Genomic DNA, 1,153,433 nt, shown 5'->3' with positions numbered 1-1,153,433 from the left:
TGCATAAAGCTGCCACACGTCGTAGGGTCTCTGCATGGTTTGCATGCCCTAGAATTGCTGCGGTACACCACCCTGTGTAAACATGAGTCGCACAGGAGTCAAGTCTACCTTGCACCTTGCATGGGGCCTTCCCCTGCAGGATCCTTCTGGCTAGACTCGTGCAGCACCTTTCTATTTACCACCTTACATCATTTGCACCCACAAAGGCATAGATAACATGCAGTGTAAGTATGCTGAACTGTAATAAGAGCACCTACCAGGACCCCCACAAAACACCCAACAAGATTCACATGGCACACATTCAGAATATTCCACCTTCCATTAATTTGCCCATGCTACAGTGAACTAGCCAAACTTATCTACAATCACCAGCGCTGACAAGGCTGACAAGGCTGACAAGGCTGGCAAGGCTGTACCAAGCACTCAGCTTTGCGAGGGAAGCTGGCGGCTTGGTGATCTAATCTGCTCTGTGCTCCTTTCCCCGGCTGTCATTCGCACTTTTGTAGGTTTATGTGCTAAGCCTGTTTCTTGCTTCTGACCTGGAAGTGACACCACAGGAATGAATGCACAATGACTATCACTGGGGTGGGGGCCATCACTGTCTACATGATGAAACACGTGTCTGGGGTTGCTGTTGGTACTCTTGTTTAGAAGAGAATTGCCATAGCATTTTCGTGCTGAACTGCCCATGTGGGCGGGACAAAGACTGATATGCAAATGGGTATTTTCCTTCTGTCAAAGGAACAGCGAGCTAAAGTGTGGCGGCGGACTCTTGAGTGGCTACCATTCCAAAGAACAGGCCATTTAACTGTGTTTGTTCTCGTATTTTCTACATGCTGGGCACACTATTGTTTTCCAAATGTGCATCTTACACTTTCATAGAAAGAAAACTGAAAAATGCTGCTTAAACTTGCATTCACTAGTTTTCTTTGAAATTATTTCTTTTATTGTCGGACTATCACACAAATACCCTGTCATTTTGTGCCCCTTCCTTTGTGTTTTATCACAGGTTATATCTATAAAGATGTTTTATGCATGTCAAACAGCTTAATCACAAATAAATGCTTCTGTTGTGCTGACTGACAACAGTTATTACGAAATTAAACTGTGGGTTCATGGGTGCCCACTTTTGATTTTCACTACAAGGGCAGAAATACCCTCTCCTCCTCCCTGTATATAAGCAAGCGAACCGGCCAGCCCATGCCCTGGCCAAACACATTTTATAGCACTTGTTTGTTATAAGAAATTTCAAAAAGTCATACGATTAACAACCAGTTTTTAATGTGTAACATCTCAGCAACAGTCTCTCAACCTGCTGAACTACCCTGGTAACCATCTACTGTAGAGCGTGTCAATGGATCCCTTAATGTACAAAAAAATCAATGCATTGCCAACAGTATTGTGGGTGCACCTTTGCCATGGACATGATTTTCAGTGGAAATGATGTATGCTGTGGGGTTTGGAAAGAACGTGCATGAAAGAAAATTCTCAAATTTTAAACAATTATTTTAACATTTCCTTTGAGCAGAGTTCAACGGCCAACTCTGCTCCCTCGGATCTCCATCCTCTCCTCCAAACTCCACCCCCACCCTTTATTTATTTATTTGTATTTATTTTATTTGGATTTTTAAAGCCCCCAGCAGCCAGGAGACATCGTGGTGCTGTTACAGTATATTCACTTAATAACACAGTAATACAAGTTATAACAGAAATGTTGTGTGAAATAGTAAAGGTTAAAATGAAATAGCGGATGGTGTTCCAAGGTTCCAAAGGAACAGTCTTGGAGGCAGTACATTTAGCAAAATAGCTATGTTTTAAGCACTTTCCTGAATATTGTAATGGACTATTCATTTCTTAGGCTGAGTGGGAGCGCGTTCCAGGCTTTTGGGGCTAGGAATTCACAGCTGGTGCTGACAGTTTTCACTCTGTTGAAGGCTGGGACTCCGAGTAGGTGAACGTATTGGTCATGTTTTGGTCTATAGGCCGGGGCCTGGTGAACTTTGTCTGCTAGGTATGCCGGGGCTGTCTGGGCGAGGCATTTGTGCGTGATCGTGAGAGACTTGAACGTTTTGCATTCTTTGATAGGGAGTCAGTGGGCGTCTTTTCTTGCCTGGGAGATGCGTTCTATCCTAGGGATGCTTAGAGCTGCTCTAAGGGCACTCTTGTTTTCCATTTCCACCGCTGACAATCATCCCCTATTCCAGGGAAGGCTATGATCCATTTGCTTTTGACCCACTTGTGAATTTTAGGGTGCTTGATTCGTGCTGTGAAGGAAAAGCCACACTCAGAGCTACTCTCTGAACAAAAAGCATTTGCGCGCAGCACTTTCTGTTTTAATCAGTTTGTTACCACGATGAAATTGTGCCAGCTTTTATATGGCTGGGAACTGAAGTCTGCCCTTCCATGACAGGTAGCAGAACCGTGATAAAATCAATGGGCCTATTCATCCATATAGTGCTGTGTGAGTTGCATTCATGTGGAACTTTAGAGCTTGTAAAAAAATACATTATATTCAGCTCAGCTAGTCTTAAGAAAGCTTTAGTCGTCCTTGGTCCTTTCCGTTTCTCAGAAACCGAGGTTGTTAGGCCAACATGGTCACTGAACTGCAGCAGTGTATGAAGTAAGAATGCATCATGACGTTAAAGGTTGAAGTACTAAATCTTCAAGTCCTCCAATGGAACGAGGGACCTTCACTTTCTAGTATGTTCTTTCGGATCATTCCGAAAGCCACAAATCTATCAAGCATACCGCTCACCCTTCTTTCATCAAATACGATTTAGGAGAGGGGAAACTAAAGGAACAAAGTGACGGATCTCAGAAAAGTGAGCTGATATCAGTTTTCCCCAAGCCTTCACTGCGCTCAGATTAACAGCATTATTTTGAACCAAAGGGTACTCTTGCTCGCAGCGGCTTTCGATGTCTGCCTGGCCACACGTGGCTCTGATTCATTGCAGTGCTGCTGGCAAGACGTTTCTGAAGCTTTCCATTAAAGAAAAAGAATCTTGACATCGCTTCATCTCTAGTATGTTTCTCTCTGAGTTCTAGGATCAAGAGGGCATTCATTATTCGTGGCAGAAACCTGTATGTATGTATGCAGGCTGACCTACCTTCTCAGAATTGAAATAAACACCCAAATGGAATAAATCCTTCAGTACAAGCTCAGTGTTGGAACATTACAAAGTGCAATTTGTTTCACTCGCATATTGGAATGTAAGCTGATCAGTCAACAAACATTTTGAAGTGTACATGAAAGTAGTCGCAAGCACAGCTGTGATAGTTCTCCAAGGTGCGTTAATTGCGAACGACGTGGTGGCGCCCTGTGCGTATCCTGTGCTTCATAATTAATAGAAAATATGGGTTTATGGGGAAGGCGGGGGGGGGGGGTCCCTCTTTTGTCATGCTCGTGTGCTATTGTCTGGCCATTCTGCAGACTGCAATGTATTATAACAATAATTATTATTATTATTGTTATTATTGCTTTAAGGTAATTGTCATTGGCAACCCAGGTTTTTAACATTTCTTTTTGGTGTAGGAATCACTGATTAATCAACACGTTTGGCAAGACACATACTTGTCATAGAATGTATAATATTCTCTCTCTAAGGAGTATTCCTTTCAAGCGACAGTAGAGACAATGGGCCTAATTACGGGTCCGGCGGTCACACTGCCAGTAATATCGGCGGGTTGCCGCAGGACCCGTAAAGAATTAGCGGTGACTGACTTCCCGGTAACACTGGGGTATTAGGACCCCGGCAGCCGGGTAGTCAAGCTCCAGTAATTTTGTAAGTCCCCATTCCCATAGATTCCCATAGGACTTCATGGGGATGGTGACCACGGATGCACCGCTGAACAGTGCCGGTGCTTCTGTGAAACTCTGCTGGTGGGTGCCGTTCCACCCACCATGTCTGACCCTGGGAGGCGGATGTCATTATGCTCGCCAGGTCTGACCCTGGCGGGTGGGACAGCACCCACCCGCAGAGTTATTCTGTGCCGGTCCGGTAACAACGATACCTTTAGACTTACCGGCAACGTTGTTTCCATACCTGCATAGTTATAATGAGGCCCAATGTATTAATTTTACTTGATTGCGAAGAAAAGAGAAACAAAATGCTGTGACAACAGTTTTTTGCTGCCTGTAGATAAAGGAATAGAAGATGATATTTTGTGCCCAAACTTTGTCATGCCAATTCTACACATCTATATATATATATATATATATATATATATATTCAGTGAAAAAAACTTTGTTAAAGGGACGTTATGGTTAAGTTGCGCTACTAAAAACCTATGAAATTCAGTGAAAAAACTTTGTTAAAGGGACGTTATGGTTCCAAGTAAAACCAAAAAACCCTTGAAATTCGGCAGTTATGGTAAGCTAAGCAACCATAACTCGCGCCACCACCGTGCACTGCTAACACTAACACTCAGGACATCAAAGATGACATCACAAATGTCATTGATGACATCACTGATGACATCACATGTCTGGCTCACTATTTTATCTTTTGCTGACATATCTAGGCCACATGGTTTTCTTCAGTAACAGTCAGAAACTAAGAATTTTATTTTATTTGTAGACATATCCTTCTAGTAGGTTCTTACAGTAATTCCCTTAGAGTACAGTCACATCATATGAAACATATACATATGGGAAAACACAAGCTTGAAAGACAGCAATCCTTTTTGTGCATAAAGATAATCACTAGACTAATGAGCACTTTCTGATAGTTCTGTTGTTTTTTTTATGGCTGTACTTTCCCTGTATATGGTCATATTTGTATACATTGTACTCACACTACTTTCCTTAGGGTCCAATCACATCAAGTGATACATATACATAGGGTAAATAGCAGCTTTGAAACAGAGCAATCATTTATTTGCATGAAACTAATCAGTTAAGTTATGAATTGTTTCTGCTACTACTTGTGCTTTTTTGCTAACTTCACTTTCCCTGTATATACCCATATTGGTATGTGTTCTTGTGTCTTTGTGTTTTGTCTATAGTAATGCAATTATGTAATACATGGGTTTTATTAGCTACTTATTACATATTTCACAGTACACAAAAATCTGTTAAGAAAACAATTATCATTTCATTATTCAACCTATTAACATTACGAATATCATACCTTCATCTATTACGCTGCACACAATGTTATGTTTCTGTATGGGTAGCTTAGTATACTAGATAGAACCCCATAATAGGATGCTATTTATATCAATGCATCGTTCAATGCACTTATTAGGGTATATTTCTTGCAATGATTCTTGACACTTTTTTCGCAACATAATAGGAATCCCTTCTACACATATTTCATGAGAAGTACATACACATGTGATGTCATCAGTGATGTCATCAATGACATTTGTGATGTCATCTTTGATGTCCTGGGTGTTAGTCTTAGCAGTGCACGGTGGCGGCGTGAGTTATGGTTGCTTAGCTTACCATAACTGCCGAATTTCAAGGGTTTTTCGGTTTTACTTGGAACCATAACGTCCCTTTAACAAAGTTTTTTTCACTGAATTTCATAGGTTTTTAGTAGCGCAACTTAACCATAACGTCCCTTTAACAAAGTTTTTTCACTGAATTTCATAGTTTTTTAGTAGCACAACTTAACAATAATGACTTTGACTTTATATACATGTCATATGGAACTGACTAGATCTCTTCTTATGAACTTGATGTCCGCAAACTTATTTAATGTTCGCGGACATGTTCGGAGAACAGTACCACCACCAAAAAACTCTGGGGAGGTATGTGTAATAGTTATATCATAACATAGGAATATTTAACAAATTCACAAAGCAGCACACATACAAAGTATATGTAGTAATACTTAAAAAATGTTACCCATATATGTAACACACTAACCATTCATGTAAATACAATATGTTTTAAAAAGGAATATACCAAAAGAAGATAAAGTGGCTTCCACCGTAATTACCTCACAGACGCTCCACAACCAACAGCAAGACCAGATGTATACACTACTGATTACATATCTCACCAGACATAGTAAGTGCACTTCTTTTTACTCATATATTTATAAACTTTCTATATCAGAAAACATATTACTTTTTTGTTTTCTCACAGAAATGTGTAGTACTCTCGACTGGCTAGAGGAGCATTTCCCACGAGAGGAAATGTTAGAAAATAGTCCACCTAATGGTACACACTTTATATATAAACCAATTAATAAATATTATTTTGTATACATTTAACATATACATTTTTTTTATTACAGACCATACAAAAATTCCAAGCATCTCACAACAACAATCAGAGGATATCACTCTACAGCAGATTCATCAAAAAATGGACGACCTTATGCAAAATTTTATGGATTTGAAAAACTTTCTGGAAAATTATGTGAAACCCCCAACAGCACACCATTGTCCAACCTGCACTTGTCCCCCCTCACCCTATCCCACGCATTTAACCTCAAACCCTGTCTATGGACCAAAGCGTTTCAATGACATTTCCTTCCCTTCTTCACCTGATCCCAGTTATCTAGAAATCCCTAATTCTCCTGTTTTTGTTTCCGTTTCTGCCCCACCTTCCCAGTCATAATTGTATATATATATGAAATAAAGTTACTTTTCTTATATTGTGTTGTAATTACTTTCAGTTCCTTGTAATAAAACCAATTTAGGTGTCCACGGACAACGCGGTTGTTCGGAAATGTTCGTAAAGAAACGAAAATGTAACTATCCTGAGGACACTACATCTGTCCGTAATGTTCTCATGCAAGTTCAAAATGTTCTAAGAACACTCGTAGTGTCCTGAAATGTTCGTAAAGAAACAAAAATTAAAGTGTTCTGAAGAACACTATATCTGTCCGTAATGTTCGTTATCAACTTAAAACTGTCCTAAGAACACAATTGGTGTCCTGAAATGTGCGTAAATAAACGGAAATGATGTGTCCTGAACAACAGTACAACTGTTCGTAGTGTTCGCTACCCAATTGAAAGTGTTCTAAGAACACAATTGGTGTCCTGAAATGTTCGTACATAAACTAAATTACACGTGTCCTGAAGAACACTATATCTGTCCTTACTGTTCGCTACCAAGTTTAAACTGTTCTAAGAACACACGCGGTGTCCTGAAATGTTCGTTTCACGTGTGACGCACTTTTAATTACTTCAGAACCCGAACAGTGTCCGTAGGACATCAATGCGCATGCGCTAACCAATCTCCGTGCACTTGGTGTCCTGCGGACAGGCGCTTCCTTCGCAGACTAGTTCGCAAACAGATCATATGACCGCGCCCACACTCATCGTGTGTCCTGAAATGAGGACACTGTTCGTGTGCCCGAACAATTTAAAAGTACATTTTCAGTTAATCCATAATATTTTTCAATAAAATCTCACCATGCCACAAGTCCTACATAGCAATCTTGAGTTTCTATATACCTTTTGAAACTTTCCGATCCTTTTTTTTGTGTTCGATCTGTCCGCGCACAGTGCGCATGTCCGCAGACCGCGCACAAGCACCCCTATAAAAGACCACGCCCAAGAGCTTATTCCCATTGTGTTTCTGGCTATTCTTCAGAACACAGTGATTTTTGCTGCCACCTGCAGACTACACCATCATCGACATGGCATCCTTGGCTGCTGAACTGCCACTTGGTGCTGCACCTGCTTCAGCACCACCACCACCCGCTCCACCACCACCACCTCCCCAAGGGCCTGAAGAGGGGAACAGGACTGAGGATACGGAGGAGGAAGAAGAGGATGATGAGAATGAGGTAGAGGAAATCCCTACTACCCGCAATAGGCATGAGTCTTGGGTGTGGCGGTTATTTACCATTCATGGGAATGGTCCTAAGGCTCGTACGAACCATGTTACCTGCAATGAGTGCAAAATGATACTCAGTCGCGGGAAGCACGGTAACTACAGCTTTGGGACCACTACTATGAAGCGACACCTGAGGTCATTTCACTCTGGGGCTATTCGCAGGGTTGTACCTTGCGAAGAACGTAGCAGGTTGATTTCCTCTACTTCATCCTCTGTTTCTGATCCTGTCACCACAAGGACCACCTCTGTGGGACAGCGTCTTTCTCAACCTGCCTCACAGGCCATACAGAATGCTGATGACCCTTACCTTTCGAGGGTCACAGTTGTATGTATGTACTGTGACACAGTACTCTGCAGGGGGGAGCGACTTTGGAATGCTTTTGAGACTATCGTCTCAGAGCACGAGAAGACCTGCTCACTACCCAAATAAAACCCACTCTACTTCTTCCTCTCTCAGCTCGCCCTTTCTTATCCCCCCCTTTACCCTCCTTTACCCTCCTCTCCTAGTGTGTCGTTTCTGAAAAACCAAAAAAAATACAAAATTACAAAAATCAAAAAAAAATAATGCTCTTTTCAGAGCCGCCTTTCCCAGTTAAAAAATAGAAGTGAAAATAAATGAAGCAGGGCTCTTTGTATTTTTTAGAAGTCCGCGGACAGTTCGCGAACATTACAAAAATTGGGTTACTACTCCATCACAAACATTGTAATTTTCTCTGGAAAGAAGTGGTGGCTCTGAAAAGAGCCTTTGGGTGGTGTTTGTAAGTCAAAAATTTTAAATACTTAACATCTACTTCAAAATCGTTGTTGTAATTCCAAAAAAGGTTGCAATGCATTTTGTACATTTCTCAGAAAAATCTGATTGCCAGCATAAGTAAGGTGGACTCCATCTTTGCGAAAAATGCATGTACTACAAAACATAATATTTTCATTGTGAAAAGAAGACATGCCAAAATCTCTTAGAAAGCCACAAACAGCCTTATTAACATTGCGCCTTGCTTTTTCCATTTGTGGACCAAATGAAGAAGAACGAAGCCACATTTGTCTCTGCGCAATCCGTGAAAATATCACTTGAGAATTAGGAAACATGTCCATAACCTTCCTCAGTCCTTCTTTCATAGCAAATTGCAAAAAAATTCCAGTCACATGTCCTAAACTGTTCCCTCCACAATGAATTACAATTATGTCTGGATGTTGCTCTGTCTCCAAAGTAGCACAGCGAGGTAGCAAGTCCGACCACTTCATTCCACGTACTCCATGCCAGTGTACTTCCACATGTGGGAATCCAAGATCTATAGCTACTCCACAACTTTCTGCATGCACCTTCAACCAATGTATCCACGAATCTCCTAAAATCCAAACAATCTGTTTTCTGAAACACACAGCCATAGCTATCTTTTGTTCTCTCAGCAAAAAGAGTATCTGAGAAAATCTCTCCTGGCACAACACACCCACCAAACTTTCCTGACCAATCCCTTTCAGTGCTTATTCTCATTTGCATGACTTCCGAACCCAAAAATCCCCGGATGTAACTCCCGAAGTCCGGGAACTACCGCCATGTTCGCGGACATATCGTAACATGAACAGCCCTTCTACCATTTCCACTACACTCTCTCTGCCATTCCCTCATTGGATGTACCTCAAAAATCACATGACCATGCACCAATCACATTCAAGACCTCTACATCTAACTGCATCATCATAGATCAGCACTGTAAATGTACTCTGAATCTCTCCGAGTACAAGTGTCATATCATTGGCAAGCAGCATCTACCACAAATACTGTACAAGTCTTCAAGATTTCTACTTGCAGCTCCATGCATATCCATATGCATGAACACAAACTTCAAGTATGCATATTTTCTGTATAGTAGATGACATAGCTCTCAACCATTTTTGTTTTACAGGCGGGTGAAATCACCCGATTTTGTTTTTGGCGGGTGAGACGCCCATTGGAATGAATGGGCGTGCAGGAGGCTTGGCGGGTGAGTCTGCCCTTTACAAGGCGTGTGACACCCGCCAAAAGCGTGTGAGTTGAGAGCTATGGTAGATGAACACATTTTCAAACAGACTTTTACCTTGTAAAATCTATAAAATTAATTTACTGTACTTTTTTCAATTTCATAAAATCAACTATCACTTATACACCTTTATACTTTTTACTTTCTTTATACACACACACTCAAATCATGTTAAACTAACATTTTCTAAATGAAATATATAGACTACATATATTCAAACAAAATTGCATGCAAACACAATCTATGTTTAAACCTTTCTAAAAATACTTATACAATTTCATATTTTTTGTTTTTATTTATTTATTTACTTAATTACCTTAAATTAGACATGACATTGAGGCGCTATTACCTAGAACAGTTTACTTACAGAAATAGTGGTATTCACTAATATATTATAAATTTCACAAGACATAGTAAAGATATTTTATTTTTGCTACAGTTAGTCATTCAATACAATTTGTTCATTAAGAACATATCATATGTACTGAACTGATGCAATGTATCTTATGTAAATAAATTAGTTTAATGGTTTTACAGAAGGCACTGAGGATTTCAATTAAAAAAATCAATATCTAAATTAAAAACAGTGCTATGTACAAACAAAGTTACTAATTTGAAGCTTTTACAGTTGCAGTGAAGACCAGTTTCCTGAAAAGAAGCAGCCGAATTCGAAGAAGAAAGAAAAACTAAGAAGTTACCTGTTAATTAAAAAAAAAGTAAGTAAAATATCACCATAATATTTATATTATTAATCAAATATACTATAACATTAATACGAGCTATTTTGGTTTCTTAAAATAGAGATTTTGTACCATTTTGTCCAAAAATGTCCATGTCTTAAACAGCGATTTACAACCAGAATGGCCCACAAATTTCTATTTTTGGACACACAAATTAGCCAACTGAACCACTACAATTTTCATATTATAGAACAAACAACTGTTTTAATCGTATACATTAGATTTACTATTTGTACTTTTCCACACCACTAGCTTACTTTTTTTTGTCATCTGAACCCCAGTTTAGTAACACATTAATTCAAGAATACCTATCCCTACTAGTTTTAGTTCCCAATGCACAATCACACACCATTACATACATCTTTATCATCTTACTCAAACACTCATGCACACAGCACACATATATTCCAGAACACCCCAACCCATATCTTCTTTATTTTTTTCAACAGACCCTAAAGAATGCCTACAAAAAGACAACTCTGTAGAAAGCAACGCAAAATTAGAGCAAATGAAAATAAAGGTGTCCAACATAAGCATCCATCTCTAGCAGAATTTGTAAAAAAAGTTGAAACAAAACAGCTAATACAATCATTTAGTGAAACACAAGAGGTTTCAAGTACAACAACTTCGCTTCCTCTATCAAAATGTAAAACAAACCAAAAAACAATTAACAGAAAATCAGCTATCAGTACAGATAAAACTACTTCTTCAAATTTTAATATAGTGCAAAGTAAGCATACCAAGAAAAGTATTTTAGCCAAAATATACCGTCACAAAGTCCTTCAAAATCTTATAAAAACAGGAGAGAAATCAGGTTCAAAGCTTAAAACCTATCGTAGGAAATTAATCTTAGAAGCATTGATGGACAGTGCAATTCTTCTCAAAAGAAATTTATTTATGTTACTGTTAAACAAAATGAAACCACTAACAAAAGATGCTCCCTCATGCTCTGACCCTACGGCCCTGGTCGACACATTCAACCGGGCCATGCTTATAGCCTTAGACACCATCGCACCCTCGAAACTGAGAAAATCTAAACCTCGAGCCCACCTAAACTCTTGGTTTACACCCCATCTCAGAGCCCTACGCAAAGAAAAACGAATTGCAGAATCCCACTGGAGAAGCAATCACTCGCCAGCTAACAAATCACGCGTACTCCTGGCCACCCTTAACTACAAGGAAGCTATATTCCAGGCAAAAAAAGACACATACAACAAACGCATCGAACAAGCCAAATCTAACACCAAAGAATTGTTTAAAATCCTAAAAGAACTTGAAACTCCTGTTACTCCACCTGACACCTGTACCAAAGATAGCACCTGGTGCTCCAAAATCCAAGAAGCTCTCCTAGGTAAGATTGCCACTCTCCAAATCAAAATCAACAACAAACAATCTAGCCTTCAATCCAACCCTCTACAGATCCCTATACCTACCATAAACCTCTCTATCACAGACTCTCTGACTCCTTTTAGCTTCTCTCCACTCTCCATTCTCGAAGTGGAAAAGATCATCACTAGCCTTAAACCGTCCAATTGTCAGGGTGACCTTTGTCCTGCACCTATTATTAAGGAAGCAGCTCACGACCTAGCACCATTCATCACTACACTCATCAACTCCTCCTTTAGCTCTGGGATTGTACCAGACAATCTTAAGGATGCGTGGGTCATCCCGCTTCTGAAAAAACCTACCCTGGATCCCAGCATACCTACTAACTACAGACCAATTACCACTGTACCTTTTTTACTAAAAATCCTTGACCGCGCGGCCTACCTACAAATTCAGGAATACCTTGAATCAAATAAACTTCTGGGACTCAGGCAATCAGGGTTCCGGCCTCGCCATGGCACTGAGACCGCCCTTATCGATTTAAAAACGCAGATCGAAGAGCTCAAAGACAAAGGCAAACTGGCGTTATTACTTCTCCTGGACCTCTCTGCTGCTTTTGATCTTGTCAATCACAAAATTCTCTGCCATCACCTCAAATCAGCCGCACATTTCTCAGAAAATGCCTCTACTTGGATCAGATCCTTCCTGGATAATAGATCTATGCGCGTGTTTTCCCCACTTGCGGCCGCACCACCCGCTCCTGTCTCTTGTGGTGTGCCTCAAGGGTCTTGTGTCTCGCCCACGTTATATAACGTGTTTACCAAACCCCTTTTCGATATTCTGGACCATTTGGGCGTCACGTATACCAATTACGCTGACAACACACAGATACTAATCCCCATCACAGGAGACTACACAACTGACTCCCGCGCCATCAACGCCATCTACCAGGTCATCCAAGCGTGGATGGCCCAACACGGCCTCTGCCTAAATGATGAAAAGACAGAACTCCTCATTCTTGGTTCACCACAAAAACTCACTAAACTTGACCCTGCTTTCAAGTCTTTCACCATTGATGGGAACACCATCCCTATTGCCAAGGACACGAAAACCCTCGGGATTTACATCGACTCAACCCTATCCTTGACTAGACAGTCCAACGCAGTCTCATCTGCAGCAGCGTATACTTGCAAGCTCATCACCGCCTGTCGCCCGTTCCTAACCATTGCCAACTGCGTTACCTTGGCCAGGACCCTCGTACTATCCAAGGTCGACTACTGTAATGCCCTCTATCTAGGTACTAATCTCCGCAACTTAAACAAGCTACAAATTGTCCAAAACAATGCGATCAGAGCGGCCCTTAACATTCCTAGGAGCCAGCATATATCTGACACCAGGCGCAACCTGCACTGGCTCTCTATCCCACATCGCATCTCCTTGAAGTCCCTGGCTCTCACACACAAATGCCTCCACAACCAAGCCCCTCGTTACCTGGCAAACAGATTCTCTTTCCACAATTCCACCAGACCTCGCAGAGCGGCCCAAGCCAACTGCCTTGTCATCCCGCGTTTTAATCTCCAAAGATCAGGTGGAACCAGCTTCCCCATCCTGGCAGCCAAACTTTGGAACTCACTCCCCAATGACCTTAGAGCAGAACCCTCCTTCCTGAAATTCAAACACCTTACCAAAGCTTGGCTATCCGCCCAAGACAGCTAACACCAGCTTACTGCCCTACTTGCACTTTGACCTACTCTGCATCCATTATTAACTATCCTGTAAATCACTGCCTTATCGATATTCGCTTGAATGTATATTTTGTAAATTTTGTAAATCTTCCTGTAATACTCCTGTAATACTCTGTCACATGCCTTGTCATGCCTTCATCTTGTTGTAACTAAGTTAAGCGCCCGGTTGCCCCTGGGCCTGGTGCGCTATAGAAATAAATAAAATACAAAATACTAAAATACTAAAAAAACTAATAACTAAATTACAAAAAAGACTTCTCAATAAGCGAAATGTCAACAGAAAGAACTTCTTAAGTATCTGCGGAGGTGAATGGAATCACACTACGAGCACAGAACCATATATTAATGAAGAAACATACAAACAAAAGCAAACAAATACAATTGCCCTAAATAGCAGTGGTCGAGGTTATGAAAAAGTGAATAATACCATAATGGAACAAGAAGTACTCCTTACAAAAATATGCCCTGAAAACTAAGAATTACCCCTCCATTCAACTGAATCAGAACGTCTAGTGTACAAATGGCCATGTACGTCAATGTGTAACATTCCCAAACAATGTTTCAAATCTTTACACCAATTCCTCAATAAATATGTAAAAAGCAAAGACAAAATCAAAATTAAATTACTGCAAAATATAGATACCTGTCCAGTGCGCAAGTACACAGGACTACAAGGACATTCATTGGCCTGCATTACAGGACCTACTTGTAAAACCACTTTCCATGATATCAAAAGGATATCAACACATCATTCAACTATAAGAAATCTGGTCTATAAACTGTACTATGCTAAAAGTCCTGCTTTAGCACTAGCAAAGTTAAATAACATCCTTCTACATGGTACAGCAAAAGACCTACTTGAAGAAATTCACTATATCCAGAAAAAATATTTTGGAAGTGAAAGCCATTTACAGAATGAAATTGCTTTAAACCAATTAAGCAACAATTCTACACATGGCAACCTTTTGCTAAACACATACAAAAAAGAAATACTAAAATTTAAAAGTACTTCAGATGAAGTACCAAACCATGTATGTGTATGTTGCCGTAGAATTTTTTATAAAAGTAACACAAAAACTGTGGACCTATCATACAAAATAGAAGACAACAAAGATTCTAAATGGTTTGAATTAGCTTTCTACCTTCTAGCAGAAAACAAATATGAAATAACTGAGCCCTTAATACTTTGCAGTTATTGCACTACAAAACTTGACAACAACCAAACTCCTTCACGTTCTATCACAAATAATTTGGAATTATACCCAGTACCAAAACCTCTACAACAACTTAATTTATATGAGAGCATCATAATTCAAACAGTACACCCATTTCAAGCAATAATACGCCTTCAACCAAAAACAGCAAAATTACCTCCCTCTGAATTGGTTAAAGGCATTCGTGGAAAAGTAGTTTATTTATTATTCTAGGAGTGCAACGTCCAATGCAGCAATCTTTAATTAGATTAGTAAATGGAGTACCTACAAAAGACAAAAAAATATGGCAACAGCTGGTAGATTTATATAAAGTTAGACAAGCCTTCCAATATCTTAAAGAGAATAATGAATATTACAAAGAAATTAATATTGAAGAAAACTTGAAAGATACAACTGAAATAATTCAAGAAACACAAGAAGCTGGTCAATTTGAGCTACTAGATCTTGCTACAATATCAAATACTTTAGACCATTATACAATTCATCCTTTGCACTGTAATGACACCGTACAAGATGTACTAGAAACTTACCAAATGCGTCAAACAAAAGGATCGCCAATCAGTTTATGTGAAAAAAGTATAGAAGCACGTGCTTTTCCTCTACTCTTTCCTACTGGCAAAGGAGGAAGGTTTGATGATAGACCTATTCAAATATCAGCTTCAGAATACCGCTCATTGCGGATGTATTCTGAAGATCCCAGATTTAGACAAAATGTGGAATACATATTCCACCTACTCTTTGAAAGTGAACTAGCAACTTTATGTTACGGAGTTGCACACATATTAAAATCAGGATCACACTTTCAAAATATGACAGCTACACAATTATTAGAGAAAGTGCAACAAAAGGATGAGGTTTTACAATCAAGTATTTCAAATCTATTAGCAAATATGCGTGGTACTAAAGAGTACTGGTTTCGACGTCATGGAGATGTACGTTGTATGATCAGAAACCTTGGCCCACCTACTTGGTTTGTTACATTAAGTTGTGCAGAATATGCATGGGAAGATTTACATGATTTCCTACGCATATCAAATAAAAACAAAACAAACATACATATTCTAACACCTGGAGAACTTTGTTCTTTGGATCCTGTTAATGTTTCAAGATATTTTCACCATCGCTTCATTGCTATGCTACATTTTATTTGTAATAAAACTGTTCCTCCCCTTGGAGAAGTGCAACACTTCCTTTGGAGAAAAGAATGCCAAGCCAGAGGAGCACCACATATCCACATGCTTTTATGGATTAAAGATGCTCCTAAATTTGGTCAAGACAGTGATGCCACTATTTTACAGTTTATTGAAAAATATGACACTTGTGAAATTCCATCAGAAGCCACCAATAGTGATCTTCGTGCACAAATTTTACAATTTCAAAGAAACAAATGTGGAAAATATTGTCGTCGCAAATACAAAAACAAAGGCAAATACTACACCAAATGCCGATTTGGTTTCCCTAGACCAGTTACAAATACAGGTCAAGTAAACAACCTCATGTCTTCAGTTAGACATACTGTTAAAGGAAAGTCACCTAAAAATACATATTACATAAAAAGAAAAGAAGAAGAAAAATATATCAATGATTATAATGCAATCATTGCCCACTTATGGAATGCAAACACAGATGTGCAGTACATTGCAGACAATTCTACTGAAGTTGCACGATATGTCACAGCATACTTAACTAAAGCAGAAAAGACAGAGCTCCAAGACCTCTGGAATGACCTGTCATCAGATAAAACAGTATCTCAGAAATTATACAGCTTGGGCATAAAAATGCTCACCCATAGAGAATGTGGATTTTATGAAGCAGCTGATCGTTTAACTGGTACTTCATTGTATGGTAAATCTGAAAATATAGTATGGCTAAGTCTTGGTCCAGCTAAATCTAGAAAAAGAGTTCTAAAATCATATGAAGATATAGAAACAATAGCCAAACATGATCCCAACAGCCAAGACATTTTAAAAAACAATTTATTGGACACATACTACCCAAACAGAAGTAATACTTTGGAAAACATGTGTCTATACCAAATAGCCCAAAAATACACATACAAAAATAATATGAAACCCGATGAAAAAAAAGGTAAATATAGAGTGACAGACTGTGAAGGCAGCTTAGTTAAACTCACTAAACCAAATTTAATTAATCATATCAAATTGTCATTGAAGACTCCTCAACATAAAGAAGTATATTACATGTCCCTGCTACAACTCTTCAAACCATGGAGAAAAGAAGAACAATTACTAGATAACTATGACTCATATGAGGATGCTTTCAAAGCAAATGAAAGCACTATAACTGATGTAAACTTTACACAGTACAAAACAATGTTGCACAATGAACAGCAACATGAAGAAGAACTCCAATCCCAACTAGATAAGGATATTCCTGACAGTAGTCAACCTTCTGTAACAGGAAGCCAAGAACCACTGGGAGAACCACTAATAACAAATGAGGCAGAATTAGCTATGATAGAAGTAGAAAACACCATGTGTCAGTATGAAGATAAGGAAGACTTAACTATACTACAATCAAAACTAAACAATGAGCAAAGTAGCATTTTTCAAGAAGTAACAAAACAGATTGCACATGGTGTAAAACATGAAAATAAAGAATGTTCCTGCCATAATTATAAACCTATACTACTGTACGTCAGTGGTGAAGCTGGTTCTGGCAAAACATTCCTAATCCAAATCATTAGTAAGTTCCTTCAACAATTGACAAACAACAAACTGTCAGCTGTTGTCACTGCCCCCACAGGTTTAGCTGCCTACAACATAGGTGGTGTTACATTACACCGATTACTACTATTACCAGTAGAACACCAGAACAAATGAGACTATTACAAACTTTCTGCAGAAGCTGCAATGGAATTACGCAGAGTATTGAAACAAATGAAAATGCTACTAATAGATGAAGTGAGCATGGTCTCCAACCTGATGTTAGCTTTGATTCACCTCAGATTACAAGAAGTACTCAAAACAGACTATGAAGAGCTCTTTGCAGGAAAACACATTATTGTTTTTGGAGATCTGCTTCAATTAACACCAGTAAAAGGTGAACCCATTTTTAAAACATTAGGGCACAAACTCTGCGGTAAAACTGTTGGCAGCATTGGAAATGTCAACCTTTGGCAACATTTCCAATACAGAGAATTAACAGAAAACATGCGCCAATCTGCAGATCTAACTTAGGCCAACATTTTAAAAAGTTTGAGAGTTGGTATACTTTCTAAAGAAGCAGAAGCAACATTGAAAACCTGGCATATTAATGCACTTTATGGCGATAATGCATGTGCTACAGATGTTATGGAACAATTAGCCAACAAAAATGTCAATTGTATGGCCTTAATGCCAACTCTTGCAAGCTGTTTCAAATTCAATGAAATCATGCTAAGTAAAGAAATGCAACCAATAATGGAAATTAGCGCCACAGACAAACTAGATGTACATGGTATGACACTACCCATGTGTGACCAAGCCACAACAAGACTAAATAATTTAGAAAAATCAATCTCAAACACAGCAGGCTTACAAAAGGTGTTAAAAGTATCCTTAAATTGCAGAGTAATGCTTAAACGTAACCTTGACGTGGACCAAGGACTAGTTAATGGAGCACTGGGTACAGTTGTTGGCTTTCAAACATACCCACGTGACAACAAAATTCAGTTTGTCAATATACTCTTTGACAAACTTTTAGAAGTAAAACGGATAGGACGCTCAACAGCTAGATTCCTTCTCTTCAAAGATATGTATGTACGCAGAGAACAATTTTCTCTAACTCTTGCATACGCAGTCACGATTCATAAATCACAAGGTCTTACCCTAGACAAAGCAATGATAGATATTGGTAACACAGTCTTTAAAGAAGGCATGAGCTACGTAGCACTATCACGCTTACGTACACTTGACGGTCTATTTCTAATCAACTTTGATGCAAGTAAAGTAAACGCTGATATTCCTTGCATTTTAGAATATAATAGACTTCCCTCACTATACACTCCCCATCTAAACACATATTCTGTTCCACAAAAACTAAAACGTTGTAAAAGAAAACTAAATCAAACAGAAATGCAACAGGACGTCACTGCAAATCCTCCAAAGAGAGTAAAAGAAACTAATACTTCATCAAGTACCACAAACAAAAAAGAATCAATTAGAGAAAGTAAACCAGGTACTTCTTTAAAGAAGGAAGACAAACTCCAAAAAAAGCAGTCAGATACAGAACTACCTGGACCATTTAAATTCTCAAATATAGTTGGTGTAAGTTGCTATGCAAATGTAGCAATGAATATTCTATTTCAACTACCACCAATTGTTGACAACATTTACTCACACAGTACAGACCCATTGTGTTTGCAAATGTTAGTACTTCACAGAAATGCAGCAAACAATCCTGACAACACATACACAGGCCGATTCATGGAATAATTAGCGCGGCGCAAGTGGGCAAAAACGTGCGAATCGCAGTGGAATAGCGAAAATCGCAGTGAACGTGCGAAAATCGCACGAAAAGCAGCGCACGTCGATTCATGGAAGTCCGTGCGCGAGAAAACCAGCGGATGTGCGATAAAAAGTGCGCGGCGCACGTTAGCGCACAGGCCATCTAACAGCGTGCGCCAGGTCACAGCGAAAATCGCACAGGCCACAGCGAAAATCGCACATAGCGCGGCGCACGCAATAAAAGTAGGCGGAACACGGGCGTAACACTCGGAATGGGGAACAACTTGCCAAAACGTGGGCGTCACGGGGGAAGTACAGGGCACAAGTGCGCGGAACGCCCACACGCTCGCCTACAACACGTATTCATGGAATAGAATAGGGGAAAAAAGCGCACGCTCAAACCAGCGCACAGGCACAAACACGACCGCCACAAGAAAGGAGGCGGTAGCGTCTCTGCGGCTGTAAGAAATGTGCGCCAAAAGGTGCGCCAACAAATAGCACCTATATACTGCCATGATGAATGTCCCATACTGTGGCCCTCCAGGAAAAATGACGTGCAAAGGGGTACCCACAAACACGGACACCCGCTGACAAAAAATACGTGTGCATGTATACCGGGGTGCGCGGGAAGTGTCACACGCGATTTGCAGGGTACGTGCATCACAGGGGTTCGCGTGACGTTATTCACGCGATCGGGCCTGGGGGAGTGGGCTACGTGTATTACAGGGGTTCGCGTGAAGTTCCACACGCGATCGGGCCTGGGGGAGCGGGCTTCGTGTATTACAGGGGTTCGCGTGAAGTTCCTCACGCGATCGGGCCTGGGGGAGCGGGCTACGTGTATAACAGGGGTTCGCGTGAAGTTCCTCACGCGATCGGGCCTGGGGGAGCGGGCTTCGTGTATTACAGGGGTTCGCGTGAAGTTCCACACGCGATCGGGCCTGGGGGAGCGTGCTACGTATATTTCAGGGGTTCGCGTGAAGTTTCACACGCGAATAGCCTGGGCGCGTGAATTTGAGGGGTGCGCGGGAAGTTCCTCACGCGATCGGGCCTGGGGGAGCGGGCTACGTGTATTACAGGGGTTCGCGGGAAGTTCCTCACGCGATCGGGCCTGGGGGAGCGGGCTACGTGTATTACAGGGGTTCGCGTGAAGTTCCTCACGCGATCGGGCCTGGGGGAGCGGGCTTCGTGTATTACAGGGGTTCGCGGGAAGTTCCACACGCGAATAGCCTGGGCGCGTGTATTTCAGGGGTTCGCGGGAAGTTCCACACGCGAATAGCCTGGGCGCGTGTATTTCAGGGGTTCGCGGGAAGTTCCACACGCGAATAGCCTGGGCGCGTGTATTTCAGGGGTTCGCGGGAAGTTCCACACGCGAATAGCCTGGGCGCGTGTATTTCAGGGGTTCGCGGGAAGTTCCACACGCGAATAGCCTGGGCGCGTGTATTTCAGGGGTTCGCGGGAAGTTCCACACGCGAATAGCCTGGGCGCGTGTATTTCAGGGGTGCGCGGGAAGTTCCACACGCGAATAGCCTGGCCGCGTGTATTTCAGGGGTGCGCGGGAAGTTCCACACGCGAATAGCCTGGCCGCGTGTATTTCAGGGGTGCGCGGGAAGTTCCACACGCGAATAGCCTGGCCGCGTGTATTTCAGGGGTGCGCGGGAAGTTCCACACGCGAATAGCCTGGGCGCGTGTATTTCAGGGGTGCGCGGGAAGTCCCACACGCGAATAGCCTGGGCGCGTGAATTTCAGGGGTGCGCGGGAAGTCCCACACGCGAATAGCCTGGGCGCGTGAATTTCAGGGGTGCGCGGGAAGTTCCACACGCGAATAGCCTGGGCGCGTGTATTTCAGGGGTGCGCGGGAAGTTCCACATGTGATTTGACAGTGTGGCTCCTCCCAGGTGTACCCTGTACACCCTCCACGGCCCCTGCAGGCAGCCCACACCACAGGGGACTACCCTGCATCCCTGGTCATGTCCCGCAGGCAGCCCACCCAACATGGGCATGCCCCCCAGCAAAGGCACATGTCTCCTTGAACTAATGAACACCAACACATGTCCCCTTGCACCCCCACCCCCCAGCACTGTGGGGCACCTGCCAGCAGGCCCCCACCCATGTCCAACTCATGTCTCCCACCACCCCCAAACCCCAGCCACCAGGGTCACCCTCCACCAGGGCCCCACTCATGTCTCCCACCACCCCCACCCCCCAGCACTGTGGGGCACCTGCCAGCAGGCCCCCACCCATGTCCAACTCATGTCACCCACCACCCCCAAACCCCAGCCACCAGGGTCACCCTCCACCAGGGCCCCACTCATGTCTCCCACCACCCCCACCCCCCAGCACTGTGGGGCACCTGCCAGCAGGCCCCCACCCGTGTCCAACTCATGTCTCCCACCACCCCCAAACCCCAGCCACCAGGGTCACCCTCCACCAGGGCCCCACTCATGTCTCCCACCACCCCCACCCCCCAGCACTGTGGGGCACCTGCCAGCAGGCCCCCACCCATGTCCAACTCATGTCACCCACCACCCCCAAACCCCAGCCACCAGGGTCACCCTCCACCAGGGCCCCACTCATGTCTCCCACCACCCCCACCCCCCAGCACTGTGGGGCACCTGCCAGCAGGCCCCCACCCATGTCCAACTCATGTCTCCCACCACCCCCAAACCCCAGCCACCAGGGTCACCCTCCACCAGGGCCCCACTCATGTCTCCCACCACCCCCACCCCCCAGCACTGTGGGGCACCTGCCAGCAGGCCCCCACCCATGTCCAACTCATGTCTCTCACCACCCCCACCCCCCAGCACTGTGGGGCACCTGCCAGCAGGCCCCCACCCATGTCCAATCCATGCCCCCCTGCACCTGGGTCCCAACATTCCCCAATCATGTCCGTAATGCCCATCCTCCCCTGCCAAAAGGCCCAACCAACTATCACACCCACCCACATATCAAAGGCAATTACATGTTACACCCCCAATGTAAATAATGCAATTTAACACATGTCTGTCACACACAATGGCTGCAAGTGAATGACAAAACACCCAACATGACATGCCTGAAAGCAATGAGATGATACGACACATTGAAGATTAAAAAAATAATATGTATTGAACAGCAAATAAGAAAAAACACAAAGCAAATCAAACAAAACAAGATGAATGTCCATGAAAAAATTATGAAAAAATAAAATAAGCCAATCAAGAAGATAATCCTGGGTCCATGAGCCCTACCAAATTAAACCTAACTGACTACTAACTAAAAAGGGAACTATATACAAAAAAGTGGTGCATTGTCCAATCGCAACCCAAAAAAAATTCAAAAAAACAAAGGAAACCTAACCCTAACTATACAACTATATACAAAGGCAGCGGGCTATTCGGACGGCTCACTGGTTGTTGTCATGGGCCAGGGCATCCTCGAACTCCTGCTCAATGGCTTGGAGGCGGGCATGTTCCCTGGCCCCGAGGTCCCGCAGGGATAACGCAGTGTCAAGCTCAAACTCCCTGCGAAGACCCTCGAGGCACTCAGCCCGCCTCAGCGCCCTCCGCATGGAGTCCTCCGCCCTGACCATCGTGAGCCGTTCCTCCTCTGCCCGCTGCCGCTCCGCACCTATCCGCTGGCACAACCTCTCCCACACGGAAGCCACTCCCATTCCAGGGTTCTCCTACGCTCCGGCCGATGCCTGCACCCCTGATGTTGATGGCCCCGAGCCATGATGCCTCCCACGTTGAGCCTGCTGCTGCCTCCGACGCAACTGCCTGTGCCAGCACGACGGCATCCAGGCTGATGGAAACCACCGACGCCGTCGTGCACGTGCCCTGCCCGATGATGCCGTCACATCCTCCATCTGCTGGGGTCCAGTTGCTCTGGTGTCCACCCCTGCTGGATCTCTGACTCCCGACTGTGGCAGGGATGGGATCCCCACCGAGCTGGCTGCATTGGTCGGGGCAGGTCCACAGGGGGCCCTGGTGGCATCTGGGCTGGAAGACGGCAAGGAGAACGACTGGTGGATAGCCTGCACAGAGGAGGAGAGGGCCGCCACATTGGCCAACACATGCAGGAAACCCCCGAACATGGCCGATCCCAATTGGGCCACGTCGGCACGGTGCACTTCGTGATGACGTGCGTGCTCCTCCCGGGAAGCACGCACGGCATCACGAATCGCAGCCGTGCGCAACGCGACCCCAATCAGGACCTTCTCCGCACGGCCAGGGGTTCCCACGTCCGCAGGTGGAGGGGAGTCAGGTGACATGGACATCCCCTCTACCTGCGGACAGGCCTGGGACGGGGCATCCCTGCTGGTGCATGGTGGTGCACTCACAGGGTCAGGGACAGCGACATGCACAGGCCCCTCCACGGTGACCTGTGCTGCCTCCTGCCCCTGGCCCTGGACTGCACCACTTGCACCAGCAGGGATGCCCCCACCAGGCCCCATGTGTGCCCCAGTGGCGGCCTCCTCCTCCTCTGTGCAAACCACCAACCTGGATGGCTCCTCACCGTCTCCCACCGTAGCAGGCCCCTGTGGGGGCTCACCCACCCCTTCCGCTGCAGCCGTGGGGGCATCCCCGCCGCCTTGCTCCACAGCGCCGTCTCCGCCCTCTTCTTCACTAGCCGCTGCGTAGAGGGAGACAAAGAACACAAGCATCAGGGCACTGTACAATGGTCCCCTAGACAGGAAGCAATAGCAGATGAGCACCACTGTCAAAGTACACTTCCATCATGTCCCTCCACAACACATGGGCCAGTCCAGGCAAAACACACACAGTAACAGGCATGGTGCATGCCATGGACATTTCCATGCATGTCCAATGGACTCTTGAAACATTCAATGATATGTAACTCACATGCATCATGGCTCATGCCCATCACATGCACACACATCACCTCAGTCACATCCATCTGGCCCCAAACACACCAAACACAGCGGATACAAGGGTCATTTTGCTGCTTTACTGAATCTCTGCATTGTCACACACATGTGTCATGCATCCATGGCATGCACAAGTCACAGACACGCAGGTCAGGCACACAGACATGGCTACCATATATGTACCTGGCATCAGCACCCATCCCTCACCCCCACCCATGTTCAGGTACAGAGACTGGCATGCTCTCATGTTCATAATCTGATTAGGGCTCCCCATGCGGCATTTCAACACATGCAACAACCATGTGCATCACACATCACTGGTCGCACATGCATTACCATGATGTCCCTGCACACATACATGCATACATGGGCTATGGCACACATACAGGCAAGTATCATAGAACCAGCACACCGCAACATGCCCTGTCTCACACAGTAATGCATGGACACTTACCGCTCAACTCCAGACGGGCCTCCCTCTCAAGGATCTGGGCGTGGAGCGCTGGGCGTACGCGTTCCAGGACCCTCATCTGGATGGTACTCATGCGGCCCCGGCCCCCCTCCACGAGGCGCCGGGCCTTCACAAGGGTCCTGGACCTCAAGTCCTCCCAGCGCTTCTTGATCTTCAGGACGTCGCGGGTTGCCACCCCCTCCGCGTTGATGGCAACCACACAGTCGGCCCAGATCCTCTGCCGTCCTTCCTTGCTGGCGCGGGACGATCCAAAGAGGGCATCATACTGCCCCAGGACATGCTCCACCAGGACACCAACTTCGGTGACAGTGAAGCTGGTGCCCCTCTGCCCCTCTGGCCTGGGGTTGCCACTGGTGCCAGATGTGGAAGTGCCCGACATGGCAACCCCAGAGGCAGGTGTGGGTGGGCAACTGGGTCCTGGGGCTGGGCTGTGGAGCGATGTAATACCAGTCGGGAGTCTTCAGTTCCAGCAGGGGTGGACACAGCAACTGGACCCCTGCAGATGGCTGATGTGCAGGCACCAAATGGCAGGGCACGGTGGCAGCAGGCAGGCAGGCAGGCAGGCAGCAGCAGATGGCACGTGGGAGGCTGCTCGGGGCACTGGGGGGAAGTAACTCGGCCTTCTGGGCAGGAGCGTGGGCTTCCGTGTGTTTTCGCGTGGCCAGCTTGATACGGAGTGATTTGGCACGTGAAAATCCTGCACGTCAGCGTGAAATCCGAGGAAAGGCCCTTAGCGCGTAAGCGCGTCAGCACGCATACGCGATTCTATTGGACCAGAGTCCCTCAGCGCGTAAGCGCGTCTGTGACGTGACCCGCACGGGTGTTCCCCACTCAGGACGTGATGACGGGGCACACGTGGAGATACTGCACGTCAGAGTGTCATCGCGTGTAATTGGACAAAAGTGCGCGTACACGCGATTGGCCTATGTACGTGTATTTAATGGGTGCGCGGCCACTTACACACGCAAGTACGTCAGCGAACCTGTATCCCGTGGTGCGTGTGAATTTCCACACGCTATTGGACTGGGAACTGGATTCCAGGGCTGCGCGGGTCACACGCTGTATCCCGTGGTGCGTGTGAATTTCCACACGCTATTGGACTGGCAACAGGATTCCAGGGCTGCGCGGGTCACACGCTGTATCCCGTGGTGCGTGTGAATTTCCACACGCTATTGGACTGGCAACAGGATTCCAGGGCTGCGCGGGTCACACGCTCGCCTAGAACACGCGCTAAGCATAAATTGCGGACTTTAACAATAACAAGCTCAGACGCCAGGATGAACATACCGTTCCTAGCAGCAGTGGCAGTGGGCTACCAAAGGAGGAGGAGGAGGATAGTCAGGGCCAGAATATTCACACCCAGAACCAGCCTTTTCGGGATGCCTGATGACCAGGTGTATGGGAGGTACAGGTTTCCACCACACATCATACTGGACCTGGTGACTGAGTGGGAGGATGACCTCACATCACCCACCCTGTGCTCCCAAGCACTCAGCCCCCTGGAGAAGGTCCTCAATGTACTGCACTTCTTAGCCACTGGATCATTTCAGCGGACAAGTGCCATAGTGGGTGGGGTGTCACAGGCCACCCAGTCACGCTGCCTACACCAGGTCTTGAACATCATGACTGCACGCCCATCAGTCCGCAGGCACATATACCTGCCCAGAACACCTGCAGAAAGGCATGCTGCCGCCCTGGATTTTTACGCAGTGGCACGATTCCCCAAAGTGCTAGGTGCCATCGACTGCACCCATGTGGCTCTACGTCCCCCCAGGGCATCTGAGCACATCTATAGGAACCGCAAGCACTGGCATTCCATCAACGTGCAGGTAGCATGTAATGCCAAGGGAATCATCACCTCAGTATATGCTAACTATCCCGGCTCCACCCACGACAGCTTCATTTACCGAATGTCCACCCTAAGCCGGGACCTAGAAGCTGGGCGGCATGGCGATACATGGCTGCTTGGTGAGTATGTATGCCACTGCACATGCATGCATGTTGGATACTGAGCAAGGTCACAACCTCACCAATGATACCAATCCCCACCTCCACAGGGGACAGTGCCTACCCTCTCAGCCCCCACATGATGACGCCAATTCGGAACCCCACCACGCCACCCCAGGTAAGATTTAACACAGCCCACATTACAACCAGGGGCATAGTGGAGCGCACATTCGGAGTGCTGAAGTCACGCTTTCGCTCCCTTGACCGTTCTGGCGGGCAGCTGTTATACGCTCCCCCAGTAGTGTGCAGGATCATAGTGGCAGCATGTGTCCTGCACAACGTTGCAACACGCCGGGGCCTGGCCGTGGACATGGTGGTGGCCCCACATCCCCAACCACATGCACAGCCGCTGCGCATGGGAGGGGAAAGGGCACGGGGGGAGGCAGCCCGTACACAGCTAGTGGCTAATTACTTCACATAGAAATCACACCCCTGTGGAGTGCACACTGCCCTGGCACATTCCATCTGACAATCAATGATGACTCAACCTGACACTGATCCTGAATGTGTGGAGAATGAACGGGGAATTCCATGTCAGCCTGAGATTGTTCACCTGGAAGTTTCACAATGTGTGCATCCCTACCCACACAGACACCACCAATGCAGTTTTGTGAAGTTACACATTGAAGCAGCTAAAATGAATACCCACTTGCAAAATGCAACAAGAGGACAGTGGCATGTCAGCCAACCCAACCCCAGCACTGCCACACGACACACCGTGCCATGTCATGCTAATTGCAGGTAAACAAAGTAATCCCCACAACATGACATCACTCTCACTATGTACAGTGGCACTATTAGAAACCTGCAACACCTGAAATGCTCACAGCAATGCCGGACCAACAACATACTTGAGCACGTAGTACCATTAACATGACATCAAAAATGTAACATATTAGTAGTCTCACCACCTGGAAATGCCTGCACTCCCACCACTACCAACTGTGCAGTGTTGGCGCCATGTAGAGTTGTAGGTGCACTGCTGCCAACATGGTCCCCATCGCCAGACTAGAGGTCCTTGTGTGGACTTGAGGAAGGGACCTGCAAATTGGGAGGTAGACACAGAAGAAGAGTTACACATCAATGCAACATGCAGTGTACAACACAACAGCAATATGCACTAGGAATGTATACACAGTATTGACTACAGACTGGCCACACAGGTCATGGGAGTCCAACGTCACTGTGTAATTCACTGTCACTTGGGCACACCCTTTGCAAGCCCATGGAAACGGGAAGCAGGAGGGGTGTGTGTGACTCAAACCCAAGCATCTGAACCAAATACATTACAAGCCTGCATGTGCCCAGCCACAATGCAGCGTATGCCCACAGGAACCACGGAAGCCAACAGATCGGAGCCAACAGATCGGAGCCAACAGATCGGAGCCAACAGATCGGAGCCAACAGATCGGAGCCAACAGATCGGAGCCAACAGATCCTCCCAAAAAAATTGGGAATAAAAGAAATCAAAATAAAAATAAAAATAAGAAAAAATCAAAAATGGCCATTGATGGGCCTGGGGGGGTTGGGGAGGCCACCCAGGAGGTCCGAGGACAGGATGCACACCAGAACCCACCTGCGTGGATCCTGGGAAAATAAAACACCTCCATGGGCTCATGGCCCACACGGCTACCCTATTGTGGGAGTGTCACTGCTGTCGCTATTATCACCCTGTGCAGCTGCATCCGGAGGTGGTTGCACTATGGGAGGCAGCCCACGCAAGGCCCTAGTCTGCTCCTCCATGGCTGCAAGCATGCGGGTGTGGTAGGTCTGGTTCTGGAGGATGAGTGTGCGGAGGTCCCCATGCAACAACTCACGGGATGCCCGGACCTCCGCCCTCATTGCCTGCATCTCAGCTGAGAGCGTACGGGTGAGACGCTCCAGCTGCTGTTCTGTCCTTTGGTGTGTTGAAGCCTCAAGCTCAACAAGAGTCGTCCTGAGGTGTAGGAGCTCCTGCCTCAGGGCTTCCCTGTGGCCCTGGGACTCAATGGAGATGGCCTCCTGCAGAGTCGCCAGTGCCGCCCGCCTGTCCCTGTTGGACCCCAACATGTCCTCCCTGTGTGACTGGCAGATGGAGTCAGTTGCCTGCTCTAGTCGCTCCATCAGCCTTTCTGGGGGGACAATGGAAGTGGCCACCCTATCCATGGCCTGAGCCATCATCTCGGATGATGCAGCCCGTAAATGGATTGCTCCCATGCGGTATTGCCAGGTGGCGTACGGCCACCACGTCGGCGGGCACCACACCTGTCTGGGGCAAGGCGAACTGCGCCTTGCTGTGCCGGCACTGCCTGAGGCTGCAGGACTGCATTCCCCCTCTGATCTGCTGGCCCAGGAACAGGATCAGATGTCGCGGAGTGTGACCCTGCATCCGTAACCACCAAAGGCGTAGCTGCCAACACTGACATCCCCATGGAGGGTACTGACCCTGGTGCAGGTGGGTGAGACAGAACAGAATCCCTCCCTGGAACACTCACCAGCGACGGCACGTAGGTCTCATCCGAATCAACACCTGAGTACAGCTCGGGGGAGGTGCAGCCAGAGACACCCCTTGAGAGCACGACCTGCAGCACTTGTGGGTTCTCCCCCACCACCACACCACGTCCCTCACTGGTGGTTGGTCGGCCCTGGGACACCTCCTGGGTCTGCACCATCTCCACAACCCCAGCAGTATCAGGTGCGTCTTCCCCTGCAAAGACATGAAAACAAAGTATTGGAAACAGGCATTAGCACCATGGCACACATTGAGGGCTGAGAAGCAAGAGAACCAGTACTTGATTGACATGTCCCACATGACTAGAACCCTCCCATGCATGCACCCTCACTGCGTATGAAGTGCAGGCAAACGGCACACACTGATGACACCAAGATGGAAGATGAACAAATTTTCTGCATGCTGCCTGGCAGTGGCATCACACATTGGCCTGTGATTGGCAGGTGAAACACACATGCCATCACACAGATGGCATGTACCATTGCTATTGAGTGAAGATGGAGAGGAGGGCAGCACCTATTCATTCAGTCCAGTTCCCGCATGTAATAGCTTTTCTGATTCTAACAGGTCAGATTTTTCACCTGGAGCTGCCAGTCTGTAATGGTCAAATTGCACAGGGACATGTGTGTGCAAATGATATCCAGGTAACAAAGTCACTCCCCTTTACCATACCCATGTCAGACATGTGACTAGTGGACAGCGACATGCCTAGTGAAAGTGGTGGAATGCAAACAAACTGACTGAATGAACAGTGAAAAATAAGCAAATCTGTTGTGTCAAGGTGACACTTCAAGGGCAACTGGCGTGCAGTTGTTCTAGATGTCTACTGTTGGCAGAAGGGATACTGCTATGGCCAAATGCAGCTGCGCAGGAAGTATTGCATGAAGCACATGGCTGACCCATACGACTGAGGCGCACACACTCTCTCCTGGCACCCAAACAGAAGCCCTCACACACACACCATGCACATGTATGACACACACATGCATGTGCACTCACCGGACAATGCCTCGTAATCAGCCAGATCTCCCACGCCTTGGATCTGTTCCTCCGTGACGTAGGTCCCAGCGACTGACTCATGTGGAGTGAGTTCCATGTCTACTACTGGAGGCCCACCTCCAGTCACTAGAGTTGCGGCATGACTTGAGGCCAGCTTACTCTTTGCCCTGCGCTTTAGGTCATTCCAGCGCTTATAGCAATCATTGGCTGTGCGCCTCACGATTCCAAGGGCACTTACGATGTCCGCAACGGTCTGCCAGTGTGCCTGGCGTTGTGCAGGTGTGGTCTTGGATCCTGCAACAATGACCATCTCGTTGTCATGTCCGGACACATACTCGACAAGTGCATTCAGTTCGTCATCCGTGAAGCTGGGCTTCCTGGACGGGCCGGACTGTGTAGCCGTGTCTGGGGCATCAGCCTGTGCCGGACGAGCACTCTTCCTCTTCCGCTTGGAAGGTGGTGGTGATCCTGAGTGTCCTGCGCCGCTCTGGACACTAGGGGCAGGAGCCCTGGTGGACTCTGTATCAGGAGTGTGGGATTGCACACTCAGCATGGGAGTTGGTGCAGGCATTGGCTCGAGTGTGATGGTGTCAGGGGGAATCTCAGCAGCATGGACTAGGACCGACACTGTCCTGGCTGGGTGTGTGAGGGCTGGGGTGGATGGAGCCGCAGCTGCCCCTGCAGCCACTCCGCCCTGCCTCCTTGGTGCAGTAGATGACCTTGCTGCCCCAGATCCACGTGGCATGATGGCATCAACGTGCACCAGCGCACGTGTCGTAGCCCTGCTGACCTGGAAGTCAGCCATGGAGTCAGCCAGGTCTGGTGCCACAATGGGCTGGTCCAACAAGGGCTGAGCATGGATGGTGTCAGCCACTTCAGCCTCAACGGGAGGGGGGGAGGGGGGGAGGGGGGGGGATGATGGGTGCCCTTGACTGGTCCTCCACACATGGGGGGACAGGCTCACCCTGCAAGTTACGACCACGTCCCCTACCGGATCCACCACGGCCACCACTTGTGGCTCTTCCACCTTTGCCACCCTTACGGAATCCTCGCCTCCCAGCCATGGCACTGATATTAATGTGCGTATGGGAGTGGCTGTAGACAATTGTCCTGGGCAATTGGGGGTCAAAGGGGTTGGGTACCAGATGGTAATTGTACCCTAGTGCTCTAGCACGGCTGATTGTAACCCCTGGGGAAAGATGACGGGTCACGCAACGCACAGGAGGCCCAAAAAAGGGAGATGACGTGCACGCAACCCCTCCTAGACCACGTGTGCAGAAAGAAAAACCTGCACTACGCTGTGGCACCCAGTAACACAAGAATGAACGTATGCGTGTCACACGCAGCCTAGAATGACCTCTGAAGGGGTAGGCAACACACGGGGCAAGCACAGAAGTTGGATACGTGCATGACTCACCGTCTGCCAGGTAAAAGAGCGTGAAGAATGAGCGCGTTTGGCTGGCTAAACCCCCGCCAAAAGAAGATGTGTACGCTGTCTGAGAAGACAGGACAACAGTAGAAGGGGACACTGTTTGAGGGAACAGGCCCAGGTAAACCAGTAAAAGAGAAAAAAGAGAAAAAGCTGTCAGAGGTAACAGGGAATACGAACTGGAAACGCCGTGAAGTAAATCGCGTGTGAAACGACAAGAAGTACAGATTTCACCCACTCGCTCTCCACGAAAAGCACGTACAAGGAAATGGTGTTCTACATGTACCTTATATACAGGCCCACACGTACAGCGTCACTTACGCGGCGTGTACGTTCACCAATCACACGCTTTGTCACTCCTGCGTGTAGATCCATTTTCACCAATCACACGCTTTGTCACTTCTACGTGTACATCCATTTTCACCAATCACACGCTTTGACACTGGGACGTGTCACGTAACAATTTCCTGCACGTGCAGGTGACTATAGGCGCGCATATGCTGTTGACGGGTTTACGCGCTAAGGGCCTTTGCTGACGTGTGGGATTTCACTACCTATCAGGCTGTCCACGCGTTCACACACGAGAGACCACGCTCCTGGCCAGGAGGCGAAATTACTGCCCCACAGAGCCCTGAGCACGCTCCCACCTGCCATCTGCTGCTGCTTGACTGCCTGCTGGCCACGTGCCCCACAGTGCTGGTGGGTGGGGGTGTTGGGAGACATGGGTGGGGGCCTGGTGGAGGGTGCCCCTGCACTGGTGGGGGTGGTGGGAGACATGGGTGGGGGCTTGGTGGAGAGTGCCCCTGGTGGCGGGGGGTGGTGGGAGACATGGGTGGGGGCCTGGTGGAGGCTGCCCCTGGTGGCGGGAGGGTGGGGGTGGTGGGAGACATGAGTGGGGGCCTGGTGGAGGCTGCCCCTGCACTGCTGGGGGGGTGGGGGTGCAGGGGGACATGAGCAGGTGTGCAGGGTAGTCCCCTGTTTTGTAGACTGCCTGCAGGGGCCGTGGAGGGTGTACAGGGAACACCTGTGAGGACCCACCCAGCCTAATCGCGTGTGATGATTCCCACGCACCCCTGTAATACACGTACCCTGGCTAATCGCGTGTATAACTTCCCGCGTACCCCTGTAATACACGTACCCTGGCTAATCGCGTGTTAAACTTCCCGCGTACCCCTGTAATACACGTACCCTGGCTATTTGCGTGTTGAACTTCCCGCGTACCCCTGTAATACACTTACCCTTGCTAATCGCGTGTTAAAGTTCCCGCGTACCCCTGTAATACACGTACCCTGGCTAATCGCGTGTTAAACTTCCCGCGTACCCCTGTAATACACGTACCCTGGCCAATCGCGTGTTGAACTTCCCGCGTACCCCTGTAATACACGTACCCTGGCCAATCACGTTTTAAACTTCCCGCGTACCCCTGTAATACACGTACCCTGGCTAATCGCCTGTTAAACTTCCCGCATACCCCTGTAATACACGTACCCTGGCCAATCGCGTGTTGAACTTCCCGCGTACCCATGTAATACACGTACCCTGGCTAATCGCGTGTATGACTTCACGCGTACCCCTGTAATACACGTACCCTGGCTAATTGCGTGTTGAACTTCCCGCGTACCCCTGTAATACACTTACCCTGGCTAATCGCGTGTTAAAGTTCCCGCGTACCCCTGTAATACACGTACCCTGGCTAATCGCGTGTTAAACTTCCCGCGTACCCCTGTAATACACGTACCCTGGCCAATCGCGTGTTGAACTTCCCGCGTACCCCTGTAATACACGTACCCTGGCCAATCGCGTTTTAAACTTCCCGCGTACCCCTGTAATACACGTACCCTGGCTAATCGCCTGTTAAACTTCCCGCGTACCCCTGTAATACACGTACCCTGGCCAATCGCGTGTTGAACTTCCCGCGTACCCATGTAATACACGTACCCTGGCTAATCGCGTGTATGACTTCACGCGTACCCCTGTAATACACGTACCCTGGCTAATTGCGTGTTGAACTTCCCGCGTACCCCTGTAATACACTTACCCTGGCTAATCGCGTGTTAAAGTTCCCGCGTACCCCTGTAATACACGTACCCTGGCTAATCGCGTGTTAAACTTCCCGCGTACCCCTGTAATACACGTACCCTGGCCAATCGCGTGTTGAACTTCCCGCGTACCCCTGTAATACACGTACCCTGGACAATCGCGTTTTAAACTTCCCGCGTACCCCTGTAATACACGTACCCTGGCTAATCGCCTGTTAAACTTCCCGCGTACCCCTGTAATACACGTACCCTGGCCAATCGCGTGTTAAACTTCCCGCGTACCCATGTAATACACGTACCCTGGCTAATCGCGTGTATGACTTCACGCGTACCCCTGTAATACACTTAACCTGGCTAATCGCGTGTTGAACTTCCCGCGTACCCCTGTAATACACGTACCGTACCCTGGCCAATCGCGTGTTAAACTTCCCGCGTACCCCTGTAATACACGTACCCTGGCTAATCGCGTGTATGACTTCACGTGTACCCCTGATATGCACGTTACCCGCTTTGCGTTCCTTGTTTGGCTGCCCTGTAAACTGGTCCAGAGTTAGCGCAGCCCTTTGCGATGATTTAGCGATTTTGCTGGCTTTTCCTTGCGAGAGGGCGTTCTTGGGGGCGTTACTGGCGCTGCTGCAGGGTCGCTGCGATACTCTGCGCCACGGCTGGTTTGGGAGCATGTAATCCATGAATACGCTGTGCGCGGAAATCGGTTTTATCGCACGTGCCTGGCGCAGTCAATCGCACGCGGACACTCTGCGCCAGCCGATTGCGACACTTTTCTGCGAAATTCTATGAATTACCCTGATAGTGTTTTTGGAATAAGACGACAATTGGACTACTGTGCTGGAATGGTGAAATTCACTATAAACTCACAGGAAGATCCACAAGAATTTCTAATGTACTTACTACAAGTACTGGAAAACAAAAACATACCTATAAATGAAATCTTTCAGATTTCATACATGTGGAAACATACATGCACTCTCTGCAACAATGTGACACAAGAAGAAATCCCCAATGAATGCTTCATATATATATCAATACCAAATTGTGAATCCATTCCATTTCAGCAACTTGTACAAAATGCAAACCATGGTAGATTGTGCTCTACCTGCAATTCAGATAATCGCTCCACGTTAATAATACAAACACATAGTAAATACGTAATACTAATGCTTCTACGTTACAATGCAGATGGTACCAAAAACAAATGCAAGCTGACTGGATTCACACATGGTCAAATATCACTTGGTAAGAAAACCTTCACAACAATAGGTATAATCTACCACGCAGGAGCCACAACCAATCCAGGCCACTACACTGCATATATAAAAAAGAAATGTGGATGGTTTGAATGTAATGATAGTACCATTACTCTAAAGCAGAGATTACCAGCAAATCTTACAAACGCTTATTTGATGTTCTTAACACCAAAATTTGATAAATAAACTGTATTTAAACCTTTAAGTAAATTTGTGTTACAAAAATATAAACTGTTAGAATACTCCAAAAGCTATCTAACTGCTCAAAGATTCTACAACAACTAATCAGATAAATGAATACTAATACATTAGACCAAAAAATACACAGTTAGAATACGCCAATTGGTATCTAACTGTCCCAAAATTATAAATTTGTGTTAAAATAATATAAACTGTTAGAATACTCCAAAAGCTATCTAACAGCTCAAAGATTCTACAACAACTAATCAGATAAATGAATACCACTAAATTAGGCCAAAAAATACACAGTTAGAATACGCCAATTGGTGTCTAACTGTCCCAAAATTTAACAATATCCAAATAGATAAATCAAAACCACTAAAATATATGAAAAAAATAGACAGTTAGAATACGCCAATTGGTAACTAACTGCTCCAAAATTTTATAATATCAAAACAAATGAAGAATCTGTTACTGCTCCAAAAAAAATACAACAAAGCAAAGTATAAAGCATTAGCCAGAAACAACAAGTGAACACTGAAAACAAACAAACAAATAAACTGTAGCATAACAGAAAAAGTTTTTTTTTTTAATCCAACATGGAATTTTTTTTCTCTCACAGACCCAATGATTTTAGCAACAAATACAGAAACTGAGCAAATTGCACAGTACTCTGATTTGTACTCTACTAAATATGAGGGTCAAAAAAAAATAAAAGTATATTGCTTATACAATGTAATAAGTCATTACAAAATACTAATACTAACATTCTATTTTCTTTTATCACAGAAATGAAGAAGAAAAACATGGACTCCCATTACTAGACCAAACAGTAAGTATACAATAATAAGGACAACCATAGCAGCATATCACATCCATAGTATCTAATACCTTTGTTCCTTATATATTTGTTTTTCACCCAAAGTTATAAGCAAATATGAATGTGATATGCTGCGGTGGTTGTTGCCAGGGCATACAATCTTGGGTGCATGGCCAAATGGCCATGCACCCAAGACTCTATGTCCTGGCAACAACCACCGCAGCATATCACATCCATAGAGTCAAACATTTCAACTATGATCTATGGGAAACTTTTAATGTCCGCGAACAATGTGAGTGTTCTTAGAACACTTTGAACTTGCCAGCGAACAATACGGACACCGTTTTCAGGACACCCCCTACGAACATTTCAGAACAACGCGATAGTTCTTACAACAGTTTCAACTTAACAATGAACAATACGGACAGCTTCCTAAGGATACCCCCTACGAACATTCTAGGACACCGGGAGTGTTCTTAGAAGCGTCTTCAGAACACCACCATCTTGTTTATTTGCGAACATTTCAGGACACCGCGAGTGTTCTTAGGACACATTCAACTTGACAAAGAACAATACGGACAGCGTCCTCAGGACACCCCCTACGAACACTCCCCGGACACTGCAAGTGTTCTTAGAAGCGTCTTCAGAACACCCCCATTTCGTTTATTTGCGAACATTTCAGGACACCGCGAGTGTTCTTAGGACACATTCAACTTGACAGAGAACAATACGGACAGCGTCCTCAGGACACCCCCTACGAACACTCCCCGGACACCGCAAGTGTTCTTAGAAGCCTCTTCAGAACACCACCATCTTGTTTATTTGCGAACATTTCCGTACACCCAGAGTGTTCTTAAGACACATTCAACTTGACAGAGAACAATACGGACAGCGTCCTCAGGACACCCCCAACGAACACTCCCCGGACACCGCGAGTGTTCTTAGAAGCGTCTTCATAACACCCCCATTTTGTTTATTTGCGAACATTTCAGGACACCGCGAGTGTTCTTAGAATACATTCAACTTGACAGATAACAATACGGACATCGTCCTCAGAACAACCCCTACAAACATTTCAGGACACCGCGAGTGTTCTCAAAAACTTCTTCAGAACACCCCCATTTTGTTTATTTGCGAACATTTCAGGACACCGCGCGTGTCATTAGAACACATTCAACTTGACAGAGAACAATACGGACAGCGTCCTCAGGACACCATCTACGAACACTCCCCGGACACTGCGAGTGTTCTTAGAACAGTTTCACTTTGCTTGCGAACAAAACGGACACATATTGACTCCTTAGAACACCCCTAGTCAGTTTATTTAGAACATTTCAGAACACCCGTGATGGCCGCAAACAAATCGAACACAAAAAGAACGTCTAACACATAAAAAACACAACTTTCATCTACAAAATACACATTTTGAACAAAGTTTCACCGTGCTGTCCGGGGACGTCCGCGAATCCAAGATGGCGGGCAATACCGAAAAATCTGACGCGCTTCACGCTCCACGCCGTCCAATCAGCGAACATTTTGCATGTCCGCGAACATCACGCAAGACGATTGGCCAATCAGGACACTTTCCGCGGAGCGAACAGGGAAGTGTATCCGCAAACCGAACACAGATATCACTAATTTTTTTTTACCTACTTTTTGGTCATTTTAAAAAAAACTACTGGACGGATTTTCACCAAATTTGCAAAAGCACGCTTTCGGGACCAAGCCGCTGCTCCTGGTCCAAATTTGGTGGAAATCCGTCCAGCGGTTTGGGCTGTATGCGCGAGCAATATTCTTTTCCTATTCACTCTATGGAGAGTGAGTATAATGTATACAAATATGAGCATATAGAGGGAAGGTAGAGTAATAAAAATAAAACTATGAGAAAGTGCTGATAACCATAATGATTATCTTCATGCACAGAAAGGATTGCTCTCTTTCAAGCTTGTATCTTCCGCTATGTATATGTTTCATATGATGTGACAGGACCCTAAGTCTACAAATATAGTACCTTTTCAATTTTTACTTCCTGACTGTTACTGAAGAAAACTATGTGGCTTCGATATGTCAGTAAAGGATAAAAAGGGAGACCCAGCCATGTGATGTCATCAGTGATGTCATCAATGACATTTGTGATGTCATCTTTGATGTCCTGGATGTTAGTGTTAGCAGTGCACGGTGGCGGCGCGAGTTATGGTTGCTTATCTTACCATAACTGCCGAATTTCAGGAGTTTTTCGGTTTTACTTTGAGCCATAACGTCTCTTTAACAAAGTTTTTTCACTGAATTTCATAGGTTTTTAGTAGCGCAACTTAACCATAACGTCCCTTTAACAAAGTTTTTTTAATATCACGCAAACAATATACAAACATGGCGTGCAAAAACCAACTTCTACAGATGGCTTTACACAGAATGTTGCAAAGTAAGAATTTATGCTCGTTCACAGTGAAGGACAGCTGCTTCCACAACTTCTACAGATGGCTTTACACAGAATGTTGCAAAGTAAGAATTTATGCTCGTTCACAGTGAAGGTCAGCTGCTTCCATTTTTTTCTTCTTGGGCCCCGGAGAGGCTCACGAAGCGGACTATAAGGTTGTATTGTGTTTTGACCTTGACAGACAGAGATTGTGATGAAAGACTTCTCTTGAAGGAGTGTTGCTAAAACGTAAGAGAAGATAAAGATGAAATTTCTGAAACGAAACCACTTTTATATATTATATCACTATACGAAAGATCGTTGGCACACGCGGAGTCGTATTTTGGGACTGCACCACTCGTAGACAATGGAAATTGCAATTGTACTGTAAGTAACCCTTTAGATTACTTTATACCAAATATAATTACAATAGCGTAGCATTAAAGACCGCTCAAGTTGAACTTGTTCGTTGAAAGTGGCATAATGTTTTCTACCGCGCACTATCACCGCCGAATTGATCCCCTGTCATTTAGAGGGCTCTGAAAAAGGCAGACGACACAGGGTGGGTTAATAGAAATAATTTAACCGGTCTATAGGCGGTCAAGCGCTCTACTCGCTGTGCCACTTCACTGTAGCCTGTCAAGTGGCACAGCGAGTACAGCGCTCGCTTTGACATCCGTGCACAGCTTGCTAACGCAAGTTTGAATCCCGGCAAGGCCAAACTCAGCCTTTCATCCTTCCGTGGTCGATAAATGAGCACCACACACCGTGGTTAATAATAAGCACCACTTACATACCTCACGGTTCTTAGCGCTATATGAATGGGAAAATATTATTATTTTATTATTAACATACTCTGTTGCACTATCTTCGATAGCAAATAGTTTCACGCCCTAATAAATAAAATGATGATTTTTAATGAAGATCGGCTGGTGAGACTAATTTATGTTTTTTAAAACAGGTACGTGGCCCCATTTTGTCTATGTCACGATTTACAGACTCCAGCGGATGGGGTCTTCAACTGCCAGGTGCAAGTCCAAATATGCAACTTCATGACCCTCACCATTTTATGGGACAATCGCCAAGGACCAATATGCCCTTACGCAGTACTAGCGTTTACAACAACATACCAACCAATAGGGTAGTCTAATGGCTCGTTATTGGAGCAACCTTCCGATTATCAGAGCAACCATTTACTGCTTTTATCATAAACCAACAGCCTATCTACCGCAAAGGAACAACGTGTGGCTCCAAATAAACTTTTGCTGATCGACAGCAGAGACAATAGCAAATCGCTGAATATTCACTAAACATTTCATGTGAAATAAATGTACTTTACCAAATGTACAATCCTGCTGTTTACTTTTAAACCACAGTTTCATATTCCAAATTGTGGCGCACTGAGTTGTAAGCTGATCTAACACTCTCTGTACCGCAAAGGAACATCGCGTGTCTCAACATGAACTTTTGCGGATCGACAACAAAGACAAATGCAAATTGCTGAATATTCTCTAAACATTTGATGTCAAATAAATGTACTTTACAACATTTACAATCTTGCTCTTTGCTTTTAAATCACAGTTTCATATTCCGAATTGTGGCGCGCTGTGTTGTGACATAATGTGTGTTGTCTTCCGGGTTCTGTGTAAAGTCGCGTAGTACTGGAGACGACTGGGCGCGTTTCATTACGCACCCTGTAACAAACGCAACAAAAAGGTCTAGCACATAAAAAAAAAAACATTGAACCTATCTCGTACTCCCCCACCCTCCCCAAACACTCTTACACACCAACACACGGCACTAAATACAATTTTTTATCCACGTTTCAATGCGCTGTACGCGGTCGACTGTGAATACAAGATGGCGGGCGCCACAGAAAATCTGACGCGCTCCACGCCCCTCGCCGTCCAATCAGCGAACACATCATGTCCGCGGACATGACGCAAGGCGATGGGACAATCGGGGTGCTGTCCGCGGAGCGAACAGGGAAGTCCGTCCGCGAAGCGAACGCAGATATCACTAATTCTTTTGCCTTACATTTTGGTCATTTTTAAAAAAACTACTGGACAGATTTACACCAAATTTACAAAAGCACGCTTTTGGGACCAGGCCGCCGCTCCTGCCGCAAATTTGGTGTAAGTCCATCCAGCGGTTCGGGCTGTAGCCGTGCGCAAAGTTTTTTCCCATTCAGTCTATGGGAAAAAAAAAAGTTTTGGGACCCCCCTATAACTTTTTTCCCCCCCTGGAAGAATCCTCACCAAACTTTGCAAAAAAATTCAGAGTGACCCAACTACTTTTTTTGCAAAGTTTGGTGAGGATCCGTCCAGGGAGAGCGAAGTTATAAGCCGCCCAAAAAGTGCTCTTCCTATGGAAACAGCAACTTAACCATAACTACATGGCCACTACAGTGGCCATGTAATATATATATACATTCAGTGAAAAAAACTTTGTTAAAGGGACGTTATGGTTAAGTTGCGCTACTAAAAACCTATGAAATTCAGTTAAAAAACTTTGTTAAAGGGACGTTATGGTTCAAAGTAAAAACGAAAAACCCCTGAAATTCTGCAGTTATGGTAAGATAAGCAACCATAACTCGCGCCACCGTGCACTGCTAACACTAACACCCAGGACATCAAAGATGACATCACAAATGTCATTGATGACATCACTGATGACATCACATGTGCATTTACTTTTCATAAAAACTCTGTACAAGGGATTCTTATAATGCTGACCAAAAACTGTCAAGGGTCATTGGGATAATTAGTGCATTAAGCAATGCATTGATATAAATAGCATTCTATTATGAAGTTCTATCCAGTATACTAAGCTACTCATGCAGAAACATAGGCAGTGTGTGCAGCATATATGATGAAGGTGCCATATTCATAATCTTGCCATGTTGAATAGTGAAATGATAACTGCTTTCTTATTAGAGTTTTGCGTACTGTGAAACATGTAATAAGTAGATAATAAAACCCACTTAATACATAATTATTACAGACAAAACACAGAGACAACAACACATACAAATATGAGTATATACAGGGACAGTGAAGTAAACAAAAAAGCAGAAGTAGTAGCAGAAAGAGTTCATAACCTAACTGATTGTCTTTATGCCGAGAAACTATTGCTCTGTTTCAAAGCTGCTACTTACCATATGTATGTGTATCACATGATGTGATTGCACCCAAAGAAAAGGAGAGTAAGTATAATGTATACAAATATGAGCATATACAGGGAAGGTAGAGTAATAAAAATAAAACTATGAGATAGTGCTGATAACCCTAATGATTATCTTCATGCACAGAAAGGATTGTTCTCTTTCAAGCCTGTGTCTTCCGCTATGTATATGTTTCATATGATTTGACTTGACCCTAAGTCTACAAATATAGTACCTTTTCCATTTTTACTTCCTGACTGTTACTGAAGAAAACTATGTGGCTTAGATATGTCAGTAAAGGAAAAAAAGGAGAGCCAGCCATGTGATGTCATCAGTGATGTCATCAATGACATTTGTGATGTCATCTTTGATGTCCTGGGTGTTAGTGTTAGCAGTGCACGGTGGCGCGAGTTATGGTTGCTTACCGTCCCTTTAACTAAGTTTTTTTCACTGAATTTCATAGGTTTTTAGTAGCGCAACTTAACCATAACATCCCTTTAACAACGTTTTTTCACTGAATTTCATAGTTTTTTAGTAGCACAACTTAACAATAATGACTTTGACTTTATATACATGTCATATGGAACTGACTAGATCTCTTCTTATGAACGTGATGTCCGCAAACTTATTTAATGTTCGCGGACATGTTCGGAGAACAGTACCACTACCTAAAAACTGTGGGGGGGGGGTGGTGGGGTATGTTTGAATGTTATATCATAATATAGGAACATTTAACAAATTCAAAAAGCAGCACACAAACACATTATATATAGTAATACATAAGAAATGTAACCCATATATGTAACACACTAACCATTAATTTAAATACAATATGTTCTGAAATGGATTATACCACAAGAACATAAATTGGCTTCCAACATAATTACCTCACAGACACAACAGAACTGAGAACAAGACCAGACCCACTGAATACATAGGACTTATCTTACCAGAAATAGTAAGTGTACTTCATTTTACTCATATATTTATACATTTTCTGTATTAGATTAAAAAATGTATTATCTTTTTTTTTTCTCACAGAAATGTCTAGTACTCTGGAATGGCTAGAGGACAATTTCCCACATGAAGAGATGTCACAAGATAGTGAAACTAATGGTAAACACTTTATAATATAAACCATTTAAATATTATTATTTTGTATACATTTAACATATATATATTTGTTTTGTACAGAGCATAACAAAATAGAAACTACCTCTGAAGAAGCTGTTATGGAAAACACGCTTGACAACATAAAAGAAAAAATTGATTTATTGTTGATCAATTTTAATAATTTGAAAACTTTTGTTGAAGATCATTTTAAAACAAAAACGTCATACCATTGCCCCACATGTACTTGTCCCTCCTCACCATATCCCAGTCAATTATCCCCAAACCCTCTCCATAATCCAAAACGTTTTGATGAGATTTCCATCCCTTCTTCACCTAATACCAATCATGTTGAAACCCCAAATTCTCCTGTTTTTGTTTCTGTTTCTGCCTCACCTTCTCTGTCATAAATTATTAATATATGTTAAATAAAGTTTAATTTTTATATTGTATTGTGAATAGTTTCCGTTTTTTTAAAAAAAAACAATAAAGGTGTCCGCGGACAGTGCGAGTGTTCTGAAATGTTCGTACATAAATGAAAATGGAGGTGTCCTGAAGAACACCACACCTGTTCGTACTGTTCGCTAGCAAGTTGAAACTGTTCTAAGAACACACGTGGTGTCCTGAAATGTTCGTAAAGAAACAAAAATTAAAGTGTTCTAAAGAACACTATATCTGTCCGTAATGTTCGCTATGAACTTAAAACTGTCCTAAGAACACAATTGGTGTCCTGAAATGTTCGTAAATAAACGAAAATGATGTGTCCTGAACAACAGTACAACTGTTCGTAGTGTTCGCTAGCAACATGAAACTGTACTAAGAACACACGCGGTGTCCTGAATTGTTCGTAAACAAACACAAATTAAAGTGTCCTAAAGAACACTATACCTGTCTGGTACTGTTCGCTAGCAAGTTCAAACTGTTCTAAGAACGCTATTGGTGTCCTGAAATGTTCGTACGTAAATGAAAATGGAGGTGTCCTGAAGAACACTATACCTGTGCGTAGTGTTCGCTACCCAATTGAAACTGTTCTAAGAACACACGCGGTGTCCTGAAATGTTCGTTTCACGTGTGACACACTTTTAATTACTTCAGAACCCGAACAGTGTCCGTTGGACATCAATGCGCATGCGCTAACCAATCTCCGTGCACTTGGTGTCCTGCGGACAGGCGCTTCCTTCGCGGACTAGTTCGCAAACAGATCTATGACCGCGCCCATGCTCATCGTGTGTCCTGAAATTAGGGCACTGTTCGTGTCCCCGAACAATTTAAATGTACATTTTCAGTTAATCCATAATATTTTTCAATAAAATCTCACCATGGCACAAGTCCCACATAGCAATCTTGAGTTTCTATATACCTTTTGAAACTTTCCGATCCTTTTTTTGTGTTCGATCTATCCGCGGACAGTGTGCATGTCCGCGGACCGCGAACAAGCACCCCTATAAAAGACCACGCCCAAGAGCTTATTCCCATTGTGTTTCTGGCTATTCTTCAGAACACAGTGATTTTTGCTGCCACCTGCAGACTACACCATCATCGAGATGGCATCCTTGGCTGCTGAACTGCCATTTGGTGCTGCACCTGCTTCAGCACCACCCTCACCTGCTCCACCACCACCACCTCCCCAAGGGCCTGAAGAGGGGAACAGGAGTGAGGATGCGGAGGAGGAAGAAGAGGATGATGAGAATGAGGTAGAGGAAATCCCTACTACCCGCACTAGGCGTGAGTCTTGGCTGTGGCGGTTATTTACCATTCATGGGAATGGTCCTAATGCTCGTGCACACCATGTTACCTGCAATGAGTGCAAAATGATACTCAGTCGCGGGAAGCACGGTAAGTACAGCTTTGGGACCACTACTATGAAGCGACACCTGAGGTCATTTCACTCTGGGGCTATTCGCAGGGTTGTACCTTGCGAAGAACGTAGCAGGTTGATTTCCTCTACTTCATCCTCTGTTTCTGATCCTGTCACCACAAGGACCACCTCTGTGGGACAGCGTCTTTCTCAAGCTGCCTCACCGGCCATACAGAATGCTGATGACCCTTACCTTTCGAGGTTCACAGTTGTATGTATGTACTGTGACACAGTACTCTGCAGGGGGGAGCGACTTCAGAGTGCTTTTGAGACTATCGTCTCAGAGCACGAGAAGACCTGCTCACTACCCAAATAAAACCCACTCTACATCTTCCTCTCTCAGCTCGCCCTTTCTTATCCCTGTGGTTGGTGTCCCCCCTTTACCCTCCTTTACCCTCCTCTCCTAGTGTGTCGTGTCTGAAAAACCAAAAAAAATACAAAAATCAAAAAAAATAAGGCTCTTTTCAGAGCCGCCTTTCCCAGTTAAAAAATAGAAGTGAAAATAAATGAAGCAGGGCTCTTTGTATTTTTTAGAAGTCCGCGGACAGTTCGCGAACATTAAAAAAATTGGGTTGCTACTTCATCACAAACGTAATTTTCTCTGGAAAGAAGTGGTGGCTCTGAAAAGAGCCTTTGGGTGGTGTTTGTAAGTCAAAAATTGTAAATGCTTAACATATTGTACATTTCTCAGAAAAATCTGATTGCCAGCATAAGTAAGATGGACTCCATCTCTGCGAAAAATGTATGTACTACAAAACATAATATTTTCATTGTGAAAAGAAGACATGCCAAAATCTCTTAGAAAGCCACAAACAGCCTTATTAACATTGCGCCTTGCTTTTTCCATTTGTGGACCAAATGAAGAAGAACGAAGCCACATTTGTCTCTGCGCAATCCGTGAAAATATCACTTGAGAATTAGGAAACATGTCCATAACCTTCCTAAGTCCTTCTTTCATAGCAAATTGCAAAACAATTCCAGTCACATGTCCTAAACTGTTCCCTCCACAATGAATTACAATTATGTCTGGATGTTGCTGTGTCTCCAAAGTAGCACAGAGAGGTAGCAAGTCCAACCACTTCATTTCACGTACTCCATGCCAGTGTACTTCCACATGTGGGAATCCAAGATCTACAGCTATTCCACAGCTTTCTGCATGCACCTTTAACCAATGTATCCACGAATCTCCTAAAATCCAAACAATCTGTTTTCTGAAACACACAGCCATAGCTATCTTTTGTTCTCTCAGCAAAAAGAGTATCTGAGAAAATCTCTCCTGGCACAACAGACCCACCAAACTTTCCTGACCAATCCCTTTCAGTGCTTATTCTCATTTGCATGACTTCTGAACCCAAAAATCCCCGGATGTAACTCCCGATGTCCGCGAACTACCGCCATGTCTGCGGATATATCGTAACATGAACAGCCCTTCTACCATTTCCACTACATTCTCTCTGCCATTCCCTCATTGGATATACCTCAAAAATCACATGACCATGCACCAATCACATTCAAGACCTCTACATCTAACTGCATCATCATAGATCAGCACTGCAAATGTACTCTGAATCTCTCTGAGTACAAATGTCATATCATTGGCAAGCAGCATCTACCAGAAATACTGTACAAGTCTTCAAGATTTCTACTTGCAGCTCCATGCATATCCATATGCATGAACACAAACTTCAGGTATGCATATTTTCTGTATAGTAGATGAACACATTTTCAAACAGACTTTTACCTTGTAAAATCTGTAAAATGAATTTACTGTACTTTTTTCAATTTCCTAAAATCAACTATCACTTATAAACCTTTATACTTTTTACTTTCTTTATACACACACACTCAAATCATGTTAAACTAACATGTTTTAAATGAAATATATAGACTACATATATTCAACCAAAATTGCATGCAAACACAATCTATGTTTAAACCTTTATAAAAATACTTATACAATTTCATATTTTTTGTTTTTATTTATTTATTTACTTAGTTACTTTAAATTAGACATGACATTGAGGCGCTATTACCTAGAACAGTTTACTTACAGAAATAGTGGTATTCACTAATATATTATAAATTTCACAAGACATAGTAAAGATATATTTTTTTTGCTACAGTTAATCATTCAATACAATTTGTTCATTAAGAACATATCATATGTACTGAACTGATGCAATGTATCTTATGTAAATAAATTAGTTTAATGGTTTTACAGAAGGCACTGACGATTTCAATTAAAAAAATCAATATCTAAATTAAAAACAGTGCTATATACAAACAAAGTTACTAATTTGAGGCTTTTACAATTGCAGTAAAGACAAGTTTCCTGAAAAGAAGCAGCCGAATTCGAAGAAGAAAGAAAAACTAAGAAGTTACCTGTTAATTTAAAAAAAAAGTAAGTAAAATATCACCATAATATTTGTATTATTAATCAAATATACTATAACATTAATACGAGCTATTTTGGTTTCTTAAAATAGAGATTTTGTACCATTTTGTCCAAAAATGTCCATGTCTTAAACAGCGATTTACAGCCAGAATGGCCCACAAATTTCTATTTTTGGACACACAAATTAGCCAACTGAACCACTACAATTTTCATATTATAGAACAAACAACTGTTTTAATCGTATACATTAGATTTACTATTTGTACTTTTCCACACCACTAGCTTACTTTTTTTTGTCATCTGAACCCCAGTTTAGTAACACATAAATTCAAGAATACCTATCCCTACTAGTTTTAGTTCCCAATGCACAATCACACACCATTGCATACATCTTTATCATCTTACTCAAACACTCATGCACACAGCACACATACATTCCAGAACACCCCAACCCATATCTTCTTTATTTTTTTCAACAGACCCTAAAGAATGCCTACCAAAAGACAAGTCCGTAGAAAGCAACGCAAAAGTAGAGCAAATGAAAATAAAGGTGTCCAACATAAACATCCATCTCTAGCAGAATTTGAAAAAAAAGTTGAAACAAAACAGCTAATACAATCATTTAGTGAAACACAAGAAGTTTCAAGTACAACAACTTCGCTTCCTCTATCAAAATGTAAAACAAACCAAAAAACAATTAACAGAAAATCAGCTATCAGTACAGATAAAACTACTTCTTCAAATTTTAATATAGTGCAAAGTAAGCATACCAAGAAAAGTATTTTAGCCAAAATATACCGTCACAAAGTCCTTCAAAATCTTATAAAAACAGGAGAGAAATCAGGTTCAAAGCTTAAAACCTATCGTAGGAAATTAATCTTAGAAGCATTGATGGACAGTGCAATTCTTCTCAAAAGAAATGTATTTATTTTACTGTTAAACAAAATGAAACCACTAACAAAACTAATAACTAAATTACAAAAAAGACTTCTCAATAAGCGAAATGTCAACAGAAAAAACTTCTTAAGTATCTGCGGAGGTGAATGGAATCACACTACGAGCACAGAACCATATTTTAATGAAGAAGCCTACAAACAAAAGCAAACGAATACAATTGCCATAAATAGCAGTGGTCGAGGTTATGAAAAAGTGAATAATACCATAATGGAACAAGAAGTACTCCTTACAAAAATATGCCCTGAAAACTTAGAATTACCCCTCCATTCAACTGAATCAGAACGTCTAGTGTTCAAATGGCCATGCACGTCAATGTGTAACATTCCCAAACAATGTTTCAAATCTTTACACCAATTCCTCAATAAATATGTAAAAAGCAAAGACAAAATCAAAATTAAATTACTGCAAAATATAGATACCTGTCCAGTGCGCAAGTACACAGGACTACAAGGACATTCATTGGTCTGCATTACAGGACCTACTTGTAAAACCACTTTCCATGATATCAAAAGGATATCAACACATCATTCAACTATAAGAAATCTAGTCTATAAACTGTACTATGCTAAAAGTCCTGCTTTAGCACTAGCAAAGTTAAATAACATCCTTTTACATGGTACAGCAAAAGACCTACTTGAAGAAATTCACCATATCCAGAAAAAATATTTTGGAAGTGAAAGCCATTTACAGAATGAAATAGCTTTAAACCAATTAAGCAACAATTCTACACATGGCAACCTTTTGCTAAACACATACAAAAAAGAAATACTAAAATTTAAAAGTACATCAGCTGAAGTACCAAACCATGTATGTGTATGTTGCCGTCGAATTTTTTATAAAAGTAACACAAAAACTGTGGACCTATCATACAAAATAGAAGACAATGAAGATTCTAAATGGTTTGAATTAGCTCTCTACCTTCTAGCAGAAAACAAATATGAAATAACTGAGCCCTTAATACTTTGCTGTTATTGCACTACAAAACTTGACAACAACCAAACTCCTTCACGTTCTATCACAAATAATTTGGAATTATACCCAGTACCAAAACCTCTACAACAACTTAATTTATATGAGAGCATCATAATTCAAACAGTACACCCATTTCAAGCAATAATACGCCTTCAACCAAAAACAGCAAAATTACCTCCCTCTGAATTGGTAAAAGGCATTCGTGGAAAAGTAGTTTATTTACCATTAAACCTAAAAGAAAATGTGCATACTCTAGGAGTGCAAGAACCAATGCAGCAAACTTTAATTATATTAGTAAATGGAGTACCTACAAAAGACAAAAAAATATGGCAACAGCTGGTAGATTTATATAAAGTTAGACAAGCCTTCCAATATCTTAAAGAGAATAATGAATTTTACAAAGAAATTAATATTGAAGAAAACTTGAAAGATACAACTGAAATAATTCAAGAAACACATGAAGCTGGTCAATTTGAGCTACTAGATCCTGCTACAATATCAAATACTTTAGACCATTATACAATTCATCCTTTGCACTGTAATGACACCGTACAAGATGTACTGGAAACTTACCAAATGCGTCAAACAAAAGGATCGCCAATCATTATATGGGAAAAAAGTATAGAAGCATGTGCTTTTCCTCTAATCTTTCTTACTGGCAAAGGAGGAAGGTATGATGATAGACCTATTCAAATATCAGCTTCAGAATACCGCTCATTACGGATGTATTCTGAAGATCCCAGATTTAGGCAAAATGTGGAATACATAGTCCACCTACTCTTTGAAAGTGAACTAGCAATTTTATGTTACGGAGTTGCACACATATTAAAATCAGGATCACACTTTCAAAATATGACAGCTACACAATTATTAGAGTAAGTGCAACAAAAGGATGAGGTTTTACAATCAAATATTACAAATCTATTAGCAAATATGCGTGGTACTAAAGAGTACTGGTTTCGACGTCATGGAGATGTACGTTGTATGATCAGAAACCTTGGCCCACCCACTTGGTTTGTTACATTAAGTTGTGCAGAATATGCATGGGAAGATTTACATGATTTCCTACGCATATCAAATAAAAACAAAACAAACATAGATATTCTAACACCTGGAGAACTTTGTTCTTTGGATCCTGTTAATGTTTCAAGATATTTTCACCATCGCTTCATTGCTATGCTACATTTTATTTGTAATAAAACTGTTCCTCCCCTTGGAGAAGTGCAACACTTCTTTTGGAGAAAAGAATACCAAGCCAGAGGAGCACCACATATCCACATGCTTTTATGGATTAAAGATGCTCCTAAATTTGGTCAAGACAGTGATGCCACTGTTTCACAGTTTATTGAAAAATATGTCACTTGTGAAATTCCATCAGAAGCCACAAATAGTGATCTTCATGCACATATTTTACAATTTCAAAGACACAAATGTGGAAAATATTGTCGTCGCAAATACAAAAACAAAGGCAAATACTACACCAAATGCCGATTTGGTTTCCCTAGACCAGTTACAAATACAGGTCAAGTAAACAACCTCATGTCTTCAGTTAGACATAGTGTTAAAGGTAAGTCACCTAAAAATACATATTACATAAAAAGAAAAGAAGAAGAAAAATATATCAATGATTATAATGCAATCATTGCCCACTTATGGAATGCAAACATAGATGTGCAGTACATTGCAGACAATTCTACTGCAGTTGCACGATATGTCACAGCATACTTAACTAAAGCAGAAAAGACAGAGCTCCAAGACCTCTGGAATGACCTGTCATCAGATAAAACAGTATCTCAGAAATTATACAGCTTGGGCATAAAAATGCTCACCCATAGAGAATGTGGATCTTATGAAGCAGCTGATCGTTTAACTGGTACTTCATTGTATGGTAAATCTGAAAATATAGTATGCCTAAGTCTTGGTCCAGCTAAATCTAGAAAAAGAGTTCTAAAATCATATGAAGATATAGAAACAATAGCCAAACATGATCCCAACAGCCAAGACATTTTAAAAAACAATTTATTGGACACATACTACCCAAACAGAAGTAATACTTTGGAAAACATGTGTCTATACCAAATAGCCCAAAACTACACATACAAAAATAATATGAAACCTGATGAAAAAAAGGTAAATATAGAGTGACAGACTGTGAAGGCAGCTTAATTAAACTCACTAAACCAAATTTAATTAATCATATCAAATTGTCATTGAAGACTCCTCAACATAAAGAAGTATATTACATGTCCCTGCTACAACTCTTCAAACCATGGAGAAAAGAAGAACAATTACTAGATAACTATGACTCATATGAGGATGCTTTCAAAGCAAATGAAAGCACTATAACTGATGTAAACTTTACACAGTACAAAACAATGTTGCACAATGAACAGCAACATGAAGAAGAACTCCAAGCCCAACTAGATAAGGATACTCCTGACAGTAGTCAACCTTCTGTAACAGGAAGCCAAGAACCACTGGGAGAACCACTAATAACAAATGAGGCAGAATTAGCTATGATAGAAGTAGAAAACACCATGTGTCAGTATGAAGATAAGGAAGACTTAACTATACTACAATCAAAACTAAACAATGAGCAAAGTAGCATTTTTCAAGAAGTAACAAAACAAATTGCACATGGTGTAAAACATGAAAATAAAGAATGTTCCTGGCATAATTATAAACCTATACTACTGTACATCAGTGGTGAAGCTGGTTCTGGCAAAACATTCCTAATCAAAATCATTAGTAAGTTCCTTCAACAATTGAAAAACAACAAACTGTCAGCTGTTGTCACTACCCCCACAGGTTTAGCTGCCTACAACATAGGTGGTGTTACATTACACCGATTACTACTATTACCAGTAGAACACCAGAACAAATTAGACTATTACAAACTTTCTGCAGAAGCTGCAATGGAATTACGCAGAGTATTGAAACAAATGAAAATGCTACTAATAGATGAAGTGAGCATGGTCTCCAACCTGATGTTAGCTTTGATTCACCTCAGATTACAAGAAGTACTCAAAACAGACTATGAAGATCTCTTTGCAGGAAAACACATTATTGTTTTTGGAGATCTGCTTCAATTAACACCAGTAAAAGGTGAACCTATTTTTAAAACATTAGGGCACAAACTCTGCCGTAAAACTGTTGGCAGCATTGGAAATGTCAACCTTTGGCAACATTTCCAATACCGAGAATTAAAAGAAAACATGCGCCAATCTGCAGATCTCACTTATGCCAACATTTTAAAAAGTTTGAGAGTTGGTATACTTTCTAAAGAAGCAGAAGCAACATTGAAAACCCGGCACATTAATGCACTTTATGGAGATAATGCATGTGCTACAGATGTTATGGAACAATTAGCCCACAAAAATGTCAATTGTATGGCCTTAATGCCAACTCTTGCAAGCTGTCTCAAATTCAATGAAATAATGTTAAGTAAAGAAATGCAACCAATAATGGAAATTAGCGCCACAGACAAACTAGATGTACATGGTATGACACTACCCATGTGTGACCAAGCCACAACAAGACTGAGGGGGTAATTCATAGAATTCAGCGCACAAGTGGCGCACGCGGCTGGCGCACAGTGTGCGCGTGCGAATCCCTGCGCCAGCCGCGTGCGCTGAAATCCATTTCCGCGCACAGCGTATTCATGGATTCCAGCCACCAAAACCAGCCGTGGCGCAGCGACCCTGCAGCAGCGCCAGTTACGCCCCCAAGAACGCCTCCCGCGCAGGGAAAAGCCATCAACATACCCAATCCAGCGCAAAGGGCTGCGCTAACCCTGTACCAGCACAGCAAGCGGGCTACGTGTATCACTGGGGTGCGCGGGAAGTACCTCACGCGATTGGCCCCGTGCGAGCACAGTACGCGTATTTCAGGGGTGCAGGGGAAGTTACACACGCGATTCCAGCACGGTACGTGTATTTCAGGGGTGCGCGGGAAGTTCCATACGCGAATAGCCTGGGCGCGTGTATTCCAGGGGTGCGCGGGAAGTTCCACACGCGAATAGCCTGGGCGCGTGTATTTCAGGGGTGCGCGGGAAGTTCCACACGCGAATAGCCTGGGTGCGTGCATTTCAGGGGTGCGCGGGAAGTTCCACACGCAAATAGCCTGGGCGCGTGTATTCCAGGGGTGCGCGGGAAGTTCCACACGCGAATAGCCTGGGCGCATGTATTCCAGGGGTGCGCGGGAAGTTCCACACACGAATAGCCTGGGCGCGTGTATTCCAGGGGTGCGCGGGAAGTTCCACACGCGAATAGCCTGGGCGCGTGTATTCCAGGGGTGCGCGGGAAGTTCCATACGCGAATAGCCTGGGCGCGTGTATTTCAGGGGTGCACGGGAAGTTCCACACGCGAATAGCTTGGGCGCGTGTATTTCAGGGGTGCGTGGGAAGTTCCACACGCGAATATCCTGGGCGCGTGCATTTCAGGGGTGCGCGGGAAGTTTTACACGCGATTTCAGCAGGGTACGTGTATTTCAGGGGTGCCGGGGAGTCCTACATGTGATTTGACAGTGTGGGTCCTCCCAGGTGTTCCCTGTACACCCTCCACGGCCCCTGCAGGCAGCCCACACCACAGGGGACTACCCTGCATCCCTGGTCATGTCCCGCAGGCAGCCCACCCAACATGGGCATGCCCCCCAGCAAAGGCACATGTCTCCTTGAACTAATGAACACCAACTCATGTCCCCCACCACCCCCACCCCCCAGCACTGTGGGGCACCTGCCAGCAGGCCCCCACCCATGTCCAACTCATGTCCCCCACCACCCCCACCCCCCAGCACTGTGGGGCACCTGCCAGCAGGCCCCCACCCATGTCCAACTCATGTCCCCCACCACCCCCACCCCCCAGCACTGTGGGGCACCTGCCAGCAGGCCCCCACCCATGTCCAACTCATGTCCCCCACCACCCCCACCCCCCAGCACTGTGGGGCACCTGCCAGGAGGCCCCCACCCATGTCCAACTCATGTCCCCCACCACCCCCACCCCCCAGCACTGTGGGGCACCTGCCAGCAGGCCCCCACCCATGTCCAACTCATGTCCCCCACCACCCCCACCCCCCAGCACTGTGGGGCACCTGCCAGCAGGCCCCCACCCATGTCCAACTCATGTCCCCCACCACCCCCACCCCTCAGCACTGTGGGGCACCTGCCAGCAGGCCCCCACCCATGTCCAACTCATGTCCCCCACCACCCCCACCCCCCAGCACTGTGGGGCACCTGCCAGCAGGCCCCCACCCATGTCCAACTCATGTACCCCACCACCCCCACCCCCCAGCACTGTGGGGCACCTGCCAGCAAGCCCCCACCCATGTCCAACTCATGTCCCCCACCACCCCCACCCCCAGCACTGTGGGGCACCTGCCAGCAGGCCCCCACCCATGTCCAACTCATGTCCCCCACCACCCCCACCCCCCAGCACTGTGGGGCACCCTCCACCAGGCCCTCGCCCATGTCCCATCCATGCCCCCCTGCACCTGGGTCCCAACAATCCCCAATCATGTCCGTAATGGCCATCCTCCCCTGCCAAAAGGCCCAACCAACTATCACATCCACCCACATATCAAAGGCAATTACATGTTACACACCCAATGTAAATAATGCAAATGAACACATGTCTGTCACACACAATGGCTGCAAGTGAATGTTAAAACACCCAACATGACATGCATGAAAGTAATGAGATGATACGACACATTGAAGGATGAAAATAAAAATGTATTGAAAATCAACTAGAATGGAAATGAAATTAGAAAAACCACAAAGCAAAACAACAAAAAGAAGATGAATGTCCATGAAAAAAATCCAAAAAATCAAAAAATCCATAGAAGAACTATATACAAGACAATCCTGGGTCCATGAGCCCAACCAAATGAAACCTAACTATGTCAACTAACTAAAAACTGAACTATATACAAAAAAGTGGCGCATTGTCCAATCGCAACCAAATAAAAACAAAAATAATTTAAAGGAAACCTACCACTAACTATATAACTATATACAATGGCAACGGGCAAGTCCTGCGGCTCACTCTTTGATGTTGCCGGCCAGGGCATCATCGAACTCCATGTCGATGTCCTGGAGGCGGGACTCTGTCCTGGCCCCGAGGTCTCGCAGGGATAACCCCATGTTCACCTCAAACTCCCTGCGAGCTTCCTCGAGGCACTCAGCCCGCCTCAATGCCCGACGCATGGAGAACTCCGCCCTGACCATGGTGAGCCGCTCCTCTTCCGCCCGCTGCCGCTCCGCACCTATCCGCTGGACCAACTGCTCCCACACGGAAGACACTACCATCCCAGGGTTCTCCTACGCTCCGGCCGATGCCTGCCCCTCTGATCTTGATGGCCCTGAGCCATGATGCCTCCCACGTCGAGCCTGCTGCTACCTCCGACGCCACTGCCTCTGCCAGCACGACGGCATCCAGGATGATGGAAACCACCGACGCCGTCGTGCACGTGCCATGCCCGATGATGCCGTCACATCCTCCATCTGCTGGGGTCCAGTTGCTGTGTTGTCCACCCCTGCTGGACCTCTGACTCCCGACTGTGGCAGGGATGGGATCCCCACCGAGCTGGCTGCATTGGTCAGGGCAGGTCCACAGGGGGCCCTGGTGGCATCTGGGCCGGAAGACGGCAAGGAGAACGACTGGCGTATAGTCTCCACAGAGGAGGAGAGGGCCGCCAGATTGGCCGACACATGCAGGAAACCCCCGAACATGGCCGATCCCAATTGGGCCACGTCGGCACGGTGCTCTTCGTGATAACGTGCGTGCTCCTCCTGGGAAGCACGCACGGCATCACGAATCACAGCCGTGCGCATCGCGACCCCAATCAGCACCTTCTCCACTCGGCCAGGGGTCCCCTCGTCCGCAGGTGGAGGGGAGTCAGATGACATGGACATCCCCTCTACCTGCGGACGGGCCTGGGACGGGGCATCCCTGCTGGTGCAAGGTGGTGCACCCACAGGTTCAGGGACAGCGACATGCACAGGCCCCTCCACGGTGACCTGTGCTGTCTCCTGCCCCTGCCCCTGGACTGCACCACTTGCAGCAGCAGGGATGCCCCCACCAGGCCCCATGTGCGCCTCAGTGGCGGCCTCCTCCTCCTCTGTGGAAACCACCAACCTGGATGGCTCCTCGCCGTCTACCGCCGTAGCAGGCCCCTGTGGGGGCTCACCCACCCCTTCCGCTGCAGCCGTGGGGGCATCCCCGCCGCCTTGCTCCACAGCGCCGTCTCCGCCCTCTCCTTCACTAGCCGCTGCGTAGAGGGAGACATAGAACACAAGCATCAGGGTACTGTACAATGGTCCCCTAGACAGGAAGCAATAGCAGATGCGTGCCACTGTCAAAGTACACTTCCATCATGTCACACCACAACACATGTGTCAGTCCAGGCAAAACACACACAGTGACAGTCATGGTGCGTGCCATGGACATTTCAATGCATGTCCAATGGACTCTCAAATCATACAATGTAATGGGACTCACATGCATCATGGGTCATGCCTATCACATGCACACACTTCACCTCAGTCACATCCATCTGGCCCCGTACACCCCAATCACAGTGCATACAAGGATGACTAGGCTGCATCAGTGAATCTGTACATTGTCACAGACATGTGTCATGCATCCATGGCACTCACAAGTCACATACACGCAGGTCAGGCACACAGACATGGATACCACATATGTATCTGGCATCAGCACCCATCCCTCGCCCACAGCCATGTCCAGGAACAGAGACTGCCATGCTCTCATGTGTGCAATCTGCACAGGGCTCCCCATGTCGCATTCAAACACATGCAACAACCGTGCGGTTCACATATTACAGGTCGCACATGCATTCCCATGATGTCCCTGCACACATACATGCGTACATGGCCTATGTCACACATGCAGGCAAGTATCAGACAACCAGCACACTGCAACATGCCCTGTCTCACACAGCAATGCTTGGCCACTTACCGCTCAACTCCAGACGGGTCTCCCTCTCAAGGACCTGGGCGTGGAGAGCTGGGTGTGCACGTTCCAGGACCCTCAACTGGATGGAACTCATGCGGCCCCGGCCCCCCTCCACGAGGCGCCGGGCCTTCATGAGGGTCCTGGACCTCAAGTCCTCCCAGCGCTTCTTGACCTTCTGGATGGTGCGGGTTGCCACCCCCTCCGCGTTGATGGCAACCACACAGTCGGCCCAGATCCTATCCCGTCCTTCCCTGTTGGCGCGGGACGATCCGAAGAGGGCATCATACTGCCCCAGGACTTGCTTCACCAGGACACCAACTTCGGTGGCAGTGAAGCTGGTGCCCCTCTGCCCCTCTGGCCGGGGGTTGCCACTGGGGTCAGATGTGGATGTGCCCGACATGGCAACCCCAGGGGCAGGAGTGGGTGGGCAACTGGGTCCTGGGGCTGGGCTGTGGAGCGATGTTATTCGAGTCGGGAGTCTTCTGTACCAGCAGGGGTGGACACAGCAACTGGACCCCTGCAGATGGCTGATGTGCAGGCACCAAATGGCAGGGCACGGTGGCAGCAGGCAGGCAGGCAGGCAGCAGCAGATGGCACGTGGGAGGCTGCTCGGGGCACTGGGGGGCAGTGATTCGGCCTTCTGGGCAGGAGCATGGTCTTCCGTGTGTTTTCGCGTGGCCAGCTTGATACAGAGTGATTTGGCATGTGAAAAATCTGCACGTCAGCGTGTAATTCGAGGAAAGGCCCTTAGCGCGTAAGCGCGTCAGCACGCGTACGCGATTTCATTGGACCAAAGGCCCTTACAGCGTAAGCGCGTCTGTGACGTTTTGCGCACGGGCGTTGCCTTGGCAGGGCTTGGAGATCCCGCGTGCCTTTATGTTCTGTACGTGCTTTTCGTGCGGTGCGTGTGTTTTCCATCCGTTGGGGTTCACACGCTATTACTTCACAGCGGGTGTTGGCTACGCGTTCTACTACACGCAAGGCAGACGGTGAGTGGTACCCCACTCCCCCAGGCCCGATCGCTTGAGAAACTTCACGCGAACCCCTGAAATACACGTAGCCCGCTCCCCCAGGCCCGATCGCGTGAGAAACTTCACGCGAACCCCTGAAATACACGTAGCCCGCTCCCCCAGGCCCGATCGCGTGAGAAACTTCACGCGAACCCCTGAAATACACGTAGCCCGCTCCCCCAGGCCTGATCGCGTGAGAAACTTCATGTGAACCCCTGAAATACACGTAGCCCGCTCCCCCAGGCCCGATCGCGTGAGAAACTTCACGCGAACCCCTGAAATGCACGTAGCACGCTCCCCCAGGCCCGATCGCGTGAGGAACTTCACGCGAACCCCTGAAATGCACGTAGCCCGCTCCCCCAGGCCCGATCGCGTGAGAAACTTCACGCGGACCTCTGAAATACACGTAGCCCGCTCCCCCAGGCCCGATCGCGTGAGAAACTTCACGCGAACCCCTGAAATGCACGTAGCCCGCTCCCCCAGGCCCGATCGCGTGAGAAACTTCACGCGAACCCCTGAAATACACGTAGCACGCTCCCCCAGGCCCGATCACGTGAGAAAGTTCACGCGAACCCCTGAAATGCACGTAGCACGCTCCCCCAGGCCCGATCGCATGAGAAACTTCACGCGAACCCCTGAAATACACGTAGCCCGCTCCCCCAGGCCCGATCGCGTGAGAAACTTCACGCGAACCCCTGAAATGCACGTAGCCCGCTCCCCCAGGCCGGATCGCGTGAGAAAGTTCACGCGAACCCCTGAAATACACGTACCCCGCTCAACCGCGTGTGTAACTTCCCGCGCAACCCCGAAATACACGTGCCCCGCTCGCACAGGCACTATTGCTGCATGTTGCCACTTTTCTAATGTGCAGGGACGCTACCGCCTGCCTTTGTGTGGCGGACGTGTTTGGGCTTGTGCGTGTCTTTCGCTGTGCGTGGCTTTGCCCTATTTGATTCCATGAATACGTGTGGTTCGGGTGCGTGTGGGCGTTCCGTCTGCTTCCCTGCAGTACATCCCCAGTTACGCCCTTGTTTTCGCGAGTTGTTCCCCATTCCGCGCGTTACGCCCCGTGTTCCGCCCACTTTCTAGTGTATGCGCAGAGGTTGTGCGCTTTCACTGTGCGCGTCGCGCACGTCTTTCGGGATGTTGCAGTGACGTGTGCGCCATGCACGGGTTTGGCGCACATCCCGAGGAAGACACGCGCAGGGACTTCCATGAATCGCATGAATTTTCCGCTTGCGCCTGCTTGCGCGTAGATTTTCGGCGCACGTTTGTTCCATGAATCGACCCCTGAATAATTTAGAAAAGTCAATCTCAAACACAGCAGGCTTAGAAAAGATGTTAAAATTATCCTTAAATTGCAGAGTAATGCTTAAACGTAACTTTGACGTGGACCAAGGACTAGTTAATGGAGCACTGGGTACAGTTGTTGGCTTTCAAACATACCCACGTGACAACAAAATTCAGTTTGTCAATATACTCTTTGACAAACTTTTAGAAGTAAAACGGATAGGACGCTCAACAGCTAGATTCCTTCTCTTCAAAGATATGTATGTACGCAGAGAACAATGTTCTCTAACTCTTGCATACGCAGTCACGATTCATAAATCACAAAGTCTTACCTTAGACAAAGCAATGTTAGATATTGGTAACACAGTCTTTAAAGAAGGCATGAGCTACGTAGCACTATCACGCTTACGTACACCTGACGGTCTATTTCTAATCAACTTTGATGCAAGTAAAGTAAACGCTGATATTCCTTGCATTTTAGAATATAATAGACTTCGCTCACTATACACTCCCCATCTAAACACATATTCTGTTCCACAAAAACTAAAATGTTGTAAAAGAAAACTAAATCAAACAGAAATGCAACAGGACGTCACTGCAAATCCTCCAAAGAGAGTAAAAGAAACTAATACTTCATCAAGAACCACAAACAAAAAAGAATCAATTAGAGAAAGTAAACCAGGTACTTCTTTAAAGAAGGAAGACAAACTCCAAAAAAAGCAGTTAGATACAGAACTACCTGGACCATTTAAATTCTCAAATATAGTTGGTGTAAGTTGCTATGCAAATGTAGCAATGAATATTCTATTTCAATTACCACCAATTATTGACAACATTTACTTACACAGTACAGACCCATTGTGTTTGCAAATGTTAGTACTTCACAGAACTGCAGCAAACAATCCTGACAACACATATAGTGTTTTTGGAATAAGACGACAATTGGACTACTGTGCTGGAATGGTGAAATTCACTATAAACTCACAGGAAGATCCACAAGAATTTCTAATGTACTTACTACAAGTACTGGAAAACAAAAACATACCTATAAATGAAATCTTTCAGATTTCATACATGTGGAAACATACATGCACTCTCTGCAACAATGTGACACAAGAAGAAATCCCCAATGAACGCTTCATATATATATCAATACCAAATTGTGAATCCATCCATTTCAGCAACTTGTACAAAATGCAAACCATGGTAGATTATGCTCTACCTGCAATTCAGATAATCGCTCCACGTTAGTAATACAAACACATAGTAAATACGTAATACTAATGCTTCTACGTTACCATGCAGATGGCACCAAAAACAACTGCAAGCTGACTGGATTCACACATGGTCAAATATCACTTGGTAAGAAAACCTTCACAACAATAGGTATAATCTACCACGCAGGAGCCACAACCAATTCAGGGCACTACACTGCATATATAAAAAAGAAATGTGGATGGTTTGAATGTAATGATAGTACCATTACTCTAAAGCAGAGATTGCCAGCAAATCTTACAAACGCTTATTTGATGTTCTTAAAACCAAAATTTGATAAATAAACTGTATTTAAACCTTTAAATAAATTTGTGTTAAAAAAATATAAACTGTTAGAATACTCCAAAAGCTATCTAACTGCTCAAAGATTCTACAACAACTAATCAGATAAATGAATACCACTAAATTAGACCAAAGAATACACAGTTAGAATACGACTATTGGTATCTAACTGTCCCAAAATTATAAATTTGTGTTAAAATAATATAAACTGTTAGAATACTCCAAAAGCTATCTAACAGCTCAAAGATTCCACAACAACTAATCAGATAAATGAATACCACTAAATTAGGCCAAAAAATACACAGTTGGAATATGCCAATTGGTATCTAACTGTCCCAAAATTTAACAATATCCAAATAGATAAATCAAAACCACTAAAATATATTAAAAAAATAGACAGTTAGAATACGCCAATTGGTATTTAACTGCTCCAAAATGTTATAATATCAAAACAAATGAAGAATCTGTTACTGCTCCAAAAAAAATACAACAAAGCAAAATATAAAGCATTAGCCAGAAACAACAAGTGAACACTGAAAACAAACAAACAAATAAACTGTAGCATAACAGAAAAAGGTTTTTTTATAATCCAACATGGATTTTTTTTTTCTCCCACAGACCCAATGATTTTAGCAACAAATATAGAAACTGAGCAAATTGCACAGTACTCTGATTTGTACTCTACTAAATATGAGGGTTGAAAAAAAATAAAAGTATATTGCTTATACAATGTAATAAGTCATTACAAAATACTAATACTAACATGCTATTTTCTTTTATCACAGAAATGAAGAAGAAAAACATGGACTCCCATTACTAGACCAAACAGTAAGTATACAATAATAAGGACAACCATAGCAGCATATCACATCCATAGAGTCAAACATTTCAACTATGATCTATGGGAAACTTTTAATGTCCGTGAACAATGTGAGTGTTCTTAGAACACTTTGAACTTGCCAGCGAACAATACGGACACCGTTTTCAGGACACCCCCTACGAACATTTCAGAACAACGCGATAGTTCTTAGAACACTTTCAACTTAACAACGAACAATACAGACAGCGTCCTAAGGACACCCCCTACGAACATTCCAGGACACCGGGAGTGTTCTCAAAAACGTCTTCAGAACACCCCTATCTTGTTTATTTGCGAACATTTCAGGACACCGCGAGTGTTCTTAGGACACATTCAACTTGACAGAGAACAATACGGACAGCGTCCTCAGGACACCCCCTATGAACATGCCAGGACACCGGGAGTGTTCTTAGAAGCGTCTTCAGAACACCACCATCTTGTTTATTTGCGAACATTTCAGGACACCGCGAGTGTTCTTAGGACACATTCAACTTGACAGAGAACAATACGGACAGCGTCCTCAGGATACCCCGTACGAACATTCCAGGACACCAGGAGTGTTCTTAGAAGTGTCTTCAGAACACCACCATCTTGTTTATTTGCAAACATTTCAGGACACCGCGAGTGTTCTTAGGACACATTCAACTTGACAAAGAACAATACGGACAGCGTCCTCAGGACACCCCCTACGAACACTCCTCGGACACCGCGAGTGTTCTTAGAAGCGTCTTCAGAACACCCCCATTTTGTTTATTTGCGAACATTTCAGGACACCGCAAGTGTTCTTAGGACACATTCAACTTGACAGAGAACAATACGGACAGCGTCCTCAGGACACCCCCTACGAACACTCCCCGGACACCGCAAGTGTTCTTAGAAGCGTCTTCAGAACACCACCATCTTGTTTATTTGCAAACATTTCAGTACACCGCGAGTGTTCTTAGGACACATTCAACTTGACAGAGAACAATACGGACAGCGTCCTCAGGAAACCCCTTACGAACACTCCCCGGACACCGCGAGTGTTCTTAGAAGTGTCTTCAGAACACCCCCATTTTGTTTATTTGCGAACATTTCAGTACACCGCGGGTGTTCTTAGAACACATTCAACTTGACAGAGAACAATACGGACAGCGTCCTCAGGACACCCCCTACCAACACTCCCCGGACACCGGGAGTGTTCTTAGAACAGTTTCACTTTGCTTGCGAACAAAACGGACCCATATTGACTCCTTAGAACACCCCCTAGTCAGTTTATTTAGAACATTTCAGAACACCTGTGATGTCCGCAAACAAATCGAACACAAAAAGAACGTCTAACACACAAAAAACACAACTTTCATCCTATCTCATACACTCCCACCCTCCCCAAACACTCCTACACACCAACACACTCTACAAAATACACATTTTGAACAAAGTTTCACCGTGCTGTCCGGGGACGTCCGCGAAACCAAGATGGCGGGCGCTACCGAAAAATCTGACGCGCTTCACACTCCACGCCGTCCAATCAGCGAACACGTTGCATGTCCGCGATCATCACGCAAGACGATTGGCCAATCAGGACACTGTCCGCGGAGCGAACAGGGAAGTGTGTCCGCGAACCGAACATAGATATCACTTATTTTTTTTTACCTACTTCTTGGTAATTTTTAAATAAACTACTGGACGGATTTTCACCAAATTTGCATATGAACGCTTTCGGGACCAAGCCGCTTCTCCTGGTCCAAATTTGGTGGAAATCCGTCTAGCGGTTTGGGCTGTAGGTGCGAGCAACATTTTTTTCCCATTCAGTCTATGGAGAGTGAGTATAATGTATAGAAATATGAGCATATAGAGGGAAGGTAGAGTAATAAAAATAAAACTATGAGAAAGTGCTGATAACCATAATGATTATCTTCATGCACAGAAAGGATTGCTCTCTTTCAAGCCTGTATCTTCCGCTATGTATATATTTCATATGATGTGACTGGACCCTAAGTCTACAAATATAGTACCTTTTCAATTTTTACTTCCTGACTGTTACTGAAGAAAACTATGTGGCTTCGATATGTCAGTAAAGGATAAAAAGGGATTTAGCCATGTGATGTCATCAGTGATGTCATCAATGACATTTGTGATGTCATCTTTGATGTCCTGGGTGTTAGTGTTAGCAGTGCACGGTGGCGCGAGTTATGGTTGCTTATGTTACCATAACTGCCGAATTTCAGGGGTTTTTCGGTTTTACTTTGAGCCATAACGTCCCTTTAACAAAGTTTTTTCACTGAATTTCATAGGTTTTTAGTAGCGCAACTTAACCATAACGTCCCTTTAACAAAGTTTTTTTACTGAATTTCATAGGTTTTTAGTAGCGCAACTTAACCATAAAGTCCCTTTAACAAAGTTTTTTCACTGAATTTCATAGGTTTTTAGTAGCGCAACTTAACCATAACGTCCCTTTAACAAAGTTTTTTTACTGAATTTCATAGGTTTTTAGTAGCACAACTTAACCATAATATCCCTGACTTCATATACATGTAACATAGAACATACTAACCCCCTCGTAGTGATTTTCATGTCCGCGGACTACCGCCATGTCCGCGGACACATCGAAAATCTGAGCGTGGTGAATGTAAATTTAAATAGTGTGCCCCATTTCCCCTTTGAAATTGGCTCTGAAAAGAGCCGTTTTTTTTTTTTACAGATGCTTGACAGACACCTGTTATTTTGTATTTTTTTCTTGTTTTTTTTCTTACTTTACTCCTAAAATCTTCACATAACCTTCTCCAAAGCAACCCTTACATTCCAAAACAGAAAGGCATTTCCCGTAAAAGATAAAGAAATGCCATCTTCTTTAAAATTAACAGCATTACTGGCATCAATATTCTCATTGTTACAGAAGAACATACCAGCTCTAAGCATGAAGGCACACATGCCTCGGTTGATGACAGACCTAGCAATATTTTGCTGAGGACAAAAAACTGAACTATTGTCCCATATTGCCCTAGGTAGTAATCCAGAAAAAATTACTTTTGCATTTGGAAGGATCTTCATTACTGCTTGAACCAAGCGTTCCAAATCAGCCAACAAAGTAGGGGCACTGACGTTGCCCAAATGGAAAGCACCATAGTGCAAAACTACCACATGCGGACTGTTCATCGTGGCCATATCCTCACAAACTTGTACAATTCCCTGTACATTGCAATCAGGCACACTGCTCCACACCACCTCCACGCCTTTCACATCAAAATTCTTTGCAACATGCCTGCATTCAGCGTACTGCTGTAAACCATGCACAAACATATCTCTGAGCACCAACACCCTGACTTTCTCCACTTCTGCCATCTTCACCACACACAGTCTCTTTCAACACAAGTCCACAACCTCGAAATCTGATTGGCTGATCCGTACAGTCTTCTTTCCATGTTGGATTTCCTGGAAAAACCCAGATGTAGCACGCCCTGTCCACGAACAGCTGCGGTGTCCGCGGACGGCGTCCACTTTACTCTCTGTGCCATTTCCTCATTGCATACAGCTAAGCAATCACACAATATGAATAACGTCCTCAGAACAACCCCATTTTGTGAATTTTCGAACATTTCAGGACAATTATTATTTCATTATTCAACATATTAACATTACAAATATTATACTTTCATCTTGTACTCTGCACACAATGCTATGTTTCTCCATTAGTAGCTCAGTATACTAGATAGAATCCCATAATACAATGCTATTTATATCAATGCATCGTTCAAAGCACTAATAACGGTATATTTATTGCAATATCCTTGACACTTTTTTCGCAACATTATAATAAAAATCCCTAGTACACAAATTCCATGAAAAGTACATACACATGTGATGTCATCAGTGATTTCATCAATGACATTTGCGATGTCATCTTTGATTTCCTGGGTGTTAGTCTTAGCAGTGCACGGTGGTGGCGCCAGTTATTTTTCATAGCTTACCATAACTTGCGATTTTCAGGGGTCTTTCGGCTGTACTTAGAACCATAACGTCCTTTAAACAAACTTTTTTTAATATCACGCAAACAATATACAAACATGGCGTGCAAAAACCAACTTCTACAGATGGCTTTACACAGAATGTTGCAAAGTAAGAATTTATGCTCGTTCACAGTGAAGGTCAGCTGCTTCCATTTTTTTCTCGGGCCCCGGAGAGGCTCACGAAGCGGACTATAAGGTTGTATTGTGTTTTGACCTTGACAGACAGAGATTGTGATGAAAGATTTCTCTTGAAGGAGTGTTGCTAAAACGTAAGAGAAGATAAAGATGAAATTTCTGAAACAAAACCACTTTTATATATTATATCACTATGCGAAAGATTGTTGGCACACGCGGAGTCGTATTTTGGGACTGCACCACTCGTAGACAATGGAAATTGCAATTGTACTGTAAGTAACCCTTTAGATTATTTTATACCAAATATAATTACAATAGTGTAGCATTAAAGACCGCTCAAGTTGAACTTGTTCGTTGAAAGTGGCATAATGTTTTCTACCGCGCACTATCACCGCCGAATTGATCCCCTGTCGTTTAGAGGGCTCTGAAAAGGGCAGACGACAAAGGGTGGGTTAATAGAAATAATTTAACCGGTCTTTAGGCGGTGAAGCGCTCTACTCGCTGTGCCACTTCACTGTAACCTGTCAAGTGGCACAGCGAGTACAGCGCTCGCTTTGACATCCGTGCACAGCTTGCTAACGCAAGTTTGAATCCCGGCAAGGCCAAACTCAGCCTTTCATCATTCCGTGGTCGATAAATGAGCACCACACACCGTGGTTAATAATAAGCACCGCTTAGATACCTCACGGTTCTTAGCGCTATATGAATGGGAAAATATTATTATTTTATTATTAACATACTCTGTTGCACTATCTTCGATAGCAAATAGTTTCACGCCCTAATAAATAAAATGATGATTTTTAATGAAGATCGGCTGGTGAGACTAATTTATGTTTTTTAAAACAGGTATGTGGCTCCATTTTGCCTATGTCACCATTTACAGACTCCAGCGGATGGGGTCTTCAACTGCCAGGTGCAGGTCCAAATATGCAACTTCATGACCCTCACCATTTTATGGGACAATCGCCAAGGACCAATATGCCCTTACGCAGTACTAGCGGCTACAAACAACATACCAACCAATAGGGTAGTCTAATGGCTCGTTGTTGGAGCAACCTTCCGATTATCAGAGCGACCATTTACTGCTTTTATCATAAACTAACAGCCTATCTACCGCAAAGGAACAAAGCGTGGCTCCAAATAAACTTTTGCTGATCGACAGCAGAGACAATAGCAAATCGTTGAATATTCACTAAACATTTCATGTTCATGTGAAATAAATGTATTTTACCAAATGTACAATCCTGCTGTTTACTTTTAAACCACAGTTTCATATTCCGAATTGTGGCGCACTGAGTTGTGAGCTGGTCTAACACCCTCTGTACCGCAAAGGAACATTGCGTGCCTCAACATGAACTTTTGCGGATCGACAATAAAGACAAATGCAAATTGCTGAATATTCTCTAAACATTTGATGTCAAATAAATGTACTTTACAACATTTACAATCTTGCTGTTTGCTTTTAAATCACTGTTTCATATTCCAAATTGTGGCGCGCTGTGTTGTGACATAATATGTGTTGTCTTCCGGGTTCTGTCTAAAGTCACTTAGGACTGCAGAGAACTGGGCGTGTTTGATTACGAACCCTGTAACATCACGGAGAGAGGCTGGGAATATGAATGCTATGATAATATCAGGCTTAGGGGCGGGAGATATGATTTAGTGTCGCAAAAGCAAGTCAGCCAGGTCAATAGCGCCAGTCATAGGATTATCACATAATGTCGGCGCACACCAGCCGGATTTATCGTTTCTTTAGTGGACAAAAAGTCGGTTGACGCCCCTAGGAAATTGTACTATTAGCGGACAAAAGGAGTGGTTTTAAAACACTTTCACCCTGACAACGAACAATACAAACAACGTTCTCAGAACACCCCCATTTTGTGTAATTGCAACCATTCTGGGACACTGCGAGTGTTCTTAGAACACATTCAACTAGACAGATTACAATACGGACAGCGTCCTGAGGACACCCCCAGTTTGTGTATTTACGACCAATTAAGTACATCGCGAGTGTTCATAGCTCATTTTTACCTTCCTTGCGAACAAAAATGACACATACTCCGTCCTCTAAACACCCCACCATTTAGTTTATTTACAAAATGTCAGAACAGCCGTGTTCTCCGCGGACAAATCGAACGCAACAAAAACGTCTAGCACATAAAAAAACAAAACATTGAACCTATCTCATACTCCCCCACCCTCCCCAAACACTCTTACACACCAACACACGGCACTAAATACAATTTTTTATCCACGTTTCACTGCGCTGTACGCGGTCGACTGCGAATAGAAGATGGCAGGCGCCACAGAAAATCTGACGCGCTCCACGCCCCTCGCCGTCCAATCAGCGAACACGTTGCATGTCCGCGGACATGACGCAAGGCCATGGGCCAATCGGGGTGCTGTCCGCGGAGCGAACAGGAAGTCCGTCCGCAAAGCGAACACAGATATCACTAATTTTTTTGCCTTACATTTTGGTCATTTTTAAAAAACTACTGGACAAATTTACACCAAATTTACAAAAGCACGCTTTTGGGACCAGGCCGCCGCTCCTGCCGCAAATTTGGTGTAAATCCGTCCAGCGGTTCGGGCTGTAGCCGTGCGCAAAGTTTTTTCCCATTCAGTCTATGGGAAAAAAAAAGTTTTGGGACCCCCCCTATAACTTTTCCCCCCCTGGACGAATCCTCACCAAACTTTGCAAGAAAATTCAGAGTGACCCAAATAGTTTTTTTTGCAAAGTTTGGTGAGGATCCGTCCAGGGAGAGCGAAGTTATAAGCTGCCCAAAAAGTGCTCTTCCTATGGAAACAGCAACTTAACCATAACTACATGGCCACTAGCGTGGCCATGTAATATATATATATATATATATACATTTGTGAAAGTGTGTTTGTATGTCTGGGGTTGGCTCCAGCCTCATAACAGTTGGGCTGACATTTTGGCCCAAGGTTGGCATACCAGTCTGGGGTTTACTGACGATAGTGAAATTTGACAAACGCCACCCATTCGCCCTGCACAGGGCAGGGTCCTGCAGTGTCCTATCAGTATAGTCTGTTTCAGGACATTGACGATTTTGCGATTGTTGGATCCAAACCCACAACAGTTGGTGGGCTGAAATGTTGGCCCGAGGTTGGCATACCAGTCTGGGGTATACTGGTGATGGTGATATCTGACCAACCCCACCCATTCACCCTGCACAGGGCATGGTCGGGCCTTCTGCTATAAGTACAGGTGATCTTGGGAGATTGCAGTACAGTCAAAAGACATCAGCAGTTCAGAGATGAAATGGCACATTTCAGATTCAAAAGTTGCATGCAACTTCAAATGTGCCTTTCAGGATGTGTGCAGCCCTTACTCATGCTATCTTCTTCATAGAGCACAAGGATGTGGACTAATATTAAAGAGACGTATATTGGTTCCTTTGATCATTTAAGTGCCAAAAGTGAATTACAGCTGTGTGTGTTTTTCCAGAGGATACCCCAAACATCCAGCAGCATTACTCCTGGATCTGTTCTTGTGAATCAAAATAGGCCAGGACTTTGAGACTGTTCCACACTGTTGAGCAATGCCTTACGATCACCAAGCCGTGAGATCACCTCCGGCTCCTGATTGCCTTCTGAGCCTTTAATGACTGCTGTTGCTGCTGAGCTGCCTGGAAAAGACACTTGATCTAACATGTAAGCAGCAATTGACTCTGTAATTGAGCCTCTTTGAGCCACTCAACAACTTTGAAACATCTGGACCAGTCCCTTTGCTTCCCCTCTGCAGCAGTCAACAAAATCAAACGACATGATTTAATGATAAGCCAGGAATATCCCAAGAGACACTTCAATCTGCATAGGTGGTGCAAGCAGTCCCGGCCGATACATTAAAACTCAGACCGAATTGGAGGTAGTGTCAGTACATGATTCAGAAAGCTGTGCAGTATTGACCTTGGTAAAATTACATCTACTCTGAAACGGAAAGCATCGAACAATTAAAGGACTCAGTAGGATATCAAGAAATAATTATCAAAGGGATGGAGACGTACAAGTTGCTGTGATGCTGTGATGCTGGGCTAAAGGGTTTCTCAACTAAAGTATTTCTAATGTTAAAACATGTATCAGACCGTATGTATTGTTTGGGTTGCAGTATTAGGGTGTCCTACTCAGACAGAAACATGTGCATGCTGCTTGATACACTACCAGAATAACATCATTTCGATAGGAATTGACTATGTACCTTTGGCAATGTGTAATATGGTTGAGAAATATGTGTTTAGGCTAGGTGCACCAATCATTGATAATCAACTGAGTATTACAGCAGGTTTCAGCCCATCCATTTTGTGTCAGAATGGATCTATCCACCCAAATTAAAATAGAAAATAGAGTATGAAGCAAAGGTGCCCTGAGTGTACAATATCCAAATGTAGAAATGTTTCTCAGAATGCAAGACAGAATACAAAAGGGTAGAACATCTGTTTGGCTTTTGACATTAATCATGAACAATCTAGATGTAGAAAGCAAGTGTGAGGGTTTTTGATCATTAGATCGGAACTCATAAAAGAAATAGGAGAGAGAGGTTTCTTTTATCAAATACTTATCTTTGACCAAAGGTTGAGGAGGAAACATCTTACTTTCAGAGGTTTACTTAGACCAAAAAGTGTATAGCTTTTTAATGGATTATTTAAATGTTTCACTTACACATAGGCCTTTATTATGAGGTTTCTGGTAGGCAGTCGGGGGCACCGGCCGCCTACCAGCAACCTGGGTTTACCGTTTCCACTACCGGATATCCCTGTAATACTGGGAAATAATGGGCAGCAGCAGAACGGTAAATTCCCATTCCTGTGGAGTCCCACAGGACTGCACAGGAATGGGAACATTGAAGAACCGGCACTGTTAGCAACGGTGCCGGTGCATCAGTGATTTATCTGTGGGTAGGGGCCTGAACTACTGGCAGGTCAGGCCTGCCGGTAGTTCACAGCCCCTACCGGCAGACTCAGCACCTTATTTCCAGACCGGCTTACGTATAACATAGTCTTTAAAATTGTAATATTATCTGTGTTCTTGGTGAAGTTTTAAATTACTGACTAATGTTATGAGTAGGCATGCCAATGCCATGCAACAATTAAATAAATATTTGCATGAGAATAAACCTTTCTCTGTAGCAGGGTATTCCAACAAAGGTTGTTTAATTGTTCATGTACATTTTTGGTAGAAGGCTAGCACGGTTGTAGGCAAAGAATGACAGTGGAATAACCATGGTCTCCTAATTTTGGAATGTTTGATGGAGGCTGCTTGGCACAATTCGAACAATTTTAGTTGTGATAGAATGTAGTTGCCTAGAGGCGTATTTCGTTATCCAAGACATTTCTGAAAAGCACAAACCCTAAACATGGCATTAGAGCAGACAGCCGGTTTCCCACAGCTTTTGTTATCTAGCTCTTTTGTGGAAACACCTGAGTAAATTATTAACTCCCTGGAATTACTGACTGCATCTCTGCAAGATAAATTATTTTTTATTTATTAAGAAAAGCATATAAAAGAGAGGGTATAGCCTAGTTTGTTGCATAGTGTGGAGTAGTCAGGTGTAAATTACATATGACAATAAAGAAGAAAATGATTAGTTTAAAGAGGGAGTATAGAATCATTGTATAGTTTTAAAAAAAACAAGCCTACATCAGGAGCCAATTGAAGTAATTTGCAGAGATTATAACAAATTGGGATAATGCCTTTTGGTGTATGACCTAGATTGTAGTTTAATGTCATATTGTCAGATTTCACCTTTGCACTGGTGGGCGCATTATGCTGCAACTTGCAATATTTGGTGTGCATCCTGGATTGGCAAACAATATTGGGTCCAATGATCGAGGACATGGACGTATATCTTGGTGTATTAAGCCCGGATCAGCAGAAGATCCTGATGGACTAAAATCTGATACATATACTCGTGACACTGACTGGAGGTCACCAGTAATACAACATGTAATTAATGTAGTCGTTACATCAATGCTCATTCCTTCTTCCTGGACAAAAGGCATTATAGTGGCCGTGTCTAAAAGGTTGACCGTTCTGATCCATAATGTCCTAATTTGTTACTGGACATTTTGCGTAAAACCTTGAAGAAATGGCTTGCAATGAGGGTGCAAGCTTGTTATGAACAGAGTAGATTTGTTCCATCTGTCAGTAAGGTATTTGGGCTGGGATATCTACAGGTGATCATTGCTTGGAACTGTCCAGCTCAACTGAGAAATTCATTTGTAGTACTGGAGCCAACTTAAATGTTGCATATGTGGACTTGAGTCAAGCATTTAATTCTGAAAACATATATATATGCCCTGGGGTAAATTGAATTAAAATAGGATTGCCAGAGGGCCGTTTCATGTTACTGCAATGTCAAATAATGATTTGTCAGATATAATATGGTCTGGTAGAGGAGTAACAGGCAGTCCAAGATGTTAAAGGGGCACTCCACCCTTTGCAACACATCCAGAACAGGACTGCGAGGCTTGTCCTTGGCCTCAAACCCAGGGATCATATCTATCCCGGCTTGAAATCTCAGCACTCAATACCTTCAACTCTCTCTTCCTAAATATCTTCCTTCTCGAGCTCTTCGATCATCCGCCTCCAACTCCCTCAGGGTCAGTTGCTTCTCTAATTAACACGTTGGGGGTAGATCTCTTTCTTCGGCAGGGGCCACCCTCTGGAACATCCTCCCTGCCTTCCTGAAACTCGAGGAGAACCATCTCTGCTTCAGGAAGCACCTCAAAACGTTCCTTATTGCTTTTGCTTTTTCTCCTCCTCTCCCCTGCTGTACTTCTGGCTGAAAACTTAAAATGCACTGGTCTCCTGGCTACCCTCTGATCATGGGCCCAGGTCCCCTCCCCTGCCAATTGCACACCTGCACTGCCTCTAAGGTAGCCCCCGCACCTGGGGACTGTTTTTTTGTTTCCCTACATTCCCCTACCAGCACTTGACACCTGATGTCTGCACTTGCCACCAACTGGTGGCACTTGTTACTTATTGCTTTTATTTATTCTATTTATTTTTACTGTCGATCCCATGAACTGTACTGCCCCCTTCCCCCTTCCCCTGCGCGATCTCAATGTCACCTGGCCTAGCCTAGTAAGATTGTTGTCTCTGTCCTCCATCTGTTCCCCCTCCCTTCCCTCGTCGTGCCTTGAAACACTTGTGTATAGGTGCGTTATAAATGCCATATCATGTCATATCATAAGGAGTTTTATCGCCCCCTTTATTATAAGTTTTATATTTATCAAACTTAGATGTTGATTTGGCTAAAGGCCTTGCCGTCCCTCTTAAGTCAAATGGTACTAGAAACCGGTCCCTGATTGCCCTGCCAATGCAGATCTATGAAGATTCTGCACATTTCTTTTGCCAAACTGAATTTGCCATTTTTTTTCGCCAATTTTGCCACTTTTATTTACTGCAAAAAAGGGGGGAGAACCACACCCCACCTTACACCTCTCCCCACCCACCTTACTAAATACCTAACTGAAACTCCCCCTATATATACATTTACGGTAAAAAAGAGTGGTACAATTCTCCCAAACAAAATGTGGTGAAATGCAATTTTAATACCGATGACACAGCTTTCTTAGATGTAATGCTACCTGGCTGATTATTGTGAGCATTCAATTTGGCATTTTGACAAAAGTACATGTTCTTACTTAGGCAGGTAGCTTAAATAAAATAGAGGTGAGCGTGGTTAAAAAGTATGGTTAAGTAGGTATCACGTTTCCTAATAATGGGCTTTGGAATGCACATTGATCTGCATTAATAACATGTATCCACCAGAGTTTGAGTGGTTTATTGCACATGCATTTTTCATATGGTGAACAGATTCTTATGAATTGTATTGAGCTTCATAATATTATGACATCTTCCTTCTTATATGACACATAATTATTGGGCATTAGAAAAATGTATAACTTTAAAGTTTTGCAAAATACATTTGCATGATCTATTTAGGGGTTCTGGAGTGCACACCTGTTTGAGGCATACTTTTGGAAACATGGTTTGGCCCAAATGTATGCATATAAGAAGTTTGGTTGATTAAAATGCCATGAGTATTTCGGCTGAGTTTTTGTGAAATAAATGTGAAGGAGATTTCCTTCATTGAAACCTATTTAGTTTTCCTCTTAAACTGAGTGGGTATATTTGTGGGAACTTAGGCAGAACATAATTGCTGAGGCTAACCAAAGTGGTGCTCAAGGGAATGGGAGAGTGCTTTTAAATGAACTCTAATGGTATATACACTCAGGTTAAACATTATTTTGCAAGTGGGGAATGTTTAACTCACATGAGCTGTACTGCAATACGAAACATAACTGTACGGCACTTTGAAAGCTTTAAAATGTAATATAAGACCTAGAAGCTGTGGAGTTGTTAACGCTGATGGGCACAGTACGTGTCCTAGAAGAAGTATAGAATATCTGCAGCATTTCTTGGGAGAACGTTGTTGAGAACAAGGTTGTTAAAATATAATATAACCTCTCAGTCAGCAGACAACGTTATTTTTTATGGCTGAACATATACAGATAAATTACGCACTTGACACTTTTTTAAGGTGTCCACTGTTATTAAAGGGCCAGTTTAATCTTCTGAATGGTTGAGATGCTTCAATTTTGGATGAATTGGTGAAACATTATTTTAGATGATGTTAAATTGTGTATAGTTTGTATGTTTAACAAGGGTTGCCTTTAATTACTTACAATTAAATAGATGACAAACAGGAGATATATTCAGCTCTCAACATTGTCACCTAAAGGTATGAAGCTCAGATGAAGAAGTGAAGTGCACTTTGTAGGGGAGTCATGGTAACACAAGTATGACACTGACACAAAAGATGCAATTTGTAAAACAATTATTAAAGTTTCTAGTTTGGAAAAACTCCCACTTTGCCCTAACACTAGGATGGGAGTAGTCTCGAGCATCAAAAGATAAACAAAACAGTTCTAGTGGAGTCTGTCAAATAAAAATGGCCTATACAAAAAAAATAAAAACCTAATGCCTGCCCTATCTCTTGTACAAAAAGTGTATAAAGGAGATATGTTTGAAAAGGAAAAATCAGTGTTCAAACATAAAATGTGGCTGAATCAGCTCTCCACCCCTCCCCCCCATTTCTACACAAACTCTGGGCTGAGGAAGAGGGCGTCTGAGAGTAACAAGACTAACTCTTATACATCGCACTGGACATGTCCAACTAATTCGGTCACTTGACTTTACGTGCATACACCTGATATCAATTAGCTCTTGTGACACAAATAAAAGGCGGAACCTAGAAATACACGCTGAGCAAGGTGGAACAGGAGTAAGAGGAGAACTTCTGGGGTGAAGGCGAACCTACTCGAGCAGAGCGACAGACCAAGGGATGAGAGCAGCGGGTCGAGAACCCCAGGAGTTCTCTACAGGAGGTCGTTGCCTACAAAAGCTAGCAAAAGATACATGGCAAAGGCCAAAGCAGAAGGCTACATTGTGTTTCAAGGATGCCAGCGATCCTCCCGGGTGAACGGCAGAGTTCGGGAGGTGAGTTCAAGCCTATGCTAGTTTACTTTTTCCTCCCCTGCCCTCTTTGCCCACCTATCCCCCTCCATTACTCTTTAATTCAGGATGTCCTCCCAAGTACCCATTTGCTTCCCGTCCGGCCATTCACTTCACTACCCACCCCCCACTTCCCTCACACACACACTACTTACCTGCTATGTCCATGGCTTCGGTCAAGCCTGGATGTGCCTGCCAGCCCCTGCGTGCACTTGTCTGTACCAGAGGCATGACAGTTTACTTTAGAAAGACCGCTCTGAGTGGTCTCAGCGTTGTCTTTCTAAAGCAATATTCTTTATAAGCGGAATTATAAAAAATACATTTTCACTCCAAATCGCAGGGACATATGCAAGTAAGTAAGTAAATATGATTCTAAAAGACACAAGTTTACTGGAGGATGGTGAAACACTACTAGAGAAAATTCAAAGTGTTCATTGAGACACAACCAGGAAAAACTAATAACATAAAGCCCATAGAATACTGGTAAGATTAAGTCAACTTAAAACCAATTAGTCAATCCAAGTCAAAAGCAAGAGACATGTGTGGATTCAACATGGTGGTTTCACAAGTGTCATCAGACCAGTCCTTTGTCACGTTACAGTTTAAAAAAGGTGAAAACTGAACACATGGATAGACTTATTTTAAAGAGATGGGGCACAAGCATTTATAGGTAGGTACATTTCAAATCAAATATAGACAAATATGGATCAGAAACTAATCAGGTTATCAATGTTTTTGATGCCCTAAAACTTAAACACTCTGAAAAAATTGTCAGTTGAATCAAATATGCCTGAGAAAAGAGGAGAAGGATTTGAGTCATATAACAGAGGTAGGCTAATGTTGGCTTCATAACCCGATGCAGCCCAAATCAGAAAAGGGGCAATTAGAATGATAGGGAACATTTCAAAACACCACAGCCCAAACCTGTATGTGTTTCCTGCACCCTGTTTGTGGGGCCCAAGGATGAAAGGGAGTTGGGAGGAGGGTAGAGAGAGTGAAAATGAGTAATACTCAAGTTGAAAGAAGGGATGAAGCAGAGAAGGAATGAAGAGGGTGAAATTGAAAATATATTAGGGGAAGGTTGGTTGAGAAATATTGTATCTCACAAAATGAATTGAAGCGCAAGATCGAACAGTGACTAAAATGTCTTGGAATGCTAGACAAAACAAAGTTTGACTACAACAAGAACTAAAAATTTTGCAATTTTACAAGAGCCACCCATAACAAGATTACAGACTGACAAGTTATAAAAAGAGCTTATAATGTGGAAAGAGAAAGTCGGCAAGAGATATCGAAACAGGGCTGCCAATATTTAAGAGACAACATTGGGAGCATAAACCAATAAACACAAAGCTGACAAATGGGGAAATTGGGCGATAATCAATCTGACAGTCAGAAATCAAAGCATTATAGGAGCTGGATATTTTGACCAACATATGGACAAAATAGACTCATGTATAATTTTGAAAGAAGTCATATTAGCATTTTAGTGGAAGACTTCAAAATGTACTGAGTCCCATTAAAGACAAAAGTACCAAAAAAATATTAAAAATATGTACCACACATAAAAAAAAAAATGATGCAGTGTTTTCAGATGTTAACTTAATGGCTTTATGAAGAGCCAACATCAACAGAGCCATCGTTTACCATGGCATTTAGAGCGCATAAACTCTAATGTAGACAAATTGAGAGGAAATAGCGCACCACCCACTCTTGCGAAGCAAAAAGTCGCTTTCGTACTTTGCTTGGCATATACCATAGGGCTATCATTAAGGCTAAGAATACCTACTTTAGCCAGACGGTAGAAGAAGCACACATCAAGCCTAAGACACTATTTGATTTAGTTCAATCACTCTCAACCCCAACATCGAGTCGTCCCTTGATGCCCCCCTCCCAGGCACTATGTGACTCCCTGTCCTTGTTTGTGAACAAAATATCTACCATTCAAAACACTATAAATGAGGAGGCCATGACTCTGATTCCTCCTAATACTGCATTGTCCCCCATATTGTTTAATGTTTATTTGAGACTTCAGTTGGTCCTCCTTCAGTCCCATGGATTCTGTTTTTATTCATACACAGATGACACCCAGATTCTGGTGCGTCTGGACCTATCGCACGATGAGACTGCAGCCCATCTAAGGAAATGCCTGGAGAAACTACGAGGTTGGATGACCTCTAACTGACTTAAGCTCAATGCCAGTAAGACTGAGGTCCTAGTGGTGGGTACCACCTCTCCCCACCTGTTTTGGACACAGGACTTCAGGCCCTCCTCCCTGGGCCCTCTTCCCACCCCCGTCCTCTCAGTAAGAAATCTGGGAATAAAAATCTCTGCTTCCCTGACTATGGATGAATAGGTGGCAGCAGTTTGCAAGTCCGGTAATTTCAAACTTCGGGTTTTAACGAAGGTGCTTCCAAATATCCCCGGTTTAGGTGCACCCACACTGGGGGTCATGCCTCCTCCGTTGTGGCAGCCGGGGCCTGGAATAACCTCCCTCTTGAACTGTGGAAGATGGCAGATCACCTTGCTTTTCGGCGTAAACTGAAAACCTTGCTATTCTAATGCACTTCCTTGTTACTAAATGATTCAGGCTTCCTCAGCGCCATTATGCCTTTGGGCGTATGTTCGCTTTATAAATTCTGCTAACATAACATGACATAAAATAACATAACAGAAAATTAAATGCAGTTTTTTTTCTGTTAACCAGACACCGCTCATGTATTGCTTACTTCCTGGTTAGCAAAAAATATGCAATGCCTCTCAGGATAATATTCATTGAATATGCCCGGTGGCCATGCAAGTAAAGAAATAAAGATAAAAAAGACATATATATAAATGTTAGATATGGATCAGTTTGGGAGCAGCAAAGCACAGAAGCGTTGGCACTCTCTATTAGAGAAAAGTGACCAATTGATCCACGTAATTATCAAAGAAGACATTTGGTAGTTACAAAAATGGAAAGGGTATGTCTATGAATTTAATAACAAGTTAGGAAAAATTATTGCAAAGCAATGTTGACAGAATAAAACAGAAATGTTATTGTTAAAATGTGCAATGAAAACCTTCAGGAAACACTATCTGATGCAAAAGATGTTTAAAGAATATTTTAGAATTGTTATTAGGAGCCGTATAGTGAGTAACTAAATGGAGCCGATAATGTTATGTTGTGTTATTTAAACTTGTAATGTGCACGTGCACCCAAAGGGCATCTTGGTGCTTGGATTATGGCAAAGCTGTGAAACCCTACCATAGCAAAAATAGCAAAGTTTTAAGAATGCAACAGGACTGTAATTGGTTTTTGGTACTCCTAGGGGCAACTGGGAGGTTGTCCAAAAGGTTACTGGCAGACACAGAAAAGGCCTGACCCCTGACAACCCTACAAAGGTGAAATTTGGGTATGGCAACCAAACAGGCATGACCTGAGCAGAGAGCCCTCCCTGGAATGTAGGGTGAGAATTTATCAGTCTTCTCCCAGATTATACTACACCAGATGGACCAGAAAGAGAGATTTAAACATGATCCTTTTAGCCACTGGAAGCCAGTGGAGGGATCGTAATACCGGGCTAATATGGGAGATATAAGGGGTAGAGGTGGCTACTCGGGCGGCAAGATTCTGTAACTGCTGCAGCCATTGAATGAGGCCAATAGGCTGGGCCAAATACAAAGCATTGCATTAGTTTAAGCGACTTGTGACGAATAAGGCTACTACTGCTGGGCGCAGATGAGCATGTAAGAATGGCAAAACCTTATGAAGCACCTTCAACAGTAAATTACCTGTTTTACAGACTGCACTCACCTGAGGAAACATGGAAAGTGAAGACAAGATATAGACACCACGATTCTTCACTACCGTCACTGGAATAGGCGAATCACCCAATGCAGGTGACCAGAAGAAGGAGGACCAGGAAACCAAGTCAGAAGGGGTACCCTCCACCAGAGCCTCAGTCTTGTTCCTGTTGAGCTAAAGCCAATTGTTGTTCATCCAGCCCCTCCCGGCCACCAGGCAGTCATGCAAGCGGGACGACACCTCAGCCTGGTCAAGATCTAATCAAACCAGAATCAGGGTGTCATCAGTGTAAGAGTAACACTTGAAGTCACCAGACCGGATGAAACCAACCAGAGGATACACATAGATGTTAAAAAGCATAGGGGACAGGGCAAAGCCCTGAGGGACACGACAATAAAGCAAGCAACAGCAAAGGAGGTAAAGACAGGGTCTGAGAAGCCTGTGAGGCAACATGGATAGTTGTATGGAGTGGTCGACAGTGCCGAAAGACACCGACAGATCAAGTAATAACAGGGCACCCACTCGCCCACCATCAAGCAGCCTGGGCTGATCATCAACAATGGATACCAGGACACTCTTGTTTCTTTGCCCCAGTCAGAACCCAGACAGAAATGGGTCAAGCAGAGAGGAAGTTTCCAGAAAAGAGGAGAGAATAGCAGATATCAAAGCTTCTAGTAATTTCATGAAGAAAGGGAGAAGAGAGTTGGGCCGAAAGTTAGCCAGAACAGAAACATCTAGGGACAGCATTTTCAAGAGAGGAACCACAATCCCATGCTTGAGCTCTCCAGGGATTCAGCCAGATTGACATGACAAGTTGACAGCTTTGGTGACCCAAGAAATCATGCCCGGAAACTGAGCAAAAGTGGGTCAGAAAAAGTAACTGGAGAAAAATGTCTGCCACTTTAACTATAAGAACTAGCCCCAGACACGGAGCACCTGTGTGGTGAGTCAGGCGTTGAGTCAGGCGCCGGAGTCAGGTGAGGAGACAGAAACGCTGTACTTTAGCCAGAGTGGGAGCCCAGAGCCGGTTGAGTGAAGTGAACAACAATGATAAGAAACACCTCAATCGGGACGAGAGAGGACATCAATAAGAAAGACTTAAGAGCTTGCAGAGTGCCCGCCCGGCTCAAGACAACCTGAAGCCAAAGCCCTTGCCTGGCCAAATGTGCCACACCTGAATGAAGAGAGTGAAGTGAGACACTCCCCCATCAGCGACATCCCGGTAAGTTATTCCAGCATGTGAGATGGATCACTAACATTTTGGTAAGTCCAATTGATTTAGATCTACACTATTTAGTAACAAAGACCCAGTGTATACTGGAAAAAGCCATGCCTCCCCCTAAGGGGCATTGCCCTAATGATAAAACCCCTAGCTGTGAGCCCCGGGGGAGGGCTCAACAAAAAGGATGACATGGAAGGAAAAACTAAGAAAGGGGAGCTAGACAAGGCAAACAAACTACATGAGCCAGGCGAGCCAGTCAAGCGAGATGAAACAGAGGACCAGGGCATAGGGGAAGCAGGGGGTGCAGGGGCTAACAAACTCTATAAATCCATACAGGAAAAACTAAACGACAAAATACAGGTTGAAAATTAGAATAACGAATTAATCGAATTAAACCCGCAACTGTGGGAAATTAGTGAGCAAGGGGCCCCGAGTGAAGAGAAGGAGTACCCTAATATAGGGGAGGGATAGGAAACAGGAGGCAGTGACTTCACACACACCAACAGCGTATTGACAGATTCGCACTAACTACTAGAGAAACCCAGAAAACAAGCATCTACGGGTCAGAAGTGGTGCCAGCCATTGGAAATTGCCTTACAGATCTTAGGAGGGGGGAAACCAGCAGCCCCTCATCTCAGACAAATACTGAAATCCATGGAACGTCCACATCTGATCCCGGGTGGAGGTGGAAGGAACCTAGTACCTGGAAAAAGAGAAATAGCCAGAGACAAAAAAACAGGACAGTGAACGCCCACCTGAAATGTTGAAGAGGGTAGTATAGACTGTCATTGACGCTAGATCACATTTAACTGAATTTACAGATAATCAATTAGTGGAAGGGACTCTAGAGGACGAAGGAAAAACGACAAGAGAGCACTCAAGTCCGAAAGTAATAAAACAAGATACTCCAGTTCATGATGAACCCCCCCTCAAAAGAGACCAAGCTCTAACTCTATGGATAGAGACATAAATGTAGGCATATTATCCTTGCCCAAACAATCAGAGACACAACCGATTAGATAAATGAGTAGCCAGATAAAAGTGAGTGAAATGGGACAGGGAGAACAACCCCCAAGGAATACAGATGTTTCTAGCACAAAGAGTCAATTTGCCTTACAAAATGAAAGGCATAGACAAAGCCATGAGAAAGACCCTTTCAATAAGAGAATTACAAAGGAACCTAGCCTGGAGGGGGAACATGGTACACACGACAATCAGTGATGATTATAGCGACATAGAAGCCCCAGAAGAAATGGATATGGGGAGAGAAGAGGAGATTCTCAATACAGAAGATACTAGCCCTGAACTCACCCCACCCTATCAGACATGGAGTCCTATGTAATGAAAAAACCAAGCCAGCAACAACAGTCGGTCCCCAAATGGGACCCGCGCTCCTTAGGTTGTCAATCCAATATAGTCCACTCAAAAGCGGGACACCTAAAGGAAAACAGAGACAGGAGAGGAAATGACAAAGAGAAAGGAAAAGCGAACCAAGACTTGTTCTGCCAGATGTCAGTGGTTACAATTGCAATGGCCCCCATTGCAAAATTATATGAAGGTATCAATGATACCCTAAAAGACCACACTACGCTTTTAGCAATGTTACAATCGAAGATGGTCTATGTCGAAGGGTTCATCATGGAAACGAATAACACTAGAGTGAGGCCCACTGCTGGTACCAATCAATAGGAGGAAACATCAGACCAAGTCCCCACTACTGAATGCTCAGTACCACTTACCCTTCTGAGAAGTATATAGAAATCCCAGAAAATGTAACATCTGCTCCCCACCCTAAGGACACTCATTCGGGCCATATGATCACAAAGGAACATGCTAGCAGCCAAAATAAATAGTCGAGTGAAAGCTTTAGCAAAAAATCATAGCAGCAAAGCCCCTCCTGTTAGTGGACCAGATCTAGAATTTTCTGAAGCAATACTAAATGAAGTATCAGAAACATCATCCATCTACCCACTCTTTGGTGTAAGCAAAAGAGGGAAAACAGGAAAAAAGGTTGCTGGGAAAGCTTTAAATTTCAAGGATAAGCTGAAAAGTAACAAAGAAAAGTAGCCTGAACAAATCCAACGACTCCAGAAACTATTTCAGAACATTATCACTACCACATACAGAAACATCCCTGCCCAAAAAGAAAGGTAGCAGTAAGGAAAAAAGGGAAAAAGAACAGGACCCAGCCAGTGTGGACCCTACACCTAAAGTAGAAGATCAAACAGCTTCAGACATTTCAGCTTTTTTGACAAACATCTCGGTATAATCAATTAAGGAAGATGAAGAAATAAGTGCTGGACCCTATATTAATAAAAGCCTCCCAGTAGTGAACAAAATAACAGCTAAACAGAACACCCCACCAAGGGTTGCAAGGCCTGAATTCTATACTTAACCCTGGCTTACAAAAGAGAAAAGGCAGGGTAAATATTACAAACAATGAATGCCAGCAAAGAATCAGAGCTGGATAAAGAAGGAGCTTGATAAGAGAGGAACAAATATGGGTTCCTAAGAAACAATCGATAGGATATAATCTAGAGGCCCGCCAGAAGAAACAAGAAGGTAAAGCGGAGGGTTCGCTAAACACACTTAATAGAGATGGAAAACGGGAGCACATACTTAAATGTGACTTAAGGAAGAATCAAAGTTCATCAATGAGAAGCAACAAAAGAGATTCAACTAGATGCCTCAGGCTGAAAGAGTTGTTGACAGAGAGGAGGTCTTTATCCTAAACAGATACAACATCCTGACCCTCCTCCAATGTATACCTTACACAAGACAGATTTCTACGAAAGACATTCAAATAATAGAATTTGTCCACGAAGACCCAACAGATTGACAGGCCGATTCATGGAATAATTAGCGCGGCGCAAGTGGGCAAAAAGGTGCGAATCGCAGTGGAATAGCGAAAATCGCAGTGCAATTGCGAAAATCGCACGAAAAGCAGCGCACGTCGATTCATGGAAGGCCGTGCGCGAGAAAACCAGCGGATGTGCGATAAAAAAGTGCGCGGCGCACGTTGGCGCACAGGCCATCTAACAGCGTGCGCCAGGTCACAGCGAAAATCGCACAGGCCACAGCGAAATTCGCACATAGCGCGGCGCACGCAACAAAAGTAGGCGGAACACGGGCGTAACACTCGGAATGGGGAACAACTTGCCAAAACGTGGGCGTCACGGGGGAAGTACAGGGCACAAGTGCGCGGAACGCCCACACGCTCGCCTACAACACGTATTCATGGAATAGAATAGGGCAAAAAAGCGCACGCTCAAACCAGCGCACAGGCACAAACACGACCGCCACAAGAAAGCAGGCGGTAGCGTCTCTGCGGCTGTAAGAAATGTGCGCCAAAAGGTGCGCCAACAAATAGCACCTATATACTGCCATGATGAATGTCCCATACTGTGGCCCTCCAGGAAAAATGACGTGCAAAGGGGTACCCACAAACACGGACACCCGCTGACAAAAAATACGTGTGCGTGTATACCGGGGTGCACGGGAAGTCTCACACGCGATTTGCAGGGTACGTGCATCACAGGGGTTCGCGTGAAGTTAATCACGCGATCGGGCCTGGGGGAGCGGGCTACGTGTATTTCAGGGGTTCGCGTGAAATTCCTCACGCGATCGGGCCTGGGGGAGCGTGCTACGTGTATTTCAGGGGTTCGCGTGAAGTTTCACACGCGATCGGGCCTGGGGGAGCGGGCTACGTGTATTACAGGGGTTCGCGTGAAGTTCCTCACGCGATCGGGCCTGGGGGAGCGTGCTACGTGTATTTCAGGGGTTCGCGTGAAGTTTCACACGCGATCGGGCCTGGGGGAGCGGGCTATGTGTATTACAGGGGTTCGCGTGAAGTTCCTCACGCGATCGGGCCTGGGGGAGCGTGCTACGTGTATTTCAGGGGTTCGCGTGAAGTTTCACACGCGATCGGGCCTGGGGGAGCGGGCTACGTGTATTACAGGGGTTCGCGTGAAGTTCCTCACGCGCTCGGGCTTGGGGGAGCGGGCTACGTGTATTACAGGGGTTCGCGTGAAGTTCCTCACGCGATTGGGCCTGGGGGAGCGGGCTACGTGTATTCCAGGGGTGCGCGGGAAGTTCCACACGCGAATAGCCTGGGCGCGTGTATTTGAGGGGTGCGCGGGAAGTTCCACACGCGAATAGCCTGGGCGCGTGTATTTGAGGGGTGCGCGGGAAGTTCCACACGCGAATAGCCTGGGCGCGTGTATTTCAGGGGTGCGCGGGAAGTTCCACACGCGAATAGCCTGGGCGCGTGTATTTCAGGGGTGCGCGGGAAGTTCCACACGCGAATAGCCTGGGCGCGTGTATTTCAGGGGTGCGCGGGAAGTTCCACACGCGAATAGCCTGGGCGCGTGTATTTCAGGGGTGCGCGGGAAGTTCCACACGCGAATAGCCTGGGCGCGTGTATTTCAGGGGTGCGCGGGAAGTTCCACACGCGAATAGCCTGGGCGTGTGTATTTCAGGGGTGCGCGGGAAGTTCCACACGCGAATAGCCTGGGCGCGTGTATTTCAGGGGTGCGCGGGAAGTTCCACACGCGAATAGCCTGGGCGCGTGTATTTGAGGGGTGCGCGGGAAGTTCCACACGTGAATAGCCTGGGCGCGTTTATTTGAGGGGTGCGCGGGAAGTTCCACACGCGAATAGCCTGGGCGCGTGTATTTCAGGGGTGCGCGGGAAGTTCCACACGCGAATAGCCTGGGCGCGTGTATTTGAGGGGTGCGCGGGAAGTTCCACACGCGAATAGCCTGGGCGCGTGTATTTCAGGGGTGCGCGGGAAGTTCCACACGCGAATAGCCTGGGCGCGTGTATTTGAGGGGTGCGCGGGAAGTTCCACACGCGAATAGCCTGGGCGCGTGTATTTCAGGGGTGCGCGGGAAGTTCCACACGCGAATAGCCTGGGCGCGTGTATTTCAGGGGTGCGCGGGGAGTTCCACACGCGAATAGCCTGGGCGCGTGTATTTCAGGGGTGCGCGGGAAGTTCCACACGCGAATAGCCTGGGCGCGTGTATTTCAGGGGTGCGCGGGAAGTTCCACACGCGAATAGCCTGGGCGCGTGTATTTCAGGGGTGCGCGGGGAGTTCCACACGCGAATAGCCTGGGCGCGTGTATTTCAGGGGTGCGCGGGGAGTTCCACACGCGAATAGCCTGGGCGTGTGTATTTCAGGGGTGCGCGGGAAGTTCCACACGCGAATAGCCTGGATGCGTGTATTTCAGGGGTGCGCGGGAAGTTCCACACGCGAATAGCCTGGGCGCGTGTATTTCAGGGGTGCGCGGGAAGTTTTACACGCGATTTCTGCACGGTATGTGTATTTCAGGGGCGCCGGGGAGTCCCACATGTGATTTGACAGTGTGGGTCCTCCCAGGTGTACCCTGTACACCCTCCACGGCCCCTGCAGGCAGCCCACACCACAGGGGACTACCCTGCATCCCTGGTCATGTCCCGCAGGCAGCCCACACAACATGGGCATGCCCCCCAGCAAAGGCACATGTCTCCTTGAACTAATGAACACCAACTCATGTCCCCTTGCACCCCCACCCCCCAGCACTGTGGGGCACCTGCCAGCAGGCCCCCACCCATGTCCAACTCATGTCCCCCACCACCCCCACCCCCCAGCACTGTGGGGCACCTGCCAGCAGGCCCGCACCCATGTCCAACTCATGTCTCCCACCACCCCCACCCCCCAGCCACCAGGGGCACCCTCCACCAGGCCCCCACTCATGTCTCCCACCACCCCCACACCCCAGCAGTGCAGGGGCACCCTCCACCAGGCCCCCACTCATGTCTACCACCACCCCCACCCCCCCAGCCACCAGGGGCAGCCTCCACCAGGCCCCCACTCATGTCTCCCACCACCCCCACACCCCAGCCACCAGGGGCACCCTCCACCAGGCCCCCACTCATGTCTCCCACCACCCCCACACCCCAGCAGTGCAGGGGCACCCTCCACCAGGCCCCCACTCATGTCTACCACCACCCCCACCCCCCCAGCCACCAGGGGCAGCCTCCACCAGGCCCCCACTCATGTCTCCCACCACCCCCACACCCCAGCCACCAGGGGCACCCTCCACCAGGCCCCCACTCATGTCTCCCACCACCCCCACCCCCCAGCCACCAGGGGCACCCTCCACCAGGCCCCCACTCATGTCTCCCACCACCCCCACACCCCAGCCACCAGGGGCACCCTCCACCAGGCCCCCACTCATGTCACCCACCACCCCCACACCCCAGCAGTGCAGGGGCAGCCTCCACCAGGCCCCCACTCATGTCTCCCACCACCCCCACCCCCCAGCACTGTGGGGCACCTGCCAGCAGGCCCCCACCCATGTCCAACTCATGTCTCCCACCACCCCCACCCCCCAGCCACCAGGGGCACCCTCCACCAGGCCCCCACTCATGTCTCCCACCACCCCCACCCCCCCAGCACTGTGGGGCACCTGCCAGCAGGCCCCCACCCATGTCCAACTCATGTCTCCCACCACCCCCACCCCCCAGCCACCAGGGGCACCCTCCACCAGGCCCCCACTCATGTCTCCCACAACCCCCACACCCCAGCCACCAGGGGCACCCTCCACCAGGCCCCCACTCATGTCTCCCACCACCCCCACCCCCCAGCCACCAGGGGCACCTTCCACCAGGCCCCCACTCATGTCTCCCACCACCCCCACCCCCCAGCCACCAGGGGCACCCTCCACCAGGCCCCCACTCATGTCTCCCACCACCCCCACCCCCCCAGCCACCAGGGGCACCCTCCACCAGGCCCCCACTCATGTCTCCCACCACCCCCACACCCCAGCCACCAGGGGCACCCTCCACCAGGCCCCCACTCATGTCTCACACCACCCCCACACCCCAGCAGTGCAGGGGCAGCCTCCACCAGGCCCCAACTCATGTCTCCCACCACCCCCACCCCCCAGCACTGTGGGGCACCTGCCAGCAGGCCCCCACCCATGTCCAACTCATGTCTCCCACCACCCCCACCCCCCAGCCACCAGGGGCACCCTCCACCAGGCCCCCACTCATGTCTCCCACCACCCCCACCCCCCCAGCACTGTGGGGCACCTGCCAGCAGGCCCCCACCCATGTCCAACTCATGTCTCCCACCACCCCCACCCCCCAGCCACCAGGGGCACCCTCCACCAGGCCCCCACTCATGTCTCCCACCACCCCCACACCCCAGCCACCAGGGGCACCCTCCACCAGGCCCCCACTCATGTCTCCCACCCCCCAGCCACCAGGGGCACCCTCCACCAGGCCCCCACTCATGTCTCCCACCACCCCCACCCCCCAGCCACCAGGGGCACCCTCCACCAGGCCCCCACTCATGTCTCCCACCACCCCCACCCCCCAGCCACCAGGGGCACCCTCCACCAGGCCCCCACTCATGTCTCCCACCACCCCCACCCCCCAGCCACCAGGGGCACCCTCCACCAGGCCCCCACTCATGTCTCCCACCACCCCCACCCCCTAGCCACCAGGGGCACCCTCCACCAGGCCCCCACTCATGTCTCCCACCACCCCCACCCCCCAGCCACCAGGGGCACCCTCGACCAGGCCCCCACTCATGTCTCCCACCACCCCCACCCCCCAGCCACCAGGGGCACCCTCCACCAGGCCCCCACTCATGTCTCCCACCACCCCCACCCCCCCAGCACTGTGGGGCACCTGCCAGCAGGCCCCCACTCATGTCCAACTCATGTCTCCCACCACCCCCACCCCCCAGCCACCAGGGGCACCCTCCACCAGGCCCCCACTCATGTCTCCCACCACCCCCACACCCCAGCCACCAGGGGCACCCTCCACCAGGCCCCCTCTCATGTCTCCCACCACCCCCACCCCCCCAGCACTGTGGGGCACCTGCCAGCAGACCCCCACCCATGTCCAATCCATGCCCCCCTGCACCTGGGTCCCAACATTCCCCAATCATGTCCGTAATGCCCATCCTCCCCTGCCAAAAGGCCCAACCAACTATCACACCCACCCACATATCAAAGGCAATTACATGTAACACCCCCAATTTAAATAATGCAATTGAACACATGTCTGTCACACACAATGGCTGCAAGTGAATGACAAAACACCCAACATGACATGCCTGAAAGCAATGAGATGATACGACACATTGAAGAATAAAAAAAATAATGTATTGAACAGCAAGTAGAATGGAAATGAAATAAGAAAAAACACAAAGCAAATCAAACAAAACAAGATGAATGTCCAAGAAAATAATCTGAAAAATAAAAATAAGCCAACGAAGAACCATGAAGAAGATCATCCTGGGTCCATGAGCCCAACCAAATTAAACCTAACTATGACTACTAACTAAAAACTGAACTATATACAAAAAAGTGGTGCATTGTCCAATCGCTACCAAAAAAAATCAAAAAAACAAAGGAAACCTAACCCTAACTATACAACTATATACAAAGGCAGCGGGCTATTCGGACGGCTCACTGGTTGTTGTCATGGGCCAGGGCATCATCGAACTCCTGGTCAATGGCTTGGAGGCGGGCATGTTCCCTGGCCCTGAGGTCCCGCAGGGATAACGCAGTGTCAAGCTCAAACTCCCTGCGAAGACCCTCGAGGTACTCAGCCCGCCTCAGCGCCCTCCGCCCTGACCATCGTGAGCCGTTCCTCCTCTGCCCGCTGCCGCTCCGCACCTATCCGCTGGCACAACCGCTCCCACACGGAAGCCACTCCCATTCCAGGGTTCTCCTGCCCTCCGGCCGATGCCTGCACCCCTGATGTTGATGGCCCCGAGCCATGATGCCTCCCACGTTGAGCCTGCTGCTGCCTCCGACGCAACTGCCTGTGCCAGCACGACGACATCCAGGCTGATGGAAACCACCGACGCCGTCGTGCACGTGCCCTGCCCGATGATGCCGTCACATCCTCCATCTGCTGGGGTCCAGTTGCTCTGGTGTCCACCCCTGCTGGATCTCTGACTCCCGACTGTGGCAGGGATGGGATCCCCACCGAGCTGGCTGCATTGGTCGGGGCAGGTCCACAGGGGGCCCTGGTGGCATCTGGGCTGGAAGACGGCAAGGAGAACGACTGGTGGATAGCCTGCACAGAGGAGGAGAGGGCCGCCACATTGGCCAACACATGCAGGAAACCCCCGAACATGGCCGATCCCAATTGGGCCACGTCGGCACGGTGCACTTCGTGATGACGTGCGTGCTCCTCCCGGGAAGCACGCACGGCATCACGAATCACAGCCGTGCGCATCGCGACCCCAATCAGGACCTTCTCCGCACGGCCAGGGGTTCCCACGTCCGCAGGTGGAGGGGAGTCAGGTGACATGGACATCCCCTCTACCTGCGGACAGGCCTGGGACGGGGGATCCCTGCTGGTGCATGGTGGTGCACTCACAGGGTCAGGGACAGCGACATGCACAGGCCCCTCCAAGGTGACCTGTGCTGCCTCCTGCCCCTGGCCCTGGACTGCACCACTTGCACCAGCAGGGATGCCCCCACCAGGCCCCATGTGTGCCCCAGTGGCGGCCTCCTCCTCCTCTGTGCAAACCACCAACCTGGATGGCTCCTCACCGCCTCCCACCGTAGCAGGCCCCTGTGGGGGCTCACCCACCCCTTCCACTGCAGCCGTGGGGGCATCCCCGCCGCCTTGCTCCACAGCGCCGTCTCCGCCCTCCTCTTCACTAGCCGCTGCGTAGAGGGAGACAAAGAACACAAGCATCAGGGCACTGTACAATGGTCCCCTAGACAGGAAGCAATAGCAGATGAGCACCACTGTCAAAGTACACTTCCATCATGTCCCTCCACAACACATGGGTCAGTCCAGGCAAAACACACACAGTAACAGGCATGGTGCATGCCATGGACATTTCCATGCATGTCCAATGGACTCTTGAAACATTCAATGATATGTAACTCACATGCATCATGGCTCATGCCTATCACATGCACACACTTCACCTCAGTCACATCCATCTGGCCCCAAACACACCAAACACAGCGGATACAAGGGTAATTTGGCTGCTTTACTGAATCTGTGCATTGTCACACACATGTGTCATGCATCCATGGCATGCACAAGTCACAGACACGCAGGTCAGGCACACAGACATGGCTACCATATATGTACCTGGCATCAGCACCCATCCCTCACCCCCACCCATGTCCAGGTACAGAGACTGGCATGCTCTCATGTTCAAAATCTGCATAGGGCTCCCCATGCGGCATTTCAACACATGCAACAACCATGTGGGTCACACATCACTGGTCGCACATGCATTACCATGATGTCCCTGCACACATACATGCATACATGGCCTATGGCACACATACAGGCAAGTATCATAGAACCAGCACACCGCAACATGCCCTGTCTCACACAGTAATGCATGGACACTTACCGCTCAACTCCAGACGGGCCTCCCTCTCAAGGATCTGGGCGTGGAGCGCTGGGCGTACGCGTTCCAGGACCCTCATCTGGATGGAACTCATGCGGCCCCGGCCCCCCTCCACGAGGCGCCGGGCCTTCACAAGGGTCCTGGACCTCAAGTCCTCCCAGCGCTTCTTGATCTTCAGGACGTCGCGGGTTGCCACCCCCTCCGCGTTGATGGCAACCACACAGTCGGCCCAGATCCTCTGCCGTCCTTCCTTGCTGGCGCGGGACGATCCAAAGAGGGCATCATACTGCCCCAGGACATGCTCCACCAGGACACCAACTTCGGTGACAGTGAAGCTGGTGCCCCTCTGCCCCTCTGGCCTGGGGTTGCCACTGGTGCCAGATGTGGAAGTGCCCGACATGGCAACCCCAGAGGCAGGTGTGGGTGGGCAACTGGGTCCTGGGGCTGGGCTGTGGAGCGATGTAATCCCAGTCGGGAGTCTTCAGTTCCAGCAGGGGTGGACACAGCAACTGGACCCCTGCAGATGGCTGATGTGCAGGCACCAAATGGCAGGGCACGGTGGCAGCAGGCAGGCAGGCAGGCAGCAGCAGATGGCACGTGGGAGGCTGCTCGGGGCACGGGGGGCAGTAACTCGGCCTTCTGGGCAGGATCGTGGTCTTCCGTGTGTTTTCGCGTGGCCAGCTTGATACGGAGTGATTTGGCACGTGAAAATCCTGCACGTCAGCGTGAAATCCGAGGAAAGGCCCTTAGCGCGTAAGCGCGTCAGCACGCATACGCGATTCTATTGGACCAGAGTCCCTCAGCGCGTAAGCGCGTCTGTGACGTGACCCGCACGGGTGTTCCCCACTCAGCACGTGATGACGGGGCACACGTGGAGATACTGCACGTCAGAGTGTCATCGCGTGTAATTGGACAAAAGTGCACGTACACGCGATTGGCCTATGTACGTGTATTTAATGGGTGCGCGGGCACTTACACACGCAAGTACGTCAGCGAACCTGTATCCCGTGGTGCGTGTGAATTTCCACACGCTATTGGACTGGGAACTGGATTCCAGGGGTGCGCGGGTCACACGCTGTATCCCGTGGTGCGTGTGAATTTCCACACGCTATTGGACTGGGAACTGGATTCCAGGGGTGCGCGGGTCACACGCTGTATCCCGTGGTGCGTGTGAATTTCCACACGCTATTGGACTGGGAACTGGATTCCAGGGGTGCGCTTGTCACACGCTGTATCCCGTGATGCGTGTGAATTTCCACACGCTATTGGACTGGGAACTGGATTCCAGGGGTGCGCGGGTCACACGCTCGCCTAGAACACGCGCAAAGCATACATTTGCGGACTTTAACAATAACAAGCTCAGACGCCAGGATGAACATACCGTTCCTAGCAGCAGTGGCAGTGGGCTACCAAAGGAGGAGGAGGATAGTCAGGGCCAGAATATTCACACCCAGAACCAGCCTTTTCGGGATGCCTGATGACCAGGTGTATGGGAGGTACAGGTTTCCACCACACATTATACTGGACCTGGTGAGTGAGTGGGAGGATGACCTCACATCACCCACCCTGTGCTCCCAAGCACTCAGCCCCCTGGAGAAGGTCCTCAATGTACTGCACTTCTTAGCCACTGGATCATTTCAGCGGACAAGTGCCATAGTGGGTGGGGTGTCACAGGCCACCCAGTCACGCTGCCTACACCAGGTCTTGAACATCATCACTGCACGGCCATCAGTCCGCAGGCACATATACCTGCCCAGAACACCTGCAGAAAGGCATGCTGCCGCCCTGGATTTTTACGCTGTGGCACGATTCCCCAAAGTGCTAGGTGCCATCGACTGCACCCATGTGGCTCTACGTCCCCCCAGGGCATCTGAGCACATCTATAGGAACCGCAAGCACTGGCATTCCATCAACGTGCAGGTAGCATGTAATGCCAAGGGAATCATCACCTCAGTATATGCCAACTATCCCGGCTCCACCCACGACAGCTTCATTTACCGAATGTCCACCCTAAGCCGGGACCTAGAAGCTGGGCGGCATGGCGATACATGGCTGCTTGGTGAGTATGTATGCCACTGTACATGCATGCATGTTGGATACTGAGCAAGGTCACAACCCCACCAATGATACCAATCACCACCTCCACAGGGGACAGTGCCTACCCTCTCAGCCCCCACATGATGACGCCAATTCGGAACCCCACCACGCCACCCCAGGTAAGATATAACACAGCCCACATTACAACCAGGGGCATAGTGGAGCGCACATTCGGAGTGCTAAAGTCACGCTTTCGCTCCCTTGACCGTTCTGGCGGGCAGCTGTTATACGCTCCCCCAGTAGTGTGCAGGATCATAGTGGCAGCATGTGTCCTGCACAACGTTGCAACACGCCGGGGCCTGGCCGTGGACATGGTGGTGGCCCCACATCCCCAACCACATGCACAGCCGCTGCGCATGGGAGGGGAAAGGGCACGGGGGGAGGCAGCCCGTACACAGCTAGTGGCTAATTACTTCACATAGAAATCACACCCCTGTGGAGTGCACACTGCCCTGGCACATTCCATCTGACAATCAATGATGACTCAACCTGACACTGATCCTGAATGTCTGGAGAATGAACCGTCAAAACCATATCAGCCTGAGATTGTTCACCTGGAAGTGTCACAATGTGTGCATCCCTACCCACACAGACACCACCAATGCAGTTTTGTGAAGTTACACATTGAAGCAGCTAAAATGAATACCCACTTGCAAAATGCAACAAGAGGACAGTGCCATGTCAGCCAACCCAACCCCAGCACCGCCACATGACACACCGTGCCATGTCATGCTAATTGCAGGTAAACAAAGTAATCCCCACAACATGACATCAGTCTCACTATGTACAGTGGCACTATTAGAAACCTGCAACACCTGAAATGCTCACAGCAATGCCGGACCAACAACATACTTGAGCACGTAGTACCATTAACATGACATCACAAATGTTACATATTAGTAGTCTCACCACCTGGAAATGCCTGCACTCCCACCACTACCAACTGTGCAGTGTTGTCGCCATGTAGAGTTGTAGGTGCACTGCTGCCAACATGGACCCCATCTCCAGACTAGAGGTCCTTGTGTGGACATGAGGAAGGGACCTGCAAATTGGGAGGTAGACACAGAAGAAGAGTTACACATCAATGCAACATGCAGTGTACAACACAACAGCAATATGCACTAGGAATGTATACACAGTATTGACTACAGACTGCCCACACAGCTCATGGGAGTCCAACGTCACTGTGTAATTCACTGTCACTTGGGCACACCCTTTACAAGCCCATGGAAACGGGAAGCAGGAGGGGTGTGTGTGACTCAAACCCAAGCATCTGAACCAAATACATTACAAGCCTGCATGTGCCCAGCCACAATGCAGCGTATGCCCACAGGAACCACGGAAGCCAACAGATTGTCCCAAAAAAATTGGGAATAAAAGAAATCAAAATAAAAATAAAAATAAGAAACAATCAAAAATGGCCATTGATGGGCCCGGGGGGGTTGGGGAGGCCACCCAGGAGGTCCGAGGACAGGATGCACACCAGAACCCACCTGCGTGGATCCTGGGAAGATAAAACACCTCCATGGGCTCATGGCCCACACGGCTACCCTATTGTGGGAGTATCACTGCTGTCGCTATTATCACCCTGTGCAGCTGCATCCGGAGGTGGTTGCACTATGGGAGGCAGCCCACGCAAGGCCCTAGTCTGCTCCTTCATGGCTGCAAGCATGCGGGTGTGGTAGGTCTGGTTCTGGAGGATGAGTGTGCGGAGGTCCCCATGCAACAACTCACGGGATGCCCGGACCTCCGCCCTCGTTGCCTGCATCTCAGCTGAGAGCGTACGGGTGAGACGCTCCAGCTGCTGTTCTGTCCTTTGGTGTGTTGAAGCCTCAAGCTCAACAAGAGTCGTCCTGAGGTGAAGGAGCTCCTGCCTCAGGGCTTCCCTGTGGCCCTGGGACTCAATGGAGATGGCCTCCTGCAGAGTCGCCAGTGCCGCCCGCCTGTCCCTGTTGGACCCCAACATGTCCTCCCTGTGTGACTGGCAGATGGAGTCGGTTGCCTGCTCTAGTCGCTCCATCAGCCTTTCTGGGGGGACAATGGAAGTGGCCACCCTATCCATGGCCTGAGCCATCATCTCGGATGATGCAGCCTGTTGGGTTGCCACACCGTAAATGGATTGCTCCCATGCGGTATTGCCGGGTGGCGTACGGCCACCACGTCGGCGGGCACCACACCTGTCTGGGGCAAGGCGAACTGCGCCTTGCTGTGCCGGCACTGCCTGAGGCTGCAGGACTGCATTCCCCCTCTGATCTGCTGGCCCAGGAACAGGATCAGATGTCGCGGAGTGTGACCCTGCATCCGTAACCACCGAAGGCGTAGCTGCCAACACTGACATCCCCATGGAGGGTTCTGACCCTGGTGCAGGTGGGTGAGACAGAACAGAATCCCTCCCTGGAACACTCACCTGCGACGGCACGTAGGTCTCATCCGAATCAACACCTGAGTACAGCTCGGGGGAGGTGCAGCCAGAGACACCCCTTGAGAGCACGACCTGCAGCACTTGTGGGTTCTCCCCCACCACCACACCACATCCCTCACTGGTGGTTGGTCGGCCCTCGGACCCCTCCTGGGTCTGCACCATCTCCACAACCCCAGCAGTATCAGGTGCGTCTTCCCCTGCAAAGACATGAAAACAAAGAAATGGAAACAGGCATTAGCACCATGGCACACATTTAGGGCTGAGAAGCAAGAGAACCAGTACTTGATTGACACATGTCCCACATGACTAAAACCCTCCCATGCATGCACCCTCACTGCGTATGAAGTCCAGGCAAATGGCACACACTGATGACACCAAGATGGAAGATGAACACATTTTCTGCATGCTGCCTGGCAGTGGCATCACACATTGGCCTGTGATTGGCAGGTGAAACACACATGCCATCACACAGATGGCATGTACCATTGCTATTGAGTGAAGATGGAGAGGAGGGCAGCACCTATTCATTCAGTCCAGTTCCCGCATGTAATAGCTTTTCTAATTCTAACAGGTCAGATTTTTCACCTGGAGCTGCCAGTCTGAAATGGTCCAATTGCACAGGGACATGTGTGTACAAATGATATCCAGATAACAAAGTCACTCCACTTTACCATACCCATGTCAGACATGTGACTAGTGGACAGCGACATGCCTAGTGAAAGTGTTGGAATGCAAACAAACTGACTGAATGAACAGTGAAAGAGAAGCAAATATGTTGTGGCAAGGTGACACTTCAAGGGCAACTGGCGTGCAGTTGGGCTAGATGTCTACTGTTGGCAGAAGGGATACTGCTATGGCCAAATGCAGCTGCGCAGGAAGGATTGCATGAAGCACATGGCTGACCCATACGACTCAGGCGCACACACTCTCACCTGGCACCCGAACAGAAGCCCTCACACACACACCATGCACATGGATGACACACACATGCATGGGCACTCACCGGACAATGCCTCGTAATCAGCCAGATCTCCCACGCCTTGGATCTGTTCCTCCGTGACGTAGGTCCCAGCGACTGACTCATGTGGAGTGAGTTCCATGTCTACTACTGGAGACCCACCTCCAGTCACTAGAGTTGCGGCATGACTTGAGGCCAGCTTACTCTTTGCCCTGCGCTTTAGGTCATTCCAGCGCTTATAGCAATCATTGGCTGTGCGCCTCACAATTCCAAGGGCACTTACGATGTCCGCAACGGTCTGCCAGTGTGCCTGGCGTTGTGCAGGTGTGGTCTTGGATCCTGCAACAATGACCATCTCGTTGTCATGTCCGGACACATACTCGACAAGTGCATTCAGTTCGTCATCCGTGAAGCTGGGCTTCCTGGACGGGCCGGACTGTGTAGCCGTGTCTGGGGCATCAGCCTGTGCCGGACGAGCACTCTTCCTCTTCCGCTTGGAAGGTGGTGGTGATCCTGAGTGTCCTGCGCCGCTCTGGACACTAGGGGCAGGAGCCCTGGTGGACTCTGTATCAGGAGTGTGGGATTGCACACTCAGCATGGGAGTTGGTGCAGGCATTAGCTCTAGTGTGATGGTGTCAGGGGGAATGTCAGCAGCATGGACTAGGACCGACACTGTCCTGGCTGGGTGTGTGAGGGCTGGGGTGGATGGAGCCGCAGCTGCCCCTGCAGCCTCTCCGCCCTGCCTCCTTGGTGCAGCAGATGACCTTGCTGCCCCAGATCCACGTGGCATGATGGCATCAACGTGCACCAGCGCACGTGTCGTAGCCCTGCTGACCTGGAAGTCAGCCATGGAGTCAGCCAGGTCTGGTGCCACAATGGGCTGGTCCAACAAGGGCTGAGCATGGATGGTGTCAGCCACATCAGCCTCAATGGGAGGGGGGGGGGATTATGGGTGCCCGTGACTGGTCCTCCACACATGGGGGGACAGGCTCACCCTGCAAGTTACGACCACGTCCCTTACCGGATCCACCACGGCCACCACTTGTGGCTCTTCCACCTTTGCCACCCTTACGGAATCCTCGCCTCCCAGCCATGGCACTGATGTTAATGTGCGTATGGGAGTGGATGTAGACTATTGTCCTGGGCAATTGGGGGTCAAAGGGGTTGGGTACCAGATGGTAATTGTACCCTAGTGCTCTAGCAAGGCTGAATGTAACCCCTGGGGAAAGATGACGGGTCACGCAACGCACAGGAGGCCCAAAAAAGGGAGATGACGTGCACACAACCCCTCCTAGACCACGTGTGCAGAAAGAAAAACCTGCACTACGCTGTGGCACCCAGAAACACAAGAATGAACGTATGCGTGTCACACGCAGCCTAGAATGACCTCTGAAGGGGTAGGCTACACACGGGGCTAGCACAGATGTTAGATACGTGCGTGACTCACCGTCTGCCAGGTAAACGAGCGTGTAAAAGGAGCATGTTTGGTTGGCAACACCCCCGCCAAAAGAAGATTTGTTGCTGTCTGAGGAGACAGGACAACAGTAGAAGGGAACACTGTTTGAGGGAACAGGCCCAGGTAAACCAGTAAAAGAGAAAAAAGAGCAAAAGCTGTCAGAGGTAACAGGGAATACGAACTAGAAACGCCGTGAAGTAAATCGCGTGTGAAACGACAAGAAGTACAGAATTCACCCACTCGCTCTCCACGAAAAGCACGTACAAGGAAAACGTGTTCTACACGTACCTTTTATACAGGCCCACACGTCCAGCGTCACTTACGCGGCGTGTACGCGCTAGGGCCATTTCCACCTATTACATGCTTTGTCACTTCTGCGTGTAGGGCCATTTCCACCAATTACACGCTTTGTCACTTCTGCGTGTAGGGCCATTTCCACCAATCACACGCTTTGTCACTTCTGCGTGTAGGGCCATTTCCACCAATCACACGCGATTACACTCTGACGTGCAGTCTTTCCACATGTGCTCTGTCATCACGTGCTGTGTGGGAAACACCTGTGCGGGTCACGTCACAGACGCGCTTACGCGCTGAGGGCCTTTCCTCAGTTTTCACGCTGATGTGCAGGATTTTCACGTGCAAAATCACTCCGTACCAAGCTGGCCACGCGTACGCACACGGAATACCACGCTCCTGCCCGGAAGGCCGAACTACTGCCCCCCAGAGCCCGAGCACGCTCCCACCTGCTGCTGCCTGACTGCCTGCTGCCCCTGCACTGCTGGGGGGTGGGGGTGATAGGGGACATGAGTGGGGGCCTGGTGGAGGCTGCCCCTGGTGGCTGGGGGGTGGGGGTGGTGGTAGACATGGGTGGGGGCCTGGTGGAGGCTGCCCCTGGTGGCTGGGGGGTGGAGGTGCAGGGGGACATGAGCAGGTGTGCAGGGTAGTCCCTTGTTTTGTGGGCTGCCTGCAGGGGCCGTGGAGGGTGTACAGGGAACACCTGTGAGGACCCACCCAGCCTAATCGCGTGTGTAACTTCCAACGCACCCCTGTAATACACGTACCCTGCTGAAGTCGCGTGTAAAACTTCCCGCGCACCCCTGAAATGCATGCGCCCAGGCTATTCGCGAGTGGGACTTCCCGCGCACCCCTGAAATACACGTAGCACGCTGGGAGACATGAGTGGGGGCCTGGTGGAGGCTGCCCCTGGTGGCTGGGGGGTGGGGGTGCAGGGGGACATGAGTGGGGGCCTGGTGGAGGGTGCCCCTGGTGGCTGGGGGGTGGGGGTGCAGGGGGACATGAGTGGGGGCCTGGTGGAGGGTGCCCCTGGTGGCTGGGGGGCGGGGGTGGTGGTAGACATGGGTGGGGGCCTGGTGGAGGCTGCCCCTGGTGGCTAGGGGGTTGGGGTGGTGGTAGACATGGGTGGGGGCCTGGTGGAGGCTTCCCCTGGTGGCTGGGGGGTGGGGGTGGGGTGGTAGACATGGGTGGGGGCCTGGTGGAGGCTGCCCCTGGTGGCTGGGGGGTGGGGGTGCAGGGGGACATGAGTGGGGGCCTGGTGGAGGGTGCCCCTGGTGGCTGGGGGGTGGGGGTGCAGGGGGACATGAGTGGGGGCCTGGTGGAGGGTGCCCCTGGTGGCTGGGGGGTGGGGGTGGTGGGAGACATGAGTTGGACATGGGTGGGGGCCTGCTGGCAGGTGCCCCACAGTGCTGGGGTGTGGGGGTGGTGGGTGACATGAGTGGGGGCCTGGTGGAGGCTGCCCCTGGTGGCTGGGGGGCGGGGGAGGTGGTAGACATGGGTGGGGGCCTGGTGGAGGCTTCCCCTGGTGGCTGGGGGGTGGGGGTGGGGTGGTAGACATGGGTGGGGGCCTGGTGGAGGCTGCCCCTGGTGGCTGGGGGGTGGGGGTGGTGGTAGACATGGGTGGGGGCCTGGTGGAGGCTGCCCCTGGTGGCTGGGGGGTGGAGGTGCAGGGGGACATGAGCAGGTGTGCAGGGTAGTCCCCTGTTTTGTGGGCTGCCTGCAGGGGCCGTGGAGGGTGTACAGGGAACACCTGTGAGGACCCACCCAGCCTAATCGCGTGTGTAACTTCCCACGCACCCCTGTAATACACGTACCCAGCCAAATCGCGTGTGATAATTCCCGCGCACCCCTGTAATACACGTACCCAGCCAAATCGCGTGTAAAACTTCCCGTGTACCCCTGTAATACACGTACCCAGCCAAATCGCGTGTGATTATTCCCGCGTACCCCTGTAATACACGTGCCCTGGCTAATCGCGTGTAAAACTTCACGCGTACCCCTCTAATACACGTACCCTGGCCAATCGCGTGTTAAACTTCCTGCGTACCCCTGTAATACACGTGCCCTGGCTAATCGCGTGTAAAACTTCACGCGTACCCCTCTAATACACGTACCCTGGCCAATCGCGTGTTAAACTTCCCGCGTACCCCTGTAATACACGTGCCCTGGCTAATCGCGTGTAAAACTTCACGCGTACCCCTCTAATACACGTACCCTGGCCAATCGCGTGTTAAACTTCCCGCGTACCCCTGTAATACACGTACCCTGGCTAATCGCGTGTACAACTTCCCGCGTACCCCTGATATGTACGTTACCCGCTTTGCGTTCCTTGTTTGGCAGCCCTGTAAACTGGTCCAGGGTTAGCGCAGCCCTTTGCGATGATTTAGCGATTTTGATGGCTTTTCCTTGCGCGAGGGCGTTCTTGGGGGCGTTACTGGCGCTGCTGCAGGGTCGCTGCGATACTCTGCGCCACGGCTGGTTTGGGAGCCTAAAATCCATGAATACGCTGTGCGCGGAAATCGGTTTTAGCGCACGTGCCTGGCGCAGACAATTGCACGCGGACACTCTGCGCCAGCCGCTTGCGACACTTTTCTGCGAAATTCTATGAATTACCCTCTCGGTCTATATCCACCTATATTCAATAGTGGTGAAGCAATTATTGCTTGACGTGATTACGAGTTTCCAGATAATGGGCTTTGATGTAACCACAGTGGATGAGATGAGACTGACCAAATGACATGATTCTCTGATAAGCAAAAATTAGATCTCTAAATTAGGTTATCCACATGCAGCTCGAACCACACAGGACGAGCAACAATCATCCAAGTGGGTTACATGGGCAGAGTCGGGCCCAGGTGAAAACTGGACCCTTCAAGACAGACACAAAGGAGGAAGCGGAGGGGAAATTTATGAGGAATCTGAAATTCACAATAGACCACATAGGTCAAAATCCCAGTGGAATGAACAGGAGAACACAATTTCAAAGTAGCTCGGAAACTCACGATGGGGAATCGATGGTCCTAGCTTCCAGCAGCGTTGAAAAAAAAGTTAAGTGAATAACGAGACGCAAATAAATCTGAAAATACCTCTCTACCATTAATTTCATGGAACACCAGAGGACATGCACACCTCTGGAAGGAAGGGGAGACTAAATTGAACAAATACAACTTTATATGCTTTCAGGAAACTTGGTTGTCCTTCAAACGGGCTGTAGACGGATACACCAGTTGCTTAAATCTGGCCATAAGAGGAGAAAAAGCTGTCCATCGTAAGAGAAAGGACAAAGGGAACTTAAAAGGATGGCAACACTGGTAGAGTACACCAACAAAGCATGTAGACTTAGGATCAAGAAAAAGAATTTGGAACTTCCGAACGACCAATATAAAAAACTCAGAACGGAGCAAGAGAAGAAATAGCACCTAGAGGCATCAGAGTATACCTCAATCCTTGCTCCTTTCCTATGACAGAAATCAACCAAACATGGAAATAACAACAAAAGAAATCATATACACATTTTCGACATCTAACATGGAAATAACAACAAAAGAAATCATATACACATTTTCGACAAACAATTTATTTTGAAAAGAAGAGAACTGAGAGTGGCACTGAAGCGAGTATGACGTGAAGAAAGTCTAGACCATGAAGCTGACTCTAAAAAATAAAAAAAACAATATAGGAACTGGCTGAAACGGTACACAATCACACTAGTGCAGCAAGACACTGAAACGATGATGTGAGCTATTTCAAATAAAAATTCAGCGGAGATTTGGAACTGTATCGACACGCAAGGAAATTACCCTCTTCAACAACAGATTACCATTGTCTCTAAAGAGATATGGAGAAAACATTTCAAGGACATTTACACAAAGCCTACACTAGAAGATCCCCTATGCAAGCTGCAGTGAACAAGCGTGGCACTTGTCATATGATCAGGAGGACGTTGTTTACCTAATTAAACAAGCTAGCTCTTCGCGTGCCACCGAGCCGGGCACCATAACAAATTAGATGCTAAAAAAATACCCAGAAGAATGGGCAAAATTAAAATATCAAATCATAGGAAACTTGATGAAAGTGCCTACCTCATGGAAAACAGTGAATGTCATTCCAATCCTTAAAAGTGGAAGCAGGGACGACCCGGATAATTACCGACCCATAGCCCTATTAGATGTTATGGGGAAGATATATGCTTCTCTACTACTGAATAGAGTGAATAATTGGGGAGTCGAAACAAAAAGGCACAACCTGTTCCAATATGGCTTTATAAAGAGACTAGGTACTGCACCACTGATCCTTCTGCTCTCAATCATAAAAGAACAAGTGAGAAGAAAGAAGTCCAAAATGTTCATAGCTTTTGTGGAGCTGACAAAAGCTTTTGATACAATAATTCGAGAACGACTTTGGGAGAAGATGAAAACATGAAACTGCCCGGAAGATCTTGTGGCTCAACTTGAAGCTCTGCACTCAGGTACCAGCATGAGAGTGGCGATTAAACAGGGAGAGACAGCTGACAGAAGAGATTGTTACAGCTACGGGGGTTGAAGCAAGTTTGTACGCTTGCACCTACCATCTTCGACCTTTACATCTCTGATTTGGGACCATTCATGGAGGGCTGTAAATGTTTCCCTCCTAAGATAGGTGGAGAGCATGTGGGTCACCTGCTCTATGCGGACAATTAAGTACTCATGAACCACACAGAGATAGAGCTGCAGAGGCAATTGAGCAGATTGGAGGAATATGTATTTGAAAATCAGCTGAAAATCCAATGACAAAGAGACCAAAATGTCATGCCTGCACGGGGGAAGGTATAAACAAACAAAATCATTCCATTGGAAACTGAGAGGGTATCCGCTAGAAAAAATGACTGATTATAAATATCTGGGGATGATAATTAGTGAAACTCTGGTGGAAACAGAATACATACTGGCACTAAGGTCCAAAGCAAATATGTTGGCGACTGAAGCACTAGTATTAAAAAGAAGATTCTGTCGATACACGCTACTCCCTCTGTTTGAGTTTTATAAAGGGAAGGAGGCAGCTATACTGTCATACGGCACTGACACACTTATACATCTACCAAAGAAACAGTGGCAATACCTTGAAGGGACATTCTGGAAAAAAGTACTCTAATACCAAAGTCAGTCCCAATACAGGTTATTAGAAGGGAACTTGGCTTGACCTCCCTGCAAGCAATCATACATTGGAAGACCATATCCTTATACAGTAAATGCATGAAGAAGGGAGAAGTACCAATTTTGACAATAATAAAATCTGAGTTGGAGAGAGCAGCAGAAAATCGGTAAAAAACGGTATGATCCTGTGAAGATTTGCGGGCTGAGACTAATGCAACATTGGATGACTTACATACAAATCGAACAAGGTAAAGAAAAACCTGCCCGAAAATCATTGGATTTAAAACCTGCGAAGAGGCAAATCAATACAAGCTGTACCAGAACCTAGTCGGCGAAATGAGAGCCCTAGGAAACACACCAAGTTATATAAGAAAATTCCCAGATCCCATATACAGGACATAGTTTATGAGGATGAGACTTAACCTGTATAACACAAATGAGATTCTATCAGTGTGAGATCAAGAGGGCCCCTTGAGATACATCCTGTAGGTTCCGTAGTAGAGTGGGATCACTAGAAAATGTACAACATATCCACATGGTCTGCCCCGCACTAAAGGAAATAAAATCAAGATTTATTATACGCTTTTTGGAAAATAGGTGGACCACTGCCACAGAGGAATGGTGGACAGAATTGCTGAGGGGGGAAAAGCCCTCCTTAGTAATTGCAACAATTACATTTTTAAGGCAAGCCCTTGGAACCGATAGCAAAACATTGGGTTAATGAAACAAACTGTACTCTGGTGTCAAGTCGGAGGGAAGGAATACAATGTCTAATAACTCAATTGCTAAAAGTTTTAATAAACTAAAATGCTAATAAAAAAAATATATATCCTTAAGGACACAAAGAGGGACAGGATCTGATGGAGCAGCTCATTTCAGCTGATAGACTGCCCTAAAGACAGCCTCAGTAGAGAACTCAGAGAAAGATGACCACATTGGAGCTGCCGCTCGCTACAAATTAACCGGGGTCAGATTGTTGGAAATCTGACCCCTAAATTGGATGTGGTCACATATATCCTTGATTTTGTTCAGAAAAAAGTCTGCAAGAGAATTGCACATTGATTGGGTAGGAACGACCACAGGCATGAATTGCGGGGTGGAAGAAAAAGATTGAACCACAGTGCATAGTTCCCTTGATTGGTTCAGGGCGGTCTCAACTTTCCGTGTAAGAAAAACCTGCTTAGCAAGGCAAATGGTTGTGATAGCTCCTAGAGAGTTCAGCAAAGGCCATCTTTTCAGCAGAACCATATTACAAGCGCCCCTTACGTTCTGCCTGTCTTAATTGTAGCCAAGCTTCAATGAGCTCCACAGAGAACGAAGGTTGGGAGTGCTGTTTACGTGGCTGAATACGTTTCAAATGAGCCACCTGGTCTGCAACCTCAAGAAGCGACTGAGACAGGCTTTTAAAGTCCACTAGAGGGGCCTTAGCACATTTAGCATTTACCAGTGCCAGCATCTGTGCAGAATTCATCGCGCACCAGTTGCGTTTTAATATAGCAGGCTGGCATGGCAAGGTCACAGAGGAAGTACTTGGCACTGTGAAAGGTATTAAGCAATGGGGTCTGAGGAGAAAATCTATTTTAAGATATCCCCCTGCTGATGGGTAGGCTCAAGAACCAATTGAGTTAAGCCTAAATCAAGAAGAGAATCAAATATACGGCATAACACTGGGGCCCAAGGTGTATTATACCTGATGTTAAAATCACCCAGTACTACAGGATTACAGTATTTAATTTTAAAAGACGCAGATAATTCCAGAAAAAAGTCAAGAAAACTGACATAGGATCCGGGAGGGCGATATATGATTAGAAAATGTGTGGAGTGTGAGCCATAGATGGCCCAATCCATGAGACAAGGGAATCATGGAGAAATTAAGTGACGTTTTAAAAATAATTGCAACCCCCTGACCCCTGGGTGGCAGGCCCCTCTATCCAGCTGAAAGATATTATACTCATCAGGTAGCACCTGCGAGTATGTTAGTGCTGACGTTTCAGAAAGCCAGGTTTCTGCGAAACACATAAATCCGGGTTCTGTTGGATTAAGAAATCATACATAGCAAGTAAGCACTGAGAAAAGATCTCTCGGCAGTGCAAGAGACATTATTAGCAGAGCTGGTGACATTAAAGTTAGCTGGGAGTACAGTATTAATAGGAGCAAGTCCCAAAATGGTCTTGTGTGAAATTTCAAGTGATGAGGCCATGCCAAGCCCACCAGGCCTGTCCTAGGCCCGGATGGGCCCAGACGGTCTTAACTATGGCGCAACTTTGGCACACCAGGCTTCCTCCCGCTGTGCACGGCCGCTGGGCTGTCTAGAGGCATATCTTCTAAATAGGCCCATTCTATTGAGGTAGCCATTCCCTTTGTGCTGCCAACAGGCAGTGAGGATAGACTGGCCACCAAGAGTGCGTTAATGTATGAACACAAAAAGAGGACTCAATCAACCGAGCACAAGCCTTGTGAGGCCAGACACTCTCTGTCACAATACTGGCATCCAAGGAACAGAATACTAACAATAAAAACAAAGTAATAAAAATAATAAAGGTGCTGCAACTAGCATGGCCGTAAGTATGAGGTGCCCAGCCCCGCGCCACGGCCCGGGTCACAGACTACAGCTAGAAAGGAAATGAGAATTCTGAGTAGTATGATCATTAGTAAGAAAAGCATAAAAAAGCACCGGAGGCAGCCATACCATGCAACATGAAGATGTGATTGAGTAGAATATAAAGAGCATATCATTATGTAGACTTTATGCAGAAAATAACAAAGAAATTAAAGTCAACACCACACAGGAGGAGGTACAGTCAGTACTAATTACACTGGAAAAGAGTGTAGGTACAGGTGGTTTAATTAACTAAATAGAAATACATTTAGTTATAATCTTGATCCCAAAACTTAAACGCCACTTTAACAAAAATCAAACTTCCCCTTAAACATGGAGTTCTACCACATTATGGGCCTGATTCACAGAACATATTCCTATGGGATTCCACCATTACAAAATGCTTCTGTGAATCAGGCCCTGTGTGTTTTTGTGTAAATGTGTTTGTCAAGATAAATGCCTCTATTCTTGTTAATAGAAATAATAAAGTGCTGCAGGGATTAATCAGAAATAACAAACATTTGTTCCCAGGCATAATGTACACAACCATCCAGTAGATGTGCTGATTGCAATACACATGACATCTTAAAAGGTAAGGCCTTTGGCAAATGTCGCATTCGATGCAGAAAGGGATGACATTGGAGCGGGATAGTGTTTCTTGAAGCAGGCAATGAGGAACGTGGTCTTTACTGAGTTATTTATACAAAGTATCAAAACAATCTATACATCTCCAAATCCGAGAAGATATATTATTAATGAATTGATAGTGTAGTTTACATTCACCAAGATGTTAGACAGTGGTGCTCTTTGAATCCATGTCTGTATATAGACACCTTGGCAAAACTAATAAAAGCTGAAGGTGCACCTATGTCGCCTGAGTTACATTTTCAACAACTATCTGGTTAGTGAATTACTCAGTAAAATAGACAAAAAACAATCATTCTGCAGTTATTAAAGATTGATGTAATATTTGTGATGAAAAAACATGGATGTCTTGGCGTTTGCATAATTCTCAACCCCAACGAAACATAGACACATCATTTTGAAACAAGTAAAATGAATTTAAACACATTGGGCCTCATTAGGACCCTGGCGCTAAGTGTTTAACGGCGCCGTAAAAGGCTGCGGCGCCGTGAAACACTTAGCGCCTTACTACGGGGTCCCTTTGCGGGACCCGACCTGAACGGCTTGTCTAGACCAGCCGTTAAAGTAGGGACCCGCAAAGGGACCTTGGTGCTAAGTATGGTACCGCAATTTGCGGTACCGTACTTAGCGCCTTCCCCATTCCCATAGAGCCCTATGGGGCGAAAATGGGAATGGGGAAGGGCCATGGTTCAATGGGGAATTACCGCCCCCCCAACCTTGGAATGGGGTGGTAATTCCCCATTGAACCATGGCGGACCCATTACAACACCGGCACGAACCATGGTGCTAATAGCGCCATGGTTTAGCGCCGGTGTTGTAATGAGGGCCATTAAGTGGGATAGGTAACCTAAGACTCGTAACCATTGGACATGAACACTATGTAAAAAGTGGTAATTTACCAATAATATTGTAATTCTTCAAATCAAGAATGGTGAAGCCACATTACTTTAAAAAACTTCATAACAATGTAAATAATGTAATTTATGAATAAAAACAAGTTAATATTACATTCAGTAAAGGTAGAAGGTGGAGAGGAGTTCCCAGAACTTTGCTGTTATTATCTTTACTTTATTACATTTATACCGGGCACCACTGACCCGGAGGCATGAGGGTACAACAAGAACTAACAATAACATAAAACAACACATCACATAAAAATGAAGCAACAAATACTCCTACTACAAATTGATCAAACAAATTTAGGAACAGTTGGCAAACACACGGAGGGAATAGTCTTTTCTTAACCAAATCAGTTAATCAAAATCAAACCTCTCTCGAGTTTGAACAGGATGGCATCAAAGTATCAAGTTACAATTTGAAGTCCCCCTGGGAAAATAATGGCACATACTTAAGTACATCGCTAAGTTACTGGACCCACAACCCACAAGGACACAGTGCCTATTTGATTGAGGACGCCATTCGTTCAGATCAATCCTACGTAGAATCTTCAGATCAGAAGGAAGCAGAAATCTCAAGATTCAAACCCCTAAAAACGACAATGCTGTGCAAACATTTGTATTTGTATTTGTATTTCTTTATTTGTATAGTGCGCCTGGCCGAAAGGCATCTGGGTGCTTATCTTGAGGGTACAATGACACATATTACAAATTACAGTAAACAGCAGGTCAGGTAGATAATACAAAGTATATGTACAGTACAAAATATACAAGATATACACTGTGGGGCTGAAGGATAAATATACAGTAATAGTTCAAGAATATACAGTAATAGTTCAAGAATATACAAGGTACTCAAATAAAACGTCAGAATACTTTGACCTAAACGAAGAAGCAGTGGATTGCCCAATAATAAGATGGGAAGCATATTAGACAGTTATAAGGGGGGAAGCAATATCCTTGGTGGTTGCTCACCGCAAACGACACAACGAGGCAATCACCGAAGCAGAGGCCTAGGTAACCAGGCGGGACGAGAAGCTGCTCGAGGATGGGACCTATGAGGCGCACGATACTTTAGTGACAGCCCAAGCAGTCTTGAAAGACAGGGCCCTAGATAATGCCCAAACTGCCCAGTGGCAGGTCGGGAGCCAGATATACGAGCAGGGGGACAAAGCAACCAAGACACTAGCCTGGCTAGAGAGAAGGGAGCAGAGTAAAGGGTAAGTACGGGCCATCCAAACCCAGAATGGGGAAATGTTAACGAGTGACTCTGAGATCGCGGAGGCCTTTGCAAAATACTACAGGGAACTATACACCCCACCAGCACAGGAACCTCTAACAAAAACCCCATACTTCTTAGAATCGATCATGATCCCTCACCTCTCAGAACCATAGTCAGAACAGCTAGACGCAGCCATCACTGAAGATGAGGTAGGGGAAGCTCTTTCACAATTACAGACGGGGAAGACCCTTGTCCCCAACGGATTCCCATTAGAGTTGTGGAAAAGACTGAGCGGAACTACAACGAAGCACATGCACAACATGTTCCTCCGCAGTAGGGAACAGGGCAACCTCCCCCGGGACCTCCGGAAAACGACCATAGTGGTGATCCCCAAAGCAGGGAAACCCCCAGGGCACTGCGTCTTGTACAGGCCCATTTCCTTAATAAATGGAGAGGCAAAAATATTAGCCAGAGTTCTCGCAAATAGACTGCTTGGGGTGATTGGGTCTCTAATTCACCCAGATCAGTGCGGATTTATGCCAGTCAAGTCCACACGAATGAATCTCCGTAGGGTCCAGATCGCCCTCGACCGGGCAGACGAGATCCCATCTCCATTGGCCCTCCTCACGGTCGATTTTGAAAAGGCCTTTGACTCAGTGGGGTGGGACGCCCTGTGGGCCATAATGGAACGCATAGGCTTCGGGGACCATTTTATGTCATGGGTCAAGCTTCTCTATACCCTCCCCGAGGCGTGTCTCGCTATACGCGGATGATCTCCTGTTATATCTGAGCAATCCCAAAACCTCCTGCCCGATTGTGACCAGAACCCTGGAGGAATACCAACACTTCGGGGGACTCCGGGTTAACACACAGCAAAAATGTTACTTTCTGGTGCAAGGGGGGAAGGAAGCAATCCCAGAACCCTGCCCATACTCTGTTTCGGTACTGGGCTTCACCTTCCTGGGTATACGGATTAGCAGGACACAAGAAGACTTTCTCAAACTGAACCTGCACCCGATAATGGACAAATTCGAGAACAACGTCACCCACTGGCACTCCCTCCCACTTTCACTACTTGGGAGGGCAGCACTGTTCAAAATGCTGGCGATCCCGAGATTCCTGTATGTCCTCCAAAATGCCCCGATCCCTATCCCGGCCACCACATTCGTAGACATTGACAGGACCCTCCGTACATTACTCTGGGCAGGGAAACAGCTGCGCATTGCATTAAAAACACTTCACCGCTCGGTGTGGGAGGGGGGCATTTGATTGCCCAACATCTGCACATACTATTGGGCTGCACAGGCAAGAGTGGCAAATGGGTGGCTACATGGAGACCCACTGCTCCCACATACCCGGGTCGAAACAAGGGACACCGACTCTCCTTCCCCCCTGCACATACTATATGATGACAAAAAGAACCTAAGAGAGGCACCAAGGGGGTCCCTCCATATGCAGCGAGTCTAGAAGGAAATACACAGATACATCGTCTGGGAAGGCAGACCAACCCTAGTCCAACCCCTCTGGCACAATACACACCTCCCCGAAATCCCAAAAATGGGCCACTTTGAAACCTGGGAGAGAAAAGGGATATCCACGCTGGTAGACAACGTTCATGAGGGGCAATTGATAGACTTTGAAACTCTGCAAATGAAACATGGATTGTTACCAATGGACTGCTTTAGATACCTCCAACTCACACATGCCATCAACACCCAATTCCTGAACCTCGCCGACATAACCACCTGCTCTCCCCTGGAAACAAATGTACTCCCACACCGTATTCCTCTCAAGGTAACCTGCACCCTCTACCAGGCAATTAACTTCTTTGGGTCGGGGGACCTCGCCAACCTCAGGGGCAAATGGGAACAAGACCTGGGGACACTGGAGGCAGAAGAATGGGTGGAGGCTCTGATGTCCCCCTGAGAAATAGGCATTGATGCTAAACTCAGGCTGATACAGCTGCAAATCCTACACAGGTCCTACTACTCCAGAACGCAAATGGCCAGCTGGCGGGAAGAGGTTGATACGGAATGTCGCTGATGCAAAAGTGCAGAGGGCACCTTCTACCACATGATTTGGGAATGTCGGGCGCTGCAGGAGTTTTGGACAGCATGTCTACTGCGCCTCTCTGGAATACTGGGCACCACAAACCCAAAGGACACCAAATGTATCCTGTTGGGAATAGGGGCCGAAAACGACCTCAATAAACACGAAAGGACATTTCTGGGGGTGGCATTTGGAGCGGGTAAGAGACTAATGTCTGCTGCTTGGGGCTCGGGAGATAAGATAAACAGGGACCGGTGGTCCAATGAAATGGACAGATGAGCCTCCCTAGAACGACAGATTTATAACAGAAGGGGGTCCCCTCGAAAGTTCCAGAAAATATGGGGGAAATGGGAAGAATGGAAACATCGAAACCAGGAAAATGGGAGAGCCTGAGGACCCAGTGCACCCACCCGGTGGGTGGTGCAAATCTTCTGTCACCATTGTGTCACTCACCGTCAAATGCTATGTCATGTTTTGCTATTTACCGCGTGCTTGAAGACAGGACTCCTAATGTCAAAGTGTACTCATGTTGTAGTGTTTTCTTTTGTTTAACAAAACCTAATAAAACGAACTTGAAGAAAAAGAATATACAAGGTATGTATAAAAATGCAAGGTGTAAGCTTAGCAGTGGCAGCAGGACGGTGCAAGCTCATAAAGTCGGAGGGTTGTCTGAGGCAAAGAGCCACAGTTTGGTTTTGCATTTGAACGAATGGAAGGAGGGTTCTGATCTAAGCGGGTGAGGCAGAGTATTCCACAGTTTGGTGGCTAGAACCGGGAAGCTAGTCCCACCCGCTTTCTGAAGTTTAAACCTGGGAAGGGCGAGGCAGTTGGCTTGTAAGGATCTCTGAGGTCAGGTGGAAGCATGGGGTGTGAATCAGCTGGCCAGATAGATGGGGGCCTGGTTGGCTAGGCCTTTGTGGGTGAGGGCAGTGTTTTCAGTGAGATTCTTTGAGCTACTGAGAGCCAGCGTAAGTTACGTCTGGTATCAGAGATGCGCTGACTCCTAGGAATATTTAGTGCTGCCCTAATGACATTGTTCTGTGTGACCTGAAGTTTTTTAGGTTTTGTTGGCTCATCCCTAGGTAGAGGGCATTGCAATAGTCAATCTTAGACATAATGAGTGTTCTGGCTACGATAGTGCAATTGGCAATAGTGAGAAAGGGATGGCAGGCAGTAATAAGTTTGCACATGTAGGCGTATGCTGAGCTAACAGCATTAGTTTGTCTGGTGAGTGGTAGGGTAGATTCGAGGTAGATATCTAGCGTTTTGGTGTCATTCGATACCTTGATGGTATTGCCATTGATGGTGAATGACTTGAATGCAGGTTCAAGTTTATTAAGTCGATAATGGGAGCCCAAGATGAGCAGCTCGGTTTTATCATCATTGAGGCAAAGCTCACAAAACAGCCGCGTAAATAGTGATTGAAAATATTTTCAAGCAAAGTATTACAGATGTAAACGTCTGCGTTCGTTGATCATATATATTAATTAGCTACATTCTGTATTCTGCTCGCCTATCTGTCCGAAAGTCTCAGCGCGGGGTCGGCTCTGCAGGAAATTGTGGAAATGCCACATCCCACCATGACTGTTATTATGTCCTACTTTGGTTACGTTTGGGAGGCTGTCTTCACTTTCAGTCCTGTGCTGTATGCGGCCGCCATATTTTGGGCAGATTTAATCTTGAACTGTGGGTTTGAGGGCTGTAATCACCTATCTAGTCTTGTTAGTAATATACAAATGGTGGAATAAACAAAAGCTATACGTCAGAAAACGCGTGCCGCTGCAAAAGAACCTTAATACAAAAAAGTGACTATTCGTCCGTTTGTTAGTTTCTGTCCTACATGTAGCATTGCGCTCCCATTGATGCTTGGTTTTCAAAAAGGGGTCGGGGGGACCCTCTTTTTTGTTATAGGGGGGCCTGTGTCATGAGGGTTTCTAGCAGAGCGAAATACTGGAAGGACCCAGGCTACCCCTCTATCTCAACACTTACAGGTGTCTTTCACAACACATTAGGCAGATTCTTGAATTTAATCTGTGTTCTCATTCAGTAGATCACCACTGTTTTGTAATACAACAGTTTACTTTATTTTTCCTTATACATTACATTTTTTTAAAAGCCTGCTTAGGTTTATTAACATGCTTTGCATATTTTACCAAGCTGAACAAACTATTTTCTTGGTGCCCACATCTGTTCATCATATTGTACAATCATATAATGTAACTGCAGGATTTCAACAACACAGTGAGAGGGTTAGTACTTAAAGTGACTTAAAGTGTAGCTTTTATAACAATACACTCTAAAAAACTCTACTGTTGCTGTAGTTTGTTGTTCTTATGCTTTCCTCAGGACTGGTATAAAGGAGGGGGCACTGAATGGTGTCTTGCCCATCCAAACCTTTTCTTGGTTAAGTAATGTATCTAGAGAACAGAAACTATTTTTTAAAAATTAGAACTGGGTGTATCTACATATGTGTTTGAATTAATTAAAAATGTGTGTGTCGAACATACCTGTGCTTATTGCCTTGGTGTCTCGGGTCAGTGTTTATTTTCTGGTGCCTTGCGTGCGCCGTCTACAATGGTTCAAATGTTGTACTTTGTATGACTCGGGTTGCTACCATCTTGTTTAATCTGCAACAAATAGTGACAGATTTTAGGGGGTTGCCACATACTCTGTATCGTTAACATGTATCAGCCCATATCATCTTGTTGTATATAGTGTTATTTGCGCTTCCATAGTATTGACTGGAATGTGCTGCTGTAATCGGGTGTATCTAAGATTATGCCCCATTCCTTTTTTTAACTTTCTTATGCAATCTTGGTCTGTACAACTAATAGACTCAAGGTGGCACTGTGTACGGCGCAGTTAGTTTTGAATAAAAATGATCTTATCAATCACAGCTGAGTAGTCTGTAAGATAACTATTACTTTTTTTCTGGGCGTTTACCTATTTAAGCTGTCTGGATGCGCGAAAGTGCTGTAGACGCCGGTAGCCTATGTCCGTGTACTGCACATGCGTACTAACGGACAGGGGCTACGTGATTAGTTTAATACTGATTGGTTGCATGTTGTTTAACGCGTAGCTAAGCAACGGATCGCCGCTGCTCTGGGTGATGCGCATGTGTCTTCATTGTTACGAGGCTATGCGACATATAAACATCTAATTGGGTATACAGATGGGACGTGTCTGTGTTCCTAGGTGGCGCTTTCCTTGTTGCTTCAAAAATCTTTCTTTTTCATGATAGTCCATTTGCTGTAGTTGGTGGTTGTGTTGTGATAGCCATTTGGACTCCCGCATTTCTAAATGCAGAATTGGGCACAAAACAGGCGGTGTCATGCACCGTTCGACTAAACCCATACATTCCCCCAAAAATGAATCATACATGTCTGCTATTGTAAATAAAGTTGATTTAAACATGTCAGTATTTCATGTGAGACCACAAAAGTGATGGGTGGAAGGTTTTGAATGAATCTGTACCACTGGCGCTGCTCTGGGCAACCTTCCACACCATTGATTTTTAGCCCATCTGCGCCATTGCAAAAGGGGTCCAGCCATATGCAAATCAGTCTGGTACTGCACCAATGGTAGCAGCCCAGCCCGAACTGCTAGGCCAGGTCCCCTCTGCACGGAAACACAAGCAACCCCAGACATGTTTCGGCCTTGTTGGGCCTCCTCAGTGAGGTGCAGCTTGGTTCCCTATGGCGCAGCGATCAAGGGACCCACGTCTGGGCATAACCTCTCTCACATAGTGAGACAAACTGTCACCACAAAAGTGATGGGTGGAAGGTTTTGAATTAATCTGTACCACTGGCGCTGCTCTGGGCAACCTTCCACACCATCGTTTTTTAGCCCGTCTGCGCCATTGCCAAAGGGGTCCAGCCATATCCAAATCAATCTGGTACTGCCACCAATGGTAGCAGCCCAGCCCGAACTGCTAGGCCAGGAACCCTCTGCATGGAAACACAAGCAACCCCAGACATGTTTCAGCCTTGTTGGGCCTCCTCAGTGAGTTGCAGCTTGGTTCCCTATGGTGCAGCGAGCAAGTATTTCATGTAAGAACATCCCACAGGTTTGGTTGATACAAACAATTATTGTAGAGAATATTTACAATATTTACAAAACAATAGAATTGGTGCCGATGTTCACGTGTTGGTTGACACAATTTTCATACATGAGACAGATATTATACATCACACTTGTTATATATTTTCATAATTGTTTGATTGGAGGACCCACTCTTTGGTCTAGTATAGACTAGGTTTAGATTGCACACCTATATATGGGATGTGTCAGCATCTGATTGTCTTTTCTAAAAAATGCCACTACATGGGTGCATTGTCATTTTTAGAAGAACAAATTCCACTCTATGGATACATTGAGTCCGTTTTTAAATGTTTCTAGACGGTGGATCCGTTTCTGTTCAAGTTTTCTTAAGGCCAGGTCTCGGTCTCCCTCTCTGGTTTTTGCACTAACTGTTTGAATAATGAACCAGCGGAGCTCGGTGTGTTTATGTTTCAACTTCACAAAATGAGCCACCATAGGTTTGTCCTCTATTGAGTTCTTTAGGCAGGATCTGTATTTACAGATACGCTGTCTGATCTCACGCTTACTCTTTCCTATCTACAACAAATGATTGTGTTGTTGAAATCCCGCACTTACATTACATGATTGTACAATATAATGAACAGATGTGGGCACCAAGAAAATTGTTTGTTCAGCTTGGTAAAATATGCAAAGCATGTTAATAGCCCTAAGTAGGCTTTAAAAAAAATTAGTGTATGAGAAAAAATAAAGTAAACTGTTGTATTACAAAACAGTGGTGATCTACTGAATGAGAACCCAGATTAAATTCAAGAATCTGTCTAATGTGTTATAAAAGACACCTGTAAGTGTCGAGAGGGAAGGGTAGCCTGGGTCCTTCCAGTATTTCGCTCCCATTGATGCTACATGTAGGACAGAAAGCTGACACCGCGCAGAGACTTTCGGACAGATAGGTGAGCACAATTCAGAATGTAGAATATATATCATCAACGAACGCAGACGCTTACATCCGTAATGCTTGAAAATGTTATCAATCACTATTTACGCGGATGTCTTGTGACTCCACCAATCATCAAAAAGACTATTTGCCGTACATGAATGGCATCAAACAGACACGTTCAGCTTTTAAGGTAGCCACAAATAGGTTTTTTAACATCACGTATCTTAATATTTTGAGAAGCAGCCTTAATTTACATTGCTGGGACCACGAGATTGTTACAATAATAATGTGAAACAAAACTACATTTCAAATTGAAACACAGTCTCTTTCATGCGGTAGCAAAATAATGCCAGTGTATATTTAATTAACAACAGTGCCACGTAATTAACTAGTCAGATTTTGTTACAGGTGGGATGTAACCCTTAATGTTCACTATTCTAACTCCGAGAGAATTCTAACCATACAAACATGTGGTAAGATGCAAAACTTTCTTCTTCTTTTTGCAAAGACAAAGATATGGTTATGACCCAAGCACAAGAGGTTATTTCAGTACCAACAGGGATACTAGATTCTTAGCTTTCTAGCTCATGGAGCCCATAAAAAGGTTTTAACCGACTGGTCGGCTGTATGTTCGCCGACCTATTGTGCAATTATGCTAATTTAGGTTGTATAGGTTTTGAGATCATTAGAATAAAGTTAAAGTTGACTACTAAAATGTCCAGAAATTAACTGTGTGGTTATCAGGAGAGTTGAATATAGTATCAAACATGCACAATGGCTGTAATCCGAATGATATTGAACCTTTGATATATATAACAGTATCGAATGATGGTCTAATGCTTGTTCTATTATTTTCTCTTTTTGTTATTTTCATGTTTTTTTTATTGTAACTGTCTGACCCTATACACTCCTCCCCTTCACCACTCCTTATATCTGTCTACTTGTGATCATGTATTATTTGTACTGAAACTCAACGCAACAGTAATTTTTTGGTTTGTGATACAAATGCCCTGATTTGAGAAAAGCACTGGACGTGCCGAAACACGTGTAATCAAGGGGCCTCTCCAATGGTAGTTTCAACTTCATGTTTGTGTATGAATAAAACATGTATACTACAAGCTTCAAGTGTGGCACAGGTTATTGTTGAGGACAACTGCATTTGATTATTTTTTGGAGGTGGGGTCTTGAGCTCTGTTTACTCAGCAACACCACCCTACAAAAAAAGCGGCAATTACAGGAATTTGGTCGCTCAGCACAAGTAGTTGATGAAATAACCCCCACTTTAAACTCAATTCAGTGATGAACAGGGCTTCAAGGTTGTTCTACGTGATGAGGTCAGCGATCTCTGAAACATGACTGACAGCTGAAAGAGCATTGTTCAACATGAGCGGGTGTGTGCATGTGGTCCGTGGCTGTTGGATGGAAGCAAGGGCAACATTGAAGAGTTTCAACAGGATAGCTTGCCGTGACTGCCCAGGGCACTTGGCCATTCGAACCCTAGTGAGAGTGGGGATGAGCTGTGGAGGGAGGAGACACATGGTGATGTCTTTTGTGATTGTAATTGTTTATTTGCAAAGCGCTTATACACAAGTGAACTGCTTCAAAGTGCTACAAAGCGGGAAGGGAACAAGGGAATACAGTCGTCATTCTTGGGCCTTGAAGTCTCCACATCAACTAACAAAAATAACTAGCATACTAGGCCAGAGGCATTTCTACTAGTGCAAGTGCATGACAGGAATTAATGAGAGAAGGGGGGACATACAATCAATAAACTACCGTACTATGCCTAAAGACTTGTCAGATAGTGCAAGTGCATGACAAAGAGTGGGGAGAAAAGGGGGGACATGCAGAACCATAAACTACTGTACTAGGCCTGGCGACATTTCAGATTGATTGGTGGTTGGTAATCACTAATGTGCCTATGCACAAGGGTTTCAGGTGCAACTAAGCTAGGGAAGGGAGACAGAGGGAGGACAGGACAAACGATCTTGGTCCCTGGGCTTGCGGCCAAGGATAAGTCTCAGTGAGCTGCAGTAGTAGCGATTAATTTGTAGGTGAAATGCAGGATAGTGGGTCAGGCCCTTTGCCCAATCAGGCCTGAACAGGCACTAACAGGTGAGTTCCTTATTTGTGCACATTCCATGCAGAGGACACCATTTATGAAGTTCCTATGGAGGACTGATTAAATTGGTGGGGGGTGGAGCAACTGAGCGGCAGGGCCTAGTCGCATGACCAGCACCTACTCAATTCTGTCTGCCTGGAGGTCCTGAGGAGGATGCCCCAGCAGGGAATATGCAAGGTCAAACTCATGAAATTCCAAACATGTAACAAAATGCAGTCAGAATTATCCTCTAACTTTTCGACTATCTCACTCATTCTTTGTAATTTGGAGATGAAAAGTGAAAGGTCTTTTGCGCCTATGGAAGTTCAAAGACAGTGTGAATTATTGACTCTCATAGAAACAGGGTCTAAGGTGACATTGATATCTCAAGAAGTAGTTGAAACTCTGAACTAAGCATGTAGGGAAAATCACTGTATTGCCCTCAAGACCCTCCTTGTGGAGATACATAATGTTGATGGAAAGGAAATATCAATAGATGTTTTACTGAAGTATATATTAAAATAGGGTAACATAGACTCATGCATCTTGAGGTTTTAGCTCCTCGGAGCAACCGTTTTTCCTGCGAAACAATTTACTTTGGAGGCCTCTCCCTCTGATAGATTGCATGAACCAGGCCCTCTGGACCGAAATCCATCCCCCCATGAAACTGAAGGGAAGTGCCAACTATATACATTTCACTGGCATCTGTCATTTGATTCTAAAACATCCTGACTGCATGGAGATTCATTTTGACATGATATGATAGGTTATTTATAACGTGCTTAATACCCAGAGGTTTCTAAGCACGGACCCAGGGATCGAAATTTTGTTACTCTGTGTAGTTCTGCTTCCAAGGCAAGCACGTTGCTGCTGAGCTAACCTCCTGAGACCAATCAAGTCTCAAGTCTCAGAACAATCAAGTCCCAGAAATCACTATCATATCTGCTAAATAACAACATGATAATGTAGGGAATTCCCCAACACTTTTGAGATTAAATCTCCCTCCAAATAATATGGGTTTTTCTCCTTTGAAAGGAAATACCCTGAAATTCTATATACAGCATATGTCCAGTGAGGATCGGGGTCAACCAATCAGGAGACCAGATAAGCAGTTTGGCTCCACTTCAAAGGAAAGGAGAACTCATATTCTTCCCTTTTCAATTCAATGGAGATAAGAAACAAGTTTTTTCAATCAAGAAAGAAGTTTCATTAGCGAAAGATTGCTTGGGAAATTACAGAAGAATCAGAACATTTCTCTATTTAATATGATAGATAAATGGGAATCTGGACTTGATGCGATGGATTCAAAGCACATGATTACGAGTAGCTGTGTGCCAGAGAACAAAATTGGAAATAAGAAGATATAAAACACAATTGTTTGGTGGTAAGAGTTGTCACTTCTGACTTTTATATCAGTAATGTTATATTACATTGATCCATAATTAATTTGGCTCTTATTACCAATAAAGTCTGGAATCAGGGGAAACCTAATGCACTTTAATGATCTAGAAGAGGCATTTCAGTCAGCCCAATTGCTGCCTAATGCTCCCGAAGTTCAGATAAAAAAAGAAATGACTACTCTAGGAAATACTCAACAATATAGGACAGAAAGGGGCACACCTTGTCTAATGAAGAATCATTTATACATTTAAAGAATATTATTCAGCAACACAGCCTGTCTCTACACCCAAGCCAATGAGTAGATCTCAAAGATGACACAATCTGAATATCAGTTAATCATAATAATCACCAAAGTATAATTCTATTGCCAGATAACTCCATCTGTTGATTTCAGCACTGTTTCCATGGATTTAACCACCCCATTATAGACCCTGTATCTGAGGAATATTATGCTAATGCTGATGGTAGCAGACCAGAAACTATTCATACTTGCCAAGGAGTGAATTGTGTGGTGTACTCCCTGTGCCCTTATGGAGTGCAGCATTTTGCATGTGAGATGCTGGAAGATGAGATAGTATTCAAAGTCACAAGTAATTATCGCCATGCTGAGCACTCAATCATGCAGGTCAATTTCAAAAGCCCTCTGAGCCCAACTAGATGATACTTCAAAGATAAAGAATAACAGATCAGTGTGGCTGATGCCTGTGAGACTGAAGACCAAAGGCGAAAGTTAAGACATGTTTTTAGATTGTCAGAAAATGATCTCTTTTGACTACTATGATTGTGGATATGCATCCCTCATGATGAAACCATAACTAGGAACCCTAACATGGCACCAATTATTTGTTAGACAGAACGGGTTACCTCTAGCATCCATGCAATCTCTCCCAGAGATTATCTAAAATGCACAATCCTGTGGTTTATTTGACCATCCACAATACTTTTGATATGAAGATTTAACAATATTGAAACCTAATGTATAATTAAGGCACTGTGCAAACCTAAGGGAATTTAATGAAATTGTGCACATGTCACAGTAGCTTCATCCGTATATTGATAAGGATCTTTGCGCAAACCCAGTGATGTAATGTATATTCTGCAATCAAACTGACTAATAGTTTTAGGACTGTCTTTGTACTGCATGAACATGAATATAATCTTGGCTTTACATTTGTGTGGCAACAACACACATAGACCAGAACTCCCTCTGGGTATATTAATAGTGGAAATGTGTCCAATATTTTTTTACATAAAGCTATTTCTGACCTTGTGGAGAGAGGACATTTTCCCTATGTAGAAGACCTCTTTATCAAAAGTAAAACTGTGTCAGAACACCTGTAGGTGATCCGCCATTTGTGTTGACTCTCTCTCAATAGACTACTACACAAACATGGAGTCACCCGCTGACCCAAGGTCTGAAGCGCACAAGGTCATAAAATGTATGCAGAGCTATAGGACAAGTGTAGGGCCTGAACAAACAAATATTGTGGTTTCCGTATAGCCAGCTGTCAATTCCACCCACTAAAATGGCCACGGGAAAGCCTTGATTAGGTACAGAAAATACAAACTCTTAAATGATTGGCCATGAATTATCCCTAGCACTTACATAAGTCTTAAGAACTCAGTAGAAACATGAAGAAAACAAGTACAAGTACTCATTCATCAATGGCAAGGAGAAAAACTTCTCATACCCACAGCTAACTTTCTATATCTGCAATAACCATTGAAAACTATCCATGCCCCTTTGAAACCAGCACTCTGATCACGCTTGCCATACATATGCAAATGCACATCAACAAACTGCTGCTTCTGCCATGCCCAGATTTGGTGTTAATAACAAAAGTCTCCTTCATCCACACAACAACAACAGAGTCAAACTGGATCCATCTATGGCAAGCTCACAGAAAAGGGTAACTGGGATACAACCAAGCATTTTCACATTCTTCATATGTGCAGTTGGGCTCCTGGAGCCAGCCATAGATTACAGAATGGATCCCATATCAGGACCTTCAGAGGACAACACAATGGATGTGCCATCCTGTACACACCACCACTGAAATCATACATGCCCTGACCCACAGGAACTAATGCATATCACCATTACTTGCCTAATAAGTCTTTATCACGCACAGCAGGAAATACAAAGGTGTATGACAACAAATCACTCCCAATAAGGTCCACCTGCACAACTAGTTCCACCTAACCCACCTGCCTAATTGCACTGAAAACACCTCAGCCCACGTGCAATGACAACAGTATCCAAAAACCCCTGCAGTACGTGGCAATACCACACAACGCGCTGCCCCGGCCCCAAGACTTACTTGAGGAGACAATGTGGTACTGCATCAATACAACTCAGGCATCAATTCTTGCAGGAAGGGAGATGTTCTAAAAAGACATCTGGGAGATACTATGTCATTCTGGAAGCAGATCCAAGAAGTCAGAACAGGAGTTGTCCAATGTATCAACCCCAGCAATCCCTTCCAGCGCATACATCACTGCTGAAAACTGCAAGCAAACCAGTACATCAACAGTCCCAAAACTAAGGTTGCCACTGTAGAAACAACATAAAACCAAAAAGGTGATGGGTGGAAGGTTTTGAATTAATCTGAACCACTTGCCTTGCTCTGGCCAACCTCTGCATCATTGCAAAAGGAGCCCAGCCATATGCAAATCAGTCTGGTACTGCCACCAATGGTAGCAGCCCAGCCCGAACTGCTAGGCCAGGTCCCCTCTGCACGGAAACATAAGCAACCCCACACATGTTTCGGCCTTGTTGGGCCTCCTCAGTGAGGTGCAGCTTTGTTCCCTACGGCACAGTAAGCAAGGGACCCCTGTCTGAGCATACCCTCTCTCACATAGGAAGACAAACTAAAATCAAAAAAAGTGATGGGTGGAAGGTTTTGAATTAATCTGAACCACTGGCATTGCTCTGGGCAACCTCCCACACCACTGTCCCGTCCATGCCATTTCATGGCCGAACCATGTCTGGGGTTGCTTATGTTTCCGTGCAGAGAGTCCACTTTGCATTTTGCACAAGTATCACTCAATTTCACAAAATACAAACACAGCAAAATAAAATAGTTGCTATGAAAGTGTGCAGTGTAAACAAAATGAGTATAACACAAAAACAATGCTGTGCTACCAGTCCTAAACCAGGACTGCATATTACAGGAGGCATGAGACTAAATTGCATACAGGCAGTGTAAAGGCTATGGGCCTCATTACGAGTTTGGAGGTAGCCATGCCGTTTTTACCAGGCCATTCTGACATTTGCGGGCCCTATAATTCCCATTTTCGGAACCCGGACTCGGTACATTTCCATTCCCATTTGAGCTCCCATAGGGCTCAATAGGAATGGGGAGGATGCTAACAACGTTCCCGTTAATGACAGGACCACCTTCCCATCCTGGTCCGCTCGCGGGTGCCGCTCTGGACGTCTGGTCTGACCTGGCATCCAGAGCGACACCCGCGAGCAAACTCGTAATGTTGCGGAGAGGTAACAACGGCGCCAGTAGCACTACCGGTGCCGTTGTTGCCTTTCCGCAACACTTGGCTGGCCCAATTAGCACGCCAATGAGGCAGTAAAATAAGATGACTGTGCACCATTACCTCGAAATAAATGCTTCACATTGCACACGCTGGTCACACGAGGAACCATACAATAATGCATTTACTCTCTCCTTTGTGTCCTGTCAAGCAGCAGCCCAGTCTGCTACTAGACAGAATGAGGTCTGTTAATTTCAACAGTTCCCTGTCAGTTCATTCAGCTTCAGGTTCAAGTGGCTCATCATATTCATGCAATCAGTACTTACATGAAAATAAAATGCCAAAACGGATCTAAGGATGAAATCTGCAGCATTACCAGTAAACTCCATGGCACTCTACAGCTCTGTGCAATCGATCTTCAAACATTCCAATGATACCCTGAAAACTTCATCAGACAAGGAGCGGCATAGCATCATAACGTACCTAGACGATGCACATTCAATGGGCCTTTCTTCTAATGCCTCAGTCACGCTGCACAAAAGGTTGTCCAATATGCCCCGAGCCTTCTGATGACGCCACCATTCTGAGGGTGATCTGTGTGGCACTTTGTCTTCACGCCAGCAAGCATCCTCTCTATTCAGATCAGGAAATAATCTGTCTCTCTTGGCACTATCTCTATAGTTCAACTGACAGCCTCTCTACTGCAATCAAAAGTGCCTTCTGCTCACCCTGGGTGGTGGGATGCTTGTCTGTGGGGCACTGGGTCCCCCTCATCCTTCAGACACATTCAGCACCTGCCTCCTGCACCGCCCAACTCCCATAGCAGTTTACTATCTCCTTCCTCACTCTCATTGGTATCCGTCGTATCTTTGTACTTCTTCCTCTGCCTGGGTCCATCCTGATCCCATCCTTGTGGCCAGTTATTAAGATTGAAAGTACACTTGAGGCAGCAGGTAGGTTAGGTAAACTCCTTTATTCTTAGTCTAAAAGATGCAGTGACATTAGGAACATTAATCAAGGAGATTGGAAGGGAGCACAGAAATGGAGCCCACTGGCTCCCACCACCCGGACTACTTCATGGCAACTGCCACAGGTAGAACACTCAGGGTTGCAAGGATACTAAACATCCCACCACTCATAAAAACATTCCCTAGATGACCTCACACATACAGATACCATGGGGAACAGGGACACATCAGGAAGCAAGAGGGAAGGCAATGTCCTAACAAGGGGAAGGCAGATTCTTATACCAGATCCTAACAAAGCACAATAAGGAAGAGAAGGACCATTCCAATAAAACCCATTCCAAAGAGATGCACACAAGTAACAAACATAGCAAACACCATGGGAAGTTTCATAGGGCTAGTGAATCCCCTGGAGCCAAACCAGAGGGAGGTTACCAGACACCCCCATTTCAAAACACTTTTGGCAAATGTGTGGTTTGTGATTCTAGTGACCATGTGAAAGGGGAACACAGATGTAGGGGCAAACCCCTGGGGATCCCATCTGTTTCCTTAGCCTTCACCCAAGAGGGAGAAGATCTTATGACAGGTGCAGTCTTCCACTCTCTAGCTAAAGAACTAATTGGAGTTCATGCTAGAGTTACTTTAGTGTCCCTTGGTTCCTGGGAAGAACATATTCAGGATATCTATATTCCATCCATGATAACACCAAGTGTTATTTTAAGGACAGTGTTTTTATTAATGGTCAGGAAACTTCTCCCAACAGAGACACTGGGGCCAGAATCTCAGTTGTTGATGAGTGTTTACTCAGCTGAGAGGAGGTAGCTAAGTCTCCTCTGAGAACAGTTATGCTTGAAGGAGGCCCTATCCAAATGCTCCCCCTCATGCCTTTGATCCTCAAATGTAATTACTTGACTGTCAGGATTCCTGTCAGTGTGCATGCAAAAGTGTTTGGTACTGTGCTCCTGGGCAGTGACATAGAGACCTTTGGTATTGTATCAGACACAGCAGAGCCCGTAAGTCAAAAGTCAAGAGCTCGAACGAGGAAGGCTAGAGAGGCCACCTTAAAGGACCTCTCTGAAGAGACAAAGAAGAAATGCAGTGTCACTCAAGGGCAAAAGGACTCAAGCCAAAAACATCCAATAGGAGGAAAGCTCCTAGGACCAAAAAGCTTAAGGTCACTATTGTGACTCCACCTCCAGCTCAGGCTGAGGTGACTGAATCCCCAGAACACCAACCTACTGATGGCACAGAGGCGAAGTAAGTTCAAACTTGTTTGGAGGATCTGGATTCTAGAGACCATCCTGATTTGTAGACTTTGCTTTCAGAAGGTGGAACCTCTAGGGCAGACTTTCGGCAAGGGACATAAAGAGTGTCCCTGTCTTGAAGGCTTGAACAAAAAAGCTACTTCCCGACTTGAAAGGCAAGATACTGGGCTCTATTAGGAGGATAGTCTCCTATATAGTGAATCTGTAGATTCCACTCCAGGGAACCAGAGGAGACTTACCAGGCAGTAAGACATATGTGCTTGCGGTTGACTCATGAGGTGCCTCTTTTTGGTCACTTCAATATCAAGAAGCCCAAGAAAAGGCTCTCACTGTATTTCTACTGGCCCCAGATGGGTGCAGCAGTAGACAAACACTGTAGAAGTTGCCACACTTGCCAGTTGTCTGGCAAAGGTGGTTCCAAGAATATGGCACCCTTAGTGACTCTCCTAGTTGTGTAAGCACCTTTTGAGAGGGTTGGGATTGACATTGTTGGTCCCATTGAATCTCCCACTACCTCAGGCAACAGATCTATTCTTGTTGTAATGGACCATGCCACAAGATACCCTGAGTTAACTTCCATGAGAACTGTTACTGCCCATGCAGTAGCCAAGGCCCTACTAGTTACTTTTCGGGAGTAGGATTTCCCAAGGAGGTGATGTCCGACAGGTGGACCAATTTTATGTCCCACTACATGCAAACCATGTGGAAGACCAGTGGAGTAACCTATACAGTCTCAATAGCCTACCATCCCCAAACCAATTAGTTGGTAGAGAGGTTCAACCAAACTTTGAAGACCCTCTGCATTGTCCACAAGGCTTTCTGGGGCCTGGGACTGCAATACCTCCAACTCTCTCTATGTAAATATCTTCCTACTCAAGCTCTTCGCTCCTCCACTTCCAACTCCTTGAGGGTCAGCCGCTTCTCTGAGCACCTAGTTGGGGGCAGATCTCTTTCTTCAGCTAGTGCCTCCTTCTGGAACAGCCTCTCTGCCTCTCTGAAACTTGAGCAGAACCATCTCTGGTTCTGAAAACATCTCAAGACCTTCCTCTTTGCTTCTGCCTTCTCTCTTCCTCTCTCCTGCTAATCTCTTGTCTGATACAAGCACTGGTCACCTCGCTACCCTCTGAATTCGGGCCCAGGTGCCTGACTGTCCAGCTGCATACCTGCACTGCCTCCTGGCACCCCCTGTACTTGTGGTCTGTATCTGTAAACCTGCAGTCCCCTTTCCTGCACTTATTATACACCTGTTGTCTGCTCTTCTAACATTCGCACTTGCCACTTGTTGGCTGCACTATTTTTTGTGTTGATTCCTTGTCCTGCACTTGTCCATCCTTCCACCCCCCTCCCCCTAGCACTTCTCCCCTCCGCGCTCCCCTGCACTTGAATGATCTGAATGTCACCAGGCCTAGTAAGATCATTGTTTTTTGTCCTCCCTCTGTTTCCCCCTCGCTAGCCTTGACGCGCATTGAAACACTTGTGTATAGGCACATTATAAATGCCATATCATATCATGATGGGAGCTTTAGAAGAACCCTTTTGCAGGAAGTGGGACCTTCTTATGCTGTATCTTCTCTTTGCTTATAGAAAAGTACCTCAAGTAGGTGTGGGCTTTAGATCCTTTGAACTTCTCTGTGGACATCAAGTCAGAGGCAATTTGGCTCTGATAAAAGGAGGATTGGAGGATTTTCCACCTTCCAATCCAGTTAACATCACTGACTATGTGCTAGGCCTCAGACAAAGGATGTCAACATGAAGTCTGGATCCACAGAGAACCTGAAACCTGGTCAATCCCTGGTTAAACACTGGTATGACCAGAAGGCTAACATGGCGGAGTTTACTCCACACCAACAGGTTATTGTGATGGTCCCAGTGAGGCCCAAAGCCTTACAACATAACTCGACTGGACCCTTCAAGATTGTAAGAAAAGCTTGGAGAGGTGAACCATTTGATGGACTTGGACAACCACAAGCTGGCCCCTTTGGTTTTTCACACCAACCGTTTGAAGGCTTATGTCTCCAGATCAGGGATAGGTGCTTTGCTCCTAGATTCTGACCAGGAAGAAGAGGAGAGTGAACCTCTCCCAGATCTTCTAAAAGGACACCCTTCAGATGGCTCAGTAGAGGGAATAAAACTATCCTCTAATCTGACACTGCAACAACAAGACTGCAAAACTCTATTGACTCAGTTTGTCACCCTGTTCTGTCCTACACCAGGCCTGACTCCCCAGAGCCAGCATGATATTGGCACTGGTGATAGTGTCCCTGTGAAAAGCACAGGTTCGGGCTTGTCAGATACTGTAAGAAATCACATCAAGACGGAGGTCGACAAGATGCTTGACCTGGGAATAATTGAATATTCCAAAAGTCCATGGTCTAGCCCAGTGGTGATGGTACCAGAGGTAGGAACTTAGAGGTAGGTAGATTTTGTGTGGACTCTAGAGCCTTGATTGCAGTCAGAAAGACTGATGCCCATCCTTCACCCAGAACAGATGAGCTAGTGGATAAGCTGGATTCACCCAAATTCCTCACCACATCTGATTTGATTTCAGGCTATTGGCAAATACCTCTGACTGACCATGCCAATGAGAAGACAGAATGTTCTACTCCCGAGAGCCTCTATCAATGTAAGGTGATGCCTTTTTAACTGAAGAATGCACCAACCACCTTCAATAGACTAGTGAATCATGTCCTGAATGGGATAGAGAACTTCTGCATGACATACTTGGATGTCATTGCAGTGTTGAGCCCCACTTGGGAAGGACATCTTTCACACCTCAGCCAGGTGTTACAGGCTCTTCACCAGGCCTATCTGACCATCAAAGCTGGCCATTGCACAGTTGGTCAGAGCTCTGTGGTCTACCTTGGACATGAGGTAGGAGGGGTGAAATAAAGCCCTTGCCCAGTAAAGTACAGGCAGTACAAGACTAGGGAACCCCCACTACTCAAACCCAAGTGATAGCCTCTGGAGGGCTCACTGGGTATTATATGAACTTCATTGCTGACTACGGAGCACTAGCAGCACCCCTGACAACCATATCCTTTCCAAAGTACCCCAAGAAGGTGAAATGGACTGAGGAATGTCAGAAGGCCTTCAAAGGTCTCAAAGATGCCCTAAAAAAGGGCCAGTCTTGAGAGCTCCAGACTATTCTCTGCCCTTCCTAGTATTGGGGCAGTCCAGGGACATCATTTGGGGGTCTCCCTTGCTACCCTGAAAAAAGGATGCTGCTGGTCTGTGGTCAGCGCCATGAGGCTCTTAGTTTCTGGAGTGGCTGGCATTCTTGTTCAGGCCTCTTAAAAACAGACAGAGAGTTCCACAGGTGTAACCCCTTGAGCAGTGACCTAAATAAGAAAGAATAGGAATAACAAATAGTGTGTCTTTCTGTACAATAATTGCAAGACTCATTAAAGTTTTATTTCAGGCATACTTCAGGGGGTGAGTCAGTGATTTAGTCTATTCTTTAAAACTTCAAATTCACAGATTCAGAAGATCGAAGCTGCTTAGGCAATCCAAAAGCTCTTTTCTCAGTTGTTAAGTCACTCTCTTCTTCGGATGCTTTAACTGCAAAGATTAGACCTACACAAGAACTTTGCGACAATCTATCCCAATTTTTCATAACTAAAATTGGTGAGATCCGTTTCTCCACAGCAAGTGCTAAAGCGACCTCTCCTAGCTACAACAATCCTTCTCGATCTTCTGTCCCCTACTGCTTGCTCTGCGGTCTAGTCCTCTTTTTCCCTGTTTATAGAGGATAACGTGTTAGCAGAAATTCAAAAGATTAAATCTTGTTCTCCCTCAGATGCCATCCCGATCGACATTATGAAGACAATCTCCCCAGATCTCTTGACAGTACTCACTGCTGCTGTGAACAACTCTTGTCAATCCAGATTAGTCCTGTCTGAACTTAAAGCGGCTAGAGTTGTTCCTCTTTTAAAAAAGCCATCACTTGATCCCACCACCTTGGCTAACTTCCGTCCTATTTCTCTTCTTCCCTTTCTTTCTAAACTACTTGAATCCTTGGTATCACCTCTTCTTTCTTCTTTTCTTGAATCTTCTCACTTTCTGGACCTGGCAGAAGCCGGTTTCAGACCTGGTTGTGAAACGAAGAGTGTACTGGTCGTCGTTCAGGACGATATGTCCAGGCTAGTAGACTCAGGTGGGGTTGGAGCCCTGATATTGTTAGATCTTTCAGTGGCCATTGACACTCTCGACCACCCCATCCTGTTGTGTCGGCTGGCCCAGATAGGGATATCAGGCCAGGTACCAGCTTGGTTCACCTCGTTCCTGGCGGATCATACCCAGACCCTCTCCATGCCCCCATTTCTATCTGCCCCCTGTCTCCTCACGTGTGGTGTCCCTCATGGCTCCTCCATGTCTCCGATCTTATTTAACATCTATATCTGGGCACTTGTGTGTCTCATCCGCTCCTACGGCATCAGGTGTTACTCGTATGCCAACGACACTCAGATCCTGATCCGAATAGATCTGGATTGGGCTGATATGTCATCATGCCTGCGGGGATGCCTGGCAGCCGTGGATGAATGGATGAGCCACAACTGGCTCAAATTGAACAGAGGTAAGACAGAAGTCCTGGTGGTTGGGTGTCCCCCAGATCCTACACTTTGGATTTCCTCTTTTTGGCCCTCCTCTGTTGGTGCTCTTCCATCTCCTGTAACTAAAGTAAAAAATCTGGGTGTAGTTCTATCGGCTTCTCTCCAATGACTAACCAGGTTGCGACTGTATGCCAGGCGGTGCACTTCCAGTTGAGAACTTTGAAAAGGGTTCTTTCCCTGATTCCTGCGCCCCTTCGCCCCACTGTGGTGGTGTCGCTGATTTTATCTCGGTTAGATTATTGTAACTCCCTGTATTTATCCCAACCCCAGGGCCTCATCCTAAAACTACAACGCCTGCAAAATCTGGCGGCCGAATGGCTACTGGCACTCCCCATGGAGCCCATCTATCTCCAGACTTGCGTTCACTACACTGGCTACCTGTTAGCCAGTGCATAAAATGTAAGGCCTTATGTATAGTGCACAGAGCCACTCATGACTTAGGTGCGTTTTTACAAGCTAAATTTGTGTGCTATCATCCTAACCGTCAACTTCGCTCAACCTCCACTGACATGCTCATTGTACCCCCTTACCGCTGCATGAGGATTGGCGGTAGAGCTTTTTCCATAGCCGCATAATTGAACAATCTATCAACTTCCATAAAGAATATCTCAAATCATATACAGGGTAATTCATAGAATTTCGCAGAAAAGTGTCGCAAGCGGCTGGCGCAGAGTGTCCGCGTGCGATTGTCTGCGCCAGGCACGTGAGCTAAAACCGATTTCCGCGCACAGCGTATTCATGGATTTTAGGCTCCCAAACCAGCCGTGGCGCAGGGAATCGCAGCGACCCTGCAGCAGCGCCAGTAACGCCCCCAAGAACGCCCTCGCGCAAGGAAAAGCCATCAAAATCGCTAAATCATCGCAAAGGGCTCCGCTAACCCTGGACCAGTTCACCGGGCTGGCAAACAGCAAACGCCAAGCGGGGAACGTGTATTTCAGGGGTGCGCGGGAAGTTCCACACGCGATTGGCCCCGTGCAAGCAGGGTACGTGTATTTCAGGGGTGCGCGGGAAGTTCCACACGCGATTTCATCAGGGTATGTGTATTTCAGGGGTGCGCGGGAAGTTCCACACGCGATTGGCCCCGTGCAAGCAGGGTACGTGTATTTCAGGGGTGCGCGGGAAGTTCCACACGCGATTTCATCAGGGTACGTGTATTTCAGGGGTGCGCGGGAATTTCCACACGCGAATGGCCCAGTGCGAGCAGGGTACGTGTATTTCAGGGGTGCACGGGAAGTTCCACACGCGATTGGCCCAGTGCGAGCAGGGTACGTGTATTTCAGGGGTGCGCGGGAAGTTCCACACGCGATTGGCCCCGTGCAAGCAGAGTACGTGTATTTCAGGGGTTCTGGGGAGTACTACACGTGAATTGGCCGTGTGGGTCCTCCCAGGTGTACGCTCCACAACCTCCACGGCCCCTGCAGGCAGCCCACACCACGGGGGACTACCCTGCACCCCTGCTCATGTCCCGCAGGCAGCCCATCCACCATGGGCATGCCCCCCAGCCAACCCACATGTCACCTTGCACTACTGATCAACAATGCATGTCTCCCACCACCCCCACCCCCCAGCAGTGCAGGGGCAGCCTCCACCAGGCCCCCACTCATGTCTCCCACCACCCCCACCCCCCAGCAGTGAAGGGGCACCCTCCACCAGGCCCCCACTCATGTCTCCCACCACCCCCACCCCCCAGCAGTGCAGGGGCACCCTCCACCAGGCCCCCACTCATGTCTCCCACCCACCCCCCACCCCCCAGCCACCATGGGCAGCCCCCACCAGGCCCCCACTCATGTCTCCCACCACCTCCATCCCACAGCATCCAGGGGCAGCCTCCACCAGGCCCCCACTCATGTCTCCCACCACCCCCACCCCCCAGCCACCAGGGGCAGCCTCCACCAGGCCCCCACTCATGTCTCCCACCACCCCCACCCCCCAGCCACCAGGGGCAGCCTCCACCAGGCCCCCACTCATGTCTCCCACCCCCCCCACCCCCCAGCCACCAGGGGCAGCCTCCACCAGGCCCCCACCTATGTCTCCCACCACCCCCCAGCCACCAGGGGCAGCCTCCACCAGGCCCCACTCATGTCTCCCACCACCCCCACCCCCCAGCATCCAGGGGCAGCCTCCACCAGGCCCCCACCCATGTCTCCCACCACCCCCACCCCCCAGCAGTGCAGGGGCAACCTCCACCAGGCCCCCACTCATGTCTCCCACCACTCCCACCCCCCAGCAGTGCAGAGGCACCCTCCACCAGGCCCCCACTCATGTCTCCCACCACCCCCACCCCCCAGCAGTGCAGGGGCACCCACCACCAGGCCCCCACCCATGTCTCCCAGCACCCCCACCCCCCAGCCACCAGGGGCACCCTCCACCAGGCCCCCACCCATGTCTCCCGCCCCCCCACCCCCCAGCCACCAGGGGCAGCCTCCACCAGGCCCCCACTCATGTCCCCCTGCACCCCACCCCCCAGCATCCAGGGGCACCCTCCACCAGGCCCCCACCCATGTCTCCCACCACCCCCACCCCCCAGCAGTGCAGGGGCACCCTCCACCAGGCCCCCACTCATGTCCCCCTGCACCCCCACACCCCAGCATCCAGGGGCAGCCTCCACCAGGCCCCCACTCATGTCTCCCACCACCCCCACCCCCCAGCAGTGCAGGGGCACCCTCCACCAGGGCCCCACTCATGTCCCACTGCACCCCCACCCCCCAGCATCCAGGGGCAGCCTCCACCAGGCCCACACTCATGTCTCCCATCCCCCCCACCCCCCAGCATCCAGGGGCACCCTCCACCAGGCCCCCACTCATGTCCCCCTGCACCCCCACCCCCCAGCATCCAGGGGCAGCCTCCACCAGGCCCCCACCCATGTCTCCCACCACCCCACCCCCCAGCAGTGCAGGGGCACCCTCCACCAGGCCCCCACTCATGTCCCCCTGCACCCCCACCCCCCAGCATCCAGGGGCAGCCTCCACCAGGCCCCCACTCATGTCTCCCACCACCCCCACCCCCCCAGCAGTGCAGGGGCACCCTCCACCAGGCCCCCACCCATGTCCCCCTGCACCCCCACCCCCCAGCATCCAGGGGCAGCCTCCACCAGGCCCCCACCCATGTCTCCCACCACCCCACCCCCCAGCAGTGCAGGGGCACCCTCCACCAGGCCCCCACTCATGTCCCCCTGCACCCCCACCCCCCAGCATCCAGGGGCAGCCTCCACCAGGCCCCCACTCATGTCTCCCACCCCCCCACCCCCCAGCAGTGCAGGGGCACCCTCCACCAGGCCCCCACCCATGTCTCCCACCACCCCCACCCCCCAGCCACCAGGGGCAGCCTCCACCAGGCCCCCACTCATGTCCACCTGCACCCCCACCCCCCAGCATCCAGGGGCATCCTCCACCAGGCCCCCAACTCATGTCTCCCACCCCCCCCACCCCCCAGCATCCAGGGGCAGCCTCCACCAGGCCCCCACTCATGTCTCCCACCACCCCCACCCCCCAGCAGTGCAGGGGCAGCCCCCACCAGGTCCTCACAATCCGCAATCATGTGCGTTATGGTCAGCCTCCACAGCCAAAAAGCCCTACCAAGTAACCCATTCACCCACATGGAAATGGAAATTACATGTTACACCCCCAATGTTCATAAAGCTAATGAACCCATGTCCGTCACACACAATTGTTGCAATTGAATGGGAAAACACCCAACATGACATGCATGAAACCAATGAGATGATACCACACAGTGAAGTATGAAAACAAAATTGTATTAAAAAAAGAAAAGAATGCAAAAGAAATGAAACAAACTACAATGTGAATGAAAAAAAGATAAGCTGCATGTCCGTTTAAAAAAAAAAAGAACACCAAATCCTAATCCAAAAAAATGTTGTCCAAAGTCAAATGAAAAATAAAATCAATCCAATGAAGAACTATGTACAAATCATCCAAGGGTCCATGTGCCCAACTGAACAAAGGAAACCTACAAAAAACCCTAACTAAAATGCAACTATATACAAAAAGTGGAGCAGTGTCCGTCGACTCCAAATCATAAGAACAAACAAAGGAAACCTAAAAATAAAGAACTATATACAAAGGCGGCGGGCAAGTCCAGTGGCTCACTCCGTGGTGTTCCGGGCCAGGGCATCATTGAACTCCTGTTCGATGTCCCGGAGGCGGTACTGTTCCATGGCCCCGAGGGTCCGCAGGGACGATGCCGTGTCCGCCCCCAACCCCCTGCGGATTGCCTCGAGGCACTCGGCCCGCCTCAGGGCCCTCCGCATGGAGTTCTCCGCCCTGACCATTGTGAGCCGCGCCTCTTCCGCCCGACGCCGCTCCGCACCTATGGCGTGGCCCAACCGCTGCCACACGGAAGACACTCTCTGTCCTGGGTCCTCCTGCCCTCCGGCCGATGCCTGCCCCTCCGATGTCGAAGGCCCCGAGCCTTCATGGCTCCCACCATGTTGCTGCTGCTGCTCTGCCTCTGCCCGTGCACTGCCTCCTGCTGCCTGCACATCCTCCGCCGGCTGGGGTGCAGTCGTAGATGTGGCCACCCCTGCTGGACGTCCGACTCCCGACTGTGGCAGGGATGCCTCCTCCACCAGCCTGGCCGCACTGTCAGAGGCAGCACCACAGGGCACCCAGGTGACTGATGGATGGGAAGATGGCACAGAGGACGACTGGCGCGTAGGGGGTCCAGTTGAGGAGGGGGTCGGAGCAAGCCCCATCAGACGGAGGAATCCGGCCTGGGTGACCTGTCCCAGCAGGCTGACGTGGTCAACGAGCCATTCGAGATGACCTGCAGTCTCTCCATGAAAAGACTGCAGGTCACCTCGCATGGCCCGTTGACGCAACGCCACACCAGCCAGGACAGGCTCAACCCGGACCTGGATGGCCACGTCCGCAGGCAGAGGAAGGCCAGTTGACATCAGCTCATCCCCTGCCTGAAAACGGGTCTGGACGTAGGCATCCCTGCTGGTGCAAGATGATGCAGGGACAGGATCGGGGACAGGATTGCACACAGCCACCTCCGCGGCGGCCTGTGCTGCCTCTTGTCCCTGGTCCTGCACTGCACCACTAGCACCAGTGGGATACCCACCTCCAGACCCCGTCTCTGGTGCTTGCACGGCCTCCTCCTCCACCGATCCACCCACCAACCTGGATGACTCCGTGCCATCTTCCCTTGTTGGGCCCTGTGGGGTCCCAGCTGCCCCTTCTGCTGCCGAGGAGTCCAACTCCAACCTCTGCCTCTTGGACCTCCCCCCGGCAGCTGCGGCCTGGGACGCGGCACCGGACTCCTCACTCCCCGACGAGATGACACCACGGGAGGGGAGCCGGGCCTTGCGTCTCCGGCTGGCGATGGGATCCCCGCCGCTGTGCTCCACAGCACCTTCTCCGCCCTCTTCATCAGTTGACGCTGCAGACAGGGAGAAACAAAACACAGGCATCAGTGCACTGTACAATGGACACATACACACATGACAGTTGCACATGAGTGGCATTGGCAAACCTCAGACATGTCATCACAATCCCCAACACACATGTCATTACAACTCGCACACATGAGCCATACCACAGCCATATCGCAACTGCCACCACCATCCCTACACATACAACAGCATGAGCAGCCAAAGGTGAACCAGACATCACATGCAACACAGGAAGTGCACCACACATGTACACACACCACCACACTTGCATGCATGTGTACACCTCTGCCAAGTGTCGCACTGTTCAGACGGGCATCCATGTCACATCTGCCAATCAGGCTTCCACATACCGCTGTCACATGCATTCATGTTGCATCACTGTTGCACCCTTGTCAAATACACACACATGCACATGTACACAGTGCTCATACATGCAGCCGAAAACAACATACATGCGTGACATCACGGACATGTCTACTTACATACACATTCATCCAAACATGTGTGCCCACACAACTGCATTTGGCATGCAAGCCTACATACACAAGCACCATCCATGTCTCACACATTACAGCCCTCGCATGTGTCAGCCCTGTACACCCCCACCCATATTCGACCCCATACAAACAGATGTGCAACCTGCACACTACCGAATAATCACCACACGCACTGCTCACAATCAGGATGCATGTACACTCACCGCTCGACTCCAGACGGGTCTGCTTCTCTAGGACCTGGACGTGGAGCGCTGGGGATATGCGTTCCAGGACCCTCATCTGTTCTTCCGACAAGTGGCCCCGGCGCCCCTTGGCATCCGCTGCCTTCAAGAGGCGCCGGGCCTTGTTCAGGGTCCTGGACCTGAAGTCCTCCCAGCGCTTCCTGACATGTTGTAAGTCCCGGATTGCTACCCCCTCCGCGTTGATGGCAGTCACGATGTCAGTCCAGATCCGAGTCCGTCCTTCCTTGTCGGCGCGGGAACTTCCAAAGAGGGCATCATACTGCCCCAGGACTTGCTCCACCAGGACACCAACTTCGGTGGCACTGAAGCTGGTGCCCCTCTGCCTCTCTGGCCGGGGGTTGTCAGTGGTCACAGATGGTGTTTGCCCCGACATGACAACCCCAGAGGCAGGAGTGGGTGGGCAACTGGGTCCTGGGGCTGGGCTGTGGAGCGATGGAATCCCAGTTGGGAGTCTTCCGTTCCAGCAGGGGTGGTCACAGCAACAGCACCCCTGGCTGATGTGCAGGCAGCAAATGGCAGTGCACGTGGGCAGCAGGCAGTCAGGCAGCAGCATATGGCAGGTGGGAGCGTGCTCGGGGCTCTGGGGGGCAGTAGTTCGGCCTTCTGGGCAGGAGCGTGGTCTTCCGTGTGCTTACGCGTGGCCAGCTTGATACGGAGTGATTTGGCACGTGAAAATCCTGCACGTCAGTGTGAAAATCGAGGAAAGGCCCTTAGCACGTAAGCGCGTCAGCACGCATACGCGATTCTATTGGACCAAAGGCACTCAGCGCGTAAACGCGTCGCCAGCGTATGCGCGTCTATGAAGTCACGTGCACGTTGAATTGGGCACACATTTGAAAATGTTGCGTGTGAAAAAAATGAAAGACACGTCCGAGTGTCAAAGCGTGTAATTGGTGGGAATTGGCCTAGCGCGTACACGTGGCAGTGACAAAGCGTGTAATAGGTGGAAATGGCCCTACACGCAGAAGTGACAAAGCGTGTAATTGGTGGAAATGGCCCTACACGCAGAAGTGACAAAGCGTGTAATTGGTGGAAATGGCCCTACACGCAGAAGTGACAAAGCGTGTAATTGGTGGAAATGGCCCTAGCGCGTACACGCCGCGTAAGTGACGCTGGACGTGTGGGCCTGTATAAAAGGTACGTGTAGAACACCATTTCCTTGTACGTGCTTTTCGTGGAGAGCGAGTGGGTGAATTCTGTACTTCTTGTCGTTTCACACGCGATTTACTTCACGGCGTTTCAAGTTCGTATTCCCTGTTACCTCTGACAGCTTTTTCTCTTTTTTCTCTTTTACTGGTTTACCTGGGCCTGTTCCCTCAAACAGTGTTCCCTTCTACTGTTGTCCTGTCTCCTCAGACAGCGTACAAATCTTCTTTTGGTGGGGGTGTTGCCAACCAAACGCGCTCCTTTTTCATGCTCTTTTACCTGGCAGACGGTGAGTCACGCACGTATCTAACATCTGTGCTTGCCCCGTGTGTAGCCTACCCCTTCAGAGGTCATTCTAGGCTGCGTGTGACACGCATACGTTCATTCTTGTGTTACTGGGTGCCACAGCGTAGTGCAGGTTTTTCTTTCTGCACACGTGGTCTAGGAGGGGGTTGCGTGCACGTCATCTCCCTTTTTTGGGGCTCCTGTGCGTAGCGTGACCCGCCATCTTTCCCCAGGGGTTACATTCAGCCTTGCTAGAGCACTAGGGTACAAATACCATCTGGTACCCAACCCCTTTGACCCCCAATTGCCCAGGACAATAGTTTACAGCCACTCCCATACGCACATTAACATCAGTGCCATGGCTGGGAGGCGAGGATTCCGTAAGGGTGGCAAAGGTGGAAGAGCCACAAGTGGTGGCCGTGGTGGATCCGGTAGGGGACGTGGTCGTTACTTGCAGGGTGAGCCTGTCCCCCCATGTGTGGAGGACCAGTCAAGGGCACCCATAATCCCCCCCCTCCCGTTGAGGCTGATGTGGCTGACACCATCCATGCTCAGCCCTTGTTGGACCAGCCCATTGTGGCACCAGACCTGGCTGACTCCATGGCTGACTTCCAGGTCAGCAGGCCTATGACACGTGCGCTGGTGCACGTTGATGTCATCATGCCACGTGCATCTGGGGCAGCAAGGTCATCTGCTGCTCCAAGTAGGCAGGGCGGAGAGGCTGCAGGGGCAGCTGCGGCTCCATCCACCCCAGCTCTCACGCACTCAGCCAGGACAGTGTCGGTCCTAGTCCATCCTGCTGACATTCCCCCTGACACCATTACACTTGAGCCAATGCCTGCACCAACTCCCATGCTGAGTGTGCAATCCCACACTCCTGATACAGAGTCCACCAGGGCTCCTGCCCCTAGTGTCCAGAGCGGCGCAGGACACTCAGGATCACCACCACCTTCCAAGCGGAAGAGGAAGAGTGCTCGTCCGGCACAGGCTGATGCCCCAGACACGGCTACACAGTCCGGCCCGTCCAGGAAGCCCAGCTTCACGGATGACGAACTGAATGCACTTGTCGAGTATGTGTCCGCACATGATAACGAGATGGTCATTGTTGCAGGATCCAAGACCACACCTGCACAACGCCAGGCACACTGGCAGACCGTTGGGGACATCGTAAGTGCCCTTGGAATCGTGAGGCGCACAGCCAATGATTGCTATAAGCGCTGGAATGACCTAAAGCGCAGGGCAAAGAGTAAGCTGGCCTCAAGTCATGCCGCAACTCTAGTGACTGGAGGTGGGTCTCCAGTAGTAGACATGGAACTCACTCCACATGAGTCAGTCGCTGGGACCTACGTCACAGAGGAACAGATCCAAGGCGTGGGAGATCTGCCTGATTACGAGGCATTGTCCGGTGAGTGCACATGCATGTGTGTGTCATCCATGTGCATGGTGTGTGTGTGAGGGCTTCTGTTTGTGTGCCAGGTGAGAGTGTGTGCGCCTGAGTCGTATGGGTCAGCCATGTGCTTCATGCAATACATCCTGCGCAGCTGCATTAGGCCATAGCAGTATCCCTTCTGCCAACAGTAGACATCTAGCCCAACTGCACGCCAGTTGCCCTTGAAGTGTCACCTTGCCACAACATTGTTGCTTATTTTTCACTGTTCATTCAGGCAGATTGTTTGCATTCCACCACTTTTACTAGGCATTTCGCAGTCCTCTAGTCACATGTCTGACATGGCTATGGTAAAGTGGAGTGACTTTGTTACCTGGATATCATTTGTTCACACATGTCCCTGTGCAATTGGACCATTTTGGACTGGCAGCTCCAGGTGAAAAATCTGACCTGTTTGAATTAGAAAAGCTATTACATGCGGGAACTGGACTGAATGAATAGGTGCTGCCCTCCTCTCCATCTTCACTCAATAGCAATGGTACATGCCATCTGTGTGATGGCATGTGTGTTTCACCTGGCAATCACAGGCCAATGTGTGATGCCACTGCCAGGCAGCATGCAGAAAATGTGTTCATCTTCCATCTTGGTGTCATCAGTGTGTGCCATTTGCCCGCCCTTCATATGCAGTGAGGGTGCATGCATGGGAGGGTTTTAGTCATGTGGGACATGTGTCAATCAAGTAATGGTTCTCTTGCTTCTTCTTGCTTCACATGGTGCTAATGCCTGTTTCCATTTCTTTGTTTTTATGTCTTTGCAGGGGAAGACGCACCTGATACTGCTGGGGTTGTGGAGATGGTGCAGACCCAGGAGGGGTCCGAGGGCCGACCAACCACCAGTGAGGGACGTGGTGTGGTGGTGGGTGAGAACCCACAACTGCTGCAGGTCGTGCTCTCAAGGGGTGTCTCTGGCTGCACCTCCCCCGAGCTGTACTCAGGTGTTGATTCGGATGATGAGACCTTCGTGCCGTCGCAGGTGAGGGTTCCAGGGAGGGATTCTGTTCTGTCCCACCCACCTGCACCAGGGTCAGAACCGTCAATGGGGATGTCAGTGTTGGCAGCTACGCCTTTGGTGGTTACGGATGCAGGGTCACACTCCGCGACATCTGATCCTGTTCCTGGGCCAGCAGATCAGAGGGGGAATGCAGTCCTGCAGACTCAGGCAGTGCCGGCACAGCAAGGCGCACTTCGCCTTGCCCCAGACAGGTGTGGTGCCCGCCGACGTGGTGGCCGTATGCCACCTGGCAATACCGCATGGGAGCAATCCATTTACGGTATGGCAACCCAACAGGCAGCATCATCCGAGATGATGGCTCAGGCCATGGATAGGGTGGCCACTTCCATTGTCCCCCCTGAAAGGCTGATGGAGCGACTACAGCAGGCAACCGACTCCATCTGCCAGTCACACAGGGAGGACATGTTAGCGTCCAACAGGGACAGGCGGGCGGCACTGGCGACTCTGCAGGAGGCCATCTCCATAGAGTCCCAGGGCCACAGGGAAGCCCTGAGGCAGGAGCTCCTTCACCTCAGGACGACTCTTGTTGAGCTTGAGGCTTCAACACACCAAAGGACAGAACAGCAGCTGGAGCGTCTCACTGAGATGCAGGCAACGAGGGCGGAGGTCCGGGCATCCCGTGAGTTGTTGCATGGGGACCTCCGCACACTCATCCTCCAGAACGAGACCTACCACACCCGCATGCTTGCAGCCATGGAGGAGCAGACTAGGGCCTTGCGTGGGCTGCCTCCCATAGGGCAACCACCTCCGGATGCAGCTGCACAGGGTGATAATAGCGACAGCAGTGATACTCCCACAATAGGGTAGCCGTGTGGGCCATGAGCCCATGGAGGTGTTTTTTTTCCCAGGATCCACACAGGTGGGTTTTGGTGTGCACCCTGTCCTCGGACCTCCTGGGTGGCCTCCCAAAACCCCCGGGCCCAACAATGGCCATTTTTGATTTTTATTTTTATTTTTGTTTTTATTTTTATATTCATTTTTCCCATTTTTTTTGGGACAATGTGTTGCCTTCCATGGTTCCTGTGGGCATACGCTGCATTGTGGCTGGGCACATGCAGGCTTGTCATGTATTTGGTTCAGATTCTTGGGTTTGAGTCACACACACCCCTCCTGCTTCCCGTTTCCATGGGCTTGCAAAGGGTGTGCCCAAGTGACATTGACGTACATGGTGATATTGGACTCCCACTACATGTGTGGGTAGTCTAGTCAATACTGTGTATACATTCCTAGTGCATATTGCTGTTGTGTTGTACACTGCATGTTGCATTGATGTGTAACTCATCATCTGTGTCTACCTCCCAATTTGCAGGTCCCTTCCTCATGTCTACACAAGGCCCTCTAGTTTGGAGATGGGGTCCATGTTGGCAGCAGTGCACCTACTACTCTACATGGCGCCAACACTGCACAGTTGGTAGTGGTGGGAGTGCAGGCATTTCCAGGTGGTGAGACTACTAATTTATAACATTTGTGATGTCATGTTAATGGTAGTACCTGCTCAAGTTTGTTGTTGGTCCTGCATTACTGTGAGCATTTCAGGTGTTTGAATTAGGGACACTGTACATTGTGACACTAGTGTCATGTTGTGGGGATTACTTTGTTTACCTGCAAATGGCATGACATGGCACGGTGTGTCGTGTGGCGGTGCTGGGGATGGGTTGGCTGACATGGCACTGTCCTCTTGTTGAATTTTGCAAGTGGGTATTCATTTTAGCTGCTTGGATGTGTTTCTTCACAAAACTGCATTGGTGGTGTCTGTGTGGGTAGGGATGCACACATTGTAACACTTCCAGGTGAACAATCTCAGGCTGATATGGTTTTCACGGTTGATTCTCCAGACATTCAGGATCAGTGTCAGGTTGAGTCATCATTGATTGTCAGATGGAATGTGCCAGGGCAGTGTGCACTCCACAGGGGTGTGATTACTATGTGAAGTAATTAGCCACTAGCTGTGTACGGGCTGCCTCCCCCCGTGCCCTTTCCCCTCCCATGCACAGTGGCTGTGCATGTGGTTGGGGATGTGGGGCCACCACCATGTCCACGGCCAGGCCCCGGCGTGTTGCAACGTTGTGCAGGACACATGCTGCCACTATGATCCTGCACACTACTGGGGGAGCATACAACAGCTGCCCGCCAGAACGGTCAAGGGAGCGAAAGCGTGAATTTAGCACTCAGAATGTGCGCTCCACTATGCCCCGGGTTGTAATGTGGGCTGTGTTATATTTTACCTGGGGTGGCGTGGTGGGGTTCCGAATTGGCGTCATCATGTGGGGGCTGAGAGGGTAGGCACTGTCCCCTGTGGAGGTGGTGATTGGTATCATTGGTGGGGTTGTGACCTTGCTCAGTATCTGACATGCATGCATGTGCAGTGGCATTCATACTCACCAAGCAGCCATGTATCACCATGCCGCCCAGCTTCTAGGTCCCGGCTTAGGGTGGACATTCGGTAAATGAAGCTGTCGTGGGTGGAGCCGGGATAGTTGGCATATACTGAAGTGATGATTCCCTTGGCATTACATACTACCTGCACGTTGATGGAATGCCAGTGCTTGCGGTTCCTATAGATGTGCTCTGATGCCCTGGGGGGACGTAGAGCCACATGGGTGCAGTCGATGGCACCTAGCACTTTGGGGAATCGTGCCACACTGTAAAAATCCAGGGCGGCAGCATGCCTTTCTGCAGGTGTTCTGGGCAGGTATATGTGCCTGCGGACTGATGGGCGTGCAGTGATGATGTTCAAAACCTGGTGTAGGCAGCGTGACTGGGTGGCCTGTGATACCCCACCCACTATGGCACTTGTCCGCTGAAATGACCCAGTGGCTAAGAAGTGCAGTACATTGAGGACCTTCTCCAGGGGGCTGAGTGCTTGGGAGCACAGGGTGGGTGATGTGAGGTCATCCTCCCACTCACTCACCAGGTCCAGTATTATGTGTGGTGGAAACCTGTACCTCCCATACACCTGGTCATCAGGCATCCCGAAAAGGCTGGTCCTGGGTGTGAATATTCTGGCCCTGACTATCCTCCTCCTCCTCCTTTGGTAGCCCACGCCCACTGCTGCTAGGAACGGTATGTTCATCCTGGGTCTGAGCTTGTTATTTTTTTAGCGCGCAAATTTATGCGTTGCGCGTTTTGTAGGCGAGCGTGTGACCCGCGCACCCCTGAAATCCAGTACCCAGTCCAATAGCGTATGGAAATTCCCGCGCACCCCGGGATACAGGTGCGCTGACGTACTTGCGTGTGTAAGTGCCCGCGCACCCCTGATATACAAGTACATAGGCCGATCGCGTGTACGCGCACTTTTGTCCAATTACAGGCGATGACACTCTGACGTGCTGTCCAATTACACGCGATGAACTCTGACGTGCAGTCTTTCCACGTGTGCTCTGTCATCACGTGCTGTGTGGCAAACACCCGTGCGGGTCACATCACAGACGCGCTTACGCGCTGAGTGCCTTTGGTCCAATAGAATCGCGTATGCGTGCTGACGCGCTTACGCACTAAGGGCCTTTCCTCGATTTTCACGCTGACGTGCAGGATTTTCACGTGCCAAATCACTCCGTATCAAGCTGGCCACGCGTAAGCACACGGAAGACCACGCTCCTGCCCAGAAGTCCGAACTACTGCCCCCCAGAGCCCCGAGCACGCTCCCACCTGCCATCTGCTGCTGCCTGACTGTCTGCTGCCCACGTGCACTGCCATTTGCTGCCTGCACATCAGCCAGGGGTGCTGTTGCTGTGACCACCCCTGCTGGAACCGAAGACTCCCGACTGGGATTCCATCGCTCCACAGCCCAGCCCCAGGACCCAGTTGCCCACCCACTCCTGCCTCTGGGGTTGTCATGTCGGGGCAAACACCATCTGTGACCACTGACAACCCCCGGCCAGAGAGGCAGAGGGGCACCAGCTTCAGTGCCACCGAAGTTGGTGTCCTGGTGGAGCAAGTCCTGAGGCAGTATGATGCCCTCTTTGGAAGTTCCCGCGCCGACAAGGAAGGACGGACTCGGATCTGGACTGACATTGTGACTGCCATCAACGCGGAGGGGGTGGCAGTCCGGGACTTACAACATGTCAGGAAGCGCTGGGAGGACTTCAGGTCCAGGACCCTGAACAAGGCCCGGCGCCTCTTGAAGGCCGCGGATGCCAAGGGGCGCCGGGGCCATTTGTCGGAAGAACAGATGAGGGTCCTGGAACGCATATCTCCAGCGCTCCACGTCCAGGTCCTAGAGAAGCAGACCCGTCTGGAGTCGAGCGGTGAGTGTACATGCATCCTGATTGTGAGCAGTGCGTGTGGTGATTATTCGGTAGTGTGCAGGTTGCACATCTGTTTGTATGGGGTCGAGTATGGGTGGAGGTGTACAGGGCCGTGGGGCTGACACATGCGAGGGCTGTAATGTGTGAGACATGGATGGTGCTTGTGTGTGTAGGCTTGCATGCCAAATGCAGTTGTGTGGGCACACATGTTTGGATGAATGTGTATGTAAGTAGACATGTCCGTGATGTCACGCATGTATGTTGTTTTCGGCTGCATGTATGAGCACTGTGTACATGTGCATGTGTGTGTATTTGACAAGGGTGCAACAGTGATGCAACATGGATGCATGTGACAGCGGTATGTGGAAGCCTGATTGGCAGATGTGACATGGATGCCCGTCTGAACAGTGCGACACTTGCCAGAGGTGTACACATGCATGCAAGTGTGGTGGTGTGTGTACATGTGTGGTGCACTTCCTGTGTTGCATGTGATGTCTGGCTCACCTTTGGCTGCTCATGCTGTTGTATGTGTAGGGATGGTGGTGGCAGTTGCGATATGGCTGTGGTATGGCTCATGTGTGCGAGTTGTAATGACATGTGTGTTGGGGATTGTGATAACATGTCTGAGGTTTGCCAATGCCACTCATGTGCAACTGTCATGTGTGTATGTGTCCATTGTACAGTGCCCTAATGCCTGTGTTTTGTTTCTCCCTGTCTGCAGCGTCAACTGATGAAGAGGGCGGAGAAGGTGCTGTGGAGCACAGCGGCGGGGATCCCACCGCCAGCCGGAGACGCAAGGCCCGGCTCCCCTCCCGTGTTGTCATCTCATCGGGGAGTGAGGAGTCCGGTGCCGCGTCCCAGGCCGCAGCTGCCGGGGGGAGGTCCAAGAGGCGGAGGTTAGAGTTGGACTCCTCGGCAGCAGAAGGGGCAGCTGGGACCCCAAAGGGCCCAACAGGGGAAGATGGCACGGAGTCATCCAGGTTGGTGGGGGGTTTGGTGGAGGAGGAGGCCGTGCAAGCACCAGAGACGGGGTCTGGAGGTGGGGATCCCACTGGTGCTAGTGGTGCAGTGCAGGACCAGGGACAGGAGGCAGCACAGGCCGCCGCGGAGGTGCCTGTGTGCAATCCTGTCCCCGATCCTGTCCCTGCATCATCTTGCACCAGCAGGGATGCCTACGTCCAGACCCGTTTTCAGGCAGGGGATGAGCTGATGTCAACTGGCCTTCCTCTGCCCGCGGATGTGGCCATCCAGGTCCGGGTTGAGCCTGTCCTGGCTGGTGTGGCGTTGCGTCAACGGGCCATGCGAGGTGACCTGCAGTCTTTTCATGGAGAGACTGCACGTCATCTCGAATGGCTCGTTGACCACGTCAGCCTGCTGGGACAGGTCACCCAGGCCGGATTCCTCCGTCTGATGGGGCTTGCTCCGACCCCCTCCTCAACTGGACCCCCTACGCACCAGTCGTCCTCTGTGCCATCTTCCCACCCATCAGTCACCTGGGTGCCCTGTGGTGCTGCCTCTGACGGTGCGGCCAGGCTGGTGGAGGAGGCATCCCTGCCACAGTCGGGAGTCGGACGTCCAGCAGGGGTGGCCACATCTACGACTGCACCCCAGCCGGAGGAGGATGTGCAGGCAGCAGGAGGCAGTGCACGGGCAGAGGCAGAGCAGCAGCAGCAACATGGTGGGAGCCATGAAGGCTCGGGGCCTTCGACATCGGAGGGGCAGGCATCGGCCGGAGGGCAGGAGGACCCAGGACAGAGAGTGTCTTCCGTGTGGCAGCGGTTGGGCCACGCCATAGGTGCGGAGCGGCGGCGGGCGGAAGAGGCGCGGCTCACAATGGTCAGGGCGGAGAACTCCATGCGGAGGGCCCTGAGGCGGGCCGAGTGCCTCGAGGCAATCCGCAGGGGGTTGGAGGAGGACACAGCGTCGTCCCTGCGGACCCTCTGGGCCATGGAACAGGACCGCCTCCGGGACATCGAACAGGAGTTCGATGATGCCCTGGCCTGGAACACCACGGAGTGAGCCGCTGGACTTGCCCGCCGCCTTTGTATATAGTTCTTTAGTTTTAGGTTTCCTTTGTTTGTTCTTATGATTTGGAGTCGACGGACACTGCTCCACTTTTTGTATATAGTTGCATTTTAGTTAGGGTTTTTTGTAGGTTTCCTTTGTTCAGTTGGGCTCATGGACCCTTGGATGTTTTGTACATAGTTCTTCATTGGATTGATTTTATTTTTCATTTGACTTTGGACAAAATTTTTTTGGATTAGGATTTGGTGTTCTTTTTTTTTTAAACGGACATGCAGCTTATCTTTTTTTCATTCACATTGTAGTTTGTTTCATTTCTTTTGCATTCTTTTCTTTTTTTAATACAATTTTGTTTTCATACTTCACTGTGTGGTATCATCTCATTGGTTTCATGCATGTCATGTTGGGTGTTTTCCCATTCAATTGCAACCATTGTGTGTGACGGACATGGGTTCATTAGCTTTATGAACATTGGGGGTGTAACATGTAATTTCCATTTCCATGTGGGTGAATGGGTTACTTGGTAGGGCTTTTTGGCTGTGGAGGCTGACCATAACGCACATGATTGCGGATTGTGAGGACCTGGTGGGGGCTGCCCATGGTGGCTGGGGGGTGGGGGTGGGTGGGAGACATGGGTGGGGGCCTGGTGGAGGGTGCCCCTGCACTGCTGGGGGGTGGGGGGGTGGGATACATGAGTGGGGGCCTGGTGGAGGGTGCCCCTGCACTGCTGGGGGGTGGGGGTGGTGGGAGACATGGGTGGGGGCCTGGTGGAGGGTGCCCCTGCACTGCTGGGGGGGTGGGGGTGGTGGGAGACATGAGTGGGGGCCTGGTGGTGCTGCCCCTGCACTGCTGGGGGGTGGGGGTGGTGGGAGACATGAGTGGGGGCCTGGTGGAGGCTGCCCCTGGATGCTGGGGGGTGGGGGTGGTGGGAGACATGAGTGGGGGCCTGGTGGAGGCTGCCCCTGGATGCTGGGGGGTGGGGGTGCAGGGGGACATGAGTGGGGCCTGGTGGAGGCTGCCCCTGGATGCTGGGGGGTGGGGGTGCAGGGGGACATGAGTGGGGGCCTGGTGGAGGGTGCCCCACACTGCTGGGGGGTGGAGGGGGTGGGTGACATGAGTGGGGGCCTGGTGGGGGCTGCCCATGGTGGCTGGGGGGTGGGGGTGGGTGGGAGACATGAGTGGGGGCCTGGTGGTGCTGCCCCTGCACTGCTGGGGGGTGGGGGTGGTGGGAGACATGAGTGGGGGCCTGGTGGAGGCTGCCCCTGGATGCTGGGGGGTGGGATGGCGGGAGACATGAGTGGGGGCCTGGTGGAGGCTGCCCCTGGATGCTGGGGGTGGGGGTGCAGGGGGACATGAGTGGGGGCCTGGTGGAGGGTGCCCCTGGATGCTGGGGGGTGGGGGGTGGGAGACATGAGTGGGGGCCTGGTGTGGGCTGCCCATGGTAGCTGGGGGGTGGGGGTGGTGGGAGACATGAGTGGGGGCCTGGTGGAGGCTGCCCCTGGATGCTGGGGAGTGGGGGTGCAGGGGGACATGAGTGGGGGCCTGGTGGAGGGTGCCCCACACTGCTGGGGGGTGGGGGTGGTGGGAGACATGAGTGGGGGCCTGGTGGAGGCTGCCCCTGGATGCTGGGGGGTGGGGGTGCAGGGGGACATGAGTGGGGGCCTGGTGGAGGGTGCCCCTGGATGCTGGGGGGTGGGGGGGTGGGAGACATGAGTGGGGGCCTGGTGGGGGCTGCCCATGGTGGCTGGGGGGTGGGGGTGGTGGGAGACATGAGTGGGGGCCTGGTGGAGGCTGCCCCTGGATGCTGGGGGGTGGGGGTGCAGGGGGACATGAGTGGGGGCCTGGTGGAGGGTGCCCCACACTGCTGGGGGGTGGAGGGGTGGGTGACATGAGTGGGGGCCTGGTGGGGGCTGCCCATGGTGGCTGGGGGGTGGGGCTGGGTGGGAGACATGAGTGAGGGCCTGGTGGTGCTGCCCCTGCACTGCTGGGGGGTGGGGGTGGTGGGAGACATGAGTGGGGGCCTGGTGGAGGCTGCCCCTGGATGCTGGGGGGTGGGGGTGGTGGGAGACATGAGTGGGGGCCTGGTGGAGGCTGCCCCTGGATGCTGGGGGGTGGGGGTGCAGGGGGACATGAGTGGGGGCCTGGTGGAGGCTGCCCCTGGATGCTGGGGGGTGGGGGTGCAGGGGGACATGAGTGGGGGCCTGGTGGAGGGTGCCCCACACTGCTGGGGGGTGGGGGGGTGGATGACATGAGTGGGGGCCTGGTGGGGGCTGCCCATGGTGGCTGGGGGGTGGTGGTGGGTGGGAGACATGAGTGGGGGCCTGGTGGTGCTGCCCCTGCACTGCTGGGGGGTGGGGGTGGTGGGAGACATGAGTGGGGGCCTGGTGGAGGCTGCCCCTGGATGCTGGGGGGTGGGGGTGGTTGGAGACATGAATGGGGGCCTGGTGGAGGCTGCCCCTGGATGCTGGGGGGTGGGGGTGCAGGGGGACATGAGTGGGGGCCTGGTGGAGGCTGCCCCTGGTGGCTGGGGGGTGGGGGTGGTGGGAGACATGGTTGGGGGCATGGTGGAGGGTGCCCCTGCACTGCTGCGGGGGTGGGGGTGGTGGGAGACATGAGCGGGGGCCTGGTGGAGGGTGCCCCTGCACTGCTGGGGGGTGGGGGTGGTGGGAGACATGAGTGGGGGCCTGGTGGAGGCTGCCCCTGGTGGCTGGGGGGTGGGGGTGGTGGGAGACATGGGTGGGGGCCTGGTGGAGGGTGCCCCTGCACTGCTGGGGGGGTGAGGGTGGTGGGAGACATGAGTGGGGGCCTGGTGGAGGCTGCCCCTGGATGCTGGGGGGTGGGGGTGCAGGGGGACATGAGTGGGGGCCTGGTGGAGGGTGCCCCTGCACTGCTGGGGGGTGGGGGTGGTGGGAGACATGAGTGGGGGCCTGGTGGAGGCTGCCCCTGGTGGCTGGGGGGTGGGGGTGGTGGGAGACATGGGTGGGGGCCTGGTGGAGGGTGCCCCTGCACTGCTGGGGGGGTGGGGGTGGTGGGAGACATGAGTGGGGGCCTGGTGGAGGCTGCCCCTGCACTGCTGGGGGGGTGGGGGTGGTGGGAGACATGAGTGGGGGCCTGGTGGAGGCTGCCCCTGGATGCTGGGGGGTGAGGGTGCAGGGGGACATGAGTGGGGGCCTGGTGGAGGCTGCCCCTGGTGGCTGGGGGGTGGGGGTGGTGGGAGACATGGGTGGGGGCCTGGTGGAGGGTGCCCCTGCACTGCTGGGGGGGGTGGGGGTGGTGGGAGACATGAGTGGGGGCCTGGTGGTGCTGCCCCTGCACTGCTGGGGGGTGGGGGTGGTGGGAGACATGAGTGGGGGCCTGGTGGAGGCTGCCCCTGGATGCTGGGGGGTGGGGGTGGTGGGAGACATGAGTGGGGGCCTGGTGGAGGCTGCCCCTGGATGCTGGGGGGTGGGGGTGCAGGGGGACATGAGTGGGGGCCTGGTGGAGGCTGCCCCTGGTGGCTGGGGGGTGGGGGTGGTGGGAGACATGGGTGGGGGCCTGGTGGAGGGTGCCCCTGCACTGCTGGGGGGGTGGGGGTGGTGGGAGACATGAGTGGGGGCCTGGTGGAGGCTGCCCCTGGATGCTATGGGGTGGGGGTGCAGGGGGACATGAGTGGGGGCCTGGTGGAGGGTGCCCCTGGATGCTGGGGGGTGGGGGGGTGGGAGACATGAGTGGGGGCCTGGTGGAGGCTGCCCCTGGATGCTGGGGGGTGGGGGTTCAGGGGGACATGAGTGGGGGCCTGGTGGAGGCTGCCCCTGGTGGCTGGGGGGTGGGGGTGGTGGGAGACATGGGTGGGGGCCTGGTGGAGGGTGCCCCTGCACTGCTGGGGGGTGGGGGTGGTGGGAGACATGAGTGGGGGCCTGGTGGAGGCTGCCCCTGGATGCTGGGTGGTGGGGGTGCAGGGGGACATGAGTGGGGGCATGGTGGAGGCTGCCCCTGGTGGCTGGGGGGTGGGGGTGGTGGGAGACATGGGTGGGGGCCTGGTGGAGGGTGCCCCTGCACTGCTGGGGGGGTGGGTTGGTGGGAGACATGAGTGGGGGCCTGGTGGTGCTGCCCCTGCACTGCTGGGGGCCTGGTGGAGGCTGCCCCTGGATGCTGGGGGGTGGGGGTGGTGGGAGACATGAGTGGGGGCCTGGTGGAGGCTGCCCCTGGATGATGGGGGGTGGGGGTGCAGGGGGACATGAGTGGGGGCCTGGTGGAGGCTGCCCCTGGTGGCTGGGGGGTGGGGGTGGTGGGAGACATGGGTGGGGGCATGGTGGAGGGTGCCCCTGCACTGCTGCGGGGGTGGGGGTGGTGGGAGACATGAGCGGGGGCCTGGTGGAGGGTGCCCCTGCACTGCTGGGGGGTGGGGGTGGTGGGAGACATGAGTGGGGGCCTGGTGGAGGCTGCCCCTGGTGGCTGGGGGGTGGGGGTGGTGGGAGACATGGGTGGGGGCCTGGTGGAGGGTGCCCCTGCACTGCTGGGGGGGTGAGGGTGGTGGGAGACATGAGTGGGGGCCTGGTGGAGGCTGCCCCTGGATGCTGGGGGGTGGGGGTGCAGGGGGACATGAGTGGGGGCCTGGTGGAGGGTGCCCCTGCACTGCTGGGGGGTGGGGGTGGTGGGAGACATGAGTGGGGGCCTGGTGGAGGCTGCCCCTGGTGGCTGGGGGGTGGGGGTGGTGGGAGACATGGGTGGGGGCCTGGTGGAGGGTGCCCCTGCACTGCTGGGGGGGTGGGGGTGGTGGGAGACATGAGTGGGGGCCTGGTGGAGGCTGCCCCTGCACTGCTGGGGGGGTGGGGGTGGTGGGAGACATGAGTGGGGGCCTGGTGGAGGCTGCCCCTGGATGCTGGGGGGTGGGGGTGCAGGGGGACATGAGTGGGGGCCTGGTGGAGGCTGCCCCTGGTGGCTGGGGGTGGGGGTGGTGGGAGACATGGGTGGGGGCCTGGTGGAGGGTGCCCCTGCACTGCTGGGGGGGTGGGGGTGGTGGGAGACATGAGTGGGGGCCTGGTGGTGCTGCCCCTGCACTGCTGGGGGTGGGGGTGGTGGGAGACATGAGTGGGGGCCTGGTGGAGGCTGCCCCTGGATGCTGGGGGGTGGGGGTGGTGGGAGACATGAGTGGGGGCCTGGTGGAGGCTGCCCCTGGATGCTGGGGGGTGGGGGTGAAGGGGGACATGAGTGGGGGCCTGGTGGAGGCTGCCCCTGGTGGCTGGGGGGTGGGGGTGGTGGGAGACATGGGTGGGGGCCTGGTGGAGGGTGCCCCTGCACTGCTGGGGGGGTGGGGGTGGTGGGAGACATGAGTGGGGGCCTGGTGGAGGCTGCCCCTGGATGCTATGGGGTGGGGGTGCAGGGGGACATGAGTGGGGGCCTGGTGGAGGGTGCCCCTGGATGCTGGGGGGTGGGGGGGTGGGAGACATGAGTGGGGGCCTGGTGGAGGCTGCCCCTGGATGCTGGGGGGTGGGGGTTCAGGGGGACATGAGTGGGGGCCTGGTGGAGGCTGCCCCTGGTGGCTGGGGGGTGGGGGTGGTGGGAGACATGGGTGGGGGCCTGGTGGAGGGTGCCCCTGCACTGCTGGGGGGTGGGGGTGGTGGGAGACATGAGTTGGGGCCTGGTGGAGGCTGCCCCTGGATGCTGGGTGGTGGGGGTGCAGGGGGACATGAGTGGGGGCATGGTGGAGGCTGCCCCTGGTGGCTGGGGGGTGGGGGTGGTGGGAGACATGGGTGGGGGCCTGGTGGAGGGTGCCCCTGCACTGCTGGGGGGGTGGGTTGGTGGGAGACATGAGTGGGGGCCTGGTGGTGCTGCCCCTGCACTGCTGGGGGGTGGGGGTGGTGGGAGACATGAGTGGGGGCCTGGTGGAGGCTGCCCCTGGATGCTGGGGGGTGGGGGTGGTGGGAGACATGAGTGGGGGCCTGGTGGAGGCTGCCCCTGGATGATGGGGGGTGGGGGTGCAGGGGGACATGAGTGGGGGCCTGGTGGAGGCTGCCCCTGGTGGCTGGGGGTGGGGGTGGTGGGAGACATGGGTGGGGGCCTGGTGGAGGGTGCCCCTGCACTGCTGGGGGGGTGGGGGTGGTGGGAGACATGAGTGGGGGGCTGGTGGTGCTGCCCCTGCACTGCTGGGGGGTGGGGGTGGTGGGAGACATGAGTGGGGGCCTGGTGGAGGCTGCCCCTGCACTGCTGGGGGGGGTGGGGGTGGTGGGAGACATGAGTGGGGGCCTGGTGGAGGGTGCCCCTGCACTGCTGGGGGGTGGGGGTGGTGGGAGACATGAGTGGGGGCCTGGTGGAGGCTGCCCCTGGTGGCTGGGGGGTGGGGGTGGTGGGAGACATGGGTGGGGGCCTGGTGGAGGGTGCCCCTGCACTGCTGGGTGGGTGGGGGTGGTGGGAGACATGAGTGGGGGCCTGGTGGAGGGTGGCCCTGCACTGCTGGGGGGTGGGGGTGGTGGGAGACATGAGTGGGGGCCTGGTGAAGGCTGCCCATGGTGGCTGGGGGGTGTGGGTGGGTGGGAGACATGGGTGGGGGCCTGGTGGAGGGTGCCCCACACTGCTGGGGGTGGGGGTGCTGGGTGACATGAGCAGGTGTGCAGGGTAGTCCCCTGTGGTGTGGGCTGCCTGCAGGGGCCGTGGAGGGTGTACAGGGAATACCTGAAATAGAATTTCCCGCGTACCCCTGAAATACACGTACCCAGCCAAATCGCGTGTGGAAATTCCCGCGCACGTACCCGGCCAAATCGCGTGTGGGACTTCCCGCGCACCCCTGAGATCCACGTACCCAGCCAAGTCGCGTGTGCAAATTCCCGCGAACGTACCCGGCCAAATCGCTTGTGGAACTTCCCGCGCACCCCTGAAATCCACGTACCCTTCCAACTCGCGTGTGAGACTTCCCGCGCACCCCTGAGATCCACGTACCCAGCCAAATCGCGTGTGGGAATTCCCGCGCACGTACCCGGCCAAATCGCGTGTGCAACTTCCTGCGCACCCCTGAAATCCACGTACCCTTCCAAATCGCGTGTGAGACTTCCCGCGCACCCCTGAGATCCACGTACCCAGCCAAATCGCGTGTGGGAATTTCCGCGCACGTACCCGGCCAAATCGCGTGTGCAACTTCCTGCGCACCCCTGAAATCCACGTACCCTGCCAAATCGCGTGTGGGACTTCCCGCGCACTCCTGACATCCACGTACCCAGCCAAATGGCGTGTGGAAATTCCCGCGCACGTACCCTGCCAAATCGCGTGTGCAACTTCCCGCGCACCCCTGAAATCCACGTACCCTGCCAAATCGCGTGTGGGACTTCCCGCACACCCCTGAGATCCACGTACCCAGCCAAATCGCGTGTGGAAATTCCCGCGCACGTACCCGGCCAAATCGCGTGTGGAACTTCCCGCGCACCCCTGAAATACACGTACCCTGCTGAAATCGCGTGTGGAACTTCCCGCGCACCCATGGAATACACATACCCTGCTCGCACTGGGACAATCGCGTGTGGAACTTCCCGCGCACCCCTGAAATCCACGTACCCTGCCAAAACGCGTGTGAGACTTCCCGCGCACCCCGGTATACACGCACACATATTTTTTGTCAGCGGGTGTCCGTGTTTGTGGGTACCCCTTTGCACGTCATTTGTCCTGGAGGGCCACAGTATAGGACATTCATCATGGCTGTATATAGGTGCTATTTGTTGGCGCACCTTTTGGCGCACATTTCTTCCAGGCGCAGAGACGCTACCGCCTGCTTTCTTGTGGCGGTCGTGTTTGTGCCTGTGCGCTGGTTTGAGCGTGCGCTTTTTTGCCCTATTCTATTCCATGAATACGTGTTGTAGGCGAGCGTGTGGGCGTTCTGCGCACTTGTACCCTGTACTTCCCCCGTGACGCCCACATTTTGGCAAGTTGTTCCCCATTCCGAGTGTTACGCCCCGTGTTCCGCCTACTTTTGTTGCGTGCGCCGCGCTATGTGCGATTTTCACTGTGACCTGGCGCACGCAGTTAGATGACATGTGCGCCAACGTGCGCCGCGCACTTTTTTATCGCACATCCGATCGTTTTCTTGCACACGGCCTTCCATGAATCGATGTGCGCTGCTTTTCGTGCGATTTTCGCACTTGCACTGCGATTTTCGCTATTCCACTGCGATTCGCACGTTTTTGCCCACTTGCGCCACGCTAATTATTCCATGAATCGGCCAGTAAGTCTTTAGGAAGGTGATTAAGACACTTTTGTTTTAGTTGTTGGCTCTCATATGAATGGTCTTTCACTCTCCAGCGCCAACATGCTCTTGGGCGAACCTTGAGCTTTATAAGTGTCAAAAACAATCAATCAATCAATCAACAATGCAGACAAAAACTTCCAAAAAGCATTTAGAGTAGCATAAGCATCCATTTCGGACTATGTATTTTGCTTTTCGCAAGTTGCAGTTAGAGCATGTTTTTTATTCCATCTCAGTGTCCTTGGTCCCTTGACAAAATCCTTGTGCCTAAAAGCTTGTGTACGGGGTAGAAATATTTGATCATAGCACATCAAGTGGCTCTTGATTTCATTGTGCCACAATTAATGCTTTGTTGTAATGTGTCTATCTCCCTGGCATGTTGTTGAAGAGGTTTGTTTGCATGTATGAGATAGTACGGGATGCCGTGTGAGTTCGCTGCTTTCCCTGCGTGACTCTAAATGCTTTAATAAACAGTTATGAACCATCCCAATGGTATGTATTTTGCCAACCTCTGAAGCATGAAAAGTAGATCCATGCCGGCTTGATATGACTCCAACTTTGCACCAGACCTGCAGATGAACTGGCCTGCTGTTAAATCTCAGTTACCAGTTTAATGGTATTCACGACAGAGTGTAATTTGCTTTCTGACATTAAGAACATTCAGACATGTAATTGCTCATGTTACTATAGCCAGTAAGATAGCTATAGCTGGTCAGATAGCTCAGTGGGTTGAATGCCCACTGCTGCAATCTGTGTGATCTGCAGGTTGCAGGTTCAAATGCCACCAATGCCAACTCAGCCTTTCATCATTCTGAGTCCGATAAATGAGTACCAACACAGGTTGGTTGATATTGTATGCATTTTTGCTCTATATAAGCGCTTAAGCGTAAGTGCTATATAATAACACATCATTTTCATTTGGCTTTGGAAATCTGCTTGCATTCACAATCATTTGGTAATATGGGCCTATACACATCAATATTAATGATACATATAGTGATCCATTCTTGTATGAAATGTATATCACTTTAGTGATATCATAACCATATTTTTCATAGTGTACTTAGCAACAATGCTATGTGATGCCACTTCCTGTTTTGTCAAGGGGTGAAAGGTCGCGCTCCATCGCTTTCTGTGATGTCACTTTGGGGGGGGTTAATTACATCACTTCCCAGTGATGTCATCAGAGATCAAGGGTCGTGTGATGTCACTTCAGGTACCACAGGCATTTTGGTGAAATGACGTCCCTGGGCAATCCTAAGTCAAATGGATGGCAAAGGCAGAAAGTACCCTATATGCTTCATCAGCAAGAAATTAAAAAATAGAGAAAGGAAGTGGTCAACTATTGAACATGAATATTTTGATATTGTGTGGTCCTTAAATCATACCTGTATGGTTCACCTTTCAAGATTCAGACTGACCACCAACCTCTTAGATGGCTGATGCACATGAAGGATCGCAATCCAAAACTACAAAGGTGGACTATAAAATGGTTTATACACCTACAAGGGTTTGATTTTACCATAGGGCATTGCTCAGGGTCACACCACCAGAATGCTGATGGACTCTCCAGGAGGTCTGACCGACTGGAGCAAGAGATGTATCCAGGAGTATATTAAATCCTCCTGTCTCTTAGTCTGAGGTGTGGGCAGTGCTGGAATAGATGTCTTTCTTTGTGTGAAATCTCCACTCTCTGTGAGTCCCCCAGCAATGTTTGGATGGACACTTGGATGTTTTGCTAATTCTCCTGGGAGAGTGGAAACCATTTTCCCCACTCACCCTTCCTTTTACTCTGGGGCTTGGAACCTTTTTGAGCACTGTTTGGTTTTTCTATTTGGAGTCCTCCAAGTTGGGGCTTGGGACCTTTTTGACCACTTTTTGGTTTTTCTATTTGGAATCCTCCATTTTTCTGGCAATATTATTTTACTAAAGCAGCACACCGCACCTTCTGTGTAGTGTTGCTGGGAGCTCCTGAAGCTTACCCTCCATTATTTCTTCATTCTCCTGACTATCTTCTCAAATTAGCAGGGCAAAGGGATACTTGGTATCCCTTATGTATTTTATTTTGCGAGATCAGCAGACCTCGCCTTAAGTGGAGTGCTGAGGGGAGACAATGTATTCATTTGCTCACCTCTCCAGTAACATTGTGTTACCGTGACTGGTCCAGGTTGGTGGCAGTGTACCTTTTGCATGACTTTTTGTGAACTTTTATTGTAGGCTGTCTTTTCAGTTGTGGTAAAGGACACATGGCACACCATTTGCCCAAAATGGTGGTCTTACTTTTTCAAGCCCTTAACACAATGACTTTCTCCTTTCTGGGTCCTACTTCAACCTATCATGGTGGGGGTGGATTCTCTTGCCCCTTTGTCTTTGCCGGGATTCCCAAGGAGAGCCGCTAAGGGTCTTGGAATGCATGGCAGGACAGGAAGTGTGGGGTTCAATGAAACTCTCCTGTCCTTTGTCCTGTAGTGTGCCTGACTAAAACCAATTCAGACAGGGAGGCTGTCTGGCACTATTGGACAGCCGCTCCCCTGGTTTGAATGGTATAGGCCATTATTGGTGGACTCAGCCAGTGTTCCTGGAGTTGAAACTAAGAGTCGACCACTGGCCCAGAAGATTCTGAAGACAAAGGCTGCCCAGCAACTTCCAACAACCGCCACAGCCTGTTGAGTCACTGCTGACCTCCTCCTTCTGAGTAACAGGGAAGATCCAAAGAGGATGACTTCCTCCCATGGGCTGGTGGGCCTAACCAATTCCAAGACAAGCTATAATTTGCACCATCCATGAAAGAGTTGCATCCTCCACGGCCTTTAAAGTCCCAATACCCGGGGTCCTGTGCTGCTCCTTTGTGCATCATCTCCAGAAGTGCGTTTTTGCCTGCAACCTTGAAGGCATCCTCTAAGGCCTTTATCTGCTTGAACTGGCTCCGAAACGTGCCCTCATCAGAGCAGAGGACCACAAAACCAAGAAGAGTTGACCGCTGCGACAACCGTCGGTCCACCAAACCTGAAAAGGACACAAACAAGCCAGAACTGTGAAGATCCTTTGCTGGGTGTCCGTCTGCATGAGAGCTGTCACCAGATCCACCAAAGTCCCCTTCTCCTGTTCCCAATGCAGAGACAACTGTGACCGGGTCTGCTGTCGCCTCACTGCTGGAATTCTCCTGCTGCAATTGCTTTTTCACTTGAAATTACTGTCCTTCTCCTGGTATAACTTACCTATAGCCTGTTTCTTGGTCCTTTGACTCTGGAGGCTGCAGGGAGCTTGTATCTTGCACCCTCCGAGGTCCGCGGTCATGATGGTACGCTGCCGTGATGGACGGGGACTTCTGAGAGCCATGTTAGTCGTCCATCACGGCAGCGTACCATCACGACCGCGACCTGGGTCCAATACCGGCCCACTCCGGTACCGTGAGACTCTGAACCACGTCGGCCTTTAGGAAACTACAGCCGATCTACCCAGTGCCAGCATAGCACCGGTCATCCTGCATTTATTGTGGATTTCCCGACAGCACCCCTCTGCTACCCCAGCAGTAGACATCACGGACAGCACCGCCACTGGTGCCATTTCCTGACGAAGGCCAGCATAAAGACTGCTCCAACCTAGCCATTTTCTTTGGCCGAAACACACCCTGTGTCACACCCTGTGTCGAACTACGTGACACAACTGTATCACTACCCTGTATTTGTCATATTCGAAGATTGTTGTGTGCACTTTTTGTTTACCACGCCTCAGACCATTCCCAGTCTCAGGCTCGTGTTTTTCCTGTACCAGTGGGTTCTTATACCCCCTCGATCTGTAAGGAAACATGTATCCCAATGTAGTTTTGACCTCTATACTCCAGAGGCCAACACCTATTTGTGCTACTACTGTATAACTAACTTTGTCCATTCGTCGATTTCAACCATCTTTGTGCTTATCGGAAGAAATGTAAAGTAAATTGTTTAGCCACTAACTACTTTCTGTGTGAGTACATAATAAACACACACACACAGCACTTTTGTGTCTCTGTTTTGGATCTCCTCATCCTGATTATTTGTTTATAATACGTATACCCGCCTGGGTAAATCGGGACCCCGCCAGGTGCCCTATGATTTATAGTATGGTACGGATTTTGTACTTTGGTTTGCCAAGTTTCTCACAATTCTCGTGCAGACTCCGTATTTTACCATCAGTTCTGCCGGTGTCTTTTTTGTGACTTTGTGCGGCGTGTTTTGCTATTCCCTCAACATCTGGCACAGTGCCTGGTGGAGATTTGTTGCTTCAACTCGCGCTCTCTGTAGTGTCTTTTTTTATCGAAGCCATGAATCTTTCAGCCATCCCATTTGCTTGGGGCAAGTGTGGCATGATCTTTTGATGGTTAAACCCCATGTGCCTTGCGAACACTCCAAACTCATGACCGGCAAATGGCGGGCCGTTGTCGGATTTGATGGTATCTGGAATGCCCCATTCACTGATGACCTCGTCAAAGACTTCTGTTACGTGTGCAAAAGCTGTGGACTTCACTTTCTTTTCTATTGGGAATCTGGAATGTTCATCAATGAATAGTAGCAAGTATTCTCCTGTCTCGATGGGCCCATAAAAGTCTACGGCTACTCTTTCCCACGGGTGTTCCGGTATTTGTGTAGGCATGAGTGGTATTTGAGGGCCGGCTTGTGCCGTGCATTGGCATGGAACACATTGATTGACCCACCGGTCTACCAAAGTGTCCAGGAACGGGAACCAGACATGACATCTCAGTTGCGTTTGGTGTTCTCTGCTCCTCGGTGGCCATTATGCGCCGTTTTGATGACTTCAGCCCTTAGTGTTGCCGGGGTGACTAACCAACAGCCTCTCAGTAGGATCGTGTTATCTTGGACGGCGAGCTCCGTATGTATTTTGGCTAGCCTCTCCAATTTATCTTTGCAGACACCAGGGCGGTTGCGTACGGCATGACTGAAGTCTCCACTTGTTGTTCTGTGTGAGGCTGATGGCTAGGGACATGGAGGGGTCAGCTGGTATGCGGCCGCCACATCTCAAGAGAGATGGCAGGTGGTAATGCGTTCGACGTGACGTAATTGATGTATTCAGTATCACCTGGTCTGGGTCGTGGCTCGCCTGCTGGATGTCTGGACAAGTGTTCTGCCGGGTTGTTCTCTCCTCTTGGACGATGAATGATTTGGAAATCGTATTCTTGGAGACGGATGCCCCAGCGTTCTATCCTTGCAGGCATTTTAGATAGATAGATAGTAGTGCTTGGTGGTCTGTTATTAGTGTGAACTGTTTTCCTATTACAAAGTCATGGAAATGTTTGCAGGCCCAGACAGCTGCTAGGCTCTCTTTCTCTGCTTGTGAGTATGCAGACTCAGGCGGGGCTAGTGCTCTGCTGGCGTAAGCCACTATATGTCTCGGTTTGGTGTCTGTTCCATCTGTCTGCGCTAGTATGGCGCCTAACCCCACCGGGCTCGCATCGACCATGATCTCAGTGTGCCACTCTGGGTCGAAGTAGGCGAGGCGTCTGGCTTCTGCAAGCGCTTGTTTGATGGCATCGAACGCGGACTGGCATTTTGTTGACCATGTGAATGGTGAGTCCTTCTGCAGTAGTTTCCGCAGTGGTGTGATGATCGTGGCGAAATGTGCAATGTATCTTGTATCTAATGCACAGTAGCTCGCCATCCCCAGGAATGACCTCACATCTGCGACTTGTTTGGGTTCATGGAGATTAGAGATTGTAGAGACTTTGACCGGATCAGGCATCATGCCATCGGCCGAGAAGATGTGGTCGAAGAACTTGAGTTTGGACTTGCTGAACCGGCATTTGTCTAGATTGAGGGTCAACCCTGCTTCCTTGATTGCGGCGCAAGTGGCGCGGAGGGCGGTGTGATGTTCCTCTTGTGACTTTCCGAAGATGAGAATATCATCTCTGTAATTTAGGGCTCCTTTGATGGGTCTGATTATTTGTCGAATGGCCTTGTGAAAAATGTCAGCAGCCGAGGATATTCCGAAATGTAACCGTTTATAATGGAACAGTCCTTCATGTGTGGCAAATGTTGTGATTCCTCTGGAGTCGGGGTGGAGTAGCATGGTAGCCTTGATTGAGGTCAAGTTTCGAGAATAGTACTGCTTTATTGAGTTGCACAATCATGTCTTCAATTTTCGGGCCTGGGTGTCGCTCACGATGGATGCAAAGTTGGCTACTCGTATGTCTACACATAGCCTCAGTCGTTTGGTATCTTTTGGCACTATAACTAGCAGGGAAACCCACGGTGTCGGGCCTGTGGCAGGCTCCATGATGTCCTCTTTTAGGAGTCGGTTGAGTTCTCACGATACTGCTGTTTGTGAGTGAAATCCAACCCTGCGTGGATGCTGCGGCACTCGGTGGACAGCTGTGTCGATGAGGAGCTGGACCGGTGGTCCTTTCATTTTGCCCAATCTGTGACATATGAGCGGGAACTTTTCTTGTATTTTGTCTTTTGTAATGAAGGGGTTTGGTGAGGCAGCATGCCCTATATTGCAGATACGTCATTGTGTTACTGGTGTTGGGGCTGTGGATCGAATCATATCACCACTTTGGACGTGGACGTCGATTAGGCCAAGGCAGGATGCTGTCTTGTATCTCAGGGGGCACTTGCCTTTTGTTGGACTCATGATGACATGGAACGTCGTCGTTGTGGCTTGGTTTCTGTGAGTGAGTTTCCTTTCGAAGGATCCTACGCTGTGTAGAGGGGTGTCGGCGCCCCACTGGAAGATTCTGGAGGGTGTCTGCAAGAGGGCTGGCTTGCCGTTGAGTTGCAGGTCTTCTTTTTCTCCCATGATGTTCACAGTGGCCCCTGAGTCAATAAGGAAACAAAATGATTTGTTGCAAATCTCCACCACGATTCGAGGTGCTTCTTGAGCCTCAATGTCATCTGCAATACAAATTCGTCTTGGGAGTATGAGTCATAGTGATAGTTCTCATATTCTGGAATGTAGGGCTGCTGACTGTAATAATTTTGCAGTGTGTTTAGTGGGCCATCAGATTTGTCACGAATGTGAGTGGTGACACCCTGAGGGTCATGTTCCTGCAGTTCATCTTCAGGGTATAATTCTTCAACAACCCTTACATACCTCCTTGATGATAGGGGCACATTTGGTATGTGGGGTTGTGATTTGTCCTTTGGTATGGTTTGAATTGTGGCAAGGAGGGTGGTCGCCACACAGGGAACGGTCTGCCTTTTTCTGCAGACCGATTGAAAATGTCCTTCTCTACCACAGTTCCCACATTTTTGGGTGAGAGCGGGGCATGTGCCTGCATGAGGGAAGGCCATGCCGCATCTGCAGCATTGACGTTGCATCCTCAGTGTCTATATGGGGTTGTTTTTTTTGGTTCTTTTCACTTCCCTGTGTTATGTTCTGTTGGACCGCAGCTATGATTTCACTTTTGTCTTGCTTGGGTGCAGACGTATTGGTCATGTGTGTTGCTTGCCTATCCACTCTTTCAAGAATTCTGGCCATCTCACTGACTTCTTTGATGGAAAGGTTTTTTTAAGTTGTTTTTTCAGTGTTGGTGAGAGGCAACCTTCGATCACTCGCAGGCGGATGGCTTCTTCCAGTGAAAATGCATGGAACTGACAGTGTGCTACTTGCATTCGCAGTCTGGTTATGAATTTGTCGACAGTCTCATCAGTTTGCTGGGTGCATTGGTTAAATATGTATCTCTCATAATCTCTGTTGGGTTCTATCACCAGACGTTTGTTGAGAGCTGTGATTAGTGATGCGAAGTCTGTGTTTTCTGCTGCTGAGATGGTCTTGATTAAGATTTTGATCTTGGTGCCTGCTGTGTTTATGAACATGCTTCATAGTCTTGGAGATGATTCTTCACCCGCCGCCGTAATAAAATTGTTAAAATCCTTCAGCCATTCAACTCACCAAGGGCCTTTATCCACTTGAGGGATCATGGAAAATGGCGGAGGCATGCGCCAGGTGGTGGCTGTTCACTTTGTTGCAGGAGCGGGTGGTGGAGGGGCTTGGGCGCCCTGATCAGGAGATGAACTCATGATGGTGAGTGTTCCTGGGTCGCAGTACGGTGGTCACTTTACTGAGGCGGAGGATTTGGTCACCTATCCACCTTGTGGAGGAGGCACTGTGTGATGTGAGGACAATGTAAGGTTTCAGGTCTCTCAAAGGCCTGTTGGCCTGGTGGTTGACTTGCTTGCGGTGTCTCAGGGAGCCTGTAGTAGTCTGAGGTGGTGGATATGCGGGTTCACTTGTTGGGTTAACCTTGGGGAAAGAGTCTATGCAAGGACTGGTGTCTGGTTGCATGTTTGTGTGCTTTAGTGCACTTACTGTGGTTTAACGCGCTTTGTTTCTTTATCCTGGAGAGGCTGCGTGAGATGAGGCACTGGGGGTGGGGCCTGGGATCAGGACCACGCCGTAGCTGGAGACATCTGTGAAGGAGCATGAGGGCTGTCGCTGATGTGTTTGAGCGGGGGAATCCTCGCTCGGTAGGCAGGAGGAGGCGGGATCGGGTCCACTGCAGGCAGCTGAGCATTGTCACTGCTGCAGAGGAGGACGCCGGAGCTCACTCTGGGAGCTTGCCTGGCTTGGGCAATGTGGCGGGATCGTGCACGTTGAAGGAAGAGGAAGCTGGTGGTGTCGGGTGTCCTTGTCGCCAATGTTTGGCCCGAAGGCCTGCATAAATCACACACACACACACACAGCAGGATTTCAGCAACGTTCCTCTTTATTCGCTGCGTACATGGAAACTGTCCGAACCCCTTCAGGCCCCTCCTTCCCTCGTGTCACCAACACGTGACCTCCCTGTGGGTTTCCTTAAAGGGCCCGTGCCCCATAACATCCCCCAAAAAAATCACCTGAGATAAACGGGAGCAGTGAAACATAGGTGTACGGAGCAATGTACAGTCAATTACAAATTTTGCATTGCTCAAACATGCCTATGGAATCTGACATGAATAATTGTATCCCTGTTATGCTAAATAGAGATATTGGATCACGCTTTTGAATGTACCCTAAACCATGCTGTATTTTGAGCTTGATTAACTTGAGCATAGGCTATATTTTATATACTGCTGAACACAGACAGTGTGAACAATTATGCAAACTGCCAGGAAGGAAAGGACATCAGTTTCAACCAACGGGCCTGATTCACAAAAGCCTTTTTTTAATGGTCCAATCTCATTGAAAAACACGTTGTGAATCAGGCCCACAGTCTTACGATTCCTTTTTTAATCCATTTGCGGCAAGAATGTTCAAATGTGAACTTCCTATCTTTGTGATAAATAGTCTGTCTACATGGAACAGCTGTTTTTTCCATGTCTACGTATGAAATGCTTACAATCCTCGATGTTACCTCCTCCGCGCTTTGTGTTGGGAAACGTGTTTGCCTAGCTTTAAATCAGTGTGAAGCATCACTTTTGGCCTGTGGTAAACATTTTACCTATATTTTCTGTCACTATCTTTCAGTCCTCCTTTTCTCTCCTTAATTTCTTCCAAGATATCAATAATGGCAAGTTCCTGCGACCCTCCCAGGTCCAAATGGGCTCCTTCCTCTCTGACATCTTTTTCTCCACCTGTGGTGTCCCCCAGGGATCCAACCTCTCTCCCTGGCTTTTCAACCAGTATCTGGCACTCCTTGCCCACCGCATCGCCGCTCTCTGCCCCCACTTCCAGTGCTATGCGGACAATACCCAGCTCATTTTCAGGCTACCCTCGGCCTCCTCCTCTCCTTCCCTCATCTCTGACTGTCTGTATGCTATCCAGGAATGGTGTGCCGCCAATGACCTCTGCCTTAACGCCAGTAAGACTGAGATTCTACTCATCGGCGCACCCACTCCCTCCTTCCCTGCAGCTCTCTGGCCGGCCTCCCTTGGCCCCCTTCCGGCCCCTACCTGCAAGGCTAAAAACCTCGGGGTCATCTTCGACTCCACACTCTCCTTCTCTCCTCATATATCTGACGTCTCTAAGAAGTCACACTACCAGCTGCACCTCCTCAGAGGTATTCTTCCCTTCCTCTCCTTCCCCCAGAAGCTCACTGTCTCCCGAGCCCTGGTTCTCTCAAGGCTGGACTACTGCAACAGCCTCTATCTTAATCTGCCTGCCTCCACTCTCCGCCCTCTGCAACTTATCCAGAACAGAACTGCGAGACTTGTCCTTGGCCTCAAGCCCAGGGACCGTATCTCTCCAGGACTGAAATCTCTTCACTGGCTCCCAGTGGCTGCGAGGATTAAGTTCAAAACCCTCTGCATTGTCCACAAGGCCTTCTGGGGCCTGGGGCCTAAATACCTTCAACTCTCTCTTCCTAAATATCTTCCTTCACGAGCCCTTCGCTCATCCGTCTCCAACTCCCTCATGGTCAGCCGCTTCTCTAAGCAACGAGCTGGGGGTAGATCTCTCTCCGCAGCAGGGGCCTCCCTCTGGAACAGCCTTCCTGCCTCCCTGAAACTTGAGGAGAACCATCTCCGGTTCCGGAAGCACCTCAAAACCTTCCTCTTCGCTTCTGCCTTCTCTCTCCCTCTCCCCTGCTAAACCTTCTTAACTCCCCACTGAATTCTGCACTAAACCTGCATCTGGGCCACTCTCAGCGACCTCGGTCCAGGGCCCAGCCACTCTCCACTTGCACTGCCCCCCTGGCTCCCCCTGCACTGTGGGACTGTCACTGTATCCCTACAGCCCCCTTCCCAGCACTTCCCAGCACTTGCTCTGCACTTACCTCGCAGGCCCTTTTTATTTATCATTTATTATTTATTTTATTACGCTACTTACCTTGTACTGCACTTTCCCCCCACCTCCTCCCCCTGCACTTTCTCCTTTTCCCCTTACCTCTGCACTTGCGCGATCTGAATGACACCTGGCCTAGTAGGATCGCTTGTCTGTCTTCCCCTTGTTTCCCTCCCTCCCTGCCTCGTCGCGCCTTGAAACACTTGTGTATAGGCGCGTTACAAATACCATATCATATCATATCATATCATACGCATGGGAAAGGAAAAGAGCGGAAGTGTGGGTCAAAGGAATAAGGAGGTAGTGTGAGAGGAACGCAGGTGTCGCAGTAGAAGGACATCATTTTAAGTCAGGTTTAAAAAGTCATCTTGTTGATGAGCGGTCTTTAGTAGAGCTATTTCTCAAGAGCATTGTTTACGTTCAGCTGAGGAGAGTGCTGGTAGTGCACTAGAAGAGCAGGACTGCCGCGCTTTGAGGTGATATTGTTGCGTTTCCTGCTTCGTGTGATACAGGTCTACTAAGGGCAGAGCCCCACTCTCCTTGGCTGAATTGTGAAATGCGGTTGGAACCCAGCCACATTCTCACTAGACACTAATACATTTTGGGAGAGAGGTTCTCTCTAATAAGGCTCCCGAGTTTTACATTTGTGAATATAAACAGGTATTTCTTAGATTTACTGACACGTTTCGGCCTTCAGAGGTAATTTTTTAAGGCAAGATAGGTTGTGGTAAGACTTAGGGTCAAGAGGGGGAAGAACCCTGCACTTTTTCTGGTGGGTGTTCCACAGTGATGGGTGGATGTAGAGCCTGTTGTGGCTCGTACGGGATGGCGGGCGGCCGCACTGGACACAGTTACTAGTGTCTAGCGCGATTGTGGATGGTCTCCAACCAACTTTCACGTTCATGAGAGTGTTGGTGCACTCTTCCAAGTATTGGAAGCTCTTGCTGCATCACTTTTTTTACAGAATGTGTAGCATGGTGCAAAGTGACTTTGCACTGCAAAAATACACTTTGCATCGTGCCTAATTCACAGAGCGCAGCAAAGTGTTTTTTTGTATTGTGCTTTGGATATTGTATTGAGTTAGCACTCTAAGATTAGCAGCTGCCCACATGAATTTCTGGCCACCTGCATTTCTCCCCTGCGTGTCATCCATCTTGTTCAATCTGGTAGTTCCCCGGTCAACCCTGTCCCTGACCTCCATGACCATCTCCTGATAACCCCAAGCACCACACTAGCTGTGACTCACAGCACTGCACCTACTGCTTTGCCACCAAGTCCCTTCACTAGTTCCACTATGTCCTATCACAGTCTTCAGACATCTTTGTTGGTAGTTTGTCAGTAAGCTAAATAGACACGTGCAAATCATGCAATGCATGCGGCTACATCCAAACAGAACAAAACAGCGCCCTGCATGGGGTCCTGGGTGCACATAGCTACCACCTCTGCATGGACAGGGCTATTAAAGAGATCAACAAGACCCTTGTGTAGGGCATTTACTGGCCATGTCCTTCCTTGAATGTGGGGGTCGTGGCTATATAAAAACCAAGCAGTTAATATAGCGTATGGTGATAACACAAAATCAAATGAAAGCGTTCATCCCTCTTTGAAGATAATTCAGAATTGCACTTAATTACTTTTTTTAATGTTTTATTGGTTAGAAGTCAAATATGTAAAAACAATCATCAACTTAAAATAAACCTTTAAGATTACATTTCCAAAGAACATCTACAACCCAACAGGAACACACTCTATTCCCCTACATTCCCACTTAATAAATCAGACCAAACCATAGGTAGTTAAAACAGAATCAATAATCTGAGTTCAGTTAGTCATCACCCTCAGTGTATCTCAAAAGGCATACAGTTCAAAAAGCAGGTTGAAATTGAAAACACAGTGCAGTCAATCGCACATGGAAAAATTGCATTTTTTAGTTTGCAGTTTTAAATATCAAAAAACGTTTTTTAAAAAAAACGGGTGAAATACTCTGAATTGGAATGCGGTTTCTGGGCTGGGGGATAGATGCACATCACAGGGACAATATAGAAGGGAAAGAAGGGCTATAGCTGAAGAACTGGATGAGATTTGCAAGATAAAACGAGTGTCGGTTTTGGTAAAATAAAGCCGTTAAAGGGAGAAAATCGGTTTGGAAAGAAAAAGGATAAGTTTTACTTAAACTATATTATTAAGATTAAATTGGTAAAGAAAGACACGGTACAATCCATGGTTAATTTGCAACTTAACCCTTTCACTCCACATTCAGATCTATGTGGGAATTAATTGAAATTATTCCAAATATTGCTAAGGAGTTACAAGATGAGGTGAAAGAAAGAATTGTGCTAAAACTAGAAAAACAAAGACAGGGTGTACAGAGAATTAGAACAATTTAGACAAGTTATCAGGGTATGGATAGGATTACTTAGAAAATGAGGTAAAGACAAAGGGGTCAACATGGGTATGCTATGTGTTGCTATGGGATAGGGAAATCACAGCAATTGAGTTTGGAATTTAGGACAGCCAACCGTGTTCTGGGCTCAAAAGGTTCTGGTCACTGGATAGTGGCTCTCCAGGCAAAAGACCGCTGAGCAAAGGTCTGGTCACGGTACAGCGACGCCTCTGCTGGATGGAGCGGGTAAGCAGGGCAAGCAGGCGGCACTGGAGAATCCCAAAGCGGGCTCAGCCACCTTTCTCCTTGAAGTTAGTGTATTTTGTTATGGGGTTTTAGTGCTGAAGTGTGGTTCTGCATGGATAGGAAGGCCTGGGTCAACTATCCCTTTTCTGGAAGTGGGGTCTGGAATCTTGCAGAGTGAAGGTGTAATATTTGGATACGCAGGTGCTGGAAAATTCAGAAGAGAGTGTTCCTAGAGTTCTGTCAGCCACCTTTATTTATAAGGCATGGTGACATCATACAATTATATGGTGGGGCGGGCTTAGGCCGGCCATGCCTCTAACAACTGGATTGGCCAGGGGTGATTATTACCACCTTGCTGTCAGCTGGTTGGACTTTTAGAGGCATGACATCAGCTTTATGATGTGGCTTTACAATGCCTAGGATCATCCGACAGTTACTTTAGCTAAAATACAGTTTTGACATAAATGGCACATTTGTACATTTGTGGTATTTTAAAAAATTACAAAGGCAGATTATATATTTTATGCAGAGCATGGCAGTCCCACCCACATGTCTGTAGGACTTCGTTTCGCCCGTCTAATAGTTGTTCGCGCTTTTCAGTGATAAATAGTCAACATAAAATTCTATAACTTTATACATGGGTCTAGATTATCATAATGCACGTAAATATTGAATTTCACAGTGGCATCATGTACACTGTCCTCAAACTGTCCAATTCTCTGCCATTTCTGTTCCCAATATGGCAGTGAAGGCTACCACGTCTTAAATTAAATGAGTCTTTAGAGCCAAAATGGTCAGCATTGTTCACCATATAAGGGCATAGTTCCCAGGCTGCTCCTGAGTTGGCTTTGAATCTCCCAGTAGAAGTCACAGGGACGTGTGATTTCCTATTTCACATGTCCATGTCCCAGAATCTCCATCATAAGAGGCCTTAGCCCAGACAAAAGTCTGATGCCTAGGCTGTTTAGTGGTTTGGGTCCATTCAAAGTTTTCCAAGGTAGCAATTAGCACTCATGTGACTTAGAATCTATTGTGGCTCCTTCTGTTACTAGCAACCCCCGAAGCATAAACCTGTTTGGCTAGTTTTCAGAAGGCAGCCCATGTCTTTATTTCTTATTTTCTTTTATTTTGTTTTAAATCAAAAGCAAGCTTGATGAATAAAACATCCCATATATGTTTCCCAGCAAAAAAACCTTTACATTGCTAAGACAAAACAGGGCTTTCTTTCAACATTACACTTTTAAAACAGGCTTTTTTACTTATTTACAAAGCGCATTTTAACATATGCTGGGCTGACCATTTCAAAAGGTTTTCTCTCTGAATTTCCCACATCGTTTTTTGTAGCCTTAGTCAGGTTCACTTGTACAACAATCTGTTTAAGACACAGGTCCATTGAAATTGACATAGGCCCAGAGAGCTAGGATCTCTTTTGCAGCATTGATATTTGACATTTTGTAACTGAAATGTCAAGCGTTTTCCTGTGCGACTGAAAAATAAAGCTTCTTTTGATTTCTGAGATTTGGCTGACTCAGCCTGTCATACAGGGATAATGTTCCATTTTGCTGGAGCACAATCTGGATATGGGTGGGCATGGCAAGGCCTCATTGATGAAAGCAGTGTGATGCCGAACAGATGGAAATAGCATCAGGGCACCATCATTATAAAGGCCAAATATTTCCTTTTTCAAGGGGAATGTGGATCAAGCAGCAAAGCAGTGCTGCTTCTCAATTTTCCTCTTGGTACACGTAAGAAACACACTGGCAGGCATTCTCAGTGTTCCCCCCTTGTTCCATCCTACCCAATGGAGCTTGGCCAAACAGTGCAGCCATCCTTTTTGTATCTGCAAAATGCAGTTTTGAGGCAAGGCCCTGGTGCTCAAAGGAGCCAGTGCAGCCATTTTGCTGGTTCTGCCGTAGTGCAGCTGGATGATGTGAGGAAGTACTGCTGAGTGGGTAAATATATCCCACAAATCCCCCAGACTCTTCTGAGATTCCTTGTCTAGGGAAGGTAGGGCAAAGTGGGATTCGTCTGTAGGGTAAAAGTGGGGTTCATCAGTAGGGCAAAGTGGGGTTCATCAGGTCTAGTCCTTCTTTCCTCATGGAGCGGTATGCCAAAATCCTCCCGTTGTCTCTCATTGGAGTGGAGAGCGACACCCACAGCATCCCTTTAGTTCTTTCTTTGTGGTGTGGAGCGACACCCCCAGATTTTTCTTTGATCTTTTTTTTCCAGGTCCACGGGGAGGTCCTCCTCGGTCTTTGAAGGGTGCAACCAGTACGAATCTATTGAATAAATAAGAACCGGTTAGTACATTTTCCCACTGACTGCCTTCCTGGAAGGTTGACAGAAGTGGGACACACAGACATTGCAATAATGACAGTACTTTGATGATAAAGACAAGTGATCGCTCACAAGACATAGATAACTTCTTATTTGACTAGAATTTTTGAGAATCTCTTTTGTCCTGACAATGAAGAAAAATACTCCCTGTTAAATAATTATACCTGTAAACCTACCTGTTCCCTTCTGATTCTTCTTTTTCTGGTTCTCATTCTCCAGATGTCTCCTCTATTTGATTTTCTCTGGGCTCCTCAATTAGCTGCAAAGTATGGCTAGTGTGACAACTCTTTAGCTGATTAATATGGACCCATTTCTCTTCTGTCAGCTATCCTTTGGGGATTCAAATTCTGTAGGCTAGCCCTTGGATGATGACCTCCTTTCCATTTTGAACTTCAACTGCCTATGGTAGCAATGGGGCTGACCGAAAGGCTTTCTTTAGGATTGCCAGAGCCCTGGGGGTTACCCTCGAGTTGGGGCCGGGCTTGGTAATTACTGGGATCCAAATTATTTTTCGAGTCGGTTGAGGAGGTGACTGCCCATGTAAAAGGCAGAAGGAACACCTCACACGACCCAACAGTTATGCTCTATGCTTTTCCCAGAGACAGATATTTTTAGCATACAACTGCTAAGCAGAAGATGTTTGGAAAGGGAATTTCCAGGCCCCATACCCACTGATAAACTTACTCAACAGCGGGCAGGGTCTGGTCCTTTGGGAGTTTCCTGAATAATACTTAGCTGATGAAGCTTTCTTCGCTATTCAAGCCAACTCGGGCGAGAACAGGCTCCCTCCCCTCATATAACTGAATGGGGAGGAAGAACTGTTCACCGTTCTTCTGAATGCCAGCTATGCTTTCAGCTGGTTTCTCATCGCTTTGACTATGGAATTGGGTTTTTCAGATTGTGAATCAGTATTAACTTTCAAAGTATTTCCTTCCATTGTGGAATGCCACTTAAAACTAGAAGGAAGGTTGATTTTCAGGAATGGAGAGGAGTTTCCATTACCAGCTTGTTCTCCTACAGCAATTACTGTAACATCAGGGGTTTGATTGAAGATGAAATTCAATTTGATCCGGTTTTTGTTCAACCATGTGGCATGTGACATTTAAACTAACATGGTTGACACTCTGTTTTAATTTTATTGGCCTATTAGTCTGAGTCCAGAGGACCTTGTTTACACAGTCTATTAGTGGGGGGGACAACCTGCAAGTGATGTCATTCCCTAATAGATAAGGGGTTCCCTCTGGAGTCACGACTATGATCGGGTGTTTCATCTTATGTCGCCCAATTTTTATTTCCAAATCTGCAGTCCCCTCGACAGGAATTTCACTCCAGTCAAAGTTCTGGAGTAGTCCAGGCTGAGAGGGATCTTGTGTTTCTCCCCCCTCCCTGAATTTAGGTTTGGGATCCGGTGCCCACCAGTGCTAATATTGCACGTTGCCCCTGCACTTGGAGGGAGGCGTAGAATCTACCTGCTATCTCTTCCAACGGGCAAAGGTAATGAGGATCTGAACCAGCTGGGTGGTTAACTGCTTTATTTTGGACTCCGACATGGAGGTAATTTGGACATAATTCTGTGTTGGATTTTGGGAATCTGAAAGGAAAATTTGGCATTCTGATATTTGGGGAGTTTCGGGCTCCCCTTTCTCTCTGGGTTCGGTGTGGTCCCCTTTTACTTGGAGACAGTCACCAGAATTAATTTGTGATGTTTGGGAATCCCCTTTTTCCTCGGCTCCTGGGATGCCCCCCCCCTTTCTTGGAGGCAGTTCCCAGAGTTAGTTTGGGAAGTTTGGGAAGTTTGGGAATCTGTAATACAATGTTGACATCCTGAAATAGTGGAGATTTTGGAATCCACTGTTTCCCTTAGCTCTGTGCCGCCCCCACCTACCGGGTGGCAGTCACTACAACCAATTTGTGTGGAGGATCCCTCCATTACTATTTTCTTCTCAGGATGACAATCCTGGGGTTCAGAGATGGGTGACCCTGAATCAGTCCCCACACCCATCCAGTCATCATTTAGATCTCTTGGGACCCACTTTTCTTTGGAAGGAATTCCCCCGTCCCTGAAGGAGAAAATTATTTTCCCAGAAACCTCTAAGGATTCTTCTCCTTCAAACTGGAGGACACTCACTTCTTCCACAAAATGGGCCTTTTTACCGTCTTTGTCTCTCCTACCCACCCTCTGTTCTTTGAGTTGCAGCTTTTTGGGGGCAAGAGATTTTTGTTCTGGTTCTTGGGCGTCCACAGGCTTTTCACGGGTGAGGAAGGACGCCTCCTCTAGGGCCTTACACCCCCCTTCCTCCGTGCCTCTTCCTCTGGAACCAGTGGAACCTCTACCTCTCCCCATCATTGTTCTGGGGTGCCAGACCCTTTTTGGGGTTCTGAGACGCCATGTTCATTTGAGGGTTCTGCTGAGGCCTCAACATGCGACCCAGATCCTGTGTGGTGTTCTGGACCTGGCGCTCCAGTTGGGACACCTGTTCAGGCTGGTACGGTGGTCTCTGTTCATATCTAGGTGGTTCACGGGAAGGGTAACTATCCCTTCTCCTGAAATACACTAGGAATTGTGGATTTTGGTAACCTTCCACCCTTGGTCTCCCCTTCTCCCGGATTGGGCAGTCTGGGCTCCTGAAACCGGGGAAGGAAAGAAGGGTTGTCCTGCAGGTTGGGGTTTTGTGGATAATGGGAAAAGAAACTTAACTGAGGATTCAGGGGATTACTGTCCTCCTGAGGGAAGTTAGGAGGGAAATTTCCTGAGGACTACTTACCTGGTGGGACCCCCCTTGGGCTGGGGGAGTCCATACGTACCCCATTATAGGTTGGTTGCCCTTATATCTGGGACTTATATAATCAGGAGAGTTAGGGGTCCCATTGGTGGTATTACCTCCCTGACCACCTTGTGATTGGCCTGAAGGCCTTCTTGGCCTCTGGTTTTGCTGGTTTGGGATTGGTGCATTTTTAGGCTCCCCCATTTCTAGGTCCAAAATGGGAGCAACCTTCACCTCCACCACCTTAGCAGCAGCAGGGGTTTTGGCTGGTTTTGGGGGTTTTGGTCTGATTTTTATTTTCTGCAGATTTTTGGACTTCATATATCCGAGTAGCATACTCTATCACCCAGTCCAAAGATCTTTTATCATGGAAATCCCTCACCAGCTGGGTCATAATGTATTTTGAGAGTGCATAAAAATAGTTAGTAATAAACTCTCCGCTATCCGTGCACATCCTCCTGGTGGTTTGGGCAAAGGCGCGTTTTAATTCCTGCACAAACTCTCATGGGGCTTGGTCTTCCCAGCATTGTAGATTGTAGGCTGCTTTGCGAGCCTCTTGGGAGTTTCTATGGGTGGAAAAGTGCTTGAAGATGGCTGCCTTGTAGGTGGACCATCTTGAATGTTCTTGGTCTTCCAGTCCAGCAAATAAGCTTGAGAATTCTGCAGAGAATGTCCATTTGGCATGATCTATACAGTTCTGGCTATCTTTTATGTGAAATGTGTCCATCATTTGCTCATGGAGTTCCAAATGCTCCAAGACAGAATATTTTGCGTTTTAATTGTACAGTGTCATGACATTCCTGATGGCCTCGATCTGTCTAATGGGGTGTTTCACCAGAACTCATTTTGGTTTATTTGTTTTCTCTCGCCACGTCAACTGAGTCCATTCGCCCTTAGAGGCGCTGCTGTTTAAGGGACCCCTCATGATCATCTAGGCACTCCCTGTTTCTGTGAGCTTGGGAGGGGCTCGCGGAACGGTGGGGCCTAGTTTCTTCTCCAATGTGGAGCACAGGAGAGTAGTCTTCTGACTCCTGCCTAGTTCCAGGGTTGGCAGGGTATCCCCCCATTGACCTGATTGGGTGGATGTCTTCAGGATGCTCTTTCAGGGCCTCTTTTCCTGTTGTTCTTGTGCACATTTAACCAACTGGTCCCTTTGGAGGTAGTGATTCTGCAGATCGAAGTCCCTGACTTTCTCCTCAAAGGAGGTTTCAGTGTCAGAGACATCAGTATTATATTTCTGTATCTATCCAGGGATGCCCTTCTATAAATTTCTGGGGGGCGCTGACCTGTCAGCTCCATCATGCTAGGCATATTTAATCCTTATGGCCTCCTGGTTTCTGGCTCATGTGAACCAGTAGCCATGAAGTCAGCAGGGCGCAAAGTATTAAATGGGTTGTAGTCCCTCAGTACCAAGGTCATCATACTATGATCAGGGGTTGCCCTGTCCCTCTCTACATGTTCGGGTTCCCTACAGTTTGGATTGGATTTAGGATACCCTTTCTCCAACCTCGCTAGTTTTTCCTTCTCAGCTCCTACCTCTTGATAATAGGCAAAGATCTGAGCCTCTTGCTCGGCTATCAGGGCTTTACTGGCCTCTATGACCCACTCTTGAGCTGCCACTTGCTTGTGGAGCCCATCTTTCTCTTCACAGAGGGCCTCATTATCTCTTTGTGCTGCCTGTATAGTTTGGGAACACTGAATCAACTTTTGTTGTAGGAGACTCACCTCCTGAGTTTGTGCATTTTTAGTTTGGGTGTTCTCTTTGGGAACACTGAACCATTTTTTGTTGCAGGAAACTCAACTCCTGAGTTTGTGCATTTTTAGTTTGGTGTTCTCTTCCAGAGCACCTTATACCCGTCGGGTGTGCTTCAATAACATTCCTTATTCTGTTTTGAGTTCATTTAGTTTCTGGAGGACCAGCTCACTTTCCCGTAAACCTGTTTTTACATTGCTTACTTCCTGACATAGGGCATATTTTTCCTAATTTAAGGTGCCCCTCTGTTCAGCCAGGTCATCCCTTTGTTGCTTGATGGTATTTCATTTCTGGCTCGCTTAATCAAATTCTGCTTGGGAGTGGAGTTCTTAAATGATGAGTTTATTATTCTCCTCTTCCAACCTTTTGACCTGATATTGCAGCATGGTTCTTTGTCCTGAGCAGCCCCTGTTATATGTTAATTGTTGAGTCAGCTTCTGTTGACTCTCTTACAGAGTGTCAACCTGTTCCTGACACTCTATTTTTAATGCATCTAATTGGGCCTCTTGGTCTACATTATTCTGCTGTTGGAGAGCGAAGTCCTCTTTTAATTTGTTAATGTAATTACCAGATTCTGCCTCAGAATCTTGGCTCTTCTGCAATTTCTGTTCTGCTAATTTTAGTTCAGTCTGGATTTTAGATAAGAATTCAGATTGATTTTGCGCACGAGCTGTATTTTCCTCATGCGTTTCCTGTATCACTCCCATATGGAGATACATGTAGGCTGCGATTCTGACAATTTTAATCTGCTTCTCTTCAATTTTCGGAGTCATGTATAACTCACTCAAAGCTTGGTGTAGTAGGCCACCATCCTGCCACGTGTTCATCTTCATGGAGGTGACCTGTTGCAGCATTTCCTCTAGCCATACATTTTCATCTTGCTCTGGACATTCCCCCCTGACAAATAATGTGTGCAGAAGGTGCTCCCTAGCTATATTGATCTCTACTGTGGCCATTTTGGAAAGTGTTTGTTAGGGAGAATTCTCCAGAATGGCTAATTTCCCTGAGTCCCTCAGCAGCTTTGCAGGATTTCTAGGATTTTTTTTTTCACCTGGTAAGAGTGTGAGTTTTTTCCCCACTCTTACATGTGTTTTGCTGTGTGTTTTACATGTTTCTGTTCACAGAGTGTGGAGTCTCACCTACTCCATAGGCATCATTGTTTTACTGTGTGTTACACAGAACCTTTAGTGCAGTGACACAGGGTTGTCTTTTTAGACTTCCCACTTTAAACTCCATTTTCTGGGACTGACTATTGTCTACCAGAACATGTACAGATGCCATTGACTTTACTAGTCTTTTTAAAATCACAGACCTAGTACAACCTATCTTCCAATAGAGTACTGGAAGGGTTAATAGTTATCCCTTTTTGTCTGTTTCTCATGGAACATTATTTCGTTCCACTTTCTCTAAGATTTGGCTGGTGGCAGTGGTATCTACCATTTATTTCCTACCGCAGACTATGAAAATAGCCTTGGTACTGTTAGAGGCTATGGTGGTAGCCTTGATCTTTATTCCGATGGACCCCTTTTAATTTCATTTGGTTCTGGCTAGGTTTATTTGCCATTTCTTTCTGTAAAGGTGTTTCTCGTGTTTTACTCTACACGCCAAACCAGGTTTGGTTCCTTTGTTCGCCGTCCTTTGGCAGACTTCTGCACAGAAGCCCTCCTTAGGCGCCTGAGTGTCTGGGTGGACAGGATGTGAGGGAGAGGTTTTAATCCTCCTGCACAGGGCCTCCTTGGAGACCCAAGTCACACTCTTGTTTGATTGGCTAGGTGACTGTCCTGCCAGGACAGCCACCCTGCTGTGTGATTGACAGCCAGGCTGTGTGAATGGGGGAAAACTGCTTAAAAGCAGGTCTCTCGGACTTGGAAGGCAGAGTCACCACTGGATCGAGAGAACCAAAGAGAAGTTGAAGGAAGAGGACTAAGGCAACTACTGAACCTCCCGGTGAATCCCTGCTGTGGGTCCAAATCGCCTGAAACTTCAACGACAGGGAAAATCTGCAAGATATCTTCTCCCCTTTAGCTGGTGGGACCAACCAGTTCGCCAAACACCAAGTAAGGACTCCCTCTCCTGGTCGAATTTGCTCTGCATCGCTGCAGTGAACCGGATAGCCAGGAGGACCAGACCCTGTTTGGGTTTTAAGGAGCGCACCTTTTATTTGTCGCTTTGCTCTGATGCTGGTTTCTTCCCTGGGCAGTGCAGATCCCCCCAGATTTCCTCCTTCTTGTCAGTCCGACAGTCGCTTCAGGAACCGTGAGCCAGCAGGACTTTCCAGGAACTTCTGCCTCAGCTATAGCATTCTTCTTCTACTAAAGAACTGTTCAAATCCGGTCGTTCATTCCGTCCGACCGCGTTGAAAGTGTTTTAAATCTTTCACTAATCCGGCTTGTCCTTCTCTACTCTTTTAAATAACTTTTCTTCCGACCAACTTCGCTGCAAAAACTCTTGGCAAATACTTAACCGCAAACTACTCTGAACTGTGTTATCCTCTGCAAAGACTCTGACCCATTAACATTGGCCAAGGCCTATTGATTTGAATCCTAGTTGTAGTAAGCCTTTTCTAGATTGCCCTGCCTACTTACTTGTTGGTGCTGCTTGATTTTGAATAACCTTGTCTTTCCATCCGGTTTTAAATTGCTAGAGTGCCATTTTGCTCTCACTTCATTTTGAGCTTAACTTGTCCAGAGTTCATTGGGTGGTGTGTAGTGTATTAAGATTGTGATTTTCTGCTGCTTTATATTAGTGAACTGTTTTATAACTGATGGTGTAAATAAATGTATATTATTTTACTCAGAAACCTTGAATCAGTGTTTACTCGAAACATTGTCATTGCTGTCCTTTGTGTAAATTCTGTTACTGCTCACTTTACTCTTGAGATAAGTCTGGCTGCTAAGCCATCATTACCACTTTACTGTGTAGTACAGGCTTGTACCAATGGTCAATTTGTACTTGCACTTGTAGTCTTAATTGTGTGTTGTGTTCCCAAAGGGTACTGCATATGATTCTGCCTAACAGTGTTCTTTCTTTATTAATGTATTTGTATAAGTGTAATATGTATTATGTTGCTTTTTGTCTATTTTTACGTTTGATTTAGCTTTAATTTTATACCCAGGCCTGGTACTAATGATTTTTGTTTTGGGGAGGCGCTTCTATAGCATAACACAGTGTTCCAGCCACACAAAGTATTACCACCTTGAAGGTTAGCCTGCTGTGTTAAGCTGTCACGGTTGAATAAATAAACCCAATCCTGGATGAGCCCCCAATTTGTGAAGCATCCCAATCGGGTGTCACACACCGGACCAGGAACTTCACCCTCACCTTAGATGTAGCACACGATTAGAATGTTTTTTCTTTATTTTCAACAAATTCAAATTGAGCCGATACCCGACCCATCTCCCACCCCCTTTTACAAATACCCTGGGTCAGAATGGACCATGAACCAGGCAGGTGGGTGGTAACACAATATCAATTTATTTTAATGTAAAAAAAAATCACACCATTTTTATGTGGGGCAGCAATCACCAATGGGGTGATAATTACAATGAAAACCACTGAAATATACTTGGGTAGCCTTCTACAAGAACATGTCCAAAGCACAAATGAAATGGAACACTTTTTGAATTAGGATAGATAGCACCCAAGTGAAGGTTTCCCCCTGCAATGTTCCCTCAACCCATAATGACTCGAAATCTGAGTGGATAGAAAGAAGCAGGATTTTAAACCCTTTGCAATGGCCTAAAATGACACTCTGATATTAACAAATTATTAATTATATGTGTAATTAAATAATGATGTACATATGTTTTACCACAGTATCAGGGATGTTAACCACTAGCAACTTTAAGGCAAGGTATCACAAAAGACAAACATTTCACAAAGCAGGTTGAAATTGAGAACACAGTGCAGTCAATCACACATGGAAAAGTTGATTTTTTTTTGTTTGCAGTTTAAAGTTTAAAGTCTGAATTTGGGTGAAATACTCTGAAATAGAATACGGTGTCTGGGCTGGGGGATAGATGCACAACACAAGGACAATATAGAGGTGAAAGAAGGGCTATAGCTGAAGAACTGGATGAAATTTGTAAGATTAAACGAGGGTCCGTTTTGGTAAAATAAAGCCGTTAAAGGGAGGAAATCGGTTTGGAAAGAAAAAGGACAAATTTTACTTAAACTAGATTATTCAGACTAAGGGGCCGATTCATGGAACAAACGTGCACCGAAAATCTTCGCGCAAGCAGGCGCAAGTAGGCGCAAGCAGGCGCAAGCGGAAAAAAACAGGCGCACGCGCATGCGTGCGATTCATGGAAGTCCCTGCGCGTGTACACCCCGGGATGTGCACCAAACCCGTGCATGGCGCACAAGTCACTGCAACATCCCGAAAGGCGTGCGCGACGTGCACAGTGAAAGCGCACAACCTCGGCGCATACACCAGAAAGTGGGCGGGACACGGGGCGTAACGCACGGAATGGGGAACAACGCGCGAAAATAAGGGCGTAACTGGGGATGTACTGCAGGGAAGCAGACGGAACGCCCACACGCACTCGAACCACACGTATTCATGGAATCGAATAGGGCAAAGCCACGCACAGCCAAAGACACGCACAAGCCGAAACACATCCGCCACACGAAGGCAGGCGGTAGCGTCCCTGCACATTACAAAAGTGGCAACATACAGCAATTGGGCCTGTGCGAGCGGGCTACGTGTATTTCAGGGGTTCGCGTGAACTTTTTCACGCGATCGGGCCTGGGGGAGCGGGCTACGTGTATTTCAGGGGTTCGCGTGAAGTTTTTCACGCGATCGGGCCTGGGGGAGCGGGCTACGTGTATTTCAGGGGTTTGCGTGAAGTTTTTCAAGCGATCGGGCCTGGGGGAGCGGGCTACGTGTATTACAGGGGTTCGCGTGAAGTTTTTCAAGCGATCGGGCCTGGGGGAGCGGGCTACGTGTATATCAGGGGTTCGCGTGAAGGTTCTCACGCGATCGGGCCTGGGGGAGTGGGCTACCTGTATCTCAGGGGTTCGCGTGAAGTTTTTCACGCGATCGGGCCTGGGGGAGCGGGCTACGTGTATTTCAGGGGTTCGCGTGAAGTTTTTCACGCAATCGGGCCTGGGGGAGCAGGCTACGTGTATTTCAGGGGTTCGCTTCACGCGATTGGGCCTGGGGGGGAGCGGGGTACCACTCACTGTCTGCCTTGCGTGTAGAAGAACGCGTAGCCAACACCCGCTGTGAAGTAATAGCGTGTAAACCCCAACGGATGGAAAACACACGCACCGCACGAAAAGCACGTACAGAGCAGTTCAAAGGCACGCGGGATCTCCAAGCCCTGCCAGGGCAACGCCCATGCGCGAAACGTCACAGACGCGCTTACGCTGTAAGGGCCTTTGGTCCAATGAAATCGCGTACGCGTGCTGACGCGCTTACGCGCTAAGGGCCTTTCCTCGAATATCACGCTAACGTGCAGGATTTTCACGTGCCAAATCACTCCGTATCAAGCTGGCCACGCGAAAACACGCAAATTACTGCCCCCCAGTGCCCCGAGCAGCCTCCCACGTGCCATCTGCTGCTGCCTGCCTGCCTGCCTGCCTGCCTGCTGCCACCGTGCCCTGCCATTTGGTGCCTGCACATCAGCCATCTGCAGGGGTCCAGTTGCTGTGTCCACCCCTGCTGAAACAGAAGACTCCCGACTCGGATAACATCGCTCCACAGCCCAGACCCAGGACCCAGTTGCCCACCCACTCCTGCCCCTGGGGTTGCCATGTCGGGCACATCAACATCTGGCACCAGTGGCAACACCCGGCCAGAGGGGCAAAGGGGCACCAGCTTCACTGCCACCGAAGTTGGTGTCCTGGTGGAGCAAATCCTGGGGCAGTATGATGCCCTCTTCGGATCGTCCCGCGCCAACAAGGAAGGACGGGAGAGGATCTGGGCCGACTGTGTGGTTGCCATCAACGCGGAGGGGGTGGCAACCCGCACCATCCAGAAGGTCAAGAAGCGCTGGGAGGACTTGAGGTCCAGGACCCTCATAAAGGCCTGGCGCCTCATGGAGGGGGGCCGGGGCCGCATGAGTTCCATCCAGATGAGGGTCCTGGAACGCGTACACCCAGCGCTCCATGCCCAGGTCCTTGAGAGGGAGACCCGTCTGGAGTTGAGCGGTAAGTGGCCAAGCATTGCTGTGTGAGACAGGGCATGTTGCAGTGTGCTGGTTGTCTGATACTTGCCTGTATGTGTGATTGGGGTGTACGGGGCCAGATGGATGTGACTGAGGTGAAGTGTTTGCATGTGATAGGCATGACCCATGATGCATGTGAGTTCCATTACATTGTATGTTTCGAGAGTCCATTGGACATGTATGGAAATGTCCATGGCATGCACCATGACTGTCACTGTGTGTGTTTTGCCTGGACTGACACATGTGTTGTGGAGGGACATGATGGAAGTGTACTTTGACAGTGGCACTCATCTGCTATTGCTTCCTGTCTAGGGGACCATTGTACAGTACCCTGATGCTTGTGTTCTATGTCTCCCTCTACGCAGCGGCTAGTGAAGAAGAGGGCGGAGACGGCGCTGTGGAGCAAGGCGGCGGGGATGCCCCCACGGCTGCAGCAGAAGGGGTGGGTGAGCACCCACAGGGGTCTGCTACGGCGGAAGACGGTGAGGAGCCATCCAGGTTGGTGGTTTCCACAGAGGAGGAGGAGGCCGCCAATGAGGCGCACATGGGGCCTGGTGGGGGCATTCCTGCTGGTGCAAGTGGTGCAGGGCAGGGGCAGGAGGCAGCACAGGTCACCGTGGAGGGGCCTGTGCATGTCGCTGTCCCTGACCCTGTGGGTGCACCACCATGCACCAGCAGGGATGCCCCGTCCCAGGCCCGTCCGCAGGTAGAGGGTATGTCCATGTCATCTGACTCCCCTCCACCTGCGGACGAGGGGACCGCTGGCCGTATGGAGAAGGTCCTGATTGGGGTCGCGATGCGCACAGCTGTGATTCGTGATGCCGTGCGTGCTTCCCAGGAGGAGCACGCACGTCATCACGAAGAGCACCATGCCGATGTGGCCCAATTGGGATCGTCCATGTTCGGGGGTTTCCTGCATGTGTCGGCCAATCTGGCGGTCCTCTCCTCCTCTGTGGAGACTATACGTCAGTCATTCTCCTTGCCGTATTCCGGCCCAGATGCCACCAGGGCCCCCTGTGGACCTGCCCTGACCAATGCAGCCAGCTCGGTGGGGATCCCATCCCTGCCACAGTCGGGAGTCGGAGGTCCAGCAGGGGTGGACACCACAGCAACTGTACCCCAGCAGATGGAGGATGTGCCGGCATCATCAGGCAGGGCACGTGCACGACGGCGTCGGTGGATTCCATCAGCCTGGATGCCGTCGTGCTGGCAGAGGCAGTTGCGTCGGAGGCAGCAGCAGAGTCAACGTGGGAGGCATCATGGCTCGGGGCCATCAACATCGGAGGGGCAGGCATCGGCCGGAGGGCAGGAGGACCCAGGACAGGAAGTGTCTGCCGTGTGGCTGCGGTTGGGCCAGCAGATAGGTGCGGAGCGGCGGCGGGCGGAAGAGGCGCGGCTCACGATGGTCAGGGCGGAGAACTCCATGCGGAGGGCCCTGAGGCGGGCCGAGTGCCTCGAGGCAATCCGCAGGGGGTTGGAGGAGCAGATGGCGTCATCCCTGCGGACCCTCGGGGCCATGGAACAGGACCGCCTCCGGGACATAGACGAGGTGTTTCATGATGCCCTGGCCCGGAACACCACGGAGTGAGCCGCTGGACTTGCCCGCCGCCTTTGTATATAGTTCTTTAGTTTTAGGTTTCATTTGTTTCTTCTTATGATTTGGAGTCGACGGACACAGCTCCACTTTTTGTATATAGTTGCATTTTAGTTAGGGTTTTTTGTAGGTTTCCTTTGTTCAGTTGGGCTCATGGACCCTTGGATGTTTTGTACATAGTTCTTCATTGGATTGTTTTATTTTTTTATTTTTGATTTATTCTCCATGGAGCAATGGTCTTTGCATTTATTTTTATCTCTCGGATTGATTTTATTTTTAATGTGACTTTGAACAACATTTTTTTGGATTTGGATTTGTAGTTTTGATTTTTTTGGACGGACATGCAGCTTATCTTTTTTTCATTGCCATTGTAGTTTGTTTCATTTCATTTGCATTCAATTTTTTTGAATACAATTTTGTTTTCATACTTCACTGTGTGGTATCATCTCATTGGTTTCATGCATGTCATGTTGGGCGTTTTCCCATTCATTTGCAACCATTGTGTGTGACGGACATGGGTTCATTTGCTTTATGAACATTGGGGGTGTAACATGTAATTTCCATTTCCATGTGGGTGAATGGGTTACTTGGTAGGGCCTTTTGGCTGTGGAGGCTGACCATAACGCACATGATTGGGGATTGTGAGGACCTGGGTGCAGGGGGACATGAGTGGGGGCCTGGTGGAGGCTGCCCCTGCACTGCTGGGGGGTGGGGGTGGTGGGAGACATGAGTGGGGGCCTGGTGGAGGCTGCCCCTGGATGCTGGGGGGTGGGGGTGCAGGGGGACATGAGTGGGGGCCTGGTGGAGGGTGCCCCTGCACTGCTGGGGGGTGGGGGTGGTGGGAGACATGAGTGGGGGCCTGGTGGAGGGTGCCCCTGGATGCTGGGGGGTGGGGGTGGTGGGAGACATGAGTGGGGGCCTGGTGGAGGGTGCCCCTGCACTGCTGGGGGGTGGGGGTGGTGGGAGACATGAGTGGGGGCCTGGTAGAGGCTGCCCCTGGTGGCTGGGGGGTGGGGGTGGTGGGAGACATGAGTGGGGGCCTGGTGGAGGCTGCCCCTGCACTGCTGGGGGGGTGGGGTGGTGGTAGACATGAGTGTGGGCCTGGTGGAGGCTGCCCCTGGTGGCTGGGGGGTGGGGGTGATGGGAGACATGAGTGGGGGCCTGGTGGAGGGTGCCCCTGGATGCTGGGGGGTGGGGGTGGTGGGAGACATGAGTGGGGGCCTGGTGGAGGGTGCCCCTGGATGCTGGGGGGTGGGGGTGCAGGGGGACATGAGTGGGGGCCTGGTGGAGGGTGCCCCTGCACTGCTGGGGGGTGGGGGGGGTGGGAGACATGAGTTGGACATGTGTGGGGGCCTGGTGGGGGCTGCCCCTGGATGCTGGGGGGTGGGGGTGGTGGGAGACATGGGTGGGGGCCTGGTGGGGGCTGCCCATGGTGGCTGGGGGGTGGGAGTGGTGGGAGACATGAGTGGGGGCCTGGTGGGGGCTGCCCATGGTGGCTGGGGGGTGGGGGTGGTGGGAGACATGAGTGGGGGCCTGGTGGAGGCTGCCCCTGGTGGCTGGGGGGTGGGGGTGGTGGGAGACATGAGTGGGGGCCTGGTGGGGGCTGCCCCTGGATGCTGGGGGGTGGGGGTGCAGGGGGACATGAGTGGGTGCCTGGTGGAGGGTGCCCCTGGATGCTGGGGGGTGGGGGTGGTGGGAGACATGAGTGGGGGCCTGGTGGAGGGTGCCCCTGGATGCTGGGGGGTGGGGGTGCAGGGGGACATGAGTGGGGGCCTGGTGGAGTGTGCCCATGGTGGCTGGGGGGTGGGGGTGGTGGGAGACATGAGTGGGGGCCTGGTGGAGGCTGCCCCTGGTGGCTGGGGGGTGGGGGTGCAGGGGGACATGAGTGGGGGCCTGGTGGAGGCTGCCCCTGGTGGCTGGGAGGTGGGGGTGGTGGGAGACATGAGTGGGGGCCTGGTGGGGGCTGCCCCTGGATGCTGGGGGGTGAGGGTGCAGGGGGTCATGAGTGGGTGCCTGGTGGAGGGTGCCCCTGGATGCTGGGGGTGGAGGTGGTGGGAGACATGAGTGGGGGCCTGGTGGGGGCTGCCCATGGTGGCTGGGGGGTGGGGGTGCTGGGTGACATGAGCAGGTGTGCAGGGTAGTCCCCTGTGGTGTCGGCTGCCTGCAGGGGCCGTGGAGGGTGTACAGGGAATACCTGGGAGCACACAGCCAAATCGCGTGTGGAACTTCCCGCGCACCCCTGGAATACACGTACCCTGCTGAAATCGCGTGTGAAACTTGCCCCGCACCCCGAAATACACGTACCCTGCTTAAATCGCGTGTGGCACTTCCCCCGCACCCCTGAGATACGCGTACCCTGCTCGCACGGGCCCAATCGCGTGTGGAAATTCCCGCGCACCCCTGAAATGCACGTACCATGCTGAAATCGCATGTGGAAATTCCCGCGCACCTCTGAAATCCACGTACCGAGCCAAATCGCGTGTGAGACTTCCCGCGCACCCTTGAGATCCACGTACCTAGACAAATCGCGTGTGGAAATTCCCGCGCACGTACCCGGCCAAATCGCGTGTGGAACTTCCCGCGCACCCCTGAAATCCACGTACCCTGCCAAATCGCGTGTGAGACTTCCCACGCACTCCTGAGATCCACGTACCCAGGCAAATCGCGTGTGGAAATTCCCGCGCAGGTACCCGGCCAAATCGCGTGTGGAACTTCCCGCGCACCCCTGAAATCCACGTACCCTGCCAAATCGCATGTGAGACTTCCCGCGCACCCCTGAGATCCACGTACCCAGACAAATCGCGTGTGGAAATTCCCACACAGGTACCCGGCCAAATCGCGTGTGGAACTTCCCGCGCACCCCTGAAATCCACGTACCCTGCCAAATCGCGTGTGGAAATTCCCGCGCACCCCTGAGATACGCGTACCCTGCTCGCACAGGCCCAATCGCGTGTGGAAATTCCCGCGCACCCCTGAAATGCACGTACCATACTGAAATCGCGTGTGGAACGTCCCCCGCACCCAGAAATACACGTACCCTGCTGAAATTGCGTGTGGAACTTCTCGCGCACCCCTGAAATACACGTACCCTGCGGAAATCGCGTGTGGAACTTCCCACGCACCCCTGAAATACGCATACCCTGCTCGCACAGGGCCAATCACGTGAGGTACTTCCCGCGCACCCCAGTGATACACGTAGCCCGCTTGCCGTGCTGGTACAGGGTTAGCGCTGCCCTTTGCGCTGGATTGGGTATATTGATGGCTTTTCCCTGCGCGAGAGGCGTTCTTGGGGGCGTAACTGGCGCTGCTGCAGGGTCGCTGCGCCACTGTGCGCCACGGCTGGTTTTGGTGGCTGGAATCCATGAATACGCTGTGCGCGGAAATGGATTTTGGCGCACGCGGCTGGCGCAGGGATTCGCACGCGCACACTGTGCGCCTGCCGCATGCGCCACTTGTGCGCTGAATTGTATGAATTACCCCCTAAATTGGTAAATAAAGACACGCTACGATCCCAGGTTAATTTGCAACTTAACCATTTCACACCGCGTTCAGATCTGTGTGGGAATTAATTTAAATTATTCTAAATATTGCTAAGGAGTTACAAGATGAGGTGAAAGAAAGAATTGCTCTACCACTAGAAAAACAAGGACAGGGTGCACAGAGAATTAGAACAGTTTAGACAAGTTATCAGGGTATGGATAGAATTACTTAGAAAATAAGATAAAGACAAAGAGGTCAAGATGGGTATGCTATGTGTTGCTATGGGATGGGGAAATACTCACAGTCAGCACCTGAGTTTGGAATTTAGGACAGCCAACCGGGTTCTGGGCTCAAAAGGTTCTGGTCACTGGATAGCGCCTCTCCAGGCAAAAGACAGCTGGGCAAAGGTCTGGTCACGGCACAGCGATGCCTCAGCTGGATGGAGGGGGTAAACAGGGCAAGCAGGCGGCACTGGAGAATCCTAAAGCGGTCTCAGCCACCTTTCCTCTTTCTCCCTGAAGTTAGTGGGATTTTTTTGGGGGTTTTGGGGATTAGACGGGCAAAACAAGTCCTACAGACATGAGGGTGGGACCGCCATGCTCTGCATAAAATATGTAAACTGCCTATGTAATTTGTTAAAATACCACAATTGTACAAATGTGCCATTTATGTCAAAACTGGATTTTAGGTAAAGTAACTGCGGGATGATCCTAGGCATTCTAAAGCCACATCATAAAGCTGATTCATGTCTCTAAAAGTCCAACCAGCTGACAGCAAGGCAGTAATAATCATCCCTGGCCAATCCAGTTGTTAGAGGCATGGCCTGCCTAAGCCGACCCCACCATATGATTGTATGGTGTCACCATACCTTATAAATAAGGGTGGCTGACAGAACTCTAGGAACACTCGCTTCTGAATTTTCCAGCACCTGCGTATCCAGATATTCCACTTTCACTCTGCAAGATTCCAGACCTCACTGCCAGAAAAGGGATAGTTGACCCAGGCCTTCCTATCCAGGCAGAACCACCCTTCAGCACTAAACCCCCAGACAAAAGTCTGATGCCTAGGCTGTTTAACGCTTTGGGGTCCATTCAAAGTTTTCCAAGGTAGAAATTAGCACTCATGTGTCCTAGAATCCATTGAGGCTCCTTCTGTTGCTAGCAACACCCCAAGCAGAATCCTGTTTGGCTAGTTTTCAGAAGGCAGCCCATGTCTTTATTTCTTATTTTATTTTGTTTTAAATCAAAAGCAAGCTTGTTGAATAAAACATCCCATATATGTTTCCCAGTAAAAAAAAAACCTTTACATTGCTAGGCCAAAACAGGGCCTTCTTTCAACATTACATTTTTAAAACAGGCATTTTTCCTTATTTACAAAAGTGCATTTTAACACATGGGCCCTCATTACGACCCTGGCGGAAAGGGGTTTACGCCGGCGTAAACCATGGCGCCCCTTTCCGCCTGACTACGAGTTCCCGTAGCGCCATGGTGATTTTTACGCCTGCTTTTTGCAGGCGGAAAAATCCATGGCGCTAAGGGACCTTGTTGTTAATTACGCCACCGTAATTTACGGTGGCGTAATTAACGCCTTCCCCACTCCCATTATACCCTATGGGGCAAAAATGGGAATGGGGAAGGGTAAATGGGGATTGGGGACTTACCGCCCGCCAAGGTCGGAATGGGGCGGTAAGTCCGCCAACCACCATGGCGGAGTTGGCAGCTTAGCGCCATGGACCATGGTGCAAATAGCACCATGGATCTCCGCCAAGGTCGTAATGAGGGCCATGGTGAAGTATGCTAGGCTGAACCAGAGCTGTATGTTGCTACGCAGCAAGCCAAAATTCACTCCAAGGGGAAATTAATCCCTATACACAGATAAATGTTTCTTAACTGGATTTGCACCGTTCAGGCAAGTTTTTGGGTACAAGAGTACCTTGTTATCTTCTATAATTGATACAAATGATTAGTAGCAATTTCACATTAGCAAATAACACAACGTTTAAAACATCATGAGGAATGGATAAATAAATAAATCAGTACCTAGATTATAGAGGTAACCCTTGGATTTTAATCTTTCAAGTCCAACAAGTTATTAGAAGCGATAGAATCAGATTTACACAGTGTCCTCTATTCACTGATGTTTTAAACGTTATGTTTTTTGCTAATGTGAAATTTCTACTAATCAGTGAACTGTGCAAATCCAGTTAAGAAACATTTATCTGTGTATAGGGATTAATTTCCCCTTGGAGTGCATTTGGGCTTGCAGCGTAGCAATACACAGCTCTGGTTCTGCTCGATTTTCTCTGTCCCAAGTGGCCTTGTGACGTATGCCCACCTGCACCTGAAATACTTGTTATATTGTTCCCTAATCCTTGTTGATACACAACCCCCCGCAATTCTTTTGTTTTCGTAAATAGTATATGATCACTCAAACTGACCTGTGCACCCCTGTACCCCATTTCTCTTCTTCATTTTTGGCCAGAACCGAGGGGTTGCACGCACCCATTGACAGCGCAATTTACTAAAGGCAAATTTTCCACCACCTCCTTAGGACTTTAATATGTCCTTTTCTAGAATAGATCAGACCACTGATAATAGAGCTGAAACCCTTGCTTTTAGTGAAGAGGAAGCATTGAAAATATTGGGGCTAATCAAATCTGCAGGAGCGGAAATCATGGCAACCGACAAACCCGAAGCCTTAATACGGCAAGTTGAATGGAAAATACGAAGGGAGATTAATCTTAGACTTCACGCTTCTACCTTGGCTCAATATTACACCACCAAGAGGATACCAAGGGGTTTACGTGTCAACTTAGAGCCAACACTCTGCAAAGAGAACCCGGCCTTTGTTAAACGCTGGCACCAAATTTTAAATAAGTGCTCGCTCGACCTTATACTCCTCACTATTGAGGAACTAGCACACTCACTACAAAATTTGAATAAGGATATAGAAGGACTCAAACCCTCACTAAGTAAGGGCTACACTGCGGATCAACTCAAGCAGATTTTGGAAGAGACGAACCAGAAACTGGCAAACTTTAAACAGGAACTCGAGGTCAAGAAAATTAGAAAATTTAGACAGGACACTCAGGATTATAAACTCGACATTGTCTACCGTTGGCAGGCATATTACGGCCATTTCCCGAACAAACCCAATTTCAGTAATCCACGGAAACCAGGCCAACCCCCAACAGAGAATACTTCATCAGATGCCTCAAGTACAGAACTTGAAGTTATCCTGGGTCAGAGCAGAGAGACAACACCTGGACCTGAAGTAGAAGAACCAGCAGTTACCCCCACGCCTTTTTTAGAAAAAGGCCAGTCCGAAGAGGAAACAAGAAAAAATCCACAGCGGAAAAAGACAACGAAGAAACATTGATTGTAAACATCTCATCGTATCAGTTATCGAAAATGGAATTACATGTCTTGAAAAAAGGTCTATCGTTTGTCCCTAATACAACAGTACTCTTCTTCGTGAAAAAATAGATTTTTTTAAACTGATGAGAAAGTTGAAATTGAAGGTGATCTTTGATTCAATGGAGGAGGACTCTACCTCCAAAGAACCACAAAGATTTTTAGAACTTAATCCCAAGAGTACCTTTAATCCACCAGTACAGAACCACATTTTATCTACTTTTGAGAAGACTGTACTACAGGATTTCAAGAGAATCCAGTTTAAAACTAGCACACAAGGTAACTTTATGGTGAGAAAACGCCAGACATTAAAAAATCTCCTGGACAATCAGGATGTCATCTTCAAACCAGCTGACAAGGGGGGAGCCCTTGTACTTATGAACAAACGAGATTACATTGATGAAATTGAACGCCAACTGAATGACCCAGAGACATACATGGAAGTACCCCTGAATCCTACCGAAGCAGTACGATCACTTATTAAGGGAGTATTGGATGAGGCGGAAACAAATGATGTTATCTCGGAGAAAACACAATTCTTTCTCGAAAGTAAACACCCTATGAGGCCTCTCATGTATATACTACCCAAGATACATAAGAGACTAATCAACCCACCGGGACGCCAAATTATAGTGGCCACAGAATGCCTCCTCGAACCATTGGCCCAGTACCTGGATAAAATTCTACAAACTCTAGTACAGAACACAACAACATATGTTAAGGATACTATGCACTTCTTATACAAATTGAAAAGTGTGCAATTTGTCAAAGGGAGAGACGTGATGTTTACCATGGACGTGATCTTTACACGAACATCGTACATGAAGCGGGCCTAGAAGCAATGGAATGGCTGTTGTTACAATCTGACCAATGCCAGGTGACAGACTCTTTGTATTAACTCTACTAAAACTGGTATTGATGAATAATTTATTTAAATTCCAAGATCGATTTTTCCTCCAAACATCAGGCACAAGCATGGGTGCGGCTATGGCACCCTGCTATGCCAATGCCTACATGTATTACCTCGAATATGAAAACATCCTCACTTCTCCAAGGTGGATGAGACACCTCTCACTTTACGTCAGATATATTGACGATATCTTTGGTATCTGGTCCGGGCCAGTAGATGAATTACGCAACTTCTATGAAATGATGAATTTGATGCACCCCCGGATTAAATTTACCACTGAGACAAGTAACATCGCTATCCATTTTTTGGATGTTGAGATATATGTTGCTAATACTTATTTAGAGACCAGGATTTACACAAAAAAGACTGACAGAAACAGCCTGTTGCTCGCTACAAGCTTCCACCCCAAGAGAACTTTCGATAGTGTGCCATTCAGCCAATTTCTTCGCTACAGAAGGATCACTTCGGAGAACATTGAGTATGAACGTCAATCATCATTATTGGAGTCTAAATTCATGTCAAGAGGCGATCATCAGTCAAGATTTACTGAAGTGGCGGAGAGAGTGAGGGGTACTGATAGAGAGACACTGCTGACTCTGAAGCCCCCCAAATTGGGAGAACCACTAGTATACGTTACCACCTACTCTATGCAGAGCATGAAGATTAGGAGGATAATCAAAAAGAATTGGGTAATGCTAGGAATGGACCCTCAATTACAGCAACTATTTCAAGAACTACCTACTTTCGTCTACAGGAATAGTAGGTCATTGTGTAAGAGTTTGGTCAAAGCTGAAGTACCATCTGCTGGCACTCCGAATTTGTCGAAGGGGACTATTCCATGCTACAACTGCCAGCACTGCAGCAATATCATAAAAGGCAACAGTATATCACACCCTCATTCTGGTAAACCAATTTTACTCAGACATTCCTGCACATGTGATGCCCTTGTGGCTTGTACTATGTGGGTATGACCACCAGAAAAGTGAAAACAAGGTGGTCGGAACATAAATCCAACAACCGTACTAAGGCCCTCATTACAAGTCAGGCGTTAAGGGTTTAACGGCGCCATTGGCGCCGTTAAACCCTTAACGCCTGATTCACACTTTAACGCCTGCTTTTTGCAGGCGTTAAAGTCCAAGGCGCTAAGCGACCTTGCTGCTAATTACGGCACCGTAATTTACGGTGCCGTAATTAGTGCCTTCCCCATCCCCATTATGCCCTATGGGCAAAAATGGAATGGGGAAGGGCAAATGGTGAATGGGGAATTACCACCCCACTCACCTTGGAATGGGGCGGTAATTCCGCCATCCACCATGGCGGAATCCGGCATGGACCATGGTGCTAATAGCACCATGGTCCACCGCCTGACTTGTAATGAGGGCCTAAGAGTTTAAGGTCCCCAGTTTCTTTACACTTTGTAGAAGCACGTCACACCATCGCACAACTGAAATGAGTCATCTTGGAGCAAGTCACAATGGGGAGCAGGGGTGGTGATGTTCAGCGGAAACTGTTACAGCAAGAAATCCTATGGATTGAACTTTTGAACTCACTTAGCCCTTGCGGCATGAATACCGAGTTCGATCTTATGTGTTTTGTGTAACACTAAGATATCTGACCTCCTGTTCAAAGAGACTTGAGCCTTAATTGTCGGTACATTGGTTGATGGTTTTTTCAACACTCCTCGACTAGTGTTATTACAGCCAATATGAACCTTCTTTGCTAGTATTCATGTTAAGTTTACTCTTGTGGAATTAATGTCATACTAATTGTCTCTGTGCTTTTAATTGTTGCTTTTGATGTCTGTATGATCCATTACTGTATTATATATGTTGAGGACAGTGTTCATGGCTCTTACGATTACAAAAATAATTTAGCATTGATTTCTAACTACCATGTAGTGCTCCACTAGCCCCATTTCACTCCAGCGGAAGTATTAGTAATTTCCTTGTATTTGTTCAACCTTGCTTCCTACCCTTCAGGTAGAACGTTGGCCCCACGGTTTGTCATTTTGGCACCATACTAACTCATGATTCTGCCTCTGTGCCCGTTTTTGATGTTCTTCCACATTGACTCAATTTCACTCGGAGTTTGTTTCTGAGGACCTACATGCAGGACCTTCCTGCATTGATCGGTGAGCATGTACCTTCACCCCTACTTGTGTTAGTGTTTACTAATTTTTATATTCTATATTTCATACGGTGGCCATTCATGATGGCTGTCCATGTTTACCTTTCAGTGCCATGGGGGCACCCGCAGTTCTTTTTGAGCTGCGGTTGTGCCCCCATGCGTGCTCTTGATCCCGCCATAATTACCATTTACACCATGGGGCACCCAGCGGTCCCCTTTGGGCTGCATTAGTGCCCCCATGTGTGCTTTCTTATCCCATCTACTGACAGTTATGACCATTCAGAGAACCAGAATTCTCTTTTAATTTGTGCCGCGTTGCCAAGCAACTGAGCACCTCCCAATGCCCATACCAAGATGGACGTCGCCCTGGCGAACCGGGCGCATGCGCGGGGTTGCCAGGACGACGCATAACGCTAGAGCTCAGTCGAACTGCGCGTTGTGCGGTGTCCAGAAGCTCTCAGATCCAGAGGTAAGGGTCCAGCAACGCTTTTATCACGTTTTACTACACAGTTGCCCGCCTCACGTGTACAACTGTGAACTGTGAGTACGTATTCGAAGAGAAGGATTCTGTATTCACATCGGGATCTACCCGATTACACAGGTTGGCTCCTTTCGTTCGTGTTCACACAAATGTCTTTGAGGGGCACACATAGCCTCCATAGCAATACCGCTTGCGGCTGACAAACTCCACAGACCATGGCGCGTATTTGCCGTGTCCATGGCAGTATTCTACACGCTCTACCTTACTCTTCACATTTCTGTACCTACAATTGGTTTGTCCTCCTTAGTTTGGAGACTGCTATTTACATATGGGTCTTCTTTTGGTCTGATTTTAGATATTCTATTGGCCGCACCCCACCTCTGCCCTTTCCTTTGGGTTGTTTACCAGAAGACTGGGTCATTGACTGGACACCTCGCTCACTTATCAGCAAGGTTAGTGTATTCTATCCACTCCACACCCCTAACGGTTTCTATAAAAACTAAGATCTTACACTGAATAGTTTTCTTTTTCTATTACCCTACAGGGTCCATGTTATGAATATTATTGTGAAATAGGAACAGTGAAAGTCTATACCCTGAAGATGGTTCTATGAACCGAAACGCGTCGGTCATCTTTTTGACACTCAAAAAGGGATTTTTGCTGGAAGTTGATGTTGATTGGAGCTATTGATTATAGTTTTGTGAAGTGACACATTTTCATAGGCTTGTGGCCGATTTACACAATGCCAGTTGTTGCACGACATTCTCTATGTTCTAAAAAGGTTTGGTGTATTATATGTAACATGAACATATATGTTCTCTATGTGTGAATAGAGGACACTGTGTAAGTCTGATTATATCGCTTCTAATAACTTGTTGGACTTGAAAGATTAAAATCCAAGGGTTACCTCTATAATCTAGGTTCTGATTGATTTATTTATACATTCCTCACTGATGTTTTAAACGTTAGGTTTTTTGCTAATGTGAAATTGCTACTAATCATTTGTATCAGTATAGAAGATAACAAGGTACTCTTGCACCCAAAAACTCGCCTGAACGGTTAAGTTAAGAAACATTTATCTGTGTATAGGGATTAATTTACCCTTGGAGTGCATTTGGGCTTGCTGCGTAGCAATACACAGCTCTGGTTCTGCTAGATTTTCTCTGTCCCAAGTGGCCTTGTGACGTATGCCTGCATGCACCTGAAATACTTATTATATTGTTCCCTGATCCTTGTTGATACACATCCGCCCGCAATTCTTTTGTTTTCCTAAATAGTATATGATTACTCAAACTGACCTGTGCACCCCTATACCCCATTTCAATTCTGCTGGGCTGACCATTTCAAAAGATTTCCTCTCTGAATTTCCCACATTGTTTTGCAGCCCTTGTCAGTTTCACTTATACAACAATCTGTTTAGGACACAGGTCCATTGAAATTGACATAGGCCCATGGAGCCAGAGTCTCTTTTGCAGCATTGATATTTGAAATTTGTCACTCAACAAAAGTCAAGAGTTTTTGCGTGCGAATGAAAAATAAAGCTTCTTTTGATTTCTCAGTTTTGGCTGACACAGCCTGTCATACAGGAATAATATTCTATTTTGTAGTTGTACGATCTGGCATGTCCTGGGGCATGCATTGATTTTCCTGATATGTGTGGATCTCTTTCATAAAACCTGCTTGTGAGAAGAAGAGAATGAAGTGGATTAGAATCTTCTTGCCAATGTTAGATCTCAAGGGGAAGACTTCTGGTTATCTTGTTGCACAATCCAAGGGTTTAGCGCCATGGCTGCCTCCAAAACCCTTCCGACTCCGGCCTGGTGAATGGAGTAATTACCGGTCCATTCCGAGGTCGGAGGGACCGGTAATTCCCCATTCACCAGGGCCATTCCCCATTCCCATTTGAGCCCCCATAGGGCTCAATGGGAAGGGGGAAGGCGGCAATAATGGTATCGCAAATTGTGGTACCGTTATTGACCCCGGTGTCCCTTTGCGGATCCCGTCCTTAACCCCTGCAAAAACCAGGCATTAAGGAAGGACCCGCAAAGGTAACTCGTAGTAGGGCGGTAAGGGATTACTGGCACCTGTGCCCTTACCGTTGCTGGTAATCCCTTACCGCCCACCTCGTAATGAGGCCCCATGTGTTGACATTGTATACGTTTTTTAGTAGTAAGGAGGTCAATCCCGCCCGCAACGGGGAAAGATGACATCATAGTAACATAGTAGTAGTAAAAGAGAAAAACTGATGTGGACAATTGAGGTGAGTATATATAGAGGACTCAGTATCCCTCTGCCTGAGAGTGAAAGGGGCATTAGGAGGGGTGAGTTCCCTCATCTCAAGAGAAAGGAGAGAGCGGAAGGGTCTATACAATTGTGTAAATAACTGTTTTATTTGATGATGTTGTTAATAATTATTTATGTAATAGTGGGGTAGTGTGGGGTGGTGTTGCCTATTTGTGTGGATAGGGATTGTGTTGTGGTGAGTGAATGAGTAGAAATGTTTTGAGGAGGTCGGCGGTTAGATTGTGAAGGTGGGAGTGATTTTGTTGAAGCATTGGACCGGTGATCAGTAAACATAGGCTTTTAAATAAGGTTGGATTTGAAAAGAAGTATGGGTACTCCATTAAAACATATGTGTGTGGCTCTGCCCCGGTATACAGTGAAAATCATGAATTATCATCCTGGGTGGTTTCAGGGGACTGAAGGAAGGATGTTTAAATCTTGGGTTGAGGAGGGCATGAACGATAACGCTTTACCCAAAAACATGTAAACATATTTGGCATCAAAATATAAAGGAATACTTGTAAAGAGCAGGCAGAGTATATATAGAATTGGGGAAAATATTTGAAGATTCAGAGCACACCCCTGATGATAACAAGGAGAGAACAGACCCAGTAGACACACACGCTGCCACTCTCACCGCCCTGCCACCTTATGGGTGCTTTCCTTTTCACCCCGCATGGGATACATCAACCCCCAAGAATGCGCCCCACAATGAGCCCAAGCAGGGAACCTCAGTTGGGCATAACAATATAACACAGTACCCATTGATTATGGAAGTAGAGAACAGGGCTCTGAGAGTATTAGAAACGTTGCTGAAGAAAACAGAGGTGCAACTGATGCGAGTGACAGAGGGACAAAGGGAGGGGCACAGAGCAGCAATAGGTGCAGATCAGTGGAGGACGAAAGAGATAATTTTTAAAATAAATAGTTGGGTCATCAGGGATATGCAGGTATCGACAAGTGAGAAGCGCCCCAATTCAGGAGGAGACCCAGAGGGTCCACTGCAGGGGGGCACATGCACCAATAGTGTAGATTATGACTCAGTAGGTAGCAACAGAGAAGTGGAGGTTGCAGAAGAGGGGTGGGTGATGGATTAAGAACAGGGGGAAGATCAAGGGGCAGGGCAGAGGGCAGGTACACTATGAGGCCCGAGGCTGAGAACACATCAGGGCTGAATGGCAATAGCAAACAAAGAGGGAGAACATCGCAGACTAAGAAGAAAGGGGCACAGTTCCCGTTGTTGCACAAGGGACTAGGGAGGATGCATATATACACAACAACTTAATAAAATCACTACCCTCATGCAAAGCAGGGGCAGGCAAATGGGTATATGCCTTAGAAAAGCAGGCAGCTGGGATCATCTTATATATAGCGGACATGAAGAGTTTGTTTGCTACGATGTTGGGGGAGATAAAATATGGAGGAAGGTGGGGATGTTCAGGGGTATAGCTGGACAGTGACAATCACGATGGAGTGCTATTTAACAACCGTTGAGCAAACGTATGGAAAATTTCACAGTTCCATACCCAGACACACCAGACATAAATTCAATCATTGCCCGTACCATGAAATCAGATGAGGACCCCACACTGCATATTAATGAGATTCAGGAGATGTGCCGAGTGCAGACAGGGGAAGGGTAGGACAAGAATATAGCTATATTGTATCACATGTTTATCACATGTTACATGGGGGTCTCCCCAAGGAAGTGAAAAATGATTCACATGTTTATCACATGTTACATGGGGGTCTCCCCAAGGAAGTGAAAAATGATTTAGATAAGGTGGTTGGTATTGAGGTAAAGGGATAGTTGAAATGCAGGTGCATATAGTACATCACTGGAGATGGAGAAAAGAGAAGGATAAGGAGATAGCAGAGCAAGTACAAAGAGCAGATGCACAACTGGTGCAGAAGAAGTTAGCTAAATTGAACATGGAAGGAGCTATGATTCCTAGCACCACAGAAGGGCAGCCCAACCCAGAACAGGAACATGAATGGGTTGAGGGGTACACAGACAACAGAAGGGAAATAGGAAGTTTCCAGATGGGGAAGAGAAAGGTTTCAGAGAGGCTGAGGGGATGGCTTTGTAGGTTTAAGACCAAGGTTTGGAGGACTGTGTTGGTCCTATGGGAATATGGGATATTTTGAGTGAGAGTGCAGAAGCAGACCACCCTATTCTTATGACCATTGCACCTACCCTAATGGGCCTGCATTTGTGCTTACATGTCACCCGCCATCGAAGATGGTGCCCCCAGTTACCCTATACACACAAGGCCTCATGCCCGCCCTAATCCATAACCCATTACAACTGCAGCAGGTTCAATACCCAACACCAACACAGTAAATTCAGTACCCGGCACTGAATGCCACACAGTCATGTGTGCAGCACCCACCCCTGCAGACCCCTTCACAGCCATGGTATAAAAATGACTTGTCACAAGGTACAGTAACACGATGCACTGGAGCAAGCATTTTAGGGGGCAATCCCTTGCCACTTCCTTGAAAAAATGCCTATCCCCAATAGGATGGCCCACGCAGAGCTCAGACATGTCCAGTTCTGTCAGTCACTGCTGAACTCGAAAATAGCATCCACAGGCAGTAGTGTGCATAGGAAATAAAATATTCACATTTATGATTGACACAGAAACTATAAAGTCCTGTATTAGGAAGGGAAGGTTTCCCTTGTCAGGTTAAATAATGGACATGCAGGGATTCCCTGGGGTAATTATGTCAGTTCATTTCACTGAAGATTTACCCATAACAGTATGGCAGACAGGAAGTGTCCGCTCCCTTATTGTATTCAAAAGATGTCCCAGTCAAACATCTGGCAGGAACCTCCTGAGGAAGGGGCAATGTGCTCAATATCAAGCATATACCAAGCTTGGGCTGCCACAATAACACAATCTCTGTACAGAGGAGTTCCCTTAGATCCAGAATTATTTCTTTAGGGGGTGAAGGTTATTTTAGGATGGGTGCCAAGAATAAAGGATATGATGCGTTTACCCACAGAGTTTCTGTTCAGGCCAGTAGTCCCCCAGGAACCTGCCCTAGACTCGATCATTACGTTAGATTTGGAAGCAGTAATAGCGAAAAAGAATAAAGTAATTCTGTTAGGTACAGATGAGAAAGGGGATGATTGGCGCACAGTTTTGTTCATTGACCCAACACAGCCACTGAGGGATGTATCTGACGAATAGCTGTTTACGGATGCCGAAGACACAGGAGAATTATTTTTGAAATATGCATACCCTGCCCAAAAATGCTTCAACACACAGAGGTACCCCACACTATGCTCATTCCCACGACATTGCCATCAAACTTAAAGGAGGATATGGGGAAGTTGCCCATTAATGTATGGACTCGTTACCCCCATGATGTTGGATTATTGAAGAGCATAGGGGATGTTTGCATCAAGCTGAAGCAAGGTGAAGTACTACCCAGAGTACGACAGTATCCCCTGTTATAATACGCTGATGATGGGATTTACAACTTCATTGTAGCAGAGTGGCAACAAGGTATATAACAGCTATCAGAGTCCCCATGCAAAACGACGATGTACACTGTGAAAAAAGCAAAGGGTTCAAGTTGGAAGATGATACAGGACCTCTGCTCTTTGACTAACATTGTAGAGGCAGAATCCCCGGTGTTCCCCAATGCAACCCTGATTTGTTGCAACATACCAACTGAAGCAATACAATTTATTGTCATTGATCTCAAGAATGCATTCATTTCCATTCCACAACACCCATATTTCCAATATCTCACATTGTTTATTTACTGCAGGCAGAGAATCCAGCCCACAAGATTACCTCAGGGGTACTGTGAGTCCCTGAGTATTTTCAATAGAATACTACAAATTGCTTTAGATAACATACAGGTATCAAGCACAAACCTTCAATATTTAGGTGACCTTTTGGTCTGAAGTTCTACAGAAGAACAATTTAGGACACATTCAGTGACACTTTTAATATTACTTGCTGAAAGGTGGTACAAAGTACACAAAAACAAAATGAAATTTTTCCAGAAAGAAGTTGTATACCTAGGCAAAATAATATCATCAGCAGGAAGGAGAGTAACCCCAGAAAGAGCAACAGCAGTACAACACACAGACTGCAACAGACCACAGTAAAAGAGATGCAACAGTTCTTAAGACTATGGGCCTCATTACGACTTTGGCGGTAGCCATGCCCTTGATAGGGGCATGGCTGCCACCAAAACCGGGTCCGGGTCTGTGTTCCCTGAATGGGGAATTACCGGGCCATTCCGAGTTTGGAGGGCCCGGTAATTACTTCTTCAGGGAACCCAGACCCGGACCTTCCCCATTCCCATTTGAGCCCCCATAGGGCTCAATGGGAATGGGTGCAGGGAGCTAACAACGGGCTGATTACGACCGGCCCGTTGTTAGCTCCCTGGTCCCCTCGCGGGACCCGGTAAGGATGCCTGGTAAAACCAGGCGTCCTTACCGGGTCCCGCGAGCGAACCTCGTAATCTTGCGAAATGGGTTTAACGGGTCCGCCTCCATTAGAGGCACCCGTTAACCCATTCCGCAAAGGTTATAATGAGACCCTATGTAATTATTGTAGGTCATGGATTTTTGCTTATTCCAGTTAAACCGAGCCCTTGTTGCATGGGTTAAAAGAATCACACAACGTTAAGGGAACAATATCCTGGACAGGAGAAATGATCACATGCTTTCAGGAACTCAAAAATGCGATCAGTAATGCCCCAGTGTTAGCAACACCAGATTACGCAAAACAATTTTTCCTGATCTCACATTCTAATGGCCAAGTAATGATGCCTGTTCTCACACTGCAGACATCCCTGGGACACAAACCCCTGGTTTACTACAATGGACATTTAGATCCAGTAATGCAGGGTAATTTCCCATTTGACAGGCTCTACCAGCAGCAGATTTCACAATACAAAAAATCTCTATTGTTACAATGAGATACCCAGTGACATTATATGTGGAACATACAGTGTTGGCTATTTTAGAGAGATCCAAATGCATTCTCACCACTGTAGGGCAACACTCCAATAGCCAGACCAAAGAAAAACAACCTGCTAGGGAAAAATGCTATGTGCACTCTTTTTTGAGAAGAACAGAACTTTATTTTGTATACAAAAAGGACTGGGCAACATGGAATTACAAATCCACTGCCACAGAGCTCTCTCTCTCTCGGAATAGTGTGTTTTCATCTTTTAAACATACAGCTTGTCATTCATGAATTACTCGATATACAGTGTTCATCCCGACCCTCATTGGCTGTCACCTACTTACATGCTAATTGTCACATATAGCCCTTTTTCCAATTGGTCATTTTTGTCTTCTCTATCTTCACCACAGTGGGCAACGACCTCTTCCAGCTTGAAATGCTGCAAAACAATTGTTTAGACTCAACTGGCACCATTCTATCTTTATTCCCCACCATGTGATGTGCACCTGGTCATCAACATGAACTTGGCAGATAACTTCGAGGTCAGTCTGTTCCTTGCAAACAAAGCAACTCTTTTCTCATCCTAGACACTCAGGCGACCCATCGTGCCTCCCCACTGTATGGGCATCACCCTTGGCTCTCCTTGGTACAAATCACAGATTGTGCTGTTCTCTGACCATCCTGTATCAGTTCCACCACCAAAGAGGTTGGCCTGGCATCCCACTAATCAATCCTATTCATGAACGATTTAAGACTCATATTCCTGCACATCTGGTAGTTAAAATAGAGTGACCATCATTATGGGGGGAGCTAGTGTCCTAAATTTTAGTTCATGTTTGCCCTCTGCCCGGCTCACATGAGTATGGCCTTTGTACTGAGCCACAGCCCTTTGCCTGTTTGGCTGTGCACATTCCTGCCTAATTGTTCAAAGGCCTACCTAGATACATTTTTATGTGGGTGTACGTGTGTGTCCCTTGCCATGCCTGGGAATCGGAATGTGATAATCAAACAAGAGATCAGGCCGTGTTTTTATGTGTCTCCAACACCGTCTGCAAGGATTCAGGCCTGCAACATAAGTTCATGTTATAACTATCGCGCACATGCAATTTATTCACTTAATACTATTGCAAAGCAAATGATTAGTTCCCCCGTATATAACTTCCCTCTCCTGCCAATGGCTTCCACCCATGAAGCTCACTCCTCCCACCTGAACCACCCTTTATGAATTGTCTGTGATTTAATATGTTTTGCAATCTAAATTGTTTTGGAGGGCAGTGATCTGAATGTACATTCCAGCATTCCTGACTTTAGTTAATCCCCCATTAAGTAAATTCTCCCTTTCTCTCTTTCTATCCGCTTCATCCTTAGGGATGATACAAATGATACAAACTACCCCCATACCTTGCATACTTCTCTGAGGTGCACATAAGATATATGCAATCCCCATCACCCGCTAAATTCACCCAGTGCTGAGAGTAGTTAACTGGATCTGGTGGGGGTTTGGTTAATGTCCATGGGGGGTAAATAGGTTGTACAACTCTAACCATGCATGTTTTTTTTGGGTCCTCAGTTTGAGCCTGCCCATTTTTTGTGCCCGGGAGAGCCATTCCTGCCCCAATAGTAACTATAATCCTTGCGCTGTTCGGAATAGTCTTGGCACAACACAGAAGCATCATCTGGCACAAGCAGAACAACACCAACAGGAACACCACTATCGGAACCAGTATTTTCACCAATGCCCCATGCCAGGATGGGTCCCATGAAAACAGTGTATCAAACCAATATTTGGCCTGAACACCTGCTTCACGTTCCATGCCACACTTTTGCTTGTTTAGGGCCCCTATAATATGTGTCACAGACCCATTCTCTGCATCATTTGGGGGTGAGCATGTACAGCAAGGCAACCCTATCTTCTTGCACATGCCCCCTTCCATCGCTGTCAGAGTCATTTGCCAACTGGATCACTTCCCACTGAATTATCTGCAGCCATTTAGTGTTCACTGCAGCCTGGAACCCTGGTGTTAAAAGAGCTATGAAAAACACCTCTGTGTTGGTGTACAGCCGATGTTTATCTGGAATTGCTTTGAGTGGCTTAGACAAATCTTCTGACAGATAATTCGATCTCTTCCTCCTCAACTTCGCCGATCACTTCTTATTCATCATTTCTGGGGGTTGGATGTTATGTCATGTTATGTTACCTTCATTTGTAAAGTGCATGGTTGCCCGAAGGCATCATGGCGCTGAGGAGGGAGAACTGATCAACTAGGAGAGGTCACAGGATAAAGAGCTAGAACAGGGTAGTCTTAAGCGCTCTTCTAAAAGCGAGGTGGTTGGAAGTTTTCCTCATGACGGAAGGAGGCCATTCCACAGATTGGCTGCGGCTATAGAAAAAGCACTGCCGCCACCCCTAGTGTGGTGATATCTTGAGACAATAATGATATCTGCAGTAGAGGAGCATAGGTCCCGCTCTGGAAGGTAGCAGGAAAATTTGGCCTGTAAAAACTCGGCCCCTTGACCATGGATAGCCCGATGGACAATGCACAAGGCCTTGAAACAGATGCGCTGGCTAACTGGTAGCCAATGGAGAGAGCGCAGCACCTGAGTGATGTGAGCCCCATACGAAGTACCCGTAGCCAGCCTAGCCACCAGATTCTGTATACTCTGTAGCCGTTGAATCAGTCCAATAGGCTGCAACAGATACAGCGAGTTGAAGTAATCCAAGCGGGAGAGAACCAGTTCTGCGACTAGTGTAGGGCGCAACGGTTCGGGTATCGTTGGTAGAACCTTCTTTAGGACCCTGAGATGATGGTGGCTTGCTTGACACACAGCTGTGACTTGATGTGACATAGAAAGGGAAGCAGATAGAATAACACCTAGATTTTTTACCTTGCTAGCTGGAGTGGGGAGGGGACCCAAAGAGGCGGGCCAGAAAGTAGTGGCCCGGGGACAATCCACCACCAACACCTCGGTCTTGTCACCATTGAGTTTGAGCCAGTTTTGGTCCATCCAATCGCCAAAGCCACTCAGACAGTCACGACAACACCTCTGCTTGATCCTGATCTAGACGGACCAGGATTTGGGTGTCGTCGGCATACGAGTGACAGTTGAAGCCGGGGGTGCTGATAAGGCATACCAGAGCCCAGATGTAGATATTGAACAGTATCGCGGACAAAGAAGAACCTTGCGGGACACCACAAGTGAGAACACAGGGCGAAGAGAGGAATGGAGGCATGGCTAGCATCTGGGTGCGGTCTGAAAAAAAAGAGGTGAACCAAGGATGGTGGCTGGGATCGAGTGTGACACCTTATGATTGGAGGCTATTATGAAATGTGATTCTGGCAGCATCAGGATAGCAGAATGCAATATTGTTAATGCGCACATGCTTCGCCAGGAAGACAGAAGTTGCAGATATGCTTGTTGCCTGCATCCCAGTACAGGTCCATCAGTGTAGCTGTTCCTTTTGCAAGATCTGGAATTAACATTGTCTTATTGCACTTAGTGTTCATGCCTATGAGAACAGTCCAATGCCCTCAAAAGCAAAACTGATATTCATTTGCTTGTTGAACCTTTGCTGGGGTTTCACGTGATTCAATCCATGTTAGTTTAGGTGTATATAAAGTCCATATTGTGATACAGTTCTTATTGACATTCCATATAAACTCTTCTCCAAACCCTACCAATCCCCTGCTGCACAGCTCAATACTGCCCTATCTGATCTGTTCGACATGTACAAAACTCAATCCAATTTCAACATGGGCTTTGGCTTACATTGGGGGCCATTGTCATCTTTCGCACACTTCTCCCTATCTCTGTCCATTAATACAACTTGCACCTTGTGCCCATGGAACATACTGTGAACCCGACACAGCACTAAATGCAACACACACTGAGCCTCCAAGGACAATGTATCATGGGGTACTAGAATTTTGGGTGCCCCAGACGCGTGGGGGAAGACAGCAGACATAACATCTGCTGTTTTACCTCTGTTTCCCTACCAAGTGCATATGGCTGTACCACATGTTATTACATTCTGGATGGTGCACATCAGACATTGTATCAAATACTATACCTTTGTACTGGTGTTCTTCCTCTAAGCTGTCATGATTCCCAGTAGAAGGCAGGACAGGTTTACCCATAACAGCAACTCTGCCAAACCAACCAGGGTATTAGGCCCGTTACCCCACATGTGTAGTATTGGCAAGATATGGGCGTTATGTGTCGCTGGCTAGTGTTGGCAAAAGTGCAGTAATACTAAAAGCCTACACAAAGATGGCTGTCAAGTTCGACCACTCAATGGCATCCAAGATGGCCTCCTGTTAGCTTGTGTTGAAGCATGCCTGGTGGTCTACTGTTCAAGGGTGCAGCCCAGGACTATACAACCACCGCCTATGCCACACCCTGTGCTTAGCATTTCTCCTGCTTCACGGCGAGCAGTGTAATGCTTGTCATCTGTTCCAGCGCAGTGTTGTCAGCAGGGCTATAGCAGCGGTCCTGGCTCCTGCTTCTTCTGATCCACTCTATTCTGCCACCGGATGCCTGAAGGAGATAGAAAATACAGGTTAGGACTTTGATTTGACTCGTGGCCCGAACCCTCGCCTGAATATTGCTTACCTCATTTCGTTTGGCCGCGCTTCCGATAAGGATGATCTTCTTCAACTCCTGCAGTATACCGTAAGCATCTCTGCACCTGTAGAAGGATAAAACACGAGATTAAGCACACGTTTATTTCAATGTGCAGACATTATTGCAACGCAATGCAGCATGGACATTATTTTAACGCATTGCAGCCCGTATTCAATGCTGTTTAAAGAATATTACTTCAAAGCAGCTTGTGCTTCACGCATAAACAGTTGACAAGCTGCAAACTGAACTGAAAGACTCACGCCTTGCTGCGCACTCCTCCTTAGACATTCAACTCACCTGAAGTATCTTGTGTGTTACAGCCGGTCTGGACCACATTAGTACAGTGAAGTGACTGGGCCCGGTGCTGGAGTCTGCATGCAGGGATTTGCCGCCACATATAGAAGATGAGCCAGTGCCCCTGCCAGCCAGCAGTCTTAGGGTGGATCAAGGGAAGTTGGGAGGGGGATAAGTACTGAAGCCATACTTAAGAGTGTCCAATCGTTGCCCTTAGGTCACTCTGCAACCCAGTTACCAATCCATGCAGTGGCCATCATAACCACACCAGTCAAAGTGGAAATCAATCCCAACACAATCCCACCTGCACCGTGTGCTGGGCCAAGGTGCCAGTGAGCGAATTTGCTGGAGAAGGAGTGTTTTTGACTACCATCACGCCTGACCACGGTATGGGAGCTGCACACACATAGCCAACTACCGAAGACAGACGCCCCTGCGGGACATCTGAAGGTAAGCATTACATAAACGCCTTCTGACGTGCATCTTTAAGTTCCATACTACAGTATCCTATATTCACATTTGATTACAATTCACCACTGTAGTTATATACTCAACACTTGGTGTTGTGACATCCAAAAATGTGTTAAAAAGCTGCTCATGTTTACTCCCCTTTGTACTACAACCCCATCCCTGCTTTATATGACCTAACCATATAACTTTACTAGACAAATATAAAAATAAACCAAGAAAAAATCCACACAAAAGATGAGTAAATGTTCTCTACAAAACCTATTAAACCATTTATTTGTTCCTTATAGAAATTCAAAACCTCTCAAACTTACATCAGAAAAACCTAATTGAAAAGGTCACAAAACCTATATATCAATAAAATATGTAACCAGTGCAATATGTCAATATGCACCTAAAGAAAAATCCTCCCGTTAAAGACACTCAGAAAAAATGCTTATGGTTGGTAGCAAATTCTGTGGTGCTTTCCTAACATCAGACAAATGCACCCTGTACCGCAGTTCCTTAAATTTGACTGCAAGCGGAGATACATACACCACAGTTTAAGGTCCATTGTATTGAGACTCCCTCCACCAGCGGATAACATTCTTTACATACACTCTGTCACCAGGAAACAATTGCAATGGTGGCAAGCTTACAGATTCCTGTGCAGTACTGTTTTCACCTTCTTCCAATCGACTTGGAGCAATCTATTGAGAATTGTATTTAATACACACGTCCCCCAAAAATGCCACAGCCCTGTGAGCATCAGAGGCACTACACACAGGAGACAGTGGTGTGAGCACACATATACCTTTTACAATGTCATGTGGGGTAAGATGATGGTCTCTACAGGGCTAAGTCCTCAAACTGAATAGAGCTAGGGGAACGAAGTGCACCCAGTTCTTCTTCAGGGTGACACAGAGCTTAGACAATTTTATTTTCAATAAACCATTCACCCTTTCTATAATACTGTTGGCCTAGGTTGATAAATCAAGCACATCTTATTTTTAACTCCCAATAGAGCTGCAATATCCTTAAAAAGCTCATTAACAGACTGGTTGCCATTGTCACTTTTAAGCATTTCACACACTCCCCATCAGGGGAACACTTCTGTCACTAATAACTTGGCAGGATCTGCCCATGGACCAGCCTCATTCCAATGGGAGAAAGGACATACTACAACTATGAGGTAACCGAAAGAATTACACTGCTCACCCATATCTGCAAAGTCAATGTGGAGGTCACGAAATGGGCCATTTGGACATGGCAGTGTACCCCTTAAAGGTTTCAATCTTTGCCAAATACTTTACGTTTGGCAAACTGCGCAATTTGACATAAACATAGACAACAATTCCTGAATATTCGGCAAATACAAATCTTCTTATATGTCAGCGGCAATATGCTGTTTGGACACGTGGGTGGGGTAGTTGAGCTGATCGTAGGCCACTAGAGCCAAATCGTGGGGCAATACCACCTTCCCAGTACTGGTCTGCCTCCACACTAACTCAATTGGGGACTCTTCACACCTCCTTCTTTGCCACAAAAATGTCTCACATTGCATCGCATGACCTTATAACTCTATTATTTCAGCAACAGAAATCACAGTATATGGGACCTTTAACTGCAACTGCATTTTCACAACTGCTGGGTGCTCAGTGATCTCTGGGACTGGCAAATACGCAGCCTGTTTGGCTGCTATGTCTGCTGCTTCATTCCTGAGGGAGACTAAGGGCCTCATTAGACGGATGGCGGTAAGGATTTACCGGTACCGGTAAAATACCGGTACCGGTAAATCCTTACCGCCTTACTACGAGGTCCCTTTGCGGTACCGTAATTAGCGCCTTCCCCATACCCATTGAGCCCTATGGGGCAAAAATGGGAATGGGGAAGGGCAATGGTGGAGGGGGGAATTACCGCCCCGCCAACCTTGGAATGGGGCAGTAATTTCCCTTTCCGCCAAGGCGGTGCCGGTATTTTACCGGCATGAACCATGGCGCTAATAGCGCCATGGTTCTCCGCCATCCGTGTAATGAGGCCCTAAGTCTGCGCCATTTGTATCAGCATCACAATTAATGACTGCAGCAAGTGTGGGCTGCAAAAGGGCATCAATAAGCCGATCCAACAGGGTGCATGTTGTACTAGGGACCCATCGGCTCTATGAAATCCCCTTCTTATCCATCTCGACATCCCCAAATGAAAAGTTTTTGTAACATAGACTGAGTCCGAATAAATTGAAATATGGCTCCCCTGCGCTGCCTCAAGTGCTACAATAAGGGCAATCAATTCTGCTGCCTGTGCTGCATGATGACCTGGTAACCTCTGCTGTACGAAAACCTCATGCTCCCCATCAACTAGCCACACTACTGCTACCCTGTTGTGTGTTGCTGACCTGTCTCCTGGTCAGTAGTTGAGGATCCATCAACGAAAAACACCTCCCTGTCATCTAAGGCATAATCATGTTCCTTGGGAATGTCATCCTCAGAACCATCGTATGTGACACAGTCATGCACCTCACCATCGTCAGTAATGGGTTCAGTCAGAAAAGTAGCTGGATTCACTGTTTTACAAGAAACAATGTGAATAGATGGACTTGAGAGAATCACTTCATATGCGTACACCCATTGTGTGGACCTCACTAGTATTGCGAAAACAGCATGCTCCACTTACAGTGTCAATGAGCACCCGAAAACATTAGTTTCAGATTTCTTAATGGCGAAGGCAGCAGCAGCCAATGCCTGTTTGCACGGTAACTGTCCTTGCATGACGGAATCTAGCATGCCACTATAATAGGCCACATGTTTATGACCCATCGTACTGTGCTGTGTCAACACAGCAATCATCCTCTGGCCATCAGAATGTAAAAAAAGAAACAACTTTTTTGAATAATAAAGAGTTGCCAATACAGGAGCAGCAGCAATCACATCTTTCTGCTCCTGAAATCACAGTATCGTACGTCCGCTGTGCTTCCTGGAGGGCCTGGAGCATACGTTTATTATATGACATATAATAAAAAACCCATGCTCTCCAATAATTACACAGCCCAAAAAATGTCTGCATATCTATATATCTTTAACCACCACTGGCTAATGGGTAGCGTGCCCTGCTGCTGAGTGTTCCGGAGTAACTCTTTTGTCATTCACCAAAATCAATTGACTCGAATATAGCACCTCTTGCTGACAGTATTTCAATTTTGCGCTATATACCTTGTATACTTTGTCAGACAACAATTACAACAAGGCAATAGAGTATTCTCTACACTTATGTTTGGTGATACTGTACACCAGCAAATCATCCACATATTTAATGATGGTGCTGGGGACATCAATGTTCCGTAAATGCAAATGTAATACTCGGTTAAAGATACTTGGGGACTCACAGTACACTTGAGGAAGCCTAGTATGTTGGAATCGGCTCCCAGCAAACATAAATGGTGTCAGATATTGTGAATCTGGATGTACGGGGACTGAGAAAAATACATTCTTCAAATCCACTGCAGTAAAATGAGCTGCCTCAACAGGTATGTTACATAATATAGTGGTACGGTTTGGAACCACTGGAAACTCTCCCTGTACAACATCATTAAGGGGGCAAAAATCCTGTATCATCCACCAACTAGTCCCCTTTGATTTTTTCACTGGGGAGAGGGCCGTGCTACACAGTGATGGTACTATGATACTCTGATCCCAAAGGGCCATTAGGGTGTCATAAATTCCCTCCTCCTCTGCCTTCCATAAGGGATACTTTTTAACTTGGGGAAACACAACACCAGGTTTCAAGGTGATACATATTGGCGTAGCACTACGTAAGAGCCCCACATCATGTGGATTACTCATCCACAACTTGTCAGGTACCTGGGACAAATCCTCTAAGGCAAAGGAGCAGTGTTCCCTACCAATAACATGGAACAGGCCATGTGTCTGTATTGTATCACAATCTCACACTTCCAATATTATTTACCCATCATTTTCTTTATTCTCAAAAAGGTCCTCACATGAAATTGTATTGGTATTGTAGGGTCAATGCACAAAACTGTGTACCACTCCACTTTATCAGAATCAACTGCTACAACACAATCCTGTCCACTGAAACTAGAACCACTTCTATAACAAGTTTGATGATCATTCCTGCAACTACTTCCTGAGGTTGAGCAGGCCTGAACAAGAATTCAGAAGGCACTCACCAATATTTATTGGCCACTTGTGGTACTGCACTGAGTAGTATTGTGATACCATACACAAACAAATCAGGAGCCACTGGTATTCCTCTTGCTGCAAATGCAATGCCCAATGCATTTAAAGTCAACATTAACCTCACAGCACACATACCATCTATTGAACATATCACTCCCCTTTCAGTGAATGAGATGGTCTTGTTGAGCTTGCTCAGTATGTCCCTTCCCAACAAGACCATGAAAATGAATGGTGTATTTCCTATCCCCATGCCCACCAAGGGTTCCTCTTGTGGGTTGGCAGTGACCGATAGGACTGGGCATGCTAAGGTTCTCTGTGGGCAGTCCTAATCAGGATATCTGTTTGTCCCTGGGAAAACAAATGGGTTCCCGCCAACCACTGTGCCTCCTGCTAATATGTCACTGTGCCATTCGGCAGGGCATTGCTGTTTGGTATTTAAGGACCCTGTTGTTGTCCTTGATGCACTGCATAGAGTGGCACGTTAGTTACTGGAAGCTGGAGCAACGGGCAATGATGCACTATAAATGACCGACGGGGGAAACTGTCCGTATGACCGGGGGTATGGAGTCTGACCTCCCTGTGGATGAGGATACATCTGTTGCTGAGGGTATGAAATGACTGCCTACTTCTACATTCTCTTGAAAAATTATCCATTCGGCCCACACATCCAACACTGAAAGGCTCCTCCTCCCAGAGGCCCCATTCCTCTGAACACTCCTTGACCCCCTCAGGGTCCCAAAACCCCTGCTCTACCCCACTAAAAATCCTCCTGGAAACCCCCCTTGATTCTGGGGCTCTTACCCACCTGCCTATTTGTTTTCACCTCCCCACACATGTATTGCTCGCACATCACCTGAACCACCCTAACCTCAGCTCATCCTTCTGTCTGCACAGTCGCTACACCCCCACCAATGCAACCTTTACTAGTTTCCTGTGAACCCGTTTGGCTTCCTCCACCTGTGCTCGATGTGCAGCTTCCAGCTCCTTTTCCCTCAACCATTTAAAATGATGTATAATAATAGACTGAATTTCTGGCCAACCGCTTGCCTCAATCCCCACTGTTTTTTCAAGTGCCCTCTGTACTTCCTTCAGAAGAACTCTTTTAATTACAAAGTAGAAAAATGGAATCGCTCGATCCCAGGAATCTCACATTTCTGCCCTCAACATCTCTTGCATGTGTAATATATACTGGGCAGGATCCTCATCATCACGCTTTGTCCTTTGCATAATCGACTGGAGATCAGACGTATCCGGATATGTGCGCCGTAGCACCACACACACTTGGGTCCTAATGTAATCAACATGCGCTCCATCATGACTATCGTCACCCAACTTCACACCCGGTACCACTCGTCTGCCAAATGTTCTTTCAGCAAGGTCACAAGTTTGGAGATAAAAGTAAAACATGTACTATTTAGCAATAAAGAATGGTTTGCTGCTCTCAAACCTGAAACTCCCAAATTCTGCTGCCTTTTGTGTGTAAGTGATTACTGCTAGACAAAATGTAACATGAATATTAAAAGCTAATATGGCACATGTAGAAACCTATTTCTGGAGCCTCACAGATTCTTGAAAAAAACTTGTAAAGTTTGACCTGAAAGACAGTTGAAATATGAAGAATCTGAGTTTTGAATGACTGTCTTTCTCACCTCCAATGACAAATACTACAGGTTTCAGATAACGTCCACTCAGCTCCCAGGGGGTTGGAGGTGGGGGGGGTTATTTATTTATATTTTTTCATGTTTATTAATATGAAGAACAGGGATGACGATTTTGATAAGACATGTTGTTTGCCAATACTACCTTTACAGATGGTGGATGCATTTCCCGAAAGGGTGCCTTTACAATAACTCACTCAAAGATTAAAACAAGTGGTGAGCCAGTTAATGATGATTGAAACAAAGTGAGACATTAACCAGGGACAAAATAAAAAATCAAATGACTCATAAAGGTAACCTTATCCTAGGACAAACTAAACAGGAGAACAGTGTAAGTATGAAAAATATAATTATATTTTGTCATAGTTGTGTCGTTATAGGATCAGGTTCAGAGGGTGAGGAAGAGGGTGAAGGTTAAGCTAAGCTTAGACAGGATTTGCAGTGGGGCTGGCTTTCATTGTGATTGGAAAAAGGTTCAAACGAAGTGTGGCAAGTAGGGAGAACGAGCAAAAGTGCGTGGACAGACAGGATGGCATGAAACAGTGAGGTTAAGTGCAAATGATGAGCAGAGGGAACAAAATGGGGAGAAGACATAGTTAGAGTCAGTCATGTACTGAGGAGTAAGGTCTATTAGATGGCTGCGGTGAAGGAGGGTGGGGAGAAACATATTTGAGTGTCATCAGCAGAGAGGTGATTGTGAATTCCAAATGTCAAGATATGTCTACCTAGGGAAGAGGTATACAGGGTGAAGAGCATTGGTCTGAAGAATGATCCTTGGGGGACACTTACAGGGAGAGAGGTGGTGTAAGTAGTATATGTGATCCAGGAGATTTTAAAGGAGTGAACTTCAAAATAAAATGCAATCCATGCTAAAGGAGAGTTGCAAAACCCAAGATTCTGGAGAGCAAGGAGGAGAAGGAGTGGCCAGATGTGTTGAATGTGGCAGAGAGGTTCAAAAGGATGAGTGCAGAAGAGAGTTTAGACTGGTGAACTTCAGAGAGAATGTTGGAGACATTCATTAGGGCAGTCTCTTTGGAGTGTTTACTACAGTAGCCAGATTGAAGGGAATCTCAAAATTATTATCATCAAGGTAATTAGTGATATAATTGAAGACCACTCACTCAAAGATCTTTGAATAATTGGGTATGATCTAAACTGGGTAACTATTACCTGGGATTTTGGCAAATGGATGGTTACGGTTTCTTTAACGGGTATAGGATCTTTGCAGCTTTGAAGTAGTTAAGGAAGAGTCCAGAAAAGAGAAAGAAGGTAAAGATCTCAGAGGGATGGATGCATTGAATGTGGACTACTTGATTGACGATTTGTTAAGCAGGTGGGTTGATTGATGTTCAAGATGGGTTGGCACCACAAAGGATGGGTGCTAATTCAGTAGTAGTAGTAGGTGGGAGATACAGAGGACAGAAAGTGGGTGGTGGAGCGGGAGAGAGGAGGTCTCTGACCGTGGCATGAATGTTAAAGATTGTTTAGGAAAAGTAGTGAGGAAAATCACGAACGAAGATATTGGAGGCAGTTGATATTGGCTTGGGTGGTGTGAAGAAAGTTTGGAGGGTAGATGACATTTTTCAGGGGTCCAGTGGATTGTAGAGAGCAGCAAGGGAATTGTTGAGTGCTAGGGGTAAGTTGAGGATCCAGGATTTTCACCAGCACCATATGTCATGTCACTTGTTTATTTTGAAGGTATGATCTCAGACGTGATACAGGGATGAGGACGGATGGAAGAAGGTGTAAATGAGCATGCAGGATAGTGGTGGCAAAAGGAAACCATATTTGCATAGTGAAAGTCAGAAATAACACTGTCAATGGAATATGCATTAACTTGGGGATGGAGACAGGAGAAAGGTCCTCCCATAATTAAGGTAAAGGGCAAGAGAGTCATACTTGAATTTCCTTTTACCCATTTAAAAAAATGGAGAGGTGGAGTTGAAGGTGGACATTGGCGCGATGAGAGGGAGAAAGGTCAAAGAAAAAAAAAGAAGAAAGACAAGGTCACAGGGCTGGCCTCATGAGTTGGTAGGCAGGTTGTGGAGAGGGAAAAAGGGGCAGAGGAAGTGGTCAGATAGAAGATAGTTAAGTTCCAAATGGGTGGCAGCAGCAAGGTTGGGAAGGTTACAGTCCCACAGCAGGAAAATGGGGAATGTCAGTGGGAAGTTACTGAAAGAGAAAGTTCAGGAAAAAGGAGTTTGGTGGGCATGGGGTCGATAGAGAGCCATGACTATTTGAGGAATATAAGAGAGGAGTAAGTAGTGATATATTCAAAAGATGATGATGTGTTGTCCAAGAGGGGTAATGGGGCAATGGTGAAGGCCATATTGATAAGAAACTCCATGCCATGCCTTTACAAACAGGTCAGGGAGAGTGGAGAAGGTAGCAGAGTCTGTGTGGATATCCTCTTGTGCGTGGAGATACAGTTTGTTTTTTTATAGATAACAATAAGTGAAAGGTGTGGTTGATAAGAGGGATTGGCATTCCAGAGTCAAAGAGTGACAGGAGTTGGAGGAGTACAACAGGTGTCATGCGGTAGGTGAGGTGGATAGATGAGGTGAGAGATCCTGGGAGAATGAGAGCATTTAGTTTGACGGTGAAGGTGCAATTTGAGATGAGGCAAAAGGGAAGAGGAGAGTGCAGGAGAAATTTGACAGAGTTGTGGCTGAATGCTTTGAGAGTAGAAGAGGAGAAAGGTGGGTACAAGAAAGAAGGGAGTAAAGTCAAAGTACGACCAGTGATCGTATTCAAGTGAAGACACTGGAAGAACGGTGTAGCATAAGAGAGCGATGGCAGGTGATGGCGCGTCAAGGACAGGCTGAATGGGAAGGAGGGTGTAAATTCTGAATATGGCTAGAATGGGGCTATAGGTGACAAAAATACAGTTGCAGGCCCAAAAAAGGATGCCTCTCAGTTCTTCAAGGGGTGAAGTGCCATGTGAGAAGGGCTTATGCTTTGAAGACTAAGCAACACGTCGCTGTACTGTAAGGATTTCGATTAGTCTGCTTGAGCACAGGAATATACGTGTAGTCCCGTGGGAAATAGCTAGTGCTGCTTTGTTGTTACTACACTGAAATCTCTACTCTGTGCAGAGAAGAAAGCACTGAAAACGCCAATTTGCAAGTTATTAACACAGCTCAACCTAACAAACTTGGAATACCACTCTAGTTTAAAATCTATCAAAATGGTTGGCATATCATTCCATTAGTGTAATGATGTAACTCAATAACACATTCGACTACACGCCCATCTTTTCACCTATGTCCACTAAAATGCTTGAGAAAAGTGGACTTCCGAAACCTTCAGTATCAACGTTATATTTCCCCTTCAGTAATTGGTTTGTAGAAGTAAGCAGAGAGAAAAGGGGGCGTGTCAGAAACCTTTACATTTTGCCCTTTCACTGACTGTAGGCGACATGGTGTACTGCGCACTTCTGTGTAACAATATCTTGCGAACGAGCTGGTAGGGGCATTTTCAGCAATTTACCCTCTTTTCCTGCTTTGCTTTAAGTGAGCATTGTTTTAGGAAGAGCTATGAAGCATTTCAGCTGCTTTATTCTCTTTTGTTTTACTATGGACACATCCTTGGGGAGGCGAGGGTCACTTATAGAAGTTACTGATTCCTGTCTTGCAAGTGAGAGGTGAGCATTGCGTCCACAGGGGCATCTAGTGAATGCCTATGTTATAGAATATGAGTACTGTCGAAACCAAATGCTCTGCCATTCTTTTCTACTCCATAAAAGAGCATGCCACCAGCATAAGACAATAGGCCTTGTTAGGACCCTGGAGGTAACCATGCCGCTTCTGGAGGTAACCATGATGCTTTTTGCAGCATGGCTACCCCCATTCCGAGTACGGGGAGCCCGGGTTCCCTGAATGGGGAAATACCTAGCCATTCCGACCTTGCAGGGCCCAGTATTTCCCCATTCAAGGAACCCAGACTCGATCCATCCCCATTCCCATTTGAGCCCCCATAGAACGGGGCCATTGTTAGCATGCTGGACCGCTCGCGGGACCCGCTAAGGACGTCTGGTAAAACCAGGCGTCCTTAATGGGTCCTGCGAGTGTACCTCGTAATAAGGTGGTAGAGGGTTAACGGCGGCGGCAGCTCTACCGGCCCTGTTAACCCCCTACCGCCTTCCTTGTAATGAGGCCCAATGATTTTTTAAACTAAATGACCAGTAAAATGATATGCCAGCCACTTGATTTTGGAAAACAACTTGTTTTTTTTTTATTTTCCTGCTGACGGAATATATCCTGTTTGGATCCTGGATCTGCCAGATTACTAACAGTACATGGATCATTTTACAACATTTTCATGATGTCTACATCCACAACAAATGCCAGCATTGCCATTGTATTGTACGCCACTTTCATCCAGATGTGCCAATGATATATTTCAGCATTGCCAGTGTAAATAACTTTTTTATATTGTCACCATGATGTACAGCAGTATGGTCACTGTAAATCACTTTCAAGCTGTAGGGGAGAAATCTATACCGGTGTGGTTACTGTACATCACGCATGCTATGCCAGAATAGCCCTTTTAATGAAAATGTAGGGGAAATCCCCCATAAACCACTTTGATGGTGTCATGTTGCACAAACAAAATAAGGCTGGACTCTCTGTCACTCTAAATGTAATGTTGCCTCTGCTCTCATGCAGCCGAACACATAGCCAGACACACACATTCACATACACCCACAAAAGTGTGCACAGACACGATTCACTAACACATACATACATATATAAATTTGAACATACACTTTCAAAATATTGCAGTCACACATGCACACTTGCTCTCACACACACACACAAACACACACACACTGGAGACAATTAAAGCATGCACATTTAACGTACCTTCGCTGCTGCTTTGGTGATCCTCTCTGGTCGGACTTATGTATGGGGCCCTCACATCATTCTTGTAGGTTTACACATGTTTTGGGTTTCCGTCTAAGGAAATTAGCGCTTGCTTCCTCTTGTTCAGGAAGTATGCCTACATTTCCTTAAACAACTAGTGTTAACGTGAAAATCAACAACACCAGGAAAATGGTTGAGGTGCCATGTGGTGCTACTGGTGAAGCAAGGGCTCCGCAGCCCAGCACTGTAACTGGCCAGCATGTGTGGGACCGTGTGGGCCACAGTTACACCAGTAAGACCATTCTAAACAAGGCACACTCAATGAAAATGTTCTAAGCAGCTAACTCAATGCTCAAAGAATGTATGGACAGCTTGTATGAGAGAAATGTTTCAATGCTTGCAAACCGTTTTTTAAATAGTCCACTTGCTTGATAAGGGCTTGAGAAACGTTAATCAAACATTTGCTTGTGTCTAAGGTGAAGGTGGTTAACATCCCACACTATTTAAACAACCTTTAGGATGAAGTTCTGCCAGTCATTGTCCTGGCGGAGGCAGTAGGAGGAGGCCCTTTGAAGAGCTAGACTACTGATGTGTGGAGAAAGCTTATTCTGCTAATGGAGTCAGCTATGTGATATTAAAGAAAGAAATATCAGCACACGAGGTCCAGCAGCAGCCAATCTCCCGAAGAAGAGGAGGTGAGTAAACCTTAAGTGTGTGTGCATGTGTGTGCATGTTTGTGTGTATGTTCTGTGTGAATAACTCTTTATTTATTTATTTTGTATCGGCGTACAATGGTTAAGCATAAAGCTAAAAAAAAAGAAAAAGCTTTTAGCCAAAAATCCAGATAAAATCATCAATTTAAGAAAAGGGAGAACTGAAGCAAACAAAAAACAAAAAGGACAGCATATAACAACGTTAATACAGTATTGTAATTTCTATTGTTTGCATATGAGCAACAAAGGCAGGGCAACACATGACCATTCCCTAAAGAAAGTGACCATGTTTTATGATATGCGATATTTTATGATGGGGCTTTGGCTCATAGTCTACAAATGAAAGCCTCCTGGTGCATTATTTTCCTTATTTTATTTTAATTTGGAAATGGATCGAGTACAAATGCAGCTTCGTGGAGCAGCAGAGCACTGTACATGGTCCGGAATTACAGGGAAAGATTGTACGGTTATGGGGACTGGTGGTAGTGTGGGTAGGCACAGTCCATTACCAATACATGCTGACATTAGATACAGCAGATCTTTATTGATTAAACACCGTGAATTGTTAAGGCAAGTGTCATAATATGCACGCCTGGATCAAGACACAGGATTAGTGGCAGGCTAGTCATCTCTAGGCTTTTGTAGTCCACACCCAGGTACCTCTAATTACTGAGGAATGCCCTTCGAGTATTGCAGCAACTGTTAAAGACCCATTTCTGGGATAACGTTTTTACAAAATGACTCCAGTGACTCCAACGAGACACAATTGTTACCCTCGATATATGTTACACTGCACAGATGTTGACATACAAAGTAGGGGCGAACATACGGGTGTGTAATCCACTTTGCAAACACCATTATTTGTGTTAGAATAGATACATGCCCTGAAAAAGACAAAGGAGGGGACAGATGAGTATTGTAATCTCTTCACCCCCTAAGATGTCAAAACATACGTACACTAGATATATACTGATTAAGGGGTCCATCATACGTGTAATAGATATTTTGCAAGTTATTTTCGAGAATTGTATAGCATGCATTTAATGTAGAAATTTTACAGTTGATGTGAATATTTAAATGTTAATACATGTGTGTCACATTATTTGACATGTCCACAAAAACTGATCAGATGCCATGTACATAAAAGAATGCGTGTGTGCCACATGCACACATTGTATGACCTATCATTCCAATATATATGGTGGCGGATGACTTAGTTCCACGCACATTTTGGATGTATGCTATTGTTCATTGGCTGTTATTATAACTTATGATTATATGTATAAGCAATATTTTTTTATATACTTAGCTCATAAGGTAAAGATACAATTCAATTATAGGAAAGTTCAGGAGAGTGTCACCTTACTTATTCCAATGGATATTTATGTGGGCAATGTTCAAATTTAGTACCTCTCAATTTAATCAGAATAAATTTGCCTGGATAGCACAGGTGCGTGCTTGGCTGTTAGAGATAGGATCGGGGCTAATCCACCCAAAGAGAGAGCAGGAGAGCATGTTCTGTTGCTGTCAGATCATTTCTTATGTGCCTTTTCCTATTTGGTTCTCGATTAGGAATTTTTTTTTATTTCATTTGTGTGAGGGTCCTCAAATTCTCATTCCCCTTTTGAGAAACCATTTGTCAAAACATTTCTAATTGTTTATTGCAAGCCCTTTCCTCTAACGTTTGCCCTATAACCCAAATAAAAAGGAACACAATTAATTATTTGTGAAACATTTAGTGATTCAAACAAAAATGTGCCCATTGTGGACATCTCTGTGTGACACACCCTCTGTGAATGTTCAAAGCGTTTCACTTCAACCTTCTCTATGACATACTTTCTCTTAGTCCCACAGAAGACACTATGGACAAGCACGCAACTAATGTGTACTGGAGAGACCCCCGGCCGGCCCATAGAGTCGGGGTTTGCTCCGCAGTACTTTAATACGAGATAGCTGCACCTTGAGATGGATGGGGGTGCAGGTTTTCTTACTCCAACACCAATAAATAAGGACAACTCAATGGTTTGGCAAAGGGGAGTCCGTTTAATGACAAGTACAAAAAACAGGGAAACATGGAAATCAACAGTGATGCGATAGCCCGTCTCGCTTCAACTCCCAACAACTTCATACAAACAGTAACATTTATACCCAAAGCTCGTCATCATTGACGTGTAACACTCAAAAGTTAACATGCAATTCTATTGGTTGGAAAAAGGTAACTTTAGTATAGGTGCTATATCTGTATATGGTAATGGAGTAAGGGGATTGGATAAATACTTATCAGGTGGGCATCTACGCCCATCCTTCTAACATTACTCTTGTAGGATTCACTAAAGTACGACGTCCCATTGGTTCTACTATCTATAGGACCCCAGATTATTTGGTCAATTGTGATTGGGTTGGCTTCAACCCCATGCATACATCTCCACTTTAATTAGCAGCACGCAGAATGGTCAACCAAGTGCAGAATGCCCCAAGATTCACACAGCCTCCCTTCCATCAATCAATACTATAGTGGCTATGTGTCAATTAGTTGGCTATGGTTGGCCTCGAAGCTGTATCTTCTTGTCAGAAAAAGTAATGATATCTCTGTCTGGGCGACAGCCAGGTGTAGGTGTGAAACTGTGCCTCTTCTTGCTCGGCTGGTCATGAGCTAGCACACTGTGAATCTGCCTTCTATTTGTGCATTTAATTCTTGTTCGGCTTGCCACCTGCCTGGCCCTCCTTATCTCGGCCTTTCTGAGAAGGGCTGTTATGTTCTTAAGTTTCGATTCCACAAAGCTACTGTACGCTCCTTCTCTTGGTCTGGCCTTGGCTCTTCCTGGCTCACGTTGCCTCTGCTGATTTTCGATTCCGCCATCTCTTCTTATTTAAGCTGGAATACAAACCCTGTCTGCTTTTGTGTAAAGTGGACTCGCACTTATATAATGTGCTTCGTTGAGGTGGATATGTATAAGTGGCGCTTGCTGCGGTCTATCTTCTACTAAGCATAGCAAGCCGCACTGTTTTCTTAGCTTCTTGAGATTTCAAGCATATGTACAGGCTTTAGCTGGTTGAATATCTTCATCCTGCTTACGGCTTAAGTTTCTTTATTTTTCAACATTGTCTCTCCTCTACGTTCACGTTATCCTTATTCGTGGCATTTCGTCTCTGTATGTCATCTTTGGGTCGTTTTATCTTCTATCTGCAAGTCTGTCCGGTTCTACGTGAAGTCACCATTTGTCTTCAATTAAGGCCCTTTGAGTTTCTTCTGCGACAGTGTTTAAGCAATCTTCATTTCGTGTCATTTGCTGGTAGGGTTTTCTCAATGGATACCTTACTGTCCATAGTTGTCTGGTTATTGGTGCTTCACTAGGTATTATTCGTCTGATAGGCATTGGGCAGAGCCCCACTGCGGTTCTCTGATGGTTTATCTGTTCATCATACGTCACATATTTTGGTGTGAATGTTCCTGGTACATCAAAATGGGCGACTGGAGTGCAAGTTATGTTTGGGACCTCGTCTTCAAATGCATCTCTTCAGGAACAGGGCATCGTTTGGTGAGAACAAGGTAATGATGGACATTGGGTTAAATATGGTCAGATGATATGCATAGCCCATTGAGATTAGGGAAGAAATCTCATTTGAGAATGTAGATTGCTGTGCTTTGCGCGGTTGTAAGCATAGAACACCGCCAAGTGATGGAAAGGGACATTGCCAGGAGGTGAAAAAGGTGCAGGCACAAAACAGCACCATGGAGCAATTAAGAAGCACTCTCAAATGGTGACTACTGCTCTATAGAAGCACAGAGATCAGTATTGGTTTCTAAACTTTTACACAGCCCCATAATACTACTAAACAAGCAGTGAAATCAATCATAAAGATGAAACAGACACAGCATGAATGGTATTCTTCCTTCACCTCTTCATGGTAGCCTGGGCGAAGAGCATGGGTGTGAGCCAGCAAAGAAGCATCCAAAACAACAATAGTACTGACAACAGTTCAGTGATACTAAAATTACAGGAAGTTCCAATCAAGGTTCTATAAAAACAGGAGTCTTTAATTATACCAAAAACACAAGTACCCTATTAAAAAACACTAGCAACCCAGCTCTGAAAAGAAGACTGAGAATATGCAGACTTTGAGATGAAAGGGCACTCTGGGTCTGAAGACAGAGGTAGACAGGCAGCAGTTTCTCCAGCAAAGTTCGAGTTCAAGGATAGGCTTTAAAACAGGTTGGATTGCATTTATAAATCACCGCTAGTGCCCTTTAAACAGTTCAAACGGAACATAACCACTGTGAATGCCTGCATCTTACTGGGGGCCTCCACAGTATCAAGACAAGCTCCTTAGCATCATTTTAATGGGTCAAGTTGGCATTGAGATGGTCAAGTCGAGTGCTCCCAATGAATCGAGTTGGCATCCAGACTGTTCAATTTGTTTGACGTGATTGAGTGATGCAATTCAGTTCGGCAGTGATGATCTGCCCAATTCAGGTGAAGTACTGATCAGCACTGGTTGAGTCGGCAGCCCAAAATCATTGAGCCATTTTGGTGAGGTCCAGCAAAGCAATGTGGGTCTGCAGTAAGGTTTGGCTCGAAGATAGCAAGAGCGCAGGCAGGAATGTTCAAGTCAGAAGCTCGATGGCTCATAGTTTTAAAAAAAGCAATGCATGTCAAAGGCAGTACCATGGGTCTTGCAGCAGCTCAAAAGCAACTTCAAAGTGGTTGCAGTGGGAAACAGAATGCCAAGCTGTTGCTTCACTTCTGGGTTTTTGATCCCCTTTCCAGGGTCTGCAGGGACAAGCCCGAAGGTTGTCAGAGAGCACTCACAAAGCTTGGCGCCTCCACTAGGCAGGGTACTGTTTATCAAAGGTATCAGCAGCAGGCAGGCATTGTCCAAACACCAGGTCGCTTCAAATGATTAGGTGTGGAGGTGGTATTGTTCCCCCCTTGGAATATATTTCCGCCTCAATGGCAAAGGACTTTGGGCAGACTGACCAATAAAGTTCCAGGTGAAACATTCTTCTTTTGGTGTTCAAAATAAATCAGTTTATGAGGGGTGAGGGTGTCTCACCCCCTTTTATACTCCTTTTACCACTATTGGGCTGGCCCATTGCAAGCCTCTCGTAAGGGTCCAACCCTGGCTGCTGCAACACAAATCTTGCCCGGTGATATCAGTCCCAGAGTGCATTGTCTGAACAAAGTGGTAAGGGACCCAGCAAGTGTGAGTGGCCTGATAAATTCCAACGTGTTGGAACCCCTTCCCTGGTGGAACTTCTCTCTTGGGCTAGTGTAGCCCCTCCCACTCTCTGGCTCCCTTACAACAAAGACACTACAGTAAGCATCACCATGGTGTTCATTCCCTATTATGCTGCCTGGGCTTATGCTTGAAACACTGGTCCCCTCCTAAACCCCTGAAGTTATATACTGTTCTCTTGGGTCGGTGACACGTGTGTCCCAGCAGAGAACTAAGCTTCAAACAGTAGCAGACACAACTCTGACTGTTGTCACAAGAAACAGGAAACCAAGTTGACAATAAAATGATCAAATATGTTTTTGCTAGTATAACGTTATAGTCCCATAGGTCACCCTATCAAACCAAATGTGGTGTATATGTTTATGCTTCCAGTGAATCTGCCTCCAGGCATTGGAGATGTATAGTTACACATAATTTGAATCAGGGTTTCCCACGGTTATGGGCAGCCCCTTATTTTTGAATCCTTGAGTTCCAGCATGCTGTTTGCAGAAATGCACATTTACTCTCTGACTACCATGTTGCCAAATTGCAGGACATCTGCTGTGGGTGTAAGTAGAGTTTGGTTTTGGCACTATACTTTTTTCAGCATGTGGCATTACGAAAGTGAGCTGGATTAGCAGAGCGTGCTTTTTTGAGGGAAAATTACCTGCATTATTTGATTTATTATTTTGATTTTGAACATTTATATCGCGCTCCGGAAATACTTAACTGTATAAAGGCGTACATGGTATTGAACCACAAGAAAGAAGCACGGACACCCAGAATCCATAGACCCTGCATAAGCAGGCCACATTTTACTTAAACAGGAAGGTTTAAGCGCCTTCCGGAACAGAAACTGTGTCTGGCAAGCCCTAATCTCCAAGGGTAGCCCGTTCCATAGTCTGGGCCCGTAGACCCCAAACCTCTAATGACCTCTGGAGACAGACATGTGCGCGGATCTCTCAGCAATAACTTGTCCCCTGAGTGCTGGGTTGTAGCACACATTTTGGAGCTAAGATATTCCAGGGCCAGCCTGTTTAAACACTCGAAAATTATAAAGTTGATCAGGACCTCCACCGCCAACCAATGCAAGGTTCTGAGCAGCGAGGAGACCTGATACCTTCTCCCAAGCCGGCCAACCAACCTTACCTCAGTGTTCTGAGCCTTCTGCAACCTGTACATTTGGTTTGGTGGTGTTTGATCGTCTTATAATTGATTGCAGCAAACAGACTGAAGAAAGCTGCCCGCATGCGATCAATTTTCAGATGATCAAAGCACAAACCAAATGTGCGCACACCAACCCACACCCCTCACTCCACTCCCCTACTTACCTATTTGCACACTGCTCGGTCCCCTTCACCCCTGCGGCATCAGATCCATCCTTCTAACGGGGGTCGGATCCACCTCCACAGGGTCCCGTTTTCTTTTTTTTTCAGTCCCCTGTCTCCCATGTTGAGAAAGCACGGGACAACCCTGCAAACCCTGCTCCATATGTTCGGTATCTATTAGCCTAATTGTTTGTTTTTAATCGGTCGAATGGTACAGGCCAAATTCGATCAAATGTACCATTTGACCAAATAAAAATAAACAATTATGTTAATACCGTACAGTTACCTAGCCGGAATGCCCATCAACAGACTATTGCAATAATCCAAGTGGGTATTTGTCATGACTCCCACTGCCGCCACGTGATCTTCCATGGTTATGCATGGCAGAATATTCTGGAGCATCCACAATGAGAAGTAGACTGCCTTGATCTTAGCCCCCACCTGTGTTTCGCTTCCCAAGTTCTCCTGCCACAAACAGCCCAAATTCTGGGTGGTCGATTCCTTAGCAGTCGAAACCCGCTGCCTGGAACCAAAAAAGATGAGCTCAGTTTCTGCTGCACTAAACTGCAGCTGGTTATTAGCCACCCATGTGCTGATGTTTAATAGACATTGATTTACTTTGGTGAAGGTGTCCTCTATGTTTACGATCTTGATGTAATTTTGAGTATCGTCAGCAAATGAGTGGTAGCTCAGCCCATGACTCTTCACAATATTCAGAACCGGTCTCATATACCAATTAATTATCAGTAGGGACATGGAGGATCCCTGTGGAACCCCGCAGCTCAGTATGATGGGTTCAGAGGTGTTGCCCCCTAATGTCATCTGCTGGGTTATTTCTGCCAGAAAAGACTAAAAAAAATACTAAAGGAGGAACCCCTTCAAAAAACTACTCCCAAGGGTAGTAAAGTCTCTACCTTTAAAGTAAAGGGTTTAAGGAGACAAAATGTAGAAATACAAGGTAGAGAGAAGATTCAGAGAACATTCAGCAGCACCACAATCATAGGGTTCTTATCACAACTTTCTTATTAATAATCATTAAAAAGCATCATAAAATACAAATATATACTAAAATATAATTAAGAATAAAATGCAAGTGACACCAAGCAAAATGCTCACAAATAAATTGTAACAATTCATTCTTAGTCTATCAATAAACTAGGGAAACTCTAATATTTAAACAATAGTGTAACACATAAAGGAGAAAAAAATGGTCAATGGAGACCCAAATACACAAACCAGTAAGGCTAAATTACTGGTTTTCTGCCTCTCAATACTCTGCCTCTCAATATTCAAACCATGTAATGGCCTGTTCAGAGACCTTGCCTACTGTACTTAGACGGTCTAGCATAATTCCATGATCGACGGTATCAAAGGCGCGATTAAGTCCAACATAAAAAAAAGTGTTAACCTGCCCACATCTGCGTCCTCCAACAAATCATCATGTACTGCTAGCAGAGCTGTCTCTGTCCCATGTTTGAGACAGAATCCTGATTGGAGCCCATCCAGAAGCATTTCCTTTTCAACCAAGGTTTGAAATTGGGAAGTGAACACTTTCTCTAGAATTCTAGCTTGCCAAAGAAAACCAGCAACCGGACAATAGTTTTTTAAGATGGCCAGGTCCAAGTTAGGCTTTTTTAATAGTGGTGTCACTATCGCATTCTTTAATGCAACAGGGACCGATCCCTGAACCAGGGATTTATTCACAAAGGTGATCATAAAAGGGGCAATATTTTGGGCTAGCCGCCTGGCAGTGCAGGCGGGTAGCACAAACGCAGGATTATTGGTTGGCTTGAGGTTCAACAGGAGGGAATGTATCAGCTCCTCTGACACCAGTTGAAACTCAGATCGCCCCTTAGTCACAAAGCCCTCAGGTGCTACACCATCAGCCTGTGGATCCGATGGCACATCCTCCCTCGCTGATGCCCCAAGGCTCATCTGTAAGGCTTCAATCTGGAAACCACCGCAAAAACTTCTCTTGGCTGGTTCCCAGCCCTCTCAATCTCACCATGAATAAAAGTGCTGGCCCTAATGGCATCTTTGGCCAGCTTACATTTTCTCCAACACTTGGCTGTTAGCAGCATGTGCTTTGGGAGTGGGACCAGATTTTGAGTAAATCTAAAACGCTTGGGTTTGTCTACCTGTGCTGATGGCATTCTCCCGCAGTTGGGTTTCTCAATGAGGAGATAGTGGAATAGGGCAAACGGGGGTCACAGAAGCAATTGAGTAGACATTGCAGTGGAAGGTTGAAAATGAGATGTAATGGGAGAAGGAGAGCCATGAGGCGGATCCTCGACAAGACAAATGGAGAAAATGGTGGTGCAGGAGATAGAAAAGAAAAAGGAGGAAGAGGTGGAGGGGTAACATGAGGCAGAATTTGAGAAGCCAGAGATGAATTAGATGCAGGAGGGTTACATTAAGATGGATGTGGGCAGGTGGTGGAATAGGATGAGAATATGGAACATGAAGACATATATGAAGGCCAGCAGGTGGGACATGAAAATATGCAAGAGTGGGTGCAAAATGAGGAAGAATTGGAACATGAGGAGGCAGGTGTATGGCCAAAGAATGAACAAAAGGTTGAACATGAATCGGGAGATGAGGGGCAGGGCAACAAGGTGCAGTAGGAGATATAATATAAGGCATATTCAGGGCAGGGAAGGAAGGCAAGGAGTAGTTTTTGGGTGAGAGGAAGAGGGACATTGGAGTAAGGAGTTGGAGGAGGATGAGGAGGCTGTGGAAGTGCAGTTAGGGCATAAGGATCAGGAGGCTGACTGAATTGTTGCTGGCAGCTCCTTTCTTGCAAGGACAAGGCAGGCCAAACAGTGAGAAAAACAAGGGGGTACTGCTTCATAAATGTCCACAAGGTGCGCCTCCTTGGTGTGGCAATACTTCCCTGTGCTCAATGTTTATGTGCAAGTAGACCATTGCACTGGTAAGTGTAAGTGCTGGAAAAAAGATAGCATAGGAAAAAGTCCCATACCTAGGCACTGGCGCCAGGCAAAGCTTTTAGGCCAGGACTGGCTTACAGTCCACCTTTGATGGACATTTTGGACGAGTCTCCATATGAGAGAAACACATGAGAGAAACTGATATAATTCCCTGTTCCAGCATGGCCTGAGCAGTTGTTCATTAGGATTGCATTGTGACGTATGTTCAGTAGAAGATTTTGAATAGGATGCACATGCTGTGAAATAGTAGTTAGGGATAACGAGGTGCCATAGACATGCAGCCGTGACCCGGAGGTGCCAGCAGAGCTCAGCGGGAAATACTCACAACGTATCCCCAGTCGGCACAGAGGAGCTGGGGACGCACTTACAATCATCCCCACAGGGAGGTGGGGCCTGCCGTGTGGAAGCCACACCATACCCACTGTTCCTAACGGGCATCAATGCCAAGGCAGCCCCCAGGAGCTGCCACACCTCTCCCCCTTCACGTATCCAGTGGCGAGGAGAATTCAGCCTGTGTAGGGCCCGGGGCACAGGGCTTCATACAACTACACCAAAGGGGGGAGGACCGGCGCCCTAACAACCAAGGGGGGCATTGAGGAGCAGTGACGACCGGCATCAAAGCAGTGGTGGGTGTGCAGCAGCATTGATGTGTAGGCCGGGGACCGCTGCCTGCCTGGGCCCCTATCAGCGGCCCCCCAACAACCACCTTCTTAAAGACTAAGGTCCAGGACAGCCCCGCGCCTCACAGCACGACCGGCACCCAGTAGCCGCCACACACCCAGAGACAGAGACCTCCAGTGGCAGCCCGTCACGCAGCCTCCACACATCCAGAGCCGGAGACCTCCTGCGGCAGCCCGCGGTGCAGCCGCCACACATCCAGAGCCGGAGACCTTCACACACTCAGTGCCAGAGGCCTCCTGTGACCACCTGCGGCGTAGGGGCCCCGGGATAGACACAGTGGTATGTGCCGGATACAGGACCTCAGGCGCACTTCACAACTACGGACGCAGCCCCCTCTTGGGTACTGAGCTGACCCGCAGAACAGGACACCACCCACCCCCCAACAGCACACGTTGCTACTGTGCGCGTTGTACAGGTGAGCCCCGGCCCGACACCTGCAACTCATGTGAACTGACAGCTGAGGAGCATTAGTGATGGAACACCGGTTGGCGGAGGACACTATCAGTGGCAGGTGAGCAAATTCAGCCTCCTGCGCTCTAGCTCCCCCTTCCCATCCACTGCAGGCGCAGGGGGCTGGGCTACGGGCTCATATAGCCTGGTCCAACTGTGGATACGTTGGCCCCCACCTGACAGACCTCACCAAAATGTTGCTGCTACCCCTGTGGTCCATGCCTGGCTCAGCCCACGTGGAGCATCCTGCTACAGCCAGGGACACCGTGCTAGGGCCTGCGGATTACCATCCCACCAGCAGCTTCCACTGACCTGCACGGTCTACAGAGTGGATGCCTCCCCACAATAACACCACTGGGGCCACCTAACCCCCCGCTACTAATGACCTCTGTCCTGGTCTTCTCGGCGCACACACTTCATAGTTCAGGCACTTGGATAAAGACCCGTCTCTGCCCTCCAACCCACGCATAAATTGATCCCGGCTTTCTCCGAGGCCCGACAGAAGGCGCAGCCTGCAGGCTCTCCCACTGTCCCCTCTTCTAAGGACGCTCTGCTGCTCGCTACCCTGGATGCTCTGCTGCCCTGCTGAACTCTCCAGCTTCCCACTGTCCCCTCTTCTAAGGACACTCTGCTGCTCTCTGCCCTGGACGCTCTGCTGCCCTTCTGGTCTCTCCAGCGGCCCTTGTTCGCACCCTGCCACAACCCTTACTCTAGGCCCCTACTGTTGCCACTCTGGCACCTACCCCTTGGGACTCCTCCTTGCCTCCACCACCCATCCCTTTGCCCTGGACGCTCTGCTACCCCCCGCCCTCCGCCCTGGACGCCCTGCCACTCTGCTGACCTCTCCAATTTCCCCCTTGATCACTCTCTGCTGCATGCCCTATTCCTGGCCCCTGCTGTCCTCACTTCTCCTACATCCACCAGCACTTACTTCTTCCCCTTCCTGCCATGCACCCCTTCTGTCTCTCCTCTCATCATCTTCTGTCCTTCTCCCTCCCCCTCTTCCTCCTCCTCCTCCTCCTCTAACTTCCCCTCATACTAATGTCCACCCCCTCCTCATACCTTCCCCGTGCCCACCACTCTCTCCCCGCACTATCCCTTCTCACCCCAATCTTATCCATCTCCCCACTGCTAGCCCCTCAAGCATCATCAATATTGCCCTCTGGAATGCCAGTTCCATTTGCAATAAAGCCACTGCGACCTTGACTGGTTCTTCCGACTCGATCTTCACTTCCTCTGCATCACCGAGACTTGGATCCCCCTCTTCAATTCCACATTCCCTGCATCTCTCTCCACCTTCTCCTCCTCCTTCTCCCATTTCTCACACCCCTCTGGTCGCGGAGGCGGCATCAGCCTCACTTTTCATCCTAAATGTCTCTCCTCATCCCCTTCCCTCACCCTCCTCACCTTCTCTTTCTTTGAATTTCTTTACAAATCCTTCACCTTTCCTCACGCAATCTCCTTCATAATTATTTACAGACCTTCTGGCCCCCTCTCTTCTTTCTATGAAGACCTTGACCATCTTCTCTCTCTCCTTTCTCCTTCTCCTACTCCTCTCTCTGTCCTCGGTAACTTCAACTTCCCTCTCTCGCCCACATCTCCTTCTTCTCCTCTTCTCTCATTAGTTGACTCCTACCTCCTCTCTCCCCTTCCTACCCCCCTACCCACTCCTCTGGCTCCACACATGATCTCATCTTTCTCTCTTCTTACTCTTCCTCCCCCATATCGTCTCTTCCCAACTATCTCTCCGACCACGCATTGCTCTCCTTCTCCCTCACTCCCCCCCTCTGTTCCCCCACCTCTCCCTCCCCTCCGTCCTTCTCTCGTCACGACTTCGGCAACTTTAACCCTACTCTCTTCCACGACTCATGTTCTTCCTCCCTTCCCCCACTCTCTGATTTCGCTTCCCTCTCAGCAGAGGACAGACACCCTCTCATCACTGTCCTCTTCAACCTCCAGTCTTGACCAACTCTATCCTCTACTCCTTTCTCCCTTTCTCACAAACCTTCTCAACCCTGGCTCTATTCACACCTTCTGTCCATGCGCCCCCTCCTCCGACGCCTCGAACGGCGCTGGATCAAATCCCCTTCTCTGACTAATCAAATCTCTTATTTCTCATATCATTCTATCTGTGACTCTTGCCTCTCAGCTGCCAAACACTCCTACTACTCAAGCCTCCTCCGCTCACAAGCCTCTCATCCTCACCGTATCTTCCAGACCTTCTCTCGGCTTCTCTCCCCTCCCACTTCTGACCCTTCCACGAACTCTCTTCTCTCTCCCTCTGACTTCGCCAACTTCTTCTCATCCAAAATCCTCTCTCTTTGCTGGAAAATCCTCTCCTCTTCTTCCTTCTGGCCCCTCCTCCCCCCTCCCCCTCTTCCAGCTCCGCCAGCTTGTCCACCTTTTCTCCTATCACTCCTGCATGTGTCTCCCACCTCCTGTCCAAAACTCACCCCACTGCTGCCCCCTCTATGAGACCATCCCCACCTCCCTCATCCCCAAAATGTACCCACTCCTTATTCCCTACCTAACCACCTTTTTCAACATCTGCCTCTCCTCCGCCACCTTTCCTTCAGCTTTCAAACATGCTACCATAATCCCTATCCTGAAGAAACCTTCTGCTAACCCTCTCGTTGCCTCCAACTTCTGGCCAATCTCCCTTCTCCCCTTTATTTATAAGCTCCTCGAGCGTCTTGCCTACTCTCAACTTTCTGCTTTCGTCTCATCCCACTCCCTCCTCCCTGCCTCTAAATCTGGTTTCCGCCCTAAACACTCCACTGAGACAGCCCTCACCTAAGTTCTCAACTCTCTCCTCACTGCTCGATACGCTAAGCAATCTTCAATTCTCATCCTCCTTGATCTTTCTGCAGCTTTTTTTATACCGTAGATCACCCCTTATTTCTTAGCACTCTGTCCTCCTTTGGCTTCAAGGACTCTGTTCTCTCCTGGCTCACCTCTTACCTATCCAATCATTCCTTCCCTGTCTCCTGGGGTGGCTGCACCTCCTCCAGCCTCCCCCTGAACTATGACGTCCCTCAGGGTTCCGTGCTTGGACCCTTTCTTTTCTCTCTCTATACCTCCCTTCTCTCTCCAGTCATTTCCTCTTTCGGCATTTCCCACCACTTCTATGCTTATGACACCCAACTCTTTTTTTCCTTCTCTTCCTTCACATCTGACCTCCACCTCACGGCCATAGAAGATTGGATGTCATCCCACTTTCTTTCCCTCAACACTGACAAGACTGAGGTGCTTTTCTTCCCTCCTAATACTCTCTCCCCTTCTCCCCCTTGCTTCATCCACTTTCCACCTTCCAACCTCCCCATCTCTACCCATGCCCGCAATCTCGGCCTCCACCTCGACTCCTCTCTCTCCTTCTCCAACCACATCTCTCTAACCTCTCGAGCTTGTCGGTACCACCTCTATAACATCCGCAAGATCTGCACCTCTCTCACATTCCATGCTTCCAAACTCCTAATCTCCTCCCTCATTTTCTCCTGCCTCTTCTACTGCTCCTCTATCCTCTTTGGACTCCCTGTCTCTCACCTAACTCCCCTAAAATCCATCTACCACTCCTCTATCCGCACTATATGCCGCCTCGGCCCTCGAGACTCTATTTCTTCCTCTCTCTCTCAACTTGGCTGGCTTCCTTTCCTCTCACAACTGAAATTTCAATTGCTCTGTCTTGTCTATAAATCTCTCCATGACCTGGCGCCCCCCTACCTTTCCTCCCTCCTCTCATTTTACTCCCCCTCCCACTCTCTCTGCTCAGAAAACCTCAACCTCCTCACTCTACCCCCTGCCCCATGTGCCTCCTCACGCTTCCGCTCCTTCCAACTCTTGGCCTCCCTACACTGGAACTCCCTCCCGCTCTCCATCCGCTCCACCCCTACCTACTCATCCTTCCGCCACTCCCTGAAAGCTCATCTTCTACACTGCCCCCTGACTTCCCTTCCCTACCCCTCCTCTCCTACCCTTGCCCCCCCTTATCCCCCATCTTCTCTCCTTCCCCTCTGACCTTAAATTAGTAACATATACTACTTGAAGGCAATGAGGACACCAGATCACTCCCCCTTCCTTTCCGCTCCCCTCCTCCCTCCCCCCTCTACCTCAAATCCTACACCGTAACTCCCTTCACCTTCCCCCTCTTCTACCCCATTCCCCTCCTCCCCCCCTTGTAAATAGTTCTACTTATTGTTCTAATTACCTGTTCTTGTTTGTAAATATGCTTCTCTCACTTTTGTATCTGTTGTTATATTGTAAAGCGATTTGGCTTAACGCGCTATATAAATTCAATAAACATAAACATAAACATAAACATACCCTGAGAAATACTGGCAGAGATTCAATGAGAAATATGTGTGGTTGCAGCTTTTGCATAGCAGGATGTTCTCGAAAGCATTGGCAATTACAGCACTTGCCACAGTAGGGAGGTTGTGAGAACAAGCAAAACCAATAGTATAAGAACCATTTGCAATTGCTGCTATTGCATATCATGGGGGCCATGAGAAATGCTAGCAGGGAGACCCTGCAAACTGTTTTTGGCTGCAGCTATTACAATATAACTCGCACACTCTGAGAAATGGTAGCAGTGACCCAAGTTGCAGGAGACCATGAGACACCTTTGTGATTGCAGCCATTGCATTTTAAAGAGACACAGAGAATTATTTTTGGTTGCAGTTATTGCACAGTGGGCACCACAGAGAAAAATAGGTCTGTGGTCTTTATGCTACCCAATAATTATTATGTTATTTATTTAATTAATATATTTTTTATAAAACACCTAATACTGTACCTAAGTTCACTTTCTAAGCGAGGATCCATGATTTGAATCTCTGTTGCTCTGCGTCGTCTTGCTTACAAGACCAGCACGTTTCCCCTGTACTATCCTCCTTTCACCAGATCTGTTATCAGCTCCAAAGTACCATTCAATCAATAAAATGTATCACAACCTGCATTTTTCATGGTTCTCATGTCATGGAGCACCAAAATGATCAAGAGATATCTCTGTTCTGTTGGGGATTTCCTCCCATCCATTAGTGTGGTTTTAATGCTGTAGGAGCAGGGCTTAAGAGCAGAACAGTGATAGCAAAAACATTCATGACATCTCAGTCAGTAACATGACCTCCCAATTTCACAACCATATGCCCCAATAACCAACCAATCTCTACTTCTCTGTATATGGTGTAGTGTTGATCGACAACAAGTCTTTGTCATCTTTGCCACCGCTGTGGTGACTTTGATTGTGAGCCATGTGATAATCTTCCCCAATGCAGTGCCGGTTCATCCTTTTGAATTCCCTTTATTCAACATGTTGCACTGCTGCTGATCCATCAGATACAAGAACCCAAGTAGCTCTAAAGATTCTCTCAGACCATGCACTGACAGGACAGGATAGCAATTCTATGGTTACTCTTGCAAGTGCTGCTTGGTACAGTAGTGGATCATTATCTCTACCCATGTGAGATGTGTCAAGGTCAAGAAGATTACCTTCTATCTTCAGACCTGTGAGGATCACTGTATAAAATTGTAGACCCATTCATATTGATGATTCCAAAATAAATTACACATCTCTCCTACAGGCTCCCCAGTCAATCAATGTCACCTCTAGTGTTCACAGAAGATAGCTCAGGTGCTGTAAGCGACACAATGCATGCACTTCCTGATGAAGAAGGCATCAACACATGTTTGCCTCTCTTGCAGCATATGGGACACATAAGTTGTTTCATTGTGTAAGAACATCTGTACTTTGTGCAACTGTCATATTGGTGTATCTTTGCACATTCAAACTATATCCTTTTCTGTGAGTTGGGAAATATTGCCTGGAGGTGTTCAGTGTTATCTTTCATTGAGGATATGCCTAAATCTCAATTCAACTTTGCAAGGACATTGCTGACCAGCTATGCGGTATCCGGCTCACAAGTCATATTATGGTCCCTTGCCATGTGGACACTTTCCCTTCTAGCAGCTACACCAGTGGCACTACCTCACCGGCTGATGCACAGGGACAGCTAATATCTTTAATGGCCTCCTCGAAAGGCTGTAAATCACAAGTGAGACTAGACAGCAGTGTCCGCTGTCTTGGAATAAATAATACAATATCTTATGCTTGGCTGTGAATATTGCTATTATTTGTATTGGCATTGCTTTGTTGGTTCAACATGTGCAAAGTGTAATTCAATTTAGTGAAAACTGCATTCGCAAGTTTTGCTGTGGAAAAATGTACTACCCCTGTTATCTGTGCAGTATATTTACTGTAATGGAACCCAGCTGAAGCATGAGCTGATATTTTGGGCCATGTTAATCATTTCTTTCACAGGCTTGAAAATGCTGATGAAATGTTTAGTTGGGACAAACTCCCAGGTATGCCAGAGGGCCACTAGGAGTTTGCAGACTCTCAGAAGGCCCAACACCTTCCTCAGGATAAATGGAACACTCAGTCAATGGCAAGTTCAAACTGCAGTTTATTACAAACAAAACCAACAGGGATCAGCATAGAAACAGGAGAAATCCATGCATGTCTGGTCCATCCCCTGCTGGCAGGCTGTTTTTACACTACAATTGCATCAGAATGACATCACAACCTTGGCCCTTCTACGGGAAACTTGTTGGCTCTCCTAATTGAATACTGAACCTCTTACCACCTATCGTTTACATGATACATGCAATTCTACTGGCCCTCGCATGTCAGGTGGCTCGCCTGGTCCATCCCCAAGTCACTATCTATAACAATGTTGCAGTGTGGGGGTCTTACCATTGGTTCTTGTCCATTGCTAACCACCTCTAGGATACTGAACTGTGGTCGGTTAAAGCTGACATGCCCAGACCTGGGATCTGCAAAGATTCTTAGCTCTCGTGTGCCTCTTCAAGGTAATAAGAATGACTATGTGTATGCATTGTAACTTGTGTGTACCACGTTAGTCTATGAGAGTGCTCTTTTGCTCAGTGCAAAACTTGCCTCACATTGTAACATCTTTGTTGCAGACCTCTGCCTGGTATCCTGAGATCAGCTCCCTTTCCCAGTGCTGGTCCCTTTCCATTGTCTGCGTTGGCCGAGTCCGGGTGTCCAGAGACCATGATTTTGAGCTGTGCATCTCTGAATTATGAGGAATTATTTGTATTTACTGCATCTGGTGCCCTTGTCGTCTATGGAATGGAATGTCATCCGTATCTTGTGGCCTTGTCAGCGGGTCCTGTCTCACACGTCTTGCTCTTGTCCAGCCTGAATTCAGCTCTGCTTGGCTCTTGCTTAGAGGTCTGTGGCCTGCTGTAATTTTCCTAAATCATTGTAATGTGGTTTCTACAGTGTTCATGCTATACTTCATTCTCCATAGGTTAGTCACACTTGGTTCTGTCAGGTCCTATAGGTGCTGCTGCAGTTCCATAGGGTTATTCACAGGTAAGCATCTGCAAGTTTTGTTCAGGATCTCTTGCTTCATGTGGTTTCTGTGTTGTTGCGTTTGGCTAATGGCAAAAATAATAAAAGAAATGACAGTATGAACTGTACGCTCGTTTTTTTCATGTATTCAAGTGCGTGTTTGTGTCCCGGAGTGCGGATGGCACGCCTGCTTCATGCCTAACGCTGCTATGTCATGGTGTCTCTATCGACGTCAGCAACATGGCTTCTTTGTGCTTCAATCGAGACTGTCTATTGAGATGTTTTTGTTTATGACCTGTAGTTCCATGGCACGTAGTGAGGCCTCTGCAAAGTGCATGGCTATAGGGGATTTCTGGTTCTTGGTACGGATGTTTGATTTATGCTCCGTCCATCTTATTTTGGCCTTCCTTGTGGTCATACCCACGTAGTAATAGCCACATAGGCATTTAAGTCCATAGATGTAGTTAGTGGAATCACAGGTACATGAGTGTTTCAACCAGACAGGTTTCCACAAGTGTGGGTGTGTGATACTGTTTCCTTTTACTATGCTGCTGCAATGCTGGCAATTCTGACACGGCAACATTCCCTTGAATGCATTATTTTTTGTTACCGTTTTCAGCATCTCTGCTTTCACCAGGCTGTTACGCAGTGCTTTGTTGTTCCTATAAGCAAATGTAGGCTGTTGGTGAAATAGCTGTTGAAGTTGAGGGTCCATTTGTTGCATAGGGCAGTTCTTTTGGATAATCCTCTTAAATCTACCACTTTGGTCAAATGTGTAGTTACATAGACTATGGGTTCTCCCGATTTTAGAGGCTTTGGTGTTAAAAGTGTCTCCCTGTTTATGGATCTTACTACTTTTTCTGCAACCCCTGATATAAGTGTGGGGTTGTAGCCTCTTGCTCTGAATTTTGTCTGTAGTAATGAAGACTGGCATTCATATTCTGAGGACTCAGAGATGTTTCTTCTGCAGCAGAGGAATTGGCTTAATGGTACACTGTCAATGGTTCTTTGAGGATGGAAGCTAGTCGCTAGGAGGAAACTATTTCTATCCGTGGTTTTGGTGTTGCCTCAGGTTTCCAACTTATTTCTTTCGCTGTAGATTTCCACATTGAGAAAATGAATCGTCGATTCACTGGTATCCGTGGTGAACTTAATTCTTGGATGCATTTCATTCATTAAGTGGAAGAAACTCTGTAACTCCTCTGGTGGTCCATTCCAAATACCACTAAAGATATCATCAATGTACCGGACGTAGTTGGAGAGATGACACATCCATCTGGGCAAGGAGAGTACATGTTCATATTCAAGAAAGTACATGTATGTGTTGGAATACCATGGTGCCATTGCGGCACCTATACTTGTGCTGGATATCTGCAAGAAAAATCTATTTTGAAATTTGAAAAAATTGTTCATTAGGACCAATTTGAGTAGTGTCAGTACAAAGAGTCTATCACCCTGGCAGTTATCAGATCTTAGTAGTAGCCATTACACAGCTTCTGAACCTGCCTCATACACTATTTTAGTGTAGAGGGAGTTCAAATCCATTGTAAATAGTATATCTCTCCCCTTGACAAATTGGATATCCTTGAGTTTATGTAAGAAGTGCATCTTATCCTTTAAATAGGTACTCAAATCCTGGATCAGAGGCTGTAAGATCTTGTCTAGGTATTTAGCCAATGGTTCCAAGAGGCTCTCAGAGGCCGTAATGATGGGGCGTCCAGGTGGTTTGATGAGTCTCTTGTGTATTTTCGGAAGTATATAGAGAACCAGTATGATGGGGTGTTTGTTCTCCAGAAAACTGTGGGTCTTCTCCTATATCACCACTCTGCCTTCTGCCTCGTCCAGTACATCCTGGATTAGGGACTGGACCTTCTCCGTGGGGCTGAATGATATTTCCCTGTAGGTTTCAGTGTCCATGAGTTGATGCTCAATCTCTTGAAGGTAATCCTGTTTATCCATCAGTACAAGGGAACCCCTGGTCGGCGGGTTTGAAGACAATATCATTATTATCAAGTAAATTCTTCAATCTCTGTCGTTCTGTGTCCTTTTGTTTTGAAGTGCAGTTTTTTAAGGTCTTTTAACACTGTCTTTTCAAAAACTGAAAGCATGTGGTTCTGGACTGGTGGATTAAAGGTGCGTTTAGGAATAAGTTCTAAAAGCTCAGAAGGTTCTCCTAGGCTGGACTCTTCTCAATGGAATTGATGGAATCGAAGAAGACCTTAAGTTTTAACTTTCTCATCAGCTTAAAGAAGTCTATCTTCTCCTTGAGTAATGTGCTATTGTTTTGTTGGACAAAAGGGAGTCCTTTCCTAAGAACCTGTAGGTCTAATCGGGAAAGTGAATAAGATGAAATGTTCACACTAAGTCTTCTTTGTTACTTTCTTTCTCTGAGGGTTCTTCTTTTTTCCTCGTCTGGTTGGTTCTTGTCTAAAAAACAAGTGTTATCTGTGATGGGTTTGTTATCACAAGGTCCGTGCTTGGTGTTATTTCAAGTTCAGTACTTGATGCTTCAGACGAGGTGGTTACTGGGTTGGAGGGTCCTGGTTTTGGTGTTCGTGCTTGGTAAGGTTTATTCAGGCATTGGCTGTAGTATGATATGATATGATATGGCATTTATAGTGCGCCTATACACATGTATTTCACGGCGCGACGATGCAAGGGAGTGGAACAAAGGGAGGACAGACAGCGATCCTACTAGGCCAGGTGTCATTCAGATCATGCAAGTACGTGGAAAGGAGGCAGAGACAGTGCAGTACATGGGAATGGATAAAACAATTAGTAAGTAACGGCCAGCAGTTGGCAAGTGCATGGGTAAGTGCAGACATCAGGTGACAAGGGATGGTAAGGGGACTGTAGTCATACAGAAACAGTCCCAAGTGCAGGGTTTGTCAGGTGGGCAGTGCAGGTGTGTGACGCCGCGGGAAGGAAACCTTGGCCCTAGATCAGAGGGTGTCCAGGTAGCCAGTGCAGTTCAGGTAACAGCAAGGAGGTCAACAGAGGAGAGAAGGAGAAAAGGCAGAAGCAAAGAGAAGGGTTTTGAGGTGGTTCTGGACCCAGAGATGGTTCTCCTCAAGTTTAAAGGAGGCTGGGAGGCTGTTCCAGAGGGAGGCACTAGACGAAGAAAGATATCTACCACCAACTCATTGCTTGGAGAAGCGGCTGACCCTAAGAAAGTTGGAGGCAGGTGAGCGAAGAGCTCAAGAAGGAAGATATTTAGGAAGAGAGAGTTGAAGGTATTGAGGCCCTAGAAGGCCTTGAGGATGATGCAGAGGGTTTTGAACTTAATCCTCGCAGCCACTGGAAGCCAGTGCAGATACTTCAGTCCTGGAGAGATACGATCCCTGGGCTTGAGGCCAAAGACAAGTGTTGCAGTCCTGTTCTGGATGAGTTGCAGTGGACGGAGTGTAGAAGCAGGCAGATTTAGAAAGAGGCTGTTGCAATAGTTCAGCCTAGAGAGAACCAGAGCTCTGGAGACAGTGAGCTTCTGGGGGAAGGAGAGGAAAGGAAGAATACCTCTGAGGAGGTGCAGCTGGTCGTGTGACTTCTTGGAGATGTCAGAGATGTGAGGAGAGAAGGAGAGTGTGGAGTCAAAGATTACCCTGAGATTTTTAGCCTTGCAGGTGGGAACAAGAAGAGGGCCAAGAGAGGCCGGCCAGAGAGCTACAGGAAAGGAGGGAGGGGGTGTGCCGATGAGTTGAATCTCAGTCTTACTGGCATTAATGCAGAGATCATTGGCAGAGCACCACTCCTGGATAGCAGACAGACAGTCAGAGATGAGGGAAGGAGAGAAGGAGGCAGAGGGTAGCCTGAAAATGAGCTGGGTGTCATCCGCATAGCACCGAAAGTTGGGGCAGAGAGCGGCGATGCAGTGGGCTAGTATTGGTTGAACAGCCAGGGAGAGAGGTTAGACCCCCGGGGGACACCACAGGTAGAGGAAATGATAGCAGAGAGGAAGTACCCAAGTTGGACCTGGGAGGGTAGGTCAGAGAGGAAAGAAGTCAGCCATGCCAGAGCCTGACCAGTGATACCCAGGTTATTACGGAGACGGTTGAGCAGGATGGCATGGTTGGCAGTGTCAAAGGCAGAAGAGAGATCAAGCAGGATGAGGACGCAAGGGGTGTTAGAGTCAATGTTGGAGAGCAGGTCTTCACGGATGTTCAGGAGAGCAGTTTCCATGCTTTTGGCAGCTCTGAAGCCAGACAGACTTCATGAAGACAACCAACAGATTCAGTGTGTAGATTAAGCTGGGAGATTGCCAGTTTCTCCAGGAGCTTGCCCAAGAAGGCAGTCATGGAGATTGAGCGATAGTTAGCTGGGCAGGAGGGGTCGGCAGAGGATTTTTTAAAAAGATGGTTCACAAGGGAGTGCTTCAGGGGGATGGGAAGATTCCAGTGGCGAAGGAATGATTGCAGAAATCAGCCAGGGCAGGAGCCAGGGAGTCGATGTGGTCCTTGATGGTTTTGGAGGAACAGGGGTGAACCTGTTTCATTGAGACTTTAATAGATATGTCTAGAAACCTTGTCTGTGGAGAACAGGGGAAAGGCAGAGAAGGAGGGAGGAGAGGTGGCTGCGGAAGGGCCAGAGGAAGAGCAGGGAGTAGAGCTAGGGAGGGTATAGGAGGAGAGTGAGGACAGGATGTCCTGAGTTTTAGAGATGAAGTGAGAAGCCAGTGCAATGCAGAGGGCCTTGAAAGGGACAGGAGAGGTGGAGACTGCGGCGAGATTGGCTAGTTTCTTGCAGAATTTAAAGAGTTCAGCCAAGTTGTTAGAGGCCACAGAGACACAGGCTTGGATATCAGCTCTCTTCTTGGTTAGGACAGAGAGCCGGTATTGCCTTTGGAGCAGGCGGTAGGCCAGTTTGTCAGAGGATGTACATGAAGCACGCCATTTCCTCTCGGCCACCCTGCACTTGCGTTTTAGGGTGACGAGGTCTGAGTAGTACCAGGAGTTACACTTGGCTTTGGCCTTCATGCAGATTCTCATGACAGGGGCATTGTAGGTTCTTGTAGACCCATTCATATTGATGATTCCAAAATAAATTACAAATCTCTCCTACAGGCTCCCCAGTCAATCAATGTCACCTCTAGTGTTCACAGAAGATAGCTCAGGTGCTGTAAGCGACACAATGCATGCACTTCCTGATGAAGAAGGCATCAACACATGTTTGCCTCTCTTGCAGCATATGGGACACATAAGTTGTTTCATTGTGTAAGAACATCTGTACTTTGTGCAACTGTCATATTGGTGTATCTTTGCACATTCAAACTATATCCTTTTCTGTGAGTTGGGAAATATTGCCTGGAGGTGTTCAGTGTTATCTTTCATTGAGGATATGCCTAAATCTCAATTCAACTTTGCAAGGACATTGCTGACCAGCTATGCGGTATCCGGCTCACAAGTCATATTATGGTCCCTTGCCATGTGGACACTTTCCCTTCTAGCAGCTACACCAGTGGCACTACCTCACCGGCTGATGCACAGGGACAGCTAATATCTTTAATGGCCTCCTCGAAAGGCTGTAAATCACAAGTGAGACTAGACAGCAGTGTCCGCTGTCTTGGAATAAATAATACAATATCTTATGCTTGGCTGTGAATATTGCTATTATTTGTATTGGCATTGCTTTGTTGGTTCAACATGTGCAAAGTGTAATTCAATTTAGTGAAAACTGCATTCGCAAGTTTTGCTGTGGAAAAATGTACTACCCCTGTTATCTGTGCAGTATATTTACTGTAATGGAGCCCAGCTGAAGCATGAGCTGATATTTTGGGCCATGTTAATCATTTCTTTCACAGGCTTAAAAAATGCTGATGAAATGTTTAGTTGGGACAAACTCCCAGGTATGCCAGAGGGCCACTAGGAGTTTGCAGACTCTCAGAAGGCCCAACACCTTCCTCAGGATAAATGGAACACTCAGTCAATGGCAAGTTCAAACTGCAGTTTATTACAAACAAAACCAACAGGGATCAGCATAGAAACAGGAGAAATCCATGCATGTCTGGTCCATCCCCTGCTGGCAGGCTGTTTTTACACTACAATTGCATCAGAATGACATCACAACCTGGGCCCTTCTACGGGAAACTTGTTGGCTCTCCTAATTGAATACTGAACCTCTTACCACCTATCGTTTACATGATACATGCAATTCTACTGGCCCTCGCATGTCAGGTGGCTCGCCTGTTCCATCCCCAAGTCACTATCTATAACAATGTTGCAGTGTGGGGGTCTTACCATTGGTTCTTGTCCATTGCTACCCACCTCTAGGATACTGAACTGTGGTCGGTTAGAGCTGACATGCCCAGACTTGGGATCTGCAAAGATTCTCAGCTCTCGTGTGCCTCTTCAAGGTAATAAGAATGACTATGTGTATGCATTGTAACTTGTGTGTACCACGTTAGTCTATGAGAGTGCTCTTTTTCTCAGTGCAAAACTTGCCTCACATTGTAACATCTTTGTTGCAGACCTCTGCCTGGTATCCTGAGATCAGCTCCCTTTCCCAGTGCTGGTCCCTTTCCATTGTCTGCGTTGGCCGAGTCCGGGTGTCCAGAGACCATGATTTTGAGCTGTGCATCTCTGAATTATGAGGAATTATTTGTATTTACTGCATCTGGTGCCCTTGTCGTCTATGGAATGGAATGTCATCCGTATCTTGTGGCCTTGTCAGCGGGTCCTGTCTCACACGTCTTGCTCTTGTCCAGCCTGAATTCAGCTCTGCTTGGCTCTTGCTTAGAGGTCTGTGGCCTGCTGTAATTTTCCTAAATCATTGTAATGTGGTTTCTACAGTGTTCATGCTATACTTCATTCTCCATAGGTTAGTCACACTTGGTTCTGTCAGGTCCTATAGGTGCTGCTGCAGTTCCATAGGGTTATTCACAGGTAAGCATCTGCAAGTTTTGTTCAGGATCTCTTGCTTCATGTGGTTTCTGTGTTGTTGCGTTTGGCTAATGGCAAAAATAATAAAAGAAATGACAGTATGAACTGTACGCTCGTTTTCTTCATGTATTCAAGTGCGTGTTTGTGTCCCGGAGTGCGGATGGCACGCCTGCTTCATGCCTAACGCTGCTATGTCATGGTGTCTCTATCGACGTCAGCAACATGGCTTCTTTGTGCTTCAATCGAGACTGTCTATTGAGATGTTTTTGTTTATGACCTGTAGTTCCATGGCACGTACTGAGGCCTCTGCAAAGTGCATGGCTATAGGGGATTTCTGGTTCTTGCTACGGATGTTTGATTTATGCTCCGTCCATCTTATTTTGGCCTTCCTTGTGGTCATACCCACGTAGTAATAGCCACATAGGCATTTAAGTCCATAGATGTAGTTAGTGGAATCACAGGTACATGAGTGTTTCAACCAGACAGGTTTCCACAAGTGTGGGTGTGTGATACTGTTTCCTTTTACTATGCTGCTGCAATGCTGGCAATTCTGACACGGCAACATTCCATTGAATGCATTATTTTTTGTTACCGTTTTCAGCATCTCTGCTTTCACCAGGCTGTTACGCAGTGCTTTGTTGTCCCTATAAGCAAATGTAGGCTGTTGGTGAAATAGCTGTTGAAGTTGAGGGTCCATTTGTTGCATAGGGCAGTTCTTTTGGATAATCCTCTTAAATCTACCACTTTGGTAAATGTGTAGTTACATAGACTATGGGTTCTCCCGATTTTGGAGGCTTTGGTGTTAAAAGTGTCTCCCTGTTTATGGATCTTACTACTTTTTCTGCAACCCCTGATATAAGTGTGGGGTTGTAGCCTCTTGCTCTGAATTTCGTCTGTAGTAATGAAGACTGGCGTTCATATTCTGAGGACTCAGAGATGTTTTTTCTGCAGCAGAGGAATTGGCTTAATGGTACACTGTCAATGGTTCTTTGAGGATGGAAGCTAGTCGCTAGGAGGAAACTATTTCTATCCGTGGTTTTGGTGTTGCCTCAGGTTTCCAACTTATTTCTTTCGCTGTAGATTTCCACATTGAGAAAATGAATCGTCGATTCACTGGTATCCGTGGTGAACTTAATTCTTGGATGCATTTCATTCATTAAGTGGAAGAAACTCTGTAACTCCTCTGGTGGTCCATTCCAAATACCACTAAAGATATCATCAATGTACCGGACGTAGTTGGAGAGATGACACATCCATCTGGGCAAGGAGAGTACCTGTTCATATTCAAGAAAGTACATGTATGTGTTGGAATACCATGGTGCCATTGCGGCACCTATACTTGTGCTGGATATCTGCAAGAAAAATCTATCTTGAAATTTGAAAAAATTGTTCATTAGGACCAATTTGAGTAGTGTCAGTACAAAGAGTCTATCACCCTGGCAGTTATCAGATCTTAGTAGTAGCCATTACACAGCTTCTGAACCTGCCTCATACACTATTTTAGTGTAGAGGGAGTTCACATCCATTGTAAATAGTATATCTCTCCCCTTGACAAATTGGATATCCTTGAGTTTATGTAAGAAGTGCATCTTATCCTTTAAATAGGTACTCAAATCCTGGATCAGAGGCTGTAAGATCTTGTCTAGGTATTTAGCCAATGGTTCCAAGAGGCTCTCAGAGGCCGCAATGATGGGGCGTCCAGGTGGTTTGATGAGTCTCTTGTGTATTTTCGGAAGTATATAGAGAACCAGTATGATGGGGTGTTTGTTCTCCAGAAAACTGTGGGTCTTCTCCTATATCACCACTCTGCCTTCTGCCTCGTCCAGTACATCCTGGATTAGGGACTGGACCTTCTCCGTGGGGCTGAATGATATTTCCCTGTAGGTTTCAGTGTCCATGAGTTGATGCTCAATCTCTTGAAGGTAATCCTGTTTATCCATCAGTACAAGGGAACCCCTGGTCGGCGGGTTTGAAGACAATATCATTATTATCAAGTAAATTCTTCAATCTCTGTCGTTCTGTGTCCTTTTGTTTTGAAGTGCAGTTTTTTAAGGTCTTTTAACACTGTCTTTTCAAAAACTGAAAGCATGTGGTTCTGTACTGGTGGATTAAAGGTGCGTTTAGGAATAAGTTCTAAAAGCTCAGAAGGTTCTCCTAGGCTGGACTCTTCTCAATGGAATTGATGGAATCGAAGAAGACCTTAAGTTTTAACTTTCTCATCAGCTTAAAGAAGTCTATCTTCTCCTTGAGTAATGTGCTATTGTTTTGTTGGACAAAAGGGAGTCCTTTCCTAAGAACCTGTAGTTCTAATCGGGAAAGTGAATAAGATGAAATGTTCACACTAAGTCTTCTTTGTTACTTTCTTTCTCTGAGGGTTCTTCTTTTTTCCTCGTCTGGTTGGTCCTTGTCTAAAAAACAAGTGTTATCTGTGATGGGTTTGTTATCACAAGGTTCGTGCTTGGTGTTATTTCAAGTTCAGTACTTGATGCTTCAGACGAGGTGGTTACTGGGTTGGAGGGTCCTGGTTTCGGTGTTCGTGCTTGGTAAGGTTTATTCAGGCATTGGCTGTAGTATGATATGATATGATATGGCATTTATAGTGCGCCTATACACATGTACTTCACGGCGCGACGATGCAAGGGAGTGGAACAAAGGGAGGACAGACAACGATCCTACTAGGCCAGGTGTCATTCAGATCATGCAAGTACGTGGAAAGGAGGCAGAGACAGTGCAGTACATGGGAATGGATAAAACAATTAGTAAGTAACGGCCAGCAGTTGGCAAGTGCATGGGTAAGTGCAGACATCAGGTGACAAGGGCTGGTAAGGGGACTGTAGTTATACAGAAACAGTCCCAAGTGCAGGGTTTGTCAGGTGGGCAGTGCAGGTGTGTGACGCCGCGGGAAGGAAACCTTGGCCCTAGATCAGAGGGTGTCCAGGTAGCCAGTGCAGTTCAGGTAACAGCAAGGAGGTCAGCAGAGGAGAGAAGGAGAAAAGGCAGAAGCAAAGAGAAGGGTTTTGAGGTGGTTCTGGACCCAGAGATGGTTCTCCTCAAGTTTAAGGGAGGCTGGGAGGCTGTTCCAGAGGGAGGCACTAGCCGAAAAAAGATATCTACCACCAACTCATTGCTTGGAGAAGCGGCTGACCCTAAGGAAGTTGGAGGCAGGTGAGCGAAGAGCTCAAGAAGGAAGAGAGAGTTGAAGGTATTGAGGCCCTAGAAGGCCTTGAGGATGATGCAGAGGGTTTTGAACTTAATCCTCGCAGCCACTGGGAGCCAGTGCAGATACTTCAGTCCTGGAGAGATACGATCCCTGGGCTTGAGGCCAAAGACAAGTCTTGCAGTCCTGTTCTGGATGAGTTGCAGGGGACGGAGTGTAGAAGCAGGCAGATTTAGAAAGAGGCTGTTGCAATAGTTCAGCCTAGAGAGAACCAGAGCTCTGGAGACAGTGAGCTTCTGGGGGAAGGAGAGGAAAGGAAGAATACCTCTGAGGAGGTGCAGCTGGTCGTGTGACTTCTTGGAGATGTCAGAGATGTGAGGAGAGAAGGAGAGTGTGGAGTCAAAGATTACCCTGAGATTTTTAGCCTTGCAGGTGGGAACAAGAAGAGGGCCAAGAGAGGCCGGCCAGAGAGCTATAGGAAAGGAGGGAGGGGGTGTGCCGATGAGTTAAATCTCAGTCTTACTGGCATTAATGCAGAGATCATTGGCAGCGCACCACTCCTGGATAGCAGACAGACAGTCAGAGATGAGGGAAGGAGAGAAGGAGGCAGAGGGTAGCCTGAAAATGAGCTGGGTGTCATCCGCATAGCACTGAAAGTTGGGGCAGAGAGCGGCGATGCAGTGGGCTAGTATTGGTTGAACAGCCAGGGAGAGAGGTTAGACCCCCGGGGGATACCACAGGTAGAGGAAATGATAGCAGAGAGGAAGTACCCAAGTTGGACCTGGGAGGGTCGGTCAGAGAGGAAAGAAGTCAGCCATGCCAGAGCCTGACCAGTGATACCCAGGTTATCACGGAGACGGTTGAGCAGGATGGCATGGTTGGCAGTGTCAAAGGCAGAAGAGAGATCAAGCAGGATGAGGACGCAAGGGGTGTTAGAGTCAATGTTGGAGAGCAGGTCTTCACGGATGTTCAGGAGAGCAGTTTCCGTGCTTTTGGCAGCTCTGAAGCCAGACAGACTTCATGAAGACAACCAACAGATTCAGTGTGTAGATTAAGCTGGGAGATTGCCAGTTTCTCCAGGAGCTTGCCCAAGAAGGCAGTCATGGAGATTGAGCGATAGTTAGCTGGGCAGGAGGGGTCGGCAGAGGATTTTTTAAAAACAGGGTTCACAGGGGAGTGCTTCAGGGGGATGGGAAGATTCCAGTGGCGAAGGAATGATTGCAGAAATCAGCCAGGGCAGGAGCCAGGGAGTCGATGTGGTCCTTGATGGTTTTGGAGGAACAGGGGTGAACCTGTTTCATCGAGACTTTAATAGATATGTCTAGAAACCTTGTCTGCGGAGAACAGGGGAAAGGCAGAGAAGGAGGGAGGAGAGGTGGCTGCGGAAGGGCCAGAGGAAGAGCAGGGAGTAGAGCTAGGGAGGGTATAGGAGGAGAGTGAGGATAGGATTTCCTGAGTTTTAGAGATGAAGTGATAAGCCAGTGCAATGCAGAGGGCCTTGGAAGGGACAGGAGAGGTGGAGACTGCGGCGGGATTGGCTAGTTTCTTGCAGAATTTAAAGAGTTCAGCCAAGTTGTTAGAGGCCACAGAGACACAGGCTTGGATATCAGCTCTCTTCTTGGTTAGGACAGAGAGCCGGTATTGCCTTTGGAGCAGGCGGCAGGCCAGTTTGTCAGAGGATGTACATGAAGCACGCCATTTCCTCTCGGCCACCCTGCACTTGCGTTTTAGGGTGACGAGGTCTGAGTAGTACCAGGAGTTACACTTGGCTTTGGGCTTCATGCAGATTCTCATGACAGGGGCAAGGATGTCAAGAGTATCAGATATAGCAGAGTGGAGCGTGGAGAGGGCTTTGTCAGGGTGCGAGTCAGCCAAAGGAGGATAGAGGGGAGAGAAGGTGGCGGCGAAAGCCTCAACTGATACGCGCTTCATGGGTCGGTTGACCGAGAAGGTGGGTGGCAGTGATGGAAGTGGCTTGCCTGAGGGGTAGGGAGGGTGAGGTGAGAGGAGAGGAGAAAGTAATCACTTCAGGAGAGAGGAGTGGAAAGAGGGACAGAAAGGGGAAGGTCTGTGGAGATCAGAACATCCAGAGTGTGCCCTGCAGACTGAGTCGGGCCAGAGGGGAGAATAGTGAGTGAGAGAGTGTCGCAGAAGTCACAAAAGAGTCCAGAGGGAGGACTGGAGGCATCCAGGTGGATGTTGAAGTCCAAGAAGGAGGAGTTGAGTAGTCAAGTCCAGGGGTAAGGAGGAGAGGTCCGCCCACTCAGAGAGGAAGGAGGAGATCTGACCAGGTGGCCTATAGATAGTAGCCACAGTAAGGGAATGGCTAGGGGAGAGAGAGAGCCTGCAGACGAGGCATTCAAAGGAGGGGTAGGCCTATGTAGGAGTGACAGAGGCAGGAATCCACTCGGGGAAGATCAGAGCTATACCCCCTCCAGAGCGGTTGGACCTGGGTGCTGAGAGGATCTTGTAGTCGTCAGGTAGGAGCGTGTCAGAGCTAGTGACAGAGCTGGCCATGAACCAAGTCTCGGTGAGACCGAGGAGTTAAGAGTGGCAATATGGAGAAGGTTGCCATCCTTGAAGGACTTCCGGGGAGGGGTACGGATCAGAGGCCCCCCCTTCGGAGGTGTAGAGGGAGCCCGAGAGGGGGCAGAGAGGGAGGGAGAAGGTAAAGTAGCCACAGAGGAGGCAGAAGGGGGAGGCGAGGTAGCCGAGGAAGTGGGAAAGGGGACAGCAGGAGAAGAAAGGAAGTGTCTATCAAAGAGGTGAAGGTTGGCCTGTGGGCCTTGGACCAAGACAGTCTCATTCGAGTACATTAATGATGACCTTGGAGGAGTGGAAGGAGGCCAGGAGGGCGTACCAATGGGTGCCACCATTAATGGGAGAAGAGGAGAAAGGAGAGAGCACTGAAACCATATGAGGGGTCAATAGGTCTGGTGAACGAACGACAAAGAGGATGTCGGTGAGAGTTTCATTGGCGGAGGCACTGGTGTAGGTATCAGCGATAGGGAGGCCTGGGTTGGAGACCAGGATGTCCTTTTTAATTTTCTTCCTACCAGATTAGTGAGGAGAGCAGGATAGTCAATAGAGAAGCAGTTAGAAAAGATAGGGGAGACGGAGAGCACCATAGAGTAGGTGGGAGAGGAGAGAGGTGGAAGGGAGAGGGGGAGACACTAGAGAAGGACACTAGAGTAGGCAGACAAGACAGCGAGAGGCAAGCAGGTTGGGAAATAGGACGACGACACTCAGGATTATAGAGTTCACAAAATGCACAATTTTAAGACAGTAGAGAAATCACACCTACGTTTGAGAATCCTGAATGGAGGGAGAAAAAGGCCTAGATTTCACACTGCAATTTTAAATACTGATACAGTGCATATTATAAAAGCAATGTGAAAAACACACCTAAGTTTGAGAATCCTGAATGGAGGGAGAAAAGGCCTAGGTTTCACAATGCAATTTTAAATACTGATACAGTGCATATTATAAAAACAGGGGCAAAAACATTCCTAAGTACTCCGTTTGTAGTCCTGGGTGTCAGGCCTAAATTTCCTGATTTTTTTAATCTCTAGTTCTTGTTTGTACTTAGACAGTTTCTGATTGGTATCATCCAGGATCTGTTTAAGTTGGTCTGCCGTGAAACCTTTACTCAGGGACGTTTTAATGCCAATGATATCCTCATCTAGGGTCGTCAGGTTGTGTGCCAATTCCTCAATGGTGAGCAGTATGAGGTTGAGAGAGCACCTATTAAGGATTTGCCTTCATTTCTTAATGAACAACGCATTTTCCTTGCAAAGGGTAGGTTCCAAATGTACACGTAATCTACGTGGGATCCTTTGAGCTTTATAATATTGAGCAAGCAATGAGGCATGGAGTTTGAGGTTGATCTCCCGGTGTATCTTCCACTCTAGTTGTTTGATGAGGGCTTCAGGTTTATCTGTGGATGTCAGTTCCTGTCCTGTGGATTTGATGAGACCAAGTATCCTCTTGGCTTCTTCCTAGCTCAAACCCAATGTCGGAGCCCTAGTATTGGTAGCCTGGTCAATTTTAGATAACTACATGTTAATTACATGTTAATCCCCCGGGAGGGAGATACTGAGGAGTTTAGTTGTTGGTGTGCAACCCCTTAGTTGTGGCCACAAGGTTATAGAGAGGTGTAGGGAGAGGAGGGGGGCACTAGATTGTAAGTGTAAGGTAATAGAAGTAAATTACAGTTTCAATCACGACAATTGGGTAATATTTAGAACAATTTCAGCTGCAAAAGGGAGAAATGTCTCAAGGCCACTTGAGACAGAAAATGACTAACCAAAACGCAACCGAATGTTGCCACTCGGTAGCCCTGTTATGCACTCCTAGGGGGACATATAGTCCCAGGTTGAGGTTAATGGTCTATCGTCTTGGTCAACCACATCAGGAAGACCCACCCGTACACCAATGTAGTAACTTCTACAATTCAGTTAATGTCCAAAACTTTTATACAATATATATTCAAAGAATCGAGGGTAATTGAGTTTGTAGATCATCAATAATCAGTAGTAAGACTGCCAAAGACAATAACTCAGCTCATATTTTTGTAACCAAAAGTTTTAGACTCATCAACATTGGGGAAATACTCATACACAGTACATAGAGGTGACTACAAAACAGCGTTCTGTAAAAACAATCAAAGTGTGTATGACACAGTTTAATCTCATGTGCATCAGGATAGCTCAAAACATGTCAAAGAATAATAAGATCTAGCGAGTAAAGACTTGTGTTTACAACATTCACACAAGTTTTGTGGTTTGTCGCCACTAGTTTATAGAACAATCCAATATAGCTAATTTCAGATTAAAAAAATGTTGCCAACGCGTTTCGAATTCATACTAATCCATATTCAGGGCAAATGAGCTATATGTTCCTAAGGGTTGTAGTGTTTTGATTGTAGATACCCATGGGATTATAAATAACATAACTTAGTGTGAGGGATATTGTTAGTCTTTTTCAGTACACAAATAGTTAACAGGTAGTACTGACTTTTGAGCCCATATAATGTTGGTATGTGAAGGGTCAAATCTATAACGAGAGAAATTAGTCCCATGTAAGCATCCCATGTAAGCATCACAAGAGTGATTTATGTGTGCTGATAGTACCATTACTCAGTGTGAGGGAAGTTACTAGTCTGTTTCATTAAACAAATAGGTAGCCAGTAGTACTGATCTTCAGGCCCATATGATATTGGTATGAGAAGGGTCAAACCTATAGAGAGAGAAATGAGTCCCATGTAATGTAATTTATGGATGCTGATAGTGCCATACTATTTCCCTGTTTCCATTCAAGAATATAGACTGGAAGTGACTCATGCAGCTGTTGAGAAGGAGACTACAGCAGCCGGGTACTGATGCTCGGGCGATCATGGAGAGACTCTGAACATAGATGCAGATAAAGAAATATAAGTATCAAGAATTTGTAATGTGGACATGTTAGGCGGTAAGAAGGACCCATGTACGGATAATCGTTAAAACAGTAGAAGAATCCTCTTGCAAGTTTCCCTTCACAACTTGCAAAGGTTCCAGTTGCAAAGCACTGCATATTTCCAGTGTTCATAACTTCAATATATGTCCAGTCTGTGCAATCCTATTAAACTCCTACACTTTACAAACCGTGCATACTGACAGACAACACTAATATATTTCCAGTTAGCCCATTCTTGTTTAGTCACTATTTAGCAATCCAATTTGTGCACAGTTTGAAAAACACCAGTTTCCAATCACAATATGTTCTTCATTGGACTGTACCAGCGGACCTCCACCAAAAGTAGCTCCAGGGAAGAAAAAGTAAACCAAGAAATGGAGCATACACCAAGCAAGAAGAAACACCGATTTATTGGACCCAAACAGCTAGGAAACACAGTTCAGACAGCCCTGTGGAACCAAACTGATTGAAATTATCTGTCAACGCCTCCCACTGCGGCTAAATATTGTATACCCAAATTACATAATTATCACACAACATGTTAGTTACATTTTCAGGGCTGGTCACAGAAGTTATTGGGGGAACTTTGTCAGTCCCCTGTAAGAATGGATATGTTAAGGGACCCTGTCTGTGAGAAATATTTTCCTGACATGGGCTTACAAAAAAATTGCTTCCCTTCTGTTCACATATTGCTCAAAACCCCCCTACCACATTACCCCGTAACACCCATTGTAGCCCACCCGCACTGTACAACTACACATTACTATGACCATATCACCCACCCTTCATTGCGTTACACCATGAGACCTCTCACGCTGAACCTGCATCTGTGTCCAGATGTAGGTGCCAGCAGCTCACTGCTCTTTTCCTTTGGTATCCATATCCTAGTTTTCGCTGCACAGGCAGCCCCCTTGTGCCTTGTGCTCCTCCGGGGAGCAATCCTTTATCATTATAAGCTTCCCCATCAGCTGAACAGTCGACCCAAAAGGTCTCATAGTTGTCTATGTCCAGGGGTGTAATTGTAAATATTCCTCGGGGACCATATTCAGGCCTATCTGTTTGTATGTGTTTTACTTGGTGTGTCACTTTGCTTGTGCGGTCAACATTCAGGGGCAACATATATGTCCCCATCCTTGTTTCCCTTACAAATTCTTAACCCTAATTGACATGCACAAAAGGTGATGAGCACCAACAATAGGATTGGGACAGCTATCTTAACAATGTTCACCAACCACATGGCGACCCAGGTGAATAGGCCATTGAGCCAGTTGTCAGATATTGCTGGGCTCGGTTCTTTCGTCAAATTCTCATGGAATGTGTGCAGCTCTTCAGTAGCCTCTGTCAAGGTTCTGTTGGTTGCACCATTTGCAGGCATGAAAGTGCAGCAGCTGCTGCTGATCCTTTAACACACACCACTCTCCATTGCTGTTAACAAATCAAAAATATACCGGTTTTGAAGCACAAACAGTCTTACCGCCCTTAGCTCCTCTCTTACAGCGTTCAAGCCCTTTTCCATTGAATTCGCCAACTGTAATACTTCATAGCAGGTGATCTGCACCCGTTTTGCATTGGCCACTAACTGGACACCTGGAAGTAAGAAAGGATGCACAAAAAGTAGACGCATGCTGAACAAAAGATATTCTGTTGGAACAGCAGCTAGTCTGTTGGATGATTTCTCAGACCAGTAATTACTGTCTCTGCAGATTCTGTTGAAGTTCAGAGATCGGGCTGATCGTTTATGTGCCCCCCTTCTCAAATCTTAATAAGTGTGTAAATCTCTAGTAAATACTGCAGGATGATCAGTAAATGGAATGGGTTAAGAACGGGGCACCACTAGGGCAGGTCGGTGTAGAGTCATTAGAGAGCAACTGCCTCATCAGTCCTGCATGGCCACCATCTGTCCATAATAACTGCAGTCCCACTCCTTAGCAACGGGATAGTCATTAATTTCGTGCAACCAGTTTTGGCTCCCCAAATACATTGAGCCAGTGGATCTAAAACACAAAGAAAAGGATGTGAGTTTCCTTAATGTGCAAAGGTTATTTATCTCATCAATCCATGTTAGAGCTGGAACATGCCTGGTCCAAATTTTGCAACAGCAGTTGTTTATTTTTCTCACTACACTTTCTTCTGCACCTACCAGGCTTTCCACCCTATATTGCAACATTCACCCCTCCCATGCCTCAACATGGAAAACCGACCCCTCAATGCGCATTAATGGTCTGGTATAGTACCATGGAATACTGTGCCCTTTGGCAATGTGACACTTTAATTTGCTGTGGGTTGTGAACATTTGCTCCCCCTTCCCGCCTCTTCTGTCACATAATCTAATATAATGTGGTTTGTTGCTTCTGTGTTTGCCATCTTTGTGAGTTTCACTACACCTGTTCCCCATGATCTATCCATTGGACAGTAATCCAGTGTCCATGAAACAAACCACTTGTTTTACATAACCACAAATGCATCATATACCCCCTTTTCTTCAACTGACACCTCTTGAGGGAGAAAGAGCTTGTGTGCCCCTATAATGTGTGGAATGAGTGTGCACACATAACGTGTCATTGGCCCTCTCTCGCCCCACCCGTCCCATATTGTCATACCATATGTTGCCGGATGTAGTGCCATTACTCCCCCTAAAGCCATATTCAAACAATTCAGAATTAAATACTTGTTGCATACTTCTCCATTATTACTCCTAGTAGGGGCAAACTGTCCCCTTTCAACTAAAAACCAAACAAACATAAAAGCAGGCAACAAAAACACTACATATAACAACAAAGCTTATAGAGTGTCTTTCCATTTCCTGCTGGCACAACTTGCAGCAACTCCTTCAGCCCACACACAGTTCTTCTATACAGATGGAAGGAAGAGCAAAATTAAATTGTCAACTGGCTCATACTTCCCATCAGTAGGCCCCAGTCACTTCTCCTGCGAGGGGAGTACTGGCCTTGTCCCAAAGGACATCTGTAAAATGAATCCATGGACGTCTCTTGGGCACCTTTACTGCTTTTGGGGTGCAGTACATCACAGTGAAGTGTCTGGTGAAGCGTGTTACCCTCCAAGATCTTGTGAAGTTGTGTATTAGTATTTTGATGGCCAGATATAGAGGAGACTGTGCAGCGAATGTCTCTGTTTATGTGCTGATAGAATGTCTGTTCTTGCTGTCGGGTCGGCAGGCCTGATTTGAAGTGGTTGAACCTGGTATGAGATGTATTTGAGAGATTTTGTGAGCTCACTTAAGTATACTTTGAATTAATCTCCCAGGAGTTGGGCAGTGCTGTTCGCCCCCGAAATTGTACGTGCAGGAGTGAAAGGCGCATGCATTCTGGCTGTGACAATTTTGTGTGGAGTCAAATGATGATCAATGCCAAGGGAATTGCGTAGTGCAAATAAAGCTAGCGGGAGACAATATAGCCAATTCTTGCCAAGTGTCACTGACAGCTTGGTAAGGCGCTCTTTAAGCAGGCCATTGAGGCGCTCAACAAGTCCATAGTCTTGGGGATTGTTGGGAGGTTGTGCTTGATGCACAGTAAGGAGATTACCTCCTCAAAAAGATCATTGGCTAAGTGTTTTCCATTGTCAGACCTCGACATTTCACATATCCCCCCACCTTTAGAATACTTCACGTACGAAAAATGTTGCAGCATATTTGCATCATTCTGAGCACATGGGCCAGCCTCAAGCCAACGTGAAAAAAGACATGCAACGATGATCATATACCTATAAGAGCTAGATTGATCCTGCATAGTCAAAATGCACATGCCAGAAGGGCCCCTCTGGGCATGGTAATGTTGCCTTAACACTTAACAGTTTTAAGTGTGTGCCCCACTGTACATTTCTGGCATGTTACACAGTTATTTACAAACTCAGTTACCAGTTCTTGAAAGTTAAGCACAAACCATTGATTGTTAATCTCTGCAGCAACATGCTCTTTTGACACATGTGCTGGCTAATGCAGTTGATCCAGTGCTGTTTGCATCAGCCCCTAGGGCATCACCTGTTACCCTGTACCATTCTGTAATCCGCACCACATCCGTTGGTGACAGTGAGAAGCCCCGCTTTTTCCGTAACTCCTGTTCCTTTTGTGTAACTCTATCACTTGGACAATGGGAAATACGTTAAAAGGCTCCACAAATGTGGGGTGCTGCCTTTGCCGCAATTCTACCAACAGCGTTTGATCCTTTTTAAAAGCCATCAACAGTGTTGTGTGTAGTGGCAAATACACCTGAACCTAGACCTTTACAACACGACAAACCAATACAATCTCCAACTGACAATACTAGTACACCACCAGAACAATTAACAAAGTACTTTTAGGGAACATACATATAATCCCATTGCGCACAATCCATATATAGCTAATCTGACAATCCTGCATGTGGACAGTTTTATCAAATCTCACTGTGGCCCTCATTACGACCCTTGCGGAAAGCGACTGACCGGAGCGCCACAGCGTAAATAGCGTTTCCGCCATTGTACGAAGGAGCAAAGTGCGGCCCATTCCGACCCATCGGGCACGAGCACCACGCCACGGCGGAAGTGCAAAGTCCGCGATGGCGGAAATGACCCCAAAACGGCCCACACCGCCGCCGTACGGCGCCCTAGGTGCAATACCGCCACCCCTCTTAGCGGTCACCGCAGTGTGCGCCTACCGGAAAGTACGGTGCCCGGAAATATACGGAAACGGAAGTTAAAACATGGGCCCGGAACGGGAAACATCCCGGCGTACACCTATAAAAACACCAAAACCACACAACCACTAAAATCACTACCCTGAAACACACCCCATCCCGTCAACCACCCTAGCGAAACCACGAAAAATGGGAAAAGTAGCGAAGAAAGCGTGCGACCGCAAGCGGCAGGTCCACTTCTCCCGTGAGGAACTCACCGTGCTAACAGAGACCCTCCAGGAGAATGCAGCCGTCGTCTTCTCCACGCAAATGACCAGGACGGCACTTGCAAACAAGAAGGCCATATGGGCTCTGGTGGCACAGCGGGTAAGTGCGGTGGGGACCGCACCCCGCACCCCACAGCAATGCCGCAAGCGATGGGACGACCTGCGGATACGCGTCCGCAGCATACTCTCTGCCAACCGCAACATTGCCACAGCCACCGGGGGAGGTCCTGAATCACCCATCAAGTTGACCCCCTGGGAAGAAATCTGTGCCTCCACCATCGGAATGGAGAGCATAGAGGGAGTCGGAGGGATGGAGAAAGGAGTGCAGACATCCGAAGATTCAGGTAGGTGGGCCAGATAAAACAATGCCAAATCCACAAAGTCCAACCATGTGAAGTACCATGCGTCCACATTGTGCAACAAAAACACATGTCCAGGAGAACGTCCACACACATCGGCCTGAAAGCGCACGTCAAAACCCACAATAAATACATAAATAATTAAAAACCCCTAATACACGCACTACACGTGCAGCAGGCACACCCTAACTGCAGGCTGCCAAACAACTGCACCCTCACTCCACACACAAATCAAAGCACCTCCAAGACCCCGACCCAAATCACCCTCAGGTACCACCCCAATGCATGTGATACAATGCCATTCCAATTCCCACTGACCCATCAATAACCCTCGCCCTCCTTTACTCCACCACAGGGTCCGATCCAAACGACGAGCTACAGGACACCCCTACCAGCACACCTGCAAAGAGGGCCAAGACCAACGGCCAGAGACCCTCCACCTCAGCTGCACGCATCAAGACACGGCAGCAGCACAAATCAGGTGGCAGCACAGAAGAGGGAACATCAACAGGCACCCCAGCAGCCAGCATGGCCACAACACCACCACCACAGGTCCCCCCAATGGATGCCACAGAAGGCACTGCCTCTGGTGGCAGCAGCACCATAGGTGACACCCCATTGATGGCAGCATGCTCGGACACAGAAGACGGGGATGTCGAGGTCAGATCCATCCATGACCTGTCCCAATCCCCCTGTCTGTCCCATCCCGTACAACATGAGGATACCACGCAGGTGCAGCCACAAGACGACGACTGGCCATCCCCCACAAGCCCTGTGGCAAGGCAACATGAGGACAACAGCCCCTCTGTGACACCACCGCAAATGGCCATGGCCCAGCAGAGGCAACAGTCCCTCGACAAGTTAATCGTCCAACAGCAGCAAATGGCCACACTCCTCAAGGGCCATGCCGATGAATGTGGGGGCACCAAGGCAGACATAGAAACATCAACAGAGACACTTAGGGCAGAAATGGAGAGAGGTACAGAGACGCTAAGGGCACAAATTGAGAGTAGCACCGAGAGCCTGAGGGGGGAACTGCATGCGACGTCCAAAGACGTATGTGCCGAACTTGCCGCAGTGCGCCGTGTGCTCACTGAGCTCTCGCAAACCCTTAGGGACATGCATGGACGTGAGCAGGCAGACACATCATCCGTTGCAAGTTCCGTCCAGGGCAGCCCCCAACGTAGATCTGGAAGGAACCTGCGCTCCACAGGCAGGGGTGCCCCTGATACCCGCAGAGGGGGCATGCAATAGCGACAGCCCACTGACAATGAGCATCTTTGGACACTGGTGTTCGGGTGGGAGGTAGGAGGGTGGAGGGGGTGTGTTGGGCTCACTTGGGTGGCGGGTCGATAGGGTGTTCAACATGATATCACATATGCCATAAAAAGTGCACGATCAACCAATGAGAAGTGTGGACATTGATCTTTGTGTACTAGGCCATCATAGGCGTACAGTCCATATTGTGCATGTCCCAGACACACGCAGTGCCACGAGTCCCGTGTCCATGTATCAGCCACCAGGCGTGAGTGCTAGAAGCATACATCAATGAGATGCTGACGAATGTCACGGCCCTCCGGTGCCTCGCAGACTCCATGAGGTGCTGCCACATCCCCACCCTCATCATGACCATCATCAGGTGCTTGCAGTTCTGCGTCAGGGGGCATGGGCACATTTCTACGTACGCACATGTTGTGGAGCATGACACATGCCATGACCATCTTTGCAACCTTCTCATGGCGGTACAGGAGTGCCCCGCCAGACCTGCTGAGGCAGCGGAAACGGGTCTTCAGTAGGCCGAATGCCTGTTCTATGACTACACGGGTACGTGAGTGGGCATGGTTGTAGTCCTCCTCATGCTGGTCCCGTGGGTTCCGGACTGGTGTGAGGAGCCATCTCTTCAGTGGATATCCAGCATCACCTGTATGTGGACGAGAAACGTATGATGTGGAATGCCATTGATACGTACGCACACCCCCCCCCCCCTTCCTGGCAGGTCATTGACAATTCACATACCCCACATCATCATGCATGTAATGAGACTCACCGAGTAGCCAGGATCTGTTCCCTGCGTGTCGTTCCATGTAGCGTGGTATTGTAGAGTTCCTCAAGACCATAGAATCATGGGTTGATCCAGGGAATCGGGCACAACAATGTGTAATGATCCTGTTGGAGTCACACACCATCTGTACATTCAGGGAATGAAATTGTTTTCGGTTGCGGTACTGGGCCTCCATGGCATGTGGGACGACCAATTCAACATGGGTGCAGTCGATGGCACCAATGCAACCCGGTATGCCGGCAAGTGCATGGAATCCCACTTTTGTGTTGGTAATTTCCTGCTCCGAGCGTGGTAGAGAGATGTAGTCGTCTGCGTGCTTCAGGAGGGCATTGAGCACTTGCAATAGTGTCCGTGAGAACAGTGGCTGAGAAATGCCATGCAACTGTCCGACTGTGTGCTGGTAGGTGCCTGTGGCCAGGAAGTGTAGTACAGACACCACCTTCAGTAGGGGTGGGATGGCGGTTGGGCTATCTATCATGCTGACAAGGTCAGCCTGTGTCATGTCCACAATGGCGGCTATGGTGTCCCGGTCCAGACGGTAGAGGGTGTGGATCTGCTCATCAGTGAGGTTGAACGGATGTGCTCGGAGGCGTTGAATTGCGGGCTGCCTGCGTGGTGGTAGTGGCTGTGCTGGTGGGCCTTGCTGGCCCTGCCTTGGCCTCCTCCTCCTCCTGCGTCTCCTCCGTGCGGCTGGTTGTAGTTGGTGTTCGTCTACTTCTTGGAGTCGGAGCACTTGCAGTACTATCAGGTCCCCCAGGGCCAACATCGCGAGTCCTGCCGGTAGCATTTCGGTGTGGTTGTGGGAGGAGACTGGCTGTGCAATTTATGTGTTTTCAGGCTGTATGGCCTCCACCTGTGGTGATTAATTCCACCTGTGCAAACTGCTCTCCCCTTTGGCCGAGCACGTCCCGCGCACAACGCTGCAATTCGGGGAATTGTATCTTGCTATTGCAATCATGTATTTGTACCCGATGGCCGTGTAAGATTGGTTGATATGTTCATTCTGCTGTGGTCCCATTGTTTCACATACTATCTGTGCAGTCGCGAACAGACTTGTGAGGGGTCAGTGGGACGTAGTACTCGAGTAACGGTGGGCCCTCATGCATCACTGTACCGAGTTGCAACGACGGGCGGGGCGTCCCATTCGTGGGTGAAGGCAGTTGCCATTTTCACACACAGCCGCACTCGATGGGATAATTAGTGATTTCAAACGGCCACAGATGCCTTTTCGACGTGATGTTGCAAATGAGGAATTCGAAGGGCGGCGCTTTCGGTTTCCAGCTAGCGGCGAGGAGATGCCCACAGGTCTGACTGCAAATGTAACGTTCTATTGTTCTATGTCCTTGAGACAGGGCCCATGGCGAGGGAGCAATGATTGATATGAATAGTTTGGGATGCGCAATAGCTACGTGGGCGATGAGGCCGTCCGTTCCCAAATACATGTTACTTCACAACACTGGAATTACGGGCTGGGGCACTGTGGATTTAGCAGGCTGCATAACGCACAGACTCAATGGATGTTTCTAATGTCATGTGAGTAATTATTCAGGCATTTTGATCCCGGGATGAGGGAATGATGGATGGATGCATGGGCAGGTGATTTGATACAGAGTTTGCCATGTACAGGGCTTCTTGGGATCTATCCGCCTCCCCTACGCTATGTGATGCAGGGCTGCCATAGTGGGACCATCGTCCATCTGGCCTTGTTGAGCCCTCCCTGTCTCGAGGCGCCCTCAGACACTCGTTTGTGATGGTGTTTGCACCTCGATATAGATGGTTATGAGTCGCAAGTGGTTTTGGGGTGGTGATGTTCCTTTGGAGTGGGCTAGCATGCATATGGCTGTGGATTTCGTGTGATCATTGAAGTGAGTTGTTGGTATGTAGTTCTGATGGCCATTCTGTTCTTTTTCTTTTCTTTTGGTTGACAGGTATCTCCTCCCCTTTTGCCACTGCCATCTGTATGCCACTCCTGCAGATGGATTTTACTCCCGACACCTGCTGCTTCGTGTTAATCAGTGGAGCAGCATTACGATCTTATGGGACGATCGCCAATGGGCCACATGCCCTTACGCAGTACTGGTGGCTCGGAGCAACATTTCGGCCTTTCAGCTGGACTAGTGCCTCCCCATTGGGACGGCCCTGCGGTTCTGTGCGCTTCCATGTTGCCTTTTCGTACGTGAATGTGGCTCTGTGTACCATGGGGGAACAGGGCGACACACAGGTAGTGGCTGGTCATTTCTTGCGGAAGCAGCCCACAATGGTGATTGGTGTTTTGGATTTCATGGCCTGATGGCTGTATGTGCTTGGTGATTTTGATGTGCATAAATTTCTATTCTGATTTGGCCCGTGTAGCGTTTTTCTTTGCAAGTGATGTGGCATATGCCTATTTGGGGGGCGATGTATTGTGAGGAGATCTGCATTGGGTTCCAGCTTCGGGGTTTAGTTGCGTGGTACTGTGCTGTGCGCGTTTGCCTACGAAGCCCAGTGAGGTCAGGGATGGGGGCTGCCAATATGCCAGTTTGAATGTTGTCATGCTCAGGGGCGGGGGATTGGGTTTTGTGTAACAGATGCCGGTCAGCCAGGTGGACTGGTTGAATGATGTGGTTTTCGGAATATTGCTGGTCACAGGTGCCTGTGTTTGCGTGCGTTTCTTGGTGGGGGACTGTGGTCATGTCCATTGGGATGGCTTCTGTATTCGTGCCATCTGTGCCCTGCAGCTCCCATTGGCCCCTGTTGTGTTTCTTTTGTTCGTTGGCATGCATGGGTGACTTGTACATTTCAATGGTTGCATTGTGGCTTCATTGCACCTACGGGGAGTTGTACTTTGTGGGCAGGGAGCGGTGTACAGGCACTCAGTGGGGCCGTTTACGGTTGATTCGCGATGCCGTACTTCTCGCCATGGCGGAATGGTACATTCCGCCATGCCTGATGGCGTTAGGTACATGTCCGCTAGGGTCGGAATTGGCGTACCGTTGCACCATGGTGGTGTTTGCGGTTTGGCATGGCGCGCGCGCGCGTGCTTGGTGCAGTTAGCGTTGGCGTTCACTACGGTGTCGCTAATGGCTTCGTACTTTGCGGTGACGGGTCATAGTCGCACCGAGCGCTATTCGATGGCGGTATTGCATTTCCGCCATCGTTTTTCGATTTCCGCCAGGGTCGTAATGAGGGCCTGTAAGTTTTATAAACCCAATGTGCAGAATATTCACAATTGGACACCCCAATATACACCCATCTGGGCAATGTCAGTCTTTTAACAGTTTAAGAGCACTCAGTATTCCAAGTTTGCACAATCTCAACATATTCCCTTTCTGTTTCTGCTACTGTATATCCAGTTTTTCTATCCCAGTGTACTCATCTTTGGGAATCACACAGTACGTCCCATGCTAGAACCTCCATATATTCCCACTATATACAGTTACAGGACCAGTTTTACCAATTCCAAAACTTCAAATGGTGACATTCCAAAAACGCTGATGGTTTGCAAAATGTGGTTGGTTCTTAGGATCCAATTCCTATATAATCACATGTATTACAATCCCAGGGGCTGATTTTCTGCTGAATTGCACCCGGTGATGACCGTTGAATACACACAGGAAGTTAATTGAATTAACTCACTTGTGACGTACTTCTGTAAGTCAGTGTTACTCAGAATAACTTATTTTGTGAATTAAAAATCCCACTCCAAGAGGTAGTCAAGGGTATGTCAGATTTATTTCTGGTACCTTTTGCGAATCAGACCCTGGGGCACTGATAAATAATAAGGAGTTCACGACCCGTACTCATAACATGTGGCAGTTAGGGGGCATGTAAGTGTGTGCATCAAGTTTAGGGCCACACCCAAGATGGCCTGCCAATTAAAGTTTATGCCACTTTTTTGTAGTGTTGGTGTGCGTCTTTTTGACATGGCAGCCACTGAGCGATATCTTAGTGACCACCAGAAACATTAGATCGTGGTAGTACAACTATGCACCGTATTATGGTGGGTAAACATTTTTCAGCGCTTAAATTGCGTTGCATGTACTGACGGTCTTCTGTGGCACCTCAAGAGTAAAGAGCCAGCATGTTTTACCAACAAATCAAAGGAATCCGTTGGGGCTGCTTAAAATGGACTTTTGGACAATCTATACCTTAGTTCCCTTTCTGCACCTTCTTTTGCTTTCTGCACTCTGGTTTGATTTAATCTCCTTCTCTTGTTTTCTGCACTTCCCCTTTCAGCATTCCTTCTCTGGAATTCCTTCAGTCTGCCCCAAAGTAGAGGCAAAACCTGATGTTCATATAGCTCGTAAGGCTCATGCACATATAACAGCATTCCTTAGCAAGGAGCACTAGCAAGCATACCTGCATGACCCTGCCTGTACGCTACACTTCTTTCATAATTGGGACCTTAGGCCCACATTACAGTTTGCCGATATCCCGCCACTACTTCCGGCGGGATAACAACAAAATTGCCTTACCGTTTCAGTTGCTTGTTATCCAGGTAGTACCGGGATATTACGGGCAGCAGAGATGCTGGTTAGTTTCCATTCTATGGGGTCCCATAGGTCCTGATGATTCCGGCATTTATTTGCTAGTAGGGGCCTGAACTCCCGGCATGTCAGGCCTGCCAGTAGATCACTACCCACTGGCAAACCTGTGTTTTCCTGTACCGGGGAACTATGAACTAGAGAATGCATTTATTTGTCATGTGAATTGCACTGTTTAGGCCATTTAATACATGGTCAGCTTGTAAATAGTATGTTTCATTTGAAATGTTTTGGCTGGATGATCACTCTCCTGTCTTGGAGAGCCCCTCACATTCACTCCATCTATGATGTTTGTAAAAGGATGTGGGTACAGTACTGCTGCCAAATAAATAGAATTTCCTTTGTTTTGAGCTTTGTCTCTGTTCACTCACCAGTTATAACACGGGCATAAGTTACCTATTTTCAGCAACCATATTGATATATATGTGTTTATTTCTTTTCTTGCCTTTGGGATAACAGATAGCAGAAATTAATGAATATTTGTGCCTCACTCCTTTCACTAGATACGCCTGAAGAATTGTCTGCCATTGACAATGCATTAAAGGCACATTTGTTAGAGCATTACAATCACATGCTAGCCAGTCTACAACCAGGAATGTATGTAAATATCGTGTCCATTTCATTGACTAAATTCCAACCTGTTTTTCTTATTTCAGAATGAAACTTTTAATTGCTTTGGCGATTTTTATACTGATGATGTGCTTAACAGTATTCTTTTCTCTACCACCTCAAGACCAAACTGTGCATTTAAGTAAGTATCAAAAGCTATGTTACTGCTGTCTCAGTCAATGTTTGTAAATACAAATAAATACTAAAAGTGCACTTGAGTGAAGTTGGCCTGGGTTAGAAGATAAAGTAATTATGGTGGTGGAGGCTGTGCATTTCGCAAAGGCACAACTCCTTCATCCAAGGATGACAAGAGGTGCCAGACAGCAATGCTACTCTGTCAGATTCTGATCGTGTAACATATCAATTATATATCTATTATATTGATTTTATTGTTGTTTACAACCCCATTTGTGATGTCAGCCTTGATGTCCTGGGTGTTAGTCTTAGCAGTGCACGGTAGTGGCGCGAGTTATGGTTGCTTAACTTACCATAAGTGGCGAATTTCTGAAGTTTTTAGATTTTACTTGTAATCATAACATCCCTTTAACAGAGTTTTTTCATTGAATTTCATAGGTTTCTATTAGCGTAACTTAACCATAAAGTTCCTTTAACAACTTTTTTTCAGTCAATTTCATAGGTTTTTATTAGTGCAATTTAACCATAACGTCCCTTTAACAAAGTCTTTCAGTGAATTTCATGGGTTTTTACCAGTGCATGAAAATTTCCTACAACTTATTAATATCATACTTACCCCAATATAGCAACATTGTTGTCCAATTTACAAAGTTTCACCTTTAAACTCTGATGTAGCATCATTTTTAACACTTCTGTACACTTTTTGCAACTTTTCCCACTGTTTTTGCATCCGTCGACATCCGCGAGACATTCCGGACAGTATCACGTGACCTTGCTTGCACGGCATGATGACATGTCCGCAAATGCGTCTGCACTTTGCGAGCAGGTGCGTACTTCGCGGACAGTTTGTAACTGCATTTTCTAATGATCTAGGAACTTTCAAGCTCAAAGTGTACACTTGCACAGCTCCTACATCTATACTTACTCTTAGAAATTGCATCAGCTATTGCCATCCCTCCTCCCCAAGATCCACCACCACCTGCTGGAGGACCTACACACCAAAAAAAGTGCAGTACGTACAACGACAATGAAGAGGACCAAGAACATGAGGTGGAGGAAGTGCCTACCTCTAGCACCCAGACAGAATCATCATGCATGTGGCATTTCTTGACCACTGTTGGGAATGTACCAAAGGCTAAAGCTACCAAAGTGAAATGCACTGAGTGTAACGTTGTACTCAGTCGTGAAATGCCTGCACAGTACTTCTACGGGACCACCTCCATGGGCCACCACACCCAAGGCAACCACTGCAATGCTCTCAGAAAAGCGGTTCCTTTGTTAACAAGTAGTAAGCTGTCTTCCTCCACCTCATCTTCCTCAACCAATACTGTAACCTCACAGCCTACTTCTGTGGGAAACAAAATCCCACTAGCTACCTTGCAAGCAATAAAAGAGGCTGTTGATCCATATCTTTTGAAGACATTAATACTCTGTATATACTGCCACATACCACTCTGCAGGGGGGAGCAATTTTGAAGTGCCTTTGAAGCTGTAATCAAAGAGCAAGAGAAAGACTGCCCCCTACCTTAGATGTAACACATGCGCATCACCTTCCCCTGTCCATCTACCTCTCCATATTAGAGCTGGGTGCCTCTTCCCTCATTTCACTCCCCACCATACGTTCTTACCTCTTTAGCCAAAAAAAAAAAGAAACAACAAAAAATAGCTTCCTTTAGGAACCACCTTTCACATTTAAAAAATAGAACTAAAAAAACCTCCATCTACTTTACATTTCTCAGTAAAGTACATAAGCTCAATAAGATTTTCCAACATTTCCATTAGCATTTTGTGTTATGCTAATGGGATTAATGTGCCGTTCATTCCCTGTTCCAGGCACTGGAATGGGGGATAATGGCCCACCAGCCCATGTTATCGGCCAAGCAAAGTGAGGGCAGATAACGAGAGCTCCGGACCGTTAATCCCTGTTCCAGACCCTGCAATGGGGGATGAAGGACACTAGCACCCCATGTTGTCAAAGCAGTAACCTGGGGTGCTACAAACAAAAGATTTTTCTTCCTACACCGGGACGCATGTAGCATCTCACTGTAAGAAGGTAAATCCTTTTCCAAGATGGCCACCATGGAAAGGGTAGGCGGGGCTCCCTAAAGAGCCCCTCTTCCCTTTCCACGGCGGCCTGCAGAAGGCCAAGTGATAACCCTACGACCATATTAGCACCAGCACATTTGTTTTCCCTTTCAAACTATCCCAATTTAAAAAAAGTGTTACCACATAGCCGGTCCCTGGTGTACATGGCCACTTTATCCACATTGGGCGTCCGTCGTGGTCATGGCCAGTAGCCAGATTATTCAGGTCATGACCTTATGCCATGACACAGACAATCTGGCCACTGCCCATGGCCACAGGCTATACCTCAGTCACCAAAGGTATAGCACATTTTTTTGTAACTACATTATGACATCTGTCAAAAAATAAAACACGGACACATTTGCAAAATCATGGTTTCAGGTCCTTGCCAATGCTCCTTATACTAGTTTGCTGGAAATCTGCCCATGTTTTATTTTTTTGAAAGTGTCAAAATGTACCTACTTACAAAAGTCATATAACCTAGCCCCCACTTGACAAAATCCATTCAGACTTAGAACACACATTCAAGGTTGGATCTCTAATCGTTCTGAAAACCTTTTTCCACATTTGTCAAATGGCAACAAAGTTATAAGCCACTTAGATGTAACACACACGCAACATCTTCCCCTGTCCACCTGCCACTCCATATTAGTGCTTGGTGCCTCTTCCCTCATTTCCCTCCCCACCGTACGTTCTAACCTCTCCTTCAAAAAAAAAGAAAAAAAGCTTCCTTTAGTAACCCCCTTTCACAGTTAAAAAATAGAGCTAAAACAAAACACATACAGTCCATCTACTTTACATTTCTCAGTACATAGACTCAATTAGATTTTCCAACATTTCCATTAGCATGTTGTGTTCTGCTAATGAATAATGTGGTGTTCATCCCCTGTTCCAGGAACTGGAACGGGGGATAACGGCCCACCAGCCAAAGTTATCGGCTCAAATGAAGCAAGGCCGGGTAACAAGGACTACGGACCATTATCCCGTGTTCCAGCCCCTGCAATGGGGGATGAAGGCCATTCGCAACCCGGGTTGCCAATGTGCTAATCCGGGCTGCTATAAAAATAAATATGTTTCTTACAACTCACCCCTCTTGACAAAATCCAACCAAACTTGGCAAAAACATTTATGTCTAGATCTAAAATCTTTCTGCAAACGTTTGTGCAGATCCGTCAAATGGCACCACGGTTATAAGCCTTTACAATATTTTGGCACCCCCATCTAATTGTGTTCCCTCGCAACAAAACAGCACCACATTTTGCAGGAGCATTCAGTTTCAGGGCTAGAATGACATCCCAGAATTTCATGCAGTTTCATTGAATGGCGCCAAAGTTATAGGCCATCCAAAAACTGCTGTTCACCAACCCTGCAATGCACAAATAGGCATAGATGCCCTCGAACATCTGAGATGTTTGCGAACATTACACCGCTGTCCTCCAAACTGTTTGTGGACATCGGAGAAGAATCATGCCTGTTTTTTTGGCTTTTTAAGGCCATATTCCATCCTCATCACCCCTTAACTCCCCAAAGATCGTTTAATAAGTTTAACAAGTGCAATGTTGTGTTTTTCAATATGCTTTTACTGCGATGTTCACGGACACAGGTGGCTGTCCGCAAATCCAACATGGCGGGCATTTCCAAAAATCTGACGCACTTGATGCTTTTCACCATTCAATCGGCAGGCGCGTCAGAACAAACAGAGAAGTCCGCGGACCAAACCCAGATATCAATCATTTTGTTTTATCTACTTTCTGGTCGTTTAAAAAAAAAAAAGAACTACTGAACGGATTTACACCAAAGTTACAAAAGCATGCTTTTGGGCCCAAGCGGCTCCTCCTGCCGCAAATTTGGTGAAAATCTGTCCAGCGGTTTGGGCTGTAGGCGTGAGCAAAAATGTTTTTCCATTGCGTCTATGGTAAAACCACACATTTTGGGACCCACCCTATAACTTTACCCCCTCCCCCCCGCCTTTAAGGAAACCTCACCAAACTATGCAGGATCAATCTGACGGGGCCATATACTTATTTTGCAAAGTTTCGTGAGGATTCGTTCAGAGAGGTCACAGTTATAAGCTGCCCAAAAAGTGCTCTTCCAATGGGTTGAGCAACTTAACCATAACTACAGGGACACTATCGCAAGCCCAGTAATTACAGGGCCTGCGGTAGCGGCACTGTAGTTTTGGTTACGTTGCTCAACTCATGGAAAGAGCACTTTTTGGGTGGCTTATAACTTTGGCGCCGTTTGACGAATCGTCACCAAACCTTGCAAAAAAAAGTATATGCGCGCCACGGAACGATTTTCCAAAGTTTGGTGCAATTTCGTCCAGTGGGGGCAAGGTTATAGGGGGTACCAACATTTGAGGAAATCCTCATAGATGCAATGGAAAACAAATTCTGCATGCGCCTACAGCCCAAACCGCTGCATGGATTTCCACCAATTGTGTGCTAGGAGTGGTAGCTTGGTCCCGAAAGTACGCTTTTGTATATTTGGTGTAAATCTGTCCATTAGTTCTTTTAAAAATGGCCAAAAAGTAGGTAAAAAAGATGTGTGATATCTGTGTCTGGTCCGCAGACTCATTTCCTGATTTGCCACGGACGCCTCTGGACCAATCTGGCATGATGTCCACAGACATTGTACGCACCGGCTGATTGTATGGTGGAAGACATGAGCTGCGTCATATTTTTGGGAAACGGTCACTATGGTGGATCTGCAGACAAACTCTATTTGGTGGCCGAAAGAAGGTCTGGAAAGGGTGGGGGAGTGAAATGAGGTTGACATGGTGCTGTTTTTATAGGTGAAAAAAAAGATGTACAGGTGCAGCTGAGCCTGCGGTCAATTTTAGTGTCCTTGGACATTATTTGGATTGCAGGGGGTTCTTGGTGAGTGTTGTTATTTGAAGGTCTATTGCACATACTTTTTATGTGATTTAATTCTATTGTGGTGGTTGTGGCAGGTGGGCAGATTTTTGGGGGCATGACTGTAGGCCGTGCCCCTAAAAATGTGGCCATTGGCCACATACAGTGTAGTAAAATGTGCATAATTATTATAGGTACTGTGGGGGAGTATACCATATTTGTAATATGGTGGGATGATATCATTGAAGTGTGTATGGTATTTATGATAGTAGGACAATTGAGGATACTGCTCTTTGATCTCCTCTGCCTTTCACACAGTGAACAATTGTATCTTCATTAAATGGTTACATGATACCTTTAGCATCATGGACCAGGCACTGGACTGGCTGGCCTTTTTTCCTCACTAACGATCCTTCCCAGCTGCAGGTCGGTTGTTTCTACAATACCACCTCACCCTCTACTTGCAGCGTACCCCAGTGTTCTATCCTATGGTTCTGGCTCTTCGATATCTATTTCATCCCTCTGGCTAACCTGATGCCCTTTTTCTTTTCTCATTTCCAGTGTCATACTAATGACACACAGCTTTCCTTAAACTTCCCTCTGCTAGTTTGTTCTCCTTGTTTTTATTCCAGTTTGTCTGACAGCCTTCCAGGCATTGTGCATGAGTAACAATCTATATCTCAATGCCAGTAAGACGGACATCCTTCTCATTGTCACACTTGTGCCCTGTTGTCCACCTACCCTCTGACTCTCCTCTTTGGGCCCTATACTCTCACCATCCTGTGAGGCCAAAATCCTTGGGGTCATCTTAAAGTCCTCTCTTTCCGTTATTCCTTACATTTTGGAGCTTGTAAAGAAGGTCCACTTTTAGCTTCACATCTTTACAGGCACTCTAACGTTCCTCAATTTAGCCCCAGAAGCTGAACATCTCTAGAACCCTGGTCAACTCTAGGGTGGACAACTGCAACAGCCTCTTCCACAAATTCCCCTCCATTGTATACTCCCCCTTTGACTAATCCAGAATAGGGCCACAAGACTTATCTTTGGGTTCTAGCCCAGGGATTGTATTGCTGCAGCCTTGAAATGTGTGCATTGGCTCCCGGTGATTGCAAGGATAAAAATCAAGATCCTCTGTATCATTGAGAATCTTTGTGTGGCCTGGGACTACACTCTCTGCAACTTTGTTTACCTTAATACTCCCCTGCTAGAGCCCTCTGTTCCTCTAACTCTAATTATCTGCTTGTGAAACGTGTTTCAAAACAGAGAGGAGACATTGCCAGTGCCTCTCTATTGAGCAGCCTTTCTGCCCCTTTTATACTTGAGCTGGACTTCCTTAATTTCTGGAAACTTTTGAAAACTCTGGTTTCCTCTTCCTTTTTTACTAAATGCCTTCCCTGCTAACTATAACACTGCTACTGAGACTGGTGGCCTGATCACTCATTAACCTGACATGTTCCAGGTCCTATATCTAGTTGACACTGGTACACCCCTGCACCATTTAGCACTGCCCATGTGGGTGTACCGCCTGGTGGCTGTGTATCCCACCCTTGGGATTCCTCTGCCCCGGCAGTTAGCCAGTGGTCTCCCACCTTGGCATCACTTTCCTTCTGAGCTCCTATCAGCACTTGACAATCCCTGCTCCCCTTTCTATTCATGCACTTTTTTTACTGCACAATGCATATATGCATTTATAGCAGCAGTGTGCACAATTATTTTAGATAAGCAAGGCGAATGCAGATGCAAACAATTTCTAGAAGACCGTTAAGCGGCAGTTGGTGTGGAAGTTCAATATGTTGATAGGGTTATATGCAGAGTTTTTGGAAGTGATCAGTGGATAGATGTGTGACTGTTTGAAAGCAGGCAGTGAGGGAGTGTTACAAACACAAGTGTAAAAAAGGGCAGAAAGGCTGTTGTGTGCGATGGTGTGCATGTGCAATCTGGGTTTTTTAATAATGCATGGCCTGGAAAAGGGACTGCGGAGACCGTGGATAATCATGAAGGTGCTTGGGTTATGGACCTTATTGTAGGCTAGAGAAATGTATTTGGGACTGAAAATTATTTCTGTGCTTTTTTCTTTTGCGCCAGTATACAATTGTCCATTATTTCCATTAGCATGGTATAACACGCAAAATAAAATGTTGGAGAATCTTATTGAGGCTAACTACTTTACTAAAAAATGTTAAGTAGATGGAGTCTATAAGCTTATTTATTGTAGTTCTATGTCCTAACTGTGAAGGGTGGTTCCTAAAGGAACCTTTTTTGTGTATATTTTGATTTTGTATCTTGATTTTCTTTTTTTTGCAGTAGAGGACATGAAGTAAGGCAGGGAGGGAAATGAGTAAAGGGGCACCAACCACAGATATGGAGGGGCAGGTGGACAGGGGAAGATGTTGGACATGTGTTAAATCTAAGGTAGGGGGCAGTGTTTCTCATGCTCCTTAATTACAGTCTCAAACACACTTCCAAACTGCTCCCCCCTGCAGTGTGGTGTGTTGCAGTATATAGACAGTACAGTTGTCTTGGAAATGTATAGATCAACAGCCTCTTTTATGGATTGCACGGTAGCTTGTGACATTTTCTGCCCAACAGGAGTAGCCTGTGTGGTGGCAGTATTGGTTGAGGAAGATGAGGTAGAGGAAGACAGCATTCTACTTCTTGAAAAAGGAACAGCCATTCTGAGAGCATGCCAGTGGTTGGATTTGGAGTGGCAGTGCATGGAGGTTGTCCCATAGGAGTACTGCCCAGGTTGTCTGTGACTGAGTATAAAGTTGCACTAAGTGCATTTCATCTTGGTAGCATGAGCTTCTGTACACCCCCAATGGTATTAAAGAATCACCACACCCATGATTCTCTCTGGGTGCTGGAGGTAGGCATTTCCTCTACTGCATCTTCCTGGTCCTCTTGATTGTTTTCTGCATCATTCCACTTTTTCCATTGTCTATGCCCTCCAGCTAGTGGTGGTGGCTCCTGGGGAGGAGGGATGGCCATGGTTGATGCCATATTTGAAAATAAATAGCAGTTGTGCTTATATTCTTCCAGGCATGTGCTCTGTCCTGGATTGCAGATGGATAATCAGTAAGAATAGGTCTAGCAGCTGTGCAAGAGTAAATTGTCAGCTTGAAACTTCCTAGATCAGCTGAAAATGCAGTTTCAAACTGTTCGCGAAGCACAGACCTGTTTGCTGACATGTCAACACGATGCACGCGTGCATCGTCACGTGACACTGTCGTGAAAGTCCACGATGATATCAGACATTTGCGTTTGTCGGTGAACAAAAAAACAGTGCCCGACCAATGCAGGTCCTACAGTCTCAGCCATAATAGATTATTTCTTGTCTCAGAAAAGACTGATATTGATATTGATATTTTATTTCTATTGCGCTTGTGCACAAGTGTTTCAGAGCGCGACAAGGCAAGGGAGGAGAACAGGGGAGAACAACAAATTATGTGTCCCAATACAAAGTGGGCGCCGAGGAAAGCATAGACCCTCCTGTTGAGGGACAATTTTGCCTGAAAGTAGAAGAAGTGTGCCATGCAATCATCTCACAAACAAGTGTTAAGCCCCAGGCCCAGATTGGATCCCTATCGATGTATATAAGGATGAGATTGCCATCTGGGGACCCATCTTGTGCAAATTATTTAATGCAACATTAAATCTTAAGTCTGTGCCTAGTTGTTGGAACAAAGCTGTGATAGTCCCAGTGTTTAAAAAGGGGGAAGAGATCTGCCGGGCAATTATAGACCAATCTCTCTTCTGGATTGTGATGGGAAAATCTTTGCCAAACCTATTCTGACACATCTTCAAGCTTGGGCAGATGATAATAATATTTTCAGTAAATTACAAGCAGGTTTTCAAAAGCGTAAAAGCACTGTTTTTCAGTTTCAGACTTATTTTGCTGATTCAAAAGTACTCTATATTAAATAGAATGAAACGGTATGGAGTGTTTGTGGATCTTAAGTGTGTTTTCGATGTGATTCCAAGAAACATTCTTTGGCAGGTTTTGTGTAAAATGTGAGTCCCCGCCCATTTGCTATCAACTATTCAGGAAATTTACAATGGCAATACGGCTGTGGTGTAATATGGGCTGGCCGCTGAAACATCTGTTCCCTTTGGTTTAAATAGAGGAGTCAGACAGGGCTATGTTTTGCTCCATTATTATTTTGTATATACCGAGAAGAAATTGTAACTTCTCTATTACAGGAATGTATAGATGGGTAGAGATTGGTATCCTGCTCTTTTTTATGCAGATGATGCAGTCCTTTTGTCCACTAACACACAGGGACTAAAAAGAACATTGGCTGTGTTCCTGAACACGTGTAATAATCTTGGTCTGAGTGTGGTTATGGTTTTTAAACCCCAATTTGCCAAAAGTTCATGATTGAAAATTGCATTGGCAGGGAATGGGGGACACTTGTCAGGGAAATCAATGTCTTTACATGTGCTACTGGTGCAGGAACAATCACATATGGCCTTGGCTGTCATACAATTTCTATATTTGTACCTTCCTTCTTCATAGGAAGATACAATGGAACCACTGCTCTCTTTGGACCAATGTAATAAACAGTGTGTATTGTAAGAAACTGAAGAATAATGGTAACTATAATACATATATATCATATACCAATACATCCAGCTCAAGCTACAGTGCCTTCTCAGACGTCGCTTTGTTCTCTCGTTGTTTGCAACATTATTATTATTGCTATCAATATTTCCCATCTTGTCTGTGATTACTTTTAAGGAAGGAAAAAATAACTTTAATCTGGCAAGGTTGTCAGACACTCAGGAAGTAAACAAATCTGCTTGATTATCTTGTGTAGTAGCCAATGTATTGCAGGTCGATTCCTGGGATGCCTCAGCAATACACAACTGTTAGTTTGTTGCCCAACAAGATAAGGATGTTTGTGGAGCCGAAAATAAATGATCATGCCAGGCAGTTTGTGGGCATCTTCATCAGATAGGACCATCTGTACTTCCCATACTTAGGTAACTGGAGGATCTGCTCAATAATGGCTTTGAGCAGTCTCCTCACAATGGGATACTTTTAAGGATCTTGCAAGAAAAAATTAATGTCAGAAGTTCTCCCAACCAGCGCAGGATATGCACGAAGAATGTAGAGGAAAACAGCAAAAACGATCCGATAAGTGTTGCCACCAGACAACAGCATGGGTGCCTCCAAAGAGAAACTCGATAAGAAAGGAGTTGAGAAACTGTTCCCTCTTCCAGTTGTCGAAAAGGAACACAAGATTTGGCATTTATCTTCTTCAGGATCTCAATGTTAGCAAACTCATGTGTCTCAAGAAAAATAGCTTTTTCACTCCTTGCTTAGCAGCTACAAAGAGTGTCTCGGAAGAACCACAGTACATGTGCACACTTTCCCTCTGTCTATTGGACAGTCCCTGCATCCTTCTTCCTCGTCATTGATCTAGTCTGCATTTGCTGAACTTCTTCTCCGTGGCTTGCTTCCGAATGGGGTGGGGGTGTGGTGGCCTCTCCAGCATAGACTTTTACATCCCCCAGGTGTATCCAAGCATGTCTCACTAGGACCTTGACTGCCGATGGGGTAATGTCCTCCGTTAAATCTGGGCTTGTGCCACTTTCGTGTGAAGTTCTTGATTAAGATGGAAGATGTAATTCTTCAGGACTGGTTGCTGTATGGTCTTCATCTGTGTTCTGAGACTGACACCCCTCCGTTTGACGTGTTCAGAAATCACAGAGATACTTTTGGTCATACATGTTAAGTAAGCATGCAACTCATTTCCTAACAATTCTGCTGTTGTCTGGGCATCACTTCTAGTCCTCGATGGAGGAGTGAGAAGCATTCTCATTTGCCTCCCCGTAACTATTTCATGGGGGTGTGAGATGATGGTCAGAGCCTGGTTGATTCCTAAATGCATATAATGGAAGGTGCAGGCAATGGGCAGGCAATGTAGCCATCCCTATTTCAACGTTAGCTTTAATTTAGCTATTCTCTCTTTGAGCAGACTGTTGAGCCGCTCACATATCCCATCGCTTGCGGGTGATAAGCATAAGAAAATGTATGCTTAATGCTCTATAATAAAGTTATGGCGTGCCGAGGTATTATAACGAAGCACGATAACTTCTGTCACTTTTGTAAGGACAAAAAACAAAAAGAAACCTTACAACACCTCTTTGCCGAGTGTTTAAACCTAATGGATAAACATATTCTTTGTTTTAAACTACATTTTATTGGTCATGAGATTCTGCATACAGAAGAGTTATGGGCTAGGATTTTTGCTAGGATTAGGATAATCATTAGCTGAACTGAGTCATGTCTGCACTCTTCTTCTGGTGTGCTGCAGACCACAATATCATCTATGTATTGCAGCACGACACTTGGCAAATCAGCATTGCTTAAGTCCATCTGATGACACTATTGAAAATCAATGGAGACTCACAATACCCTTGGGGCAATCTTGTGCTTTTCAGCTTAGTCTGATGAAATGTAAATGCGTCAGATCCTGAGAATCTTTATGCAACAGGATTGAGCAAAAATGCATTTTTCAAATCAAGCACAATGAAATTTCATGCCTGAACAGAGATACTACATAAGATCATCACCGGGTTAGGAACTAAAGGAAACTCAGCCTCTACAATCTGGTTAAACAGCCCCGTATCTTGAATTAAACGCCACAACTCCCCCTTACATTTTTTGATAGGGTACACTGCGGTATTGCATGTTGTCTCTGACGTCACTAAAATGCCATGATCAATCATGGCTGATATTGTCTTAAAAATACCCTTGTCTGCCTCTCGAAACTTGGGATACTGCCTTGCTTGAGGTAAAATTGCTCCTGGCTTCAATTTAATCTTGACATCTTCAACCTCCTTTAATAGGCCTAGATCATAGGGGCCCGTAGTCCATAAAGAAACTGCCATTTTCACCACATCTTCATCAAAAAATGAGGGACGCTGTTATACTATCATCATTTTCTGTGGAACCACGCGTCTTTCTGCCCAAACCCAATATGTAATGCTCATCTCAAATACTACTTCATCATCAGATGGGTCATCCCTAAATATGTCCTTATCAGTAATGTCAGTCAATAGGTAACCCTCTCCAATAGCAATCACTGTGATCCATGATCTACCTTCATCATCAACTCCTATGAGCATGACCAATTCTCCTTGCACTACAGCTGCTTGCAACTCTAAGGGAAAAACCCGTCCCCCATCTTCACCCATGGGAATCTCTGGCCTAAAGAGAAATTCTCACAAACCCTAATGAAACCTGAGGGAATCTTTATTTGGACCACTTTAAACAGCCCACTTTAAACAAAACCAACATACCAATTTGTTTAAAGGGTCTCTTGCTTTTCACTCCCCATCCGTATTCAACCAGTACTCTCTGTTATTTGCTTTTGTATTATAACATACAACTAATAACTTTTATCAAAAGATATCAATTTATTTTCATTTATAAAATCACATCACTAAAATTCATTCATTATATTTCACATTATTAACACAACAATTTAATAAAACACCTTATTCACCACGACAAGCTGATCACATAAACGCTCTGTTATATAGTACATCAATAGCACCAGTTTGCGTTAGGGATCTATTCAATGAACCTGCCTAAAGTGGCAAGAAACACATGAGTCCTCACACCTTCTAGTCTTCCTTGTGACAATCAAACGGTCATCCAAACATTCAACACTCACACTACACCCAACATGTTTCTTTTCTCATATTTTTAGACAATTGACCAGAAAATTCTTCAGGGGCAATGACATAAACAATGTGTTATGCCGATACAATGCTTGTCCTCTGATCGTAGTTGGCTAGTGATCTTCTATCTCACTTCCATCTATCTTTCGTCTGGGACAAACAATGGATGGATGTCTGTGAAAAGCAAGTATAGACAGAAATGGTTTCATTAATAAACACTCTATTTGTAGTTACATTACTACAAACTACTATGTTTTAATTACAATAGAAGAAGGCAATTGCTTCAATCCTTCTTCTTTAATCTTGTCTTTCTTCTGCCTCACTTTGTATAGGAAACAGGCTTCGCATTGACACTCATTTCATTTCTCCTCCAGCAGTTCTGTATGACTTATATGATTTCACCTACTCATAATTCCAGGTTAATTTGTACAAGAGTTTTTTTTTTAAACAAATATGTCACCTTTCTCAATCTATACCTTAGTCACCTTAGTTATTCCCGCGTGTCTTCTACGGTCCTCTCTCTACCACACACTTGCAACTGTGACTTGGTGTGGTACTGTTCCTATCCTGGCTAGGAATATTGGGAATGTCTCATGTGTCACAGACCTAAGTGAGTAATGACAGAGTGACACTTAACAGGGCTTCATTCATATATTATCATTTGAGTCTTATTATAGAGTCATAATATGTTTTTCATTAGTCTTGTTACCTCTATATTTTGTTTATCCAACAACACGTCTTTTTATTTCTTATCGTATTCAGGCGGGATGGTTCTAGGTCCTGGTAAAGAATCCTTGAGTAGCGCAATTGTATTAATGAATTACCATTACTTATTCGTCAATGCACCTCAATCTACAAAGTAATGAGTATACATTATCTCAGGGATCTCATTTCCCTTCCTTTTCTTTCTCTGTTTCACCTGTTTTGCATATTTTAGCTACATACACTCTGTTGTCTTACCTGAGTGTTCACGTGCGATTGTACACTTTCAGAGAAATTCATTGAGTATTCTCATAGTCTTTCCCGCTATAACAGGCAGCCATGTTAACAAAATGCATACCCCATAGTGAAATACTTCTGGTTCTAACGGTGCTCCTCGTATGGTGATTTGCCCTGTAAGTGCCGTGATAAATTCGCCCACGTTTAAATAATGTATTCCTGGTGTTGAACACACTATGCCTTCATCAGTGAAAGAAATTGTCATGTTTAGTTTCGTCATTAAATCTCAACCCCGTATATCAACTTTTGTCTGACTTGAATACAATGGGACAGACATGTCACATTCTCCTATAGAGACTGGCAATTTCTCAGTAAAAGGAACTCTACTTGTAGCTTCCGAGAAACCTTGAGCATTCATGGCATTACCCGATAATGAAAATGTTCCCTCTCATACACATGAGCAAGTTGCACCCGTGTCTACTAAAAAAAGAAAAGGATTTGTCTCTTATAGTGACATCAACCTTCCGTTCCTCTTAAGGATTGGGAGTCACAGATACTACTGAACACATCAAGTCACCGAGTGAGCTGTCCTATTGTGGGTGACACCCCCTATTCTAGGAGTCAATAATTGTCCTGTGTTTGTGCTCTGCTGTATCTGTATGGGTGCGTGCTGTGACTGCCCTTGTGGTGGATTTCATGGTGCTTGCTGTGTTTGCAAAGCCTGTTGCATTCTTAGCCCTTGTGCTTGATATGCTGTCTGATCTTGGGCAAACCCATCTCTACTTTGTGAGCTATATGCAGGCGGATAAGTGGTCCCCCTCTTGAGGACTGGCCATTCTGTACATACCTTTCGTTCGCACATGTTTGCGCTATGTGCCATGTCATTCCACATATCCAACCTACAGGAGGGAGTCTTCTGATCTGTCCTCCCTGCATGCCTTGATTATTATTTTGCATAGGCTGAAACCTACCTTGGTTACTCTGAAAATGTCCTTGATTATTCAGAAAGCCTACCTCTTGGTACAAATCTGTTCCTTCCTTGATCGAGCTGCCTTTGGTTATTCAATTGTGGCATGCCTTCTGTTTGCTTTGACCCTGGCTCTTCCCCACTAGTTAACATTGCCCATTCTATAGCATACTTCGATAACATGTTCTATACTAAATTAGCCTGCTCAATCTTCCTAACATTGTCTCTCTTTTAATTTTTCTCCTGCAACAGTCAGCAATTCTGGCCATGGTTTTGCCTCCATACCCACAAGTTTCTTGAGCTGTCTCTGTACCTTGTCTGGTAGTCCAAGACAAAATATATTTTAGAATACAGGTATAGATTTTCCCCAATGGCTCCCACGTTTCCAAAGACCACTGCTCTTGAAAATTCTGATTGTAAATAAGCAGATCCTCCCCTTCCTGCATCTTTCGTGACATTGTAGCACCCATATCTGACGTATCAGGATATTGTACTCAAAGCGCTTTCCAGACTGCCGCTCTACAATTAATAAACAGCTCTCCATCTTGCGCTGTGTTCTGTGTGTTCTGTGCAGTGAGACTCACGTATCTTGCTCTCGACCAAATATCATCAGCTGTCTCCCCCCTTAATGGCACCTATGGCTAGCATATTTCCTCCTGTCCTTTTCTCTAATTTATAAATCCATTTCAGACTCAGGAGTTTCCACCTTAAATTATCCTTATTCATCTGGGGCCATTGTATATATTATGGTCTGGCCCCTCCTTTTTCTAACAAGGTAAACTGCAAAATCCCAAAATCGCACTTGTCTCCCATCGCCTGCCTGTCCATAGCAGGAACAATGGTTCCACACCTCTTCTTCGTGGTAATAGCCTACTCACATAGGGTGATAAGTCCCCTCTCTCATACAGAGGTCGCCTTTTAGATTGATCTGGCCGTGCCAGGGGCTCTGGCATCCTCAATTTAGGTAGGTTCAGATCCGACCATCTTACTTCCTTATCTGTTGGAGAACATGCACCAACGCTCTCCTCCCCACAGAAGGTTTCTCTTTTTTCATATGACATATCTTGTCCCCCACTAGTGTGACTTCCCTCTTTCTTGTCTCTGTTTAATGTTAGTTTGTTCAAAGACACAGCTCTATACTCGATGCTGAACAGACCCCCATCTTTGCCTCGCAACTGAGTACTTTCAAATCGATCATCTTTCCCTTTATTTTTCTATTCACCTTTTGTTCTTATCTCTTGATAAGCCTGCTCGATTCTGTCTCCAATAGCTCCTATATCAAAATGATCTTTTAAGTCTTCTGCATTGGTTCTTGTGTTGGGAAGAACTCCTCTATGTTCTCCAATGCCACTACTGGATTAGGTTCCATTAACTCTTTCTCCACGCGATCAATGTCACTTACCCTTTGCCTTCTCTTTTGTTCCATTTCATTGTCAAACTCTCTTAGTTTCTTTGCTCCCTCCCTAACCCTTTCCTCTTCCTGTCTTTTCACCTCTCTTCTCTCGTTTGCCTTATTCACTTCTTCATCTCTGTGTCTTTGCATTCTTTTATCTCCTAATTTCTGTTCTTCCTCTTCTCTTCTTTTTTGTAGCCTGTCTCGTTCTTTGATTGCTTTTTGTCAGTCATTTTTTTTTTGCTCCTCCGCTCTCTCAGCTGTTCATCGTGATACAGGTGTTCCTGTCTGTGTCTAGTCTTTCTTTTAGCCTCGTCTTCTTTCAATCGTTTCTCTCGTTCCTTGTCTTTTTTATCTTGTTAGTCTTGATCTTCCCTTTGCCTTACTTCCTCAATGTGCTTTCCATCAAGTTTGAGCAACATCTGACCTCCCATCCAGTCTTTCCGTATGAACGCTAGCTCGTCAGCTTTGTCTTTCTCTCTTTTCCATCTCTCTATTTCTCTTTCTATATCTAGAGACATACCTGGTTGTTCACTTCTCTCTTTATCCCATGGGACTTTAGAGATTACGTCCCTTTCTGGAGTCTTTTCTGGACTCGCGTCACTGCTACCTGCAGGCACCTCATATGTCGGATTACTGTACCCTGTTGCTGCCTTAAGTTCTCTTAAAGGATATAATCCTTCATCTTTCGTACTGTCACCATTTACTTCAGGCGCAGTAGAGGGAGCAGAAGGCTCAACACTCCCTTCTTTACGCTGGTTAAGCATCCACTCTTCAGGAGGTGGGTCTTCCCTTTCCTCCTGGTACATCTTCCAAAGCTCTAAGCATGCTAACATCTTCTCTACCTTCTTTCCCGTGTACGCTGCGTGCAAGTATGTCGCCATGTGTAGCAAAACTGCCTTGGACAGTGATCCCCTTGTGACTATGGCAAGAACATTTTATCTGCCGTGCCATTAATCCATTCTCCACTGTATTGCTTAAGATTAGGTGTGTGTTTTGGCAGCTGTTTGCACAAGTGTATAGCAGAGTAATATCCTCCATCATGACTAGTCACAATCGACTGTCAATACTTACTGTTATTTTACACAGATAAATACTTTTCAGAAAAATAATACAATATGAGCATGCACCAATCATTGCAGCTCCAAACTGCTACATTTCACTTTACTTCAATTTATCTATTCAATTAACACCATCAGTCAACTAAATAAATAAATAATCAGATTTCAGCCTTTTACCACAATATATTACTTTTCATTCTTCAATGTTTCATAAATCTTTACCACATACAATATGCAGACAGGTAGACAAACTGACAGGCTGGCTGTCCGACATACACTTCCATCAACGCTCTTCAAGACTTCTTTCGCCTCTAATAATGACTCGGAGGGTAAATTGTTCTCTTTAACGATCCTTCATTGTTCATAGCCTAGGTATATCCACTTGGACTTTAGAACAACTTCTTCTTAAAATGTCCCTTGATGAAGGATTCTGGGCTTATCATATGGATCGCTCCTCGTCCAGGTACCTTAAACTATGATGCTGTTCGTCCTTAAACTAAAAATACCCCAACCAACCCTCGGTTACTCTTTCCCCATTACCCCATTTCACTTTCCCCCACTCAGTGCTTATTCATCGTTTGCCCTTCTCTTAGTCTACTCACCATTCGCGTTTGCAGCTACTGATCCTTGAGATCGCCTCTCCCTCAACCAGCTGCTTCAGCCTTTGGTCCGCTCAGCTGCCTGTTGAAATCAAGAGGGGATTCTGTGAAATGAGGGACCCATCCCACCTGTCTTCAGTGACTTGCAAGTTTTTACTAATGGCCACTATCTACAGGGAGCTTCACATTCCTCCAACTAAATGGCGGAGGACACTCAATATTTCGAGACCCTTAAAAGCCTACTTGGTGGATGTGTCTTTAATGATCCTCTCTGCTACCACGTAAACATGTGTACCCAACACTAGGCCCTGTAAGACGAGGTAGCAATACTTTGAGATAGGTGCATCAATAATCAGACTGACTCCGAAAGTTGGCAATGTAAGTCTGTTTTAATATCAATTGTCTAAAATTGGGAGTATAACGAACATCAAGGAACATGCTTAATCTTCTCACTCAGCGAGATTCATAAAAATACAGCTTATATAGTAAAAACACGTCATCATTGATTTCAATCTACATGAAAAAGTTAAAAAAAAAACTACTTGGGAAAGTTATAGGCTTAAAGGGAACATCTAGGTATACCTTCTATACTTGTCAGGGAAAGAGATTGGGTCTCTAACATCAGGTGGGCAACTAAGCCCTCCTCTAGTGCAAATCACTATGAACATCATTAAATATACAACATCCTATTGGTTACATAAACTATAGGCCTCTCTATTATGTGCCCCTCCATAATTGGTTGGCACCCTTGTACCCCTCTGTAATATTCCACACACACTTTAAGCACGGAGGCTGGCACCCAGGTGCTGGTTTGGCGGGTCATGACCTAGCTTCCCACCTAATTAGCTTGCCATCTATCATCACTCTTGCCGTCTGTCTGTCAATTAGCCTTTGAACATGGCCTTGGAAATGTTCCTTCATGCCTGATAATAAAAGGCAGTATAGGAATATTTTGCCTCTTGGTTTCAATGCAGCTCAACTCTGTATCTATTTTCATCTGACCATGTGACTAGAGACCATGTTTCAGAGCTTTTCTGTGTTTAAAATACTATTAAATGAAGAACCTCTGATGTCTTCAATGTTCTTGCACTTCACCTCGGACAGGAGTTTGTTCTTTTTCACACAGTTTGTAGAAACTGCATGAACATCCAAGCTCACGGTGGCCTGGACTTCCTGGGGCCGGGACAGCCAAGCCTTTCTTGAATTCACCTCTGTCATTAAGTCATTTTCCAACTGCACCACGCTGAAAAAGCCTTTCTGTTCACTGGGTCCAGAATCTGCTAAAGTGCATTGTGGAACATTCATATTCTATACATTCCTATGCATATACGTTGGTGCATCACTGTAATCTATATCACTACAAAATAAGCGCATTGAGGCCACACATGGTGGGAAAGAGTGCTATATAAATAACACTATACAATACAATACAATGCAATACAATACAATACAATACAATACATAGTCAGCCTTAAGAATACTTTGTCTGCTTGCGTTATTGCATCTGTACTATTGTAAAATGACTTGGCATTTTCTTCATCATTTCTGCAGCATGAGCATCTTCATCTCGAGCCCGAAAAGTTGCTCATCTTTAACACCTCCTCCTTAGATCATATAAAATGTCGATGTTCTTTAGCCTCTTGCCTCTTCTCTGGATGCATTAGCTCTGCTTTGTATGAAGTCACCAGTCGTCTCTCTTGCTTATTTTCACACATCCTCTGGGATTTCATTCAAATGGCCATCATATTGCCGTGAGTGCATATATGGTTTCTATAATGGGTGTCTTACTTCCATGATTCTGTTTGTTATAGGTATTTTCACTGATACTGCATGTGTCTCACACTCTGGCTCCCAACATATAGAAAAGAATGGAGCAGAGCTTTCGGTGGGGGTACGTGGCTCCACCTCTACACTTCTGCTAGGGCTTTTAATGTGATTTTTTATTTACACACTTGCAAACTTGGCTTTTTCCTGGTACACTCTACTGCCAGGGCTTTTAATGTGATTCACTTCACACACTTGCAAACTTACCTCTGCCTGGTGTACTCTCCTGTCAAGGGTTTCATGTGATTTCCTTTACACACTTGACTTTCTTACATTCAGCTCTATTAGTTCTCTTTCGGTAATCATGAATCTCACCTTCTGTTTCATTCACTTCACTGTTCTTTAACGTTCTTTGGTAGTGTTGCTGAAGCACCCCATTGTCCCAATCTTCTGCCTTAAGACTCACTGGCTTTTTGTGGCTTTCTATGGTTTCCTCGTGGTAAATTGGAAGCAGTGGTTCAGTGTCCTGCCTCCACCTTGCAGGCTCTCCAGCTTTACCCGCTTGTTTCCATGTTCCTCCTGGCTCCCGCATTTTTGCTGAATTCATCTCGGTGTGCGAGTGGCGTAAGTGCTGTTCTGGAGTTCCTGAGGCTGCCAACCGGACTTGCCTTCTGCTTCTGGTGCGGACCCAATGCAGCAAACCGTCTCCTGCAGCCTTCTTTCTTCTGCCTTTCCCTGGAGTCGACTGGCTCCACGGACATCTCTTCAGTGCTTTTGTAATCCCTCAGTCGATGCTGCAAGAACACAGCTTCCCAAGGTAATTCTCTCTTCCTCCATTCAGATTCTGCATTTTAAATGTCCCAGCACCTGTAATTCGCTTGTTACCACTAGACCACGTTCTGCACTTCTCAGCCTTCTGGAGACTCATTGCTCCATTCATCCTCCTGGTCTCAGTATTCTTGTATGCATATAAATGTTGGGCAGTTCTTGGTTTTCTTCTCAAATGATACTGGAAAAGGTTATCACTACGTTTTGTGGGTATGATATGATATATGACATGATATGATATGGCAGTTATAATGCTCCTATACACAAGTGTTTAAAGGCGCGACGAGGCAAGGGAGGGGGTCCAGAGGGAAGACAGACAATGATCCTATAGGCCAGGTTTCATTCAGATCGTGCAAGTGCATGGGACTTGTGCGGGTAGTGGGAGGGAATGCTTACATTCAGCCATAAAAGCTTGGGATAGGGTGGGAACATTCTATTAGAGAAAGGGGGCTCTATGTCTTTACTCGATGATGCCATGTTATCCTTTGAGGGTCGCCTTCCCCCATGTGGTCCTCCCTCATATAGCCACCCCCAGGGTCAGGATCAGGTAGTGGCTGCCGTCCCTCACCACATTAAGAGAGGGTACCTCAGGGAAAGGAGTGATGATATCATCAGATTCATCACATGTCCCAACAACATATGTGAGTGGGGCTGGAAGCACAGGAAAACACCTGGCTGCAAGGAGACTCTTAACACTTATAATACATGGTATACAGGCTCATCCTATCCTCGGAGGAGGTATTTCAATATTATCTGGAATTGGATTGAATAAATCTGGTTCGCCTGCGTTCACCTGGCAAGTGGACAGATTACCTTACATTTGAGGACTCACTGGAAATAGAATGCAATTTTGCATTGCTCTAACAAGCCCATGGTGGACGCTGTGAGTAACAGAGAGTAACATAAGTAGAAACTACAGGAAGCTCAGCAATGGAAGCTTCAGGTTATTGCTGTCTTTTGAACCTACCCCTGAGTTCCCAGCATCAGAAGTTCAAAACCTAGATCCCCAATAGAAAACTGGAGCTGTCTTACTAGGCAGGCAACACTCTTGTTTACGCCTGCCTCACAACATAACCCCTAAGCATGCAAATAGTTTTACAGAATGGAACATATCCTTTTGCCGAAGTTAGAACAATGTTTAACTGTAACTTGTAAAATGTCAGCATTTTCTCTTTCCAGTGCAAACCATGAGCCAGAATCCAAGCACTGTCCATCTTCTCTACCTCCACCTGCAACCTCTGACAGATTGTTGCCCTTTCCTCTGTATTCATCCTTTGCTTACTTTAATTGAAAATATTGAGAACTGCTATTCAAACCCATACTGTTCCACTGAACTGTGGGAACATTCCACGTTGCTGTTTTTGATTTATCTAATAATGTAGTTTTCTTGCAAGATAACTATTTAAGATTAGAATTGTATTTATTTGATCAAACTTTTTCTTTTTTTTGTTGTTGAAAATGTTATTTTAGTTTTAACTATCTACAAAATAAATATAATAAATAAATGTCCAATATAGACATCTTATAAATACTTCAACCCTTTAAAATCAAATTTCCACCCTCCACCAACAAAGTTCAAAGCTCACATTTGTATTCAATTGATCAGTATAATGTAAGAAATGTTCCCCAGATCTTTTCAAATAATGCAACTTTCTTCTCTCTGCAATGAAGTACTCTTTCAACTTCTGCCAAATTGTGCATCTCTGTCAGCCATGTAGCCAAATCCACAGATTCTGCAGTTTTCCACCCTCTCAGGCTTATCTTCTTTCCAACCATTGCGCTTCTGAAAATCCACTTTTTCTGACAAGCAGTTAGATCTTCTAACATAATGTCACTACCTAAAATCAGAGTCTTAAAGTCATATTTTAGTCTTTCACCTATAACTCTCTCACAGATGTTGTCATATTCTAACCAGAAGCCTCTCACTCTTGTGCAATCCCACAACATATGTTCGAGAGTTCCAGACTCATGAACACAAGCCCAACAATCTGAGTTATCACTCATACCTCTCCGTTCTAATCTCTCCAGCGTCCACAAAACTCGATTCAAGATCTTGATCTGATGTGATCTCTCTGTTAATCCCAAAGAACAAAGCTTGACATTCTCACACATACGACTCCACTCACTCTCACCAATCTCGCTTCCAATCCTCCTGCCCCATTCCTCCCTCAATAAATCATTACTTCTGTATGTAGCCACAATCATTCCGTATACACGGCTAGCTAGCGCACTCTCTCCCATCCTTGGAATTCCCCTGAATATGTCCAAGTTCAACCCATCTTCTGCTTTTACATCTCCAATAGCTTTCTTTATTTTCAGATAGTCTGCTCTCTTGAAATGTGGAATATTAAAAGAAGTTTGAACTTCTTTCCCTGTCATCCATCGTCCACTCTTGAAAAGGTCTCCGATCCAACTCACACCACAAATGAAGCATTCATGGCAAAAACACTTTCCCATCTATTTTAATCTTTAGATTAAACCAGATTGAGGCCACAGGATCTCTCATAGCATCAAATCCAATGGGTCTCTTATACCTCCCATTCTAGACACAGTTGTCAACATTGCTCTTGGCGTGAGCGGCCCATGAAAACTAGTCTCAGCAAGTACCCACTCCCCTGGATCTGGTTCTAAGAATTCAAGTAAGAAGTGTAATACGAAAGCCGGACGGTATGCTTTAAAGTTTGGAACCTTCAAACCACCTTTCGACAAGGGCAACTGTAATTTACTCAGCGTCAAATGTGGTGGCTTCTGATCCCAGAGGAAACTCTGGATGATTCTGTCTAGCTCCACCCAATATTTTTTCTCAGTGTCCAGCATTATCATTCCTAAAACATAGTTTATCCTTGGGGTGGAAACCATTTTCAAGGCATTTGCCTTTCCCCACAGAGGGGAAATCTCTCAATGTCGAATTTGAATGCTGTGTAGTCAATACAATTGAAGTCAAGAGGGTATTCGGATTCTGTCCAATGCGGAAGCTGGAAGGAGACAGGAGACACGCTACTCTACACAAAGAAAAGGCAGATTTCATCATCTAGATGAGACGATCTAGCAACACAAATGAAAAGACGATATAAACAACTTCTACACTACACACACAAAACAAACTACCTTTGAATGGTCAGGGGTTCCATCAAACTCATTGAAGAGACCGGATCCATGCCTACACCATACAGGCCACAATTTTCCGGCAACAGGACACAATGAGGAAATGTCCCAACTTTGTGGAGGTTGCCCGCACCAGCAAAAGCAATTAGAAGACAGCAATTAAATGAACTGTTCCTTTTATAATGCAATAAATGTCCAAATGTGGTACTATAGAAGTTTGTGAAGAAAGCAGCAAATAGAGACTCCCACTGAAACTGGTCGACACTAGTTGGACTAGGTTACTAACCCAACCCACCAGATCAATCATAACCTGGCAGAGATCTGAGATATAGGACATACACATTTTTAAACAAACCTAGTGGAATACTCCAACTAGACGGTGGTTGTCCCACCATATTTTATGAAAAGACACACGAAGGGCCAGCAACGCCATTAAAAGATAACGGTTGACTGACCTCAGTGTGCAGCTTTTTAGCACAGGAAAATAGTGAGCCAGGCTAGGGAGAGCATTACTCATCCCCCCTTTTCCCCTCTTTCCCGGATAGGCGATACACCAGCGCCTGACTAGGGATATTATACCATAAGGGACAGTGAGCCTGTCTTCTGGAAAGGGACATTTAGCTAGTAGCAGGGACTCAAGTGGAAGGTTTAATACCTTTTTTAAATAAATAACATATTTGGTTCTGCTCGTGACGTAATTTGAATGCTGAACAGACCATACTCATGTTTTCTGTAGCTTAGCTTTTCAGCACACCATTTAAACCCCAAATGCATGAAAGATTTTTTATTACAAGTGTGTGCTAAGGGTAGAACCTCTGATTTGACACATTTTATTTTGTAACCTGAACATTGATTGAAAGACGATAAGACATTCATGCCTTCGCTAAAGATTCTTCTAGATTACTTAGTACGAGGAGAAGATCATCAGCATATAGCCACAATTGTTGCTGCAAACCCCAACAACTTAAGCCTTGTATTCCTGCATCTGACCGAAGAGCTATGGCCAGAGGTTCGATCATAATGACAATTAATAATGGCAAAAGAGGGCACCCTTGTCTTGTGCCCTTCTCCAAATTGAAAGGTTCTGTTCTTTGCCCGTTAGTATTTACTTCAGCAGTTGGATGTGTGTAAAGCAATTTTATCCAGGCTCTAAATTGGACACCAAAGCCCATTTTTTTCCAAGATTTTAAATAGAAATTCCCAATTAACTCGGTCGAATGCTTTCTCGGCATCCAGTGATAAGACCTCCGAGTCCTCCTGACAGTCTGCAGCTTTCGAGATGGTGTGCAATAGTTTCCTGATATTACTCAATGTTTTCCTTCCCCTCACAAACCCTATTTTATCTTGATGTATCAGCCTTGGTGATAATGACTCCAATCGCATCGTAAAAACTTTAGCCAACATTTTATTATCTACATTTAGTAAACTTATTGACCTATAGCTGGAGGCTAAATCTTCATCCTTTCCCCTTTTTTAGCAAGACCGAAATCATAGCATGTCTTGTAGTTGCTGGCAACATATATTTGGTTAGTGAAGTCAAAAACATGCTCATTAGGGCACAATTGGGAAGTTTTTTATAAAATTCTACCGGCAGTCCATCAGGGCCTGGTGACTTTCCTGTGTTTAGCCTGGCAATTGTTGATTTTAGTTCATCTAGTTTAATATCTCCTTCTAGAGATTGTATGTAATCTGTCGGAACCTTAGGCAACTCTATGTCTTTTATGAAGTTTTTGTCTGCGTCATTCACTATGATTTAATTTTTGTACCTAATTTATTTCTTTTGGTTTAAAAGTGACCTTTCCATCTTTGTCCCGGATTGAACCGATTACACGCTCCGATACTCTCTTTCTCAACCTGTAGGCCAACCACCGGTCACATTTCACTCCTCTCTCAAAGTAAGTACATTTTAAATTAAAGGATTTCTTATCCATACGTTCCGTAATCAATGTTTTTAATTCCCTTTTCAACCTTAATAGCTCCGGAACCAGACCAGATCAGGATCATTCATTAACTTCTTTGAAATGTCTTTAATCCCTAATTCTAGTACCTGGTGATTCTTTTCATACCTCCTTTTCTGTCTGCTTGCCATGCCAATCAAAATACCTCTGATTGTACACTTAAACACTTCCCACACCACATCAGCCCCCACATCTCCTGTGCAATTTTCTATAACAAAAAAATATATATCACTCAATAGCATGTCCAGTAAATCCTTGTTATCCAACAATGAGGAATTCATTTGCAATGTAAACGGCTTTTGCGGGGCAAAGTCTAGTTTCAGACTCATTATCACATGAGCGTGATCTGTTAAAACAATATTTCAAATTTTACTTGATACATAACATTCAGACATTTTCCCACTCGTGAATAACATATCTAACCTAGAGTAGACTGGATGCGCTCCAGAATAAAAACTGTATTCCCTTACTAATGGATTCTCTGATCTCCGAACATCTTTCAAATTGTGTTCAACTAGAAGATCCTTCAGTGCCGTGCGCATCTTGGTGTCTACAATGTCTAGCAGTACTTCTATCCCGACCCTCATCCAAGACCATATTGAAGTCTCTGCCTAGTACAATATTTCGGCAACCCAAATTCTGCAAATCTTGTGCAGTTCTCCTAAAAAAATCGGCATTGTTAACCGAGGGACCATATATGTTGCAAAAAATGACTTATGTCCCCTGAATGTTAACCAGTAACGCAATCATTCTCCCCTCTCTGTCACTCAATTCTTTCAAGACTTTTATTGGAGCATTCCTCCTTGTCAATATTGCCACACCTCGTGATCTTGTATTGAAAGATGAACCATACACTCTTCCAATCCAACCTTTTACCAAGCTTTCAAGTTCCCCTTGTCTGAGGTGTGTCTCTTGAATAAAACAAACATCTGTTTTCAAATCATTTAAGTAAGCAATCACATTCTTACGCTTTCACACATTGTTTAACCCGTTCACATTCCACATGACCACTCGTAATTCTTCATCCATTTTCAACTCCTTACACAAACTGAATTTGTCAAGTAACTCTATACTCTTAGAATAATATACAAATGTGAATCTCAAACCACAAACGCTGAAACAGATGCAAGACACCAAGAACGACAATAACATTGAATTAATATAACACATTTTAAACTGTCCAGCCCTAGACACCCCTCCCAAAATTCTTAACTCAACATTTTATTAACTGTCTTATTCATAAAAATCCTGATAATCTATATCCCATAAATTATTATTTAAAGGCCTCTTTATTCCTAATTGTACTCAACTTTCAGTTTTTGACTACCTGTCATGATAGCCAACTTCATTTAACCCACCTTGCACTCAACTTTTTAATCTATTTTAATCACCCTTAGTATTTCTAACTTTATATATATGTACAACCATATGCTCCTTGTTGTGTCATCAGGCAACTGTCAGGTCTGACCCTGGATGTCTAAAGTATTGATGTTACACCTTGATAACCCCTGCAAGTATTCCCAACACCCTCCCCCTCGCCACTCCATGCTTTATTCGCAACCTCTATTCCCGTTCTAGGACTCCCTAATTTCTCTGAATTATATTGTATTGGCCACTAGTTTCCCGTATAAAAACCCCTTTGGCATTATCATTCTATCAATTTCACCATTAGACCATTGTGTTCACACTCTTATTGCTAATCATCTACTATTCAAGCACCTCCCCCCACATTCGATTAAACAATCTAATAGTATTTGAAGACACATTCTAAACATTCTAAACAATCTTGTTGTCTCTTTACTCCCCTCATTTATTCATTTACTCATCTTCTATCCTATTTAAATAATACATAATAAAATGGGTGGGCTAATTCAGCACAATTAATTCAACATTATACCTTGTAGCACAAATTCTAGTTAGTTAATTTTGGACATTATAAATTCTATGAGCAGATCAGTGATTCGCAAGTGTTATCTTTTAACATATGTTGTTGTAAATACAGAACCTTGTCCCACAAGATTGTGAAAACCCCCTCCTTCCATGGCACTCAAGATTACATTCCTCCTGGTAGGATTATCACATATAATTAGCCCACATAAACGCCAGTCCGTAGTAACCAGAGTCAAGCAGGAAAATGACTGCTGCCAAAATAGCCTGGCACACATATGACAGCACAGTACATTGAATAATAGTCACCCAACTCCAGCTAACCATGAAAGAGTGCTACAATCCCTTTGTCCACCATCCCATTGATAGCATGACATGATGAAAGTTAAAGCGGCTGAAACTATAAAACTGGAGGAGGAGGGCTTCAACTGGGCTTTGAGGAGCACGTTTCCAGTGTCAGCTTCTCTCAGGGAGTACAGCCATCATAAAGCACTTTGCTGCCCTAGCGCAGTGTAGCGTAATATTGATGTATACTTCACAAAGTGGATTACTATTGGCACCTCGATGAATGTCCTTAAAGTTGCTTTTGGAAAAGATATGATTTACCAACTGCCAAAGAATGGAAATGATGGAGTGAGCTCCTGACAGTTTCCGTACAGTGACCTTCACATTGCAGATAGGAGGTGGGGCTGTTTTATTGGTGGAGTCGGATCCCCAAGTCGTTTCATTTTATTTTGTTCAAGGCCACTTATGCCATACTGTTAATTACAGACACTGAATGTTGTGCCACCAGATACTTACTTCGTAGTAAACTGCCCAGTGACACAATGTATGTCATGTTATGCTGTCATGAAATGGGAGGACGACCCTATTGAGTGCACTGTTGCTGGGGTCACTAGTAGGAGGACCAATCACAGTTTCAATATACTGAGATGCGGAAATGAAACGCCCGTCTCAGAGACCACGGCACCTGGAACCAGGGAAAGGGGGCAAGGTTTCCCAGTGAGCTGCAGGGCATTCCTCTGCCACGTGGGCAGGGCGGGCCGTGCTGTAACACTTACAACGAGTGTCTTTGCGGTGGTTCGTAGTCGTGGTTCTTGTTTCCAATTGCATTTCCCTTGTCATTTTAATCTAGTAGCGATGTTCGATAGCCTTAGAACAAATTTGCACAACTGTGATTCCCCCCAGGTTGCACAACAATCAGCACATACATTATATCTCACGTAACCTCCGTCCCATCTTTAAGCTGCGTCTCAGATTAATCCAAAGTGGACGTAGTACAGTTACGTCAGTAAATGCCCAAGTCAAACTCACTGTGAAATATATTACCCTCACCTCCTCAGCCACAATGTTTTCTATGGAATCTTCCTGGATCAACAAAATATCCATAAGCTGCCGACCCTATTGGATCCATAGGTGGGTGGTTGCACGCCAGACTAGACTGGAATCCAACGCCACTGAAAGGAAACTTGCAGCACATTCATGCTAGTTCACGCAACTTGCTGTGAAACTGAGGCATCCAATGTCAGACCGCGTCTTCTGAGAAGCCGATCAACTGACTCAAGGCCACACAGTGAGGTCCTTGTTTCCAATATCTTCTCCAATTGAAGAACGACCGAAGCAATGAGCATTCTTTGGAAACAATATAGTTTAACTGCAAATCTTTTCATGCGCCATTTTAATTCATAAAATTAACTTCATTTCAAATGTCAAATGCAAAGGGAGTGAAGTTTGAGTAAAGAAAAAGAGGCCAAAAGTATTCCATACCTATTGTTCCATAGCCAAAGAACTGCTCTTTAAAACTCCCAACAATTTAATTGCTTCATTCGGAGCAAAAGTAGATTTTTCTCCATCAGGAAACAGCAATGTGAACTTATTGAATCTATTAGGAAAGGTCTTTATACCCAGGGAATTCGCCATGTCCTTTGCTCCTTAAAGGATTTCCTGATCATTACGACTTCTTGAGGATAATCCGGTATATAAAAAAAAGATTTTCTCGAAAGTAAGCAGCTCCTTTGATCCTTGCCACTTTTAAAATATCCTCCTTGGTTCTTGTGGTCATAAAGGAGAACACAATCTGCCTAGCCTTAAGACCCATTTTTTGCCCACTCTGTAGAAGTTATCAATATCAGCAGGAACAATGCGCTTATAAGTGAATGAGGACTTTAGTATTTCAATCACCATTTGTAATAGATCTTCGTCTGCCTTCTCTTCCATACCCACAATCCTGAAGTTCTTGTTTCTGATTTCTGATGTTTTCCTTTCTGAAAGTCTTCTCTTAAGTTCCTGTACACCCTAAAGCTCCCAGATATTTCTGAAGACATCGAAGCTGAGCCAGTTTCCAAGACAGATATGTTGGATGTCTTAACCCACTTTTGCTCTGCCATGCGGCATCCCTGTGTTCTGATGGTGCCAGAAAATCTAAAATGGCTGCAAAACCCTTGTGCGTGCCAAAATCGCTGAAAATCGTTCTTTGCAACACAAAAAGATGGCGGCCCAATCTGCCATCCATGTTGTCAGTGGTGGAAGAGAGATCTCACTCCTGAAACATGTCACTGGGCATGTCACTGGGCAACAAGTAAAAATGGAGCACAGAGGGAAAAGCAGTGCTTTGCTGAAAGAAATCCAAAATCTTGCTTTTAAATCCTTTTTTTCTTGGTTGCTGAAACTGCAGAATGCCGGTACAAGACAACCTCAAACATCCAATATTCTTGCTGAGTGCTACAATTTATTTAGTTCAAGAAAACATTGTGATATTACAATGTCCTTGAAAGCTGAATTTGTCATGAAAACATCCACAGCAAAAGTTGCCTGCCTGTGAAATCTGTCAAAATCTGGGCACAGTATCCTCGGCCACCTGAATGACAGCTGTCAGAATCATGCCTGATTAACCTTAAAAATGTATAAGCTGAAAGCAATTGTTTGCAATGTAAATGGCCTGTTACTGAGATATAACATGTTATTAATGTTAATCCCATGGTTTAGAATCGGAAATAAGTGTTCTAGCGGCTAGTTGGAAATCACAAGTTGTTTTTAAACCAAGAAAAATGCAACAGAAATAACATTTAATTTAAGCCTGACTAAAGCCACGCAAACCAGTATAACAGCTTCCCCCAGAGAGGCTTGGCCTCTCCCTTATGCTTCCCTCCACCAGGAAATCACACCTAAGTGATGATTATGCAGGGGGAAGGAGACAGTGGACATCCTCCAGCTCAAAGGAGTGCCAAGTGTGAAGGGTCCTAAACGGCCTAGGCACAGGAGGAACTGGGAGGAGACTGCTTCTGAACTGCAGAGAGACAGAAGGAGGCAGAGACAAACAACCATGTGTTGCTTAACACGAACAAAAGACACATTTTAACAAGATTGATAACTTACTGTGTAAAATTGTTAAAAACACAAAAACAACAGCATTGTTAATGTAAATATTGGCTGCACATTTTAAAAGGTGCCAGAACTCTGTGACATGTTCTAGGAAGAAACAGCAGAAAATGTCATTACACAAAATGTATTTTTGATAGAAGCATGAAACTTCATACACTTACGTCCATCTTCAACGCGCACATGTGTACACATTTTCTGATAAACTGGACATTGTGTTCCTGATAAAAAGATGCGAAATTCGGTGGAAGCAGACACAAGATCCTACAGCGATGGGGTTTTGTGGAGTAGCTGCTACTCAAAATATGTGATCTATATAGGTGATTGTAATAGAGGTTGCATATGTGTAAATATGTATTGTGTCAAAAGTAGATTCTGTATTCAAGAGGCTAGGGGTGGACTCTAGGCCTCGTAAACCCAAACCATAAAGATGACACACTGTTTTCTCCTCATATCAAGGAAGAGAGGAGACCCTGACCAATCCCTGGCAAAGGGGCGCTCTTAGGATAATCCAGCACACATACCCCTTTATCATAAGCATACATAGAGACAGCTGAGGACTTGAAAAGAGACACACAGATTCACCCACTAACCGATTGCTGGCGGATCACCTTGCTAGAGAACCATCCATCTTCTTTGCTCTAGACTCCAGAAACTTGGGAAGCAGAAAGGCCCATTCCATTGGCTGAACCATTTTCAGCTAGGCCTTAAATTCCAGACCAGAATCCCACCACCAAAGGGGAACATCAAACAAACAGCCAGGCTGTGCTGTACTGCTGCCTGCTAAATAATTATCATCAGAACCAAAAGATCCAATCCAATGTGCCAAGCTGTGCCGAGCTGTGACCAGAGCCATTGCTGACCCGATCCAGTCCTGTGCCTTGCTGTGAACATACCCAGTCCAGTCCGGTGTGCCCAGCAGTTTATCCCAGAACCAGAAATATTGACGGACTAGAATCCTGACGGTTCCATTTGAAACATATCTAGTGAGTATCTATTGAATAGGACTGTGTCACTAGCATATGTACTGTCCATAGTTAATGCCTATCTTAAACCCATCCTTTCTTGTATTCACAACTGGTAGTGTTAGGAGTATTTTTGAATTGTCAGAACTTTTCTTGCGCTAAGTTTCTCTTATTTGTTTTCTAAAATCATAAATCATTAGTGTTCTGAGTAAATAAATGTGAATCCAAGAAAGAAAGTAAGTATCCACCACATAAAGGGTCCCTGGCCAGGACTGTGGAGATTCATGTGTGGCATTCTCTTTTTCTATAATCATAATCTAGTATAAGAAATCCTTTATTTCTTTTAAAAGTGCATTCCTGTTTTCCCATTCTTGCGCCTGTCTGAAAAAAACGACCTGCACTAAAACGTCCATAACTCATTCAATTTTTGTGCTAGAATCAACGTCTGTTTGTATCTAACATCCACAGCTTTAATCCGCATCCACAACCGCATTCCAAATCCATATAGTTCTCCCATGATCGTGATTACTGCAAACTGAAAAGTTTGCCGCAAATTTAAAAACCATTTTGACAGCTTGCCAATCAATTCCGTTTTTCTCTTGTGTTTGCTGGGGGGAATTGGGATTGTTATTTTGTTTGAATTCTGCCATTCCTGAATACCTGCTCTCTCCTCCTATCTCTTTACATTGCCTATTGGGGGGCTGAGAGGTATGCAGGGGGAAATAGTAACAACGCTGCTATTTGATTTAAATACACACACAAAAGTATTATTTCTATGCTGAATTGTTTTTGCTCATTATTACTCATCGTAATTAAAGATATTGTTACCTCACCCCGTTGGTGATTATTGTATACCCAGTAAAACATAGTGTGATTGAATTGTGAATACATAAATACATATTTTAACTTTGCAAAGCAGCCTGATTACTGGTTCAGTGTGACCGGGGGGGTTCCAGGAGAGGGGCGTGATATGAGTGGTACATCGTTCAGAATAAAATAACTTTTAGAAATCACTTACAGATACTCTACTTTCTATCTGGGTGAATTTAAGGGACAGATCCTCCATAGATGAGTTCACATCCCCAACATCCTGAGCCACTTTCCCAAGGTCCTGGGCCACTTTCAGGAGTAAAGAATAAATGTCCTGTGGGCTCGGGACCTCACTCATCTCTGATGTAGGCTTGGACTTCTTAGGGATTGGATTATCTGTAGTATCAATCGTCTTTTTAAAGTTCATTATTTCCAATTATCAATATAGGGAGAGGGCCAGGAGCTGCAGGTTTATGCTGCTGCCTCTGCTGCCTGCATTCCGGAGTCTCTGATCAAACTTTTTCTTAAGAGCTGTCTGACCATTTTTGGAATTAAATATTACTCTCTCACCAAGTTGTTTAGCATTTTTCCGACTTAATTTGACTTTTTGTCAGTTACACTTTTTGTCTTTAACACTTCAATCCGATTTCATACCAACCTGTGCCCAAATGCCATTGAAACAAAGACACATTATTGACCAGTTTCTAATCTTTTAAAATGTAGTTAACTGTGGATTAGAATAGACAATGTACTCTACGTTTCGGAATTCCTTTGATTACATGTCAGCATATTTCATGCCTGATGTTCTGTTGATAAATGCTTTTTAAATTTTCGAACAGCTATCTCGTTGTACAGTATATATATATATATATATATATATATATATATATATATATATATATATCAGATGTAATTTGCATGCCTCGCACTGATTATACAATTTTTCTGAGATATGAAGACTAATATTGTTGCCATGAAGCCTTGTTTCTTCTAATTGTGTAGAGGCCTCACAGCTGCTGAGGCTTTCTGATATATATAGATTGTGAATAGAAATCATTCTGACTCATTATTTCACAGAAGAAAATAGTGTTAAAATCTACAAATAATAATGTGAAAGAGAGAACATTGTTTTCTAACAAGTTCTCGATCTGCTCATTGATGTATGCAAATAAACATGTGTTTGTTAAGGTTGAACGGGTAATTAATTACAATGTTGGTATCTGCAGATGATGAACATGATATTGTCAAAAGTGCTCTCCAGGAAAGTCTTAATATTGTAGATCATGCAATTCAGACAACAATGAAAAGGTAAGATATTTTTTAAAAATATCTTTTTTTTTTAATATGGAATTTTCCAAATCAGAAATCAGCCTTATTTGGGTTTCTGCATACAGGTGATGATTTGCTAACAAACATAATCACATTTGGTTCAAGGAATGTTAAATCCAATCATGTATCTTTAGGAATTTATTGAAGCAATTCTGGAAGAACCTTCCATATTATGCATTATTCCAAGATGAATACATCAACGTTACTACAATGTGCTCAGTAAACAGTGAATGGCTCAGTCGTTTTCAAAGCGTTTTCTAAAATCTCACAGACATTACAGCAGTCATTTTAAATGAAAGGGCAATTCCTTGCAGGGGACCACCAACGCTTACACTTACCTGTTGCTGTTCAGCTGCATGGAATTTTAAACACTCCCAAAGCAGAGTGTAATTTTGAAGATTAAATAAAGGCAAAATCCCCTTTACTTTTACTCTTTGTTTTATGAGTAAAACACTGCCTGAGAGTGTGCATCAAGGATTCCAATGCAGTCCGCCTCTCATGAGAGGCAGATTCCATTGGAATCCATGAATTATAGCTGTGCATGAGAAGGCTGTAAAATGAAGTGGAGCATACATGGAAAGAGTAAACAGCATTTACGCATTTCTTGTACGCTCAACTTCAGTGTAAAATGACCCCCTATGTGTATCCTTGTTTTGCCCATAAAAAATCACACACACCCAGCAACCTTGTACAGATTATTATTTGTTGTGCATATAAATATCATGTTACAAAATACAGATGCAGTCCCTTGCTGCTTTGTGATGCATCTCACAGTATGTTTTGCTATGTTATTTTGCCCTTTGTATACACTGGAGTGGTTTCTCAAAACCATGTGCAACTCAATGACACAAAGATGAACCTGTGGCATTGCGCATCTCATTTAAGGTGGCAAATTCTGTCAGATGCACACTTTGGGCCTGATTCACAGAGCGTTTACCTATGGGATTGCACCATTATAAAACACTTCTATGAATGAGGCCTTTTATGTGCAAAAGATAACATGAGCATCACTTTGCACCAAAACATGTGCATCTCATCAAATGAATTTGTGTACCCTAAAACACGTGGAAAGTTTTCAGGCAATTTGTTCCATGTTCATTCTCTTTTTGTGTTATGTGCATAATAAGTCTAGTAAATGGTGGGTTTACCTTGTAAAGTGGATGACTTCCCCTGGAAGTTACTGTATACTATTTAAATCTCTCGGGTGGTAGTTGCCATGTTAGTTAGCAATGTTGCAGAGCAATCTCTATGATTGTGTTGATGAAGAGTAGGATTATGCATTTAATTCATATAATTGTGTAAAAACTGCAATTGTGATTTCTAGACAGCCACATGGAAAGTGCTGTACTTCCTAATCTGCTCTCATTCCTGAACAAGTGTTCTAGGGCCGCAGGCGTACGAGAGCCACATAGAGGCAATCAATGGCAACCCACATGCACAGTACCCAGCTATGTCCTAAAATACCCTCACTCATCTTGCCCTGGTTTATTTATAATGAGACATGCTTATGGCCAGCGACTGTCCGGATTATGATAACATCCCCATGATGCCACTGGTGATCTGGGAGGAGCTGCTGGTAAAGAAATACAGAGGGAAGAGGTTCCTCGAGGTGACCAGTTCAACCAATCAGTTGAAATACAGTGATCCTCCTCATACGTATCATTTCCCTACTCACCAGTCGCTGCTGCAGCATGATGCCTCATTGAATGTCCATTTTGGGGATGTGTACCTGTCTCTCTGTGCTGGCCTTTTATTCTGTCTTGTTGGTTGTGATTCGGGTGCACTGTGTGCTTTTTTGTTTGGAGAAATCAGCTGGGTCACTTTAGCCACATTGATAAAGGAGCATGTTGAAGGTTTTTTTCTGGAGCAAATCAAGTGGTTCAGAATTTGTGAATCTGGGTTTTTGGTGCATGTTTATTAACTTTCTGTGATCACACCCCCTTTGCTTGCTTAATTTGGTGCATTGCATGTTTTCCATCCACTTTGTGCATCTTTAATGCACATTTTGCACATTTTGAGCACCTTTTCTAAAGTGTCTCATCTCTGAGATGTGCACTTCTGTGAATGATACTCGTCTATTTGTGGCACAATTGTGGTGCATTTGGGCCACAGCTCATGTTTGTCCACCTTTTTTTTTTGAGAATCTGGCCCACTGTGTCTGCTGACAAAAACTTACCTCTGTAGTGTTCCAGTCTCTGTCAATTTGATTCGTTACATCTTGCCACTGGTTTGACTACCTCTTTAGACTCATTATTTCTGTATGAAATGTGCATTTGTCTATCCGTTTGCTTATTATTAGTATACATCAAAATGTATGTCTTTGAGCCACAGTTCGGCTTTCCTGGACTCCTAATTATAAAATTGTATCCTCCTGAAATGTTAAATCCTTTCAATGTTTAGATGCAGAATCCTAAAGAATAAAACTTGCCTTGTATCGGGTATGGTGTTTGGTGGCCAAAAGCCTTGCTGAGGTTAGTGGTGAAAAGTCAGTTAACAAAATTTAGGTCGAGGATTAGGACTGTAGTGCCCTGAACCGGACACATTTAGTTATTGAGTTCTACTGTCCATTTACCCTTTAATCGTTGTGGTTTGATACCGTGTTTGCCACCCCACATTAGTTTAACATGTATGTATTTATTGAGGGTACACGTGGTGGTACCCTTGCTGTTTTTAACCAAATCTCAATTAGTAATAGAGATTTGTTTTTATGTTTTAAGCACTTTGGGGTGGCCAACTCGGAACACATATATCTATATATATATTTTTTTTCTCACTTTTCCCCACTTGTGTTGGTCTTTTGGCTAATATCCACAGTATAGTGGTATTGGTATTTGATCGGCAGGTGCATCTTGCTCCTTTTACCTGGATTGGTTCTTAGCTGGTTTCGACATGGGTTCTTAATTTTGAATTTTGTATTGTGTACTATTTTATACTTGAATTGTGTATTGTGTCATATGTGTATGAATTATCATTTTAATATGTAATGTTGTAAAAGTTCCTTGAACTATATAGAAATAAATAAATAACATTTTTTTTTAATCTGCTCTTCCTATTGGTCTATGTTGTTCAAATACTGGCTAAGAAATTATTCCCTGTCCTTATGTTAAGATACTTTTTTAACCTTCTTCATTCTTACATTTTGCAGTCTCCTTTCATTCTCCAAATCCTAATTATGTCATCAATTTCCTGGGGCATTATACCATAACATCAGAAGCATATTCTGACCCCTCTATGTCAGAACAATATCTTCTTTCCTCTCATTTTATTGCCCTTGATTATTAATTTGTTAAATGTCTCCCCAGGGTTAACTTCTTATTACTAATAGAGCCACCTGTCTATCCCATTAATGTGGTTTCCTTTTCATTGGTGGATGATGTGAATGCCTTACATGGGCGTTATTAAGTACATCCTTTCTTGTCTCCCAATGCCACACTATATTATTAATACTGGATCAATGATACTTCTCGTGTGCCATCTTTTGCCTGTTGCACTCTATGTTAACTGGTATACAAGTGGGGTCTGGCCTTCACATGCAGTTTTAGAGGCACACCTCTAATTCTGGTGCGACTTCATGGAAGCGAGGGAGATGCATTCATCAAATTAGCCTCAAAGGAAAAATACTGTGGAACCCTATATTCGCCCTGGGTGTACACATTATTTAACCATGGCAAACTATATTACCATAGAAAGCACCAACAAAGGGATACATCTATACCTGGCCACTGCTTGACTTAGTAGCAGTTATTTATTAAAGACATTTTGTGGTTTTTCCAAGAAAAACTAAATTCATATATACAAACATGAATAGAGCAAGGAGCATAACAAATTGAATGCATGAGTCACAAGTGTAGACTACATTCGTGAACAGAATATAACACAACAATACAGATACATCAAATATAAAGCAACAGTTGTGTTCTAAAAACATGATCATCCAAAAACTTCTTTGTACCCAGTATCATGCAGAATTCATGATGAAAATCAAAAACCCACGGGACTACCGCCTGGTGTTATCAGGTGAGGGGAGTGTATAATCATGTCACCTAAAAGTTACTTTTTAGTGCTCTGGGCCAGTTCGAAATGAATTATGTTCCGGCTAAATAGCAGACCAATACATGGTTGCTGTGGGTGTGTAGAGACCAATCCCAGGTCAACGTCAGACAATGGTTTCCTGATGCTTTAGAACGGACTGCAAGATGAATGCTGGTCCAAGGACGTTTTGGCGGGCAGTGAAGGCTACCTTCATCTGGACCTAGAAATGTCGCTCTACAAGAGAAAAAGCGTGCATTATTAAAAACATGGGCTCGTCTTAAAGATAAAAAGACCAATACAAGGGCTTTCAGGGAATGGGGAAGGGTTCATCAACACAGTGGTAAATAAAATGTGATGGTGCATTGGTGTATACCCTTTTAGGCCTTCCCGATAGATAGGGTTATCCTTATGTTTACTGTACTCTATATTAATCCATCAAACATTATTCATTGCCAACCCTCCATTTAGGTTGTTGGTTCCTGGCATCAAAGCAGAGATTCTAATAGGGTTCATTACCACAGCTAATTCCTAATGCACCTTCCCGTTCAGTGTTTCTCAAGAAGACACAGAATCCATTACTCAAGTGCTACACTGGTTACTATTGTGATCATCTGTAGTAGAATGTTTTTTGTCTGAATACTCTGTGCTGAGACCCATTTTATGATGCTTCTTCCAAACATCAATCTGTGACACTAGACTTTATGGGGCAGTTAAACACAGTAAACTCTGCATTTTAGTGTGAACTTGAGCAAATGCACATTGCAAATAGATGCGTAAAGGATGGAGGCATCACATTTGTGTGTGAATGTCATATTCCTGGAGGATATATGCTCACAGACATGAGTTAGTGCTGTGCCGTCCCCTTCCATTGTCAATGTCAAGGTTATCTACAATGCATACAAGGGTCGTTCCTTTTGGACAGTCTCAAATGCAATAAACCACTTAACTGTGCGTAGAAAGACTTTCTTCTTAGCATGTCAGATAGTTTAAGACATTTCTTGGTAGATTGTGACTCAGAATTGAAGCATTGACACTTTGTTTTTGTTATGTTAGAGCCAACAAATTCTCAAGCAGCGGGTATGTGTAGCCAGTTCTTATGTGTTCATGGCAAACAGTATTGTGCAGTGTTGCAATGCCCTCCTGCCACTCCTAAATTTACAGGACCCTTTGTAAAAAGGGTGAACTGGGCCTTTTCCAGATTTTGGTATCTTAGCACAGTGCAGGATTTGCCACTCACATGCCATATTTGACATTCACATGCAATACAATCTTTTACAAATAATAAAGCAATGAAGGTCTTCTCAGTGGCAGTCTCCAGTGATCTAGAAAACAAGAGGAACAGACATCAAAAAAACATTAAAAGCCAGAAATCCTTTCAAACTAAGAAAGAGAAGTGTAAATAAATTTAAACAAATGTTATTGAACTCGTCATAGATAAGCACAACAAGGAGAGCATGCGTTCCTGTTGGACTGTGTGGTATATATCTGAGAAGTAATTATTTAGGTATTTATTTATTGGTCACTTATTATGCGCTTATACCGTTAGCAAAAAACTGTTTCAAGGCACCCACAGGGCAAAAAGGGTGGGGACAGGGGAAGGTAGACAATGAATTATGGCAAGGATACATAAGTACATTAATAGTACAACAAATAATGAGAATAAAGGGAAGGGGAGACAAACCTACTATGCCTTGTGAGTGTTCAGAACGTGCAAGTGCAGAGGGGGAAGGATGGAGGGATAGGTGCTTTGATGGTTATCCAGGAGTGCTAAGGGCAATTGCTAAGAGAAGAAAGTAAGTGCAACCACCCATGGGTAGGGTGAGCCCAATTAAGTGCAGCAGAAAGTCAGCAGCTGGGATGTGAGATGTGGAGGTTCAAGGCCCCGAGGACACATAAGGGCCCAGCACATTTGTCATGCTGCTGTAAGATTAGCAGGGAAGAGAGGAGGAGAAGGAAGATGTAAAGAGAAAGGCCTTGAGGCTTTTTCGGAAATTAAGGAGGTTGTGCTCGAGATGCAGAGGGAGAAAGAGACTAGGGAGGAAAGTGATCGCCCACCAGCACTCTATTTTACAAAGCGCTTAACATGCAGGGAGTTGGTGCCAGAGGAATGGAGGAGTCTAGAAGGAGAGTTTTTGGTCAGAAAGCGTTGAAGATAGAGTGGTCTCCAGCCCCAGATAGGCTTGGGTATGATAGAGAGGGATTTGAATGTAATCCCTGCTGGGACCAGGAGCGAGTGAAGGCTTTGTAGTGCAGAGGAGATGTGGTCCCTGGGCTTGAAGCCAAGGATAAGTCTCTCTGCCATAGTCTGTGTTAGCTGGAGGGGTCGCAAGGTGGAGGAAGGAAGATTAAGGAAGAGGCTATTGCAGTAGTGTAGCCTGGAGAGAACCAGACCACTTGTAACATTGAGGCTCTGGGGGAAGGTGAGGAAGGGTGGAGTCCATTTGAGAAGGAAGAGCTGAAAGTAGGACTTCTTGACAATGTCATGAATGTGAGGGATGAAGGAAAGGGAGGAGTCAAAGATGACTCACAGATTCCTAGCTACAGTGGAAGCGGTATGGGGGGGACCCGTGGAGGAAAGCCAGAGTGCAGGGAAGAAGTGTGGTGCAGGGGACCCAATAGGGAGAATCTCTGTTTTGCTGTCATTGAGACATTTAACTAAAGTGGGAAGGGACCCATCTTCACCAGGCTCGCTCCACTGTAGAGGAGATCATAATAATCAACTCCTATTGGAATCCTATGACTCAAAGTGACGAACAATTTCTACACAAAGAAAACCTCATTCTTCAGAAAATCTCTTCGGAACACTACTCGCCCCACCTGATAATATGCGGTGACCTAAATTTATCACACCCGGACGCTACAGAAGGAACAACAACGTCCCATCTGAACATCTCGGCAAGCAAGAGAGGAATCAAGTGAGCAAAAATAATGAAGGTGTACGATAGGTTAAACCTTCACTCTTTAAGAGGAAGTAAGGAAGTTTTCGTACCAACTTGGGAGAAAGGTAACTCAAGAGCAACATTAGATCATATCTTTGTCACCCGGGAACTTCTGTCCTATCTCATCAATTTTCGAGTTCGTCCCACTAAAAACAGCAATCACAACCTGTTGGAATTTACATAGACTTTCTTTCAGGAGAAAGGAAGGCGGATGCAGTCCGAAATCGAAGAATCAGGTGGAAGAATAAAACTTAAAGTCAACGCTGGCGATGTGGGCAACATGATTGAAAAATATACTGAGGTTGACACATACAAAACACAAACACCTCCGGACTTCGCACAACATCTAAACATATATAGGCACACGGTCAAGAACTTGAAGTCTAACCTGACTGGCTTTAGTCATACATATGACAAAGTTTTGGTTGAAGAGAGGAAGAAACTGAGGAAACTTCTCCGTCTGGTGAAGAAAACAAAGCTTATAAAGGACCTAAAGTCGGCAGCCGTGGCGAAGAAGTCCTATAAAAACTGGCTCAAAGCACATAAAGCAGCAATGTATCAAGATGATGCTGAAGCACTCTTTCGGTTCTTAAACGGCCGCCACTCAAGGGACTTTTGGCAAATAATAAAATCCTCAATGAACAGTTCAGCAAATAGAATCCATAATTGCATTGGCGAACAGAACTGGATTTCCCACTTCACAGAACTCTTTAAAAATCCTAACTTAGAGTATCAACATCCTCATTCAAAATCTGCAGTGGAATGGAAAATACATATTGAGGTAACATCTATCGAAACAACATTTTGAAAACTGAAAAACTCTAGAGCACCAGGACCGGACGACCTGACAAATGCACATTGGGCTGTGTTTGTTAGAGCCGTCTTTGATAGAAAAACAATAACAAAATCAATACCTCTATCCTGGAAAAAAGCAACCATAGTCCCAATCTATAAGGCCGGCCCAAGAGATAACCCTAAGAACTATAAACCAATAGCCCTGCTTGATGTTATTGGCAAGCTCTATGGATCCACGATATTGGACCTCTTTAAACTTTGGGCAGCAGACGCAGATGTCACTGACCCATTTCAATCAGGCTTTGTTAAAAATCTCGGAACCTTGGTTAATATCCTCCTAATTAACATCTTAAAGGAGAAAATGAAAGATGGAGGACCCCCAATCTACCTGGCCTTTGTTGACCTGGTCCAGGCTTTCGATCAGGTCAACAGGGAGCTTCTTTGGGAAAAGCTAAAAAGAAACAAATGCCCAGACTTCATCTTGGAACAAATCTAGGCATTTCATACAGAAACATCTATATCTGTAAGATTGGACCAACAAGTAACCATCTCTAAGCCTATCTTCCTGTCGAGGGGTGTCAAGCAGGGTTGTCCCCTGGCGCCGACCTTGTTCAGTGCGTATCTATGGGACTATAAAGACACAGAGCCACAGGTCAGATCCTTCCCGCCGAAGCTGGGTGCGACCAAGATCTCACGTCTTTTATACGCGGACGACTTAATCATCTTAGACCAAACCACAATTGGCCTTCAGAGGCAGCTTGACAACCTGAGCGTATATATAAAAAACAACAACGTGGACATCAACACGTCAAAAACGCAAACCATCATATTCCAAAAATCATCTACAACAAAGACCAACTTTACCTGGCTCCTGGAGGGAGCAAAAATCCAAACGGTGGAAGAATTTAAGTATCTGGGTGTCATCTTGAGTAACAACCCCACAGACAAGAATATGCAACAAAAACTGTGGGACAAGATGACACATCTCACCACCCAAGCAAAGAAAATCGAAAGAAAATTCTGTAAATTCTCTCTACAACCAATCATCCAATTCTACAGAGCAAAAGTTGTCCCTGCAATTTTATACGGAACAGAGGCTTTCTTAACGCTCCTGGACGACCTGTGGCAGAAACTTGAAAGTCTCTTCTGGAGGAGCCTGTTTAATCTTCCATCATCAACACCAATGGTCCTGATCAGAAGGGAGCTTTGCATCTCATCACTAAGTGCCATCCTAGACAGAAACCGTCTAAGCCTGTTCAGAAAATTGATTATACCTGACCACCCAAAAATCATCAACATCATTCACAATGAACTGTATGACCAGAACTCCAGTGCTTTGAAATCATGGGCACAGAAAGTCAATGATATCTTTACTGCTATAGGATCCACGGAAGTGGACCTTATAAACAACCCAACAAAAGTGACAACTAAACTGGAAACGTGGGACTGGATAAGAACTCAAGACTGTGCTTCAGCTTACAAATCAGCATCTCACCTTTTATTGGTACACAGGAAACTGAATGATTCAAGACCATACCTGAAGAAATTTCCAAATCATCAGTGCCGGCAAACCTTCATGAGAACACATTTAAATATCATTGCAAAAAATTAAGTTAGAGCAACCAGAGGGATTTCGACCTCACACTCATGCTGTTTTTGTGAGATGTCGGATCAAAAGGAAACTATCAGGCATCTCCTTTTAGACTGTAAAGGCTTGGAGAAAGAGAGATCAACCCATACGATCCACCTGTTCAAGGACCTATCCCACTAGGACGAAGAGTTTTGGTGGAACCGCCTAATGGAGGGAGAGAGAACGCACAAGACCATCACAGTGACTCAAGTCCTGCAGAATATTGACCTTACGAGAGTTTAGAAACAGTCTATTTTGACTCTTATCTCAACTTTTCTCCCTCGCTCTCCCTTCTTAGAAACTTTTAGGATCATAAGTATCTTTCTTTCATGAAGGATGAAAGAATTTTTTGTAAAAGATTTTGCAAACATTTTAAATAAAAAAATAAAAAAATGGAGACAGAGGTAATTGGCAGTGCACCAGGCCTGGATGGCAGAGAGGCAGTCAGGGATGAATGAATCTTCTTTATGCAAATAGTGTTGTCCTTTACGTGAAAATAGCCCTACTTAAGAGCATCAACAAGAATTAAATAGATAACACAGATCTCTGATTCTCATTAGTCCACTCAACATGGATCAAACATATATATCCTATTTCCACCAATGACAGCAATCCTGATTTTACATTGAATTAAAAAACACTTTGTGAATTTACACCAATTGTGTCCCATCATTAATGGGATTTGCACGCTCACAGAATACTCACAACATTAGATTATTGGCATCCCATTTTCTGAAAACTACTACCATATCTTAATCATGCCAAGGACGTTCTCGTTCTTGCCACTGATAAAATTACATTATGGACAAGTAATGATTGTTTTTGACATATTATACACTTCTGATAAGAATGTTATCATGCAAGCATTCCATAGTGCCTGAGAGAAATATGAACTATTAGATGGCCCATAAAATAATATCCATAGAGATGGTTTGCTTCCCGCTAGAAATACTCGTTTAATTGTAACTCCATGTTTTGCAAAGAATAGGAATAACCATGGGTGACGGGTGTGACCCGCCTGTGCCATACTTATTCTGGGCATTTAAGGTCTGAACATGTGAGGAATGAAACAATGACATTATGTAAAAAGGACACTCTTTTTGATTGTAGGTATATTTATGAAGATCTTATTCACTTAAAAAACATAACCACCGGGCTAAATGTATTTTTGCAATGTTTTTGAATAATTATATTTCTATTGTGTAATTTGATAGGGCCAGCATCAGGGGGGAAGGAGGGAGAGTATACTCGACATGCATTGCCTGACCACCCAAACCCGACATGCATGCCTGAATGAAGGCAGACACCCTCCCTGCCCCACCTTACCTGCGCAGAGTGCAGCCTCCAGACCACACCAAGAGAAGTGCCACAGAAGAAAGAGATGCCAGAGATCCCTAGGAGCAGCGGTCCACAGAAAAAAAGGGCGCCATTTGCGGCACAACACCAGCGACCCAATGCTAGAGGATGCAAAAAACCAAAAGGTGCTGCATCAACCACAAAAACTCCACTGTGGCTCCAGCAGATTGTGTCTACTGGAGCCTGCACCCACAGAGAGCCACCACTAGGCCACCAGGGACTTTTAGCAATTAAAGAAAGGCCAGGATGGCCTTCCCCATCACCCACTATGCCACCCACAGATTGTTTTTTATTGCTGAATAAAGGCACCATGCAATGTCCTGGACCCCGGCAGGGTCCGTGTTGGTAAGGGGTGGGGCTTACCCTTATCAGCCCTCCCATGGCCTTCCCCGTCATACACCTTGGAGCTTGGTAGGTGATTCACTAAAGTGAGTTGGCCAATCCTGGGAGGGTTTGGTGTATTTAAGTAAGCCTGTGTGAATGCTTTAGTGTGGGTTAGTTGGGTGAGGACAGGATGTGGTGGAGGACGGCCGATAGGCCAGATGAGGCAGAGAGCAGAAGGAATGCAGGGGCTATTATAAGGAGGGTATCTGTGGAGTGTTTGTGTGTGAGAGCACAGACTGTGAGTATTAGAAGTAGTAGAGTGGTAGTGGTAGTAGCAGTAGAGGTAGTAGTGGTAGTTGGGTGTGAAGACAGTAGGTAGAGGCAGCAGAGGGGTAGTTGGCAGTAGAGGGTGACAGTGCACACTAGTGAGTAGAGAGATAAACAAACTGGCAGCAGGTAGTGGGAAGTGAAGGTAGTTAAGAGATAGTGTGATCAATGAAGTGAGAACAATAGTAGATGGAGAGTGGGAAGAATGACAGTGATTTATAAAATAGGAGTAGCTATCAGCATAGAGTGAAAATAGATTGTAACTGGAAGAATAGCAAGCAGCGGGGTGGTAGAGTGAGAGGAAGGATGGTAATGAAGGTAGAGGGGTAATTGGAGGTACAAGTGATAATAGGAACGGGAGTAAGAGAAGAAATAAGATCAACGGGTGGAGGTGGAAAGGCAGAGTGAGAGATGGGAGTGACAGTGACGAGCCAGGAGGAGAACATCTTAAAGAGACCAGTATAGTGAAGAGTCAGGCACGAGCGGGTGTGAGAGAAGGGAGAGTGACACCAGGTGGAAGAAAGCGCCATCCTTTACTCCTGACACTGATAAGCGGACTATGCTAGGGAAAGTCAAGTAGAACCCTAGGGAGTGAGTTAGCGAACATCAAATGGAAACCACACGTAGTCCCAGGAAAAATGATAAGCAGTGGGGTTTACAAATCAAAGAGTTACTACCATCCCCCATTAGGAATGCCTGGGTTAGAGAGGCGGGGATAAGGCTGGGGTAGACAAGGTAAGAGGGATGACCCTAGCACCAAAATCCCAAGCCCTCAGTCGGCACAGATACATTTACCCAGAAGATACAGCCATCCTATATGTTACAATTGTAGAATGAATACCCTTGCACTTATTATCAGAGTCAGTGTGGTTCTTTGTGGTGGGCCGCCCCGTCACAGAAACAGGCAATGACTCAATAAGTGTAGGTTTCTCGCATCTTCAACATTCGATTGAGAGTAATTCAATCAAAACAAGATTTTTTTGCAAAGAAACTGAAACTACTTCAATTTTGTATGGTGCAGCCAGCAATCCCAAAATATTGAACAAGGAAAATGCCAGCCTATCAGATACAATTTATGTAATAAGAATATGTGTACAAAATAAATCATATACGTAAAGCAATGTTTCTAAACTTTAAGAGTATGGCAATCAGATTCTTATAATAGCACAAGAAAGGGCAAGTAAACATAAAAAGAAGCTCTTAAATTCAATTTTGAAACACATTTACTTTCACTAAAACTCCAACAATCATTTATCGCTGACATGAAAAATCTACCTACCTCTTTTTCCAAAGGCCTGCTTGAATATGTGACATATCTAGTCTGCACGTATGAGAAAACATGCTATTCATTTAATTTTACAATGGTAAAACTCCATGAAATCAAGTGCTAAATCAACTGTCAAATGTACCTACATTATTGATTGCCATAGTAAATTGGAGGCGCTCTAATGAAAATAATTGGTGAGCATTTGCATGCAATAAAAAAGAAGAACAAACAATACCCAATGAAGTCCCATTGAAAGATGAACACAATTCTAAGGAAAAACTACACATTCACTTCATTAGGCTCAAAAGCACCAACACACACCCTCGTGGCAATCTCAAACAACATCTTCATCTATGCAAGCATTTATGAACTTAAGAATAACAAAGCTTAGACTGAGCACAAAAATGGAGGTTCTTGTTATTCTTGAAAGATGTGATCTAGCATTGCCATCCAAATGATATACATTAAAACATCAATCATAAAAATATTCAAAATGTTCTGGGAAACATAGTGTTAGGGATATTTTCCTTCTTCTCTATTGTGAGGGTCTCTAAGTATGTCTTAATTCCTTAGTTATCAGCGATTGCTTTATGTTTCACTAAACTCTGTAAACTCTGTAATTGAAAGTGTGGCAGAGCAGTCCAGGCTTAACTCTTAGGATGTGAGAGGGTTAGTTAATCATTACAGTGCATACATTTCACCAATTCCAAAATGTACACTATACTTTTATTAAAAGAATTCTAAAGAATATAGGGCCTCATCACGAGTTGGGCAGTATCGCGGCGGTATTACTGCTGGGATATCACCCGGGCTTATAGCGTAACCACCACCCGCTCCGGCCCTATTAGTGCCGGATAAAGGGCTGGGCAGTAATGGGTAATCCTCAGTCCCCATTGGGTCCAATTTCGCTAATAGCTCTGCGCTAATTGTGCCTGAAAATGGGTGTTAAGTTGGCGCACACTGAGGCCTACAGCAATGAATCATCAGTTCTGGGGGGACACCAGGACCATTGGGAGAATGATTATTGAAGATCAATTGCCTCCTTGGACAAGTGTCTGAACCAGAGATGCAGATAGATGAAGATGCTACGGCAATAGGTAGTCAGCGATCCAGTGTCCCTCCGTTACACTCAGAATTTGGCTTCTTAAGATCTCAATTTGATGAAATGACTACTGCTCTACAGGGGTACAAGGATGAGTCATGGCTAACCTGCCTGAACAGCCCCAGGCTACTACTAGAACATCAGTGATCCCAATCATAAAGGTGAAACAGGCACAGCTCCAGATGTATAGCTACATTGCCTCTTTTGGTCATGTCGGACGAGACCAGGCTGTATCTGTGGGAGAGTGGGAGATGATAAAAGTAGCATCCCAAACAGAGTTAGTATAATGGCTTCTAAATGAGAGGATGTCCAATCAAAGTTCTATAAAATTAGCAAATTAAATAAAACAATAATTGAAAATAAACTAATTAGAAACACTAAAAACACATCCATGTAAGAGAAACACAGAGAATGCAGACTCTCATGTGGAAGGGCAACTGGCTCAAGCAGCAGGGGTGCTCAAGCAAGAGATTTGACAGCAATGTCAATTATTCAAGAATCTGTCTTTGGAAAGAAAATAGGGGGAGATTAAAAGACAGCATGGTTCTTTTAAATGGACTGGAGGAGAGGGCCTATTTAAACTAATTTAGTTATTGTATTGGTTGCTGAACAGCTTCGAGATGGGTTTCTAAGTGCTTTCACAATGGTTGAGCCGATGTCAAGTATTTCGATGTGCAGACCCACTGACAAGTCAGCAACATTTTGGTTCAAAGAGCAAACTCCTCAAGGATGGATTTGGTGTTCGAGAAAGTCAATTCAATGGCTTCCAACAGTTTCAGATGGTTGTCGAGTCAGCAGAAAACCAATGCTTCTGCTTGGTTTAGTCAGCATTCGAGATGGGTGAATTGATGAATTCCAGTAGGTCAAGCTGACACATAAGTCAGATGTTTCCACAGAGTTGACCCACCAATCGTGTGAAGACAAGGCAGCCTACTTCAATGGGTCGAGCCAGCATCTGGATGGTTCAAATTGCGGCAAGCAGTTTGAAGATGTGTAGATTGTCAACACCAGGGCCCTGGGTATTGCAGCAGCTGGAAGTGCAACAAGCATAGTCAAGCCAGCTCTCAGAGGTCATGAGGCGATGAAATAGGTTTCAGTCTCATTCTTGGTTGCTGGGAGCCCAATACAGGTTCCCTTGGACAAGTTGAGTCCTTTAGTTCAGCAGTTTTATTCCAGCAAGTTATCTGGCACCAGCAGGAGGTGTTTTACCTCCAGTGAACAAAATACTGGTTCTAGTCCAACAGACAGAAAAGATTCCATAGTCCACAGCAATTCCCTCCCAAGGATCTCTCAGGATGCTTAGGGGACAGAGCTTGCCCTTGCCTCGATGCCTTCTATCTTCATCCGCCTGGCAGAGGACTTTAGGATATGCTGTTTTCTCAACAGATGCCCAGTGAAACCTTTTTCCTGCTGGTTCTATGTTCATTCTTTGCCTGTTTTTTTTGCAGCACTTTTTTCCAAACATCTTTTGGCCCAAAAAAATCATTATTTTTTTATTTTTTATTTGGGGGGTTGCTGCCAATCCCATCTTCCCTATTATTTCTTCCATATACATCAGACCACCACCTATGTGCCCCCACCCCCATATTTTTGTTTGTTTTGGCAAAACATTTTGGGCAAAAAGTGCTCTGAAAGTAAAACGGGGGATAAATTAACGTCGTACCTTCTTGCCTTGAGAGTCCAAAGATGAATCAACTAAGGAGAGTTTGGTTCATCCTTATAAATGCAAAATGTAACAGGGGATTGGTACAAATCATGCCTGCTGCAAGGGGTCCACTTTAGGCTGTCAGAAATGTCTTTTGCCTTCCAATATCATACCCTGAGGGTTCGGACTGCAGGAAATCAGTTGACAGAAAGTTTTAATGAGCACTAGCAAAAAGCAAGATGGTGGAAAGCTCCTCTAAACCTATCTCTACCCCCTGACTACTATATTTCTGCCCTCCTCCAATCTCTGCTGATTTCAAAGGCACTCCAGTGGTCAGCATCCTGGCATAAGTCTGTCTTTGTTATGTCAGTGCTGTCTTTGAAGCACTGATTGCCAAGAGATCTTCTGGGGGAGGTTTCCTGCACCGTGGCAGACAGTGGTGACATTCCAGCAGGAGAAACACATAGCTGGGTCCTGCTTACCAAGCTGACACTAGTATAATGTCAAATTGCTGTGGATGTATAATGGTGTGACACTAGCAGTCACCATGCCAAAAACAGACACAGCTTACATTTACAGTTTAATATGCCACCAGCCTGAATAGGACAAACTTATTATAATTTGAATCAAATGCAAAAGAAGTTAAAAAACCTCTCTTTTTTTTTTATTGTTTAAAGTACTTTTGGTTAATTAAAACCTTATACACTACACAATTTTAACATTGACCATACATAGTTACATATTGCACATAGAAAATCATTAATAAACACATTTTTAAAATTAATTCTTGTTTACAAACTAAATTCTAAAAAGCACATTTACAAAATACCTCCCATTACACACTTCCAAATATAAAAGGCTGCCCCAATAAAAACCTTAATTTCTCCGTCATAAATAACTGACCAGAATTGGTCTGATTCAATTCTTTGCATGTCCCCTACTAAATTTGAGTACCCTTTAGTGTAGTATTCTTTTAAGTTTGGGCAAAGAGTTAGAATATGTCTTACTGTCTCCACCTCGATATTACAGTATCTACACAATCTTTCTGCACGAGGAATTTTTGTTCTTACCCCGATAATTTCATTACACGGGAGAATGTTCAACCGTAATTGTAATATGAATCTTCTCATAGCTTTATTTCCCGTGTTAAGCAGATACTGTCTTGGTGTAGCAGGCTTAAGGCCTTGGAGAGCATAAGAGGAATATCTAGACTTTTTGTATAAATAGGACTGATTGTCGCATAAATCCCAGATAAAAGCCTTATCTTTGAGGCTTTTCTTAATGTACATAATGTTATATTTTCCCATATGTACATTATATCCTAGGACTTCTAGAAATGTTAATACTATTTTTTGTAGATTTAAAAAATAGGGATTCTTAAATCTGCCTTCACTTTTATTTTTACCTATAAGGTTGAGCATGTTACCTTCATCCCCATCCCCCAAAATTATTCTTAAATAAGGTTTGCAACATTCTATTTTCCATAGGGTCGAGAGGGATATTAGCCCCAATTCGCATCTTATCGCTTGTATTGGTACCGAATTTGGGAGTCCTAAAGCTGGTCTCCAAATCTTCCCTTCAAGTAGATGCAGTTTGCCCAAATATTTGCTTTCTACAGTTTCCAGTGCATACATAATTCCAGGAATAATACAACTTTTATATATCTCGAGTAGACCCTCGACAGAGTGACCTCCTTTACTGGTGATATATTTTCTTATAACTTTCCATTTCTTTACTATTTTAGAACTCACCGCCTCTTGGAAAAATTGTATGCAGGGATTGCTCAGAATAGGCATCCCCAAATAAGGGTAGGCCTCCACTACCTCCAGTTTAATCAAGTTTATCTGCCACCTAGAAATAAGCCTTTTCTTTTCAAGCCTGGTGGCTCCAAATACCATAACCTTAGTTTTGTTTATATTGATACTTAGGTTATTCTTTTCGGAGTACAATAATAGTCCATTCAACATTCTTTGCAACCCTACTGGAGTTTTATCCAAGAGGACGGTATCATCCGCATACATCAGGCCACAAATGGGTTTTCCCGCTACTATTGGTGGAAAGTTATTTATAGTCGAAAAACTTTCCCACATATCTGAGACATACAAATTGTATAATATGGGAGATGTCACACATCCCTGCTTTAGACCGGTGTCAGTGGCGATCTCTGGAGATATCATCCCTCCTTTGCCCAAACAGATGGAAACCGTGGTTTCCCTATACATTTCCCTCAGAAAGTGAAAAATTTTGGGACAGATATTTTTCTCGCTTAGTTTCTTCCACAACAACCCCCTATTGACACTATCAAAAGCTTTCGAATAATCTACAAAGCACACATACAGTTTTTCCCCCTTATCCTTTGACCCTGCTATAATGTAATTCAGCATTGTTAGGTTATCAATGGTACTGTACCCTTTCCGAAAGCCAGTTTGAAGAGTAGATAGAAGTCCCTTTTCTTCTATCCAAATGTTTAACCTCTCCACTAAAAGGGAGCAGAAGATCTTACAACTGCTGTCTGCCATAGCCAGCAATCTATAATTATCAGGCAGTTTTCTATCTCCCTTTTTAAAAATAGGGACCACTATGGCTTTCCTCCAGCTATCCGGTATGCGGCCTGTCTCCCATATACCAGTAAACAGCTGGAGCAAAATCACTGCCCATTTCTTAGGATTTTGTTTTATGACAGCATTTGCAAGCCCATCCGGGCCTGGGGCACGTGAGGATTTCATTTTAGAGATCACTTTCAAAATATCTAGGATACCAAAGGGGATAATGTCTTGGTCATATGAGTTTATCCCATTGAGATTAGCAGATATGTCACTTGTCTTGAAATAGAGGTCAGTAATATAATGCTTCCATGCATCTTGGCTCACATTAGTATTTTCCCTACTATCCTCATCCATCAGATACTGTCTATATAGGTACCAACATTTTTTTGAATCATGGGTTTTACATATCGTGTATAAACACCTCCAATTGGCATTGCTGGTGTTATACTTGTAATCCTTGATCCAATTTTTGTAATGAGTCTTTATATTTTTAATTCTCTTACTTCTCTCTTCTTCATCCAAGTCACATGTCTGCTTAAGTTTACAAATCTCACCCAACATTTCTTTTTTTCTATCATAGATCATTTGATCATATTTATGGGAGTGATTTTTGCCCCTTATATTTTTCACAATAACCTTGCTGTTTAACCTCCGAATTATACCCAACAGATTAGTTATTGGATTAAGACCATTCAATGCAATATCCTGCCCCTCAATGGGCAGCCGATCAAACAGCTCATTAAAGATGATTAAATTTTTATCCGACCATGTGATCCTATTTCCGGATGCTGAGAATTGTATGTCCATCTCATTGCTCACTTCCCAACATTTACTTTCCGGGCCCTTAGTAAATATGCCCCTAATGGGTGTATGGTCACTCAGAGTGGTAGCAATATGTTCAAAGGAGATAGTGGATAGGCTTAATTGTTTACTTACAAACATATAGTCTAACCTATAGCCTACCTTCCCATTAGTCCAAGTTGCCCCCACACCTGGACCCAGGTGAGGTTCTAGATATTCTAAGTCCCAGCTGGTCATAAGGTTCATCCACCGACAACCCTGCCTAATCTGTGTATTTAAACCCGCCATCAGGTTACCCTCTTGAGTTTCCAATGATGCGATAATGGCCGTTTCATCCCACAATTCTTTGCATCTATTCATCTCCTTTACGGCGGAGTCACAGTGGGCATTGAAATCTCCCACTATACAAATATCAGACTCAGGGAAATCCCGGGTCCAGCTTTCAATAGTTTGGTTTATATATTCCCCAATCTCTTGTATATCTTCCCGCCCTGGTTGAGAATATATATTAATGAGAAGGAAACTCCCTAATTGGTTTCCCCTGTCTATACTTGCGCACATAACATTAGGTAAATTCCCATGAATCTCATACTGTTTAAATGATATATGATTTTTTACTCCAATACATAATCCTCCATAAGGCCTGCCTTTTTCACCTTTGTGGGCAGCTTTATTCCAAATACTATATCCGTCTAATAAAATTTCCCCAGTTACCCAAGTTTCTTGTAAGGCAAAGATGTCACTCTCCATCAACATTTGTATGCCTTCCTTGTGTAGTAGAGATTTGAAACCTCTACTATTCCAAGATAGGAGGTTGAATGTATTATTATATGCCTTATCTCAATTCTGGATTATAGTGTTTGCCTCCTGGGAGTTAGCTTGTACGTTTTTATTTCTTAGTTCCATATTAATAGGAGTAACTCCCACCCCTTCCGTGTGTTTGTCATTCCAATCGTTATGAATAGCAGAGTGGCATATCACAATTTCATATTTATTGCCCCATATTCCATCAGAGTATTCTCTTATGAGGTCCACAAAAACCGCAGATCTAAATTGGACAATAACCCAATTTTCCCAGCTTCCATATTCAGGTAGGATAATAGTTTCAATATCCCCTGAATTAATATTTTGAAGCTGCGAAATGTGTGATAGTTTATTCAGTAGCCAGGCCCGGTTAAGAAAAGGGCTTTCATCTGTCGAGGATTTTTCTATGATTTTAATACTTTTCCCCACTATAAGTAGGGATTCTTCATTTGTTCCCACAATATTTACCCTACTTGTTTTTTGCTTACTGTGCATGGCCAGTCGTTCCATCTCTTTGGAATAAATTTCCTTCTCCCTTTTAGTAAGGAGCCCAATATTACTATTATATGGGATTTCAACATATTTAAAGTTATTTTCAATGGGTACCGTATCCTCTAGTTCACTTTCCTCAATAATATCGTCCTTCCCCTTTAGCCAATTTTCTAGGCCCGTACTTTTAATTGCCACTTTTTTCCTTTCATCCAACTTCTTTTGATGTTCCATGATTTCATAGTGGTTCCCTACTTCTACACATTCCGAGTCTAATGGGGCGGTGTTAGCAAGAGACATGGAGTTTCTTTTCATAATTTTATTCACTTTAGTCTTGGCCATCACCATCCTTTTACGAGGTGCTTTCTTATTTTTCCTATTTCGCCTAGTGCGCCTCTTAGAGCCTTGGGCTACCCTTATTTCTATCTCACTCACACTATTATTAATCTCTTCAACCAGGTTTTCCCTAAGGTTGAGTTGTTCCATATGGGAAATATTAGTCGGTGTCATAATATTCTCAATTTCTTTTTCAGCCGCCATAACCAACTCACTCAGATCTCCTATAACCTGATTTGGCTCCATGGTATGTCTTTTCTCCTTGTTAAAGTCATTACCACAGTATTCCTCTATCATAATCCCAAGTGATCTAGTATTATCAATATTCTGTAATACCATTGATTTTATATCACTATGTTCATTAAGCAATTTGGTGCAGATGGTCAAGAGGACATCCATCGTAGTAGTTAGGGCGTCTAATTTGTCACCTAATATAAGTGAGTTTTCACACCCCCTACTTCTATTGCTTTTATCATCACTTTCAAAGTGGTTTCCCCTAGAGTTAAATGATTCATCACACGAATGTGAGTCCTCTTCTCCTTGAGCAAATTTATTCAAGTCTGGGGAAGCTGACAAGTTGGACCCAATTTTGTTATTCATATCTGTATCTTCAACCACAGAAATTTTCCAAATTAGTACCTGTTCCCATAGATTGTCGCCTAAAGTTATGTACTAATGTCAATAGTGAATTATTATCTATCATAGAGCTATTAGTGGGAGGTGGGAGAGATTGTATTTTATCAGATACCATTACTTTTTCCTTAATGGTTAAAAAACTGAGTATTTTTGGTTGGTCTAATACACCTTTACCATCACCAGTAGTTTCATTCTTACCACCCTTCTTAGATTTTCCCCCATTACCAGGCTTCTGAGTGGCTAGTTTGGTATTTGGTGCAGGTATGTTATTCTTCCCCTTTTTAGATCGTGTACTTGGGGCCATATTAGTATAGCACCAAGTAATAGGTATGTACAGGTGTAGTATAAAAAGAACTGGCAGAAGTTAATAATAATATTATATATTATTTATCCTTAAAGAGTCACGTCACCATAAAAACCAACAAGTAAAATATTAAATCAATCCTACTATAGCAAAGGCTTAAGTATACCTATACCCAAAGTGTACTGCGTCTGTTTATAATAAATAGAGCTGGGGAGAGGAAAAATCCTTCGCAATACTGGGCAGCCGGTACCATCAATTGATAGGTAAACAATTAAAAATAAGTGTTAACAATTAAGTACAACTTTTAGGTTATAAGTTAAGATCACATAGCATATTAGAAAATGTCCAAAACGTTGGATGAGAAATAATAAATTCAATCCAAGTCAATATGATATCAAACTGTTGGTGAGATGAACCCACCCGGAAAGGGAACGCCCGACAGCTTGAGGAGCGGCCTTAGTCCGACTCTCCCCCGCCACCAGGTAATGAAAGAGTATTTGCCTGTAGAGGTGTGGTTAGCTTACTTCGGTTCCTGGGTGTTAATAGTTTATTTTTCACACTCCACACTCCACAGCACGTCCAACAGCCGTATAACAGCCGACGCCCTTTACCCCTAACGGGCTTAACGCCGCGAGGGTGGATGGCAAAGGGTTTAAAGGCTGAGGTGGATCACGTGATGGATCACGTGGCAGGCCCTAGCCCCGCCTCCTCAGCACAGCGTTTTTAGTGCCAGCACCTGCAAGAGCCCCCTCACAGCTCGCAGTGCAGGTTAGTTCCACAAATTAAAAGCAAACGTTTTTTTTTTCCTTTTCCCAATCTCCAAAGCACTTTTCACAGTCAGCAAGCACGCCGCTCGGGCGGATGGCAAAGGGTTTAAAGGCTGAGGTGGATCACGTGATGGATCACGTGGCAGGCCCTAGCCCCGCCTCCTCAGCACAGCGTTTTTAGTGCCAGCACCTGCAAGAGCCCCCTCACAGTTCGCAGTGCAGGTTAGTTCCACAAATTAAAAACAAACGTTTTTTTTTTTCCTTTTCCCAATCTCCAAAGCACTTTTCACAGTCAGCAAGCACGCCGCTCGGGCGGATGGCAAAGGGTTTAAAGGCTGAGGCGGATCACGTGATGGATCACGTGGCAGGCCCTAGCCCCGCCTCCTCAGCACAGCGTTTTTAGTGCCAGCACCTGCAAGAGCCCCCTCACAGCTCGCAGTGCAGGTTAGTTCCACAAATTAAAAACAAACGTTTTTTTTTTTCCTTTTCCCAATCTCCAAAGCACTTTTCACAGTCAGCAAGCACGCCGCTCGGGCGGATGGCAAAGGGTTTAAAGGCTGAGGTGGATCACGTGATGGATCACGTGGCAGGCCCTAGCCCCGCCTCCTCAGCACAGCGTTTTTAGTGCCAGCACCTGCAAGAGCCCCCTCACAGCTCGCAGTGCAGGTTAGTTCCACAAATTAAAAGCAAACGTTTTTTTTTTCCTTTTCCCAATCTCCAAAGCACTTTTCACAGTCAGCAAGCACGCCGCTCGGGCGGATGGCAAAGGGTTTAAAGGCTGAGGTGGATCACGTGATGGATCACGTGGCAGGCCCTAGCCCCGCCTCCTCAGCACAGCGTTTTTAGTGCCAGCACCTGCAAGAGCCCCCTCACAGTTCGCAGTGCAGGTTAGTTCCACAAATTAAAAACAAACGTTTTTTTTTTTCCTTTTCCCAATCTCCAAAGCACTTTTCACAGTCAGCAAGCACGCCGCTCGGGCGGATGGCAAAGGGTTTAAAGGCTGAGGCGGATCACGTGATGGATCACGTGGCAGGCCCTAGCCCCGCCTCCTCAGCACAGCGTTTTTAGTGCCAGCACCTGCAAGAGCCCCCTCACAGCTCGCAGTGCAGGTTAGTTCCACAAATTAAAAACAAACGTTTTTTTTTTTCCTTTTCCCAATCTCCAAAGCACTTTTCACAGTCAGCAAGCACGCCGCTCGGGCGGATGGCAAAGGGTTTAAAGGCTGAGGCGGATCACGTGATGGATCACGTGGCAGGCCCTAGCCCCGCCTCCTCAGCACAGCGTTTTTAGTGCCAGCACCTGCAAGAGCCCCCTCACAGCTCGTAGTGCAGGTTAGTTGCTATGTAGATTTCTTACAGAAATGTGTACCCCAATCTTACTCTTCATGTTCCTGTTGATTCATGTTTTAATATAATATATTTTTAAAGCATGAACCTAGTTTGGGAGCAAGGAAGAACTGTACAGTTCATGGAGCAAAACCTGGTGTCAAGAAGGTACAAGTCATCAAGTAAACATTGCAAAAATTATCACAATATGATATGAGGATGGGGAATGCACAAGAAGGCTAGTGATGTTGGAAGAGCCCCGTTTTCAGTTCTTTCCCAAACTGAACGAGGCTTGGAGCAGTCTATATTATCTCCATGGGGAATGAGTAGATTTTGCATAGGTGAGTGATCTGATAACAATACATGTGAACCTTTTTCCCTATATGTTGTTGGAAGGGGAATGTGCTTTCCACAATGAAGCCTAGGGATTTTGGGTGGATTAGTTCAGTGCTGAACAATCCCAAGTGCATTTCGTCCAGCCACCTTTGAGTGTGTTCCTGCTTTAAGGAGTGTAAGGAGTACCCATTTAGTCTTCTGTGGGTTTATCTTTCGGTAGGAACTTGTCATCCATGTTTGAATGGTTTGAAGGCATGAGCAAAGGCGACCAATAATTTATAGGGCTGTGATATTTAGGTACTACTGTATATCATCTGTCTACTTTTGTGCCATGATGCTGAGGTCATCTAGGCATGAGCCCAGTGGTTTCAAATACAAGTTAAATATAGATGTTAGGGAGAGAATGGAACCCTGAGGGGCGCCACAGTTGATGGGGTGCTTCAGGACATGAGGGATCTCCACTAAAGGGCAGGGTGTCTAACAGATAGGCAGAATGTTAACAATTTCAGGATAATTCAGATAAGCCACTTCTGATTGCGAGGAGGGTGAGTAGTGTGTGTGGTGGTCTACCGTATAACAAGTAGCCGAGAGGTTTGTGAGACTAACATGCATGAGTACCCTTTATAAATAATCTGAAGGTCATTGTTAACCACTGGGTTAGTGGCTGTTTCAGTGCTGCATTCGGGGAGGGACGATTGGTAATCTAGAAGCAGACAGAGCTGCTTAATGTTTGTAAGTAGTTAATTAGACACTACAGTCTTGATGGCTTGGCTGATAAATTGGATGCTCATGAGAGGCTAGTATTTTCTAGGTCTTCCTGGGTCGAGGGTTGGTTTTTCAGGTGTAGGCCTATACGCCCTGTTTTAAAGATGTCTGACAATGTACCCTCACTGAGAGAGGCATTAACTATCCTAAGAAGAGCCGATAGGGCAAGACTGGAACATTTTGTAATGATGGTAGCCAAGGGGATTTTGTTAGAAGTCAGTTTTAAGGATGCAAGTGGATACAAGAGTTTCTTGGGTGAGATGGGAGACAAGTCAGTCCAGTGTCAAAGGGCTCATTGGGGAAATAGGGAAGGTGGTCAGAAGTTTTGGAGTCATTCATTTGGAGCATGATCATATTCATCTTGTTTACAAAGAACATATTGATAGCCTCCCTCTTCTACTGGGATTCTGATTCCCCCTAAGTCTGATATGGGTTTTTAGCAGTATTTGACTGCTGCAAAAAGGGCTTTGGTGAGAAAGAGCTTCCAATGCCTTTGAGGATTGATTTAAGGTTTCTAACAGCTGAGTGACGTTCTCCGGAGGTGGAGATGTCAGAAAAACTGCTATTCACAGCATCTATTGGAGAGTTTTTGAATGAGTAACGTGCCTTCATAAGGGATTTATCCTGCCCCTTGTCGACTGCCATGGAGTGTGATAGGGAAAATAGGATTGTTTCATAAAAGGTACAGTCGAGTATAACAGTGTCCATGCAACGTATTAGGCAGGAAGAAGATGAGATGAGTTCTAGGGTATTATCCTTAAATTGCGTCGGCGATAGTATGCACTGGGTTTTGTACAGTGATTTCTCCAGACATAGGAATGCATATATTTATTTTATATATTTTGACATTTGTAAAGTGCACCAAACTGGGGGGTATCTGGGCACTGGTTACATGAAGGCTTGATTACAGCAAAGTTACAGGCATAGGCAGTACATTAGCTACAGGTAGTGGTTACAAGAGTTATTAGCGTAAGTGGTGCATACATGTTGTCTGGTAACGGTCAGGGGAAGAGGGTGGTGGCAAAAGTTAGATGTGTTAAGTTAAGTTTAAATTTAGAGATCTTGTGAGAAGAGCCAGGTTTTGAGGACCAGAAGGAGTCATCCAATCTTAAGGTAGAGTGAGGGCAATCCAAAGTTTGGCACTGAGCACTGGGAATCTGCTTCCCCCTGCTTTCTGTCGCCTGTATCTAGGAATGATGAGTAAATGTGTGTTGGTATCCCGGGTTGGTCTACTGATTGGGCCATAGAGATGTTTCTGGACAAGTATGCAGGGGCAGTGTTTGAGATACATTTGTGGGTCAGTGCTTGCATTTTAAACGTGATGCGCTCTGAGACTGGGATACAGTGCATATTATGTCTGGCTGAGGAGATGTGGTCTTTTTGGAGCTGTTTAGAGCTGTTCTGACAGAGTTATTCTGAAGGATCTGCAGTTTTTTTATATCACAGGCATTGGTGCCTGCAAAGAAGGAGTTGCAATAGTCAATCCTGGATATTATGAGGGCTCTAGCGAAAGTGATGCAACTGTCGGTGGACAGGAATGGTCTGCAGGCATTATTCAGTTTTGCAATGTATGCTGCTGCTGATGCAATAGAGTTTACTTTGAGTGTGTTTAGCCGAGATTGAGTGCCAATGAGATGAGGAGTAGTACAGTTTTCTCATCATTAAGGCAAATGCTGTGTTGTGCCATCCAAGCCTGGATGGTTCGGTATAGTTTGCTGGTGGTTTTGGTTGCTTGAGTCCCAGGGTGGTTGGTCACATGAGAGAATGAAGATGTACAAAGTAAGACCATAATCTCATATTAGAAGCTACCACATTTGTGAGGGAATATGGGGCATTGCAAGTGAGAGATTGCATTGAATCTAATGATGATTGATTGTGCAAGGCCAGTTGATTTTATGGATGACTGCCAGACTGGTCAACATGTTGAATGCTGTATTTGGGTGGGATGAGGACATCAAACACGTAGGAGGGTATTGGTGTGAACCAGATTTCGGTAATGAAGATAGCATCAAGTTTATTGGTGGCAATCAAGTCTGAAATATCTGTTGCAGGTAGAATTGTTTAGTGGGTGTTTATCAGTATTAAAGAGAGTGGACAGCATGAGGTGGAATGGTGACCAGTGACACGTGGTATTTGGAGAAGGTTGGCCAGGTTATATGTGTGGTGCGTACCAATAAGGAGACTGTGCACAGAGGGTCTTGCCTGTGGCTCTGTCTGGCCCGTACATACACAAACCAGAAGCCTTCTTGTCTTTCTACATCCATGGCTGATGATACGTGGTAATGAGGATGCCTAGGGAAGATTACTTAAATGAATCCCTCGGTGTCTGCATGGTCAGCAGTGCATGGCAGGAAGAATGCTTGAAAAATCAGGTCAAGTTACCAACTCTTGCCTCGTTTGCTGCTGGAAGCTTCCCAGGACATGAAGAAAACTTTTATCAAACCATTTGTGATAAGGACATCTGATGTCATATCACCGTTAGCCAATTACTTGTCATTTGCCAATGCGCATGTATTGGGGAAAATCATGGAGAAAACAGCCACACAGAAGTTGTTGTGTTGTATTAAACTGATCCTCAGTCAGTTTTTGGCAGACCACTTGGACCAAGTCGGACTTGGTGTTCATGATAGATGTACTTTTGTACTACCTTGAAGACATCACAATTTCTGTCTTCATCATCCTTCAACTCTTAGCAGCATTTGACACTATGAAGCATGGCACCCTTCTGAAATGTCCAAGGGACTCCTTTGGAATCCATAATCAGGCTCTTGACTGAATTCATTATGTTCTGCAAAATCTGTTGCGTACCTCTCAATTACAAATCTCCCGTGGCTTTTATTGCCTCAAACAACTGCTGACCTTATTTATTGCTTCTCTGCCTCATTCTAAACATATGCTGATGACGCTATGTTTGCCTTCAAACTGGACAATGCATCCCTAATATCTTAATCCACATCAGCATTCTAATCCAGCATGAAAGACTTCATGATGACTTTGTGATATTGCTCTCCCCGCTCCCCTGCTCTTTCTTTCATAGGCCCAAACACCCTGGGCATTCACCCCATTTCCCCCATGCTGACTCAAGCTTAAGAAAAAGTGGCCATTACATTTGATGACCTGCCCTCTTTAATCTCACACATTAAAGACATCCCTAGGAAATCACCTCCACATGCTCAAAAGCATTCTGCCTTTGCTTAATATGTACCATAAGGTGGAAGTGGCTATGGTATTGGTGTTCTCCTGAATAGATTACTGTAAGGGCCTTAATGTGGGTCTCCTCAAAGGCTTTAATGATAGGTTACAAGTAATTTAGAATACGATGATAAGGCAGATCTTGGTCTTGGGACCCTGGGAGTACATCACGGTACTCCTAAAATTCCTGCATTTGATCTTAGTAGATAAGAGAGTCACAGCTCCACCTCACTGATGATGCCCACCAAGGCTGATACACGTGCATGGGGTTGCTGTTGGTACTCTTGTTCAGAAGAGAATTGCCATAGCATTTCGGTGCTGGACTGCCCATGTGGGTGGGACAAAGCCTGATATGCAAATGGTTATATCCTATCTGTGAAAGGTACAGTGAGCTAAAATGTGGCTGTGGACTCTAGAGATGTTACCATCCCATAGAACAGGCCATTTTTGCCGTGTTCGTTCTCATAGAGTGGCGCCCATGACTCATTTTTTGACTTAGCAGATAAGAAGACCACTTTCAATGTCTTCTGCATGCCCCATTAGGCATACTGGGCTTCTGGGCCTGGTTATATCCAATAGAATATCATCAAGCAATGCCCTCCCAGAGATTTAAGATCAGCCAGCTCCAGCCCAAATTAGAAAGACAAGGCTTTGGGTACATGACACTAAACACTGCATGTGTTTCCTGATGGAACTGTTGCTCTACTTATTTGAGATTGCTGGCCAATCATTCATAGTTCAGAAAAATGCTTACGTCACATGTATCAAACTGTTATTTAACATCAGGTGAGTATTGTTGCTTTTGATAGAGCTGGTTGGTCCATATGAATTGTCTGGACATCTCTCAGAAATCATCAAGAAGGCAGATATGGTCCGGGTATGCAGGGTTATAAGCTTCTTAAGTAAGTAACAGAATGTTCCAGTTTCTGAGTTTAGATCCAGCCAGGATTCAACACTCCCCCATTACTTAATCTTTACTCTCAGTGGAGAGAGGGTGGTTTACCAACAGTGCGTGGAACCCCTCAGTCAGGCATGGATCACTTTGGTGCATCCTCTTTGGACCCCCAGCCTCCAGTCACATGTTTTATTTTCAAAAGGAGGGATGATGTGGGGTGCTCACATGATCACAATCCTCAGGGAGGCAAATATGGTTTGTGCCTGCAAGGTTAAATCCTTTTAAGTAAGTACTAGGATGTTAAAGCAAGGAACTCTGGTTGTTGTTGTTTCCAGCCAGCCCGGTTCCATATCTCTGCATTACTCAATCTTTACCGTCGGTTTGTGTATGGGGGGGATTACCAAGAGTGTAGCATTCCTAGGTCAGTCATGGATAACTTGGGTGCAGCCCCCCTGGAGACCCAGCCTCCATTTACACGTTTTATTTCTCCAAAAAAAGGGATTGTGATGGGCCCACTCTGGGTAGTTACCCCCACAGTTCAGTGATGTTCTCCTCCAAGTGTGATTTAATGCATCAGCAATTATCAAGGTGGTAGGTCCTGTTCAGGTGTGCATGGGTAAATCCTCTTACGTAAGTGCCAGGATGTTAAAGCAAAGGATTATGGTTGCAGTGGGGATGCTGGGGTCGGGGGAGATTATCAACAGTGTGGCTCTCCTCATTCAGGTAGAGCCATGTCATGTCGCCCATGCCTTATACAAGTATGGGCATGGCATCTAGTACACATCTTTGTACTACACTCAAGAATGAACATCATTTGCCTGAGGGAGCCAGCCCCTTTGTCAAGGTTCAACAGCATAGAATACGAGAGCAATTGAATCCCATCTCAGTGTCACCCAAACTCAAATGCCAATCAATGTGGAGGCACACATCTGACATAAATCATGTCAATGGATATGGAATTAGAGCAATTGTGCCAAACAATCCCTCATACATACAATGACACAGTAAAAACCTATATCATGGAATGTGTTAATTCCAGTTAAGTGACATATGGCAACATGTAGCCCTAGGATGTGTCCACATATCATGACACATTTAAAAGTGCTGACTACAAACTTCCATCCATGCCCGTAAATACCTTTCTTCTCAGTCCCTACACAGATGGGGTGGGGCCAAGCCTGATTTGCATATGGTCTTTCTCCTTCAGTAATGCTTGGCAGGCAAAATAATAACGTTCTGGAGGGTTGCCCAGAGCAATGACAGAGGTTAAGATTAATTCTAAACCTTTCAGCCATCACATCTTTTGTTTTGCTACAGCCACCCTTAGTAGGATGGATATGCCCAGACGTGGGTGCCGTGACTGCTGGGCTTAGAGACCCAACCTACTTCTCACTGATGATGCCCAATAAGGCAAAAACATGTCTCAGGATGCATGTTGTTTTGTGCAGGAGGGATGTGACCAAGCAGTTTGGGCTGGACTGCCCCTTTTCGGGTATGACCAAGCCTGATTTGCATATGTTCTTTCCCCTTTTGTAAGGGCTTGATAGGTGAAGAACAATGGTCTGGGAGTTGCCCAAAGCATGCCGGAGGTTAAGATAAATTCTAAACCTTCCAGCTATCAAATCTTTTGTTTTCCGACTCAATAATGTATAATTATCAGCCATTCACAGTCACCAGTGGTGAATAGGGGGCCCTTACTGTAATAAGTAGCATGGCACAATCCCCGCCCAGTTCACAATGAATATGGCAAACTGTGGCCAGCTGGCCTCATTTTAAACACATATCAGGAACAACATCAAAGAAAAGGAACACTACAGTCTGTTACAATGGCCATCTAAGTACAGGAGCACATGTTTTTGTTTGTTTTATTTGCTTATATAGCGTGCTGAGCCCTGAGGTAGCTAGGCGCTTTAGGCTTATGGTGAAGTTACATACAGATACAGAAATACACAGTTTTTCACAACAGTAAACTATAGAGAGGGTAAGAGGAATAGGAAATACAAATGTACATAAATTTACAAAAATTATACAGGTATTTACACATTAGGTCTGGGTTAGGCAGTCGCGGACCTTGCTGGCTCATGAGTGTTAGTATATAGTTGTATTAGGTTGTGGTGAAGACCCAAGCTTTGATTTTGAAACGGAAGGCAACAAAGGAGTGCTCATCTCTTAGTGCCGTGGGCAAAGAGTTCCATGTTGTAGCCGCTAGGACTGGGAAACTGGTACAGCCTGATTTTTGGAGTCTATATTTGGGGATGTTAAGGCAGTGAGCGTAGATGGCTCTAGTTGTTCTAGAGGATTTCCTACAGCAGAATTTATCGAACAGGTATTTAGGGGCTGTGTTGTTGAGGCACTTGTGGGTGATCATGAGGGTTCTGAAGGTAATTCTGTCTTTTATTGGGAGCCAATTGGCCGTCTGTCTTGCCTGTTATCATCACCATCACAGAAAATGATCAGTAAAGTAGGTCCTATGGGCAATTATAAGGCCATTGCATAGCGGAAAAACACATATGTGGCATGTTTATTCTGCAACATATACAAACTCACAGAACACACCAACAGACAAGGAAAATAAATGCCCAACTAGTAGAATGGGACAGGACCCAGTAGGCTATTGATTAGCACACATAATTGCATGAAGTCATACAGACATTAAACAAAGACGCCACGCTACGAGAGGTGTACTTGCTGGAAGCCCTGGTCCCGTCTGTCAATTTTTCAACTCTGGATCCTGGATGTATCTGGAAGACATGAGTGGACATGCTGTTTGCAACCACAGTCACAGGCTCACCACAGCACTTCCAGGCTCAGTGTGTCTTCAATGTAGAAATGCAAAGTCACATTTCATTCACCTTTTGGCTGCATGCTACCAGGACATCTCATCCTCAGGGATCTTTCCACACCTCTGCTAGACGCTCGTGCGGGCAATATTGCCTGACAAAGTCATTGGGTTTCCAATAAGAGCGACTTTATGAAGGAGAGCCATACTTTACTGAAATCCATCAAGTACGCAGATATGTACCTCTGCAATGTTATCAGGAAAGTAAATGACACATTCACTCCTTGGCTATATAAAGCCACAGAACAGAATGCCATTATCCAAACAATCTAATGGCAAGGTGCCAAACAAAACGTGTGTTTACTGTAGATACACAGGTCTGTGCCATTTTAAGAATTACAGGACTAACCGCTCCACACGCAGATCACAGGTGCAAAAGCAGCACTTGCCCAATCCAGAAGTCAAAGTCAGTTAGTTAAATGGGTGCTTGCAGACAGGCCAATTCAAGAACAGGAGCTGCGATGAGTTAAAGAGGACTGTGACGTGTGTTCCATTGTAAATGTGACAGCATGAAGGAATGACACCTGTTACAGTGTAATGCCCTATATGCTGGATCTAACAAGTATATCCTCAACAAACTCCAAACTCTCCAAAATAACGCTCTTAGAGTTGCATTAAACTTACCCAACAGAGCCCATGTCTCCACCGCCAGAAGGAACATCCACTGGCTCAAAATTAATGACAGGATCACCCTTAAAACTATCTCACTCACATCCAAATGCCTCAACAATATAGCTCCCCCCTACCTAGTTAACAGAATCAACAAAAGAACCTCTAATCGCCCCACAAGAATATCTAACGCCTTCACCCTGCTGGTGCCCAGATATAAAAAAAGCACAGCTGGCGGCGCCAGCTTTCCAGTCACAGCGGCCCAAACTTGGAACAAACTCCCCCTAGAACTCAGAAAGGACCAACCTTACCCAAGTCTCAGACGCAAGGCACTCTTATGGCTACGATCTAACGACATCTAAGGTGATCCCCCTCCGCAACATTTCCATTCGCCCTGAGAGACACCCTCTTGACTATGCCCTGCTAACTTGTCCCTAGGTACCCCTACCCCCACTGCCAGTACCCAGCTACAAACTGCGGCTGACCACCACTCAGCTCCTTCTTGCTTCCGACACTTGACAATCAACCGCACTAGTTCTCTCTTACTGCATACCTCACTGTACTGTACCACCTTCCATTCTCTTTCTGTTTCCAACATCTGGCATTAACTGTCCAACACATGCCATCTATAATGTTTCTGAATCTGCTCCTACCGCTTACTTCTGTGTTTGTCACTGTGTAACCAAGTTCTCAAGTATTCTTGTAATGTTTGCGCCCGGCTACCTGCGGGTTTGGTTTTGCGCTATATTAAATAAACAAACAAACAAACAAACAAACAGTGTGTGTGTGTGTGCGTGTGTGTGTGTGTGTGTGTGTGTGTGTGTGTGTGTGTGTGTCTCTCTATTGACATTGAAATCTTTTAAGCATGGCCTCTTTGCATTGACATAATAACTTCAGATTTCGGGCATCATTCCTTACCAACACTAAAGGTCTAATGATGAAGCTCCTGAACCAACTGATACCCATGCCTATGTGCGGACTGTTGCCATGTCACAAAAGAGACACGTCCGGGACCACATCACTGCTGCCATCCACACTAAAGTCATAAATCCACAATTGTCACATAGAGTACAACAGTTCAGAAGACACATTATTGTGCAGAGGAATGGACAAGAAATGTCAGATGCACCCCATATATTGTTCACCCATGAATACCTATTCTGAATTACAGTTGCTGCGAGAAAAGAACATGTATGTCACTGACTGTCTATGTTCTGAGCACTTGACTCTGCACAGTACATGTTCTTAATGTACTGCCACATCCAAAACCCTTCCTTGTTCTGTGTCTGTGCACATGTGAAATGCACCTCATGATATCATGTATGACATTCCATGGATCAACATACCTCTTTCAACATTGTCACTTTTCTGTGTGAAGATATTGTGCACATGTGCTCTTCTCCCTGTCCACTTGTAAGATCGTTATGCTCCATGAACACTCACAACAGCTGATCCAACCAACTTGAGCCAGGGGACACATGGGAAAGTGGTCTGCAATACATTTATATGGATGTTATTTTGTTTTGCCAAGGAGACATGAGACATGAGCATTCGACTCTGTTCCATGGATGTAACTGTGGGACATGCAGGACAAGGAGGCACACATGCAGCTGGACACGAAGTCCATGAAGAGCATGAACAGGCTTCGAAGTGGATGTCACCCAGGACAGCAGCCGCGAAGAAAAGATGCACACACAAGGAAGAACACATCACTGTTGCTGCAGCAGACATAGCAGCAAACGTGTCCTACCATCACCACTGCATCTCAGGCACACAATTATTAGAGCATTAGCTGAATGTTTGCATCTCAGTCAGGCCTATTTCCTGCACATCCACGCATCATTGTCCATGAAACCCAGGATGCAGAAGAATATGTGGGAGACATCAATGCACAGGTGATGAACACCCCTCTGATGCCTCATACAGGGACCATGGTATGGCCAACTGATGGCTCAAGGGAATATTCCCTGTGAATCGGGGCATCCCTGGAAGGTCCCCGATTCACCAGGGAATGTAATATTATCCGAATACTTTTTTGGGGATCTGTGAAAATAGTGTAAGACTCTGAGTGGACCCCTTGTGGTGAGTCAGAAGAAGGATGTAGACACTCTAAGGACATGGTTCACAATATTGTATTCAAGTAAAATGTTAAGACCTAACTTTCCCAATCACTGTGGGTGGTCCCAGCCTAGGTTACTAAGGTGCTCGTCAGTCATTCGTGAATGTTTAAAGGAATAGGTTTGCTGTCCAAAAGTAACCTAACTGACCCATCCACTATGAAAATTAACAAGGTACAGAGAATGACTCCCTTCTCCTGAGATTACTTCTAGTACCAGTATGTAGGATTATTTAATATTACATAATGCTCAAATAATCTCTTGTGATTTCTTGGATTAGTCTCTGTAACCCTTCAAATGGACTTGTAAGTTTGTTCCTCCTCCATGGGAATCTCTTTTGGGGATCTTTTGTAAGATCTATATTCCTGGTTGCTGAGTTCAGAATATTGCTGTGGTCGACATTCTATTCTGGGCAAATATAGTTCAGCTTGTTTTGGAGAACTTGATTGTGTATATGGTTCAATCGAATACTGCCTATGAGATCTGGCTCATAAAGTTGTCTCTTTGATATTATGTTCTTCCTGCTGAGACGATTTGCGGGATTCCATAATTTCTCCCCATGGGGAGCCTTTCCCTGTGATGGAAGGGAATTGAGGCTGCTACCAGATACCCTCCCTAGGAGTAGAGGCAAGCGGGACCTCACCAGGAGAGACTTCCCCCTTGCGGACAAGGACTCCTGTTCCAGTGAAGAACGTCCTACCAAATCTGCTAGTAAACCAGTATGTATAAACCCTGCTGAAAGAAAACATGAAGGATTAGTGAATATTTTTTTTTTGCCATGTTGAACCACTGAGAAATCTGAAGAGAATTACTTATGGGCTACTAAGATGAGGAAAACCTTTGGAGTGACACTGAGTGCAAGTAAAACACAAAAGAAGTCATCATGGAACCAATGGAAGTAGACATGAGAGAGAGAAGCCCGGGAGTTCAACATATCAGCTTTTGGAACAAAGCTGAAGGAAAGGGGGAAGCATGGCTTCCAATGCTTTAGGGAAGTTTGCGTGTAAAAGTGCCCGAGTTCCACTCCAAGAGAGCGAGGATGATTGAAGCCAAAGGATTGGAACAAGGCAAATGTCTCACTGATTGCGAAACAACTTGCAGAGAGGCACCACGGAGCGTGCCGAAAGAAGAGCGAAGCATGGGTGAAAAAGCCATCCTGATAGGAAGAGAAGCAAACTATGTTGGAGCTGCAGGCCTGGTGATTTGATTCCTAAATAAAGAAGATAATGCAGAGAGTGGGAGACCCGGGGGAAGCACTGCGTATAATGAATGGAGTACACATACTCATTCCAGTGAGATACAACTTTATATGAAGCGTGAGATCCATCTCGTCCCACTGGGCACCTGTTCATAAGAAGAGTGAGACTCATCAGTGGTTTAATCATACTCGTGCCAGTGAGACACAAACTCATAAGAAGTGTGAGAATCATTGCTGGGTTAATCATACTCATCCCAGTGAGATAATGAAGTGACTGGATTCCGGATGTATACATATTTTAATTGTATATTTATTAACGTAAGTTATAACTACAATTATGGGGATATGAGCGCATAACCAGTGCTGCTTCTTCTCTCTTCTTCAACCATCAACTGCTCCCTTCTCATTCTCCTTCATCTCCCGTTGCCGTTCCAGAACATTGCATCACTGGCTATGTACGATACTACAGATACCAGTTCATAAGAAGCGTGAGAATCATCACTGGGTCACTCACAGTAATCTCAGTTGGGCACACGTTCATAAGAAGAGTGACAATCATCAGAGGATTGCTCATACTTGTCCCAGTGAGACACACATTGACAAGAAAAGGGAGAATCATAACTGGAAAAATATTGATTGTGGTAATCAAGATAAAGAATGGACTCTGAAACTAGAGATTTCCATGTGTGTCTTATAAGGAAAATGTAAGATAGCTACAGATAAGAAGAGAAACCCAAATCAAAAAGACTTCAAAAAGTCAAGAGAAGAGTAAGAAGGAAAAGTGGAAAAGCCCACGAATTGAACTTGATGACTTGATAAAATTGATAACCAAGAACTATCTAAAAATATGTTACTAACGGAAGCAGCTGAGAAAGCATCCCACAGGCAAAAGGGAGTCATTCTCAAGTGCCTTAGTTATTTTGTTAGTGATAGGGTCAGATCAGATTAGCTTTTGGACAGTAGACAGACTTTTCTTTTCAACTCACCAACAACAGACAAGCACCCTAGTTAGTTTTGTTAGCTAGTGAAACCCATGGTTTAGGGAAAACCAGGCATTTTCCATTTTCTGGAAATAAAAACCACCTCAATATGGAGTCTATCTCCTTCTTCTGACCCGCCACATTGCAGAGAATATTGAGTTGCTTTTCCCTTTTCCCAGGATATTGTATCCAGTGTTCTTCTGTTGCAGTTTTAAGATTTCAGTAATTCTTTCTCTTGTATCACAATATTTTAAGTTAATTTGTTTCAAGGTTAACTTTGTTTCATGACTTCTACAGAGACAAGCTACTTTCACGGTACAAAGATTCCCTTAGGGCCTCCAGTTATTCCCTTTATCCCTGGTACCTTTTACTGTGAATGAGATCGTCTTCGGGAGCCTTTTTCCTCGGGGACCTTCTCTATTGCCCAGACCACCGTTGCCTTATCTTCCTCGACACTTTCATCCTTTCAGTCCCTCTTCTCCTTGCAGTGTCTCAGTTTTCCAATGAGTGACCAGACACCCTGCGGTGCGGCTCTATACCTGCGGTGGTATCAGTGATAGTTTGTGGACTGGCTGTCCTCCACAGATTCTTTGTGGTCTCAGCACCACCTTCCTCCAGGCTCCTGCCCTTTCAGCTTCTCATGCTGGGGATTCGCTGTGACTCTGGCATTCTGCTATTCAGTATCGAACAAGTTTGAAACTCGCAGACTTCCTGGTGTATGCTTACTCCACCTTCTCTGGGTGTTACGCAGCTCTGGGCCTTCCTTGCTTGTGTATGCGTTTCTCTCTCTCCCTGTTGCTTGTCGCATGCACGCTATTCAACATACTCCTCCTAGTGGATTGGATTTTTGATACAAAGGGACATTTTCTTTTTTATGCAATAATCACATCTGTTAAGTGTTTTGTCATCCCAGTCTTTGTTAGGCAGAAGAATATGCAGTACCCTTTGGGAACACCACACACAATTAAGACTAAAAGTGACAGTACAAATTCACCTTTGGTACAAGCCTGTAGTACACAGTAAAGTGGTAGCGATGGCTGAGGAGCCATACTTATCTCAAGAGTAAAGTGAGCAGTATCAGAAGTTACACAAAGGACAACAATTGCTATGGTTCAAACAAACACTGACTCAATGTTTCTGAGTAAAAGAATATATATTTATTTACACCATCAATTATAAAACAGTTCACTAATATAAAGCAGCAGAAAATCACAATCATAATATACTACACACCACCCAATGAATTCTGGACAAGTTAAGCTCAAAATGAAGTGTGAGCAAAATGGCACACCAGCAATTTAAAAAGGGAGGAAAAGACAAGGTTATACAAAATTAAGCAGCACCACCAAGTAAGTAGACAGGGCAATCTAGAAAAGGCTCACTACAACTAGGTTTCAAATTAATAGGCCTGGGCCAATGTTAATGGCTCAGAGTCTTTACAGAGGATAACACAGTTCAGAGAAGTTTGCGGTTAAGTCTTTGCCAAGAGTTCGAAACGAAGTTGGTCGGCAGAAAAGTTATTTAAAAGAGTAGAGAAGGACAAGCCCTCGGATTACCACTTTCACCACGATTGGACGGAACGAACATCCAGATTTGAACAGTACCTTAGATGAAGAAGAATGCTTTAGCTGCGGTGATAGTTCCTGACAGTTCCTGTAGGCTCAAGGTTCCTGAAGAGACTGCTGGACTGACAAGAAGGAGGAAGACCGGAGGGTCCTGCGCTGCCCAGGGAAGAAGCCAGCAACGGAGCAAAGCGACAAATAAAAAGTGCTCTCCTTAAAAGCACAAAGGGTCTCTCTTAAACTGGCTATCCGGTTCATTGTGGCACAGTACACAGTAAATTTGACCAGACTGAAGAGGGAGGTCCAGGGGCTTTGTGACCAGGCTCAAGGGAAGAAGACTCCTTGCGGATCACCTCTGTCAACGAAGTTCAGGCGATTCGGACCTGCAGCAGGGCTTCACCGGGATGTCCAGTAGATGCAGCAGTCATCTTCCTTCAGCTTCTCGTTGGCTCTCTCGATCCAGTGGTGACTCTGCCTTCCATTCCCAGAGACCTGTTTTTTATGCAGTTTTCCCCCATTCACACAGCCTGGCTGTCAATCAGACAGCAGGGTGGCTGTCCTGGCGGGACAGTCACCTAGCCAATCAACCAAGAGTGTGACTTGGGTCTCCAAGGAGACCCTGTGCAGGGGGCCTAAAACCCCTCCCTCACATTCAGCCCACCCAGACACTCAGGCGCCTAAGGAGGGCTTCTGTGCAGAAGGCCGCCAAAGGACGGCGAACAAAGGAACCAAACCTGGTTTGGCACGCAGAGTAAAACACGAGAAAGACCTTTACTAAAAGAAATGGTGAATAAACCCAGCCAGAACCAAAATAAAAGTAAAGAGGCCCAGCGGGTTTAAGTTCGAAGCTACTAACTTAGCCTAAAAGCGTACCAAGGCTATTTTCATTGTCCGCAGTAGGGAAAAATGGTAGCTACCACTGCCACCAGCCAAATCTTAAAGCAAGGGGAATGAAATAATGCTCCATGAGAAACAGACAGAAACGGATAACTATTAACCCTTTCCAGTACTATATGAAAGATAGTTTGTACTGAGTCTGTGGATTTGAAAAGACTAATAGAGTCAATGGCAACTTTACATGTTCTGGGAGACAGTAGTCAGTCCCAGAAAATGGAGTTTAAAGTGGGAAGTCTGAAAAAGACAAGCCTGTGTCACAGCACTAAAGGTGCTGTGTGACACACAGTAAAAAGATTATGCCTATGGAGTAGGTGAGGCCCCACAGTCTATGAATACAATGATGTAAAACACCTAGCAAAATACATGTAAGAGTGGGAAAAAATGGCTCACACTCTTACCAGGTGAAAACAATAAATCCTAGAAATCCAGCAAAGCTGCTGAGGGACTCACTAGGTAAGGGAAATTAGCCATTCTAGAGAATTCTCCCTAGCAGGTGTTTCTGTTATTTTAGAGCATACCATGTAGGCCACGGTGTTCAGAGCTTTAGGGAGTTGCGGGAATGGAAGTCCTTCTCCCCTAAATGGGAGTCTCTCCTGGTCAGTTTCCACTTGCCTCGACCGCTCTGGAGGGTGTTTTGGAGCAAGCCTCAAAAGGGTGGGGGCTCCCATTTGTGGAGAAGGGACCCCTTACCTCAAATTGTCATACTGTAATGATATCTATTGAGGACCACTGTGAACACGGGAAGGACCTTCTCCTCCCAGTTAAAGCGCCATACCCAATACCGTTATTTCTGTAATATTGAGTTTGCTGAGCCCCCTCGGAACAACTCATAATATCACCCAGGCTTTCTCCCCCAGTGCCACATTAAGCCAAGAATCAGGCTGTGGTATTGAGATAATAGCTATTTTTATTTATTTAAATTAGATGTTATGAAACTGACCCTGAATTGTCAAACTCCACTTTATCCATGGCACAACACAATAAACTTCTCTCAACATAAATAAATAACATAAGTGATTTGAATAAAACACAAATCACAATTCTTTACTTTCTACAAATTTGACTTCAAGAAATAATGAACACTGGTCAATGAACAAAATTTACAAATGTTGTGCGATGCAATTTCAACGTTCCTGTGCGCTTAAAAGGCTAGCAGTTTGGTTTTTCAGATTTGGACAAATGCATATGGCAATTGTGATTTCACCTACACTTTTGGTTTAAAATAAATGCATGGTGATCTAGCAGCTTACTTTTAGTCCCCTGTTCTGCGTTGGGGAAGACTGACAGAAAAATAGAATGAAGGCAGAATTTTGGATTTCAGACCCCCTCCACTGAAAGGCCTGTGTTGGGGAAAGATGGGGAACAAGTTTGGACTGATGATCTAGTGCCACCCATTAATGGTGACACTTGATGGGAAGTACTCTTGGCTGGCTTCTCATGATCCAAGTGTATCATTAATATCTATCGCAATGGCGCTATCATGGTTCAGGGTCCTCAACACAATCTCCTCCTCTTTGCCAGCTGACTGCTGGTTCTCATCAACTACCGTCCCTTTTCTGCTATCCTTCTGTCTTCTCTCTCCCCCTCACCACCTTCTCCTTTTCAGATGGGCGTACCTCCCCCCTGTCCCCCATCTCAGAAAACCTTCAAAGAAGGTGATGGCTTCACTTAGCCACGCTTAATGCTCGCTCCGCTATCAAACATTCTTCCGACATCTGCCTCCTCCTTGAAGACTTTGATCTCAATGTCCTCGCTCTCACTGAGATGTGGTTCAAAGACAGCTCAGTCACTGCTTTTGACTCCCTCCTCCCTGTCCCTGATGGCTACAATCACATCTCTAAGCCTCGTCCCAATCATTTTGGCAGTGGAGTAGCCTTGATCTTCCCTGAGTGGGTCCCTTCTTCCCTCATACCCACGCAGCACTACTCCTCCTTTAAAAGCCTTGTCTGCAAGCATGGCATATCTCCTGCTTCTTCTATGACCATTGCTATTATCTACTGCTGACTGACTCACTGACTTTGCTCTCAACAATCTCCATCTTGCTATCATTAACACTCAACATTCTTGCCCCTGTCATGAGGATGCACCTGAAATCTGAGCCGGATCTACTCAAGTTTCACAAGCATCTCAAGACTTTCCTTTTATCTTCTTCCGTCCCTCTTTCCCTCATATGATAATTTCCTCAGTCGCTGATATTGGCAGCCTGGTCCATTAAGAGTCCTAATGGGTCCTGGCCTTCTGTCCAATTGGCTACAGCATTCGCCCTCCCCCTGCACTTCCCTTCATGCCCATACTGTTCATAAATTCTCTTTTATTGTTCCCTTGTTCCATTCCCTTTTGCGTTGTGGCCACTTTGAAACAAAATTCTGCTTTATAAGCAACTTACAAATTCCCAATAAATAAATAAAAATAAGAACAATGACAGCCCTCTTCCTTAAAGAAATTGGGGTTAACAGGACAAAAAGGATTACTCAATTAAATTATAGGCTATAGTTTTTCAGCACACACTGGGGAGTGAGCTTTGATAATTTTGAATTTTAACAAAAATCACCCTGTAGTGTTCTGCCAAAAGGAATTCATTGAATTAAGACTTTTTAGTTGAATATTCTAAGGATCTACACAGTTTTGCCCCACATGCCTACTATAAAGTATTTAAGTCCAGCAGATTCCCCTGCCATTTGGTTACAAAGAGCTGAAGTCTACTTAAATTGAAAACCTCTGTTTAAAGTTCAGGTAAGCCAGCTGCATGTCAGGACCCTCTGGAAAAATAGGGCATGGGTCTGGTCACTCCACTCTGACAGATGGCCTTTCGCTCTCCACCATAGGACCCAGTCAGCTTTTAGGCCCTCTTAGAAATAGACAGTTCCACCCAGATGCACTCTCAGCAATCTCTTCTGGTATTTCCTTTCAGCTGCTCTCTCCCCTCCTCATTGTGCATTCCCCCTTACATAGCAGCGATGACACCATCAAGTTTACAATATTGGGGGAGTACCATGCAAAAGTTCTTGCAACTAGAATTGGACTGTTACCCTTCTCTCTACTCCCAACTCCAGCCTATCTCTCTACAGATTGGTGTAAGGGTATGTAGCAGATATATGGCAGTTCCATTTACAATCCCCATTTGTTCTCATGTCAAATTTTTGCAAAAACTAGTTATGTAGCAAAACTTCATAGTTTTACTTGCAACTGCCATAATATATTTAGTTTCCAGCAAAAGCGTAATAGTTGGGAATGACCCATATTCCTAATTTTACCCTCCACTGGTTCACAAACTCTAATACATTTTGAACATTTTCAGATCAGTCAGAAACCTTGTTTAACTGGCCATTACAGTTCCCTGAGTCGCAGGTGGATGGATTTTATGTCACCAAAATCGCCTGGAAATTAACTAAAAAAATGACGCATAAATAAAGATCATCTGATTTATGGTGGCTGCAAAAAATGGCTACATGATAATAGTCCTTTGAAACAAAGGAAATATTCATATGTGCAAATATGAGATTCCGTTCCTTCAAAACATTTTCCATTTGCCACTCTGGGTCTGTGTTTTTAATAGTCTCTTTGAAGTGGGTTGCCTGATTGAAGTTGGAGTTTCAGCCTCCCTCAATTGCTGCTCTGGTTTTGACACCTCCTGCTTACATTTGAATCATGCTCAAGCCAAGGGAAATTGGTCTGCAGAGACAGGAAGTCTAAAGGGCACTTGGTTTCCATAACTTTCAAGCAAGCCACATTTTATTGCAGTTGTAAAATAGCTAGGGGATTTAAACCAGGCCTTATGTGGGGAGTTGTTTCTGACTTTGTCCCCCAGCAAGCAAACAGAGTCTGCCTTGGGCCTAAGGAACTTTTTCATGGAAACAAAGTGGTCTTCTCTTTTCAAATGTCTGCTGGTATTCTGTATGCAAAATATTATATATTATTTTGTCAACCCACACCGTGTCTTTTCCCTGACATTTGTTTATTGCCATGGGAACATTGTTCACATTTAAACTGCTTTAACTTGCAAAGCCGTTTTTGTGTCAGTGTTTAAAAATCTTTGATTAGACCCCACAATACAGTGTAGAAACCTTGCCCAAGTGTACTATAAACCAAAATGTGCAAGGGCAAATAAATGTGTAAAGGTGATAAATACACCTCAATTTTCACAGTAAGTCTTGGTTTATTCCCTGGGGCAGATGAGCTCAATAGAATTGTATGTTGATCTGAAATTGGACCTAACAATAGATTGCACAGTTACTGAAGAGAGTAGATCTTTAAAGTTATTGTATACACCTGCTTGTACCTCTCCCTAACCTTTTACAATCTGTAATTGCAATGATATCAATTTGTACTAATTCATTACACATGTTTGTTCTTGACAAGACACAGCGATTTGTAACAGACAACATTCTGTCGGGAGCTTTGTTTGCCATCCACACAGAAATAGTTTTCAACTGCTGCTGAAGCTTGGGCGTTAGCACTTAAACAAACATGTAAGCAAGGGACTCCTAGGCCATTTTCTGCCAGTTTGGTAATCAATGAATGATATGTGAACAAACACTTTAATAAACAAAGGTAATCTGCTATGGATTCATGCTTATGTTGTTTACAATTATTTATTTGTGTACAACATGTCTTAATTGGACATAACACAGGTACCTTAAACAATACATTTTACCACTCCTGCACTAGTATGGCACCTTTTTTTCGATCTTGCATGGACCTCTCCTCTCTTGTGATAGTGACTGGTGCACCTCAGTGAGAATGATTACCCTCATTAACGTGATTCATATCTGCCCAAAATCTGCTATAACTCTGTAATAATGTTTGTAAAATCTTTCAAAGTATTCCTTAAGTCCCCTGGCATACTGGGCACATGTACCATTAACAAATGACCTGCTCTATCAGTGGCCACCGCTGCTAGTTGCTGTACTGCTGCCTATAAATGGGAACCAGATGAAAATTGCACAGCACCTGGCGGGTAGGTGGAGGAGTAATGTATGAACTAGGAGTGGTACATGGTCGCTGGGGTATGTGATGGCAGAAGCTGCTAGAAATGCATGCTTCATTCAGCTGTGGTCTGGGTCCCAGCTCGCTGGGAAGCTGTTGGGAGCATAGCACCAATAAAGCTTTTAAATAGCATAGCAATTTGAACAGTAATCGTTGCACTAAAGAAAGCTATCATATCTTCTCCTTCCTCTTCCGTTTCCCCTTTTCCTGTGCTAGTTTCTGTAACCCACTATGGATACAGATATGTGATCAATGTCATCAAGGTGAAAGTTCTAAATCCTTTCCTTTATTTCTTTAATGCTACACCTGTAATGGATTGCCATCTGGCAAGGTTGTGAAACCCAGGCTTTTTATTATTTTGAATAATAAAATGATACAGGAAATTCTGTTTCTGAAAGTAGAGGCTGCTAATTAGATGCCTGTTTCATAAAGCTCTGTGCCAAAATCACAGTGCATAGATGTGCTATTGCTACATCTGTTTCCTGACAACTGTAGCACCTACTCTCCATTGGCATGGTCATGTTAAGAGGTCACATGTGTCTTCTTGATAGCTGCTAGGATGCTGCATTTAACTTCTTCCCCTCTGCCCCAAAGATTCATAATTTCGGATTTATACGTCTGGCGGCTGGGTAAACTCTGTGCCATGCCTAGTTTTGGATATGGTGACTGATGTGAGCCCACAATGGTGACAGCAACATAAACTTGGTATCATACACGTGTCTACCCCATGATCCCAGGTCAGCTGTGCAAAGGCTATATGAATTCAGGGCTAGTCTGCCTGTCTCCACTTCAGCAAGGGAGACAAAAGGCAGGGTACTGTTCTCCTTAGATTCTTGGGGAGCAAGGGTAACAGATTCCCTGAAGTTGAGAAGCTCTCTAAAGGAAATCTCTTGGGAACCATACTTCAAAGAAACATACGCATAACTAAGGGCAGCCTCACACCAGGTTGCTGCACACCAAAGGACTATTGATGCACTGCAGGCTTGGCGTAGGAGGCTGGGTTAGAGTAGCCATAGATGACAGAGCGGAACAGAGATTACCATTTTCATTTTCTGTGGGTCCTTTTTCCTTCCTGTCCTCTCTACTTCCAGCAGAACAAATCACTCTGGGTATGAAGCAAAAGGGCAAATAACTTTTGTCACAGCAACAGGGATTGGACCTCTTACAGCAGGTTTACTTTCGTCTAATCCCATTTTAGCCTTTTACCTTTGTAAGGAAGGGCTCTCCCACTCCTTCCTTGATATTATCCTAGACACCAAGTAGAGCCCAGTTGGGAGTTCAGTCCATTCAATGTCATAAAGATGAAGACAGATTCATCAAAGGCATAGAAGAACTCCGTCCCCTAAACATCGCCTGGAAACCTTGGAGTGAACTACTGTGGACCAAGGCCATCACTCTGCTAGCTGCACTGGAACTAGATTCCACACTGGAGGTGAATGAACTCCTGCAGGTGCATTCATGCTCCCTGGACTGGGGCTCATGAGTAAGGACTCACCTTGTCCTTGATCCCCAGGAAAGGGACTTGCTGTACCCTAAGAATGCCAGATCACCTTGGACTCCTTTCTCCACCACTTTGAACAATCCTTAAACTGATGTGACCCTGTTTGAAGCCTTCAAACCACCCAGGAACTTGGGTGCTTCCTTTGCCACTCTTGTTAATATTTCAGCAGAGTGCAGCAGAGTGCAGTGGGGTGCTGCTTTTATGTGAAAGACTCTGTAAGCCTGCCGCTGCTTCCTGATTTGGCTGAGTCTTTCTTCCCCTTTCATCCTGAAAGGAGGAGTTTCATCATAAAAACTCCAGCACTGTCGCAGAGCGACGCTGATTGCAGTGGGGTGTTGCTTGTATGCGAAAGACTCTGTCAGCCTACTGCTACTTACTGATTTGGCTGAGTCTTTTTCCCCTTTCATCCTGAAAGGTGGATTTTCAGCATAAAAACTCCTGCACAGTCGTGGAGCAATGTAGAGTGCAGTGGAGTTTTGCTTGTGTTGGCTGGGTGGCCTGGTGACTGGGGTCATTGAGGAAATCGGACCTAAAGATCTTTGTGCTATTTGGATATGGGGAACCTCAGATTTGTTCCAATGCAATGGACAAGGCAGCAGACCAAGTCACAGGTGAGCGAACACCCCGGCCCAGCCCTCGCAAGCACAGAACTGCAAATACCTGTATCCTCAGGGCCACCCTGTCAGGCAGGCGAACCTCCGCTTCTGCAACCATGATGAAGGATGCCAAGACTTGGCTCCAAGACTCTAAGCGGGAGAAAAATGCAGGGTCTGGTGCATGCATTGAAGGGAAAGAAAAATCCAGTAACACCCTCTAACCGCGCTACTGCTACACCAAAGCTTGGTAGTCGGCCGCTACAGCAAAGTGCCACTTATTGCTCTGACTATGGCAGTGTACTCACCCGGGCTTTCCCTTTCCTTATGGGAATCTGTGGCTGATTTGACTGATGCGGATATCATGCAGAGAGAGAACTCAGGCCTCCTAATGGCACAATCCAAGCCACATACAGAAGAGGCCACGAAAAAAGATCTAATTCTTCCCACCCTTGCAGACAAAATAACAGAGATGGCAGTTCCTTCCCCAGCCCCACAAGGTAATTCTTGTACGTTTCAAAACCCTTTTGAGTCTCCACTACCTCAATCTAGCAAAAATAGCCCAGGGATACCTTTGGGCTCTGTGACCCGTTATCAGACATTGCTCTATCCTCACGGCCTCTCTCGACCCTGTGTTGAGGAAGTCCCCTTTTTCTAACTACAGCCTGCTTTGGGCAGCTACGCTGAGTGACAAAGAGGAGCTATCTGTTTTGCTCAATCAATCCTCGATCGAGAGCGAGCATCTTGGGACACTTCCTAGCCCCCATAATCAATATCATTTGGAAGGGAAGGCAAATCGTCTTCAGCCTTTAGTTAACTTCCAGAAGGAATGTTTTACTTCTGGTACGCAACTCCCTTCATCTACAGCAGAAGCTTTGGCTAACACTGTATCACAACCACTGATATCCTTCTCAGCAAACAGTGGACCAACCTTGTCCTCACAGCCCATCTTGCTCCGCTCAGAAACGCAACCTCAAAATGCATTTAATATGCAACAGTATTTAATTTCAGCCCTCTCCATCGCATTGGCCCCTTATATGAAACTTCATGAAACTATGAATTAGAATGTGAAGGATCAGGCCGCTTTGTTGGCCATGATTCACTGCAAAATAATCTTTATTGAATCATTTATAACGTCGCTGCAATCCAACGTGGAACAGAAGCTGAATGCGGAAATGTTATCCAGAAAATATTGCAAGACGCTTTGAATCTCGAAAGAGCAGACATTAAATGTCTCTTAAATTCAGTATTGGAACTTCTTCAATTGAAATCTTTGGTCCATAATAGGAAAGAAGATGTTCTGGCCACTCAGAACAAGAAGGATTCCTCACTAAATAACACAGACTGCATAGTAATCCTCCCAACCAAAAATAATGGACACTTACCTAGAAAACAGGTTTCTGACACAAGCTCCAAAGCTGTACGACCGACAATTTTTCAGCCCTCGATTTCTACAAGAGAAAACAACAAACCTGACGAAAGTGTTGTTAGCTTGCCCACCAAGATCATCATGGACAAGATATGTACCCCGTCTGTCTTTCAACCCACCCATCTGGCACTGCTGATGCCGCACCCTACAGAATCAGAGAAAACTGCAGTGCCCTTTCAGATTTTTCATAACGAAAAGAAAAAGAACGTAAGTAGTCTGCTCACAAAACAGCTCCCAGATCAAAAAAATCTAAGAATTTGCCACTACCCGCAAATCGAAATAGTAACAATAGCTGCACATCCCTATGAAATCTTTAGATTCCCAGTCGATCCACCCTCATCACGCGTGGAGTAAAGTCTTCTCACATAGGACTCATGGCTAACAACTGCCTTCCTGCTAAGTGCAAAGAGACAAATGCGGACAGTTTGCCAAAATCGACCTCCCCACTTGATGAGTCATCTGTGGACTTTTTAGATTCCTCGACCTATTCAATTGAAGAAGAAGACCTTGTGGTTGAAGAGGTGGCTATTCCCGACCGGTCCCCCTGTTGTCTGAATGTGGTGAAGATGCAAACGACTCTAGGCCAAGTTGAAGTAACGTTATTATGATGAGGACTCCCTAAATGTATGACTGAGCGCAACTAAATATACTTACCTCTCAAAAACAAGGATCAAGAGTTAGTGGGTCATCAGCTAGGAGAAGTTAGTGTGTCTGAGAGTGCAGCCATGATTTCAGTCCCTTTTAAATCTGGTGAGATAGGTTTACTGCCCAATGGCAGCGGGTATGGCTTATAGTCATTCCATCGAAAGTCAAAGCATCTAATGCCATACCATCTAAAAATGCATCTAAAAAAAGCGTCTAATGCATTTTTAAAAAAAAATGAAATTTAATTGGGGGGGGGGGTCCCCCCAATCTTCCTTTCTTTAACCTTTAAAACCCATTTTTATTCAACTAAACCCTTTACCATCTAGAAAAAATTGATTTGATGCTTTTTTATAGATGCTTTATTTAGATGGTTTCGCTGTCGATGCTTTGGTTGTTAATGCAATGACCTGATACCGCAGGTATAGGATTACAAATATAGATCCAAAAATAGCAAGGTTGTGTATTCAAAAATAGCAAGGGTTTATCCCCCAAACAGAGCATAAATTCCTTTGTTGCTCATGTTTGCTGAGGCTGGGCTTGTGCCAGTGTTTTGCAAGGACATGCGGATGATACCTAACTTCAAATTTCCAATTGATAATCTGTTATTCTACAGGTAGCTATTGAAATGTTTTCCATGCAGTAGATACTGGGGTATGTGGCTTTGTGGAAAATAACAATCGAATCACTCTATGTTGTACAATGTGTAGTTGATTAACACTGTTTTTTTTAAACCCATATGTGTGGTGTTAAAGTAATGTAACTGTGATATAGTCAGAGTCTGTGTGGGCTTTCCGTTTCTGGGGAATTTGTAGATAAGAATAGATTTTTCTGAGGCTTTGTAGTGGGTTTTTTGTCAGGAGGCATTGACTTGTGGGACACCAGACATTTGGTTGTAAATAATTATGCTTAGGTTTATGAGATTCTTAACAGGGAATGAAGGGACCTCTAGATTATGGGCAATGGAAACTGAGGTCATTACGAGTTGGTACCCCAAAAAGCATGATTTCAGTCTTACCAGGTTTGAAAGAGAGTAGTAGGGTATGTATAGCCTAGCCTTGAATGGCTTGCAGACACTCTATAATTGATTGTGGGATTCTTTCTAGGGGAGGTATGTCAAGAAAGATTTGAAAATCATCAGCACAACGTTGTAAATTTGGAGCAGGTATTTTAATTGATATGTCAATGGACTTAAATGAGAGTTCAAAAGCAATAGAAAGATGACTGAGCCATGTGGGACGCCACAGAAAATCTGGGTGATTGTGGATGTGAAGTCCCTAATATTACCTTGTGTTGTTTGGTCTGGTAAGTAGTTGGTGTACCATGTTACAGCCGAATCTTCAATACCCATCAGGCTTTGAAGTATATTGGTCAAAACAGTGTGGTTATCATTTAACAGGTCTAGTATGATAAGGCCAATTTGTTAATTTTGGTCAAACAATTATAGGACTTTCACCCACATGAAGGTAAGCAAGTTTTGGTACTTCTATGGGGTGTACAAAATTGTTTGGCCGAAGAAGGTTGGATTTTCACAAACATCCTTCAATTGGGGGGTGGTGATCTTATCCATTATTTTATAAATTAACGACACTTAGAGATAGGACTTTAGTTTCCTGGAGTTGGAGGTTCCGCATTCACCAATTTTAGAAGGGGAGTAATGGAGGCAGCTTTCTTGTCAACCAGGATGATTCTAGCCACGAGGGAGTTGTCACAGAGTTCTGTAGTATCCTCTTTAATCATGTTTGCTTGAGCAGAAGAGCACTTCAGACTGCCATTAGTTTTTATGAGATCAAAGGATGTTTCTTATTGATGTGAATTTGCCTGAATATGTGTGTTCTGAGCATGCTGTAATGCAATTTTATATGCCAGTTTGATAGAAGAGTAAGACGCTGTGCTACATTGGGCTAAGCTTAATTCATTGAATATTTTGAATAACTCTGCAGCTCTGTTTTAGAAAAGCCATGTTCTCTTTTGTGCGAGGCATGTTCTCTTTTTTCAGTTGTGGTGTGGTAACTTCTATTCCCCAGTTTACATCACAGTGTTTCATGATTATTCTTGCAGAGACACCATTTGCCCTCCATTTTCTGCTCAGCCCTTTTCATTGTGGCAAGTTTGAGATCAAACCATGTATTGGCTTTCCTTTTTTGCTGACTTGTGAGATTTGGACTTGATGGTGGCCAATAAATCCCGACTTTGGGTCATCACGGCTTTTAACTGATGTGTCCAAATTGGTAAGCTTTATGACAATTCACATTGGAAATATTTAAACGGTTAAAGTGTTCGTGGAAAGTTTGACTCAAGATCGTATCTAATGGTCCTGAGTTTGATTTTAGTTTGGTGGTATTTGTGAAAAGGGATTCCAGCAGTCTTGTTTATTAATTCAATTAATGTACCACCAGCTAGTTATTGGGCCATAGAAAATGTATATGACTGGCAACTTGTAGGGTTACAAAAAAGGAATATCCGACATCAAGATGTGTGAGTTTTAATGTGCATAGGATTGTACTCCGAGGATGAAAAGCATAGATTTTCTGTGGAATGAATGAATTCTGAAGTATTTTTATAGATTGGATTGATCAAGCCAGAGGATGATATCTAATGTTGATAGGAATGAGGCTAGGCTACCCAGAGGCCACTAGACAACTGCAACAGTAATAGCAGTAATGTTGTTTTTGCATTTACAAATTCGCTTTTCAAAGGAGATGGACTTTTCAGCTCCTGTAATTGCTGTTTTGATGGACTTGGAGTGCATAATTGCAACTGTACCTCCCTCTTTGCCCATTCTATTTTGATTGCATATTTCTAGTCTGAGTGTTCTATAACACCAACAATAATAGGGCAGTCATTAAAGTGCCTTGTTGAGGTTATGTCTAAGAAATTTTAATTAAGTTCTTCCAGATTTATCACTATATTAACTGTGTTATTGCAGGCAGGGCTACAAACAAGAATGTCAAATTTGGTGGTTGGTAGGGATTTAGATCTTAGTGGACATAATTAAGGTTGGGTAGATTCAGTTGGCGGTGTAGGTTTTTAGAAGCCTCGAATGAGGATTACCCTACTGAGATTGGAATCAGTAAATTGTTCTTGTACATAGACAGTTTAGATTAGCAGAGTGGGGCTATTGTTGGGTGTGCAGTTATAATGTCGACTGCAAAGAGTCGAATGACAAAAATGTCCCAAAAAAATGGGCAAATTTTTTTTCTTCCGAATATGCCATTTTTTTTAAATATTTTTTTTTGCTTTCGTGCATTTAAGAAAAGGGTTTTAAAAAAAGGGGGGGTTGGGGAGAACTCCACCCCCCCATTTCGAACAGAAAATAAAAAAAGGACATTCCCAAAAAAATGTGGGGACATTTTTTTTTGACATTTTGACTTTCGACATTTTATAATTCGACATTATCACTATAAACCCTACTGTTGCTTATCAGGTTGTAGGGTACAGAAGCATCATGGGTTAGAAGTGTGCTTCCCTTGTGGGTGAGGGCCGAATTTGACTTTGGGTGATTACCACTTGAGCTAGTTAGAGGGGTATAGTTTCCCTATGTGTATTCTAGGGAGAATGGGCATTTTAGATTAGTTTCAGGAGGGATGACAGTAAGGCATGAGCAGGATGACAGTAAGGCGTGTGCATTTTTCTCCGCCAGCGTAATAGTGCAAATCTCCCAATTTCACTACTGTGCAGAGATGTGCAGTTTTCCTTTTTTTCGACAACACCAACAACTACACCTTTTGCCTGTACCATTCATCTATTAAATCACATGTTCTGCCAATTATCATTGCAGCTAAAAACATTGAACAGATTCATACAAATGAGTAAAGTTAATTTGAGAGAAGTTCACACAATACAGTTGTTCAGAGAAGCATACCGCCATTTTCAATGTTTTTAATTACTAAACTACATTTGGTGCATAACCACTTTGTTGTAGTTTAATACTGCCAAAGTACATTTAGCAAAAAGACAAACCCGTTTTTGCATCCCATTTGCACATTTCCATCTCACCCTGAAAAATGTAACGAAAGGTCACCAAAATGAACTAATTGGTTCTAACAAGTGTAAATAGTAATTACATTTACATTTGTCAAGGCTTGAATTCCTAGTGGAGTTACCACTCTTTGCTGCCTTGGGATGTCAAGAAAGTGATGGCTTTGTTGGGTAATTTACAGTGTCTCCTTTCCTCTGATCACTGCATCTTACAGGATCCATTTAAGCTGAATCGGTTCCTTGCCTCATTTGAGGATGTCAGCTCTCAGGAGCAGGTCAGGCAGAAAGATGAAAGCTTGTTCGTTGTGACTCACCAGCAGTGTTCAACACACCAACGGAGCATGCACTCTCTGATGCACTCGATGCTGTACAGCATGGGCTCCTTTCCTGTCTCCTGTTTCCTTTGATCAACCAGTCTTCCTTCCAAGATCACCTGGTCCTTTAAGCCCAATCAGGAGCTTTCCATGTGTCAGGATGCAGCCCTCTTGAACAGGCCCTGCAGATACACCGTGAATGGAATCTGCAGAATAACCTGCCTGTGACACCGGCATATCAGTAGTATGTGCACCTTCCGAGTACCACGTAGATAGAAACACTGGTATGAAAGTGGTGGTAGCACAGTGATGACTGCGCTGTAAAACACTGGCATCGCGGACCAGGTGTTAAACAGTGTCAGGTGTGCAGAAACAGGCCAGAGGTGGTCCAAATCAGCCCAGGTGGCCACCATGATCACTGCAAAAGTACAAAAGTACCACTCCCACACCCCACACCCCTCCAAACACTACTATGCTTGCAGCAGCAGTAAAGGAGCTGGAGGCCCAGCACGTACGGATACAAGTTGAAGAGGCAGAGAGGCAGAGGAGGCGGCGGAGGTGAAAGAGGAGAAGGAGGGCCATCATGGGCATGCAAAATAACAATGGCCAGCAGGTTGCACCCTGCAGGCAGCCACCCATACCACGCATAAGCGTCACACCCTTCAATCTCAGCCAAACCCAGATCCACACCCTGTACCAGCTAGACAGGGGCACCATCACATCCATAGAGGACCTGATCCACGAGGACCACATCAGCCTCATCCACATCTGTACTGCCATGCCCCTTGCTCATGGTAGTGTCTGTGCTACCCTTCCTTTCCACCAGCACCTACCAACACACTGTGGGTGAACTTCATGGGCTATCCCAACCATGTTTTTTTGCAGGTCCTCTTTCAGGTCATTGATGCCTTCCTGCAGCTTGTGTGTGATCACATAGGCCTACCCAGAACACCTGAGCTGGTTAATGCCACGAAAATAGCATTCCATGCCCTTGCCGGCATGCCCAATGAGATTGGTGCATTGGACTGCACACATGTGGAGCTGGTGGCCAGGCATGCAATTGAGGCAGTGCACAGAAACCGTAAACTATACCACTCCCTCAATGTGCAGATGGTGTGTGATGCGCACCAACTTATCACCCATTGCTGTTCAAGATTTCCGGGATCAACCCACAATTCCATGGTGCTGAGGAACTCCACACTGCCTGGGTACATGGCATGTCACAGCAAAGAGAATACCTCGCTGTTTGGTGAGTTCAATGATCAAAGCATGTGCATTGTGCAATTGGGGGGGCATAATATACTCCAGTGCACCTGGCAGTTGGGTGAGTGTAATGATCAAAGCAATGATCAAAGCATGTGCACTGTGGAATTGGGGGGTGAGAGGTCCACAACTGCAATGCAATGTCCGACACATGAATAGCATGCCTGAGTTGAAGGGCATGACTTGCATGGGTCAAATGGACAGACGGAGCATGCACATGCATAATAACATCAAATTTCAATGGAATTGTAATTGTAATGGGTAATTTATAACACACTTAATACCCAGAGATTTCTAAGCGTGGTCCAGAGGATCGAACCTGTGTTGCTCCGCCTCGTCTTGCTTCCAAGTATGAGCTATCCTCCCGAGATGAAAGCCGGACTGCAACATAAAATGCAGTACAGGTACCAGAATGCATCACACCTATTTCCCAATCCCTGCAAAAACACACTGGGCACAACCCACACCGCCTGCAACACAGACTAATCATTCAAATGCAGCACACCACCCCATCTCCAAACCACCAGCGTACCCCACAGAATGTAGCCAGGTCCCCTGCCAATTCCAAGTGCACATATGCATGTAACCAGAACGCCAATAAAATAGATGGACATATCAATGGATGGTTGATATGACCATCATAGGATATGCAGATCGAAACTAAATCAGAACACACATTCATCTGATTTGTGTGTGTCGTAGTGAAAGGGTAATAGGGCAAGGTAGTTGTGAATGGGCTGTGGAAAAGTGACAGCAAACCACCCATCCACCACGCATAGTGATAAAGCATATTGACTAGTTGGCAATCATTAGCCTGTCATCGCCTTCCCAATCCAATCAATTCCTTCTATGGTACCCCTCTGTGTCTACATCCACATCCATTATTTTGCCAGATTCATAGATGCTGATCAACCACTCCCATGCAGCACATCATGTACATCAAAATGCATGTATGTCTTCACGCATGCACTCAATCTCTAAATAATAGCAAATCTTGTTTGCGCGTAAAGAAACGTTATCACCTGTGACAGCTCCACCTACTAGGTCTGCGGACCCTGGCAGGATCTGACCTGTCGGGCACACCAGCTGTGTCAGACAGATTTCTATTTTGCAGGCCCAGAAACATGCCACCTGGTAATGCCACTGGCACACTTACATCTGGACAAGCCTAATTTGCAGTTTGCCTGTGTCATTACATTGACATTGATGAATGCAGACAGAAATCTATCAGATCACCCTGATTCTATGCAGAACTGTTCATGCAATGCATAAACATCAATTTCCATTGACAATACGCATATTGCCATGCTCATCAATGACATATGCTACATCATCTGTATCGCATGTAATAACTAACATTAGTGATTGAACAATGTACAGACTGTAACAATATGTTACAGGCCCCACAAAGATTTTTCCCCCTTTCTGTCCCTTCCGTGCATGTGATGCTGAAAACCCTTCATGCCATGACTGATGACCGCGTGAAGCAATCACACAACCAGCATGAGCAGGGACACAACTGTGCTCACACAAGGACACGGTGTACGATTGAGCAGACATTCAGCCTGTTAAAGGCAAGGTTCCACTGCCTGAGCAGATCGAGGGGGCTAGGGGGGCACTGATGTACAGCCTGTGAAGGTGGGCAAGATAGTTCTGGCCTGTGCCATGTTGCACAGCATGTGTATCAGGTGCAACATACCACTGCCCCCGGACATGGACATGCACCCACCTGATGCAGAGGATGAAAATGACAGTGATGAGGAACTGCCATTGGCACATCGCATGGATACCGTGGATGACCGTGTGGCACGCAATGCCCTGATTACCCACTATATCATAATATCGCATGGCCTAGGACAGCTAACACATTCAGCACTGTACAGGAAATAAATCACTCAGTCACACTACAAATGAATGCCCAGTCATGATTTCAATGCAACACCAAGTGTAATGTATATAATTGAATCGTGCAATGACCAATGGCACATGCATTTCGCTGCCCACTGGCCTGCACACTCTCCCGCATCAACTGCACCTCCTGGAGGGGCTGCTGAACTAGGGCAGTTAAGGCATCCTGACGTTCCTCCATGAGATGGAGTCTGCCATCCATTTCCCTTACACTGGGGAAAGGTGGGCGCTGTGAGCTCATTGGGTCCGTTGGGGTGAATACTAAAGGCTCATATGTTCTGTGGTTGCTGGAGTCCCATGTGTCAACTCCACCATTGTCAGCTATGTCCTATGCACTTGACAGATGGGCATGTGCATGTGGCAGCTCTGCTGGTGGTAGTGGTACTACAGCAGCTGGGGCTGGCGGGATTTCTGCAGCTTTGCTGACAGTGATGGTAGTACCTGGCCGGATGGCTGCAGCTGTGCGTACAGTGATGGTAGGAGCTGCCGGGATAGCCGCAGCTGTGCTGACTGTGGCAGATGTGCCAGTGGAGGCTGTGGTGTCCTGGGTGGTGGTGGTGGTGGTCCATGGTGTCCTCCGGCAACTGGTCCTCCTTGAGGTGCTTGCCTGGGCCACTTCATTGTCAGATGATGTGCCTGAGGGAGTCAGAAAGGCATGTTGCAGTAAACAGTGTGGATTGATGAAGCAGATACATGCATTATGTTTGTCGGGGCTATGCTGTGTCGGGGACATGGCATGGTACATGGCATGGTGCACACATGCTTGTGTTATGCATACTGAGCAGCAGGATATGTGATGTTTGTACATGGTAAAGTAGTCCGCTGGGGATACTGTCGTGGTGTACTGCCAATTGCTGGGTCCGGTGTTTTGGTGGGGATGTTCACTCTGAGGGATGTTGGGGTGGGGAGGGGGGTTTTATGGATGGGGTCAGCATGGGCTTGCTGCCTGTATCAGTTACTGGGACTGTTGTGCATTTATGCTGAGGGGTCTGGCTGGCTGGGATGAGGGGGTCACATATTGCCTTTGTGTGCAATGGTGATCATTTGTGCGTGGAGATGGGACTTAGCACTGCTGTGATTTTGTGCCAGGAGAGGCACGGCGGGCAGACATGCAGTATGCTGTGGCAGGGTGGTGTGTGTCTGTGTAAGAGCAGATGCATGTTCAGTTGGCAGTACAGGGTGCCAGTGTTGGGTTCAACATGTAATACTGGGATGGGTCATATTTTAGTGGACAGGATGTATGTCTATGTATGGACCCAGGTTGTTGTTTTATTGGGGGGAGGCATTCAGGGTGTTTTGGGGGTTGTGGACAATGCAATTACCATTTCTGTGATATGTTAGTACAGTGGTGGGTGCAGAGTGGCCAGGGAGGTTGATATTACATTGGGGTTACATATAATCACCAGCATCTTCGGGTGTCTCAGCTCCAGCCCCCGCAGCAACAACTCCTTCAATGGACTCTAAATGCATCACACTGCTGCACATCTCCTCCCAGGGCATCAGGCATATTGGGGATGTACTCCCACCCCCTGTGGCCATGCCCTGTCTTATCTCGGCCGAGAGGAGGTTGTGTACCATCAGGCACAGGTCATCCCATTGCTTGTAGCAGTCTCGCACTGTGTAGGGGGTTGAGCCAACGGCCGACACCTTCTGGGCCACCTCCTCCCAGATGCTCTTCTTGCGCAGCTGGGTTTGCCTGTGCTTGTCGTTGCTTAAGTGATCTGTGGCATGGTGGACAACGGTGTCCACCAGTATCTTGAGCTCAGGCTCAGAGAAGTGTGGATTCTGCTTGCGGGTCCCACAGGCTCTAGATGACATGCTGACAGTGGAGTTTGTCTGCTCAGGAGGGGTGGATGTCACCTATGCTTTGAGGATTGTAATAGATTGTGTTTTTATGATGGCAGCCGGCCAATATCTTGTTCCGGTGATCACTTTGAGTCTGGCCCCAGTAATTGTGGGACCGCTGTTATCGGTGCCGGTGGATCTGGAACCGTGATGCCGGATTCGGAGACACCAGTACTGAGTTTTGGGGTATTTTGATGGTGTTTCCATGATGCCACTACCACCATTTCTGGCATGCCGGAATGCGCGTGCCTGACAAAACGTAATCATCCCATGATTCTGGAATCACAGGTTTCCAGAAACTGTGGCACCGGCATGACGATAACTGGGAATACTTACTGGTATACTTGTAATGCCAATGTCCTTCAAGCCCAGCAGGGCCTGTTATCACGGTGACTAGCTTTAGGACTGGGTCAGGCAACAACATTGGATACGCCATCTATCTAATTTCCAATTACAATGCATTTGTTTCAGGCCACTTACCGAGGAACAGTCATTCTACTTAGAATGCAATCTCTAGATCAATGGAGTATACCGGCAAATGCAAATATGTTAGTTCTAGTTTATTCCGCATTTCAACAAGTCAAGTACAACATCAATACTTTCTATTTCTATAGGAAACAGGAATGACAGGAGAAACTGCGTTTTGTTTAAAAAAAACCTTTTTGAGAGGAAGTAAGTGAAAGAATGACAGTGAGCTTAATAAACATGCATAGACAAAGGGGAGAAAACAAGGATCAACTCACACTAAAACCACTTAAACGCACATGACCCTAAAGGTCCAGCAAATTCGTCTAGTCACAACCGTTGTGAGTCTGCCCTGCACACCCCTACTCTTGAAGCCAAACACAACCTATAAAAGGGAGGTGAAAGTGAGCTGGGTCTTTCATAGGGCCACAAACATCCCCACAGATTCTAGTCCTCTGTTTCACATGTCAGATCTGCTGAATGGTTCAAAGACAAGTTCAACGTTTATTTTGTGCTGCTGCTGAATGCCAGGAGAAATTGCAAGTGGAATTCTGTTTGAGGAGAGCGAGCAAGAGATAAAGAGAGAGAGAGAGTTTTTGTGGCACCTTTTTTATTTGTCATCTACTTCGAGTCCGCTGTATCGTTCCTCTTCGAGGACTGGCTCCTCCTTAAAAGAATAGTATGGTCAGAAATATTATTGTCCCGAGGGTTTGGGCATGTGTTTTTAAGCATACGTTGATCGATCGTGCAAACATTTCCTCTGCACCTTACCTTAGTTTTTGACTTTTGTACACTTGCAAAATCAAGCAACAGGGTGTGGCCATTTTGTGAAAATCTTATCCGTTGCGGCATCGCCCAATCAGGACGGCCCTTGCGGCACTAAATCATGTCCCCCGACCCTGAGCCTGACATCACTAGATGCATACCGCCCATTTCACAATGCCAAAGCACGTCTCGTGTCAACATTTTCTGTGCTTCAGCAAATGAAGTGTCGCCATGGAAATGGCAGGACACCTCTTTCCTCAATAAGTATAAACAGACCGCTTCACAACAGACAACATCAGATTTTCTTTCTGTGCCTCTTTTCTGTGCTCTGGTCAGCTACCTTGGTTGCTTGTAGCCCGTGCAAACAGATACCAGTACCATTAATATAAATTATTTTCATTTGTTACCCCCACAATGGCAACAATACAGACCTACCATTACGAGCCGGAGTATCCCGAGGCGGAATTACTCGAAACAGAAAGATGCAGAAAGGATGGAGTTTCGGACGATAGTTGGGAGAACGATTCAACAGATGAAGAGCCTGGTCCTAGTCGCATGGGCGGTGTTTCCACCTGGTGCACCTGCAATCAGTGCTCGCTAGTGCCAACCGAGGAGGAGAACTGCTGCTGCCGAGAAAACTCTGGATGCTTGTCCTACATATTGCAAGGCAATCCACCGCCGCAATGTGTTACCGAGCTGCCAGACTTCAGGGCAGCCTGCCTCACACGGTCCGTGTTGAGGATTTTGATGGTGCTTATGCACGAACTTCGTGCAACAGTGTGCCTCGAATCCAAGTAACAAGTAAGTAAACTCTGGTTCTGATGTCACTTAAGCCACTACTATTTTATGGTTGTCTCCTATATTGTCGTAACTTCAATATATCATTGTCAAACTAATTTAGTCTTGCAATTCTCTAGTAATATTCGTTCAATATTGTACAGTGTCTAGGTAGCATTTGTACTGGCAAAATTGCCATTGGATACAAGAATTGTCATTGCCAACTAAGGTTTAATACACTTATCATGGACATTTAAAAACAGTTTGTATCTTTCTCTTTCACAGGTGGTACAGGCTGGTGGCCTATCGTTCATACACATGGTGGCTTCATGGGTGGCTTGCACACCGCGTATGACGAGCAATACCCGCCTGTGTCATTGGTGCCATTAGAGACACATTCCCCAGTGACAGCGGTCAATACGGGGGATTTTCCCTCACTTTGCTGCAACCTGAACTTTATAATGTGTAGTACATTTGTGCCATAAAATTAAGAAACAAAATAAAGCACAACAGAACTTTTATCAGTGGTTGTTTCAGTTTTTCAGTGAATCAAGTGTGTCTACATTCAGCAGTGTTCGGCCCTTGTCTGCACACCTCAGGCCCATCCATCCCCCCTCCATTATCAAAGGCAGTAGGCACCAGTGGATGTGTGCTGCCAAAGGGGGCTGGCAGGGGTGGGAACGGCCAAGGTATCAAACACCATGTATACTTCAAAGTTATCTTGCGCCCAGGGGCCATTGTACACATGACCTCCTCAGACCCTGTGTCTCCAGGCTGGATCCCTTGAAGTAGGCCGTGCCCCTGCAATCCACATAAGTGTGTCTCCATTCAGCAGTGTTTTCCGGGCCATGTCTGCATGCCTCAGGCCCATCCATCGCCCCTCCATTATCAAAGGCAGTTGGCACCAGTTGATGTGCACTGCCAAAGGGGGCTGGCAGGGGTGGGAACGGCCAAGGTGCCAAACACCATGTACACTTCAAAGTTATCTTACGCCCAGGGGCCCTTGTACACATGCCCTCCTCAGACCCTGTGCCTCCAGGCTGGATCCCATGAAGCAGGCCGTGCCCCTGCAATCCACATAAGTGTGTCTCCATTCAGCAGTGTTCCGTCCCTTGTCTGCATGCCTCAGGCCCATCCATCCCCGCTCCATTATCAAAGGCAGTTGACACCAGTGGATGTGCGCTGCCAAAGGGGGCTGGCAGGGGCGGGAACGGCCAAGGTGCCAAACACCATGTACACTTCAAAGGTATGTTACACCCAAGGGCCTTTGTACACATGCCCTCCTCATACCCCGTGTCTGCAGGCAGGATCCCCTGAAGCCGGCCGTGCACCTGCAATCCACATAAGACCATGACATATACACGTCATTCATTCACATACACACCCTCTTTTCTAATTCTTTATAAACCACTTGATATTTATAATGAGAACATCTTTGCGCACTGCAAGTCAACTCATGAACGTGCTACCTGAGATCCTCGGTGACCACTGCAAATCTGCTTGTCGTCGTGCTACCTGAGAACTTCTGTGACCACTGCAAGTCAGCTTGTCGTCGTGCTACCTGTGAAAATATCCCTGTTCTCCTGCCACTTACTACCCTGCTTTCTGAATATAACTGTTTGTTGGTCAAGGTAAGGTCATGTCTCCTAATCATATCTCCTTGATCTCTAAATTTCTATCTATTTCGAACGAACGTACCCAGTAGTGTTTTGTTCATTCGTCTCATTGCCATTGACTTGAGTTTAATTTGTTATGGTATCACTGTATCAATTGTCATCAGTGTCAATTGCCATCGAATTGCATCCTTAGCGGACTGTGTCTATAATATAAGCATGTTTCCTTTGATGCACGATAGTACATTCAAGGGATGAGTAACATGTTCTGATTTTCATCACATCAAAGAATTTTTTATGAAAGTTATCCTATAATACACTGGTTTGCTGTGGTGAACAAAACAGACCTTGCATAGAAGAATGTATGGTATAATTCCTTCTTTCTCACGTTTTTATGAAAAGTAATTATCAAATAATGTTGACCTTTTTTTTTGCAGAATTTACAACAATGCCTGCATGTGCGATTGCCCTTCTAAGACCCCTGAGAAATCTGAAGGCACTACAATGCATGTATTCCCAAAGACTGCATATTGAATAAGAGAATGGGTCCGATATTGCGGATATGCACCGGCAGAGCTTGAAAGTAGAGTCAAACAAGTCTTGGAGGACAAGAGGGGTGATCTAATCCAAATCTGCAGCCTGCACTTTACCCCGAATATGTAGAACCCATCCTTGTACACAAAGAAGAATCAACTCAGAACGACCCGAAAACTGCTACCAAATGCAATTCCGACTCGATTCGTTCACATGCCGCCTCAGGTGAGTCATGGTTCCAGATTTAGCTGTAGCCCTTGGGGTATTTGGGGGTAACTAAATGGACGGATTGGTGTTTTAGGTGTAAACGTCCCTTATAATACTTTTCATATTTATAAGATTGTATTGCTTTTTAAATAAAGACCATTTTGCTAAAAATCTGTCCTTGGTTTTAGAAGCCTCATAGAAAATTGATTTATGGGCACAGATAACTATGCTATACTGTCCTTTGAAATAAGCATAATGTTTTCATAATCTGTCTTCTTACATGCCAATTTTTAAGAATAGCATTTCTAAATCAAATAATATTTTCCCTTTACAACTCCATGACTGTGCACCGAATATGAAGGAGCAAGATTCAGCATCCATGTCTTGCCTGGAGTCAACAACCACTTTGAGTGCGTATCAGGTAGTCTTACTTAGCTATTCAGTTCCGGAATTGTTTTATGCATGAAATTTGAGATAATCTGATCATATTTACGTATCGTGTCATTCGTTTACACAATGTTTCATTTGTGATTTGCTATTGATATGTACGAGTGCCTGTGTCACAATGTGTGTGTTCAGTTTCAAATGTTTCATCCATACTAATACAAGTACTGTGTTTCAGGAAGATGCTGGAGATTCGACTACAATTGCATCATCCCTTTTGGTTGATGCAGAGCCAGAGGTAAGCATACTGACAGTTCCCTTGAATGAAAGAAAGTTGGTCCTAGATTTGATACTATTAGACAGTGACAGTATTAGAAACAAGAAGTTTTTCCAAATTACTTGCTTGCAACATTTTGAACAATTTGAAATAATCTGATCCTATTTATGTATTGTGTCATTCGTTTACACAATGTTTCATTTGTGGTTTGCTATTGATATGTACCATTGTATGTGTCACAGTGTGTGTGTTCAGTTTCAATTGTTTCATCCATACTAATGCAAGTACTGTGTTTCAGGGAGATGCTGAAGCTTTGTCTACAATTACATCATCCCTTGTATTGGATCCAGAGCCAGATGTATGCGTACTGACAGTTCCATCGAATGAGATAATCTCATCATATTTACATATCCTGTCGTTCGTTTACACAATGTTTCATTCGTGGTTTTTTGTTTATAGATATGTACCATTATCTCTGTCACAATGTGTGTGCTAAATTTCAAATTTTTTCATCCATACTAATACAAGTACTGTGTTACAGGTAGATGATGAAGCTTCGACTACAATTACATCATCCCTTGTAGTTGATCCAGAGCCAGAGGTATGCGTAATGACAGTTCCCTCGAATGAAAGGAAGTCTGTCCTAGATCTGATACTATTAGACAGTGACAATATTAGAAACAAACACTTTTTGCAAATTGCTTGAGTGCAACATTTCGAAGAGTGTGCTTCGGACAGTCAACTTTGATCGAGTAAACTAGCCATTAATCAGGTGAAATCCCAAATGCATATTTGGACTAAATAACGTACACGATGTACGAGTTTATCTGTGTAAGCCATGTGTGCGAAGGTATAATTTGATTTCTCATACAAATGACTTAACAAATGACTCATTTTAAATGGATACTCTTTTCTAAGGATGTATACAAGATCCAGATATAGAAGAGGAGGCACATGGATCCGAGTCGGTGGACCAGCTTGATGTTGCTGACATTACAGTACAGAAGGTTTCAATGAAAATCAAGAAAGATAAGGTCATTTATAAACAATTTCAATTGTTAACCAGTGGATTGTGCTGGGCCTTCATAATATGCTTTTTTTTAAATGTAAATTGTCCAATACTGTATGTTGGATTTACATTGAACATCTTTTTCAAACCTGTCTTCTAGTTGCCTGATGGTGTACGGACTATGCAGACACAGACAGTGACACAAATGGGAGATGCTGCTTGCCAAAGTGTTTTCACCATGGAGCAACTATTAATTGAGGCGCGACGTGTTCAGGCTCAAGATATATTTGCCCAATGGCCATAACATGAATTTAATGTGACCGGCAAAGCCAGCAAATTGCTACAATGCGACTGCTCCACCAGATGAAGATGAAACTGAATGTATTGAAGATGCTTTTGAATTAGTCACAGACTCCTTGACACAATCCACACCCACCAAAAAAGGGCCACCCAAAAACCAGTCGACATTGATGTTTTCTCTGATTCAGATTCAAGTAACAGCCGCTGAAATGACAGAGACTGAAGCATCAATACAATTGACCGAGGAACTAGACAAAGATCTCGACTACAGTATGTCCTGTTTGGCTGATATGTCAACCACAGTTCAGTCAGAAACAACATTAATGCAGGATGACAGTCTAATAAAGGTGCAGCTTGATGGATATTATAAATATACTGAAATGTGTGCTTCAGTGAGAGGGGAAGTATGTGGGAAGCCATTATTGAATGTGACTCATCTATCACAAGGCAATAACATCAAAATACATGCCACCTGTGAAATGTTACATGAAAAATGTTCATGGTCCGTTCAACCGATGCTGGGGAAACTGCCAGCTGGCAATTTACTCTGTGCAGCAGCTTTACTTTTCAGTGGCTCTAGTTTCATTAAGTTGTCCAGTTTCTGTCAATTCGTGGCACTCCATTTCATTTCTAAAACACAGTACTACAAATATCAATGTCAATATCTATTCCTTGCCATTAGTGAAGCTTGGAAAATTGACCAACTGTCTATTCAAAGTACATTCTCTAAAAAGCGGTTCAGGCTAGCTGGCGATGGATAGTGTGACAGCCCCGGATTTTCAGCAAAGTACTGCACATACCACTTTCAGGACATGGAAAGTAAAAGAATTGTGAGTTCGGTGGTCGTGCAGGTGTCTGAATGTAAATCCTTTGTGGCCATGGAGAAACTTGGTTTTATAAAATCACTGGAAGATCTTCAATCGAGGGGAATACAAATCGACCTCATAGCCATAGACAGGTATGTTTCAATAGCCAAGACAATGAGAGAGCTGTTTCCAAATATTCGCCATCAATTTGATGTATGGCACGTTGCCAAATCCATCAATAAAAAAATCTCAGTTGCAGGGAAAAAAAGGTTCTGAAAGTATTTCACAGTGGTTCCAGTCTTTCAGCAACCATCTTTGGCGGAGCTCCAAAACATGTGATGGGTCTGTGAAAATTATACTACAAAAATGGCGGTCACTAATGCACCACTGTTCCAACGTTCACTCTGTGAATATTGCCCTTTGTCGCCAGAGCAGGAACGGAAGAAGAAGTGGTTGATTCTATCTTCACCTCCACACAAAGCTCTTGAGAAGATTGTGTTTGATAAAACTCTATCAAGAGATCTGAAGGGACTCACAAAATTTTGTCACACGGGAGATTTGGAGTTGTTCCACAATATGTGCCTAAAGTGTAGGCCAAAGAGATTGCATTTCGGCATTGAAGGGATGAAATATAGGACATTACTAGAGGTATTAGCGCATAACGAGAATGTGGGCCATGAGGAATCGAGGACTGCTGGAAACTTTGGGATGCTTTGCTACACTATGGCCTCTCAGAAAAGAAGCAAAAAATGGGTGGTCAAGCCAGTAGATGAGGAAATGGAATTCGATTTTGTGTAAGATCTTATTATCAATGTTTTGGAGTTGCATAATCATTTGCGAGCGATTTAGTTCCGAGTACACATACATTTCCACAGAACATTGCCTATGTGCCCTGTCCACCTAAAGCAGAGCTTGTGGAACAGTTCAAATCCATCTGTTTTTTTTATCAACAATGTTTTTATGAAGTGTTCAAATAAAGCATCCAATGTGTCTTTTAAAATGTATCCTCTTTGTCCATTTTCTTTTCAACTAGTACCATTTTTACGATTGCCATACAATGTAACACTGTGCTTTCACAGTTCACAGTTTCATCGAGCTACTATGGGACCTTCACTGATCATGGGAGGGCCAGATGGATAACAGTGTGAAAGAAACTTTGGGGTTCAGCAGTTGCCTTACCATACAGTTGCCCAAATAGCTGAATAACTGCTCATCCCACAAAAGGGATAAGACATAGGCTACATAAGATACTTGGCATGCAAGAAGTACTGACTGTGAACAAAACAGCGCATCAAAGTGCGTTGTTGGTGAGAAAAAGAAGCACTCTGACCAATATATTCATGGGGGCATGTGTTGGGGGTCGTTTCTAATGTAAGGAATGGGTGGGTCGGGTGAGCCCCCGGCCAACATACATTATACATGAAAGTGGCATCCTGATCTTGCACTCGCAGTGGGTGCCTCCTTTGCCAATCTACTGCCATGGGGAAGGAGGCCGTGACATAAGCAGAGGTGGGGCTATTGCTAGACACACTTTGACTCAATTTTGTGTACCCTCAACTCCAATTTTGGAGTAGGGTGCATTCTGTCATTGGCAAGTTTCCCCTACCCCTCAGCAGTGCCACGAACAGTGAGCAATGACAGCCCCCACATTTTTTCTCCTGTGCCAGTGCTTCACAATTCTAGTTCTCATGGATGCAGTGAGACAAGATGTTGCAAACTAAGAATGTATCTTCATTCTGAGAGAAGGTCACCAGCTTTGAATTTTTGCTTGCTAGCTAAGAAAGCCCACGCATCGCACACACAGTATAAGGTTCAATTGTTTTTCACCTTGAGAGAAAGGGACCATTCAAGAGAATTGAATTAAAGGAGGGGTGTAATAACGTAATATATGATAAGGTTCTCCATTCCAAAACAGTACTAAGGAACATGTAAGTTCAGTTTATGAAAAAAGGTTGATGCGAACGTAGTCTGCGTTACGGTCTGTGTCACGCCAAAAGAATGGAAATGTTGAATATAATGTAAGTGTGACTTTCAACGATTTTATACCCGAACAAGTCAACTTATCATTAGCTGACCATTATTGCTGGGTTACATTGTACTCGTTTGTTCTTTGTGGCATATTGCAAGAAACACAAGTACAACCTTTGTGTGTACTGGTCTTTCTACCGGGCACTTGGGCAGTCCAGCATCGCGATGCATATAGACCACCACTCGGTTCCCCCAGGTTCAACGCTAATATTTCATTAAAATGCAATCTATGTGCACCTCGAATTGTAGCATCAGCTTCCGCATCCCGTTTAGAGCTGTACATACTACATAGCACTAGCCTCGGAAGCAAATTGTGGAGTACTTTCCACATTGTTTTCTCTCTGTTCACATTGTTTCATGTCTGTGCTAATCGTTAGTTTTAACTTGATGCCGAATTAATAAGTAAAACAACAAATTGTAATAAAGATTGGCTACTGAGACACATTTCTATTATGTTTTCCAAACAGGTACATCCTGCCATTTTGCGATTGTCTTCGATTCCAGATACCAACTGATGGCTTTTTCAACCAGCAGCTGCCGATACATGTCAATAACTGGATATATTTGACTCTTTTTTGGGACGATCGCCAAGGGCTGATGTGCCCTTACGCGGTACCAGCGATCAGGAGCATCATAACATCCTTTATGGTGGTCTAACGCCAAGTTGATGCACAAGCCTTGCAATTCACCATGCGACCAAAGCTCTTCTTTTACCCAAAACGAACACCTTGTGGACCCAAAAGGAACACCGCGTGACCCACGATAAACATTTGCGGATCGAGATCAAAGAAAAATAAATCCAATTTGAATGAATATGGCAATGGCCGGATGTTCTCGGAGCGTTTATTGTGAAATAAAAATACTTTACAAATTGTACAGTCTTGCTGTTTCCTTCTAAAGTACAGTTTTATATTGCAAATTTTGACGCGCTGTGTTGTGAGACAATGTGTGTTGATTTCCGGGTTCTGCGTCACGTCACGTAGGTGATGACTGGGCGCGTTTGGCTACGCTGCCCAGTAACGTCACGGAGAAAGGTGGAGAATATCACTAGGTTTGGTGATGTCAGGCTCAGGGGCGGGGGATATGATAGTGCCGCAAGGGCAGTCCTGCTTGGATGATGCCGCAACGGATACGATTTTCACAAAATGGCTGCGCCCTTTTGCTTGATTTCGCATGTGTACAAAAGTGGAAAACTACGGTAAGGTGCATAGGAAATGTTTTTACGATCGATTAACGTATGTTTAAAAACACATGCCCGACTTGATGATCTGCTCCCCACTTTCTCCCTCCTGGTTGCTTGTAGATCCCTTGCTGCCAACTGCCCACCCTCCCCTGTTTGTTCCCTGCTTCTTTTTTCTCTGCTTCCCTCCCTGTGTTCTTCCCCTTGCGATTGTAAAGTGCTCCGTTGCTTCCCGAAGCTATGTCATGCTCAATAAATACCCTGACAATAACAGTAATAATCGTTAACTTATTGTTAAATCACAAACAAGCTTAATTTTTACATTTATTTTTAAAACATTGATATACTCATACACCAGGCATCGTGGATTTGCTCTTATACTTGCCATACAATGTAAGAATTACATTCAGTCACTTGCAATATTTTAACCACCTTTCTTTTTGGCTTGTAAAGGAATGTCAAAACCACAGAAGATTCTTCGGCCGCTCAGTTCATGGCTTTTTTAAAGCGAGCAGAACAGGAGAGTTTGGAAGCTTCCAGAGCAGCTGAAATACAGGAAATGACAATGCAAGTACTGCGACGAAAAGCTTTTCTGAAAAACAAACGATCCGAGCCTCCCTCTGGTATGTTAAGGAAGACTTGTTTCCGCTTTGTTGGCTCATGGTCACCTTATTGCGCTGTTCTTGAATTCCTATATCCGAACACAATGAAAGTTTGCAGAAGATAGAAAGACACCAGACACGTCATCTGCTTTCATTTTTCATTAGAACGTCCGCTTTCAAACAGGCGTCTGAAGGGTGCCTTACAATATTAATGTAGAGTTTTTCCAGACATCTCACATTTGAAACCATGGGTGTTGAGAGAAATTGGCAGCTCGTTTTTTCTGATCTCTTTGTCGCATTTTGTGGGATGAAGAAGCTTTCCGCATCATTCGAATTCATTACTGTGCCTGTCAGTCAATTCACACAGGTTTGGAAAGATAATAGAGGTTGCTACTTTGTGCGTTTCCTGCACACATTGCAAAATCAAAACAAATGTGATTTAAAGAAAAACCCGCTTGCATTGCGCTGTCTCACTAATTTCTTTCAAGATTGCTTGTTCTTTTTAACGCTTGGGATTTGCATCAGACCGCATCAAATCAACCAAAGTAGAATGGCCGACACCAGGTGAATAAGAGATGTTTCGGAATGACTGCTCACCATCTTCTAGAGGGTTGAGGCGCGTAGACGAGATTTTGATGAGTGAATAACAAATTATCCACTCAGAGCTCGTCAGTGGTGTATGTGTATGATATCGGGAACTGTGTAATTCACAAACTACGGTGAAACAACCCAACACTTTTTAATTTCGAAAACACCCACTAACTAGGATATATATTGTCGTGATCCCAAATAAGGTTCTATGTGACGTTGTCTTTATTATTGGAATTGATAACAATTCCATCAGAAATACTGCGATTAACAAATTGGTAAGAAAAAACATAACTAACTAAACAATATCCCATTATTTTGCTGTGGGGCCTGACTATATAGTGCCACCTGTCGCCCTTTGATTTCTGTGTTCAATCTACTTGGCTATTTGTAGAAAGGGTTGCAGGGAAGGGTCGCAAGCCATCTTTTCTCATAGAAAATCCTCTGATAATGTTAGCAACATTCCATGTCGGCGTGAAAACTAGAAAAGGCTGATGATTTCTAGTGCTTTTTCTGTTTGATTATAGAAAATGCACTGGTGTAGGCACTCTTTGTAGTTGCATTTTTTATTAATATATAAAGCGCTTACGCCTAAGAGCTGAACAAAAAAAGAACAAAACAATACCATTTCAAGACAAGACACAAGAGAGAGGTTTTACATCAGGAGCGGACCAAAGGCAAAGTGGAAGAATGATTTAAAAGAGGACAGGAGTACCAGAACTTCGGCCGAGAAGAGTAAAGGTTCGGAACCAGGAAGAGGCACAAAGGGGCTTAGCCACGGCCAGAAGAAACAGTGACTGAAAACGGAGAGATAAGGTGGTGAAAGACCATGGAGAGATTTGAAAGCAATACATAAAAAAGTTAAAACGTAGTAGTTATCCAAAATACAGCCAGAGAAGGGCCGATGAGATGGAAGAACGTGGTGGAAGACAACACAGAGTGTGAATTTAGAGACTGTAGACAGAACGCAGTGGGGCGAGCCGATGGGCAAGAAGATCAAGCAGAAGAGGAGAGCAACAAGAATAGGGAGAGAAGATAAAGGCAGAAATAAGAGGTTTAGAAGAAGTAAAAGATAATAGAGGGTGAATCTGACAGATATTGGAGAGGTGAAACTGACAGCTACGGGCCGTGGAGTTAATATGGTAGCAGCAGGAGAGAGAGAGAGAGCACTCGAAGGTTACGCATAGATGGTGAGTGACAGTAGAAAAAGGCAATAACGCAGGAGGGAAAGAAAGTGGAAATAGGAGGAGACAGTGCAGAGGAAGATGGAAAGAAGAGAAACTCTGTCTTGGAGGAGTTCAAATGAAAGACTCAAGAATTCATCCATTGCTGGATAGTAGTGAAGAAAGAGAAGTGTCGAGAGAGTCGGAGAAATTAGAGAAATAAAGGTAAAGCTGTGTCATCTGCATAGATATGGCAAAAGAAGCCAAATTAAAAAATAATCACACAGAGAGGTGTACAGAGAGAAAAGGAGGGAGCCAAGAACTGTACCTTTGGGAACCCCAAAGAGCTGAGAAGGAGAATGAGAAGCAGACCAGGAAACAGCAAAAGTGTGATTACCAGTGTAAGAGGAGAAACAACAGAGACCAGATTCAGAAAATCCAAGTGACGAGAGAGAGGAAAAAGGGGTAGCGTGGTCAGCAGTATCAAATGCCACAGAACGATTGAGGAGAATAAGGAAGGAAGACTGTTTGGAGTGTCTAGCAGTGAAAAGAGAATTGGTGACATGGATTAAAGCAGTTTCTGTACAGTGCCGGTTTGGTGAAGAGGACGCTGAGCATGATACTGAGAGACGTGCGAAAGAACAACACACAAAAGCAGAACACACAAAAGCAGCTCAGAAACAAAAGCATGAAGCAAAATTCGGCAACAGTTAGAGGGGAGAGAAAGATCCAGAGAAGGCTTTTTCAAGATAGGAAGAGTAATAGCATGATTGAAAGCAGAAGGGAAAGTAGAGAAAGAAATAGACAATTTAAGGAAGGAAGAGAAATAACGAATAACTGCAGAGAAGACTTTAGGAATAAGAGGTGAAGGCAACGGGTTGGTAGAGGAGGCAGTGGAATGAAGACTAGAGAGAATCATAGCTGTCTCAGAATCATCAGAAATGTGAATGAAGGAGGATAAGGAAGGGTGAGGGGCAATGGGAGAGACAGGAGAGGGAAGGATGGAAAAATAAGTTAAAGTGGCACTCAGTTGCAAGATATGATGGGAAGGACATCTGTAAATTTGCCCTGAGGCTGATCTACATATGGTGACCTCAATGGAAGATTTTTAAAATGGGTGCTTCTCCGATATTCAAAACACCTCTTCCTAGTGCCCACAGTGAGGCACAGTCATATGTCTCATGAGTGGGCATTTCTACTTCCTGGAAAGGGGCCTGGTTCACAAAGTATATTTCAATGGGTGCATCCTATGACAAAACACTTTGTGAATCAAGCCATAGGGATTTATCATCCGTTGGAAGAGTCTGTGGTCCTCCAACAAAGTGATATTATAGGGGAGGGGTTGCAAGAGACTAGGATGGCCACTAAAAAACACTGGTATCTGCTAAGACCTTCTGGATTTTAGGGACTACCAGCTGTACAGTCAATTCATATTTAAGATGTCTTGTCAGAGGGTAGCTTTTAAAACTGAACATCGCATACTGGGTACAACACACTGAAGTTATTTACATACATCCAATAGAGATTTCAAATTAATCCAGCAGCCTACTGGGAGCCAGTGGAGCTCTTTCAGTGTTGAGAAATGTTTTAGTTCATCATGGTGAAGAGGAAGTACCAAGCACGATTCGCACTCCTGCTGCCCCTTTTGAAGTACCAGGAACATTCACGCCGAAATATGTGATGTATGATGAACAAATAAACCAGCAGAGGGCCGCAGTTGGGCTCTGTCCAGTACCTATCAGAATAACAGCAGCTGAAGTACTCACACCTAAGATGACCTGGACAGTAAGGTACCCATTGAGAAAACCATATCGACAAGTGAGACAGAATGACAATTGTCAGAATGTAATACCCGAAGAAGCTAAGAAGATACTAAAGGAAGATGAATGATGATGTCATAAGAACCCAGACTGACTCACATATAGAAGACATAATGACCTGAGAATAATGACAAAAGGAGACAAAATGCCATGGATAAGCGACATCCTGAGCCTAAAGTGAAGCAATAGATGTCAACATGTCAGAAACGTATGCCATATGCACGATGAAGATATTCAGTTAGTTTAAACGTGTACAGATGCAAGAAAGCGCTAAAAGCCAAGAAATCGTGAGGCTTGCTTATGCTTAGTAGTAACATAAATTGCGGCATGCGCCACCTGTACATATATCTACCTCAAAAAGCACTTTATATAAATATTCTTTCACTAGGCACAGGAGCAGAATCAACCAAAGGTTACTAAAGGTCTCAAGAGGAGAGTTTTGCAACAAACAAATAGAGAATTAAAAGACAGAGAGAAACTCAGACGAAGGTAACCATGCCAAGAAGCCAAGGTCGTACCAGCGGGAACAGGCCAACAGTGGATACAAATAAAGAGAAGAATAGAGTATCCTGTTCAGGGAAGGTCAAGATAAGCCACAGATGGCAGACAACTGGCAGAATTAAATCAAATACACGAAATTGCATGAAGGAAAGGCCGATTTCACGGTATCGGAATCACGTGACCAGACAAGCAGGAAGGGATGAAACTTTCAGACCTATGCATGGATCTTTGCCATACCCAGACGCCTTAACTTTCCCAGACCAAGAAGCAGACTGGAGGCCAACTACAAAGAAATAATTGACACATGAGGTGATGATTGATTGTAACAATAATTGGAGGGAAACTGGGGTGCAGACGAACTCCCTGCACCTGGCCGGCTATTCTGCACGCTGCTAAGAGCAAGTGGAAAAGTATAAGTGGGGTTGATGCCAACCCAGTTGTAGTGGAGCATGTGATCTAGGGACCTATAGTTAGTAGAACCAATGAGACATCATACTTTTAGTGACATTTACAGTAGTCATTTTGAAGGATGGGCTTAGTTGCCCCACCTGACATTGTTTATCCAATCCCCTGTGCCCATTACCATGTATAGATATAGTAGCTATATCAAAGTTACCTTCCCAGAACCAATCAAGTTGCATGCTAGGTTTTAAGAGTTACACGTCAGTGATGATGAGTTTTTAGTATAAATGTTATGTTCTTTCTGAAATGAGTTGGAGTTGAAGCAAGAAGGGAGATCAAGCAATTGCTGATGTTCATTGAACTCCCCTTTTTTTGTCATTAAACAGACTCCCTTTGCTAAACTATTGAGTTGTCATTTTTATTTGATGCAGGAGTATGAATCTGCATCCCCATCTATCTCGAGGGTGCTGCTGCTCATCTTGAAGTACTGTTTGGAAACCCCCAGTCCCATGGGCCGGCTGGGGTCCATCCTGCATAAGGGTGCCAGTCAATAGGTTGCATTCAAGGTTTGCCATTGAGAATGGCCGTAAATCTGATCAAATGAGTTCCCCAACCCTATACAATGGAAACCTTTATTTTCTCTTGCTGCCATAGCATTTTATCCAGGCCTTTAAACTAATCAAGACACACTCAGGGTGTGTTAGATAAGGCATCACCGTTACAATGCATTACATTTAAATAACTCCTTACCATACTTTGCGTACCTTCTGCATAAACACAGTACACCATCCTGAAAGGGAAAAGAAATAGATGACAGTGGGTGGTCAAAAAGATACAGATAAAGGGAGAATATCTGAGTTACATCATACATAATAAATGCAATATCAAAATTGTATAAATAAAAACAGCTATTATTACCCTACCACCATTTAAAAAAAAGAACTGTCCTACATGTTCCGGTCCCTTAAGCCAGTATTAGAACTTCTTCATGGCTGAAAAAATCTGAGGTCATCAATTTGTATGTGTTTTTCAAAATGTACACATTACACAGTTAATGACTTGCACTTGCACTCTCTTGCGCTTTGCCAAAAAGTACATATAGCCACAATTGTCTGCTATGAATTATTTATAGATCCAATCTTGTTTTAGCGACCATCTTGTCATTAAAGTTAATTCAACCTGACATTGAAGTACATTCAGCCGATATGTGTTTCGATGTAACATCTTTTTCAAAGCCTGATCACTGAATGAGGTGCTCCCGTACCATTGTGTATGGGGGTCTATGTCAAATGTGTTGGTTGCTTTGCGATTGTTCAATTGCTCGATATGTTGTGATTTGAGTTCCTCTATGGATGACCATTTGGAATCATCTTAAAAGGTTGCCTTTTAAGGTGATTTTGAACAGAACATCTATGTATTAGATACTAACTAATGATACCTGTAAACCTTCTGGCCATTCGGTACACAGCGGTACAGGAGCGCCTCATTCAGTGATCAGGCCTTGAATAAGACGTTACGTCGAAACACCTATCGGCTGAATGTACTGCAATGTCAGGCTGAAGTAGCTTTAATGACAAGATGGTCATTAAAACAAGATTGAATCTATAAACAATCAATTCACAACAGATCATTGTGGCTATATGTAATTTTTGGAAAAGCGCAAGCGACGAGTGCAAGTCTGTAACATTGTATTTTGGGCCAAAGGGTATAACCCATTTATACTTGGGCTGCTGCTTGCCGCTAGATTGATTATTAGGTTAAGTGCGCTTGGTATCCGGTTTACCCAATCTACAGGTTTGTACACATTACATAGTTAGACATGTATATACAATTGCATATTCAACACACACACGTGCTAAACAATGTAAATTAAACAGTGATATAATTCACATATTATACCAAGCAGTCAACATTAAATATTTGTATTTATAATATTTGTGTGTGTTATTAAAATGTTCAAAGGGATGTGACCTCGTAGTTCGGGCTGGACTGCCCCCTGTGGGGTGGGACCAAGTCTGATTTGTGTATGGTCTTTCCCCTTCTGTAATGGCTTGGCCGATGAAGAACGATGGTCTGTATGGTTGCCCAGAGCAATGCCAGAGGTTAAGAATAATTCTAAACCTTCCAGACATCACCTCTTGTGTTTTGCTTTAGTCAGCCCGAGTGGGATGGGTATTCCCAGATGTGGCTCCCATGCCTGCTGGGCCTAGAGACCCAAGCTACTCCTCACTGATAAGACCCAATGAGGCTGAAACATGAGTGGGGAGCATATGGTCTCGTGCCGAAGGAATGTGACCTAGCAGTTTGGGCTGGGCTGCCCCTTTTGGGGTGGGACCAAGCCTTATTTGCATATGGTATTTCCCCTTCTGTAATGGCTTGACAGGTGAAGAACGATGGTCTTGAGGGTTGCCCAGAGCAATGCCAGAGGTTACGATTAATTCTAAACCTTCCAGCCATCACCTCTTGTGTTTTGCTATAGTCACCCCGAGTGGGACTGGTATGCCCAGACGTGGGTTCCATTCCTGCTGAGCTTAGAGACACAAGCTACTCTTCGCTGAGGAGGTCCAACAAGGTTAACACATGTATGGGGATGCTTGTGGTCTCTTGCAAAAGGCATGTGATGTAGCAGTTTGGGCTGGACTGCCCCTTTTGGGGTGGACCAAGTCTGATTTGCATATGGTCTTTCCCCTTCTGTAATTGCTTGGCAGGTGAAGAACGATGGTCTAGAGGGTAGCCCAGAGCAATGCCAGAGGTTACGATTAATTCTAAACCTTCCAGCCATCACCTCTTGTGTTTTGTATAGTCACCTCGAGTGGGACGGATATACCCAGATGTGGGTCCCATGCCTGCTGGACCTAGATACCCAAGCTACTCTTCACTGAGGAGGCCCAACAAGGCCAACACATGTCTGGGGATGCTTGTGGTCTTGTGCAAAAGGGATGTGATGTAGCAGTTTGGCTGGACTGCCCCTTTTGGGGTGGGACCAAGCCTGATTTTCATATGGTCCTTCCCCTTCTGTAATTGCTTGGCAGGTGAAGAACGATGGTCTGGAGGGTTGCCAGAGCAATGCCAGAGGTTAAGATTGATTCTAAATCTTCCAGCTATCACCTCTTGTGTTTTGCTATAGTCAGCCGGAGTGGGATGGGTATGTCCAGACATGGGTCCCGTACCTGCTTGGCCTAGAGACCCAAGCTACTTCTCACTGATGAGACCCAACAAGGTGGAAACATGTCTGGTGCTGCTTGTGGTCTCCTGCGGAAGTGATGTGACCTTGTAGTTTGGGCTGCACTGCCCATTTTGGGGTGGGGCCAGGCCTCATTTGCATACCATCTTTCCCCCTTTTTTAATGGCTTTGCAGGTAAAAATGATAGTCTGGTGGGCTGCCCCGAATAATGCGAGAGGCTAAAATTAGTTCTTAATCTTCCAGCCATCACCTCTTGTGTTTTGATTTAAATGTTTTGCACATATTGTTGTGATTATAGTCATCAAAAAAATGTTTCCTTTAACTAATAAAGATGTCTGTATGTGTATTTGTAATAGCAAGTTGTTAATATTTGTTTAATTATGTATACGTAATTGTTTTCTGTCTTTGTATGTTTATATGTATGGTATGTTTGCATTTGCACACAATGAAAGGAATGATTAGAAATAATGTGCAAAGATTAATCCATCTAGGCTGTGGATGTGTAGAGAGTCTATTAATTTTCTTTGAACTGTTGGTGTCTCGGGACTGCACTCTTTTTTAATGTCCCAGAGACCTCAAGTGTTAGTGTTATTGTATGCTTAGGTCTTCATGACATTTGGTGGAGGGTTGCTGAGTTGCCACAAGCAAGTTGCATTGGTAGCCCTACCATTAGAATCATATTTATTTTGGTCCCTCTGACTATCAGTATAGCACCGCAAGCTAGTGCTCATCGTTGGTTCAGTGGCACATTTTCACCTTGAGCTCCTGCATCAGAGTTAAACTCATTGGCTTCATGTGCATCCTGTCAGCGGCCCTGGGTCTGGCAATGTCACCCACATCTGGAAATATGAACAGGCCAGAAATAAGCAACTGCTGACCACTTTGAGTTTTGTTTTAAATTCCCTTGTCAGCGTTTTCAAATTACCAAGGACAGAAGTACAAACTCATTCCTTTTGGAATTAACCATTCGAGGTGGGGGCTTGTGAGTCTTCAATGGTGGGTCTAAACTGCCTAATAAACTCATCTTTTTCGAAGAGCTTCCAATTCCTGAAGGAAGCAAGCACTAATCAATCTCTGCCATGTCAAGAAATCAAGTCCCACTTGGTGGACCTTGAACTGGAGTTCCATGAAATGAAAGCTGAGTTCACACGTACACACGTTAAGGAAAAGCTGGTGGGCCTCCCCCCGTTACGAGACACTTTGGAAAGTTTTCCCCCTGATGACACTCCTTCATCTCAGTCTACCTTGGAAGAATTCATCAGGCTCGCTCAGTATGGTGAGGCCATCCTGGAAACTCCCAAAAAAGTGTCCACAGCAAGTGGTCTTTCGGAAGAGTCGGGGTCTGATGTAGTGATCCTCAATTCATTGACTCCTTGTGCATCTGAGGCTAGCCCATCAGTACCCATACTGAATGTGGAATCGGTATGTAAGGAAGGAATCAAGAACATTTCAAAATGAAAGGCAAGGGGATGCTAAACAAGAAAAAACAACTCAAAAGGAAGTGCATCAGCCTCTGCCACAGAAACCAAAGAATAACACATTGACGAAGCACACACATTCTGGGAACAAACAATTCTTCAATGCTTTGAATAAAGCTACTAGTAAGTTTTCATAAGATGCTCCCTATTGCTTGGTCGCTCGTCAAGCAAACACAAATGAAGAACAGGCCAAAATGTCCCCAGGACTGGAGAGTGAAATCCCCCAACTATCAAAAAATGTGGATAAACCAACTATCACTAAAATCAGTGTGGGTCTCCAAACGGAAAATCCAAATGAAGTAATTAAGCCCCCCCCCCCCACGATTGTCACCAATTTTCTTTAAAAAAATCCCAAACTATGGTCAAGGGCAAAAAACATCAAACATCATCAGTACGAGCACTTCAGCAGCAAAATAAACGAGTCCTACTGTTTCACATGATCAGCCGTCAGGTGGCATGGGTGTAGGACATGTGGGGTTATGGGGGACAAATCCCCCCAAAATTTTAAGTGGGGGGGTAGAATCGCTTGTTGTGCACAGACAGTGCACTGCAACTGTAGGCTGCTGCTGCACATAATTCCTGGCTCAGCCAGGAATGGCTGCCAGTGCAGGGCCATCCCGAGGGGGGGGCGGGAGGGGCAAACTGCCCCAGGCCTTGCACTTGGGCAGGGGAGGGGGACCTCGCTGCGCTTTCAATGACAGACCGTCATTCCACGCCTATAGAGGCCCAGGGAACGCGGTCTCATGGAGCTCTGGCAATGCTGAGCGAGCTTAGCCGCTATTGGACAGTGGCCCATCTTTTGGTTTGACTGCTTTATATCCCTGATAACTAGGGCGGCAGCAAGTCAAAGACTCTGAGAGCTTGTATACTGTGACTGAGGTGACACATAACACACACAAAAACACACCCGCGCTGTGGGAGTCAGACCCGTAGGATGGCGTAAATTTTACTAATCGATAACAGAACATCATTTTCAGAAGGAGCTGCGTCTTCTATTAAGCTGAAGAACCAGAAGAAAACGTAACTTTTGTCTGGAATGAACCATTATCATTGAACACTGGAAGTGTTGTTGACATTTCCATTACACAGAATTTGTATCTGTTTGCTTTTGATCCCATTAATTGTTTTTTTAGAAAGTGTATTTGTTATCCTAACAATGGAACAGTTGTTGCACTTTCTTCACATTTCCCTTTAAAAAATGTAAATGTACTATTTTTAGAGCTGTATTGAGCTGTATTAGTATGAATGAATGTATGAATGTCTGTTATATAGGATGTGTTTTACAAAATGAATTAATTAAAGACTTTTTTACAATCTATAACAAAATAAAATGAATTTTTGATGTAATACCCTTTGCCTTGTTCTTCAGTTGCTCTCGTGTTTCCGGCACCACCACCTGTTTCATATGTATTGTTTTACCTCTAGGTGCCGGGTTTGGAGGTTCCCACCATTGTTTGTTGGTTTGCTGGCCTTCCACACCACGCTCAGAATGAGTGTTGCAGACCTTCCAAAACTCTAACAGGGTGGATGTACTCTTGCCAACCTTCCAAACAACACTCAGGTTTAAGGCACATTTCTCCTCTTATAAAGCACACTTAAAATGGGTAAAATATAAACTTTCCATCTTCGAATGCGTTATAACATGGAAAAATGATATGCTCTGCATGAACCCACAATAACACAGAAGAGTGATATGTACTGCATGAAACCACTACAAATGACCATTGATAAAGCCAACAGATTTAGCTTTTGTGTAGCCATGGGATAGGCATTTGGCATGCACTGCCTCAATGGTGATACTTTACCATGATACGACAACGGCTGGAAGATGGTGTGAACACCTGGGCAAATTATACCAGTGCTAGGCAAATGCCTATAATACCTATACACAATCCATCCAAAACGGTTGTCTTTGAGAATGCTTGTTTTTCATATGACTTCAGGTGCAAGGAGAGATCCAAGGACACACACACTACTTACAAATCAAGTGGCTGAAGGCACGCTTGGTTAAGACATGTTCTATTACAACAGTGGCACAATTACAGCTGCAATTATTATTTGTATTTCTATTATTATTATTAGGGTATTTATCGAGCACAGACTGTGCTTGGGCAAGCAACAAAGCGCTTTACAAGTCTTCGGAGAAACTACACACTGAGGAAAGCAGAGATTCAATGGACCGGGGAGCGAAGAATGGGGGTGGGGGAGGTTAGTCAGTTTGGTAGCAATGGATATGCATGCAAGCAGGGGAGGAAAAAGGAGGGAGCAGATCCCCCAGTCTCAAGATTGGGAGTTGAGCCAATAACTCTCAGAAGACTGCTTAGAAATAACACTGTAAGGCCCTCTACTGCACACAGTTTAGTGTTACTGTTTGATAGAGATTGCCCAAAGAGTTCTCATGAGGATATGTTTTGGTTGGGAAGATGCAGGAAGTGGTTTGGTATGGTGATAGGGATTATTAGCATGGGGTCATCAATGGGTTAGTCAATAAACAAACAACACCCACAATCTGTGTGGCTCTCCTGATATCCTATATCTCTCCTATATGTAATCCAGTGTAATAGTTTTGGCTCATAGGTGGCACTTAGGCACCACCTAATAACCAAAACTGATAAGGGGTGCCTCCTACCACTCTGAAACAGAGGGAAGAATGCACATATTGCATTAAGAACACTGATATTGAAATTAGTTTTAGCCTTTCACCTTTGCAGCAAATCTGAAAATGTAAAATGTGCCTACTTCAAACCTCCCAGGCATCTCATCCTGTGATCCACTTTGAGAACAATCAACCATGTACTGGCCTAAGAATAAACATATTGACAGCCAATACCTCTGAAAAACGTATAGGGCTGTTGCAGAGTCTGTCAGTGGTTAATCAGAGCCCGATGTGAGACATGCAGTCTATCCCAACCCTGCTGACTTCTCAGAGGCACAGACCCTTTGCGAAATGCTCTAATGTGTCCAGCGGTGGGGGAGCCAGCTTGCCCCCACACTGGGCTCTAGCGTGCAGAAAACTTCCCAAGGCCATGATAATCCATATAGCAATTTCCACCCAGTTCCTTCCTAACCCCACCCAAAACACCTCCTCAGTGGAACTCTTTGAGCTAATGTCAATCAAGCCTTACCATCAAACTTTGCCCTCAAAGTGTCTGCAACTGGTTTCTCAAATGAGTCTTCTGAGAGATAATGACTAATTGCAGTTGTAAACATGCTACCTCTATAATAAAAATGTCTTGACCATGCCTACCTTCGGCCACTTGATTTTAAAACACCACTGGGGTAATTCATAGAATTAAGCGCAGAAGTCTGCACCAGCCACATGCGCCAAAACCCATTTTGGCGCACAGCGTATTCATAGATACTAACATTCATAATCAGCCGTGGCGCAGCGACCCTGCAGCAGTGCCAGTTATGCCTCCAACCCCACCCTGCGCACCAAAAACATTGCACAAATCCAGTACCTGGTGCAAAGGCCAGTGGACCAGCATATAGCCCCCAACCATGAAAACGCATGGAAAACTCCCTGTGCACCCCTCTGAATACGCGTACCCCACTAGCACCAGCGAAATCGCGTGGAAACCACCCCACGTACCCCTCGGAATACACATACCCCGCTCGTGCCAGAGAAAACGCGTGGAAAACTCCCTGCGCACCCCTCTGAATACGCGTACCCTGCTCGCGCCAGTGAAAACGCCTGGAAAACTCCCTGCGCACCCCTCTGAATATGCGTACCCCGCTCGCGCCAGCGAAATCGCATAGAAAACTCCCTGCGCACCCCTCGGAATACACGTACCCCGCTCGTGCCAGCGAAAATGTGTAGAAAACTCCCAGCGCACCTCTCGAAATACGCGTAACCCGCTCGAGCCAGCAAAATTGCGTGGAAAAAGTCCCCCCTGTGGTGTAGGCTGCCTGCGGAGCATACCCTGGGGTGATGGGCTGCCTGCGGGGCATGCCCAGGGGTGAAGGGCTGCCTGCGGGGCATGGTCAGGGTGGATGTGCGGCCTGCTAGGCATGCCCAGGGGTGATGGGCTGCCTGCGGTGCATGCCCGGGGTGAAGGGCTGCCTGCAGGGCATGGTCAGGGTGGATGGGCTGCCTGCGGGGCATGCCCAGGGGTGATGGGCTGCCTGTGGGGCATGTCCAGGGGTGATGGGCAGCCTGCGGGGCATGCCCAGGGGTGAAGGGCTGCCTGGGGGCCATGATCAGCCCATCACCCCTCAGCATACCCCGCAGGCAACCCACCCACCCTGACCATGCCCCGTAGGCAGCCCTTCACCCCTGGGTATGCCCCGCAGGCAGCCCATCACCCCTGGGCATGCCCCGCAGGCAGACCACATGTTACCATGCACTTGGGAGGCCTGACTCATGTCCCCCACACCACCCACCCCCCATTGACGGACACCTGCCAGCAGGCCCCGACTCATGTCCCGGCACCCACCCACCCGCAAATAACGGGCACCTGCAAGCAGGCCCCGACTCATGTTCCACCACCCACCACCCACCCCCCATTGACGGGCACCTGCCAGCAGGCCCTGACTCATCTACCCAGCATCCTCGCCCACCCACCTCCCATTGATGGGCACCTGCCAGTAGGCCCTGACTCATGTCCCCCCACCCAACCCACCCATCCCCGATGTACGGGAACCTGGCAGCAGGCCCTGACTCATGTATAACCCACCCACCCTCCATTGACAGGCATCTGCCTGCAGGCCCCGACTCATGTCCCTCACACCGGATTGACGGACACCTTCCAGCAGGCCCCGACTCATGTCCCCCCACCAACCCCCCCAACACCCATTGACGGGCACCTGCCAGCAGGCCCCGACTCATGTCCCCCAAATACACACCCACCCCCCATTGACGGGCACCTGCCAGCAGGCCCCAACTCATGTCCCCCCACCTAACCCACCCACCCCCGATGTACGGAAACTGCCAGCAGGCCTCGATTCATGTCCCCCCACACTCCCACCCAGCCGCCATTGACAGGCACCTGCCAGCAGTACCTGACTCATGTCTCCCACACCACCCACCCACCATTGACGGGCACCTGCCAGCAGGCCTGACTCATGTCCCTCCACCCACTCCCCATTGACTGGCACCTTCCAGCAGTCTCCGACTCATGTCCTCCCACCCACCCCCCAGCCCCCATTGAGGAGCACCTGCCAGCAAGCCCTAACTCATGTCCACCCAGCCACCCAACCACCCACCCCCCTTTGATGGGCACCTGCCAGCAGGCCCCGACATATGTCCCACAAATAGACACCCACCCACCCTGCATTGATGGGCACCTGCCAGCAGGCCCTAACTGATGTCCCCCCAACTGACCCACCCACCCCCGATGTATGGGAACCTACCAGCAGGCCCCGACTCATGTCCCCCCAAACATCCACCCACCCACCATTGACGGGCACCTGCCAGCAGGCCCCGACTCATGTCCCCCCACCCACCCCCATTGACGGGCACCTTCCAGCAGGACCCGACTCATGTCCCCCCAAACACCCCCCAGCCCCCATTGACGGGCACCTGCCAGCAGGCCCCGACTCATGTCCACCCAGCCAGACACCCACCCCCCATTGACGGGCACCTGCCAGCAGGCCCTAACTCATGCCCCCCCAACTGACCCACCCACCCCCAATGTACGGGAACCTACCAGCAGGCCCCTACTCATGTCCCCCCAAACTACCACCCACCACCCATTGACGGGCATCTGCCAGCAGGTCCCGACTCATGTCCCCCACACCGGATTGACGGGCACCTTCCAGCAGGCCCCGACTCATGTCCCCCCACCAACCCCCCAGCCCCCATTGACGGGCACCTGCCAGCAGGCCCCAGCTCATGTAGCCCCACCCACCCCCCAAACCACATTGGCGGTCATCTGCCAGCAGGCCCCGACTCATGTCCCCCAAATAATCACCCACCCACCCCCCATTGACGGGCACCTGCCAGCAGGCCCCAACTCATGTCCCCCACCCGACCCGCCCACCCCCAATGTACGGGAAACTGCCAGCAGGCCCCGACTCTTGTCCCCCCACCCAGCCGCCATTGACGGGCACCTGCCAGCAGTCCCTGACTCATGTCCCCCACACCACCCACCCACCATTGATGGGCACCTGCCAGCAGGCCCGATTCATGTCCCTCCACCCACTCCCCATTGACTGGCACCTTCCAGCAGGCCCCGACTCATGTCCTCCCACCCATCCCCCAGCCCCCATTGACAGGCACCTGCCAGCAGGCCCCAACTCATGTCCACCCTGCCACCCACCCACCCACCCCCCATTGACGGACACCTGCCAGCAGGCCCCGACTCATGTCCCGGCACCCACCCACCCGCAAATAACGGGCACCTGCAAGCAGGCCCCGACTCATGTTCCACCACCCACCCCCCATTGACGGGCACCTGCCAGTAGGCCCTGACTCATGTCCCCCCACCCAACCCACCCACCCCCGATGTACGGGAACCTGGCAGCAGGCCCTGACTCATGTATAACCCACCCACCCTCCATTGACAGGCATCTGCCTGCAGGCCCCGACTCATGTCCCTCACACCGGATTGACGGACACCTTCCAGCAGGCCCCGACTCATGTCCCCCCACCAACCCCCCCAGCCCCCATTGACGGGCACCTGCCAGCAGGCCCCGACTCATGTCCCCCAAATACACACCCACCCCCCATTGACGGGCACCTGCCAGCAGGCCCCAACTCATGTCCCCCCACCTAAACCACCCACCCCCGATGTACGGAAACTGCCAGCAGGCCTCGATTCATGTCCCCCCACACTCCCACCCAGCCGCCATTGACAGGCACCTGCCAGCAGTACCTGACTCATGTCTCCCACACCACCCACCCACCATTGACGGGCACCTGCCAGCAGGCCTGACTCATGTCCCTCCACCCACTCCCCATTGACTGGCACCTTCCAGCAGTCTCCGACTCATGTCCTCCCACCCACCCCCAGCCCCCATTGAGGAGCACCTGCCAGCAAGCCCTAACTCATGTCCACCCAGCCACCCAACCACCCACCCCCCATTGATGGGCACCTGCCAGCAGGCCCCGACATATGTCCCACAAATAGACACCCACCCACCCCCCATTGACGGGCACCTGCCAGCAGGCCCTAACTGATGTCCCCCCAACTGACCCACCCACCCCCGATGTACGGGAACCTAACAGCAGGCCCCGACTCATGTCCCCCCAAACAGCCACCCACCCACCATTGACGGGCACCTGCCAGCAGGCCCCGACTCATGTCCCCCCACCCACCCCCATTGACGGGCACCTTCCAGCAGGACCCGACTCATGTCCCCCCAAACACCCCCCAGCCCCCATTGACGGGCACCTGCCAGCAGGCCCCGACTCATGTCCACCCAGCCAGACACCCACCCCCCATTGACGGGCACCTGCCAGCAGGCCCTAACTCATGCCCCCCAACCGACCCACCCACCCCCAATGTACGGGAACCTACCAGCAGGCCCCGACTCATGTCCCCCCAAACTACCACCCACCACCCATTGACGGGCATCTGCCAGCAGGTCCCGACTCATGTCCCCCACACCGGATTGACGGGCACCTTCCAGCAAGCCCCGACTCATGTCCCCCCACCAACCCCCCAGCCCCCATTGACGGGCACCTGCCAGCAGGCCCCGACTCATGTCCCCCAAATAATCACCCACCCACCCCCCATTGACGGGCACCTGCCAGCAGGCCCCAACTCATGTCCCCCACCCGACCCGCCCACCCCCAATGTACGGGAAACTGCCAGCAGGCCCCGACTCTTGTCCCCCACCCAGCCGCCATTGACGGGCACCTGCCAGCAGTCCCTGACTCATGTCCCCCACACCACCCACCCACCATTGATGGGCACCTGCCAGCAGGCCCGATTCATGTCCCTCCCCCCACTCCCCATTGACTGGCACCTTCCAGCAGGCCCCGACTCATGTCCTCCCACCCATCCCCCAGCCCCCATTGACAGGAACCTGCCAGCAGGCCCCAACTCATGTCCACCCTGCCACCCAACCACCCACCCCCCATTGACGGGCACCTGCCAGCAGGCCCCGACATATGTCCCACAAATACCCAATTGACTGGCACCTGCCAGCAGGCCCTAACTCATGTCCCCCCAAATGAGCCACCCACCCCCGATGTACGGGAACCTACCAGCAGGCCCCGACTCATGTCCGCCCAAACAACCACCCACCCCCCATTGACGGTCACCTGCCAGCAGGCCCGGACTCATGTCCCCCAACCACCCCCATTGACGGGCGCCTTCCAGCAGGACCCGACTCATGTCCCCCCAAACACCCCCCCCAGCCCCCATTGACGGGCACCTGCCAGCAGGCCCCGACTCATGTCCCCCCAGCCACCCACCCACCCCCCATTGACGGGCACCCGCCAGCAGGCCCCGACTCATGTCCCCCCACCTAACTCCCACACCCCATTGATGGGCTCCTGCCAGCAGGCCCTGACTCATGTCCCCCGAATACAAAACTACCCACCCCCATTGACGGGCACCTTCCAGCAGGCCCCGACTCATGTCCCCCACCGCAGCCACCCACCCACTATTGACAGGCACCTGCCAGCAGGCCCCGACTCATGGCCCACCAAGCACCATGTCATAACAAAACAGATCCATAGCCCTAATGCCAACCCAAATCCCTCCTGCCCCCAGTACAACCACACAACCATCCACTGCACCCACTCCCAAATTACCCATGCCATGAGAGTCTCAAAAGAACCACTATGGACATGCATAAATGTACAACAGAGCCACACAGTGGCAACACATGACTGAGGCAATGCTCATAGAGACATGCACAACACCAATAATGAAGATATATGAAATGTATTAAAAAAACATAATGAAAATCAAACTTGCAAATTAAGAAATAATGAAAGCAATACCAAAAAAAAAGGAAAATCCAATTAAAATCCAAAAATCCACGACATGAAAACTGAAAGGTGGTCCATAGCCAATGTCCATATGAAGGAAATACATTTTTTTAAAAAACATTGATCCATGGGAAGTTGAAATAACGAAAGTATGTACAAGTCTAGAACTATTTACAATGCAAGTCCGAAGGGTCCATGATCTCAAAACAAAAGGAAACCTACCAAAAATCCTATCAATAAAAAAATATATACATAAAGAGGAGCAAAGTCCATGAACTCCAAAAAGAAATATAAAACAAAGGAAACCTAAGCCTAAAGAACTATGTACAAAGGCGGCAGGCTAGTCCAACAGCTCACTCTTTGATGTTCCAGGACAGGGCATCATCGAACTCCACGTCGATGTTCCGGAGGCGGGCCTCTTTCCTGGCCTCGAGGTCTCGCAGGGATGCAGCCATGGCCTCCTCCAACTCCCTGCAAGTTGCCTCGAGGCATTCAGCCCACCTCAACGCCTGGTTCATGGAGTTCTCCGCCCTGACCATTGTGAGCCGTGTCTCCTCTGCCCGCCGCTGCTCCGCTGCTGGCTCAATCGCTGCCACACAGAAGACACTCCCAATCCTGGGTCCTCCTGCCCTCCGGCCCATGCCTACCCCTGGGATGCTGAAGGCCCCGAGCCATGATCACTCCCACGCTGAGCCTGCTGCTGCCTCCAATGCAAATGCTTCTGGCAACACAATGGCCTCCAGGCTGATGGAATCCTCTGGGGCCGCCGTGCACGTGCCCTGCTTGATGATGCCTGTATGTCTTCCATCTGCTGGGGTCCGACTCCCGACTGTGGCAGGGATGTGTCCTCCACCAGCCTGGCCGCTGGCTGAGGGGCAGGTCCACAGGGGGCTCAGGTGATACTTGGGCGGAAAGATCGCACGGAGGACGACTGGCGCATAGGGGGTTCAGTTGAGGAGGGGGTCGCAAGGAGTTCCAGCACACGGATTAACCCAGACCTGTCCTAGTAGGTCAACGCGGCCAATGAGGGATCTGAAATGGCATGCATTGTCCTGACGAGAACCCTGCACGTCATTCCGAATCCCACAATGGCGCAACGCCACTCCAGCTAGGACAGGCTCAATACGGTCACGGATTGCAACATCCGCAGGGAGAGGAAGGCCAGTTGTTGTACTCGCATCCCCTCCCTGAAAACGGGTCTGGACAGAGGCATCCCTGCTGGTGCCGGATTATGCAGTCACAGGATCGGTGACAGGATTACACACCGGCACCTCAGCGGCAACCTGTGCTGCCTCCTGTCCCTGGACTGCACCACTAGCACCAGTGGAATACCCACTCCAGGATCCGTGCATGGGCCTTCCGCGGCCTCCTCCTCAACCAAACCCCCCCAACAACCTGGACGACTCTGTGCCATCTTCCTCCATAGGCCCCTGTGGGGGCTCAGCTTCCCCTACTGCTGCAGAGGAGTCCATCTCCAAACGCCGCCTCTTGGACGTACCCTCGGCAGCTGTGGCCACGGATGCGGCACCAGACTCCTCACTCCCCAAAGAGATGAATACCTGGGAGGGGAGCTGGGCCCTGCGTCTCTGGCTGGCAGTGGGATCCCTGCTGCTGTGCTCCAAAAGCACTGTCTCCACCCGCTTCATCAGTTGACGCTGCAGGCAGGGAGAGACAGAACACAGGCATCAGGGCACTGTACAATGGTCGTATACACACATGACAGTTGCACATGAGTGGCAGTGTCAAACTTCACAGATGGCATAACACTCCCCAACACACATATCATTTGAACCCACACACATGCACAAATTGACAGGAATGGTGCATCAGGCAGCAGCATACATACACACACAACAGCATGAACATCCAAAGGTCAGCCTGACGTCACAAGCAACACAGGGAGTGCCAAACACATGCACACAAACCACCAGACAGACATGCATATGTACATCTCCACCACCTGTCTGTAACGCTCACCTGATTCCCGTAGAGGCGCCGGTCTTGACTGGGCGTATACCGTATCTTCAAAGGTGATGTGTAACACACGGCTGGCTCTTTGGGCTGGACCTCTGTGCACTGTATGTCTGACTCGAAGGGTAAGATGTCTGCAGATAGAAAATATGGGATTAAGGAACTGGGTTATTGAATGTCTCTCTCTTCTTCCCTTTCTCTTCTCCTGTAGAACCCCAAAGGTTAACGCTCTCACCTTAGGTAAGTGAACACTGTGCTCTCCATCTGCCTCGGGGCAGGGTGCTGTAACCAGTTTCTTCACTGGATAAGGGGAGCAGGCCTCTTGACTTCAGAGGACTGCTGTCCGTCGTTTACTGCACGAACGGTAAGTTTCGAGTAATTCTAATGTCTTTAAAGTCTTTAGTAATGATGTCTCTTGTTTTGCAGGGTTCCGGCGATGGCGGATGACGGGCTGAAGTGAGTTGAAGATGGAGCCCGTGTGATGAATAGAAGCGCCTGGAAGCACGTAAGTAAGCGCTTGTTGCCTGCTTCACGATGCGCTCTAACTGTCTTTTTATTTTGCAGGTACAAGTTCGGAGCGGCTGCAGGGTGCCGGAATACCCACTGGGTTAGATGTGGAAAGGAGTAATAGCACGTGAGTATTAAAGTTCCCCAATGTCTTTAAACGCACCTTGTTTTGTCTTTCAGATGCGGGATGCAGCGCCGAAGGCCTCCGGAGCGTGCAAAGAGTTGGTAAGCTTTTGTCTTTCAGATGCCGGAATGCAGTGTGAAGACCTCCGGAGAGCACGAAGAGTAGGTAAGCCTTTGTCTTTCAGATGCCGGAATGCAGCGCGAGGCGTTGGTGACAGCCGATGGACCAGGTAAGTGAAGAGCTGTCACTGAAGACAGTAATGCTAACCTGTTCTTTCTTGTCTTTATAGGTGTTGCTGAAGACTGGATTCAGGATGGTAAGCCTTTTTCCTTAGGCCCAGGATCAGATGCAGAAGACACGATGAGCGTTCTGCTGCAGAGGATGCAGAATAACGCAAAGCAAGATTCATCCATCGGGTGTGGTTTAAATAGCCTCCTGTAGTGCTTAGGTGTCTCCTTCCACAGCCACGCCTAGGTAAGAAAAGAGTTCCTGCTTTCCAGAAGAGTTACAGTGTTCTGAATCTAGGGAGTGGCTCCTGCCCCACCCAACAGGAAAAGTAGTTCCAAACAGAAGAGGATCAGAGGCTCAACTGGCAGGCAAGTAAGCAGCATGGTCTGCTGCAGGTAAGTCCACCCAAGCATTATGAGCCCGGCGCTTCCAGCGCTGGGACTGGGCATATTTATGAGCCTGGTGCCACTGGCGCCAGGACTGGGTCCAAAAGGTCCCAATTGGGACTGGTTGGCACTCGGAACCTGGGTTATGGATCTGCTTCCAAGGGAGTTGGGAAAACCCTGACCTTTTGGAAGCAGAGATCATGACACTGTCACAGGGCAATCACCGGCAACTATGTCACATCTGCCAATCGGCTCACTACATGTCTGTGTCACATGCATCCATGGCGTATCACAGTCGCACACATGTTAAACACACACACATGCACATGTACACAATGCATGTGCATAAAGGTGGAACCAGCATCCATGTGTCACATGCCAACCATGGCATAGTACATACACAGAAATGCTAACATGTGTGCGTCTCCACATGCATTTGTGCATCATGCTTTGGAACACATACACCATTGATGTGCATCACACATGACTGGACTCACATGCGGCAGGCTCATCTCCCTGCACATACACATCCATACATGGGCCTTTCCAGACATGTCCATGCTGCACACTCCTGGCACACCTCAACATGCACTGCATCCAATCAGTACACATGGACACTTACTGCTCAACTCCGGACGGGTCTGCCTCTCAAGGACCTGGAGGTGAAGCGCTGGGTGCATGCGTTTCAGGACCCTCATCTGGTCGTCGGTAAGGCAGACTCGGCACCCCTCTGCATCCGCTGCGTCCAAGTGGCGCGGGGCCTTCCTGAGGGTCATGGACCCGAAGTCCTCCCAGCGTTAAAGGACGTGTGGTAAGTTGCGGGTTGCAGCCCCTCCTTGTTGATGGCAACCATGATGTCTGTCCAGATCCTTCTCCATCCATCCTTGTCGGTGCGTGTTCCTCCGAAGAGGGCATAATAATGCACCAGGACTTGCTCCACCAGGGTGCCAACCTCTCCTGCTGTGAAGCTGGCAGCCCTCTGCCTCTCTGGCTGGGGGTTGCCAGTGGTCTCTGATGGTGTTTCCCCCAACATGGTAACCCCCGAGGCAGGTGTGGGTGGGCAACTGGGTTCTGGTGCTGGGCTGTGGAGCGATGGAACTGCAGTCGGGAGTCTTCTATTCCAGCAGGGGTGGTCAGAGCAACTGTACCCCAGCAGATGGCTGACGTGCAGGCACCAAGTCGCAGGGCACATGGCCAGCAGGCAGGCATGCACCAGCAGATGGCTTGTGGGAGTCGGCTCGGGGCTCTGTGGGGCAGGAAAATGGCCTTCTGGGCAGGAGCGTGGTCTTCCGTGTGTTGTCACGTGGCCAGCTTGATACAGAGTGATTTGGCACATGAGAAAACAGCATGTCAGCTTGTAATTCGAGGAAAGGCCCTTAGCGCATAAACGCATATGTGACATAATGCGCGGAGGCGTTTCCCTCCCACGGGTGCATAGTGATTCAGCACGTGAAAAAACTGCATGTCTGCGTGTTAATGTGTGTAATTCGAGGAAAGGGCCTAAGCGCGTAAGTGACGTGACGTGCACGGGTGTTTCCCTCTGCACCGGTTAAAGGTGAGCGGGGCCAGCAGCTCACTGTACATGCTTTTTGTGGATACCGACGTGTGTGTTGCTACTTCTGGTTGTTTCATGCGCCATCACTACTTCACAGCGGATGAAGGACGTATCTCTTCTTTTGGCGGGGGTATTGGCTACGCATGTTTTTCATTACCACGCTAGTCAGACGGTGAGTTGCGCATGCTATTTTGCGCACTCTGGGTCCCCCTGTGTATCGCGTACCCGTTTTCGAGGTCATAGTAGCCTGCGAGTCCCACGCGTATGTGTTTTCCGTGTCCCTGGGTGCCACTGTGTACTGCGGGAGGTTAATTCCACACACGTGGCCTACCAGGGGTTACGTGCACAGTTTTACTGCAGTTTTGGGGTGCCTGAGCTTTGCGTGACCCGTCACTTCATCACTGGGGTCACATACAGCCTTGCAGGCGCACAGGGGTGCTGTTAACATCCAGTAGCCCACCCCCTTCACCCCAATTGCCCAGGACAATTGTCATGTACACCTCCCATTGGTCCTACTACTACAACTGTGCCGGCACTACTACACCTCTGCCATGGTTGGGAGGCCACGAAAGGTGACGGGTGCCTCAGCTGGGCATCCTCCATGTGCCGGACGTGGTCAGGGATGTGGCCGCGGTGATCAGAGAGTAGGGGGACTCCTGGGTGTCCAAGGTTGCTGCAGAGGGGGAAGAGGCAGGGGTGCGCCACTTCGGCAGGATCTTCTACCATGTGTTGGTGCAGTCATGCCACCACCCCCTATGGTTCTGGGAGATGCAGCTGTTGCATCTGGCACTGGCGCCCATGTGACCCGGCAGTCCATTTCATCGACTGCCATGGGACCAAGGGTAGAGTCCCAGGATGATTTCCAGGAGGTCAGGAGGCACGTGGTAAGTGCACGCAGGGCTGCCCTGACCGACGCACATTTCCGTGGGGCAGTATTGTCATCTGCTGCCCCGAGCAGCCGGGTGTTGGCAAGTGCATGGGCAGATGCAGCCAACACCACCCCGGCTGTGAGTCTACCATCCAGGACAGTCCCTGTCAATGACCTTGGCACAGCGGATGTTGACGCCCAGGGTCCAGTCAAGGGCACACAGCAGCCACTGACACAGGTCTGGACTTCTGTCCCTGTTCCACCTGCCACTCCTTCAGTTCAATCCACCAGCGCCACTGCCCCTAATGATCAGGGCGGCATTTGCCAGTCAGGGTCCAAATCACTGCCCAAGAGGAGGAAGGTTGCACCTGCACAAGAGGCTGGGACCCCACACATGGCTCCGGCCTCTGGCACATCGAGGAAGAAGCCTTTTGGCAAGTAGGAACTGGACTTCCTTGTGGGCTACGTGTCAGAACACGACCGTTATATGCTAGTGGGCCCAAATTGTCACACTACGGCTGCCAAGCGTTGGGACCACTGGAAGCGTGTTGTGGAGATTGTTAGTGCATTTGGACATGAGGTGCGCACAGCTCAGGAGTGCAAAAAGCTTTGGGATGACCTCCGATGCTGTGCTAGCTAAAGCGTGCCTCCAATTATGCCATAACTGGGGTGACTTGCAGTGGGCCACCACCTCAGGAGGAAGAACTCACTCCGCACGAGTTGATAGCTGCAGAGTTCATACCGGCAGAATTGGTCAAAGGAGTGGGAGAGATGCTGGATTTTGATGCCCCATCCAGTGAGAGTTTTTGAGTGTTTGTCCAGGCCATGTGTGGTTTGATTGTGCGATGTGTTGTGCTTTATAGCCAATACATGCTATCGGTGCATGTTTCTCATGTGCGAGTCATGCAATGCTTCACTAATGTGTGCCTGCGTGCCTGCTGTGCAGCATGCTGGACATGTAGTGCAGACAGGGACTGTCCTCATTATCACACTTGCACCCTACTCACATGCTAGTCCCCCCCCTGCACCACTATTACACCATTGCACTGGTGGGCAACATGTTGGACTACTGCAATGGCCTGTTCAAGACTCCTGTGTACATGCATACTTCCCCCTGCCAACCTGCCAGACACATACTGTAGGGTACATCCTTTGTCCGTGATGCATGGTGTCTCACTCGGACTGTGCAGATGGCAGATGCTCCGCAGGGACATGAGTGCCCATTCATGCTCCATGTGCATTACATACATGCCCCTATGTGTCCTTTGCAGGATGATCATTGTAGTACGTGTCCAGGATGACATACATTTAATGGCATTTCATCATCCATTACATGCTCACTATGGCTCAGTCCAGCATCACACACATGTTTAGGGTGTCATAGTCTGTGTGGGGCAAAGGCCTCCCCCTGTCTCAGGCCCCCTGACTCTGGCAAACTGGTGTTGTGCCTTCTGCACAAATGGGTGTACTTCAGAGGGTTCTTCATGTGTCCTGCTCACTGTCCCATTCTCATCGGCTGTGTTGTCAGTTGACTCAGATGATGCAATTGACGCTACTCAACACTGTCTGCCAATACACAGTTATCTGGTCAACCTTTCACTGCCATGCAATGCCTCCCTGCATTTTCACTAAGCGGGGCGGTGTCTGTATCTATGCAACCCATTGCATGCACATTGCACATGATGCCTTACCTTGCCCTTACACTGCCTGTTCATTGTTAGACATCATAATGTTCTTGTTGATGTAGATAGTTGGTAACGTGCACATGCTCTGCACTGCACCAACCCACTTCTGAGCTATGTTACACCATTCTACATGCCTACTCACTGATGTAATGTCAAAGTGACCTGGCATTTATGGTCAGATTGTCATCCATTCGCTGCCATGAAAGGCACAGGCACAGGTGCATCCTGTGACATATGTACTCATGTATTGGAACACCCTAGTGGGTGTTTTGAAAAGTTGATAGGTCAAACTGTGGCCTATACTAACCAGTATACTAACCAGTATAGGCCGCAGATTGACTGTAGCCTGACAATCAGGTTGTAATGACTGCGGAGCTGCCTGCACGTGTGTATGTGTACACTTTCACATGCATCAAAGCAAGCAGCGTTGTAGCTGCTTGTTTTGCTGTATTGGTTGCTGTTCATGTTCACAATAAGGGTGTATAGGGAAACTAGTGTTTTTGAACACTTTCACATGTACATATGCAAGCAGCTTCAACGTTGTGTAGTGCAACATTGCGGCTACTCACTTATGTGTGTGTGAAAGTGTACATTTACACATGTGTCTTCTGCAGGTTTTTTTTGACTGACTAATATGAAGTTGATTGACGTTAATGCTGGTGAGATTTCAGCTTTGCGCCCATTATGTTCAACTGGCACAATCCTGAAGGTGCACTGTTGTGCAGTATGTGTACTCCCAGGCCCAGTTAGCTAAGCTGGTAGGGCCTGGCTGTGATGATATGACACACTGAATAATGGTTTAGGGCACATTCATAGCACAATGTGCTCAATCAGGCCCTGAGGGGTGTTCTGGAGGATTCATGGCCAGCAGCTCAGACCATACTGGGCGTTATGGTCCCCCATGCCTGTTTCCAGGCCTTTTCTTTGCTCGGGACATTCACTATGTCTACATGGCCCATGACACCCGGTACGGGCCGAGCTGAAGATGGATGAAGCAAAATTGGTGATGATGATTTAGTGATGCATGTGTGTTTGGATTCACTTGCAGCTGTGGCCATTTGGCAGTTCAGACTTGCTTATGGTATGTGCCATCTCTTTGTTGCCATCTGTCATTTCTGCCTGTGACATGTGCCTGACAGAGGTGGTGTGTGATGGAGGTGATATACTACATTCAGTACATGTGTAGGATTTGCTATTTACACACATCCATTTCTGCTTTTGGGATGTGTTTGCATATCGATGCCACTGGATGAATGTCGGAATTTCATTTGTGTGTGACATGTCTGCTTCATGTGTTGGCTGTCGATGTGATGTCTATGTGTGTGTGCGTTAGGTGCATCTGACATGTGTACTCATGTTTGTTTTTTCAACATTACAGATGATGACGCAATGGAGCCAGAAGATGGTGATGTCAATCGTGACATTGGGTTGCTATTACATCGGCAACCCGGCACAAGTGGGGGTCATGGGGTGGTAGGTCACGAGAACCCACTTGTGTTGCAGACCATCATGTCCACGGCTGGCAATGGGTCTAGCTCAGATGATCACTCTGACAACAATGTTGAGTTGGATGCGCGTCATGTCCATTTGTCGACGGTGAGTGATTCTGATGTGGACGATCCTATGCCCACGACACATGCACTGAGGGGCCATACGGTGTTGAAACCTCCCCATGTGGTGGATCGGGACACACGGTCACACTCCACACCAGTTGCTGATGTGCCTGGGGCATCACGTCAACGGAGGTTTGTAGTCCTGCAGCCGCGGGCGGTGCCAACCCAATGAGGACCGCAGCTCCTTGGGCCCCGCGGGTGTCAAGCCCAGAAATGCAGTGGTCGTGCGCCACTGGGATATACTGAGTGGGAGCAAGCCATGGTTACCAATTCCAAACAACAGGGGGCAGCAATTGATAAGATCACTCAGAGCATGGAACATGTGGCCCAATCCGGGGATCTCCAGCAGCGGGCAGCACAGTTCACGGCCCGATCGCTCAGGCTGGGCATGGCGGCCTCAGACAGGGCACACCAGGCTGAAATGGTGTCTCTGCATCAAGCACTTTCTGCTCACGCAGAGGCACACAGGGAGGCCCTGAGGGATGACCATAAATCCCTCAGATCTACTTTGGGTGTGCTCAACATGTCCCAGAGGCAGCGGACACAGGAGAGTTTGGAGCAGCTTGAGAATACCATCTCAGCTAAGCTACGTGCTTACCGGGAGGTGCTCCAGATATCATGCCAGGCCATGCAGGAAGAACTCTGTGTTACACATGCTACCTTGCAAGAGGAAGCACACGTATCATGTGAGGTGCTGCATGCTGACCTATGTGTCATCGCCGCACAGGAGCAGGCTTACCAGTCCTGCAAACTTGCTGCCGACGAGGGGCAAGCTGCGCATAGGCGTGGTCAGGGTACTTTGCCACGTCCACCTTCTGCTTTCCATCCAGAGGGTGACTCGGCCGACAACTTATCTCCCACACAGGTCAGGCCGTCCAGGCGTTGAGCCCATGGAGGTTTTTTTTATCTCTCCATCATCGCATGTGGGTGTTGAGGTGCACCCTGTACCTCCCCCCTCCTGGGTACTCCCCCCCCACCGGGTCATATGTGGCAATTTTTTATTTTTATTGTTAGTTTAATTAGTTAATATAGTTTAAAATGGTTTGTCTATTGTGCATTCATGTGACGGTGTGGTGCTTTGTGGCTTTTGAAAGCATACACTGTCTGTTCCAGCTGGGCCCATTCAAGCTTGTCTCATGTATGTGTTTGCGGCTTGGGGTCCTAACTCACATATGCCACTCCTGCTTCCCCTATCCATGGGCTCGCAAGGAGGGTTCAGTGTGACAACCATTTACACAAGGGCATTGGACTTTCGTCATATCTGTGGCCTGTCTGCTGCTGTACTACTTGTGTTAACACCCCTAGTGGGGATTATGGATGTTTTCTCCACGGCATGTCTGCAATCAATTTTGGTGTGTGCATTATTGAACTGTCCATTCATTGATGTTGATTGGGATGCATGTTCATTTCTTACCTGTATACGTGCTTGTGCACTTCATGCTGTAGACAGTACCCTGCACCCTTTAGCTGTCAAAGTCACACTGATGGTGGGAGGGGGCTGGGTGGTGACAATGTGAAGTTGGTACGTGTTGAGTACAGCCCCTGGGGATTGTGGCAAAGGAGGATGCATTAGCAATGTGACCCAAGAGGCACAACTCACAGTCCAGTCCTCACCTGAGATGTCCGCCTATATTACTACTACACTCCGTTCAGTTTGGACGCCATGTTGTGTCTGTCTTCCCTCTACGACTTTGATGCTGCCTGACGGCTCAGTTTTCCTACTGGACTACGGCTCTTTTTCTTGTTTACCACACTCTGGTGCCTTTAGTCCCTGTTCTTCTTCATGCGACTGTCCTTGTTGCAGATCTGTCAGCCTGTCTCTCGGGCTGTTATTTCCATGTACTCTTACAGTGCCTCAGTACCCTTCTGTTCAACTGCATCTCTCTGTCGCGCCTCCTGTCTTTCATCTATTACAACTGTGTTTTTATGTTGACTGTTGGCTTTTACTAATGCTATTCAACAGTTGTGCTGTCAGCTGTTTCTGGCTATCTCGCATTCTCTGTGCCTTTCCAGACTTGTGCTGTCTCTGCCTTTCTTTCTTCACACTATCAAGGATTGATTGTGTTTCAGCTCAACCATCCAGTTGTTCCAGCCTCCTTGTTTATTTTCTACTCAAGTTCCAGCTCTACCTGTCAGGGTACAGAACCTGGGGTTGTGAGGGAGGAGGTCAGATGTAGGTCTCAGACATGGCCCAGTAACAAGCAGCATGAAGACACACACACAGAACACGTTCCTGCCTTATTAAAGGCTTTTATGCCCTTTTTGCAGGAAAAGACTACCTTTCCCAGCAGACACCAGGCCAAGAACTACATAATCCTTGCCACGTTGGGTGGGGCACAAGTGCGCATGCGCGCGCGAGCTGAAGCACGGGCTTGTGCTCAGACGTCCGACAGAAGCAGACTCGTTTCCAGGAGCTCTGAGCAAGGTGAGCAGCATGAGGGGCCACGCCCCAGCCGGTCTTCCTCCAGGCCCCTCACACATGCAAGCTAAGTAGCGCCAGTGCTGGGGAAGTTAGCCAGGCATTGGGGAAGATGTGCACAGTACAGCTAAGACGTGCTGAGGAGCAAATGCCAAGAAGCTTTCCAAGTTGTCAGGGGCACACGCAGGGGGCGTCGCCCATATCCTGGAGTCCACCCTGCTCCACAGAAGCTAAGTTATTAGCACAGTAGTGTTCCTAGCCACAAACTGATACAACGCAAGGGGGGCACCCAATGATGCACAAACTCGAGTGCAGTGCATATCATTAGCATATGCAAATTGCCACGTGCGCTACCTCTAGGAATCTGCGGCTGGCAGAATGCAACTTGTACTGAAGTCGCAACTCGCCACAAGCGTCTAGCAGCTCACCCAAGGCCCATTCTATCATGTGTGTTTCTTAACACATGGTCTTCCATTTACCGCGGGGCCCGTGTGGCTGCCTTACTGCATTAACAGTATATGAACCATCACGGGGACAAGCAAAAGTATACGAACAAAGCAGCAGATGAGAGTGCTTGTTTGGGGAGGAATCAAAAAGTTTGAGGCATGAATGGTGTTATGTGTGTGTGGGGAAAACACACACAGAATAGTAACTCACGCTCTCTTTGCAGCATTGAACTGCTCCTGTTACCGGACCTGAGAGTGCGCAGGCAGGAGGCCAGCACTCACCCCAGAGATAAGTCTCTCTTTGGCTCGCCTTTGAGCCATTTTGTACAATGTGCATGAAGTACATGGTTTCTCTGATTGAGTATGTGTAATTTAGTTGTATTTTGTATTTTCAGTACTTTCCCTTGCCCATCCACCTCCCCTCTCCTGACCCTCTTTCCGGTTATCCTAAATACTGATGCCTATCCAACCAATGGATCCCTAACCCTCTTTCCCTGCTGGGGTCTCGGAGACCTGTGTAAGTTTTACCTTGCAGGCACCCAGACCGCGGAGGGGGTGGCTGGTTCATGCCACTCCTGCACCTTGAGACCAGAGCTGTGACACTACCCATCAGTTGTTGCATCCTCATTAATTGTGTACTGAAATTTCTCCCCATCCTGTTGAACCATTGTTCAACTGTGCTACCTTGGTAGTTATTCTATCATTCTGCTTGGACATGAGCTTGGCCATATTCAGTGACTTCAAGTCATCTACTGGAGACTCTTCAGGGTTTTTTTGTGGCTATAGGCTTTTTCCCAGGTTTGGGGGTTTGGCTCCTTGGAGTTCTCTGTAATTTGGCATTTTTACCAGTCAAGGTGGCTTCTGAGGGGGCTGGCCCTATTTACACGAAAGGTGGAACAAGGAAACCAAGGGGTATGGTGATCCTGAAGCCAGGTAGACTAGAAGGAAGAAGCCAACGTACCCCAGACACAGTTCTTCAGAAGGTCTTGGTGATGAGTAAATGAGGGAGGGCCTTTTGTTGTCAGACAGTACCTTTGGGCTACAGTGTTAGGGCACTCTCTGACATTGTCATTGTGGGGTACTCTGTACATGATGTGTTTTGCTGGTCAATGGCTGTTCCTGAGTTGTGTTTACTTTTCAGGTGTCAAGGGATTATTGTGGTTTGACATAATGGGGTGTACACATGGCCAATGTTCACATGTGATGTGTACAGGACACTGAGGGTCAATTGATTTCACATGCATGTATTGAGTGCATGTCCCTACTGACACACACACTTACACAATGCTCCACCACACATACAACCACCCTTCCATGCCCACACATGCTCACAGATGGCCTTCTCTGGCATGCAGTGTCCCTGCAGCGCATGATCACTTACCATTTGGGGATCGTGTACATGCGTCAATAGGTTATTTTTGTTGCTTGTCCTTTTTATATGATGCTCAAGGTGTATCCCCAATACAATGGCTGCTCACTGTGCTGTGTGCTTGTTAGGGAGAATTCTCATTTTATGGCTAATTTCCCTTAACTGTAGAGTCCCCCAGCAGCGTTGCTGGATTTGAAGGGTTTGTTTTTTTGTCCTGCTAAGAGTGAGACTCTTTTTCCCACTCTTAGACATTTTTGCTATGTGTGTTCTAGCCTGTTTTTGTGTTTAATGTCTATGGGGTTTTTCTCACCCTCATAGGAACCATCTGTATACACATGTGTTACACAGCACCCTCAGTGCAGTGATACAGGGGTGTCATAGTGACCCCCAAACATAGACTCCATACCCTGGGACTGACTACTGTCTCCCAGGGCATGTAAAGTCCCCATCGACTTAACTAGTCAATTTTTATGAACTAAACCAGTACAACCCATTTTACCATGGAACGACTGGGAAGGGTTAATAGTTTTTCCCCGGTGTTCATTTCCGAGAGGGTACCGTACACTCCCTCTCTCGAAAGTTTCTGGCTGGTGGCAGTGGTTACTAGCGTAAATATTCGACCGCAAATATTTCCCTATGGGATTTTCCCATTGTTCGAGGCTACCACATTTTCTGACAGCTTCTAACATAGCGCTGGTGTATTTTAATAGTAACTTTACTCTGGTAGTTTTATTTGCCAGAACTTTAATATAACTTCTTTCTCGTGTCTTTCGCTAAACTCCTAACTCAGGTCGGGGATCCTTTGTTCATCCTTTTGGCGGGCTTCTGCCAAGAAGCCCTCCATTTGGCGCCACTGAGTCTGGGGTGGGTCCATTGTGTGGGAGTGGGAGTAGGACTCCTGGACAGGGTTGCCTCAGCAACCCATGTCACACTCTGTCCTGATAGGCTAGAGGGTCTCCGGCCAAGATGACCATTTCACTGTGTGAGTGACAGCTAGGCTGTATGAATGGGGATCTTTTTGCATAAAAGCAGGGTCCTGAGGATTGGAAGAGCAAGACGTTGCCACTGGAACTAAGAAGCCGAAGAGGAGAGAACCCAAAGACATCTGCAACAACTGAACCACCGGTGAAGCCCTGCTGCAGCGTCTCACCACTGTTCTTCACACAACGAGAGAAGATCTTCATCTGTAAGAGCCTTCTTCGCTTGAGCTGGTTGGGCCAACCAGTTTGCCAATTTACTTCCTGGACCTGCCTTGGTCGAATCGCCAGTACCCTGTACTCGGAGACCGGATAGCCAAGCACCCATCCACCCGGACCGCGATTTACAGGAGCGTACCTTTTTTTTCGTCGGGCAGCACCGCGGCTGGTTTCATCCCTGTGTAGTGCAGTAACTCAAACCTTCCTCCACGACGAGAGCCTCTCTTCCTCTGCTGGATCCCCCGAACTGCAGGAACTACCAGGAACAACTGCCACCGCAGGAGCCACTTCTTCATATTAAGGTACATTGTTCTGCCAGGCCGCCCTTTTCGTGTGGTAGTGCAAAAGGTGTTTTACATCCTTTACCTACCTGTTGGGTTGGCTGCCCCTATCTTCTAAACATTGTCTTTCACCTTCTGCATCCACCTTTTCGAAATCGTTAACCAAAGACTTGACTGCAGCTACAAGAACATTTTGCTCCTGGGCCCTTTGCCCTGTACCACTGACTTTGGCACAGGCCTATTGAATCTGGCTAAATTTGTTAGAACTGCCTTCTCTAGATTGCTTCTCAACTAGAACCGTGTTGATGCACCTACTTCTTATAACCACCTTTTCATTCCCACTTTTTAAACTTGTGAAGTGCCATTTTGCTTGGTTTTCATTTAAGTATTCTCTATGCTTAAGTACTGCCTTGCCTAAACTTGTTCACAAACTTATGGAAAGTGTTGCTAGGGTGTGTAAGAAGATATTTCTGTTAACTTGTGCTTTCCCTCCCTTGTGAGAAATTGCTAGAGTGCCATTTGTGTTTGGTTTTCACTGTGCCATTTTGCTCAGTTTTCACTCTTGCTCAAACTTGTCTACAATTTAACTAGGGAGTTGTGTATACTTTTCTTGAGTGAATTTAACTTGCTTTATTAACTGTGATTAATGTGTTGAACTAGAAGTGTATACAATAAATATATATATTCTTTTTAATACAAAGCTTTGGTCAGTTTTTCCTTGTGCCATAGCACTGTAGCCCTATTGTGTAAACCCTGAATACTGTTCATCTCCCTCTTGAGATAAGTCTGACTGCTTAGCCACAGCTACCAACTAAATCTTTGTGGTACAGACTGATACCAAAGGAGATTTATTGCTCATACCTGTAGTCTTGATCTTCTGTAATGCTCCCTAAGGGAACTGCACAGGATTCTGCCTAACAGTGCTGAGCCGTGTGTTGCAGGAGACACACACAGCACACAGGTTAGAGATTTGTGGATTTGGCTTGGCCAATGTGCATGCCAACAGGCATTCTGTCTTTTGTTGATGGTACCGCTGGTGGCATGTATTTGTGTATGACTTTTTATGTGTGGGAGGTTGTTGGTCAGTCATTTCATCTGATTCCATGTCAGGTGTGATTGTGTCAGGCCTCTTTCCATTTATCACGTGTCACTTTGTATATAATTGGTCATGTGTTGTGCTTTTGTTTTGCTTGTTTGCTGTTGCATGCCATGTCATGGTGTGGCGGACAAGGGTGATGTGGGTTGGGAGGGTTTGGGTGACATACCAGTGATTGTCATGGCCTGTTTTGTAGGAGGGTAGTGTAATATACACCTTGCATGTGTTCCTTTTGGTCACACAGGATTGGTTATGTTTAGTTAGCTAGGGATGCACACTATGTAGCACTTCTGTGGCAACATTCTCAGGGTGGTAAGGTTGTGACAGTTGACTGTCTCTTTGTCATCATCGATTGTCACCTGGTATGTGCAAGGCCTGTGTGCACTCCGCAGGGGTGGGAGTTTAGGTGAAAAATGTGGCCACAAGATGGGTCTGGGCTGCCTCGCCACGTGCCCTTTCCCCTCCCATGGGCAGCACCTGTGCCTTTGGTTGGGGATGTGGGGGCACCACCATGTCCACCGGTACGCCCTGCCGTGTTGCAATATTGTTCAGGACACATGCTGCCACAATGATCCTGCACACTACTGGGGGGTGCATATAGTAGCTGCCCGCCAGAGCTGTCAAGGGAGCGGAAGCGTGACTTGAGCACTCCGAATGTGCGCTACACTATGCCCCTGGTTGCAATATGGGCAGCGTTGTATCTTACATGGGCTGGTGTGGTGGGGTTCCGTATTGGCGTCATCATGTCGTTTCTCAGAGGGTAGGCACTGTCCCCTGGGGAGGTGAGGATGGTTGTCATCAGTTGGAGCATGCATGTGCACAGACATTTGTACTCTCCAATGAGCCATGTGTCGCCATGCTTCCAAGCTTCCAGGTCCCGGCTCAGGGTGGACATTCTGGATATGAAACTGTCATGGGTAGACCCAGGATAGTTTGCATAGACAGAGGTGATGATTCCATGAGCATCGCATACAACCTGTATGTTAATGGAATGACAGTGCTTGCGATTTCGATAGATGTGCTCAGTGGCCCTAGGTGGACATAGGACCACATGGGTGCAATCTATGGCACCAAGCACTTTGGGAAAGTGTGCCACCCTGTTAAAGTCCTGGACCACGGCCTGCCTTTCTGCGGGTGTTCTGGGCATGTATTTGTGCCTGCGCACTGAGGGGCGCTCAGTCATGATTGCCAACACCTGGTGTAGGCAGTGTGACTGTGTGGCCTGTGAGACACCCCCAACTATGGCAGTTGTCCGCTGAAACGACTCAGTGGCCAAAATATGCAGGACATTGAGCACCTTTTCAAGGGGCTCAGTGCTTGGGAGCACAAAGTGGGTGATGTGAGGTCATCCTCCCACTCAGTGACCAGATCTAGGATGATACAAGGTGGAAACCTATACCTGCCATAGACCTGGTCATCAGGCATCCCAAAAAGGCTGGTCCTGGGCAAATAACTGCGGGGCCTGGCTATTCTCGAGAAATGGGACGTTCATCGTAGCTGTATATACATGTTTGTTGTTTGCACGCACTTTTATACTACGCAGGGACACTTCCGCCTGCCTTCTTGTGGCAGACGTGTTTACGCCTTTGCGTGTCTTTTGGCGTGCACGGGTTTCCCATATTCGAATCCATGAATACGTGTTGTTTGCACGCGTGTGGGCGTTCCATCTATTTCCCAGCAGTACTTCCCCAATTACGCCTTCATTTTCACGCGTTGTTCCCCATTCTGCGTGTTCTGCCCCCTTTTTGGTGTGTGCGCTACACATTGTGTGCTTTTGCTGTGCGCGTCATTCGCAGCGTTCGGGATTTTGAAGTGACGTGTGCAACCATGTGCGCCACCCACGGATTTGACGCACATCCCGGGGAAAACACTCACAGGGCCTTCCATGAATCGCACATGTGCGTGTGCGCTTGCTTTTTCACGCTTGCGCCAGCATGCAGCACTAATTTCGGCACACATTTGTTCCATGAATCGGCCCCTACGTGTCTTTCACTGAAGTCCTGTTAACAACCAGCATTGGCAAAGCCAACAGTTTTGGCTTGTGCATACGTATTAGGGATTTGCCAGGCACTGCTATTAGATGCTAAGGTACTCAAACTATTTTGCACCTGCTACCATAAACGGCCAGTTAATACCAATACAGCAGTGCATTTCCCATGCCTACAAATGCCCAAACTGCTAGCATTTACAATCTTGTTTTGCTTTGCCCTTGATTTACAGGCCCATGCATCAAGGGTAAAGCAAATATACTACTTGGCTAAACTGAACCACATTGAATATAGGCTGGTCTACTCAGTAATAACATTTATGGTACATAGTCAGCCTGAACATACTTTCTTTTACTGGCTGGGAGTCCTTATATGGTAATAATGGCATATGTTGGTGCAGCCTGAATGGACATAAATGGGAACAACCAGCATGAATATATTTTTATATTAGCATATGTTGTGTGCAAAAACGGCATGACATGTATTAGAAAATGTTCCTGTGCATTGTTGGCGACTTGCAACTATTTGTTTTTTTCATGTGGTTCCGTACAAAACCAATTGCAAACTTTATGGATGTCTACCCAATTTTGCAAAGAAAATGCTGTAAAATGCATAATTTTAACCCAATGTTTCAAACATTTTCTTGGGAGTGAGACACCCCTCAAACTCCCCTTGTTTTGTTTGGTCTACCTCACTGTGGTTTGTCGATCCTGCATAATTGATGCAAACATTTAGGCCTCTTCAGTTCAAACATTCACCAGCCCCCTTTTTACATCAGCTATCTGTCACTGTTCATGATGTGTGTTTTAATGTGCAGGATTCTCCTTAATGCTGGTATGACGCACCACACACCGTCATACGATCCTATATATATTTATGCATATGATACAAAGGTTAGTCTGGCATAAACCTTTCTTCAGTACAGAAATCTAACTTTGCTGTAGTTGATTTGCAGTTGTAATAATTATCCATATTTGGGTTCTTCCACATAAACTCAAGGGGAGATTTTTTCGCATCTCCTGTTTGCGGTGGTGCCGCCGCCGCTAGCCCAGTGCAAAAAATGGTTAGGGGGCCTCACCCAATTTTTTGCCCCGGGCCTCACCACTCCTTGTGACAGCCCTGGCCAGGCAGTTGTTTGCAACTTCACTTGCATGCAAAGACGAAAGTTCTGCTCATGGCGTGCCATGGGCCAAGCCATGCGCCTGCGCATATGACTCCAGACACTGCCCGGGTGAGAAACATACTGCACGTGCCCTTGCGCAGGGCACGGCTGCGCAGCCTCTGGAGTCCAGTCACAGTGCTGCTGACTACTGTCGTCAAAGCAAGCATGGAGCATGAGCGAGCAGGCTGACTGAGGCAGCGATGCTGCGTGCTGAGTCTCAGGCTGGGCAGGGACGGTCACATCCTATTTTCTTTTGCAGCAGCAACTCGCAAAATTCAAGTGTTTGCAGTCTCACTTGCTGCCTGCTGTACTGTCTGGTGTGGGCGGGGGTAGCCTTGCAGCAGGGATTCTGGTGAGGAGAGAGGTATCCCTGCAGCAGGGGTTCTGGTGTGGACAGGGGTAAGCATGTAGCACGGATTTGGGTGTGGGCAGAGGTCTGTGGTTGTTCATTGGATAGGTGGACAAGTGTTTAATTTGGATCCACCTTTAAAAATATAGAAACTGCTTTTTATTTCTTCCCCGTTTGCCTATGTGTCTGCCGGCCTTCTCTGTCCCAGTTTTTTTTCTATCCTGCCTCTTGTTCTCACGCCCCTATGCTTATGGTAGGGGTGACGGGTCGGGTCGGCTGCCTGAAAGAAGAACAGTCATACTTGTACCGTAACCCACCCTGGCCCCATGCCACATCAGGGAACGGGTCATGGTGACCCGGTTACTCTGCAGCTACCTTGAAACGCAATAGGGGAACTTCAGCACAGTGCGGGCATTAGGGGAGGTGTGGTATTCGATGATTACTGAAAATCTTAGCAATAGCAACTGGCTTAAGAGGTGCTATGTGTGTCTTTTCAACGCCTGTGAAACTGCCAAGGCAGAGAGGCCAGCTGGTAATCTCACAGCAGCCCACTGGTTTGCACCCCTTACATTCTTTAGTGTGCATGTGCACCACCTGTCAAAAGGCTGCCGCCAGCCCCTAACTGATGTGCATGCATAAAGGGTGGCTAGAAAATGTCCAGGCTTCGAAGGCTCAGAACCGCCCATTTCTCTTGTTCTAACCATTAATGGTCAACAATGAGAATCACCACTGTTGGAAATTTGGGAGAGAATTGGAGGTAACCAACCTTTGTAATCAAGGCACATTGGTGGAAGGAAACTTCTAGCTGGAGGGATGTTAAAAAGAATACATTTTTGGACTAGAAACTCTTTTTAAGTATCTTAAATGGGGAAGCGAACAGAGGCAAGTGTTTTCTGCAACCTGGCAGAACTACCACCCTTAATCTGAAGCTTACTGCGCTACATAGGACAATGTTTCACTGTAGTATTAAGCTTTCCCATGCTATGCCACACTTTCTCGACAGTAGTAAGGAACTGGTCAGTAGAATAATCCCTGACAGTGGCACTAAAACGTTCCTTGCTTGAATGGAAGATTTTAGGAGTGCCCTCACAATAATAATAATAATTTAGCATTTATATAACGCTAAAAACCCTCAGACATCTGAGCGCTGCTTATTATTACCCACGGTGTGTGGTGCTCATTTATTGACCTTGGAAGGATGAAAGGCTGAGTTTGGCCTTGCCGGGATTTGAACATACGTCACCATGCTCTTCACAGATGTCAAAGCGAGCGCTCTACTCACTGTGCTATCAGACCGGCAATGCTCCCCACATACAGCCCAGACTGAGCCATTCCTTAGAATGCTGGCATTCCTCTGCTTTTGGTGTTCGGCATGTGCTGGGTTTGTCACCTCTGCTGAAAGAATATGTGTTTGCTTGAAAGCAATAGTTCATTAATTACACGCTCCTATTTCCTGTAATGACATGAAGCAGCTTTGGGTGCTCTCATTGTAGCCTCTTTCAAAAGCACAGTTTTCACCTGAGTGCCTTGGTGTGGGGATGTCGCCTCAGGGGGCTACATTGGTAGGTTCTCATGCTGTGTAACATTCACTCTCTGTGGATTACCCTGCATTCCTGTTTAGGCTCTCCCTTTGTCTTCCTATATTACCTCTCACAGTTTTGGGAGTTCATGCAGACTGAACTAAACAAGGCAGGACAGGTCTGCCGCCTTCCCCCCCACCCCCCGCCCAAAATGTGCTCTGGCTCTCTCTGCCAGATTCTCTGCCACCATTCAAATGTGCTTACAAATATTAAAGCAGATAGTGGGATGACCATGCATTACTCTGCTACGACACACAAAAGTGTATTATAGTGTATGTTTCTTGACCTTGATTCGAGCTTCAGCTTCATTCCTGTATGTGGTCATGGCTCTTCTCTGTTGGTGACTGCAATATACTATCCCATGTGCAATTCACATGTGCACTGATTAAAAACACACCGCTTTTGCAGACGTGATTAACCTTTGGCACTCAAAACACCTGTGTTTCTGCTGTGGGTAACTCTCATTGGTCTGTCTTTTCTATCGCTTGCATCCGAAATTGCACAGTTGAACTGGGTGTCTGTCTTGAGCCACCTCGCCAATATTCACTTTACACATTAGACTCAATCATGTTTGTGTGTGCAATATACACAAAGATATAATGGATCTGGTTGACATACAAACAATGGCAACAGAATTTATCATGCGTACAGAGTGCGCAAAAATAATGTGGTTTTGTTAACAATTGTGCGTGATCATCACTCACTACAAATAAATTGACAGATCATTTTACTCTGTGGTTTTTGTCTGTAGCAAAGTCCTCAAGGTGTCCCCTGCACCCCCCCCCAGATTTTATGTGTCTCCTACGCCCCTGTCAGGTGGTGTCACAAATGTTGAGTCACAATACACATCTCCACCCAGACCAAATGCTTTGCCTTCTAAAAATGAGGCTCAGAAAGAGTCAAAAGATTCAACAGGTTGGAAGCAAGTGAGCCCCTTCCCTTTACCCAGAATATGGCTGAAGAGATTGAACCCAATAAAAGATCATCATAGATTGAATAGAGGAATGATCTTGGCTTTCACAAGACAAATTCAGGACCCCTATTTAATATCATCCCACAACATTTGTCATGTAAGCTTTCCATATGAACATAATACCAACATAGTGGAGGTAGTGATGAAATCACAATTGGGTATGAGGGTGATGCTGGATTCAGGGAAGGAATTTAAGCTCTTGGGGCTAGAAGTGTCACCGTCCTTGCCTTCGGCTCCAACAAATCTACTGTCTGGGTCCTCCATTATGAAAACAAAGGGAGGAGCCAGTCCTCATGATAGAGAACTTAATGGGGGTAATCCTGGTATTATGAAGGAGAAGGATGGGGACTGTTTACTTAAGGATCAGAGGGGAGAAAAAAGTAGGATCTGGACTTTGCTCCCAGGAATCCTGACAGAGGTATTTCAAAATGTATCTGCTACTGAATAATGTTTTTAGCCAAGGGAACGTTGAGACTAATGAGTTGGAACAAGCAGGGCTCTAATTCTTCAAAAAATGTGGAAATGATGAAACATGTCTTTCAAGACCATGATCTAATCTTCTTCCAGGAAACATGGCTGAGGGAGTCCTTCACTTTGGATGGCTTTTCTGCCTTTCATCACCTGGCCACAAATGTGAATGGACAAAGGCCCTCAAGCGCTCAAGCGGGCTGGAGATTGTTATTTGTAACATTGAACAACTACCATCCAAAAGATTGGGCATTCTGCCTATTAGGATATGTTTTTCTCCCAACTATTCTGATTATTCATTGATCTTGATCAATCTATGTTGGAGCCCCGCGCATTCCACCTTAGAAAGTTTGCTAGACAATCTTGCTCAAATAATACTTAACGCAGGGATTGCTTTTCAAATGATAACATCTTGATGGCAGGAGATTTAAATACAAAATGCTTAGGCGGACCTACAGGAGGGGATGTCAGGAGTGAATGGTGCGAAATGGCTAAGGTTTTTTAAGGAATGGAATGTATGCATTGCAAAGTGTGCTGTCTCCGTGAATATTCGGAATGCAAAAATTTGGAAACGCGCTGGTTGGTCTTCAACCATTGACTATGACACAATAGGCCTCATCATGAGTTGGGCGGTAACGCCTACGGTATTACCGCCGGCGGCATTAGTCCTACTGCCAAACCCCCGGCACTATTAGCGCCGGATCACGGGTTTGGCGGTAATGGAATTCCCTATTCCCCACTGAGCCCATTCGGGAATGCCCCATTCCCCATTGGGCTCAATGGGGAATTTTCACACTCTTACCGCTGGCGGATTTCCCGCCGGCGGTAATAGCGCGAATTTTCAGCGGATTTCCCCCCAGCTCAGAGCTGGGGAGAAATCCGCCAAAGCCCTGATTTGGTGGACCCTTAAATCCGGCAGTAATAGCGCGACCGCCGGATTTAAGGGTTACCGTCAAACTCATGATGAGGCCCAATGTCAGATTCGCTTATTGGGGCATGTAATGAACTAAGGGTATATGACATTGGTACGAGCGGCCACATGCCACTGTCAGTCACTTTAGACCTCCCCAAATAGGGTCTCCAAAAACCACTCTATCCATCGGTGCTCACAGTAACTCAGAGTGGTAATCAAGTGGTTAGGTACAATCGTAAAGGAGGGATCCTTAATTCTAAATTGGAAGATTTATTGAGGTCTGAAAACACTTGGGTATCAGACAATGTATGTGATCCCAGACACTTTTTCAACCTCCTTTGGGACATAGACAGACCAGGAAACAAACAGGGCTCCTCTGGTTGAAATTCACATTCATAGTTTTGATGCAGAGACCAGGGAGCGAAAAAGAAAGAAATGTAGGACAAAAAAAAGAGGTCCCTCCATAATGATTATCGAAATTGGTCGAGAACCAAGACATTTGTGAGAAATCTCTTAGATGGTCTATCTATGCTGATGGCAGTAACACAAGCCACCGCCCGGAATTTGTGGGTGCTTATCAATACTCAGCCGCAACAACAAGTCTCGGCACAGTCTAATTGCATCACAGAATCAGCATGGATTGAGTATTTTGCTGAAGTCTTTGAGGAAACTCACCCAGTGACTTGTGGGTTAAATGCTATGGTGAAGTGGAGCCTCAATTCTGAGGAAAAAGATATTGATGGGCTGATCCGTACTTCATCAAGATCTAAGGCTGCTGGGCCTACTGGCCTCAGAAACAAAATACTGTGGTGTGCAATAGGCCTATGGAGCTCCCTCCTCATCAAACTTATTTGATAGCATTTTTAAATCCCAGGAAATCCAAGGTTCTTGGAACATTGCCATTATCATTCCCATTGATAAGAAGGGCGATCGGGTAAATCCGGCAACCCATCGCCCTGATGGACACAGAGAGTAAACTCTTCGGCCGTATAGTCCTGAACCATGTGGAAACATGGGTAAAGAAGTAAAATAGTCTGTCCAAATTCCAAACATGATTTCTTAAACGAACGTCAATAACCTAAAATTGCCTAATACTCAAATTGGTTAATCCAAAGCAAAAGAAAGATCAATCTCTCTATGGAGTCTGGGTAGACTTATCCAGAGCCTTTGATACAATCAATAGAGGTAAACACTGGCGTAAATTAAAGGACAGGGGCATTCCAGAGGTGCTCCTGGCAATTGTCATACATTTTCATGAGAATACTAAGATTCAAGTAAGATTAAACCTCAATGGACACCTGTCTTCGTCCATTTCCACCGAGTAGGAGCTGAGGCAGGGTTGCATAGTAGCACCCTATCTTTTCAACCTAGTATTGGCAGATCTCTGGAGCAAATTCACTTCCTTCTCAATGGTTGCCCCATCGATTGGTCAACTTAAACTTACTGGCCTGGCATATGCAGATGACGTGGTATTATTGGACCATACTTCTATCAGATTACAGAGGCTGATAACAGCCTTTGAAAATCCCACATTATCAAATGACCTCATCGTAAATCCATTAAAACTTGCGCCAAGCAGTATAATCATTCAGCCAATAAAAAGACTAGAAGTTTCAAATGGAACATGGCAATACAAATATTACCCGTTGTGAACAAAGTTAAATATCTAGCTTTATATGATTAGAATAACTCCAACAAAGGTTGCGCTAGAGGCAGATTTCGCAAAATAATAGACGCAACTGGTTTGTCAAATGAAATAAATCCCAGGAAATCCAAGGTTCTTGGAACATTGCCATTATCATTCCCATTGATAAGAAGGGCGATCGGGTAAATCCGGCAACCCATCGCCCTGATGGACACAGAGAGTAAACTCTTCGGCCGTATAGTCCTGAACCATGTGGAAACATGGGTAAAGAAGTAAAATATTCTGTCCAAATTCCAAACATGATTTCTTAAACGAACGTCAATAACCTAAAATTGCCTAATACTCAAATTGGTTAATCCAAAGCAAAAGAAAGATCAATCTCTCTATGGAGTCTGGGTAGACTTATCCAGAGCCTTTAATACAATCAATAGAGGTAAACACTGGCGTAAATTAAAGGACAGGGGCATTCCAGAGGCGCTCCTGGCAATTGTCATACATTTTCATGAGAATACTAAGATTCAAGTAAGATTAAACCTCAATGGACACCTGTCTTCGTCCATTTCCACCGAGTAGGAGCTGAGGCAGGGTTGCATAGTAGCACCCTATCTTTTCAACCTAGTATTGGCAGATCTCTGGAGCAAATTCACTTCCTTTTCAATGGTTGCCCCATCGATTGGTCAACTTAAACTTACTGGCCTGGCATATGCAGATGACGTGGTATTATTGGACCATACTTCTATCAGATTACAGAGGCTGATAACAGCCTTTGAAAATCCCACATTATCAAATGACCTCATCGTAAATCCATTAAAACATGCGCCAAGCAGTATAATCATTCAGCCAATAAAAAGACTAGAAGTTTCAAATGGAACATGGCAATACAAATATTACCCGTTGTGAACAAAGTTAAATATCTAGCTTTATATGATTAGAATAACTCCAACAAAGGTTGCGCTAGAGGCAGATTTCGCAAAATAATAGACGCAACTGGTTTGTCAAATGAAATAAATCTCTTGTGTTTTTTGCAGATACACCTTGTTACCCTTAATTACATTTTAGAAGGGTAAGGTGACTCCAATTCTAACATATGGAATAGAAATTGAAACACTTGCTCTAAAGATTAATTGTGCTCGTATTGAGGGCATGATTTCGAAAAACCTGCTCATTATCTAATGCCAGACTACGCTATGAATTAGGTCTACAATCGTTAAGATCTCAAGTAGAATGTAGAAGGGTCAATTTACATAGATCTATTATGTGTCCCCTCAAAGATTCTCTATATGTAGTCATCTGTAGCCTCATGGAATCAAATACCAATGAGTGTCTCTGTGAATTAAAAAATGGATGCCTTGGAGATATTATTAAAATGCCAGCCCACAGAAAGAGACGTGATAGAAAATCCACTTAGGATAGAAAATATTTTGGATTTGAATGATTGGATTGCCACCAGGGCCTCTCTGATAAACGTGAAAAGCTATGAGGATGTTCCAATCGCTGATAAACCATTAGGCTACTTTTTACCCTACCTCAGGAAGTTTCCCTACTCTATTTGGAGGATGAACATCCTGAGGCAACACATGAATCTGTATGTAACTCACGACTTGCTTAGTATTTGGAATAAAGGTCCCCCAGATGGACGCATGGTGTAATCTCTGTGATGTGAATGAACACCAAAACACTAAACACTTGTTAATATCATGTTGTGAACTAGATAGCAGAGGGTCATCCATTTTACTTGCTTTGTCCATCATATTGATTGGCTCGATTCAAATGAGTTTTGGAACCGAAGGCCCACAGGAAGAGAAACCGTCCTATCCCTGGAAGTCTCGCATTTAAAAAAATAAATTGAATCGGTATGAAAAATGTCCAACTGGGAAATGTAGTTTTCATTTTAATGTTTCTAGCTTGTGCTGTATTGTTTTTTCTCTTTTTTTTCTATTGTCGTACTCCCTTTTTTTGTATTTCTATTTCAAGTATGTAATCTAATGTACATGTGATTATATGGATTGTATTGGTGAATGGATTGTTTGGTTAAATGTGAAATTTTTGACAGTTTGTTTATTTGTGAAAAGTCAAATATTGACTAACCACAATAAAGGCGTGTTAGCTAACTATTTGATAATGTCTGACATGAAATTTCCAAAGAAATGTGTTGAATGTGTCTTAGACACTTTAACTACGGCTGACATTTCTCTAGAACTATTATTGATGAATCCGACGAAGGCCAAATTGAAACTATTTCGTTTTAATTGGATAAGCACTCGCATGCAGTGTTTGGAATATGTGGATTGTGGATTGGTAAAATCATCTCACAAAAAAATGTGTTGCCCAGAACCTTACCTAATTAAATGTGCTTCTAATTTTGTAAGGTCTCAAATGCTACGCATTCGTTTGAACCTACGCTTGACGAGGCAGATTATGGGAAGAAGACATTTGGTGCCCCAAGATCAAACTTTTTGTAGACACTGCCTTAACCGGCAAAAAATTGAAACATTGTGTCACATAGTGGTCGAATGCCCAGCCTTGAGTTGTTTGAGGCAAAAATATTTTCGGGAAAAGTGTAATTTTCAAGTATTTCATTCCATAGAAGAAATATGGACTCACTTGTTAACTAATACCAAGTCATCTGTGCAGACTGCTTTGGCTCAATTTGTTAGGAATGTGATTCCGCACCAAATGAACTAAAAATGTAAAGTTTGATGTAAACTTGAATAACTTGTAAAATGATGCATTGTCATTTTAATTTTCTTCTAGGTTTAAATTTGTGTAAAATTGAATTTGAATGATTTTATTAACTTGTTAGTGGTTGAAAATTGTATTTTTTTTCTTTTGAAAGGTTGATTCACTCAGCCGAATCAAAGAAAAAAAAAAAGAAAAAAAAAGTATGTAATCTAATGTACATGTGATTATATGGATTGTATTGGTGAATGGATTGTTTGGTTAAATGTGAAATTTTTGATAGTTTGTTCATTTGTGAAAAGTCAAATATTGACTAACCACAATAAAGAAAAAAAAGAAACAAAATGGATATTATAATCAGTAAACTCTTTAATAGATATTTGACCTAAATAAATGTACATACATGAGGTGCTAACTTGAATGGAATGTGAAACAGACATTAATTATACAACAATTTGGGGTAGAGCATGATTCACTGGCTGTATATGATGCCTAGTCTGACCGTAAGCAGCAATAAGCATTATGGGATTTAGGATTATAGTTTGAAATGTCAACCCCTACACAAGGGTCATAATAGCTTTATATACCACACCCTCAGGCCTTACAGGGAGCTATAGGCCCCTAAATCTTGTTTAACAAAATTGTCAGGGCCTGTAACACCCGGCATGGGCCTCAGGCTAGGTCCATAAAACTTAAATAATTAACTGGCAGCCGATTGACTGAGATAACTAATGTGAGCTAATGACTATGCAAGATGTTGCCACCCTCTCTAGCAGGGTGAAAACTAGTAAATCTCTGAAGTCAGATTGCTTGTCGTGTAAGTATTTAAAGTCCATTTTGGGGGCCTTCTATTTACACATATGTCAGAAGGACTCAGCATTGGGGACAGTAGTTGAGGTAATAATAATGGTAATCCCAAAAGTCAGGAGGGACCCAATGGTCACTAAAGACTGTAGAACAACCTTAATAATTAACAATGGGTATAAATAATTTGCCAATATACCAGCTGTTTTCCTTAAAGGCATTATACCATCCTGATGAGGCATGATAAAACTAAGTTATTCATAGATGATTTGCTCCCTGCAACATTCTGTTCTTTTGTAATATCATGGTGTTGATGGAAAACAAAATGAAGAAATACTTTGTAAGCACTTTTGACATTGAAAATGTCTTCAGTCAGCTACAGAATGTGTTCATGATAACCACTCTGCAACACCATTCCCTCCACTCTGGCTTCATGCACCTGGTTTGACTGCATTATTCCCACTGAAAATCTTGTTTTTTAGCAAGATGGCATCTACCCATTTTGAAATAAGGTGAGATACAGGGCAGGGATTTCATCATTCACCCTTGTTGTTCATACTCACATTGGAACCACTTTTAAAGGAATTTCAAATGTATTAGTTGCAGTGAAGAAGTGCAGAATCAAGTAGCCTAAGACAGTAGCCTAAGGTCATCGTACATCAGCCCTACTTCCAGCTGAAGGCCACAAGAGGCTCCTCTGGTAACACCATTCAGGAAGAAATCATCTCATACAGCAACACCAGGGACAATATCAGAGAGATCAACCACTGATGGACTAGGTGATCAGTTGACAAGAGCATGTGCCATCTCTTCTGAACTCCTGACCTGTATGTTGTCCCTGCCTGGGGTTGAGTCATATCTCAAGCCATGTAGTTTTTAAGCATACTGACATGTACTTAGTAAAATGCATTTGAAATGCATTCAGGTAGCGAGCACATAGTAACAATTATAAACAGAGTTTCTCATTCAGTTTGAATGCCTGCACTGTGAGCCAGGCTAATCTATTGTTTTGGAACACACAGGTACACCACAATACCAACACTTCTGGGCTGCACTCCAGTGGTCTTGGAAGTGTTCAAAGTGTACTGTTTGTTTATGTAAATAGTTCTGAATGTTCCTGTTAAGCATAACGCAGCTCTGAAAGACTACAATGGAGTACAAGGCTTCTGGTCAGGGCTGAACATGACAGAGACTGTTGACTTATGGGGCGTAGAAATTATTCGGCTTGATGCCATTGGCCTTGAGTTGCTGGAGATCATGCAGCTTCATGCCATTGGCATCGAGCCATTAGCAACTTGCTGTGAAGCATCTTGCCATTGGCGTAGTGCCGTTGAGGAGGAGTTGGCCTTCAGACTTGGATAAACAATACTCTTATGCTATCATAAGCCGACTCCTGGTGGAGGAAGAGAGTTCAAGGAAGAGAGCTGTTCGCAGAGCTGGATGACACAAGGCTGGAGACCGATGAGGGTGGAGGATCCAGAGAGAAGACTGGAGCCATTCCTTCCATCGAAAATATAGAGAGGGGATGGGGGATCATCCCTCCTTTTTCATACCTGAATTTGTAAGCATCTGAAATTGCATTTTTATTTCCTTATAACTTTTTTAATAAGAACTACTATTTTTGACTGAGCTGCATAGAGAAGCATTATTAACTAAGGCAATCAGCTCCCCACCTATGGTCATATTCTATTCATAATTGACTGTTTGCACCATGGTCAATTCCAGTTGACACATAAGGCATTTGTCACCTTTTTGATGCATTTTGCTAAGAGACCATGGTGATTTTGATAGGTGTTTTTTTCCAATTGGAATTGATATTTTTTAAGTATTCTTGGAGTGTGCAGATCACAAGCCTTCCTCCAGGCATCCAGTTTCCAGCACTCATCTCCCTACCCTCTGAGGACAATAGTGAGTATGAGTTCCTTTTTTACCCATCTTTAATATAACATTGTGAAAGGCAGTTTTTCATGAGGTTACCTAGTGAGATTTAATGAGGTAGTCCGTTACTTTTAATATGGCTATTATGCTTCTGATATGGTTGAATGGTCTTGAGTAGCCATAGAGGCAATGACAATGCTAGCTGCATGTTCATTTATAACCTTTTGCATATTGAATGTGTTATGTGTAGTTACAGTACTAGTGGCAATGTTTCTTTATTACTATTTCTCATTACAAAAATAATGACACTATACATAAGAGTGTAAGAGCATTCATTGGGTGCTCATTCCTGAAAGACAAGTGCACGTGTCATGCTATCTTTTCCTTTAATTCTCTCTTCACTCTTCCCAGTTCAGGAACATTTCAACTCTCTCTTCCTGTCCCTATCATCTATTCTCCTAGATTCCATCTCTCTTCTCAATACACTAGTCTTTCTGTTCAAAAAACCTACTCCAACCCTAACTTCCATTGTACATCTTCTTGTCACATATACCCCCAGTAACTCTCTATTTCTGAAACTCAAAGTCGCAATGCATCTACATTTTACTTTCTTTCTATTGCTGATTGGAATGCACAGTCTATCTGCAATAAAACCTCCTTTGCATTGGACTTCTTCCTTTCTAATTCTCCGCCTCTTGACCTCATTAACCTTACTGAAACCTGGATCTCTCCATCTGACTATGCAAACTTGCTGCCCTTCATGCCCTACACCTTCACTCACTCACTCGCCCCACCCCACCCCATTGGCTGGGGTGGTGGTATAGAACTGTTTCCAACATCCAAACATCCTCTTTCTCCTACTCCCCTAGCTCCTGCTAATTCTCACTCATTTGAATACACCATCTCTACAAACACTGCCCCTATGGCATACATATTATCTCTCTCTACTGGCCACCTGGTCCAGCAGGTCAATTCTTTGCCCACTTAATTGACTCTCGCTTTCCCGATCACAATCTCATTGTCATTGATGACTTCAACCTCCTGCCTCTTCTGCTCTCTCCACTGACATTAACGCCTTCCTACTTAGCCACTCACTCTCTTTTGTTCACTCTCTGCCCACCTATTCAAATGAAAACTCCCATGACCTTATTCTCCTCTCCTCTCAACTCTCTGTCTCTTATAGCTCTTCCATGCATTTTCCCTCTGATCATTCTATCATCTTTACCTTAATCTCCACTCCTGCTTGCTTCTTCCTTACTCTCTCCATCTACTACAAATATTACAAAGGGCAGGTTTCCATCCTCCAAACTCCCTGACTACCTCTGTGACCTATACCACACTCTCTCCTCCTGTGCTGAACTCACCTGTCCATCCAACGAAGAAGCCTTCACTAACTTTAGCACTGTTCTTTATGCTCCCTTTTCTTCTCACTACCATCTTACTACACTCGCTCCAAATGTCTCCCTTCCGTGGCCCTGCATTACACCTCTCATCCGCACTCTGAAAACAAAAATGTGGAAAAAGCTTCACACTTGGCAAAGGTCAAGTTACTCCTCTGATCTCTATCTCAGTGCTCTTCAAAACTATTTGTCTACACTTGACTTTGCCAAAAGTGACTTCTACCTCCCTCTCATTTTGTCTAAATCCTCCCAACTTAAGCGCCACCAAAAATGTCTCAACTCAATTCTCTCACGTCCTAAACCCACCTCCATCTCCTCTTCCTGCTAATTATCCTGGTCTACTTTGCATCTAACATATCTGCCATTCACAATACCCTTGCTAATTACTTTCTTCCCCCTCCTCTTGCTTTCTTTTCTCCACCACTTTAACATTCCTCTCCCACTGCTATGTCTTCCTTTGCCACCACCAACCCTTATGAGAATATTCCTCTACTCCTCTAGCTTAACCCTTCCTCTGCACGCACTGACCCACTGACCCCACAAATAGTAAAGTGCATAGCGTCCAGTGTTGCTCCACATTGTACTTCCCTCTTCAACTCCTCTGTTAACAACTCTTGCCACTTTTCCCTCATCCTATAAAACAGCTACTGTTCTCCCACTCCTTTGACGTTATGATGTCTCCACCTGGATTCCATTGTACATTTTAGATGCTGTATTGCAGGAAATGTTCATAATGGAAAATGTTATTTGCACCTGCAGAATTGCATGAACACTTTCGACAAATACAGCCACATGGCAATGTCCAAAACAAAATGTGTCCAGTCACAATTGGTGCTGAGAACGTTTCAATGAAGTTTGCTGGCTTGCACCGCGACCAAGAAGGACTGGAACATATTTTTTCAACACATCTTCTCCCAAACTACCATGACTTAGGATAGTCAAATCTTCCTACCTTCATGACTGCTTTGTATTTAGGCCTGGGGTATTACCAAGGTACCTTTCCTCTCCACAAAAGACACGGTCTTACAGCAGACAGAGCCTTAAAAAGAACTCTGACCGCACTGCTGAATCTTCAACTTTCTGCATTGACAATAGAAGATAAACCCATTCTATAACGGTTGCTCCTCTTTGCCATTGGGCTGACTATTTGACAAGATATATACCTTGCCTTTCAAAGTAAGATGGTAGCCCCTTAGAAGATTTACTATGCAAATCTCAGTTTGGCAAATTTGGAAGAAATTACATGCCACTGGTTGGATTAATGCTAAACACTCAATGTGAACAATCCTAAATCTTGACAACATTAAGCAGATTAGTGATGACATGTGTGATATTATTAAAAGTGCCACCAGCAATCTATTTGTGGTCATACTTTTAATGTGATGTTACTAAGGGCATGTCTGTTCTGTAACTGGGAATATTTAGTCACGTTAGGGAAATGCCCTTACCCAGTAAGAACAGAGCATGGTCTTACCTCTTCTCCAATGTCTTTTGGGTAGCATTAATTGTCTTTCGGGTAACATTAAAAAAGTATTAAAATAGTTTAGGAATCATTGAAAAAAAGCACGTCACTTGTGGTACTTTTTTCTCGGCTGATAATATTCCGAGAGAGTTTGAATATGCTGTTTCACATCAACCAGTTCCTGCATATGTATACTTAGTCTACAATGCTGCTATTCAGTCTTTATCAGCAGGGTCAGTAAGCATATAGGTCAAAGGGTACAGTTAGGCTTAATAGAAAGCTAACTCAGGCCAGAATAAGGGGTCACAGAAAGTGAACAATCTAGATGAACAGTGAAGTATCTGTCAATCCCTTAGATGTTCATAGGTCCCAATATACCCCTGCTCAGTGGAATACTGGTAATAAAGGTTGCAATGTGTTTTCCAGTTTTCCCTTTGGTACAAATAACGATATGCCAGTAGGGTTAAGGGTAAAGGAAAGCGTCGTTGCAGTTGGTAGGCAATGTTCTACTAATGCTAATTTGCAGCTCTATATGCTAGCCAACATCCGCCCAACTCTACAATAGTACTCTTTACTTGTCTCACACAAACAAAGCACTAACTACATCCCTTTGCCCCCAACTCTATCTGGCTTTCTGAAAACCAGAAGCTAGCAAACTGCAGAAAATACCTTGCACATCTGATCAAATCTGCTTTTCTCGTTTTGCTGGCACTAACACACCCACAAGTCCCCTAATGTACTTTCAGGACCCACCCTGCAATGCAAATCGAAAAGGCTGTGCTTTAAGAAAGCCCATGAACATAACATTAGTGCTACTTTGTGGCTGACCAATGCTTCATATGGTATGGACGGGGGTTCAAATATGTTATTTTATTTTAGTGCACACTTTATGACAGGAGACCACGCTGGTGTCACATACAATGTTACTGAGGGATGTATACTCACTCTACTAGAGGTTTGAAGTAGTCCACTGACTCACAGTTCTGCCAATGACGTATTTTCATCACCGTGAAATATGTTTCTACACTTCTATAGATGGGGATTAATAAAACACTATACTCTAAAGAGGTATTCTATATTTAAACTATGTTAAGTCTCATGCATAGACAAGGATGTGCTTGGCGATGTTCAAATTATGTCAGGGATTACTACAAAATCTCATAGGCCTTAGATTAGTTCCCATACATATTTCCAAAAATGTCAAATCACTCTTATACTGCATCATGATAGGTATTTCATTAATGCAAGTGGAGCAGGCTGTGTTTTGCCCTGATGTTGGCTGTTTCTCAAAATATCGTTGTTACAAGTTAGGTATTATTTTTTTCGGAATAGTTATTTTATTAAATGTCCTGTCTTGATTGTATTGAATTGAAGAATCCTGAGTGAAAGCTCTTGGCCTTCAAACTCCTGCCACAGTGACTGTGCATGCAGTTGAAATGTAGGGCGCTGGTACAACTCTTTCCTATGCATGAATGTAAGGAATTGAAATCTTGTAATGGTGTGAAAGCCCTTGCTATTGGGATTTTATTAAATAATTAAATGTTATGGGTAATTCTATCTCAGAGAGAATGGCCTGCTAACCAGACCCGCCTTTCAGAAAGGACCATGCCAAAAGCATAGTGAATACATGGGTCCTGCTGCATCAGTCTCCTAATCTGCAGGGCCTGCTCTTCAGAGCAGATTCAAATGTTGCATGTGCCCTGTTTGACAGCTGCAGTGACACCAAAGTAACTGCAGTCAGAGACTACATTAAATATCTGCCCCTATTACCCAAAACAATAATTGTGAGACTATTAATCAGTTAGCAGGGCAATTTCTAAGAATAAGTCATACATGTTAAAGCCACATCCCCTCTTTATGATACACATATTAACCCAGTGATCCCAGCTAAGCTAAGGAGAGGCTATGTGGATGTGTAGCCAGACTGCCTGTCTCTGCTGCAGCTAGCAGGACTATAGGCAGGATAGTTTCCTCTCTCCGATACTTTAGGAGATTGGGTAACACCTCTCTCAAGGCCAGGAAACTCTCAGCTGGAAAGCAATAGTGCCCAGATGCCGTATGGACACATGCACTTTGCAAGCACACATAGATAGAGAGAGAGGTCCTGGGAACCATGCTTCAAAAAGGTACACTCATAACAAAAGAGTAAGCCTCACAATAAGATGTTGTATCCTGTGAGGAATTACCATCTGGCAAGAGCGTAGAATCCCTGGTGTTTTGAAATATTTATTAACTAATACAATGATGTGGGTAATTCATTAACAGAAAGGGTAAACTGTCCATGCAAAAAACGTAGTATACACCTGTGCCCTGCTGTATCAGTTCCTTGATCTGCAGTGCCTGACAGCCAAATCTCTGCAGCAAAGGCTCTGAATTTAAAATATGCTCCCCTGTTCCCAAACCACATAACTATGAGAGCCACTATCCTGGTGGCAGTTTCAAAATCTACATGTAAAACATGCCTAAATTAGGATATGGTGCCTAGCGTCGCTCATACTAATTACAGCCTCATCAAAGTGATATCCCAAATGTGTCAGCACTGTGGCCCCAGCTCAGCTAAGTTTTATGTGTATTCTGGTCAGGCAACCTGGCCCTGCCAAGTGACAGGGCAGGAGACTGAATACGGATGCCTCTACCTTTGATCCTTTGTGAGGTTGTCTAACAGCCCTCTCCAGTAAGCAAGCCTACCAGCAGGAGCTAGCCTGTGCAACAGGAAGCAAAGGTCACACTCATCCCAAAAGGACTAACCTCGCACCAGGCAGCAGAATACCACATTGGCCTTTGATGCTATTTACAATCGGGTAGAATTAGTGTAAACAAGGGGGGCTCAAACCAGCTGAAGGAAGATTCCAACAACTTGTTTTCTCTTTTTACCTTTCTTCCTTCCTATCCTCTCCACTTATTTTAACACAAGACACTGTGGGTGTGATGTCAGAAGCCAATGTCCATGTGTTCCAAAAACAGAGATTTGCCCCTTAAAGTAGGCTTTCTTTCAAGCAATCACCTTCAGACGTTTGCCATTAATAGAAGGGGCCGCCACTCCTTTTTTGAGTCATCTATGAACTTCAGCCCTGAATAGCAATTTGTTTGAACCCTGTTTTGAGAGCAGATCTTTTCAACATCCTCCTGTTCTGAGGGGAAGATAAGTAGTCCAAGGCAGAGGCAAGCTGTGCCCACTAACCATTCCCACGGCACATTGGGAATGACATGCTGCTGGAGCAAGACTTGCCTCTCTGCCAACCACACTGGTACCCTGGACCTCACTGTGCTGAAGGACCTTTGCAGTTGTTTGCCAGTCTCCTCTGTGTTTGGAAGCCCAAAAACATAGACAACTCTTGACCCTGAGACTCAAAGTTCCTAAGAACCAAGACAGGCAGGATTCCTGCAATTTCAAAGGTGAACCACTGCAAGCCATTGTTCAAGAGCATTCAACTCTGTGTGAACCAACATGAACCTCCATAGCTGCCTTTGGCACCCACCAACATTTGAACCGCAGTTCTGCATGTTCAAACAAGTTTGCTGCTACACTGCACCAGCTGAAATGTGCCCTCGCCTCGGCTTGAACCAAAGACACATCACTGCATTGGCACCACACAAACCACTGTTCACACCTCCAGTCTCTTCATTGCAGATGAAGTTGATGATCATACAGATCCTGGTGTTGTTCCCAAACTACGACCTTTGAGCATAGCATTGAACCAACTCGCCTGGCACATCCTGACATCAGCCCGTCCACCATTGAACTTCGACCATCAAACCAAACCTGGTGATTTCTACGATCTGCACGACTCTTTGCAGTACAGAAACCACAGTTCAACCCCGTCTTGACATCTGCTTGCTGTCTGGACCACTGTGACTGCCACATTTGAGTCTGAATCAAACAGCCATTACAGCGGTAAAAAGTTCGTTTCATATTGTCGAACTGCCAAGACCTGGTCGGTTTATGGGCCTTAGAAACTGGCCTGGTCACTTCAATTCCTTTATTCTACACGAAAATGAATGTCCTTTTCAAAGAACCTTTTTTGTACTGCTTTCTATTTAGTTATTATTGCATATGGTGTGTTTATTAAAGTATTTACATTTTTTTGTAAACTTGATTGAACACTCCTTTCTTTAGGACTATTATACATTGCTGTTTGAGAGTATAGCTGTTCCTCGGTCCACGGTACTACAAAAGGCAAAGGAGGTATGTCTCTTAACTGCGCATGTTTTACCTGTATGATTGGGTTCACTCTTGTTTTGTAGAAGTATGTGGGATGAGTAGGTGGTTTAGCCTCTACTCATCCTTGTACTCCTACAGGGCAGTAGTCAATTCCGTACATATACCAAGGGCCTTTGGATCTAAAGGCTTGGGAAGGGGGCATAGTTAGAAGAGTCAGACAGAGCAGAGGTGACTGTAGGAAGGGTTCCTACATCTTACTTGTTTTAGTCTTCTCTTTCCTCCATGTCTTCTCAATTTCCTGTAGAGCAGAACACTTTGGGTATGATGCAAGAAAGCAAATGTCACTTGTCACTTTGACAGAGATTGGACGGGCTTGTTTATCCAATCTGTGACCACCTTAAGAGGGAAGGCGTCTCACACTCCTTCTCTGATTCATTTTGGACTTACATTAATACATGAAGACATTTTTGGAGCTCTATTGGGAGTGCAGTCCTCCACATTCCTCCAGTTATGAGGTGAAGATAGAGTGATTCCCAGGCACATAACAATCCCATGGAACATTGGGGTGGTGGGTCCTGCTGTTGGGCAAAGGTCTGCACTCTCACAACTGAACCAGTACCCTGGATCCTCACTGAAAGTGAAGAACTCCTGCAGGGGACAGTTAAGCTCCTTGGACTGAGCTTGAAGAGAATACAGAACGACCTTGTCCCTAAGCCCCTGGAGCGGAACTCACAGCAACCTGACAAAATCCAAGAGCAGCTGGAATCCTGTTTACACAAGTTTTTGAACCACATTCAGCGACATTCAACTGACACAGGACTCCTGCTAAAACAGCTTTAAACCGCATTTGAACTGGCACTGTACCTCTGTTTGCACTGCTTTGAACCGCATTCTAACCATGTTCAACACCCTTCAAACTGACACAGGAAGCATGGTGTCACTTTGGCACTCTGCATCTTCAGACCGCTGCTTGCAAACTTCAAACCAATGTGACCTGCATGTACACCACACAGAATACGGTTTCTATGCAATCCATGAAACAAAATTAGGTACTGTTTAGAGGCCCTGCCCCCTAGTACACTTTTGGGACAATAGCGACAGGTATGTCAGATTATTTTCATCTTTTTCTCAAAGACATATAGTTACATTTTGCAATGTCTTGCTCTTCACCGCTGCCACAGTACCCGAACATTCATTTATTATAGAGTCTTGTACTATTGCTGCTTCGGTTGCTACTACCATCATATCCAAACCCCTCTTAGAAGGCCAGTTCTCGACCCACCTTACCACAAAAGGCAAAGAAGGTATATCTGGTGACTGTTCCCACCTTTATAAGTGGGATTGCTGTTTGTTTGTAGTCGCATGTTGGCTGAGTAGGAATGTTTAGCCACTACTCATCCATTCACTCCTGCAGGGCAGTTGTCTTCTCTTCACAGTGACTATTTCTAGTGGTATTTGAGAATTTATTTCCATCAGGAAGTGACTTGGAATTCCAAAGTGGTTTTATTACCTTCATTACAACCATCCTTTTCAAAACCTTAATTAACCATTCTTTATTAACCATTCTTAAACCATTCTTTGAAAATCAAATTGAAGGGCACAAATCAAATTAAGGATGTCCTTCCCCATGGGCTAGGCATTTATTAGAAAAGCACTCTCCTCACATTATGCATTAAATATACAAATATGTGCATTCTGTATAAATCCAAGTGGGTCAAATAAACCTGACTATCACTGAGAATTTGTTGCGCTCTAGCCATCTGTACTTCACGAGAAGCTCCAATTCAACATGCCTCAAGATCCACAAATCCCAAAAAGAGAAAACGAGGAGGCAGGCATTTATAATGTACAACGCAAGAATGTGGAAAGCAATGTCTCTTCCGTTTATGTACTCCTCTCCAATGTTGACCTTTAGAAAATATTTAAAACCCACTTTGCTAGACTCTTTTGGTCTCTTTGTCAAGAGAGGGCTTGAGGGATGGCGAGAGTAGACTGAGTAAGTCTGGGCCGGACTATTTATGAGAACTAGGACATGGGTGTGGCTATAAAGCAGAGTCCAAAACCTGAGCACTTGGCGGCATTGTAGTAGAGTTGGATGGGACTGCCCTGGCCACACATTGCACAATTTTCGCAGCACACCCGCTGCATATGTCCTTTGTAATGCCCTGCTTGCATGCTCTCTCTAAAGGGGACAATGCTGACATCCTGGGGTAAATGTCCACTCTCTAAGAGAGCAGGGCTGCAACATCTAAGCAGATGAAAAGTAGGGCATAGCTAAGCAGAAAGCTGGCATTATTACAAGGTTGTCACGCAAGAATACCCTAGTATGCTGTAGTGTGGGGCTTGCATTGCCTTATGCAATGCAAGACATGGAATCTTAGTTTGTGATGGAACCCTGGGTTCCTTCAGGGTTCCACAGAGGACAGTTGCGGATTCAGGATGGGAGACATCAGAAAGATTGCCCGAAGCAGTGGCAATGCTGGTCGCAGCACATGGAAACGTAACCGAGCTACTTCTGTATTTTCTTTCCCGGCGTTATCATGAATAGGCATCAGATTTAGTGTGCGCGGAGTGGCAACATCTGTTCTGGCGCAGGAGGGAGAATTCCATTTTAATGAAATGCATGAAGACGGGTTGTCAGTGAGAGGATGCTGGCGGCTTAGTGATTGATGGCCTGCTAAGTGTTTTATGACCTTTGAATTCACGATCTCCAGCTCTTGGTTAAATGGGAGGTTGAATATGTATTTCTTTTGTGTCTGGCTGGGGAGGCACGAGGTCAGAGAACAGTTCAGGGTGACAGTACTTTAATGGACAGAGAGCTGAAGGAGGAAGAACATCCTGCCGGTGCAATGTGCATTATTAAGAGCATGTCAAAAATAATTATTAAGAACACGTAAAAAAAAAGTGTAAATGTACAAATGAACTAGCACTCCTTTTCAAATGTGCTGAAGGTTATTATGGGTTGATATTTTCTGTTGAGATAACCTGTGAAAAATGCTGCTATTTATAGAGGTTTGTTAACAAGTTTCTTTACAGCTTGACAGCTGTGTGATCCTTCTTGGTAGAAAGGTTATAGGTGAAAGGTATAACATGTTTTCACATAACAGGTGGGACTATATGATACTGAAATGAAGCACAGCGGGCTTGTATTGTGTTATCTTACATGGTGTTTTAATTATATGATGGCAATGTTTTGAAGCCTACGGTCTAGGCGATGAATATGGTGAGAAGATTTATTTTTAAACGACATTGGGTGGAATGAAAGGTCATTTGAGAGCGCTATTTCTGTGCACGTTAAAAAAAAAAGGTATGTATGCATGCAAAATATTTCATCTTGTTTACATGGCTTCACAGTAGTAATTAACATGTGACTGTGTATCTTTCTGGTGTCCGGTTTCTTTTGCAGACATCTGTTTCTATGTGCTCTTTGTTTTGTTTGTAATTTTTCTGTCCTTTCTTATCTTTTTGGTGTGTTCCATGGGGAAGTAGTGTGTGGTGGCGTGCTTCTGGCATCTGTCTGTTTTGATTGTGTTCTGGTTGGTGACAGGATCTAATGTGAAGGTTCAGGTTGGTGGTGTGACTGGTGTGTTGGTTTGTCGGTGGAATGTTGCAGAAGGTTTTGAATGTACTTTTGCTATTGAAAGGTTGTTGTGTGCTGTGTGTGGGATCTTACCTGGTTTGGTGTGTGTGTATTGACCCCTTCCTATGGTTTTATGGGGAAGGGGGATGTGTAGTGTGGGGCTTGCATTGCCTTATGCAATGCAAGCCATGGAATGCTAGTTGGTGATGGAACCCTGGGTTCCTTCAGGGTTCCACAGAGGACAGTTGCAGATTCAGGATGGGAGACATAACCGGAAGGTTGCCTCTACATAAGCTCTTCCTTCACTTCTAGCTTATAACCAAAATAACAATAAAACGCAATTACCTTTCATACCTGCTGGCTCCTGTGTGCTCCCTGTGTCATACTTACTTTTCCTGGGTCCAGACTCTACATATACAAAGATCATAATGGTTAATAGTTACAAAAATAACAAACCAACAGAGACCAAATTGGGGGATTTGGGTCCATACACACTACAGAGGGTATGCAAGCAAAAGAAAAGAAACAGTGGGGAAATACAAAATCGAGAATTAAAAAGCAAAAATCAAAAACAGAAAAACTAAACCTGGACTTGCATTGCTGCATCCATTCTGAATTAGCCAGTGGTCTGAATAGATGAGCTGTCACCCTGCAAATATGTTTTAGGTTAATGTCAAGACAGGTGACCCAGAAGCCACATCAACAGAGACAATGCCCCACCCATCGAGAGGTTGGTGTGGTGGCCTGTCAGCACATAAAGGAAATAGATCAGGGAATATAAAAGAACAGCAGCAAGATGTGTTTAAATGGTTGCACTCTTTTAAACCTAATGGAAAGCTTGTATACTGTTTTTCAATTGAAAAGCGCTCTGATGCCAATGCGACTGATTCACACCATACATTTAGAAAAATAAATAAATAAAATCAAAAATCTGATTCAGATAAAACAGGAAGAAGTCGTAGATAATGATTGTAAGGTGAGGGAAAGTATGAGTGGAGACAAAGGCCGCTGTAAAAGTGGCACAACATAAGGGTTGGTGTCGAGATAATACTCGGGAATATAAGAAAATACAATGGGTCGAGGTGGGTGAAAAATAAAATAAAAAGCCAAAGTGGAAGGGGGATTGGTTGTCAGCTGCACTCCACTGAACATATAAGTGAAAGAAAGCAAACACACGGGTGACGTTCAAAGTCAGGCAATGAAAAACAGAACACAGCAATTAGCAAAACTCTCTCTGGGATGGCCAGAATGCATAATCACAGGACCCAGTTTAAATTGGTAGAGTTTAGGGTGTATTAGGGGGGCAGCGTCCCAAAGGGTCTTGGAACTGTCCTTCCAAGCATAGGCCAATCAAATCGGGTTTATCATATTGAGAAGGACCGAATGAATGGAATTGGCCATTTTACCACCAAGGATGGTGAACGGATACATTTGTCGCAGACTCCATTGACTTGGCAAGGGCAATTGGCAGCAAGAGAACTGCCAGAAAAAGCAATGACCAGCAGCAGAAGGGGCGGGGAGTCGTGGTACTCTTTCGATGATAGGAAGAGAGCAGGGAGTAGGTAAAAAAGAAATGAGATGTAAATATGGGCAGTGAAAATGTGATCAGAAGTAGGCATCAAGCAGAACATACAGCCAGATGCAGACAGAGTGCGAAGCTGCAGTGTCATGAAAGGGAGGGCAATGGAAACAAGCGCTGGCAATTCCTACAGTTTGGGATATTGTGTCGGCATGGGAAAGGCATTTGCAATGCCATGGTGGTATTAACTGAACATGAATGGTAGCAGTTTCAAAATCGTGTTAGTACATGGGTATATAATAGCAGTGCCTGGCTAATGCCTAATACATATACACAAGCAAAAACGGTTGGCTTCAGAGAAGGACATGCATTGTGCTTATACATTGAGTGGCCTAATGCAGACCTGCTTACGAGATTTTTATTACACTTGCAGCTCACTTACAGCTCCAATTACGTCATTAACTACCTGAAGACTGCTTCGATAAAAACACTGGCAGTCACCTGGAGCACAAGGTTTGATGGTAAGGGGCCATAAAGCTAGCTCAAAGCGATCCCTGGAGGATGTGTTTTGGGAGGGTCGGGAAGATGGTGGAAATGGCCACAGGGATTAGCATGGCCATGGGCGGTCAGTGGTTAGTAGGTGGGTAAACAACCAAACGCCTACAAGCTGTGTGTCCCTCCTCATATGGCATTTCACACTAGCTGTACTCTTATGCAATAGGTTTATGTTTTAGGTGGAGCTTAGCTAAACTAAAAGGGCACCGGTAAGAATACACCAATGAGACTGAATGGGATGGCCTTGAGCGCTTTGCAGAATCGTACAGGGTCTTATTGGAGTCTCAGCACAAAGGCATTGTAGTTCATGCTGCTGCGCTAACTGGATGCAACCCCCTATCTCAATACCAGTTCAAGTCAAAGAACAAGTGATAGAGTATGCCTCCTGTATCAGGAGCACGTATTGCAGGGTGCTCTTTAATGCTGAACTGGGTTACTCGTGTATCTGGGAGTCTGTGGCCAGTGAGCAATAAGCTGTGTGCGTGCTACGAATCATCTGAAAGGGTAAACGGCTGCTCCACTGGGAGTAGATGCAGGAATCAGCGTCAGTGTGATAGGGGCCCCACATGTGCGACCCCTGCTCAAGTCTAGACGAATCTGAACATTGTGTAATTGCCCTACTTTTTTGTAAAGAAAACGAATGAATATATTGAAGACCATGTATGAAAATACTATTGCCTGTATCCATTCCACTCTATGAATAAAAGTTGAGCATAGGTAGAATTCTGTTGAGCAGATTTAAATGTAGATGTTGTAAAAATGACAGTGAGTGCATCCAAATTACTGCCTTCATTGTTAGGTGTCAACAAATGAGGAGGCCAGTCCAAAGTAAGGTATTCATAGCTCCACTTGGTGATAAGAAGCACTTCTTTATTGGGGGAAGTTGAGAGAAAGGCTGCTATGTTTACTATTTTTTTCCAAGTGAGATAAGGCCACACGTTCTGTGTTTAAGACCCTGCCTTTTTCTATGCAGGGTCTGATCACTTGAAAGGGCACCTGATGATACTGTGACATGGCAGCCAAGGAACGCATGCATTTCTTAATAGGTTTGGTGAGAGGGCAGCTCCATTTCAGACATTCTAAATGTATCTCACTGAATTTGGAGAAGTACTAGGTAATCCAGAGAAAGGTCTTTTACACCAGCCCCATTTGCTTGTGCTGGTGCTGAAGACGTTTATAGAATGGTCCATACCACCCAATGCATCTGAAAGATGAAGTAAGGTAGTTGGCAGCAGGCCAGTCCTCATATGTGACTTTTAGTAGAAACTTTTGAATGTCTGCTCTCACTGATCTTTATGTTTTGAGCGGCCACCACAGACAGCGACTATCAAATTTTGGTGCTGAACATCAGTGGAACTTCCAAAGTTGTAGATTTTTTAGGAATGAAACACTCACTGAATCCCCCCTGTGTCATGTATTGCATTCCTGAGTCTTTAATGGCACTGGATTTCTCGCTCAAGATGTAGAGGTATCCAGTTAGCTTTCTCTCATCATTGTGAACCATGACTGATGTCCAACCAGAAGGCCAGGTTGAGCATGTGGCCATCTTTGTAAGGTTTTGACCGTATTTGCTGAGTGAACTCATGTTGGTGATGTGGTCGTCAGATGAACTGTTTAACAGTCTGCCCATGTATAGCTTCAGATCCCTAATCAATTGTTTGTTATTCGCATATGTCTGAAAATATCAGTCAAGCTAAGGATCTAGTGACATAGATATCGATAATTGTATTGTATTGTGCTTGTCATTTCTGTAGTGCCTTTTGCCATTATTATAATCTCAATGCGCTGGTGGTGGGAACACCCTCGGGGACCGAAGTCCAGAGTGTTAGAGGTCTCAAAGTAAGCTTAGAATGCGTGGGTGCATTTGGCCAAATAAGGTATAGGAAGGCTGGCAAGGCTCTGATAGAGAGCAACCCCTGAGGTCAGGTATGTGGTTGGGTGTGGAGACAAGTCAGGAGATGGCGTGAGGGCTATAGATGATGCTAATCAATGGTTGAAACTAAATATGTCTCACTGCTTTTTTAGACATGGACTTAACTGTATAAATGACGTGTGTTCATGTGACAAGGAAACAGAAGGGAAGGTTGTTTCTTCAGTGGATACTAAAGTTAGAACACAGTTGTTGATCAAAACTAGGAGTGTAGTTTTGCAGGACCATGCTTCTGTTAGGCCTGGTCATTTGATGTTGTTCTCCTTCATCAGGCTGGGAATGTTAGTCCAATTGCTATGAGGAAAGACAGCCTCATCCTGTATGCCCCGGAAGTCTGTAACATTAACATTTCCTTATCCAACTAGCTCTACATTCCCAGAAGTGTAAATATGAAATTAGTATAGCATCATTTCTGATGCATAGGGTGCCAACGACCTGGGTTCAGAAAGAGTTGAGCGTGATAGAAATATGAAGTAAATATTTTGGGAAAATGTTCTCATGTTATCCCTCTTATTTTCTAGAAGGATTATCGGAGGAAATGCTGGTCATGATAGCCAATGTCTCCGGATGCCTCCCTTACCTGCTGCCACCTAAATGCCCCACAGGTTGCCTGGCTAAAAAATATAGACTCATTACTGGTGCTTGCAATAACAGGTAAACATATTTCAGAATGCTTGGTAAGATAAGTGTTTGTAAGCGTTTGTACTTCATAAATGTTTTGTGCACATGTGTGCATGTTCCAGATTAATGAATAATATAAAGGGGTTGATTTTTGTGGCATACAACGTAATTTTCTTTTCAAACTAAATCTTAAAAAGACATAAACACAATACTTTTCCCTCAGCCACACTTTGAAAGAACAGTAAAATGGCAGGCGAAGGGGCGAAGTCACCGCAGGATGGAGCGCAAATCCCTCCTACTTTTCTGAATGGTGGAAAGCTTGGGGACTTGTCATTCCACTTTTCATATCATAGAGGGTGAAGGAGCGGTACGTGGGGATGCAGGGCACCTTAGGCTCAGATTTATTTGTTTACTGGTCTTGTCCCAGAATCACAGGTTAACAGAGATGTGACTGTCTCCTACAACATATGAAATAAGCTCAACATCTGCTCCCTCAACAATTAGCATTCATTCACTTACGTTGGGCTGGGCCCAGTAAAGGGCATCTTTGAAGCTAAAATACATCTTGCACATCGGCCTGGCCACGATTTACCACTAAACTGCTTTATTCGAACTTGGCATGGGACAATTCTTATTCCTGGCTGCCACAGGTTGCCCATTTTTTCTACTGGTTTGGCATGCTGGTAAGGTCTGCAATGTGATTAGTTGGAAAGGAGGCGCCTTTGGGCTGTGTTAAAGGGGAAGTTCACTCAAAAATGTTATTGTCTCAAAAGATGGGCCATAATAAAATATATATAAAAAAATATTTTTAAAGAAAGTTCCTATGTAAAATTTTGAGCAAATTAGGCTCAAAGTCAAACATTTCAAGCACTAGGAGGCATCCATTTTGTGAAATGAATGAGCCTCCTGTGCTTGTGTTAAGCTTTGCTCTCATAGCAATAATGAAACAAAAGCCTCCTACCGGGAGCTTTTGCTTATTACAGCCAGGGAGCAGAGAATGCTTTCAGGCTCCTTCCTGCACTGCTGGTGGTGTGTCTTTGTTTTAATGCTTTCCTGGGCTCCCCTGAGCTGAGAATCCCTAGGAAACATAAAGAGTGTTGTATATATGATTGCTGTGGCTTTGTCTTTAAGTCTCCCTGGCTCCCCCTTTTCGGGGGAGTCCAGGAAACTTAAAAAGAATGTAGCAGCAAATATAAGTACAATGTTGTTGTATTTATGATCGCTGTGCCTTTCTTTTCAAGTCTCCCGGGCTCCCTCCGAGCCGGGGAGCTTGGGAGACTTGAAACAAAATAGCTGGCAATGATTTCACTTTAAGTCTCCCAGGCTCCCCTGAGCCGGGGGAGCCCCAGGAGACCTAAAGCGAAAGTACCAGCAATTAGAAATACAATGTAGTTGCATTTATTATCGCTGTGCCTTTCATTTCAAGTCTCCTGGGTTCCCCCAGCTCGAGGGAGCTCGGGAGACTTAAAAGAAAATGCCTGCAATTATAAATACAACAATGTTGTATTTATAATTGCCAGTACTTTTACATTAAGTCTTCCGGGCTCCCCCGAGTTGGGGAGCTCAGGAGACTTGAAAAGAAAGAGCCAGCAGTTATAAATACAACAATTTTGTATTTATAATTACTGGTACTTTCGCTTTAAGTCTCCCAGGCTCCCCCGAGCCAGGGGAGCCCGGGAGACCTAAAGCTAAAGTACCAGCAATTATAAATACAACGTGGTTGTATTCATGATCACTGTATCTTTCGTTTCAAGTCTCCTGACTTAAAAAGAAAGTCCAGGCAATTACGACTACTTTGTCTGCCGCCTGCAGAGTATTCATAATTGCTGCGACTTTAGTTTTTAGTTTCGTGTGCTCAGGAAAATAAAAAAGAAAGTCGCAGCAATTATGAAAACATTTCATGTGCTTCCCTGGGCTTGGGGAGCACATAAAAGGTAAAATGAAAGTCAAGGCAATTGTAAACACTGTGGCAGCCTCCTCTCCATGTTAAGCTCTGCTCTCTGGCAGCAGTAAGCAGCAGCTATGAGTAGGGTGCTTTTGTTTGATTATTGCCGCCCGAGCAGAGCTTAACATGAACAGAGGAGCCTACTTAATTTCACAAAATGGATGCCCCAATGTCAAAACTTTGAGCCTCATTTGTTCAAAATTTTACATAGGAACTTTCTTTAAAAATGTTTTATATATATTTTTATTATGGCCCATTTTTTGAGACAGTAACATTTTTGAGTGAACTTCCCCTTTAAGTAAAGACATATTAGTAAAATTATCATTCATGATTGTGTAATATCATGACAAATTGAAACTGAATAGATGTGATTTTTTTTGGAAACACCTTACTTTATGGAAGTTTGTTATTTCTGGGAAAACGTCAGCCTCCACATACTGGTGTGCTGAATTGAATCCTATATTTAGCATTCATCAGGATTTCAAGTTATTGTTAGATTCACTAGTTAATGTTAATGTTAATGTCAATGTCAATGTTAATGTTAATGTTAAAGGTACCTTCACCAACAGAATTGGTCCCCAGGCGCTCAACTAGTGGCCAAAATCACATTGAAACACATGTCCGAGTTCAACGGGAACGCTTGAGTATGTGTCAATCAGAACCACTGAACATGGCATGGCAATTTGGTGGCCAGGCAGAGCCATTGAATACATGGGGATATTTGACACCAAAATACATGGCCCTGCACATGGCTGTTTCCAGTTGCCATGAGCTTGTGCATGGATAGAGCAAATAGGCTGATTCATACAAGGAGAGAGCAGGAAACCTTGCACTCTACGCATGTCATAGTATGTTTTGGGTCTTTTAGACATTTGATTTGATTTGTTACGTTTCATGTTTTATTGTGCTAGATTTGTGAAGCCTTTTTTATTATCACTTCTACATTGAATAATAAATGAAGACATTTTGTGGAAACCTTTTATGAGACCCTTTGTGGAAAAATTTTGAACCCCTTCCTTTACCCTTTGAACCCAACCCAAAAAAAGAAAACCTATGTGGGCAGTCTTTGTGACAAAAAAGAACCCCTTGTTAAAAATAAATCAGTGTCAGGCCCTTTCCCTTAGTCCCTCCAAAAAAGTTACTTTTGCTTTTCACCTATTCCCTGCTGTCATTTTTCGAGAGTTTCTTTAGAGAGGGGTCAAAAAAGGCCATACTGGTTTTCTATGGTAGCATTTCGTCTGCACAAGGAAAAGAAGGTGGATGTTGGGATAGTTGTGTGAGAGAGTATGCCTAACCAAATTGGTAGGCTTGGAAGATGACAAACGTACTGTGGGACATCTCGGGGACACAGAGTAGTAGTATTTTGGGAAATAGTGGAGAGCAGCCAAGCAACGGACTGCAACAGCAGGAAGAGGAGGTGGAAAGGGTGCAGGCAAACAGTAGCATGGAGTCACTGTGGTAACTTTCACAGCAGAAGTCGGTTAATATGGCAACCACAGCTAGCAGATATGGTGGGCTTGCAGCAGCATTTGGTGATGCATATTTGAGGAGCAGTTGCAGCAGAATGCTCATGGTGTGGCGCAGCACGAGAAGGGGAAAATGAGGCAGATATGGTCAGATGAAGGATGAGAATGAGGGGAGAAGGTGGAACAAGAGAAGGAAGACACAGACAGGAGGAGATGGAGAAAGAGCAGGAGATCGAATATAAGACGGAGGATGTGAGGCATGAGGAAGCAAAGATCAAAAGGCATCAGAAGGAGGAGCAGAAAGAGGCACATGTGCTGCTGGAAGAAGAACAGAAGGAGGAGTTAAGTGGCAGGCTGATGAGGGATGCAGGAGGTGTAACACAAGTAGGAGGGTGCATAGCAGAATGAGGAGGGTTTTTTGGAGGTTGAACATGAGAATGAAGGACAGGAGGGGTGGTGGCTGGAGGGTTTCTCATCAGTGCATCGAATACAATACCATTGAATGCCTTTCCATCTAAAAAATTGCATCGAAAAAAAGCATTGAATGTATGTTTTTTTAATGTAAAGGGTTTAGTTTCATTTTAATGGGTTTTAAAGGGTAAAAAAGGGAGGGTGGGGGGACCCCCAATTTAGAAATAAAATGCATTCGATGCAATTTTTTCCGATGCATTTTTTCAATGGAATGGTCTGTCGATGTTAAGAATTCGATGGAATTACTATGAACCTGGCTCGAGCATTAGGTTAAGCAGTTGCCATTCATTAGGGATACCTAGAAACATGTGTGTAGTTGCATTTATTGCATAGAAGGGATACCCAGAGAAATAAGTGTGGTGTCATCAGGGCGAACCAAAGTAATATTAACAGTTATATCTAGAGTGCATTAGAAAGATATTCACAGTTCGCAGGTATCATGGTTAAGGAAGAAACTGGACAACTCTTATGTAGCTAGAAGTACTTGAACACTCAATTCTTACTTGAACACTTATTATTTTTGTGCAGCTCTCATGTTGTAGAAATAACCATAACAATGTTCATGTTTGGCGCTCTGGAACAGCAGTTAGATCCAGAAAAATGCTTATGTTGGTGGATCTTTTATAGCAGTCAGGAACCAATAGATTATAATGTGTGTGGTTCTAATGCAGCATAAAGAATCCCATTCATATTCATGTTGCAGCATTCATTTACCAGGGAGAACACACACGATTATCATGCATGCTACACTTATGTCGCAAGGAGAAACTGAAAACATGTTCATGTATCTGGTCCTTGAGCACATGAGAGAAACAGAGACACCCTGAGGGGTTCTCTTTGGCCAGTGGCTCACTATAATCAGCATGTGGGGGCACAGGGAGCAGGATGAGAAGTTTGAGTCTCCATTAGTTATTTAGGTGCAGGTCGATTCTTCTGCCAAAAGCTCCACCAGTGACCTTGAGTTGGGACAGTGAATAGCTGATGGATGACGCAGTGCTTAATTATTACAAAAAACTACTGAAAGGTTTTACATGTGTATATCAGCAGGTGCAGGAGGCAATCTTTATTTATTTTATTTTATTTATTTTATTTATGTATTTATAACGCGCCAAAGCTCGCAAGCATCAGGGCGCAACAAGAACACGAGAAAATAGGTCACAGGACTACATAAAAAAGAAAAGAGAGGGACTCAAGGGAGTCCGTGCTGAATATTTAACGAATTACCGAAAAAGTAACGTTTTCAGCTGCTTCCTAAATAGGGAGTAACTACTTTCCAGTCTGAGGTTATCTGGAAGCTCGTTTCAGAGGGCAATAGCTTTGGTGGGGAAGGCTCTCCCAAGTCCAGTAGCTTTGACTCTAGTATGGCTAACTTTGAGTAGCCCTTTTTTGGCTGATCTTAGACAACGGCTTGGTTCATACCAGTGAAATTCCTTTTTAAGGTATGATGAGGCCGTACCGAATAGACAGCGGTGGACTAGTGTCAGAGATTTGAATTTAATATGCTCCTCTATGGCGAGCCAGTGAAGGCCTATTCGGTCGTGGGTGATGTGGTCGCGCTTGGATTTCCCAGTGATAGATCTAACAGCGTTGTTCTGGATTATCTGGCATTGTTTAATGCAAGAGTTACTTGAACCAAGCATCAATGCATTCCCATAATCCAGTCGGGACAGAATCGTGGCTCTAGCGATGGTGGCGCTATTTTTGGCATTGAGGTATGGCCTAATACGGTGTAATAATCTCTGGTAGTATTGGCAATTCCTTTTAAGGTATGAAACCTGTGCATCTGCACCTAGTGAGGATTGCAGGTATATGCCAAGTGTTTTCACTTTGCTTGAGACCATAATGCTGGAGTCTTTGATGTTGAATGAGGAATAAACTGGGCCTAGATTGGATAAGGCTTTTGTAGATCCAAATGTCATAAATTCTGTTTTTGAACCATTCAGACACATCCAGTGGGCCTTCATCCAGCTTTCTATGGTGTTATAGATAGCTGACAGTCTGTTATTGTCTGTAGCGTGGTCTCCGCTGAGTTCTATAATCAGCTGTGTATCATCTGCGAAGTTGGTAAAGTAAATTCCCAACTGTGAACGGAGGGCACAGAGGCAGCGAATACATAGATTAAATAGGAGAGAGGAGAAGCTGGCACCTTGTGGGACGCCGCAATCCACAGGGTTCGTACTAGAGGAATGTCCACCCCAGGTGATTTTAGATTTTCTGTCCTCCAGAAAGGAGGATATCCAATCGATGGCTTCCTCGGCACAGTTTCCTGCTTTTCCCAGGGCCTCACAGAGCTTCCCGTGATCTAATAAATCGAATGCTGCCGAGAGGTCCAATAGAATGAGCAGGCCGGCCTTTCCTTTATCAAGGATTTCCAGCATTTTAGATTGAAGGTCGAGTAATGCTGATTCCGTGCTGTGTGCACTTCTAAATCCTGATTGCTGGGGGTGTAGCAAGTCGTGCTTGTCCACGTACTCTTGGAGTTGGTGCGTGGCTACTTTATCAAGAATCTTCAACAAAAAGTTGCAATTCGTGATAGGACGAAGATTGGCCGGATTTTGCTGGTCAAGGCCAGGCTTTTTAACCAATGGTGTAACTGTTATTGTTTTTAGACTGGTGGAAACAGTCCGGTCTCTAAAAGACGAGTTTGTCATGCGGCAAAGAAAGGGTGAAAAAATGCCTGCGTTGTCTAGGATGAATTTAGGGGGCAGTATGTTTTCAGGGCATGAAGTGCAATTCATGTTGGAGAGAGTGTCCGACATGATTTCTGGTGTTATCGGTGTGAATTGGAATTTGGATACTTTAATTTTGGGGTCAACTTTGTTATAAGTCAGTGGGGTGTCAATAACATTGCAATTTAAGATGGTGTCTCTAGCTTTTAGAATCTTTTGTGAGAATACAGTTTGGACTTTTTCGCAGTCCGACATAGTTGGCTGGAAGGGAGGGGTGAGAGTAGGTGGCTTTTCAAAGGTTTTTAAAATTTGAAACAGCTTTCCTGTAGAGTTGGATGCACCTGTAATTTGCTCATTATAATAGTTTTTCTTTATTTCAATTGCTTTATTTCTGTACAGGATGTCAGATTTCTTCCATTTGTCTTTATTGAGTTCTGTAGGAGTTTTAAGCCACTGTCTTTCGAGTTTCCTTTTGGCTATTTTAAGGGTGCCTAATTCCGTAGTGTACCAACTTTGGTGATTAGGGTTGGGGCGCACTTGTTTGTTTTTCAGTGGGGCATTCTTATCTAGAAGCTCTTGGAAGTGGTTATTATAAGTAGTGATAATAGTGTCGCAGGGATCATCATCTGTGGTGTTGTCCATGATGTATGAGATCCCCTGCGAGAGAATATCTGGCGTGATTTTCGTAGTGATCGCTCCAGATACAGGGCTGTGTGTTTGTTACTGTGAGGTCTACATTATTGGTAATAATCCAATCAAGTTGGTTGTTTGAATTGATGGTAGGGCCATTATTGGCGATCGAGTAGCTAATGTTAGAGAGATTTTTTTCTAGGCTAATAGCCTCTTTGTCGATGGGGTTTCCCCTCCATCTATTTAGGTCGCCCAGGAGAAGTGTGCCTGAGTTTTTTCCTTTGAGATTGTTAAGAATATGGCAGAGGTCGTCATTAAAGTCCGATGTAAGTGATGGGGGTCTATAGATTACAATGAAATTGATGCAATTGTTTTGGGAAGGGGTGAATTTGAGATGGAGGACTTCGCACCCCGGGCATTGAATGGGTGAAGTGAAAAGATGTATGTCTTGTCTGACTATTATGGCGACTCCGCCTCCCTTTCCTGTTGCCCTGTTTTCAAAGTGGATGCTAAAATTGGGGGGAACAGCTGTGCTAATGGTCGGACCGGTAGGTTCTTGCAGCCAGGTCTCAGTAAGGTAGAGGATATCTAGATTCTCTTCAAGGATATAATCGTGAACGTTTTGGGCATGTTTGTTAAGAGACCTTGTGTTAAGTAAAGCAATTTTAAGGACCTCTGGTTTAGAGGGAGTTTTAGGTTGTTCAAGGATCACAGTCCCACTGCGACTTGAGGGTTGTGTAGCATCAGGGTATGGCACTTCCCTAGAGTCGATGTAGTGCTTGACAAGTTGTTCATTCTCTAAGCTCTTTGCATCAGAGAGTAAGTGCAGGAAATTTTGGTATCCCATCTTTTACCTTTGTTTGCTGATTACGAAGAGCAGGAGATGGGCAGAGTGTCGGGCCAATGGCCGATGTCCGCCGGCGTAGACCGGCACCGTCTCAGAAGCGCCGGCGCTGAAGCGCCTGATGTTTCTTTTTCAGCAGCGCTAGTGCTGCTGGGACTTGTAGTTCAAAGTAGTTTGCAGGTAAGTAAAAGGTTAATGCAGCAGTCACGCACACTTTGGCACACAATCCAAACAAGTATGGGCGTTACTAAAGCGTTCTGTTGTTGAATGATGCTGAGCTTGCTGGATGCTCAGTTGCACGAATTCACTTACAACACATTATTAAAGTAATATAGCCAAATCTAGGTACAAGATGTTACACGCTAGCAACCAAAAAAAGTAGCAAGTCATGAAATGAACAAAATGCACAATTCAAGATTTTCAAAGCTAACAGAATTTTTCAAGTTTTTCAAAGAAGGGGCGTAGCCTATGCTTCCGAGCCCTAACTAACCTTGAATGGGCCAGCAGCACCATGTCATTATTTTAAACTGTACAGTGGGACCCATTACAATGTCACTTCAGAAAGGACGGCCCAGAAGCCTGGTAGTCCAGTTCTCACAAAGTACTGTCAAATACAGATACTGCAGGTTTCTGTAAGAATGTCCATGCCTGCAATGCTGCAGATCGATGAACAGCTGCTGGTTCTGAAATATCCTGCTAGCAAGTGGGTTGGTTTTCTTTGACTCTTTGCTAAACGAGGACTCAGGTGAGAGGAAATACATATAAACTTGAATGCATCAGATATCTACAATGAGGCATGTTCAAATAAATGCACAATAAATAACTACAGCTAAGATAAGTAATTGGCTGCAGTGGGCAAAGCACTCCATTGTGGTATGGCAAGCAGGACATTTCAGAACTGCTTCCAGAGATGGTGGGATTACATGTTACCTGGGATTTATTCCTGATGTGTAGTAGTGCATGCATGGGAAGATACCCTCCAGTAGAGGAGTCATGCATTGGGTCTCCCCGGCTTCGCATAGGAACAGCAACATACCTTCTGTTTTGTGCAGGCGTTTGTCAGGATAGTCAGTCTCTTTGGCTCTCCTATTACTGCAGTTTGGCTCCTTGCAGCATTCTCTGTGTCATTTCATTGCATGAGCCACTGCTTTAGCCATAGGTTCGGCGGTCTGTCGCTGCCACGGGCTGCGGGTGCTGGTAAACCGCTTCTAGTCTGGGCCGTGCTGCCCAGTTCGCTCAACATTCCAACACATTCCTATCCACACCTGAGCTAGCAAATGCATTCTGCACCAGCTCTCTCATGTCTCTGCCTGCAATGGGACGCAGCTCGCCCTATCCGCTGAGGGGTATTACGTTTAGCGTGCTCACCACCCCAGTCCCAAAGGGGGTGTCTCCCCCTTGGGGAGAAGGGAATATTTTCCTAGATTTCTCACATGGACTTGTTCAGCGCTCTGCACCCATCCAAGCTATGTAGGCTCCATCATATCAGCTGAATCAATGACTATGGGTAAACTCTAAATGGCATGTGATCATGCAGAGAGAGATTTGGGAGGAGCAGGTTCTAGAAGATGTGTATCACTATGTGCTAAGTGTACCTGTAATGAAACGACCAGACTTATCGATCAGGATAGGAACAGACTTCACTTTTTGGCCTCAAGAACCTCAGAAAATCCAATATATGGAAAACGAAGGCTCGTCACATATTTACTGTCGTAGGGAGAGTCTGCTGGGAGTAAAGTGCTAGCGGAGGCATGCCACACGGCACTCAAACATTCCTGTTAAATGATAGCTCTGTGTAGCCTAATGACAAGCTTGAATCTGATGTAAAATCATTAATAATGACCATGACTGATAGCTATAAAGTGCATTGGCATGCTGATGTAAGCTGTGACATGTGCTGGCAGTATAGAGTCAATTTTGAGGGAACTGCCATGATCCGATATTTGCTAGAGAACTTACATTACTATGAGAGGTGCAAAAATTGTCCATTGTGAAGAAGTATTTATAATATTACAAGAAGCTGCCTTCAATACAGAAAATAATTCCCACTGAATGATCCTCTCTGTAATACATTTGATTTGAACTACCATGCACCAAAATGGGTTAAAATGTCTGACTGTTACAAATAGATAATTGTGGCCATTGCTACTAAAGTTATTGTTTTCACCTTCTCGTTCATTGTTTAGTACTGACCTCAGATCTCTCTTTAGAACACTCTTTGCAGTCAAAATAAACAGAAACTACCTTTGATTATTATTAGTAATTAACTGAAATACATGGACACTAAAAGTGATGGGGAGGAAGAAGACAGCATACAAGATGAAGTTCAGAAAAGTATGTCAACCATCTATTTGTAAATGTAATAATATGTGAAAATAATTGTGTGCACAAAACCACATTAAACACAATAATGAACTTTGGTAGCCAGGCTGGAGAAATAAGAAAACATCTAAAGTTGTTTATAAATGTGGAAAAGAGGGGAAGTGGCAAAGCTGTCATAATTTTATTTCTACATAAGCTATGGGTGTTCATGAGCCATGGACAGAGCAAAGACCCAGCCATAATAAAAGACAGCGTGGCATCCACTGTAATTTATAGGAAGGTGGAATTGTGAGGAAGCAGATTTGTTGGCATCTATGTGAGATCCCATAAGGCCTTGCAAATGTTTTTCCATACTGCGTCCAAGGTGCAAGTATGTCCACTTTCCAACTCAGTGTCATCATTGAAGATGGTGTATGTCGCCTGAGAACCGTAACAGGAGTGACATGGTGTGAATGATCTCATGAGGGTGAGATAGCTCAAGCTTTTGATTTTTAATATTTAAAATGTTGTGAGTAATCCATCTCTGAAAAGGTGATCTGCTGAACAGAACCTCCTTTCATAAAGCTCCATAACTGCACTTCTGCATTAGTCTCATGACATTGGCAGCACTTGTCCTTCAGTTGCACAGGGAAGATTCAAAGGTCACATGTGCCTTCTTGACAGCTGCTGTGGCACCATGTCACTGCAGACAGAGGCAGCATTTAACTTCTGCACCACTGACCAAACATATCATAATCAAGTGAGAAAAAAGGCAGAATGCTGCTCTACTTTGATTCTCTGGGAAGAAGGGAAGTGCCCCCCTCGAGCCCCAGAACCCTCACCAGGAGATCTCCCTCTACGTTCTTCCTGCTACCTCTATTACCCCCTCTTTCCTTCCCCTTCTATCTTTTTTCCTCCATCACTCCCAAGTCCCTCACTGGTCTCAGGCTTCAGTCCGTACTGTGATGACTCTGGCAGTGTCATCACTACTTCCATGGGGGGAACCTACCCTAATGTGGCAGGGTGAGGCAGATGCTCTCCAATCCAAAACCTGGGGGTGGGTTGTTTGAGGGAGGAACACAGAGCAGGAGACAACCAACATGGAAGTAAGGGCGACCTCTCGGATGAGACAAGGTATTCCCCATTTTCCCTTAAGGATAACCCTACCATACCTAATACCCTCATGGCCTATTGTCATATGTCCCCTTGTCCTCCTATGAAAGGTAGTAAAAACCTTTTCCCAAAACCCATAGGGCAACCTTACAACTTTGATCTGCCTTTTGAAACCTATGGAAACACCTTCTCATGTTCCACCTACCAATCATCCAGGATGAACTTGCCCTTGTAAACCATTAAGACTGTTTATCCAAGTTCATTGCGCACAATGTCAAGAAAGGACTTCCTTTCCCACAATTATCAAAACACTAAGACGAGGAACAGGAACTGAGCAATGCAGAGCGGAGAAGGCCACCAGTCGTAGGAGTCCTCTAGTTGTTACACATAAACACCTGTGATTGGGAAATTTAAAGAGCAGAAGCAGAGAGTCGATGTCTGCTGCTGGCGGGAGAGAGATGAACCTCTCTGTGCGGATTCAGAGCCTGAAAGTCTGAGACCGGTGTGGAGGAGCCAGACGACTCGAGAGCCAAGAAGAAAGAAGCTACCACACAAAGACGACACACTGTTGGAATGCCAGGAGCCGACGATAGACTCCTGGATGTTAATATGTTTACGAAAGCAGTGTTTATCTTAACGGAGCATGAAATGAAGCAAACAAGCCCAGCAGAAGCTGTGAGAGAAGGGAAAGCTGAGAGGAAGTGGTCATGAGAAGGAAGCAACCGAAAAACAGTCACTGGCTGACCATGAGAGAAACCAGGAATGCCAACAAGAACAGCTGAATCCACCCAGAGACAGCAGGGACACCAGGGTGTATTGGAAGCCAAGCTGAATGCAAGTAATGTTAAAGAAAGAAACCAAGCGAGAAAGAACAAGAGAGCTTATTGTTAAAAGGGGAAATAAAAACCCTACAATTATGTGAATGGATTAAGTGCAAATTTATAGGAAACCCAAAATATATATATCAAGGAGATACATTATCAAACAAAGTAAATGTGCAAGTCTGAGAGGCAGAGAGCCATGTGAATACAAGAAGCCCTGGCAGGAGAGTATAGCAGACAATTACAAGTTTCTGAATACAAGAAGCCCTTGCAGTAGACTATAACGGGCCAGTGCCAGTACGTGATTCAGGGTCAGACTGGGACAAGAAATAGGCCCGGTCACCCAAAAAAAAGTGGCCCACCCCTCACCTCAAAAATGTGGCCCACCCCACGTGACCCTTGACCTCTGATGACATCACCGGAAGTGATGTCATTGGACCCCACCCCAAAGTGACATCCCGGGAAGCGATAAAAAACGACCTTTCACCCATTGACAAAACAGGAAGTGGCATCAAATAGCATTATTCCTAAATACACTAAATTATTTTGAATCCAAGGAGATGTCCAAGGCCAAATGAGAATACTTTATTGTATAGCACTTACGCTTAAGCTTTTTTATAGAACTAATATGCATACAATATCACCCAACCTGTGTTGGTACTCATTTATCGACCTAAGAAGGGATGAAAGGCTTTTTGAAAGAAAAAAAAAACATTTGAAGAAAATAAATTGTTTTCGATTTTTTTTCTTCTTCCAAACCGGCCAAGGCATGGCCAGAAACCGGCCCCCACTCCCCAGGGACCCTGATGTGATTACAAGAAGCCCTGTCCAGAGAGTATACCAGACAGGTATAAGAAATGTACTTCAAAAGACATATCGAGTCTGGGAAAAGACTCAATATTTTAACCAGGATTAAAAGGGTCCTGAGAAGGAATATCAGGACTAGAAAAAGGTTTATGTTAACCAGGAGAGAAGGAGTAAAATCCTGGCAGGAGAGTATACCAGGTATCTTGAAAGAGACAAACGTACAAAACCAGACTGTTTTGTGTGTCAGTGTTGCTACTGGTCAAGAAAGGCACAAGAAACAGTTACTTGTGAAAACATCAGAAAGTAAAGAGTAATCCAGGGTAAGTGAACCACCCTCTGGAGCAAGGATCGTTCTTCCTTGAAGAACATTTGTGTTGGAGCTATTTATTCTTCCTTTTTTAACTCTTTTCTAAACCACCAAAGACTAAAGACATTTAGAATTTAGTGTATAGTGTGAGGTCAGAATAGAACTTTGGACACGGGATGGTTTTGTTTTGGACATTCTGACACAGACAGATCCTTAGTTTTGGTTTAGGCAGGGAAATTCCTCTTAGAGCAGGATCACAGAGGCATTTTCCAACCCCTTTTATTTTCTTTAACCACAATCATGGTGCTCTTGTGTCTGAGTTTCATTCCTGACTCCTCACAGTACCCATCCTTCAATTACTTCCAAAGCTTCAGATCTTAAGGTACGTTCACTGTGGAAGAACTAGCAGTGAGAAAGTGTATTCTAGATGAAAGGAGGGTGACCCTAAAAGTGCACAAGCAGAGGGATCAGATACATAGACAAAGCAGAAGCTTTAATGGAGCAGAGACTTTTGTGATTCTGCGCAAGCTGGAACTTAAGGAGAAAAGGGCGGACCGCAAACAGACCTCTAGTGGCAACTTAACTGTTTCCAGTGATGGCACGCAAGGAAAGCCTAGGCACCACCCACATCCCCAAGGACTTAATTCATCCGGATGAGGTGGGGAAGGACATCTATGATTGATTTGAGGACTCAAAACTATCTTTTTGCAAGAGGTGGAAGAGGAATTGTATCGAGCAGACCGTATGAGCAGCCTACTGATGACTGGAATTGATGTAATAATTCAGTTAGTCCCTGAAGAAAGACCCTTTTTTCAGAAAAAGAAAACCACCATGCTGCGGAAGTTGTACAAGACCCTAGAACCATACCTTAGCAGCTTCAGAAAGCTCAGAAAGAAGTGGAATCAGCCCTTTGAGGTGTATACACATCGGTCTCAGTCTAGGAAATATCTGAGTGTACAGGCCACATGTAACAAAACGGACACATTTGAAGGGATTTAGAATTTGGTCACATGCGAGAATGTCATTGAACATTGTGAAATTGAGTTATTTAGTGGATAAGAGTATGACAGAATTTAGGGAGCTTTTAAAAGTGGCCAACAGATATGAAAGTACTTTTGTATAGGAAAATGTCAAGTCCCCAAACACATGATCGGCAATCCCTAAAACAGGGCTCATCAGCTCCCTCACAAAAGAGGGGGGGTGCTTCCTTTAACACTTGACAACTTGCACCACCTGCACTCAGAGGATGATTTCAGTAGAAAACTGACACAAAGGAAGGGAAATCCAGCTTGCAACCATACACCGAAGAAGGTCATAGTCAGCGCTGGTCTCATGGAGGAAGAGGCCATTGTCAGCATTGGCATCTTAGACAATGGGTTCTCACTAGGCCATGGGCTGGGCAAATATTCCCTGATGACTCTGAGTTGGAAATGATCTGGGTTCCCTGCAGAGACCGCTGTTCCTGTGAATACTCATATCTCTTGGAGCACATCTTCATAAATAACAACAACGATCTAGCACTATGTTATACAGCTTCGCATATTACTGCTGTCCAACAACAGTGGGTGCAACAGGACCAGACCATTCCTGGTCAAGACAAGTTAGTCAGGAGGTTTGACAGCCTTACCCAATTCCCACTGGCAATCATGGAGTTAAGCTGTAGAGGGGAGACCTCCCAGCACCATGTCACTGTAAATGATGCAATTAAAGTGGACTGTCTGTTATGGACTAACCTACCCATTGAATGAACAATTGCCGGAGTTCCTAGAAAAGGTAGCAATAAGGGAATCAAATCTTGAGGCCATGGGCCCAGTGGCTCTTTTAGCGGTCGACCACAAAAGACTGCAGACCGCAGTACTGCCCAGTGTAGATCTCAAATCCACACAGGGGCCTGCTCCTGTGGTAGGGGGTCTAGTGGCCACTGAGATGCCTACTGTGGTGGCACAATATTCAGTGGTCTCTGGGTTGCCTACAGGTATAGAACCAAAACCTGAGATGGAGGACCGGTCTCAAGGGCCTACCGGAACTGATTGAGTTGTCTTCAATTGGAGCCCCAAGTCAATCTGCCTTTTGCAGGGTGCATAGAGACTACCCTACTTTGGCTGATCTATGTAAGCTGGCAGAGAAACAGGCTCAGGGGGAAGCCCCTGGGATGTTCAGGTTATACAGTGAGAATGGCCATCTGTTCAGTAAACCCAAGAATTCTGAGGCAGGGGGAAGGTTGTTGGTGCCCCAATGACACAGGAGGTTCCTATTATTCTTGGCCCATGACATTTCTTCGGGACTTAACTTAGGAATGACAGTAGACAGGCTATCTGTCTATTTTTACTGGCCTCAGATAAGGGGAGCAAAACTAAAGGAGTTTGTAAGGTCCTTTCATACTTGCCAAGCAGTGTGTAGGTCTGAGGGGGGGAGACACCCTTAATTCCACTATCAGTGATTGGTAAGCCTTTTGAGGGGATAAGCATGGACGTTTTGTGTCCCTTGGATCCTCAGAACACCTCAGGGATCTGGTACATCTTGGTTGTTGAAGACCATTCAACCTGGTACCCAGAGGCAGTACCCTTAAGAAGCATCAAAGCCCCTGTGGTGGAGAAGGCTTTAATAGGGACATTCTCTCATGTGGTGTTCCAAAAAGAAGTCATTTCTGACAGGTGCTCCAACTTTATATCAGCCTATATGAAGGCAATGTAGGAGAAATGTGGTGTTACTTATAAATTCTCCACGGCTTTCAACTTACTGTGGATCCCAACAACCCAGATAACTATCACCCAACTTCCCTTCCTAGGTAAGATCATTAAGAAAGTGGTAGACGCACAACTGCAGCAACACATTGACACCAACAACCTCCTCCAAACCTACCAATTCCGGGTTCAGACTGAGATGCAACACGGGGACAGCAATCATACAGGTGGTCGAAGACACCCTTAACATACTCAACGGTGGGCACCCCTGCCTCCTAGTTTCTACTTGACCTCTCAGCTGCTTTCAACACTGTATACCACAAGGCGCTTGCGGACACCCTACATCGGTGCATCAGGATCAGCAACCTTGTCCTATGTTGGTTCAATCCAACCTCGCTAACCACCAGCAGTTTGTTCAGATGGACTGCTCTAGATTGCCAATGCTACCTGTCACCTGCGGAGTGCCGCAGGATTCCACCCACTCCCCAGTGATCTTCAATATATAAATGCAGCCACTGGGAGCCCTCCTAGCCACACACAACATTCACGTCCACCAATCAACTCCATCAAGGACATCGATAGGCTCAGAATCTGCCTCTCGCTTATCCATTCTTGGATGTCCAGTGCTTACTTGAAGCACAAACCCTCCAGCACCGAATTCCTCACCAACAACACTGAACAAGCAGATATACAGACCTGGCTATCAACCATGAACTCAGAGGGATTCACACCCAAGCTCATCTTCTGCGGCAAGTCCCTCAGGTTCCACATCGACAAACACCTTGCCTTTAAGACATACATAACTAAGAAATCTTAGACAGCTTGATATCAACTCTCCCTCGTGTGGAAAGTCAAGCCCTTCCTCCCTATGGATAGCTTCAGATCCACCGTTCAAGCACTGGCCCTATCCTACCTGGATGGGGGCAATGCACTCCTTGAAGGCTTCTTGTCCTCCTCTCTTGTGCCCCTGAGAAGTGTCCAACATGCGGCTGCATGCCTCATCCAGGGTCTATGCAGATACGACCACATCATCCCAGCCCTCATTGACCTTCACTGGCTTCCACTGCACTCACAAATCACCTTCAAGTCTTGCTGCATCATCAAGAAGGTAGTGGCCCACAAGTCACCCAGCTACCTCGCAGAGAAACTCAGCATCACCGGTGTACACTGCACCACCAGAAGCCAGGACATGTGCAGACTTGAAATCCCATGGCTGCAAAAAGTAAAGGACCAGAAAAAAAACCTCCTCTGCCTTTGCCCCAAGACTATGGAGCCTCCTCCGGTTAGCATCAGACTCGCCCCCACACTCCTACAATTCAGAAAAGAACACAGGACCCACCTCTACAAGTAGTCTCTGCTCCTCAACAGCGAGGCCATCATGTTGCCCTTTGCACCACCTGACTCGCTAGACACCACTCGCCCCTCTCGTCCCCGCCACCTGGTAAAGTTCTAACCCTCTTATGTGCCCCTCTGTATCCTACCCCCGCTGTACATCTGTTCTGTTGTTACCTCTGAAAAGCACTGTTATGCATCTGCAGTGTTGTATACCTCTGTAAGGCGCCCTGTTATGTATCTGATTTGTTGTATACCTCTGTATAGTGCTGGGTTACTTCTCGAAGTTAGGTCTGCACTTAATAAATACCATAATAATAAAAAAATAATAACAGCCCAATGGAATTTTTGAGGAGTTCTACAAAACTCTGAATGGCATGACCAGTGACTTGGAAGAGCACCTCAGGGGAAAATTGATATTCTCCTGCCATGCCTGCTGTTTGACTACTGGGAAGGTACCACAGAGCAGAGTAGGATGCCTCCATTTTGAACTTCTGTTTTTAAAAAACTATTAGCGGTCCCCTAACTCTGGTGTGAGAAGGACCAGAGAGCAATACCCAAACGCTTTTCCATGACATAGCGGATTATGTTCTTGGGCTTAGATCCAAAATGGGCAAGTACAGTGAACAGAGCACACAGAACCTTAAGGCTGTCTTGCATGTTGATGCGTGGACCCACAGTACAGTCAATTAAATATGTTATATTAAATGATTGGAACATTTTCGTTTGGACTAACAGATGGCAAAAGTTACTTTTGATTTTCCAAAGATTGCCTTTAAGAAAATAAGAAATCTTGGTGATTACCTAATGCGTGCTGACACAATTTTACATATTGACACTCAGGGCCTGATTCAGAGGTGCATGTTATTATGGAAAAGTGTTGTGTCTGTGTTGGCAGACACTTTTCCATGAAGACATGCACTCTGAAGTAATACGGGAGTGGCAGGAATAAAAAAAGTCCGCCACTCCTGCAAAGACATGATTTACGGCATGGCAACAGCCTTGCCAACCAACTCACATCTAAGGGGTGGCAAGGACTGTATTCAGTGGCCAGAACACCCTTCCTGCAGCAGCCAAAAGAGGCGTTCATTAACAGTACCCTGGGAGGTGCCGTTAACAGCACATCACATATTTTCCCATTTTAAACATAACGTTTCTCAGACTGCTGCAGCACTATCCTACTTTAATGAAAGTTTATGAAAACTTTCTTGAATTAGAAAAGTGGCAGCCTTTTGGACAAATGCCCGCTATGCCACTGAAGCACATGTCCCCTTCCCCCAAAGAGAGATTTTAGCAGCTTTTCCTGCTGGAAAGAGCACATTTCGCCTCCAGTATTTCCAGCCATCTCAGAATGATGGAGCTGGAAACTGGAAGGGCGAATATCGGCTTTCCTCGCTATATTTAGCACAAGCTCAGAATCAGGCCCTCAGTTATTTCTTAAGGCACAACAAAAGCACATTTGGCCTCCATTTGTAGTAATATCATCAAAGAAGAATACATGACACATCCCAGAACTTGCTTAAATTATTTTGGATTTTTGCAATTGTTTAACTGATCTTGTAATTTATTGTTTTAGGTGCCTGGTGCGCATCAGCGTGTGTTAGGCAAACATGTAGGATATTCTAAGAGGGGTTAATTGCACACAAATGGGACATCACATACACACATTTGACATTTGACGTGGCTCGTTATTTTGTAGAAAAGGACACAATTATAGCCAATTCAAGGCACTTTCTTTGAAAGTCGTGAATAAACATCCAAATATTATCATAGATTATAACCTTTGACATCTCGTGAGGCAAATTTGACCTATTTTCTACAGGGACACATTCAATATGGGATGAATGAATTTATTGACTGGGTGTCCTGTTTTTGAATTGATTGTAATCAGTGTTCATTTTGTTTGCTGCTTTTTGTTAATATGCGTATACAGTATTCTCCTATACACACAAAGTCAGGCTTCCGTGGGATAGACAGGGTCAACTAACGTGCCAGGTGACCCACACCCCAGTATCCAATAAACCGATTGTTGCAGTGCTTGATAAAGAGGCAGGAGGGCTACTCGAAACATGTTGCACATTTATTAAGGAGCCATTTTTCTCAGTGATGATCGAAACACTACAAGCTGTTGGACTTGAAGATTAAATATGGAATTGCTTAAAACATGTGGGCATTGGAAGTCTATTCTTCATTCTGATTGGATTGCGTGCATTGGCGCTGTTTCAATAAGCCCACTGTCTCATTATTAGTGTACACTGCCCATCACTTTTGCCAGGCACCTGCATATGTTTAGTGCATTACACCACAGATGAGGTGCCTAGAAAGCAGGTCCTCCTCAGGTTTTTCATTTATGTGATGTTATATTCAAGAAGGTATGGCAAGAACAAGTAAACAGTGAAGATTGTTTAGTAATGAACAGCTGAAGATTAACATTTATGTATATTACCACAACATTAGCAAAGTCATTTTGACAAAGTAATTTTGCAGAGGCTGAGCAATGGAGATGTGGAGACCCTGAGTGCAAGGAAGTACTGTTGGCTCTGCGATACTGGCCCGGATGCAGTGCATACGTGGTCCACCATAGCTCCCATCCAATAGTTAGCCCTGTGTGCTCCAAGACTTGGAGGGTCGGAGACCCACCTCATGGTCCTCAGAACATGAATTTCAAGCAGAAGGGAGCAAAGTGAGGAGGGCACTAAATGAAGCTCATGAGCCACAATGCGCAGGGCCCCTCAAGCCACCTGTGAACCACTGAAGCTATTGTTAGGGAGAATTCTCCAGATTGGCTAATTTCCCTTACCTACTGAGTCCCTCAGCAGCTTTGCTGGATTTCTAGGATTTATTTCTTTTCACCTGGTAAGAGTGTGAGCTGTTTTTTCCCACTCTTACATGTGTTTTGCTGTGTGTGTGTGTAACATTGTTTTGTGTCCATAGACTGTGGAGCCTCAACTACTCCACAGGTATCATCTTTCTACTGTGTGTTACACAGCACCTTCAGTGCAGTAACACAGGGTTGTCTTTTAGACTTCCCAACTCCAACTCCATTTTCTGAGGCTGACTACTGTCTCCCAGAACATGGAAAGTTGCCATTGGCTTTATTAGTCTCTTTAAATCCACAGACCCAGTACAATCTATCTTACATAGAGTACTGGAAAGTGTAATATTTATCCCTTTTTGTCTGTTTCTCTTGAGAACTGTTTTGTTCCCGTTTCATCAAGACTTGGCTGGTGGCAGTGGTAACTACCCTACTTTTCTTACCGCGGTAATCTTAAATAACCTTGGTATTGTTTTAGGCTTTCTTGGTAGCCTCAAACTTAAACCCGCTAGACCATATGCTTTTTTTTACGGTTCCGGCTGGGTTTATTCCCCATTTCTTTTTGAAAATGTCTTTCACGTGTTTTACTCCGCACGCCAAACCAGGTTTGGTTCCTTTGTTCACCGTCCTTTCACGGGCTTCTACACAGAAGCCCTCCTTAGGCACCTGAAAGTCTGGGTAGGCAGGATGTGAGGGAGGGGTTTTAGGACCCCTGCCATGGGTTCCCTTGGTAACCCAAGTCGCACTCCTGTTTGATTGGCTAGGTGACTGTCCCGCCAGGAGAGCCAGCCTGCTGTGTGATTGACAGCCAAGCTGTGTGAATGGGGGAAAACTGCATTAAAAGCAGGTCTCTGGGACTGGAAAGACAAGAGTCGCCACTGGAACGAAAGAACCGACGAGTAGCTGACAGAAAAGGACCCCTACAACGACTGAACTGCCCGGTGAAGCCCTGCTGCAGGTCCGAATCTTCAGACTCCAATGACAGAGAAGATCTACTAGCAATCTTCTTCCCCTGAGCTGGTGGGACCAACCAGTTCGCCCAAACTGCAAGCCAGGACTCCCTCCTCTGGTCGAATTTGCTGTACAGAGCTACAGTGAACGGGATTGCCAGGAATGTTGGTCCCTGCTTGGGTTTTAAGGAGCACACCTTTTATTCGTTGCTTTGCCTGCTGCTGGTTTCTCCCCTGGGCAGTGCAGGACCCTCCAGTCTTTCTACTTCATTTCAGTCCGACAGTCGCTTCAGGAACCGTGAGCCTGCAGGGCCCGCCAGGAATGTCTGCCTCAGCTACATCTTCTTCTCCATTTAAAGGTACTGTGCAAAACCAGTTGTTCCTTTCGTCCAGCTGCGGTGAAGGTGTGTGAAACCTTTCGCCAATCCGAGTGCTCGTCTTTGTCGACTCTTTAAACTAACCTTTCTATCGACCAACTTCGTCCGGAACTCTTGGCAAAGACTTAACCGCAAACTACCCTGAACTGTGTGATCTTGAGCAAAATACTTTTGTCCTATTGACTTTGGCCCTAAGCCTTTTTTGATTTGATTCCATCACTGTAGTTAGTTCCTCTTTCTAGATTGCACTGCGTACTTAGCTGTTGGTGCTGCTCAATTTTAGTCTAACTTTGTTTTCCCTCCCTTTTAAATTGTTGGAGTGCCATTTTGCTCACACTTCATTTTGAGCTTAACTTGTCCAGAATCTATTGGGAGTGGTGTGGTGTATTAAGAGTGTGATTTTTCAACTGCTTTACTTTAGTGAAATGTTTTACAACTGATGTGTAAATAAATGTATATTCTTTTACTCAGAAACCCTGAGTCAGTGTTTGTTTGAATCATAGTAATTGTTGTCCTTTGTGTAACTATTGATACTGCTCACTTGCTCTTGAGATAAGTCTGGCTGCTCAGCGATCGCTACCACTTTACTGTGTAGTACAGGCTTGTACCAAAGGTGAATTTGTACTGTCACTTGTAGTCTTAATTGTGTGTGGTGTTCCGAAAGGGTACTGCATATAATTCTGCCTAACAGCTATCAGTTGTCAACATGAGGATCGTACACAACCTCAAATTGAGACATACAATGTGAGTTGTCCTTGCATAGATACAGGGAAGCTCAGAGTCAGTTCAAGAATCCCCCAGGGCAAATGATTTCATCAACATTAATGTGCTGTGCCATCATAGGGTCGGGAGGCCATGGAGTAAGAGTGGCATGGCTCCAAGGTGGCTAAGTGCTTTTATGTCCCCTTAGTAAGTGGAACGGTTGTGTGGTCAGAAACCTAATTGAAAAGACATGGAGGAATTGGTTCTGCTAGTCGGAACGCCTGTCCACATTAAATGGATACACTGGGCTCCTCCTGGATTTTGAGGTACTTCCCCTTGCCCAAGTGGAAGAGCTTCCTCTTCAAAGAATGGCTCCTCCCTAACACCTAAATCTACACAGCCTCCACTCCCGACCCTGAGCTCCGACTCAGTGATCTACTCTTCAAGGTGTCCTCCCTTCATTGCTTGTAGATCCCTTGCTGCCAATTGCCTGCCCTCCCCTCTTGTTAGTTCCTTTCTCTCTGCTTGCTTCAATGTGCTCGTCCCCCTATGCTTGTAAAGTTCTCAGTTGCTTCCCGAAGCTAGGCCTGCGCACACTAAATACCATAGTAACAATTATAATTATAATTATAACAGGCAGAGAAGTGCACAGTTGTTTCTAATCCAGGCTCCCATTCTCAAGACAAACTTAACTCAATAGAGTATTTACCATCATAGAGAATTGGATGATGTGTAACAATCTAGCACTAAATAGAGGGAAAACTGAGCTCATGATCGTGGGTATGCCAGCGACCTTAGCAAAAGTGGACCCCGCGTTCAAGAACTTCCAACTGGGGGAGGTGACTATTGCACCACAACCCAATGTAAAAATTATTGGCATAACCTGGACCAGTTGCTAAACATGAAGGGGCTGATTCATGAAATTATTTTCTCCGAAAAGTTGGAATTTGTGCACCATTCTGACCACAAATTCCTGTTTAACAAATGGGATGTCAGTGATCATCAGCATGTATATCCTCTGGAACTACCACAGTAATCCAAGTAAAAGATGGATTGATCAATAACCATAACTAATTTAATGAGCCATTCACAGTTTCACTGTACTGTCTGTGTCTACATATAGGTGCAAGGTGTAATCTTAAGCAGGTAGTCATGCCTGCTGGATGGTGGGAACGTTGGGAGCCGCGCCCTGCCTTCAGCCGACCTTTGCACCCTCTGGGCAGTCTGCAGGAACCAAGTGTGAGAGAGCGCCCCAATGCTTGTATTCCTTATAGAGAGACTACAATAAATATTTGCAGTTGTGGATATTTCGTATCAGGGAAAAAATATGAAACTCTCAAGGTTGCTTCTTTCTTTCAGCAGGTTGAACAAGAATCATATTCAGGTTGTGGTTCTCACCCAGTCTTCTGCCCTTAACAAGCATCATTGTTGTGGCTCTTGTGTAGCCATAGAGCCAGAACAATTCTGAAGGTCATGGCTCAGATATAGGGAGAACATGAAAATTATCATGTTCATGACATCAGTGTAGCAGGGTGAACCTGAACCTGTCTCAGTATTACGACTCTGTTGTTGAAGGGGGATTTGAAAACGTCTTGTTGAATTCAGGGTTTGGCCACAAATGACTCTGACACTCCAGTGAACTGTTGAGTTATTTACTTAAGTTCAGGTACATCAAATACAGTTCTTGGAGTCAGGTAAGTAAAAGGGGACATAGGACACCCACCGGCATCCTCTCTCAGGGCTTACATCCTTGCAACTGAGAAACCTGGAACACACTCATAGATAAACATTCTAAGCCCTGCATTCCATCTCAAGATTCTAGTCACTTGCTCCAGATGCATGCAAAGTTAATCACAACACATCTTCCCTCCATAGGGACAACAAGAACAGCAGTAAAATATGAGTGACAAGATCAATATTTCATCAAAAAAATGTGTCCAGTAAAATCCCACCTGAAAAACAAAAGATTAAAGAAAGCATTTCACAATAACCAAAAACAACTCTAAAAGTGTAGACCTTGTCACCACTTCAAAACTCTATTAACATTAATGTCCATCTGTGGAATAAAATGAATAGTCCACCTGTGGAGAGAACATATTAATCTACCTACATGGAACAGCTAATGATGAGCACTGTTATCAACTTAATAACTCTAATGAAGAAATAATCAACACTCATAACACTAATATCTCATCTGACTCCCTTCACACCACATCCACTGAAGCTACACATCATACACTTAGATCTAAAAATCCATGCACAGCACCACTCCCTACTCCTGCTACATCACCAGTGAGTAGTTTACATTTGCATTGCCATATATATCACATTGTTTTAGCTGAATTTAAAACCACACTCTTCTTGCAAGAGCTAAACACTATAACGTTGACATTGCACCTGAGTCAACAACCACCATTCCCCACACACATACCATATAGGCCAATTGAGCATTGAACATGGTAACCAAGTAAAGGAAACGCCCCATCAATGTCCAAAATTCAAGCCTGCAGGACCTTTACTGATAATGTGCCTGTGGGAAAATGTAGGGTTAAAGAGCCAGTTCCCAAAAACATGTGTTTTGACACTCATCCAACATCACACTTGTGTCAAAGCAAAAACTAAATAGTGCATCAAATTTTAAGCTTTAAAGTCCACCTGTGGAGAAAACTTGTTAGACACAATATTCCTACCAGCAATCATTGTACTGAATACACTGAACCCAGCAACCTCCACGTGGCAGGCCAATACCACCAAACTTCAAAACTAGGAGCCAGCCCCTTCTGTAATGCAGCCACATAACAAAGGTGCTTCCATTGCACCTTTCTCCCATCAACCGCTGCAATGTTCATCTACGTGACTCCCTGACACAGCATTTTCTCATTTAAACTTTAACCAAAGTCACTTCAATTTTCAGCTCCTCACAGCGCCTGTAGCGCTACACTGAGCTCCAATCCACTGCAGCTCCTCACAGCTCCCTGTAGCGCTTCCTTGAGACTCCAGCCTCTGCCATTCCTAACCAATGGACCTCTTGACTTTCCACTGGCACTTTTAAGCAGCTCCCTTGACCTCCTGTCCAATTACTTTTACTCTGCAATGGCGCTTGACAGCCTCTTGCAGCACCTCAGTGCACACTGCAGCATATCACATAGAGGCTCACTTGCCCTTACTAAAGCGCATCTTCACTTCAGCAAAGCGCTATACTTCAGCAAAGCGCCTCTTCACATCTGCAGCGCCTCTTCACATTTGCAGCACCTCACTGTGCCATACAGCGCCTTGCTGCCTCTGCAGCACCCCTTATGCAGCGACTCTTCACTGCATCTTGCAGCGCCTCACTGTCCTTGCAGCATCACTTCACTGCCCCTGTTCACTGCCTCATGCAGCACCTCGCTGCCTCTGCAGCGCCTCTTGACTGCCTCTTGCAGCACCTCTTTGCACATAACAGCGCTCCACTGCCTCTGCAGCACCTCACTGCCTTTGCAGCACCTGTTGACAGCCATGGCTGCTCTCTGATTCCAGTGCCTTCGCAGCGCCTCTACCTGGGCCTTTCTTGCGCCACTGCCTCTATAGCACCTCTGTCTGGGCCACGCTTGCCCTCACTGCGCCTGCAGCGCCTCACAGCCATCCAGCGCTCTTACCTGAGAGAGAATCACTTCTCTTAGGGGGGCGGTGGGTGTCTCTCTTTGGTGCTGTCCCCCCAGCACAGCCAGATTCATCCTCGTCGCCAGTGTTGAATTCAGGGTTTGGCCACAAATGACTCTGACACTCCAGTGAACTGTTGAGTTATTTACTTAAGTTCAGGTACATCAAATACAGTTCTTGGAGTCAGGTAAGTAAAAGGGGACATAGGACACCCACCGGCATCCTCTCTCAGGGCTTACATCCTTGCAACTGAGAAACCTGGAACACACTCATAGATAAACATTCTAAGCCCTGCATTCCATCTCAAGATTCTAGTCACTTGCTCCAGATGCATGCAAAGTTAATCACAACACGTCTCATGTTCAAAGATCTCGTGTAGGAGAGCGTATCTAAAATGTTATCACATGTGTGGCTCTCATGTGCAGGAAGAAGCTGCAACATCCTCATGTTTGCAGCTCTTTTATGTCCAATGAATGTAGTCTACTTCCTCACTGGCTCTCAACATAAATGTCACACTTGTATTTATCATGTAAGTTGGTTAATGGGATTCTTTTTCTCAGGGCTCAAGTCGAGGAAACACGTGGTCAATTTTTTCTGAAGGTGAACACCGTCCTCCCTATGTGTTTTCAAGTAATTAAATAATTTCCAAAAAGTTCTCCGGCCACTTGATAAAGAGAGCAGTGTGCAGGATTTGAACCCAAGGTTGCGCGCTCAGAGACAAGAAATGTAACTGTGAGACCACAAGTATCTTTAAGCTGGTGGTTGTATAGCACTCCTATTGACTCCCTGCTGTACATGGTACGTTTTTGTATACATTTTCAGAAAGAAAGTTGCCTACCTTTTCCATTTAGCAATCAATATTTTAAGAAAACATGTCATCTTGGAAAATGCTTATGTGTCCTGTACACTTTCTGAGTTGGGAAAGTCACCCTAAAATGAAATATACAAATGTCCTCCACTTTGCGTTCAATGCCTGTGACGTCAGAGTCCCCCCACTTCTTTTTTGGGACTTGAGCTCGCTTTTTCTGTAATAGTCATAACAAGATGGCGCACTCATGCACAGGGAATGAATGGCAATCCCTTGCCTCCAATTAACTCTGAGATTTCCTCTTGTCTGCTATTCTCTCCTCCCGAGTCGCCACCAAGATATAGCACAGTTCATTACAGTAACTGAATATAATTGTTTTTTATTTATACGAGTATGTAATCACCGAAGTGATTTTTACAAGAAGATGAGCATAAAGTTTCACAACATATGTGTCCAATCGAGAAAAAAAAAAAGAAAAAAAAGAAAAAACATGAAGAAAGAAGAAATTATGAAGTTTCAAGAGTAAAAACGAAATGAAGATAAAGATGAAGATGAAGATGCAGGTAAAACTGAAAACAAGAATAGTAAGGGTGAAAGCAAAAACGAAAGCACAAGGTGAGATCACTCCCCACACAAACCATCTATTTGTGTCCACTCCCTTTAGCACGGAGGTACGTGTGCAAAGATCTGGTCCAAAATTTTAGTGGCTGCAATATAATATACTGCCTCCAACCAATCTTGGCAGCTTCTCCTACCTAGTGTTCACTTACAAAAATGTCACATGCATGCTTGTCTTGCCATGTGTCCTCTTTAACTCTCTGCTCCCTAGCAGTCACAAAAAGATGCCATACTCAATTGCAGCCACTAAACCTACTCTTGGGATTACACCCTGCTTAGATTTTCTCCTTCTGAGTAGTAAAAAAAAATGGAATAACTAAGGTAATCTCATGTCTCCGACCAATTCTTGGGTTTGACGATTTAGCAGCAACTGAAAGATAATATCACGTTTCTACATGCCATGTATGGTGGCCATGACGATGCTGTCCTCCTTAGCAGCCACAAAATAATGGCCCACTTAGTTGGTCAGATATATGTGCACAGTTGCTTGCATTGCTATAACCTGTAGAGTTCATGACCAACTCCAAACGCTCTAAGGTGACTCAGATATCTTCCATTGCGGGACATGACATTGCTTTAGAGTAACTCTGCCCTAGGATTCAATAAACTAAAACCAGGACACGGCCAAACTATACTTTTTTCTTCACAGGGCAGAGTGGTTGTGTTCCAGGCGGTTTCTCTTGGGTTCACCTTACAGTGAATAACTTAATTGGATTTGAATAATGATATCTAATCATATGTTCCTCTGCTCTTCTCTCCCTCCTCAATCTCTGTTGATATAATCTGTATAAAAATCCTTTATAAACGTTTACTTGTTATGTCCTGGCTTATAAATTGTGGTACTTCATTGATTCAATTTAATATTTGATTACACAGGGAAGTCTATGCTCTTTCTTGGACTCACATTGCGGGTGATTTTTACTGTTTTTTACATTGTTTTGAGATTTTGTTTTAAATTGGTCCTCGATTTTGTACCTCTAACAGCCTTGAAAAAGACCTGCATTTTGGTCGAAACAAGTGTCAGCGTTAGTTGTCACACACTGAGTATCTTTGTTGATTGATATGTTCTTATGATTCATTATTTATTATCCAATTTGGATGACATATTAAATTACATCTATGATTGACATTTGTCCATGCGTGTTGTTGTCGTTTGAAACCAGTTCTCTCTCTGAAAACAGGATACTACGACATCCCTTTTTCTAACACCCTTTGCCAGATGCCAGGGCTCAAGCTCCCTTGGAGGAAGAGCTTGTGTAAGAGGATGAAGCAGTCATCTGGTGAAGGCTGCCAGTCATGATGCTGGATGGTTCCTAGTGCTTCTGGGGCCTGGTTATGTGGGCTTGGGCCATGCTGAATGGGTGAAAGGGGTTGTTTTAAGGAAAGCCTAGCCCCATTTAAGCATCCAATCCACATTTTCTTTGTTCAACTCATGTTTTAGATCTAGATCCGTTCTATAAGCCTTGCAGAAGATTTTTTAGTTGTTCTTCTATCTGATTGTATCCACGTAATGTGATAATGAGTCACGATCTGCAGGAATGAACCTTTCCCTCTGAGCATTGATCATTTTGGAAGAGAGGGCACCTGTTAAATAAGCCCCAGCCATAACGTCCAATGAAAGTCCATGTCTAGTGGAAACGTCAAGCCTGGCTTCAGATCATTAGTCATCTTTGAAGGCATAATAGATGCTGTCATCTTCCATGTGAATATTGTTTGTGCAGCGCTGAGAATGTTTTATCACCAACAAACACAACAACTCAGAATAATAATGGACAAAAATCAAGGACATTTCTAGGCACTGGAACCATGAGGAGCTGGGGTTTTCATTAGGTCGAGACTCGATTGTAATATTATGAGCAAGGGTCAAGTTTTATTTGAAGCAGGATCACACACTAGTGAACCAGGCATAGTTGTGTGAAGGGAAGGCATCATGATGTTTTGGTCAGAGGCACTCTCACAATAGGTTTGCTGCAGGACAACATGCCATGTTAAAGATAACTTACAATAGTTGTTGAACTGAGTAGGCCAATGTGAACCTGTAGTCGAAATTGTCATTCTTGTGTGTGTTTAAAAAAAGTCAAATAGGCCCAACCAACACAAGCGCAGTTTTACAATAGCAATAGTGGCATGTAGCAGCCAGGCCAGCAGTAACATGTATTCTTACAGTGATGTCATTCTGGCGCATATTTTAGGCAGAGGCATCATGAAAATATGATACGAATACAGTGCTCACAAATATTGTTAGCACAGCCATCATGAACAAATGAATGGCTGTCCCGGCATGTATGTTTGCCCAGGCCTCACAAAAGTAATGTTGTGATGTATTGTGGGCACAGGCATTAGGGGAATCCACTGGAAAATGCTCCAGGTTGGGTTGAAGCATATGCCTGCGACAAATGGAATCACAGGAGCCAGTAATAATCACCTCTTAATTGGTTCCCTTTGCAACAAGATTGCGACTCAGGTGAGTGCAAATTAGACAGATTGCCAGCAAGCTCACAGTTACACTGCAACTGAGCAATACCAGTTGGAGCCATTCTTACTGGTCTGCCAGGCACTCCCCTGCCACTGCCACACAGTAGTCCATGGCAGATCTAGGCAGAGCTACTGGTGTCACACCAGCAACACTCTGCAGAGGTTCCCTGAAAATGTATATATACAGTCAAGTATTCTATTTGTGAAGTAGAATTTGATCTAGCATAACAACACATCACATACAGTTTCAAAATGTAATAACTTTTTATTTACACTGTCTCGTATGCAGTTAGAAATTATTGCATTTAAAGATTACAGTGCGTTTATGCAAAATATGTAAAATAGGCATCAGCAGCACCGTGTGAGGCTGAACAATTGGCAATAAAATAAAGGAAAAAAGACAAATGAAAGCATAGAGCTGATCATGGTATCCATTTGCATTGTGTTATTTATTTACAGAAATTTAATTTAAAACTAGATTCACATCAATAAATGTAGTTATAGCAGGTAATTCAACTAAACAATAGGCATCTGGCAATTATATTAAGTTGAAAAATGTGTCTGATAGTATCAATTAATCGCTAAAATATAAAAAACATTGTAGAGTATGCAAAGAACCCGACAAGAAACATTCATAACAATATTAAAAAGGATAATTCCATCGTCATTTCGGGATATTAAAAATTAAGATGAATGATGTACGTTTGAGCTAACATTCCTGCAGAGAACTTCACCTTTTGGAAAAAAAAGCCTTCTCCCTTCTCCGTCTTCCTTTTCAATGAACTCAGACTTGGGCTCATTACAAGTGTGGCGGTCTGGAACCCTTGTTTCTGGACCGCCACACCATGTGTCTGCCTGCCAGGGCCGCTACGTCCGGCAGGCAGAGTTGCCATGGAGGCACCGGCACTGTCAGCAACCGTGCCGGTGCTTCCAAGGGCCCATTCCCATGGAGTCCTATGGGGACTTACAAAATCTCACGCCTGACTGCCCGCTCCACCAGGACTTGTAATGTCCCAGTGGCACCGAGAAGCGAGGCGGCAGATCCGGTGTTACAAGGTCTGCAGCAACCCGCCGGTCGCACCGACGGGTTACCGCCAACCTCGTAATGCGGCCCAACTCTTCAGGCTGCTTTTGAGCCCAAGATTACAAACGTCATTTGTCAGGTGTAGAATAATCTCAAACTCTCTTTCTGTTCACTTCTATCATATGAGTTATCCTGATACAGAATTGAGTTTAAAATTGATACCCATGGAGGAGCTATGAACAATTGCTGCAAGCATGACACCTACTTAATTTCTTGACAATCCATTTGCTACTTCCTTTGTCTTGGGCTGCCTAAATGAAGTACTGTCCATCCGTATATCCTTCATCAACGTTCCCTTCACCAAAGGCTATGTTCCTGATAGCTATAAATATAGTTTGTCTAGCTAAAGGCCCATTGATAATTCATGTTTCTTGGTGGAAATGCTTGAAAGGGAAACTACTTTCTAACTTCAGGCACACCTTCAAATACATCAGTTGTTCTTAGATAAACAAACTGGCTCTTGAACTAAATGAGGTACAGAGACATCTCTGCTGGGCATTCACAAGAACGTCTTATGGACAACCACCATTGGATTACATGCTGTGTTTGACATCCTGGCCAACAAAATCATTTTCTGTAGTCTAACTTTGGTGGCCAGTGTGGCAAATAAAACCCTCACATGGTTCTCCAATTCTTTTTTAATAGGATCTCCTATATTACATGAACAATTTGTCATCCCCACAAGAAATGGGTACAGTGTGGAGTACCTCAGGGTTCACCCCTTTGCCTTCCTTAATTTAAGCTTTATGTGAAACCTCTTCATGGTCTATTACTCTCATTGGATCTTGGAGTCCAATATTATGCTGATGACACTCTGCTTTATTTTAAGCTCTTTTCTGACTCTGAGACCGATGACATCAGACTCAATTGCATATTGTCGACTATGCAACAATGGTTGAACTGAAACTGATGAAGTCCTAATGCTATCAAGACAGAACATACAATCATTGGAACAATTTCCAATTTAACACAACTAAACAAATGTATCCCTTAAAGTTCAATTGACAACACCAAGCTTCCTATTCTTAAAGAACAGACAATCATAGGAGCTTACTTTGACTCCTTTTCGGATATGACAACACTGGTTAATTCCATCATTATTCCCATCCCTTACTACCTTTGCCTCTTTAGGAACATTCATCCTGTTTTATCCAAAACCCATTTCAATCTGATCGCCCTTGTTTAAATATAAATGGTCACTAGACTTTATTATTGCAATTCCATTTTAGTGGGCTGTCCGTAAAGCATACTACCAAACTTCAATCCGTGCAGAATCATGCAGGACATACACTTTTAAATGCTACACCATTGTATCAAACCTTTGCTCACCTCCAGGACCTTTACTGGATACCAGTTCAAGCACAATGTTTTTTCAGATCTGCACTTCTTAAACATAAATGTCTACCCAAATTTGTCTCTGCTTACCTCAGGTCTTGAATTACTTTCTAACGACCAAATGTTTATTTAAGATCTCAAGATGCCTTATTGCTAAGTATTTCTCACATTTTTTCAGTGGCTGGGGAGAGACCTTGTTCTAGTACAAAGTATCCACTTCTGGAACAGTCTCCCACTCCATCTAGATACAACCCAGCCGCTCCCATGTTCAGCAAACATCTAAACATAAGTTTTTTGCCAATTTCTTAATGGTAAGAATGATAGCTTGTAGATTCCTCTATGGTGCTCAAGTACATTAATTCATCAACATATTCTGAACTGTCCCTCAGTGCTCTAATGCCTATGGGCCCTTAGTGCTTTAACTTAAAATTTCAATCACTATTGCTAATTAGTACCCAACGGGGTAGGGGGTGTGGCAGCCTCTCACATGAAAAGGCTCAGAAAAGGGGATTACCAGATGTAATCCCCCTGCCCTGAGCCTCCTCTTGGCTGGAGGCCGCCATCTTCCTCCACTGGGAATTGAGGTAAGTGTTCAGCTCCGCCTCCTCTCCCCTCCACTCCAAGATCTCCCTGCCCTCCCTCACCCGTCCGCTCCCGATCTACGACATGCTGCCATGGAAAGGAAGAATGGACTACATGTAGTTCATTCGCTCCTTTCCATGGTGGCCATAGTTATTTTTTTTCTACTTTCTTAATGGTCACCATCGAATGGCAGAAGGGACTACATGTAGTCTCTTTACCCCGTTTCCATGGCTGGTATTATTATTTACAATGGCCACCATGGAAAGGGAGAATAGACTACATTCACCCTTCCTTGGTGGCCATTCTTTTTTGTTTTTCTGTTGCACAAACACGCAACTGAAAAAATGTTTTTAGTACCCGGGCCTTATGGGCTGGGGTAATAATAGCAATAAGTCCCTTGTTAGTGGGCATTACCAAGTCAGGTAATGCCCTGTGACCTTTGGTAAGGCCCTCGCTTTGCTCAGGCCTCTATCTATGGGCCTGGGGCATTACCTAACTCAGTAATGCCCCCTGGCTTGGGGTGTATAGCTTAAATAAATATTTTCATAGATGGGGGTGTTGTTGAACACAGTAACATGCACCAACATGGTTGCCCCATTGACTCGGTTTCAATTGCTCTCTCCCATCCTTTAGCTCCAATCTGAGTGGTGGCTGGTGCTTAATGGGCAGTGGTGTACAACCCTCCCTATGCATCAGCCCTCACACATTTGATGATACACAGTGATCTATAAGTGTGTTGCACAACAGAATTTTTGCTGCTATCTGCAGGGGCAAAGGGACTTCATACACTCATTTGAGGAGCTGTTCCAAGTGAAGGGGTGCAAGGCTGCTGTCCCCGCAGACATCAGATTGCATCAAGCAGGCAGGGGACATAAAAAGCTGTGACAGTGTCTACTTTGAAGCCCCTCTAAAGTCTTTCAATGGGGGATGCTGGTGGTGGGACTACGGGAATCATCTTTCCTTCCATCCTTCCTAATTCCTTATGTGGAGCAGCACATTTCATGAGTTTTTACCAGTGCACTCTGATTTCCTACAACTTACTAATATCATACTTACCCCAATATAGCAAACTTTCTGTCCAATTTAGAAAGTTTCACCTTAAAACGCTGTCATTTCCCACCTTCTAGCATCATTTGTAACACTTCTAGACACTTTGTGCAACAAATTCACTCTTTTTGTGTTCATGGATGTTCGTGGACGTCTGACGTCATCGTGGACTTTCCGGACAGTGTCACGTGAACACGTGCGCACGTGCAGCATGATGATGTGTTCGTGATCTAGGAACTTTGAAGCTCAAAATGTACCCTTGCATACATCCTACACCTCTTCTTACGTATTATTCATTAACAATCTAGCACACAGCACATACTTGGAAAAATATTAGCAAAACTGCTATGGATCTGAAAAATGGTATCAGCTATTGCCATCCCACCTACCCAAGAGCCACCACCACTGCTACCACCAGCTGGAGCACCTACACAATGAAGAATCACAATACTTCCAAAAGACAATGAAGAGGACCAGGAATATGAGGTAGAGGAAGTGCCTACCTCTAGCAACCAGAGAGAAACATGGGTGTGGTAGTTCTTTACCACTGTTGAGAATGTACCAAAGGCTAAAGCTACCAAAGTGAAATATACTGAGTGCAACGTTGTACTCAGTCACGGACTACCTAGGCAGTACACCTACGGGACTACCTCCATGTGTGGCCACACCAAATCCAACCACTGCAATGCTCTCAGAAAGGCTGTCTTTCTCTACCTCATCTTCCTCAACCAATACTGTAACCACACAGCATGCTACCCAGCGGAACAACCAATTAAAGCCATACACAGGGCATCCACCGTACTTACCAAGCCTACTTGATTACATATATTGCCTTGATAAAGAACTTTGTGGAGTCAAAACACGTGTCAGCACCTTGAACACTAATAAAATCAGCTATGGGAACCAACCAAAAACATGAGTAATACTTCCTTTTTTAAATCTGACAGAGAACCAAGGGGTTTATTTAGAATTTTAAAACGATGCACCAGTCCCATCTGATTCCCACCACAACTCTACCTTTTCAAAACTTGGGACAATTGAACACTGTCCTTTGAGACTCTACCAACTGTCAGCAGAGCGTATACTACAAAAAAGCTCCGATCAGCACGGCAACACAATGTCCAGAGTGCTACCTTGGAAGCGAAAAAAGAGGCTATCGATCCATAACTTTCGAAGACAACAGAAATCTCTATATAATGCAACAAACCACTCTGCACGGGGGAGCAATTTCAAAGTGCTTTTGAAGTTGTAATCAAGGAGCATGAGAGGCACTTCTCCCTACCTTGGATGTAACACACGCACAACATCTTCCCCTGTCCACATGCCCACCCTCCTCTCCATATTTATAGTTGGTGCCCCTTCCCTCATTTCCCTTGCACCTTATTTTCTGGCCTCTCCTGCAAAAGAAATACAAATAAAAAATGTAAAACAAACATAAAAAAAGGTTCCTTTAGGAACAACCTTTCACAGTTAAAAAATAGAACCAAAAAATAGACTCGATCTACTTTACATTTTTCAGTGAAGTATTTATATTCAATAAGATTCTACAACATTTCCATTCGCATTTTCTACTGTGCTAATGGAAATAATGGACAATTGTATACTAGAGAAAAAGAAAAAAGCACAGAAAAAAAATCTGTCCGAAATTCTTCTCTCTAGTATACAACAAACAATATAATCCTTTGCCCTGTATGACTATCCACAGTCTCTGCATTCCCCTGTCTAGTCCATGCCTTAATACAAAACCTAGGTTGCACATGAACACCATCACACAATACAGCCCTTTTACTCTTTTTACTGTTATGTTTGTAAAACTCCCTCATTGCATGCTTTAAACCATTCACTCATATATCCACCAATCACTTAAACAACTCTACATATAGCCTATCAACATATTAAACTTGCACCCACCTACTGCCACTTAACAATGTTCTATAAATCCTTTGCATCTGCATTTCCCATACTTATACCAAAAAAATATACATAGGGCTGCTGTAAATGCACATTTGCATTGTGCAGTGAGAAAACTCCTGGGAGCCCAGGAGAAAAGTGCCTAGGGACGCCAAGGTGGGAGGCTTGAAACATTTGTCCTTGCTGAGAGCTAGTCCCATTGTCCATGTATCAAACTGATATCACTATTCTTTCTGCTTACATTTGCACACTTTGGAAAAATAAAACATAAAACAGATTTGCAAAAACATGCTTTCAGGTCCTTACTGATGCAGCTTGTGCAGGTTTGTTGTAATTCAGTACAGCACTTCAGGCTGCAGCCGCAAGCTAAATATTTGTTCCCATTCAAACCTAGGTCTTCGGCCATGCTGCATTACATGATTATCACGTAATTGCAGGGCGGCAGAATGGGTAGATCACTGCGCTTCATCTAGTACTTTAAACGGATTACCCTGTTGCTAGTGATGGGGTTCTTTTTGTAAGGTGACCTTCCTTCTTCAAGGATTAGGTTTCGAATAGGAGCTTGAGCCCTGTTCACCTTACTGCTGGGTTATTCAATAAGTAACTAGTGTTGCAATAAAGCATTCTTGAAAACCATTCTTGGTGCTATATTTATTGTTAGAAGGCAGCCAACATGTGTTTCGACTCTCTAGGTTCTTTCTCAATGTGTGTTAGGATTGTGGACAGTCATTTCTGCGAGTTTGTGGAAAAGAATACTTGCATGGAAAACCAATATTTTGTCCCGGTATGATAGCAAATAAAGGTGGTTAATTTGAAGGGGTGGCCTGGTGACCATGTGGGCACCTGGTTCAGCGTCCTCAGTAATTATCTGCTGATCAGCATTGTCTCGGAGTGTATGCGCGATCTGAATGGCACAAGGTCTAGTAAGATTGTTTTTTTGGCCTCCTTCTGTTTTCCACCTCCTTGTCTTGTCGCCCTAGACATACTTGTGTGCAGGCATGTTATAAATCACTTATCACATCATATCATATGCAGCAGTAATCACAGCAATCTGTTGATGCAATCCTGTGCAGCACTTCAAGCTGTACCCCGGGCAGAATGTTTCCAGAAGCAAAAGGTTTTTTCCCATTCAAACCTATCCAGATTTTGAAATACTTGACCACATATTCATTCCCTGATGGCCATCCACACGTTAACCCCATTTCCAGTCCCTTGTGGTCATGGCCAGTAGCCAGATTGTCTGAGTCATGGCCTTTCGCCATGACTCAGACAATCTGGCCACTGCCCATGGCCACAGTCCAGGACTCGTACAATCTGGCCACTTCCCATGGCCACACGCTATACCTCAGTCACCAAAAGTATATCACTATTTTTTGTACCTACATTATGACACTTTTCAAAAAATAAAACACAGACACATTTGCAAAACCATGCTTTCAGGTCCTTGTCAATGCTCCTTGCATGACTTTGCTGCAAATCTGTCATGTTTTATTTTTTAAAAGTGTCAAAATGTACGTACATTAGCTCCCACTTGACAAAACACATTCAAACTTTGCACAAACATTCAAGGTCGGGTCTATAATCTTTCTAAAATCATTTATACACATTCGTCAAATGGCAACAAAGTTATAAACCATCTAAAAATGTTCAAACCCCCCTATAAATCTTTTTACAAACTTTTGTGCATAGTCGTGAAACTGCACCAAAGTATAAGCCTTTCAAATATTTTGTCACCCCCCTCTCATTTTGTTCCCTCTTGGCAACACAGCACCAAACCTTGTAGAACCATTCAAGGCCGGGTCTAGAATGATATCACACAATTTCATGCAGTTTCATTCCATGACACCAAAGTTATAAGCCATCCAAAAACTGTTTTCGACAACCCTGTAATGCAAAAATATGTATGGATGCCCCCGAACATCTGAGATGTTCACGAACATTACAGGGCTGTCCCAAACAGTTTGCAAACTTCGAAGGTGGAAAACCTCCTGTTTTTCAGCTTTATATGGCCATGTATCATTCCCAATCTCATCAACTCACACCTCCCCAGAGATTTTTTCATTAGTTTGACAAGTGGAATTTTGGGATTTTGATTATTTTTACTGCGCTGTCGGACAACGCCGGCGGCTGTCCGCACATCCAATATGTTGACCATCTCAAAATATTTGACACAGCTCAGATTTTTCACCATCCAAACAGTGGGTGCGTCTGATGTCTGCGGACATCACGCTGGGCCCTGATTGGTACACCAGGTGTCGGCGGACCAAAAAGGGATGTGAGTCCACGGACCAAACCCAGATATTACACATTTCCTATTACCTACTTTTTGGCCTTTTTTTAAAAAAAACACTAGATGGATTTACACCAAATTTACAAAAGCATGCTTTTGGGACCCAGCCGCCGCTCCAGCCGCAAATTTGGTGAAAATCCATCCAGCGGTTTGGGCTGTAGATGCAAGCAACTTTTTTCCATTGCGTCTATGAGGAAAACCACAAATGTTGGGACACCCCTATAACTTTGCCCCCCCGGGACAAAACCTCATCAAACCTCGGGAAATCAATCCGAGGGAGGCCATATACATTTTCTGCCCAGTTTGGCAAGGATTTCTCCAGGGGGAAAATGTATGAACTGCCCAAAAAGTGCTCTTCCTATGGGTTGAGCAACTTAACCATGACTACATGGCCGCTACCCCAGGCTGTGTAATATGTACTATTTGTTTTATGTGATAAGTGTTTTTTGGAATACTTTTCTCTATTTTGAATTTCTTTAAATCCTTTTGAGATTATCTGAATGAAAGTAACATGACTTTCAGAAACCTGCATTGATTGTTTCTGCACTGTATGTAATCTATATAGTATAGTTTTTCTTGTCCAATTAGCTTAACCATGGTTGTTATCGTGGGCTCCTATTGGGATACTTCGGGGATACATGTTCATGGAAGTGTCTAGTTGCGAAGCACTTTGCTCTGGGGAGTTGTCTAGGTTGTTTGCCCTTCTTTGGGTCACATAGCTGAATTACTCAGGAGGTGCCTATGCTTTTAACTATGTAGGAAGTTGAATAATGTGTTTTTTGTTCACCAGCAAAGCCCATTGCATGGGTTTGTTCCTCAAACCTCTGACAATTATCGATTGGCGAGGGAAACAGCATCCAGCTCTCACTATTGCAAATTGTGTTTTAGATGACCACACAGTCACCTGTTTTCTGAAAGCAGAGACTTGAAATTTGAAATGTCCCAGTGCTCAGTTTGCATTCTTTAGAACTGCCATGGAAGCATAATTCAGAACAGCCGTCACACTGTTTTCAACACTTCCAAGCACCATGGTAGGCATCTTATAGAGCTACCCATACGCCACATGCTGCGATACAATGTGTGAGTACTGACAGTGGAAATGTCCACATTTTGAAGTGTAAATTTAGGATTTGACAGAGATCCTTATATTAATACATATTTTATTTCTGTTAGTTTAGTTGATGTTCAAAACATTTCACATGTATATTATTTCATTAAGCAGATTTAGCATTACAGATTCCCATTAAATACATGTAGTATGAAGAAAACAAAAAATAATAGACAGGTCAAATCCGTTTTTACCCTTCATTTGCAGGATATTCCAACTGTTAATAACCAACAAGACAAAGCTAGTATTTTAACAAAGAGAGGGCAAAATGCAAGGTTAGGCCTATTGATACACCAGCCTAGCCTACATATATCATTTTTGAGTTTAGTAACACCTAGGTAATGCACATCAGTGCTCAAGGAGGGTCGCCACCTGCTCATTAAAGTGGGAAAATTATGAAATTAAGAGAAGAACCATACATCTACTTTCATAATGCTGATACCCCAATTGTGTTGTTTTCAATTTCCTGCTACACTATGACATTTTCACCATTCATATAACATTCTTGTATAAATAAGCTCATTAGCCTCATCTATTACACATGCTGTGTGAAACAGAAAACATCATGGCAGCATAAAGAAAATGTTAGAAAAATAAAATTTCCGATTGGGTACCATCTGAGTAGAACATTAATTAAGTTGATCAAAAACTTGAATATAGATAAGAGTTATGATTTTACTCTAATGCGCCAACCTTATATGTTAAATTTGTTTCGGTAAGTATATTAATGAAATGAAAATGAAAAGCAAAATTCCACAAATTATTGATTTCAAATCCTCAATTCTGTTATTCCATGGTTCCATTTATTGTAGACTTCACATGTTTAACATCACATGCGAACATATCCATTGAATTTGTTTTTCAATTTCCCATATTATATTTTACAATTCTCAATTACTCTCAACACGTGTTTCCCCATCGCTCTTTGCAATGGTTCTTCAGGAGAGTTTATCACAATCTTGATAACCTAAACAAAGTATTCTTTTCAAATACCCTTTGTTTTGAGGTTACTTTCACTTCAATCCTTATTTTTAATTGTTTCAATATTGCAGCCCTCTGCTGTCAATTACTGTTCTTAGTATTTTGCTGTTTTTTTCCTCTCAAAAGTGCTTCTTTGTCCAGGTTCCATAACGGAGTACTGCCGGTTGCTTTCGCATAAGGTTGGCGCATTAGAGTAAAATCATAACTCTTATCTATATTCAAGTTTTTGATTGTTTCTGTGTAGCAACCACACATGGATTAGAGAATAACTCATGCTGACAACCCTCAAAGAAAAAAAGTGATCAGTTTGACTGCATAACTCTCGCCAAGGCAAGATTTTTTGTTTGGTTGCAAACTCTTTATTGAATTAATTAAGTTGAGCTGGCTAAAAAAGGCAGAGGGTAATTCTGGAGATATGTATTAGGCCTAACCTGCTCTGTACCTATTGAACATATACAACCTGAATTTGGCTTATCATCCTTGGCCTCCCAGGTTTTAAAAATAAGATCCATGCTGATAATTAACCAAGGAAAAATCCTCAGTGACCCCTACTTAAACTGCTGGGATAGGCTACGGCTGATGACCATAAGGGAAGCGATTTAGCGGCTTGGCCAGATTTATCTCTCAACTTGTTTGAATCCTTCAATTGGCCACCAAATTGGTCGTTAAACTTTTTTAACTTAAGGAAGCACCGACAAAGAAGATAATAGAGTGGGATGGGATTGAAAACTTCAATCACCTCGTGACTCTCAAGAGATATTAGAAACATAGTCGAATGTATTACAAATGTAAGGTTCCTCCATCGTATTTGCTTAAAGGTCCAGCCATTACTGTTCGTAGATTTCATTTATTGATGCAATTAGATCAGTTACCTACCTTGACGACTTCGGGGCCTGAATTTCGTATCCCGAGGGAGCTGCATACATGTCGTATTTGTTTAAGCCCGTAAGTTAGTGAAACTGTGCAGCATATACCTCTTGTAAGAAGGTGGAACTGGTATACCGGAAATTGTTGGGCTTGTATGTCCTTTGTCTCCAATCATTAAGTGAGGAGTCATTTCGGAGATACTAGGCCTCATTATGAGTGTGGCTGTCCTGAAACAAGGGTGCAGGTAAACTTGTTTCTGGACTGTCACACTCTGGGGACTAACATTTTCCGGCACCTAGCTTCCCAGTCCGATATGACTTGTAATGTTCCGGTGGCATAGGGAAACTAGGTGCGGAAAACAGTGTTATGAGATCGGCGGCAACCCACCGGTCGCACCAGCGGGTTAACGCCTGCCGACCTCGTACTGTGGCCCACTGTCTCAAATCAGGAAATATATCTTTAATGATTGCACTATATAATGTGTGGACTGAAGCAATGAAATGGTTTAGAAACTAAACGTTTTTAGAAATGTAGATTTTCTAAAATGTTTTTGATACATTTTTAGGGGTATTCTTTTGATATGAGTATTCTTATTTTAATCGATCTCTCTGCGGTCTTTGACACCATTGACCATCAGAGACTTTTTCAGTGTCTTTCAGATGCTGGAGTTTCAGGGGTCCCTCTGAAGTGATTTTCATCCTTCCTTGCTGATCGCACCCAGGTGGTGTCTCTTCCCCATTTTATTTCCCCATCTAGGGTGTTCGATTGTGGAGTGGCGCAGGGTTCCGCGCTCTCCCCACTGCTTTTAAACTTGTACACAGTGGCACTGTTAAGCTTATTTCTAGCTTTGGCATAGACTTTTAAATATATGCAGATGACACTGTTACGCTCACTTGGCTCCCACATAGGCGTCGATCTGAACTGGACAGCTGCGGTCTCCACCAATGTGACGCATAGGGCCGAGATGACGGACTGGACTGGCCCACCTAGCTTCATATGCTTGGCCCGTAGGAATATCCTTCTGCAAATGGAGAAAAGGAATTAACCACCCCTGGAGTCGAGTGTAAATTCCCCCCACCCCCGCTGTTCTCCCCACAGATCACCTTTGATGTCCCCCTCCTATAGTGTCACCTGATGGTTTGAAAAGATGAGCTCTCCATCCTGCATTGAGCGCAGGGGCGCGTTGATAACCAGTTGCTTCATTGGCTCGAAGGAATTGGTGAGTTCCAGAACAATAATGACTCCGAAAAATATGTAGTTTGTAAGAGTTCACATGTCTGACTTTCACTCTTGTCGGATTCCTTGCAGTTTGTCGCTTGACCCCAGCGCAGAGTTCCTCGTGATAGCTGACGAAGCTCAGGTAAGGATTTGGCTTATCCTACACAGTTCAAGAAAAGAAGGCCAGAATGTAAGCTGCCTGTTCCCTTATTCAGGTGTGGCGAGAAAATATGAAGTTCGAGGAATTATGCCTCTGGCGGTAAAATTAGGTAAGTCTATTGCGGTGAGAAGAGTTCCCCTTATTTGTCCCGTTGTCTCACCTTGTCGTCTTTTTGTTCCCCTTAGGGGCCGGGGTGTGGCGAGGATGCAATGGAGACTGCGCCGACCCGTGAAGAGGAATAGTACCCCCGGCGGTAATCAGGTAAGTCTATGGGGGTAGTTACCATTGCCTCTGTTTATTTCCTTGGCTCACCTTTGCTGTTCTTGTGTTCCCCTTAGGTGCCAGAATGCGGCGGAACGTGCAGAAAGATGCAGTGGATAGTGAGGGTGCTGCGAGGGCCGGTGAGTTCAGCGCGGCGCTGCATCAGGCGAGGCGGCGCGCGTAAATGCTTCTTTCTTCCAGTTCGAAGGTGCGGTGGATCCGGAATCCAGGTAAGGATCGAAGGTTTGCTCTTATTCTAACCTTTCTCCTTCTGTTCCTCCCTTTTTCTAGGAGCTGCAGACTGAGGCGGGCGTGGCAGAAGACTGGATGCAGGCTTGCAGACACGGTGAGCGTTAGTGGATGCAGAATAACGCGAAGCGTGTGCAGCTCTTTGGGCGTGGTTTAAATAGCCTCCAAAGTAGTCCCAGGTGAGTATTCTCCCCCAGCCCCACCCGAGTAAAAAAATAGTCCCTAGGTTAAATAGTCCCTCCCAAGCCTCATTTGTCTTGGAGCTCTGCAGCATGGTCTGCACCAGGTAAGCTTGCAGCATGATCTGCATCAGGTAAGTTTACTCTAAGAGCCTGGCGCCATAGAGGCTTTTGGGCTTGCTCAAAGCAACTTGATGCCTGCTTCCGGGGTTGCTGGACCTGGTCTGGTTCCCCGGGGGTGGGCATCATGACAGACACCCAGATCTTTTTCCGTCTTAATGCCCCCAAGGAAAGTCCACCCGAACTTTTGAGAAGATGCCTCTCAGCGGTGGGTCTGTGGGTGACCGAAAACTGGCTGAAGCTAAATGGGGATAAGACTGAGGTGCTAGTGGTTGAATTTATTCGAGCAAAGCTTTCTCTCTACCATCCAAAGAGACTCGTCCGCTCGTCCAACCAGTTTCTGCTGCCCGTCCCCCGCTTCTGACATACTTGAGCAGGAGGCAGAGCCTTTTCGTGTTGGCCCGTCTCTGTGGAATGGCCTCGCCTTCCATATGAGGAGCAATCAAGTCTTATCTAGCTTTCGCAAACAGCTAAAAACACTGTTCTTTTAATTGTAGATCGCTCCCCACTCCTCTCTGGTCTTTTTCCTCAGCGCCTTGATGCCTCCAGGTCTTTACTGCGCTTTATAAATTGTTATACATACATTCATGTACTCTGATATGTAATTGTGTATTTTTACTATAGATTTGTTATAATGTGATGTTTAATATGAAATATGTTAAATCGTTCTTAGGAACTCGTAACACATTAGGAATAATACAAAAATTAATTAAAGAGCATGCTGCATACCTGAGAAACATATTCTCAATCTTGTATTTCCAATAGAGATCACCCTACATGGGGAGCTTCCAATACAGCCTTGGCTAGATGGCTTCCTCCAATGTATGAAGATGGCATTGCTGAGCCAAAAGGCTGGAATCCAGGCTTCTTACACAATGGCCATTCATTACCATTGGTAAGTTCTTGGCCATTAAAAGTAAATCTGTAAGCATATAACATTCATAATGTAACTGTACTGGTCTAATTAGGTCAATGTTATTTGCATAGGTGTATATATGATGCTGCTTTTCTTTTGTGTGTTGTATTAAAAAGGCTTAACACCAATATGTTGGAAAGAAATATACAATGTATGCTGAAATGTGATATCTTCACAACACTTAAGCGAAGCGTGACATGAACACATTGTTTCAATTACACCGCTCTCTTGTCCCAAAGACTCTTTCTTCTTAATATTAAACATAATGAACCCGTAGGCCCTTTAAGCGAGGTAGCGCTATATGGGATGGATGGTGATGCAGATTTTACTCTGAGGCCAATAATAAAACCGACTCAGGAAGTTGGCAAAACATAGCTATTTATTTGCAATTATCTAAAACAAGGAGTACAACGAACATCTACGTTTGTTTGTTTGTTTATTTGTAACATGCTCCAGACCCGTGGGCATCAGGGTGCAACAGTTACAGGCAGGTTCACGGCTTAGTTACAACAGATAGGTTAAGATGCAGTACATACATACATGTTATAAACAAAAGTACAGGTGCAGACATACATAGCAGTCTGTTTGAGGGAGTTATAGTCAGAAGGGCACGCAGTTGGGATTAAATATCGGAAGATTTGAACCAACTGGTGCATTTGGATCTGAAATTGTGATAGGGCTGATCTTCGCGGATGGCAGGTGGTAGGGAATTCCAAAGTTGGGCCGCTTTGGTGGGGAAGCTATTTCAGCCTACCATGGAGAGTTTGAATTTAGGGGCGAGGAGGGGGTTGCAGTGGGCTAGTCTGGTGGGTCTGGTAGAGGTCCTTCTGTGGAATTTATCAGTCAGATAGCTGTGCGCCGCTTTGTTCAGGGCTTTGTGCGTGAGGGAAGGGGCTTTTAATTTGATTTTGTCATTGGTTGACAGCCACTTGTTTTGCCTCCTGATCTCAGAGATGTGATCTCTCTTGGCTACTCCGAGAGCTGCTTATTTTGAAGTGTTTGGATCTTCTTGACTGTAACTTTATTTGGCGCCTAAGTAAAGGACGTTGCAATAGTCAAGTCTGGATAAGACGAGGCCTTTGGCCAAGGTGATGCAACTGCTATTTGAGAGAAAAGGTTTGCCAGTTCTAATGAGTTTACAGGTATAGCTAGGTGTGGGGCCCCCATGTAGGCTTGTTTGGATAAAGAGAGGGTTGATCCAAGGTAGAAACCAAGGGTTTTAACCTTGCTGGCTTCTCTGATGAGGTTGCAGTCCATTGTGAAATAAGTGTATTCAGGCCCAAGGTTTTTGAGGTTGGGGGATGTGCCCAGGGTGATGAGTTCTGTTTTGTCATCATTCATGCATAGACCGTGGTTAGCCATCCATGCCAACATGATGAGGTGCACCCTGTTCACCAAGGCCAAATCCTTGTCATAATCTCCTGAAAGTGGAAGGAGAATCTGGGTATTATCTGCATAATTACTGTAGGTGATACTGAGGTTATCCAGATCATCAAAAACGGGCTTGATGAATATGTTGTATAGCGTGGGGGAGACACATGATCCCTGTGATGGGGATCGGGTCTGCAGCTGCTGAGGGCGAGAATATCTGCATGGTTCTCTCACTGAGGAAAGACTCAATCCATATTATGTCCTCACTGGAAAAATGTGCAGCTGTGTTTAAGTGGTTGCAGAGGAACTTGTGGTCAACCAGGTTGAACGCGGCCGATAGGTCAAGAAGGAGGAGGAGGGCCATTTTTTCCGTTGTCTCTTAATGCATCTACTTGGGTCTTTAAATCAATGAGGGCCGTCTCTGTGTCGTGTTGAGGACGAAAACCGGATTGACGTGCTCCCAGGAGTGGATGGAGTTACAGATATTTCTGGATTTGTGTGTAGGCCATTTTGTCAAGGATTTTTAGTAAAAAGGGTACAGTTGTGATAGACCGGTAATTGGTGGGTATTGACAGGTTGAGTGTTTTTTTAGAAGCGGAATCACCCAAGATTCTTTTAGGTTGGCGGGGACGATGCCAGATGCAAAAAGAAGCATTGATGAGCTTAGTGATGAAAGGGGCTAGGTCCCTTAATGCGTCCTTAATAAACTGGGCAGGGCATGAGTCGCCCTGACAGTTGGAAGGTTTTAGTGAGAGTATAATTCTTTCGACCTCGAGGATAGAGGTTTTAAAGAAGGTTTCTATCTCTTTGAGGATGATGAAGAGCTCCTTCATGCTGGAGTTGGCTTGGGAGATCCGGGTGTTGTAGCATTCTTTTTTAGCCAAGAAAATTTATTTTTTATAGAGGGTGATGATCTTGCTGAGATTGGTTTTATTAGCTGCCGAAGGTAGTAGGCACCAGGTGGTCTCGAGAGTTCTTTTTTTTAGTCTTAGTTCTTTGAGGTAAGGGGTGAACCATTTGTTCAAGTGGCATTTTGGTTTGCTGGGACTCAATTTAAGTGGGGTAATTAGGTCTAGCGAGGATGTCATGATCTTATTATTATATTCATTGACTGTTGTGCCAGGATTGGCAATGTCTGGTAGAGAGTTAAGGGTGGGGGAGGATGGCGGGAATGAGCTTCTCAGCTGTAATGTTCTTTTTGCTTCTGGTGAGGGTAGGGGGGCGGTGGGGATGGAGAGGGGAAGAGGTCTGCAGCTGTACAGGGTAAAGGACACGATGGAGTGGTCCGTCCAGGTCAAAGGGGAGATAGAACTAATGTTGGCATGGCAATTGTAGTCGGCTATCCAATCCAAGGTTCTAAAAGTTCTACCTTTGGAATGGGTGGGCATGGAGACTTTTTGGTAGAAGCCGAGTTCAGTCAGGATAGTGTCTATTTTCGAGGCTGGTTTGTCAAGGGGGTCGTTGTGCCCCAGGTTAAAGTCACCAAGGAGAAGGACTTGCAAATCATTTTTGAGGTTGTTGGATAGTAGGGGTGAGATGTCCTCATCGAAGGAGCCAATGGGACTGGGTGGGCGGTAAACCAGATGTATTGTTAATGTTTGAGAATTGGTCAAGGGTAGTTTGTTTGTAAGCGTTTTGAATGATTGGACAGTTTGGGACGGGGCAGGTCTCATGGCAAGACGAGATTTGTGGATGAGGCGATGTCACCTCCTCGGAACTCCACTCTGTCTTGTCTGAGAATAGTGTAGCCATCAGGCACAGCTAGCATGAGTATGGGTCCTGTTGCTGCATGTAGCCATGTTTCGGTTAGGGCGAGGAAGTCAAGGTTATTGGCTATGATCAAATCTGCTATTTCGGTGGCATGTGCAACCACGGATCTGGAGTTGAGAAGAGCTCCTTTGAGCGGGGGTATGTGGGCATTTTTGCTTACTGTTTGGTGAGGGGGGATGAGGTTTTGAGAGCTGAGCGAGGCTTAGAGTCAGATATATTGGCAGGGCAATTGTTATAGTGTGTAGGATTGGGGGTATTTAGACTAGAGGGTTGGTTGCAGATTCTATTGAAGCTAGATGGGCAATTGTTATAGTGTTTGGGATTGGGGGTATTTAGACTAGAGGGTTGGTTGTAGTTTCTATTGAAGCTAGATGAGAGTCTGGCTGGGGGTTCGAATAGTTTCTCCAGTCTTGATCTAAGTCTTGTATTCGTAGTAATTGTGTTGCGGAGGTAGCTAGGCTCTGTGTGTAGGCACTGGACTTAGGACTAATGGCAAAAGTCGTCATTGTGTGGTGGGACGGATTTGGATCGGTGAAAGTGTGTGGATGGGCAAGGTATAATGATGTGCATAGGATGGCATAGGAAGAACTAGGGAAGGCATACTAGGTTAGTGTTCTGGAGGTGCAGGTACAGTGAGGTAGGCTGGTTAGAATATCACAGTAGATAAAGCAAGTTCAACTATCGCAATAGTGTAGGCTAGTGCAGATAGTGCGGAATCACAGCAGACTAGGCTGATTCAGAGGCACATTCATACAGGCTAGTTTAGAGGCACATTAGTGTAGAATAGTACAGAAATCATGCTATGGCACTGGAATAGGCTAGTTCATTTGGTAAAATGGTGAAGCTATATGCAAGAGTTACAATGCATTGGGTTACTTCAAATAGCGCATCAGTGAGAGCTAGAACACATATGAATATCATATGTAAAGGAACTGAAGTAACATGAATGCAGGACAGATGTAAAAAGTCATTAGGTGGCGTGCGGGGTGGCAGGCCTGTGCGTACGACTTATACATATGTAAGGGCCGTGGTATAGCTCCGAGGAATGTAGTCTTGGCGTGGGGCCGAATGCTACGAATACAAGGTTAGACTTGGCTGAGGGTTTTCAATGGACCTCGCTAACATAGCGTGTGAGGTACTTAATGTACAGCTGAAGTGTTTGAGTTCCATGAAGCCAAATAGCCGGTGCCGGCGCACATCGGTGAACAGGGGCAAACAGTGCCTTAGTTGGCCTTTGGTAGGCCGGCTCTTCCACCTGCCGGCGGATGGGGCAAAGTTTAAATTGAACAGTTGGCTGAGCCTTGTTTTGGCGCCGCATCGCGCCCAACATTTTGTTTGCAAATTGAATGTCAGCGCTGATGCTGGCACAGGGCCCGTGCAGCAAAGGGGGTGAAAGTGGATTCCTGCAATCTAGATGAGCTGCTGGACAGGGTAAAAGGGCATTGCCAATTAACAGCAAGTAGGGCACGTTGTATTGATCGTCGCGGCGTGGAGATCCACTACGCAGGTGAAGGTCCTCCGGTGAGGGTAGGTGGGGGCTCCTGCTCTCTCCACCTGGCTGCTGGGAATGAGGCTGCACTGGGGCAAACAAGGCCTTAGTTGGCCTGTGGTAGGCCGGCTCTTCCGCCTGCCGGCGGATGGTGCATAGTTTAAAACGAACGGTTGCTTAGCAACCGGATAGATGCTGAGCCTCGTTTTGGCGCTGCATCGCACCCAACATTTTTTTTGCAAATTGAATGTTAGCGCTGATGCTGGTGCTAACATATGATAAGTAGACTAACACCCAGGACATCAAAGATGACATCACAAATATCATTGATGACATCACTGATAACATCACATGTGCATTTACTTTTCATGAAAACTCGGTTGAAGCCATTCTTATTATAATGTTGACCAAAAAGTGTCAAGGATCATTGGAATAAATATGAAATGCTAATTAGTGAATTGAGCAATGCGTTGATATAAATAGCATTCTATTATGAAGTTCTATCTAGTATACTAAGGTACTCATGTCGAAACATAGCATTGTGTGCAGCATACATGATGGAGGTGCAATATTCATAAGCTTGCCATGTTGAATAGTGAAATGATAACTGTTTTCTTATTAGAGTTTTGCGTACTGTGAAACATGTGATAAGTAGGTAATAAAAACCACTTACTACATAATTGCATTATTATAGACAAAACACAAAGAGACAACAACACATACAAATATGAGTATATACAAGCAAATTGAAGTAAGGAAGAAAGCAGCAGTTGTAGCAGAATGTGTTCATAACCTACCTGATTACCTTTATGCAGTAAAATGATTGCTCTATTTCAAAGGTGCTACTTACCCTAAGCATATGTATCACATGATTTGACTGCACCCTCAGGGAATTACTGTAGGAACATACTTGAAGGATAAGTCTACAAATATAGTACCTTTTGAATTTTTAATTCCTGACTGTTACTGAAGAAAACCATGTGGCCTAGATATGGCAGTAAAGGAAAAAAGGGGGAGCCAGACATGTGATGTCATCAGTGATGTCCTGGGTGTTAGTCGTAGCAGTTCATGGTGGTGGCACGAGTTATGGCTGCTTAGCTGATGTTAGTGTTAGCATTGCACAGTGGTGCAGCCAGTTATGGTTGCTTAGCCTACCATAACTGCCGAATTTCTGGGGGGTTTCGATTTTACCTTGATCCATAATGTCACTGTTGTAAAGTTTTTGTTTTAGTGAATTTCACAGGTTTTTAGTAGTGCACGTTAACCATAACGTCCCCTTCCTTAACAAAGTTTTTTTAGTGAATTTTATGGGTTTTTAGTAGGGCAATTTAACCATAACCTCATTTTAAGAAAGTTTTTTTTTACTAAATGTCACAGATTTTCAGTAGGGCAACGTAACCATAACGTCCCTTCAACAAGGTTATTTTTCTAAACAGTATACACCTTGCAGAGAATGCCACATGACAATATGCTGACGTACAGCACGCTAACGTATCCCAGAATCAGTACACCCTTAACAGTAAGATCTATGCCTCGTGGACAGTGTGGAAATAGATTTTATATTGATGTAGGAACGTCCACCTTCAACATTTCCCTTACAAAGCACCAGCACGTATTGGTAGCTAGCCATTAGCAATGCACTACACATTATAAAATTTTAGCAAAAGTCCTACTTATCTCAAAATGACATCAGCTAACGACATTCCTCCTCACCAAGAAACAGCAGCACTGCTGTAATGAAGAAGCATGAGAAACAGTGCTGCTACCTTACAAATAACAAATGCACACATTTTTCGCCGTCCATCTACCGGCCCATATTAGTTTGTTGCCTCTTTGCTAATTGCCGTTTGCAAATTGCCTTAATAGCTGTCCTACCAAAAAAGAAAGCCACCCGTAAACAAAGTAAATATTCCGTTAAGAGCGACCTTTCACAGTGTAAATAAATTCAAACAAAAAAAATTGCATACACTCCATGCACTTTATATTTCTCAGTAAAGCACATATATGCAATAATCTTTGCCAGTAATAGTCTAGATTTGCAAAGTAGTAACGTGTGCTACTAAAAAGATAAGATTACTGGTTATAATCCAGCACGCCTTTGGCGGGTCGGATTACAAAACAAAATCCTTTTTCAAGACGGCCACCATAGAAAGGGAAGGCGGTTGTTTCATACATAGCCCTCTTCCCTTTCCATGATAGCCTGCAAAAAGTACAAGTACGTGACGTGACGCGGAACCTTTAAATAAACATGCAGCGACGTACAAAGTAGTAACTTTCATTTTGAAATGATAGACTGCATTGTAAAAGAAAACGTTAACATTTTAGAGTTCGGAAAGTAGGTTTATTTAACAAGAAACTGTCAGAGACCAGCGGAGTAATCCCATTTTCAATGAAATGGTAACAGTGGTTCTAAGGGCATTTTAAAAAGAAGCAAAAAACAACCCCACTCCTGCTTCCCCTTTCCCAACCCAACACCCTCCCCCAGATCCCCCCAATCCTAATTGGGTCACAATACCCCCAGCAGCACCACACAGCACTCTTACTGGACCTTCCCCAGGCAGCCAGTGAAGGGCAGTGGATACAGGAAGTGGATAATGGCAATTCCTCTTGGCCTGTTTGTCTGGCGCCCTGCTATGCAGCCCCCTTTCCTATCTAGGGAACTACAGAAAAGTGGGTAAGGGACATCACAACACAATTTGAACCAATTTGGTTCCCACTACCTTTGAATTTAGCCACACTAGAACTGTACTGATTTGGTTCATACCGCTTTTGAATTTAGGCACACTAGAACTGTAATGATTTGGCATCCATTGCTTTTGCATGTAGCTGCATTGGAACTGGACTGATTTCATGTCCACTGATTTGTAATTTAGCCGCATTAGAACTGTACTGATTTGGTTCCCACTGCTTTTGAATGTAGCCACATTAGAACTGTACTGATTAGGTTCAAGCTGCTTTTGAATTTAGCTGCACTAGTAGTGTACTGATTTGGTTCACACCCCTTTTATATTTAGCCGCACTAGAACTGTACTGATATGTTTCCCACTGCTTCTAAATGCATCCGTACTAGAACTGTACCAATTTGATTCTTGATGCCTTCGAATTTAGCCACACCACCAACTGGTTCAATCTCTGCTACTTTTGAATTTGGCCATACTGAAATGGTACTGGTTTAAAGCCTGTTGCTTTTCAATTTAGCCACACTATAGATATGCTGGAATGCCCTGTGCTGCTTTTGAATTTGTTCAGATTAATTCTATGCTGATTTCACTGCATTCAACACGGCCACTTTTGTGCTGTATTGACCTAGTCCCTGCTGCCCCCAGACTTAGCCACTCTAAAAAAACAACACTCTAACTTGCTTTTTGCTGATTGGAGTGTCGTCACTTAAGAACTGTATTGGTTTTCAATTTTTCTGCATCTGAACTTGGCTTTGTCTGGGGCAGTGCTGATCTGCTTTCTGCTACTTTGTATTTAGCCTTCTTTGGGCAGTAAATACTTACTTTCGGCTGCTTCTAAATTTGGTCACTTGAAGCTCTGCTGGTTTAATCTCCACTGCCTTTGAACCCCGCCTCTTTAAAATATACTGCTTTGATTGCTTGTGATTTGAACTTAAGCCACATGGGATTGTACCAGTGTGAATTTCTGCCACTCTGATTTTTGGCTCCCTGAATTCTGCTGCCTTCTGAACTTAACCATTTTGAACCCAAATACCGTTCTGCTTATGAATTTTGAAGTTTAACACTAGAATTCTGCCCATCTGAACCTTGACATCACTGACTTGTGCCGCTTTTTTAACTAAGTCTTCCTCAACCTTGACAATCTGAACTTCGCCAACTCAAATCCTGTTACTTGATCTCACTGTCTTTTGAACATAGCCTTTTTGAAATTTGAGACTCTGAATCTTTACCTCTATGAATTTCCCTTCTTTTCGCAAGCCCACGTGGTTCACCCCTCAGAATCTACTTCTTCCAAACCCTACTACATTAATTCCCATGAACCTTACCAATTCTAACAATGCCACCACAGATTTTGTCACTTGAAACCCTCCCACCTCTGAAGCTAGATACCCGGAATTATACCTCCTCAAATGAAACCACGCTAATCTCTAGGGCCTTGAATTTAGCCAGTTCTTGAATCATCAAGACAACTGAATTTAGACACCTTGAACCTAAAAACCTTGGACCTTTGACCCTGGAAAACCCAACCTTCCTCGCTAAAACACCTTCTGAAGCATGCCACTATGAACCTCAGAAAACTCCACAGAATAAGAAAAAACTCACCACAGGAGGAATTTCGGCCCTGTAACCAAAGAGCAAAGATGGCCCATACAAATGTGGGCCTCCACCAACTCATAACCACAACGAAGTATTTGCCAATGTGTTAAGCCAAAAATGCAGTAGACTCCAATTTTGTCAATGCCCAACAACACAGCATAAAGGGCCTAATTAGAACAAAAAGGACCTATCAACATCTTCAACCACTTCCAACCAGGAAGCCTACCTCCGTAACAGCTTGACGCACAACCACATCATCAACAGACCACTGACCAACAGCAATCATAAAGCATCCAAAACTACAAAGATGTCCAGATACAAGGAGGACAAACCAACGAGATGGAAAACAGAAAAAAAGAGAAAAGAATCCACACCCCAAACAACATGAACAACCTACCAGAATTCACACCACCTCTAAATCATCACAGCCCCCCTACTAAACGAACTAAACATCTGGACTAAGACTAGAACAAATAATTCATACATCTCCCGCTACCCCTCTAAATACAAGCCAGTCACACCAGAAATCAAACAAACCACAAACATGGGCTCGGGGGGGATCACTAGAGGAGACCTCACTATACTATCAAACCACACACCACAAAACACAGGACCAGACAATGGAGAAAGCAGTATCGGAAATACACCTAGCAAAACGAGAGGTAGGCAGGAATTCTTCGCCACCCACACTCCTTACATTACGATAGATTGGAAAAAAGACCACCACGTCAACCAAACATCTAAGTATAATGACTCAATAGGAGGAATCCATTTGTGAAGCCTAATGGAACTCCTCCACGGAGGGAGAGATGACACAAAAGTACACTCAACAACAGAAGTTGAAGAACTGAAGACCACCACTCCCACCGAAACAACAAAAATAACTCCTAACAAAAAACAAGCCAAACCACACACAGTACAGTGCAGCTACTCAACATAACATCTATTGCAAAGTGCAAACAGAAATGTACAATCTCCTAAGCGACAATGGCATGGATGCTCTATGCTTCAGAGACACATGGCTCTCAGACAACTACATAGTAATCACTCATGAAGCCATAGTCGACAATCATAAACTATTACAATCTAACAGAGAAACCAGAAGAGGTGGAGGAATCGCTCTAGCGAACTAAAATCACATCAGCTCCTCGCCTCTACCCTAGACATAGACGACTGCAAATCACTTCTAGTAAACCTCAAGCTCAATAACCAAATCAACTTATTGATCTTTCTGATCTACCGACCACCCGCCTAATACCCTAATTTTGCCACAAAATTCACTGATGGCATAGCTAACCTTTCCACTTATCATGATAACATTATTGTTCTAGGAGACTTCAACAAAGCTACCCAGTAATTTTACTGAAAATAAATCAGAGTGATAAGTTTTCCCAAAAGTCAAAATACCTAAAAAAATAATGTACATTTTAATTAAATAAATATATATGGTAGTGGGGTAAGGGGTTAAAATGAGTTGGGATGGGGTTGGGGTGGGGTTAAAAGGATAGAAAAACAGACGGTTTAGGAGGGGGCCCCCCAAATATATTGAACTGGTTCAGAAGAGAACATGAAACCACAACAAAATCCCTCCGCGCCCTACTGGAATTATTCATCTAAAAAACAAATAGTGAGCTGGACACAAATAGATGCAACTTTCTGGAGAGATGGACTTTGGATCACCGGCCCTTCAGTGTGTAGTATGGCGTGACCATCATATGATGCCTTTTATAATCAAAATCCTGATCAGCATGATGCCTGCAACAAACAAAAGAAACTGGAAAAGACTTGACCATGAAACTTTAACACAAATATTAGAAATTACCAAAACAGACATTAGAGCAACTAAGACCCTCAAAACTCTTCAAACCCACACTGAAAAAATGTGCACCAAGATGGTTCGAAGGGGAACTAAGGGAACTGAAAAAAAGGAACTGGAAACTAGTAAGACGATGCAAGAAACACTGCAAAACAATTAACAAATTGATCTACCAGCAACAAATCCGGCAGTACAAATTGACAGTTCTGAAAACCAAAGAAGCATACTATACAGCAAGAAGACAATTGGAAACAAATCCACAAAATGAACTGTTTAGAATCAAGGAAATAAAATGAATTAAAACAATCAAAGAAAAAAATACAACTTCATACATCAACAACATCCTACTATTGCAAACCCTATGCAACAGCATCATGGCCCACCTAAAATCAAAACTAAAAGCAATACAACAGTACATCGACACATCCTGCAGGACCACAAACATCCTACCAAAAACCAACCACCAGCCCAACAGCCTAACAGCCAACACCACATCGATTTGAACCTATAAGTGAGGACATCTTTGACAATTAAAACATACCAACATAGCGGGATGCCTCCTTGACCCATGCCCACCGGATATCTACACAAAGCTACTCATCCACAAAACACCAACCCTCTATTGGAAGAGTTTTTAGGCACCTAAGATCATGAAACAGCAGACTTTCTTTGGTTGCAATAAGTTTGTCAAAAGCCTGTTTTTTTTCTTAAAGCTTGTTTTACATCCTCAATTAGATTATTTCCTTAAGAAAGCCAGTCAGGATTCATATTCTTCCCCCTCATCAGGGTTCTTTTGCCACACCCTGAGGTTCTTTGTTAGGACAGGGACTGACCTGACGTTAATCCGCAGCATGTTTCTGCCAGGTTCCAGTGACACTTTATGTTTCCAAGTTTTCCCGTTGCCCTTTTTCCATAACTCCGGACTGGTCTTAAACAATATACTCGGTATGGGCAAAAGAAAATTCTGCCCACCGCCATGCTTTACCACTAAAAGAAGAGGCTCTGACCATAGTGATTTCAGTCCCTTTGGTATGGCAGAAGACATTGAGAAATAGTATGCATAGACCTTTGGTTTGATGTAGGTGGTAATATGCATAGAACAATGTTTTGTTATTTTTAGTTATTCGGGAGGAATGGTTCTATGTTCAATAGAAAACAGACCATGTGCTATTTGTTTTATCTTTCAGTGGGATTTCAATAAAGTCTACAATTCAATCACCAGATGTAGGATAATGAATGTAGCTTAGAAAGGATTTTGTAGGATTAATTTATTGTTTGCAAAAAGGCAACAAAGCACACATTTATATCTGTCTAACTTTTTAAGAACCCCATATAACCATACAAGGAAAATACATATTGAACCAAAGGAACAAGGGGAAAACAAATCAACTGACGAATAAGTGCAGCATCACTGCAAGCTCCAGAAACAGAACACAACAAGAGAAATCATAGAGGTGGGAAGAAATTAAGTTAGGATTTTTAATAATGTTAACCATAGACAAGACAAAAATAAGAAATTGTGGTTTTGGAGACTCCCTTTCCCTATGTAATGTGTCCATATTCATAAGTGAGAAAAAATGCAATTATGAATTGTTCAAGTAGAACCCAAAGCAAAACAAAAGTAGTGATTCTGCAGAAGCAATACCCACCCCCCCACAGATTTTTGCAATATTGCTAACAACTCTAGAAAATGCCTACACATTCTCAAGGAAATGTAAACTGATTCTTTTTTCATAACAAACGATCATACATACCACAGGCATTTCCATACCGTTTCTAGATGCAATATCTGAAATCTATAAAAGAACCAATTACTAACATCTTCAAAATAAGGCAAAGAGATGGAACTCACCCAGCTTTCGAAAGATCAATATTTTAGCAAATTACCATGATAATGAGACATTTAAATGTACACTCTTTTTAAAATAAATCGAATAACGTATGAGGAGAAGACCTTCCAAAAATATCTAGTAATGATCAAATAAATATAAAAAAGCACATGAGCTAACAGCTAGAGAGACTGGGCATGTGGCACATTAATCACAGTTGTCATTCATTTTCTTTTAGTGGGGTGCTTACAATGGGAGACATGTTGCAAGTAATAAACGCAAATCTGAAACTTCAATGCTCAGCTAGATATGTTCATAAAACACAAGGTTTCAGTACTGGTAGAAGAAAACAATGTATCATTATAGTAAACACTGACTCTCTATATTCGACCAACACTCAACTTTCACTTCAAACATGGTGTTTAGGAAATTCCTCAACCAAAATAAAGCTGTATCTAACTAATGTGAGAAGTTCTTTATGTTTCACTGTGAACTAAGCAATTTTTTTTCTTTTACAATATTTATACATTTACCCATTCATCTTTTCAGGAACATTCTTTAATGAGTCTAAGAACTCTATAAAAGTATAGAATTTCAAAGAAAGAAATATAAACCACTGACCACAAGGAAAGATGTATTTGCCACTTACATTACTCATGAAGTTAATATTAATATAATGCAGAGCAATAATTAGAATAATTGCCTTGAAAAAGTGTTCTAGACACACAATATGTGTCAGAATTAATTATGAAATAAGAAAAGTCTCAACTGTAATGAGTTAGTAAATAAACTCATTCGTGTGCTTTTGAATCTGGCAGCCTTTCACCGAATCATTCAAATAAGAAACCATGCAGCAAAGGTGCAAACAATGTTTATTTCTATACAGCTGTGTAGCAATGAGGCAAGACAAAAGCATAGATCCCATCCGAACATTGTGGCCCATAGAAAAGAAGCCTCAGGGTTTGCATGGGGCTATCCGCCACGTGGGGGGCATGATTTTACAGTAGTAATTGGAAACTGTACAATCCAGTTCAGTCAGTCCACATGATACAGACCACCCCTCTAGCAGGTCGTACCACCAAATGCAGCAGCACCTGACTCAATAACTACTACCATCATGATTTATTATTCTGGTTCTCAGGTAGTAAACCCTACCTTTAATGGGGATTCTAAAATGGCAATCGGAGACCTGCATCCTGAACTGAGCCTGACATGACACACACTGCCGTATGGACTCTTGTGTTCCACCTCCTTAGTCAAGGCTGAAGTTTGCTGCATCAGCTCTAAAAATGGCTGGGGCTCAGCTCGGCCCATGGCTCAAGTACATTCAGGTCCCCATACAAAATAAAATACTGTGAGCTTTGACAATCCCACCCTTTACATTTTGTCAGGATGGTATGGCACATGGAATAAACACAGTCCCTTGCTATACTCAAGCAAATGAGCTTTCATAAAAAATAAAAGCATTTATGGACCAGCCAACTAATAGACATTGGGCCTTATTACGAGATTGGTGGTAACGTGCTGTTGCTGCCGGTGGGTTGCCGCCGACCCCATAACACTGTTTCCGCCACCCGAGATCCCGGTGCCACCGGGACATTACAAGTCCCGGCGGCCCAGGATATCAGGTGTCGGAAAATGTTGTGCACCATTCCCGTGGAGCCCAATAGTAATCCACAGGAATGGGTGCACTGAAGCACCGGCACCATTGTCAGCTGTGCCTCCATTGCAACCCTGCCTACCAGGGCCAATGTGTCGGCAGATCAGACCTGCCGGGCGCATCTGCTCCGGCATGCTGAGTTGTAGTCTGCCACTCCAGAAAGTTCTGGGCCGGCAGACTTGTAATGAGGCCCATTGCATCACAACAACAATATCATATTCATGTTGCAACTCACAAAACATATTTCTATCAACAACCTGTCATTATTAACACATCAATGGATTTTGATATCTGAAGAAAGCATCATCAATTAATTTCAGATATCTACAGGACTCTTTAATTTTGCGTCAGACAGTGCAATAATATAAAAGCTATGACATTTCTGTTACTATGTTTTCATTATGATAGGCCAATGATTTATTTCACGGGACCCATCTATCATCAGTCTGGTATTTATATTTACTGGTGACTTGCAGACTGCAAAACTGTCCTATGTCTTTTAAAACATACTTCTTCATGCTAGAGACTTTATTGTAGGGGTCAGTCATGTGATGGCATATTCTTGTTGCCGCTACAATAATGTAATTCAGTGTCAAGAGGGCAATGCCATTTGAGAGCCAAGTAGGCAATAGAAGTCATTATTGTAGATCTGAAAATATCTTCACAAAAAAATGTTTTTGTTTGAAACTCGGGTCTCAAGGTTGGTGCTGGTGATAGTGTGGAATGGAAGGGACCTTTCTACACATGTGGTGGTCATGCCCTCAGATTAAACCATTTTGGGAAGAGGTCCTCACATATATTTTATTTATTTTCTTGAAAGTGCTTGGACCCACATTCCCATATGATCCTTGGCTAGTAATGTGGGTATACCTACGGAGGGTGCATGCCCCCTGTTAGCCGAGGAAGATAGGGCGATAACTTTGCTTCCTTTAAGTGTCAAAGATGAAGGATCGCAGGACAGCACACATTAATTTATGTATGGCCAAGCTATGTTTGGTGTTACCAATAGAACATTGACAGCTGACCTAGCAGATAGGAAAGAGAGCTTCTCCCACAAATGGAAACTGTTAGGGATGTTTCTTTCCTCCGATTTTATTTGCAACATATGCCCGCATAGACTGAGAGCGATTAGCCTATTTGATGTTTCTTGATACAAGAAGGGATATGCATGCTAGCTCGCACGAAAGGTGATTATGCAGTATGGAGATATAAGTATGTATTTGACAGTGGGAGAACTGTAGTACTGGACATGTTCTGTCTATGTATTCAACAGAATGCTAGAGAGAGGTGTAAAATGTACTATGAGCAAGAGTAAAGAAAAAGTATTGTTTTTGGATATTCATATTACACATGAACAATGATAGACTCTATGCAGCTTTTTATAGAAAGGACACAGATTTAAACATATTTCTATAACATAATAGCCATCACCTTCAAGCTTTGAGAGATGATCTTCATTTTAGCCAATTTCTCAGACTGTGACATAATTATGAGAAAGAAATCTGATTATTTCTCTGAAGCTTATAAATCAAGGTTATCCAAAAATAAAATGCTATGTAGAACCATTAAGAGAGGTTCGCATTACCACATTCAATAAATATAGCTCAGTCATCAGAAAACCCATTCTCAAAATTGGTCAGTTTTGGAATCATATGATGGCTTAAACAAAAAAAGTTATTTTTCTTTAAAAAAGGTAACTAGCTTGAAAGGCAGGTTAGTTAATTCAGAACAAAGAGACATTGCAAATGTATCATTGATTATAACTACTTGGGTGTTCCCACAGGTTTTAAGCCATCATCCATACAGCACATGTGTAGCATACAGATTTACTAGAAAGACAGACACATTCCAAAATGGTTCATTTACCTTGGACTTTAACGTTTTCTCAAACTGTAAACATGCAATAATATCTATTAAATTAAGTGTCTATGCAACAATCTGATTAGGCTATTAAGTTTGAAATGGTGGGGAGCGCTGCATACAGCATTCTAAAATCTGCTGCATCGCAAGCTTGACGGACAAGTCTCTATTCACTATCAGTGAATTGTTTAATTCCAGATCATTAGGCTGGATAGCATTTGTAATGTTGCACGCAGCACTTTTTCATTTCCAATGTTGGTCGAAAATGTTCATTTAGAACTCATTGGATTACTTTATGTATACTAAGATTTGAATTTTGGGCTGTGTATGAACCAATACATTAGGGTGATTAGTGGTATTCATTAAGGGACCTATCTTAGATATAGTCCTTACCTCTTTCTATCCTTTTTGAACAGCAGCAGATTTTTCCTATGCTGTTCTTACCCCTAACTGCATTGGGGGTGATTGGTTGGCATGCACTTTATTCTTGTATATTTAATATGAGCTTTGAATTTATATGTAGTTTTATTATGCATTTTGCACTATTTTTCATGCGTTTTGGTATGTAATTAATAAAGATATGCTATTTTTATACCATCCTTGACCTGGCCTATCCCCTCCTTGGGTTTACTAATTGATGTCTAATTAACTTGCTTGATTGATCTAGTGGGTTGGGCCGTGTGACCCACCTTTTCCACGCTGTAGGGATTGCCTATCCTTGGTTACATACACTGATTATGTGACATGACGTCACGCACCATGAATAAGTGCATCAGGGAAGATACATCCAAAATGATTTCTAAAACAGTAGATGCCCCCATGGTAAAACATTGTTTTGCCCTGAACCATACTGAAGTAGAAGGAGTCCTATTGGAGGTAATTTGATATACAAATAGGGGGCTCTATTTGGAAAATGTGCTAAATAAAACGAACAAATGTATTTTTGGAAAAACAATACAAGAATGCTAGGGTAGGCACCACCACTGTTCTTATGGAAAAACTAGAAGAAATGTGAAACAACTTATTGTGAAAATATGGAGCACTGCAGAGAAAATGTCCCTGGTCCAAGGACACCTAAGTACTCGCAATGCAATACCCAGAGAGTCTCCATGGGTACTCCGTGCTCACCTATTACATTACATTTTGAAAGTCAAAAGCCATAAAACAGGTCTGAGGAGATAGGTGAGTGGTCAGTGCTAATTAATGTTAATCAATAATAAAAGTGCCTTATATTATGATGAATGTTTGGTCAGACTAAATATAATTGACAGCATTATCAATAATATTTACATGTAGGTAAAACTACAACTAAAAAATATAATTCTTTGAGAAATAAATACATACAGACAGATGCCACTACATACTGATGTAGCAAAATTTGTATTTGAGGAGGATGAACACCTACGGACGATACTGGATCTATTAATTAATTAATTCATCTTGCTGTGATTATGCTTTTTTAACTCTACAATTAACTCTAAAATAGTTTCAGATGTGTCGGATAAAATGTATTTAAATCATTGACAAGTCAAATATTTTTAGAGATATTTTTCTCTCGGCCATTTCTTGGCTCAATATGATGACGGCATATGACAACCAATAGCTGATCAGCATGCATGCATTTGTCCTTTCTTTTGTTAGCCAAATCTACTAAATGCCCTTTACACTTAAATGGTCTAGTTTCCACATGCATTAGGGGTATCTAAACCCTGTGTTTCAAAATGTCCTGCACCAGGACACAACCATTTCATGACTACTGGCCAAGCTGTCTATTGCAAATTAGTAAGATTATATGTAATGGATTTATGTCAGTTGAATCTACAGAATAATATTTTCACCTTCCTTAAAACTATTAAGAATTTACACATTTGTATATATTTGAAAATTGCTCTGTATTCTTTACGGGACATGAGACATGAATAGATGGTCCTTGAATCTGTCCATTCTACCTCCTATGGAATAGAACTAGGAGTTTATTTACAGGTTAAATTACCTGACCACTAATGAGATATTTTTTTAAAAAATGTAAGAAATGTTTTCTCAATTCATAACAATTAGGTTTTGGAACAGTAAGTAGCTTTCCCTTTACATGTTAGGATTGAACTGGTTTCCATTTAAGAAACAGTAGAGAATACGATTATGTATCAAAACATTTTGAAATATTGATTGAGAATCTTGGATTTAGAAGACATCTACTCTGCATATCGTACTTGGAATGGGATAACCCCATTAAAAACTTTGACAGGCAATAGTATTATTTGCGAAGGGTGTGAACAAAATTTAAATACAAGTTTCATATTAAAGTTGCTTTGGTGAAACACATTTTTCCATCATTGTAGATGAATGGTTAAACATAGTAGAACGACCTTGGATAAGACTGTACTAAACAAATTGTTTTTTTACATGAAGTCAAAACATGCAGATCTGCAAAATTGTTTCTGTGTAAATTGGATTTACATGAAGGAATAGGGGGAGTTTTTCATCCCACAATAGATAGAGATTATTTGAAATCCTCTTGCTAAAAATAATTGTTCACATAAAATGCCTTTACTTTTTTGAGTTGTAATTGAAATATGTATGTGATATAATTGAGTTAAGTCGATGGGATGTCGTTATTGTGTTTCATAATCACTGAATGATGTATTTTGCATTGGATGGTAAAAGTCTCAACAAATTGTAAATTTTGGCATTATTATTAAACGTGTATGTTTAATCACGATGTTCTTGTAAAAAACGTATATGTTGGTATATCTGAGAATGTTAGGAACATTGATTTTTCTTCAAATAGAGAGCATGTTGCCATGGGTGGTCACTAATCATGCACGCATGCAGATAGAATCCCACACACTCAGACCCACACACATCACCATACAAATATGTGCACTTTGGCACTTTATGAATAGCGATATTGAGTTCCAGGCTCCTCATTATTTTTTAACAAGTTTAAAGAACAAAACTAGAGATTTTGACACAATGTCAAATATTGACTCTTTAGCTAAAAATACACTATTTGCGTGATACTGGACTGAGGGTTTTAAATGCAATTCTCCAAGGCCTTATCTAATTTAACTATCCTCTTTCCAAATACGCAGGTTTATTGCATACTTTTAACATAATACCTTCACGTGGGCATACTGGCAGATGATCAAATCTACCTCGAGAAGGGAAGATTTGCCGGCTTTGTAACTCATCCATTGAAATCGCCCACCACCTCCTTCACAAATGCCCTAAATTGATTCCATTTTCCTTGAAGAGTTACTCCAGCTGTGCAACCAATATAACTTTTATCGAAACTGATCAGTTCTGGAGCAGCATCTTTGGGGTGGAATCCATTATCATATCTGTGGCAGCCTATGATGTTTGTAAAGTTGCCCTTAATTTAATTGTATCACCCTGAGGAATATTATTATGCAATTATGCGATTTTATGTATTTTATCTTAGTGTTGTTCAATTTATTCTTAACATTAGTCTAAATCTGCTATCAATCAGCTGTTTGAAATGTTAGTAATACATTTGTATTTGTGCTTTTGCTAATAATTTCTCTTTTAACGATTTCATCAAATGTTTTCACTAATTTATCATTCGTCAATGATTTTAGTTTTTCTTTTAATGTGGCATGATTGGGTTGTTGCTAATGGTTTGTATGTTTATGATCAATGCACTATATATATATGCACTCCTCTGCCAGACATTTGCCTTGGTCTGTGGGCCATGCTCCTTGATTGGTGGGGATGTGGAACATGCTTTCAACATCAGGTTAATTAACTGGAAACCCACACTAATCCTGGGCTCACTGCATGCTAAGGGTGGGATTCAGGCATCTCACAAGATCTTGTTGCACTCTCCAGTAGCTCAAAACAGCACCAAATCCCACCTGCAGTTATGGGAAGCCTGTGTTATTTTTGGTGGATCAAGCAGAGCCACTGACTCTCCTGATGAGATTCAATGTGAACTCGGGGGTTCGGGAGACGCATGCAATGTGAATCTCACTTTCACTTTGAGAAAATATTTAGGCTGGAGGTTCAGGATTGTACGGAGCATGTCCACAAATTGTATTTTAGGGATGTTTGGTAGACCTTTGAGTGGTTTGGTGGTCTTTTGTGAATATTAATTAGCTTTTAGTTCTTCTTGAGCTTTTTTAGCCCCCTTGTGTCTGTGTGTAAGTTTAATAGGCCCCTTTGTTACCATCTTTACATTTCTGCCATTATCAGTTCTCACAAAACGATAAAAATAACAAAAAACAATTGTCATTATCCTTTCCCCTTTCCCATTTGTTTTAAAGAAAGTAAAAAAAAAAGGAAATCCTGTTTGTCTCCAAATCCCATGTGGGTTGTGTGTTTGTCCTTTCATAGGGTTTCTTACCTTGGCCCTCATTACGACCCTGGCGGAAATCGGAAAACGATGATGGAAATGCAATACCGCCATCGAATAGCGCTCGGTGCGACTATGACCCGTCACCGCAAAGTACGAAGCCATTAGCGACACCGTAGTGAACGCCAACGCTAACTGCACCAAGCACGCGCGCGCGCGCCATGCCAAACCGTAAATACCACCATGGCGCAAGGGTACGCTAATTCCGACCCTAGCGGACATGTACCTAACGCCATCAAGCATGGCGGAATGTACCATTCCGCCATGGTGAGAAGTACGGCATCGCGAATCACCCGTAAACGGCCCCACTGAGTGCCTGTACACCGCTCCATGCCCACAAAGTACAACTCCCCGTAGGTGCAATGAAGTCACAACAACCAGTGAAATGTACAAGTCACCCATGCATGCCAACGAACAAAAGAAACACAAGAGGGGCCAATGGGAGCTGCAGGGCACAGATGGCACGAATACAGAAGCCAATCCAATGGACATGACCACAGTCCCCCCCCCCCGAAACGCACGCAAACACAGGCACCTGTGACCAGCAATATTCCGAAAATCACATCATTCCACCAGTCCACCTGGCTGACCGGCATCTGTTACACAAAACCCAATCCCCCGCCCCTGAGCATGACAACATTCAAACAGTCATATTGGCAGCCCCCATCCCTGACCTCACTGGGCTTCGTAGGCAAACGCGCCCAGTACAGTACCACGCAACTAAACTCCGAAGCTGGAACCCAATGCAGATCTCCTCCCAATACATCGCTCCCCAAATAGGAATATGCCACATCACTTGCAAAGAAGAACGCTACACGGGCCAAATCAGAATAGAAATGTAATGCACAACAAAATCACCAAGCCCATACAGCCATTAGGCCATGAACTCCAAAACACATTTCACCATTGTGGGCTGCATCCGCAAGAAATGACCAGCCACTACTTGTGTGACGCCCTGTTCCATCATGGTACACAGAGCCACATCCACGTACGAAAAGGCAACATGGAAGCGCACAGAACCGCAGGGCCGTCCCAATGGGGAGGCACTAGTCCAGCTGAAAGGCCGAAATGTTGCTCCAAGCCACCAGTACTGCGTAAGGGCATGTGGCCCATTGGCGATCGTCCCATAAGATCGTAATGCTGCTCCACTGATTAACACGAAGCAGCAGGTGTCGGGAGTAAAAGCCATCTGCAGGAGTGGCATACAGATGGCAGTGGCAAAAGGGGAGGAGATACCTGTCAACCAAAAGAAAAGAAAAAGAACAGAATGGCAATCAGAACTACATCCGAACAACTCACTTCAATGATCACACTAAATCCACAGCCATATGCATGCTAGCCCACTCCAAAGGATCATCACCACCCCAAAACCACTTGCGACTCATAACCATCTATATCGAGGTGTAAACACCATCACAAACGAGTGTACCTGTGCATGCGTCTGTCAAAACAGAATCCATCAGATGGGAATGTTAACGTGCATGGACACAAGTGGCTGAAGGCGCGTCGAGACAGGGAGGGCTCAACAAGGCCAGATAGACAATGGTCCCACTATGGCAGCCCTGCATCACATAGCGCAGGGGAGGCGGATACATTCCAAGAAGCCCTGTACATGGCAAACTCTGTATCAAATCACCTGCCCATGCATCCATTCATCATTCCCTCATCCCGTAATGAAAACGCCTGTTTCCATACTCACATAACATGTGAAATTTCCATTGAGTCTGTGCGTTATGCAGCCTGCAAAATCCACTGTGCCCCAGCCCGTAATTCCAGTGTTGTGAAGTAACATGTATTTGGGAACATGCGAACTCATCGCCCACGTCGCTATTGCGCATCATATCAATCATTGCATCCTCGCCATGGCCCCTGTCTCAAGGACATTGAACAATAGAACGTTATATTTGCAGTCAGACCTGTGGGCATCTCCTCGCCGCTAGCTGAAAACCGAAAGCGCCGCCCTTCGAATTCCTCATTTGCAACATCACGTCGAAGAGGCATCTGTGGCCGTTTGAAATCACTAATTAATCCATCTAGTGCGGCTGTGTGTGAAAATGGCAACTGCCTTCACCCACAAATGGGACGCCCCGCCCGTCGTTGCAACTCGGTACAGTGATGCATGAGGGCCCACCGTTACTCGAGTACTACGTTCCACTGACCCTTCACAAGTCTGTTCGCGACTGCACAGATAGTATGTGAAACAATGGGACCACAGCAGAATGAACATATCAACCAATGTTACACGGCCATCGGGTACAAATACATGATTGCAATAGCAAGATGCCATTCCTCGAATTGCAGCGTTGTGTGCGGGACGTGCTCGGCCAAAGGGGAGAGCAGTTTGCACAGGTGGAATGAATCACCACAGGTGGAGGCCATACAGCCTGAAAACACATAAATTGCACACCCAGTCTCCTCCCACAACCACACCCACTCCGAAATGCTACCGGCAGGACTCGCGATGTTGGCCCTGGGGGACCTGATAGCACTGCAAGTACTCCAACTCCAAGAAGAAGACGAACACCAACTACAACCGGCCGCACGGAGGAGACGCAGGAGGAGGAGGAGGCCAAGGCAGGGCCAGCAAGGGCCGCCAGCACAGCCACTACCACCACGCAGGCAGCCCGCAATCCCACGCCTCCGAGCACATCCGTTCAACCTCACTGATGAGCAGATCCACACCCTCTACCGTTTGGACCGGGACACCATAGCCGCCATTGTGGACATGACACAGGCTGACCTTGTCAGCATGATAGATAGCCCAACCGCCATCCCACCCCTACTGAAGGTGGTGTCTGTACTCCACTTCCTGGCCACAGGCACCTACCAGCACACAGTCGGACAGTTGCATGGCATTTCTCAGCCACTGTTCTCACGGACACTATTGCAAGTGCTCGATGCCCTCCTGAAGCACGCAGACGACTACATCTCTCTACCACGCTCGGAGCAGGAAATTACCAACACAAAAGTGGGATTCCATGCACTTGCCGGCATACCGGGTTGCATTGGTGCCATCGACTGCACCCATGTGGAATTGGTCGTCCCACATGCCATGGAGGCCCAGTACCGCAACCGAAAACAATTTCATTCCCTGAATGTACAAATGGTGTGTGACTCCAACAGGATCATTACACATTGTTGTGCCAGATTCCCTGGATCAACCCATGATTCCATGGTCTTGAGGAACTCTACTATACCACGCTACATGGAGCGACACGCAGGGAACAGATCCTGGCTACTCGGTGAGTCTCATTTCATGCATGATGATGTGGGGTATGTGATGCGGCAATGACCTGGCAGGAAGGGGGGGGTGTGCGTACGTAGCAATGGCATTCCACATCATACGTTTCTCGTCCACATACAGGTGATGCTGGGTATCCACTGAAGAGATGGCTCCTCACACCAGTCCGGAACCCACGGGACCAGCATGAGGAGGACTACAACCATGCCCACTCACGTACCTGTGTAGTCATTGAACAGGCATTCGGCCTACTGAAGACTCGTTTCCGCTGCCTCAGCAGGTCTGGCGGGGCACTCCTGTACCGCCATGAGAAGGTTGCAAAGATGGTGATGGCATGTGTCATGCTCCACAACATGTGCGTACGTAGAAATGTGCCCATGCCCCCTGACGCAGAACTGCAAGCACCTGATGATGGTCATGATGAGGGTGGGGATGTGGCAGCACCTCAAGGAGTCTGCGAGGCACCGGAGGGCCGTGACATTCGTCAGCATCTCATTGATGCATGCTTCTAGCACTCATGCCTGGTGGCTGATGCATGGACACGGGACTCGTGGCACTGTGTGTGTCTGGGACATGCACAATATGGACTGTACGCCTATGATGGCCTAGTACACAAAGATCAATGTCCACACATCTCATTGGTTGATCGTGCACTGTTTATGGCATATGTGATATCATGTTGAACACCCTATCGACCCGCCACCCAAGTGAGCCCAACACACCCCCTCCACCCTCCTACCTCCCCCCCGAACACCAGTGTCCAAAGATGCTCATTGTCAGTGGGCTGTCGCTATTGCAAGCCCCCTCTGCGGGTATCAGGGGCACCCCTGCCTGTGGAGCGCAGGTTCCTCCCAGATCTACGTTGGGGGCTGCCCTGGACGGAACTTGCAACGGATGATGTCTCTGCCTGCTCACGTCCATGCATGTCCCTAAGGGTTTGCGAGAGCTCAGTGAGCACACGGCGCACTGCGGCAAGTTCGGCACATACGTCTTTGGACGTCGCATGCAGTTCCCCCCTCAGGCTCTCGGTGCTTCTCTCCATTTGGACTCTCAGGCTCTCGGTGCTACTCTCCATTTGGACTCTCAGGCTCTCGGTGCTACTCTCCATATGGACTCTCAGGCTCTCGGTGCTACTCTCCATTTGTGCCCTTAGTGTCTCTGTACCTCTCTCCATTTCTGCCCTAAGTGTCTCAGTTGATGTTTCTATGTCTGCCTTAGTGCCCCCACATTCATCAGCATGGTCCTTGAGGAGCGTGGCCAGTCGCTGCTGTTGCACGATTAACTGGTCGAGGGACTGTTGCTTCTGCTGGGCCATGGCCATTTGCGGGGGTGTCACAGAGGGGCTGTTGACCTCATGTTGCCTTGCCACAGGGCTTGTGGGGGATGGCCAGTCGTCGTCTTGTGGGTGCCCCTGCGTGGTATCCTCATGTTGTACGGGATGGGACAGACAGGGGGATTGGGACAGGTCATGGATGGATCTGACTTCGACATCCCCGTTTTCTGTGTCCGAGCATGCTGCCATCAATGGGGTGTCACCTATGGTGCTGCTGCCACCAGAGGCAGTGCCTTCTGTGGCATCCATTGGGGGGACCTGTGGTGGTAGTGGTGTGGGGATGCTGGTTGCTGGGGTGCCTGTTGATGTTCCCTCCTCTGTGCTGCCACCTGATTTGTGCTGCTGCCGTGTCTTGATGCGTGCAGCTGAGGTGGAGGGTCTTTGGCCGTTGGTCTTGGCCCTCTTTGCAGGTGTGCTGGTAGGGGTGTCCTGATGATCGTCGTTTGGATCGGACCCTGTGGTGGAGTAAAGGAGGGCGAGGGTTATTAATGGGTCTGTGGAAATTGGAATGGCATTGTATCACATGCATTGGGGTGGTACCTGAGGGTGATTTGGGTCGGGGCCTTGGAGGTGCTTTCATTTGTGTGTGGAGTGAGGGTGCAGTTGTTTGGCAGCCTGCAGTTAGGGTGTGCCTGCTGCACGTGTAGTGCGTGTTTTAGGGGTTTTTAATTAATTATGTATTTATTGTGGGTTTTAAAGTGCGCTATCAGGCCGATGTGTGTGGACGTTCTCCTGGACATGTGTTTCTGTTGCACTATGTGGACACATGGTACTTCGCATGATTGGACATTGTGGATTTAGCATTGTTTTATCTGGCCCACCTACCTGAATCTTCGGATGTCTGCACTCCTTTCTCCATCCCTCCGACTCCCTCTATGCTCTCCATTCCGATGGTGGAGGCACATATTTCTTCCCAGGGGGTCAACTTGATGGGTGATTCAGGACCTCCCCCGGTGGCTGTGGCAATGTTGCGGTTGGCAGAGAGTATGCTGCGGACGCGTATCCGCAGGTCGTCCCATCGCTTTCTGCATTGCTGTGGGTTGCGGGGTGCGGTCCCCACCGCACTTACCCGCTGTGCCACCAGAGCCCATATGGCCTTCTTGTTCGCAAGTGACGTCCTGGTCATTTGCGTGGAGAAGACGACGGCTGCATTCTCCTGGAGGGTCTCTGTTAGCACGGTGAGTTCCTCACGGGAGAAGTGGACCTGCCGCTTGCGGTCGCACGCTTTCTTCGCTGCTTTTCCCATTTTTCTTGGTTTCGCTAGGGTGGATGACGGGTTGGGGTGTGTCTCAGGGTAGTGTTTTTGGTGGTTGTGTGGTTTTAGTGGTTTTATAGGTGTACGGCGGGATGTTTCCCGTTCCGGGCCCATGTTTTTACTTCCGTTTCCGTATATTTCCGGTCACCGTACTTTCCGGTAGGCGCACACTGCGGTGACCGCTAAGAGGGGTGGCGGTATTGCACCTAGGGCGCCGTACGGCGGCGGTGTGGGCCGTTTTGGGGTCATTTCCGCCATCGCGGACTTTGCACTTCCGCCATGGCGTGGTGCTCGTGCCCGATGGGTCGGAATGGGCCGCACTTTGCTCCTTCGTGCAATGGCGGAAACGCTATTTACGCTGTGGCGGTCCGGTCAGTCACTTTCCGCCAGGGTCGTAATGAGGGCCCTTGTCTTTTACTCCAAAAAATCAAAACATTAACAAGAAGTGTCCCTTTTGTCTATACATGCTTATTTGTGAAACCTCACAAAATCCCATTTGTAAGTGGACACCACAGATTTCCTCCTGTGTCTTTTGTGTAATCCTTTTTTAAAAGGAAAGGACATGAAGAAGGAAGTCTAGGAGGTGGGGCGCATGAAAGAGCTTTGCCACTGTCACTGGAGGAGGAGATGGCAAAGAGGGGGAGGGGAAGGAGGCAGATATTTCAAAAGGGGCCGATCAGTAAGTCCTTGTGCCAAAGTTGGTGAAAGCTGCTGGGAAAATATCAGGGGAGAATTGGTATAACTGAGCAAGAGAAGGGCAGAGTAGCTATGGGTAACTATAGGTGATGCTGGACAATGCCTTATTCAACGTTGGTGTTTGAGAGGAAAAGGCAGGATGTCAGCCAAGACAGTGTGAAGATGAGGGGAGAGACAACCTGGTGATACACGAAGAGAGGGCAAATGTGATGGTGCTGAATGAGATGGAAGAGAAACAAGTAAAGAAAACGTATGTGGACTCCAAACTGATTGCTTGCAGATATTAAGTTAAAATATAGTTTTCACTATACCGGAAAAAGATAGATTTAGAAAGACTGCTCTGTGACCACAAACAGCGGTCTCTCTAAATTGAACTGTCAGCCCCTGCGATGCACACGAGTGTGCGCAAGGACTGACAGGCACAGCAAGACCCGGAAGAGTCATTGTGGGAGTGTATGGTAAGTGTATGTCTGTCTGTGGCCCTCATTACGACCCTGGCGGATTTTTTCCGCCATCGACGGACTTTTCCGCCATGGCGTAAAGTCCGTTTACGCCATGGCAGATGGCGGACTTACCGCCCCATTCCGAGGTTGGCGGGGCGGTAAGTCCCCATTGACCCATTTACCCTTCCCCATTCCCATTTCGGCCCCATAGGGCTCAATGGGAGTGGGGAAGGCGTTAATTACGCCACCGTACATTACGGTGGCGTAATTAACACCAAGGTCCCATAGCGCCATGGATTTTTACGCCCGCAAAAAGCGGGCGTAGAAGTGACCATGGCGCTTTGGGAACTCGTAGTTGGCGGTAAGGGGTCGGCGCAGCTAACGCTGGCGTAAACCCCTTACCGCCAGGGTCCTAATGAGGGCCTGTGTGTGTGTGAGTGTGTGTGTCTGAAGTGAGTGTATGTTGTGCTGTGTAGGGGGTGGTGGGTGGGGAAAAGGGGAATTCTGGGGGGTTAATCCCCTGATTAAGAATACGACCTGCGGGAGATTGTGCGGTGGGGATCACCTTGCGAGGGGCGAGGAGGGGGGGCGGGCATAATGTGATATTCACGCATTTTAAAGCCTACACAAAACAGACAAATAAATATTTTTTTGTGTTCGGTTTTTAGAACGCAGTAACAACACATAGAACCGGCTCTGGAAATAAAGAGAGAGTGTTCACCTTGCCATTAGCCTGGAGGGGAAGAGGTGGGAGGAAGGTACAGTGATATGTATCCAATGCAAAATTCCTGTAAAAAGGCATTCCCGGGTAAGAGCAGCAAAGCACATGCACATGAATGTGAGGGCTGTTCTTACTACTCCTAATACTTGGAACTCACATTCAGTGGCCCCGGCTGCACAGCACCCTCCTGTGGTAGGAATGGCAATGAATGTGTGACTGTAAGTATTGTAAAGAAGCACACACCTGCTCTGGGCTGGACACTCTCCTTCCTTCACCCTCTTCCTTGTTTTGGAGACTTCAATCTTCATCTGTCGACAAGCCATTGTTCTTCCTCTTTTTTTCCCCATTCTTGATTCTTTTCATCTACACAATTTTACCATCCCTCCCTCTCGACTGCAACTAGCATTGTGTCTGACCACAAATAGATGACACAATCAGTCATAGATGCAAAATGTCTGATCCTACCTCCAAAATATTCTATGAAATATTATCGTCACAAGCAACAAATATTTTGTCTGGGCACATAAATCTACCACCCTGAGTTACAGTCACTGAATATACTTTGACCCGGTCACCAAATAATGACATGAATAATTCTCTGCAGCAAGCACTTGGCTTCTCTGCAAACAGTTGATAGACTAAAACAGTTATTTACAGACACTGAATGCCTCATGACATTTCCGAGAAGTGTTCTCCTCATATGAAAGACATATTTTGTATGGACATTAAAAGATGTTTTTCTAACTCACTCCGCAGAGTCTAAGCTCCTCCTGTCTCAAATAATTATCTGAGATGTTCTCTGAATCTTGTAGTTTGTCCCATCACAAAATGGTGACATTCTGAATATGGTCTCGGGAGGATAGCTCAGGGGCAACGCACTTGCCTTGGAAACAAAACGATGCGGAGCAACAGATGGTCGATCCCCGGGTATGCGCTTAGAAACCTCTGGGTATTAAGCATGTTATAAATAACCATTTACAATGACAATCTCTGTATTCATAAGTAGTGTATGTTTATTGGGAGTAACAATCATTTGATTGGCCACAAAATGATGGTATACTGCATTACAGATACTGGATATAACCTCCTACTGCCTCCAAACGCACTTTCCCAGCAACTTACAAATGGATGGTCCACATTGCTACAGTAACTAAATTCAGACTCCTGCCTACCTCCAAGCAATTATTTCAAGACATTTGATGTGATGACATGCAATGTAAAGCAAATTGATCCCTGAGATGAAGTAGCCAGAAGTTTTTAAGAAATTATGGTATATTCTACTTTACTGTTCTACAATTGTCTCAACTAAATCCTATTTTCATTTCCCACCTCTCCCTCAATTAAAGGCTATCTACTTAACCACAATTATAAACATGTATGTCGTTTTTTAACTATGTTAGCCCATGAAACTGAAACATATTTTATGATCTGCTGATTATGGTTGGGAAAAGCAGGATTCAACAGCAACGCCCACAATTGGGCGTTTCAGAATATTGATTAATAGGTTTGACCAAGCTTAAATCAGCTCCATCTATTTGCTGCAAAGTCCTAGGATATATACATAGTATTACCAATCAGTGTGGAGGAAGAGCACAGAATGATGAGACTCAGTCCTCCCCCAAGGCCCTAAGTGATAGCGCACACGCACATGCGTGGGACAGATCACCACAGGCCACCTATTGTTATGATTTACATCATCCCCTGAATACCTAAGTCTAACTTCCACACCAAAGGGCTGTGCAAATTTTGCATCAGAGAATAGTGAGGTACCTGAATCAAGGCTCTGGAAAAAGTTGTGTCTCTGTGTTCTTGTGCAGGAGAAACTACTTCCACTGAGTACATGACAGGCTTACTATTGGACAGCAATATTGTTGTGAGACCAGCTATTTATCAATGCTTATGACCCATGTGTTTATGATAAACCTTACATGTTATCAATATCCTCCCAGCACAGCTTTATCACTAAAACAGCCCTTGCAATATAGTCTCCTTCATACTCATAAATAGAAAAACATTAATAATGCTCAAACTCCCTTGTTTAGCATGCATGTATATTGATTCTCTTGTAGAGATAATATATGAAAATTGTAAGGTTGTAAGGATGCAGAAGTAAGACTTTGACACAGAGGGGTGATAGTGTTTGCTATAAACTTTTATTCAAAGATATAAAATGGAAAAGAAAACCCACATAATAAGAGCTGTATCCCTGCCTCAACTGAAATAATCAGTGTCAGAATGTCCAAAGCAAAACTCCCAATGTCCATGTCAAAATCCTACATATGTCCCGTACATGCCAAGCTAACTAAATCAAGGGAAATCTCTTTGGCCTAGAGGGGTGATTCCCATATCCCTGGACAAAAGGCAGTTATTTTCTTGATAGGATTTTAAAAATATGGTTTCAGCCAGTCCTTGGCTGTTGGGGAAGAGTCTCGCTCTCCCCAGCATTTCTCAGGCTCAGATAATAGTTCCTTAGGGTCCCAGATCCAGGTTAAAAGCTTTGTTTTTTTCTTGCTGTGTACTGCACTGAAGGAGAACAGCCTGGATGTTTCCAAAGCTGAAGTACGTCCCTGACCCTGGTGGGCAGACCTGGTTCCCTCTCATCAGGTACTGTGATGAAGAAGAGCAGACTGAAATGCACTCTTCAGGCTGTAGTGGCTGATACAGGCTTGGTTCACTAACCTGCCATTACCTCCTTGAGCCTTCAATGCCATCCCGATCCCCCGCATACCTTGTGGCATGGTTGGCATGGTCTTCAGCTCCCTTGAAGTAGCTGGGCTCGTTTGTTGGAATCTGGTGCCTCACTGGAGCTTCTCTTGCTTTGTGGTGGCTCTGCTGTTTTTCTTCTTCTGGGACAGCATGATCTCAAACTTCCATGCCCCCGGGGCTCTGGGTGCCCAAAGTCTTTGTCCGCCTGTGGGCCCTATGGTTCTCACGCCCTGGACCGGCCCCTGACTCTGTTTCCTTCCTTTTGGCATCCCTGTCAGTTTCTGTCTTCTCATTGTGTTCCTCCTGCTTCTTGCGGTTCCTACCGGGAGGGCTTTATGATCTGTCAATTCCTTCTTTGGTTTTTTTCTTGCTTCTTCCAATCAAAGGCTGTGAACAACTAAACTGGTAAAAGTGCTTCCAATTGTTATTCAGTATTGCTCCGCCCCTCCTCCTAGTCTCAGTACTAAGTGAGTGTTGGTGTGGTAACTCACTAGGAATCTTCCTCGTCTCAGTACTCTCTACATGGACTGTTTTAGAAAAACACATTGGGTATGAGGTTAGGTGTGAAGAGGAATGGGTTGAAGGAAAAGTAGGGTCACTGTGGGAAGAGGGTACAGTGTCATGAGATTGGAGAAAATACCATGTTCTCTCAATGTGGTTGTCACTGGTCCCAAAGGGGTTTCCCCTCACATTAGATCCACCTCCTGAGTCCCACTCCATGGGGACTATTGGGTAGCAGCCTCACCACCCTGGCCTTATGGGAAAGGGCTCCCCCTTCAGAAGCAGTGACAACATCATGGGATTCGTCAGATACCCTTCCCCTTAGTCTTGTGTCTCTCCTACTGCTGTTCGTCTCAAGGTTGGGTGAATTGGGACTATTGATCCAAGCCTCTTCTTTCTGTGTTCTCCAATCCCAGATGGGCAAATATTCATCTATCTCTCCCTCCTCCCAACTATCCATAGGGGAACGATTTTCCTTAGGCCTATTTATGTCTGTTATTATTTGTCCAAAGTTTGGGAAGTCATTCCCTATGATGGCTTCTTTGTGGAGTCCAGGAATGATGATAGCAGAGTTCACAAGGACCTCCTTTTCTCAGATTGTAATTGAGACTGGAGGCTTAACATATATTTCTGGGTCCCCATGTACGCATGTTACTCTAACTCATCTGCCCTTTTCCATGTCTTCTGTTGCTATGAGCTTGGCCCATATTGCTGTTTGTTTACTGCCTGAATCAATTGAAGCAGATGCAGGGTTCCCATTTATTCTAACTAGCTCATGCGATTGAAATGGGTCAGAGATAGAGTAACAATTGCTCAGGGTCTCTATTTCTTCCTAATCATTAGGAATGATGTCATATTCTTCCTCTATCATCCAACCCACCTCCCTTGGTTCGTCTTTTAGATTATTTACCCTTTTCTCCACATAAGAAGCAAGATATTAGGAGAGACATTGGTTATTTTCTCTCAGTAGGAGCAGGCCTTACTTTCTCCCTAAATGAGGTATATTGTTCTGCTTCTCATAGATTACCCTTTTGCATGGTTTTATACTTTCTCCCAAGGGTTTCCTTACTCATTACCCTGTGATCTTTGAAGGGTTGGGGCATAGTTCTAACTTATTTCTTCCCTTCCTCTCCTCAGTGGAGGTTTCTAAAGTGTTTAGCTGCTTCTGCATGAAGTTGGGCGGTAGCCACAGCCATAGAAAAGGAAGGTAGGTTTAATTGTAAAACAGCCCTCTTTAAGGTGGGAGTAAGACTGTTAATTAATTTTCTAATGAGAGGGCCTCCATTACTCCAGGAAGGGGTTTCTTCCCTAACCAGAGTCCAAAGGTCTTTTGGATGCAAGCCCCCAGCTATATTGGAGACTCACTTGGGTTTAGTTTTATGTCCCTTAACTGTTGACGATTACTGTTTACTGTCTGCGCAACCCAATGTAACAACCCCTTCTTGATGTCTTTGATGTGGTTCCTAGGGGATTCGAGGGGATTCAAGGTTTGATGAGAAGTCTGTAGATCTCCCTTGAACAGGCATGCTAGGTAACATATTTGAAGGTGTTCACTCCATTGGAATTAATGGGCCAACTTTCAAAGTTAAAGAAGAAACTCCCTAGGTCTTCTCCTTCCTGGTAAAATTGTAATATACCATGTGGGAAGATTGTATTTTGTTTTTGCTGTGCTAGTCTATCTAACCCTTCCTGATGTTGCAGATCTGCCTGAATCTGATTCACTAGATGTTCAATCAGGATTTCCAAGGGATTTACACTCATTTTGACAGCTGATATATCCATCACTTATGTGGTCTCCTCTTCACTCTCAGAGTCAGAGTCGCTAGAGGTTTTGGAAGGGGTGCTTTTTTGAGGGCTGGGGAAATTATCTGGGATGGAACTCTGCAATTACTCTTAGCAAAATATCCTCCAAGGATATGACCTCTGGATCGTTCTTGGTCTCTTCGTCACTTCCTGAACTACTTGAGAGTGCAGAATTTAAATGAGTTTTCTCTGTGGTAGGATCAAAGGTTAAGGTAAGACAGGTATTTGCTGTTCCTATATAATAAAGGTTCATCACCTGGGGTCCCTTGCTTTCTCTTTTCAGACAAGTCAGCATCCCACCCTGACACCATATGTAAAGGCGCAGTAGTAGTACTCTGATACCGAGGGGCCATAGTGTTTGTTTTAAACCTTTAATCAAGGATCGAAAAGGAAAAGAAAACCCTATCTTGCCCTAGATCTAAGAGGGGTTTCCCAGCCCAAACTGAAATAACTAGTGTCAGAATATACAAAGCAAAAGTCCCAATGCCCAGTGTCAAAATCCTAAATCTGTCCACACACTAAGCCATCAAAATAAAAGGAGATTGCTTCTTGGTCCCCTGGGCAAAAAGCAGTTCTTGTCTTAATGTGATATTCCAAATAGGGTTTCAGCCAGTCCTTGGCTGTTTGGAAAGTGTCTTGCTCTCACCAGCCTTGCTAAGGTTTTCAAAGTAGTTCCTTAGTGTCCCAGACCCCGGTTAACAGCGTTGGCTTCCTCTCGCTATGTACTGCAACAAAAAAGAACAGCCTGGACTTTTCCCAAGCCATAGTGGGTCAATGACCCCTTTGGGCAGGCCTGGTTCCCTCTCACCAGGTACTGTGATGAAGAATATTAGCCTGTATGCACTTCCCAACCTGAAGGGGGTTCTTGACCCTGGTGTGCAGACTTGGTTCCCTTTCACCAGGTACTGCGATGAAGAAGATTAGCCTGGATGCACTTGCCAAGCTGAAGGTGGTCCTTGGCCCTGGTTTGCAGACCTGGTTCCCTCTCACCAGATACTGAGATGAAGAAGATTAGCCTGGATGCACTTCCCAAGCTGATGGGGGTTCTTGGCCCTGGTGTGCAGACCTGATTCCTTCTCACCAGGTACTGCAACAAAGAGGATTAGCCTGGATGATCTTCCCAAGCTGAAGGGGGTACTTCACCCTGGTGTGCAGACTTGGTTCCCTCTCACCAGTTACTGTGACAAAGCAGAGCAGCCTGGATGCACGCCTCAGGCTGTAGTGGGTGATACAGGCTTAGTCCACTAACCTGCCAATCACTGTATGAACTGCCCATCCAGTTCCAGTTTGCTTTATTTGGGTGTGAGTCCCAGACTCACAATTCCAACTTAAGTTTTCCATTCTGGGGTCTTGGTTCACTCTCCTGCCAATCCTTAGTACAATTTGGTGTACTTGTCTGCTTTTTTCTGATTGGGTTAGGATCCCAGACCCGCTTTTCCTAGCTTCCAGTTCATACTATGACCTTCTTGAGCCTTCACCTCCTTCCCGACCACCTACATACCTTGTGGCATGGTCAGCATGATTTTCAGCTCCCTTGAAGTAGCTGGGATTGTTTGCAGGGCTCTGGTGCCATCCTGGAGCTTCCCTTGCACTGTGGTGGCTCCACAGTCTTGCTTCTTTCTGGGACAGCATGGTCTCATACTTCCAAACTTCCCGGGTCTCTGGGGCACCCATAGTCTTTGTCCGGCATCGGACCCTATGGTACTCAGGTCTTGGACTGGCCCTCTCTTTCCTTTCTCTTGGTATCCCTGTCAGCTCTCGTCTGCACATCAGGTTTCTGCTGGCTCTCACGATTCTCCAGAGAGGGCTTGACGATCTGTCAAGTCCTTCTTTGGTTTTTATCTTGCTTCTTCCAATCAAAGGCTTTGAACAACTAGACTAGTAAAAGTGGTTCCAATGGTTAGTCAATATTGCTTTGCACGGCCTCCTTGTCTCAGTACTAAGTGAGTGTTGATGTGGTAACTCACTAGGAATCTTCGTTGTCTCAGTACTCTCTACACATACTGCTTTAGAAAAGCACACAGGGTATGAGTGTAGGAGTGAAGAGGAATCAGGTGAAGGAATAGTAGAGTAACTGTTGGAGGAGTGTCCAGAGTCACAGGATTGGTGAACATAATACATTCTCCAGAGGTGGTCATCTCTGGTCCAAAAGCGGTCTCCCGCATTAGAGCCACCCACAGAGTACAACTCCCACGGATACTATCGGATAGCGTCCTCACTACCCTGTCCTTATAGGAAGGGGCAGTGATGACATTGTGGGATCCCTCACAACATTAAAAATAGAGTAGTCATGCAAAATACAGTGCCTAATATTAGCAATAAAGTAGTGGAGTAGATACCCAGCATCCTACCCTTCTATAATGTTAAACCTTCCTGCTATCAATCGCAAATGTGTATGTAGTAATTGTGGCCCAATAAAATTTAAAATCATACTCACAACTGTGATGCTGCGGATTGGCAATCCAGAAGACAGTTAAGCTTATATAAACCAACCTCTGGATAACCCATTAGGTGGAAAGGATTACAAACTCTGTTAAAAAAGTGCATGGATTCTATGGGTAGTTTACTAAGAACAGCCCAAAAGTGATTTAGAGCCGTTGGTCAAAATAAGATTACAGATAAACCATTTAAAATTCTCCAGAAAAGGATTCCTCTCGTCCTTCCCCTGTGCTTCGAGGGATACACTTATCATGTTGAAAGAAGTGCAAGGAACAACACAGTTGATAAATGGACACTGTGCCAAAAAATGCACCATGCTAAACTCACTGTTTCACCAGCACAGGAAAAGATGAAAGGTTTTCCTAAATCACATACATCATGCTTCTCTTAATCGTGCTACCATAACAAAGAAAAATATATTTTGAAACTAATGGGAACAAAGAACAAGTTACTCTCTTACCTGGTAACGTTCTTTCGATGGGATGGTCCGATGACGTATTCCATATCTATGACAGACTCCCAAAGCAGTACCAATGCAAGGAGGTGGGAAAAGAATTTAGAATACAGAAATTTAGAATGCCCAATCAAATTGCGGAGCAAAGGACCGCCTTGCCAAAGGCCAGATCCTGCCCACGGATGGAATCGAGGGAGTAGTGACGTACAAAAGTATGGACCGAAGCCCAGGTGGCTGCATCACAGATGTTACGAATAAGAACACCCCTCTGTAGGGCAGTAGAGGCAGCCATACCCCTGGTAGAATGGGCCCGCAAGCCGACCGGTGGGTCCTTACCCACCAAGCGGTAACATTCAGAAATTGCCAAAATAATCCAGCGAGACAAAGTCTGCTTAGTCACAGCTTGTCCCAAGTTGATCATCCACTCTGACCCAGGACATGCATGAAATATAAAAGCTTAAAGCTCTCATAGGATCGAGCCTATGGAGCCTCTCCTCTTCCTTACCAGGATGCAGAGGAGGATAAAATGCCGGAAGAATAACCTTCTGGCCTAAATGAAATTTCGACCCCACCTTCGGAAGAAAGGAAGGACGAACTCTAAGGACAACCCTGTCCTCATGAAATACAGTGAAGGGTGGCTTAACTGAAAGTGCCTGTAACTCACTCACTCTGCGAGCGGAAGTGACCGCAACCAAAAATACAGTTTTAAGAGTTAACAGTCTCAAAGGGCACGAATGCAAAGGCTCAAACGGAGCACCCATCAGAAACTTGAGGACAAGGTTCAAATCCCAACCAGGCACCTGGAAAGTTGACCGAGGGAACACATTAGTGAGCCCTTTTAGAAACTGAGAAATTAAAGGGATTTTAAAATAAGAACACTCTTCAGACGAGCGCTTAAATATGGACAGCGCCGCCAGGTAACCTTTAACGGTACCCACTTGGAAGCCCCTGTGGGCTAAAGAAAGCAAAAAAGACAGAACCACAGGAATGTCACATGAAAACGGATCCACATTCTTAACCCTGCACCAGTCGCAGAACTTTCTCCAATGGCAACGGTACAGGGACTTTGTTGCGGGCCTTCTGGCCGAAAGCAACACCTCCATCACGTCTTCAAGGTCCCAATACTTATACCTCAACCTTTCAGAAACCAAGCTTGAAGGTTGAGGGATCTGACCTCTGGATGGAGAACCTGACCCCCCTCCCATGAGAGCAGATTGTCTCGGTAGGGAAGGCGACGTGGAGGGCAGATGGACAAGTCGAGAAGGTCCGGGTACCATGTCCTCCGGGCCCATGCCGGAACAATGACGATCATCCGGGAACCGAACCTTCGTAACCTCCGCAGCACTTGCGGGATGACGGGGACTGGAGGAACGCGTACAGCAGTGGGAATGACCACTCCACCACAAATGCGTCTCCTAAGGCTCCTCTTGGAGGAAATTCCCGCAAGCAGAACCTTTCGCACTTCCGGTTGACACTGGAGGCAAAGAGATCCACTTGAGGGGTCCCCCAAAGGACGAAGATCTCCAGGAGGATCTCCTGAGCCAACTCCCATTCGTGAGAGATCGTGCTCTGTCTGCTCAGAGCGTCCACCGTCTTGTTTTCGTCTCCGGCCAAATGAACTGCTGAGATCGAAGCTTCCTGCTGGATTGCCCAGAACCAGAGCTGAATCGCCTCCCTGCACAGAGGAAGTGACCCTGCCACCCCTTTTTGTTGAGGTAGTGCATGGCCACTGTGTTGTCCGTCAGGATCAGGACATTCTTTCCTCGCACAGTCGGCAGAAAAGCCTTCAGGGCAAGCCTGACAGTCCTCAGCTCCAAGAGATTGATATGGAGTCTGGACTCCGACGGAGACCAACGACCGCTGACTGTCAACTCGTTGGCATGAGCTCCCCATCCCATAAGGGATGCGTCCGTCACTATAATCACCTCCGGCCAGGGTAGCCAAAATGGAGCCCCCTTCATCAGATTGCCTTCGACGGCCCATCACAGAAGGTCCTGGGCGACCGAGGACGGCACCTGAACAGGGTCCAACATCCTGCCGGAGGACTGAGACCACTGGAGCTTGAGTGCCCATTACATTGAATAAGGGAGAAAGACATGTTTTGCCTTGGCCAGAGCCTTTCTGGGGGTTCCTCCGTGCCATGGGGTACCTCCAACACCACAGCCTCAAAAGGCGTTGAGGGCGTCGAGTGAAACGGCGTCGACGTCGAGTGAATCGGCGTCGACGTCGAGTGAAACGGCGTCGACGTTGAGCGCAGCGCCAACAGCATCGACGGCTTCGACACAGGCCTCGAGGGCAGAGCCCCGAACATGTCCTTCGACAGCCCGGGCGCCGATGGCGTCGACGACTTCCTCAGAGGCAGTGCCTCAAGAGAGTCCGTTGATGACCTCGGCGCCACCGGCGTCGACATCTTCTTCGAAGACTTCACAGGTGCACACGGGCTCGAACGTGTCGAGGACAGGGACCTGAAACTGGCATGACTGGAACGATTCCCCTTGTCCGAGCGGGACCTCTCCCGCGAATCGTGCCGACCACCCGAGCCTGAAGGCATACGAGCGGTGTCTCCAGTACGGTCCCAATCGACCCCTCTCGGAGGCGCGGACAGACCGGAGCCCTGCGATTCAAGAATCGCCAACATTTTCTTCCCGAAGGAAGCCCATTCCTCTGGAGAGGAACGCTTGGTGGGATAAGAAACCCGCCGACGGGCGGAGTCCTCGGATGAGGGCGGGGAAGGCGACCGATGACGGCGCTTCCGGGAGTGCCTCGAAGAGGCAGAGGAGTGGCGGGACCCACTCCGGGACCGAGACCCCCTAGACTTACGACTACGATGCAGAGAGTCGCCCCTCGAATCATCCATCGAAAGCCCAGCGGACCTCGCCTTCAGGGGCTTGGACACCTTACCGACCGACGGCTTCTTCTTACGTTCCCGCAAGGCCTTGGACGTAAGCGACTGGCAGCCGGCACAATCATCCGTGTCGTGGGCCTCCCCGAGGCACCAGAGGCAGGCGTTGTGCAAGTCCGTCACGGACATCTTGGACCCGCAGTCCCCACACTTCTTGAAGCCCGGACGCGGGGTGGAAGAAGAGGAAGAATACTTCACAAAACGAACAGGTTCGAAGAAGCAAAAGAACAGAAACTCCAAAGAGTCGAGGCGCGCTGAGATCTCCGAATCGAACACGTTCGCGGAAAAAACGGAACAGAGGATACGGGCATCGTGCGTCCTACTTATAACACTCAGTGATGTCGGCCGTCGAAGGAGGTCCTTGAGGGCGGCGTATCGACGTCATCGGCGCAGGACGCAGAAGCCGAAAGATTTTTGAAGCAGCACAGCTGTGGTGATTACTGTCATAGATATGGAATACGTCGGAGGACCCAATCCCGTCGAATGGCTTATTTCAGCCCCTACAAAATGTATATAGTCAAAAAATATGAATTTGGAAAAATTTAGCAAGTTCTCATTTTTAACCCAAGGAGCAGTTTACTGTCTCAGGGTAAATGTATCTGAAAGCTGTTTGCTGCTTCCTTCCAAGGGAGTTCAGCATTGTATATTTCTTTTGCCTCTAAATTATTTAGGCACAAAGACTAGAATTACACTCTTGACATACATAGATATGCGGCATGCATATACATATATAAGCAATATGCATTGTGTTTTTAAACTGCCATTCATGTTCCTGTGAAATACAATATTCTAGTACTGTTTTGAATTGCAACAGAAACTCTAAGAATCATCAACACCCTCAAAGCCTCTAATTGCAAATGGGACATCTGTGCTGCCACCCTCATCAAAGACTGTGCTGAAACCCTAACACCTATCGTCTCAGCCTTCTTAACTGCCTCATTCTGCTTGAGCTCAGTGCCAGTCACCCTCAAAGAAGCCTGGGTCCTCCCCCTCCTAATAAATCCTCCCTGGACCCCGCTATACCCAACAACTACAGACCGATCACTAGAGTCCCCTTCCTGCTCAAAATCGTTGATTGTGCAGCCTCCTTGTGAGTACAGGACTTTCTTGAAACAAACCACATCCTAAGAATGTGCCAATCTGACTTCCGCCCCAGCCATGGCACCTAGTCAGCCCTGCTAGACTTGGAAAATCAACTAGATGAGATCAGAGTTGTGGGTAAGATAGTACTCCTTCTGCTCCTTGATCTATCTGCCACCTTCGACCTGGTTGACCATAAAAGCCTATGCCAACATCTCACTGCCTCAGCCAACTTCTTCCCCAAGGCTACTGCCTAGATCGCCTCCTTTCTGGAAGGAAGAGTCATGAAGGTCTTTGCAGAAAATGCAAATGCCCCTCCCCGGTCCCCCATCCATTGTGGAGTTCCACAAGGGTCATGTATCTCCCCCACCTTCTACAACATTTTCACTATGCCCCTTTTGACATCTTGGACACACGTGGCATAGCCTACATTAACTTGCTGACGATACACAAATCATGATCCCTCTCACAGGCAATTATGCAGAGGACTCTAACACCCTCAACAATATTTACTCACTGATTCAATCTTGGATGGTGGAGAACCACCTCTGCTTAAAGAGTGACAAAACAGAAATCCTATTAGTCGGACCCCCCAAAGCCCTAAATAATCTTTGCAAACTCTACTCTACATTCCTGATTGACATTTCCATTCAGGTCACATCCTCTGTCAAAACATTAGGAGTGCACCTAGAGGCCTCACGTACCATGTCCCGCCAGGTGAATGTGATCTTCTCATCAGCAGCCTACTCAACCAAAGTCATAAATGCTGGTGGTCAGTCATAATTTTGAAAAAAAAAATTCGAAAGACAATAATGTCGAAACAATAATATCGAATAAAAAATATCGATTTTTTTTAAATTATATATTTATTTTGGGGTCCGGGAATAAAAAAAAATGTTTAAAACAAAAACATTTTTAAAAAAAGGGGGTTAGGGGGGACCCCCCCATTTCGAATAAAAAACGTAATAAAAAAAATGTTGTTTTCGAAATTATCACTATAAACCATAAATGCTGCCAGACCCTTTGTATCCAGAGACAGCTGCCTGATGGTGGCCTGAGCCATCATTGGCTCAAAGCTGGAGTACAGCAATGTACTTGTTGCTGACATCTTCTCTAGTAACATTAAGAAACACCAAACCATTCACAACAATGCTCTACGAGCAGCCATGAACATCCCTAGAAGAGAACACATCTCAGAAGCAAGAAAGGAAGCCCATTGGCTTTCCATCCAAGCACGATCAACTTCAAAACACTCTCAATTACCCACAAATTCCTCTCTGACACTGCCCCCTCTATCTCTCCCAGAAACTAGTCAAGACACACTCAACAAGACCTATAAAAACACCCTACACTGACCGGTTAGTCCTGCCCAAGATGAAATGCACCAAAGCAGGTAGAGTTAGCTTCCCCTACCTAGCCGCCAAACAATGGAATGCACTCCTCCGCACTCAGAGCAGAAGGTTCTTACTCAGTATTCAGAAAAGCACTGAAACGCAGTTATTCTCCCAAGCACAAACCACTGCCAATTTCCAAAAGAGCCTATGTACCATCATAAACTGTGTTGTGTTAATTAATATACTGTAACCAAATGCTACCAACTTGCTTTATGTATCATGAATGACATGTACCTGTAACATCGCCACAATGCCTCTGGCTCGTTTTGCGTGCTATACAAATGAAATAAATAAGTAAATAAATAGGGCAGCACAAAGAAAATATCACGTCACAAAGCCAACAAGAAAATGCTTTTAAAATGTGCACAGCATTATTTGATATAAAGTTTAGTTTAATGGGTGAATGTGCGTGCTAAGGATCCAAGGACTCAGTCATAATTTGATTATACCATTACCTTGAAATAAAAACAGCTCATTTACATTTCTGCTGTAAATCTGTGTGCTTTTCCTATGCAGGCAGGTCAAGAAATTGAAGGGCCAACAATCCTCCAGGCTCATCTCCTTCATTGTTCACAGCGGCACAGCCTTCGGTGAAATCTCAAGATCTCATCAAGGGTGAACAAACAGCTGCTTTTTAAAGACTAAGGGGGTCATTACAACCCAGGCGCTAATTGCGCCAACTTTACCACCATGGTGTAAACTACGTTTACACCATGGTGGGTGGTGGATTTACCGCCCCATTCCAAGGTGAGTGGGGCGGTAAATCCCCATTTCCCATTTTCCCTTCCCCATTCCCATTTTTTCCCCATAGGGCATAATGGGAGTGGGGAAGGCGCTAATTACGCCACCGTAAATTACGGTGGTGTAATTAGCATCATGGCAGGTTAGCGCCATGGATTTTAACGGCTGCTAAAAGCAGCTGTTAAAATCAGAATAGGCGTTAAGGGTTAACGACGGCGTTAACCCTTAACGCCTGGGTCGTAATGAGGCCCTAAGGGCCTGATTCATGGAATATTTGCCAGGTTCACAGTGACTTTGCACTGCTGAAAAGTGACTTTGCACTGCCAACACAAACCCTGATTCATGGAACCATGCAATGTGTATTCTTGCAGTGCAAAGTCCAAGCAAAATCAGCGCATAGTCATTTTTGCAGTTCAAAATGACTTTGCCCAGACTTTGAAAAAATACTCTTTGCACGGTTCCATGAATCAGGGTTTGTGTTGGCAGTGCAAAGTCACTTTTCAGCAGTGCATTCATTCTAAACCTTCCAGCCATCACCTCTTTTGTTTTGCTATTGTCACCCCGAGTGGGACGGGTATGCCCAGACGTGGATCCCGTGCCTGCTGGGCCTAGAGACCCATGCTACTCCTCACTGATGACGCCCAACAAGGCTGAAACATGTCTGGGGATGCTTGTGGTCTCGTGCAGAAGGGATGTGACTTAGCAGTTCGGGCTGGACTACCCCTTTGGGGGTGGGACCAAGCCTGATTTGCATATGGTCTTTCCCCTTTTGTAATGGCTTGGCAGGCGAAGAAAGATGGTCTTGAGGGTTGCCCAGAGCGATGCCAGAGGTTAAGATTCATTCTAAACCTTCCAGCCATCACCTCTTTTGTTTTGCTATTGTCACCCCGAGTGGGACGGGTATGCCCAGACGTGGGTCCCGTGCCTGCTGGGCCTAGAGACCCATGCTACTCCTCACTGATGACGCCCAACAAGGCTGAAACATGTCTGGGGATGCTTGTGGTCTCGTGCAGAAGGGATGTGACTTAGCAGTTCGGGCTGGACTACCCCTTTGGGGGTGGGACCAAGCCTGATTTGCATATGGTCTTTCCCCTTTTGTAATGGCTTGGCAGGCGAAGAAAGATGGTCTGGAGGGTTGCCCAGAGCGATGCCAGAGGTTAAGATTCATTCTAAACCTTCCAGCCATCACCTCTTTTGTTTTGCTATTGTCACCCCGAGTGGGACGGGTATGCCCAGACGTGGGTCCCGTGCCTGCTGGGCCTAGAGACCCATGCTACTCCTCACTGATGACGCCCAACAAGGCTGAAACATGTCTGGGGATGCTTGTGGTCTCGTGCAGAAGGGATGTGACTTAGCAGTTCGGGCTGGACTACCCCTTTGGGGGTGGGACCAAGCCTGATTTGCATATGGTCTTTCCCCTTTTGTAATGGCTTGGCAGGCGAAGAAAGATGGTCTGGAGGGTTGCCCAGAGCGATGCCAGAGGTTAAGATTCATTCTAAACCTTCCAGCCGTCACCTCTTTTGTTTTGCTATTGTCACCCCGAGTGGGACGGGTATGCCCAGACGTGGGTCCCGTGCCTGCTGGGCCTAGAGACCCATGCTACTCCTCACTGATGACGCCCAACAAGGCTGAAACATGTCTGGGGATGCTTGTGGTCTCGTGCAGAAGGGATGTGACTTAGCAGTTCGGGCTGGACTACCCCTTTGGGGGTGGGACCAAGCCTGATTTGCATATGGTCTTTCCCCTTTTGTAATGGCTTGGCAGGCGAAGAAAGATGGTCTGGAGGGTTGCCCAGAGCGATGCCAGAGGTTAAGATTCATTCTAAACCTTCCAGCCATCACCTCTTTTGTTTTGCTATTGTCACCCCGAGTGGGACGGGTATGCCCAGACGTGGGTCCCGTGCCTGCTGGGCCTAGAGACCCATGCTACTCCTCACTGATGACGCCCAACAAGGCTGAAACATGTCTGGGGATGCTTGTGGTCTCGTGCAGAAGGGATGTGACTTAGCAGTTCGGGCTGGACTACCCCTTTGGGGGTGGGACCAAGCCTGATTTGCATATGGTCTTTCCCCTTTTGTAATGGCTTGGCAGGCGAAGAAAGATGGTCTGGAGGGTTGCCCAGAGCGATGCCAGAGGTTAAGATTCATTCTAAACCTTCCAGCCGTCACCTCTTTTGTTTTGCTATTGTCACCCCGAGTGGGACGGGTATGCCCAGACGTGGGTCCCGTGCCTGCTGGGCCTAGAGACCCATGCTACTCCTCACTGATGACGCCCAACAAGGCTGAAACATGTCTGGGGATGCTTGTGGTCTCGTGCAGAAGGGATGTGACTTAGCAGTTCGGGCTGGACTACCCCTTTGGGGGTGGGACCAAGCCTGATTTGCATATGGTCTTTCCCCTTTTGTAATGGCTTGGCAGGCGAAGAAAGATGGTCTGGAGGGTTGCCCAGAGCGATGCCAGAGGTTAAGATTCATTCTAAACCTTCCAGCCATCACCTCTTTTGTTTTGCTATTGTCACCCCGAGTGGGACGGGTATGCCCAGACGTGGGTCCCGTGCCTGCTGGGCCTAGAGACCCATGCTACTCCTCACTGATGACGCCCAACAAGGCTGAAACATGTCTGGGGATGCTTGTGGTCTCGTGCAGAAGGGATGTGACTTAGCAGTTCGGGCTGGACTACCCCTTTGGGGGTGGGACCAAGCCTGATTTGCATATGGTCTTTCCCCTTTTGTAATGGCTTGGCAGGCGAAGAAAGATGGTCTGGAGGGTTGCCCAGAGCGATGCCAGAGGTTAAGATTCATTCTAAACCTTCCAGCCATCACCTCTTTTGTTTTGCTATTGTCACCCCGAGTGGGACGGGTATGCCCAGACGTGGGTCCCGTGCCTGCTGGGCCTAGAGACCCATGCTACTCCTCACTGATGACGCCCAACAAGGCTGAAACATGTCTGGGGATGCTTGTGGTCTCGTGCAGAAGGGATGTGACTTAGCAGTTCGGGCTGGACTACCCCTTTGGGGGTGGGACCAAGCCTGATTTGCATATGGTCTTTCCCCTTTTGTAATGGCTTGGCAGGCGAAGAAAGATGGTCTGGAGGGTTGCCCAGAGCGATGCCAGAGGTTAAGATTCATTCTAAACCTTCCAGCCATCACCTCTTTTTGTTTTGTTTCTGTCGGCAACCTCAGCCTACCATTTCCACCACTGGGATATTAAGGGCGGCAGAGGAACGGTAAGTTGTCATTCCTGTGGAATCCCATAGGTTTACATGGGAATGGGACCACTGAAGCATCGGCACCCTTACTAACGGTACTGGTGCTTCAGTAAAGAAAAGGCTGGTAGGAGCTTGATCAGGTCAGTCCTGCCGGTAGCTCACTGCCCCTACCGGCAGACTTGTAGTTTGCCAGTCTGCAAAAGGTGGTGGTAAAGTTGTTACCAGCACCTTATTTCCAAACCGGCAAACTTATAATGAGGGCCAAAGACTAGATTTACACTCTTGTCCTATTCTGATATGCGGAATGCATATGCATATATAAACAGTACGCATTGTGTTTATTAACTGCCATTTATGTTCCTGTGAAATACAGTATTGTAGTACTGTTTTGAGTTAAGATAGGTAAGCGCAAAGAAAATATCATATCACAAAGCCAATAAGAAAAAGCTTTTCAAATGTACAGGGCAGTATTTGGTATGAAGTTTAGTTTAATGGGTGATTGTGCATTCTATGGATCGGAGGGCTCAGTCATAATTTGTAAATACCCTTACCTTGAAATAAAAACAGCTCATCAAATCTTAATGCTGCTCCATGCTGTGGATTCCCACATGGTTGCATTTTTTCCAGAGTAATTGCCAACCTCTACATGAAACAATTAGCAAACTCATTTCATCCCGCAACACTAAGATCCACCAGTATGTTGAAGAAACATAGATTTACTGAAAGGTCAACTGTGCACTGGCGTAATGGGGGCCCATATAGCCCCCGTGATGCAGGGGGGCCCGCTAGCACATGTCCTGGGAAGGGGCCCACTTGGAGAAAAAAAATGAAAATAAAATATTTTTTCAATTTTTCTTTTTTTTTAAATATTTCTTTTTTAATTCACTCTGCATTAAAAAAGAAATCATTTCTGTAACAGAAATCATTTTGTTTATGAAGGCAGAGTCTCTACAAAAACAAACGTTCTTTTTGAAGTCCAAGGCCCCAGGCTGGAGGCTTCCATGTCTTGGGGTGGGGAGGCCTATGACTTCAAAAAGATATAGGGCCTCATTCCGAGTACGGCGATAACCAATGGCGCTATTAACGCCTTGGTTGACCCCGTACCCGGACCGGCAGCGCCTTGGTGGATGGCGGAATTACCGCCCCATTCCAAGGTTGGCGGGGCGGTAATTCCCCATTCACCAAGGCTCTTCCCCATTCCCAAATGAGCCCCCATGGGGCTCAATGGGAATGGGGAAGATGCAAATAACGGTGACCGTTCATTACGGTCACCGTTATTGGCTTGGAGGCCCCTTTGCGCCCTCGACTTTAACACCTGCTCAAAGCAGGCGTTAAGGGCGAGGGCGCAAAGGGAACTCGGAGTATGGCGGTAAGGGATCACCGCCACCGGTCTCGTTACCGGTGGCCGCTATCCCTTACCGCCATACTCGGAATGAGGCCCATAGTTTCTTTTTGAAGTCACTCTGCCTTCATAAAGAATTCTTTCCGGCAAGGCTAACGCCAAACTTGTAATTATGCCCAATTTCTAAGTAATAGGGATCCCCTCAAACCCATGACGTGTGTATTTTGAAAGGGTGTACACATAAATGTGTAGGTGGCTACCTTTGTGAGTGTATACTGAAAGGGTGCACACAAATGGATGGTTGGCTGGGTGTGCGTGCGTGTACAGTGAAAGGGTGCACACTTAGGGTGGCAGCCTGAGTGTGCCTCCATGGTGAAAGCGTGCACACTTAAATGTATAGGTGGCTGCCTGTGTGAGTGTATCGGGAAGGGGTGCACATTTAAATGTATGGGTGGGTGCCTGGGTTTGTGTGCCTCCATGGTGAAAGGGGGCACACTTAAAAATATGTGTGGCTGCTTGGGTGTGCCTGTATGGTGAAAGGGTGCACACTGGGTGTGCCTATATGGTGAAAGAGTGCACACTTAAATGTATGGATGGCTGGGTGTGTGTGTGTGCCTATGGTGAATGGTGTGTGTGCCTGTGTTCAGGGGCGCAACAAAACCTACATTTCGAGGGGGCTGATCCTTCAAATGTTGGCAGAGGCGCAAACTTCACAGGGGGTGGGGGAGGGGCAAACTTATTTGTATGGGGACATCTAACTTCTTTATGCATTTTAATTAGACTATTCTAGTGCAACATCAATGTTACAAGCAGTTAACTCTCTCCTTTAAGTCTGAAAGCACCCACTTATGGACTGCTTAGAGAATGAGCGGTCTCCTGTTCCCTCTCTACCCTTCCAATGACTCCCCTGGCATGCAAGTACTAAACCCACATGACGATTTAAATTGCCTAAAAAATGTGTTATTTGAATGCAGGTACTAACAGTGAAATGCTTTACATTAGTAATTGCTGGGCCCTTGTCAACAGCGAAACCCAGGTCCCCTTCAACATCTTTGTCCTTTTCTGCCCGGCAGCTGCTCTGAAGGTCAGCCAGGTTGAGTCAAGATAGCCCAAAATTGAATGGGGGGAGTGCTGAAGGCCAGTCAACTCGATGGTGTTACACACCTACTTGTGTTTAATTCCTTGATTGCTTATTGGTAATCATCATTACTCCTAGCCCTATTCTTCCTCGTCCCTGTACTTGTGTATGAGGCAGTACTTGTGTATGAGGCCCTCTGCCTCATACACAAGTACTGGGATGAGTTAGAGGTGCATGGAGGAAATGCCTGACTCAGCTACCTGTAATCTTCACTACTCCTAGGCCCACTCTTCCTCATCCCAGTACTTACCTGTGAGGCAAGGAGTATAATATGTAAGCTTTGGCACAAGGAAGAGGGACATGAAGGTAATTCTGGGCCAAAGAGTTGATTTTGGAGGTGGGGGGGTGTATCAGGGGCGGGATTGTGTGATAAATCATAATGGTTGTCCATGTCCAAGTTATACAGGCATGATATGTGGTATTAGTGGCTAGAGTCATTTCAGTGCAGTCAGTCTAGTCATTCCTCAGTTTAGTATGACTCTTTTTTTACTGCACATTTCTGATAAAGCAGTCCTGCTAAGTGTAATTACCTGGCTAGACTGGCATTTGGGTACTGCCAGTCTAGCTGTTTCTTACTGTGGCATTGTATATTCAATGGAAGGTAGAGAAAGCTATGCTCCTCAATAAATAATTCACGAAAAGCTTCTTGCAGTTTTCTGGGCTTCCTAACTCCTCCACGCCCCTCTGACCATGTCAACTCTCACTATTCCCACCCTCTTTATCAATGCCTCTTTGGGGGTCATTTGAAATTGAATACTGTTAGGGAGAATTCTCTTCTAAGGCTAATTTCCCTTACCTATAGAGTCCCCCAGTAGCTTTGCTGGATTTGAAGGGTTTATTTTTTTCTCCTGCTAAGAGTGAGACTCTTTTTTTCCCACTCTTAGACATGTTGCTGATGTGTGTTGTAGGCTATTTTGTGTACTTATGGTCTATGGGGTTTTTTCTCACCCGCATAGGTATCATCGTTTTACATGTGTTTCACACAGCACCCTCAGTGCAGTAACACAGGGGTGTCATATTGACCCCCAAACATAGACTCCATACCCTGGGACTGACTACTGTCTCCCAAGGCCTGTAAAGTCCCCATTGACTTTACTAGTCAATAATTATGAACAAAACCAGTACAACCCATCTTACTATGGAAGTACTGGAAAGGGTTAATTGTTTTTTCCTGGTGTTCATTTTCGAGAGGGTACCGTCCAGTCCCTTTCTACAAAGTTTCTGCCAGGCGGCAGTGGTTACTACCGTAAATATTCGACTGCGAATATTAACCTATGGGATTTTTCGAGGCTACCACTTTTACTGACAGCCTCTAACATACCGCCAGTTTATTTTAATATTAACTTTACTCCAGTAGGTTTTGATTGCCAGATCTTTGATGATATTTCTTTCTCGTGTCTTTCTCTGAAATCCTAACCTAGGTCAGGGATCCTTTGTTCGTCCTTTTGGCGGGCTACTGCACAGAAGCCCTCCTTTCGGCGCCACTGAGTCTGGGGTAGACAGGGTGTGTGGGAGGGGGAATAGGCACCCTGGACAGGGTTACCTAGGCAACCCAAGTCGCACTCTGCCCTGATAGGCTGTGGGGTTATCCTGCCAGGATAGCCACCCCACTGTTTGAGTGACAGCTAGGCTGTATGAATGGGGGGTTTTCTGCATAAAAGCAGGGCTCTGAGGACTGGAGGACAAGACGTTGCTACTGGAACTAAGAAACCCGAAGAGGAGAGAAGCTGAAGACATCTGCAACGACTGAACCACCGGTGCAGCCCTGCTGCAGATCCTCACCACTTTTCTCCAACGACTTGAGAAGATCTTCACCTGCAAGAGTCTTCTTCCCTTGAGCTGGTGGGGCCAACAAGTTCGTCAATCGCCTTCCAGGACCTGCCTTGGTAGAATCGCCAGTGCCAAGCACTAGGAGACCGGATAGCCAGGCACCCGTCCACCATGACCACGATTTAAAGGAGCGTACCTTTTATTCATCTTGGCATCACCGCGGCTGGTTTCATCCCTGGGCAGTGCTGTAACTCGTACCTTCCTCCACGACAGTCTCTCTTCCTCTGCTGGATCTCCCGAACTGCAGGAACTACCAGGAACTACTGCCACTGCAGGAGCCTCTTCCACTTTCAAGGTACATTGTTCCGCCAGGCTTCCCGTTTTGTTGGGTACTGCTAGAGGTGTTTTAAATCCTTTACTTACCTTCTGGGTTGGCCTCCCCTTTCGTCTAACATTATCTTTTTACATCTGCAACCGCCTTTTCAATTCGTTAAACAAAGACTTGACTGCAGCTACTAGAACCGTTTGATCCTGGGCACTTACCTTGAACCATTGACTCTGGCACAGGCCTCTTGACTCTGGCTAAATCTGTTACAACTGCCTTCTCTAGATTGCTTTTCACTAAGAAATGTGTTGGTGCACCTAAACTCTTATAACCACCTTTCCTTCCCATTTCTATATTGCGGAAGTGCCATTTTGCTCTGTTTTCATCAAAGTATTGCTTATACTAAAGTATTGCCTTGCCTAACTTGTTCACAATCTAATTGGGATGTGTTGCTGGTGTGTTTAGAAGTATAACCCTGTATGACTTGTCATTTCCCTCCCTCTAAAGAAATTATTAGAGTGGCATTTCTGCTTGGTTTACACTGTGCCGTTTTGCTCAGTTTTCACTCTTGCTCAAACTTGTCTACAATTTAAATAGGGAGTTGTGCATACTTTTCATGACTGTTTTAACTTGCTTTAATGGTAATGATTTGTGTGTGAACTTAAGAGTGTGTAAAATAAATATATATATTCTTTTTGATACAAAGCTTTGGTCAGTGTTTCCTTGTTCCATAGTATTGTAGTCCTAATGTGTAAACCCTGAATACTGCTCATCTCCTTCTTGAGACAAGTCTGACTGTTTAGCCACAGCTACCAACTAAATCTTTGTGGTACAGACTGATACCAAAGGGGATTTATTGCATATGCCTGTAGTCTTAATCTTCTGTAATGCTCCCTAAGGGAACTGCATAGGATTCTGCCTAACAAATACTGGTTATTGCCAACATTAGCATTTAAATGCTGTTGGGTCCCCCGCTTACAGCTTTCATCATTCACAAAGCAGAGTTTAAATGTGAAGAGACAATCAAGCCAACACCGCCTTTATTATTCACTTTAATGCTCCATTTTGTTAAAAAAAATAAAAGCTGCCTGCAAATTACTTTGCTGGCAGTGTTTTATAATGGATTCCATTGCAATACACCTACCACTTACCAGGTGTAAGTGTGAGGCATAACCTTTACCTATCTACTAGTTTTATGCCTGCATGAAAATCACATGAAGGTGTAAAACCAAGGGGCTCTCCCAAGAAGGAGGAGGAAAGCAAAGCAAAGGTGTAAAACCAAGGGGCTCTCCCAAGAAGGAGGAGGAAAACAAAGCAAAGATGCAAACATTACTTTGTCCCCCATCTATTCCTTAGAAGGGCACACACATCCACTGGTCTGTAAAGGTAAGGCGTAAATGGCTTGCTTCTACACCTTACATTTGTACCCCACTGCGTTGGAAATAACCCCTTCTGGGAGTGATCTTATATGGGGTGGAGCTTGAAATTAATGTGTAAAAACAAGGCGTTATAGCATTAAGCCTTCATATACCTCTCGCAAAATATTAATTTGCTTTCAAGGTGGAGAAGGGCCATGAAGTGAAATGAAGCTCTCCACCATGTTGTCTCACTACGTCTTGAAAATAGTGTTGATTTACACCTGCATGGGATATTCATGCTGGCGTTAAACAAATGTATTTCTATGGAATCTGCCTCCATTTGGCACCTACAAAAAGAAGGCTGATTTATAAGAACCCATTAATGGAAGGTGTAAGAAAAGTGCAGGTTGTGGGGCCATGTTGCACTTTGGAGGAGTGGAATAGCAAAGAGTAAAAAAAAGGGATAACGCTATTTGTGCCTTGCTATACCACTCCGGGAGATTTTCCTAAAAGTGAGAGAGAGGGGCAGAAATACGTTTGTTCCTTGTACTACTACTACTCTCTGTTTTATGCCACATGTGATTTTCTGGCTGTTATAAAACTAAAGGGCTGCCATGAGAGATTAACAGCTTTGTTTTAAATGGCTGCAGGGGTTATCAGGATGTAAAAGCAAGGTATAGTAATAAGATATTCGCAGGGCATTCCTCCTCCATGATTCAGGTCATCCTGCATGACCTTTTCATGCAGGTGTGAAAAGAACAGATTCCTGTGGAGTCCGCATCGGTTTCCCACATTCTATGGAATCTTTCAGCCTCATTTTAAACAGAGCAGAGTGGTAAATCAGGGTGCAAAAGCAAGTTGTAATCCTGTTCCACTGTAATTTACCTCTATGCCCCATTTTCTTGCAGTGATATGCATTCCTCCTAAGAATAGATTCCTTTGGATATGCCTTGGTTTTGCAACTGGTCAAAACCAGGTGGATTCCATAGAAATCCATTAGTAAACACCGCCTGAAAAGTGTATTTCCAGGCAGCGTTTAGTTTTTCATGAGGCAGAGGCAGGGTCGTATTGGGGAGTTTTCTGATAAAATGTGATGCAAATTGTGCATTTAAAAGAACATTCATTCAGTAACACTGGTCAAAACTACTAGCCGCATAATGAAGTAACACCAAACTGCCCCAGCTAGACCCAAGAAGGGCCTCACTTTGACCAAAAATACTGGCCCACACTACTGTTTATTGTTTTTGATTCGGGCATTGCCCTATTGCCCTGTAGGCCAGTCCGAGCATGGGCAGAGGGGGTCAACTGAGGAATAAATGTAAATTTGCGAGTGGAGGCCAACCAGTGGTAGAAGTGTACTGAAAAAAGTAGTGGAACTGTGCTCTGGAAACGGAAGAGGGTAGGCGTAAGCATAGGGCGACATGTGACAAGGAGTTGCAGCCGGGGCATTGCAATAGTCTAAGTGACTAGCATCTAAGGCTCCTATTACAACTTTACACTTGCACAGTGACATGAATGGACAAATCATCAATACAGAATGGTGAAGATGGTTGTAAAAAGTAGAGGAATAGTAAACAGAAAAAAATAATAGTGGAACACGCACCCGACTGTTCCCGCTCTCTTCGATCACTGAGGCAAACTCGCTTTTACATTTTCATTTTCCTCTCCGTCCTGTGAAACAGTAAACACTGGACATCATTACAAGAAAGGAGGTAGCCATGCCGCTATTTGCAGGTCTGGGTCCGGGTTCCCTGAATGAGGAAATACCGGGCCATTCCGACCTTGGAGGGCCCGGTATTTCCCCATTCAGGGAACCCGGACGGTACATCTCCATTCCCATTGAGCCCCCATAGGGCTCAATGGGAATGGGGAGCATGCTAACAACGGGCCCGTTAATGACGGCCCGTTGTTAGCATGCTGGGCCGCTCGCCGGAGCCGGTAAGGATGCCTGGTTTCACCATCCCGCGAGCGGACCTGGTAATGAGGCGGTAGGGGTTTAACGGGGCCGGCAGCTCTACCGGCCCTGTTAAACCCCTACCGCCAGGGTCATAATGAGGCCCACTGTCAACAAATTACACTTGGCAGATATGTTTACTCATGGATTCCTTTTGAATCCATCTGGTCTTTTGAAGGTGCAAAACCAAGATGAATTCCATAGTAATCCATGCGTTGTACGTCTGCATGATAATTTAACAAACTGTAATAAAAAAACGAACGAACACAGCACCCAGACCTATAACAAAACAATATATGATTGGTTGATACTGTGTTTGTCAGATTAGGTCTGGAAAAACCGAAAGGAGGGTACTTCAGAACACAAAGAACCTAACTTTTAAATTGCCAGGTGTATTACACAGAAAGGTATACCTTGTCGAACCATTGCATTATATTGCAAAGAACTGGTAGAAAATGTAGTGTTGCCGTTTTGACTGAACGTATAAAAGTTTGAGGTGAGTAAATAGAATTTGATGGCAACATTCAAATGTACCACTTTAAGGGAGAGTTCAGTGTGTTTGCAATCAATCAACTCTTAGGAAGCAGCTGTTGACAAGGGAACGAGGAAGATACACAATGACGAACGCAGGTTATTCGTCCATCTCTCCAGACACATTGAATTTTAATACAAAAAATATCTTTGAGGGTTGTCTGTGAATCATTCCATGTACAGTTTACGTGCCAGTGACATCCTGAAATATTGAAATCCATGAGTGTTCCCATCTTTCTGGCAGATCCCTGAAGGAATACGATGGAAAACAGCAGATAATTAAATTTTATACTGACAGTTCTTTGCACGTCGCAAAAATATCACTTTTACTGGCTACGCAGTTCACTCTCTGAAAACAATTCAGCAAAACAACGTTTGGCGATTTTAGAGATTTGACGTACAAACTTTTTGCAAAGAGTAGAGCTCCTGTTATCATTTTTTAAAACTTTACAACAAGAAAAATTGCCTCCTCGAAAGTCAGAGAAGTCTTTTATCAGGTACCCAGCATTGCCATGTTCTGAAATGTTAGTGCACACCTCATGTTCCACAGATCCTCATAATCTCGTTTGTTTGGCAGGTCCGAGATGTAACCAGGAAGCTTATTCAGGCGTCCAATGGGGACGTCCCTGCAGATGATGTGTACTCGCACCTCATAATTGAATGGGGACAATACATTGATCATGACATTGCATTCACGCCGCAGAGCACCAGCAAAGTATCATTTATGGGAGCAGATGACTGCCAGCGGACATGTCAAAATCAATATCCATGCTATCCAATTCAGGTATCTGTTCATTGATTACTAATGATATATATTAAGTGAACGGGAAAAAAGTAGCATGCCTTCATAATATGATATGCTGTGAAACAAAGGTAAATCAATTTTAGAATGAAGAAATAGTATTCCAGAATTTTCCTCTCCATAGTTCCGGGGTAAGGAGAAGAACTGTGGAGCATATTTTTTAACACAGTGCTAGGTCTCTTGAGTCACTGATCACCCATTGTGACTCCATTTATTTGACTGCCTTGTTGCATTTTATTATTATTTGGTTGAATGCCTTAAACAAACCTAGAAATTATCTAAAAGTGAAGCATTTTTAACAACTGTATAATTGACATGTCATGCATGGAGCACAAGAATGATTAGGTCTTCAGCATTTTCCTGAATCTAAGTGGTCCTTGATGTGTTGATTTAGTTTAGTTCTCCAGAGCTTGGCTATCAAGTTGATGGTGGCTGATCAAACGTGTTTTTTTCTTGTAGCGCATAATAAAACAAAGATCATGTATATTGAGAAACAAAGGGGGCACCCTAATAGCTGGTATATGCCGATTTATAAGCTAGAAGCTGTTAAATTATTTAAATATCTGGGCATAACTTTGAGTGACAATAGAAATATTGACTCCATCATTAGAGATACAATGATGAAAGCTATATCCCTAATGTCTACCATTAGGAGTTATATCTCCGAAATGGGAGGCTTCAGTCTAAAGGGTATCCTATTATTTTATTTCACAAGTGTAGCTCTGAATATCTTATACAGGTTAGAAACCCTGCTTTTTTCGTGTGCACACTGGCTGAAGACCTTGGAAGGGAAACAAGTGAGAATGACACTTGGTCTCCCATGATGAGTACCTATAGAATTGGGTAGTACATCATAAGATAATCTAGTGGCTATAAGGAGTGGCTTTCTATAAATCAAGAGTTTGAAAAATCTTGAATGCACCTACGTGTCTTATGGCGGAGTTTAAGAATCTGAATTTCTTTACGAAAATTAATTGAACTCTGGACCAGTCCGAAGAACTAATTATTCTGCTAATATCTTTTAAGGAATAAGCACATTTGCGTGATTGGGGTGAACTGAATAATGTCAGCTCTTTAAGATGAGTAGCAATTATCCTGGAGATGGATGGGGATGCAGAAGTTACTCAAACATCAATAATCAAAATGACTCGGGGGCGTGGCCAGTGAGCGTGCAATGGAGACGTGATTCTTCGGCGCTCCCGTGGCCGCCTGAAATATCCTGCAATATCTTGTGATATGGGAAGCGAAAACGCTTAAAAATGACATCCCTGGCCGTCGGAACCTCGGGGCAACGCCTCGTGGTGAAAAGAGCCGAATCCGTGAAGAGGAACGCAAATTATCTGCGTTGGAAAACTGGCGGACACTTTGCCCGGGCCTAATCAAGATGGCCACCATCAAGATGCGCTGAATCGCAGCGGGGACAAGCGGAGGCGGATAGCGACCCTTGACCGCCAGATCTCCACTGGGAGCAGCGCGACATCGCCTGCAAATAAGGGAGCAGCTTGGGACTCCTGTGGGTGAGGCTGACGTGGGCAGTGACGCCCTCGGCACCATATCTCCACTCCCGACGACCAGTGAGAGACAGCAACGAGTGAGCCGCGTGGGGACTCTCAGGCTGAAGTTAAGATATATACACAGCCCCGAGGCACCCGGAGGGGAACGCTTCTGTGACAAAACTGCGATAAAACACAGCATACGCTCACACACGACGACCGCAAAGGCGCTGCAAGCACTGGTAAACGTCCGAACAACGCCACGAGAAGGAGTGCTCCTCCAACCTGCACCGGACGACTCGTGCAAAGCACCATCATGGGCAAAGAAAAGAGCAAGAAAACCTTGATGCAAAGTACAATGAACCAATATGCTACGAGCACATCTACAGCAATAAGTGTTGAGGACCCAGGGGGACACCCCCTTCCGCCAGATGAAGCCCTGTCGCTAAAAGACGTAATGGCCGCCATCGCCAGCTCGCGCTCCTCGATGGAACAGAAAATGGACACTATCTCCACAGAGCTCTCCTTCCTCCGCCATCACCTCCAGAAACTCTCGTCTCGGACTGGGAAGGCGGAATAATGAATTTCATGCATGGAGGATGACCTCGGGGGGTGCACCAACAGCTTACACAAGCATTAACCAGACTCAAAGCCCTGGAAGCCCGAGTTGCCGAGGGAGAAGGCAGGTCCCGCTGCAATAATATTTGCATCCTGGGACTGCCGGAATGCACGGAGGGACCCAGTGTGGAACTCTTTCTGGAAGAATGGCTGGCGGACCTCTTTGTGCCAAAGACCTTCTCAAACTTTTTCTCAGTGGAACGTGCACACCGCATGCCCGCGGGTCGCCCGGTCCTGGGGGCACCCCCTAGTACAATCATTGCGAGGCTCCTTAATTATCGTGACAGAGATGCCATCCTACAAATGGCCCGAACGAAAGGGTCAATGACATTCAATGGAGCCAGAATTGCTTTCTTTCCAGATTATACCCACGAAGTCCAGAAAGCCAGACAATTCTTTGAGCACCTAAAAAGGAAGCTTCACTCTATGAACGTGAGATATGGGCTGCTGTTCCCAGCCCAGTTAAAAATCCAACATGAAGGCAGAACTGTACACTTCACCGACCCACAGGAGGCCTGGAAATGGGCGGAGACCCACATCGGTGGCACCTGGACCAGACAGGACCAACACTGCAGAGGCAGATCAAGACCCCGACAGAAGAGAGAAAGACCAGCCCAGCAATCTATACCTGAGATCCCAATTGAGCCAGACGTAGACCCCAATCCCTAGCACGGCCTAAAACTGGAAATACCGGTCGGATGCGGGAGCAAACCTAACCACTAATGGACTCAAGAACCGACCCTTCTCCTGGCAACCACCTGTAATGCAACACTCCTCCTGAGGCGACAGTAGCAGTGAGTTGCCTTCACCCCTGTATAAGGGATCATATGAGCCATATGCGGTTGCCATTAACACACCATGCCATCGGCGGACGCCACATCCCCGACTCGAGACACCGAACCCACAAAGGAGTAGTAAGTCAGTGGGAAAGGGGGAAACAGTTCATATTAGTTAATCTGGCGATATAGTTGTAAAAGCTAGTAGAGTTTGGGCGACAGATACTTCATGTTGGGGAGGAGTATGGGGAGTGGGGGGGTAGTGTTTTGTGTTAGTTATTTTTTCCGGGAGGTCACACCATGTCAATGTCTATCAAGTCGCCACCAAACATACCGTGCTTGTCGCCCATGCCCACACTATGCGCAAACGCTGTGTCCCCATGGCCAAATCTACCACGCACCCACCAGGCACAATATCCCAGATTCTTAAACAGCAATGGCCGCACAGCACCATGTAGATTCCATTAATGGGAATACACAAGCCCCAATGATACCCAACGAGCGTCACAGGACCCTTAAAATCCTTACCTGGAACGTAAATGGCATGGGCACAAGTATAAAACGACGGCTGATCATGCAATTCCTTAATAGATGCACTCCTGGCATAGCCCTCTTAACCGAGACCCACTTAGCTCCACGTGTCAATTCTTCAGCAGAAATTACTGACTAGCTTACCACGCGGGGTACACAATGGGTTCCCGGGGCGTCCTGATCCTCTTACATAAGCGACTGCCTTTTGAACAATCTGCTGTGGCGCAGAACCCCTGTGGCTGTTTCGTGATGCTCCGGGGCATACTCTGGGGGGAGTCAGTGGCCATTCTAGCAATATATTCCCCACCAGGGTTGGGGGAAGGTCTCCTGAGGGAGGCGACGGCCTTGATGGCGCAACAACAATCGGATGTATGGATCATGGGAGGGGATTTTAACGATGTTATGTGCAACAAATTAGACCGGTCCCACATCCGCAATCGGAACCCAAACTGGCCCACGAGGCTGGCGACCTTTGCGTCAGCGCTTGGTTTGAGTGATGTGTGGAGAGAACTCCACCCTACAGACCGAGGATTCTCCTTTCACTATGGGGCCCACGCATCCTTATCCACACTAGATTACTTCTTCCTCCCAACCCCCGAAGCATATAGGGTAAGAACGGCTGAACTCCTTCCCCGTGGCATATCAGATCACTCTCCCTTGGAAGTGACACTCCGTATGGAACGTCCCCTACCGCCTAAAACATGGTGGCTAAATAATTACTACCTGGGCCTCCCCGAATTCGTGGAACACATCACGGAAAAATCTAACGAATACTTCGAATTTAACACGGGCTCAGTAGAGGACCCAGTGACACTATGGGAGACACATAAGGCAGTACTTAGAGGTGAAATGACGGCCTGGACGTGCAATAAAAGGAGAGAACACCATAGAAAAGTGATGAAGGCTGAGGATGAGGTTGAGAAATGGGAAATTAGATACATCTCCGACGCTACCCCTGAAACACATCGCTCCCTCTTGAAAGCGAGAGCTGCCCTCCATAACACGGCGTTAGACAACGCAAGACAGGCGCATAGGGAGTCAAAGACCAGAATTTATGAGCAGGGCAACAAGGCGGGCAAACTATTGGCGTGGCTGGAACGACGTGAGGAAGGGCACACACACGTCAGACAGGTTACTGACAGCCAAAATAAGCTTGCCCAAACAGACCCAGAGATAGCGGAGGCATTCGCCAACTTCTATACCATGATCTATGCAGCCCCAACAGCCCCTATAGACTCATCCCTCCTAGACGAGATCGAGCTCCCGCACTTGTCGGAAGTGCAGAGAACACACCTAGATAGGGAACTGGACGAAGCCGAAATAGCGGAGGCTATGACCCAGCTACAGTCCGGGAAAACACTGGGCACAAATGATTTCCCGGCCGAGACCTGGAAGAAGCGGGGCAGCAACAAGATGGCCGCCCCCCTCCGCGACCTGTTCCTCGCAGCCAGGGAGCAGGGCAACCTTCCACTAGACCTACAAACGGCCAACATTGTGGTCATTCCCAAACAAGACAAACCCCCCGAGCAGTGCACATCGTATAGGCCGATATCGCTTATTAATAGCGAAGCCAAAATTCTGGCTAAAGTACTGGCCAATAGGCTCCAACCGGTCATATCCTCACTGGTTCATCAAGATCAATGCGGCTTCATGCCGCAAAGATCAACTAGAATGAACTTACGCTGATTACATCTGCTATTGGAAAGAGCCCCAACTCTCAATACACCGCTTGCGCTACTCGCAATTGATTTCGAGAAAGCGTTTGATTCGTGATATGGGCAAGTCTCTGGGCAATAATGAGGCGCATTCACATCGGCAAAGCCTTTCTTAGCTGGGTCCAACTTTTATACAAGGCCCCATTAGCCACAGTTAGAGTGAACGGCTGGACCTCTGGGACCTTCCCGCTGGGCAGAGGCACCCGACAGGGCTGTCCTCTGTCCCCCCTCCTTTTCGCACTAGAGATAGAACCACTGGCCCGATGGCTCCAACAGGTCACCCCATGGTCCAGATTCCACTGGCCAGAAGGGCGAGAGGACAAGCTCTCCCTTTACGCAGACGACCTATTACTTTATCTAAGCAACCCAGTCCACGCATGTCCAATCATAACCCAAATGCTAAAGGCCTATGGGGGCTTCAGTGGCCTCAGAGTAAACTGGGGAAAGTCGATCCTCTTCCCAGAAAGAGGTGGCGACCTAGCAATTCCTCGGGACACCCCGTACCGAGTAGAGAGGGAGGGCTTCCGCTACCTGTGCATATGTGTCTCGGAGGCTTTATAGGACTATGTGCTTCACAACCTACACCCACGAATTGACCGCATTGCCGGAGATGTACAACACTGGATGCTCCTACCCCTTACGCTTATGGGCAGAGCGGTCTTCTTTAAGATGATGGCACTTCCACGTTTCCTTTACATACTGCAAAACACCCCACTTGCTATACCAAATTCAGAATTCATCCAAGTGGAGCGTCTCCTTAGGAAGCTGATATGGAAGGGAGGGCAGCCCCGAATTGCGCTGACCACGTTGCAACGATCTATCTGAGAGGGGGGTATAGGAGTCCCACACCTTAGGTCCTATTACTGGGCCAGCCAATTAAATGTAGTCAATGACCTCCTCCACGGGGATCGCAAACTTCCACATATTAGAGCGGAACTACCTATTGTTCAGGACACCCCACCACTCGAAACTTTACACCATAGTCTATCCAGGCCCCCAACAAAACGATGTCGTCCCACATTGCGATCATCTGGAGGCAGGCTCACATGCACATAGGTTGGGGGAACAAGATCACCACGGCACAACCGCTGTGGAACAACCACATGTTGTCGGAGGTATGAAAACTGAACGCTTGGAGCGGGTGGGTGAGGGCGGGAATAACCACGATAGGAAATATCGTTACTGATGGCTCCATCCTCCCCCTTGAAACACTCCAGCAGAAGTTTGGAATCCAAGCAGCAGAAAACTACCATTACACACAACTAATGCACGCCCTCAATGGTTATAGGCAAGCACTTACCGATGCACCAGATTGCACACTCCTGGAATGCAACCTACTCACACAACACATCCCCACCAAGGTAACAACTATCCTATATAAGGCCATTAATTGAGACCAACATTGTAAAAACAGGTTTAAATGATCCCGCGACTGTAATTGAAGGTGCAACTATTATTAGTGATGACGATAATGGTGCCTTTATTGAAAAAATTTCGAAAAAAAAGGAGAGAAAAAATAGAAAAAAACAGGCAAAACAAGCGAAGGCTAGCCCTACTACATCTCGTAAATTTATGAGAACTCTTGATATACGTGAGGCTTGGCTAGACAAGAAAGATAACAATAACACCAACAAGGTGGTGGACAATAATAATATATCAGAACCAACTCCATCAGTTTTATCAGTTAAATTGGCTGCCCTACCATTGGTCGCCACACGAAGCCCAGATAAATCAGAGTATACAGAAGGCACTTCTAAGCTGTCAGCGGTACTTAAAAATAAAGTTACTTCTGACAGGATTGATAGTAATCTTCGTGCCTTAGAAAGGGGGGTTCAAGACATTTTTGACATCTTTAAGAACCCGGATGCCTTATCTAGATCAAATACTCCCATGTTCATGGATTGTTCCCCCACCGCCTGCTCCCTATCCTCAGTAGCACAAGATAAAGAAACTATAGTGGCTTACCAAATTAACAATGAAAGTAGTGGGGTCACTTTACGTGGCAATTCTAAAAAGGGCATGCAGGAGAAAAAGTATCCCGATCTCAATGTAAAAGACAAACTTTCTGAGTCTCCCCAGATAAAAAATGTTGAAACTATTACATTAGAAATGGACAAATCTGTGAAACAGAATACAGGCATTATTACACACCCTAATCTATCTAGGGAAGCAGTTAGTAGCATTATTGAAGATATTCTGAATCATAAACTAAGCGAAGCAAAAAAAAAATTCCCAAGCTTAGTGGGCCCCTCTGAGGGTAAATATGATAATCCTATCATGGAAAGTGGCGTAAGCAGAAACAACTGGTTGCCTGATCCAATATTAAGCCAAAACACAGGTATAGGGTTGTATCAAGGTAGACAGGAACGCTATCAAGAGTCTGCCCATATGGTCAATACGAACAAGAGAAATGAGTCTCATAATTTAAGGCGTCCTGTGTATCCAAACGAACCAAGTCTGGTGCTTTATTATGTTTTTGATGATGGGGGACCCTGGTCCTTAAATAGGCAGTATATTCTAAGCTTATTTAATGACATTGATGAACTACGCCTAATAACCTCTTCAGATATTCAACTTGTAGATTTTATCCACGAAGAGAGAGATGATTATGTAGACTAATAATTAATTCTCCTTTGGTCAGAACACTTATATTAAAAGAAGCGGGTGCCCTTCAAAAAAGAGGATTTGACGTGTTGGAATTTCAGGAGTCATATAATATTGACGGAAATTTGGGCTCAAATGAAGGATATATGAAGCACCACGCTAATCAAGGTACTTATCCACAAGAGGTTAGGTGCTTAACCGGTAAAGAAGGTGATAAACCGGTAATGACGGAAGCCAAATCCCATCTCTCTGACATGCAAGAATGGAGATGGCTAGCCCTATCTCTCAAGGAATCCATAGATAAGCTGAAATCTATGAAGGATCCACTTTAGCGTAGATACAGCTTTTAACCTTGCATCATGGAACACTAGGGGATGTTCATATTTGACTGCTAATGCTAAAATTGTTGAAATGTTAAAGTGTTATGACTTTGTCTTGTTGCAAGAGACCTGGTCTACAGGCAATTTATTATGGGATGGCTATGGCATAATTAATATGAAGGCATCTAAAGGTCTGCAAGGCCGTCCTAGTGGTGGCCTTGTATTGGGATATCGTTCAGAGACTAATATAAAGATGGTTTCTGAACAGCAGGTTATGGATTGTGCAATTGTTGGTACTTTTAGATTGGCCACAGATAAGGGCAATGTTTTCATAATGTTGTTAAATGTCTACTGGAATACTGCTACTCATACAAACACAGAGCTTTTAAAGCTATTTGCCATGCTTAATCAAATACTACATGATTGGTTGGATTCTAACATAGGTGGTGCTTTGCTGCTTGCAGGAGATCTGAATGCAGACTGCAGCATAGAATATGATGATGCAACCTGGATTATCGCATCTACAGATTTGGAGGCTTCAGGGGCTTGCAATAAAGTGTACAGAGGTAGTATGTGGGTGGTTTTCATGTATAGTTGGGGAATGCAGTCTCTGTTTAATATCACTCCAACTTGGCAAGCACGGGGCCTTAGTTTTATATTGGACTACATCTTTGTAAGCAACAATTTTCAAGATTACTCTTGCTCACTAAAGGTGACTAGTCTGTTGGAAAGTGACCATGCATTGCTATCTACAGTTTTACCCTCGAGGAAGGTAAATTTAGATGTAGTGCAAAATATGGGGAACATCATAGTTAATGCTGCTGGTACTAAGGTAAAATGGACCCCTGAAAATATAACCAAGTTAAATACACTGATGTTACATGATTACTTATCTTCGTCAATTGAGTGGAAACTTTAAACTTACTCAGGAGACTGTTTTAAAACATATGTAGCACATATGCTGGCAAAAGGCAATATCATAAAATCATCTTCGCAAATACTCAATAAAAAATGTCTACATGTATTTGATATTGAAGTACAAAATAGGAAGGCTTTGTTAAGGAAAGAACTGCGTATAGCAAAAAAGGAAACATCAAATCAGATAGAATTGATCTGTAAAACAAAACAGATCAAGCAGAAATATAAAAACTGGTTACTGTCTTACAGAGCATATATGGCACAAAAGGATGGGGAAACGATGATTAATGCCCTAGATCATGGCAACTCTAGGAACATATGGTCTATAATTAATGGAACTGAAGTGTCTCAGCAACAACTGACAACAAATCCAATTGCTGGGCACATTTGGGTAGACCACTTTGAGAAGTTGTACCAACAATCAGACACCCTATTCTTAACCCAACACATTAATGGCCAGCTGTGGTCGCTGAACATATCATTAAACAACATCTCCAGGCACATAAACAAAGTTAAGTCTACATGCACCCCCGGTCCTAATAATCTTTCCTACATTACAATGAAAAACAGTGTAACACTATGGGCAGGTTTATTGAATTGTTTGTTTAGTTCCATTATATATGAGAGGAATATTCCTAAATCTTGGAAGCTGTCATATGTAATATTGATATACAAAAAGGGTAACCGCCTAAGTCCCCTGAATTACCGGCCAATCACGTTAACAGATGTAGAATCTAAGATTTTTGCAGCAATTGTTTTGGATGAGTTGAATCTATGGATAAAAAATATGAACATATTAGACATAAAACAAATAGGCTTTAGAGAAGGGATGGGCACAGACATGGATGGATCAATTGTAGCAAATTTGTTGAGTATGGCTAGAATGAAAGACAAGCCGCCATTATATTTAGCATCCATGGATTTATCCTTGGCTTTTGACATGGTAGACAGGAAAACCCTTTGGACAACCTTACTTGATCTTGGTATTGAAAAAAATTTGCTAGATGTTATAATAGCTCTGTATTCGAACACTGTGCTTAGGGTGAGACTTAACAATAGTGGCCTATTATCTGATCAAATTTCTACCCATAATGGTCTAAAACAAGGTTGCAGATTGGCAGCAACACTGTTCAATCTTTATGTTTCAAAAGCAGGGAGCTTTTTAGATGACGGTGGTTTAGTTTCACCTAAATTGGGCAAAATAAGATTGAACTGGATCGCATATGCGGATGACTTTTTGTTGTTTGACGGTACTAAGGTGGGTCTGCAAAGGTTGATTATAGCATTTGAGAAATTCATTTTGAATAGAAAGTTACTGATAAACCCTAATATAACAATAATATTTTACACAGGTGTGAAAAATATAAAACAAGATTCTTTTTCGATTTTATGTGGTGGTCTAAAATTAAAAAACAAATGAATGCTAAAATATTTGGGTTATATATACACATCACCTTACTCGTTAGGCTTTATAAAAAGTCATCTCCGTATAAAAGCCTCTGCTATTGCCAATGAGATATCAGCTGTGGAGAGAAGATATGGCAGATTCACAATGATGCCTTGTATTCTGTTTTATCGATCGAAAGCTATTCCACGATTGACATACGGTCTTGAGTTTTACTCTGAAGAACTGGTATTTTATCTGAAAACAGTTGAAGCACAAGTGTGGCGAAAGGTTTTAAGGTATCTACCGAAATGTTTGCCCATGGAACTCCTACGTTATGAGTTAGGTTTGTCCTCCTTAAAGTGTACAGTACATTGGAAAAAATTATCTTTACTACGTAAGTGTATGATGTCTGAGGATAACACATTGTATTACTTCTTGGGAGTTGACACGCTTGGGGATTTCATTTGTGAGTTAAAAAGAGATTGTGTGAAAATTCTAAGTGACTTAGGCCTCACATTAGAAATTCTAAAAAGGAATCCTCTTAAAGTGAAAGAATTATTAAAAGCCTCAGACTGGCTGGAGAACAATGTGGTAATTTTAAACTCTTCGCTATATTCACAAGCTATATCATTCTGGAAATGGAAACCTTATCCTGAGAAATATCTAGTAAAATATCCATCCAGAGTATATAGAAATCAATTCATGAGATTTCGTTTTAACGTCTTAAATACTCATGAAATTCAGAATATAAGGTGCAGGAATGTGGCAAAGAAATCCTGCAGACACTGTGCTGGTACCAGGGTCAATGAATCATTAATGCACTTGCTGTTGGTCTGTCCCGCTTTACTGACACAAAGAATAGAATACTTTGCAATGTTTGTCCATGACACATCGAATGTAAATAGATACAACTTGTGGTTCGAAATGCTTCATGGTAATTCGACGGTTTTAAAAATACGGATTAATGAATTTTTGAGAATTATCTGTGAATTAACATGAATTTGATAAAGACTGTCTAAGTGTTTAAATACTTAGGAAGCTTTTAAGAAACATTGAGTTGAAGTCTCAGATTACTAATAATGTCTTAGTTACTTGGCATAATTATTATAAATACTAAGAAGTACTAGGCTCTAAGAGTTTTAATATGTATTGTCTGTTTTTAGCTGTTTAAAATGAATTGTTGATCCGGAATTGTATTAGACAAATGTGTTTTAAAAAGTGTAGTGTATTGTATTTTTTTGTAAACTTTTATAATATTCGATTGTATTATGAAAAGAATTCATTTTGTAAAGGTTTGTATAAACCAAAAACAATAAAGATAATAATAATAATAATATAAGGCCATTAATGCATTCGCTACCCCGGAACTGGTCAGCCTCAAAGCCAGATGGGAACGGGATGTTGGGGCCATTAAACCTGAGGACTGGATCCAGGTTCTCATGCACCCACGCAAAATTGCAATAGACTCCAGAATAAGACTGATTCAGCTCAAGATACTCTATAGGGTATCCTACCCCCGAGTGGCCCTTTTCGGTTGGGGAAGGGCAACGGATCCCAACTGCTTGAGATGCCGGGGGGAGGAAGGCACATTCATCCATCTCCTCTGGGGAAGCCCCAAAATCAAGACCTTCTGGACACAATGCTCTCAAATTTTAGGAAGGACGCTGGGTCGCACGATAGCATTACAGCCTGTAATAATGTTACTGGGGGCCCCAGATGAGAACACTGCAAACAAATGGGAGGGTATTTTTCTCTCCATAGCAATGGGCCTGATAAAGCGTGACATAGCGCAGAAATGGGGAGCCCCGGAGTGCCCAACAGTGGCTCAATGGTCAAACGAAATGGACATCTGCGCGGCGAAAGAACACAGAGTATATACAGCATGGGGGTGCCCAGCAAAGGCCATGAAAATTTGGGGAAAATGGGAAACATGTGTGACCTGAGGACTGCCAGCATTGGGGGTGGAAGAAGGAAGGGGTGGGGGAGGGCGCAGGACACAACACGGTACTCAGCAAGTAACACGGTACTGGAAAGTGATGCACAGAGTGGCAAGACACAAGCAGATTGATGGACCAACCCGGTGACCAGGGGATGGAGGGTGGGGGGGAAAATGTTGGTATGTTGTATGTATGTTTTAAAATAACCAATAAAACATGTTATTTAAAAAAAAAGAATCAAAATGACTCAATTAATTAGTAAAAAGGATAACTGTTTTATTTGCAATTGTCTAAATCAGGGAGCACAACGAACATCAACAAATTTGTTCAATCCTCTTACTCAACGAGATTCATATAAAACTGAGTTTATATTTCAAAAACTTGTCATCATTGATGTTGACCTGCGTCACTACCAACGTCATCCTATGTGGCAAACTACAAAACCCTAACAGCAACTGTAATAGGCTCTTAGCGAGCATCTAAGTATATGATCTAAACTAGTATGGGATAGTGAGTGAACGTGATAGGTTGCTTAAATTCAGGTGAGGCAACTAAGCCCTCCCCTCAAAATGGCCACTATGAACATCACTAAATACACAACGTCCCATTGGCTACACAAACTATAGGACCCTTATTTATGCGATCCCCTACAATTGGTTAGCACTATAACCTTTGTCATTACTTTTCCATCTACGTCTAGCAGCACGCACATTGGACTTCCAGGTGCTGATGAGCTTGTCTTAATCCCAGCTTCCCACCAATTAACATATCAATCCATCATCACCTCAGTGGTCTGCTCGTAATATGGCTTTGAAGCTCGGCATTGAGTTTGTTGCGTACTGTGGAGAATCAGGGGAGTGAAGGCATGCTCTGCCCTCATGCGTAGGTGTGAACACCTTGCTCGTCCAACTTCATCCTTCCACGTGACTGAAGACCATGATTTTGAGCTTTCAATGGGGGTCATTCCGAGGTTGTAGGTAAGGGAAAAACGATGCCGGTAAAGGTTTACCGGCATCGCTTACTGCTACAGGCTATTCTGACCAACCAGACCACTATTTACGGCACCGTAAAGTACGATACCGTAAATAGCGGTCATGCCACGAGCGCGCAACACACCATGCCGGCATTAGCGGCATGCCGTAAATCGGAGAAGATCACAAGTAATGCGGACATGCAAATAACGGCCCCCTGAAGGCCGAAAATGTGCTTACCGGCTTGGTGTAAATACCGGCATCGCCGACCAGGTGTTAAAAACCCTGAGCAGTGTTTCCAAGAGCCACAGGTGCACACAATCAGCGCAGGTGGAAGCAATGGAGTCTGGCTCAGTACAAAAGGAGCACACCCACACACCACACCCCCTCCCACACCAAGATGATACCAATAGTAGTAGCATTACTGGAGCTGGAGGCCCTGCTTGCAAGCCAACAACAACAGCAACAACAACAGCCCCCACCACAGAGGAGACACAGGAGGAGAAGCAGGGAGAGACAGGCCCAGCATGCCCCACCAGTGCAGCCACCGTTACCACGCTGGCAGCCCCCAATCCCTCGCACCAGAGCCACCCCCTTCAACCTAACACCTGAGCAGATCCACAACCTGTACCAGCTTGACCGTGACACCATTGTGGACCTGATACACAACAACATAGTGAGACTCATAGAAATACGCACCGCCATCCCCCCTCTACTGAAGGTAGTGTCTGTGCTCCACTTCCTTGCCACAGGAACCTACCAGCACACAGTGGGGCACATGCATGGCATATCACAACCCTTATTTTCCCGGATACTGAACCAAGTGCTGGATGCCCTCCTCAAGCACACAAGGGACTACATATCCCTACCACGGACTCCCCAGGTGATATTCGATACAAAAGTTGTCTTACATGCACTGGCAGGCATGCCAAATTGTGTAGGTGCCCTCGACTGCACCCACGTGGAGTTGGTGATCCCGCATGCCATGGAGGTGGTGTATCACAACCGCAAGCAATACCACTCCATCAACGTGCAGATGGTATGCAACACCAGCAAGATCATCACACATTGCTGTGCCCGATATCCAGGATCAACTCATGACTCTTTGGTCCTGTGGAACGCCATGCTACCACGCTACATGGAGCGACATGCTGGACGACGTGCCTGGCTGCTTGGTGAGTTGCCTGACTGGGCCATGTCTGCACATGTCTCCTCCCACGGCATGAGTTTCATTGGAGAACTTGGGCCTCCTCCAGTCTCTAATGCCTGGTTTCTGTTCGCAGAGAGGACGCTCCACACCCTCAGCCGCATGTCATCCCAAGTTTTGCGGCAATCCTTTATGGTACGGGGGTGTTGCCCACAGTGCTCACCTTCTGGTGCCCATATTTCTTTTTTTTTCACCACCGCCTCCCTCCGCATGTTGCTGCTGAAAACAGCCCCAGCATGCTCGTGGAGGGTATCCACAAGCATTTGCAGCTCATCTGGGCTGAACCGTTCCTTTCGGAGGTGGGCAGCTCCCTTCTTTGGCGCTTTGGGCATTCCTCGGTAGTGGTATTTGCTTTCCGGTAGTTCAACAGTGTGCCAGGAGTCCTGCCTGGTGAGGATGGCAATGGATTGTATTTTTAAAGATGGCCACCGTGCTCCTTCCCGTTCCTGTGCGATGACGCTATTTCCAGTTCCGCAATTTACCGGTGACCGTAGATAACGGTGGCCGCTATTTACAGTCACCGCTAATGCCGCGTTGCTCTATGGCGGTAGTGTTGTCTACGGTGTGGTTCATGCTGGTAGGGGTTTTTTCAGGCCCTTTTGAGGCATGTTGCTACGTCCATTACCGGCATGGCACAAAGCTTGTGCCCGCAAAATCGTAATAGTGTGCTTTTTGTGGTCTATTGCCAGCTCGGACTCGCTATTTGCGCCATGCCGGTAATGAATGGAACTTACCTCCAAACTCGGAATGAGGGCCTATGTTTTAATAGACTTCTGACATCTTCCTTGTTGTTTGTTTCTTTTGAACAGGAGTTTTGTTCTTTCCTACGATTTGTATCCAATGCTAATTAACTTCATCCTGATAAGACCTTGGCTTCTTGGCTTGGCTTCATGGCTCATCCAGCCTCGTCTTTTCGAGATTCACTTTTAATTCATGTGTTTTCTTACTGCGACACACTGAAAAGAGGCCTTTCTTTTTTAGTCCAATTCTGCTATAGCATGTAGTGGAAACATCCATTGTTTAGACTTTATGCATATATGTATATATTGGCGCATGCCGCAATTTATTCACTTAAAGCTAGCCTCAAGAATACTTCATCTGCTTGTGTTTCTTTTGCGTCTGTACACCTGTAGACTGACTTGATATCTTCATCCATTTTATGGCATAAGATTCTACACCTTGATCCAAGATGTCACTTATCCTTGATACTTTCTTGATGCCGTATACAATATCTGCATTCTCTCTTCTCTGCATCATTTCTAGGCACGTCAGCTCAGCTCTGCATGACGTCACCATTCATCTAGACCATTCATTTGCTCTGCTTCTTCCGGGATTTCATTCAAACGGCCATCATATTTCTTTGTATGCAAGTATGGTTTTCTCAATGGGAACCTTGCCTCCAGGATTCTCTTAGATATCGGTATCTTCACTGGTGCTGCACGATTTTCACATCCAGCTCCCAACATATAGGCAATATAGGTGATGTGGTTGAGGTGGGAGTATTTGGCTCCTCCTCTACACTCCCCCCTCAGGCCAATTTATCGACCACTCTCTCATTATCCTTCACATCCAGATATCTTGGTCTGAAGAAATCCTGTTGAATTCACCTGCTCATCTTTGTTCCTTGTCATGAGACTGCATTGTCCATTTGGACTACAATAGATCCCTCTCATCACGTACTTCTTATGATTCTTTGGATACAGGAATTTTGTCCCCTCAGGTGCATGGATACTAGCCTTCACAAAGTCTCTGATTTCTTCATCTGTCAAGTCTTTTGCATTCCATCCTGGTTCAACATCGATCATAATCTTCATCCCTATGGCTTCCTTGGCTGTTTTATTGCATTGGGAGATGACTATCTTAATCACACAAAATCCAAGCAATATCATTAGTATCAGAGCTCCAAGAAATTTAAAAATGTCTGCCATCCATTGGGGAACCCAAGGGAAAAGTGATCCAAACCAGCTGTCATTAATAATGTCTTCCACTTCATCGATCATCTGGCAGTGGAGTTTTGTCAGCACACCGATGGCCTCCGTCAAAGTTCCATTCTCGTCATCATTAGAAGGTATGAATGTGCAACATGATTCTCCGATTTTTGCACAAACACCTCCATCCATAGCTGTGATCATGTCTAAGACATATCTGTTCTGGAGAGTCATCAGTCGTAAGTCTCTCAACTCTTCTCGGATAGCATTGAATCCCTTTATGTTAGTATTGATTGTCTGGAGCAATTCCCATCTGGTAATCTGCAGCCATTTGGTATTTGCTCCAACCTGGACACTCGGCATGAAGATCAACGAAAATAATGAAGCTGTCTGGCAAAATAGTCTGTGCTCATAAGGAATAGCATCAAAAGCCTCTATAGATTTTGCTGAGAAATAGTTCTCTCTCTTCATTCGTCTCATCAGCTCCACAGATCTCTTCTTCCTCTGGTGAGCATCTGCTGTTGGGCAACTGTCAAGGTTTAAGTCACTTTTCGGAATTACCAACGCTGGAACATGAACATTCACCAATGAGCATCATCCTCCCCAATCCTTGGATAGCCTCATATATGCTTTGGATCCACAAGCCTAATAGTGATACATGATTACTGCTGTTCCAAGTATCATTCCTGGTACATCAAAGATTCTACCACAGTTCTGATTCTCTCCAACTTTTCTTGTGCCATTATTTCTGAAGCACAGCTTTGCACTTTCCAAAGGCACTGGCCCTCATTACGACCCTGGCGGAAATCGGAAAACGATGGCGGAAATGCAATACCGCCATCGAATAGCGCTCGGTGCGACTATGACCCGTCACCGCAAAGTACGAAGCCATTAGCGACACCGTAGTGAACGCCAACGCCAACTGCACCAAGCACGCGCGCGCCATGCCAAACCGTAAATACCACCATGGCGCAAGGGTACGCTAATTCCGACCCTAGCGGACATGTACCTAACGCCATCAAGCATGGCGGAATGTACCATTCCGCCATGGTGAGAAGTACGGCATCGCGAATCACCCGTAAACGGCCCCACTGAGTGCCTGTACACCGCTCCCTGCCCACAAAGTACAACTCCCCGTAGGTGCAATGAAGTCACAACAACCAGTGAAATGTACAAGTCACCCATGCATACCAACGAACAAAAGAAACACAAGAGGGGCCAATGGGAGCAGCAGGGCACAGATGGCACGAATACAGAAGCCAATCCAATGGACATGACCACAATCCCCCCCCCCGAAACGCACGCAAACACAGGCACCTGTGACCAGCAATATTCCGAAAATCACATCATTCCACCAGTCCACCTGGCTGACCGGCATCTGTTACACAAAACCCAATCCCCCGCCCCTGAGCATGACAACATTCAAACAGTCATATTGGCAGCCCCCATCCCTGACCTCACTGGGCTTCGTAGGCAAACGCGCCCAGTACAGTACCACGCAACTAGACTCCGAAGCTGGAACCCAATGCAGATCTCCTCCCAATACATCGCTCCCCAAATAGGAATATGCCACATCACTTGCAAAGAAGAACGCTACACGGGCCAAATCAGAATAGAAATTTAATGCACAACAAAATCACCAAGCCCATACAGCCATTAGGCCATGAACTCCAAAACACATTTCACCATTGTGGGCTGCATCCGCAAGAAATGACCAGCCACTACATGTGTGACGCCCTGTTCCATCATGGTACACAGAGCCACATCCACGTACGAAAAGGCAACATGGAAGCGCACAGAACCGCAGGGCCGTCCCAATGGGGAGGCACTAGTCCAGCTGAAAGGCCGAAATGTTGCTCCGAGCCACCAGTACTGCGTAAGGGCATGTGGCCCATTGGCGATCGTCCCATAAGATCGTAATGCTGCTCCACTGATTAACACGAAGCAGCAGGTGTCGGGAGTAAAAGCCATCTGCAGGAGTGGCATACAGATGGCAGTGGCAAAAGGGGAGGAGATACCTGTCAACCAAAAGAAAAGAAAAAGAACAGAATGGCAATCAGAACTACATCCGAACAACTCACTTCAATGATCACACTAAATCCACAGCCATATGCATGCTAGCCCACTCCAAAGGATCATCACCACCCCAAAACCACTTGCGACTCATAACCATCTATATCGAGGTGTAAACACCATCACAAACGAGTGTACCTGTGCATGCGTCTGTCAAAACAGAATCCATCAGATGGGAATGTTAACGTGCATGGACACAAGTGGCTGAAGGCGCGTCGAGACAGGGAGGGCTCAACAAGGCCACATAGACGATGGTCCCCCTATGGCAGCCCTGCATCACATAGCGCAGGGGAGGCGGATACATTCCAAGAAGCCCTGTACATGGCAAACTCTGTATCAAATCACCTGCCCATGCATCCATTCATCATTCCCTCATCCCGTAATGAAAACGCCTGTTTCCATACTCACATAACATGTGAAATTTCCATTGAGTCTGTGCGTTATGCAGCCTGCAAAATCCACTGTGCCCCAGCCCGTAATTCCAGTGTTGTGAAGTAACATGTATTTGGGAACGTCCGGCCTCATCGCCCACGTCGCTATTGCGCATCCCAAACTATTCATATCAATCATTGCACCCTCGCCATGGCCCCTGTCTCAAGGACATTGAACAATAGAACGTTATATTTGCAGTCAGACCTGTGGGCATCTCCTCACCGCTAGCTGAAAACCGAAAGCGCCGCCCTTTGAATTCCTCATTTGCAACATCACGTCGAAGAGGCATCTGTGGCCGTTTGAAATCACTAATTAATCCATCTAGTGCGGCTGTGTGTGAAAATGGCAACTGCCTTCACCCACAAATGGGACGCCCCGCCCGTCGTTGCAACTCGGTACAGTGATGCATGAGGGCCCACCGTTACTCGAGTACTACGTTCCACTGACCCTTCACAAGTCTGTTCGCGACTGCACAGATAGTATGTGAAACAATGGGACCACAGCAGAATGAACATATCAACCAATGTTACACGGCCGTCGGGTACAAATACATGATTGCAATAGCAAGATGCCATTACTCGAATTGCAGCGTTGTGTGCGGGACGTGCTCGGCCAAAGGGGAGAGCAGTTTGCACAGGTGGAATGAATCACCACAGGTGGAGGCCATACAGCCTGAAAACACATAAATTGCACACCCAGTCTCCTCCCACAACCACACCCACTCCGAAATGCTACCGGCAGGACTCGCGATGTTGGCCCTGGGGGACCTGATAGCACTGCAAGTACTCCAACTCCAAGAAGAAGACGAACACCAACTACAACCGGCCGCACGGAGGAGACGCAGGAGGAGGAGGAGGCCAAGGCAGGGCCAGCAAGGGCCGCCAGCACAGCCACTACCACCACGCAGGCAGCCCGCAATCCCACGCCTCCGAGCACATCCGTTCAACCTCACTGATGAGCAGATCCACACCCTCTACCGTTTGGACCGGGACACCATAGCCGCCATTGTGGACATGACACAGGCTGACCTTGTCAGCATGATAGATAGCCCAACCGCCATCCCACCCCTACTGAAGGCGGTGTCTGTACTCCACTTCCTGGCCACAGGCACCTACCAGCACACAGTCGGACAGTTGCATGGCATTTCTCAGCCACTGTTCTCACGGACACTATTGCAAGTGCTCGATGCCCTCCTGAAGCACGCAGACGACTACATCTCTCTACCACGCTCGGAGCAGGAAATTACCAACACAAAAGTGGGATTCCATGCACTTGCCGGCATACCGGGTTGCATTGGTGCCATCGACTGCACCCATGTGGAATTGGTCGTCCCACATGCCATGGAGGCCCAGTACCGCAACCGAAAACAATTTCATTCCCTGAATGTACAAATGGTGTGTGACTCCAACAGGATCATTACACATTGTTGTGCCAGATTCCCTGGATCAACCCATGATTCCATGGTCTTGAGGAACTCTACTATACCACGCTACCTGGAGCGACATGCAGGGAACAGATCCTGGCTACTCGGTGAGTCTCATTTCATGCATGATGATGTGGGGTATCTGATGCGGCAATGACCTGGCAGGAAGGGGGGGGGGTGTGCGTACGTAGCAATGGCATTCCACATCATACGTTTCTCGTCCACATACAGGTGATGCTGGGTATCCACTGAAGAGATGGCTCCTCACACCAGTCCGGAACCCACGGGACCAGCATGAGGAGGACTACAACCATGCCCACTCACGTACCCGTGTAGTCATTGAACAGGCATTCGGCTTACTGAAGACCCGTTTCCGCTGCCTCAGCAGGTCTGGCGGGGCACTCCTGTACCGCCATGAGAAGGTTGCAAAGATGGTCATGGCATGTGTCATGCTCCACAACATGTGCGTACGTAGAAATGTGCCCATGCCCCCTGACGCAGAACTGCAAGCACCTGATGATGGTCATGATGAGGGTGGGGATGTGGCAGCACCTCAAGGAGTCTGCGAGGCACCGGAGGCCCGTGACATTCGTCAGCATCTCATTGATGCATGCTTCTAGCACTCACGCCTGGTGGCTGATACATGGACACGGGACTCGTGGCACTGTGTGTGTCTGGTACATGCACAATATGGACTGTACGCCTATGATGGCCTAGTACACAAAGATCAATGTCCACACATCTCATTGGTTGATCGTGCACTGTTTATGGCATATGTGATATCATGTTGAACACCCTATCGACCCGCCACCCAAGTGAGCCCAACACACCCCCTCCACCCTCCTACCTCCCCCCCGAACACCAGTGTCCAAAGATGCTCATTGTCAGTGGGCTGTCGCTATTGCAAGCCCCCTCTGCGGGTATCAGGGGCACCCCTGCCTGTGGAGCGCAGGTTCCTCCCAGATCTACGTTGGGGGCTGCCCTGGACGGAACTTGCAACGGATGATGTCTCTGCCTGCTCACGTCCATGCATGTCCCTAAGGGTTTGCGAGAGCTCAGTGAGCACACGGCGCACTGCGGCAAGTTCGGCACATACGTCTTTGGACGTCGCATGCAGTTCCCCCCTCAGGCTCTCGGTGCTTCTCTCCATTTGGACTCTCAGGCTCTCGGTGCTACTCTCCATTTGTGCCCTTAGTGTCTCTGTACCTCTCTCCATTTCTGCCCTAAGTGTCTCAGTTGATGTTTCTATGTCTGCCTTAGTGCCCCCACATTCATCGGCATGGTCCTTGAGGAGCTTGGCCAGTCGCTGCTGTTGCACGATTAACTGGTCGAGGGACTGTTGCCTCTGCTGGGCCATGGCCATTTGCGGGGGTGTCACAGAGGGGCTGTTGACCTCATGTTGCCTTGCCACGGGGCTTGTGGGGGATGGCCAGTCGTCGTCTTGTGGGTGCCCCTGTGTGGTATCCTCATGTTGTACGGGATGGGACAGACAGGGGGATTGGGACAGGTCATGGATGGATCTGACTTCGACATCCCCGTTTTCTGTGTCCGAGCATGCTGCCATCAATGGGGTGTCACCTATGGTGCTGCTGCCACCAGAGGCAGTGCCTTCTGTGGCATCCATTGGGGGGACCTGTGGTGGTGGTGGTGTGGGCATGCTGGCTGCTGGGGTGCCTGTTGATGTTCCCTCCTCTGTGCTGCCCCCTGATTTGTGCTGCTGCCGTGTCTTGATGCGTGCAGCTGAGGTGGAGGGTCTTTGGCCGTTGGTCTTGGCCCTCTTTGCAGGTGTGCTGGTAGGGGTGTCGTGGAGCTCGTCGTTTGGATCGGACCCTGTGGTGGAGTAAAGGAGGGCGAGGGTTATTTATGGGTCTGTGGAAATTGGAATGGCATTGTATCACATGCATTGGGGTGGTACCTGAGGGTGATTTGGGTCGGGGCCTTGGAGGTGCTTTCATTTGTGTGTGGAGTGAGGGTGCAGTTGTTTTGCAGCCTGCAGTTAGGGTGTGCCTGCTGCACGTGTAGTGCGTGTTTTAGGGGTTTTTAATTAATTATGTATTTATTGTGGGTTTTAAAGTGCGCTATCAGGCCGATGTGTGTGGACGTTCTCCTGGACATGTGTTTCTGTTGCACTATGTGGACACATGGTACTTCGCATGATTGGACATTGGGGATTTAGCATTGTTTTATCTGGCCCACCTACCTGAATCTTCGGATGTCTGCACTCCTTTCTCCATCCCTCCGACTCCCTCAATGCTCTCCATTCCGATGTTGGAGGCACAGATTTCTTCCCAGGGGGTCAACTTGATGGGTGATTCAGGACCTCCCCCGGTGGCTGTGGCAATGTTGCGGTTGGCAGAGAGTATGCTGCGGACGCGTATCCGCAGGTCGTCCCATCGCTTTCTGCATTGCTGTGGGTTGCGGGGTGCGGTCCCCACCGCACTTACCCGCTGTGCCACCAGAGCCCATATGGCCTTCTTGTTTGCAAGTGCCGTCCTGGTCATTTGCGTGGAGAAGACGACGGCAGCATTCTCCTGGAGGGTCTCTGTTAGCACGGTGAGTTCCTCACGGGAGAAGTGGACCTGCCGCTTGCGGTCGCACGCTTTCTTCGCTACTTTTCCCATTTTTCTTGGATTCGCTAGGGTGGATGACGGGTTGGGGTGTGTCTCAGGGTAGTGTTTTTGGTGGTTGTGTGGTTTTAGTGGTTTTATAGGTGTACGGCGGGATGTTTCCCGTTCCGGGCCCATGTTTTTACTTCCGTTTCCGTATATTTCCGGTCACCGTACTTTCCGGTAGGCGCACACTGCGGTGACCGCTAAGAGGGGTGGCGGTATTGCACCTAGGGCGCCGTACGGCGGCGGTGTGGGCCGTTTTGGGGTCATTTCCGCCATCGTGGACTTTGCACTTCCGCCATGGCGTGGTGCTCGTGCCCGATGGGTCGGAATGGGCCGCACTTTGCTCCTTCGTGCAATGGCGGAAACGCTATTTCCGCTGTGGCGGTCCGGTCAGTCACTTTCCGCCAGGGTCGTAATGAGGGCCACTATGTGCAAGGGTCCTCCCCTGTCTTCAACCCAGGTCAGTAGTTTAGCAAGTCTTGGCCATAGTGGCTTACAACCATTGTGCACTAGGTCAATGGTAGGTTTGTAGAAACCAATGACCACCCAGGCTCTGCAGATCACCACTCCTTCTTCCAATCCATCTGGTGATAACTTTGATCCCCAGATCTGCATTTGGACTCTGTTCTTCCATCTACAAATTTCTTCTGCAGATTTTCCTGGATTCTCCAGTCTTTTGTTTACTTCCCATCTGATTCCAGCTCCTTTCACTCCAGGCTTCTCATATCTGATCTCATTCTTAGTATGAGCCCTGTTTCTTGTCTTTGTGTCCTGGACATAGTTATCTTCATCTGGATCTGTCCATTCAGTTGCCCATTTGAGATAAGCATCTCAGCCCATAAACTGGCCTCGTGTTCAGCAAAGTGCTATATAGGAAAGACTATGTGCGTCTGGACATCTATTTCAATAGCTATGAAGATCTTAGACTTCCCCATACTATAAGGCAGGAGTGCACATACAAAGCATTCCTAGTTTGAGGTCCTTCTTCCCACTTCCCTCATATGTTGATACCACATGTTGTTTCCCAAATGTGTTGTACTATCCAGGTAATCATGTAGCTCAAAGTCATCTTCCCCAGTATCTATTTTAGGTCTTATTCTTTTCTTATAGTCTGCCATGATTATCTCATACAACATGTCAGCATAACTCATTCTAACTGGACCATTCATGGGTGTATCTGTCAGTGGACTGGGTGTGGTTACATTGACTTTCTGTGTAGGGTTACTTTTCAACACCCATTTCTTTTGTCTCCCTTGCAAAGCCTGCCTGTGGCCTCTAACAGATCCCATTTCCTTGTGGATGATAAGCCGAAGAAAACGTGTGTTTTATACCAAGCAACAAGCCAATCTGTTCAAAAACTGTGTTAACAAAATGAGGCCCATTATCAGATCTTAATACTTCACATATTCCCCATATAGGGAATACTTCTTGCACTAAGAATTTTGCTGCACAGGTGGAATCTGGGTGTGTACACCGACCAGCTTCAATCCATTGTGAAAAGGGACAAACTACTACAATCATGTATCTTTACCCATTACATACTTGCAGGAAGTCGACATAGTCGATATGCAAATGCTGGAAGGGGCCATTAGGTCTCGGGATAACTCCTCTAACTGGGCGCAGTGTGTGCCCGGCAGTGAACTTTTGACAAACGATGCAATTCACTACATAGAATGCAACATTTTCTAACAAATTTGGTACAAACCAATCTCCTGCAATAGTTGCAGTGAGGTTTTCTCTAGTTGTATGTGCAGGGTAGTGTAGCTGTTCCAGCTTCACCCTTAATAAGGCTTCAGGCATCACTGGTTCACCAGTGCTGTCTTGTCACCACAATGCTTCAGAGGGGTTTAAAGAACACCCTCTTCATGTCCATAGATCCTTCTCATATTGAGGTGCTTCTCCCTGAACCTGCATTAATTGTGTCTTTGAGAGATTTCTATATGGGTCAGACACACTCATCACCACCACCATTTTTTCATTTACATTAGGCATTTCAAAAGACATAATATTTTCGAAACATGCAGCATGTTTGTCTTCATCGTCTGCTGGCTGATTTCCATGTGAAATAAAATCTGCCTTTTTAGTGTGAGCTGCGCATTTAATGACTGCAGTGGCTACTGGGAGTTGTAGTGCTCTAATAAGCTTGTCAAATAAGGCAGCATGTTGCACTGGAGTGCCATCCACTCGGAGAGAGCCTCTCCTTTTCCAACGTACAAATCCTGAATGAACTGACGATGTCACGTAGGCGGGGTCACAGTACAACTTTACTTCCTGGTCTGCATGATTCTTGAGCGCGACTATCAGCACCACTAACTCTGCAGCCTGTGCTGAATAGTGAGACGGGAGTCGTGCACTTACCAATGTTTGAAACTCCCTATTGGCTGTGTGCTTTACCACAGTGGCACCTGTATATCTCTGTCCATCATTTTGATCAATCCATGAAGAACCGTCAATAAAAACAATTTCTCCCCCTGTCAGAGCATTTTCTTTTTTCCTAGGGATCTCATCATAGAACTATTCATAGTTCGAACAGTCGTGTGCATACTCATTCTCTGCCAGTGGTTCAGATACAAACATGGCAGGGTTCACTAGCTTGCATCAAACTATTTTAATCGCCGGTTTTGATATCACTACCTAATAGGCAGAAGCCCTTTGAGAAGTCAATGTCACTTTTGGTTTCTCCAAGATGGCAAATAATGCATGCTCAACAAACAACGTCATAGAGCATCCCATCACTATACTTGCAGCCTTCTCAATGGCAAATGCGGCGGCTGTCAAAGATTGTTCGCACAGAAAATGACCCCTCATTACTGGGTCCAGAATACCACTGTAATATGCAAGAGTCTTGTACCCCAATGTGGGTCTCTGCATGAGGACTGCTGTGATAACGGTATCCCTCCCCAATGGCAATCACTGTGCACCATCGTCTGCCATCATGATCATTTCCATCAAGCAAAGCCATCTCTCCTTGCACTATGGCTAGTTGTATTTCTAAAGGAAAGATTCGACCACAGCAGTGCCTGTATATCTTTGCCCATCATTTTGATCGATTCTCGAATAACCGTCAACGACAAGTGAGCTGTCCTATTGTGGATACAGCCTCATTCCTGTACTTGTAAAAGGATTCCCTCCCTCCACAGTGACACCTCCTATCCTAGGAGTCATTAACTGTCCGGTACTCGCGCTTTGCTGTATCTGCATAGGTGAATGTTGTGATTGCCCTTGCGGCGGATTAACTGCTACTTGCTGTGTTTGCAAATCTTGCTGCATTCTCTGCGGTTGTGCTTGTTGCACTGTTTGATTCTGGACAAACCCATCTCCACTCTGCTGTGAATATGCGAGCGGGTTTGACCATTCTGCACAAACCCTTGACTTCTACACATATGAGCTAGATGCCCTGTCATTCCGCATACCCAACATACAGGAGGCGGAAATCTCCTATTCTGCCCATCCTGCATGTCTTGATTGTCATGCTGCATATTTTGAAATCTTCCTTGATTTTTCTGGAAGTTCCCCTGATTGTCTGCCAATTCCCTTGATTATATGGAAAATTTATACCTCGAAATCCTCCTCTTACTCGTGGAGCAAATCCATTATTACCTTGATAAAACTGCCTTTGATTATTCCCCTGCGGCATGTTTGCTATCTGTTGGGAATTTGATCCGTCTCCACTAGTTATCATTGCCCCTACAATAGTGTACTTTTTTTGCACTAACTTTGTCTCTTCGCCTTTCCTTATATCATCTTTTTTTGGCACTCTTTTCCTGCAAGAATCTGCAATAATGTGCAATGGTCATCTGAATTTCTGACCATGGCTTTGCCTCTATACCCACTAACTTCTTGAACTGCTTCGGTACCAGGTCCGGCAGCCCTTGGCATAATATATGATGGAACACAGATATAGATTTTCCCCAAGATTCGCGAGTCTCCAAGCTCCACTGCTTTTGAAAATTCTGAATGTAAGCAAGCGGATCTTCCCCTTCCTGCATGTTTTTTGTCATTATAGCTCCCATATCAGACGTGTCTGGATACAGTACTCTAAGCGCTTTCCAGACTGCCACTCTACAGTTGTTGAACAGTGCTCCGTCATGAGCAGTTTTAACTGTAGTAACAACAGCATACCCCACTCTGGACAAACGTCATCAGCTCTTCCTGTGTCTCCGGAGGATAGCTCAGGGGAAACGTGCTTGCTTTGGAAGCCGGGTGACACATAGCAACACAGGTTCAATCCCGGGGTCCGCACTTAGAAATGTATGGGTATTAAGCACGTTCTAAATAACCATATAAAGGATAGCAATCAGGAGACCCTTAATGTCCCCTATAGCCAGTGTATTTCCTCCTGTCATTTTTTCTAATTCATATATCCATTTTCCTGCGCCTGAAGTTACACTTGTAAGTCTACACCTTAAATTATCCTTATCTATCTGGGGCCAAGGTATATACTGTGGTCTAGCTCCCCCTTTCTCTAGCCAGGGAAACTTTGAAACCCCAAACTCACTCTCATCTCCCATCATTTGTCTATTCACGGCAGGGACAATATTTCTGCACTGCCTTCTTCCTGGCAATGACCTTAATCTGCTCACATAAGGTGGCAACTCCCTCTCTCACCATGGGGTTTCCCTTTAGGTTGTTCTGACTGCGGCAATGATTTTGACACCCTAGGTATAGGTACATCTAAATCTGACCATCTCACTTCCTTATCCATTGTAAAACAACCCTCAGGACCACATACGCCACCCCTCCCTTCTCCACGGAAGGTGGCTCTGTCTTCGTCTGACATCTCCTGTGCCCAACTCCTTCCCTCCTCATCACTGTTTAGAGTCAGTCTATCTAAAGACAACTCCTTGGGGGGGCCTCGTGCTACAAGAGACTCCCTCTGTATCGTACAACTGCTTACTCTCAAGTCGATCATTTTTTCCCTTCCTTTTCAATTCTTTCTGGGCTCTCGTGTCATGATAAACTTTATCGATTGCTTCCCCAATGCTTCTATAGTCAAACTCGTCCTCTAGATTTACTCTAGATGGGCCTGGTAATGACTCATATTCTGGGAAGAACTTCTGTATGTCCTCCCATGCTAGTTCTGGATCAGGATTCCTTACCTCCTTCTCCAGGCGATCGAGATCGCCTGCTCTTTGTGTTCTTCCAAAGTTCTAAACTCACTAGTCGCTTGTCCAGCTTCTTTCCCATATATGCTGCATGCAAATATGTCATCATATGCTGCAGGACTACCTTCAATAGTGACCCTCCTTGCGGCCACGGCATAAACATTTTGTCTGCGGTTCCCTTAACCCATTCCGCACTATACTGTCTAAGCTTCGGTATATGTTTCGCCCATTGCTTGCAGAGGTGCACACGTGGACTAACATCCTCCATTTTTTTTTTAACTCGTCACTCTTGGTTATCAATACTTGTTTGATTTTATCGCAGATTTAGAAAAACAATACGTTTCAGAAAAATAATATAATATGAGTGTGCACCAATAGTTATTTTTTACTTTAATCTTGATAAAAAACAAACACCATCAACTCAAATTCAAGCAATCAATTACATTCTTCAACCTCGTGTTTCTCCTTTTTTCCAACAATCACTGATAACTATTACATCATCACCAACACAAAAATACATAAAACGAACAAACAAAGAGACACACTCGACTGGTCATATATATCTCTTATTTCTTACAATCTTTTCTCTAAGACTCATTTTACCCTCTAATCAATACCACTACAGAGTTTAAATCAACCTCTTTAAGTTACATCTTAAACCAAACTCGTCGTTTAATGCTTCCACTATGGGATTTTAGGTTAAGATTTCTTCTGTAACGTTCTTTAAAATGCAGACACGGTGCATTCCATTCTTGTGGCACTCTCCTCACAATACCTCTAATTGCTTGGCCTGACACAAGTCAATTTCTCTTCAATATGTAACACTCTTTTTCCAAAGTTACATTTATCCCACCTCCCTCTGTTACACTTCTTTCCGTTATCACTTCTCGTCACTCATTACCCATACACCATTTTACCAACTTGCTCAGTTCTTACTCACCATTCGCATGTTCGTCTTCCGACTCTCGGGATCATACGCCTCTTTTACCGCCTCTCCAAATTCCTGTTCGTTCAGCATCTCTTAGACCGTGGGAGGGGATTCTGTCTGAAACCAGAGGGACCTGTCACACCCTACTTGCAAGATTTTAGCAATTTAAACTAAACCACTATCTACAGGCAGCTTCACGTCCTGTTAGCCGAATGGGAGAGGTCGTGCGCTTTTGCTGGGACTCCAAATTTACTTATGTCGATGGATCTTTTAAACCATCCTCTCCTCTATCCAGGGGCGTAGGAGACCCATACAATCTGGGGGGGGGGACAGGGAACACCTTGGGACTTTTCCTTTTTATTTATTTTTTGTTTTTTAGACAAAGAACTTGACTTTTCCAAAATTAAAATAGCAGTATGTATTAAATCACATATATCATCACTGGATAAAACAAGAGAAAAGAAAAAAAGAAAACAGAAGAAAAATAAGAAAAAGAAACGGAGTTCAGTCAGAGTACAAAATCCTTTTATTTGGGGTCTTACTTCAGAAGGCTCAGTTCACGTAAAAATGTTACCACTTCCCAGGTCAAAAGGCTTTCATGGCCTGCACATAGCTTGTCCCAAAAAGATTGGGTGTGCACCCACCATTCCTGGCTTGTTCACAAATCTCCCAAACTGTACAACCCTTTTAATGGGGGCTTTGCTGCAGACACATGAATATTTTAGCGGCACCCACAACCTTCAGCCAGAACTGCCCAACAGCACATCAATTTAGGGGTGGACTGGGAATCAAAAAAGGCCCTGGAAATAATTTTCAAAGTGCCCCTAAATTACACATTTTCAGCAGGCTGAACCCTTTTCCTTTGAGAAAATTAGAAAATTAATTAGGTTCCCACACAAAAGAGGCCCAGGTTGCAGAGGCCTACCGGGAAATCTCTAGAATTCTATAGGCCAGTCCACCCCTCCTGCATCAGATCCTGTGGCCAACAGTTCCACTTTTTCCATTATACCGATGATTTATTTTTAAAGTGATAGTATGCAAAGGGTTGCTGAAAGGAGTGACTAGCAGTGAGTTGGCGATGGGTGACTGTTTAGCTAAGCTTACACTTTTTGGGAGGCTAATAACCTAAGTGTGGTTCGATGAAACTGTGTGAAAGGTTCCACTTCACATTCTGTTGCAAGGTTTAAAATTATACTGTTCCATTCAACTACATGGGGGATTTTTGCTTTGTCTGATAGCAAACAGAAACAACTCAGGGTGGATTTGCATCAACCACGTGCTTTGCATCCTATTGTGCCAACCCATTCAAGCGGTTTTGTATTTAAACAAAAAGGTTGGTTAAAACGTGATTTGTCAGGATGCCATTTTGTTTTTTATCATGCACTAAAAATACAAATTGAAAAGGGTGTACATCTTCACCCTGGGGATGTCAAGTGCATGCCATTGCCCCCAGAGGGTTAGACGATACCCTTTTCATGGTTGGTTGTATCCAGTGCTTTAAGTGGGATAGGAGATGCGTTGTGATGCAATATTTGGGGGTGGGGGCCTAAAAAGAGTCTTGTGCTGCCTCAAATTCCAAGTAACTAATAAAGCTTTAAGGAAGGAGTGGCCTGTGTAATTAAAGGACTGGCCTAACAAAGCCAATGGAGTTTATATATGTGCAAAAAAAGGGCAAACATTCTGCTTTAAAAGGTCTATTTAAATATGGTAAATGGGTGTAAAACATTTCAGCAAAATATGTATTTTCAGATATGAAACCGAACATCAAAAGGGGTCAGTACATCATGGAATCCCACAATTCTTCTGAAAATAATCCATTATTCATACATACTAATCAAAGGCATGTTAATCATAATACTTTAATACAATGGCAAAAATCATTTTGTGTCAAAAGCAAACAATGTATTCTCTTGTAATTTCCTTTTTCGAAACGTACCTAATTTCAAATGTCTTCAACTGATGCTGTGATTCTAAATATTGCTGAAGGTGACATCTAATGGCAAAGAGCAGTATTTCCACTGATACGTTTAAAGACATTTAGTGGCAGAGGCCAGTTAGGAGAGCCCTTTCAGAGCCCTTGCTTTTGGGCAATATTGAGAGATTGATAGGGCTGAGCCCTGGCTAGCCCTTGCCCACTTAAAGCTCTGTACTCTCATTCCACCAATCCTTCACTCCTTCCCTTTTCCTTTCCAGTGCAGTTTACAATGTTTTACCCCGGCAGGGGGCACATTGTAGCAACTTCCATACATGACTGAGTGCTTTAAAAGGAGTATGGTGATGATATGGGGCAGTTTCAAAGATTTCAATCAAAACATCGTCTTTTACTCCTAGACTACATCACCCGAATGTTTCAAAAACTATTAAAACAAATGTCCAAAAATCACTAGACCACAACTCCCGGAACCATTAGATCACCTCTGATGTCACAACTGGATCACATCTCCAATAACCACTAGACCCCATCATCTGCAACCACTACGCCATGTCTCCTGTTACCACTAGGCCACATCTGTTGTAACCACTAGAACACAGCTCGTAGAACTACTACAACGCATAGATTTTCACCACTAGACCACATCTCGAGGAACTAGTAGACCACATCTCCTGTAACCACAAGAACACATTGCCTGTAACCACTCAATGTAATCTGATGCATCACAAAACCACATCTTCTGTAACCACCAGACCACATCTATTGTTACCACTACTAAACCACATCACATGTCACCAGTAGAGCATATCTTGTGTAACCACTGGAACGCATTTGCCTGTAACCACTAGACCACCTGTTTTGTAACCACTATATCACATCTCCTGTAACCACTACACCACATCTATTGTAACCACTAGACCACAGGTCGTGCCAAAACTATTAGCTCATGCATGTGTTCTGTGGGCTCATGGCCTGGCATAGAATTAAAGGCCCACCGGGCACACTGCCTTTTTGTGCTCGCATGCTACAGCATCCCTGCAGGCCTGGGACAGGGCAGGTGGGTCCACATGGTTCTCATGGAGCCCCCATGGGAGGGGTTACTCGCTGGCAAGCGTTTCAGGTGGCTGGCAGTAAGCGCTGGAAAGATGCCTGCTTACCTTAAATTTGGGGACTGGGGCACGTTGGAGAGGTCGGTAGTGGGGTCATTTTGGATTGGCACAAACTGAATGGCCCACATCCCATGTAGATAAGCGTGAGAGGCAGAGCATCATCCAGGGGCTGCGCATTCCTTTACGCTGCTCTCTACTGCACTGACGTGTCCCGTTTCCAGCCGCTTCGTAGTGCTACCTCCCGCCTGATGCCAGAAGGTTGTTTATATGGATGACTTGACCTCTCCCGTGGTGAGGTAGGATATTGAGAGGCCCACTCTCAGGTGCCGCCGCACGCAAGGCATATACTCTGCCAGGAGCAAGGGGAAGCTGTTTGCATTGCTTCCTAAAATGGCGACACACTAGGCCGCTCTCAATGGACCACTATTTGCTGCAAAATGGGAACGGAAAGCCTAGTGTCATGCCTCCCCTCCCTTCCCCCGCCCTGTGACTGTCTCTGTGCCCCTGCCCCATTACTGAGTGTCATGCCTCCCCTCCCTCCCCCCACCCCTGTGACTGTCTGTTCCCCCTGCCCCCCAGTTACCGTGTGTCATGCCTCCCCTCCTGCCTCCCACCCCCATGACTGTCTCTGTGCCCCCTGCCCCCCTGTTATCGTGTCATGCCTCCCCTCCCTCCCCCCACCCCTGTGACTGTCTCTGTGCCCCTGCCCCCGTTACCGAGTGTCATGCCTCCCCTCCCTCCCCCCACCCCCCGTGACTGGCTGTTCCCCCTGCCCCCCTGTTACCGTGTGTCATGCCTCCCCTCCCGCCTCCCACCCCCGTGACTGTCTCTGTGCCCCCTGCCCCACATTACCGAGTGAGATGCCTCCCCTCCCTCCCCCGTTACTGTCTATGTTCCCCCGTGCCCCTGTTACTGAGTGTCATGCCTCCCCTCCCGCCCCCTTCCCCTGTGACTGTCTCTGCCCCCTTGCCCCCCCTTGTGTCATTCCTCCCCTCCCTCCAAGCCATCACCCCTTTGCCCTCTGTGCTGTGATAGTGCCCCCCTCTCCCAAACCCCCTTCTTCCTTAACGCTTCTCTTTGCCCTACTCCACTGCCCACTCTGACTATCTTGGTTCCCCTTATTCCACTCATCCCTTCCCCTCCTCCTGTCTAAGTCTGGCTATACCCCAATTGCCGTCCGGCATAGTAATTTGTAGCGCCTGCTTTAACAGCCCCATCTTCTTACCCATCGCCTGGCTATAGGTTGGCATTACCCCAATTGCCGTCTGACATATTAAGTCGTAGCCGCCTGTCTATCAGCCACCTGCCCCTCCTCGCCACCTGCCCCTCCTTCCCCCCCTCTCTCCTTCTAGCCCTCCTCCTGTCCTGCAGCCACCTCTCCTTCTTATAGAACTTACTACTATCATTGTCCCCTGACTTCTGATAGCAGCTTGTCTGACCTGCCTTTCCCTCCGTGTTCCTCTCCTCCCCTTCCCTCCCTAGAATACTCTGAATTGTTATTTGACCTTCTTGATAGTCTCCTTTTTGTTTCCTCTCCTCCCCACTCTCTCCACTTCCCCCTCCTCTCCCCGCCCCTCCTCTTCTAACTCTTGCACTGCAACAATTGTCATCAGGCATAGTAATGCTACTGCTTGTTTTGTCTCCTTTTTCCCTTCCCTCTCTGCCCCTAACTGTTCTTGCACTTGCACTATCAAAAATGATTACGATAGTTCTACTTTTCGCAATCTATTTTGTTTCAAGGACCTGTAAGAATGTAACTGCATTCTCCCTTGTTCTCTCCCTCCTTGAAGCACTTTCAAACACATTGTGTATAGGCGCTATACAAATAAACAATCAATCAATAAATATGGTCCTCTGCTCCCCGCCTCTATATGTCGTGGAGTCTCACAGCCTTCCAAGCAGGCTCAGAGTTTTTTTATGTCTCCATTATATGGACTGCCTATTTTTTTCTCATTACTTATACTCACTAGAAAGTAGTAGACACACCATGGTTGCACACAACATGGCTAGGTGCATTGCCCCGATAGCCCACCCAAAATGGGACAATTCCAACCGAGAGAGCATTCAAAACCCACAGAGTTTACGTGGCCAAGACACTCACCGCATTATAACCAGAATTGCTCTCTAAGCAACACATCCCACATCCCCATTCCAATGCGGGCTGCGCCCCACCTGCGCTGCGGCCCGGCCTGCACTCAGGGGGGCCGGGCCAGCCCACTTTGACTTACCTTGAGGTCACCGTTTCGTCGAGAACTGCCTCTAGGGGGGTCATCGCAGGAGCAGTTGTACAGTCGGAGTCGAGTCACACACTCTCAGCATGCGTCGCTGCCTGCTGTTTGCCGTGGCTTCTGGAAGGTGAGGGGGAGGAGGCTGCGCAGCTGTGCATGTGCAGTATGTTCCCGGGAGCCTGGCCGTGGCCTGTGCACACGTGAAGCTCCAATGCACAGGCGCGGAGGGGAATGGGGCACGCACAAGTTCTTGTTGTTGAAGATTCTAATCTTGTTACAAGAATCTTCTGCTGCTGCTGCTGAAGCAGCTGAACTTCGTGCAAAGTAAACTTAGAGTCAAGTTTGCACGCATCACTCTGTAAAAAACATGTACAGCTCACTGTCATCGATACTTTAGGGAGGGAGCTGGCTTCAAGTTGACAGTGCGTATGAAAGGGGCCTTGGGATTTCCTGTCTCCTTTGTTTTAGCCTCTGCAGCCAGGCCCCATGTGGGCCTGTTTGAAGTTTACTCTATTAGTATGTTAATTATGTTAATTGGCCCTAACATCAGCAGAGGGTAAACAAACGGACATGGCTGATCCATGGAGCCTTTGAAAGTTAATTAGGCTGCCATGGCAGGAAGAGGGTTTTGCACCTCCCCCTTCTGAGATGCACCGTGTACTTCACCTATCAGATCCCAACTAAATATGACACGGAGGACTGCGTCTGTAGGCTGTGTCCACCCATAATACACAGCTCTATGTGTATGTCGTGCGGCGAGCATAGGAACATGTGTGCACATTAGCCACTTGTTCCAGAGGTTGATCTACCATCATTCAATTTCATATAGAATTTCTAAAAAGCCCAGGTGAGCGCACACCCACTGTGCATATGGTCGAATTCCTCACAGTCCAGGTATAGGTTGACCAGATTTGAGGGGCAATGGAGGAGAGCAAAGGAACTTTAAATCTTGTGAATTCCTGTCATGACGTAGAAGGTGGATCGGTGCCCCTTCATCTGTAAAATCCGGATGTATCTTTGCATTTTGTATTCTTTTTAAATGGCTGCGAGGGGAGGGGATCCCCAAATGCCTTCATTCAACCTAATCTGCCCCATTCTCCCACAACTCCCACATCCCTGGCTGCACTGCCTTTTTGGTGAACAGTTGAAGTTTTCAACAAATATGCATTATCTTGCTATTTTGACAAAAATGCACATTTGTGATTGTGCATGCCATGGAAAAGGCACTTAGTACTGAAGCTGATGTCTGGCAATGGTGAGTGCCATACCTGCATCTCTGCCACTGACAGTCCTCTTCCAAAAGGACCCTCTGTTGATCCCCTGCACATGTCCTTGGTATAAGGGAAGATACACGTAGCTTGCTGCTTCAAGTATTTTGTAAATTCAACAATATCCACAAGCATGGGCGTAGGACATGGGGGAAACTGGGGGGGGGGGATAAATGCCATTGGGCTTCATTCCGGGTTCGGAGCTAACCATAGAGTAATTAGCTCCATGGTTGCCTCCGAAACCGTCCCAAATCCGGCATGGTGAATGGAGTAATTACTGGTCCATTCCAGGGTTGGAGGGACCGGTAATTCCCCATTCACCTTTTGCCCTTCCCCATTCCCATTTCTGCCCCATAGGGCTCAATGGGAATGGGGAAGGAGGTAATTATGGCACCGTAAATTACGGTACCGTAATTACCTCCGAAGTACCTTTGCTGGTCCCGTACTTAACTCCTGCTAAAAGCAGGAGGTAAGGAAGGACCCGCAAAGGGACCTCGGAATACGGAGGTAAGGGATTACCGGCATCGGCACCCTTACCGGGGCCGGTAATTCCTTACCTCCAACCTCGGAATGACCCCCAATGTAACCCCCCACTTAAAATTGTAGGGGGGGATTTGTCCCCCCGTTGCCCCCATGTCCTACGCCCATGATGCTACCAAGTGAACTGATCAACCTCAGCCCTTTAAGATGAGTAGCAATTACCCTGGAGATGGATGGGGATGCAGAAGTTACTCGAACATCAATAATCAAAATGACTCAATCAATTAGTTGGTAAAAAGGATAACTGTTTTATTTGAAATTGTCTAAAACAGGGAGCACAACGAACACCAACGAATTTCCTCGATCCTCTTACTCAACGAGATTCATAAAAAACTGAGTTTATATATCAACTCATCATCATTGACGTTGACCTACATAACTACCAACATCATCCTACGTGGCAAACTATAAAACCCTAACAGCAACTGTAATAGGCTCTTAGAGAGCATCTAAGTATATGATCTATACTAGTATGGGATAGTGAGTGAAAGTGATAGGTTGCTTAACATCAGGTGAGGCAAATAAGCCCTCCCCTTAAAATGGCCACTATGAACGTCACTAAATACACAAACTATAGGACCCTTAATTATTAGGTCCCCTACAATTGGTTAACACTCTAACTTTTGTCAGTACTTTTCCACCTATGTCTAGCAGCACACAGATTGGACTTTCAGGTGCTGGTGAGCTCGTCTTAACCCCAGCTTCCCACCAATTAACATATCAATCCATCATCACCGCAGTGGTCTGCAAGCAATTAGGCTTTGAAGCTCGGCTTTGAGTTTGTTCTGTACTGTGGAGAATCAGGGGATTGAAGGCACGCTCTGCCCTTATGCATAGGTGTGAACATCTTGCTCATCCAACTTTATCCTTCCACGTGTCTGAAGACCATGATTTTGAGCTTTCACTGTCTTTAAAATACTATTTTTTAATAGACCTCTGATGTCTTCCTTGTTTGTTTGTGTCTTTTGAAGAGGAGTTCTGTTCTTTCACACGATTCGTATCCAGTGCTTGTTAACTTCATCCTGATAAGACCTTGGCTTCTTGGCCTGGCTTCATGGCTCATCCAGCCTCGCCTTTTCGAGATTCACTTTTAATTCATGTGTTTTCTTACTGTGACACACTGAGAAGATGCCTTTCTTTTTTAGTCTAATTCTGCTATAACATGTAAGGGAAACATCCATCATTTACTCTTTAAGCATATATGTATATATTAGTGCATGCTGCAATTTATTCACTATAAAGCTAGCCTCAAGAATACTTTGTCTGCTTGTGTTTCTTTTGCATCTGAACATGTGTAAACTGACTTGATATCTTCATCCATTTTATGGCATAAGCTTCTACACCTTGATCCCAAGATGTCACTTATCCTTGATACTTTCTTGATGCCTTATAGAATATCTGCATTCTCTGGTCTCTGCTTCATTTCTAGGCACGTCAGCTCAGCTCTGCATGATGTCACCATTCATCTAGAGCATGCATTTGCTCTGCTTCTTCCGGGATTTCATTCAAACGGCCATCATATTTCCTTGTATGCATGTATTGTTTTCTCAATGGGAACATTGCCTCCAGGATTCTCTTAGATATCGGTAGCTTCACTGGTACTGCACGATTTTCACATCCAGGCTCCCAACACATAGGCAATATAGGTGAGGTAGTGGAGGTGGTGGTACTTGGCTCCTCCTCTACAGGATTATGATTGTGTGAAGGGGGAAAAATCCCTGGTAAATTATAGTACACACACAATAAATAATACGAAGCCTCAAGATTATTTGCTGAAATTGTCTTCACCAAATATCAGAGACATTTCATGTTAATTGGAGTTAACTCACTCCCTCTGCTTTCTCTGCTGGGTTCTAGATTGAATCTACAAAAATTGAGGATGATCTGTAGGATTTGCAAGAATACCTGTCTGGTGGAAACCCCTTAACATTTATTGAAGCAATGTTCCGCTATTGGTCATTTGCATGAAATCTATTTTGGAAACTATGTTTATAACATAGATGCTATTAAATCTGGGGCAATTTGGAGGAGATGCTTGAACAATACACAAGTCTCATTTTCTCTCTCACTACTTAACCCCTGGAATTAAAGTGTGGAAGGTTTGCCTATTGATACTCGTAAATAATTGGGCTAACTCATGCTTTAACTGAATGCTATGTTTTATTGATTTACTGTTTTAGCCTAATTCATTTTGTGAATGAAATCTATGTACATCTGTATTTGTTGATATTGTAAATTCTTTGGGCCTCATTACGACCCAGGCGGTAAGTTACCGCCTTGGTCGTACCCTTACCACCATGGTGTAAACTACGTTTACACCATGGTGGATGGCGGATTTACCGCCCCATTCCAAGGTGAGTGAGGCGGTAAATCCCCATTTCCCATTTTACCCTTCCCCATTCCCATTTTTGCCCCATAGGGCATAATGGGAGTGGGGAAGGCGCTAATTACGCCACCGTAAATTACGGTGGCGTAATTAGCACCATGGTCCCTTAGCGCCATGGATTTTAACGCCTGCAAAAAGCAGGCGTTAAACTCACCATGGCGCAAAGGGACCTCTGAATCAGGCGTTAAGGGTTGGCGCCGTTTACGGCGCCGTTAACCCCTTAACGCCTGATTCGTAATGAGGCCCTTTGTCTTTTAGTGATACTTGAATTATTCATTGTTCTTATATGTCATATTGTGAAAAGTTGAATTTCAGCTAATGTGTGACCATCACTTCTCCGCAGGGGGGAGCCCTTCCCTGTGAGGTTAGGGAGGTGAGGCTGCTACCTGATATTCCCCCTAGGGGTGGGACACAGCGGGAGGGCCTCACAGGGAGAGACTCCCCTCATGGTGACAAGTAGACCCAGAACAGGACTCAGCTCCTTAACCCCATAACCCTTGAGTCACCACTTGAGAACAGTAGCTTTTGTATGGTAATGCACCTGCTCTTCCTTCAGTAATGTCCAACATCACACCATATCACATTACTGAGGAGAAGAAGAAGAAGAAGATTGAAGAAGTAATGCATATTGCTCAATATTCAAACCCAGACTGTATTGAGATGAAGAAGAAGCTCCAAGTAGCCATAAAAAAACTCTTCTTTAACATTGGTAGAAACTAATAGGAAGAGGTGGCCCGCCAATGCCTGAAAAATACATTGTGGAACCAAAAGTGGCATTCTGGTGTTCTGCTGGGAAGGTCCCAACTCCAAGATACAAAAAGTAAAGAAAGAGCAAGGAAAGAAAGAGACATGTGCACAACCTGGCCAGCTCGGGTAGTTTGAACCGGGGAAAGAGGGACATGGTCGAGAGTCATTAGCACTTTGGAAACCGGCATCACAGAATCCACAGAAGGAGATCCAGATGGATGCTTCAGGAAAGAGGATGGGGGTACAACCTCATGGAGGTGGACAGGGTGGACCAAGAAGGGTGCTGACACCCTCGGGCAGCTGAAGGGTCTGTGGAACCGCTGCAAGATGCGTGAGGAAGAATAAGCACGTCACTGGAGCTGCAGACAAAGTCAGGAATCCCAGGAAGAACCAGTGACATATCCCACTGCAACTTCAGTTAACAGGAAGCATGGAGGAACCAGTAGGGCATGCGACCCGTCGCAGACAGCCTCCTAACTGATCTTCTTCATCACAGTAGTGACAATTCAAGAAACCTTGAATCAGAGTGGGTTAACATTGATCTTCCTCATCTCAATGGAAAAAGGAGAACCACTGACCACCAGAGAAGGGGGTGGGAGCCGAAAGCAGTCACTGAAAGTATTAGAGGATATTGTCCTCATCACAGTGCGAAAAGAAAAGCAGAACCACTGGCCACCAGAGAAGGGTCTAGCTACCTAAAGCACAAACTGAATGTATTAGAGGAATTATTCCTCATCACAGTGGGAAAAGGAGAAACACTGACCACCAGAGAAGAGTCTGGGACCTTAAAGCACACACTGAACGTATTAGAGGAAATCGTCCTCATCACAGTGGGAAAGAGAGAACCACTGACCACCAGAGAAGGGCCTGGGTCCCTAAAGCACAAACTGAACATATTAGGGGAACTCTTTCTCATCACAGTGGGAAAATGAGAACCACTGACCACCAGAGAAGAGTCTGGGACCCGCACACACTGAACGTATTCAAGGAAATCTTCCTCATCACATGGTAAAGAGACAACCACTGACATGACAACCAGAGAAGTGTCTGGAACCGAAAATAGACACTGAGAGTATTAGAGGAAATCTTCCTTGTCATAATGGGAAAGAACCATCGACCACCAGAGGAGGGCTAGGGACCTGAGAAACACAATATTGAGAAGGAACTGTGCAAACAAGGATAAGTGTTAAAGACACCAGGGGAAGGGAGTCATTCCCACTGGCTTTGTTGTGAACTGTTCCAAGCAATAAGAGGAGAAGGGAGTCATTCTCCGGAATCCCGAACTAAGAGCTGTATTAAAGACACCACAAGGAGGAAGTCATTTCCCCTGGCCTTGTTGTGAACTGTACCAAGCAATACCAGGAAAAGGGAGTCATTCTCCTGGTACCGAACCAGGATTTGTGTTAAAGACGCCCGGGAAAGGGAGTCATTCCCCATGTCTATGTTGTGTACTGTGCCAAGCAATCCAAGTAATAGCAGTAGAAGGGAGGCATTCTCCTGGTCCTGAACTGGGAGATGTACTGGGGACAGCCGTGGAAGGGAGTCATTCCCCGACATTATTGAAAACTGTATAGAGCTACACCGGGAGAAGTGAGTCATTCTCCTGGAGCTAAACCTTGAATGAGGGCTGTGTGAATGCCACAAGTCAGGGTAAGGGAGGCATACCCCTGGCATTTTCATTGCAAGAGAACATTCTTTTGGATGTTATCCTGGCAACAGGAGAAGGCAGTCATTCTCCCGAAGAAGGAACTTTCTGTTAATGTATCCTTTAGTTATAGTGTGAGGGATAGAAGTAGGTTGTGTCACAGGACACTGGAGTTTATTTTGAGGGATATTCTGACAGACCCTTTAGCATTCATTGTGAGTCAGGGAAACCCCTCATAGAGATAGATAGGTTTTGGTACTGAAAATAAAAGTCTATAACCACCACCATGCCACATTTGTGTCAGCTACCTTCTTCGACACCCTTTATTAAAATAATAAAAATAGAAATCTGTGCTATATTTTGAGTTTTCTCCCTGGTGTAACCCTGGTATTCCAGAGTAATTTCTTCTATACTGCGATTTGACTCCTGAGACCCAGATTTGACCTCTGAGACACTCAATAATGTGTGTCCTGTTGTGATCTGTTCATGTGTGCTCGCTGCAGTTAGGTAAACAAATGCTCCATGTCCTGTGTAATTTGTGTGACTGTATCTCAGTTATCATGCCTGGCCTGGTAGCCTTTTGAGTGATTAAAGGAACCACATCAGGACTCTGTCCTCCCAGGAACCCCTATGCTAAACTCTGCTCATGAATTATTGTCACCCATGTTCTACTTGGTAAGCACTGCACAATTCATCCCATGACAATCCCCCCCAACCTTGCAGTTGCTGCACACTGTTCATTGCCAGAAATACCAGCTTTGCACCAGGGTGCCTCAGGACATCTCCTCACAAGAACCTTGCGCAAAAGGCACCACTACCAAGACATCACCAAAGGTGCACACAAGCGAGATGTCACCATTGACACTTTGGATGGATGTTCTAAACTGCTCAACAGGCCTCCACTAACCTACCTGTACTAAGATTCTCAAATTCTAGACTCATGCACGCTCTACGCAGACCTACTTAGCCACTCACACACAGCAGTTTAATAGCCCTTCAGACAGACTTCAGACAACAAAACTCTACAGCACTGATTCACAGAGTGCTTTCCAATGGGGTTTTACCATTACAAAATGCTCCTGTGAATTAGGCCCTCTGACTCTAAAACCAATACACATAGTACAGCATTTGTCAAAAACACTCTAGCACCATGGCACATAAGACTTTCCACTGGACACAAATGCCCCTATGCTCTGGGCACAGAGCACCTACAAACAGGACCGCATGTAGAGCTCAGGATACGTCCATCTGCATGCACCAATGCAACAGCAAATCTATCTTGCATTTTGTTCTCCCCTGATTAACCTAAAGCATGCTTTCTTTCAGATCCCCAACAACGCTTCGGGCCATGCAAATGACAGTGGAGTCGGGTATTAATAACAGTAACATAACAGCACATAACCTAACATTTAAATTATTATTTTTCACAATATAAAAAATATAATATTACCTTTATCACATTTACAAATGTCAATAATTTCTTCTGAAGAACTAAATAAATTGAAAGTAGCAAGCCTTTATGTGAATATATTGTTTTCCATCCATCTAGATACCGGACACGGACACCCTATCATCAGGACTGGACTGTCTGCCATTTTACCGTTCAGCTCCGGCATGTGGTACAGGAAATCAAGGAACTCTTTCAGGTTATCTATTAAAGGGAAGCTGGAGAGAACAAATGAATGGGTTAACTTCCTTTCTTGATGCGTCAACGGTCTATGGAAGTACCACGGCACTGGAGCAGCGGCTGCGCAATCTTTCCAGCTTGGAAGGGTTTCTAAAAGTGAATACAGAATATTCGGACATCGACCGGGAGTACCTGCCCTTTGTGAATCAGGTGCCCTCCCCCTGTGCTCAAGACCGTGCGGCCAATGCTTCTGGAAGGATCGAATGCTTCTTTGCCGGAGACAGCAGGTCCAGTGAAATCATCTCATTGGCCGCTGTGCATACCCTATGGTTGCGAGAACACAACCGCCTGGCCAAGGAGCTGAAGAAGCTTAACCCACACTGGAGTTCAGAAACTCTCTACCAGGAAGCTCGCAAAATTGTCGGCGCATTACATCAGGTTTGTTGAAAATTGACTGGATTATGCAAATATTGTGTCAATATGTTTTTTGATGATGTGTGGCTTTTGCAGTTGGATTGAGATGGGAGGCGAGGAATATGTACAGAAACCTACAAAAGAATAATACATTAAAATGCGCCGATTGGAATATAGTAGCACAAGAGAAAGGTTGTCATATGAGAAAATATGCATTAGGAATAATGTCTCACATCACAATGTGTGAAAGCATTGGAGCGGAAGCACCTGCTGCTTTTGGAATACCTTTCTGTCAACAAGAAAACAGAGAATATCTCCTGGTGCCAATTGTTTAAAGAATATTGGCAGGGCAAACTAGGAAATCCCAATCAGATAAACATTTAGACAACCTACTACACTTATTTCCTGAACACTGATGTATCTCGTTGCAAGTTGGAATCCAAAATGATGACATTGATGTTGAGGAATATAGTAGAAGTGCCCACTTCCAAATTTAAACATAAACTTTGGCAGATCCAATATTATGTTCCCTTTGTACAGGTGACGGGAAGTGGTAATGGGCTCTGTAGAGAGGAACAGGCCTGTAAAGGTTCAGCATCAGTAGCATTGCAAGAGCTGAGGGAGGAGTGCCAGAGGTGTACAGCAGCTGTACGGAAGAGTGAAGGGAATTGGAGCAGCGCTGGAGGTGTACAGCAGTTGTACTGAAGAGTGAAGGGAAGTCGAGGAGTGCCAGAGGTGTACAGCAGCTGTACAGAAGAGTGAAGGGAAGTAGAGGAGCGCCAGAGGTGTACAGCAGCTGTATGGAAGAGTGAAGGGAAGTGGATGAGCGCTAGGGGTGTACAGCAGCTGTACTGAAGAGTGAAGGGAAGTAGAGAAGCTCCAGAGGTGTACAGCAGCTGTACAGAAGAATGAAGGGGAGTGGAGGAGCACCAGAGGTGTACAGCAGCTGTATGGAAGAGTGAAGGGAAGTGGATGAGCGCTAGGGGTGTACAGCAGCTGTACTGAAGAGTGAAGGGAAGTAGAGGAGCTCCAGAGGTGTACAGCAGCTGTATGGAAGAGTGAAGGGAAGTGGATGAGCGCTAGGGGTGTACAGCAGCTGTAAGGAAGAGTGAAGGGAAGTGGAGGAGCGCTAGAGTTATACAGCAGCTATACGGAAGGCGATGAATTTGCAGGAGGTGAAAGGAGATGCAAACAGAACATGGGTTATGCAGAGAGAGGTAGCAAAGGGCAGGGAGGTAACGAATCTATGGGGGTGGAGTAGAGGTATAGGAGCTCAATTGAGGTGCAAGAGCTATGGGAGGTTACAAGTGCAGCAGATGTATAAAGGGATATTTCACTTTTACCGAAGAAACTGTGCACATATCAACATTACAGCGTTAGCAGAGCTGTAGGAGAAATGTGATTGAGTACAAGAACTACTTGTAGCCACAGATGAGCGAGATAGTGGAACAATGTGCCAATGCCCTCTGTGTACTAACACCTTTCATGTGCTGCCATCATATGGCCAAAACTGCCCCATTAAAAGATTCTGGCATCACGTGTCAGGTAATGCCTTAGGTGAATGCCATGATGTACACTGTTACACGACTCATATTACACAGGCCCACAAACACACAATGGGTGGGCGAGGGGGCACCACCCTAGGCAATGGATAGCCATCCAAGACTGTATGGTTTGTATATTTCATTGAGTAGTTTGGAGTTGATGTCATAGGAGCCTGTGATATGAATGAGGATTTGGGTGTCATCAGCACAGTTAGTACAGGTGACACCCAAGTCGTCCAGGTGGTCAAAAAGTGGCTTAGTAGAAATGTTATACAGTGTAGGGGAAACACAGGGGCGAATTTGCCCATTGTTCTGTTGGAGAGGAAGGACTGTATCCATAGAGAAGCTTTAATGGAGAAGTGGGCCACCAAGGTCAGATGTTTGCAGAGAACTTTGTGGTTGACCAGGTCGAAGACCGCTGATAGGTCTATTAAGAGGAGGAGCGCTAAGTTACCTTTGTCTTTTTCCTCATCCATTTGGATTTTTAAGTCTATAAGAGCTGATTCAGTGCCGTTACCCAGTCTAAAGCCTAACTGGCAAAGGCCCAGGAGATTATTCTATTCTAAGTGGTTTTGAATTTGCAAGTAGGCAGCCCTGTCCAAAGTTATGAGCAAGAATGGTACAGTTGTTATGGGCCGATAATTTGTAGGGATGTTAGGGTCTAGCGTGGGTTTTTTAAGTAGCAGGAGGACCCAGGCATCTTTAAGGTTGGTCTGGGCAGTGCTCGCTTCGAAGGAGACATTTATTAAGGACGTGATGAACGGAGCGAGCACCTTTGATGACTATAGCTGGGCAGATGTCACCTTGACATCTGGATGGTTTGAGACTTGAAATTATTTTCTTTACTTCAGTTACAGAGAGAGAGGGGTAAACTCAAATGGAGTGAAAGGTTTCGGAGGCAAATCTGTTGGCTCTAAGAATTGAGCGGTAAGCTACATTTTTTAGCTTCAATTTTCATTTGTAGAAGTGAAATTTTATCCAGCAAAGCTTTTTGGATGTTTATGCAACAAGTTGAGTCTTTGATGCAAGATTCTTGTGGTGGCACAGGAGATTCTAGTTCTCGAAGGATAGCAAATAACTGTTTGGTACCAGAGTTGGCATTCATAATTCCTTTGTTATATGTGGTGCTTTTAGTTTGGAGGATGGCAGCTTTGTATTTGTTAGAGACGTAGTGAACTTCTCTTTGTTCAGGATCGTTCCAGTCCGCTTCTGCTGCTCTTTTGGGACTACGCATGGTTTTAAGATTGGTAGTGTACCACGTGTTTAGGTGTGCAAGCGGCTTAGCTTTGCGCATACTTAAGGTACTACTTTGTCTACAGCCTGTAGTAGGATTTGATTATACAACTGTACCATAGACGAAGGGTCCAAACTAGCGTGGTTTAGTGATAGGGTGCAATAGGGGCAGTAATCTCTCAGCTGTAATGTTGCGTTTGTTTCTAGTGAGCGCTGATGGTGCTTGGATAGAGCCGGAGTCTAGGAGAGGGTTATCCTGGAGGGTGAAAGCGATAACGTGATGGTCAGACCAGGAGCAATGTGTATTCGAAAGTATCTTTGTGTCACAGTTTAAGTCTGCCAGCCAGTTCAAGGTTCTCAATTTATTATGAGTAGGGTTGGTGATGTGATGCGATGCGAGAAGCCCAGTTCAGTGATAGTATTATCTAAGGCTGAGTCTTTGTCATCATTGACGTCTTTAAGGCCTAAGTTTAAGTCTTCAAGCAACATCATTTGGGATCCTGGTTTAGTGTTCCAAGTGAGGAGTTGTGTGATATCTTCCTCAAATGAAGATGTTGGACCTGGAGGTCTAGAGATAAGCTGGATAGTCAAGGTGTAGGAGGCAGTGAGAGGTAGTTTGATGGAAAGGAGTTCCCCTGAAGGGAATGGTTGGTTGGGGAGTTCTCTTAAGCCAAGCGATTTTTAGGAATGAAGGCTTCTGCTCCACCCCGAGAGGCTTCTCTGTCAGTTCTGAAAATAGCATGATTTTCGGGAATGGCCAGAGAGAGAGCTAGTCCTGATGCTGCATGGAGCCAGGTTTCAGAGATCGGTAAAATGTTCACGTCGTTGGTCAAGATAAGGCCAGCAATGTCTAATGCATGTGCAATGAGCGATCTTGCCTTAATGAGTGCACCCTTGATTAATGAGGCAACAGAGTTGGGTATGTCTATAGGTAGACGATTGCTTGCAGGGGTAAGTGTGTGTGTTGGGTTAAGACAGTGGTATGTTTTGTTGTGAGTAGTGTATTTTGTAGGTAGGGGGAGCTGGGCATTTAGTCCAATGCACGTGGGGCATTGGATGGGTTAGTCTCTCGCATGTCATTGGATAGGTTAGTTAAGGAGCTATCCCCAGTGGTCATAGTGCCTGCAGGAATCATTTGGATTAGAAGCAGAGTCTTTACAGCTATTGTTCTGTGTGGGGTAACTGCAAACTTTGTAAGTGTTGTGGCAGTCCTTTTTGGCCAAAGTAGGAGTGTCCTTTATCAAAGCCCTTTGTATACAATAGATCGGATCTACGTGATCCGACTGCGGCTGATTTGCCCGCGGCAGGAAAGTTCGCATGAGAAAGGTGCGAACCGCCAAAAGTTTGCACCTTTCTCATGCGAACACAGGTACATACCCACACCCCCACCCACACCCACAACACACCCATGACACCCCCCCACATGCTCAACACCCCCCCCACCCGCACCCCCCCACACCCTCAACACCCCCCCACCCACACCCCCAACATAAACAAACCCCACTTACTTTTTCTTCACGCCGAGTCCCTGCAGTGCCAGTTCCCTTTCACTTCCGTGATCGGGAACCAGCGCCGCAGGCTCCTTTTCTTTTTTTTTTTCTTTTACGGGGGCTGCAGGGGTTTCCCCTGCAACCCCTGCTCACTATACTATGAAGTAGTAGGTGAAAATAGTGGAATCAGAAATGGTGACACCCAGGTCAGGAGAATTAGGAATGCTAGACGGAATTATTAATTTTTGAGGAACATTAATGGGCAATTGGGGTGTGATGGTTTCTTTAGATTTAGAAGTCGGGCTCGTTACAACAGTTTTTTTGATCGGTGTCAGGGTAATGTTTTTTTTTTAGGTTCTAGTGAGGCTTTTAGGCTTAACACAGGATTTGGGGATAGCTTCATTTGCCGGGGTGTTTAGAGATTGCTTTAACACAACACTACTCGGCGTTGTACAAGGATTACTACCATATAAAGCTCTGTCCTGCACATACGGCATACCTGCCGTTAAATTATACATTGCAAACGATCCCAGAGAAGGCAATTCAAGGCAGATCAAAGCGGTCCAGCGGCTCTGGCAAAGCAAAGCGGCACTCTGTGGGACTCCACGGGTGCACATCGTCTATGACATACACACAGGTCAATCCAGTAAAAATTGGATACTATTTATTGATTACTTTTTCTTAGTGCAGTATGTGTTTTATTTCAATGTTAACATGTTAATAATTTACAAAAGACACACAGAAAGAAATACACATCTATGCACATGTTTTCAAGCAAATGTTTTATTTTAAAACTTCATTTCCTTTCTATACATATATACATTTAGATTAATAATCACATTCTTTTCAATACCCATGTATGAACATTCTTCAAATATATCCTAATACTTAGGTATTCCTTGTTTTAAAGCACTTCTCATGTTATTTATGAAATGATACGCGCACACATTTTTCTTACAATTAGACAATTGAGTATTTAAATATGTTAATTTTAAAAAATTGTAGATAATTAAGGTTCAACATGTGTTGATTTCTATTTATTTGTACTAATATGTTTTGCAAATGGGTATACAGATTATATCATAAGGAACATGTCTTAGATATTTTTTGCACAATCAGGAACATTCCTAGCAGTGTAATATTTATAATTCAGATATCGTCTTTTACCAACTTTCTACAAAGGAAAGCTTCACAAGTAGTCCTATGATGTAAGTGTAGCTGTTTACTGTTTTAAACAATGCACTCATTGTTACAAACTATTCTAAAATGCTAATATCACATATGTAGAAACGTAAGGGTGGTCTAAATATGGGCAAATACATAGAGTGATCTTATGGCTGATGTCATTAGTTAAATAATCATTGATGTCATATGTGATGCTATTAGCAATGTCAACAATGATGTCATCAGTGATGTCATAGATGTCATCATTGATGTTATGCAGTGATGTCATTATTGTGGTCATAGGCTGCACAACAGGGGGCGCACAGTTAAGGTGGCTTTAGCTGAATTTCAGGGGTTTTGTTGCATTAAGTTATCACCTTAACGTCCCTGCAACTGAAGTTGTTTCCTTGAATACATCACACACACACACCCTCGTCTGGACCCACCATTTCTAGATTTGAGGTCTACTACTCTAAAGTTTGACTGGCAAAATTGGAAAGGAGGGTTGTGTTGGAAGACATGGCCTAGAAATCTAATGCAGAGGACTCCACCCTCCACTCCTTTCCTTCATTCTACCTTGAGGAAAATTGCATTTTTTTTTACCTACGTGTAGCTCTCTTCTAACTACAGGAAGAACATTTGGGCCTTTTTGGCAACAGAGGCATGCCTAATCGTTTGAAAGAAATGTGGATTCCATTGTTTTGTATTTTATATAGTGCTAACACTCTGCCTAACTTGTGTTTGATAATGCTTTGGGACACTGCAGCATGTTTCCAAAGCCTAGGGAGAACATTAATAAAATGAAAAATGCATTGTTCAAAAGCTATATCAAAGACAATATGCATTTCTGAACCACAGGGACTCTACAAGGGCCCTATGGCGCAAAGAGCAACCCTGAAAAGAGTGCTAACTTTAAACATCCTCACTGGACGTGTGGATTGCAGAAGTATAAGCTGTGTAGTGGCTGAACCTCCTACTCTGTCTTTGCACTTCTGCAAATCAACAGTAATTGCAATCATAAAGGTAAAACCGGCACAGCTGAGAGATAAACCTACTTTAAAGGAAGACAGATAAATGCAGAATGTAATGTTGCAGACTCTGGATACTTAGCAGAGAAGAAAAACAGGCAAGAAATGCAACACATAGTTCATTCAAGGATATGTCTTGTTGGAAAAAGGGCAGAGAAGATAGCTCATGGGCTACCCATTTGTCTTGGAAACAAGAAAACAGACAGCTTCATAGATTTGAATTCTGGTCCAATGCTTAGAGACTGGTCTCTGGTATTAAGCGTCGTATTAAAGAATGAATTAATTAAAAAGGTACAAAAGGGACTTAACCAGTCTCTCATTTACCAAAGGTTGGCCCAGTGGGATAGGATCAATACTATGTACCTTGTTCAGTTTTTTTGTGTTGAACCAGGCTTTGAGGTGCTGGAGATGTGGGTCAAACCAGGTTTTGATGCACCGAGTCATCTTGATCCAAGCAGTGAGCTAGTATTCTGTTGGTTCAAAGTCAGTGTTTGGTGTGTTTCAGAGGTGGAGGTTGAGCTATGCAGTTTGGATGGCTCATCCGGAAGAGTTTGAAGGTCGAGTCAGTGCGAGATGTTGATAACCACTGGTTCAGGTTGATGTGTCACATGCTGCTCCAGTGGTTTGATTCAAGGTCCAGTGGTTTGAAGCTGTGACCCTGATAGTCCTATTGAATGTTCTAGCATTGGCAGTTTGAAGCTGTCCATAGACGTGAGCTGGCTGTTAGTGCCAATAAGGTTTTATGCTCTGACTTCTGCGAAGAGCTGGTTCAAAAGTGCATCAGCAGCATTTTGGAGGTTGAGAGAGTGCCAAACGCAGCATCAATGCAGTTTGATCGGTTTAATGCAGTGAAAACAAGGGTCCCTGGCTGGTCTGGCTCTCAGGATGCTCTGTGACCCAATCCAGGGTTTGAGTGACACAATTGTGATCTGTCCCCCTAAAGCCATCTTTGAGAGGCTATCTGGCACATGCAGAGGTCCTTTGCCTGCAGTGCGGGGCTAGGATACCACTGCAGTTGGTAGAGAGAGGTAGGCCTGGTCTGTCGACAGCAGTAGTTCACCCCCTCCCCAATGCACCCTGAAAGTGAGTAGGGAGAAGAGATTGACTTTGCCTTGGAGCTCTCATTCACCTCAATGGCTGAGGACTTTGGAAAAATCAACTATCTCAAAATAGGTCCAAAATGTATCAAGTCCTGCATGATCGAAAAGTGAATCAAAAGGGTGTGAGACCCCGACTTTTATAGGCAAAGGGCCCATGGGATTGGAGGAAAGCAATCCTAATTTAAGGGGTCCAAGTGGTCTTTGCCTGGTTGAATCATTCTCAAAGTTCTCTGTACTAAAGCAAGTGCAGGAGTCAGCACGGAAAGATAGGTACAGAGAAAAGCAAGATAGTATGATCTATCCCCAACTTGTTTGAGCTGCCCATGTTTACACTAACCCCAACTCGTTCTCAGACCATAGCATCAAAGAACCTTCGATATGTAACATCCTGGTGGGAGGCAAGTCCTTTTGTTTAGCTTGCGCACTCTGAAGCATGCTTTCCAGGCTGTTCCTACGAAGAGCTTCCGCGACTGGAATGAGGTCACTCACCCTCACAAATTATCAAAGATAGTCAGATCCCACTGTCTTTTGTCCTGCTGGTTGAAGCAGGAACAGCCATTGTAGAGAATATGCACACACATTGTGCATGGTTGGCATGGGCTCACAGTGTTTACTGGCTACAGATCAGATTTGACTTTAATAAGTATGTGAATTAACAGCAACCCTTCGCCAAACTCAAGTTTGACTTATTTTGAAAGAATAGTCCATCATAATTAAGTGGTTTTGAAGCATTGTAAATGCAACGTCTATGATACAGTGACTTGGCTGTCACAGCAGCTGTTAATAGGACACCTGTGCACTTGGAAACTGCTCTCTGCCACTAGTGAGCAGAGTCTGAAGATCAGGAGACTGATGCAGCAGGGCAAATGTGTCACTATACTTTTGGCACATAGCTTAAGGAAAAGGGTCTGGCTAGCAGTTCACCCTTTCTGAGTTGTAATTACTCTCATAATTTTATAATTTCTGAAACTCAAAAAAGCCAGGGTTTCTACTCCCTTGCCAGGTGGCAATGCCTCACAGGACTGGCTACCTGAGTGGCCCCCAGGACACAGTCAAGAATTAGAATGGAATGTGAAGCAAAGCAATGCAATTTAACATGATAAATTATAAAATCACTGTGGATATTGTTCCTCAACAACAGTAGAGGTCGATACTTACCTGTATTTCCCCTGTAAAAGAAATGTCTGTCCAAAAAACATTCGTGCTTATCAAAAGTCTTGTAAATGTTTAAATATATTCATCTGTGCAAAATTGTTTTGGAGGCAAAATAAAATAGCTTCAAAACTAGACAGCTGTCTACAGATCTCTCACCCTGATTTCTAGCATTTTGCATACAGGTACCCTCCTGGGCATATCAGGACTCTGCCAGGCACCCTTTATATATTCTTCACTTGGAAGGTGATCAGGAGATGAGCCAGACATAGAGTAGAGGGGAGAGCGGTCCATGGAACATTCTTCCTCCAATTACAAGTTACCTTCCCTCATTCTCAGGCCATGAGACCAGGCAATCCCTTTGCACTTGGCCTTGTGGGGCATCTTGTGTCTATGTATACATTTAGGGGGTATGGCAGGTGTCCTATCGGGGTTTGCTTCTAATGAATGACCAGTGTTCTCCAATTATGGGTCACATGCCATGGGACCATGTTTGGAAAAGATTGACCTTCTATTTATTGCAATTTCAGCTAATATTAATGTGTGTGTCGTGTTCTCCATTACCACTGGGGACACTCTTGAGTTACTCTTCATGGAGTCTTTTGGCTTACTGTTTTGTAGCACTAACAAAGGTTGTTTGTGCCTTCATTTCGCTGTACCAATCCTCTCTTATTTCAAATTAAAATTGTCACTAATTCCCAGCTACTGTCTGAGCAATGCACCAATATGTACTGATGTGGATTCAGCCTTTAAAGTTTTCCTGAGGCTTTGAGGCCCGTGCTCATTCAGAGACGTTCTGTGGCTTCCATTTTTAAGAAGATGGCTGCCTTACTACACTCGTGTTTCTATATAAGCAAGCTATATTCACATATTGTTCATGTTGTATTCACCTTATACATTGGCCATGCTAGTGTTATTCATGTCTGTGGATGCTATGTTAATTTTCTTCATGTCTAAATGCATATTATACCTATTGTTTATACCTCATCAGTTGATGAGTGAATGTGTGTCTGTCTGTCCTCAGCAGTCCCTATTTATAAATTTTTCAAGGGGGTGGGTAGGCTGATTATACTATGCCCCACCCTCTAAGAATTTGATAGGTCAGAGAATTCCCTCTCCCCTGATTTGAGAAGGGAACAGTGTGTCATGATGTGTCATGATGTGTCAGAATGACACTGTGTTTATGGTCCAGAGAAAAACCCTCCCCTTTGTTTTTACCCAGAAAATCTATTATTCATAAAAAACATATTTCCAATATCCCCAACTTGTTAATAATACATATTTACATTTATGATTAACTAAGTTACGTTTCTGTCAAAGTCTCATCTTCCTATGAGTTTTGGTTCACAAATGACAATTTTTCGTGATTTTGGTTGGTTACACATTGTTGTATATGTACAATTTTTTTTACATACATGCACAAAACATCTGAGTATATTCCTGTAAATTTTCATATTCCTAACATTATCACAATTGCTACAATCTTACTTTTTTTCGTGGATCAGTCACTGAACATCGCACAGATTCCAGAGTAGTTTTGAACTGTGAGCGACCTTTTCTTTTTAATGACCTCTAAATTCCATATTTTTACCATTTCAGCACAATTTGCTATAAGTCTTTTTCTCAAACATACAGTTACTTCAGTTTCAAAACCACATTTTCAGTCTGGCCCGCCTCCAAGGCTTGGCTGAGCCAGAGTGTAACATGAGCTTGTTCCTGCCTGGGCTGGTTTTTGCTGATGCCCTAAATTAACATTTTCTTTCAGTTCAAGAAACCCATTGTCTCTTTACCAGAGCAGCAGGGCAAGTCTCCTCCTCTTCTCATTAGCATCCAAATGAGAGATCCTCTCCTTTTGGTGGGAAGGAAAAGGGTGGTGTGTTCTCAGTGGTGAAAAACCTCTTTGAAGTTTAGCTGAATCAGGGTACCTTACAGTAAATTGTGACATTGTTCTTTGTGAAATTTAAAGTTAGAATTTTAAAAATAAGCAAACATATCTTCAATTCCAGTCTTTTTCCAACATGAACATTAAATAGTGGCAACCTATATTGCCTTTGATTGGAAGTCTCTTCTTTCCCCGCACTTAGATTTTGAGACACAAGTTTAACATGACAGGTTTAGAGATTGCCAGCCTCTGACACAGGCGAGTAGCGGAATGGCGCCCATTTTCAACATATTTTCCAAGCAAGCATCTTTAAATGTGGATTTTCTTCTGATAAATGTACTTCTGTTGACATTGTATTTATGTGGATTCTTGAAGTAGAATGATGTTTAACACCCAACAAGGAGGTTGGATCTTTTGTGTGGTTTGTGAACCATGATTTTTGTAAATTTGACAGCCAAGAAAAATGGATTTTCAAACAGCTCTGTGTTTCTCTTTGCAATGCAGCATTACTTTTTCCAGTAGTTTCCTTTGACTTTGCGGGTAGCCAAATGATAGGTTTTGGCAGTGGTCTCCTCTATTACCACTGACATAGGCAAAAGTGGATTGGCGGCCTATTCTTCAGATTTTCCTGCACACTTCTGGGTGATTTTTAGCATGCATAATGCTTTCCGGTGGCCATTCTGATGTTCCTGATGCAAGCAGCACAGAGGAATGTTGCAGGGCCTGGACTAGTGGGTTAAAACATCCCACAAGCCCCCCTCTTGCGATTTGGCATTGGGCGTCCATCAATGGGAATTCGCAAGACTGGGATGTCAGTCTAATCTCTTCTGATTCCACAAATGGCAAGGTTCATCATCTTTTCCTCCATCAGGGGTGGATCGATTGGTTCTCCTCGCCAGTCCTGGTGTGAGTATTGAGCGATACTCTGGGCCCCTCGGATCTTTCCTCCCGGTCCCCGAGTAGTCCTTCTTGGTTAGTCTCCAGGGTTTCCAATCCTAGGATGACAAAGCAAAAACATATTTGTAGACATTTCCCCACCACTATTAATGTAGTGGGGCGGACACATACATTTTGCTAAATCAGGACACATTTTTATATGGTAAATCATGGACTATCTATAGAGTATTTTATAGTTGGAGTTTTATGGAGCTGGAGTGACCCCCTCTGGGGTTCCAGAAGACTCCTCCAGTTGCTGCAGAGTGTGCCTAGGATGGCAACACTTTAGTCGGTTAATATGGACCCACTTATCTTCCCCCTCTGCCAAACTGCCTTTGGGGATGCAGATTTTGTAGGCGACTGGTGAGATTTTGTCTACAATTTCAAAAGGACCCTTCCAGGTAGGCAAAAATGTGCGCTGTATGGCCTGGTTCCTTTGGAAATTGTATAAGTAGATCCGGTCTCCTACATTGTATTCTTTTCTGGTAGTCTTTAAGTCATAGTGGGTCTTCAGGCTGTCTGCTGATATTTCTAGATTTCGCTGAGCATAGGCAAAAGCATGTTGAAGGTGTTTTCTTAGATTTTCAACATACTCATGAGTTGTGGAGGCATTGATCAATGTCTGCTCTTGGGCTCTGTAGAGCAGATGCTGGGGAAGCACCATCTTGCGTCCAGTCATCAGCTCAAACGGTGACATTCTAGTTGCAGATGAAGGGGTAGATTTGATGGCCATTAGGACAAGAGGTAATCGAACATCCCAACTTGTCCCAGAATCTGCCACAAACGTTTTTAATATGTTCACAATTGTTTTGTTGTATCTCTCTAATACACTACTAGCTTGCCGGTAAGCAATGTGTAGCTTGCTTTTGACCCCAAGTATCTCCACATCTTTGTCATTACTTCGCTAGTGAAACGGCTACCTCAGTCTGACTCAATCCTTTGGGGTAGTCCAAAATGCGAAAAGATGTGGTTGATCATCAGGGCAGCTGCTGTTTCTGACTTGCAGTTTGGGGTCAGGAGACATTCGACCTATTTAGTAAACAAGCATGTCACGGTCAACATGTACTTGTTTCCCATAGAGGAGCGAATCACGGGCCCGATTAAATCGACTTGTAAATCTGACCACAGCAGTGTCATCCCCCTCTTTTGGAGAGGCGCATGATGTGTGAGGGATGTTGGCTGAAATTGTGCACACACAAGACACCCCTTCAAGTATTGGTCGAGGTCCTGCCCCATGTGTGGCCAGTATGCAACCTCTCTTAAGATTTCAAGTGTTGTATGAAACCCCCTATGACCGGCTCTGGCAGCATCATGGGCGTGACTTAACATCAGGCTTCGGAATGAGGTAGGGACACCCACTGATCATGGCCAGCTCGGGATCTCCTTACCAACAAACCATCTTGTATTCAGAACATTTTTGGACATTTCATCAACACTCTGAGGTCCTCTTTCCCAATGTAATCGGTATCTGTCAGGGGAAAGTTCCCAGGGTCCTCAATGTGTTAATAAAACGTACCAATTATTGGATCCCCTTTTTGAGCCGTAATCAAATCAGCATCTGGGGTCTGTTTACTCCATTGTGCAGTTGAGAGTTCATTGTGAGCATTTGTCTGGGACCTGGTGATAGCAGTGACCTGGATTTCCCCCAACAGGGACTCGATCTCTAGTAGATCCCCTTGGATGGCTCTGGTTTTGGCCAGCTGATCAGCTAAGTCATTTACAGTTTTGTCTGGTCCCTCTACTTTGGAAAGACCCTTAATCTTTTTCCAGTAGATGGTCATCCCCTTTGAGGTGACCAGATCATCAATATTTTGAATTAATTTCCTATGTCTCAAGGGTTTATTATTAGCACATAACATGCCTCTGGTCTTCCAGTTAACCAGGTACTCCACGAACCCGTTAAGTACATAATCCGAATCAGTGATTATGACCAGTTTGTGGAGTTGATGTTGGACAGCAGTGAGGATGGCTTAATGCACAGCCATCAACTCTGCCACTTGACTACTTCGGGACCAATCTTGTACCTAGCGGAGGGTTCTGGGGTCTCATTCACCCATGCATTTCGTATGCCAGCCACAAGTTCTTTTTCCCCATTGTTGTCAACATGGTAGGAGCATCCATCCACATAGACAGTGGGCATTCCCTCACACTTGTCTTCTTCAAAGACTTTGTGTGGGGAATTGAGGTATGCCTCCATGTTGTCGTTGATTTTTAGACTCTCGTCCTCGAGACAGTTTTCTCTGGCATAATCATGCAAGTCAGCCAGACCTTTGCGAAAGGGGACTCTTCTTGTTTTGGCCATATCTGACCTCCACAAGAAAGCCTTGCATTGACAGAATCCAAGATGTAATTCGGGAATTACTCACATTTCCGGCCCGGATTCTGTCACTTTGTAGATATTGCAGAGGCTGGTGTGGAGTCTCCACTATGATGTGTTCCCCCTGGATAAACGGGCGGTAATTCTTCAATGCCCACACCGTTGCCAGGATTGCCTTCTCACAATCGTTGAATTTTTCCTCCACAGAGGATAAAGTTTTACTCGCATAGGAGATTACTTTATTGACCTTGTCATGCTTTTGGTTTAATACTGCAGTCAAGCATGTATTAGAGAACTCTGTCTCCAAGAAGAACTCCTTGTTTTTGACAGGGTAAACTAGGCAAGGCACTTGTGAGAGGCTTCTTTTGAGTTGTCTCACTGCCTCGGCTTGTTCTGGACCCCATTCCCACTTGACCCCCACCTTCAAAAGATGAATCAGGGGTCTTGTGATCTCTGTGTAGTCCTCAATGAACTTCCTACTGTAATTAGTCAGTCCAAGGAGGCTCCTTAGTTCCCGCAGAGTTGTGGGGTCTTTCAATTTCTGGAGTGTTTCCACTTTCTTTTCCTGGGGACAGAGACCCTGAGGAGTAATCTCATGCCCCAAGAAATTTACACAGGTTCTACACCACTGTGCCTTTTGAAAGGAAAGTTTTGCTCCGGCTACCCTCAACTGGGTCAGCACATAACGGATCTCCTCTATATGTTCCTCCACAGTTTCAGCTTTTGATGAGAACATCATCTGCATAGGCCAGGTTACCCCTCTCACCCAGGTCGGGTATGGCCTTATGTAGAAAAATGTTGAATTCATTGCCGGAGTTGATGTATCCGACGGGAGTCCAGGTCCATGTGTACTGCTGCCCCCCAAAGGTAAAGGCCAGCTTGTATTAGTCTCCCTACTGACAGGTACAGTCCAGTATACATTGGTCAGGTCTATTGCAGTGAATACCTGTAGCCCTTGGTAAATGTAGGGAAGAGGCCATCGGGAAGTATGGACCCGTTTGTTGAGCTCCCTAAGGTCGGCGCAGAGTCTCCACTGGCCGTTTGGCTTCAATATCCCCAGCACCGGATTATTGAAGTTTCTGTGGACTTGACGGATTATCCCACGTGACTCAAGGTTCTTAATTATTTCAGTAAGGGACTCCATTGATGCGAGAGGCAAGCGATATTGCTTCACAAACACTGGAGTCATGCCCGGGTCCATGGGAATTGTTGTTGTGTGAATGTCGGTGTGACCACATCATATGAGTCCAGCGCAAAGAGATCTTGAAAATCCAAGTGAACCTGTTTCAATTGTTTCTTCTGCTTCAGAGTCTCACAGGCATCAGCTAGGTTGACTCTCTCTTCAACCATCTGCCTGAAGCCTGGAAAGACTTCTGGTTTTGCTTTCTCAGCGGCCTCCTACAGCTGGGTGGAGAAGTTCCTGGTCACAGTGCTGATTTGGACTGGTGGCTTCAGGTGGGCAAGGCAGTCCTCACGGACTTGGAAAATCACCTCATCGCTCCTGAAGTCACAGGTCACATCCTCCTTACCATAAGGGCAGAAAGTTTCCATCAGGAAGTTCCCCCCATGCTGCGTATAGATCCTTTCTGGTGTGTTGTCGTCACTATCACTGTCAAAACAGTCTTTGGGGATTGGTCCTAACAGTTCATTTCCTAAATCTATGGAAAAATGTCAGTCATCAACCACCATTCCAATAATGGTGCCTGCAGCTAGAGTGATACCCTTTAAGTTGCTGTTATCCACCTCTATTGGAATGGTGTCATGTTTTACATTGACTGGTGATGTTGGGTTTACCCCCAACCCTTGCTGTTGGAGAGAAGCATTGAGAGGAATATAGGCATCAGGGTTTTTCAATTTCTGTCCTCTTCTAACTTTCACTTCCAGGGAGAATTGTCGGGTCCTTTCTGGGATGGTGACTTCCTCTCCAATCTGAATTTCAACTGCATAAGGCAGCAATTGAGCTGACCTAAATGCTTTCTCTGGATCATCAAAGCCCATGGGATTATCCGCTAATCAGGACCAAGCTTTGAAGTTTATTAGGGCCAAACTAATGGCAAAGCGATTGAGAATGTCACCGCCTAAAGAAAAAAAAGCTGGCAGTGACGTCTCGCACGACCCAACAATTATGGACTATGCTCTTGTTGCCTATGGAGATTTTGAGCACACACCTGCTTGGCAGGAGATGTTTGGAATTGGGTACTTCCAGATCCATTTCCCATTTGTCTACGAGTCTAAATGTGGGAATGGCTGGATCTTTTGGGAGTTAGCGGAACATGGCTTCGCTGATGAAGCTCTTACCGTTGTTCACACACACTCGGGTAGAACAGAGTCCTTCCCTTCATTTAACTGAATTGGGATGAACAACTGCTCTCCAAATTGCTGAATATCAGCCAGGCTCTGAGCTGATTTCACATCTTTCTGGACTATAGGAGTGGGAATGTCTGATTGTGGATTGGTAAAGAATTTCAGAGTGTTTCCTTCCAGTGTGGAATGCCATCTTAAACTGGAAGGAAGGTTGATTTTCAGAAATAGAGTGGACCCCCATCACCAGTTTGTAGTCCTACTACTATTACTGTCACTTCTGGGATTTGGTTGTTCTGGAAGTGAAGTTCTACTTGGTCAGATTTTTGTTCAACCATGTGGCATGTGCCGTTTAAACTAACATGGTTGACACTCTGTGTTACCTTTATTGGTCAGCTAGTTTGGGTCCAGAGGACCTTGTTTACGCAATCTATTAGGGGTGACAACCTTTGCAGGAGGTCATTCCCTAGTAAACAAAGGGTGCCCTCTGGAGTTGCAACTATGACCGGGTGTTTCACCTTGTGTCGCCCAATTTTAATGTCCAAATCTGCAGTCCCCTCGACGGGAATTTCCTTCCCGTCAAAGTTCTGAAGTTGTCCAGGAAGAAGGCTGAGAGGAATTTGGTAATTCTCCCCCCTTCCTGAATTCAGTTCATCAAAGGCCTTTTTGGACAGAAGGGTAGCTTGGGATCCAGTGTCCACCAGTGCCAAAATTGTACCCTGCCCCTGTACTTGAACCGGGGCATAGTATCTTCCCTCCTTCTCCGCAAGGGGGCACAGATAATGTACATTTTTGGACAACTGGTGGGTTAGTTTTTTAGTTTTGGACATTGAAAGAGAAGAGATTTGGGCAGAATTCTGTGGGGAGTCTAGGGAATCTGCAAAGAAAAGGTGGCAACTAGAGATGGGAGATGTTTTGAGTTCCCCTGGTTCTGGTGCTGGGCTGCCCCCCCCCTTTCGGAGTTAGTCACCAGGATGGGTTTGAACCCAGGGATTTTCCTGCTGTTGGTCCTGGGGTTGGATGATGGCCGGCGCTAGCTCAGTCCCCACATCTACCCAGTCTAGATTGGAATCCTTTGGGACCCATTTTTCCTTGGGAGGAGTTCCCCCTTCTCTGAAGGAGAAGATCCTTTTCCCAGGATCCTCTGAGGATCCCTCTCCTTCAAATTGGAAGATCTGTACCTCCTCCTCAAAATGGGTCTTTTTGGGTTCTTTGTTTCTCCTACCCCCCCCCTCTGCTCCTTGGGTGGCAGACTTTCAGGGGCAGGAGATTTTGGTTCCAGTTCCTGGGTTCCCAGGGGCTTTTTACAAGTGGGGAAGGAAGCTTCCTCCAAGGCTTTATACCCCCCTTCCCCTTGTGCCTCCTCCCTGGGAACCGGTGGGTTGTCTGGGTGCTGGCCCCGTCATTGTTCTGGAGCACCAGGTCCGGAGTTTGAGGCATTCTGTGCCGGCATGCTCATCTGACCCAGATCCTGTGCCATGTTTTGGACCTGGCACTCTAGCTGTGATACCCGCTCAGGCTGATACAGGGTAATCATTTCTCCCCTGGGCTGATCCCAGGAAATGTAGCTATCCCTTCTCTGATAACACCCCGGGTTTGGAAAATGTGGGTACCCCTCCACCCTTGGATTCCCCTCTCCCGGATTAGGTTGTCTGGGCTCAGGAAATTGGGGGAAGAAGGATGGATTGTTCTGGGGTTTGGAGTTTTGTGGATACCTGGGGAAAAAGTTCTGTGCAGGATTTGGGGAATGTCTGCCCTCCTATGGGAAGTGAGGAGGGAAGTTCCCTGGGTTAGGTGCTGTTTGGTTGGTTCCCCCCCTTGGGCTGGAGGGGTCCACACATAAACCAGGATGGGTCTGTTCCCCTTGTAGCAGGGACTTATGTAGTCAGCGGAGTGAGGGATCCCATTTGTGGGACTACCTCCTTGGCTCCCTGACTGTGTCAGGCCTGAGGGCCTTCTGGGCTTGGGATTTCTCTGATTTTGAGCAGGTGGGTTTTTAGGCCCCCCATCTCCAAATCTAAAATGGGGACAACATTCACCTCTGCCACCTTGGCAGCAGCATGGGTGTTGATTGGTTTGGGGTTTTTGGGATTATTCCTGTTTTCTATGGGTTTTTGTACCTCATAGTTTCGGGTGGCCTGTTCAATGCCCCAGTCTAGTGATCTTTTCTCATGAAAATCTCTCACTAGCTGGGTCATGATGTACTTTGGTAGAGCGTGGAAAAAAGTATTGACAAATTCTTTGCTGTCCATGCCCACCCTTCTGGTGGTCTGCGCAAAGGCACACTTTAATTCCTGCACAAACTCTTGTGGGGCCTGATCCTCCCCACATTGCAAGTTGTAGGCTGCCTTGCGAGCCTCTTGGGGATTTCTATGTACAGAAAAATGCTTCAAGATGGTCCGCCCTATAGGTGGACCATCCTGAATGATTTTGGTCCTCCAGCCCCGCAAAGAAACTGGAGTATTCTGGGGAGAAGGTCCATTTCACATACTGCTGTCTTTCAAATGGAACGTTTCCATCATCTGCTCAAAGAGCTCTAAGTGCTTCCAAACAGAGTACTTAGCGTTCTTATGATAAGGCGTGATGACGCTCCTTATTGCCTCGATTTGTTTTAAGGGGTCCTTAAGCAAGGCCCTTTTTCGCCTTATTGGCTTTCTTGGTTCGGGTAACCCTGGTCCAATCCTCCTCTGACTCAGAGGCACTGCTCCCAGAGGTGCCCATCTGGTCTTCTAGGTTCTCCCGGATTCTGCGAGCCTGGGAATGGTTGGCAGAATGTAGGGACCTAGTCTCCTGTGTCCTGGGGTGCTCAGAGGAGTCTTCTGATTCCTCCTTGCTCCCAGGATTTGATGGGTAGCCCCCACTGTCCTAGCTGGGCAGAGGTTTTCAAGATGCCCTTAGTGGGCCTACACTCATGGGGTTCCCCACTAAATCTTACAGTACTTGAGAACCCTGTCATGATGCCTACCCCCGGGCATCCAGACCAAGTCCATCAACCCCGGAAGCAGGCATCATGTTACCTGGAGCAAACCCAGCAACCCCTGTTAGGGGATATCTGGGTACAGTCCTGGCGCCTATGGCGCCAGGTTCATAGGGGACATCAGTCCTGGCGCCATAGGCGTGAGGCTCATATGTTAAAACTTACCTGATGCAGACCATGCTGCAAGGGATCCAAGCATCCAAGCCCATGTGAGGCTTGAAGGGACTATTCTATCTTAGGGACTATTTTGTTACTCGGGTGTGTCTGTGGAGGAATACTTACCTGGGACTACTTTGAAGGCTATTTAAACCACGCCCGAAGAGCAGCACATGCTTCGTGTTATTCTGCATCCAGCAGCGTAACGCTCACCGTGTCTGCAGTCAGCATCCAGCATCCTGCCACGCCCGCCTCGAGTCCAGAGCGCCTAGAAAGAAGGGAAAGAAGAAGAAAGGTTAGAACAAGAACTTTACTGGATTTCTTACCTGATTTCGGATTCAGCGCATCTTTTAACCAGAAACAGACTTCATTTTAAATGCGTCGTATCGCCAGCAGCAGCGCCACGCCATACTCACCGTTCCTCGCAGCATCTCTGTCTCCATCACCTGGTTGCCGCATTCCAGAGCATAAGGGGGACAAGAAAACAACAAGGTGAGCCAAGAGAACAAACAAGGACAATCTCTTGCCGCCATATGCTTACCTGATTTTACCGCAGGAGGTATTATCCACCAGCACGCCAAATCTTCCTACGCTGCACCTGCAAGAAAAGAGAAAGCAGTGAGTTAAACCTTGGCATCATTTACCGGACAGTGTTACAAAACACAGCTCTTACCTGAATGCTTTCAGCTGCCACAAGACAATCATCTTTTGGGTCTAAGCTGCAAAAGAAACAAGGAATTGGATAAGAGTGATTAATCGGACATTTTGAACTCATTAGAACTATATACTTACGGCCTTTTGCCCGGAGGTTTGGAGCAAAGATTTGTCCAGAACTCTTCCAATATCCTCGGCCAGTGAAGTAACTGGCCATCAACGCGCCCCTGTATTCTTCACTGGAAGGAGAGCTCATCATACAAACTATAAGGTGAGCTTTGTGAAAGGGAATGTCAGAAGTGATAAGTGGGGACGCAGTGAGGTGTTAATACTCAAATCCACGGGTGGCTAATTCCCTTTCCCCGTCTTTAGGAGACTACTTCTACGAGTCAAGCAGACAAAGCTAGGTGGGCCAGTCCAGTCAGTCATCTCTGCACTACACATCACGTTGGTGGCGACCGTAGCTGTCCAGTTCTGCTCGACACCCCTGTGGGAGCCAGGTGAGCATAACAAACCCATACCCAGATGCCCGCCCATCCATTACTGGGAGGTGCTGGTCTATAAGCCCCATACTTCTGATTGGATTGAAATCTGCCATCCCCGTGGCCCTGGGCTCATGTGCGCCAGTCGACATGGGGGTGGCAGAGTCCAGGGACTGGGAGAGATGAAGGCCTCTGGTACTAGGGTTCCTGAGGTTATGCTGAGATGTTTCCCTTTCCAAGTGAACCTCATCTCTATCAGCCCCTGCTCCCTGTTGCCATACAAGAACCTCAGCTTTCTGTTCCTCAATTAAAGCCTTACTAATCTCAATGGGCCTCATTAGGACCCTGGCGGATTTCGCGGTGCTAAATGCACCGCGAAGCACGGCGGAAAGCCGTCGATAGCGCCATGGGGGTTGGCGGATTTACCGCCCCATTCCGACCTTGGCGGAGCGGTAAATCCCCAATCCCCATTCTGCCCTTCCCCATTCCCATTCTTGCCCCATAGGGTATAATGGGAGTGGGGAAGGAGTTAATTACGCCACCGTAAAATACGGTGGCGTAATTAACAACGAGGTCCCGTAGCGCCATGGTTTTCTCCGCCTGGTAAAACCAGGCGGAGAAAACCTCCATGGCGCTAAGGGAACTCGTAGTACGGCGGACGGGTCCGCCGCGATTAGCGCTGGCGGAAACCCACTCCGCCAGGGTCCTAATGAGGCCCAATGAGTCTCTCTTGCATGGCTACCTGCCTGTGGAGCCTGTCATTGTTCTCATAGAGAGCCTCATTTTCTCTCTGTGATTCCTGGGTTGTCTTTGAGTACTGGGCCAGTCTTTGCTGCAGGAGGGTTACCTCCTGAGTCCTGTCCATACTGTCCTGGTCCTTCCTTGCCAGAGCATCTTCCACCCTCCTGGTGTGCTCTAACAATCTTTCATGCTCTTTTTGGAGGTCACCCAGTCCCTGGAGGGCCAGGTGATTTTCTTCTACTTTCCCTTTTAAGTGACAGACTTCCTCGTCTAAGGTGCCCATTTCCTGAGCAAGAGCCTGCCTCTGTGCCGCAAGGTCGTCCCTCTGTCTTTGAAGCGCACAAGCTTTCTGGTGCTCTTCATCAAACTCTGCCTGGGGACCCAGGTCTTTCAAAATCAATTTATTGTTTTCCTCTATCTCTCTGTCTAGTTGGATTTGCAGGGTGGCTACCTGCTCTGTACATGCCCTCTTGAAATCGATTTGTTGCTCCAGCTTTTTCTGGCTATGCAGTAGGGAGTTCAAACTTTCTTGGTACTCCTTCTGCAGGGCCAGAATTCTAGTATCCTCTTCTGCCTTTCCCTGTTGCAGAATACCCATGTCCTCTTTTATTTTGACTATATACTGCGTACTTTTGTTTTCTGACTCCTGGCTCCTGAAGAGTCAGGATCAGTTTGGGCCCTGTCTAGTGCCATCAGTTGTCCAACTTGCCAGATCTTGGCCTTTAGCATATTTATCCTGTATGGCTCCAATAGATAAATATAGCTATGCCGCTATCTTGGCAATCTTATTTTGCTCATCCTTGTCATTAAGGGCCATATATAGTTCACTCAGGGCCACATGCAAGGGACCCTGGTCTTTCCATTTATCTAACCCTGTTACAGTGATCTGTTGTGTGATTGCCTGCAACCACACATTCTGAGCCTGCTCTGTCCATTCACCTCTTACAAATAACTTATGTAAAAGGTGTTTTCTAGCCATCTTGATGTCTACCAATGTCGCCATTTTGGAAATATTGATTTCCTTCCTGACTTACAGAAGTTTTTATTTTATTTTTGCAAAACAGACCATTTCCTTAGTGCGTTCCCTTTTGAGGGGTGCTTTTACAGTATAACACAGCGTGGTAGCCCAACAGGATTTATGTATCCTGTCAATTAGCACACTGTATTAACTGCACAAGTGGTAGATCTAATCCAGAAATCCTGCGACGAGCCCCCAATCTGTAAGTGGTTTCAACCCAGCACTCCAACTTAGTCAATGCCTAGCTGTAATGCCCAGCTGGAACCCTTATTTATTTATTTTTATGTCAAAAGTTCTTTTATTTCTGGATGATGTACCCTTATATAATTCCCCTCTCTTTGAATCCCCCCGGTCTCACTGAAACAAGAAGTAGGTTTGTTTTGCTAGTCAAAAGATTTATTTGAAGAATTGCACAATATATATATTTATATCACTTTTATGAATATGAACAATATCTAAATATCATACTATTATGAATATGAACAATGATCAGCAATGGGTGATATCACAACAATCAACAATCTCTTTAATCAATAGGAGCATGGGTGAGAAGAATAAGGTAGCAGAGAATAACTTTATGTGGGTTCAATGAATGCAATGAGATGAAATTAATGCAGCACAGAATAAACTTGATATGAATTCAATCAAAGACAATGTAACCACTCTTTCCACCTGTTACCACTCAATCACCCCTTATATGCAGTATGAAGAGATGGAATGAGGGAACACAGGTTTCAGGAATATACAATCAACAATGCAGTTCAATCCCAATTCCCCCAGCAAGCTTAGAGAACAGGAATGATTTTACGCAGGTCAAATGCTTTTGAATGTAATATGAAGTGATGGGAAAAAGGTTAAAATGGCTTTAATTCGCTAAATTGATTCAGAACTAGTGAGAGTTGCTTTGGATTGGTTCAGGTAGACACTAGCAATGATTGTTGAATGATTAGCAGATGGTAAACGAAATTCAGAAGTTGAAAGCAAGAAATAGCTATTCTTATATGGAGTGAAATTTAGCCAAATGCAAATTGCGGCAACATTTTCAGTGCGCGTGAAATGCGATTACAGCAAAACTATAATGAGTTTGGTTCTTATTTTAAAGTTGAGGATGTTAGCTTCACAATGACAGTTAAATTGCGTTCCCAGCATGTACGGTTCAGAAGTTACAGATGTTTTAGTAACAGTAGATTTTTCTCAGAAAAGAGTCAAGATTTTACAAATGGGAGATTGCGCTTTTGAAGATTTGGAATAAAGATTGGCTTACACTTAGAGGCTATGAAGATGCAAGATACCCGAACGGTCAGCCACCAGAACAGGGCGCCTCCGCTCTGACTTTTGCCCGCCGAGACACTTGTCTTTCTTCAGTAAATATATTTAGCGCAAAGATGATTATCACTACAATTATCACAGAAGTATATGGATTAGAGAAGGATTCAGGATAGACAAAAGAGATTCTATAAGGCAGTCTGGATTTGTTGGAATGGGTTGGATTGGATTACTTAATACTAAGAGATTTGCTATGGGCAGTTCTATGCTAAGTAATGACAACTATGGTTTGGAATGGGCCTGTCAAAGATCTAGTGAAAGGTTTGGCTGTAATTCGCTTGCCACCGGACAGGTCTCAGGCGCTTGGTTCTGCTCTCAGCAAGGCACTCTGGTCTGCACCGCCTCTTGTACTGGATCTGACGGGTTGGTTCTGGGTACAGCTCTGCTCTACTGATCTGGATCTCGGGGTTCTAGCAAGGGTTCTTAGCCAGAAGCAGCTAAAACAGCACCACCAGGCTGTTGAATTGGTTAGGCCCTGTTGAAGTTTGGGGTTCAATGAAGTTGCAGGATTTCAATCCAGATCCTCTCCTTTTGGTGGGAAGGAAAAGGGTGGTGTGTTCTCAGTGAGGGAAAACCTCTTTGAAGTTTAGCTGAATCAGGATACCTTACAGTAAATTGTGACATTGTTCTTTATGAAATTTAAAGTTACAATTTTAAAAATAAGCAAACATATCTTCAATGCCAGTCTTTTCCAACATGAACATTAAGAAGTGGCAACCTATATTGCCTTTGATTGGAAGTCTCTTCTTTCCCCATACTTAGATTTTGAGAAACAAGTTTAACATGACAGGTTTAGAGATCGCCAGCTTCTGACACAGGTAAGTAGCAGTAATGCACCCATTTTCAACATATTTTCCCAGCAAGCATCTTTAAATGTGGATTTTCTTCTGATAAATGTACTTCTGCTGACATTGTATTTATGTGGATTCTTGAAGTAGAATGATGTTTAACACCTGACAAGGAGGTCGGATCTTTTGTGTGGTTTGTGAACCATGATTTTTGTAAATTTGACAACCAAGAAAACGGATTTTCAAACAGCTTTGTGTTTCTCTTTGCAATGCAGCATTACTTTTTCCAGTAGTTTACTTTGACTTTGTTGGTAACCAAATGATAGGATTTGACAGTGGCCTCCTGTGTTACCACTAACATAGGCAAAAGTGGATTGGCAGCCTATTCTTCAGATTTTCCTGCGCACTTCTGGGTGATTTTTAGCACGCATAATGATTTCCGGTGGCCATTCTGATGTTCCTGATGCAAGCAGCGCACAGGAATAATTCAGGGCCTGGACTAGTGGCCTAAAACATCCCACAAGGGGAGGATCCGGAGCTATGGATGACGTATGCATCTGCCTCCCAAAACTACCTCTCTGGTTGAGCCACTGTCATTATTCTGCTCTCTCCCAAATAGGGCACTTTCGGTACCCATATTTTACTTACCCCACCAAGCTACCACCATGTCTCACATGTGCGTCTGGACTCTAGGTCAGATAGCAGCATTCCCCTTCAGAGTCACAATATACCCAGTGCTCTGTGTAATTGTGGGGACCCTGAGGATAGGGGAATTTTGACTCAGGAGATGCAATAGGGCTCTCCACTATTTGGGTACAGAGAAGTCATCCATTTGTGTAAACTCATGCATGGGAGTATGCACATTTATCACTATTTTCATTTCCACTTCCTTTTTGGCAGTCTCATTACATTGGCCTATTGCTATACTCAGGACACAGAAAGCCAATAGTACTAGTAACAGTATGGCTGCTAGTGTTTTGAAAGCGTTTGCCAACCAGGTGTGTATCCATGAGACCAGGCAGTTAAATCATATTATCATCCAGAATGTCTTCCACCTCTTCCAACATGTTCATGTGCACTTCTTTCAATGTGGCTACTGCCTCTGAGAGCATCGCATTGTCCTCATTGTGGGTAGTGTGAGGGATCAGTAATGCAAGGCGGACAACTGCTTGTAGTTTTCTCAGTATTTGACACAATATTTATAAACAAACTTTCAAAGAAAACCTAATTAAGCCTCCTCTGCCAGGGAGATCCCTACCTAGTCTAGGACCTAATGGACAATCTCCTACCATACACAAAATTCACCCTCACATGAAACAACAAATAAATCATAAACAACATAAATAAATGATTACTAAACAATCAGTAACTTGGATAACTTCCACCTGAACTGGGTAGATCCCTTTCCCAGGAATGTCCAAAGTCAATCGCCCTCATTACGAGGTATGCGGTAGAGGGATAACGGGGCCGGTAGAGATGCCGGCCCCGTTATCCCTCGACCGCTCCATTATGAGGTCTCCCCGCGGGTCCCGCTAAGGACGCCTGGTCTTACCAGGCGTCCTTAGCGGGTCCCGCAAGCAGACCAGGATGCAAAAAACGGGCCTGTCATTAACAGGCCCATCATTAACGGGCCCGTTGTTTGCATCCTCCCCATTCCCATTGAGCCATATGGGGGCGCGAATGTGAATGGGGATGTACCGGGTCCGGGTTCCCGGAAGGGGAATTACCGGGCCCTCCAAGGTCGGAATGCCTCGGTACTTCCCTATTCCGGGAACCCGGACACGGTACCTGGTATGGGGGTAGCCATGCCGCTAATAGTGGCATGGCTAACTCCATACTAGTAATGAGGCCCAATATCTCCCAAAGCAAGGAAAAGTATTGAATTAGTTCATGAAATTTCCCAAAAGAAAACCAAAATTCACCCAAACAAATAATCATTGGTAACAGTTCTTTCTCCATTTGTTCAAAAGAAAACAGCACCAAGGCTAATCCTGAATATAACAGTGCAACTTCTGCTTCAGCAACTGTTCTCTGCAGCGTCTTTGATATAACTTGTCAGGATGCTTCTTCTAAGGGTGTTGTTTTCCTCATGCCAACTCCCTTCTGCTAATGGTACTGTGAAAGCATGCTACTTTGCTTCAAAGTCTACTACTGCTTTGACCACCTTCAAAGTAATTCTCTTCTGACTATTTTATAGACAACCATAGTTCTATTAGCTCTGCTGCAACTTTGGTCCTTAAAGAAGTTATCAGGCAACTTACAGACCAGACTCTTCAACCTCCACAGGTAGGCAAGGCACTCTTCCTTCCTAAGCCTTAAGAAATGGGAAGCCTCTTTGCCTTTAATGTCTGTCTTACAGATAACGCTAGAGTCTGTCTTGGCTTCTTGACTGCTTCTTTCTCTCAGCTTCAACAGTCTCAGCTCCACAGATTGTTGATTGGTTTTCTTAACAAGCACCCACCTCCCTTCCCCAGCTTTATGTACACCTTCTTGATTCCAGCAGCTACCCCAAAGCTGTATTGCCACTCTTCCAGCCGTGGATAATCTTGTGACACTTCTATCAAAGGACATTGGATTAGAAACAACTTTAACAACTTCAAAATATTGCTGGGTTGATCTTAATAGTGCTTGTTTCACATTAGAAATGGTTTTGCATACTGGATTGGGAAATGCTTCTTTAAATCTGCACTTCTCTAATCCTGGCGTCCCTTGCGTAGACACAGTTCCTTGTGAACTGTCAGCCTTGTGCTCTGCTTCTCCTTCTGCTACTACCACCAAGATTCCAGCTCCAGCTCCATCCTCTTGCCTCTCTCTGCTGCAGCCTTTTATGCTTTTCGGGTGGGGAATTGGCTTCAACTGTAGGCCCTTAACGTTAACTGTCTGACCCTGATGAAGGCCGTCAGGCCTTTTTGCCTGACCTTTACATCTGCATGCCTCATCAGCCCTCTTCTTCTTCACAGTCCCTGAGGGATTCTGGGATACGTTGTTTACTTTAAAAAAAATGTTTTTTCCATTTCTTTAAAGTGACAGCTGGCCATCAGAAAGGAGGGATTGTGGGGAAAGTTATAAAGGGGTTCATCCCAGTCCTTCAGTTCTGATCCCCCCAATGTGATCTTCCCACAGTACAGTACCCTAAGGTTTGGGATCACAGAGTGCCTGCCTTTCCCTGGCCACATGAGAAGGGTCCTAGACCAGGTTCCCGGGGGAATCCCATCAGATTCTTCACAGTAGATGTTTACATGCAGCAAGGAGGTCCGATTTGTGCACACATACCACCTTAAATGGCCACAATAAGGTCAAGGACATACCAGTTCTGGAGAGTCATGAGCCTGACTGCTCTCAGCTCTTCCCTTAAAGCACTTGCATGTATTGTCGGCATCAATTCCCACTGCTTTATTTACAACCCTTAACATTTGCGGATGCTTGGAACCTGGGAGTAAAGAAGAATACAATTAACATTTCTATTCTAATGAACACATTCTGCCCATGTGGTAGGACGTCTGGTATGACATCATATGCATTTGCTACTTTCGCCAAGGAATAATTATCCCTTTTTGTGTGTTTTGTGCAATTAAGAGTGAGAGACCTCTTATTTCTTATGTGTGCATTCATACGGGGGAAACCATATATCTGCTCCTCACTCTCGGGTACTACTAGGGATGGTGCACCTATTACCACCAAGGAGCAAATGCCTCCCAAGTTCGGAGGTAGCTGCATGTAGGCTCTGGAACCACAAGCCTAATAGTGGTACATTAATACTGCTTTGCCTACCTTAAATCCAGGCACATCGAACATGTTTTTACACCCTGCATTTTCCCTATTTTTTCTGTGCCTGTATTCTGTAAGCAGAGAGAGGAATTTCTCAAGGGGAGTGTGTGTAGTGGCCCTGCTTCATCTTCTACCTATGTTAGCATTTGAGTGTATTTTGTCCATGCTTTAAGGCACTCCTTATTCACTTTATGTACAACCAATCACGGTTGTTCTAAAAGCACCTCTACTTTACAGCTGGTCAGTTCTTCGGCCCAGCCTCCTGTGGTGAATACTTGTCCTTTTATGTATAAAAGATTACCTCATGTTGTGTGTCAACATCGATCATCGCTAACACTTCTTTTATAAAATTATCCTCATGTGGAGAATCTTCCTTTGTTACCCAGTGCATGGAGGCACTTCTGCTGTGAAATTGTCCTCTGGTCATACATGCTGCAAGGTGTGTTAGGCAGTGTACTATGTATGCAGGTACTTCAGTGGCTATGAATGTTCTGGAGGAACTCATGGCATACGGTATAGGGAAAACACAAAACAGCTCTCATCAAATGTCACTCTCCCCTCTCGGCTCATATGAACTAGTGTTAACATCATGGAGAACATGAAAGGCTGGTCCTGCCTGGCTGTACAAGCTATAGTGTTGTACTTCAAAACAGTAAATAATGTAAAAACACAAAAAGAAGAAAGATGTTGCTCCTATCATGATTGCTGGGGTATCTACCTTTTGCAGACACCTACGCGTATACACTTTTGTAGGAACTAAAAGAAAATATCTAATTTCATTCAATGGACTCTTCTTCCTGTCAGGGAAAGGTCTCTTATGTTTCTTGAAAAGTGCAAACATTTACAAGAAGAACCTGGCTAAAAGTAAGAGGAAGTTTCATTCTAGGACAATATATGTCTTGATTAGAAATGACAACACTGTCGGACAGATGTTCCAGGCTCCTAGAAAGGGATACATGTTCACAAAAAAAGACAGGACCAGGAAAAATACTTTAAAAGGGTCACACTTTATCAAAACGATGCGTATTGTATTGTTCCGCTGGTTGACTAGTTCTTGTCATAGATCTTGTCTGACGTCTTCTCATGTAATCTTTGCCTTCGGGCTCAGTATTTGCAGACAGGGGGGTCTCACCTCTATATAGTTTCAAGTCACTGAGGTGGATCTGTATAGGTACAGTCAGACATCCTCACTCCAAGCTCCGCCCCTATGTTGCCTATATGTTGGGAACCAGAGATGGCATGTGCAGTCCTAGTCAGTATACTAATAACGCAGAGAACCTTTGAGACAAAATATCCATTGAGGAAACCCTACCTAAATTCACAGAGACATAGGGCCTCATTACAAGTACACTGGTCCGGAGTTAACGCCGCCGGTAAAACCATACCGGCACCGTTTCCACGTCCGCCCAATGATGATCCGCGGCCCCGGAAATAGTACCTCCCCCAACCACCACCGTGGAGTTAAGGGTCCCGTAAAGTCCACCTGCACGGAAACCCCTCTGTTACCGGCAATACGAAACACTGCGAGCATCACAACTAGCGCGGACACGGAAACACCACCAGAAAAATGGCATTAAAACCGTGATCACGGTGGCGGTACCGCTGCCACCATGAACATGACATTAAACAGTGCCTGCTGAACTGAATCAGGGCACAGGTGCACCAAATCAGCCCAGCTGGACCCAGCAGCACACTGGGAGCCTACAAAAGTGCCACACCCAGCACAACACTACACAGAACCAGGCAGCAGCTCTAGTAGCACTTGGACTGGGCCTACTCAACCAACAGGCAGCACTGCACATGATGGCAGTAATAGTGCAGAGGAGGAGGCGGAGGCGGAGGAGGCGCAGGCGCCAACCAGCCAACCCTGCACCTATGGCAAACCCCATTGTCCAGCCAGCACAACCCCATAGGAAGCCTGCAATACCACACATCAGGGCCTCACCCTGGAACCTTACCCCAGGACAGATCCACACACTATACCGGCTGGACCGTCCAACAATCCTGTACATCACTGCCATGATTGAGGACATCAGCAGCCACATAGACACCCCCACCGCCATCCCCCCTCCTGAAGGTCTGTGCTGCATTTAATTGGCACTGGCACCTATCAGCACACGGTCGGTGAGCTGCACGGCATATCACAACCCTGTTTTTCAAAAATCCTTGTACAGGTACTGGATGCCCTGTTGCGCCATGTGTCGGAACACATAGCCCTACCCCGTACCCTCCCCGAGGTCATTGCCACCAAGTTGGCCTTCCATGCCATAGCAGGCATGCCAAATTGCATAGGTGCAGTTGACTGCACCCACATTGAGCTGACAGTACCACGTACAATTGAGATGGTGTTCCGCAATAGGAAACAGTATCACTCGTTGAATGTATAGATGGTATGTGATGCCACGCTACTGATTACACACTGCTGCGCACGTTTCCCAGGCTCAACCCATGACTCAATGGTCCTGCGGAATTCGGCGTTGCCACGGTACATGGAACGCTATGCTGGACAAAGCACATGGCTATTAGGTGAGTACAGCTGACAATGCTCCGACCCTGTTGAAGTGGTGTGTGTGTCTCCAGGCTAATGAGCAATGTGAGTGTGCCGCTGTGACCGCACATGCATCACCCCCCCTGCCATCAACCAAATAGACAGCGGATCCCAAACATCACAAAGGAAGACATGACAGGACAACACAGTGTGCCCATAAACACCATGCCACATGACACACACAGCCGATACTGTTGCTGTCCCATACACTTTGTGCCACTGCAAACACCCACCCACAAATGGAACACTGCCCTCCCAATGCACATGATGCCTGTAAATGAGACGTCCTGCATTAACTACTTCATTACAGTGGAGTGACTCTGCCACTATGCCAGACTCACAATCAAATGTCACCCACAGGGCAGAGTACACATACACGTAAATGTGTAGGTCAATATCCATTTGGCTACATCCACTGTGATGGCCAATAAACACTTCCAACCACTGCATGGCACACATGCATGAATGAACAATGATGCAAGATAGCACAGCATCAGATGAAGACATGATACCACAAACACTGACATGTCCCCCCATCTACATCCCATGTAGGTGATGCTGGATATGCACTCACGCCATGGATGATGACACCTGTACGGAGACCAAGGAACAGGCATGAAGAGGCGTACAATAGGGCACATGTCCGCACACGTGGAATGATTGAGAGGACATTCGGACTGCTGAAGGCCCGGTTCCGCTGTTTGAGCAGATCTGGCGGATCACTCCTGTACAGCCCAGGGAAGACGGGTAAAATCACGCTCGTATGTGTCATGATGCACAATCTCTGCCTGCGCAAGAACATCCCAATGCCCCCAGACGCAGATGAAGAAGATGGGGATGGAGATGGGGATGGGGATGGAGATGGAGATGGGGATGGGGATGGAATGGCAGCACCTCCACCTGGGGGTCCACTTGATGACCAAAGAGCACGGGATGAACTGATTCGCATTTACTTTTGAGACACAGCACATTCACAGCAATGCATGGACATGGTGATGACAATAAATTATTTGTTGTACTGCAAATGAAATGATAGATGTCCACACATGTATGTTTTGATTTCAAATGATGATGTATTGATGAATTAACAACAGGGAAGGAGGTGCAATGGTTAGGGAAGCTGTACACCCGTGCCTACCCACCACCCAAACGTACCCAACCCCACCCAGGCCCCAAAGTTCAAACACCCAAAACAACCTTCCCACCACCCAAACGTACCCACCCCTCACACGCTTCTAGTCCACGTGTGTCCTGCAGTGCCCCACACACATGCCATCACTTCCGTGTGCGCTTCTGTGCCTGTGCATCTTTGCCCGAGAGCCCAGTTAGCCAACTCGAGCGCCTCCTTGGACTGGAAGTAGTTGAGCTGGATGGGGTGGTCGTATTGGATGGCACAGAATCAGGTATAGATGGCATACGTGCAATATTTGCCTGTTGCCCAATCAACATGGACTCTATGAGCCTGGAGGTGTTGTCATTACCCTCCCGCACATGGTGTGCCAGGGTGACAATAGTGCTGGCAAAGCGTCCAATGGACCTTGATAGGCGACGCACTGATGTGTTGTAGCACTCCCTCTGCAGCCTAGATTCCTCGAGCTGCCTCTCCACCAGCTGGGTGAGGGTAGCCTGCTGCTCCTCCATCCGCTGCATGCGGGAATGAAGCTCTGCCATAGATGGGGTGGGTGACCTCATGGGACTTCGGAGTGATGTGGGGCTAAACTCCAGCTGATGGAAGGATCCGAGGTCATCAAATGTGGGTATCTCCCCCTGTGGCTCAGTATCAGAGTGCTCTGCTGGGGCACTGTTGTCACTACAGGCCACCTCCTCTGCAATGCAGCTGCCTTCTGTGTTGGTTTGGGCGGGCATGATGGGTTCCTGTGGCACCTGTGTTGCCTCAGGCAGCGTGGAGACACTGGGGATGTTGGTGGTGATGGGCGGCACATTTGTTGCAGTTGGTACTGGGGGCAGAGATGCAGAACTGCTGGCAGCATCCTCTTGTGCAGGAGCGGTGGCTTGGACACATGCCGGTGCAGATTGCCTGGCCTGTTGTGCAGTATCACTGTCACTTGATACGGCTGTGGGGACACAGAGGACATGCAATTAGTGTTGTGGTGGTGGATGATGGGTGCATCACATGCATCATACATGCATCTGATTGTTGGGGGTATGCATTGTTGTGATATTGGTTGCCATACGGATCATGATGGGTCCTTTGGCCCAGTCGTGCACTGCTTGGGGGGGGGTTGTTAATGGGTCCTTTGGCCCAGTCATGCACTGCTTGGGGTGGGAGGGGGGGTTGTTAAAGGGTCCTTTGGCCCAGTCATGCCATCAACATATTCTCATGTGACATTCAAGTTTCACCACTTACCAGCATCTGCAGGTGGGCTCACTCCTGCCTCAGCCTCCCAGATCCCATGGATTCCCTCAAGGTGGAGGACACTGCTGCAACGCTCCTCCCATGCTTGCAGCCTCAGTGGGAAGGGGGTCCTCCACCTGTTCCACTGCTGCGTTGGCGGTGTGTGGAGATCAGGTTCCGAACCCTCAGCCTGAGGTCGTCCCACTGCTTGTGGCAGTCCTTGACGCTCCTCACAGTCACACCCACAGCGGTGCACTTGCGTGCTGCTTCCGCCCACACTGCCTTCCGCCACTGCTGTGTGGCATGCCGTTGATCGGCACTGAACAGAATCTCTGCATGCTCCACTATATGCTCCACCAGAACAGTTAGCTCTGCCTCACTAAAGCGCTTTTTGCGCTGCCTCTGAGCTGGAATCCTGGCAGACATGCTGGTGGTCCCTTTTGCCTCTCACAGTGTGGATTCTGCTTGTGGTGACTCTGGATGGCAATGGATTGTGCTTTATATGATGGCCGCCTCTCTGTTTCCTGTTTTGGCAATCATGGTATTTCCGGTTCCGTGTCCGTGGCGACGGAGGCGGACACGGGTTTTGCGCTACTTGTGGCAGCGCTATGTCCATTTCTGTGGCTTTTTCCGTGATGACGGTAACAACGTTTCCACGTCTGTGTGGTACACGCGACCGACAGCACGTAATCGAACGGTCTTTCCGCAACCTTGCGGACACAGAAACTTTGTTACCGCCGTCACGGAATCACCGCGGTCCAAACCTGACAGGTTGTAATGAGGCCCATAGTATTCTTTTGGATGAAGTGCCGGGAAAATGTGCATTTGAATAAAGAAGGAACCTGATGACTTCACACAAAATAGGAGCTGACGTATCTAGAGGGTGAATGGAGAGAAGAAACGTAACTGTATTCTCTAAGAATTAAAGAACATATGGTACAAATGAGCAACATTTTGGGCTCGAGATGAAGATGCTCATGCTACAGAAACACTGAAGAATATGTAAATTAGTTTACATGCGAACATTTGCTAAAACACAAGTAGGGAAAAGTATTCATGAGGCTTGCTACGTAGTGAATTAGATTGTGGCAATGTGCCAATGTATTTACATAGGAATGTATAGAACCTGGATATTCCACAATGCACTTTAGCAGGCACTTGAAACTTTGTGAACAAGGAAAAGACTTTCAAATGAGTGGTGCGGTTGGAAATTACTGATGGCAAGGCAAGTTTCAGAGAAGATGGGGCTGGGCCAGAACCGAGGAGATAAGATCATAGTGAAACTGATGCCTGGCAAGAAGGCTACAACGAATGTGAGAAAGGAACACGCTTCTGTTTGAAGCAGCATGAAAAAAACACTATAGTGTTCTACAATTCATCATTTAATAGAATTAAATGCTGCAGAAAGCTCATAAAGAGTGGTCTTCAAGTGACATGGGGGAGATCGAAATAACTTGGGTCGGGCTGTGCCGAAACTAGAAGACAGAGTGAAACTATACTCCCTTTTTTTCCCAGACAAAGTCAACAGTTACAAGGCCAAGTTCAAAAGTCTATTTGTCTGATAGACTGAAGGAGTGTTGATGGATAGTGGGTTAATTGGAGGGGAGGCATGATCAAGCTGAGCTTCTATGCAACTGGGATGGTAGCATGCGTGCTGCTAGTGTGTGTAATATTTTAGAGAGGTACAAGGGTGCCAAACCAATCATAGTGGGCCATGTAATGAAGAGCCCTATAGTTTGAAGAACCAATTAATCATTGTGTATTTAGTGACGACAATGATGACCAGTTATTTGGGTGTGGGTTCTGATGCCCACCTGACTTAAGTACCCAATCATAACCAGTGTGTCATCATTCACCCAAGTATCTTATGAAAAGGATACGGTAACCAAAAGGGATACAATTCACACGGCTTGACAGTAGTGCAGTCAAAATTAGACCTTCCAAATGATACAACTCTCTGACTAGTAAAACAGGCAGAGAGAGGGATCACTGGAAAGGGCGTGGGAGCATCATAGGAAGTCAGCCTAGGATAAAATAAAGTATAATAAGAAAGTGTCCCAACTAACTCTCACTAATAGTACAGCAATAGCACTTAGTACCACACTAACCTGTAGACTTAGAACTGGAGTCTCCACCAACAAGTCTCTGAAGAAATCCAGGAACGAAACAACGACAAAAGGAGGGAAGGTTAGTAAGGGAAACTAATCCCGATCGGCACGAGGCTCACGCTAGATACCGGGTTGGTGCACCACAGGATAGAGTCCAAAGTACTGTGCACAATCACCTTCAAATAAACAGTTGTTGGTAATACTTCCTTTTCCCATGTAGAACAGAAAAATGATGAATAGAGTCCACCTGTTATCTCATCACAGGTGCCAGGGATTAAATCCTAAGCAAAGCACAACTTGTGTGTGGAATTACACGTTTAAAGAGTTCAAAAAACCGTGTGCCGTTATACATGCGACAAAACTTTACGCAGCCTGGACAGCTGTGCTTGAAAAGTACAGTAGACAGCGTGGGGTTTTACACGCGACAGAAGTACAAGCAGCCAGGACCACAGCGCGTAAAGAGTACAATAGACCGCGTGTGGTTTTACACACGACAGAAGTACACGCAGCCAGGACAGCCACACTAGAAGAGTTCCAGAATCTGCGTGGGATCTTGCACGCGAACAAAAGTACACGCAGTCAGGACAACCATGCTTGAAGAGTACAATAGACCGCGTGTGGTTTTACACGTGACAAGCTTACGAAGATAGTAGCATGCGAAGATATCAGGAACCCGCGTGTGTGGATACACATGACAGAAGTGCATGCAGACAATGCTGCCAGAACTCGCGTGTGAAGGAAAGCCGTCTGTTGGTCTTCTAGTGTACGGCTGCCGAAGATAGCGTGTAGAAATTTCACGTGAACAGGAAAAACTGCCGTAACTTCTAGAATGCAGCTCCAGGAGTTCGTGTGTGGATGGAACACGTAGAGGAAAGCCAAGAAGTAACTGAAGAGATGCGAGGACGCAGATCAAGGATTCAGCTACCGAACGCCATGTTGGTTCAATCAGAAGCAGTGAGCAACGTCTCCACGCTGCTTATGAACTTAATGCAGTAACACACGTGACTACCCTGAATCACGTGAATTCAACGACGTGAATAATGCAAACGTCGTTTTCCAGTAAGGACATCAAACAACCTCCATTTAGAATAGAAAGGTCTAGCAGTTCTTTGAGCATAACCCATTCTGTGTGAAGACAGTGTTCCAGGTTCAGAGGTAAGATGTCCACCATGCATGACACAGTGGCTATATAGAACATATACGTAGATGTTCACTGGGAGCCAACCACAGGTACTCCTAAGTTTTGTAGTTTGACACTTAGTATGATGTCAGCAGTGATGATTTGTTGTTATAAAAGAGCTGTTTTCTATGAAATGTTTTGAGCTGTGCAAAGGCATCTATCATCTTGCCTGTCCAGGCTATGTCACGTTTGTGCTTCTTTTAGTAATTTTAAGAGTATCCTGACATATGTGTTGTAGTCAAAAACCCACGCCCTACAATAATTGCGAAGGCGCAGAATTTGCTGTAATTGCTTCTGCTCTTTCAGGTGTCACTTTCCTACCTTCTTTTGATATTAGCTTGCCTATGTACAGGACCTCTTAATGGCAATTTTGTAGTTTCTCATTGTCCACTTTGTACAATTTGTATGCCAGTTCTGTCAACAATTTCATCAAGTCTTTCCTGCACTCTTCCTCTGTGGTTCTGCAGACTTCACTGCCAAGTTGTACATTCTCTAGGTCCATCTGAAGCACCCTGTTGAATACAGAGGGTGATTCACAATACCCCTGAGGTAAACTGTCAAATATTGTGACTCTTCATGTAAGGGAATTGGAAAGAAGGCATTCTTTAAATCATTCACTGTAAAATATTTAACTGTAGACAGGATGTTACATAATATTATGACTGGATTTTGAACTGATGTAAATTCTGCCTCAGCAATATTATTCAGGGGGGCGTAGATCCTAGATTAATCTCCATGACCCCCCTGTCACCTTCTTAATTGGGTTCACCACTGTGTTGCACAACGATTTTGAAGGCACTAATATCCCCTGCCTCACTAGGGTGGCAATGGTTTCATAGATGCCATAATCAGATTCTTTTGACATGGGATACTGTTTTACTCGTGGTAAAATGTCTCCCTTCTTCAGTTTAATTTTGACTGCTCCCAATCCTTGTAATAGACCAATATCATACAAACTGCTGGTCTATATGGAGCTTGGTACTTGTGCTAAATCTTCTTGGAGAAAGGATGGTACTTTCCTCATTAATTACATCCTCTGTGGAATCTCTCTGTCCTCAATTTGCAATTGATATGTTAAACTCATGCTAAACATCAATTTGTTGTTTGAGTCCTCACCTGTAAACAATTCTTCATCTGTCAAGAAATCATTTAGCCTGTGTACAGAGTCAACCTCTATTACTGTGAGCAAATTCATTCTTTTGTCATCTACTCCATGTAAAATCACTCTGTCCTCCCTTACTATTGCTGCCTTTAGCTCAATTGTAATTGTCTGCCCTTCAGCCACATCATTGGGTATTTCTGGTTTTAACAAGAACTCTGCTGGTAACCGCAATACCTTTTTTTGCATTTATGGAAGCCATGCAAAGATCACATGTACTCTATATAGGAATTTTTTCTAGGTTTAGTGTCACCCCTTTCAGTGCTTTCTAATGGTAGAACTTATTATTCCCTTGTCCGTAATCAAGATTGTCACGTTTAGTTTACTCATCAAGTCTCTCACCAATATGGTAACTGGTGTCTTGCAAGACTATAACAATGGTATTGACGTGTTGTGTTCTGCAATTTTTATAGGTAATTTGTCTGTGAAAGGAACCGTAGTCGCCGCCCCTAAAAATCCTTGCACGCCCATGGAAATGCCTGACTTTGGGAACTTCCCTCTCTAACACAAGATCTAGTCACCCCTTTATCTACCAAGAAGGATAGAGTCACCCCAAACCTTGTGTCCTCTTTTGTGTCTGGTGTAATTGATAGGATGGAACACATCAACTTTTTCTGTGGGCTCTCCTATTGTGGATTAATATTCAGTCATGTACCGGTGAAAGGATTCACTTCCACTACTGTCACACCCCCTATTCTAGGTGTAGATGTCTGCAAAAATATGTTTGCCACCTACAGTGCCACTGTGTTCTGTTATGCTGGTGCCTGCATTGGTGCTTGCTGTGTCTGAGGTTGCATTGCCTGTTGCGTCTGCTGCATTTATGGTGATGGTGTCTGATGCTCTGTGTGATTTTGGGCATAATATTCTGGTGGTTCGGCACTATATGGTGGGGCATATGCTGGCCCCCTCTTGTGTCTGCTGGTTGCCAATTCTGTTGCACTCCTCCCCTACTTCTGCTTAGACATGAAAGGTGTCCCATTTTTCCACATGTCCAACACTTTTATGGAGGTCCTCAGAATTGTCGTTCCCCTAGATTTAGCCCTCCTCCTTGTGGAACTTGGACTCCAAACATTCGACCTATGGATGCAAACCCTCGTCCCCAGGGATAATAATTATACTCTCCTATTCCTGCAAAGTTTCTGTTCATTCCTGGCTGTGCTTGTTGTGCTTCTTGTGTATTATAACCTTCTCCCCCATTTGTCAACACTGATCCTTCCACTATCAATTTTGAGAGCTTTCTCTGAACCAAATTTACTTCTTCAAACTTTCTATCTTTAACTTTTGTTCTGTCCTTCTCTTGTTTTAATCGACAATGGTGAACAATAGTCAATTGCACTTCTGCTCATGGTTTAGCTTCCATTACCATTATCTTTCTTAGCTGTCTTTGCAATTTTTCAGGAAATCCCTGATTTAAAATGTGGTAAACAATAGTTATGTTTTCTCCCACGGTTCCCTAGTCTCTAGGCTGCATTTCTCTTGAATGTCCTGTATATACGCAGCCAGATCTTTGTCTGCTCCCATTTTACAGGTCATAATTAGGCTCATATCTGATGAGTCTGAGTACTGTACCCTAAGCGCTGTCATGTTTGAGATTGTGTGCAGTCCCCCTAGGATAACCTGCTTGCCTCCAAATGTCATCTGATTGGTCTCCCACTATGGCAGCAAACAGTCTTGTCATTTTGCCTACATTCTTTTTTATTTGTTTGTTGCCATGGGCCATATTGTGGCAGTCCTCCCCTTTCTCTAACAAGATCAAGGGGAATTGTGTTAGCCCAGTGCTACATCCCAACGTGCCCGCACCCTTTGTCTTTATCACCATGTCTGCCATGCTAACTCTCTTCCATCCCGGTTGATTTCTCAGTCTATTCATACGCCAACTTGTCAATTATTAAAAATGTCCTATCATGTTTGGCATTTTGTGCAGTCAGCCCAGGATACCCTGCTTGCCTTCAAATGTTATCTGATTGCTCTCACAATAAGGCAGCAAACAGTAGTTTAATTTTTGCCTGCGGCAGCCATCATCCTTTCCAACTCATAAATCCATTTGCCTGCTCCTGATGTGAGTGATGGTAACTTACAAATTACATTATTTTTATCTGTTTGTGGCCATGGGATATATTGTGGCAGTCCTCCCCATTTCTCTAACAAGAATTATGTTAGCCCAGTGCTACGTCCTAACGTGCCTGCACCCTTTGTCTTCATCACTATGTCTGTCATGCTTACTCTTGTCCATCCCGATAGATTTCTCAGTCTATTCACAGGGGGTATTTGTACTTCTAGAATATTTGAACGTGCCTTTGGGCATCTTGGGTATTCAACAGGTTCTGGTCTTATCGCTGGTTCCTCTATATCTGCCCATGCTAACTCTTTCCCTATCTGTGTGCATGTGGATAGGGCTTTTGCTGCTGCCTCCCCACTCTCCACACCCTCTTCACCCTCAAACATTGTATCATCAGTGTATTTGTACTCTTCATCCTGTCTATCCTCAAAATCTATTCGTCCAAGGGGATTTACCCTATATGTTCCACTCATTACCTCTTCCAATACATCCCTTCCTCAACCTTTCAGGGACCCTCCCCTACCATGGCTTATGTTGGTTCCATCTCTCCTACTCCTGTACAGATTGCCAATATTCCTTTGTATAGCTCCTTCCTCCTATCTGTCTCAAAGTTTATGCTTTTTGATGATGTCTTCAACTTCGTTTCGGCGCCTCTCTGTACTTCTTTCTGCATCTCATTATCTTTCTCTCTCCCTCTCTTCTTCTTCTTTTCTCTTTACCTCTCTGCATCGCTTCATTTATTCTTTTCCTTTCTTCTTGTCTCATCTCCCTCTGTCCTCCTCTCGTCTGTTTTCCTTCTCCCTTTATTCTTTGTTTGTTTTCTCTCTCTCTCTCTCTCTCTCATCTACTGAAAACCTGGCTCTTTCCCTAAAACCAACCAGCCCTAAACCACCATCATCCCAAAAAAAAAAAAAAAAAAAACAAATAAAACAAATATATTAAAATAAATAAATAAAGTAACCGAACCGAACCAGATTGTAACCTACAACGGTCTGGAGAGCGGATGGCTGAATGTGGGAAATGGCTGAGTGTAAGAATGGCTGATGAGTGTGGGGAATGGCCGAGTGTGGGGAAGGGCCGAGTGTGGGGAAGGGCCGAGTGTAGGAAATGGCTGAGTGTGGGGAATGGCTGAGTGTGGAGAATGGCTGAGTGTGGGGAATGGCTGAGTGTGGGGAATGGCTGAGTGTGGGGAATGGCTGAGTGTGGGGAATGGCTGAGTGTGGGGAACGACTGAGTGTGAGGAACGGATAAGTGTGGGGAACGGCTGAGTGTGGGGAATGGCTGAGTGTGGGGAACGGCTGAGTGTGGGGAACGGCTGAGTGTAGGGAACGGCAGAGTATGGAAATCGACTGAGTGTGAGGAACGGCTGGGTGTGGGGAACGGCTGGGTGTGGGGAACGGCTGGGTGTGGGGAACGGCTGAGTGTGGGGAACGGCTGAGTGTGGGGAACGGCTGAGTGTGGGGAACGGCTGAGTGTGGGGAATGGCTGAGTATATGGGAACGGCTGAGTATATGGGAACGGCTGAGTATGTGGGAACGGCTGAGTATGTGGGAACAGCTGAGTATGTGGGAACGGCTGAGTATGTGGGAACTTCTGAGTATGTGGGAAATGGCTGAGTGTGGGAAATGGCTGAATGTAGGAATTGGCTGAGTGTGGGAAATGGCTGAATGTAGGAATTGGCTGAGTGTGAGGAACGTACACAATATGCATTGATATGCGGGAACATTCGAATGAACATACATCATACCACACCTCACGCCTACTCTCCTCCTTACACCATCACTCAAATAGAACACAGGGATACTATGACACCATTCGGTATAACTGTTCTCATATCAACATCTCCCGCTCACTCCCCATCACTCTAAATAACCACCGCTGGTTTAACACCCCCAGCCAGGCGTCTCTCCTCAGGCCTAACGCAGCCACTCTCGAGCTGGATTAATTCTGCCAGAGCGTACACATTCTCCTGACCTCTCAACCACCACACCTACCGCTAAGAAGCAGCTACCACAATAACCCCGCACCAGCTGCACACATACTCTGTGCGCACACGCACCTTTTGTCTCTCTTCACCCTCTCTACTGACTCGAACCTCGGTTCCCAAGGGCGTTCAACCTACCAGCGCCTTCAGACCATACCAATGGTATATAAGGCGCTATATAAATGCAAAATACAATACAATACAATCTCTTCTTTGCTCTTTCTCTTTTCTCCTCCACAATTTCCTCTTCTTCTTTCTTTCTCTAACTTCGCTTTCTTTCTTTCCAAAATCATGAATGCCCTTTCCATCCAATGTAAGCATTATTTTCTCTCCTATCCATTCATTTGGTACAATGACTGTCTCGTCCCTGTCATCTTGCCTGCTTCTTTCTCTCGGAACTTGTTTCTTGGCTTCTGTTAAATTCACTCAGGCACAGCCTTCCCCTGGAATGCCACCCACTCTTGATGTCCTTGTACCTGTCATAAAGGATCCATTTGAAGCCTGCATCCAAGTGCAACTCTTGGTATGATTCTGAAATCGTCACCCGTAAGCTCCAGTGTAGGGTGGCAGAGAGGAAGTGGAGGGCATCAAGCACATCCTCTGACAAACTGGCCTGCTGCCTGCTCCAAAGGCAATACAGACTCTCTGCCCTCTCTAAGAAGAGACCCTACATCCAAGCCTGCTTCTCTGTGGCCTCTAACAACTTGGCTAAAGTTTTTAAAATCTGCAAGGAGCTGGCCAATCCTGCTGCAGTCTCTACCTCTCCTGTTCCCTCCAATCCCTTTGCACTGCCTTGGCATCTCATTTGACCACTAAAACTATGGACATACTAGCACACTCTCTCTTCCTCTACCTCCACTCCCTCTCCCTTTACCATTCCAAGCCACTCTCCGGCCACTTCTCTTCTTCCTTTCTCTTCCTTCCCCCTGTTCACTCCCGATGATGTTCCTAGACAAATCTGATCTATGAAAGTCTTGTTAAAGTAGGTTCTCCCCTACTCCACCAGAACCATTAAGGACCACATTGACACCATTGGCCGATTTTGCAATCACTTTTTTGCCACTGGAACCTTCCCTTACCCCCTTATGCACTCCCTTGTGCACCCCACTCTTAAGAATACTTCCTTCAATCTTTCCTCTATGGCAAACTATCACCCCATCTCCATCACACCATTCCTGGGCAAACTCCTGGAAAAGCTGGCCATCTCCCAGCTTAATCTACATACTGATTCCGTTGGTTGCCTCCATGACCACCAGTCTGGCTTTAGAGAAGCCAGAAGCATGGAAACTGCTCTTCTGCACACCTATGAAGATTTGTTCTCCAATCCTGACTCTAACCTTCCTTCTGTTCTCATTCTCTTTGATCTAGCCTCTGCTTTCAACATGGTCAACCACACCATCCTGCTCATTCGTCTCCAAGACAATCTGGGTATCTCTGGACAAGCCCTTGTCTGGTTGACCTCTTTTCTCACTGATCAACCCTCCCAGGTCCAACATGGGTCTTTCCTTTCTTCTATCTCTCTATTTTATGGTGTTCCCGAGGGGTCTAACCTCTCTCCCTGGATATTTAACCACTAGCTGGCGCTTCTGGGCCACTGTATCTCTACCTTCTGCTCTAACTTTCAGTGTTATGCAGATGACACCCAGCTCTCCTTCAGGCTCCCCTCAGCCTCCACTGCTCCTTTGTTACTCTCACCTGGTCTCTGCGGGGACGTTGGGGCACGGTTGCAGCCCGCCCTGGAAGTGAAGTCCCCTTGTAAGGCTTCTTCCCCTGCTCTTGTGCTATGGACTGCACTGGTTGTTGGCACTGCCCGTGCAAAGATATGAGAGAGCGTGACAATGCTGCGACATGGTTGCTGTCTCTATCAATCCCTTCTTCCCAGTATGTGGTGAGCATGCGCCGACCCATATAGTCTAACCTGTTTATTGATGTTGGTGAGATCTCCGTCCTGCTTATCTCTGCAGGGATGCGTTTCATGGACTGAGTTCCTTCACTGGCCCATGTGCGTGGCAGCCCAGGCTGGCTGTGGCTGAACCACTCTTCAGGTAAGTGTCTTTTGGGTTTTAAGTATTGTAGTATCGATTCTTGATTACTGTCCGTATCCTTTTGATAATGTCTTTCTTCCGCTTTCTCCCAATAGGTGGTATGCGGCCCAGCGATAGTTGCGGTGCATGAAGCGGACCCAATTGAGGAGCGAATGGAGTTCGCTGTGCTCCGACGGCAGGTGAGTGTTGATCTAAGGTCTAGCACAAGGATTTGTTAAAACGCGACCTTAAACGTAATGTCTTTTGCGAATTCTAACCTGTATTTATCTCTGTATCTTGCAGATTCCATCTTCTGATGGATTGCTCGTAATTGGATGATGTCGGAGTGAAAGCTGCATTCCAAAGGTCTCCAAGCGGATGAAGAATGCCTTGTCTACGATGGTCCTGGCTGTAAGCTGAAAAAATAGTTAAGGATGCAAACTGGCTGCGGTAGCTGGAAGCAGGTAAGGATGTGCTCTGCTTGCAGTAGCTGGAACAGGTAAGGATGCACTCAGGCTGCGGTAGCTGGGATGCGCTCAGGCTGCGGTAGCTGGAACCGGTAAGAATGCGCTCAGACAGCGGTGAGCGTTATGCTGCTATAAGCTTAAATAGTGTGGCTCCTGCCATGCCCCCTTAGTTCCGACTCATGGCCCCACCCTGCCACTCCTAGTATGCTGCACGTGCAGCCCAGTTCCTTCTCAAGGCCACGCCCGATCTGGATGCACATGGAGGCCCCTGCAGGGGAGGCAAGCACCTGACACAAAAATAAAAGTGTGCAATGCACACTTACACATGAGCATGGCACCAAAGGCACTAGGACTGGGTCCAACTGGACCCTTTATGTTGTGGGGTCTGTGGTTCCTGGCCAGTGGCCATGACAGCCTTCTCTCATACCTGACTGTCTGCAATTCAGGAATGGTGTGCCACCAATGATCTCTGCCTTAATGCCAGTAAGACTGAGATCCTCCTCTTTGTGACTCCTGCTACTGCCTTCCCGTTCTCACTCTGGCTGCCCACCATGAGCCCTCAACCTGCTCCTTCCTTGGAGTCATCTTCGACTCCACCCTCTCCTTCTCTCTTCACATCTCTGATGTCTCTAAGAAATCACACTATCAGCTGCACCTCCTCAGAGGTATTCTTCCTTTTCTCACTTCCCCCAGAAGCTCACTGTCTCCAGAGCCCTGGTCATCTCTAGGCTGGACTACTGCAACAGCCTCTCTCTTAATCTCCCTGCCTCTACTCATTGCCCTCTACAACGTATCCTGAACAGGACTGCAAGACTTGTCCTTGGCCGCAAGCGCAGGGATATTATCTCTCCAGCCCTGAAATCTCTCCACTGGCTCCCAGTGGCTGCGATGATCAAGTTCAAGACCCTCTGCATCTTCCACAAGGCTTTCTGGAGCCTGAGATCACACTACATCCAACTTTCTCATCATAAGCATCTTTCTTCTCGAGCCTGCTGCTCATCCACCTCCAACTCTCTGAGGGTCAGACGCTTCTCCAAGTAGAGAGTGGGTGGTAGATCTCTGTCTTCGGTTGGGGCCTCCCCCTGGAAAAGTCTCCCTACCTCTCTCAAACTTGAGCAGGACCACTTAATCTTCCGGTATCAACTCAAGACCTTCCTTTTTGCTTCCGCTTTATCTCTCCCTTGCTGATGTCCCTGTCTGCTGTGCATTCTGGTTACCTGGCCACCCACTAAATTTACGGAACTGGAGACTTCGAGCCTTTTAAGATGAGTAGCAATTCCCTTGAGATGGATGGGGATGCAGATTTTAATGAAACATCAATAATTCAGATGACACAAATAGCTTGGCAGAAAGTTTGTTTGTTTTAATGTAAGTAAGTAAAACAGGGAGTACAACGAACATCAGCTATCACTCGATACTCAACTCTCAACTCATTTAAGAAAAAACAATCTTTTTATGGACCAAATGTGTCACTACTGACGTGTAGACCTCCATCATTACCAACATCATCCTACAAGGCAAACCATTCGGGAAGTGCGATTGTCTCTAAGTGAACTACTAAGTATAGGTGTAATATCTGTATAGAGTAATAATTGGATAGTCAACAACAGGTGGGACAACAAAGCCCTCCCTTCAAGATGGCCACTATGAACTTCACTAAATGTACGACATCCCATTGGCTACACAAACTATAGGACCACAACTACGTGGTTCTCTACAATTGGTTGGCTTCTAACCCCTGTCAATAACTTTACACCTACGTGAGCAGCATGCAGACTGAACAACCAGGTGTGGGTGATCTTGTCTTGCTACCAGCTTCCCACCAATTAAAAGAACATTTCCTTCATCACCGCAATGTTTCAGTGGCAATTAGTGTTTGAAGTGGTCTTGAGTCTGTACTGTTCTCTGGGATTTTTTAAGGAGTATGGGTACTGTCTGGCTTCCATGAATAGGTGTGATCTCGTCATGCATCCAACTTTCTTCCATCACGTGACTGGACACCATGAATTGAGCCTTTTCTTGTATTTGATTTTATTCCCCAATAGTCCTCTGAGGTCTGTTGTTTTCACTTGACCTTCTTGAATAGGAGCTTCTGTTATTTCACGTTAATTGTATCTAATGTCAGCCAATTTTAGTTCTGATAAGACCTTGGCTCATCCAACTCCTTAGCTGAAAGGAGAATTGCTTTTGTAACTGCGACACTGAATTTGAGGCTTTCCTCATTTGTTCAAGACTGTTTATACGTAGTGGAACCTTCATTCTTTATTCAATCCATATGTATCTATGAGGTATATGTTGGTGCTTGCCGCTATCTATTCACTATAAGCATATTGCTGCTTGCGTTTCATGCATGTGTACATGTTTAAACTAAATGAGCATCTTCATCATGCTTATGGCATAAATCTCTTTATCTTGATCTCAAAATGTCACTTATCCTTAATACTTCTTCATTCTGCCTCTCAGGTCTGATTATATTCTATAAATGGAATTGATTCAGTTTCGTATGACGTCACCATTCATCCTGGTCATTCAGTTTCTTTATTTCATCAGGAATCGCATTCAAAAGGCTATCATATTGTCTTGGATTTAGGTATGGTTTCTTTAATGGATATTTTACTTCCCAAATTCGCTTAGGTATAGGTATTCGTATGGGTTCTGCACAGAGTCTTTGCTCTTCTTCTTGCCTTCTGATTGGTGTAGCATATGTCACATACTTTGGTTCATACTTCTCAGGTAATGGTGGCGGGGTAGGTGAAATAGGGGTACTTGGCTCCTCCTCTACACTCCCTCCTCTGGGCGATTTATCGACCACTCTCACATCTTCTTCCACATCCAGATTCCCATGTCTGAAAAAATGTCTCTTAGGGATCCATGTTTTTATGACTCCCTTCAGGCCTCCAGCTGACTTCACATGCTCATCCTTGTTCCATGTCATGAGCATGCACTGTCCACTTGGACCGCAGTAGATCCATCTTCCCACATCCTTCCTGTGGCCCTTTGGATACAGGAACTTCATTCCTTTGGGTGCATGGTTGCTAGACTTCACAAAGTCTCTGATCTCTTCATCCTTCAAGTCTTTAGGCTTCAATCATGGTTCTACATTGATCATGATCTTCATCCCTATTGCTTTCTTTGCCATCTTCTTACACTACGAGATTATTATCTTGATCACACAGAATCCAAGCATCACTAATAATAGCAAGGCTCCAAGGAATTTGAACATATCTGCCATCCATTGTGGAACCCATGAAAAGAAATTTCCAAACCAGCTGTCATCAGCAATATCTTCTACTTCTTCTATCATCTGACCATGAAATTTCGTCAGCATATTTATGGCCTACGTCAAAGTTCCATTTTCGTCATCGTGAGAAGGTATAAATGTGCAACATGATTCTCCAATTTTGGCACAAACACCTCCATCCATGGCTGTAATCATATCCAGAACATATCTGTTCTGAAGAGCCATTAGTCTTACAGCTCTCAGTTCTTCTCTAATTGCATTAAATCCTTTTATAGTTGTGTTAATTGTCTGCAGCAATTCCCATCTGGTGATTTGCAACCACTTTGTATTTGCTCCAACCTGGATTCTTAGCATAAGATCCTCGTGAACACTGATGAGGTCTGGCTGAACAGCCTGTGTTCATACAGAATGGCATCAAAGGCTTCTATTGATTTATCAGAGAAGTAATTATCTCTCTTTGTTCGACCTATTAGCTACACAGATCTCCTCTTCCTTAGATGAGCATCTTCTTTTGTAAAACTGTCAATGTTCAAGTCACCCTTAGGAATCACCAATGCAGGAACATTGACATTCACCAATGTGCAATTTCATCCCCATTCTTTAGGCAGTCTGATGGAGGCTTTTTATCCACAAGCCCAATAATGATCCATGATTACTGCTGTTCAATGCACCATTCCTGGTGCATCGAATATTCGTTCACAGTTCTGATTTCCTCCCATTGTTCTTGTACCATTGTTCCTGAAGCAACACTTTCTAATGGTACTATCTGCAATGGTCCTCCCTTGTCTTTGACCCATGTCAGTAGTTAATCAAGTCTTGGCCCTAATGGCTTGCATAACATGTGTGCATTTTCAATTGTTTCTTGGTAGTATCCAATGATCATTCAGGCTCTGCAGATCAACACTCCCTTTTCCATCCTTTTGGTGATAATACTGTTCCCCAAATCTGCATTTGTCCTCTGTTCTTCCATCTGCGAGCTTCTTCTGCAGTTTTTCCTATGACATCAAGTTTTTTGTTCACTTCCCATCTAACACCAGCTGCTTTCACTCCTGGCTTCTCATATCTGATCGCGTGATTTCTCATCTGGACTCTATTTCTTGTCTTTATATCTTCTATGTAGTCATCTTCATCTGGATCTGTCTTTTAAGTTGCCCATTTAAGAGAAGCATCGATTCCCATGAATTGACCTCTTGTTTCACAAAGCGGTATGTGCGACAGGCAATGCACTGTCTGGACATCAATTTCAATTGCTATGAAGATTTTTGACTTCCCCATGCTTTATGGCAGGAGTGCACATATGAAGCAGTCTTCTTCTGATGTCCTTCATCCAACTTCTTTCATGTGTTGGTACCCTATGTTGTTTCCCAAGTGTGCTGTGCTGTCTAGATAATCATTCAGTTCATAATTGTCTTTTTGGGTGCTTCTTTTAATTCTCAAAGTCTTTTTGTAGTTTGCTATAACCACATCTCTGAACGCATCAGTATAACTTCTTCTGGCTGGTTGATTTGCAGGAACATCCATCCGGGTTCCCTGAGTAGAAGAAAGTTCAGCAATTCTTTCTTTATCCCTCTGTCTCTTTCTGGTAATGGCTATAAACAGCCATATTGATTCTGCTATCATCTCTGCACGTGATTGTCTTGTGGGACTTGTGCTTGGGCTTCTTGTCACTGGATTAGGTGTGTCTTTATGCATTATCTGAGTGGGCCCAACCTTTGTCAATCCCTTATTTTGCTTGTTTTGCCGACCCTGGCTCTGGCGTTCAAAAGTAGTGTTTGAAACAAGTGCTATGTGTGATTTATTACTAATAACATCCATTTCAATCTCAGGTATCTGTCCATTTTTTATTGGGACGGGAATGACTACAAATGGCATATGTTGTTTTGTAGTTGCCACATTTACCTTTTTCTTCTGCTCAGACACATATATAGGAACCTTTGCATCATTTGCTCCTATACAGAAAGCAGTTCTTACTGTCAGTGAAAATAGTATTAGTATGAAGACATTACATGTGTAAACAATACAGTGGTAGGTCAGTTTACAGCATCTGGTTCTAGAGCAAGGTGGCCGCCTGTCCTCTTGGGGCAGCATGGAATTGCTGCTCTGGTTTCCCATCTCGATCATTTGATGCTAAATGGATATTTGATAGAAAAATATCTTTAATGGCACTGCATTATCAGGTTTGTTTCTGGAAACTCGTCATTTTTCTGCAGTATTCGTCCTCGATCAACTAGCTGCTTTCTGGAACCAATTTCTCCACCAGTCGCGGTACAACTGTTCCTTTATCGTGGAAAAGATGATTTATGTGAGCTGTGATTAACTCTGCTTCATTAACCAGTTCCCACAGATACCTCAAATCTGCTTCAGACCAGATGACATTGCAGCTTGCCTGTCAGCATGAACAAAATTTTTACATTTTTTTTCACTTCCTTGATCTGTCCCTCGGAGGAAACGTTTCTATACAGCTCTGTGGTTTCTTTCAGAATAGATTGCCACCTGGATTATGATGCCCTCCAGGATCACATTCAAATTTGTAGTATTCCTTGTGTCCCTTAGAAATGACACCACATCCGTGTGCCTTCCAACAAGATGCGGGTAGTCTTCTATTAGACGAAAGAACACCACACTGACCAGTCTATGTGCTGTGTCCGGTGATAGGGGCATTTGTGTTTTCTTCACTGAACTCAGGCAATTTCAAAAACTCTTCAGCAATGATCATAAGCAGTTTTCTAACCATTTTTTCGTTGTCAGTATTGCCAAGAAAATCTGGAATGCGACAAGTTCTCCCCACCAGTCGTGGATACTTACATAATACCAACTCAAAGTACCTAAGTATGTGCCTAGAAAGGTCATCACTGGGTAACACCATAAGTAACTCCAAACAAGAGCTCTGCATGGAATGAATCAGGATACTATATTCTTTTCCAATTGCTGTGTCCACGATCAAAGTTTGGCATATCCTTATTCTTATCAAGGCTTAAGTGTGACTCAGTCCAAAGTTAATAACCTGTTTCACTTTTTCTTATCAAGGCTTTAAGCATGCCTCAGTCCAAAGTTAATAACATACTGTGGCTTTCAAGAATGCAGATCATCCCTTAACCCTGCAAATAAAATGCACAGAATGTTCAAATGTGTCATTTTACCCTTTTATTTCTAGCTAAAAAGGTAGTGTCCTAATTAAGCCACAGTCCACAAAAGAGTTCTTCACGCTTTCCACTTGACAGGTTATGCGTCCTTCTTCCTCATCATGGATCTCGTCTGCACGTGCTGTGGTTTTTCCCCAATGATTGTAGCTTCTTCGTGGTGGGGTGTAAGCAGAGGTGTCTCTCCACCGTAGATCTTTGTATCGCCCAGGAAGATCCAAGCTCGCCTACCCTGCACTTTGACAGCAGATGGTGTGACCTCCTCGACAATGAAAGGACAGTGAAAGCGGGGCTCGTCCCACTTTTTCCTTGTGTGATTACGAATCAGGATCTTGTCACCTGGGTAAATTCTTGGGCGTATAAATTAGGGAGTTTGGTTTGTTGAAGCATCTCCTTCTGTGTTCTGTACTGCTATACACCCTCGTCTCTGCAACTGTCCTGAAATCACAGAAAAACTAGATGTTAAACAGTTCAAGTAGTTTTGCAATTCAAGTCTTAACGCTTCTGATGTTGGCTGAGCATCACTTCTAACTCGGGATGGAGGCATTAAAGACTTTCTCATTCTCCTGCCAGTCACAATCTCGTGCGGCGTAAGATGGTGGTCAGAACCTGGTTGGTTCCTTAATGCATACAATGCCAGTGGTAGGCAGCACAACCACCCTTTTTGCACAGTAAGCTTCAATTTAGCGATTTTTCCCTTAACAGGCCATTGAGCTTTTCGCAGATACCATTTCCATGCGGATGATAAGCCAAAGAAAACATATGTTTTATTCCGAGCAGCGAAGTGATCTGCTCGAAAACCACATTAACAATATGAGGTCAATTATCCGATGTCATTACTTGACACACCCCCCATCTGGGAAACACTTCCCACACCAAAAGCTTGGCTGCACAGATAGAGTCTGGGTGCGTACATGGACCTGCGTCTATCTATCTGGAGAAAGGACATACTACAACTAAAAGGTTTCTGTATCCATTACAAACGTGTATCATGTCAACATAGTCGATATACAAGTGCTGAAAAGAGCCATTTGGTCTTGGGATCACCACCATCACTATGCATACTATATGCCCAGCTGTGAACTGTGTGAAATAATACATTTTACCATAAAAAATGCAACATGTTGCATTAGGTTTGGTACAAACCAATCCTCAGCAATGGTTACAGCAATATGGTCCCCGGGGGTTGGGGTGCAGTGCTCCGCGGTTGCCGCTGGGTGTCAGACCATATGCACGGCATGTATGTAGAGCGGATGAGAGTGTAGAGCGGATGAGTGTGTAGAGCGGATGAGTGTGTGGAGCGGATGTGTGTGTGGAGCGGATGTGTGTGGAGCGGATGAGTGTGTGGACCCGATGAGTGTGTGGAGCGGATGAGTACATGGAGCGGATGAGTATGTAGAGCGGATGAATACGAAGAGCGGATGAATACGTAGAGCAGATGAGTACGTAGGCGGATGAGTACGCAGAGCGGATGAGTAGGCAGAGCGGATGAGTACGTAGAGAGGATGAGTACGTAGAGCGGATGGGTGTGTAGAGCGGATGAGTGTGTAGAGCAGATGAGTGTGTGGAGCAGATGAGTGTGTGGAGCGGATAAGTGTGTGGAGCGGATTAGCGTGTAGATTGGATGAGCGTGTAGATTGGATGAGCATGCAGATTGGAGGAGCGCGTAGAGCCAATGAGCGTACAGAGCGGATGAGTGTACAGAGCAGATGAGCGTACAGAGCGGATGAATGTACAGAGCGGATGAGTGAAACGCCGGATCTCAAACGCCTGAAACTAATAAAAGTGCATAGAACGGACTTGATCGCATAGAATTGCGTGACGTACATAATATGCCTTGGAATGCAGGGAACATTCGAAAGAGCATACATCCCATCATACCACACCCCACACTTACTCTCTTCTTTACACCACCACTCAACTAGAACATAGAGATACTATGACACCATTCGGTATAACTGTTCTCATGTCAACATCTCCCACTCACTTCCCATCACTCTATGTAAACACTGGTGGTTACACACCCCCCAGCCAGGCATTCTCCTCAGGCCTAACGCAGCCACACTCGGTCTGGATAAATCACATACTCCTGATCTCAACCACCACACCTACCGCTATGAAGCAGCTACTACACAAATTCCGCACCAGCTGCACACATACTTGGTGGACACACGCACCTTTGGACTCTCTACTCTCTCTACTGACCCGAACTTCGGTTCCCAAGGGCGTTCAACCTACCAGCGCCTTCAGACCATACCAATGGCATATAAGGCGCTATATAAATGCAAAATAACATAACATAACACAACAAATATTGTCAATGGTTGTATGTGCTGGATAGTGTAGTTGTTCTAACGTTATCTTTAATAAGGCTATAGACATTACTTGTTTCACAGTGCTGTCTTGCCTCAATGCTTCAGAGGGGTTTAAAGAACCACCTCTTCGCTTCCACAAGTTCTTTTCTTCTTGCAGTGCCTCCCCTTGGAGCTTAACTATCAGTGTTTTAGACATTTGATTATATCTCTCGTCCATATATAATAATACCATCATTCTTTCATTTACATCAATTGATTGAACATTCATCCTTTCTATATTTGTATTGGCTATGCGCTTGGCTTGAGCGTCTGCTGCTTGATTCCAGCATAAGATCAAATCTGTCCCTTTCGTGTGAGCTGCGCATTTAACGACAGCTATGCCCACTGGGAGTTGTAGTGCCTTAATGAGCCTATCCAATAAGGCTGCGTGCTGCACTGGCGTACCCGTCTGCTCGGAGGTAGCCCTTCCTTTTCCAGCACGCTAATCCTGCGTGTACTGTCAACGTCACATATGCAGAGTCGCTGTACACTGTCACTTCGTGATCTGTGTGATTCTCGACTGCGAGTATCAATGCCAATAATTCTGCAGCTTGCGCTGAATAATGCATTGGTAATCAAGTACTCACGAGCACTCGAAATGCTCCATTTGTCAAATGTTTCACTACTGCTGCGCCTGTATATCTTTGGCCGTCATTTTGATCGATTCTTGAAGAACCATTAATGAAGACAATCTCTCCTCCTGCGAGTACATTCTCCTTTATTCTAGGTAGCTCATCACAGAACTCTTTATAGTTTGCGCAATCGTGTATAGGCTCTCCTTCTGTGATTGGCTCAGCTACAAACATAGCTGGATTCACTATTTAAATTGGACTATTTTAATCGCTGGAGTCGATTTGATTACCTCATAGGCAGAAGCCCTTTGAGTAGTCAACGTGCCTTTCGGTTTTTCTAAAATTGCAAATAATGCATGTTCAACAAATAACGTCATGGAACATCCCATGACTAGGTTTGTAGGATTCTCTATGGTGAACGCGGCGGCTGCTAAACTTTGTTCGCATGGAAAGTGACCTCTCATTACTGGGTCCAAAATTTAACTGTAATATACAAGGGGTTTGTACCCCAATGTAGTTCTCTGTGTGACTGCTGTCATAAAAGTACCATCTGTATTCGAGAATGAAAAGAATTCCTCTGCATAATTGGGAATCCCTAAAATTGGAGCTATGCAAATAGTTTTTTTCAGTTCGTCAAACCCTTCTTCCATTGCCTCAGTCCACATGATTTTCTCTTTCATAGCCTGTGCTTTCTTTAAGGCCTGCAAAAGCAGCCTAGTGTACGAATTGTGGTCAAAGACCCATGCTCAGACATAATTGCATAATCCTAGAAAACTCTGCATTTGTTTTATCGTGTGTGGCTTGGATGTTTTTAAAATGGCCTCAGCTCTTTTGGGAGTAACTTTCTTTCCCTCATGTGAAATCAATTGGCCTATGTACAACACTTCTTGTTGACGATATTGATATTTTCCTTGTCAACCTTATAACCTTTGTCAGCCAGTATAATCATCAGCTGAACATAATCATGTCTGCACTCTTCCTCTGTGGTGCTGCAAACTAAAAATGTCATCTACGTATTGCAGCAAAACGCTTTCTAAAGCAATATTGCTCAAGTCCATCTGGAGGACTCTATTAAAAATCGATGGGGACTCACAGTACCTCTGGGGCAGCATTGTGCTTTTCTTTTTAATCGTACTTGTCTAAAAGCGAACAATGTAAAATCTTGTGAATCTTTGTGCAATGGGATTGAGAAAAACGCATTTTCAACTCAATCACTGTGAAATATTGTGCATCAAGTGGTATATTACATAGAATTGTGGATGGGTTAGGGACTAGAGGGAACCCGGCCTCCACAATCTTGTTTTTTGGTCTTAAATCTTGTATTAGTCTCCAAGAGCCCCCCTTTGATTTTTTAATAGGATGAACTGACGTATTACATGGTGACTCTGACGTCAATAAGATACCTTGGTCCATCATGGTGGAAATCGTCTTGAAAATTCCTTCATCTGCCTCTCGAGACATGGGATATTGCCGTGCTTCAGGTAAAATTGACCTGGTTTCAATTTAATCTTCACTTCCCCAACTCCTTTCAGTAAGCCTATGTCATAGGGGCCTATAGTCCACAATGAAATTGGCACTTTTGCCATATCTTCATCAAAATATTCAGGACGCTTCTTTGCTAGCATCATTCTCTGCGGGATCTCTCTCTTAATCGCTTTGCCCCAATATGTAATGCACATTTCAAATATCACAAAATCATCAGATTTGTCATCTCCAAACAAATCTTCATCAGTGACGTCAGTCACTCAGCAGCATCGAGCAAAGCCATATATCCTTGGACTATAGCTGCTTCTATGTCTAAGGGGAAAATTCACCCCTCCTTCATCCATGGGTATCTGTGGTCTAAACAAAAACTCATCTGGTATTCCCATGGTTTTGCCTTCTAGACCTGGCAGCCATGTTAGCTGAATGCGTATCCCATAATGGAACACTTCGGGTTCCAATGGTATTGCTCTAGGCGCTATTTGTCCTGCCTATGCCCTGATCATTTTGCACATGTTTAAATATTGCATTCCCGGTGTTGAGCATACTATGCCAACATCTGTAAATGAAATGGTCATATTCATTTTTGTCATTAAATCTCGTCCTAATATGTTGACAGATGTTTGCCTTGAATAAAGCAGTGGCACCTTCATATGACACTCTCCTATGGAGACTGGTAATTCTTCAGTAAAAGGAACATGACTCGTAGCTCCTGTAAAGCCCTGAGTATTCATCACATCACCAGACATTAAAAATGTGCCCTTACGTATACAAGAGCATGTTGCACCCTTGTCCACTAAGAAGGAGTAAGCTTTGCTGCCTATAACTACCTCTATCCTCGGCTCCTCACGAGGATTCTGCGTAATAGATAGGACTGAACACATCAGGTCCCCCAGTGAGCTGTCCTATTGTAGGTACAGCCTCACTCCATCACTCGTGAATGGATTTCCTCCATTAACAGTGACACCTCCTATTCTATGCGTCATAGGCTGCTCTGTGTTTGTGTTTTGCTGAAGTTGCATAGGAGATTGCTGTGATTGTCCTTGCAGTTCATTACCTTTCACTTGCTGTGGTTGCACGCCTTGCTGCACTGTCAGCGTTTGCCGCTGCACTGTTTGATCTTGCGTAACTCCGAGAATATGCAGGTGGATTTGGCATTCCCTGTCTTAAAAACTGAGTATTCTGTACCATCCCTTGGCTTCTACACATACGAGCTGTGTGCCCTGTCATTCCACACGTCCAACATACAAGCAGTTTTTTTCCCATCTGCCCATTGTGCATGTTTTGATTACCATTTTGAAATCTCTGAAACCCTTGTTGGTTATTCTGAAAACTTCCTCCATTATTCAGCCAATATACTTGATTACCTTGCCAACCTCTCCTTTGATATCCCCTTCCTCTTGGAGCATATCCATTATTTGTCTGATCAAACTGTGTTTGGTTATTTGCTTGCGGCATAGGTACTGCTTGCTGTGGGTTTGATCCGCCCACGTTAGTTAACATTTCCCCTTCAATGGCATACTTGGATAACATTGTCTGCACTAACTTTGCTTCTTCACCTTTTCATGCATTGTCTTTTTTGTGATTCTTATCCTGTAGGAGTCTGCAATAATGTGCGATGGTCAACGAATTTCCAACCATGGTTTTGGTTCTATCCCCACCAATTACTTGAGATGCTTCTGCACCTGCTCTGGCAGCCCTTGCCATAATATATGGTAAAATACAGGTATATATTTCCCCCAATCCTCCTGTGTTTCAAGCGCCCATGCGTCTTGAAAACTTTGAATATAAAGCAACGGATCCTCTCCTTCTTTCATTTGTCTTGTCATTATAGCTCCCATATCGTACGTGTCCAGATATAGCACTCAAAGCACTCCATCATGTGCGGTGTTCACTGTAGTCACACCAGGGTAACCACTCTCACGTCCATACGTCATCAGCTCTTTCACCAAGTATGGTGATTATAAGAGCTTTAATATCCCCTATAGCTAATGTATTCGCTCCCGTCATGTTTTCTAACTCATGTAAATATACATCAGGGCAAATTGCGGTCTCTTCTGACCGTAAAGCATTCGTGCCATCCCTAACCGTAGGGTTATAATAGTTCACAAAAAGACGGTTATTCGGGGGAACGATTCTACATTGGGTTTGATTGCCCCTTTTATTTCATTAGATTCCAGAAGTCCTATCCAATGGACGCTGGATTATGGGTATGTGCAATAAAAACAAGAGGGAGACAAATCACCCGTTGCGTCTTAGATTGCTACGAGACTGAAAAAATGTCTCGTCGTGATGTCATAAACGTCTTGTGACTGACATGAAGAATGTTTCAAAAATGTTGGGGTTTTCTATATTGCTCTTTATTTACCCAAACAAACTAGAGATCTGTTTCATGCAGGTGATTGTCTGCGTAGAAAATGTTAAAATAACAAGTGGTGAGAGTCATCACTTAGATAGTAATTTTTTGAAGCTAAGCAATGCTACTTATGCACTTGAGGTGCTAAAGAAACCCATCTGTAACTGGGTTATGATCTTTTGGTCTTGAGATCCTTCCTCTTTCTTCAGGAGATATCTTGTGAAGTTTGTGGAGGAGCCACAACTATCAGGTCGACCGGTTTCGATGGTTAAAAGGTATTATAAACCATCTTCTTCAGGACACAGAAGTGATTTCAGTGGTGGCCTAATCAGAATCCGCCCTCAGATGTAGGGCAGTTTGTATATGCCAGCAGCAGGCTCAGCCGTAGAATCCTGCAGGAGGGGACAAAAAAGGGGGGGGGAAACATAGTGAAGTGAAATCATCAGAGATCTCTTCTGACAATGTAGTATCATACATAGTGTCATACCATGCTAGATCCAGTCTATATAGTTGTTATTCCTCTGTGTAATAACTCATTTCTTAGAAGAGCATAGCCCCATCTTTAGGGGGCAAAAGTATGCCACTAGAACCCTGAGTTGGAAGAGGTGGATAGTGCTAGTGAAAGGCTTGCTATCCTGAGGGGTATGTGGTGCCAACTAGATCTATTATTGGACAAGTGCTGTCGGTGCTTGGAAGGTGCCGGCAATGGCCTGATTAGGAAACAGGCCCTGTCTGTGGTCACACGTACCCCAGCGAAAAGCCGCCGTGCCTGAACAATCTGCCATGGTACGTCACTGCGGCAGCTGGGCAAAAGTTTCCAGATAAAACAGCAAGTGAACAAGGGATCGTTCAATATCATACACCTGGGCCTGGTGTGTAGTATATCCATAAAGTGCCTTGGTGTGGCCTGAGGAGTGCGGTCCTCTGAGGGAGACCAGAAAAGGAAAAGAAAAGAAAGGCTGCTTACCGGGTGTCCAATAGCAAAAAATGCTATCTGCTGGCGCAGTGCTCAACGTCTCGATGAATCGGAGGGAGTGTAAACCGCTTACGTGATCTACCTAGGGGCGTAGTATATGAACGCCAGACTTGAAGTCACAGCTATCGACGCCGGGGGCCGTGCGTGCGTCGTCATTGGCCACATATGATATCTATGGGTGTGGTCAGGGGTGTGCGCAGGTCACGTGATCCTGAGAAGGCGTGCCCAGTTGTAAAGATCAACAAACCTCGTAGTCGGGCGTGATATACAGGCGCCAGACTTGGAGTCGCAGCTAATGACGCCGGGGGCCGTACGTGCGTCACTATCCAATGTCTATGGATGTGGTCAGGGGTGTGCGCAAGTCACGTGATCCTGCAACGGCAAGGTGTATGGTTTAGCAAAGGGGGAGGTGGAGCTAAACCAAAGTTAGTGGCAACAAATAAAGTCATATATTTACATACTGTATATTGAACTATGTTTTGCATTGAGAGAAAATTTGTTTGGAAAATTCCTAGTGAGAACCCAGGGGTATGGACAACACAGATCACACATATTCGAGTGTATAGATGTTGTACAAGCTGAGGTACATTTAGAGTTGAAGAACTGCTAGTTCTTGCCATTGCATGGCTTCGTTTAGACCTAGGTTGCATGTATTCAGGCGAAAAATCCACTTCTGTTCTTGTTTGAACAACATTGCATGATAGTTGCCTCCCCTCTTTGGTCGTTTAATCTTCTCAAGAATGGTCCATTGAAATGACTCTGGTGTATGGCCCTCTGCCATGAAGTGAGGAACCATTGGTGCTGTCATTTTTTTGGTCCTAATGCATGATTTGTGTTCGATCATTCTTTTCTTCGCTTCCCGAATTGTCATGCCAATGTACCTTAACTTGCATGGGCATGTGATCATGTATATCACCCCTTTAGTATTGCAGTTTGTAAAGTGTCTCTGAACCCATGGGGTAGTCCAGCCAATATCAATTGTAGTGCTGCGAACAGTTTGGGCACACATAGAGCATTGTCCACACGGGCTGTGTCCCACTGGTTGTGTTTGGTTCCACAGGACATTTTGCATAGTCCTGGCTGTAGGAATCTCTGGTCGAATTGTATTTACAAGAGAGTCTCTCAAGTTCCGTCTCCTTTTTAGCGCAAAACGTGGTGGTGCCATATCTGAAGTGCCTGTGTTCAATATTGGCCATATGGATTTGATCCCTCTCTTGAGTTTATTGATGACAGGAGAGTAACTGAATACTGCTGTAATGACATGTCCTGCTTCTGATGGCTTATGATGTTGCTCAAGAGTACATGAACGAGGGATGTGTTTGGCCCTTTTGTAGGTGTCTCGTATAATCTTTTTAGGATACCCCCGTTGTATTAGTTGATTCTTGAGAGTTTTGGCTTGATAAGTATACTCATCTGTTCTGCTGCATAGGCGCCTATATCTTAGGAATTGTCCAAAAGGAAGATTGTTTTTCAGAGATTGCGGATGGTAGCTGGAATATGCTAGTAAGGCATTCTTGTCTGTTTCTTTTCGGTACACTTTAGAAATTAAACCTCCATCTGAAGCTTCAATGGATAGATCAAGAAAGTGAGTCTGTACTCTATTCTTCTCCATTGTGAACCGTAGATGTAAATTCTGTCTATTGATCCAGTCATAAAAAGCCATAACATCCTCCTCCGTCCCTCTGAAAATGATGAAAATGTCGTCTATGTAGCGACGCCAGATAAGGAGTTTCTCTTGAAAAGGGTTGGTGGCCGGATAGATGTACCTGTTTTCAAAAGAGTCAACATATAGATTAGCCAGACTTGGTGCGAATGTTGCTCCCATTGCTGTGCCAGTGATTTGTTGAAAAAATGAATCATTAAACAGGAAGAAGTTCTTTGTTAATGCTATCTCTGCCAATGCCAATATGAAGTTAGATGGTATACCATGAAGATTAATTCCTGAATCTAAAAGGGTTTTTAACATTTGTAGGGTCTCCTGTTGCGGGATGTTTGTATATAAGGCTTCTATGTCAATGGTGATCAACCAGTCTTGTTCAGGATTGAAAGGCAGAGACGCTAGGAGGACCAGCATGGCTGTGGAATCCTTCACATATGATTTCATTTTTGGAATTTCGTCTTTGATAAAGAAGTCTACATATTGGCTTAATGGTTCCAAGATGGATTGTATTCCTGAAACGATCGGACGACCTGGAGTTGGAAAAGTGCCTTTATGTATTTTAGGTAAGGCATACAGAACCGGTGTCCTAGGATGTTTAGGTATCAAGAAGTCAGCTTCCTTGGAACTAACGTACCCTTCTGCTTCTCCTTCTTCAATGAGAGGTGCTATGAGGGCCTGCAGTGATGGCGTAGGATCGTTGTGAAGAGGATAATAGCTAGTATTGTCATTGATTAGTGTTTCAACCATTTTGTTGTAATCTTCGGTGTTTTGGATGACGATCGCACCTCCCTTGTCTGCAGGTTTTATGGTGATTTTGTCATTTGTTGCCAATGCTGTCAAAGCTTCTAACTGGAGTTTTGTACAATTGTTGTGTACGAACGGAATGTTCGCTTCTATTTCTATAAGTTTTTTCATCAGTGCTTGTTCGAATGTGATGGATTCGGCAGTATGGGAGCTCGATGGTACACAGAATTGTGATGGTGATCTTAGGCCTGTAGTGTCCTTCTTGGGATTGGTTTTGTCTTCGAAGAATTGTTGCAGATGTATCTTCCTCATCATCTGTGTGCACTCAATCCGAGTTTGAAACGGATCATACCTAGCTGTAGGTATAAATGACAAACCCTTTTGCAGAACTTCTTCTTCGGCTGTTGAAAGTTGATGGTCTGACTGGTTCACAATTAAGGTAGTGAGGGCATTATGTTCTGTCCTCTGCTGCGGGTCGTGATTGTAGATTGTTGCGGGGTTTGCCATCTGGCCCTGCGTTGTCCTCTGCCTCGCTGTCCTAAAAAAGGGACCGCAGAATTGTTGAGTGGAGCTGGACCACTAAATTGTACTCTTTGTCCTTGTCTCACATGATTGCCTGAGCTGTGACTGGAGTTTGTACTTGAATTTGACCATGATCTATTCTGGCCACGTTGTGAATTCTGAAACCTTAGTTGGGCTGCATCTCGTCTTATTTGTCTGGCCTCGTCTGTAAAGTATTCTTCGGTGACATATGGATAAATCTTCACATGTGTGAAGCTTTCTAGATCTTTCTTAAGTTTAAGGATTTTTTTATTTAAATTGATATCTTTGAATTCTTTCAAACTGGTTTCCAGGAGTGCCAATTTCGTTGTGTACATTTGTATTGCCATTTTGGTCTTGAGGATGTCATTCTTTTGTATAAGCTCGCCAGTTAGTTTATCAGTTACTTCCTTGGCTGTGTTGATGATAAGAATGAGCCAATCACGAGTACATTTATTTGCAATGAAGGACCAATCTTTTCTGAATTGAATATTATCTAAAAAGATACGTGGTTCAATCCGAATGATTAGCCCATTGGGGGCCGCATGGGCTCGTAAATACTCGGTCATTAGTGCCCCATGGAGCTCTGCTCTAATGATCTTTTTCCTAAGAATCTCTAGCTCATTCCATTCATCTGTATTGCCAGTGATGTTGGGTGTAAGATCAATTCCGAGAAGGGAGGGATTGGCCAAAATCCCATCAACAAGTTCTTCTGCAAATGCTAGGTAGTGGCCCTCTGCCATAGTGTCTCCAGTTGGTAATCTGTTGTTCAAATGGAAGAAAAAAAAATTTTTGGGAAAAAATTGGGAAAATCCGTGTTATGTATGGATAAGAAAAAACAGGGTTCTATTGGTCGTTAATTGGAGGTCAATTGTCGAGAGGCAGATCTAGGCCTGCCCCTTCTGTTTCTTGAATGAATCAAGCCCAACAACTGGACACAGTTGTGCGAAAAATGCAAATATACATCAGGGCAAATTGCGGTCTCTTCTGACCGTAAAGCATTCGTGCCATCCCTAACCGTAGGGTTATAATAGTTCACAAAAAGACGGTTATTCGGGGGAACGATTCTACATTGGGTTTGATTGCCCCTTTTATTTCATTAGATTCCAGAAGTCCTATCCAATGGACGCTGGATTATGGGTATGTGCAATAAAAACAAGAGGGAGACAAATCACCCGTTGCGTCTTAGATTGCTACGAGACTGAAAAAATGTCTCGTCGTGATGTCATAAACGTCTTGTGACTGACATGAAGAATGTTTCAAAAATGTTGCGGTTTTCTATATTGCTCTTTATTTACCCAAACAAACTAGAGATCTGTTTCATGCAGGTGATTGTCTGCGTAGAAAATGTTAAAATAACAAGTGGTGAGAGTCATCACTTAGATAGTAATTTTTTGAAGCTAAGCAATGCTACTTATGCACTTGAGGTGCTAAAGAAACCCATCTGTAACTGGGTTATGATCTTTTGGTCTTGAGATCCTTCCTCTTTCTTCAGGAGATATCTTGTGAAGTTTGTGGAGGAGCCACAACTATCAGGTCGACCGGTTTCGATGGTTAAAAGGTATTATAAACCATCTTCTTCAGGACACAGAAGTGATTTCAGTGGTGGCCTAATCAGAATCCGCCCTCAGATGTAGGGCAGTTTGTATATGCCAGCAGCAGGCTCAGCCGTAGAATCCTGCAGGAGGGGACAAAAAAGGGGGGGGGGGAAACATAGTGAAGTGAAATCATCAGAGATCTCTTCTGACAATGTAGTATCATACATAGTGTCATACCATGCTAGATCCAGTCTATATAGTTGTTATTCCTCTGTGTAATAACTCATTTCTTAGAAGAGCATAGCCCCATCTTTAGGGGGCAAAAGTATGCCACTAGAACCCTGAGTTGGAAGAGGTGGATAGTGCTAGTGAAAGGCTTGCTATCCTGAGGGGTATGTGGTGCCAACTAGATCTATTATTGGACAAGTGCTGTCGGTGCTTGGAAGGTGCCGGCAATGGCCTGATTAGGAAACAGGCCCTGTCTGTGGTCACACGTACCCCAGCGAAAAGCCGCCGTGCCTGAACAATCCGCCATGGTACGTCACTGCGGCAGCTGGGCAAAAGTTTCCAGATAAAACAGCAAGTGAACAAGGGATTGTTCAATATCATACACCTGGGCCTGGTGTGTAGTATATCCATAAAGTGCCTTGGTGTGGCCTGAGGAGTGCGGTCCTCTGAGGGAGACCAGAAAAGGAAAAGAAAAGAAAGGCTGCTTACCGGGTGTCCAATAGCAAAAAATGCTATCTGCTGGCGCAGTGCTCAACGTCTCGATGAATCGGAGGGAGTGTAAACCGCTTACGTGATCTACCTAGGGGCGTAGTATATGAACGCCAGACTTGAAGTCACAGCTATCACTTGGTCTCTGTAGTGGCATTAGGGCACGGTTGCAGCCCTCCCAGTGGATAGATCACCCCCTTCAGGTTTCTCCCCCTGCGGACAAGCTGCAGGTGGCGACAATTGGTGGCACTGCTCCTACGTGGATATGAGAAAACGTGAGAGCGCTGATTGGTGACTGTTGTACCTCCCAAACCCGTCAACCTAAGGTGCAATTTCTGTGGGCACGTACCGGCCCATAAGGCTCACCTGGTAAGTATTGAGGATAGCTCTCCGTCCTGCTATGTCTGGCAGGGGTGCTTGTGGATGGGATCTAGTTACTTCACTGATCCTTGATAGGTATAGTCCAGTCCAGCTGTGACTATGCTTCTCCTGGTTGGTGGTAGGTGTCTCTTAATGTTTCTTGTCTTTTCCTCTGTCTTGGTACTGTTGCTCTCAATGTTATTAATTCTGAATAAATTGTCCCTTCTGATAGGTGGAATTGCGGCCCAACAGCAGCTGTGGAGATGCGTAATGTGGCCGGCATGAAGATGGATGAAACCGCAATGTCCGACAACTGGTAAGTGATGGTTTAAATGAAAGCGCGAGGTTTGATGGTAGCGGGACCTTAAACTTAATGTCTGTTAAGTGTCTAACCTTGCCTTTCATTTTATTTGCAGGTGCTGCTGTCGGGGTGGAGTGCATTGTGCTGCTGTATCAGGATGAAGATTCCAGCATCCCTAAAGAATGGAGGATGAGCCACAGAGCCAGATGATGATGCCTGGGCTCCAAGAGATGTTTGAAGGTGAGCCACGAAGCCCAAATGATGATGCCTGCACTCCGGAAGGTGAAGGTGAGCTGGTGCCAAGAAGAAGATGTGCAGAGATGACCACGAAGACGCGCACAGGTGAGAGCAGGATCCCGCAGGTGGTAAGTATCGAGGCAGATGACTGGACTTCTAAAGGTAGTGGAATCCCAGGCGGCGGTGAGCGTTACGCTGCGTGTAAATACAGAATAACATGAAGCGTCTGCCTCAGGGATCAGAGCAGCTTATATAGCTGTGCTCATGGGAACGCCCACTAGGCTTGGCTTGCCTGCCACACCCTGCCACTCCTAGTGAGTTAGCACATGTCAGGCAACCCAATAGCAAGCAGCCCCACCCAAGTGTGCACGTGGGGCTGCTTTAAAGAGGAAAGTTCCAATGTTAAATACACAGTGCACCCAAAATGAAGTGCTATGTCCATGATAAAGGTATTTTTTGACCAATTTAATGTCTTATTTATTGTTCCTTATGAGCTTGGCACCAAAGGCTCCAGAACTGTGTACATCCGGGCCCTCTGTGTGTGTGACCCTGTAGGGTCTGTGTCCTTGGCCCGATGACCATGACACATATAAAACTCCTAACTTTCCTCAAGTAGGTTTCCCTTTCTTCATCTGATACTTCTTGTGCCCAACTCGTGCAACTCCTCTCATCGTTATCTCTATTTAATGTTAACCTGTCTAAAGACAGCTCCTTCCTTTGTGCTTCTTTCTGTGCTTGCATTTTGTGATATACTTTATCGATCGTTTCCCCAATACTTTGCGAATTAAGTTTGTCTCTCAGACTCGGGAAAGAATTCCTCTATGTCTTCCCAGTCTACCCGTGGATTGGGCTCTCTTACTTCCCTTTCCAAATACTCAAGATTGCGTTCTCTCTGTCTCCTTTTGCGTTCCATGTCATCATCGACTTCTCTGTGCTTTCTTGCCTCTTTTCTTTTTTTATCTTCCTCTTTCTTTTTCATATCCCTTCATTCATTTGCCCGTCAGCCTTCCTTATCCCTTCGCCATTGTATTCTGTTCTCTCTTATCCTTTCCTGTTCATCGGCTTCTATTCTTTTCTCCTTTAGTCTTTCTTTTCCCTCGGCTGTTCTTCTTTTATTATCACGCTTTCTTTGTTCTTCTGCTCTCTCTTGTTTTTTAACTTGCTCATCTTGATATAACTGTTCTTGACTTTGTCTATCTTTTCTTCTCGCTCCGTCATCTCCCAATCGTTCCTCCCTTTCTTTGTCTTTTCTGTCTTGTTCGTCTTGATCTCCCCTTTGTTTTACATCTTCGATGCCTTTACCATCGAGTTTAAGTAGAATCTGACCTACCAACCACTCATTCTGCACGATTGCTTATCTCATCAGTTGTATCCTTATCTCCTTTCCATCTGTTTATTTCTCTCCTTTTGTCTAGAGATGTGCTTGCTTGATCACTTCTCTCCTTATCGTGTCTCTCTTTGTCCCTCAGGACTTTGGAGGTTATATCTTTCTCGGTGTCTTTTTTTGGGCCCTCGTCACTACTTTGCGTAGGTGACTCGCTATATCCCGTCGTTGCTTTAAGTTCTCTTAATGGGTATAACCCTTCGTCTTTCTTCATCTCGTCTTTCACTTCAGATGGAGTGGACGGAGCAGAAGGCTCTTCACACCCCTCTTTGCATATGTTGAGTATCCATTCTAAGGAGGCTCCTCCTCCTTCTCGTGTTCATACATTTTCCAAAGCTCTAGACTCACTAGGCACTTTTCTAACTTTTTTCCTGTGTATGCAGCATGCAAATATGTCATCATATGCAGTAGAACTGTTCTCGATAATGACCCGCCTTGGGGCCATGGCATAAACATTTTGTTTGCGGTCCCTTTACCCCATTGTGCACTGTACTGTTTAAGTTTAAGCACGTGCATTGGTAGCTGTTTGCAAAGATGCACTAATGGCATAACTTCTTCCATTTCTAACTTTAACTTCTCTTTTTATTACCACTTCGCTTATGCTCTAGTTACAGTTTTCAATTTTATATTTCAATTAACGTACACTTCTGAGCATGCACCAATATTCGCAAGCTCCAATCTTGTTACAATGCAATTTTTTACTTTAAATTTGCTAAAAAACAACCATCAAAGTTTAATCTTAAAATAATCTCAGTGACGTCACCACATTTTTCAACCACATAAAACAAAACAGACATACTTGACCGGTCACATATACGTGCACCTCACAATCCTTTCCTTAGGACTCGTCTTACCCTCTGCAATTCTTGTTCCGACTAGAACTTAAGCCAATTCCCTAAAGAAAGTCTTTAAACCTATGTTGTCTCCTATATGTCCCTCATAAAAAGGGGGCTCTGAATTAAGGCTTCTGCTAGCATTCTTTAAAATCTAGGAACAGGGCGTATCCTCATATATTACTTGGCAACACTCAAGTCAATATCTTTCGCATATACATATATTTTACTCTTTTACTCTTGCATTATATTTTATCCCGCCTCCCTCCGTTACTCTCTGTTATTTGCTACGCATGTATCCCTTTTGCCTCTCTCATTGGTCTTATTCACTCACTGTTCGCATGTTTTCACCTTCGGACCCTCGGGATCAGCGCCTTTGTTACCGCCTCTTCAAGCTACTTTTCGATCCACTATGAAAAGATGTAGTAGGGGTTCCTATAGAAACTAGGGGTCTCGTCACACCTGACTTGCAAGATTTGGGTCCTATTCTAACCACAATCTATGGGGAGCTTCACTTCCTGTCAGCCGAATGGCAAAGGTCGTGCGATATTACTGAGACCCTAAAGTTTACTTATGTGGACGGCCGATTCTATCTTATCTAACCATCAATCTATGCTACCAAGTGAACTAGAGACTTCCAGCTCTTTAAAATGAGTAGCAATACCCTTGAGATGGATGGGGATGCAGATTTTAATCAAACATCAATAATTCATATGATACAAATAGCTTGGCAAAAAGTTTGTCTGTTTTAATTTAAGTAAGTACAACGGGGAGTACAACGAACCTCAGCAATCGCTCGATACTCAACTCTCAATTCATTTATAAAAAACTATTTTTATAGACCAATTTTTATCTAGACCTGCATCATTACCATCATCATCCTACGTGGCAAACTTCTAAAACCTATCAGGAAGTGGGATTGGCTCTAAGTGAACTACTAAGTACAGGTGTAATATCTGTATAGAGTAACAGAGAGAAATAATTGGATAGTCAACAACAGGTGGGGCAACTAAGCCCTCCCTTCAAGATGGACACTATGAACATCACTAAATGTACAACGTTCCATAGGCTAGACAAACTATAGGACCACAACTACGTGGTCCTCTACAATTGGTTGGCTTTTGACCCCTGTCAATAACTTTCCACCGACATGAGCAACATGCAGACTGAACAACCAGGTGCAGATGAGCTTGTCTTGTTTCAGTGGCAATTAGTGTTTGAAGTTGGCCTTGAGTCTGTACTGTTCTCTGGGATATTTTAAGGAGTATGGGTACTGTCTGGCTTCCGTGCGTGGGTGTGATCTCCTCATACGCCCAAATTTCTTCCATCATGTGACTGGACACCATGAATTGAGCCTTTTTCTTGTATTTGATTTTATTCCCCAATAGTCCTCTGATGTCTGTTGTTTTCACTTGAACTTCTTGAACAGGAGCTTCTGTTATTTCATGTTAATTGTATCTAATGTCAGCCAATTTTAGTTCTGATAAGACCTTGGCTCTTTGGCACATCCAACTCCTTAGCTGAAATATATTCTGTTTAATTCAATTGCTTTTGTAACTGCGACACTGAATTTGAGGCCTTCCTCGTTTGTTCAAGTCTGCTATATACGTAGTGGAACCTTCATTCTTTATTCAATCCATATGTATCTATGAGGTATATATGCATATGTTGGCGCTTGCCGCTATCTATTCACTGTAAGCATTTGACTAGCTTCATGATTGCTTTGCTGCTTGCGTTTCATGCATCTGTACACGTTTAAACTAACTGAGCATCTTCATCATGCTTATGGCATAAATCTCTTTATCTTGATCTCAAAATGTCACTTATCCTTATTACTTCTTCATTCTCCTGTTGTCCTCACTATATTGCACAAACCTGCTCTTCACAGCTCTCCTCCACAGTCCACTGGACAAAGCAGGCACTCCTCGACTGTCCAACACCACTTAGCCGACCCTCCTCTACTACCATACATTAAGGTAGCCCAAAAGTCCAAGGTAAACGCAGAGAAAACATTGTCAATCCAAACCAGACTCAATGATGGAGTAGACAAAATGAATGGCAAAATCCAACTTTTTTAACATTGACACAAAGCTGGGACAACATACAATCATTAACATATTGTTGCTCTTCACATACATATCAAAAACACTTGCTTAAGTACTGCAAACCTGTCATCAATAACATCTTAACATAATCTCAGTTCTCAAAACCTATGGGGAACAGGGATAAGTTATTGGGTTGGATCATATATAGATTCCATACAGGTTAAACATTTTCATTGGGTTACACATGTCTGATGGCTCCACCTGGAAGCACCCCTATATTGATAAAGGTTAAACTACATAATTGTCACGACAAGGTGTTGGTTGGCATACTACATGATGGGTGGCATGTCTCTAAGGAGTTTGATGGGTTGGCACATTGCTTAACAACCTTGGACACTTGCCAGGTTGTCATTACATGAACCAGACATAGAGCAGGGGGAGAGAAGCCAATGGAACACTGTTCCTCCAATTAAAAGTCACCATCTCTCATTCTCAGGCCATGAGACTAGGCAATCCCTTTGTACTTGGCCTTGTGTGGTGTGACATGTCTATGTGCGCATTTAGGGAGTACAGCAGGTGTGATATCTGTCTTTGATTCTAATGAATGGCCAGCGTTCTCCAATGATGGGCCACATGTGATGAGACCATGTTTGGAATAGATTTACCTTCTATATATTGATATTTCCGCTAATATTAATGTGTGTGTTGTGTTCTCTATTAACACTGGGGGCACTCTTGAGTTACTCGTCATGGAGTATTTTGGCTTACTGTTTTGTTGCACCTGGCTAACAAATGTTGTTTGTGCTCTTCTAAAACTTTAATTAATCTGGAAGGATACTGCTTGCATCTTGGGAACTGCTTTCTTGTTCCTTCATTTCACTGTACCAATCTTCCCTTATTTCACTTTAACGTTGGCACCAATTGCCAGCTAGTATGTGAGCTCTGCACTGATATGTATTTATGTGGATTCAGCCTTTTGAGTTTTCCTGAGGCTTTGAGGCCTGTGCTCATTCAGAGAGTCACTCTCTGTGGCTTCCATTTTTAAGAAGATCTTTGAAGCCTTTGTTCCAAAGCTGGAGCACGAATTATAGCTGAGACCAATCACAACAAGGTTTAAGCCCCTCATTCATCAAGATGAATCTCTTGAATTGTGGCCAATCACATTTCACTTATTTCACATGTGTAAGCTTCAGTGTATGTTTGACAAGGTTATTAGCCTCCTTAATATTCAATTTAACAGTCTTAAGTATGCCTAGGCTCTATGACTTAGTGAGGTAAAATGGCAGATCAAGTCCCTATAGCAAATTCAAAACCAACATGAGACACGTAAATAAAACACAACCTAGAAGCATGCTTCCCAATGAAACACAACCTAATGTGTTAGACAAAATAATGAGAACCAGGAGCTCAATAGAGGTAGAGGGGTTTAGTAGGCAAAGGTTCAGAGAGGAAAGGTAAGATTGACAGATGATGAGATCAAAATATATTCATAAAGCACATTTAGGCAATATAGTCCTGATAAGGTTGAAGCTGTTGTCACAGAGGACTAGCCAGACAGACGTTAAAGTTTTGATGCCTATTGAATCTTGTTAATGAACACTGGTACTAGAGGACTAGCCAGACAGACCCCTCTAGTACCAGTGTTCATTAACAAGATTCAATCGGCATCAAACCTTTAAAGTTAACACAAGGTACACAAAATGATTCCTAATACCAACTCTCCTTCAATATACTATTCTGACTTCAGGAGTCCACCAGGTGGTGTGTTGTAACATGTCTGGATTTGTCTCAGCTCCACAGACTTTCCCATATTTTCTGAACATATATTGGAGAAAAAATTGTAACATTGAAGGCGTGGCACAAGCAGGAAATACATAAAGAGGAAAACATAGTGAGTTGAAGCTAACCTTATCAGGGATAATTGCCCAGATCTTGTTATTAAAAGCCACATTCTGTGGGGAGACTGGCAGTGGGGGCACACCTGAGGCAAAAAAGAACATTCCATGGATGGTGGTCAGGCACTGCTAGCTAGTGATGAGCTAGAAGATGTCTCTTGACCACATACACACCCGAAATAAATAAATAGGGAGCTTAGTAGTGCTTCATCCGATGGAAATGACAGCAAGACGCGCCATGCAATACACATACAATTTTCAGCCAATGTCTCAGCTATTTTAAATAGTGTTTGTGTCTTGCATCCAATATGTTGGGTCGGCATATTCATTAATCCCCCCCTCTGCAGTATCTCTTCAAAACCACAGTGCATTTAGATCTTATAGAGGAGTGCCTGAAAGAGGGACCTGTAATAGTTGTTGCAATTTGTTGCACATTGTCAGGAAAAAGAACATGCTAATATCTTCTGACCATTACCAATACTCCTGTGATCATGTTCAGTGTATGTTCATATTAAAAGGTGCTGCAGCTTCATCAGGCACTTTCTCCTAATTGCTTGGACATAGATATTTAAATGGGGGTCCGCTGGGCTTCCCAATACATCTGTTAAGCAGAGAGATGCAAAGTGGTAATTTAAGCATCAGTGAAACATTGGGATACCACGGTTTCACCAATGTCTTGTGAAGGAGGACCATTGGCCATTTGAGATGTGAATCCCTACGGGTGCTAATCATTAATGCTTCTTCTGTTGAGGCCTCTATCCCGCTTGACTTGTTTTTCCTGTTGTCATTGCACATCCATGAATCCAGTGTAATGCATGCTCTGTGACCAGTTGGATGGGTTTCTTTGTTTCTCTGTCTTAATCAATATTTTCACATTCCTGGATTAATTCAGGCACAGATCTGTCAACTCTCCAGTGTTGCTAAGGGGACTTTCTAATTGATCTAGATGTTCAGCAGCCTCACTCTTCTGGTAGCTCACATTTTGATTTGTTTTCCATTTCTTCAAAATAATGCTGATGGGAGTTGCAAAGATTGGGAATCTTTTCACTTAGAAATGACTCACGCTGCTCCTGATGAACTCTTGTTTTGATGTAAGGCCTCCAGCCACCTTAGGTGAGTACATATAGAATTATGTATGGGTACTTATTACCTATAGGTATATATTCCACATTTGAAGTTTCATAATGGCCCTTACCTTTGCAAGCCGGGGCTCTTCTGACCTATGCCACTGACCTATAGCACAACAATGAACAGGGGTTCTGGCCCAGAAAGGTAGCCACAACTCCCCATGTAAGAGGGATACCTTTGTACAAGCAAAAACTGATATGTCTGAATTAAAATTATGGCTAACTTGGAGAAGATATTGTTCCTTTCTGCAAAACTTTAAGTTGTGATGACAAGAAATGTTCTCATCAAGTCAATATGACGCCTTTCCTTTAGTGCAGAGAACAGTTGAGAAAACATCCAGTGAGGATTGTTGAATAGGTTATGTGGATTTTTGCATTCTCTAGGACCCCTACGCAAGAGATTTTTGATTCCAATTAATAAAGGAAGTGGATATTAGTGGAGTGGAATACTTATAGGGATTCCACTTATTCCTTTGAAATCCGTTTCAATGCTCTTCCAGGGGAACAATAATGGGATAGGAGAGACTTGTAAGATGTTTTGTCTTTGGGCTATTACCTAACAGTGGTATTTCAGTATCGTGGTATATTAGCAGTAAATTGGAACTATCTTATCATGGTGGTAAATTAGGGGTGAGCATATTCAATTACACTGCCCTATATGATAAGACAAACCTTCCCCTTTTTATAACTACACGCTACTCTAGAGTTGACTGTAGGCATACAACCAGACTTAGCACATTTAGAAGGAACCAAGTATTGCTATAAATAGTGTATAAATTGTGCATAAATTGTGCTAATGACTTATCTACAACATTAGTTTATGCCCTTGAAAGGCCCCGTTCAGCCACAGCATGCATGGCCGAACACACTCACACAACACACCAGCTTTCTAGCTTGCCTATATTGTTTCCTTTTGTTTCTTACTTTACCACTGTGCTGCAAACACTAAGGTGCCTCCTAATTACCTTCCCCACCTAAAGAATGATCATCAGACACATGAAGAGAAAAAAAAAATGATGACACCAACTTTGTTTTGCTATTGCAATTAATATTTGTGACCCAGCCACTTATGAAAAGGAAACAAAAACATTACATTTCATGATAATATAGTTGTGGGCTCTTACCAAGGCATTGGCACTAAAGGGTTTCACCAGGTGGCCTTAGCGGGTCCCGCGAGCAGCCGAGTATGCTAACAATGGGCCTGTTATTAATGGGCCCATTGTTATCATGCTCCCCATTCCCATTGAGCCCTATAGGGGCTGGAATGGGAATGGGGATGTACTGGGCCTGGGTTCCTTGAATGAGGAATTACCGTGCCCTCCAAGGTTGGAATGGCCCTGTAATTCCTCATACGGGGAACCCAGACCCGGTAGCCAGTAAGGGGATAGCCTTGCCGCTAATAGCGGCATGGCTACCTACAAACTTGTAATGACCCCCAATGACTCAATGTGGCATTCCACCTGCTTTACATAATTTACTGTTTCTTTTCTGCATTTACACTAACCCCACTGAAAGTGCTGTCCTGTAATCCCATTTGCACCCATTTAACTGGCTGCTTTTATTGAAATCCCTGTCATCTGTATTTATTTTACTTGCTGCTTTCAAATCACTGGCATAGGCTCCTACAGACTAGTGAAGGACTAATGGAGCTACACATATAGACACTGTGTGGGTTTCCAGTGATGTACTGAAATTGCTCAAACAACATGTCTGAGACACTTTTCAGAAACAAAGGGGAATGAGGAGAGGAAATAGAGGGCCTTGAGTGCCCAACAGCCCTGCATACAATGCTTAAAAACACTAAAGTCTTACCTTCAAGAATGGAACATACACTAACTTTTTCATTTTGTGGAGCATGTAACATGGACTGGATGTGGTAAAACAGAAAGTTAGTGTTTTCCCATTCCATGGACGGATCTGCATTTGTCTTGAATAACATCACATTCTGATGTGGGCAAAGAGGCATAGATCCCTCTGGACTCTGCTTGCTCTTTTGTATGCGAAAAAGGATGGCAGAGTTAATAATGATACATATTTATAGTGATTGACATGATTTTATATGATGGCCATCCTTGCAGATCAACAGCATACATGCATGCATGATCAACAGCAGTGATTCAGATGCATTTTCCACATGGAGAAGATGATGTCCTAGAAACTGTGGGACCACATGGATTTCCATGTGTCTATTTGAGACAGAAGAGAGAGCGAGGGATAGAGAGAGAGTGGCAGAGTGAGTCGGATTGATAGTGGCAATGTGAGTTAGTGAAAGGGGACCTGTCTGCAAGACGCCAGTTGTAGGAGAGCATGGATTCAGATTCTTTTGCCTTGTAAACCTTACTGGCACCTTTCGCTGATTAACCTGTTCTCCTCTTATTTCTCCTACTACCTTAAACTACATATACAACTCCCAAACACGACACCCATAGGCCAAACCATTAGCGCAATAACAACCAGTAAAACACCACAAAGACCTCCTCTTTATCCTTATCACACTCTCCCATATCAATGATTAACCAGACTCATGTGCTGTAGTCTACCAGATTGTGTACTCCTCCCTATAGATAACAAATGACTATGTTTCTCTGCCTAACCTATAGAAAGCATACAGGACCCGGGTACTTCCAACCTGCCCTCATCAACACCACTCTTTTCGTATCTGTCTCTCCCACCATTCCACTAATAACCTTCCTCCTCCTATTTTTACATAGCCATGAGAAGCAAGGCCACCAATAGTGGCAACAGGGTGCTGCACAAGACCACTTACATTGCATTTGATTATCTGCACCATGCAATAATGATCAAAACCAGGCCAAGTGGACCCCAGGTGTGGATGCTTTCCATGTCCACTCCATCAATCCCTCCTGTTGCATCCAAATTGGGTCCTAAATTCAATGCTATAGAGGAACATAACAACGGGTGAAACTAATTAAAGGTTATGGCCACCATTTCTTAAGCTAACCTGTCAGTACCCAGGCAGTAAGCAAACAATGTTGATGACCACACCCACTTTTAAATGAAGCTAGTGAGGCCTTGACAGAAGCATAAACCTATCAAGTTCCCTACATTGTGTAACTTAGTGCCGCTAGAATGGTACTCCACTGGAGTGAATCCTGATGTCACGACCCGCAGAACTACATCAGTCCTAGAGTGGAACATTGGATACATACCACATAGGTTATCTAAACATATGGCTAAGGATGTTGTGAATCCAAATCAAACACTTTCGTTTTTTTTTTTTTTACAAACCAGCAACTTTTGCTGGCATATCCTAGTTTCACAAGAATTGAGGTTTGCAATTAAAGTCATTACAAAGCTGTACTAACATTAGAACTAGTGGTCTGTGCCAATTTAGGGATTTTGTACATGCTATCAGCATTTGTAAATTGCATCAATCCTTAAATCATCTTGTATTCAAGATGTAACATTAACAGCTGGTTATGATGGAAAATCATATAATTCATAGTTGAATTGATTTTACTTGAGTCCTCGATCAGTCTTCTCTTTCTATGGAATTGCACAGATATACAGTAAGCTGTTGATTTTGACACGTAGGAAAAGTGTATCTTTTTTGATAAACTGTATATAAATGTATTCTCTCTTTTTCTTAAGATTCTTAAGATTCCTTAATTGTGTAGCGATATCATCTGACTGAGATATTCTACAGCTTTCTATTAAAACATGTATTCTTAAATATTTCAGATAATTACCTTGAGGGATTACATTCCAAAAATTATTGGACCCGTTGCATTCAACCAATATGTTGGTGAATATCATGGATATAATCAGACCGTGAACCCTACAGTGTCAAATGTTTTCTCAACAGCAGCATTTCGATTTGGTCATGCAACAATTCCGCCTCTTCTCAAGAGATTAGATGCTCAATATCAGGACCATCAAGACTTTCCAAACCTTCATTTACATGAGGCTTTTTTCAGTCCTTGGAGGCTCATCAAAGAAGGTAAGTTTCTTTGTCTAACAATAACACAAGAAAATTTAATAATTCTAAGCAGAACATATTCTGATTTTTAGAGGGTTGCACTTAAGATATTTTGCTTATACTGTTTCTCTGTGTACACGGGTTGACTACACTACACTGAAGCACATCGAAGGTGCTCTAACAATGATAAAAAGTAGTTGTACATAAGTATAGGAAAACCTTTTAAAAACGTCCAATAGGCGTTCAGGTTAGTTAGGGCTACGTGAATCTCCTGTGAGAGAAAATTATACCTATGGAAATTATTGTGGGCCTTGTGACATGGTGTTAGCATTAAACATGCCAAGATTAGAACTTCAAATTGGGAACACACTGCAACCAGAGAGAGTAGAGGTTTGTGTAAGGCAGGGGTCCGATTAAGACTGGATATGGGATGCAGATGAGAAAAGAAAGAAGGCTGCCGAGGTCATCACATGAACCTCTACTGTAGGATACTGCAATAGTCTTATGTACCTGGTAAGGAGATATGTGTGTAAACTGGATAGGAAAACCTCAACCTTTACTCCATCCAAAGACGATAACATAATACATTTGAAGTGAGTATTTGAAAATTATATGAGGAATCTGGATCGCTGGTGGAGAGACAACCACTTTTTAGTCATGCCTGGGTCTGCTTTTCATCCTGGAATGATTAATTTAATATGTTCAGTTAGTTGAGGTTGGCCAGTAAAATGTGTACCATTGAGGTGTGTAATACCATAAAAACATAATAGTCATGTACCTCTGAAACGCGTATATAACTATATCAGTGACAGTTAACTCGTAACGGGGTCCTAGGTGGTCATAATACAACCTTTCATCTAGTTGAGCTTTCTTAATTGGTAAAACCAGTGATGGTGATTGTGCAGAAAGAGGAGTATATTGTTAAGGATTTCAATCAGGCAATACACCCGAGTCTCAGCCTAGCATGCAACGCACAAATTAAAGACCTATTTATTGTGTCTATAGGTTCAATATTCTGAGTGATATACCACTCATATCACACCCGTTCTCAAACTACCCCCAGGCCACAATGGACCAGGAATCAGGCTGGTTGTAAAGGTAATATGTATTTATTTATTGATTTAAAATTCAAATGCAACATATGTTTTAATATATATGGGGCAGCAATCACCAATGTGGTGACAAAACAAATCAGAAAGTAGGTAAGGCAGTTGAATTCACTTATAGCAACACAGAATATAAAACACAGGGAAAAGACAGTTTTGGCCTGTTGAAAAGATAGTGCTTAAGTTAAGATTTGCCCCTGCAAATTTCTCAACTCACAAAGAAGCAAGTTTACACAGATGTAAGTAAGTAGCAGGTATTCAGGAATAAAGAACAGTGTATAGGGTTTAAATGCAATCTTCCCTCCCCAAACAAAAGAGAAAAACGTTTTGGAAATTTACGCTTTTAAAATGACATTCGAAGATGGCTATGTAAAACAATGAAAAGTGTGCAAACATCCTTACATTGATATAAATTCCTATGGGAGCAACACTGAAAAGATCTTAACAAACATAAGCTATAATATGAGGAACAGTACACACTTTGAATCAGAATGGAGGTTTGGAAATACTTTGAATTGGAGATCACAGTTATTGGGTAGGGATGTAGCTAAAGGTCTTAAGTTTAAGTCAGAGTTGAAATGAAGTATCAAGCTATTAAATTGAGGAAGTTATGCAAGGTTGAATGAGCTGTATTTTTGGGAAAATAGAACAGAGAAAAACAGAACATTGGTTTTAAAATGACAGGTTAAGGTTACTTACACTAGATTTAAGGGCTAAGAAAAAGAAGAATGCCACCTGTGAATCTCCACAGTTACTTGCCCACTGTAACCCTTCACGTGGTGGATACCCCATTTTCTTTATGGGAATTACTTTATTTAATCGAAATCACTAATGACTTTTGGTCTAGTAAAACACAATGAGGAGAAATCAGCGCTCACACTCGAAGTCACGCATAGGATTGCAAGAATGGTTCTGACAAGATTATAGGTTTTTAAGTTAAAGATGGGACAGCTTATAGACTGGGAAAGTACAAGACAAGGCAAATATAATATGGTTTACTATGATTCCTATTGATACTTACAGTCCACTTTAATTTAAGATTTTGGACCGTTAAGGGTTCTGGTCATCCGGATCGGGTCTACGGACAGCAGGGCACTTCTAGTGGGATAGGTCAAATGGGCGGTCCTGGTCAATTGGACTAGCACCTCAAACTGGACTGGATTGGATTGGCCCTTCTGGTTGCTGGACACTGTAGATCATCGGGATGGTGAGTTTCATCAGGCAAGCATGAATGGTAGCAAGCCAAACCGGATCAAAATGTCTTCCCTTTGGTTTTGGGATGGTTTCAGGATGTGGGCCTAGCTGAGAAAGAGTTCAGCAATGCTGAGGCCTTGGCTTTGCAAAGAAATCTGGAATCAGGAACAAGATGGATAATTCAGGACAGGGCGTCATGCGGAAATCAGGATGGAGTCAGACATTAGTGTGTGTTGTGAGATTCCCTTATTTATCCTGCCAAATGACATCACTAAGTTTATGGTAGGGGCAGACTTAAAACCCACACCCACAAGGCTATGATTGGTCAAAAGCACAGTTCCTGCCTTTCTTTTTGCTGGTTGGATGACAGAAAGGGTTGTCATATTTTATGTTGTATCTTGGGAACCTCCCATAGTTATTAGGACCAAAATTGAACTTCCCCACAAATACATATTTATATGATTATGCCCTCTAATAAAATCGGACACATACATAACATATTTTGTGGGTTACATTTACATCCAACTCCCAAGTTGGTGGGACCTGACTTTGTCTTTCTATGGAATTTTGGCAATTTTAATCAGACAAGTTTTGCCTGACAAGTCCTAATTCGGCACATATATGTGCAATCACCCCTAGTACATGGGTCCACAATATTAGATTTGTAGCATTAATAGTCTCTGCACAATTAGTCCTTTTTTCAAACCTTTAGTTCCTTACGCAGTAAGACATCCTACTAAGTCTTCACATGTCTATCATAAATTCCAATTTCAATGTATGTACTTTTCATTCCTTTACTTATTTTTGCTGCCAAGTTAAATTTCATGAAGTTCTGTGGCAAAATAAGCAATTTAAACCCAAATTCACAAGTCAGTATTTTCTTCTTACTTCCCAAGTGTGAGCAAATGGCCAGTCCTTTGAAGTCCACTGAGAAGCCTCTCCCAACATCGTTCCCCTCCTCTGGTAGGATGAGTGTCCAGGCCTTCTATTATCTTTGCCTGGGGTGAATATGAATGTCTAATGAGGTCCTTTGTTATGAGTATGTGTGGCCTCCCAGCAGGCTGAGGACTGTCAAGCAGAATTGTTTTTTTTTATTGTTAATTAACTGCAAGCTGGTTTACTTTAAGTTTCCCCTATATCTTTCATTAAAACATATAAAATTAACACAGTTTATAGGTGGATTTTTACATTAGCAATCCTTTGACATTTCTGGAAGAATTAGGCCTTTCAACAAAAACATGCTTTCAAAACAGGCGATTTTGCACTATCTCCATGGACAAACACCTTAAACTGAGTTCTTTTAAATCTGATTTTCCTATGCAGCACATACACATTTGATTCAGCATTAGGTATTCCCTTGAGTGTTGGGATTGTTTGCAGTCTGGATACATGTATCCAGCCTTTGTTTGAAGTTTCTGTCTGCAAAGCTGATTCTGTTACATGTTGCAATTTTAGCCATGTTTTTCCTGTGGAACTGAAAACAAATGCTCCTGGGCTGCCTTTTCCTTAGATGCATTTCAGTCAATGAGGCCCGGTTCCTCTGAGCCACACTGGATAATCTTGACATTTCAGTACCCTTTTTAATCTCAATGATTCAATGGACATAAATGGATCTAGCACCAAAAACAGCACTTTTGAAGGTTGCAAAGCTAACATTTTAAAAGGCATTTTCTGTTTTCAGCACAATTCTGCTACTTTGCTCCATATTGAATGTAACAGAGCCCACTGGCATGCTCCTGCAGTGATAACTCTGTGTTTACCCCCCTTGACTGTGTGTGGCAGGGTGTGCAGCTTTTTCTGGTTGTGGCCCAAATATTTTTGTAAATTTTGGCGTGCACTGGAGTCAGCGCATCCATTTTGGGCTGTTTCTTTTACCATTTGTAAGGTGATGCAGTGGGGCACATTGGAATGGGTCAAACTATCCCACAATATGCTCCTACAAAATGAGCTAAGAAAGGAAAGGAAGACTGTGAAAAAGATTAAGCATGAATTTTGTTTGTTACTTGAGTGCTAATGTCACATCACGATGGTTTGTGGCAGACATTCACAGCCTACAACTATAAGACAGAGGGCCTCATTACGACCCAGGCGGTAAGGGGTTTACGGCAGCGTAAACAGCGCCGATCCTTACCGCCTGAGTACGAGGTCCCTTAGCGCCATGGAGGTTTTAACACCTTAAAATCCATGGCGCTAAGGGACCATGGAGTTAATTACGCCACCGTAATTTACGGTGGCGTAATTAACGCCTTCCCCACTCCCATTATGCCCTATGGGGCAAAAATGGGAATGGGGAAGGGTAAATGGGGATTGGGGACTTACCGCCACGCCGACCTCGGAATGGGGCGGTAAGTCCGCCTACCACCATGGCGTAAACGTAGTTTACGCCATGGTGGTAAAGTCACGGCCCAGGCGGTAACTTACCGCCTGGGTCGTAATGAGGCCCAGAGACACGTCGCATTACTAAGCCATTCATCCATCTGTTTTTGCTGAAATAAGTTTCATTTCAGATGTGCCAAACAACAATGCTATGAATTAATGTCAGTACTTTGCCTGGGAAAACCATAACAGCTGGTATTTGTATGGTCACCTGTGACTCTTTAAAAAAAAAAAGATTATTGTATTATCTTTTTAACCACCTGAAAACAAACAGTTAGTGTTGCTTCATAGATGAACTCAACTGCAACAACAGCTCCAAGCTAACACTCACACACAATGACTTATGACATTTAGCTGGTCTTTGGGTATCTGCTGGAAGGAGAGGCTGTGACCTTTAATCCACTTCTTCCAGAACATTCATGTGCTGGAAACTGTCATGGCCTTTGTCTACCAGAGTTCATTTTTGAGGCAGGATTCCAAAAAACATCATAATTGGCCCACAAGGGAACACACATCATCCACGTTTCTTGTAACATAAGAATATTATGATCTGTTAATGAACTTACATTGTTATTTATCAAATGACTAAATCCTTTAGTATTCCAACTGATGAGTGAAATGTTTTGCGCATTCATAGCATGTTCTAGTTAATTTGATTGGGAGATTACTCCACACATGCATTCTCTTTGTTTGCAAATTAATGTATTTTGCTGTGAGGGGAAGACTTTGGTCTTATTTGCTTGATATTGTAAATTAAGACCAAGATCACTCATTTCCACATAATCAGTACTGATAACAAAGCATAGGGATAAAAGTTAATTTTTGGCCATCCATATGGTGTTTTGGATGACTCTGGAATTCATCCAGATCCTGACTGAGTTCAAGTTTGTTTTAGACAAGAACTCTACTAATGCAATGTCAGCGGTGTTAATGTCCTCAAGCAAGGGAATGTCCGAAAAAATAGCCAAAACAGACCTCCGATTCAGATCATATTGGACAGACGGGCTGGGTTTACAAGCTAGCCTAAGTGAGAAATTTGATGGGAATTTCTTGCTATGGTTCTCCAAGGGACCATTTTTCGGTTGTTTGAAAATTGAATTAGGTCTAGGGATGTTTGTCGGCGGCTTAGGTTTAGTATTTATAACTGATTGAATTAGTTGCAGAATCTCGGGTGCAACTTGGGCCAAGAGGGCATGCTTGTTCTTATTTGACATTATTTAATTACTACCAGAATGGACATAGGGATTTTGGAGCTGTTGGTTATTGTCAAGTGAATATTGGGTGCACGCCAATCCATTCAACTGACTCTGCTCAAGTTTAGGTGAAGGCGTAGGCTTGTTCTCTGCATCTCGTTGAGCAGAGTTTTCAGGTCTTGTCTTCACTCGTCTGTGAACTTTGGGCGGGCTGTTGATCAAACATTGTAAGTTTGGTCACTATTGGCCAGGATAGGATTAAATGGTTGACTGCTCATGTAGGCGTCAACCACTTTCCTAATCTCCTGACGATGGAATTCTTTAATGCTCAATACAGAGCAAAGTTTACCATCCGTAATAGGTGATTTGGTCGTGGTTGAATCGGTTACAGTCACATTGCAGTTATCCTGATTTCCTTGCGCCAGTACTGCTTTAACAAGATCATCAAGTGGAGCATAAGGCACCAGTGTATTTGATGCTTCAAACACTGGTCTCACAACTTTACTAAGCATCATTTGCTGATATTTTTTAGAGACTGTGTGAGCCACCGCTATTGTACTTTTATTTGAGGGGTTCAGTCTTTTAATGAATTGTTTAATTTTGGCTCTGTTAATATTCTTTAATTTAGGTTGATTCTTTTGCAATTTAATTTGAGGGTGAGAAGTCAATGAAGAGTTGCGCTTGGAGTTTTTGGAAAAGATAGTATACGCATCTTGAGAAGCTTTCTCACTCTCCAACTGGTTATGACTCAGGCCCTTTCGCATGTTAGATGGTTCAATGTTTAAACCAGTATCAGGACACAAGAGTTCAACATTGACGCCAGGAGCGCAAATGGTTTTGTCAATTTGCAGAACAATGGCAAAAATGATTTCTGCCGCCAGCGTCTATGTGGCCACCGCCTTATGTGGGTGAACACCTTCAGAAACCTCAGGGAGGACAGCCATGGAGATGGAGGTAAGTTTGGAGGCCGGACATGATGGGCAGTTGTGCTGTATCATGGATGTAATTTTATGTTGCCATGATAGGAATTTTTCAATTTGAGGTGCCTGTTCATTGAGTTTACTGTTGAGTGTTTCAAATAACTTGGGTAACGTGGACAACGATAACTGCATGGCATTAAAGGCAATTCCAACTAAACTTGCGCCACCTTTCTTGCAATTCACAGGAGTGGTGTCAGTTTTAGATTTCTGCATAGCAGTAGGTCTACGTGGGGTTGGAACGCAATAAGAAACATTGGCACTAGAGTTAATCGTACCACTACTAGAAAACATTATTGGTGATTTTGAAAGATTTTCGGGTAGCAAATAAGGAGAAAAACATGAGTTAGATAAGTTAAGATCAATTACAGCTACATTGGAATCCCACGCAATAACAGACCCTTCAACTGTGACCATTTGCGCTGTAGGGGGTACATTCTCCAGCAAGCTAATGTCCGTGATTGAATTGTGCTCTCTAATGTGGTTGACGGTTGACGCAAGGCCACCACTAGGAGCCACTACAGCATGCATACCTACAATATTATTGCATTTCACTTGAGCACCCTTAAATGCATCCATACATTTCATATCAGCTCTCAGAGAAAGTACAGCAATAGTTGCCGTCGGGTCTATCAAACCCTGAATAGGCATTGTTGTCAGTATGACGGTGTGTTGGTCTTTACAAAATGTGCATACATCTGGCAAGACCATATATTTAATACCAGGTTTCAATGATTTAAGTCTCCGAGAGTCTTTCGGTGTGGAAGTTTGATTTAAAAAACACTTTCGAGTGTTCACGGCAACCGCCCTTGTGGCAGTTGGTCGAGTTTTTTGGCAACATGGCCTTTGGCATGCCAGTTTTTAAAGTAGAGTACATTACAGTACTGGATGCTCAAACGAACCAGAGGAACCCATGAAATTCCGCCCCACCGCGACACCGAGGCAAAAAGCAAAGAGGGACTTCACAGGGCATCTCTCAGTGCACGCGCGCTGGTGCACGCCGGACGTCGCTTTTATTACTGCGTAGAAGAAGTGGGCGTGGATTGCGCCTGAAGAAATAATAAAGCCAAGTAAAGGCTTTTTAATTGCTCGTGTGCAATCTAACATCCGTATCAAAAAATAGCAGGCGAGGGAGCTCCAGGCAGAGGGACTTCACGGGGCTTCTCTTGTTGCATCAACAATAAAAAGCAAGCAACTTTGTATTTTTTGTAGCCCTCTCATCTGGTCAATGTGGCTGCCTCTTGAATGGTTACTGGTAGAAGAAACATAAAGTTAGCCAACATGGCTGAAGGCAACAAGCAATTTTGCCAACGATGTATTTCACATTTCCAGGTATTTGTGCACTGCCCATGGTTGCATCAAATATGCAGCCACGTGCACCATTGCCAAGGATTGCCATACAATGCACAGCGCTATACACCATTTTCAAGGATTGTCACCAAATGCGAACACGCTCGTTGTCAGCAAGAGAAAACACTTTCCAGCACAAAGCTTTGGAATGCGAGATGCTTCGATGCAACTGCCTTTCTATGACATAATGCAAAGAGATGATAGATTATCAGTAGGTACCATTTGCAATGCAAAGCTAACACGGATTTGCACTACTATTTATTATGATTAGAGATAATAATGTAGCATTTTGAAGATGGGCACTCAGAATATTTAAAAGATGTGAAAGACAAAGATAATAGTGATTGTGATGTGCCTTAAACATCTTCTAGACTCTTCTTGGAACATGTTTATATCATAGATGTATGGTGTCATGGCAATTGTACTACAATCAATGGGTTTTTATGCCATTCGTCTCCTGTCCTCTTCTCACTACTTAAAAGGCAACAGGACATGACATTCCTTAATTTCCCATGATTCCTGAAAACAAAACATTCTCATCGACTTACAGAAAAAGATATTCAGACACCAAGCAACACCCTAGCTCCTGTGACTGTAAAACAAGCACCGTAAAAAACAATATTTTTAAAAGTCCATGGGCCTGATATACAAAATGTTTTTCAATGGGATTGCAGCACTGTAAAATGTTTTTGTAAATCAGGCTCAATAATTCTAAGCACTTTCAATACCAAAATAGGTATTTATGAAAACATATTGCTATCAATATTTAAAAATGTGAACAGCAACAGAGGTGAGGGTGTTAGGATGAATTGTGATGTTATGAAATGGAAGTTGTCTTAGAATGACATAAACCACAGTGTGTCATTAATGTATGAATACGTCTAAGTATTTTTTTTTTTTAGCTTTTTGGTTTCAGCAGACATTGCTTAGGGAACACCCCACCTATTGGCTTTGGTAATATTTGTTCCAGTCCCGAGGGCACCAGAAATTGAACATACATTCTGGGACTGCTGAGACAGCAGTTTGGGAGCTCTCGAGATTACCGGGTGAAGACCACTTGAGCCTCCATCATGGATCTTGCTAGTTTGGACAGGACAGAACAATGTGACTCCTTTCATGGTCGGAAATACGTCAACGGGCGGTGGTCCAACACCCATGGGCTGTGGAGGTAAATACTGGATATCATCAGATCAGAGCGACCGACCTGGAAGAGAACGATCACGTGGGAAGGGCGATCCTGATGAACACTGAAGAGGGTCTGCTACCAAGAACAATTGGAATCATTGTGACATCAGGAGGGGTGGGAAAGGTTACCCGGGCATGACAATGGGGGGATGTAAGGGGAAAACGATTTGGAGTCAGTTTGGGTTAGATTGGGTGGTAGGCTAACTGGGGCTGTCCGTTTATTGAGTTTGCAATCGTGATTTGTAATACAAATCGTACATTATCGATTCTTGTTCAGACTTCTGAGTCTCTTATTTGATTTTCCGTTGATGAACTGAATGTGGAATGTAATTGTGAGTGGATTCTGAGTTTGCCTCAGAAAGGGAACGTTTTAGAAGAATTGTGTACAGGGTGAGATATGTACATTTTCAAAAAGGGGATCAGCAGATAAGGCAGGATTGCATTACACTATGCACACAAGTCAAAGAGCTGGCTAACAGAGTTGAGGTTGCAGGAATGTCCCCTGTCTTTTAGCAAGTATTCTAATGTCTATAGTATGCTCTGTGTGTTTGGGGGGGGTATTATTCTGCCAAGGTCTGCAGAAGGGCATGTGGTTTAATTCAGGAAGCAACCTAAGAAATATCAAATCTAATAGTGGAGCACCAAACCAGGAATAAAACACCTTATAAAACCATTTGTGGAGGGACTTCAAACAACAGGCATTCTTCAAGACAATGGGCCTCATTGCGAGTTTGGCGCAAAGGGATACCGGGCACCGGTAAGGACACCGGTGCCGGTAATCCCTTTACGCCCTATTCCGAGTTCCCTTAGCGGGTCCCTTCCTTAACGCCTGGTTTTACGGGACCCGTTAAGAGACTTTAGAGCTAATAACGGTACCGCAATTTGCAGTACCGTTATTAGCGCCTTCCCATTGAGCACTATGGGGGGAATGGCTTTTTCAATATGGACTTACCGGTCCCACAAAGGTTGGAATAGACCGGTAAGTCCCCATTGAATGAGGGCAGACTCGGTACCGGTATTGGAGGTAGTCATGGCGCTGATAGCGCCATGACTACCTCCAAACTGAGAATGAGGCCCATAGTAAACAATACATATGAAACATGTATGCAGGTCTCATATTGACCCAGCTCTCTAGTCATGGATCAGGAATTGGGCAGATTGAAAAGTGAAAGTTACTTCAAGCTAAATAAATAACTTTAGCCAAAGGTCGCAATCAAAAGGGGAATAGGTTCAGTATTATGTCTCACCCTTAGGCTCGAAAACGCTCCGTATATATACATAACTGTAAACGTCGCTGCAAGGAGACTGTACTTCAGGTCCAAAAGAGTGCTTCTTGTAGCCTTGAGATAGAGGGAAGTAGCAAGAGGGATTCAGGACATTTGAGACTGTGTGGGCTATATTCTTTGCATAGAATTAGGAAGTGCATTTGAATCTCATCTACAACAAGTGCACAAAAACTTCTGGACATGATCCCATACTACTGACCCACTACCATGTTCAGAGGCAGTACCCCTGGATAGAACTTTCCAGATCTTTGGAGCATTCTCAGGAGTCACAACATATCCAAGCACGGCTTTAAACCTCAGGCTACCTTACAGTCACTCAACAGCCCTCCATTAACCCAAGTCTTAAGAACTTGTGAGTATTGTGCACTCCGGTTCACCCCAGCCACAACACTGCATTCCTTTGCTCAGCTGTAAATATGTGGAAATGTATAATATGATGTTTAGCAACACTAGGCCTCTGTTATATTGCCCATTTCCATCGTTTCTGAATGGCGTGTCCTGTCCTCTTCAACAACCAGTGACGCGTTCCCAGATACCCTCAATGTACAGCAAAGGCACCCCATCCCAGGACTGTCTATGTGCTTTCCTAGGCACGCCATTTATCGTTGAAATGACACCCTACACTTCAATGTGCTGGAAATGTGACACACACATACTTTCTGCATGTTTTGGTAAGTGCACTAGTGCTGCGGACAAATGTCTGCTGCTGCAATGGGGTTATGATAGGCCTGCGTTGGTAGCCTCCATCATATGATCCCAAAATAGGCCTTTATCTTCCTTTTTTTATCATAAGCCGACTTGTTTTTTTAAGTCTTTAGTTCCTTGCAGAGATTGGCAGCATAATATCTCGAGTGCTCTTCCTTCTGATTGTCACACATCTCTGGAGTGGTGTATTACAGAGATCTGTGACAAACAGAATGCAAAACACTCCAGTTGCTATGCCGCCAATCTCGTCAAGGAGCCTAGCCTTGAAAAAGCACGAGTTCTGTTTTTGTTATGCAAGGGCACCAAAACGAAAAAAAATAAACACCAGCGAATGTGTCTTTTCGAACAATTTAAAATATATATAATGCAATGCACATCTGATCAAGAATATAAAGATTTACAAGTCAAAAGAAGCTTTATTTCGACATTAGCCATAAAAACATTACCCATGAAACATAATAGTTCATACAATCTATACAATACCCACATAGGGAAAACAATATTAAACTATTCAAACAGTCAAATAATCTAATATTTCGAATCAATTTAGCAGTTATATACAAGTACAATGCAGCTGTGTTTTACATGTGTTTACATAAAATGGCACTTAAACGCAACATACATCCTCTGAATGACTAAGCTGGCGAATCAATAACGAGTGTATAACCTCTCAATGCAACGCCATGTTGACAAAATTACACATTTACATATCAGCCGAAATATGAAAGTAGTTATTAATTGCCTAAGAGTACCATGCTACCGAAGGGTCATCCCTTTACCGAGGTAGTATTTGCGCATATGGTGACACTTTTATTGTTTCCACTGTACAGCACCATGCCTTATCTAATCAATCAAATATTACTGGGGTTGTTTTCAGAGCCAGCCCTAAAAAAGCACCAACAAACATGTATACGAGTATAACAAATCTATGAATTACAGCATAACATTTAAGAATGAGAACCTCCCAAGAGAAAATGCGCTTGATGTGTAGAGCATCATAATCCACATGAATATTCCATATAATGAAGCATTTCATTAGAATTCCACTTGCAAAGTTATTGTTCCATTCCTAGCAACCAATAAATAATTCTCTTCGATTTGCACAAAACCAGACACATATATGATGCACTTTATTTGTGAGACGATACCGCACTTAGAGCAATTTTGCAATTTTTCGAGAAACCATAAGCGTGTCCGGATGAACTTTTGCATGAATTTAAAGCAAATTAAAATATTGGAAATGGATAAATGTGAAATAATAACATTATACTGAACGTCATGGAAATTTCAAACATGCAATACTCGGGGCTTTTTAAGTTCTAATGGTGTTCTATATGCACTGGTTTATGATTAATTGTGTAAAAGAGGATTTTGTTTGTAGTTTTTAATGTTTTATATCATTTTGGTGTGGCAAATTTGATGTTATATATTTGTTTTTTGTTGTGCTTGCATGGCTTTCAGCCGACATAAAGCATAATAATAATAATAATAATAATAATAATAATAATAATAATAATAATAATTCTCTTATGTCTGACAGGTTATGTGATCCTTCACATGTAAATAAAAATATACAACACAACACTGAGCTTCATTACGAATCCAGCGGTAACCTGGCCGGTGCTACCGACAGGGTGCCGCTGGACTTATCAAGTTTTACCGGCACCTGAGTTCCTGTGCCACTGGGAGATTCCAAGTTCGGCGGCCCGGGAAGTCAGGCCCTGGTAAAATGTAAGTCCCCATTCACATAGAGTCCCGTAATAGGACTCTATGGGAGTGGGGATATGGAAGCACTGGCACCATTGCTAACAGTGCCAGTGCTTCCGTGACTGGTCTGCCTTGGCCGGGTCAGATCTGTCGGGCACAGCAGTTCTGGCAGGCAGACTCATAGTTTGCCCGTCCGGAAACAAGGGTACAAGTGACCTTACTGGCACCCTTATTTCCGGACCGGCAAACCTATAATGAGGCCCACTGTCTCCCAATATTACATTTCAGAAATGGAATCAAATGCTCTATCTGCAACACAAAATAAAAAGAGCGGAGTAACTGCATCACCACCAAAAGCAGAAGCACAATACAGCATGCCCATATGTGCCTGACGCATACATGTGACTAACTTGCTTACATGTGAAAACCATGTAGTGATGTGTAAATATCTTGCCCCTAAATACTCAAACTAGCAACCATTTCAAAATGATGAACATTCCAGAGTTTCAGTTTTTGAGAAATCCCCCTTCATCCTACGGTTAGTCATGGAGTCATGGTATGCATTTAAAAGATGCTGAAGGGCATGAGCCATGCAAGGTATTAGTACTCTATCGCCTGCATCCTGTGATGAATCTGGGATCAACATATTCTGGGCCTGTTGTACATTAGGGGTAGTAAATAGAAGGTGGAAATCCATACTATAGAGATATAGATTAAACAAAAGCGGGCCAACCATGCAACCTTGTAGAACTCCCAATGACATTGGAAATTCACTTGTTCTTGGACTGTTATGACCGAAAGTAACAAAAGGCAGAGTGATGTGTATAATTGCTTCAATATACTTAAAAGCTCCCTGTCATTACCCATATCAATTAGGACATTCCATAAACGAGTGTGATGGACAACTCTAAAAGCTGCGTAAAGATCCATGCAGACTAAATATAGATTCACTCCTATAGCAAAAAAGGATTTTTCAATAATTATTGGCTTAGTTTCCCTCTGACCCCAAAATGGACATGTGCCTTCGAGTCGGTAAGGATGGCCATCAGCATTTGTAAAAGGGCATTGGTTACCCCTAGATCATTCAGGGTTGCTCACAAGGAGTTTCTGTCTATGTGGTCAAAAGCAGAGCTGAGGTCCATAAAGGCCATGTAGACAGGAGATGTCAGAATGTACATGTATTTAGCAAGAAATAAGTACAGGTCACTGGTAGATAGTATCTGTCCCAGGTCTAAAAGCAAGTTGATTATCTGACAGGATATTTCCATCCTCTCCCCATTCCTCCAATCTGCTTAGCATACTGTCCTGTGAAGAGCTTTGATGACCTGGCCAGGAAAGTTACAGTGTGAGAAGCAGAGGGATCGGCTCTATTTCCTTTCTTGGCAATTGGAACCAAAATCCGAGTTTTCCAGCTGTGAGCCCACTCATTTCATGTGTTTAAGGCATTGAAAACTTGGACCAAAACTGGCACCGATAGATTGGGCTGGTAGCGGAAAATGTCATTTGGGACATTGTTCATCCATGGTGATATGTTCACTTTTATCATGAAGATCACATGTGTCATCTCCTCCAAAGTAATTTGGGGGGCATGTTCCTCAGAAAGTATGTGGGGTCTAACAAAAATAGCGGGGACATTTCCCTCACAAAGATAAAGATATGATTCTCAGGGGCCCCCATTGCACCTAGGTCCCATTCGTCAAGGTTTCTAGTAAAAATGTTCCAAAAAGCCCTGCTGTCATTGTTCCCAGCTGCCTCACATGAGCTGACCCACTTCTCGGTTGAAATCACTCTCCGCCAGTTGGACAGATACATTTTTATATTCTCTTTGCTTCTCTCTGATGACCCTGGTATCAGGAGACTAGTGCGCACGAGCTGTAATTAGTGCTTTAATTTGATCCTTGCATGCTTGTGACATCCAAGATGTTCTTATATTATTGGGTTGGCTCTTCACTAAAATGTGATGGTCTGAAGTTCTTACTGTAAGTCCTCAATGCTGAGGAGAATGCTGCAACTATGTCCAGCAGCTTTGCAAGTGAGATTAGGAGGTCAGGATTGCTGCTTTATTGGAGAAACTGACCCTGCTCTGCAGGGTGGCTTCCGTGTCTGTCATCCAATTTACAACCCTAGCATCTTCTTTAATTATATCGGTTGGAAAACGTGTGACTGTGTGAATCTGCTCCCCACCCCAAGACCAGTCGAGCAAAAGTGGGTTATGGTCACTTTTGCTCCTAAAGTGGTTCTCAATGTAGCATATACAGGCCTGGCTGGAGATGGGTACCAGTATGTAGTCAATGATGCTCATGAATCTCAGTCAGATGAGCTAGTCCTCCCATGTATTGCTCCAAAACCTATGCTAGGTAAATGTTCCCACAAGGACAATGCCCCATCTGATGTTAACGGATCTACTAAGCTAGGTGTGGGTAGACGCACAGCTAGTTCCTCATCATTGTCTTGCAACAGCTTTTCCCCTATGCCAAGCCTAAAGTAAAAATCCCCTCATATCATTATTGGGTAGTTGGGTTTGTAGATGAGTGATTATCTTCTATAATTCGCTTGAGTGTGGTTAATAATGCCATGGAGGCCATCCCATATTTATTGTTCTAAAAATTCACCAGACCCAGAGAATTGCTGCCCCCCCCAATTTAAGGAAGAGTTACAGAATATTGGAATGAATCTTCTTGATGGGGATGGCATCCAAGTGCAAGCAGACTGATAAATAGATGGTCAGTCCACCAGGGACTGTTTTTGGTATTTTGACCTCAATGTTATGTTTAATAGTATCCAGTTTGTTTAGCATTGATTTCTGAATGGAGGAACACCAATCTGCATCATTGATTGGCAGGTTTTCTGGAGGTGGGCACAGTATTTGCAGTTCTTTTAGAATGTTGAACAATTCTTTGGATTCATGTTGTGCCCCCTGAATTCTGGGGTCTAACCTTTTGTTTGTTGATGTAATTATCATAGCTTTCTTGGAAGCCTCAGAAGCTTCCTGAAAGGTTAACCTATCATTCTACAATTTAGAATGTTTCTATTTGTAAAAGTGTTTATTTTTCTTTTATTTGAGGCTTTGCAGTTCTGATGCGAACCAGCTATTAGATTTTCTAATAGATAGTAGTTTTATTCTACTGGGTGCCAGGGTATCTACCGCGTATCTACCACTATTTATAAAGTACTCTGATCTTTCAATCTTTGTAATTAACGGCAACAACCATTTCTGCATAACATTTGGTGTACTTTTTAGTTTTGTGTGTAAGATTGCACTGTTTATTTATTTCTACGTTTCTTATCTGAGTTTCGCATATGATTTTCAAATGAATAAAGAAATGATCTGACCATGGCCACTGGCTAACAACTTGGTCAGTCGTGGGTATATTATGTGTGGCAATCCAGTCGAGAACATTACCCTTAATATGTGTGGGAAACCAAGATTGCTTAGGGATTTTTCCAGGCATTTGGCTGCTCAATCTTTTTTTGCAACCCAACTGAAGGTTCAGGTCTCTCATTAACACAGCTTTAGTGTTAGATTTAAGAAATGAAATTAATTGGTTACTGAGGTGTAGCGAAAAGTCTTTCATGGGATTTGGTGGTCTATATAATAAAATTATATAATAAAATTATATATCCTTGGACACAGTTTCACATTCTCCATCAGGTTCTCAGCATAAGGTTTCTTCAATTCGCCTGAGAACATTGGAAACTGTATACCACAGTATTCCTTGGATTCACAGCTTGTTGTTTCTTTCATTCACTTTGGGAGTTTGGGCTAAGTGTTCTAGTATGGAACAGGTTCTCCATGCATAATCTGTTTAGTTCTCTCTGGGAACATTGAATTAAGAGAGTTTGTGTTTTGCTCTTGGAACATGGACTATGTGTTTCCCTATCTAGCTGGTTCTCAGCATGTATCTCAATTTCCCAAGTAATGTTAGCTTGCTTCTACTCCTTGTCTAAGAATCTCTCCCTCTCTATAAGCAGTGTTATTGTTTGTTCCTGTTTTTGGTCTATGGACTGCCTTGGCACCTTGACAACTCTCCTCTTCTCTGTGTTTTTGTAAATGTCTGACTCCTTGTTTGCTCTGTTTGGCTTTCTCACCCTTTAGGTAAGAGCGTGTCACCGCAAATGCTGGCCATAATGATAGGAGTTCCCATCTCTCTTTCTCACCCCCTCTTCCTTGAGTGCAGTGCTATCACTTCAGCAGGCACATCTTCTGTCACCTCTGTGCCAGTATTCGATTATCGTGGTTGGTGTGTTAAATGCTTGTTACCACTAGTCCTGACAACAGTGCTAGTAGCTTATCTCCATCATTATGCATAGCAGTCTCTTGCAGTGTAATGGTGTCCAACACGATTGTGATTGGTGACGCCAACCTGGCGACAGTTGGAATTGTGCTGCTTTACCAGTGCTGACACAACATGGCAACCACAAGAGTCAACAGATTTCCGACAGCATCCATCTCAGATATACAATGGGTAATGGGTAGCTGTGCACAGCTTCTTTAGTAGCCTGGACTAGATGGATTAACAGGTGCTGTGGAAAGTGTTCTGATGATTTCCTATCACCTGTAACAGATCTCATATATTTTCTAATTGTTCTATTTGCTGAGGGTAGGTGTAAAGGCTCCTGACACCACCTTTTTAACAAATGTATGATCTGGATGTATAGTTATAATTTCAGAAGCTATGTATATGAAACACACATCCACCTTGTTATTAAAAAAGTTATGTACATGCCATTTACTTTCTTCAATTGGAGGCCACATTTGGCAGAACTTGGGTTTCCATGGTATGATAATAGAGAAAAGAATGAGATTGCACAGTCTCAAAAAAAAAACACAGTAATGTCATCCATTACCAAAACAAAAAGGATTGAAGAAAGTAATGATTGAGGAGTTGTTTCTATTGAATAAGAGGAATATGGTGCACAAATAATGCTGTTGTTGGGCATAAGTTAAGACAGGATGAAACACCTATATCTGGTCATAACACCCATGAAGGGTATTCACAAAGGCTGCCCGTGTAGTTTGAAACGTAAGACTATCAAAAGAATTAATTAATTTCACTAAAGTGGGCCTCCTTATGCCTAATATTGGTGATCTTTACCCTTCATAAATTCACATAGCCATTTCACACATAACACAAATTATATATTTTTATTCCTTTAAACTTTCTTTCAATTATTTGTTTCACTTATTCCAAAGTATTTTCTGACCTGTTTATGAGAGTGCTGGATGGGGTGGTCACGGACCCCGATGCCACCAACTGCAGCAAGATGCTGGGTCTGGAACCTGTATATGAGGACCCCCCAGCAACACCTCCCATGCCGATGAAATGTGGCAGAGGACTGTCACAAACAATGTTCCCATGAACAACCCTTGAAGGGAATGCACCAAGAGATCCTGTTTGTCATTTCCCGTAATTTAATTTTGCTACTGGTACATCTTCAGTTTAACCCACAGTACAATGAAACAAGGTGAAACTTCCCGTATGTCACACTTCGGGCTTCCCTGCGGTCTTCCCTGCAGAATACGACTTCTTTTCAAGCTCCTCTGTGGACCAGATACAGGTTGCTATGGCGCCTGTACAAACTACGACGGACTCCGTGTCAGCTGACACGTCCTGTACGTGGAAGACGTACGGCAAGACACGCCCCCATACCGCTTTAAAACCACCGTCTTTCAAGGGGCTCGTTGCTGCTAATTAGCGTTACAAGCTACAGCGGTTAGATCCGTTACTACTTTGTGTCTCCTCCACACAAATTCCTTATCTGCTTTCCTGGTTTTGACCCTTGCCTGACTTCTGGATTAGCTTGCCTCCTCCTTTATTCCTGTCGTGCTTGTCTGGCTTTTGACTCGGAACGTTATTGGATTCGGCTTCCTGCTGTCTCTTGCGGTACTACATTCCAGTTAGCCGCTTCTGAGCGCAGAACCACAAAGCCTTCCTCGCAGAGGACTTGTTGTCAACAATTTGGAACTTTCTACGCTTACTCTGGATGCATGTGTGCTCAGGTACATACTTATCATTGACAAATCCCGTCTCTGCTATTATTTCTCTCCACAACCTTGTTTGGATATTTGTCTTTTGTTGGATTCTGGGACAGTGAGTGACTAGATTGTGAACTTGTCTTCAAGTGTATATAAACGCTCTGCTGAAACTGCACCAACCCGGCACTAGTGCGACCCTGGTGCCGTTCGGGGCTACTTCCCCATACTAACATTCCTATTTGTTATTTTCTCCTTTCGTTGCCTTCTGTTTCATGGACTACTTTCCTCAAGATCTCCTTATTCAGGTTAGTTATTATTGGTTCTATATTTAGGTGGATTGATACTTTAGGAAGGCTCTTTAGAATTATCCCACTCATTGTGTTTATTCATATCTTTTGTAGATCCACCCCGGGAAGCTCCACTCCAATACTTACCTAGGTAGTTTCATGTAGAATACAACTGTTCTGATTGCTTGCTTTAATTTCAACACTGTCTAATATCTTTGTATTCCTTTGCAGCATTGGTATGGCAGTGTGTGTTCTCCCTGCTCTTTTATTCAATTGACACCTCTGTCTGTCCCAACTGAAACTTTCAGTTTCAACTGAAACTGTACATTGTAGAAAGAGCCCCTCTTTGAGGAAGCCTGAGTCTTGTAAGGCTGAATATCGATTCTTGTACCACCATCATCTCCAAGGGCACTCCTCCACATCTTGGGCCTATTTCGGAGTGGTGAGTAATACCGTAGCAAAATAAAACCTGGTATAGTAGTGTAGAGTATAACAAAGACAGCATGGCACATCAGGATACTGTATGAGGGCCATCCAACTAGCAGTGTGCTAACTGTGTTCATCTCTTCCAAGATACTGGAAAATCACTTTGAGAGCTCAGTCCGCATTGTGCGGTGGTCGCATGAGGCTGCATTACAATCAAGTGCTCTGAGGCAAGGAAGTCTATTAAACCAATCCCAGCCCCAAAACCATTATTTCCCAGAGGAGCACTCCTGCATGGTTATCACAGCCCATGGGAAGTGTGTTGAGCACCATCAAAGTTTCGAATGCTGCAGCTTCACAATGGTTGTTAGGAGCTGGTAAGCGAGACACATACACTGCAGGAGAGTTCAAGCAGTGCCAGAGAGAGGGAAGGGTATGGAAGGGCAGTGGAAGAAGGCGGCACTTTGGAGGCATGGAGAAGGAGGAGAGTATACAACTGGAGACAGTTAGAAGGTATTGTGAGAATGAGGTTGGGATAATTTACCAGGAGGGTGTGGAGAGAACATTGGAGAAAAGTGGACAAAAGTTGTGAAGGGGGGGTTGCAAGGAGTTTTCAGGAGGAAGGATGGGAAATCTCTGAGAAGAGAGTAATGTGGATTATCAGAGGGAGTTTGAAAAGGAGTGCAATGGAGGAGGTTGCAGGAATCCATAAGGCTCAAACTATATAGAAACACCAGAAGAAACATTAGGGGGAATATTGCACTAGAGACTGCAGATATAAGCAAGGTGATATAGGAGGAGATAGAGAAGAGAGGAAGGATGAGGGAGGGGAGAGGAGGAGAAAGAGAACCACTTTTAGAAACAAGACTTGTGAATTCTAGTAGAGGAAGATGAGGTTGGGGTTTTGAAGCTAAAGCCCTGGAAAAAAAGGTAGGAAATGAGGGAAAGTGGAGCACTCCACATTGTTTATTAACTGGGGGACATTTTAGAGTATTGCCACTAATTGATGGAAACGAGAGAGAACATAGCTCTGTGTGGACGGTATGTAGCTAAATACATAGACACTACCTACCTAATCAAACATGCATTCTCAGACCCAACATTTGCTACCTTTTCCGTTCTTCATTACATTTTACATTTCTATGCATTAATTATTGTTGACCCTATAAAGAATGGGCCCAGCGCAAAGAACATGCAATCTGAAATGCTGGTCATCAGGTCACTATTCTTAAGTTATCTGTCAGCCTCTGCTGGCTCATTAAATAATTCTGATATTTTAAATAAGCAGCAAAGGCATGCAGAATTCAGCATACACATCCTACTAAGAATGCACAATCCATTTACTACTCGCCAAAAGGTAGGAATGTACCACTCTAAAATAGATTACAGACATAGATGATATATGTGAAGGAAGGAATGAACTGCTTACTATTGTATGCAGTAAAATGAGAATATTGTTCTGTGGCAAAAATCAGAATCATTTTAGCAGTCATGCACATGATAAGAGGGCAACAATATTACTTAAATATTTTAGTTATAACTCATGTAAGGATTGTTTGAAAGCATGACAGTCATATGTCCTTTTCCAGATCTGAAACTTGCGAGCAACATTCATTCCTTATCAGTTAACTGCTCTATTCAGTGCTTACTTGCAAGTTTCACAATTAATGACAGAGCTTAAGACCCATGCATACCTCAAGCCCTCAAAATGAACGTATACCCACACAAATTCATGTGTGGTCTTGAAAGTGTGGGTGGTTGTTTGAGCATAACAGAGCAGAATTCTTGAACATTACATCACATTGTATGCTGCCAATCATTTACAAACTCTCAGTTCGGCTGTCAACTCTTTCATAGCCGTCTGTCACCAGCACCAGTGTCTCCAGTGATATGAAAGGAAAGAAAGACAAAGAGATGTGTGGCTCTTAAATCTGCTTTTGGCTCCATTAATACTTTTGGCTGAGGCCTACTGAGGCCTACTGAGCCAATAAGCCCTGAGACGGTGGGCCATTACCGCCCAAGGTAATGCCCCTGGGGGGCCCATAGTTAACGAAGTTGAGGGGCTTATTGCCATAAGTACAGCGGGCCATTAGACTGGGGTACTAATGTTTTTTTTCCTGGCTGCGAGACGCGTGGTGTGACGCAGCCGGAAAAAAACGAGTAGAAAAAAGTTACAAAAAAATGCAATCCGCGGACAAAACACATGATCTGTTTTCTATTTCCGTGGCGGCCATAGTAAACAAAGAAAATGGCCGCCATGGAAGGGGAGAAGGGTGTACGTGGAATTCCTCTCCCTTTCCATGGTGTCCATTCACTTACATTGAAAAAAAAATTGCCACCTTGGAAAAGGGAGAAGGGACTATGTGTGGTCCCTTCTCCCTTTCCATGGTCGCCTGAAAAAAATAAAAAGAAGGCAACGACCGGCGAATAACAACAGTGGACCCGGGGCACGATACACACAAGTGTGTCCATGGAATTACACTGTGGTATGGCTCGGAAACGAGCCAATCCACATGAAGTGTATCCCGTGGATTTGCGTCGCCGGGTACTAATTCTATAAAGTAAATGTATTTGATAAGTTGAACACCAATGCACAAATAGTAAAGGAGGAATGCTATCTCATTAATTTTTGTCTTTGTCTCCTGGTATTTGAGCAACAGTCTTATCTGCAAAAACAAAGCTCCAGAAAACGGATAAAACCAGAATCAGGTGCACTTAACTACCTGCGGCATTGGCCCAAATGCACTCTGTGCCTCATCTACAAAAAGTATGTCCCGTGACCAGGGTGGTGGATTAGAGGGTGTGAGGATCGAAGCTGTCTAATGGGAAGATACCTTTCAAGTTCACAATAAGGGTTAGAGGGGGCTTGACCTCAAAAGAACTTATAAAATAGACAGCCTACACTGAATTCAACTGACGTTGACTCTGACTTTCTCAGGGGGGTCATGTCATCACTATAAAGGTAAAAATGCTGAATCCAAAAATGTTGGAATTCGAAATGCACATTTGCCCGCAATTATATGTGGGGGAAGTGGGGTAGGTTTAGAAAACATATACAGGGTGTATGTGGTGGGGCGGGTGGGGTCTCGGGTGGGGTCTCCCCCACATATAATTGCAGGGAAATGTTCCATCAAAAACATAATTCTACATTTATGGATTCAGCATTATAGATTTGCAGTGATCACATAGATCTTTTGCAGGAAACCAATGTAATGATCATCTTAAAGCAGAAATTTGAACATGTTTTCATGTACCAACATTGAGGCAAACTGGAAGCTCTGGGCTACCCACAGATGGTACATGAGGGTGGCCAAAACACTTGCCAATAAAGCAAGTAGTCTAGCTGCCAGTTGATAAGTGATGCAACAACCATATCACAATCGTCTTTAGAGATGCAACTAAGGGTCCCCTTGAATTTGTACAACTGGAACAAGGCTGCAGACACTGTTGCAAATACATGAGCAGTTAAGGAGTGTTCAGCATTCCAGCATCACGCCACATGATTTGATGACGGACTGTGATACCAGAGAAGGGCTGATGAAGGACAAGTTATGAGACAAAGGGCAATCAATGTGCTTAAAGACCTATAAAGGAAAATGAGTTTGCCGACAGAAAGGTTCTGATGAAGGAGAACAACTATGAGGAAAACACTGTAATAAACGAGAATGACTATGATGGAGGTGTTTGATGAAGAATAGTAATGAAGAAGGATTATGATGACAGAATGTGATAAAGGAGAATGTCTATTGTGAAGAAGGATTATGACAAAGGCGAAAGACTAACGAAAGAGGGCTCTAAGGAAGAAGAAATATGATGAAGGAAGCGCACCATGATGAAGAATGACTTTGATCGGTTGTGGTGATGTAGACATTCTATGATCAAGGACTGAAAAGGAGAGGGACTGTGACAAAATTCACTGTGATAGTGAAGAAGAACTGACACAAACTTTGACAAAGGAGACAAACTGTGCCTAAAGATGTATGAAGGATAGACTTAAACAGCAAAACATTTCTGATGAAGGAGAACTACGTGGAAAAATTACTATGATGCAAGGGAATGACTATGATAAAGTAGGACTATGACAAAGGACAGTAATGAAGGAGGACTGCAAGAATGAATTTGATGAAGAAGATGATTTGTTATGAAGAACTATAAGGCAATTAAAGGACTGGTACAAAGGGTACGAGTGTAATGAAGGGGATGGAAGAACTGTAAAGAAAGCATGAGGCGAAAGAGGACTAAGATGGAGTAATGAGAAGGAGAAGCACTGTGATGAAGGAATGAGATAAACAAGAAGGATGGCTTCTGAACTCCATTTGTCGTTTCTTTATTCTCTCCGACATTGTTTTGTCCACAATGTGGTACTCATACGTGCCAAAACCAAAAATACAATAAGTATTTATATATGCACACCATGAAGAAAAAATGATAACTCAATACCAATGTATTCTCGGACCAGTCAGAATGAATTTATACACAGGAATATGTAAGGGAAAGGTGGTTCTGCGAATTTATAGCTAAAACTAAAAAGCAGGGTTCTTCTCTTCATAACAACATCTATGAAACAATGCCAAATCCTCTGAGCCTTGGCCTAGTAGAATCAGATATTCAGTGAATCTGTCATTATCGGATCATAACATTAATTTCCATCGCTGCAAGTAAAACCTGGGCAAATAATTCACCATCCAATCAACAATATCCTGTAATGTAAAATACCTCTGAGGCATGTTGCCTGATGTATTTTAGAGAGACATTCTATGGAGGGCAAATCTCTCGTACTACCAATCATTTTTCAGCATGGGATCCACTTGTACACCTATGCAGATGATACACAGCTAGTTTTCCACCTAGACTCACAGGCTGTGGATCCCCTGGGCAACTGAAAACTTGCCTAACAGCAATTGGGGACTGGATGGAAGAGAATTGGTTAAAACTGAATGGGGAGAAAAACAAGTTTTAAAAATCACTACTTGGTATTCTTGTGGCTTTAATAATCTTCAAGGGTGGTTCTCCAGAACTCTTCCTGTTGATCTTCCAAACATCTTGCTCATTCAAGAGACTATGCAACTTAAAGAATTGCTACTTGAAGGTTATTCTACTCACTCTGTTTTGGCCACTAGAGAAAATTCTGGTCGACCGGCTGGAGGGTTAGCCATTGCAATTAATAACAATATGTCACACAAATCTGTAATGAAATGGAATTCATCTAATATCTTGGTCATTTCTCTTTCTTTGCACAAATCGAAATCTAAAATACTACTGCTAATAAACCTATACTGGAACCCATCAAACGTACCCCTGGACGCTATGTTCGATGAAATTGACCAATGTCTTGAACTCATTCACTCACGGATGTCTGATTTTGTGATAAATGGCGAGGGTGATTTTAATGCACTATGTAGTTCCCGTCTGTTAAACTCTAGCAAAATATCATCACGACCCTGTATCAATGCCATAAAACATGGGAAGAGATGGATTGAATATTTTGAAGATTGGGCCATGATATCATCACAAGCCTATATCAAAGCCATAAAACATGGGAAGAGATGGATTGAATATTTTGAAGATTGGGCCATCATGTTTCTGGAGTGTAACTCGCAGGGAGCATGAATCACTGATCGATTTCTTTTTCCTCTCTAGTGACCTTACTCAATTGGTCCTCAATGTCGAATTCCATGAGAATCATTTGAGCGACCATGCACCCCTGACCCTTTGTATAGATATTGATCATTGCCATCTAAATAATGTGCCGATCTTGTATTTTACATTGGAATCCAGGTCTGTGCAAGGAACCTGGCACTCGAGTATCATCGGTCTTGAATGAAAAATTTAACACCTTGGATACTGATCCCTGCTCCATAATCAAGTGGGAATCCTATATATCTAAGCTTGTTACCAAAGTTATCGGAGAAATCAGTGAAAAACGTGCTGTACCCACCACTGGACTTGCCCATCCCTTGGTTCCTGAATGCAAACGCTTGAAACGCAAAAAAAAAGGGAACCTCAGACACTTGAAAAATATGGGGCTCACCTTTGCCACTTATCAGACCGAATGTAAACTGATAATTCAAAGGTATAAGAATAGAGTCAGTACTGCACGGGCGTTTAAATTACACAAACTTAGAATCTATTTGTCAATATGATTCGAGAGGAATTTGGAAAGTAATAAAACATACAAATCGGGCTGAAATTAAAACATGTAACATCATTGACAATAAGACATGGACCGCTTATATAACAGCTAAATATGCAATCCCAGATGACTTTAAGAATCTCTCATATCAATTGGCCAGCTGGTAACAACTGCATCATTAAGGTAGTCCAAGGAGGATATTATATGGGCAATCAAAACATTTACATTTTCTAGATTAGCAGGACCTGATGCAATTCCGCCATGTGTGCTTAAAACAGACCCGATGTTATGGGCAACCATACTAAAAGCAAAATCTGACCTCATACTGATGTCTGGTAATATTCCCCATTCCTGAGTAACTTCAATCATTATCCCTATATTCAAAAAGGGGTATCCGAAAAACCCTGCCAACTATCACCCTATCTCTTTAATGGACACTGAAGCCAAGGTTTTGCTATTCTCATTTTACACGATTTAGAAAAGCATATCACACAACATTCATTATACTCGAGATTTCAAACTGGCTTTCGGAAACAAATAAGTACCACCTTGAACGCTACCGTGATGCCTCATATGATAGCAGAAACCAAATATAAGGACTCATGTCCCATACACATGGCTTTTATAGACATCTCAGCAGCATTTGACAATGTAATCAGGAATCTCCTTTGGCTTAAGCTGGAGAAAATGGGGTTGCTCTAATCCTAATTTATTGGATAATCCTTCTTCACACGGATACTTCCTATAGGATTAGGGTTAATGGTGAAGGAGATACCACTGACGCCATTAACACTGAAATGGGATTGAAACAAGGCTGCAATCTTGCAGCTTGCTTATTTAATCTGTATATGAGGGATTTGGACAAGTCGTGGCACGATAAAAATATTTTTTCTATAAAATTGGGCACTATACATATCCAATGGCTAGCCTTCACTGATGATGTCTTTTTGTTTCACCCCACGCCAGCAGGCCTGAACCTAAAGCTCAATCTGTTCAAACAATTTGGTAAAAAACACAACCTGACTCCTAATGCTACTAAAACCTGCATAATTACATTTCCTAGGAAAGCGAAATGTAAATTTTATAGATGGACCATCGTTGCCACTCCCATTGCACTCTTGCAAGAAACCATCTATCTTGGATACTGTATTACAAATAACTCCTCTGTCAAAATGTGGTCCGAAAAACTAAACAAGAAACTTAGACCTCTTCTGTCTCTAGCAAAGATCATTTACGCTAAATACAGTAAATTTTATTTAATACCAGTTCTTTACTTCTTGAGCTTGAAGGTTGAAAGTGTCATTTTACATACTCTTGATGTATGTTTTCTTAAAATAAATAACATATTGGATAGAATACAGAGGTGTTTCTTGAAATCTGTGTTACAGCTCTCACTGGCAATTCCAAATTGCATAATGCACCACGAATTTCTCTCTCGTGTTGCAAACAATGGCGGGATCTTTATAATTACGCTAAGATGTTAGCCCCTCCAATGAATTCCTTGTACTCTGGGTTCCACGACACGCTATCACACAATTGTCCGCGATCTATGAAAATATTTCAGGAGGGGATATTAAGAACACTGGCAACTTTGGACTTAAATTAATCTGACCAAACTAATAGATTTGCCTAGGTCAAAAAGAAATGGTTTGAATATGATTGGATGAAGACTGTCTCAGAACTGAAGACCTATTCCTCATATACCCAATACGCTAATTATGCAAGGAAACATTCTCCTTGTTGTAACTACTTAGAGGTTTTCCCTAGTAGTATATATTATAAGCATTATATGAGGTTTAAATTAAACCAGTATCACACTAGAGAAAGAACACTTCACTGGCACCAGGCACCCAATTCAGTTAAGGAGTTGAAATGTCGATTCCCCTCTTTTAATGAAAACATAGAAACGCTTCAACATCTCATATTGGAGTGTCCTCATTTCAAAACAATACGCTCAAGCTTAATTATGAAATTTGTTAACATCAACTACAAGGATCGTCTTATTGTCCTATGGGACAGAATGATATTGGGAAATCACAGGCCATTAATATTCACACCTGTGATATTGTTGATACATATCGAAAATGAGTTTTCAACATCAGTACTGTAATCTTTTAATTGTATGAAAAAAGATTTTAGGTTGTTTTTATAATCAATAACACTACCTATATATTTTAAACAATTGAAAGTGATTTGTATGGCTGTTGATAATACTTGGTTTTTATATATTTAAGTGTCAATGAATTCAATGTTTGAAAATGATGTAAAATGTGTTATAATTATAGGGAAATGCAAACTGTGTATTATGGAAAAGTACTATGGAAATGTTGAATTATGTTTGCCATATTTTTGTAAAGGTTTTTATAAAATCGTAAACAATCATAAACAAATTAAAATAATTTTATAAAAACAAGGTCTTAGTGATTAGTGCCCCCAGTCACACTACCAACTGGAACACACATTTTTGGCTGCAGTCCTTGGGTCCTTGTCCCACTTCTAGGAGCTAATTAAAGAGCTTAGTGGTGAATCTCTCGCCATGAGCCTCCCGAGACGCACATATTACAGCAGCAACCCTTTGGACGATTCTACCTTTTCTTCCACCCAACTGCAGAGTTCATGTCATTCATTATGGGGTTGCTTGACTACTGTTTTGGTGTATAGCTTGATTACTGTTTAGGTCGCTTTCGATTCATCTTAGAGCCAATAGTGGACCCAGAGGACCAACTCCTGCTTCATTCAGGAATCGACCTCTGCAAGATCCACTCACACCGAAAGGACTAGTAACTAGCTATCCAAGCTCAGTCTGATAAAATTTAATTATTTAAAGAAACAGAGCAATTATAGCTTATTCTTCTTCTTGTTCTTTTGTTTCATATCAACAGCTGCAGAAAGAACATCCAAGTTTGATACTTTACACTGCCAACAAGAATGATTATCATTATTGAGATATGCATTTATAGCACTTCTTGTTGCTTTTTACTGTAACATTATAAGATACAATGGCACAACTCCTGAAGAAAGTTCCGAAAAACTATTAGAGAACTGAAACATGTCGAGTTTTCTCCATCTAGGCAAGCAATTACTAGACTGATGAAACATCCATTCCAACATAAGGTCCTATGATTTGTGCGAGATAGCAAATGCCCCCGCAATCATCATAGAATCTAATACATGTCAATTAGACATATGTTACTAGATTGCTTCTAAGTCTATGTGTCACGACTATATCATCTGTTTTTTAGACAGTGTTCTAATTTTATCATGTTAAGCGATATGGGACTGACCCACCGTTTTTTTAAGTCATAAAATTGTGTTTTTCTACTAAATTGATTATTGAATATGTATTTCTCACAGCACTGATTTAATGATTGTTGACTGTAAGATGTTGATATGAGCTAATTACCTCTATTGTCTATCATACTCTTTTTCCCGATAAAAGGTAGAGCTACTACTCTAGTAGTACTATTGGGCTTCCCTCCCTTTGTTTATTGGTTCATAGTGGCTATAGGTCATGGGAACTACTATAAGAGTGGAATTGCCGACAGGTAGTTGGGCTCTTTATTTCGGACGCATGAAGAGTGATAATATTTTTTCAAATGGACATTTAGAGTTGGAATAACAATTTAAAAAAAATTCTAACAAATCTTGTACTACCTCTAATATGGCTGAAGATAAAACCTTAGGATATAGCGATGACTATGCAACAGCGCTTATGAACGCCATCTCCATCATTAATAACAGTGAGCTTGAATCTAATCAAGAACAGAATAATGAATGGGATGATATTCTACAACTACGAAAAAGGCTTATAAGAACTGAACTCCATGGAGCTATAATGCTCGAGTATCTTAAAAATAAGGCACTACCACAAGGCCTAACAGTTTTAAACAAACCCTGCCTGTTCCTTGACAACTCTAAATTCAAGCTCCAAAGGAGTTATATAGCTAATCGCTGTGGCCGCGATTGTCTAATTCTTATTATAGATACCGTTAAAGAAGTAGTACAGAAACTGGAAATTGATTTAACCAAAATGGAAGAAGATATAAAAAAGACTATATCAATTGAGGCCTTAAAAAAGAGACTAGAGGAAATTGAAAAGGACATGAAAGAGTTGAACAAAGTAATACCTTAGAACGGATACAACGTTTAAAGAAAGACCTCACAAAATATTCCCATGTGAAAGCCTATCCTTATACTAAAGATTGCTACAAGACTACAGGACAACAAGGTAGTAGACCACAGAATCCTAACCAGAACCGTAGAGTCCGATTCAGAGCAACTTCATTCAGCTCAAGCAACAGCAGCAGTGACCCAGATAACACGGCTACAGGGAGTACCACCCCCAAAAGAGGACGAGGTAACAACAGAAGAGGACAAAGCAATTGGGGAAATAAATCGAGGAATTTTTTACAACTAGGCCCCAATCAGGGCAATTGGAACAACGATCAACGTCAAACCAGGAGCGGCAATCGCTCATAGTTAATCTATCCAAATACAAACTCACTGAGAAAGAAGAACTAGTCCTAAACAAAGGTTTGGGCTATGTAATCGCTAAGAAACATGATCCTTTTCTCTTTCGCAACTGTTTTCACAAAATGATGCGAAAGATCCATTTAAAAGAATTTTTCGCTGATACAACTAATGAGACTACGATAACACAGACTAGAAACCATACAGGCCTAAAAAATCTGTTGCAGTTTTGCCCTCCCAGACATTCTTACTCTCCAGAGTCCATTATATTTGAAAAACGGGTTTTGAAAGAGATAGAGATACAATGAAAGAAAAACAACCCTGTCTTCCTGAACCTAAATCGCCAAGAACTCAATACACTAAATAACCTTTCTAAAAATGAAGAAATCATAATAAAAAGAGCTGACAAGGGAGGAGGAATAGTGGTTTTAGACAAAGATGACTACATAAACGAATGTTTAAACCGGTTAAATAGCACCAAATACTATAAAAAAACTGGCAGAAAATCCATCTAAAGAGCTTCTAAAAATAATCGAATTTAAAGCTGAAAAAGCCAAAGAACGGGATGGATAAGTCGCCAAGAAAGCGAATTCCTCATTAACTCAGACCCTTCTATTCCAACCTTTTATTGTCTCCCTAAGATTCATAAAACCTTAATAAAACCCCTGGGACGACCGATTGTAACAGGTATTAATTCCATCCTTGAACCACTATCTAAATTCGCTGATCACTACTTGAAAAACTATGTTACCAAAATGGAGTCCTATCTTAAAGATACCAAAGAGGTCATCAAACATTTCGAAATCTTCCTTATGATATTAACACCCAGTTTCTAATAACTCTAGACATTGTTTCTTTGTATACAAATATACCTTAACAAGAAACCATTGAAGCTCTAGAAGAAATACTGTTGACACGCCTGGATAATGATCCAGTACCAACGTCATTTATACTCTGGTGCATAGAAGTTTCATTAACTAAAAACTTCTTTGAATTTCAAGGACAGTTTTATCAACAAATAGAAGGAACGGCCATGGGAGCCACCATGACCCCCTGTATGGTGAATGTATACATTGAATTTTTCGAAAAAAAGTATATTTATACCAACAATCCATTTGAAAATCATCTCCTTTGCAGGGCGAGGTACATAGACGATATTATAGTCATATGGAAAGGCTCTGCGGAAGAGACTAAAATGTTTGTAATATGGCTTAATCAATGCAACCGCCAATTAGAAATTTACCATGACTATCAAAAAAGAGGAAATAAACTTCCTAGACTTGACCATCTTCCATGAAGAAGGCTCTTTACTTGTCAAACCTTACTATAAAACCACAGATAAAAACTCTCTTCTATACTATCACAGTCATCACGTGAAACATTTGAAAGACAGCTTACCCTATGGACAATTTTTGCGGCTAAAAAGAAACAGTAGCACTAAGGAATCGTACGTAAAAGAAGCTGGAACTCTCTCCATAAAATTGAGAGACAGACAATATCCTAAAAAACTTATAAGAAAGGCAGCTAAAAGATCCTACAATAACAATTGCGAATACTTAATGGAAGACAAGGTAAAAAAACAATTGGAAGAAAGAATAGTGAGTGTTAATACATTCACTAATCTTAGCCTATCCACTACAAATATAGTGTGAAAACAATGGAAGATTTTTCAGCAATCCACCATCAAACTTCCATGTCCGCTTTTTGCCTATAGTAAATCCACCACCATAGGCAACAGGGTGAGTAGCAGTAAATTCAGAGGCAAACAACCACAAGTAGAAAACTTTACCAAAGCGTGGGGCCTTAGTCCGATTATAGGTCAATATCCCTGCGGACAATGTTCAGTGTGTAAATTCACAAAAAAATCTAAAGAAATTGAGATTGGCCTAGTAACACCTTGGCAACAGTTGCAATTTACTAACTGCAACTGAGAGTTTGTTGTTTATATGATAACATGCCCGTCCGGACTTAACTACATAGGAAAAACGATCCGGAAAATAAAAACTCGGATCATAGAACACAGGAGCTGCATTAAAAACAAAACCTTAATGGCACCCATGGTGAAACACTTCCAAGAACTGAACCATTCGAGTGAAGACTTGAAATGGACAGTCCTTTTAACACTCAAAGGGAAAGATATTACTAAAAAGAAAAAAATGCTCTTAGAAAAAGAACAGAGACTTATTTTTCAGACTAAAAATGACCAAAAAGGGCTCAATGAAGCCATTGAGTGGCATAAAATTTAACAAAATTTAAATAATCTAAATAAATGTAAAAATCTAAACATCTAAAATTAAAAACTCAACAAGTTATACTATACCGTGCATTTAGAACAAAGCCTATCTACCAAAAGTGATAGGGAGAGTGTTTGTGATCTCCAACCTATATTAGATGTAGATTTCCACATGAACTACTGTGTATGGAAAGAAACTTTTAATTTACATGTAATAAAGGCATCTTTACTTATTTCGCATTAAGTGAATCCACTCCAGTTATAGAGACTTTGATATGTTAATAATCATTGAGTCTCATAGTTCACTTTATAGCGATCCTTCTAAGGTAAATCAGATTCCCTTTTTGAGGTAACCAGATGAGTTTTGCATGAGTAAAATTAACGTAAAAAAAGCACTACCAATCGCGAGTACCCACATCTAAAATGGCTACTTAAATCTCCTTCCTTGTTGAGCAGTTTTGCACACACAAGTTAGAAGAGACTAGAAGAGAGTAAAAACTAAAAAAGGACTTAGTGCCCTTTAAAGCTTCCCCAATCAAAGATGGCGACCGCGACATAGATTCAAACTGCATTCAGCGGCTACTGCAAATGAAGAGCAACTGCGCAAACGAGCGGAGAGGCACTGAAAGAAGGTAAATCCATTTATATGGAAACAATTATCGTATAATGAGTTTAGCTCGAGTGTAGAACTTGAGTAACATGAAGAATCATGCCGCAGTTTGCAACATACATAAAAATTGCAATTCAGTTCAAGGTGACCAAACTTCCACCCTTTTCTCTACCGCTCCCCCAGATCGGCAAGGCTGATATAATTCTGATCCATAGATTGAGGATCACCAACACCTATAAATTAAAGATAAAGCCACCTGGGACCACTACTATCAAGGCTTTCTACATTCACTAAAAGGTGAGCCAGATATAAGAGGTAGCTTTACCTCTATTTAAAAACGGTATAATCGACACCCACCAATAGATGGTTTTTGTTCTGTGTTTCTTTGTAGCTTCAGTACAGCACCTGATAACACCGCCCTAATGATGTTTTGGAAAGATTCACCCTACAGGAATAACAAGGAAAAGTATTCCTATAAAAAAAACCTATAGTAGCACAGGGCCTCCCCTTAAGAGGTAAGACAGTATTCCACTCTATTCATGCGTCCTATAGATTTAGTCTAACTACCATGACGGCAAATCACATAAACAATGCAAATTAAAATTGTAGGTCGCTTTCGACTCATCTTAGAGCTAATAGCGGATCCAGAGGACCAACTCCTGCTTCATTCAGGAATCGACCTCTACAAGATCTACTCACAATGACAGGACTAGGTAACTATCTATCCTAGCCCAGTCTGATAAAAGAAACAGAGCAATTATAGCTTATTCTTCTTCTTGTTCTTTTGTTTCATATCAACAGCTGCAGAAAGAACATCCAAGTTTGATACTTTACACTGCCAACAAGAATGATTATCGTTACTGAGATATGCATTTATAGCACTTCTTGTTTTTTTTTACTGTAACATTATAAGATACAGTGGCACAACTCCTGAAGAAAGTTCCGAAAAACTATTAGAGAACTGAAACATGTTGAGTTTTCTCCATCTAGGCATGCAATTACTAGACTGATGAAACATCTATTCCAACATAAGGTCCTATGATTTGTGCGAGATAGCAAATGCCCCCGCAATCATCATAGAATCTAATACATGTCAATTAGACATACGTTACTAGATTGCTTCTAAGTTTATGTGTCACGACTATATCGTCTGTTTTTTAGACAGTGTTCTAATTTTATCATGTTAAGCAATAGGGACTGACCCACCACTTTTTTAAGTCATAAAATTGTGTTTTTCTACTAAGTTGATTATTAATAAACTATTGAATATGTATTTCTCACAGCACTGATTTAATGATTGTTGACTGTAAACTGTTGATATGAGCCAACTACCTCTATTGTCTATCATATATCTTGGTCAACCTGCCTCCCACATTCAGCGACTGCAAACATTTAAAATGTCTGCATCGCTACTGTAGCTTGACGCTCATCACTTCACATCATCACAGGTCATGCTTCCTCAGCTTCATTGGCTTCCGGTAAACTCCTGGATTAAATTCAAGACTCTGCGCATTATTCACCATGCAATTCACAATGTAGGCACAGAGTTTCTACAAAATAGTTTGACTCATTAACAGCCTTCTAGATGTCTATGTTCGGCCTCTCAAAACTTACAAAAATTCCATGTCATCGTAGAGTGCATTTAGGCGGTCATTCCTTTTCAGTTTTGGCCCCAACCCGGTGGAAAGCCATGCCTCCAGTGTTTTGCGGGCGATCACTGATCATGCTCTGTTTTGTAGTGCTTTGAAAATGCATCTGTTCTAGTTACTTTTTGCAGACTTTCCTGGTCACTGTCAGTCAGCGCCTAGATGCCTTTGGCCCTTAGTCTGTGCTCTATAAGTACCATAAATGAATAAATAAATAAATAAATAAATATGCTGCTGGCATTTGAATGAAAATAAGCAAATAGGCATAAAACAGGGACAAAAGATGGACATGTAGCAAGACGCCCAGCCCAACGGACTAAAATAAATTCGTTGTGATACTCCCCTGAACTCACTAACACAACCATGTAGATGACCCATGACATTAATTTGGGAAGAAATAACGCTGCAGTTCTGAACACGGATATATCTCCCTTCTCTGCCACCAAGTAAGTTACATTTTAAATGTGCCCCCACAACCAATCATATCTCTGTCCGAGAAAGTCTCTCAAATTACTTATAATCATTACCCACAACTCACCAGAGCTATGCTCTGTCTACAACTGCATTATACCCCTCCTAATAATCAACAAGTCATACCATTTCAGATACATACAATATTTGCATTACAATAATTCGGGCTCCTTCCTTACATCTATCATATATAAGAGGTTGGTGCCCCAGGAGATTAGCACTAAAACACTTATAGTCCCGCTACATTATAACAGGACCCCTTCTCAGCATACCTTCTTCTTCAGTCTTCAGCAGACACCCTGTAAACCCCACAAGTCCAGATTGCTCACACCTGTTAGATAATCCTCATACACCCACCCAGATTACACATCACTGCGTGAGTAGTTATTTCCCCTGTAGGTAAAAATGTTCTATCACAGGTACACAACTGTCCAAAGGCATTCACCACTATAATGATGTCACTGAATGAACCAAAGCAATAAAGTGACTAACACTGTGAATTACAAAATCTGCAGCTCCGAAAAAAGAAAACACTGACCGTCAGTACGAAAATGCACCCCGTACACCCAATTCAGAAACAGGGCTATAAGTTCAAAGTATACATTGACTTGTTTTCTATAGTCCTTCTACTGTAGCTTATCAGGTCATGTGATGCAGTGAGTAACAGCTATTACAATGACCCATTCTAATGACATTTTGCAATTCTTAAGGTGGATTGGATCCTTTATTAAGAGGTCTTCTGGCTGTTCCTGCAAAGCTACCGAGGCAAGATCAACTGATGAATGAAGAACTAACTGAGAAACTCTTTGTCTTGTCCAATAATGGGTCCATGGATCTGGCATCACTGAATTTGCAGCGTGGGCGTGACCATGCCCTTCCAGGTGTGTATCTTGTGCATTTCTCTCTTGAAAATCTTTGGCAATTGTCATAATATAGAAACACTGGAATACAAACCTTTCCAGAAAGTGTGAAATTGACCCTACGTATATTCAAGTAGAAGAACATGAAAGAAGTGTGGGGTTACTCTGAGCCATCAGCTCTATCGCCTGCAGCACTCAGGGCCTAAAACCCAAATCCTGGATTTAGAGTTGTTTAAGACTCCAGACTCAGTCCCATCATTAGCCCCTTGCACCTGCCCTCAACACCAATTACACATCTGGGTCCTACATGCCCCTCCTCCCCACTCGCCCCTGTGCAGAGCGAAGGTGTGGAGCCACTTGTGAGACATTAAGGGCTTCGTTATGCGATGAGCATAATAGTCACTGTAAAACATGGGGTATTAAGTGCCAAGGACGAGTATGCTCGTCCTTTTTGCATATACTTGCATAATAGCCTGGCAGTTAAGGATACCAGTTGTTTTTAAAATAACACAAAACTTTATCAGTTTGGGTTTGGTGGGTATTTTACCACATCGGGTAGTAATAAGGTATAGCATGGGATAAATACACCATATTTTCCGCAATCAGTGCTTTCTATGTAGCCTACAAAGTAAATATTTACCCATGCAGTACTTTTTATTCACACCATGTGCTAACTGATTAATGTAATCCTAAGTCATTATTAGGTAGGATTTTAAAAACAAGTGATATATAAAACACTAGAGATGTTTCCTGTCACAAGCCCTTCTCTAACAGTTAAGTTGGTTAAGATGGGTAAATAAGATGTGAGTGCACAGAGGAGGCCCTGGGCCTGCCCAGGAGTATTTTGAGAGCACTGCAAGAGGCCTGAGTGTTTAGGTGCTGAGGAGCTACTGAGCGAAGGACCCAAGGAGGCCAAGGCATTCTGTGACCACTTGAGAGCGATGGAGTGTGGTACGAACAACTCTGAACCCCCCACAGAAAACTACACACATTGAGTCACCATAAGGCACAAGCATTTGTGCTCAAAAGAAAGTAACTAGAAGCAAAGCAAATATTGTTTTGACTGAACGGGGATATCCTATCAAAAGGGCTTTAAGACAGACCTTTAAGCTTTTCAAAATCATAAAATGCTCAAAAATATAAGGATCGGTGTGATTTGAACTAATTAAAAAACAGAGAATGAAATAATAAGTTGTATAACGAAAAATATAGATCTTTTAAATGTGCTCTATTTGGGGTGTTATTTTCTGTTTTCTATTCGGTAAAGTTGCTGGATACCAAATACCAAATAAGGATAGAAGCCCAGAACATGACGAGACAGCTCCCAGTTGGTGCCAAGTTGCCTACTATGCTGTATATCCCATATTGCGATGTCTTCATATCATTACTCCTTATTCTCTACTTGCCATTGCCTGGAGATTGGAAGCACAAAGTGATGATAACTGGTACTGCTGAAGTCTTGTATTGATTTGAAATAGTGTCACGACGCGCGGCGAATGGATGAGGATAAGAGCTGCAGGCAATGCGAGCAAGAAACTTGCATTGTACTTTAATGCCACTCTGACTCCCCAGGCCACTGTAAGCCTGAACCTAGACACCAGGGGAGTCCCTCTGACTGTGCCCTGGAATTCCTGAGTGAATAACGCATGGTTTAACAAAACCTTTGATATAAAAGATTGGCAACATGGGTGAACTATGCAGTGACCTGGGTCGAAAAACCTACGAGCCCATAGGAAATCTCAGTGGGGCTCATTTTTGCATTCCTTGTACTTTACATGGAGGGGACCTGTTAGGTTTCCACTTTGGCATACACAGGTCCCCCCTGTGTAATTTTGAACAATTGCATGTCGTAGAGCAAAAGGGGAGTGTAAAATGGTGGGGTACTCGCCTGTACACCACCCTTTTGCACTCCTACATGCAAATGGAGTAAAGCTGCCTGCCATATAGGCATGGCAGGCATGTTTACAATGAATTCCTATGAAAGCCACATGCTTTTTGCTGGTGTAAAATGGAGGCAGATTCCATAGGAATCGAAAGCATTTACACCAGCAAAATGTCATGCTGGCGTAAATCCTGGAAATTGTTTGTCGCAGATTGGAAGGGGGAGACTGAATCACCACTACTGATCAGCCCCCCTCTTCATCATTAAAAATAAATTAAAATGGGGTGTGCTCTTAATGAAATGCATAAACGTCCTCCGCAGGACAAGTAAACATTCAATTAATGTTGCATCAGGAACAGAATTAGCTCCAGTGGAATCTCTCAGAAATAGGGCAGATACAATATTAGGACGTCCAAGAATGTGATCATTACATATTTAAAAATATTAAATATGTAAGGTCTCATCACAGAAAACCTCTTCCCCCCCCAAAGTGCCGCATTAATTGTCGAAGGTCACTGATCCATACGTTTTGTGACCCCAAATATTTGCAGGTCACTTTTGGGGAATTGAACTAGCCCCAATACAGGTCCTCATAACATCTGTGTGCCTCTCCCAATCCCTAACCACCCACTGTCCCGATGACTCATGCCCCCACCTCTGCTGCTAAGTCCCAGTAGGGTGTGTGACTTCTTAAAGGACCCTGTGCTGTGAGGGATGCTGTTAGCCTACCCTCGCTCACAGAACCAAAATTCTTTAGCCCTGAGTGAACCTAGAACACAAATCTCTGGAAACGTTTGAACGTTCACAAGATTTTTAAGCAACCGAAATTTGGTTGATTTAAGTTACCTAAAGCTAGTTTGCCTAATACTAGTAAGGCTTCTTAACCCCTAAAATAATGGATTTAAAATGGATTGATATCTCATATTTTGCCCTAAAATTACATATTCCTCCAGTGACCTTAGGAAAGAGTCCAACGTTTCATAACAAGATGAGAACTACCAACTGTATTGACACATTGAATCTCATTATAAGTTTGCCGGTCTGGTAAGAACGTTACCGGTAAGATTGCCGGTACTGTTGTTACCGGAACAGCAAACTACGAGTTCTGCTTGTGGGTGCCTTACCGCCCACCAGGTCTGACCTGGCGAGCGTACTGGCACCCGCGAGCAGAGCATGTTGGATGCACCGGCACCATTCACGAATGGTGTCGGTGCAACCAACCTCCCCTTTCCCATTGAGCCCTATAGGGCTCAAGTGGGAATGGGGAGCATTTTTCTTCTGACACCCTCCGATGGGCAAATACCGGGTCTGGTGGGGCAGTAATGACCCAGTTATTGCCCAAACGCAGGTGCCGGAAAAAATCACTAATTTGGCGGCAGCCTGCTGGTTTTACAGCAAAGGCTACCGCAAAACTTGTAATGAAGCCCATAAATAACATTTATCAACATTTATCAACTAAGAGAAAGAGAACTGTGTAAGATATTCTTTAATACTAACTAGTAGTCTTTTTAGTAATAATAATACGTTTTTAAAAGAGAACTTACAGACACTTCCACCACAGTCCAGAAAGTGCTATAACTCTATACTTACAAAACATATATGTGATAATATATATGAAATATTTCCATGCTATGGTACTAGAAAAGTGAAACACACAGATGTGATGAATAAATAATGGAAGAAGCATAAGGATGAAAGGGTGCAAAGGTAATATCAGAATTGAAACCTCAGAGATCCTAATGGCAGTAGAAGGAAAGAAAGTGAAACAAATAAATTATACTGGAAAATCATCAACCACCTAATTAGCTAATCGGAATGTTGAACATAAGAACATATTAAAGGCTACTACTCCACAGTTGATCCCAATATTCATGTTGCAAAAGACTGTAAACCCTAATACCCGGAGCCGATGATGGACAGTATGTATCTCCAAAATAACAGGATACACATGACGAAGTGTAAAATGTTCACCAGTCCCATGTAAGTGATAGTAATTCACAAGTAACTATAGAACTAAAACTATTATTGCTTCCAGGACTATAGATTTAGCTTAATAAATCGACTTAGAAAGTCAATGTGAAATAAGAAAACTATCATGTATATGAGAGAATATGAGGGGGGTGGGCTATTACTACCAAGCGCATCCTGCCAAACACTCCATTATGGCCATGGCCCCCTAGCAGAGTCTATGAGGAGCTACACACCATTTTTAGAGAGAAAAGGGCTGATCAGAGTGCACAAACTGTTTTCCCTGCTCAACATTTGGGACACACCTAATCCAGATAGCCTCCACGTCATGAGAATTACGCAGACAGCAACATTTCCATGATATATCAGGGAGACTAGCATTTATCCCCGATATGATGCTTAGTGAATAACACCTCTAGTAATTGTTCAACCTTACAAGGCACTCGAAGTCCAATAACTCCTTAAGTGCCCTTGCAACGTGAGCCAAAGATGACATTTTACTAGGAGTCATTTATGAATCCTTGAAATTTCTCATGATCGGCATGATCACCCCTCCACCATTCCACAGCCTTCTGGGGAAGGGCATGTAGAGATTCCTGGGGCTGAAACATGTTGTGACACTGTCCCTGAGAAGAAAAGAGGAACTCCTTGACAATCTCAAGGACAGGGCACACAGGGTAAAAATGCATCTGTATAGAGGGATCATCCATTGAAAGAAGGCCCTTCCTCTCCACTCCCAACTGCCTCTCCATTGCAAGAGCCATCAAAGGAGCCATCAAAGGAGCTCGACTATTGCAAAGCCTTATTTATCAGTACTTTTGAGCGAAACCTGAAAAAAAACTTCAAATGATTCAGAACAAGGCTCTCCGAGGTGCCATTGGTCTCTCCAAATCTGGCCACAATTCGGAAGCCAGGAGAGATGCACACTGGCTGGCCATCTGAGAAAGGATTACATTCAAAACACTGTGCCTGGTCCATCAATGTCTCTCCAACACAGCCCTGAACTACCTCTCACACTGCGTTGAGAAATACTCCCCCTCCCGACCTCTTAGATCTGCGAACTCTCACTTGCTCAAGATCCCCAACTTCAATCTCCTCTCGCGGGGGGGAGGGGGGCGGTAAGAGCTTTCTGGTTATGGCTGCCACATTTTGGAACAATCTATCTCCAGGAGACCTTTAGTTCATTTATATATTTGTTTTAATCCCAGATAGGCCTAAAGAGAAACTAACTGCATCTCTCTGTTCTCTCCATAATGTGGTGCTAGATTTTAAAAATGCAGCGCATACACAATGTTTTGATCTAGCACATGGTGAAATGCAATGATGTGAGAAAAGACAGGGAGAAACCCCCACATTACTGACTGCAGCCCCCAAGTAGTTCTTAAATACATCAGATTTGGCTAATAATGTATGCAACAATCAGGGATTTCTCATTAAAATATATTGTATTATTATGACTCCATTATCTTCAAGATTTGTGAGGCAGACAATGTTGGCCAATGCATTTTGGACCTTTGAGGTCTTACACCAGGGCACACATCTGAAAACAACATACAATATATGAATGCCTCAGTGGTCCCCACTCTGCAAATTACAGTTTATTATTCGGTGTAACAAACATCATAAAAGCATACCTGTCTTGAAGAGAGCGAGAGCTAGTAACAATTTATCTGATGTACCAAGCCAGAAAATATTATAAAATCAAACATAAACAATCTTTAATCAGAATTCATGGTGCCTAATGCTGTGTATACAATTCAAAATAATGTATTCAAGGATTAAGCGTGGTGGAAAATATCTGAATTAACTACCCAAATTACTCAAAAATAAATGTGTCCTGAAAGGATGCTGCATAAGAATAAAAGGACCAGATGTCAATTTTAAATTATTGTTAATAACTTATATAAAGTAACTATCATGTTGATAAGAATATTTCTGTTAGCTTAGCAAGATTTCAGCACAAGTCTAATATTGGCAAACAGAGGATACTTTTAAATTTCCCGCAATACCGAAAACTCAATATACCAGCATATGCTAGTGCACAATGACATCATCATGAACAGAACCATCACAGCTAGCATTAAATATGTATATATACTATCAATTATATAAAACAATCACAAATGATGAAAAAGACATTGAGACAAGGAGTGATACAAACAGTTGCATTGTAAATGCAATGTATGGGCGGTTTTTGTGTCAAGATATTTTTGGTGTTCTGCCCATCGTGTAGTTTAAAAATGTGGAGAACATAACTGAACTTAGAGATGAAAATAATACTAATACAATAGACCCTTACTATATGGCTTATGCTTCACAGTTGAAGGAAAATGTCAAAAAGTCACAGATAGCACAATTCACATATAAGGAACGTTTGCAAAGTGGACATGTTATATTCCCTACATGAGTATTTAAATGAATGGATAGTGCTTAATATTCTTCGACCTATGTTTGAATACAAATATAGAATGGGTAACATATCTAGAATAACATCAGATACCGGTTACCTCAATGGCATCTAACAATCGTGTCTTATCAATTCTACTGCTAGTGATTGACTACACGCATTACATGAACATGTAGAAAGGACAATTGAAGAAAAACAATGTTTCATTGGATGGATAAAGGAAGCCTAATACTATCCACTAGCATATATTCAATGCAGTGATGTGCACAGATGTGTTGAAGCTTATATATACATCTAGAGGATTTCAGGTGTAGGTTACAAAGTAGTTTAGATGCTCGACTTTTGGAAAGACACCAACAAATAGACCTGTGTTTGGATCTTCCCTCCATCAATGACTTTTGAATTATATTGTTTAAATGTATGTTTTTGGGTGCTTATGTTCACTCATTGAAAGGTCCAGTTGTTCAGAAACATGTATAGAATGGAGCCAAAGTGTATGTATAGGTTTGGGGCAGCAATTACATTCAGGACTTGGTAGTTGAGGGTTTTTTTGCATTCATTTCGGAGCTGGATGTAGTCCTCCAATTGATCAGAATGCGCAGTTGCTTAGCCCTTAGACAAACAGCACTCTACAAACAAAATTTTACAAACAAAATAATAGCTGGCTGAATGTGGATTGAAATTGGGGACCAGACCAGTCTTCAACCACCAACAATAGTACAATGACTATTGTTAACCAGTATCAGTCCTGTTCACAACTCCTTCCAAATGAATGCACATAAACCCTCAGCTACCAAGTCGTGAGGCTAATTGCCACCCCAAACCTATACATACACTTTGGTTCTATTCTATATATGTTGCTGAACAATTGGACTTTGCAATGGGTTAACATAAGCATTATAAGATTTGAAAAGTCATATATGACACTTCAAATCTTGGACAAATGCAGCTCATACCTCCTGATCCTCCTTAAGTTCTCTGAAACATTGTATACAGCTGATCACCTCACACTGACCATCCTACTCACAAAGAGAATGGGCTTCTGAGGCACAGTTCAGTTCTCAAGTGGTTCACATCTTATCTCTCGGAAAGACAGCAAGCCTTCCAGAAGGACAACTTCCTTTAAGACCGCTGCCCAGTTAATACAGAGCCCACAAGGCTCAAAAATCTGCCAGATAATATTTAATCTACACATGGAGCCAATGGAATCACTTCTCAATGACCCGACATCCCATTCCATCAAAATATGGATCATAGCCAATTATAGCTAAAAATCAGATGTATCCAGCACATCTCAAACCTTAGTATTTTCTCAGCTCAATTCAAGCTTAAATAACAAGCACATACCTGAAGCTTAATATGAAACAGACATCACTTGTTGTAACCAGTCACCAATCAAACAGGATACCATTCAATGGTACTAAATGATGTGCATCTTGATGGCCTCAAATCACACCTGGCTCCGACTTCAAAATCACTAGCGTTCACTATAGACAGCCCTTTCTCCTTCTGACAACATATCAACAAATATGTCCAAACAGCCTGGCACCAACCAAACCTCCTTAGAAGATAAAACCATTCTTGACACCCAAGGAATTCAGAACCATAGACTAGGCCCTGGCAATCTCCCGCATCAGTAGGGTAACCTCCCTCCTCTCTGGCATTTTGGTGATGCACCTGGCAACACTTAAAACTGGCCAGCATATCACAGCATGCCTCATAATGGGGAACATTTACCGCATGTCTCCCATCCTTAGAGAGATGCAATGGACTCACAGCCAGAATAGTCTTTGAGTCTGCCTGCCTGTAAAACAACCAATGCTGCAAAACCTGCCCGTTTAGCTGATAAACTCTTCAGCTCAGCATGATCATGTTTCTCTCAGAGTCAATCCATTTCTAGGCTTGAGACACAGCTGGCATGCAAGGAAACAAGAAGGAAACAAGCCTTCTATTGCTATACACTGGCCTACTGGTATGCCATCCTGATGGCAATCAGGACTACATCAATGTTCTTACAGTTCATCAGGGAACTAAAGAACTTAGAATGCAGTCAATACCTAGGTACCAGTTAGGCTCCTTGCATTCCTACATCACATCCGACCCCATGACCTAAATATATGAGCCACATTGTGTGACACCTCCTCCTTACCTCATATGTAACATCCAACAACATGTACAGCACTCCATTTCTTCAAAGCTAGGTTCACACTCTAAAGAATGGACGTATGTGGAGGCAGAGGTGCCCTCAGGTTCACTGTTTCAAAATACAATTAGGATTCATTCGTTTTAATGATATGATTTAGGTGCTCCTGTGTAGGTCTCGGTCGCAAGACCTATATGACAATTGAGAAGGAGAATGGTCCACCTAAAATTAGGTGGGCTAACACAGGGCACACTTTTGTCTGACATGTCTGTTTTAACCTTATGGAACTTCACAGTGGTCCCTTATCAGATTGAGTTAATTAGAGATGCTACTATAGTAGTATTTTCATCAATGTATCTGTATTTTTCAAGATTCATACATTATGATTTGAAACAAAATATTACAAAGTATTTACAAATTAAATCCAACTTCATTTGCAATTTTTCAATGTGAACAGTTTCAATAAATAATTTTTGATTATTTGTACATAAAGTGCTGAAAATGTATTTAATTTTCAATATAAACATTGATCTTTTCTCAATTTGAGGTCATAAACATTGTATGACGCGTTTCGGGACTAGCCCTTCATCAGGTACAGTCTCCAATTTGGGTCTCTGAAAATAAATAAAATAAATGGATTTCAGTATCGTGTGGACTATGAACCTGAATCATGTACAGCAGATTGCCTCTTTATCTTGAAATTACTGAAGATTGTACTAAACAACAATTTCTTTATGTTTGAGGAAAGATACTTTGTCCAGATTTCTGGCACCTCAATGGGGGCCTCAATGGCACCAACCTATGCGAATACATATCTAGAAGAGCAAAACGTCATTAACAATAACAAATGGAATAAGCATCTTAAATTATTTGTAAGGTACATTGATGACCTATTTGGCATTTGGGAAGTCACCTGTTATGCTTGAGCTAAAACATGGCGCTGGTGCGCAGTGCATTCTGGGAGCGCTCGGAGCCATGATGGATATTTACTTCAGCCCGCAGTGAAAAGCTGCACTCATTTTGCTGAGAGGTAGATTCACGATGCTTAAGAAAACATGCTTTCCAAACCTGGTATGCAGTCAAGGACATTTCTGCTGGGAAAGCTAACTTGTTATGTCTTGTTATGAGCTATGGGACTGTTTTCTGTGGTGCTTGTTTTTAGAGGAGGGAGGCACTTTGCTCCTTGAGGTTACTGTCGGTTGACCCAGCTGGCAACCAACGGCGGCTCATCAATGCGCAAGTGCGTTGCCAGAAGGTTCGAGAAATCGCCACTCCTTTTGAAGGGTGCATATATGCAGAACCCCTGAGCGGTCAGGTGAGACTTCAGCCGGAGGAGGGACGATTTTGTCTGGCATACCTGTGGGCTGTTGTGCTCTCGGCCTGGCTGTTATCGGGTCCTTCCAGCCGCTTCTGGCGAGATGAGGAATCCAGTTACGCTCACGGTGATGTATTTCCTTTTGAATTCTTTGGTTCTTCTGTGATTTATTTCTATGTTTCTTCTGTGATTTATTTCTATGTTATCACGGGTTGCTTCTAAGCTTTGAATAAATAGCCGTATAAGTGCTCATTATTTTCTAAGAGTGTGTGGTTGCAAGTTATTGTGTCTTCCTGCGTTCAAAGTATTGGCTCCGTAATTGCATTGGTGATTTATGATTGTCCATGCATTCTGGGAGAGCAATACAGCACCCTAGAAGAATTGAATGAATTCTTTAGGTTTATGGACACATTGGCACCCAGAATCAAATTTACTTAAAAAGTCATCAATTGACTTCTTAGACGTAAGAGTCTACACAAAAGAAGGAAATCTGCAGACTACAATCTTCACGAAGGAAGCAGACAGAAACAGTCTGCTACATGCACAAAGCTTTCATCCAAGAAACACCTTCTCCAGTATCCCGTTGAGTCAATTTCTGAGATACTGGAGGATCATCTCAGAAGATATGGACAACATCAACAAGACTCAAATTTTATCAAAGAAATTTGAAGACCGAAAAACCATCAATCTTGTATATGTGACAACCAATTCAAACCAGAGTAGCAGAATAAAGAGAATTGTACAAAAACATTGGAAAATTCTCACATTAGATCCAACTTTGGCAAAACTGTTCCCCACTCCACCATTATTTGCCTACAGCAAAAGTAAGTCCATACAAGACAATCTAATTAGAGCAGATTTTTCAGAGAAGAGAACCACAAATCCAAACCATAAAGGAACAGTTGCTTCTAACAACTGCAATAATTGCAATAATTTAATCAAAGGGGAATACATCAATCATCCCCACAAAGGATACAAGATCAAATTACAACATACGTCTACTTGCAACACCAAAAATATCATATATGGGATTAAATGTCCGTGCAGAATTTTCTATGTCGGAATGACAACCAGAAAAGCGAAAATTTGCTGGTCAGAGCACAAGTCAAATATCAGACTAAAGAATGACCGGTCACCGGTAGCCCAACATTTTTTAAGGGAATCACATTCAATAGCTCAAATCAGATTTATCATTCTGGAACATGTAACATTATCAAGAAGAAGAGGAAACATAGCAAAATTGTTATTACAACGTGAACTCTTTTGGATTGATCGATTGAATTCTATGTACCCAACCAGAATGAACGTAGATTGGGATATGAGCTGTCATCTCTAATTGGCTGCAAATTACACTTTAACGAATACTGGTGACTTTACCTTATGTAGATAACACTAACATGGCGGCATTGGAACACCCTCCAATAAACAGCATATGTGTGCGTACATTGACACAAGGTACACACCAACTTGCACTCCTGTATAATGCGAATGAGGTTATCCTACGACCCAGAAGTTGGAATTTACAAGGAAACTTGTAATTACAGATTTAAGTCATCTTTAATAAAATAGTTAATTAGTGAACGCGGACACTCTGTACTAATTGCCACAAATTGATAAGTGAGTGTAGATTGCATTCATGAGATTAGCATTACGTTTGTAAAAATTATCTAAAGATGGCGCCTAGAAATATACAAGAAACCCATGGGAAACTTCAATTCCCATGTGGCACAATCGTTTCCCGGGCAACGGCACTTTCAAGAACAACACAGTCTGCCGAGACTCGCGTCTCCTTTCAGGAACACACAGAGGCTGCTCTCCAACATGATGCACGGATAAGGCATTAAAAGAAAAGAACAGAGGACACTGGAACATCAACATCACAGTGCGCGAACGTGGAGTTGAACGAGACGAGCAGCCTAAACGCGCAGACGAAACGCAGCAAGTAAGTTAGAATGCAAGTGATGATCGGACTGAACCGCTGCTCCCTTTTCAAAACATGAATGTTACTGCATTATCTATTCAAATAAACTATTACGTAGTGGCTCAAGGGTCTAAAGTGATACACACATTATTCACAGATGGGATATCCATGCATGACAACAAACAGAAGTCACTGAAAGAGAAATCAACAATATCGAGCTCCAGATATCTATCTACGGAGGCACACCGCCACATAATATCAACACCAGAACCTCTGCGAAGACGGTGAGTAGACAGAAGTGTATACCTTGCGAATCAAGACGCAAATACCGTGGAGTGGGACGCATCGCTTAATGCTGAGCGACTGTGTCCCACTCACAGTATTAAAAAACTGAAAAGATTCCTTTTTGATGAACACGGAGTAAAATATGCATTTCCCCACTAGGTGTTAATCTTAATCTAGCATACTGTGGAGCTCCAGCCAATGCAAGATTGTATTAAACACTAAAGAATCCTTTCCAGTCACAAGAGGATATCTAAAGGGCACAGGTCAGTCCTTTGTTTTTTAATTAGAATCAGCAACCCAAAGTAACAATATTGAATAGTCCACACGAGACTGAAATCCATTTATTTTATTTATTTTCAGAGAACCAAATTGGAGAACTGTACCTGATGAAGGGCTAGTCCCGAGGGGCGTCGTACAATGTTTATGATCTCAAATTGAGAAAAGATCAATGTTTATATTGAAAATTAAATGAATTTTCAGCACTTTATGTACAAATAATCAAACATTATTTATTGAAACTGTTCAGATTGAAAAATTGCAAATGAATTTGCATTTCATTTGTAAATACTTTGTAATATTTTGTTTCAAATCATAATGTATGAATCTTGAAAAATACAGATACATTGATGAAAATACTACTATAGTAGCATCTTTAATTAACTCAATCTGATAAGGGACCACTGTGAAGTTCCATAAGGTTAGACTGACATGTCAGACAAAAGTGTGCCCTGTGTTAGCCCACCTAATTTTAGGTGGACCATTCTCCTTCTCAATTGTCATATAGATCTTGCAACCGAGACCTACACAGGAGCACCTAAATCATATCATTAAAACTAATTAATCCTAATTGTATTTTGAAACAGTGAACATGAGTGCACCTCTGCCTCCACATACATCCATTCTTTAGAGCGTGAACCTAGCAAAAGTGTGCCCTGTGTTAGCCGACCTAAATTTAGGTGGACCATTCTCCTTCTCAATTGTCACACTCTAAAGAACCACTACTACAGAAATAATGTGGTTTCCCTTGGCCCAGTACCACTTTACATCAGTGCTATTGGGCTACTAGCAAGGGCAAGTGCACATTAAAGTAAATGCCCTTGTTAGATACTTGTATTTAAAGGTGCACGATTGTTTCGGGCTCATTAATATCACACATGTGAACCCTCTGCTGCTCAACATGATGTAACCACTCACACCATACTAATTATTAATTGAGTGTACAGTGAAATGCACATGGCAGTAAGGTGGCACAATTTTAAGCATTGTATTTGGCAAATCTATGAAGTCTGACTGGTTGACTCCCCATCTATTTCGTAAACCCATAACATGTTTTTGTTAAAGTGCATTTTGGTACAGGATAAAGCACAGTTGTACTGTAGACAACACTAATGCGGGTTTTACCCCTTTGTACAGTTGATATGTGTGATGAACCAGGAATGGGACGCTGACACAGAGGAGTCATGTTAATTGTTATAGACTCTTATTCAAATAATAAGAGGGTTAGAAAATGCCTTGCTGTCTCTGTTTTAAGAGGTATTTCCCTACCTCAACCAAAACAAAGGGTCTGTCTGATGTCAAGATGTTCAAAGCAAAATGTCCTGTGTCCGAATTCCTGTTATGGCTCTCAAATTCTAAAAGATACTCTAAGGTGTTAAGTGTAATGTCTTTCACCTTGAATGTGCAAACATGTTCAAACTCACTCCAACAAAAAAGTTCTATTCAAGACACTTTAAACTCCTGAGGACATGAATCCTCCTTGGAATTCTCTGGTCAACAAAAACAACTTGTATGCATAGCAACTTGGATCTGAGTACCTGGTGTACTACCCTGCCAAGTTCCTCTCCACTTAAATGTAACTTCACTCACAAGCTTGGCTTTCTATGATGCACTGTCCTGCCTGGACTTCCTCATGTGACTCACTTTACACACTTGCAAAACTTGACTTTGCCTGGTTGACTGTCCTGAGAGAAAGTCTGCCAAGTAAAGCTGATAAATGTGCTTAGATAAAGCGGGTTTTTGTAATTGCACTGTGTATATATAAATGGTGTGCTCAAATGGTTTGGTTTGATTTAAAATCTTTTTTTATTTTTTTATGAGTTATATGAGTTATTCATTGATTTTCTTCACTGAAGTGAACTATATGAAGATGATATAACTTGATATACAAGTGTATAAATGACATATAATGTATTTTAGGGACACACATAGGTATTGTGATGAATTTGAATTGCTTATTTTTATGTACATGAGTGTAATTGGTGGATAGAAATGTTCTTTTCTGTACCATTTATTTTAAGTATGTTTGTTACATGTTATGAAAGAATATTGTAAAACTGATTCAGTTCAGTTATATCAATAAAAAAAGACTCATTTTACACACTTGCAGAACTTGACTTTGCCTGGTATACTGTCCTGCCAGGGCTTTTTCTTGTGATTTCCTTTACACACTTGCCAAATTGACTTTTACTGGTATACTCTCCTGCCAGTGCTTTCTCATGTGATTCATTTTACACACTTGCAAACTTGACTTTGCCTGGTATACTCATCTGCAAGGTCTTTCTCATGAAATCCACTTTACAGACTTGCAAACTTGACTTTCTTATGTTCATTCTATTGTTCTGCCTTTGGAAATATTGTGTTTCATGTTCCCTTTCAATCACTTCACTTGCTTTTATTTGTACTTGGTAATGTTGCTGAAGTGCCCCAGTGTCCCAGTTTCCTTCCTGAGGACTCACCGTCTTTCCATGGTGTTCTTCAGTTCCCTCATGGTAAACAGGAAGCAGCACTTCGGTGTCCACACACCACTTCACAGGCTCACCGCCATCGCTGAGTGCCTTCCCCGTCCTTCGAGGCTCCTGCTTGCCTGCTGAACGCATCTCAGTGTTCGGTTGACACGGATTCTGCTCTCCAGTTCCTTTGGTGTCTCGCCTCCACTTTATGGGCTCATGGCTTTGCTGGATGCCTTCCACGTTCTTCACTGTTCCCACTCTGATCAATGCTTCTCTGTTTTCGGGTGGTGCGGATACTGCTCTCTGGTTCCCATGGTCATTTGGACGTATTTCCTTCTCTTCCTCTATTGGTCTCCAAACAGAGAACTGGAACTTGCAGTCCTCCTACTCTGGCCTTCTCCATGAGCTGGCTGGCTGGCTCCACAATCCTCTCTGCAGCTCGGCAGTCCCTTGGTCAGCACAGAGAGGGCCAAACTTCCCTAGACAGCGTATCTCTTCTTCTTGCTGGTTCAGATTTTTAAATGTCCCGGCACCTATCATAAGCTTCTCCTCCTTACTGGGCCTCATTGTTCCATTCAGCCTCCTCGTCCCAGTAGTTTCAGATGCATGGGAATGATAGGCAATTCTTCCGTATATTCTGTACAGAATACAGCAGGTGTCGAAAGTAGGTCCCCTTCATAGTTGAAAGAAGCCATCGCAATATGCCATCAAGGCATGAGGAATGGATGAGGTATCCCTAAAAGGAAAAGGGGGATACCATGTCTCATCTGATGATGTTGAGTCAGGGGTTGCCTTGAAAACTCACCCAAAAATTACAAAAGTAGCGAAAAAGGAGTTTACGCCAGTGCAAGAAGTAACACAGTTTTATTCAGGGCTAAGATGCAGCTGGGACAGCAAATTCCAACAGAGTGCAGAACAGAACTACATGAAAAGGCGCTGTCAAAGAAACTCCCTTAAAGTTAGACCTTTTATACAATGCAAAGTAATTAGTATTTGTGATCGTGTGACATGAAAAAATCTCCCCACAGCAAGCTGATAGGCTTTCACACTTTGAACCCTTGTAGAAAAGCATACATTACATTCAATGAGTGGGTCCACGAACCTTCCCACACTGCCCTCAATTACAACATGTGATGTCCCAATCAACCCCCAATTCCCACAACACAAAGTTAATTAATTGAAACATTTGAGACGACCAGCAGAACTTTAATCTACTGCCCTGGTCGCCTTATCCTAGTTCGCGTGGGAAGAGCTACCCACCATGTCACCTTCAGAGCCTTGAACCACGGACACACTGTTACACAAATATTGCATATCAGGGACACTCTAACCCTTTTCTCAGAGAAACTGCACTACGGGGCAATTTGAAACTACTGTGGTTCTTTTTGGCTCCATTAGAAAATCGCATATTACAAGGGATTTTGAATTATAAAATGGCCATGCATTCATTATTCGTTGGTGGGACCTCTGAGCTCTAATCTATGACCTCGAAAAATAAAACCCACTGTGCAATTCCTTCAGCACTGGCCTGGGATCGCAGACTCTGCACTAAGTCACCAGCCACAGCGGCTTTCTTCGCACACAAAAGGCCAACACACGTTTTCTGCATAAGCAGCCTTTAAGGCTTATTTACCGTGTTTCATCCTAACACTAAGTTAGATTATACTTACCTGTGCCCCTGTATTTATGGATTAGTTTTATCATGGGTTTTATTACAGAACGATCAGAATGAGCCCCACTCCCCTTTTACAGTGCTACTCTCGCAGCTTATATGTAAGTTCCTTCATAGCGCGTTGAACTTGCATCTTTATTACAATGTCCCCCCATGTGGTCCTCCCTTAAATAGCCGCCCCAGGGTCAAGTTCAGGTAGCGGCTGCCGTCCTCTGGCCACATGGAGAGAGGCTACAGCGGAAAGGAGTGATAACATAATCAGATTCATCACATATTCCTTTCACGTCTGCCTACATTGCAGAAGTAGCATGCCTTCCCACGACCTGAGAAAGCATGTTACTCATGAATCTGACAATGCTTAAATATAATTCCTGTTGATTGTAGAAGCTGAAGCACCGATTTGCCCACACTCCAAACTCATTCTGTTAAGCTGTGCACTTATGCTGCAACTCTGACCAGACAGTTTGTACTGTTCACATGATAATGTCATAGTTGGTGCCTTCAACTTCACTGCACAGTGGTTTCTGGGTCGAGGTGGGGGCATGGTGTAATGTCAAATGACATGACCTGTCCTGTATTAATTTCCCATCGGCGACAGAGTAGCACACATTGAGCTTAGAGAAGCCATTATTATGGAACTGTTTGCTAAATGCTTTTTACTTCAACTCCCTTCAGCCATGCCATGATTCTTTTTTTTTTATTATACTTCATTTAACTGTGTTTTACCAGTTTTTACAAGTGAAATTTAACCTGTCAGATTATTGCAGAAGTTACTGAAGTCGCCATGACATCGGTCGCTACATCGCTAGCTTCTGAGTCCTAGTTGTTCTTTTTTGTCCAGGTCCAGGTTCTCCAGGTAGTTGCCTACTGCGATTACTGATTTCGTGTTTGCGTCACTCATCAATTAATTCCACCAATATTCCTCGTCCAAATTCTGGAAGTCCGTGAACTGGTGGCACAATTGGATCCTTCTTTTTGATGACAATCCCGTACACGTGTGAAGCAAGTGTCTGACTGTTTCTGCTGTATTCCCATGGTCACAAAACCGACAAGTGTTCTCACTGGCTTTGTCTCCTGTTGCCAGTATTTCATTGGTTTTAAGTAGGTTGAGCTGTGCCCTCAAGAAGATCGATCAGCGCTTTTTATTTGGAAACTTGATCAGATAGTTCATTGGTTCATTTATTTTTTGAGCGTTGATTGCTAGATGCGTAGTTAGTTTGTTTCCCGCTTATTATTTCTTTGCCCACGCTTGGAGGTAAGGCGCTGATAGTTTTTTCAGAGCACTGGAAGTCACCAGTGTAGGCATTATACAAGGCTGGGGCCAGAGGACTGTTAGGCAGAATTATATGCAGTACCCTTTGGGAACACCACACACAATTAAGACTACAAGTGACAGTACAAATTCAGCTTTGGTACAAGCCTGTACTACACAGTAAAGTGGTAGTGATGGCTGAGCAGCCAGACTTATCTCAAGTGTAAGTGAGCAGTATCAAATAGTTACACAAAGGACAGCAATTACTATGATTCAAACAAACACTGACTCAAGGTTTCTGAGTAAAAGAATATACATGTATTTATCAGTTGTATTACATTCCACTAAAGTAAAGCAGTTTAGAAATCACACTCTTAATACACCACACCATTTCCCTTAAATTCCAGACAAGTTAAGCTCACAAAATGAAGTGGGAGCAAAATGGCACTCCAGCAATTTAAAAGGGAGGGAAAGACAAAGTTAAATAGAAATTGAACCACACCAACAGGTAAGTACTCGGGGCAATTGAGCAAGAGGAACTACAGTGATAGAATCAGGTAAAAAAAGTTGAGGGCCAAAGTCAATAGGACAAAGGTCTTTTGCTCAAGATCACAAGGTTCAGGGTAGTTTGCGGTAAAGTTCATGCCACGAATTCCGGACGAAGTTGGTTGGCAGAAAAGTTTATATTAAGAGAAGAGAAGGGCAAGCCCTCGGATTGGCAAAAATGTTCATACACTTTCACCGCGGCTGAACGAAACGAACAACCGGATTTTCACAGTACCTTAAAACGGCGAGGGAGCTGTAGCTGAGCCAGACGTTCCTGGTAGTTCCTGTAGGCTCACGGTTCCTGAAGCGACTGTCAGACTGACAAGAAGTAGGAAGACTGGAGGGTCCTGCACTACCCAGGGAAGAAACCAGCAGCAGAGCAAGGCAACAAATAAAAGGTGCGCTCCTTAAAACCCAAGCAGGGTCCGACCTTCCTGGCTATCCGGCCCACTGTAGTTCTGTACAGCGAATTCGACCAGAGGAGGGGTCCTGGCTTGAAGTTTGGGCGAACTGGTTGGTCCCACCAGCTCAAGGGAAGATGATTCCTGGAGGATCCTCTCTTGTCGTTGGAGTCTGAAGATTCAGACCTGCAGCAGGGCTTCACCAGGCGGTTCAGTCATTGTAGGGGTCCACTTCTGTCAGCTCCTCATCGGTTCTTTCGTTCCAGTGGTGACTCTGCCTTCTCAGTCACAGAGACCTGCTTTTTATGCAGTTTTCCCCCATTCACACAGCCTGTCTGTCAATCACACAGCAGGGTAGATGTCCTGGCAAGGACAGTCACCCAGCCAATCAAACAGGAGTGCGACTTGGGTTACCAAGGGAACCCATGGCATGGGTCCTAAGACCCCTCCCTCACATCCTGCCTAACCAGAACTTCAAGTTCCTGAAGGAGGGCATCTGTGCAGAAGCCCTCGAAAAGACAGCGAACAAAGGGACCAAACCTGGTTTGGCGCGCAGAGTAAAACACAAGAAAGACTTTTACAAAAAGAAATGGCGAATAAACCCAGCCAGAACCGAAATAAAATATATTTGGTCAAGCGCGTTTAAGTTTGAGGCTAATAAAATAGCCTAAAACAAAACCATGGTTATTTAAGATAACGCGGTATGAAAAATAGGATAGTTACCACTGCCACCAGCCAAGTCTTGATGAAAAGGGAGCGAAACAATGCTCCAAGAGAAACAGACAAAAAGGGATAACTATTAACCCTTTCCAATACTCCATGTAAGATGGGGTGTACTGGGTCTGTGATTAAAGAGATTAAATAAAGTTAATGGCAACTTTATTTTTCTGGTGGACAGTAGTCAGCCCCAGAAAATGGAGTCAGAGGTGGGAAGTCTAAAAGCCAACCCTGTGTCACTGCACTGAAGGTGATGTGTAACACACAGTAAAAAGATGATGGAGTAGGTGAGGCTCCATAGCCCAAGATCACACAAATTAGAAAAACACATACAGCAAAACACATCTAAGAGTGGGAAAAAGGCTCGCACTCTTATCAGGTGAAAAAAAAAATCGTAGAAATCCAGCAAAGCTGCTGAGGGACTCAGTAGGTAAGGGAAATGAGCCATTCTGGAGAATTCTCCCTAACAAGTAAGGCCTTGTTTAACTCCTCTGAATGTGTCTATTTTCCCAGAGAGAAGGCCTGCTCCACTAAGGCAAACTCTCATGGAGGTGTCCGTTTATAGTTCTTTGATGGGGGCCAGGATTGACCCCGGACATTTCCAGTTGTTTAGCTTCAACCATAGTTTTTCCCTGTTAACCTTACTGAAGGCTTGAGAAAGGTCGATAAAGGCCAGGAGTATTCTAGGGGAGCCCTCCATGACTTTGGCTTTTAATATGCTCAGTAGCATGATGTTAGCCGATATGCCCATATTCTTAGTGAAGCCAGTTTGGAAAGGATCGTGTCCTTCTGAGGAGGCCGCCCAGATTTTAAATTTGTTCAAAAGGAATGACTGGAACATTTTCCTGATGCTGTTCAATAGGGCAATTGGGCGACAGTTGTTAGGGTCCCCTTTGTCCCCCTTTTTGTGGATTGGGACCACATTAGCTGTTTTCTGTGAACGGGGTATCGTGCTGGAGTTGGCACTGGTCTTGAATATTTCAGCAATCAAGGTAACCCAGACGTCACAATTCACCTTTAAATCCGTGTTCGAGATCCCGCCAGGGCTCAGGAAGATTTTAGTTTTGAAATTTTATGTGAGATCGCAGTTTTGTCCTGTTTTTTGTCCTAGCTGTCTGCGCAGGTACGAGGGAAGAAATTGATGGTGATGGCGGACCAAAACAAGTTTGAGAAACGGGGCACGCAATCTTTCTCACTTACACTGTTTAGTGGGGCGTCTTGTGTTACCCTCCCACCTGATGTTATTAGTGACCAGAAGGCTATTGGCTGTTTCCCGCTAAGAGTTGTTAGCATTTTTTCGGAGTCCTTTTGGTACAAGGTATTTTTGTATGACTTTAGCCAGTTTTTGTATTTCTTTATAGCTAATGTTGCCTCCTCTTTGTTTACCGTTGTAGGCAGTCTTTTTGCTGTCCTTATTAGCTTCCGCATATCTTTCCTTTTTGTTTTCAGGAGTTGATTATTGGTGTGACAGTGAGTCACATTCAATTTGCTATGAGACTTTGGGAGCTGATAAGGCACCAGCAAGGGGCAGTAGTCAGTCTCAGCCGTTCCAGCGGTCTCCATGTCGATTGCTTTTGCTTGCAGATATTGCCTTGTGATTTCTTTTATTGAGGTGTGATTGAGACGCAGACGCATTCCCCCTTTGTTTATGCCCAACTTTGAAGTCATTTGTTTACTCCTGGATAGGGTATGAAGTTCATTAGGTACCCATACCGCCTTCAGGAGATTGTGATCACTGTTTGATGTTCGTAGTACCTCAAAAGATGTTACCCTTGCCAGTAAATCTCTAGACACGCATATGTGGTCCAGGGTGGCTTTGCGGCTTTCTTGTTCCCAATTTGGAACGTCAGGCAAGTTTTGGGACTTGAGGCAGTGTAAATTATGCAGATCTCTAGCATCCATGATATTCAATGGGATGACTGTTGGATGTTGTTGTCCAAAACATCTCGAAAGTCTCTGGTTTCTGATGCCGCTTCACCCATTTTCTCGTGGAAGGTGTGTGCCAGCATGCAGTAGAAATGCACTGCAACCCAGCTGTTTAATAATGTCTGTTATTGTCAATTGACAAGATCATATTTTATTCCCTGCAGCTGTGCCTGCTAAAATAGTAAACAAAAATGTTAAGAAACAAATCGTTTAAAAAAAATATATTTTCAATTTTCAGATACTCATTCAATGAGTCCGCCTTCATCAGGGATGGTCCTGTTTGAGCATAGTTTGTGGTTTGTTGGAGAGGCATTATCTGTTCGATCAAGGTTGTTGCAGGATGAATACGGGGTAAATGAAAAACTAGCCAAGCATCGTGGTGAGAAATGTTCTTTAATATCTTTATCTTGTCCCTAATGCCTTGGGTGTAATCTGCTGTGAATTGTGCAAGGCAAAGGATATCATGGTGGACCTCAAATTGACAGGCATGGATGCCTTGTTGGCTGTCTATTAAAAGTTCACTTTTCAATAACATATTCGATACTATTCATGCATGGCCACATTTTTAACAGAATGCGCATCAGAGAATGTTTAAGGATGCTAATGACAACTTTCCCATCCTACAGGGTAATGGTTCACAATAGGTATCCAGGCCAAAAGGAAGCAATGCTCTTTTTCCTTGGAACCATTGTACATGGGCAAGAGGTCCAAGCTATTACATGGAGCAACCATCGCAGGCAAGGAGAGAGAGGATTAATGGCGTGGTGATGTTCAGTTGCGGTGCAGTGGGAAAAACAGCCAGGCGTGATGGTTTCATCGGTTAGATTTTGGCATTCATGGTGCCATCCTGGTAGCAACAGTCAGGTCCATTAGGCAGGGTTACGAGGAGAATATGTGAATATGTGGGTACTGGGATGATTGGTAAAGGTGTGCAGGTGCAGCAGTCCCAGGAAGGCTGGCAGTACCTATTGAGGGTGCAAGAATGCTGGAGCGCAGTTCATAAAATGTTGGGTTAAACATCATGGATACCGACACATCTTGATCAGGTTGTTCCTCAGTGATGCACTGCACATCTTTCATAGACAATAAACCCTGTTGCTGTGACAGCTGTGAACCCAGCCACGCATGCTGTTTTTGGCCCATCCACCTTAACAGAAACACTTTGTTCATTTGATGGTGCAAATGTTGCTTCTGGCATCACAGTTATGAGAATATTTTCTGCATCCAGGACAGTAGAGTGCACAGGAATTCCCGCAGATGCCGGGCATTCCTTCAAGAGCCAAAACGTCTTTCCTCATATGAATATCCTTCCTGAGCAACATCCGTCTGATTATCGTATGCAGGTTCGATCCCCTGCTCCTCTCACCGTATGAGGGTGTCACCTGCTGGTTTCTCAGGAGTACCCCAGTTTGTAGGGTTGCGTGGCCCCTGATATTCCTCCCACTCCACGATATTGTTCAGCGGGAATGGCTTGCTAAGGAAGATGTCTAGCACTGGTAAGGACATCACAGTGTTCAATGCTACAGAGAAGAACATAAGAACGGGGGAGCCCACACCTGACAATACTGTACTCCCTTACAGTATCCAACTCTTCCAATGTCAATAGAAAATTAATGAGATGCTCACAGATGGAAGGGCTGTAAATTGGTACATAATTATCAGTAGAACACCGATTCAGGATCAAACCCTTCTGAGGCCAATGCATAAATGGAAAGTGTAATAGTTTAATGTACGTAGGAGGAAAAGTCAGGAAAGAGATACACTCTACAATGCATAGGCGTGCAGTATGTGGCCTAGAGATGGTGAAGGGAAACTTGTTATTTTCTGGAACAGCTTACATCTTCTTGGTCTTTGGGGACATTTCCTTCTGAGGCCATTTACATTTTCACGGCAAGCACATCATGTCCCAACATTGGTCTAGGAAATACATGCAGCCTTTTTGTGTGTTGTACTGCGCGTCTTGTTGTACCAACACTTGAAACAAATTGTGAGCCTATCATTATGGGTGAGGGTTTGGGGTTCGGCCATTACTAATGCATGCATATGGGTTCAGCAGTTATTGTAGAACTTGCTGGCCTCCGTTTAGAGATCTCTGCAATGAGTTTGGATTGGTTCTTGGCAAATACTGTGTTAAGGCTTCGACCTCGACTAGCAGTAATGCCTCAATTAGCAAACTCTCACTGTGTTATATCAGCAGAAATTACATCCTACAATTTCCTTAACTTTAAAATGTTATTAGAAACCATATTTACAATTTTGTTGAAGGAGCCACATCAGCCGTGTTATGTAGAATGTTTACAAAGAAAATGAAATATTGTAAAAGATCAAGCTGATGACATAGTACTGAACAGTAGTTGATATAATTGTGCTTGCATTAATAAACATAGGATGCAAATAAAGTAAATGATAGGTACATCTATGATGGTACAGTTATAAGGCAGGGGAGTTTTCCTATAGTGCAAGCCCCTTTCCAGTAACCCCCACCACTGTCCTACCAGCCCCTGCACTTCTTCTTACTGCACGTGCACTATCCGAATGGCAGAAGGCCTAGTAGCACCTTTATTTTTGTTTATCTCCCCTGTTCCCCTCCCCGTTTTGTCTTGTGGTGCTGTATAGTGCGACTTATAAATGTTCAATAAACAAATAAATAAAATCCCTGTTGGAAAGTGAAATAAATTAGAAAAAGAAAACTACAATAAATACCAATAGAAGTCAAAAGTTGTAACAGTAGGTAATATTTGTAACATGCCTTTTACTGGTAACTCAAATGAACGTTGAATGTTGATCTCAAGAATATATTTCCATCTGCATGTAGAACACATGTACTTGTGGAAACTCAATTTATGTACAGCATGATTTAAATGTGCAACAGGGGGCTAGATCTAGAGATGTTCTGAGAGTAGGTTTCTTTCTATTTCTTCTACCCCATCCGTTGCCCAAGATGTGGAATCTGTAACTTTGAATACGTCAATAAACCTTTGAAATGTGTACCAGTTTCTTGATGGGCCAGGATTGATAATCCTTCGAGGATGAATTTGAAGGGAAGGAATATCCCTTCTAAATAATCAATCATGTTGGCGAGTTGGTGTTAGTACTCTTCATGGCGATTAGCCTGATGGCACAGTTTTCTGTGATATCATTGATTTGTATAGCACGAGCCCTGCTCAGGAGCAATGGAGCTTATCACAGGTCAAAGAGCAACAAATGTGGAAACAAGAATCAAGAACAAGTCATCAAGTACACATTAGTAATCATTTTCACAGTACAATATGTATGGATGGAAGTGTGCACAACATAGCCGGAATCTAGGTTTTACTGTGGTGTTGTTGGAAGAGCTAGGTGTACGGTTCTTTTGTTCTGACCTGGAGCAACACTGTTTGCCAGAGGAATAAAGTTCCAGAAGACCAGAGGGTAGCATGAGAAGGAATGTTTCCTAGTTTCCTCCTTGCAAGCAAGTTTATTGTCCACCCTGGTGATGGTCTTACTGTGAGATGACCCAGTGCCACCTGATATTTTTAGTTTAGCAATCAGGTAGGCCAGCATACCAGAGGCAGTTGCCTTTTAAGTGAGGCATGTGGTTTGAACCAGATCCTAACCAGACAGGAGAACCAGTGTAATTAGAGCAAGGTGGTAGTGAGGTGGTCACATTTCCTATAACTGGTGATGACAGGCCGGTGGCTGGTAGGCTATTTTGAGGGGGGCCAGATGAGGGGGGAGTTACATCTGCCAATATTCAATATCACTAGGGCTGCACAACCATTTGAACATCCTTGGGTAACAGGAAAGACTTTGCCTTGCAGATTAGAGAGATCTCCTAACAAGCCTTTTGAGCATTTTTTCACAATGTGCTGTTGAAAGTATAGATTGTTATCCACAATGAAGCTTAGGAATTTTGCTGAGTGGGTGAGGTGAGGACTGAACACATCCATGCACATTTCATCCAGCCACCTTTGAGTGGGCTCCTGCTTGGTGGGGTGTCCCAGAAGTATGAATTCAGTCTTGCTGTGGTTAGGTTTTAAGTAGGCACTTGTCATCCACATTTGAATGGTTGCAAGGAATGGGTGAGGCCATCAATGCCTTGAGGGCCAATGCCCTTTTGATAAACTTGTGAGTCATCTGTGTACTGGTGTATCGTGATGTCGATGTCATCTTGGAGCATGCCTAATGCTGCCAAACAGAGGTTAAAAATGACCAGCAATATATTGGATATACCCACAGGTGATGGGGCAGTGTTTCAGACCTGAAAGTGTCCATTTGGACAGCCTGGTGTCTGTCAGATAGGTATGATCTGAACAATACCAGAACAGTGTCAGAGAAACCTATCCTGTGTGCAAGAAAGGCAAGAACTGTGTGAAGTTCGATAGAGTCGAATGGAGCTGAGAGGCTCAGAAGGACTACAACGGACAAGACCCCTTAGTCAATTATATAAAGGGTGCAAAGGGCCCCATTGATGGTGGCTGTTTCAGTTCTATATTTGTGGTGGAACTCATATTGGTAATCCCAGAACATACCAGGTTGCTTGATTTTTGTAAGTAGCTGGTTAGCAACTGCCTTCTTTAAGACTTTAACAATTAACATGAGGATACCAACAGCTGGTATATTGCAAGGGCTTCTGGGTCTAGGGTAGCTTCTTTCAGGAGTGGGTACATAAGCATTGTTTTAGTACATCTGGGAATGTTCTCTTACTGAGGGACCGATTTGCTATCTTAAAAATAGCAGTAAGTGCAGGTTTGGCTTGCTTTTTAAGGATGGTGGCTGGGAGAATGTCGCCAGTGTAAGAGGTTGGATTTAAGTATGCAAGAGTGTACACGAGCTCCTTGGGCAGAAAGAGAGAGAAGTTGGTCCACAATTAAATTGCCAGCAGTTTACCTCCAATGTGCCCTGGGGATGAGTGAGGAGCACAATTTGCCTCTACCTTGGAACACTCCTTTTCTCAATGGTAGAGAACTTTGGAAAGGATGGCTCTCTCGGAAAGATAGTCAAATGAATTCTTCTTGAAGTTCAAGAATGAATTAAAGAAAAAGGGGAAGACTTGATCCTTGTAAAAGTAACAAGCCACAGGGGAGGGGTTAAAAGCAATCTGCTTTAAAGGGTTTAATATTTATTAGGTAACAAAGTGTCTTTTTGCATCATACCAAAAGGGCTTTGCTGTACAGGAAGTGTAGGAGACAGGAAGGAAAGAGAAGGTGACAGAAAATCAAGATGGAAGACTCTTTCCCTTGTGTTCTGCTCTGCCTGACTGACAAATCCCAACTCTTTTTCTAAGCTGCTTTTCAAAGGCCACCCTGGTATGCCAGCCCCTAGTGTGAGACAGGTCTTTGTTGTGGAAATACTTTTTTGAAGCCAGAAAATGGTATTCCCTTATACTCCTGAGGAATGTACAATTATATATTCCATTCTGTGCATTTAAAATGTCAGCTGCAGTCAATCAGTATTACAAAGTGTTCTAGAGCACATGCCATACTCATTGTTCTTAAAAGTGATTATGATTTACCCCTGATTTAGCAGTAGACGTTATTCCAGAAGTTGCCAAAACCACAAAAAACAATCTTAACGTCCCACCATGCTCTCGCACTAAGGTGCGCACACAGTCTATGTCCATTTCACTCCTCAATACACGATCCCTGGTATCACACAGGGCTGAGGTTGAAGACATGTTGGCACAGTCTGGACACAACCTCTTGCTCAGTAACAGCATACCGAATGAGGCCACTCTGGCTATTCCATCAGGATATAACATGCTCAGGGCCGACTAGACAGGCACCAAAGGAGGGGGTGTTGCTATCTTACTAAAAGACACTTTGCAACACCATCTTTGCATACATGATCCTCTTGATGATTGTGAATCTTTGGTAGCCAAAATTAAGATTAATGACAACATCACTCTTACAGTCATTCTTATTTATCGTCCGCCTCGCAATTTGTTCGAAGAACAACTGATGCATTTGCTCAGCATGATCACAAATAACAATGCACCTGCCATTCTATGACAAGACAGGAGGCGAGCATTATGCTTATCTTTCTTTATTTTATGCCATACCAGCACTTTAATACTCAAACTTTAATACCGAACATTTGTGGTTTTCCAATCACCACATTAGGAAATCAAAAAATGGAAACGTTTAAAGTTTCTTTGCCAAAATTATCACTTATACAGTTCAAGCACTAAGGAACTACAAGCCCCGTGATCCTTCGGGCTTTAGTTGTCCTGATCTCCACTTTCCCCACCTATAAGTGGCTCTCCCCAGGAATAAGAGCCCCTCAAACCAGGTCCTTTTCTCTTTCTTTTTGCTGCTCGAACACAGATAAGTGCAAATATTCTCTAATATAAATTTGTATGTACTTGAATGTTGAAGAAAATCAAGCGGTAGCATAACGAGATAACAGTTCTCCAAGTTGTGTCAACACTAGAGCTCGCGGAGCACAGAGTTAGTTTCTTTCAAGCCGCGAGTTATGTTGCAGCAAGATTAGAATTTCAGCATTGCCGTGCAACCGTTCGTAAGGAGAGGGGAATTGTTGTGAGGGACCTGGGGCCGGAGCCGTTAGGAATTTCGCCCGCCTCAGGCAGCCGAGCCCCGCTCCCAGTCACAGTTTCACAGGCGCACCGACGAACACGGCGGCCTGTAGGACCCAGGGGAGCGGGAACCACCTCAACTTCCCGCCTTCCCCTGGGAATACTACGATGTTCGTATTTCAAATTGAATTCGAACGAAGACAGGTTACTACGGTGCTCCAGCAATCATAAAAAAAAAAAAAAAACAGGGAAACTGCATAATTTACACGTGTGCTGCAGCACCTCTATAACGTGATTTGCACAGATTACTGCAGTTTCAGAGCCACGCTTGTTCTGACTTCCCCTCAGTTGGCTCTGCCAACACAAGAACCATGGCTCAATATATCTGCCCCAGAAGTACCCCATCCACTACACCTGAATGGAGTCAAGAAGAGTGGGGGGAAGATCCTACCCATCAAGAGACAGAGTTATCCTTGAGCTTCAATAAAGTGCTTGGAGACTCTTTACAGCAGGCTGTCAGACAAGGATTACAGCCTATTGCCCAAAGGCTGGAGACGCTGGAGAGTATCATGGCTAAACATCAAGAGCAGCTGGCAGACAGACAAAGACAGGCTAGCAGCCCTGAAGAGGGAACGTCGACAGGACACTCCCAAAAAGGTTTTGAGAAGAAGGGGTTTAAGGTAGCCCAGAAGAGCAAGCACTCTTTGACCCCCCTGACAACAAAGAAAGGGTTAACACTGTTCCCCAAAGTGAAGGCGACCCTGTCGCCAGACTGAAGAAAGCCTTCCTGGCAAAAAAGAGAGATGGCCAGGACAGACCCCCTACCCGAGGGGTGAATAATTCAGGGGATTTTGATGAGGGGTACTCGCCTGATGATGAAGGGGGAGAAGAAGAGGAAGACACTTGTAAAGAGGTGGAAGAACCCCAAGACATGGAAAACACGTCAGACAAGTTCAATCCGGAGGCCATTCGACACCCCAAGTCATCAGAGTGGGTGCCGTTGCCTAGAGTGGTGTTATATATAGCTCACCATATGAGAAAACCTCTGGATAGAGAAGTGAGATCACGAATGAGATCAGAATGCCCGAGGCCAGAACTACCAGGTAAACTAGCGGAGACACCAGACCTCGACTCCAAGATGGTTACCTTCTTAACAAAGGCAGCTCGAGATGTCAGAAAGTGTGTAGAATCCATCTGGAGTGGATGCTAGGACAAGCTCCTGGACATAGCAGGCCCATTGGCAAATATTATGGACTTGGTGGAGAAGGTGAAAGATACAGGTACACCAGTAGATGCCCTTGCTCTAGGTAACTGGGCGCAGCGAGCTGTGTACCTCCTTGGCAACGCCAACTGTGCCCTCTCCTCGGAGAGAAGGAGAGGGGTCTTATTAAAGATAGACAGCAAATTGAGCGACCTAGCCTCCTATGAGGCAGGAGAAGGAGCCAAAGGATTGTTGTTCGGAGAAGCATTTGCAAAAGAAATGTCCCAATTCGTTGGAACGTACTCCACGTTAGAAAATGCCCAACGTTCCATAAGTAAAATATTTCATGGGCTAATTTTTGCTGGGACCGGATGACATGGGGTCACTCGTCCGGTTGATACAATTTCCAGCGGAGACCCCAAGGGCCGCGCGCCCAGTACTGGGAGGGAAGACAGCAGGATACCTTCTTCCCAGCCAGAGCAAGATTTCTCAGAGGCCGCAGAGGAAGAGGATCCTACCGGCAACCTGGTGCCACAGGCGGTGAGTGCAGCAAGCGTGCGAGTGGGAGGGAGAACTCTCCGATTTCTATGCAAGTGGCAAGCCTTGCCGAGCGATGCATGGGTGCTGTAAGCAGTAGCAGGGCTACAGTTAGAATTTATGGGAATACCCTTTCAGAGGTCAGAGCCCCGCCCCATATGCATGGCACAGGAAGAAGTGACGCTTTTACAAAGAGAGCTTCAAGGTTTAGCAGACAAGAACGCGATATAGCGTGATTACCAGGGAGGCCCAGAGTTACTCAGCAACATGTTTCTTGTGCACAGGGGAGAGAAGGTAAGGCCAGTGATAAACTTGAAAAGTTTAAACAAATGGCTAGAGTACAACCATTTCAAGATGGAGGGCATTCATCTGCTCCAAGACCTTTTACGTATGCCTGGATTTCAAAGATGCGTGCCTTACGATTTCGATAGCGACAGCATTTCGGAAGTATCTGCGCTTCCTGTGTAACGAAAAAATATAGCGCTTCACTTGCCTCCCATTCGGCCTATCATCAGCACCTGGGGCTTTCACCAAACTGATGAAGCCTGTAGCGGCAGCCATAAGAGAAAGAGGGATCCGTATTATTATTTACCTAGACAACATCCTCGTCTTAGGGCCAGACAGAGCAACACTTACCAAGAGCGTACAATGGATCGTCAGTCTCCTATCCTCCCTTGGCTTTCTAGTGAACCTAGACAAATCACAGTTACTGTCAGTTCAGAGGATAGAGTTTCTAGGTTTCACAATAGACACTGTGAAAGCAACCCTCGAGCTCCTGGGGCACAAAGGGAGAGCGATCAAGAAAGAGCTCAGGACAGTAAAAGCGAAGAGAAATATTTCGCTTCGGAATCTAGCCAGAGTAGTAGGTCTGCTAGCAGCTTCCATTCAGGCGATATTTCCAATCCCCCGCTCCACTATCGAGCGCTCCAGTGAAAATAAAACATCTGCAGGGAGGCATAGGTTACCATCAACTGGTAACCCTGGATCAAGAAGCCCTCACAGAACTTCACTGGTGGTTAAAGAATATGGAAGCCTGGAACGGTCGAGTTATCTTCGGCGACGTCCCAGACCTGATATAAGAGTCAGACGCAAGCAGATCAGGCTAGGGAGCCAGGTGCGAGCACGTTCAGACAGGAGGGAAATGGTCAGAGGAGGAATTGCGCCTGCATATAAACTGTCTCGATTTACTAGCAGGTTCCTTCACAGTGCGCGCTTTCACAATAGAAAGGATACAGTGTTGCGTGCTGCTCAAGATGGACAACATCTTGGCAGTACGATATACAAACAAGTTAGGGGGAACAAGATCCAGAATGTTAGTGGAATTAGCAAAAGCACTACTGCCTCCAAAACAAAATTGCTGTATCAGCAGAATATTTGCCAGGGATGCAGAACTAAGTGGCAGACTGGAATTCACGATATCTTGTAGATTTGAGAGATTGGAAGTTACACCCCCACGTGTTCGATCAATTACAAGAACTTTGGGGGCCCCTACACATAGATCTATTTGCGTTCAGACTGAACGCCCAGACACAAAACTATTTCAGTTGGAGGATAGACCCGGGTGCAGCTGGCACAGATGCCTTCCTGCAACCCTGGACCGGAGCGGTCCATTATGCCTTTCCACTGTTCATCATGATCACGAGAGCGCTAGCAATGATTCGCAGATACCAAGCAGAGATCGTTACCGTTCTACCCCTATGGAAGTCACAGCCGTGGTTTCCAGTAGCAATGGAACTTTCTACGGATTTCCCGAGGATAGTTGCACATCGGCCGGACCTTCTTCTCGACCCGGCCGGTCAGGTTCACCCGCTCGTGGCAGCGGGCATGTTACACTCGATAGCCTGCAGAGTTTCAGGAAGCGATGGGAGTTGCCAGGTATTTTGTAACTTGCTGCAGATTGTATCTGAGACTCCTGGGCGCCTTCCACCCTTAGGAGCTATAGTACAGCATGGAACGGGTGGGCCCAATGGTGTACACAGCACGAGTTGGATCCCGTTTCTGCCCCTGTAGTGGAGGTCCTCAACTTTTTATTGTTTAGGTTTCATGAGGGCAGTGCCTTCAGAACAATGGGTGTTTATAGATCAGCTATCTCAGCCGGGCACGACAAGGTAGAAGGGAGTGCCGTAGGCGAACACCCACAGTCTTGTGGCTGCTAAGAGGAATGAAATTCAGAAGGCCACCAGAGTCCAAATACACAGTATTGTGGGATGTCAGAGATGTCTTTCGGCTTTTCCTAAGATTGCTGGATAACGAGAGTCTTTCCCGTTCACAGTTATCAGGCAAATTGGCTATGTTGCTGTGCCTTACAGCATGCAGCAGAGTCTCTGACGTAAAAGTTCTAGAGATCGATAGAAAGATATACTATTGGGAAGGAGTACCATTTACCATTGCTAAAAGGACAAAAACAGATTCAAGAGTTTTCACTTGTCCTTATTTTACAGAGAACAGGAAGCTTTGCGTAGCACAGTGTATCAAAGATTATGAACAAGCTACAATGCATCTTAGGCCACATGGGGTGTCTCAATTGCTTATAGCGTGTAGAAAGCCCTATTATGCAGTAGCGTCAGCAACCATTGCAAGATGGGTGAGAGAGGTAATGCAATGGGCAGGGATTGACTTGTCTCTTTTTGGCGTGCATTCTGTTAGAGGGGCAATGACGTCTAGAGCCTTCACAGCGGGGGTGTCTCTACAGGACATTATGAAGTCGGCTGATTGGTCCTCTGAATCCACATTTAAGACATTCTATTTTAAGCCTGTATCTGAGATAACGAATAGGGTGGTAGCAAGCGCTGAACAAGCATAATGCAAGCCTCCTGTCTTGTCATAGAATAAAGACTGCCCACGCTGACAGCTCAGAAAGTCTTCATTCTATTAAAGACGAGGAGGCGAGCATTATATCCCACCCTAAATGGTAAAAAATGTTGTTCGCTTATGTCATATACTGTATAATGAAGAGGCTTTACACATTCCCACCCTCATGATTTGTTCTCCATTCCTCTCAGGAGACGAGCAGAAGACAGCAGGATGAAGTGACACGCAGAGAATAAAGAAATAGAGTGTTGAGTTGTCCATTTGGGCCAAGAAGTTCACAGTTTCAAAGACATGCTCTTGGTTTGATCGGAAAAGATCAGTTGTTTGCCAAGGACAGTTACGTTCGAGTTTGTGGACATGGACAAAGAAAGAAAGGACCTGGTTTGAGGGGCTTTTATACCTGGGGAGAGCTACTGATATGTGGAGAAAGAGGAGATCATGACTATTAAAGCTCGGAGGATCAAGGGGCTTGTAGTTCCTTAGTGCTTGAACTGTATAAGTGATAACTTTGGCAAAGAAACTTTAAACTTTTCAATTTTTTTATTTCCTAATGTGGTGATTGGAAAACCACAAATGTTCAGTATTCAAGTTTGAGTTTTAAAGTGCTGGTATGGCAGCAAATAAAGAAAGATAAGCATAATGCTCGCCTCCTCACCTTCAATAGAATGAAGACTTCATGAGCTGTCAGCGTGGGCAATCTTTATTCTTCTGGGTGATTTTAATTTGTGGGCTAATATTCCTACAGATAAGGCAGCACAATCCGTTTTGGCTGCTCTATCCCCGATAGGTTATATTCAACAAATCCCTGAGTCAACACATGTAGGGTGTCAGACCCTTGATTGAGTCCTATTGCATGAAATCAGCACTGTAAGCCCCATTATCAGTACCATATGTCCTTGGTCTGATCACCTAAGGCTCACCCTGTCTATTATGTTGCCCGTCTCCTCTCCTAGAGTTGACACTATTCCCAGACTCTCTGTTACGACTAGATCATTTAAAAAACGTACTCCCGACAGATTATCTCTGGAGCTCGAAAATAAATCAGGCAATGTACAGAACTATGAACGTTCTACTGCTATTTCAGCACATATTAAAAGCCCACTTAACCAAATTATTAAGGATTTGGCTCCACTGAGCACAAAGCTCATTAAGCCCGAAACACGAGCTAATCAGTGGTTCAACGACGATATCCTCTCCCTTAGGCATCGCAGGCGCGCAGCAGAGTGCGCCTGGTGGAAACAACCGTCCCCCACTTTGTTGCTGTCTATTACAATAATTGCATATGTCAAGCTAAATCCAACTCCAAGGAGTTGTTCTCCATTCTTTTTGAATTGAACTCCATTCCAGTTTGCACCTGACCACTTGATGGTGACCCATAAGAAAGGTACCATGATCACCGCCAGTGGGGATAGACAGTCATCTGTGACAAGAAAATCGTCCCAATTCAAGAAGGTCGGGGCTTCTCTGCCCCTCGGGTGGGAACAGACTTATGACAGTCTGAGGAAGATGACTGCAGTGGGCAAGAGCCCTCCCCCCCACCTGTGACTCGTCTTCGCCAGAGGATTTAGAGGTGCGCATGAAGCCTCAGATACTGATTGAGGAAATGGGCTGACAAACTGTGAGTGACCCACTATCTTAAAAAGGGTGGAGATGTCATGCCGTGAGTCCACATCGTTGTGTGGGATGGCCCGCGTTGAGGCTGCATCCTGGGGTAAATGACATTGGGGTTAGGGAGGCAGGCAGCGGGAAAAGGGAGTTTCAGTTTCAGTTGTAAAGGGAAATAAATAGGATGTGAATTGAAGCCGATCTGCCTGCAGCCTCCTTATTGTCAGTAGAGGTGATATTCCATTTGGCTTTCGGAATGCAGGGTAGTCCCTGCGCGCTTTCGACTCCACAGTACCAACGGGAGGCTGGTAGACGTAAATAAGGGTTGTTAAGTAACAACCTATGTGCCCTCACCTAACTAGTTGCAATGCATTTCAATATGGGATTATGTGGCAGTGTTTGGCAACAGAGGCAAGAACCAATATACTGTCTACCTCCCAACCAATGTCAGAATATGGTATCCCCTTCTACTCCTGAGGAATGTACAATTATATATTCCATTCTGTGCATTTAAAATGTCAGCTGCTGTCAATCAGTATTACAAAGTTTTCTAGAGCATATGCCATACTCATTGTTCTTAAAAAGGATTATGATTTACCCCTGATTTAGCAGCAGAGACCTATGTGCTTAGAGTCGAAGAAGGAGGTGGTTGTTTATTTGTCCCTTTGTTGCTTATAGCAAAAGCCATCCCACCTGTCCTCTTTTTCCCACTTTGTAATGGGTGACATCTGTACTTCTGATTTCTCAGCCGGTAGGAATACCTCTGTTGCTTCCTAATACTTCATGAAAAAATTGGTGTAAATCCTCAGGCTCCTTTTATTCTGTGTTTTTCGGTCCTTTGTCATTGCCCGGCACCTTTAAACAAACGCACTTCTACGGCGCACCTCCAATAAAAGGAGGACGCCGGACATTTGTTGGAAGTCAGTGCTGATCCTTCGAGATGAGAGCATGAGCCTCATTACAAGGCCAACGGTAACCTGCTGGTGCTACCGGCGGGTTGCTGCCGACCTCGTAACATTGTTCCTCCGTCTGAGATCCCGGTGCCACAGGGACACTATAAATCCTGGTGGGCCGGGTTGCCAGGCGGCGAAAGTGTAAGTCCCCATTCCCATAGGACACCACACGAATGGGAACACAGAAGCACCGGCCCCATTGCTAATGGTACAAATGCTTTTGTGAAAACCATGCCTGCAGGGGATGGTGCTCCCGGCAGGCCAGACCTGCAAGGAGCAACGGCCCCTGGAGGCATTCTCGTAGTCTGCCGGTCTGGAGAGGCTGCCGGTATTGGTTAACAGCACCCTTATTTCTGGACCACCATGCTTGTAATGAGGCCCCATCTCTTGGCGTGTGCTGGTCTTCCCCGCTCTCATTCTGCCTCAGTGTTATCAAGGAGAGAACATAAAATCTGCATACTAGGCAGGGATGTTGCAACACTTGCTAATACTCGCCCAGGTAGACTCGGTTAATACTGGCGCACTAAGTAACAATAAATAAATAAATAATGCCAGCATTGAGGTCTACGCACTACAGAAGATACTGCAGTTAATACAAATGTATTTTCTCACTGCCAAGTTACGGCGCTGCTCGTCCCAGGAAATCCAACTCTCCAGCTATATGACAGTGGCTTTTCACACAGCATACTGCCCGGACACAGACATTCAATAACTAGTCAAGCCATGCTGCACCACAGAGAAGGATAATACCATGGCTGATGATGCAGGCGCCATACAATAACCTATATCTCTGGTACACCAAAACGGCACTTAAGCACCCTCCAATGTTGCAGGCCGTACAATGTCGTTAATCGCCAGGATATTTTTGGATGATTTTTTTGCCGAAAACATTTCAACGAACAAACTCATGGAAAAATATTGGGGGGGGGGTGAGTATGGGGATGTAAGGGATTGGCAGGGGAAATAGAGCAAATGTTAGGGGAAGTGGGGACATGGGGGGGCCCAAAATATAAAATAAATGTCGGATGAGTTTTTTTGTTAAAATAATTTCAGCAAAAAACGAGTTGAAAAAATAACTGGGGCCCAGGTGGATGCAATGGGTATAACCAATCGATCTGTACTTTTTGGCCACCTGGGAATGCAACGATGTTGCTGAGAAATTCACCTTACTATGTCAATGGCCCCAACATATTTGGCTGCAAAGAACACTCTTAAGTACGAATTTACTCCAAAGATCAATTCAACTATGAGTGTTTCTTGGTCAGGGATGCTAGATCCTTTACATCTGTTCCAAATCGATGGTGGGCAATGCTAATTGGCAAATGTTTGCCTATAATTAACCCAAAATCTCGACTCTGTGGATGACTATTTTGATCCGGTCCTCTACCTCGGTGAGCCTTCTAGTATGTGATGTTGGTTCTTTGGTAATAGTTGTAGGTTTGGGGTGTGCTTTGGTGGTTCCATTTTCCATAGTGTCTATTGTCAGGTGGAGAGCTGACAACTGTTGAAGTAACTTGGAAGAAACATCCATTGCCTTATTGTTAACATTTGCAGCCGTGTGTTATACCTTGAACCAGCAATGAGTGTTAGCAGTGCATACTCTTCAGCAACAGTGTTTGACATGGTGGTTATCTGCTTAAAAGAGTTGTAATAGTAAAACATATTAAGGTGAGTCCACATTAATCAGCATAAAACGGTTCCATGTCTTAAAATCGCGGCAAAAATGGCTGTGAATACAAAATATCACGGCAGAAATGCCGTGGTTTTTTGCGCCACAATCATGTAAAGGATGCTGGGGACACCCCCACAACCCCCAGAGCCATTATACCAATTAAGGGGAGCGGGGACACCCCCGCAACCCCTGCTCCCCTTAAATGGTATAATGGGGTACACCTTTACTGGGTCAAACCACTGCATTTTTGCTGCAATTTTTTTTACTGGCGACATTTTTGCTGCGATTTTATTACCTGATACCCATAAAACGTACTATGCAGCTGTATTCTAACTTGCCATGGCAGGGGCATCTAAGGAGGATGACTGCAAGTAATACAAGATGCAAACTGCAATCCTACTGAGAGTTTCTGATCACTGTGACATATGACCCAGTATGCACACTGCTCATTCCATTAGGGTGAATCTTTCATTTGGAAGTGCCAACAGGACTGTATAACCAATCGTGTCATCTGCAAGACTGCGCACAATCCTATCAAGGGCGAACACATCTCTTCCTCATTTGTGGTAAATATCTACAATCAGGGGTCAAGTCCTAAAAATTAAAGTGGGGAGACTAATCAACAAACGCAATGCGATGTGACGTCGCCGGAAATTAGCATATCAAGGTCAAACATGCACATTTCATTAAATTGGCTTTGCATAACCACCCGAATTGCACAGGACGAATGTCATTTGCCTCTCATAAAATCAACAGACAAAACCAAGAGACAATATTTTCTTCTAATAGTGTTTTTCAAAACGTTAAATAGTGCGCATGTTTTAAACTCCAAGAACCAATACTAATGTTTTCCCTGGAACTTGCAGTACCGAAATGATGCATTTCACCTTTAGTTGTTTGCAATTTTTTATCAGGTAAAATAGTGCAGTGATGAAGTGTCTGGCCTGCAAAACTGAAGACTGCACTTCGATCCTCGAGTTTGGCTTTAATTCATAAATTCAAAGCAAACATTCAATGATTCTCATTTTAGCTGGGGTGGGGGACTGACTCCACCCGCTGAAAAAAGTGGGTGGATTACTTCCACCCGTGTGTACCCTCGACTTTAGCCCTGTCTACAATTAACCAGCTGACCACCACATAACGATTCACCACCTCCCAGCAACAGTCTACCATATTCTTTTTTCACTCTGACGGATTTCCCCACACTGTGGGGTTTACCGTATTTGAGTGAGGTTTTTGTGATGCAAGCCTGCCACCACTCCACCATTATCAGCATGGGTCTCATGGTTGGCAACAGTATCCTCTTGGAAAAACCCAAAGCAGATTCCCTGTTGCTCAGGCAGCCAAAGAGCGATTCAATTGTCTTTAAGAGCAGAGTATCTAATTGTTACCTAACGCGAGATGTACCTCAGCAGAAGAGCTTCAAGGAAAAGAGCCAGACTGTAAGATCACTTGCCATGGCCCATCGCTCTTTAATAAATACATATCGTAGTAGCTTTCCATGTCGTCACTTGGCTTCAAGTAAAACAAATCTAAAGGATGAAACGTCTGTAAGAGTGTGTATGACAAAAGTATTATGGCAGGGTTGTGTCCTGTCGCACTTGTTTTCTTTTCAGTGTAGTGTGCTTGCTCCCCAGGAAAACAACTATCTTTTTGTGCTATGAGCAAAGCAAACAACGTGTGTATGAAGCCAATGCATTTATTTGTTTTGCACCAAGACCCAAAAGGACATCAAGGAGACAACATTCAAATGTACACACATAGAAGAAAGAAAAGCATCCAATTTAAATCTGTACATCGCTGCACTCAAACAGAAGACATTCACTTGGCTTTTTAAGGGTATCATGTGGGCAAATATTACATCATGCGGTTATTTACTTGTAACCATCGCCACACCACTTGCATGGAATAAGAAGCTGAACATTCATATTGGTAAAGCTCAACGTTCCATTAACTGAATTGTCTTTACAGTGTCAATATCTGTGCACCGCTGTGCAGGTTATTCCACTTGTATTTATAGAGCCATTTGTATGATGCCTGTTTAACCATTCAGTGCTAAGAAAGTCTTTTACCACATTACAGATCTATGACACAAAACCCAAAACCAGAGGGCAATTTACCAAATTTACTTGTAGGATCTATTAAGCCCTAACTCACTTATCCTCATTCTCTGGACACGTTCTCCACTATGGTCAATCCTGCTCTCTTCTTGGTTGATCCAGGACATTCCAGCTTGTGCTGTCCCAGTTTTTACCATCACTTGAAATAACATATTTCCTTCAAGGCCTGAGAATTTTCCCCAGGACATGCAAGGCCAGAAAGATCTAACTTTCCTGGATTCGAGCTCCCGCAAAATCGCAAGCACCTTTTGGGTAATTGCATTGGCTTAAGTGCACGGTGTGTGTATTTCATTCCTTTGGTAAAGAAAGTGTGATCTTTTACTGCATATTCCCAGAGGATTAGATTACACTATGATATGATTTGATATGATATGGCATTTGTAACGCGCCTATATACAAGTGTTTCAAGGTGCGACGAGGCAAGGGAGGGGGAACAAAGGGAGCACAGACAACGATCCTACTAGGCCAAGTGTCATTCAGATCGTGCAAGTGCATTGGATGGGAGAAGGGAAAGTGTGGGGGAAGAAGGAAGGGAGAGTGCAGTACATGGGGATAGAATAGTAACAATAAGTAAAGTAACGGCCAGCAAGTGGCAAGTGCAAAAGTAAGTGCAGAAATCAGGTGTCAAGTGCTGGTAGTGGGACTGTTACACAGAAACAGTCCCCAAGTGCAGGGGTTGCCAGGCAGGCAGTGCAGGTGTGTGAGACTGGCGGGGGGGACCTGGGCCCGAGATCAGAGGGTGACCAGGTAACCGGTGCAGTTTCAGCTCAGCCAGGAGGTCAGCAGGGGAGAGGAGGTGAAAAAGCAGAAGCAAAGAGAAGGGTTGTGAGGTGCTTCTGGAACCGGAGATGGTTCTCCTCAAGTTTCAGGGAGGCAGGGAGGCTGTTCCAGAGGGAGGCCCCAGCCGAGGAAAAAGATCTACCACCAACTTGTTGTTTGGAGAAGCGACTGACCCTGAGGGAGTTGGAGGCGGATGAGCTAAGAGCCTGAGAAGGAAGATATTTAGGAAGAGAGAGTTAAAGGTATTGAGGCCCCAGGCCCCAGAAGGCCTTGTGGATGATGCAGAGGGTTTTGAACTTAAACCTCGCAGCCACTGGGAGCCAGTGCAGAGATTTCAGTCCTGGAGAGATACGATCCCTGGGCTTGAGGCCAAGGAAAAGTCTTGCAGTCCTGTTCTGGATGAGTTGCAGAGGGCGGAGAGTAGAGGCAGGCAGATTTAGAAAGAGGCTGTTGCAATAGTCCAGCCTAGAGAGAACCAGAGCTCTGGAGACAGTGAGCTTTTGGGGGAAGGAGAGGGAAGAAAGAATACCTCTGAGGAGGTGCAGCTGGTAGTGTGACTTCTTAGAGACATCAGAGATGTGAGGAGAGAAGGAGTGTGTGGAGTCGAAGATGACCCCAAGGTTTTTAGCCTCGCATGTGGGAGTAGGAAGAGGGCCAAGAGAGGCCGGCCAGCGGGTGACAGGAAAGGAGGGGGTGGGGGTGTTGATGAGGAGAATCTCAGTTTTATTGGCATTAAGACAGAGGTCATTGGCGGTACACCACAAACTATCAAATGGACGTGCTTTTCTGGTGATAATTTAAGCCCTGAATCACATGTAACCATATCCCATCATGAAAGTTGTGTTTGGTGTGTGAAGCTAAGGGCCAGGACAGTTGACATAGATTGGCCCCATGTGGCCTTCCCTGCAGGCATATAGACAACCTTGGGTTGCAACCCAATTATTCTGGGCTTGAGCTTCCGAACTGAGGAGGTTGTCCATACCAAGGTAAGAGTTGCTTGTACCCAGGAAAAAGTTTAGCTTTCCTCTCCCGTGACAAGCTCTAACTTGCCGTAATTAACACTCCATCATGCAAGGAGCTGCCCATGGGTTGCTGCCACTGGTTCTGAGCTTGAGCTACTAACCAAAAGTGTGTTTCCCTACTCAGCATCTGTGGGTCCAGACATGTGCACTGCATACCCTCCCAGAGCGCATGTGATAATCAGAGGAAAAGCCGGCCAAATATCCTGGAATGTGTGGGGAAGGATGGTCAGTCAAAGCTTCATGAGCCTCGCAAAGACCACAGTATTGGAAACCTCAGAGGTGCCAATCCATTAAAGCCTAAACCAAGTGGAGTGCAAGCAGTGAAATGTCACAGATTTGATACATGTTGTACAATTTTGAATAGTTGGAACTGCAATCAGGGGACTACAAATTGTTTTGGGATCTTATTTTAGATTGAAATATATTAATCAGAAAAACTGCCATGGGTTTTCCCCCCCAAGTCCCAAGGCCTTTTTTGGTGATTTCAGTATTTCGCCATTGAATGCCTTCTAACGTTTTCTCCTTCATTAACCCCTTAAGTGCCAAGGACTAGATACCTCGCCCTTGGCACTTAAGGGGTTAAGATTTTCTAGAATAACACACAGGTTTAATGATTTAAACAGGAGTACACTCGGCTTTAGCATTTTTGGCAGGATCGCTTAGGCATCTGTGAATTGTTAAGCACAGATTTGTTAAGGTAATAATATGATAAGTCATTTATAATGTGCCTTTAGACAAGTGTGGATACAGCATACCTACAAGACGGAAAATGATGGATGAGTTAGAGAGCAAAATAAAAGGAGCAGGTTACTTAAAAGTATATGTACTGCGAGCGTTCCATAAACTTAATTGCATTCAAGTGACAATTGCTGATGGTGAGGGCAGATTGCGCTAGAAATATAAGCATACTCATGAGCAAACATAGGACCCGATTCATGGAATATTTGCCTGGTTCAAAGTGAATTTGCACTGCTGAAAAGTGACTTTGCACTGCCGACACAAACCCTGATTCATGGAACCGTGCAAAGTGAATTTCTACAGTGGAAAGTCCGGTCAAAGTCATTTTGAACTGTAAAAATGACTATGCATTGACTGCACTGCAAAAATACACTTTGCATGGTTCCAGGAATCAGGGTTTGTGTCGGCAGTGCAAAGTCACTTTTCGGCAGTGCAAATTCACTTTGAACTAGGCAAATATTCCATGAATTGGGCCCATAGTGTATACATTATTTAGGGAATGAAATAATGGAAATGAGCTGCCCCATAAGCTTCCAAAAGTTCAGGCCGACAAGCTTGCACTCCACAAAATACACTTGGTCCAGTTACCTACTGAACTGAGACAAACTGCAATAATATTTTGTTCCTGTTTGATTTTTAAATAGGCAGGGACTCGCAATATTGTAGCAAAGGAGAAATATGTTTTTATGGTGAGCTGCAAGTAGCTTTATGTGGATTGGTTTTGTATTTGTTAATTGCTTATAACTGAGCACCGATGTTGCCATTCATGCAAGAAAAAAGCCAACACATGTTTCGACCAATGGGTCTTCATCAAGTACACTGGACTGTGGGAGCATTGTCCCACAGAAACCCTGGAGCTGTTGCGGGAAGAACTACAAAATCCACAACCATATTAGCATAGGATCCGTTATTCTTTAAAGCTCCCCTCCTCTATATCTGTTTATAACTAAGGCCCTCACTATGAGTGATGATAAAAACAGTAGATATTTGTTAAATATTGCCTATTTTTATCACTTATCAGTTCGGGCTGCGTTGGCTGCAAACAGTATTCCTAAAGATACCTCATCCAGTTAATAACGAATAATGATGTAAAATAACACATAAAATACAATACAAATGTTTACCTCCAAAGCAGACCATAACAATTGTAGCCATTTTGCCACTCTCAGGTATTTTAGACTTTCCCTTTAACTTTCGGGCAAAGAATGGTTGAGGGAGAACCCCAAAGAGGATTAAAGATTGGGCATCTCAGATGCCCCTCCTCTCACCGCATTTGCAATGAGAAATGTAATGCAGAGAAGTGTAAATAATGGCCCTGTTTCCCATTGCATTACCTTTAATAATAGTAGTGTTATCCGCTTCCATACACAACCCATGTCCATCCTCAAAAATGGGAGGAAGTGAATGAATCACATTTTAAACTGGTGCATGATCTTTGCCTGTGGTTGTCCTTGTAGTGGCATTGCAGTATATTCTGACATCCCTGTGGTTGGAACCTTTATAACCCACCATAACATTGCTGGTGTTTGCTAAATATACCACAATTCTCCATCCACAAGAATTGTCAGACTATGGAAGGTGTGAAAGATGTATGCAGTTGTCTGAATTCTTTACAGCTAGCTGCCTTGGGTTGAATAAACCATGCATAAATAGCGCTGCCCTATTAGACAAAGACATTTTACTGGATCAAAAAGGATTGTATTTCAGCTTATTTGCTTATGAGCAATGCAGTGTTCATGTGAATCTAAATTAGAAGTGAATTTACATTAATGGTTCTGGGTTGCACTTTGGCGTGACTGAGCTGAAATAGCTTAACTATATAATAAGTCTTGATCACCACTACGCGGACTGCTCATTTCATTTTGCACAACACTCACCCTAACATTAAAGTGTACGTAACATTGAAACATATGTTCTGATTCAGACAGCCTCAAGATTTAGATGTGATCATAGAACGGCTGCAATAGCAGACACCCCATTGGGGTCCCGGGGCTGCCAGGAGATCATGTTTTCTCTAACTTTACATAATGTTTGCTGGGACTCAGAGTAGGAATTACAGCACACTTGCTCAGGGAATTATACCTAAATGTTTATCGAGACACTGCTGCAATGGACCTGGCTATAATACACAACTGGTTTGGAAGATGACATCTCCAGCATCTTTTATAAGTAGGTTAAGTCCAAGATTGAGGTTTCCATGTTGCTGTCCTTGTTTTTACTCCAGCCATCAAGTTCTTGTATGAGAACATTTGTAATGGGTTATTTATAATGCACTTAATACCCAGAGGTTTTGAAGCACGGACCCAGGGATCGGACTTGTGTTGCTCCGCGTCATCTTGCTTCCAAGACTCGCGCATTGACCCTGAGCTATACTCTCGAGACCTGACCGAGTCTGTCCGACTTCTCCAAATTGTAATCCCATCTACACCCCAATATCTCTGATCTTGTCACTGTAATCGGTGAGACTCTGCTCCTGAAGACACATTGGTAGGCGAGCAAAAGTACTATAGCAGAATTTATGAACATGTGAGACATGTAGGCACAGTGCACGGGAGAGGAGTTATCAACCTTGATTCAGTTGCGAAACACTTTTGCATTTGTCAACCATGAGATAGCAACTCACTAATTACTGAAGTCATACATCTCTAAATATGTGTGTGCTATATAATCATGATTTCAATACGCAGTATTCACGTGCAAACGAAGTAGTGTTACCTTTTGAATGGTATATATTGAAAATTAGTTTATTGTGCGTCAATAAGTTGAATTGGTTGTCATCATTTTTTTTTCCTTTAGGCTACAATGACTGGAGAGAATTCTGTGATTTACCAGCAATGACAACACGCGAGGATCTAATCACTGTGGTGTCTGATGCTGCATTGGTTGAAAAAATCATGGACCTCTATGGCCACATTAATAATGTAGATGTTTGGGTTGGTGGTCTGGCCGAACATAGCATGCAAGGTGCTAGAACTGGGCCCCTGTTTGCATGCCTAATCGGAAAGCAAATGAAAGCACTCAGAGACGGAGACAGGTGAGCAGCTGATATATCCTACTTTACTATGTAATCGAATTTACGGTAGATCTTTCTGAGACAGTGTGCTCTTCTACTACTTTGACTAAGACCACGCCTTAGACTTTGAACCCGTGACAGCCATCTAAATCAGCATCAAGCTGTGGCATTTTTCTGTGGTTGTTTGATTTTCAGTAATGAAGCAAAACAATAGATCACAAAGATCGGGTTCACATGCACGTGCGTTGCCAAAAATGTCTAAATGTGCTTGATTCTCAAAAAAGGTGCATATGTGTGAATAGTGACTGGTTGGCCAAGAAGGTGGCACTGCCCTGATATTGCCAACATTCCATTTGTAAAGTGGGAGAGAACACATGCAGAGGCGTTGCCAGGGTGGTGGTGGGAGGGTGGTAAGGGGGCTATAGCCCCAGGTCTTTTGGTTGTAGCCCCGGATAATAGAAGCTCAGGGGCAACAACAAAAAGGCAAGCTAGCCCCTAGTGCCAACAGTCCCATTATTAGCATAGCCCCAGATCTGTTCCAGGCCTGGCAACATCGCTGGACACAGGAGTGGCAGAGAACAGGTAGCACACATAAGCACCACCTAATATTTCCTAAAGAGGTTTCACTTCCTTCACTGTTGACACCAAGTTTAACATAAGTTGTGTAGCTGCAGTACTGTCACATTTAGCTTTAGCAAGATCGTTGTCCGGGTCTTGTTTATTTTGTGAGTCGCCAAGCTTTTTCAGGTTCAACGTGCAACATGAACCAATGGCTCACTGTTGTTCTGTGTGAATCACAAGGTGTGTACGATTTGTGTACACGCGCAACATGCAGTAATTGCCGTTTGTCTCCCGTTCCACCATTCCTTTGTGAATTAGGCACATTGCACATGAAATTTACAAATGTTATCATCTTTCTTCAACAAAATAATACCCCTTATTTTCTTCCTCCCATTTTCCCATCACATCTCCCTTTTTAACATGTACTCATGTTTGGGGCCATTCCCAGTGATAGGGGCAGGGAACTGACCCTGTCAAGAGGGGATGGGGACACTTCTCAACCTCGGGCAGGGGGTCTACCATGGTGTTTACCAGAGCCAGTCCTGCCTCAGAAGCGGGGAGTGAGATTTATGAGGGTCTATGCTTCTTTCCCTCCTACCTGTGCCTGGCTGGGTACCAATTCTTCTTGCCCTATACCTGTTATGCACGATGATAGCCAGTTTATTTCTATTTCTCCTATAGCATTCATTACCCAGAATGCCGGGTGGTGGAGGAATAAACGTGCAACCAGGCCAATAGAGACCGGATGAAGAAATGTAGGAACACACAGCGATCTTCTCATCCAACAGGGAATCCAGACACTCTACATGACACAGAGTGCAAAGTAATTGTACCTTTAGCGGGACCGCAGAATGGTCTGTGTATCAAACTGCCGATCAAGATGTAATAATTGTGCTTCCAGTGCGACCACGGTACTATACCGGAATCAAACCAGCAATCTGTGAGCTCATTTTAATCCTAACACAAACTCTGAAATCTGCCATTTCAAGAAGATGGGCCCACATAAGAAAAGGGAACGGGGCATAAGGCCTGTTATATGTGATCGTATATCTACAACCAGCCTCTTGTTAGAAGGAAGCCAGCAGCTGGCCTGGGGAGCCAGCTGAGGGAGAGAACCAATGGAAGTAGTGTGAGGTTAAAAGGGGGCACAAGAAACCAGGCAATGTGGGTTGATTGCTTCAGGTCAAGGGGGGAGAATGATAACCAAAAGAACAAGCAGAGGAAGGATGGTGTAGAGGAGCGTCTGGGAAGATTACTGAAAGTGTGTTTCAGGTGAGCTGTGGGTTGGTGGAAGAAAGTGGTATTGAGTGTGAGAGTGTGTTCAAGTTGAGCGAGTGAGAATAACTGACAGAGAGTAGGGGTTGAGATACCCCGGGAAGGTGAGCAAGAGATTGAAAAGGAAGGTGACTGTTGGAAAAGGTCATGGTAGAGTGGAGTTTAGTGATGTGGGGAGGAAAGAGTAGCAGTAAGGAGAGGAGGGATTAATATTGAGGAGAAGGCAGAGTATTCATGTGGAGAGGGGAGTCCTAGTGTGGTGAGGGGAGAGTAGAGGAGAATAGGCATAAGAAGAGCATCAGAGGGCCAGCTAATTTGAGAGAGGAACGAGGAGAGTGGGAGAAAGAGAGAAGAAAGGGAACGGAAGTATAGGACACTTAGGAGATGAGTACACGAGCATGCAAGAAGGATCAAGTGAAACCAGGAAGGCACCTCTTCTAGTAATATTATATTCTGTAACCTAGGTTTGGATTCACCTAGATTGTTCCCAGAGAAAAAGCATTTCCCCATAAACCATCATAATCTACCAACCAATTGTTACATAAACGTGGTTACTAATCTCTAGTTACCATCCTGGGGCTTTTGGATGCCTGGTGTAGAGAGGGAACTGCCTAACAGAGAGGAGAGAGAGAGAGTGGTGGCCCATAGCGAGCCGCTTCTTTATCATTTTAAACAAAAACCTTGAACTGTCTTTGAGAGTTGATGTGTTCGTGAGGCCATCTGTGACACTCTCCAGCTAATACTCCATTTCTTCTGTGCACTTAGGAGAACGTATGTTTCACTTCCTCAGTTTTCTTTTGCCGTTATTGCCATTTTCCCGCTTCAAGGCACGACATCCTCATATTATGATAGTGGTTGAGTTATTGATAAAATGTGCGTCACCTGTTCATTTAATCCCCTCATGCTACTCGAATTAAATGAAGGAAGGGTACTACTGGATCTCTTGGGATGTATGAGAAGATGTTTGTGGATGTTGGGGAAGATGTCGTTGAAGATTGATAGTCTTTTGTAAAAGAGGATGACAACTTACTCAAGGAAACATATCTGGATTGCTACAGGGATGACAAATTTGGAGAGCTACCAGTTGATGGACAGGAACAGCATGACAAGTAGATGAAAAGGAGGCAGGCACAGAATTTATTGGAGGTATTGGGAGAGGTCCCTTAACTGATGTGGGAAAACATGAGTACAGTGTCAGGGTTTCCCATGGTGGAGATGGTGGTTGTGGGGCAGCAGACATTTGTGGTAGTAGTTGAGGAGATGAAGTGTGAGGCTAATGGTGTGGGGCCGCAGTAGAAGGAAGCAACACGTTGGATGCAGGACCAGAAATGAAGGTGGAGGAAAATGATTTGCAAGATGAACAAGTACAGATGGGGGTGCAGCAGGAGGCAGAACATAAGGGGGCCGAGATGGTGGGAGAGTAAAAGGGGGAACATAAAGATGCAAATGGTGGTCAGTTGGAGGAGGAACACAAGCCAGACATGGGGGTGGGGGGAGGATGGAACTTGACAGGAGATGTAGGGGCCAGAGGAGAAACATGAGCAGGGCCATATGAACAGGCAGCAGGTGTTTTAGCATGAGGAGGTAAACATTGAGAAGCAGTAGGAACTGGAACATAACAAGGTAGAATTAGATGCAGCCTGAAGCAGACCACAAATAGGCAAAGATAGTAAGGTAAATGAAGGGCAGGAGGTGAGAAACAATAGGAGGCAAATGTGGGACAGCATGTGGCACATGAGGGAATGCATTTGAGCGGGCAGGTGTAACATATGTAGCATGTTAATACAGAGAGGTGTATGTCTGGAAGCAGCTTGAATACAAGGAGTTGTATTTGAGGCAGTGTATTGAGCATAATGAGGCAGTGGCCATGAGTGGGCACATCATGGGCAGGAGAAAGGACGACAGGAGGAGGTGGATCATGAGGCAGATGCATAGCTGGAGGGAGGAGTGTCTGCCATATGAGGCGGATGAGGGGTTTTCTGACTGAACCAATACCAGAGGTTCTCATACTGTTGCAGGGGAAAGATAGGCAAAATGTTGGGGCAAAGGAAACAGCATCCAACACCCCCAATTCCCTTGCACTCTGACTGCCGCCAATCCCTAACCAACTGTCCCTTCTCCCATTGACTTTCTCCTGGGCCCCTCACCCGTGGCTTGCAACCTTGGTGTTCTTCTTGACAGTGACCTGAGAGACTTTCAGCGCATCCGAGCCAATGCTATTGCAGCCAGACCAAACCTCTGAAATATTAGACACGTCTGACCAAACCTAACAAAACTCAACTGAAAACCCTAATTCTATGCCTGTGCTCAGCAAAATGGGCTACTGTGGAAGCCTGCTTCTTGGCTTATCCCTCTACTCTTCTGCTCCCCTCAACAAAGTCCACAACCTTGCCGCACACACCATTTCAAAATATTAAGATCATCACCTGCCTTTACCTAGCATCACCACACTGGATCCCTCTTTACATTCCTGCTACTTGTATATAACTCCATCCATGGTATTGTCCTCCACTGCCTCTTACAGCACTCTCACTCTCAAACTCCCAGCTCCTCAACTCACAACCTATCTGAGCCCCATCCCCAGCCCAAACTCCTGGCCTTCCTCATGCCTTTGCTTCTTTTCCCTTTTCACCTCACTCAACTTGAATGTTCTCTACAGGCCATCAAAGCAGTTTTTCTGTGATACTCTTCAAAACAAGGCTCACACACCATCTTCTAGCATAGGAAAGAGATCCCCAAGCTCTTTCATCCTCCTACCCAAATCACTGACCAACGCACCTCTCTTGCATTCCGGGCATTGCCTCTATGTATAATGTAAATATGTAAATACTGATCTTAGATGCCCAGCATTAAACATGTTGTAATGTCCTCCAGTCCATGGCCCTGTTTTATGTGCCTACTCTTATCCCTTCATCACTGGTAGATGTTGTTCAATACATACTCTTATGTAAATGTAGGTTATTGCCTTCTTTGACAGTCATTTATATTCAAAATTAAACATATAAAAAATAAATGAAGACAAAGGCAAATACAAATACTTTCCTCAGTAATATATAGGAAGCATCTGCCAGCTAGTCTGGAAAAGCTCTTTTTTTTCCCACCACAACATAGAACATGGCAGGGTAAGAAAGAAGCACAACCACAGTCAGTGGCAGTGGTGTCAGCGATCAAGCTTCTGTTGGATGTCATGTGCACTGTGTTTGGCAGAGTGACTGTGTCTTCAAATGGGAGCAGCCCATGTGTCAGCTGTTGATGCACACAGGCAAAGATTGCTTGCATGGCGGGTGGTGGTCCTCAAAACAGGAGCTGGAGGACAGTGAAGTCCAAGATGCTTTGGAAGGTCATCTGCGTGTCCAACACCACAATATTCCCTAGCAACTTGAGCAAGGACAGAAAGACTCGGGCCTTAAAAGTGAGAAAACAGACAGGAAGTAACAATCATGTTTTTGGAGTCCCTGTGTGTGAAATATTTCCAGTTGCAGTTATTGCATAGCATAGCATGGAGAGTCTCAGATCTAATAGCATGCAAGCAATGATTCATAGTAGTGGGGAGATTTTAAGTTGCAATCATTGCAAAGGGGGTAGCCCAGAAAAGGTATTACGTCTGTTTCTTTCTCAAGAGTTGACGAGAACAGAGTGTGCAGCTCTCATGCAGAAGGGGAACCTGTTAAATTCTCACTTTTGTACATCTTGTGTTTGAAGAAAAATCTAAAAGATGTTTATGTTGTATGCTCTTTAGTAGTGTGGGGAATATGAAAAATGCAATTGTTCATGACTCCTGTGGAGCAGGGACAGCCTGCACATTTCTGAAATGTGTGGCACTTTGGTAATAGGAAGATGTGATGAAACCGATTGTGTCATCACTTCTTTCCCGGTGGTGTCCCCTCCCCATGCGTTATCAATAACTAGTAAAGTAGTGTGCACAACTCTAGTGGCAGGATTACTCCTAATGAACTCAAGCAAAACGGTATGTCAATTTTGGGTACTGGGCAGAAAAATGCAGGTCTGGCACTGTAAGCTGCTCTACAATCAACAAAAACAATGTCCTTGAGTAGTGGCCACTCCCGTCCCATGCACACCAATGATCTGTCAAAATTCATTCAAATTTTAAGAAGTTACATTATTTACAACGTTCTAAAACCATGCATGTCTTTGTGACAATTTCTTTAATTCAACAAAATTAATTTAACCAAAAAATAACTAAAAAGAGCTCAACGCATTTCGGGGTATCCCCTCATGAGTAGCAAGTTTACATACATAGATGCTTCTGTCTGCTTCAACTATCTAAAGGTCAAATTAGAAAATGTATAAGCAGTATTTCCTTACATCAATATTTGCTCTTGAATGTACAAACTGTTTTTAAAGCTTACATTGCATCTTCCTGCTATTTACCTGGCTGACTCTCGAAGTCGAAATATGGGTGTGGCGATGCTCTGTCTCAACACCTCCCAATTTGTTTCCTATCCTTCAGGATTCAAAGAAGGTTTGTGTCTGTTAAGTACATTAAAAGGAGATGGGCTCACAATGGACATCTCACTCTCTGAAAATGTAGCTACAATTATTCTATATATAGGTGGCTTTACCTCAATAAAGTTGATGGTCAAATGATGAGATCATTTCAACTAATGTTAGGTCAGCATTTGTGTTTCCAAGTACATATCGCAAGGTTCACGATGTTCATGAGCTGAAAGATATATGGGGGTTGGGAAGGAAAAGCTCTGTTATATAATGTTGCATATATCTTGGAGTTGAATTTACCATCCAAAAGCAGCAATGGTAAAATCCTCAATGAATCCCTGATCAATAGGTAGCAAAAATACTGCCAGTCCTAATATCACTACGGGCTGAAATGACAAATATAGCCCTTCTATTTTTTAATAGGTGGATAATTCAAACTTCATCAAGTTCTGTCTGTTGCATTATAAATAATTATACATCGCATTTCCATGGATCTCAACTTAACTCCTGGTCTTTCTCTGCTATTGCAGGTCATTCATTGACAGGTCCGAGTGTGTGAGGACACAATGGTCGTAAAACGCAATGCTGTGTGTTGCCGCAGCTTTAAAGAATAATGCTCTTAATTCGAGCCCCCAATGGGATAGCAATCATTTTGCGAGATCGCTCAACTGTTGGCAGAGGTCCCGGGCCTTAAAGGCTATCCCATTCGGATGCTTGAATTCAGAGCATTATTCTTTAAATCCTACCTTACCTGCACCCACAGATATGCCTTGAAAACGACCCTTGTTGGGTAGAAACACTACCGGATAAACTGTGCAATTAAAAATCACCATTGTATACTACAACATTGAGCGTATTTACTTATCACAGTTTCCTACAACTTCTCAAACGTCAAGGTTTTGAATCTTTTTCTACATCATATAACCCTGTAATCAAAGGGAAATTACCAAACGACCTAGCGCCATTGTGGCACAGGTTCAATACCCACACTGTCTAAACCAAGAAACGAGATGGAAAGGCACCATCTCACAAGAACCCAGTCATAAGCAGCTGAGTCACACTCAGGAATGCACGGATCTAGCCCGGTGATCCTCAGATTTCTTGTGCCTTATCTTCCTCAGCTAATAATACATACATATAGGCAATGGGTGCAACATGCACCATATAAGTACAGTATTTTTAATCTGGTAATATTGGCCAGTAAAATAATAAATGCAAGCCTATCAGACTCTTGAATAATGTTAAACTTGGAATTAGTAACTAACAATCCAAGACTTACTACACGCTTGTTGTAGTACAAGCAATACATATGAAGAGCCACAATGCATGGACATCTGAGGCAGTAAGGAGGAAAGACACAGCATCACCAGAATATGACAATAACATTAGAGTTCATCATCATGTATAGAAATTATTGTTGTGTGTGAGGCGAGCTTAGTTCCCCATGTATGTGCACCATGAGCTGAGGCCAACCCTATAGGACAAGTTAAATGTCTAGATATATAGCACCTTTTGGATTTTAAAATGATCACAGTCAGTAAACAAAAATAACTGGCTAGATATGTCAGTGAACAAAAACAAGTGGCACAGATATGTGATGTCATCAATGACATTTGTGATATCATCTTCAATGTCCTGTGTGTTTGTTTTAGCAGTGCACCGTGGCGGCTGGAGTTATGGTTGCTTAGCTTACCATAACTGGCAAATTTCTTTTTGAAAAAATTATACTTGTAACCATAACGTCCCTTTAACACTGTTTTTTTGCTGAATTTGCTAGGTTTATATTAGTGCAACTTAACCATAACGTCCCTTTAACGCACTTTTTTCACTGAATTTCATAGGTTCGTATGAGTGAAAATATCTCATGATGTTACATTACTGTATGTAAGTTATTAATAATTCCTATTAATGCATACTGATGTGTGTTGTTATCAGTGGTGCATGCTGGGGATGCAAGTCATGGTTGAATTTCCTAGGGCATGTCGCTCGACCATGACCCCAGCCCCACCAAACCACCCTTGTTATCCACTGCATCTACCCTGCATCCTAGGTCAGTATCCACTATACCCTCATAATGTGTCCAATGGCGGTGCTCATGCCTTGCAGGCATGGCCCGTCTCCACAATCCATGGAGCATAGGCTTCGGCCATCCACATTCCCTAATAAGCAAATCAGAGTAGTCATTGGGCCTTGTTGAGGGCCATGCCCACTGCCCAGGCAGCAAAGTTATATCACTTTTTTTTAAACTTACATTTTGGTACTTTCCAAAATGTAAACTACAGGACATATTTGCAAAAGCATGCTTTCAGGTCCTTCCTGGTGCTTCTTGTGCACGTTTGCTGCAATTCCTTGCAGCACTTCACGCTGTAGCCATGACCAGAATTTCTTCCCCCATTCAAACCTAGGACTTTGGCCATTGCTGCATGCCCCAATAAGTAGATCAGAGTAGGCATTCATCATTGTGAGGGCCAGGTCGACTGTCTAGGAACCAAAATGATATCACTATTTTTTGTACCAAAACAAAGCACAGGTTTGCAAAAGCATGCTTTCAGGTCCTTGCTGATGCTCCATATACAGATTTGTTGCAATCCAGTCTAGCACTTCAGGCTGTAGCCATAAGCAGAATATTTTGTCCTGTTCAAACCCAGGGCTTTGCCCATGCTGCATGCCCCACGTATCAAATCAGAGTACACATTTGTCCTTGCTCAGGGCTAGGCACCAAAGTTATAGCACAGGCATTGTCACCAAAGTTATAGCACAATTATTTGTACTTACATTTTGAAACTTTGGGCGGGGGACACAGGACAGATTGGCAAAACTATGCTTTGAGGTCCTTTCTGATGTCCCTGCGCATGTTTGCTGCAATCCCATGCAGCACTTCGTGCTTAAGCCACTAGCAGATTTTTTATTCCTAATCAAACCTATCCTGATTTCAAAAAACTTTACCATAGAGCCGGTCCCTGGTGGCCATGCCCACTTCAACCCCATTGCTGGTTCCTCATGGTCATGGGCAGTGGTCAGAATGTTCGGATCATGGCCATGGCTACAGGCTATACGTCAGTCAACAAAGGTATATATTTATTTTATGTAGAACATTATCACACTTTTCAAAAAATAAAACACGGGCACACTTGCAAAACCATGCTTTCTGGTACTTGCCAATGCTCCTTGCATGAGTTTGCTGCAAATCCTTAAATGTTTTATTTTTTGAAAAATGTCAAAATGCACATACACAAAATAGTCACATAACTCAGCCCCTACTTGACAAAATCCATTCAGACTACGCACAAACATTCAATGTTGGGTCTATAATATTTCTGCAAATGTTTGTGCAGATCTGTCAAATGGTACCAAAGTCCCCTCTTGACAAAATCCTACCAAACATTGCAAAAGCATTCAACTTTGGGTCTAAAATCTGTTTGCAAACTTTTGTGCAGATTTGTGAAACGGCACCAAAGTTGTAAACTGCCCACAAAGTGCTCTTCCTCATATATATATGTATATATATATATATATATATATATATATATATATATATATATATATATATATATTTCAAATACGAACGGCTTCAAACAGAAACAATTCAGGCGAGCAGCACTCCACGAACAAAAGTGTTCCAATAATCCGAATAATCACGGAAATCCAACAGCAAACACTGCAGCATCGGTTGTGTGTAATATAACAGCCTTTATTTTGCGTGTACAGCAGATAAAAAGTAATCTCCCAGTGCAAATTTTGCTTAGCCAGACGGCAGCCTGACGCGTTTCACCACTAACCAGTGGCTTGTTCACAGTCACTCATCAACCATAGAGTGTTTGTTTATATACCAAACACTCCCAGCACAGTGGAAGACATAAAAAAGGTGACTTAAAATCTCAAAAATAGTGGCAATTAGCCACCTTGGCTTGGGCTACTGGTTCACATTGCTGAATGGTATAAGCATATGTTTAAATATCAAACATGACTTTTCAGCCATAGCAAGACAAATACGAATAAAGTTGGCATTTAAGGTGTTGGTGCTATTCATAATATATGGCACAAACCCCAAATATAAGGGCAATACGAAAAACATCAAAACTCCCATATTGTTAACATAGTGTTGTCTTTCCCATTGGATACATGGTGGCAGGGGTAACAAAATAAATCTGCCTAAGATGTACGCAGAGCAAAGAAGTGACTACTTATGCATCTTGCCATGTTTATGGAGTGCCTAGAAGCGAGATTAATATCTTCGCTATATAAGTAGCGTTGAGACAATATAAAGTGCATAGTGCTTCTGTGTAAACAATGCATTCCTATGATATAGTAGATTCATATAAAACAATGGAGAACATTCATGTCGTATTGTAACATGCATAATGCAAACTAGACATCTCTCTAAAATATTCCAATATAGTAAAGGAATTTTTTTCTTGTGTAATGCGACACAATAAAAACAAATATATCCCAACATCTACTTCTAGTGGTGACTTCAAGTAACTCCCTTGCCATGTGATGTTCCCATGTTTTTTTTGACTAAATAATATAGTGTGGTCTTTCGCATTGGGTACATGGAGGCAGGGGTAACAAAATAAATCTGCCAAAAATCTTAGCATCTCACCATCATTATGAAGTGCCTGGAAGCGAGAATAATATCTTCGCTAAATGAGTAGCGGTGAGACAATATAAAGTGCGTGGTGCTTCTGTGCAAACAATGCATTCCTATGATACGGTAAATACATATAGAAGGATATAGAGAACATTCATGTCATATTGTAAAGTGCATAGTGCAAGCTATAGACATCTCTCTAAAAATACTTCAATACAAAACAAAGGAATTATTTTTCTTGTATAGTACGACACAACAAAAACAAATATATCCCAACATCTACTTCTAGTAGTAACTTCAAATAACTCCCTTACCATATGGTGTTCCCATGTTTTTTTAACTTGATAATATCAAAAAATAGATATAAAAAAGAAAGGATGCTTTCGAGTGTCAAATGTGCATACTAGGTAATAAATGCCCAGATGTCAACTCTAAACTAAAAAAATGTAATCACACCATCTTCAACACATCTAATATCTTAGAATTGTGTTCAGATTACCACTGCTTGCTTGCCAGGCTAAAATAAATAAATCAGAAACAGGCCTCCCTATGGGCATACCTGAACCAAGTCTATTAAACACATTGTTTTAGAGTCAAATTAAAAGTCACCATAAAAAGTGAAAGAAAGAAGTGATAAGTAAAAAAGGAATAAAAAATGAAACAATGCACAATCCATTAAGCATATACAATTATGAAAAAGGGTCCTTTGAATGAATGAGCTGCGGGGGGTATTATCGTATTCAATATGATCTTTATGTCCCCAAAAATGTGTAAAGCTCCTCATCAATGTTATGTCCCAACGCTGTTTTACTCTCGAAGTCTAAGATATATTTAGTCTCTTCTTGGCGGAGTGTTCTTTCATTGTCACCTCCCCTGGGGCCTGGGATGACCTTATGAATGCCAAAAAACGTAAGATAAGCTGGATCGGCGTTATGCATTTCCGCAAAATGTTTAGCCATAGGGTAAGAGCAGTCCTTATTAATAATGGCTCTCACATGTTGCAAGATACGTACTTTCAGCTTGCATTTTGTGCTCCCGATGTACCATTTTGAGCAAGGACATATCAAAGCATATACCACCAGTTCAGATTCGCATGTGATTTTGCTGTTGATGTAGACCAGATGTTTCAGTATAGGATGCTCGTAACTTTTGCAATTCTTTGCATATTTACAGATCTTACATCTGGTACATTTAAAGAAACCTGTTCCTGTTAGGGAAAGTCAATTGGTGTTAGTGTCGTTCCTTTCTATGGCCATATAACTTTTCACCAATAAGTCTTTGATGGAGGCATTTTTACGAAAGGTAATATCAGGATGGTCATGAAGCATGTCACCTATATCTTTATCGGCTTTAAACACTTTCCAGTACTTGTTGACTATTCGTCTAATAATACTCGAATGGCTTCCAAATGTCAGAATTAACCTGGTAGTATTTTGCTCCTCCTCTTTCGCTCGGTCCGTTTTAGATGTTGTTAACATTGTATGTCTATTCATTTCCCGGACCTTCAAATACGCCCTTTCAATAATCCTTTTGGGGTACTGCTGTTGTAGGAAATTAAAAGCCGTTACTTTGCTGGCTGAGTCAAAATCCACAATTTTGCTGCAGTTGCGTCTAATGCGGATAAACTCTCCATATGGAATACTCCATAGGAGAGTCTTTGGATGGGCACTATTCGAGTGTAGCGGAATGTTGGCACCTGTGATTTTTCTGTAGAGACATGACTCCATTTTTTGTTCTTCTATCTTGACTTCCACGTCCAAGAATACAATAGATGTACGGCTGTGGTGTTCCGTAAATTTAAGATTTACATTGTTGATGTTGAGAGATTTGACGAATTCACACCACAGCTCATATATATATATATGAAAAGCCCTGGCAGGAGAGTATACCAGGCAGATGCAAGTTGTAAGTGTGTTCACCTGAGAATGCCCTGGCAGGAAAGCACACCAGGCATCCTCACATTGAACAGTGCGTAATATACACTACACTAGGAAGTCTCAGATATATCAGAACTAGCAAAAGGCTGTGGAAACATATTAACGAGGAGAGAAAAAATAGCTGGAGAGTACACCACGTATCCTAACAAGATACAGATTAACAGTCACCTTTCTTTGTATACCAATTGTGTTGATTATCAAGAGAAACTGATATTCTTGAATATAAAACAGAGTGAAGAGAAATTCATGGGAAAGGGAACCACTATCTGGTACAAGGAACTCTATCCTTCTGGAACTTTTTTGTGTTGGAGTTAAGCATTTCTTTTTCGAAAATGTGTACACTACTAAAGACCAAAGACATTTTCCCTTTTCAATTTACCATTGATTTTTAGAATATCAGGGCCACAGTAGTACTTTGGGCATGGGACAGTTTTGCTTTGGACATTCTGACATTGACAGGCCCTTAATTTTGGTTTTAGTTAGGGAAATACCTTCAGTGCAGATACAGAGAGGCATGTCCCAACCCCCTTTTATTTTAATAAATGTCTTTGACAAAAAGCCTGAATCCCCTAGGTCCACGTCTCATTCCTGGCACCTCACATGGAACACCCAAAAATATCATATTTGTGCAATATTGAAAATTTACTGAATTCTCATGTTTGCAGTTCCTGTGTTGCAATGGAAATCTAAACAATTCTCATGCTTGTCACTCTCAATTAGTCAGGAGAAACTGAACAATTCTCATGTTTATGGCTATCATGTAACATGGACAACCCAAATTATGACCATATTTGTGTCTCCAATGAAACAGGTAGGTCCTGGCAAATAACCATGCTTGTGGCTCTTGTAGTGTGTGTGACAATAATTCTCAATTTTGAGTGGAGCAGTGAAAACTGGACAAATGTTCATGCTAGCAGCTATTGTACAGCAGAGAGAGCCAGGCACATGGTGTGTCTCTTGTGGCTTTTGTGTACTGGGGGAAACCCCAACAATGCTAATTTCTGTCACTCTTGTGCAGTGGGTCAAACCTTAAAAATGTGTCTTTTTGTAGCACTCAGCCAGGTGAGCATGAATGTAGTGGTAAAGTCACAATCAAATGCTCATGTTTGTGGCTCCTGTGCAAGGAGGGAAACCTGACAAATGTTCATGTTAATGGCTCTCACATAGTGTATCATGTTTGTGACTAGTGACCAGCAGGGAACGCCTAAACAATTCTCAAGGGTTCTCTCCACTCAACTATTGTGGTTCTAAAAAGCAATTAAGGACAGATAAATAGTAGTACAAATGCTAATGGGATTTCATTATGATATTACAGTTAGCAACAATCATTTGTTAAATCTTTCGATTTCAAACCACAACTTGAACAGGACAAGAAATCTTCATTGTTGGAGCTGGTTTGTTGGCTAAGGTTGGGTCTTGCCAATAATTTTCTGAATAAAGATCTGGTTCATCACAATGAATATTATTTGCTATAAAATCAAGCTAGAGGTGCTAAGGGATTCTAGGGATGCTCTTACAAGCACTCATGGCCACATAGATCACTTACCTATCAAGTACTATAATCATCCCTACCTCTGCAAGATAGATAAGTATCCACCATCTTATCTTTCTGAGGTCCGAGCTTATTCTAGTATACCCATTGAGGATTTCCATCTCAGTGAGGAGAGTATATCCCAGGCTCTCTGTCTGAACCTATTAGTACCATAAGTAGTGTTAACAGGAAATGGCTCAGCTGGTGTGTTCGAGAGCAGTTCCAAAACGTCATATGTATGTGGGCTGGAGAGGAGAAGGTGTTTTAAGAAGCCCTGGGTTGCACCACATGAAATGCAAATGTCTACATTCCTATTGCCCGATTTAGCTTTTGGCTCAGGAGTCACTAATGTCATCTGTATAATAAAGAATATATATTTAGTTATTGAAGTAAATTGTGAGAACATATGTAATTTAGACGATATTAATTTCCAGTCCTCTGGGTCAATTACACAACCACAATCATTTCCCCTTTTATTCTCTAGAGCCTTGATATACCCTATTGTTTCCATGTTCCTGATGTGTTCGTATATACTCAATGATTTAAGTCATCTGAAGCCATAAAACCCTCCAACATCAGCTTCCATGTGAGATGTCAGATTGAGGGTAGCATCTTTGAAGGTATGGTTTTGCCCTCAGTTTGCTGTATTGGAAAACTTCACCATCCCTGAGCCTGCATTTCATTTAAACCTCATTAAATGATGGAAATCTCTCACTACTCAGAAACTGTGTGACAGAATGAATACCTTTTTTACACCAGCTCTTTCAAAAGAACAATATGCCACCAACCATGATTCTTTTGTTTTATTCATTTGGCTGTAGGGATCAGGTAATACATGAAGTTAGACTGAAGCATCCTGTCCGGTTCCTCACCAGCCCAATGTGATCTCTGATCATAAAAAGGCTGATATTCATGGAAAGCCATTGTTGTATGTTGTGTTATGCTGCGTTGTGTTATGTTACTTTGATTATTTCCATGAACCCCTGCCATGTTTGTTGTCTGCATATGGTTGTGCAGAATATTACGGAGTCAGGGAAAACAATACTGCCTCTCTCTTTCTGTTCTCTCAGCTTTTTATTGCAATTCTTACATTATGTCCTTGTCAGAGAAATATCCATGAGAATTCGATCTAGCTTCTTAAAAAAAGATCGCTGGCAAAGTATGGATAATGGATATATTATAACAGGGAGGAAAATGATCTTAATAGAATCTGGGAGGACCCACCAAGCTAAATTAAGTGGCAAAGCAAGGAGATTTCATATGTTTATTTTTTTAATTTAGGGGAGCATTTCTTTCAGAGATCAGCCCACCATGATCCCTTGACATTTAAACTTTTTAAGACTCCCCACCACTTTGGAGATTTCAAAGTCAGGTGACAAACTCCACTTAGAAAATGTAGCTCTGTTTTGTTAATATTTGACTTACAGACATACTTGTGAGTATTCATCAATCAGTATCAAAATGTGTGGCATGGTAATCAAGTGGTACTAACATATTGTCCACATAGACAGACACCTTCAGTGTCTGGTCACCAACCACAATACTCTGAATAATCTCCACCTGCCTAATGAGTTCCAGTAGTGACTCCAAAGCAAATTCATAGAAAAGAGGAGAGGGAAGACTGGGAATCCTGTCAAGATCCTCTGTGGAGATTGATGTAAGGGGGACAGGTAACATTGACAGATTTGCAGGCTTTAGGTGCTTTACATAGTAGAGTAATCAGATTGATGATGCCCTATCCCAGACCATGTCAATTAAGAGCAATTTGGATGAATCCCTATCCACCTGATCAATTGTATTCTCTGTACCCATTGCAATGGCTGCCCATACCTCTTATGATCTCTCTGTGAAGAGATAGAACAGAGAGAAACAAGAGTCTAATCTATGGACCATCCCATCCCCTGTACCCAGAGGTACTGAAAACAGTCAACATTTCAATGTATATTCTATATAGAGAGTTCATTATACATATAGTGCATGATTCAAGCAATGTGATATTCAAAACATGTTTTATTTCATTTTAATTTCGGGTCTTGTTTTAGCTACACTTCCGCATCAGCATTTCACACTGCCGGCGTGATTGTTCTGCATTCAAGACCTGGCGTTTACACTTAGGAACGTTGGAGTTTCTGTTGCTAAAATATCATTGGACGCGTTGCAGCCGTGGCATTATAGTATTGGAACATTCATTACCTTCATTACCTGACACCTTCGGATACGGGAGTGCTAGATCCTGTACTCTTACGAATCTTGGAGAGTAGATGTGACAGAGATTAGGCCAGTGTGAATTGCCCTTGAAGAAGGGGAGGTTATCCCGGAAACACGTTGAGCACGAACCTCGCTCATTGGGCTTCTCAATGAATTACAATTGAATAAAACATGTTTTGAATATCACAGTACTTGAATCATGCCATATCTATACATTATGAACTCTGTATACGGAATGTAAATGGAATGTTTGACTGTTTTCAGGACCTGGGTGCGCATGGGATGGGAGGGTCCATAGATTGGACTCTTGTTTCTCTTTGTTGATATTACAATCTTGTGTCAGGGTCGGTATTCCTTCCCTGCACCCATATCAAATATAATTTCTTCTCTAAAACTTAGTATCCATTTTAATTGGAGTGGGTGTGCACTAATGACTTGCTTCACTAAGAGATAAAACAGAGCAAAGAAGTCTTGTATATGATGCTGCCAATATAACCTTTACAAATCAAGTAAGTGGATGAAACTGGGATGTCTTCTACCTAAAGGCCAATTTCGTTGCTTAAATCTTGCACTCACTATTATTCAAGTTTGTGTGAGCGAAAACACATGGATCTCCAACCAAATTGGTCAGACCATGATCTGGACTTAAAGGAGGTTAAAGGCGGTAGGTTAGGGTCAGACGGTGAGAGTAATACAAGAGGAGTACAAAAGGGCATGTAGAATATATAGAGAGTGGACTATGCCAATGATAGGTCAAATGGCAGACCAGGGCAAAGGTATAGGGCTTCGAGGGCCAAGTAGGCAGGTCACCACACATCCGATGACCAATCCATATTGTAGTACTGAAATATGGTTACATTTACAGTGATAGTAGCATTCAACAGTGAAGCTTCACACAACATTGTGAGTGAGGCATACCTCACTCTGCCACAAACTGATCAAAATAGGTCATAAGGTTATGAGGTCATATACATTTACATCATGCATTTTCCCCAACCTCAACTACTATACAGGGAATTAAACTCACTCCCCAAGAATGGCACTATATTCCCCAAGAACAGGATCGCAATCTTCTCAGTTGGGCCTATTTCTCTAAAACACACCTCTAATTACAACATGCAGTAGTGGAATATGAAAATAGCTCCAGCTAAGAGGCTAAAGATACCACAGCAATGGAGGAATTATTGATGGGACCTTCCTGTGAGCTCCACTGAGCAAGAACTATCATGGAAGATGGTGCAGTGAGGAGCTGCCTTACCAACTAAATACTAACACATGTGTGGCCCAATGTTTCCATTATGTGAATGTGTGTTACAAGGAGGGTTCAGAGGATGTCTTAAGTATGGCCAAAACTACACCTTGTAAGAAAGTGCCCTGAGCCTTGGGGTGTGTCATGGCAGTTCATGCTTGGATGTGGAATGCATCCAAGCATGCCTATTTCTTCACAATGAGATAATGGATATTAGTTGAAAATCAACATTTAATTGCAATCAATCAGAAAATTACAGCATAGCATCTTGAATCTTGAATCGAAGGAAAAAGTTGCTAAGCTATAACCTACATCCTCTGCAAATATCTCTGTTGTCCATATACTTCTGTTTTTGTTGATCAATGAGAACTTTGACATCTTGAGGGCTTTCATATAATTTTTCTACTGATGATTAATTTTAACATGCAAGCGTAGGACAGTCCATACTTAATGTTTGTCTGTGTACATGTCTTGGGGCAAGTTAAGCCTTCCTTTCACCTCTGTCTCTTGAGCTACATCCGGTGAAAAAAATGAGATTGTGTCTGATATAGAGGACTTTACTTTCCTCTTTAACAACTTTCAGAACTGCCCTTCGTCATATGGGTTCCAGTAAAAAACATGATTATACCTTTTAGTTTATGCAGGGTTGCTTTGAAAGGTGTGAATAGTCTATGTGCTATTTGAATATTGAGTGGCTCGCCCATATGTATATGAAGGAGCTAAGGGATGAATGTCAACAGGAAGCCAGGAGCATCACTGCCTTTAGTGGCTTCAGGAAGGCCATAAAGTCAAAGGTTGTTTCAATGGCTGTTATCTTCAGCATACTTTGCATGGTTACTAACAACCAACATTTCCTTTTCAACTTTGGTGTGCCATGAGGAAAAGCCTTAATGTTCTCTTCAAGGGTATCCATCCTTTTCGTCCTCTTTATTCCTTAACAGCAATTGAATTTAGCATCTCATGCATGGTCTCCATAAATGACTGTAGGGATTTCTTCAAGATACTTTTTAAGGATTGGGCAAGGACTTTGATGACAAAGGTGAATAGTTATTGACCCTCTTTACTGTGGCCCCAACTGTCTGTGCTATATCCCTTCTGGTGGATGGTTTAGCAATGTTAGAGGTGTTTGATGTGGATTATATGACATAATATCTGGGTTGATGTTCCATGTATGAGATGCTGGAATCACAGTGAGCGTTAGAGCCCTTTTTGTTAGCAGGCATGCAATGGATGGGATGCAGAATAACTCTGACAACAAATAATCAAACCAACTCAGAAAAATGGCAAAGTGCTTTTATGTTTTTATTATCAATTGTCTAAAGCAGGGAGTTACAACGGACATCAATGGACATCGCACAATCACTCTCAAAGCAATTCATAAGTAATTACACATTAACATCTATTGGAATCCGGCAGCTCTGACTGACGTTTCCTTCACTGCCCTGACCAGAGAAACCATCAATGAAGCCCTGGTGAATAATCCAGAGGCATTACTGGTTATCTGTGGAGACTTAAATGCTACCTGGATGCCGCTTGAAGCAGCAGGTCACCCCCAGTCTCTTGGTTCATCTCTTAGAAACAAACGTGGAGAAAAGTGGTTAGCTCTAATGTCAACTTGTGATCTGCTGTGTGCAGAGGACCTTTTCTCTAGACAAGGGCGGCCACCTACCTGGGAAAGAGGCAACTTGCATGCGGATATTGACCACATTTTCATCAGTAGGTATCTGGCCACTTTCACTACATCATTTGAAGTATTAAAGTCTGTGGCGAGTGATCATAACTTGTTGGTGTTGAAGTGGAAGACGAGTTCAACGCATAACCCAATTATGCCTGCTCCTGTTGAGGCGAACAATCAACAAACCCGTTTAAAACTGTCAGCAGCTGCCATTTCTACGATAAAGTTTCAGTACGCAAGTACAGGTAAAGAACCAAACCAACAGAAGGTTCTGCAATTACCAGATTATCAACCGCTTTTGTTACCTTTCAGATCAAAGCACAATGGCCCGGGACGGCACAACAAAATCGCCTCACACGAGTACAACAAAGAACTGGTCCTAAAAAGGCATCAATTGAGACAAGCAAAAAGAAAGCTGAGAGCATTTCCGACGTTAGAAAACCAGGCGACCTTCACACAGGTGCAGAGAACCTACAAAACATGGATTAGACAACATCGGAGCAACCTTTACCAACACAATGCGGAAGCCATGTTGAAACTGGTTTGTGGTCATCACCCCAGTGAGTTCTGGTCATTGATCAGATCTAAGCTCTCTCCTCCCGGCGATTCGCTAACAAACCCGATTTGTGAAGCTGACTGGATAAAATTTTATTCCAATCTTTTTCAGACGCCTACACACTCGGGGACATCGCTGCCAAGTACAAAATTGGAACCGTGGGTTGATCTGAGCAACGAAACAGAGATCACCAAAATGCTTTTCAGGCTTAAACCATCGAGAGCCCCTGGCCCGGATGGCATCACAAATCTTGATTTAAAACAATTCCCGAAGGAATGGTCTGCACTGATTAGTGAGAAGGTGCTAGCTTGAGGCCCGAGAGTGTTCCTGGCCTTCATTGACTTGGCGCAAGCCTTTGACCAAGTTAATAGAGCTAATTTGTGGAGGAAACTGTCCCTGTGGAACTGTCCAGCAGAACTACTTCAACCAAACCAGGCACAACATACGGACACCAAGCTCCGCGTGAGGTTAAACCAAGCAGGCTTGCTATCGTCAGAAATTTCAGTCGGCAGAGGAGTAAAGCAGGGATGTCCACTAGCTCCTGCACTTTTTATCACCTACCTCAGTGACTTCAAGGACTCCGAACAATCTATTTGCTCCTTTCCGCCGTCATTGGGAAACTGCAAAACCACAAGGTTACTTTATGCAGATGACTTAATCCTAATGGATATGACCCCAATTGGCCTTCAGCGTCAGCTTGAAAATCTGGCTGTTTACGTTTGTGGAAACAACTTAACCATCAACGTCTCGAAGACCAAAATTTTGACGATGGAAAAATCCAAACGGGCACAAGAGAAATTCTCCTGGTATCTGGAAGGTGTGGCGCTCGATAAAGTATCAAGTATTAAATATCTAGGAGTAACTTTGGACAGCTCTAGTGCAAACGCAACCTTCCAGACTTGCTTGGTCGACAAAGTAAAAAAATTAGCTGCACAGGCTCGTGCACTGGACAAGAAGTATGGACACTTTTCCTTGCTGCCAGCGATTAAATTCTACCGTACAAAGGTGGTACCATCACTCACCTATGCAGCGGATGCTCTTCCTCACACGCTCCCTCAGCTGTGGCTGAAGCTAGAGGGGTTCTTTTGGCACATGGATTTGGGTCTGCCAAAATCAACATCGGCGCCTCTAATTAGAAGGGAATTGGGTCTACTCTCACTGCAAGGGACTGTGCAGACCAAATCCATGATGCTCTACAGAAAAATGCTACTTCCTGACTGTCCTTACGTGCTAGCCACAATTTGCACCGAAGTCCAAGCAGCGCGCTGTCCGGTGCTAAAATCCTAGGGAACAGCACGAAAAGTTACATTAGTGGAAATTCATTCCTCGGAACAAGAGCTTATCCGGAACCCTCTAAAAATAAAAAGGAAAATAGCCGAGTATGACTGGATAAAGACTTTGGATTAGGCAGAAAAAGCTAAATCAGTCAATCACCTTCCACCCTACCAAAGTAGACTTAACATTGTTCCCAACTATCTGAGCAAGTTTCCTAGCAAAGCAGCTAGAAACCTGTTCCTGAAAGCACGTTTAAACTTACTGCAGACCAACGAGATTCTGAAACGAAGAGGACTGAGTGACTCAGATACATGTCGTTTCTGTAAGGACTCCACAAAAGTTGAAACTATACGCCACCTGCTTCTAAATTGTCCAGGTACACAAGAAATTGGCGAAAAATACCTGCAGCAACATCTTTTGGCATCTTACACCAGGGTAGAAGAATTCTGGTGGAATTGCTTAATGAGCGGAGAAAGAAATACCTGGACATTTGCGACCACTCAAACTCTAAAGGCTATTTTGTCTTTATGAACTCTTCTTTTTTTTTTTGGGAATTCATGTTTCTTCTACAATGTTTCTTCATTTCCTCATTTCTATCATTCTTCTTCAACTATGTTTTGTAAAAATCATTAATTTGATTAAACCAATGAAATAAATAAAAAATAAAATTACACCTTTATAACAACAATTCATCATACGTGACATCATACTATGTGGCAAACTAAGAAAAACCTAAGAAGAGATATGATACGTTCAATGGGAACATCTAAGTATACTTTCTATAAGGGGTTGGTTTGTGATTGGACATCTGCTGTCAGGTGGACCACTTATGCCCACCTCTAGTGCAAGTCATTCTTCATCATTATTAAGTACACAGTATGTGATTGGCTCTCAGACTATAAGGCATTATACAGCCCTCTACAATTGGTTGGCATGCTTGTGCCAGTCTGGAACATTCAGTTCATTAGCAGCACGTAAGCTCATGCCCCAGGTGCCAGGAGGTGGAATTGACTTTACCTCCCCAACCAATTAGCCCAATGTCTCTCATCACTGTTAGGCAGAAACCTGTGCAGTTCCCTTGGGGAACACTGCAAAAGATTTAAGACTACAGGTAGAGCAGTAAACCCCTTTGGTAGCAGTCTGTACCACCCAGATTTACCTGGTAGCTGTGGCTGAGCAGTCAGACTTCTCTCAAGAAGAGTTAGGCAGTATGCAAAGTATACACAATATGTACCAAAACACAATAGCACAAGCAAACACTGACCAGAGCTTGGTTTCAAGAGAATATTGTTATTTATTTAAAAACACACATAAGTAAAAACACTCTAGCAACGAATATGGTAAAAACACTTCAACACAGTTATAATGAAAGTAAATTCAATCCTTTCTCCTATCTAGACAACTCTAGGTTAACACCACTTAATTAAAACAGAGGTGAGTGCTTAACGTTAGATGACACTCTAGTAGTTTCCAAGAAAGGGAGAGAAAAAGCAGAAATAGGTTAAACACACCACTCTAAGGTCCAGAACACTTGCAATAGGCTTAAAGAAGCACAAAGTCACAGGTGAGCAAAAGTCACTAGGCAGGGCCCACTCTTAGAGTAGCCGGAGCGAAAAGGTGCCCAAGATCACACTGTTAGTTAGAGATTCAAGTCTTGCAAAGAGTCAAAAAGAGTTTTAGAGTGGCTCAGAAAGTTTAGCCAAAGTGTCCCAGGCACTCCCAGGTTCGAAAGCCGGGGACTAAATCTACCCCGTACAGTCGGTGGCAAGGGAAGCCAGGCGGAACACAGTACCTTAAGCGGAAAGGATCCTCCAGCGGTGGCAGTTGTTCCAGGCAGTGGCAGCAGGGCTCGACGTCGGTCAGGGGAGAAGAAGTTCTCGCTGAAGAGCAGAAGAGGAGGGTCGTTGCACTGCCCGGGAAGAAACCAGCCGCGGAGTCCTCCGGTTAAAGGGTTGGTACCGACTTTCGCGGTAGGGGGGTAAAGTGTGGTATTCCGGTTGCCGGGGTGCTTGGCACAGGCAAGGCGGCCACGAGATACCTCAAAGAACGGAAAGAAGGCGAAAACTGGTTGTCCCCACCAGTTAAGGGAAGGAGCCACTCCGTTAAGAGTTCTCCTCGGTCGTCGGGAAAAAGTGGTGAGACGGTTCAGCAGGGCTCCACCGGGTGGTGTCGTCGAAGCAGGTCGGCTCAGCTCTTCCCTCGTCGGATTCTTGGTCCTGTGGCGACTTCTGAAGTCCCAGTCCCCAAAGCCCTGCTTTTATGCAGCAAACCCCCATTCACCCAGCCTAGCTGTCACTCAAACATGCTAAGTGGTGAGCCGGGCGGCTCACCACTTGGGCCAATCAGGACGGAGTGCGACTTGAGTTACCAAGGTAACTCAGTCCAGGGTGCCTAAATCCCCCTCCACCCCTCCTAAGTACCCCAGACAGAGTGGCACCACTTTGGAGGGCTTCTGTGGAGAAGCCCGCCAAAAGTGGGACAAAGGGCTCCACTTTGGGTCAGAGTTACAGAGGCGAACACCAACGCCATTTTAGAATCAAGTTTTGGCAAAAAGTCCCAACCGGAGTTATAAAAATAAATATATAAACCGGCGGTATGTTTAAGGCTACCGTAAATAAATAATTAAATGTGTTAGCCTAAAACAATGGGAAATCCCATAGGGAAATATTCGCGGTCGAATATAAAAAGTAGTTTCCACTGCCACCAGCCAAAACTCGATCAGGGGGGACGGAGACGTGCCCCCTCGACTAACAGACCCTGGGGCAATCGAATTGCCCCAGCCAGTACGTCCACAATATGATGGTTTGTACTGGTTCTGTTCAGGATTCAAGACTAGCAAAGTCTTTGGTGACTTTACATGCCCTGGGAGACAGTAGTCAGTCCCAGGGTATGGAGTCTATGTTGGGGAGTCCCTAGGACACCCCTGGGTCACGGCACAGAGGGTGCTGTGTAACCCACATCACAAAAATACATGAGGCCCTATGGAGTAAAAGACCCCATAGCCCATTCAACACAAGGTTTGTCCAAGATAACACAGTTCAACATGTCCAGGAGTGAGGGTAAAAGAGTCTCACTCTTGGCAGGAGAAAAAATTAAACCCCAGAAATCCGGCAAAGCTGCTGGGGGACTCACTAGGGAGGGAAATTCAGCCTAAACAGAGAATTCTCCCTAACACTCGCCCCCCCCAGACTAAGGGACAGGAGGATTTAATCCACTCCTGGATGAACCTCATACCTCTAGTCGATGATATACATCCTAGAGAGTCCATCAGCATTTTGATGGTGACACCTTGACCTATGTTCAATGGAGAACTCAAAGGTTTTCTTCTGCAAGCTAACGGACCTACAGACCCTTTGAGGAACATCAGTCTTTTTGTTATAGGGGATCTGGTTGACCAGTCCCTCAGAAGTTGGTACAACTTCTGAACCTAGGTTAGGCTTTTTGAAGGGGTCCTTATAAAGGATTCCCTTAGATCTAGAGGGGCCTCCAAGGTTCCTCACCACCTCTCTTGTGGGAGCAGGTTGGGTCTTAGGCCTCTTGGTTGGAGGGGTTGGGGTTAGGCAATGCACCTGCTTCCCCTTCCTCTTAGATCTACCCTTACCTATTTTAGGAGTTTCCCCCCTAATATTAGGATTTGAGTTGGGGTCTTCAGTAGAAGGTCCAACAGTCTGAAGGTTTTTGGCCTTAGACTTTGCTTTTCTGGTTTTCCACCAGCACTGAGAATTACCAGTTCTCTCAGGTCCAGATAGGGGCCTAGTTGGTCTATCCACCTCTTCCTCAGAAGCAGGGGGAGTCAGAGACTCTGAGACTAGGGGAACAATGATGGAGCTTGGTTGGGGCGCCCATGTTCCTAGCATACTACCCTGAAATGTGCCTGGGTTAGAGGTCAACTTACTAACACCAGGGCTTGTAGTGGGGTTCTCAGTAGAGGGTCCCACAGGCTTAGAAGGGTCCTTCAAGGTAGCCTTTCTAGCCAATTTGGTTAAGTTCTGCTTCTCCATACTGGGAGGCCTGGGGGTATGTGACACTACTCCTAGAGTTCTTAGGTCATTCCCTAACAGGACCTTCCCGGGTACCTCAGCCTGAACACTGACAGGGATCCTTACTGTCATGTTGTTACATTGAATGAGGGCTGGTAGAATAGGAACCATTTGGACAGGGCCTCCAGACATCTTAGTGGGACCTTTGGGTGCTTTGGCCACATCCTCAGGTTGAAAGAAGCTTTCATCCACTACTGTTCTGCTGGCCCCAGTGTCTCTCCTGGCAGGAGTATCCTGGCCATTGACAAGAACACTGTCCACATAATACACCTTAGAGTTAACAGGTAGGGAGTTATACACAACCCTATTCTGGGGACTAACCAGACCCATAGGCTCTAAGTTTACCGCTGCTTGAAGACCCAAGGGTTCTTCAGCAAAGAGTTCAAAGTGGGCACTAGCCATCTGTACTTCATCCTCAGGAGTGAAGGCTAAGGAGACTGTGCTGATCCCTGCAGGTTTACCCTTGCACTTGGGATCTCCTTTGATATGGTCAGTACCCTGACAGACATAGCATTGTCCAAATGCTCTCTGGAAGGGTGGCTTGTTCTGACCTCCTTCTGGCTTGTGGCCAGAAGGTACAGTAGCCTGACTAGGTTTCCCATGTGGCTTACCCTGGTTATTTTGTGGTTTGGGGCCCTCTTTGGGATAGGAATTATTAGAATTCTCTTTGGAGTCTTTTTTAGGCTGTTTCTCCCCATCCTTCTTCTGAGTTACCCCAGAATCCTTGTGAGTGGCCCTGTTGGCAACCCACAAGTCAGCAGCCTTAGCTAGTCTCCGGGAATCCAATTCCCTGGAATCAGCCAAGTGTTGTCTGAGCTCAGGAGAGCAGGCATCATAAATAGTCTCCAACATAAACAAATTCTTCATACCTTCATAAGTGTTCACCTTGTAACCCTTAATCCATCCCTCTAAGTTTTTCAAACATTCACTCACCCAGGTAGCCCAAGGGGTACCATCATGCTTTTTGAGGTTCCTAAACCTCTTAAGATACTGGGAAGGGGTCTTCCCAAACCTAGCTATCAAAGCTAGTTTCACACATTCATAGTCCTTCCTATCCTCCTCCCCCATCTCCATTACCACATCAGTTGCAACAGGGGGGAGCCTAGAGAACAACCAGGTGAGTAAGTCATTTCCTGTGATGTTCTGGAGCCCATGATTATATTCAAACAGAGACAACTAATCCAACACATCCAACTTGGGCTCATACATACCAACCAATTCTTTAGGCATCCGGGGTCTTTTAGGACTGGAACTTCTAGAGGAGCCAGAGAGAGAAACATTCTCAACAGATAATTTCTTCATTTCTAAGTCATACTTGAGCTCCATTTCCCTTAGCCTTAGTTCTTTGTCAGTTTGAGCATTAAGTTTCTTATACTCCAATTCTAGTTTCATTTTCTCTAGTTCAAAGTACTGAGGACTAAATGTGGGACCTGGTAAAGGTCCAGTAGGCACAGCAGGTAGAGCAGGCAGAGGCCTAGGGGGGACAGTTACAACAGCCTCACCCTCCTCTTCTGACTCTTCCTCAGAATCATCAACATTTTGCTCCATGTTAACTTCAACACTGTCATCTACAGTTGCTGGAGTGGTAGGTTCCTCTGAACCATCACCCAGACTTTGGTTAGCTAACAATCTTTCAATCAGCTCCATTTTCTTGCCCTTAGTCAGGAGATCCTTATGTTTACAGAGCACTCTTAAACAATCAGCAGTTTTGGCTGCAAGGGACTCTTGACTATAGCTTTCTATAACTGACATGTTAGAGGTTTTACTTTTTCAGTGCTAAGCTTTGTGGTTAGTTGCACTAAGGTATCTAAAGCACAATAAAGTGTATACTCAATACAAATCCCACCGCTGCCACCAGTGTTAGGCAGAAACCTGTGCAGTTCCCTTGGGGAACACTGCAAAAGATTTAAGACTACAGGTAGAGCAGTAAACCCCTTTGGTAGCAGTCTGTACCACCCAGATTTACCTGGTAGCTGTGGCTGAGCAGTCAGACTTCTCTCAAGAAGAGTTAGGCAGTATGCAAAGTATACACAATATGTACCAAAACACAATAGCACAAGCAAACACTGACCAGAGCTTGGTTTCAAGAGAATATTGTTATTTATTTAAAAACACACATAAGTAAAAACACTCTAGCAACGAATATGGTAAAAACACTTCAACACAGTTATAATGAAAGTAAATTCAATCCTTTCTCCTATCTAGACAACTCTAGGTTAACACCACTTAATTAAAACAGAGGTGAGTGCTTAACGTTAGATGACACTCTAGTAGTTTCCAAGAAAGGGAGAGAAAAAGCAGAAATAGGTTAAACACACCACTCTAAGGTCCAGAACACTTGCAATAGGCTTAAAGAAGCACAAAGTCACAGGTGAGCAAAAGTCACTAGGCAGGGCCCACTCTTAGAGTAGCCGGAGCGAAAAGGTGCCCAAGATCACACTGTTAGTTAGAGATTCAAGTCTTGCAAAGAGTCAAAAAGAGTTTTAGAGTGGCTCAGAAAGTTTAGCCAAAGTGTCCCAGGCACTCCCAGGTTCGAAAGCCGGGGACTAAATCTACCCCGTACAGTCGGTGGCAAGGGAAGCCAGGCGGAACACAGTACCTTAAGCGGAAAGGATCCTCCAGCGGTGGCAGTTGTTCCAGGCAGTGGCAGCAGGGCTCGACGTCGGTCAGGGGAGAAGAAGTTCTCGCTGAAGAGCAGAAGAGGAGGGTCGTTGCACTGCCCGGGAAGAAACCAGCCGCGGAGTCCTCCGGTTAAAGGGTTGGTACCGACTTTCGCGGTAGGGGGGTAAAGTGTGGTATTCCGGTTGCCGGGGTGCTTGGCACAGGCAAGGCGGCCACGAGATACCTCAAAGAACGGAAAGAAGGCGAAAACTGGTTGTCCCCACCAGTTAAGGGAAGGAGCCACTCCGTTAAGAGTTCTCCTCGGTCGTCGGGAAAAAGTGGTGAGACGGTTCAGCAGGGCTCCACCGGGTGGTGTCGTCGAAGCAGGTCGGCTCAGCTCTTCCCTCGTCGGATTCTTGGTCCTGTGGCGACTTCTGAAGTCCCAGTCCCCAAAGCCCTGCTTTTATGCAGCAAACCCCCATTCACCCAGCCTAGCTGTCACTCAAACATGCTAAGTGGTGAGCCGGGCGGCTCACCACTTGGGCCAATCAGGACGGAGTGCGACTTGAGTTACCAAGGTAACTCAGTCCAGGGTGCCTAAATCCCCCTCCACCCCTCCTAAGTACCCCAGACAGAGTGGCACCACTTTGGAGGGCTTCTGTGGAGAAGCCCGCCAAAAGTGGGACAAAGGGCTCCACTTTGGGTCAGAGTTACAGAGGCGAACACCAACGCCATTTTAGAATCAAGTTTTGGCAAAAAGTCCCAACCGGAGTTATAAAAATAAATATATAAACCGGCGGTATGTTTAAGGCTACCGTAAATAAATAATTAAATGTGTTAGCCTAAAACAATGGGAAATCCCATAGGGAAATATTCGCGGTCGAATATAAAAAGTAGTTTCCACTGCCACCAGCCAAAACTCGATCAGGGGGGACGGAGACGTGCCCCCTCGACTAACAGACCCTGGGGCAATCGAATTGCCCCAGCCAGTACGTCCACAATATGATGGTTTGTACTGGTTCTGTTCAGGATTCAAGACTAGCAAAGTCTTTGGTGACTTTACATGCCCTGGGAGACAGTAGTCAGTCCCAGGGTATGGAGTCTATGTTGGGGAGTCCCTAGGACACCCCTGGGTCACGGCACAGAGGGTGCTGTGTAACCCACATCACAAAAATACATGAGGCCCTATGGAGTAAAAGACCCCATAGCCCATTCAACACAAGGTTTGTCCAAGATAACACAGTTCAACATGTCCAGGAGTGAGGGTAAAAGAGTCTCACTCTTGGCAGGAGAAAAAATTAAACCCCAGAAATCCGGCAAAGCTGCTGGGGGACTCACTAGGGAGGGAAATTCAGCCTAAACAGAGAATTCTCCCTAACAATCACCCATGCCTTCTGCCATGAAGATTGTCTTTGAACTTGGCCTTGCAGTGTATTATCGTTTCGGGGAATAGAAGGGAGTGTGAGCATGCGCTATCGTAGTTCCAGAGCTGCATGCCTAACTCTTTTTTCATCCTTGACTCACGTGATGGGGACCACAATTCAGCCCATTTTGCAGCATTTAATTGTCTTGAATGAATAAAACTTGGCACTCATGGTGTTCTTTCTTTGCAGCTTAACAAGGGATGATTCAGCATCTCACCGTTACTGCCTTCAAGAATAGATAACCAGTCTTGGCTGCTTCAGCCTTGACACCAAGCCAGACAGCCCTTTCATGATCTGGGCTAATTCTTTGCTTCGACACAGCTTTCGATCTTTCCCTCCATGAGTTTGAACTTACTAAATTTGTGACACTGATGTCCAGCTTCTATACAATGGCGGCTCTGCCTGCAGTCTATTCACTACGTATATCCAGCTTCTATGATCACTTAGCCGAATTGCATTACGGAATCCAGTTAATATGTTGAAATAATAATTTTGAATGACAAAAATGTCGAAAAAATTATACCTAAAAAATAATTTCAAATGTCTTATTTTTTAATTTACATGTTTTTGTTTTGTTTCGTGAGTAAAAAAAGGGTTAAAAAAGGGGGGGTGGGGGAACACCCCCATTTCAAACAAAAAATTAAAAGAAAGATATTATAAAAAAAATGTTTAGGTATAATTTTTTCGACATTTTGGCATTCGAAATTATTTAATTTGAAATAGTCACTATAAACCTTGCATTACTGCATCTGTTCACTTATTTAACTTCTTCCATTTTCTGCAGTGCTCTTCACATGTTCAATCTTCTTTTCGCATATTAATGTTCACTCAATTCTTTATTTCGTCATCAGATTCTATAAGGTCCATACATCTTCTTCATCCTATCTTCTCAGTGCACCATGCTCATCACTTGTGACATCACTAGCTCCTCTTTCTCTCCTTTTCGTATTCCTTCGGGGAGCTCATCCATTAGATTGTCTTCTCTTCGGTAATACATTTGATATAGCTTTCTCAATGGGTATCTTTTCTCAAATATTCATCACAGAATGGTCACAACTGCTGGTATCAAGCATGGCACGATTTCAGGCTGCCAGCATATAGGAAGTAGGGGGCAGGACTTCCTGCAGAGGCATGTGGATGCTCCTCTACAACAGCTCCTACCCTTCCTTCATAAGGTTGCTTGCAATGAGGTAACAAAGTCTCTCCTGAAACAGGGATGCCCATAGTCACACCACATGAGGTTGCTAACGATGATAGAGCCCCACCATTCTGCAAAAAGAAAATAAGTATTTCCTCCTGCGGTCTGTGGGTGTGGGTATGCACAGGTGCACAAGCTGGAGCCATTTCAGTCCTACGGGTGATGGACAGGCATCTCTCTTGCTCATTGTGGCAGAACCAACTTGAGAGACACACCATTGCCAATAAATTCAACAGAGCAGGAATGCGTAAAGAATCAGTATGACCCCTAGCAATTCATAGGGGACCGACAAGGAAGATCCACTGTGTGCCGGTCCCCGGGTTCCAAGCATCTGAACAGGTGTATTGTGAGAATACAGATTTGTTGTGCATAGCCACAATGTAAAGCTTTCTTATACTGTATAGAATCATCACTTCTGAATTGCTTGGTTAAGTGAACTGCTAAAGAATAGGTTATTTACTGGGATGTCACCAGAAGCTTTGGAGCAAGCCGACCACCATTGATTCTGGTCACCAGCACCCCTGCAAGTGTATTCTTTTCACCGCATTTTTGCTGTACATGGTATGCTCATGGCATGGACCTATATACAGTGCTTCCTTTGTATGACTATTGTAATGAACAGTGTTCTGAGCAAGTTATTCAAGTGTACTGTTTTGAGTCTATTTACAGAATATTCTTGTTAGTCATGGTGAGCTTGTATGCAGTGCCTGTTATGCTTTTCTACCGAGTTGATTTGTATTGCATGCATGTTCTAACAAGAAAATGCATTACCTGTCTTTAAGAAAAAGCCAGATAAGTGAAAGGGTGCCATAGATTCAGCGTTACCAGATGGTGCAGCATTAAAAACAAATACCATCTTTTAAACATGCAGGAAAGAATCGCTTTTCAATGACAAAGTGGGAAGGAGCTGTTCCTACACTGGCTGTTGGAGATGAAAGAATGAGGACTCTGTGACATCCGGTAACCTTCCCTTTGCTAAATCAATAATATGGGGTTCAGCTTCTGAACTCCCAATTCTCTTTACCTCTCCCAAAGTCTCCTCTCATTTTGGTGCCATGCACACACAATGGGCCTCATTACGACCCTGGCGGAAAGGGGTTTGCGGCAGCGTTAGCTGCGCCAACCCCTTTCCGCCAATTACGAGTTCCCTTTCCGCCATGGCGGTTTTTACACCTGCTTTTAGCGGGTGTAAAAAACCATGGCGGTAAGGGAACTTGGTGTTAATTACGCCACCGTAATTTACGGTGGCGTAATTAATGCCTTCCCCACTCCCATTATGCCCTATGGGGCAAAAATGGGAATGGGGAAGGGTAAATGGGGATTGGGGATTTACCGCCCCGCCAAGGTCGGAATGGGGCGGTAAATCCCCTTACCGCCATGGCGTAAACGTAGTTAGCGCCATGGCGGTAAAGTCACGGCCCTGGCGGTAACTTACCGCCAGGGTCGTGATGAGGCCCAATGCCTTATATAATGAATAAACAAAAATGGTGCTGACGATGTGAAATTCAGGAACGTTCCCTTCTAAGGAAACATTATCAGGAACTCTGCTCTCTGTGAAAATTAGAAAAAAAGACACCACCATACAAATGGTACATACTACCATAAACCGTGCCTTATCAATTAAACACTGTAAGTGGTCACAGAAAACTATTTTACAAAAAAACATTGTCATAGCTGTAATTAAGTGCAGCAATTATTATGCTGTTCTACTTAAACAAAACACAGGCAGTGATGGGCTGCATCGACCGGTAACATCCTAAGGCCCACGTTATAAGCCCAAGTGAAGCAAGGCAAGGGCCTTAACAACGGGCCCCGTGCTGTTACTAGCTTGAGTTACCCAAAGAATACTAAAAGTAACTCCTGGTAACTGTATATCACCTGCAAATCAAGCTTTTGGAGGCTTGAAGAAGAAGCAACATGCACCTGGAAACAAATGCTCAATTTCCAAAAGCATGTAAGCAATGTCAATGCTTTCAAATCTCACATACAGTTATGTTACAATAATTCATTTGCACCTTTTCTTGCCTTTTGCCAGCTTCCAGCTTTACAGACAGCACAAATCCAGGTAACACACCCATGCATTCTATTGGCACCTGCAAATATTCTCCGACTCCAAGTTTGCATTCCTCTCTCGCAGAAACCTATTTAACAAGAAAGACATTTACAAGCCTAGTTATAGCTTTTAGAAAGTCTCATAACTATCAGCTGTAATTCTTTTCTGTACTGGCACAAGCAACAGTTTTGCTGTCACAAATCAAGCATAATATGTGATGTCCTCTTCTCATAACAGTTCAGTTATAATGTCCCAACTCGTCATCAATAAAAAAATGATTTACTAGCTTTCCTACAAGCATTATTTTAAATTCATTAGCGTTCATCTATTTCCTAAATCAATTTATTTCACGCTTTAAGTCACAGTCTATCGTTTGAAAGACAGCACAACAGAAACATACAAGCATAGACAGTTCTATATTAGTTAATGCCAGAAGCACCCCTAAACCCCCATCCAAGAGCCACCACCACCCCCCACCAACTACGGGACACAAAGTAGGAAAAAGCAAGAGAACACAAGAGCACAACAGGAAATAAATCACAAGAGAAAACAACACATAGACGTAATGGTTTTCACCATCACAGACACAACCAAATGCTATTGCAGGAAAAACAATGCTTCTTTATAAACAGTAATGAATTGCTGATTCGTCTTTCAGCACAAATTAAAAATAGAATATTTTATTCATTTTATGGAAATTGTGATAAATAGAATACATTTGTATCTTTGCAAATCTTCTATAACTTGTGTTCCCTTCAAATCAAAATTAAACACCACATTATGGCATACTGCGAATATCAATACTGCATTTGTTTAAAAAAAAACACTATTAAAATTACATCAAAATAGAAAAATTCATACAATTTTACATTCACATAAACATCGATTGAAAGAGCGTTACAATACATCCAGACCTTTTATGTTAAAAAAATAATTGATGTTAAAAAACGGTATCCCTGTAGTAATACAAACAATCAAGTGTTCAAGTGCAGGGTATTAAAAAATGCAGCCACAGATAACCCGTACAAGGTGTTTTCACTACATAAACATTGTCTCCACAAGTTTTCAACATCACTACCAATCAAACGTCAAGAATAGTTTTGCCAAATAGGCCAATCTCAATACATTCAGTGCACTGCAATATAATAACAGGTGTTTGGTAGTTTCCATTATTACCTTATTACCTTCCATTATTACCTTATTCTTACGGAAGCTACATATTGCATCAACTGAGGTTATCTTTCCCTTCATCAGAAGCACCTCCTTGGTCAACAACTAGTTCCAACGAAATCTTAAAAGAATATTTCTGTAAAAACAATGAGGCAACTGGATTAAAAAAGAGGAGATGGTACCGCTCTTTTTATGTTCATGGGCAAGGTGCTTCATGGAGGAATAACAGTGCAGTTGCTCAAATGTGTTAACCTAATCCCTATCAAAGAGAGCATGTTTTTACTTTGACCGGGTTCCGAATCAGGACCTCTCTATCCATATCACACAATAAACCTTCAAAGATCCCTCTCACGTGTGCAACGTAATTTGCAACACCTCCCAGAGAGCAGTTGGATTCAATAAATGTGTTCATTTCTTCATACAAAGAGTTGCTAATTGGAGAAACTAAACTTCTGAATAATGAAAACAATCTCCATTGTACTCGTACACTCAGGGAAAGAAGTCCTAACTCAAATCTCATGGTGGCTAATGGAACAGCATTAGAGTCTTTCAAAACCTGTCTTCACATAAAATCCTCAAATAGGTCCAGCCATGTTCCAACCAATTTGTCATATAGTTCCAATGCATAAATACGTTTCGGAACAACCATCACTTCGTAAAAATGTATTGTTGATTCAATTGAAACTTTTCTGTATTTTCAATCGATCCTTATTAATTGATTTGTTAAAGCGAACACCTTCTGTTTCAGTACAATGCGAATATTCCTATACATGGACTGGGCAGAAATGTGAAAACCCAAGTAAACAATACTGGTGGGGCACCTATGAAGAGTGTTTTCAAAGGACCATACCGGCATAGATCGGTTCCTGGCGCCTGAGAATGCGATAATTCTAGTTTTGGTCGAGTTAATTAGAAGCCTCTAATTAGCCGTACTCGCGAGTTATCAAGGAGCAGGAAATCGTCTGTATAGGTGATCCATGGTTCTCTGAATTGCCCAATTTAAGAGCGATAAAGGCAGACAGTGTTGGGTATTCATCAATATCGGATATGTATAAATTGAAGAGGCACGGGGCCACACACACCCCTGCCTCAGACCCGATTTAGTTTTGATCCTTCTGGACATATCCTCTTCCTTTTTCAATGTACAACTTATACCGGAATTCTGATGCAAACCTGTAATGAGGCTCAATGCACATCTTACTGTCCACATCAATCAAAGAAAGAGGACACATCATTCTTGGGTTCGATCCTTGCACCCCTCTTGAAAATGGGTACCACATAGGACGTTTGCCTGGATACAGGAAATTTACCTTTCTATCCCACACTCCTAAATAAGATGGTTAATGCATATGCCGAGTTGATTGGATCCACTTTTAAGGTGTTATTTTTAAACCATTAGAGCATCGAGATCTCGCACGTTTGCAAGCTCTATTGATAGTCAAGATTTCTTCGGTTTCAACAGAAAGGGATCATTTTATTTCTGAACAATTTCTACCGGGAGTGTTTACAGAGTACACTTCGTCAGTAGTAGAGGCATAGAGGTCTTGAAAAAATTTGACCCATACTAACTCAAGGACCGCATTTAATTGAGTTACTGCTGAAGACGCATCCTGCGAATTTACCAGTGCCCAAAATGCCCTGCATCCCATTTAAGGAGAACGTGTAGCATAGTTTCGGCATCATTCTGCAATAAGGTTATATGTCTGTTTTTACAGCGGTTTTTACATCTTTGTTTTACCATTTCACATTTACACAGTTGGGTTTCAAATTGGTCATTAGAGTTTTTAATTTCTCAAATTCTTCTCCTCATTGCCCACTTTTCACATGCTAACTGTTCATCGTACACATGAGTATACTGCTTCCTCCCCTTATCGGACTGAAATATTGGGTTACATTACACTTTGTCAATCAAATTCAACATAAAAGAATCAAAGTGGTTCACATTGAACACTTCCATATCCATACATAATTGCTGCACTTCATAACATTATTAAAATGTACATTGGGCAATTCAATAATATGTAGGGTCCAACGAATACAATTCCTTCCTCCGTTTGTTCTCAGATTAATTGGACCACCTTTTGTTCGAGCTTTCAGAACCACGCTAAAATTAACATTCATAATACAATGATCACTCCATGAGTTTTGCCCTATTTGGAAATCCGTACAGCAGTGGAATTTAAAAGGATCCACAAAAATGTAATCCAGGGTTGATTTACTCATACCATAGTTCCAAGTCAGCTGACATAATTCATCTCCTGTACTGTTCCATTTAGTAGTTGAAGCCCAATGGATGCCATAGCGACGTACTACTTCCTACCTGCCTGTGATTTGAAGTCGGATAACACCATATCGGTCGTGATAGCCCAGGGTTCGCCCCGTCGGTCGGGCGGAAAACAGGTGGCATTTAAATCACCCTCAAAGATAATATGACCATTTTTAACTTTTGTCTGCCAGCCTAAAATGCATTCTAAGACAGTACTTAGAAAGTATTCCAGAATCCCCACTTCCTTAGACCAATAAATGTGTATCAGACGACGGTGGAGGGTTTCCCCTAACTTTGACAGCGCTACCGCCAAGGCACCATACAGAAGGTCTGGGACCTCCTCAGCAGTTAGCCCCTGACTTAAACTAATGGTGGTAATCGAACCTCCGACGCACGGCCCGCACAACTGGCCTTGGCTGACTGAAAATAAACCTGGTATCCATCTAGCACTGGAGGGGCGGTGAGCCAAGTTTCATGATGGAACACACAATTTGCCTCTTTCAAAACAGACATTGCCGCCACGTTAAAGAATAAATGCCTACTACCCCTTGAGTTCCACGATAATAACTTTAATTGTTCAGTAGTATGGACTAGGCGGCTCCCCATGACTAAATCATGGGTCACTTCTTCTCCACAAAGATGATGTAACCTCCTTCCAATCTATTTTACTTACAGAATGTTTATTGTGGTATTCTGTCACTTCTCGGGTTCGAGCTCCATCTGTTTTCATTACAATTGTATAATTATTCCAACTCTTAGGGCCAACATCTTCCCCATCCTGTTCCTTCCAGTAGTCAATGGTAAAACTCAGGTTGAATAATTTCTGCCGCTCAGAGTAAACCAGCTGCTTTACCAACCTAGACCCAATGTGAAGAATACATCTATCCGTTTTCCTCTTGTTGGGCAATTCAACTCAATCTAAGTCAGAGTGCTCAAACTTAGAATCTCAGAGAAAATCAACAATACATTACTTCTGATTAAACAAATTAGGTGATTATCTCCAAACGAGCTAGTCAATAATAATGTATTCTCCGCAGGTTGACCTAGGGAAGTATTGATATCTTGGCGTATCGTAGCATTATTATTCCTTAATGTGTCATTTTTCTCTCTCCTCCCCATCGTGGCATCAGTTGTCCTAGCGTGTCTTGGAATACTATATGGTTTGTTGTCTACGTTACCCATGGATTGCTATTTGTCCCATACTCATTTCCCTTCCAGCTTGTCTGCTCATTGGGGGGATTAAGGTAGATCTCCTTCCTTAATAAATCAGTACAGACGGGACCAATGTGTTGGTAAACCCTCATACTGTTTGTCAAATACAGCTTATTCAGGAGGCTGTCCTCAGGAACACTAATAGGGAGGTGCATAAATAAAGAATATGACTTGTCATTTGGAGCATTGGACAATGTAGTTGTAGCCCCGCCAAGCAAAGGAAGCACCTGGTCAGTTTGAGTAGCCAACCTAGACAGATTACATGTAATTACAGTTGGCTGTGGGACTGCACTCACCACGTACCCCAGCTTCGCTGCTTGGTTGTTAGACCAATCTGTCTGTGCCCCTGCATCACAAGTTAAACAAGACCATGGGTCAATGACTCTGAGATTCGGACTCATTATTTCTGTGCATTTGAACATTGGACCCACCCCAGATTCAGCTTTTGTAGGTTGTTCACAAACAGAATCAGTCTGCTCTCCTGCATCTATCATTAAGCAGGGTCTTTTGTTAATAACACCACCCTTCCAACTTGAATCAATCTCAACATTAATTAATTCTGAGCCCAGAGTTGGCTCGAGGCCAGGTCTATCATCACTTGGTAACCTCACTTTCAAATTTAGCTCACAGGCACTCTCTTCTAGTACTGCAGTCATTAATTCTGAGCCCAGAGTTGGCTCGAGGCCAGGTCTATCATCACTTGGTAACCTCACTTTCAAATTTAGCTCACAGGCACTCTCTTCTAGTACTGCAGTCATTGGTTGAGGGACCTGCTAGTTCGAATCAAGGGCTCCACTCAATGACTCACCAATTGTTAGACTTCGCAAGAATTTTCTGGATGAAACATTTTTCTTTTTTACAAATTTTTAATTCTTGGACTTATTCTCCATACACCCACTTGCCCAAGGGGTTAACCTCTCACCCCCCACCCCCCACTAGCTGGTGTCAATTGATCACTTTGAGCAAGAGTACGGTCATCCATGTTGTATTGCCCCTCATCCATGGCATGATTAACCACTGACTCATTACAAAAAACAAGGGCGGGGAAGTCGCCCTTACATTCTCACTCGACTCTGCATGGATAACAATAAGGGAAGTATTAAGAACAGTTTGCAAAGGATCACCTGGTAATGTCAAAATAGCACAGGAACACAGAATTGGATTTTGCTGATGATACATTTCAATATACTCAAGTTTAACATGTATTGTACTTAAGATCATAATGTGTGCCTTTACTTCATTTAAGATATTATTAACTGAGAAACATGTTGAGGGCTGAGACTGTAGGTGAAGTAAGTTGAATGCGCTCATCCGCCTTCCTGAGATTGGAATGAATTGTGCCCTCCTTCTGTGAGGCCTCTGTTAGGCAGAATTATATGCAGTACCCTTTGGGAACACCACACACAATTAAGACTACAAGTGACAGTACAAATTCACCTTCGGTACAAGTCTGTACTACACAGTAAAGTGGTAGTGATGGCTGAGCAGCCAGACTTATCCCAAGAGTAAAGTGAGCAGTACCAATAGTTACACAAAGGACAACAATTACTATGATTCAAAAAAACACTGACTCAAGGTTTCTGAATAAAAGAATATACATTTATTTACACATCAGTTGTAAAACATTTCACTAAAGTAAAGCAGTTGAAAAATCACACTCTTAATACACCACACCACTCCCAATAGATTCTGGACAAGTTAAACTCAAAATGAAGTGTGAGTAAAATGGCACTCCAGTAATTTAAAAAGGGAGGGAAAAGGAAAGTTAGACTAAAATTGAGCAGCACCAACAGGTAAGTAAGCAGGGCAATCTTGAAAGAGGAACTACAGTGATGGAATCAAATCAAAAAGGCTTAGGGACAAAGTCAATAGGACAAAAGTCTTTTGCTCAAGATCACACAGTTCAGGGTAGTTCGCGGTTTAGTCTTTGCCAAGAGTTCTGGACGAAGTTGGTCGGCAGGAAAGTTAGTTTAAAGAGTAGAGAAGGACAAGCCCTCGGATTGGTGAAAGGTTTCACACACCTTCACCGTGGCTGGACGAAACAAACAACCAGATTTGCACAGTACCTTTAAATGGAGAAGAAGCTGTAGCTGAGGCGGACTTTCCTGGCAGGTCCTGCAGGCTCACAGATCCTGAAGCGACTGTCAGACTGACATGAAGTAGGAAGACTGGAGGGTCCTGCACTGCCCAGGGAAGAAACCAGCAGCAGAGCAAAGCAACGAATAAAAGGTGTGCTCCTTAAAACCCAAGCATGGTCCGAAATTCCTGGCTATCCGGTTGACTGTAGCTCTGTACAGCAAATTCGACCAGAGGAGGGAGTCCTGGCTAGCAGTTTGGGTGAACTGGTCCCACCAGCTCTGGGGAAGAAGATTCCTGGAGGATCTTCTCTGTCGTTGGAGTCTGAAGATTCGGACCTGCAGCAGGGCTTCACCGGGCGGTTCAGTCGTCATAGGGGTCCTCTTCTGTCAGTTCCTCATTGGTTCTTTCGTTCCAGTGGCGACTCTGCCTTTCCAGTCCCAGAGACCTTCTTTTAATGCAGTTTTCCCCCATTCCCACAGCCTGGCTATCAATCACACCGCAGGGTGGCTGTCCTGGCGGGACAGTCACTTAGCCAATCAAACAGGAGTGCGACTTGGGTTAAAAGGGAACCCATGGCAGGGGTCCTAAAACCTCTCCCTCACATCCTGCCTACCCAGACTTTCAGGCGCCTAAGGAGGGCTTCTGTGTAGAAGCCCGCGAAAGGACGGCGCACAAAGGAACCAAACCTGGTTTGGCGCGCAGAGTAAAACACGAGAAAAACATTTTCAAAAAGAAATGGCGATTAAACCCAGCTGGAACCGTACAAAAAAGTATATGGTCTAGAGGGTTTATGTTTGAGACTACCAGGATAGCCTAAAACAATACCAAGGTTATTTAAGATAACCGCGGTAGGAAAAATAGGGTGGTTACCACTGCCACCAGCCAAGTCTTGATGAAAAGGGAGCGAAACAGTGCTCCAAGAGAAACAGACAAAAGGGATAAGTATTAACCCTTTCCAGTACTCTATGTAAGATAGGTTGTGCTGGGTATGTGGATTTAAAGAGACTAATAAAGTCAATGGCAACTTTACATGTTCTGGGAGACAGTAGTCAGTCCCAGAAAATGGAGTCGGAGTTGGGAAGTTTAAAAGACATCCCGGTTTCACTGCACTGAAAGTGCTGTGTAACACACAGTAGAAAGATGATACCTATGGAGTAGGTGAAGCTCCACAGTCCAAAAACACATACAAATGTAAAACACACACAGCAAAACACATGTAAGAGTGGGAAAAAGGTCTCACACTCTTACCAGGTGAAAAAAATAAATCCTAGAAATCCAGCAAAGCTGCTGAGGGACTCAGTAGGTAAGGGAAATTAGCCATTCTGGAGAATTCTCCCTAACAGCCTCATCTTCAGAGAGCTTCAGAGAGGAGTCGGCTGCTGAGCAGGGTTCAATTAAGTTAGTCAATTCCTTCAGGGAACCAATATCCGACGCATCACAAGTTTGCTGTATAACACTCTCCAAAAATGTAACCCTCATTGCCCAAAATAGCAGAATCAGCATATTCTGTAATATTTGAGGATGATCCAATGTAGCTGTTTATCTAATAGGCACTATTGATCTAATTTTGGTGCTTTTTCCAGTCGTTTAAAGAAAACATTTATGATTTTCTGGCCCACAATGGGTGGTAAAATTGGGTGTGCTGTATGTTTGCTCACCGGAGTAAGTACGTTAATAGAGGGTTTTCTACCCCTTTTTAACTGAGCTGCACATAATTAGTTCAGGAAGTTAGGCCCATTTTGTTCCAGGGAGCCTAGGTCTTCCTTTAATGTGGCCGAATGAGGTCTGTCATCCCCTAAATTATGCATCAAGGTGGCTACAATCACATCCTTTTGACTTACCGGACCCCCCTTATTAGCACGGGTCTGAGCTGAGCTGAGGTGATCACCAATAGTTGATCCTGCTTGCTTGACCTGTGTTAAAGCTACTGACTGACTTTGTAGCCTAGAGAGCGATCCCATAATTAGCCCCCACATGGGAGGCAGGGAGCTCTAATCCACGGAGTGTTAGTGCTCTAAGAATCACTCAAAGGCTCAGCAGATGTTCAGCTCAAAGGGTATCAAACCCTGCACACACTGAAGTAGTAACGCAACCGAAGTAATGCTTTAATTTAGTATATAAGAGCGGATTGTCTCTTTTACTCAATTAGTATGTCAAAGCTGGCACTCAGTTATATAGGTATTTGGTGGATATTGAGAGTTTGGCAATATATAGATAAAAGGGTTGAGCCCCGCAGTCTCTATATGATGTCAGATATTAATGCAATGCTTGTCAACAGGTTTCGTTCAGTGCAGTTATTAACTCTTGTTTGCAATGCGGACAGGCAGAGTCAGAGGATTCACAGAGGGCATATCCTGTAAGATCAGTTCACATAAACTCGAATTGCTACTCACTGTGAGCTTAGTCTACCTCAGCTCCGGACTGCTCCATTATCTCATGCATCGTGATTTCCTTGAGCGCAAGACATCAGATGCCGAATGCCGACTGATGCGGACTGCAGACTGCTTTACACTTAGCGGCCTAATTTATGGTGTGGATGCAGTTTTGAACTGTAGTTTGTTTATAGGAGGAGCTCCAAAAACCAATAGACAGCAAAGGAAGACCCAAAGACAGCAGGGCTCCAGTGCAGGTACTGATGACTGCACAACACCTAGCAACCACACTATTAGAATAGCTTACTTTCTAGCTGTTCAGTCACTTAGGCCTTTGTTATGAGGATGGTGGTAACAATAAAAACATATTGCATTAACCACAAGAAAATATTCACAAATTACAAGCAAATATCACAAAATAATTTTGGATTAATGTCATATGCATTTTAATATCTACTATACATCTTTTGAAAAGAACAAATAACCTTGTGAAGTAGTTAATATAGGTACCATACACAATTTTTAGCAAAAGAATAATGCATCACAAGAACGAAATAAAACCAATAAAGGCACATCATGACATCAAATGCACTCTAAAAAGTTCATGTTTACATGTACTTAGTATCTACCAATTGTTTTAACATCCATGAACATTTTTTTAAATACTTGTATTCATACCTGCCGAACGTTTTCATACATGTGATGCCTCTCCATCCTGACAGAGTAAATCTGTAAAAGGTTGGAAAAGCAGCTTGAGAAGCAGCAGGTACCCATTCACAACACGCACTCTTAGAGTTCATAGATAGATCCAAACTGTTAAACTGAAATTATAAGCTTTGATTGAGTGTTTAAGCATCTGATTGATAGACCTCTTTGAAGCTGAGAGTCAGTTGTGTATATATAAGTAGAAAGAGAAGGAATCCCATGTGTACCTTGCCCGATGTACACAGACTCAACCGGTTGTTCACAGATGATTCACACTTGCCATGTGGGCACTCTACCGTGCCTTTTTCACACCATGCAGGGTAAGAGGATGATAGCTTTTGGACTCTCATCTCTGTCCACCACAGACAAGAGTGCACATTACCTGATTGATACACTTGACTCATTATAGATCAGAACAAGAAGAATGCATATGTAATAGGACACCTGTGGATACATCCACATATATGTAAAACACCTTAATACCTTACATGACCTTGCTCCTATTAATTTGGTAAAAAAAAACCTGCGAAAAAACATCCCGCGATGAAATGACATGGAACCAATTCGGTACTACGTCCTTTCGTCGTGGGATGTTTTTTCGCTGGGTTTTTACCGCAAATTTTATTTGAAAAAAAATCATCACATTTTTTAGAAAATGGAGGGTTGGGGGGGTTCAAATTTCGATGGGTTTTTTCAAGAAAAAAAATTAACGGTAAAAAAACCAGCGAAAAAACATCCTGCGATTGAAATGACATGGAACCATTAATTCAGTGGTTATATAGCATGTAGTTTATAGTATGAAGTGAACCAAGTGTTGCCAAATGATGTATTTATTTACTTATTTAATCTTTCTGTATGGTGCAAACTAGGCACATGTGCATACAAGCACTTTACAATGATCTACATATATAATAAACAGTCAAACTAAAAAGATATAGAGCCTGATTTACACAACGTTTTTCCATAGGATTGTCCCATTGTAAAAGGCTTTTGTAAATCATGACATTAAAATTCAGGATTAAAAAGAATTATGCATTTAGCTCACATAACAAGAAAAAACAAGGGTTCAAAGACAACATTTAATTTCAAAGTGGATTTACAGAACTTTGGTTAAAAAGCTTCCTGAACCTAACGTATTCAGGGATTTGTCTTAAATCAGGAGAACATGAGTCCAAGTGAGACAAAGCAGCAGGTGAAAAAGTTTTTTTTATCATAAATTACATGTGTAAACATTGGTACTTCAAGAAGTAGGGAGTCCCAGCTATGGAGACTTCTAGACCTTCCTGTGTTTTTAGTTTATCAGCTAGTTAAACTGGAGTTTGAAGATGTGCTATGAATAGCCATACAAGTCATACTTTTTATATGTAATTGTCTTTCTATTTTCCATGATACACATTTCAAATATAACACGTTCCACAAATGAAACTCTGTAACACAATTATGCAATAGAGCAATCAAATTACAAAACAAATTACAATTACAATATACTATTGGGTATCCAACTACTTTAAATACAGCACAAACGACATAACACCAATCCTCAAGCAATGTATTATCTCCCAAAGTAAAATGTGGCTTCTTTCAGTCAAATTTTGATTTTTTTCCCATGACCCAATGATTATTAAAATGTTAATACAACATCAATGTAGTATACATACATGTTATACTAAACATGCTACATACACTATACTTTCCATGAGGGTTACAAAAAAGATACAAAAAAGATAATATTTGCAATATTTGCAACATCATGTTCTGAAACTAATTATGTTTTCTTGTCTTTACAGACATACTGAAAATTATTTTACCATTCCACCATTATAAGTACAACACAACACAGCAACTATAACTTGAAGATGTATGCAGACGGCAATCACAACATCATCAGTGAAATAAAATACTGAACCTTCCAACAGGGTACATCACACTTGCAGTAAGCCCAACAACAGGACCATGGAAAAGAGGGCCCGGTACCTGCCCTGCAATTTTCAGATCTGCATTAAAAAACATACCACATCAACAAGGACAGTGACAGTGACCATAGGGCCCGGCTTGAGCACAAGGCACAGTCCCACATTTCCCAGGCCCTAATTATCATAAAAGTTACCCAAACAAGTTTAAATAAATACCCAGAGTCTGCCCTAGAGCCATGCTCCAAACACTCTTTTCCATAGCCTTCATTGTAACAAACACCACAGCATAGACAAACTCACACAAAAAAGGATCAACATTCTTCAAATGAGTGAAGTGCTCATTTGCACTTTCATATCCCTGGCTCTCTGTTTTCCCAATCACAGCCTATACATATTGACCACCACCAAGGAACAGCTAATAGTATCCATAAAATAAATAATCAGTGTAAATAAATTAAATCGCCACTGTAGTGCATTGATTTCTGTGAAAACAAAACATTGCCCACGGATGTATGCCTTTGTTCGCAAACATGAAACAGAGGCTGTGAACAAAGTAGAACAAATAACTACAGTTTTCTGTTCTACCACAGTGTTCACGTTTCTTAGTTGACCAATCACCACCCTTGTACAATGTCCATGGCTGTCACACAGCTCCCTTATTGGTTTGGAGGCATCTGCAAATACTGAATCAAGAAGTGCGTCTGAGGACAAGTGAGGATATAGGAAAATAAAACACAGGAAAAAAGCTATTTGCAGGTCAAAACACTCAATCAGGCTAGAGGTGGGGGGTGGCTAGAGGGTACCAAGTGAAATTTGGGTGGGGGTCTAGAGACTGCGTTTGCAACACAAAGCTTTCTGTAGCCTCAGCTATAGCCTTGCATAGCCAACATCAACTTCTCAAAGAAAACTGTGTCACAGAAACAGCATGTGTTGTGGGGGGAAAGGGAGAACGCAGGAAAAGAGCTGGCTGGGGGGAGCTGGCAGAAAGGTATTTATTTTCACAGCCTTTTTCTGATATCCATGGCTATAAAGGACTAAGGATAGCTGTGTAGCACAGTTATGAGTAGTTCAGCACCCACAGTTACAGTTTTTTGGGGTGTTTTATTTAAAAGATATTTTTACAGCAATAGTGACATCATGGGTAAATTGGCCAGTGACACAACTGCAATTTAGGGCTCCCATCCATGCAGTAACTGGGACAGACCCTGCTTAGTTTTAAAGTGAAGAAAGGGCCAGCCTCCTCAGGCCCCTTCAGAGTGAAGAGGGAAAATGATGAAAGGGAACATGTGTCCTTTTACAGTAAAGGACAAGTGGGTAGACAGCGTAATATTTCTTCAGAGGGCGGATGCAACCTAGTAGTTTTTTTTTTAGGTTGGCAAGCTTGTTCAAGTATTTGGCTACCAGGATTTTATTCAGGTTGTCATGTTCCCATTGCAGACAAGCACCTTTTACACTTTGCCAGCATTTTTATTGGAACATTTCCTCTCTCAGGTTATTTTTCTTGTGTTCATTACTTTTTTAACGGCCAATGCTATTTTTCTTGCGCCCTTTCATCTATTGAACTACAGCTATATTTCATGTTAAGAGGTATGTTCTCTTACTATGCATATATTCATGGGTGCCAGCTTTTGATTTTTGCTATGGGGCAAAAGTACCATGGCATATGTTATTTTTGCAGTTGGTCATTTTTTTCCCTTTTTACGTGCTGCTTAAATGTGGTTGGTTGGGGTTGTGCAATGTATGACAACAGTCACCAAGAGACTGGCCATAAAAAAAGGGGTTTGTAGCACACTGCTTAACCAAAGTGTGTGATTTTCAGCAAATAATGTAACCGTACAGGGCATTAACTAAAAACAGTGGAAAAGTTCTCAGAGCTTGCAATCTATTATACGTAATAAAAAAATATATATTTCTACAGCTACAGTGACATCAGGGGTGAAAAATCACTGGTGACCTGGGTCTCACATCCATGCAGTAACCAGGACTGACCCTGTTTAGCTTCAAAGTGAGGAAAAGGCCAGCCCCCTCAGGCCATGGTGCCTAATAAGCACAAAAACGTTATTAAACAGTATGGACCATGTCCCGCACTGTCATTGCAGAATTTAGCATGTAACATGAAACACATTTATTTACTGCAACATTATAAAACAGAATGGAACATGTATTACACCATCCTTGGGCAACATTATAACACTGAAAAAATGAAATAAAAACACTATTTGGGCTGAACGTTGCCTTAGAGAATCCTGGCCTGGAGGAGTTTGAGACACAGCACTTAACCATTATGCTACAATGATATTAGTGTTTAGACTCTTACAAGTTTCATACTTAGCCTTTTACAATTGGACACTTTAAATTGTAGGCCAAGTATGAAATGTATGCACTGTGAAGCACTAAGCCATTGTGGCATAGTGGTCGAGTGCTGTTTTTTTAACTCTGTCAGACCACAGTGATAGACTTTAAAAAAACAAAAAATTAAGACAGTTTATTTTGGTAAACACTCTGGACTATGTAGTCTTAACAGGCATGCCTTTGATCCATGTGGCCTGCTTCATGGAAACGTTCACCCAATCACTGCATGATTTTAAGAAGGTCTTTTGAGCTGTGATACCAATGGGTTAATAATAGTTGTGTGGCTTCCATTGCACGTGAGCCAGCACAAATAAGACTTTCTTTGCAGCTCAAGGGAGAGGCTTGCCACACAGTCCCACTATTCGCTTAATATATTGCGCTACTTTTAGACTTTGAAAGCGGCGGGGGAAAGTGACACGACTCCTCTCCAGCCCCTTATTCCCACTTTCCCCATCTGAAAAACATTTTTTACTGTGTTTCCCCCTCCTCTAGTTCTACACTACGTTCCTCCTCCAACATTTTACAGATCCTCTACTGCCATTCAACCCAAAAAAATAGAGGTGCAGGAGAAATCATTAATATAGCCAGGTTACATGTCTTGTATATATTGTTATATGCCACACGTCCCTTGTTATTTGGAAGATGATCATTCAGATTTCCTTCTTACTTTGCATGTTGGGACTTGTACTACAGGACACTTTATGCGCAAAACAAAACTAAAAGTCACAAAATGCAATAACAAAAAATTAATTGGCTGGCCATCTGCCGAATTACATGGACACACACATCTATGCGGATGACACCCAACTCATCATCCCCCTCACTAGCTGTTACATCCAAGATTCCAAACTTCTGAATGACATATATCTTGAAATCCAACCGTGGATGGCCACCAATAGCTTATGTCTTAATGACGATAAGACTGAGATAATGATCGTGGACACTCAGCCACGATTGAATAAATTCGACTCTAGGTACTCATTTTTTGACATTGATGGTAACAACACCAAAGTATCCAAAGAAATAAAAACACTGGTGGTCTATCTTGACGCATCACTATCGATTAAAGAACAAGTCAACTGCTTGGCGACCTCCACAGCCTACACCAATAAACTGATCTATAGCTGCAAATCATACTTATCGACAAGCAGTTGCCTCGCGCTATCAAGGGCTCTTGCCTTGTCTAAATTTGATTACTGTAACACACTATTCTTAGGCTCCTCCAAACTCAACCTAAACAGACTACCGGTACTCCAGAATAACTCATTGAGAGCAGCACTGAGCCTACCCAGATCTAGTCGAATCTCAACACCAACTGGCTGCCTATTTGTGACAGAATCACACTACGCACCCTGGCTATCACACACAAATGCCTCTCGAATACAGCCCCTAAATACCTGTCCGACAAAATATGCAAACACCAAGCCTCACGCACCACCAGATCAACTCAACTTACTCAAGCTGGTGGTACCAAGGTATAACCTAAAGACAGCTGGAGGAGCCAGCTTCCCGGTCCAAGCTGCCAAACGATGGAACTCCATTCCAAACCAGTTCAGACTAGAACCTTCCTTCCTCACCTCCAAAGCCAGAATAAAAAACTGGCTCAATAATAAGCCTCTGTATTAGTTTGAAACCTCCACAGCCGGCCACCTCACAGCACTTCCAACTCACCAACTACTGCACTTTCCCCTATGTCGCATTTCTTTTATGATACTATACTATGTCTTGTGATGACATCTCACCTGTAAAAGGTTTCGTCTGTATCTATGATACTGTACAAATGCCTATTTTCGCCTGACCCACCTGCTGCCTGACCCAACTGTAACCAGGGTCCCCCTGCATGTTTTACTTTCTACCTATCACTGTATATTGTCTCACATGTATGTAAATCACAAGTCGCTCAAGTGCACAGTTACCTCAGGGTTCAGTGCGCAATATAAATAATAAACAAATACAAATACACACACACTCACATACACACACACTGACACTAAAATTCACACTAAACATGTCACATTGCTCACTTAAACGCATAGGTGCACATTCATGCGCACACACTAACAGTCACCTTCAGGATGCCAATGCACACTGCATGCATACTCCTTCACACACAACTTCACAACATGTACACACGCACACGCTCACATCAAAGATATGGTATGATAGTTTATTTATATGGCGCCTATACACAATGTGTTTCAAAGCGCTTCAAGGCTAGGGAGGAAACAAGGGAAAATACAGTGACATTCTTACAGGCCATGAACAGTAAGGATGTGAAATGAACTATCGTACTTGGCCTGATGACATTTCAGATAGTGCAAGTGCTAAGACATAGATAAGGAAGGGAGGGGGAGAGTGGAAGGAAATGGAAACAGACAGGAAACTACCGTACTAGGCCTGATGCCATTTCTGGTAGAGCCGGAGAACAACAAAAGGTGAGGGAGAGGGGTGCAGAAAGGGAGGGGAGGCACAAATCAAGCAACTATCGTACTAGGCCTGATGACATTTCAGATAGTTCTGGAGGGTGTGGGGGGAACAAGTAAGGGGAGGCGGGAGGAAACTGATGAGGTTGGTATCATACTAGGTCCAGGGACAAAGCTGATAGAGTAAGTGCATAGAAGAAAGTAATGGGTGGAGGGGAGGAGATAGGAAAAGGGAAAAAGGGGGAGGAGGAGAGAACAGAGAGTAAGCAGTCAAAAAGAGTGGAGAAGCAAGAGGGGCGAGCAAATACAATTGCAGAAGTCAGTAGTAACACATAATGTTGCAAACCAGGATACAAGATGAAGATGGAACAGCATGATTCAGGGCCACCATGAGTACAAGATGCAAAGGAAGTCCAGCATGAGAGTTGAGAAAGGGTAACGCACCATGAAACAATGGAGTCCATAAAAGTAATGTCCAGCATTGGCCACAAGATGGTGATGGTCAAACCAGAATGTATCAGGACAGATTCCTAAAGAAGTAGGCTGGAGGGGGATCGAGGAGGAGCAGGGTAGAAGAATCAAGCAAAGCAGGCAACACCTGTGTGTGAGAAGAGTGGGGGGCACAAGGGAACATCCCAGGGGATGAGAGGAGGTGGGGAGGGCCTGTGAGGACAGAGGGGGTAAACACATTGTGGTGCATGCTAACCTGCTGTCTGAGCAGTGGTTCAGGCCCTGGGTCGAACAGGAATTGTGCTTTTATTCATCTGCCCTTCGCTTCGGACGCCCGGGCGAGAGATGCGCTTTATCTAAGAGTTAAGAGCAGGAAGGAAGAGGCAGGGCTAAGAAGGTGGGTGGTGCTTAGGCCAGGTGACATAGATCCACTTGAACCTGCTCCCCATCTGCAAAGGGAAAGAGGCTGGATGGCTCCTTAAGTAGGGAAAAAGAGTGGCAACCAGCAAGACACCAGGTGGGTGGGGCTTGCTAAGTGGGGAAAAAGAGTGGCAACCTGGAAGGTACCAGTTGGATGGGCCTAGGCCAGGTGACCTAGATCCACTTGCACCTGCTCCCCATCTGCCATACACATACACATTGCATGCATACCCCAGATGGGGAGCGCCTGCTCCCCATCTGCCAAACACATACACATTGCATGAACACCCTCTCAGATGATTTTCACACCCTCACACCACCCAGTCACCCTCACACTGCGCATATATTCAAAAAGAGGACTACACCATCTCTGTGCAACATTATTAAACAGAAAATTGAAAAAAATCACAATTATGCTGAATGCTGCCATCGGAGAACCATGGCCTGCAGGAGTTCAAGACACAGCACTTAACGATTATGCTACAATTATGTTATTGTTTGGATTCTCACAAGTTTCATACCTACCCTTTTATCATTGAACAGATCAAATTGTAGGCTAAGTATGAAGTGTATGCCATTTGATGCACCAAGCCATTGTGGCCTAGTGGTTAAATGCTGCTCCTTGCACTCTGGCAGACAAGGGTTCAAGGCTTTATTTTTTTTTAAATTTAACTAATGTAAAGTAATTAAAAGAAAAGCAACGCTACTGGGAGGTGTTGAGATTTGTTGCAGTCCAGTCCTCTGATCTTATTGAACCTCTTGGAGCACGCTGCTTAACCAAAGTGTGTGGTCCGTGGCAAATCATTTAATCTCACTGCGCATTGCCTAATAACATTGTAAGATCTCAAAGTCTGCAATCTGATGGCCATGCTAGTGGTGTAATAGCATTTTAAAATGGACAGTAGAAGTGTTCTAAAAATCTATGGAATAACAACACTTTTGAAATTCAAGGAAAACACTTTAGTTGCTGGGGTGTTAAGGTGAGAACTTAACGCAACAAAACCCCTGAAATTCATCTAAAGCCACCTTAACCTCACTCCCCCTGTTGTGCAGCCAATGACTACATTGATGACATCACAGATCACATCACTGATGTTAACACTAATTACATTACAGTATTAACTGGCAATAAGCATGGCCTTCAGCCATGGTCAGTGTTCATGATATGATATGATAGGTTATTTATAACACGCTTAAAATGCAGAGGTTTATAAGTGTGGACCCAAGGATCAAACCTGTGTTGCTCTGTGTCGTCTTGCTTCCAAGGCAAGCACATTGCCCTGAGCTATCCTCCCAAGACCAAATATACCAAGAAATTTCAAATTCTTCTAATCCAAGATTCACAGATAATACACGCTGCTCACAGTATACCATTAAACAATGGATCAAAGAATCTCCCACCATTCAGACACTCTGCTTCTTCATAGCCATATCCATCTTCACTGCCCACAACAAAGAAAACCCTTGCTACCCTGTCTTCCTGTACACCATGACAGAACCTGATTGGCTAATCCCCCAATGTCTGCCGATGTTCACACTGTCCGCGGTCTCTGCAATACCCTTTCCATGCTAGGCATCCTTAAAAGGTCCAGATGGCACATGCAGAACCACGTACTACGCTTTGTCAGTGGACTACATGGGCAATTAAAGGGAGTGGGGAGGTTTAAACGCAATTTAAATCATGGATTCTACAATGGTTGCTCTAAAAAAAGGCTTTTTTGTTTATTTTGAGGTTTGTTTAAAAAGATAATTGTTTTGCTTTTATGTAACACACGCTGTACTGTATGTATGTACTTTTTAAAACTCCCACAAGAACTGCTTCAAATGTTTTTAGTTTTTCTCGTTTTTATGTGCTACACCTACTAACAAATGCTTTAGTATACACTCCACATCTTCCCTTTCAATGTCTTCACACAAACTGTTTCAATGTATTCTGAACATTGGAAAGAAAAATCTAATTTCCAACATTTGTCAAATGAACTCCATCTCTACAAAAAATATTCACACCATCAACCTTTATGCTGTCATTGTCAAAATATACCATTCCTACACTGTGTAAAAAAGCACATACCACTTTAATGACATGCAGCCTGACTTTTGCCATTTGTGCACAAAACAATTATGAATGTCTGCACATTTGCCTTTGCTCAAATTCTGGAAAAACAGTTCCATTAGGCTTTTCAACATATCTTTCATGGCAAACTGCAAGGATACTGCAGTCACACAGCCCAAACTGTTGCCACCACAATGCACAATAATAATGCCTGGAAGTTTAAATGAGCCATACTAAGGTCACCCAGTTTAACCCACAAACTGCATACCCTGAAACTTCCACTTCTTCCAATCCAATAGTAGCAGAGATGCCAGGAGATTCAGTGTAAACCTTCAATTCATTGATCCAAGATCTCGCACCATCCACACACTCTGCTTCTTCAGAGCCATAGCCTTAGCTATCTTCACTCAACACAAGAAAGAAAACACTTGCTACCCTGTGTTCCTGTACAACACAACTACGAAATCTGATTGGCTAATCGTCCAATGTTCGCAGATATCTACGAATGTCCGCGAGCTCTGCAGTCCCCTTTCCATGCCAGGTATCCTTAAAAGACCTGGATGACATGTGCATGTTCATGGACTACCGCAGTGTCTGCGGACACCGTGGCAAAGGGCAGCCTTTCCACCCTTTTTACTTTTACGTGTGTAACACTCCTCATTGGCTGCATTCAAACAGTCACACATCCATCAACCGATCACATCTAAAAACTCTACATGTAAATCTGTCATCTCAGTTCAACACTTCAGATGTACACTTGAACTCTGAGAGTACATGTCTCTTATTAGTCACATGCTGCTGCATCAAAAACAACTGGGAAACCCTACAAGATATATATTTGCAGATTCAACAATATCTACATTTAACAAAACACAGTACAGATATGCTAATATTTAAGTATTTGTTTAAACACCTATGTACATTTAGATATAATGTTACTGCCACTTACCCTGTAATACACATCTAAATAAGCATATTCTCTTGTGCCATGTATTGCAACATTCTGCACCTGGTCACATCAAGTGGCAGTTACTTACATGTACTGCCAGCATATTAAACTTCCACACACCAACTGCCACTTAACAGTGTTCTACAAATATGTTGCAACTGCATTTCCCTTACTTATACAAAAACAGTTACTCACAGTGTGGCTGTAAATGTACATATGCATTTTCTAACTTGCATGTTTCTTTAAATATAAATGTCATACTTTCGAACCTTTCTCATTACATTCCTTATAGTACCACCATTCTTCACCTGCTCACACATATATGTACACTGCCAACGTACCTATATGCAACACTTCTCCTTACGTATAAAATACTCTTCTTTTCCAAACACTACTATACACCACCATAAACTGCCCCAACTACAAACTGCCTTTGCATTACCACTAGGCCACAGTTTCCATATTCTTTAAAAACACTGCAACAAATTACAAATACATGGCACCACAAACACAGCATGTCGCTTATTAAAAGCACCCGCACATAATTGCCCTACTGCAAAAACAAACATTTGTCATCAATTTTTACATGAAGCCAAACTTTGCTCTACAACTAATACCATTCCCTAATAGCCTTACAAGAAACGTTCCTGTGCTGCAAAAAATAACCTAGATATGCATCTTTTACTACACCACCCATAACACACACTTTCTTACCTCTTTTTCCCAATAACTCCTTCTACCTTAATAAATAACAACCTCTCTTGGTGAAACTACTTCACCATTACCAAATATACCAACTAATTCTTTTACAATTACAGGAAAAAGGAAGATTGACAAAGAAAGCTACAGAACATAGAAAATTCTTCACATCCTACAAAGTAAGTACATTAATAGAGCATGTATATCTCCCTAATTGTAATAATGTGCTTTCACTAAATATTAGCCAATAGTATTATTTTCTCGTCAAAAATATTGTATTTCACTGTTACTCATTCTATTGCAGCATTCACACTCTTTCTATTCCTATCTAATCATTGCTCTTCATTCAATACACCATAAATTCCGTACTGCCTAACAACACATCCATCCATAATCAACTTATATACCACAATTTAATTTGCTTACTCTTCGATACCCCTATCGATGTGAGGTCCTTAATTCCAACCCAGCAACGTTCACACTCATTGCATTCCAAATCACTAAAACACATTAGCAGACATACACACAATTCCTGAACCCTTTTCAATTACACCCACACAACCCTCATACCTATGCACTAAATCACATCATTATAACAAACACTGTTTTCCACAAAAACATCATAATATTCCAACTCATTCAATCACACCACCACTCCCGTAATCACTAACACCAATAGTGCTCAACACATTCTACTATGAATAGTTAATTACCCATTCCTCATCACATACATATACTTATTTAATACAACACCACCCGATTTCAATATCATATAGTTATCTGACAATTCCTCAATTACTGTGAGAAACTAAAAGACAAAAGTAGATTGAAAACTTTGCAAACCATGGACTCCTGCACAGCAGGCATCCACATTGGACTGCAAGGACATTCATTAGCCTGCATTTAAGGAACTGCTTGCAAAAGCACATTCCACCACATCAACATGTTAGCAACACACCTTTCTGCTATACAGAATCTTGTGCATAAACTATACTATGCAAAATGTCCTGCTCTCGAACTGCTAAATTTAAATAATGTTCTCCTACATGAAACAACCAAATAACTCCTTAAAAAAATAGAGCACATCCAACTTAAATACTTTGGAACTGAAGTTGACTTGGAAAATTCAGTAACTTTAGAAAAAATTACTGAAAACCTCACAAATACTACCCTCCTAACAAACACATACAAAAAAAGAAATATCTACATTTCAAAACTCATCTGATCAAATACCAGACCAAGTAAGTGTCTGTTGTTGCAGAACTTGTTATAAAAAGAACACAAAAATAGTAGATATGGCCTACAAAATAGAGGACAATGAGGAATCCCAATGGTTCCAATCAGCAAAAAATAAACACACAATTACTGACTCTCCTCGAGTATCTTTTCCATTGCTTTTGTGGGCTGTGATGAGGAGCGTGCCTGCTACTTTGCGTGCTTTTCTAAATAATTCCCTTTCCAGTACGGAGCGTGGCGAGGGAAGCAAGTGGGGAGGAAAGTGGTCTCTTGTGGTCTGTTGGAGTCGGGGGAGAAGGACAGTGACCTCTCACCAAACCGGAAGACGCGTGGAATTGTGAAACTGTGAAAAACTGCAAACCGCAACCAGAACCCTCTGATATACAAGTTGGCTTCTTCAACAGACCTCATATATATCTGGTGATATAATCTCCTCTGGGAGGCAGCCGCCCACTCGATTTTCACCATACAGGATTTAGCCACTTTCCAACGAGCAACAATGGGCTCACCTTTCTCGTTGAGCGCAGCATAGGATCACGCTCAAGGGTCTTGCTATTACTGCCCTGATGAAGGCGGAGCTGGTACCGCCGAAACGCAATATTGTCTAGAGGGGATTGAAGGTCCCTCAGAATAACATCTGATCTACATCGGACCTCCTGTCTATAACAATACATGTTTTGTTGTTCCTTCAGTTAGCCAGGATCTACAGAAACTTTTGTTCAGTATCTCAGTTGGTTTTCGGAGATCACTGTTTATTGAATTAGCCTAATTCATTTTTTGTCATATCAGCATTGTTCTTATTTCCTTTTCTTCCCCCTCATGCGTTTTTTCCATTTTTTCTTCTTTCCTTTTTAACTAATATTCAGGATTTCTGTTTAGCAATTTTGCATTCTGATTTATATCAAGAAGGAATGGTTTTTTATATGTATGTAACCTCGTAAATGTTTTATTGATTGTATTTGCACAGATGTTTGCACATAAAGTCTTGTCTTTAACTTGCAATAATTTGCATGACTATTTTTGATGTGTTGTATTATGTTGGATACCAATTATATGTAGATGCTATTACCCCAAATGGGGTACTTAGGTTTGGACCAGGGGCAGTACCTTAATGCATTCACACCTTCCTATAGGCCAACCTACATACGTACTAGTACCCTGTGTTTATATTAGTTCCCTTTGCCCTCTTACTGGTACGTTAGCCCACGGGCACAACCACAGCCACAACAGTGTGGCCTTTTTCGTTGATGAATGTCTCTAAGAATAGTGAGCAAGGGGTCCACGTCTAGATTCCCCTAGTAACTTAGGGTGAGACCCAAAGTTACTTAAATATGCAAATTAACAAGGGGGGTCCTGGGAATCCCTCTGCCAGACATTAGTCCTGGTTACGAGAGGCTTATCCAGAGAAATATCCCAAACATATCAGTCTTTGTCCTGCCCTGGGGCAGTCCAGCACCGTAATGCTAGGCAATTCTCCTCTGAACAAGAGTACCAACAGAAACCCCAGACACGTGTTTCAGTCTGGTTAGACCTCATCAGTAGGGTGTATCTCTGTGTCTCTCAGAATAGTGAGCAAGGCATCCATTTCTGGATTCCCCGAGTAACTTAGGGTGAGACCCAAAGTTACTTAAAAATGCAAATTAACAAGGGGGTCCTGGGAGTCCCTCTGCCAGACATTAGTCCTGGTTACGAGAGACTTACCCAGAGTCTTTAGCTCACTATCTTTCACAGAGAAGAAATATCCAAAACATATCAGTCTTAACTGGCAAATTTTTTTTGGTTTTACTTGGAACCATAACGTCCCTTTAACAACGTTTTTTCACTGAATTTCATAGGTTTTTAGTAGTGCAACTTAACCATAACGTCCCTTTAACAAAGTTTTTTCACTGAATTTCATAGGTTTTTAGTAGCACAACTTAACAACAATAACTTTATGTACATGTAATATGGAACATACTGAACCCCTTCTACTGAATTTGATATCCGCGAACTTTTTTAATGTCCGCGGACATGTTCGGACAACAGTACCACTACCTAAAAACTCTAAGAGGGTATGTTTAATTGTTATATCATAACATAGTAACATTTGAAAAATTCACAAAGCAGCACACATACATATTATATGTAGTAATACATAAGAAATGTAACCCATATGTGTAACACACTAACCATTAATTTAAATACAATATGTTCTAAAATGGAATATACCAAAAGAAGATAAATTGCCTTCCAACAAAATTACCTCACAGACACTCCACAACTAAGAGCAAGACCAGACCTACAGAGTACTCAGAGCATATCTTACCTGAAATAGTAAGTGTACTTCATTTTACTCATATATTTATAAACTTTCTGTATTAGATAAAAAAAAATATTTTATCTTTTTTTTTTCTCACAGAAATGTCTAGTACTCTGGAATGGCTAGAGGAGCATTTCCCACATGAGGGAATATCAGAAGATAGTGAAACTAATGGTACACACTTTACATTATAAACAATTTAATTATTATTATTTTATATACATTTAACATATATATTTTTTTGTACAGAGCATACCAAAATAGAAAATAACTCTGAAGAAACTGGTACGGATAACACTCTTGACAGCATAAAAGAAAAAATTGATTTATTGTTGACCAATTTTAATAATTTGAAAACTTTTGTTGAGGATCATTTAAAAACAAAAACCTCATACCATTGTCCCACATGTACTTGTCCCCCTCACCATATCCCAGTCAATTATCCCCAAACCCTCTCCATAACCCAAAACGTTTTGATGAGACTTCCATCCCTTCTTCACCTGATACCAATCATGTTGAAACCCGTAATTCTCCTGTTTTTGTTTCTGTTTCTGCCTCACCTTCTCTCTCATAAATTGTTAATATATGTTAAATAAAGTTACAATTTTATATTGTTTTGTAATTAGTTTCAGTTTTTTTTTTTTAAACAATTTAGGTGTCTGCGGACAGCGCGGTTGTTCTGAAATGTTCGTGAATAAATGAAAATGGAGGTGTCCTGAAGAACACTATACCTGTTCGTAGTGTTCGCTAGCAAGTTGAAACTGTTCTAAGAACACACGTGGTGTCCTGAAATGTTCGTAAATGAACAAAAATGGAGGTGTCCTGAAGAACACTATACCTGTCCGTACTGTTCGCTAGCAAGTTGAAACTGTTCTAAGAACACAAGTGGTGTCCTGAAATGTTTGTAAATAAACGAAAATGGAGGTGTCCTGAAGAGCACTATACTTGTCCGTAGTGTTCGCTAGCAAGTTGAAACTGTTCTAGAACACACGCGGTGTCCTGAAATGTTCGTAAATAAACAAAATGGGGGTGTCCTAAAGAACACTATACCTGTCTGTATTGTTCGCTAGCAAGTTGAAACTGTTCTAAGAACACAAGTGGTGTCCTGAAATGTTTGTAAATAAACGAAAATGGAGGTGTCCTGAAGAACACTATACCTGTCCATAATGTTCGCTAACAAGTTGAAATTGTTCTAAGAACACAAGCGGTGTCCTGAAATGTTCGTAAATAAACGAAAATGGAGGTGTCCTGAAGAACAGTATACCTGTCCGTACTGTTCGCTAGCAAGTTGAAACTGTTCTAAGAACACACGCGGTGTTCTGAAATGTTTGTAAATAAACGCAACGAAAATGGAGGTGTCCTGAGGACGCTATGTCTGTCCATATTGTTCGCAAGGAAGTTAAACTGTTCTAAGAACAAACGATTGTCCGTAACTGTTCGTTTGACATGTGACGCACCTTTAATTACTTCAGGACCCGAACAGTGTCCGTAGAACATCAACGCGTATGCGCAAACCAATGTTCGTGCATTTGGTGTCCTGCGGACAGCCGCTTCCTTCGCGAGCATGTTCGTGAAGCGATCATGTGACCGCACCCATGCTGATTGTGTGTTCTGAATGCGGACACTGTTCGTGTCCCCGAACAATTTAAAAGTACATTTTTTGAACCTTTTTTTGTGTCCGATCTGTCCGCGGACAGCGTGCATGTCCGCAAACCGCGTACAAGCACCCCTATAAAAGACCACGCCCTAGAGCGAATTCTCATTGTGTTTCTGGCTATTCTTCAGAGCACAGCTATTTTTCCTGCAACTTGCAGATTACACCATCATCGAGATGGCATCCATGGCTGCACTACTGCCACCTGGTGTTGCACCTGCTTCAGCACCACCCCCAACCCCTCCACCACCACCACCACCTCCCCAAGGGCCTGAAGAGGGGAACAGAAGTGAGGATGCAGAGGAGGAAGAAGAGGATGACGAGAATGAGGTAGTGGAAATCCCTACTACCCGCACTCGGCGTGAGTCTTGGGTGTGGCGGTTATTTACCATTCATGGGAATGGTCCTAAGGCTCGTGCGTACCGAGTCACCTGCAATGAGTGCAAAATGGTACTCAGTCACAGGAGGCATGCTTCGTACAGCTTTGGGACCACTACCATGAAGCGACACCTAAGGTCAGTTCACTCTGGGGCCATTCGCAAGGTTGTACCTTGCGAGGAGCATAGTAGGTTGATTTCCTCTACTTCATCCTCCGTTTCTGATCCTGTCACCACAAGGAACACCTCTGTGGGACAGCGTCTTCCTCAAGCTGCCTCACAGGCCATACATAATGCTGATGACCCTTACATTTGAGGGTCACAGTTGTGTGTATGTACTGCAACACAGAACTCTGCAGGGGGTAGCGACTTCGTAGTGCTTTTGAGACTATCGTCTCAGAGCACGAGAAGATCTGCTCACTACCCAAATAAAACCCACACTACATCTTCCTCTCTCAGTTTGCCCTTTCTTATCCCTGTGGTTGGTGTCCCCCCCTTTCCCCTCCTTTCCCCTCCTCTCCTAGTGTGTCATGTATAAAAAAAAACAAAAAATATAAAATAGCAAAAATAAAAAAAAATAAGGCTCTTTTCAGAGCCGCCTTTCACAGTTAAAAAATAGAAGTGAAAATAAATGAAGCAGGGCCCTTTGTATTTTTTAGAAGTCCACGGACAGTCCGCGGACATCTAAAATTTTGGGGTGATACCCTATCATAACCATTGCAATTTTCAGTGGGAGGAAGTGGTGGCTCTGAAAAGAGCCTTTGGGAGGTGTTTGTGTTTCAAAAATGATAAATACTCAACACCTACTTCAAAATGGATGCTGTAATTCTAAAAAAGGTCGCAATGCATTTTGCATGCTTCTTAGAAAAACCTGATTGCCAGCATAAATTAGAAGTACTCCAGCTCTGCGAAAAATGTGTGTACTACGAAACATAATATTTTCATTGTGAAAAGAGGACATGCCAAAATCTCTTAGAAAGACACAAACAGCCTTATTGACATTGCGCCTTGCTTTCTCCATTTGTGGACCAAAATAAGAAGAACGAAGCCACATTTGTCTCTGCGCAATCCGTGAAAAAATTACTTGAGAATTTGGAAACATGTCCATGACCTTCCCAAGTCCTTCTTTCATTGCAAATTGCAAAGAAATTCCAGACACATGTCCTAAACTGTTCCCTCCACAATGAATTATAATTATATCTGGATGTTGCTCTGTCTCCAAAGTAGCACAGAGAGGTAACAAGTCCAAACACTTCATTCCACGTACTCTATGCCATTGTACTTTCACATGTGGGAATCCAAGATCTACAGCTACTCCACAGGTTTCTGCATGCACTTTCAACCAATGTATCCATGAGTCTCCCAAAATCCAAACAATCGGTTTTCTGAAACACACAGCCATAGCTATCTGTTCTTCTCTCAGCAAAATGAGTATCTGAGAAACTCTCTCCTGGGACAACACACCCACTAAACTTTCCTGACCAATCCTTTTCAGTGCTCATTCTCATTTGCATGACTTCTGAACCCAAAAATCCCCGGATGTAACACCCGATGTCCGCGAACTACCGCCATGTCCGCGGACATATCGTAACATGAACAGCCCTTCTACCATTTCCACTTCACTCTCTGTGCCATTCCCTCATTGGATGTAGCTAAGAAGTCACATGACCATCCACCAATCACATTCAAGACCTCTACAAGTAACTGCATCATCATAGATCAGCACTGCAAATGTGCTGTGAATCTCTCTGAGTACAAGTGTCATATCATTGGCAAGCACCAACTGCAAGAAATACTGTACAAGTCTCCAAGATTTCTAATTGCAGCTCCATGCATATCCATATGCATGAACACAAACTACAGGTATGCATATTTTCTGTACAGTACATGAACACATTTCCTAACTGACTTTTAGCTTCTATAATCTGTAAAATGAATCTACTGCCTTTTTGTCAATCTCCTAAAATCAACTGTCACTTACAAATCTTTATACTATTTAATTTCTTTATACACACACACACTCAAATCATGTTAAACTAACATTTTTGAAATAAAATATATAGACTACATATAGTCAAACAAAATTGCATGCACACTCTATGCTCAAATCTCAAACAATAATACTTGTACAATTACATAATTTATTTTAAAAATTCTTTATTTATTTAATTACTTACATTTATATAGGACAAGCAGCCCATGACATTGAGGCACTATTACTTGGAAGAGCTTAGTTACAGGAATAATGGTATTCAGTGGTACATTATGAATTTCACAAGACATAGTAAAGATAATTTGTTTGCTACAGTTAGTCATTGAAATACATTTTGTTCATTAAGAACATATCATATGTATTCAACTGGTGCAACGTATCTTATGTAAATAAGATCGTTTTAATGGTTTTGAGGAAGGCGCTGAGGATTTCCATTAAAAAAATCAATGTCTAAATTAAAAACAGTGCTATATACAAACAAAATTACTAATTTGTTTCTTTTACAATTGCAGTGAAGACCATTCTCCTGAAAAGAAGCAGCCGAATTTGAAGTACAAAGAACAACTAAGAATTAACCTGCTCATTTTAGAAAAAAAGTAAGTAGAATATCACCATAATATTTGTATTGTTACTCAAATACACTGTAAGGTTAATTCATGCTATTTCTGTGCCTAAAAATAGAGATTCTGCACCATACTGTCCAAAATTCCCCATGTCTTAAACAGCGATTTACAGCCAGAATGGCCCACAAATTCCTATTTTCCGACACACAAATTACCAAACTCAATCGCTAGAATTTAGATGTTATAGAACAAACAACTGTTTTAATTGTATAGCATTAGATATACTATTTATACTTCTCCACACCACTAGCTTACTTTTTTCTGTCATCTGAACCCCAGTAACACATTAATTCAAGAATACCCATCCCTACTAGTTGTAGTTCCCAATGCACAATCACACACCATTGCATACATCTTTATCATCTTACTCAAACACTCATGCACACAGCACACATACATTGTAGAACACCCCAATCCATACCTTCTTTATTTTTTTCAACAGACCCTAAAGAATGCCTACCAAAAATCAAGTCCGTAGAAAGCAACGCAGAAGTAGAGCAAATGAAAATAAAAGTGTCCAACATAAGCATCCATCTCTAGCACAATTTGTAAAAAAAGTTGAAACAAAACAGCTAATGCAGTCGTTTAGTGAAACAAAAGAAGTTTCAAGTACACAAACTTTTCCTCCTCTATCAAAATGTAAACCAAACCAAAAAACAATTAGTAGAAATCAGCTATCACTACAGATAAAACTGCTTCTTTAAATCTTGATATAGTTCAAAGTAAGCATACCTAGAAAAGTATTTTAGCCAAAATGTTCCATCACAAAGTCCTTCAAAATCTTATAAAAACAGGTGAGAAACCAGGTTAAACGCTTAAAACCTATCGTAGGAAATTACAGGGTAATTCATAGAATCCAGCGCACAAGTAGCGCACGCGGCTGGCGCACAGCGTGCGCCTGCGATAGTCTGCGCCAGCCGCGTGCGCCAAAACCGAATCCGGCGCACAGCGTATTCATGGATTTTAGCTTCCCCAGGCAGCCGTGGCGCACAGTGGCGCAGCGACTCGCTGCAGCGCCAGTTACGCCCCCAGGAACGCCCCTTGCGCTGGGAAATCTCATAAAAATCACAAACCAGCGCAAGGGGCTGCGCTAACACTGGACCATCACGGCAAGCGGCCCATGCGATTTCCAAGGGTGCGCGGGAAGTTTCACACGTCAAATCCCAGGCTACGTCCATTTCAGGGGTGCGCGGGAAGTTTCACACGCGAAAAGCTAGGCTACGTGTATTTCAGGGGTGCGCGGGAAGTTCCACACGCGAATAGCCTGTCCGCGTGTATTTCAGGGGTGCGCGGGAAGTCCCACACGCGATTACAGCAGGGTACTTGTATTTCAGGGGTGCGCGGGAAGTTCCACACGCGAATAGCCTGGGCGCGTGTATTTCAGGGGTGCGCGGGAATTATCACACGCGAATAGCCTGGGCGCGTGTATTTCAGGGGTGCGCGGGAATTTCAACACGCGAATAGGCTGGGCGCGTGTATTACAGGGGTGCGCGGGAAGTTTTACACGCGACTTCAGCAGGGTACGTGTATTTCAGGGGTGCGTGGGAATTCTCACACGCGAATTGGCTTGGTACGTGTATTACAGGGGTGCGTGGGAAGTTACACACGCGATTAGGCTGGGTGGGCCCTCACAGGTGTACCCTGTACACCCTCCACGGCCCCTGCAAGCAGCCCACAAAACAGGGGACTACCCTGCACACCTGATCATGTCCCCCTGCACCCCCATCCACCAGGGGCACCCTCCACCAGGCCCCCACCCATGTCTCCCACCACCCCCACCCCCCAGCAGTGCAGGGGCACCTGCCATCAGGCCCCCACCCATGTCTCCCACCACCCCCACCCCCCATCCACCAGGGGCACCCTCCACCAGGCCCCCACCCATGTCTCCCACCACCCCCACCCACCAGCACTGTGGGGCACGTGGCCAGCAGGCAGTCAGGCAGCAGCAGATGGCAGGTGGGAGCGTGCTCAGGGCTCTGGGGGACTGTAAATCGGCCTCCTGGCCAGGAGCGTGGTCTTTCGTGTTTGGACGCGTGGACAGCCTGATAGGGAGTGATTTTGCACGATAAAACCCCACACTCAGCGAATCGCGCGAAAACCCGTCACCAGCATATGTGCGTCTATAGTTACCTGCACGTGCAGTGTCAAAGCGTGTGATTGGTGAAAATTGATCTACACGCAGGAGTGACAAAGCGTGTGATTGGTGAAAATTGAACTACACGCAGGAGTGACAAAGCGTGTGATTGGTGAAAAGTGAGCTACACGCAGGAGTGTCAAAGCGTGTGATTGGTGAAAAAGGATCCACACGCAGAAGTGACAAAGCGTGTGATTGGTGAACATGGGCCAAGCACGTACACGCCGTAAGTGACGCTGTACGTGTGGGCCTGTATATAAGGAAGTGTTGAACACCATTTCCTTGTACGTGCTTTTCGTGGAGAGCGAGTGGGTGAATTCTGTACTTCTTGTCGTTTCACACGCGATTTACTTCACGGCGTTTCCAGTTCGTACTCCCTGTTACCTCTGACAGCTTTTTCTCTTTTTCCTCTTGTACTGGTTTACCTGGGCCTGTTCCCTCAAACAGTGTTCCCTTCTACTGTTGTCCTGTCTCCTCAGACAGCGTACACATCTTCTTTTGGCGGGGGTGTTGCCAACCAAACGCGCTCATTTTTCACGCTCTTTTACCTGGCAGACGGTGAGTCACGCACGTATCTAACTTCTGTGCTTGCCCCGTGTGTAGCCTACCCCTTCAGAGGTCATTCTAGGCTGCGTGTGACACGCATACGTTCATTGTGTTACTGGATGCCACAGCGTAGTGCAGGGTTTTCCATCAGCACACGTGGTCTAGGAGGGGTATTGTGCACGTTCCTTAACTTTTCTGGGGTGCCTGTGCGTTGCGTGACCCGTCATCTTTCCCCAGGGGTGTCATATAGCCTTGCCACTGCACTAGGGTACAAATACCATCTGGTACCCAACCCCTTTGACACCCAATTGCCCAGGACAATTGTGCACACCGACTCCCATACGCACAATAACATCAGTGCCATGGTTGGGAGGCGTGCAAGCCGTAAGGGTGGCAAAGGTGGCCGAGCCACACGTGGTGGCCGTGGAGGATCCACTAGGGGACGTGGTTGTGACTTGCAGGGTGCCCCTGTCCCCCCCAGTCTGGAGGACCAGTCAGGGACACCCATGCCCCCCCCCCCCCAGTTGAGGGTCATGTGGCTGATACCAACCCTGATCAGCCCTTGTTGGACCAGCCCATTGTGGCAGCAGACCTGTCCGAGGGTGATCCCATCGCTGACATCCAGGTCAGCAGGTCCACTGCACGTGCACCGGTGCACATTGGTGTCATCAGGGCACGCGCATCTATGCCAGATAGGTCATCTGCTGGCCCCCGTATCCAGGGTGTGGCTCCATCCACCCCACCTCTCATACACCCTGCCAAGACTGTGTCGGTCCTAGTTCATGCACCTCAGATCAGGCCTGACCCCATCCCACTACCCCCAATGCCTGCACCTACTCCCATGCTGAGTGTGCAATCCCACACACCCAGTACTGAGTCCACCACGGCTCCTGCCCCTAGTGTCCACAGCGGCGTAGGACACTCTGGATCCCCACCCCCTTCCAAGCGCAAGAGGAAGAGTGCACGTCCGGCACAGGCTGATTCCCCAGGCACGGCTGCACAGTCCGGCCCATCAAGGAAGCCAAGCTTCACAGACGCCGAACTGAATGCACTTGTTCAGTATGTGTCAGATCATGATAGGGAAATGGTCATCGTTGCAGGGTCCAAGACCACACATGCCAGACGCCAGGCACACTGGCAGACCATTGCTGACAGAATAAGTGCCCTTGGAGTAGTGAGGCGCACAGCTAGTGATTGCCAGAAGCGCTGGAATGACCTTAAGCGCAGGGCAAAGGATAAGCTGGCCTCAAGTCATGCCGCAACCTTGGTGACTGGAGGTGGGTCCCCAGCACAGGAAATAGAACTCACACCACACGAGTCCGTAGCTGGATCCTACGTCACCGAGGGACAACTCCAAGGTGTGGGAGATCTCCCTGATTACGAGGCATCATCCGGTGAGTGCACATGCATGTGTGTATTATCCATGTGCATGGTGTGTGTGTGAAGCATTCATGTTGGGTGCCTGTCAAGGGGGTGTGTGGCAGAGTAGATAGTGGCACCCATGTGCCTCATCCAGTATGTTCAGTGCAACACCATCTGCCCACAGCACTATCCCAACTGGCAACAGTGCACATATGGCCCTACACCATGGAAGTTGCCCTTGAATTGTCATTTTGTCACTACATTGTTGCTCATACTCCCCTGTCTATTCATCTGATGTCTTACATACCATTCCTATACTTTCCCCCAGCCAATCAAGTTACATCTTCACATGCCTGACATGCAATGATACCACATGCTAATGCGTCCTCTGTATATAAATGCCAACCAACATGCTGTCATACTGTGGATGTTGCCTTGACATCCACCTCCTACCTGTGTGCTTTGGTACCGTCTGGTTTCGAGCCCCATTCCCTCACACTCCATGCTGCTCTTCATGGTCTATCTTCCCTGACTTCTACAGTTCAGACCATCGTGCCCTACTCACGACACCTGCTTGCTAACAGTCAAATGAGGGCACCCTGCCCTCCAATGTGACCCACCCTATTGTTGACAAGTGCATCTGAGCCTACTCAAAGCCAACTCTCACTGACATCTGCTCATACATGCCTTTGCCTGTCCCATAGACCCTTCACATGGTCCCTGTCCTCTCTCCTTGCTCCTCTTCCACCATCAATGGTGGGACCCGTTGGGGTGTACTCCTGGCCTCCTTCCAATCCTCAGAGGCCACAATTGATGTGCATGGTAATGGGAGCATCTCAGTCCAAGGCCCTTAGGCCAACCTCATTCTCCTTGAGAAATGCTAGCCACATCTCATCAACTTCCTTACCTCTCCTGCTGTCCCCCCTCCTCTCTCCTCATCAATTCTGCACTGCCTCCCTGCACCCTCCCATGATCCTTCTCCGCCTCCCACTCCAACTCCTACACATGCTGCACCTCTGATCTCTAGCACTCCCCGTAAGTCCTCCAAGGCTGTCAACCTCCTCCACAATTACACTCCTTTCACTGCGGCTGCATCAGGCATTCCTCCGATATCTGTCACTTACATGAGGTTATGCACCTTGACATCCTTGGTCTCATGGAAACATGTCTGACGGCCAGCTCTGTCTGCATCCTTCACACACTCCTACCTGATGTTCAGGAGACCCTCTCCTTTGCCCGCCACTACTGTGCAGGGGGGTGTGCCCTTGGCTTCCCTGAGGGTATTCCTGCCACTGTCACTCCTACTTAGACCTACTCCACTCTGGAATGGCTTGTGTGACGTCTCTCTCTACCACACCTTGACATTCACAAACTGTGCGTACTGTGTCTGGGAAAACTGGTCAAATGTACTACTTCCTTTCTGAGTGTCCTCACCTCTCCTCCTCACTCATGTCCCCAGACACAGAAATCCTCTTCCTTGTTGCTGTATGCATCCACCTGCATGCTTGTTGACCCCCCCACATGACCTTTCTGTGACCTCAGGACTCCCTCTCACCCTCTAGACTCCCGTCTGTCCCTACTCATTCTGCAGGGCACACTCTTGATGCTCTGATCTCATCTGACTTTCCCCTCTCCGTCCATCTCTGCACTCCTCTCTCCTGGAGTGATCACATTCTCCTCTCCTCCCAGCTCACCCTCACCACACCACAGGCAAAGCCACCCTCACCACTGTCACACACCTTCTTGGTATTCCAACCCATGAAGTGTGTGTCAGTCGAGGCTCATGCTGCCAAAATCTCCCCCCCATCCAGCTCCCCCTTAGGCTCACTCCCATCCTGACAGGGCCCACTCCATGCTCCACTCTATGTCAGGTACACTGGATGTCTTTGCCACGGTCATGACCACCTGTCTGAAGCCCCATGCCAATGCAGAGTCCTGGCATGACTCGGATCATGTGAGCCCAGACCACAGGTGCCGGGTGGCAGAGAGGGAATGTCCTGCATCATGCACATCCTCTGGCAAACTGGCCTGCCACATGCTCCAAAGGCAATAGCGCCTCACCCTTTTCACCAAGAGGAGATCCCCAATCCAAGGGCACATATCTGCGGCATGTGACAACTCTGCAGGACAGATAGAAATCTGCAAGGACCTTGCCGAGCCAGATGCAGTGTGTACCTCCCCTGTCCCCTCCGAGCCCACAGCACTGCATGATTGTCTCTGTACCCCTATAGGCCACCCCCCCCAGCACTTGTCTGCGCCTAACACCATCTGCCCTTGACGTTAAGTCCTACTTACCTTGTACAGCACTTCCAGCCGCCACTTCCCCTTGCACATCATTGTGCCACCCACCCCTGCACTTGCGTGACATGAATGACACCAGCACCAGTAGGATTGTTGACTGGCATCCCCTACTGCCCCACCACCCCTCAGTGCTCCGCTGTACCTTCATACATTTCTGGACCGGTGCCTCACAAATGCCATATGATTCCTTCACAGGTGATGGGGAGGTGGAATCTCATTGTTTACTGCATTTTGTTGATGTAGACAAGGCACTGTGCATCGTGGCCAATTTGGACTAGCAGATCCATGTACAACATGTCAACTTATTGATGTGATGATGCAATGTCAGGACCAGAGTGGTAGAAATCCAAAAAAGTTGCCCTCCTCTCCCTCTTCACTTGGTGGCTATGTCACATGCCATGTGTGTGATGGCATGTGCCTTTGACATGGCAATCACCGGCCAATGTGTGATGGCAGTGCTAGGCAGCATGGTGAGCAGGCGTTGCTCTCCAATCTGTACATTGTATGCCCTGAGCCTCCCCTACAGACCCAGTGATGGTGAATGCATAGGAGGTCTCCCAGTCATGTGGGACATGTGTCGTAGAACTACTGCCTCTGTTGTTCATCAGCCCTTGTTGCATGCCATGGTGCTAATGCCTGTTTCCATTTTTCTCTTTCATGTCTTTGCAGGGGACGAAGCACTTGTTGATGCTGGGGATGTGGTGGTTGAGCCTTCCCAGGAGGGCAACCCGGGCCGACCTTCCACAAGTGAGGGACGTGGTGTGTTTGTGGGTGAAAACCCACAAGTGCTGCAGGTCGTGCTGTCGAGGGGTGTCTCTGGGGGTTCCTCCCCCGAGCAGTATTCAGGTGTAGACTCGGAGGATGACACCTATGTGCAGTCGCAGGTGAGTGTTCTTGGGAGAGAATCTCCTCTGTCCGACCCACCTGCAGCCGGGCCATTGCCCTCAATGGGGATGTCAGTGTCGGCAGCTCAGCCTCCGGTGGTTACGGATGCAGGGCCACACCACACAATCTCTGATCCTGTTCCTGGGGCTGCAGATCAGAGAGGGAATGCAGTCCTGCAGCCTGAGGCCTTGCCGGCACAGCAAGGCGCAGTCCGCCTTGCCCCAGGCAGGTGTGGTGCCCGTCAACGTGGTGGCCGTATGCCACCTGGCAATACCGCTTGGGAGCAATCCATCTACGGTATGGCCAACCAACAGGCAGCATCATCCGAGATGATTGCACAGGCCATGGATAGGGTGGCCACTTCCATTGTCCCCCCAGAAAGGCTGATGGAGCGACTGGAGCAGGCTACAGAGTCCATCAGCCAGGCACACAGGGAGGATATGTTGGCGTCCAACAAGGACAGGCGGGCGGCACTGGCGACTCTGCGGGAATCACTTTCCATGGAGTCCCAGCGCCACAGGGAAGGCCTGAGGGAAGAATTCCGTCACCTCAGGTCGACCCTGTTAGAGCTTGAGGCTTCATCCCATAGAAGGACAGAGGAGCAGCTGGAGCGTCTGACAAGGACGCTCTCGGCCGAGATGCAGGCAACTCGTGCGGAGGTCAGGTCATCCCGGGAGTTACTGCATGGGGACCTCCGCATGATTATAACCCAGAACCAGAACTACCAGACCCGCCTGCTTGCAGCCATGGAGGAGCAAACTCGTGCTTTGCGTGGGCTGCCTCCCATTGTCACACCATCTTCGGAGGCAGCTCCCCCACCTCCTGAGTCAGCTGCAGGGTCTGGCCAGAGCGATAGCGACTCATCTCCCACAACAGAGTAGCCGTGTGGGCCACGAGCCTATGGGGTGTTTTAGTTTCCCATGATCCACACAGGTGGATTGTGGCGTGCATCCTGTCCTCGGACCTCATAGGTGGCCCCCCCCCCCTCGCCGGCCCTTTCATGGCCATTTTTTCTCAATTTTCTTTTTTCTTTTCCAAGAGTGTTGCCTTGTGTGGGTACCTGGGCATACACTGTATTGTGGCTGGGCACATGCAGGCTTGTCCTGAGTTTGGTTTAGATGCTTGGGTAGCAGACATCCACACCCCTCCTGCTTCCGTTTCCATGGGCTTGCAAAGGGTGTGCCCAAGTGACAGCAAATTACACGGTGACATTGGACTCCCATGAGCTGTTGGCCAGTCCATAGTCAATACTGTGTAGACATTCATAGTGTACATTGTTGTTGCACCTAACTATGCATGATGGCTTGATATGTGCCTCTACTTACATATGTTGCTCATGTTTTGCAGGTATTTCACACAGTTCTTCACACGGGCATACTCTCTGGAGTCAGACTACATGTCGGTAGATGTGCACTGACACTTTTGCGTGGCGCCATCACTGTACATCTGGACGGTGAGGACATACCAGCAGAATCAGGTAATGAGACTACCATTGATTACATGCATTGTGTCTTGTTTGGGTGGGCTTCAGGGTGGGTTGGTGTGTAATTTGATTGAAATTACTCTTACACAGGTGTGTAGTAGTGGCTCCAGCGCGGTTAGCTGTTCAAGTGCGGCTATGTTCCATTTGGGGCACTGCTATTTGTGACACCGGTGTCATGTTGTGATGGCCAGTTTGTTTGCTCTCACATACCATGACATGGTGTCCTCAGTGGCGGGACTGTGAAGGGAATGGGTGACATGGCAATGTTGTCATGTAGTGAATCGCCTGTGGCAATGCATATTTGATTGATGGAGTTGTGTCTTCTCGTTGTGATGCATTGCTGGTGTATGTGTAGGTAGGGGTGCACACATAGTGACACTTCCATGTTAACAATCTCAGGCTGATGTGTATCTGACAGTTTATTGTCGAGTAATTTTGTGACATTGTCAGGTAGTGTCATCATTGATTGTCAGATGGTATGTGCCAGAGCAGTGTGCACTAGCCAGCACTGTGATTCCTAGGTGAAGAAGTTGGCCACCAGTTGCGTATGGGCTGCCACCCCCCGTGCCCTTTCCCCTCCCATGCGCAGCGGGCGTGCATGTGGTTGTGGATGTGGGGGCACCACCATGTCCACGGGCAGGCCCCGGCGTGTTGCAACGTTGTGCAGGACACATGCTGCCACTATGATCCTGCACACTATTCGGGGAGCATATAACAGCTGCCCGCCAGAACGGTCAAGGGAGCGAAAGCGTGACTTCAGCACTCCGAATGTGCGCTCCACTATGCCCCGTGTTGCAATGTGGGCTGTGTTGTACCTTACCTCGGGTGGCGTGGTGGGGTTCCGGATTGGGGTCATCATGTGGGGGCTGATAGGGTAGGCACTGTCCCCTGCGGAGGTGGTGATGGGTATCATTAGTGGTGTTGTGTCATGACCCAGTATCTGACATGCATGCATGTGCAGTGGCATTCATGCTCACCAAGCAGCCATGTATCTCCATGCTGGCCAGCCTCCAGGTCCCGGCATAGTGTAGACATTCTGTAGATGAAGCTGTCGTGGGTGGACCCGGGATAGTTGGCATATACTGATGTGATTATTCCCTTGGCATTGCATACAACTTGCACATTGATGGAATGCCAGTGCTTGCGGTTTCTATAGATGTGCTCTGTTGCCCTGGGTGGACGTAGAGCCACATGTGTGCAGTCAATTGCACCAAGCACTTTGGGGAATTGAGCCACACCATAGAATTCCTGGATGCACGTCCGCCTTTCTGCATGAGTCCTGGGGAGATATATGTGCCTGCGTACTGATGGCCGTGCAGTGATGATGTTCAAGACCTGGTGTAGGCAGCGTGACTGCGTGGCCTGTGACACACCACCCACTATGGCACTTGTCCGCTGAAAGGATCCAGTGGCCAAGAAGTGCAGTACATTCAGGACCTTCTGCAGGGGGCTGAGTGCTTGGGAGCACAGGGTGGGTGATGTGAGGTCATCCTCCCACTCACTGACCAGGTCCAGTATGATGTGTGCTGGAAACCTGTACCTCCCATACACCTGGTCATCAGGCATCCCGAATAGGCTGGTTCTGGGTGTGAATTTTCTGGCCCTGACTCTCCTCCTCCTCCTCCTTTGGTAGCCCACTGCCACTGCTGCTAGGAACGGTATGTTCATCCTGGCATCTGGCTTGTTTATTGATAAGTGCGCAAATTAATGCCTTGCGCGTGTTCTAGGCGAGCGTGTGACCCTCGCACCCCTGGAATCTAGTTCCCACTCCAATAGCGTGTGGAAATTCCCACGCAGCAGGCATACAGGTGCGCTGACGTACTTGCGTGTGTAAGTGCCCGCGCACCCCTGTAATACACGTACATTGGCCAATCGCGTGTACGCGCACTTTTGGCCAATTACACGCGATGTAATACACGTACATTGGCCAATCGCGTGTACGTGCACTTTTGGCCAATTACACGCGATGACACTCTGACGTGCAGTATTTCCACGTGTGCTCCGTCATCACGTGCTGAGTGGGGAACGCCCGTGCGGATCACGTCAGACGCGCTTACGCGGTGAGGGACTCTGGTCCAATAGAATCGCGTATGCGTGCTGATGCACTTACGCGCTAAGGCCCTTTCCTCGGATTTCACGCTGACGTGCAGGAATTTCACGTGCCAAATCACTCCGTATCAAGCTGGCCACCCGAAAACACACGGAACACCACGCTCCTGCCCAGAAGGCCGAGTTACTGCCCCCCCCAGTGCCCTGAGCAGCCTCCCACGTGCTATCTGCTGCTGCCTGCCTGCCTGCCTGCCTGCTGCCACCGTGCCCTGCCATTTGGTGCCTGCACATCAGCCATCTGCAGGGGTCCAGTTGCTGTGTCCACCCCTGCTGGAACTGAAGACTCCCAACTGGGATTACATCGCTCCACAGCCCAGCCCCAGGACCCAGTTGCCCACCCACACCTGCCTCTGGGGTTGCCATGTCGGGCACTTCGACATCTGGCACCAGTGGCAACCCCAGGCCAGAGGGGCAGAGGGGCACCAGCTTCACTGCCACCGAAGTTGGTGTCCTGGTGGAGCATGTCCTGGGGCAGTATGATGCCCTCTTTGGATCGTCCCGCGCCAGCAAGGAAGGACGGGAGAGGATCTGAGCCGACTGTGTGGTTGCCATCAACGCGGAGGGGGTGGCAACCCGCAACGTCCAGAAGATCAAGAAGCGCTGGGAGGACTTGAGGTCCAGGACCCTTGTGAAGGCCCGGCGCCTCGTGGAGGGGGGCCGGGGCCGCATGAGTTCCATCCAGAAGAGGGTCCTGGAACGCGTACGCCCAGCGCTCCACGCCCAGGTCCTTGAGAGGGAGGCCCGTCTGGAGTTGAGCGGTAAGTGTGCAAGCATTACTGTGTGAGACAGGGCATGTTGCGGTGTGCTGGTTCTATGATACTTGCCTGTATGTGTGCCATGGGCCATGTATGCATGTATGTGTGCAGGGACATCATGGTAATGCATGTGCGACCAGTGATGTGTGACCCACATGGTTGTTGCATGTGTTGAAATGTGGCATGGGGAGCCCTATGCAGATTTAGGACATGAGAGCATGCCAGTCTCTGTACCTGGACATGGATGGGGGTGAAGGATGGGTGCTGATGCCAGGTACATATATGGTAGCCATGTCTGTGTGCCTGACCTGCGTGTCTGTGACTTGTGCATGCCATGGATGCATGACACATGTGTGTGACAATGCACAGATTCTGTGACGCACCCAACTAACCCTTGTTTCGCCTGTGTTCGTTGTGTTTGGGGCCAGATGGATGTGACTGAGGTGAAGTGTGTGCATGTGATATGCATGAGCCATGATGCATGTGAGTCACATATCATTGAATGTTTCAAGAGTCAATTGGACATGCATGGAAATGTGCATGGCATGCACCATGCCTGTTACTGTGTGTGTTTTGCCTGGACTGACCCATGTGTTGTGGAGGGACATGATGGAAGTGTACTTTGACAGGGGTGCTCATCTGCTATTGCTTCCTGTCTAGGGGACCATTTTACAGTAGCCTGATGCTTGTGTCCTTTGTCTCCCTCTACGCAGCGGCTAGTGAAGAAGAGGGCGGAGACGGCGCTGTGGAGCAAGGCGGCGGGGATGCCCCCACGGCTGCAGCGGAAGGGGTGGGTGAGCCCCCACAGGGGCCTGCTACGGCGGGAGACGGTGAGGAGCCATCCAGGTTGGTGGTTTGCACAGAGGAGGAGGAGGCCGACACTGGTGCACACATGGGGCCTGGTGGGAGCATCCCTGCTGGTGCAAGTGGTGCAGTCCAGGGCCAGGGGCAGGAGGCAGCACAGGTCACCGTGGAGGTGCCTGTGCATGTCGCTGTCCCTGACCCTGTGAGTGCACCACCATGCACCAGCAGGGATGCCCCGTCCCAGGCCCGTCCGCAGGTAGTGGGGGTGTCCATGTCAACTGACTCCCCTCCACCTGCGGCCGTGGGAACCCCTGGCCGCGTGGAGCAGGTCCTGATTGGGGTCGCGATGCGCACGGCTGTGATTCGTGATGACGTGCGTGCTTCCCGGGAGGAGCACGCACGTCATCACGAAGTGCACCGTGCCGACGTGGCCCAATTGGGATCGGCCATGTTCGGGGGGTTCCTGCATGTGTTGGCCAATCTGACGGCCCTCTCCTCCTCTGTGCAGGCTATCCAACGGTCGTTCTCCTTGCCGTCTTCCGGCCCAGATGCCACCATGGCCCCCTGTGGACCTGCCCCGACCAATGCAGCCAGCTCGGTGGGGATCCCATCCCTGCCACAGTTGGGAGTCGGAGGTCCAGCAGGGGTGGACGACACAGCAAGTGGACCCCAGCAGATGGAAGATGTGCCGGCATCATCGGGCAGGGCACGTGCACGACGGCGTCGGTGGTTACCATCAGCCTGGATGCCGTCGTGCTGGCAGAGGCAGTGGCGTCGGAGGCAGCAGCGGGCTCGACGTGGGAGGCATCATGGCTCAGGGCCATCAAGATCAGAGGGGCAGGCATCGGCCGGAGGGCAGGGCAACCCTGGCATGGCGGTGTGTTCCGTGTGGGAGGAGTTTGGCCAGCGGATAGGTGCGGAGCGGCAGCGGGCGGAAGAGGAGCGGCTCGCCATGGCCAGGGCGGAGATCTCCATGCATCGGGCATTGAGGCGGGCTGAGTGCCTCGAGGAGGCTCGCAGGGATTTTGGTGAGCACATGGGGTTGTCCCTGCGAGACCTCGGGGCCAGGACAGAGTCCCGCCTCCAGGACATTGACATGGAGTTCGAGGATGCCCTGGCCAGCATCACCAAGTGAGCCGCAGGACTAGCCCGCTGCCTTTGTATATAGTTTTTTAGTTAGTTAGTGCTAGGTTTCCTTTATTTATTTTTATTATTTTGGACCGCTCGGACAATGGCCACTTTTTTGTACATATTTATTTTATTAGTTAGTATTAGGTTTCATTTGTGCTGTTGGGCTCATGGACCCTGGAACATTCCTGTATATATTGTTATATTTTGGGAGATACATTTTTTAATTTTTTTATTGTTTACACCATGACGTAATGGTTTTTCTTTGCTTTCCTACTACATGGTTTTGCTTTGGACAAATTATATTGATTTTTTAATCCTTTGTTTTTTGGTTTATCATTTTTGTTCTCGGACATGGACCTTTTATTTACTTTGCCACATAGTTGTATGTTTTATTGGTTTACTTGATTTGTGTTTTTAATACATTTTTATATTATCTTACACTTGTGTTATTTTCTCTTTGGTTTCTTACATGTCATGATATGGGTTTTGACATTCACTTGCACCCATTGTGTATGTGTGTGTGACAGACATGTGTTCTTTTGCATACCTGCCTTTGGGGTTGTGTCATGTGATTGCATTCACTATGTGGGTGCATGCAATCCTTGCCTGGGTGTTTGTGCTGGGTATGCTGGCCATTACTGCCATGATTGTGTATCGTCAGGACCTGGGGCCAGGGGGACATGGGTGGGGGCCTGCTGGCAGGTTCCCCACAGTGCTGGGGGTGGTGGGAGACATGGGTGGGGGCCTGGTGGAGGGTGTCCCTGGTGGATGGGGGGTGGGGGTGGTGGGAGACATGGGTTGGACATGGGTGGGGGCCTGCTGGCAGGTTCCCCACAGTGCTGGGGGTGGTGGGAGACATGGGTGGGGGCCTGGTGGAGGGTGTCCCTGGTGGATGGGGGGTGGGGGTGGTGGGAGACATGGGTTGGACATGGGTGGGGGCCTGCTGGCAGGTTCCCCACAGTGCTGGGGGTGGGGGTGGTGGGAGACATGGGTTGGACATGGGTGGGGGCCTGCTGGCAGGTTCCCCACAGTGCTGGGGGTGGGGGTGGTGGGAGACATGGGTTGGACATGGGTGGGGGCCTGCTGGCAGGTTCCCCACAGTGCTGGGGGTGGTGGGAGTCATGGGTGGGGGCCTGGTGGAGGGTGTCCCTGGTGGATGGGGGGTGGGGGTGGTGGGAGACATGGGTTGGACATGGGTGGGGGCCTGCTGGCAGGTTCCCCACAGTGCTGGGGGTGGTGGGAGACATGGGTGGGGGCCTGGTGGAGGGTGTCCCTGGTGGATGGGGGGTGGGGGTGGTGGGAGACATGGGTTGGACATGGGTGGGGGCCTGCTGGCAGGTTCCCCACAGTGCTGGGGGTGGGGGTGGTGGGAGACATGGGTTGGACATGGGTGGGGGCCTGCTGGCAGGTTCCCCACAGTGCTGGGGGTGGGGGTGGTGGGAGACATGGGTTGGACATGGGTGGGGGCCTGCTGGCAGGTTCCCCACAGTGCTGGGGGTGGGGGTGGTGGGAGACATGGGTTGGACATGGGTGGGGGCCTGCTGGCAGGTTCCCCACAGTGCTGGGGGTGGTGGGAGACATGGGTGGGGGCCTGGTGGAGGGTGTCCCTGGTGGATGGGGGGTGGGGGTGGTGGGAGACATGGGTTGGACATGGGTGGGGGCCTGCTGGCAGGTTCCCCACAGTGCTGGGGGTGGTGGGAGACATGGGTGGGGGCCTGGTGGAGGGTGTCCCTGGTGGATGGGGGGTGGGGGTGGTGGGAGACATGGGTGGGGGCCTGGTGGAGGGTGTCCCTGGTGGATGGGGGGTGGGGGTGGTGGGAGACATGAGCAGGTGTGCAGGGTAGTTCCCTGTGGTGTGTGCTGCCTGCAGGGGCCGTGGAGGGTGTACAGGTAATGCCTGGGAGCACACAGCCATATCGCGTGTGGAACTTCCCGCGCACCCCTGAAATCCACGTACACGGCCATATCGCGTGTGGAACTTCCCGCGCACCCCTGAAATCCACGTACCCGGCCATATCGCGTGTGGAACTTCCCGCGCACCCCTGAAATCCACGTACCCGGCCATATCGCGTGTGGAACTTCCCGCGCACCCCTGAAATCCACGTACCCTGACTAATCGCGTGTGGAACTTCCCGCGCACCCCTGCAATCCACGTACCCGGCCATATCGCGTGTGGAACTTCCCGCGCACCCCTGAAATCCACGTACACGGCCATATCGCGTGTGGAACTTCCCGCGCACCCCTGAAATCCACGTACCCGGCCATATCGCGTGTGGAACTTCCCGCGCACCCCTGAAATCCACGTACCCGGCCATATCGCGTGTGGAACTTCCCGCGCACCCCTGAAATCCACGTACCCTGACTAATCGCGTGTGGAACTTCCCGCGCACCCCTGAAATCCACGTACCCTGACTAATCGCGTGTGGAACTTCCCGCGCACCCCTGCAATCCACGTACCCGGCCATATCGCATGTGGAACTTCCCGCGCACCCCTGAAATCCACGTACACGGCCATATCGCGTGTGGAACTTCCCGCGCACCCCTGAAATCCACGTACCCGGCCATATCGCGTGTGGAACTTCCCGCGCACCCCTGAAATCCACGTACACGGCCATATCGCGTGTGGTACTTCCCGCGCACCCCTGAAATCCACGTACCCTGACTAATCGCGTGTGGAACTTCCCGCGCACCCCTGCAATCCACGTACCCGGCCATATCGCGTGTGGAACTTCCCGCGCACCCCTGAGATCCACGTACACGGCCATATCGCGTGTGGAACTTCCCGCGCACCCCTGAAATCCACATACCCGGCCATATCGCGTGTGGAACTTCCCGCGCACCCCTGAAATCCACGTACACGGCCATATCGCGTGTGGAACTTCCCGCGCACCCCTGAAATCCACGTACCCGGCCATATCGCGTGTGGGACTTCCCGCGCACCCCTGAAATCAACGTACCCGGCCATATCGCGTGTGGGACTTCCCGCGCACCCCTGAAATACACGCGCCCAGGCTATTCGCGTGTGGGACTTGCCGCGCACCCCTGCAATTCCCGTAGCCTAGCTTTTCGCGTGTGGAACTTCCCGCGCACCCCTGCAATCCACATACCCGGCCATATCGCGTGTGGAACTTCCCGCGCACCCCTGCAATCCACGTACCCTGACTAATCGCGTGTGGAACTTCCAGCGCACCCCTGTAATCCACGTACCCGGCCATATCGCGTGTGCAACTTCCCGCGCACCCCGGTATGCACGCACACGTTTATTTTTTCTCTCAGCGCGTGTCTGTGTTTGTGGGTACCCCTTTGTACGTCATTTGTCCTGGAGGGCCACAGTATTGGACATTGATCATGTCTGTATATAGGTGCTATTTGTTGGCGCACCTTTTAGCGCACATTTCTTGCAGGCGCAGAGACGCTACCGCCTGCTTTCTTGTGGCGGTCGTGTTTGTGCCTGTTTGTGCCTGTGCGCTGCTTTGAGCGTGCGCTTTTTTGCCCTATTCTATTCCATGAATACGTGTTATATGCGAGCGTGTGGGCGTTCCGCGCACTTGCCTCCTATACTTTCCCCGTGCCGCCCACATTCTTCCCCATTCCGAGTGTTGTGCCCCATTTTATTCCCCATTCCGAGTGTCCCGCCCTGTGTTCCGCCTACTTTAGAGCTGTGCGCTGCGCTCGGAGTGATAGCGCAGTGGCCGTGGCGCACGACGTTGGTTGACCTGTGCGCCGGCCTCTGCTTTTCTTGCGCACGGGCTTCCATGAATCGACGTGCGCTGGTTTCCCTGCGCTTTTCGCTAATTTTTGGCGCAGCGCACGTATTGGCCCCTCTGCGCCGGAATTTTCGGCGCACATTTATTCCATGAATCGGCCTGTTAATCTTAGAAGCGTTGATAGACAGTGCAATTCTTCTCAAAAGAAAGTTATTTATTTTGGTGTTAAACAAAATAAAACCACTAACAAAACTAATAACTAAATTACAAAAAAGACTTCTCAATAAACGAAATGTCAACAGAAAGAACTTCTTAAGTATCTGGGGAGGTGAATGGAGTCACACTACGAGCACAGAACCATACTTTAATGAAGAAGCGTACAAACAAAAGCAAACAAATACAATTGCCATACATAGCAGTGGTCGAGGTTATGAAAAAGTCAATAACAAGAAGTACTCCTTACAAAAATATTTCCTGAAAACTTAGAATTACCCCTCCATTCAACTGAATCAGAACGTCTAGTGTACAAATGGCCATGCACGTCAATGTGTAACATTCCCAAAAAAATGTTCAAGTCTTTACGCCAATTCCTCTATCAATATGTGAAAAGCAAAGACAAAATCAAAATTAAACTACTGCAAAATATGAATACCTGTCCAGTACGCAAGTGCACAGGACTACAAGGACATTCATTGGCCTGCATTACAGGACCTACTTTAAAAACCACCTTCCATGATATCAAAAGGATATCAACACATCATTCAACTATAAGAAATCTAGTTTATAAACTGTACTATGCTAAAAGTCCTGCTTTAGCACTAGCCAATTTAAATAACATTCTTTTACATGGTACAGCAAAAGACCTACTAGAAGAAATCAACTATATCCAGAAAAAAATATTTTGGAAGTGAAACCCACTTACAGAATGAAATAGCTGTAAACCAAATTAGTAACAATTCTACACATGGCTACCTTTTACTACACACATACAAAAAAGAAATACTAAAATTTAAAAGTACATCAGCTGAAGTACCAAACCATGTGTGTGTATGTTGCCGCAGAACTTTTTATAAAAGTAACACAAAAACTGTAGACCTATCATACAAAATAGAAGACAATGAAGATTCTAAATGGTTTGAATTAGCTCTATACCTTACAGCAGAAAACAAATACGAAATAACTGACCCCGTAATACTTTGTAGTTACTGCACTACAAAACTTGACAACAACCAAACTCCTTCACGTGCTATCACAAATCATTTGGAATTATATCCAGTACCAAAAACCCTTCAACAACTTAACTTATATGAGGGCATCATAATTGAAACAGTGCACCCATTTCAAGCAATAATACGCCTTCAACCAAAAACTGCAAAATTACCTCCCTCTTAATTAGTGAAAGGTATTTGTGGAAAAGTAGTGTATTTACCATTAGATCTAAAAGAAAATGTGCACACTCTAGGAGTGCAACGTCCAATGCAACAATATTTAATTATCTTGGTAAATGGAGTGCCTACAAAAGATTAAACAAATTGGTAACAGCTGGTAGATTTACATAAAGTTAGAGAAGCCTTGCAATATCTTATAGAGAATAATGAATATTACAAAGAAATTAATATTGAAGAAAACTTGAAGGATACAACTGAAATAATTAAAGAGACACGAGAAGCTGGTCAATTTGAGCTGCATGCTGCATACTGCAATATCAAACACTTTAGACCATTATACAATTCATCCATTGCACTCTAATGACACCATAGAAGATGCACTGGAAACATACCAAATGCGTCAAACAAAAAGATCACCAATCAGCATATGGGGAAAAAAAATATAGAAGCACGTGCTTTTCCTCTACTCTTTCCTACTGGCAAAGGAGGAAGGTACGATGATAGACCTATTCAAATATCAGCATCAGAATACCACTCATTACAGATGTATTCTGAAGATCCCAGATTTAGACAAAATGTGGAATACATATTCCACCTACTCTTTGAAAGTGAACTAGCAACTTTATGTTACGGAGTTGCACACATATTAAAATTAGGATCACACTTTCAAAATATGACAGCTACACAATTATTACAAAAAGTGCAACAAAAAGATGAGGTTTTACAATCAAATATTACAAATCTATTAGCAAATCTATTAGCAAATATGCGTGGTACTAAAGAGTACTGGTTTCGACGTCACGGAGATGTACGTTGTATGATCAGAAACCTTGGCCCACCCACTTGTTTTGTTACATTAAGTTGTGCAGAATATGCATGGGAAAATTTACATGATGTCCTACGCATATCAAACAAAAACAAAACAAACATAGATATACTAACACCTGGAGAACTTTGTTCTCTGGATCCTGTTAATGTTTCAAGATATTTTCACCATCGCTTCATTGCTCATTTGTAATAAAACTGTTCCTCCCCTTGGAGAAGTGCAACACTTCTTTTGGAGAAAGGACTACCAAGCCAGAGGAGCACCACATATCCACATGCTTTTATGGATTAAAGATGCTCCTAAATTTGGTCTAGACAGTGATGCCACTGTTTTACAGTTTATTGAAAAATATGTCACTTGTGAAATTCCATCGGAATCCAAAAATAGTGATCTTCATGCACTAATTTTACAATTTCAAAGACACAAATGTGGCAAATATTGTCTTTGCAAATACAAAAACAAAGGTAAATCCTACACCAAATGCCGATTTGGTTTCCCTAGACCAGTTACAAATACAGGTCAAGTGAACAACCTCATGTCTTCAATTAGACATAGTGTTAAAGGTAAGTCACCTAAAAACACATATTACATAAAAAGAAAAGAAGAAGAAAAATATATCATTGATTACAATGCAATCATTGCCCACTTATGGAATGCAAACATAGATGTGCAGTACAATGCAGACAATTCTAATGCAGTTGCACGATAAGTCACAGCAAACTTAACCAAAGCAGAAAAGACAGAGCTGCAAGACCTCTGGAATGACCTGTCATCAGATAAAACAGTGTCTCAAAAACTATACAGCTTTGACATAAAAATGCTGTCCAATAGAGAATGTGGATCCTATGAAGCAGCTGATCGTTTAACTGGTACTGCACTGTATGGTAAATCTGAAAATATACTATGGCTACGTCTTGGTCCAGCTAAATCTAGAAAAAGAGTTCTAAAATCATACGAAGATATAGAAACAATAGCCAAACATGATCCCAACAGCCAAGACATTTTAAAAATGTATTGGACACATACTACCCAAACTAGAGTACCACTTTGGAAACCATGTGTCTATACCACATAGCCCAAAACTACACATACAAAAATAATATAAAACCTGATGAAAAAAACGGTAAATACAAAGTGACAAACTGTGAAGGTAGCTTAGTAAAACTCACCAAACCAAATTTAATTAATCATATCAAATTGTCATTAAAGATTCCTCAACATAAAGAAGTATATTACATGTCCCTGCTACAAAAGAAGAATAAATACTAGATAACTATGACTCATATGAAGACGCTTTCAAAGCAAATGAAAGCACTATAACTGATGTAAACTTTACACAGTACAAAACAATGTTGCACAATGAACAGCAACACGAAGAAGAACACCAGGCCCAACTAGATAAGGACACTCCTGAAAGTAGTCAACCTTCTGTAACAGGAAGCCAAGAACCACTGGGAGAGCCACTAATAACAAATGAGGCAGAATTAGCTATGATAGAAGTAGAAAACACCATGTGTCAGTATGAAGATAAAGAAGACTTAACTATACTACAATCAAAACTAAACAATGAGCAACGTAGCATTTTTCAAGAAGTAACAAAAGAAATTGCACATGGTGTACAACATGAAAACAAAGAATGCACCTGCCAAAATTACAAACCTATACTATTGTACGTCAGTGATGAAGCTGGTTCTGGCAAAACATTCCTAATCAAAATCATCAGTAAGTTCCTTCAACAATTGACAAACAACAAACTGTCAGCTGTTGTCACTGCCCCCACAGGTTTATCTGCCTACAACATAGGTGGTGTCACTTTACACCGATTACTACTCCTGCCAGTAGAACACCAAAACAAATTAGACTATTACAAACTTTCTACAGAAGCTGCAATGGAACTACGCAGAGTATTGAAACAAATGAAAATGCTTCTAATAGATGAAGTGAGCATGGTGTCCATCCTAATGTTGGCTTTGATTCACCTCAGATTACAGGAAGTACTAAAACAAACTATAAAGAGCTCTTTGCAGGAAAACACATTATGGTTTTCGGAGATCTTCTTCAATTGACACCAGTAAAAGGTGAGCCTATTTTTAAAACATTAGGACAGAAACTCTGCCGTAAAACTGTTGGCGGCATTGGAAATGTCAACCTTTGGCAACATTTCCAATACAGAGAATTAACAGAAAACATGCAGCAATCTGCAGATCTCACTTATGCCAACATCTTAAAAAGTATCAGAGTTGGTATACTTTCTAAAGAAGCAGAAGCAATATTGAAAACCCGGCACATTCATGCACTTTATGGTGATAATGCATGTGCTACAGATGTTATGGAACAATTAGCCCACAAAAATGTCAATTGTATGGCCTTAATGCCAACTCTTGCAAGCTGTTTCAAATTCAATGAAATAATGTTAAGTAAAGAAATGCAACCAATAATAGAAATTAGCACCACAGACAAACTCGATGTACATGGTATGACACGACCCATGTGTGACCAAGCCACAACAAGACTAAATAGTTTAGAAAAATCAATCTCAAACACAGCAGGCTTGGAAAAGATATTAAAATTACGCTTAAATTGCAGAATAATGCTTAAACGTAACCTTGATGTGGACCAAGGACTAGTTAATGGAGCACTGGGTACAGTCGTTGGCTATCAAACATACCCACGTGACAACAAAATTCAGTTTGTCAATATTCTCTTTGACAAACTTTCAGAAGTAAAAAGGATAGGATGCTCAACAGCTCGATTCCTTCTCTTCAAAGACATTTATGCATGCAGAGAACAATTTTCTCTAACTCTTGCATACGCAGTCACCATTCATAAATCACAAGGTCTTACCCTAGACAAAGCAATGATAGACATTGGTAACACAGTCTTTAAAGAAGGCATGAGCTACGTAGCACTATCAAGCATACGTACACTTGACGGTCTATTTCTATTCAACTTTGATGCAAGTAAAGTAAACGCTGATATTCCTTGCATTTTAGAATACAATAGACTTTGCTCAATATACACCCCCCATCTAAACACATATTCTGTACCACAAAAAGTAAAACGCTGTAAAAGAAAACTAAATCAAACAAAAATGCAACAGGATGTCACTGCAAATCCTCCAAAGAGAGTAAAAGAAACTAAACCTTCATCAAGTACCACAAACATTAGGGAAAGTAATCCAGGTACTTCATCAAAGAAGGAAGACAAACTAAAAAAAAAACAATCAGATACAGAACTACCTGGTCCATTTAAACTCTCAAATATAGTTGGAGTAAGTTGCTACGCAAATGTAGCAATGAATATTCTATTTCAATTGCCACCAATTGTTGACAACATTTACTTACACAGTACAGACCAATTGTGTTTGCAAATGTTAGTACTTCACAGAAATGCAACAAACAATCCTGATAACACGTATAGTGTTTATGGAATAAGACAACAATTGGACTACTGTGCTGGAATGGTTAAATTCACTATAAACTCACAGGAAGATCCACAAGAATTTCTAATGTACTTACTACAAGTACTGGAAAATAAAAACATACCTATAAATGAAATCTTCCAGAATTCATACATGTGGAAACATACATGCACTCTCTGCAACAATGTGACACAAGAAGAAATCCCCAATGAACGCTTCATATATACATCAATACCTAATTGTGAATCCATTCCATTTCAGCAACTTGTTCAAAATGCAAACCATGGTACATTATGTACTACCTGCAATTCGGATAATCGCTCCACGTTAGTAATACAAACACATAGTAAATACATAATACTAATGCTTCTACGTTACAATGCAGATGGTACCAAAAACAACTGCAAGCTGACTGGATTCACACATGGTCAAATATCACTTGGTAAGAAATGTGGATGGTTTGAATGTAATGATAGTACCATTACTCTAAAGCAGAGATTACCAGCAAATCTTACAAACGCTTATTTAATGTACTTAAAACCTAAATTTGATAACTAAACTGTACTTAAACCTTAAGTAAACTTGTTAGAATATTCCAAAAGCTATCTAACTGCCCAAATATTCTACAACAACTAATCAGATAAATGAATCCCACTAAATTAGAGCAAAAAATAGACAGTTAGAATATGCCAATTGGTATCTAACTGTCCCAAAATCTAACAATATCCAAACGGATAAATCAATACCACTAAAATATATCAAAAAATAGACAGTTAGAATATGCCTACTGGTATCTAACTGCTCCAAAATTTTACAATATCCAAACAAATAAATGATATGTTACTGCTCCAAAAAACTGCAACAAGCCAATGTATAAAGCATTAGCCAGAAACAACAAGTGAACACTGAAAACAAACAAACAAATAAACTGTAGCATAACAGAAAAAGTTTTTTTTTTAATCCAACATGGATTTTCTTTTCTCCCACAGACCCAATGATTTTAGCAACAAACTCAGAAACTGAGCAAATTGCACAGTACTCTGGTTTGTAATCTACTAAATATGAGGGTCCAAAAAAAAAATGTTGATTATACAATGTAATGTCATTGCAAAATACTAATACTAACATGCTATTTTCTTTTATCACAGAAATGAACAAGAAATACATGTACTCCAGTTACTAAACCAAACAGTAAGTATATTATAATAAGTACAACCATTGCAGCATATCACACCCATAGTGGCTTATAACTTTGTTCCTTATAAATTTGTTTTTGACTCAAAGTTATAAGCCACTAAGAGTGTGATATGCTGCGGTGGTTGTGGCCAGGGCACAGAGTCTTGGGTGCATGGCCATTTGGCACCCAAGACTCTGTGCCCTGGCCACAACCACCGCAGTATATCACACCCATAGAGTCAAACAATTCAACTATGGCCTATGGAAACTTTTAATGTCTGCGGACATTATTAGTGTTCTTAGAACACTTTCAACTTGCCAGCAAACAATACGGACAGCGTCCTCAGAACACCGCCATTTTTTTATTTGCAAACATTTCAGGACACCGCGAGTGTTCTTAGAACACATTCAACTTGCCAGCGAACAATACGGACAGCACCTTCAGGACACCCCCTATGAACATTTCAGGACACCACAACAGTTCTTAGAACACTTTCAACTTGACAACGAACAATACGGACAGTGTCCTCAGAACACCCTCATTTTGTTTATTTGTGAACATTTCAGGACACCGCGAGTGTTCTTAGAACACATTCAACTTGCCATCGAACAATACGGACAGCGTCCTCAGGACACCCCCATTTTGTTTATTTACGAACATTTCAGGACACCACGAGTGTTCTTAGAACACATTCAACTTGCCAGAGAACAATACGGACAGCGTCTTCAGGACACCCCCTACGAACATTTCGGGACACCGCGAGTGTTCTTAGAACACTTTAAACTTGACAACGAACAATGCGGACTAGTCCTCAGGACACCCCCATTTTGTTTATTTACGAACATTTCAGGACACCACGAGTGTTCTTAGAACACATTAAACTTGCCAGAGAACAATACGGACAGCGTCCTCAGAGCACCCCCATTTTGTTTATTTGCGAACATTTCAGGACACCGCGAGTGTTCTTAGAATACATTCAACTTGCAAGAGAACAATACGGACAGCGTCCTCATAACACCCCCATTTTTTTATTTGCGAACATTTCAGGACACCGCGAGTGTTCTTAGAACACATTCAACTTGCCAGCGAACAATACGAACAGCGTCTTCTGGACACCCCCTATGAACATTTCAGGACACCGCGAGTGTTCTTAGAACACTTTCAACTTGACAACGAACAATACGGACAGCGTCCTCAGGACACCCCCATTTTGTTTATTTGCAAACATTTCAGGACACCGCAAGTGTTCTTAGAACACATTCAACTTGCCATCGAACAATACGGACAGCGTCCTCAGGACACCCCCATTTTGTTTATTTACGAACATTTCAGGACACCACGAGTGTTCTTAGAACACATTCAACTTGACAGAGAACAATACGGACAGCGTCTTCAGGACACCCCATACGAACATTTCAGGACACCGCAGGTGTTCTCAGAACACTTTAATCTTGACAACGAGCAATACGGACAGCGTCCTCAGGACACCCCCATTTTGTTTATTTACGAACATTTCAGGACACCACGAGTGTTCTTAGAACACATCAAACTTGCCAGAGAACAATACGGACAGCGTCCTCAGGACACCCCCATTTTGTTTATTTACGAACATTTCAGAACACCGCGAGTGTTCTTAGAACACATTCAACTTCCCATCGAACAATACGGACAGCATCCTCAGGACACCCCCATTTTGATTTTTTACGAAAATTTCAGGACACCACAAGTGTTCTTAGAACACATTCAACTTGCAAGAGAACAATACGGAGAGCGTCCTCAGAACACCCCCAATTTTTATTTACGAACATTTCAGGACACCACGAGTGTTCTTAGAACACATTCAAATTGCCAGAGAACAATACGGACAGCGTCTTCAGGACACCCCCTATGAACATTTCAGGACACTGCGAGTGTTCTTAGAACACTTTAAGCTTGACAACGAACAATACCGACAGCGTCCTCAGAACACCCCCATTTTGGTTTATTTACAAACATTTCAGGACACCACAAGTGTTCTCAGAACACATTCAACTTACTAGAGAACAAGACGGACAGTGTCCTCAGGACACCCCCATTTTGTTTATGAACATTTCAGGACACCGCGAGTGTTCTTAGAACAGTTTCAGCTTGCTTGCGAACAAAACTGACACATATTGCGTCCTCAGAACACCCCCCATTTAGTTCATTTAGAACATTTCAGAACAGCCGTGTTGTCCGCAGACAAATCGAACACAAGAGCGTCTACCACATAAAAAAACACAACATTTAATCTATCTCATACTCTCCCACCCTCCCCAAACACTCTTACACACCAACCCACTCTACTAAATACAAATTTTAAGCCAAGTTTCACTGCGCTGTCCACAGACATCCGCGAATCCAAGATGGCGGGCGCTACCGAAAATCTGACGCGCTTCACGCTCCACGCCGTCCAATCAGCGAACACGTCGCATGTCCGCGGACATCACGCAAGCTGATTGGCCAATCAGGACACTGTCCGCGGAGCGAACAGGGAAGTGTGTTCGCGGACAGAACACAGATATCACTAATTTTTTATGACCTACTTTTTGTTCATTTTTTTAAAAACTACTGGACGGATTTTCACCAAATCTGCAAAAGCACGCTTTTGGGACCAAGCCGCTACTCCTGGTCCAAATTTGGTGAAAATCCGTCTAGCGGTTTGGACTGTAGACGCGAGCAAAGTTTTTTCCCCATCCAGTCTATGGGAAAAAAAAAGTTTTGGGACCCCCCTATAACTTTGTCCCCCCCTGGACGAATCCTCACCAAAAATTCAGAGTGGGCCATATCATTTTTTTGCAAAGTTTGGTGTGGATTCGTCCAGGGGGAGCGAAGTTATAAGCCGCCCAAAAAGTGCTCTTCCTATGGAAACAGCAACTTAACCATAACTACACAGCCACTAACGTGGCTGTGTAATTCAAGGAAAAAACTTTTGTTACATGGACATTGTGGTGAGAACTTAACGTAATAAAACTTCTGAAATGCAGCTAAAGCCACCGAAACCTATCACCCCCTGTTTTGCAGCCTATGATCACAATGATGACATCACAGATCACATCACTGATGACAACACTAATTACATTACAACAGTAACCGGCAATAAGGGTGGCCTTCAGCCATGGTCAGTGTGCATGGCCAGATATACTTAACACATTAATAGGAACTAATCAGGGCCTTCAGTCATGAACACTGGCCACAGTCTTCACCCATGTGCACTGTATATTTTAAAACAGTAACGGCCTCATCACGAGTTGGGCGGTAGCCCTTAAATGCGGTGGTAACGCTATTACTGCCGCATTTCATGGTCTGCCCAATCATGGTTCTGGCGTGTTTACCCACAGCTCAGAGCTGGGGGTAAACATGCTGGAAAAATTCCCTTTGCGCCGAAGGGAATGGGGGATTGCAGTAACCGCCCAACCCTTGATCTGGCGCTAATAGAGCCGGACCGGTTGGCTGTAATGAAATTAGTGCGGGCGGTAACCTGGCGGTAATACCATCGGATTACCGTCCAACTCGTGATGAGATCCTAAATAATAATGTTTAGTAAATGTTAACATAATTTATTGTCAATAATTATGTTTCTTTAATATCAAACGTTTGGATTAACTGAAACACAAATACATATTTTAAAACACTAACAGGCCACCAACTGTAGACTTTGGCCTTCACAAGTGGCTACAGCTTTCAGCTGTGTCCACTGTATATTATATACACAAATCAGCCACTAGCCATGGGCTTTAGCACAATAGTGGTCAGGGGCCACAATCTTTGGTTATGCCCACTATATATTCTAATATATAAATGGGCCACTAGCCATGGCCTTTGACCATGAGCAGTTTGTACATCTTTTGGCCTGGCCATGTACACTGTATAGTTTAAAATACTAACATGCCATAAGCGATGGACTTCGGCCATGGTTTTCAACACAAAACTAAGCAGTGGCCATGGCCTTTGGATGTGCTGACTGTATATTCTAACATATTAATGGGTACTAGCTATGGCCTTTGGCTATGGCCACTGACTACTGCTTTCAACATTAAAAATTGCATATTTTAAAACAGTGACAAGCCACTAGGCATGGCTTTTAACCATGCACATTAGTATTTTGCAACACTAACCAACCAGTAGCTTTGCTGTTTGGTGATGGCCAGTGACCCCAGCCTTTGTCATGGCCAAGTTCATGCCTAAATTGTTACTAAGGTAACAAGCGTTTTCATGTGCTAACTTATAAATGATGTTATGTCTAATTCCATTATTGATGTAATCAGTTATATACAATGTAATTACTGGTGTCACCAGTGATGGAATCAGTGATGTGATTTGTAGTATCATCAGTGTTCTCATACAACATGTAATTAGTGATGCCATCAATGATATGATCTGTGATGTCATCAATGTGTGGTCATGGGTTGTGCAACAGGGGGCATGAAGTTAAGGTGGCTTTAGTTGAATTTCAGGGAATATGTTGTATTAAGTTTTCCTCTAAATGTCCATGCAAATAAAGTTTTTCCTTGAATTTCAAAGGTTTTTTTACAATGTATTGCTCACCTTAATGTCCCAGCAAGTAGCTCCAAGTAGCACTGTTTGCTGGGAGGAGAGAACGCTACTGCTGCTACTGCTACTGTGAATATTGGACTTTGTAAAGTGGTATGCTTTTCCACTTGCATTCAACTCTAAACTCTGAAAACGCATTTGTGATCATCACCGCTACATTTTTATTTGAAGTTAAGAAGGGTAAACACTATTATTCTTACTTTTAGATTGAGGCTCCACCACTTTTGCGAGGAAGACTACAATACTCAGAGGCTGTGCGCTCCTGCGTGCGCGCTCTGGCAAGTATCTCCCAAGTAGCGCTGTTTGCTGGGACGAGAGAACGCTATTGCTGCTACTGCTACTGTGAATATTGGACTTTGTAAAGTGGTATGCTTTTCCACTTCCATTCGACTCTAAACTCTTAAAACACATTTGTGATCATCACCGCTACATTTCTATTTGAAGTTAAGAAGGGTAAACACTATTATTCTTACTTTTAGATTGAGGCTCCACCGCTTTTGCGAGGAAGACTACAATACCCAGAGGCTGTGCACTCCTGTGTGCGCGCTCCAGCAAGTAGCACCCAAGTAGCGCTGTTTGCTGGGAGTGGAGAACGCTACTGCTGCTACTACTACTGTGAATATTGGACTTTGTAAAGTGGTATGCTTTTCCACTTCCATTCAACTCTAAACTCTAAAAACGCATTTGTGAAGAAGGGTACACACTATCATTCTTACTTTTAGATTGGGGCTCCACCCGTTTTGCGAGCCAGACTACAATACCCAGAGGCTGCATGCTCCTGTCAGCGCGCTCCGGCAAGTAGCTCCCAAGTAGCGCTGTTTGCTGTTCGCTGCTCGGTGAGGAGCGAGCGTATTTATTACTTTGCCCATTAACCTTGCATAAGTGTGCTTTCCCGCCGAGGTTGTGCAGGTAATCAGCTTATCTGAACCACATATGTAATTGGTGCTACATAGAGTTAGGGCCAGACTATACAATAGTTGTGTAACTCGAATGTTCTGATTGAGGTCCCAAAGGGTGTGCATCTTTTACCGCCTTGCTAGACTCAAGGGTACTTTGCCCTTACTAATACCGCCCACTTAGTGACTTGTAACTCTAGTTCATTCACGTTATTATCACCATTTAACTGTTCCCGACGGAAAACAAATATTATACTTAGAAGTGCTCCATTTTAACAAAATAGTTTATGCATAGTGATTCAATGTACCAGCACACTGGGAACATTGAGGCAGGCTAAGTGCAGATGAAGTGGTTGATACCGGGAGAAATAGTCGTGCATTACTGGTTGTGTGATACTGTTGTATAGAGACTGCAGTAGAGCAAGTGCGGGTATTGTGCTCCTATTGCGCCTGCCCCCCATTTTGTGCATCGAGGCTGTACTTTCTGTGTGTAATCACAAAAATTGATGAACCCTTATTAGAATTAAGTCCCCATAACATCTTAAGACATGGTCATTGTATATGTCTACCTAAAGTGATAACTAAACCTAAAAACCATAACACACCTAGTATAGCTTACAAACAGCTAAAAGAGTATTTCCCCAAAGTTTCTAATCATGAGAGTGTGGCTATAGGTATAGCGGCTAAGGAAACAGCGAATAATCTTAATAAAGCATTGGATTGTGTTAGCTCTAAGCTGCTAGATGATGTGATGTGTGGAGCTGTTGAACCATCAACAGAGGATGGTATCGAGGGCATGAATGAGATGTCTAATCAGAAAATGAGTGGAACTTCCATTATTCAAAAAGGCCTGAACCATGTTCCCGATAAAACAGAACTCTACCCCAAAGCAGGAACTGAAAATGACTTACATCTGGATGAAGTACAAGGCCTGTGTGTAGACGTTATGGTGCATAACAATGAGAGTGCTAATGTTGAGTCACCTAACATTGACCTTCACAGTAATGAAATAGATGAACAAGATGCAGAGTATCTGGGTAATCCTATAGAGGGTTCATTTAATGAGGCATATTCAACTCCAATCACAGAGTGTGATGAGAAGTTCTTTAAGCCTCTTCAGGGGATACCATCTCCCTTAGCAGTAAAAGCTGAATCACTCGGTGAATATGACCCCCAAAAGATTAAAGTAAAAGAGTTCTCGGGTAAGGCTGAGGAAATGAACAGAAATTTTCAGGCGCAATACAAAGTGGTGCCTGACCCGAGTGAGCATGCAAATATGAGTGTGAATGAGGCCAGTTCGGTGAGCATGTCATCTAGTGACATGTTCAACGCATTTGAGAATTTGTTAACTATACTTATAGAGAAATGCGAACGGCTAGAAAATAAGTTGGATATTCAATCCTTACTGCTACACAAGAGTATAAATCGCAGTAGAAGGCCTATTCAAGACCAAAGCAATAGTATGACACCATCCAAGGTTATTTTGGCCAAGAATATTGGTTGCCTGTTTTGTAGGCAATACTATAGAAAAAGGGAAAAGAGCAATCACCAGAAAATGAAAGATAAACCTATTCAGCAGGCCTTTATGTATAATAGCCAAATAGCATTGCGTTAGTACCCAAAGAATGAGAAGAAAATAGCAAGGAAAAATGAGAAATATAATGAGACTACAGAGGCTATCCCCATAGCGTTACCATCTGAATCGCCGAGAATATCACTTGCGAAAGTAAAGGTATCTAATGACAATATTAGTCCAGTGATACCTCATGTCGGGCTCCCAAATAGCGCAGAACTCCCTCCTGTAGAGAATGTTAGCTCTGAGACAAGTAATGTTGGTTCTCCGTTAAGTGGTAAAGTTCGAAATAACATTGACACTAAGTTCAAAAGTACACTACCATAAACATGGATTACTAAGACCCACATTTTTGGGCCCACAGCTGCAATGAATGGGAACCTAGACAACAGTGAGAAGGTTAGAGTGCAGCAATTGCAGCAGGTCTCCTATGATACCAATCAGCCTCCTTTGAATCACTCTGCTATATGATGTATTATGTATTCTGCATACAATAGTCCCCCTTAGAGTAATAACATCTGATGACATCAGAATTGTTGACTAAGTCGAACTAGTTGCTAAGCGTATAACATATGTGTGGTTCAAAACTGAAACTAAATTAGCATATATACTGTGCTATGAAGAGGAGCTATTCAGACGGGGTTATTTATGCAAAATTGTGCTTATTGCAGTAATAAAGCCAAGAGCAGTTAACACAATGCTGCATAATACTGCAATCATTGGGATTGATGTTGCATCAGGGACAAAAACTATGGCCCACCTGGCAAATGGTGTGATCCCTGCTAGGCAAATGAGGGTACATCTGGCACGAATGAGAACATGAGAGCAGCTCCAAAGAAGTGTGAAAGTACAGGAATCGCAACTGTGAGTAAAGAGACAGTTGGTGTGATTAATGATAATCCATGTGATGGTTATTGGCCGTGGTTCCCAGTAGCCTTTAAACAACACTTCTTGGCGGAGCACTGGTGATGTCGATCTTATGTGTGTATGGATTACGAGGGGCTATGCGCATCTCTTTAGTGAAGAAGGGCTAGTAGAAATATTAGAGACGCTTCTGATTATTGCTTTGCAAGAAACAAGGCTGATAAATACAGTACACTTTGACAGAGGCGGCACGGTGCAGCAACTAGCAACTAAAGGACCAAAAGAAAGACCAAAAGCCGGTTTATTAGTATCTGTCAAATTACCATGGACAATAGTTGTACTTAAAGAATCCACCCTGACTGTGCAAGCAGTAAAGATAGTCTACAAACAGTTTGTCCTAATTGTCCTAAATATACATGACCCTCCAAATACGGTAGAAACAGCAAGAAACATAAAAGCTGTTAAAGGAATCTTATGTAATTATAGTCACCGGCATCCGGAATGGATTGTCGGTGACTTTAATGCCAAAATTGAGTTAATATCAACTGGTAGGATAATATCCTCATCACAGAAATCCTCACTGGTTAAGAGATTACGTATGAATAAACCAGGGATGCAATGGTCAAATATGTTATCAGCATATGGATTCTCTAGGCTAAATGGAAACACTCCTAGTGACCCAAAGATGGCTCACACATGCATTGATGGGTGCTCCACGTCCACCATTGATTACATGTTTGCCAAATTGGAAGGTCTTCGCTACATAAAGGACATGGGTATAGTACTAAGAGATTAAAGCAATAATGTTCTCCTCTGTTATATATTGGATTTGCTTGTAGCTCAGACTAGCTCTAATATGGTTGATCGTAATGGACAACTCTATGTGAATGAGGGCCATAATTGAATCCAATGACGTAAAAAAAAAACTCGAAATAGGGCATAGAGTTGTATTGAAAATGTGGGCCTGAGGGTAATGGCATTGATAATAGCGTAATACCACAGTTTGTTGATAGCATGGCTCTGATTGCTAAAAATGTGTGTGAGACTCGCAATTATAAATCAGCCCATGAACGTTCAACTAAGAACATAACAAACAGACAATATAATGACAAAGCTATTAGTGCAGCTAAAAAGATAATGCGCCAGGAAATTGCTGCAACAATAATATCCTGGGCTGGTCATCTCCACTATGGAAATGTTTCTGTCCAAATTAAATCCATTAAGAACAGATACCATAGATGGCTGAAACATCACAGAGCAAGCCGTGAAAAGGACCGATGACAACAGATAGCAAAACTCGTTCTTTCTAATAACTGCTATATGGGAAGTCATTCAGGGCTCCAAAAAACGAGACTTATCTATCAACTGCATATCCGAAGAGCAATGAAGTAAACATATCAAATCAACCCTTGGCTCTACAAGTGACAATAATGTAGTGTTGCCTATTTCAAATGCCCCCTGGACGTGTAGGGCATCTGAACTAGACATCATTTTAATATAGAAAATAAAATAACTCTTGAGCAGCTGGCCCAGATGGCGTATGTAACGATTTACAGAAATTGTCACCTGTGCTCTGGTAGTCAGTGCTGCATAAGTTATTTGTGGTAATCGGCTCTACGGACATAATTCCAGATACATGGAAATCTAGTCACATATTATCTGGATATAAAAAGGGGGCCTGAGATAATCCCGCAAACTACAGGATGCTGGCCATGTTGGACATCCCTGCTAAAATTCTTGCAAGAGTGTTGTTGGCAGACCTAAACGATTGGATAACCCTAAATACTATTTTACCTCTAAATCAGACTGGCTTTCGGCCTAGATCCAGTACCATACATATTTGGTAATACTTACATCTGCAATAGAATATGCCGGGCAAAGTGTGAGTCCAGAAAATACCCTCCCATAACATAAGAAATGTATTCTGTTGGCCGAAAACCAACCGCTCCCTATGTTCGGTATTAGTAGTACAGACTCATAAGCATGACTAGAGTGCGTCCATTTTGATGGAATAGAATTTGCCATGTTGTCTAATTTTCACTTCTTGCTTTCTGTTTAAACTGCTTTGCTATAAGCTTATCATATTCCATTATTTCGTTGTTGCTCATGCATAGAGCAAGGCCACAAGATACATGATGAAACACAACGCAGGCAATCCAGACAGCAATGCCCGGTCTCCCCCCTCACAAGTCCTTGGAAGTAAGCAACAAGGCATTTAATCACTACGCAGGTGCCCGCTAGTCTCGCTGATGCGGTAGAAATGGCTTGAATTATGCTCTCTTTTACGGCCCCCCTTCCCTGAGCCCTGTAGAGCCCTGGAGAGCGAGTTGACCCCTAGCACATGAATAGAAACTAGAAGATAGCGAGGCCTGGAATGTGTCTTTCCCCTGCACGCAGCTTGCTCGTATGAACAGGAGCAGTGTGTTCCCTAAAACAAAGAATCATGTCTGAAAGTCGGCAAATTGCAAACTGTTGCTAAATGAATGTCTGAAGGTGTCATATTCGTCACAATTGTCAATCATCAAATCCATTTCAAAGCAAATACATTATGGGTGATATTGAATATGTCATCACTGATAGCAAGATGTTTGTTTTGTATATATGTAAATGTTGTAAAATTCTCGCTCTCTTGCGTCCCTCGGGGTCTGGAGACACACGTTTCGGGACGTGAGACCCAGTTTGCCAACTGAGACTATTTGCTTTGCAATAAACCCTAGCTTTTGGGAATTGAACCTCGTGTCTGGCGTATCAGTTCGTGTGTCTTGTTTCCATACGCGAGGGTCCCCTAGTGGCCCCATCAAAATGGTGCCCGAATAGGGACCCTCCCCCACTTGTTCCATAGTATACGTTGTAATATAAAGAAGGCCAGAGGAGAAAACGAAGTGAGCACGAGACGGTCGAGCCGGGATCAAGAGTGTTCGGGACTCCCCTGTGAAAGTGATGAGAGACTCCTTTGCAGATATGTACACAGCTGATCCCTGATCGACTTGTCCGGCCAGAGGACAAGGAGGCGAGGGTCCCGAAACGAGGCAGAGTGAGTCAAGATACACAGACACAACGATTTTTGGTCTGTGGGGATTGTGCCTTGTTTCCATACGCGAGGGTCCCCTAAGGGCCCCATCAAAAGAAGGGAAACATATGTTTACTGCACATTTAAAGACTTCTCTGCAGCATTCGATTCTGTCTATAGGAACAGGCTGTGGTGTAAATTACGCCGATGGAATATACCCGAAGGGCTCCTAGAAATGCTAATGCTGTTATACTCGGATACCACAGTTCGTATACGCTTGGATGCTCGAGGGAAGTTGTCTGCCATTATACCTACCTGCCATGGAGTCAAGCAAGGCTATATAGTGGCAGCAACCCTTTTTAATTTATATCTAGCCAATATGCAGCAGAGCTTTGACAGTTTGTTAACTTCTCCTGTGAAGGTTGGCCCAATATCTGTGGGGTGATTATCCTACGCAGATGATTTGATGTTGATGGATCATACGCCCACGGCCTACAGAATATGTTGAATGCGTTAGCGGTGTATTCTAAATTAAATGGATCAGAAATCAATATTGCAAAAAGTAAGATAACGGTCTTTGCAGTTAAAACTATTCCCAAAAAGTTTGTGTGGAAACTAAATAATACTCTCCTAGAACAGGTGAAAGAATATAAATATCTGGGAGTTTTAGTTGATGACCGCCTGAAATGGGATAAGCACGCGGAACAGATAAAAAGCTAAATGTTTAATGTCAGCTAATGAAGTCAGTAGTTTCATTTGTAGAAATGTGGTTTTTCAGTGCATACAGTGCTAATGTTGTACACTGTTAAAATATGCCCACTATTATAATATGGTGTAGAAATATGGGACGATAAATATTTAGCTCTACTCAAAATGTTTGAAGCTAAGGTGATTCACAAACTGTTGCGTGTGCCCCATAACATCACAGTGGAGTACCTCTATCTTGAATTCAACCTAAAAAGTATTCTATCTGAGTTTATAAGTCGGACAGTACTGTGTTATGAGAATCTTAGGACAATAGAGAACAACACAATCATTGCACGTTACATTAAGGCCTTTTTAAGAATTGGCAGATGTAGCACTATGGGGACACTGTGAGTAATTAAAACACTACATCATAAATGGGCAGCTGGGTTTGCATTTGCTTCCCAAATCTGTTACTACCTACAGTTTAAAAGGTGGCTCAAAACGAAAATAGCAATCTATAGTTATGAATGCGACATTGCAGAACTAGCCACTAAATCACTAAGTGGAGTGTTCTGCAGATATAGGATGGAGAGCACATCTAAACCAAAGTATATTATGGCATACACTAGCCTCCAGATATTTAGATATTACCTCATTATGGAGTTCAACTGTTGTGAGGCTCTTGAGATTCAAGGCGCCCGATTAGGAATATGTAATTTAGCGAGAATGTGTCGTTGTGTGGGTGCCAAGACCCTGAATCACTTGAACATCTAATGGTACATTGTGAAAGTTTATCGGCAGTGCGCAACAAATATTTAAAGTCCTATAATAATATGACTGATGTTAATAATAGTGATGCTATGGACGAATCTCATGAATAGAGAGGATATGAGTTTTATCTTTTTTATGGTAAAATTTTATTGGAATATTTTAGAGATTTTTTAAGTGCTTGATATGAGAGTTGTAATAGTGTGTGATACCTATTTATTATGATACTTCTGTGTAACCGCACTAGCAGATGTTTTTAAATTGGATTATGTGAATGCAATATGTTTGTAACCATTGTCCTGTTCTTGTTGTATATACAAAGCCGGAAGGCTGAAAGTATATTATACATAAATAAATAAACTTAACGTCCCTGAAACTCAATTTGTTTTCTTGAATTTCAAGGGGTTTGTTATTCCATACATAATTGACATTAATAATACAGACAATTGGGCTAATGAAAGCAAAGTATCATGTGTAGAAATAACCAAGTCCATGGTTTTTTCACCAAATAAGGCAAGGATAAATCCATTAAATTTTTAAGTGAAAGTCTGCACTATAGAGCAGGTGGATTGGTACGATTACCTGGGGATCTGGTTTTCAGAGGGGGAGCTCTGGGAACAGCAGGTAACCAAGGCCAACACAGTGCTACATAAAGCAAGCAGTGCGATAAAATCTTTTCGCTCAAGGCAAGGTGAGCCGTAGGACCTGCACTTAACCTTAATCGGGCTCAAGCTAAAGTGTCAGCCATGCATGGCACCGGAATATGGGGTTATGCAGACACAACACTACTGAGGATGTCTGAAAATCCATTTTTGAAAGCACTTCTCCTACTCCCCCAAAGTACCCCAAAGTACCCCAAGCGGTCCCATTCGCCTGGAGTGTGACCTTCCCATGCTTGATTTGGAGTTAGCAGTAAGGCCTGTATTTTTTACTGGGTTAGGGTGTACTGGGTAAGTACTGCAAGGCCCTGTGTCATGTACTAGCCTTGGGGGACTGGCAAAAGATTGTGTGGCTGGTTCAAGTTAAAGAATGGCTAGACCGATTGGGTCTCTCAGTATATTGGCAAAATCCTCGCCAAATTGATGGTCACGCTAAATCCAGGATGTAAGAAGGCTTCTTTAGCAATAGAGACCATCTGCAGTTACTATGGCCTTGGTGATGGGACCAAGTTAGTTGGCCCTTAAACATTCACAGGGCTATGAAAGCTATTTGGATACACTAAGCCCAGCATATGCTTGTGCTTTCTATATGTGTCTACACTTGGACTGCCTTCCAGTGCAAGAACACACTAAAAGCTGGGCTGGGACAGAAAACCCGATGGGCCTGATTCACAGAATGTTTTCCTATGGGATTGCGCCATTAAAAATCAGCCCCGATGTGTCTACTGTGTGACAAGGGAGTGGAAACAATGGCACATATTTTATTACTGTGCAAAAAATTGAAAGATTGAAATTGAAAGATTTCAGAGCAACTTATTGGTTACCCCTGTTCCATTTGCATGGTGTTTTAAGAGCTGGGAAGCCATGCTGGTGTGTAAGCAGTCTACGGACCTGAATGTGGCCTATTTTGTATGTAAATACATCCATGGAGCATGGCTAAGAAGAAATAAGGCTCTCTCAATTAATGGCTCAAGGCACTGGTTAATTTATAATATCCACCCGATGCATTTATTGACTTTTTAGAACAGTTCCTTTTTCACAAAAAAACTCTTTGTACATTGATTTTATCATTTGAATGTAAATCCTTGTAGACTATCTATGTGGCATTGTTATGTCAAAAAATGTTTTTGTTAAATTTAACTGAAACAGCTTATGCAAAAAAAGCTTTGTTTGCATATGTATTTAACTTTTAAAAGTGTTTAGATTTATATATACTGTTGATTAATAGAAAGTTATTAACATTTTACAGTAACTGTGTGCAAAAACTATACTCAATATTTATTAAAATAAATCTTTACAAGACTAGTGCCCATATATATATATATATATATATATATATATATATATATATATATATATATATATATATGTAGATATGTTTTTGTTTTTTTTAAAAACGGTTTTATCGCCGTGGCTATCCAAATGCATGCACGGCTAAATGCAGCAACGACTGGGGATTCTATTTATGGCTCCCACATGGGGTAACCGCTGCTTTAATAAAATACATAAGGATATGTATTTTTTTAACACACTGCTTTGAAAGGAGTGTCTTCATTGTCTTTTTTTATAACTGAAAAGTTGGCCCTGAAAAGGACCATTTTGGTGGATAAGGAAAAAAGAGGTTGGAACTGGGAAGGGGAAAACACTAGGATTGATACATATAACAAAAGGTAAAAAGAAAACTTTTTTCTTCTCGCATTTTTATATTTTTTACATTTTTGTGTGTTTTATTTTCTGAACAGTGGGGTGAAAAAAATGGACACTTAGAAATACATCTAGCATTGGCAATTGGCCGTATGATCTGAAAGAGCCTTGCCCCAAGCGTCTAGGGTGCCATTTTCAACCTCGATCAAGCTGTGACAGATTTTGCACATAACAATAAAGTTTGAAAGATCGGGTGCAGGCAGGATGGACTGAGGTTGGGTGTTAGTTGGTGGAAAAGGTGCTTTGACCTTATGTACGTGCCGCCACCATGCATTGCTAAATCTAACACCCAGGAAATCAAAGATGACATAACAAATGGAAAAAGGGTGCCATCAAACTTTGGAATGAACTTTCCCACGAACTTAAAACGTCTAATAACATTCTAGACATCATAAAGAGGCTCAAAACTCTTCTATTCATCTAGTCACTCTTAGGGGAACACTGACTGTTTTGACTGACAGCACCTAGATGGCCTGGCCAGAGGTGCTATATCAATACCAATAGCAATAAAATTTCACATCAGGCTAGAAGTCGGGAGTGGGAAAGAACACACCATGTGAAGTTGGGGATTTGGGGGGTGGCTTGGGGAGCCAATGACTGATAGAAACTTTTTGGTTTATAAGGGGAAGACCACAGGAATCTAATGGGATTACCATGGCAGCGCTGCAAGATGAGCTCAGAAGAACAAGTGCATCACACAAAGAGAAGAGTGCTAGGGGGTAACGGTAGATGATTAGTGAGGGAAAAAGCAATTGTGTGAAGTGAGGGGACCTGGAAAAAGGAATAGGGGCACATGATGAGTGCCTGTGAAGACTGGAAAACCTTTGAATTCTGAGCCCTTTTTTCCATTATCATGGGAATCGGCGATCCGCCACTCTACCGCAGGAATTAGTTATTTTAAAGGATTACTGTGAAATTATCATGGGAATAAGGAGTTAGGAAAAGAATGTTTAATATCTACAGTGCCTACATCTACTGGGGATTAGGCAATGGGTTCAACACTCACATTTCAATCACCTTAGTTATGCGCCCCCTGTTGGGCATAGTTAAGGGGAATGACCACAGTGATAACATCACAGATGACATCACTAATTGCATCATACATCACATAACTGATGAGAACCATAATTACATTATATATGTCATCATTGATTATATAAATTAGAATACCCTTTTTCACCTCTTTTGATACATATTGTATTTTATTTCACTTAATAATATCAACATGACATGGCACAACACACTGATACAGAAGTATCATATGATTAAAATTAAAATATGTAACATTATACAAATAGTTTGAATCTCATGTACTAGCAATCAATTATTCAGTGGAAAAACTTTAGTGGATGTGACATAAAGGTACCACTTTGATGCCGCAACACTCCTGAAATTTGACAGGTGCTGAAATCTACGATGCCTTAACTATCAGGCCTCCATTGTTTCATTGTATAGCCCCTAAGCACACTGATGATATAACATATGACATCACTTATGGTATTGTAGGTGACATCACTGCTAGAGCAGATGACGCGTGCAAGAAAGAGAGATGCAAAATTTAAAAAGTGTTTCTGCATATGAGGGTGGATTGAGTTGCTAAGCTTGCTTGGAGTTTGCATTTAAAAATGCAGGCCATTTACAACCATGGTATTCTTACACATCAGAGTTACTCAGTATTGATTGAGCATTGGCTATGATGAGATACTCCAGCTCGTTTATCACTCTATTCTAAATACAGTCCCTATGCAAAGAAGACATTTTACTACTCCAATTATGATGTTACTTACACCTTTCCACTAAAGAATACAACATACATAATAGGGGCAATCTCAGGCCCCAAAGTTATATCACTATATTTTGTCCTTCATTTTGCCAAAAAATAAAACACTGTTACACCAAATGTGCAAAAGCAAGCTTTCAGGACCTGACCAAAGATCCTCGCGTATGTTTGGTGCGGATACATCCTGTGGTTCGGGCTGTAGCCACAGTGAAAATGTTGCCCCCATTCAAGTATTTCGAGAATTCAAAACGATTTGGACTACACTATAACTTTTGCCACCCTTGACGTAACCGCACCAATGTTTTCAAGAATATTCAAAGTCAGGTCTATATTGTTTTTGTGAAGATTCGTGCGGATTCATCGAACAGTGTAAAAATGATAAAACACCCAACAACTGCACTTCACCGACACTGATCCCCCTACACCAAACTTTGTACAGTTACTCTGACTCTGGTCTATGTTGCTTTGCCAGGATTCGTGCAGATTCGTCAAACAAAGTCAAAGTTATTAGCCACTCAACATCTGTTCTTCACTTACCCTGACCCGCCTCTTATCTTGCCCCCGCCCCTTGAAGAAACCACACCAAATGCAGAAAAAATATTCAAAGTCATGTCTGTACTGTTTACCCTGAGTGCCCAAGAATAATCCAGATGTGGATCCCTAGTTCACTGTGCTGTAGAGAGACTCAACTTCACCTCACTGAGGAGGCCCAACAAAGCCGAAACATGTGTCTGAGGTAGCAGATGGTACTCTTGTTCACATGAGAATTGCCTAGCATTTGTAGGTGGGACAAAGACTGATATGAAAATTGATCTTTCTCCTATATGAAGGGTGCAGTGAGATAAAACCTGGTTGTAGACACGCCTGAGTGAAAGAAATTCCATAGAACAAGGTATTTGACTGATGTACATTCTCATTAGAGAAGCTCCCACACTCCATTTCAGGTCTATATTGATGTCACAAAGTTTCGTGTGAATCTGATGAACAGCACCAAAGCAAAAAGCTCTTTGCCATCTCTGTAATGTATGCATGTATTATATTCACTGAAAAAACATTTCATTTGAAATCAGCTAAGATGAACAATACATTGCAATAAAACATTTAAAATCCACTGAACAAGAATGTAATTAAAGAGACTTTAAGGTGAAAATGTAACGTTGTAATACCCTTGAAATTTGGAAGACAATCCAGCCCATGTTCGGCAGAGTATAACCACAATGATGACATCAGAGATTACACGGACCGCCCTACAATTTTGCCCCTCCTGACGAAACTAAAACTATTCTGAGTCAGATCTATGTCCGTCAAACAATGCCAAAGTCATAATCCGCCAAAAATCTGTTCTTCACCTACCCTGACACAAATTGAAAGGGAGCAAACCCAATCTGGGGTTCGACTGTTTTTCGTATCTCTTTTCGATCTTTCTCTACAATTGGCACAGTGATTCTTTGCCTAGCAGTTGTAATGTTATGCGTGGCAGAATGAGCAGGACTTGAACCACCAACAAGTATTTGAGAGTTTCACCATTTGCAAGATATAGTTGTCCGACACCTTTATTCCAAGTATTTCAATGATTCATTTTGAATCACATAACTAGAGTTCACAGTGGGTGTGACCTAGGGCTATGCACACACACCTTTATTCCAAGTATTTCAATGATTCATTTTGAATCACATAACTAGAGTTCACAGTGGGTTTGACCTAGGGCTATGCCGGCGGGTGTTAAGACGGATTTCTGAACTCTGTCCTGGTGGCGCAGAAGTTCAGAAGGCCAACCTAATTACTTGGCACAGGGTAACCTCTGGACGAGCCAGACCAATCAAGGTAGCGATCGCGGCGGTCAAGACTAGGTCTCAAGAGGGGTGAGGGTGACTGAAAGCCCGCAATGAGCACACAAAGCAAGATCACTTACAAACTACTCCAAACAGTTGTTATATTAAAAATATATACACATTTATTTCAAGGCCTTTAAAACAATGACCGTAGCGAGAAAATCACAATATAACGATAGTAAACCAACACATACCATATCAACACAATATATATACAAATACGACAGTCTCAAGCGTTAGATGCACGAAATGGGTAGTCCACCTAAAAGGGAAGGAAGACAGGCAGTGCGAAATAATGCTTAGACCCAGTTCGCCTTCAGAGGCACCTAACTAGAACTCAGGAGATCTACATGGTAGTGGTGCTTCCAGCCCCCTCTTATCCACGGTTCCCTTCGCGCCAAAACAGAGGGGACCCAATGGGAGATCCGCTCATCAACACTCACACCATTCGTGGACCAATCACGGACCACGGTGGTCCCAGGCATTCACACCACCCTAGACTCTCTGGCACCCAGGATGTGTATTGGGACCAGACATCCCAGCCCACATCCTGGAGGCACACACAAGACATGTAGAAGCCCGCGAAAGCATCCGTGTTTCGCGGGAAAGTACATGCCCAAATAAGGAAGGCCCCGGGTCAGCTCGACCTGGGGAAGGTGAAGGGAGCAAGACGGTCAGCGGACAGGACAAAGGAGCCTCGTGGTCTGGCCATTTTGGGAGCCAGGCCACCATTTTGGGTTAAGCGCGAGAAACGTGCTTAGAATGCCAAAAGGAGCTCAAAACACAAGAAACGATCGCTGCTACCATTCCCGTCCCTGAATCACTTGCACCGATCAGATACAATCCTAAACGAGTATCTAGGGCCTGTAGAAGGCTAGAGACCCAAGAGAGCTGTAACTTAGCTTACAGTGCCCTCTTGTGTCATGTTGCACGAAAGCCGCAACATGATAAAAGAAACTACGGGAAACAGCGTTCCCCGGTACTGACTGTTTTAAGGGCATGTCAGTTTCCCCGTAAGAAAGGAGCGAAAGCCCAGAGGAGTGCGGCAGAAGGCTGCACTTCTCTGGCAAAGTCAAGAACAAGGTGAAAAACAACAGCAAAAAGTTTAGGGGTTGCCACATGGAAGGAAAATTACCTACAATTATGAAATCTTTCCTAACACTCGCCCCTCCCAGACTATGGACAGGGGGAACTAATCCACCCCTGGATGAGTCTCTTGTTCAGGTCGGTTAAACATTCTGGACAACCCATCAGCATTGCTATGTTGGACACCTGGCCTATGCTCAATAGTGAAGTCGAAGCCTTGTAGACTTATGGACCACCTAAGCAACTTTGGATTCTCCCCCTTCATGTTCATTAGCCACTTTAAGGGTTTATGGTCAGTTTGCACAGTGAAGTGGGTCCCATAGAGGTAGGGCCTCAGCTTCCTTAGGGCCCACACAACAGAGAACCATTCTTTCTCTACCGTGGACCATCTGAGCTCTCTGTCCTTAAGCTGGCGGCTAATGAAACCAATAGGGTGTTCCTTACCCTTCTCATCTACTTGTGATAGTACAGCTCCTATCCCAGTGTCAGAGGCGTCCGTCTGCATGATAAAAGGTCTTTCATAATCAGGGGCCCTGAGGACAGGGGCCTGGCACAAGGAGTCTTTTAAGCCATTGAAGGCCTTCTCACACTCGTCGGTCCAAGTTACCTTCTTGGGTTTCTTCGGAGTTGTGAGGGCAGTCAGAGGGGCAGCTATTGTGCCATAGTCTGCCACAAAATTGCGGTAATACCCCGTGAGTCCTAAGAAGGCTCTCACTTGGGTTCGCGTAGTGGGGGTAGGCTAGTCTTGTACTGCTTGTACTTTACTGGGAAGAGGCTGTATCCTCCCTCCACCTACTTCATGTCCAAGGTAAACCACTGAGCCTTGTCCAATCTGGCATTTACTAGCTTTTATGGTCAGGTGTGCTTTCTGAAGAGCCTGGAGCACAATCCCGAGGTGTTTCACATGGTCTTCCCAGGTGGCACTGAAAACTGCTATATCGTCCAGATATGCAAGACAGAATTCGTCCAACCCATTCAACATATGATTCACAAGCCTCTGGAAAGTGGCAGGTGCATTTTTCAACCCGAACGGCATTACCCAGAATTGGTAAAGGCCGTCTGGAGTAGAAAATGCTGTCTTCTCCTTGGCATGTTCTGCTAAAGCTATTTGCCAATAGCCAGCAGTGAGGTCAAACGTGCTGAGGTACTTGGAGGCACCCAAAGTATCCACCAGCTCATCTGTTCGAGGCAAGGGGTGTGCATCTGTATTGGTGACAGCATTCAGAGCCCTGTAATCCACGCAGAACCTCAATTCAGAAGTGCCTGCCTTTGGAACCAAAACCACAGGGCTGGACCAAGGACTACTAGAGGGTTCAATCACCCCAAGGTCTAACATCTTGTTGACCTCGGTCTTAATATAAGACCTACTTTGTCTGACATCCTGTATCCCCTACATTTGGTAGGTACACTGTCTCCTGTGTCAATGTTATGTTTGCACCAAGGTGTCAAACCAGGCGACTGTGAAAACAGGGGGGAAAACTGCCTAAGCAAACTTTTCACCTCAGCCTGCTGATCAGAAGTCAGGTGAGGGGCCACTCGGACACCCTCAAAGGAGCTATCTGAAGGACCGCTTTGGAACAGGTCGGGGAGAGGTTCAGACTTCTCTTCCTCAACATCTGAAGCCAGTAGCAGTGCTGCGATTTCGACTCTTGGGACAAAAGCCTTCAGCCTATTCACATGAAACACTTTTGGAGCCTGTCCAGGCCTTCCAAGGTCCACTAAATAGTTAACCTCACCCAGGGGCTCCACCACTGTGTAAGGGCCTGACCATTTGTCCTGTCAAGCTCGAGGCCTTATGGGATTCATGATCAGGACTTGCTGACCAGGTGTAAAGTTGATGAAGGAAGCTTTCTGGTCGTACCAATGTTTCACCAGCGCTTGTCCTGCCTTCAATTTATCACTAGCCAAGCCCATCAGAAGTACCATCCATTTTCTGAGCCCTAGCACATAATCAACTACGTTGGTAGTAACAGGGGGAGTGGGCATCTCCCATCCCTCTTTGACGATGGCTAAGGGTCCCCGTACGGGATGACCGAACAGAAGTTCGAAGGGGCTGAAGCCAACACCCTCCTGTGGTACCTCTCGGTAGGCAAACAGTAAGCATGGTAAAAGAAGATCCCATTTTCTTCTCTGAGGTTCCTCCAGAGCCCCAATCATGCTCTTTAATGTTCTGTTGAAACGTTCCACCAGACCATTGGTCTGGGGGTGGTATGCAGAAGAGAACTTGTAGGTGACCCCACATTCTTTCCACATAGCCTGCATATACTTCGACATAAAGTTGCTGCCACGATCCGACACAACTTCTTTAGGGAAGCCAACCCTAGTAAATATGCCAAGTAAAGCTTTTGCAACTGACTTGGCAGTTACAGTTTTCAATGGGATGGCCTCAGGATATCTGGTTGCATGGTCGACCAGCACCAGGATAAACCTATTGCCCGAGGATGTTTGCGGGTCAAGGGGACCAACGATGTCGATCCCTACCCTTTCAAATGGTACCCCCACAACTGGGAGCGGTACCAACGGAGCTTGGATTGTCGCGCCAACCTTACCAGACAACTGGCAGGAGGCACAACTCCTGCAGTGACTTTCTACTTGCAGCCCCATCTTGGGCCAGTAGAAGTGCATGGATAACCTTTGCTTGGTCCTCTTCATACCAAGGTGACCAGCCAGGGGAACTTCATGCGCCAACTGCAGGAGGAAGGGCCTAACAGCAAGGGGAACCACCAACCTCTTATGGTCTCCTTCTGTAGACTCTGTGGGCTCACTATACAGGAGTCCACCTTCCCAATAAATCCTATGCGTCCCAGGAGGTTCACCCTCAAGCTGGGAGCAGGCCTGTCTCCTTAGGCCTTCCAGAGATGGGCACTCACGTTGGCCTTTACTGAATTCGTCCCTATCAGGACCTCCTTCAACTAACAAGTCTTTTAGTTTAGGATGATCGTTGGGGTCAAATACTTCAGGCATCGCCACCTCCTCGTCAGGCCCGGGCGATTGACCAACTTCCTCCACCGCAGTGGTAGGCGAGCTCGGGGGAATATTCTATTTCCCTCGTCTTGACTTGTCGACTCCTTTCGCCTTGGGTTTCCCCTTCGGCTGGGGCAGCGTATTGGTCTTGGCCAATGCTGCCTGTGCTTGAGACCGTGTGTAGGGTCTTTCAGCAGTGTCTCCTACGAGCCCTAAAGCTCTGAGATCATTACCTAACAAGACCTTTCCCGGGACGTTTCTCTGAATGCTCACTGGAATCCTGACTGCTGTACCATTTAAAGTAAGATTTACAGGTATTACTGGGAACATACGGAGTGGGCCGTCAGCCAACTTAGTGGGCATCAGAGTAGCTCTGGCAACTTCCTCTGAGTCTACCAAGGTAGAATCCACTACAGTGCGACTGCACCCACTATCCCTAAGAGCTGGAGTATCTACTCCATTGATCAGCACACTGTCTTTAAAGTAGTGCTTGGTATTATCCGGAATCCTAGCATAAGCCTCTGTGACTTTAGGCTCCCAGGAACCCAGGGAAACTAAAACTACCTCAGCCTCTATCCCGCTGGGAAATGAGTCTGAGGATAAGGATGCTCCTGTAATCTCTTCTTCCTCGTAGGAGGAGAAGGCCAGATTAGCGGAGTGGACCCCCAAAGGTCTAACCTTACACCGGGGATCCCCCTTCACGTGGTCAGTTGCTCCACAAGCAAAACAAGATCCATTGGGTCTGTTTACATAGGGAGGCTTATTGTAACCAGAGTTCTGTTTCGGAGGCTGACCTCCACTACCCTGTGAGTTCTCTTGTGTCTTACCCTTATTTTTCTTTTTGTGGCCCTTATGAGAAGAAGATTTATCAGATTCTCCACCCTCCTTATCTTTGGACTTTTCCCCTTCCTCCTGCTTACCAGGATGAGTTTTGTCCTTATGGGACACTCGATGTGACACCCATAAGTCGGCTGCAATGGCCAGCTTCTTAGGATCTATCTCCTTCGAATCGGCCAAATGCTGCTTAAGCTCCGGGGAAGAAGATGCAAAAATGTGTTCCAGCATGACAAGATTTATCATGCCTTCGAAGGTAGAAACCTTATAACCTTCGACCCAGCCAGTTAAGTTTTTCAAGGATTTAGTGACATAAGATACCCAAGTACCACCTTCCTTTTTCTTATACTCTCTGAAACGTTTCAAATATTGGGCCGGAGTCTTCCCAAACTTTAAAATGAGAGTTTGCTTTAACATTGAGAAATCAGCTCGCTCAGCCTTCGACATTTCCATAATGGAACTACAGCCAGAATGGGGCAGTCTGCTGAGTAACCAGGCAATCTTATCAGCATTGTCAACGTGTTGAACTTCGCATGCATACTGAAATGCATTCAGCCAGTCCATAATGTCATTCCTTTCCTCATACACACTGAGCAGATCTTTCGGAAACCGTGGCTGAGAGGAGGCCCCAGACCCATGTCCAGGACCCTTGGACCCATTTGCAACCTGAAGCTTGGCCAGTTCCAACTGGTGATCCCTGTCTTTTTGTTTTTCTGCCTGTTCGATTTTTAGTTTGGCTATGCTGAATTCAAGCTCCTGCTGCCTAAACTGCAGCTCTTGCTTCTTGAATTCAAGCATAGCCTCCCCATCAGCACTGGCAGAGGAAACATTAGACATCTCGTCCTCCCTGTCCTCCTGGTCGCGATGGATCAGTGCAGCGGCAGAACCGTTGGTTCTACCAGTGAGAGCAGCCCCACCTCCTTCTGCACTGTCCTCAGAAGTTATAGCGTCAAGCTGCGCTTCTTGCCACGCCACGATTCTTTGGATCATTTCCAATTTCGTGCCTTGAGAGGAAACACCTCTCTCCGCACACATCTTTTTCAATGTTTCTGATTTGGAAGCATTTAAAGTTAACAAGGTATTTGTTTCCATACTGTTAGATAGAACTATGGCCTTTTTAAAGTTATACTACAACAATTCACTACGTGTCCTGGTTGAAATAACCTGAAATGCCTTAGTTCGTGCGCAACACTGGATACCTTCAGTCGTATCCCACCGCTGTACACCAATTTGTTAAGACGAATTTCTGAACTCTGTCCTGGTGGCGCAGAAGTTCAGAAGGCCAACCTAATTACTTGGAACAGGGTAACCTCTGGACGAGCCAGACCAATCAAGGTAGCGATCGCGGCGGTCAAGACTAGGTCTCAAGAGGGGTGAGGGTGACTGAAAGCCCGCAATGAGCACACAAAGCAAGATCACTTACAAACTACTCCAAACAGTTGTTATATTAAAAATATATACACATTTATTTCAAGGCCTTTAAAACAATGACCGTAGCGAGAAAATCACAATATAACGATAGTAAACCAACACATACCATATCAACACAATATATATACAAATACGACAGTCTCAAGCGTTAGATGCACGAAATGGGTAGTCCACCTAAAAGGGAAGGAAGACAGGCAGTGCGAAATAATGCTTAGACCCAGTTCGCCTTCAGAGGCACCTAACTAGATGGAAGTCCGAGCCCTGCGAAGAGTGGAGCCTTGTGCTCAAAAGTACCTGCACGCGCTGGTGCCAACGGGCAAAAGGAGAAGCTCTTCGAGGGAAATCAGGCAGTTCAGTTTAGTGCACAAAAGAAGAAGAACAAGTTCCGCGACTCAAGCGCAGCCTCCACAGTGGGCAGAAGCAGAGCGCGAGTACGGAAAAGGGTGCTGTTTGACACAGCGGGGAAAAGCAATGGGCTCCTGCAGGAGGGCGACCAGATCCTAGCTATGCTACTCACCGGTCCCCGATGCAAGCAGACCCAGGCTTCTCCGCGTCAGTTTCAGCAGCTGGCAGGTTCAGAAGAGCAGGGAACGCCTCGTCGTCGTGTTGAGTAAAAAGACGTCCCAATCGAAGAAACCCGCACAGTTTGTTACCACAGCAGGGCAACGGAGCGGCCGTGTGTATCTGAGCCAAATGTACACTACTCACTTCAGACCTGGGAACGCCAAGTGTACGAAGCGTGTGAGAGTGACAAGGACTCGAAATACTACACAACCTGGCGGCGGTTACAGAGCAAGACTCCCTTGTAAGCTGGTCAGTCAGCTGGATGGCCCAGAGACACTTCCGAAGGCTTACTGGCAGGAGATGGTGAAGATGCCGAGAATAGCTGTTCCCGCTATTCCAAGGGTCGAAGTACCAGTACAGACCTTCTGGTTCGATCAAAGGTGAAAAGGGTTTCACAAGGCGACAGCAGTGCAGAGGAGAAGTCCGTCAGCGGGTCACCAGCGATTCCTCGGTCCAGCAGGATACTTGGCTCCTGTATTCCTTCGTTCGTGAGAACTCAGGAGATCGACATGGTAGTGGTGTTTCCAGCCCCCTCTTATCCACGGTTCCCTTCGCGGCAAAACGGAGGGGACCCAATGGGAGATCCGCTCATCAACACTCACACCATTCGTGGACCAATCACGGACCACGGTGGTCCCAGGCATTCACACCACCCTAGACTCTCTGGCACCCAGGATGTGTATTGGGACCAGACATCCCAGCCCAAATCCTGGAGGCACACACAAGACATTTAGAAGCCCGCGAAAGCATCCGTGTTTCGGGAAAGTACATGCCCAAATAAGGAAGGCCCCGGGTCAGCTCGACCTGGGGAAGGTGAAGGGAGCAAGACGGTCAGCGGACAGGACAAAGGAGCCTCGTGGTCTGGCCATTTTGGGATCCAGGCCACCATTTTGGGTTAAGAGCGAGAAACGCGCTTAGAACGCCAAAAGGAGCTCAAAACACAAGAAACGATCGCTGCCACCATTCCCGTCCCTGAATCACTTGCACCGATCAGATACAATCCTAAACGAGTATCTAGGGCCTGTAGAAAGCTAGAGACCCAAGAGAGCTGTAACTTAGCTTACAGTGCCCTCTTGTGTCATGTTGCACGAAAGCCGCAACATGATAAAAGAAACTACGGGAAACAGCGTTCCCCGGTACTGACTGTCTTAAGGGCATGACAGTTTCCCCGTAAGAAAGGAGCGAAAGCCCAGAGGAGTGCGGCAGAAGGCTGTATTTCTCTGGCAAAGTCAAGAACAAGGTGAAAAACAACAGCAAAAAGTTTAGGGGTTGCCACATGGAAGGAAAATTACCTACAATTACGAAATCTTTCCTAACAGCGGGCACTTCAACTAATGCATGGCCTTCAAGCAAGTACCCACTAACTATCCTTTACACTCAATGGGCATAGCCTGCAGCAAAGGAAATTGGACATTTCTTAGAAACCATGTGCCCGCTTTTCATGTTCTGTGGCTATATACACAGCCCTTTTTATCTGTGGCATGATTTTTATTCAGGCCCATATCACTTGCAAGAGCAATGATGTGTCCATGTGCATTGCTTCTAGGCATTCCCAGTGGATGTTACCAGTGGCTTGGACTTTGGCCATTCCCCTTGCATCTATTATCATTCTTTGTGTCCACTGGGCATGGCTTGCTGTCAGTCATGTCCCAAGCTCTTCCCTGATGCCTGATATGACCATTACTGGTGGTCTCTTTGCATAAGGGCAGGCAATGCATATGGCCCAGGCAACTACTAGAAACCCAATATGCCCATTGTACTTGCCTAATTCCATGCACATTTGTCACTGAATTGGGAGCCGGCATTCAGCCATGCCAGAGGCACCACCCGGAACCCACTAAATCCAACTGGCTTGGCCTGTGGCCATAGTGAGGGGACACTTTCTTAAGGGTTTGGCCTTTGGTCATACCCCCATGGCATCTGAAGTGGCCTGTGGCCATTGTCATTTGCCTGTTTGCTTGAGGCATGGTTTTCACTCATTTGACCAATTGGTGCCTTCCTGCTTGCCGCTCTTTTTCACCACTTAGCAAGCCCCGTCCACCTGGTGCCTTCCTGCTTCCCGCTGTTTTTCACCACTTAGCAAGCCACGCCCACCTGGTGCCTTCCTGCTTGCCGCTCTGTTTCCCTACTTAAGGAGCCCTCCAGCTTCTTTTCCTTTGCAGATGGGGAGCAGGTGCAAGTGGATCTAGGTCACCTGGCCTAAGCCCCGCCCACCTGGTACCTTCCGGCCCGCTGCTCTTTTTCACCACTTAGCAAGCCCCGCCCACCTGGTGCCTTCCTTCACCATCACTGTCTTGTGGCCAATGCTGGATTTGACTTTTATGGACTTCATTCATTCACGGTGTGTCACTCTTTCTCAACTCTCATGCTGGACTTCCTTTGCATCTTGTACTCATGGTGGCCCTGAATAATGCTGTTCCCATCTTCATCTTGTATCCTGGCTTGCAACATTATGTGTTACTAATGACTTCTGCAATTGTATTCGCTCTCCACTCTTGCTTCTCCACTCTTTTTGACTGCTTAGTCTCTTTTCTCTCCTCCTTTCCCTTCTCCCTTGTCCTATCCCCTCCCCTTACTTTCTTCTATGCACTTTCTCTATCAGAATTGTCTCTGGACCTAATATGATAGCAACCTCGTCTGTTTCCTCCACCCTCCCATTATTGTTTTTTTCCTCCCCACCACGCCTCCAGCACTATCTGAAATGTCGTCAGGCCTAGTATGATAGTCGCTTGTTTTGTTCCTCCCCTCCCTTTCTGCACCCCTCTCCCTCACCTTTTGTTTTTCTCCGGCTCTACCAGAAATGTCGTCAGGCCTAGTACGGTAGTCGCCTGTCTGTTTCCATTTCCTTCCCACTCTCCCGATCCCTTCCTTATCTATGTCTTAGCTCTTGCACTATCTGAAATGTCGTCAGGCTGAGTACGATAGTTAATTTCACATCCTTACTGTTCATGGCCTGTAAGAATGTGGTTGTATTTTCCCTTGTTCCCTACCCTGCCTTGAAGCGCTTTGAAACACATTGTGTATAGGCGCTAATTAAATAATCATATCATATCATATAATTTCTTGGGCATTTCCAAGCCACTGGAAGTGTGGCTTGATCAGTTTGCCTGGAGCATCAACATAACATGTTGCTACTGGGCATGGCCTGCTACTTATCCCAGCCCATCTTACCTGAGGCAAGGATTTTTGCCATGAACAGTGTCCACAGGGCAACCACCATTATTGCCGACTTTGCCAGTGAATATTATTCCACTGTATGACTTTCATACATTCCCTGTGACCCCAATGCCACCCAGGCATTCTCCGGCCCTCATAAATACCCGAATTGTCCACTGTACGTAGGTGTCAGTGACCCTCATTCCCAGGGCGTGGCATTTGGTCTTACAGTTGCCCCCAAAAGGCAGATAAAGTGCATGTCGGCCATGACTATGACCACATTGCCATGAAACGGCCATTAACTCTGTCCAGGGGTGCCCTGGCCACCTGAATTAACCATACAGCTAGGGAAACATATAGAAAGATACAAAATTACCCATCTAGGCACATGTCCATAGCAGGTTACACACACACACCCGTACATAGGTTCTGCCATTGGCCTGCACAGCAACAAGAAATTAGCTAGGAAGGAGCTTAATTTACCCTTCCCTCCATGAGTGTCCCTCTACAGTGCCCATTGGAAGATATTTTATTGTATTGTAGTCGTCATTTAGCACCATTTCCCCATTTGTATGGCCGCAATGCGCTTTGTGATTGGAATGCCCTCAGGGACTTAAGTTCAGGTATGGGACGTTCTAAGAGTTGCGTTTAAGATGCGTGTGTGCATTCTGCCAGGAACAGGACTTTGAAGGCTGGCTAGGTTTCAGTAAGCAACAGGGTTCAGGCGCATGGGCGGGTAGTGTCGGTGGTTGAGGGAGAGTGCTAGTGCAGGAGACTCAATGCGTGTCCAGATAGACCGAAATTTGTCATAGTTTATCGCTGTATACTAATAGCAGAGGTGTTGAGGCATGTCAGGGTTTCAGTGTGGATGGCTATGCATGCAGATAGACCAAATTTGTCAAAGCTGTAGCTGCATTCTAGAGTCCATGGATGGGGAGACGTGGCTGCAGGATGTGTCCATATATGTGGTATAATTTATACATACCTTAAACTCGGGTGGAGTTCATCTTTGATGCTGCTTTCCTAGGTCCAAAGTGCTTGGCTGGTCTCGCAAACTGAGAATTCCACACATTTCAGAGTTTGAGCTGAGGGAGAGATGCCTAAATTTGAGGCACAGCAGCAAGTGGAAAAACACCTACGTCTGAGAAACAGCAGTAAATGGAGAACCACCCAGACCAGAGAAACTAGAGAGGTGCACCCAAATATGAGACACCGCAGTAAATGATGAACAACCTATATTTGAGGCACTTGAGCAGTTGTAGAAGCATCCAAGTTTGAGACACAACATTGGATGGAAAGAAGCATAAAACATGGGGTTATAACAGTGAATGGTGAGCCACCTAATTTTGAGACATCTGAGCAGTGAGAGAAAGCGCCTATGCTTGAGACTCAACAGTACATGTAGAAATGTGGGATACCCAAGCAGTTGTAGAAAATGCCAACACTTGAGATTCAACAGTACATGCGGAAATGCCCAAATTTGTAGTGGGAGAAAACACAGAAATTTGAGATACCTGTGTAGGGGGGGGGGCTATATTTTATATTCAACAGTACATGCAGAAGTCCCTAGATTTGTGATACCTGGGCAGGGGGAGAAAACGCCTAAATTTGAGATGCCTGAGTAGTGGGAGAAAAAGCCTATATTTCAGATTCCACAGTATATGAAGAAACGCCTACATTTGAGATAACTGAGCATTAGGAGAACAAGTCTACATTTGAGATTCAACAGTACATGCGGAAATGCCTAGATTTGGGATACATGAGCAGCGGCAGACACACCTACATTTTGAAATCAACAGTACAATGCTGAAACACCTACATTTGAGCTACATGGCTGGAAACAAATTACTAGCCGACTAACATGGGTGTGCAATGTTATGTATTGCAAAATGAGTATTGGGCTTTCATGGAATACAGTAATTGCTGTACTTCCCACCAAGACCACACTTACCTTGTTAGACCCTGCTGGTTGATGGCAGCAGCCTTCTCAGATGAGCATGGGCAAACATGGATTGGAGCTGCTTCTTCGGAGCTGCCCTTTGCCTTGGGTCCTTAACCCAGGACTGCCCAGGAAAGGATTGCCCTAACTCATTCAGTTTAAGAGCTCTTCCTTTCTGGATTGCACCAATGGGCGGGAGGGAAGGGGGACAAGGGTGTAGAGTGGAGCGGGAAGGTCTAACATGCAAGCCGCAAGTGAGCTACAGGCAAAGCCCCCAAAATGCCTTAATGGCAAATACGGGTCCCAAGGAGGTCGTAGGGCCTTACGTTTAGTAAAGGTAGCAGTGAGAAGAAAAATGGTTAGGGCATGATTTTGCATGATTCCGCTTACTACAGAGCTCTTCCTTGCTCGTTTGCACCAATCGGAAGGAGGGCGGGTGGGACAATGAATAGAGCATCCAAATAGATTCCCTCATGGCTACCTATGGCTGTTGATCATCAACTTCCTGCAGGGATAAAGGCCTTGAAGGCCTCCAACTGGAACAGTGCCCCCAATTGATGGACTGCTCCTGCAAGCAGTAGGTACTTAATCTGGCATTCACACGATTTCTGAAACAGAGAACTTTACATGACAGAATAAGTGATGGCCAATGCATGATGGGAGAATATGTGCTCCAGTGCCTATTATGAAGTAGAAACTATTGTATGTGTTGCATGTATATGTGCATGTACTATCCAAATCCTTTAAATGTTGGCTGAATGTTGAAGTCTTTCAGATTCTGGGCAAGTGCACAGCCCAATATGAACATTTTTCTCAACATTAATATATTATCTGCCAATGATTTGGGAACAACATGTGCAATAAATACCACCAGATGAGGTGAAGGTCTTCATGTTTTGTTCCAAATGTTACATCTATTCAAAGGTGGAGGTGCACACATTTAGAAATCCCCTTATTTTTAAATGTATTCCTGGAAGGGAATCACCACTGGTTCCATTCATTGCAGGAAATCTGCAGTGGGACAGGTAAATAATGAGCGTCTCCGGTACCTACTTCCTCTCCCCTTTCCAATTGAATTCAGAACCGTGTCACAATCAATCCTTTTGTGCAAATAGTAAAATAATGGTATGATCCACAAGTGTACACAATCCATGTTCCTCTGGAAAATAGGGTGGAAATAGATTTTTTAAAAGATGTTTAAAATGACGCACCCGGAAGTAACCGCAAGTAAACTGTTTACTGGCCGGACCCGCTTTGACTTGCATGGATTTTGGACTTCGATTTGAAAAACAAAGAAACAGAGACCATCCCGTGTGCAAGCGAATCTACACGGCTCTCCAGCAGGAGGAAGTCTTTTCAGGCTGCACTCAATCTGCCTGACCTACAACTCCATTGTGATTGGAGCTTCTAGAGGAGACTCCCCCCTGGTCCCACCCCCCTTCTGTTACTTAACCCGAGTGAACAGCGCACCGCGCGCGCACCCGGAAGTAACCGCAAGTAAACTGTTTACTGGCCGGACCCGCTTTGACTTGCATGGATTTTGGACTTCGATTTGAAAAACAAAGAAACAGAGACCATCCCGTGTGCAAGCGAATCTACACGGCTCTCCAGCAGGAGGAAGTCTTTTCAGGCTGCACTCAATCTGCCTGACCTACAACTCCATTGTGATTGGAGCTTCTAGAGGAGACTCCCCCCTGGTCCCACCCCCCTTCTGTTACTTAACCCGAGTGAACAGCGCACCGCGCGCGCACCCGGAAGTAACCGCAAGTAAACTGTTTACTGTTTACTGTTCACTGTTCGCAGTGAACTGTGCTTGAGCAGCTTTTGTGTCCAAAACTATAACCATACAAAGAGGTTTTTTTGTGAGAGCTTGTCACTATGCAACAGACCAAAATGGTCAAACTGTATTCACTTCGGACTAATATGCCGAATATTGAACCTCTTGCTGAACAAATCTATGATTTTCATACTACTCCTAAGCGGAATTCATTTGGGCTGCCAAGTCGTGGATCAACAAAGAGTCGATCTATGTCATATACGAGTGATATAAGGAAATTTTATATTGATAGTACATCAGGTCAGGCTGATGTTAGTAACAAAGAGAGGACAGCGACCGATGTCAACTCAACGGAGGGTATACTTGAAAAAAGGGTGAGTCCAAAAACAATACCACATGTCAATCCTATAACTATAGATTTATGCAAAGACACGATGATACACGCAACTCCCACAGCTGCAAAATTGTGCACAGGTAATGATAATGATGTAGTAGTGCCCGTTATTCTGACAGATCCAGAAATCTGCAAAAGCAATAATACAACAATGCAGGTCCCTCCTGTATCAATAGATTTATGTACTCCATCTGACTCATTGCTAGCAGCTTTCTCCGAACGAAGCCTGTTAGGCGATTTAGCCCTCCCTATAAACAATAAAGTAGTGACCGAAATCCAATTTCATGCTGAGATAGACCAACCATGTAACAATGTGGCTATTAAAGACACGACTGCCATTGATGTCAACGTAAAAAATGCACAAATAACGCAAGTTGAATTAGAATCTGCTAACACTGAGCCACCAGAGAATCTATCTGGCGATGATGAAAATGTAGATCACTTGTCCCAATCCCCTGTTCTTTTTCCGGAATGTACTAATGATTCCTCTATTTTGTCAATTTCCTTTACCCAACATTCTCCCAAACGATGTGGACGTAACAAATCTGCACCACAACCACCACAAGCAGCCATTACTTTGGCACCAACAGAATTAACTCTACAAGCTATGAACACTGCTTTGTTTTCCCTAGCTAAACTTTATGAAACACTGGATGCCAGATTACTGGACCAAAACTTTTTACTTAGAGAAATTTTGGAGAAGAAAAGTGACAAATGCCAGCATACTGAAAGTGTAATACTGAAAAGCCCGGACTCATATAAAATGCACTCTATGTTGTCTGGCATAGTGGAACAGATGTTTTTTAATATGAATGATAGTAAAAAAACACATCAAAGAGCAACTGTAACCACTTCAGCTGAGGATATGGAAAAGGTCAATTGTAGAACTAATGGTAGCGACATGATCAATAACATACCGAACAGTGACCTAAACCAACATGAAACCAATGATAACTCCATGGTGACGAGTGAAAAAAAGAATAACACCGGATGTGTTAATCATGATGTGACCATAATAGAAACTCTTGAGCACCAAAATAAAAAAGACACTGATTCAACTGTTACAGGAGTTGAAAAGGTTGCGACATCCAAAACATTTTCTATTGAGTCGCCTTTGGAGACTGGAATATATAACATATTCAGTGTGACAAAAAAAGGGAAAAAGCAACTGTCTAACATGCAATCTGAGTCAAAAAAATCCAAAAATCAGAAATTGACTAAAATGCAGAGGAATACGAACACGCAACAATTTATTAAAGCCCTAAGTACTCCTGATAAAAGAACACAAGGGAAAAGGGCAGAAATTGTGAGGAAATACATTGCTATTAGTAAAAGCAAAACCACTTTACCGCCTATACAACTGGCTCCAAAAGTAATTAAAAACATAGTGGCCAATGATGTGAGCTACGAGCCGCTTGATGAGCTGGTAAATGAGGTTTCCAAACAAGAGTGTCTAGAAAATGCACTAAAGACTTTTCCTCCCTCTCAAATACTAAAAGTAAATAAGCAAATCAGTGAAAATGAAGAAAATTGCCAAAAAATCACATTTAGAACACTAGAAGAAAGGCGAGAAGAAATTATGAAATCTATGGGCATATATGCCTCAAGAGAGATTCATAATGCTGATGACAGGTACTCAAAAAGGAAGGAAAATGATAACAATTTGATGGGAGAAGACAGGACAAGAAACTATGAAGTATCTGAACAGTTAAAACAATTGCCGTTGAAGAAACAGCAAGAAAATAGAATACCCTTCAGGAATAGTTATAAGAAATGCAATGACACGACCCATGTAAGTCTCATCCTGAAATGTCGTGGTGGTGAATTTGGCCTATATGACCTAAATTGATCCTCCGTATTAAACATCTTGCGCAGTGTTCAGGCTCTTCAGGAAATAAAGTCCAAAGATTTTGAACAGATTGAATTCGTCGATGATCACGACAGATCTGTAGTAAAAATCTGGATGACATCTGCTATTGTAAAGCATACTATTTGGCAAGCACGTAGTGAAGTATATCATTTAGGCTTCTTGCTTGATAATCCTATGGCAGAAAATAAAATGAATAGTACTTTACCATCCAATGTTGCCAACATCTATCCCTCACTCCACAATAGCGCCAATACTAACAACATAAAACCCAAGGTATATCCTGCTGGAACCCTCATTGAACCTATGATGATTCAATTTTCTACAATAGGTGCAAATGAGATGAAAACTATCACAACTTACCCTCAGAACAAAATGTATAGTAAATGCTAGCTTCCAACATTGAGAAATGAAACAACTTTTAAGCTGGCATCCTGGAATACTAGGGGCCACCTGCACCTTGCAAATTCCTCAGAATCTGTATTGGCTGCTTATGACATAGTCCTGTTACAAGAGACTTGGCTTACCTTCCCCCCTGTATGGGAAAATTATTACATTATCTTTGAACCTGCTATTAAGTCGGCCAGAGGCCGCCCCAAGGCTGGACTTCTTACTGCTGTTAAATCAACCAATGGACTTTTTGCTGAACCATGGGCCTCCTTAAATAGCTATATGCAATTGGTTCGTATTTCAGCTGAAAGCTATATCATAGCATGTATAAACATCTACTGGAATCACTTAGACATCACAGAAAAAAGATTTTTCAAGGATTTGATACAGTGTTTAGATAAAATTGATAAAGACCCCTTGATCAACTCTACAGTCATTGCAGGTGACCTGAATATGGACTGTATGAATGACAGGGGAGGAAAGAAGAGAGAAATGAAAGAAAAGTGGACTCATTTGATGCATGAGCGAGGTTTTGTCATGGTAAATGGTGCGGTCCAGGGTGATATTCCAGCCAGAATTACTTGGCAACAGGGTTCTTTAACCTCCACCATTGATTATGTGTACACCAATAGCGAATTCTTCTCTACCATATCTTCTTTTGAGATATCTAAACAAATAAAAAGTGATCATAGTCTTCTCTGTATGACATGGCCTAGAGTGAGCGAACTGGCCACGAGATCCAGACCAAATCATATAACCAACATAGAAGTCTCCACCAAAGGTCACAAGTTCAAATGGACTCCTGAAAATTTGAACAAACTACTCGTGGCAATATCATATCCAAATGACATTTTGAAACCTAATTTACAATTTATGAATGGAGATTATGTTAGCACCCTTCAGCTATTTAAAAAACCATATGGCGTGTGTAGCAAGCCTCAGAAACAGCATTGTCATTCTTATGATGAAGAAATTAGTTTAAGGAAATCTGAACTAAGGAGGGATATTCGACACACTACCCTATCAAACAACAGTGATAAAATCCTCATCATTTCCAAATATAAGAATCGCTATAGGAACTGGATAAAGCAACGAAGAGCTGCAATGATGCTAAAAGATGCTCAAACCATGCTCCATTCCATCACCTCTAAGAACTCTGCTGTAGTTTGGGGCCTAATTAAAACTGTGTACACTTCTAAACAATCCATAAGACAAGTAAATGCAGTATCGGAAGAAATTTGGGTCCAATACTATAACTCTCTGTATGCTGAAACCCACTACTCCGATACAGTAAATGAGCAGAGCTATGGTGAAATACAAGACATTGTATATGATAATCTGGACATAGAAATCTACATTAAAAAATTAAGCAAATCCAAAGCGCCTGGTCCAGATGGCCTATCGAACGCGATGCTAAAATCTAATCCGGAGACATGGGCCATGATCCTAGGAGTGATATTCAAACAAGTAATAGCTAGCAAAAGAATACCCCCATCATGGCGTAAATCCATTATTGTCCCCATTCATAAAAAAGGAGATAGATTGAACCCAAAAAACTACAGACCTATTGCGCTCTTAGATGCGCCAGGGAAAATTTTTGCTCGTCTGGTGTTGCGAGAATTCAATAAATGGACTAGAGAAGCGGATCTTAATGATCCCTACCAAACAGGTTTTATTGTGGGTGTAGGGACATCTGTAAACTTGTGTACGCTTGAAGCCATAAAACAGCACGAATTACAAGCAAATCAACCTCTTTATATGGCTTTTGTAGACTTTGAAACTGCTTTTGACTCTGTATCAAGAACCCTTTTGAATAACAAACTAAAAAAAAATACATGCCCAAAGCATTTATTACATTGGATCATGCAGTTTCACACAGGGACCTCTATCCAAATCCGTCTGTCAATGGATGGCACATTATCTAGACCAATTGAAACATATAGGGGTCTGAAGCAAGGTTGTCTACTGGCATCAACCTTATTTAATTATTTCATTTCAGATGTAGCAAAGACATTTCGTACAATTCAGTCTGATGCTCCACGCCTTGGAATGTATCCCATACCTTGGATGTTCTATGCAGACGATTTAGTCCTTCTAGCTAAAACTACAAATAAGCTGCAAAATCTATTGGACCAATTAGAAAAATTTGTATATGAAAATGAACTGATAATTAATGTTTCAAAAACAAAAATTCTCAAGATTGTGCCCAATAAGAAAACCAGGGTACCTCGTCGATCACTATCCATAGGCATGAATAAATTGGGAAATGTCACGCAATATAAGTACTTGGGATTAAATATAAATGACTCTAGAGCAGATGCGCCGTATATTGATGAGCTGAAAATTAAAATTGGCACGTCTGTTTCACAGGCTTCTATTATAAATCACAGATTTTGTACCTTTTCTCTAAAACCGATAATTACCTTTTATTGTCAAAGAGTAGTCGCAATTGTACTCTATGGTGCAGAAACCAAAATCTGGAGAGACGAGATGTTTTGGCAAAAATTGGAAGGACATTTTTGGAATAAGGTTCTACATACACCCATGGCTGCTCAGATGTGTCTATTGAGATATGAACTGGGTATTTCATCATTAAACAGTATGTATATGTGGAAATTATGTAGCTTGTATAGGAAATGCATTATGGCAAAACAAGATCATTCTTTAATGCAGATCCTGTCTAGCTACATAAAAACTAGTAACCACAAAGCAATGAGTGAATGGCGGCAACAGGTTGAACTTTTTTTGCTGAAAACTGAGGTTTCAGTAGACTTGCTAGTTACGAACCCTGACCGAGCGAAGGAAAAAATCATCATATGGGATTGGATAAAGACATATGAGGATTGTCAAAAGACCAAGCATGCTGTCCTCCATAGAATCATTCCAAAAAAAATTCGAACTAGTGAAAGTTATCTGCTAAAATTCCCTGGTGCCGAGGCAAGAAATGCATTCTTGAGATTTAGAATGAACTGGTGGTACACCAGGAGCAATTTAGCCAAGTGGAATGCCATTGATAAATCTGAAAGCTATTGCAGATTTTGTAAGAAACCTGGCAATGCAGAGACTATGTATCATCTGATAGCAGAATGCCAGGCATTATTATCCATGAGAATTGATTATTTTAAAAAACACTTTGAGACATGCACATTTCTTACAGTTGAAGACTTTTGGCATAGAATTTATAACACACAGATAACCACGATAAGATTAGCGGTTGTGAATTTTCTCATAGCTTTAAACCTAAGGGAAATGTTGCCAATAACGTGGCAGACTATTGTCTGAATTCCGTACAGCCTAATATATCGTTTTGTTTTATCTGTTTTTTATATGTTTTAATTTTAATTTTAAACATTCTAGACCTAATTTAGTGGTCGTTATACAAAGGAAGCGAAATTTTAGTTGTGTTATACTTTGTTGACCTACTATGAGGGCATGTCGATTTGTGTTGATTATTTTGTGCGGCCCAACTTATGTAATGAATTAACTTCTAATTGTTATACAACTTTGAAATTTTCTTTTTCTGTAAATCTATAAATGTAAATATATATTGAAAAGTTGATTTATCAACTAAACCAATAAAAAAAAAAAAAAAAAAAAAAAAAATGATGCATGCAGATTTACAGAATGGCCACATGTGTAATTTCTGTAAATCCTTAGCAGTTACTGCCAATGCATTGAATTTCTTATAATGGGGCAGATTCCTAGAATTATCCCTTCCAGTAATGGTGATTACTGCATGCAGGAATTACAGTAACATTTCCACTCAAATCACAAGGGCCTTCGTTTTTTAGGAAAGTCTTCATTTTCTTGACCATAGAATAGTGTATAACTGCAGCAAACTGTACTCAACCCTAAATTGTTGAGAGCTCAAAATTTACCTACCCAGCTTAAATTGATGGTTATTTGTAATGTGAATCAATGTGTTTGTTGCACACACCTAAACTGTCACTGGTCAAAAACATCATTTGGGTATTACCATGGGTACTGGATGGGAACTTTGCCTCCCAATTTGGTAACCATGGCAGTGATACCCTTTTCCAGCAGCAATACCAACTTACAGATTCCATGTGTGGCTTTGTGATCTTGGCACTGAAGAGAGGGCACCTGGAATGCCCCTTATGACCCCTATTCGCATGACAGCACGAAGACTGAGAAATGAGAGATAATAATAATAATAATAATAATAATAATAATAATAATAATAATAATAATAATAATAATGCCAGTCGCTATTTGACCAGCCCGCAGGAGGGCCAATAAATTCTACATATGTGAGCAGATATTCTATTAGGCAACCATTCAAATCTTGTCCAGCTGACGTCTTCGCGGATACAGGTGTCTCAACACTGGATCAGGTTGACTAACAATAAAAATCCAGCTCATTAGAGACACCACGGCATAGTAATGTTAGCCACGAAGCAAACTCTCATCCCTGCACAAAGTTACATGGACACACATGTGCATACACGAAGAACATGCATACACAGCTCTGTAGATAGAGGATAGATACATGCACATACTGTCGAAATTGTGTCTTATTTTCTTTCATTGGCCAAATGCAGAAACATAAGGGAGCAAGATCACACAGAACAAGCATCCAACCACTTATTTCAACTAACCACAAATAAGGAACCAAATACTACTAACCTCAAGAGAAAGCAATACAATAATACATATATAGACATAGAGAAACCATAGAATAACTATAGTGAAAGGGGATGAAGCCACAGGCCTCAGAACGAGGAACGAAGACATACATAATCTGCAGCACGAAGCAAGGGGCCAATGCTCGCAGATAAGGACAAAGGCAGGTGGAAAATTCTAGACTTCAGGGGTAGAGAGCCACCTGCAAAATAACAGAATAAATCCTCACTAATTGCAGACCAAAAGGCTCCGTTTTGCGGACCCCACCCACATCATGTGGCCGAGCCAAATAATGGCCATTTACCCGTGGTGGGAAGAGAAGCTGTTCCAAGCGAAGCAGACAAGAACTGATACATGTGTTGCCCAACAAACATTGCAAGGTGCAGGCACTCTCTCAGGCTAGATGGATATATCAGTGGCAACAATTGGGACACATAGGGCCTCCATACCGGGTTCCAGTACCGGGTTCCTCCAATGAGGACTTACCGGGCTATTCCAACCTTGGAGGACCCGGTAAGTCCTCATTGGAAAAACCCATCCCCATTCCCATTTGAGCCCCCATTAGCTCCCTGGTCCCCTCGCGGGACCTGCTAAGGATGCCTGGTTTTTACCAGGCGTCCTTACCGGGTCCCGCAAAAGGAACCTCGTAATAGGACGTCCCGTAATGAAGGGTGCCGGTACGGGACCGAGACCCTTCATTACGGGAGCGATTGCCTCGTAACGAGGCCCATAGTCTTTCTCATCAGCTTCAGAAGGTACACAGAGTGCTGAGAATAGAGCAGGTTCCCAGGCCTGAGGAGACCTGCTCCAGTCAATCAGGAAATACAAATCCTAGGGCGGAGGGTAAAGGGCAAGGGCCAATGGTAGGCCCGCAACCCTGCAACAATGTAATAGATCGTTTTTGAGGAAGTCTCAGGCGAGACCAACTGACATGGAAGGGCTAGTTAGCTAATACCTATAGGTGTCTTCTATAGGCACTACCAGCTCAGCCCCCCCTAATATAATGGGCCTGTAGGATTTTGGGGAATGGTTCTAAGTAGTGATGAAATGTTCTAACAAAAACCCTTGACACTGGGTCAGGAGCTGTGATTGGTGGAAATTCATTTTCTTGTAGGATCCCTGTCTGTGATGGAAAATAAAGCACAGTTCTAACTTGCCCTTGGTGAGTCCTCCATCATTACCGGGGGAAGGTTTGTAGGACTTGGGCAATCTGCTGAACGGTGATTGTGTAGCACGAACCTTGGTCCTCTGGTATACCTGATTACAGCACCCCGTCACGAATAAGCCATTCAGGACAATCAATGCCTAACGGTACAGACTGACTGCTATCATTCAGGGCACTCGTGTCAACCTGTTGCTCAATTCAGTAGCATTTAGTGTGAGAGAAGCGTAAAGATTATTTGTCCATCCCAGTCTCCCACTCCACAGTGGGCAGTAGGGAATCGCCCATTATAGCACAACTGCCAGTATTATAGTTCTTGGCAATAAGTGAGGTAGAGCTTGCCGTCGTTTATTGAAGTATCTGTATGTGTTGAGACTGTTTGAAAAGCACAAGGGCTTTAATCATGTGCACGTTTCATCAAAAATCTGTTGACTGTAGGCATTGTGGTAGATGAAGCGCATGATATCTTTCATCTGGAGATACTTGCCCGGGGCCCACTGTACTGAATAGTGCAGATTTCAATATACTTTACTTATGATCTAGACAACTATATCCCAGTGAGATGTCAGATATAAATTGACGAGTTCTATTTGTTTTTTGTTTTTCGCGCTCTGAAACACTTGTGTACAAGCGCGATAGAAATAAAATATCAATATCAATAGGTCCGAACCTGCGGTTTATATTTGTAGCACACTTTTCATGATTTTTTCTTCCAAATTTCAGGTTCTGGTGGGAAAATGATGGCATATTTTCACAAGCTCAACGAAAACAGCTCAAGAAGCATTCTTTTTCACGTGTAATCTGTGATAATACAGGTCTTCAGGAGGTACCAACGGATGCATTCCTACTGGGGAAATTCCCTCAAGACTTTATTTCATGCCGTCTAATACCTGGAATAAATTTAACAGCTTGGCAGGAAACGTATCATCAAGGTAAGCTGAAAAGGAAAGTGTTGAATATGAAAATATATGATCGAAAAAGTGTACCTGCATAATATTTTCTTATTGCCGTTAACCCCTAAAAGCAGACCTATAAAAACACATCGCTTCCTTCCTCTGTTTACCATTAGATGACTGCCATCTTTATGGTGTTTGACTGATGATAAATTGTATTTTTTAATACACAGGCAGCAATACACAGACCAACACGAAATATTGACATTGATTATGGGTTTCACCATGATTCACAAACACCTGCACTTGTGATGCCCTAAATCAAATCTTTGTGAATTGCTTTTGGGGGTGAGGATCTCAAAGCTTCTCCCAGGATTTCCAATGTGCTCCAGGTTCAGGCTTTTTTGAGTTACGTTTATCATGGGTGCAAATCAGAGATGTACATCAGCATCCCCTTATTTGCAGCAGTGCAAATATTTTGCATTGTGCACAAATTGAAACAGCAAAGATGTGTGTTAGCTGATGCAAAGGCATCTTTATGACGATAGCATTGCATCGCATGGCTACAAAGTGGTTAAAAACAGAATGCCAAAGTACAGTAGGGCAAAAACTCGGTAAAGTGTGGCCACATTAAAAAAAATACCCACAAAAGTGGACTGTGCAGTTTAGATTACATTAATATGATAACAGACTGCCCTCATCACCACAGAAGAAGATGGTTACATGGGAAGGATGCAACAGGAGAGAACATTCCACCTAAGAAAAACACTTTTTAGTCTACCAGAAACAATGTTTAAGCAAAGATACAGGTTAATGAGTGCAATGAAACAACATTGAAACACCCCTCCATCTATCCCAATCCAGGCCCATTGGCATACCAGCACAAGTGAAGTTAACTACACCCTTGAATGTACTGTCATCTGGGTCATTGCAAAGCTGCTGTGCAGCGGTTGCAGTAGTGTCACAGAGCTCAGTGTAAGACAATGCTCCCTTAAGTATTTGGGGATGAACCACATTTTGCAGACTCTGCAGGGGAACTGTGGATCGCTGTGGGACAGGTGAAGCTACCTTCTACATGATGCAATCCTGGAGGAGTCATACAGGTGATTCCCCATTCTCCCCTCGAGTGCCACACCACTTACAATGACTCCTTCAGGGAGATAGCCCTACTAGAGATATGATTAATAAGACAGCAGGCAAAGTCCCTGGTACTGATACAATTGGAGGGAGTGGTGCTAGGGATAGGGATAAGAAACCCAGGGAAAATCAGTCCCTGCATAGCTGTTTAAAACGTGCTGTACATGCTGGAAGTCAGCTGCTAGCCCTAGGTTTAATCATCAAGTCCACCTGCAGAGTTGTGTTGCTTACTGAGTGCACGTTTGGCATGCAATCCCGAGATTACATCATTGCTCAGATGTCAAAACAAAATTGCCATCCTTCCAAGAGCAAGTTTTATTGCTGAGGGCAGCAGCAGCTGGAGCTCAGGGTCACCTAGTCAGCATCTAAGGGAGCAAATTGACCCAGGTGTATAGATCGCAAGGCACTAGTTTTCTCACACTCAATGATTAGGTGTTTCAGCGATTCAACTGCCAATAAACAGAAGCGACATAAATTGTCTTTTGCCAGTTCGTCTTTTCGTTGCCAAAGAATTTCCTTAGATTTCAAGATGTTCAATTGAAACCTAAAGAATTGCTTGCGATAGTAGCGAGAAGGAGAATGCATTAAATAATGCGACCGGAGATTTAACTTTTTTTTACCAATGCCTAGCCAGTGTGTTGAAGATAGTTTTTCTCGTTTGTTTATGTTGATAATCCAAGCCCAAGACTCAAATTTCTTTTTTGCAACTTGTGGTCTGGTGAAAAGATCAAACTCAGAGATTCCCACGGCAATAACCCAGCTTGTACTCTAAGACGCCACATATCTAATAAGGTAGCATTGGTATCAACATGAAATTTGTTGAATATTCGGTAGGTGGGCATTGGATTCTCAACAGACATTTTTTGCAATAATGTGATTGATTTCCAAATCACATGGCTATGCAGTGAGTTCAATGACAATTCATCTCGTAAAGATATTATTGAGATGCATTGTGGTAGATGGAGAACATAGCGCCAAAAACGCCCTTCTAGAGAGTTTCAGATGCGCTCGCTGATGTTCCAGCTGACCGCAGCACCGAGAGATTACATCATTGATCAGATGTCAAAACAAAATTGCCATCCTTCAGAGAGCAAGTTTTATTGCTGAAGGCAGCAGCAGCTGGAGCTCAGGGTCACCTAGTCAGCATGATGCCTGAGACTGACCAAATGTCCACATAGTCCTAGAGGATTGCTCATTGTTGGGCTCATATACCAAGGCAGGTAAAGCAGTGTGTTGCGGCACACAAGGCATCCGGTGACTGTGTGTGCACTAGATGTCAAGTTCATGTGTGTGGAAGACCTGGAAGTGTGTGGATTAGAATAGGGAGCGGATGCTGGACTAAGGACACTTTGCCCTCCTTTCATGTGCACTTTATATTGATTTGATGTTTTCCTCCATCCTGACAAAGATAGTTATGAAGCTCCCTTTTGTGTTGGTTCCCCAAAGCCTATAGGTATTCATCCCTAACCCCCTCCACACAGAGAATTAATACAGGTGTCGGACTACCCTTGAGTGGTTCCTGGTCTTTTGTGCCCACCTCATGCCAAGGAGGGACTACATTGTTATTATCCAGGAAATCATTTATTTGGTTATTTCTTACGTGCACCAGGCAGAATCAACTGCATTGGGTGCAGCTGTTAACTATAATTCGACTTTTAACTGTGAAGCACTGTTCTCGCCCTTACCTCTTAGATTCACTTAAATAAGAAGGTTTTAAGTTCTTTTCTAAAACCTTCTAATGATGGGCATGATCGTATGGCAGTTGGTAACTGGTTCCATAACTTTGGCCCAAGCACAGAGAACCTCCTGTCCCCCTTCGAAGTCAGTTTGCCCCGGGGAATGTCTACCAGAAGTTTGTCTCCTGAACGGAGATCTCTAGTTGACAGGCAATGGTGGATTCTAGTGCTCAAGTATTTAGGTGCGAGTTTATGAAAGCATTTATACATAAGGTACGCCACCTTAAATTTTACACGATCCAATGAATTTGACATGAGCCAATGGAGCGCTCTCCGTGATGTTGAGACATGGTCCCTTTTCTCCAAATGGGCAATTAATCTAACTGCCGCATTCTGGGCCCTCTGGAGTCTCGTCATCTGTTTCACTGGAATCCCTGTCATCAGACTATTGCAATAGTCAAGATGGGAGTTTACCAGTGGCCCTACGACCACCGAGTGATCTTGGGGTGCTATGAAGGGGAGTATGTTCCTAAGCATACGCAAGGAATAGTACACAGCCTTTACTTTGCCCCTTACCTGGGCCTCACTGGCCAGATTCTCTTGCCATGTGCACCCAAGGTTTTTCTTTTTCTTCGCGAATGGGATTTCTTCACCCAGGATCTGCGGTATTATATTTTGTTCTTCACTTCTCCTTTTTTTCTCTGATCCAAATAGTATTACCTCTGTTTTGGCTGCATTAAGCTCCAGCTGGTTACATGCCATCCATTTTTTTTATATCTTGCATGCACAGGTCAATCCTTTCAAATGCCTCGGATAAGTTGTCTGTCTCCACATAGATCTGCGTGTCGTCGGCATGTGAATGGAATCTTAGTCCGTGTTTCCTCTATATATCAAACAACAGGCGGCTATACAAATTAAAGATCAGGTGTGAGAGCGCTGAGCCTTGGGGTACTCCATATCTCAACTGTATTAGCTCTGAGAGAAAGGCTCCTAGTACTACCTGCTGGGTTCTATCCTGCAGGAAAGAGTCAAACCAATCCAGCACTAATTTTGCAGCTCTCCCTATTTTTTCAATACGTTGGAGGATGATCTTATGTTTGATCGTATAAAACGCTGCAGACAGGTCAAGCATCAACAGTATTGTAGAGCCTCCCCTATCTGCAGCTTGCAGTAGATCATCCTGGACCGCCAATAAGGCTGTCTCTGTCTCATGGTTTGGGCAGAACCCCGATTGATATTCATCCAGAAGGTCTTTGCTATCTACGAACTTTTGGAATTGGTTGCAGACCACTTTTTCCAGAATTTTAGTTGGCCAGCATAGGTTGGCAACTGGACGGTACTTTTTAAAACCATGGGATCTAGGTTGGATTTCTTTAATAGGGGTTTCACCAGAGCTCCCTTAAGGGAACGTGGGACATAGCCCTCCCTTAAAGATGTATTTATAAAGGAGGTAATACATGGGGTGAGATTAGCTGCCAAACGAATGGCAGTACAGGCTGGCATAGGGAAAGCCAGGTCCTTTGTGGGTTTTAGTTGGAGTATTAGGGCTTGTACTATTTCCTTTTCAATAGTTTGGAAGTAGAAGCTCTCATCTTCTTCCTGGTTTTCTGCCACTTCTATCTCTTCTCTTCTCGGGGTTCGTTCAAAAAAGCGATGGAACTTATTAGCTTGTTCCTGTGAGTCGGCAGTGGGTGCTGCCATACATTTAGGATTCCTAAACCTTGCCACTACATCAAATAATGCTCTGGCTTGATTTCCTACCTGTTTAATTTCTCTTTGAAGGAATTCTTTTTGGGCCATGAACAAGGTTGTTTTATATTCTTTTGAGCAGACTCTCGCCTTCTCAGCATCTCTATCCAATTCGGAAGACCTCCATAGTTTATTGGCCTGACGTACCTGTTTACGCATCAGACCCAATGCGGGGCCAAACCAAGATTTAGATTTTTTGGTAATTTTATGTTTAAGCGGTGCGTACTTGTCACAGATCTCTTTTAAGATGGCTGCCCCCTTGCTGAAAAACTCTTCACATGTGAGCTCAGAGTCTAGGTATGCCAATCGGTTCTCCACTTCCTCCCCAGGGATTTTTTCCAGATCCATCGCCTTCCGACACCATACTGAAGTGTTCTCCCATCCTTTCCCTTTATGTGGTCCTGTTCCCTTAATTGCAAATAATTGCCATCAATGGTCTGACCACAGTAGTGGAATGGCCTCACAAAATTGTGCAGCCCCTCCTCTTACTGCTAAGAGATCTAAACATTTCAGAATTTCGTTCATTCTCTAGTGCTACATTCAAGGAGGCAAAACACTGATTACTGTGCTTGTTCACCTCAGCTTTCGCTATACTGATGTGTTCATCTGCAAATTAGATATTCCTTTCCTGCCACCTGTGGCTTGAGTTTCAGGCACTCACAGTCCTGCATTTTCCTTTTTTCTGGCTGGAAATGGATGAGCAGTGCACACTTCCTTCTCTGTCTGGTTACTTGGATCTTTTCTGGGATTTCTATGTACGATAGAATGTTATATTGGCAACGCCCAAAAGCTGTGCATTTGCAATAACATTACAGGTGTAAATGTACATGCTTGAATGTTCATGAAGGTGTCAGTCAGAGTCATACCAGTGTAATGCTAGGGGCATGCCACAACACACACGTGTGTGTCACACAGGAATATGGACTACTTGACAAATCTTATCTTATCTTAACCCCACCCATTTAGCCAGGAGAAAGTGTTTACAGTGCATCTTGATAACAACCTTTCTCATTCTTACTATTGAAAAAATAGTCATGTATCCCATCCCATTGATCGAAAGTCAAGTACAATTGGAGATTTAGGCAGACTTTGAGAATTCTGTCTGAAATATAAAATCATTATTTCCATCAACTACCACTTTGATTTTACAGGATTCTGTAAAACATCAGAGTTGTGGTTTCTTCAGTCGCTTAGTGGTTGCTTTCTAATAGTTGATTCACTTAATGCAATTTCATCCATTCTGCCAAACATTAACACAATGAAGAAGTTCATAATCTCTGACTGTCTGTCTATTATCCTTGAGTGGTGTGCCCCCAATGACCTTTGCCTTAATGCCAGTAAGACTGAGATTCTCCTCATCGGCACACCCACTCCCTCCTTTCCTGTAGCTCTCTGGCCGGCCTTTCTTGGCCCTCTTCCTGCTCCCACCTGCAAGGCTAAAAACCTCGGGGTCATCTTCAACTCCACACTCTCTTTCTCTCCTCACATCTCTGATGTCTCAAATAAGTCACACTACCAGCTGCACCTCCTCGGAGGTATTCTTCCTTTCCTCTCCTTCCCCCAGAAGCTCACTGTCTCCAGAGCTCTGGTTCTCTCTAGGCTGGACTATTGCAACAGCCTCTTTCTAAATCTGCCTGCTTCTACTCTCTGCCCTCTGCAACTCATCAGGAACAGGACTGCGAGACTTGTCCTTGGCCTCAAGCCCAGGGATCGTATCTCTCCAGGAATGAAATCTCTGCACTGGCTCCCAGTGGCTGCAAGGATTAAGTTCAAAACCCTCTGCATTGTCGACAAGGCCTTCTGGGGCCTGGGGCCTCAATACCTTCAACTCTCTCTTCCTAAATATCTTTGTTCTCGAGCTCTTCGCTCACCTGCCTCCAACTCCCTCAGGGTCAGTCGCTTCTCCAAGCAATGTGTTGGTGGTAGATCTCTCTCGTCTGCTGGGGCCTCCCTCTGGAACAGCCTCCCTGCCTTCCTGAAACTTGAGGAGAACCATCTTCGGTTCTGGAAGCACCTTAAAACCCTCCTCTTTGCTTCTGCTTTCTCTCCCCCTCTCCCCTGCTGAATTCCTGGCTGATACTGAGACAGCACTGATTGCCTGGCCACCCTTTGGTTATTGGGCCCAAGCCCTGTCATTTGCACACCTGCACTGCCTCCCTGGCAACCCCTGCACCTGGGGACTGTTTTCTGTATCCCTACAGTCCCCCCACCAGCACCTATGTCTGCACTCACCCTGCACTTGCCACCAGCTGGCCGTTTTTTATTTATCTCGTTTATTTTATTATCCCATGTACTGCACTTTCCCCTCCTCCCGTAATTTTTCTCTTTCCCCCTTCCCTTGCACTTGCACGATCTGAATGACACCTGGCCTAGTAAGATCGTTGTCTGTCTTCCCTCTTTTCCCCCTCCCTTGCCTCATCGCGCCTTGAAACACTTGTGTATAGGCGCGTTATAAATGCATATCGTATATCATATCATGAATGGTCTAGGTCAGTGGGCAACATTTTTTTTATAAAGTGTAACTGAATGTGAAGTTAACTACTATCCGGAGCTATTACGACCCTTACTCATCCCTGAACAGTTTCCTTGCTGCAGAAGGTGAATGAGTGGTGACTTAAGGGCCTAGGACCCTGAAGCCATGGGCTGAACAAAGAGGGGTTTACACGAGGCATGTTTGCACAGCAAACTTTGATTGGCTGCCCGGTTGCATTTCCTCTCAAGGAACACCCAATCGGAACATGCACCAAAAAGGTACACAAGGTTGGTACAGTTGTCTTCTTTTACTTGTCACTTGGAGAGCTCAGCCTCCCAATCCCAGACCATTTTCCTGGTGCAGAAAATGAGTATGTTGCAAGTGTTGGGCTTAGGAACCGTGTGATAGGGGATGCCCAGCATGGAGGTATTCAAATGGCATGTTGGCAGTGTGAGATGGCAAATGTGTACATTCCTTTCCAGTTTAGAGTTCGCCTGAGGGGGCATGAAGGGGGTGCGCGGGGGTTGCTAGATAAGTTAAAGATAGGAATCCTCAGCCAAGAAACATTGGAATCGTACAAAAATGTCACCCTCATTTGTGCGCCCCCGCAGTTACTGCGACTTTGGGGGCACACAAAATGAGGGTGACATTTTCTGCGCCCAAGCACAGCGGGAGTTGTGGGGGTGTCACCCGCTCTGCTTGGGCGCCGTAACAGGAGTCGGGATTGCGGGGGTGTCCCCCACTTACCATTTTTGGTAAGCGGGAGACAAGAAAGAATAAAAAAGAAAAGCACCCTGCGGCGTCAGCTCTAACCCACGTTAGTGGGAGGAGCTGACACCGCAGAGATAGCAGGGTGCAGACGGCACACACAGAAGTGTGCCACCGTAAAAGGTAAGTTGGGTGTGGGGGGTGGGAAGGGAAAAGCAGGCCGGGGAAGCGGGCACGGTGATCTATATGATCACTGCACCGCGCCGTAACTGACATCAGCATTTCGGCTGTCGCAATTATCGGTGGCGCAGTGATCACATAGATCCGAAACATTCTCTAACTCCACCAATGACCACTGGTGAACCCTACTTCAAGTATCCAGGCTCCTGTGGTATTACGCAGGTCCCCAGTTTCCTCTCCGTAAAAATAGAATTTGACTGTTTGGGTCATTGAGTGGATGTGAGAACATTTATCTTTCCTTCTCCAGTGGGGCCTGGATTCCAAAAGGTATACAGTTGTGTTCATGGTTTTGCAATAGCGTTTTCTTACTGCATCCAGAATCGAGAAGGCCCACAGGACCTCCCACTCCTAAATGTTTTAATGATCAAGATGCAGGTTCTTGTTAAATGTATAAAAGTCACTTTGCCACTGCAGGTCGAAAACAACACGTGATGTTGAAAACCTGTATCGAAAATTCAGTTCTTTGTTTTTGTCTCTAATATTTTAGAATGCTAGTGGGTTTCACAACAATGAACGCTCAATATCTTTTATAGATTTCTGAGTATATCTCAGAAATGCACACTGGACATAACAAAGGATTAAAGAATTATTGTCATATTTAATTAAGTTGAAATCTTATTTTATCCCTGCACACTGAGTAGATAGCCAATTTGGAAATAAAATAGTAATCAATCTTATAACATAGAGATTGCTACATGCACACCATGCCTCCAAATGACTCAGGATTTTATTATTCATGTGAATAAACACATATATTAATCAAGAGGGTGGAAACATAATGACTGGAACAACATATCAATATTGGTAGATATATGATATGATAAGAAATGTATAACCTGCCTGTACACAAGTGTTTCTAGGCACGACAAGACAAGGGAGGGGAGACAGAGGGAGGACAAAACAATGACCTTACTAGGCCTTGTGTCATTCAGATTGTGCAAGTGTGATAACGCAAAGTGCAGGAGGGAGGGGGAAGGGGAAGTGACAGGAAGAGGCAAAGGGTAAGTGCAAACAGGGCAGAAAGATCTGTGTAAGCCCAGACACACCAGCACGGCTCTAGGTAAGTGCCAGGAGGCCAGGGACTGTAGGGTTACAGTTATAGGCCCTAAGTGTGGGTAAGCCAGGAGGCAGTGCAGGGGTGACTGGTCGTGGAAGAGCCTCGTACCTGAGGGTAGCCAGGCCACCAGTCAGCACAGTGGACAGGCAGGTCAGCAGGGGAGAAAGAGAGAGAAAGCCGAGGAGAAAAGGAAGGTCTTGAGCTGCTTCCGGAACATCAAGTGGCCTGGCTCAAGTTTGAGAGCACCTGCAGAGGAGAGGAATCTACCCCCCACTCTCTGCCTGGAGAAGCATCTGACCCCCAGAGAGTTAGAGGTGACTGAGAGAAGGGCTCGAAAAGGAAGGTGTTTAGGAATAGAGAGTTGGATGTAGTGCGGGCCCCGGACACAGAAAGCTGTGTGAACGATGCAGAGGGTCTTGAGCTTGATCCTCACAGCCACCGGAAGCCACTGGAGGGATTTCAGGGCTGGAGAGATATGGTCCCTGGGCTTGAGCCCAAGGACAAGTCTTGCAGTCCTGTTCTGGATTGATATGATATGATATGATATGGCATTTGTAACGCGCCTATACACAAGTGTTTCAAGGCGCGACGAGGTGGGGGGGGGCAAGGGGAGAGCAGACAACGATCCTACTAGGCCAGGTGTCATTCAGATCGCGCAAGTGCAAGGGTAGGGGGACTGGGAAAAGTGCAAGGGGAAGGGGAGAGGGGAAGTGCAGTACATGGTTAGTAGAATACAAGATAAGTAATAGGGCTAGCTGGTGGCAAGTGCAAGGAGAGTGCAGTACATGGTTAGTAGAATACAAGATAAATAATAGGGCCAGCTGGTGGCAAGTGCAAGGTAAGTGCCGGGAGGGGGCTGTAGGATACAGAGACAGTTCCATAGTGCAGGTAGGCAGTGCAGGGAAGAGTGGCAGGGCCAAGGACCGATTAGTTGCAGAGGGCAGAGAGTAGAGGAAGGCAGATTGAAAAAGAGGCTGTTCCGATAGTCCAGTCTAGAGAGAACCAGGGCTCTGGAGACAGTGAGCTTTTGGGGGAAAGAGAGAAAAGGAAGAGTGCCTCTGAGGGGGTGCAGCTGGTAGTGGGCCTTCTTGGCAAGTTCTGTGATGTGAGGAGAGAAGGAGAGGGTGGAGTCAAAAATTACACCAAGGTTTTTTGCCTCACAGGAAAGGGAAGGAAGAGGACCCAAGGAGGGCAGCCAGAGAGAGCGAGGGAATGTGGGAGCAGGGGTCCCAATCAGAAGCATCTCGGTCTTACTAGCATTAAGGCAGAAATCGTTGGAGGTACACCAATCCTGAATCGCTGATAGACAGTCATGAATGAGTGAGAGCGAAGAGGAGGCTGAGTGGAGCCTTACAGAGAGCTGAGTGTCATCCGCATAACACTGAAAGTTAATGTAGAGGGTAGAGATAAGGTAGGCCAATGGGGCCAAGTATACATTGAAGAGCCAGGGTGAGAGGTTAGAGGCCTGAGGAGCACCACATGTGGAGAGAAAGGTGGTGGAGAAAAAGGACCCAAATTGGACCTGCAAGGGTCGGTCCAGGAGGAAGGAGGACAACCACTCCAGGGGCTAATCCATGATGTCGAGGTTCTCACAGAGTCGATTGATCAGGATTTTATGGTTGGCCATGTCAAAAGCAGAGGAAAGGTCAAGGAGGAGGAGGACCGAAGAAAGACAGGAATCAAGATTAGAGACCAGATCTTCTTGGGTGTTCAGGAGAGCAGTTTCCATGCCTCTGGCTGCCCTGAATCCAGACTGATGGTCATGGAGACAACCAACAGATTTAGTGTGGAGAGTAAGCTGGGAGGTGGTCAGATTTTCCAAGAGTTTGCCCAGGAAAGGAGAGATAGAGATTGGGTGATAGTTTGCTGGGCAAGAAGGATCGCAGGAGGCTGTTTGAGCAGAGGGTGCACAAGGGAGTGCTTGAGGAGAGAGGGGAAAGAAAGTTCCAGTGGCAAAAGAGTGATTGCAGAAATTGGCCAAGGCTGGACCGAGTGTGTCAATGTGGTCCTTGAAGGTTCTGGAGGAGCAGGGGAGCATTTGTTTGGACAACACTTTCATATATCTGACTTATCTAGAAACCTTATCAGGTGTAGATGGAGAAAAAGAGGAGAAGGGAGGAAGAGAGAGAGGCAGCCAGAGGGGGGCAGAGACAGGTAGGGGGCAAAAAACAGGAGAGAGAGGACAGGATTTCCTGAGATGTAGTGGTGGAATGAGAGGCCAGAACCATACAGAGGTCCTGGAAGGGCACAGGAGAGGTGAGACAGCAGAAGGATTGCCCAGATCCTTGCAGATGTTAAAGATTTCGGCCTTGTTGTTAGAGGCTGCAGAAATGCAGGCTTGGATGTGGGCTCTCATTCTTGGACAGGAGAGAGAGTCTGCATTGCCTTTGGAGCAGACAGCAGGCCAGTTCATCAGAGGTTGCACCTGTTGTCCTCCACTTCCCCTCAGCCACGCTGCACTTGTGTTTCAGGGTGGCAAGGTCAGAGCCATACCAAGAGTTGCACTTGGCGGTAGGCTTCAGGCAGATTCTCATGACAGGGGCAAGGATGTCCAGAGTGTTGGAGATACGGAGATGCAGGTTAGAGAGGGCTGTTTCAGAGTGTGAGTCAGCCACAGGCATAAGAGGAGCAGAGAAAGTAGGAGCAAAGGCATCCACTGACACACACTTCATGGGCCGAATGACTGAGAAGGTAGATGACAGTGCTGGGATGGGCTTAGCCTGGGGGGCAGAGAGTATCAGTTGAGAGGAGAACAGAAAATGATCAGTCCAAGATAGAGGAGTGGTGAGAGTGTTCAAGAGCGTGATGTCTGAGGAGATGAAAACATCCAAGGTATGCCCGGCAGAGTGTGTTGGACCAGAGGGTAGAATGGAAAGAGAGAGAGTGTTGCAGAGGTTTCCGAAGAGGAGGGATTACAGGCATCCAGGTCAATGTTGAGGTCCCTGAGGAGGAGAAGCTGGGTGGCAGAGGCAAGGAGAGAAGAGGAGAGGTCAGCCCACTCTGAGAGTAAGAGGGTGTAGGGGTGGCCTGTAGATGGTGGCCACAGTCAGAGAGAGGCCAGGAGAGATAGGGAGCCTGCAGACCAGGTATTCAAAGGAGGAGTAGGCCTGCATAGGAATGACAGAAGCAGGGATCCACATCGGGAAGATCAGAGCTACTCCATCTTCGGGATGGTTGTTCTGGGTTTGGCATATGAATAAAATGCCCAAAATAGTGAAGTTTGGTATGCCAAAGGAGAAGTATGGAGCAAGAAAGAGGAGGCTCATCGGATTCTATTAAACTGCCATTTCAATTAACAATGGAGAAGGTAGAAAATGATGACGAGGCCCGGTTATTAAAATGAGAACTGATGGAATTCTCTAGTAGAGGATTTGGGCAATTGAGAGAGTACAAGCATTTGTAAACAACTTTAAAGATAGTAACTCAATAGGAGAAAGGCATTTAAGAATATGTGTGACAATGAGGGTGAGAAGACAGTCAGTGAAATAAAAGAGGAGGCATTCAGGTAGAGATCACGACAGAAAAACATGCATTGACAAAGCAAGCAGGTTTTGGCTGTCATATGCATTCTCAAATTCAGCAATAATGACATCATGTGCCTGGCATAGTCAACATATGATAATGTGTAACTACATATGTGCAGCTGCTGCCCTTATATGCCATGTGCAAAGTCAGATTCCACAAAATAGCTAAATAAAGCTTCCAAGTCGATAAATGGTTACATTTTGTACTCAAGTTAAGATTCACTTAATCGTGAAGAATTAGCATTAAAGTATACAAAGCAAGTCAAAAATCAATATTTTAAAGAGACTGTCATATTACTCACACTCATATAATACAATACATTGCATATTTTAGATGTATTGCGTAGTTAAAAAGTGATTACAAATGTGTCTCTAGTTGATGATGCTGGTATACGCGTATTCATTCAAGGAATTCTCAAGTTAGCCGTGAGTCGCATGTGTTCCCTTTTCTTGGGGACTCTTCTTTTTTCCTGAGATTATGTTCACTGCAGGTTATAATGAAACTCACTTTTGAAATAGGCGTTAAAATGTTCTTTTTAATAAATACATATATTTAGCCCAGTAAGGCAGGGGAAGAAACACATCTCCTTGTCTCCCACTGAAAAACTCTGAATGTTAATAATGTCACAGAGTGTTTTGTTTTAGCCCCAATGTAGCCACCTTTGGCTTCCATTTATGGGCGATTGAGGGGCTGGTGAGTGGGGAGGAAAGGAAGAGCCAGGAAGGAAGAAGGGCAATGTCTGTTATACCAAAATGCACCTGAGGCAGCACCAAAACCACAATGTGCTAGAAGTGCAGTTACTATTTACAAATTATTTATTCCATGAAATCCATTCAGATCCAGCGGAGAGATGTTTTTTGCAAATTCCTTCATTTATTCAATCAATCAATCAATATCAATAAATGTATTTGTTCAACCAAAATTACGTTTTTACAAAGAGTAAAACAAGTTGAAAAAAAAAGTTACATTTTCTTTATACAGATACATTAACATTTTAAGACATTTTAAAATCCAAGAACCGCTACAAGAGAAGCAAACATGCAGCAGCCCCATGCCTTTCTAACCCGTCCTCATCCTGACTGTCCATGCTTTGCAAATGCAGTGGACCACTGAGAACAAAACCTCCCCAATTTGCTGAGCTAGAGGGCCGCTATGATGTCTCGTGCGTAGAACTGATCCGGCCATTTTTTGGCATAGGTTTCAAACATGTGTTCCTAGGGACTGCGTAAAGAAGACATAAGAAGAGAACATTTACAATTGTCTTCTTCAGGGCTCCGCATACTTAACATAAATCACTCCGGTTGGCTCCAATTCACCTTCCCACCTTCCCAGCCAAGGGCAAGGGGCCAAGACATAAAATAATATAAAAGGCCCTCAAGGTGTTGTATTTATTTTATTTTCACATTTCTAGCAGCGCTCTCAGCCTGAGAGCATCTAGGTGCTAGTTGCATTACCATATACATAAACAGTAGATTAGGATTTAAAATTCCCTTTTATATTTTTCGGAACCCATAACATTTCTAACTTGTAAATAGTGAACAATCCTAAGGATTTCAACTGCTTTTTTGAACAATGTAATGTCCATGCTCTCCCAAATTCTTTGCTTTTAGTCCTGCTTTGTAATATTCATTGGGTGTTCCCCATAGTGGGCAAGAACCAAAATTGCTAATCCTGTCCTAATCACTCTAAATCAGGTAAGGTTTTCTGACCGTGGATAGAAATGAAGGTTTGTAAGGTGGGCTTTATATTTAGAAGGAGCTGGATTCACCCACATCATTTCCCAAAACATTGAATGTCTTAACGCCAGCTCCTCAGATATGGGTCTTAAACGTATTTCTTTCTGGGTAAGGATTGATAATACAGCATATGTAATCCTTATAGGGATTTTTGAAATATGTTCTCTGTTCTCTACGGTGTGAGGCAATTTGCATAGCCCCAAAGCTTGCCAGGATACAATGCTCTGACTACACCTTTGTCTCTATAGACCTCTAGTGGGGTCCCCAAAAGTGGCCACCAAAGCTGCAAGAAAAAGGAAGTTTGCCTCCCGCTACCTGTTTTAAAATCACTGTTCTTTTCTCCACCTGGGGCCTCTAGGACCTATTATAAGCAAATCTAATCTACAGAAAGTCAAATGTTTTAATTTGTTCGAGGGGAGCATGACCTAAAACTATTTTAGAGTGCCTTCATTTTTATTTTTCTAGATAGATGCTTTGGTGGCAGAACTCTTCAAAACTGACCAATAATTGCCTCAGACTATTCTCTGTTTGGGAGAGAATGACTGCATTCTATGCTAAAAGCAAAATCAGTACTGATCTAGCACCCATTCTTGGAGGTTGTCCACTCTTAAGCTGGAGTCAAAAGACAAAATTGTAAATTAAAATATTGATCTGGGCTGGGGAAAGGAGGCAACCTTGTCTCACACTGTTTGCAATAACAAAGTCGTAACTTACTTGACCCTGATGAAACAGGTGAACCCTTTCTCTATATCATGGTCCAGGGCCTTAAATAGCTCAATCAGTGAAGCATCCATGCCTTGAGTCCTCAAAGAATCCAATAATATGGTCCTATTGACCATGTCAAATGCAGATATATTTAATGACTAAAATAAAAGCCTTGCTCTATGGTCCCCACCCCGGAAGTATCTCTAGCTTCAGTTCGAATATTGGATTTACTCTCCCAGTCCTGGATTCATGAATCATAGCTAGTACAACCTTTGAGAACATTTTTCCAGAGTCATCCAAAAGGGAAATAGGTTTGTAGTTTGCAGGATGAGGCCTATTTCCTTTTTTTAAATACATGGGGCCTCATTCCGAGTACGGCGATAACCAATGGCGCTATTAACGCCTTGGTTGACGCCGTACCCGGACCGGCAGCGCCTTGGTGGATGGCGGAATTACCGCCCCATTCCAAGGTTGGCGGGGCGGTAATTCCCCATTCACCAAGGCTCTTCCCCATTCCCAAATGAGCCCCCATAGGGCTCAATGGGAATGGGGAAGATGCAAATAACGATGACCGTTCATTACGGTCACCGTTATTGGCTTGGAGGCCCCTTTGCGCCCTCGACTTTAACACCTGCTCAAAGCAGGCGTTAAGGGCGAGGGCGCAAAGGGAACTCGGAGTATGGCGGTAAGGGATCACCGCCACCGGTCTCGTTACCGGTGGCCGCTATCCCTTACCGACATACTCGGAATGAGGCCCATGGACTTGCAATTTTCTAGGAATCAGGAATGGCCCAGGTTGTTAAAATCAAATTAAACCAGGAATACAAGGTGAACACCCAAACCATTTTGTCAAATTTAAAAATGTCTGTTACAATAGCCTTAGCTTTTCAGCCTTCCCAACCTCAGTAAGAGAAAAATGGGGGACAGAAAATGGGACCAAATACAGAGTAACCTCCCGCCTTTTCTTACTCACATGACGTGAGATCTGACTTTTCACACTTACCAAAGTATTGAACACCATGTTTTTACTGGGTCCTCTAACTCTTGCTTGATATTACCATTAAGTGCTAGACGATGGCCCTCATGTTATCACGGCCCAAAAAGACCAGGTGTCCTTAGTCATGACATCCAGTGGCTCATTATACATACTGGGCCTTCCTAATACAAATAAGCTCTGTACACTGCCTCCTTAACATACTACCAACAGATAACGTGTTGGCTTCTCTACTGCTTTCATCTTCTTGAGTAAACAAGACAGTTCCCTTTTCTTATTCCTGCTGTCCTTATCAAACCAAGTGGACACCGGAGGTCCAATATGCTTGCAAGACCTGGCAGGAAATGTCCAGAGGTTGTTAATAATCTTTAACATCTCAGTGGCAGCATTACATGTTATTGAGGAGCATGAGTCATGACCAAAAATCCAAGTACTGCAGTATAACAGAACACATAACTCAACCTAGATTTTGCTGAGAAGGACACACTCGCATTAGTATCTACCGCTCACTGGTCTATTTCCATGTTCAAGTAAATAATAATATGAAGGGGATCATGGTCACTTTGCACCCTTGACTTGACCCAGACAGTTCGACAAACAAAAAACTAAAAACAATTCTTGAGGATACCTGATGTGTACAGAAGGTGTTGATTCCTTAAGCAAGTGTATGCTTAAGGGATCTTCCATTTACTGCCTTAACATTCATCTCCATCGCTCAATCTCTCATTAAGAATCCTGTCCTATTAGTTGAGTCCAAGGTGCAAGACATTATTTATTAGAGTGTTTTTGCATAGCACTTTAGTGTCCACAAATGGGCACTTCCAAGCGCAGGGAATAGACATTCTGAATGTTGGATGTCCTGGAGACATCAGAGAAGAAGATTCCGTTGATGGTGCAAATGCGAAACCTATTTACATCATTCTTAATTTTTCAGTAGGACCCTGTGGCTTTCCAATGGAGATTGCAAATGGAAACTTTGCCTTTTGCTCAGAATCTGAAGGAACAGTTGTTGCCTACTCATGCCAGCATGGTTATCGTTTGGAAGGGCAGCAAGAATTGACCTGCTTAGACCACCGCTGGAATTTTCAAGCACCTGTTTGTAAAGGTAATGGATACGTTTTGAGATTCTTGAACTAATGTAGCTGAAGCGTTTGAATGGAGGCAACTTGCATCTGAAAGCTGAACTCTTAAAGAAACAATCACTTACTACATCTGTGCAAATATACATGTAAATTACACATGATTTACACTTATGGCCAAATTTGGAAATCTGATATGGAGTACATTCCTGTGGAACAATGTAGACAAAAATACAATTATATAAAAACGTTTTTTCTTTCACTCAAAAATACTTTTTTCACCACGTATCCATCATTACTTCTCACCTCTCTTATATTTGCAGAAGCTTGTATTAAGTTTAAACCTTATATCCAACACTAGCATGTGTACCCATGCTTCGAATGGTCATTCCTACTTCAGTCCTAGTTTGAAGTTTATTTAATTAACTAAACCAATGCTTCTGTGTAGACAATATTGCTAGTCTTTCCTGTAGAAGCTAGTGTGAACAAATTGTCTTTGTTTCCAACTCTGGAGCAAGCCACATAAAGCTGACCATGAGAAAAGCATGAATCCGATAAATTGGTTCCAGCTACTTTGAGTTGGAGCTTTGAGATTGTGCAGCAACATTATTGGTTTCCTGATCGTCAGCAGAGGCAGTGGCGACCTCAAAATAAGTGCAGTATGTGTAGGGCTGAAGCGTGTAAGCTTGAAGGGCCCTGCCCGTATAATAAATTAATAATAATAAGAAGAATTTTCATATTATTATTATTATACAAAAGTATGTGTATGACTGAAGGATCTAAGCTTTGTACTGTTGAGATGGCATACATCCATCAACTTCCTTGGGAATTATGTTTCTTCCATTATCATGAGAGATTGGCCACGATGTGGCGGACAACGTCATTGTGGTCACTATTGAAGAGACATGCACCATTTCTTGTAACCCGCATGACTTCAAAAGTAAGTGGTGCTAATGTCAGCTAAAATGCTGATGGTGTGGAAATTTTAGGAACAATGACCTGCTGAACTTTAAGAACAATGGGCCTCATTACGACCCAGGCGGTAAGTTACCGCCTGGGCCGTGACTTTACCACCATGGCGTAAACTACGTTTACGCCATGGTGGTTGGCGGATTTACCGCCCCATTCCAACCTTGGCGGGGCGGTAAATCCCCATTTTCCCATTTACCCTTCCCCATTCCCATTTTGCCCCATAGGGCATAATGGGAGTGGGGAAGGCGTTAATTACGCCACCGTAAATTACGGTGGCGTAATTAACTCCATGGTCCCTTAGCGCCATGGATTTTAACACCTGCTAAAAGCAGGTGTTAAAACCTCCATGGCGCTAAGGGACCTCGTACTCAGGCGGTAAGGGTCGGCGCTGTTTACGCAGCCGTAAAACCCTTACCGCCTGAGTTGTAATGAGGCCCACTGAATGTAAAACGACAGCAGAACTATGGCGCAAAGAGTCTTATTGCGGGGGTAAGAATTGCAGACCGCTTAAAAAAAAAATCCAGGAAAGATAGAAGTATGCTGAACATGTCGAACAGACACACACACAAGCAATGAAGACCGCTTAAAAAAATAAATAGAAACATGTACACTTTGTACATTTTACATTGTCAACACCTACCCACATGCCACATTTCAGGTTTGTAGAATGTTGGGAATTATGCTGAACATTTTCGAACAGACACACACACATATCCACACATTTCCCTTTTATATAGAGAGAGATTTACACCAGTGTTGTGTACGTGTGTTCACAAATGTTTTTAAGACAATGTTGACGTTTTGTGAATCCACAGGTACATTTTTAAAGGCATGTATCTCTTCCTCATTCCGACTCTCACTTGACAGACTTATAATTTATAACACACCCTGTTAATTTTCACTTTTAATGGTCTTGACCTAAGTTGTGCGTGGATAAATTACACAACTGTGCAACATTACCCCAAAATGCACATCAATAAAAAAGTAATGAATCCTTTTATGAAACGACTCATAGGTGCATGGTTGAGTGACTGCATTTTCTCACGAATAAAGAAAACTGTGCGGGTGTCCCACAGTGTGTGGTCCAAGCACAAGATAATGATCCACTGTTTGTCTCACTTTGTACCCCAATAACAGAGAAGGCATATATATCATAACAAATATGTTTCCTTCTATCCTAATCTTCGATTCCTTCACATTCCAGATATGAATGCATGTCTATGATTGCTTCCATGTTTTATAGGCCCAATTCATACTCAACAATTTAACTTTTAGAGCATCAGCATCAGCCCCAGAATATTAAGGCAAATAGTAAGCAGTATACAAATAGAAGGAAAGAAGAAAGAACATGACGAAAAAACTGAAATAAAGCATGTTCAAATCTTAAGTTTTGGTCATTGCAAATTCCTTTCCCAGCCTAGCAATAAAGGCCCCTTAATTGGAAGGTAAGTGGCAGGAATTCAAAGCGCCTTCTCTGGGGAGCAGAGGGGGGCACTAGGTCAGTGTCATTATCCTGTGTTTCAGCTTTCATGCTCACAACCTTTGAATACTGGATGTCGATGTTAAGGTATTAGGTGAAGAAATGAATCAGAGGTCGATTCCGAGATTTAGATCAAATCTTCCAATATCTTTGCTTTTTTATAACATTTTAGACAAGTTATCTTTGGAAAAACCTACAAGTCGTTCATCAGCGATCACTCAGATGTGCAGATTCTACAGCCTTCTAATATTCTATCTCCTGATCATTCTCGCACACGTTTCTCATTTAGCTGGGCTAATGCATTCTTCTGAATTTAGATTCAATAGATTATGTTTGAATGATGCTATAACTGTTTGGTGTTGGGTAACACTAGAGCAGATACAGTTTGCACATCTTATCGGAGAAGTATTGCACTGTATGATTTTTGTCCTAAATGTGCTGTTATTTGATGCAAAACTGCATTCCCTGTTTTAAAGTGTAATTTTAGACAATGCCACCCAACACTTAGGTTTCTAATGTCATTGGGTGATCCCTTACTCTGTAAAAAGAACCTGATTGCTGCTTTAAAATTGCTATTGTGTTCTTGATTTTATTTTTACCCTGAAAGGAGTTATTCTGTTCATTTGGTTGGTTGACATAGGCCAATAGTGGAGTTGTATACATTGATGGAATAACAGTATAAATGTTTATTTAATTTGGAACGCTTTTAATCTTTCTCTAAGGCAATCGTTATGATGATGATTTAGATCTAAATATATTGTATCTAGTCAATGATGTGCACTGTTTTATTATGTATGTGCTTAAATGTTTATAATTAACTGAAATACATTTTATGATGATGGTATTCAGACTAAAACAGAGTTTATTAACTGGTGGATCATTCAGAAAAAACATCCCCTCTTTAATTGTACTAGCTTTATAGTGGATTAAAAGGTGTGTAAACAACTTTCACCTTTCTGTGAACGTGAAAGGGCAGGTACAAATGGCATGTATTTGGTTTTGTAGACCCCTCTACACACGGGGCACAACCTGTCCATTGTGTGTATATATTTCTTTGCTTCAATTATCATTTCTGGAGGAAGGCTTCCCAATTTAAAATTCAGAAAGATACTGCACACATCTGGAAATCGGAGCTCTTCCACATATCTTTGTATCATAACAGGCCTGGCCATAGAACTTGGCTATCTCATTTCTCATTCTTTTTATAATGTTGCATATCCTTCCTGAAGCTAGTTAGCACCAAATGTTCCTTTATAATTATGTTCAACCTCTCGTTAGAAGATGTCACTACTGGCAGTTTCTTAAAGCTTCCTGGTTTTGATAGTGCATATCTAACAGACACTAGGCAATGTGGACAGTCTTTTCACACAGGACAAAATACACACATATGATCCCTCTGACCGTGCCTGGGTCTACATATATCAATGCCCAACAATTCCTTATTATTAGACTAACCCTTTCAGAGAAAACTGGCGTAGTACAATTCTAGCCTAAAGGCTTGTGAAAAGGCAGGCTGTCATATTCTCAGTAAACCTTTCTTTCACCTACTCTTAATAATAATAGTTGCTATCTTGAACAATGTTTCTAGCCTCAAACATGCACCCTCATATGAGATGTTCCACCTCTCTGATACCCTGTCCACTGGGCTCCAGGAATGAGAGATTAGGATCTCACTTCTTAAATGGCAAGACCAAGACGACTGGTCTCCCCCCCCTCTACCACTAGCACCCTCTCTCTACCCGCCACCAGGATGGCAAAAACAAGGAAACCTAATGATAACTTTAGCACATCACCATCCATATCCTTGCTCTCGACAGCCTCTCAACAAGCCTCTCCTTCCATCAAAATTGCCCTTATCAATGTACGATCGATGGTTGCACATGTACTCGATATTGCTGATCTTATCTGCACCAATGGCCGAGACGTCCTTGCCATCACTGAAACCTGGCTGCACCAGGCCGCAGGCCCCGCTCTATCTCTATCTCTCCCAGATGGTTACACTATCGTTAGGTCAGACAGAGATATCGTAAAGGAGGTGGAGTTACCTTCATAGCCAAAACCCACTGGGGTCTCAGAGTTGCCCCCCATGCCTGTTTCCCTTCAGCAGAACTCCTTTCAACTAAACTCCCTATCTCAGCAACTCAAACGCTCCTATTGCATCTAATCTAGCGTCCTCCAGGTCATATCTCATTCTTTGAGGAAGACATTACCGACCTTCTAACTCTTAATACCAAACCAGGCTCCCAGTTCATCCTGCTCAGAGACTTCAACTTAGGCCTGCACGACCCTAACGACACTAATGCCATGGTGCTGGAAAATTCAATTTCCCAGTTGGGCTTCAAACACTGTATTCTGTAGCCAATGCACAATACGGGCAGAACACTGGACTGGCTTGCAGATCTCAACTGCACCACCACAATCCTCCAGAACGAACCTACCGCATGGTCAGACCATCACTGTATCTCCTTCTCCTTCCAGAGGAATGCACCTACTAATTCCAGCTCCACATTGCCCCTCAAACTCTCTCCAGAAACAACCAGAACATAACGCTTCAAAACTTACAAACCCTGATCCATGCCATCCTAGATCTGCCTAAATACAATGACCTTGATGCAGATAAACTAGTTGACCTAGACAATGATACCCTTGAACTAGCTGTAAATAATATCGCCCCAATCAAATAAAAAAAAAGCAAAACCAGCAGCCCACCTTAACAAATGGTTCACGACTGAACTAAAAACCCTCCGCAACACTAAAAGAGCTGCTGAAGCTTTGTGGAGAAAATCACCCTCCATTCCTAACAAGGTAATGTTCGTTTCTGCGGTCACCTCGTACAAATCGGCCATCCTTAACACCAAAAAAGAGACTTACAACAACAGAATTCTCAATGCCAAATCTGGTACTAAGGAACTTTTGGGCATCCTGCAGGAACTAGAATCCCCAGCTCCACCAACCGAAACATGCGTCAAGGATGCAGCCTGGTGTGCCAAAATACAGAAGGCTCTCTCTGACAAAGTCACCATGTTACAAACAAAAATAGAGACAAAAAAAGCTAATCTGGCCAATAGCTCTAGCACTAACACCGCGAGAGACCCTCATCCCCCACCTTGCCCTACTTTCTCCTTCTCGTCAGTCACACCGAAGGAAGTGGAAAATATTATCCTAGGCCTAAAACCTTCAAGATGCCAGGGAGATGTTTGTCCCACCCCAATCATTAAGGAATGTGCCAAATAATTCCCTCCATTCATTGCCACCATGATTAACATCTCATTCACCACCAGCGCGGTCCCCAAAAACCTCAGGGAGGTTTGGGTTATGCCCCTCCTATAAAAAAAAACCTAGACCCAATCATCCCGACCAATTACAGGCCCATTACTACTGTCCTGTTCCTCCTAAAAGTATTGGATAGAGTGGCCTGCCTCCAGATCCAAAAACATCTGGAGGACAATACCCTACTAGGTCTCCACCAATCTTGCATCAGACCAAGACACGGCACAGAAACTGCCCTTTGGATTTGAAAATCCAAATGGATGAAGCCAAAGATAAGGGCAACCTGGCCATCCTTAGGTTGCTGGACATCTCTGCAGCATTTGATCTGGTCGATCACCAGATCCTCACAGAACACATCTCCACAGCTGCCGCCTTCTTCACAAATGCCTCAAACTGAATCAAATTGTTCCTCTCTAACTAAACCACTAGGGTCTTTTCACCGGCAGCTTCAGCTGATTCAATCCCCATATACTGCGGAGTACCCTCAGGCTTCTGCGTCTCCCTGATGCTCTACAACATATTCACAAAGCTTCTCTTCGATTGTCTTGATAACATGGGTGACACGTATACGATTACGCAGACGACACCCAGGTTCTCATCATGCTCTCTGGGGACTATGAAAATGATTCCAATTTGATCAACGACATCTTCCTGGAAAATTAAGCCTGGATGGCGGCGCACAGTTTGTGTCTTAATGATGAGAAGATGGAGCTCCGGATCATTGGATCCCATGCAGGTCTAAACAAACTAGATCCGTGGTACACGTCCTTCAACATTGATGGGAAAACCATCAAAGTTGCAAAGGAGGTCAAAGCATTAGGAATATACCTAGACTCTACCCTCTCACTTAAGAAACAAGTTAGCACCACCGCCTCTTCAACCGCCTATACCAACAAATGGATTAATGCATGCAAATCCTATTTGTAACCCAACAGCTGCATCACGCTAGCTAGGGCTCTAGTCTTATCAAAGTTAGACTACTGTAACACTCTCTTCTTAGGCTCTACAGAACGGAATCTCAATAGACTACAGGTTACAGAATATTGCATTGAGATCAGCGTTAAACATCCCCAGATCTAACCATATCTCAAGTCTCAGACAGGATGCCCACTGGCTTCCGGTGCGTGACAGAATCACGCTCGACACTCTAGTTATCACGCATAAATGTCTGTCTAACTCCGCCCCAAAATATCTCTCGGACAAATTCTTTGGAAACAAATCAGCCAGATCAACCAGATCTGTCTACTCTCACTGCTTCAATATCCCAAGGTACAAACTTAAAATGGCCGGTGGGGCTAGCTTGTCAGTCCTGGCCGCCACATGCTGGAACTCCCTCCCTCCTACGATCAGAGCTGAACACTCCTTCTGGTCGTTTAGAGCCAAAGGTAAGCACTGGCTCACTGATAGGAATTACTAACAGGTCCTTGATTTATCCTGGATACCCCCTCGATACAACTTAGTCACATTGCCTTAATATCTTTGCTTCCTGCATTGTCGACCAAACTGTAACTGCCGGCGACAACTCTTTGCACTTACTTGTATTGTTATGCTAGCCTACTAAACCTCTAACCCCTGGTAGGCTAGCACTGCTTTCTGTATTATATGTATGTATCTGTAACTATGTCATAAGCTCAAGCGCCCATTTACCTCAGGGTTAGGTGCACGTTACAAATAAATACACTAACTAACTAATCGCAGTGGTCCCCAAGTGCTCGGGCAGATCTGAAAAGCAGAGTGTGAAGAAAGGAGGGAGTGGGGTGTTAGTAGGGTGTGGTGGGAAAAGGAAAGTAAGAGTTCGGATATCCTGTTGGCAGCTTCCGTTCAGTTTGCACCATTCCCAGGATCTTAAGTGTGGTTTTCTGGTGTGCGCGAATGTCCATGTGCTGTTGTGGCAGGTTATGTGTTGTTAGTCTGTTGTTGCAATGTGGTGAAGTGCGTGCGAGTTGCTGGGCCGAGAGGTGATTATCTGAGTTTCTGTATGAGCACTGTATGCAGAAATTTGAGAATCGGGTTAGTGGGGTTCCCTTAGCTCTTTGTCTTTGTGTTTCTGTGGTCAACATCTATGATTATAAATGACAAAATGATCTATGATTATAAATGACAAAATGAAAAAAAATGAATGTTCATTTTACCTCAAATTTCAATGTGAAAGGGCACATTTGTAGGTAGGGGCACCAAATGTCACATATAGTAAGGGGCTTAAGCATATTAATGAAGCACATGGCATGCCAACCAGTGAAAATAACATGTAAAGCCTACAGTGTGAACGTACAGTCTATTGCAACATTATATTGGAAGAGCCATGAAGGTATTCTCTGAGCAAGCCTGCGCACCTCCTACCACAATACACTGCGGAGTGCCACAGGCCTCCTGCACCCCCCCAACACTGTACAACCTCTTTACCTTTACACCACTTCAACAATCTGGACAACCTCGGTATAGAATACACAAACTATGCCAACGATACCCAAGTTCTCCACCCCTTAACAGGCTCATAAAAAAAAGACGTAGAATCATTCCGTAAAATCTACGCCACCATCCAAGCTTGGATGACAACCAACGGATTATGCCTCAATGGGGATAAAACTGAACTCTTCTTAATAGGCCCCAAGGAAACTCTAAACAAACTTGACAAACAATACAACTCCTTCTCCATTGACGACTCTCAAATTCCAGTATCAACATCAGTCAAGACCCTTGGGGTATACATCGATTCCACGCTCTCAATGACACGCCAAGTCATTGCCATTGTGTCCTCTGCCTCTCTCACAACCAAAATAATAAATGCGGTCATACCATTCCTATCAAAGACAAACTGCCTCTACTTAACCAGAGCTACTGTAGGAGCCAAACTAGACTATTTCAACATCTTGTTTGCTAGCACCTCGTCAAAAAAACCTGAACCAAGTTATCCAAAATAATGCACCAAGGGCTGCCCTCAGTATTCCCAGAAGAGAGCACATTACCAGTGCCAGACAAAAAGCCCATTGGCTTCCAGTCAAAGAGAGGATACTATTCAAAACCATGTCCATAACCCACAAATACCCATGTCTCACAGACCCCCCATATCTGTCAGAAAGAATTGCCAAAGTAACATCTTCCAGACCTATCAGGACACATCAATCAAACAAGCTTAAAATCCTGACTATCAAAAGAGCCAAAGAAGGAGGTACCAGCTTAACATTCCTTGGCCCCAAGCAATGCAACATCCTCTCTACCACACTGCGAAATGAAACATCCTATCTAGAATTCTGCAAATCACTTAAAACCAAGCTCTTAAGATAAACTCACCAGTACTCCCTTCCCACTCCCCTGTCCCCCCACCCCTCTCACCCTGTTTCCAGGTTAGGCCTCCGCCGCCTCCATCGCCTGACTCATCACTTCCACTGTTGTTCTCTGTAACTGTTCACCTGTTCAATTGCTCACCTGTTTGGCAAAATGTTCAATGTAACCAAGAACCACAGACAGGTGCCCATGTCTCTTTCTCTGTGTAACCAAGTAAGCACTGCTATAACAGTGCTACAATGCCCCAGGGCCACTTTGTGTGCTTTTTAAATACAATTAGTACCCGGCGAGAGTCAAGCAGAATGCAACATGCATTCTGATTGGCTCTCGCCAGGTCTTTACCCGGCCGAGAATCCTTCGATTCTCGGCCGGGATTCCAGCCGCCTTGTCCTCGGTGGGGGCGTGGCAGCCCCGCAGCCAATGAGGAGGCTGGAAGCAGGGCCATCCCCGCTCCGAGCCTTCCTGCGGCTGAAAGGCTGCCTTCGCCCCCCCGCCGGTGACTCGGGTAAGGCTTTTTTGTCTTCCCTTTCCTCCCTCCTCCCCCCCACCCCCACTTACCTTCTTGTTCCTGCTTCCCCGGCGAGGGACGAAGTAAGCCTCCAGCCGTGTGGAGACTCGGAGCGGGGCCATCCCCGCTCCGCGCCTTCACACGGCTGGAGTCTTCCCTCGTCCCTCGCCGGGGACGCAGGTATGCTTTTTTTTCACTTTTTTTTTTTATTCCCGTCCCACTCCCACCCTCCCAACCCCACTTACCTTCGTTTTGATCCTTTTTGGGGAGCGGACGCGCTGGGAACACTTGTGTTCCCACCGCGTCTGCTCCCGATGGCTGCCATGGAAAGGGAAAACGGACTCCGTTTTCCCTTTCCATGGCGGCCATTTTCTTGGTTGTTTCTTTTTTTTTTCTGTCCGGAAACGCGACAGTACCCCGGTCACGCACATAATGCGGGTCGGGGTACTAATAGCAATATGACCCTCGCGGCGCGGGCATTACCGACTCAGGTAAGGCCCCGGGGCCATCGTTAACTATGGGTCATATTGCTTAAATAAATAAATGTTCCACAAATTTGGGGCCCTGAAAATTTGACTGCACACTCGAACATTAACAATCATTTTTGAAGACAACAATTGGCCGTCTCCAAGTATGCACCAATCTAACAATGAATGTGTAACTAGGACTATAGTATATTAGCGACTTGCCGGGAATTTCACCAACTTTATCCTGGTTATCCCTGTGGAGGAAGGAGCATGCCACATTAACAAGATTGCGGTTACATTACTTGAAGAATAATCCACAATCATATAGAGTTCCCTGGCTAAACAAAAATTAAAAAGATATGTCTGAAATTATTTGTGAGGGTTGGTTCTTCTGCCCCAAAACTATACCAGCAAATGCCAAGTTAGTAGTAAATAATGTGTTGCTACAGGAGATATAGTTAAACAGAGATGTTCAGGAGTTGATAAAAAGCAAGAATCGGGTTCATGCCATTGTAAGTAACAGCAATGGAATCCATCCCTATCTCCTTTGGTGCACCAAGCTTAGTCTACACTTTCACATTTCAACAGCAAGATTTGACATTCTTCGACTAAAAACAGTGACTGGTATATGAAAGAGTAAGGACTTGGCCCAGTGCTGCTGTCCCCTTTGTCAACAGCAGATGGAATGACGACTGTATTTTTTAATCGTTGTGTCCCAACTATTGCGAAATTAGACTAGGGATTTATTATAAATGCTCTCAGCAACCGGGGTAAGGCAACATAGACCGGCGTTATTGGTTTTATTGATGGCCACCACGAAAGAAGTGACATGGACCCTGCACTTCTTTTTGGGCCAGTGCTATATAAGATGCAGAGAATGGACATGTTCTAGCATATTGGTTAGAGGATGTGTTTTTTCTTGTATATGATTTGACTGTTCTGTGCTTTATAATTTGTAACCAAGGATTTTAAAATGTCTTATGGGTTAATAACTTTATGGGCTTTAAGCAACTGTACATTTTAAATGCAATTTTTGTAATTTACATATTGAATTGTATTTGATTTTAAACATTTTTTAAAGAAAAGAGCCTCATTACGACCCTGGCGGTAAGGGGTTTACGCCAGCGTTAGCTGCGCCGACCCCTTACCGCCAATTACGAGGTCCCTTAGCGCCATGGAGGTTTTAACACCCGCTTTTAGCGGGTGTTAAAATCCATGGCGCTAAGGGACCATGGAGTTAATTACGCCACCGTAATTTACGGTGGCGTAATTAACGCCTTCCCCACTCCCATTATGCCCTATGGGGCAAAAATGGGAATGGGGAAGGGTAAATGGGGATTGGGGACTTACCGCCCCGCCAAGGTCGGAATGGGGCGGTAAGTCCGCCAACCACCATGGCGTAAACGTAGTTTACGCCATGGTGGTAAAGTGACGGCCCAGGCGGTAACTTACCGCCTGGGTCGTAATGAGGCCCCATCTGTATAAAATAGAATTTGACGTTGACTTCTAGGTTGGATCCTGCAGTGTACCTCCATTTCCCAACATTTAGGGGCCAATTGATGGAACAAACGTGCGCCGAAAATCTATGCGCAAGCAGGCGCAAGCAGGCGCAAGTGCGAAAAAACAGGCGCACGCGCACATATGTGATTCATGGAAGTCCCTGCGGGATGTGCGCCAAACCCGTGCATGGCGCACGCGTCACTGAAACATCCCGAACGGCGTGCGCGACGCGCACAGTGAAAGCGCACAACCTCGGCGCACACACCAAAAAGGGGGCGGAACACGGGGCGTAACGCGCGGAATGGGGAACAACGCGCAAAAATAAGGGCGTAACTGGGATGTACTGCTGGGAAGCAGACGGAACACCCACACGCATGCGAACCACATGTATTCATGGAATCGAATAGGGCAAAGACGCGCACGGCCAAAGACACGCACAGGCCTAAACATGTCCGCCACACGAAGGCAGGCGGTAGCGTCCCTGCGCATCACAAAAGCGCCAATATACAGCAATGATGAATGTCCCATACTGCTATTGTGCCTGGGGTTCACGCGATCGGGCCTGGGGGTTCGCGTGAAGTTTTTTACGCGATCGGGCCTGGGGGAGCGAGCTACGTGTATTACGGGGGTTCGCGTGAAGTTTTGGGGAGCGAGCTACGTGTATTACGGGGGTTCGCGTGAAGTTTTTCACGTGATCGGGCCTGGGGGAGCGGGCTATGTGGATTACGGGGGTTCGCGTGATGTTTTTCACGCGATCGGCCCTGGGGGAGCGGGCTACGTGTATTACGGGGGTTCGCGTGAAGTTTTTCACGCGATCGGGCCTGGGGGAGCGGGCTACGTGTATTACGGGGGTTCGCGTGATGTTTTTCACGCGATCAGGCCTGGGGGAGCGGGCTACGTGTATTACGGGGGTTCGCGTGAAGTTTTTCACGCGATCGGGCATGGAGGAGCGGGCTACGTGTATTACAGGGGTTCGCGTGAAGTTTTTCACAGGGCCTGGGGGAGCGGGCTACGTGTATTACGGGGGTTCGCGTGATGTTTTTCACGCGATCGGGCCTGGGGGAGCGGGCTATGTGTATTACGGGGGTTCGCGTGAAGTTTTTCATGCGATCGGGCCTGGGGGAGCGGGCTACGTGTATTACAGGGGTTTGCGTGAAGTTTTTCACGTGATCGGGCCTGGGGGAGCGGGCTACGTGTATTACGGGGGTTCGCGTGAAGTTTTTCACTCGATCGGGCATGGGGGAGCAGGCTACGTGTATTACAGGGGTTCGCGTGAAGTTTTTCACACGATCGGGCCTGGGGGAGCGGGCTACCACTCACCGTCTGCCTTGCGTGTAGAAGAACGCGTAGTCAACACCCGCTGTAAAGTAATAGCGTGTGAACCACAACGGCTGGAAAACACACGCACCGCACCCCACGAAAAGCACGTACAGAGCAATGTAAAGGCACGTGGGATCTACAAGCCCTGCCAGGGAAACGCCCGTGTGCGAAACGTCACAGACGCGCTTACGCACTAAGGGCCTTTGGTCCAATGAAATTGCGTATGCGTGCTGCCGCGCTTATGCGCTAAGGGCCTTTGGTACAAAGAAATCGCGTATGCGTGTTGACGCGCTTACGCACTAAGGGCCTTTCCTCGATTTACACGCAGACGTGCAAGATTTTCACGTGCCAAATCACTCCGTATCAAGCTGGCCACGCGTAAGCACACGGAAGATCACGCTCCTGCCCAAAAGGCCGAATTACTGCCCCCCAGAGTCCCGAGCATCCTCCCACAAGCCATCTGCTGCTGCCTGCCTGCCTGCCTGCCTGCTGCCACCGTGCCCTGCCATTTGGTGCCTGCACATCAGCCATCTGCAGGGGTCCATTTGCTGTGTCCACCCCTGCTGGAACAGAAGACTCCCGACTGGGATACCATCGCTCCACAGCCCAGCCCCAGGACCCAGTTGCCCACCCACTCCTGCCTCTGGGGTTGCCATGTCGGCACCATGCAACATCTGGCACCACTGGCAACCCCCGGCCAGAGAGGCAGAGGGGCACCAGCTTCACTGCCACCGAAGTTGGTGTCCTGGTGGAGCAAGTCCTGGGGCAGTATGATGCCCTCTTCGGAAGTAAGCGCGCCAACAAGGAAGGACGGACTCGGATCTGGACGGACATCGTGACTGCCATCAACGCGGAGGGGGTGGCAGTCCGCGACTACCAACATGTCAAGAGGCGCTGGGATGACTGCAGGTCCAGGACCCTCTTGAAGGCCCGGTGCCTCGTGGAGGGGGGCCGGGGCCGCATGAGTACCATCCAGATGAGGGTCCTGGAAAGCGTAGGCCCAGCGCTCCACGCCCAGATCCTTGAGAGACAGACCCGTCTGGAGTTGACCGGTAAGTGGCCAAGCATTGCTGTGTGAGAAAGGGCATGTTGCAGTGTGCTGGTTGTCTGATACTTGCCTGTATGTGTGACATAGGCCATGTATGCATGTGTGTGTGCAAAGATGTCATGCATGTGAGACCAGTAATGTGTGAACCACACGGTTGGTGCATGTGTTCAAATGCAACATGGGTTGCCCTATGCAGAATGGCCACATGAAAGCATGCCAGTCTCTGTTCCTGGACATGGTTGGGGGTGAGGGATGGGTGCTGATGCCATGTACATGTATGTTGTCCATGTCTGTGTGTCTGACCTGCGTGTCTGTGACTTGTGAATGCCAGGGATGCATGACACATGTCTGTTGCAATGTTCAGGTTCACTGATGCAGCCTAGTCATCCTTGTATCCACTGTGTCTGTGGTGTACGAGGCCAGATGGATGAAACTAGGGTGAAGTGTGTGCATGTGATAGGCATGGCCCATGATGCATGTGAGTTCCAAAACAACATTGTATGTTTCAAGAATCCCTTGGACACGTATGCTAATGTCCATAGCATGCGCCATGTCTTTTACCGCATGTGTTTTACCTGCACTGACCCATGTGTTGTGGATTGAAATGATGGAAGTGATCTTTGGCAGTGCCACTCATCTGCTATTGCTTCCTGTCTGGGGGACCATTGTACAGTACCCTGATGCTTGTGTTCAATGTCTCCCTCTACACAGCGCCACGTGAAGAAGAGGGCGGAGACGGCGCTGTGGAGCAAAGTGGCGGGGATGCCCCCATGGCTGCAGCGGAAGGGGTGGGTGAGCCCCCACAGGGGCTTGCAACGGCGGAAGACGGGGTGGAGCCATCCAGGTTGGTGGTTTCCACAGAGGAGGAGGAGGCCGCTACTGAGGCACACATGGGGCCTGGTGGGGGAATCCCTGCTGGTGCAAGTGTAGCAGTCCAGGGGCAGGGGCAGGAGGCAGCACAGGTTGCCGTGGAGGGGCCTGTGCATGTCACTGTCCCTGACACTGTGACTGCACCACCATGCACCAGCAGGGATGCCCCGTCCCAGGCCCGTCCGCAGGTAGGGGGGATGTCCATGTCATCTGACTCCCCTCCACCTGCGGACGAGGGGACCCCTGGCCGTATGGAGAAGGTCCAGATTGGTGTCGCGTTGCGCCCAGGTGCAATTCGTGATGAGGTGCGTGCTTCCCGGGAGGAGCATGCAAGGCATCACGGAGAGCACTGTGCCGATGTGGCCCAGTTGGGATCGGCCATGGTCGGGGGTTTCCTACATGTGTCGGTCAATCTGGCGACCCTCTCCTCCTCTGTGGAGACTATGCACCAGTCGTTCTCCATGCCGTCTTCCGGCCCAGATGCCACCAGGGCCCCCTGTGGACCTGCCCCGACCAATGCAGCCAGCTCGGTGGGGATCCCATCCCTGCCACAGTCGGGAGTCGGAGGTCCAGCAGGGGTGGACACACCAGCAACTGGACCCCAGCAGATGGAGGATGTGACGGCATCATCGGGCAGGGCACGTGCACGACGGCGTCGGTGGATTCCATCAGCCTGGATGCCGTTGTGCTGGCACAGGCAGTTGCGTCGGAGGCAGCAGCAGGCTCGACGTGGGAGGCATCATGGCTCGGGGCCATCAACATCAGGGGTGCAGGCATCGGCCGGAGGGCAGGAGAACCCTGGAATGGGAGTGGCTTCCGTGTGGGAGCGGTTGGGCCAGCAGATAGGTGCGGAGCGGCAGCGGACAGAGGAGGAACGGCTCAGAATGGTCAGGGCGGAGAACTCCATGCGGAGGGCGCTGAGGCGGGCTGAGTGCCTCGAGGGTCTTCGCAGGGAGTTGGAGCTGGACACTGCTTTATCCCTGCGAGACCTCGGGGCCAGGGAACATGCCCGCCTCCAAGCCATTGAACAGGAGTTTGATGATGCCCTGGCCCATGACAACATCCAGTGAGCCGTTGGACTAGCCCGCTGCCCTTGTATGTAGTTAGTGTAAGGTTTCCTTTGTTTTTGGATTTATTTTGGACCTTTTGGACATTGGCCACATTTTTGTATATAGTTTATTTTATTAGTTAGTGTTGTTAGATAGGTTTCATTTCTTTTGTTGGGATAATGGACCCTGGCTTGTCCGTCTGTACATAGTTCACTGTTGGATTTTATTTTTCTTTCACAATTTACCCATGGAGCAATGGCTTTCAATTATTATTTCCCATTGGATTTTCTTTTGTGGACAGTGACTTTGGACACCATTCCTTTGGATTATGACTTTTGGTTTTGCTTTTTTTCACGGACATGCTTCTTTTCATTTTTGTACATTCCCATTTCTGTTTCTTTATTTTTGAATCTATTTATGTTTCCTTTAATACATATTTTATGATCGAACTTCAATGTGTAGTATCATCTCATTGGTTTCATGCATATAATGATATGGGTTTTGAGATTCACTGACACCCATTGGGTGTATGTGAGGGACATGTGTTTGTTTCGAAACTTGCAATTGGTGTTCTCTCATGTAATTGCCATTTCTGAGTGGGTGGATGCAATACTCGCGTGGGTGTTTTGCATTTGGAGGCTGACCATAGGGACCATGGATCTAGATTGTGATGACATGTTGGCTGGGGAACATGAGTTGGGGCCTGCTGGCAGGTGTCCCACAGTGCTTGGGGGTGGGGTTGGTGGGGAACATGAGTTGGACATGGGTGGGGGCCTGCTGGCAGGTGCCCCACAGTGCTGGGGGGTGGAGGTAGTGGAGACATGAGTTGGACATGGGTGGGGGCCTGGTGGAGGCTGCCCCTGTACTGCTGGGTGGTGGGGGTGGTGGGAGACATGGGTGGGGGCCTGGTGGAGGCTGCCCCTGCATTGCTGGGGGGTGGGGGTGGTGGGAGACATGGGTGAGGGCCTGGTGGAGGGTGCCCCACAGTGCTGGGGGGTGGGGTGGTGGGGACATGAGTTGGACATGGTTGGGGGCCTGGTGGAGGGTGCCCCTGCACTGCTGGGGGGTGGGGGTGGTGGGAGACATGGGTGGGGGCCTGGTGGAGGGTGCCCCTGCACTGCTGGGGGGTGGGGGTGGTGGGAGACATGGGTGGGGGCCTGGTAGAGGGTGCCCCTGCACTGCTGGGGGGTGGGGGTGGTGGGAGACATGGGTGGGGGCCTGGTGGGATGTGCCCCTGGTGGCTGGGGGTGCAGGGGGACATGCGTTGGTGGGCAGTAGTGCAAGTTGACATGTGGGTTGGCTGGGGGGCATGGCCATGGTGGATGGGGTGCCTGCAGGACATGTTCAGGGTAGGCCCCTGTGGTGTGAGCCACCTGCAGGGGCCGTGGAGGGTGTAGAGGGAACATCTGGGAGGACCCACACGTGCAATTCACGTGTGGTGCTCCCCGCACACCCCTGTAATACACGTACCCTGCTGATATCGCGTGTGAAACTTCCCGCACACCCCGAAATACACGTAGCCTGGACATTCGCATGTGGAACTTCCCGCGCACCCCTGGAATACACGTACCCTGCTGATATCGCGTGTGAAACTTCCCGCGCACCCCAAAATACACGTAGCCACGACATTCGCGTGTGGAACTTCCCGCGCACCCCTGATATACACGTACCCTGCTGAATTCACGTGTGAAAATTCCCACGCACCCCAAGATACACGTAGCCAGGAGATTCGCGTGTGTAACTTCCCGCGCACCCCTGATATACATGTACCCTGCTGACTTTGTGTGTGAAACTTTCCACGCACCCCAAGATACACGTAGCCAGGAGATTCACGTGTGTAACTTCCCGCGCACCCCTGGAATACACGTACCCTGCTGATATTGCGTGTGAAACTTCCTGCGCACCCCGAAATACACGTAGCCTGGACATTCGCGTGTGGAACTTCCCGCGCACCCCTGGAATACACGTACCCTGATGATATCGCGTGTGAAACTTCCCGCACACCCCAAAATACACATAGCCAGGACATTCGCGTGTGGAACTTCCCGCGCACCCCTGATATACACGTACCCTGCTGAATTCACGTGTGAAAATTCCTGCGCACCCCTGAAATACACGTACCCTGCTGAATTCACGTGTGTAACTTCCCGCGCACCCCGAAATACACGTACCCAGGACATTCGCATGTGGAACTTCCAACGCACCCCTGATATACACGTACCCTGATGGAATCTCGTGTGGAACTTTCCACGCACCCCTGAAATACACGTACCCTGCTGAATTCACGTGTGTAACTTCCCGCGCACCCCGAAATACACGTAGCTTGGACATGCGCGTGTGGAACTTCCCGCGCACCCCTGGAATACACGTACCCTGCTGATATCACGTGTGAAACTTCCCACGCACCCCGAAATACACGTAGCCAGGACATTCACGTGTGGAACTTCCCGCGCACCCCTGATATACACGTACCCTGCTGAATTCACGTGTGAAAATTCCTGCGCACCCCTGAAATACACGTACCCTGATGGAATCATGTGTGGAACTTTCCGCGCACCCCTGAAATACACGTACCCTGCTGAATTCACGTGTGTAACTTCCCGCGCACCCCGAAATACACGTACCCAGGACATTCGCGTGTGGAACTTCCAGCGCACCCCTGATATACACGTACCCTGATGGAATCGCGTGTGGAACTTTCCGCGCACCCCTGAAATACACGTACCCTGCTGAATTCACGTGTGTAACTTCCCGCACACCCCGAAATACACGTACCCAGGACATTTGCGTGTGGAACTTCCCGCGCACCCCTGATATACACGTACCCTGCTGAATTCACGTGTGAAAATTCCCGCGCACCCCTAATGTACACGTACCCTGATTGAATCGTGTGAGGAACTTCAAGTGCAGCCCTGTAATACACGTACCCTGCTGAAATCGCGTGTGGAACTTCCCGCACACCCCAGAAATACACGTACCCTGGTGAAATCACGTGTGGAACTTCCCGCGCACCCCTGAAATACACGTACCCTGATGGAATCGCGTGTGAAACTTCCCCCGCATCCCTGAAATGCACGTACCCAGCTGAAATGACATGAGGTACTTCCCGCGCAACCCCGTGATACACGTAGCCCGCTTGCCGTGCTGGTACAGGGTTAGCGCAGCCCTTTGCGCTGGATTGGGGATTTTGATGGCTTTTCCCTGCTCGAGAGGCCTTCTTGGGGGCGTAACTGGCGCTGCTGCAGGGTCGCTGCGCCACTGTGCGCCACGGCTGGTTTTGGTAGCTGGAATCCATGAATACGGTGTGCGCGGAAATGGGTTTTGGCGCACGCGGCTGGCGCCGGGATTCGCACGCGCACACTGTGCGCCAGCCGCGTGTGCCACTTGTGCGCTGAATTCTATGAATAACTAGATCCATTATCACTTGGATCGGACTGCCTTTCAGTGCTTGCCAAAATGAAACCAATAATTCCAATACCTTTCGGAAGAACTCCTTCTTCATCAAGGAAAAACAATATACACAATAGAATCCTACTAAGCTACCTGATCCACTAATAGACCTAAATAAATAAAATGAAATGAAATTTCACTTTGACAATACTGAAGGGAATTCCAGTCGTGGTAATCATACATGCAATAACACTGCTACGTGTATAAAATAGCGATAGGCTCTTCTGCCAACAGCTACAGCATGAATGTGAGGGCAAATACTTCTGGGGCAATCATCACGGGTGGTAAAAATACAGCTGGTTATGTCGTATTTAAATTTCAGAGAGTGTTGTGTGGCCCCAAATCCACAAACCACTCCTCCATCACTACGTGTGTGTACTGTTCACGCATGGCACATTCAACACATGACAGCATGTAGCTTTCAGTACTCAATTGTTTGGTGCTATATTTCTGATACAATATTGATGCAATAAGCTCTGAGACGGCGGACCATTACCACCCAAGGTAATGCCCCTGGGGCCCATAATAACAAAGGCCGCAGGAGCATTACCGTGGCCGGTAATTGCCTGCCATCCCATCGAGGGGCTTATTGCCATTAGTACCCTGGCCCGTTAAACCGGGGTACTAATATTTTTTTTTTTCCTGTCTGCGAGACACATTGCATTTTGCAGCAGAAAAAAAGGAAATAAAAGTTATTTAAAAATGGCCACCGCGGATAGAAAACGTAGTCCGTTTTCTGTTTCTGTGGCAGCCATAGTAAACAAAGAAAATGCCCGCCATGGAAGGGGAAAAGGGAGTACGCATCATACCTTCTCCCTTTCCATGGCAGCCATTCACTTACATTGAAAAAAAAAAGTAAACACAAAAAATTGCCACCTTGGAAAAGGGACTACGTGTGGTCCCTTATCCCTTTCCATGGTTGCCAGAAAAAAAAAGACGACGCTCGTGATGCACGCAAGTGCGTCCACAGGATTACACTCTGGTATGGCTCGAAAATGAGCCAATCCACATGAAGTGTTTCCCGTGGATTTGCCGCACCTGGTACTAATTAACACAAGTGAGTGGATTTTACTGGTAGACTGTAGTTTCCCATTCACTATTGGAAATGTCATTAAAGCTGGTGGTAATTGGCAGTAACTGCCAGTGGTATTCAGTCTGGCCATTCTGTAGTTTGACTCAAATATCCATGGTATTTTGACTACAGCAATAAAAAGCACTTATCGAGCAGTACTCTCTCTGTAGCTAATTCTTAATTGGATAACATTGTTTTTTAATGTATTTTGCTGATGTCTACCACCTTTTCAATGCTTCTCAACTGCAGCGGCCTCCTGCCTTCTCCTTTTACAACCTCTGCGGAGCTGTCTCAATAAAGCATCTATTTTTACTAATTTCAACTTAGTTTAATTTGAGAAATGAACGCAATTTCCATGGTCATTAGCAATACTGGCATATGGAAGTCACAATTGACCTCCTCACAGAAAATCAGAAGATTTGGTATGCAGTTAATAACTACTGCTTTTGAGTTTTGAAATTTCCGACTTGGCAAGCAGCCATGGAAACTTCATAAAGCATTTCTCTGCATTCATGAAAAAGCACTGCACTGATCATCCATTGCAACCTAATTTTATGCAACAAAGTGAAAGCTAAAATATTGAACAATGTGTTCACTTTTACAAAAACAGACTGTTCGGTCCCACCTGTTCACACCTAAAGGAAACTCATTCTAAAAAGGTTCCAGTTCAACCACGTTTACATTAAGAATTCTTAGCTTACAAAGGCAGCCAGATTCTTTAAATATTTCAAAGTGAAACTACATTTAATTCAATAACACGTTTTGTGTACTTTACTCATAATTAACATAATTGGTCAGTAAGGCTATTTTACTTTGATGGATACATTATGAGTATCAAAATGTAACTGACCTGAAACAAGCTGTTTTTTTCACTTTCTCCACTCAATGCAGTCCATATGCCTCTGCCCGTTGTCCTATGATTGCACCTGTGGTTTATTCTTATTCAAAGGTTCTTGTGCATTATTTGTTTCACCAATGTGTGTCAAAAATGTATGCCACCTTGTAAATATGTTATGTTCCCCAATGACCTGCATTCCCAAACCTGAATCGACTCCCCCATATTCCGACTCACAAGTTTTCATCAGGGGGTGGTGAGATTTACTTCAGCCTTCTGAGTGCTCTTCACATTTTGCCTCCCTGGTGTTGCCTCTGGTCTATCACACAATCTGTGATAAGAAGATGTGGCTTTCTCATGGTTTTTATTGCAGAAAGAACAGTATGTCACCCCACCTGAATACCAAACTGCAGCCACTGCCCCACATAACTATATGAAAACAAGTAGGAAATGGAACAAGTATATGTATAGATATATTTTTAATAAGATAGTCATCTACTGAAATGTTCATATTTGGAACCTCAACATTAAGCCCAATTAAAAACATGTGCATTAGGATCCTAATGTGCTCTGTATAAAAATAAAACTGTCTACATTAAGTATGCCTTTTTACTTGGAACATGGTTTGGTGTTTTGCCGTGTGCAAATGTCATCATTTGCGGTAGCTTAGAAGTTGATGGAAAACACAGTACACTCATGTGGCTTCATTTAACATGAGGCATGATTTTAAGTTGTTTTTCTTTTCTTCAAACAATCACATATGAAGTCTGATATATATAACCACAGATTGGCATGCCTAGTGTAAGGCAGACCTCCAGACAACTAGACAGAGAAAAAACAATCCTCAGAGGAAAAAAGCCTGGTGATCCTCTTTGCAAGGAAAACAAATGTATTTTGTATGCAAAAAGGAAAAAGGTAACAAAGGGTGCCATAGAACCCAACTGCCACAGACTCTCAGTTCTAATCTACCCCTGCCCTCTAACATGGGGTCTCCTGCTCTGTCATCTTGGGTACCCGCTAGCTGATTGATGGGCCTCTGAGAATGTTACCCTCCCAATAGGCCGAGTCACATGATGTGCACCTGCTCATTAACATGATCTCAGTGGATACCTCTAAGGTCAAATTGGCCTTCTTGAATAATGGAGCGCTTCTCTTGATCCCAGATATGCGGGTGCCCCCACCATGCTTCCCCAACACGGGACTAGATTTGTTGACATCACCTATTTCTCCTTGAATCACAAATCATGGGATGTTTCACTTCTTGCTGCCCCCTTATGAGCTGCGCCTCCCCAGAGCTTCTCCTTGGCCTCTCGAGGATCACACTTATCAGTCAAATTCAGATAGAAGTAGGTGCTCTGCTTGTGGGCATCTGGCAGTTCAAATGGGATGACAATTATTTCAGGGGGGTACTAGTGACCTAAATCTATGCCAACCCTTCTGGCAGCTCAAGACCTCTTCCCTGGCTCCCATGGGGTTGTTCTTTGGGATTGGCACAGCCCTGCCCGTGCTCTGTGATTCACATTCCTTTCTGGTTTTGCAGGCCTGCAACATGATACAATTGTATCTGTAGCTATACGGCTTGAAGTCCTCTATGTCGGCTTGCCTGCTGGGGCTTGGGATGGGAAGGTGATTGGGAACTCATTGCCATCCAATGCTGCTACTTTTACCATGGCGCACGACATACTAGTCCTCACTTTGAAAATGGCGGTGCTTCAGTATTTCTCAAAACTGGGATTAGGGCCTATGTTTACATTGTTATACACTATATTTCAACGTTTGTACCCGTGCCCCACACCAGGGCCTACCTACGTGTCCATAACTGCTACAATTCACTATGTGTGCTATCCCCACTTTACATGCTTCACCACCTGCAGCCGTGCACGTTCATTTTCTCGTCCACTAATATACTTGTTGTCAGAGACAATGTATCTGTCTTGTTTTTTTTTATATTGAAACATATTTGCACATAGTTTGCATTTATGTCTATTTCTTGAAATATTACCGACATATGGGCCCTCCTCCATATGTGTCAAAAGGATAATCTTTTCCCTAATGGGAAATAGGTATTGGTCCCTATTTTCAAAGGCACTAGTGAACTGTTTATCTTTCACTACAGCCATGGTTTTTACATCGGAAAAGGGATGTATGTGTAGAGAATCAATGCATAGAGCCCCTACTACTCTCTCTTTATCAAAGGGAGAAGTTTCCCTAGTTTTGTAAAGTTTCCATTAGAGACAAAAGCTAGCAAATCCCAGAAGCCCAATCGCATGTTGCCAATAAACTTTTAAACGAACAGCTGTAGGTCATCCAAAGCTCTGAGAACTCCTGGTAATAAGAGTTTGTTTAAATCTGCTGCGGAATGTGAGTATTCGAGAATAAGGAATCGTTCAATGTCCATGATATGCCGGTTGTGAGGGAAATAGGTACACTGAGTCAGTGTCGGGAATCAACAGGTACATTTATCCGAAGTAGAAGACCCCTGCAACCCCGCAACCCACACTCTCACTCACTTGCCTCCATTTCCTTCAACTGTTCTCCTTCACCCGCACTATTCTAGAATTCCAGAGCAGTGCAGCGAGATCAAACCATAACATCTCTGCTTGTAGCGAATGAAAGAAACACAGCAAAAGAAGAGGGAAGGATAGAAAGAGAAATGAAAGAGAAAGAAATGTAGAAATTAAAGGAAAACAGAAATAAGATAAGCACAGAATGTAACTAAGCAACTAGTGATATTGATTGTCAGATCAGTAATATACAAAATGATCTCTAATATTTGGCATAATTCTGCAGGTCCTCCTGGACACCAAAGACCCACCCCCCCCTTGGGAGGTTCCCACGATCTGGAAAATACAAATCTTCCTCATCTGATGGCAGTCTTCAATTCAAGGCCTCTGTCATATGGTTGGATATGTATAGGACATCATCAAAATACCATCTTTCCCCACCATCCAAGGTCACACTCCTCTTCCCCATGCTCTGGATTCTCTGTGGTTCTCTGTGCTTGGATAGGCCCTTTGTGAACTTGTGAGGGTTTTTTCCGATATCCCAATCTCCTTTCTCAAGGGTCATGCCATTGGTTGCTCTATGTAATAGTAGTACACTTTGTATTTTATTTGTTTCTCCCTCACTCTTTTTATAACGTCTTCCATATCTACACTCTTCTCATTCTTCACAGTCAATCATGAGGTATTCAAATGGTTGCACACTACTCTGCCCATCATCCTTACAAACGGTCAAACCTCTATGGTGTAAAGAGGGGTAACTCAATAAGCATTTAGAATCTCCTTCAGAGTATCTCTCCATTGTAACACATTTGCAGCTGCCAGTTGGATAGAGCTTTTGATAAACCCACGTTCAACAAATCCATTTCCCATCGGATGATACAATGATGTATGTTTGTATCCAATTCCTCAAACTTTTAGGAACTTCTGCATTTCTTCAGATGTGAACTGTACCCTGATGTCCGTGACAATCTCCTCAAGATCTCAATCTCTGATAAATACTGCTTCTAAAAACATGACAACTTTCCCGGTAGTCACTGTATCTTGTACAACGCCCCATCCTACCCACTTAGACATGTAATCCATAAGTACTACGATGTACACCTTGTATGGCACTAAAGTCTGAAAGGGTCCTGCAATGTCCATGGCAAGTTTCTTCCAAACTGTGTCTGGAATTTACACAGATTGCAAAGGAGTCATACCAGACTATTTAGAATTATCACTAAGAGCACATGCCTGTCAATTCCTTCCTATATCTTTGGCATCCCCTAACATTCCCGACCACCAATATTTTTCTATTAAGCCTTTATTTATGTCCTGCCTAAATGGCGTTCATGAACTAATGCAAGAATTCAGTTTCTCAAGCACTTTGGTGGTATTAAATGATCTCCTTTGAGTATACAGTTGGAATTGCCTGCAATTTCAATGTATACTTGTGCATACTCAGGCAGTTTATTTCTCATGCGTCCCACACTTCATGGACAGCCTGTCAAAGTAACTGAATCTTAGAATCTTCTATAGATGCTTTGACTTATTCTTCTTTCGATAACCAGGTTGGATGCTTGTGACTATGCACTCCTCATAGTCATCCACATACAGTTTTTCCTTGCTAATGTCCCATGGCACTCTGGAAAAACAGTCTGCAAAAAAATTTCCTTTTCCAGAGTATTTCCTTTTCCAGGGATATTCACAATTCTCACATTGTACTGCATGATATCAATCATCCATATTCGTAACCTCTATGAAATAAAATGTGTAGTCTTTGAGTTCATAATATGAATCAAAGGCTTATAGTCTGTCTTCACTGTTACTGGTAAATGCACTATAAAAGTTCTGAAATGCCATAGGATCGATTTTACTGTTTCTCGATAGTCGAGTAATGCAGCGCCGACTGTTTCAAAACTCTGGGGCAAATGCCATTGTTAAATCCCTTCCATTTTGAATTTGCGTTAGGACACCGCCAAACCTAAATTTCTGACATCTACAGTGATGACATTGGTGGTTGTGGTTTGGAACATTTTGAGAATTGGTGCTTTGTCAACACCATCTTTAATACCCTCCAATTTTCCAACTAATCAAACATTGCACTCTTTTTAATCAGGCTTCTCATATTTTGTGTTGTTTCTTCTGAACTAAATTGGCTTCCTCATTTTTTCTAGCATCGTCTTTCTTCTTGTTTTTGTCCTTTAACAGCGGACAATCATGCACTATAGTCAACTGTATTTCAGCCCATGGTGTTGCTTCCATTCCCACTAGCTACTTGAGTTGCCTCTGTAACTGCTCAGGCAATCCCTGGCATAAAATGTGGTAAAATACTTCCACTGTTTTTTGCCATGGCTCGCAGGTTTCAAGAGTCCAACGTTCCTGAATGTCCTGAATATGACCATGCAAATCCTCCTCCTCTTTTATCTTATGTGTCATAATCGCACCAATGTCTGATGTATCAGGATACTGTAATCTAAGAGCCCTCCAGACATCTGCACTGCAATTATTAAATGGCGCTACATTGTGCGCTGTGTTTTGTGCCATGACACTTGAATAGCCTACTCTCGTCTAAATGTCATCAGCTCTTTCCCCAAGGATAGCTGTTAGGAGACCCTAAAGGCCTGATTCATGGAAGTGTTTTATAATGGTGCAATGCCATAGGAAAACGTTCCATGAATCAGGCCTTAATATCCCCTATTGCCAAGGTATTTCCTCCTGTCATTGATTCGAATTCATAAATCCATTTTCCAACACCCGCCGTTAAACTCAGGAGTTTGCACCTTAAATTATCTGTATGCATCTGTGGCCATGGAATATACTGTGGTCTCACTCCTCCTTTTTCCAATAAGGGAAACTGCATGAATCCTGATCTGCAATTGGCTCCCATCATCTGCCTATCAATAGCGGGGACAATGGTTCCTGATTGCCTTCTTCCTGTCGATTACCTTAACCTGCTTACATATGGCAGTGATTCTCTCTTCTCACCATACAATCATCCTATGGGGGGGTCTGGATATGCTAAAGGATCTGGCTTCCTATCCTTAGGTTGGACTGGGTCAGACCATTTTACTTTCTTGTTTGCCTGCAGGCCTCCTTCAGGGGCACATACACCTCCTCCCTCTTCCCCATAGAAGGATTCTCTCTCCTCATCTGACATATCTAGTCCCCAACTAGTGTGACTCTCATCTCCTTCACCCTTGTCTAAGGTCAGTCTACTTAAAGACAAGGCTATATGCTCAAGACTGAATGGATTATTCTCTTTGCTTTGTGATTGGAAGACTAGGGTTTGATCTCCCTTCCCTCAGCTTCCTGATTTGCCACCTCCTCTTAAGCCTTAATAGGCTGTATCAATCCTATCTCCGATGTTTCCTATATTGAAGTTTTCTTCTAGGGTTAATCTAGATGACCCTGATGTCGCTCCCTGTAATGGGAGGAACTCTTCTATATGGCCCCATTGTATAACTGGACTTGGTTCCATTCATTTGTTTTGAATGCGGTCAATATCACGCTCCCGCTGTCTCCTCTTTCATTCTAATTCTTCATCTACTTCTCTTTGCTTTTTTGCTTCCAATCTAACTCTTTCCTCTTCGTGTCTTATCTCTTCTCTCCTTACCCCTGCTCTTCTTGCTTTCTCTTCCTGTCATCGCTGTATTCTTGTGTCCCTCGATTTCTGCGCTTCCTCCTCTTCTCGCTTTCTTTCTTGTTTATCCCATTCTTCTACTGCGCTCTGTCTGTTATCATACTTTGTTTGCTCCTCTGTCCTTTCTTCTTTCTTTTGTTGCTCCTTCTGATACATCTGTTCTCGCTGCTGTCTGCTCTTCCTTTTATGCTCGTCCTCTTTCAATCTCTTTTCTCGTTACCTGTCTTTCCTATCCTGTTCGTCTTGATCTTCCCTTTGCCTGACTTCCTCAATGCTCTTCCCATCTAGCTTGAGTAATATCTGTCCTCCCATCAATTCATTCTGTATCAGCGTTACCCCGTCAGCTTTATCCTTCTCTCCTTTACATCTCTTGATCTCTTGCTCTATGTCTGTCGATACATTTGATCATTCACTTTTCACTTCCCTGTTTTGTAAAACCTATAAAATCTCTGCTTTTCTCTTAGTCTCCTCTGGACTATCATCACTACTATAAGCAGGCGGTTCTTATATAGGATTACTATAACCTCTTGCTGCTTTCACTTCCTTTAACGGATACAATCCTACATCTTCCATGCCATCGCCTTTTACCTCAGACAAGGGGAGCAGAAGGCTTGACACCTTCCTCCTTACATTGGTTAAGCATCCACTCCTCAGGTGGTGCATCCTCTCTCTCTTCTTGATACATTTTCCAAAGCTCTAAAATAGCTAACCTTTTCTCCAGTGTATTTCCTGTGTGCGCAGCGTGCAAGTATGTGGTCATGTGTTGCAATACTGCTTTTGACAATGATACCCCTTGTGGCCATGGGATGAACATCTCATCTGCTGTGCCTTTCATTTATTCTGCACTGGACTGTTTGAGCTTGGGCATGTGTTTTGGCAATGTCTTACATAAATGCATCAGAGGAGTAATGTCTCCCATTGTGACAAGTCTCAGTTGACTGTCAGTACTTACCAGTGTTTACAAAAACACTTTTATGAAAACAAAAAATGAGCACACTCCAACAATCGCAGCTGAAAAACACTATTTTTCAATAATCTCAGTCTAGCTCTGAGTCGATACCAACAGTTTCTCTAGATAAACACTGTGGGCCTCATTACAACTCTGGCGGTAGCAGTGCCATTAAAAAGGGCACGGCTGTTGCCGGAGTTGCATTTTTTCCGGCACCTGCAAATGTGCAAGAACCGGGTCATGCTGAGCTCGGTGGACCCGGTAATTGCCGATTTGCGGGTGCCGGAATCAAGGGCCTCCCGATCCCCATTCTGGCCCATAGGGCTGAATGGGGATGGGGACGTCGGATGCACCAGCACATGCAGAGTTGTGCCGGCGCATCCAACGTACTCTGCTCACGGGTGCCGTTACACCCACCAGGAAAATCCTTGCGGGTGAAACGGCACCCGCGAGCGGAGTACGTAGTATGGCGGTCCTGGAACTACGGTACCGGCATGCTTACTGGTACCGTAGTTCCCGGACCGCCATGCTCGTAATGAGGCCCAATGTCTCCACAACTTTTATCAGTGTTCCTTTATACAATTGTCGCTCTTCGACACCTTAATTTCAACAAACACACAAACAGACAGACTAGTCGACTCTTCACATTAATCCTTAGTGATCATTCTCTATTTCCATCCCTAATAATACCCTGATTAAAGGATTTAAATCGTTATCTTGTATGGACCTGTCCAATACATAGCCTAGTTTACTTCAACTGAAGTGTATAACAATTTCTTCTGAACCCTCTTGGGTTAGGAATTCTCGGTCTCTCTCTCTTTCTCTCTCGTTATATAAAAGAAATCCCTGTACTTTCCGCATTACTTTCTAAATTCCCACTATCCCATCCCCTCAGTTTGCCATTCCCCTTAGTCTACTCACCATTCGCTCGTTCAGCTCGAGACCTTCAGTATCGACTCCCCCCTCCAATCGACCACTTTTGCCTTCCGTCTTTAAGGCCCTATGGGAACCAGGAGGGATTTTGTCAAAGAGGGACCTGTCCCACTGTATCGATTTTCTTGCAAGAATTCTATATCGGCCGGTCTCCACAGGAAACCTTGAGATCTTCCGGCTAGATGGCAGAGGGTGCCTGATCGTCTGAAATACTAGAGTCTGCTTGTCGATGGGTTTCACTTCCGAACCATCCGACATGCTACCAAGTAAAACCTTATTGTCCTTTTAATTAAGGTAACACATCGTACGATGGACAGGATGCAGAATAACTCTGGCACCAATAATAGGACTGACTCAGGAAGTTGGCAAAATGTCTGTTTTATTCTCAATTATCTAAAACAGGGAGTTACAACGGACATCAATGTACGTCGCACAGCGTGGTCTCAAAGCATTTAATAAAAAACATTACTTTTATAGCAACAACTCATCATATGTGATGTCATACTATGTGGAAAACTATGACAACCTAAGTTGGATTGTGGTTGGTTCAAGGGGAACATCTAAGTATACTTTCTATAAGGGATTGGATTGTGATTGGGTCTCTACATTCAGGTGGACAACTTATGCCCTCCTCTAGTGTAAGTCATCCTCATCAGTTACTAGATACTCGGTATATCATTGGCTCTCAACTATAAGGCCCTTCGTTATATGGCCTCCTACAATTGGTTTGTACCCTTCTGGAACATTCAATACACGAGCAACACATAAGCTGGTACCCCAAGTGCTGGTGGGTATATTGACCGTACCTCCCCACCCAATTAGCCCATCATCTCTCATCACTCATGCCTTCTGCCATTCAGATTGTCTTTGAACTTGGTCTTGTAGTCACTTCTCATCTCTAGGAATATAAGGGAGTGTGAGCATGTTCTTATTAAGGATCAGGTTTACATGCCTACTTCTATCTCCATCCTGGACTCACGTGACAGGAGACCGTCATTCGACCCATTTTATAGCATGTAATTGTCTTGAATAAAAAACTTGGCACTCATGTTGCTCTCTCTCTGCAACTTAACAAGGGATGCCTCGGCATCTCACATCCACTGTTCTTCAAGGGCTGATAACCAGTTTCAGCTGCCTTAGCCTTAGACACCAGGCCAAACAGTCTTCTTTTGGTCCATCTTCGAGCTTCAGCTTATTTCTTTGCTGCGACACACACATAGCTATCAATCCTTCTTTCTCCACAGGTTGAGCTTACTAAGATTGTGACATCGAATATCCAGATACTATATCTACATATTGGCGGCACTGCCTGCAGTCTATTCACTATGTATAGCCAGCCTTTATGAATACTTAGTCTACTTGCATTACAGCAACTGTACAGTTATAAAACGGCTTTGCATTTTCGGCAGTGCTTCTCACACATGCAATCTTCATTTTGCAGATGAAAGTCTTCTCGATTCTTTACTTCGCCATCTTCATCTATAAGATCTATGCATTCTCTTCTTCAGCCACACTTCTTAGTGTGTCACACTAATGTTCTTGTGACCTCAGCAGCCTCTCCTTTTCACATCTTCACACTTCTTCTGGGATCTCGTTCAGGAGACCATCATCTCTTCGGAGGTACGTCATATAGTCTTTTCTCGGTGGATACCTTGTGTCAAAGGCTTTTCGTGGTATAGGTACCATTACTGGCATTGCGCATGTCGCAATTTCCGGTTTCTAACATATAGGCAGAATAGGGCTGGGACTTCCTGCAGAGGCAGTCAGCTGCTACTCTACACCCCACCCCTGTTTGATTTATGGACCACTCCTTCAATAATCTCCACATCTTGGTATCTTTTCTTGAAAAAGTGTTTATTTGGTGTCCAGACCTTGACCACTCCCTTCAGGGATCCTGCTGATTTTACATGCTCATCGACACTCCAGGTCATGTGGCTGCATTGTCCATTTGGATTACAGTAGATCCATCATCCCACGTTCTTACTGTGATTTTTTGGATGCAGGAACTTCGTTCCCTCTGGTGCTAAGATGCTGGCCTCTATATATTTTCAGATTTCTTCATCTGTCAACTCCATGGGTTCAAGCCCTGATTCGACATTGTTCATGATCTTCATTCCTACTGCCTTCTTTGTTGTCTTCTTACACTGTGCGATTCTTATCTTGATCACACAGAATACAAACATCACCATCACCAGTATTGCTCCCAGGAATTTGAAGATATTCGCCATCCATTGTGGAACCCATTAGAAGATTGATACGAACCAGCTGTCATCTGCAATATCTTCTATCTCATCTTCCATTTGATCGTGCAGTTTTGTCAGCAACATTATGGCCTCTGTAAAGGTCCCATTCTCGTCATCGTGAGAAGGTATGAACATGCAACATGATTCTCCGATTTTGGTGCAAACACCTCCATCCATCGCTGTGATCATATCAAGGACATATCTGTTCTGGAGGGTCATCGGCCTTATGGCCATCAATTCTTCCTTGATCGAATTGAATCCCTTTATGGTAGTGTTGATTGTCTGCAGGAGCTCCCTGCGAGTGATCTGTAACCACTTCACATTTGCCATTGTCTATATCCCTGGCCTAAAGATAGTCGTAAATATTGCTGAGGTCTGGCTGAACAACCTATGCTCATATGGAATAACATCAAACGATTCTATCGATTTAGCTGAGAAAAAATTCTCACTCCGTGTCTGGTTGAGGAATTCCAGTGATCTTCTCTTTCTCAAATGAGCATCTGCTATTGAAAACTCTCCAATGTTCAAGTCGCTTTTTGGAATCACTAACACTGGAACGTGAATAAGCACTATGGAGCACATCCCTCCCCAATCCTTCAGTAGTTTCATGTATGCTCTGGACCCACAGACCCAGTAGTGGTCCATTAGAACTACTGTTCTATTATTCATGCCTGGTACATCAAAAATTCAGCCACACTGATGATTTACTCCAACACTCCTCATGCCATTTTTCTGAAACACAGAGATGCATTTGCTAGAGGTACTATCTGCAACGGTCCTCCTTTATCATCGACCCATGTCAACAATTTCACAATTTTTTCCAGTGGTGCTTACATTCATTCTCTGCATGCCACACAATTGCTTCAGGTCATCCGGTTAGTGATGGTGCCTTACACATAATAGGGCCTTCCGCCCATCCTTCTGGAGTCAGCACTGTTCCATTAATTTGCAGTTGGCCTCTTTCCCAGCATCTCCGTATATCTCTTCTTGATTCTTGCCTTGACAATCTAGCATCTTGTTTTCATCTCTTCTGATTCCTGCTGCGTTCATTCCAGGCTGTTCATATCTGATCACTGAATTTCTTGTTATCTTCTCTTGGAGATGTCTTCTCAGTCACCCATATCGAGGATGCTGTTCGACCCTGGAACTGCCCTCATGCCTGGCAGAGTGCGAGATCTATTAGGCAATGAGCTTTCTGCATCTTGGAGGTCCCCATAGCATACGGTATGAGAGCACAAACATAGCAATTCTCCTTGGAAGTGCTTTTTGCCACCTTTTCAATATGTGCTTTTCAATATGCTGATACCACATGTTATTACCCAAGTGTGCTGTACTGTCTAAATATGTATTAATCCCATTATCATCTTCCTCTGCATTTCTCCTGTGTCTTCCCCTTAAAGTTTTAGTAGCCCACGGAAACATTGGTAACGGGTACATACACGAGTTACTGGAGTGGGGAGAAACAAAGGGACTTCTGCTTTACTTGGACCAATAAAATAAAGAGTATGAACCAGAAGAGACAGTAAGACAAAGATAGAAACTGAGCATGCATATATTACACAACAGAATATTGACCCACACCATTTATGACAATCTGAAATTTCTTGGGCTAATTCCTTAAAACTGTACCATTCTCAATATTCCTCATGTTTGCTTATACTCAATTTAAGGAAGGAAAAACACTACTGCAGCAACTGTAGTATATTCGGCACTTGAATTCCCTCTTCTATGATTGCTATAAGCAACCTCCTTATTACATGGCTATTCTTAGGATCCTGTAAAAACATGTGGTTGTTCACATCTCTTCTAACAACGGCAGGATAAGCTCTAAGAATAAACACAAAAATAGCGAGCACGATATGATGCACATTACTTTCGGGGAGAACCAGTAACTCAGTTCAACAAGTATTCATTAAGAAATGAATCGGGATACTGCTCACGTTTCCAATTATCGAATCTGAACTCAAAATACAGTTCAGGCATATTTGTAATGTGTCAAAAACTTTCTAGAGTTCATTTTCAAAGAATTCTGTGGCTCAAGAAATTAATGTGCATGCTTGCTATAATATCTATAAGGAGTGTCCAGTGCATTTATTAGTCAATCCATTGGTTAATCGACCTTTTTCACCATCAAGTCTGCACATGCTGAAATTCTTCTTCTTGTCTTGCATCTGGATCGATCGTTGGGGGTGCGATGGTCTCACTGGTGTAGAGCTTGACGTTGTTGAGATGAATCCAAGCTTGTCTGCCTTGAACCTTTATTGCTAAGGGAGTACTATCCTCCACTATGTAAGGTCCAATGAATCTTGGCTCATTTCACTTCCTAGTGATGTTTTGGATCAGTACAGTGTCACCAGGAAAGAGCCTTGGTGCTGATAGTAATTAAGAAAATCTGGTTGCTGAATGGTTTTCATCTGTGTTCTGAAACCCACCCCTGATGCTTGAGTTGATCAGAAATGACAGAGATACTAGCAGTCATACAAGTCAAATATTGATTTTATTATTTTCCTAAAATGCTTACTGTACTCTGGGCATCATGTCTTCTCCTCGATGGAGGAGTTACAGGCCTTCTTATTTGTCCTCTTTTCACTAGCTCGTGGGGTGTGAGGTGATGGTCAGACCCAGGCTGATTCCTGGCATATAAATCTAGGGGTAGGCAATAGAGCCATGCCTTTTTCAGCATCAATTTAAGCTTGGTGACTCTTTCATTTAGAAGGCTGTTGAGTCTCTCACATATTCTGTTTGCTTGCGGGTTATAAGCAGAAGAAAACTTGTGTTTAATATTCAGCAATAATCCTATTTGCTCAAATACTTCATAAACAAAATGTGGCCATTATCGGATCTCAGCACCTCACAAACTCCTCATCTTGGAAAGACTTCACATACTAAAAACTTTGCTGCGCAAGTGGCATCAGGGTGTGTACAAGGACCTGCTTCGATCCACCTGGAAAAGGGATACACCACCACTATCAGATACCAGTATCTATTAGATTATTACTATTATCTATTTGCAGCCTATCAACATAATCGATATGTAAATCCTGAAGAGGACCATTAGGTTGAGGAATGACTCCTCTAATTGTTCGCAGTGTATGCCCAGCGGTAAACATTTCACATTTGATGCAATTTAATACTTAAAATGCAACATGTTCTATCAGGTTCGGTACGAACCAGTCTTCTGCAATTGTTGCAGCAAGACTTTCCCTAATTACATGCGCAGAGTAGTGCAGCTGTTCAAGCGCTACCCTTAACAATGCTACTGGCATTACTGCCTTTCCAGTACTTTCCTGTTGCCATAATGCTTCCGTGGGGGATAAAGAACACCCCCTTTGTTACAATTAATCCTGCTCTTCCTGCAGTGCACTGCCTTGAATCTCCATTAACTGGGCTCTTGGTAAATGATTAAATCCTTCATTCACTACCATAATCATAACTACCTACTCCCTAACATCTGGAGTATCAAAACTTGAAATATCTGGTGAATACACTACCCTTTTGGCTTCTACGTCTGGGGCTTTGTTCCTGCAAGAGATAAAGTCAGTTCGCTGAGTATGCACTGTGCACTTAACTATAGCTATGGCTACTGGGAGTCGTAGTGCCTTAATAAGCCTGTGCAATAAGGATACGTGCTGCACTGGAGTGCCATCTGCTCTGAGGTAGCCCCTCCTTTTCCCACGTGCTAGTACTGCATGTACGGTTGACTTCACATAGGCGGAGTCACTGTACACCGTCACTTCCTGACCTTCATGATTCTCGAGCGCGACAATAAGCGCTGCCAATTCTGCCACTTGCGCTGAAAAGTGAGATGTTAGTCTAGCACTTGCTACAACTTCAATTCATAATTTGCTCTATGCCTCACTACAGCTGCGCCAGAATGCCTTTCTCCACTTGTCTCATCAATTTTCAAAGAACCATCAATAAAGAGAATTTTCTCTCCTGATAATGTGTTCTCTTTTCCGTGCAGTATATCGTCATAAAACTCTATATAATTTGCGCAGTCATGCACATGCTCGCCCTCTGCCACTGGTTCAGGTACAAAGATGGCACGGTTCACTATTTTGCATATGACAGTTTTGATCGCTGGATTTGATATAATTACTTCATATACAGAAGTGCTCCGAGATGTCAATGTGCCCTTGGGTTTCTCCAAAATGCCAAACAAAGCATGCTCCACAAGAAACGTCATAGAACAACCCATTACAATACTTGTAGATTTCTCAATTGCAAACGTGGTGGCTGCCAATGACTGTTTGCAAGGAAAATGCCCTTTCATAAATGGGTCTAAAATTCCACTGTAATATGCCAGAGGTTTGTACCCTAATGTAGTCCTCTGTCATAACTGTCCCATTTGATTGTGAAAACAAGAAAAAACTCTTCAGCACAATTGGGAATTCCCAAAACAGGGGCTGTACAATTTGCTTTCTTCAATTCTTCAAACCCTCCCTCCATTTCCTCAGCCCATTTTATTTTCTCCTTATTCACCTGTGCTTTCTTTAAAGCCTGCAATAGGGGTCTTGTGTATGAATTATAGTCAAACACCCATGCTCTCACATAATTACATAATCCCAAAAACGGTTGCCTTTGTTTCACAAGGTACGGTTTTGCAGTTTTCATAATCGCTTCAGCTCTTTCAGGTGTTACCCTCTTTCCCTCATGTAAAATCAACTGGCCTAAGTACACCTCGTCTTGGCAGTACTGTAACTTCTCTTTATCTAATTTGTATCCCGTGTCTGCTAGGGTAGTCATTAACTGAATCATGTTTTGTCTGCACTCATCTTCTGTTGTACTGCAAATCAAAATGTCATCTACGTATTGTATTACAGTGCTTTTCAAATCAATATTGCCTAGATCCATCTGTGGTACTCTATTAAAGATTGATGGTGACTCAGAGTACCCTTGGGGCAGCCTAGTATGTTTCAGATGGATTTGACGAAACGTAAACAAAGTCAAGTCTTGTGAGTCCTTCTTATTTATTTAAAGTTTAATGTGGTTTAGTTTACAGAATAAACTTTACACATATTATACAAATACAAATACACAACAGAATAATATCATGATATCCATCACATCCTAAAATCCCAAATAACAATAATAATCATTAAAAGAAACATTTGGCCATCCTTCTTCATATAATCACAATGAAATACATTCAAATTAAACCTTTGCAGTTTCACTCTCCTCAATGACTCTTTACCATGTGGGCAAATGATCTCTCAGTACTTTAGATACTTAGAGTAAACATGCCGTATTGCTTTTCAATCTCTTTGTAGGAGAAACATCTGGATTTGAATGTCAATGAGGGATACATATATAGTTGTTCTCCCCAATAGAGCCCACCATCTATTTAACATATAGCACATTATCACATTCTTGTTTCTCATATCATTGAGCACAACCTGGCATCAATATTTAGCCATATGTTATACAGGGGAATTAGCAGAAGCATACTATTAGTATTGGTGCAGTAGTGCCAAAGGGACAGTTCCCCAATGGTTTCCCAATTATGTACATACATACCAATATGGAATTGAATTGTGTTGGTCATAGTTTGACATTCGGTCAGCAAATGTTTAGCTGTTTCCAATATTTCCGGTGCTTTACATAGGCAACAAACTCGCTGTTTAAGAGGAATCTTTTCTCTTCCCATAACCATCATCGTTGGGAGCTGTTCCATTTTAAATAAAAGAATGAAGCGCCTCACAGGCTAATTCATGGAATTAATGTGCGCTGAAAATGGGGGCTCAAGCCTGGAAATCGCAGCGCACGCGTGCCAAAGCCGTGCACGTAGCCGTTTATTGATTCATGGGAGGCGCTGCGTGTGGCTTACCTGAGATCTGCGCTGAATCCGCGTGTGGCACACATGTCATTGCGACATCCCGAAGGCTGTGCGCGAGACGGCCAGTGAAGTCACACACAGGGCAGTGCACACACCTAAAAAGGGGGCGGAACACATGGAATGTGGAACAGCACGTGAAAATGTGGGCATTACGGGGGAGGTACCACTGCTAAATCCTTGCAATGCCCACATGTTCACTAACAACATGTATTCATGGAATCGAACAGGGGAAATCCATGCGCCACAAAAGACACGCTAATCCAGAAACACGTACGCCAGGTGGAAGCAGGCGGAAGCGGCCCCACACAGCATAAAAGTGTGCACAAACAACAAACAAGCTCATACGCTACAATGAATATACCGTTCCTCACAGCAGTGGTCATGGGACAGCACAGGAGGAGGACAGCCAGGCCCCACATGTTTTTACCCAGGACCAGTCTTTTTGGGATGCCTGATGACCAGGTCTATGGCAAGTACAGGTTTCCACCCCATATCATACTAGAACTGGTTGCTAAGTGGGAGGATGACCTCACATCACCCACCCTGTGCTCCCAAGCACTGAGCCCCTTGGAAAAGCTTCTCAATGTACTGCATTTCTTGGCTACTGGGTCATTTCAGCGGACAAGTTGTCAGTCCAGAAAAACCAAACACCCCTTGAGGGTCTGGAAGTGAATGATAATTGGTTGGCTGAAGACCAACCGCCTCATTTACAGTGTTAAGAATATATATTCATTAGTTATTACGTAGCTATTAGTTCAACTAGTTCAACTAAAGTGAGGCCATTTTAAGATGACCAGAATCACCATTTTGTTTTCTCTCTCTGCTCTCTCTAACGTTGCCACTTTGCCTCATTTAAAACTGCTTTGCTGTAGATATTATTTCACTTCAATGGTCCAAGGCTAAGAAACATGTTGAAACATTACACTGGAGAACCAGACAGAAATGCCTGATTCCCTCCCTCACATATCCTTGAAGACAGGGAGCAAGGCATTTAATCAGTACACGAATGCCAGCGAGTCTCCTGAAAGAATAGCAATGTACAAAACTAGCATTTAAAGAGTTGAATTATGATCTTCTTTACGGCCCCCCTTTCTGAGCCCAGTGAGGCCCCGGAGAGCGGGCTGACATCTAGAGCGCGAATCGAAACTAAAAGATAGTGAGGTCTGGTATGTGCCAGTCTCCTATGCGCAGCTTGCCCATGATAAACAGAAACGCTGTGTTCTCGCAAATAAAGAATGGCTTCTGTAAAATTGAAGATTGCAAACCGTTACTAAATATGGTGGTCTAAGGTGTCATATTTGTCACACTGGTCAATCATCGCCTCTAATTCAAAGGGAAATGAATTGGGGGCAGCATCAAATGTGTCATACTGTGTCATTGCTGATTGTAAGGTGCTCGGTTTGTATATATGTAACTGATGTACGTTTCACTCTCTCTTGCGTCCCCCGAGGTCTGTTAGACACATGTCGAGGGGCGTGGGACCATTTGGCCAACTGGGACTTCTTTGTATTGCAATAAACCCTAGATTTTGGGAACGGAACCTTGTGTCTGGCGTATCTATTCGAGTGCAGTGACTGTGCCTTGTTTCCACATCCGAGGGTCCCTCACGGGCCCCTTTCAAAGTGCCATAGTTGGGGCATCTCACAGACCACGCAGTCACGCCGCCTACACCAGGTGTTGGCAATCATGACTGCATGCCCCTCAGTCCACAGACACATATACATGCCCAGAACACCCGCAGAAAGGCAAGCCGTCCAGGACTTTTATGGGGTGGCACACTTCCCCAAAGTGCTAGGTGCCATTGATTGCACCCATGTGGCTCTACGTCCTCCTAGTGCCACTGAGCACATCTATCGCAACCGCAAGCACTGGCATTCCATGAGCGTGCAGGTTGTATGTGATGCCAAGGTAATCATGTATATGCCAACTATCCCGGGTCCAGCCATGATAGTTTCATATTCAGAATGTCACCCCTAAACCGGGACCTAGAAGCTGGGAGGCATGGTGACACATGACTCATTGGTGAGTACAAATGCCTCTACACATGCATGTCAGACACAGAGAAATGGCAAAACCCAACTAATGGCAACCATTATCACCTCCCCAGGGGACAGTGCCTACCCTCTGATAGGAACCCCACCACACCACCCCAGGTAAGATACAATGCAGCCCATATTGCAACCCAGGGCATAGTGGAGTGCACATTCGGAGTGCTGAAGTCACGTTTCCGCTCCCTTGACCGCTCTGGCAGCCAGTTGCTATATGCGCCCCCAGTAGTGTGCAGGATTATAGTGGCAGCATGTGTCCCGCACAACGTTGCAACCCAGCGGGACGTGCCGGTGGACAGGGTGGTGCCCCACATCCCCAACCACATGCACGGCCGCTGCACATGGGAGGGGAAAGGGCACGTGGTGAGGTTGCCCGTAACCAGCTTGTGGCAACATTATTTACCTAAAATAATCCCACCCCTGCCGAGTGCACACAGGCCTGGCACATACCAGCTGACAATTAATGATGACAAAAGGGACAGTCAACTGTCACAACCATACCACCCTGAGATTGTTTCCCTGGAAGTCCTATATTGTGTGCATCCCTAGCTACTTAAACAGACCCAATGCTTTGTCAGTAAAAGGCACATATTCATGCTGCATGAAGGACTATCCCCTTGCAAAACAGCACACCCAAATACTGGTATGTCACCCAACCCCTCCCAAACTCTATCTCACCCGCCCAAGACACCATGGAATGCAATGTGAAAGCAACCAAATGAATGCACAACACATGACACAACTGTCACAAAGTGCACCCTCACAAATGGAAACAGGCCACAGACAATTCACTCTCACCTATGAAAAAGAAACAGCACACAAAAATATATACTTACCAGCATGACAAAACATGAATACAGGACCTAACAGTGGCAACGTCTGACAGTAACCAATCACAATAGTGCAAGTCTCACAACCTGACAAAGGCAGCACATTGACCCCATCCATCTCCAGTGTGTTTCTGGTAGGTAAATGTGGCAGGGTATTGCATACAACATGAACTGCATCTGCAATGGAGACAGGCAAGGTAAGACATGAAGAAGCTAGATGCAAATATGCATAATGAGCAATATGGAATACAATATACAAATCAACCATGCAGTGGAGAAATCATCAGTAATCCCCGCTAGGGGTGTGTACACAGTTTGGACTACAGACTGGCCACACAACTGATGGAAGCCCAATGCCTCTGTGTAAGTAACAATCACATGGTGCACCAATGCGAGCCCATGGATAGGGGAATAAGGAGTGGCATATGTGCCTGGACCCCATGCTTCAAACACAAACACAAGACAAGCCTGCATGGGCCCAGCTGGAACACACAGTGGATGCCTACGGGTGCCACACAAAGCAACACACTGTAACATGAATGCACAATAGACAAAAAAGAAGAAAACGATTAAAAAAATAAAAAATAAAAATAAAAAATGGCCATGGATCGACCGGGGGAGGGGTGGACCACCCAGGAGGGAGGAGGTGCAGGGTGCACCCCAACACCTACATGCGTGGATGTTGAGAAAAGAATACTCTCCATGGGCTCATGGCCTGCATGGCTACCCGATAGTGGGAGAACTGCTGTTGCTGTCGTCACCCTCTGGTGCTACATTAGAAGGTGTGCGTGGTATAGGAGGCAGACCACGCAAAGCCATGGCATGCTCCACCATGGCAGCAAGCATGCAGGTTTGAAAGGTTTGGTTCTGCGGGATGATGGTCCGGAGATCCCCATGCAGCACCTCACGAGTAGCACAGACTTCTGCCTGCAAGGCCTCACATGATGCCCGGATCTCCTTACTGGTTGCCTGGAGCTCAGCTGAGATTGTGCGTGTTAGCTGCTCCAGCTGCTTTTCTAACTTTGTACTCTGGGACACCTCAAGTGTACCCAGAGTAGTTCTGAGGCAGCTGTTTTCTTTCCTCAGGGCATCCCTGTGGGCCCGTGCCTCTGCAGATATGGCTGTGCGCAGAGCCTCCAGTTCAGCCCGTCGGTCCCTGTTGGCGACCGACATATCCTCCCTGTGTGAGCAGCACATGGCCTCCGTTGCATGCTGCTGGAGCTCCACCTGCCTTTCGGGGGGGAGAATGGAAGTGGCCACCCTATATACGGGCTGAGCCATCATCTCACATGATGCTCCCTGTTGTGCTGCAATTGCATAAATTGAGTTCTCCCACACAGTATTGCCCAGTGGCGCTCAGCCATCGTGTTGCCGGACACAACATCTGTTGGCCCCAAGGTGATGTGCACCTTGCTGTGCTGGCACTGTCTAAGGCTGCAGGACTCCATTCCTCCTTTGATCTGCTGCCCCAGGAACAGGGGCAAATATTGTGGAGTGTGACCCTGCATCTGTAGCTGCCACAGACGGACATTCCAACACTGAATGGGCCATTGAGGGGTCTACCCCAGTGCAGGTGCGTTGGACAGAACAGCATCCCTGCCAGAAACACTCACCTGTGATGGGACATTTGTCTCAATGTCTGATTCAGCGCCTGAGCTATAGAGATCATCGGAGGTGTACCCAGAGACACCTGTGGACAGGATGGTCTGTAGGACCAATGGATTTTCGTGCACCACCACCCCACATCCTCCACTGGTGCTTGGTTGGGGCTCTGAGTACTCCTGCCCCTCCGCCATCTCCTCCTCCCCCACAGCATCTAGTGCCTCATCACCTGCACAGAATTAAAAGAAAAGTAATGAAGACACGCATGAACAGCATAGCCGACACACATAGGCATCACAATGTACACATCCAATACATTAATCAGACATGTCACACATGACACAAACTCAGCCAGGCATGCAGTGGTCATGAAGTGGAAGGGGACCCTGAAAGCAGACACTGATGACTCCAAAATGGAAAAGCAACACATGTGCTGCATGGTGCATAGCACCTGCATCACACATTAGCCTGTGAGTGGCATGGACCATCCACAAACATGACACATGCCAGCACACAGATGGCACATAGCATAGCCATGCCAGAACTGACAAGGACAACCAGATGTGAGTTAATCACTACTGTCCCCCATCCATGTCAAACGCATATCATCAAACAGAACATGCAAAAGAGTGGGACAAAACACACATGTGTAACACACAGCATCAACGCCAGTGTGTTCAAATACAGTGATGTGAGGCACATGGATACATCAATGGTAGGTCACTTGGACATGACACAAGTCAATTCTCATGTTGAACATTCAAACAGGGCTCAGAAGTGATCGGGTGCAGTGCATGTGTAGGTGCACAGCAGTCAATCAGCCTGATTAATGAAATCATTTGTGTAAAAAATGAACATATATGGGGCTTTGTGGAGGAAAATCCCTTTCTGAAGTATGGTTATTTTGGGGCAGAACCGCACACAAATCTGCATTTATCATGCAAATGATTCCATCAATCAGACAGAATGAAGAGAAAAACTATATTAACAATGTCGTGGCATGATGGCAGTTTAAGGGCAAGTGCAGTCATCATGTGCAAAGTGTTTGCAGCGGTCAATAGGGATATAGTGAACCCCAAACCCAAGGGCGGGGGATGGGTTGGAGGCACTACATGGGTCATATATAGCAGTTATGACTACACAGCCTGACCTGGCACTCAATCAGAACACATCACCCGAGCAACATACACATGGTCTGGACACCCATGCATGGGCACTCACCGGACATTGTCTCAAGATCTGGTAGGTATCCCACGCCTTGGATCTGATCCTCTGCGATGAACCCTCCAGCGATTGCCTCATGTTCTGTGAGTTCATCCTCCTCTGGTGGTGACCCACTGCCAGTCACCAGAGTAGAGGCATAATTGGAAGGCAGCTTGTTTTTTGCTCGTCGTTTGAGGTCATTCCATCGCTTTAAGCATTCATCAGCTGTGCGCTTCACAAATCCAAGGGAACTAATCTGGTCCGCGATGCACTGCCAATGGGCCCTACGTTGAGCAGTTGTAGTCTTGCACCCTGCCGTCACCAGCATGCCGCGGCTATGTGCTGACACGTAGCCCACAAGTATGTCTAGTTCCACATCATTGAAACTCTGCTTCCTTGACGTGCCGGAGCGGCGAGTCGTGTTTGGGGTCCCAGCCTGTTCCGCAAGAGCACGCTTCTTCCTCTTGAGAGGTGGTGCAGACCCTGAGTGGCTTACGCTGCTCTGGTCTGTAGGGGCTGAAACGCAGGTGGACTGGCCACTGGAAGCAGGCAATGGCATGATGACCAAAGATCTCACTGCAGGCATTGGCTGCTGCGTGCTGTTGCCAGGACCAAGCGGTACAACTGCCTTGGTGTGAGGGTCCGAGACCAACACTGTCCCGGCTGGGTGACTCAGAGCCGGGTTGGAGTGAGCTGCAGCTGCCCCTGCAGCCTCCTAACCCTAGCTATTCGGGGCAGCAGATGACATTGCTGCCCAGGATCCACGTGGCCTGGTGACAGCAACTTTCACTGCCACACGTGGCTTGGACTTCGTGACATGGAAGTCAGCCTGTGAGTCGACCCATGCCAGTTCGGTGACCAATCCGGATAGCAGGGCCTGAGCTGCGATGGTGTCAGCTGCATCTCCCTGACCCACTGGGGGAGGGCATAGGTGTCCCTGAGTGGTCCTGGATACACTGCCCTCTTGAGCCACCCTCGACATCAACTGCCATCAGTTCTTCTTTGTATTTTCTAATCATCTGTGCTGTTGATAAGAATTTACAATGTAGGACAGAGACGTTCGGATTGCGTCCTTTCAACGGCTCCACAAATTGGAAGTCATATGATTTCAGTACTGGCAGTTGTGGAACTGAGTTTAATCTAATCAATTCAGATCGTGATAACCATCTATGCTTACCCCTTTGATATAAGTTCTTGATCAGGCAAATGCGATTGCCTGCCAGGTCTTTCCGATCTTCGCCCGTCCTAGATAGTAGTCGCTGACTTGTTCCATTCAGTCGGTTGGTTCAGGGGTTTGTCTAACTCTTTCATCTTCTCCTGCTCCAGGAGTAACCAGTTAGTCAGGTGACCCTCACCTGTGGGATTCTTTTTCTTCGCTCTAGCTGTTATTTTCTTTGCTTTCTTACAGCGTAAGACAGATGTTACCGATTCTCCCACTGGGGAGGTCAAAGTACATGGTTTCTTACTCTTTTGCACCTTCCTCGCCATTCTACGTTGCTTCCGTGAGAAGAATACTTCAAGGCTTTGTTCTAAGTCCAAATTAATCACTTTATCTTGCAGATCTTCAATTTCATCAGCAATATGGATAGCTTCAAACAGGTTAGCCTCTACCTGCTCAAACTCTTTTCCCGCCTGCTCCTGGGCCAAGGCAAGTGTATTAGTATTGGCCAGAATGCACCCAGACATTTGCAATAGGATCTTAAGTGCAAATTGTAGGGATGCTACAGATGATTGTATCTCAGCTATTTCAGTTGCCCCCGGATAGGGGCAATCTAAGTCTGCAGCCTACCTGTCAGGGACATCCTCCATTGACATCCTCCATTGAGGCCATAGCTACATTTGGGGGACATCCTCCATTGAGGCCATAGCTACATTTGCGGAGGCTGACAATCGTCCATAGCCCCCAGCAAGATTAGACAATCCATAGGGAATGTTCATGGGGCTTTGACTCTCGGCCGCCACTACTTCCCACCGTCATCGGTATTTGTGGTGTCATCCCCCTCTGGATGTTCAAGCACAATTCAAGCAGTGAGTTATTATCAACGTCGTCAAAATTAGTTGAGCTCATTAAGCCACTACCACTAGAGCCTGGGACCATAGTTTCCACAATGATTGTCAAGTTGATTTCTGGGAGAGGATTCAGAGGGAAAAAAACAGTAATCACACCTTGATCAGCAGGGATCGAGTTGTTTGCTTTCTTTTTTGACTTGGTTTTCGCCCCCACAGGCTCCTCAATCTCAGGGTTCTCCGTAATAGATTGCTTCTTCATTTTTCCCAGGTTGTATTTGGTCTGCGTGGACCTTTTCCCAGGTGGCATTTCACTCTCAGCTGTAAGTGCAAGGAACATATTGGTACTACTTTATATCCCAGTGAACCAGCTTTCCGCCAAATCTTTAATGACTGATACAGCGAGTGCTGTTAGAATAGGATACATTTCACCTTTTAAAGCAGGCTCAAAAGCAATTGAGCCTGCAGTCTTCTGCTAATCTCCTGTTAGTCTTGCCTATATCACAGCTCTTTAATGACTAATGTAGCTGCTGCTGTAAGATAAGAATGCATTTCACCTTTTAAAGCAGGATCAAAGGTAATTAAGACCGCAGTCTCCTGCTAAACTTACTTGTCTCACTACTTGTAGCAGCCACTTATTGCAATTTTATATAGGCAGCCACTGAGAGCTAAAGCTCAAGAAGGTTAGACTCCTGCTCCACCAAAAGGTTAACAGTGGGATAGGTCTTAACCCTTGAATTCTCTGGGCTTCACCCACTGTATTTTCCTTATATTTAGCTGCTCCCGTGCCACTCCTAGCCACAGCACACAGGACAGAGGGTACGCTAAACCCGCAATGAGCATTGTAAATAGGACTATCTGTCCAAGACACACCGTGACACTTTGGTATACAAAATACAAACTTGTGCGCCGGGGCTAAGGTGAATTAGCACAGAAGCACATTTATTTCACTGTAGCGTCTGACAGTCAAAACTCTTCTGGTCCCCTGCCAATTAAAACAGTGACCAGTCCAAAGCTTAAAGACCATGACTTAGTGAATATCACCAGACACTTTCCAGGCACTCACCCCGTGAGGACCCCACAGCAACCAATGCAAACAGCGTTGCCCACCGCTTTGTTTGTGGGCTTTGCTCATGGGCTGTCGTAAAACCACTGCCCCCCTGCAGACTCACCTCTGTCTCAATATTCACTGCAGTGCTGCAGGAATACTACGCGCCGGTGCTCGCAGTAAATGTGGCCCCAAGAACGTGAGATTCGGGCCCCCACAGCATGCGGCCCGCCAGCAGCGCCTTTCACCGTTCAAAACACTGCAGCAGTCTGCGGTGCTCAAGTGAGCATGAATTCCCGTTATGCCGGCAGTTAGAGTAAAGAACCTTACACTTCGTCGAAAGACGAGAGACGTTGCATTGAGCGTATCAAGCCGCACCTCCACCCGTAGCAAGTCACACAGGGTCTACAAAAGCCACCTCCGATACACTGATGAATCCTTCTGCAACGGGATTGAGAAAAAAACATTCTTCAAATCAATCACTGTGAAATATTGCGCTTTTACTGGGAAACTGCATAATATTGTTGCTGGATTAGGAACTAAAGGAAACTCTGCCTCTACAAACTGGTTAATCGGTTGCTTATCTTGTAGAAATCTCCACGACACTCCCTTTCATTTCTTCACAGGGTACATTGTAGAATTACATGATGACTCTGAAGGCACGAGAATACAAGAAGATTCCACTAGTGCCGAAATAGTCTCAAAAATGCCATCATCTGCCTCTCAAGACATGGGGTACTGTCTCGCTTGAGGTAAAATCGCTCCTGTATCAGCTTTATTTTAACCTCCCCTACTCTTTTTTAATACGCCTACATAATAAGGGCCTGTAGTCCATAAAGCACTTGGCACCTTCTTCAAGTCTTCATCAAAAAATGCTGGGCGCTGCCGTATTATGGCCATGCACTGTGGGATCTCCCTTTAATCTATTCTGATCCAATATATAATGCTCATAAAGAACACAACTTCATCATGTGATGGGTCATCTCTAAACATGTCATCGTCAGTGACATCAGTCAATCTGCACCCTTCCACAATGGCAATCACTGTTCTCCATGGCCTATCCTCATCATCCGTTCCTTCGAGCATTGCCATTTCCCTTCGTACTATGCGGCATGTAACCCTAGGGGGATGGTCTGTCCGCCCTCTTCGTCCATAGCTATCTGTGGTCTAAATCACAATTCATCAGTTATCCTCTTAGTCTTTCCCACTAAAACAGGTAGCCATGTTAACAGAATGCTCACCTCATAAAGGAAAACTTCTGGCTCTATCAGCACAACTCACCGAGCCATTTGCCCTGTAAATGCCAATATATATTAGCCCACATTCATATAGTATATCCCAGGAGTGGAGCACACAATACATTTGTCAGTAAAGTTTTGTCATTAAGTCTCTTCCCAAAATATTAATTGGTGTCTGCCGTGAATACAATAAGGGAACAGACATGTCACACTCTCCAATAGAGACTGGAAATTCATCAGTGAAAGGAACTCGACTCGTAGCTCCAGAGAATCATTGAGCATTCTTGGCATTTCCCGACATTAGATATTTCCCCTCTTTTATAAATGAACAATTTGCACCAGTGTCTATTAGACACAAAAAATATTTGCCTCCTCTCGTCACATCAACCCTTGGTTCCTCTTGGTGGTCTGGTGTTACAGATAGTACTGAACAAATCAAGTCACCCTGTGAGCTGTCCTATTGTGGATACATGGATACCCCTGTACCTGTGAAAGGATTCCCTCCTACCACAGTGACACCCCCTATTATAGGTATCAATAATTATCCTGTGTTGGCATTCTGCTGTATCTGTATGGGGGTGTGCTGTGGATGCCCTTGCAGTGGATTCAATGGTGCTTGCTGTGGTTGCTGTGACTGTTGCATTTCAGGCACTTTTGCCTGATACACTGTCTGATCTTGGGTGATCCCTTCCCTAGCTTGTGAGCTATATGCTGGAGGATAAGCTGCCCTCCCTCTTGAGAATTGGCCATTTTGTACATACCCTTGGCTTCAGCATATGCACTCAATGTGCCCTGTCATCCCACATGTACAACATATCGGAGGACCCTGTCTCACTAGTCTCCCTTGGTTAAACCCTCCTTGCACATTCTGATTCTCATTCTGCGTATTCTAAAACCCATTTTGATTGTTTTGAAATTCACCCCTTCCTCTGTAGCCCATGCCTCTACTTCGTGGTACAAACCCATTCCCTCCTTGGTCCATTGGGCGCTGATTATTCACCTGCGATGTACGCACTGCTTGCTGTACTCCTAGTCGTTCTCTGCTTGTCAATACCGCCCCTTCTATGGCATATTTTGACAATTTCTTCTGAACTAACTTGGCTTCCTCAATTTTTCTAGCATTGTCTTCCTTCTTGTTTTTCTCCTGTAACAGCTGACATTGATGCACTATTGTCAACTGTATTTCAGCTCATGACTTTGCTTCCATTCCCACCAGCTACTTGAGTTGCCTCTTTACCTGCTCAGGCAATTCCTGACATAAAATATGGTAAAATACTGCCACTGTTTTTCCCCACAACCCACACATTTCAAGAGTGCAGCATTCCTGAATGTCCTGAAAATAAGCAAGCAGATCCTCCTCCTCTTTCATCTTACATGTCATAATCGCACTCATGACTGATGTATCAGGATACTGTACTCTAAGAGCCCTCCAGACATCTGCACTGCAATTATTAAATAGTGCTACATTGTGCACTGTGTTTTGTGCCATGACACTTGAATAGCCTACTCTCATCCAAATGTCATTAGCTCTTTCCCCAAGAATGGCTGCTATGAGACCCTTTATATACCCTATTGGCAAGGTATTTCCTCCTGTCATTCTTTCTAACTCATAAATCCATTTTCCCTCACCCGCCGTTAAAGTTAAACTCGGGAGTTTGCACCTTAAATTATCCTTATCCATCTGTAACCATAGAATACACTGTGGTCTCGGTCTTCCTTTTTCCAATAAGGGAAATTGCGTAAACCCTGATCCGCAATTGGCTCCCATCGCCTGCCTATCCATAGCGGGGACAATGGTTCCTGATCATCTTCTTCTTGGCAATGACCTTAACCTGCTTACATATGGTGGTGCTTCTCTCTTCTCGCCATACAATCGTCTTTTAGGGCACTCTGGATATGCTATAGGATCTGGCTTCCTATCCTTAGGTTGCTCTAGATCAGACCATCTTACTTCCTTGTCTGCCTGCAGGCCTCCCACAGGGGCTCATTCAGCTCTTCCTTCTTCCCCATGGAAGGATTCCCTCTCCTCGCCTAACATATCTAGTTCCGAACTAGTTTGACTCTCATCTCATTCATCCTTGTCTAAGGTCAGTCTACTTAAAGACAAGGCTCTTTGAGCAAGAAAAATTGATTATTCTCATTGCTTTGTGATTGGAAGACTAGGGTTTGATCTCATCTCCCCTCGACTTCCCGATTTTCCACCTTCTCTTAAGTCTTTATAGGATGTACCAATCCTATCTCTGATGCTTCCTATATCAAAGTCTTTTCCTAGGGTTAATCTAGATAGCTCTGACATTGTTCCCTGTAATGGAAGGAACACTTCTATACTGCCCCATTGTATTACTGGACTTGGTTCCATTCATTCCTTTTGAATACGGTCAATATTGCGTTCCCTGTGTCTCCTCTTTCATTCTAATTCTTTATCTACTTCGCTTAGCTTTTTTGCTTCCCATCTAACTCTTTCCTCTTCTTGTCTTATCTCTTCTCTCCTTAACCCCGCTCTTCTTCCTTCCTCTTCCTAACGTCTCTGTATTCTTGTTTCCCTCAATTTCTGTGCTTCCTCCTCTTCTCTCATCCTTTTTTGCTTATCCTGTTCTTCTATTGATATCTGTCTGTTATCATACTTCCTTTGGTCATCTGCCCTTTCTTCTTTCTTTTGTTGATCCTTCTGATACATCTGTTCTCGGCTCTGTCAGCTCTTCCTTTTATGCTAGTCTTCTTTCAATCTCTTTTCTCGTTCCCTGTCTTTCCTATCCTGTTTGTCTTAATCTTTCCTTTGCCTGACTTCCTCAATGCTCTTCCCATCTTCCCATTTAGCTTGAGTAATATCTGTCCTCCCATTCATTCATTCTGTACGAGCGTTACCTCGTCAGCTTTATCCTTCTCTCCTTTCTATCTCTTGATCTCTTGTTCTTTTTCTGTTGATACATTCGATTGCTCACTTTCCTCTTCCCTGTTTTGTAAAACCTTTAAAATCTCTGCTTTTCTCTTAGTCTCCTCTGGACTATCCTCACTACTCGTATATCGAATTACTATACCCTGTCACCACTTTCAGTTCCTTTAATGGATACAATCCTACATCTTCCATGCTATCGAGTTTTACCTCAGAAGAGGCATGGGGAGCAGAAGGCTCACCACCTTCCTCCTTTCATTGGTTAAGCATTCACTCCTCAGGTGGCGGAGCCTCTCTCTCATCTTGATACATTCTCCCAAGTTCTAAAATATCTAACCGTTTCTCCGTTTCTTTCCTGTGAACGCAGCGTGCAAGTATGTGGTCTTGTGTTGCAATACTGCTTTCGACAATGATCCCCCTTGTGGCCATGGGATGAACATCTTATCTGCCGTGTCTTTCACCCATTCTGCATTGTACTGTTTGAGCTTGGGCATGTGTTTTGGCAATGTCTTACATAAATGCATCAGAGGAGTAATGTCTACCACTGTGACAAGTCTCAATTGACTGTCAATACTTACTAGTGTTTACAAAAATACTTTTATGAAAACAACAAATATGAGCATGCTCCAACAATCGCCATTCAAAACCTCTATTTTTCAATAATCTCAGTCTACCTCTGAGTTGGTACCGACCGTTTCTCTAGATAGACACTATGGGCCTCATTATAACTCTGGTAGTAGCCTTGCCGGTAAAAAACGGCACTCTGCTGCCGGAGTTATGCTTTTTTTCCGGTGCCTGACAATGGGGAATCACTGGGGCATTACGCTGGAAAAAGTAGCTCCCCATTCCCATTCAAGTCCCATAGGACTGAATGGGAATCGGGAGGATAGATGCACCGGCACTGTGTGCAACAGTGCCAGTGCATCCGTCGAAGTCTGTTGGCGGGTGCCATTTTGCCTGCCAGGTGAGACCTGGGAGGTGGGAGGGCATCCTGGCCGCAAACTTGTAGTTTGCTGGTCCGGTTACAACAGTGCCGGTAAGCCTACCAGCAGCGTTGTTACCAGACCGGCAATGTTATAATGAGGCCCTATGTCTCCTGGACCTTTTCTCAACTTTCCTTTATACAATTGACGCTCTTTGACACCTTAATTTTCCACAAATACACAAACAGACATACTAGTTGACTCTTCACATTAATCCTTAGTGATCACTCTCTATTTCCGCCCCAATACCCTGATTACAGGATTTAAATTGTTATCCTATATGGATCTGTCCAATATGTAGCCTAGTTTAATTCAACTGAAGTGTACAACAATTTCTTCTGAACCCCCTTGGGTTAGGAATTCTCGGGCTATCTCTCTCGCTCTTTCTCTCTCATTACATAAAATAATTCCCCATTACATTCCCTGTTACTTTCTAAATTTCCACAATTCCATGCCATCAGTTTGGCATTCCCCTTAGGCTACTCACCATTCGCTCGTTCAGCTCAAGGCCTTCAGTATTGACTCCCCCCTCATTCAACCACTTGTGCCTTCCGTCCGCAAAGCGCCTGTGGAAACCAGGAGGGATTTCGTCAAAGAGGGACCCATCCCACCGTCTCGATTTTCTTGCAAGAATTCTATATTGGCTGCTCTCCACAGGAAAACTTGCGATCTTCCGGCTAGATGGCAGAGGGTGCCCGATCATCCGAAATACTAGAGTCTAAAGATAGATGGGTATCACTTCCGAACCATCCGACATGCTACCAAGTGAACCCTTATGGTCAACAACACACGATGGACGGGATACAGAGGTACTCTTGCACCAATAATAAGACTGACTCAGGAAGTTGGCTTAATGTCTGTTTTATTCTCAATTATCTAAAACAGGGAGTTACAACGGACATCAAACGGACATCAACGGACATCGCACAGCATGGTCTCAAAGCATTTCATAAAAAACATTACTTTTATAGCAAAAACTTGTCATACGTGACGTCATGCTATGTGGCAAAATACGAAAAAACCTAAGTTGGATTGTGGTTGGTTCAAGTGGAACATCTAAGTATACTTTCTATGAGGGATTGGATTGTGATTGTGTCTCTGCAATGAGGTGGACAATGTATGCCCTCCTCTAGTGTAAGTCATCCTCATCAGTTACTAGATGCATGGTACATCATTGGCTCTCAAACTATAAGGCCCTTCATTATATGGCCTCCTGCAATTGGTTGGCATGCTTGTACAACTTCTGGAACATTCAATTCACAAGCAGCACATAAACTGGTGCCCCAGGTGCTGGTGGGTGGACTTGACCATATCTCTCATCACTCATGCCTTTTTCCATTCAGATTGTCTTTGAACTTGGCCTTGTAGTAGCTTCTCATTTCTGGGAATATAAGGGAGTGTGAGCATGTTCCTATCAAGGTTCAGGTTTGCATGCCCACTTCTATTTCCATCATGGACTCACGTGACAGGAGACCGTGAATCGTCCCATTTTATAGCATTTAATTGTCTTGAATAAAGAAACTTGGCACTCATGGTGTTCTCTCTTTGCAACTTAGCAGAGGATGCCTCAGTGTCTCACCTCCACTGTTCTTCAAGGACTGATAACCAGTTTTGGCTGATTTAGCCTTTGACTCCAGGCCAAACAGCCTTGATTTGGTCCATCTTCAAGCTTCAGCTTATTTCTTTGATGCAATATACACATGGCTAGCAATCCTTCTTTCTCAACCGGGTTGAGCTTATTAAGATTGTGAAATCGAATATCCAGATTCTATATATACATATTGGCTGCACCGCCTGCAGTCTATTCACTACGTACAGCCATCCTTTACGATACCTTAGTCTACTTGCGTTACAGCATCTGTACAGTTATGAAATAGCTTGCATTTTCTGCAGTGCTTCCCACACGTGCAATCTTCATTCTGCACATGAAAGTCTTCTAGATTCTTTACTTCACCATCAGGTTCAGTAAGGTCTATGCATTCTCTTCTTCAGCCACTCTTCTCAGTGTGTCACACTCATTTTCTTGTGATGTCACCAGCCTCTCCTTTTCATATCTTCACACTCCTTCAGGGATCTCCTTCAGGCGACCGTCATCTCTTCAGGGATACATCATTTAGGTTTTTCTCAGTGGATACCGTGTCTCAAAGGCTTTTTTGTGGTATAGTTACCATTATGTAACGCTCACCTGACTCCCACGGAGGTGCTGGTCTGGTTTGGATTGCTGTGGCCTCTTCTAGGGTGATGCGCAGGACTCGGAAGATGTAATGGACCAGACCCCCAAATCTGGCTTGTTTGGCTCATAGAAATATCCTTCTTAGGGTCTGAAAGGACAAGCTCTCCATCCTGCTTTTGATGCAGGGGCGCGTTGTTATCCAGTTACTTCACTGGATCTAGGATTGGTGAGAGTTCAAGTTCGCTTGACTTTTCCGGTAAGGTACCGTAAGAATTCTGTTGCAAGTTCAAGCTTTAAATAGCCATTGTCTGTTTTCTCTACTTCAGGTGCTGAATGAAGATTCCGAGTTAGGGAATGGAACCGTCGAAGGATAATTCTGGTGAGTTTTTGATGAGTGGTTCCTCTAGTGTTCTTGCATTAATGCACTAATGCTTGTGTCTTTTTCCCCTTAGGGGCCGGGGTTCGGAAATGCCGAAGATACGGCGCCGACCCGAAGTGAGAAGAGATGTCCCAATAAATATCAGGTAAGTCTTTGATGAGCGTTCCGCTAATGTCCTTGCATTTGCTCACTAATGCTAATGTCTTTTCCCCTTAGGGGCCGGGGTTTGGAAATGCCGAAGAAACGGCGCCGACCCGAAGTGAAGAGGGATTGACAGGTAAGTCTTATGGTGGAAATTAAGCCTTTCTTATTCTCTTCCCTAGCTCACCTTTGTTCTTGTCTTTTTCTCCTTTAGGCGCTGAAATGCGGCGGAAGATCCAGATGGTTGCTGATGGGCAAGAAGGCGCCTAGTAAAGGTGAGTGGAATGCTGCGCTGCAGCGAGCTATGCGATGTGCTTTTAAAAATGAATGTCTTCCCTTTAGGATCGTCGCAGAGATGACTCTGGAATGCGGATTAAGCAGGTAATATCTCTTCTTTCTCCTGTTCTCCTCTCTTCTCCCTTTACAGGTGTTCCAGGATGCTGTCGGGCGTGGCTGGAGCCCGGATGCAGGAGCAGACACCGTGAGCGTCCAGCTGCTAGGTGCAGAACAACGCGAAGTGTGAGTTGCTGCTTGGGCGTGGCTTAAATAGCCTTCAAAGTAGTTCCAGGTATGTATTCTTCCTCTAAGATATGTATTCTTCCTTCGGCCACACCCGTGTGGTAAAGTAGTCCCATAGGTAAAATAGTCCCATTCAGGCCTCTGGGTGGCCTGGATGTTGCAGCACGGTCTGCATCAGGTAAGTTCACACCAAGCACTTCTTAATACAAAGTCATCCTTTATGAGCCTGGCGCCTGTGGCGCCTGGACTGTTGTCCAACATGAGCCTGGCGCCAAAGGCACCAGGACTGAGTCCAAAGGGCCCCTACCTGGGGCCGCTGAGACTTCCCTCTGGAACATGATGTCTGCCTCTGGGGTTGCTGGGCCCGGTCTGGCTCCTTGGGGGTAGGCATCATGACAGTACCCCTTCCCAAGGCCCCTCCCAAGGTTGTTCTCTCCGGAGGTTTCGGTTTGTTTGGGAATTTCCGGTCAAATTTCTGTATTAACCGAGGTGCATCTACCTGGTCGCTTGGTTCCCAAGACCTTTCCTGAGGCCCATATCCTTTCCAATCAATTAAATAAAAGAGTTTTGACTTTGGCACCTTGGAATTTAATATGTCTTTAACTTCGAATTCCAGCTCCCCATCTACTTCAATTGGTTCTGGTGGTTTAATTAGTCTGGTTCCAGGTTGTACTGGTTTCAACAGTGATACGTGAAAAACGGGATGGATTTGCAGGTCAGCGGGTAGATCGAGTTTGAAGGCCACCGGGTTGATTATAGCTTTGATTGGGTAGGGCCCTACATATCTTGGATTGAAAGTTCACGGGCCTTTGAGTGGTAAATGTCTAGTCGCTAGCCACACTTGGTCCCCTATTTGGTACGGAGGTGCTTCACTTCGATGTAAATCAGCATTTTCTTTGTACTTTTTCTTGGCTTGCTGTAAATGAGTCGTTGCTTCTTTGAAGGCTCGAGTTATCGTGGAATGCAAATGATCTACAGCGGGCATTTCAAGACTTTGAGGGGAGTCAAGGTCAGAGGTTCGGGGGTGATGGCCATATAAGGTATAAAAAGGGGTTTGTCCCATTCCAGAATGTAAAGAATTGTTATATGCATATTCTGCGATCCAAAGAATGTCTTTCCAATTACATTCAGATTGGTGCAACATACACCGAAGATACTGTTCAAGGGTCTGGTTTGTTCTCTCGGTTTGACCATCGGTCTGGGGGTGGTGACTAGTGTATAGTCATACATCTATTTGTGCCAGTTGACAACACTTTCTCCAAAAATGGGAAATAAATTGGCTTCCTCGATCAGAGACCAGCATGGATGGAAAACCATGTAAACGAACAACATTCTCAAGAAATTCCTTGGCCAGGATGGAGGCTGAAGGTAACCCCTTTAATGGGATAAAATGGGCCATTTTGGAGAAGAGGTCCACAATCACCAGGATAGTGTTGTATCCATAGCAAGGAGGCAGGTCTGTAATAAAGTCCAGCGACAAGGTGTGCCAAGGTGCCGGTGGGATGTCTAAGGGTTGTAAAAGGCCGGCTGGTCTTTTCTTTTGACCTTTATTTTGGGCGCAAACTCCGCAGGACATCACAAAGGATTTTACATCCTTTCGCCAGGAGGGCCACCAGAATTGCCTTTTGATCTTTCCTTCAGTTTTAGCAATACCAGGATGTCCTTCCATTGATGTATCATGATAATGGGCAATAACGAGTTCTTGCAATTCCTTATGAGGCAGAAATAATCGACCCTGGAAGTAGGGTAGATCATTATTGACGGAAAAGTGTGAACCCTTTTGACTCCATTCTTGCAAGGCTGTAGGGTCTAAAAGTTGTTTAACTCTAGTTTTAATGTCCTCAATAGTTTGTAAAGAGGTCAACCCCAAAATTCTCTGTTCAGGTATAATCGGTACTGGTTCTAAGCTTGAATTTGTTTCTCCCATCCCAATCCGGGATAAAGCGTCCGCTTTGCCATTCTTGCAGCCAGGGCGGTATGTGATTACAAAATCAAACTCTGCAAAGAATAAAGCCCATCGGAGTTGACGTGATGATTGAGCTTTGGCCGTTTTTAAATATTGCAAATTTCTGTGATCTGTAATCACTGTGATGGTGTGTCTTGCACCGAGAAGGTAATGACTCCAAGCCTTGAAGGCGGACTTAATAGCTAATAACTCCTTGTCGGTGATTGCATAATTAACTTCAGGAGCCGAGAATTTTCTGGACCAAAAGGCTACAGGGTGCAATTGGTTAGTTACAGGATCCCTTTGAGACAGGACAGCTCCCATGGCTAAGCTGGATGCGTCGGTTTCAACAATGTAAGGGAGATCTGGGCGCGGATGTTTCAGTACAGGTGCAGAGGTGAATTTAGTTTTTAGTTCTTGAAAGGCCTGTTCTGCCTCATTAGTCCATTCGAAGTGTTTATTTTTCAGTAAGAGTGCAGTGATGGGTTGAACCACCCGAGAAAATTCCGGGATAAATCTTCGATAAAAATTGGCAAAACCAAGCATGCTCTGAACACCCTTCACAGAGCTAGGAGATGGCCATTTGAGGATGGCGTCCACTTTTCGTGAGTCCATTCGGACTCCCTTTGGTGTCAGGATGAATCCAAGAAACTCGACTTCTGTGGCATGAAAAACACATTTTTCGAGTTTTGCAAACAGTTTGTGCTGGCGCAATTTCTCAAGAACTGCCTTGACATGTTTTCTGTGATCGGATTCCGAAGAGGAGTACACCAGAATGTCGTTGATATATACAATGACACAAACATCGATAAGTTTCCGAAGAACATCATTCATAAAGCATTGAAAGGCAGCAGGTGCGTTGCACAATCCGAAAGGCATCACCTGGTATTCGAAGAGTCCATATTTGGTGCGGAAAGCAGTCTTCCATTTGTCGCCTTCTTTTACACGCACCAGGTGATAAGCTCCCCGAAGATCTAACTTGGTGTATATACAAGCATCTTTTACCTGGTCGAGAAGTTCAGGGATCAGGGGCAGAGGATAACGATTCTTAATCGTTATTTGATTTAGGGCGCGGTAGTCAATACAAGTTCTAAGGTCGCCTTCTTTTTTCGGCACGAAGAACAGAGCTGAGGAAACAGGAGACTTTGACGGGCGAATAAAACCATTGGCAAGGTACTGATCTAAATACTGTCGCAAATGAAGATTCTCAGGTTCAGTAAGGGCATAGATCCTACTACAAGGCAGTTGAGCATTGGGTACCAGATCGATTTGACAATCGTACGACCGGTGGGGAGGTAACGTGTTGGCCTGTTCTTTTTGGAAAACGTCTTGAAATTCTTGGTACTCAGGCGGTAATTGTATTGTGGCGGAGGTTACTGTGGCCAGGCCCATGTTTGGATTTCTTGGATAGCAAGTTTGTGTACAATCAGGAAAGGTTATTCTCTTTGCTCGCCAGTCAATTCGAGGATTATGTGTTTCTAACCAAGGAATTCCTAGAATTACTTGAAACTGTGGGGCCTTGATTACGTCAACCACAATAGCTTCCCGATGTCCATCCTGACCCACTAGTGTCATTTCTGTAGTAGAATGTGTTACCGGCCCTGAGGCAATTTCCGTTCCATCAATTGTGGTAATGACATCCTTGTTGGTTTTCGGACGGAGAGGGAGATTAATCCTGGAGGCCAATTCACGATCAACATAGTTTCCGATAGCTCCACTGTCGATGTATGCCTTTATAGCATGCAACCGCCGAGGCTGTCTCGGATCCACGAGGACCATTGGCATGATGAAATGCGAGGTCAAAGAGTTTGTTTTCAAGCTCGGCAAGCGGACCTCTACGCTTGTCGGGCTTGGTTGTTTCCCGAATCAGGTTCCGTTAGATTGTTGTCAGTGGCTCCAACCACCTTCTTGGGTGGTTTTACTGGACAATCTCGTAAAAAGTGGCCAGAAGCCCCGCAATAAAGACATAATTGCTTCTGCCGCCTTCTTTCTCATTCCTTCTGAGTTAACGGTCCTTTAACTCCACCGATTTGCATAGGTTCTGAAACGTCGGTACCCTTGGGGTTAGCGTGAGTTTTGATCAACACTCGGGTTTCAAACTTAGACCGATCTGCTTTTCTATTCTGAAGTCTGTGATCAAGTTGGACCACTAAGTCTATGTATTCCGCGCAGGCTTGGGGCGGATTTACAATTTGAGCTAGAACCTCTTTAAGTTCTCCGCGCAGGCCTCGATGAAATAATGTGATCCTTTTATTTTTTGGCCACCCTGTTTCCACAATCAACCTATTAAAGATGGCGATGTAGGATAAGAGATCCTGGTTACCTTGTCGTAAGGATAGCAGTTCGTTGTCCAGGGCCTGTCCCTGGGAGTGTCGAGCGAATAATCTTTCCATGCTTGCCTGGAAGCCTTGAAAATCCTGGAGAATTGAGTCATCTTGACTTACCAAAGGAACTGACAAATCGACAGCACAGCCGCTGAAATAAGATAATACAAAAGCTACCTTGGTTTGGTCATTAGGGAAGGCCCCAGGTCTGCATAGAAAGTGTAAGCGACGTTGGTTCATGAAAACGGCATATTTCTTAGGGTCCCCAGCAAAACGTTCAGGCGGGGCCAGTGGCATATTTCCAGGTAGATTGATTTGTACCGGGTTATTCGAAACCACATGAGTGGGATTACCCCCGGAACCAGGTAACGGAGTTTGTCCTGCCTGACCTTGCAACAGCTGTTTGGCCAGGTCATCAGTTCGTTCCTTGGATAGGATCAGTTCTCTCCTGAGAGCGTTAGTCTCCTGGCGGGCGGAATGTACTTATGCCCGTAATTCCCCCAAAAGTTGGGCCAGCTGGTCTGTCTTGGAATTATCCATAGCGCCCGGGTAGGAAATTGTAGGTAGGCTTCCCGTTCTGTAAGACTCACCTGACTCCCACGGAGGCGCTGGCCTGGTTTGGATTGATGTGGCCTCTTCTAGGGTGATGCGCAGGACTCGGAAGATGGAATGGACCGGACCCCCAAATCTGGCTTGTCTGGCTCGTAGAAATATCCTTCTTAGGGTCTGAAAGGACGAGCTCTCCATCCTGCTTCTGATGCAGGGGCGCGTTGTTATCCAGTTACTTCAATGTATCTCGATTGGTGAGAGTTCAAGTTCGCTTGACTTTTCCGGTAAGGTACCATAAGAATTCTGTTGCAAGTTCAAGCTTTAAATAATCTGTTTTCTCTACTTCAGGTGCTGAATGAAGATTCCGAGTTAGGGAATGGAACCGTCGAAGGAAAATTCTGGTGAGGTTTTGATGAGTGATTCCTCTAGTGTTCTTGCATGAATGCACTAATGCTTGTGTCTTTTTCCCCTTAGGGGCCGGGGTTCGGAAATGCCGAAGATACGGCGCCGACCCGAAGTGAGAAGAGATGTCCCAATAAATATCAGGTAAGTCTTTGATGAGCGTTCCGCTAATGTCTTTGCATTCGTTCACTAATGCTAATGTCTTTTCCCCTTAGGGGCCGGGGTTCAGAAATGCCGAAGAAACGGCGCCGACCCGAAGTGAAGAGGGATTGACCCAACAGGTAAGTCTTATGGTGGAAATTAAGCCTTTCTTATTCTCTTCCCTAGCTCACCTTTGTTCTTGTCTTTTTCTCCTTTAGGCGCTGAAATGCGGCGGAAGATCCAGATGGTCACTGATGGGCAAGAAGGCGCCTAGTAAAGGTGAGTGGAATGCTGCGCTTCAGCGAGCTATGCGATGTGCTTTTAAAAATGAATGTCTTCCCTTTAGGATCGTCGGAGAGATGACTCTGAAATGCGGATTAAGCAGGTAATGTCTCATCTTTCTCCTGTTCTCCTCTCTTCTCCCTTTACAGGTGTTCCAGGATGCTGTCGGGCGTGGCTGGAGTCCGAATGCAGGAGCAGACACGGTGAGTGTCCAGCTGCTAGGTGCAGAACAACGCGAAGCGTGAGTTGCTGCTTGGGCGTGGTTTAAATAGCCTTCAAAGTAGTTCCAGGTATGTATTCTTCCTCTAAGGTATGTATTCTTCCACCGGCCACACCCGTGTTGTAAAGTAGTCCCCTAGGTAAAATAGTCCCATTCAGGCCTCTGGGTGGCCTGGATGTTGCAGCACGGTCTGCATAAGGTAAGTTCACACCAAGCACTTCTTAACACAAAGTCATCCTTTAGGAGCCTGGCGCCTATGGCGCCTGGACTGTTGTCAAACATGAGCCCCTACCTGGGGCCACTGGGACTTCCCTCGGGAACATGATTTCTGCCTCTGGGGTTGCTGGGCCCGGTCTGGCTCCTTGGGGGTAGGCATCATGACACATTACTGGTGTTGCGCATGTGCAATTTCCGGTTTCCAACATATAGGTAGAATAGGGGTGGGACTTCCTGCCAGGCATTCAGCTGCTGCTCTACACATGGGCCTCATTACGGGGTTGGAGGTAGCCTTGCTGGTAAGAGCGGCAAGGCTACCTCCATACGGGCATGAAAGTCTGGCACCCACGAATGGGCAATTACCGGGGTATTCTGGCCCCGCCTGACCCGGTAAGTGCCCTTTCACGGGTGCCAGTAGATCCCCATTCCCATTTCAGCCCCATAACGGTGCCGGTGCTACAGGCATGCTGTGCTCGTGGGTGCCTTTCATTCCGCCAGGGCAGACCTGGCGGAATGAAAGGCACCCGAGGCACAACTCGGAAATGACCAGTCCGGTAACAACAGTACCGGTAACCATACCGGTATCGTTGTTACCAGACCGGCAACCTCGTAGTGAGGCCCATTGTCTAGAGCCAGCATGTCAAAAGAGGTTTTAAGATTTCTTAGACTTGGCGGAAGAAGAATGTTATAAGAGGATCAAATATGAAAAATCTGTAAAAGAAAATGAACACACATTATGAGAAAAATATTTGCACGGTTCTGGAACGCTATACATTTGGGAAAGAAAACAAGAAGTAAGGGAGAATGTAGATCACAGCACTATGGATATTAGCAAGGAAATGTAAATTCAATATGCAATTGGAAGACAGATTGATAGATACATTTATGTTAAAATGTATGAGCAGCAAGTTTAGCGAAAGGGTGTGGATGAAAGGTGATCTGCCTCTGCAAACAGTTTTACATATTGCTAAAGAGGACGAGCACACCTAAAAGTGTGTTAAAACATTGGTAAGTAGGGTGTAGGATATCGCCATCAAGTCTGTCCCAGATGCCTTGCCAAGTATAGAGGCAATTTCAGCTGTGGGAAATCAGATGGTGAGGAACAATTGGAGCAGTGATAACAGAGATAATAGAAGAGGTTTTGGAGCAGAGACTTTGAGAGGAAGAGGTAGATATCATTCAAAGGGACAAGCTAATTTAAATGCATGTTATAGATGCAACGGTCCTTCGCATTGGAATAACAGTCAGGTTTGTCCAGCATAGAGAATCATTTGTAGAATATGTAATGAAAAGGATATCTGGATCGGTGCTTTAGGAAGAAGAACCACTCCATGAATTGGATTGGAGATGAATATAGTTATGAAGATGGAGAGGAGTGCATCTCGGCTGTAGATAATGAAAAACTTTGTTTCTTGTTAATGGTGTTCTGATTGTAATGATAGTTGACGCTGGAGCTAAATACACCCTCTTCCTGGAGGTGGAGTGGAAAAAAGGTGGTCCCAGGTACTTGCATGACGTGGATATCAATGAAAAGGCCTATAGTGGAGCAAGGATAGATCTGATTGGCTGGTTCAGAGAGTCTTTGCACTTCAAGGAAAGAGAGACCACTGGGTGGATGTATGTGTCAAAATAGGAATCATTTCTGCTTTTGAGGTGGGCACATCAGAAGATATTTGAAGTTAAACTAGATCCCAACACAAGAGAGTCTGGATGTTCATGAAGAGACTTTGAGGGAAGCATTCAACAAGTTCAGAGTGTAGTATTCTAGGATGAATAAGCTGTTTATGAGGTTTCATCCATTGTATATTGCTCAAGCAGAATTGCAAAGCTGTAGCTCAAAAGCTGCACATTATTCCACTATCCATGAGGGAGGAAGTAAAAATGGAATTAAAGAAGCTTGAAGAACAAGGGGTCATAGAGAACATTGAGGCCTCGATGTTGGTGTCACCCTTGCTGGTCGTAAGGAAACATTCTGAGAAAGTCAGGATCGGTGTGGATTTAAGAGAACTCAATAAATGTGTGATTCCAGAAAGACACCCTCTGCCCAACATTCAAGAACTAATATCAACAATGTGTCCAGCAAAAGTGTTTTTGACACTCAACCTCAAGTCAAGCTGCATAAAGAATCCAGGCATCTTACTGCGTTTACAACTCCTGAAGAATTATTTCAGTACTGCAGAATGCCATTTGGTCTCATCTCTGTGGCTTCAGTGTTCCAGCAGATTATGTATCGGATTTGCTAACTTCTTCCAAGTTGACATTCTAGTATATGCAGAGAGCAAAAAAAGAACATGAGAAGAGTTTGGAAGGAGTTCTCATGAAATTACGTGATGTGAATGTTACACTAAGCAAGGAAAAATCGAGAGTCAACAGGAAAGAAATAGAGTATCTAGGATACGTGATCTCTAAGGAAGGAATTTTGCCAAAAAAGAGATCTAGTGGAGGCTATTAAGTACATGGCCACATTGAGCTGCAAATATCAGGTTAGGTCCTCTTGGGAATGGCTGAGTACTCTATTCGAAGTTCATCTGTGAATTTGCAGACAACACAGTGGCTTTGAAAAGAGTGGTGAAAATAGGCAGGAACTTTGCTGGAACGAAAGTTGCAAAGATGAATTTACTTACTTAAAAGCAGCTTTGGCGAAAGCGGCAGCTTTGCATAGTTACAAAAGAGGAAGACAAAACTTGATCACTACAGATGCAAGTAATGTTGACTAGGGGCAGTTTTTAGAATCAAATGGATGAAAGAAAGGAATATGTGGTAGTGTTTGCCTCATGCCTACTAAAGGTGACAGAGAAGTCTCATACTATAATTGAAAAAGAAGCTCAGCCATAAGACAAATTCATGATTTTTGTTTGGGGAACAGAGTTTAAAGTACATACTGACCAGAAACTTCTAGTTGACGTGTTTACTGCAAAAGGCCTGGACAATGTGTCTGGTAGAATAAGAAGATGCGTTCCAGACTACTGGAATTCAACTTTACTGTAACATATATTCAGGAGTGAAAAACGATGCAGCGGACTGTTTGTCCCAGATGAAAAACATGAAGAGGCAAATAGTATAATGACCAAGTTCTGATTTTAGAGGTGTCAGAAGCATCAATCCCGGAGCAAGAATGGAAGGAAGAAATGTTGAGAGACAAGACATTATGAGCGATTATCAATGACTTAATGAAAGGGTAGTTGAGCAAGAAGGTTCTGGGAAATCTGGGAGTGGAAACTCTTTAGAGCATAATGAATGAACTGTGTATCCAAAATGGCATACTGATGAGAGGCGACAAGTTGTTACCACCAGAATGTATCAATGGGAAGTTGGTCAACCTGTATCACGAATAAACACAGAGGAATAGTGAAAACACAATGTAAAATAAGAAACACCTATTTCCGGCATGTTAAATGCAAATCGAGAGGAACGTGAGGAACTGTATCCTTTGTGTGAATAGTGAAAAGTTCTGTATGAGTGAGACGCACCCAATGGCTATCACGGATATTCCTGAGAGACCGTGGGAGAAAGTGGCAATTGATGTGATTGGCCTGATATGGAGTGGTGATTATAAGACATATTTTGTTGTAGTGATAGATTTATTGACCAGGTGGGCAGAGGTATTGATAATACTGTGCATACGTCACTGCAGGCATAGTGATCGTTTTTAGTGATCGTTTTTTTTAGAAGAGATATGTGGCCTAATCGTGTCATGGAGAGAGTTAATAGGGTAATCAAAAACTCCATTAGATGGGCCTGGTCGAATGGGAGCGACTGGAAGGATGTAGTAAAGAGAACGATTGTGGCTCATCGTTTTATGCTGCACAGTACCACTGGGTTATCCCCTTTTGAGTACAGCAGGGTGAGGAAGGCTAATACTGAGCGGTTTCCAGGATGGATGGGTAATGTGGCTAGTATGGATGTGTCCATGGATGATGTAAGAGAAATAAAAGGAAGGCAGGTCAAAAATAAGACGCTGTGTGATAAGAGATGCTTTAAGAAAATCACATTCCCGAAAGGTGAGCAACTGGGTTAGAATTGAGTTGCCAGCTGTGTTGCAAAGTAAGATGCCACTGGTCGAAGCTAATCCTTGTGGGATATATCTTCAAATATGCATTGAGAATGGAGGATGCGAGAGTTTGGAACATAGAGACGGTAATGGTGTTGAAAGGAAGATCTGGTGGCATGGGATATGGTAGGGGTTAGGAGAGTGTTGGTGTAAGAGACTGCAGAGAATCTTCCTTGTCAAACAAAACAGACATGTCACCTTTAACCTCAAGGTGTGGAAGAAGATATTGAGGGCCTGTGTATCTGAAGCACTATGCACAGTGATGAGAGAGGATGCAGAAAGTTATTTCTGAAGAAAAGGGGATATGTAGGGTCATGTCAGCACCCAATGACATCAGAGGCGAGGGATTCTAGAATCCTGTGGGGGGGACTAGACGATGGAAGCAGGGCTTGTTACTGTCACTTGTACATACATACAAAAAAAAATATGTGCATATAACCTTCTTCGTGTCTGTGTTCTCATGGAAGCAGGACACTACAATACTGAACACCAAAAGGGCATGGGGTGACATAGATAACACATTCAGTATTGTGGGTGATGAAATGTGTGACCTGGTTTCAATCAGTGTTATAGCAACTGCATTATTGTACTGTGACTAAGTTATTACTCATTGTGTGTTTTAAGTACCTGAAGGAATGGTTTTATGTCTGTTCATGCCTGTCTTTCCTGTGGCACCATTACCACTCATGCCCGATCCCCTCTCCCCACATCCTGCTGAACTGAATGCATGTTTGCCATTGCATCCTCCTGTCCTTTCTCCGACTCTCTTTGTTCGACGTACTGTCATTAATCCCGTTCACCCTGACCTGTCTCCTGGTCCATCATCCCCCTTCCCACCCTACTCACACTCCAACGACTCATCTGCACTAGACGCAGTGTTCTTCTGGTATCTTTTTGTAGCTCCTGCCAGGTCTCCTGGAATCCCTGGCTTCTTCCATTCTGGATCAGGTGGCTCTGAACATTTGCCGTGCTAGAGCCTTGCGCAGCAATTGCATCACAGTAAAGCGAGGTGTAACAATTGCAGAATGCAACAGCCAGTTAATGGAATGTACCAAATGTATTGATACTTAAAAAAGGGTTCCTTGTTACATGCATCAACCATGTTACATGTGTTGCATGTTTCTTGATCATTTAAACTAGATGTTTGATGGCAAAGTTGGCAGAGTGTTGAGTCTGTAAAAGATGACAATCTCAGGTAATAGCTTGAAGTAGATGGAGGCTGTGTTGAAAGTGGTCACTGTGGTCTAGCTAGAGATTGCTTAATTTCAGACTTAGCAGAAGAGAGAGTGCGTGAATGAAACTTCTGGAGAGATTTGCTGTTATAAATCATGCTCCTCTATTGATGGGCAACAACACCTCATGTCCCTGGTACGTATTTTGTATTTTATTCAGAAATAGCTTTTCACAAAACATTGGATAGAAGAATAAGTGGTACAAATTATGGCAATCAATGTACTATGCTAGGTCTGGAGGTCTGGCTAACAGATGTTATGTTTGGGAGGAAATTTACGAAGAGCGTATAATACACTAACGGAGCAAGCTATGCAGTGAGTAAAGAAAAGTTAATCAATGTATTATCAGATGAGAAGGATTGGAAATGAGACTGTTCACATAAAGTTCAAGAAACAGGAAGAAGAAATGATGTTGAAAAACAGAGAGAGCAGGCGGACAGAAGAAGGACACGGCTAAGAAGCACCAACAACATGGACACAGGCTACATGGAAGTGAATTCAGTGAATTGAAGCAATAGCAGGCATATGTGGGCAAGCGAATAGAGTTGAAACAGGAGACAGAGAGCTGAATAAAGATAGATTGAAGTGGACCAACAGAGCATAGACAGGAAGGCCAAAGACTAGGGGTGAACAATAGTGAAGAAAGGCAAGGGCAAGAGTGAAAATCTGCGTTGGTAGCTAGAAAGAAAATGAAAGAACACACCTTGTGAATCTTAGAATTGCAAAATGTACAATGCATATATTGGGCATCTAATAAAATACAAAATGGGCAAAATCAGCACAAACAAATGTGAGTTTCAAGGCACAACAAGGGTGTTGGGGAAAAGAATATACACACATGAAAGTGTGTCTTCCCTATTTCATCCTTAGCGCATGAGTGAGAGGCAGTGGAATATTACATTGAAGTGAAGTGCTAGCATAGCAGCATATTCTTGGTTTGAAATGTCAGCTGAGAGAAAGATCTTTACATTTAACACAAGTGGAGAAATATTTTCCCAATATGAAAGGGGGCAATACAGTCCTATACAGTCCTACTCATCGCGTGAGCAATAGTATATATTATTAGATGGTTCATTGTGCCTAGAACATGGTTTGGAACTCATGCATACTTACCTCTCAAATCGGCCACGAGGGAATACGTTCGTGTGATTTTGAATCATGATTGTCCTAATCAATGCAATTATGTAAATAGGTGGTGCAGTAGAAATATACTCTATAACCCAATAAGGTTCAAACTGTGTGCTGACATGCTTTTGTTTTTAGATGTTATGTATAGTGTCTAGGATCCCTTTTGAGGTGCAATAGTCAGAGGGGGTACCTTAAATATAGGCAATTTAAATTATTGATTGGTGTTATATCATCTATATATCTCTCTATGTCTGACATTGTAGGTATTGCAACCTATATCCTACTTTTTAAGTACATGTGAAAATTGTATTATATATTATTCTGCATACGAACCCCACAAAGAGCTTCATATAATGTATTTTGTAACAACAAATGTTTAATAAAATGATATCTACTGATAAGGGGAAGTACTGCCATGAACGTGATTACTGGAGAGTAACAACTGCTGAGTGAAAAAATACATGGTGAGAGTTTTGCATTTCATAGGAGATTTTGTGAGGCTAAATAACAATGCTGTGTTTTAATTAGATGGAAGAACACACTGATACAATTATTGCAGTCCTAACTCAGGTGTGTTGTTTATATTACATGCTATTTCTCTAGATAGCTGTACCTGTGCAGACTGTTCTTGTCAGGGTTCACTCTGACTCGGATCTATGTGATGACTGCGACCCCATAATTGAGACGGCCGAAAATGCTGACTTTTCTTTAACCTCCTTTACAGCACATACCCCATATTACTGTTATATCATATACCCTCCCACATATATATGTGGAGTAAGGGGGGGTCTAAAAAAAATATAAAAGTCAGAATTGTGGCCCTCGCAATTATGAGGGTGACATTTTGGGCCATTACCCTTTGACTCTGATAACCCCTGTTGTATAACACAACCAGGGTCTCCTTTCACAGGGTGAGCCCCCCACCCCCGAGAGCACAGCCTGAAGAGAATGTAAAACAAAGCAGACAGGCTAGGGGCTCAGGTGAAAAGGTAGGTAGGTGCAACCAGCAGAGCTAGAGAGAGAGAGAGAAAGAAACAGATGCAACAGTATCAGCACCACTGATAAGCAACAGACAACAGGTAATAAACATCTTGCTCTGCCAGACCAGGGATGTCCGGAAGTTCAGATGGTCCAAATGGAGATTGCCAGGGGGAGTTGTAGAAGACTTTTCAGTAGAGAGGGCACATGACCGGTAGAGCACAAGGGCGCAATCTGGGGAGTGCAAGGGCAGAAAAGTTACTGTTCACTTCTTCAGATGAAGGCAGTTCAGTTCCTCAAGGCAATAAATCCATGGAAGAGACACAGTGCTCAGGAGCCGTGAAGCATAACAACAAAGAAAAGTTCAATGCAAGCATCTGAGGGGAAAAAAGAAAACAAAGCAATCCAACGCTATAAACAAGCGAGGAGTCCATTGACCGTTGTACAAGGTATCGTGTTTGAACCAAAGGGGATACAATTTAGCTAGTCCAGGATAAGCCGAGCCGGGGTCAGAGGAGGCTAGGAGATCAGTCCGTGACTAAGAAGCCATGGGTCAGGACAGACTATGACAGAGGCAGATGCAATTCAAAAAGCTGGTAACGAGGGTCTGGAATGCGGAGTAGCAGTGAAGGCATAGAACAAGAAAAGCAGCTCACTGCGCAAACACAACGGTCAAGGAGCACAGCACGGCTTGTTCAGTGCATTTAAATACAAACACTGATGCGACATGACAGGCTCCGGGTCGCATCGGCAGGCACCCATGTAGCAGATCACATGCATGAGCTCCGGGCCATCTGGGTATTGCAGTCCGCGGCGCCCGCCGCAGTGCTTTCTGCCACAGTGACCATGGCAGGCGCCACTACTGGTGCAGACTGGGACATGGTACGGCAGGGGCTGCTGGAGGTGGGCAGACTGTGACATTTCTATACTTGATATTAAAGTCTGTAGAAACAGGTAGCGAGGGTTCAATAAATTCTAGCTCAGACAAGATACAGCGTGCTTGTCTCTACCTGATATGCACTCCAATGTATCCTTATTTATTAATTTATTAGGATTTGCAAGGCACCAGCAATGGTCAGAATTATTTCCTAGTGCCTCTTGTTAGGCAGAACCATATGCAGTACCCTTTGGGAACACAGCACACAATAAAGACTACAAGTTACAGTACAAATTCACCTTTGGTACAAGCCTGTGCTACACAGTAAAGTGGTAGCGATGGCTGAACAGCCAGACTTATCTCAAGAGTAAAGTGAGCAGTATCAATAATACACAAAGGACAGCAATTTACTATGGTGCAAGCAAACACTGACTCAAGGTTTCTGAGTAAAAGAATATACATTTATTTACACATCATTTGTAAAACAATTCACTAAAGTAAAGTATCAGAAAATCACACTCTTAATATACTGCTCACCACACAATAGATTCTGGACAAGTTAAGCTCAAAATGAAGTGTGAGCAAAGTGGCACTCCAGTAATTTAAAAAGGAGGGAAATACAAGGTTAGGCAAAAACACTAACAAGTAAGTAAGCAGGGCAATCTAGAAAAGGCAACTACGGTGAGGAAATCAAATCAAGGGGCCTGAGCCAAAGTCAATGGACCAGAGTCTTTGCGGAGGATCACACAGTTCAGAGTAGTTTGTGGTTAAGTCTTTGCCAAGGGTTTGAAACGAAGTTGGTCGGAAGAAAAGTTACTTTAAAAAGTAGGGAAGGACAAGCCCTTGGATTGACGAAAGATTTCAAACACTTTCACCGCGGTCGGACGGAACGAACAACCGGGTTAGCACAGTACCTTTAGAGCAGAAGAATGCTGTAGCTGAGGCAGATGTTCCTGGCAGATCCTGCAGGCTCACGGTTCCTGAAGTGGCTGTCGGACTGACATGAAGGAGGAAGACTGGAGGGTCCTGCACTGCCCAGGGAAGAAACCAGTAGCGGAGCAAAGCAAAAATAAAAGGTGCGCTCCTTCAAACAGAGCAGGGTCCGGACCTCCTGGCTCTCCGGTTCACTGTAGTTGTGCACAGCACATTTGACCAGAGGAGGGAGGCCTGGCTTGCAGTTTGGCGAACTGGTTGGTCCCACCAGCTCAAGGGGAGAAGATTCCTTGCAGATCTTCCCTGTCTTCGAAGTTTGGAGTTTCAGACCCGCAGCAGGGCTTCACCGGGAGGTTCAGTCGTGGTAGTGGTTCTCTTCTTTCCACTTCTCTTCGGTTCTCTCGATCCAGTGGCGACTCTGCCTTCCTAGTCCCAGAGACTTGCTTTTTATGCAGTTTTCCCCCATTCACACAGCCTGGCTGTCAATCACACAGCAGGGTGGCTGTCCTTGCGGGACAGTCACCACAGCCAATCATACAGAGTGCGACATCGGTCTCCAAGGAGACCCTGTGCAGGGAGTCTCAAACCCCTCCCTCACATCTTGTCCCCCTCAGACATCCAGGGGCCTAAGGAGGGCTTCTGTGCAGAAGCCCGCCAAAGGTCGGTGAACAAAGGAACCAAACCTGGTTTGGCGCACAGAGTAAAACACGAGAAAGACCTTCACAAAAAGAAATGGCGAATAAACTCAGCCAGAACCAAAATAAATAAAAGGGGTCCAGCGGATTTAAGTCTGAGACTACTAACTTAGCCTAAAACTGTACCAAGGGTATTTTCATAGACCGCGGTAGGAAAAACACAGTAGATACCACTGCCACCAGCCAAATCCTAAAGAAAGGGGAACAAAATAATGTTCCATGAGAGACACACAGAAAGGGATAACTATTAACCCTTTCCAGTACTCTATGTAAGATAGCTTTTACTGCGTCTGTGCATTTAAAAAGACTAAATCAAGTCAATGGCAACTTTATATGTACTGGGAGACAGTAGTCAGTCCCAGAAAATGGAGTCTGAGTTGGGAAGTCTAAAAAAAAGACAACCCTGTGTCACTGCACTAAAGGTCCCGTGTGACACACAGTAAAAAGATGATGCATATGGAGTAGGATAGGCTCTACAGTCCATGAACACATAAAATGTACAACATATAGCCAAAAACACATGTACGAGTGGGGAAAAAAAGCTCACACTCTTACCAGGTAAAAAAATATATCCTAGGAATCCAGCAAAGCTGCTGAGGGACTCTGTAGGTAAGGTAAATTAGCCATTCTGGAGAATTCTCCCTAACACCTCTGTAACAAAAGGGAGAGGCATTGGAAATAAGATCTTTCACAGGGTCTGGGAACAGTAATATCACACATGATCATAAGAGGGCGAAAGGGAACTGGGGAAAGAGCATAATGCTTGGGGTGCAAGAGCTGAACAAGAAAAGTGAACGTTTGTTAAAGTGCATAAGTGCAAAGAAAATACATTTTAAGGGGCGTAAAAGGATGGAATAGAAGTGACAGAGGGGAAGACTAAGAAATACTGCAAGAAGTGTTTGTTCAAAAATTAACTCCACAGGGCTTTTTTGAAAATTTGTGTTTTCAGTCTTTTACTGAAATTGAGGTGATTGTCCACTTCCCAGATGGCAACTAGTTGACTCTTCCAGAGGCAGGATCCTGCAATACTTAAGGTTTTGCCTCCAAATTCCGTTTTCCTAAAAGCTGCAAAAACGAATGGGTTAGAGCTTGTGTACCTCAAGTACCTTGCATGCAGGTTTCTTTGTTATTGTTTAATTCTGTCTATCCAATAAACCCTGTTGATAAGGTATACGATTTTAAAGTCAATGCGTGCTCTGAGAGAGAGCCAGTGCAGAGATATCAGGGCCGGTGTGATATGGTCTCTGGGTTTGAGGCCCAGTATAAGGCTAATAGCTTTTTACTGGATCACTTGAAGTTGCTTTATTGAGATATTAGGAACCCCAGAGAAGAAGCTCTTTCAATATTCAAGGCATGAGAAAGCTTCTGCACTAGTGACCTGGACTGTTTGAGAGATGCTGAGGAGCGGATGCATGAGCATCAGAATATGTAGGTGGAAATAAGATTTCTTAGTGGGTTTGTGAAACTGTGGTGTAAAGGAAAGCCGATTATCAAAGATTAACCCAATGTTTTGGGCTGCACGGATTGGGTTATGGAGGAGTCCAAGGGTCAGAGATAGAGGAAAGGGTAGGGAGATTGGAATGCAATTCAAGGTGAATGATTTATGCCTTTAATGTGAGTGTGTTCAGGAAGAGGTTGTTTATCATCCAGCCTGAATGCATGTCAGGCATTCTGAAATTTGAAAGTGAGCATATGACATTTTCTGAAGATTGAAAGCAACGTACGTATTATCTGCATAAGTTTAAAAATGGCTGTATGGATCACAATAAGGTCGTTGAGAGGTCTCGGGTATGCATTAAAGAGCCAGGTTGATGGAATGGTGCCTTGAGGGACTCCAGTGTTCAATAAAGTCTTTAGAGAAAAAGGGTGTGATTTGACAAATAACTGACAGAATTCTCCTTAAAACAGCATCCCGTACCTCCAAATGCCTGAATAACCTAGCACCTTCATACCTAATGGATAAAATTACTAGGAGAACAGCTACCCGTCCTACGAGATCTGCCAACTCATTTATGTTGGAGATTCCCAGGTTCAAACGCTCGACAGCAGGAGGAACCAGCTTCCCTGTTAAAGCTGCACAATGCTGGAACAAATTACCAGTTGACCTCAGACTAGAACAACCCTACCCTAAATTCAGACATAAGATACTCAATTGGCTGCACACCAATGACACCTAACTGACGCTCTACACTTCTACCTTCTGGACCCTACACAACCCTTGTTTCCGCCAAACTACACTGTACTTTGGTTAACCGTGCACGCATGGTTGTCTGCTCTATCATATTTGTGTGCACCATGGATATACGATGACATAGACATGTAAGGTTGTATATAAATATGTGTATATGTATGCGTGCATATACTGATACTCATGTTTATGTTTCCCTGATTTAACAAGACCATTGCTATGTATTTGATGTACCTTGTATCTTGTATTTTGCTCCTATTGCAATCACTGCTCTATGTATTGCTACTTTTGCACTGTAACTAAGTTTTAAGATTTCTTGTTTCTGTTGCGCCCGTCTACACAAGGGCTTGGTGCGCATTACCAAACAAATAAATAAACAAACAAACAAACAAACAAACATGATTATTTCAGTCAGACAGAAAGGAAGTGATGAGACAGACAGCAGAGCCAGAGATGCCAAAGGAGGTTTCCAGCTGGTGGAGTAAAGCTATGTTTTGGACAGTGCCAATGTTTCAAGGGGAATGCGAATGGAAGGGCAATTTGCATCAAGAGATGCCAGAATATCAAACCCTGTGTAAAGTGGTTCAGATTCTGTGCTTCTGGATGGCCTGAACCCTGGTTGGTGGTCGTGGAGTAGGCCTTGAGATTCATAGAAATGAAGTAGTTGTCTAATGTCCACATTTTAATCATTTTGCCAAACAAAAGTATGTTGGCAATGGTGCAGTAATAAGAAGGTGTGCTGTGATCAGAATAGTTTTTTTAGGAGCTGAGAAATATGTGTCTCCTCTAGCAATTGGGGTGATAGCTGTTGGCCAAATTAGACCCGGGAGGAGCTAAACTAGACATTGGGTCTCGTTACAACCCCAGCAGTAGCCGTGCCGATAAAAACAGCAGGCTGCCGCCAGAGTTGTGTATTTTTTCCGGCACTGAAAAATGTTGCTCCCCATTCCCATTTGGGTCTGATAGGACTCAATGGGAATGGGGAGGATAGAAGCGCAGACACTGTGTGGAACAGTGTGGTGCTTCCTTCAAAGTCTGTGAGCGGCTGCCGTCCCGTCCGCCAGGTCTGACCTGGCGGGCCGGACGGCAGCCCCTCACAGAACTCGCAGTGTGGTGGTCCAGTAATAACAGTGCCGGTACGCTTACCGGCACCGTTGTTAACGGACTGGCACACTCAAAATGAGACCCCTTGTCTCCTTAATAGCCTTGGTCAGAGAGAATCAACCTGTTCAGATAGATATGAACGTCTCTTCTGAGCAGGTTGAGCCTTGGCTCAGAATAACATAGAACTCCCATGGCATAAACTCAAAAGGGCTAAAATGAAACCTTAACTGTGACTTTTTCAACATCACACAACTTTCAACAATATAAATGCACAGAAATGTAGTGCAATACCCACAAGGGTAACTTTATTTTAGCAGTAACAGCCTTTCTGTGGCTGTCATTTGCCAGCTTCCCCATCCAGTCTGAAGTATTCTAACTATCTGAGTGCCTCTATTGAACTTATAACCCGTATTAGACTCATATTATATACATTTTGCTTAGCCTTTGTGGATTCTGCCATAGCATTTGACAGTGTAGAAAGGTTGTTGATATGGTCAAAGCTTCAGAAATAGTCTTGCCCTACGTATCTATTAGAAATTCTAGTAAACCTCCATACTGATACATATATTCAAATAAGATTAAATTAAGAAGGCCAATTATCACAGCAGATACCTACATTCCAGGGTTTGAAACAGGGATGCATGCTAGTCCCTTTGCTATTCAGTTTATTTATTTCAGATATAGGTGAGGTGCTGAATAAGGCTAAATGCGTCCCCCGTACTTAGGTGATCAGTCGTCTTCTGTATGCAGACAACTTGGTGGTAATCAATTAAACAACAGTAGGACTTCAGAGACAATTCCTTGAATTATGAAAATAAGCGGAAGATAATGCCCTGTCAAAGACTAGGATTGTGGTTGTATATCCCTGTAAGAAGAGCAAAGAGAAGAGATTCAATTGGTATTTAAATGTAAATGTCTTGGAGAGAGTGGATTATTTTATATATTTGGGTTTTTGTATATCAGAAACAGCTTCTCTGAAACTAATGATAAATAATTTAAAGTCGAAAACAAGAGGATTAGCAGCCCAGGCTTGTGTTCTTAATAAAAATAAAAAAAATTGGGAAATTATCCGTACTACCTGTAGTATGGTTTTACAATTTGAAAGCTTCACGTGCCCTAATTTATGGTGCCAAAATGCTTGTCATGCCTGCTCTTGAATTGTGGGACACCCTAGAGGCCATATTTTGGAGACAACTTCTAGCCCTTCCAAATAATGTCCCGGTGAATGTCATTAGGTTTGAGTGAGTCTTACTATCGATGAGAGTCTTGGTAAAATGGAGACTTATTTCCCTGTTAGACAAATGTCTGGTGGCCTCTGTTGATACTGTGTATTATTATTTATCTGATAAATTGTTACAGGAAAAGAACAGATTTCTAACAGAATGGGTGTACAAAGTATTGTTTATTTTGAAGGAATTAAATACAAAAGTGGACACAATGGCTAAAAATCCCCTGGAGGTTGAGAAAAAAAATGATGGCAAAGTGATTTGATTGGGACTGCGTACATCTAAAGGATTTAAGGCAGATTCACGTTGGCTCTTTCCTAGCACACTATAGAACTATTACGCCTGAACCCTGGCGGTCTATACTGTTGAATGTATCACAGGTATCTCTAATTTTAGCCATCCTTATATTTTTAAATGAGATTTTTTTTAAGTGAGATTTTATGATTATTAATTTTTGAGATATGATAAAATTCGATGTCAACACAGGAGGCGAGCATTATGCTATACTTTCTTTATTACTGCAACTCACAGCACTTTTAAAACTTTGAACATTTAAACTGGGTATTTTCTGTTTTACTCGCAAATGGAAAATCAAATGGTTTTAATGAGGTCAAGGGCAAGAAATTCAACTGACACTACAAGCCCCATGAACCTCTAGTCCCTGGTAGTCCTGAGGCTCCTCTCCTCCACCTTTCGGGTGCCAGGCTCCGGTATAAGAGGCCCTTGCCCTAGGTCCCTTCCTATTACTTTTAGCTGCACTCTCAGATAAGTGACTTCACGTTTATCATAAAATGTAGTCATGTTCGTGATTTGGTAATATTAAAGCATACATTTTATCATGTGTCAATTTCATATTGCAGCTCAGCGCTAATGCAGTAGATTGAAAGCTGCTTTTACATAATGCAGTATGTGCGATTGCGCATGCATCGTGTCAGTCAAGATGCCCAAATATTCGTTTTGATTGTTCCCTGCATTGTGAGGTAACGTGCGCATGCGCAACCGTTCTCGCTTTAAGAGGGAATTATAATCATAATCACCTTGGGAGTCGGGGCTGGAGCCGCGAGCGAACACGCTCGCAGTAGGCAGCTGGCCCCGCTCCAATCGTATCCCTCGCGAGCCAGTCTGCAATTGCACCTGCGAACACGGCGGGCAGTAGGACCCAGGCGAGCAGGAGATGTCTTTAGGTTTCCCAGCATCCACTGGGCTTTCCTAACCACCGAATCAATACGATCGTTCCACGGAGCATGGAATGCAGCACAAGTCTACATATTGCAAGGCATTTCAAGGGGAAAAAAATTATAATAATATATATAACGAACAGAAAACGCAGAGTGTAACAGACATAGGGCCTCATTACGACCCTGGCGCTAATGGGTTCACGGCACCGTAAAAGGCTGCGGCGCCGTTAACCCATTAGCGCTTGATTACGAGGTCCCTTTGCGGGACCCGACCTTAACGGCTGGTCTACACCAGCCTTTAAAGTAGGGACCCGGAAAGGGACCTTGGTGCTAAGTACGGTACCGCAATTTGCGGTACCGTACTTAGCACCTTCCCCATTCCCATTGAGCCCTATGGGGCAAAAATGGGAATGGGGAAGGGCCATGGAGGAAGGGGGAATTACTGCCCCACCAACCTTGTAATGGGGTGGTAATTCCCCCTTTCTCCATAGCGGAGTCGGTAAGTTACCGGCATGGACCATGGTGCTATGAGCACCATGGTTTTCTGCCTGGGTCGTAATGAGGGCCATATATTTTACTCTGCTTTTGATCCTTTCTGCGCTGACAGTCTGGAAGCTGGCATTGCCAGCCACTCACATCCATGGCTCACTATGAAGAACCCAGAATGTCTCAATCAACCTCCTCAGATTGGAGTGTGGAAGAGTGGGTGGAGGAGCCCATAGAGCAAGAGACAGAGCTGTCCCTATGCTTAAAAAAAGTACTAGGGGACTCCCTGTCCCAAGCTGTTTCTCAGGTTGTACAGCCCATTGCACACTGGCTAGACATGCTAGAAGCTATGATATCTAAGCAGAGGGACCAACTAGCTTCCAGGAAAAGACGGGCAGATAGCCTTGGCGAAGGGATGTCAGCAAGACACCCCTAAGAAGGGTTGAACAAAAGGGGTGTAAAAAAGCTCAGAAGAGGCTGACCTCTTTGACCCCCCAAGCCAAGATAAAAGGGTAGACTCTGCTCCCCAGGAACTGGCCGACCCAGTCGCCAGACTAAAGAAAGCATTCCTATTGAAGTCTGCAAGGCACCATGATAGACCCCCTATCCCAGGGGTGAATAATTTAGGGGACAATGACAAGGGCTATTCGCCAGATGACGAAGAAGACGAGGAAGAAGTTATGCTCAAAGAGCCATCAATGAATCCACAGTCTCTGAAGAGGATGACAATATAGTGACATGTTTGACCCAGAGTCAATCAGACACCCAAAATCATCAGAATGGGTGCTGTCACCAAGAGTAGCGCTATATATGGCGCAAAACATTCGAAAACCCCTAGACAGAGAGGTATGCTGAAGAATGAGGTCAGAATGTCCTTGGCCAGAACTGCCTAGCAAACTGGCAGACACCCCAGACCTTGATTCGAAGATGGTCACATGTGTGACGAAAGCAGCCAGAGATATCAGGAAAGGCGTAGACCGTGCCTGGAGAGGATGCCAGGATACGCTGCTGGATCTGGCTGGACCATTGGCCAAAAAAATGGATTTGGCAGAAAAAGCCAAGGACACAGGAACGCCAGTAGATGGCCATGCAATGGGCAACTGGGCACAGCGTGCAGTATGCCTCCTAGGCAATGCCAACTGTGCGTTTTCCTCTGAAAGGAGGAGAGGAATGTAATTAAAGATTGATAGCAAGCTCAGTGACTTGGCTTCCTATGAGGTGGGGGAAGAAGCCAAGGTGCTACTCTTCGAGGAATCCTATGCTCAGGAGATGGCTCAGTTTGTTGGAACTTACTCAGCTTTGGAGAAGGCCCAAAGCTCTATCAGGAATATCTTCCCACGGTGAGTTTTTGCCGGGACCGGACGACACCGGTCGCTTTAACTTTCCCTGAAGACCCCAAGGGCCTTGAGCCCAATATTGGGAAGGAAGGCAGCAAGACACATTCTTCCCAGCCAGAACTTGATTCCCCAGAGGTCGTAGAGGAAGAGGCTCGTACAGACAGCTGAGTGCTTCAGTCATTGAGTAAAACAAGCATACATGTGTTAAATGTGGGAGGAAGAACTCTCCTTTCTCTGCTCAAATGTCAAGTATTATCCGATGATGCATGGGTTCTCCAGGCAGTTGCAGGGCTGCATCTAGATTTTGATGGTGATCCTGTGCAGAGAGTAGAGCCTCAACAGATACACATGCCACAAGAAGAGTTAGCGATATTCAAGACAAACTGCGCAAGCCAGTAGACAAGAACACGATAGAGCGCAATACGTAAGGGGGCGCAGTATTCCTCAGCAATATGTTCCGGGTGCACAGGGGAGAAAATATAAGGCCAGTGATAAACTTAAAGAACCTAAATGAATGGCTCACATACAACCAATTACAAATGAGAGGATTCACCTAATCCGAGACCTCCCATGTACAGGAGATTGGCTAGCGCGCTTAGAGCTCAAGGATGCATACCACCCTTTTCTGATAGCAACAGCTCACCAGAGATTTCTCCCCTTTCGGTGGAATGAGGAGACGTGGCGTTTCACATGTCTTCCGTTCGGTCTAGCATCCGCCCCGTGGGTGTTTACGAAGATAATGAGGCCAGTGGCAGCAGCCATAAGAGAAAGAGGAATCGGGATTATCATCTATCTAGACAATATCCTAGTTTAGGGCCAGAACAGGGCGGCTCTTCAAGAGAACATGCGCTGGGTTTTCACCCTAGTGTCCTCACTGGGATTTATAGTAAACATAGACAAGTCTCAGCTTCAACCAGTCCAGAGAATAGAGTTCTTGGGGTTCACGATAGATAACACGAAAGTAGCGCTCGAGCTCCCGACCCACAAGGTGAAGGCCATCAAGAAAAAGCTGAGAGCCGTCATAGCAAAGAAGTCTAGCCTGGGTAGAGGGATGGCTAGCAGCCTCGATTCAGGCGAACTTCCCCGGGGCTCTACTTTACAGAGCTTTACAGAGACTCAAGATCAGACACTTGCAAGGTGGAGTGGGGTATCATCAGCTAGTGGGTCTAGATAAGCAATCCCTGACCGAGCTTCATTGGTGGTTACAGAATATGAAAGCCTGGAACGGCCGAGTGATTTTTGGCAACGTGCCAGATTTAGTCATGGAGTCTGATGCGAGCAGAGCCAGCTGTGGAGCCAGAGGCGAGCAAGCAGAGACAGGAGGGAAATGGTCAGAAGAAGAACTGAGATTACACATAAATTTTCTCGAACTCCTAGCTGGGTCATTCGCGGTGCAAGCTTTTACCAAAGTCAAATGTTGAGTCTTACTCAAGATGGACAACATTTCGGCCATGCATTACATAAACAAGTTAGAAGGGACCAGATCCAAGATGCTAGCAGAACTAGAGAAAAATGTCTGGCATCACTGCCCACAACATCAGATTGCAGTATCAGCGGAAGACTTACCAGGTGTGCAGAACACTGTAGCAGACAACTGGAATTCTTGATATCTCATAGACTAGGATTTGTGGCCCAATGGACACCGATCTGTTTGCATCCAGGTTGAACACACAGACGCACAAGTACTTCAGTTAGAGGATAGACCGGGGGGCAGTAGGGACAGATGCATTCTTACACCTTTGGTACGGGGCAGTGCACTACGTCTTCTCGTTGTTTGTCACGTTGACGAGAGCCCTGGCGAAAGTCCACAGAGAGTCAGTGGAGCTCATAATGATAATACGGTTTTGGAAGTCCCAGGCCTAGTTTCCAGCAGCAATGGAACTTTCTTCAGATTTCCTGAGGATAGTTTCTCATCAGCAGGACCTTCTTCTCTGCCCAACCGGTCTCCCGCACCCACTGATAGAAGCAGGCACTCTACACTTAATAGCCTGCAGGGTTTCAGGAATAGATGGGAGTTGCTAGGCATTTCGCAACTCACTGCCGACTGTATTAGATACTCCTGGGTGCCTTCTACCATACAGAGCTATGGCACCACTTGGGACTGTTGGGCCCAATGGTGCTCGGAACATAGTATGGATCCAGTTTCAGCCCCTATATTCCACATCGTCAACTTCCTAGCAGATAGATTTCATGACGGCTGTGCCTATAGGACACTAGGAGTCTATAGATCAGCAGTGTCAGCAGGTCACGATAAAGTAGAAGGAACACCAGTGGGAGGGCACCTCATGGTTGTGCACCTACTCAAGGGAGTAAAGCTGAAGAAACCAACAGAGCCTAAGTACGCAGTGCAATGGGATGTCAGAGATGTATTTCGTCTCTTTCTCAGCTGGCCAGAAAATAACAGCCTTTCTCACTCACAGCTGTCAGGGAAGCCAGCAATGCTGCACTGTTTAGCAGCATCTCGAAGAGTGTCGAATGTTAAGGCATTAGAACTCAAAGATCATTTCCTACCCTTATTTTTCAGAGAATAAGAAGATATGTGTGGCGCAATGCATAAAAGATTATGAAGCGGCAACAGCACACCTTACACCGCCAGGAGTAACGCAATTGCTTATAGCGTGTAGAAAGCCATACCACGCCGCAGCTACAGTGACAATAGCAAGATGGGTTAGAGAAGTAATGCATTGTGCGGGCATAGGTTTGTCCATGAGCGATGGCTTCTAGAGCTTTTCTCAGCAGGAGTGTCATTATGAAATCAGCTGATTGGTCTTCTGAATCTACATTTAAGACGTTTTATTTAAAGCCTGTGTCAGAAATAACTAGAGTGGTAGCAAGCTTTCAACAGGCATAATGCTTGCCTCCTGTCTTGACATAGAATGAAGATTGCTCATGCTTACAGCGCAGGGTAGTCTTGATTCTATTAAAGACACAGAGGTGAGCCTTATATCCCACCCAAGATGGCTTAAGTCTTAAAGTTCAGCATGAATGTTCATACTGTGGAAGATCTTTAGCGCATCTCCACCCTCATGTTTTCTTCTCCATTCCTCTTAGGGGATGACCAGAAGATGGCCTGAGGCTTAGCGAGAGGAATGCGAAAGCATGGTCGAGGAGTGCACACGTTGTCCTGTTAGGACGAAACGACTGTGAGACCGACAGGCCAGTTGGAAGTTCTGTGAATCGGAGAAGTTTGCATGGAGCAAGTTCTACGTTTGGAGATGAGGCATAGTTTGCTGCCAAAGAAAGAGGAAGGGACCTAGGGCAGGGGCCTCCTATACCGCAGCCTGGCACCCGATAGGTGGAGGAGAGGAGCCTCAGGACTACCAGGGACTAGAGGCTCATGGGACTTGTAGTGCCAATTGAATTTCTTGTCCTTGAACTCTTTAAACCATTGGATTTCCCGTTTCCTAAGAGTTTTGCAAGTAAAACAGAAAATACCCAGTTTAAATGTTCAAAGTTTTAAAGTGCTGTGAATTGCAGTAATAAAGAAAGTATAGCATAATGCTCGCCTCTGTGTCCTTAATAACATCAAGACTACCCTGAGCTGTATGCCTGGGCAATCTTCATTGTATCTGATTGATATGTTTTTATGGGAATTGTTGAACAGTGATGTATTCTTTTTTCTTTCACAATTCTAACGCTGTCTTAGATGTGATGAAATTGTACTTGATTGATATGTCTTCTATGCAAACTGTTGAGCACTAATGTCTTTTTCTTCTCTTCTTTTAAAGTTGTAATGTTGTTCTAGTGAAGTAATGGATTTTGGTTAAAAGTGAAACATTTGTATTGAGATCAACCACATTAAATACAAAATTAAAATAAAAAGTCAACAAAAAGTATTACAGAAATGCATTTTTCCATGGTCAAATGTTTGCATTAGTTTCACTGCAATTTGGAAGGCAGGCAATAGGTACATCAGGAGACTTCTGGCCAGCACATGCTTGTAAGTAGGTGGATAGGAGATTGTTGGCGATCAACTGAAGACTGCAAACCTCTAGTCATTTTTGGATTCCTAAACTCCAAAACATTCATTACAGCAATCACTTAAATTAGTTTGCTGAAGTAAAAAATGTACAATCTAATTATAACATGTTTCAAGCTATGAAAGTGCTACAAGACGTGTGCACCACAGTACAAAACCGATATTTAAAAAGTACAATAAAAGAATACATTGTTATGGTGAGACATGCATTGTTCAGTACACCAGAGCTCGATAAAAAAAATTCTTAATTTTGCCCTATGTTGTGATTGTTTTTTGGCATTATATTTATAACCTCTGCAGTTTGAAAATATTGTTTAATTTTGCTCATTCTGGAAGAAGTAGTTGCAATGACATTTTCTTTTTTTACAAGTTCTGCTATATTGTACACACTAGCTCCTACTATTAAAACAAATATTGTATTGCAAAATCAATCACATGGTAATATATAATGTTTACAGTATTTTATGAGCACTAAGTTATTACATCTATGTTTTTAAGTCTGATGTATATTGTAATGAATATAAAATGCCATGTTCCACCGCTCACCTCTTAGAGGATGATGCTGCATGCTGTGTACTGTACCAGCAGGTTGCTACTTCGTGCCAGAGATGTCAGGCCTGAGTGAAGTGAGTACCTTCAATGAGTGCTGAGGGACATTACCGGCTGTTACGGCATAACAATAAGCTAGATAAATACGTTTTCAATGAGGGCTAAGGGATATTACCACCTGGTAGGAGCTTTAACACCTACCTCTGCTGTCATTGGCACCTGGCGAGAGGCGAGCATGAGGCAAAGGCGAGGCAACATCCGGGACACCTGCCGGAAATAATTAGGGGAGATCAGGTGGAAGAATCAGAGTTGAAAAGCAGGCTCCGAAATAGGACACATGAGAGAAAAGCAACTGGGGAGAGAGGTTGGCAACCCCAGACCTTCAGCAAATTACCGACCACCCCCAAAGAAAACACACTTACCTCATCTGAGAAATGCTAGAGAGTTGAAACAGTGAGGCAAGGAGGTGGAGCAGAGGCAGAATATGGAGGCCATGAAGTGAAGCAGACGAGCTGAAATGCAGTGTGATGATACAGGCAGATTCAGTCCAAATTCACTGCAATCTGACTGGATGCCAGGAGGCGGACAGGTACTAACATGTAGTAAGAAACAATTTAGAGAAAAAGAACAGAATAAGGATCAGGAGATCAAGACGTACATGTGCACAGTATGTCTAATGTATTTTCGATTCACAGATTAGATGTACGTTTGTGTGCAGCCAGTGTTGGGGATTTTTGATTTAGATGCTATTAGATTGCCGCTCTTCTAACATGTCATGTTTAATTTCTTCATGCAGATATCAATGAATGTGAAAAGGAGAATAATCGACCATGCCACCCATCTTCAAAATGTGAGAACTCTCTAGGCAGTTACAGGTGTTTATGTACAGACCCATACATACTTGCAGAAGATGAAAGAACGTGCATAGGTAATTGTGCCAACTATATAAGGCAATGCTATTTGTTTTAAGCGTTGTTCTGGCGTTTTCTTTAACTCCTGTCACTATAACTGTAGAAAAGAATTGACATCATGCTCATATAATTAATATGTGTCTTACTTGCATCTGTCTCCAAGAACATCACAGTAGCTGGAGACATTGAAACACCATTGATGGGATCTGATCATCAATGAATCAGTCATAGAAGAAAGGTTATATTATTAATGAGCACTGGAGAGAAACTGGTCTCTGTATCATAAGTATTACATGTTTCAGTAACATTAGTAAGAATAGTGATGCTACTGATAATAATTAAAGTCATTACAAACAAGACCAATTATAATATGCAAATCAAGACTCTTGCTCGGTATTCATGTCACACATTTCGCTCATTTCATTTATCTGTATTCATTTTACTCTGGCCAAGCCCTGGGCGGGGGAATAAGTGAAGCTTTCACTGCTTAACATTGTAAGCCTAATGATTGCCAGGGAGTGAAAGAGGAAAGTTCCCTCCCCTTATAATGGCTGCACAGTTTTGAGGGATGTGCTATAGCAACTACATACAAGATATAGCGTCTTCGATTTGCAGACGAATTCTAATTAGGCTCCCTCACTTTTCTTTTCTTTTTCAAGTGCATGTCCCTTGCTTTTTGAAAATGTAATATACTGGCCCTTTTGCCTTTCATGGGTACATGATGGTGGGTTCATTTCCATAAAGAAGCAAACACGTCTTTTCTGGTTTGCTCATTTTACTTGTAGTCCTGCCCTTTCGATCATCCCCCAGAGGCTCTCAATCAGTGTCTATTTTGGGAACAACCCATACAAACTTTGGAAATAACCTACCCCTCCCAGAAACAAAGATTCTGAAGCATCCAAACTGTCTTTCTTTGCAAGTAAGATAACAAACAGCACCTCCTTAATACAAGTCATTTGATTTATACTTGCTTATGCCTTGATGGAAATGTGGGTTTTTACAAAGTTATCAAATATATGAAAGCATGATCCCCAGTTTGCCAGTGAAGACTTTAAAGAATGTTGCTTTAAAAGGTTTGGGGCTGCTAGACGTGATTACTGAAATACTGCATTTAATTTCTCTTGTTCAAAACGGCTAAGCAACATTGCAATCATTTTGTATCTATGTACACCACCAGGGTGCTGGTAAATGATGTCCTTCATTTTTTGTTTAGATTCGCTGCCTTGTCTAATCCCCACACCACAAAATGTGTTCACAGTATTCTGTCTTGTATTTGCATCCTTGAGGCCCACAGTGATACTCCAGACGTCCGTTTTAATCTACTCTATTAAAGTAGGCCTTTGAAGGATCCAACGACATGCCAGATGTGTTACTGTTATTTACTGTTATTTACTCTTTATCAGAATACAGTATAAATCATGATTAGTTGATAAGCCTTTTTTAGCAGCGCTATTTATATCTAGGGTAGTCAATTATCTAGTAATATTGTTCATGCCGGTACTTGGTGCCGCAGTTTGCAGGGATGGGTCCCACTCAACCTTTTGTTACTGTAGGGATTAATAGGGTTGGAGGCTGGTACATCCCTATGCAAGCACTCCAAGTAAAAGAACATACGTTGTGCATATAGTTAGGTATCCAGTTTAGTGAGGTAGCATAAACTGGGCTGAATTTCACATAGACACAAATATCGGATCCTGTGAGTATTGTGTTAGTAAGTGACAAGTATATGGTACTATTTCAACAAAATGTTGATGAACTGTGTGGCCAACAGTTTTGCCCATCCGGCCTTTGTCAAGGCAGTTTCTATTAAATATTAAACTTTGCACAGTATTTCGCAGTCCTACCCGACAGAAGTGTAATAAGTTAGGGGAAGGGAACTCCTAAAGGAGGTGAATTACGCTTGGGGAAGGGAACCCCTGCAATGGTTTTTGTTTTGCTTTAAGAGGTCTGAGCCCGACTGAGGGAGGGAGACCTATGTGAACTTTTGCTTTAAGAGATCTGAGCCCGACTGAGGGAGACCGACATGAACTTTTGCTTTGAGAGGTTTGAGCCCGACAGAGGGGGCCCGATATGAACTTTATGGGGAACTGTGTTTTGGAAATTGGAAAGTAAGCCTTTAACGTGAAAGGCCAGGTGGGCCTCGATCGACATTTTGAACTGCCTTTGTGTTAAGAATCTGAGCCAGAGAGTGTAATTGTGCCTACAGGGACTGCCTTACTCCATGCTGTCCAACACGGGGAGGAGAGCTGACTCAGCCCCATTTATTCTTTATATTTGAACACTGGTTTTCCTTTACATACATATTCTCCTTTTCACACTTTTTATACAAGATATAAGGCAGGCATTAGGTTTTGTCAGTATAGGCCATTTCGATTCGATAGACTCAACTGGGACTGTTTTATTTATTATTTGATGGTCGAGACTACTCCATCTTATATATAAGGCAAAGAAGGAGTTTCTCCAACCCCATTGAAATTTCAAATAAAGGTTTTACAAATGTTACCTTTTGTGTCAGTGTGATACCTTGCCTCCCTTAAATATTTTTTTTTTGTGTTTACCAAGTTATATTGGTTTTACAAAGATGACGGTATTCTCTATCATTATGCATTTGTGTCATTCGTTGTTCATTTTTCAGTTTCCGGCCTTCCTTCCTGCTCTTTTTCTTTTTCTATTGTCAATAAGGCCGTTTGCAGGATTTTTATTGTGACAATGGCCCATGAAGTCTTTTGTCCGCTTATCAGACGAGGCCACTAGGTCGTTTCCTCACAATCCGAGTAGGACTCTAGGATCACAGATTAATAATTTTTTCTGATGTTTTGCGTTGCCGGACAAGACGTCAGGAGGTGGCGAACTGATTCTACTTCTTCCACTTTTTTGCTCTTAGAAAGAATTGGCGGAATGGTTTGTTGGGGAATTTTCTGTAAACCTCTGCCAGGTCGTTAACTTTTCTAGGAAGCGATGGGAGGTGTCCTAACAGTTTGTTCTTTTCTGCCCTCTCTGAGGTGTTGATCCAGTCTAGTTCTTCAAGTTTTTTTTTTTATTCTGAGAGGGTTTTGGAGTAATTCGTCTTCTGTGCAGGTGAACCCTTTTTTTAGCCACCCAGGATGATAGCATTTTCGATCGGCCTGCCTTGATTTCTGTGTTTAGCAGGCTGTGTAGGGGCGATGCCTCCGGTAGTAGGATGTTTCTGTAGAGTAAAATGCTGCTGTTTTCCCCTCTTGTTTTTAGAGAGATGAGACCTACCTCTTTTCTTATAGCTGGTAATGAGGTTGATTTGGGGAGAGACATCACAGACCTCCAGAAAAAGGCTTCGATCCTTTCCCAGATCTCCTCCGGTATCTTTGGCATTGCTTCCGAGCCATATAGCAGGCACGGGACCACTTTTGCTTTATAGTATTTGATATGGGGAATCAGGGAAAAGCAGCCAAATTTATGATCCAGCATGCGTGCTTGGTTCGTTAAGGTTCTAGCCTTGGACCAGATGTATCTTTGCATGCTCACCTCAGAGCACAAACTGTCCAGCATGACCCCTAGATATTTGAATTCGGACACCACTTCAATTTTGCTGTTTTCTACTTGCCATGAGATGTGATTTGTCTGGTTTATTTTATTTTTTTTCTCTCCAGAATCCTGGTTTTCTTGTTGTTGATTTTCAGCTTGTTGGAATCTATGTAGTCAGCCAAATTGGTTAATTGGTGCTGGAGGCCGATCAGTGTTTGATCCACCAACATGATGTCATCAGCGTATAGCATTCTTTGGATTGGGGTCCCTCCAATCTTTAGCGGAAATCCTTTTACCGCTTTGGACGATTCTTGATAGTCGCCTAAAAAGGCTATGAACAGCGCCGGTGCAAGGGGGCATCCCTGCTTCACCCCTCTTCTTGTTGGGATTTCGCCTGACAGTGTGCCGTTTTTGTTCAACTTCACCCTCATGGATGTTCCAGTGTAGAGGGCTTTTATTGGCTACAAGATCTTCAAAGGGCAATTGGCTGCCCGAAGTTTAGCCCATAGTAGTGGTCTATCTACCGTGTCAAATGCTTGGGTGAGGTCTATGAATGCTAAATATAGCTTTGCCATACCCTCTTGGGTTTTGCTTTTGAGGGTGCTTAGGATCATGATGTTAACGATCGTCCCAGAGTTTTTGCGGAATCCAGCTTGGAAAGGGTCGTTCAAAGTGGACATTTTGAGCCAAGTTTGAAAGTTCCTCAGTAGGAACGAGGCAAACACTTTTCCGATTGTGTCGAGCAATGCGATTGGTCTATAGTTTTGTGGGTTTGTCCTGTCTCCCTTTTTGAGGATTGGGACCACCGCTGCCGTAGTCCATGATCTTGGTAGCAATCGGTCGGTAGAGCATTTTTTGAAGACCATGCTGATGAAAATCGACCATTCGTCAGTGAAGTTTTTCAGGTCGATGTTCGTCCCTCTGTCCGGACCAGGGGCCCGCAAGGCTTTTAATTTGCAGATGACTCTTTGTTTACTATGTCTATCCCTCTATCGTTGGACTCGATGCTGTTGGCTTGTTCCCTCTCTGCAGGGCCGCTGAAGAGTGATGAGAAATGAGCTATCCAGCTGGCTTCACTCACACGGTTCGACTGGGAAGGCTTGGTATGTGCTCCTGAAGACTTGATCATGGTCCATCTGTGATGAAGACTGTTTTTCTTCCAGGTGTGTAATTCTTTTTGAAGAAAGTTCCTTTCCTAGTGCCTGTTTGACATTTCTAAATGCTATCCAGTCTTTTTTCCATGCAAAACTCACAGAAGATTTCTTTTTTTTTTACTACAAGATGCAAGAGATAGGTTTGAGAGACATAATATGGGTTGGGCGGAAGGTGGCATGGATGGGCGTATAATAGGTCTCTGGCAAAAGAAAACAGTACAAGAATTTCATTTAAAAAGTACAGAGAATTGGGAGATGAAACACATATAGCCGTGTAAATTCCTCCTGATCACTGTTGTACTTCAACAGCCTGTGCATGCCGGTGCTGTTGAAATTACCTACAAACCTGGCATAGTACTCTGCCATTCTTAGAAAAGAAAGACGGTTACACTTTTTACATTCTTTCTACTAAGTCCTTTTTAGGTTCTATTCCATGCTCTGGCATGATGTGGCCAAAGTAGTCTATCTCCTTCCTGACTATTGTACACTTGCCCTTGCTTAACGTCATGCTAGCCTTTCCTGTAATCTTGAGGGCCTATGAGAGCCATTCATTGTGTTAACTGAAATACTTGCCAAATCTTAGTATGTCATCCTGGTAACATAACATGCCTTTTTGATTCTGAAAATGAAGGTCCGAAATGCTTTGGAAAACAGCAGCTCTGGAAACTATCCCAAACGGCCTTCTCAGAAATAGTCCTTCTGGGTTTACGAAGGCTGTCAAACTCCTTGAAGCATGATGTACCCTCACCGGTGGCACGCTTATTTTAAATCCAGCGTTGGGAAGAATTAGGTTCCACTCATTGCGCAAAATAGTTCTATTATGTTGTGAAAATCACGTCTGTCCAGATTGATACAACATAGAGTTCCCTCAAGTCTATGCACCGTTTCAACTTGCCATTGAGTTTCTGAACCACCACTAGAGGCAATATCCAGCCACACGCCTCAGTCCTCTCCATTTTGCTCAGTTTCTCCATATTCAAGAGCTCTGTTTTAACTTCTTCATGTATAGCTAGGGGTATATTCCACACCCTTTTTAGGACTGGTCTCATGCCCAGCTTCTGCCTTATTCTGTAATGAAATCCCTTCAAACATCTGTTTTCTTAGAAAACCGATGTGCTTGTTATTTTCTCCCTTCCCACATGGCATCATCACTTCCTGTGCATTGGGTACAGCTTCCTTTGTATGTGATGCATACTTGCTGTCTGCAATCCGGTCCTTCAAGGACATCCCTGCATGGAAACACACTATCAGTTCTATGTATTTTCCACCACAAGCTACCGTGTTGATGTCTTATACTGAAAACACTGCCTCCTCTAGCCCTTCACACTGGTCTTTCATTGCATTGGTGTCTCTTGAGCTCTTGCACCATTTAACCCCTTCTCTTACTTCTCTGCAATATCATTCCAATTGCTTTACATGCATCGCTGCCAAAACAGTGATATGGACTGTCACACCAGAAACACCTTCTTCTGTCTTTGTTTTTTGCTTTCTCCGGCTGCAAAGCTGAGGCTTTCTTTCAGTGTCCAAACTTCCCTTTGTCCAATCGTTTGGTTTGGATAAAGTTAGGTTCAGTGGATGCCTTGCTAGTTCCATTTAGTTTTGCCTGTACTGGCTTATTTTATAGACCTTTGATGTGTTCCACCTATGTTATGTCTCATAGGACCTGTTATAGTGGGGGGTTTCGATTTACCCACAAGGCATGCCTGACTTTCCTATGCTGGATTCCTTATTCTGGTTGGGTGCCAAAGTCACAGGTGGCAGCTATCCCATGTAATGCAGTGATGTATTGTTCAACTTTCTCTCCATCCTCTTGTGCCCTCTTCTTGAAGCAATAGCATTCCAATACAATTCTCGCTTTCATGTCACAGATTTGGAGTAGCATCTTTAAGCATGTTGCATACCGATTAAGTTATTGAGCCTACACATGGTTTAAGATTCTTGAACTGATCACGTCCAGCAGGGTCTGGACAATTTTTAAAAAATAATTCCATAGCTGCTTCCATAAGCTGCCTACACATTGTGTTGAAAGCATTTCTTCCACCTCTTCCAAGGTATTAGTGGTTCAAATGCCATTGCTAAAAATAATAAGGTATTGTATTTATATTCATTTGAAGAAAAGGGAAAAAGGTAACTTACAATAACATATTTACAGATGTCTGAAGCATTCCTACAAAGGGTGCTGACAACAAATAGTGAGCCAGTTTATGATGGTGTAAAGAATTAGGACATAAAAAGGCACAACACAAAACAGAAGCAAAATGTATATAAGAACTGACCTGCAAAGGTTAGATTAGCCAATGATGGCAAGTGCAGCAAACTGAAGAAGTGTAATCATTAAATATACAATATTACATTATTAAGTGTCACTGGAGGCAGTGGTGGTGTCAGGCAGGTAAGATGAGGGAGAGGGCAAGGGGATTTCCTCTTGACATTTGTGCTGGCTTTTATTGTTATGGGCAGTGGGTTCCATTGAAGTAGGGCGAGTAGGGAGAATGCGCACACTCAAGAGAAGGCATGGGGAGAGTGTGGGACAGTGAGGTTAAGTGGAGATGAGAGAGGATTATCAGAAGCAATGAAGTGGTGAGCAAACTGAGATACAATCAGACAGGTACTGATAAGCAAGACTAGTGACAGCTTTGTAGACTAGGAGAAGGAATTTGAAAAGAGTGTGATTGTGCATGGAGAATCAACCAGAATTTTGTCAGTAGGTGGAAATGGGGGAGGATCTGGGTAGGTTGTAGAGAGTACATAAGCAAAGTTGAGGATGTTTTCTAGAGGGAGGGCGGAGAAAAGAGGAAGGCCAAGGAGTAGGCTTGAGCAGTAATCCAGTTTGCTTTGTACGAGAGTGGAGACTAATGTTTTTGTAGAGTGGTTAGTAAGAAAACAGTGAATTTTCCAAATGTTGAGGAGGTTAATACGAGCAGCAAAGGGAGAGGTAGTGATGAGTCGTGGCAGTCATACGTTATTATCAAAGAGGACCCCAAGACTGTGAGCCTTGGGAGAGGGAGCAAGAAGATCAGGCAGGAACGAGATAGGAGAGGGGAGGGAAGGCATGGCATTGGAAGCTGAGATAAAGATGACTTCCATATTTTAAGAGTTCAGTATGAGGCGGTGGAGAGCCATCCAGTGACAAATTGCACTGAGAGAGTTTATAATTTGTTCCAAGATGGCTGGGGTGAAGGAGGGAAAGGAGAAAAGTATGTGAGTGTCATCAACAAGAAGGTGATAGTTAAAGCCAAAAGATTAGATACATCCTCCTAGGGCAGAGATATAGATGGTGAAGAGCAGAGGTCCAAGGACTGATCCTTCGGGATGCCAAAAGGGAGAGAGTGGGGTTAGAGTTTTGCGAGTTACAAGGGATTTTAAATGATAGAACTTCCAAGTAGAAGGCGATCCAGGCAAGAGCAGAATTGGAAAATCCACGGTCCCGGAGAGTGAGAAGAGAGGAGTAGCAGACCATGTCAAAAGCATCTGAAAGGCCCAAAGGATGAGTATAGTAGAGAGGTTAGAGTGATGAACATCAGGGAGAAAGCTGGAGACCTGCATGAGTGAGTCTCAATGGATTGTTTTTTAAAAACTATTTTTATAGTTTTTTTTGTTAATTGTACATAATACAAACATGTATACCTTGCAACATAGAATAGTACATGCATTGCAATAATGGAGATTGTTACCGCTGACCCATGTGTCCTTCTCCTGGTCATATGGTCCACCCACGAGTATAATTTGGGGAGGCACCCAAACACTAGTCCCGTTAAAGCTCAGTCCATCAATTCACCTCTTGGGCTCAGATTCACCTAATAAACCTTTGCGTCAAGATTTCCCTGCAGGATTGTTATTATACTCCCGATTGGGGAGGATCCCTCCCCAATTCTTTGTCTCATTCCCCACCTGTTGCAGTGCCTCCCGCGCCTGTAGTTTTGTTGGGCCCCCCCTTCCCGTGCAATCCAGTTCTATGTCCAGGACACAATTAAAATCCCCTCACCATATATATAGTCCGGCCTGTTGGCCTTCTATCATCTCCATCACCGAAGTGAAGTAGGTTTTGTTGTCCACATTCGGCATAAGAAGTCACCACGGATATGTTCTGTCCCTCCCATTGTCCTATCAGTGCTATCATCCTTCCCTCTGTATCCCCCACTGTGCATTCCACCTCTATGGGGATCCTTGGAGCAACCCAAAATCAGCACTCCTCTCACATAGGTCGAGTATGAGGACCCAAACACCTTACCCCCCAACTTAGTTTCCAAGGCTTTCAAGTCCTCCGCCTGCAGGTGTGTCTCCTGTAATAGTGCTAGATGTATCCCTTGTCATTTTAAATATTGGCCCACCCTCATCCTTTTGCCTTTACTATCCAATCCCTGCACATTCCAAGTGCCTATTCTAAGGTGGTTCCCACCCTTGCCCTTGTCTGTATCGTTTCTAACCGGATCCACTACGGTATTGAAGTTGCCTTCCCTGGCAGTCTTCCTCTTGACATTTGACGACCTGTAAGTTAATCTCACCCTGATCCCCCAACAAACAACTGTCCCCCAACTCCTCGAACCCAACTCGCCCTCCCTCCTTCCCCCCTCCCTTGAATTTCCCCATCCCCATGTCCTCTCCTCCCTCCCTCCCCCCTAACCCATTCAACAGTGATGAACCTCCAAGTCACATCCTCTATCTGGTGCGTTAGGTGGATCCTGGTTCTGAGGTTAGTTAGATCCTCTTCCTGCTCCAGCACATATCACTATGCACCATTGTGGTTTCCTAGCAGAGAGTGTCTCACTCTTAACCGCTTCAAGTCTTACGACCGTTTCTCAATCATCTTCATTGCCCCAGTCCAATTCCCCAATGGTTAGTTGCTTCCTTTCTCCTTCTGTTGATGGTCATCCAGCCCCAGGGGCATCTCCCTTGGTTCTCTTCTGTCCAGCCAGTCCCATGTGTCTTTCGGGGATAGGAATAGAAAAGAACAGTTCCCTTCCATCACCTTTAGCTTAGCCGGGAAAATTGTCATGCACCGCAAGTTCAATTCACGAAGCCTGAGGTGGGCAGAGTCGAAAGACCTCCTCTCTTTCTGGACCTCCTGTGTAAAGTCCAGGAAAAAATAAATCCTGGCATTCTCCACCTCCATGTGTCCTGCTTTACATGCCACCTGCTGTATCGTGTCCCTGTCGCTAAAGTGGAGCAGTTTGGCTATTATCACTCTGGACTGGAGCCAAGTCATTAGCAATGTCTGCTGTGTCCAAAGGGGGGCTTCTTCTGATATCCCTCTTTATGTACTCCTCCCCCTGTCTTCCTCTTTGTCCGGAGGGTCAGCGTCCTCTTCTTTCCTTAGTATCCACTGAGGGGCTTCTAGTGGTCCAAAAGTGTAATCTGCAGATATCTTCGTAGGGCAGGTATTATGGTGCAGTGCTTCTCTTGTGCATGTCCTATTTCTTCTGTTCCTTCCCCGCTCTCACTTCTTCTGCTTCCCCCTCTCCTGTGCCTGCTTGTATTGTGCCACCTGTGGGTCAGTCTCTATCCCCCAGTTAGCCCTTTGAGCCGCCCTCTGTGGTCCATCAATCTAATGATGTGCCCTACGCTGGTGGGGGGGGGTTGCTACTTTGCACTACCGCCTTGTGGAGGGTCCCGTACGCAAGGCTCTCCTTCCCTTAATTAGCCCTATTTATGTGTCCTCAGCTTCTACTCCCTCTAAGGATCCGGATCTGTGCAAGCCCTATAGGGGTCTGCTTCACTGCCCTGCTGTTCTGAATTTCCCCCACAGAGTTGTTCAAGCCAGCAGTGACTGGTCCTGTTGGTAGGTCTTCTCCAATTGGCTTCTATCCATTCCCTTTCAGGCGTCCCCTCACCTTCTCAAGGTCGCGGGGGTGGGTGGTGTGTTCCTCCACTGTTCCCACTGCACTTCATGGCCACACTGTGTTCTCTCACCCTAGCCCGCCTCCGGACGTCACCTGCTGCGCCTCCTCTCACTCACTGCACAGGGGCGTGACACCAACTGGCTTCCAATAGACCTCCCTCGCACTGCTCCTCTCTGCTTTGTAGCTGCAGGGGATAGGTTGATTCCTCTTCTCTTCCCTCCACGTCTCTCTGTGCGGCTGCTCCTCTTTGTCGGGCGTTCCTCCTGCATGTAACACGCCCAAGTGTGGGTCGCTGCAGCCTTCAAGGGGGGTGTCCTGCTCCGTCCGCCGGCTCCAATCACACCTTCCCCGCTCCACACCTTTCTGCCTTGCGGCCCACAGGTGATGTATCAGCTCCACTCTCCGTCTCCGCCCAGTGCTATCACCCCCTTCTGCTCCCTGCTATTGGGTGTTCCTGCTTTTGTGGCTTCACTCCTATAGATGCGTCATCTGGGTGACTGGATCGCTGCAGTTCCCTGCAGTTCATCGCAAGTGCCTCAATCCGCCGGCCAAGTTCACTGAGCCCCGCTCCTTCTGGCGGCGGCCATCTTGTGGTCTCTTCTGGCAGCACCCTCTGCCACCAGATCTGTCCGCCCCCCAGGGTTCACAGTGCTTTTCGTGCACTCCGATTCATCAGTTCAGCACCTGGGATCTTCTAGCACACAATCCTGTCAAGCTTTACCAACGAGGTGCTACCAAAACAGGATCCCCAGCGGAAGATTGTTTGACCTGCAGCACGAGCTCCGGAACTTTACCTCTGCATCCGTCACTCACTGGCCATGCCCCCCTAATGGAATGTTTACAATAGAAGCCAGATTGAAGTTGTTCGCCTAGGCCATTATCGTCAAGGTTCAAAGGGTCCGATTCTGACCTAGATAAAAAATTAGAAAAAGGTTATTTCTTTCAGGAACAACATTTTTCTTATTGGACCGTGATTCTATTCACTTACTAAAGGAGTGCAAAATTACACCACTATTGTGTTCCATGAGATATCCTCTCCTTACTGCGTGGCAACTCCCTTGCCAACCACCATATGCACAGGACCATGGGTGTAAGGGTATTTTGCTCTTCCAGCACGAGTTTCTCCTACCATTTTTTTCAATCGTAAATGTTTAGCAGTCTTTTAGGTGTCATGTGATGATGACTTAAGCAAAACAAAAAGGTGATTGTTGGAAGATTTTGAACTAATCATAACCACAGGGACAGCTCTGGGCAAACCTCCAGACCATCGTTTTTCAGCCTTCCAAGCCATTACGGAAGGGGAAAGACCATATGCAAATCAGGCTTTGTCCCACCCCAAAATGGTAGTCCAGACCGAACCACTAGGTCACATCCCTTCTGCACAAGACCAGAAGCATCCCCAGACATATTTTGGCCTTTTTGGGCATCATCAATGAGAAGTAGCTTGGGTTTGTAGGCCAAGCAGGCTCAAGACCCACGGCTGGGCATACCCGTCCCACTTGGGGTGACTAAAGCAAAACAAAAAGGTGATGGCTGGAAGGTTTTGAATTAATCATAACGACAGGCACTGCTCTGGGCAACCCTCCAGACCATCGTTTTTCAGCCTGCCAAACCATTACAGAAGGGAAAAGACCATATGCAAATCAGGCTTGGTCCCATTCAAAAGGGGTAGCCCTGCCCGAACTGCTATGTCACATCCCTTATGCACGAGATGTTAGGCAGAATTATATGCAGTACCCTTTGGGAACACCACACACAATTAAGACTACAAGTGCCAGTAGAAATTCACCTTTAGTACAACCCTGTACTACACAGTAAAAGTGGTAGCGATGGCTGTGCAGCCAGACTTATCTCAAGAGCAAGTGAGCAGTATCAATAGTTACACAAAGGACAGCAATTACTATGATTCAAACAAACACTGACTCAAGGTTTCTGAGTAAAAGAATATACATTTATTTACACATCAGTTGTATAACATCTCACTAAAGTAAAGCAGTTTAAAAATCACACTCTTAATACACCACACCACTCCCAATAGGTTCCAGACAAGTTAAGCTCACAAAATGAAGTGGGAGCAAAATGGCTCTCCGGAAAGTTAAAAGAGAGGGAAAGACAAAGTTAGGCAGAAATTGAATAGTGTCAACAGGTAAGTAAGCAGGGCAATCTAGAAAGAAGAACTACAGTGATAGAATTAAATCAAAAAGGCTTAGTGCCAAAGTCAATAGGACAAAAGTCTTTTGCTCAAGATCACACAGTTCACCGTAGTTCGCGGTAAAGTCTTTGTCAAGAGTTCCGGACGAAGTTGGTTGGTAGAAAAGTTAAGTTAAAGTGTAGAGAAGGACAAGCCCTCGGATTGGAGAAAGATTTCACACACTTTCCCGCGGCTGAACGAAAGGAACAACCGGATTTGAACAGTACCTTTCAATGGAGAAGAAGCTGTAGCTGAGGCAGATGTTCCTGGTAGTTCTGGTAGTTCCTGCAGGCTCACGGTTCCTCAAGCGACTGTCGGACTGACACAAAGTAGGAAGACTGGAGGGTCCTGCACTACCCAGGGAAGAAACCAGCAGCAGAGCGAAGCAACCAATAAAAGGTGCGCTCCTTAAAACCCAAGCAGGATCCGACCATCCTGGCTATCTGGCCCACTATAGCTCTGTACAGCGAATTCGACCAGAGGAGGGAGTCCTGGCTTGCAGTTTGGGTGAACTGGTTGGTCCCACCAGCTCAGGGGAAGAAGATTCCTGGAGGATCTTCTCTGTCGTTGGAGTTCGAGGATTCAGACCTGCAGCAGGGCTTCACTGTGCTGTTCAGTCGTGGTATGGGTTCTTTCCTTCCAGTGGCGACTCTGCCTTTCCAGACCCAGAGACCTGCTTTTTATGCAGTTTTCCCACATTCACACAGCCTGGCTGTCAATCACACAGCAGGGTGGCTGTCCCGCTGACACAGTCACCACAGCCAATCATTTCAGAGTGCAACATGGGTCTCCAAGGAGACCCTGTGCAGGGAGTCCTAAACCCGTCCCTCACATCCCATCCCCCCCCAGACATGCAGGTGCCTAAGGAGGGCTTCTGTGTAGAAGCCCGCAAAAAGACGGTGAACAAAGGAATCAAACCTGGTTTGGCACACAGAGTAAAACACGAGAAAGACTTACAAAAAGAAATGGAGAATAAACCCAGCCAGAACCAAAATAAAACATATATGGTCTAGCGGGTTTAAGTTCGAGGCTACCAAGATAGCCTAAAACAATACCAAGTTTATTTAAGATAATTGCGTTAGAATAAATAGGTTAGTTACCACTGCCACCAGCCAAGTCTTGATGAAAAGGGAGCGAAACCAGGCTCCAAGAGAAACAGACAAAAAGGGCTAAGTATTAACCCTTTCCAGTACTCCATGTAAGATCGTTTGTACTGGGTCTGTGGTTTTACAGAGGCTAATAAAGTTAAAGGCAACTTTATATGTTCTGGTAGACAGTAGTCCCAGAAAATGGAGTCTGAGTTGGGAAGTCTAAAAGACAACCCTGTGTCACTGCACTGAAGGTGCTGTGTAACACACAATAAAAAGATGATGCCTGTGGAGTAGGTGAAGCTCCACAGTCTATGAACACAAAAAGTGTTAAATACACACAGCAAAACACATGTAAGAGTGGGGAAAAAAGGCTCACACTCTACCAGGTGAAAAAAATAAATCCCACAAATCCAGCAAAACTGCTGAGGGACTCAGTAGGTAAAGTAAATTAGCCATTCTGGAGAATTCTCCCTAACACTTGCCCCCCAGGCTAAGGGACGGGAGGATTTAGTCCACTCCTGGAAGAATCTCTACCTCTAGTCAGTTAAAAACATCCTAGAGAGACCATCAGCATTTTGGTGGTGACATCCTGCTCTGTGTTCAATGGCGAAATCAAACCCTTGCAGGCAGATTGACCATATCAGAAGTTTTGGGTTTTCCCTTTTCATTTGCATTAACCATCTCACGGGTTGGTGGTCTGTCTGAATCACAAAAGTAGATCCATACAAGTATGCTCTAAACTTCTTCAAAGACCACACAATGGCAAAACATTCCTGCTCTTTGGTTGCCCACCTTGTTTCTGGTTCCTTCAGTTTCCTACTGATGAAGCAAATGGGGTGCTCCCTACGATTCTCATCCAGTTGACTAAGGACTGCACCTATACCTGTATTGGAGGCATCTGTCTGCACAATGAAGGGTTGTTGATAATCAGGAGCTCTTAGGACTTGAGCTTGACAAAGGGCTTTCTTCAAGCTTTCAAAGGCTTGAGTGCACTTCTCATTCCATCTAACCTTTTTAGGGAATTTTGGAGAGGAGGTCACATTCAAGGGAGAAGCTATGGCCCCATAGTTCTCTAGGAAATTCCTGTAGTACCCAGTGAGACCTAGGAAAGCTCCCACTTGGGTTTGCGTAGTAGGGGTGGCCCAGTTCTGTACAGCTTGTACTTTGCTAGGCAATGGCCATATTTCACCTACTCCTACCTCATGACCAAGGTAGACCACTTTGCTCTGACCAATTTGACATTTACTTGCCTTTATGGTCAGATGGGCCTGCTCAAGAGCCTGCAAAACATATCCTAGGTGATCAATATGTTCTTTCCATGTACGGCTGAACACTGCAATGTCATCCAAGTATGCCATGCAGAAGTCCTCCATCCCATTCAGAACTTGATTGACCATACTTTGGAATGTAGCAGGTGCATTCTTTAGTCCAAAAGGCATAAACGTAAACTGGTAGAGGCCTTCTGGGGTTGAAAATGGAGTGTTCTCCTTGGCATGGTCTGTCAGGGCTATTTGCCAATAGCCTGACGTCAGATCAAATGTACTGAGGTACTTGGCTGAACCTAGTCTATCTACCAGTTCATCTGTCCTTGGCAAAGGATGGGCATCAGTCTTAGTGGCTGCATTTAGAGCTCTATAGTCCACACAGAATCTTAACTCCTTGGATCCTGCCTTTGGTACTAGAACATAACCCCGAGATCAAGCATCTTGTTGACCTCTCCTTTGATGTGGGACCTCACATGTTCTGACATTCTGTACCCCCTGCTTTTGGCAGGTAGACAGTCACCAGTGAGAATATCATGCTGACCCAAGGGGTCAAGCCTAGTGAAAGTGAAAACAGGGAGGCAAACTGTTTTAACAGAACTTTGCACTCCTCCTGTTGTTCAGATGTCAGCTGAGAAGAGAAATTGACTCCTTCTAGTTTTTCATCCAAAGGTGGGCCTCTGAGGAGGTCAGGTAGAGGTTCACTCTCCTCCTCCTCTTGAGCTGAAGCTAGAAGCAAAGCTCCCACTTCTGGCCTCGAGACATATGCCTTCAAACGGTTGGTGTGAAAGACTCTGGGAGCCTCCTTAGGTCTGACTAAGTCCACCAAATAGTTCACCTCTCCAAGTGTGCTCACAACCTTGAAGGGTCCTATCCATTTGTCCTGCAAGGCCCTCTGCCATGTTGGCCTTCTGGTCATGCCAATGTTTGACCAGAGCCTGACCTGCTCTTAAGTTATCACTAGCTTCTGCCATCATTTGTGACATTCTCCTCCGTAGACCTATCACAGTCAGTCACTCTGACTGGCTTGTGGGAAGGAGCACTCTCCAACCCCTCCTTAATCAGGGCCAATGGACCTCTGACTGGATGGTCATAGAGAAGTTCAAAGGGACTGTACCCAACTCCCTCCTGGGGGACTTCCCTATTAGCAAATATAAGGCATGGCAGTAGCCGGTCCCACTTTCTTTTAAGGGGTTCATCTAAAGCACAAAACATGTTCTTCATAGTATGATTAAACCTCTCTACCAGTCCATTTGTCTGTGGATGGTAGGCTGTAGAGAACTTGTAAATGACACCACCGTTTTTCCACATGGCTTGCATGTAATGGGACATAAAATTGGATCCCCTGTCGGATATCAATTCCTTAGGAAACCCTACTCTGGTAAAAATACCAAGTAGAACCTTAGCCACAGCCAGAGCCATAACACTTCTCATAGGTATGGCTTCTGGGTATCTTGTAGCATGGTCTACTACAACCAGGATAAACCTGTTCCCTGAAGATGTGGGAGGGTCAAGGGGACCAACAATGTTGATGCCCACCCTCTCAAAAGGAACTCCCACAAGTGGGAGAGGCACCAGGGGTGCCACATTCTTGGCTCCACTCTTGCCAGAGGATTGGCAAGTGTGACAGCTCCTACAGAACTTGTCAACTTCTGTATCCATCTTAGGCCAGTAGAAGTATAAGGAGAGTCCTTCCTTGGTCTCTTTGAAACTCAAGTGACCAGACAAAGGTATCTCATGGGCCAACTGTAAGAACTGGAGTCTGTTGGCAAGGGGCATTACAATTATTTTGCAGTCCCCAGGGATAGACTCAGTCGGTTCACTGTAGAAGAGGCCATCTTCCCAGCTTAACCTATGCTTTCCAACTTCTTGCCCATCAAGTTGGTTAGCAGCCTGTTGTCGAAGACCTTCAAGAGTAGGACACTATCTCTGTCCTCTGCTGAAGTCTGCCCTGTTGGGTCCACCTTCTGCCAGTAAACACTGCAGCTCAGAATGGTCAACAGGGTCAAGATCTCCAACTAAAACAGTGTCTTCTTCCAGATCTGATTGTTCAGAAACTGGCTCAACCACACAAGTTTGCACCTCACACTCTGCCTCAGCAGGTGGAGGGATCACAGGTGTGATCTTGTACAATCTTGGGGATGTCCTTGTTGGTAGCATAGGGGTGCTGTCTGACTTTTTCCTTGAGGTCTTGGGTTTCCCCTTTGCCTCATTCTTTCTGGAAATAGCAGTGAGCAACTCCTGTGGAGTGGGGTGATAGTTTCCTCCATCAACTCCTCTGGAGAGCTTCTCAAGGTCTTCTCCCTTGCAGGACTAGTGAGCTCCTGTCTCCTCTTACTGGGAGGCCTGGGGGTGCTTGACACAACTCCAAGAGTTTTCTGGTCATTACCCAACAGGACTCTCCCAGGCACTTCACCCTGCACACTAACAGGTATTTTGACAGTCATATCATTACACTGGATGAGAGCTGGTAACTGGGGAAGCATTTGCACAGGGCCTCCAGCTAACTTGGTGAGGTGTTTGGGTGCCTTAGCAACATCATCCACCTTGAAAAATGAGTCATCCACCACAGGTATGCTGGATCCAGTGTCTCTGATGGGAGGGGTCTCCTGGCCATTCACAAGAACACTATCTTTATAATACTCTTTAGTATTATCTGGGATGGAATTATAGACATCTAAATTCTGTTGTTCCCACAATCCCAGGGACACTAAAGGAACACTAGCTGAGACACTCATGGGTTCATCAGACAGTAGGTGAAAGTTTCCACTTGCCATAGGTACTTCTTCCTCTGGGGAGAAGGCGAAGGAGACAGTGTGGACCCCTGAAGGTTTACCCTTACATCTGGGATCCCCTTTCACATGGTCAGTTGACCCGCAAACATTACATTTCCCAAATGTCTTGATGAATGGGGGTTTGTTCTGACCTCCATCTGGTTTGGGTCCAGATGGTATACTAGCCTGATTTGGCTTCCCTTGTGGTTTACCCTTATGTTGCTGTCTGTGGCCCTCTTTTGGATGGGAGGTATTAGAATTCTCCTTGTTATCTTTCTTTGGCCACTTTCCCTCATCCTTCTTCTGAGTTGCCCCAGAATCCTTGTGAGTAGCCCTGTTGCAGCCCACAAGTCAGCAGCTTTAGCTAACTTATTTGGATCTATCTCCTTAGAATCAGCCAAGTGCTGCCTGAGCTTAGGAGAGCAGGCATCATAAATTGACTCAACATAACAAGATTTCTCATACCTTCATAAGTGTTTTCTCTGTAACCCTTAATCCAACCATCTAAGTTTTTCAGATATTCACTTACCCAGGTAGCCCAAGGGATACCATCATGGTTTTTGAGGGCCCTAAACCTCTTAAGGTACTGGGAAGGGGTCTTCCCAAATCTAGCAATTAAAGATAGCTTCACACACTCATAATCCATCCTATCCACCTCCCCCAACTCCATCACAACATCAGATGCAACAGTGGGTAGCCTAGAGAAGAGCCAGGGAAGCAACTGATTCCCTGTAAGACCTTGAATCCCATGGTTATATTCAAACATTGCCAACCAATCCAAAATATCAAGCTTAACCTCATACATACCCACAATTTCTTCAGGCATACAGAGTCTCTTGGGACTGGAAGACCTAGAAGACTCTGAGAGAGAAGCATTTTCAAGAGATAACCTTTTCATTTCTAGTTCATGGTTCAACTCCATTTCTCCGAGCTTAAGTTCTTGGTGTTTTTGTTCAGTTTTAGCATTTAAATGTTTGAATTCCAATTCAAGCCTCATCTTTTCTAGAGCAATGAATTCAGGACTGAGTGTAGGACCTGATGGGTTCTCAGTGGACAAAGGTTGAGGTTGCTGAGAAGACAAAGGAGCAGTGAGGCCTTCATTAGGAGACACATTTACTTCCTCTAACTCATCAATAATAGACACATTATCATCCTCATTATTTTCCACATTTTCTGGAGAGTCGGGTATTTCAGACCCACTCCCCAGACTTTGGTTCTTCAACAACTTTTCAATCAATTCACACTTTTTGCCTTTGGCAGAGAGGTTCCTTTCTCTACACTCATTTTTTAAATAATGTACAGTGTAACTAAGGAGGGTCTCCTGACTGTAGCTTTCCATATCAGACATGATTAATATTGCTTTTTAGTGATGTTAGCCTTGTGGTTAGTTGATCCAAGGTAATAGCAGCACTCTAAGTGTAATTACTATACTTGATCCCACTTCTGCCACCAGTGTTAGGCAGAATTATATGCAGTACCCTTTGGGAACACCACAAACAATCAAGACTACAAGTGACAGTATAAATTCACCTTTGGTACAAGCCTGTAATACACGGTAAAAGTGATAGCGGTGGCTGAGCAGCCAGACTTATCTCAAGAGCAAGTGAGCAGTATCAATAGTTACACAAAGGACAGCAATTACTATGATTAAAACAAACACTGACTCAAGGTTTCTGAGTAAAAGAACATACATTTATTTACACATCAGTTGTATAACATCTCACTAAAGTAAAGCAGTTTAAAAATCACACTCTTAATACACCACACCACTCCCAATAGGTTCCAGATAAGTTAAGCTCACAAAATGAAGTGAGAGCAAAATGGCACTCCAGAAAGTTAAAAGGGAGGGAAAGACAAAGTTAGGCAGAAATTGAATAGTACCAACAGGTAAGTAAGCAGGGCAATCTAAAAAGAGGAACTATAGTGATAGAATTAAATCAAAAATGTTTAGGTCCAAAGTCAATAGGACAAAAGTCTTTTGCTCGATATCACAGAGTTCAGGGTAGTTCGCGGTTAAGTCTTTGCCAAGAGTTCCGGACGAAGTTGGTCGGCAGAAAAGTTAGGTTAAAGAGTAGAGAAGGACAAGTGCTTCGATTGGAGAAAGATTTCACACACTTTCACCACGGCTGAACGGAACGAACAACCGGATTTCAACAACAGCTTTCAATGGAGAAGAAGCTGTAGCTGAGGCGGACATTCCTGTTAATTCCTGCAGGCTCACGGTTCCTGAAGCGACTGTCAGACTGACATGAAATAGGAGCACTGGAGGGTCCTGCACTAACCAGGGAAGAAACCAGCAGCAGGGCGAAACAACGAATACAAGGTTTGCGCCTTAAAACCCAAGCAGGGTCTGACCTTCCTGTCTATCTGGCCCACTGTAGCTCTGTACAGCGAATTTGACTGGAGGAGGGACTCCTGGCTTACAGTTTGGGCAGACTTGTTGGTCCCACCAGCTCAGGGGAAGAAGATTCCTGGAGGATCTTCTCTGTCGTTGGAGTTCGAGCATTCGGAACCTGCAGCAGGGCTTCACTGGGCGGTTCAGTCATCGTAGGGGTCCTCTTCCGTCAGCTCCTCGTCGGTTCTTTCATTACAGTGGCGACTCTGCCTTTCCAGACCCAGAGACCTGCTTTTTATGCAGTTTTCCCCCAGTCACACAGCCTGGCTGTCAATCACACGGCAGGGTGGCTGTCCCGCCAGGCCAGTCACCACAGCCAATCAGTCCTAAACCCCTCCCTCACATCCTGTCCCACCCAGAGATACAGGTGTCTAAGGAGGGCTTTTGCATAGAAGCCCGTGAAAAAACTGTGAACAAAGGAATCAAACCTGGTTTGGCGCGCAGAGTAAAACACGAGAAACACTTTTGCAAAAAGAAATGGCAAATAAAACCAGCCAGAACAGAAATAAAACATATATGGTCTAGCGGGTTTAAGTTCGAGGTTACCAAGATAGGCTAAAACAATACCAAGGTAATTTAAGATAACCGCAGTAGAACAAGTAGGGTAGTTACTACTGCCACCAGCCTTGATGAAAAGGGAGTGAAACAAGGCTCCAAGAGAAACAGACAAAAAGGGATAAGTATTTACCCTTTCCAGTACTCCATGAAAGATGGTTTGTACTGGGTTTGTGGTTTTACAGAGGCTAATAAAGTTAATGGCAACTTTATATGTTCTGGGAGACAGTAGTCAGTCCCAGAAACGGAGTCTGAGTTGGGAAGTCTAAAAGACAACCCTGTGTCATTGCACTGAAGGTGCTGTGTAACACACAGTAAAAAGATGATGCCGGTGAAGTAGGTGAGGCTCCACAGTCTAGGAACACAAAAAATGTTAAAAACACACAGCAAAACACATGTAAGAGTGGGAAAAAAGGCTCACACTCTTACCAGGTGAAAAAAAATAATCCCAGAAATCAGCAAAGGGACTCAGTAGGTAAGGGAAATGAGCCATTCTGGAGAATTCTCCCTAACACGAGACCACAAGTATCCCCAGGCATGTTTTGGCCTGTTGGGCTTCATCAGTGAGGAGTAGCTTGGGTCTCTAGGCCCAGCAGGCTCGGGACCCACATCTGGGCATACCAAGGACTTTTGAATAATAGGGAAGGAGAGAAATTGGGAGACAGTTTGCTGGGACATTTGGATCAGAAGAGTGTTTTTTGTATAGGGGTAAAGGAGTTGAATATTTGAAGGCGGCAGGGAATAGTTCAGCAGGGAGAGAGATGCTAAAGAGCTCAGAGAGATAAGGACAAGTGACTGAGAGTAAGTGTTTAACCATTTAGGGGCCAAAAGGGTCGATTTGAGTGCAAGATGGGTTGGCACTGTGGAGGATGGGTGCTTATTCAATTGGAGAGGTAGGGGAGAAGTAGTCGAGCATTGAAGCTGGAGGAAGGGGTACACCTTGCATGTTGTACACTTCAACTAGTGTCATCGGAAGTAATGCTGGTGAGGAAGACAGCAGTGTCACCAGCACTCTGTGTAATAAGTAGTTTTGAATAAGATTATTTCTCGGATGGTGCCACAGTGTGTGTTCCTGTTTTATCAGTGTGGTGTATTGTCTTTTCAGTGTTGCACATCAGTATGGGCTTGCCATTTTTATCTTTTATTTTGCTGCAGTCATAGGCTATTGATTGTTCTGTGGCCGCTAGCACCAGTGCTTTTTTCACTTCCCTCATTTCTACACAGCTCACTGATGAAAGCTCTGTATGCGCCCGAGGAAAGGTGATGCCTCACTGCATTCCCTGTTCCTGGCAGCTGCTTCGTTACTGGCCGCCTGCCAGCTTTGAGGCATTGCAGCTGTATCCTTGGTTGCTTGGCAATGCCCTACGCCCTTGTTGTGAGGGGCAGGAGCTGGTAAAACAGGCAGGCTGTGGCAGGTGGTGTTTCATGTACGCTATGGTGGCAATGATATGCTGCCTGCATGCACTTCAGAGATTCGTGTTGACACTTCGTTAGGGGAGAGGCCTAGTTTTTCCCAGACCACTCAGCTCACATTTGCATCGCTTGGTGGCTCACTTGGGTGTCACTGGGCACAATGTGCACTGTGCTGTACACTGCAATGGCTCGTGGTGCGCTAGTTACTCTCCTTTTAACAAAGACAATAATCTGTAATGTTACTGGCAGATAGGCATCAATTTTGCATAATAACTACAATATTTATTTTCCTGGAAAAAGTGGTTTTGAGTGATCACAAATGTCACATGATTAAATATCATGTAACTATAAGTCTCAGAGCTTCATTTAGATGCGCCAGGACTGCAGTAGAAAATACAGAAATCGATTTTTCACATATTTTAATACATTCCCTTTTTAATATAGATTAGATGAAATACAGAAAGGTTTGTAGTAATGGTATTTTTCCATTTTAAATGCACTCCACATTCCTAACATGTAAGTCCTTCATAGCAAATACTGCTCCAACATCTATTTTACATCATCATTTTTTTTTGTTATGTAGAAAAGATTGCAGGCTTTGAGAACTCACAATGTTTTTAGTCAATGCGCAGTGAGATGAAATTATTTGCCAAGGATCACACACTTTGATTAAGCAGCATGCTACAAGCCCCTTGTTTTGTGGCTGGTCTCTTGGTGACTGTTGTGATACATCGGACAACCCCAACTAACCGCAATTAAAGAGCATGGAAAATGGTAAAAAAATTATCATCTGCAAAAATAACCTATGCGCACATACGTTTGCCCCCATAGCGAAAATCAAAAGCTGGCACCAATGAATATATGCACAGTAAGTGACCATATATTTCAAATTAATTATACAAATGGCAAGAGGCGACCAAGTGAAATTTGGGAGCTGGAAGTGGGTTTACAGACTGAGTTTGCAAAAAAAGTATTTGGGTCACTCTGAATTTTTCTGCAAAGTTTGGTGAGGATTCGTCCAGGGGGGGCAAAGTTATAGGGGGGGCCCAAAACTTTTTTTTTTCCATAGACTGAATGGGAAAAATATGTTGCTCGCGCCTACAGCCCAAACCGCTGGACGGATTTCCACCAAATTTGGACCAGGAGCAGTGGCTTGGTCCCGAAAGCGTGCTTTTGCAAATTTGGTGAAAATCCGTCCAGTAGTTTTTTTTTAAAATGACCAAAAAGTAGGTAAAAAAAAATTAGTGATATATGTGTTCGGTTCACGGACACACTTCCCTGTTCGCTCCGCGGACAGTGTCCTGATTGGCCAATCGTCTTGCGTGATGTTCGCGGACATGCAACGTGTTCGCTGATTGGATGGCGTGGAGCGTGAAGCGTGTCAGATTTTTCGGTAGCGCCCGCCATCTTGGATTCGCGGACGTCCACAGACAGCGCGGTGAAACTTTGTTCAAAATGTGTATTTTGTAGAGTGCGTTGGTGTGTAGGAGTGTTTGGGGAGGGTGGGGTGTATGAGATAGGATGTAAGTTGTGTTTTTTATGTGTTAGACGTTCTTTTTGCGTTCGATTTGTTTGCGGACATCACGGGTGTTCTGAAATGTTCTAAATAAACTGACTAGGGGGTGTTCTAAGGACTCAATATGTGTCCGTTTTGTTTGCAAGCAAAGTGAAACTGTTCTAAGAACACTCGCGGTGTCCGGGGAGTGTTCGTAGGGGGTGTCCTGAGGATGCTGTCCGTATTGTTCTCTGTCAAGTTGAATGTGTTCTAAGAACACCCGCGGTGTCCTGAAATGTTCGCAAATAAACAAAATGGGGGTGTTCTGAAGACGTTTTTGAGAACACTCCCGGTGTCCTGAAATGTTTGTATGGGGTGTCCTGAGGACGCTGTCCGTATTGTTGTCTGTCAAGTTGAATGTGTTCTAAGAACACCCGCGGTGTCCTGAAATGTTCGCAAATAAACAAAATGGGGGTGTTCTGAAGACGCTTCTAAGAACACTCGCGGTGTCCGGGGAGTGTTTGTAGGGGGTGTCCTGAGGACGCTGTCCGTATTGTTCTCTGTCAAGTTGAATGTGTCCTAAGAACACTCGCGGTGTCCTGAAATGTTCGCAAATAAACAAAATGGGGGTGTTCTGAAGACGCTTCTAAGAACACTCGCGGTGTCCGGGGAGTGTTTGTAGGGGGTGTCCTGAGGACGCTGTCCGTATTGTTCTCTGTCAAGTTGAATGTGTCCTAAGAACACTCACGGTGTCCTGAAATGTTCGCAAATAAACAAGATGGTGGTGTTCTGAAGACGCTTCTAAGAACACTCCCGGCGTCCTGGAATGTTCGTAGGGGGTGTCCTGAGGACGCTGTCTGTATTATTCTCTGTCAAGTTGAATGTGTTCTAAGAACACCTGCGGTGTTCTGAAATGTTCGCAAATAAGCAAAATGGGGGTGTTCTGAAGACGCTTCTAAGAACACTCGCGGTGTCCGGGGAGTGTTCGTAGGGGGTGTCCTGAGGACGCTGTCCGTATTGTTCTCTGTCAAGTTGAATGTGTCCTAAGAACACTTGCGGTGTCCTGAAATGTTTGCAAATAAACAAAATGGGGGTGTTCTGAAGACGCTTCTAAGAACACTCGCGGTGTCCGGGGAGTGTTCGTAGGGGGTGTCCTGAGGACGCTGTCCGTATTGTTCTCTGTCAAGTTGAATGTGTCCTAAGAACACTCGCGGTGTCCTGAAATGTTCACAAATAAACAAGATGGTGGTGTTCTGAAGACGCTTCTAAGAACACTCGCGGTGTCCGGGGAGTGTTCGTAGGGGGTGTCCTGGGGACGCTATCCGTATTGTTCTCTATCAAGTTGAATGTGTCCTAAGAACACTCGCGGTGTCCTGAAATGTTCACAAATAAACAAAATGGGGGTGTTCTGAAGACGCTTCAAAGAACACTCGCGGTGTCCGGGGAGTGTTCGTACGGTGGTCCTGAGGACGCTGTCCGTATTGTTCTCTGTCAAGTTGAATGTGTCCTAAGAACACTAGCGGTGTCCTGAAATGTTCGCAAATAAACAAGATGGTGGTGTTCTGAAGACGCTTCTAAGAACACTCCCGGTGTCCTGGAATGTTCGTAGGGGGTGTCCTGAGGACGCTGTCCGTATTGTTCTCTGTCAAGTTGAATGTGTTCTAAGAACACCCGTGGTGTCCTGAAATGTTCGCAAATAAACAAAACGGGGGTGTTCTGAAGACGCTTCTAAGAACACTCGCGGTGTCCGGGGAGTGTTCGTAGGGGGTGTCCTGAGGACGCTGTCCGTATTGTTCTCTGTCAAGTGGAATGTGTCCTAAGAACACTCGCGGTGTCCTGAATGTTCACAAATAAACAAGATGGTGGTGTTCTGAAGATGCTTCTAAGAACACTCGCGGTGTCCGGGGAGTGTTCGTAGGGGGTGTCCTGAGGACGCTGTCCGTATTGTTCTCTGTCAAGTTGAATGTGTCCTAAGAACACTCGCGGTGTCCTGAAATGTTCACAAATAAACAAGATGGTGGTGTTCTGAAGAAGCTTCTAAGAACACTCCCGGTGTCCTGGAATGTTCGTAGGGGGTGTCCTGAGGACGCTGTCCGTATTGTTCTCTGTCAAGTTGAATGTGTCCTAAGAACACTCGCAGTGTCCTGAAATTTTCGCTAATAAACAAGATGGTGGTGTTCTGAAGAAGCTTCTAAGAACACTCCCGGTGTCCTGGAATGTTCGTAGGGGGTGTCCTGAGGACGCTGTCCGTATTGTTCTCTGTCAAGTTGAATGTGTTCTAAGAACACCCGCGGTGTCCTGAAATGTTCGCAAATAAACAAAATGGGGGTGTTCTGAAGATGTTTTTGAGAACACTCCCAGTGTCCTGGAATGTTCGTAGGGGGTGTCCTTAGGACGCTGTCCGTATTGTTCTTTGTTAAGTTGAAAGTGTTCTAAGAACTATCGCGTTGTTCTGAAATGTTCGTAGGGGGTGTCCTGAAAACGGTGTCCGTATTGTTCGCTGGCAAGTTCAAAGTGTTCTAAGAACACTCACATTGTTCGCGTACATTAAAAGTTTCCCATAGATCATAGTTGAAATGTTTGACTCTATGGATGTGATATGCTGCGGTGGTTGTTGCCAGGGCATAGAGTCTTGGGTGCATGGCCATTTGGCTAGCGAACAGTACGAACAGGTATAGTGTTCTTCAGGACACCTCCATTTTCGTTTATTTATGAACATTTCAGAACACCTGCACTGTCCGCGGACACCTACATTGTTTTTAAATTAAACTTTATTTAACATATATTAATAATTTATGACAGAGAAGGTGAGGCAGAAACAGAAACAAAAACAGGAGAATTTGGGGTTTCAACATGATTGGTATTAGGTGAAGAAGGGATGGAAGTCTCATCAAAACGTTTTGGATTATGGAGAGGGTTTGGGGATAATTGACTGGGATATGGTGAGGAGGGACAAGTACATGTGGGGCAATGGTACGAGGTTTTTGGTTTGAAATGATTTTCTACAAAATTTTTTAAATTATTAAAATTAGCCAACAATACATCCATTTTTTCTTCTATATTGTGAAGACTGTTATCCATAACAGGGTTTTCTGAAGTTGTTTCTATTTTGGTATGCTCTGTACAAAAAAATAATATATATGTTAAATGTATATAAAAAAATAATAAATAAATGGTTTATATTATAAAGTGTTTACCATTAGTTTCACTATCTTGTGACATTTCTTCATGTGGGAAATTGTCCTCTAGCCATTCCAGAGTACTAGACATTTCTGTGAGAAAAAAAAAAAGATAATATATTTTTTAATCTAATACAGAAAGTTTATAAATATATGAGTAAAATGAAGTATACTTACTATTTCTGGTAAGATAAGTCCTATGTATTCAGTGGGTCTGGTCTTGTTCTCATTTCTGTTGTGTCTGTGAGGTAATTATGTTGGAAGCCAATTTATCTTCTTGTGGTATATTCCATTTCAGAACATATTGTATTTAAATGAATGGTTAGTGAGTTACATATATGGGTTACATTTCTTATGTATTACTATATATAATGTGTTTGTGTGCTGCTTTTTGAATGTGTTAAATGTTCCTATATTATGATATAACAATCAAACATACCCCACCACCCCCCCCCCACAGTTTTTAGGTAGTGGTACTGTTCTCCGAACATGTCCGCGAACATTAAATAAGTTCGCGGACATCAAGTTCATAAGAAGAGATCTAGTCAGTTCCATATGACATGTATATAAAGTCAAAATCATTATTGTTAAGTTGTGCTACTAAAAAACTATGAAATTCAGTGAAAAAACTTTGTTAAAGGGACGTTATGGTTAAGTTGCGCTACTAAAAACCTATGAAATTCAGTGAAAAAAACTTTGTTAAAGGGACGTTATGGTTAAGTTGCGCTACTAAAAACCTATGAAATTCAGTGAAAAAACTTTGTTAAAGGGACGTTATGGTTCCAAGTAAAGCCGAAAAACCCTTGAAATTCGCCAGTTATGGTAAGCTAAGCAACCATAACTCGCGCCACCACCGTGCACTGCTAAGACTAACACCCAGGACATCAAACATGACATCACAAATGTCATTGATGACATCACTGATGACATTGCATGTGTATGTACTTCTCATGAAATATGTGTAGAAGGGATTCTTATTATGTTGCAAAAAAGTGTCAAGAATCATTGCAAGAAATATACCCTAATAAGTGCATTGAACGATGCATTGATATAAATAGCATCCTATTATGGGGTTCTATCTAGTATACTAAGCTACTCATACAGAAACATAACATTGTGTGCAGCGTACAAGATGAAGGTATGATATTCGTAATGTTAATATGTTGAATAATGAAATGATAATTGTTTTCTTAATAGATTTTTGTGTACTGTGAAATATGTAATAAGTAGCTAATAAAACCCATGTATTACATAATTGCATTACTATAGACAAAACACAAAGACACAAGAGCACATACCAATATGGGTATATATAGGGAAAGTGAAGTTAGCAAAAAAGCACAAGTAGTAGCAGAAACAATTCATAACTTAACTGATTAGTTTCATGCAAATAAATGATTGCTCTGTTTCAAAGCTGCTATTTACCCTATGTATATGTATCACTTGATGTGATTGGACCCTAAGGAAAGTAGTGTGAGTACAATGTATACAAATGTGACCATATACAGGGAAAGTACAGCCATAAAAAAACAACAGAACTATCAGAAAGTGCTCATAAGTCTAGTGATTATCTTTATGCACAAAAAGGATTACTGTCTTTCAAGCTTGTGTTTTCCCATATATATATGTTTCATATGATGTGACTGTACTCTAAGGGAATTACTGTAAGAACCTACTAGAAGGATATGTCTATAAATAAAATAAAATTCTTAGTTTCTGACTGTTACTGAAGAAAACCATGTGGCCTAGATATGTCAGCAAAAGAAAAAATAGTGAGCCAGACATGTGATGTCATCAGTGATGTCATCAATGACAGTTGTGATGTCATATTTGATGTCCTGGGTGTTAGTCTTAGCAGTGCAAGGTGGTGGCGCGAGTTATGGTTGCTTAGCTTATCATAACTGGCGAATTTCAAGGGTTTTTCGGTTTTACTTGGAACCATAACGTCCCTTTAACAAAGTTTTTTCACTGAATTTCATAGGTTTTTAGTAGCGCAACTTAACCATAACGTCCCTTTAACAAAGTTTTTTCCACTGAATATATATATATATATATATATATATATATATATATATATATATATATATATATATCTTGAGACTGTTTTTTCTTTCAGCCAGAGTTAGAAGCACTCCCCCGTTCTGTGAAGATACACCAGGAACTCAGTAGTTTATCAAAAAATTGTCCTCTTTATTTATAGACCATGCACAACACATGACTATTAGTAAAAAACCACCTAAAGTGTGGTGCTCCAAAAATGCATGGCCTCAATTGACGCGTTTCGCGGTTACCTCACCGCTTGTTCACAACAAGTGATCCATACAGTCAATGCTGTTTAAAAACATCCCATGTGACAGGAAGTTTAACATGGAAGAAAGACTGAGTGGCCAAATGTTTTAAAAATCGTCCATCTTGGAACGTGTTCATTGATTCGCTAGTAGTTGATGTCACATTTACATTTAAAATTTGCATTCCAAAACCCACTATTTACGTGTTCATGCCATTACACATCAATCATCATGAAAACAGTATAAAGTGCAATGTGCAAACAGTTCATTAAAGTGCCTAGTGCCTTTGGAGCTTCCTAACTCATATAATTGAGTGGGCTCTACTCATGTGCAAATACTGCAATATTAAAGTGCAAATTGGTATTATTAAAGTGCATCATGCTACTGTTTTTATACATAAAATGCTTAGTGCATCCATGCTGTCTATCGATTCACATTATTTAATTTCTGGCATAATCATAGTGGGTTCCGGGAGATATTTCTACCTTGACCCCATCAGCAAAATTAAAACATAGGGTGTAACACACAGCATATGATCACTAATTTTGCATACCTGTATCATGGTCTATATAGAATGCCAGTCTTTTTTCCATTTAGCCATTTTTAAACATCTTAGTAGGATTCCAGCCGGTAACATCGAGGCATCATATAGTATCATTTTCACTTTTTTATATAAGTGTAAAAGACATAATTTCTGCAATTAGTGATACTTAGTTAAAATTCAGCATACTAGAATCGATTAAAATTATTGTTAATACAAATAAAATTCATTATTAAACATATACCAACAACCTATATGGGTATTGGGTAGTCAATTCATGCTGATGTTTTTAAGATGTTCGTACTTTGTGGACAATAGACTGTAAACCGTTCTCAATGTTGGAATCTACCAGCTCCTCTTACCAAAGATGCATTGTAGGCACCACCTTTCCTTATCGTTAAAAACCTTTCCTGACACATGACTCACCAATAAAAACATTATTTAAGAATCACCCTGAGTGCATAAAACCGAGATAGAAGGTCCCATACTTGGCCTTCATGTTGGACAGCTGCCTTTTATCTCAAACCATAATGTTTTGGGAAGAAAAAGAGAGAAAAGTATATATATAAGAAGAGAAAAGAATAACAAGATGGAAGGAAAGACACATAGAAAGGAGGAGAGTACAGAATAAAATAGAATAGGATGAAATAAAATGGAATGGAAATAGTGTCAGCCATATGGGCATGAACATTTGCCCTCTCTACAGGAAATAAAGTGAGAGGTTAAGAGATCAGAAGAATACACTATTAAGCTGATAAGGAATATTCTAGATTGACTTAGTGACACAATTCTACTGTCCCAAAAATGTATACATTTCCTCGTCCATGTTATGGCCGATTGCATGTTTTGTTTCGAAGTCTAATATGCAACATGTCTCTTTCGTACAAAGTCTTTTTTCATGGTCACCTCCTCTTGGTTCTTTGTCAATCTTGTGAATGCCAAAGAAATAGAAACTCTGCAAGTTATTGGCATGATGGTCCTTAAAGTGTTTGGCCAATGGGTAATTTGGGTCTTGGTGTCGGATAGCCCTTACGTGTTGCTGAATCCGTATCTTCAGCTTGCATTTGGTGCTGCCTATATACCATTTCTGACAGGTGCATCCCAATGCATACACCACATACTCTGTCTCACACGTAATTGCATCCATTATCTTGATTGTGTTGCCCAAAATTGGATGCTTGTAGGTTGTACAGTTTTTGGCATACCTGCAAATCTTGCATTTTGTACATTTATAGAAACCCAATTTTTGTGTAGAAAGCCACATCCCTTTTGTCGGGGCTGCATCATTACTCATAAAACTTTGCACCAGGTGTCCTTCAAAGAGCAGTTACGTCTGAGACTTATTTCTCGGTACAGTTTCAGATTGCTGGCAAGGCCTTTATCGGCCAAGAGAATCTTCCAATGTCTCTGAAGTATACGTTAGATTTCCTGTGTTTCATTGTCAAACGTTAAAATCAATCTTGTTGTTTCTTTATCTGTTTTGGCTAATGTTTTGGATCCTGTGAGAAGGTTTGATCTTTCCTGCTTCCTAGCTTTTATATAAGCTTTTTCAATGACCTTCTTTGGAAAGCATTGCTCAGAAAATCCATTCGCTGCAATTTTGCTTTCTTGGTCATAGGCCCTCAATGTCGAGCTATTCCTTCTGATCCTTATGAATTCACCATAAGGTATGCTCCAAATTAGAGTTTTAGAGTGACCACTTGTTGCATGCAAAGGTGTATTTGTTCCAGTTGGTTTTCTGTGCAATTCTGTTGTCAACATATGACCCACAATTCTAACATTCACATCTAAAAAGGTTAAAAAAAAGTACAACTATGTGTCTCTGTGAATTTAAGATTGTGTTCATTATCATTAAGCAGCTTTACAAAATCGACCCATGCTTTCTCTGACCCCTTCCAAATTATAAAAAGGTCATCAATGTATCTTAGCCAGAGTACAACATTCTCAGTAAACATATGATTTTGGTCAGACCAGATATCGGAAGCCTCCCATGCTCCCATTGTAAGATTGGCATACAATGGGGCAAATGTAGTGCCCATCGCAGTGCCTTGCACTTGTCTGAAAAACTAATTGTTAAAAATAAATACATTATTAGTTAAACACAAGTCAATCATCTCTAAAACCATTTGTGTGTGTTCTAAATAGTTAAGTGATCTTGTCTTTATATATATATATATATATAAATAAATATAAATTAAATTCCATTTAGGGATCCCTGGTAAGCTTGATTGTCATTTTGTTTGCTTCACACAATGCCAAGAGCCCTCTGTGCAGCAATACTTGTAAGAGCTGATATCATTTCATCTTGGTACCCAGTATTCAAGGATATAAGATCAGACTGGCTGTCCCCATTATTTAAGAGTAGTGGCATTGTGACTGTGAATGGGGTCATTAATATGTGTAGAGCGACTTACCCTAAAGAAGAAAGTGGTTTATGAAGCAACATATCTGAGTAATGATTGGGTGAAGCGATTGCAAGAGATTACAATACCTTAAATTGTTATCATTTTTTGACCGCATCATATTGAATTGTTTTATCTTTCAGGAATCAATTGGGATATAGATCATATGGAATAAGTCCATCCAAAATGACATGACAAATAAGTTAAAGAACATTCAGATAGATATCACTTCGAAAGGTGATCCTGGAGATAGAGTTATAGATGACACTGCAACCACAAGTACTGATGCAAAATGTCCCAAATTTGAGTTTTAGCCAATAAGTAAACAATACCTAGCAGACGTTCTGAGGAAATTTGTTATGTTATGTTATGTTACTAGAACTTGTAATGCACAGTTTCACCCGAAAGCATCTTGTCGTGAGGAAACCAAGGACAACGCCTGCAGCCTATGATACTAAAACAGAAAGGTCTTCAGCGCACACCCAAACTGAAGATGATTGATGGTGCCTCTAAGGTCAAAAGGTAAACTATTCAAAAATGTGCTAGCTACATACAAAAATGTTCATCCACCCACGTGGGCTAGGCGAACTTTCGGAATTGCCACTAAATAGGTATTGCCTGAACGAAGTGACCGTCCCTGAATGTAGGGTCAAAATTTGGCCTGGCGATACTCCGCCCCCTGCTGATAAAATGCCTGGTGGACCACGCACAGGGATTTGATTTAATCCTCTGGGCGACCAGGAGCCAGTGAAGGGCTCGAAGCTCCAGACATATGTGGGCTCCATAGGGGGAATTAGTTGACGCCCTAGCTGCTAAATGTTGCTGCAATTGTAGGCTGTGTATGGAAACTTAAGTGCACAAATTGCAAGGCAGACATTTGTCCTGCCCTTACGGTTAAACTATGTGCTCCGCAGATAGTCTGCTTGATTACCTAATTCGTGAATACCTCGTTCAGGGAAAATGTTATCCCCGCAGGGAAAATGGTATCCCCGTGAACTTCAATCAGGCATGGATCTCTCCAATGATCAAAAAACTTTCCATTGATGCTATCCTGCTGGGTAATTACTGGCCCAATACCTGTTAGAAATATTAGAGAAGGCGGCCCAGCTGCAAATTGAGGAGTTCCTTCTTCATTATGACATTCTGGGACAGAACAAATCTGGGTTTCGACATGCTCATAGCACAGAGTTGACCCATTTTGACTTAAAATCCAACATATGTAATATCTTTGAAAAGGGGAATACTGCAATGCTTGTGCTACCGGATCTGTTTTCAGCATTTGATAGAGTGGATAATTCCATACTAGCGGACAGACTATGTAGCACAGAACATTTTTCTTTATCAGCTACAGGCTGGTTAAAATCATTTCTATCAAACCACAAGACCAGGGTTTTCTTTAAGCAGGCTATGACAGTGGAGTTCTTAGTAGCCTGTGGTGCCCCACAGGGCTCATGTGTGTCGCCTACATTATTCAATTTATTCTTGCTCCCATTATTTGAACAACTGGATGCAGCGGGCATAATTTATGGCAACTACGCAGATGACACACAATGGGCCTCATTACGAGCATGGCGGTAGCCGTGCCTGTATGGCAGGCACGGCAACCGACATGGTCGCTACCGACCCCGCCACCCGCGATTGGGCAATAACCGGCCCATTACAAGTTGAATGGGCCGGTAATTGCCCATTCGCGGGTGGCGGTATTGCCGGGCTCCCGATCCCCATTCTGCCACATAGGGCAGAATGGGGGTGGGGAGCATGGTTGCACCGGCACCATTGATAACAGTGCCATACAATCACCAGTTCTGCTTGCGGGTGCCGCGCAGCCAGCCAGGTAAAACCAGGCGGGCTGTCAGGAACCCGCGAGCAGAACTTGTAATGCGGTGGGACGGTATGAACGGTGCCGGGGCCTTACCAGCACCGTTAATACCATCACCGCCAGGGTTGTAATGAGGCCCACTGCCTTGTTCGTCTCTCCGAGGACTATACCACTGACTCCACTGCCCTGAACTTAATATATAGGGCCTCATTACAACCCTGGCGTTAAGGGGTTAATGGCGCTGTAAAAGGCTGCAGCGCCGTTAAACCCTTAACGCCAGATTCACACTTTAACGCCTACTTTTTGCAGGCGTTAAAGTCCAAGGCGCTAAGCGACCTTGGTGCTAATTACGGCACCGTAATTTACGGTGCCGTAATTAGCGCCTTCCCCATCCCCATTGAGCCCTATGGGGCAAAAATGGGAATGGGGAAGGGGCAATGATGAATGGGGATTTACCGCCCGCCAACCTTGGAATGGGGCGGTAAATCTGCCATCCACCATGGCGGAATCCGGCATGGACCATGGTGCTAATAGCACCATGGTCCTACGCCAGGGTTGTAATGAGGCCCATAGTCTGATCCAAACTTGTATGAGAGCTAATAAGCTTGCACTTAATGATTCTAAAACAGAACTTATGGTTATGGGTACCACACCGCAATTACGGAAGTTAAGCCCAGAACATCAGCACTTCAATATTGCGGGCTGTACCATCAAGACCCAATCTAAGGTGAAGACCCTAGGAGTCAACCTGGATCAAGAGCGGACCATGAAAGCCCAGGTTAATTGCCAGTCTCTAGTACCTCGTACCATCTTAAATTGCTGGCCCAGCTCCGCCCATTTTTGAATACCATCAAGTGTACTACCATCACACAAGCTATCATAGGGGCAGAACTGGACTATTTTGCCAGTCTCTTGCTGTGTATTGCCTAGGGTGAGCTCACCCATCTGCAGGTCATTCAAATCAATGCTATTCGCCTTGTGGAAGGGCTGCGCAGAACAGATTCCATATCTGCAGCTAGACTAGCTCTACATTGGCTTCCTGTGAGTAGTAGGGCCTTCCTTTGTGTACATTGTATTGCACATGGTGCCTTTATGGGAAGGGGACTACCTGTCATACTACATTTCATGGTTACCAGCTCAAAGAACTCTACAATCTAATAATGCCTCCCCTTTCGTAATCCCACAGACCAGACTCTGCTGCGTGGCTCAGGGATCCTTTCCACACGCTTCTCCCAAATTTTGGAATGCTCTGCCACCTGACTTGAGAACATGTACATCACTAAAGGGCGCTGAAAACCACCCTGTTTTATTAAACATCCATGCTATGTGATTACCAGATCCCCCTGATGTACCAGTCGTTTTGTTGATGGTTGCGTCATGTCGTGTCTAAGCGCCTCTATGCCTCAGGGCCCTTGTTTCACAATATATAAATAAAGTAAAATACACATCATTGTCACTTAGCATAACTTTGTAGATGGCTTTTAGAGTATGTTATTGTAATTAAGAATTTAGTAATACTGGACAAATTCATTACTGGACACATTCATTTTAGATACTATTTTACATCCTGGTGATATGTATGTTTTTAGCTTTGTGTGATGAAAAGTGGTGGTATTTGTACTGGCTATAGAAATAAAGCTGCTGATGATGATGAGGATATACTATTAATATGCAATAACCCTTGTTTGTCAGACTCAATGTACACATATTGAAATTTGATAGTTAAAACTAAATGGACTTCTTGTTGATGTATTGTTTTCGCAGGGATATCTATCTGAATGTTCTTTACTTTACTTTATTCTATTTGTAGTGCACATCCATAAACCCGTAGGTGTGAGGGCGCGGACAAGGCAGACAACACAGAAAACACATATGGTCCAGATGAAAGAGAGGCGGTGGGAGGTCAGCCACCCAAGCCAAGAGGCGGGCAAGTAATAATCTATCGGAACAGCCAGGTCTTGAGCTCTTTTTTGAAGAGGCTCAGGGACAAGGCGCTTCTCAACGATGTTGGCAAGGCGTTCCATAATGTAGGAGCAATGCCAAAGAATGCCCCTCCCTGAACTTTCTTAGTTTTGCATCTGGGCAAAAATTAGAAGTTTTGGTTGCTTGATCTCAAACTTCTGTAGCTATGTTTTTCTATAATATACTTTGGTAGATAGGACGGCATGGTCCCCATTCAACACTTAAAGGTAATGAGCAGTAACCTTAAGGTAATTTGAGCCTCCACCGGAAGCCAGTGAAGTGCCTGTCTCACCTCTGTTACATGAGAGCTATAGGAGCGTCCTGTTACCAGTCTCACTGCTCCATTTTCGTCCACTTGGAGTATGTTAATAGTTGCTTTACCGGCTCCCGCCAAGAGGCTGCAACAGTAATCTATTTTTGACCCCATTATTGCAAGTGCAATTGCTTCCGCATTCTCTTGAGATATATATGGTCTCAAATGAGCAAGCAGCTTTATGTAATATGTTGCTGATGCGACAGTGCAACCTACATAGGCTTTCATATTCAATGACTGGTCAAGGACCGCTCCTAAGATTTTAACCTTAGGGAGTGTGGAGATTTCTACATCCCCCAACTGAAAGTGTTTATAGGCTGGGTCCAGTTTGGCAAGGATGCCAGCTGAACCAACCGCCATAAGTTCTGTTTTTCCACGGTTGGGCACCAGGTTGTTCTGCATCATCCAACGCTCAATGATAGCAAATATTCTGTTCAATTCTATTTCATCCTGGCAATGGTGCCCTGAGAGCGGGATGACACATCGCGTGTCATCCACATAGTTGGAAAATAGAATCCCTTCCTGGTCAAGGTGTGCGAAGAAAGAGGCCATGAAGATGTTATATATACATGTCGTAGAACAGGCCCCCTGTGGGACTCCAAAGAGCACTGAAGTAGGTGGTGCCATGGCATCATCAGCCCTAACCCTACTGACTCTATTAGAGAGGAAGGATAGCATCCATTGGATAGCTACCGGTGAAAAGTTGGCAACATCCTCAGCCTCTCGGCCAGGATAGTATGATCGACAAGGTCGAAGGCCGCGGCTTGATCCAACTAATTAAGTCAAGAGGCCAGACTGTTATCCAATCTCTTCAATAACTTCGATTCGAGATCTAGTAACAAGGTTTCAGTTCCAAAGCCCTGTCTAAAGCCTGAGTGCAATGGGTTCAAAATGGGATAGAGATTAAGATGTTGAGCAATCTGTTAGTATGCCGCTCTATCCAATATCTTGAGCAGGAAAGACGTGTTAGTTATAGGCCTATAATTAGCAGGAATGTTTTGGTCCATGCCAGCTTTCTTCAGAAAAGGAGTAACCCAAGATTGTTTCAGCTCATCAGGGACTGTGCCATTAGTAAGGGATGAGTTGACAAATTTACAAATGGAGTGGACTAGCGTGGGCGGGCAGGTTTTGATTATAATAGATGAGCACGGATCACCTGTGCATTTAGTTGCCTTGAGTTTGGCAATAATCAAGGCTAAATCCTCAACTGTAATAGGCCTGAAATTAAATATAGGGATGTCCCTATCTGTAATAAAGGCTTGAAAGTCCATCGAGTCCCCCTTTTTAGCTGTTGAGGCTTTTTTAGTTAGTTTAGTTTAGTTAACCTACTTGTCATGTCATTTTGGATCAACGTACACCATGTTCTTAGTTTTGGGGAAATTTGGAGCAACAGGTGGCATGAATAAATCAAATGAATGTGTTTTTCTTTAGTTCCAAGTGCACATATGTTATTGACTTTTTTTTCCTTTTTAGATTCTGGAAGACTCTCAAAAGCATCATTAACTTCCATTATTTTAGCTGTAATCATGCTTGGTTGCTGTGCAGTTTTAGGATGGATAGTGATATGTAAGGGGTAAGTGATATTTCAATACATATTTATGCTTGCACTGAACATTGTATTATTGTGCACTTGTGGAACTGCAGTAAAAATATTATGTAAAAGGGTCCCTCATGTACTTTGTGCTCAGCAAATTTCGCAAAGTCTTATGTATTCAATTTGGATTACTGCATTGTAATGCGATGCAGAGTTCTCATGTATGTTACCCGTCTGCCATTTTTGTTTGCCTCACCGCACATGATTCTGTAAGGAAAGAGTGGGGGGATGGGGTTGTTAGCGGGATAGTGGGAGAGGCAGGTATGAACCCTCTTGTGTTGATTGGTGCAGGTGAGAACTACAGAGGTCCTGAGTGCCATGGGTTTGGGCAGAGACACTTGGGGATATGTTATCCAAAGGTGAGAAGCTGAGATCAGATAGGTTGAAGTTCTTTGGCTATGGTAACCTTCTGACGTGGGTGGATGCAATAGGAGTAAATATACAATCTTAGTCATAGCTCTATTAGTGTTGGTGTGCTACAGGTTAGTGTTCTGGTGGCTATGTTTGGGGGATTTGTGTGTGTAGTGAAAGGTAGTAGCAGATAGAAGATTTTAGGATGGCATCATTTTGCTGGGGCAATAGTGAGTAGGCCTTATAAAGTAAAGCAAACATGTGCCCTTCCTGCACTCACTCATAACACTGACCTCCATGTATGCAGGTCGCATTTCGTTTTCTTACATTGTAATTATCAGTATCTCTCTCTCTCTCTCTCTCTCTCTCTCTCTCTCTCTCTCTCTCTCTCTCTCTCTCTCTCTCTCTCTCTCAAATAGATGTGTTGTACCCCTTATGCATCAAGGCTATGGGAATTGGCAGATGAGGAAGGGGGCAGTATGGTTACAGGAGGCAAGAACATTTGGTTCAGGGAAAGGACTGCTTGAGATAAGCGTTTCTGGGGCACCCATTTCACCTTCCTTGTTATTTGGGTTGGCAGGCTGAGAGCCACCTCAAACATCACTCTAAGTTGCAGAGGTTATTTTCTCAGTGGCCAGCTGGAACTTTTGTATGTCAGGAAATGCCCATTGGGCAGCGAACAGTGTTTGTCAGGCACTTGTGGGAATGGATTATAATCCCTAGTGGTCTACCTTGTGTCTCCAACATGCCTTGAACTCCTCTCTCACAGTGACACAACCGCAGGCCATACTGGAATCCCCCCACCACCACGATTTAAATCTCACCTCTTGTTGAGGTATATCCATAACTTCAGTTCCCGAATATGCAGATACCCTGTACTATGTCTTCATGATGAAATGAGGTCCAGGAAGGATACAAAATGGAGTTTGGGTTCCTCAAAATGCCCATGATTACGATGCCCCATTCCTTGTCCAAAGGGGTTGCTACAGCTGATGAAGAGCAAAGGAAAGAATGCTGGCAATGAAAGAGTGAAATAAAGAGTCTTTGGTTGGGGGGGAAAGGAAGGGCAGTCCAATAACACTTCAGTCTGTAATTCACAGTATCCCTGACCCCTAGGTAGGTAATTTTCAGTTCCACAAGTCTTTAGCACTTAGATGCTCCGTGTGAAGGCCATTTGTAGTTGCACAATAGCAAATAGCAAATATGTAATGCTTTGTGCAAGAGCTAAATAATGTAAATAGGGCAAATAGTAGGTATGCAGTATGTATCTCATTTAGGGGCTTCCCTTCCAGAGAAATGGAGCAGCTGTTAGCGGCGATCATATGCACAAGGTGTGAAGCATTCCCACAGAGGGACTCCCGGAGCAAAGAACATACCACCTGAATTATTAACAGCTATGTGTACTACGAAAGGGAGAGTATGGGAGAGAGTGTGCTTTTGTGGAGTAAGGTGGGGTTAACTAATTAGTACCCTATGCTTGACAATTTTACACAATTTGATATGTCATATGGGATGAGAGCAAAACAATTGTGTTTATGGTAGTTTTGAAGCTTGTTCCAAAATCTATGAGAAGACATATCCTTGCCTTGTAGGCTCCTTTTAGATGCCTGGTCAGTTTCTGCCATCCTGTGACATATGGGCCCTTCCTGGGACCTGCTTTGCCCTTGCCGGCCTACTTCTGGTTCATCCGGTCTGCATAATTCCTGCTTTAACCTGACACACTGACCAGAAGTCATCTCTAGCTTTATTCTTTTCTCTTCACTATACTTGTTCCCTTTTGTTTGTACATGCTCTTTTTTCAAGTGAGACATAGGGTCTTCACGGTGTCCATTATTTCCCTTGTCTATCTATTGCTGGCCCACCCGTTCAGCAATTGTCCTGCCTTCTCTTGACACACCGACTGAACGTGGTCTCCAGCTTTACCCATGACGTTTCAGTACATTGTGCATCCCTTTTTTCTGTGCATGTTCTGACTTTTTGTAAAATTCAGGCCTTCATGGTATCCCGTATGTGCAATTTAGAAGGATAGTTCTGCTTTCAAAGCCTGTACTTTTCATTGTGTTCGATTTAGGGGGTTACTTTTTCTGATTGTAGATTTACCATGTAAAGTGTAGTTTGGGTAAAATGGTGGGATAGCTGTGCTGCCTAAAGTCAGGCTATTCTGATGGTTTTGTTTGCCTCAGTGTGTGCGGCACTGTTAGAAAAGTGGGAGAAGAGGTAAGATCTGATTGGTTGTTGGTGTGGTTAGCCTATGATGTGGGGGAGTGCAATCAGAGAAAAGTGGAGAGCTCAGTTTTAGCTAAATTAATATGTGTGCCCTTTCTAACACAATCTGATTGTTTTCCATTGATCAAGGTAAAGCAAGTTTTCTGAAAACATTTTACAAAAGAAAAAAAGAGAACTGCTTTCCCTAAACATATTTCATACAATAAAGAGGGGCTGGTTTGGATAATACCATCAACAAAAGCTAAGTCCATCATTGGTTCAGATGGGAGAATAGATTGTAGGCTAGTTTTGCCACCCAATTGTGCACCCAGTCATTTTGATGAGAATCAAGCCAAGGGAACTTCCCATCTGGTGCCACCATTAATGCGTAAGGAAGAGGAAGGGCAGAGTGTGGAAATCAGATGCAGAGTCCATAGATCAGGAGAGGGGACAGAAAAGAGGATGCCAGTAACAATTTGACTGGAGTTGGCACTGATGTAGGTGTCTGCAATATATATTCCAGGATTACAAGAAAGGGGATCTTTTTTGAAATTGTTCCTTCCAGATTTAGTGAGAGAGGTGTGTAGGTGATAGCATAGCAGTTAAGAGTAGGTAGGAGGGAAGGAGAGATCCATAGAGGGAAATAGAGAGGGGAGTGGGAGGAGAGTGGATACTGCACAGGCACGAAACAGCTCACCAGGCAGCCTAGCAGCTGGGGGTAGTTGATAGTTAAAAAAGCACACCTAGATTTGACTTTGCACAAAAGCACTAAAATAGCATAAAAGTGGAGGTTGCGACAGTCTAAAAGAACACCTAGATTTGGCTAGGCACAAACATACTAAATCGCATAAAAGTGGATGTGGCGACAATTTAAAAGCACACCCTCCTTTTACTATGCACAAAAACACTAAAATAGCACAAAAGTGGAGGTTGCGACAATTTAAAAGAACACCTAGATACTACTTTGCAAAATTTTGCTTTTTTAAGGGATTAGGCACAGTTGGCAGCAAAAGCAGGTCAAAAAGAGATGTACAGTAAGTAACTATTGCAGGTTGGAGTAGGACACCGTTAGCAGTGTTGCTGTGAGCCAAAGGAGGCAAGAGTCAGTAGGCAGTCAGGTGGAGAGTTATTGCCACATGTGGGTGACCAGATGTGCTTACTGGGGTAAGGTAGTGACACATTATCCATGCTCTGTGGGCTAGAGACAGATAGTTTAATCTGTGATGGGTGGCTCAGAGGTCCGGCTGGATGGGGGGGGGGACCTTCCTGCACTTGGCAGGGCCTGACAGGGGCCTTTGATGTGGGCCTTGAAGGGAGGGCCAGCTAACAGCGTCTGCTGGCTCTCTAATAGGCTCTTTGTGTGACAATCGAGCCAAACTCAGCAGCTGCAGTGCTCGATGCTGGAGAGACACTCCAGTACCTGATGAAACTGCAGTGGCAGCGGCCATGATAGAAGAACACAATGCCCATGGTCGATGGAAGCCCCAGTGGGCAACGTGACACTTGGCCTGCAGTCTCACATTTAATATTTGAAAATCTCACACACAACTGTGAGCACAAGATTGGGACCTGCATTAATTCAAAAAAATGCGGTCCGACACGAAGCGCTGCAATAATCTTTTCTATTTTGGCAAAAAGCCCTGCTGGGCTTACCTAGAGGTGCAGCAGTGCTTTTCTCCCTGTGCCGGATTGTTAAGTCCATGAGCTGGTGTGAGCCAGCAGCGGCAGAAGTGAGGAGGGGGAAAGTGCAAGGGGAGCAGGGCTAGATAGGGGACATTGAAGGACATAAGGGACATTGTGGAAGGGTAGCCTGCATGAAAGAGGCAGTGCAGGCTACCCTTCCACAATGTCTCTCATGTGGTGTGCTGCAAGCTCCTTGATCGCGGCAGGCCTTGTCTGTGTTCACTGCATGGAAGAGGCAGTTCAGGATGCCATCCCACAATGTCCCTCTCGTGGTGCACTAAAGCCTCCTAGTTATTACCATTCCCCCTCCCTTATACGATTTGTATTATTTTTTATGCCACAATGATCCTTTTGTCTCTCAGTTATATCACTTCAAGCTCTTTTTCTCACAAAGAAATATACTAGCCCTTAGCTCTGCTTCACTTCTTTTCGTCCATGCCCAAAATATGCTGTCGTTTCCCTCCTTATCAAGTAGGTAACCGTTTTCTTCCAGGGTGGCCAGTTTCTCCCCTGTACCATCAATCCGGTCTATGTCAAACCAGCTGAATAAAATTATGTTTATGATAAAATCCAACAAACAGTGCAGGAGCTGTGAATGCCAATTCATAGTATCCCATTCCTTGCCAAATTTGTAATTTGTATTCAGTTACTTCCCAAACTTTGAAATTCTGCCAGAGATGCTGACTCATCCAGGCCGTCCCTAGACTCTGAATATAGACAGTGGCCCTATGGAAGATTGCAAATTGGGCACTTCTACGAGGAAGGTTACAATACAGCCCAGCTGCTTCATGACTGACAATCAGAGGATGGCAAACCAACTCTGCAAACAGTAAGCCAATGACTTTCATGTTCCAGAACCTGCTGGTTCCTGGCATCAGCAAGGCACTATTTTAAACAGGTTGAATACAGTCCCCTGTCCAACACCCCATCAGTTTTGTTAAGCACAACTAAATTATGAGTTTCTTTATAACAAGGCTCCTGTGAGGAATCAATTCAAATAATTTAAAAAAGCATAAACATTCACACTGTTTATCTTATGAATGTCTAAAGCAATTAATGCTTTGCTATTCTAGGGCACATTTATAGAGCGGTTGGCATGACTACCCGCTGAAAATAACATGTTTTATTGATTTCTCTGTGTGTATGATAAGGTTATTGTACATAGGCCACGGTTGTAATCTACTTTGATATATAGAGTTATTTGCAACACCATTGAAATAATTAATGGTTTGGTCCAAGGTTTGTGTTCTGGATGCGAGCTCCATACAAGGGATGCAGTCTCACTTTAGAAATTTGAATGTTAAATGTTTGGTGTCACTGTTTTTAAAGAAAAGTAATTTCAACCAGAGGGTAAAATAAAAATAAATAAAAAATGAAAGGATTCAGTGCTTTAAAGCGCAGAAATCTTAAAGAAGGATCGTCAAAAGGAGAAAAAAAAATATATGAAAATACTTCTTTAATATAAAAAATCACTACATTTGTACAATGCTAACGTAGCATTCCAAGTGACAATAACAAACATGATATCCATGTAATCCATTCATGTCACATTCATTCCATAACCGCTCAATCCGTACACAATAATTTGTCACCAAAGCAAGAGAAAAACATTAAAAGAATGTAAACTTGTTTGTAAATATGAACATAGAATAATGAAACTAAATTTTTATGGACATATTTCATGAATCTTCATTACCACAGGCACAATGACATATTTCGACCAAAGGGCAGAACATTTTAGAGTGGTCTTCTTCAAGCTTAGCATTTCTCATGTCATCCGCAGGGGAAGAGAGGGTCAAATATACCCAATAGGTGTTTAACTGTGGAGGGAAAACATAACAGTGCTGATTGATAGAAGCAGTCCTTTAATTAATGAATACAAAAAAGGTAGCAGGCGCCCCTCTCTGGAAAGAACATGGCATGATAACCTGTTCAGTGGTTATTAACCACTTTGAGATTTCGCAGCCATCTGCTTTTTGCTCATTGTACCTTTCACAGATGGGAAATATCCATTTGCATATCAGTCTTTGTCCCACCCACATGGGCAGTCCAGCACCGAAATGCTAAGGCAATTCTCTTCTGAACAAGAGTACCAACAGCAACCCCATACACGTGTTTCAGCCTTGTTGGGCCTCATCAGTGAGGTGAAGCTGTGCCTCTCTAAGCACAGTGAGCAGGGAGTCAAGGGATTTCCTTATTTATACAACCAAGACACACAAATGACATGACATGACACATACTTGCCAACCCTACCGATTTAGGCGGTAGGATACCGCTTTTTAAGCAGTCCTACCGCCTACCGATTTTTTGACATCAAATACCGATTTTTTTTTGTAAAAAAAAAAAAAAAAAAAAAAAAATTTTTTTTTTTTTTACATTTTTTTTTTTTGCCCATACCAGCTCGGGGAGTCTTTCAAGGGCTCCCCCGAGCTGGCGTACCGGGAGAATGCCAGGCATGCAGGCTTTTAATGTCAAAGGCACCCACGGCGGTGGGCTAAAAGCGCCCTTCCGCCGCGGGTGCCTTTGGCAAAAGGCGCCATTAGCCCCCCACCACGCCAACTCGGGGAGTCTTTCAAGGACTTCCCCGAGCTGGCGTAGCGGGAGAAGGCGCGGCATGCAGGCTTTTAATGTCAAAGGCACCCACGGCGGTGGGCTAAAAGCGCCCTTCCGCCGCGGGTGCCTTTGGCAAAAGGCGCCATTAGCCCCCCACCACGCCAACTCGGGGAGTCTTTCAAGGACTTCCCCGAGCTGGTGTAGCGGGAGAAGGCGCGGCATGCAGGCTGTTAATGTCAAAGGCACCCACGGCGGTGGGCTAAAAGCGCCCTTCCCCCGCGGGTGCCTTTGGCAAAAGGCGCCATTAGCCCCCCACCACGCCAGCTCGGGGAGTCTTTCAAGGACTTCCCCCGAGCTGGCGTAGCGGGAGAAGGCGCAGCATGCAGGCTTTTAATGTCAAAGGCACCCACGGCGGTGGGCTAAAAGCGCCCCTCCACCGCGGGTGCCTTTTGGTCAAAGGCGCCATTAGCCCCCCACCACGCCAGCTCGGGGGAGTCTTTCAAGGACTTCCCCGAGCTGCCGTAGTGGGAGAAGGCGCAGCATGCAGGCCTTTGATGTAAAAGGCGTCCACTGCGGTGGGCTAAAGGCGCCCCTCCGCCGCGAGTGCCTTTCACAAAAGGCGCCATTAGCCCCCCCACCACGTCAACTCTGGTGAGTCTTTCAAGGGCTCCCCCGAGCTGGCGTGATGGCAGAAGGCGTGGCAGGCGCCTCATTGTCATTGAATGCACCCGCGGCGGCGGGCTCATTCAATGACAATGGGCTGCTGACGCGCCCTATTCCTATCATTACCTCCTCGACTGACTATTTTTGAAACTTTAAGATTCCTACAGATTTTTGGTCACAGAATGTTGGCATGTATGCATGACATTACATGGTGGAATAAAGAGGTCTAGCGGTCCAGATCAAATTCATATGAGAGTTTGAAGTGATGATAGAATGTTCACTAGTATATGATAAGATTCATCGAAGACCAACAAAGGATTAGATGATCCTAGAATAACATTAATAGAGGATGGTAGGCTTACGTAGTATGCCCTGACTGCATGCAGTGGGTGTTTATGTCCTAACAATCGGTCCTCAACTGTTTCATTCTCATCTTTAACACCATCCATAGACTACCCTCCCCCATACCGTCCCACTTCTTTGCCTGCTTTCCTGATCCTCACATTCTTAAAAACTCCCGAAAATAAGTGCTCACTCTGGGATATGGGATAAACCAGTGAATGCGGGAATATGTTCTAACAGAAATTCCAGGGTAAAGCAAAACAAGCAGGGTCTGTGTGTTGGTCAACTTTTTGACAGCCTGGACTGTCTTCTAATGATCACCTTTGAGCATTTTAGTGTTAATGAATTTAATAACATACAGTTGCAGTCGTTCTTTAGGGCAAAAAAGCTTTACAGGGAGAGATCGACATCAATAAAGCATGATAAATGACTGTTTGACATATAGGGCCTCATTACAAGGGTGGCGCTCCCGTAAAGAAGGGTGCCGGTACGGGACCGCACCCTTCATTACGGGAGCGCCGATTACGAGGTTCCCTTTGCAGGACCCGGACCAGACGTCTGGCAAAACCAGATGTCTTTTCCGAGTCCCGCGAGGGGAAGAGGGAGGTAATAACGGACCACTTGTTATGTGTCCGTTATTACCTCCCTCCCCATTCCCATTGAACCCTATCGGGGGTCAAATGGGAATGGTTCCTGCAAGGAGGAATTACCGGGTCCTCCTATGTCGGAATGACCCGGTAATTCCCCATTGCAGGAACCAGGTAATGGAGCCCGGTTTGGAGGTAGCCATGGTGCTAAAACCACCATGGCTACCTCCAAATTCGTAATGAGGCCCATAGTCACAGGGTTTCCCTATTTTGTATACAAATATAAGACGCGATAGACCACTTCAAAGTGGGATAAGTGGCTAGAGGAACTGAGTTTTGATGTTATGGAAGAAGAATGGAAGTTGGGAACTCAAAACAGGCACAAGAGTATTAACGCATCCAAGCTGCAGGTACACACCGCGGAAAACCTTTTTTAATAAAATGACTGAATAGCTATATTTGTGGGGGTTGCAAAATGACTCTGGCACACTATCACAAATGTTAAGCAGATATTTGGTGTTATATGAGTATTTGGAGAATGTAAACAATACATTAAATCTGAGAGTCCTCCAGGACATACATCAACCATATACATGTCTTTAGTGAAGGGCGTGTACTTAGGAGTGGATAGAGTCAAGGCTCCTTAGCTTCAAAGAGGAACAGATGGTTTACCTATTAATGATAGTGTCTAGGAGAATAATGATGCATAGCTGGACTATAGGACTTTCTCCAGGGTTTACTGAATAGCTAAGGAGTGTAAGGGAAGTAATAGCCAGTAAACGAGCATGAGCCATTAAGCAATTGGAAATAGTTGATTGGTCATTGTTAGAACCTATCCTAGTGTAAAGGGTTATCAGAAAGATAAGGATCTTATAACACTAGATACATCTCTCTGTGTCGTATAATATGCCTAGGCAGTGCAGTAAGGTAAACTAGAGTTCGTTTTTGCAGAGTGTAGTTTATTTTCCGCTTTAAATGCCTTTTCCTCCAATTCGTTCCAGCAAATGAATGTGGAAAACAAATTCAGTGAAATTTACTTTCGGCAAAGGTGGGTAATGCTGTCAGTGCAAAACACACTCTTGGTGGATTTCTCTGCTATGCATGGCTGTTACTGCATGGTGTATCTGGTAAAATGAGTCTCTCCCTACAAAATACAACTAACTGAAGCTCAAACACGTAATAGCAGCATTCTTCCTATAAGGCCGTCCAGCTACAGGAGACCACTCATGGGCTCTTAAATGAGACACATCTTGATGGATTCACTCCACTGCTGGCTCCACCTGCCATCACTCATGGTTCACAATCAACAGTGACTTCTCCTTCAGGCAACAAATTACCAAAAAGACCCAGACCACCTGCCATCAGCTAGTACTGCTCTGGGAGATGAAACCATTCTGACCACCAGCAGAATTCAGAACCACGTTTTAAGCGCTACACATCTCACACCACAATGGAGTATCTCCTCCCTTCTGGCGTCACAGCAACGCACCTACGTCCCTAATGGCCGTTCAACATGCCATTGCACACCTGATCACAGGATCAAAGAAATATGCCCACAGCTCTCCCCTCCTAAAAGAGAAACTGCACTAATTACATATAATAGCCAGGGTACTCTTGAAGGTACCCTCTATCAGATACAAGGTAACTACCAACCATGCCACAAAACTCACTGCCACAGGTGGTACTGGAGAAAGGTTCAAGGGCAATGCACTCGTCTTGTGAACAAAGACAATTCTGTGCAACATGGGTACAATTCCCAGTCCAGCGTTTAGAACCTGGAGAAGGTCATGATTAAACACAAAATAACTCATCTATAAAATATAATACCGACAGCAGTCAGCCCATCACACAGCTTGGGGCAACCCTGGCAATCAAAGCGAAATACGCATTTCCATGCTACTCACCTGTCTCGTGGCACACAATCCAGGTCACACATAGGACAGCTCTTAGCTCTTGTAGTTTAGGGGGGACCTCTGGACTCTGTTCTTCAGGGAGTACCCAGGGAACACCTAGAGCACACCTAGACAATGCAGCTACTCCTCCCAAAACAAAACCATAGCTGTGAGCTAGGACTGCCCAGATCCACAGCCGGAACCTGTCCTCTGTGGGTCGGGTTACACGTTTGTTTATTCATAAATGTCTCCCTAACTAGGTGTGTGCTATATACATCGAAACACACATAATATAACCCCTTGACAGGTAAGTGTGTACCAGGTTTGTGTGTAGAAGCACATGAGATGCACTACAGTCACTCAGAGGCCTGGAGTGGGTCACAATTGGCTGCTATTTTATGTACGTGAGGGCACGTATATGGACCTTTCTGAAAAGGGAATTGAAATTAATCGAATGTCAACACATTGACTCTTTTGTGGTCATGTGATCTTTGCTCACAGCCATTCGAATACAAATATTCTATGCTTCTCAAAGGCTCCCTCACAGTATGATCTTTGCTAAAAAAAACAACCTTCTGGTGAATTTGATGGTGTAGATAGCGCCCTTGTCCACTGAGCTTAAAAGCCTTCCACATCCATGTGCTGAAAACAACATCACATGCATGTGCAGTATTGGAATTCAAACACTGCACTCGTTTAAGGGCTGGCAAACTTTTTGAAGTAACAAGACTGCTTCGTTGTATTAGTTTCCGAGTGATGTAAAAGCAAGGACAACGCTTTTGGGGCCTGTCTACAGAAATTGAAGCTTGATAGCAACTATTTTTGTATTTGTATTGTATTGAAGAAAGAAACACTGCGTTTGGGAATAAAACAATGGCTGAAACAGTCACTTGCAGGGTGCTTTACATATGGACAAAATGAAAACATTGGCCTCATTCCAAGTCTGGCAGTCCGGAAATAAGGGTGTCGGTAGCAATGTACCGGCAACCTTTCCGGACGCCAGACTATGAGAATGCCTGCAGGGACTGGTGCTTCTGGCAGGTCTGACATGCCGGGAGCACCGGCCCCTGCGGGCATGGTTTCACGGAGGCAACATTAGAAGCTGTGCCGGTGCTTCCGTGTCCCCATTCCCCCACGGGAATGGGGACTTACAGATTCCGCCACATGACATCCCGGGCTGCCGGGACTTGTAATGACCCGGTGACACTGGGATCTCAAGCAGTGGGACAGTGTTAAGGGTTACCGCAACCTTATAATGGGGCCTATTGAGTAGGTTGAAATCCAGTTGGTTAAGGGGAACGGAATGGGGACATGAATTCAGGAGTGGAGGAGGGATAATGAGGTGTGCAGGGGCATTGTTCCATCAAAGGGTGAGTAGATGTAAAGGAGATCGATTTGAAGAGCGATTGAAAGGTCCAGATAATGGTAGTATTTTAGGATGTTCCGGGTAGGGAGTTGCAATGAAGGTGCGAAAAGCAGGGGAAATGATTGGAAGCATATGGGGGCGAGTTGGGAGGGCAATGAGGGTGATAGCAAGAGAGAGAGAGGGGCTCAACCCCAGAAGGATTTAAAGACCAATAGGGAACATTTGAAAAGGAAGTGTTGCATTGGGAATCAGCAGGAATGGAGTCAAGGAGCAACGGTGGGAGAGAGACAGAGGAGATTTTAGAGCAAACTTTCGAATTTTGTTAAAGGTTTAGTGTATAAAGCGGTCAAGGAGTAGGCTTGGCATATAGTTGAGGTGGCTCTGTGGGAGGGACGAGATTAATGTTTGAGATGGGTGATTGGTTATTTTCAGCATTGTCAGTGGAGGTTATGATAGACACAGTATTAGATCACTATCAAAGAGGATCCCCAAGGTTGCAAACCTTTGAGAATGGTGATATACGCCAGGGGGAAATAGAGGTTGTGGAAGAAAGAAGGGGTGAAACACAGTGATTAGCACTGTTATATTGTTGAGAGAGAGAAGTGCATGCAGAGAGGACAGGGATAAAAATAAGAAAGCAACAACAAGTATGGGTATCCGCAGCAAAGAGGTTGAAGCAGATCCCAAAGGAGGAAATCTGTTTAATATGAAAAGAGGCTCCTGGAGGTACATCTGCCCTCACCCACCACTGCACAGCATAACATCATGCTGCAGCACAAACAGACGCCAATTCTAAAAAAATAACCGCATCATCCCCATGCTGAGTGACCTTGACTAGCTCCCTATACCTGACAGGATCCTTTTCACAATTGCCGGTAGCACCTACAAGGCAACCATTTGCTGGAAGCCCACCTACTTCGAGGACAGACTTTACACCAAGGGAAACAATACATGCTCCTCTAGAAGCCACAATATTGGTCGGCTGGAGAAAACAGGCCCACAAGAAAAAGACCAGAAAACACTGCTTTCCTGATATGCCACGGGTTACTGGAATACCATCCGGCTGGAAATCCAGATCTCTCCAATACTCTTGTAGATCAGGAAATAAATGAAAACCTTACTCTTCAGAGAATTCTAGGCCAGACGTAGGTAACTCTGTACCCAGTCTACCAGCTCTCCGAGGTCATTGAAAACTACCTTTCTGTTCCTTGAACAGCACTCTGTTGCTCTCGAGCTAGATTTGTGTTATAGTAAACACACATACAAAAATATGTAGGGTGAAGAGAAATGGGGGTCTCAGGAGAGAGTCACCTTAGATTCCCCCAGGGGTCTGGAAGGTATCACATGTATTGGGGTTCTGGGAGATAAACTGCCCCACCATCAAAATCACTGAGATACTCCATTCCACCCTTAGAGTCCTACTCATACCCAGTGTTGATATTCACAAACAAATCACGGCTCTAAAGCCATGGTTGTAAATAACAAACCCGAATGTACAAATAAAATAGAAAGATAGCTTCACATTGAAACATGTATCTCTAGCATTGAGCAGCAAGTTAATGCGTTCTAGGTGAAAAGAGCTTTTTCTTAAGAACTAAAAACCGATTTAGAAAGACCACTCTGTGACCGCATGGAACTGTCACTCCCCTGATGCACACAAGTACACACAGGGGCCTCTCTAGAAAGAACATGGCATGATAACCTGTTCTGCATTTTTTTCCCACTTGGAGGGTCCCCAGCCATCGCTTTTTGCCCACTGTACTTTTCACAAAGGAGGAATAACCATTTGCATATCAGTCTTTGTCCCGCCCACAAGGGCAGTCCAGCCTGAAATGCCAGGAAAATCTCCTTTGAACAAGTGTACGAACAGCAACCCCAGACACGTGTTTCAGCCTTGCTGGGCCTCATCAGTGAGGTGGAGCTGTGCCTCTCTGAGCACAGTGAGCAAGGGGTCCACGTCTGGGTTCACCCAGGTAATTTAGTATGACCAACCCAATTTCCTTGCAATATTCCAAGAAATGGTAGCAGGCGCCCCTATCTAGAAAGAACATGCACAATAACTTGGTCTGTGGTTTTTCTCCACTTTGAGTGTCCGCAGCCATTGCTTTGTGCTCACTGTACTTTTCACAGGAGGAATATCCATTTGCATATCAGTCTTTGTCAGTAATCACCACTATTCATATTTCTCCTAATCACAGTAGAAGTCCTTATGTTCCCTAAGAAGTTTAGAATTCTGGAAAGGAAAGGACTGCTTGGATATATCACGACACATTCTGGGACCAGATGTCATTTTTATGAAGAGGAGAAGTGAGGAAGAAGCAGGCACCCTGCAGGGGTCATAGCCAGGGGTAGACTGGGAATCAAAAGTGGCCCCGGAAATGTTTTTCAAAGTGACCCTATATTACACCGTGAGAGGGCGTGGGGGAGTAGGTTCTCACACATGAAACATTGGAACTACATTATTGGACCAATCAGTGAATTTTAAAGCACATTTGCCCCTGCATTCAGGAAATAAAAAGTAATTCCTTACTTCACGGGGATTTTGGGGATAAGTAGAGATGGAAGGAAGGGAGTAGAGGTGCATAGGAGAGGGGGAAAGAGGAGCAGAAAACAAGATTACCGTACCTACACAAAAGGGGCCAGTGGTTCAGAGGCCAACTGGAGAATCTCCAGAGTTCCCAGCAACCCAGTCCACTCCTGGTCAAATCACATCTTATTGACCTTTGGTGTAAGTTTGGAGTCTCCTCATTTAGTAAGGACTGACAGCAAGGAGCAATGATGATTACCAACAAGTAATCTAAGCAGTAATAGTATAATCATTGAAATGATATGAGTAAAGAAGATAAAAGCTACCACAATCCTAACATAACGTTGGGTTACAAGTATAGAGGTCAAAGGTACCCGCACCTTGCACCAAATGGTAAGGTCTTGTCACACAGATCAATAATAACACATGCAGATAAATGACAAACTCCCCCTTTAATCTATGCATATGTTGTTAATGATTGTTTACTAATTCTGCGTGCATTTTTATATCATCAGAGCCAGCACTGCTCATGGATCATCAGAAGATGATTTATTAAAGGAAGACAAACATCTATCTGCAAAAATGAAGAGCTCCACTTGGCATGAAATAAACAATCCCCTGCCAAGCATGGCCTGTGGAAAGGATGAGCAGGTACAACAGATAGATATTTGAACATTTACTTTATGGTGTCCTTGATTTCTACTTATTATGCATGTCTACAGGTGTAATACTAGATCCCACAATGCAGTCTTTCTTTATTAATCCATTTGGAAGGAACAGCGGTGTGCGCATCCATAATACGTCCCACTTGGCGATTCTCACATTGCACAGCGATGGACGCAGCTCTTCAGAACTTGTGGCTGCGTCACTTTGTTAGGAGCTGACCTCCCTACTGGCAGTACACCATGCCTGTCACTGTTTAAAATATACATTTCCAAGCCTGTTAGTGAGTGGATAGTGATATGGTATAGAAGTGAATCAAATTGCTACTGCATCAATTAGGCAATATAACCTGGGGGGGCGGGGGGCATTGCTGGTAGGGTAATGCACCAGAGGCCATAGTTAGAAACCTAAGCTAAGCAAGGGCTTTAACGAAGCCCAGGGGGCATCTCAATACCGGTAATGCCCCCCTCTGAGGGTTATATTGCCATTAGTACCCCAGCACATTGTACTGGGGTAATAAGAGCAATGTTTTTCGAGTTGAGAAACGGTGCTGCAACCATTTCTCGACTCGAGAAAAAAAAGCAAAAAAAATTGGCTTCCAGGGATTGCGGAGAAGGGACTAGATGAAGTTCCTTCTTCCTTTCCATGGCGGCCATTAAAATGATTTTAAAAAAAGTAAAATAATATAATGCCCACCATGGAAGGGGCGAAGGGACTACACGTCCCTGGTGGCCACTCGCGGGAAAGAACCCTGGGACACTGCAGCGTCAGAGCCTTGCCGAGCAGGTAAGGCCCATGCGAGGGCCAATGAGCTTGCTTTTCACAAGTTCATTGACCCTCACCGGGTACTAATGTAAAATAATGCAGAGGTGGGTAAGGAGCCTTTCATGCAGTAACTAGAAAAGAAGGGGGAATTTATTGGGTATGAGATGCCATATGTTCACTCTCTTTGGGGGTCCACCCACGCATGTTTGTGTCTTACATTGAGGGAATGAACGTTTATGCTTCCACCCCTTTGAGTGAAGGTAGACACTGGTAGAAATCCTACGCGCCATTTAGTGAATTCTGCAGAATATTGATTCAGGTAAACAACTCATGAGTTGAAAGAAACAGGGGGTATTTGAAATATTGCCTGTGTTTTCTCTTACTGCTTAACTCATAAGGGAGTGGGAGGGGGCTATGGTAGCACAGATGTATTGCCTATCTTTAGATTGGCGATGAACCTTCAAGCTGCTTTGTGGTCAACCTGGAGACTGTGAAGCTGGTATTATGGCAATGTAGAATGCTTGCCAGTGACTCCGGATTCTGATTAGCCGGGGTTCTGACCGCGCCTGCATGATATGCCTGGACTGGCAGAGTAGGGAAATATCCTTCCTGTTAGCCCTTCATCTTAGTGACTGTGGTTGAGGCATGCTCCAGGATTCTTAGTCTATTTGTTGCGGTTTCCAGGTGCAAAGCACATGTTTGGAGCACTGGGATGTGGGCATAAGGAAGTATTCTTACATAAAAATGTCTGTTTTTATTTGGTTATAATCAACTTCAGTTCTTTTAGTGCTTTGTTTGGCACAAACAATGTTTATGGAGATAGTCGTAAAATAAATGGCCCAAGTCATCTTCAAACAAGTGGATTACTGTATCTGCTCACTATTAGTAATCCAGAAAATCGATGAAAGGTACAGTAATATGCTGCAAAGATCACGCCATGCATATTAATAAAAACATCCGTTTACTAGCCCTGTATACACTTGGGATTGTTAGGTAACAAGCACAAGGACATTTTTTAAGAGGGTTTCCAAGCAACAACATTGATAATAAAATGAATGGTTGAGTTGTCTCTGATCCTACTTGAACCTTGAAGAGGCACATACTCACTTTGCTAATACACCTTGCATGTTGCATACTGTTTCCAAGAATGCTTTGTCATTTGTTCTATAATGTCCTTTATCATCTTGGGAAGATAGCTCAGGGGCAATGCCTTGCCTTGGAAGCAAGACAACGCAGAGCAAGACAGGTCCGATCCCCGGGTCCGCGCTTAGAAACCTCTGGGTATTAAGCAGGTTATAAATAGCCAATTGTAAATGGTAAGGTCCGGTATCAGAGAAGAACGACTGCATACTTGTATTGCCCGTGAGCATGGAACCATCTTTTGACATGGAGGCAACTGCTTGTGAAGAGGCGCTGGATGGATTGCAGAGGTGGGCGACTGAGGAGGAACTACAACGGTCCCTGAGATCTGCGTGAGATGCGTAAGGAAAGAGGCAGATCCACAGAGACAGATGATATGATGGTACATCTACTTTCATTGAAGGAAGTGGCAAGTCCCAAATCATTGACCATAATAGAGAGATCACAGCAGTGCTCGCTTTCTTCTTCACACCGTATTGGCATCAAGGGGTCAGTGAAATCACATACCACATAGAGGGGACATAGGGCCTCATCACGAGTGGGTGGTATTCTAGCGGTAAATCCACCGGGATACTGCCCAATGCAATTAGCATTACTGCAACTTGGTCCGGCGCTATTAGTGCCGGATCCCAAGTTGCGGCGGAGCAGTAAATCTCAATTGTTCTCACGTCCATAGGACTCAATGGGGCAATTTCGTTGCTGCTACTGTGCCGCTAATAGCGCAGCGGTAATTGTGCCAGAAATGGGAAGAAAGTCAGCTGATTTACCGCCAGCTCTCAGCTAAGGGTGAATCCTCTGAGGCTCCCCATACTCAGGCTTAGGTGGAGTGGAAATGCAGTGGTAATAGTGTTACAGCTACATTTTTTACCACTTCATCCAACCCCTGCCAATAAAATCTTTACAGAAATAAAACGTTTTCCTTCACTATTAACACTATGTTTTGTGTCGATTTCCCACCCCAAGCATGTTCCCATGTCTCTTATTTTTAACATTTTCCTAAGCACTTTCTTTATTTTGTCTTGCATTTTGTGAACTATCACCAATCCGTGAACCAGTCACTTTAGAGGAGGCAAGGGAGGTCTGTCTTCACTTCATTTATCACAGAAAGCAGCAAATAAAAGGGTGGTTTTCTTTTAATTTTCTCCAACGCTGTTATTTAGATCCCTAATACCCCTGCTCTATCAGTATTAGTAGTAGTAGTAGTAGAAGTAGTAGCACTGGTACTTTACTTTATTTATTTGTTAGGCGCTAGCAGGGTGGACCAGAGGCATACGGGCACCAGGAACTAGAGTCATTAGGAGGTGGTTACAGACAATACCAAAAAAGACCCGGGGCCTGGAGGGTGCTGGTTATCCTGCCAAAGAAGGTGGCTTTTAAGTTTTTTCTTAAAGACATGTCGCTTCTGAGCTCAGGGGCACTTCATTCCAACTCATGGGTGCTGCCACCAAGAAAGCACTCTTTTTAATAGTAGCCACATTAGCTCTTGGTACTTCTAACAAGACAAGACAAGAGTCCTAGTTATCTTTTTTTTCTGAGTCTATCCGCCATATAGGCTAGGTAATATCCTGCCAGACATTTATGAGTGATGGTCAGTAGCTGAAACTCAGCCCTTGCCTCCATGGGGAGCCAATGGCAGCGTCTCTGAATATTGGATACATGCTCAAATTTCCTCAGTCCCATTATGGCTCTGATGGTACTGTTTTGGACTACCTGGTAGTAGTATTACCAGTAGTAGTACTACTAACCATAAAAACTGTGCTAACCTTATTACTTGTATTACTGACAGTTGCATTGCTACTGCCAGTAGTATTATTAGAAGTTGTGCTAATATTATTATCATCAGCAGTAATAGTATTTATACTCCTAGTAATAGTAATGATTCTGACAGCACCAGTAATATTAGTTTAATCAATGGTAGCAATACTACTACAAATAGTAGAACTACTACTACCAGTAGTTGTATTCCCACCTGTGATCAACCCTATAATATAAAATCTTAAGTGGCGATTTTGTGTAATGTTGTTTTGTAATGAGTTTTGTAATGGCTGAAATTGGGATCATTATATGTCCTACAGACATGGTTCTGGTGTCTTTCTGTTCCACATTTAGCCCACTTTAACGGTACGCTGTCCAAATCTGCAATTTCCAAGGCATTTTAGGTTTATTCAGTGTGAAAATGTGTCTTAGTGACGATTTCGTGTATCTTTTTTTGTAACACATTAAAGTGGCGTCATTGTATACCCTACAGACATGGGTCGAGTGTCATTCTGTTCCACATTTCACCCACTTTAATGGTATACTGTCCAAACTGCAATTCCTAAGGTGTTTGAAATCCATTCACTGGAGTTCATTCGTGGATGAAGTTGTGTATAAGTGAAAATTTCATGTAACATATGAGTCTGGTGGCATTCCGTTCCAGTTGCATCCAACTTTGATGGTACACTGTCCAAATCTCCACTTCCTAAGCATTTGAAGTTTATAAACTGACATTAACTGATGGTGTTGTGTGATGAACTTGTGTAAGTGATAAGTGACGGTACCGTAATGCTTTGAATTGGGGTCATTGTATGCCTATAAAGATATGAGTCTGCTGTCATTCCGTCATACATTTCTCCAACTTTGTGGGTATACTGTTCAACTTTCCAATTCCCCCCTAGTAGTGCTAATAATAACAATACAAATATTAATATTAGAAGAAGATGTAGTAGTTGTGGTAGTAGTGCTATTACTTGCAGTTGCAGTTGTAGTTAGTAGTCATAGTAATAGTATGAGTAGTAGGAGTTTTTTGGCCCAGTAAATATATTCCTAATGACCACATAGGTATTAGTAGTCAAAAGTAATAATGATGCTACCATTAGTACAATGACAATTATAAATTGTAGAATTATTAGTAACAGCAGAAGCATCAGGGGCTGGATTATCAGAAACATAAACGTGCAACCTTTTAATTTGCATCAGTGCTTCTCTAATGGAGCTGAAGTCAGGACTTCCTCTCAGCTTATGATGCCACATCCTATTTTAGAGGTTGAAATTGGATCATGAAATGGAGGACAGTCTAAGTTAGAAACATGCTTCAAAGAGGTGTGCATGGGAGACATCGTAAACGTTTTTGGCTGGGAAATTCCAGTAGTAAAAACAATCATGCCAGAAAACAAGAGATTTTATTTTTGTTTAACAAATCTTAGGGCCTCATTATGAGTCCGGCGGTAGCCGTGCCTGTAAAACCGGCAGGCGGCCACAGGATTCGTGCATTTTTCCAAAGCCTGGCTTCATGGAAACACCGGGGGATTACGAGCCCAGTGTTCCCGGAAGTCAGGCGCTGGAAAAATGTAAATCACCATTCCCATTTAAGTCCCAGAGGACTCAATGGGAATGGGGATGACGGAAGCACTGGCACCGTTGGTGCGGTGTTTCCCAGAAAGTCTGCGGGCAGGTGCCATCCTGCCCGCCAGGTCAGACCTGGCAGATGGGACGGCAGCCGCCCACAGACACGGAGTGTGCCGGTCCAGTAACAACATGTTTATTTGAATAACTGCTACTGTGAAACTATGTGTCATAACATTACTGTTCACATTGACCCCTCTTGAGATAAGCCTGTCTGCTCGACCAAGCATCCAACCTGTGTAGTTCAGATTATACCAAAGGTTGGGTCCCTATTGCGAGGAGGTCAGGGTTGTTGTAGTGCACCCAAAGGGTACTGCATACAATTTAGCCTAACAGTGCCCATGTTCACTGTTACAGATCTATTTTAAGGCTGCTAAGAATTAGATCAGGCAAATTATTCCACTCTTTTTTTGGATTGTTAGAGTGCACATCACTCTAGGGTTACAGTGTGCTATCCAACTGGTAGGAGATGCTAAGCTGAGGCTGATGAGGTGAAGACTCAAACTGAGTGAGTCCAAAGATGAAAAACAAAGATATATCAAAAGAGGAGGGCCTTATCTTTTTCTGGAAGGATGTCTGGTCTGCGGCCTAGCTCAGCTTTTTCTAAATAGGCCTTCTACTGCCGGCTGGTGCTGTGAAAGATGTGTCCATGTCTGTGCAGAAATTATTTAAAGATGATCCTAGCCCTCACGAGGAGCCAATGGAGGTGTCCAAGAAACAGTATGTTGCAATCACGCTTTGGGGTACCAGTCACAATTCTGCATGCCAAGTTTGATAGGGGTTCTTTCTGATGAGTTTGCTGAGAAGTTCCAAGAAATAAAGAGATACATTGATCCAACCTGGCTCCAATAATGGAACAAGCGATAGTTGAACAGTGATTTTCTGAGAGAAAAGGTCTTGTCTGTTTCAATAGCATAAGAAACATGTCCAGAGCTGCAAATACTAGCAGCTTGGATATCCGTAGTCAGGGAGGAATCAAAGATTATTCCCAAGGATGTCACCTCGTATTGGATTGGGATGCTCAAGTCTCAAATAGACACATGAGGGTTTAGTTTTAGTTTAGTTTAGTTTATTATTTGTAGGGCGCGCCAAGCCCTGGAGCATCAGGGCGCACAAGACAAGAATATGCTCAACTTTGTTACAGGTACATCTACATAATGATAGTACATTCTGCAATAAATAAAATATATACAGGTACATGTGCATGGTCATAATGCAGTATACAATAAGCAAGAATGAGCAGGGCTGGAGCTAGGTCCAGACAAGAGGTGATAAGGGTACAGGAATATTTAACAATGTGGAGGTGATATACAGTGGAATAAGTACAGTAATATACAATGGTGTAAGATACAGAACGTGGTATCAGAGCTGGGGCATGCAGGTGGATCGCTAGTAGGGACAGTCAGGTCAAGCAGGTCGGATTAGTTAGATGTCATTAGCTCTCAGCCACTTGGTCAAATTCTGCCTGAATTTCGCAAAGGGCTGGGGTTCTCTTATGTCATGTGGTAGGGAGTTCCAAAGCTGTGCTGCTTTGACTGCGAAGCTATGTCCTCCAATAGTGGCACGTTTAAAGCGAGGGACATAGAGGCAATTCGCATTGACCATTCTTGTTGGTCTAGGTGAGGTTCTTAAGTGTAGCCTGTCCATGAGGTAGGGTGGTGCCATGTTATTGAGGCACTTGTGAGTAAGGGAGGGAATTTTGAGTTGGATTTTGTCCTGAGTGGATAGCCATTTATATTCTCTTCTTATAGAGGAGATATGCTCTTTCTTGTTGATCTTAAGCGCGGCTCTCAGGGCATTATTCTGTAGGACCTGGATTTTTTGGATAGACTGTTTGTTAGCCCCAATGTAGAGACCATTACAGTAGTCCAGTTTGGACAGTATAAGGGCTCTGGCAAGCGTGATGCAGCTGTCTGTAGAGAGGAATTGCTTGCTGGCTCTAATGAGTTTGCAAGTATATGCTGTAGAAGAGGCTAGGGAGTTGACTTGTTTGCCAAAGTTTAAGGTGGCGTCAAGGTAAAAGCCTAGGGTCTTGACTTCCTTTGCTACTTTGATATTGTTCCCATCGATAATGAAGCTGGCATAGTCAGTGTTAAGTTTAGTTATGTATGTCGGGGTGCCTAGGATTATGAGCTCAGTTTTGTCGTCGTTCAGGCATAAGCCGTGTGTCGCCATCCATGCCTGAACGATGCTGTAAATTTTATTCACTAAGGCCAGATCCACGACGTAATCTCCTGAAAGCGGAAGGAGGATCTGGGTATCGTCTGCATAGTTGGTGTAGGCGATACCCAGATGATCCATTTCGTCAAAGAGCAGCTTTGTGAATATGTTATAGAGGGTTGGTGATACACAAGATCCCTGGGGCACACCGCACGTTATAGGGATCGGGTCAGCTGAGGCTGATGGAGAGAAGACTCTCATGGTGCGGTTATTCAGGAAGGATTTGATCCATAATATGGCCTCTTTAGAGAAGTGTGCAGCAGAGTCTAGGTGGCTGCATAAGACTGTATGGTCGACTAAATCGAACGCTGCTGAGAGGTCTAGCAAGAGGAGTAAGGCTGCTTGGCCATTGTCCCTACATTGATCTATTTGGGCCTTGAGATCGATAAGGGCAGTCTCTGTTCCATGCTGGGGACGGAATCCAGATTGGCGGGTTCCGAGCAGGTGGTTGGATTCAAGGAAATTTTGTATTTGCATGTATGCCACTTTGTCTAAAATTTTTAGAAGAAAGGGCACAGTCGTGATAGGCCTAAAATTGGTGGGAATGGCAAGGTCGAGGGTTTGCTTCTTTAGGAGTGGCAGGACCCACGACTCTTTAAGATTTTTCGGTACAATGCCGGTAGTGAAGGATGAGTTGATGAGTTTAGTTATGAATGGCGATAGTTCTCTCGCAGCATCCTTAATTAATTGGGCAGGGCATTGGTCACCTTTACAGTTGGATGGTTTAAGTCCCAGGGTCACTTTTTCGACTTCAGTGGTAAATACCTTGGAGAAGCAGAAACGTGTTTTTTGTTTAGATTTAAGTAGGGGTGCTGGGGTTAGAGCGTCCTGAGGTGTGAGAGATGCTTTTTTGAAGGCGATTTTAGTTTGTAGGTTGACTACTTTGTTGGTAAGGGCAAACTGAATGTCTGAGCACCATTTTTTGTCCTTGGTGCAGTTTTCTTGGGGAATGATGGGTGTTTCCAGCTCTTTCAAGATACTGAACAGTTCTCTGACACTTGATTTAGATTGGGATATTCTGGTATTGTATGTTTCCTGTTTGGCTAGTAGGATATCTTTTTTGTATTGGGATGATATCTTTGCAAGGTTTAGTTTGTTTTCTACTGTAGGAGTAAGTCTCCATTTGGATTCTAGTTTTCTTTTGGTTAACCTGAGATTTTTTAGGTGGGGGGTGAACCATGAGTTGAGATGTTTTTTCGGTTTACTAGTCCGTAATTTGAGCGGTGCTATGTGATCAAGGGCTGAGTTCATAGTTTCATTGAATTGATCAACTAGCATATCAGGCTCCGTGTTAGCTGGGAGCGAGTTTAGTTGGGGTAGTATGATTGGCAACAATTTTTCCGTGGTTATTAGCTTTTTGTTCCTCGTGGGTATAGGAGGGGCAGGTGTGGACTTGGCTGTGGCTAAGTTAGTATCTACTGTAAATAGAAGTAGAAAATGGTCCGTCCAGATCTGGGGAACAGTGTCTGTAATGGTTACTCCACAGTTGTGATCAGCTATCCAGTCAAGGATGCAACCTTTATTATGAGTGGGACAGGTGACTCTTTGGGCAAAGCCCAGCTCTTTTAGGATCAGAGCAGTAGCTGTGGACTGGGTGTCTTTAATATCATTGTAGCCTAGGTTGAAGTCTCCTAGCACTATAGTTTGGGAGGTGTTTTTCAAATTGTTGGACAGGGTGGTGGAGAGGTCCTCAACAAAGGTTCCAATAGGACCAGGAGGTCTGTAGAGCAGGACAATGTTTAATGTTTGGGAGCTGGCGGTGGCTATTTTGACCGAGAGGCATTCACAAGATTTCGTGATGGGGGATGTGGAGACTCTTATGTCGAGACTGATCTTGGCAATAATGGCTAGACCCCCGCCTCGGGAGGTGTGTCTGTCAGCTCGTATGATGGTATAATTGTCGGGAACTGCTAAGGAGAGGGCGGGACCCGCTGCATCGTGAAGCCATGATTCTGATATGGCTAGAAAGTCTAGGTGGTGACCGAGAATAATATCTGAGATTTCTGTAGCATGAGCGCCTAGGGACCTAGCATTTATGAGTGCACCTTTGAGGTGATGTTTAGTGAGCATGGTGCTTGCTATAATGGTAGGTTTGGAGCATTTTTGTGTGGGTCTTTTAGGGATATGAGCTTTCCTAGTGTGTTCTGCAGTGGTTTTCGGCTGTATGTTCATTTTTAGGATGTTGATTTGTTCAATTTGCTTTGCTGGTAGTTCGTACAATTTTGGTAGGCGAGCACGAAGTTTGAGGTTTCTGTCTGTGGTACTACAGGCCCTGTATGTGGTAGTATCATCTTGATATTGGTTTACTGTAGGTCCAATGGTTTGTTGAGAAATAGGCATGGTCAGGTAGGAGAGTGATAATACCACTAATATGATGAGGGAGGCAGCGTAGAGAGGTAACTTAGCTGTCCTATCTAGTGCAGTGATACTTAGTATGTTTGGTTTTGGAGAGTACATGCTAGCTGACTAAGTCAGGTGCGCAGATAGCAGCACAGTTAGATATAGCTTTCGCTATTAACCCGAAGATAGGGAGTTGCGGAATGCGAATCGAGGCACAGCTAGATTCAGCTTTAAACTAAAGGTATGCAGTTGTAGATTGCAACTAAAAACATAGCTAGGTTCTAACTTCCATTTTAGCGACTAGAAACATATCACTAAATGCAATTTTAACCTACAATTGAATGGTCTGTAAGCTACCTTAAGGCACAACACAATTGAATGGTCTGTAAGCGACCTTAAGGCACAACACAATTGAATGGTCTGTAAGCGACCTTAAGGCACAACACAATTGAAATGGTCTGTAAGCGACCTTAAGGCACAACACAATTAGGGTTGCTGCGGCAGGGTCAATTAAGAAATAACCCCAGAGAGGGCTGACCTAGTGCGGCTTGGAGAGTATGCATAGCAGGCCAGCAGCATCGTAGCAGGATCCTATAAATGGCTGCAGATGGCTCAGGTCTATAGACTATAATCTCGGGCAGCACACAAGACATTGATCATGGGGGACCATAGCAAGATGAGGTAACAATAGGTGCAGCCACCTAGGTTCAAGAGTTAGCGAGTGTCATAGTGTAAGGCTAGTGGTAAAGGCAGTACAGAAGTTCAATGGAGAGCATGTAGATCAGGTTGGGTAGAGAGGTAGGTGCGGCCAAGCATGCAGAGCATAAAAATGATGGTAAAGTGTTTACAGTAGAGAGTGATGCAACATTGCAAATCTAAACCTACGGGCAGCGTTGTCGACAGAATGGCTGCGAAGGGGGGGAGGACAGAGGTATGTGTGTAGTTGCGTTTGATGCTGTGCATGGATTAGGAGCAAGGGGAGCAACATATGCAGTGTGAAGTATCTTTGGGCACAGATACATCATGCAATAAGGCATGAGTGCACGAGAATGGCATTAAGAAGCTTGTGGTAACAAAGCCTTTTTAAGAATCAAAGCAGTTCAATTTATCCACGGGCTGCGTAAGCGAAGTGGCGTTTACCGTTGTGGTTGGTCTGGAATCCGGCAAGGGGTCCGGGCGAATGGCGAGGAAGGCTGAGGACAGGTGAAGACAGGTATTGGCCTTATTATCCTGGGCCTTGCTGGGAGTGGGCCGGCTTCGCCTACCGGCTGGCGATAGGCTGCTTAAGGTGGCTCAATGGCCAATCGGATGCGAGGACAGTCGGCTGTGCTCAGTTAGGCACTGGGGTTCCTTGAGTCATGGCGGGCGGCCATCTTGGAAGTGTAAAAACCTCGTGGTGGCTGATGGTGGCAGGGGCAAACACAGCAGCTGTTGGCATCAATTTTAAAACATGCAGGCTGTGTAGATATTCTTGCAGGTCGGCGGATCAGTGGTGCAATTAGCAGCGAGAAAAAACGAATCTCGCACGGAATAATGATGCTTACCCGAATTCGAGGGCAATTCAGGATGGATCCAGGAAAGGGAGACCACTGCTCCTGCAGGGTCCGGGGGAGCTCCTGCTCCTCTGGTGAAGGAGGGGGTCTTTAATAGGGTAATTCTTAATAGTTTTGGTAACACTTGGGAAGAGGCATCAATAATAATCTCTGTTTTATCTCCTTTAGGCACATCCAGCTGTCTTGCATCCACTCATTGATTTAGTTAAATACTGTCTGTTTGTAAGCTTGACTAGACCATATATCATCTTTGAGTTTAAAGACGATTTGTGTGCCATCTCCATAGTTTGGGAATGTGGAGCAAAGGCTTTAACCATATATTAAACAATATGGGCAACATGTAGTGGCTCAAAATTAACCTGTTTAGCCTCAGCTTCAAATTGACCAATTATGACTCCAGAAGTCCTATTCCTCAATAAAGATGATATCCAATGGATTGTCACTCCTGCCACCCCAACAATCGGGAAGGTGTGGTCAAGAATGTCAAAGGTGGCTAATAGATCCAGTAGCAACAGAAGGCATAGCCTTCCATGATTTAAGTGGGGAGGGTGGTTTACATCACATCAAGAAAGGCAAGATCAGTGCCCCTGTTTGACCATAATCTTTATTGATGGTTGCCAAGAATCCAATTGATCTCAGAGTGTCCTTGAAGCGGAATATTCATTATTGGATAATAATGTGTGCAGTAGAGTGGATCTAATAAAGATTTTATTTGTTTCCCTCAGGGGTGTAACTGAGGCCTGCTAGCAACTCTATCCAATATTAGACTTTGTTTTAAGGACACATATCTCTTGGACAAGTGATCGGATTTAGGTTAGTGATGATGGATTTCACCTGAGCCAAGGAGACCAATGTGATGTCAAAGAATGTGATCTGTTGTGAGACCGAGTGGGAGGCTCTGTGTTGCTGGCATTTATTTGGACTACATGGTGGCCTTCCATACCAATGGCCGTCTTCGAAGTCTCCCCTCTTTCAATCCTGAAGACACTCCTTCTTCAGCTATTGTTAATAGTTTTCTTATAGGGGCAAGGCCGACAATGGTATTCAGATATGTAGGTGCAGAGTGTATGAACAGGGAGTATCTCTCCTGATTTTGTAAATGCAATAACTTCAACGGGATGCCCCTTCCCCTCCCGGGTCAATACTTCACTTTGGAAACTAGGCTGTAATTTGCTCCTTTGCCTGCTTTGCCTCTCATTTGTGATCTGTTGGTTAAGTGTATGTTCAAAGCTTCTGAATACAATACAATTGTGTAGATTAACCACAACATTTCCAGCCTTCTACAGACCATTCACCAGCATTCTGAAGACCTTTGATTTTGAGGGTAATTTTCTGTCTTATTTGGAGTCCAGTTAATATTCAAGGACGCCATCCTGTTTCAGCACATTTTGTATCCTGAGATGTTTCAGAATTGTAGTGTGTGTTCTGATTTTATATTGAAGTTTCACAAAATACCATGAAGGTACACCTTAGCATCAATTGCTTTGATTTGTATGTAATGTTCTGCTCCATTGGCTCTAATTTGCTCAATTAGTGTTGCAATGTCACTTTTACTTTATCAGCTGCAATGGAGGTAGGTGTGGATAGTTCTGCTATAGCTTCCATATCATTGTATATAGGCAGTGCAGAAGGTAAATCTTATTAAAAAGAAGATAGGGTGACTGTCTTCAATGGGCCTCTTTTGTAACTGTTCCATGTAGGGTTATATGCATATATATATGCCATTTACTGTAGAAACAGTGGAAACAATATAAGAAAACAGTGGAAAATAATTTCGAGGGAGATGTCCACCCAATGGACCATGCTATAATCATGTTATAACCCACAGTGTTAGTGATACATTCCTCTAGAAGTGACATGGGATCAGACTAAAAATAACAGAGAATCTGGAAAAACAGTCACCACTTTCAGAAAAAAGTGCCATGGGCCAATGACACCTTCAATACATATTTTCACTTCATAAAATACGTTGGTTTGTCCACAGATGGAAACACAACGTAAGCTACATTGCCCAATGCAAATATGGCCTTGGTCTAGCGTAGGGGTCAAGTCCTAAAAATGTAAGCGGGGAGAGATATCAACAAATCCAATGGGATATGACGTCACCGGAAATTAGCATACCAAGGTGAAACATGCACATTTGTCTGCTAGCTAAAGAATCACTCAAACATTTTGCCCAAGCTAAAATCTGAAAGATCAATGCACCTGGGCCCATGGAGTGTAATCCATTCATCCTTATGTGCTGATGACTGGTGGAATCTGATGTACCAAGGAACCGACTTGAAACTGATATTTCCATTAACACGTTTTTTGGAGCAAAATGAAAAATGTCTGATGTTGGATGTTGGCACCAGCAGGGGAAACAAATTAGTAAAAACTGACAGGGTATAATCTGTTTGATAACTTTGTGGATGGAGTTTGCCCAAAAGACTACAACTGATTATTGTCTGTATGTCTACATGTTGTTTTGTTACTTGTACATATGTTGTCATTTTAAAGGTTTGAAAAAACCAATAAAATAACAAAAAATAAATAAAAAAAGAAATATGCACATTTCATTAAACTGGCTATGCATAACCACCCAAATTGCACAGTACAAATGGCATTTGCTTTTCATAAAAACAACACACACATAAAACCAAGAGAGGATATTTTCTTCTAATAGTGTTTTTGAAAACGTTAAAAGATGTGCATGTTTTAAACTCCAAGAACCAATACTAATGTTTTCCATTAGACTTGCAGTACCGAATTGGGACAATTGGGCCTCATAACACGTTTGCCGGTCCGGATACAATGGTACCGGTAAGCTTGTCGGTACCGTTGTATCTGGACCGGCAAACTCCAAGTTATGCCCGCGGGTGCCTTTCATTCCACCAGGTCTGACCTGGCGGAATGAAAGGCACCCGTGAGCACAGCTTGCCTGTAGCATAGGCACCATAATGATTGGTGCCGGTGCTACAGGCATCTCCATTCCCATTGAGCCCTAAGGGGCTAAATGGGAATGGGGATCATCCGATTCCGGCACCCGCGAAAGGGCAATTACCGGTTCCGGTGGGGCTAGAATACCCCGGTAATTGCCCATTCGCGGGTGCCAGAGTTCTTCGCAAGTTTGGAGGTAGCCTGCCTGTATTACAGGCATGGCTACCTCCAAACTTGTAAAGAAGCCAATGGGCCTCATTACGACCCTGGCGGTACGGAGTGAACGGCGCCGTAAAAGGTGCTGGCGCCGTTCACTCCGTACCGCCGCATTACGAAGTCCCCTCGCGGGACCCAGGAAGCAACACCTGGGAAAACCAGGCATGCTTACCGGGTCCCGCAAGGGGAAGAGGGAGCAAACAACTGGCCATCTCGTAATGGCCCGTTGTTTGCTGCCTCTCCCACTCCCATTCAGCCCTATGGGGGCTGTTTATGTTTATGTTTATTTATTTCTATAGCGCTCCGGACCCGGGAGTATGAGGGCGCTTAGTACAAGTTACAGGCACAGTGCATAGAAAACAACAATCGTAAGGCAGCAAGTATATACAGAATATACAGACAATAGAAGTAATAGCAAACAAAAGTGACAAAAGAGACATATGCAGTATGTACAGTTAATAACTGGGTCTGACATAAGGTTGACTTTTTGACAGGAGCCACCCAATGGCCTGTTTCCTGAACGACTGGAAGGGTTTGGACGCCTTAATAATCAATGGCAAGGTATTCCAGAGTTGGGAGGCGAGGACAGTGAAGCTTGAGCCACCGGCTCTTTTGGAGGTGAATCTGGGTACTATAAGACATAGGGTATTGGACGATCTCGTAGTTCTGATGGAAGTTCTCATGGTGAATTTGTTGGTAAGGTAGGGGGGGCTAAATGGTTGAGAGCTTTGTAGGTGAGGCAGAGGGATTTTAGATCAATTTTATGTTGGATGGTGAACCATTTGCATGTGGTTCTGGTGGCAGAGATGTGCTCGCGCCTGGGAATGTTTAGCGCTGCTCGTAGCGCATTATTTTGAAGGACTTTGAGTTTGCTGATTATCGCTTGGTTGGCACCTAAGTAGAGGCTATTGCAGTAGTCTAACTTAGATTGTATAAGAGCTCTGGCTAGCGTGAGGCAACTGTTAGGGGAAAGAAATAGTCTACAAGCTCTGATTAGTTTTCCGGTATAGGCAGTGGCTGAGGCGATCGAGTTGACTTGTTTGGTGAGGTTTGTATTGGCATTGAGGTAGAAGCCAAGTGTTTTCAAGCTTTTGGCGATCAGAATAGAATTGCCATCAATTATGATATTGGAATAGTTAGGACTTAGTTTTTGTAGGTTGTTCGGTGCACCAACAATGAGCAGTTCAGTCTTCTCGTCATTCAGGCAGAGGCCGTGTGTGGCCATCCATGCCTGAATGACAGAGAAGATTTCGTTGAACCTGGCTACATCAGTATTGTAGTTGCCCGAGATGGTGAGGAGTATCTGGGTGTCATCCGCGTAGTTTGTGTAGGTGACACCCAGACGGTCCAATTTATCAAAGAGAGGCTTTGTAAAGATGTTGTATAGGGTTGGTGAAACACATGAGCCTTGTGGGACACCACAGGTGATAGGGATGGGGTCTGCTGCTGCCACTGGAGAGAAGACTCTCATGGTTCTATTGGCCAGGAATTACTGTATCCATGCGACAGCAGAGGGAGAGAAGTGGGCGGCAGAAGAGAGGTGGTTGCAGAGTATCTTATGATCAACCAGGTCGAAGGCTGCTGAGAGATCTAAAAGGAGTAAGATGGCAGCCTTGCCCTTATCTTTGATTTCGTCAATCTGACTTTTGAGATCAACAAGGGCAGTTTCTGTTCCATGTTGAGGCCGGAAGCCAGACTGACGCAATCCGAGTAATTGGTTGTACTCTAGGTAATGCTGAATTTGCAAGTAAGCCACTCTGTCAAGGATTTTTAACAGGAAGGGAACGGTTGTGATAGGCCTGTAATTTGTAGGGATGTCTGGGTCCAGGGTTTGCTTTTTTAACAACGGGAGGACCCATGACTGTTTCAGATTATTGGGTACCGAATTATTAGAGAATGACATGTTTATGAGCTTAGAAATAAAAGGGGCGAGGTCTCTAGCTGCATCTTTTATAATCTGTGTGGGGCAAATTTCCCCTTTGCAATTTGAAGGTTTGAGGGAGGTTATGATTTTTTGCACTTCTAATACGGTTACTTTTTTGAAGGTGAAGCCATGGTGAGTGTTGGGGGTAATGGGTAGGCTAAGGTTAGGGGGGCTAGGTGTGGGGCTACTGTTGGACAGTTGTAGTCTTTCGTTTTAAATTTTTGTTTGGAGGCCAGTAATTTTATTCGCAAGGGCATCTTGGATGCTAGTGCACCAGCGTTGGTCCTTCACGGACATGTCCTTAGGTGGATTGGGATTTTCTAACTCTTTCAGGATGGTGAATAATTCTTTGGTACTGGAACTAGCATTACTTATTCTTATATTGTAGGCTTCCTTTTTTGTGCGAATTATTTCCTTTTTGTAATGGGAGGATGCATTGGTAAGATTAATTTTGTGTTCCTCTGTAGGGTTCATTTTCCAAAGGGCTTCCAATTTGGACTTTTTATTTCTTAGTATTTTAAGTTCTGGTGTGTACCAGGCGTTAAGGTGAGCTTTAGGTTTACCTTTGCGTAGTTTTAGAGGGGCAACAAGGTCGATAGCTTTGGTCATGGCATTATTGTAGATGTCTACTAGTAAATTAGGGTCTGTTGAATTGGGGATCATATTTAGGGTGGGTAGAACCAGTGGGATGAGGGCTTCAGCGGTGATGTTCCGCTTATTTCACCGCTTTCACCGCTTATTTCATTAAGTCACCTAGAATAATATTTTGTGATAAAGGTTTAGATTTTTCCGCTATGAGGGAGGTTATATCTTCCTCGAAGGAACCTATGGGACCAGGGGGTCTGTATATTAGTTCCAGGGAAATGGTATTTTTAGGAGTGGTTTGAATTTTAATGGATAGGTGTTCACAGGAGTTTAGAGGAAGGGAGGTTACAGATCTAATGTCAAGCGTGGATTTGAATATAAGTGCCACACCTGATCCGCGGGCATTAGGTCTGTCAGCCCTAAGGATGGAGTAGTTGTCTGGAACCGCAAGGGTTAGAGAGGGACCTGCTGCGGCATGAAGCCAAGTTTCAGTAATTGCGAGGAAATCCAAGTTTGCTGAACGGATAATGTCGGCAATTTCGGTAGGGTGGGCCACAAGGGATCTAACATTGAGTAGGGCTCCTTTGAGAGGCATAGTATTTGCAGAGATATTTTTCTTAGTGACTTTGGTTATAGGGTTGTTGGTCATTTTGTTAAGTAGAGTAGAGAGTCTATAGCCTAGTCTATTGTTACGGGTCATGAGGTTAGGGTAGGCTGTCGGGCGCTCATCTGGCATATTTGGTAGGTTCTGGATATTGTCAGAGTAGTCATCTGTGATGAGGTTAGGTGGAGGATTACTTAGCGTAATGCTGATTTTAATACTGTGGATTGTAGGTGCCCTATAAGGGAAAGGAGGCTGGGAAGGCAGGAAGGGTGTAGGGCAGGGAACGGGGTAGTGTCTGGGACAGCCAAGCTTGGCGAGTCCATTGCTGAAAGAGATATAGCTATTTCTGCTGCAAGGCGTGCAATCGGGCATAATGCAGAGGGGTAGCATGATGAGTACTAGCCAGGCTGACATAGTTCGGATAAGGATACGTACGGGCTACTATGGGGATGGTAGAGTCTATTGGCTGCGCTAATGCTTGTAAGCCCTGGGGCTTATAAGCAGTAACACTAGATTCAGAATTAGGGCACTTGCAAAGTTCGGGGCTTGTTCGTGGCACAATCAAGTAGTCTGTTGGTGACCATAAGGCACAACACAATCACAGTAGTCTGTTAGCGACCATAAGGCACAACACAATCAAGGTGGTCTGTTAGCGACCATAAGGCACAACACAATCACAGTAGTCTGATAGCGACCATAAGGCACAACACAATCACAGTAGTCTGATAGCGACCATAAGGCACAACACAATCACAGTAGTCTGATAGCAACCATAAGGCACGACACAATCACAGTAGTCTGATAGCGACCATAAGGCACAACACAATCAAGGTGGTCTGTTAGCGACCATAAGGCACAACACAATCACAGTCGTCTGATAGCGACCATAAGGCACAACACAATCACAGTAGTCTGATAGCAACCATAAGGCACAACACAATCACAGTAGTCTGATAGCGACCATAAGGCACAACACAATCACAGTAGTCTGTTAGCGATCATAGGCACAACACAGTCAGAGTGGTCTGTTAGCTACCATGCTACATGCAACTGAGCATGGCAGTCTAAGTATTGCACGACACACATTAGCAGGGAGATGCTTAGTAACATGCGGTGGGTCCCTAGGACAACTAAATTTGAAAACCACAATGGGTACAGGAGAGGCAAATTTCAACAGATGCAGGGGGGCACTGGAGCATCGCGACTCGAGAATCACATATATATGATAGATAGCAGTATGAGAACAGAGGGGTGCAAGTAAACTTCAACAGGTTGTTCACGAGATCCGAATACTGGGGTCAGCAACAACCTCATATTTTACACGGTACTTCCATTGTAATGAGCCTCAGGAGGGCAAGGTGCCGGTGGGTCGCCACCGATACGCACAGAGAGGTCTGACCCTTTCTGCAGGGTTGGTGCGTATGCATTAGAGAGCAAACACCATAGGTGGTAAGTTCAAAGTGAGTGGAGGCAACAGTAGCAAGAATAATAGTGGGAGGCAAGGTGGTACTAGAGGCACAAAGACTGCTGCTCTACTACAGAATATGTAGAGCCAAAGAATGTGCGTATATGCAGGTTAAGCAGTGCAAACAAATACTGTTGTAATGATGGAGGCAATTTAGGCAGGCCGATGTTAAACGACACAAAGGCTCAGAGTTCTGCTGTCGTTAAAAGGGATGGTACTTCAATTGGACCGTGGTGCAGTATGTGTAGTCAAGGGTTAGGTTCAGCATAGGGTACTCACTGCATTGGACCAGGGGTACTGGCCCACGGACCGTACGGCAGCGGACAGGCACGGGAGAGGATGCAGTCCTTTGGTCGTGGTCCTTCGGGCGGTGGGCCGGCTTACGCCTTGCCGGCGTTGGATTGGCCAAAACAAAGGGTCATCAGCTGAAATGGGAATGGGGAAGGACCGTGTCCGGGTCCTTGGAGGGAGGAATTACCGGGCCTTCCGAACTCGGAATGGCCCGGCAAGTTCTCATTCCGAGGACCCGGATCCCGACGCGATTTCGGTGGCAGCCATGCCGCCAATAGCGGCATGGTTACCGCCGAACTCGTAATGAGGGCCAATGTATCTTTAGTTGTTTGTTTTTCTTCATCAGGTTATATAGTGCAGTGCTGAAGTGTCCAGCCTACAAACCTGACCACTGTGGTTCGATCCCTGTCGTCAGCTTTAATGCATACCTTAAAAGAGGACATTCAATGCTTCTCATTTTAGCTGGGAGGGACTGAGTCCACCCTCTGAAAAAATTGGATGGACTCCGTCCCCCCACATGTACCCTCAACTTGAGCCCTTGTCTACCCTATTACTATTCAAATAGCACAGCAAGCAGAGCTCTCGCTTTGACATCCGTGCAGAGCCTGCCGACCAGGGACGTCATTTGGGGTTTGCCAGGGGTCACAACCCCTGAGGAATTCATTGCTACCCCTGTGATCTCCCATGCTACCACTAAAAAAACTAAAAAAACAAAGGGTTTCTTTTGTATTTCTTTTAATGTTAGCTCCTGGGATGTGGCCAGTGCCATGCGGATCTTTGTTTCTGGAGTGGCAGGCTTTCTTGTACAGGCCTCTTAAAAAAAACATGGGGTTTCACAAGTGTAACATTTTGAGCAGTCACCCTAAATAGGAAAGAATAGGAATAACAAATAATGCATCTTTAAGGTTTGCTTCAGGGAGTGAGTCACTGATTTAGTCTGTTCTTAAAAATCTCAACTCAGACTATCATCCTTCTGAGATCGATACATGGTACCAACATGGTACCAACACAGGGTTCGGTGATATTGGGCCTCATTCTGAGGTGGGCGCAAAGGGATACCGGGCACCGTTAAGGACATCGGTGCCGGTAATCCCTTTGCGCCCTATTCCGAAGTCCCTTTGCGGGTCCCGCTAAGGCCGCCTGGCTTTACCAGGCGGCCTTAGCGGGAGCCGCAAAGGGTCCAGGGAGCAAATAACGGTACCGTTATTTGCACCTTCCCCATTCCCATTGAGCCCTATGGGGGCTCAAATCGGAATGGGGAATGGGATTTTCAATGGGGACTTACCGGTCCTGCAAAGGTCCGACTAGACCGGTAAGTCCCCATTGAATGAGGACAGACTCGGTACCGTTATTGGAGACAGCCATGGCGCTATTAGTGCAATGGCTACCTCCAATCTCGGAATGAGGCCCATTGTATCTATATTTAGTATCAGAGCTCTTCTCCTGGCCTGTAAAGCAACCACTGTAGTTACTGGGTTCTCCCATTATTCCAGGGTTGAATTCACAGTGACTTGTCCCAAGAACACTTGTCAACAGGCCCTGTGGCTCTGCTAAATTCCTTGAAATCTTCATCAGGAGAGAATTGGGATTTTTCAGGACCCTCAATGCATATTCAAATTGCCTTGAATTGGTTGAACACTGCTTTGCATCAATTTTGCTCCGGCTAGCTCGGTATATAACTTGGACACGGAGCTCTTCAATGGGGTCACCCTAAGTGTTCTGTGGGGTGGTTGCTTCTTTAGGTGCATTTGTCTGATAGAGCTCATGATTACATTATTTTACCATAAACCTGCAGTTTGCCTATGGACTTTGTCCCATTGTTTCCTATTGAGAAAACTTTCACCAATTTTTTAACTCCTGGGAACTAATGAAAAAGGGTACTTACCTTTCCTTGGAAATCTTTCATGGGTCCCCATAGGGTTCCTGATGCTCTACTCCAAAGATGAGATTTTTAGCAGTTGCATGTGATTTATTCGGATCTGTTTTGTAATACATCTCACTTGTGTCAATAGAAAGCAATGGTGTATCCATAACTGACTTTGGTTACTTTGTTTGCCACCTATTTCTAGAGGTATGTTGGAACCTGGACATACTTTTATCCCAATCCTGGCCTAGTAAATGGAACGCTGAAGTATTAACTATTTCTAAAGGTTCACCGCTGTAAAGCACTGAAAAAGTAAGAGTAAGTTAACACTTCCCAGTGACGAAAGTATTATATTAAGATATGTTAATTGATAAGAGTTTTCCTAAACCTATGCCCGTTTAACATTAGATAATGTGGCTGACCTTCGGCAGACTGTGATATTAATATCAGGTCATCAGCATACAGCAAAGGTCTCTGCAATCCTCTGGGGAAATCAATGTACTGCAGATAACATGCTAGGGGATGGATTATGGTACATTTGCCCAAGCAAGTGCCAATGCAGCAGAACGTCTTTTGCACTGGTGCTAATCCAATTCTGCAAATGTAAATTAATCTGGACCTCATCCAGTCTGATCAAAGGAGATTACAGTGTAAAATAACAAGAACACAGCCCTCTCTCATGACATTATTGATAGTGGTTAGTCCCCAAAGAATGCCCTCATGAAGTAATCATGAAGTTCATTCAGTGTTGGAAAGTGATGCATCAATTACAAGGATACACGATATACACAATAAAGGATAGTGATTAATCCAATCAAAAGGCACATGATAAACTATACATTACTTTCTAAAATAAGTCCAATAGTATATTTCATACATAAATAAGACAAGATATGCACATTGAAATGAGCCTAACCCTACTTCACCAAGCAGAATAGTGTATGTGGTTCTAGCCCAGGTTTGTAGTTCATACGTATAGTTCAGAGAAAGCTGTGGTCTTATTGTCAATCAAAATATTAACAGTAGGAATCTGACTCATCTCTAGGTCCTTTTCTATGTATGGACTTCACTAAACTGCTTTTACAATGCATTCAAATTATCATTGAGGCTTAAAATTGGTTAAACAAGGAAGTTCATTTAGAAACACACCCTCTGGTTAAATGTTTATGTTAGTACTAGAATTGCAATCAGGTTCAGCAGCCAATCTAAAAACGTAGAAATTTATTATTTCGTGTAGAACACATACATGTAAATATTTCTGATCCTCCATGACAAGCTTGATATGAATCATGTAGCCCACTCTGGAGTATTGCTCTTTAATTTGGTTTTCCAACTTTCTCAACTTGCTCATGATGCTCAGTAATTTTAATCCTCGTCTTTACAATTATTTCAATCTTGTAACTTCCTCCAAGTCAACACTTCAAAATTCAGTTTTTCATTAAAAATACATTTATTTTCACACTTCAGCCCCTTTTATTTGAAGGTGCCCACTCCCCGACACAATATCCCAAATAAGAATAATGGACACACCCCGGTGGGAATGAGACCAGGAGGGCGATTGCAAGTTGAACAAAGTTTGTATAAGAAAATTGTGCATGCAGAGAACTCTGCTGCCCGGAGAGTGCTCTGCCAACAGATACACGGGCAGCACATTCAAAATGCATTCAGCATCATGAATGACATCACAGTACAATATACAATCCTGCAGCTTGATTGGGTTAGGCCACCAACACTGTATGGGTCCATAGGGGTTGACCTCATGGGATTGGCGGGAACTAAGATGTCACTCCTGCGGCACGTGAGGTAGCTGGGCTTATCTTTGCAAGGTGAAGGTCAGACCAGCAAAATGACACTTTCCCTGACTAACTGCTCTTGCAAAAACAGCATTTGAGAGCATGAGACAAATGACACTCGTAAAGTCAGGTAGGAATGTGGGTTTCTTTCAGAGGTCATACACAAGTTATAGGTAGCATTGTATGCTCTGCACCCCTGATACCCATTAACGTAAAATCCCTGTCCCGGGTGCCCACCTTGGAGGTTTTGATCTACCTAATGCCTCATGGCACCAATAGACAAGTTTTATGCTTAGAAGAAATATGTGTTGATCTGAAGTTGGGGCTCTCGAGAGTATCTTCATTAGGCAGGGTCGGATTGGTCCCTCAGCCTTTTGGCCCTTGGCCGGGCCGAAATCGTCCCTGGAGAGTGGGGGCTGGTGTCTGGCCATGTATGGGCCGGTTTGGAGAGAAAAAAATTGAACACATTTTTTTTTCACATTTTTTTCCCCAAAAAGCCTTTCATCCTTCTTAGGTAGATAAATGTGTACCAACATAGGTTAGGTGATATTGTATGCATATTTGTTCTATAAAAAAGAGCTTACTTGTAAATGCTATACAATAACTTGTTATCATTTGGCCTTGGACGTCTGCTTGAATTCACAGTAATTTAGTCTACTTAGGAACAATGCTATTTGACACCACTTCCTGCTTTGTCAAGGGGTGAAAGGTCGTGTTTCATCCCTTCCCGGGATGTCACTTTGGGGTGGGGTCAAATGACACCACTTCCGGTGATGTCATCAGAGGTGAAGGGTCGTGAGGCGCGGGGTGGGCCACTTTTTTGAGGCGAGGAGTGGGCCACGTTTTTTTGGTTGTCTGGGCCTATTTCTTGTCCCAATCCGACCCTGTCATTAGGTCACTACAGGGGGCCCGATGTTTATCTGTATCAAAGAACAGCGGGGCATGGGTCTGGTAGTTTACAACTTTGCAGGGTGGGGGTCAGAGAGGGGCTCTGGCAGATTAGTGGAGATGAATGGGCAGTCAGACAGGGGCCTGCTCTGGTCTCACAAAGTGCAGTGAGCTTGTCTGTTCTGGGACGGTACTGAAGGTTGCAACAATGAATGGCTGAACTTCCATGAGAACTGGATTTTTATGAAGCGGACAGCAGGCAGGAGGGTGGGGGCTGGAGCTGGCAGTGTGAGGAGCAGGACAGAGGGAGAGACAGATGTTTTAGAGATCATTTTCAAGCCTAGTAAAAGATGGCTTCAGGCATGTTGCTTAAAATGGAGTGGGTGCTTGATAGTGAGGCCTAATAATATGCTTCCCTCATTAGTAATTAATTGATAATTGGCACAGAGGTCAGTTGGGAGGAAAGGGGGACGTCTCCTCCCCTCGACACAAGTGAGATCCATGCATACGGGAGTGGTGAGAGGGGCGGGATAGCTCACCTCTCTCCCAACATATTCTTCATACCATGAAGATGACAGATGATTTACTATGCTTTTTTCTTGTTTTTATTTAACTTCCATCAACCAAAAGTCTGTACACAAACATGATCCGCAAAATGCACAGGCCTGGAAGTCACAACTTAACTTCACTAGTCTCTTGTGAATTTTCCCCATGCATTTGACATGATTTCAATGGGACACCATACTTATTAAATCTATTGCAAAATTTGTTTCTGCCTCCTCGGTCTATTTCTTCAATGGAAAGAGGGTGAATGATTGGACTATTTCTGTAATTCAGCTATTTACTTCTTCCAATATTGATATCAAAACATCATGTTTACCACCAATATTTCGTTGATACAGAGGTGTAATTAACAGTCATCCATATGTTAAAGGCCTTCAAAGCCTGAGAATATCCTGCCATTAATGAAAGATAATCTATAAGTATATCAAAGAAGGTTTGCACTGGTTTGCACTGTGCAATTATCCACAGATGTTCCATAGATAAATTCAGCTTTTCCTTGCAAACCGAGGCATGTGTGCCACCCACAAATAAAATATTATTTAGCAGGAATTGAATGTGTGTTTTAACCAGAATACGTTGAAGGCCTGTTCAGGCATTTAGTCTGATCCTCATTGAGTTATCTCCTGAAGAGACTACTAGGATATTTTTCTAAAGTGATCCCAGCATGTTTGTCTAATAAATTGTATCTTCCTCACTACTGCCCTTCTAGAATTGGAGTAGTTCACAACTGTTCTCTGCACCCTTGACATCCTTTCTTGAAAAGAACTTCCTAGTTTTTCTCGGATTATGTAACCCATTTTTACTAGAACACTCCACTTTATGATCACACCCTTATAAAATAGAGAGTGGACTCTGATGTCTGGGCCAATATCTCAGTGAGTAAGGACGCTCCTTAGACCTGGGAGTAGCCTGCACATGGCTTGTTCAAAGCCTATTGTCCTTCTAAGGTGGGTAAATTGATTATAATTAAAGTTGGAACAATATTATACATATGTTTACAGTGTTTTCAACAGTTAGCAATTTGCCATGAAGGGCTATAAAAGATTACTATTAATACTAATGTTATCATCATTATTATTATCCTATGTTAGCCTATTCAGAAGATTTTCTGCAGCCGGTAAAACTAAATAAGATCAAAATCATTCGAAGGAGAGCTTTCAGTCCAGGAATATCTTTAAGTGCTGTCACAATGCTGCAACGGCTTTGGAGACATGAAAATTCATTCACTCATTTCCCCCTATCATCCAACAGACACACACACTCACGTAGATGCGCACCTGCACAAACACATATGTTGTGTTTCTCATTAACAGCATAGTCCCTCTGCAGCTGCTTTGGTTCTTGCTCCTAGTGATGCCCATCCAAAAATGCCTTATAAGAACATGTCAAAACTATTGGGTTTTTTCAGAACAATAATAAAAGCTTTACAGAAACACGTGTCACAGAAATACATATTGAATTCTTATAAAACTTTATACATTTGAAGTAGGATTGATGTAAGATGTTTTGAGATTCTTATAAGATCCTTATAAGAAAATAAATAAGAACTTGTTGGGTGCGCAGAAACAGAAAAGAGGAAAGAAGTGTCATTCACTTCTCTGCCCCTAAGATCTGCCAGTACCTGTGTGAATATATATATATATTAGCGGCCGTGAAGTTATGGTTAAGTTGATAAACCCATAGGAAGAGCACATTTTTTCGGCGGCTTATAACTTCGCTCCCCCTGGAGGAATCGTCACCAAACTTTGCAAAAATAGTATATGGCTGGCTATGAATTATTTTGCCAAGTTGGTGAGGTTTTGTGCAGGGGGAGCAAAGTTATAGGGGGGGCCCAACATTTTTCCACGGACCCATTTCCCTGTTCACTCCATGGACCGAACTCTCATTGACCTGCAGTACACTGTGATGTCGACGAACATTGGATGTGGCCAGTGGTTGGGTGGAGGGAAGCGTGCTGTGCATCAAAGTTTTTGGGAAATGCCGCCATGGTGTATCGGAGGACAGTGCGGCAGTGTAAGGGTCTGGAAAATATTCTGCATGCCATGTGTTGGCGGCCAGAAGGAATGGAAAGGGTGGGGGAGTGAGAAGTGGTTTATGTGACATATGTAATGAGGTGGAAGAAGACGGAGGTGTGCCTGCAGTATTTGCGTGTATTAAGCCAATTCGCGGGTACCTCGACTGGCGAATTCACCTTGTGAATTCACCTTGTGTGGTGAATGGAGGCAGCTGTCGAAACGGACACAATAGCTTGTGCGGCGACCTGTTTGCGGCAACCTCTTTCCGTGGTGAGTTGCCAACCCTGCAGATTTAGGCAGTAGGCTACTGCTTTTTAAGCAGTGCTACCACCTATAGATTTGGGTGGCAGATCGTACTGCTTTTTACAGTGGCAGGTGATTTATGTGATTCTAAGGCAGGCAGCAGGACAAAGCATTGAACACATTATATAGTGTATCTGTACAGTGGCATGGTAGATGATTACATTGATTAGGCTCACACCAATCCACTGACCTGACAGCTATGTGACTCTTTTAGGTGAACCACCAGTGTAGGTAAGTGGCAGAGTGTACCAAAATCACAAAGCATCTGCCTATCAGACGGAGGGGGGTATCAGTCTCCACGTCATTCAGTGGTGAAGTTGCACTGCAGCAATACATATGTATTGGGCAGGCTGCTGCTACAGAGCAGTGGCAAACGTTGCCTACCAGCTCTGTGTGATTCCTTCTGTGAAGTTAGGTAATTTGATTTTGGTGTTAACTTACCATTCAGAAATGTACATGTTTAACATTTGAACATCATTTCATGTTGTGCTGTTTGATGGGTCGTACATTTTAGAATGCTTCACTGGTGCCAACACTGTATGTTTTGTATTTTCCCGTGATGTCATTGTTATGCAAATTATTTTTTTAAAAATCGTTTTGAGCACAGAATGTAGGTAAGTATGGCTGTGGTGGCAGGAGATTTTCAGAAGGGGAGTGAATTGCACATGACGTAGGTTGGGTGGGAGCACAGGCGGCTGTGCTATGTGGGTGGATTGCGGTAGTAGGGCACATGGTGGCATGCATGCTTGCATTACGTTGCAGTGTGTGTGTTGAAGGACTAGACTATTGGGTGCATGGTCGAAGGACATAGGCCGTAGGCCATGCACTCAAAAGTGTAGGGCTTCAGCACACCCACTGCAGCAATGCATGTTTGGCTCTGCATCAGGTAGAGGGTGGTGCTTGTATAGTCTTTTGTGTACATGTTGGTTGGAGTAGGGTGTGTATGGAAGTGGGTAAGACCATAGTAGGTAAAGGAATGTGCATAGGGTTGCGGAGACAGTGCTTTGTTTGTAGATTATGGTAACAGTTGCATTTTTCGCTGCATAGATCCATTGCGGTGTGCAGGTCGTCTAGAAGTACTGGTGGCAGTGGTGTGTATGTGGATTGTGGTAGTTGGTGACATTACGTTGAGGTGGGTGTGTTGGAGGCCTAGGGCCTCATTACAAGTATGGAGGTAGCCATGCCGTTCTTACCGGCATGGCTACCCCCATACCGGGTACCGGGCCGGGTTCCAGGAATTAGGGAATTACCAGGCCATTCCGACCTTGGAGGGCCCGGTAATTCCCCTTCCCTTTCCCAGGACCCGATACATCCCCATTCCCATTTGAGCCCCCATAGGGCTCAATGGGAATGGGGAGGATGCTAACAACGGGCCCCTTAATAACGGGTCCGTTGTCAGCATCCTGGTCTGCTAGCGGGTCCCGCTAAGGACGCCTGGTCTGACCAGGCATTCTAGAGCGGACCCGCTGCAGACCTTGTAATGGGGCGGCCCGTATTGAATGGTGCCGGTCCCTTACCGGCACCGTTCATTACGGGACCACATTCCTCGTAATGAGTTCCCTAGACTATTGGGTGCATGGCCGAAGACCGTAGGCCATAGCACATGCACTCAAGAGCCTAGGATTTGAGCACACTGATGGCAGTAATGCATTTTTAACTCTGCATCAGTTAGAGGGTGGTGATCTTTGGAGAATGGTTGTGAAGCACATTGTGCATGTGCTACAGCAGCAGAACTGGGTAAAGAAGCATGTATTGTTCATTCCATGGTTATGGTGATAGTTGGAATATGCTACAGTATTTGGTGTACGGCTGGAGATGGCGCAGTGAGAAGTTGTGCAGTGTGGCCACAGGGTGAAGTGTTTATATACTGTGAGTATGGAAGAGGGAATGGTTGAAGTGCAGCGTATATGTGCTTGATTACTGTGCTGTGTGCAGATTTGTTGTAGTAGGCCCAATGGTGTGAAGATGTTGTGGTAAGGTTGGCAGTGACACAATAGTTTGTGAATGACAGGGGGTAGGGGTGGCGGAGGCTGTGTTATGTTTGTGAATTCTGCTAACTGTGACATGTTTTTGTGGATGGCTGTGTTATGGTGTGGGGGAGTTGGGTAGAAGTGCTGCTACGTATGTTACGTTTGTGGATAATGTTAGCTGCGCACATGGTCACATGCATGGATCCATAGTGTTGTGCTGGGTGTGGGCAAGGGCTAGATTGATGTGTGCATGGCCTAAGGTGTGCTAGGTGCCGCTCAGGATCTTTCTGGATGCTGAAATCGTGGATTCTATAGCAGAAGTTTCTGGTGGAGGTGCTTTGGAAGCAAACGCGATGTGCATTGAGAGTGTTGAAGGGTAAAGATGGAGTGCTGTACAGAAATGATAGTGTGCAATGCAGAGGTTTTGTATGTGGTTGGTGCATGTGTGCATGTGAAACTTTCCCAGCACCCAATGTGGGAGTGCTGGAAAAATGCCAGTGGAAAGGGAAAAAGTATTGTGTCGCGTTGTAATTGGGAAAGCGCACGTGCCACATCCTGCCATTATGAGCATGGTTGGCATGGAAATGGAACTGTGGGAATTAGGCAATCAGGTGTTTAGGGTGTGGTTGACAGGAAGGGGCGGTAGATTTTTTGGCCAATACTTTGTCGAGAGGTTGGTAGAGATGGAGAGACGCACAGTGCTTATCGTCGATGATACCTTTGTGCACCATCGGCACAGGTTTTGTGTGCAAAGAGGCGTTGCTGGTAATTTCGGGAAGAGGTTGCTGAACGCAGTGATGCAGATTTTTCCTACTGCCAAGGTTGTAACACCACAAGGAATATGGCACCATGCCGGTGTAATTTGTCCCCCGCCACAGCAGGGATGTCATTTAGAGGTCACCAGAGGTCACCACTGCAACCTCTGAGGTCTCCCTTTTGACTTCTATGCTCTCCCTTGCGACTTCTAAAAAAAAAGGCTTTTTGCTTTTTTTTGTTTGTAATGCAAGCTCCTGGGCTTTGGCCAGCACCATGTGGCTCTTTACTTCTGGAGTGGCTGGCTTTCTTGTTCAGGCCCCTTAAAAAAAAGAAGAAAAATAAGAACAGGAGTGCCACAAGTCTAACACTTTCAGCACTGACCCTAAATAAGAAAGAATAGGAATACCAAATAATGTGTCTTTCTGGAATTCTATACAATAATTGTTACACTTATTAAAGGTTTATTTCAGGCACACTTCAGGGGGTGAATCACTGATTAAGTCTGTTCTTAAATGTCTCAACTCAGCCTTTCATCTTTCTGAGTTCGATAAATGAGTACCAACACAGGTTGGGTGATATTGGGTGCATATTTTTTCAATAGAAAGCGCTGAAGTGTAAGTGCTATATAATAACACATCATCATCATTTGGTCACGGACGTCTGCTTGCATTCACAGTATTTGGTAATATGGGCCTATACACACTGATCTTAACGATACATATGGTATTCCATTCTTGTATGAAATGTACATCACATTATAGTGATATCGTAACCATATTTTTTGTAGTGTACAATACTATGTGATGCCACTTCATGTTTTGTCAACGGGTGAAATGTCATGTTCCATCGCTTCACGCAATATCACTTTGGGGTGGGGTCAAATGACATCACTTCCTGTGATGTCATCAGGGGGTCAAGGGTCGTGTGATGTCACTTCTACTACCCCTGGCATTTTGGTGACGTCCCTGAGCCACAGGTCGGAAGGTGTGTTGTAAACAGAAGCATGTGCAAATGTATGCACACTGCTGGGATGTTCTCCACGCACCATGAGATAATGAGGTTGCAAGATATCCAGTGGGTTCATAGAAATGGCATTTTTTAAGCACCATTGGCAATGCCATTTTCTTTTACACTGTTTTAGAACTGTTGAGCAGAATTTGGTAAAAATGTGAGGAGAGGAAAACAGAAACAGTTATAAAGAGAAAAAACAAAAAGAGCTGCTCCTAGGAAGAAAAAAAAAAAGAAAATTTTCACAGCCACGATGGAAGACCCAATCCCCTACCCTGCTTGAAATTGCTTCCCCCGCCCCCCTACCCCTACCCCTCACTATCACAAAAAGGTAGCAGATTTTGCGGTACTGTTTGGACTACGCGTGTCACATTCTGGGTGGGCATGTGGATGTATGTGGATGGAGAAATCGTGCATACTTTTACTGAACTTTGTAGTGGACGTGCTTTGGAGTTGGCACGACACTTGCAGTGTGAATGTGTAACGGTACATTTGAAGTGTTGTACAGGAGGGACACGGTTGAATGATGACGGCTTGGATGTGATTGGTGGATAAGTGTGTCACTATTGAAAAGTAGCTAATGAGGTAGTGGTGGAGCAACAGTAGTGGAAAGGGAAGAAGGATTACTCCTGTGTTGCTGGGGCACGGCCGTTGCAGTTTTTGGGAAAGCGCACATGCCACATTCTGCTCTTGTCACCAAGCTGTCCAATGGGACTGTGAGATTTGTCCAATCAGGTGCATCACAGGAAAGGGCGGTGAGGATGGCAGGCAGAGATGGACAGACGCATTGGGCCTCATTACGACCCAGGCGGTAAGGGTTTTACGCCGACCCTTACTGCCTGAGTACGAGGTCCCTTAGCGCCATGGCGGACTTAACAGGTGTTAAAATCCATGGCGCTAAGGGACCATGGAGTTAATTACGCCACCGTAATTTACGGTGGCGTAATTAACGCCTTCCCCACTCCCATTATGCCCTATGGGGCAAAAATGGGAATGGGGAAGGGTAAATGGGGATTGGGGACTTACCGCCCCGCCAAGGTCGGAATGGGGCGGTAAGTCCGCCAATCACCATGGCGTAAACGTAGTTTACGCCATGGTGGTAAAGTCACGGCCCAGGCGGTAACTTACCGCCTGCGTCGTAATGAGGCCCATTGTGTTGGTAGTCGGTGATGAGGTTGTGGAAGATCTGTTCCAGTATGCCATCGAAAAAGGCTTTAAAGTGATTTTGACTTGGAAGCAGTGGACACTTTATGGTGCTGTGGCGATCGTGCGCAATTTCAGAGGTCTCATTGCATAATGTCGATGAGTGGGCACTTTCGCAACTGTGTATGCTGTGGTCATGCATTATGGAGCGTTCCGTTTGGGTCCCATGCCTTGTTCCCGTGTATACCCTCAACTCAAGAAGTTGATGAAAGCAGTGAAGTGCATTTTTCCCACTGCCAAGGTGCTTTCCTCATGTATCCCTCCACCATTAGTATGGGACTATTCCAATGATTGTTGTCAGCAGCCAGAGGTTAGAAGTGGTCTAATCAACCGAAGCATGTGTGACTTCTTGAGTGCTGCTGGGATGTTCTCCTGTGAGAACAACAACATTGGTTCTCCATGTGTTTACCTTTTCAAAGCTAATGGAATTTCTTTGTCGACCAGTGGTAATCATATTTTGTTTTCCAAAATACAGGCTGCACTGAAGACCCTACTGTAAGCCTGTGAGCTCAAGTACAAAAGACGAAAGTACTGATAAAAATTGCAAAAAATGGTGTTTCTAAGGAAGCAACTTTAAGAAAAATAACAAAAAAAGTCTCTTTTCAGAGCTGCCACTATTGACGAGGTCCCCTACCCTGGTTGAAAATGATTCTCCCGCACGGGCACAGCTTGAAAAGTCAGCAGACATCGCAACAGTTGCAGGGTTACACGTGTGACATATGCCTCTTTTTCAGATGGCGGCCATAGAATTGGAGGAGACGGGATTGGTCAATAAGGTTTCTGGCCGTGGATGGCACGCAGGGACTGTGGTACATGCTGTATTTGTCAAACGAAATGCAGAGGGTGTGCTAATGGCTGTGTGTTGCATGAGCCACAGCGTATGCTTTGTGGGAGAGTTGTAAATACATTGATTGACAGTGAATGGAAGCCAGTGTGTATTGGCAGGTCATTGTGTTTTGTTTCATGTGGATTTGTATTCATATGGAGTACGTACAAAGAAGTGATTGTTTTTGGTTTGTCTGTGTGACACTTTGGTGACGCGCGATTACAACCATATTATTGTTCTTCATTGTGGAGGGAAAATTGCAAAACATGTAACACGATTTTCAGTGCCGTTTGTGCTGAAGGAGGCACTTTGCCAGGTCATGCGTCTGTTTGGGATCTCCTGCATACATTTTTATGGCACTACGCAGACACCCATGTCGCCGCATTATTTTCCATTTTTGTACAGAAATGGAGAAAGCGTGGTACATTGCAAAGAAGTCTATTTGTGCCTTTTTAAGACTTGTGCCAATGTCGCACTTCACAAATGGAAATCTGACGATTCACAGAATTATTATTTTTCCCCACAAATAGCGTTCCTCTTAACATTACTGCATTTCCGATTTCTGCACGTCCTACATAAATTGCATTGCTGCCCTTTTTGGAAGTATAGGAAGAATGTTTGTGGTAGGTGTTGCACACCTGAGCTCTTGAAAACGCACTGTAACACGTACAACAATTTCTTTGAACAGTGAGCCATTTCTACCCGATTCCACTGCAGTGTTTTCCACAGTAGCCTGGCTCATTTTATTTAGCGCACAATCTGTGGAGGGTATACAATGCGCGGTGCCCTGCCTCCCTTCACTGCCTGGTGGAACTCTGAAAGGAGCTTTCTTTACTTACCTTTTTTCCTTTTCCAGTACATTTCTATTTCTTTTGGTCTTGTAGCACACTCCACCGAAGGAACGAAAGGCAAGGGCCGGTATGGAAGGGCCAGCACCTACAGGGATACCATAGGGGACATGCAGAGAGATGAAAATGTTGAGTGGCCCTCACTTCACTAGACGCCACTCATTGACATGCTCCCGGACGCAGTATCCCCAAGCACTTCAAAGTAGCTTCCCTCTGTAGAGTACTGCATAGCAGTATATCCACGGTACAATGCCCTTTGGCAGGTAAGGGTCATTAGCGCAGCATATGGTCTACCAGGCTGTTGGAAAGCTCTGGTGCTGTCATGACCACTGCTTTCAAGGAGTCAGAACCTACCCAACATCCTTGGGAGCAGGCTCATAACATGTCTTATCGGCACCAGCAAGTCCCAATAGGGACCTTTTGGACCTTGTCCTGGCACCGGTGGTGCCAGGCTCATAGTAAGGATCCGTCCCGGCACAGGAAGCGCCGGGCTCATATCAAGTGTAAAGGTGCTTGGGTGAACCTACCTGGAGCAGACCATGCTGCTTACTTACCAGCAAGATGAGGCTTTACTCTCTTCTGGCAGGGACTACTTTTCCTTCTGGGTGGGGCAGGCACCACTCCCTGGATCATTGCTGCTGGAACCCTTCTGGAAGCAGGAACTCTTTTACCTGGGCGAGGCTGCTGTGGAAGAAGACACCTAAGCACTCCTATGGGCTATTTAAACCACACCCGATTGGTACCACATGCTTCGCGTTATTCTGCATCTGCAGCAGGACGCTCACCGTGTCAGCTCCAGCGAATCTTCAGCTCCGGATCCTGTAATTACGAAAATTACCTGCTGGGAACCAATCTTCAATCTTCAGCGGCTCCTGCAAAACAAAAGGCACAGGTTAGACAAAGGCAAAGTTAGTGCTTCAACTCACCCGATCCATCGGCAGCATCCAAGACATTTTTTCTGCATTTCTCGTCCGGCATCGGGCCTGCAAAGACAAAGAACATTGGTTAGTAACGCTTGGTTACAAAACTGCTTACCTGTGTTGCGCTTGCTCCAACCTTGCTCGCACTGCATTCCGGCACCTGTAGAGACAAAAGGGGACATTAAGGTGCATTCTACGGCCCCAAAACAGCCTTCCTACTTACGTGCCTTCGAATTCATCATCTTCTTGTTACGCTCTCTGCCACGAATCGGGGAGAGCATCTTCTTTGGCATCGACAGCATCTGAAAAGTAAAAGACATAGACATTAGGGAAAAAGACATTTGAAGAGAGCAATCTAAAGAGAACTTTAATACTTACAAGTCACGCTCGTGCAGCAAACGGCGGCTTCGCTCTCAACTACCCTCTGCAATCACGAGGCGGAACTCACATCCAGTGAAGTAACTGGATCCAGCGCCCCTGCACAAGACGCAGGATGGAGAGCTCAGCATTCACTTACTTAAGGTGAGCACAACAATCACCCGAGTACCACGGGAAGAGAGGGAGAGAGGGGCTAAGAACTTCTCCCAACCTTCCAGCCACTAATACCTTGATTTTCCACTTGCAGACACCTCACACTGCAGGTCAAGCTTTCGGTGAGGAAGGGGTCAAATCCGGGAGCCAAACGAATCCTACACCTAACGTTGAAGACGTTTTCACCGCCCAGTCAAGACCAGCACCTCCGAGGGAACCAGGTGAGCGTTACAGAACATGAAGCCTCACCATACATTTCCCGCCCAGGCGCAATGGAGACTTCGGACACAGACCAATTGGCCCAGTTGCTCGGGGAGTTGAGAGCAGAAGTACACGCAGCTCGCCAGGAAACAAATGCCCTAAGGAGAGAGCTAGTGGTTTCTAAGGAGCGAACAGACGACTTGGCTAGACAATTGTTACAAGCCCAAGCGGGACAGACTCCTCTGCCTACCCCTGGTGGTAGCCATGCCCCAACAGCTTCCTCTAATCCGGTGCAAATTAATCTACCAGGAAATGTACCTTTGGCTCCACCCGAACGCTTTTCAGGTGATCCGAAAAGATTTGCTGTTTTCATCAATCAGTGTCGTTTGCACTTTCTGTGTAGACCTGCCGCTTTTCCAACGGACCAGGCTAAGGTGGCCTTCGTGCTTTCATATCTTAGCGGCAGTGCCGCAGATTGGTCTATTCCTTTAGTGACTCAAGATAACCCTATTCTGTATAATTTCCAGGACTTCCAAGCTAGTATGGAAAGATTGTTCGCAAGACATTCTCAGGGACAGGCCCTGGACAATGAACTTCTTTCACTACGACAGGGCAATCAAGATCTTCTGGCCTACATTGCATCATTCAACAGACTAGTGGTTGAAACCGGATGGCCTGAGGATAAGAGAATCACCCTTTTCTATAGAGGCCTTCGTGGAGAACTTAAAGACGTTCTGGCCCAGGTGGTGAATCCTCCACAAGACTGTTCCGAATACATTGATCTGGTGGTGCAACTGGATCATAGAATACAAAATCGAAAAGCCGATCGTTCCAGGTTTGAGAATCGAGTTTTTTCAAGACCACAGAGCTCCGTTAAAGGAAATGATACTGTGGAACCCATGCAGATTGGGGTGGTGAAAGGACCTCTAACCCAAAAGGAAAGAGAAAGGAGAAGACAACTGCAATTGTGCCTCTAATGCGGGAACTCAGGGCACTTCCTCCAAGATTGTCCAGTGAAACCAAAGAAGAAGACAGTAGGAGCTTCCGATAAGGGAGCCAAAAGTTCAGAGTCGGAAAACGACCTCGCCCGACAAGTGTAGCGGTCCGCTTGCCGAGCGTTAAAACCGGTTCTTTGACCTCGCATTTTACCATGCCCATGGTCCTCGTGAGTCCGGAACAACCCAATCGTATGCATGCCATTAAAGCATACATAGATAGTGGTGCAATCGGCAATTACGTGGACTGTGAATTGGCCGCCAGGATGAATCTATCTCTTTGTCCTAAGTCGGTGAAAGACGTTATCACCACCGTGGATGGTACGGAAATAGCTTCCGGACCAGTTACTCACACCACCATGGAAGTGACGTTGGTAAGCCAAGATGGACATCAAGAGAAGATCGTGTTTGACGTGATCAAGGCTCCACAGTTTCAAGTTATCCTAGGAATCCCTTGGCTGGAGAAACACAATCCTCAAATTGATTGGCGAGCAAAGACAATCCGGTTTCCAGAATGCGCACCTACCTGTTATCCGCAGCCCCGCACAAAGCTAGCTGCAACTGCTTCTGAGAGTCCTCACCTGCCTCCTGAATACCGGGAATTTCAGGATGTCTTTCGGAAAGATCAAGCTAATTCGCTGCCTCCTCACAGATCATACGACTGCCAAATAGACTTGGTTCCAGGATCCACTCCTCCATGCAGTCGAATTTATGCCCTCACAGAACCTGGAAATCTTCACCTAAGGCAGTATTTGGACCAGTACTTGACTAATGGATTTATCCGTCCCTCGAAGTCCCCAGCCTCTTCAGCTTTGTTCTTCGTGCCAAAAAAAGAGGGAGACCTAAGAACATGCATAGATTACCGTGCCCTGAACCAGATTCTGATTAAGAACAGATATCCGTTACCATTGATCCCTGAACTTCTTGATCAGGTTAAAAGTGCCTGTATCTACACAAAGCTGGACCTCAGAGGAGCCTACCATTTAGTACGAATAAAAGAGGGCGATGAATGGAAGACGGCCTTTCGTACTAAATATGGACTGTTCGAGTATCAAGTACAGCCCTCCTCAGAAAGAATAAACGTTTCGAATGGTCTACAGAGGCTGAACAAGCTTTTCAGGAACTAAAAACAAAATTCACCTCGGCTCCAGTTCTAAAACATCCTCGCCCGGAACTTTCCTATATAGTAGAGACTGATGCTTCCAGTCTCGCAATGGGAGCAGTACTTTCGCAAAGAGACCCGGAAACAAATCAGTTACACCCAGTGGCATTTTGGTCCCGCAAATTTTCAGCTCCTGAAATCAACTATACCATTACAGATAAGGAACTTTTGGCTATCAAGTCCGCCTTTAAAGCTTGGCGGCATTATCTCTTGGGAGCCCGACACACAGTCACCGTCATCACGGATCATCGTAATTTACAGTACCTTAAATCAGCCAAAGCTCAATCCTCTAGACAGCTTCGCTGGGCATTGTTTTTCGCCGAATTCGACTTTGTGATAATTTACCGACCAGGCAACAAGAATGGAAAAGCAGATGCTCTCTCCCGAATTGGAGTAGATGAACTCACGACCAATCCTGAACCCGTACCCATAATTCCGGAACAGAGAATCCTGGGTTTGATAGATGCACAATCCATTGAAGACATTGAAGCTAAAGTTAAAGATCTTCTGACTCCAGCAGAAGTGCAAGACTGGCAACGCAAGGGAAATGATTTCACAATGGATAAGAACCTACTGTACTTTCGAGGAAGATTATATCTACCATGTACCGATTTACAAAGACAGGTGATCTCTTGTTACCATGACTCCTTAATGGAAGGACATCCCGGCATTACCAAAACGTTGGAAAAGATAAAAAGACATTTTTGGTGGCTGTCTTGGAGAAAGGACATTAAAGATTTCATTAATTCCTGTGGTGTGTGCGCTCAAAGCAAAAGCCAGAAGGAGAAACCAGCAGGCCTCCTACATCCAATAGACATTCCTCCACACCCATGGCATACTCTCTCCATGGACTTCATCACAGATTTACCACCATGCTCCGGATTTAATACAATCTTAGTGATTGTGGACCTATTCTCGAAAATGGCTCATTTCATCCCATTGAAAGGGTTACCTACAGCTCCAATTTTGGCCCGAGAATTCCTCGAAAACATCGTTCGGTTGCACGGCTTTCCTTCAGTTTTAATCTCAGATAGAGGGAGTCAATTTATTTCCCACTTCTGGCGGAGTTGTTGTCGCCTAGCCCAAATTGACATAAGGCTTTCGACCAGCCACCATCCCCAGACCGACGGGCAGACCGAGAGGACCAACCAAACCTTGGAACAGTATCTACGCTGCATGTTACAACAATCAGAGGGCACTTGGAAAGACATTCTCTGGATTGCGGAGTACGCTTATAATAATTCAGTCCACGCCGGAACTGGAAAAACTCTGTTTTTTCTTTCATATGGAATCCACCCTCGCACCTCAAATCTTGACCCACCTCAGACTCTTGGAACACCCGCTGTAGATCATCTGCATTTGACAATCACTCAAGCCTTTAAAGAGGCTACATCTCACCTCAAGCAGGCCAAGGAGCAATACAAGAAGTGTGCGGATCTACATCGAAAGGAAGCGCCTCAATATCTTGTGGGAGATCAGGTCTGGCTATCCACCAAACATTTACCCCTAAAAGGACCGCGTACTTTCAATCCACGATACTTGGGGCCTTACCCAATCACTGCCATAATCAATCCAGTGGCGGTTAAATTGGGCCTACCTGCCCATATGAAGATACATCCAGTTTTCCACGTCTCACTACTGAAACCCATGCAACCTGGAACCCGTTTGACAAGATCTCCAGACCCTATTCTTGTGGACGGAGAACTAGAATTCGAAATACAAGACATATTAGACTCCAAGATTTCCAAATCTAAATTATACTGTCTGATTGACTGGAAAGGTTATGGCCCCCAGGAACGATCTTGGGAACCGTCGGAACATGTTCATGCACCCCGTCTGGTTAAGAAGTTTCATCGAACTTTTCCTGATAAACCAAAACCCCCGGAGAAGACGAATTTGGGAGGGGCCTTGAGGGGGGGTGCTGTCATGACCACTGCTTTCAAGGAGTCAGGACCTACCCAACATCCTTGGGAGCAGGCTCATAACATGTCTTATCGGCACCAGCAAGTCCCAATAGGGACCTTTTGGACCTTGTCCTGGCACCGGTGGTGCCAGGCTCATAGTAAGGATCCGTCCCGGCACAGGAAGCGCCGGGCTCATATCAAGTGTAAAGGTGCTTGGGTGAACCTACCTGGAGCAGACCATGCTGCTTACTTACCAGCAAGATGAGGCTTTACTCTCTTTTGGCAGGGACTACTTTTCCTTCTGGGTGGGGCAGGCACCACTCCCTGGATCATTGCTGCTGGAACCCTTCTGGAAGCAGGAACTCTTTTACCTGGGCGAGGCTGCTGTGGAAGAAGACCTCTAAGCACTCCTATGGGCTATTTAAACCACACCCGATTGGTACCACATGCTTCGCGTTATTCTGCATCTGCAGCAGGACGCTCACCGTGTCAGCTCCAGCGAATCTTCAGCTCCGGATCCTGTAATTACGAAAATTACCTGCTGGGAACCAATCTTCAATCTTCAGCGGCTCCTGCAAAACAAAAGGCACAGGTTAGACAAAGGCAAAGTTAGCGCTTCAACTCACCCGATCCATCGGCAGCATCCAAGACGTTTTTTCTGCATTTCTCGTCCGGCATCGGGCCTGCAAAGACAAAGAACATTGGTTAGTAACGCTTGGTTACAAAACTGCTTACCTGTGTTGCGCTTGCTCCAACCTTACTCGCACTGCATTCCGGCACCTGTAGAGACAAAAGGGGACATTAAGGTGCATTCTACGGCCCCAAAACAGCCTTCCTACTTACGTGCCTTCGAATTCATCATCTTCTTGTTACGCTCTCTGCCACGAATCGGGGAGAGCATCTTCTTTGGCATCGACAGCATCTGAAAAGTAAAAAACATAGACATTAGGGAAAAAGACATTTGAAGAGAGCAATCTAAAGAGAACTTTAATACTTACAAGTCACGCTCGTGCAGCAAACGGCGGCTTCGCTCTCAACTACCCTCTGCAATCAAGAGGCGGAACTCACATCCAGTGAAGTAACTGGATCCAGCGCCCCTGCACAAGACGCAGGATGGAGAGCTCAGCATTCACTTACTTAAGGTGAGCACAACAATCACCCGAGTACCACGGGAAGAGAGGGAGAGAGGGGCTAAGAACTTCTCCCAACCTTCCAGCCACTAATACCTTGATTTTCCACTTGCAGACACCTCACACTGCAGGTCAAGCTTTCGGTGAGGAAGGGGTCAAATCCGGGAGCCAAACGAATCCTACGCCTAACGTTGAAGACGTTTTCACCACCCAGTCAAGACCAGCGCCTCCTAGGGAACCAGGTGAGCGTTACAGGTGCCATACAGGAGTGTCCCTGTTGTGGGCCGCAGCCTATGCGGAGAATGCTGTACAGGAAATTACCCTTCTGCATTTTTGGCAGGATAGTACCCTGCCCACTGGTCCCTTATGCTTGCATTGCTGTTCTCATCACATGTGGTATGAACAGTTCATGGTACACCATTAACCATAGGACTAGCATGCACGGATATGAATGAATTATGAAATACAAGAATGCTTACAACAAGGAGAAACGCAGCTTCAATACGTGTAGGAGGAAGATAATTCTTAAGCGCGGCCCATGCAGCTACACTACTGTTTTAAGCACCAATAATATTCTTTGCTCTCTGAAGAATGTGCTGTTTGGGTACTTCTGTTAACAAACATACACTATGTTGGTGACCAAGCCGCAACAGCTTTGCCATTTTGCAGACTCACTACAAAGTGTCACACCTGCCGTTAAACTTTATCTCCAACTGTACGACCCGCAGGCGTACCCCTCACACTTTCCAGCACAGTGCACGGTGCAGACACGGTGTGTCTGTTTCACGGGTCATGGAAATGCAAGCAGCACATCAATCAAAGTATTCTGACATTTAGCACGCCCAGCGTACACTCAAGGTTGCTGTTCCTTGTTTTCAGGTGGGCCTCATACAGGCGGGCGTGGTGCAGGGACAAATTGGTAGGTTTGCAGGGCAACCCACATAATCGTGAGGAGTTGTTACGCTCACCTGGTATCCATAGGGACGCCACCCAGCTGTGTTACCCACTGGTATGCTTCTCAGCTTTGCCCTGAAGTGGTCTGCGGGGAAGGTTCTGCCTAAAAATACAGGAGGACTGTGTTCAAGACTGACCGACTTGGGTAAGTATGCTCCCTCCACCCCGTATGCTTTCAGTCCCTCTGGCGCCCTCTCCTCACCTTGTGGTAGAATTAGGTGTGCTCTCCGTCCTGCCTTCTTTGCAGGGGCGCGTTGTCTTTCATGGGCGAGTGCGGTCCAGTTACTCCACTGACGCCGGCCCGTTTGATATTCAGGTAGGTCTTATTGCTGTTCTTTAGTTTTGTTGCTATACTGCATGCCCTTCTTTGTTTAAAATGTCTCTTGTTTCTCCCTTAGGTATGCAGAGCTTCAGCGCAGCGAACTGGCTTGGTTGAGCCCTGCTGGTAAATGATGGCACATTAAGAGCGCTATGATGCGGTAAGTAAGCGCTATGCGCAGCGCTGCGAAGGCTTGCCTTTGCTAAACTGTGTTTTCTTTCCTTGTAGGTCATGGTGTTCTTCGGCGCGAGTGGAATGACTGGAGTGGTGCCTGCCGAGAGGCGACCAGCCAGGTAAGCCTTTTGAGCAGTTCGTAGTTTGTAAATGTCTCTACAGCTTTCTTTAATGTTCCTCATTCACGTCGTTCTGTCCGGGAGGCGTGCAGATTCGAGGAAGCTGTTCTCAGTAGCTGTGAGTATTTAAAGATGAAGACTGCAGGTAAGATGCTGCTGCTAATGATGTTCCTTTTGTCTCCTCGCAGGTTTGCTTCTCCGAGGTCCGAGGGAATAGCTGCAAAGTAACACAAAGCATGTTCTGCAGTCAGGGTGTGGTTTACATAGCCCAGGTAAAGTAGTACCAGGGAAAATAGTTCCAGGCCTGCCACACCCAAAACACTAGACCGCATAGCTTGGTTTTTAGGAACCAAGCTATGTGGATGCCTCCATGTTGGCTGACAATACAATAAAGTAGTTCCCAAGCACATTGTTGTTCATGGTGTATGAGCTAGGCACCATAGGCGCCAGGACTGGCCCCATGAGGGCTTTTGAAGAGGATGCCAGGCTCTAGAGGCCCGAGTCCTGACTCCATCTGGCCAATGGGTTTGCCAGAGGGGGGTTTTGGGCGAGGGTCGTGACAGGAGTACTTGAAATGCGGAAGCCTACCATATCAATCCGTAGGGCTGGCGATAGGGGCATTCTTACCAGCACGCATAGGATGCCCTAGCCATGGACATAGTTGTACAACGGATAGACGTGCGCTCCCACAAGTAATTAAAAGTGCTTCTGCACATGCAGCCATGCAGCCAGTACTGCAGTCCTACGGATACTTGCATTGTGATTGCACATACTCTGGCCAGGTGCAGTCTGCATAGGAAACCTTCACGTTGCTTACCTGCAGCTATCTCGGGTACTAATGTGCGGCACAGAATCACCATGCTATGTTAACACAAAAAGAAACACCACTCACAGTCTCACCAACAATTAACATGCACACCTTTCATTTGTAAGATACACCGACACTATTAGGCAAGGGAAGGGGTAGCACAAATGGATACAAACACAGAGGAATTTGGGCTTTCGACAAGTTTGTGAGGAGGGCAGACAAACTATCAGTGACAAAACGTTCTTAACGGGACGTTATGGTGAAGGTGCGGTACTACAAACATATCACCTTCACTGCCAACACTATGCTAAAGCAATGTTCCCGTTACAGTGCCCTACTAAAAACCTATGAAATTCACTAACAAAAAACATTGTTAAGGGGACATTATGATTAAATTGCGCTACTAACAACATATCCCCTTTACTTTAAAAACTATGCTACAGGAAGGTTCTGCTCACAGTGCCCTACTAAAATCCTATCAAAATCACTGCAAAAACATTGTTAAAGGGACATTATGCTTCCGTTCCCCTAACAACAACCCTGCGAATTCAGTGCAAAAACATTTGTTACAGGGACTTTGCAGTTCTTTTGCACTACCCACAACCTATCTATAGTATGGTTACAACCCCAGATATTCGCCAGTTATGGTAAATTAAGCAACCATAACTCACACCAACACTGTGCTCTGCTAAGACTAACACCCATGACATCAAAGATGACATCACAAATGTCATTGAGGACATCACTGATGACATCACATGTGCATTTACCTTTCCTGAAAAGCCTGAACAAGAGATTCTCAATGTAATGTTGCCAGGAAACTATCAGAAGTCATTCGGAGCACTATCATGAGATAGATAATTCATTGCACAATGCGTTGCTATAAACACCACTGCATTACATGAACCTACTCATGGAGAAACGTAGGCATGGTCTGTAGTATGCACCATAGAGGTGCAATATTCAAATTCTTGCCTTGTTGGATAGTAAAATGATGAATGCTTTCGTTTTACAGTTTTGTGTACTCTGAAACATGTAATAAATAGCTAACAATGCCCCACTTACTACATAATTGTACTACTACACACAAAACATAGAGACCACAACGCATACAAATATGAGCATATTGAGGGAAAGTAAAATAAGCAAAAAAGCAGCAGTATTACCAGAATGTGTTCATAACCTAAATGATTATCTTCATGCACAGAAAAGATTGCTGTGTTTCAGGCTTGCTTTTTCCCCTATGTCTATGTATCATATGATGTGACTGAACCCTACGGAAAGTACTGCAAGAAAATATGAGAAGGGTAAGATGTACAAATATACTACCTATTGAATTTTACGTTCCTGAATGTCAGTGAAGAAAACCTCCTGGCCTAGATATGTCAGTGAACAAAGAAAGAGGGAGCCAGACATGTGATGTCATCAGTGATGTCATCAATGACATTTAGTGAAAGTGTACCCAGATCTCCAATGGTGGCGTCGGGCCTGCCTTCTTTTATAGGAGTGGAAGTTTTGAAATAAGTGTTATTTGCAAAAAACTTTTTTATCTGTATCTTTCATATGTAGTGATAACAAATGTGACCCTACTGTGGGCTCGTCATTTTAGCTACAAGTAATGTCTGACTCTGAGGTGGATGGCACCTCGCAGGCTGTGCTTTCAATGTTCTTAGATGACATTGTGGGTACAGCTTTGGTTTGTATTCTGAGGTGATCAAAACGGTGGGCAAAGGTCTATGCTCGTCCATTTTCATAATCTTCTTTAACCCTCAAAAGCATAGACTGTTTCCTCTGCTTGATCTCCTCTTCCCAGGTTTTCAGATCAGTATTTTTTCTATGATCACTATCAGCATACTTATTCAGTATTTTCAATAACGTGTTTGAGCATCCATTAGTCACTACCAACCCATTATTTTAACATATATGGTTCTTGTTCTTCAAAAGAAGGTGTTGTGAGAATTCTTAGACCTCTGGGAATTCTCCCTACATCGATATAGTTCTGTAGGTAGTGTTCCTCCCACCATTTGCGGACTTCTTTCCTCTGTAGTTTTTCAAGTGATGTCATCTTTCGTGTCCTGGGTATTAGTCTTAGAAGTGCACGGTGGTGGCACGAGCTATGGTTGCGTATCTTACCATAACTGGCGAATGTCTGAGGTTTTTCTGTTTTACTTGTGACCATAACGCCTCTTTAACAACGTTTTTTCTTTGAATTTCATATGTTTTTATTAGTGTAACTTAACCATAACATCCGTTTAACAAGGATTTTTCAGTAAATTTCATGGGTTATTACCAGTGCACGCTAATTTCCTACAATTTACTGACATCATACTTACCCCAATATTGCAACATTTCTGCCCAATTTACAGTTTCACCTTACAACTCTGCCATTCCCCACCTTCTAGCATCATTTTTAACACTTCTATGCGTAATTTTTGCAACCTTTTCCACTGTTTTTGTGTTTGTCGACATCCTCTGACATCATTGCAGACATTCCAAATAGTGTCACGTGACCATGCAGGCACGCGCGGCCTGATGATGTGTTCGCAAACACGTCTGCACTTCGCGATCAGGTCCGTACTTCGCAGGTAGTTCGAGACTACATTTTCTGCTGATCTAGGAACTTTCAAGCTCAAAATGTACCCTTGCACAGCACCTACACCTATTCTTACTCTTTATCCATTAACAATCTAGCACACAACACATACTTGGAAGAATATTAGCAAAACTAGTATTTATCTTCAAAATAGCATCAGCTATTGCCAGCCCTCCTCCTCAAGAGCCACCACCAGCTGAAGGACCCACACAACAAAAAAGTGCAGTACTTCCAGAGACAACGAAGAAGACCAAGAAGATGAGAGAGAGGAAGTGCCTACCTCTAGCGCCCAGAGATAATCATGGGTGTGGCCTTCTTTATCACTGTTGGGAATGTACCAAAGGCTAAAGCTACCAAAGTGAAGTGCACAGTACTCCTATGGGACCACCAACATGTGCCACCACACCTCATTCAACCACTGCAAGGCTCTCAGAAATGTTGTTCCACTCTTTAGCAAATAGTAGGCTGTCTTCATCCACCTCATCTTCCTCAACCAATACTGTAACCATATAGCCTACTTCTGGGGGACACAAAATCCCACCAGTTACCTTGCAAGTGATAAAAAAGGCTGTTGATCCATATCTTTCGAAGACAACAATACTCTGTATATACTGCAACACACCACTATGGAGGGGGGAGCAATTTCAAAGTGCTTTTGGAGCTGTAATCAAGGAGCATGAGAAACACTGCCCCCTACCTTAGATGTAACACATGCGCAACATCTTCCCCTGCCCTCCTGCCCCTCCATGTTAGAGGTTGGTGCCTCTTCCCTCATTCCCCCCACCTTACTTTCTGCCCTCTCCAGCCAAAAGAAAAAAGTACAAAAGGATCTTTTAGGAACCACCTTTCACAGGTAAAAAATAGAACTAAGAGAAATAATGTTATAGATTCTGTCTACTTTACATTTCTCATAAAGTAGATAGACTCAATAAGATTCTCCAACATTTCCATTAGCATTTTGTGTTATGATAATGGAAATAATGTGGTGTTCATGCCCCGTTCCAGCCTCTGGGGGATAAAACGGGGAATAACGGCCTGGCAACCCAAGTTATTGGCCCAAATGAAGCAAGTGTGGATAATGAGGGCTCCGGGCCGTTATCCCCCGTTTCAGCCCCTGCAATGGGGGATGAAGGCCATTAGCACCCTGGGTTGCCAAAGCAGTAAACTGGGGTGCTAAAAAAGATTTTCCTTCTTAGTGCGGGGCGCTGTGTGCGTCCCACTGGGCGCATTCAGCTGTAGGAAGGAAAATCCCTTTCCAAGATGGCTGCCATCGAAAGGGAAGGCAGGGCTCCATACGGAGCCCATCTTCCCTTTCCATGGCAGCCGGCAGGAGGTGAAGAGAAGGAGCGAATGGTAGAAGGGGAGAAGGTGAGTAGAGGGTGTCAAAAAATGGAACAGAGGGTGTGGGGGGTGGTGGCGGTGAGGAGAGCTGGTCGTCAGTCTGCTTGGAATGCGGGCTTGCACTGGCATTCGAAGTCCGCATTCCAAGCCACCTGATTGGCTGCCTCCTCCGCCCAGGGTGCTAATGGGCAATTGTATACTAGAGAAAAATATAAAAGGACAGAAACAATTTTCTATCCCAAATAATCGATGGGCCTTTATTACTATCCACGGTCAACACAGTCCCCTTTCCAGGCCATAGATCATTAAAAGACCCGGATGGCACATGCACATTATCGCACAGGGCAGCCCTTATACCCTTTTTAATTTTATATTTGTAACACTCACTCAATGCCTGTTTTCAAACAGTCACACATCCATCCACCAATCACTTCCAAAAACTTTACATAAAACCCTATGACCATATTAAGCTTCTACTCACCAACTGCATCTGCATTTCGGGTGCCAAGGTTGGACGCCAATGGTTAACTCCAGGAGGATAGGAGTCATCTTAACCATAACATCCCTTTAACAAAGCTTTTTCTGTCAGTTTAATAAGTTTTTATAAGTGAAAATGTTTCATGGTGTTACATCACTGCATACAAGTCATTAATAATACCTCTATTTTTTATACATATAAAAGTACTATAAACCTCCTTTACGAACCACATTTTTTGCAACACATATTTATGTCTATCATTATCAGCAGTGCATGCTGGGGATGGAAATCATTGTTCAATTGCCTACGGCATAAGGCTCCACCATGACCCCAGCCGAACCAAACCACCCCATTATTCACTGCACCTACCCTGCATCCTAGCTTAATGTCAATTATACTGTAATAATATAACCAATGGACAGTGCTCATGGGTTGCAGCCGTGGCCAGTCTCCAAATCTATGGGGCATGGGCTTTGCCCATGCAGCATTCCCCTATAAGCAAATCAGAGTACACATTTGCATTTGTCGAGGGCCAGGCCCACTACCCAGACACCAAATGTATATCACTAGTTTTTCTACTTACATTCTTACACTTTGGAAAAATAAAACCCAAACGTATTTCCAAAAACATGATTTCTGGTCCTTGCTAATGCTCATCGCGCAAATTTGCTGTAATCTAGTCCAACACTGCAGGCTGTAACCGAAAAGAGAAGATTTTTTCCCATTCAAACCTACTGCTTTGCCCATGCTGCATGCCCCAATAAGAAAATTGAAGTACACATTTCTCCTTGCTGACGGCCAGGCCCATTGCCCAGACACCAATGTTATATCACTGCTTTCTGTACTTACATTTTCACGTTTTCAAAAAAATTCAAAACCAAACATATTTGAAAAACCATGCTTTCAAGTTCTTGCTGACCCTCCTTGTGCATATTTGCTGCAATCCCATCCAGCCCTTCAACCTATACCCACAAACAGATTCATTTTAACATTCAAACCTATCCCAATTTTGAAAAACTTTACCACATAGCCGGTCCCTGGTGGCCATGTCCAGTTTAACCCCTTTGCTGGTCCCTCGTGGTCATGGCCAGTAGCCAGATTGTCCGGCCCATGGCCAAAAATAAAACACGGACACATTTGCAAAACCATGCTTTCATGTCCTTGCCAATGCTCCTTACACGAGTTTGCTGCAAATCCACCCATGTTTTTTTTTTTACCTACATACAATAGTCATAGATATATGATCATATAACTTAGCCCCCAATTGACAAAATACATTCAGACTGTGCAACATTCAAGGTTGTGCCTACAATATTTCTGAAAACATCTGTCCACATTCATCAAACGGCAACACACTTTGCAGAACCATTAAAAGTCATGTCTAGAATGAAATTCCAACCAAAATTTCATGCAGTTTCATTGAGTGGCGCCAAAGTTAAAAGTTCACGAACATCACAGGACTGCCCCAGACATCCGGACTGTTCGCAGATGTCAGAGTTGAAAAAAACACTAGTTGTTTGGGCTTTTTCCCTTCATATCCCCATCACCCTTCACCCCTCATGTCTCCAGAGATGGTTTCATTAGTTTGACAAGTGCAATGTGAAATTTGGGGGAAACACGTCCAGCGGTTTGCACTCTAGGTGCAAGCAGTTTTCTTTTCCATTGCGTCTATTGGAAAAACCACAACTTTTGGGATCCCCCCTCTAACTTTGCCCCTCCTGCACAAAACCACACCAACCTTTGCACAATCAATCTGACAGGGCCATATACTATTTTTGCAAAGTTTTGTAAGGATTCTTCCAGGGGCGGATGAAGTAATAAGCTACCCAAAAAGTGCTCTTTCTATGGGTTGAGTAACTTAACTATAACTACACGCCCCCTACCACAGGCTCTGTAATATGTGTATAATATACATATATCAATGAAAAAACATAGTTAAGGGGATGTTATGGTTAAGTTGCACTAATAGAAACCTATGAAATTCAATGGAAAAACATTGTTACAGGGACATTGACATAATATCCCTTTTAGAAAGTTTTTTCATTGAATTGTATAAGTTTTTATTGGTGCAACTTAACCTTAACGTCCCTGTAATAAAGTTTTCTCATTGAATTCCATGGGTTTTTACCAGTGCATGCTATTTGCCGACAACATACCTATATCAAACTTGCCCCAATATCACGTTTGTTTCCAATTTACAACATTTCACCTTAAAACTCTGTCATTTCCCACCTTCTAGCATCATTTTTAACACTTCTATACTTTTTCCACTGTTTTTGCTTCCGTCGATGTCCGCAAACTTCTGACATCACTGTGGACCTTCCGGACAGTGCCAGGTGACCATACATAGACTCAATACGTTTTTCCAACATTTCCATTAGCATTTTGTGTTATGATAATGGGAATAATGTGGCGTTCGTCCCCTGTTCCAGAGACTGGAACAGGGGATAACTGCCCGGCAGCCCAAGTTATCGGCCCAAGCGAAGTGTGCCTGTGTGCGCCCTGATGCCTGCGGGTTTCAGCTTGTTATGAATAAATAGATAAATAATGAGGGCTCTGGACCATGATCAGGACAATCTGGCCACTGCCCACGGCTACAGGCTATACCTCAGTCACCAAAGGTACATCACTATTTTTTGTACCTACATTATGACACTTGTCAAAAAATAAAGTGAAGTGTGTCTGTGTGCGCCCTGATGCCTGCGGGCTTCGGCGCATTATAAATAAATAAATAAATAATGAGGGCCCCGGACCATTATTCTCTATTGCAGTCCCTGCAATGGGGGATAAAGGCCATTAGAACCCCTGGTTCCCAAAGCAGTAAACCGGGGTGCTAAAAAATAGATTTTTCTACCAACAGCAGGATGCCTTTGGCGTCCCGCTGTAGGAAGGAAAATCCTTTTCCAAGAAGGCCACCATGGAACATGGAAAGAGAAGGTGGGGGTCAGTACAGAGCCACTCTTCCATTTCCATGGCAGACTGCAGAAGGCGAAGTCAGAACCCTGTACCCATATTACCAAAAGCACATTTTTTATCCCTTTCAAACCTATCCTACTTTCGAATAACTTTATCACATAGCCGGTCCCAGGTGGACATGGCCACTTTAACACAATTTGTCATCCCTCGCGGTCAAGACCAGTAGACAGATTGTCCGGTTCATGACCTTATACCATGACACGGACAATCTGGCCACTGCCCATGGCCACAGGCTATACCTCAGTCACCAAAGGTAGATCACTATTATTTGTACCTACATTATGACACTTGTCAAAAAATAAAACACAGGCACGTTTGCAAAACCATGCTTTCAGGTCCTTGCCAAAGCTCCTTATACGAGTTTGCTTGAAATCCGCCCATGTGATTTTTTTTTTAAAGTGTAAAAATGTATGTACATATAATAGTCATCTAACTTAGCCCCCAATGGCAACAAAGTTATAAGCCATCTAAAAATGTTGAGACCCCCTCTGATTTAGCCCCTCTTGATAAAATCCCACCAAACTTTACAAAAACATTTATATCTAGATTTAAAATCATCTTGTGCACTTCTGCGCAGATTTGTCAAATGGCACCACATTTATAAGCCTTTACATTATTTTGGGACAACCCCTCAAATTTCGCCCCCACATTACAGAATCCCATCACCCTTGCAAAGCCTTTCAGTACCAGGTCTAGAATAGAATTCCAGAAGTTCATGATGTTTCATTGAGTGGTGCCAAAGCTATAAGCCATCCAAGAACTGCCCCGAACATCTGAAGTGCCCCCTAACTGGGCTGCTCGCGAACAACTGGACCGTTCACTGAATTTTACAGTGAAAAACACCCGTTTTTTTGGATTGTTATGGCCATATCACATCTCATCCACATCACCCCTCACCTCCCTTTCATATGTTTTTACTGCGATGTCCGCGGACATCGGCTGAAGTCTGCGAATCCAACATGGCGGTTGTTTCCAAAAATCTGACGCACTTCACACTTTTCACCATCCAATCAGTGGACGCATCCGATGTCCGCGGACATCACGTCACCCCCTAAGCCAATCGGATGCCTGTCCACGGACCGAACAGGGACTGGGTCTGCGGACCAAACCCAGATATCACACATTTCATTTTACCCACATTTTTCTTGTTTTTAAAAAAAACTACTGACGGATGTCCACCAAATTTACAAAAGCACATGTTTGGGACCAAGCTGCCGCACCTGCCACAAATCTGGTGAAAATCTGTTTAACGGTTTGGGCTGTAGGCATGAGCAAAGTTTTTCTCCATTCAGTTTATGGGAAAAAAAATATGTGGGACCCCCCCTATAACTTTGCCTCCCAAAACCTAACCAATCTTAGCAGTAAGATTTAGAGCGGGCCATATACTTTGTTTGCAAAGTTTGGCGAGGATTCTTCCAGGGGGAGCAAAGTTATAAGCCCCCTAAACTTTTGAAGTCATAATGGAAAAAAATGTTTTGCTCATGCCTACAGCCCAAACCACTGAACGGATTTGCACCAAACATGAGCAAGGAGCCTCGGCTTGGTCACGAAAATGTTCTTTTGCAAATTTGGTGTAAATCTGTCCAATGGATATTTTAAAAATGGGCCAAAATTAGGTTGAAAATAATTAGTGATATCTGCATCTTACTTCCTAATTCGGTGTCTGCATTCACCTCTGGGCCAATCACGGTGTTGTGTAACGTTTGCTGTAAAAACATATTAAAAAACACAACATTACACTAGTCAAACTAATGAAACAATCTCATGGGCAGTGAGGAGTGATGAGTGATGGGGATGGTATGGGATATGCCCATAAAAGCCAAAAATCAGGAGTTTTTTCTTCTCTGAAGTCCACAAACATCTCATTCGGGAGCATTGCTGGGATGTTCGTTCGCGAATTTGATAAGAGTTCGAGGACATCCATGCATATCTATGCATTATAGGGTCGGTGAAAAGCAGTTAGTGGATGGCTTATAACTTTGGCAGCCATTCAATGAAACTACATGACATTTTGTAATGTCATTCTAAACCCAACGTCGAAGGCTGCTGCAAAGTTTGGCACTGTTTCACCAAGAGGGGGCAAAATTACAGGGTGTTCCCAAAATGTTTGAACGCCTTATACATTTGGTGCCGTTTGACAAATCTGCGTACAAAAAGATTTTAGACCCAACTTTGAATGTTTTTGCAAAGTTCGGTGGGATTTTGCCAAGAGTGGGCAAAATTAGAGGGGGTCTCAATATTTTTAGATGGCTTATAACTTTGGTGCCATTTGACGAATTTACAAAAAGATCATAGACCTAACCCTAAATGTTTTTGCAAAGTTTGAATGGAGTTTGCAAAATGGGGGCTAAGTAATATGACTATTTTTTGCATGTACTGTATGGAAGGCATGGCATGACACGCATGACACTGACACACTGAGTACAATTTGTTAAACCTTTATTGAAATTGTTAGGGCTTGAACTCCTACTTTGCCCTATAACTAAGATGGGAGTAGTCTCGACCATCAAATAATAAATAACGCAGTTCTAGTGGAGTCAATCAAATCAAAATGGCCTATGCTAACAAAAACGAATGCCTCCCCTGTCTCTTGTACAAAAAAGTGTGAAAAGGAGAAAAGTATGTAAAAGGAAAAATCAGTGTTCAAATGACAATGTGGTTTAACCAGCTCTCCTCCCACGTTAAACCTCACAGAGTAACGTTGGTCTCTAGGAGGGATGACACACTCTGGCTCAGCTTCCAACACAATACACAGTTCAAAACCGTGGATCAAAGCCTGCCTGGCCTTCCACGATGAAGTCTCTTCCTTTGACTTCCAAAATTAATGTTTCAACCAAAACATTCATAAAGATCCCCCTCTGTCGGGCTCAGATCTTTCATCACACAGTTTTTATAGGTCCCCCACTATCAGGCTCAGACCTCTCTTGATAAAGTTCAACACAAACTTCCAAGGGGGCTCCCTTCCCCAAGCTTACTATACTTCATGTCTTCCTCTGTCAGGCTCGGACAACTTTTGGATGTCGAAGACTTTCAAATGTGCGTGGCTTTCTTTACAGACCGCCACAGGTCCACTTCAACTCAAAGTTCACGGTTTAACTTTCACTCATCCTTTCTCAGGGAATTAATCCTCTTTATTTCACTTTTGCTGTTCATTAGTTTTCTTGCTTTAAACAAAGTACCTTTCACAGAGACTTTAAAATGGGCTTCTTCCCTTCAATGGACCACTCAGTTACTTCGTAACACTGATTCCGCAGCTGGCCTTCACATCAAAGTTCACTCAAAGATCTGCCTTTCTTCGTGTCTCATCCACACACGTACAGCCTTCACTTGCAATATACTGTTTTTGTTTCAAACGTTAACACACACCGATCTCTCAGGTCTCTTGCCAACTCACCAGCTGTGTGCGTCTTTTACTGGGTTTTGCAATAACTATTTCACAAGTCAAGGGTAGCACCACAGGCTTGGCCTCGCCTCCTCAACTCTGCCGTTCACCCAGGAGGGTCGCTGGCATCCTTGAAACACAATGCAGTCTTCAGGTGAGGGATCTGGCCTTCTCCACGTGTCTTTCACAGCCTGTCAGAGACAACGACCTCCAGTAAGGAACCCTTGGGGTTTTCTACCTGCAGCTCTCACCCATTGGTCCATCGCTCTTCACCAGTAGGTCTACCTTTGTCTCAGAAGTTCTGATTGTGCTTGTATTCCGCCTTGCTGAGAGTGTGTCTTTAGGTGTTGCCTTGTATCCATGTGAGGAGAGCTAATTAGTATCAGGTGTATGTACTTAAAGTCTGACTTCGCCTGACCCGATCAATGGGACATGTCCAGTGCGTTGTATGAGAGTTAGTCTTGTTACTCTCAGTCGCCCTCTTCCTTGGCCCAGTGATTGTGTAAAAAAGTAGGGGGGTAGTTGGGTCTTCAGAGTATTGTAAAAAATAGGATGGTGTAGATGAACAAAACAAGGGGAAAATACTCTGTCTCACCAGTGGTTGCCTCACCCCCCACTCCCTGAAGATCCTTCACCCAGGTGATCCTCCCTCACTAGTCCACCCCCAGGGTCTGGAACCAAAAGTCACCTGTGAGATAGATCCCCAAGGACTAGCGGGTGAGACAGCCTCTGCTTTCTCACAGTACACTTTTCAAAAAATGAAATGTGGACATATTTGGAGCAAACCTGTGTGAAGAGCATTGGCACAAAACCGAAAGCATGGTTTTGCAAATGTGTCCGCATTTTATTTTTTGAAAGTGTCATAATGTATGTACAAAAAATAGTGTTATACCTTTGGTGACTGAGGTGTAGCCTGTAGCATTGGCCAGTGGCCAGATTGGCTAGTTCATACCCTTTAATATGGCCACTGGCCATGGCCATTAAGGACCAGCAATGGGGTTAAAGTGGGCATGGCCTCTACGTGGTAAGGTTTTTCAAAATAGGGATAGGTTTGAATGTGAAAATAAATTCTGTTTGTGGCTACATCCCAAAGTGCTGGACAGGATTGCAGCAAACTTGCGCACAGGCTATCAGCAAGGGCCTTAAAGCATGGTTTGCAAATTTGTCCTGTGCTTTATTTTTAACAAAGTGTCAAAATGTGAATACAAAAAATAGTTATATAACTTTAGTGCCTGCGCAGTGGGCCTGGCCCTGAGCAAGGACAAATGTGCAATGTAATTTGCTTAGTGGGGCATGCGGCATTGGCCGAAGCCCTAGGTTTGAATGGGGAAAAGAATTCTGCTCGCGGCCACAGCCCGAAGTGCTAGACGGGATTTCAATAAACTTGCACAAGGAGCATCGGCAAGGTCCTGAGAGCATGGTTTTGCAAATTATGTCCTGTGTTTTACTTTTTCCAAAGTGTCAAAATGTAAGTACAAAAACTAGTGATATAGCTTTGGTGTCTGGTTAGTGGGCCTTGCCCTCGGCAAGGACAAATGTCTATTCTGATTTGCTTATTGGGGCATGCAGCATGGCCGAAGCCCATGCCCAATGGATTGTAGAGACTGGCCATGGCTGCAAGCCATGAGCACTGGCCATTGGTCACATTGTGAGGGTATAGTGGACACTGAACGAAGATACAGGGTAGGTACAGTGGATAACAGGGGTAGTGTGGTGGTGCTGTATCATGGTTGTGATTCATGCCATAGGCAATTTACCCATTACTTGCATCCCCCACATGCCCTGCTGATAACGACACACATCAGTATGTGTTGCAAAAAATATGTTTGTTAAAGGAGGTTTATATTTTTTTCAGATATGTTAACAGGAATTATTAATAACTTATATACAGTGACATAACATCATGAAACATTTTTTAAAAAAAACCTTGTTAAAGGGACACTACAGTAGTTAAAAAATCCTTGTTAAAGGGACACTACAGTTAATGTGCACTGAATGTAACCTATGAAATTCAGTGAACAATCTTTGTTAAAGGGACATTTTGGTTAAATTGCAGTAAAAGAAAATATGAATTCACTGTAAAAGCATTGTTAAAGGGACATTATGGTTAAGTTGCACTAATAAAAACCTTTCAATTTTGATGAAAAACTTTGTTAAAGAGATGTTATGGTTAAGTTGCACTGAAAAAACTATCAAATTCAGTGAAAAATCTTTGTTAAAGAGAGATTATGGTTAAGTTGCACTAATAAAAACCTATGATATTCAGTGAAAAACCTTTGTAAAGGTACATTATGGGTACGTTGCAGTAACAAAAACCTATGAAATTCAGTGAAAGAAACTTTGTTGAAGGGCCATTATAGTTAAGTTGCTCTGATAAAAACCTTTGAAATTCAGTGAAAAAACGTTGTTAAAGTGATGTTATAGCTACAAGTAATATCGAAAAACCCAAGAAATGTGCCAGTTATGGTAAGCTATGCAATCATAACTCGCGTCACCTCCATGCACTGCTAAAACTAACACCCAGGACATCAAACATGACATCACAAATGACATAATCGATAACTAACATTACATATCTGGGGTGGTTCTTTTTGTTCAGTGACAGTATTAATTTTAAGCTGAGGGCTTCATGTGGTTATACGACATTGAAACCTTGATATCCATACTATATGTTCATGTAGAGCGTGTCCTTGTGCTTTATTCTTAAGTTCTTTTCCCTAGGGTTTGCCCTGAGTTCATAATGCACATACATAGAACAAGAAGCAGGTCTCACGCAGATCATACATTTTTCAAGAATCATCTTAAGAATACTTTAGTTATATGATCCACACTGCATTCATTGTTTCTCTTTAAGTATTATTTGATTGCTGTATAAAGAAAAAACCTTCAGTATAAAGTTTCTTTTTCAATAAGCACCTTTTATGTGACATGGAGTAGTTTATTACAAGGCTACTGATCACCTTTGATATATTGTAAATGACACTGGGAGTGGTACCCCTCATACAGACCTTCCATTTGATATATGATATGATATATGATATGATATATGTAATTTATAATGCGCATGTACACAAATGTGTCTAGGCACGACAAGACTAGGGAGGGAAAGACATAGGGAGGACAAGACAAACAACCCTACTAGGCCTTGTGTCATTCAGATTGTGCAAGTGTGACAACGTAAAGTGCAGCGGGAAGGGAGGAGGGGGAAATGCCAGGGAGAGGAAAGGGAAAAGCAATGAAGCGCTTTGAAACACATTGTATATAGGCGCTATATAAATAAACTATCATATCATATCAATCAGGGCAGCATTGCTCTAAGTAAGTGCAGCCAGGACAGCATGGCTCAGGGTAAGTGCAACGAGGCAGGGGACTGCAGGGTTACAGTTATAGCCCCTAAATTCACGGAAGGCCGGGAAGCAGTGCAGGGGAGACTGATCAAGGTTTTTTGCCTCACAGGAAGGCGAAGGACGAGGGCCCAAGGCGGGCGGCCAGAGTGAAAGAGGGGAAAGCAGGAGCAGGGGTCCCAATACGAAGGATCTCAGTCTTACTGGCATTAAGGCAGAGATCGTTGGAGGTGCACCAATCCTGAATTGCGGATAGACAGTCAGGAATGAGCAAGAGAGGAGAGGAGCGTGAGGGGAGCCTGAAAGAGATCTGAGTGTCATCTGCATAACACTGAAAGTTAGAGGAGAAAGTACAGATAAGGTGGGCCAAAGGGGCCAAGTAGAGCCAGGGTGAGAGGTTAGAGCCCTAGGGAAGACCACATGTGGAGAGAGAGTTGGCGGAGAGAAGGAACCCAAGTGAGTAATAAATTGAGACTTCAGAGTGGAAAAATGTTTAAGAGATATTCTTCAATTAGGGATCTATTCATTATTAAATGCAGCTTTCGATATGTATCATTTGATTATTTCAGTGGAAATTAATACCCTTTCTTTTCTCAATTCTTTGTGTAGGATGATCCCGCTGGCCCTCATTTTTTACTCAGCATGTAAGATGAAATGGGATAATTTTGCCAGTGCATTGTTCCAGATTACAGCCATGTCGTTAGCTGCAACCAAACCCTTCAACAAATGTTCAAAAAGGCGAACCAAGAATTGTTGCTTTTCAGAGACTTCATTCACATGCATAAATGTTTGATATTTTAAAAAAATGCTAAATATATGAATGTCAATGCTACGAATGTTCCATTGATCATTTTTGGATCTTGAAAGACAGTAGTAGAATAGAATGGTGATTGTATGTAGCATTTACAAATACATTCACTCATGCTATTAATGGGCAAATGTTTTTGGAATTGCATTACCCCCATTAAAACAGCAATTTCTCTTTTTTGAAATGTTCAGAAATCATGCTTACAAAGTTGATTGGCAAACACAAGGCTGCCATCGTATGCAATCAGCAACTAGCATGTATTAAATATGACAGACAGATGACACCAAATATGTTGAAGGACAACAACTGTCACATAAGAAGTCCAAACATGAATATAAAAACAGAAATATGACTAAAGAATATAGAAGCAAACATGCCCTAGGCATAGGAACTGGAAAAGAATGCAGGATTTTTCGATCCCATTTTTTAAGTGGGGATCATGGATACGGAGGGACTCATTTCCCCACTTTCCTGAGTGGGTTGGCGGAAATGATATGATGGCTTGAGCAGTGTTCTGTTGTCTAGTGCTGTCCCAGAGAAACAAGTACAAAGTCAGAGCTCTAATTGGCTCCTACAACATTTATGATTCAAGTCTATCCATATGCTGTCCTGCCAATTTGCATAAATATGCAATTCACTTTTTCTGATTTTTGGCAAAGTAGTGTGGACTGCCGGGGGGCAGCGTCTTACAGTGGTGATTAGGCAGTTGGGTAGGGCTGTTCCAGTTGGTAACAGCCTGCCACTAACAGTTGTATTACCACAAGATCGCTGGCTCAGACCTAGGTGCTTAGGGCCATTATTTAAATAAAAGACCTACAAATACCATGGCCAACATGGCAATGGCAGGTGTGGTTCCAGGAGGAGCCCGTTTTCCTTGTTCCTGGTATCCTTGAAGGAACAGATGCAGGGACCATTAGATCATGCAAAATGCAGCATAAAGCAGGCAGACAGCAAAGGGAGATCATGGCACGCCAACATCTTTCTTGGAACACAGGCTCATACAATACATTAAATCTGTGATCTGAGAACTCTGATGGTAGCTCGGCCCTCCTCTAGTGGTAATGAATGGCAATTAGTGCCTCCAGTATTTGAAATGCAAGGCTCATCTGTCCAATGCTCAGTGTCCATGGCAATTTGGCTCTGAAGTGACCATGAGTTGGTTACTGTACCAATAATAATAATGACTAATTATCAAATTCCTGCTGTCACACTCCGAAAGATGTCTCGTGTCTAGAGTTTTCAAGGGAGAAATTAAATTTTAGCCTGTGTTACCCTGTCTTGAGACACGCATGGCACCTTTAACAGTCTGGGGGAAATATGTTTATTAGTATTCACTTTAAAATGTTGAATAGTGAAATTATTATAATCATCTATGTCCTATGAGATTTAAAGGCTCATCCATCTAGAATCTTCAATTTTAAAGAATTGGATTGGAATACAGTGTCGCAGTCACAGTACACAATAAGGCAAACGAAGGTCAAGCCATCGAAATGATGATCTCCTCTGAGATTTGAGTTAAAGGTAAAGCATGGGAAAACCCCCATCCAACATGATCTTGCTGGGCTTCAATATTCGATGGACCTGACAGACCTCACCAGCATCCCAAAACATGCCCACACCCCAATGCGAAATTTGGCATGCAAGACCATGCATCGGCCGGCCAAATAAAACCATCCAATCATACTCCCCAATTCCCTGGGAAGTTTCACCTAATACAAGACTCAGATACATAACTGGTTATCTGTGGGCCATGTTTCATTGTTAGAAATGAGGAACAGGGCTGATCCACCTGGTGGGAGGGCAGGACAGCTTGTGTTGTAGCTACAGATAATTGCTGTGTCTTTTTGATCTTGCATTCAGTGTTTGTGACAGTTTATTGTGTAATGTGTTTGATTCGTGAAGTTCCTTAAAATCGGGATTCCCCTTTGAGAAATGCCATTGTCATCTATTTTTAGGTTGTTTGTTTTTGATTCCCTTCAACTCAAATGTCTTCCTTTTACCCTCAAAAGAAAAAAAAACATGAACAGGAATCCTCTCGGAAAACCCTTTGTGAAGCCCTTTTGTGATGGTTTGTTTTACCTTTCCTCATTCCTACCCAGCAAAAGGAACCAGGCATGCTATGACTTTGGGTAATCCCTGTGTCTCCTGCTCTGTGACCCCCCCGTGTGAGTGTGCACATGTGAGTAGGCCTGGTACCTGGATCTTGTGTCAGGTGGTTCCTTGAGTGTAAGGCATGCTGGCTGTGCTGCACCTGGAGGTGGGTTTCAGACACCTCTCTGGTGTCAGGCTGCATGCACCCAGTTGCCAGGTTGGAGCTTGTGCGCTTAGGTGTAGAGTGTGCTCAGTAATGGTGTGTTTTTACTATGTCTTGTGTGAATGTTTGAATGTCTATTGTGGATGGAAGGTGTTTTATCTGGGTTCCAATGTTGAGTACGGAAGGATATGTTTATTGTTCTGCTGGCCATGTGGAGTGTGAGTAGAGTGATAGGAGCATGCAGGGAAAATGTATAGCCCAGGAAAATGCTTGGTGCATGGATCAATTTTGTGTTACATAAGTGTCAGCTGAGCCTGGCTCCAAGCAGATGAGGATGACCTGTGGATGTCTATACATGTCAAAATAGTACGGGTAGATGGAACTATCCACTAAGTTGTAACAAACCTCTTTTGCAATGGTTGTTTGTTTAAATCCTGTTCCCTATCACTGCCCCAAAAACAGAAAAAGAAAATCTGTCTTGATGCCCTTTGCACTCAATGCATGTGTGGAATAATTTCCCCTAGTGCCCTCACACCTGTTATGTAACAAGTGAATCTCCTGGCGACGGGGGAGTATATCATTTTGGGACAAGGTCCATGGCAGGAGGAAGTGGAACATGAGGAGGCAGAGATGGAGGATCAGCAAGAGGTGAAACAGAAGGTGGCAAAGATGAAGGATCAGCATGAAGTAGAACATGAGAATGAAGACATTATAGGGCAGCAGGAGGGGGAGTACAAGAGACAGAGGACAGGTAGCCGATGGTACATTAGGTGGTAGTGGCACAGAATGATGGCAGGAGAAGGTGGATGTGGGTCAGGAAGTGCCAAAAGAGGGGCAGGAAATGCAAAGTAGCCAAGAGGTAGAACAGGAAGTGGATGCAGGGCAGCAGGAGGATGCAAACATGGTTTCCCAACCATGGAGAAGTGAGCACTCTGTACAAAGCCTGGTAAGGCTGTTTCTCTGTGCAGCATTTCCAAACAGAACGCAGCAGTGCTTGTAGGGTCTTTCTATTCCCTTAAATAGTACCACTATCATGATGTGCTAGATAGGAACGTTGCTATATTGAGAATTTGTCATATGGGAATCTTACCAGATTGATATTTTCCTGCTACGATACTACACCAAATAAGAACTTTACCACATTGATATTTGCCATTGTGACATTCTGTCAGACATGAACTTGCCATTTTAATATTTTGCCATTAGAATCCTGTGCCAAATAGTAACTCTGCCAAATTGATATCTTCCTGCTGCAACACTGTGCTACATAAGAACGTTGCCACATTGAGAGTTTGCTACATAGACATTTTACCAGATTGACCTATTGACACTAAGACACGATGCCAGAGAAGAACTTTGTCACATTGAGATGTTGTCATGTAAGAACGTTAGTGCTGGATTGATACTTTACAATGTGACACTTTGCCAGATAATAACTATACCATATTACAATTTTGCTAGATAGTAACTTAGTCAGATTGTTACTCTGCCACTGTGATACTGTACAAGACCAGAACCCTGCCACATTGCTATTTGGCACTGTGACACTGTGCAATCCTCTGCCAGGTAGAAACTTGGCCAGGTTGATATGTTCCCGCTGTAGGCACAGTGGAAGGTACATTGAGAGTTTGCCATATAAGAAATTTGCCAGATTTACCAGATTGACATATTAACAATTCAACAATGAACCACATCAAGTAGGAGTAGCCCCTTAGGACCCCCTTTTAGGCATTTGGGAATACCACAGAATATTGTACAGCTTTGATTGAAATATTTACTCGGAAGTGATTGTTTAATTCCTATCTCATTTAAATATCTATGACATTTCATGCTTTTGTTCTATGGAGTTATGTATCTATCAATTAACCATGTGTCAAACAGGAACTTTGCCACATTGAGCTTTTAACATATAAGAACCATGCTGCCAGACTGATATTTGGCCACGGTGACACTGTGCCAGATAAGGACTTTGTCACTTAGATATTTGTCATTAAGATACTGTCCTAGATCGTAACTTTCTGTTTCATTGATACTGTGCTAGATTGAAAGTGTACCACATTGATATTCTGCCACACTGGTAATGTGCCAGATAAACAGCTGAAACTAAAATAACCTCCCACTTTGACAATCACCCACTTTGACAATTGCCCACTTTGACAATTGCCTTTGACTATTTTGCCACTGTGATAGTTTTCCTCTCAGATAACTTCTGACATTGATAATTTAGCATCTTGTTAATGCCCACCTTGATAATTCTCCTACATTGATGATCTCCTACTTATTTAACACTTGGATAACTTCTCACCTTGATAAATCCACACTAAATCCCCACTTTGATCATGTCCAACTTGGTTAAATACCCACCTTGACAACTAACCACTTTGATACCTCCCCACTCTAATGATTTCCCACTTTGGGAATTACCCATTCGATAATTAGCGACTCTGACAACCTCCCTCCTTGACATCCTACCACTCTGAGAACCCCCACTCCACACACAAGTTTCCACTAGGACAATCTGCCACAGTGAGTCTCCCATTCGGATCTTTGACCACTAAGATATTCATCACATGGATACGGGAACATTACTGCAACTGGTTAACTAACTCACCCACTCCACAATAACCAGCGTAATATGATAAGCTACCAGGAAGCAATTCAGCATCAAAGCACCTGAAAAAACACAGGCACTCAATATCCTACAAGGCACAGCAAGCCTGCATACACCCAACAACCAAATGCAATATCAACATCAAAATGACTCACTCACGGAAAGATACCCAGACTGTGCACTACATTAAAATATGTGGCTTCTTTGAGGATGCTACATAAATTTGTGGCAGGATTCGGAACGACTGAAATTCTGTCTGTACCACGTCCTCTTGTCTGAAACCAAAAACCCCTGCAAATCCAGTGACAATATTGTTCCTGCCACCACCTCAGGTAAAATTAGTAGGCGCTCGCCAACACTGTTTGGCAATCTTGGTCACCACATCCACGAATACAGTAATATCATAAATAAATGTATGGAATCCTGTGGACCTCCACTTCCCTAGTCATTGAGTGTATTATCAACATCACCCTCACAGTGCACATCCCAGGCGTGGAGCAGACTATATGATGATCTGTATAGGATACAGTCATGATTAACTTGCTGAGCAGGTGCCTGCCCAGTAAATTGATTGGGTAACCTTTCAGAATATAGTAATGGCGCCCGTACCACCTTCCCTCCCACCTTTACATCCAACTCCTCAGGTTATAGAACCTTCGAAATAGCCCCAGAAAATCCCTGCATGTCAAGATATTTTCCCGATAGTCGAAAATGTCCTTTCATGATACATGATTTAGTTGCACAAGAGTCCAGCATGAATATGAACTGCTTGTTTCCTTTCTCTGCCCTCACCAAAGGTTCCTCTTCAGGGTGGTTGGTCGTTGACAAGAGCGGACATGAGTGTGCTCTCTGTGGGCTGTCCTAATCAGGGTATGTGTTCGTTTTAGGAAACGAGAAAGGGTTATCTCCTACCACTGCTGCTCCTCCAAAGGGAACGGTAGCCCCGCTTGGTGCCCTGTTCATCAGGGCAGCACTGCTCTGCTGCTACTGTGGCAGATGCAGCACTTGCATGTCAAATACAATTGGCTGTTGGTTATATGTTTGGTGTTGCCACTGGGAATACCCTTGGCTCTAATATCCTTGACCCTGTTGTGAAAACCCTAGTCCTTGGGCCCTTGCCCATGTTTCTGTGGCCCATAAGTATACCCCACTGCAGACCTGCTCCTGCATTCCCTTGCGAAATACCCCCACCTCAAACAATTTCATCATTGGGACGGTCTGAACCCACCCCCTGGGTCCAAAACCTCCTCATCTTGCTCCTCAAAATCCCCCTCTTCCTCGCTGTGGCCCTCCTTGTTGCCACTGTGGGCCTGGATACTGTTGCCACCACCCCACCGTCCTTGTTGTCCTTCAGCCCATAGTGCCTGTTGGGTGTCCTGACCCACGTTTAAGCTATCATGCCACAACATTTGGTGCTGTGGGCTTAGAAAATTCAAGATGGTGGAAAACCCACATGTGCGCCGAAATCCAGGAAAGCTGTGCAGTTTGTGCGCACACCGAAATGGTTGCCTCACTTGCCACCCACCAGTGCGAGAATGAAAGGCTGGGTTGCCATGAGGGAAATGGGTTGCCAAAGGAAAAACAGTAGCGCCGGTTAGCTTCAAAGCGCTTTAAAACCACCATTGGACTACCCGCACAGTAGTCTGAAAGCATTGGGAATGGCAATGCTGATTGCCAAATGCAACTTAGAATTGTGGGGAATTCATTTGTTAAATCCCAAAAATGGGTGCAGTACCAGTACTCACCACTATCCAAAAGCCGGCATTTTAAAACCACACCAGATTTTACTTTTTTGTGTAAAACTGAATGAACCCAAAGCAGGCTAAAGAAATACTTACTGAGAGGTGGATACAATGTAAAGTGATATTCTGAAGTGACTTGAAGGTTTATAACAAGACTGGCTGAGCTGTGGATTGCAGCAGTTTAAGTAAATTTGGACTGAAAGACACTACAAATCTAAATGTTTAAAAGAAATGAGTGACCTACTTTGAGTGTCACATAGGTTGCAATTGTTTAAATGTCATAGTTTTGAACTTAGAATCAGCATTCTAGCTGCATATGTGAAAATGTTTAGTATTATTTGAATGCAGAAACTGGGGAACAAAAAGTGACATTTTATCTGAAACTGGCTTAAAGAGATTCCAATTCTGCCTGGCAACTACCCCCATCAGGAGTGAAACTTGAGCCACAGCTGTGTTCCCAGGCCTAGCTGCCCTTTTGCTGCTCACACCAAAAGGGATATGACACTTCCCTGATTGAATTACCTGGGCCCTGCAGGAAATTGAACAAAGCCCTGTCCTGACTCAGGCAAATGTTTTATTGGCAGGAGTCGTAAATGGTCGTAAAAAGTGGCTTCCTCCTGAAGGAAAGGGGAGGAGCACTGCCTGTGAGAGCAAGCTGGCTTGGCAGAACTGGAAAAACCAGAAATTCAACCTTGTGCTGAGGGTAAACCACACCCCTTTGGAGCCAGAACATAACTTTAAAAAGATGGATCATTCATAGAGCGGACATGTGAAAATTTTATAAATGATACCATAATTCTTGTGATTTTTCTGCCCACAGTTTAAGAGGTTTTTAGAACCGGTGGTATGTTCAGGGGGGTTTTAGCGGAAAAGTGGATATTACTCTAAATGTATGCATGTTAAAAATCTGAAACTTCATCAGTTAATGTCCATACTCCCTGCACACATGTATGTAAAGTTGGGTCAAGGTCAGAAATTGAAAAATCAGTTAAAAAGTCAATTATGTGCCATTTCTGAATGCAAGCTCTTAGAAACAGCAGATTTGGACAGAGACATGGCTAAATTCAGCCACACCATGTATATGTAATTTCAAGCAACTGTGTAACTGTGAAATATGTCTTTTATTATCAAATATAGAATGTGTGCAATCTGACAGAGGAGTGTCCTATCTGCAAGCCATAAAATGACATCCCTCTGACTCACAGTTCATTCCCCAATCAAATGAGAAATGGAAGTTTGACCAATTAGAAGCTGAGAGAGAGGTAGGGTCAGTGATGCTAGAACACACCCACATTCTAAACACATAAAAGCAGACAGACAGGACAGATAGGGACTTTTCAAATCCATCTGCCGCTGGAAGCTCTGCCGGAAAAATCCATACTTTACCTCCATCAAACCTCCAGAGAGCCAAACTAGAAACTTCAATCTATCCAGAACTAGAGACCCAGACCAGAGAACCAGAGAGAGCTGACCCAGATCACTGTGAAGTGCAGAGACCAGAGGCGAGTTTAAAACCTGACCAGATCCATGGCGAGGCCCATTTCACTCAAGAATATAGTGTGAGTACATAGCAAAACTGTGCAGAACCAATCTCCTAGTTAAAATAATATAATTCAATCTATTTAATCTGAGTAGAACTGCCTCCTAACTGTCACCTGTCATTTGTAAAGCTGTCACTTGTCATTTTCTAGTTGCAAGCTGCACTTGTCTTTTTGAACTTTAACATTTCAAATCTGAAAAATGACCTTTATTTAATCGCTCATATCTCCGTGACCGTTTGTGCTAGAGACTTGCAGTAACTTTCATTTGAAAGCTTAGAATCTTAGCTTTGAATCGCACCAAGAACCACATTCCTACCCCTTATAGTTTTACCGCAATCGCGGAAAACGCATCCGCGAATTTTGCCGCGATTTGCAAATTTCTTCACGTGTAAAAAGACAGCAGTTTTGCTTTTCCTTGCCAAAAACTTTGTTTACCTGCTAGTTACTACTAAAGCATTGTTAAGGTGATCCTGAATTCATAGAGAGTAGCTATCACTCACCCTGAACCTCTGAAAGGGAATTAAAAGCATTTCCAGCATATTTCTCATCCATTGCTAGCACATATAAAAGCATTTGGGCCTGTGTTTTCAAAACTCCTATCTGTTTTCTGTAAGCTTGCTGGGATTGAACTGAATCACATTTGATTGCATTTCTGAGAACTGTGTGCTTCCTTCCATTTCCTTGCATTGCATCAAGGGGGGGAGGGGATTGCCAGAGAAAAGTGATTACATTGTTTTGCTGAAATCATATCAAGTTGTTTTCTATACTGCATTTCATTCATTCAACCTTGCATTTCCTTGAACCTTATAAAGCATTCTCTACCACATTATACTTCTGTACCTATTTACCAGTATGCTATCTTATCCATTTCATGTCAACTCATTAGTGATTATAAAGAAGTGTGCTAGTGCCAGATTCTCCATTGTTAATCTTTATCATATCAGATTAAGGGTGATATTCAATTATTAATTTATTATAAAGTGGGATATATATACCTATTGTTTAAATTATCAAATAAACCTTTTAACTTGCAAAACAGAACTACTTCTTGGCTCAGTGGGGTCAGGGGGATTCCAAGAGAGGGGTGTTATATAGGGGTAGTCATCCAGAACGCATGAACTGGACATAAAGATATATCAATAAGGGTTTTCATTCAGTATTATAGACTAGGCGTTGACTTAGCTGTAGTGTTGAATTGAATCCTCTTACAAACTGGGGGCTCGAGCCGGACGTTTGGGTTAGAATACCACTTGTGCAGCTTAATACAGCGTGCCAGCTGACCAGATACACATATCCGGTCGGATCACCACGCTGTGTTACGCTGTAAAGCACTCCTCAAAGGGACACTCCAAGAAAAGTTCTGTTCTGCAAAAATAAAATACTAACTTCTGTAAGTCAGGACAGAGACCAATCTCTAGAATGACGACCTTGGTAGATATGAAAATAGCCAGAGAGCACTTCTTACATAAGTTATTTGTGAGAGGTGAATGGGCTGAGCAGGGCCAGGATGCCTGGTTGCAGGCCATCACGCGACAGGTCACTGAAACAGGGTCAGACTTATGGAGAGATCAGGGTCCATTACATGTGGCCCTGAGTGAACTATATATGGCTCCTAAGGCCAAAGAGGAACACGACAAGATTGTTAGGATAGCGGCATACCTGTACCTATATATGGGAGACATGCAGGATAGATGTGCTGAAAGCCAAAATCTGGCAAATAGGCAACAGATGGCGTTAGAGAAGGTCCAATCTGACCTGGTCTCTTCTGAGCAGAGGCTGCAGGGGAGCCAGGAGTCAGAAAATGACAGCAGGCAGTACATCATTAAAATAAAAGAGGATATGGGCATCCTACAACAGGAAAAGACAGACCAGGATACCAGATTTCTGGCCCTGCTGAAGGAGCACCAAGACAGTTTGGACTCCTTACTGCAGAACCAGAAAAAGTTGGAGCAACAGATCAATTTCAACAGGGCATGCGCGGAGCAGGTAGTCACCCTGCAAAGCCAGCTAGATAGAGAGAAAGAGGAGAGCAATAAACTGATTCTGAAAGACCTGGATACCCAGGCAGAGTTTGATCAGGAGCGCCAGAAAGCTGGTGCCTTTCAAAGGCAGAGGGACGACCTGGCGGCACAAATGCAGGCTCTTAGTCAGGAAAGAGACGCCTTAGGCCAGGAAGTCTGCCAGTTAAAAAGAAAAACGGAAGAAAATCACTTGGCCCTCCAGGGGCTGGGTGATCTCCAAAAAGAGCATGCAAACTTGTTAGAGCACACCAGAAGGGTGGAAGATGCTCTGGCAAGAATGGAGCAGGCCAGTAGGGATGGGAATCAGGAGGTAACCCTCCTGCAGCAAAGACTGGCCCAGTGCTCCAGGACCAATCAGGAAGCACAGAGGGAAAATGAGGCTCTCTGCCAGCACAATGAGAGGCTCCAGCAACAGGTAGCGATGCAGGAGAAACTGATAGAGTCGAGTAAGGCCTTAACAGAGGAACTGAAAGCACAAATGCAGGCTCTTGCATTGCAACAGGGAGCAGGGGCGGATAGAGATGAGGTCCGCTGGGAAAGAGAGATTCCTGACCATAACCGCAGGAGCCCTACCACCAGGGGCCTTCATCTCCCCCAGTCCCTGGACTCTACCACCCCCATGTCCCCTGGCGCACATGAGCACAGGGCCACAGGGATGGCAGATTACTATCCAGCTAAGAGTATGGGGCTCATAGGCCAGTACCACTCAGGAATGGAGGGGTGGGCATCCGGGTATGGGCACCCAAGTACAGTACAGTTCAATGGGGAACCCCAGGAGAGTAGGCCCATTAAGGGCATCCTGAAAACCTCTGCCCAGTTAGGTCAGTGGAGGGGGTACCCATCAAATCCTGGCAGCAAGGAGGAATCTGAAGACTCCTCTGAACTGCGCAGGACACAGGAGACCAGGTCCCCACATTCTGCCAGCCATTCCCAGGCTCGCAGAATCCGGGAAAACCTGGAAGAACAGACGGGAACCTCTGGGAGCAGTGCCTCTGAGTCCGAGGACGAATGGACAAGGGTTACCCGAACCAAAAAGGCCAATAAGGCAAAAAGGGCCTTGCTTAAGGACCCCTTAAAGCAGATTAAGGCGATCAGGAGGGTCATCACGCCTTACCATAAGAACGCTAAGTATTCTGTTTGGGAGCACTTAGAGTTGTTTGAACAAATGATGGAGACTTTCCATTTGAAGGACAGCCAAAGCTGTATTCAGTATGTAAAGTGGACCTTCTCCCCGGAATACTCCAGTTTCTTTGCAGGGCTGGAGGACCAAAATCATTTAAGATGGTCCACCTATAAGGCGGCCATCTTGAAACATTTTTCTGTTCACAGAAATCCTCAAGAGGCTCGCAAGGCAGCCTACAATTTGCGAGGATCAGGCCCCACAAGAATTTGTGCAGGAGTTAAAGCGTGCTTTTCCGCAGACCACCAGAAGGGTGCGCACAGACAGTCGAGAATTCGTTAATACATTTTTTCATGCCTTGCCCAAATACATCATGACCCAGCTCGTGAGGGATTTTCACGAGAAAAGATCCTTAGACTGGGTCATTGAACAGGCTACCCGGATCTATGAGGTGCAGAAACCGGTAGATAGCAAAAGTAATGCCCAGAAAAACCCCAAAGCCAACAGCACCCCTGCTGCTGCTAAGGTGGCAGAGGTAAAGGTCACCCCCGTTTTAGATTTGGAGATGGGGGGGCCTAAAAACCTACCTGCACCTAATAATGCTAGGCCCAGAAGGTCCTCGGGCCAGTCACAGACAGGGAGCCAAGGAGGCAGCCCCACAAATGGGGTCCCTCGCTCTACTGATTATGTAAGTCCCCGTTACAAGGGAAATCAACCCATCCTGGGTTATGTGTGGACTCCTCCAGCCCAAGGGGGGGGATCCAGCCAAGCACCTAACCCAGGGAACTTCCCTCCAAACTTCCCACAGGAGGGCAGAAATTTACCAAACCCTGGGCAGAACTTTTTCCCCAGATATCCACCCGACTTTCAGCCCCAAAACCATCCATCCTTCTTTCCCCAATTCCCTGAGCCCAGACCACTGAATCCGGGAGAGGGGAGGCCAAGGGTGGAGGGGTACCCAAATCTTCCCAACCCGGGGTATTACCAGAGGAGGGACAGCTACCCTTCCCGGGATCAGCCCAGGGGAGAAAACAGGGCCCCGTATCAGCCTGAGCGGGTTTCCCAGTTAGAGCGCCAGGTTCAAAACATGGCGCGGGACCTGGGTCACATACTGAGGGCTCAGCAGAACCCTCAGATGGGCGTGCCGGCGCAGAACGGACCCAACTCTGGACCTGGTGCTCCAGAACAATGACGGGGGCAGCACCCCGATAACTCACCGGTTCCCAGGGAGGAGGCACAAAGGGAAGGGGGGTGTAAAGCCTTGGAGGAAGCTTCCTTCCTCACTTGTAAACAGCCCCTGGAAACCCAGGAACCGGAAACAAAATCTCTTGCCCCTGAAAGTCTGCCTCCTAAGGAGCAGAGGGGGGGTAGGAGAAACAAAAGACCCAAACAGACTCAGTTTGAGGAGGAGGTACAGATCTTCCAATTTGAGGGAGAGGGATCCTCAGAGGATCCTGGGAAAAGGATCTTCTCCTTCAGAGAGGGGGGAACTCCTCCCAAAGAAAAATGGGTCCCTAGGGATGCAAATCCAGACTGGGGAGATGTGGAGACTGAGCTACCGCCGCCCACCATCTCATCCCAGAACCAACAGCAAGAAAATCCCCTGGTTCAAACCCATCCTGGGGACTGCCTCCAAAAAGGGGGGGGCGGCCCAGAACCGGAACCAGGGGAACCCACAATGGCTCTGATCTCCAGTTGCCAACTTTTTCTTTCAGATTCCCAAGACTCTCCACAGAATTCTGCCCAAATCTCTTCGCTAGCGATGTCCAAAACCAGAAAGTTAGCCCACCAGTTGTCCAAAAATGTGCATTATCTGTGCCCCCTTGAGGAGAAGGAGGGAAGATATTATGCCCCGGTACAAGTACAGGGGCAGGGTACAATCTCGGCACTGGTGGACACTGGATCTCAAGCTACCCTTCTGTCCAGAAGGGCCTTTGACGAACTGAATGCAGGAAGGGGAGAGAATTACCAAATTCCTCTCACCTCTCTTCCTGGACAACTCCAGAACTTTGACGGGAAGGAAATTCCTGTCGAGGGGACGGCAGATTTGGACATTAAAATTGGGCGACATAAGTTGAAACACCCGGTCATAGTTGTGACCCCAGAGGGCACCCCTTGTTTACTAGGGAATGACCTCCTGAGAAGGTTGTCACCCCTCATAGATTGCGTAAACAAGGTCCTCTGGACCCAGACTAGCCGACCAATAAAATTAAAAAAGAGTGTCAACCATGTTAGTTTAAACGGCACCTGCCACATGGTTGAACAAAAATCTGACCAAGTAGAATTTCACTTCCAGAACAACCAAATTCCAGACGTGACAGTAATAGCAGTAGGACAACAGACTGGTGATGGGGGGTCCTCTCTATTTCTGAAAATCAACCTTCCTTCCAGTTTAAGGTGGTATTCCACGCTGGAAGGAAACACTCTGAAATTCTATACTAATCCACAATCAGAAACTCCCACTCCTATAGTCCAGAAAGATGTGAAATCAGCTCAAAGCCTGGCTGATATTCAGCAAATTGGAGAGCAGTTGTTCATCCCTGCCAAGTTAAATGATGGGAAGGACTCTGTTCTCGCTCGAGTGTGTGTGAACAATGGTAAGAGCTTCATCAGCGAAGCCATGTTCCGCCAACTCCCAAAAAATCCAGCCATTCCCACCTTCAAACTGATAGACAAATGGGAAATGGACCTGGAAGCGCCTAATTCCAAACACCTCCTGCCAAGCAGGTGTATGCTCAAAATCTCCATTGGCAACAAGAGCATAGTCCACAATTGTTGGGTCGTGCGAGACGTCCCTGCCGCCTTTTACTTAGGCAGTGACATTCTCAATCGCTTTGCCATTAGTTTGGACCTAATAAACTTCAAAGCTTGGTCCCGATTAGCGGATAATCCCATGGGCTTTGATGATCCAGAAAAAGCATTTAGGTCAGCTCAATTGCTACCTTATGCAGTTGAAATTCAGACTAAAGAGGAAGTCACCATCCCAGAAAGGACCCGACAATTCTCCCTGGAAGTGAAAGTTAAAAGGGGACAAGAGTTGAAAAACCCTGATGCTTACATACATCTAAATGCTTCTCTCCAACAGCAAGGGTTGGGGGTAAACCCAACACCATTAGTCAACATAGAACATGACACCATTCCAATAGAGGTGGATAACAGCGACTTAAAGAGTATTACTCTAGCCGCAGGCACCATTATTGGAATGGCGGTTGATGACCGACATTTCTCCATTGATCTTAGAAATGAACTGTTAGGACCAATCCCCAAGGACTGTTTTGACAGTGACAGTGAGGACAATACAACACCAGACAGGATTTTTACCCGGCATGGGGGGAACTTCCTGGTGTACACTTCCTGCCCTTATGGTAAGGAAGATGTGACTTGTGAATTCAGGAGGGATGAGGTGATTTTCCAGGTTCATGAAGGCTGCCTTGCCCACCTGAAGCCTCCGGTCCAAATCAGCACTCTGACCAGGGACTTCTCCACCCAGCTGGAGGAGGCCGCGGAGATAGCCAAACCAGAAGTCTTTCCAGGCTTCAGGCAGATGGTGGAAGAGAGAGTCAACCTAGCTGATGCCTGTGTGACTCTGGAACAAAAGCAAAAGTTGAAACAAGTTTTCTTGGATTTCCAAGATCTCTTTGCGGTAGACTCATATGACTGTGGTCGCACTGACATCCACACAACAACAATCCCCACGGACCCTGGCATGACTCCTGTGTTTGTGAAGCAATATCGCTTGCCTCTCGCATCCATGGAGTCCCTTATTGAAATAATTAAGAACCTTGAGTCCCGGGGAATAATCCGTCCAGTCCACAGCACCTTCAATAATCCGGTGCTGGGAATATTGAAGCCAAACGGCCAGTGGAGACTCTGCGCCGACCTTAGGGAGCTCAACAAACGGGTCCATACTTCCCGATGGCCTCTGCCCTACATTGACCAAGGGCTGGCCCAGATCCAGGGGTCACAGGTATTCACTGCAATAGACCTGACCAATGGATACTGGACCGTGCCTGTCAGCAGGGAGGACCAATACAAACTGGCTTTTACCTTTGGGGGCCAGCAGTACACATGGACCCGGACTCCCTTCGGATACCTCAACTCCGGCAATGAATTCAACATTTTCCTACATAAGGCCATGCCCGACCTGGGTGCGAGGGGTAACCTGGCTTATGTAGATGATGTCCTCATCAAAAGTTCATCTGTGGAGGAACACATAGCGGAGATCCGTTATGTTCTGACCCAGTTGAGAGCCGCCGGAGCAAAACTTTCCTTTCAGAAAGCACAGTGGTGTAGAACCCGTGTTAATTTCTTGGGGCATGAGATTACTCCTCAGGGTCTCTGTCCCCAGGAAAAGAAAGTGGAAGCACTTCAGAAACTGAAAGACCCCACAACTCTGCGGGAACTAAGGAGCCTCCTTGGACTGACTAATTACAGCAGAAAGTTCATTGAGGGCTACGCAGAGATCACCAGACCCCTGATTCATCTCCTGAAGGGGGGGTCAAGTGGGAATGGGGTCCAGAACAAGCCGATGCAGTAAAACAACTGAAAAGGAGCCTCTCACAAGCACCTTGCCTAGCTTACCCGGTCAGAAACAAGGAGTTCTTCCTGGAGACAGGGTTCTCTAATACATGCTTGACGGCAGTATTATATCAAAAGCATGACAAGGTCAATAAACTAATCTCCAATACGAGCAAAACTTTATCCTCTGTGGAGGAAAAATTCAACGATTGTGAGAAGGCACTCCTGGCAACGGTGTGGGCATTGAAGAATTACCGCCCATTCATCAGGGGGAACACATCATAGTGGAGACTCCACACCAGCCTCTGCAATATCTTCAAAGTGACAGAATCCGGGCCGGAAATGTGAGTAATTCCCGAATTACTTCCTGGATTCTGTCAATGCAAGGCTTTCCTGTGGAGGTCAGATATGGCCAAAACAAGAAGAGTCCCCTCGCGCAAGTTCTGGCTGACTTGCATGATTGTGCCAGAGAAAACTCGAGGACGAAAGTCTTAAAATCAAGGACAACACGGAGGCGTACCTCAATTCCCCACACAAAGTCTTTGAAGAGGACAAGTGTGAGGGAATGCCCACTGTCTATGTGGATGGGTGCTCCTACCGTGTTGACAAACCAAAGGAAAAAGGTACTAGTGGCTGGCGTGGGGAGTGCCTGGGTGAATGATGCCTCAGAACCCTCAGCTGGGTACAAAATCGGTCCCCGTAGTACTCAAGTGGCAGAGCTGATGGCTGTGCATCAAGCCATTCTCACTGCTGTCCAACACCAACTCCACGGACTGGTCATAATCACTAATACAGATTATGTCTGGAACGGGTTCGTGGAGCACCTACTTAATTGGAAAACCAGAGTCATGCTATGTGCTAGCAATAAACCACTAAAACATGGAGAATTAATACAGAATATTGATGACCTGGTCATCTCCAGTGGGATGACCATCTACTGGAAAAAGATCAAGGGTCATTCTAAAGTAGAGGGACCAGATAAAACTGGAATGACTTAGCTGATCAGCTGGCCAAAACCGGAGCTATCCAAGGGGATCTACTTGAGATTGAGTCCCTGTTGGGGGAAATCCAGGTCACTGCTTTCACTAGGTCCCAGACAAATGCTCACAATGAACTCTCAACTGCCCAGTGGAGTAAGGAGACCCCAGATGCCGATTTAATTATGGCTAAAAAAGGGGATCCAATAATTGGTAAGTTTTTTCAACACTTTGAGGACCCTGAGAACTTTCCCCTGATGGATACCGATTGCATTGGAAAAGAGGACCTCAGAGTGTTGATGAAATGTCCAAAAATGTTCCAAATCCAAGACGGTTTGTTGTGAGGAGATACATAACTGTCTGTGACTAGTGGGTGGTCCAAGCCTGATGCTAAGTCATGCCCATGATGCGGCCACAGCCGGTCATCGGGGGTTTCATACGACATTAGAAATCTTGTGAGAGGTTGCATACTGGCCACACATGGGGCAGGACCTCGACTAATACTTGAAGGGGTGTCTTGTGTGTGCACAATTTCAGCTAACCTCACTCACACACCGTGCTCCCCTCCAAAAGAGGGGGATGACACACCTTGGTCAGATTTGCAAGTCAATTTCATCGGGTCCGTGATTCGCTCTTCTAGGGGGAACAAGTACATGTTAACCGTAACATGCTTGTTTACTAAGTGGGTGGAATGTCTCCCGGCCCCAAATTGCAAGACAGAAACAGAAGCTGCCCTGATGATCAATCACATCTTCTCGTGTTTTGGACTACCCCAAAGGATTGAGTCAGACCGAGGTAATCACTTCACCAGCAAAGTGATGACAAAGATGTGGGAGATCCTTGGGGTAAAAAGGAAATTAGACATTGCATACCTCTTTCCTCTAGTGGTAGAGTTGAGAGGTACAATAAAACTATTGTGAGCATATTAAAAAGGTTTGGGCAAACTCTGGGCTATTTGAGTTGGGATATTCGATTACCCCTTGTCCTGATGGCCATCAGATCTAGCCCTGCTTCTGCAACAAAAATGTCTCCATTTGAGCTGATGACTGGATGAAGGATGGTGCTACCCCAGCATCTGCTCTACAGAACCAAAGAGCAGACCTTGATAAATGCCTCCACAACTCATGAGTATGTTGAGAATCTGAAAAAAACACCTTCAACGTGTTTTTGCGTATGCTCAGCAGAATCTAGAAAGATCTGCAGCCAGTATGAAGACCCACTATGACCTTAAGACAACCAAAAAGGAATACCAAGTAGGAGACAGGGTCTACTTGTACGATTTCCAAAGGAACCAAGCCAAAGAGTGCGAATTTCTCCCAAGTTGGCTGGGTCCTTTTGAAATTGTAGACAGAATCTCACCAGTCGCCTACAGAATCCGCATCCCCAAGGGCAATTTGACAGAAGGGGAAGACAAGTGGGTCCACATAAACCAGCTAAAGAGTTGCCATCCCAGGCATACTTTGCAGCAAATAGAAGAGCATACCGGAAACCCAGAGGCGGAATATAGAAAAATTATTAAATGTTCATTGATTACATGCGAGGAAACTGTAAATTATCATTGAATATATGCAGGGAATATTGTCAATTGTTAGTAATTGAATGCCTTTCTCCCACTGCTGAAATCCCCCGGGGAACAGTTGTGGGAAAAATGTTCATAACCGTGCTATGTCCTGTCTTCTAGTACTGGAACTAAATCCACCTAATCACCACGGAGGACCTCCTCGAGGACAGGGAGGAAAAACCCAAGAGATCCGGAGTGTCGCTCCACACAGAACCGGTGAGGAGAGCGTGTCGCATCAATCGCGGACGGTAGAAGCAACCAGATTTCTTCAGATGGATGGAAAAAAAATCCCACATGCCCGACTTCTCCAAGACTGGAAGTTACGCTGAAGTCGGGAGGGGATGTGAGGGATATTTTTACCCATTCGGATATGCCCCACTGCATCACTTTGCCAATGGGGGAAAGAAACTGCCAAAAATGGATGCGATAACCGCTGTGCGTGCCAAATTTGCAAAACTGCACATGGGTCATAAATCACAGATGGCTGCACATCTCTGCCACACACAGTCAAAGTTGGTGTAAAAACAGGACTCACTGAATGTCAGTAGACACTGTTACCTGTCACATGAAGCAAGGCCACAGAAGTGGGCTAAAACCCAAAATGCCTTTAAAATGCAGTTTTCCTGATCAATTCGAACCGTCAAAGTGCTGTTTTGGCACTAAATTCAGTCATTTTCCAAGTGAAGTATTGAAATGAAAAGTGTGCTGAAACCACAGATCATCCAGTGCAGTCAGAAGAGAAACCGGGCCTCACTGACTGAAAGCAACTAAGAAATGTATTTCATGCAAAACAAATCCCAGCACTCAGGACAATGCTGAGTTAAATATGTGTATGCTGCAAAGAGAAAATTAGATGGAAAAACCCAGTTTAAAAGTGTTTTTTCCCTGAAGAAATTGCAAAATTCGCCTATTTAACAGCATGTTTGTGAAGGGCTTAATTCTTTTAAATGTCCAAATCCCTTATAAACTGTGTTTAGTTGTATATGTTTTCAATGAAGGTCCTTAAAGTGTCTTTTAAAGTAACCTAGTTTGGAGAAACTGGTTAATTCGGACTTGACAGTGCCCAGTCTGAGAAAGATGACACTTCAGTCGACACCCCCTCTGCTACAGGAAGACTCAATGGGTGCTGGAAATTCTCGCATATTGACAACAAAGAGAGCATGAAAACCATAATTGTAGCACAACTTTTAATGCTGCAAGTCTAAGATTGTATATTCATGCTCTGGTAATAATCGCCCAGATCTGTACTGAATTAGAAATTATTAGTCCAAACTGTTATGATTAAAATTGATAAAATTCTATAGAATGACAAAGACAGCTCTCACAGAGATGGGGATTTAATGTGAAAATAACCCATCATATATGCAATGTATGTACCTGGTTGTATTAGGGGGACATCATTTTAGAAATGTACATTTGTGCAAAAGTTACGTTTTGGTCAAAATCAATGTGGGAGTTCCTAAATTGCATCATAAAGATAACAGCTCTGTTCTGACTGCAGACCAGAACAAGGCAAGTACCTGTGGCCACTCACAGCCATAGGGGTGTGTTTTGAAATTCTGCCCACACCATAAACTTTGTAATGTCACTTGGTAGGATAAATATATATAAGTATACTACACATAGAGACATTGCTTCCTGAACACATCCACGCTTTGTTCCAGAGCTCTTCACCTTGCAGATGATTCCAGACTTCTATGCAGAATGCAAGACTCTGTATTTGCTGAACTCTTTTTAGCTAGACCCAAATTCAACCGTCCCAAACTTAAGAGAATTTAATTCTGATCCAGTCTGGTTTGCTACCATTAAGGCTCGCCTGCTGAAACTCGTATCCTGCTAATCTGCCATGTCCAGTGACCAGACGGGCCAATCCATTCCAAATCCAGTTGAGGTGCTGTCCAAATTGACCAGAACCGTCACTGACCATTCTGCCAGAAGTGCCCTGCTGCCGGTAGACCTGACCCAATTCAATGACCAGAGCCCTGACGGTCCAATCTTAATGACAGTGGATTGTAAGTATCAACAGGAAGAATGGTAACCCATAGTATATTGCCTTGTCTTATCCCAATCTCAACCCATCCTCTCTTTCACTTAAGAACTTGTAATAGTCTGACTCCAGTCTGAAACCTTGCTTTGATATCTTTCTTAAAATAAATAAACAAATCTTTACCTTTACAAACTAGCCTGATTCCTGGTCCAGTGTGACCTGTGGGGTATTTTGAGACAGGTGTGATACGAGTGGGATATCATTCAGAATACTGAATTTATGGACACAAAAAAATAAGTATTTCATTTGCGCACTACATGCTAGGCAAGACCTGGGTGTGTGCCTGATTGGAATCCTTAACACAGCGATAGGGAGGCCTGGGTTGGAGACCAGGATGTCCCTTTTAAACTTATTCCTACCAGATTTAGTGAGGAGAACAGGATATTCAATAGAGAAGCAGTTAGAAAAGATAGGAGAGACAGAGAGCACCATAGAGTAGGTGGGAGACAAGTGAGGTGGAAGGGATGTTATACAGAAAAAGTAATCACATAGCTGAATGAGACATATAATATGTTGGCCAGAAGTGAATCGCATCATGTGACAAACATCGCAATCCGAGAAACCTGAATGTAACCATGCCAGCCATCTTCTTTTCTGTAACACTTTGCAAATGTATTCTATGCTTTAGATCCACACACGGTGCGAGGCAACGGCTTGAACTCTGAAATGCTAACACAGACAGGAATGCAGAACTGTGCAGAAATACATTGTTTTCCCTCTAAGTCCTTGAAGCCGTGGAGAAGCCACACCTAATCAGTAGTCCAGGTGCCTGTTTGTCTTGCAAGCACTGTTGTAAAAGGCAGTTAAACATGAATTATATTCTTCCAGCGGTGCTCCTTCATGGAGGATGGTATTTTCTGCTTCAGAACTGTCTGACCCTTAGCTCATGAACCGTAGCAAACAGATAAAGTAGTATGGAATGTTTCTCTGCTAAGAACAAGATATCCTTAGCGAGCCAGCGCTCCATGTTCCTCATACCAGAAAACTGTCTCTGCAGCCTTTGCAAGAATAACTAATGTTTAGACTGAATGAAGACTTGTCATAACGTGTCATAATTGTCAATCACTGAACCCTAGCCTGTATGACATGTATGAGGGCAGGTCGAATAGCATTAGCAAAGGATGATGTATAATGTCTATATATTGCTGCTTGAGCGCTGTTCGCTCTCTCTCGCATCTCACGGTGTCTGGGAACACACGTCATGAGGTTGGGTGACTGAGATACTCTGAATAAAACCAGACTTGTTTGGAAAACGAACGTCGCGACTGATGTGTCATTTGGGTATATGGTTATTGGGCCTTATTTCCATGTATGGCCATTTGTGGCCTAGCAGTGAGAGGCAGAGACACTAGCAAAGGACACTAGAGTAGGGAGACAAGACAGCGAGAGGCAAGCAAGTTAAGCAATAGGACAGACGACAACACTCAGGATTAAAGAGTTCACAAAATGCACGTTTGAGACAGGTGAGAAGACACACCTAAGTTTGAGAATCCTGGAAAGGGGAGAAAAGGCCTAGGTTTCACAATGTATTTTTTTTTTAATACTGACACAGTGCATATCATAGCAACACTTGGAAAAACACACCTAAGTTTGAGAATCCTAAAAAGGGCAGAAAAGGCCTAGTTTTCACAATGCAATTATTTTAAATACTGATACAGTGCATTTTATAGCAACACTTGGAAAAACACACACAAGTTTGCGAATCCTAAAAAGTGGAGAAAAGACCTAGTTTTCACAATGCAATTATTTTAAATACTGATACAGTGCATATTATAACAACACTTGGAAAAACACACCTAAGTTTGAGAATCCTAGAAAGGGGAGAAAAGGCCTAGTTTTTACAATGCAGTTATTTTAAATACTGATACAGTGCATTTTATAACAACACTTGGAAAAACACACCTACGTTTGAGAATCCTAGAAAGGGGAGAAAAGGCCTAGTTTTGCCAATGCAGTTTTTAAAAAAAAAATACTGATGCAGTGCATATTATAACAACACAGGGAATATAACACAACCAATTGTAGGGGTCTGAAGGCGGCAGGGAAGCTCCTGGGACTATCCTGGAAGACTGACTGGCAACAGCCGCTACAGTGCAGCCGCCCTTTGCCGTAGGGGCCATTAGCTATGGAGCTGCCGGCCAGGGGCTGCACTGGTAGCGCCAGTAATGAGGAGGGGTAGGGCGTACCAATCAGGGTGGTGGTAGGAGGGCTGGGAGGCAGGAGGGAGGTAGGCAGCAGCAACGTAGACAACTGAAGGGGAGAGGAGGCATGGGGAGCACACGCAGAGGGGAAAACAAAGGTAGGAACAACAAATTAGAAAAACAAGACCCACGGAGGGTCTAGATACCTTTTTACCAGCCTTCAGTCACCCGCTCAGCCCGGCATGGAAATGGCAAGCGCGGTGACTGCAAGGCAACCTAGCTTGGCCCGGAAGATGAAGCAGCCAATCAGGGTGGGATGGGAGGGCTGGTAGGCGGGAGGCAGAGGGAGGCACCAGCAACAGAGACAACGGAAGGGGAGAGGGGCAGGGGGTGCTCAGACAGAGGGGGAAACAAAGTTAGGAACAACAAATTTGAAAAACAAGGCCCACGGAGGGTCTACATACTTTTTCACCAGACTACAGTCACCCGCTCAGCCCAGCATGGAAAATGTCCCTGTCTCCTCTGCCTTCTATTTCTTTTCCTCCCTCTAAACTCGCCATCTCCCTCACTGCTTGCAATCTTTGTCTTTATTTTGACTCTAATCTTTCCTTTGCCCATCATATCTCCCTCACGTCATGCGCCTGTCAATTTCATCTTTACAATATACGTAATATTTGCCAATTTCTTACTTTTGATGCTATTTGCTTCTTGTATCCTTGCTAGTTTTCTGCCAACTCTTCTACTGCTCTGTTCTATCCTTTGGTCTTCTCTGTTCACGCCTTGCTCCTCTCAAATCAATCTATCATTCTTCTATTTGCTCACTTTGCCTTCTCTCTTATCGGGGCTCAATTTATTCCTATCTTGCCTCACTTGGATGGCTTTTGTTTTATTCTCAGCTCAAATACAATTTCTTGTGTCTAGTTTTTAAATCTCTCTACGGTCTTGCCCCTGACTATCTTGCATCTCTCCTCTCATGCTATTATCCTTCTCGTTCTCTTCATTCTGCTGGTCTTTTTCGACATAATGTTCCTCGTCCCCCCTGTACTCAGTCCCGCTTTCGCGCCTTCCAGCTTCTTGCCCCTCTCCACTGGAACCTTCTTCCTATATCCCTTCGATCTATTACCTCCTATTCTCTGTTCTGCACATCTTTAAAAACTCATTTGCTTCAGTCATCTGTTTGATTGATACTGGTTGACCCTGAACACCGATTTCTATTGCTGATTTTAATGTACCGCTGATTGTTCTATGTAAAGCACTTTGGTTAAAGGCGCTATATAAAGTACAATAAAATACAAATACAATTGTACTATGGCTGCAAAATATTTTAGAGAAGCAAACGCTTTATTTCTTTCCCTAATAGACCCAGGTTGCCCAAAAAGACTGATAAAAAAAGGGCCTTGTACAATAACAGGAATGAATTGATTAATCCAGCAGAAAGGCCATAAGAAAAACCAAGGTTTGTTGTGAGCAACAACATTTTCCCAGTACAGTCACCAAATTAGAAAAACTATAAAATAAAATGGTCCTTGATAGAACAATATTTGGGTGGAAAAACTCCACTGTTCAAATTCAGTTTAGGGAAATTTTACGGGATTGATTACACGCTTTAAGGAAAATGCGAAACAACTGTAATTATAAGAGCACTATACCACTCCCCCATTGTAGGCCATTATCAGTTTTCCAGCTGCTCCTTATGTGATTTTATTTTAAACACTGTAGTCTTTCAATCACTGTAAAGGAATATAGTGGAATTGTTTAGGACATACCAAATGCAAAACTAAAAACTGCATATACTTTATTACAAGTCATTGTGGAAAGCCGTAAATATGGCAGACCATGAGAACAGCAAATTAACAAATTGAAGAGCAGAGGTCACACATCGGAATTTTAAAATATTATGTCCCCAATGATACATCTCTTCGTGGAACATTCTCACTGAGATGACGATATTAAGGGGATTGTGTGCAGTTGCTACATGAGCATAAAAAAACAAAGATAATGTAAACTGTGTAACCAAATTGAAACCAACTCTGTATTATGCATTTACAAGTATACCGATATGATTTGAATGATTTTCTTAAATGGGGAATTCTGGTATAAGAATGAATTTTAAGTATTATTGATCTTATCGAGTGGGCAATCCTTCTACCAAAATATATTTTGACAATTCATTGAAGCATAAATAGCTTGAAATGCTGATAATATTTCTGCATTCAAGGGTTTGTGTTTGACTAATCAAACAAAGCATTTCTCGTTTAGGCACTGTGTTAGACAAACAGAATAGGGGATGTCTAAATGAGCATCATGCCATTTAAACATATAAACAGTGCATGTATTTTATTTTTAAGCACAAGAGCTAACTTTGACTAATTAAAGTAGATCAATCAGATGGCCACCCATTTAAAAATGATGGGTGGCATGTTCAATATAGTATGCACTTTTTAATGACTTTAGTTTTTCTAGAGGAAAATCCTAAATATGTATTTATTTATGTATTGTGATGTGGTTTGATACAAACCATTCACAACTTAAATAATCAAAAGGTTCATTACATAAAGATGAGACCAATTAATAACAAAACCCATTAGTAATCATCTGAAATGACATAAACATTTTTACAAAATGTCATCTAAAAAGGTACACATATCCATACAAAATGCAAGCAAAATTATAACTAATGAAATGTGATGGCCCTTCATAACTGTATCCCAAAACAACCTCTGTCCAGAGAAAATGTGATTTATAGACAAATCGGCACAAAAATTCAATGCGCTTTTGTGCCAGACCTGCAAGGCTTCAGAGATCTCATCTCCTTTTGCTTCCCACAAAAGTGTCAAATCTTTGAGAAATACATTTCTGGGGCCAATTTTTTAGAGCATGGGTAATACATTAAACTTAAACCTGATTTACATCTCTCTGTATTTAGGACAAGGAAATTGTACTAGATACTAGATAGGGGTCATAATTTTCTTGGAACCTGTATGTATTCTTCATAAGTTGCATACCTTCTAATAAGCAATTCATGTAGTAACCAGTGTAAAGCCGTACAATCTTTCTTCAGTATGGATTGATTTGCCATCTCCTCAGTATTATCAAATTGAAACTCAGCTAAACATAATTTGCATAGTCTTGCAAAACTATTTAATGTTGGTACTTTATCACCTTTAATAATTATTAATAGAGTATACGAAAGAGACCTCAGGGATCTGGGGGCATGAATAAACATTTCAATAATCCATTGGGTAGTCCCAACAATGCCCATTTTTGCCAAAGGATATCTCTATCTACTTGATCAAAGACCTCAGTCTTGCTGAATATAACATTGATTTTGTATATTATTCCTGCCGCCGGCATAGATTAAAATTAGAAAATGTTGTGAAATACAGGTGCACTAAGATTTTAAATTATTAGAAAATTAGATTGCAATGTGTCATATACATGTTCAAGAGAAGCAAGTGCCAAGAGAACAAAAGTCTTCTAGCAAAAAAACATAATTGAACAAAACAATTTTTTATAATGCAAACAACTTTATATGGCTGTTTTAAAGATATTTATTATGTAAATATTGAATTCATTGATGAATAAAAAATACTTTAGACTATTTTACAGAAAATTATATTAAAGAAATTAGCATTGTTTTCTTCGAAACATTTTACATACATTGTGTTTCTAATTTTATACATTGCAAATATACATTTCAATGTACATAAACCATATACATTTGTGATGTCTCTCATCCAACAATCTTTGTTTCTTCTAGTACTCAGGACAGATGCAATATTTCCCAACATGTTTTGAATATCAAAATATTCTTCATCTGGGGAGTAGTCCACTATACTTACAATTATATTCATCATTTATAGACAGAACAATGGCTAAATAGAGAAATTAGATTGTTATTTATATTAACTGTCCGTCCAATCACCTGATGCCATGTGTATTTACAGTCAGAATAATAGGAGTTTATATTTCTTCATTTCTGTCAATAAATTGTAACATTCATACATGAATAAATTACCCGCATGAAAAATTATAAATACATTATTGCAAACATCTATGTGCTTATGCACAAGATCTCACTATCAAATGATTATGCAGGCTTCCAACCTTTTCTTTAACGTCTTTCAGTGTCGTTTCATGTTTCTTTACCTAAAAAGATATTAATTAGATACTATTTGAATATGTGCCACACCCTTCTTTCTTTCTCACCTGTTTTTCCTTGTTTGTGGTCCTTTTGGGAGCACCTTCCTTCTTCCTCACTGATCGAGACTTGTACAGGTAGGGGCGCGAGTCTTCAGATTCCAGTGTGCGGTAAGCCGACTGCCTTAAGCAGGATAGCGTTCAGTATCCAGGAATGATCAGTGACGGAATCCAAAAGGGGAGGGGCCAGGCGTCCCAATGCTCAGAGAATGCCGGGAAGACTGCGGCACCGAGCACGAGACGGGATCCGGGATAAAAGGTGATAAAGCTTGCAGAAGCAAGGTAGGAATCAGGAGGGGGTTCCAGGAAGGAGGAAAAAAGGGGTAAGGAACTGGAAATAGCACGGGTCAAGGACTCGATACACATGCCTAGCAACTCTAAGCAGTTGCAATTTAGATGCGCAGAGCCGCGGGGGTGTGCCTGTTTTCTAGGAAGCAGAGCGTTGCATGTAAACACTAGAGCACAACTTTTCTGGGCCGTCGGCCATGTTGGAAGAATCACCGACCTGATGTTGCGGTGCATCATGGACCACGAAGTCCAGGAGGGCCGGAATCGGTGTTTCATGACAGCATGCCTCCTCCTAAACCCAGAACCACTGGGTTTGCCTGGATGGATTCGATGGAACCTTTGTACTAGATGGGGGGCATTCATATTTGAGACAGGTTCCCAGGTGCGTTCGCTGGGGGGTATCCTTTCCATTCCACCAAATATTGGAGCTGACCCCGTCTGTATCTAGAATCACATATCCTGGAGACCTCGAATTCAATCTGGTCGTTGATGAGCACAGGGCTAGGTCTAGGAGTAGTTCCGATGGACCGTGCATACGGTTTCAATAAGGAAGTGTGGAAGACCGGATGTATCCTCTTCCAGTATTCTGTAAGTTGAAGACGAAAGACCACTAGATTAATGATTTCCTTAATGGAGAAAGGTCCATAATGCTTGGGAGCCAGTTTATTAGGCCGTAGATGTCGAGGGAGAAGTTTTGAGGATAACCAAACTTTATCCCGATTTCATATGAAGGGCTAGGTCTCCGCTTAGCATCTGCATATTTCTTGACTTCTATCATGGCTTTCTCCAGGTGCTCCTTCGCACCCCTATGTACGTTTACTAGTGTTTCAATCCAGGAATCAACTGAGGGAACTGGGGTAGGATGTGGTAGGACAGATGGCAGAACTGAAGAGTGAAATCCTTCACTACAAAAGAATGGGCTTGTCTTGATAGCCGAATGATCTGAATTGTTGTAAGCAAATTCAGCTACAGGAACCAAAAGTGACCAATCATCCTGGACCTTGGTTGCAAAACAGCGGAGGTACTGTTCCAGGGTCTGATTTACACATTTGGTTGCTCCATTAGTCTGAGGATGATATCCAGAAGATAATGCATGCTGGATGCCTAGTATTTGGCATAGTTGTTTCCAGAACTGGGATATATACTGTGGTCCTCAGTCGGAGATGATCTTGGAAGGTAATCCATTAAGCGGGATATATGTTTTAGGAATATCCCAGTCAATTCAAGCGAGGATGGTAGTTTGAACAAAGGTGTGAAGTGAGCCATATGGGTAAACAGATCGATGGTAACCATTATGGTTGTATATCCTCTGGATGGGGGGAATTCCATGATGAAGTCTGTGGAGATAGTTTCCCAAGGGCGTGTTGGTATTGCGGTTTCATGTAGGAGCCCTGCAGGTCTTCTGTTATCATGTTTGTTTTGATGGCACACTGCGCAGGTTTGGATGTAAGTTCTTACATCAGCAATCATCTTCGGCCACCAGAATTGTCTCTGAATGAGGCGGAGAGTGGTAGTGATGCCACAATGTCCGGAATGGAAGGTTTCATGAAATAGACTCATGATCTTGTCTCTCAGTTTTTGTGTGGGTATTGCCAACTGTTTGTCCTTGAAGAGATAACTATCTTTTGTAACTAGGTTCCATTGATTAGTCCTGATGTAATCCTCCCAGAGATCGGAAGAGGGTGTTTCGGCTCGGACGTTTTCCAGGAGGGAATTCGCCTGTGCTACAAACACAGTGTTTGGAAACATCTTCGGCAAGGCACAAGCTTAGACAGGCTCGTAGGCAGGATGCCAGGATAAGGCATCTGCTATAATGTTATTAGTTCCAGGAAAGTGGTGAATATGGAATTGGTACTGGGCATAAAAGAAGAAGGCCCAACGGGCTTGATGACTGTTTCTGCATTCCATTGACTGTAGGACAAGTTTCTGTCACAGGTTTACCCCCTTCTCACCTGTCTGTGTTCTTTATTGGAGTTCTTTGAAGGAGTCTTCTTGCACACAGTTCGGGTCTTGTATAACCCTGTGTGAACGTCCTCGGGTTCCAGCGTGCGTTCAGCGTTCCGACTCCTGGAACGTTCAGAATGTCTGGGAAGTCCTGGAAAACGATGAAGAGTGTACTCGGAGACGGGTACACGGAGATCCGGGATGAAAGAGGTAATAAAGAGGAAGGGAATGAATGAGGAGGGAAAATTAGTGGCCAGGAACCAGGAATCAAAGAAGGTAGTGAGAGCGAACTATGGCAGCACACGTCTAGCCACTGCAAGCAGTAGCATTGAGACGCGCGGGCCGCAGGGGCCTGTCTTCTTTGTAGAAAGTGCTGCATCCGACGCAGAAGCTGGTAAACAACGTTCCATGTTTGATGGCCATGTTGGGAGTACTGCTGAGTGCAAGACCCTATGTGTCATGGACCAGGAAGTCCAAAAGGGACACGTCCGATGGTTCATGACAGCATGCCTCCTCCAAAGGCCTGTCCCTCTGGGTTTGCCCGGGTGTAGATGATACCGTCTGAGTAATCTGGGGGCATTTAGGTTTGAGATTGGTTCCCAGGTGCGTTCACTAGGAGGGTACCCTTTCCACTCAACCAGGTACTGTAGCTGACCACGTCTGTACCTGGAGTCACATATTCTGGACACTTTGTATTCCAACTGGTCATCGACAATTACAGGGGTAGACCTTGGAGCAGTCCAGGAGGACTGGACGTACAGTTTCATTAGAGACGTGTGAAACACTGGATGGATCTTCTTCCAGGAGTCTGGTAGTTTGTGTTGGAAGGCCACTGGGTTTATTATTTCCTTTATGGAAAAGGGGCCATAGTACCGGGGAGCCAACTTATTCGGTCGTAAATGTCGAGGCAGTAGTTTCGAGGATAGCCAGACCTTATCACCCACTGCATAGGAAGGTCCTGGTCTTCTTTTGGAGTCCGCATAATGCTTGGTGATAGTTCGGGCCCTTTCTAAGTGTTCTTTGGCTTCCTTGTGTACGTTGATGAGAGTTTCAATCCAGGAGTCGACTGTAGGTACTGGTGTAGGATGTGGGAGAATGGAAGGTAGAACCAAAGGGTGGAATCCTTGGCTGCAAAAAAAAGGGCTGGTCTTGAGAGCTGAGCGATCCGAATTGTTGTAGGCTATTTCAGCCACAGGAATTAAGAGTGACCAATCGTCCTGTACCTTGGTGGTGAAACAACAAAGATATTGCTCCAGGGTTTGGTTCACACATTCAGTAGCTCCGTTAGTCTGTGGATGTTAACCTGAGGAGAGGGCGCGTTGGATTCCTAGTATACGGCATAAGTGTTTCCAAAATTGAGAAATGTATTGAGGTCCTCTGTCTGATATGATCTTGGAAGGAAGTCCATGAAGTCGAAATATGTGTTTCAGGAAGATTCCAACGAGTTCTGAGGAAGATGGTAGTTTATACAATGGTGTAAAATGAGCCATATGAGTGAATAAATCAAAGGTGACCATGATAGTCAGGTATCCCCTGGAAGGTGGCAATTCCACAATAAAGCGTAGCGATGAATTCCCAGGGCCTTGTAGGTAGCGTAGGTTGAAGTAGGAGACCCGCTTGTCTCTTGTTATCATGTTTGTTTTGATTGCAGACTGAACAGGCTTGGATGTAGAGTTGGATGTCAACTTTCATCTTTGGCCACCAAAATTGACTTTGTATTAGACGGAGGGTGTTGGTGATGCCACGATTTCCTGAGTGAAGGGTATTGTGACAGAGGTTTATAATCCTTTGTTGTAGTCTCTGTGTGGGAATGACCAGGCCATTATCCTTGAACAGATCCCCATCCTTTGTTCTAAGATTCCATCGATTCTTCCCTGTAAATTCCTTCCAGATCTCAGAGGACTGGGTTTGCATCCACACTCTCCTTCTCTCCTCATATATCTGACGTCTCTAAGAAGTCACACTACCAGCTGCACCTCCTCAGAGGTATTCTTCCCTTCCTCTCCTTCCCCCAGAAGCTCACTGTCTCACGAGCCCTGGTTCTCTCAAAGCTGGACTACTGTAACAGCCTCTATCTTAATCTGCCTTCCTCCACTCTCCGCCCTCTGCAACTCATCCAGAACAGAACTGCGAGACTTGTCCTTGGCCTCAAGCCTAGGGACCGTATCTCTCCAGGACTGAAGTCTCTACACTGGCTCCCAGTGGCTGCGAGGATAAAGTTCAAAACCCTCTGCATTGTCCACAAGGCCTTCTGGGGCCTGGGGCCTAAATGCCTTCAACTCTCTCTTCCTAAATATCTTCCTTCCCGAGCCCTTCGCTCATCCGTCTCCAACTCCCTCAGGGTCAGCCGCTTCTCGAAGCAACAAGCTGGGGGTAGATCTCTCTCCGCGGCAGGGGCCTCCCTCTGGAACAGCCTTCCTGCCTCCCTGAAACTTGAGGAGAACCATCTCCGGTTCCGGAAGCACCTCAAAACCTTCCTCTTTGCTTCTGCTTTCGCTCTCCCTCTCCCCTGCTAATTCTTCACTGAAACTGCACCAAATCTGCAACTGGGCCACTCTCACCGACCTCGGTCCTGGGCCCAGCCACTCTCCACTTGCACTCCCTCCCTGGCAACCCCTGCACTGCGGGACTGTCTCTGTATCCCTACAGCCCCCCTTCCCAGCACTTGTCTGCCCTTACCTTGCACTTGCCACCAGCTGGCCCTTTATTTATTTTATTCTACTTATCTTGTACTGCACTTCCCCCCTCCCCTTCCCCATGCACTTTCTCCCTTCCCCCTACCCCTGCACTTGCGCGATCTGAATGACACCTAGCCTAGTAGGATCATTGTCTGTCTTCCCCTTGTTCCCCCCTCCCTGCCTCATCGCGCCTTGAAACACTTGTTTATAGGCGCGTTACAAATGCCATATCATATCATATCATATCATCCGAATGTCTTCCAGGAGGATGATTGCTTGGGCTACAAAAATTGTGTGGTGGGACATCTTTGGGAAGGATCGATCTTCAAGAGTTTCGTAGTCGGGACGTTGGGATAAGGCGTCAGCAATTATGTTCTGTGTTCCAGGGACATGATGGATCTGGAACTGGTACTGGGCAAAGAAGAAGGCCCAACGGGCTTGATGACTATTCCTACATTCCAGAGATTGCAAAACTTGAAGATTATGATGGTCCGTACGGACCTGAACAGGATGTTTTGCTCACAGAAGTAGATAACGCCACTCTCTGAAGGCTTGACGGATGGCTATGTTCCTTTTCCAATACGGAATAATGAGTCTCGCTGGGAGTTAGAGTTCGTGAAAGATAAGCAATGGGATGTTCTAAGTTATCCTCGAATTCCTGCTTTAGAACTGCTCCTATGGCGTAGTTAGAGGCATCCGTCTCCACTAGGAAAGGTCAATTGATGTCAGGTTGAGCCAGGATGGGGGCTTGTGTAAACTCTGCCTTTAATCATTGGAACACTTCATCTTGGGCTGCTGTCCAGAGAAAGGGAGTATCTTTTTTCAACAATGTAATAATCGGTTGAACTATCTCAGAAAAGGAAGGTATGAATTTCCGGTAAAAGTTGGCAAGTCCCAGGAAGGATTGAATCTGTTTCACGGTAGTTGGTACAGGCCAGGATAGTATGGCTTTGACTTTTGAGTGCTCCATTCCAATTCCTTCTGGACTAAGGACAAATCCTAGATAGTGAACAGTAGAGACATGGAAAAGGCATTTCTCGGGTTTAGCCAGGAGCTTGTGTTCACGTAGCCGCTGTAAGACTGCCTTAACATGCTCTTCATGCTTAAGATGGTCCTTGGAGTATATCAGAATATCGTCCATGTAAACTATGACGAAGAGGAACAGCATATCGGAAAACACCCGGTCCATGAAATGTTGCAAGACCGCTGGGGCATTTGCAAGTCCGAAGGGCATGACCATGTATTCAAAGTGACCAAGGGGTGTTCTAAAGGCTGTTTTCCATTTGTCACCCTCCCTAATACGGATCAGATGGTAGGCACCTCTGAGATCCAATTTCGTGAAGACTACAGCTCCTCTCACCGCTTCCAGGATATCTGAGATTAAGGGCAATGGGTAGCGGTCTTTGAGGGTGCATTGATTTAAACCACGATAATCAAGACAAGGCCTAAACTCTTTAGTATCTTTCTTGGGAACAAAAAACAACGAAGCTCCCGCTGGAGATTTGGAAGGTCGTGCCATTTTCAAGGTTGGTATCCAAGTATTCTCGGAGGGCCCTTTTCTCTGGTTCGGATCAAATGAACATCCTTCCAAAAGGAATCACTGCTGAGGGTTCAGTATCAATAGCGCAGTCTTCAGGTCTGTGAGGGGGGAGGGCCTGAACTATGGCAGTTGAAAACACATCAGTGTAATCCTGATAGGCCCTAGGAACCTGGATGATATTTGAGACCATGAATGGGCCTTGCAGGTCTGTCAGCGTATCTTCAGAAGATGTCGACGAGGAATCCAGGGATAGACAGTGAGACATACAATGCTCGGAACCAAGAAACAAGGATCCTGCTGCCCAGTTGATGTATGGGTTGTGCTTCTGTAACCAGGGCATCCCCAGTACCATTGGATAATGAGCAGACTTTATAATGTCAAATTTGATCACCTCTCGATGATGCTTTATCGAGAGCTGGATCTCTTTGGTTTGTAGGGTTATGGGTCCTGAAGAGAGAGATCTCCATCGATAGCCTCTTCAGGTTGCATGATGCCTCGAGTTTCAAATGGAATGTGGTGGGTAGTGACCAAATCTTGATCTATAATTATCCCCATGGCTCCACAATCCGCCATTGCCAAAATGGGGTAGGTTTTGTTCTTGGATGGCGATAGAAAGGCCTGCAAGATCACAAGATTGTTTTGTCCAGGAGAGTTCAAGGATGGAATAGATGCGGAGCAAACATCTCTCTCCCGAAGCTGTGCTCCATCTAGGATCGGGAGCTGGCGTTTCCCGAATGCCGTGGAGTAGCTAAGGGACATTCTCTCACAAGATGTTTGTCTGAGGCACAATACATACACAGCCCAGTGTGAATCCGTTGCATTCTTTCTTGCGGGGATATGGGTCCACGGAAGGCCCCCAGCTGCATGGGTTCTGGATCTGTAGTGGGGGCAGGAGTGGGCTCAGCTTTAGAGGAAGGTTCTATGGAGGTCTTTTGGTAAGGCATTCTAATCTTCTTTTCTGCCTTTCTTTTCTGGATACGGAAGTCTATCCGTAAAGAGAGGTCCACAAGAGCCTGGAAGTAACCTGGGCAAGTCACTCTGGCTAGCTCATCTTTTATTTCTTCATTCAGTCCTCTTCGAAAAAGGGTAAAGCAGGCTTCTGAGGACCAATCTGCTTCTTTGGCCAGTTGCTTAAAGCGTGTCACATATGTAAGCATATCCTGGGAACCTTTTTGGAAATCCAGTAGGCGTTCCTGGGCACTGTAGACCTGTTCTGGGTGGTCAAACATGGTCTTTAAGGCCTGTACGAATCCATCATATTCATCCAGGAGGGCATCTCCAGAATTAACTAAAGGTGTAGCCCAAGTTAATGCATTCCCGGAAAGACGCAAAATCATAAAGCCCACCTTTGCCCTGGGGGTAGAGAAGTAGTAGGGTTTAAAGGTAAAGTGGACTAAACACAAATCAAGGAATCCGCGAAGGTTATTTGAAGAATAGTCATATTTATCTACTACTCCACCCAGCAATACGCTTTCCTTGGTCGCAGAATCACGGGACTGGACTGATTGTTTTAATGCAGCATTCTTGGCTTTAAGATTCTGCACTTCTGTTGTTAACTCCTGCATGCCGCGCATGAGGTCTTGAACTGCCGCCTCCATCTCTGTATCAATTTCAGTTTGTTGGCGTCTCAATCTGTCACAGGTTTCCCCCCTTCTCACCTGTCTGTGTTCTTTATTGGAGTTCTTTGAAGGAGTCTTCTTGCACACAGTTTGGGTCTTGAGACACTTGTGTATAAGCGCGTTACAAATGCCATATCATATCATATAATTGTATAACCCTGTGCGAACGTCCTCAGGTTCCAGCATGCGTTCAGCGTTCCGACTCCTGGAACGTTCAGAATGTCCGGGAAGACCTAGAAAACGATGAAGAGTGTACTCGGAGACGGGTACACGGAGATCCGGGATGCAAGAGGTAATAAAGAGGAAGGGAATGAATGAGGAGGGAAAATTAGGGGCCAGGAACCAGGAATCAAAGAAGGTAGCGAGAGCCAACTACGGCAGCACACGTCTAGCCACTGCAAGTGGTAGCGTTGAGACACACGGGGCCATTGGCGTGTCTTCTTTATAGAACGTGCTGCATTCGACGCAGAAGCTGGTAAACAACGTTCCGTGTTTGATGGCCATGTGGGAGTACTGCTGAGTGCAAGCCCCTATGTGTAAGGGACCAGGAAGTCCAAAAGGGACGCGTCCGATGGTTCATGACAGCTTCGATGATCTGTCCGTACTTGCACTGGATGTTTAGCGCACAAGAGTAGATGGCGCCAGTCGGTAAAGGCTTGTCGGATGGCCAATAACTCCTTCTCCAGGACAGAGTAGTGGCTCTCGCTAGTCAATGTGTGGGATAGGTAGGCAATAGGATGTTCCACCTTGTCTTCGAATTCTTGTTTTAAAACCGCACCAATGGCATAGTCTGATGCATCTTTTTCCACCAGAAAGGGCCAATTTTTGTCAGGTTGCGCCAAGATGGGACCTTGAGTAAATCTTTGTTTCAGCTCCTGAAAGGCCGCCTGTTGAGCAGTAGACCATTTTAACGGTGTGTCCTTCTTTAGGAGTGCTACTATGGAATGCACTATGTCAGAAAACGTAGGGATACATTGGGCCTCATTACACGGTAGGCATTAGGGATTTAACGTTACCGGTAATGGAATACCGGTAACGTTAAATGCCCATGCGGATTACGACCCGGCTCACCGCCATTAGCGGCACCGCTAAGTACGGTGCCACTAATAGCGGTCAGTCCGCATGCGCGCGTCCCTCCATCCCGTAAATAACGACATGCCGGCAATAGCACAGCATCACAAGGCAAGTGTACATGCCAATAGCGGCATGGTAAATCCCCCAAAACCCCTTACCGGCATGGCGCTAATACCGCCATCGCGAACCACCCGTTAAAAGAACTGTGCAGTGTTACCACCTGCCACAGGTGGCCAAAATCAGCACAGGTGGAGGCAATGGAGACTGTGGCTGCTCAAAAGAAGCACACTACACCCCTTCCCACACCCCTTCCCACACCAAGATAGTTCCAATAGTGGCAGCATTACATGGCCTGGAGGACCTGATTGCAGCGCAGCTGCAACAACAACAGGCAGCACAGAGGAGATGCAGGAGGAGGAGGGCAAGACAGGCACAGCAAGCACCACAACGGCACCTAATCATACCACAGAGACACCCACCAATTTTCAGGATCAGAGCCAGTCCATTTAACCTAACACCTGAGCAGATACACACCCTGTACCGTCTGGACCGGGATACCATCACCAGCATCGGGGACATGATACACAACGACATTGTGAGCCTCATAGACATCAGAACTGCCATCCCCCCTCTACTGAAGGTGGTGACTGTGCTCCACTTCCTGGCCACATGCACCTACCAGCATACAGTGGGGCAGATGCATGGCATCTCCCAACCAGTATTCTCACGCACACTGAACCAGGTACTCGATGCCCTCCTGAAGCATGCACCCGAACACATATCCATGCCACGGACTGGCCAGGAGATTGCAAACACCAAAGTTGGCTTCTATTCACTGGCAGGCATCCCAAGTTGCATCGGGGCCATCGACTGTACACATGTGGAATTGGTCGTCCCACATCACAATGAAGTAGTATACCGAAACAGGAAGCAATTCCACTCCATCAATGTCCAAATGGTATGTGATGCCAACAAGATAATCACACATTGCTGTGCCCGATTTCCCATATCTACCCATGATTCCATGGTCCTGCGGAACTCAACTATCCCCCGCTACATGGAGCGACAAACGGGACAATGTTCGTGGCTACTTGGTGAGTAGCAGGCCAAGCACATGGCAATGTGATTGGGGGGGAGAGATAGATACTCCAACTGGGTGTGCTTGGGGGGGGGGAGATAGATACTCCAACTGGGTGTGCTTGGGGGGGGAGATATATACTCCAACTGGGTGTGCTTGGGGGGGAAGATAGATACTCCAACTGGGTGTGCTTGGGGGGGGAGAGATAGATACTCCAACTGGGTGTGCTTGGGGGGGGAGAGATAGATACTCCAACTGGGTGTGCTGGGGGGGAGAGATAGATACTCCAACTGGGTGTAGCCTGTAGTCCATCGTCCAAATGCACATACAGATGTACGCCAATGTCCATCTGGGAGGGCCGCAAAGTACTTGAGATGAACGGACATGCAAGTATATGCTACACAACACAGATGACAATCCAAGTCTAGAAACATCAAACATCAATCCACATCCACATTGCACAACATTCCACGCCACAAAATACACAAATGTCATCCATGCCGTCAACATAGTCATGCAGAATTCATCCAGCATGACATCAATAATGCATTGTGCCCTTCAATGCATGCTAAGGGATACCCCCTAGCCATAGCAATGCACCACGAACCCATAGCACCACTGAAGTGATGCCTCTCAGCATGGCAACATCAATGTTGGAAGGGCAGTACACCACTAGTGTGGTACCAAATCTGCCTGGGCACAGGGACACCTAAGACCTGGCCTCACCCAGAACATGTCAATTACTGTTGGAGGCATCAATGGGGCATGTCTACTTGCAGGGTTGAGCTCACCTTTGCACATGGCAGTTACACAGACCATTTGCATGTATGCTGTTAAGTGTGTACTTGAATCTCAATGCCAATTCAATGTTTGTGATATGAACCGACCACACTTGTGGTGAAAAGTAACAGGACCCCATTACTTCCCCCATATAGGTGATGCCGGCTATCCCCTGAAGAGGTGGGTCCTCACACCTGTACGGAACCCACAGAACAGGCACGAAGAGGAATACAATCGTGCACATACCCGTACCCGCATCGTGATCGAGCAGACTTTTGGACTTTTGAAGTCACGGTTTAGGTGCATTAGCAGGTCTAGTGGCGCTCTCCTGTATGGCCATGAGAAGGTGGCCAAGAATACCATGGCATGTGTCATGCTGTACAACATGTGCATCAGACGGAATGTGCCACTGCCCCCTGACGTTGAAATAGAAGCACCTGATGAGGATGATGATGGTGATGAGGATGGAGGTGTAGGGGATGCAGGTCATGCAAGAGGGGATGGCCAGGAGGGACGTGCTGTGAGACAGCATCTGATCAACCAAATCTTCTGAGTAACATGTTCTCGTACTGTCACCTGGATATGGCTAGTGATGCACTGGTGTCTGTTTGTTAGCTCACAATGGACCCTGGCGTCAATAAATTACACATACACAACGAGGAAGTCCAGGCCTGTGTTTTGCTCAAACACCAGTGTATTTATGAACTTAAACAGGAAAATGTGCATGTCCCTGAACATCCCACCACCCTACCACCCACCCCCCACAACTGTCCCATCAGACCCTTACCCCCACCCCCCACAACTGTCCCATCACACCCTTCCCCCCACCCCCCACAACAGTCCCATCACACCCTTCCCCCACCCCCCACAACAGTCCATTATGTGTCTTCCACAGTGTTTGCGTCCAGGCATGCACGCAGAAGCATGGACATTCGCTCCCTATTGGTCATTGCCGAAACCAGCATTTGGAGGCTCCCTATAGGTGCGCCTGGTGGTGCGTGCAGAGCGTCGGAGTGGGCTTGTCTGCCGCGAATTGGCGGACGAAGAAGTGGCAGACTGTCCTGGTGCTGGTGGTGGTGGGAATTGGCGGTCCATTGCGTCCGCAATACGTGTGAGGACATCCCGAACTCGGATGAGCTCCCCACACAGACTGTCTGTGCATGCCTCCATCCCCTCCCTGGAGTGCCTGGATGTCTCCCCAATCTCCGCCCTGAGATGGGCACCCTCCTCCACATGCTGCCCAACCGCACAGTGAGACCCTGTTGCCGCTGGTTGATGCTGGCCAGGTCAAGGGCACTGTCCGGCTGTGGTGGTGTGGCTGCTGTGCATTGTGATGCTGACAGGTGTACAGATGGAGGCAGCGGGGGGCTACTGAAGGCTCCCATGGTCTTGTCACCAGTGACGTTGGAGCCAGGTGTGTGCTGGGGGGATGGCTCTGGAGTTCCAGGGGGGCTTGGGGTGTGCATGCCTAGGTCGAATTCTGTTGGGTCCTCCACATCAGATAATGGTGCAGTGGCTGCCACCTCTCCTGCCGAACTAGCTGCAGCTGAGGGTGGTCCCTCGGTGGCTGTGATTGGTGGTGGTGAGTGAACCTCCGGAGGTGGGGCAGTTGGGTTTGGTGTGGCCTTGGCAGTGGCGCTTGACTGATGTTTGAGACTCTGCAAATGGAGCCTTGTGCCTTTTCCCCTTGATGTCGTGGTGGTGTCCTCGGTCAGCTGTGGTCTTTTTTTCTTCTGCGCAGGGGGTGCCTGGGATGCATCCTCACTCTCTGTATGTGACCCTGTCGGGGACAAGAAGGGGGATGGCATTGGTTATGGTTCAATGTACTTAATGCAGGCTACATCATCAATGCAGTTGTGGGCATTTGGACTTCATTGTGAAGGATGCAGGTGATGTGTCAGTTCAGTGGCTCATCCATGCAGTGTTGTGTGTGGCACTTGGCTCTGTTGATGTGTGCATGTGTGTGTGTTTGGGTCTGGCACTGACATGGGCAGGGTGGGATGTATGTGTGGATGTTTGGCCATCCATGAGGTGATTCTGGGCTGACATTTGTGGGGACCAGTAGATTCACATTGCATGCTTTCATCAGTACACTTACCTCCATTCAAAGTGTTTGCCACGCCATGCTCCATCCTCCCGACTCCCTTGATGCATTCAACTCCGATGAGGTTGGCGCATGTCTCCTCCCATTCCTTTATTTTAATTGGCGACCCAGATCCACCTGCGGTGGCAATGTTATGATTTTCTGCCAGGATCATTCTGACCCGGAGTCTCAGGTCATCCCATCTTTTCCGGCCTTCACGTACATTGCGGGTGCTGGTGCCCACAGCACTTACTTTCAGTGCCACCTCGGTCCAGATAGCCTTTTTTTTAAGGAGTGTCTCCCGCCGCATGTCGTTTGTAAAGACCACTGCAGCATTGTCAGATAAGGTCTGGGTCAGCATAAGTAGCTCCTCAGGTGAAAACCTTTCTTTCCGCTGGCGGTCAGTTGTTTTTTAAGTGCCTTGGGCATGGTAAGGGTGTTCCAGAAAATCTCCAACCTCAGTACTACAAACAGGTCCAGGGGGCAGAGGATGGCAATGGATTGTGTTTTTAAAGATGGCCGCCATGCTCTTTCCCGTTCCTGTGCGATGACGCTGTTTCCGGTTCCGCTATTTAACGGTCACCGCTATTAGCGGTGACCGCTATTTGCATGCTACGTCAAGGCGGAGTTGCTATCTGCACTGTCGTCAAAGCCGGTAAGAGACTTTTGGGGGAGTTTAGCGGCATGGCAGTAGGGGCATTACCGGCGTGGTGCAATGCTCGTGTCCGCGTACTCGTAACGGTATGCTATTAGCGCCCTCCTGCGAGGGCGTACACGTTAAGGGCGCAATGCCGGTAATTGGTGATTTTTAACGTGCAACGTGTAATGAGGCCCATTTTCTGTGGAAATTTGCAAGTCCCAGGAAGGATTGAATCTGTTTTACAGTAATAGGTGATGGCCAAGAGAGTTTGGAGTCGACCTTGGCAGGATCCATTCCAATTCCTTTGGAGCTCAGCACAAATCCAAGATAATGGGCCTCATTACGACCCTGGCGGAAGACCATGGTGCTATTAGCACCATAGTCCATGCCGGTAAGTTACCGACTCCGCCATGGAGAAAGGGGGAATGACCACCCCATTACAAGGTTGGCGGCGCGGTAATTCCCCTTTCCTCCATGACCCTTCCCCATTCCCATTTTTGCCCCATAGGGCTCAATGGGAATGGGGAAGGCGCTAAGTATGGTGCCGCAAATTGCGGCACCGTACTTAGCACCAAGGTCATTTTGCGGGTCCCTACTTTAACGGCTGGTCTCCACCAGCCGTTAAGGTCGGGTCCCGCAAAGCGACCTCGTAATTAGGCGCTAATAGGTTAACAGCGCCGCAGCCTTTTACGGCGCCGTTAACCCATTAGCGCCTGGGTCGTAATGAGGCCCAATGAACGGTCTGGACATACAAGAGACATTTTTCTGGTTTGGCCAGGAGTTTGTGTTCTCGTAGACATTGTAAAACTGCATTTACATGTTCCTGATGGATTTGGGGGTCATTGGAATAAATCAGTATATCGTCCAGGTACACGATGACGAAAAGGAACAGCATATCTGAGAAGACTCTATCCATAAACCGTTGAAAGACCACAGTGGCATTGGCGAGACCTGAAGGGCATTACTAGATATTCAAAATGGCCAAAAGGGGTTCTGAAGGACGTCTTCCATTCATCGCCTTCCTTTATCCGAATGAGGTGATAAGCACCCCAAAGATCGAGTTTAGTGAAGATGACAGCACCCCGAGCTGCCTCCAGGATGTCAGAAATGAGTGGTAGGGGATAACGATCCTTGAGAGTACATTGGTTGAGACCACAGCAGTCCAAACAGGGTTGAAGTTCTTTGGTGTCTTTCTTTGGAACAAAGAATAAAGAAGCACCGGCTGGAGATTTCGAAGGACGAATAGTCCCATTTGCCAGGTTGGTATCCCGGTATTCTCGTAGGGCCCTTTTTTCAGGTTCGGATAATACAAACATTCTGTCGAATGGGATCACTGCTGAAGCATCTGTGTCAATGGAGCAATCCTCAGGTCTGTGGGGTGGAAGAGCTTGAACAATGGCTGTTGAAAACACATCCGAATATGGTTGATAAATCTCAGGAACTTGGGTAATGTTGGATACACATAAGGGCGATTGTTTGAGATTCCGGGAGTTCACAGGAGGGTTTTGCAATGTGTCTTGAGACAAACAATGGGACAGGCAGAATTCAGAACCTAGAAATAGGGATCCGGCTGCCCAGTTGATGTATGGGTTATGTTTCTGAAGCCAGGGCATGCCTAAAACCATGGGGTAGTGAGCGGCTTTTATGATATCAAAACAGAGCTTTTCCTGGTGGTTGTTTATCAAAAGTGGTAGTTCCTTGGTTTGGTGAGTAATGGGCCCGGAAGATAATGGTCCTCCGTCAATTTCTTCGACAGGTTTTATTATTTCTTTGGATTCTCGAGGAATATTGTGACTCACAGCCCAGTCATGGTCTATGAAAACACCCATGGCACTGCAGTCCACTAGGGCCAGGATGGGGAATGATTCTTTCTCAGCAGGTGACAAGATTGTCTGGAGAATCACTAAGGTGTTTTGTCCTGGAGTATTCAAGGAAGGAATGGATGCAGAGCAGGCATCTCTCTCCCGAAGCTGCGCTCCGCTTAGGATCGGGAGCTGGCATTTTCCAAAGGCCGGGGTGGTGCTATTGGGCATTCTCTCACAAGATGCTTATCAGAGGCACAATACATACAAAGTCCAATATTGATCCTACGGATCCCAACTGCATAGGTTCAGGATCTGAGAAACGTGGAGTGGGTGCTTCTTTGAGGCAAGGATATTCTGCGGTTGTCTTTGGGAATGTTGTCTTTGATTTTCTTTTCTCTGCCTTTCTCTCCTGGATTCTGAAGTCAATCTGTAAGGAAAGGTCATTAAGGCCTGGAAGGAACTTGGACTGGCTACTCTGGCTAACTCATCCTTGACTTCGTCATTCAATCCCCTTCGGAATAGGATAAAACTAGCTTCTTGAGACCAATCGGCTTCTTTAGCTAGCTGTTTGAAATGAGTCACGTAAGTAAGCATAGCCTGACTTCCTTCCTGGAATTCGAGAAGTCTTTCTTGTGCACTGTAGACAAGTTCTGGTTGATCAAACATGGCCTTAAAGGCTTCCATAAATCCATCGTAATCATCCAAGAGTGGGTCTCCCGAATTGACTAGGGGAGTCACCCAAGTTAAGGCATTGCCCGTGAGGTGAGATATTATAAACCCTACCTTAGCCTGAGGTGTGGAAAAATAGTAGGGTTTGAACGTGAAATGCACCAGGCAGGAGTCAAGGAAGGAACGCAGGGACTTGGAAGAGCCATCATATTTGTCCACTATACCCCCTACCAGGACGCTTTCTTTGAACGCGGAATCCCGGGACAAGACAAGCTATTTTAATGCTGCATTTTCAGCATTGAGATTTTGAACCTCTGTGGTTAATTCTTGCATCCCTCTCATGAGGTCTTGGACTGCGGCTTCCATGTCTACTTCGATATCAGTTTTTTGGCATCTCAATTTGTCACACCCTTCTTTCTTTCTCACCTGTTTTCCCTGTTTGTGGTCCTTTTGGGAGCACCTTCCTTCCTCTTCACTGATTGAGACTTGTACAGGTAGGGGCGCGAGTCTTTGGATTCCAGAGTGAGGTAAGCCGACTGCCTTAAGCAGGATAGCATTCAGTATCCAGGAATGATCAACAACGGAATCCAGGAAGGAGAGGGGGCAGGCGTCCTATGCTCAGAGAGTTCCGGGAAGACTGCGGCACCGAGCACAAGACGGGATCTGGGATAAAAGGTGATAAAGCTAGCAGAAGCAAGGCAGGAATCAGGAGGGGGTTCCAGGAAGGCGAAATAAGGGGTAAGAAACTGGAAATAGCACGGGTCAAGGACTCGATACACATGCCTAGCAACTCTAAGCAGTTGCAATTTAGATGCGCAGAGCCGCGGGGGTGTGCCTGTTTTCTAGGAAGCAGAGCGTTGCATGTAAACACTAGAGCACAGCTTTTCTGGGCCGTCGGCCAGGTTGGAAGATTCACCGACCTGATGTTGCGGTGCATCATGGATCATGAAGTCCAGAAGGGCCGGAATCAGTGCTTCATGACAATATGTTTCTTATCACATGTTATGCTAGTGAGCTTTCAAACATAATTTATCTCAATTTGTGTTTTTTTATTGACACTGCTATCATGATGAATTGAATATTTACATAATAAATATCTTAAAAACAGTCACATAAAATTGGTTGTTATGTAAGAAAGAGGTTAGTCCTCATATGGAGTGCATGAGAACCAAACCAGGGATTCTGTTGTTGTTAGATATTGATAGATTACAATTAGGCCATTTAGGGAAATACTTATTCCTTTCCTAAACTCGATTTGGAATTTTGAAAAACGGCCATCACCCACGCTACCAGGTCTTTCAGAACAAAAACGCGGAGTGCCTTACTTTCAACAACCAAAAGAGTGATTGGATGATAGTTATGTGGATTCTCTATGGATCCCTTTTCATAAATTGGCACAATCATAGCAGTATCCCACGATCTTTGACAGCTCATGGTGGCAATAACATAATAAAATATTAGCTCAAATGACAGGATTCTTTTTTCAAAAACCATGTTTGAAAGCCCAATTGGCCCAGGCACAGTTGATTGTTTCAATTACATTGGGCCTCATTACGAGGTGGGCGGTAAGGGATTACCGGCACCGGTAAGGGCACCGGTGCTGGTAATCCCTTACCGCCCTACTACGAGGTCCCTTAGCGGGTCCCTTCCATAACGCCTGGTTTTACCAGGCGTTATGGAAGGGACCCGTTAAGGGACTTCAGAGCTAATGACGGTACCGCAATTTGCAGTACCGTTATTAGCACCTTCGCCCTTCCCATTGAGCCCTATGGGGGCTGAAATGGGAATGGGGAATGGCTTTTTCAATGTGGACTTACCGGTCCCGCAATGGTCGGAATAGACTGGTAAGTCCCTATTGAACGGGACCGGACACGGTACCGGTATTGGAGGTAGTCATGGCGCTAATAGCGCCATGACTACCTCCAACCTCGTAATGAGGCCCATTATCTTGTAATGCATGTCTTTAACGGTTATCGTTTTGTCCGACCTTCCCAGATTATCCGAATCAATTACACTAAGATCTCTTTTATTAAACAGTGTGGCATATCATTTAGTGACATTTTAACCTTCCATTCCTCAGCAGAATTTGGTTTATATGCCATCGATTCATAGAGAAAATAATCATCATTGATAAACCTCCAAAAATTGGCTGAGTTATATTCTTTTAGAATCTAAAACAAACCCTAACTTTCAATGATCAGCTTATTTCGCTTGTGCCACTTCAACCAGTTGTTGTACAACTGATTTGTCATTTTCCTTTGAGTCAGCAGGTAATATCCTAGCATTACCTCCTGTTGTTTAATCCTCCATATGATTACCACATCTCCCGTTTTTTTTTTTACAGTTTGCATGTCAAGATGGGCCTATTGCTTCAATTTCACTAATGCATTAAAATACATTCCTTGAAATCCATTTAATTGAGACCAGTGTTCCACTGTGTCCATAAAAGACAAAGGATTTTATTTTCTGTTTTTTTCCTCATACTGGAGAAGCCCAAGTAACCCAACATTGGTTTCTAAATGTTTTCAGCATTTTTACAAGACCATTTATTTCTCGTACGCAATTGAGTTCCAGGGACAATATATACATGTGGTTTAATTTTACAACACAAACAAAAATGAGATTTGCAAAATTAATATAGAATGTTAACTTATAGCAACATGCAGTATCTCAAATGTAGTACAAAGATCACAAGTAATTCACTTATAAAAATCTAGTCAATGGTGGATTTGGTGGAGCCAAGACTGCAAGTATGTGACCCATTTAAATTACCCTTAATATATCTATACATAAAGTCCCATTTTGACAAATATTCTGCCCATGTGTTGCTCCGTTTATCCATCTTTCTCAGTCAACCAATAACTATTAGTTTTAAACATTTCTATAAATGTTTCTTCTATAAGGTGAAATCTCAGACGGTAACAGTTAAAATCACCATTAATCTGTGCTGACATACAATGTAAAATTATCCCTTGTGTGTGAACATCATTACTAATGTTGTTATATAAACTCATAAAAGATTAAGACACTATGTTCAGTGCTGTGATTGGATTGAGTTCCAAAACATCCGGATTCTGATGTGTATTATCAACTAATTTTTACAACCAGTTCTCCGAGAATAAGAAGAGGCACCACTTAAATTGTCATTTGACTTTTATATTGTGCACATCAAAATGGAAGTGGACTTAAACCACAGAGTATTGTCCGGGTAGAGGCGAATTGTGGCCGCCCCACAGGTGGCAGCCAGACCATGATCTGTTGGGTGAAAAGAAAATAGGGTCAAGGCGAGAACAAAATGTGATGAATGGGAAAAGTCAGGGAAACAAAGGCCCTCATTCTGACTCAGGCGTTAAGGGGTTTACGGCCGACCCTTAACGCCTGATTACAAGGTTCCCTTTGCGGGATGGCTTTTAACGGCTGCTTTTTGCAGCCGTTAAAATCCATGCCGCAAAGGGACCTTGGGGATAATTACAGCACCGTAATTTACGGTGCCGTAATTATTGCCTTTCCCCATTCCCATTATGCCCTATGGGGCGAAAATGGGAATGGGGAAGGGTAAAATGGGAAATGGGAAATGGGGATTTACCGCCCCACTTACCTTGGAATGGGGTGGTAAATCCGCCAACCACCATGGCGTAAACGTAGTTTACGCCATGGTGGTAAGGGTACGACCCAGGCGGTAACTTACCGCCTGGGTCGTAATGAGGCCCAAAATGTATAGACAACTCACACCATGTAGGGAAATTTAAACATATGGGTGAGTGATAGTGATCATTAGAAGGAATGTAAACTTTTTAGTGTTTTTACAGAAGAAAATGTAATCAAAAGAAGAACGAAAGCTTCCCTTCTTGGCCAGCTGAGCATTCAGGGTGACTATTCCAAGTATGATAGTGGTATTATTTTAAGTCATGTTGTGGATGCATGATGTACTTGAGGTGTGCTGAATCGTTCCCAGGCGTTGCAGCGACCACTGACCACTTAATCATATTGGATTTCCCCCTGCTGGCAGCCAAAGGGTGTTCTGGTGAAGCTGAGCATGCTGATGGAAATGTCAGAGCCAGGAAATTACTGTGTGTATGATGAGTGCTGGTGGACACAAAAGGTGACTTTGACTGAGGATGTGCTCTACCCCGAGATAAACCAGACCGACTTCTGGTTGAGAATTGAAAACAATTGTCTCCTTTATATGGTGTAAATTGGTAAATACGTTACTGAATGCAGTATGAGAGAATTGCATTACAAGTAATGTCATAGATTAACATGCACAGCAGGTACACTAGGTCAAAGGAGTCACATTAAGGACAACACTGCAGGAGGGCAACTGTGCACTAAAAGGCCTATATGCATCAACCACCTGGACCTTAGGCAGTGGTGGCGACTAATACAGCAGAGTTGTTGATTTAATGCACTGTGAATTTTATCGGTCTAAAGGCCTTGAGAAGGAAGCTCTAGCGAATGGCATTGTGTATAACAACACTCATCATTTACCCAGCTCTGTGGACTTAGTATGTTAATGAGACAGAAATGTGATTAAAGCTATTTTGAGGAGGGCATGGCTTAAATAGCCGATTCTGTAGAAATGTGCCGACCCAGGACGGTGCAATTCATGTTTTAACTTATTGTGCCCTACCAGTGTAAAAGATATCCATACACATTTTAGTCTAGTCCACCCACAAAGGTTGCCCAGGACTCAAATGCTATCCAATTCTTCTCTGATTAGAGTAACAACTCCGACCCAAGACAGGTTTTTCCGCCTTTTGGGGCCTCATCAGTGAGGTGAAGCTGTGTCACTCTAGGAACATAATTCACCAAAAGACTTTTCACTCATTTAAATAAAAAACATTTTAAGCAATTCCCCAACTGACCTCCCCACCCCACGGACCCCCTGGAGGCACCTCCTGAACACTTCCTTGTTCCATTTCTTTCATGGATGGTTCGCCATAGTTCACTGCAGGTCCAAAGGTTTTAGGCGTTGGGGGCACCACACTACTCGAAAGTCATCCTTGAGGAAGGCTAAGGTTTCTCCCGAGTCTTTTGCAAAGTTATGTACATTGTTGTCCATGGCATACATTGCCCATTTTGGGGCTATAATTTCCCATATTTTTCGCAACCAGTCCTGCAGCATGGAGATCTCTGTGCTTTTCCACCTCTGCGCTATTATTGTCATAGCTGCCAGTGTTAATACCACTCTCGCCGTTTCTCGAGATCTGGGTTCTCTCTTTACAGTACCCCCATTGATTCCTAATAGAATTTGTTCCGGTGGTCTGCTTTCACCTGCCCCGTAGGCCTGATCCTGCACCCTCTGCACCTCCCTCCAGAATGGCTCTATTTTTGGGCATCTCCACCAGATATGCTCCACTGTACCCTCCATCCCGCACCCCCTCCAACAGTTAACTGATGTTTCCGGGTATATCTTATGAAGGCAGGCTGGCGTATAGTGCCAGCTGAGTAATATCTTATACCATGCTTCTTGTAACTGGGGTGCTCTTGCCAGTTTGGGGATTTTCCTCCACAATCTCTCCCATTCCTCCCTTCCAATTTCCCTCCCCATGGTCCGCTCCCATCTCCGCATTTACAGCCACTGTTGGCTAGGGGTTGCGTTGTCTAGTATCTTATACAGATTAGATATTAGCCCCTTGGATCCATCGTTAATTAAGAGAAATTTTTCAAATTGCGTTGTCTTCCTGACCGCTGCCTCTTTGACTCCGGGATTCAATACCCAGTGCCGTATTTGCGCATACCTGAGCCTCTCCCCTTCCTTTACTGCAAATATTCTTTTGGATTTCTCAAATTAGAGTATTCCCTCCCCCCAAAATATTTCCTGCAGTTTCCTACACCCTCCCTCTTGCCATTGTTTGAATGCTCCCTTCTCCAGCCCGGGTGTAAATGCCCCGTTATTGAATATAGGTGTGTAATGTCTCTAGTTCCCACCAATTTGTCCAAGTTGTCCGCTACTAATTTGGTTATAGTGCTCTCATAAATATGCTTCTGTTTATGCTGCTTCGATAGCCACAGCACTTCTGCCAGCTTGTGGTGCACTACTGCCCTGTCCATTGCCACCCATTGCTTATTTTTCTGTATTCTCCCCCTCTTGGAGCCATTCCCTAATTACTCTTAGCTGTGTGGCCTCGTAGTACTGTTGGAAATTTGGAAGCACGAGCCTTCCCTCCCGCTTTGGTGCCATAAATAGATGCCTGCTGATCCTTGCTCTCTTTCCTTCCCAAAGAAACTCGTTAGTCAGGACCTTTAATTCCCTAAAGAAGCTTGCAGGCACCGCCTGTGTAATCGTCTGGAATAGATACAGCAATCGTGGAAGCGTCACCATTTTAACTGTAGCTAGCCTTCCCACCCATGAAACCCAAAGGTTCCTCCACTTATGAAAATCCAGCTTACCTGGGAAGTACCCGAGGTACGGCTGTTGGCTGGGAACGCTGGGACAGCTCGGACTGCTGGATTAAGAACGCCACCGAGGCGCCGTTCTCCGCGGCGTCAAAATACCTCGTAGAAGAAGCGGTCAGGACGTACATAAAGGCAACACGGAAGTTGCCTGACTCTGAGATGTTCTGATTCGCCATTTCTTTTGCAATCACGCCCTGACCCCGCCCACTCATAGCGTCAAATACGCTGGTCATTGCGCACCTGCGCGCGCACCTGGGAAGTACCCGAAGTACGGCTGTTGGCTGGGAACGCTGGGACAGCTCGGGCTGCTGGATTAAGAACGCCACCGAGGCGCCGTTCTCCACGGCGTCAAAATACCTCGTAGAAGAAGCGGTCAGGACGTACATAAAGGCAACACGGAAGTTGCCTGACTCTGAGGTGCATGACGTACAAACTTTAATAGCTAAACTTTAATAGCTAAAAGCTATCTGTTATAACGGTTCTGAATAATAAGGACGAGGACGAGGAGTGTTTGTTTCTGATGTTTTGCCCCTCCTCTTTCAGATGTTCTGATTCGCCATTTCTTTTGCAATCACGCCCTGACCCCGCCCACTCGTAGCGTCAAATACGCTGGTCATTGCGCACCTGCGCGCGCACCTGGGAAGTACCCGAAGTACGGCTGTTGGCTGGGAACGCTGGGACAGCTCGGACTGCTGGATTAAGAACGCCACCGAGGCGCCATTCTCCGCGGCGTCAAAATACCTCGTAGAAGAAGCGGTCAGGACGTACATAAAGGCAACACGGAAGTTGCCTGACTCTGAGGTGCATGACGTACAAACTTTAATAGCTAAACTTTAATAGCTAAAAGCTATCTGTTATAACGGTTCAGAATAATAAGGACGAGGACGAGGAGTGTTTGTTTCTGATGTTTTGCCCCTCCTCTTTCAGATGTTCTGATTCGCCATTTCTTTTGCAATCACGCCCTGACCCCGCCCACTCGTAGCGTCAAATACGCTGGTCATTGCGCACCTGCGCGCGCACCTGGGAAGTACCCGAAGTACGGCTGTTGGCTGTTTGCTGCGTTGTGCGGTGTGCAGTTGTGCATACGAAGACTTATCAACAGGGCAGCCAGTTGACAAAGGTAAAACATATATTGGAGGGAAAGAAGTCGATCTGAGTAAGGTACGCGAAGGTAATCACGTGTGTATGCTTGATTGAAGGTACGGTTTTTTTCGACACAGATCATAAGAGTAGTAATGAAAAGGAAGTTTGCCAGGGGTAAAAGAGACCCAGCTATAGCAATGAATGTAATAAAAACGCGCCGTATGAGCATGGCGCATGCTATTGCAATAGCTCTTCCACTACCCTCCGATTCGGATGAGGACCTAATTGAATGTGCCCAAAATGAATCCGACAGACTAATTGCTGAAAATCTGAATGATGTGATCCCTGTTTCCTCTCAGTCCCTGTTCAATGAAGAGCAGAGACTGGATACTGTCTCATTTATTGACACACCTCACATATTTACCTCTGGTGAAATAACTTTACTGGGTTTATCCGAACACTTTGATTCATCTACACAATGTTCGAATGAAGTACGGAACATAGGGAATGTAGAGGAAGCTCTAAGTGAGCCCAGTCGATCTCCGAGATCAGAGAGAAAGGATGTGATTCAGGATCTCATACTAAAAGAAATGAAGTCGCAGACTCATACTCTAAAAGAAATCTTGCTTGCCTTGACAGCTTTCCCGGAAATTCTAGCTGAAAATATGAAAAAATGGAAATTAATGTCAGGAGAAGGCGTCCCCAATACTACACCTAATACACTGAACAATGGGGAGCAGGACGCGGATGAGTTACACCTAATTCTCCCTAGTTCAGATACGGGTGACATTGAACAGAGTGTTATCGAGGTGCACAATACTAGGAAGAAGGATAGCTTGACGGGAGATTTGCATATTCCTGCTGCCGCCAATGCTCCTATCAGAGTGGCGGATATATTTAATGTCAAGATCTCATAGACAAAAACAGGCTCGTGCTCTAAAGGCCATGAATGCATCTGCCTTAAAGTCCTTGAGTGATATTGAGACACGTAACCCTGACTCAGCACGGGGAGTGAACTCAGCTACAGGACAGACAAAGGATGTGGTTGATGCATGTATGGACGCTGATAAGCTTAAGAGAAAAGGGTCGAAGTCAGGAATCACCTGTATAAACTCTACGAACAACAAGTCTGAGGGGAATAATGCCCAACCGAGCTCTGGCAATGGCTCAATCACTGATCCCAGTTTGATTTCCATCCTTGACACAGAGCTTATTAATGAGCCAAAGGTGTCAAGCTACTCTGTTGCGGTCAACAACTTATCAGATGCTATGAAAAATAAAATAGTCACTGATAGAATCGATACTAACCTGAAAAATTTAGAAATGGGCATGCTGGATATTTTTGATTTATTCAAGAACCCGGATGCTCGGATGCGTACAAAGACACCCTTCAGCGAGCCGAACGTGAACGATAAGTCAATGGAAATTGTCGAGAATGCTAGTAGCTTAAGAACAATACATGACGAGCTTAAGGGTGCTCAAAGAGATAGATCTATGGAAGTGAGAAGTCTTGAGAGAATTAGTAACAAATTCTTTCCTATAGAGCAGACGTGCACAAATAAAGGGGTTCAAGACAAACGAATCCCTGCAGAGAAGAGGAGAGATAGCCCAGCACGAATGCCTGTACCAGAAATAAGGTCAATGAGTGACATAGCACAATCTAAAAAAGAGGACACAGAGGAAAAAGAACAGCCCTTGACTGTTTCAAGTGTGAGAGAAATAATTCAGGAAATCTTGTCAAATAAAGCAGGAAGACTGCCCGCTTTAGAAAATGCAATCACAGGAAATGATATGTCGCTTAACAATAGAAATAATGAACCGAGTAAAGAGTCCTGGGGAAAACCTAGGCCTAAAGTGAGTATACAGGAGGCGACTAGTTCTCCTCATGAAGTCGCTACTAGGGAGCGCGAAGTGCACCATCATCGAATGCAGGACATGGCATACGATAATTATGCAAATAGGAAAAATCTGAATGGTAATCTATATGATAAAGTGAGTCGGCCTGAAGAATCTAGTGAACCAAGTTTGATTGTATATTATGTGTTTGATGATGGATATCATCCCATCTTAAATAGATCTTGTATCTTGAATTTGTTTAGAGAGATACCAGAATTAACTCTTGTATCCTCATGCGATATTCAGCTAGTGGACTTTATTGATCCTCATAGGACGGACTTTGTGCGTTTAGTGATCACTTCGCCCATGGTGCGAGCTCTTATACTCAAGGAAGCCGGGGCCCTGCAAAAGAGGGGGTTTGATACGTATGAATATGTTGATCATGGTGAGAATACACGTGTGAGATATGTGGAGCAATACCCCCGTAATAATAATACAAGAGAGAAATATAGGGCGGCGAATCAAGCAGGAGGTGAGCATTTAACCCTAAGTGAAATGGATGAATGGAGATTGATGGCGAACTCTCTTAGAGATACTTTGGAACAACTAAAGGGATTGGGTAAATCCCTTTAGCGATGACAGATTTTTTAAATTGATATCCTGGAATTCAAGAGGACACACACACCTGGTACAAAACAAAAAAGCATGTATGAATTTAGAGGAATTTGACTTTGTTTTGTTACAGGAAACTTGGGCATGTGGTTCACTTCTATGGGACGGATTTGTTGTTCTCTGTTTGCCTGGTACGAAGGGCACGAGAGGTCGCCCGAAGGGTGGCATGGCGCTTGCGTACCGTAATGACCCAGATATATCTTTGATAAAAGAGACGCATGTACATGAGTCATGCCTAATGGCCAATTTTAAAATCCTAACTAAAGAGAACATTATTCACCTCATGATCATTAATATCTATTGGAATGATGTGGAAAATGATGATTGTATGCTTAAGAAATTGTTGTACGACCTTAATGTACTGCTAGATGAATGGATAGTGGCGACCCCAAATGGTTTGATAATTCTAGCAGGCGATTTAAATGCGAGATTGATGGCGAACAACTTATCAGATGCTATGAAAAATAAAATAGTCACTGATAGAATCGATACTAACCTGAAAAATTTAGAAATGGGCATGCTGGATATTTTTGATTTATTCAAGAACCCGGATGCTCGGATGCGTACAAAGACACCCTTCAGCGAGCCGAACGTAAACGATAAGTCAATGGAAATTGTCGAGAATGCTAGTAGCTTAAGAACAATACATGACGAGCTTAAGGGTGCTCAAAGAGATAGATCTATGGAAGTGAGAAGTCTTGAGAGAATTAGTAACAAATTCTTTCCTATAGAGCAGACATGCACAAATAAAGGGGTTCAAGACAAACGAATCCCTGCAGAGAAGAGGAGAGATAGCCCAGCACGAATGCCTGTACCAGAAATAAGGTCAATGAGTGACATAGCACAATCTAAAAAAGAGGACACAGAGGAAAAAGAACAGCCCTTGACTGTTTCAAGTGTGAGAGAAATAATTCAGGAAATCTTGTCAAATAAAGCAGGAAGACTGCCCGCTTTAGAAAATGCAATCACAGGAAATGATATGTCGCTTAACAATAGAAATAATGAACCGAGTAAAGAGTCCTGGGGAAAACCTAGGCCTAAAGTGAGTATACAGGAGGCGACTAGTTCTCCTCATGAAGTCGCTACTAGGGAGCGCGAAGTGCACCATCATCGAATGCAGGACATGGCATACGATAATTATGCAAATAGGAAAAATCTGAATGGTAATCTGTATGATAAAGTGAGTCGGCCTGAAGAATCTAGTGAACCAAGTTTGATTGTATATTATGTGTTTGATGATGGATATCATCCCATCTTAAATAGATCTTATATCTTGAATTTGTTTAGAGAGATACCAGAATTAACTCTTGTATCCTCATGCGATATTCAGCTAGTGGACTTTATTGATCCTCATAGGACGGACTTTGTGCGTTTAGTGATCACTTCGCCCATGGTGCGAGCTCTTATACTCAAGGAAGCCGGGGCCCTGCAAAAGAGGGGGTTTGATACGTATGAATATGTTGATCATGGTGAGAATACACGTGTGAGATATGTGGAGCAATACCCCCGTAATAATAATACAAGAGAGAAATATAGGGCGGCGAATCAAGCAGGAGGTGAGCATTTAACCCTAAGTGAAATGGATGAATGGAGATTGATGGCGAACTCTCTTAGAGATACTTTGGAACAACTAAAGGGATTGGGTAAATCCCTTTAGCGATGACAGCTTTTTTAAATTGATATCCTGGAATTCAAGAGGACACACACACCTGGTACAAAACAAAAAAGCATGTATGAATTTAGAGAAATTTGACTTTGTTTTGTTACAGGAAACTTGGGCATGTGGTTCACTTCTATGGGACGGATTTGTTGTTCTCTGTTTGCCTGGTACGAAGGGCACGAGAGGTCGCCCGAAGGGTGGCATGGCGCTTGCGTACCGTAATGACCCAGATATATCTTTGATAAAAGAGACGCATGTACATGAGTCATGCCTAATGGCCAATTTTAAAATCCTAACTAAAGAGAACATTATTCACCTCATGATCATTAATATCTATTGGAATGATGTGGAAAATGATGATTGTATGCTTAAAAAATTGTTGTACGACCTTAATGTACTGCTAGATGAATGGATAGTGGCGACCCCAAATGGTTTGATAATTCTAGCAGGCGATTTAAATGCGGATTGCGATGTAACAAGTAGCGAAAGAGCAGCAAGACTAAGTGGGTGTTGCAACCAAAGAAGGCGACTAGATAATAAACGAAAGAGAGGAGCCCTATAGTGTAACTTTGCAAACTCATGGGGACTGATACGGCTGTTTAATGACAAACCCACCTGGAAGGCGCGTGGACTTTCCTCAATTATTGATTTCATTTTCGCAAGCGAACATCTAATTGGTAATAGGACCAGTATGCATGTGGAAGACAATTTAGAAAGTGATCATGCAATGTTATCAATGTATATAAATATAAAGAAACAAAATAACCTTACCAAAGCATATTGTGCCCAAACAACTGTTAATGTCAGAGGTTCGAGAATTAAGTGGAACATGAAAAAAACAGCGAAATTTAATGCTATGATGATGCATGATTTTGAGAAACGTACTATGGAGGTAAAAAAGACCCAATACTCAGGTGACAAATTTAGTGAGCTCTTGGGTACAACCATGGCCAAGGTGGAGCAACCAACAGCCAGAATAGCGCTAAAAGATAAAAATCATAGGCACGCCTTTCATCTTGAGATTAAGACGCAAAGGGCATGTTTGAACAAAGATCTCCGTGTCATAAAAAAACAAAAATTACCTGTTGAGGATGTAAGGGAGCAATGTAGACGGAGACGTCAAGCGTATAGGAACTGGAGGCTGCACCATCAAGCCTACTTATTACAGAAGGATGGTGAAAAAATGCTGAATGCAATGAAGGAAAGCAACTCGCGAAATTATTGGGCTATCATCAATAGTACTGAGATCACTCAATCCCAATTAAACACTAATCCAATCAGTGAAAAGGTATGGTATGAACACTTTGAGAAGTTGTATGCCCGCTCGGGTAATGAGGATTATATGTCTGAAAAGACGACCTGTCAATGGTCCCTTGATGTCTCTGTGGAAAAAATATTATCCATAATAAAGAAAATGAAAGCCTCCGGCACCCCGGGACCCAATAATTTGTCCATGGTGGTGATAAAGCAGAATGAAAGGATGTGGGCGAAAATACTCCACATACTATTTAAAAATGTAATTGAGACGCAAACTATGCCAGTTTCCTGGAAAGTTTCTTATATAATCCTGATCTATAAAAAAGGGAACAGACAGAGTACGATTAATTACAGACCAATATCTTTATTAAATATAGAGACAAAGATCTTTTCGGCCATAATTCTAGAGAGTTTATTAAAATGGATGGAAGATAAAGATATACTAGATATCAGACAGATGGGTTTTCGTAAAAACTTAGGAACTGATGCTGGGGGCTTAGTACTCACAATTATGCAGAATCAAAGATCCAAAAGGGGAATGGACCAATTTATGCTGCTTCAATGGACCTTTCGGCTGCATTTGATACCGTGGATAGGCTTTTTTTATGGCAGATATTGGCAAGGTTAAACATAGAGGGCGGCTTACTTTCCATGATCATGCACCTGTATTCAAACACAAATCTAAAGGTGCGACTTAATAATGATGGACTGATGTCTAAGGAAATTCATGCAAAGAATGGTTTGAAACAAGGCTGCGCATTGGCAGCAATCTTATTTAACCTATACGTCTCTGGTGCGAATGCAAGACTGGACCCTGCGGGCCTATTATCCCCCAGGGTTGGTGGAATTGAGATTAAATGGTTGGCTTATGCGGACGATTTCATTCTTTTTGACAGAACTAAAATTGGTCTTCAGAGGCTTATTGATGCTTTTGTTAGATTTATAAGTGATCTGAAATTGAAAATTAATCCGCAGAAAACAGTGGTCATTAACCTAGGTGAAAGTAAAAAGAAATGTGCAAATCCGGTTTGGTATGTTGAGGGTATCGCAGTCCCCCTACAGAATGCATTCAAGTACTTGGGTTATTCTTTTGTTAGTAATATGTCATATAGTTTTGTGAAACAATGTTTGATAGCAAAAACCACTGATGCGGCAAACCAAATGAGAGTTATTGATAGCAAGTATGGTAAATTTTCGATGAATGCCTGTAGAGATTTCTATCTAATGAAGGTGGTACCAAGACTGTCTTATGGTCTTGAATTCTACCCAGAGAAAGAAGCTTTACAGCTAAAAAGTTTTGAATCAAGAATTTAGAAAAAGCTACTATTTTTTCTGCCAAAATGTATACCGATGGAGTTAATAAGATATGAGTTTGGTTTTAATTCATTAAAATGCTGCATGGATTGCAAAAAAGCGATGATTTATAGAAAATGTGTTCTGGCCAAACAGAATTCAATATACCAAGTTTGTAGGAATGATACGGGGACATATATGTCTAACTTGAAGGCAGAGGTGGAAAAGATCCTGAGAAATATGGGTGTTACAGTGAATGTCCTGTTAAAAAGACCTGACAAAATCAAAACAATGATCAAAGCCTTCGATTGGGTTGCGAATAATTCATTAATAATAAACTCAAAACTGTATGCGCAAGTACTATCGGTCTGGAAATGGTTCCCAATACCTGAGCAATACCTAGTAAAATGTCCTTCACGGAATTTGAGACACAGTATTATGAGATTCAGAATGAATGTAATGAATACCAATGAAATATGTGCAATAAGAAAATTGATCCCACAGAATTTGAAAGTATGTAGATTCTGCAAGTCTGAAGATCTTCCTGAATCTTTGTCACATTTGCTGTTAGGTTGTACCATGCTAAAGAAGGAAAGACTTGCCTACTTTGCTGAATTTGTCACGGATACCTCGTGTGTATTTAGAGAGCAAATCTGGGTTGAAATGCTACATGGTCGCAATATTATACTAAAAATAAGGGTGATAGCGTTTTTGGCAAATGTATGCAAAGTTACATAGAAGGATGGAAATCTGTCATGGGTGGTCACACGGATATATGCCTGGGAAAAATTACTAAATGTATGTAGTTAGATGGAAAAGGGAATTATGTACAGTTGAGGTCTCCAATTATGGATGAAGAAAAATCAAAGAATCTTAATTACCGTAATTTTTTAGTTTTGTTTTTTTTTTAGCAGAAAGAAAAGAATTGAAGACTTGTATGTGAGTCCTTTTAGTTGTCGGGTGTAAAATGCTTATTATATGTGTAAAATGATGTTTTAAAATGGATGTGAAAAATGATAAAATGTATTTTTGTACAATTTTACGTTTTGATAATGAAAATTTGTAAAGGTTTTTTCAAACCAATATACAATAAATAAAAAAAAAAAAAAAAAAAAAAAATATGAAAATCCAGCTTAATGCCTTTCGGTAGTGTGGGATTGTCGAAAGAGAAAGTATATCGTGCCTCCTATTGTAATAAATATATTAATATTAGCCTACGCCAAGCTGCTCGAAAGTCGCTTGCGAAAGAGATCCGTGTTGCAAGGTCCTGACCTTAAATCCATGTAAGCCACCATTTTAGGTCAAACCGCCATTTTAGGATTTGCTGTGTAAAAGTCACCCTGTGAGTTCAAATGGTGGACGATGTCATTCCAGAATACAACATGGCCGTCTTGACCGCTGTACATAGCTAATGTATAACTTGCCTGCAGGCCACTTGTTGAGGTTGTGAACTGAGACCTTGTCCTTCGTTGACCTATGTGTATAAGGATTACTCGTGCAATGAAACTAATCCACGAGCATATGTTGAGACAATGTATTCAAATACTGAACGAAGAACATCTGTTTAACTACATTGTATTAATGTTTAAGAAGGCCTGCATGGAAAATCTTAGAATACACAGTTATTGCATAGGCTTGTTGATACATGTATTAAAGGCAAACCAGTTATATGCGGTTGTTTGAGACTTGGCAATAACCCTAGATCGGTGATGTATTAAAAGGAATATTAACCCGAAGTGGGGCTGGACATCATGCCACAAAATGTATAAAAAGCGAATGCATTCTAATGTAAAACGTCTCTCACCGAACACACTGAACCACGCTAGAGTTCGTTGTGTTGAACTGAGGGCCGATAGCTATCTGATTTTGCTCTGTTTTTGTAACTAGATTCAGTATAAAATAAAGTACTTTGTATGTTCCTTTGTAACCCGTGTTCGGTGTATTTCCTTTTGGGGTACTCAGCCTCGATATTTTGATGCTGTTTTCACAGTTTGCGCCCGAATAGGGACCCTCAAGATTGATGCCGGATTGTTGAGGGTTGACGCACGCTAACAGACCGGGATCAGACGGTGTGACATAAGAGACCCCCTGAATGAAACGCGACACCTCAGCAGTGCTGCACGACCCGATCCTTGGACGATAAGCGTGTGGTCCGAGACGGCATCTTGACGAGGGTCCACTTATCGAGGTGAGCAGATTTGTCGAAATCACCATACACGAGGTAAGATTAGTTAGGTAAGATTCTTAGAAATCCGATCGGACCTCCTTAGGTTTGGTCAGGTGAGTCGTGATCCGATTCTTAATTTAACCCTGACGATTTGAATTTTGGCGCATTATATCTGCAGACACAATTATTGACCAGGTAACACCAAGAATTTGAGATATGCCTGGGAAATTGTCTACCTGCTTTAGGGCATTATTCCGCAGTGATAGACAATCTTTGGAATATAGCCGTCCCGCACCACAGGAGGGGTCGCCGGCATGTACTGTGTACTGTAAGCATGGCATTGGAAGTATAGTATTTAATGACATTTGGCACAGACAAAACAGACATGCCTCCGAACTTCAGTGGCCAATCAATGGTAGTTTTGAAATCCCTGGTATTGAGTATTTAGAGTCAATTCTATTAAAGAAAAAGGCTAGACCTGCAGCATTTGATGTTTTGCAAAATTGGAAAAAAGAAGTGTTGCAACAGCTTAAAAGTGGAGAGAAACATGCAGGCCGTCATAAAACAAACGCTGAAAAAGCGTTGTTATATGATCAGGACAAACAGTCTGAGGCGACTAAAAATATGGATAGGGCTTTCTCACTCGGTATTCAGAAAATCTATCCTTCTAAGGATCTTCATATTTCTGATGAGTTTATTGACAAAATATTAAATGAACAAGGGCATGGTGCCTCTGCGCCACCTCCGTATGTTCCTCTTCCTGCTGCTTTGCCTCTTCCTCCTGTTATTCCTGCTCCACCCATTGTTGTTCCCGTTGTTCTTGCTCTGCCTAATGTTCCCCTTCCTCCAGCTACCCCACCTCTTTTTATCGCACCAGTTATAGTACCTCCATCAAATATGCCTGCTCCCTCTCTTCCAAGTGGTCTTGAGCTGCTTGTAATCGATCGAGGTACAGGAACAAAGGTTGTCAGTTAAGGTTGTGAGTTAATTGCATGGGCTAAGCATTGTATGGAGAAGAATGATCACGCTAGCGTTTTTGCCACACTTTGTAATACGGATAATTTTCCTGAGAAAAATCTTTTTATGGAAGGTTTAGGGATTCAGTCATGCATAATGTGGGGAAGATTAAATAATGCGGATCTTCCGCAAGGGTTAAGGGATCTAAATACTCTAGCGCTTTCTAGAGACACTGTGGAGAAGGTAAATGAGCATGTCGAGAGGTTATTTGGGTATAGAAAGGAGTTAGAAAAGTTACAGAATGAGGACGAGGAGGAAAATATGTATGTACTGAAACGGTTCCTTCCGTGTCGTAAATCAATATCTGAGGAAACGCGAATTTGTAAGAAGACGCGATTAGATGGATTTCAGACATATCGATAACTCCAGTTGAGGTATATGACACATATCGTCAACATACGCTAGAAATGCAGAGGAAAGTGATACAGGTAATGGTAGAGTACCTGCAGGATGAGGGTGTAAAAAGGAAGATTAGTTGTCCCACAGAGTTATTGAGCATTTATAAGAGAGCTTTTTCACTTGACACTTCTTCGACTGCTTTAGCGCTCGACTTGGCTCTGTTGCTTAGTAAGCGTTCGGAGTCACCTACTTCTCAGTTGCCTATGAAAGAGGTTCCTCCGACATTTGTCCCGAAGGTTAAGATTGCGGCTGATCCTGCACATAATATAGTCGCTGTGAACATTCCTGCACATTATGTATCACAGTTTGTTCACGGCCCGTTTTCACGGCAGGAAGTGAACACCATTAGACAGTCTATTCCTGACATTATGAAAAATCCGACAGGGTTCTATAAAGAGATAGAGTCCGTTTTGCAATCCTCAGTGTTCACCCTAGGTGACATTGATTTGTTGTTTCCCGTACTCCTGCCCGTAGATTCATGGAAACAAGTTAGAACTATTGACCACGTACCCGGGTTGGGAGATAAATGGGTGAATATAACTAGACTCGATGGGGAAATGCCAGCTGGTGAAAGACCGCCTCAGGTGATATTAACTTTGCCTGACATAATCGTTGCTATATTAAAAACCATAATTCCCGAAAAGAGAATTATTTGGGACAAACTTACGGCCTGTGTCCAAGGAAAATCTGAGGGTGCTACCGAGTTCTTTAATCGGTTCGAACAGGTATTCTCAGATTTCAGTGGACAAGACTTAGGCACAGAGTCTGGGAAAAGGTTGTTTGTGGACAAATTTGTACGTGGATTGCAGCCTGACATCCAGTCAAAAATTATGTCTTCTGAGAGCGCTTGGCAGGCGAAATCACAATCAGAAGTACTGCGCATGGCTCAGTACTACGAGAACCGTGTCAATAATGAAAAAGATAGGATTGAAAAACGGAAAGCCGATTTAAAAACTAAAGTGCTATTGCAGCAAATTGTTAGGGGCCCCAGAGGGGGTAGTTCTCAGGTTAGAGGTCAGTATGTCCCGCAGGGGAATGTGCCCTTGGGTCCTGTGAACATTAACCAGTGTGCTTATTGTCGTCGAGAGGGTCATTGGCGAGCACAATGCCCCGTCCTTCAACAAAGGTCAAATAATACATTTGGTAATATGGGTAGGGGATCCAGAGGTCGCCCGGGCGTAGGGACACAGGACCCTCAGCAACCTTTCTCGCAGGACAATCAGGCTCCGAGTGTGGACACCAGGAACATATTTGATCATCCTTCTGCTGCATATTTTTCTGAAGAGCTTCCTTTTGATGATATTCTGTTTCGTTAGGATTGCCCGAAGCAGGGTTTGGAACCTACACCTATTCCCGTCAATCAGAAAGGTCCCTACGTTGAAATGGTGGTGGGAAATTGGAAACATCAGTTTTTGATAGACACTGGAGCACAGAAGTGTTCCATTGATCATTCACGGGTTCCAAACATTCCACTGTCAGGGCAAACCAATGTTTCTGTAGGGTTTTCTGGTACACCAGTTGTTTGTCCGGTTTCTATGCCGGTACCTATTTCTTTGGGTCCCTTTAGGGACCATTGTCCATTTCTGTTGACTTCGGATTGCGGAGAGAACTTGCTGGGGTTGAATCTGTTAAAAGAATTAAATGCAGTGATGTATTGTTCTTCTGATGGAGTGCGCTTGACGATTTCAACACAGCAATTTTCTGCCTCGCAATTCTTGACTAGACCTTTGCCTCCAGAATTCATTGATGTACCAGAGAGCTTGTGGGCTGTCGACGACAATGATGTCGGTGTTTTACAGATTGAGCCTGTCAAAATAGTTTTGAAACATGGAATTGAGCTGCCACGCATTCCCCAGTATAAGATTTCGGTTGAGGGCGAGCGAGCTTTGAAATGTATTGTTTCCGATTTTGTGCATCGTGGGGTGATTGAAGAAATTTCAGGAAGTTTGTGTAACAGTCCGATTTTACCCGTGTACAAGAAAGGCGATAATGCAATTCCATTCCATTTCATAATTGATTTACGTGCCGTTAATAAAGTTGTGGCACCACAATTTCCAATTGTGCCTGATGTAACAACATTCCCAACCATGATTCGAGCTACAGCTAATTACTTTAGTGTTGTGGACCTGAAGAATGCTTTCTTTAGTATTCCTATACACAAGGATAGTAGATATTTGTTCGCGTTCATCTTAGGGGGACGCTCGTTCACATTTACTCGTGCACCTCAAGGGTACACATAGAGTCCTAGCATTTACAGTAGGGCTTTGAAAGAACAGCTTGATACCCTTGAATTGCCCCCTACCTGTACTTTGCTTCAGTACATTGATGATTTGCTTCTAGCTGCTGACTCAGAGTGCCTGTAAGGAGGGCACTGTGTCATTACTTATTCTACTAGCTAAGCATGGTCACAAAGCTTTGCTTAAAAAATTTCAATATTGTTGTCAGGACGTCGCCTATTTAGGCTATCTCCTGTCAGAGGGAAGAAGATTGACACCTGAAAGAATAAAACACATTTCTGGCATGTCTGTCCCAAATACACAGAAGGAAGTTAGGGCCTTCATAGGTATGGCTTCTTACTGTAGGTTGTGGATCCCGAATTTTTCACTAGTGATCAAACCGATGTTGGCTTTGACGAATAAGGGCAGTTCTTCGCCATTGCCATGGAACGCAGTACACCAGCAGTCGTTTGACTTGCTTAAGACTGCATTATGCTCTGCACCAGTTTTGGGCACACCAAACTAGGAAAAGGCCTTTGTGTTGTTTGTGCATAAATGTGATGGATGTGCTTTGGCTGTATTAACGCAGGAACATGGAGGGAAGAATAGGCTGTGCAGTTACTTTTCTTCCGCCCTTGATCCTGTAGCATGCGCTTTGCCAAGATGTTTGCACGCTGTCGCTGCTGCTGCCGCATCTGTAAAACAGAGTGAGGGAATGGTCCTAGGCCATGATCTAACCCTGATGGTGCCTCACTCTGCAGATGTTCTACTGAACCAAACTCAAACACAACACCTCACTTCTGCACGGTTGACAAGATATAAATTGATCTTGTTTGTTCCTCACATTCAAATTAAGAGGTGTTGTGTTCTTAATCCGGCTGAACTCCTATCTTTCCCGCAAGATATTACTTGCAGCGATGAAGTGCCACATGATTGTTTCTATACGACCGAGTAAGAGACAAAGGGTAGAATTGATTTGAAAGATACTCCCTTGGATAATCCGCAAGGAGAACTGTTTTGTGACGGCTCCTGCTTCGAACTTCCAGATGGTACATCCACAGCTGCTTATGCGATCACTACATTGAGCATGGTTGTGGAAATTAAAAGAATCACGCATAATTCTGCACAGGCCGCAGAGATTATAGCATTGACCCGATCTTGTGAACTTTCCGAAGGGCTTGCAGTAAATATATATACTGATAGTCAGTGTGCCTTTGGGGTGGTCCCCAACTTTGGGAGACTTTGGTCAGAGAGAGGGTTCCTAACTTCGCATGGCACCAAAATGCAACATGGCTCCCTAATAGTACAACTACTCTCAACGCTGCGCACCCTACTCAGTGAGCAGTTATGAAATGTGCAGCACATCGAAAGATTACAGATGATATAGGGAAAGGGAATGCTTTCGCTGATCAGATAGCTAGGGAAACTGCTACTGATATCCTTATGGAGATGTATGTTTAAAGGGAATCTGTAGATGCTTATGCAATAGATGAGGGTGCTGGGTCTGTACGGGATATCCAAGCTGATGCCACATTAGAAGAATCCAAAAGGTGGGCTGAAGGCTTGGGGAAACTTTATCATGACGGGTGTTGGGTGGACATAGTAGAAGGGAAATGGCTACTCCCTGACGCGTACGTCATGATGATGGTCACCATGGCCCAAGGTCCTATGCATGTATGTGCCCAGAAAATGACAAAAATGTTAGAAAAAGTTTGGGTAAATAACATAATTTTGAAAATTGCCCAGCGCTACGTCCGGGAGTGCATGATTTGCCTGCAACACAACGTAGGAAAGGGGACAGTAACTCCAGGGGGTAGTTTTGGGCCACCCTCTGTCCCCTTCGAAGTAATCCACTTTGATTTCAATGAAATGGAACGATGCGATAATAAGAAATATGTACTGGTGGTTATCTGTGCTTTTAGTAAATGGGTTGAGGCTTTCCCTGTTAAAGATGCTACAGCTATGACTACTGCAAAAATCATGTTAAAAGAATACTTCCCACGGTTCGGTTTGCCAAGAGTTATCTGGTCGGACAGTGGTCCACATTTTGTCACCGCTGTAATTCTGCAGATATGTACAGCATTACGAATTGGCAAACGCTTCCATTCGGCCAGACATGCTCAGAGCGCCGGACTAGTAGAAAGACACAATGGTATTACCAAGAACAAGCTCGCTAAGACGTGTGCCGGCAACAAACTAAAATGGCCGGACGCCTTACCGATCGTGTTATCTATGCGCACAACCCCTCAAACTAAGACTGGGCTCTCTCCATTTGAGGTGGTAATGGGGAGACCTGCCAATATTTGGAACCTTCCTAAATGTAACTCGTTAAGAAATGTCAAAAATGTACTACTTTCAGATTATTGTAGCCAATTAACTACAAACCTGTATTTGATTTATCACCAGGTACGAGAAGCTTTACCTGTGCGAAACGAGGGCCCGGGCCACAGCATACGGCCTGGAAGTTGGGTGCTCGTCAAATCGTTTGAACGCTCCTCTTGCCTTGCGCCTCGCTGGCGTGGGCCATTCCAAGTCCTGTTGGTCACCCAGACAGCGGTGCGGGTCGCTGGGCAAAAGAACTGGATACACGCGTCCCACATCAAGAAACTTCCTCACTCTGTGCCACACGTTACAGAAGAAACAGAACCCCTCGCTGACAATGCAACCAATGCTCCCAAAGCAGTAAGTGTCACTGAGAGTGTGTCAGAGAATTTCTCTGAGCCGTGAGACTTGGGGAAGCTGCCATTTTTTCTCCAAACTCTCCACAAATTTTGCATCCGGAAACTGCTATTTCGAATTCAGTACCTTCACTTGCTTCCGACACGTTGCTTCCAGCAGGAAGTGACGGCATCTTGTTTCCGAATCAATCAGTACCGGGAAAAGTACGATATAATCTACGACCACGAAGATAGACTTACGGCACGGTTTTGCTGTACATTTGATAGACTTGCGGCACGGTTTTGCTGTGCATCTGACAGATTTACGGCACGGTTCGGCTGTGCATTCGGAGAAGGAAAAGAGCTATTGAGGGCTTACTTTTGCCCAGATTTGAGAAAGGGGATTCTGTTGGCTAGGGTTGTGGAAGGAATAAGAAGTCCCTCGACCGGGAGGTCGCCAGCAACAAACTTTGGAGTATCCGTTTGAAGACTATGATGCCCGCCACCGCTACCGCTCGTATGGGACTTGTAAATAAGGGGGTGACCAACCGGAACAATGGACAAAATGCCTGGGCCCTGAAAATGTATTGCTGTATTTTGATAATGATATTTGGGTTTTTAATAGTCGCTGCCTTAGGATTGTGGTACCTCGAGGAAACTCACGCTTTAGAACTTTTGTTGCTTACTGAAAGTGCACCCATTGTTCCTACTCCCTTTGTACATTTGCATACTCTATCCCCTCGGGATTCCCAGCACAGACAAAGGTACCACAATAGCACTTTACTGCTTATCATGAATGCTACACATGCCATTTTTAAAAAATCTAACTGTTGGGTCTGCTCACATTTACCGCAACACGGGGATAAGGGGCTAGGTTGGTATATTCATCCTTTACCGTTGACAACTGCTTGCTATGCTTCTCTTAGAGCATTGTTTTTTGGCCGGTGGAATGATAGCATCTCAGGGAACTTTGATGGCACCAATTTGAATAGTTTTGAGAAACGTGTTTTGACTCCCCTGGGATGCTCGCTTTTTGCAAATAGGAGTAAACCGAATGTTGCTTCTATTAGGCCTTCTGATAAACTGTCTCGTCCTTTCCAATATTTGATTTCCTTTAAAATGGCTCCAATAGGTAATAAGGATGCAATGCCTCCTTCTTACACTGTTAACTATAGCCCCGATTCAGTTTCTTTTTGCATACAGAGGAATGGAACTCAGTCAGTGGGAAATTTTCTAGGTTGTGCCAACGTTGCAAATTTGACTGGGGAAAACAGACCTTTGTATGTAGGCAAACCTGTCTACTTTGTCTGCGGTAATGTAGCATTCCCATGGTTACCCAGGGATTGGCAGGGAACCTGTTATTTAGGGATCCTGTTACCTGGCGTGTTTATAGCTAGTACAAAAGAAGTTTCGAAGGCTCGTCCACGGCGGGACGAGAATGGTGACACCCCAGCACAAATCTTGGGAGATATAGCTAAATCAGTTGTGCCATTTTGGGGGCAGATAGCGTATTCAGAAGATATCAGAAAATTAGCGAGAATACTGGAGAAAACCATCAACCGGACCACGGACATACTCTATAATATGACATTAGAACAAAAGGCGATAAGATTAGTAGCGCTTCAAAACCAAATGGCATTAGATGTCATTCTAGCTGAGCGTGGTGGAGTGTGCAAATTAGTGGGGTCCGCTTGCTGTGTTTTCGCACCAGATTCCTCCCCAACTATCTTCAAGGCAATACAGAATCTGCACGTCCTTAGTTACGAAGTGCATGTTCCCGAGGGAAACTGGGATCTAAGCGCTTGGTTCTGGGACTTCTTGCGATCTTGGGTTTGGAAGGTACTTTCAGTCTTATTAATTATTTTGGGAATCCTGTTGTTACTTTGTTGCTGTATTCAGTGTCTACCTGGTATGTGTTTGATGCTAGGGGGATGTTGCGCACAAGAGATAGGTTCGATAGGAGATAAAGTGTATGTCCCGGATAAAACTTCCAAAGAATATGTGTTGAAAAATATTGTAGCAAATGACCTAATGGCAATAGATATTTCCGATAGTGATTCAGGGTGCGTGGATGATGATGCATGGAGTTATTTGCAAGGAGATCCAAAGTAGTTTTTAGAACTTGGCATAGGCCAAAAGGAGGGTTTGTCAAAAGAGAAAGTATATCGGGCCTCCTATTGTAATAAATATATTAATATTGGCCTATGCCAAGCTGCTCGAAAGTCCCTTGCGAAAGAGATCTGTGTTGCAAGGTCCTGACCTTAAATCCATGTAAGCCACCATTTTAGGTCAAACCGCCATTTTAGGATTCGCTGTGTAAAAGTCACCCTGTGAGTTCAAATGGTGGACGATGTCATTCCAGAATACAACATGGCCGTCTTGACCTCTGTACATAGCTAATGTATAACTTGCCTGCAGGCCACTTGTTGAGGTTGTGAACTGAGACCTTGTCCTTCGTTGACCTATGTGTATAAGGATTACTCGTGCAATGAAACTAATCCACGAGCATATGTTGAGACAATGTATTCAAATACTGAACGAAGAACATCTGTTTAACTACATTGTATTAATGTTTAAGAAGGCCTGCATGGAAAATCTTAGAATACACAGTTATTGCATAGGTTTGTTGATACTTGTATTAAAGGCAAACCAGTTATATGCGGTTGTTTGATACTTGGCACAAACCCTAGATCGGTGATGTATTAAAAGGAATATTAACCCGAAGTGGGGCTGGACATCGTGCCCACCAAATATATTAAAAGCAAATTCATTCTAATGTAAAACGTCTCTCACTGACACTGAACCACGCTGGAGTTTGTAGGGTTGTGCTGAAGGCCGATAGCTATCTGATTTTGCTCTGTTTTTGTAACTGGAGTCAGTATAAAATAAAGTACTTTGTATGTTCCTTTGTAACCCGTGTTCGGTGTATTTCCTTTTGGGGTACTCAGCCTCGATATTTTGATTCTGTTTTCACAGGATAATTAGCTGCATACCAGCCCACCAGGGTTGCCATGATTCTCACTCCAAGATACTTAATTCCCCCCGGGCTCCACACAAAGGGGCTGGCTACCCTCAGTGCCTCGCAGTCCCGTGAGCCCAGGGTTAGATTAAGTGGTCAGACTTGCCGATGTTGACCTTCAGGCCTGAGACCGCCCCAAATTTCTCCAGCAAGGCCCTGTCTGCTTTGATAGACTCCATTGGTGTTGCCAGTGTGAGCAGCATATCATTCGCGAACGCCGCTACCTTGTGCTGTTCCCCACCAAATGGGATGCCCTGTATCCCGTCTGCCTCCCTTATTGCCTGTAAAAGGGGTTCTAAATATATTTCATAGAGCATTGGGGATAACGGGCATCCTTGTTTCGTGCCTCTGCTCAGCCTAAAGGGTCTAGACAGAGCTCCATTCACTGCCACTCTCGGTGACGGCGTCTGATAGTTGGCCTGGACCATTTTCAGGACACCCCCCCCGAGGCCCATTTTCTGAATCACCGAAACAGAAAGGACCACTCCACGCAGTCAAATGCTTTTACTGCATCCAGTGACTAGAGGACAGCGGGAGTGTCTGTTTCCTGTGCCTTCTCCAATAGGTGAGTCACCCTCCTGATATTATCTGCTGTCTGCCTGCCTCTTATAAAAACCCCGCCCGGTCCGGGTGGATCAGGTCTGGAAGAAGGGCCTCCAGCCTGTTCGCCATTATCTTTCTGTAGATCTTGGCATCTACGTTTATCAGTGCAATGGGCCTGTAAGATGTTCTCTCCTCGGGGTCCTTATTAGGCTTCAAGATGAGGGTTAGTATGGCCTCCTCCATAGATGGGGTTATCCTGCCTGTGAGTTTGAATGTATTGAAGAGATATGTCAGGTGCGGGGTTAGTTTGGTTGCAAATGTTTTGTAAAATGCTGCTGTATAGCCGTCTGGGCGTGGGGCCTTATTTGATGGTAGGTTACCTATCACCCTCCTTACTTCGTCCTCTGTGATCTCCCGGCTAAGGGTTTCCTGTGCCTCCCTTCCAGTTCCGTGCATCGTCACCCTTTCCAGAAATTCTGCCTGTAGGTGAGCCTGGGGGATTTGCAAAGTGCATAAGGATTCGTAGAACTGTGCAAGAGTTTCCTGGATGTCGCCAGCCCTTGTGACCCGCTCTCCGGTTCCTGTTTTCAGCGCCATGATCGCATTTTTTGCTTTTGTCCCCCGCAGTAGGCGTGCTAGGAGCGCATCTGCCTTATTTGCTTTAGCGTAGTATTTTTGGCGGACAGTGAGTAGCGCCCCTTCCATCTGTTTTGTTTGAATGACCTCCAGTTGTACTAATGCCCCTCTATACTCCCTCATGGATGACTTAGTCAGAGTTATTCCTGCCCGATGCATTTCTGCCTCTACCTCCAACTCAAGCTGTGCCTAGAGTTCCTTCAACTGCTTCTCCCTCTGTGCTTTCACCGCTATCAATTCACCCCTGAGTGTAGCTTTGAATGTGTCCCATCTTGTGTCTTCCCTCGTTTCCCCCCTCCTGTTGGACTCAAAGTACCCCTTGATTTTGCCTTCTATTTCTCCTCTTATTACTGTGTCGCTGATCAGGAACTTTGGGTATTTCCATACCTGTTAGGGAGAATTCTCATAAATGTGCAAATTCCTCTCTACCTTAAAGACCCCCAGCTCTTTTGCTGAACTTTGTGACTCAGTACTTTTTAATTCTGTTTGTTTTCTGTGTTTATTTCTTTTTAATTACAGAGTTTTAGACAACTCAATAGGCATCATCTTTTTTATTTGTGTCACACAGCACTCTCAGTGCAGTGGCAAAGGGAAGCCTTTTAGGCTGTCCCAAAGTTTAAATACCTTCTCTGGGATAAACTACTGTTTCCCAGAGAATTAACTGTACCAGTCTTTTTAAATTCCTAGACCAAGCACACAATATCTTCCTATAGAGTGCTGGAGGGGTTACCTAGTATCCCCCGTGTCTAGAAACTCATGTAGCAGTCAAATGCTACCCTTTCCTAATGAAATGGCTCGTGGCAATGCTTTTACAACAAACTACCATGATTTTTCCCGACTGTGAACACCGGTAGCTAAAAATCACGGGAGCCATGTTTTTTAAGATGGCGCGCTAAGCCCCTTTGTTTAAACAGGTCTGGGTCTTCTTTTTTCACCATTTCTTTTTGGAAAGGTATTTCTACAATTTGTCTCTGCGCGCCAAACTAGGTTTGGTCTCTTTGTTCCCATCGTAAAGGACCAGAGGCGGGTGTATGTACTTCCGCTCTCTATATGGTAGAGGAGAGGCACAGAGGACCCCAGCCAAGATTCTCTATTGTGGTAGCAATGGACGAGCAATCAAGGCCTAGCTTCTCAGGAGGTGATGCAGGCTGGTTCTTAAGTACAGTGTAGTCCCCAAGCACCCACAAAGGAATGTCCTCACACTGTATCGGTTAAAACACAGTCCTTATATAATCAATATTCAAGGTTATATACAATATCATGATAACGCAATTTGTGCTCCGAAAATCAACAATGGTAAATATATACAGTTCTACAGTGGTACTACAAATATTATCAGATCTCATTAAAGTGAATCAACTATACTGTCAAAATGTCACACAAATCAATAAAGAGGAAACCAGCAGTAGAGAGAGGAAGGAAAGCCAGATGGTTGAACAATTGGCAGAATACTGGTCACTACGGTTAAACACAGCTCTGTGTGGAGATCCCCCCACCTGGGCAACCTGTAGAATAAAGATACAAGCCCAGTCCATATATTGTTCACACTAGACTTCCCAATAGTTCTGAAACCCCAAAGTACCGAGCGTTGTAGCGTTCCTCGGCAGGGAATCGACGGCCCTTCTTGAAGGCAGGAGTCACGGGTCGTCGAACGTCCGACGGAGAACCGGGTGAGCTACGACGGTGAAGTGGCAGCTTCGTTCCTAGAGGTGCTCATTGACGGGGAAGCGTAAATGTACTGCAAGGGAGAGGCATGCGGGGCACCTCGATGTCGATAGTTCTGTACCGCAAAGAGTTTGAAGAACTGTGGCCCAGCAAGGGCGTCGAGTCGTCGGCATCTCTGTGGTCTTTGGATGTTGGGAAACCCACCGGTGGATGCTCCTCGCCGCGTCAACGGTCAGGCCTTCTCCAGCAGGAAACAACGGCGACGATGCGGACGAGAGCGTCCTTGGATCCGAAAGTTCTTAGGCAAACGGGAGCACCGCGGCTCTGGTCGGCGCCGGCGGTTGGCGACAGTGGTGGACAACAGTCCGGGCACTTCTCTTTGGGAATCCGCAGCAGTCCCCGTCTTGGGTCGGCAGCCTCTGTCGAAGGTCTGTCTACCAGGGAGCTTTGGCAAAGATCAGCTGCTGCACGATGGTCCCTCGTAGCTCGGGAAGAGGGTGCCTTACCAGGTCCTCTCTGGGTCAGTCCTTGTAGACACAGCAGCGTTCAGATTGTGAAGGAGAGCAACAGCAATTATTCTCGCCCAGCAGGGCTTCAAGGTCAAGCTTCAGTTACTCCAGTTCTCGTCGTCGTGGACTTCAGCTTCTGAACACGATTACTAGCAGTGAGAGGTCCCCAGAAATACTGTTGATCCACCATTCATTCCGCTGGGTCATACTCAAGCATCCAATCACGACTAAGGGCATTCATGCAGGCAGGCAGCCAATAAGGCACATGGTGCATTCAGGCCATTCACTTCTCTCCAGACACTCACAACAAGTTATGTGTATTGGGACAAGTACCCAGCCATTTAACACTCCACACTGCATTCATACCGGTTTCGGGGCAGGGCTGTCTCAGTCATTGTGTCGAACACCAGATACTAGACACCCACAACACAGAATGTGTATTCGTCACACACTCCATTCACTCAGGTCCCACTCATAGGTGTACCCACAACATACGGTCGTTGGGAAGGCTCCAGCCAGTCTGGTCAGCACTTCCCCACACTACCATATATGGAACTTCCACCCAACAGCCAGTCAGGGGGAAGGGACAGAGTCAGGGCTTACTGGGACTTTGGGAAGATCAAGGTAACAGGCGATGGAAGGCAAGAGGCCATGGGGCCATTTTGTCTCCATCAGGAATCTACCGATTCCAATGACAGGGCGTGGGCATCCCAAAATTGAGGACGCTCAGGGCACCAGTCAATTCAGCACAGAGCTGCCACCAGCCTGTACCCTGCTCTGTGGGCCACCCACAGGTGCCCAAAAACATACACTAGGGGCACAGGGTTGCACCCCTACCCATGGGTGCCATAAGGGTATCCCACGGGTCTGTTCACCAAAACCAAAGGAGAGAGCTACACCGCCAGGAGTCCCACATGAGCTCCTGCGCGGAAAACATGACAGAACACATGATAAAAGGCAATAAAGGACAAGGATATGGAGGCCCTGTCCCTCTGATGCATTTCCAGCATCACACCCATGCCTTTGGCGGGCTTCAGGATTGAAGACCGCCTCTGGCGTCTGAGTGTCTGGGGTGGGCAGGAAGTGAGGAAGGTGCCCGAAACTACCTGTGTTTAGTCTCATAGGAGACCCAAATGCACTCTGGCGTGATTGGTTGGCTGGCTGTCTGGCAAGAACAGCCATCCTGCTGGGTGAGTGGCAGCTAGGCTGGAATGAAAGGGAGAAAACTGTTTAAAAGGCGAGTCTCTTGGACTGGAAAGCAGAGTCGACCACTGGAACAAAAGAACCAAAGAAGAGCTGGAAGAGGATGGCTGCTCCAACTCCTGGATCATTGGTTTGCCCGGTGAAGCCCTGCTGCAGGTCCAAATCCCCAAAGCTCCTTTCAACAGAGAAGCCCATTCAAGGACGACTTCTTCCTTGGAGTTGGTGGAACCAATCAACTCTTAAGCCACCTGGATACCAATCTCAGAGCTGGTTAGGATTAACCAGGAGGAAGGACACCAGCTTGTGTGCTTGACGACAGATACTCGAACCGAAGATCTTCCATTTTGCCAGCTTGTTTGACCAGTCCCTGTGCAGTGCAGGAGTCCCCCGACATCCTCCCTCTTGTCGCCATGACTGAGGCACAGGAACAGCGAGATCTGCAGGAACTGCCAGGAACCAACGTATTCAGCTGCATCTTTTTCTTCATATTAAGGTACTGTGCCAAACCGATTGAGAGGACTTAACTCTCGCGGTGAAAGTTTGTGAAACTTTCCCAACTTGCAGGTCTAATCAGCTTCTGACCCAACATATGATTCTTTTTCGTACAAACTACTTCTGAGAACTTATACCAAAGGTTGGTTTTGCTTACACCTGTAGTCCTAATTGTATGTGGTGGTCCCAGTGGGTACTGCATGCAATTCTGCCTAACAATCCCTACACCCCTCTGTCTTTACACCCGAAATTCATTTGGATGGATATGATCTTCTGGTCTGCTATTCCAATGGGACCCATCTGCACATCCCAGATCTGCCCCACCAGGCCTGTTGAAACCCAGATGTAGTCAATTCTGGATTGTGACCCATGAACTCCCGATAGAAAAGTAAAGCCTTCCTCATCTCCCTTCAGCTCCCGCCATACGTCCCGTAACCCTGCCCTCTCGATCCTGTCCCTCAATTCCGCTGATATCACTGCTCCCCCCCTTCACCAGACCCCCTGACCCATCACGTCCCCTGACCCAGGCAATGTTGAGGTTCCCCATCATGATTATTTGGCCCTGTGCTTTGTCTCCCAGAACTCCCAAAAATCGCCTCAGAAACATCGCCTGACCTTTGTTAGGTGCATACACTACTGCTATGGTATAGGGGCTGTCCTAGTGTGCCCCCTTGGCAATGACATACCTACCTTCCTTGTCCCATAGGGTCTCTGTGATTCTGAAGCCTGCTGTGTTTTTGATGGCTAGAGCCACTGCCCCCGTTTTATTCCTTCCTGAAGCATGCAAAATCTGGTCAAACCCCTGCAACTTTAGTTGCCCCTGGTCCTTATGCATGAGGTGCGTTTCTTGCAGCCCCAGGATGTCTGGCCCCCCTTTCCTTGTGAATTGTTCTAGCGTTTTCCTCTTTAGGGGAGAATTAAGCCGCCTAACATTGTGAGTTAACCACTTGAATGGTTGTTGATTTGGCTACGTCCCTTGCCTGCTGGTGACTCCCATGTTTCTCTCTCTGTGATATATTCGAGTGCTCTCTCTGATCCATCCCTTCCCCTCGCCTTCCCCCTTTGTTGTCCCTGTCCGCCTTTCCACTTGAGCTGCCCCCGCTCGATCCCCACCCTCCCCTACCCCCCTCCTAACTGGGTTCTCAACCTCGTTCCGTCTGCCGCTCCTGACGCTCTCTCGGATCTGTCCTCCCTTTGCTCCTGATCCAGTTTGAGGTGTAGCATGTCTACTCCTTCTTGCAGCGTGGTTATGCATCTTTGCCCGACTGACCACTCAAAAAGGAGCCAAAAGAGAAACATCCATCTCTATCTGATCCCCTTTTCTCATAGAGCCGCCAGGACCGGACCCATCTGACGACACTTGTTCAAGATACAGCTTGCTATGTCCTGATAAAGCTCAATTAGTTGCTCCTGGTATTTGATCGGTTCTTGTTGTCTTGTCGCCCGCAACACTGACTCTTTTTGTCCGTACCTTGTGAATGCGGCAAGCACATTCCTTGGTCTGGCGTTTGTGTCCCTGTTAAGGCATCATACTCTGTGGATTCTGTCTAGTTCTACCATGTCCAGAGCCGCTTCCCATATGAGATCTGCGAATATGCTCTGGATGACCCCCTTCAGTTCCTCATCTTGTACTGTTTCCAAGAGCAATTTCAGTCTTATGTTGACCCTCCGAGACCTGTTCTCCATGTCCTTCATTCCGAGTTCCAGGTTCCGGGTTGCCACGTCCAGTTTCTCAATCTTTTCACAAATGCTTTATGAATTAATGCACTACTGAGTAACCCTGTGGGTCTCAAGGCCCTAATCATGGCTGATTTATCTTTATTACAAGAGACTTGGCAATTGAATGAATTTGCCTTAGATGACTAAAAAGTTATCTCTTGCATGGAGGTTTAATCCGTCTGGGACTGCCGAAGGGTGGCCCATGAATTGGTGCCAAGTTACACCTTACTTTGAGACAATTTGAGGGATGCACTCCAACTATCATTGTGTGGTGGTGGAGGGTTTTATGGTAATTGGGTCTGATGCCCTGGTATTTACCATATATGATCCCCCTGATGGAGTATTCACTGAACAGCATTGGAGATATTTTGCATGAATGGAGACTGCAATCATCTTGTGCTAGAGTTCTTGTGACTGGTGACTTTAATGCCCATTGTGAGCATTGGAAAGATGATGTAAGCATGCATGGCTCCCACGGTGATACTTAAACCTCTAATAACGAGTGTGGGGGTGTACGTCTACCCAACTCGTGAAAGAAAGGTTGCCTGTGGCTTGATATGTTAAATGAATTTGATTTGACACCCATTAGTAATAAGGGAACCTCAATTCAATACTCTGCCACTTGGAGCAATGGAAAGACCTTCTTCGGCCTGGATTATATTTTCGTTAACCATACCTCAGCACCAGCCTTTTAGAATTTACAACCACTCTCACATCCCTGTGTTGTCCTGCCAGGCTTTTCATGGCCATCCAGCCTAATACACTGGCTGTAAAAAGAACTCCCTCTGTGAAAGTGTCCATAAACGTGCATGGTAATAAAGTCATTTGGACTGAAGCCAATATTATGCAAGTAAATCAATCGTTGGCCACTTGTGGGAATTCCCCTGAGGAGTTGCTATATCTGAATCAGTGGGATTTAAAGATGATGCTGAATAATTTCTTGCCACGTAAGCTTCGGAATTTGGTTTCTTTTCAACTCACTAAGATGCAACTGTCCCTTGTTTTGTTATACATAGGGAGAAAGAACTCTTGCGCTTAGCGCACTTGCGCAAGCTTAACAGGGACAAGACCATTGTTTGTGCCCTCCCCATCTTATACGTGCAAAGGAATAAAACAAACACTCCCAGGACAGGGAATAAGGCAAAGAGAGCAGGCTGCGAGAGTTCAAGGAAAAGTTTATCTAGATCTCTGAGAGCGCTCTGACAAGTTATCGTTATATTACATTTTTATACAGTAGTATGACGCAATTAACATAGGATACTATGTCGATCCTGGATTGGTCAGTTGCACGCTGTCTCAGGTGTGGGTGTCATCTCTTCCTCCGGGTTGGTTGCCTGGTTGGCGGGAGGATTGACGTCAGACATCTGTGCTCCAGATGGGTGAAGGTCAGGTCGCTGTGAAACATGGTGGTTACTATCTAAGCTAATATAATTCATTCTCTATAATGCATGCACTAAATATTAGTGGTTCAAAAAGACTGTCAGTAGTTTATCATGTCTTCTATAAAAGTCATTCAGGTGCCTATATTATCTAGGGTATTTAGATATACACAAGTCATAGGTTAAGGGTCTTGATCACTATAATACAATGACCAGAGTGTATCTTACACGTGCAAGAATCTCAGGTATGTGGCATATTTTAGTACTGGGCACGATATACTGCAGCAGGGGTCTAATGTTAGTTAAAGGTTTGCCGTGTGGGCATCACGACATGGTCAGTGGTCTGGCACATGAAAGGAATATCTTACAGGGACACAGGGTTAGAATGGCAATAAGTTTCCACTGGCGAGGGTAAGAGGGCAAGGACACTTTTATGGAGATGGACGAGCTATGTGCTTAGCTCATGTTGGTTCACATGCAGTATAGTGATCTCAGAGGAAAAGAGATATGTTACATTTATTATTTGTTGCAAGCACCTTCGGCTTCAGCGTGAGCATGGAGCTGCAGAGTTTTCCAGTCAGAGTGGGAACAAGGGTGGGGGCCATGTGCTCCGAGCCGGGCTGCTGCGAGGAAAGGGAGAGAAGCATTTTGTACTATCGCAGTGAGGCCTGGTCACCAAGATGGGGTCGAAAAGGGGGTACAAAAATGGATGCCCTGTGTCCTGCTCAGTGGTCCCATCTACGCAAATGTAACCCAAAGTTAACATTGCATAAGGGCAAGGGGCGTACCCACTACTGGAGGCACTTGGTCCGAGTTTACTGGCCCCTCACTCCCACACATTCCCCCCTTTCGTTACATCTAAAGTAACAAATATTTATTTTTTATTCTTTTCATCCTCCCTTCGGTAGTACTCAGCTTCTGCAACTGCTTCGTCCCATGCTGGGGTACCCTTTATTGGCATCGGTGCCCTGCATACGCTTCTTAGGCTATTCCCTCTTCTTGCATATTCATCTGGTGTACATGTCATGTAGATTCCACCATCGCCATCCAAATCCACCCATACCTATCTGTACCATTGTAGCTCTCTTGGTTCTTTTATTGTTGTGTGGTGCAAATTATCAACGCTATCTCCGTATTGCCTGTAAATGGCTGTCATCCGGTATTGGGGTGTAGTGTATTCCCCAGTTTGCATTTGTGCATCTATCATAGTCGCTACCGTTGTCGGTCGGCCCATTGTTACCATCATTATAGTTGAGGTAGGCATACTCTTTTCACAGCACTGGAGTCCCAGTTGGCACACACAGAAGAATAGGAGCACAAAGATGATGGGGACGAGTATTTTCATTGCCACATTCACCCATGATGGTATCCAGCTGAACAGATTGTCGAACCATGTGCTTTCCTCTGCACCTCCTTCTGTTCTCATCCTCTCTCCTAGATTAGTAGTGCGCGGAGCTATATTTTTATCACGTTGAACCCTTCTTTAGTGTTGTTAGCCAGTTGGATGAGCTCCCAGTGCACTATCTGCAACCATTTAGCGTTCGTTCGCGCTTGCAATCCCGGAACAAGAAGTGAGGCGAAGAATGTCTCTGCTGATGAGAAGAGCTTGTACCTTTGCGGGATCTCAGCAAGGAGTTTTGAGGATTCTGATGAGATGTAATTGGAGGACCTCTTACTCCGTGTTAGTTTTTTCTTCATTTCATATTCTGACAATAGTTGATACGCTGGAGCTTCTGTTATCATTAGTTGGGGCACTGTCGATGGTTCAGCCGATTGCCCTGCTGCCGATATGCCAGCCGACTCTCCTGCTGCTCCTTGGATATGACTTTCTGGTATTACCATCAGGGCTGTATGAAGGGTGGCTAAGGCACATGTACCTTTCCATGCTGCTGGGAGGTGTAGATAGGCTTGTTTGCCGCAAATCCAGTACATGTCCATGAGTGCAGCGGTGCCTTTCTTCATGTCAGGTATGATTACCGTCTTGTTGCATTTCCTTGTTTCCCCCATGTTCACCCTTCCTTCTCCATGGAAGCACAGTTCGTGTGGTACCTCTTTCTGTATTTTGATAGGTTTCTCCAGCACTGTAATCCATGTTAACTTTGTGACATGTTGTGACCAGATGGGGGCACATACTTCTTTTATCCATTGGAAGGGGTTGTTGGATAGCCCTCAGAGCGCCTCTGCTTTACATTCGATAGTTTCCTCGTGCCATTTATTTTCTGCATACCTCGTCCCCCTGATGACAAGAAACGGTTCCTTAAGGCAAACTACTCCTTGGTGCTTGCTGGTGCACGTTCTCTCATTTTCCAGTTTTTTCATTGTGACGGTGTGCGCTTGGAAGGTGCTTCTTATCCTGCACAGAACTAGATGAATTAAACATTGGGCATCCGACAAGGGCACTTCCTGGGGTATTAACATTTTCAGTGTTCCTGATGCATGCGGAATGAGTGAACAGACGTAGCAGCTTTCATTTGTTGCTTGCTTCATCGTGGCACTCATTTCCGAGTACCATTTATTTGATTGAACAGGGTGGCGGGGGTCTTCTATTTCATCTAGCCCCAGGTCATGATAAATGTCGTATCTTTTCCCTCCCGCCCCCCTTTTTCTTCTCCCTCTTCCTTTTTCCCCATTTGTTCTCACCTTTTTGTAATGTATTGGTAACATTCCATCCCATGCTGTGTCATTGTTGTTCGAGATGGCATGCATATACTCATTAGCAGCAGCGTAACATGAAGTAGGGGGTATGGTTGTCTGTGCATATCTATTTGTGTAAATTACATTGTTTGGCCAATAATAATCACCATCATATTCATTAAGTTCATAATCATTACTTTATATTAGGAAGTAGCAAGGAGACACTTTTTGGGCCTGCTGTGGCATGTTCTGAAGGTTGGATTACAATTGTACCATTGGCATTAATGTCATATGTTTCTTTCGACATTGTCTTTACCCCAGTCCATATCAAATGGACCCTTCTCATATCAAGTTAGCCCCGCTCCCCCCCTTGTGCATGTCATTAACCAAAGATAGAAGGGTATAATACCAAGCCATAAAGAACAACATTACTGACAACAAAACTGCAGCACATGTTAGAACACATTCAACATTACTGTACCTATTAGCCCTAATGGCATCCCTATCACTCTCTAGCATTAATTGGTTCTCTGCGATTGTGGTTCGTTGGGCCATTTGTCATCTGGAGGGGTGATATAAATTTGTTAAGTCACCACAACATATACATGTATTTACATTTCTGTTTCAACTTCATATTTAATCATCATTTTTATTCATGTTTGCTCATTTTTACTATGGAGAGAAGGAGAGTGACAGATTGATGGAGAAAAGCAAGAAACAATAATCGAGAGGAAGAAGGAGAGAGAGAGAGAGAAAGAGAGAGAGAGAGAAATAATAACGCATGTCATAACTTTTTCCTTTTGCAGATACCTTTTCATCAGACATTCTAGGTTCTACTTTTCAATTTCACTTTCATTATTACTAGCATGTTCTTGTTCACTCTGTGTGATTGCACTATTGCGCGCCCTTCTCACATCTGAGAGGTGCACCCAATATTTCAATCCTTTGACCTTCACCGCAGTGGGTGTACTATATAACTCGTGAGGGCCGTGAAACCTGGGTGAATTCCATCTCCTTACAAAACTGCAAACATAGACCTGTGCTCCTGGCATCAGTGGACCACTTGGACAGTCTATAGCTGGTGTGGTAGTATCAGTTGCCACATTTTCAGTAAATGGTGGTGCTATTTGTGCGCTATGCTTCGCACTGCGCACATCAACTGGGTTAGGTATTCCTTGAACTCTTCCCCTAGCACTGTGGCAGCCCTGTGTGCATCCGATGCTCTCCTAATCGGAGACACTGGCATGTGTATTCACCTCCCAGTTACAATTTCATGGGGGCTTAGATGGTGGTCCTTACATGGCAGCGTCCTGAGCTGGAACAGTGCTATGGGCAAGCAATATACCCAGTTTTTTTTCAGTGTATTACACAATTTTGATAGCTTACTCTTCAGTAATCTGTTGAGCTTTTCTACCTCCCCATTCGCCATTGGATGATAAATGGAACATAGTTTGTGTTTTACCCCCAAGAGTGACGTCACTTCCTTAAAGAGGTCATTCACGAAGTGCGTACCGTTGTCTGATCTTATCACATTGCATATTCCCCATCGGGAGAACACTTCCCGAACAAAGAATTTCGATACACACTTCACGTCTGGGTGGGGACATGGGCCTTCTTCCACCCATCTTGAAAAGGGGCATACCACCACAATCAAATATCTTGCTCCATTACATTGCTCTCCCATATCAGCGTAGTCTATATGGAGCTCTCTAAATGGTCATGTTGGTCGGGGCAGGGTACCGTGCAGTGTTCTCAATGTCATCCCTGAATTATATGTTTGACATGTTATGCATTCTACAATGAATTTTGACAGGTCCTCCTGTCAAAATTCAATGAACCAATGTTCATTGACGAACCACCGCGGCTCTGGTCGGCGACGGCGGTTGGCGACAGTGGTGGACAACAGTCCGGGCACTTCTCTTTGGGAATCCGCAGCAGTCCCCGTCTTGGGTCGGCAGCCTGTCGAAGGTCTGTCTACCAGGGAGCTTTGGCAAAGATCAGCTGCTGCACGATGGTCCCTCGTAGCTCGGGAAGAGGGCGCCTTACCAGGTCCTCTCTGGGTCAGTCCTTGTAGACACAGCAGCGTTCAGATTGTGAAGGAGAGCAACAGCAATTCTTCTCGCCCAGCAGGGCTTCAAGGTCAAGCTTCAGTTACTCCAGTTCTCGTCGTCATGGACTTCAGCTTCTGAACACGATAACTAGCAGTGAGAGGTCCCCAGAAATACTGTTGATCCACCATTCATTCCGCTGGGTCATACTCAAGCATCCAATCACGACTAAGGGCATTCATGCAGGCAGGCAGCCAATAAGGCACATGGTGCATTCAGGCCATTCACTTCTCTCCAGACACTCACAACAAGTTATGTGTATTGGGACAAGTACCCAGCCATTTAACACTCCACACTGCATTCATACCGGTTTCGGGGCAGGGCTGTCTCAGTCATTGTGTCAAACACCAGATACTAGACACCCACAACACAGAATGTGTATTCGTCACACACTCCATTCAATCAGGTCCCACTCATAGGTGTACCCACAACATACGGTCGTTGGGAAGGCTCCAGCCAGTCTGGTCAGCACTTCCCCACACTACCATATATGGAACTTCCACCCAACAGCCAGTCAGGGGGAAGGGACAGAGTCAGGGCTTACTGGGACTTTGGGAAGATCAAGGTAAAAGGCGATGGAAGGCAAGAGGCCATGGGGCCATTTTGTCTCCATCAGGAATCTACCGATTCCAATGACAGGGCCTGGGCATCCCAAAATTGAGGACACTCAGGGCACCAGTCAATTCAGCACAGAGCTGCCACCATCCTGTACCCTGCTCTGTGGGCCACCCACAGGTGCCCAAAAACATACACTAGGGGCACAGGGTTGCACCCCTACCCATGGGTGCCATAAGGGTATCCCACGGGTCTGTTCACCAAAACCAAAGGAGAGAGCTACACCGCCAGGAGTCCCACATGAGCTCCTGCGCGGAAAACATGACAGAACACACGATAAAAGGCAATAAAGGACAAGGATATGGAGGCCCTGTCCCTCTGATGCATTTCAAGCATCACACCCATGCCTTTGGCGGGCTTCAGGATTGAAGACCGCCTCTGGCGTCTGAGTGTCTGGGGTGGGCAGGAAGTGAGGGAGGTGCCCGAAACTACCTGTGTTTAGTCTCATAGGAGACCCAAATGCACTCTGGCGTGATTGGTTGGCTGGCTGTCTGGCAAGAACAGCCACCCTGCTGGGTGAGTGGCAGCTAGGCTGGAATGAAAGGGAGAAAACTGTTTAAAAGGCGAGTCTCTTGGACTGGAAAGCAGAGTCGACCACTGGAACAAAAGAACCAAAGAAGAGCTGAAAGAGGATGGCTGCTCCAACTCCTGGATCATTGGTTTGCCCGGTGAAGCCCTGCTGCAGGTCCAAATCCCCAAAGCTCCTTTCAACAGAGAAGCCCATTCAAGGACGACTTCTTCCTTGGAGTTGGTGGAACCAATCGACTCGTAAGCCACCTGGATACCAATCTCAGAGCTGGTTAGGATTAACCAGGAGGAAGGACACCAGCTTGTGTGCTTGACGACAGATACTCGAACCGAAGATCTTCCATTTTGCCAGCTTGTTTGACCAGTCCCTGTGCAGTGCAGGAGTCCCCCGACATCCTCCCTCTTGTCCCCATGACTGAGGCACAGGAACAGCGAGATCTGCAGGAACTGCCAGGAACCAACGTATTCAGCTGCATCTTTTTCTTCATATTAAGGTACTGTGCCAAACCGATTGAGAGGACTTAACTCTCGCGGTGAAAGTTTGTGAAACTTTCCCAACTTGCAGGTCTAATCAGCTTCTGACCCAACATATGATTCTTTTTCGTACAAACTACTTCTGAGAACTTTGGCAAAGGCTTTACTGTTGACTACCAGAACTGCTCTTTCCTATCCAAGTCACTAGCCCATTGACTTTAGCCTAGGCCTATTGAACTGAATCGAGTCCTCTAGTGAACTGAAACTATTTGCACTGCCTAAGAAAGTATTTGTGATCTATTCTGTTAACTTGTGCCTTTGTACTTCCATTCAAAGTAACTGAAATGCTATTTTGCTCCTATTTCCGGGGAGCCTAATTTACTCAGAAACGTATTGGTTTGGTGCTGAAGTGTATTTGTGTTTCATATCAAGTTGCCTCCTTCTAGTGAATGTGTAATAAATTAATAAGTGTCTACTTGAACCACTGTGATTGTAAGACCTCTGTGTAACATCCTTGTACTGTTCACATTCCCTCTTGAGATAAGCCTGGCTACTCAGCGCGCAACCACAAAACTGTGTAGTACAGACTTATACCAAAGGTTGGTTTTGCTTGCACCTGTAGTCCTAATTGTATGTGGTGGTCCCAGTGGGTACTGCATGCAATTCTGCCTAACAATCCCTACACCCCTCTGTCCTTACACCCGAAATTCATTTGGATGGATATGATCTTCTGGTCTGTTATTCCAATGGGACCCGTCTGCACATCCCAGATCTGCCCCACCAGGCCTGTTGAAACCCAGATGTAGTCAATTCTGGATTGTGACCCATGAACTCCCGATAGAAAAGTAAAGCCTTCCTCATCTCCCTTCAGCTCCCGCCATACGTCCCGTAACCCTGCCCTCTCGATCCTGTCCCTCAATTCCGCTGATATCACTGCTCCCCCCCTTCACCAGACCCCCTGACCCATCACGTCCCCTGTCCCAGGCAATGTTGAGGTCCCCCATCATGATTATTTGGCCCTGTGCTTTGTCTCCCAGAACTCCCAAAAATCGCCTCAGAAACATCGCCTGACCTTTGTTAGGTGCATACACTACTGCTATGGTATAGGGGCTGTCCTAGTGTGCCCCCTTGGCAATGACATACCTACCTTCCTTGTCCCATAGGATCTCTGTGATTCTGAAGCCTGCTGTGTTTTTGATGGCTAGAGCCACTGCCCCCGTTTTATTCCTTCCTGAAGCATGCAAAATCTGGTCAAACCCCTGCAACTTTAGTTGCCCCTGGTCCTTATGCAGGAGGTGCGTTTCTTGCAGCCCCAGGATGTCTGGCCCCCCTTTCCTTGTGAATTGTTCTAGCGTTTTCCTCTTTAGGGGAGAATTAAGCCGCCTAACATTGTGAGTTAACCACTTGAATGGTTGTTGATTTGGCTACGTCCCTTGCCTGCTGGTGACTCCCATGTTTCTCTCTCTGTGATATATTCCAGTGCTCTCTCTGATCCATCCCTTCCCCTCGCCTTCCCCCTTTGTTGTCCCTGTCCGCCTTTCCACTTGAGCTGCCCCCCCTCGATCCCCACCCTTCCCTACCCCCCTCCTAACTGGGTTCTCAACCTCGTTCCGTCTGCCTCTCCTGACGCTCTCTCGGATCTGTCCTCCCTTTGCTCCTGATCCAGTTTGAGGTGTAGCATGTCTACTCCTTCTTGCAGCGTGGTTATGCATCTTTGCCCGACTGACCACTCAAAAAGGAGCCAAAAGAGAAACATCCATCTCTATCTGATCCCCTTTTCTCATAGAGCCGCCAGGACCGGACCCATCTGACGACACTTGTTCAAGATACAGCTTGCTATGTCCTGATAAAGCTCAATTAGTTGCTCCTGGTATTTGATCGGTTCTTGTTGTCTTGTCGCCCGCAACACTGACTCTTTTTGTCCGTACCTTGTGAATGCGGCAAGCACATTCCTTGGTCTGGCGTTTGTGTCCCTGTTAAGGCATCATACTCTGTGGATTCTGTCTAGTTCTACCATGTCCAGAGCCGCTTCCCATATGAGATCTGCGAATATGCTCTGGATGACCCCCTTCAGTTCCTTATCTTGTACTGTTTCCAAGAGCAATTTCCGTCTTATGTTGACCCTCCGAGACCTGTTCTCCATGTCCTTCATTCCGAGTTCCAGGTTCCGGGTTGCCACGTCCAGTTTCTCAATCTTTTCACAAATGCTTTATGAATTAATGCACTACTGAGTAACCCTGTGGGTCTCAAGGCCCTAATCATGGCTGATTTATCTTTATTACAAGAGACTTGGCAATTGAATGAATTTGCCTTAGATGACTAAAAAGTTATCTCTTGCATGGAGGTTTAATCCGTCTGGGACTGCCGAAGGGTGGCCCATGAATTGGTGCCAAGTTACACCTTACTTTGAGACAATTTGAGGGATGCACTCCAACTATCATTGTGTGGTGGTGGAGGGTTTTATGGTAATTGGGTCTGATGCCCTGGTATTTACCATATATGATCCCCCTGATGGAGTATTCACTGAACAGCATTGGAGATATTTCGCATGAATGGAGACTGCAATCGTCTTGTGCTAGAGTTCTTGTGACTGGTGACTTTAATGCCCATTGTGAGCATTGGAAAGATGATGTAAGCATGCATGGCTCCCACGGTGATACTTAAACCTCTAATAACGAGTGTGGGGGTGTACGTCTACCCAACTCGTGAAAGAAAGGTTGCCTGTGGCTTGATATGTTAAATTAATTTGATTTGACACCCATTAGTAATAAGGGAACCTCAATTCAATACTCTGCCACTTGGAGCAATGGAAAGACCTTCTTCGGCCTGGATTATATTTTCGTTAACCATACCTCAGCACCAGCCTTTTAGAATTTACAACCACTCTCACATCCCTGTGTTGTCCTGTCAGGCTTTTCATGGCCATCCAGCCTAATACACTGGCTGTAAAAAGAACTCCCTCTGTGAAAGTGTCCATAAACGTGCATGGTAATAAAGTCATTTGGACTGAAGCCAATATTATGCAAGTAAATCAATCGTTGGCCACTTGTGGGAATTCCCCTGAGGAGTTGCTATATCTGAATCAGTGGGATTTAAAGATGATGCTGAATAATTTCTGGCCATGTAAGCTTCGGAATTTGGTTTCTTTTCAACTCACTAAGATGCAACTGTCCCTTGTTTTGTTATACATAGGGAGAAAGAACTCTTGCGCTTAGCACACTTGCGCAAGCTTAACAGGGACAAGACCATTGTTTGTGCCCTCCCCATCTTATACGTGCAAAGGAATAAAACAAACACTCCCAGGACAGGGAATAAGGCAAAGAGAGCAGGCTGCAAGAGTTCAAGGAAAAGTTTATCTAGATCTCTGAGAGCGCTCTGACAAGTTATCGTTATATTACATTTTTATACAGTAGTATGACGCAATTAACATAGGATACTATGTCGATCCTGGATTGGTCAGTTGCACGCTGTCTCAGGTGTGGGTGTCATCTCTTCCTCCGGGTTGGTTGCTTGGTTGGCGGGAGGATTGACGTCAGACATATGTGCTCCGGATGGGTGAAGGTCAGGTCGCTGTGAAACATGGTGGTCACTATCTAAGCTAATATAATTCATTCTCTATAATGCATGCACTAAATATTAGTGGTTCAAAAAGACTGTCAGTAGTTTATCATGTCTTCTATAAAAGTCATTCAGGTGCCTATATTATCTAGGGTATTTAGATATACACAAGTCATAGGTTAAGGGTCTTGATCACTATGATACAATGACCAGAGTGTATCTTACACGTGCAAGAATCTCAGGTATGTGGCATATTTTAGTACTGGGCACTATATACTGCAGCAGGGGTCTAATGTTAGTTAAAGGTTTGCCGTGTGGGCATCACGACATGGTCAGTGGTCTGGTACATGAAAGGAATATCTTACAGGGACACAGGGTTAGAATGGAAATAAGTTTCCACTGGCGACGGTAAGAGGGCAAGGACACTTTTATGGAGATGGACGAGCTATGTGCTTAGCTCATGTTGGTTCACATGCAGGATAGTGATCTCAGAGGAAAAGAGATATGTTACATTTATTATTTGTTGCAAGCACCTTCGACTTCAGCGTGAGAATGGAGCTGCAGAGTTTTCCAGTCAGAGTGGGAACAAGGGTGGGGGCCATGTGCTCCGAGCCGGGCTGCTGCGAGGAAAGGGAGAGAAGCATTTTGTACTATCGCAGTGAGGCCTGGTCACCAAGATGGGGTCGAAAAGAGGGTACAAAAATGGATGCCCTGTGTCCTGCTCAGTGGTCCCTTCTACGCAAATGTAACCCAAAGTTAACATTGCATAAGGGCAAGGGGCGTACCCACTACTGGAGGCACTTGGTCCGAGTTTACTGGCCCCTCACTCCCACACATTCCCCCCTTTCGTTACATCTAAAGTAACAAATATTTATTTTTTATTCTTTTCATTCTCCCTTCGGTAGTACTCAGCTTCTGCAACTGCTTCGTCCCATGCTGGGGTACCCTTTATTGGCATCGATGCCCTGCATACGCTTCTTAGGCTATTCCCTCTTCTTGCATATTCATCTGGTGTACATGTCATTTAGATTCATTTAGATTAAGCCGCCTAACATTGTGAGTTAACCACTTGAATGGTTGTTGATTTGGCTACGTCCCTTGCCTGCTGGTGACTCCCATGTTTCTCTCTCTGTGATATATTCCAGTGCTCTCTCTGATCCATCCCTTCCCCTCGCCTTCCCCCTTTGTTGTCCCTGTCCGCCTTTCCACTTGAGCTGCCCCCCCTCGATCCCCACCCTTCCCTACCCCCCTCCTAACTGGGTTCTCAACCTCGTTCCGTCTGCCTCTCCTGACGCTCTCTCGGATCTGTCCTCCCTTTGCTCCTGATCCAGTTTGAGGTGTAGCATGTCTACTCCTTCTTGCAGCGTGGTTATGCATCTTTGCCCGACTGACCACTCAAAAAGGAGCCAAAAGAGAAACATCCATCTCTATCTGATCCCCTTTTCTCATAGAGCCGCCAGGACCGGACCCATCTGACGACACTTGTTCAAGATACAGCTTGCTATGTCCTGATAAAGCTCAATTAGTTGCTCCTGGTATTTGATCGGTTCTTGTTGTCTTGTCGCCCGCAACACTGACTCTTTTTGTCCGTACCTTGTGAATGCGGCAAGCACATTCCTTGGTCTGGCGTTTGTGTCCCTGTTAAGGCATCATACTCTGTGGATTCTGTCTAGTTCTACCATGTCCAGAGCCGCTTCCCATATGAGATCTGCGAATATGCTCTGGATGACCCCCTTCAGTTCCTTATCTTGTACTGTTTCCAAGAGCAATTTCCGTCTTATGTTGACCCTCCGAGACCTGTTCTCCATGTCCTTCATTCCGAGTTCCAGGTTCCGGGTTGCCACGTCCAGTTTCTCAATCTTTTCACAAATGCTTTATGAATTAATGCACTACTGAGTAACCCTGTGGGTCTCAAGGCCCTAATCATAGCTGATTTATATTTATTACAAGAGACTTGGCAATTGAATGAATTTGCCTTAGATGACTAAAAAGTTATCTCTTGCATGGAGGTTTAATCCGTCTGGGACTGCCGAAGGGTGGCCCATGAATTGGTGCCAAGTTACACCTTACTTTGAGACAATTTGAGGGATGCACGCCAACTATCATTGTGTGGTGGTGGAGGGTTTTATGGTAATTGGGTCTGATGCCCTGGTATTTACCATATATGATCCCCCTGATGGAGTATTCACTGAACAGCATTGGAGATATTTCGCATGAATGGAGACTGCAATCGTCTTGTGCTAGAGTTCTTGTGACTGGTGACTTTAATGCCCATTGTGAGCATTGGAAAGATGATGTAAGCATGCATGGCTCCCACGGTGATACTTAAACCTCTAATAACGAGTGTGGGGGTGTACGTCTACCCAACTCGTGAAAGAAAGGTTGCCTGTGGCTTGATATGTTAAATTAATTTGATTTGACACCCATTAGTAATAAGGGAACCTCAATTCAATACTCTGCCACTTGGAGCAATGGAAAGACCTTCTTCGGCCTGGATTATATTTTCGTTAACCATACCTCAGCACCAGCCTTTTAGAATTTACAACCACTCTCACATCCCTGTGTTGTCCTGTCAGGCTTTTCATGGCCATCCAGCCTAATACACTGGCTGTAAAAAGAACTCCCTCTGTGAAAGTGTCCATAAACGTGCATGGTAATAAAGTCATTTGGACTGAAGCCAATATTATGCAAGTAAATCAATCGTTGGCCACTTGTGGGAATTCCCCTGAGGAGTTGCTATATCTGAATCAGTGGGATTTAAAGATGATGCTGAATAATTTCTGGCCACGTAAGCTTCGGAATTTGGTTTCTTTTCAACTCACTAAGATGCAACTGTCCCTTGTTTTGTTATACATAGGGAGAAAGAACTCTTGCGCTTAGCACACTTGCGCAAGCTTAACAGGGACAAGACCATTGTTTGTGCCCTCCCCATCTTATACGTGCAAAGGAATAAAACAAACACTCCCAGGACAGGGAATAAGGCAAAGAGAGCAGGCTGCAAGAGTTCAAGGAAAAGTTTATCTAGATCTCTGAGAGCGCTCTGACAAGTTATCGTTATATTACATTTTTATACAGTAGTATGACGCAATTAACATAGGATACTATGTCGATCCTGGATTGGTCAGTTGCACGCTGTCTCAGGTGTGGGTGTCATCTCTTCCTCCGGGTTGGTTGCTTGGTTGGCGGGAGGATTGACGTCAGACATATGTGCTCCGGATGGGTGAAGGTCAGGTCGCTGTGAAACATGGTGGTCACTATCTAAGCTAATATAATTCATTCTCTATAATGCATGCACTAAATATTAGTGGTTCAAAAAGACTGTCAGTAGTTTATCATGTCTTCTATAAAAGTCATTCAGGTGCCTATATTATCTAGGGTATTTAGATATACACAAGTCATAGGTTAAGGGTCTTGATCACTATAATACAATGACCAGAGTGTATCTTACACGTGCAAGAATCTCAGGTATGTGGCATATTTTAGTACTGGGCACTATATACTGCAGCAGGGGTCTAATGTTAGTTAAAGGTTTGCCGTGTGGGCATCACGACATGGTCAGTGGTCTGGTACATGAAAGGAATATCTTACAGGGACACAGGGTTAGAATGGCAATAAGTTTCCACTGGCGACGGTAAGAGGGCAAGGACACTTTTATGGAGATGGACGAGCTATGTGCTTAGCTCATGTTGGTTCACATGCAGGATAGTGATCTCAGAGGAAAAGAGATATGTTACATTTATTATTTGTTGCAAGCACCTTCGACTTCAGCGTGAGAATGGAGCTGCAGAGTTTTCCAGTCAGAGTGGGAACAAGGGTGGGGGCCATGTGCTCCGAGCCGGGCTGCTGCGAGGAAAGGGAGAGAAGCATTTTGTACTATCGCAGTGAGGCCTGGTCACCAAGATGGGGTCGAAAAGAGGGTACAAAAATGGATGCCCTGTGTCCTGCTCAGTGGTCCCTTCTACGCAAATGTAACCCAAAGTTAACATTGCATAAGGGCAAGGGGCGTACCCACTACTGGAGGCACTTGGTCCGAGTTTACTGGCCCCTCACTCCCACACATTCCCCCCTTTCGTTACATCTAAAGTAACAAATATTTATTTTTTATTCTTTTCATTCTCCCTTCGGTAGTACTCAGCTTCTGCAACTGCTTCGTCCCATGCTGGGGTACCCTTTATTGGCATCGATGCCCTGCATACGCTTCTTAGGCTATTCCCTCTTCTTGCATATTCATCTGGTGTACATGTCATTTAGATTCCACCATCGCTATCCAAATCCACCCATACCTATCTGTACCATTGTAGCTCTCTTGGTTCTTTTATTGTTGTGTGGTGCAAATTATCAACGCTATCTCCATATTGCCTGTAAATGGCTGTCATCCGGTATTGGGGTGTAGTGTATTCCCCAGTTTGCATTTGTGCATCTATCA

The 1,153,433-nt window shown here is 44.9% G+C and overlaps 1 protein-coding gene across 1 annotated transcript; it reads left to right on the top strand.

Moving 5' to 3' along the window:
- Positions 1 to 426,577: 426,577 nt before the first annotated feature.
- On the top strand, positions 426,578 to 1,097,436 carry TPO (thyroid peroxidase). Its single transcript, XM_069605188.1, has 14 exons — positions 426,578 to 426,581; positions 427,179 to 427,311; positions 471,210 to 471,339; positions 525,713 to 525,919; positions 568,321 to 568,836; positions 643,959 to 644,217; positions 680,236 to 680,406; positions 724,299 to 724,536; positions 851,698 to 851,906; positions 868,802 to 868,972; positions 952,040 to 952,171; positions 1,046,544 to 1,046,608; positions 1,046,797 to 1,046,880; positions 1,097,317 to 1,097,436. Exons 1-14 carry the CDS (start codon positions 426,578 to 426,580, stop codon positions 1,097,434 to 1,097,436), a joined length of 2,439 nt encoding a protein of 812 aa, XP_069461289.1.
- Positions 1,097,437 to 1,153,433: the final 55,997 nt, after the last annotated feature.

Source organism: Ambystoma mexicanum, chromosome 4p (genome assembly GCF_040938575.1).
Source record: "Ambystoma mexicanum isolate Mex_15411 chromosome 4p, UKY_AmexF1_1, whole genome shotgun sequence".
NCBI classification, from domain to species: Eukaryota; Metazoa; Chordata; class Amphibia; order Caudata; family Ambystomatidae; genus Ambystoma; species Ambystoma mexicanum.
Note: the sequence above shows the minus strand (reverse complement) of the source record. Positions and strands in the feature narration are given on the sequence as shown.

Bases quoted from the DNA above. Each gene is read 5' to 3' on its own strand.
- TPO (XM_069605188.1), top strand. The intron at 471,340-525,712 runs GTAAGTTCTTGG...TTTGTTTGGCAG, and splicing joins ATGGCCATTCATTACCATTG to GTCCGAGATGTAACCAGGAA. The intron at 868,973-952,039 runs GTAATGGATACG...TTCTTCATGCAG, and splicing joins TCAAGCACCTGTTTGTAAAG to ATATCAATGAATGTGAAAAG.